The sequence below is a fragment of the Sarcophilus harrisii genome, chromosome 4 (genome assembly GCF_902635505.1).
Source record: "Sarcophilus harrisii chromosome 4, mSarHar1.11, whole genome shotgun sequence".
Lineage (NCBI taxonomy): Eukaryota > Metazoa > Chordata > Mammalia > Dasyuromorphia > Dasyuridae > Sarcophilus > Sarcophilus harrisii.
Genome location: NC_045429.1, coordinates 62773220 through 63727423, shown reverse-complemented (window position 1 = coordinate 63727423; position 954204 = coordinate 62773220). Strand labels below are relative to the sequence as shown.

The following is a 954204-nucleotide window of genomic DNA, read 5'->3' as shown; positions in this document are numbered from 1 at the left end:
TTTGGAATGGAGAACAGCAAAGGATAACCGTATTTTCATCTATAACGAGCCAGAGAAAGCCATTATATTACAAAAGTCTCTGGAAAGAGCTAGTATTTTAGGAGTTCTTATAATGGTTTGTGGAGGTTGGAGACAAAGGAACAATTGATATTCTAATTTCTGATGTGTACTTTCCCATCATGCCACAGTGCTTGTATTTATTTCAGTTAGTGGGCTTATATTTAACCACACATATGGTTTCCATCCCTCAATGATGCCTGAGAATCCATCTCAAAAATGACGGCTTTAAAGAAGTAATTGAATAAATTAGGCTGTTTACAGTGACAGCAGCAGCAGGCTTTTGCTTGTAGATAGTATCATAGCCCTTGGAAAAACAGACCTGAAGAGTTTCCAAAGCTGTTTGGAAGGACTCAGAAATTCATAGTTACTAGATCATTTTGGGGCAGCACAAGTGTCAGATTTTTTTTTTTTTAATGGGTGAAAGTAGATACAAGGTGGAAAGTTGTTCTTGCTAATGGTGAGAATCCCTGTGATGACTAGCTCACTACTAACCAATCCTAAAAGGATTTTCAATTTATTCCATGTGGTTGTTGGCTTATGTATTCAATGACCTTGCATCAAAGAAAAGTGTAAGAGATGGTCCAGTACAACTCTATAAGATAAACAGGAGTTATGTGTAAAAGATCTGGGGTCCCATACTGGTTATGTCACTAAATCAAGATAAAAGTGCCAACTTTACAGAGCTTGTGTCCAGCTCTCTGGCCCATTTGGTTTTTTTTTTTTTTGGCAAAGGTACTGAAGTGATTTGCCATTTCATCAGCTCATTTGAAGAAACTGAGGCAAACAGGGTTGAGTGACTTAAGGATCATATAAAGCTACTAAGTGTGTGAGGTCAAATTTGATCTCAGATTAGTCTTTCTGACTCTAGGATACAGAGGTATTAGGACTATAAAATAGAATTACTAGAGAGAAGACTTACTAAAAATGATCTTTGCATTAGGAGTGCAGAAATGTGGGATTTAAATCTGTCCAAAGTCCTAGGACCTTGGACAAGATACGAGAAAAGAAATAATAGAACTTAAGAACTGAGACTAAATTTATAGGTCATATGACCCAGCCACCTTATTGATAATAAAAGAGAGGCATAACAATGCTGATATTCTAAGCCAGATCATTTCAAGCTGCTCTACAATCACTATGAAATAAGAATAGGATGAAAATGGATAGGACGGTGGATCAATAGGAGAACCCATGAGTCCTTTCTGTGATTTATATCAGAAGCAGAACTAAGTTGTCCTGGTTCTAAATTCTGGAAGTTATTTCCCAAACCTCTCTACTCTTGTCTAGTGCATTGTGATTGCAATATTTTAGTGTATATTGTACAAATGCTCTTGGGCAGTTAGGTGGTGCTGGGGTTAGAGTTTCAGGCCTGGAGTCAGAAAGGCCCAGGTAAAAATATGCCCACTGACACTAGCCATGTGACCCTGAGCAAGTCATTTAATCCTGTTTGCCTCAGTTTCCTTATCTATAAAATGATCTGGAGAAGGAAATGGTGAACATGATAGAAAAAAAATCAGAAATATTGTTGAGTGGGTCCCTGATGTTCCAAGATGTCAAAGGAACAGGTGTTTATTAAGTTCTTACTCCGTACCAGTCATTATACTGTGTTGGGGATGCAAAGAAAGGTAAAAAACACTTCTTGTTCTCATGAAGTCCACAATCTAATGAGGAAGATGAACATGCAAACAACTGTACAAACTGATTACATACAAAGTAAGTTGGGGATAATCTTGAAGGAAAGGCACTAAAAATTAAGGGGGAATGAGCAAGGCTTCTCTAAGGTAGAACCCAGGCTAAAATTTAAAAGGAGCCAGAGATATCAGGAGGCAGAGATAAGGAGGGCAATAATTCTAGGTGTGGAAGAGAGCCAATGAAAATGCACAGCCATGCAATGTTATTCAAAGACTAGCAAGGAGGCCAGCATCATAGTGACTAGTGGAGAGTAAAATCCACAAAGAGTGGAGAGGTAGAAAGGAGTCAGGTTATGAAGGGTTTTAAAAGCCGAACATGTTTTTATGTTTGATCCTGGAGCTAAATGGGATTGATTATGAGAGTGATAGACCTGCATTTCAAGAAGACTAATGTGACAATTTGTAAAGGTCTCAGACTTAACAGACTGGAAAAGCTTTGGACCAACTTCAGTAAGTCTTGTATTCCATAGTTCCTGGCCCAAAGGTCAAGCAGCTGGCTAGAGATAATGACCCCATTACTGATAGTTGGTTGACTTAGAAAGATTTTTTTGCCATTAGAAGATCCAATTTGGTAGGTTTTAGTCTTTCTATAGAACCCTTTCATAAAAATAATACCTCTTGCATTGGGTACTGGGAATCCAGTTCAGGAGAGTGTCCACATAATTAACTAAAATAAGCCTTTAAATTGAATAATAATTCCCACAATAGAACATGTGCTGAAAATAATGATCAGATGTTACTTGTGTATTTAGAGAGGGAGAAAAGTACTGAAATTCTAAATCACAAAGAGGTCTGAACAGAAATCAGTGGTTTTATAGCTAACTAATTTTATATATAAAGCAAGGGAGTCTGTTTGAAATGTCACATTGTGAATCTAATAGGGCTGGCTTGGAATACTACTCTTCTAAAGAGCTGAGATCCTTGGACAGGGAAATAGAGGATTTTTAATATTGAGTTGAATTTTTCTCAGCAGACTTGGAAATATTTATTCGAGATAAATTGATAAGTATAAATTATGGAAACAGGATATTTAATGCTGAGCTGAATTTTTCTCAGCAAACTTGGAAATATTCGAGATAAATTAAGTGTAGATTATGGAAGGAAACTGATGGACAGACTCTTCACTCTCTAATTCTTTCATCCTATTTCTATCCTTTATAATGCCATTGAAATTGCCTTTAAAAATATAAACAGTCTGAAAATATCTGCTCAGGAGAGATGATTTCAATGATCTGTGAAATGATTTTGTTGATTATAAGTACAAATATAAATTCATATCGATGTCATGGCTAAGATTAATGTGGCTAGTTTTGACATCTGGCCAATTTTTAGCATTTTCCTAGGGAACAACGAAATACTACTTTTTAGCAGACTAAACAAAATTGTATGACACAACTCAATACATAGCATTTAGTGAAGACTAGTATTTTTTTAAATGTATTTTTATGTCATTTAAATTTTCTGCTATTTCACACCACCCTTCCTTAGTCCCAGAGAGCTTTCTGTTATACGAAATACTTTTAAAGGAAAAAAATAGGAAAAAAGGGGAACAAAATCAGCAAAACTGATCAAGGAGAAAAAAGTCTGAAAACATGATAAATACACCTATGGACCTCCCACTACTCTGAAGGAAGGGGAAGAGGTGAGATCAACAATTGTTACTAAAGTTGAAGGCTAGCTACCATCTAAACTCAAGTAATAGACAAATTTTTCTTTTCTTTTCAGGGGCTAAGAACAAGAAAATGGAGTTATTTCTGAATTATCTAGAGCTTGGACTTCAGCTGTGACTTAATAAGAAATAAGCAGTCATCTTCAATTCTCAAATTTTGGCTTAATTCTTGAACATTTTACCTTTTCAAATTATCCAAGTGATTGCCCATGAAAGTGTCTTTTATTCTGAAAACTGCTGGATGATACCACTGAGCAGCCAGATTATACCTTGCACATACGATGTCAGTAATATATCTTGTTAGGAAAGTTCTTTGGCACTCTACTAAATTAAAAAGCACTTTATGAATGCAAGGGAGCATTAGCATGTCTATGTTAAAAAATGTTGTCACTCCTGTTCAATTTTTTCCCCATTATGTATGGTAAGGATAAATGTTAGAAAGATAAAGTTGGGCTGAAGGTCAGTTATCGTGAATGTTTTTGAAGAGGCCATAGAATGGCTTTGATTTGTATGCTCTTTGGGGGCACAGGTGACAGTTTCTATATGACATGACCTTCTAAATGGCCAACAATCTAGCTACCTTGAAAAAATGATCTTGGAAAAATACAAATCTCCTTTCTGTCAGATAGCCATTTTCTCTGTAGGATGGTAAAAATCTGCATCTCTCCCATCAAAGACTTTGATGGGTTTCTTCTAGTTCATAGGCAGCTGCAGCTTCAGAGAAGAGAAGAGTGACGGTAAAGAGAAACAGAAGATTTGTTATCAGGGAAAACAATCACAGCTATGAAACAGCAAGGAGACATAAGATGTTTTCCCAGTGTTTCAAATCCCACTGGGTATGCTTATCTTCTGGTAGCCACCCGTCCTGGAGTTGTTTGATTGCTGTCATAACAAATCTTTGTGACAGAAGAGGAATACATTTCCTTCCCCATCCTCTTCCTGTTGTGTCAGGGCAGGCTATTTGACAATTCAGACTGTCTACTCTGCTGAACAGGCTTGCTTGTCAAATGCCCATTGTAAGGTTTAAGCAAGGTAAATACCCAGCTAGCCTTAGGTGTCTGATTAACTCCTGATGGGGGTGTTTGCAAAGTGCTGAAGCATGAAAATGAGGGGTTAGGAAGTTGAGGGTGGACATAGAAGGATTACTCTTAAGCAGTGCTATAGGAAGAGAGGGCTAGAAGTTTTGAGGGTCAATAAACAGACACAATGATACATTATGAAGTCAGAGGATATAAAACATCTAAAATATTGTCCCTGGCCTCAGGATCTTAATAATATAGTTTTGGAAATGCATAAAAAATAACTCAGACATTAAGATAATAAGTGATAATGTGGATAATGAATGTACTCAAAGTGGAGGGGGAAAAATACCACTTTCAGGCTGGGATCATCAGGAAAGACCCAATTCTACAATGTTGAGAGGAAATGTTATCCCTTGTAAAATCTCGTGTGTGCAGTGGGACTTTCACTGAAATAACCAAAAGTTGATGAATGCATAAGAATCAAACTACTAACCCCCTGGGTTTGAATCAGTATGGACTGGGGAAGTTCATAAAAGGATATGTGACTCCCAATAATAGCAGACCTGAACAGTGTGTAATTAGCCCTTATCTTTCCCAATGTTACCACAGACATAGTTCAGGAGATTTAGATAATTATAATGAATCTAGAGTGGTCCCAATGAGATCAAATTCTGTGGTGAAGAAACCTCAACCCTGGATTTCAAGTTGGAAAATAGCCGTTCTTGGTTCTGCCACTTAAATCCTACTGGATATTGATCATTTCACCTCTGCTAATAATTTTTCCCCAAAGACCTCCAATAGAAAATAATTTGTTAAATGTTTGTGTGGCAGATATTGGTAAATGGAAGAATGATAAAAACAGCCCCTATCCTCAAGGAACTTACATTCTTATTAGGGAGGAATAAGTATATAAGTGGGTACAAACAGGAAACATACAAAATCGGGAGGGAACCTCAAAGGGGAAGGCATTAGCAGTTGTGGAGTGGGGATTATGAAAAGGTTTCTTAAGGGAGGGGGTATTTGAGCTGAGTCTTGAGGGAAGGAAGGGATTCTAAAAGCTGCCAAGCACGCAGGATATCCACTGCAAAGACACAGAGATGGGACTTAGGTTATCATGTATGAAATGCAGCAAATAGGCCAGTAGGGCTGGATCATAGAGGATGTGGAAGGGAATAAGTGAAATATAAGAAGATTTCACAAGGCTGAATGAAAGGGTTATTTATAACGTGTTTTTTTTTTGTTTTGTTTTGTTTTTGTTTTTTTTTTTGTTAATGTTTAAATATCTTTTTTATTAAAGTTTCTTATTTTCTTATTTTTTATTAAAGCTTTTTATTTTCAAAACATATGCATAAGCCCTTTTTGTAGTAGCTAGAAACTGGAAACTGAGTGGATGTCCATCAGTTGGAGAATGGCTGAATAAATTGTGGTATATGAATATTATGGAATATTACTGTTCTGTAAGAAATGACCAACAGGATGATTTCAGAAAGGCCTGGAGAGACTTACACGAACTGATGCTGAGTGAAATGAGCAGGACCAGGAGATCATTATATACTTCAACAACAATACTAGATGATGACCAGTTCTGATGGACCTGGCCATCCTCAGCAACGAGATCAACCAAATCATTTCCAATGGAGCAGTAATGAACTGAACCCGCTATGCCCAGAGAAAGAACTCTGGGAGATGACTAAAAACCATTACATTGAATTCCCAATCCCTATATTTATGCCCACCTGCATTTTTGATTTCCTTCACAAGCTAATTGCACAATATTCAGAGTCTGATTCTTTTTGTACAGCAAAATAACGTTTTGGTCAGGTATACTTATTGTGTATCTAATTTATATTTTAATGTATTTAACATCTACTGGTCATCCTGCCATCTAGGGGAGGGGGTGGGGGGTAAGAGGTGAAAAATTGGAACAAGAGGTTTGGCAATTGTTAACGCTGTAAAGTTATCCATGCATATAACCTGTAAATAAAAGGCTATTAAATAAATAAAAAAACATACGCATACATAATTTTTCAACATTGATGCTTGCAAAACCTTGTGTTCCAAATTTTCCCCTTCTTTCCTTGACTCCCTCTCCTAAATGGCAAGTAGTCCAATATATATTAAACATAGTATATGTTAAATCCAAATATATGTATATATATTTATACAATTATCTTTTTGCACAAGAAAAATTAGATCAAAAAGGGAAAAAATGAGAAAGAAAACAAAATGCAAAAGCTTTTTATTTTCAAAACATATGCATGGATGATTTTTCTACATGGACCCTTGCAAACCCTTGTATTCCAAATTCCCTCCACTTCCACCAACCCCCTCTCCTAGACGACAAGTAATCCAATATGTGTTAAACGTGTTAAAAAATGTCAATTAGTTCACTTGCCATCTAGGGGAGGAGGTTGGGGAAAGAGGAGGGAATTTGGAATACAAGGGTTGCAAGGGTCCATGTAGAAAAATCATCCATGCATATGTTTTTAAAATAAAAAGCTTTAATAATAAATATATATATACATATATATGTTCAATCCAATATATGTATGTATACATATTATACAATTATTGTGCTGCAAAAGAAAAATCAGATCAAAAAGAAAAAGGAAAACAAAATGCAAGCAAACAACAACAAAAAGAGTGAAAATACTATGTTGTGATCCACACTTAGTTCCCACAGTCCCACAGGAGAAGAAGTAGCTATTTGCAAAAGTAATATTGACCTGGTTCAACAAGAGTTCTATATTGGGAATGGAAGGGATTACAGACAAATGGAAGGATAATGTCTTGAGAAAGTATTGAGCAATACAGTGAATGAAGGTCATGATGAGGATTAGGAGATAGAGAGAGGGAGGAGATGATAACAGATTATGATCAGATGAAGGAATTTTGGAGTGCATGAACGTTAAAATAGAACACTTGGGAGTTATAGCAAGATCAAAAGAATTAATTCCCATATGTAGCTGATTTGGAATAGAAGAAGAGATCATAGGACATGAGCAAATCAAGAATTTAGGAAGCTAGGGTATTTGAGGGGATGCCAATATATATATTAAAGTCCTTTAGCCTGAGGACCAGAGTTGGGGAGGAGAGAAAGATTGTAAACTAGATACTGAACTCACTGAGAAAGGAGGGAGAGTGTCCTGAGGATTGGTAGATACTGGCTACGACAATCTGGACAGAGTGATAAATTCGGATACCATGAACCTTAAAAGAGGAGAGGCTTCTGAGTAATCAGTCGTTGGTCTGGTAGTAGCAATTGGAGAGCAAAGAATATTCTGATCTAACTATGATCGATCGAGAAATGTGAGATGTGTCAATCTGAAAGAAGACGCAAGGAAAATATTTAAGTGAGTTGAATTTTGTTGATCGTGAAGCAGCCAGGCTTTCTAGATTTCATAGTAGGAGTGGGAAGCTCTATAGTGGGGAATTTGAAGGAGTAGAGTCAAATTGGAAGTGAATAATCAGAAAGAAGTTAAAGAAGAGAGTTTGCCTTTCCAGCAGCCAGCGTTTCAATATCACTAGAAAGCAGAAAGTAAGGGGATGGGTACATTAACCATTGAGGGATGAGCTCCAGCAGAGTATCAGAGAATGGGGAAAAGTTCATTGTGACAGGCAAGTGATTAAAACAGTTTTAAGTCAGCCTCCAAGGTCTGATTTCCTCATACATAATGTTGTATTCTGTGAGATCCATGAAAACTTCACAGCAGCACAAGCAGGACAGAATATGGCCAGGGGCATCTGACCACTGCATCTGGCATTGGACTAGATGATTTAAAAAATTTTTTTCAGGTCTAAATCTATGTTTCCCCGAATCCCTAAGAAGGATCTAGCACAAATCTCTCCCCGGGAGATAGATTCCTGGTTATGAATCAAGCCCAAATACAGAACTTGATTGATTTTGTTTAGAGGACAAATTCCATTAACTTGTGGCAACTTGAACAGTTGTACAGTTAATGATACTGACTTTTCCTATTCACTGGCAAAATGGATGTTTTGCAAGAAAGGCACCTGTTATCCTTGTTTCTTACAATAGATGCATAAATTATCAGGCACAACCTGCTAAGTAGACTTATGGACAGAGCCTACCTAAAAGCCTGGGTTTCTATTTGTCTTTTCTCTACTAAACCAGTTCTTCATCCAAGTCTACTCAACACATGAGTAGCCAGAAAGATGCCCTAGTAAATGACATCATTCAAAGGCTTGAAACCCTGAGGATTCCAAACAGGGGTCTTTTCATCCCTGTGGGCCATTCCTCCTGAAAAAATGCTGTCTCAGTGACCTGAGGGAACAAGCAAGTCCTTTTCCTTCAGAAGCTATTTACTCTGGTCTGTGTATTGTATTCATCAGTCCAACAAAGCAGGAGACTCCAGATCAGTGGGGGAGAAGAGCAAAGAGATTAGATGTTTGATTGATGTAGAGGAATCGTGTGAGGTGGGGGGGTGGGAGTGGGGGGGTGTTTCTGACTTTTTACTGAGTTCTTCAGCAAATTTTTTTAAATCTTTCAGAAACTTCCAATCTGTTTCACCTTATATTAATCTACAAACTTCCAAAGTATTGATATATCAACAATGTAAATGAAAGAGCCAGATTTGATTCTTCCCATAAACCTAGGGCACACTCTCCCACTAATACACAGTATATCTAGAAGAGTATCAGAATTCAATGGTGGTGTGGCACCTGTGTAGGGAACATATAATCAGGACAATTTTTAACTGGAATTCTCTCAGGTATCTGCTGGCAGATGTATTCCCAGGCTTTGTCCCTAGGAACTCTCGAGTTCATAGCTAGCCCTCTGTCTGGAGACTATCTCTGTTTCCTCAATTGTACCTCAGACTGACTCTCCAACAGCCAAATAGGATATCTCCTTTCTGGCTTCCAATCCAGACTGCCTCCAATTGATACACTAATGATCTTTTAGAGGTCACCAAACCTATCTGTCTCAAAAGCTGATTCTTATTCACTTATTCAAAAGTGTTCTCATTTGTTAAAATTTATCAGGTGCCAATACTTTGTTAATTATATTCCTGTCTTATCTTCTGTGATTACATTAAGCTGGGGGTGGGGAGGGGACGGGGAATCAAATCTCCCTTTCATAAGATATTTGAAAATACCTTATGAGATATAAGATATAAAATATAAAATAAAATACTTGAAAATAAAACAATTACTATGCATCTATTAAGCACCTATGGTGTACCAAGTATCATGCAAGTTTGAAAAAGTAATATTGAGCTGGTTCAACAAGAGTTCTATATTGGGAATGGAAGAGATTACAGACAAATGCAAGGATAATGTCCTGAGAAAGTATTGAGTGATACAGTGAATGAAGGTCATGATGAGGATTAGAAGAGTGAGAGAGAAATGATAACAGATTATGATCAGATGAAGGAGATTCAGAGTCAAAAATGAAAATCTTTGCCTTCAAAGAGCTCACATTCTATGGAAGGAAGAGAGTTCTCTCCTCTCTTACCAGACAGAAGACTTCAGTACTCTTTGATGCTGACCCAGATTTACAATTAGTGTCTTAGTTGTTTTTTTTTTTTCCTTCCATTACCCCAGCCCTGCTTTACCACATAGATATTCAGATGTTGTGAAGGGACATTAGGATAGATTTGTCCGTGCTTTTCTTCTGGCCTTAGGTTTTGATACACTCTGTCAGGGCCAGGCTCCCCCAAAGATCCTGGAGTCCAAAAGTTTGAGTACCGGTTTTCTCAACCTCTCCCACTGAGCTGATTGATATTCTTATATCCCCATTACCTTTCAAATTTGCCTTTTTCAAAAGTGTTTCTGGTGAGTAGTAATGACTCCCCTAGGGAAATATGACCTTCACCCTCCTTGCACTACCCCTTAATCTGAGGACCATTCTCTGAAGGACTGGATGGGGGCTTTAAGCAGCAAAGCCCACTTGTTTTCAGAAAGAAACATGTGAATTTGGAGGAGAAGAAGTGCCCTAGGTGTCCTCCAAGGAAAACTGAATGAGTTCATCTTTCTCATTCTCTGGCAGGTAGACATGGATCCTGACCTTCCCAATTTGACCTAAAGCGTAGGCAACAAGAGACTAATCCTTGAATGTTGACCCTTCCTATTTCCAGTTCTAACTCTCTTTCACCTTCACCCCACCAAAAAATAAAATTAAAACAAACAATAGCCTAATACCTTGCCCTCAGCCTCTCCTCTCCCAGTGAAATTGCAAGGAGTTCACTTCTGAGGGAGAAAAAACAGCAGATATCATAACCGATGAACACCAGGCTCACCTAAGGCACATAAATATTTACCAATTGGGTTTATTTATAGATTGGGGAGCTGGATAATTCCATCACATTAGTACAGGGCAACAAGAACAGTGTTTAGCTTCCTGCATGCTGGAAACTACTCAGGAGACCAGAGGAGCCCCAAGGGAAGCTGACCCCCAGAATTGCCCTGTGGCAGGCCAGGGTGTCCTGGGGCTAGTGGGAAGAACTGATTGGCATCCCGGCATTGCATCAGCCAGCAGAGCCTGATGTGAGGGTGGGGATGAGGGGAGAAAGGCAGAGGATTGAGCAAAGGGAGCAAGAGAGGACAGTTGTGACATCATCTCTGACCAATCACCGTGTTCTCTCAGTGCCCACAGTTTAAAAGGCATTTAGCAGGGTTGGGAATGAACTAACTGTTCTGCCCAGAATTTCTTGGATTTGGCTCTTTATCAGAGTAGGATTTCATGTAGACTGGAGCAGCCTTAAGAAACTTTTAGTTGGATTCCAGCAAATAGATTTGATTTACTTGAACCTATTATGTAATACAGATTGATAGGAGACCAGAGTCACAATGCAGACAGGCTCCAGGGATAATGACAACTCATTTTTTAAAATAGCTTTTTAATATTTCAAAGGTGTTTTTCTATAGCAGCAGCAGAAAATGTGTTGCTCCATTTTACAAATATAAAAACTGAGGCTTAGATGGGCAAAATGGGAAAAATAAAGATCAGAGACAGAGGGACTTGTCCATGGTCAAACAAACAGCTTCAGAAACAGAAGTTGAGCCAAGGTCTCATGACAGGAGGTCTTACAGCTATATCAGCATGGCAGCTGGCAAGCAGTCGAGCCTCTTGCTTCTAGGTCATTGGGTTTCTGCACCTGTTGTAGAGCCTGGCTAGGAGCCAGCCACTGCAGCATCTTGGTGGAGATGCCCAACTCTCTTATAATCGTGACCATACCAGTTTATGCTCTGGGTTGCCAGAGAGGAACACACTGCACCCTTCCTTTATAATGCAGTTCCAGCAGTGCATTTGCCTGCTCATGAGTCTTTGGAAATCCCCCTCTCTTAGCATTAGCCTTCTGGATTCAATATTACCAGGGCTATCATTTCAGCTGGTTAGTGCAAATGGGATTGGATTTTGTTTTCAGTTTCCTTTTGTTTTGTGTGTGTCCTAAATCAATTTTATCCACTATCCATTTTATTACTAATTCAGGGGCAGCTAGGTGGTGCAGTGGATAGAGCACCAGCCCTGAAGTCAGGAAGACCTGAGTTCAAATCTAATCTCAGATACTTAACACTTCCTAACCGTATGACCCTGTGCAAGTCACTTAACCCCAATTGCCTCAGCAAAAGCAATTAAATTAAATAGCATTTTGTTTTTTCCTAGTACATGTAAAGATAATTTTTAATATTCATTTTAAAAAATTTGAGATCCAAATTTTTCTTCCTCTCTCCCTCTCCTCCCCCTATATCTCTCCCTCCTCTTCTCTTCCCCTTCTCTTTCCCCTTCCTAAAAGAGTAAGCAATTTGATATAGGTTATATACAGATGCACTTTCATCCTAAAACACACAAAGAGACACACACCCTTTAAAATAATTTTCTGAGCTTGTTGATGGTGAGGGATGCACTTTGAAAGACTGGGAAACATTGTTAATCTACAGCAAAGTATATGTAGAATATTAAGCTTTTTGAGGACAAGGTTTTTTCTGTCTTTTTATCCCTAGTACAGTGCCAGACACATAAGTGATACTTAATAAATGATTAAATTGAACACATGCATTGAGTTTTTAAGAAGATTTTGTTAGAGAGCCAATATATTAATAAGGAATTAGAGGGCAAGGACTGTGTTTTATCTGGCCTTGAAAGATCCCTCCAACAATGCAAGAAGCTGTCTTCTATGCAACTTAGAATCTTACAGAGATGCTGCCTGAAGCAGTGGGGGGGGGGGGGAGTGAATTGTCCAGTCACGCACCAAAACATGTCAGATGTTGAAATTGAACTCAGGCCTTTGGGGCTTCAAGACTGGTTCTCAGTGCTCTAAGCTGCACTGTTTCTTGCTATAAACCAACTGTGCCATCCCCCCCTTATCCCCTAGTAAAGTGATACTTTTGGATCTTCCTTATCCCAGTTTATTCTAATAACCCAGGAAAGACTTTGTAGTTGGTGAAGATACTTCATCCTTACTTCCCTTCCCATTTATATCTCACCCCAGACAACTGAAAGTAGCTCTTTTCTTATTTAGTGTTCTCCTTACTGTTAGTTTTGGACCTTAGTTCAGAAAGCATCTCTCAAGATAATGATGCAAAATAGACTGGGAGAGGAGGTATATGGGGAGAGGGATGTAGACAGAAATAGCCTGAATCACTGAGTGCACTTATGGACTTCAAAGGATGCTCCCAAGCCCTGTGTTATAATTCCCTGGCCTTTTCTTACTTGGTGCATGCGAGTGTGGCAGGGGTCTGCTTACCCTGGAGTGCTGTGTTTGACAAAAGCTTCGGCCCCTTTAGTTCTACAGATCCTCCAGCTTGCCCAGAGCCCCGTAGGTCACCCCCAGTCAGTCTGCGGTTCTGGGCAGAGCTGATTTACTGCATAGCAATTATGTTTGCAGCTCTACTTCTCAGAATCAGAACAAAATTGAGACTGATGGTGGCAGTGGAGCAAAAAACATAACTCTTTGCATCCTCTTTAAATGTGAGTGTAACATGGGTGATTGGATGCTGTCCATAGGCCTTGACCTTAGAGCCAAGGAGTGTCAAGCTGTGTTTCTCTTTTGTGAGGTCTTGAACTGAACTAGTACATGAATTAAGCACAGAATAGATGGTGGATCTTCTTTGGATACTTTCAGAGGGAGTTATATATTGTTTTAAAATTGCATGTTTTTTATTTTTATGTACATCATTGTTCTTTTTATCTCTTTGTTTACAAGGGCTTTTGAATAAAGGTAAGGGAAGATCTAAGAAGCGAAGCTATTACTGGAGAATACAGGTTTCTTTCTTTATTCTTTAATGCATAAAGTTTGGCCTAACTATCTACCTGGGGTCGGGGTGAGGAACTAAGGAAATAACAAGCAGTTGAATAGAAACCTGACAAAGTTTGTCCCTCTTGGACAGTAAAACTGCATAGATTGGGTCTAGAATTAAACAGAAGAGTGGGTATTTGCAGAGCTTCTTTAATGACCCCAAACTTCTTTCAGAAACAAAGTCTAATTAAATAGTAGCATTATCTTTTTTGGTGGAGCTGTAAATCATAGCACTATAATCTCTGAGCTTTGATATGATCTGTCATGACCTGTGTGACACTGGATAAATCACTTAACCCCTCTGGGGCTCAGTTATTTCATCACTAAAATAAAGGAATTGAATTGGAGGGATTCCAAAATGCCTTCTATCTTTAATTCTATTATCTCATAATTCTATGACGATGTCTGAAAAACATGAGTGAGCATGAGCACCTTATAACACACAGAGCACAAGAGATGTCATCAGAGAGCTTGAAAAAGATGGGCAGATCTGCATCCAGAAAGAAAAGTGGGGGGACTGAATGTGGATCACAACATTGCATTTTCACTTTTGTTGTTGTTTGCTTGCATTTTGTTTTCTTTCTCATTTTTTTTCCTTTTTGATTTGATTTGTGTGTGTGTGTGTGCAACATGATAATTATGGAAATATATATAGAAGAACTGCATATGTTTAACATATATTGGATTTCTTGCTATCTAGAAGAGGGGCTGAGGAAAGAGAGGGAGGAAAAATTGAAACACAAAATTTTGCAAGAGTTAATTTTGAAAGCTATCTTTGATTATATTTTGGAAATAAAAAGCTATTATTTAAAAAGAAAGAAAAATATAGGCAGATCATATGGAGAATGGGCTTTAGAGAAAGGAATCTCCATTCACCCAGATGGAAATGCCATGAAGCAGATCCCAGATTTCTCTGCCTTCATTATAGTTCTGAATTTCTGCCCCAGGGAATTGAGGATGAAACTTGCATCTTTTGTACAATGTACCTGTTATGGGGAATACTGTTTGATTTTGCTTCATTGTTGGTCCCCATTACAAGGAAGGGTGTAAAAGGATGGAAGGATATTAAGCCTAGATCCCAAAGGGACAAAAGAAAGAGGAAAAAGAACCCATAGGTACAAAAAATCTTTATAGCAGCTCTTATTGGGGCTGCAAAGAATTGGGAACTAAGGGTGGGAGGTATCCATGGGGAATGGCTGAACAAATTAAAGTATTTGAATGTAATGGAATACTATGGTGTTGTAAGAAATGATGAAAGAAATAATTTCAAAGAAACCTGGGAAGACTTATGTGAATTCATACAGAGTGAACTGAGCAGACTTTGAAGATCAGTTTATAAAATAATGATAACAATAGAAAGAGAGATTTAAGAGTTCTGCAATGAGCAACCATGATTCCAGAGGTCTAAATGTGAATCCATCTCATGACAGAGAAGTGACAGGTAAAAAGTGCAGATTGGAAAATATATACTTTTGGACAAGGTCAACTTGAGAATTTTGTTTGAATATAATTTTAATATCTTTTTCTTTTTTTTTTCCAGTTTTTGGAGAGGAGAGAAAAAGGTAAAATACAAGACTGTTCACTGAAAAAATAAATTGGTAGTAGAGGTAGAATAATGTTAAGAGGAAGTGATTGCAGTGTGAAAATAAGCAGCAACTACAAGATTTAATGTATTCTTTTAAAAAGCTTGGTTCCTGTAACTGAAGCCCTTGAGAGGTCTGGGAGCCTCTTTTTCTCCCTCTGCCCCCCAGTTAGGACTCTGTATTGCACAGTTTCAGCTTGTTGCTCACTTTTGCCAATCCTAATAAAAACAGTGACTCTGAACAGGGCTGGTCACTGCAGGGAACTTTGCCATAGTCTGCAGACCAGTGGAACAGAAGCACAGGCCATTTCTCTCTTTTCTCCTTTATGTTTTTTCCAGATAAACCTTCATGTCACTTTCTCCTTATGTTCTTTTGGCATCGGGCCACTGCTGAAGCCAACTCAGAGTGTCTTAATGTGGAAATCCCCAGAGTAACTCCTGGTGGGTCCCCAGCACCTGTTACATGCCCCATCCTCCACACTAGGCCTGGAGTATCTTTACAGCTTGTAATCACAGATTAGCAGCCTCCTCCCTTGGCTTCGGTCCCTAGTGGTAAGAGTACTCCAGCCAACTCTATTACATTTAGGGCCAAATTCTCTACAGGACTTTCCAAACATCAGGTTGACTGAACACTGCCAGAAATTGCTGAGAGACCCATTGTTTATCTCTGCCCCCAGAAGTTTTTGAACCTAGATGTAGTCTAGGGGGAGTTGATGGCTCAGATGGCCCACATTTCTTGTGGTAGATTTTACAAATGGAGTTTCCAGACTAAAAATGAACTACCATCACAAGATCAATTTGGAAATTTGTTTTATTTGAATATAATGTGAAAGTCATGTTTTAAGGTTTTACAAAACACTTCCCTCACAATAACTTTTGAGGTAGGTAGTGCAAATAGTCTTATGCCCATTGGATACATGCTTTCTCTGATTTGCTCAAGATCACATAAATGTCCATACCGCCCAGAAAGGAAGCCCCCATGTCCAGGTATCCTGTTATGCCTTGTAACAAAGGTATCCTGGGGATGACTCCTACTTTAAGAAAACAAAAGATTTAAAACCAATGGAAACAGAAAATTAAAGTTTAGGGATTCACATTTAAAATTAATTGCCCTTTAAAAAAAGATTTACCACAGGTTACTGTAAGTGTTTTGGCATTTAAAGATTAAAGGGGAAGAAATTTCCAATTCAAGAAAGGATATATGGGGGCAGCTAGGTGGCTCAGTGGATAGAGCACCAGTCCTGAAGTCAGGAAGACCTGAGTTCAAATCTGGTCTAAGACACTTAACACTTCCTAGCTGTGTCACTGGGCAATTCACTTAGTCCCAGTTGCCTCACCAAAAAAAAAAAAAAGAAAGGATATATAATAGTAGAAGAAATTATATTCATGAGTATCTGATTGCTATCATTTAATGGGAAAGGAAGAGCCAAGCTAGATATCCAAGGCTTGTTACTCTTCCCACAAAATGTCAGTTCCACAATGAATACAAAGAGCACATAAACCTATTTGTCCAATTCAATAGAAAAGAAATCAGAGAAAGTATATATGTAAAAGAATATATACAATATATTACAATTACAATATTGTATATATACAATATAATACAAAAGAATATGTAAAAGAATATCCCAAAGAGATTTTAAAGAAGGGAAAAAGACCTGTATGTGCACGAATGTTTGTGGCAGCCCTCTTTGTAGTGACCAGAAACTGGAAACTGAGTGGATGCCCATCAATTGGAGAATGGCTGAATAAATTGTGGTATGAATGCTATGGAATATTATTATCCTATAAGAAATGACCAGCAGGATGATTTCAGGAAGGTCTGGAGAGACTTACAGGAACTGATGCTGAGTGAAATGAGCAGGACCAGGAGATCATTATATACTTCAACAACAATACTATATGATGATCAATTCTGATGGACCTGGCCATCCTCAGCAATGAGATGAACCAAACCAGTTCCAATGGAGCAATAATGAACTGAACCAGCTACGCCCAGCGAAAGAACTCTGGGAGATGACTAAGAACCATTACATTGAATTCCCAGTCCCTCTATTTTTGTCCGCCTGCATTTTGGATTTCCTTCACAGGGTAATTGTACAATATTTCAGAGTCCAATTCTTTTTGTACAGCAAAATAACGGTTTGATCATGTATATTTATTATGTATGTATTTTATACTTTTATATATTTAACATCTACTGGTCATCCTGCCATCTAGGGGAGGGGGTGGGGAGAAGGAGGGGAAAAATTGGAACAAAAGGTTTGGCAATTGTTAATGCTGTAAAATTACCCATACATATAACTTGTAAATAAAGAGGCTATTAAAAAAAATAAAAGAAATCACATCTTCAAATATATGTTGGCTAAGATAAAAATCATTTGTGAATACAAAAAAAAAGAATGCAATCTCCTTGAAGGCAAGGATCATTTAATTTTTATATTTGTACCAATTGCACAAATTTATTCATAGTGCTTAGTACATAGTAATTCCTTAAATCTTTATCATTAATTAATTGAAATATATATTCATATATATTATATATATGATAGGTTGTTGAGTCATTTCAATTGTGTCCAACTCTTCATGACCCCATCTTAGATTTTTCTTGGCAAAGATACTGGAGTACTTTCCCATTTCCTTCTCCAGCTCATTTTACATATGAGGAAACTGAGGCAAACGGGATTAATTGATTTGCCTAGAATCACACATCTAGTAAAAGTGTCTGAGGCTACATTTGAACTCACAAAGATGAATGCAAGTCCATTGTTCTATCCACTATGCCATCTAGCTGATCCTATGTATGCCATATCCTACCTGATATTTCACTGCTTTGAAGAACTTTTAAAATGGAAATCCTCCTAGTAAGGATAAGCAGCTCAAAGTTGTAGAGTAGCTAGAGGCACTTAGAGGGTCATTGATTTGCCTGAGGTCACATTGTCAGAAGGACTTTGCCAGAGACAGGATCTAAATCCAAGGCTTCCTGATTCTGAGATCAATCTCATACCCAATTTGCCACACATGATATGTGAATGACATATAGCACTCAGTTGATAGGCAATCAAAAGAGGGATGGATTCCCTAGGGATGGCTAGAGAAGATCTTATTACTAGGTACATTGGGGCTAGGATTTGAAGAATGAATATGATTTGAAGGGCTAGAGAGAATGGGTAGTCCAGGAAAGGAGAACGTCCAAGTGGAGGTAGATGCAAGTTGAGGGGAGAGTGAATAAGCACCCCTAGAGTTCAGAATTTGTGCATCTCTAAACTAAGGACTTCTCCAAGTATCTCAGGGATGGAATTATTTTAGAGACTTCAACCTGTAAAACAATCACATCTGAAAACTAAACCAAACATAATACTGAATATTGCCAAAACTCTTGACTCCATATATTAATATTCATAGAAATTTGCATAGATTTGCAACTCCCAAAGTATTAAATAAACAGCATAGTTTACTGCCACTGTATTCCAAGCCATCATTAGGGCCATTATACACATGAAATGCATAACCACCTTTGAGACCAATCAATGTCACTACATCCTGGGTTAGCAGAGACAGAACACATGCTGGGAAAGAAGAGCCTCTTTCCAGCACTGGATATGGGAAAGGAAGCAGGAAAATATTGTAGCTTGAAGGCAACCTCCCAGGATGCCATTATAGGGCTCCCTAGTCAATTGCTCCTGGCTTCAATCTCTGGTCCTGAGGAAAGCTTATTAGGTTTGTTAATTCCCCAGATTACAAGTGGGTCATCTATTCTCCCTCCTCTACAGGTTAACAGCAAACCCGATCCTGAGTGTTATATTGTTCAAGTCATTTTGCCCCAACCTCCCCCTGGGGTTTTAGCATTTACAGTTTTGGCTACTACCTTTCAATAATTCATGCATTTCCCATTGTTCTAAAAATAGAGATTCTGGCAGAGGCTACCAGGGCAGGTTGTTAATGAGAATTAGACAGATACTTGCCTGTTACCATTAACTGCAGCAATAGGAGACCTCCTTTTTCTCTGTGATCTGAGAGGAAGTAGGGCTACTGGAGATGGGAGGTTCAGGGAAGCCTTGATAGACTGAGCTGGAAATCTGTTCCCCTTTTACTTTTTCTATCTTACCTAAATCTAATCACTTCTACTTCTTCACAACATAAATGAGATTCTTTTTCACCACAGTTCATTCACTTCTTCAAAAAATATCCACAGAACTTCTTACTCTGTGACTTGAACTTATTTCAGTTACTTGAGAGCAAATGCAGAAATAACTAGGGTAGAAGAACTGGGATTTTATTCAGGATATATATCCTCATTCAGTCTTCCATCCTTATCTCTTATGGTACACTCTCAAGCCAAGTTCATATACAGATAAGCAGTATAATGGCTGGCATGTTGCCCATGTAGTTAGGGAAACCTGAGTTCAAATCCAGCCTTAGATACTTCTTGGATATGTGAACTTGGGCATGTCACTTGATCTCTGTTTTCCTTAGTTTCCCTATCTCCAAAATGGGAATAAGAATAATATCTACCTCCCAGGGTTGTTGTGAGGATCAAATGAGATGACAATTATGAAGTGCTTTGCACAGTGCATGGCACTCAGTCAGTATTATTAAATTATTAATTATTATCTCAGGGAGCAGTGTTCTGGCCACTGGTGGCAAAGGGAGGCCAAGCTAGAGAATACCATGGAACTCTGGTAGGCTTAACCCTAAGAAAGAAGATGCAGAGTAGGATCAAATGGGTTGGGCTGGAAGAATCAGGCACCGAGCAGTACCTCATTTAAGTCATAAAGAAATATTTAAAAATCAATAAAGCTAAGCTAGGGTCTGGGGCAAGGAAAGAACATTGCTTTGCTTCTGATTCTGAACTACTATTTACTATTTGGGCAACTTAATCTCTTTGGGTATTAGTTTCCTCATCTGTAAAATGTGGTAGTTCAACTGGATTATCTCTAAGGTCCATCCAGTTCCAAATCTATGATCTCTATATTGACAATATTACTGAAAGAGCTTGGATTTAGGACTCTTTGGAGCTGGGGGGCTAAGACTTTTGCCAACTTGCTCCTGGCTTCAATCTCTGGTCCTGAGGAAAGCTTATTAGGTTTGTTAATTCCCCAGATTACAAGTGGGTCATCTATTCTCCCTCCTCTACAGGTTAACAGCAAACCCGATCCTGAATGTTATATTGTCCAAGTCATTTTGCCCTGGATAGGCAACATAGGGACATCTATTATGGAGGAGAAGAACAGAAAAGCAGCAATATCAGGGCAGGGGAATGTAAATGCTCTCAGAGCTTGATCTGTCAAACTCCTTATCATCACTTGCTGTTATCCAAAAGAGTTGAACTTGAGCAAACTTGATCTTGATTCATCTTCATTTCTAATCTATGGCTCAACTAAGTAGCTAGGAGATATAGCAGATAGAGTGATAGATCTAAAATCATGAAGATGTAACAACAAATGTTTACTAGCTGTGTGAGCCTATCATTGAGCTTGCATTTGCCTCAGTCTTCTCATCTGTAAACTAGAAATAATAATAGCATCTACTTCCCAAAGTTGCTGTAAGAATAAAATGAGGTAGTATTCATAAGGCAGGTTGCAAACTTTCAAGCTTTCTAAACAATAACCATTCTTATTAGATTGTGAGTTCTTTGAGGTCAAGGACTCTCTTTTGCCTGACACTGAACAGAATGCTTGGCATAGAGTAAACACAATAAATCTTGACTGATTGATTAAATTAAACCTTCTTTTTAGTCACAGCTTGTGAGGCTTGCTCAGTAGTTATTGCTTAAGTGGAGACCTAAGAGAAGCAATAGTGTTGAAATCCTTTGGCACCTGGAGAGACTAGAGTTATTTTTCATGATCCTATAGGGACACAGTAGGAATAATGAATAGGTGATGTTTTGGGGCCTCAGTTTCTTTAAATCTAAAAATGAGGAGATTGGACTGAATGAACTCTCCAGTTTTACTGGCCCTAAGTCTGTGGACTTGGGCAGTTGCAGAGAATCCAATTTCTCCTCATTGTTAGGATAAACTTCCTAACAATGAGAATGATCCCAGACTAGAAATGGCAACCTGGGTACATATTTGGCTTCCCTGTCCCTAAAATTAGTACACATGATTTAGATTTTTGTTCAGGCACTGATCAGATCAGGTAACCGTTGAGGTTCTTTCATTGTCTCCAAGATCCTGTGGTTCTGTCACCAATAAATACACTAGAGCATTCTTGCCAATAAATCCCCCTTAAAATGCCCCTCAAAAAATCCAAGAACAAAACCACAATAAAACCACAAACAAAAAAAAAACCCAAACCATTTTTGTAATTTCCTTGAGCATAGTCTATAGTATGGGCATCTAAGTGGCACAGTGGAAATAGACTTGGGCTTAGAGTCAGGAGGAACTGAATTCAAATTCAACCTCAGTTATTTACTGTGTGACCCTGACTGAATAAGTCACTTAATCCTCTTTGTCTTAGTTTCCTCATCTGAAAAATGAATTGGGGAAGGTGATGACAGACCACTAATATCTTTGCCAATATAATCCCAAATGGAGTCATGAAGTGTCTGTAACAACTGATCAATGATGAAAATAGTTCATAGTAAATATGTGCTGAATAAGAAAAGGAAGAATGCTGAACTTCCAGAGAAGAACCAAGAGGGCATTTTCTAAGTTTTTCCCTGTTCCTTTCCTTTTGTACTCCAATTGTGCTCTTCCATGTAGTCCCAACCAGTTGTATTTAAGTTTTAACAGAATTCGCTAAATCATAGTTCAGTGAAAGCATTCAGCAAAGAATGTATCCGGAGGAGAGTATGGAGGGGAACAAAGGGAAGAATTCAGGAGACTTTTCTTCTATTTCCCCTTTGGTCACTGTCCAAGGTACTGTGTGACTTCAAGGAACTACTTTTATCTCTGTGCTTATTTTCTGAGCTGCCAAATGATGATAAAAAAAAAAAAAAGGCGTATCAACTCTTCTAGGCTGGGATATCATTGGAATATAAACAAGGATTAACATTTACAAAATCATTAGAGTTCAGAAGATGAAATCTAAATGTGTCAATCTTTCAGTAAGATACATTGCTCCTGGTTTGTTGGGTCCCTGCTTTTCTGTGTCTCTTATTCCAACAGACAACATTATTTCACCTTTCCCAGCAATCTGTGGCATTCAGCACCAGTTGAAGAGATAGAAAATAGATTTGATGAAGGAGGAAAAGATGTAATGAGTTGAGTGATAGAGGGAGTGATCCTGGTGTAGGTGAGATCAAAAATAGAATAGGAGAAAACACTTGTTTTGGTGAAGAGGACTTGTATACATGCAGAAGAGAAAAGGGTCAAGGATGAAGGAGGGCAAGACAGTGGGGAAAAGGGAGGATGCCCTATATGAGTCAGTCTAGGCAATATTGAAAATAGACTGAGCATGAAGTGATCTGGGTTCTCTTCCTGGCACTGCTGTTTGTTAGGGATGTGATCTTGAGTGTGTCATGAAGTCCTCTGCTCTTACTTTATAAAATGAGGGGAACAGATAGATAACTTTCAATTTAGTAACAAAGGACATGGGTTTGAATCCCAGCTCTGTAGTTTACTATCTGAGTTATCTCAAGCAAGTCACTCTATACCTGTTTTCTCAACTAAAAGGTAGAGGAATTAGGCTAGATAGTAATAATAGCTAGTATTTATATGGTGCTTTCTTTGTGACAGGTACCATGGTAAGCACTTTTACAAATATCTCAATTGGTCTTTAAAACAATCCTATGAAAGGTACTATTATTATGCCCAGTCTATAGATGAGAAATCTGAGGCAAAGAGTTAAGTGACTTACTTAGGGTCACGCATCTAGGAAGTGTCTGAGGTTGGATTTGAACTCAGGTTTTCCTGATTCTAGACCAAATACCACCCACTGGGCCACTGGGCCACTTATTATAGGTTCTCCCTATAATAAGAATAGCTAGCATTTTTATAACACTTTAAGATTTGCAAAGGCTGTACTTATGCTATCTTATCTCATTTGACCCTCACAACAGTCTCATGAAAAGATTCTCTGATCTCTAAGATTCTTTACAAATCTAAATCCATGACCCTACAATTTTCTTTTTGTTTGTTTGTTTTTTGTTTTCCCCCATGTTAATTGGGGTTAAGTGACTAGCCCAGAGTCATAAAGCTGGAAAGTATTAAGTATCTGAGACTGGATTTGAACTTGGGTCATCCTGACTGCAAAACTGGTGCTCTGTCCACTGCACCACCTAGCTGAATTGACCCTACAATTTTTAATAAACTTCTAGTTCTGAAATCCTATTATTGTCTCAGGATCACCCTTTTGACTTTTTGAATTTTCAATAGGGAGGCCACAGGCAAATGATCAGATAGTTCTAAACAATTTGAATTTTTTATCTTCAGAGATTGAGGTGGGGTATGAAATACATTATTGATGTCAATCTCATATAGAAATGGTGATACTATATTATCTTAGGAAACCACATATTAATGTTATCTATGTTCTACTAGGGCAGCTGGGTGGTATAGTGGATAGAGTGCCAGGTGTAGACTCCTCTTTCTGAATTTACATGTGATCTCAGACTCTTACTAGCTGTGTGATCCTAGAAAGTCACTTAATCAAGTTTGCCTGTTTCCTCATATGCAAAATGAACTAGAGAAGAACATAATAAACCACTCTTGTATCTTTGCCAAGAAGAACTCAAGTGGGATCCAAAGAGTAAAACAAAATGGAAATAACTGAACAACAATGTTATAATGTATTTTTTTTTTATTTCTTTAAATATTTCTTGTCACTTTTTAATCTGGTTTGGGCTGGTTATTTAACATCTCTAAATTAGACTGTCTGAAAAGAAAGTTTCTTTACTACATTAGCAGAATCTTTAGTTACACAGTAGTTTCCCTGCAACTTCAAGATCTAAGGTCCTTATTCTTGTGTGTGGTCTGCAGCTGCTTGGGGGAAAATATGCTTAAGTTAAATCTTAAAAGAAAACAAATTGTAATTTTAGGGAAAGTATTGCAAGAAGTATACAGAATGAAACTAGCTTCTGACTTAACTGGGCCACAAGAAGACTCTGTGATCTTCTCCTATTAGTCAATGTGGCCCAATTCTCATTTATTCAAGGGCTGATTATCTATCAAGTTTCTCTTTCTACCTTTTGTTAAAGCCCAAAATAATCCCTATGTTTGCTATGGATCTTGTAAGTTTTCTGCTTTTGTCTAGGGAAAGTGTTATTCTGACTTCATGGAAAAAAAAAAACAGGTCTTACAGACTGAGAGATATGACCCAGAGTAGGAGGAACAGATCTGTACTGACATAATTGATGACAAGGCATTGTTTTCTTATTTATTTTTTAATCGATGACTTTTATTTTTGTCATTTATGTCAGGATATATATTTCTATCTTCTCTAATTCAGAAGCCAAACATAGTGAAAATAATTTTAAAAGAAAGAAAAAATAGTTTAGCAGTGATAATCAGCATATTGGCCATCTAATAATATTTGCATATGATATTTGTGGAAATATGTATAGAAGAATTGCACATGTTTAACTTATATTGGATTACTTACCATCTAGGGGAGGGAGTTGGGGGAAAAGAGGGAAAAAATTTGATACACAAGATATTGCAAGGGTGAATGTTGAAAATTGTCCATGCATATATTTTGAAAACAAAAACCTTTAATTAAAAAAACCTAAAAAATAAAAAAAAGTATTTGCAATGTTTTATATTGCACGGGGGACCGATTGTTCCTTCATTTGTATAATGATGGGAGGGAGGTACATTTTCTCAATGCTCTTCAAGGGACAAACTTGGCCATCATACTCACATAGCAATCAGCTTAGTGTTGTTATTTCCTTTCAATTGTAGCTGTACTTTGTATTATTTTTTTTAGTTTATCTCATTCTGTATCAGCTCAGATTTCTTCCATGCTTCTCTGAATGATTCACATTTCTTATGCCTTAGTTTGCAGTAATATTCCTTTGAATTCATATTCCACGATTTGTTTAGCCACTCATAATCAGGAAGATATTTTGGGTGCAGCTTGTTAATATAATTCTGCTTGTCCGCTGTTTCCATACTTTGGCTCCTTGCCTTGTTCCTCATCTACTCAGAACTACTGTTGTTGACTTTGCTAATTTTCTTTATTTGAGACTATGTTCTGTTTTCTATTTTCTCTTGTCCCCTGCCTGTCGGCCTCCCACTTGATTTCCTGGTAACCCTTGGCTATTCCTCTTTTGGACCAATAAAAGGACAATACTATACTCTTAGAACTCTTTTAAGTGCTAATCACACAGAAACAACTCAACAAATATTTTATGATATTACCATTCAGGCTCCCTTCATCCTCAGTGAGCTTCAGGAGCTACTACTGTTTTCAGGATCAAATATAAAGTTTGCCCCATCCTACCATTTTAGTCTTATGCTTTATTCCACTCTATGATCCAAAATGACTGGTCAACTTGCACATCTTTGAATAGGATATTTCATTTCCAGACTTCATTGTACTCCATCACCAGAGAGATGAGATTACTTATCCCAAGAGATGTCCACAACAGCATAGACTGAGATTGAACATTAGTTAAAATTAAGTTTGCAGATGATCTGAAGATTGCAATTACCCATACTCTCCCTTAGTTTACACAATTATAGGAAGCAGTGTGGAATGCACTTATGAACTATTTGATTCTATGGCAAATCACTTAATTTTCCTGGGTCTCAGTTTCTTTGCACTTATTGACCTCCTCAGGTTCCCTCCAGTTCTAAATCTATGATCCATATGAGAATTAGCACACCTTTTCCTCCACCTTTAACCCTGAGGTTTAGCTTCCTTCTTTGGGACTCATTTCTACATTCTACATTCTACTGCTTCTCTAGTAAAAGAAATGAATGTTGTGCCTTTTCTGAAAGTCTCAGGAGACTAAAGAGATGGGAAGTACTATATTAAAAATGGATGAAGCAGTGCTATAGTTGACAAACAAGAGATAAGAAGTCTGGTTTAAAAAACAAAATGGGTCTAATGTTAACAAATACCCAGACCACACCTCTACCATGGCTGCAAGAAAAAAAATGTCAATACACAAAACATTTAGAATCACTGATTTGTCCTCAGGGGTCCAGTTTAAATAACTAGTTTATCTTGATTACACCATCTAATCTAAGCTGTCAAAATTCCCATAAAATAATTTAAGCATTTAAAGCAAGAGAATTGGCTAGGCAGGAGTGGAGAGAAACAGCAGCAGCCAATTCACTGAGTTCTCTGCAGCTTTGCTCCTTTGGGCAGGGGCTGTAGTTTGCAATTATCTGCTTTTCTTCCACATCTGCTCCACCCCTACAGCTCAAGTAGTACTTGTGGCTGTTGGCCACCATGTACCTCTGGATTTATCAAGACTAGTAGTGAAATTGGAAGAGGAGCTAGAACACTGGGAAAAGAGCAATGGGCTGGAAACATAGAGTCATAAGGCTAGAGCTGAAAAGGGTCTCTGAAGCTATCTAGTCTATCTCCATTTTACAGGTGGGCAAACTGAAGCTCAAGGAAGTTAAATGACTGGTCGAAGGTCATACAGTTAATACCAGAGCATGGATTTAAAACCATATCTTCTGACTCTAGAGTTGATACTGTTTTCACCTTCTGATGCCAGAGAATGGAGAGGAAGGGTGATAGTTTGGGTATACTCTGATAAATGAGACTATTGTGCTCAGTTCTGGGCAGTACATCTTATTAATCCATTCAACTAGCATTTATATAAGCTCACCTTTTTGTTTGCTTGTTTTTTTTTTCTTATGTTTTATCCCCTTTTGATCTGATTTTTCTTGCACAACATGATGAATATGAAAATATATTGAGAAGAGCTGCGCATTTTTAACCTATATTGGATTGTTTGCTGTATAGGGGAGGAAGGTTAGGAGAAAAATAATAATAATAAATAAAAAGAAAAATTTGGAACACAAGGTGTTGCAAAGGTGAATGTTGAAAACTATCTTTGCATATATTTGGAAAAATATAAAAAATAAGTTCCTACTATGTGGCAAACAGATTAGAACACACTTGTGGGAGAGTTTTCAATTCAATGAACATTTTGGAATCTGTAATATACAAGGCACTGTAATATAAAGACAAAAATGGAAGTCTTAGAATGGAACCAACAGGATATGAATTTTGGGGAGAAAAGGAAATGAGAGGTATGAAGTCAAAGATCATCTTTATTGACTTTCTAATTTTGCTTTGTGTTGACTAAGATGGACATATATTTGTGATGATAATTAGAATTTAGTTTCAATAATTAGAATTTAGTTAGAGAGTTGAAATAGGGACCAGATAAATCTGGCTTACAATCTGATCCCTGACATTTACTGGCTTCTGAACAAATCACCTAACCTTTTGAATTTTCTTATCTATAAAAGAGAAAATAATAACAGTTGTGCTAGACTCACTGGATGGTTGTAAGGCGTGATGTGTGAAAAGTGCTTTGTTAACTTTGCAGATAGGTGGTGCAGTAAATAGAGAAAAAGGGCCTTGAGATAAGAAGACTCATCTTCCTGAATTCAAATCTGGTCTGAGACACTTACTAGCTGTGTGATTCTGAGCAAGTCATTTAACCATGTTTGCCTCAGTTTCCTCATCTCTAAAGTAATCTAGAGAAAGAAATTGCAAACTATTCCAGGATCTTTGCCAAGAAAACCCCAAAAGGAAATATGAAGAGTGGGACATGACTGAACAAATGACAAAATATAAACTTTACAGATGTCAGGTATTCCTAGATATCATATCACTATTTTGCTCCAAACCCTTCTGTGTCTCCATATTATTTCAATGTTGTTAGCTTGGCATTTGGGAATGACCACAAACTCTCAGCATAGCACCCTATGTTTCTGGCTTTGTCTCAAACACTATTTTCCTACATATATTCTGTGCTTTAATCAAATTGCATTACTGCCTATATGTGTCCTGATTGGTTTTACTGACATCATTCTCTATATATGGAATATTCCTCTCCCAATCAAAGTCACATCCATCTCTAATCAAATGTCATCTCCTCTGTGAAGCCTTCTTTGATCTCTCCTAAATTTTAACAATGATTTTTTTATTTTAAAAACATTTTTATTAATGTTTCATTTTTAACCTCATTTTCATTTCTGAAATGTGATTTCTAAAATTTCCCCTCCCTCATAATAAAGAACATATATTTCTTAAAAAAATAGTTCATAAATAACAACCAACACAGCAACTGTATCTGAGAATTATTGTTGTTTGTCCTTCATTTCCAAAGATGACTAGTATTCCAATATTCCATCATCCTAGGACCACTTCTACATAGAAGGGAGAGGGAGCTTGCATCATCCTTACAGACTCATCATGTATTGCATTTATTTATGTATGTCATTTCTCTTTTTTAGGTTGTGAGCCCTATGAGGGAAGATGCTATATCCTGCTCAATTTTCGCATATTTACGCTCAGCATGAAATACAGTGCTCTTTATTGCTAAGCCAAGGGGAAGTGAACCTCAGAGTAATACATAAAAGGACAGAGGGGACAGGCAGTTGGAATGTGACACCTTATGTTTATTCCAAAAGTCTTCTCCTGAGCTACCTGAGAGGGGTTTTCAAAGTTACTATACAGTAATTCAAAAGAACTGTGATAAGGTAGTGACAGGGAGGGACACAAGAGGATCTAGTTAGGCTCCACCCTAAGCAGGTGGTTCTGAGTATCAATCACAAACTTTAATTGGGGAGCTGTCCAATACCTGAGAGACTTAAGGAGCATTTTGAGGAGACGGGACTTTTCAGGAGCTGCTGAGGACAGAGTATGGCTCCCTTTGACATTGAAAGTTTCTGCTTTTCCTATCCACTTCCTGACAAAGACGTTATGGATGCAGGGTGCAAAATGATTTTTGTATGTTTGTCTGTATGTATATCTGAATATAACTAATGAGGAAATTTCATTTGCTTGATTATATTTGTTATAAGGAATCTGTGTTTTTTTTTTTAATTTTTCCTTTTCAATGAGGTGTAAGGAAGGAAATAAAATAATTTTGTGGCAGTTTCAAAAATTTTTAATTAAAAAAAAAACAAAAGCAAATTATAGGAATCAAAGCAGTAATGAGCCAACAAGAGTAATCGATAAAGAGAGCTGCTATTGAGAACCACAAAGAGAAGTAACATGTTGGGGAAATCTTGCTGGGCAGTGATCTCAGTATTGCCTTCCTCCCCAATTTGTCTTTTAAAACCTTTCCTAAATTTGCAGTTTTGTTACATTGTATTGCCCTTCATGTTTTCTTTGATCCCGTGATACTTCTGGGATATTCTTCAAACAAAATATTTCATCTCCCAACTGTAGGTTTTTTTCACTGACTGTGTCCTTTGCCAGGAAATCTCTCCATCCTTTTCTCTGCCTGTTGGCTTTCTTTAGGTTTCAGGTAACATCCCATCTTCTGCAAGGAATCTTTCCCAGAACTCCTAAATGTTAATACTTATGCTCTGTGATTATTTATAATCTATCTATCTATCTATCTACCTATCTAGTTTATACATAGTTGTTTATATGTTTTCTTCCCAGTAAAATGTATGATCCTTGAGTGTTGGAACTATTGTTTTTGTCTTTATTTGTATCTCCAATTAGCACAGTAGCACATATGGAGATGCTTTATAAGTGCTTATTGACTGAGCAACAAGAAAGACATTGGCAGTTCTCCATTATTTACTTAATATTCTGGTACAAATATAATTTTATTTCTGCTTTTCACTAAGGAGACAGAATAATCATTTATTGCCAATAAACTTGGTTAATTTAAAGATCAAGAAATTCTGGTTGAGATCTTGAATTGGTTTAAAAAACCTAGAATCTTAATAGTCTTCAGATTCTTATTAAGGGTATGGTTACATGAACAGACAAGCTGGTTCTAAATGCCCAGAAAAGGAAGGAGTTTGATATCTGCTACTCTTTCAGCTCCTGAACAGGAAATAAAGTTCATTTTGAAGTGGCTTCCAAGGCTTTTCAGAGTTTGCAAAATAGTGTTACATATCATATAATCTCAGGATGGAGGGTGGAGAATATTAGAGAACCATTACATTAGAACATTTGAACAATATTGTTCTTTTTTTCAGTGTCAAACTTACAATAAAATAGATCTTTTCCTGGGTTTACTCACTTCACTTAATCTCAATTCTTAAATATCTTTTGAAATTTCTCTGAAACTATTTCTTCATTTATTATAGCATAATAGGACTCTGTTTCTTTTCCTGCCACCATAATTTGTTCATCCATTCACTAATTTGTGAGCACCACCTTAGTTTGAAGTTTTTGCCACTGCACAAAAAACTGTTATAATTTTTTTTCATACAAGTATTTCCTTTCTTTTATCTTCTTGAGGTATAGGCCTAATAGTGGTATTATTGAATTAAAGGGTTTGCACAGGTTAGTAACTTTTGGAATATCATTCCAAATTGCTTCCCCAAATCGTTATATCAATCGTTATATAATCATTACATCTCTACCAACAGTGTATCAAAATCCCTTACCCCTTCTAGCATTTGTTATTTTCCTTTTTTAACTTTCATAACCTGGCCTTTTTGAAAATAAGCTCCTCACGCACCCTATATTGATGCCCTGACTAGAGGCCTGAATCCATAATTTGGTGAGGAATCTGGACACTGAGTTCATGCTTCCGGATTCTCTGGAAGACCTTGTGCTGTTGGTTTGGGATTTGTGCTAAGCCTATGATGAACTTTGACTACCCTATCCCTGTTGACCCAGATCAGAAATCTGAATATTGTTTCCGTGATTCCAGAGAACCATTGCTCTACTATTCCTTGTCATTTGCCTATGGGCCAAATATGTGATCTTGGGCTAGAAAGATTAGCAACTGTAGTTTCTCCAATTTCTCAATCACTGTTTAGTCTGGCATTCTTCTTAGCTCATTTTTGGAGCTGTTGTGGGGAAGCTGGACTTTACTTATTCTGCATAATCCACTATGTTCCCCAGGCCACTTCTGGCAAAGCAGGTCTTCTACATTTTATATTTGTGCCTGTGTATATTTTTTTTTAACCTAAGTGCTTGGCTTACATTTGTTCCAGTTCAATTTCATCTGGTTTATTTCTTCTTGTTGTTCCATCCTGGACTTCATCAACACTTTTCACAGAACTTTTGAACCTAAGAAAAATGTACATCTAAGAGGTCCTTAGAGATGATCTTATCCAATCCCTTTAAAGGTGAGAAAACAGAAGCCCATATAGTTCAAGTGGTTTAGCTAAAGTAAAAGGCCTGGTTAGTGGTAGCTCTAGTATGAAAATTCAGGTCTCTGACTTCTAATTTACTTATTCTTCCCATTATCAATATAGAAATCTCAAAGAAAAAAGTCAAGATCATTGACCTCTCAAAGGAACCCCTGCTTTTAGATGGGAGGGACTGAGTCTCAGTATTACTTATTAGAGCTAGAAAGATAACGGAGAGTCCTTCATTTTCTTTTATACCCCTGTGAAGGAATCAGGATAATCCAGTATTGATAATGTTGAATTGAATATCTGAAGTCCTGGGTTCATGATTGTCTTTATGCATGAGAACTGTAAAGGTTCCTCTGGATAACTAGACCTTTTCCAATATATCAGTTAGAAGGTATAAATACCTATGGAATCATGCTTCACTCTGGGGAACCCCACACAGCTTTCAGCTCTATTCTTCCAAAATAAGAATAGAGCAGACAGTCTATGTATCATGTTCCCTAGTTTCAGTTTTGTATGGTTTTACTTGATTTTATTGGACCTTGAAATGCAATTTGAAGTTTATCATCCTGGATGTTGTTCCCTATCTATTCTCTTAGCATGGTGTAATGATAGACAGCTAGTTTGAAAGCTTGGGCTCAAATCTTTTTTATGATATGTCTTGGCTGTGTGACTGAGCTAATCACTTACCATCAACTCTAATACTCTAAGTTGCTAGAATTGGAAATGAAGGGCATATCTATCAATTGAGGAAATGGCTGAACAAGTTATGGTATATGTATGAATGTTATTATACTATAAGAAATGATAAGCAAGATGCTTTCAGAAAAATCTGGGAAATCTTACATGAACTGATGGTAAGTGAAGTGAAAAGCATCATAAGAACATAGTACATAGTAACAATAACATTATACAATGATCAACCATGATTGACTTAGTTCTCATCAGCAATCCAATGATTCAAGACAGTTCCAGAAGATTCATGATGGAAAATGTTTTTTACATCTGAAGAAAGCACATGAAGAGTTTAAATACAATTTTCACTTTTTTCCCCAAAGTTTTCTTTCCTTTTGGTCTGTTTCTTCTTTTGCAACATGATCAATATGGAAATATGTTTTACCTGATTGCACATATTTTACCTATATCAAATTTCTTACTGTCTTAGGGAGAAAAGAAGGAAAGGAGGAAGGAAGAAAAATTTGGAACTCAGAATCTTAGAAAACAAAGAATGCTAAAATTGTCTTTACATGTAGCCAGAAAAAAATAAAATTATCTTTTAAAAAATTCTCTAAGTTACTAAAAAAAGATGTGTGTACATTGGTAGAAAGATTTACATTATGTGGAAGTTCTCTATACTACCCACAGATACAATACTTATCCCAATCCCTATGTATTTTTACCCATTTCAAGCTCTGGTCCACAACTTTTTTCTACATTGCCAAGCCTTATAGCTTTTTCTCAATCCTCATCCTACAGCCTTTGACACTGTTGGATATTCTCTTTCTCCTATTATTCTCTTCTCTCATGGTTCTCTTCCTAATTCATTGTTCCTTGTTCTGACCATTCCTGACTTCATTAATTTTTTTCTCATGCATGACCATAATTCACACTCTCAGTCTGTTGGTTTCATTTATGATGATGGAGACAAAAGCATTGTCCTCTAAGCATCTGCTGAAATAAATTCTATATGGGGAAAATAAGATAAGGGATAAAAAAACGTTCTAGGTCTGTGGAGGAAAGGTGCAGTCTAGTCTAGGACAATGTAACTATATAGCCTCTCCTGAAGGTGTCTAGCAATAACATTCATCTTATCAATTCCCTGCTTGGAAGAAAATAAGCACAAGGGGGCAAGACCTCCCCTTTGGGTCTCATATGAGAACTGACATTTTGAGTGGACGCAGAACATCCAAAATGATGGCTCAGTGTATAAAGCAAAATCTGATCAACATGATTATTTTGTTAGAGGAGCTCTGCCATAGACTGGGTGAAGGACAAGTTTGCAGATATGTTCAGAAATGCTGTTCCCTTCAATTCTTAGAGCTTTATGTCCCTTTCAGAGAGGAAAGGGGAATGTTTAGTTCATCCTATAACATTCTGGACCCCCTTTTTCTCTCTTTGACTTAAATTTTGCAAACTAGCAGTCTCTGATTTTCAGTTTTGTTGTTGTCATTTTTCAGTTATATGTGACACTTCATGATCCCATTTGGGCTTTTCTTGGCAAAGATCCTGGAATCCACTTCTGTCTCCAGCTTTTTCTGTAGATGAGAAACTGAGGCAAACAGGGTTATACGACATCCCTAGAGTCACACAGCTAATAAGTGTCCCAGGCCAGATTTGAACTCATGAAAATGCGTCTTCCTGATTCTAATCCCAGTGCTCTATTTACTGCTCCACTTAGTAGCCCTTAATTTTTTTAGAGCAGTGTTAATAGATAAATGAAAGGTGAGGAAAAATTCACCTCAGCTCACCTCCCTGTCATTGGAAGTATTTAAACAGAAGCAAGATGATCTTGTAAGGGATAGGGTATATGACATCTCTGCTATATATTGGATGGAAGATAGAGCTAGATCACTTAAACAATCTTAGCCTCATTTTCCTCAGCTATCACAAAGGGGTAATAATACTATCTCCTTTAAGGGGTTATTGTGAAGATCAAATGAGATAGCCTATGAGCTATAAAAAGTGCTTTATAAATGTCCCAATGATTATTATCATTATGATATGATTTCCATTGTCCATTCTAACTCTGAGCTTCTGTGATTTAGAGGCAACCTAAACAGAAGAGAAGATGGCAATAAAAATAAGAAATATTTACATAGTGCTATATGATTTGCAAAGTGCTTTATATACATTATCTCATTTAAGCTTCATAACAATCCTATGAAGTAGGAGATATTGTTATTCCCCTTTCTAGATGAGAAAACTTGGGGAGATTAAAGCAATTGGCCTAAGATCACAGAAAATAAGTATCTAAGCTTTCCTAACTCAGAACACAACACATCATCCATTCTGGCTTTCTACAATTCAACAATGGATTCAGAATCAGTTTCCTCTTTTTGATCTGACTATTGGGATCTTTAGGAAGGATGAGTTAATGACTCAGCATCGCCTTTTACAACTCAGTCATAGCAAATTAACTCTGCCTACAAATAGCAAGAATAATAATATTGTAGCACTGCTTTCTAATGCTATTATTGCAGATGAGATTATCTCCTTCTGAGAGTCTCTGTGTTATATAAGGCTTTTTATATAATTGCTTAAGGGAACATGATCTTCCCCCCTCTATCCATGAGGTGATGTGAAGCCTATTATATAATGCTATGCCCACTGCTGAGGTAGACTGAAATTGTCCTGATTTTAAAAAAGGGACAAACTATAGGTTACACTAGTTGACTTTGTAATAAAATTATGGAATGTGTTGTTAAATGGGTAATTATTGAAAATCTAGAAAAAGCAGCATTGATCCCAAATGTAACTTAAGTTCCAATATGGGCTCATAGATGTAAAGTTAAAAAGATCTTATAAACTATTAGCTCAAACCATTATTTTGCATAAGAGGAATCTGAGATCTAAAGAAATGAACTGCCTTCCCCATGATCACATGACATAGAATTTAAACTCATATCCTTTGATTTAAATACAGAGGGTGTCTAATAATATTAGAAAGAGAGTGGGCCATCTTTTTATTCTTGATATTTTAAGACATGGTTATTTATTTATGGCTGCATTGTAGAAGGTTCTGTTAGTCTTTCCTGCCTATTGGATATGAATTCAAATCTTCCTGATTCCAAGCCTGATACTTTATCCACTGTACTACTCACTGTGTCCTCCAGGAGGAATATATCATATGATTCAGCAGTATAGCAATGTATGGGTTAAACATATAAAATTGAATTCCTATAGAAAAAATAAACTGAAATGTTACTTCAAGTGAGAGATAAAGGTAATGAAAAAGGCTTTTTGGCAAGATAACGGGTTGCAGGAAAATGGGATTTTAAGAGAAGAACCTTAAACCAAAACTGTGGGAAAGTAAGAGGGCACTGGATTATTTAAAGACAAATATTTTGGGGATCAGATAAGATCTGGGGAGCAGATAAGAATTCAAATACTCCCAGATGATCAACATAGAAACATCTACCCTCAGGGCAGATAACGTCTACAAATATCAAATCCCTTACTATGTCCTGGGAACTGCTCTAAGTGCTGGGAATACAATACAAGCAAAAGACAGTCTGCACTCAAGAAGCTTACATTCTAATGGAAGAAGGCAAGACATAAAAGGAAGCTGAAAAGCAGAGAGGCAGAAGTGTGAGAGGGGACATGGTGAAGAAACTACAGAATGGTCTGGGAATTGTATTTAAAATGAAAGTTCTAGGAGAAATCAGCCAATCAGAAGAAGACACCACAGGAAGTGGAGTACTTCTTTTGTGAGAAATTTCAGAGTAAACTTCTGGACTGATTAGGCTTCTGTGGCATGGTAGAGAAAGTTCAGAGAGGTAAGAGTGGAACTTAGAAAAATAGGAACTTCCCATGGCCACTCAAGCAGTCCATCTTCTTATCTGTCCTGCTTTTGTACCTTCGGGATTCTCTATAAACTATGCATTGGGAGATTTAATTCATTTAGTTTTGGAACCCCCCAAAATTAGAGTTCAGGGTATATGAAGGGGAATAATATGGGAATAGAAAATATGATATCAGGCTAGGAAAATAGAATGGTAAGAGACTGTGGAGTGGCTTGAATAACAGGGAGATTTGCAGTCAGAAATACCTAGGGAGGCATGTGCTGGAACCAGCTGGAAACCTGCTTAGGAGGGCTGTTTTTTCAATTTTTAGTGTGAGTATTTATATTGCAGAAATCAGTGATTGCTACAAACCAGAACTTGAATGATTGTTTTGTTGATTGTCTAGACTTAAGAAAGTGTTCATAATGCATATCAAACTTAAAAGCATGTTGTGAGAACACTCTTCCTACTTCCAATGGTTGTTAAACATTTACCAGCACATGCCTGGAAATACTCATCCTAAAGTATAACAGGACCTCAATCAGCCAAGAGAATTTGGAGTGCTGGCAAGAATCAGGAATCTCTCCTTAAGATATATGGTTGCATATGTGTGAGTGAATATCTAAATAACTGTCACATATTTTAAATCTAAATCTTTATCTTTGCTTTAAGTGCTTGTGGGGGGAGTGTGTGTGTGTGTGTGTGCATGCACGCATCTGAAGAAGAAACCCTTTTGAACTTTTAAGCAGGTAAAACTCAAACCCACTTCCTCACACAGTTCAATGCTTTACACGTAATAGATGCATAATAAATTAGCATTGAATGATTTAGTAAAAGAAGGAAGGAAGAAAGACAAAAAAGGAAGGAAAGAAAGAGAGGGTCAAAGGATAGAGCAAGGGAAGAAAAGAGGGAAGGAGCTAAGCATGAGTAGCAACCTTGCATAATATTTTTAGTTTATTTCATTTTGTTCTCTATTAGAAAAAAGCTTTTTTTAGTTGAATTCAACAAGTTTTTAAGTGGATGCTATATAGTATGTGCTATGTTAGGAGCTAAGGAGACAAAATAATAAATTCGAGCAATTCTTACCTTCAAGAAGCTTATATTCTAATGGTAAAAGCTGATATGCACACAGATAAGTCAATACATATTTTATATATTATAAAAACAAAGTAATTTGTGGGAGTGGATAACAGAACTATAATCACTGGATCATGACAGGAAACAGTTTTTCAGTTGAACCTTAAATAGAGTTGAGGGTTCCAAGTTTTATAAGGAAGCTTTTTGAGTAATGCTAAAGTATTTTAGCTTGTGTCATTGTGGATGATTGTAACAGAGACAGCTAGGTAGTATAATAGAGTGCTGGACTTACAATAAAAACGAGCTGAGTTCAAATGTTCAGTCTGGTTTGTTACCCTGCTCAAGTCACTTAAAATCTCTCTCAGCCTTCATTTTCCAATTTGTAAAATGGGACTAAGAATAGTATTTATAGGATTGTTGTGAGAATCAAATGAAATGTTCTATGCAAAGTGCTTGGCAAGTTTTAATATACTACACAAATTTTAGCTATCATTACTACTGGATCAAATCCATACATTGCTTACACGTCCTTCTTAAGAGAGCCAACTCCTCTGTAGATACACTCAGGTGATTTTACACTAAAAACTTGTCTTATCCCCAGCTGCATCCCCAAAACACAAATGTCAAGAAAATCCTGGGAACTCATGTCTTAGGGAAGATGCTCCGTTGTTGGAATATTTCTTCAACAAATGAGATTAAAGGCAAGACTGGAGAGGAGAGATCCTTGATTGTTAAACTAGATAATTTTGACTGGAAGGACCTAATATGGATCAATTTAAATAATAGTAATTCTAGACTTCCCAGCTGTGAGCCCTTAGGGAGGCATATCCTACCAGAGTATCATATAGGGAGAGAATGAGCATGAACAATAAATATATGTTCCTTGAAACCTATGCTATCACTACATAGGTTTTGCTGAATCTCATTCACCCCAGAGTCTGCAAACCTTATGGTAATCCCCTCTGAAATCCTATGTATACCTCCTTTCTCCATTCCTATTTAATATTTGATCTCTCTAGAACCTTAGTGATCTCAGACTGACTGATCCTTCCCAGATTTAGAAACATTCAATTTTCACTGAGGTGTTAGTATTCAGATTTGTTTTCCTAAACAGAAAAGATACCAGGCATGCAGGAGATGGACTTGCTAGCTCAGCCCATCTGAAGTTTTTCTTCTTTTTCTATTTAATCTCTATTGTATCTGAAACTCAAAGCTGTTTGTATAGAAGCCTGGCTGGTCCTTGCCAGAGTATGGAGTGGCTATTCTTGCTCGAATTTCTGAGACATGGCTTCCAGAATGGGAATAGTAACAACTGGAAAAACTCACATCTCTGGTGCTTTGAGATTTACAAAGTCTCACAAAAATCCTGTGAGGTAGGTAGTGGAAACATCACCCCATTTTACAGATCAGGAAATCAAGGCTAGGAAATGCTGTGGGATTTGTCCCCATTCACAAAGCATCAGAGCCATGACCTAGGTCTCCAGACTCTATGTCGGTTTTTATTTTGTTTTGTTTTGTTTTGTTTTTACTACACTATACAATATATGGGATGAGAAAGTGTTGATATAATACAGTTTCTTCATGAGCTTATGTTTTTTTATCATTTGTGTCCAGCTCTTCATGACTCCATTTAGGGTTTTCTTGGAAAATAATTGAAAAGAATATAATTTCCTTCTCAGGCTCCTTTGACAGAGGAAGAAACTGAAGCAAGTGTAGTTAAGCAACTTGTCCAGGAGCACACAACTATTATGTGTCTGAGGCCAAATTTAAATTCAGGTCTTCCAGATGCAGGCCCAGCACTCTATCTATTGAGCCACCTGGCTGCCCCATATTCTAGCTTAACTGATCACATTACTGATCATTACACAAACTGCTGGTATGACCATAATACTCCTTTATGCAAGAAGCATCAATAGCTTTCTATTTCCCTTTTGAATAAAATATAATTTCATTAGTTTGGCACATAAAGTTGTTCACAGTCTAGTTCTAGTCCAGTCTCCCTAGACATGTCCTCATGAACTCAATCAAATTGTCCTTATTATATAGGATATTTTACTTCTTGCCTCCGTACCTTTGCACAGGCTGCTTCTTCATGTCTGAAATGTTCTCCTTACTCCCCTAGGAATTCTGAAGTCTCTAAATCAATTCAAGGCTGACTTCCAGTGCCATTTACTTCTTTTTTTTTTTTAATATAACAAACTTTTCCCAGACATTCAGTAAATTACTTCTCTGTTCCCCAAGCTCAGAGATCACATTGAATAAAATTTTATGTTTATATAAATAATACAATCATAAATCATCATAACTAAAATCAATGAATAAAGTCCTAGATATACATAAATAATAAAATCATTTAAAATCAATATAACAATCAAATCATAACAATAAGCATCAACATCAAAATCATTGAATAAAATCCTGTATTTACATATCTGTGAATATATTGTAGTTTACCGGTAGAATGGAAGTTCCTTGAGAGAAGAGACTGTATCCTATCTAGCCTATCTCCTTGCATGAGTGTGAGCATGTACACGTGTGCTCTGCATCTAATCATGAAAAAAATATTCTAAACAGGTTTCAGGGATTATCTTAGGATGTTTGCATGGAAAAAAGAAAAACAAAACTTAGTGGCTAAATCTCATAGGGAATAGATCTTACTGAAGAAAACTCCACTGGGCAAAGATCCTTTATATACACAAAATGTTAAAACAAAATTGTAATAAGATAAAACAAAAGGAGCTGGCTTCCAATATGCCCATTCTTTCCCCTTTAAGGATCCCTTCTTTATTCCCCATGGATCAGCCTAGTTGAAACTATAAAATGAACCCTCTTGAGAATGTAGGGACAGTATAGCATAGAAGAGTATCCATAGGGCTAACTTGAAATGGAAAGATTTTATAGGTTGTTTCACTGTGGGATTGAGAGGCAAATGCTTAGATCCCTGAGATTAGGTCTTCTCCCTGCCTACTATATCTATATCACACTCTTCTAAGACATCATCATCATCATCATCATCATTCCCTTCTTTGAAATAGTGATATTTATCACTTTTTTAAAGAGAAGGAAAAGATGAGGTAGAAGAAGAAAAGCATGGAGAAAATAAGAAGAAAAGAAGGGAAAGGAAAAGAAGTGAGTAGAAGGAAGGAAGGAAAAAGAAAAAGGAGCAAGCTCTAGACAAAATTAGAATGAACAAAGGAACAAGTAGAGCAAAAAGAACAGGGGAAAAGGGATACAACTTAAAACTGAGAATGGACTTGAAGTGTTATCGCCTGTCTCCCTTTTCCCAAGGCTCTCTCTTTACTCCGAAAGACACCAGGTGAATTGGCTAGGTGCAAGAGGCAGAGACTACACCCTAAAGTCAGGCACCATTGACACTGATCTCCTAGCTCTTCTTCGCAAGGACCTTCCACCTTCTTGCTGGCTCTCCCCCATGCTTTGGATGTTTTTCCTTCTCAACTCTAATCCCTAATTTCCATTATCTCCTTCAAGATTCAGGTTAAATCCTAATTTCTGCCATAGGGCTTTCCTAGACCATTCCCTCAATTCTCTTCATCCCCCTGTTGCAGCTAGTGTCTTCCTTCTGATATGACCTACCATTTATCATATAGATATATTAAGCATGTATATTTTTGGTAGCATTATGTCTCTCCAATAAGAATATAAGTTCACTGAGGATAAGAATCATATATTTGCTTTCTTCGTATCCTGAGCACTTAACATGGCTCTTGGCACATAGTAAGTACTCAGCAAATGCTTGTTGATCCTACTGCTGCAAATCTCATCCACCTCAAAGCTGGTTCTGCCTGGGTCAGCTTCCCTCCATAATCACTTCTGCCTGTGGGTGGGAGTATCTCCACCCTGAAGCCCTTGGAGCTGGCATTATCCAAATGATGAATCAGAGTTTCCAGCGTGTTCTCTCTTGGCTGTGCTAAAACATCTGTATAGATTACTGCAGCTCCTGAAAGCACCTGCCAGACGAAAAGTCTCAGCCAACAAATCCATTACTGTAGGAGCCAGTTTGTGGATGGGAGGGTGGGAGGGGTTGGCTCATATGAGGAAGGCTGGTTTATAGCTCACTTTTCAGAATTCTCTTTGTCTGTACTCCAGCTTGACAGAACCTGGCTTTGGTCAGAAAGCCAATTTGTGGTTGTGCATTTCTTTCACAACAAACAAACAATAATTGTCTTCTGTCCAAATGGAAGACAGCCTCAGCTCTCCTAGCATGAGAGTAACAATAATGTCTTATTGACAAAACGTAGGCATTTAATAAACTGCAGACTAATGAAAATCAGAGGTAAATGAGAAGTATGTGATTATTCAGTCTATTCCCTGGAGCCTCCATGCCATCGATCACATATCCTGGACTTCTGAATGAAATTTCAAAAAGTAAACCAAGGAGCCAGACCCCCAAGTCCCACTCATTTTTCCTGACCATTACCATCCAGTCATGGTTGAAAGAACAATGAATTTCCTGTTAAATGACAGGAATTTTAATCTATCAATAAACAAACATTTATGAAGCCCCTCCTATATCCACAGAGGATAAAAGATTATGCTAAATCCTGAAGGTACAAGACAAAGCCTGGTTTTATCACCTGTGTAATATTGGACAATATTGTTTCATCTATCTTGATCTCATTTCCTTCATTTGTAAGAAGGAATTGGTTTAGATAATTTCCATGTCTAGTGATACCATGATGATCCTTATGCATTTATAGTCTTTTCCATCATGCCTTGGTGAAATCTTTATCCTGGAAGATTACTTGGTCCTTGGAATTCATATCTCAAAAGGACTTCCTTTCCCCAGAGTATCTTTCTTCTGATTGGATAATTCTTGTCAGAATCCCAATCAATTGTCCCCAGACCTTCATTTCTTCTTCATTTATCACCACGCTTCAATCTGGAATTATCTATCACACCCCTATAACATATACATTCCTCCTATCTTTATTTTACAGCCTATTAAATTTTTTTTCCTCCTATTAGATTGTAAATTTCTTGACAACAGAGATGTCTTTATTTTTTATGTATATTTGTGTTTTCCAAACTTAGAGCAGTGTCTGGCACACAGTAAACTTTTAAGAAAATGTTTTTAAGAAAAGTTAAGAAATGCATTAAGAAATGCAGCCAGGATGGTGGAGAGAAGCCAAAGAACTTGCCTAAATTCTCTCTAATATCCCACAGAAACTACCTTAAATCAAGCCTCTAAAAGAATTCTGGAGTCACAGAATCCACAAAAGATGGAGTGAAACGATTTTCCAGCCCAAGATAGCTTAGAAGGATGTCAGAAAAGGTCTGTCTCATTTGAGAAAAAGGGGAGTACAGCCCAGTATGGGTGATGTCCTGACAGGCAAACTAGTAGGAGTCTCTTGGCTACAGCACAGATCAACAACTAAAGCCCCATAATTCTGACTTAGTAGGCCAGTGGCCTAGCAGGCCCCATAGGAAGTCTCTGGTCCCAGGGTTAAGCACAAGTTGCCAGCCCCAGGATCCAGGGTTTGTAAACACAATATGAATGACTAGTCCAGGTCAACCTAGTGCAATGGGTAGGTTGCTAGTTTCTGAGGCCCCAACACAGAAAGACAGTGACTAGATGCCTGGTCCCTCAGTGCAAGAAGCTTGGGACAATTCTTCTTGTATCCCAGGAGTAGAACTTAACTTTTAAAAATGAGCATAAAGGGGCAGCTAGATAGTGTAGTGGATAGAGCACCAGCCCTGAAGTCAGGAGGAATTCAAATCTGGCCTCAGACACTTAACACTTCCTAGCTGTGTGACCTGGGCAAGTTACTTAACCCCAATTGTCTCAGCAAAAAAAAATGAATAAAAATGAGCAAAAAGCAAAAAAGAACCACAAAACAACAAGAAAGAGGTTAAGGAAGTGAATAGAATTTTAGCAAAGATAGTTATGACAGACCTCTGGAGAAAATGGAAGGGGGATAGAAAAGAACATACCTTTTTTTTTCTAAAGAATGAGTGCTGTAAGAAATAATGAGCGGGCAGATTTCAGAAAAAACCTGGAAGGACTTCCATAAAATAATGATAAGTGAAGTGAACAGAGCCAGGAGAATATTGTGCACAGTAAGAGTAACATAGTGCAATGATCAGCTCTGATTGATTTCATTTTCTCAGCAATACAATGATCCAAATTCTAAAAGATTCATAATGGAAAATCCTCTCAATGCCTGGAGAAAGAACTATGCAAATCAAGAGATTATTTTCAATTTTTTTGTTTTTCTATGGCTTTTCCCTTTTATTCTTATTCTTTCACAACATGACTAAAATGAAAATGTTTTTAAATAAAAAATTGACTTAACAACCAACAAAAATGGAGTAATAGAAAAAAATTTATTAAATAGATACTATGTTTTAGGTACTGAGCTAAGTACTGAGTAAATAGAAACAAGAAAATTTGTAAACTCTCAAGGAGTTTGCATTCTAATAAAAGAAGACAAAACATAAAGGAGAGATTAAAATGGGCAGGGGCACAACAGCTGGTAAAGAGGTAAAGGCATCACTTTTTTTGATAACATTGGAGTGAACTGAAGGAGGTGATTAAGGCACCCATCATGTACTAGACAATGAGATAAAAGACAGATCTTGTTGCTAGTTTCAAGGAGTATATATTTTATTGAATAAACAATATCTACACACATATACAAGTTTTTACAAAATGTATAATAAGTATATAAGGATTTTTTAAATGAGACATCAGCAGCTAAGGGGATCAAGACCAGAGGATGATCCTTGATGATAATTAAGAAAAGGAGGCTAAGAAAGAGCTGGGCAGGTGGGGAAATAATCAGGAAAGAGTAGGTCACAAAAATCCTAGAGAGAAGAAAAAAATCTAAGCAAGTGGGGCAGGACTGACTACCATCCCCTCCCTTTTCTTAAGCTGTCTGCATCAAAGAAACAGGTGTGGAGTTTTATTCTTTTACTTTTATCCTTTTTAGTTCTTAAATCAGGGAGTGGAGTCTCTGACCTGGGAACTTGACCTATGGAGATCTAAGATTCTAAGAATTCATATAAGGTAGTGCAACTAGTCCAGCAGCAAAGCCTTCCATAGTAAGAGTTGGGGACACTGAGGGGATGGGATATTTGATTTTAAGTTAATGGAATTACTGTTAGGTAGGAACTGAGCTAAACTATGGATCTAATCTCCTTCCCTTCCCTTCCCCTGAAATTGAGGGTTATTATACCCCCAAAATGTTGGGGGGAAATTGACATTTTAGTTCTTGCTATATCTGTGAAATAAATTCCCCTTTGTAAAAACAAATTTGGAATCAAGTAGTTAAATGGAACTGGAGTCCTAAACACTGTGCCACTAAAGTGGGTGGAATACAATCAGAGGGGACTGGAGACAGTGAGAGAGAAGAGAGAGACACCATCCCCTTACCCCCAGTCCTGACTATCTCAGTACTATAGATTAGAACTTCTTCAACTTTTCCCACTTGCAATCCCTTTTCTCCTAAGAATTCTCCTAAGAATATATATACATATATATACTATATATATATATATATATATATATATATATATATATAGTGGATGATATAGATATATAAAATAGATATACAAATCAAACATTTACTGAAAAAAATAGTTTCATGACCCCTACATTCAATTATGAGATATATGGGGTCTTAAAAATAATTTAAGAATTTGAGTACTAGAGAAATCTAAGAAAGAAGTGTAATATATTAAACCCAGCTTTCAGATTGGGGCATCAGAGCAAACCAGATAACAGACATCTCATCTTCTTTGCTCCTCCCTGTCCCTGTTTCCCATATTTAAAATGAGACTGAAAACTAGATCAAAGAGAGATGTGAAGTACTTGGATCCCAATGATTAATCATAATAGATGGTGAAATATTTTCCCAGAGTATATCATAGTGTCTGACATTGTAGTCACTTAATAAATGTTCTTGACTGATTTATGTACAGTTAGCAATTTTCCCATCATCATCATTACCTATTCAGACCAGGATAATGGTAAGTAAGTAAGAGTAGTTAGAAATTCTACTAGGCTGTTAAATTTTTTGTACTTTTATTCATTATTGCATTTTTCTCCTTCTTGTTTAGCCCTTATGAGCTCTCTCTCTCTCGCTTTCTCTCTCTCTGTCTCTCTCTCTGTCTCTCTCTCTCTTTCTCTCTCTCACTTTCTCTGTCTCTCTCTTTCTCTCTGTCTCTCTCACTTTCTCTCACTTTTTCACTTTCTCTCACTTTCTCTCTCTCTCTCTCTCTCTCTCTCTCTCTCTCTCTTTTGCCTGAAAAACAACAAAACAAAACAAAACAAAACAAAACAAAACAAAACAAAACAAATAGCTATCAGAAATAGTGGGGAGTTGCAGAACTGGAATCAGGAGAGAGTCTAGTTCAAATTCTGTTTCTGACTTTTACTACTGGGTCAAAATTTGTGAGTTAACTTCTCTGAGCCTCTGTTTCTTATTCATAAAACAGGAGGAATTATAGCAATTTCCCAGGATTGTTGTGATGTTCAAATGAAATAATGAATACACATTACTTTGCAGACCTTAACTTATTATGTCATATAATGAGTAAAGCTCACATCTATATAATGTCTTATGGTTTGCAAAGACTTTACAAATATTACCTCATTTTATCCTCATAACTACCTAGAAAGATAGATGCCATTATCATCTCCATTTTATAGATGATAAATATTAATTAACATTATTATGTAATGTGGCTTGAAGTAATGCTTTAACAATTACTACTTAAATTTTCAAATTCAGGTGTTGGACTACAAATCAAAAAAATCTCTGGGGTTTTTTCCTTGCCTGAACCAGGCTTTTTTTTTAAAGCAGCTTTTGTAATTAAATAATATCATGATTCATTATAGATGCTAGATCTTAGCTAGGATGAAAATAATGAGGCATAATATCCCCATATTTTGCCAGTTCTTTAGCAGAGACACCAAGGAATTTACAGTGAAATGGATGTTGCAGCCAAGTTTGTCCTCTTTTGTTTTCATATAGCCACGAGCTATTGTCAAATACAGCACATTTGTCACGTGGAAGTTGATAATAGATTTAACCCCATCTTTCTTGGCCACCATATTCTCATTGTGGGTGAACAGAGATGGACATTTGCCAGTGTCCAAACCAGAGCTCTCATTAGAAGAATTTGCTTGATCAAAGATTCAGAGGCTCAAGATATATCCTACATTTTGGCCAGCTTCTTGACCAATATCCTGTTCTAATTCAACTTCTTCAATGCCTTCATATATATATATATATATATATATATATATATATATATATATATATATATGTATATATAGCCTCTTTGCAGTAACTAGTCTCCTGTGAGTCACATAGAAAATTTAATTTGGGGTGGGGATTTGAGCCTAATGATGATAGAGAAATGTTTGTCCTTTTGGAGATCATGGTTCTTTAGGAATGATCCCCAGACTCCAAAACCTTACTACATTTGAACTACCTTCCTTGTAAGACTTTTCATACAACTTCACATAGAATATATCTTCTTTTGACTGTCTGGGGATCTCAAGCTGGAAAATGTGATCAGCTCTTTTCTTCCCCTTTCCTATAAAGGAGCTCAAAAATCCTTGGTGATCCTTAGCTTATATTATGAAATGATTGGCCATTTCTTTTCAACAGTGAGGTGATTTAGGCTAGTTTCAATAGTCTTGTGATGGAAAGTCTTGTATGCAGAGAGGACTGTGGGGAGTCAGTGTGAATCATAACAGAGTATTTTCAGTTTTTTGTTGTTGTTGGCTTTCATTTTGTTTTCTTTCTCATTTCCCCCCCTTTTTGATCTGATTTTTTTTTGGTGTAACATGATAAATTGTGGAAACAGGTATAGAAAAGTTGTACAGATTTAACATATATTGAATTACTTGCCATCTAGGGAATCAGGTGGGGTTAGGGGGGGAAAATTTGTAACACAAAGTTTTTCAAGGGTGAATATTGAAAATTATCTCTGCATATATTTTGAAAATAAAAAGCTTTAATAAAAAATAAACAAGGAATAATTGTCAACTGCAAAAATGGGTTCCTTAAGCACCGAGAAATTTTCACTTAAAACATTGCAATGTTAAGGAAGTATAATTAGGTGAAGGGCTGTTCTTTCTTGTCACCACACCATTTAGGCCATTTAGAAAGATCAAGTGTTCACAGACTATAATTTGTTCTTGCACATGTTTTTGGATGGCTCTTGTCACTTGCCCTCCTCTAGAGGGCCTCATCAAAAATGGCACATGATTTGATAGAGTGTGCTTCAGAAAGAGGGGATTCTTTGCAACTCTGATGAAGCTGATGCGTTATTAACCTCCTATACTTCTCACTGATGAGATTATGAGATGGTCATAATTAAGGTCCTTAGTATTCTTTAGAGATATGATTAAAGGATCCAAAAAGAGGTCTGATGGGGCATGGAATGAGAATGAGACAATGAAGAATAAAACACCTGAGAGATAAATTAATAGAGCTCTTCATGTATATGAAGAATTAGTAACTGGTTTGGACAGTAGATAGCTAATGAGAAGCTATGAATTTCAGTGACAAGTTGGGAAACAAAAACTTACTGCTTCAAGGGAGGATGGGGATGGTAGGAAACTCTGGAATAGATTATTAAAGGAAATTGCAGAATCTATTTCATGGGAGACTTTTAAACAGGTTAGGGAACCATACCAGTCTGGTATGTTGTCCTGACTGGAGATCCAAAAATTAATCAATCAATCAGTCAATCAGCTGACAAGGATTTGTGTACCAAGTGTTTCACTAAATTCTGAGATTAAAAAGACAAAAGTAAAATAGTTCCTGTCCTGAAGGAGCTTAAATTCTAATGGGGAAGAGAACATATATTATACATGTAAAAATAGCTTCCTTTTTTCTCTTTCTTTTTCTTTCTCTTTCTTCCTTTCTTTCTTTATCTTCCTTCTTTTCTCTCTTTCTCTTCCTTCCTTCTTTCCTTCCTTCCTCTCCTTCTTTATTCCTTTTTCTCTCTATTTCTCCCTTCCTTTCTTCTCTCTCTCTCTCTCTCTCTCTCTCTCTCTTTCTTTCTTTCTGAATTTGACAGTTGGATGTTGAGATGGCAGATGCTACTTTCTTGAGGGCAGGTGCTATTCCACTTTTGTCTTGGTTTTCTCAATGTCTAGGAAAGTGTTTAGCACATAGTAATTACTTTTAAAAATGGTTATTGATAGAACCAACTACTCCCAGTGAAAGAACTCTGGGAAATGAGTGTGAATCACTACATAGCATTCCAGTCCCTCTGTTTTTGTCTGCTTGCACTTTTTTATTTCCTTCACAGGTTAATTGTACATTATTTCAAAGTCCTATTCTTCTTGTACAGCAAAATAACTATGGATATGTATACATATATTGTACATGTATTGGTCTACCTGCCATCTGGAGGAGGGGGTGGGGGAAGGAGGGGAAAAATTGGAACAAAAGGTTTTTCAATTGTCAATACTGAAAAATTACCCATGCATATATCTTATAAATAAAAAGCTATAATAAAAAATGGTTATTGATTGATATATATGGTAGCCTGCAAAGCTACTGTGCCATGATATGATATATTTATGCTGCAATTAGAGATGATACATTTTAGGACTGGGAAAGTGAGAATCTCTCTGTCCTCTTTTCTAGTCAGATGCCATCTGTAGAATTGCATTCTGAGTACTACATTCTAGAGAAGACATAGATCAACCAGAGAGTGTCCAGGGGTGGGACACCAAAATGGTGGAGGACCTCATTGTGGCATATAATCATCAGTTAAAGACCCTGCAGCTGTTCATCCTGGAGAAAAGAATTAAGAGAGATGATAGCTATCTTCAAATATTTGAAGGATTCTCCAAGCCCTCAGTGGGTAGAACCTGGAACAAAATGTTGGAAGAGAGAGTTCAATTTAGATTTGATATAAGGAAAAAGTTCCCATGCAATAGAATTGGAAACCAAACTTGTAATGGTGGTGGGGAAGAGGGGCTCTCTCTTACTAATGGTTTTTCAAGTAAAGACTTTATGTTTTCTTGTTGGCTCTCTTATAAAGGGAATCTGTGATCAAATACCAATTGGACAAGGTAGTTCCTAATCTCAGAAAAAATACTCAGAATCACTGAATTTCAGAGCCAGAAGGGATGCTAGTGGCCACCTAATCCAATGTATCAGTGGAAAATAATTCTCCAGAATGTACTCACAAATTATTATCCAGTGTTTGTTCATATACCATTCCAACTTTGAATTCCCTGATCCTGAGATCCTTTCTACCACTCTAAAAGGTTGCATCTCTTTGTTTCTGTTGATGAAACTACTATTTTCCCAGGCATATAGACTTGAAACCTTTTAGTCATCCTTTAAAAATTTATAAAAATAATTACATTTTATCTATTTTAGCATTCATTTAAAAAATTTTGAGTTCCAAGTTTTTCCCTCCCTCTCCTACTCCTTGAGAAGGCAAGTAATATGATATCAATTGTACATGTTAAATCATGCCAAATATATTAGCTATGTTGCAAAAAAAGCAAGAAAAATAAAGTAAGTGAAAAATATTCTTTAATTTGTTCTCAGAGGACATCAATTCTCTCTCTAGATATGGATAGCATTTTCTGTCATTGAGTCCTTTGGGATGGAATTGGATTCTTGTATTGATAAAAGTAGCTAAGTCTTTTTACAATATTGCTGCCATTGTGTGCAAAGTTCTCCTAGTTCTGCTCAGTTCACTTTGTATCAGTTCATAAAAGTCTTCCCAGATTTTTCTGAGTCCATCTGTCTTGTCATTTTTAATAGCATAATAATATTCTATCCCAATCTTATGCCAGAACTTGCCCAGACATTCTGCAATTAATGGGCATCTCCTCAGTTTTCAATTCTTTAATACTACATAAAGAACTATTATATTTTTGTATATATTGGTCCTTTTCCTTTAAAAAAATCTCTTTGTGTTGTAGACCTAGTAGTTATATTTCTAAATCCAAGGATGTGCAGTTTTTTGCCTCTTTGGGTATCATCCCAACTTGTTCTCCATATTGATTGAACCCAGTTCATAATTTCACCGACAGTGTATTAGTGTTTAATGTACTGAATTTTCAACATCCCATCCCACATTTGTTAGCTTTTTTTCTCGTTAGCTTCTCTGTTAGGTGTGAAGTCTTACCTCAGTTATTTTATTTTTGCATTTTTCTAGTCAATAGTAATTTAGAATATTTTTTCATATTATTATTGATAGCTTTGATCCTCATAGTAATCTTTAACTGTCTCCTCTCCTCTCTCTATTATCCAACATCCATCACATCAGTTACTCAGTCCTATAGATTTTATGTATATGATTTCTCTCAAATCTGCATCTTCCTTTCAATTCCAACTACAAATCACTTTCCTCCAAGTTTGTTGTAATTTATAAATTCTTGTAATATTCTTTTAGTTATTCTCCTTGTCTTTAATTACTCCCTACTCCAATTCATCTTTTACTTTCAGATAATCTTTCATTAAATCTATAGGTCCCTGTGTATATGCCACCGGATTGTTTGCATCTTACTTGCCAAAGAAAATATAAATTATTTGTTCTTCTATTCAATGCTCTCTACAATCTGGTTCAACTTTTTAAACCTTAATTTCCCTTTACTTACTCTATGTTGCTATCTTATTAGACTATTCAGTGTTCTTCAGACTGATCTTCTCACTTCCATGCCTTTATTTACATTGTCCTCCAAATCTTTATGAGAAGGGTTGATTGGGAAAGTCTGTCTTCTTCTAATAGATTTGATTAAGTTATTAACAGATTTGAGACAGTCCAATGGTGGTGTAAGAAGGCAAACATAGATTCTGATTAGGTAAATGAGAATGGGAAGAAGCCTTTCCCGGACTCTTCTAGGGAATAGATTTCAGTGATTGGACTGCCTTCCAAATAATTTACTTGACTAAAATTCTGGGAAGACCAGAACAGTTGGAGGAGTTGTTCCATTATCACATCTTATAAAAGTGAGTCAGTATATTTGCTTACTTCCTTTGCTTCCTGTTTAGAGTATAGACCAAAGCAAAAGAGAATTACAAGAATAGTAAAGATAGCTAGCAGGGAAAATAGAAAAGAAAAGGGACAGGCAAAGATCTGAAGAGACAATGAAATGCTCTGCAGAGAACCTCAGAATAACATGATGATACCACCAGAGGGCACTGGCAGTATGAGTTGATTTAGACACGGCTTACTTTTCACAATTGTTTTATTCACAAGTGCATGCTGTAGCCACACAAGTTTCTGGCCTGTGTCCCTTCACGAATGTTTACCAGGCATATATATTCTTTCTATATGTGCCTTCATCTGTTTTTCCTGATAAGTTCATGTGCCTGTACTCATACCTATAAGAGAGTGCATCGTGTGAATATATGGGGAATTAGCTTCCTCCCCCATTTTCTTTTGTTACCTTATTCCCTAACATAGATCATCTTTGATTCAGTAAAAATTAATGTTAGTGAGGGGTTGTCACGAGCTGTGATTTTGAATGATTGTCTCAAAACTGGGGCTTTTATGTGATGGAACTGTCTACTAGTTTCAGGAAGTATGTACAATAAGAGAGCTACAAATAAAGAGCTATATTAGTTTTAAGAAAGAAAGCTAATTTGAATCCTTGATAAAGAGAAAGTGAACTTTCCAAAAGCTAGTGATCTTATGCTGTCTGGCTTCATGTGATGTCCAATTCCTGATCAATGGCTGCATGCACCCTGGTTCCCGAATTCTGAATCTACATCATAATCTTCCATGATTATTGGTACTATAGGCTGTTAGATCCTGGCCTGAAATGACATAGATTCTGCTCTATCCTTTGGTTTTCTGTGAAAGAAATGAAGGGATAAAGCATTTTAAAGTGTTTACTGTGTGTTAGACACTGTGCTAAGTACTGAAGATACAGAAAAAAGAAAGACAATCTGCCCTCAAGGATTCTAATAAGGGAAGAGAACACAAAATGGAGCTAAAATGCAGATGTATGTGTGTGTGTGTGTGTGTGGGGGGTGCACAGTGAAGATACCCAAAAATAGGTTCATAATTTTAAGGTCCAGAGAAAGTCAGGAACAAGTTGGAGTGAGGAATAGGAATCTTATAGGTTGTTATGGAAGTCAGATAAAAATGTAGATTTAGTCTGGGCAAAAGCATCAAATGTGACTTTGAAACTTATATGGTACCTTTAGAAGTACAAATAAAACTAAAAAGATAATTAAACTTTCTAATTGCTGTAACTGATAACAGATAGCTGTGGCAGAGTAAATCAAGACCTGGCCTGAGAGACAGGAAGACCTGAGTTCAATTTGTCTCTGAATCATACAGTCTGGGCCATCACCTAACCTCTTGGTATACTCCACACAAATTTCTAAGACTATAATTTGGAAAGGAATAAATGGGAGATAGTTTTTAGTACTAGTGAAATCACAGGTAGAGTCCTTATCCCTCTGCCTACTGATAACCGATTTTCTATCCCTGCTTTTAATATTCACTGCATATATTGGCACATATATATGCATATATATATACATACACACACATTACACACACACACACACACACACACACACAGATGACTGACTCTAAAAAAAGAGAAAATCCAGTATCTTCAAAGCCTTCATCTGATCTCTTTTCAGGAGAGAAGAGAGCACATAAGTGTTTACAAGTCAAGTCAGGAAAAAAATGAACACAATGAACTAATCTTGACTAATATAACATTTCAAGGAATATCTTCTTACATTATGGTTATTATCTTATCAAAGACTTACATCCATCTCATGAGGATCTTTAAATCTTCCATCTCTTGAATAGCTTAAAGCAAATGAATGATATTTCTTCAATGTAAATAGAAAATATTACAGAATGAGTGTAGGTTGGTGTTTTTTTTTTAAATGTTTTCTTCACTTGTGAAACTATATTCTCATCAGCTGTTTGATTCTGATTTCAATTGCCCAGGAACAAGCATACCTGTGACTGCTGTTATCACATGGATAGCATCAATATGTCATATAATTGTAAAGAAAAAGAGATCAGTATCCCCACCCCCATTCATAAACACCTCCTTTTTCCTTGTTGCTCTGTCTGACAGTAGGAGACAGATGTTGGAATGGAGCCATCTAGTGAGATGCTTCACTTACTGAAAATGTCAGGTTCAGCATATTGATATGTGTGCACGCAAGTCATCTCAAACTTGCAAAATAGATTGTGTGTCCAAAGTTTGTCAACTACTGGAACATGAGACTTTTTTCTCTGTAGAGATTCAATTATCCATCATGAATAGGTTCTCAGAACAGACCCAAAGAGTTTTTTTAAAAATTCATAATATTCCCAAAGATATGAACTGTACTAATATAGAGCTCAACCATAATGTGTTATAGGGTTTCTATAAATAAATGCTTCTATGAAGAAATTAGTAGTTTCTGTTTTGGACTCAAGGGATATCAATATTCCTGCTACAAGCTTGGAGATAGGATTGGGGGCAATAGTAGGTAGTAGGGATGAATCTTTCCCCAAGTTATTTGTAATGTATGGGAAAAAGCCTCAACAAGATGAGGACTCAACAGAAGATTCTCACATGTTGAGTAATGAATAGATAGTGGAATGGAGAGGAGATAACAAAAAATGAGGGAGGAACATTGGACAAGGCAGAGGGATGGGAAAGATGAGGAAAAGTTCTTTAATTTCATATCTAGACTGCAGGGAAGAGGAGTGGCCAAGCGTTCAGTATTGCTCCTTCTTTCATCTTCCATTTTCTCCCTTCTCCTTCCTTTCAGAGTGGCTTCTCCCTCATTACAAATATATTTCGGGTCCTGCATTAGTCAGGGGGAAAAGGTGAGAAGTAGAACTAGGGTTGAGTGATGTGTTCCAAGTTGGCAGCAGAATCTGGAATGGGAAAAGAAATAGGAAAAGCCAAAGCAGAGAGGGAAGATAAGTTCCGCTAGCTTATCGGCTATAAGTACTTATGTATATGATAGTCAGATGTATGAATTATGGGCAGTCCACATAGGAAGTAGCATTTTGTGCTGGAAATATTCTATTTTCCAAGCTATCAAAAGGGAAAAAGATACTCCTTTGAACTATTGTTGCAGTGTGTGTGTTTGGTTTAGGATGGTGGATTGTTTCTCTCTAATTTTGCTTATTTGTGTATGCTGAGCAGCTAGGTGATATACTGGATAAAGTACAGGACTTAGGATCCTGAAGACTTGAGTTCAAATTCTGGCTCAGACACTTACAATAGGTGTAACTTCTCTGTCAGCCTCAGTTTCCTCATTTGTAAAATAGGGATAATGATATTATCCACCTCCCAGGGGATTGCGAGAATCAAATAAGCTATTATTATATAGTACTTTATAAATCTTAAAATTCTATATAAATGCTATTGCTGCTGTTACTGTTATTATTTTTATCTTTGCTATTGTTAGTTACCTATCACCCTTTTAAGCACTGTCCTTTAGAAACAGAAACCTGGAGGTAAGTTCAGCTGGACTGATCCTCTCTCTATGAGACAGTGGCTGATCTAACACCTCTCAACATTGCTCAGCCTATAATGACATGAACTCTACATGAAGTCCCGGTAACCAGATAGCAAGTCTCACTGTCATATACTCATTTCTGCCCCATGGACATTCAGAAGAAAGGCTCTCTATCCGCTCTGTTCTTATGAACGTACTCTATAATTGCTCCCCTCTCTTTAAATTAGCATTTCTTTTGAGATGAAATGCACACCCCAACTATCTATTCATTGTGACCTCTGACTCTCCTTCCATTCTGTCATACTAAGGCTAGCTTTCAACTACCCTCACTGTCAGTTATAACAAATCTTTGACATACTTGACATCCCTAAATATTTCCTGAAGGATGGCAAGCAATTATTTCTCTTTCCAACCGACTATGTAATAGTAACAGATGGGGTAGGAATATTTCTATACAACATTTGGCTCTGTCTTCTCCTATCATGAAGCAAGATCCATGATCACTCAAAAGATCCTCTTTCCAAAAGAAAGACTAAGTGAATAACATCTATTGTCCAGGCTCTGATGAGTTGGATGGATAGCTCATAATGCTGATCCATCAGTATTTATTTCATGGGCAAGGCAGATGGTAATGAACTGAGTCTAAAACTGAATAGGAATAGAAGAGTAAAATGGATTACTTTTTTAAAAATTATATAGTGCCTTTAATAATCCCATATGTTACCAGCTGGGCTTGACTTAGGCTGGTCCACTGGTAGTTTAGATCTAGTAATGAAATGATTTAAGAAAAGGAGGTTTACTTACTCCCAGCTCAGAAATTTTTTTTTTTAACAAGGGTACTGTACTATATAGAAATACATGAGATTAGGAAGGCAAGATGTGATTCCTTCAGTTTTGTGATATTTATCATGTTTAAAGGTCCCAGATTTTACCACAGATAGGGCTTTTTATATCCTTAGGTGACCAGGAATCTTTAACAATATAGAATGGAGCCAACAGATGCTGCATCATTGTTTAACCTTATCCCAGGACACTAACATTAAACAGTGGGCTAATAAAGTCAGGGGGCAGCTTCCATGATTTTCAGGGAAAGAACTACTCTTACCTACATGAGGTGAGGATGGGAAGGGTTACCCTAACAGTTATTGATTCTATCATAACATTCTTCTCTCTGAAACAAAGACCCATCTTTTCAACATTAATGATCCCTTATTGTTGTGATATGGCTAAAATAATGGAATTTTGCGATCTCTAAAGAACTAAAGTTGTTGTTCAAAGAGGTATATCGTCAGGATGAATAGGCTATAATGTAATACCAATGAGGCAGCTAAGTGGCATGGTGGAATAGGGTATTGGACTTGAAATAAGGAAATGTTCAGTTTAAATCTAGCCTTAGATAGTAGCTGTGTGACTCTGGACAAGTCACTTAATCTCTGCCATCTCAGTTTTCCCACTTTTTAGATGGCAATGATATTGACACCTATTTCCCAAGTTTGTTATTGATACTATTTATAAAGCACTTTGTATACCTCAAAACATTTTATAAATGCTGCCTTTCCTTTTTATTATAAACAATTACACAGGAGGAGTCATGTAAATGTTATCACAAGAGATAGATGGGTTGGTCTTATGAATGAAAGATAACCACTGAGCAGCCCACTTTTCTTAGGCATCTAGAGAATATCAAGAGTTTTAGAAGAAGGTAGCAAGTACACTGGAGATACCTTCTGTGGAGGATTTATAGGAGGATATGGAAAATAGTAACAGAAGATAAGAAACCTTAGATGGTTTTCGATATGGATTGTTAGATGTAAGCAGTACCTGTGGTGATGAAATCACAGATCCATGGAAGTATTTCTTTCCATTTTTTTGAGGTCAGAAGAGCCTTGTGTTAGCCATCTCTATATTTGCCATAGGAATCTGCACACTGACTTACACATAGTAGGTATTTAAAATATGTATCTTATTTGTTTTCATCAGTCAAAATCTTCCATCTCACTCACTCACCCTTATTCTACCATCAAATTGAGAGCACAGGAAAAACAGAACTCAATACAAACATGTCAGGTCAATCAGAACAACTTTTTACTTTGACTATGTTCAAAAGCATATGTTCCATTTTACCTAACCTTCCTTTGGGTGCTTTTCCATCAATTGCTCAGAACCTTTGGACATTAACTCTGCAAATTGCCAAGAAAAGGTTCCCAATGGTAATTATAATAACATGTTCCCAACCAGGTCAGCTCCTCAAAATCCCATTCTTTGCCATCTCAAAAAGAGCTAGAAAGATTTGAAAACTCTTAGAAATTGATTTTTTTTTCAAAACTGATTTCTCCCTTATCTTTTGTCATTGTTGAGGCATTTTGGTTTGGTTTGACTCTTCTGTCCCCCATAAAATTTTCCAAAAGATACCGCCGGATTTGGCTTTCTCCAGCCATTAAGATGAGGAAAAATTGAGAATAAATTAAGTGATTTGACCGGCCACACACAATCTAAAACCCAATTATAATTCAGAAAATTATTCTTCTAATTCTATGCAAGGGTTTACTTTAAACCACTTTGTTGCCCTTAAATCGATCCTCTCACTAATTCTCCTTCTCCCTCTATCCTTTTTGCTCCTATTTCCTTGCTGAATTCCTTTTTGTGTCCCAAACTGTGTGTAAGCATATATATTGTAAAAAGTGGTTAGGAGCTGAGAGTATTTCATGTCATCAGTTCCTTCCAACCTTCTTCTCCTTGTTTTATGGGTGATTATTTGTGCGCTGTGATCATGTGATATAATTTTCCTTAACCTTCTTTTCCCTCCCCACCTCAAGTATATCCAATTTCCCTTCTTCATCTTTTTCTTAAAATTAGCAAAACACAACAGAAACTCTTTCAGGCCTTGTTTAATTAAACTCCCTCTATGATCCCTTGATGTTAGAATTTAGAGGGGACACATGTATCAGCTCCCCATATTTTATTCCAATAGTAAAATTGCTTAAATGCCAAGCCAAGGGCCGGGAAACAGGAGTCAAGGACAGTCCCTGCCCTTCAAGGACCCATAATCTTGTTAAGAAACCAAAAGCAAATTTTTGAAAAAAATAAAATAATTAAAACCAGGTCCGTTAGATTGGAAAATACCGGGGTTTAGAAGGAATTTTTAGGTAAAATTTTTATTTTATTTTTTTATTTTTTTTTATTTTTATTTTATTTTATTTTTTTTTATTTAATAGCCTTTTATTTTGGTGAAAAATGGGTAATTTTCGTTAACTAACCCAAACCTCTTTGTTCCAATTTTTCACCTTACCCCCACCCTCCCTTGCCGGGTTTGGAATGTTAAATATAATTAAAATATAACTAGTAATAATAAGTATACAACCAAAACATTATTTTGTTTACAAAAAGAACGACCTCTAATTATTGACAATTAGGGAAGGAAATCAAAAATGGAGGTATAAAAAGGTGTTGGGGAATTCAAAGTAAGGTTTTTGTCTCCCCGAGTTCTTTTTTCTGGGTATAAATAGTTCAGTTCTTATTGCCCATTAGGAAATTATTGGTTGATCTCGGCGAGGGGATGGTTTGATCCATTAGAACTGGTCACTCGTTTTTGGTTGAAGGAATAATGACCCTGGTCCTGCTCATTTCACTCAGCATCAGTTCCCAAAGTCTCCCCAGGCCTTTCTTGAAATCATCCTGTTGGCCCTTTCTGTTGAACAGTAATATTCCACCATATACCACAAACCAGCCATTCTCCAACCATGGAACATCCGTTCAGTTTCCAGTTTCGCCACTACAAAAAGGGCTGCCACAAACACTGTGCACATACAGGTCCCTTCCCTTCTTTATAATCTCTTTTGGGATATAATTCCAGAAACACTGTTGGATCAAAGGGATGCACGTTTGGATAACTTTTTGAGCATAGATCCAAACTACTTCCAAAAATGGTTGGATTCTTTCATTAACTCCACCAACAATGAAATCAATGTCCCAGTTTTCCCACATCCCTCCAACAATTATTTTTTTTCCCCGTCATCTTAGCCAATCTGACAGGGTGTGTAGTGTCTTAATTTGATTTTCCATTAATAATGACTTGGAGATTCTTTCATATGATTTAGAAAAGGTTTTAATTTCTTCATCTGAAATTGCCCCATATCCTTTGACCATTTTTCAATTGGAGAATGGTTTGATTTTTAAAATTAGAGTTAATTCTTAATATTTTGGTTGGGCCTTATCAGAACCTTTGACTGTAAAAAATATTTTCCCAGTTTCATTTTCCTTTCTAATCTTGCCTGCTTGGGTTTTGTTTCAAAACTTTTTCAGTTTGGGAAAACGAAATTTTCATTTTGCTGAAAATCCAGTTCTGTTTTGGTCATAAAGACCCTTCCCTTCCCATCCAGAGGAAACCATCCTATGTTCCTCTTTTAATTTCATTTTCTTATGCCTAGGTCAAGAACCCATTTTGACCTTTATCTTTGGTGTACGGGGCGTTGGGAATTGGATCAATGCCTAGTTTCTCCATATTAGTTTCCAATTTTCCCAGCAATTTTATCAAAAAAAGTTTTCCCAAAAGGTGGGTCCTTTTTGTCAAAGACCTAGGTTCATTTTGTTGACTGTTTCCCTAGAACCCAATTCCTTTCCAAATTGATCAACTAATCTATTCCCAGCCAATACCAAATAGTTTTGGTAACTGCTGCTCATAATATAATTTTAGATCTGGCACAGTTTAAACCATCATTTGATTTTTTTTCATTAATTCCCCGTTTTGGACCTTTTGTTTTTCCATAGAACTTTGTTGTTATTTTTCTAGGCTTAAAATAGTTTTTTGGGGAGCTGATTGGTATAGCCTAAATAAATAGATTAGTTTAGGTAATATTGTCATCTTTATTATATTTGTTCGCCCCCTATCCAAGGAGCATTTAATATTTTTCCAATTGGTTAGACCAGACTTAATTTGTGTGAAAAGGGTCTGTAATTTTGCTCCAAAAGTTTGATTTTCCCTTTTGGAGGATTCCTGGGAAATTTTTAATTTATCAGTATTTAAATTAAATTTCTTTGTAATTTGACTGTTGGATTTTGTTAGGATATTGCAAAGTGATGAATTTATGTGGGTTTATTTTATAACCAGCAACTTTCTAAAGTTGTGGATTTTTCTAATAACTTTTTAGCAGAATTTGGGATTCTAAGTATATTATCATGTCATCGGCAAAGAGGATAATTTGGCTTCCCATTGCCTATTCTATTCCTTTAATCTCTTCAGCTCTTATTCATAGCTAAGCGTTTTAATACAAAAAAATAGTAACGGTGATAGTGGGCAAACCTTGTTTTCACTCCAAGATCTTATTGGGAATGGGGTTGTTTGTTCCATTACATATACTTTTGATGGTTTTAAATAGATGTTGATTATTTGGGAAAAGTCCATTTTATTTCCATACCTCGGTTTTAATTAGGAATGGATGTTGGATTTTATCAAAATGCTTTTTCCTTCATTGAGATGATCATATGTTTTTTTTCCCGGCCATGGAAACAATTATATTGATAGTTTTCCAATATTGAACCAGCCCCATTCCTGGTAGAAACCTACTTAATTTAAGTAAATTATCTTTGGAGATGGATTTTGTAGTTTTTTGCTAATATCTTTTGATTTAGCATCAATATTCAATTAGGGAGATTGGTTATAATTTTCTTTGTTTTAGCCTACCTTGGGTTTAGGTATCAGTACCATGTCTGTGTTCATAGGGAATTTGTAGACCCTTCATTCCTATTTTAACAAATAATTTATATAGCATTTAATTTCTTTTAAATGTTTTAAATTACATGTAAACCATCTGTCCCGGGATTTTTTTCTTGGGGAGTTGAATTGTTTGTTCTATTTTTTTCTGAAATGGGAATTATTCAAAGGAATTTACCTTTCCTCTGTTAGTCTGGAAGTCTGAATTTGGAGGTAGTCATCCATTTCAATTTAGGTTACCAACTTATTGGCATAAAGGGAGCAAAAAACCCCTTTATTTAATTTCCATTTGGAAAGTTTCCCTTTCATTTTTAAGACTACTAAATTTCATTTTCCTCCTCCCTCCTTTTTCTAATCAGATTTACCAAAGGCTTATTTTATTTTATTATTTTTTCATAGAACCAAACCTTTTTAGTTTTAAATTAGTTCGGTTTTTACTTTCTTTCAATATTTTTAATTTCTCCTTTAATTTTAGAAATCCAAATTTAGGTATTTTAAATTTTTTAATTTGGTTCTTTTTAGTTTTTAGGTTGGGTTTCCAATTCATTAATCTTTTTTCTGTTTTATTCAAGTAAAGCCTTCCATAAGGTTATTAAATTCCGCTTTGGCCAGATCCCCACAAATTTTTGGTATGATGTCTCATCCATTGTTCATTTTGAGGAAATTAAATTGTATCTTAATTTGTTGCTTCCACCCAATCATTTTTTAAAGAGATTGTTTGTTTCCAAATTATTTTTGGTCTATTTCCCAACTTTTTGTTGAATGAAGTTTTATTTAATTATGATCTGGGAAATTTACCATTTTTCTGCTTTTCTTGATTTAATTTTGAGGTCTTTTATGTCCAAAATATATGGGGTCAATTTTTGAATAAGGGTTCCATGAACTGGGCTGGAGAAGAAAGTATATTTCCTTTCTATTTCCATTCAATTTTCTCCAAAGATTCCAAATACCCAATTTTTCTAATATTTCTATTTAATTTTTAATTTTTTCTTATTTGTTTTGTGGTTTGATTTTGGTTCAATTTGGAGAGTGCAAGGTTGAGATCTCCCCTATTACAGTTTTGTTGTTCATTTTCCTTGCAACCTCTCTTAACTTTCCTTTAGGAAGTTGAGTCCAAATTTCCACTTGGTTAATGTTTAATATTGGATAAGGCTTGTTGTTTATGTTACCCTTTTTAGCAGGGGATGAAAGTTACCTTTTTATCTCTTTTAATTAGATCAACTTTTACTTTTGCTTGATCTGAGATAAGGAGGTTACTCCTGTTTTTTTGACTTCACCTGAAGCATAATAGATTTTGTCCAGTTTTTACTTTTACCTCTATATTATCCCCCTGCTTTAAATGTGTTTTTTAAACAACATATTGTAGGTTCCTGACCTTTGATCCAGTCTATTGCCTCCCTTAGGGGGAGCCCATCCCATTTACATTTACGGGTTAGAATTACCAAACTGTATTTCCTGCCATCCTAATAAAACCCAGATTGTGCCTTTACTTATTTTGCCTCCCCCAACCCCTTTCCCTTTTAAACTTATTACCCCTCTTGTATCACGGATACTTTATCCTCTTTATAACCCTCCCTCCCTTTGAGTCTTTCCCCTTCCTTTTATTACTTTTTTCTTTTCCCTTTTCCCCTGTTTTAATGGGAGGAATTTTTCAAAACAAAATGTCAATTTTTTTTTCTTTGAGCTAACCTGATGAGAGTAAGATTCAAAATGTTCCTCCCTCCCAAATTCCCCCCAGATAAGATAAGTTTCTTAGCCCCTCTTTTGGGAGGGCCTTTTAATTCCCTCCTTCCCACCTTTGTTCTGCCATCATCCCTTTTCCATATCTACTTCCCTTTTTTATGTTATATCAGTACAATCAAATTATTAATGTATTTTTTTTTATCCACAACAGAAATACAACTCAAGAGTTATTTTTACCTTTTCTGCATCTCTTGAGTTTCTATTCCTTGGAGATCAAATTTTTTGTTTAGTTCTGGTTTTTTCTTCAGAAACAAAATGGAATTCATTTTTTATTAAATGTCCATTTCTTTTCCCTGAAGAAAATGCTCAGCTTAGTTGGGTAGTTTATTCTTCGCTGCATTCCGTTCTTGCCTGGCAATTCCAGGCCCCCAAGTAGAGGCAGCCAGATCTTTGGGTGATCCCTTAATTTTCAAATTATTTAAATGGTTTTTTAATTTTGTAAAATTTTTTTCCTTAATCTGATAGGTTCTGAAATTTTCCACAATAATTTTTGGGTTTTTTATTTTTAGGGTTTCTTCTTTGGGAAGGTGTCGATGAATTCCTTTTCAATGCCTTTTTATTTATTTAATTACTTAAAAGTTTTTTTGATATTTCTTTAAAATAGATTAGGCCTCTTTTTTCATCATAGTTTTTCAGAAAGTCCAATAACCTCGGATTATCTCCCAGATCTATTTTTCCAAGTCTGTCGTTTTTTGAATAGAAAATTCGTGGTTTTTTTCCAGTTTGCCATTTTTTGTTTTTTGCTTGGGACTGATTCTTTTGCCCCCAATGAATCCCTTAGTTTCCCTTTGTTCCTTAATTTTAAAGAAATTTTTTAGCTTTTTTACCTTCTTTCTGTATATGTCCAATTGAGTTTTTAAGTATTGTTTTGGTTCAGGAATTTTTTTTCCCACACCAAATTTTTTTTTTAATTATTTTCTTTTCCACCACAGATCCCATTTCTTTTTTGTTCTTTTCTTTTCCAACCACGGATCCTACTTTCTTGGAGTTCTTTTGTCTTTTCCAATTCAAAATCCCACTTCTAGTGAATTCTTTTATTTTTTTTCCAATTCACAATTTACTTTCCTGAGAATTTTTTTATTTTTTCCAATTCACTAATTTTGTTTCCCTGCACTTCCTGGGAATTTTTAACTTTTTCCAATTTGTATTTAGGAAGTTGTTTCTTGTAAGGCTTCTTTCCTTTCCCCATTTATCTTTCTAACTCTTTTTGAGACTTTTGGTTTTAAATTATGTAAAGGAGGACAGTCTGATGGTTGTTTGCTGGAGGTCCTTTCAGGTTTTGCTGACCTGTTTTTTCTGCATAAAGCTGTGGATCGTTCTTTTCATCTTTTTATTCTTTTAAAGCTTTTAGGGTAGGTCCTCCCAGGGCAGGTTACCAGCCTTCCTTGCAGAGCAGGAAAGAAAACCGATCGTCCAGGTTGGGGCTCTGAGGAGAGTTTTCCCTTCCCCAACAAGGGAGGTGGATTCAGCACTGGGCCCAGCTATCAAAACGGCTTAGTAGGGGTTGGGGGATAATCGATTGCCCCTCGGCTAAGAGACCTAAGTGGTGAAAAGGCAACGGGCCCAGGCCGGAGCCTCTTGGGACTGTGAGTATTAGGCAGCTGACCGCAGGAACGCAGAATGCAGACACCACAAACCTGCCCAGCGTCTCTGCCTGATGCAAATCGGCCCTGAAAAGCTCTATGGCCCCGCCGAGCTCCCACTGCGCAGATTGAGGCCAACCCGGCCCTCTGCCGCAGGATCACAATGCCAAGAAAGCCCGTACTGCGGGTTGGGGCCGCTTGTGCTGAGATCTGTGCCTTTACCCTCGGTTTGGAAACTCCTCGGAACCTAATTCTCTCCCAGTCTGGTGATCTCCCCTGGCTCCGGAACCAACCTTTTTGGCGAGACTGCAGATTTTCTTCGGCCGGTGAGTTGTTCTACTTCTTATCTTACGAATTGTAGCAATCAAGACTATTTTTGAGGCTCGATATAATATTGATAAAGAGGGTAAGAGAAGAGCTTAGAAAGTCGCGTGTGACTTCTCTGCCATCTTGGCTCCGCCCATCTATGTTATTTTTTAACTAAAAAAAATTTATTATTTTAATTTTATTATTAAAATTTTTTATTTTCAAAACACACGCATAGATATGTTAGCATAGATAATTTTAGTTAGTATAATTTTCAACATTCATTCTTGTAAAACCTTTGCAAAATGTTTTTCCTCTCTTCAACCCACCCCTCCCCTAGATGGCAAATAATCCAATATTTGCTAACTCTGTATAATTCTTCTATACATATTTCTGCAATTATCAGGTTGCACAAGAAAAATCAAATCAAAAAGGAAAGAAATGAGGAAGAAAAGAAAATACAGGCAAACAACAAGAAAAAGAGTGAAAATGCTATATTGAGATACACATTTAGTTCCCACAGTCTTCTCTCTAGGTGCAGATGGCTCTCTTCATCACAAGACCACTGAAACCGATCTGAATCATCTCATTATTGAAAAGAGCCACATCTGTCAGAATTGATCATCTCATAATCTTTTTTGTTGCCTTATATAGTGTCCTCCTGGTTCTGCTCATTTCACTCAGCATCAGTTCATGTAAGTCTCTCTAGGCCTCTCTGAAATCATCCTACTGATCATTTCTTATAGAACAATAATATTTTATAACATTCATGTACCATAACTTGTTCAGCCATTACCCAACTGATGGGCATCTGCTTGGTTTCTAGTTTCTTGCCATTATAAAAAGGGCTACCACAAATATTTTTGCACAGTGGGTGTATTTTCCCTTTTTTTAAATGATATCTTTGGTATACAGGCCCAGTAGAGACGCTGCTGGATCCAATGGTATATACAGTTTGATAGCCCTTTGGGCAGAGTTCCAAATTGCTTCTCAGAATGTTTGGATCAGTTCATAACTTCCCCAGGAATGCATTAGTATCCCAGTTTTCCCACAACTCTTCTAATATTCATCATTATCATTTCCTGTCATCTTCTTTAGCTGGATCTTAAAGAAGGTCAGGGAAGCCAGTAGGTGAAGATGAGGAAGGAGACTATTTCAGACATGGGAAGACAGAGAGAAAATTCCCAGTACTGAGAATTGGAATATCTTGTTCATGGAATAGCAAAAAGCCTGGTGTCACTAGATCAAAGAATATGTAGTGGGGAGTAAATTGTTTAAAAAAATTAGGAAAGTAGGAAGGAGTTAGGTTTTGATGGATGAATATTTACAAAAATATAAATTGTCTGGATTAATAAAAATATAATACTTTAATTATTCTATCTTATAAAAAGAATTTGAGCAAATAGTAAATGAACTACCCCAGAAAAAATTCTTAGAACCAGATGGATTTATAATTAAATTCTATCAAATACTTAAACAGCAAAAAATCCTGGTACTATACAAATTATTAGAGAAAAATAGGTAAAGAAGGAGTCCTACTAAATAGCTTTTATGACATTTCACTTATATTGTCAATATTACTAGTACTTAATAAAAAACTCCTAGTATTTCCTTTAATTTCATCTTTATTAGTGCTAAACCCACCTTTTTCATTTTTGATATTTGTAATTTGATGTTTTTAAATTAACTATGATTTTTCTTTATATTTTAAAAAATAAAACCAATTCCTAGTTTTATTTATTAATCAATTTTTTTTTACTTTCAGTTTTATTAATTTCTCTTTTGATTTTCATTTTGGTGTTTAATTAGACATTTAAAATTTCCTCTTTCTCTAGTTTTTTTTTTAGTTGCATGCCCAATTCATTGATCATCAATTCTCTCTCTCTCTCTCTCTCTCTCTCTCTCTCTCTCTCTTTCTTTGTCCCTCTCTCTCTGTGTCTGTCTCTCTTTCCCCACACTAAAATATACATATATTATATATATTTAGAGATATAAAAATTTCCTTCAGTACTGCTTTGGCAGCATCCCACATCATTTTCTTTAGTGAAATTATTGATTGTTTCTCTGATTTTTTGATCATCTCATTCTGTATAATTAATTTATTATAAAAGTAATTTTTAATATGTACTTCCCCAACTCTTTATTAAAGATAATTTTTATTACACTATGGTCTAAAAATGATAATTTAATATTTCTGTTGTACTATATTGTTTATATGAAGGTTCTGTGCATAGTTGAGAAAAAGTTAGCCTCCTTTCTATTCTCATTCAGTTTTTTTTTAAGAGATATATTGTATTTGTCTTTTCTAAAATTCTTTTCATCTACTTAATCTCTTCTTATTCGTTTTATGGTTAGATTTATCTAGCTCTGAGAGAGAAAGTTTGAGGTCTCCCACTAGTATAGTTTTACTGTGTATTTTCTTCTATAACTCCTTTAAACTTTTCTTTTGAGAATTTGGATATTATTCTATTGGTACATACATATACATGTGTGTGTGTGTGTGTGTGTGTGTGTGTGTGTATGAGAGAGAGAAAGAGAAAGAGGGAGAGAGAGAGAGAGAGAGAGAGGGAGAGAGAGAATTTCATTGTTTATGGTGCCTTTTAGCAATAGGTAGTTTCCCTGCCTAACTTTTAAAATTATATCTGTTTTAGCTTTTGCGTGTACGCACACACACACACATACACACACACACAATTTTCTCACAACTGTGAGAGCTTCTCCTTTCATACTTATTTTGTGTGAGATAATTTTCCCCACTTTTCTTTTTCCTTTCTACTTTTCATAGTACATTGCTGTTTTTCATCCATTTTTTTTAGATTATCCCAACATAATTGACCCACTACTGTGCTGTCTCTCTATTTAGAATCCCTTTAATTGCCCTAATAATAAAAATATATATATCAGGAGTTATTTCTATTTTATTCTACTTCAATAGAGCAATACAAATAGTTTACCCTTTTAAAATCCCTTGATTTCATGTTTACCTTTTTATGCTTCTCTCAAGTTTTGTATTTGAAAGTCAAATTTCTTATTCATCTCCAGCTTTTTAATCAGAAGTACTTGAAAATACTCTATTTCATTAAATATCCCTTTCCCCCAATGGTTTATACTCGGTTTTGTTAGACAGAATATTTTTGGTTGCAACCTAACCTCTGCTTTTCAGAATAGCATATTCTAACACTTCAGCTTCTTTAATGAAGCAGTTGCTAAATCTTGTGTGATTCTGCATATGACTTTAAAATTTATGCAGTTTCTTTATGGCTGCATTTGATATTTTCTCTTCAATCTTAGAACTCTGAATTTTGACTATAATACTTTGGGGAGTTTTCTTTTTGAGGTTTCTTCCAGGAAGTGATGGGTGGATTTATTAAAAATGTTTTAATCCTTTGGTTCTAGGCCATCCAGGCAGTTTTCCTTGATAATTTCTTGAAATATGATGTCTAGGCTCTTTCTTTGATCATAACTTTCCAGTATTTCAATACTCTCTCTTTGATTTGTTTTCCATGTTGTTTGTTCTTCTGATTGAATATTACACATTTCTTCTTTTTTCATTTTTTGACTTTGCTTTATTATTTCTTGATGGCTCATAAAGTTACTGGCTTCCACTTGCTTAATTCTTCTTTTTAATTCATTCTTCTCTTCAGTGGATTTTTTTTTTTGCCTCTTTTACTATTTTACTATTGATTAATAGATAAAACTAGGAATTGGTTTTATTTAAAAATATAAAGATAAATCATAGTTAATTTGAAAGAGAACATCAAATTAAAAGTATCAATATTTACTGTTTATTATTTTGCTTTAAATTACTATTTTATTCAAATTTTGTGCTTCTTTTACTAAGATGTTAATTTTTTTCATAATTTTCTTGTGTTGCTTTCGTTTTTTAAACCAATTCCCTCCTCTTCCACTCTTATTTAATTTTGAAGATATTTTTAGCTTTGTAGGATTTTTTTTTGGTTGGGCTTGTGTTGAATTTATATTTTTCTTGGAGGCTTTGTTGCTGTTTTGACATTTTTTTCTTCTCCTGAGCTTGTGTCTTGATTTTCCCTGTCATCATAATAGTTTTTAATGTTTGGATTCTTTTTTAGTTTTATTCATTTTTTTCCCTTTGAAAAAAGGGAAAAAATTCTTGACTTTGAACTTTATGTTAAAATTGAAATCTTTTTTCTGGAGTGGGGCTTTCCTAAGCTCTAGACTTTTTCACATTGCTGTTTTCAGAGATAATTCTGGAGATCTGGAAGGTTTTGATGCTTCCAAAGTGGTGTGTGATCAAGAAGAGGTGTGATCACTACTCTCTTGAATCTGGAAATGGTACTATTCCTCAAAACCCTTCCTCCCTTGTAATTACATGTGAGCCTGCTCTTCAGGGCCTCTGCTCTCTTGGAATAGCAAGCACTCTTTGCTGCATTGGAATTGTAACCTGAAAGTGGATATATTTAACAGTTACCAAATATCACCCTGTCCTATAATAAATGCTAGCACAATGATGTCTTTTTGACTCGTTGCCACATCCTCTTACTGTCTCTACTTTGAGTTCCCAAAGCTATTGCTTCTGCTAGTGCTTCCACTTCCAAGGTTCCAATAGGAACCCACTGGAATTGCTGCCATGTGGGTTCTGTATCAACCCCCACCCCTGTTTCACAGACTTCTTATGATTTTTCTAAATTATCTTATGCTGGGAATATGTCTTACCTTGAACATTTATTGACTTTTACGCTTGAAAATTCAATTTCAGGTGTTATTTTAAAGTTGTTTGGAGGGGAATATTCAGAGAACTCAGCAGTTTTTGTTACTCAGCCATCTTGGTTCTGCCCCCATAAATCCTCCTAATTCTTGGGAAGTTTTCTTTTGACACTTTTTTGAAATATGATATCTAGGCTCTTTTGTCATGGTGGTGTTTAGATAATTCTTAAATTTTTCTTCTTGATCTATTTTTAGATCACTTGTTTTTTGTTATGAGAAACTGTCAATTTTCTTCTTCATTTGTCACTTTTAAAAAACCTTTTTAAGAAAATTTCTTGTTGCTTATGGAGTCATTGACTTTTTTTCATCAACTCTAATTTTCAGGGAGATTTTTTTTCTTGTGTCAAATTTTTAATTCCCTTTTCAATTCTTCCACTTTTCTCTCACAGTCTCTCATACCATTTATAAAAACATTCAAAATTTTCTTGAATGTCTTGTTTCATTTCTACCAAGCATTCCATTATTTGACTCTAAGTTGTGTTTTTCTCTAAGGTTTTCCTTTTAAATGTTTTAAAGACATTCTTTTTGGGGGTCTTTCTTGAGTGTCACTATCATTGTAATAGCTCTTTATGATGATTCTTTTTTTTTTTTTTTTTTTTTTTTTTGGTGTGTTTTCTCTTCCAGTTTACTTCTTGACTGGAGACTTGTTAGAACTAGGATTTGTAGCACTTCTGTAGGAAATGTTTTGACTGGCCCTGTTGCTAATTTCTTGGCATATTGAGTATTGTACTATTCTAGAATCTTTTAAAAAATACTGTAAACCTGAAAGCTTTCATTGTTTCCCAAATGCTTGGACCTAGGGCAGAGTCTAATTGTTGCTCTTTGATTTGAGGTTCTTAAGCTGAATTTCAATGAATACAGATTACTGTCAGATTCCAGCAGAAAAGCACTAATGGTTGAAAACAGTGGACTCCCCCTTGGTATGGAATTCCTGTTCTGGTTACTCCTTTGCAGGTTGGTCTAGATACCAGAAAAGAGACATGTTCTGTGACTCTGGTCTCACCTAAACTGTTCCTTCTCACTTCTGAACTTCTTTCTTTTTTGGTCAATATCTAGTACTTCTCTAACTGGAAATGTCTCCCTGCCTGTGCTGGTCCTCTTCCCACTCCACTTGGTATCTATAATATGGAACTGGATGGTAGGTAACAAAGCTTTCAAATCTCAGTTGTCATCCAACTCAGTGCCCTGTCAGGATTTTGGAACTTCTCTTGCCCTGGTGCAAAGCCTCTCCTTAGCTACTAGAGTGCTAATAAGAAGTATGCTCTTGGCCCATCTCCATCTTCAATGTCCTCAGATCTCCCTGTCTGTTTCCTTATGCTGAGCAGGACAAAAAACTCAGTGTGACTTTTTCTGCATTCAATTTAATCAAGATTTAATCTGGTATATATTCTGGATCTATTTGGTGGAGTTTTACAGAAGCGAGCTCACTGTACTTTTTCCTATCACTTTACCATCTTGGTTCCACCTTCCATGTAGTTTTTTTAAACAAATGTATTATGAATAGTTTGAATAAACAGTTGCTTAAAACAGATAGGACTTGTTTTAAGTAAATTCAATATTAGTATACTTCACTTAAATCAAAAAGAAATTGAAAATTTAATCATATAAAGTAGATAAATTAAATGGTGATATTTTGATTCACCAGAGAGTTTCTCTAAATAGCAAGTGTTTCTATTTACAAAGAAACTTTTCAGGAATAGTGCTAATAGAGAAAGTGAGACATACATATGGAGAAGAAGGGTATTATGAAGGAAAGAATACTGCATTTTTGAATCAGTAAGTTTGGATTTGAATTCTAGGTCTACTCTTTAATACCAGTCTAAACTTGGGCAAATAGCTTTCTTATTCTTTGGCATTGGTTTCCTCATCAGGAAATTAGAGCTTGGATTAGTCACTAAATGACCTTTGAAGTCTTTGCTAGCTGCCTATGATGCTGCTAACTGATTATGATGTACAAAACTCCACTTGACTTGCTTTCCTGTATATTTCTTTTCAGTTTCTTTCTGTTCCTACTCCCTTTTCTTTTAACCCTCAGTTTTTCCCCAAATCAGCTGGGCATACTATATGACTTATTAATTTCTACTTGCTCTTTTTAATCCAGACAGAGGCCAATAGTAGGATGTAAGATGAGTACAAATGTTTGTAAATGCCTTTTTTCCTTATCTCCCTCCTTCATTCTCCTCCTGCAATCTCTTCCCTCTCTCCTTCTCTCTCTCTCTCTCTCTCTCTCTCTCTCTCTCTCTCTCTCTCTCTCTCTGAGAAAGAGAAAGATTCTCTCTGTCTCTTTTCTGTCTTTCTGTCTCTCTCCCCCATGTCTCTGTCTCTCTGTGTTTGTCTCTATTTCTGTCTCTCCAATAACTTTCTCCTTTATCTCATGACACTCTCCAATCCACCCAAAACTAAGAAATGAAATCAGACAGTCAGTACATGGGCCACTGGACAAATAGCATAAAGGAGAGGAACAAAAAGGGGGTGCCACTTGCCTTTTCTGCTCTCTGGCCAAAACATTTTAGAACGTGGGGGAAAAGATGGTTGTGATTTTTGCCGAGTTCTTAGAGGGGTTACAAAATAGAAGGTGTTATTTACTGAATAAAAGGCAGATCACTGGATCACTGGGGAAGGTATTTATAGAGCCAACCTTGGAGAGCTGGGATGCTCACATCCCTGGCACCTCCCCCAACTCTGACATTTCTAAAGATAGATCATTGCGGCATTGGGTATGAGACAAAATACATGAATTCTTTTATTCACAGAGAATTTTTCTTTCAATGAACATAAAGCAAAGCTCTAATATTCTCATTCACTCTGCCTACTCTCATCAGATCTGGGGGAGGCATTATCACAATAGGTTTATCTATATATAACATTTTAAGGTTTACAAAGCATTTTTTCCCACAATAACTTTGTGAGGTTTAGGAAATTATTATAAACTACATTTTACAGGTAAGGAAACTGAGGTTCCAAGGTGATTTGTCTAATCTAGGAATTGAGCTAGCAATCTTTACATTCCAAATCTAAGCTGCTATCTATTAAGCCACAATTTCTTCTAGGGGTTATCTTAACTCCTCAGGCAAATAAGGGAACATATAGAGAACAGAGAGAATGACTTGCTGATGATTACTCAGCATCTTGATGCCGCACTGGGATAAAAATGAAGATCACATAATTGCAATTTGATAACCATTCTGTAGCCACAAAAGTGACTCCAAGCAACTTACCTCAAAATTTTAGAAACTCTTCTCCCCCTTGCCAAATTCAAAAATGGGAAGGAAGGATACTTGTTCCCAAATATCTGCCATGCTCTTTGGATGATAATGTACCTTAGACTATGAAATAAACCATAGCACTGCCTCTTATACCAATTATATTGGAAATTCCTGGACTTGGAGTGAGGAAGATGGGTTCAAATCCACATCTGTTATTAACTAGTTATAAGCAACATTGTGGGCAAATCATTTAATCTTTCTGAGTCTAAGTTTCTTCATCTGTAAAAAAGGAAATGAAGTCTGGTTTATCTAGCTCTTACAGTTATTGTGATGTTCAAATGAAATATTTAGAAAGAGCTCTGCAAACTTTAAAGTACTATATAAATGTCAGCTATTATTTTCCCCAGAAAGTAAGCTATAACTTTGCAGAGAATCCTGGGTCCATTACTCAGCCATCAGATATAGTTTCTAGTGACTTATGAGCTACTGCTGTCATATGTCCATGTTGGTTACTATCTGTATCACATTTCTCATATGTAAAATGAAAGAGTTGGACTAATTGATGTTTGTTATTTCCTCCAGCTTTTAAATCTATGATCCTGTGATCCAAAAGAGCCCAAGTTAAGGGATGGAAAGAATTTTGAATTTAAAATTTAATAACAAATTTAAAAACAAAACTCTACATAGTTCTGTGAGGCTAACTAGTCATTTCCTCTCTCTTTTAGCCTTGGTTTCCTTATTTAGAAAAATATTTTTTTACTAGATGTTTAGGGATCCTTTCAGGTCTAACATTCTATCATCCTGTGCTCTATAGGTCATTAGTAGAATGCCCAGTTGCCCTCCATTGAAAAGTCCCTTTTCTTATCCTTGGGATCTTTCTGACCTGACTCAATCATTTTATATGTCAATCATTTATATTGTCAATCATTTTATATGGCTCTGTCTGGATGTAGCATTGAAACTCAGCATAGTCTGTTTAGTCTGGCATTTTCAGTCTCATTACAATCAATTGTGCATCATTTGACCAGATCAACTATATGGTGATGTGAGTTGAATTTGATTGGATCATTAGGACAACCCAAATGACAAGCTTGGCCTTGACATGGCCCAATTTTTCTGGTTGTGTAATTAGACCATGTCATTCTTAGGTGACTTCAAAACTCACACAGTGTTTGAATATCAAAACAAGTGATGGGGAATATAGAATGGGCACCAGGAGACCTGGTTTCTTTCTCGGTTTTATCACTGGTGTTCTAAGTCAATTTCCTCTTCTTCAGGCAAAGAGTATAGCCTGCTGGGATAAATATTGTCTGACGTGTAATGATAGAACAATAATGATACTGAAATAGAAAAAATAAATAACATAGGTGTGGAGCTGGGTATAAGGATCTGTGCTACTAGGGGAAACAAATAACTGAAGAAGTATCATCTGCCTATGATGTTCTTTGTTTTCCATGCATTCTAAAAATCTACTTATCTATAGAGTCACACATGTTGTATTGCCTTTATTTTAGCCTTTTTCACTACTCTTTGCACTAAATTATTATTCTTGCTGATTTACTTGAATGAATCTTATTTTATTAATTATATTTATTTTCTACAAATAATCAGCCTACTGAAAGTCATTGAGTCAGGACATGGAGTATATTTTGTGTGTGAGAAACTTCATATAGGCTGGTGTAATGTAGGATCAAAGGCAGAGACATCACCTTGTCAATAAAGATCCATATTATCAAAATTATGTTTTTCCAGCAGCAATGTATGGCTGTGAGAGTTGGACTAGAAGGAAAGCTAAGAGCTACAGAACTGATGCTTCTGAACCGTGGTGCTAAAGATTTTTGAGAGGCCCTTGGACAGCTAGGAGGCCAAATGAGTCAATACTTAAATTAATTCAGATTATTCATGGAGAAGTCAAATACTATAGTTGAAATTTAAATATTTTGACCACATATTGAGAAGATTGGACTCACTTTCCAGAGATGGTGGGAAAGACTGAAGCAAAAGGAAAGAGATAACAGCAGAGGATGAGACAATTGGATAAGATCATGGAAATTATGAACATGAACTTGGACAGACATTGAAAGAGAGTGAAAGAAAGAAGGGACTGATGTGTTTTGGTTCACAGGGTCACACAGAGTCAGACATGATTGAACAATAACAAATAAATGGGAAGAAAGTCTAAGAAGACTGGAAAGATAGGAAGGGGCCAGATTACAAAGGGCTTTAAATGTCAAAGAGAAAATTTTATATTTGATCATAGAAGTAATAGGAAACTACTGGAATTTATTGAGTGAAAGCAGGGGTTTGGTAATATAGTCAGATTAGAAGAGAGTTCCAGTACAGTGAAAATATCCCCAGGATCTGGAGGACCTGAGCTAGAATTAAGACTTTGCTATTTACTGGAAAAATCACTTAAGCTCTCTGGTTCTCAATTCCCCTACATAAAAAAAGAAAAGATTGGACTAGATAGCCTCCAAAGTCCCTTTCAGGTCTAAATATGTGATCTGATGATTCTATGAACTTAACTGGGGGGAGAGTGACATAGGCAATTTATCAAGAGAGTCAATTTGAGATTGAGAGATAAATTTGAATCTCTTTCCCCTCCTCCCATCCCCAATCCATTTGATAAGATTACAAGCATGGACTTATGTCACTTCCCATTGAGCTAGCCATTTACTCTGGTGTCTTGCTGGGATAATACAAGGAAGTCCTGATTGGTCCCCAGTGAATAGGGTTACTTCAAAGATGACTGGCAGCTGAGGCTCAGGAGGACTGGCTTTTTTCATGAAGAGCTGCCCCTATGTGGTCAGCAAGTGATCCATTTCTTGCAACCATTTTCTGAGTGATTTTTCTCCCTTGGACTTTTAGACTGGCATTTTACTTCAGAGGAGGGGAAGAGGGAACTCATTAAAATGAGTTCCTCTCATCATCTCTGCTAATGAAATAATGTATATTATATTAAGTGCTTTGCAAACTTTCAGGCACCATATGCATGCCAGTTATTATGGTTATTCTTAGTGGCAGATAGTTTTCTGGCACTGTTATCACTCAGGAAGAGTCAGTCTCATCCTGGCTTTGGGAATTCTTCTCACTTTATGCTTTCTTTTGCTCTTTGCTTGTGAAAATTAGTTGAATTGTTCAGAAACTCTCTAGAGCTTCTGTAAAGCACGATCTGGCTTCACTGAGGAAACTGATTTCATTGTAGGTTCAGTTTTCCTTTTGTGTGGAGGATTTCACTGTTTTCTTCTCTGCCCTATAATGTCACCTCTGGGCCTATCTCTGTCACAGAGTTGATGTGGAAAGACAAAGAGTAGTAAGTCACACAAAAGCCAGTGATAGAATTCTTCAAGGAGCCCAGAGAGCTTGCAGCAATTTCCCCAGCCGTGGCAGGAGATGTGTGTCACTCTGCAGTTTCAGTCAAGGCAAGATGAAATAAGGAGAGATGGCCACTAGGGGGTCCTTACTGAAACAAGTTAGAACAGAAGAAGATAAATGAAAGGGAGTGAGACTAGGAGAAACAGAATTGGTAGCAAACTACAGTGGTAGTTTAGAAACTTGGTGCTTGTGAGGGCTAATAGCAGATTCTGATCACTGCTTGAGTGAGACCAAGTGTACTTATTCATCTCCTTTGCAAAATGGCACTAACGATACCAATCTACCACAGAGGGCTATAATTAACAATTATAGTGCTAAACATCTTAGTAGTCACCTGAATACAAAATGCTGATAGGTGTGTAGTGGGAACTGAGAATAAATAGTACTGATTTGATTAGGCTGGAGGAGTGATTCCCAACCTTTGCTTTGTGAACCACCAAGAGGACAGCAATTATCGTTATCATCATCAACAATCATTTGGATAAGACCTTATTCAGGTGCAGGGAATAATAAAAAGGAATAAGACACAGTCCTTACTCTATAGGGCTCATAGTCCAGTTGGGGTAGAAGAACACATTAAAAAAATTCCACAAACCAAATAACTCGATTCCACTTTTATGGGGAATTCCTCCTCTCCCAGCATTTCATATAAGATGTCACAGAGAAGACCAAATGTACAATGAAATAGAACAATGTGACAAGGTATTAGCTCCACAAAGGTAAGATATCTATATATGTGTCTTATTTTCCTTAATAGCTTCTTATGGACAGGGACTTATCTTGTACAGTTCTGAATCCTAAACAATGTATTTGTCCAGGTCAATTGACCTCTAACATGAGAAAGCTATAAAGAATAGAGAAGCTTTCAAAAATAAATCTGTTCCTGACCTTGGGACTCCAGCTCCAAGCTCTATCTACTGCTCTATCTAGCTTCTCTGACCTTGTAACACTGTCCTCATTACCCAGACTCTTAAGACCACGAGTAGTTTGCAGTACAATTTACTGAATGAGACCCTTTCCATAGACAATAATGAAACAGAGGGAAAGAGACTTAGGCAATCAGACTTCCCAAATGTGTACTATTCTGCCAGATTGAGGTCTCACCTGTTTTTCCCTCTTGGTAACATAATCAACTCTTCAGTCTGAAGTTCAGGTTAATAGCACCTGCCCAGAAATCTGGCCTGGTTTAGCCTTTCCAAGTTGGCAACAGGCAATCTCAGAAGACAGAGGCTGTTGCTCTCATCAAAGTTATTGGCAATAGCCCCTGCAGTGTTGCTCTATAGATCAATTGCTCAATTTTCCTCACTGTGGTAACAGTCCAACACATAGATATGACTCAATAAATATTTGTGGCTTGAAAACATGTTATCAGCAACAGTGATTGTTGTCAATCCTCACTAATGATTCTACTATACTCATTTTTGTAGTCCAAGTGAATTCTTTCTTCCTATTGCTCTATCTATTGTCATAATAACCTCTCTGGGCCAGCAAAAGTCTCAGAGTAGACTATTTATTCAGAATGGAAAAGAAATCATAGGCCTTTGCAAAGATTAGGCAGTTAATAAATGCTTATCAAATGGGATTGGACATCAATCTGATTTAGGATTTGACCAAATGGCATAGGCAAAAGCCTATCACTTACTGAAAGAAGACCCCCTATATCAATTAAACAATGAACATTTATTAAGAACCTACACTGTGATCAAAGAGATCCTGATCAATGCTTACAATTAGGGTCATAGGATAACAGATTTATGGCTAGATGAGAATAGATGTCATCTAGTAGAGAATTTAAAACAAAACATAATGTGTGATCAAAAATGTTATCACGCCTGAATTCAAATCTGACCTCAGACATATAACATTTCCTTGCTGTGTGGTCCTAGGCAAATCACTTAACTTCAATTGCCTTGAAAGAAAAAGAAATAATGTTATTACAATCAAGGAGGCAGGAAAGTTGATTTCAGACAAGAAGACAACAGTTGCTGTCATTTGCCTTAAAGAGGGCATCAACTTCTCTCCTAGTCTGAAGTTGCCTTCTGTCAACATTTTTAAAAAGGAAGAACCCCCATGTGAAGCAATGAGGTATGCGTGCCTTTCCTTCTGCATTTATATTTCATATCTCACCAACTCAACCCCCATGTTGCACATTGGGAGAAGTATTATATCTTGGGCTATGGTTCAAGGTGCGTGATGTGAGAGCGCAGAAGTTGAATTCCTGGGTGACCTCAGTTCCCAAAGTCAGCTTATATTTGAATCTTTAGCAGTAGCTAATTCCTTCACTATTGTTTCAAAAATCCTCATGTCAGAACTTTTGTAATCAGACAACACGGGGGTCTGACACAGGACTGAAACTAACTTTGGCTAAGATTGTTAAACCATTATACAAGATAACTTTTCAGATTATTTGTTACATCTGGAACTGTCCAATCATCCCTTAGTTTGATTGGGGTCTAAGGCTTAAATCAGTGTTGTATCAAGAATTCAATCTTGGAATATTTCAGGATGGTCTTATCATAGATGACTAATATAATAAGAAATAATGAGTTTCCTTCACCAGACATGTTTAAATAAAGACTGAGCTTATTGGATTTATCATAAAAGGGATTCTTGTGAAGATAGAGGTGTCACTATGTGTTCTCTCAGATCTTTTTCAGTTCCGAGTTTCTGTGATTCCCTTATAATTGATTGTTCTTCCAGCTCTGGCTATCCATCTTTCAAATATCAGTAACATAAAACATAGCTATTAGCACCCAAAATTCTGATGGAAGTAGGGAGGGGGAAACATTAAGATATACCCAGTTGTGCTGATTACCTTTCCAGAGGTCAACATCCTTAGAGACTCAGTTGCACATTCACATTAGCAAAACTTCTTGGAAATCTTGAGAGCATAGCCATACCCCCTTTCCTTAAATTCTTTATTAAATTCTGCCTGGAATTTCCATAGTGGCTCCCTCTGGGCAAGGAAACTCAGCTTCAAATTTCTCACTGCTGTTCCTTAGTAAAGGACTGTTGCCTCTGGCCATGGTGCTGATATGTATAAGATCTAGGTATGCACTGTCCTTGTTGTGAATACTAACTATGCCTATGGACTGTGAATGGCCATGTTCCTCTGTTGGGCAGTGCACAAATGACCAAAAATTACAACTCCCACTCTTCCAACAAAGTTTCATTGATTCTATCTATCAGTTAAGAACTCAAATCCTTGCCAGTTATTTCACCACCAGCTTCTTTAACTCCCTTAACTGGGAGAATATTTCCAGAATATGACTGAGTTCTGAAACAGCATCTAAAGGCCCCAAGGAATAGACTAAAACTTGTCAGATGTTATGTTTAATGTATTTGTCCTACTCCTTACAGGGCTCCATGTGTCTTGTGTGTTCTTTGGAAGAGTGGACTTACCTTGTGGATGTTGATGAAAGCACCATAGAAGGAGGGCATTTTGTATTTCTCTGCTAGGATGAAAGAACCCCAAAGTAGCTTCTGATGTGTTACATTATTATAATGTTGGTCATTATAAGGTTTTGTTGATTAGATAAACCAATTTTTAGGTTCATGTATGAGTATGACCCTTCCAAGGTTTTTCAGCCCAGATAGAAGTAGACTGTATCACAATCACAGTGTTAAAATATTCTTCAAGTATTCTCTCTGCTGGAGGTTAAAATGATATAAAACATGGAGATATGGTACACAGGGAGTAGTTGCTAATGGGAGAAAGTGGAAAAAAGGAGAAAGGAACATAGCAGGTGGATTATAGGAAGGATTTCTAGACATGCAAAACAACACGAACAAGCAAAGGCTTGCATGAAATAAAATAAAATGTCTAAGGCTTGCATGAAAGAATTGAGTACCCCAATTGACTGTAAGATAGGAAGTCATACAAGATGGGTAGATCGGTAGAATGATCCCTGATTGTGCAAGTAGGAGTTTAAATTTTATTTGGTGGGCAACAGAAAACCATTGAAGTCTTCTCAACAAAGGAATAATATGCCCAACTCTATGAAGGATGATTTTGAAGGAAGAGACACTGACAAGACAATAAGTTAGAAGGAGGTGATGAAAATCCAGGCAGATGATTGGAGGAGCCATCTATTGAAGAAATGACTATATATAACACAGAGGGATAGTAGTGCTTGCTTACTAATTGAATATGGCAGGTATGAAAGAAGTAAGAGTCAAAGAAAACATCAAAGGGTGAAAAGTGATGCCATAGACAGCGAAGGCAAAAGGAAAAGAAGATTTGGGGGAAAATATAAAAAGCATATTTTTAGTCATGTTGAATTTGGGGTAAATGAGACATTCAGGCAAAGATATCCAGTAGATAGCTAGAATTGTAGGTCTGGGCAAGGCCTTTTCCTGGGCCTCAGTTTGATCCTTTATAAAATGAGGATTGGGGCCACGTCTCTTTCAGCTCTAATATTCCATTACCAGAGGACCTGAGATTGGACTAGATCAAGATAGACAGTCTCTCACTCTTCCACCTCTAGTTGAATGACATAGTTTAATTTAATTCAATACAACATTCATTAAGCACCTACTATTTACAAAATCTATGTGCCAGTGACGCTGGCCACAACCTTATGGATTGTTTGTAATGCTGGAGAAACTGAGGTGAGATAGAGATTAGAGAGTTTTAATATTTTATTTGAAAGGGAGAGATTGCACTCATGTTGTTCCCAGGGCTGATGTCCAAAGCATCCAGCAGCTAATGTGTGCTTCCCATGAAGTATATATACACATGTGGCTCCAAGCTATCGGGGGTAGAGTAAAGCAGGGGCCAAGTTAGGGCACTGAGAGCGGAAACAGACTATCAATCTGGTTCTGACAGGGTGGGGGGAGGCACTGAACATTCTCATAAATTGGGATCAAGAACAATGACAGGATGGAGGGAAGCACCACATTCTGATATGTAGGGAAAGTCTGGGGTCATGTCTAAGATAGAGGGTCTTTCCCCTTATCTGGATCATGATGATTAGGAGGGGGGAAATATTACAACCAGGCAGAATAATTCAGGGAAATTGAGGTGGAACAATTAGGGAAACTGAGGTAGAATAATCAAAGGAAACTGTGGCACAACATGCTGACCCTAAAACTGCAAAGGATCTTTGAAGATGTTCAGGTTCCTCTTTGACCCCTTCAGGTAGGTAAATACTTGACAAAGCTGTGAACCAGAGTGAGCTCTTCTCCTTAGAGCCCCAATCTTGACATCAGGCTTTGGAAATTATTCAGGAATAACAAACATGCCAGAATCATTTGCATAAGCAAGTGGGGAGAACAATACAAGTTATTTACACGATCTCTGGTTGGCAACAGAAGCAAGAAGCAACTGAGATAAATCTGCAATGCAAATCAGCCTTATTTGGAGCAAAACTGAAGCTTGTTTATGAACGGGTGGGGGCCTAAGAGACTGGGAGGAGGAAGAGAGAGGGAGCACTGACTGTGTCTCCCCAACCACTCCTTATTTTTCTTGTTCTGTCTTTCTCTGTTGCTTGTATGCATTCCCCACCCCTCCCTTCCATCTTCAGAGATTAATAGTAACAATTTATCTTTTAATGTGACTACAGCTTATGAATTCTTTGTCTCACTCTAATCTCTTAAATTATCCACATAATAAAATATGTATTCAGTGATTTCAGGTCATAATTTGATCTTCTCAGTGGTAGTGGGGAGGGAGGGAAGGAGGAGGAGGGAAGCAGGAGAAGGAAGAGAGAGATGGCTCCTTGCTTAGTTGGTTCCTCTCCATTTGTTTTTATTTGTCATCTTTGTTTCTTCCTAATGATCTTTCACTGGTCTTCTCTCCACTTCTGTATCCACCAAGTTTCTTAACCAAGCCCAGGGGGCTAACAGGAAGCTATTAGTGACTTTGGAGGTTTAAAAAGAGATGGGACAACTATGCCCCAGATCCACCTCTGCCAACATCTATGCTTTTTGATGATCGTTTCTCTTTCTCTCTTTCTTTCTTGCAATTGGGGTTAAGTGATTTGCCCAGGGTCACACAACTAGGGAGTATTAAGTGTCTGAGACCAAATTTGAACTCAGATCCTCCTGACTTTAGGCTGCTACTCTATCCACTGGGCCATCTAGCTGCCCCCAACATCTATGCTTTTTGATAGCTGCCTCTCTCCCCAAGTTTTTCTTTCATTCTCTTCTTCCTATCTCTCTTTTCTCACTCCAGGTTTCCTATCCTAAAAGCTAAAGAGAACATCTCAAGTGAAAGCAGTACTAAAATCCTGTAGAATGAGGAGGTTCTTTGGAGGACTTTTTTAATGCTGGAAAAGAAGAAACAGATCTTTTCTTTTCATTTCCTTTTCCCATGTTGTAAGAGGTGGATAGAAAAGTCATTAGCTGGCGGGCCTTTTGAGAAATCCTTTCTCCCATCTTATACCTTATCATTCTCCCTGGGCAAGGAATCAAGTCTGTTGTTTGAAAATTAGGGTCATGGCTCAGTCTCTAGCAAACGGTGTTTGCCTAGATGTGTGAGAGTAGAGTGGTCCAGTGGAGGACATGGATGGGTTCCCAATCTTAGCTCTACCATTTGCTGTTATTCATGTGACTGACCTCAAGTAAGTCACTTGATCTCTCAGTTTCCTTCTTTATAAAATGAAGGAGTTGGATGGGATACTTTCTGAGGTCCCTTCCATCCTTAAATCTATCATCTTGTGATCTTCTCACCCTTGTCGGAGGACTGGGCATAGAGAGGAAAGAAGAGTGTGATTTTTAGTTTAACTTCAAAGACACCAAGCCTGGGAGGAAGAAGTATTGATTCACCATCAGTCAGCTCCTTGCTGGCATTTTCATTTTTTCCCCGTCAGGCTGGTCATGTTGTCATTCACTCATTCAAAAAATATTAATTGAACATCTGCTGTTTGCTCTGCACCACGCTATGCTCAGAGCAGAATCAGCCACCAGTTCTCAAGAAGTTATAATGCATTGGAGAATTTCTGTGACATAGTGAATAAAGGGCTAGGATCTAGCATCAGAAAGACTTGATGCTAGATAGCACCAGAAGGACCTGGGTTTAAATCTGGCCTCAGATATTCACTAGCTGTGTGACCCTGATCAAGTCACTTAATTTGTGTCTGTTCTAATCCACTGGAGAGCAAAAAGGAAACCATTCCAGTCTTTTTGTCAAGAAAACTCCAAATATGATTGCTAAGAGTCATGAGATTTGAAGATTTGAAGAGTTATCTTGTGGAGATGGAATTAGACTAGTTTGGTTTGGTCTCAGAAACCAGAACTAGATTCCATGAGTGGAAATTTCCCAGAGGCAGATTTTAGCTTGCAATAAGGAAAAGCCTCTTAACAATAAGAGTTATTCAAAATGAAATAGTCTACCTCAGAGGGTAATGATTTCCTTCATACAGTATGTCTTCTAGAGAGGAAATTGTGGTTTAAGTATTATCTCTGCTTTAACTGAGAGAATACTTTGAATTCTAAGATTCTGTGATTTTTTTGACTTTATTACATAGTTAATGGGGAGTGATGGAAGGTTTTTGAGGAGGTGAGCAACATGCTTTAAGTTATGAATGGAATTTAGTTTGAATGGAAGAATTTTGCATTAAAAAGATCCCCAAAATACATATGGCATATGCAAAAATGTTTCCCTGAAATAATTCTTATTCTGCCTTTCTCTCTTCTTGAATAGATCATTATACTATTTCCTGAAGGGTCTTGCTGTCTTTAGTCTATGTCTTTTTTAATCTATTTATCACACTATAGCCAAATTAATTTCCTTAATGCACTATTATGATAATTCTGCTCCTTTACTCAAAGTGACTCTTCATTACCTTACAGTGTAAACTCCTGACATGACATTCAAAGCTCTGATTCTGTTATTAAAAGACAACAAACTGACTCTGTGCTACCTGCCCAGGCTGATACTTCTTTTACATGCTTTTGCACAGGTCACCTCTATTCCTGGAATGCACTCTCACTTCCCTCTGCCTCTTAGAATTCCTCATTTTCTTCAAACCTTTGCTCATGTATTTTTATGAGAAGCTTTTCCTGAGCTCAGTAGTTGTTATGACTTTCTCCTTCCTTCTCTAAATATCATACATTTACCTATCTGTGCATATATAATAACCCCCAGGAGAATGTTCATTCCCTGAACTGTAGGGTTGGTTTTAATTTTACTTTGCATCCCCTTGGGGGGAAATTTTTGCATTCAACCTTGTTAAAAAACTAATTTCGTATCCCTAGGCATAGTGTCTTATAGAAGTAGGTACTTTAAAATGTTGATTGGATTGCATTCATTTATTCTACCTTCTTACCAGATTGTTCTAATCTCTATTTTCCATTTTATCCTATCATCTCCATTTTTGTTGGATTTACAAGTGTTCCCCATTCCTCAAAAGTTTCCACTATTGGAATCCTTCCTTTTCCCTTGAGTCTCAACTCAAATGTCACCTCTTCTATGAGATCTCCTCAAGTTCCACTAGGTGAATTCCATTTCTTCCAGCAGAGGCTTGACCGTAGGGATATTCCAGTAAATAGTTTAAGAACTAGCTGTGAGGAGGGGAAGAGAAATGTATTCACAGCCACACTTTTAAATTTAATCTGCATTATTAAAAAATTCTCCATCACTTTCTTAAATTTAGACAATCAACAAAATAATAAATCAAGGCTTGATTTGCCCATTCGCCAATTTCAGAGGTGTAAATGTTCACAATAAAAACTTAACAGTTGGTTCTTGGCAGCTAGCTCTAGCTAGCTCCAAGTGAAAATTCTTTACTTATATTGATTGGACTGATATTCCTTCCAGATCTTAAATTCCAGAATTCTTTGATTCTTTACCTTCCTTATCGTTCTGAAATTTATACCTGTTTCACTCTGTCTTTTGTTTTAGTTCTTTGTGTCTTTATCACCAAGATTTAGAAAAGTTGGTGATTAGCAGAAAATACCTTCCATGGAAACCCAATAATATCACCATCTCTCAGTCCCCTAGTTAAATAATGTCCTTGAGGGACACTGACAAGTCATTATAGGACAAAGAAAAGGGAGAAGAAAAAGGAAAGGGAGAGAACAAAGAGAAAAAAGAAAGTGCTTGTTTATGGTGAGGGCTGTGTAGCAATGACTTTGGGGAGTCCACTTCTTTAGGCTCACTGAAGGCAAAGTTTTTTTTTTCCTTCCCTGTCATAGTGGAACCTCTCCCTCCTAATTTTGAGTCATTAAAATGGTTTCATTTTCCTGATAGTGGCTTAAAAATTTGTACTGGGGATAGGGGTAGTATATTGATCTGCCATAGAACCTCACACATGGAAGGAACCTTAGAGATCATTTAGTCTAGGATTTCTTAACCTTTTGGGGGGGGATTACTACATCTGTTTGACAATCTAAGCCTATGGATTCCTTCTCAGATTTATGTTGTTAAAATTCACAAAATAAAATACATATTATGCCAATGTAAATCAATTTTGTTGAATTAAAGATTTGGATTTTTCTATCAACATTCATGGACCCCCTGAAATCTAGTAGGTCTGTGAACTTAAGGTTAAGAATTCATTGTTTATTCCAACTCTTGGTTTTATCGAGGAGAAAAAAAAGATCAAGAAAAATTAAGTGAGTAGTTGCAGATTACTCAATCAATTGGTATTTGTTTCATAAACTTAATTTATTTCATAAATGATCCAAACTTTCTGAGAGGCAGGAAGATGCTCTCCAATTCCAGAGAAGGAAGTCCTGGTTGATTGCCAACAACATTTCTTTATCCATCCTTGTAAAAGGGCAAATAGTGCAGGGTTCCCCACAGGCCATAGGCCATCCTCATGTGAGTTCTCTGAGGTCAAAGTCAAGCATGATTTTGCCTTTCTTTGTATTCTTAGAACTCAACACATTGTGTGGCCCATAATCAGTGTTTAATAAATTATTTTTGACTGACTGATTCTCTGAAGTAGGGGTGGTGAGGTGTATTTGAGCAATAAGTGATAATACTTTCTATTTCTCTGGAGAGGTCCTTATTTTGTAACTTCTGAGGGAAGATTTTCTCCCTTGCTTTCTGAAGGTTACACTATCATTCCTTAATCACCCCCTATCTCTATTCTACCCCCTTTGCCTCCCCTCTCCTCATACCATGCTAAAAACTTCTTCCTGAGGACTCACACATTTAAATATGTGTAAACTGTTATTATTTCACCCTTTAGTTGTTACTTAGCCCAGCAATATATATTTAGAGCCTTTAATTTTGCCTCAATGCCAGTTCTTCCTTCCTTCTCTCTTTTCTGCCCTCCCCCAAGTTGTGATTGCTACTTTTCTTTTCTTTCCCGCTCCCTTATACCACTTAATTTGCTGATTCCAAGAGTCCAGCTTGGAAAGTAGAGTTTCTGGGGATGATTGTATTCCCTGAAGCATTTGGAAATATTCCTGAGACCATCTAAATAATCATTTACAGGGATTGCTGGACTATTGGCTACTTCCGTATTATGTTGCTGAAGTATATTCTGGTCTGAATGATCTACTCTACCTCCTTGTAAAGTCTCTGGTACATGTCTCAGGCTCTGAATCACAGAACTGTAGAAGTTGCGGTAGAAGAGAATTCAGCAGGTTTGAGAAAGGAGTTCAACCCAAGAAGTTGAGGCCATGTAACATGGCAAGAATTCTCTCCTAAAGCTTTGCAGTCTAGCATTGGCCAAAACAAGAAAATGTCAGGCTTATTATATCAGGTTAAAGACCCTGAAATATCTCTATTCCTAAGGAAGAGTTCCAGTAGTATAGAACTTGGGGAACTTAGTTTCTATGAGGTTGCCAATTTGATTGGTATAGGTGACTTAGCCATATTCATTCATTCAGTCTTATCTCCTTCCAAGACAATGTTGCAAAAACTGAAATTATATTTGGTTTTGTTTTGAATCCACAAATCACATTGGATTCCTCAGAGTTTGGACTATTACATTCCTAAGAAAATGATCTGGCGGTCAGTGGTGCTCCTAGAAGAGCATTGTCCACAGAATGAGAGAACATCTGTTCAAACCCTGTATCTGATTTTTATTGCCTGTAAGACCTTATTTAATTTTCCTAGGGAGTGGTTTTCTCATTTGTAAAATGAATGATTTGTGGTAGAGAGCTTTTGAGGTCACTTCCAGCCCTAAACCTGCAATCCTATGACTCAAAATAATGATACTTATATTATAATTTGTGTGTCAAAACACTTTCATATATATTGTATCATTTTAACCTGATAGCCCTTGAGATAGTAGTTATCATTTCCCATTTTACAGATCAGGATACTGAGACACAAAGGCTATGAACCTCTTAACCAAGACCACACAGCTACTTAGTGGTTGAATGCATCATTTTGCCTTCATGGCCATTTGAGATGCTTGCTATTATTTCCTATTTTATAGATGAGGATCCTGAGACACATAGATTGAGGAACTCCCAACCAAAACCACACAGTTACCCAAGAATTCTGAGTTTTGTCCAATCCTTAATTATGTCAAAATTCATGGAAATGTTTCTTCCAGTTCCCTCTTTCCATGACTCCCAGAGATAGACTGTACTTCCCTTTACAATGATGGAACATACCCCCTTGTATAACCTAACCTCAAACAGATTTCTAGGGAAATCTGGAGAGGCTAAAAGTTATCTCCTTGGCTACAATAGGGGACTAATTCCAAAATCTCCAAGGTCTTCATAAAGGTATGGCAATGAGAAAACTAGACAGAGAAAGGTTAAAGGGAGGGGGAGTCAGGAGGTTGTCTAGCTTGGGATTGTAGCAGTCAATGAGAACTGTCTGCACAAAGCCCATGGCAAGCAATGGAGTGATTTTCAAGTGTTTCTTGGCCAAAGTGCTGAGAATGGAGCAGGTGGCTTTGTTTAGAAATTGTGAGACTTTGGTGTTCCTTGATGATTATAAGTGTATCTGGGGGTGGGTCGTCCATAAGAGAGATCCTGGTCCTGCCTACTGGGATCACACTCTAAATGGCTTGGGGATTTAAACTAAATCACAACAAGACCTTGAGAGCAGTAAAATCTATTGCTAAAGCTTTCCCCAGTGTGGAGAAGACCATACTTATATTGTCATTGGTCCTATGGCATCCCTGAGGTACTAGGAAAGGATTGCTCTTTCAAAGTCATTCCAGGGATGCCTGATGGCAGTGATATGGACTATCTGCAGGAGCTACCTCCCCAGATTCATACTTTTGAATCTTTTGTGGTCTTTTAGAAACAATGCTGCCTTCAAATGAAGATGAGGCAGTCTGGGATAATAGATTCCCATTTCTGATATTCGGTTCTCCCATTTCTGAAATGGGAAGAATAACAGTACCTATCTCACAAGATTGCTGTGGGAAACAACTAAGATGGTGTATGAAAGGGCTGTGCAGACCCCATAGTGCTCTGTAAGTGTTAGCTATTATATAAATTAATGAAAAAACCTTGATTATGCATTTACCATGTGGTAAGTACTTTGGGAAGTGCTGGGAATACAAAGAGAAAAAGGAGACAGTTGACAGTTCCTGTTTTTAAGAAACTACCTCTTAAAATAGGAGAGACAACAGAACTCTTGAGGATTCCAGTTCATGGTTCTGGTAAACCACTTTAAGTCAGAGCTTAGCCTTTTACATGGATTTCTGGGAAAAGCTCCCAAGGAGGGAGAATAAAAAGAAATGAAGAGCTTGTTATTTTTCCAATGAGACATGCTGGGGCCAGAAGCAGAAGTCAGGCACCATTTTGCTTTGCTCTTGGTGTGAGCCAGAGCATTGTCATGCACCAGACTGGTGAGGAAAAAGCCAGGGATATGGGGATAGGGTGGTAGTTGTCAGAGATTTCTGTTTCACAGAAGGAAAACATTTTTCTAATCAAGTGAATCTACTCACATTTTTCAGATTGAAGTGTGTTGGGGGAGGAGAACAATTGAATAGATGAGAAAGAAGCCTGATTACTTTGGGGGTACATACTCCCCAGTCTCTGTTTTCCTTTTCCCAACTCTTGTTCTCATAAGATGTTTAAACAAATGTTCTAAATGTTGGCAAACATTCACTGTCAATGTCACTGTTACCATCACTTAGTGACCAAATCCTGATACCTGTCCCAGTAGGAAGCATCCTAAATTATGACCTCAAGATTATATCTTTATAAAATGTAATAAATCTCCTGTTTTGTAAGTTTATAAAAAAGAAGTCAAAGCAATCTTTTATCATGTTAGCTGTGTACATAAAAGAGCAGCAAGACAGTAAATATAAAACCAAGGTCTATTTATTATTTGCAAAAGAACATGGTAGTCCTGTGAATCCTGTTGAATCTATGTTGCTTTTAAAAGTGGTCATATTCTCATTAAAGATGATCCTCTAGAAAGGTATCTCAGTTGCTATCTCTGTAATCATTCTTTCCCAACTTTTGCTTCTCTCAAAGCTCTGCCACAGCCCATGAAATCTCCATCATTGGTCCCTCCTGTGGGTTAAGGGATTGTCCCCTCCTTGTGCCTGCTAAGAAGTATATAAGTACCTGGGAGAGAAAATGCATTGGCAAATATTCTACAATAGCTCCTGGTGGCAGATAAATAAAGTTTATTACTGGAAGTTATGTCCAGGTAGTGGAGAATAGGGAGAAGGGAATAAGCAACTTGGGGTAGTCATGAAATGGAGGATGTAAAGTGCCAAGGTTATATCAGATCAAAGGTGAGAAATATGGGCCTCAAGTCAGGAACCTTTCCACAGGAGGGACTAGAAAACACCAGGAGCTTAGGTTTTCAGGTAGGATTAGAAGGACATGACAAGACAAGAAAGAGTCGGGTCTTAGGAAAACTCCCATTGAGAAGGAGGGATATCAGGCATTTCAAGAATGGCCTTTGATCTTAAGGGACATCCAAGATTACAATGGACTGATTGCTTTGTATCAGAGAGCAAAGCTCTGACAGAAACCAATCTTGGACTGGAAGGTTCTTGACCCGAGGAAGAGAGGAAAAGAACTGAGAAGATGGTATCTTGTCCTTTAATTAGAGGGGGGGTATAGAAAGGGTGTTGGTAAACCTGAAATGCAGCCAAAGCTCACCCGGGAGAGTTAGAGATCCAAGTCCAGAGTTGAGGTGCTTCCAGATAGGGGGTTGAGGAGGGTGTAACCTGAAATGCAGCCAAAGTTCACCTGTCGGAGAAAGGGATCCAGGCCCAGAGTTGAGGTGCTTCTAGGTAGGGGCTTGAGGAGGATTCTAAAGTAGATGCAGTAGAATTTGGAGACATAGTTTTGCTGAAGTTACATCCTACCACGATATCTTTTCTGTCTTTCTCATCCATCTGACAAAGATCAATAATCATAATGTCTTGTCTTTGTCCAGCACCTTTCTTTCAAAGGGCTCAGAATATATTTACATCTGTTATATCCCATATTACCTTTGTGAGTTAAGCTGGGGAAGAAGGGGGAACAGGTATTAATATCTCTATTTAAAAGCTGTTCTTGGCCCAGCATTAGGCAGTTATTTGTTTCTGGGATAACACGGTAATTAATATTGAAATAAGATGCAATTTATAGGCACTCATGCCTGAAGGCCTCTGGTCCCAAGGCCCTCAATAAAAGGCAATATTAAAAGCATCTATAATCACAAAGAGGACAATAGAACCAGAGAAAGGCAGAATTGAGAGTCCATCCGCTTCCAGAGCCCTATGCACAAAATAGACTTAGGAGCTGATTCCCCATAGGGACTCAGCTTCCAGATACAACAGGGAAAGGTAGGATGTTTACATGGTTCCATATAGCTTCAGAAGCAGATCTACTAGGGAAGTCACAGGATCCCACAGTCAGTGCTAGAAGGTACCTTATATTTCACCTTAACTTTAAATGTAGGCAGATAGATAGTAGAGTGAATAGAGTTGTGGATTTGGAGTTGAAGATCCGAGATTAGTTCTTACTAGTTCTGTGACACTGGCAAATTCACCCAGCTTCTCTCAATCTGTTTCCACATTTATGAAGTAGGTATGGTAGCAAATAGCTCATAGAGTTTTTGTGAAGATCTGATGAGAGAACATGTAAAGTATTTAGCAAACCTTAGAGTACTAAGCTCTAGTTGCTGTTGCCCAGTATTTTGCAGTTATTAAGGGTCCTGGCAGCATTTAAATCCAAGTCTTCCTGATCAGGTCCAGCAGTCTATCCACATTATCACTAAAGTCCTCTTCTGTGGAAGGCTCTGTTAGACCATACTTGTTTCCCAAGTTCAGAATTCCTTTCAGTCTTAGTAATACAAACACAAGAATAAAACACCTTCTGTCTTGAAAGGAGTTTACACTTTACTTTGGGAATGGAATGGGCCCAGAGAAATAAATACAAGGTGATCTGAGAAAGTAGGGGGACAAGGAAAGCTTATGGCAGGAGAGGGCTGGCACCTGAGTTGTGTTGAGTGAAGGGAATTCTAAGAGATGAAGATAAGGAAACAGAAAGTTGATTGACTGAAGGCTTGTACAAATTCCCAGAGCTGGGAAATGAAATGCAGAGTTCAGAATCGGTAGTTTGCTCTAACTGGTAGGTGCTCTAAAAGAAAGAACAGTGGGCCTAAAATCAAAAGACCTGAATTAAAATCGACCTCAGATACTTACTAGTTGGGTGACCCCGCACAAATCACTTAACCTATTTGCCTCAGTTTTCTCATCTGTAAAATCAGCTGGAGAAGGATATACCAAGCCACTCCAAAATCTTTGCCAAGAAAACCCCAAATAGAGTTATGAGGAGTTGGACACAACCAAAAATGACTGAATGACAGGGTCATATATCCAGGGAGCATCTGAGGTAGGGTTCACAGCCAGTGCTTGTGTCTCCAAATTCAGTGCTGTTCCCACTCAGCTACACAGTATGGACGGAGACTTTGCATGTGGATGTGCCAGTGAGGGTAATTAAAGGTCTGTATGTTTAAAAGGTAAGAGATGGAGCCTGAAGAATTTTTTTTTTTACTCAGTCTAAAAGGAGTAGGTTTTTTTCCTCTGTTAAAAAGGTGGGAAGTGTAAAGAATCCATTGGACCTGCTGTTCAGTCAGCTGTGGTCTCAGAGGATTTCTCCTCCTTTGTGTCCCGCTGTCATCAGGCTAAGAGAAAACCAATTGGTCTCTGGTTTCTTCCTGGCTCTTTCTGTTAATTTGGTGGAGTCAAGATTGTTTTTTATTAAGGTTTACTAAATGATTAAGGGAAAAAGCAAAATACATCAAAATAAAATATAACACTTGAGATCAGGGGCAGCCTAGTGTGGTAGAAAGACATCCTACTTCTGAGGAGTTGGGACAATAAGTGAAATCTGATGGGATGACCTAGAAGCTGCTAAGGGGACATTGTGGTATAATGAAATGAATACTGGATTTAAAATCAGAAGTCCTGGGTTCAAATTCTACCTCTGGAGTTTAGTACATGTGTGACTTTGGGCAAATCAGTTTTCTCATCTGTGAGCTGAGAGGTCTGAACTAGAGGATCTCTACAATCCCTCCTAATCTAGTCTGATAATTCTATTATTTGGGTTCCAACTCTGGCTCTTCCCCTTGTTAGTTGTGTGACCTTAAGGCAAATCATGCTCCTTCTTTCTCTGGGCCTTTATTTCCTCATCAGTAAAATGCAGAATGGTTAGGCTATCTTTATCCTATGGTTCTATACTGATGAATCCTACAAATGTAGGGAACTGTTCTCTTCTTTCATCTGAACCCCCAAGACTCATTTTCATTTAACTTCTTGTCCTTTGTCTTCTTCTCATTCCTCGTTGTCTTTCATGTGTGTATGGCATGTAGGGAATGGTGATGAGGGACTGAGGCAGACCACAGAATGTTTCAACCACTTCATTATCAGAACAAGGTCGATTTTGGAAGAGATTCTCCTGGTGGGGGGAAGGGTTATAAAGGGGAAGGAAAGTCGATTAAAAAAATATTTCCTGTGGATTATATTTGTCAATCATCTCTGTTAGGGTTTTACCTAAAAGAAGAAAAGAAAGGAAGAACACTGGAGAAAAGGTATTTTCTCACTAGGGGACATAGATTTTGAGCTTTGCTATCATGGTAGTAGCTCCATTAAACATAAATCCCCAGAAGATGCTAAAATATGTCTCTCCATCCTGTTCCCTCTATTCTTTGTAGAGAGAATCATACCCTCTCACTGACTTCCTTCCACAGCTGGCCTGCAGCTTGGAGCCTCATCCAAGCTGTTTACCCATAGGTTGCCTGTGGCTAAAGTTCTTTGGGTCTGCAGGAATTCCACACGGCAGAAGGAAAGGTGTTTGTTCCAGCTGTACAATAGAGAATTGTACTATAATTTGACAATTAAAAATTCCCAGTTCAGGAAGAGTGAAGAAGGCAATAAAAACCAACAGCTCACATTTCACAAAGCAATCCTCTCACAACAATACTGCAAAGTACTATGGCTAACAGAGTTTTTAATATAGCCATTTTACAGACACAGGCATTGAAGCACAGATCACACAGCTAGCAAGTGATGGAGTAGGTTTTTCTAACTCCAGGAATCTTTATTCAGAACACTTTCTATCCAAATAGAAGGTGTATCTGAGAAAGGATTTCCTTTTTCCTCTGAATTCAACAGTATCATAATAAACAATGGAAGGAGGGATTAAGATTGCCTTAAATTCTAAAATAATTTCTTCCTTTTAAATTGCATTTTATATTTTTAACAGCACTTTTTAAATTTGTTCCCTCATTTCATCTCCACAAAGACATTGGGTTGTTGATAAGACAGGGTTACTAATAACATTTATTTTATATGGAAACTGAGTCACAGAAGTATTTCCTGACTTCTACTCTAGACTTATCAACTCTGTGAAGTATTATCATAACCTCTGTGGGTCTCAGTTTTTTTAATTTATAAAATGAGGGACTTGAAAGAAAGTTTTTTTTCCCTAGCTCTAAATCGCCCAATCTCTAAAGTTCCTGTGAGCTCTAACCTGCTACGCTTAAAAACTAAGAGTTAACCTTTTTGTGTGTTAGAGACCCCTGGGATACCTTAGTAATGTCTTATGGACACTTTCTCAAAATTGTTTTGAAATAAAAGTTTAAAGAAATGCCAGATTTCAATGAAAAGTTAGTGAAAATAAAGATGTCATTTTTTTTCATTTAAGTTCATGGAGTCTTGAAAACTATCTATGATGGTTCTAAACCATTTTGGAAAGGAAAATTCGTTGGCGATTCAAATCAAAATATCTGCATTCTGGTTTAGGATTTATGTAAAAATGATTCAGTGATTTCTGAGTATGAGAAACATTGTGATATAATGGATAAAGTATTGGAGTTGGAATCAAGAATACCTTGCTTTAAATCTGATAGTGAATCTGGAATTCAAATCTGTAGATTTGGGTCTGCAGGAATTCCACATGGCAGAAGGAAAGGTGTTTCTTCTAGCTGTACCTTAGAGAATTATATTATAATTTGACAATTAAAAATTCTGAGTCCAGGAAGAATAAAGGCAATAAAAACCAACTCGCATTTTACAAAGCAATCTTTTCACCACAACACTACAAGGTATTATTGCTGAATTCAAATCTAGCCTCAGATACCTATTAACTGAGTGATCCTGGGCAAATCACATAATTTTGTTTATCTCAGTTTGGTCATCTGTAAAATGGGCATAATAAAAGCAACTGCCTTGCAGAATTATTATGCAGATGAAATGAAATAATATCTATAAAAGCACTTAGCCCAGTTTCTGGCACAAAGGAGGTACTATATAAATGCTTATTCCTTCCTTCCTTCCTTCTCCAGTTGTGTGCTTGTGGGCAAATCACTCAGCCTATTAAGACATCTGACAACTTGCCAAGATGATCTACTAAGTCACAGATCTTTGGCATCTCAAGCCCAGTAGGCACTTTTCCAACACAGGGCTGTGGAGTAGGAGCATCTATGACTAAGAGTAGAAGTTTTCCTTATCAGGGGGCCCAAGCCCCTCTAATTAGTCAACAAAACTCCTAAGCACCAGCCACTATTCTAAGCTCTGGGGATACAAAAAAGGCAAAAGATAATTCCTATTCTTTAAGAGCTCAAATCATTGCTCTTATCCCTTTAATGTCAATTGTCCTACAATGGAGCTGTGGGAACAGGTTTTGCTGCTGCTTTTGAGTGTTTTGATGATGACATTGTGCCCTGCAAATCTATAGAATGGAGAGGAAGCAGGGCACAATGAAAGACAGATTTGTGGCCAGGAAAACTGAGTTCTAGTCTTCCCTTTGTCACTTGTCAGTTCAGTCATTTAGGCAAGTCATGTAATTACCATACTGGGTCTCTCTAGAGTTCAACTTTCTATCAGTGAAATGAGGCAAGTGTACTAGATGGTTTTTAAAGTCTCATTCAATCCTAGAATTCCAGAAATATCCGGGCTTAGATAATAAATTAGTCAATCAATAAGTATTTCTTAAGCACCTACTATGTGCCAGGTACTGTGCTAAGTGCAGGGGACACGAAAAGAAGCAAAAACCAGTGCTTGCTCAAGGAGTTTACAATGTAATAGGCGAGACAACATGGAAACAAATATATACAAAACAATGCAGATACAGTATAAACAGGATATAATTCACAGAGGGAAGGCACTGGGATTAAGAGGGATTGTGGAAAGCTTCCTAAAAAAGATGGCAATTTAGTCAGGAAACTAGGATGCTTCCAAGGCTGGCAGTCACTATAGTCATCAATAGAATTATCCTTGGAAGACAAAGCAGCTTGCTGAACAAGAAATGTCCTTCTCATGACTCATACACATTGAGCCAGCTATAGGGTGCACTGGTTAGAGTGCTGGATTTAAAGTCAGGAAGACCTGAATTCAAATCCCTTTCTCAGACACTTACCTACATGTGTGACTTTGAGCATGTCATTTAATCTCTTTCAGCCTTAGATTCCTCATCTGTAAAATGGGGATAATAATAGCACCTACTTCAAAGGACTAAAGTGAAGATCAAAGAATTTAATATATGTAAAATGCTTTGTAAATCTTAGTGGTATATGAATGTTATTATTCTGACCAGTTATTACCATATTTGGCAATATTCCCATATTAGCACATTCTAGGCTCTAGTTAATTCTTTTGCAGAACCATCAGTGGCTCTTCTTTGAGGAAGAGGGAGAAGACCGAAAAACTCTAAACTTAGTTCCTCTGGAGGTAGTAATGAGTTCTCTATCTTGTGAAATAGGACAACTGGAGCTGATATTTGTAGAACACTTGTGAAGCACTTTATATAGGGTTTCTTGAGGGAGCCTCACAATAACCCGAGCCGACCAAAGCTCAGAAAAAAATGAAATGATTACCTAATTGTTACCCTGCTACAAAGTGTTAAAGACAGGATAAGAATGGAAGTCTTCCAATTTCAATGAATATTTCTTTCCATGGTCTTTTAGGCAGGTGGAGAGAAAACTCATTAGGATCGTTTTCTTCTTCCTCTCCAAATGCTCATATACTTTTAGCTCAAACTCACAAACTCCGTTGTTAACTTTCCTAGCTTGCCTCCAGACTCCATTAACTATTCTCTGGCTCACTGCTCAAAGTAATCCCCACATAAGCATTTCCATTTTCCAGTAGCAACATAAACCCAAGATTTACATGGTACTTCTCGGAGCGGTGGCCACAGCCCCAAGAATGTCGAAAGTCAAAATAACCTCTGGTTCTGGGGCCCCAGAATGTGGCAAAGAAGGCAAAAGAAGATGGGCTTAGAACCTGAGATGTCACAAAGCTCTAGTTGATGGTATGTGTTGCCATAAACTTTATTGCCCCATATTTGAGAAGATGGGAATAAGTCACTTGCAGCTCTGCCACTAGGAAAAAGAAGAGCCATCTCAAACGCTGGCATATAAAAGTTTATAGCTCACAGCTCTCTCAATGCATAATAAGTCGTTTTCCAAGGGAATACATCAAAGATGACAATCCTTCATTTCATAACAGCTCTTGATACAGTCATCCAGATCAGCAGTCCCGGGGCATGAAAGAAATCAGACTGGGATGAGGAGAAGTCAGGCTGTGGGCCAAAGCAAACAAAAACGCAAATTTGCTCACGTCGGACTTGTGTGTCCAAGTAATAATTTGCTATCTGTTCTTGGACACATCAGTGTTAATGACACTGGAAAAGTAAAAAGTAAAAGCTCCTAGATGAGAGAGATTTTAACCAAGACTTATCTCACATCTGCCTAACATCTTTCATTCCATAGTCTAATAGGTGAGTCAAGACTTATTTGATTTGAAGTTCAGTATTTCTTGATGATAACTAGCAAAACATTGCTCCTCCAGGAAGCCTGTGCCAATTAGCTCTGCTCCTTTTATCTGCCTCTTCCACAGCTATCTCTCTTTTAATTGGCAACCTGCTCAGTAAATGTTCTTTAATCATTTTCTTTTATAAGTAGGTAGATCAGACTCTTATTAAGTACTTGCTATGTGTTAAGCACTGTGCTAAGATGGGAGAGAACAAATAAAAGCAAGCTAGATAAGCACTGCCCTCAAGAGGTTTATGTTCCAAATAGGGAAAGACAATAAAGAAAGGGGTAGTGGGAATGGAGGTATGCTTGGAGCCATGTTAAAGAGACACCCAGGGAGAGATCTAGGGAGCTGTGAGACCTGACAAGATAAGGTGAAAACATGATTAGGGTCAGGGACATAGGAATAGAATCCACAGTTGTAGTAAGAGGGAGATAAGAATGATGATGGAATAGCAGGGGCTAGAGTGTGGAGATAACTAGGTAAGTTCTAGTCTTTTAGTGGCCACTAACTAGCTGTATGACCCCTCACAGGGTCTCGGTTTACTCACATTTAATAATTGAGGGGATGGGTGGAGAAGGTCACTAAGTTCCCTTTCAGTGTTATCATTGTATAATAAACCTGTTTTCTGTTAGAAATCCCTCTACCATTAACACTTTAGATCAGCCCTGAATTCAAATTTGACTTCAAACACTTACTACTTGTGTGACCCTGGGCAAGTGACTTAACCCCATTGCTTCCCTTTTCAAAAAGTACAAACACGCCCTTCCCAGAACAAACTTTATCTAATTTCATTTACATAAATCATCCTGCTCCTGAAATGCTCAATAAAAGATATTAGACTAATGGTTTTACTTATGAGACAATGTTTCTGAGATCATACAGAACCAAGCCAAACATATTGGCCCTTTTCTCTTTCTCTGGGCAGGGGGTGAAATTTGGCACTAGTTCTAGTTAAAAGCAGAATGATTAGGCCAACGGTACTGAGGAATTACTGTTATCAAAATGACTTTTGACATCTGGGTTTTGCCATAAGAGATGTGACTCAGTGGGACAATATTTACTGAGCATTCACTTGCATTTTTGGAACTCTTTGAATTACTCAAATAAGGTCTTCTTTTTCCATTGGTAACCTCTTTTTGCCCAAAAAGGTTTTACACCACCCCGGGTATATGGGTATATAAAATAGGTATACAAAGCAAACCTTTATTGATAATAAATATTAAAGAAACATATTTTAAAACAATTCTTGAGTATACATATAATTTTATCATTTATTAAAGATGAGAGCAAATTTGCATAATAATAAAATGAATGTCTGTTTATTTTTACATAAAGAATTAAATTTTGGTGAAGTATTAGATACTTTTTACTGCTATCAAATTTTGGGGGACTTGTACATTCGTGGGGTCATAAATTTAAGAAGCTCAAAGCTATCCTAACCTGGCTTCTGCTTACTTTCTACTTTGGATTCAGTGACAACTTCCTTGCATCGGTTTTCTCATTCATATTTCCAGCACCTAGCATAATCCCTTGAGCAGATAGATGGTGTGAGAGATATTGATCTGGACCTGAAGTTAGGACTACCTAAATAAAATCCAACCTCAGACACTTACTAGCTGTGTGACTCTGGATGTTGCTGTCTCACTTTCATTAATTATAAAATGGGGATAAAGATAGCATCTAACTTCTTAAGTTGTTATGAGGATAAAGTGAGATAATATTTACAAAAGCACTTTGCAAACTTTAAAGTGCCATATAAATGCTAGCTATTATTAGGTGTTTAACAAATGTTTGCTGAATTGAGGAGGTTGGACCAGCTGCTCTCTAAAGCCCCACTCCAACTTTAACTATATTTCTATGTCCCAAATATATTGTTAGCACGTATCCCTTTGATTTAAAACTTCATGAAGGATGAGGCTGTGTCTTATCTAAATTTTGTGTCCCTGGTAACTAGCACTGGACATTAGAACAATGCATGTAGGAAGTGATGTATATTTATGTCAGATGAATTGGAGGGTTCTAACCCTTTTTCTTCCCAATAGGCTGGACAGAAGATCACATGTCAATTCTCCATTATGACAGCTAGGATTCACAGCCTTTTTGCATTTCTATCACACTAGCAATGACCAAATAAGGAATACCTTCCTCCCTCTCTCTTGCTCTCTAGCCACCTATATTATATTGAAAGGCTTTACTTGGACCTTAAGGGAAGACTCTTAGTTCTCAACTGTCCCAGAGACAATGGGAAGATTGAAGTGAAAAAATTACGTGAAATTTAATCCAAGATACAAGTGCAGATTTCAACCTGAAGAGTTCAGTGATAAAGATAATTATGGTAGTAGTAAAACAGCAGCAGCAACAACAACAGCAATAATAGTAGTTGAGTTAGCTTTAGTGGAAATCAATTGGATTTGAATTCAGGATTTGGGTTTGACTCCCTGATCTGACATTGAATAGGGGACCAAGAGTAATTTATTTCCTTCCTAAGCTGTTTCCTTACCCCCCTCATCTGTAAAATGAGTATGGTGATACTAGCATTGCCTTTAACCCTTATAGGGATGGGGGAAGGGAGTTCTTGGAAACTCTGAAGAATCATAAATATGAGTTATTAGGTACTATATAGCACTTTATAGCTTATAAAGCACAATGGAGGTAAAAAGAATCAATACCCATATTTTAAAGAGTAGAGATGAGAAAACTGACCCTCAGAAAATTGAAGTGACTTGCCCAGTATCTTGCATCCTGTAAATAAACCAGAAGGTTCTCAGACTTCAAGTTTTTCAATTTCATGTTTATATAGCTAGTAAGTATCCTTACCCATATTCAAACCCATTTCCTTCCTGACTCCAGGCTTGGACTCATTCTGCCCATGGCATACTTATTCTGGAAAATATAAATATAAAGGAAGTAGGAAAAATATAAAATCATTGAGTCTCAGGATCACATGAAGCTTATCTCCTTATACCATGTATTTGAATCAGAAACTTCTCTGGCAATGCCTTCTTGGTTAGAGTCATAGCCAGTGAGCTAGAAGGGAACTTAAAGATTATTTGGTACAACTTCTTCATTTCACAGATAAGGAAACTGAAGCTTGTCTAGTGTCACACAAGCTTCAAGTGGCAAAGTGTGAATTCAAATTCATTTTATCTGGCTACAAATATATATTATGCCTTCTAATGAGCTTGCTATCAAATTAGGGAAGTATTCCAAGAGTATAAGACATAGGAATGATCCCTAAATAAGTGCTATCTATATAGGTGTTTGGAAGTGCATTTAAAAGGCATGCTTAGAGCATGCTGGATGGAGTAGGGATACCATATGTAGCTTGTGGCATTGAGAAGCTTTGCAAAAATACAAATTATCATTAGAGTTTTGGAGAATGGAAAGATTAGGTTAATATTAATAATAACTAGCATTATAGCATGATGCTTTAAGGTTCACAAAATTATTTACAAATGTTATCTCATTGGATCCTCATAGTAACCTAGGGAGATAGGAGTCATTAAATGCATATTATAGATGAAGAAATTGAGGTGAACAAAGGCTACATGGCTTGCCCAGAATCACAAATTCAGTATTTAAAATGGGATCAAACTCGTTTTCCCCAGTTTAAATCTAGCAATCTATTTGCTGTGGTTTCTATCCACTGCACTTCCCACCCATGAGGAAGGCCTTTGAGAGAGAGATTGGTATTCTCACATGGAATACAGAGAATATTTTTGTTTAGGGAAGGATCCAGTGGTAAAGTTTGCCCCATGGTGTGTGGACAACATGGACCATTTTCTAACCACTTATATGAGCAGAGATAAGAAAGTTGTTTTTGGAGGCCATGAGAGCCTTGTAAAGTAGGGGATGACTATGATTTGTGAATGAATGTCTTGGAAACACAGCTAAGGAGTTTAGATTTTATGGGAGGAAGGAGCTAGAAGACAGTTCCAAATATATAAAAAGCTGCCAGTGAATCCTTGACCCAGGCATCAGGATTCCCATTACAGGGAGGGAAATGTATGTCATGCCTCATCTCTGAACAATGACATTCAGGTCATCCACCATTTCTACAAACCCTCTTTGCTCCATTTTCCTGGATCCTTTGGTTTCTTTAAGGCTAAGGCCATGCTACCTCCTTATGAAGTTTTCTATGACTTTCTTACCTGAGAATACTTTCTCCCTTCTTGAATTTTCCTACATCTTTTTGTTTGCACATCTCTTTTGTTCTTCCTTGCCTTGTGTTATATTTAATTGTGTACTTGTTGTGCCTCAGCAGAATACAGACTCTTTAAAGATAGGAATCGTATCTTAAAAAAAAAAACTCCAAATTTGAAACTCTGTGTCTTAGCAGTGTCTTGCATACAGTAGATAATAAATGTTTATGAATATTTGGAAAAGCACAAATAAATGAGAAGGGAATAAGCATTTATATAGCAAACAGTATATGTCAGATATACTTTCTAAGTGCTAAAAGAAGCATAAGGATAAGGAAAAAGTAGCTAGGTGGTGCAGTATATAGAGCACCAGTCACGGAGTCAAGAGAACCTGAGTTCTTTTTTCTACATCTATTTATTTTATTTTAAGTTTATAGGCCTAAGTTCAAATTGTACCTCAGATACTTGCTAGCTATGTGATACTGGACAAGTCACTTAATCCCATTTAACTCAGTTTCCTCACCTGTAAAATGATCTGGTGAAAGAAATGGCAAACCACTCCACTATATTCACCAAGAAAACCCCAATGAGATCATGGAGAGTTAGACATGACTGAAAACTACTCAATAATAACTTGTTCTTTACTCTTTATACATATTCCCCCAATAGAACCTCACAACAACTATTGGAGGTAAGTAGGTCAGAATATTATCATTCACAGATTATTATTTGTATTATTATACAAATGAGCAAACTGAGACAAAAAGAGGGTCTGGTCAAGCAGTTAGTAAGTTTCTGGGATTGGATTTGAACTCATTTTCCTGATTCTAGACTCAATGCTCTACCTACTACAGCATCTGATACTATTCAATTTTGTTCAACAAGGATTTTTAAAGCATCTTCTATGTGCCAGACATTTTGCAAAGAGTTCGAGACAAGATGGAAATGAAGCAGTCTCTGACCTCAGGGAGCTTACTTTCTAATAGAAAGGGTCAAGGGGACAACAAGATAAGGAATACAGAATCTATACCAAATAGTAGCATAATCAGCAGAAGCCTTCAATAGGCAGCATTTTGGCTCAATCTAACAAAACTGCACCCAAGAAGTGGAAGTAAGGAGGAGGAAGATACCAGACATGATAAAGAAGGGGACGGGCAATAGAAAGCTAGAAAATGGCAGATAGAAGTTTGTGAATGAGAAGCAACATCTTTTGAATTCATGAATCACAGAGCCTGAAATGAGAGATTAATTACTTTACCTCTGGCATTGCCCTCTGTGGAATCCTCTTTTAAAAATGCAAATAATTTTTGCAAGGCTAATGCACTAAATCACAGGGGCCTTAGTGCAAAGAGATGCCAGACACCCTAAGTGTTTGGAGGGAAGGAAGAAGAGGGAGAAGCCATGAACTATTCATAGGAATCCACTCTTCTACACTATTTTGTCCAGGGCTAGTCTTGGGGATAATGACCAAAAGAGAGATCTCCATGAATTTTCCTTTTGGTCAGATCTTTTTCTTCCATGTCTCAAAAATGGAAGTAATTGGGTGGAATGATGGCTGGCTGACAGGTTTGAAACTTTAAGCAACTGAAGAAAATTTTACAGTGAATGCTAGGGACTGGTAGTTGTGCTGCCATCCCTCCCCGCCAAAAGTGGTATGGATGACTTTGTCTAAGTTCAATGAATCTGGAAGGAGGAAGAGGAGAATGTTTTCTGGCCTAGTTATTAATTGGGAAAAGGGGGAAGGGAGTAATGTTGTGCCCTGTTTTGATTTGTTTCTATATTTTCTCAGTCAAACCCATGTTTATTGATAGGGCTGTGCTAGCCCCCTGGCTCTCCCACCCAGCCAACTATAGTGTGCTGCCAAATAATTAGTTGCTGAAGTGTCAGGAGCAGATGTTAAACTGACATCTTCCGTTTACTGGTGTCAGATCCACCACTTTCCTTCCTCCGGCTGAATTATCAGCAGTTTGTCTGCATGTCTGCTTGCTAGTGGGGACTTACCTGTATCATTAATAGAAGAATGTCTCCCTTGGCAGGATCACTGGGAATCACACGATCCACTGCCCTTGTCCTTTCTAGTCTAGGAACCCCTTCTCCTTTTCTCCTCCCTCACCTGACTCTCCCTGTGGAGTTTGTTGTCACTGGTTGGGGAATGTGTCCCTTCTGAGACAAATCTGGGTGCTCAAGAACTTCCTACAGTGTGGTGCCTATTTCATTTTCTAAGTATTCATCTTCCTGAGAAGGAAGTCAATAGATGTCCCATAAAGACTGGGAGAGTCTCAGGAATTGATGTCTATGTCTAAGTCTGTTTAGGAGCCCATGGCTCCTAAATGCTGAATTGAATTGAATTTTGCCCAAATCCCTGTAATTCTCCCACTTAGCCTAATTCACATCAACCAAGCCCAAAAAGGCAAAGTACAATCTATATCTTAAAGGGTCTCTCCACTCATTGTTGTAAGGTCAAATCTGAGGTGGGATATAATATTATACTTGGGATCAAAAAGCTGGCGTTACAACAAGATTATATGATGATTAATTATGATGGATGTGGCTCTCTTCAACAATAAGATGATTGAGGCCAGTTCCAATGGTCTTATGGTGAAGAGAGCCATCTGTACCCAGAGAGAGAGGACTGTGGGAACTGAATATGAATCACAACATAGAATTTTCACTCTTTTTGTTATTGTTTGTTTGCATTTTGTTTACTTTCACTTTTTTCTTTTTTTGATCTGATTTTTCTTGTGCAGCAAGATAATTGTATAAATATGTATTCATATATTGAATTTAACATATATTTCTACCATGTTTAACATATATTGGACTACTTGCCTTCTAGGGGAGGGGGTGGGGAAAAGGGGGGAAATTGGAACATAGGTTTTTGCCAGGGTTAATGTTGAAGAATTATCCATCCATATGTTTTGAAAACAAAAAGCTTTAATAAAAAAAAAAAAAGTTGTGCTATTTTATTGATTAGTCACATCTGACTCTTCAGAGTTAAGTGACTTGCTTAGGGTCAGACAGCTAGTAAGTACCTGAGACCATTTATTTTGCTGATACAATTGGGGTTAAATAACTTGCCCAGGATCACACAGCTAGGAAGTGTTAAGTGTCTGAGGTCATATTTGAACTCAGGTCCTCCTGACGCTGTATTCACTGCATCACCTTAGTTGTCCCAGAGAGTATTTTTGAACTCTTGTCCTGCTGACTCCAGACCCAGCACTCTATCCACTTTGACCCCTAGTTGCCTGGATTCTAATCCACAAATTAGTAGTGTATGACACTAGGCATATCACTTGATCACTCTGAGCCATAGTTTCCTTAGTTTTCCTCAACAAAATGAGATAACTCAGATTCAACAAAATCTAAGATTACTCTCAGCTGGAAAGCAATGATTCCACGATCTGAGTTACATCTTAAATATGTAAGCCAAGGCTATTTTGGTAGGGACAGTAGCCAGGAGATGAATTACCCTCATTTTAACTGAATGTTAATAGATAAACAGATAGGTATGGGAAGTCAACATACTACTAGCTAATATTTTTTATAATGTTTTAAGATTTTCAAAGTGCATTACATATATTCTCTTATTTGAACTTTAAAACAAGATCAGTAGCTAGAGAAAGTTCATTTTACAGAAGAGAAAATCAAGACTAAAGTAATCTATCTATGGTTGCACAATTATTAAGTATTAGAGGCAAGATTCCAATCTAGGTCTCCCTTGAACTTGGGGGTAGTCCCTTTTCCTCTATGCTGCATTACTTAAGACAGGATTAAAGACTCAGAAAAAAGGAATTCTTTCAGGATCTTCCTTGTAGAGAGGTCCCCAGCCATAGCCTCCAACTAAATGTCTTCATTATTCTCTACCCTTCCTATATCATCAATTTCCCTTCTCTGTATAGAGAAATGAGAATACTTGATACCCATTTTTTGGTGATATAGATTAGTGAGGATTAATGAGGATTAACATTGCAAAAGCAGATGGAGAGTGACAAAAGGATATAGAATTGACATTATTTTTACCTGGTTTATAAAACCCTGAATTATTGTTGGAAAGGAGGGAGGATGACGCAGAAGACAAAAGTCAAGAAGGAGAAATAAAAGGTAAACATGAGTATATTCTGGATCAGTATCACAGAGAAAACTAAACAGGATTGTGATTACTGTGGAGTCAATTTGTCCATTGGGAAACTAAATCTGAGACTTTTTTTTGGCACAGTTTGTTAGCAGAGCTGCATCTCAGTGGCTGAGGACTCTAACAAGAATGAATAAAAATGGGGTGTTGCATGGAGCAATGTTTTAGGAAATATAAATACCATGGAGCTCACTTAGTTACCTGAACTTCAGGCAGAAGATTCAGGCTTTCTCTTAATATTTTCTAAGATTCAAAAGTCTCTCAAATTACAGACACTTTGGTACATCTGATTTTGAAGCCTTTGGGTCAATTGTGTAGGTCATTATAAATGTTTGCTCTTGCCAATTACTTCCCTCTATACTAGGCATGAAAGAAGGCTTTGGAAGCTCCTTCTCCACATTACATTGAAGCCTTCACTTTTGTCTGTTTAAGTTTCCTAATAATATCTAGATCTAGTTCCCAATAATAGCTCTCTTCTTTTGACGATATGAATAGAAAACATCCTCCCTGTCTCCATTGTCCTAATGGTTCAAAGCTGAACTCTATCCCAATGAAAAGTGAAAGCATTTATTATCTTGTCCCACTCATGACTCTTTTATGATAATAAGAGTTTCTCAAAACTCTACTTCATTTGGTCCTCCACTCTCCAGACATAGCCTCATGAGACAACCCAGTGGGACAATGGATAGAATTGGATCCTGCCTCACAAACTTCCTGGCTGTGTGACACTGAGCAAGTTACTTAGCCTTTTTTCAGAGTCAGCTTTCCCATCTATCAAATGGGGATAATGATGAAGCACCTACCTCCTTGGATTGTTTGCAGTTTCAAATGAGACAATATTTATGCTTTGCAGACTTCAAAGTGCTGTACAACTCTTAGCTATTATTAGCTACCCTCTTTAATTTTTTTTCAGATGGCTGCTTAGTATTTAGTCTGTGACCATGGAATATTGTGAAGATAATTGTTTTACATGAAATTTGTGGTTTTGGCTTTATTAGTGACCAGCTCAAGCCAATTAAGCTGGCCAGTAACATTCACCAAAGAAGAAAAAAGAAATGGCCAAGAGAGATTTATATCCACTCATATCAAAAACTATAGGAGAGAACTTGGATTGGAGGGGGAAAGCCAGTCTAGTACTAGAAAACTGGTTGGATATCATTTGGGTTGGAAATGAGATGATTGTGTTCTGGATCCATTAATCAATCAACAGATATCTATTAGGCATTTACCATCAGCTAGGTATTATGCTATGTGCCAAAGAAACGAAAATTAAAAAGTAATAACCCTATCTTCAAGAAATTCATATTCTAATAGGGCAGACCACATATAAATGAATAGGTAAATTCAAGATGTATGTAAATCAGATACAAAACAATGTTAGAGGAGGGGTTGCTGGCTGCTAGGTAATGAGGGAAGATTCTAAGAGGTGGAAGTGAGGAAAGGCATCCCTCCAGACAGATGGCACCATGGATAGCGCACTGGCCCTGAAGTCAGGAGGATCTGAATTCAAATGCGACCTCAGACACTTACTAGCTGTGGGACCCTGGACAATACTTAACTCTGATTACCTCAAAAAAAAAAAAAAAAAAAAAAAAAAAAAAAAAAAAAAAAAAAAAGCCTAGATATGGCGGACAACTGGGAAAAAGACACTGAGATAGAATGCAAAACATTCAGTGTAGGGAATAGCAAAATAGGCCTGTATGGAGGTACTCTGCTCCAGAGATATGTAAATGATTGACTAGGAATTGAATCATCTCTAGACAAATTTCCATTTCCATCACAGGCAAGTTTCTCAATCCACCCCTCATAGTCTGACTTCACTGGAAGAATCTTTTACCTCCCACTCTCTGCTTCAGAATTATCACAGTGGGGTTTCATTAAAAAGTAGGCTCTTAATCTTGGCCCATAGAGTTTATTTTATAAAGATGTTTTACCCAGAGAACAAGAAAAGACCATGACTCACTGTAATAAGGTAGATATTGTGACAAGATAAATGTGAAAACGTTAATGAAAGCCACTCGGGGGACATTTGCATAAAACAGGCACTTTGTTACTTAAAAAACCACTGATGTCACCTTTAAGAAAAAAGAGCATTGCTGAACAGTCCATTTGGGAATTATTGGGTCAATAATTCTTTTTTTTTTCTTTGCTGGCATCAGCTCTTGTGCAGGAGAGGTTTGAGTTCATTTGGATTTGAGTTCATCAGCTTCTGATGGTGGTTTTCCTGGTTGAAAATTGGAATCCTCTGACTGGAACATGACAATCATATGACCCAGTAGCTCCCCAGAATACCATAACCCCAGGCTGCTTCATCTCAGCCAAGGGGAAAGAAACCAAGGAGTTATCAGGATCTTATCCACTTTTTGAAACCCAGCTCAGGAGTTCTCTGCCTCATGAAACCTTCCCAGAGGCTCCCAACCCAATGTACTGCCTTACTCCCCTCACACCCCAGGTCTCATTGTGCCTAACTTACTGCTACCTTGTGTTTATTATATCTCCCAGAAGTTCAGCTCTGGACTGTTGTGAACTTGGGTTAATCTCTTGGGAGTCTCTCATGAACAAATACTCTATTCCCTATGTCCCTATTCAGATTCTTCCTTTGTCCAAAATCCTAATCTACCTCATTTTAACTCTCCCTTAGGGTTATGATAAGCTATGCCCTATCTGGTGTAGTAGATAAAGTTCTGGACTGAGAATCAGGAAGATTCCTCTTCCTGAGTTCAAATCTAACTACAGATACTTACTAGCTATGTGACCTTGGGCAAATCATTTAATGTCTGTTTGCCTTAATTTGTTCATCTCTAAAATGGGCATAATAATAGAACCCACTTCCCCAGGTAGTTGTGAGAATCAAATGAAAGATATTGGTAAAATGCTTAGTACATTTGTGTGGCACATAATAAGTGCTTAATAAATGGTTATGATCTTCAGTTTAATAGGAATAATGGTGATAATAATAAATAGGATTTTTATAGGCAACTTAGTGGTTCAGTTGATAGAGCATTTGAACTGGACTCAGGAAGACTTGAGATCAAATGCAGCCTCAGGCACTTACTAGCTCTGGGAAAATCACCTCTAATTATTTTAATTCACTGGAGAAGGAAATGGCAAACCAGACCAGTATCTTTGCCAAAAAAAAACAAAACAACAAAACCCATGGACAGTAATGGTGTGCTTTGGTCCAGATGTGATGGAGCAACAACAAAGACAAGCATTTACATATCATGTATGCTAAGTGGATTTAATTACCATTAGATTGTAAACTCCTTAAGAGTTTATCTCTTAAGGTATTTACCTCTTTTTATATTCCTAAAAGTTAGCACAGTACCTGGCATATAACAGGTAGTTAATAAAAGTTTACTTATTGATTAGTTGATTATCAAGGCAAAACCATCCAGATCTTCTTGTTCCCAAGTTTAACCCTCTATTCACTGATATTTATCTCCTTTGTTTTCATTCTTCACTTTAAAGGTGCTGGAGAGAAGAAAGTAATAGTAGAGAAAAAAGAAAAGAAAAAGGAAGAGGAAAAGAGGAAGAAAAGAACAGGATGAAGAGGAGGAGGAGGAAGAGAAAGGAGATAAGAAGAAAGAAAAAAGGAAGTAAAAGAAGAGAAGGAGAAAGAGGAGGAAGAAGAAAAAGAAGAGAAGGATGAAGCAAAGGAGGAAGAGGAAGAAGAAAGAAGAAAAAGAAGAAATCTCCACTAATTATCATCTTTCGTACAAACTTTCTACATACTAGAATAATCCCTAAAATTGAGCTATTTTCTCCATCTTGGCTTTACATTCCTTGCGTGCAGAGACCATTTATTTCTCCCCATGGATTATGTCTTTGAGAAAACATAGTAGGATCGAAAGAGAGCTCATCACAGAGTCAAGATGCCCTGATTTTAAGGTCTGCTTTTGACTATGACTATGCAACACTGGGCAAGTGCTTTAATCTAAGGCAACTGTCTGAACCCATACATTGCAGTGAAAGGTACTAATCTACATTGGTAAAGAAAATTTCCTTACTGGGAATTCCATATGCCAATGTGTCATAGGTCCAAACTTAAAAAGAAAAAAAAAAAAAACAAGCAATCACTGCTTTAATTTTATATGAAAGCAGTTCTTTCCCTCCTCAAGTTCAAAACTATACTTTGTTTTTGTCTATAATGAGTTTAGAATGATAAGACAGAACTGGAAGAGACTTTAGAAATGGTCTACTCTGTTTTATAGATGAGAAAACTGAAGCCTACACAAATGAAATTAATTTCCTAATGGCTTAAGTGGTAGAATTTGGATTTGAACCCAGTCCTTCTAACTCCAAATCCAGCTTTATTTTCCCAATGCCACATTCACTCATACTTATTGTGCTTTCCCTTGTTGCACAGTTATTGGTGAGTCTCTTCCTCATCTCATTTGAATACAGCATAAGCTCTTTGCACATGGTAGGCACTCCATAAATGTTTATTGAATGGAATGATTAATTTTTATATCCTTCTACTCTAGTAGGTGCTCAGTCAATATTTATTGAATTGAAGCCAGAGATTTGGCGCTGGAAGAGATCTTAGGGTGATTTAGTCTACTTTCTTTACTTATAGATGAAGAAATTGCCCAAAGTCTTAAAGACAGTAAAATTCCAGGCTGGAATTTGAACTTAGCTGTCTCATGTCCAAATAAACTCTCTTCCCACTAGGCCAAACTGTGTCCTTTCAGAACAATAGTTTCCAAAAGCTGAAATTATAAAAAGGAGGAAATGTAGGACTATAAGGTTCAAAAATCAAGCAAAAGGAGAGGAAAATAGCACTAAGACTGTAACCTCTTCACCTCTGAGAAGTCAGATTTGACTTTGTCAGCAAAGTCTTATTTCCCAAACCTGTGTCTAAGAAGTAAGCAATATATCCCCACAAGCACCAGTGATTTTGTTCTGCTCACAAATGGGTGAGGAAAGGGCTCAGTCATTGGGCTGGTTCCCAAAATCAGTGTTCTTCCATGACCCTGGGGAGAATGCTGGGATGCTCTTGAGCTCATAAAGAAGGTGGCTCACAATTCGTTCTCTAGAGCCTTTCACTGAGTTGAATTAACTGAGAAGTCTCTATTGTTTCCATTGCAACCTATGATGGAAGAGAAAAAGAATCCAACTTTTGTTTTCTTTTTGAAGACTAACTGTTTTCCAAGTATCTTGCCTGTTTTGTCTTTGTAGCTCCAAGTGCAAGACTTTCTTGCAAAGATAGTATAGGATGCAATGGGATGGGACCAAGGTAGAGTAGAATGGTCTTGGGCTCCTAGAAGACCTTGAGAAGATATGCCATATCTGCCTCAAAAAGTATTCAGAGGCTAGATAGCCCTTGCCAGAGAAGTAAGAATTTGGGTGGAGGGAGGAGAGAAATAATAATAACTTACATGGCAATATATGAGATAAGCACTTTGAACATAAACATCCCCATTTTAAAGAAGAAATACATAGAAGAAAATAAAGGTTCCGAGATGGAGCTGACCCATGGTCTTCCTAACTCTAGGTCCATTACTTTATACTATTGAATGAAATAGAGCAAGATCTCTCAAGACAGTTATTAAAATCAAGTAAGCCTTCCTCTGCCTCAGAGTTGGAATGGACCTGAGGGTAGTCCTTGGACATTGACTCAAGGACATACCTAAACCCCCTTCTTGCTGTTCTCCCATGACATCATTTTCTTCCTACCTCAATCAAACATGGGCAGCTATGTACCTATTGGGCAAAATTCAGTTTCCTAGGTAGCTCCTGCATTTAGAAGGTAAGACCCTCAGCCAATAAAGATGATGGTCAGTGATGGGAGGGGTATTTGCGTTAGGAACTATTTGAAGGTAAATTTCATTAGGGACAAACTTGTCCCCAAAAGTGTCTCCTCCTTTTGATTGCTTGCTCTACTAGAGGGACGCCCGCTTCTCATGAGAAGGTATAATAAACTTTCATTTTGCTCCTAGAAATATCTCCAGCTTTTTATTAAATAATGATCACTTACCATTCTGAGCCACAGACGTTCTACATGGACTGGGAAGGTGTACTAAATGAACCTTTGAATTTTGAGATATCTACTAATGGAACCCATGATTTCACTGGCCCAGAGCAGCAGTTCTTAAACTTTTTGGTCTAAAAACTCCTTTAAAATCTTCAAAATTACTTAGGATTCTAAAGTGCTTTTGTTTATATGAATTCTTTTCATAGATGGGCTGGAAGCAGCTAGAATCAATTATTAAATTGGTGTGTGTGTGTGTGTGTGTGTGTGTGTGTGTGTGTATGCAAATTTACACCTTGGAAACAAACATAAAAGACTCCAGATGAGGGCTTGATTTGTTTCGTTGATTATATAGATTTAGGAAAGTAATGGAGAAAATATTCATATACAAACTAAACTTGTAGGTATGTGGTATATACATTTTTCCCCTCTAAAGAGCCAGTTGTAAAACATCTGCCAACATATCCCTGGTTATATCTCTTTATGGTTACCGTATTTTAAATTAAAACTAGTTTACATTTTAAGACATTAATTCATTTAAAATAACAATAATAAACCCACTTCATGTTAATATAAGTAACCTTTAAAAGGAAGAATAATTATAAGTTCTCCAAGAAAAATGTTAATGAGAGGAATGATATTGTTTTACATAGTTTTGAAAATCTCTTTAATGTCCAGCTTCATACATATAGCTGTATTCTCATATCTGCTTTTGCCTCAATCTATTTTGATATGTCATTTTGATTGAAGTCTTTGAAGAAAAGCTGCCCTCATACAGATACATAGTTGGAAAAGGGAGGAGAATCTTGACAGGCAAATTATCCCTTAGTATTATTATGAGAACAATCTTGATCTTTTGGATTTCCCAAAAGACTGTCAGGGGCATATAGGGTCCACAGACCTCACTTTGAGAACAACTAGTTTAGGGAACTACAGGAAGGGTACATCTTCTTCTTAAATAAGTCGGCATTTTTGTTCTCAATTTATACTGGCCTTCCTGGCTTCCTTTAAATCTCAAATAAGACTCCATCTTCTATAGGACCCTTTCTCAACTCCTTTTAATTCTAGTAGGGGCAGCTAGGTGACATAGTGGGTAGAGTACAGGGCTTGAAATCAGGATGATTTATCTTCTCAAGTTCAAATCTAATCTCAGATACTTCAGAACTAAGTGATAATCACTTGGATAAATCACTTAACCCCGTTTACCTCAGTTTCCTCATCTGTAAAATGAACTAGAGAAGGAAATAGCAAACTACTCCAGAATCTTTCTTGAAGAAACCACATAAAGAACAATTACAACAAATTGGGAATAATGACATCATCCTATTCATTTCACAGGATTGTGAGCAACAAAAGGCCTTTACATGTAGGATTTTCGTTGTTGTTTTTCAATTGTATTTTAACTCTTTGTGCTTTTATTTAGGGTTTTCTTAGCAAAGATACTGGAGTGGTTTTCCATTTTCTTTTCCAGCTTATTTAATAGATGAGAAAACCTTGACTTTACCAAGTTCGCACAGCTAGTAAATGTCTGAGGCCAGATTTGAACTCACAAAGATGAATCTTCTGGACTTCAGGCCCCATACTCTGTCCACTGAACCACCCTACTAGAATTAAGAAGAGTTGGAAAAGGTTTCCTCTAGGTATTTTTTAAAAGGTGCAATGTAAATGTGTGCTGTTATTTTTTGTGATTCTCCTTCTTTTTGACTTTCACCAAAACACAGAACAAAGACTTCTTTGCCTGAGATTTTTGGTTGATGAAAATGGGCTGCTGGACCATAAAAGTCAGGACCATTCCTTCCCCATCACCACCTTTCTGAGCCTTCTCATTTCTAAGATAGCATTCTGACTTAACAACATCCAAAGTGATGGTCCCTGGGAAGGATAAACAATTCTCACCTGACTCTACCTGTCAGCAAAGTTCCTTTTCTTGTGGGTGTCATATGTTAGGTAAGAATGCAGATGCGTCTTCCCCAATACCTTTCCCTGCCAGATGGAACAGACCCCATGAAGCAGTCACTTGCCTTCTGGGACCTATAGTCTCACTTCCTAAGCAACTCCCTAAGGGGCACCTGCTCTAAAATGAGGCTGTTCTTTTACAAAGCATTTGGAGAGGCTAGATCATTCTATTCTGAGCCAGTTCTTGGGTTAGGGTTTATCTGGCTCTGTGTCCCCCATAGCTTTTCTTTTCATAATTATCAGAAAGGTTATTTGCATGAGAAGAGAACCTAAAATTTAATGCCAGACTCCCAGGATTTGTTCCCCAAGGGAAGCCTCCTTTGCTACCCTTTATCCTCATCTCTTCTCTGAGGGCCTATGTTAACATCACAATAAATAGGGAATTAAAAAAAAAACTGTGTAAAACTTGATGAAAATGTATCCTTTCTTAGATCTGTATCAGAGTTGAAAGATTACTATTGTACTAGGAGAGCTAACCAGTTCTAGTCTGGACTCTGCTGAGGAATGCCGTGTGACCTTGGATAAGATCTCCTGGGTCTCAGTTTCCTCATCCGTAAAAATGAGGAGAATAGACTAGATGATCCCTACGGCTTTTTCTATTTTGGTAGATTATAGTTGAGTGAAATAAGCACTGGTTGGTTCTAAAGTCAGAAGAACTGAATTCAAATTGCACCTCTGACGCTTACTACTAGTGTGATCTTGGACAAGTCACCAATTTCTCTGAGCTTCAGTTTCCCCATGTGTAAAATGAGGAGATTGTACTTTATAGTCTTTAAGGTCTCTACCAAGTTTAGATTTTGTGTCTTAGAATCACATGATCTCAGATTTAGAAGAGATCTCAGAGATCATCTATAGCCTAAATAAAGAGAGAGATAATAACTGTCTGAATTATCTGAATTAGATAAAGTAGAGGACAAAGCTTGTAGAGGACCACTGAGTGCAAATCATGACTAAGACTTCAGGTTAGTGTAAGGAAAAACTTTGTAATCCAAACTATCAGACAATGGAATAGACAACCCCAAGAAGTGTTGACCTTCCCATCCCTTCTCAGATGACTATCTAAAAGGAGTCTTATTTTAGATGGGTGGTTGGAATAGCAAATGCTAGAGACAGTCAGGTTTATCTCAAAGATTCCACTAAATCTGGAACCAGGATTTCTAATCCCATATAACCAATGACCAGCTATGATCTTGAATAAGTCAATTCACTTCTGGAATTTAGCTTCCCTCTCTAAAAAATGTGTAGAGGACAGGTTCACAAAATGATGTCTAGGAACAGGAGAAATGCTAATCTCTACATTAACTGTTGCATCAGATGACATCTTTGTCTCTCTCTGGTTTTCATTCTTGTTGATTCAGAAAAAAAGAGTAGTAAATATTAAAGCATCTTGCTGTTCAATATGGTTGTAGAAAGAGATGTTATCACTGTGATAATGAACAAGTCACATGATAATAATAGCTGATATTCTACTCATTTATTTATTTGATCTGGACCTTGAATTTCATCGAGATTTATTGGGTTAGAAACACTTTACCAATACAGACTAGTCACCCATCTGTAACCTATTTTCCTAAAGTAACTGGGACACTGAGAAGGAAAGTGATTTATCTTGGATTATATAGCTAAGATGTATTAAAGAGAACTCAGGACGAACTGATTCTATGAACTGCACACTATTTACTATTACATTTGTCCAAGTCTTGCTTTTCTTATCTGTAAATTGGGAGTATAGATACTTAGAACTTTTGGAAGGGGGGATGCTGCTTTGTAAACTATAAAGTGTTATACATATATGAATTATTGATATGGGCATGTCGCTCTTGTATTTAAAATCTTCAATGGCTCCCTAATTTCTAATGAATAAAATCCCAACTTTTTTGCCAGATTTTCAAAGCCCTCTAAGAACACTGTCTTCTTTTGAATCTTGTCTAATATTACTCCTCCTTCATATGTGGAGAATTCTCCTTCTGAATACAGCCAGCCTTCTTGGTAGCATCCTGTCTCCCCCATATCTAGCATTCCTCACTTTGCCTTTGCTAGTTGAACTTCGGCACATCTTTTAAAATCCAGCTCAAAACACTATTTCTTCCAAGAAGTCTTCCCTGATGCCCCTGCCTATAAAAGTCTTCCCCTTGGATTTCACACAATTCTTTCTTTTACAACACTCTAATGCTCCAATTATTCTGTAACAAGCATTGTATGTACATATATATATATATATATATATATATATATATATAATATATATATATATATATGCATCTATGCCTTGTTTCATGATTACATTTCATAAAGGCAGGGATTGTGTCTTATATAAACTTTGCCTCTTCCCTGGTATCCAAGTATAGGGTACTGCAATCAGCAGGTACTTACTAAATGCTTGATGAGTTGAATTGAATTGTTGTATGAGGGCAAGGCCTTTTCTCATACTGGCATTAGGTTTTGCGCATCCCAAAGGAAACTTGTTTACTGAAATAACTATGGTATTAATCTGATGAAAGCACAGCAGAATCCAAGGAACCTGATGACTGCATCTGAATATCCATTGCATCATGGAATTTGAATAATCAGTTTAATTCAGTAGTCTCATAGCTTCTATTAAGGAATTTCTTCTCATTTCCTTAAGTCTTGACATTTCCACAGGGATAAGAGGTAACTAGCAAAGCTCTCCTTCCCACTGGAAATCTCTATGAGTCTTGAATAAATGATTTAATAAGAGAATAAAAAATAAAATCATATTTTGGGCTTGACTTTCTGGAGATCCTGGACTTATCCAATGAAGGCCATGGAGGGAAGAGAAAGGCAGAACTTCTAGAGATGGCAAAAAAACTTTAATGGAAATCAAGTCACAGTTACTGGAAGAAATCATTTCCATCTCCATGAGAAGAGGTTCCAGAACATAGGATCCATGTTCAGATTTTATTTCTGACATTTACCACTTGTGTGACCTTGGGCAAATTAATCTCTCTCTTTCTCAACTTCCTCATCTGTAAAATGAGGGGGTTGGATTAGATAATATTTGGACTAGATAGATTTTTGATCTCATAATGACTTAGCCTTCTGTCTGCATCTGTTTTCCAACCTGTAAAACTGTGGGTTGGTTAAATGTTAATTGGTATCTTTGGGTTTTTAGGGAAGGACACTGAGTAAGCACAAGTGACTTTGTCATTTTACCTTTAAATATTAAAACTCTTCTTTCATTTACCATTTATTCCATGTATCCCTGTTCAGAATCCCTCTTATCAGCAAAATGCCAGAGGTGCCCAATTCTCAGGGCCCAGGAATGATGTTGTATAACATCTCTGCCTCCTCCCCTCCCACACACCCCTCGTCCCTGAAGCAGCAAAGCAGCATTTCCAATCATGACAAGGTTATTTCCCTTTGCACAGACTCTGTCTAATGAAGAATTTTCTTTGGGGGAGGAGGAAAAACCTGTAGTCCTTCTATACCTCAGTTTTCAAGGTGGAAGATTGAAATAGAACTTTCTTGGAGCTCTGGTCAACACTGGAGGACCTCGGGGCACTGTTATTGTAGCAGAACTTGTCTCTGGAGAGTGACCTGGTAAGAGAGGGCAAATGGAACTCGATTTAATCTCAGCCAGTGAACAGATCTTATTAAAGGACTTGTATTGATTAGCTCTGTGGAGCTTTAGGGTTAAAGAGAGGTGTGTGTGGGGGGGAAGATATGTTAACAATATATCCAGGGTTTTCCTGGGTTGATTTCCAAGGTACATATGATATCTTACAGTAATAGTACCAATATTTATATCTTTTGACATGCTGTCCACTGCTTCTACTCCTAATAATTGAAGTAATAGCTAATATTTATATGGCGCCCACTATGTGCCAAGCACTGTGCTAAATGCTTTAGAAATCTTATCTCATTTGATGCTTACAACAAATTGGGAGGCAGATGCTATAATTATCATCTCCATTTTATGGATGAGAAAACTGAGATAAAGAAACACTGACTTGCCTAGGATCAGAATAATGATCTGAGGTCAAATTTGAACCTCAGACCTTGACTTCAGTCTTAATGCTTTATCTGTTGTGCCACCTAGAAACCCATCTCTTCCCATACTTCCTCCTGTGTATTTTGCTAATGAGAGAGGGGTTGGGTGATACCCGTGTAGAATCCTCTCTTTTTTCTTTTTCTTTTCTCCCTTTCTCTCCCCTTCCCTCTTTTCTCTTCTTTTCTCTCCTCTCCTTTCTTTCCTCTTCTTTTTTCTGCTCTCCACTTTCTTCCCCTCTCCTTTCCTTTTCCTCTCTGCCTCCCTCCCCTTTGTCTCATCCTTCTTCCCCTCCTCTATATTTCTCCCATCTTCTCTTTTTCTCATATTCCATCTTCCCTTCTTCTCACTTCATGTTTCCTTCTTGCTTCTAAGCCTGTCTTACAGGTAGATTTAGAGCCAAAAATAACTTTGGCAGAATCTTGCCTCAGACACTGATTGGCTGTATGATTAGCAAATTGTTTAAGCTCTCTCAAGAGTTTCCTCATTTTGTAAAATAGAAATAATAATACCTATTTTATAGTATTGTTGTGAGGATCAAGGTTATATAGTTGGCAACTATTCTTATTTTCTCTCCCTACTCTTTCTGCTTTTCTTCTCCCTTATTCTTTGTCCCCTATTTCCTTTTCCTTTTAAAAAAATCTCTTTATTTCCCCTTTGTCCTCTTCATCCTGAAAATGGAAGTATTATAAAATCAGTCCTCTTCCATCCTCCCCTATTTTTAAGTAAATTGTGGCCCAGAGAAATTCATTGATTTACCTAAGATCAGGTCATAATACTAACAGTGAAGATGATAATAATAGCTAGCATTTATATAGTGTTTAAAAATTATAGGTTTTTTACAAATATGTCATTTGATAGAGATGATTCTGAGAGATAGGTCCCATTATTATCTCCATTTTACAGATGAAATAACTGAGGCAGTGAGTTAAGTGGTTTTCCTAGAGCTAGTAAATGTCTCAATATCGATTTGTACTCCAGCTTCCTGGTTCTAAGACTGCCATTTTATGCACTGTGCCAAAAAGCTATCTAATGGTGGCCAGGAGGATTCCACAAACACACAACTAAAAGAAATTTTTTTTTGGGGGGGAGAGGGATGGGAGGGGTTTGGGACATGAGCTAATGCTTATGTGCTCACTCTCACATGCATAGTCTGAATTTTTTTCTTCTTTTTTCTTGCTTCTGTTGAAACAACACGAATAACAACCCATATACAAACATACATACATATAATTGCATACATGTCCATATAGAACTAATTTGGTGTGAAGCAGAAAATAGCTCGGAGTACTTGATTTTTAGTTGGTCAGCCATTTGAAAAATGTCTTTCATGTAGGGAAAGACCAAAAAGTCTTAAACGACTCCCAAGCATACCTGGTCCTGCCTGAAAGGACTAAATGTTTCCAATAGCCCCGAGGCATTTTTGTCAGTGATTTCATTCTGAAGTGCTATAAAATGAATTAAAGCAGTAATCCCTCTGCCCTGGAGAGCTGGCACTATCTCTTGGGGGAAGAAAGAAGAAGCAGGAAAAAGTAATGGTAGTGATTAGAAGCTTAACCATGGAGAAGAACCAGATGGTGAGCACTTCTGAGCTAAGGTGGTAAGGTAAAGGAAAGACCCAAATACTGATGATAAATTCCTTAAGACTTATTGACAAGGGAAGATGGCAGCAGTGATATATTGAAATAGGCCATGCTATCAAACAGAATGATCAAACAATGATTGGAGGTGAGGCTGACTGAGGAGTAATGAAAGATTAGTGGTCCAACATGGGGAGCAACAAATCTGGACCTTTCTCCTGTGTAGCCCCATCCAGAGTTATGTAGTGCTTTCTACATAGATAATGTAAAAGAGGTTTGACCCACTGGAAGGATATAGGAGTATCTCACCTCCTTCTGAACCCTGAGTTCCAACCTCTCTTTCTCATAGAGAAGAGGAAGTACTTTGAGTAATATTTAAGTCAGGAGAATTTTATTTATCTCTGGAAAGGATCTCTCAAGGTCCAAGGAATTGTTTCTTATTCTCCAAGAACCTCTTTACCTTCAGCTAACATAATCTTAAGGTACTGTACCTATGAATAAGAGAGACTTCTTGCCTCAAAAACTTTCATAATCCCAAATCCAAAGCAGTGTACTCCTTTTGTAAAAAGCTAAATTATGGGGCTGCTAGGTGGTGCAGTGATAGAGCATCAGGCCTGAAGTCAGGAGGATCTGAGTTCAAATGTGACCTCAGACATTTAACACTCCCTAGCTGTGTGACCCTGGGCAAGTCACTTAACCCCAATTGCCTCAGCAAAAACAAATAAAAAGTCAAAAAAAGAAAGAGAGCAGCATATATATATATATATATATATATATATATATATATATATATCTGTGTGTGTGTGTGTATCTTCTATCAAATCCATGGGGCAGCTGGTTGATGTAGTGGATAGAGCACCAGCCCTGAAGTCAGGAGAACCTGACCTCTGGCCTCAGACACTTAACACTTCCTGGCTGTGTGACCTTGTGCAAGTCACTTAACTTCAACAGCTTCAGCAAAAATAATAATACTACTAATAATAAATAAATAAATTCTGATTTTTCCTCCCAGCATACTTTGGTAGGGAGAGGGGAAATAAGTTTTCACTTCTCCTTTGACTTATCAGACATTACCTAGATGAAATCTGGAGATATCATTATCTAGGATTCATCATGAAGACGTATGGAGAAAGCTCTAAGATTATCTGTCCACATAGCACCAGGGAATGTCACATGTAATTTCCTCAAAGTGTCATTAGGTCTCCTCAAGTTCTCCAGTATGAAACATAAAACATTTTATTAAGCAAGTAAAGGCTATAAAGAACTTTATTTGAATTCACAGGCATTTAAGAAACCTCAATTTCTTCTCTTAAGGACCATTTTCCCAGAAGACCTATATAGCCCCCCAGGAATAGATTTCTGTCCAGAATGAGAACTCCTAGAAAACAGAAATCACTTAAGATTATAGAGACGCCACTGGTGGTGACGAAGTACGTTGAGACTGGAAATCAAATATAATCTCTACAAGGTATTATCTGTATATACTTTTTACCTTTTGACTTACTTATAGTCTTCTGACCTCACAGCTCTACTGAAACCACTCTCTATAAGGCAAGCCTGATTTCTCAACTGATAAAAGCAAGGTTTTTTTTTTTTTCTGTCCTCATCCTTTTGAACTTGACCCTCTCCAGTTTTTAAAGAGTCACGGTCTCTTTCTGAATATGCTCTTTCCTTGACTTCTGTGATTGTGTACTTTCCTGGTTTTCCTCTTACCTTTCCTCTTTTTTCTTGGATCATCATCCCATAGGGCTATATAGGGGTTGGTCTTTTCTCTCTCTCCTTCCTTGATATCACCTTACTTTGGTTCAATTTTTAAATTCATACAAATGACCCCAAAACATAGCTAGTCCTAAATTCTATGTGTTCCTATCCATTTGGCTGTCTCCTTGACATCTCAAACTCAACATATTGAAAACACAACTTCTTCTTCCTAAAATCACCTTTCCATCAAACCTCACTCTTTTTGTGGAAGCTACCAGCAACTTTATAATCACATAGACTTGAAACCTTTGAAGAATCCTCAATTATTCCACATCTGTGTCACTTTCTCAGTATATTCAAGAGGTTATCAAGTTTTTTGATTTTGCCTTTGCAATCATTTCTCAAATCTTTATTAAAAACTTGATCAATCCTGATCTACATGTCAGATTTTTGGGTAATTTATGTCCAAAAAAGAACTAGAGAACATTGTGAAATGAAAAAGAGATGATTATGATTATATTAAATTAAAAAGGTTTTGCACACACAAAAAACTAATGCAGTCAAGGTTAGAAGGGAAGCAGACAGAACATTTTTTACAGCCAATGATTCTGAGAAAGGATTTCTAAAATATATAGAGAACAGAGTTAAATTTATAAGAATACAAGTCATGTGGCAGTTAGGTGACACAGTGGATAAATCACTGGCTTTGAAATCAGGAGAACATGAGTTTAAATCCAGGCTCAAATACTTAATATTTCCTAGCTGTGTGACTCGGGGCAAGTCACTTAACCCCAATTGCCTCAGGAAAAAAAAAAGAATAATGCAAATCATTCCTTCATTGATAAATGCTTAAAGGATATGAACAATTTTCAGATGAAGAAATTAAAGCCATTTGTAGTCATGTGAAAAAATTCTCTAAATCACTATTGATTAGAGATGTGCAAATTGAAACAAGTTCATTCCTCTTAGACAGACTAAAATGACAGGAAAAAATCACGATAAATGTTGGAGGGAATGAGGGAGGGAAAAGTGAGACACTAATGCATTATTGATGGAGTTGCAAAATGATCCAAGCATTCTGGAGAGCAATTTGGAACAATGTCTATAGAACTATAAAATTACATATTCTTTGATTATCCCACCGAGATAATGAAAAAGAGGAAAGGATGCACATATACAAAAATGTTGATAGTAGTTGTTTTTGTGGTGACAAGAAACTGGAAATTGAACGGATATCTAGCTATTATAGAATGTAGAATGGCTGAATAAATTATGGTATATGAATGTAATGGGATGTTATTGTTCTATAAGAAATGATATGCAGGGTGATTTCAGAAAAGCCTGGAAAGACTTACATGAACTAATGATGAGTGAAGTGAGCAGAACCAGGAGAACATTGTACACAGCTACAGTAAGATAATGTGATGATCAACTATAACAGACTTGGCTCTTCTCAGCAATACATTAATCTAAGACAATTCCAATAGACTTGACTTGCAAAAATGTTATTCACATCCAGAGAAAGCACTCTGGAGGCTGAATATGGATTGAAGCACATTATTTTCACCTTTCTTCGGGGAAAGGGTTTTTTTTTGCTTTTTCTTTGTCATAGTTTTTTTTTCCTTTTTAGTCTAATTCTTCTTGCACAACATGACAAATATGGAAATATGTTTTAAAATATTGCACAAGTATAATTGATATCAAATTTCTAGCTGTATTGGGCAAGAGGGAGGTAAGGGAAGAAGGGAGAAAAAATCTGGAACACAAAATGTTACAAAAATGAATGTTGAAATCTATATTTATACATAATTGGAAAAATAAAATACTATTAAAAAAACAGAATTGATCCATCCAATCCACCACTTACAGGATTATTACAATACCTTCATAAAAGCTTTCCTGATCCCTCTAAGCTCTCCATTTTATCCTCTATGTAGTGGCCAAATTAATATTCATAAACCACTGCTCTGATAATGTCATTTCTCCTTAAAAATTTTCAGTGATGGGAGGTGGAGCCAAGATGGCAGAGAGAAGGCACATCTTTTTTCTGAACTTTCCCCATGTCCCTCAAATTAACAGCAAATCCAGCCTATGAACTGGTTTTTGAGCGACAGAATCCACAAATATTTGGAATGTAATAAATTTCCAGAAGAAGATAATTTGGAAGATCTCCAGAAAATGATTTGTTTCAACATAGAGGGAGGCAGGCTAAGCACAGGCAAGTACAGGGACCCAGGGTGATGTGGGCTTAGTTGTACCAGAGAATCTAGCAGGAGGAATTTGTGGCAATGTTGGCTACTCTGTCCTGGTTGCAAACCAGTAGATCAGCAGATTCTGTAAGACATTCAACACAAATACAAAAGGCAAATAGTGAGCTCTTAAACTCCAGAATATCATGGAACTTGACCACGCCCACCTAGAAATGGAAGATAATCAGCATTGACTCAGCTACCCATTGTTGCCTGTAGAGGAAGCTTGGATAAATTCCCCTTTATCTTAAAACCAGACCTTAATCTTAAAAAAAAAAAAAAAATGAACAAAAAGTAAAAAGAACTCTGATCATAATTTTCATAGAGAAAGAGAAGAAAAGGTTTCAAATCTTGAGGACACTAAAAGCAGATCATATAATCTCCAGATGAAGCCTTAAAAGATGTAATGATTTGGTCCCCATCTTACAAAAACTCTCTTGGAAGAATTAAAAAAAAAAGGATCTTAAAAGAAAAATGGGGAAAGAAAATGAAAACTTTGCAAGAGGGTTTGGAAAAGGAAACACAGAAATTATCTGAAGAAAACTTCTTACAAAATATATTTAATGAAATAGAAGCATATAATTCCTTATAAAATTGATTTGACAAAATGGAAAAAAGAACCAACTCCCTGAAGAACAGAATTTGTGAAATGGAAAAAGAAAACAACTTGAAAAACAGAATTTGTGAAATGGAAAAAAGTCCATAGAACAAAACAACTCATTTAAAAATTCAATTGGCCAAGTAAAAAAGAAACTAAAAAGGTAACTGAAGAAAGTAATTCACTAAAAATTAGAATTGAACAAATAGAAATAATGACTCAATGAGACATCAAGAATCAGCCAAGCAAAACCAAAAAATGAAAAAAAAGAAGAAAATGTAAAATACCTCATTAGAAAAACAACTGACCTGCAAAATAGATCCAGAGAGGCAATCTAAGGATTATTCAGCTTTCTAAAAACCATGATGAAAAAAAGAGCCTAGACATTATCTTTCAGGAAAACTTTCCTGATATCCTAGAATCAGAAAATAAAATAGCCATTGAAAGAATTCACTGATCATCTCCTGAGACTCCAAAATGAAAACTCCATGGAATCTCATAGCTAAATTTCAGAACTATGGGACCAAGGAAAAAAATATTGCAAACAGCCAAAAAGAAACAATTCAAAATACCAAGGAACAACACTCAGGATTACCCAGGACCTAGCAGCTTCCACCTTAAAGGATCAAAGGACCTGGAATCTGATATTCTCAAAGGCAAAGGAACTTGGAATGCAGCCAAGAATAAACTATCCAGCTAAATTGAACATTATCTTTCAGGGAAGAAGATGGACATTTAATACAGGCAAATTTCATTTATTTATGATGAAAAGACCAGAGCTGAACAAAAAATTTGACCTCCAAATACAGAATTCAAGAGAAGCATGTAAAGGTGAAAAGGAAAAGAACTCTTGAGAACTATATCTTTGTTAGGGGTATACTTAGAGAACGCAGGTAAAATTTGATTTTACTGTGATAATATAAAAAAGAAACTAGAGGTGGAAAGGGGGATTGTACTGGTAAAAGAGGAAAATGGAGGTAAAATGACAGAAATTACATCTCATGAAGAGGCAAAGAAGACCTATTATAATTGAGAGAAAGAAGGGAGGGGGATGAACAATGTGTGAATCAGACGGCTCAAAGAAAGAATATTAGACATATTTGGTTTCACAGAGAAACTTCTCACCTTATAGGGATGTGGGAGGAGAAAGGGGAAAGAAAAGGGGGAGCTAATAGAAGGGAAAACAGAAGTAGTAGGGGAAAGGTATAAGAAAGGGAGAGTAGCTGTAGAAAAGGAGGGCTGTTTGAGGAAAGTGGTGGTCAGAAGCAAAATACTGAGGAGGAGGGAAAGGGGGAAAGGAAAAAGAAAAGCATAATTTGGGGTAAATAAGATGGTGGGAAATACAGAATTAGTCATTTTTAACTGTGAATGTGAATAGGATGAACTCTCCCATAAAACAGAAGCAGATAGAAGACTGGATTAAAAGTTAAAATCATACAATATGTTGTTTACAAGAAACACATTTAAAGCAGAGTGATACATTTAGAGTAAAGGTAAAAGACTGGAGCAGAATCTATAATGCTTCAGGTGAAGTAAAAAAATGCTGATCTCAGATCAAGCTAAAGCAAAAATAGATCTAATTAAAAGAGATAAGGAAGGAAATTATATCTTGCTAAAGGGTACCATAGATAATAAAGCAATATCAATACTAAACATATATGCACCAAGTGGTATAACATCTAAATTCCTAAAGGAGAAGTTGAGAGCTTCAAGAACAAATACACAGCAAAAGTATAATAGTGGGGCATCTCAACCTTGCTCTCTCAGAACTATATAGATTTAACCACAAAATAAAGAAGAAAGAAGTTAAGGAGACAGCTAGGTGGCATAATAGATAGAGCACCAACCCTGAAGTCAGGAGGACCTGAGTTCAAATCTGTCCTCAGACACTAACACTTCCGAGCAATGCGACACTGGGCAAGTCAATTAATTAACCTCAATTGACTTAGCAGGAAAAAAAAAAAGGAGCTTTAAAAAAGTTAGGTATGATAGATCTTTGGAGAAAATTGAATGGAGACAGAAAGAGTACACTTTTTTTCTTGGTGGTGCATGGAATCTATGCAAAAATTAACCATAGATTAGGGTATAAAGACCTCAAAATCAGATGCAGGAAGACAGAAATAGTAATTCCATTGTTTTTTTCAGATCATGATGCAATAAAAATTACATGCAATAAAAGAACAGGGGGAAAATAGACCAAAATTAATTGTAAAATAATAATCTAATCCTAAAGAATGAATGAATGAAACAACAAATCATAGATGCAATCAATAATTTCATTCAAAAGAATGGCAATAATGAGACAACAACATATCAACATTTGTGAGATGAAGCCAAAGTGGTAATTAGGGGAAATTTTATATCTCTAGATGCTTACTTGCATAAAATAGAGAAAGAGAAGATCAATGAATTGAGTTTGCAACTAAAAAAAAAAAAAGCTAGAAAAAGAACAAATTAACACCCCCAATTAAATACCAAATTTGAAATTCTAAAAATAAAAAATAAAAGGGAAGATTATTAAAATTGAGAGTAAGAAAACTATTGAATTAATAAGTAAAACTGAGTTGGTTTTATGAAAAAACCCAACAAAATGGATAAACCTTTAGTTAATTTGATTAGAAAAAGAAAAGAAGTCAAATGAATAGTCTCAAAAATGAAAAGAAAGAACTTTCTATCAGTGAAAATGAAATTAGAGCAATAATTAGGAGCTATTTTGCCTAACTATATGTCAATAAATTTCATACTCTACAAAATATAGATTGCTCAGGTTAGCAGAAGAGGAAGTAAAGTATTTAAATAGTCCCATTTTAGAAAAAGAAATAGGACAAGCTGTTAATCAGCTCCTTAAGAAAAAATCTCTAGAGCCAGATGGATTTATATATGAATTCTATCAAACATTTAAAGAAGAATTAATTCCAATTATATACAAACTATTTGAAAAAATGGGGAAAGGAGTCCTACCAAATTCCATTTATGACATAGATATGAAGCTGATACCTAAACCAAGTAGGGTGAAAACAGAGAAAGAAAATTATAGACCAATTTCCCTAATGAATATTGATGCAAAAATCTTAAATAAAATATTAGCAAAGAGATTATAGAAAGTCATTCCCAGGGTAATACATCAAAACCATATAGGATTTATTCCAGGAATGCAGAGCTGGTTCAATATTAGGAAAACTATTAGCATAATTGACTATATTAATAACCAAACTAGGAAAAATCATATGATTATACCAATAGATGCAGAAAAAGCATTTGAATAAATCTAACACTCATTCCTATTAAAAACACTGGAGTATAGGAATAAATGGAGTTTTCCTTAAAATGATCAGTAGAATTTATTTAAAATCATCATCAAGCATCATAAGTAATGGGGACAAACTAGAACCATTCCCCATAAGATCAGGGGTGAAACAAGATTGCCCACTATCACCATTACAATTCAATATTGTATTAGAAATGTTAGATTTGTCAATAAGAGAAGAAAAAGAGATTAAAAGAATTAGAGTAGGTCATGAGGAAACCAAATTATTACTTTTTGCAGATGATAAGATGGTATTCTTAAAGAAGCCTAGATAATCAACTAAAAAACTACTAAAAATTCACAAACTTTAGCAAAGTTTCAGGATACACAATAAATCCATATAAATCATCAATATTTTAACATATTACCAACAAAGTCCAGCAGCAAGAGATACAAAAAGAAATTCCATTTAAAATAACTGTCAATAGTATAAAATATTTGGGAATTTATCTGCCAAGGGAAAGTCAGGAACTATATGAATATAACTACAAAACACTTTCCACACAAATAAAGTCAGATTTAATCAATTGGAAAAATATCAAGTGCTTATGGGTACACTGAGTGAATATAATAAAAATGACAATACTACCTAAATTAATCTACTTTATTTAGTGCCATACCAATCAAACTCCCAAGAAATTATTTTACAGATCTAGAAAAAATAATAACAAAGTTTATGTGGAAGAACAAAAGGTCAAGAATTTTAAGGGAATTAATGAAAAAAATGCCAATGAAAGTGGCCTAGCTTTATTATAAACTGTATTATAAAGCAGTGGTCATCAAAACCATTTGGTACTGGTTAGTTCATCAATGGAATAGGTTAGGTTCACAGGACAAAATCTAAAATGATCTAGTGTTTGACAAACCCCAAACCTCCAGCTTTTGGGATAAAAACTCACTATTTGACAAAAACTGCTGGGAAAATTGGAAACTGGTATGGCAGAAAGTAGGCACTAACCCACACCTACCACCATATACCAAGATAAGATCAAAATGGGTTCATAATTTAGACATAAAGAGTGATATTATGAGCAAATTAGAAGAACATAGAATAGTTTACCTCTCAGATCTGTGGAGAAGGAAGGAATTTGTGACCAAAGAAAAACTAGAGCTCATTATTGAACACCAAATAAATAATTTTTATTATATTAAGTTAAAAAAGTTTTTGTACAAACAAAACTAATGAAGAAAAGATTAGAAGGGAAGCAATAGACTGGGAAAACATTTTTACATTCAAGGGTTTTGACAAAGGCCTCATTTCTAAAATATATAGAGCATTGGCTCAAATTTATAAGGATTCAAGCCATTTTCCAATTGATAAATGATCAAAGAATATGAACAGATGATTTTCAGATGAAGCAATTGAAACCATTTTTAGTCATATGAAAAGGTGCTCTAACTCACTATTGATTAGAGAATTGCAAATTAAGACAACTCTGAGGTACTACTACACATCTTTCAGATTGACTAAAATGACAGGAAAAGATATTGATGAATGTTTGAGGGGATGTGGGAAAACTCTGACACTAATGCATTGCCCATTAAATGTGGATTTATTTTGTATCCTGAAACTTTGCTAAAGTTGTGAATTGTTTCTAGCAATTTTTTAGTTGATTCTCTAGGGCTCTCTAAGGATGCCATCATATCATCTGCAAAGAGTGATAATTTGTTGTCCTCATTACCTACTCTAATTCCTTTAATATCCTTTTCTTCTCTTATTGCCAAAAGTAACATTTCTAATACCATATTGAATAGTAATGGTGATACTGGGCAACCTTGTTTCACCCCTGATCTTACTATATAAAATGTTCACTTGGCTCACTAGCACCAGTTTATCTAATTCTTTCTAGGCTTTTCTGAAATCAGCCTGATGATTGTTTCTTATAGAATAATAATATTCTATTACAATCATATGCCATAATTTATTTAGCCATTCCCCAACTGAGAGGCATCTACTGAATTTCTAGTTAGAATAATAATTTGTGGATTTGTGGAATGGGGAGAGATTTGAGGCAAGAAATCCAATTAGAAGACTATTGCAATAGTTCATCTGAAAGGGGAAGGGGCTCTGAACTGGAATGGTGGTTGTGAGAATAGAAAGAAAAGGAAGTATTTGAGAAATCCTATGGAGGTTAATGAAATCTAGTTAAGTAGCTAGACAGCTCAGTGGATAGAGAGCTGAGCCTGAAAGCACAATGACCTGAGTTCAATTTGGCTTGAGACACTATCTATGTGACTTTCAACAAGTCACCTTACCTCTAATTACCTTAATTTACTGGAGAAGGAAATGGTAAACCACTCTAATATCTTTGCCAAGAAAGCCCTATGGACTGATTGGTGAGGTAAGGTTCAGAAAATGAGGGTCACAAAGAATCACATACAGCTGAAAAATAACATGGATGTTAAAACCCTCAAACTGGTAACTTGTTGGTAAGGCTTATCAGTTTGGTTTAAAAAAAAAAAGTCAGTTTTTGAGCTCTATTGTAATCTCTTTCAAGAACTCAGGATAATCTCACCTCTGTGATGTGGCATTAAAGGGGACTTTCATGAAAGGAGTTATCCATAACACTTTTAAAAACCTAGGCTGATTTCATCCTCTCAAGCCTACTTGGCTATTGAATAGCTTAAGTAATGCAATATTAGTGTAATCAACAATTAGGTTAATGATTAGAAGGATGATTGCTGGAAAAAATAAGTCATACCATACCAAATATAAATTTTAGGTTTATTATCTTGCATTTGTGGTTATCTATGTCATTTATTTCTCCTTTAGTGCAGATAATCAAGAATGAATGGTAACAGCCACTGACAGTTCCCTTCCCCCATTCCATTCATGTCTCATAGGGAGTGGTTCACAGTTACTGTGCAGAGGCTCTTGGACCAATGGTCGTCAGCTGTCAGAAGTCTGTTTGATGTCTGGGAATAATCCAAACTGGAAGATGATATGCTGAAATCTGTTGGTTGTCAGGATTTCATTTCCTAATGATGAGCAGTTTCCAAGTATTAAAATCAAACTAGGCATTTAAAACCCAGCTGGGCCTTTTGTTTCTTTCCATTCCTGCAGCTTCACTCTGTGCTGATGCATCTGACCTACAGTGACATGTAAGATGAGCTCAACACGAATGGCCACTTAATTTGATTTCCAGGAAAATGTATTCTCCAAATCGGGAGGCATCCATCAAGCAGATAAGATTGATTTATTATTCAGTTGTTGGATTTATCTAGATGGCCCTGAGAAAAAGTTGGAGAGAAAACTCACCCCTATATACATTCACAAGTCCTCTTCTAAGAATGGTTCATGGCACTGATCATTATCTTAGGAACACAATATTGAATTACTGAATGTTAGATTTGGAAGAGAGCTTGAAGATCATTTAATATTAACCCCACCTCATTTTCATCCTTTGACTCTTAATGGCTGATTTCACACCTGATAGTACCTGTAAATCCACATCATCATTTCTTGGAAGATAAGTAGATGTTTCCTGCTCAGATAGGTTAACTCTCTCTTCTTTGTGAAAAACCTCCAAGTGGGAAGTTCATGTTCCCTTTCTCATCTTTACCACATCCTCCTCCCCACCCCACCCCCAATCTACCAATACAGGTCAAGTTTCCTCTATGCCTTTTCAGGTCATTTATTTTTCTTCTAGAAGGAAAAGGTAGTACTTCTTGCTGAAAATATAGTGAGGAAGAAAATAGCTTTCCAAGGCTCCAGGAATATACTTCTGGAAGGTCATACTTCATTTAAATGGAACAAAATAGGTAAAAGTAGGAGGCAGTTAAAGTGATACTGTACTACCCCTTTCATATGTAAGAAGTTTGGTTTTTTAAAGGAACAAAGAAATGAACTTTTGGAGTAATAAATGAATTGTTACATAAAGAAAAAGGAATGAAAAGCAATGAAACTTCTGGAGGTTGTAAATACTGCCTTTTCATTTGTTTATTATAATTTTGGTTGTGAAAATAGAAAGAACAAAAATATTTGTTTACTGAAAAGTGATGAACTCCAAGTGTAAAGAAATAATTTTTCTGTTAAATATGAGAACAGACACAGGAAAACTGAATAGAGATCTGAGGGCTTATTTGAGGAAGAGAAATAGGGTATAGGGCATTGTGGTCCATGAATTCATCTGCATGTAACATTTTAAGAGTTTGAGAAGTTAAAAGTCATGATGTAATAAATCAGATAATTCTTTGGAAACCATAGGAATGATGAGCTGTTGACTTCATAATTACTAGGAAAATGAATTTTGTGAGTTTTACTTCATAAGAAACAGATGACCAATAACATCAGAAGGCTCTGGTCTGAGCTATTGAGAATGTTAAAGAAAGCAGCTGGAGAGGAATTAAAAATATGGCAGCAATATAGTTTCTTAACCAGAAAGATTCATTGTTGTACTAAATGGCTGGAGAAAAGCAAAAGCTTATTGGGAAACAGCTGAATTGCCTTTTAGCACCATCTTCAGGTTGAGAGAAGGGGAACCCAAGAAGTTCTTTGGTTGTATTCTGGTTTCCCCTCTGACTTGAGCGGGGGAAAGTAGATGGCTGTGCTATAAGCATAGGTCATTAGATGCTGATTGGACAATGTGGAGTCCCATTGAGTGAACATCAAGTTAGGCTTGTCTGCATTACCCAGAGATTCAAGCTGAGGAATTTTACAATAGGCTTTGTCTTTTATTAGATGAAGTTGATTGGATGATGCAGCATCCTATTGAGTGAACAGATGCCTGGACTTGTCCGTATTACACAGAAAGTCATTTGAATCTTTATAATCCTCTGGCTTAGTAGAAGTGCTTATCATCAAAATTTTATAGCACAAACTTAGCCTTTTAAGGGTGATTGTGACTAAAATAACTTGTCATTGCTTCATCAGTTCTAAAGCAGAAAAGGAGCAAATTTACTTTGGTGAGGACCAAAAGGAAAGTAATTAGCAGAGCAACATCTTTGTGTGGTCCAAGTGGTTCATAAAAGAACTAGACATAAAAGCATTTAGCCTATATTTGTGAATTTCTTTCAGCATATGAGTTTTCCTTATTTATCTCCCTCCTATGTTTCTCTAACACTTCCCCATAAACAATATGTGTATTGGTAGAAAAGTGTGACCTAGACTTAGGTATGGATTAAAGGATTAATTATTTATTATCATTATATTGTTGTTGTTTATCTTATATTGCATAACAAATATATTGATCATTGTTAGTGATTGATTAATATTTATTAAGTAATTATTTTATATTGAAGAGTTAATGATATCATCTTAAGAATGGTTTTGTATAGATGGGAAATATGCTGCTGGGGATTCATAAGCTAAATAGTCACAGCAATGTGGCCGGTATATTCCCTTATAATAGAATTTCCCTTAGGACTCTGGGAAATTTTTCCAAATTTTCCAAGGAGAGGGCAAATTGCTGTGATTGAGGCAACACAGAGAGAGTAGGTGAAAATACCTCATCAAAGGGGCTTAACCATGAAGCTATGTCATGTCAGGCATACCATACAATGGTTACACATGCATAAAATATGATAGCTTTCTAGATCCTCTAAAAGTTCCAATCCTATAAATAATTACGATGCAACTTTAGTTGCTTGTACTGTTCAATATCAGGTTTACAGTGAAATGGGATTGGACCTGTGACTTTATTACCACAAGGAACACTTGATGAGGAAATCCTCACTACCAATACAACTGGTCCCTTATTCACAATTTATAGTTTTAGAGAGTATCCCTGGGGCACTGAGAGGTTAAATGATTTTTCCCAGAGTCACAAAACCAGTATTTGTCTGAGATGGAACCTGAAACCACATTCTGATTCCAAGATCCTGTATCCATTACAATGTATTATTTCTTAGATTTAGCTCTATATTAACTTTCTAATAGAAGCCTCTGTTAGATTTTTAATAAAATATTATTTTAAAAAGAAATTACAATTGTATGAGGAAACACAGACATGGAAAAGGGAAAGCAATGTGAAAATCATTTTGGCAAAAAGAAAAAGAAAGAAAACTATATTGTCTTTCTCTTTGGTGTATTCTATAGATTATCTAGAAATACATGTACACATACATATATATACTTCATTATATACAAAAATATATATATACTTCATATACATATAATATGTATATATTATAAATGGATATGAATTTATGCATATACACACATAACTTAACCAGATTTTAATGACATATTAGCTTAAGTTTCTCATGCTATTATTGTGGACAAATTGTGGACAAAATAGCATGTGGACATGCTATTATGTGAGCTGGACAATGGTATAATTGAATGATGGGACCCAAAGAATAATCTATTAGTAGTTCAGTGTCACCTTAGGAGAAAGTATCTGGTATTATGTCCTGAAAATCTGTCATTAATCTTGTACTATTTACTATTTTAATAAATAACTAGGATAAAGGCGCAGATGGCCTGCTTATTAGATGACACAAAACTAAGAGGGAGAGCTAACATTTTGAATAATAGAAACTCATCCTCCCTTCCTCCCCAGAAAAAAAAAAAAACACAACAAGACTAGAACTTTTACTTAAATGGAATAAGATGAAGTTTAATAGGGATAAAAGTTAGAGTATATATTTAATTTTAAAAACAATTTAGCAAGTTTGAGAATTGAGAGACATGGCTAGAGTGCAGTGTGTTTGCTTGATATAAAGAAAAACTTCTTAATATTTAGAGCTATGTCAGTCAAAGTGGAAAAGGTTACTTTAGGAGATAGTGGGTTTCCCCTCCTTCCAAGTCCTCCAAGAAAAGACTGGATAGCCACTTGTGGGGTTTGTTGTGCAGGAGATTATAACTCAAGTATAGATGGTGCTAGATGGCTCTGAGCTCTCTTTCACTTTTGAATAGTCTGATTCTCTGCTTTGAAACACTAAACAATTTATAAATAGAAAAGAACAGAAAACACTCACTTTCCAGTCCATTGTATATTAAGAATTATTTCTTTCTCCACCTACTGTACCAGCTTTCCAAGATAGGGATCTAGGCAACTCCCATCATTTAAGAGTTCTGATATGGATCTGGCTCCAAACAAAAGAGAAAATCTTCACATAGATGTCTTCTACCTTGCTTCTTCAAAAAGGAGATCCTAGAAATCTCCCAAGTGTAGGTAAATCTATGATTCAGAGGGAGAGTTATTCCTCACTATTGTTACTCTTTGAATTGAATATGTACATACATCTATATACATATGTGTATATATAATGAAAAATGACCATAAACACAAGTGCATTTGTAGAGTAAAAGTCTTGTGATTGACTGAACTCATCTATACAAATCTAGCCTTTGTGATCCACTTGGAACTACTCATAAAAGTCCCCTGAAATCATTCCAGTGGAAGATAAGGTGCTAGAGAACAGAGGTTTGAGCCATCTCTTCCTCCCCTGCTCAACACCTCCTCTGTGAGCTCATCTTTGTCACATTATTATCAAGCATGAAATCCTTCAACCTAAGCAGCACAACTTCCTGAAGGAGTCCCAAATTCATCAATGTCAATAAGGCCCTGATTCTTCTTTTGTCCAACTGGTAACATATATGGTAAAATATTCTTATATGTATTCCTATATTCCTAATGCTTCATACAGTGTCTAAAACATAATCCATATTTAATAAATAAGAATTAAATTATAGAGTGATTTCTATTCCTTAATGAAAAAAAAATTTTTTTTTTAATGTGTAAATATTGCCTTTTCAACTGCCACTTTTATTCACATGATTCTTGAATTTCTTTCTGTACCAGTATTTATAGCTACCGGGAGTTAGTCAAAATCCCCTTGGATGTCCTAGCAGATCTCCAAATTTACTATGCCCAAAACATGTCTTAATATCTTTTGCTCTAAACATTTCTCTCTCTGACTCCCTTATTTCTGTGAATGGTATCACCCAGTCAAGCTGTCTCAAAACTACCATTAACGCCTCCTTCTCCCTTATCTTCCTCATACCATTCAATTCAATAACCTTGTTAAATACCTTCTATGTTCAGATATCATGAAGAGTATGGGAAGCAAAAACCATCCTTGTCCCCTTAAAGAGTTGAGATTTTACAAGAATTTAAAAAAATTATTTGAGGAGGTAAAGGAGGAAAAAAATCTGCCCGTAGGTGATGGCATCTTAGCAGATCCTGTAAGACCCTACAAAAATTCCAAGGGTTCCATGAGATGCAGATGAAAAGGAAGTATATTCTAGGCAGTAGATACAACCTATGGAAAGATACAATGATAATAAATGGAATACTGAATTTTCATAATAGTAAGTTGACAGTGATCTGGAATAGATAATGGTAAAAGGGAGTAAGGGACCGAGGTTCAACAGTGGATAGAGTGGCAGGCCTGAAGCCAGGAAGACTCACCTTCCTAAATTCAAATCTGGGTCTCAGACACTTACTATGTGATGCTCAGCAAGTCACTTAATCCAATTTGCCTCAATTTCCTCATCTGTAAAATGAGTGGAAAAGGATGATCCAGTCCACTATCTTTGTCAAGAAAACCTCAGGTGGGAATATAAGGAATTGCACATGACTGACAAGTAAACAGCAAAGAGGTGTATGTCTGGAAAGTCGGGTTGGAGACAGATTGTGCTGGGCTTTAGGTATAATACTGAGGAATTTTCTATTTTTATACTAAGGAAATAGGGAGCCACTGAAAGTTCTTGACCGGTGGTTCATATGATCAAACCTGTGCTTTATAAAGATGACTTTAGTGGCTGAATCCATTGATTGGGGAGGGGAGAGAGTGGAAGCAGAATTAACAATAACTTGTAAGTTTCTAAATGAGAGGTTTAAAGGCTTGAACTAGATCAGTGGACTTTTGCGTGAAAAGGATATGAAATCCATGAAATTACCAAGCCCTGTTGATTTTATCTTTACCATATTTCAGCCATTCATAACTTCTCTCATTTTTTCTTTCCTCTTTCATAATACAGGTTCCCCACTACCATTAACTGGTACTGTTATAGCCTCCTAACTAGTACTAAATTTACCCATGTATAGCTGTCACACAGTGCTTCTAGTGTTGCTTTAGAGTGTCAAGCAGACTAAGTCTGATGCTTTTTTTCCTTATTATGACAGTTCTTCAGATACTTGAAGATATTTATCATGTCTCCCTAAGTCCTCTCTTCTCTAGGCTAAGCACCTCAGCTTCTTTTAACTGATTCTAATATGGCATAAACTGAACATTCTTTACCCAGTTTCTTAGTCACAACCTCGGAACTGGCCTTAATTCTCCCTTCTCTCTGCCATGAATACTGTTGAGCAGTCAAACTGGTATACTGGCTGTCTTAAGACTTTTTTTGTGGTTTATATCTTCTGGATTTGAAAAATTGGAGTAAGCATTTCTAGGAAAATATTTCTGGAAGGGAACATCTCTGGTATACTTTTGGGGAATAAATGGAGGGACTGAGCTGTGACAGAAGATAGAGATTGTTGACTCTGCGGGTATCAAGACCACATGTAAATCATAGAAGGAATCATAGAAGGAATTTGCCTTCTCTCCCAGAAAGATGCTCTTGTCACCATGTCCCAGAAACCTTCTAACTCTGGATGATACCTCTGTTCCTATATCTTTACAACCTTGGAAGATCCCTCTGCCTCTGTAGCCTTCTCTTATGTGGGTGAGTTCTAGCTGGAAGTTCCATTTTAAGGAAGTTCTTAAGCTGATTATGTTTATTTTACTCATTTACTAGATCTTTTCCTGACTACTCATACTCATTTCTCCACCGTGTCTTTTCTTGAATACCTTCTTCCCTTCCTTGACTTTTTGACTTCCTTTTTATTTGTTGCCTTGTCTCATATTAGAATGTAAGCTTTTGAAGGCAAGGACTATAATATTTTCTGAATTTATGTTCTCAACACTTAGTATAATGCCTAGCACATAGTAAGTGCTTAGTAAATATTTGTTGATTAGAATTTTTATCTCATTTACATTTCTCACTATCTCTGGGGAACCATGCCCACTTCCACTCCCACTCAAAAGCTAGCATTTATAATAAAGATTCTTTTTTTTATTAAAGAGAAGAAAACAGTTTAGTGATACTAACTAACATACTTAAAAATGTTGATTCAATATAAAATCTTCCACACCTACACTTCTACAAAGATGCAGGGATATCTTCTCACATTTCTATTTTTGGGCCACCTTTGGCCATTACAGTTTCAGAAAATTAAGTTTTAATTGTTTTCTTGTTATTTCTACTTTTTGTTTTCTGGATATGTCCAGCACTTTCTAGCTTCTATGCTATTGCTTACTACATTCTCTCCTTCTGTTAAAATTGGTTTTCTTCACTATCCCTAGACTTTACAATTCTATTTGTTTTTTAAGTCCTAGTTCAAATGATATGTCCTTCAGGAAGGCTTTTCTGATCCACCCTTTCATCTTCCGGGAATTCAAATCAATTGGCCTGGGTGAACTCAATCTCATGTCATTCAAATGACTTGTGAATAGGATTGTTGAACCACTGTCAGTTATCTTGGCAGAATCATGGAGAATCCCTGAGGGATGGCAGGACTAGAAATGAGTTAATGTTTCCTCCATTTTCCAAAGGTGGTAGACATTTGAATACAAACCAGTAAGCTTTATATTGATTCCTCACAACTTTCAAGAAAGTATTATCAAAAGGAAAATTTTAAAGTATTTAGACAGGAAAGTAGCGATAAGCCAACACAATTTCCCATAAACTAACACAATTTCATTAAACACAAAGTCTTCCCAGTTCAACTTCATTTCCCTTTTTTGATAGAGTTGTTTAACTGGCAGATCATGGAAATGTCATGGACCTAGAATGCCTGGATTTCAGAAAAAAATTTAATTCTGTCAGTTTCTTTGTAAATGTCTACAAAGACAGAAGAGAGAAGTAGACTGGATAGTAACAATGATTGTAGTTGATATTTAAGGTATATGATTCACTCCACATATATTTGATCTTCTCAATAATTCTGTGAATTATATTACTATCTCCATTTTACATCAAGAAAAAGCTAGACCACAGTTGAGGGAAGATTCAAAGTTAGGTCTCATTTAACTCCAGATCCAGCAGTTTTTCCATTATAGTCTACAGTAGATAGCATCTCAAGTATGATCAAGTGGATTCAGGAACTAGTTAAGAATAATTTTGATTACATAAAATTAAAAAAAAGTTTTTGCACAACAAATCTAATAAAGTTAGATTAAAATAGAAACAATTAACTTAGGGGAAATCTTGGCAGCAAATTTCTGATAAAAGTCTCTGATAAAAGTCTCATTTCCATAATTTGTAAGAAAACGATTCAAATTTATAAGAAAAATATTCATTCTCTAATTTATAAATGGTCTAAGGATAAATAATTCTCAAGGGAGGAATAATCATATGAAAAATTCTTTCAAATTACTACTTATTAGAGAAATGCCAATTAAAGCAGCTCTGAGATTTACTTTGTACCCATTAAATGGCAAAGATTACAAAAAGAAATACGTTACGTGTTGAAATGTGGGACATTGATGCATTGTTACTTGTGAATGGATTCAACTATTGTGGAAAGGGATGTGTAGTCAAACACAAAAAAGTTACCAATATTACATGCCTTTTGAACTATATATTCTACTGCTAGACCTCTACTCAAAGAGATCAAAGAGGAAAAGGTTCTTTATGTATGAAAATATTGTAAGAGCTCTTTTAATGGTATCCAAAACCCTCCTGTAAACTAAGAGAATGTCCAACAATTGAGGAATGTTGTTCATTGATTTGCTTCCCCTTAACACTACAAGGTTCTTTCCTTATCTCCATCACTCAGTAACCTTTCCTCCTAAGGCTCATGCAATTTCTGTGTACTCTCCATCAAAATCCTAGCTGCTATTTTCTGCATACCTTTTCAAGTCATTCACTTTGCCTCAATGAGATTGGTACCTCGCTCACAATTTCTCTCCAACTCCTAACCTTTCATTAGGGGACTTTAACATGCAAATTTACCTTCCCTCAAACACTTTAACCCACTCAGTTTTTCAGTCTGCTCACTTCTCATGACCTCTTCTTCCACCCATTTCAGCCATACATAAAGATGCCCCTGCTGTTGATATTTTAACCACCCATAAATGTACCAGTTCCATGTTTGTCAATTACAAATCCCCTTATCTGACCAGAATTTATTGATTTTTTACTTCTCCCAGTGCTTCTCTAACCAAAATCTGCTCTTCCTCCAGAAAATGATTTGGAGACCCATAGGATCATCTGTTAACCCACAGGTTTCAAAGCAGTAGTCTGTAAGGTAGTTGTACCAGGGAGATGAGCTCTCTGTGCTCCCAACTTCAGACCCAAAGAGCAGATGGATATTTGACTTGAAGAGGCAATTTGAGAGGCAGCTGAACTTTATTATATTTCTTTTCTTAATTACAATTTTTCTTAACTGAGTTGAAAGTGGTGCTTCTGTTTTTTCACCCCAGGAGGCCCTAATTAACTTGCACTCAACAGTAGATACTCTAGAGTGACATCTCTGTTTACAGTTTGCTGTGTTTATACTAACTTCAGCAAAGTGGCTAACACCTGAGTAAAACCTGAGTAATTCTGCACCTGCCCTGAGAATGGGGTGTGGCCTGCCAGGGGAAGAGGAGCTGTTCCTGGATAAAATCGTGGAGAAGACAAGTTGACTTCCCTTCCCATCGTCTCCAATCTTAGCAAATGGTGACTTCATCTTTGTCTGCCAAGAACTTGACTTAGCTCTGTTCTGTCCCTTGGTCTTAAGTCTATCATTCCCTGATGCCTTTCTATCCAAGAGAATTTCTTATAACATATAGGATGTTGGATGTGTACTTAAGTTACCTGGGCTTAAATCTTCTTTCTGACATTTAATAGTTATATGACCTAGGGTAAATTATTTAACCTCCTGAACCTCAGTTTCCACATTTGCAAAAGAGAGGAAAATCCATATAATGGTCAACTCACAGAGTTGGTTAAAAGTTCTTCTGGGGGAGGGCAGGTAAAGGTGATTTTGTTCATTCCTCGTGTTGTAGAATCTGTCTCCAATGATATTCAATCTATCAATAACTGTCTTTGAGAGTTACTTGGGCATGAAGATATTATATGACTTGCTGAGTGCCACAAACTTAGACAAGTCAGAGAAGGCCCTGAAGGTCAACATTATTCCAAGGCTGACCCTCTACCCCTGCATCTTGCTGACTCTCATCTTACTTTCATGTTTTAGATATTTTCTTTCAGCGTTTCTGACCTATACTGCAGTTATTTTAATTAAAGGCTGAATGCAAGCTTACCTAGGCACTATATAGCTGGCCCTAGACCCCAGACCATCTCAAGTTTTCCAAATTTCCAATTTTGTAGTTATTTCTAATACAATTGAGTTCTTCAACGGATGTGCTTATTTTCTATTTCTTACTTGATCCCAACGTTAGCCTTAATCGAGTTGAATTTCTTGCTATGTAATAATGCCCATACGTGTTCAATATCCTCCTTCTTTTGGAAGTCTTTGTGACATCTGATTTCTTCACTTCTCAAGCCTCTGTATTGAAGCTTTTGGTTGACACTGAATGGTTGTTTTGTTCTTTGTGCTGCTTTGACTTCCTATATTGTTTCAAGCTTTTGACTTTTACCTTCAATTGCTTATTAGAGAATCTAGAATTTCTAATGTGGTATGTATGTTCTAGCATCATTTTCCAGGTTCAGCTAGGTTCTCTGACCCTTAGGATGCCAAGAGATTAGGATCTAGGGCATTTATCTTTTTTGTTATTAGTTTGAGTCCCTATTACTATTCCCTTCCCCATTTTTAGGAGAATAGTGACTAGTATCTCCTATGTCATTCAGTGTTCAATTGAACTTAGCAAAGAAATGCTTATTTTACAGATGTTGCAAGAAAAAACATACAAAAACTAAAAAAAAAACCCAAAACACCCATGGGGGGTAGGGTCAGTTGGGAAATATATATAACTACTACATTGTCAGAAAATACATAGAGAAAAAACATGTAGTAAACAGAAGGGTTTCTCCCTCTCCCTCTCTCTCTCCCTCTCTCTCTCCCTCTTCCTCTCCCTTTCTCTCTCCCTCTCCCTCCCCCTCCTCCTCTCCCTCTTCTTCCTTCTCCTTCTTTCTCCCTTTTCTTCCCCCTTCCTCTCTCCCTCTTCTTCTCCCTCCTCCTTTTTCTCTCTCCCTCCCTCCCTCTCCCCCTCCCCCTCTCTCTGACTTTCTCTGTCTCTCTGTCTCTGTGTCTATCTTTCTGTCTTTCTCTGTCTCTCTTTTTTTCTCTCTCTCTTTTGTTGTCTTTCTCACACACACAATCCAAAAGTTTTTAAGAAAACACAATGTCATTGATGTTGAAGATTGAAGACATCTGTCTATCCAATAAAATCCCTTTTCTTTATACTTTAAATATCTTACTCGCACAAGTAAATATTTATGTGCCTCCTCCATTAGAATGTGAGCTCCTTGAGGTCAGGGTCTGTTTTTTACTTTTCTTTATATCTTCAGCACTTAGCACCATGCCTGGCACACTGTAAGCAATTAATATATGTTAGTTCACTTGTTGATCTAATCTGATTCTAGGTACTTTCTATTTATTTAGTAAAGGAATGACTGATCTCTTGAGCTGAGCTCCAGACTAGTCTGTGCTAGGAACAGGCTGAAGAGATTTTGCGAGTTGCTGCAGCATACGTAGCCCCATGTGGATACTGCTAAAAAGCTCACAACTCAATTGAGGGCCTGGAGGGCTCCCACAAATGGTTATTAAAAATGGGAGATTTTTAAAACAAGATAAATTGCACTAAATACTCTATTGGGGACCATGGTAGTGTCTTTGTTATGAAGTGTTTTTAACTCTCCTACTCTTAATAACCTCCTTTTAAAACCTTGGAGGACTGTGTGTTGTTTGTCCTCCATTGTCATCTATAGATTTTTCTGAGAAAAATCCCAATGGCACCTAATTTTTTTTCCATTCACAGATCAGAAAAACGTCCTCTGTCAGACTATACTTTCCAACTCAGGTATCTCAGAGTTGGTATCTCCTACTGGGACTAAAGGGGCTTTGCAAAAGAATCAAAAGTAGTCAAAGCCAAAGTAGTTCTTGGACTCTTTAAGGAAAGATCTTTGGAGTTTTGTTAGCACATAGGCTAACAAGGAGGAAGTATGAGTCAGTGAAAAATCACTAAATGTTTACTACAAACTAGGCATAGTGCTAAGGAACAGCATTGTATACTGGTACAGTAAGGGAAAGATACTAGGGCAACACTAGGATTCAACCCAATTGCCCCTTTCACAGAGGAGAAAACCAAGGTTCAGAGTGCTAAATAAATTGACTTTCTCTATACCATAGATATAGAAAATAGCAGAAGCAGAAGTTGAACATGAGTCCTTTGGTTCTAAATCCAGGAGTCTTTCCACCATACCATGTTGCCTGTATCATTCTATCTGAACGATTCTATGGAAAGAATATTGGATGCATAGCTTTAACCAAGTCCCTGCATCTTTTAAAGTCTATTTTCTTATCTATAAAATGGACTGGGTGACCTCTAAATCCCTTCTACCCCTCAATCTATGGTGCTCTCTAATTGGTTTTCTATATTTTGGTCCATAGACTTGAATGTTGGACTTTTTAATATATTAGGCAGTTTTTCTCAGGTTACCTTTTGGGGAAAATGGCAGCTGGGTGTTATTTGGTTAGAATATGATATAATGGGGTCATTAGTTTTGTCTCCAGGTAGGACAAAATTGACTTCATCTGGTCCATGACTCCACAGTTCTTCCCTGATTTGGGTCAGCTGTCTTACAAAAACTTGTTGTAAGGGTTAATGAGAATGAGTTCTATGAATGTGCATAGCTCAGTGCAAACCAATTTTCACTATAAAAAAGAAACTTGGTAGTGGAATCAGGAAATCTATCTTTGTATATGATGAGTATGACATGATCATTAGAAATGCATCAACTTATTGCTATAACTATGGAAGGGTGAATAAGGCTATATTGTAGTAGAGTGCTGACAGCTTTTACTCGATTTTAATAATGCAGAAATAACTGAGCATCGAGTTAGCAATAATTAATAATTAAAGTTGAAACTTCTAAGTGACATGCAGTTCCTCCCCCTGGCTACTGCTTCCCAGGTGAGCATCCTCTCCACCTTATGGAAGACTCTGCGTTTCTGCCTACCATTTTCAACTGACGTTATCTTAATTGATTTGAAGGCCCCCATTTTTTTGCTGCTTGTCTCAATGTATTTTGTGATGTTTTCCCCTGACCTGAAAAGAAATGTACAAAGGGAAAAGGGAAGGAGCAAAAAATGGAAGGAGATTAAAAAAAGGAAGGAGGGAAAGAAGGGAGAGAAAGGAGGGAAGGAAGAAAGAAAATAAGATAGAAAAGATGAGAGGAAGAGAGGGAGGATGGGAGAGAGGGAGGAAGGAGATAAAGAAGGGAGCAAGGAAGGACTTTATAAATATTATGTTATTTGATTCTCATAATAACTTTCAGAAGTAAATGCTATTATAATCCCCATTTTACAATTGAGGAAAATGAGCTAAATAGAAATTAAATGACTTGCTCTATGCCATCTAACTAATGTCTGAGGTCATTTCAACTCAGAATTTCTTGACTCCAGGTCCAGTGTTCTATCTATTGTGCCACCAGAACTGAGTTATTCTGTACCTGAAACTACCATAAGAGATTTTTGTGTCATTAGGAATTGTTATTTTTTCCCATAAGACTTAGTGCTTTGAGGGACCTTAGAGCAAATCTAGTCTAATGAATTAATTTTACAGATGGGAAAACCGAGACCCAGATGGGGGAGAGATTTGACTGAAGTCACATAGGTAAAAGGTATTGTTGTCAGGACTCAAATCCAGGTTTGCCGAATTTTCAGTTCTTTTCATTATACCACTCAGTCTACTTGGCCAAAGATAATATTCACACCTTTGAGTTTTCTAAGCATTTTGGCTTTTTGTACATAGAAAAGATATTATGTCTTTTTCCAATTGGTATTTGAAAAAAATAAAAATAAAAAATCAAGTGGAATGGTAAGTCAAGTGTGATTAGAATAAGATCACTAGCAAAATCAACACAATAGGTTGGTCTGTATATTTGTGTGCTAATCTCAAAGAAAATGACCAATGGTTTTGAAGGTAGCATGATTCAAAATATTTGAAGTCTAAGATTGTGGAGCTCAATCTCCATTCTGCTATCCATTTCCCATGTGTCTTTGGGCAAATCACTTCCCTTACTTTGATCTCAGTTCTTCCTTAGTAAAATAAGATGATGGAATGAGGGAATCTTCAGGGTAACATCCAGTTCTAAATTCTTTGAGAAGCCATTCCTCAGAGGCAGGCAGCATGGTGCATTGGATTGTTGTTATTTGTTCTTTCTTCTCAAAGAGGGCCATGACGACAGGGAGATGATGCCATAGAATGCAAATGAATTGGATTTAAGTGAGGGAGGCTTATCTAAAGTCATCTGCTGCACTTTTCCTCCAGAGCTATCTGGATCCAGTGGCCAGATATAGCTCAGGATGATTTGAGATGGCCCTGGATGAAATCGGAAACTTTGACCTTTTTAAATTAAAATATTCAACAGGTTTCAGTTTGAGTGAGGCTGTACCTATTCAGTGTTGAGAGGTATATAGCAATAGAAGCCAAGAATCTGCCCTTTCACCTAATCCAAAAAAAATCTAAATGAATGAATGTATGAACCTGGGAGGGAAAGATCTTCAAGGTTTCTGGCCCAAGCAGAAATGACTGCTATTTATATTCAATCTGAGTCAACCAGGACCCAAACAGTGACTAAATGGGACTTGGCCTATGACCCTATTGATGATCAATGAGAATCGGATTGGTTTTGGTGAAGTGGATAGAATACTGGATTTGGAGGCAGGAAGACCCGAATCTCATATCCTGCCTCAGATATTTACTCACTAAGTGAACTTGGTGAACATACAAACTTCTCTGGACTTTTGTTTCCTCATAAAATAAGAAAGATGTTGAATTTAAATCAAGGCCTTTTTCTTCTCTATATCTATAATCTTATGAACTTCAAACAATCATTTCAGTATAGGTCTACAGGAGAAACAGAAGCATTCTTATTTTGTTTTGTTTTTCCAAGAAAGCATCTTGCTTAATTGGTGAGTTTGGCAGTGATAGGATTGCGAACCAGAAGGGTGTTATCAAGATGTTTGGGCAGCGTGTGGCTGTTTGTACCTGGTATCTATATTTTTCAGGAAATTGTCCCTTAGACTTATCTTGTAGAGGTAGGAAATAGTGGCAGGGAGGCAGGCCAGTGTTTGGGTGACAAGCACCATCTATGAAAAGGTGTGTGTATGTGTGGGGGTGTGAATTTTGAAAAGTGCTACCAGACTTGATGCCCAAGCCATCAATACAGTACCAACAGAGTAAAATGATCCAATCTGATTCAATAAAATGATTGTCCAATAGGTTTGCAAATTATCTTTAGGCAAAGCATTACCTTCTAGTTTTTTTTTTTTTTTTAGCCATTATTGGTGTGTAGCTAAAAGAAAAATAATTGTGGATATCTTTAATATGGCTTTAATGATACCTGTTTTTTGAATATACTTTTTTGGAAATGAAACTCTTAATAAAATCCCATTTTTGTGCAATGAATCAGGACCAAGGTCATTTTGCAAAAGGATCTTTTCTTTTTTAAATAGTTTTTTTTAATTTTTCCAAATACATACAAAAGTAGTTTTCAACAGTCACCTTTACAAAACCTTGTGTTCCAATTTTTTTTTCTTTCCCCTACCCATAGATAGCAAGCAATCCAATATAGGTTAAACATATACAATTCTTCTAAACATATTCATCATGTTTTACAAGAAAAATCAGATCAAAAGATGAAATAAAAAGAGGAAAAAAGGAAAGCAAACAACAAGTGAAAAATAATATCTTTTGATCCACATTCAGTCTCAATAGTTTTCTTGCTGGATGTAGATGGCTCTTTCCATCACAAGTTTATTGAAATTCCCTTGAATTACCTCATTGAAAAGGATCTTTTCTTTAGACAAATGGGAATTGGTAACATCCTATGAGATTTATTGAAAAATCCATCTATTCTCCTTGAATAGTGATTAAACTTGCCACTATCTCCTTCTTTATTTCTTTTATTAGTGAACTGCAATATACAGGGGCTCATTTAAGAATCACTGTTAAAGTATCATAGAATCTTAGAGTTGAAAGGGATTTTAATGGTCATCGTCCAACGTCATGCCTGTCCTCTTTGCAACATCTAATAAGTGAGGAAGTCATGTGGTCTGCTGAATAAATCCTAGCATTGGGAAATTCACCAGCTTCTGAGACAAACTCTTCTATTTTTGTACAGATCTAATTTTTAGGAAGTGATTCATAGGATCATGAGAGCATATTTTGGAGCTGGAAGGGACCCCCAAGAAGCCATTTAATTCACCCCCCTCATTTTACAGTTGAAGAAGCAATGGCTATGGAAATTAAATAACTGGTTTAAGGTCACAAAAGAATTAAATGGAATTGGGATTTAAACTCAAATCCTATGACTCCAAGGTCAACTCTCTATATGCCATTCTGCTTCCCAGAATAAGCCCCAAGTCTACAACACATCTGATTTTTGTTAACTAGTCATTTCATATTTCACTCTGTAAAATAACACATTTAAAAAATAAACCTAACAAATAAGTATTAGCTACTATGCATAAAAGAGCCAGGAGATTTCTTTGGATTTTAATTTTATGCATTATGGATGAAAGCTAGAAGTGTTTGGCCTTCAGGTTCAAAAAGACCCAGATTTCAGTCCTACCTCTGACATATTCTGGCTTGGTGACCGTGGAAAGTCACATTTGTTGTCATTTATCATCTTGCTGTCTCAAGTAACTGTCTAAAACTATAAATTACAGAAAAGTTGCCAATCTGAATAGATGTAAGACATTTTCACGAAATGAAATCCCAAGTCTCGAAGGCAGCTTCCTTCCCTTCTCTCCCCACCCCAAATCTACAATGTATAAAATAGTGTACTAATTCTTACTTCCTTCACTATAGATGCTTACTACAGATGACTTTTGCACATGTAGACCCTCTCTTCTATCTCCAACATCCATTAGAGATTGTTCCAGAAATTTTAAAGTAATTTTAATGAGTACCACAATGACTCTGTATATGGGTCAGATGTGGTTGGAATTACTAAAATTTCATGATTTGCTGATTGACATATTAATATGTCATCCATTAACATGTATAATTAATCCTGTAAATACATGTTAATATAACAAATGCACATATATATGTGCAAAGGTGGTATATAAACAGATATGTTCATATCATCATGATTAATTACATTAATATATAATTATCACATGTTTTTGATTATGTCAATACATGTTGCTATAATAAATGCATTTATATATATACAAATGATATTATATAAAGAGATACATTAATATATTTGCATGATTTTAAATATATTAATGTATACAAGGGAAATAGGAATAAGTAGTTACAAGATGATATTTGGGAAACTCAGAGACCTCAAGTAAAGGCAGCTGATGATGGAATGGATGAAGTGCTGTGCATAAAGTCAGGAAAACTTGAGTTCAAATCCAGTTTCAGATACATATTAGTTGTGTGACCCTGGTCAAATTAATTTACTTCTTTCATCCTTACTTTCTTCAACTAAAAAATGCAGAAAATAACAGCTATCTCATAGGGTTACTGTAAGGATCAAATGAGATAATATTTGTCAAAAGTGCTTAACATAGTACCTGGCACATAGTAGGTACAATATAAATGAGTATTTCCCTTCTCCTTCCCCTCTCTACTAACCTGTCAAACTCTGAAATCACTATTATTACAGACAATATTTTAAGTTAAGCCATTGTCTCTAGGGGACTACTATTAGATGGCTGTATCTATTCTAGGAGCTGTAACACCTTTCCTATAGTAAGCTATAGGAAAAATGTTGGACTTTGTGGGAATGTAATGGGTTCAAGGCCATTCATACAGGGAGTGGGCTAGGTGCCTCTAAAGCAGTAGAAGCTTCCCATGCTCCATGAAATGCCAATTAACCCCTAAGGATATGACCAAAGGAGAGAATGAGTAATCCTGGAAAAAGGAGATGGTTGCCTGTGGCTCCCTTCACAGGTTTTTTTTTTTTTTTTCAGATTGACATGAACGTTTGAAAGATACTCTTTCTCTCTGGGACATAGTGGAGAATCTCCTGAGTCTTCTGAAATCTTATAAGTCCTACCCACTTCTGGTCATGATTCATGTGGCAATAAATGATAGAGTGAACCTGAACATCATCTCTAGGGACTATTGAAATCCTGGGCAGGAAAATTAAGACATTATGGGCACAGGTGGTGTTTTCATTACCATCACCATTTCTTTAATCAAGATTTAGAAGGGGGAGAGATGAAAAGCAAACAATTAGTTAAGAAGATAGTCTGAGATGGGATTAGGATTTTGAATTTCATGATAGTATTTAGTTTTTGATATAATTTATCATCTACCTGCCTGCATTTCCAAATAATTTGATTCCAAGAAGAATTTGTTTAAAATTTATTTTATCATACAAATGTAACTTGTATCATGTCAAGTATCCCTAGATAGATCACAACTACAAAAGGAGAGGAAAACATTTGCCTGGAAAATTTTAGATGGGATCAAGTGAGGCAATGATGGGATGACAGATTTTAGGATTGGAAAGAAACTTAGAGATCATTTTTATAGGAATATAATATAATATAAATATTAAAAAATAGGAAACTGAAGTCAAGTTAAATCAACAGGCATTTTATTAGCCACTTACCATGTTCCTGACACTGCACTAAGTTTTGGGGATACAAAGAAAGGCAGAAAAAGCAGGCCCTGCTCTTAAGAACCTCACAGTTTAATGTAGAGACAATTTGTGAATAGCTATATAGACAGGATAAATTGGAGATAATCTTGAAGGGCCAGAATGATGATTTTGCAGCTTGCAAAGCAAAGTATGTCTGTCTGTCTGTCTCTCTCTCTCTCTTTCTCTCTTTATATACATAAATACACACACATACACATGTGCACATATATGTGCATACACATGGTATATATGGTACATGATGTATTGTACATACTATGATGTATATGGTACAACATATGTTGCATATACGATAATATATGTGGTACTATATATGAACCATATACTATGGCATATACAGTACAGCATATACTGTATACACTAGCTGAAGTTGCTCCCTGATACCCCTGAGAAGTGGAAGGAGGCGGCATAGAGTGTCACTATTGTGAAAGAAATCATGGATGAGTTGCCTTTCTTTTCAGTGCTATCCAGCATCAACCTGCCTTTGCGTCTGCTTAATCATTAAGGCTCTGTTGTCCTCTGACAGTTCTACACACCCTGACTCGGATCCATTTTATCAGCACAACTTCTTTCTCTTGAGCTCAGGTCCATCCCATGGTTGACCCCTTAAAATGATGATGTGGCAATAACTTTACCCATGTTCCAAGATGCAGGAATATAGACATAGCCAGATTTGTAAAAGCTTAAGGAGAAGAAAAGTGGAAAGTGCATGGTCATAGGATTGAAAGGCCTTGGGAGAAGTACATCAATCCATGTGTCTCTGATGTATCCCTGTCCCCCCACCCCCACCCCATGTTGCTTGGACCAAGGGACCCATGAGGAGAGGAAGCCTGGAATTCCTTATAATAAGGGTCTTAGCAACTCTAAGATACCACTACACACCTGTCAGATTGGCTAAGATGACAGGAAAAAATAATGATGATTGTTGGAGGGGATGCGGGAAATCTGGGACATTGATGCATTGTTGGTGGAGTTATGAATGAATCCAACCATTTTGGAGAGTAGTTTGGAACTATGCTCAAAAAGTTATCAAACTGTGCATACCCTTTGATCCAGCAGTGTTACTACTGGGCTTATATCCCAAAGAGATCATAAAGAAGGGAAAGGGACCTGTATGTGCACGAATGTTTGTGGCAGCCCTTTTGTAGTGGCTAAAACTGAAGCTGAATGGATGGCCATCAGTTGGAGAATGGCTGAATAAATTGTGGTATATGAATATTATGGAATATTACTGTTCTGTAAGAAATGACCAACAGGATGATTTCAGAAAGGCCTGGAGAGACTTACACGAACTGATGCTGAGTGAAATGAGCAGGACCAGAGATCATTATATACTTCAACAACAATACTATATGATGACAGTTCTGATGGACCAGGCCATCCTCAGCAAGGAGATCAACCAAATCATTTCCAATGGAGCAGTAATGAACTGAACCAGCTAGCTCAGAAAAAGAACTCTGGGAGATGACTAAAAACCATTACATTGAATTCTAACCCTATATTTATGCCCACCTGCATTTTTGATTTCCTTCACAAGCCTATTGTACAATATTTCAGAGTCTGATTCTTTTTGTACAGCAAAATAACGTTTTGGTCATGTATACTTATTGTGTATCTAATTTATATTTTAATATATTTAACATCTACTGGTCAACCTGCCATCTAGGGAGGGGTGGGGAAGAGGTGAAAAATTGGAACAAGAGGTTTGGCAATTGTTAATGCTGTAAAGTTACCCATGCATATATCCTGTAAATAAAAGGCTGTTAAATAAAAAATAATAATAAGGGTCTTAGGAAAAGGAAGGAGGAAAGAAAATGGGAAAATTAATTGAAATTGCAGACTTCTTATATTCACAAGGTATAAGATCATAGATTTGAAACCAGAAGGGACCTTAGAGGGTCATCAAGTCTACCTCCTTGTATTTTACAAATAAGGAAATTGAAGCAATAGAGAGGCTAAATGATTTATTTAGGGTGATACAATATATTAGACTATCTGAAAGGACTGTCCAAATCTTAAGGGAGAAGCCAATGCAGAAGAGAAAGGGAAGGAAATAAGTTTGTTCTTGGTGGTCCCATGGCAGTTATTTGTGATAGAGAAAATGGTTATCTTTTGGATGAATGGGATTCTTTAAGACTCCCTATCATTGAAGAATCCTTGTCTGTCTTTTCCTTTACCTGAAGTACTTAACCTGAGTAACTTTGCATTTCATTGGGGCCTTTGCCTATGGCTGGCTATTCTGGAGCTTAGAGTGACAGAGAGGGGGACTGGAACATCTGTGCTATTTCAGAAATGTTCTGGGAGGGACTACTGATGGTGCAGTCCCTTTGCCACAGCTGCCTTGGGGCGTCTCTCCCTCCAGTCTTCTCCCTCTGCTCCCTCCTCACCCTAACCCTGGCTTCTAGGACAAATAAACGTGTAAGGAGAGAAGCAGAAATGGATTCCACAAAACCAAGGGGCTGCAGTGCTCCATGTACTAAGGAATGTTGCCTGTTAAGGCTGAGAGAAGCGAGGTGATGTTATCAGATCCATCTATTACTGATCTTTTAGTAGCTTCTCTTTTTCTCTCAAGTGCAACTTCTCTTCTTTTCCTCCCCCTCTTTTCATTTGGCTTCCCTCCCCCTTTCCCACTGCTGCTGTTTCTACTTTCAGAACTGTGCCCCACAGGTTCTGACTCAGAGATGCAGAAAAATGAGTTGTTCCTTATGAGTCAGAATAAAGGCAAAGAACCTATAACAACCCCCATCAAACATCTTCCCTGCTTCCTCCGTACACACAGATGTCAAATATTCTGAATGATGCCCATGTCCCTGGCAGATTGAATCTTGGAAGGAGTGAATGGTAAGAAGGAATTCCAGCAGTGAGAATTCTTCTCATTTCCAGATAAGAAAAAGCTTTGCTGGAGGGCATCAATGGCTCATCCAATATCTTTGCTGAATTGAAAAAAAAATGAACTAGTCACTACATCTGAGGGTCACTTTGTCCCCTTCCTCTTTATCCTGTAGTTTCAGCTTTGTAAAGTGGAGGAGCAGGGTTGATGGTATTGGGATTTTTCTCTAATGAGATTGTAACATCAAAGATACACCAGTAAATCCATCTCCATCATTGGGGTACCTGCATTCCTCAATCCTCCCATCTTTTTATCCACAAATCACTTTTCTCTTGCTCTTGATGTATCTGGAGAGCATGTAGAAAGTAAGGAATAACCTAAAATGTCATCTAAATTAGAAGATTCTATTTAAGCATTTGTAAAGAAAAGAAGAGGGGGAGCAAAAGGAAGTTTACTGGAGATCTCCATTTTTCTTCATTTGACTCTTCCACAGAGATCTCTAAGTATCTTGGATTTCTTCCTCTTGAAATGCTATTTAGTGAGAAGTGCAACGTTCTAGCTAGAGCACATCATATTAAGGACTGCCTTCTGACATATTTTGGAGAAGTGAAAATATAATCAGAAAATATTTTTGTTTTCCTATAGAATGTTGGGCGTGGAGTCAGGACACTCAAGTTCACAATCTGCTTCAGGCATTTATTGGACCCCAGGCAAGTCACTTCACTGCTATATGCCCCAAATTTTCTCACATATCAGACAAGTAAATTGATGGTCTCAAAGATACATTCTAGTTTTAAATTTATGATCTTATGATCCTAGGATTTCATCAGAGGAGGGGCTTCTAGGTGATGAAGCTCATTTCTCTATGCAAGTCAATACTTGTTCTTCTTGAGCTTTTTTGTGTGTCATGAATCCCTTAGAAAGTCTATTAAAATCTATGGACCCATTCTCAGAATAAAATTTTTAAATGTATAAAATGAAATACTCAGGATTACAAAAGAAACTCAAGATTAGTAAAAATAAAGATGTGTTCTATTTCCCATCCAAGTTCATGGACCCTCTAAGTCCCTCTATATGAGCCATCCCCAAGATTAAGAACCCTCAGAGAGCTGTCCAAGACATTGAGATGTTGAGGACCTTACCAAGATCACACAGCCAGCAGTGTTAGAATCAGAACTTGAAGTTGGATCATCTTGGCTCCGAAAATGACACTCTGTCCATTATATCATCGTTTCTCTCAGAGTCATCATCACATTTTCAGCTGAAAGTACCTTTACAATTATTGGGATTAAGTCCCCTAATGACAGTATAATAATAGCTAGCATTTATTCAGTACTTTCAGATTGTAGAACACTTTAGCCTCACAATAACCATGAAACACAGATGCTATTATTATCTCCTTTTAACAGCTGAGGAAACTGAGGCAGAGAATGGTTAAATGACATAACTAGGGTCATGCAGCTAGTAAGTATCTGAGACTGGATTTGAACTCGGGTCTTCTTGATTCTAGGCCCAATGCTCTCTCCAGTGTGCCACCTAGTTGCCTCAAATAGGAAGGAAAATCATGGGGAGAAGAAACGGAGTGTCCAAAGAAGGGCACACTTCATTGAAATTCAAGCTGAAAAGGTCATATGAAAACTATTCTCCAGGATAGTGGGTGACAACCATATTTTGTACTCATTATGGCAGGCAATGTTGCATCAGAAGAATTGAATCTGATCCTCAGCTCTGCCACTTACTATGTGGGGACTTTGGGAAAATCTCATCATTTATCTCAACTTAATTTCCCCACCTGTATAATGGAGAGAGTAATAATGACCTACTTTACAGGTTTGTTCTGAAAAGGGAATCATAATGTGCATTATTTTACTCTAGCTTCCAGATTTCTTCTCTTGAAGCATCACCAACAACTTTTCCTCCTGCCATTTGTATTCAAATGTATCCACTTATGTGCAATTATCATCTCCTGATTCCTAGGATGGTAGCCCACTTCTATCCTTGATTTTAGTCCTTGTTATGCCCATTTCTCTTCTTCACTTTGAGATCTTAGGTGATCTCAGCAGAATGGATGTTGTCACACTTCCAACAACCTGACTTTCTACTTCCCACCTAGTCTCCAATTGAATGACCTTAATTTTTACCCACATCACTTATCTTGGATCTCCAAACCAAGTAGGGTCCATTCTCGAACCTCCTCTTCTCTTGGAATTACCTCTTTGGACCAACCTGACAATTTTCTCACTTCTCTTAGATTTTCCTATCCTCCCACCATGCTCTTTGTCCTCCTCATAATTTTCTCCTCTCTTCCTCTTTCTCTTCTTTCAGTCCATCAACCCCCGGTTAGCCTCCCATATCTCCTTCCCTTCCCTAAAGTCAACCAATTTTACCATGTTTGTACTAGCATTACAAGATCCTTCATCCCCCTGACCTTCTACCTTACTTTTCTATTTTTTAAAAAAGACAAAACCCATGCTAAGGTAACACACCCTAACTTTATCTTCTTTATCTCTTCTCTTCCCAGACTGCTGAACATTGCTGGAGGACCTATACTGATTAGGTTCGCTGTAAATGCCAGCTATCTAACCTCAGCAGGACTGTCAGTCGTTCTCAGCAATCTTTTTCTTCATCTCTTGTTGAAATCTTTGCAAATTCCCCATAGCAGTTGTTCCAAATTTTTTCTACTCATAGTGAGTCCCCAGCCCCCATTCTTCATTTTTATTCAGTAGACAACCTTAGTTCTTACTTTTCTGAGAAGACTGAGGTCATTCATTATGTGTTCTGAGTCTCCCAAAGATTTGCCAACATTCCCAATGACCCTGCCTATATAAGTCTAGTGTCAAAGAGTTCTTTCCCTACTAACCTCAGGGATAGCTCTGATTACAGATACAAAATATAAGACTCGAGTCTTACTTTCAGGAAGCAATTAGGGAATATGAAAGACTCAACAGATTGCAAATGGAAGTTCAGAAAAGGGAGCAGCAATATATCTTGGAGCAGGTGGGATCACAAATGGGCGCTGAAAAACATCCACAAATGTATAAGGGCTTGGAGCAAGTTCCTTACCCTCAATGACCATTAAAAGGAGGATACAACTTGTCTTCAGATAACCAACAAATGGAACACACCAGTTGAGAGATGATGTGGCAGAGTTGAAGATGATGATGTCTTATATGATATGGGCATTATGCAGAGAGACACAAATGATAAAGTGCTAGATTTGAAATCAGGAGACATGAGTTCAAATCCTACCTCAGACCAAATCCTGGTCAAATCTCTCTTAGCCATATTCTGATTATCTATAAAAATGGACATATTAATGATTGTCCTGCTGCACAAAACTTCTGGGGATAAAGTGCTATGCAAAGTATACAGCAAACTATCCAAGTGAATTACAATTATCTGCAATCCCAGCTGAGTAAGAGCCACTGGTCCTTTTCCCAAGGCACATCAGCTACCTGATGTAGGGTAGGGATTTATTGCTATGGTTCCAGACCATTCTAGATACTAGGAAAGACATAAATTGGTCTGATGCATTTTGTGTCTAGAAACTCTTCTCCCACATCAACCATTCTTGGGATATGCTATGGACAGGCTAACGTGGACAGAAGTCATCCTGGGATCTCGTTTTCTAGCTGAAGGTCAGTGTTAAGTAGTATCTGGAAAGAGCATGAGAGCATATTGCATTCCAGAAAAGGTTTCTTAGGTTTGGGAGCTTAATGGATCAAAGCAGACATAGGTGTTCACTGTGCTAATATTGAACTCAGCACATTACCCTAGTATACATATTATGAAATAACTCTCTATTTGCCAGTGGGTCATTGCAACCCCCTCTATTATTTTTTCTGGAACAGACAATGATGTAAGAGGCTTTGCTTTTTATTTAGTGGCTATTTAAAATTCTGTCGCTGTCCCGGCACTTACATAGCTATTTTTGCTGAGCACTTAATCAGTTGGTCCAAGATTTGAGCTGGAAGATTGTGAACAACAAAACCCAGCAGTAGGCTTGTCTCTGCCACAGAGAACTAACTTCATCAACCTCCCCAATGATCCTCTTGCTCCCTCTTCCTCTTTCCATAAGAAGCTGGGATTGGGGAAGAACTGTGGCTTGGTTTACTGGGTATAATCTGAGAAGTTCCCTCAGGAACTTGCTTGGTCTCTTGATATCTTCCCTTCTGCTTGTCACAAGGCCAGAAACTGCCATCCTTAGAGTCATCTCTGTTAAATTAAGATACTGTTCAATTAATATATACATTTATACAACACTTCTGTTTGAGATTTGCAAAATATTTTACATCTGTTCTTTCATTTGATCTTCACAATCTATCTTAATTCTGTGCTGTTATGTAATAAGGATCAAATGAGGCTTTTATTGAAATAGAAATATATTGTTCCATATTTTCCATCTTCTCGTATGTTCTGCTATACACGGTAATATTTTTTCTTTTGTATTTAAGTTTTAAATAAATAAATATTTGTATTTATAAAGCACTTAGTGCATGGCATATAGTAGGCACTGAAAAATACTAATTATTAATCTCCATTTTACAGATGAAAAAACTCAGGCTAAGAAAAATTAATTGATTTGTCTGTGGTCATCCTGCTAGTAAGTGTCTCATTCAGGATTCAAAGTCAGGCCTTCCTGACTAGAAGTATAACATTCTGTACCACTTACCTATATCCCTAGCTGGTTTATAGTATTTAGAAAGAGACAGAGAAGAGAAATCATTGATGCAGATAAATACAGATTATTTTATCAGATTATCTGGCTATCACTTTGGTATAATGGTGTTACCAATTTTTGATTGTGTGTAGGAAGTACACGAGGTTGCTGAGAGAAAAGATGCTTAGGTAGGCATCCAGATGGCATTGGGCAGCTTGGAATGGATGGGGCAGGGGTGATACAGGGAAGGGAGATGGGTTTAGTACTAGACACAAATCTCCCTATTGTCACAGTTTCATTTGATTTGGAATCATGTTAGATGATGTCAATAAGATACCTTTATTGTGATGTTGCTAGCAGGGACAAATCAACCCATTTTTGTCCTCACTCTTTTCTCCTAGGTCACAGAAGTCTTTTAACTAAATAGGGAGATCCTTTATTAAATGTTTACTGAGTTCAAGTTGTCCAGAAACTATGCTACTCATAAAGAAAATTTCAAAACTTTGTTTGAATGGCTTCTCTCAAGAGCCTTACAATCTTGCTTGGGAAACATCCATGAACAACAATTAAAGAAAACTGTGAGAATGAATGTATAATTATTTCTTCCACATCACAGGGGTTAGGGGGGAATATCCCCATGATCTGGAAAATTCATGTAAAGCTTTTTGGCTTTGCACAGAACAAAAGAAAAACCTACAAGGAAGCAAAGGAAAATGGACTGCTCTGTACACAATATGCAGTATTTATTATATAGACTTCTTTGAAATGGAAATTTATTGTTTTATATTTTCAATCTTCTCTTATATTCTGCTGTGCATTTGAATGTTTTTTTATTTTGTACTTAAGTTTTAAATAAATTAAAAAAAATTAAATTTAAAAATTGGCCCTCTCTTAGTACCAGAGAAGGAATCTAATTTTCTCCCTCCTTTATTATGCAATTGTATTGTATAGTTTGATTTAAGTATTTAGTCATAGGTGTTGTGTTTCCATGTGTTGTCTGCAGTTTCTAGAAACTCCCTCTAAAATCCCATAATTTCATATGCCAACTTGCAATATATTAAAACTGATATGGGGGAAAAAATCAAGAAATTGAAGGATTAACTGTAATCCCATGCTAAATAGCCACTGAGATTGTCCCATGACTCCCCTGAACTCATGCCCTTGCGATTCCTTACTTTTCCCCATTCCTTTTCTTTAGAGCAGGTCAGGAAATCAGGAACAAACAATTCTATTCTGTCCTGGGCACTTGCTGGAGTCCAAGTGCTATTCTTTTCTCAAATCCTCTTTTTCACTTCATCATGGGAATCCAAAAAAAAAACTCTGTATTTGACAATGTGGAGTCAGGAGACCTGGATTCAAATAATGTACTCAACTTGACACTTTGTACAAGTTATTGTATATACATCTTTGAATCTTGGTTCCGTAAAATGTGGATAATCTTATATATTCTAGATACCTGGAGAGATGGCATCAGAAAAGTGCTTTGGAAATCTGAAAGTGCTACCTAACTGTGAGTTGTTATTTTCAGGTTAGGATAGGCAGGGTTGCAGAATTTTTTGATTTCTTTTTCCTGGAGGGTTTAGAAAAGAAGATTGATTTTGATCCATTTTGAGAGAGGGGTTTATATGTACATTTCCATAGATATCAGGGGAATTTAATGTTAGTTTGGAATTTATGACACATTTATTAGTGCTGCTAGTCTCTAAACGATTGTTTTTTTTCTTTATAAAAAAAGGAATCCAATTTGATCTAATAAATATTTATTAAATGCTTATTTGCAAGGCAGGTAGGTAGCACATAGGATAAAATGTCAGATCTACAGTCAGGAAAATTCATCTCCCTGAGTTCAAATCTGGCATGAGACACTGATTAGCTGTGTGATTCTGGGCAAGTCACTTCATCTTGTCTGCCTCAGTTTCCTCATCTGTAAAATGAGCTAGAAAAGAAAATGGCAAACTACTCCAGTATCTTAAAAAAAACAAACAAACCCCAAATGGGATCACGAAAAATCCCACTGCTGAAAATGATTGCGAAACAAAAGAAAATACTATGTTTGTTTTGGAAAATATTAAGAGAAAATGAAAAGCAGTCTCTTTCCATAAGGAAAGCCAATTCTACCAGAGGAATTCAATATGTTAAAAAAGAGGTATACATGACAGTTTGAGAAGGGAGATGGTGCTTAAAAAGGAGATTAAGAAAAGGATTTCTGTGGCAGGTGGCATGTGATTTGAACCTTAAAGACAGTTAAAGATTTTTAAGAAGTAAAGGGGAGGAGAAAGTGTTTTGGGTATAAGCAACACCTGTACAAAGGCATGAAAAAATGCCTTTATGGGAATTGAATATAATAAATGGAATTTTTTAAAATTTAGGGGCTCTATTTTTACCATTTTAGAGATTAATTTAAGTTAGATATTCTCCTCTCTGGAATCTTCTTAAAAATGCAAATATTCTGGGGAAGACTAATCTTCAGTGTTAGGTCACAGATACAAAAGAGCACAAAAAGAACTGCTTTCCCTTTCACTGTGGGGTATCTCAGGCAGATCAAGTTTAAGGGACAGTTAATAAGTCAGTTTGGCTGAAATGCAAATTGTGGAAAGGAGTATAATAAGAAATGTTTCCTGGAGCCAGATTGTCCAGAGCTTTAAATACCTTGGGAAGAATCTATATCTATGGTAGAGGTAATAGGGAACTACTGAGGGTTCTTGAGTAAGGGGAGTTACAAAGTTCATTTGTTCTTTATGAAAATTATTGTTAGCAGCTGTTTTTTGTTATATTCTGAGTATCTGTAAGTAGCCCAGTGAATACCAATTATGAACTATGGCTTTGCTAACCTCTGGATATTATATCAAGATGTTTTCCAGTGTATAAATATTCTTACCCTCAGTGCTTCTCAAAGTCCCTGAAACATAATAAACACTTAATAAATGCTTGTTGGTTGGTTGGTTAATTAGAGGAAGGAAAACCATATCGTACATACCAAGTCAACACCAAGGAAATTGAATGAACTACACTCACTCTATTTTGTGATTCAATTCTGGAGCTAGCTCAGTTCTCTTTCTATTTAACTTTAGGTCTAGTCCAATATCTATCTTCTGAGAAAATTTTATTGCATTGTTGGAACATGGCCCTAGAATGACTGTGAAGCTAGACCATGTCTACCTTTAACTAAGGACTTGAGTTATGTTGACCCAATACTCAGTCAGATCCAAACATTCAGGCAAGAAGTTTTCTCACAATTATATACCTTAAGCAACCCATATGTCTTATCTGAAAACTGACCCAACACTGTTTAATCAGTTATCGGTTCCTTACTCCTTAAACTGAATAGAGACACTTGGGGAGTAGAGATGACTGAACAATTATTTTTCTGATTTCAGAGAAATGTAACTATTTGCTGTTCCCCTTTCAACTTGAAAAGTCCCTAATCTTTTCTCCAATTAGAAATCAGATTACCTGTCATGTATCCTGCTTATTGTTGCCTTTTGATGCATAAAAACCTCTTTTCCTGTAATTGGGATCCAGTATCAAAATAAGGAGGCCTGCTCCCAATTTATTATGCAATTGTAATGTATTGCCTAATAAGTCGATAGCTTGGGACCTTGAGTCTATTCCCTCAGTCATTTCAGATTTCACCTCTCATAGCACCAATACATGTGCAATACATGACTGACATGCACCATATATTCACATGAGTAGCATGATTTTATATACTTTCTGCCTCTGTCTTTGTATCTATTTCTGTCCTTCATATGTCTATCCCCATCTGTCTCTATCTCTGTCTCTCTGTGTCTTTGTCTCTGTCTCTGTATCTGTCTCTGTTTCTCTCTGTGTGTCTCTCTCTTTCATGATATCTTAAATTCTTATATGCCCTGTTCACTTAAGGGAAAGAAAATCCATTTCAATCCCCACTCTAGACCTCAGAGGCCATCTGATCTCATTCACTTATTTTACAGATGAGGAAACTGAGACCAGGAAAGGTTAAGTATTTTGCACAGGCCATATAGACACAATAAGTATCAGAGGATAGTTTTGAATACGGTTTGATTCCATAGTCAGCTCATTTTCCATGGAAACACATTGCCTCTCACTTGATTAAAAAAAATCCCTCAGATTTTGCATTGCGGTCATCAGGGCTCCTTGGAGCTATGATGAGGAAAAGAAGTTTGGACTAGAAGGAGTTAGTCCAGGCAGACGGTGTTCATTTGGGGCTGGGAGTTTAGCTGGCAGTGTCTCTCTCCCCCCAGACCTGCTGTGAACATATTGGTTTGTTCACTTCAGAGGAGATGGGAGTATGTGGCAGGAGGAGCCCAGCAGGGATTTGACTTTAATCTTAGATTAGCTCCAGCTGTGCAAAGTCCATCCATTTCTCTTCTGCTGAGTATCCTTCCCCATGGGTGGATGAGCAGAGCAGTCAGGTTGTTAAGGGAACAGGAGCTCAGCCCTCAGAGCCACCCATTGAAGTTTGCAGAACTTTCCTCCCCTGCTTATCTCCCTCAGGCTTCCTTCTGCATGGAGTCTGCTGCCCTTCTCCCTATTCAGTTCCCCCACATCCTTGATGCTCAAGATTTCTCTATTTCCTCTGATAATAACAGCAAGAGGCAGTAGTGACAGAGGGCTGCTTTGGCTGAGCTTCAAGCCCCTCCTATAACATGCAAGTAGGTAACCCACATAATCTGTGTCCCAGGCACCTTTCTTAGACTGTGAAGTTCCAGAAGGTTGCTGATCTGCATTGGTGGAGTTTCCATACCTAGAAGTCTCTACACTGATGAAATAATATATGAAACCCCTCTCACCAAATGAAACCCCAAACCTATCGCCATCAAGAATCTCATGCATGTGTATTACATACTTTACATTCTCTCCAGTACTTTTATATTACTTATGTATCATTATTATTTATAGGGACCTTGTGAAGAACACAGGACAGTGCTGTTATAGAGGTGGAGGTGGGACACTTGAGATATAGAAAAATCAAATTTTCCCATGTGCTTGTCCAACCAAGGTTTTACAGAGCTCTCTCTGGATCCCAGGTCTCCGGACTATTGGTCAGAGCTAGAGCTATTCATCAGAATAACATGTATTGCCATTGGTAATATGGAGGAATTTTATAAAACTGGCTTTGCAGGAATTTTGATCTAGAACTGGAAGAAGACTTAGAGGCTATTGAGTCCTTTAGTTTTACAAATGAGGAAAGTGAAGAAGTTGAGAATGGTCAAGAAACCAAAACTCAAGATCACATAGTTTGCAAGTGTATGAGACACAATTTGAACTCCAATCTTGATTCCAAGTCCAGTATTCTCTTTACTAAACCATTGAGCTTATTCTAGTAAAAAGAAAGAAAAAGGAAATTCCACTGGGTGGTTTCCTAAACTATCTTATCATCGACTGAATTCTTTCTTTAGATGTTTCTTCTTTCTTCTCTTCTTCATCTTTTCCCCAACTTAAGAAAAATCCTTTTTAATTTTCTAAAAATGGTTTATTATATTTGGCTCCCTCACCCCTGAAGCTGCTTCTATCAGTACACATCCCACATCTGACTACTGGTATCCATTTGTTTTTGGTGTTAACCTCATGAGATATCCAAAAGCCTCATGGCTAAGTCTTTCTCTTAGGATAAAATGAAAAATTCAACTCTTGCCTAGATACCTCCCTACTTAGGCAGCTAGATGGCATAATGAATAAAGTACAAGCTTGGAGACACAAGAAGACTTTGTTCAAATCCTTCCCCAGAAACTTCCTAGCTGTGATCCTGAGCTATGGTGCTTTGTGCCTCAGTTTCTTTATCTGCAAAATGGAAATATACTAGCTCCTGCCTCATAGAGTTTGTTGTGAGGATCAAATGAGTGGACCTGTGTAAATCACTTTACAAACATTAAAGTGCTACATAAATACTAATTGATTTAAATAATAATAATAATTATTATTATTCATCTGTGTTTGACCTGCCAACATTCATAAGGCAAGGAAAAACATAGAGAAGGTGGATTTTCAACGTTAGTATTCTACTTTTTTAATAGGCTTATCATTCTCCTGAAGATATATTCCACAAAAGCAGAGTGGTTACTACAGTCACTAATTCCTAAGTTACCAGTTACTGAGAGAATAGTTAGAGGTTTTCCAGGCCTTCGGTATCTCACTTCTTTATCCCCCTAAAAAGTGGGCTTACTCGATTCAGGTCACTAGCTAAATACATCCCTAACAGTCCTCTGCAGGAAAAATCTGACCTTGTCCAGAAGAGCATTTAGGGGACATACAGCTAGAGAACAGCTCATGTGAAAAAGACCAAAGGGGTTTTAGTGGACGGCAAAGTCAATAGGAATCAGCAGGGTGATGTGGCAGGCAAACAAGCTAATATGATCAGGCCTGAATTAATGGCAAAATAGTGCCCAAAGCAAGGGAGGCATGAGTTCCTCTGTAGTTTGCCCTAGTCAGAGCCTATTTAGAGGATTATGTTTAATTCTGGGTACCATAATTGAAGGGAGATATTGACAAGCTGGAAGGAGTCCAGAAAAGAACAGCTAGAGTGATGAAGAGACTCAAAAGCATCCAGAGTCATTTCAGTCCTGTCCATCTCTTTGTAACCCCGTTTAGGGCTTCCTTGGCAAAGATACTGGAGTGATTTGCCATTTCCTTTTCCAGCTCATTTTACAGATAAGTAAACTGAGGCAATCAAGACTTAGTGACTTGCTCAGGATCACACAGCTCACAAGTATGTGAAGCTGGATTTGAACTCAGTAAGATGAATTGTAATTTAATAACTTGCACACACATACATGTAAGTTATTAAGTTACTAGTTACTAAGAGCAGTTAGAACTTTTCCTAGCCCTCAGTACTTTACTTCTTTCTCCCCCTTAAAAGTGAGCTTACTCAATTAAGGTCACTAACTAAATACATCCCTAAAAGTCCTCTGCAGGGAAATCTGACGTTGTCCAGAAGAGCGTATAGGGGACATAAGGCTAGAAAACAACAACTCAAGTGAAAAAGACAAAGGGGATTTTAGTGGATGGCAAAGTCAATAGGAATCAGCAATGTGATTTGGCAGGCAAACAAGCTAATATGATCAGATATATACATTTGTGTATATATACATACATAATATATACTTATATATTACATAATGCTGAATATTTTTCAGTCATGTCTAACTCTTCATGACCTCATTTGGAGTTTTCATGGCAAAGATACTGGAGTGATTTGCCATTTCTTTCTCTAGCTCATTTTACAAATGAAGAAACTGAGGTAAACAGGATTAACTGGCTTCCCTAGGGTTACACAGCTAATAAGTATTTGAGGTCAAATCTGAAGTCAGGAAGATGAGTCTTTTTGACTCCAGCCCTAGAACTCTATCCACTGTGCCATCTACCTGCTTTATTTTGTATATACCTGTTTTTTTCTGATACACTGTAAGCTTTGTGAGGACAAGAATTGTTCCTTTTTGTCTTTGTGTTCCCAGTGCCAGGTACATAGATGTTTAATTAATTCTTGTTGATTGGCTGCTCCCAATTCTGTCCTTGCGGCCACAGTGCCATAGCTGAGAAGTATAAGCATTGGAGACACACTTTGAAATCTGATTCAGCATGTCCAGAGCTTCCTGCTGAGCAGTTCTGCCCTGTGGTTTCTGAGTCTCCTGTCATCGTCACATCTTCCAGTAATGGCTGGATGGCCACTTGTCGGGGAAGTTGTAGATAGAATCTTTGTAGAAATGGATTAACCAGATGGTCTCTGGAGTCCTTTCCAACTCTGACATCCTCTGATTCTTTGATTTATTACCTTACGAAGTTATACAGCTCTGGGATTTCACAAATACAATATTTCTAGATTTTCTTAACTATTTGCCTGACTTCTATAGACTGGCTCTACTCCTTCCTTCCCATCTTCCCATTCCCCAGATATTTAGTTGTAAAGAAACTTGGAAAACTAAGTAGAAGGGGAGGATAAAAGGTGTAGTTCTCCCTCCTCCCATAAGTCCCTGATTAAAGTGTTCCATTCCATGCTAATGGTCATAAGTGTTCTATTAACAAGAATGGGATTGTTAATGGAGCAGCAATTTCTTCTTGCAGGAACCGAGTGTCCTTTCTCCACTGGAAGTAATCAAATTCTAGACACAAAATTCATTCAGGAAATAGATAAAAACCAGACATCCCCATCTAAAGAGTTCTAGGTAGTCTAAAGGGAATTAGATTGAGGGTCCAAGCATTTGGGTCTGAATTCTAGCTTTGGTCTTTACTATCTGGGTGAATGCCAACAAATCACTTTACTAAACCAAGACTAGAAAATGAAAGGGTTGGATGTGATTTTTTTCTGATATCGCTTCCCACATGAAAGCCCATGAACCTATGAAATTCATACTAATAGGGGCTAGAGGGACCTAGAATATGTTTCAAGGAAGCCTGGAAACATGTCAGAGGCAAGAAAGGTTACACAAGCTGCCCTGAGATAAAAGTTTGGTTGTAACTCTTTCAATTTGTGGTATAGACCATATTTGAATCTGACACTCCCAAGCTTCTCTTTCTCTGACCTTTCCCACAATAACTCCCAACCATGTCTAGGTATCTGGTGCCTTCATAACTTTAGCTTCCATCAGAACATTCTCACAGGAGAGGAGCTGATTATCAATTAACTTATTCTAAAGTGGAAATGACTAATGACTCTTCAGGTTTTAATTTTCTCAGTGCAAACAAGGGTTCTAGGTGAGAAATGGCATTTTGAAACCCCTTGAGGAACTTTCTAAAATTACAATTATTGATTTTGAACAATGATGGCCTTAAGTTAGGGTTCCTTTGTTGTTATCAAGATCATCATTGTTAGAAAAGCATTCATAAACCTAACACATCACCTTTCTTTCCTGTAGGGACTTAAATTGAAGGCTGGTAACATGTCCACAGTGGGAAAATCTCTGTACTGTTTATCAAGAAATCTAGGTTGTAGTCTCAGTTTTGCCAGTAAAAAAAAAATCTCTGTGGGTCTTAGTTTAGTTCTTTATCTGTATAATGATGGGTTATCATTAGATAATTTTTAAGTTCCCTTTGAATTTAAATGGGCTGTGATTTTTTTACTCAGTTGTCAACAACTCCCTGTCACCTTTCAGAAAATAAAGTCCATGTTCCTGTGGCCCACTTTCAAATCTTTCCCTCTCCATACTCTGAGATCTCCCAAAGGTCATCTATGTGTAAGGGCTTCTGTGAATAATGTCCTACCCTCTTTTCCTACCTCCCCCCACTTTTTCCTCATCCTTTCCCAGAGGAATCTTCTGCTACTATTCCAATCTGATCAGTTTCTACACTATTCCTTGAATGAATCATATTCATGCTCACCTCCCTCAGTTTTTGCTCCGGCTATTCCCTAGAGATAAATATCCTTTTTTTCTTCCCCTATCCACACCCCACTCAAATCCTTCCTAAGTTAATTATAGACCTCAAGAATTGTCAAGGATCTGAGCTATGGTTTCATTCATTACATGCACAGAACTCATTTTGACATTTAGTCATCTGCTGTGTTATTTTGATGTTTTACTTTTGAATGTTTTGTTTTCTCAGTTTTATCATAAACTTCTTGAGGGCAGGGATTATGCTTTCTGTTTTTCTTCTGTCACCAAATCATGATGAACATTTGAAGTTCTGTAAATAGACATTACCGGACAGCAGGATGTGGTGGAAAGAGCGCTGATTTGTATTATCGATGTAGAATTGGAAATGCCTCAGAGGATATCCAGCCCCATCATTTATCTTTTATTTTTATTTTTGCAAATGATGAAACTGTGGCCTAGAGATGTAGGTGACTTATACAATGTCAGAGAATTTGGGTTAGCATTCCACTTCTGCCATTTATCAGCTAAGTGACTTTGGGCTTCACTCATCTATATATATTTCATTTTTTCCATCTGTTACATGGGAGATGTGGTCTAAACTCTAGGATCTCTTTCAGGTCTAAACACTATGAATTTTCAACTCACTATGAATTGAAAATAGGATAAGGATACCCTGTACAATAAGTACTCTTATCATTTCCTAAGCTCTGAATCTATGCTTTTGTTATCTTCTAGTCAAATCCTGGGTCTCTTGTTTTCTATAGATGTGACCTTCATTTCTCTGGGCCTCTACTTCTGCATCTCTAAAATGGGATATTTGGACTATATGATTTGAAATTTGATACCTTCCTCTCAGAATTCTGTGAACTTTTCAATTGAATGAAAAAGTGATAAGGCCAATCAGGCAACTCCAGAAACATGCATTAAGGACTTATATTGGCTTACTTGGAGCCCAAAGTGAGCTCATGGGTACAGGTGTGGCCACTCATATAGACCCATCTCCCACTTCATCATTCTGCCAATCTATTACATAGTAATGCCTCCCAAATATTTCAATGAATTCTCTCAAGTGGTTAAAGTATTGGTATTCATCCTGCATATTTCCACTGATATGGAACAAATGGTTGTATTTTACATAATTATAACTTGACTAGTGTGAATTTGAATCCTTGCAACCATTTCAAGGGAATCCATTATTTGGCTTAATTAGGACCTAGTGGTCTACATCTCTTGTCCTTATTACAAAACCAGGAAACCTCTTCTAGTCAACTATGTTAGGAATAGTATTTATATTGGGAAAGATACTCTCATCAATTGCTTTTAATGTGCCTGTGCAATATTCCTCTTTTCCCCACCTCATCCATCCCCTTCCACCATATGCCACAGGAAAGGTCCTCGACTGTATTGCAAGGGATTCAGAAATACCCTCTCCTGAACCGACAATAATAACCAATACAGGTTCAATATCCTAACTATCCTAACCAAGTTCTTCAGTTTCCTAAAGCTTCATTCCCTCTCTCTTCCCCCCACCCCCAGTAACAACAATCACAGCAACCACAACTCACATTTATACAGTATTTTAAAGTTTGGAAAATAGGTGCCTTTGCGGCACCCCCCACCCCACTTCTAGAATGTATCCTTCCTCATCCCTACTTCTTAGAATCCCTGACTTCTTTCAGAGCTCAGCTCTACTTTCTGTGCCCCCTTCCTTCAAATCACCCTGAACTTTTTGTATATACCTGTAAATGAAAATATGGTTTCTTCCAATAGCATGTAAACGTCATGAGAGCAGGGACTTCTATTTTGTGATGTGTGTGTGTGTGTGTGTGTGTGTGTGTGTGTGTGTGCGCGCAGTGCAGTGCACCATCCTGCCTTGATAAATGCTAACTGATGAATTCTCCCAAAAATCTCCAATTTACAGATGAGAAAACTAAGGTTTGTCCATGTTTACACCCAAAGTGTGTAATAATAAGTACCTAAAAGCAAAATTCAAGCCTATTTTCTTGCCTCTAAATTCAGCACAAGAACCACAGCGTAAGCAGCTGGGCTTTGGGTGCACAGAGAGATTCCGCAAGGGTCCCCCACTACCCTCTTCCCTCCCAGCCCACTGTTTTCCATATTTATATGTTTATATTCCAACTCGTAATTAAGCAATCAGCTATTTGGGGGTAATTATTCCCGGTCTCGGCTGGCTAACGTCACTTGATCTTTGGCTCGATGCCTTCTATTCAGAATAGCAGCCCAAAGAGCGCTTTCTGATCCCCCACAACACTCCTCCTCTCCCCCGCTGCCTTGCACATTTTAGTGCTTCATTAAGGAACTGCTTTCAAGCATGTCTCTCCCCTTCCCTGTCCCCCAGAGAGCTCCAGCCCGGGCTGCAGCTGTCACCCCCAGCAAAGGGGAGGCCGCCGGCATCCACCTGCCAACCCTACCTCCTCCTGAGCTCGGGGACCTGACTGGTGGACGCATCTGGGGAACAGATAGAGCAGAGGGACCCATCAGTGCTGTCAGAAGGAGGGAGATCCCGGGTGCCTTTACTTTCGTTCACAAGTCCTCGCTTGGAGAGGACTGGATGGGGGTGAGGGTGAGGGACACACTTCAGGGGGCTCAGAGTAGCAATGAATACATCGTGGGGAAACCGGCCTATTTGCTTAGTCCAAAGGGATTGCTGCTGACTTAATGGGACGAAGCAGACTCAGCGAACTGTTCTATAAATTGGACATGGGATGAAGGGTCTTCACTGAGCTCGCTTGCTGTTGCCTGAGACATTTTATTTTATTTATTTTATTAAAGCTTTTTTATTTTCAAAACTTATGCATCGATAATTTTCAACATTCACCCTTGCAAAACCTTGTATTACTTTTTTTTGCCCGTGTTTTTAAACAACACCAGACAAAGCTTTGGAAACTATATAGTATCTGGCCAAGCTAGGGTATCGAAACCCCTGGGAGTAAACTTAATCAGACTCTTCCACTCTTGACATTTATGTTGGCCTGCAAATGGCTTGCAAGTGTACAGTCTGGTGTGGCTCACTTGCTTTCTAAACAGCTTTAGGTTTGGGGTGGTTGTTGCTGTTTTAACTAACCACACATCTAGGCTGTCTTTCTCCACCCTCCATTCTTTTTTCCCCCTTCCTTCTGTCCTTTCCTTTATTCTCTTCCTCTCTCCTCACTTTTCCTTTTTCTCTCCTTTAGCTCTCATCCTCTTCCCCCTTTTCTACCTCTTCATCTTCCTTTTCTTACCTCCCCCTCTTTCCTGCTTCTTTTTCTTCCATTTTAATTTCTCTCCCCTCTCCCTTTTCCTGTTCTATCCTCCCTCTCCCCTTCCCTCCTTTTCCTTTCTCATTTTCCCTTCCACCCTGACTTATTACCTCCTCTCCCCTTTTGTTTTCCTTCTCCCTCTCTTGTTCCTTCCAAACTTACCCACTTCCTCCTCACTTTCTCCCGTTTTCAATCAATATCTCCCATATTTCACAAGACTGCATTTCTCTTTTTTTATAAAGCTTTTTCATTTTCAAAACACATGCATAGTTTTCAACATTCCCCTTGAAAAACCTTATATTTAAAATTTTTCTCCTTCCCTTCCCCCTTCCTCCAGACAGTAAGTAATCCAATATATGTTAAACATGTGCAACTCCTATGTATTTCCACAATTATCATGGGGCACAAGAAAAATCAGATAAAAAATGAGAAAGAAAACAAAATGCAAGCCTACAATAACAACAAAAGTGAAATACTATACTGTGATCCACACTCGATCCCCATTATTCTCTCTCTGGTTGCAGATGACTCCATCTCAAATCCTTTAGAAATGGCCTGAATCACCTTACTGTTGAAAAGAGCCTCTTCCATCAGGATTGATCATCTTATAATACTGTTGTTGTGTACAATGTTCTCTTGATTCTATTCACTTCACTTAGCCATCAATTCATGTAAGTCTCCAGGCCTTTCTGAAATCATTCTGCTGATCAAGACTGCATTTCTCAATCTTCCTTTTGGTCCACGGTTTTCTGGATCTTTTCATTACTTTATATCTCTATTTCTATCTCTTCTTTTTCTCTGTTATCCCTTTTTGTCTTTATCTTTCCTCTCATTCTTATTTCCCAATTGTCATCTGTCGGCCTGTCTCTCTCACTGTATTGATTATTTCTCCCTCTCTTCTTCCGTCTCTTTACCATTATTATGCAAGAGCTAGCATTATTTTTCACTAAGTGGGGTAATTTTTTAATCACATGAAAAAAGTCCTGGTCTAGTGGACAAAGGATCAGCTTTGGCATGGGAAAGAGAATTTATAATCCTAATCTGAAATATCTGACTATGTTTCCATAGTCAAACTCATTTATCCTTTTAATGTCCCAGAGAAATATTTAATAAGCATGTAGTATCTAGCAATAATTAGTAAGCCTACTATGTACCAGGAACAGTGCTGGGGATGTAAAGAAGGGCAAAATACGTGTGAATAAAGGTAAAGGCACTGATGATCTCCCTCCCATTCACAGCACTGACGGATCCCTCTGCCCTATCCATTCCCCAAGAGGAGATAGGGTTGGCAGGTGGATGCCGGAGCTTCCCCTTTGCTGAGGGTGACAATTATGGCCATGGTTTGAACTCTCAGGTGTGGGACATGCTTGGAAGCAGTTTCTAATGAAATGCTATGATGTGCAAAGCAACGAGGGAGAAGAGAGGTGTTGTGGGATATTAGAATGGGCTCTCCGGGCTGCTATTCTGAATATAAGGTAAGGAGCCAAAGATCAGGTGATCTTGCCCTCCAGAAGTTTACAATCTATTGGGGGAGACAACATACAAATAAATATGCACAAACAAGTTATATACAGATTAGATAGGAAATAATCAACAGAGGAAAGACATTAACTGACTGCCTTAGAGTTTTAAAAGCTTCCTCTTCTAATTCAGTCATCCTCTCTGTACCAAAGTTGCCTCTTCTGAAAATGAGAATGGTCAGATTGAGCCCTCCAGCTCTTCCCCAGGCTCTCCCAGTCTTTCAGAATGGTTGGTCCTTGGCCTTGGAGTGAGCAAGATTGCTGATGATAACGTCTCCTGGGTTGGCTTGTCCCTATGAGTTGCTGAGGTTATACAAAACTTTTTTCTGTTATTAACCCTATAGCTGCTGTAGCTTGATGATATTTCTTGCCTGGCATCTCTGACCCCTTCTTAGCTGGTAACCCTGCATACTTATTTGTCTCTCCACTAACTGACAAACATAGAAAACAGGAGTGTAGAAATTTTGAGATCCTCCAGTGAATTAACTTCTAGGTGGGGTAGAAAAAGAAACTAAAGCAGCTCAGTAAAATTTCCCTAATTCAGACTTGGGTCCCAGAGGAAAGATCTTTGTGAATTCCTAAGACATATGAATTATAGAGAATTTTAAATGAAATGAGATTTTAGTTTTTTAAACAAATTGAATAAACACGGCAAAGCAAATCAGTTACCATGAGGGGGCTCACTTCAAAATAAATTTATAGCGTTTGCTTTATCTTTTGTTCCTCCAGTATATATTGTTTTAATCATACATAGTGTATATTTTTTCCACAGGATCTACTAGCTCACTTGACATTAGTTTCTTTGTTTTTTTTTTTTTTTTTTTCCCCATGCATCTCTGAATTCTTCATGTTTATCCTTTCTTAGGGCACAATGATATTCTGTTACATTCACATACCATAGCTTGTTAAGCCATTCCCCAATCAAAGGCCATCTGGCCCATTTCTAGTTCTGTTAGAAAGTGCTGCTATGAATATTTTGATATACAAGAGAGCTTCTTTCTGTTCTTTAATCTCTTTAGGGTTTATGCCTAGCAGTAATATTGCTAGGTCAAAGGAAATGGATATTTTCACACTTATTTTAAAGCTTAATTTCAAATAGCTTTCCAAAAAGGTTGGATCAATAGGGGGCCCACTTTAATGATTAGATAAGAATTATCTGTAATCCCCTTATAAATTATTGGTATGCAAATGGACCCTTTAAAAAGAACCACACTCCGGAGTATTTAAAAGCAATTTATTCACTGGAATATTATTTTAAGCATCTTCTCCTGCAATCACAAATTTTGAGGTATAGTAGTAGAATCTGAACTATTTACTATGTTGTGTTTCCATCTCCATTACTTCCATTTTCTCTAGAGTGGGACCCATGGGAAATAATAATCTAGAGAATAGCTAGAATCAACTTAATCTTTCCTTTAGTAATCTCTCTTCACATTTCCTCTTTTCATCAAGATTAATTGAATGTTGCTAGTACAAAGTGATCCTGTTTAAAAAAAATCTTATGACAGTGATTCTTCATAAAAACTAGCCCCATGGATCTATTGGCTTAGGAACTCAGTCACTTGAACCCTAAATTAATGTAGGAGACACCTTCATGGCATGTAGGAAGGAGGAATTATGGAATTCCAGGTATTTTGATGACCTTTGGTTTCCTGTAGTTTTTACAGTTTTTTTTTTAATCTCCTACTCTCATTTATAGGTTGCCTTTCTCAAGATCACAAGATAACAAAGTAGTCATTCAAAAGAGGGAAACAAGACGAAAAAAGGAGCTCATAATACATAATAATATAACAATATTAGAGAGGTTAAACCTTTGTGGAGGAGCATGTTTCCTGAAGCATGGGAAAAGAAGGCTGTCCATATCTGATTTTCTATGATGACACAGAAAATAAGGGAGCTAAAACTAAAAGATAGGTTGTAAATTAGATGTAGGGAAAGCTGTTATGCCTTGGGGTGGTCATATACAAAGGGCTTTATAGAGAGGGTGTATTCCTATCTTTCCTAAGATGATTTGAGTATGGTGCCTCTTGGCATCAAAGGAAGGGCATTCTCTCAAAAACTCCACCTAGTCTTGTAAAGCTGTCTAATGTCTTCCTGAGGTCCCTCTATTAGAAAAGGAAATTCAGACATGAGTTTTATCACCCATGATTCAGAGTGACTGTAGGAGATAGAATCTGACCCTATTCTTATCTTTGATTACTCTGATCAGGGGAAGTTTCACAAAGCAGTTAAAATTTCAGTAGGCTCTTGAAAGAAGGCCAAGATTTGGGAAACCAATGAGGAAAGCAGTGGGTTATTACTAGCATAAGAGTAAGTGTTGAGCAAAGGAGCAAGTAGGAAAGTTTGACACCTACTTGGGGGGACAGTTCAGTAGAAAGAGGGCATTTTGTAGGAAAAAACACAGGTAAGAGTGGAATGGAAGGATGGGATTAGACTGTATAGATCAATGAATATTATGTTAATGACATTATATCTTAATGTGTATAGTGGGTATCTAGGTAGGAGGAAAAGAAGACAAGGTATGAGGAAGTTTTATTAGATTAATGACCCCCTAATGTATCAGATAGCTCCTTCTTGAGGAAGAAAGATGAGATGCAATTCCTCATCTCCCCTCCCATGGGTAGATTTCTCCCAATAGGAGAGATATTTCTCTCAATTTTTATGTAAAGGTCAAGGACTCCCTAAAGAGTTTGTTGTAGTCTAGATTCTAAATTTAATGCTTGTTTTTTTTTTCATAAAGTAAAACTAAAATTTAGCCTGAAATCATTCCCAGACCCAGGCCCTAGCCCTTTAGAAGGATGAGACCTTAGCACAGCTGGAGCAAGCACAAGCCTAGGGGCAGAAAGAGTACTCCCCTCCATAACCTTTTCAATGTGGTCCCTTGAGGACCATCTTATGGCAAGTGTGGGTCTTAGGGATATTGAACGATTCAGCTTTGTAAGTCAGAAAAGGAATCTGGTAGGGACTTAAAAACAGAGGAGGTGAGGAGGAAAAAAAGGAGAGAGAGAGAGAGAGAGAGAGAGAGAGAGAGAGAGAGAGAGAGAGAGAGAAAGATATGGGGGGAAGAAGGGAGGGAGGAAGAAAATTAGGGAAATAGAAGACCTCACATGACTAGTGTTTTGGGTTGATGAGATTCTTCTCCCAGCAGTTTGTGTAAGGAGAAATTAGCCATGCTACAGCAGAAAGGAGGGCAAGGACCTTTCCCATCTTGATCTGAGAACAAAGAATACATTATCCAAACATTGTCTAATTTATTTCCTATAAATCACCCTGAACAACCTCATTTGGTTCTAGACCTAAGGTAAGACTGTTTAATATTGGGTAGACTTGGTTAGCCTACGAAGCAAATTAGATTCCCTGAAGACAAATCTTGGACCAACATAATAACAATAATGATGTAGAGCAAAAATCCTAGAGTTCACAGATTGTTTTCAAAGTTTGACCTCAGATGGGGAAAATGTTATATCTTCCTCTCAATGTAATTGGCTTCCTTTGTAATCCTATCTATTTTATTTTATGCATTCAAAAATATTATTCTGAGAAGGGGTCAAGATGCTCTGTTATAAAGCTTTACCCAAAGGCACACAGCTTGCAAGTGGCAGAATCAGTATTTGAACTCATCTTCCCGCTCCAAATCCATGCTTTTCTATTGCACCCCATTTGCCGAATTCACATTTCAGTGACAGAATTCTGTCACTGAAAAAAGGATCACAATAATTGTGGAGGAAAGAAAAAGTGGGGAGAGGAAAAAAGGAAAGAGAAGGAAAGAAGGAAGACATTTTTCCTCTTGCAGATAGATTAAAAACCTCTTATATGTCTACACTGTAATATAATTTCAAGATCTCAAGAAGAATATCTTTTTATCTTTATATCTCATCTCTGATATTTGTATATCTTTCAATCTCAGTATCAATGCAATTCATAATAATTCTTTCTTTTTGATTGCTTTAGGACTGCACCTGAAGCTTTTCCATTCTGATAAACAGGCAAAGCGTTTATCAAATCTTTAGATGCCAGGCATTGTGCTAAGTTCTGGAGATACAAATATAAGCAAAGAAGGCAGTCCTTGAGTCCAAAAAGTTTATTTTTTAGTTGGGGGAGGTAACAGCCAAAGGTGAGCAAGAAAGCAAATTGAAATAATAGCTATGCTTATTGCTGTATGATTTGGAGATAGTAACTAGGAAGCAGGGTTTAAGCCTGGTAATATGGGTAGGAACAAATGGCCATATTATAGGATGCCTTATAATACAATATTTCTCTTCCTCTGAAATAGAAATGGTGATTTTCTTGTCTCAAATGTCAATGTTCTTTTATAATATCCTCCACAATTATGCTATTATTATATCCTCTTCCTCCCCTCTTCTCTCTTTTCTACTCCTCTTTTGTATTGGTGAGTATTATACTTTATTTTTAAGATTAACAGAGGTTTGAGAGGTTAAATATTTAACAAAAATTTTCCCTCCCCCTTCCCATATTAATTAGGTTAGATTTTCCTTAAAAGGCAACAGAACTTGTTTAGAGTTAAGTAAGGCTCAAGTTATGCTTTCCTAGAACCAGCTTCTGAGTGGCACATAGTTATGTTGATGAAATTTCCTGATCATCTAAGAGCATAAAGGGTTCCACTCTACTGTTTCAAGTTACTACATCCTACTCTGAATAAGTACAGAATTTTTGCTTTTTATTTTTTACAGAATGTCAAAATGCAAGAGATTAATATGGAAGCAATAGCTTAATTGCAAGAATGGAGTTTTCCTGGGGAGATCAATATAAGATAAAGTAGATAGATTAGAATACTAGGAAGAGGAATATTTGTAAGACTCAACCAGTTCCCCCAAACTTTTGGCTTTTTATAAAGATTGCATTTATCTTCAGTGCTGTCCTGAGTTTTATGGATTAGGTCTGCTTTATTCCTTCCTGAATCAGCCATTTTATAGAAATATAAATTGTAAGATCAGTTACTATCCTTTACTTTAAATTACCTCCCCTAATCTTGAGTCTGTGACTTGGTAGGTAAACATGGTTCATGTCCCCTACTGATTGTGGGACATGCATGCTAAGTATTGGCTCTTGGGTGCAGTACTCTAGTCTTTACTCTGGCTGGTTCACTTAACTTGGAAAATGTTCTTGTTGATTCCATGAGTTAAGACTATAGTGACAATGCATTTTTCTGACCATTACCCAACTGGTGGTTTTGGGGCAAGGATTTAGAAGGCTAGGGTTTGAGCTAAACTTGTCATAACAAATACTCATCTGTATCCCCAGCTTCTAGGCCATAGAAATTTCTACCTGAGTGATGGGGAAGGGACCTATTTCTCCTTCTATCATTTTTTGGGAAAGTCTATTATTGTGGAATCTGGGGGGGGATCTAGAACTGGTCCCCTGAACTCCAGAGCTCCTCCAGGATCTGATGATTTGAAAGTCACACTGGCTTACATATAGGATAACCTGAAAGTCAGCTTGAGTGGTTTCCTTCTTTTCTAGGGAGTCATTGACTAAAGACATTGGTTCAGAAGACTAAGACTTGTGCTATTGATATAACTTTCCCATTGTCTAAGGCATAAAGAACTTCAACAAAGGTTTCTTATACTTAAAGAACTCCTTGCTCCCCCGAAAGTTAAAGTGCCCTTCTGATTGGATATGCTGCTTTAAAGAGGAATAGATATAAAGTGTCCTGTTTCCATTCTCTATAAGGGAAGGCATTAAGAGTTCTCTGCCCTCCAGTCCTCCAAAGAGAGGGCTAAGGAAGCTGAGGAAGGTGGAATCAATCAAGGCTTGCATTAATAAAGTTAAAATATATGAGTTTAGACCTGATGAATTTATCTTGTGTGGAGTTGAAACAGTGGGTACAATTTGAAGGGTTTTGCTAAATGTTATGTGCTCCATGAATGTCTCACTTATATTCCATCTTAATAATCCTGAGACAGGACTGATCTAGAAGAACAAATTAACATATTATGAAACAGTTTGAGAGCTATGAAATTAATCTTAGAGTTAGGAGGTATGATAGGATAAACATTTACCAGTATTTTCCCTTTTTTCATGTATTTCAGGCTAATTCTTTCCTTAAAAGGCAAGAAAGCTGTCACTAAGATTTGATTGGTTCAAAGGATGAAGGCCCAAGCCAGCTAACTGAAGTTTGAAGTTTGAAGACTCTGTAAATATCCCAAAGTTATATGAGTTTCTCTATTGGTGACAGGAGTTTGTATGTTAAAAGGAGTTAGGGAGGTGGTCCTAATATAGATTTGCTGAATATCTTTTCTATGCTAGGGCTAAGTAAATCTCCTGATGTGAACTGATGAATGATCAATTATTTTCTATTCCTTCCAGTGTCTAGTTAAACCATCAGGGGACCAGCCTGAGTCAGGCTCAGGTCCTTATAGAAGAGTTCTCTGAGTTCATCTTGTCCTACACTCACTCATATCACAATCCTGCCTTCATTTTCTACAAGAAATAATAACAACAGCCAGCATTTATATAAAACTTTATGAATAGCTCAATTTATTCTGACAACTCTGGAAGATTTATACAAGACTTTACAAATATCTCATTTGTCCTGACAACTCTGGAAGATGGTGCTATTAATTTTCCCAAATGATGAAACTGAGGCAGAAATTAAGTGACTTGCCCAGAGTCATATAGCTAGTCAAGTATCTGAGCCAGGATTCAAAATCTTATCTTTCTTACTCCAGTTTCTCCAGTCTATCCACTGAGCCACCCATCTGCCTTAACATTTACTTGAAGATCTCCAGTGAAAAGGAGCTCATTACCCAACAATAGACTCTGGGAAAACTCTTATCATTAGGAAGCTTTTCTTTATAGTGAGCTGAATTCTATCTCCCTGTAACTTCCACTCATTACCTTTAGTTTTGCCTTTGGGATCCAAACTGAAAAAAAAATGAAAAAGACTATTTTGTCTTCCACATGCATAGCTGTTGGCACTCAAGAAAATAATTGATCTGTGAAGCTAGGAGACAGCAGCTGTTGCCAATAATCTCCTTAGGGCACCAGCCTCTCTCCCATTCTCGGGCTGTTTTGAGCCAAACTATTCCCCTTCCCCCCACCTCTCACCTCCATTCAGTGCTGGGTTTTAAAATCTGCTCTCACACTGCAGAGCTCATGGTGTTATCTTGACAGACACCTAGAACTTCAGGTGAGCTCTCCTCATGGGGCAGAGCAGTGAAGCTCTGAGGAGCCAGCTTACTGGGTGAATTACCTTGTGAGGCTGTGTTTGTGTTCTATGTGCCAGATATCCCCGGGAAGAGTTCATTCAGAGAGTTCTGAAAATTTCTGTAAGTCTTAAATGTTTGGGCAGTGATGATGCTGTATCTCTGACAAGTTCTCCTAAGCCATCACCTTTTCCCTAAAGTATATATGGGGGAGAGGATGTGAGAACATCAAAGATTTTATATCTCTGACAAGTTCTCCTAAGCCATCACCTTTTCCCTAAGGTATTTATGGGGGAGAAGATGTGAGAACATCAGACAGTGGTCATAGGATCCTAAAAATATCAATTCCCGAAATATTTCAATTCACCATCTTTTCTTCAAGGCATTGTGTTATGTGCTGGGATAAAAAAATAATATTTTTTCCCTGAAGAAATTTATATTCTACTGTTATCATAGCCCTTCCTAAATCCCCCCCCCAGTCTAGTTATTCCCAGTTCTTTCAACAGATTCTTTAAAAACTCTAAACCATCCTCCACCCTTATTCTGAACTTGGCACTCACAAATATGAACATATCCATATACAAAGAGAATAGAAAAAGAGGATTGTACTTGAAACAATGAAGCTGTTATATGCAGTTTTTTAAAAAGGATATAATACATTCAGTGCTTTAGCTCTTAAACTGTACTGCTTGTCTGTTTCCCTCAGAACCTCCTCTTCTACTCAATGCACTTTTAAAAAATGCTTCATTGATGCTTTTATCATTCTTTTTTTCCCCTTTTTCCTGCCTCAGTATCAATTGATTCTTGTATGGCATAGTTTCAAATTCCCTTACTAAGCTAGCCAGCTTCCTCTGGTGTCCCCTAGCTTGTCAATGCTCCTTCTAAAATGTGGGTCCCAGAACTAAACCCAATTCCTCAGATGTGGTCTGACCAGGGCAGATGTCATTTATTTTAGCAAACAGGATTTAATTAAACACAGTTCAGAGCTCTTCAATTGCTCTTACTTTCTTACAATTGCTCACACTTTCAAAATTATGGGCTACTGATAATGGCAGCTTGTTAGGAGGAAACTTATATGGAACCTATGTATATTCTATTTTTCTCAAATTTTGAGTTTGAAAGGGCATAATAAGGACAGAATCTGAAGGGAGACACAGTATGAAAACCAAGTTAACTAAAACAAGTTTTTCTATAATAATTCTATAATAAGTAGCAGAGAGACAGAATTGTGTAGCACTGGCATTGAGGTCTCTGGGCCAGTCTTTTAACTAACATATATTGACTCTTGTGAGCACAGGCAAGTCACACATTCTTCTTATTAAACCTTTTTATTTTCAAAATACGCATAGATAATTTTCAACATTCACCCTTGTGAAAACTTATCTTCCATTTTCCCTACCTTTCTCCCCACCTTCTCCCCTAGACAGCAAGAAATCCAAAATATATTAAGCATGTACAATTCCTCTATACATATTTCCAAATTATCATGCTGCCCCAAAATAATCAGATCAAAAAGGAAAAAAAGATGAGAAGAAAACAAAATCCAAGCAACAACAACAAAAAGTGAAAATACCATGTTAGTCACAATCTCTTAATGCCTTTTGAAGCTCTCTAAGATGGTGTGGGTGTGTGTGTGTGTGTGTGTGTGTGTGTGTGTGTGTGTTTCTGATGGAACTCTTTGGCAATCTGGCAAACCTTATGGATCCCTTCTCAGAATAATGTTTTTTAATATGTAAAATAAAATTAAAAGTATTTCAAAAGATGCATATTAAAATGAAGTCATAAAAATATTTCAAAAACTAAGTTCATAGATCCCAGAATAATATTCCCTTATTTAAGAACCATAGCTGCAAGTTAGGTGGCAATCTTCCTTGAAGAAAAAAAGTTTCTTCATTCATAGTCCTCTATATAGCAATGGAATAGGAGGTACTGGCCTAAAACAAAGGAATAAAAATTATACGGTTTCCTTTGCTATTTTTCCTAGTTCTCTTATGCTTTTGGGGATAGGATTGTGATTTTGTTAGTGTGAGGAATTTACAATGTGGAAACTTCCTGCATTGATAGAACTTAGCAACTGTCTCTAATTTAATCTTAGAATTTCCTATGACATTCTGAGGTTGTGATACCCACCTCCCTCCATATAGTTTTTGAATTAGGACTTCAACTCAAGCCTTTCTGATTCCAAGTCTGATCCTGAAGGGACTATATTGAATGATTGATTTCCTTTCTAAACTCATGCATTCTCTAACTGGATACATGCAGCAACCCTGCAAGGTAGGTGGTAGACCTTATTATACATACTTTATTGATAAGAGACATTGATTTTGAGTCAGGGAATTTGAGTTCATTCTATTTCATTGAATTTTTTTGTATTGATGTTCATTAAGGAAATTGGTCTCTTCTTTTTCTGTTTTTATTCTTCCTGGTTTAAGTGCCCAAACCCATATTCATGCCATAAAATAATTTTGGTTGGCCCCCTTCTTTACCTAGTTTTTTTTTCCCCAAAAGAGTTTATTTTGTATTGGGATTAGTTTTAAATTATTCTTTAAATATTTGATGGAATTCACTTGTGATTCTATGCCTTGTTCAATTCTTTTTTCTAAGATAAAGTTATTTAGTATTCTGTTTCCCTTTCTGTTAATTTGGACAGTTTATATTTCTGTAGATGTTCATCTTCTTCACTTAAACTGTCAATTTTACTGACATATAATCAGGCAAAATAACTCCAAATAATTACTTTAATTTCATCTACATTGTTCATGAACTCACCCTTTTCATTTTTAATATTAGTAAATTGGTTTTCTTTTTTATTGAATTAAATTAATTGATGGTTTATTTTATTTACTTTAAAAAATAAAACTAGCTTCTAGTTTTATTTATTAGTATAGTATTGTTTTTTTTTTATTTTTACATCCAATTTTGTTCATCTCTCCTTTGACTTTCAGGATTTCCATTTTGTGTTCAATTGTGGATTTTAAATTTTTCTAGCTTTTTTAGTTGTTTGCTCAATTCAGTGATCTGATCTTTCTCTCTTTTATTATTGTGTGCATTAAGAGATATAAATTTTCCCCTAACTACTATATTGACTGCATCCTATAATTTTTGGAATGCTTTCTCTTGTCATTCTATTTAATGAAATTACTGACTGCTTTATATAATTAGTTCTTTGAGCCACTCCTTTAGGATTGGATTCTTTTAGTTTCCAAATAGCTTTTAATCTATAGAACTTTATTAAATTTAACTTTTAATGTATTATGGTTTTGAGAGTGCATTTAATATTTCTGATTTTCTGCATTTTATTGTGAGGTTTTTATGCCCCAATAAATGGTCAATTTTTGTCAAGTTGTTGTGCATACTAAGAAAAAGGTATGCTCCTTCCTATTTCATTTAATTTTCTCCAGAGGTCTATTGTATCTAACTTTTTGAAGTTTCTATTTACCTCCTTGGCTTTTTTCTTATTTTATGGATGTGTTTATATAACTCTGAGAGAGGAAAGTTAAGGTTCCCTACTAGTATAGTGTCATTATGTATTTTCTCCCATAATTAATTTAAATTTTCCTTTAAGAATTATGATGATATTCTATTTGGCAGGTTTTATTTATTCTATTATGTCTCTCAACATTTCTGGCATCTCTCTCCTTTCTCACCTACCATTCATTCTATCTATCTACCACCAATCTATCTACCATTCATTACTTATGGCCCTGATTATTGAAAATGTACATTAAGGAGTCTCTCTGACTCCACTTTCTTCCCTCTCCAATCCATCCGCTAGAAGATTGCCAAAAGAATCCTCCAAAAATCACAGATATGACGCCATCTCTCTCCTACTTGAGAATCTTCATTGCCTCCTTTTTGGATAAAACAAAAAATAATTAGGTTGGCATTTACAGTCTTTTATGATTTGGTTCCAGTCTATTATTTCATATCATTCCCTTTTACAGAACTAAACCAGTTTACCTATGGTTAGCTTCTCTGAATTTAGCATCACATCACTGACTCCTTTGCTTTTACACAGGTGGTTCCCTATATTTGGAATGCACTCTTCATTTACCTCTACCTCTGAGAATCTCTAGCACCCTTTAAGGCAGAGGTGTCAAATGCACCACCATCTGAAGCCCACAACTCTACTGAGTGGCCTAAACATCACTGGGAAATGCTTAACGAAATAAATAAAAATACCTCTAAAACAGATAATATTATATTTTAAACTAAGTTAATTATGAGAAAAGATTTGTATCTTCCTTACTTTAAGTCGAGTGCCCTCTCTACTATAACATTTAGGTCTTTCAGCTCCAAATCCAGCATTATTTTTTTTTCATTAAACAACAAAGCTTTCCTTGATTATTAGTATTTTTCCCTGCTGTCCCAAGTGTTAGAGTGGTTAGAATACTGTTTCTGGAGTCACAAAAACTTGAAAAAAGAATTCTACTTCAGACATTTAACTTGTCTCAATTTTAAGATGAAGATAAGAGCACCTAACTCCCAAGATTGTTTTGAGATTCAAGTCATATAATATTTGTAAATTCCTGCTATGATATTCCTGACATACAGCCGGCACTTAATAAAAGCTTATTGTCTTCCCCCCTTTTTTAAAATAAAGTTGGGATGTGCTGGAACTCGCCTACCTTGTGGCATAATTAGGATTGCTAAATAAATAATTTTTTCTAGGATATAGTTCAGGAATCACAAAGATGTAGATGATTATATGCAGAAACAGCCATGGCAAAACCATTAAATGCTAATCTTAAGTTAAAAAAATAATTTCCTATCTATTTATCTCTCTGCAGGCTGGATCCCCTAGAAGAATATAAACTCTTAGAGAGCAGGATTTATTTTTCATTTCTGGTTTTTGTCTCCCCAGCTCCAAGCACAGTTCCTTCTTTGCATACTGGGTTGTCCAGGTGACTTCCAAGATCCTTTCTAGGCCTAGATTCTATGAAGGTGATAATAGTCCCCGATCTCATCTCCTAATTCTACCCCAAAGCCAAAATCTGCAGAGATAAATGGTTTATCAGTAGTGAAGATGTTAGGGAACAGGAAAGGTATGATTTCTTCCCTCCATCATCTCCTTGCCTGGGAGGTGACCAACCAGTAGAAATAAGGGTCTATCTGGTGGCAATTTCTCCACATCTTCCTACAACAGCTGGACTAGAGCTGCCCCCTTGGTTTTAGATGAATGTAAAAAATACCTGCCAGAGTCTCAGATGGGATATTCTTTAAGAAAAAAGAGATGGTTCTACCATGTGTTAATCTAAGCAGTGGGTAAATATCTGCTCATCTTCCCCAAGAGGGAAACAAAGAGACATAAAGGTAAGGTTTTATGGAAGGAGCCGCACTTTAAGTAGGCAGCTCTGAGGTACTTAATGCAGCTCCTTGCAGTGAAACAGGAAGGAAATGGGGCTTCTGAGAATTTCTGGTGAAATCTAAACCTCCTTTTAAATAGCATAGAGACATTGTGACAGTGAGAGGGGGTGACTTTTGAAGTTTGCTGGTTCTTTAGATATCAATGGAATCCCTACTCCTTTACTCCTTCCTCATCTCCATCATCTCCCACAGGATAGGGACCATGCTATGATAAACTTGTTTAGAATCTTTTACTCCTTCTAGACTTCAGATGTTTACTCTTGCCTTTAGAGGCAAATGGAAATTTAAAAAGTGAATGGAGGCAGGAAAAAGGAGGCAGGATTGATTAACATTTAAATCAGTAAACTTTTTCTAGAGCAATGATTTCTAAACTTTTTTGATCACACACCTATAAATAAAAATTTGAGTTTGTATCTCCTGTATGTATGCACTTATATATATAGATATATATACCCTATCTGTCTATCTGTATCTATCTATCTATTTCTGTATTAACAATTATATACATTATAAAGCTTGCACAAAAAGAGAAATTTTAAAAAGATCAAAATGAAATAATTGATAGTTCAATTAATATGGACTTACTGGACTTTAATGTCTAGGGAGGGTCACATGGTCAGTCCTACACTTTAACAGCTTTATGAAGAATGGAATGGAGTGGGGAGAATCTTGAGAAAGAGTTGTACTTTTGCAAAAGTACATTTAAGAAATGATGAGCATCTGGATCAGGCTAGTGCCTAAAGAAAAGTGAATAATTTATGCAATAACAAAACTGTAAATTGAAACAACTTTGAAAAACTGAAAAACTTTGAGAACCTCAGGGACCAAACATAATTCCAGAGGATTATTGATGAAGCGTGCTACCTACTTTTTGAAAGTGAGGTGGTGAACTCAGGATATAGAATATGACATTTTTGGAGCATGACAAACCTGGGGATTTGTTTTGCTTGAAAATATATATGTATCAACATAAATGTATACACATCATACATACACATATATATCTATGCACATATATACACATATGTGCATTTATATTATATATGCATATATGTACAGTGGTATGTATTTTTGTATATGTTAAGTATGTGTACATGTATGTAACAAGGATTTTGTTTTTTTTTTAATAGGGGTGGTAAGGAAAGAAGATAGAGCTTAATTGAAAAAAAAGCAAATCAAAGAAAAGAGCAAAAAAAGAAGGAAGGATATGGATACAAACAAAGGAGATAGAAGTGTCATAAGTCATCACCTTAGCAGATGAGGGCAAGTATGGGTTAGAGAGTGGTTAAAGTTGTAAACATAGCTGACCAGAAATGTAGTAAAACCTTTGAGAGAAAAAGGGAAATTTGGAAAAAAGGATAGTTTTTTTGGAGAAAGGTAATGGAATAAGATCTCTGATGGACATTTCAATTCATCTAAGCCTTCTCATTTGTGCAACTTACAATGTCCTATCCAAAATGCAAAGGAAGAAGAATGAGCCTTTTTCACCTGTTTCTGCCCTGAGCAACAGGTCTATCTACCTCCAAGTGACATTTGCCACAAAATTTCCCCCAAAGTCACCTGGCAGTAACTGATGGGAAATGGATGACAAAGGTTAGATCTCTAGAAATTGGCTGAGAATTCTCTTGAGGAACCAATTCCTAAGTGGAGAGGTGAGGCAATTGAAAAGATGAATATTAGGAGAAAGTAGAGTGTTGAAAAACTAGGGTAGATGTGGTTATATGGGAGATTGTCTATCAAGAGGAGGATGAGATTTTTATTTTCCAATCTTGTCTATGACGTTGATTTAACTTTGGAGATCATTGCTCTGAAATAATTACAATAACCTTCTTGCTTTATACTTTTCAACTCACAAGCATTTATTCCACATCTTACTGTGTTATTCTAAAGTAGTAGCAATAATCTTCTTGCTTTATACTTTTCATCCTACCAATCCATCCATCAAACGACCATTCTGTCCAGAGGTTTTCTTGGCAAAGATGCTACCATTTACTTTGCCATTTAGTTCTCCAGTGGATTAAGGGAAACAGAAATTAAGTGGCTCACACAGCTCACACACACTTGAGGCTGGATTTGAACTTTTTAACTCCAACACTAACACTCTTCTCCACTGAACCACATAACTAGTGGTGTGACACTGGGCAAATAACTAAGGCTGGTCTTAATCCAGTGGAGAAAGAAATGGCAAACCATTCCAGTGTCTTTGGGTTCACAGTCTCATGGAAGAGTCAGAACATGTCTGAATGACTGAATAGCAACAAGAAGACCAAAAGAGTGATAGTCTCTATCCTTAGTGAGTTTGTATGTGTGTAGACATGTACATATATGTATATCTGTGTATACATTCTTCATGTGTGTTATCTATAATATACACACATAGAGGATGTAGTCAGATGTATATGAAGAAATTGAGGGAATTGAAGGGGTTAGAAAAGCAAATGGTGGCGGGAATTCAGTGAACCACACTGATTCCATCTTGTGACTCAATTCTGGGGTAGCTCAGTTCCCTTTCTATTTAATTATGGATCTCGTCCAAATTCTGTGTTGTGATAAAAGTTTATTCAATTGTGGGAATTGGGAGAAACCTTTATTGCATTGTTTGAATCTAGCCTTACATGACTAGGAAACTGTACTATTTCTACTTGCTGTTTGGAGACCCTTAACTAAGGACCTAGGTTATGCTGACCAGAAATCTGGTTAGAGCTTAAGATCATTGCAAGGAGTTCTCTCATAATTGTACATGTTAGTCAGCCCATATGTCTTATCCAAAAAATGTCCCCATACTGATCAATCGTTTATTGTTTCCATGTTTATTTCATTGTTTACAGATACCTGGGGGAGTGGGACCGCTTTTGCTTTTGGATTTAGGGAATCATACCTCTTCACTCTTCCCTTCCTAACTTCAAAAGTCCCTAATTTTTCATCCAATCCAAAATCAAATTACATAATGTTGTATTATTTCCTTTTAATTAATTGACCTTATTTCATCAATTGTTTTTAATCTATAAAAATCTGTTTCCCTATGTATTTGGGTTTTGGGTCTAAATTGGGGGAGGGAGTCTGGTCCATTTGTTGAGCAATTGGCATACATTGCTTAATAAGTTGAGATGCTTGGAATCTTGAACATTTTTTTCTCAGTCATTTCATGGATCCAATTTGTTTATATACATATAGCATACATATATACATTTTATATATTTATATATATATATATATATATATATATATATATTATATATATGGTAATTTTGTCAGAGAGACATTAGCAACTGGGGAGCATTTAGAAAAGATTAATGTAAAAAGTAATATTTGAACTGAGTCTTCAAAGAAAACAAAATCCAAAAGTTGGACTTGAAAAGAAGTGGATTTCAGGCATAAGTGCAATCTGGGCAAAGATCCAGAGATGGGAAATAGAATATCTTGTGTGGGAGAGAACAAGAAGACTTTTTAAACTGAAGTATAGAATAATAGGAAAGGGAGCAGTGTATAATAAATCTGGGAACATAGGTTGGAGCCAGGTTGTGAAAGGCTTTAAATGCAAACAATAGAGTTGATATTTGATCCTAGAGGTAATAGGGAGCTAGTTATAGGATTATATGATTGCATGTACCTTGATCAATCTGTGTACCTCAGCTCTGGTACACTGAAGCAGCTAGGGAATGCAGTGGATAAAGTACTTCATCTGGAGTTTGGAATACCTAAATTCAAATTCAGTCTCACATATTCATTAGTGTGTAACCCTGGGTATGCCTTAATTTCATCTGCAACATGAAGATAATTAACTCAGAACTTTCAGAGCTGTTGAGGACCAACTGGGATAATATATCTAAAGTGCTTTGTACACCTTAAAGCATCATAATAAATGCTTGTTACTATTCCCATTGTTATTATTATCACCTTCTACACACCTTTGGACTTCTATATGCCCAGTAATTTGCCTAGTATCTTTAGCATAAAATACAAAATCTGTAGCCTGGCATTTAAAAATCTTCACAATATGATTCCCATCTACCTTTTTGGGGGGTTTTATTTCATATTCCTTCCCTTCATGTAATCTCTGTTCTAATCAAGTTGGTTGGCTAGCTATTTCCTCTACGTGAAATCCAATCTCCTGCCTTTATATTTTTGCACAGTGGGTCCTTCATGCTTGGAAAACAATTCTTTATCTTTATCTGAGAATTTCTGGTTTTCTTCAGAGCACATCTCAGCTGGCATCTCCTAACTGAAGTCTCTTCTGATTTTTCCCTCCCCTACCATCCTCAAGTGGTAATATTCTCCTTTTGTGTTCACTTTCTATAACTTGAATATACTTTGAATTTTTCCATTTGTTTATTTGTTGAATTCCCTTGGCATTTATGATCTTGGAGAGTAGGGACTCTGTGTGTATATGTGTGTGTATGGGTGAGCATATGTGTTGGTAATGTCAAGATCTTGCACACAGTAAATACTTAAACAACAATGGCATTGCATTAAATTGAATTACATAGTTTTTCTCAGGTAGATTAGGAGATTGCAGTGCAGTGAGGGAGATAGTAAGCCTCAACAATATAATTTATTACAGGACAAGAATAAAAGGGAGTTTCAACCAAGAACATCTCTTCAATAAAAAGAATGTTATATCTGGAGTTAAAAGAACCCGAGTTAGAATCCTTTTTCTACCAATTCTCATGGTTTTGAGCAAGTCACTTCTCTCTGGGATTCAGTTTCCTCACCTGTAAAGTGGAGGGATCAGACTAGATATCCCAGTTCTCAATCTATGATTTCATGAACTAAAATCCAATGATCAGTCTACTCATAGATGTAAATTCCATATAGAGTCTCTTATGGAAATATCTCTTATGTAACCACTAGGTGGCCCTGCTAGCCATTAGCCTGATCATATTGACTAGGTAGGGTAACAAATTGGATGAACCCATGTTCATGTGGATGATTATGATGGTCCTTGAGCAGAAGCCTGAGGGACTCTGAACCAGGTCTTACCTCTTCTTCAATCTAAATAACATGGACTCAAGTTCTGGCACTTTTCTATGTAATGTTTTATTGCTGGAAGAGTCTCCTGTATTTGGCAAGACTTAATTCACTTCTCATGATGCTTGTTTTATATGCTGTACTTGATCCCAATTTAGAGTCCGTACTATGTAGGTGCTCCTGTTCCAACTTTCTTTCCAATACCAATTCAGCTGGAAGCTGACCCCCACAACCATGGGAAGAAATATAAAGCCTCTGTTTCATTCTACTACTCAGGTCACTCCCCCCTTTTCAATGGGTATAGGCTGGACTCTTTCAATTCCTCCCCTACCCCATTGTGGGATAGAGAAAGCTGGTCATAAAACTTAATTGAGAATGGAATAGCCAGCTCCGATCCTTCTGATAAGATGGAGTGAGAGAGATTGCTCATTCATCCTACCACTGTTGTGTTCTCTTTAACTGTCCTGACTTAGTTTCCTTAACTGTTCTGCCTCATCTGCTTAGTTATAAACCCCACTCTGGTCCATTAAGACTGAGGACCATTTGCGACAAGGTTATAAATTGTCAATGTAAGACTCAAGATAAGAGGGGGAGATCAGGCTTCCTGACTCTTTCTGTCCTCAAGAATTAACATTATCCCTCTAAAATATTCCAAGAGATAAGACTATCCTGGATACCTCATTGACATCTTCTGTTTATTCAGACATCCTGACTCTGGATTTTAGTAAGAATTTATGGCTTCCCCCATCCTGACAGAACTAAATAGGTCTATGAAGAAAGTTTCCCACTTCTGTCCCCTTCTTTGTTTATAAAAGGTATTTAAGAGTTTGGGATTCTCCCATTCATCGCTGGATACTTTGAGATGATAGTCTCGTCTAGCCTTAGGGCCAACCATGGATCCATTTGGTCTCAATCAATTATGCTCTCTAATTAATAAAATATTAAAAACTCTCTAATCTTTTTCCTGCCTTAGTTTCTCCGGCATTACACCACAACACTCTTTAGACTTCCCCAGCCCCTCAGTCGGCACTAAAGAGTACCAGGACTTTCCTTTGTCTTAGGATGCAATATCTTATATGTGTTATTTCAATTAAAGGATGAGTTCCTTGAGAGCTGGGGTCGCCTTGTTTTTTTCTTTCTTTTGCATTTATATCTATATGTGCATGCATGCATACATATATATATATAATTTCTTTCCTACTCCCCCCCCACCCAAGTCAAGGGATTCTGATCATGGCTCCCTTCCACCCATAATAGCTTTGTCTTGTCCCTTCTGCTTGAACAATCTCTGTTGGTACTAGGCAGCCAAAGGCCAGATACATCTAAGACAGAAGGAAAGGGGTGAAGGTCCAAAGGGCACTAAACTGAGTTGTAGTGTCTCATTATAACCTAGCCCCTGGTGATAAAAAGCTAACAGATTGACCTATGATGTATTAGGGCATCTTTTAATTTTCTTGCAGAAGAATTAATTTTTTAATCTACTAGTGACCCATTGGCAATGCTGTTTATTAAAAAATCTCCAGTTGGTTGGTAAAGAATAAGCACTTTTGACTGCCCACTCTCCTCTGCCTTGAATCTGCAATCTGAATAGAAAAGGGTAGCAAGTGCCTTTGGATCTTAAGATTTCTTGAACTTTGTTCTTTCTCTATTGAAAAGGTCTAGATTTTAGGCCAGAAATGGTGGCTGCCAGGAAGTGGAATTGGTGAAGAGGAACATGTTAAGGGTCTTCTTTGGGTTTAGAGCTGGAGAGATTTTAAAGATCATCTAATCACCTAATGCCTACCCATATTTTCCAAAGAAGGAAACTCACATATAAAGAAATGACTCCTCCAAGGTTATTCAACCTAATAAATAGCAGAGTAAAGATTTCACAACAGGTCCTCGAACTCTAAAGTCAATATTTTCCCCAATGTCTCAGATGATTTTTTGTGGTACCTTGTATAAGGTTAAATTATAGATTTTCTTTTATAAGACATGGCAGGGTGGATTCATGCATTTATTAAGCAAATATTATGTGACAGGCACTATGCTATTTGCTACAAACACAAAAACGAGACATATTTTATGGGGGCAAGGGTAAGAAGTGGGAAATGTGCACATAAAGAAAACACAAAATACCTACAAAGAAATTTGAGAGAGCAGTAGAGGACACTAGCAATTGGGAGAACCTGTTAGGAAGTCTTTATTGGTACTCCCTAATCCTAGAAAAGTACTAGCACCTTCCCTTCTGAGAATATCTTCCACCTACTCTCTGTGATGCTGGGTGGGAAGGGGGAGAGATTCCCCTCTGCTCAGAGAGATGCAGGTCTAAATGTGAAAGAATTGTCAAACCCCAAAGTCTGTGGCAAAAAGGATGTTTTCATTTTTTACTAAGAAGCTCTCTTAGCTGACAAATCTCTTGATGAGGAGATTTGTAAAGAATGAGTTAACAGAAACCTATTTTATGAGTAGATCTTGGCGGGCAGTTTGAGCTGATTATCAGACCAGGATCTCCCAATTGAATGAAAATCACTTTGAAGGCTTTTCTTTTCTTCAGAATTTAGAGTTTCCTGAATGGAGATTCGGCTACCCAAAAGATCAATGGGAGGTGATTTGCCCAAGATTTCCAATTAAATGATGCTGCTTATCTTAGGAAAAGGTTTGTCTAGAAAATATGCCTTCTCCCAGACTCTCTGGAGTCTGAGGCCTCGAATCTCCCTTCTTTTACAGATCAAAGGGGACACAGTTTCAGAGTTCACCTGCTTCATCTGCTTGTCTTATATGTATATTTGCATCCATATGGTGCCTCCCATTAGAATGTAAACTCCTCAAGGGCAGGGTTTGGTTTTTTTGGGGGGGAGGAAAGTGTTTTTTCCTTGATATATTTATCTTTTAACACAGTTCCTAGCACACAGCAAACACTGTGTTGGTTGTTTGAGTGAATCAAGAAAGACATTTTGTAGGAGGTAGCTCCTGAGATGAAATCTGAAGGGAACTTTGTGATTCTATATCACATTGCCAACTACCCCAGTTCTATCACACAAGTATTTGCTCTTAGGCCTCTCCAGTCCCTTGTAGAAATCTACCCTTCCTAATTCAACTCATCAAAGACCAAGAGGATCTCTTCAGGAAATAATCCTTTTCTTGAGGTGCGAACCTCTTATATTCAAATTGGTGGAATATTTACTCTAGATAGACTTGAGTCCTGCTGGAATTTCACAAACCATGCATTCTTAAACAGACATTTATTAAGTACTTTTTGTATTCAAAGCACTGTCCTAAACCCTTAGAGAGATTTATACTTTTGATAAGACATAGCCCCTGCCTTCATCCAGCAAATCCTTTTGTAAAGTCTAACTGTGGCTCTTATTCTTGGCTACTGTAATTACATTTCCCTTCAATTTACTCTGCAATTGCTTTAATTATGCTACCATCCCCAAACTGGTGCAACTGTTTCTCCCTTCCCCCGCCCCCTTCCATAGGTAGTCTTTTCTCAGTGGCAGGTGAAATTAAATGATCTCTGGGGGGTCTGTAACCTGTGATCCTCCAGAATCCCTGAGAGGCTTTTGAAGCCTGATCTTTGAATCTCTGACTATAAATAATGCCATTTGCCTAATTACTAATGCAGTTTCCTTTTCCCTGTGTGTAAGTGAGAGAGATGAATCAGAGTTCCCAGGTTGGGCTGCTTACCACTGACTTTAATGTTTGGTCACGAAGTCTTCCATCATTGGTGAATGGCCCTAGGAAACCCATCTGGTAGAGCTGGGGCATGGGAGCTATGGGAAATGAAACTCTTCTGAAATCAGAATTGCAGAATTAGGAACAGGGAAACTAAAATGACTGATGTGTTAATTCTTCTTTGTGTTAATTCTCTCCTCCCCCCCCCACTCTCCATCATTTTCATTTGGTCTAATAAAACTAAGTGTGGTGTATGGTGTTGTGGGGGTGGAGATAGGAGGAAAGAGGAACAGATAAATGATTGAGGAAGTTTTTAAAGGGAATATAGAGGGAGGCCTTTAGAAGAAAATACTGACTATTAGAATGAGGCTCTTTTTTTTGGAAATGAATAGCAATTAGCCCCCTCAGACAATACCCCCAAACTCCAAATTCCCTTTATAATACTGAGAGTGTGTAGGTTAATTGCTGCTGCTAATAATAATTTACATTTATCTAGTGCTTCAAGGCTTACACTACCTCTCAGAATTATGAGGAAATCATTCAGTAAGTATCATTATTTTTTTTTTTTCTTATAGATGAAGGAAGCGAAGTTGAGAGGTCAAATTACTGGCCCAGAGACACACAGCTAGCAGTAGCAAATTGGGAATGGAAATTTAGAGCTATTAAGTATCTGAGGCAGGATTTGAATTCAGGCCTTCCTGAAACTAAGTTTAGTATTCCATCCATTTTTTTTTTCAGTTTCCAAATTTTATCATATTTTGTTTGAAACTGAATTGCCATCCAAAATAGTTACCTAAAGTTTGCTTTGTAGGTTTTTTTGGTGTGTTTATATTTTCCTGTTTTTTTTAATACTTTAGCACAATTTGGGGGGTATTCAGATTGTCTCAGTACAAGTAAAGAGAGAGGGGCAGCTAGGTGGTACAGGTGGATAGAGCACCAGCCCTAAAGTCAGGAGGATCTGAGTTCAAATTTGGTCTCAGACATTTAACCTGACTGTGTGACCCTGAGCAAGTCACTTAATCCCAATTATCTCACCAAAAGAAAAAAGTCAAGAGAGAGCTTTTCCTTGTGCTGCCAATTCTGAGCATTTACAATTTGATTTTGGTTGTGGGTATCTTTAAAATCTGTTTTTGACAATCTTCCTTTTACTATAATCTCTAAAACAGAATTGTCTTTTCCTCTCCCCTTCCTTCCCCACCTTCTACATTCACAATTGAACCATATTAGGAAAGGTGCCTTGATGAAAAGAGATCATGAAAAGCGTCACTTGGCATATTCTGTTCCCTGTTGACTTATATTCCTTTCTGGGTCACATCAGGAGTTGTGGTTGGACCTGTTTATCAATCTTTTCTCAGAACTTCTGGCCCTGATCTAAAAGCCTCAGGTGCTTCCCCAATGCACTAATGATAGGAACCATTAGTAAGACTGAGAGCCAGCAGTATCTCATGTCCTTTGAGCTGGTCCTAATGTTTGTTTTCTTTTTGAGATTAAATTGTGGCCAAACTTTTTAACTATATCCAGATTAGTAATTAGTATGGGATCACCAAAACTTTGCCTCATGATGGTGACAAGTACAATGGAGTGACTGCCTTCAGCCAGGATGGACTGCTTGGGAACTACTATGGAATCAATCAATTAATCAAAAAATATTTATTAGGTACCTACTATGTTCCAGGCACTAGGTGAAAGGTTCAGGGGTAATGGCCCTGAGGAATGCCTAAATTCTCTGTTTTTTTTTTGTTTCCCAAGTAAATTTCCTCCAGGTCCTAGATTTTCCCATTTTGACTTTGCCAGTATATTAATGATTACATATTTGGTCAAGAATGGCAAATGCTGCCCTTGACTGATCTCACCTGTATTATGTTCAATTGTAGGAACCGCATTTTAGGAAGAATCTTGATAAATTGGAGCATGCCCAAAAGAAGGGTGGGAAAAGTTTTTGATCATCTTATCTGAGGAATGACTGAAGGAACCAAAGATGCTTTATCTATACAAGATTTCAGGGAGACATGATAGCTTTCTTTAAAGGTTTATCATGTGGAAAGAACTAGACTTGTTCTGTTTAATTCCAGAGGATAGAATTGGGAACAGCGAGTAGAAGTTTAGAATGACAGAAAGAGAGAAATAGGGTGATAGAGGAAGAGATATAAGTGTAGGGAGACCAGTGTGTTAATTTGACTGAAGGATATATAAAGGACTATTAGTTTTGCTACTTGAAGTTATGGATAAATTAGATAGAAAATGTGAATACAATGTGTTTTTATTACTATGTTTTATTACTGTTTTAGCTTCTTTTGGCATTAATCTGGAAAGATCTTGGGATCAAAATATGTCTTATCACTCTAGTCCTGTAGATTTTTGTGGAACATATTTTCTGAATTAGGTTTTGAGGACATAGACTCACAATCAAGAATCAAATGGGAGGTAAAAGGAATTTTAATCATACATCAGCTATTTTTATGGGACCCATGGAACTTAAGCATCAGACAAAGGCAGCCAAAAGAATGGATTTAATTTAAGCCTAAGGATATTCTGCTGATTTTTTTTTCATTTTGTTTTCTTTTTTCAGGGTTGGGGGTGATCTGTTGCTGGATAAAGAGGTTCATGGTTTTGGTTATGTACTCAGCTTTAATCTATCCTTGGCAAGACAAAGCTTCCTAGCCTCTTCATCCCTGTAGATAGGAACAGATAAACAAATGATCCTAAAAACAGGAAGCATGGAAAATAACAACAGGGAACAATAAATTGATCACAAAATCAATTGGGGTAACCATCAAAGACAATATGGCTTTCATCAGAAATTACAAAATGAGTAGTAGCGAGTTTAAATTTGGCATTCAGAAGAGAATAAAGAATAGTATGATGACATCACCAAATGTCATTCATACTCTGCAACATCAATGCTAGTTGTAACCATTTGCATCCAGGCAACATGGCTCCTTGTATGTGTTTCTTACATGATTTTTGGTCATACACATTTTCTGCCTCTGCCACTGGTGTGATGGTAACTATGAGTATGTGTTGATTGTCTGGTTGTCATTCCATTTGCCCTGCTGTTTCATTAAATTCTTTTTGTTTTGAACCAATGTAGTTTTGAGGCATGATACTAACTTCAAAATGCCTTGAACTTGGGTAATTTTCCTGGGTGTTCAAGTATGAAGTAGCACAGAAAAGCTACATAAGGAAAAACTACTAACAACCAAAGTTGTTTAACAATACAACAGGTTGTGGCAGCAAACTGTGGGTTTTCCAAAGAGGTATTCAAACAAAATGTGGTGCAATGGGTATTATATTTAGAGTCAGATGTCATGGATTTGAATTCCAGCTTTGCTACTCGCTACCCATGGGAAAATTTTAATTTCTGTGGGTCTCAGTTTCTTATTCTGTAAAATAAGGGGGATTCGATCATGTGACACATATATGGCACCTTTCAGTTTTGACTCTATCATCCCATAATACTGTAGGGTATCAAGTAGAGTTTGGACTAGTTGACCTCTGAGGTCTCTTCTTATTCTGAGATTCCATATTTCTATGATGAATTATACTTTCTAATGACTTGAGATCAATGACCCTGATTACTTTTCCTTTTCTTTTTGTCTGCAAAAGTCTGCATTAATCAGCAACTTTCTCTGGGTTTGTGGTTGTCTGTTCTGTGGAGGGCTGGAGAAGAGAGTGGAACCTCCTTAGTAAATCCTGAGCCAGCTCAGGGGTCCTTTCCCTTAGGACAGTAAGTTGTCTTGTGAGCTCAGACACTTCAGGAGAGCTGCTTGGCTTTTGCTGAATAGAAGATATAGTGAGACTGACCCAGCAAGAAAGGGATTAGGATCATTGGTTAAGGCTATATCTATCTGTTGTTATGCCATTTTTGACTATCTCATTTTCTACCCATGCCCTAAATGGGAGATCTTTGTGTTATATTAAAATCTACATTACAGTTCCTTGTTGCCACTTATCCAGAGTGATGTGATGGCCTTCTTAGAGACCTTCCTGCCTCCATTTTCTCTCTTTAATCACTACTAGGCTAACCTATCTTCTGTACAGATCTACTCATGTCATAATCCTGCCTGTTTAAGATGCTTTGGTAATTCTATTCTTACTAAGTAAGGATAGACCTCTTATTCTTGACATTCAATGCTCTCTGCCATGTGTTGCTTACCTACCTTTCCAGCTCTATCTCTTATTTCAAGATAATCGCAAAGGACTAATGATGAAGAATACCAACTGCCTTCAGAGAAAAAGCTGATATTGATTGAATATAGACTGAAAAACATGCTATTTCCACTTTCTTGCTTTAATTTTTTTCTTTTATTTGAATTTTCTTGTTCAAAATACCTAATATGAGGGAAAGGGACCCACATGTGCAAAAATTTTGCATGGCAGCCCTTTTTGTAGTGGCCAGAAACTGGAAACTGAATGGATGCCCATCAATGGGAGAATGGCTGAATAAATTATGGTATATGAATATTATGGAATATTATTGTTCTATAAGAAATGATCAGCAGGATAATTTCAGAGAGGCCTGGAGAGACTTCCATGAATTGATACTAAGTGAGCAAAACCAGGAGATCATTATACAGGGAAACAACAAGACTATACCATGATCAATTCTGATGGAAGTGGCTCTCTTCAACAATGAGATGATTTAAATCAGTTCCACTGGTTCAGTAGAGAAGAGAGCCATCTACACCCAGAGAAAGGACTATGGGAACCGAGTATGGACCACAACATAGGATTTTCATTCTTTCTGTTATTGTTTGCTTGCATTTTTATTTTCCTTCTCAGCTTTTTTTTCTTGGTTGATCCAATTTTTTTTGTGTAGCAAGATAACTGTATAAAGGTGTGTGTGTGTGTATTCTAACATATTTAACATGTATTGGAGTACCTGCCAGCTAGGGGAGGGAGAGGGGAGAAGGAGGGAACAATTTGGAAGAGAAGGTTTTTCAAGGGTCAATGTTGAAAAATTACCTATGCATATGTTTTGTAAATATTATATAATAGTTATATTATAACCATTATAATAAAATATATAATAAATATATTTATATATAATATATATTATAATAAAGCTATAATAAAATAAAAAAACACAAAAATGCCTAATATGAAGATGTATTACATAATTGTACATGTATAACCTGAATAGGTTATACATGGAGGAGGGAGGAGACAGAAGAAGAAAAAAATAGAATTTTTATCTCAAAATTTTTAATAAAAAATGTTTAAATTTTAAAAAATCTCTTGTAAGTTTCTTCTCCATAGATAGCTCTAAGTTTTTCTATTCAACCTGGTGTAGATTTCTTTCACTTCTCACTTTGATCATCATAAGAGCCTTTTAATTAAACTACCTACCTCAAGTTTTTCCTTATTCCAATCCAACCACATAGCTTCCAAAAAGATTTCCCTAAATCATAAATCTGTCCATATCACCTTTCCTCCACCCTTCAAAAACTCTTTTACTCTAGAATCAAATACAAATTATTCTAGTATTTGAAGCTATTAACAATGCCCATTATTATGTTTCCATTTTTAAAATTAATGGCACATTGTCTTCCATATACTTTATGCTCCAGAGATAGTAGCCTCACTTGTGGCTCACACATGATGATCCATCTCCTTGTCTTTATACTGTCTGTTTCCCATCCCTGGAATTTTCTCCCTCCTTAGAATCTGGCTTCTTTAAGACTCCCCTCACTCATCACCTCCTGTAGAAGGTTTATTCTTCCCTTCTGTTATCAGTACCTTTTTCTCTAAGGCTACCTTTCATCTATTTACTATGTATTCTACTTAAACCAGTTTATATATGTTATCTCTTCCAGAGAATGTAAGTTGCATGTGGGAAGGGACTAGTCTTGCTTTGCCTTTTATCCCCATTTATCTAAAGATAGACACTATTTAAAGATCAGTCTCTGCAACATAGTATGCCTTTAATAAATAACTGTTGGTTGATTTATATTGCTATTTTCTTGACTTTTTTCCATCTACTATACTTGAAGGGAAACATACTATGAGGGGAAATATATTATTTTTTCCTCGATAGTATTTTGTCTTTTAGTTACATGTAAAGATAGTTTTCAACATTTATTTTTGTAAGATTTTGTGTTCTAACTTTTTCTGTCTCCTTCTGTTACACCCTTACTCCCCAAGACAGCAAGCAATCTGATATAGGTTATACATATATAATCCTTTTAAACATATTTCCATATTTATCATTTTATGCAAGAAAAATCAGATCAAAAGGGAAAAAATAGGAGAAAAAGCAAACAAACAAAAAAAGGGGAAAATACTAAGCCTCATCTACATTTAATTTCTCTCTGGCTGTGGATGGCATTTTCCTTCCAAAGTCTATTAGAATTGTCTTGGATAAATATATTGCTAGGAAAAGCCAAGTCTATCATAGTTTATCATCACATAATCTTACTGGTTCTGTATATAGTGTTCTGGTTCTGCTCACTTCAGTCAGAATCAGTCTTTCTAAGTTTTTCTGAAATCAGCCTTTTCATTATTTCTTCATTTAATTAATAGACATCCACTCAACTTCCAATTCCTTGCCACTACAAAAAAGATTGCTAAAAACACTTTTGCATATATGGACCCTTCCTCTTTTTTATAATTCCTTTGCGATAGTGACATTGCTGGATCAAAGGGTATACATAATTTGATAGCCCTTTGAACATAGTTCCAAATTGCTTTCCAAAATGGTTGAATCATTTCACAAATACACCAACAATGCCTTAGTATCCCAGTGGAGAAAATGTATTATTTAAACCTTGAATTTCAGGTTCCAGATTCTAGACGGATGAGTATAGCTCTTAAAGTCACTCAGATTCCATTTGGAGAGTTTTCTCATCTGTAAAATGGATGAGTTGGATAAGATAATGCCTCAGACTACCTATGACTAATGCTTCCTCTTATGGTATGTGTTTTTTAATATGATATGTCTTTATTATCCTTAAGCAGCAGGTTCTCTATTCCTAGCAGAGTTTGATGGCAAAGCCTCTGAACTTTCCCTTTTCTAAACTTATGCTTTCTCTTTTGTGTTCCAACAAGAGAGGCCGGGTCATATGAAAGTGATCTGAAATATCTAAAATTCTTAGTAGAAATATCAGTGAGTTTCAGGGATTTTTAATGAAGCAGATATAAATTGAAGAGAAAATAAGCACATCCTGTCCTAGAATGACTTGAGCACTGAGAACTATTTTTGTTCAGTCAGCTTGTCCTGAACTTTGACCATCTTCTATTTTTTCCCATTTTTTAAATTGCCTTCTAGAATCAATGCTTATTGGATAACCAGGTATTTTCTCTTCTTTCCCTTAATGGAAATTCCATTTCACTTTGGGGAGCCCAGACGTCTTACATCCATATGCACCCCCCTTAGTGTCATGAATTTCTTTGGTCAGCACCACTTAAAAACTGAGATTAAACTAAGGTAAGACATTGAAGATCTGTATTCTCCTTGGGTTTTTACTCTCCTTAGGAAGTATCTGTTTCAAATGCTGTTAATTTGTTCTGCATAGCTGAAAATTGGTTTGGATCTTAGATATAGTGTCCTCAATCATGTGATTATTCCAGGATGGATTGCATTCTCTTTTCCAAATTTATTTATCTTTTCAATTTCAACCAGAACTTGGAAGGCTAGATGGCTCTTCTTTATTTTTTTAACTAATGTTTAACTTTTCCTACCACCAATTTTGAGTTAGTTATATTGCATGGCAGCAAAGTATGGAATATAATAGTCTCTGAAGAAATGAAGTTGAAGCTTACTGAAGGTCAATGAAGAAGCAAATGGTGTGTTTGTAGGTGAGGAGACTCCAATATATTCTTTAAGAACATTAGACAGAAAAATGATATGAAGGAAATTATTATAAATTTGTATGAGTGGGAGAAGAGATGGGTCAATCCCAAGGTGAACCGAGGTATAAATGCTGATGGACACCCTATGTATGTACTACATTGATATCTTTCTAACGAGTTCTCTCTCTCTTTCTTCTCCCCCGCCCCTGCAGTCTGTCAGTTTTTCCCTCAGTCTTTGTCTCTGTCTTTCTCTCTTTCCCTTCTTCCATCCTTTCCTCTTTCCTTACTTCCCTCCCTCCCTCCTTTTCTCTCCCCTTCCCTTCCTTTCCCTCTCCACTTCTCTCTCTCCTTCTCTTCCTCCCACATGTTTAATGGCATTTGCCTTCCTTTCTCAATCAGGTCAGTGGCTTGTTTACATTGTTTTTTCTATCCCAATTCTTGCCTTTGTGTTAGGGAATTTCAACATATATATATATATATATATATATTAATGCTCCCTCATATACCCTAGTTTCTTCATTCTCAAATTCACTCAGTTTCAATGACCTTCTCCACTCCATCTCAGTTGTATATATATTTGGTTTTTCTTTCATCCATAAGTATTCTACTTTCATGTTTACAACATCTGAAATTTCATTTTATGATAATAATTAATTATTATGTATTTCCTTATGGTTTATGATCTCTTACCCTGTTCCTCATGTCACCATTGCTTTCATTCCATCCATTCTTCAGTTTGTTCCCATTAACTCTGCACTGGTTACACTATCTTCCCTTTCTTATCTCAACCATTGATTGAATCTGTTTAATTCTACACTATTCTTTTTATTCTTGAATCTCTTACTCGTTTGTCTTATTAATGATCATGCTTTGTCAAATCCTAACTCTGGTTTATTCATATCATCCATCTTCTTCACACCTATTCAAATGCTACTTAATAAGGAAAGAGAAAAATCACAAATCCAAGTTTCTTGAGTCCATTACAACTTTGTTTTCTAATATCAACTGGGCCTATGCAGCAGTAATAGAGCATCTATTCTCTAATCATTTAAACATTTTCTATAGTGGCTCTTCAAGAATTTCACAGCACCCTTTCTCCAACTTTTTTTTCCTTCAAGCCTTCCACAGTAACCTTTCTTCAACCATTGTAAATAAGGACTATATTTCATTGGAAAAAAATGAAGTCATTTGCCTATTCTTTCCTCTTCTCATGTCACTCAGAAATCTCCTCTTACCATTTCTTCTTTTATTACGGTTTCAGATGAAGAGAGTTCTTTTAGTAGCTAAAATCATTTTATCTACACTGATCTTATCTCCTCCCACCTTCCCCAAAAGATTCCCCTTACTGTCATCTTTACACTCTCTAATCTTAAAAATTTCTCTATCTATTGGTTCTTTTGGTGCCTACATAAACTTATTTATGTTCCTCCCTGATTCCAGCTACTTGGAAAACCTAACATGGAATCTGACTCTTCTCATTAACTATCTTGCTCTATATTTCCTCTAGTTTTTTGATAAATCTATCCATATTAGAGATTGCTCTATTTCCTCTGTTCTGTTTTCTTGGCAATCTAGTTTTTGGTCATTGAATTGAAATCATTTTCTCCAGAGTTATCAGTGATCTCCCAATTCCCAAATATAGTGGTCTTTTAAATTAAGTCTCATCATTTTTGACCTTTTGGAAGCATTTGATGCTGTTGATCTTCTTCTCCTAGAAGTTCTTCTAACTAGGTTTTTTGTGATGTTGCTTTCTCCTCATTCTTAAACTTATCTGATCGTTTTTCAGTTTCCTTTGCTAGATCTTTAGCCAAGTCATGTCTATTCACCATGGTTGTTCCCTAAACTTTTTTCTGGGTCCTCTTTTCCATTTCTTGCTACTATTTCATTTGATCTCATCAGTTTCCATGAAATTAATTTATCTATGATAATATATACAGATGATTCCCAGATCTGTATATCCAACCCTAGTCTCTCTCATGAGTTCTTGTCATATATCACTAGTTGCTTTTCAGATATTCTGAACAAGATGTCTTTTCAGTATCTCAAATTCAACATGTCTAAAGCAGAACTAATTATTTCCCTTCTAATCCCAACCCTTCCCAATTTTCCTATTATTGTTAAGGGCACTGCCACTCTCCCAATTACCAGGCTTATAACTTCAGTGTTATTCTCAGCTTTTCACTTGTCAAATCTTGTCATTTTGATCTTTACATCTCTCATATATTTCCCCTTCTCTCCTTTCACAAAACTGTCATGCTAGTATAGGGTAGACTCCGTATATGTGTCTTTCTGGGATATATCTTTGGTTCCTGCTGTATACACTGTTTTCTACTCATTGAGTAGTTCCCAGGTCTCTTGCAGGGACCTGATTCTTTCTCCACTTTTGGCTCCTGGCTTGGATTTGTCCAGGGTTTAGCTATTTAAAGACCTCAGAGGTGGTTTTAAAATGTTTGCTCAACAAATCCTGTTTCCTTCTTGAATCACATAAAAGAATAGTGTGTTTAAACACCTTTTTAACTAGAAAAGACCTTTTAATTTATGATTATGGGTTGTGATTACATTTATTAGGGTAGAAGATGAATTTGGGGAAGACCATATCTACTCTTTGCTATTTTTATCATATCTTCTCTCTTAAAATTATTTTGTATACTTGCACATATTTTTATATTTTGCATTAACTTATTTGTAAGTGTGGTACAGACTTTTGGTTTTTGTTTTGATATCTTCTGCACCGAAAAAAAAATATATATAGTGTCTTGAGGCTAGTAGGCACTTAAATGTCAATGAATTTAGATGTACTTAACTTGAATAATCCTATGTAGGCAACTCATAGAATTTATTCTTCAAAATAATTGATCTACTGAAGATATAGACCATGTTTTTATATTTCTTTTTCTTCCCCAGAGTGGCTACTTTAGTGTCATCTGTATATTAAAAGTGGAGTAACTATTTGATTGATTAATAATTGATTACTATTTGTTTATCAACATTTATTGATTATATAATTATCAACTAATTATTGATTTAAAATCTTTTCCTTTTCCTTTTCCCAAGTCACTCCTTCTTGATAGCAATCTTTTCACTTGTAACTCAACATCCCATGATCTGTGAACAGGTGATTGAACATCATCAGACTAGAGAACTCATTGTTTCCTTCTGAGTATATCTACCATGATCCCTCCATATCTTCTATAGTACTTGAGAAAGAAGTGTCACATCTCTTACTATTGCTGCTAGTTTTCATTTTGGTTACTATTTTGTACTTCTTTGGCACTAGAGAGTTTTGAGATGTCTTGAAGTCTATTATTAGCTAGATCTCTTGGCCTAAGGAATTTTAGACTCGTTGCATAGAGATATGCTTTCAGAGACAACTAAGGAGAGTTTTTCATTTACTTTACTCAAGAGAAATTGGAATGCTGCCTCTCATGAACTCTTTGCTATTATGTGAAGCAAAAGGCCAGATTTGTAGGATTTGGGAAACTTAAGATTGACCAAAGAGCCTATACTTATCTTTATCCTAATAATGGCTTGGTGGTGCACTTTTAAAAAATGCTTAACTTGGAGTCAAGAGGTGTTGTTGTCAATCCCACATCTTATGTGTACTAGTTGTATGACCATGGGTTGGTCATTGAAATTCTTTGAATTGTAAAATACAAAAATACCTGTAACATAGATGTAACATCAATACATAATGATCAATGAAATTATATATATATATATATAGCACATTGTTAAACTGCGGTGTGCATTGACTTGCTATTATGATCCTTAATTACAGATAAAATGATTAGGCATCCCATATTTCCACCTTTGTCTCATGCAATAAAACTTGTTTTACCCTCAAATTGATCAGTGATACCCTCTCCTGTACCTGGTTATTTCCCAGGGGACAAGTATCTGTCTATAGGAAACACATCGAGGACTTTTATGAAAACCAATCAGGGAAAAGAAAGTGGAATCAAAATTTCCTCTCAACTTATCACCTGATTCCCATCAGATATATACTCATTAGGTACATCTAGATTTCTTTTAGGTTTCAGGTTTATGCTTATTTTCATGCTCTATTAATTATACATGTTGGACAAGAGTTGAATTTACAACCCTGCAGAAAGAATATTGTGTAAAACCAGGATTGGCTTTAATATAAAATTAGGGTGTATTTAGAAACCTATTTAGGTGCTACTAAGTGGTACAGGGAAGAAAGTGCTGATCCTGGAGTCAGTAAGAATCATCTTCTTAAATTCAAATCTAGCCCCAGACATGTCCTAGCTGTATGATCCTGAGCAAGCCACTTAACCATATTTGCCCCATTTTTTTTATTGGTAAACTGGCAAATCACTGCAGTACCTTTGCCAAAATGAGATCACAGAGTGTTGGATAAAACTGAAATTACAACAATGACAACATCAATAAAAAAAATCTGCTTAAATCAAGTTGGAAATCAAAGTTTTCCTATTTGAAATATCTCTTAAAAAACAAACAACTAAATCTACCTCAGGAAATAGGTGTATGTGTGTTGGGGGAGAGGGACATAACTTGGAAATGTTACAAAGAACATGGTGAAAGGAAGCTATGAGCAGTTTCTGTAAAAGAAAATGAATGAAGTTTAGGATTGTGGGGAAGGAGGATGGGAAGGGAGAAACCTAGATTAATATCAGTTTTTTGATGGACTTATCAAATATCAAAATTTTGATGGACTTAAGATTCCATGTGAGTTAATATCAAAAAAGTGATGGCTGGTGGTTGGGTTGTTGGTATAATTTTGGACAATCTTGGAGTAGGTATGGTGTACAGAAAAAGAGAAGTTGTGATCCCAAAATTTTCCACTTGATTTGAATCTATATTGGATTGAATCTAGAGTAGTGTGCTCACTTTTAGATACCAGGCTATGGGAGGGATATTGACAAACAGTTCCAGAGGAAAAGGGACTAGGAAGGTGAGAAGATTGGAGATAATGACTTGCAAAAATTAGTCAAAAAAACTAAGGATTCTTATAGTGGAAAGACACAGGCAAGACTTAATGGCTGTATTTGAAAGACTATCTTATAGAAATGGATTTGGATTTGTTCTCTTTGACCGTAGAGGGCAGAACAAGGACAACTCGGGCAAGGCTGCAGAGAGGCAGGGTTTGTTTCAAAGAAAAAAAAAACAATTCCTAGAAACCAGACCTATCCAAAATTGGAATTAGCTACATTGATGTGTTTGTAGGATTTTCATTGGCCCTCAACTAGATACTGTGCCACATCTTGCAGCCATGTTGTAGAGGAAATTATTGGTTAGATTAGATGGCCTTTGAGACATTGAGTTTAGCTATGGAGTATTCACTATTCCAGCCCTACCTTGGAGAGTATGAACTGTTTCATTCTTGGTATGTGTACTGAGAGTGCCTGGTATTTCCCTATATGCATGTGCCCTCAACACATTACATGCATATGAGAAGATATATGGCAGAATAAAAAGAATTAGAACCTTTCTGGTGCTCTCTAGATGCTAGCACCCTTCCTTCCAAATTAGGCTGTATCTCTTTTATATAGACATATATATGTATGTGTTATCTCTACCTGCAATTATTCTAAGGTCTTTAAGGACAATCTTCAAAGACATTGGTCTTTATATCTTTGAAGATTGGCACATATTAGGCATTTAATAAATATTTGTTCATTCAATTGAATCAGAAGACCAGTTTTATGTTCCACTTCTGTTACTTGCTCCCTGTGTGATCTGAGAAAAGTAATTTCCTCTTTCTGCATCTTGGTACTCATTTAACTCAGGGTTTTCAGACAGATGATTTCAAACTGTTATTTCTAATTCTAGATACTTTAGACTGCCCGAATCTAGAAGCTAGTAACTCTCTTAGATCTTCCGAAGGTTCTTCACTAATAACTTTGGAAGTAACTGAGGCATGAAGACTTCTGAATGCACCAGTGGCCCAAATCTAACCCTTTTCCCCTTTCACACTTCTTTAAAGCTCCAAACTTTATAACATAGGCGCTCAAAGTAAAAAAATGCTTTGTGATAAATTTAGGAAGGGAATCTTTTAAAATCCAAGACTCATTATGAGTTGGATTTTTTTTTTCCTGAGTCCTGCCTCATCTCAGCTCCTTTTTCTTTCTTTCCTTCACAGTGAACCAGTAAATTAGTTTCATGGACATTTTTATCTCAGTCTGATATCTTTATTGTTCCAGTTTGAAATGTCTCTTTAAAAAAACCCATTCAACTACTACTCTATTACTTTTAAAAGAAAAAAGAGTAAAGTGAGGAAAGGTGTGGCTGAATAGTAGTTCATATGCAGAGGGACTTGAGGTTTTGGGAGATTTGAGGGTTCCTCATAGAGCAGTAGTGCAAAGGTGTTGGTGCATCCTTGAGGAATAAAGGGACAAGATATATTTTTTTATATTTAGTATTCTTTGTTGATCACTTATTATGTTATATGTAATAGGAAATGGAGTGCTAGACTTGGAATCAGGAAGAGCTGGGTTCAAATGTTACCTTTGACAGTTGCTAGTTTTGTGAGTCTGAAAAAATCATTTATTCTCTCTGTACTATAATCTTCTCATCAGTGAAATGGAGTAAGAGTTATGGACTCTAAGGCCCACTTTAGTTCTAAATCTGATTCTATGGTCTTCTTTAACCTCCTATTATGAGTCTGCTGAGGCTCTAACTTTGATCTCCTTCACCAGGACATTCTATGTTCTACAATCATAGACCCAGCTAGCCCTGCTCATTTCTACAGTATTCAGATCCCTTTAAAAATGTTCAAGCTCCCTTTACATGTTATATTAGGGCAGGAAATGCCAACTACCCTTCCCCCACTCCTCACCTCCACTCTGTTTAAATATCTTTTGTTCTCTCCGGGGCCTCCTGGCAAATCTCCTGTTTACTCTGCTCTCTCTTCCACCCATTGACTGACATCTTCTTTTCCTCAATAGACTCACTCTCCCACCCACCCTTCCATGTCTGTACTTACAGTCTATTCAGTTGTTCTTGATACCAGATAATTTGGTTTTTGATTGTAGGGCATTAGATGGATTTAAAGATTTCAGTTTATTGCTTTCTAGATTACAGTCAAACCCTCTTAATATCACTCTCTTTATAGCACAGTCACACTTCTTACCCATATATCTGTGAGCCCCTGGACTTGAAGATTCTCAAGGTCTGCCTCTGGAGGCAATCGGAACGATTACTGGTCTTGCCTTCTAGCTCAGCACTCCTGCAGACTACTGGATGTGACATAGACAGGGTTTGGCAGCATCGTGCCCACGTACTTTGCACATCCTAATAAGTACTGTCTCATGTTGATATCCTGTTCATATATCACAGTTTTCTCAAGCAAGTAAAATGCTACAGCCCTCAAATTCCCTTCTTTTTTGGTTTCTGTTACCATTATTAAGCTCAAGACAGGAGGCACTGGATGATTGCAGAAAATGATAAGGTATTTGGAGGGCCTTTTGCTTCTGGCTCAGAGGTTCAGAACTCATCAAGATTAATGGAATGGGGGATGGGGAGAAGAAGCAATATTTACTAGGGGAGGGGCACTGAGAGATGCCATAAGGGAGCTTTGGAAAAAGACTTTATATTAAGTAATTGTGTCATAGGGTTTTGTAATGAGGCATTGCAGGGGAGTAGAGACCTCTGGAATAGAATTAACATGATAATAAGAACTCACATTTATATGATGCTTGAAAGCCGACAAATCACTTTACATGTAGTTTCACCTTGATTCCTATAACAACCTTGTGAAATGGGCAAAACCTGTTTTTATAGATGAAGAAAACAAGGCTGAAAAGTAAAATGACTTAGCCCAGATCACTTTGCTAGCAAGTGTCAGGGACAGATTTTCAACTCATGGTTGGTTTGGCTACAATCTTGGCTGAAGCCTTCGAGTTGTCCTAGCAGCAACAAAACACTTTGCTTTGACAAATCTGATGGAGTAGATGGAGTTAAGTCTCATTACCCACATTGACAGATGAGGAAATTGAGTCTCAGGTGAACTGATTTATCCTATATCACACACTTGGATAGTCATAGGACGAAGACTAAATTATAGGGCTTTGAATTCTTCCATATCCATAAGAGTTTGAGGAGAGAGTAAATGTTATCAAGTGGGAGACTCAGAAAAGACAACCTATAGGGAGGCATCAGCTGAGCTTTAGGTCTGGAGGGGAAGTGAATCAGGTGACCTTGCACAGCTCTCTGGCACTTAAAATCTAATTAACTTGTATGTCATGGCAGCAGCACTCTGATGTCATGATCTTCTTCAAGAATGAAGAGCAACTAACCAAAAAAGTAAAAAAATTCTAAGTGGCAGAGCCAAGAAAGGAATGCATTTCAGACATGGGGGATAGTATTAAGATCAGGAGCAAGCAAAGTAAAGTAAATGTTTGCCTGAAATGTAGAACAAAGGGGGATAATCTGATAAAAAAAAAGCCAGAAAAAGTAGGATAGAAGATGATTGTGAAAGTTTCAAATGCTAAGTGAATAGTTTGTATTTTATTCTAGAATCCATAAAGAGCTAGAGAACATTTTAATGAAAGTATTGAATATAGGTTTTACTTTGAGATTGTTGACTGAGAAGGTACTCTGGAGACCAGATAGAAACTGAAAACAAAAGTCTTTACCTTTAAAGTCTAGAGATCAGAGACCTGGAATCTTTTCAGTATCTTTTTGTTATAGATCATTAGATCATTGCCACAGAGACATTTAAGACAATTTAGAATTGCCTTGTTTGGCTATTTGTATTGGCTTTGTATTGGCTATTGTGTGGCTTGTTTGGCCACATTCTTAAACCTGATACCTTGAATTATTTTTATAACTAAAAAGGACACTGATAAATTCAAACAATGATGTATGAACACCCTCACTCATGTTTAAAGAAGCATATTGGTTTTTTTCATAGGATATCCTACTGTCCCTAATGGAAATAACTGGATGAATAGATCATGGAGAGATCTGATTTCTGGCCTTGATTTTGCCAATGATTGGCCAGGTGACATTGGATTGGTTATTTTTCCACTCTGGGTAGTTTTCCCACCTGTAAAAAGGATATGGGGCCAGATCAGAAGATCTCAAGTTCCTTCCAATTCTGATCTTCTATTGAGTGTATTATTTGCCCCAAATCTAGATACCTCTGTCTTGAAGTCCAGGTGTAGGCTATTCTGAAAAGGATCTTTTCTTGCCATCCTAAGAAGTTTATTTTCAAAATCGTCTTCTCTAACTTTCTCTAGTCCAGACTCTTGCCTTCTTTAACTCTCATTTTCTAATCTTATAATCACCAGTTTTTGAAGGAAGAGATAGAAAGACCTCTCTAATTAACTGAAAAGCTGTTTTCCACAATCCATTGGCTATGCAAATATATGGAATACATATGATACATGCATGTAAATACACACCCCTGTACATATATACAAGACTTTCAAGTATATATGTCAAAGGCAGTAAGTATCTCAGGTGTCATATGCTGTCAAAGGCAAAGCTCCTACCTTTATTTTCAATCATGGAAACATTGGAGATTGAATGTATTTTTTTAGAAATCAGACAATGACAACTTGTGTTCTATATCAGTTTAAAGTCTGTAAATTATTTCAGATATGTTCTTGCATTTGACCTTTGTAACAACCTTGTTATGGAGGTAATTAAGGGTTTCTATCTGTATTTTACAAGCTGAAGATTTTCTAACTTTAAAAGACTGGACATTTAGTTAATTTAGTTAATTAATTAGTGTCTCTTTTTATTTTGTTAACATATGTAAATTATTAGGGATACACTTGTTCTCTGAAAATTGATTAATGTACCCTAAAATTTTTGGTACATTGTCTAATCATCATTTCCTTTCATAGAGTTATTGTCTGTATAATTTGTTCTTTTACCTACTCATTCAAGAATATCATAATTAAGACTTCTTTTCAGTGAGACTCCTTACTGGTATGTCCTGAATTAATTACCATTTTCAAAATTGCATTATAGTTTCTTAAAAATGTGTTTACTATTTCTACTTTTTGGAAATTTGTTTTTAATTTTCTTGTATTCTAGAAAATTTTATAAAGTACAATTTAGCACTGAGAAAAAGGTATATTCTTTAATATTCCCATTCAGAAGATGCCATAAATCATTGAGCTCCAAATTCTCTAACAATTGCTTAAACTTTATATTTGTCCTTTTGCTTATCTTTCTGTTAAATTTGTTCAGTTTAGACTATCTACTACTGTCATTATGTTTCTATGTCTATCTCTGCAATTCATTTGTTTTTTTCTATTCAAATTCACCCAATTCCCATTGGGTGCAAGAATGTTTAATATTGTTGCTGTTTGGTTGTCTAATGGGTTATTTTTTAAGCAAATATGATATCTTTGTTTATTTCTTTTAATGTTATTCTTTTTAAAAAATTTTTTCTTTGACTAATGGCATGATTGCAACTCCTGATTTTTCTAGATTCACTAAATGAATAGAAATTTTCCTATTTGTATTTTAGACATTTCTTGAAAAATACAGAGCTAAACTTTATTTTCTATTGTTCCACTCTTTCACTTTAATGTATGGTGTGACCCATCCACATTTAAAGTTATAATTGCTAAGGTTGTGTTATCTTCCATTTGCTTTTTTAATGTTGTTTTACAAAATAAAGCTTCTTTCCACTTTATATAATATTTTATCCCTGAAATCAGTTTTAATTTGACTAACTTAGTGACAATCTATTCCCACTATCTTGATGAAGAGGAAATAGACTAGGAGAACCTTAGTGGCTACCTAAAGAGAAAGGGTTAAAGGCAAAAATTGGATCTTTCTGACTCCATGTCATTCATCTAGCAAGTCTGGAGTTAATTTCCCAACCACATACTCACTATAATGTCAGGTTCCTAGATCCATCTAGCTTCATTTCACCTTCAAGTTTCCAGGGGTATCCTTAGAAGGACAATGAAGTTTTTCTAATGTATTTGGTTTGAGCCACAGTTCTAGGATGTTTTCAGCATCAATCACCAATGATTACTTTTCCAATATCATTTGTCAGTGCCAGTTAGTATCTTCTAAGTATCATTTAACCAGATGCTATCTTCTTGATATCACTGATAAACAATTTAAACCAATTAGCTTTCACAAATTGATATTTGCTGAGAAAATATAGCAAGAACAGAATACGAACATATTAACTCCCTTCCCCCTCTCCCTATTTCTGGGACTATACTTTCTTATCTATCCCATTGGTCCTTGAGAAGATCTGAAACTTAAAATGGCTATTCCAGACATTCCTTCTATCACTGAATTCATTTCTAGATACAACCTCACCAATAGATGAGACACTCCCTTGATTGCAGGACTGGCATCTTCTATATGCTTTGGGTCAAATAGGTTGAGTGTCAGAATTGATTATTCTGGGCTCAGCTACTGGTTCTTCAATCCTTTTGAAGTTTACAAGGTTATTCTGTTTCTTACATTTCCACTGAGATCTGAAAAGAATAAATGGGAAGAGGCAAAAAAAGGGGAACCTATGTGTTCATGGCCAGGTGTCAGCCTGAGTAAGGAAAGTGGGAACTATCCCTAACCCTGTTGGTATATCTTCCTAAATCTCCACCATGCAAGAGTGAGATTGACTTTTCCCATTTGGGGCCTTTTTTTTATGAATTCTTATTTGGGGTTCAGCATCCAGTTTTCTTCACTATGAAGACTGGGGACTTGATTTTTACCAATAAATAGAGCAAAGGGGTCAGGAGCCAAGAAAACTCAAGTTCAAATCCTGCCTTAAAACAATTACTAGCTGCATGACCTTGGAAAAAGCCATTTAAACTCAGGCTCAGTTTCCTCTTTTGTAAAACAGAGATAAGAATAATTCCTGTCTCACAGGATTGTTATGAAGATCAAAAGGATTAATATATGTTTATAAAGGAATATTAAATTTCTATGTAAATGTGAGCTATTATTACCTAGTCAATACAGAATCCATCTGATTCAATGAAGAGAGGGATCCTCTGTAGCTATTATTACTAGAAGCCAGCAAAGAATCCATCTGATTCAATGAAGAGAGGGATTTTCTGTTACATGTGTAGCAGTGTTTATTCTAGCCTTCACTACCTGAGAGCTCCATATAGGGAAACTGGTTCTAGTTTCTACCATTGGCCTTAACTTTACCTATTGCATTCTCCCAATTCTTAGAGTCCCCTGCACTCTACTTCCATTTAACCATTTAACAACCAGAGTATCTTTGACAAAGATATATTTACTTTAAATGTAAATCAAGAGCAAATATCATCTTCAAAATCAGGGAAACATAGCACCTCCATCTCCTCCACCTATACCACTTTAGGGTTTGGGGAGGAGGGCTGATTAAGTTCACAACTTCACTCAGTTTTTCTATAGCATAATTCTAAATCCAAAGTGACTGAAACCCCCTGGCTCACATCCTAAGCCCTCTGGCTTTCCTACTAGGCCAAAAGTAACATGTGGCCTGGAATCCTGCCTCCAGTGTTGCCATAGTTCCAGCTACCAATTCCAGATATTCTTCTGCTTACATCTAGAACTGAAAAAGACTAACAAACAAACAAACAAAACAGACACAAATCCTACATCCAATTCTTGAGGGTCCAAGTCTAAAAAGAGGAAAGGTAATTCTCGCCTCATTTCAGTTCACGAAATACATGTTGGGAGTGAATTGGAATTACATTACCTTTGATGCAATTAGAAAGCAGCAAGACTAAATATGTGTGTGTGTGTATATATATATATATATATATATATATGTATACAAAATAATAATGTATACATACACATATGTGTGTATATATGTATGTACATTTGTATGTGTATATATGGGTTTTATGTTTGGGTGTGTATATATATCAATATATACATATAAATATATAAATATATATATATATATATATATATACACACACATATATATATTGATGGCTGTTAAGCTCACATTCAGCTATGGTATTTCAATTTAGAAAGGTCTTGATCTCTCTCTAGTTTCAAGTCTGGGATTTCCCCCTCTGCCTCTGGGATGCCCTCAAGTTTACATATAAATGTAATCTTGATACCTCCCCCCTCTTTCATCCATCAATATTAGTAGCAAGGGAATGTGGTGAATTTCATCTAGTGACTTCTGAAGTCTCCTTCTACAAGGATGTTTGGGATATACTCTTTTACATAGGATAAAACTGAATTACAGAAATAGGAGGAAACATTGCATCCAAATCTTCAACACATCAAAAGAAAAAAAAAATGGTCATCTATCTTTTGCTTGAAGATTTCCAGCAAGGGGAGTATGTTTCTTCTGAAAGTAACCAATTCTATAATAGGTTAGTTCTTACTATTAGGAAACTTTTTCTAATATGAAGCCTGCATTTTCTTCTGTGCAACTTCTTCCCATTATTCCTATTTTTGACATTGAAGCTAAACAAAAAAAATCTAATCCCTTTTTTTTCATAATAGCCCTAAATACATGAAGACTCCTCTTCACCCTCCCAGTCTTCTTTTCCCCAAGTGGAACATTCATAGTGTTTTCAAGTAATATACTCTATGATATGAACTTGATATTCCGTCACCATCTTTGCCACCTTGCCTACCAGAGAGATGTTAAACGGTTTGCCCAGGGTCACACAGCTAGTAAATTTTTGAGACAGAATTTAAACTCAGGCCTTCCTGACTCCAAATCCAGAATTTTATTTACTAAGCTTTCTAGCTGCCTCAGATTAAACAAAGGTAGCCTTGTTCACCTCACTTCAAGTTCTTGTTTTGATACATACTAACTGTATTGTTGGTGGAATTGTGAAATGATCCAGCCATTCTGGAGAGCAATTTGCAAGTATGTCCAAAGGCCTATAAAGCTGTGCATATTCTTTGAGCCAGCAGTCTCACTACTTGGTCTGTATCCCAAAGAGATCATAAAAAAGGGAAGAGGCTCCACATGTGCAAAAATTTTGTAATAGCCCTTTTTGTGGTGGCAAGGGACTGGAAACTGAGTGGATGCCCTTCAGTTGGGGATTAGCTGAATTAAGTTATGATGTATGAGTGTAATGGAATACTTTTGTTCTATATGAAATGATGAACAGGCTGATTTCAGAAAGGCCTGGAAAAATTTTATTAACTGATGGTAGGTGAAGTGAGTAGAACTAGGAGAACATTGTACACAGAAACAAGAAGATTATGTGATGATCAACTGTGATGGACTTGGTTCTTTTCAACAATGAGGTGACTCAAGACAATTCCAATAGACTTGTGATGGAGAGAACTATGTGCATCCAGAAAGAAGTCTGTGGGTACTAAATATGGATCACAACACAATAGTATCACCTTTGTTGTTATTATTGTTTGCTTGTTTGTTTATTCTTTCTCATCCCCCCCTTAATCTGCTTTTTCTTGTACAACATGACAAATATTGAAATATTTTTAAAAGAATTACATGTATTTAACCTATATCAGATTGCTTTCTGTCTTGGGAAGGAAATTGTTAAGGAGGGAGAAAAATTTGGAACACAAAATCTTATCAAAATGAATGTTGAAAACTAGCTTTACATATATTTGGAAAATAGAATACAGTTGATACATACTAGCTGTGTACCTCAGACAAGATGCCTTACCTCTCACTGCTCCAAGGCAGATTTCTCAGATTCTAAGTTGCCAGTCAGGTATTAGTCTACATTGGGAGAAGGTTTCCTCATCTTTACTTATGAAAATACAGGCCTGGACCAAGAGAACAGTGTCCTTCTTAGGTCTAATTTTTAAAGCATTATTCCCTGATGAGCTGCAAGTTGTTAGGATTGGGATTGGCTCTCATCACAGTGAGAGAGGAAGAAAAGCAGCTGAGTAAAAGAATTCACTATCAGGATCTTTGTCTTGATGACCTACATCTGTTCATCTGCCTAGTTTTTCTTGATTCCCCAGTTTCTGCCTATCCCATGTGTCCAATTGCTTTCATGAACTTTTGACTGGTTGACATATGCTGCCCTGTCAGGTATTAGAGATTTCTTCATTGCTTACTCTTTTCATGAATAATAGCATGGCTTTGTCCCTTGGAACTTTTATTTTCTTAATTTATCCAGCATCTGACTTCATGGGGACCCTGATCTTTTTTTGTACTGTTTCCCAGTAATAAGGGAATAATGCTATGTATGATGTGCATATATCATATATGTTTATAGATATGATATCTATTGTTATCTCTGTGTATCAGTTTATCAATGTATCAATATATCCATCCATCCATCCATCTATCTATCTATCTGATAGAGTATATAGTCTACTTTCTCAGGCACCTCTATTGGGGGGAGGGAGGAAGAAGGGAGGGAAGGTGGTAAGTTACCTGGAATGACAATTACAGAATTATATGACATGGTTCTTGCCCCTAGTATGGAACTTTGTATCTTGAATCCTTCTCAAAAACCTTATGACTCCTCAGAAATCTAGCTGAGTTGAAGATAGATTTCCTGTGAATAGTTAGATTTTTTTCAAATGTTCTTTTTGTGTGTAGGTAATAATGCCATTTGCATCAAGTCATGGACCATTCATTGCAAAGTCTCCTGGATGAGTTTGACATAAATAATATCTGCTGGACAGATTATAACCTGCATTTGAATAAGTAGTGTATAGAATTTGTTTCATGATTATGTTTACTTGGGACATCAAGTTGGTCTAAGAATTAAACAAAAGGAGGAGAGTATATTGGATTGACTTTAGGAAACTAAAAGCTTCTTTAATGACTCCAAATAAGAGCCCATGTTCTTAACATCAGTGTCCTATAGGTATTATAAGATGACTGCCTGATATGGAGCAGCCCAGTGTGTGAAGAACTTGAGATGCTTATCAGAACACAATGGAGAAGCACAGGGTGAATATGAGAAGGCTACTTATTGAGCACCTAGCATGTATCAGGCAGTGTGGTAAGCATGTTATAAATGTTCTTTTTTTTTCCTTTTCTTTTTTTTTTTTATTATAGTAACTTTTTATTGACAGAATCCATGCCAGGGTAATTTTTTTACAACATTATCCCTTGCACTCACTTCTGTTCCGATTTTTCCCTCCCACTCTCCACCCCCTCCCCTAGATGGAAAGCAGTCCTATATATGTTGAATATGTCCTAGTATATCCTAGATAACAAATGTTCTTTCATTAATTTTATTCCATAAAACTTAAAAAGCTTTCCCTTTCACAAACAAAACCAATAATACAGCTAAGGTAAGAAGAAAAGCAGGAAATGTGAGGGAAAAGAAACCTTTGCCATTAACTTCTCTGATAATGGTCTTTTTTCTGTCATATAGGGAACTGAGCCAAATTTACAAGAATAAGAGGCATCCATCCCCCAACTGATAAAAGGACAAGATAAAAGGTCATCTGAGATATGAACAGTTTTCAGAAGAAATCAAAGCCATCAACAGTCATATGAAAAAATTTAAATCGGTAATAATTGAAGAAATATACATAAAAACAACTCTGAGATATCACCTCACACCCACCAGATTAGCTAACGACAGAAAATGAGAATTAAGGATTGTAGGAATTTCCAGGAGAGAGCCAGGTCCACGTCCTCCCTAGCATTTGCCACAGGAGACCCACCCAATATAGTGACTTCCTTGTCTCTGGAAATATCAAGGATAATAGTGGAATATTCAAACTTAGACTAATCCTAACCATATGATTATCCATATTCTCTTCTTCTTAGACATTTATCTGATGATATCTTTTACTCCTGTTCTTTTTCAAAACTCCTCTTTGGTTACAGTGGGGATAGGCTTGTGATTAGACTCTAGCTGAACTATACTGGCTCAATGTTTGGCACTGATTGGTCTGAGAGAGCATAGTATTATATCATCAAATACTTATTAGTTATGTGACCTGTGCAAGTTTCTTAATTTCTGTCAGCCTCAGTTGCCTCATCTGTAAAGTGAGAGTGATGATAATAAAGCTCATCTCAAAGGGTTTTTGAGGGGTTAAGAGGAGATAACTTATGTAAAGTGTTTTGAAAATTTTAAAATTATTTATGTGTATATATAATATTTACATTATATTATGTAAATTAATTAATTAAATGTTTAATTAAATCATAGATGTGTACAATATATATTTATATTTAATATTATATAATGTATTAATATATTTAATATTATATATAATACATTAGCAGCTTATACTAATAAAATGGTTGACTAAAGTAGGACAAAAGCTATAAAGGAATGACAGTAGAAAACAACGTATTAGGGAGATACAGAAAACCTGAATCTAATGCCAAGATATTGGTGCACAGTGGTGAAATCTGTCCAAAAATTGAAAAAAAAATGTACCTTGGGTCACTTAGTGCCTCTGGCAAAATTTATTCTGTTTTTTGTGCCTTTTGAGCAAAAGTAGCAGCTGACCCTTTGCTTTAAAGGGTAATAACTTCACAGCTGATCCAGGTTACCAGTGCCAGCAGGAGGTCAGGAAGACAGATGCCCTGTGGCTGAAGGATTAGCAGGACTCTCAGAGTGCCAGCCTGGGGAAGGGAAATGAAAGGAGGGAGGAGGAAATTGGAGGAGAGGTGGATTAGGATGTCAGGAAGTAGAGTGGCTGATGAGCATAAGGGAAAAAAAATTGAGCTGATGGATGTCAAATCTAAGAGAGGTATATCCTAAATCAATGCTTCAATGTAGAAATGGCACTGGTTTATAAAACTTGGACTAACTAGGATCACAGAAATAGGATTACAAATGGAAAGAAGTGAAGTAAAAGGGATCTGAGAGATCATCTCTTATCCAACACTCTCATTTTACAGATGAGGGAACTGAGGCAGAGGATGAAATGACTTTCCTAAGTTGGCATAGTTAAATGACAGGTCAGTGACCAGAACCCAGCTCACCTGACTCTTCATTTAGTGCCTTTTTACTATATCATTATAATATTACATAACAACTAGCATTTATGTAGTGTTTTAAGGTTTGCAGAATAGTTTGCATATATCATCTCATTTATCTTTACAACAACCCTATGAGGTGGATATTATTATTATTATTCCCATTCATAGTTGAGAAAACTGAGATTGAGAAAAGTTAAATGATTTGTCCAAAGTCACATAGCTAATGAATGTCTGAGGTTGGGTTTGAACTCAGGCATTCCTGAGTCTAGGCCCAATACTCTGTTCATTGCATCATCTAGCTGCCTCTTTAATAGGAATTGAGTAATGAGTTCAGTTTGGAGTTGTGGAATTGGAGCTATGTAGCAGGAAATTTCAATTCAAGAACTACCTATTAAGCTCAAGGGAGTGGAGTACTATGTATATAAAGATAAAATAAAGCAATCCCTGCTTGGGGAAAACAAAAACTATGATAATGTAATGAATGAATGGGAAACACAGAGGTGATCCAGGAATGGGAATGGGTCATGGGCCAGTGTTGAGCTTGCAGATAGAAGAACTTAATTGAACTGAGGTAGAATACTGAATTAGTGGGACGCATTTAAGTTGAAGACGCAGAAGACAAAACTGGGCCACAAGTTATCTAGCAATTAACAACCAACCTGCTTTCACTAAGAATGATGAAGTAGGCATTGTACAACTAGGAATGACAGTGCCTGCCGACAAGGAGCTTACATTCTTCTGGGGGATACAGGTGCACATACAAGTACATGAAATACATAAAATGGAATGATTTTCTCCCCATGGATGGAGGGTGGAGGCAATCAAGAAAGTTTACTTAAAGGAGATGGAGTTGAAATGAGCCTTGAAAGGAGCTAAGATCAATAGGCAGGAGAGGAGGCATGCCAATTTTTGGACAGTCTCATTAGATTTATTCATTTAGTTTTTTTTTTAACTATGTTAAAAAAAAGAAAAGCCTTTTGCTCTCTCCACAGACCATCATCACTCTGTTTTGCATCTCTTAAACCTCCCAAGATATTTTGGGGTTTACTGTCTAGATTTTTCTCTTAAGGACCAAGTTTTAAACCAAAACCAAACTGATTCTTATTGGCCACTAATAGCTCCTAGGCCAAGCCCTATTTAGTCATTGTTTGGGTCCTGACTGACTCAGGTTGAATGAAAATAGCAGTCATTTCTGCTTTGTCCAAAAACCCTGAGAGCCTTCCCCTTTCAGATTCATTCATTCATTTTTAGATAGTTTTAGGCTAGATAAAAGAGGAGGTTCTTTTACTGAATTGCTACCTAGCCTTAATTACTGAATGGGTACAGCCTCAGTCAAACTGAAATCTGTTGAAGACTTTAGTTTAAAAAGGCCAACGTCTCCCACTGCATCGAGGGCCATCTCTAGTCATCCTGATCTATATCTTGCCACTGAACACAGGTAGCTTGAGGGGAAAGTGAAGCAGGGGACCTTGCCCAGCTCTCCCTCACTCACGTCCAATTCACTTGCATGTCATGGCATCACCTCCCTGATGTCATGGTCCTCTTCCAGAATGAAGGACAAACAATAATAATAAAGAAAGCTAAGAAACCCAGAGTCAATAGGTAGGGGAGGAAGTATTAATAAGAGAATCAAAGAATGGATCTATCAAAAGAAGAGGTCATTCCCAGAAGCAAAGCATCATGGGAGTGATTAAAATCTTGCCTGTATTGGAAAGGAGAGCTTGACTTGAGAGTTCTGTCAGACTTCCAGGATTCAATGTCAGACTGGTAAATTTTAAGCAGCAAAACTGGTGAAAAGAGATCTTAATTTTCAAGGTGCTAAGCACAAGGCAGATATCAGAGAGGTCTTAGAAGGGAATGAGTCAAGACCTATACTAGGAAGAGAGGGTTTCTCTTACCCTGGGGCAAGAGAGAAATGCCATGTCCAGAGGGAAGGTTGTATGTCTGTCTGTGAGTGCATGCATGCATGTGTCCATGTATGTACTCTGGTATTTAAAGTCCTTCACAATCCAGTTGCATTCTCCCTTTCTAGGGGGATTACCCAGGACTCTTTGTTGTGCTCAATAAATTCCAGTCCAGTTGTTCCACTTGCTATTCTCTGTGTCTGACATTGCTTCTTCTCTCTGTGGCCTTTACTTTGGTCATCCTCAGTACATTGAATACTCTTACTCTTAACCTTGACCGCCAGTTGCAAGAGGCCTTTCTTGATTTCTTCACTTGGTCCTGTCCTATTGTATTTTCTTATTGTTGTATACATTCTTTTCTCCCAGTGAGCGTTTTAAGGGGCAAGGACTATTTAGTTTGTCTTTCTACCTCTAGTTCTTGGAACAGTGTCAGGCATATAATGGACATGTAATACATACTTGTTGAATTGAATTGGAAAGTTGGGCAAGATATAAGTTTATTGAGTAGAGAATATTACTGGGATCCTATTTGTTACAGAAATACTTGGAGGATGAAGGTTGACATAAGGTTACCAGAAGAAGACATAAAATGCTTTAACTCAAGCTTTACTGATCTAGAGTTTGTTGTGACATGGGAGCCATCTGCCAGTGGCTGCTGGAGGTCTAACTCAGACCTGTAGAATGGATCTCTTCATGTAAGAGGATGAGGATGAGGATGAGGATGAGGATGAGGATGAGGATGAGGATGAGGATGAGGATGAGGATGAGGATGAGGATGAGGATGAGGATGAGGATGAGGATACAAGGAGACTGAGAGGCAGTTACGTTCTCTGACCTCTCTCCTCTTCCCTCTGCCTTCAATTTATTTCATTCCCAATCTACAAGCAACACCTGTGTCAGTAAAGACTGCTTTGCACCTCCTTCAGATGTTATGATCCACAGCTGTGGAGGTTCTCAGAGAACTCACCTGCCCCTTCACCTGGGCATGGTCCTTAACATATAATGTTCTCTTAGTTCTGCTCACTTCACTCAGCATTTGTTATATACACACATGCACAGACATTTATGCATATGTGTGTATGTAAAAATTGTAATTATATATATGTAACAAAATATATGTGTTACTAACCCAAGAGTTACTAATCTAAGGTTTGTGAATTTGTTATACACAGAGACATGCTTATTTCATGTGTTTATGTAATAACTTGTTATATACACATATGTAACAAAATGTATATATAGGTTACTCATGCAAGGGTTACTAATCTAAGGTTCATGAATTTCTTATACAGAGAGAGACACACACATATATATATATTATGTATGTTTATGCAATAACTTGTTATATGCACATATATAGCAATATGTATATATGTAGGTTACTCATGCAAGAATTACTAATTCAGAGTTCATGAATTTATTATGTATATGAATTTTGTTACATATAGACATTTGTAATAATATGTTACCAAATTTGTAAATCCTAGGACAGTACCTGGAATTAAAGGGTTGTATATATGTATGTGTATATGTGTATAAATATATGTGTACATACATTACTATATATTTTTATAATTGTTTTTCAAGAAAAATGGTTTCCTTTGAAATCCCACACATTTTATTATATGAATTTGGAAACATTATTTTGCAAAAGGGTCCATAGACTCCATCAGACTGCCAAAGGGGGTTCACAACCAAGAAAAGATGAGGAAGATGGCTGGAGCTGCCTTTTCCTGTTTTGGAAACTGGAGTTATGGATACTGGACTGATGAAAGCTTTCTAGGATCTTCTTAAAATGGAATGAGGGTGGATAGGGAGTAAGGGAAGAAATCTTGCTTAAGTGCTTTTCAATGTCCAGACACTGGAGAGCCAGCAGAAGAGAAGGGCTAGGGTTCAGGCTTGGATTCTGAATCCAGAAGGTCTGGGTTAAAGGGCTGGAGCATGGAAAGGACAGGGCATGGCTTTCTGGGTTTGCTGAAGCAGACTGCATTTTGCCTTTGTCTGTAACTGAAGGGTAAGGAGACAGAATGGATACACATCGAATCTTTTAGTACTGTGAATGGAGACACATGCTTTATTTTCTGCTAATTCAGTCTGGGAAGGCTAGTTCACTCTCAGGCACACAGATAATGATCCTCAGTGGCAAGGCCAAGCCACAGCCTGGGACATCCACCCAGATCTTTTTAGTCCCTTGCATTTTACTGGCAGTATTGCCTGCAATTGGGAGACTGTCCCTGGGTCCCTTGCAGCTGGAATCTCTCTGTACCACAGCACGGGATAGGGAAGGAGGAGGTGGGTGCCTTCCTCAGAAGGAGATGGGGAGGCTAGGGTGTATTCACGTGGGCACTGCTCTGCCACTTCCCAAAATAGGATGACTCTGCTCTGTAAGCCCTCTGTGCCAGCTGTGCTGAGAGAACAGTTCCCTCCTTCAGTTTGCCAGCTAAGCAAAGGTCAAGGTGGTGATGGTGTGAGGCTGAGCAGCACGCTGGTATTGAGAGTCACTGAGAATAGCGGTGGATATAGTTAATGACTTGGATTCACCTTTAGGACTCCAAAGGTGATCATGGATCTTTATTCTTATGCAGGGAGAGATCACTTCCATAAGGCATTCTGGGGAGATACTCTGTTATGCCAGACCATTAAGTACAATGTCCAGAGAGCACCTGGGAAAGCACAGGTAACTTTACAGATCAAAGCCTTTTTATAAGATGATCTATTCAGTGATGCTACAATTAAATCAACCTTATTTCTCCCAGATTTTCTTCTTCTGTTGGATCTTAACTTGGAAGAGAGTATTTCATTCCAAGGGCCTGGTCAATAAGGCCAGACTTTCACAAAACTGGTAAGCAAGGAAAGTTTGGTTTGGTTGGACTCCCCCCTTTCCCCCCAGTGCCCTTCCTCTCTTCTACATCAATCTCATCTTGCTCTAGGCTAGATGTCAACTAATTCTAATTTAATATCATAGATTTAGAGCTCACAGGGACCTTAGAGATTATCATGGTCACACTCCTCAATTTGTAGATGAACAAACTGAGGCCTAGAGAGGTTGAAGGAATAGTTCACACAGCTACAAATAGGATCTGAACTCAGGTTCTCCAATTCTCAATCTCACCTCTTTTTACCTACCATACTGCTTCCTTGTTGTCCAAGAAATCTCTGATTTTCACACCTAGGATTTCCCAATCTGGTGAATTGCCACTGCTCTAACCATATCCTCCCCTCTTGTCTGCTACTGTCTCCTTCTTGCCCTGATACCTCTTTTTTTTTTTTCAGACTCTTTATATCTGAGTTAACTCCTATGTCTGGACATTTCCAAACTAGGAATAAAGCTTCCTTGATAATTTGTTCTCATATCTAAGGTAGAAAATCAATTAGATGGGCTTGAGAAAGACTCCACTCCTCTCTGTAAAACTTGTGATAATTTTTCAGAACTCCTGAGTGGCCCCATCATAGAAAGTTCTGATGAATTAAAGAGGCCCACCCGTTGAACTGCTTGGAGTATGAACATCTTGCCTTAGGTCCTCCAGTGACATCTCTGATTGTATTCCTTCTCTTACAACTTGAGAGTTGTCATCTGTGTCCGATTTGGCTTAATGATGTACAAAGTCTGCAAGTAGATTCTTATAGGATTTCCCCTTCCTATCACAGAGGCCTTAAAAACATCATGTCTGAGGTCCTCCAGTAGAGATCTCTGTTTGTACTCCTCTTCCAGGCTGGGAGATTCATCTGCTGTCCTATTTGGGTGGGGTAGGATGGATGATGTCCTAAGATCCTTTTTTTTGTTATCCCTTCCTCTCCCTGCATTCTTTTTTGAGTATCTCTAATTAAGCCAGGAGATATTCTCTTAAATTTGACAAATAAAAGGGCCTATGGGTTTCAACCCTGAAAGCAGTCTAATCTGTCTCATCTAATTCTTCTGTAAAGTTCTGTCAAATCCCAGAAACTGAACATGATGCTTCCTTAAGAGCTTAATGTATTATCCCTTTCTGGGAGTATTTAAATTTTAATGGAAGACACTGAAAGTTCCTACGAATAAATATCTACTGTCAGACTTTCAGGCTTTGTGATATCTAGGCTAGGGAGATGTTTAGAGGCAAGTGGGAATTCCCATCATTTTTCAGGGAGCATTTTAATGTTTCATTCTATTGATGTTTTATTTGTATTGTCTACCTACTGGCTCATGGTGGAAGAGTAGCCTTAGAGTGAAAAAGGTTTAAAGTTCTTGACCTTCCTGTGACACATATTAGCTAAGTGACCATTTAACCTCTCATAGCTTCAGATAATACTTTAAGACTATTAGTTAGAGAGTATTTACCATCTTACCTTGGTAGAAAGAGCTTTCACACTGTGATGAAATCAAAGGTCTGGACCAAATATATAGATATTCTTTCGCTCAAAAAAGTCTGGGAAATAAGCAGTAGGAGGAGGATTCAAAGCTAGATCACTTGACTTCAAGTCTTTATACCACACAATTCCTTGGACTCAAGTATTGGACCTGAAGTTAAGGAAACCTGAGTTCAAATCTAGCTTTCTTCACTCCCTGCCTATGTGACCAATGGCAAGTCATTCAACCTCTATCTGACTCAGTTTACACATCTTAAAATGGGGATAATAATAGCACTTATTTTGTGAGGCTTTTATGAGAATAAAATGAGATATTTGCAAAATACCTTTGCAATGCCATATAAAACATATCATCATCATTATCATGATCAACATCAGTGACTTTGGACTTCACTGTATAATCTTGGCTCACCAGTGCTTATGCAGAATTTGGTCCTGCTCATCCCAAGGGACATGTGAATACCCATGATCTAGCCAAGTGGCTATTCCCAGACTGACCTTTCTGTGAGGTGGAATATTTCCCAGCCTAAATCCAGAGTGTCCATCTGTTTTATAGGCCCTAACTTTAGTTTCAAATCTTCTGGAACTACGTCTTCCTCTGCCATAATTCCTGAACTGTACTTGTTCCAGTTCTGGGATGAATAATCCCAAGACATCTGTATAAAGAATAGTGCAAAGTGCCCTGCAAGAAGACTTACATTTGAATCCCAATTTTGTCACTTCCTACCTGTGTGGCACTAGGCAAACCTCCTTACCACTATAGTTCTCAGTTTTCTCTTCTATAAACTGAGAAGGTTGGGCTATATGGCTTCTGAAGTTCTTTCCAGCTCTGGACCTCTGATTTTGTAATGTGGGCTTGAATCCTGGCACAGCTGTATGATCCTGGGTAAATCACTTTACCTCTGGGCCTTAGTTTCCTTATCTGTAAAAGAAAGGATTGTACTTGATGAATTTTAAAGTCCCTTCTAGCTTTCAGTGTTTGATCTCTTAACATCCATGCCATAAGACATTTTTGCAGAGATGGTTTCAATCATAGATTGGGAGTCTAACCTCTTCTCTCTTCCTTACAAAAGTATGTAGAAGTTGGGAAAGCATCTTACTGTGACAAGGTGGCTGAAATGACTACTGGCTCATCTGCCAAAGAAGTAACTGGGAAAAAAAATGCCTGCTTCTTTGCCAAGGAAGTGCCAGATGTTGGTCCCCATGGAGTTGTTGATTTATTCTCTAACTAGGGGTTGTCTTTATTCTATGTCTCCCAGCGGGCCCATGCTGGAGGGAGGCTGTCTGATTATTTTGTAGACCTTATAATGTATCATTATGCTTTCTGTGTGGATGAAGATCTAGAGTCCTGGCAAATTAAGAGTCATAAAACTCCAAAGAGTTGAAGGAGACCTCAGAGGTCAACTTAAACTGAATTCAACTCATTTTGTTCTTGCTACCAGATTAGATCTTCCTAAAGTCTTTCAATATAAGTTGTGTGTGGCATTTTGACCTAACTGGAGGTTAAATGTTAGGACTGGATTATGTTACCTGATATCACCTTCATTCTCTGTTTCTCTTCCCCTTCCCTCTCAACTCCCTTATAAATGCATCCTGATCCAAGACTTTTTCTTTCAGCACCAGCACTCTGGCCATGAGACTCTTCACTTGTCTCCCTTTTGGCTCTGTCCATCTCAGCCTTCTAACCCATCCTCTAATAGCAACATTTGACCCCAGAGAGTCACTTAAGTGGCCAGGTTATTTCAAAAACCTATATCACTCCTCAGCAAGGAGAAAAATGGAAATATTAGATTTAGATATAAGTTAAGACAGAAGCTTTAGTTTAGTCCCAATATTTTAGATTCCTGTTCATTGGTATGAAGTAAATGTCTGAATGTGATGGTAAGAGCCATAGTTTTCCACATAAACTCAGCATCTGGTATTCTGTAAAGTGTGCTTGATTCTTTCTCTCTTTCCATGCTAAAGGTCCCTTCTCTCCTCAGTGAGAGAGTGAATAACTTCATTGCATTGGAGTGCCATTGATTTTCAGAGTTCATGTGTACCTTCATACAAGGGTGTGAAAGAGGATTTTATATTTCAAAGAGGGAAAGAAAGTACATAATAGATTGCTTAAAGTGAGGGAAAGGTTAATAGAGTGAGAAGGAAGAGAGAGGGAAGGAAGGAGGAGGAGGGAAAGAGGAAGGAGAATGGGGAAAAGTGAGAGAGAGGGGAGAAAACAGAGTTGGGAAGAAAACAAAGAATAAAAAGAGAGAAAGGAAGAGTAGAGAGAGGAGAGGCAGGAGAATGAAAAGGAAACAGGAGACAGAGCCAATAACCAAGGAACAAGTTCCCTTAGACTTCCTGAAAGAAAGTAAGGATGAAGGGGATAAGGGAAAGCTTGTATCAAGGGCCACATGTCTTTTCTCAGGTTTAGAGGACCATTCCTTCTCTCAGTCATTCTGTGCTCTTCAACCCAGGAAATTTGTTTTGGACTTCAGAAAACATTCTCTTTCATTTCTGAAAAGTCCCCTCTGAATTCCTCTGTCCCTTCAGTTAATCAGCACAAGTTCATTAAAGTGGATACCAAATAGGTGCTGGGGGTATTCTGTAAATAATAGACATAGTCCAGGGTTTAAATTATAATTAGGAATAAAGACCAATAAACAATCAATTGAACTAGATAAGTATAGTGATTTTAAAAGTGTCACTTAAGGAAAAAGTCAAGGAAAAGGGACAAGAAGAGATTATATTGGAGGATTGGAGAACGAGTGACCTTGATGGGGGTGGGGGGTGAAGTTCTCTGATAGCTTAACCCTGGGATATTGATTCATACTAAGAATACAGACTTTTGTTCCCTGGTTCCCATTCCCAGGGGCTGCCTGATTTGTCTCTTATTTACTCAGAGTCTATTTCTAAACATGTCAGAATGTTTTGTAGCTAAAATCTCATTGGTCTCTTCTATGTACTTTTGAGATATATGGAATGACAAGTGTTATCCCAGTTTTAACAGATGAGAAAACTTAGTCCTAAGGAGTCAATAGCCAGTGCAGAAACAAAATGGGATCTGTTGGTCTAGCTACTAAGAAAGGCTTTAAATGTTTGTTTCCTTGGTTGCATTGGGGGGAAAGTATGGGTAGACCTAAGGGCAGCCCCTAGGGGCTTAATTAGTTCCTAAAGGCCAGTTGGTTCTGGGTGGCTGCATACTCTGTGTCTGAAAGTCTTAGGGGATCTAGGTAAGAAAGGACAGCCATTGAATGTTTCTGTCCTGTACCAACCCTGGACCAGAACTTTGAATATTCTGTTAAATTACATCTACAGTTTCTCTGAGATTCCTATACTTAATATGAAGCTCCAGAGTCATTCCCAGGGTCTTCTATGATGAGAGTCATGGGTTCTTCACATTATGATACTGCTATGAACATTCATGCCACATTTGAACAGGCACACTGCAGTGGGTATTTGATGCTTCAAATCTGGCATCAAGAGAGATAATAAACTATTGGATGACCCTGAGCAACTCAGTATTCCAGTGGGGCAAGAGAATTCTGATTTCCATACCAAAATAGATTTTGGTAGAAGAAGGAACAGGAAGAAGAGAATAAAAAAGAATAAATGAATATGGGGCTGCTAACAAAGTAGTAGGGCAGCCTTGACAGCACATTTTCCTCTACAATGATAATAAGAAAGATGATTTTTCTGTTCAATGGGTCACAGGCAGAATTCAGCTGTAATCTACTGTTCCATCATCTTCAGCCAGTCTATCACAATCTATCACAATCACTATCCTAGTTATTGTTATTAAACAACCATTCAACAAGTTTTCATATGTGCCCAGCGTTTGGTGTGAGGAAAACAATAAGTGGTATCTCTGCCTTCAAGGAGTATATATATATATATATATATATATATATATATATATATATATATATGTATATATACATACATACATACATATGTTATATATAATATGATATATATTTGTTATAATCTATTTGGGGAGTTAAGATACATGGATAATGAAACTGAAACAAAGAATCCAGTAGCAATAGGAGTTATATTAATAAAATGTCAACACTTTGGTAATAGGTAATTAGTTTTTCATAATGAAGATTATGTTTGAATATTATAGCATACAGTTTGTGAATTAAGGTGTTGACAATGTTTTTGTCAGGATTTATGTTTTTGAGGATGATACACTACACATTTTTACTGCTATCCTTTTTGTCCTCCCCATTTTCTAGGCATATATAAAAGTCCTCATAAACTCGGACTTCTAGTTATCATGGGTCTCAGAATGGTTTCGTATATATTGGGGAGTATTCCTTTTGTTTGCTTTTTGTAGTCACAGTGATAATGATTCTACCTGTGGTTTATTCAGTATTGAGAATTTTAGGTCAGGCAACTCCCTCAGCCAAGGCAAGTAGAGCTCCTGTGCAACTTATGATCTTAGCTTCCTAAGTTGGGAGTTTAAGTGACTTTCTGGGAGTCAGTCGGAATTTGTCAGGCTTTAGGATCAATTCTTTTATCTTCTACAGTACGCTATGATTTTTGTTTCTATGTTTTTAAAAATTGTGATCTTCTGTTTTATAGATGCCTTTTGTTTGACAACATCATCCTTTTGAATGAGTCCCTTTCCACCCCCACTACAAGACTGATACCCCCTCTTACTCTTGTGGCAAAGAAAATGAACTAGAAAACAACCAACATATTAACCTTGTCTGACAACATCTACAATACTCTATTCCTGTAATACTCCAACTTTATACTAAAGAGGGAGTGTTATGTTTCATTATTTAATTTCTGGGACCAAGATAGATAAATAAAATTACTCAGATTTTGGCTCTAGGTTTCTTTTGTATGTACCTTCATTGTCTTTACATCTTAGACCCATTGACCATTTTGCCAATAACCCTTTACCATCCATTGGTACTTTCTGAATAGTAGACCCTATTCTCATCCTTCCCATTTTCTATTTGTTAATCACACTGTAATTAGTGCAATGATACAGCACACCACTGACGCCAGCGAGTGATCTTACCATACAACAGAATAAATTAACACATTTCTGTATGCATTTGTAAATGTCTTATCAACATTCAAACTGTGTATATATTTTATTGAAACACCCTGTACAATTAAGGACTAAATATATACAGTTTGTGAACTTCTAAATGACCAAAGAAGGTGGAAAGAGGTAAGATGTATTCATTAATGTATTTCATTTTTGAAATTCAAATAGGTCTGTCATTATAATTGTATAGATCTTATGTGCTGAATACATTATGATTTCACAAACACTTAGAAGCTAGAAAAGATCTTAGAGGTCATCTAGTAAAACATCCTCCTTTATATCCATTCACCTTTTATGGTGAAGCCAAATACCAGAATGGTACATGCTTATGATCTCATTGTTAAAGGCTGGTACATGACAGGAAACTAAGACACCCCTTCATTCAGGGATCTTTTTGCTATATCCCACTGTCAATCCAACAGGTCTTTATTGGCACTTTCAGGATATACCAAATATTGTATGAAGATAACTGGAAACATGACTTCATTGGTATTAGGAACTTTCAGGTGAAGAAAATCCCCCTACCAATCCAAGTAGGCACACTCTTTGGTGACTTTTGGTCTTAGTTGCCTAGAACATTTAAAAGTTAAGTGACTTGTGCTGGGTCATATGGCCAGTATGTGTCAGAGGAAAACCTTGAACCCAGATCTTTCTGTCTTCAAGATCAGCCCTCTAGTCAATATGCCATATTCCACAGTCACTTCATATTGTATGGATGACTCATAATAATATGACTTCTCAGGGGAATGTGTTATTTTCTACCCCTAGGAATGCTACCTTCTTAAATGATATGAAATCATAAGAGAGAGATTTCTTAATTTAATAATATATTTAGCAAGTATACATGGAACTAACCTTGTCATTGAGAAAACTTGTTTTACTTGATATCTTTTATTTTCTACAACTATTTTGATTTCTTGGTGTCCACTAGGAGTAAATGTAGTTTCTTTCTGTCTCAAACTGTAGCAATAGTAGGGAGCTGTCCAAATCTAAAATCTTTTCAGACAATTAAGGAAAGTATGTTTAGACTGGATAATAGGTTCCATGGGATAGTCATAAGATTTTGTGTTGGGAGTTTAGAGATCATCAAAATCTTTAGACCTAGAAATTGAGGGTTCTTAACTTTTTTGAATATGATGCATCCCTTTGTTTAACCTTTGGGAACTTTCTTGGAATCCTGTTTTTAAAGCCATAAAATGAAATCCATATGATTATAAATTAAACCAATTAATTAATGATCATGATAATAATTAGCATTTATATTGTGTTCTAAGGTTTGCAAAACACTTACATATGTTATATTATCTGGTTCTTATTTAAAAAAACCCTCTGGATTAAGTGCTATTATTTCCATTTGAGGACACTGAGATATGCAAAGATTAAATATCTTACCTAGGATCACAAAGTGAGTCTCTGAGGCTGTATTTGAACTTAGCTATTTCTGTGTCCAACTCCAGAACTTTACTACAGCACTTAGTTGTCAAATAAAATATATAGTTAAATTTTTTTTAAAACACTAACCTCCCAGAACCCAGATTAAGACCTCCTATCCTAGCTCAATTCCCTCTTTTTTACAGATAGATGAGATGGCTTTCCAAGGTCACACAAGTGGCAAATAATGGAGTTGGGACTCCAATACAGGTCTTCTGCCTACAAATCTTTCCACTACCCCAGAGTTGGCATAGCTACCTGGATGAATGCATCAAATTAGAAAATGGACTTCAAGTATTAGCTCAAACTTGTTTGGACACCGAGTTTCTTGGACTTCTGCCTGATGTGAGACTATTTTTTACTTTGGATCCTGATGCTACCACATTGCCGACTTGTACTTTCTGATCTTGGACTCTTTTTCTGTCTGATTCCTCCTTTCTGCTCACCGTGTGATAACTGACAATTTTACTTTGAACAACTCACTGCCTGCTTCTTCATATCCCCTCTTTCCCTCCTTCCCTATTAGTACCACTGCAGAATGTCCTACTCAGACTTGGACATCATACACTGAAGTGTGTGTGTGTGTGTGTATTTTTATTTTATAAATAAATTTTATTTGTCTCCCTCATTTTCACATCATGGTCATTTCTCAATAATCCCTTCTTTTTCTCAGAATTAGCCTCCTTTGCACAAAGAAAAATCAAACAGCAAATCTGATAGCATATGGGCTATTCTTCATTTATAGACCCTGACCTCTCTACTGAAAGGAGTGAGATTTCCTCATCCTTTCTCCAGGGAAAGATTCATCATTACTGTTACACAGTGTTCAGCTTTACTTCAATTTTCTTCTCATTTGCATTATTGTAGTTATCATAAGTATAGTTCTCCTGGTTTTAGGTACTTTGCACTGTATTAGTTTGTAAAAATTGTTCTTTGTTTCTTTTAATTCTTCATAGTCATCATTTCTTGTGGTGCAGTACTATTCCATTATATTAATATGTCACAATTTGTTCAGTCATTGCCAATACAATGGGTATCCACTTAATTTTCAGGTTGTTCTTTTTTCTTGTCACAAAGTACTATTATGAATATGTTATTATATGGGAAGCTTTTTATCTTCAGACTTCACTGAGTACATGGCCAATAGTAGGATCTCTGGATTAAAGGGTATGGAAAGTTTGGAGTCACTAAATTTATGAAAGGCTTTCTGGAACAGAACCTTGGGTCTGGGATCAGGAGAACAATGAACAGTTGTGATTATTTAAAAAATGTAAATGATTCTTATATAGACTTATAACACAATAAACTCTTTTGATCATCTATTATATTCAAGGTACTTTTTTGGTGCTTACTGTTATCATCATTCATGGAAATTATTAATAACATTTTTCCAGGTGTTTTCACAGCCCTCACATCATTTTATTTTTATAACATTTCTGTTTTGGAGGAAGAGATTTGTACTCAATCCTGTTTTACAGATAGGCAGATAGGGAAGCTGTGCCACCAAGAGGTAAAATGATTTGTACAAGGTCAGTACAATTGAGCAAGGATTCACAAGTCTGGAACTATTTTCAGAGAGTTTTTTTTCATTGCCATCTCTGAGACAGGTCATGTCTAGCTCGGTAAGCTCTGTTTCTACCCCCTGCTCATGTTTCCAACAATCCAGCCCAGGTGAAACTTCAACTATTTCCTTCTTAGCTCTTCCTGTCACCACTGGGGGCTGCCCTGGGATTTGAATGGGCTGAAGAAGATCCTTGCCTCACTGCTTGTCAGAGAGTGAGTCCCTCTGCTTAGTCAGGACTACTTGTCCTGATTATTATACAAAGCAATTTGTAGAGTGCCTCTTCTCATTCTTCTTGATGCAGCTGTGCATCTTCTAAGGGGCCATGGAATACGTACTCTCTCCTTCATCAGAGATTGCTCCCTTTCCCCCCCCCCCCCACTTACCATCCTGCAACTTTTTGCCAGCTGATTTCTGAAATAAATCACCCTTTCCCAGTGTTCAGTCTAGCCACACAGTGAGCAGATTCTGCTCCGATCAGGTGCCCCGGGGCTTTGGTGCTGCAACATAGAAGATCTCTGGCTGTCCGAGTCTGTGTTCTTGTGCTTCTATCTGCGTGTTCAGTGGGACTCAAGCTGATTTTTATCTTTGTCCACTAGGGGGCTGCTTGCAGGGGAAAGGGAAAAAAACGAAGGATAAAAAAATAACATGCTGCTGAAATTTCAGCAAGAGAGAAAAAGAGAGAGCGGGTGAGAGAGACAGCAAAGCAGTCACAGGCTTTCTCCTTTCCTTTGCACGTCAGAAGCAGGCAGCGACCCTGCTTAAGGCTTTTGGCTCAACACGCAGAGGCTCCGAAAGAGGGACAGGGATACAGAGAGTGAAAGAAAAGGGGGAGCCCCTACCCAAGGAAATTACCACTAGAGAAGTGAAGCCACCTGACTTTCTTGGGTTTATTTAGGTTGGCTCCTCTCCTCCTCTTTCCACTCCCCATTCCTGACTGCTTGGGTTTTATGTTGGTGGTTTTTGCCTCTTCTCCCTCAGAGAAGGACCAAGAGAAGGGAGAGAGGTGTGTGCTCTAGGTGAGCTTCCCAGCTGGCTCAAGACTGAACAGCCGAGAATCCTCTCCACCAGCTGTCTCCTAACTGCTCCCCTGCCACCCACCCTCAGCCTGGGTAAGTCCAGTGCACTTGTTTCTCAAATTCTTCTCTAATGGGATTTCAGCACCAAGGAGAGCTATGTGATGTATTTCTCTGTATGTGAATGTGTGTGCCGGCTATTGGCACTGAGATTACATCTCTCTCTCTCTCTCTCTCTCTCTCTCTCTCTCTCTCTCTCTCTCTCTCTCTCTCTCTCTCTCTCCGTCTCTTGCGCCCCAGCAAGATTCTGTACCTCTGAAAGGAGGAAGGGGGGGGGCAAAAGAAAAGTATGTCTACTAGATTAAGAGGAATGTAAACTCGATATGGGTTTGTATATCTAAAAGCTCATGTTGCATAAGACAGGTGAGGTCTAGCTGAATTGTCTGTGGCTTATGGGTGTCTGAATGGGCTGTCCTTTCTGTATGTAGATAAGAGGGAGGTATTTGAAAATTAGTCTTGCACCTTCTTTAACTCTTTCTCAACAAGCACTAAATGATGGCAAAGAGTTGCAAAGGAAGCTCTGAAGACTGGAGACAGAAGTAGAGTTAAAAGTTATACTCAATCGGGAGAGGTTGAAAGAGCCATTTAAAATATATTAATTTTTTCCAAATACTTTGGGCTTCTTGTGTGGAATGAACTCAATCTGACCTTTACTTTTAGTCTCAGGGCTGTCCCCATGCTTATGGGCATGTGCAACAGGCCAAAGGGAGGCAGGAGGGGAATCCCTTTGGCTTTATGCCACTGGGTAAAGTGACAGGGTCTCACAAGCTTTGAGAGAAGCCTCTTTAACTTTTGTCATAATAGTTAGGAGTCAGGAGATTCTAGGTATTGCTTGGTTAACCTTGGTTACAGGGTGCTGAGGGCAGAGTAAGTCTTTCCTACTCCTCTTTCTCTGGCAATTTACTATTAAAAGTCACTGTAAGATGAATACTTTTCTCATGCCCAGTAAAGCAGGCAGTATAATTTCTAATACTTTCTCCCATTCTCTATGACCCTTCTCAAAAGATTCCCATCATAATTGGAGTTAATTATCCCTCTTATGCTCCTCTTACAACCCCATTCTTCCTTGGGTCCCTGGCACTTTGAACTGATTTCATTCATTTTTCTTGCTTAACACTCCTTCTCCCTTACCTATTACCCCAGGAAAGCCTGGGCCTTACAACAAGTGATACTAAGGATTCCAGTGATGACTCGATCAACAGGCCCAGTCCATGTTGTGACAACATCCCACAGGAAATGTTAAAGTCGTTCTAGAGTGTCTTTGGATTGGGCTTACTGAACTCCAGGTCAAAGTTCATCAAAGGCTCTACTGTTTTCAAGGATAGGATTGAAGTATATTCTTTCTCTGTGGTTGGGACACCATTCCAATCTAAAATATAACAGCCTTACTGTTGGTAATTCTTGGTGTTGCTATATAAAACAGTGCCCTTTGCTTCTCCCTAGAGATGGACAAAGCATCCACTGCCTAGGTTTAGCTGTGCTGCCTGAGGGATGAAAGATGTGGTACTGTATTAGACATTATCATTATTTATTGTCATTTGTTTGGCTCCAGAGATGGAAATCTTGGACTCTCTTTGTAATAGCAGGAAGTAAGGAGAAGGCAGTAAGGGAAGGAATAGGGTTAGAAGGTAGTGAACATAGGAAATGGATGAGACTGATAAAGGCAATTTAGCAGAGCCCAGCAGTGGCTAATTCATATCTTCTTTATCCTCAATCTCCTGTTCTTGAAATGCTTAATTTTGAATATTGCTTCCTGATTGACATATCCTTATGGACAAATCTGAAGATATGTCCCTGCAATGGACATTGGAGAAAACCACTTTATTCCAAAGGAAATTTAGCTATTAACTCATTAGTTCTCTTAATACCTCTTTGAGGTGATAGTCAATCCCATTATAGACCCATTTTACAGATGCAAAGACAAAATGTTATAGCATTTTCTATGAGCCAGGGATTGAATTCTAAGGCTTCTAACATCACTAGGTGGTCACCTCCACAAAAGAGTGAGTGGAGGGTAAGAAGCCGAGTCTTTTCCTCAGTGGTCAATTTTTTTCAATTCAAAAAAGATAACTATTTAGTTATATTTAGCTTTATGATGTTGAAAGTAGAATAAGTCTCTATTCTTTTTCAATTCAGAAAAGGTTGCCTTAATGAACTCAGGAGAGCAATGGGTGCTCTGTTGTCATGATTAGGTAAGGAAGGGATGGGTAGAGAAGATATCTCTAGATGCTCTTCATTTTGTACCATTTATTTTAACATAAGGTAATGAGGAGTCAGTTGAAATATCCTACTTGATCTTTCTGAAGAGGCATTCCCTGACCATTCAGGGTGCCCTCAAATTTGCTCTACATGGGAAACAGGATTGCAAAGACAGTCATATTATGCTTCTTTCTTACAACTATGCTTTCCTAGAGTGGGACTCTTAACAAAAAGTACTATCCCTGGGGCAAGGTTAAGATAGACATAGACAGAAAAAACCTTAGAAAAGTAATTGAATTCCCTCACTCTCCTTTTTTTAAACACATTATGAACATATCTATTCATAGGCTCATAAGGTCATAGATTGAGTGCTGGATGGGACTTTAGAGGTCCCTATGCAATCCCACTTCTTAACAGGGAAGCCTAAGGGCGGCCAGAATAGGCATAGGCAATTTGAGAGGAAGTTTTGTTTTCTTGGTTTCAAAAATTTAAAAAAAAACATCATCCCTTTCTCCATTTCCCTCTTTTCTAGTATTTTCTATTAATGTGCACTTTGGACTTCAGTATCTATAGAGGGCAGCTATGGAATAGGAAACTTCCCCTCTGAAACAGTAAAAAGCCAAGCAAAAAAACCATAATGGTAATAGTTCCAGCAGTATTCTCCCTTCCACCAAAACATCTTTTCTTTCATGGACCCCATATTCTCATATAAAACCTCTATCCTAGGAAGATTTTGTTTTCAGTGTTCTCATTATTCAAGGACTTCTTTCAAATGCTGGGTTGATTTGGAATTATTAGAGACAGGAAAGCTCGGGCACCACAGTTAGAGAAATCTTATGGTGGAGAGAAGTAGGGAAGGAGACAAGCTAGATCTTGTCCTTTCCCCCCAAGCAATCAATCAGGTAGCTTTGGGTTTGGCTCAATATGGGTCTTGTTGTTTCTTGTACTTCATCAGAATTATGCCTGTTAGGTCCCTTGGACCTTAAGGGAACATTTTAAATTATGTGGAAATTATAGCTACTGAGTATGCATAATCTTAAAGTTTATTTGAGGTTAGATGATCATTGGTGGATTATGATATTGGAAGTTAAAAAGGATAGCTTTGATTGTATTATGAAGATCACTGGTGAAAATTGAATAAGATCAAGGGGAATCAAAGGGCTTCCTTTCTGTGTTATCATTGAATTGTACAGCCTTTTGACTTTGACTTCTTGAAAAACTATACCTCACAAATTAAGTGGAGATATAATGAGCTTTTCCCCCCAACTCCACAGTTGGGACATTTAGTATTTGTCCAGCTGAACTCAAATCATGTTACCTAGGTATCATTCTTGGATGAGCTAGGGCAACATAACTATAGTCACTAATCCAATGCCCCACCTGGGTTAAATGGGAGACATGTGTATGGGGAGATGAAATCTTATGTTAGTTTCTCCCTACAGTTAGGCAAGTCTTAATAGAAGATTTAATGTATACTAGAGAGTGTGTTGGATTTAGAGAGAAAGACTAGGATTTTGATTTAATGAGGTACTTAACTATTTGTGATGAATATGGAAATAACTTCTTTAAGTTAGATTTTTTTCATCTATAAAGTGAAGGGTAATGAGTACCTTCTAAATACCTTCCAATTTAAAATCTATGATATTATGATCCTATGATCCCATGACTGGAAATATATGGGAAATTCAAATTCCTTTCAGGTATCTTTCTATTTCTTTACCTTTGTTTATTAGGTTAATAATAATTCACTTTCCCTTTATAATGAATAAATGGAGTCACCAGAAGATTTGAATTCTTTGTTGAGATTGCATATCTATGAATTCCAGATACAGGAGAAGATGCTCTCCTACCCTTTATTTGGAGACCCTGGAAGTCAAAGTCAGTAGGGTACAAGTGACAAGGAACAGTCACTTGGAACAGTGACAAGGGGAAAATGGTATTCCCAATCCTTATCTGGGTCTTGACTAAGAGAATATTTTTCCTGCTCCGCTTTCACATCACTTCAAAGTTTCAGCAGCCAAGAGGTTGGGGACTCTATTCAACTCTTAGGAAGTTGAGAGGAAGTTTTATGTAATGCTTTTTCATGATTGTTCTATTTTATCTTGTCCTGACTGGAAGCTTATGGAAGTAAAGAAGAGGTTAGTAGTAGTTCATAATATACCCTTTAATGAAACCCAGGCAGAAGTTTATATAGAAACCCAATACAAACTCAATAAGATCAACTGGTGGATGTTCTGGGACCATGTGCCTTTATGAAAAAGAAAAAAAAGTACTTATGTTTCAACTCTTTGACTAACCTAGATTATGGTTTGAATTGAGGGAATTCATGGACATATTCTTTCTCTAATGGAAATTTCTTCCTTTAAAAAACAAGCTTTTGAACCTATGGGCATGCATTTAAAAAAATCTATTTCTTATTCCTATAAGGGTATTAAGGAGAAGTGGATAGAATTTTGGGCTTGTAGTCAGGAAGACATGAGTAAAAATCCTGTTCTAACACTTTTTTAGATGTGTGACTTTGGGCAAGTCACTTAAATCCTATATGTCCCAAGCAACTCTCTCTACCATAGATTCAAAGTCTTTTTTTTTTCTGCTGAGGCATTTGGGGTTATGTGACTTGCCTAGAGTTACACAGCTAGGAAGTGTTAAGTGTCTGAGACCAAATTTGAACTCAGGGCCTCCTGACTTCAGGGCTGGTGCTCTATTCACTGTACCACTTAGCTGCCTCCAGATTCAAAGTCTTAAAGGGGATATATGAGGGAATCGCTACAGCAGGAAATTTCCCATACTACTACATCATTTTTATTTCTATAAATTTTCATAGTCCTACTCCCATCATCTCATAGGTACCTATACATTACACACTGGAGAATGGTGTTTGGATCAAAATTTGATTAATGTAAATTACACTAACTTTAAAATTTTAAACATTGTTCAACAAAACGAGTACCCATATATAGGAAGGTGGGGGAAATAATCCCCACTCTCTTCCATTCAACTTCATCTTTTTTCCTTCTCCTGCCAATGTTTTGCTCTCCAAGAAGTTGGGGGAACTGGAGAGAGAGAAATTTTTATAGTTGGAGTATGGCACTAGAACAGTTAAACCACTCTTAGTGTGGCTCTGTATGCTCTCCCCACAGGGGTATATGATATGATTATCTACTTTATTTTGATAAACCTGAGCTCTGCCTCTTATGTTAATGGTGATAATGAAGACTAATGCAAGTCCAGGTTTTTTTTTCCACTCAGGAGAAGTTGCCATTATTGTTATTATTGTTTATTTCATTTTTTAAAAAATGTAATGAGGGGCAGCTAATTGGCACAGTGGATAGAGGGCCAGTCCTGAAGTCAGGAGGACCTGAGTTCAAATTCGGCCTCAGATGCTTTATACTTCCTAGCTGTGTGACTCTAGGCAAGTCACTTAACCCCAATTGCCTCAGAAAAAAAAGTAATGACTACTATTTGTATAGATGGGGAGACATTTGAGGACTCTTAAAAACCAGTTTAAGAAAAGGAATAGCTCTGTCCATGACAGTAAGCCTAACTTCCCTTCTTGCTATTATGACCATTTGAGGAGAATCGCCATGATATAGTAGATAGAGCATGAGGTTCACAATTTGGAGGTCAAGTTTGAGAACCAGCTCTTAAACTTTCTAGCTGTGTGGGATACTAGGCAAGTCACTTAATCTCTCTGTGACTCAGTTTCTTTATCTGCAAAAATTCAAGTATAGTAATACTTGAATTACCTACCTCAGAGGTTGCAAAGAAATGATTTTGTGAGCCTTCATATCCTAAAGGAATGACTTTTTTTTTCCTATTTTGATGGAGTGGGAAGAAGAACAAGACCTGCTATGATAGGCTGTCATTGATCTGTTAAAGGCTGCTCAATCTGTCTCCTGGGTGGCTTAGTGTTATTTGTAGGAGAGATTTGGCCAAAGGCATCCAGACTAGCCAATTCTCATTAGTATTTGTTTCCACTTTTCTCCCCCCACTGCAATATTCTTTCCTCATCCAAAATGGATTGTAGCAAGAAAAGAAGAACTTTTCTTCTGTGGCAGGTTTGATTACTCTGAAACAGGATAGTCAGTGAGCTTTGGCGAAATAGGGAGTATGTGAACCAGGTTAAGTAAGCAAATAGACTTGATTCACCCAGGACCCTAAGTAATACCTGTACAGAAAAATACTCCACATAACTGGTGGTGTCTTGGGTTTGAATACTGAAATCTCGTTGAAAGCATCAAGAGACTTAGGTTTGTCTCATACTAGCACTGAATGGAGTGATAATTTATTTCTCACCAGTTTTGTCAGAGAACTGACTAGAAAAGGTCCAGAAGGATGTCTTTCTAGAGAGATTGCTGCCCCATTTTCTAGCACTGACTCTAGCAATGGTTCTTTATTCTCACAGAAGTCACCCCCCACCGATACAACTCAGTTACTATCATGCCATATATCCTAGCAAGATAGGAGATACCCTAGCTTCATTAGACTTTAAAAATGTACCCGCTCATAACAAAATTCCCCCTTGTGATTTAAGGGAGACAGGCAAGAAACAAGAGCTAGAGAGTGACCTCAGGGAATAACTGCTTGCTTCCAAGTGCCTAGCATGTTATAACAACTCAGCAAAAGTATTCTTCTGATATTCCCTGAGGATTTAGGGGCTGAAATGACAGCTGAATCCTGATCTGTCTATTCTCTTATATTACATCACAGAGCAGTCCCCTTTCCCATTTATTATCTGTACAGATCACCTGGTGATTTACTCAGGTAATTCCTGGAAACAAGTTATAGAAAGAGCCCTGGACTTGATACCATATGAAATCAAGTCCCAGCTCTGAGACTTATTAGTTGTGTGCTTTTGGGTATCATATAAACTTTCTAGAACTTAGTTTCCTCATCTATAAAAAGGGGATAATCCTTATGCTGTCTACCTCAAAGGACTGTTATACTGAGAATACTTTGCAAAGGGTAAAGTACTGTCTATTAATGTATAAGGATATGTACATGTAAGAGTTATTACTGCTACTTATTGTCTTTTATTGTTATCTCTGATATTTAAATCTCATTTTTTTTCAACTTTTCCCATATCTGTGATTTCTACAACTGGATTATAAGCTTTTAAGGAAGAGAAGCATCTTTTTTTCATCCCTTGTATATTTTTAAAAGTTTATACCAGTCCTGTGATTTCATCCCTATAGGGAGTTTCAGGGAAGAAAACTCCATTTATCAATGCAGGTAGCACCTTCTCCATATCTTAGAGCCTCAGTGATTTGCCTATAACATGGAAAAATCAAATGACTTGTCTAGGGTCTGTCTCTGAGGACAGATCTTCATGTCACCACATCGTACTAACTCTGCTTTGCACATAGTAGATAGTAAATAAACATTTGCATATTGAATCCATCCACTTTGCTGTCTATTAAATCCTCAGTGTGGCCAAGTGGCCGAGTGGATAGAATGTTGCTCTTAGAATAGAGATCTCTGAATGTATATCCTGCTTCAAACATTTAATGTCTCTCTCAGCCTCAGTTTCCCCAGCTGTAAAATGGGGTTAATAATACTGCTACTCATCTTACAGTATTGTTGGGAGGTTCAAATGTCATGATATGTGCAAAAATAACCTTAAGGCTTTATAAAAATATTAAGGATTATAATAAGAATAACTATTGGTCTATTCTTTTAAGGTACAGTTTAGAAGTTATCACCTCTTTGAAGCTTTTCCTGGTTTCCCAACTTGAAAGTGTTCTTTCTTTCTTCAACATTCCTAAAGCACTTTGCTTGGATCTTCTATTTATCATCTCATCTCATCTCACATCATATATCACATCATTGTATTGTATTGTACCATATCACATGACAGCCTATCATATCATACAACATGAGAGCATATGTCATATAATACAATCCCACATCGCATTACTTCCATTATACCAGATCATATATGTCATATCACATGATAACATCACATCATTTTATCTTATATATCCCATGACACCATACTGTATCATATTTCATGTCATATAATAAACTCCTTAAAATCAGGGACTACTTCATAGTTGTCTTGGTATTGTCAGGGCCTGGTCCTGTGTCTTCTTAGTAGGTAGTTGATGATGTCTGTTGAAATGGCTTGAAATGAATATATCTCTTGTCCTCCCAGAATGTGGAGGGCCTGAGTTGCTATCTCCCCTCCCTTCCCTCTGCCTAAGCCCTCAGCCTATTGGCATTTCATGTGGCCCAGGCACTAACAGCAGCCTCAGGTTACTTGGCATTTTAGATCAACTCAGCAAACAATTGCCTGGGCTGACCTGGATTTTATATTCTCCTCCAGCACTAATGGGCTGGGCTGGCTTTGGTTTTATATCACCGATTGGTTGCTGTTGTTGTTGGATTTTTTCCCCTTATGCCTTCAGCAGATTTTTTTTTTTTTTTTAGAGAAATCTTGCTACTAATTAATTACTGAAAACTATACCTGGCTAAAATTAACTTGGGTCTTCTTAAAGGGACATTAGGCCTTGGTCATATTTACCTACTTGGTCAGGGACTAGCTTCTGGATCTTGTTTTCTTTTGGTTCTCAGGCTTTTCCCCACCTCCTCTCCCCTCCTGGTTCCTCTGCCACTCTGTGCTTTATTTATAAAACCTCTTCCTTTCCCTTATAATTATGTTTTATATAAGAAGAGCAGCTAACAGCCACCTCCCGGCTGGTCTCGAGTAATTGTTTGAGTTTCTGGATGGGGTGCAATTGCAAAGGCTGGAGTTTATATAGATTACCTTGAATTTATCTCCAGCAACATCGTCTGGAGAGAAGATGCTGCCTGCCTCGTGAAGTATTGTAAACAGTGCAATCTGCGAGCGCTGGTATTTGTATATGGGCTGTTTGTCTAAATGGATTCCAGTAAAACATATACTCTAATAAGTCAGTTTTTGCCAGCTTGACCTGTTCGAGTGTCTTCTGATCTCTTCCCTGATCTTATCAACATCAAGGCCAGCAGTGGCACGGGGGTCATCATACAGGTGAGGGGAGCTAGGTCACCTGATACTTCTTGTTCCATTTCCAGTCTGACCTGGCTGGCTTTGAGTATACAAGTAGTTATAAGTCAGAGCTTGTTGTATATTAATTCTTTACCTGAATTCCATGGTATAGAAAATTAGTTTTCTCAGTTTTTCATATGGGATGTTCCATTTCCCATCTCCATGACTTTGCTTGCTTACCACGCCCGTACTCCCTCCTCACTTCTACCTCTTAGAATTCAGTTTTCTTCAAAAGTCAACTCTTTCTTCCAGGAATCCTTTTCTAAACCCGCCCCCCCCAGCTGCTAGTTCCTTCTTTATAAAAGTTGTCTTATGCTTATTTTGTATGCATTTTGCATATTGTTAAAATTACTAATCTATTTTTTCATTACACAATATTTATTATTATTTGTTTTTATTATATAATATTTATTATATGCCATATAATATATATTAAGATAATGAACAGCAATAATATATAACAAATCTTTAGAAATACCCTAAATATAGCTAGAGATTATAATATTATGTATATAATGCACATATAAAACATAGATTTTTTTCCCCCTGTTGATCTGATTTTTCTTGCACAGCATGATGGATATGAAAATATGTTTACAAGAATTGCACATATTTAACCTATATCAGATTGCTTGCTATCTTGGGAAGGAGGGAGGAGAGAAGAGAATGAGAAACATTTGGAATGCAAGATTTTGCAAAGGTGAAAGATGAAAACTTTGCAAATATATGGAAAAATAAAATACTATTAAAAACATACAAAACACATCCATACATGTATATGTATAAACATGAGACCACTTCTCTCTCCCCACTATAATATTCTACTCTCATCCCAGAAGAACTGCAAAAGAAAGGAACAATTTTACTTCTGTAATGTTTGAATTGAACAGGGTAGTTGGTGAGCATTGGCGAGATGGGTTAAGGAAGTGAAAAGCCTTGATTCACACAGTTACCTGTTTATTTACTACCTACTATGTTCAAGAAAGAGTCAGCATGATGTGGTGAATGGAAAGTTGATATCAAAACCAGACCCTGGAAAAATCACTCTTGCAGTAATGTAAGTAACTCACATATATAGAGTTTTCCAAAAGTCTTAGTGCCATTTTAAGCTGCCAAACCTTAAAAATGGCACTAAGACTTTTGGGACAACCTGTATGTGTATATAAATGTATATTTCTGAACATATAAAGAAAACCTGAAGCCAGGAATTGTTTAAATTTTGCCTTTATATCCCTAGTGCAATGCCTGGCACATAGTAGATAATAAAAGTTGCTTGATTAATAGGAAAGCCAAAATCTGGCCAGAAACAGAGGGAAAAGGAGACTTGATCCACGGAGAGAGAGAAAAGAGGGTTCTGTATATGAAGCCCAGCCCTATAAATGGTTGTGTTGAAAGAGGCAGAGGTCAAGGCAGTCTATAAAAGGACCGTCTCACCAGTTCAACCCGGTCAGTGCCACAGATAGATAGAACTTATAAACTCTGCAGTAAAGCATTTTGTTTAATGCTGTATATATTTATAGAGATATAAATGAAGTTTAATGCTGGTGAAACTTGCTGTAAAAAGCAAAAGACTTCTTCTGTATCTATACATGAGGTGTAAATCAATTCAAGGTTTTTTACATTTTTCTACCAGAAAGTAAACCTGTGTGGGTATGTCTATATTCACCCAGCTGCAGCTCATCAGAGGATACCAGCTCTGTGAGAAAATATGGGGTCTTAGGATCATCTGTGGAAAGGAAGCATTAAAACACAAAAAAGAAAAAAAAAATTCTTAAACACAGGAAGGGAGAAAGCAAGCATTCCCCAAACCAAATGTCTTTAAACAACTCAAAGCTTGATGTTAAGGGGAAAAATGTTTGGAGGAAATACTAGCATTTTATTGGCATTAGACATTTCCATACAGTTATCTCCTCTTAGTTTAAAGAAGTTAGACTGTATACTCTCTAAAGTATGGTATAGAGTCCAGTCTGGAATTCTCTAAAAGCTAATACTTAACATGTATGTGCAACTTAGAAATTTTCAAGATGCTTGTCTTAAAACAACTCCCTGAAGCAGGTAAACCAAATATTGTTCCCATTTTATGGATGTTGAAACTGAAGATACTGAAGGGAGTCAATGTCACAAAATTAATTGTGAAAGTCATAATTTGAACAGAGATCTTCTGAATTCAGGTTCAGCTTAATATCTCTGATGTCATGATGCTTCTCAAATACCCCCTCATGATGGTCATTTCAGTGATAGACACAGAAGTAGAAAGTTATTGCACACTGGTAGAAATGGAATGATAGGTAGCTAATGATACAGTGGCTAACATGCTAGGTAGGAGTCAGAAAGGTCTAAATTCATATTTGGCCTCAGTCCCAGGAATTTTTTTCCTCCAACTCTACCTCCTTCTACTATTATCTCCATCATCCCACAATTGTTCCTTTCCTAAGAGTATATATTTTTTTGGAGGGGCAATATAGATGGATATGCTTTGTCTGAAAGAAGTAAATCTTCTAAGTGTAACCCCCTTTTTAAAAAATTTATTGAAAAAACTTTATTTTTTCTCCATAATATTTTATTTTTCCAATGTAAAACTAATTTTTATTTTCCAACGTAAAGATCATTTTCAATATTCATTTTGAAAGACTTTGAGTTCCAAATTTTTTCTCCCTCCTTCCCTTGCCTCTCCCCTTCCCAAGACAGCAAGCAATCTGATATAGGTTATACATGTACAATCATTTCAAATGTATTTCTAGATTAGCCTGTAACTCCCTTCTACAATGCTCCTTTCATCTATGCTTCTTTAATTTCTTGTTCTGTCTGTGTTCTATTCTTTAAAAAGCTAAACTTAGGTTCATGAATTAGCTGTAAAACAATAAATTAAATGTAAGCAGGTGTGTTAACAAGCCTAAATAATTTTTATCTAGGAACTATCCTTGTTAAGTAGACACAAGGAAGATCCAAGAGGACTTCACTAGGATTCTCCTATGTGTAATCTATTCATATAGGCTAAGAAGAATAATTGAACCTTCTTCTTCCACCTAATTTCTCTTTCCTCCCTTCCCCTTATTTTTCCTATTCCTTCTCTTTTCTTCCTTTCCCTCCCATTCCTAACCCCTAACAGACCCAATCCCACTACCAATTGGATTAATTTCCAATACTGTTTTGTTCTCCCTGTCCCTTTAAGTAGCTCATTGCTTTTCTTACCTTCGGGAGCTCACCATATTGATGCCAAATTCACTGGCTTTAGCTCCTACTGCTACTCAGAGCTCCTTAATTCAAGGGATCTAGCCACCTCAGCTCAGCCTCCCTGGCCGCAGAGATTAGAGGAGCATGTGTTTGACATCTCCATCTAATTTTACTCCTGGTTCTCATTGTTCCTGTGAAGGATTCTGCATCAGCAATCTATATAATAATAACATCTAACATTTATGTTTGCATTAATATTTGAAAGGTATCTTCCATGTGATCTCATTTAATCCTCCTGACTACCCTGAGAGATATGTCCAGTGCTCTTTCTCCTGGGCCACCTAACTCCCATAGGTGTATGTTAAGTATGAGTATATGGAATTTTGTTCTAGCAGAGTTAAAGCTAATATTTTCTTTTTTTTTCCTTTTCTTTTTTTTATTTAATAGCCTTTTATTTACAGGTTATATGTATGGGTAACTTTATAGCATTAACAATTGCCAAACCTCTTGTTCCAATTTTTCACCTCTTACCCCCTACCCCCTCCCTCAAATGGCAGGATGACCAGTAGATGTTAAATATATTAAAATATAAATTAGATACACAATAAGTATACATGACCAAACCGTTATTTTGCTGTACAAAAAGAATCAGACTCTGAAATATTGTACAATTAGCTTGTGAAGGAAATCAAAAATGCAGGTGTGCATAAATATAGGGATTGGGAATTCAAGGTAATGGTTTTTAGTCATCTCCCAGAGTTCTTTCTCTGGGCATAGCTGGTTCAGTTCATTACTGCTCCATTGAAAATGATTCGGTTGATCTCCTTGCTGAGGATGGCCAGGTCCATCAGAACTGGTCATCATATAGTATTGTTGTTGAAGTATATAATGATCTCCTGGTCCTGCTCATTTCACTCAGCATCAGTTCGTGTAAGTCTCTCCAGGCCTTTCTGAAATCATCCTGTTGGTCATTTCTTACAGAACAGTAATATTCCATAATTTTCATATACCACAATTTATTCAGCCATTCTCCAACTGATGGACATCCATTCAGTTTCCAGTTTCTAGCCACTACAAAAAGGGCTGCCACAAACATTCGTGCACATACAGGTCCCTTTCCCTTCTTTATAATCTCTTTGGGATATAATCCCAGTAGTAACACTGCTGGATCAAAGGGTATGCACAGTTTGATAACTTTTTGAGCATAGTTCCAAACTACTCTCCAAAATGGTTGGATTCGTTCACAACTCCACCAACAATGCATCAATGTCCCAGTTTTCCCGCATCCCCTCCAACAATCATCATTATTTTTTCCTGTCATCTTAGCCAATCTGACAGGTGTGTAGTGGTATCTTAGAGTTGTCTTAATTTGCATTTCTCTGATTAATAATGACTTGGAGCATCTTTTCATATGACTAGCAATAGTTTCAATTTCTTCATCTGAGAATTGTCTGTTCATATCCTTTGACCATTTTTCAATTGGAGAATGGCTTGATTTTTTATAAATTAGAGTTAATTCTCTATATATTTTGGAAATGAGGCCTTTATCAGAACCTTTGACTGTAAAAATATTTTCCCAGTTTATTGTAAAGCTAATATTTTCATAGAATCAAGTTTGGGAAGGAGGATGTCATCTATACCTATCTGCTATTTTTCCAGTATCTGAATAAACTTAATTATATAAGTTCTTGGACTGGGGGAGAAAATGATACCATTACCTGATGGGATTCACTTCTAGGTTCAGCTAAGTGGTATAGTGGATAGAGTGCTAAGCTTGGAATCAAGAAGACCTGACTTCAAATACTACTTTACATGTTTGCCAGCTGTGTCACCCTGGCCAAGTCATCTAACTTCTCCAAATCCCAGTTTCCTCATTTGCAAAACAGGGACAATAATAATACCTATTTCCCAGGATTGTTGTAAGGAGCAAAGGAAACAATCCTTGTAAAAGGTTTTGCAAACTCAAAGCACAAATACTAGCTTTTATTATTATTTGTTTGTCTGTGATTGGTTTCTAGGAGAGACATTTTCTCTGGAAAAGTAGGCATACTTTCCCTTATTCTTAGAAGGTAAATGAGATATGATAAAGGGCACAGGATTACAATAAGAAAAACCTCTCTTGATTGCATGAATGAAAATACATTTATTAAGAACTGTTCTCATTCTTGGGGATACAAATGAAAAATCAGCTCAGTACTTGTTCTCAAGGAGTTCACTCTCTTACTGGAGGAGACAAAGCATAAAATAGAATTCAGCTATTGCTGATGGAAAGGTCCAAATTTTGGGGGGTAGTAGTGGGTTTGATGGCAAGACCAAGGCATCCATAGGTTGTATTTATACATAAGTCAGATGATAGTGTCTGAGGTGGATCTTGTGGGTATAGAAGCAGTTTAGGTTGTAAAGCTTGGAGGAACCTAGGAGAAAACAAAAGGACAGATGGGAAAACCTGGTGGTCCTGCATTGCACCAGAAGGATTAGACTGGAAGGTTCCCAGCTCATTCAAGCAGTAAAAGCATTCCATTGTCACCCTAAGGATATAATCTAACCTATGGCACCATCCCTGTTTGCCTTCTTCCCCCCACCCCACCCCATATACACACCAAGTCCTTTCAGTACTTCCAAGAGGTGAGAGGTAGTTGCCACGCTCTGTACTCCAAAGGTTAGACTCCCTGTGCTGATTGGGTCACTGACAAGTACTAAAGGGAAAAAAAGTCAGTATCAGTCAATCTCTCATTAAAAGTGGTTTGAGGCAAAGGCATGGGTTATTAAAATGCAGAGAGGGAGCTTGCCTACCCTTCTCTTGCTTTCTCACTCTTCTCCATTTTTATTTTATCAGCTTAATTTAATAAGTGCAAAAGGCCCCAGTTGCAGTCTCCTGAGAATGAATCCCATCCTGCATTTATCTGGGTGGTTGGGGTGGGGGCTTCTGGGGTTGGTTTTGTATGTCACCTGTCAGGTGAACTTTTATGCCCATCCCACAAGTGGCTCCTTTCCAGCAATAGAATTATTGAGGCTAAACTTCTCTATTCAAGAGGCAAAACTGATTGATGAGGCCTTCTCTCTTTGTGAAGATACCTCCTTCCATTAACCTTCCCCTGTGAGAACTGAGACCTGGTCTTATAGACCACTAGTAACCCAGTTTGACAGTCTGAAGCCGATTCCTGCCCCAAGCTTTATAATATAGGTACTCTGGCAAATGGGATTTGTATGAGATTACTGAATTGATTGAATTGATTTTGACCATGCCTTAGAGGCAACATGTTGCCATGAAAGGGGCACTCACTGGCTATGGAATCAGACAACTTAGACTCAAATCCTACCTCTGATCTTCTTTCAAGAAAATCTTGGGCAAATAAGTCACTTGGCCTCTAGGGTCTCATTTCCTCTCTGGTAAAATAAAAGAATTAGGATAGATTGACTCTTATGTTCCATTCCGATCCAAATTCATACAGTAAAAAGGAAGAATCAAGACTAGAAAAATATAGATTTTACCAGATTGCTGTTTGCAGTCTCATTTTCTCTGAGGCAAAACTCTTCTTGGTAACCACTTGTTAACACCATCATTAGAAATCTTCATGCACAGGCTTGATGACTTCTAGAGTTATGATTGAAGAAGGATTCCTATAAATTACACACACACACACACACACACACACACACACACACACACACATATATATATATGAAATGGGAATGATAATAGCATTTACCACCCAGGGTTGTTTAGAAGAGCAAATGAGATGATATTTGTACTTAATTTAGTACAATATCTGACATAAAATAGGTGATTTATAAGTTTTAGTATAAATAAAAATGATGATGATGATGATGATGATGGTTCTTGTTCAGGTGTGGATTCAACTAAATGGTCCCTGAAGTCGTTTCTTCAGTTCTGAGATCCTCAGACTTTTATCCATGACTGGGACTCCTGCTCTTTCACATCATAGTGGAAAGGGCTGAGTTAGGGTAATGGGCAAGGGATGAAGTTTTGGAAGAAGCCAAAGAATATTAGGAGGTAGAGACAAAGGAAAGGGCTGCCTTCCCCTCAGAGTGAAAGAATGGAAAATGTGGAAAGGACCTCATGAATCACTTACTCTATATCTGAACAGGAATCTTTACCCACTTTGCCCCTCACCACCATTGGTACTTTAAGGTTCACAAAGCACTTCGTGTACTTGTTCAGTTCACAATGAGTGGTCATCCAGCCTAAGACTGAATATCTCTACACATGAAAAATTCACTGTCTTCTAAATTAGTCCATCCCACTTTTGTGTATCTTTAGCTGTTTGAAATTTTTATCTTAGCAGAAATGTGTCCCAAAGCAGATTGCAGCTGTCATCATCTTGCCCTATGGGGCTATGTTAAACAAGTCTAACTTTCTTGATAATAATTCATATATCATTCTTTTTCCCATTTAATAGTATTTTTAAAATTACATAAAAAGATAGTTTTTAGCATTCAATTTCATTAGAATTTGAGCTTCAAATTTTTCTCCCTCCTTTTTCTCCTCCCCAAGATAGGAAGAATTTTTATGTAGGTTATACACGTACAATCATGTTAAACGCATTTCCACATTAGTCATGTTGTAAAAGAAGAATCACAACAAAAGGGAAAAACAAAAGAAAGAAAAATTACCAAAAAGCAAAAGCATAATTCTTCAATCTGTATTCAGACTCCATAGTTTTTCCTCTGGATATGCATAGTAGAATCATTATATTACTGAGAAAAGCTAATATCATAGTTGATATCATAACTACATCATAGTATCATAACATATCATAACTATCATAGTTGATCATCACACTATGTTGCTGTTACTGTGTACAATGTTCTCTTGATTCTACTCACTTCAATCATCATCAGTTCAAATAAATCTTTTAAGGTTTTTCTGAAACCTGCCTGCTCATCATTTCTTATAGAAGAAGATTATTCCACTGCATTCATATATCATAACATATTCAGTTATTCCTCTATTGATGAGCACCTACTCAATTTCCAATTCTTTGTGACCATAAAAAAAGCTGCAACAAACATTTTTGCACATGTAAGTCCTGTATCTTTAGGATACAGAATAGTTCCAAATCGCCCTCCAAAATGCTTGGAAAATTTCGCAATGCCACCTACAATGTATTAATGTTCCAATTTTCCCATATCATCTTCAACATTTCATTTTCCTTTTGTGTCATATTAGCTAACTTGATGAGTATGAGATGGTACTCCAGAGCTATTTTAATTTGCATTTCTCTAATCAATAGTAGAGCATTTTTATATGGTTATAGTTACTTTTAATTTCTTCATCTAAAAACTGCCTGTTCATATCCTTTGACTATTTATCAATTGGAGAATTACTTGTATTCTTATAAATTTGACTCAGTTCTTTTTATGTTTTAGAAGTGATCTCTTTATCAGAAACAGTGGCTATAAATATTATTTCACAACTTTCTACATCCCTTCTAATCTTAGTTACATTAATTCTGTGTAAAACATTTTAAATTTGGCATAATTAAAATTATCAGTTTTGTATTTCATAATATTCTCTATCTCATGTCTGGTCACAAATTCTTCCCTTCTTCATGGATCTTACAGATAAACTATCTCTTTTTCTTCTAATTTACTTATGGTATCACCTTTTATGTCTAAATCATGTACCTATTTTGACTTTATCCTGGTAAACAGTATGAGATGCTGGTCTATACCTAATTTCTGCCATTCTATTTTCCAGTTCATATATCACTCTTTAAGGGCTACAATGGATTTTCCTCACCGATACTCTGTGAAGTAGGTAGGGCAAATATTATTTTCACTTTTTAAAATGTGACAGTTATTTGCATTAATCTGAGAATGGAATTAAAGCCAAGTCTCTTGAGTGCAAGTCATATTCTTTGCTTCATTCTATGTTATTTCCCCTCTGTGATGTCAGGCCTAAAAATAAATGAACACAACTTCCCTTGGTGATCTTCTACCTCCTCTTTGTGGTGGTCAGACCTAAGAAGTAATTGAAAACAACTTTTAAAAAAATGGCTTCTGTCCTAAAATTTAATTCATTTTGGAAGAGTTTGGAAGGGCTAGTAATTTAAACATTAGTACAGGGAAAGGTGTTTTTCCTTCAAGTAGAAAGAGTCCTTCCTTTGACATTAGAACAGAGAAGGAAAAGATGGGTGAAGAGAAGCACTGGGCTTTGGAAATATGGAGTAAAACAAATGAAGTAGTTCACAATGAATGGGCTTAATTTTCTCTGTAAAAGTAAGAGCTAAGGTTATTTTGGGATGAGTTGGCATAAAGAAGATATGGGGAAATGAACATTTTAGAACATCTACTGAAAGAAGTGGAACAACATCAAGATAGAATAAAATGGTTGCTCTGTAGCAGTGAAATGATTAGAATGTATAGGCAATCCACTGGTCGAGATTCTGTGACTTTGTCTATCACCATTCAGCATCATAAGAATAGGAGAAAGGAAGGAAGATGGTAGGGATAGTTCAGGATTATTAACTGGTAGGAAATGAAACACAGTCAGAGAAGAGTGTTAAGATTTAAAGTTGGAGAATAGCATATGATTGTATGACAAGAGGAAAGTGAATCCATAGTCAAGATTATAATAGACTGGGTGAATAAGAAAAAAATGCAAGGCTAGAGGTCAGGGTTAGGATGGAAGATGGGTTGAGAATAAGTTAGAAATCAAGAGATAGACTGGTAAAATGATTAAAAATGGAAATTTCAGAGTTTGTGATCATGGTGATAGTACAGTTATAAGTAATAAAGACATTTAAGATATGGGTTTTTCCATGAATAGATAAATTAGAAGCAAGATGAAAATTATAGAGGGTGAGGTCCATGAATTGGAAGACTGGAGTGTCTGAGGAGGAATTGACATGTATATTGAAATCCATAAATATGACAGCCTCTAGAATAAGAAGGAAGATTGTGAGCTGACGTAACTCCTTGAGAAAGGAAGAAGACTAAGTGGTCTAGATCCTGGTATATTATGATAACAAGGATTTAGGTGGCATGATATATAGGTTGATGGCATGAACGTTCAAGGAAAACAAGTTACTTCATGACAGCAGTAAAAAGATGGTCTCTTGAGGCTCTAGAAGAAATATTGGGCAAGTCACTATTTCAGTACTCTAGGCAACTCTCTCAGGGTGTTATAGTAAAGGTACTGGTCTCCTTTAATAGAGGGAGTTTCCTCACTTGGAAAGTTTTCTGTATCAATGAAATCAATTGAATCAGAGATTTAATCCTTCTGCTCATGCTCTTGAATATTTAACACTTTCACCTCTGATCCTCTGTGTCCTCATCTGTAAAGGAAAGGGGAAGACAGAAGACACAAAATGGCATCTAGGAAAAACCTTAGCTTAAAAAGGCTAAAATCTCCCACTGCATCTGAGGCGATCATCAGTTATCCTGATCTATATCTTGTCAGTGGACCCTAATGATTCTAGAGGAGAGAATGAGGCTGGTGACTTTGCACAGTTCTGCCTCACTTAAATCCAATTCACCTGAAAGTCAAGAAATCACCCTATTGATGTCAATGGTCTTCTTTGAGAGCAAAGGACTAACAACAATAGCCAACCTTGGAGACACCATGTCTTTGTAGATAAAGTCCTAGACTTAGAATCAGCAAGACTTGGTTTTAAATCTCACCTATGACATTACCTTCAAGGTCATGTGCAAGTCACTTTATTTTGCTGAATCTGTTTCTGAATTTATAAATGGAGACAATGATACCTATAGTCTTTATCTCATACGATTTATGGGGCAAAAATCAGATGACACATGAAAAGTATTTTATTAAGATGTCAGTTATTATTATTAATCTAACTACATATCCTGTGATCTCTGGAATTCCTCTTAGCTACCCTTTGGTTTTATGATCTTGTATGATGGTAGATCTTAGTACTAAATGGCAGAATGCCCCACAGGGGGACAAATGATACTAGTTTAGGGTTGTGACATTGATGAGGGCTAGAGGGAACCAAAATGATGAGGTTTAGATTTGGGGTACCCAAATGAAAATGTGGTCTAGTGACAAGTTTGGGATACAGGGAGTCAAATGGAGCTCTCCTGCAACCTCCCTGGATTTGGTGCAAAGGTAGGGAGTTAAATGAGGTCTAGTGGTGTTGCAAGAGTCCCCTGTAAAGGAATTTACAGACCCCAAAACCTAGATTGATAAAAGAGATTTATTATGGGGATTGGAAGTAAGGTTTCAGTCTAGTTAGTAAAAGGGGTTAGATAAAGAGAAGAGGGCACCAGAAACAGTATGCCAGTGGGCAGAGAGTCCTTGGGATGCCAGGTGTGGTATAGCTGGCATGTTTAGACCCTCTTCAAAGAGAGGACTCCAGCTAAAGGAGCCGTGGGTGGAGTCCCAAATTGGCTCAGATCAGGTGGGGTCTGAAACAAGCCCGGATCTCCTATTAAAATTCAAAGGGGCGCTTTTGACCAGGATTTGTGAATCAAAGGTCCTACCTTCTTGAATTGATAATGCATCAGCTAGGAGGGGTTGTCAGAAAGGAATAAATCAATCTGAAAGGACTAGTTTCTTAAAGGGACCACAACCCACTTCAGCATAAGATTCCAACCACTCAGACCATCAGAGTTACAAAGATAACTTGGCCATGTCTTATTTCCTGCCAGAGTAGTCTTTTTTTCTTTACTACCTAGGCTTAAGAGAATGCTAAAAAGCAGTGGTGGAAGCTTGGGGAGAGAGTGAAAGAACAAAAATAAAACTTGGGGAAACATAGGAACAGCAGCAGTCCTGAAGTCTCTTGCTCAATCTCATCTTAAATGGTGTTTTAGAAAATGTTTGATTTATTTTTCTTTCCCAGAAAAATATTAGGGCCAATTTCTGAGCCATTTATGCTGCCTTTTTCCTCCCATCAAAAGAATACCACTCTGAAGGACAGGAGGCGGTGGGGTGGGCTAAAGAAGAAATTGCTTAACGTAAATGAGGAACAGAACAGCTAAAAAGTGAGAAGAAAAGAAATACTAAATGCTTATTCTATTTTGCTAAATGGTGGAGGCTGCTGTGGCTTTATTTAAGAAAATTGTCTGTTCTGTTTATTCAACTCGTTTTCATGGTGAAATAATTTGCAGCTTGGAGACGCTCTCTCTAATGCTGGTGAATCCACGTGGGAAGAGAGTACTTTCCTATTGATTTGTGTGTCAAAGATTCAAATAGGGGTATTTATACTAGCTGAGCACCTAATAAAAATTTAAATTATTGTTAAAAAAAAAAAAAAGCAAAAAAAAAATAATAACAGAGAAAAGGAGAGGGGAAAAAAGTTAAGGAATTATTGCCAAAGTCCAGAATTGTTTTTAACAACCCAATAACAACCCAAAGTCAAAGGAAGGAGTCCAGGACTCCTACAGGCTTTAGGCAAAAGTGGTGTAGGCTCCCTCTCACCTATTTTCTTCTTTTCCCAGTTCTTCTTAATGGAGCCTCCCAATATCACCTCCAGTTTTATGGAGGCCTAGATGTTGCTAACTAGCATTTCCACCCACTCCCCCCAGGCCTTCACACTGTTGACAAACTCCCCAGGCTTTAATCCTCTCTTCACTCTATCTAAAACTTGCTTTTAGCCACTTACACTCTTGGAATGGATCCAATTCACTAGAAAGTATTAATGACCTTAAGTACTTAGTATGTTAAGCTTCTGAAAGTATTTGCATTTTAACCCCAAGGAATGAAGCTCTAAGATTACTGAAAGCTGTTACTGTGAGTTTTTGGTACTCCACTTGGAAGACTGTGGAAGAGATTCTGTTTTGTGTATATGGAAGAAGGAGGTTTTCCAGTAGTCTTCCATTTTGACCTCATAGGTAATAAATACTTTGCTTTGCCTATCTCTAGGTCTGCTTCTGGAGCACCAAAGGCACAATTGTTTTCCTACCACAGTCTCCCACACAGTTACGAAGGACTTAGTCACCATCATCCCAGCATTGAGAGCCCTGGTTATCTCTAGTATACCATTGCTTTACAGCATTCTTAGAATCACCCTGGAAAAACTCTAAATTCTGAGTGTCAGGAAAGAGTTGTAAAAGGCATCATGGAGTAATAGTAAGGCATTGGATTTGAAGTGAGGAAGGTTCAAATCCCTACTTAGGGATCAAAGAAGGGATAGGATCTTTCCTACAAGTAGATGGGAAAATGCCCAAGGGTGACAGTTTATTTTCTTTTTTATCTGGTGATGGAGAATGATCTTTGGACAGAAAAAAGCACAATAATTATGCCTAATGAAATATCTAAAATAAACAGGGAGATAGTAAGAGCTACCCTTGATGGATTCAAGTCATCCAATGGAGATATTACTCCAGACTATGGAAGAATGAATAAGTATTATTTCTGATCGTGTTAGTGATTTTTGAATTTAACAAGCTAGTGAGATAGAGTTCTAGACCTGAAGTCAGGATGACCTGAGTTCAAATCTAGTTTCAGAAACTTATTAGCTATGTGGTCTTGGGCAACTTATTTAACCTGATTACCTCAGATTCCTCATCTGTAAAATGGGGATAATAATATAATTTATCTTCCAGGATTGTTGCAAGGAATAAATGAGCTATTTATAAAGTCTTCCTAACTCCAGATCTGGTACTCTCCAATATTCCACCTAGCTGTGTGTATATACATATGTACATATACATATATCCACATCCATATAGATGCTTATATACATAATGTGTATGTATGTTATATATATTTATATTGTGTGTGTATATATGAAAAGCATTCAAATGAGCCTCGAATGCACTTCTTCTAGACAAATGGAGACATTTAGACTAAACAGTAGTAAAGTAGATTTGGAATAGGTTGAATGACCAGACCCAAAAAATAGATATTTATGATTTTGCATTATATCTCATTACAGCATAAATTCCTAGGTAGTATGGGCTACTTCTTGCTTTTTTGCATCCCCAGATTTTTGTACAATATCTGCACATAGTAAGTGTTGTTTACTATCAATTGGAATGAAGATCTCCAGTGGAGTTCCTCCCAAAAAATATTGTCATTGACTCAGTAACATTTAATATTTTTGTCAGTGACTTAGATGAAAGATTAAATAGCATGCTTAATCAAATTTGCAGATATCACCTTGCTAGGAAGAATAGGTTATATACTGGACAACCAGAGATATGATAGAAAAAGATCTCAGAGGCTAAAACATAGGGATAAATACATTAAGTTGAAGTTTATTATAGAAAAATATAGTATTTCAATTGGACTAAAAAAGGCAACTTTATAAGTATAAGCTGGGGAAGCAATTCATATTTTTTTAAAGATTTGGAAGTTTTAGTAGAGTACAGGTTTTATATGAGGCAACATTATGATATGACAGTCAAGAGAGCTAATGCAATCTTAAGCTTTATTAAGAGATGCATGTTGTCTATCCAGTGAGAGTTCTTCCCCTGTCTAACCTGTTATTCATTTTTTAGACTTTAGAATCATTCCTTGACTATTGCCTCATCCCAGAACTTCCCTCAGGACCTCCTTATCTTGGCACATCCTGCTACCCCTTAAATCTTGTTCAACTACTAATATCCTTCCCATGCCTGGCTCCTTTATTTCTCCTATGCGTGGATTCTTCCCGGAGTCTCCCATTTTGTGAAGTGGATAGACAACGTTCATTCCCTTCTAGCCCGTTTCTGACTTTCTGGACTTTGAAATCATGTCCCCACATGCTACTTACCTTACCTCACATAGCTTTTCAGCATCTTCCTTCCTCTCTAACCTACAGCTAGAGAAGCCTACAATTAAACACCCTCAAATATTTGTACATATATTTATGTGTGTATAGAGATATATATCTGTCTCTATCTCTATCTTTCTATATCTGTATAGATATAGGTTTATAGCCATACTATATATACTTCTATTTATCAGTTCTTTCTTTGAAGGTGGACAGCATCTTCCTTCATAGGTCCTTTGTAGTTGGTTTGAATTTTATGACACTCAGGATGAATTAGTTACTCAAAGTTGTTCTTATACTAAACATTCTCTTGGTACTGCTCATTTCACTTTTCGCTTTTCATTATTATTTCAGCCTCTCATCTAAGTATGGGATACTATTTAGGAGTTTAGATGCTAATGGGATATAATGCAAAAATATAAAATAAGTATTTTTGGGGGGGGTCTAGTCATTCAATCAGTTCCAAATCTATTTTACTACTGTCTAGTCTACATATCTCCATTTATTTTGATTCCAATCTGTCTAACACTTACCTGCCAGGACTTGAAAGCAATAAGCAGGGCAATTGGGAGAATCAAGCAGGAAAAGTTTACATACTAGTCTGTTGTAGCATATGAAATAATTGCCTTCTCCATTATAATATAAGCTCCCTGAGGGCAGGGACTATTTTTTTCTCTTGTATTTCTAACCCCAGAACTGAGGATACTGCCTAGAACAGAGTATTATTGGGGGGGGGGGGTTCTTGGTAAAGATACTGGACAGGTTTGTCATTTGCTTTTCCAGTTCATTTTACAGATGGAGAAACATAACTAAATGGCTTGCCTAGGATCACACAGGAAATGATTGAAGCCAGATTTGAACTCAGAAAAATGAGTCTTCCTAATTCCAGGCCTGGCATTAAAAAAAATGTCTGTTTCTTTTTTTCCTATCACTTATCTCTCTCCTTTCCTCCCTCCTTCCCTTTCTTCTTCCCTCCCTTCTACTTTCCTTTCCTCTCTCCCTCCCTTTGTCCCTCTTTATTTCCCTCCCTTCCTTCTCTCTTTTTTCTCTCCCTCCCTCCTTCTATCCCTCCTTCCCTCCTTTCTTCTCTCCTCCCTCCCTCTCTCCCTTTCTTCTTCCTTTTCTCTCTCCTTTCATCCCTTGCTCCCTTCCTCCCTTCCTTCCATTTGCCTCAGGAAATATTGAATTACCTCTCACTTTCGGGAAGATCATAATTTTTTTTTTTTTCAGATAGAAGTTGGATAATTTGACCTCTGATGTCTCTTCCAACTCAGAGTTTCTGTGATTATGTAAGCTTCAAAATTTAAATCTTGATTCCTCAACTTTCAATTCCAAGATTATTCATGGCTGAATTTCTAACCATTTAGTAAATACTAAAGAGCAATAATATTTGTAAAATAGGGAGATTGGATCAGAATGATAACCTAAGGCTCCTGGGTTTTACCTGCTCTGTTTCTGATCTTCCAAGCCTTTACTATCACAGTACAATTCAACTTTTTTTTTTTTTTTAATGAGCTTCAACGAACTAGAGTATGAACAACTTGAGTCTTTGTTTTCCTAATTGTATCTACCATATTTTAGCCCATTGATTGGCACACGGTAAGTACTTTAAAATGTTTCTTTTTATCAAGTCATATGATTTATTCATTATCTTTAGGATCATATCTCCTCTAATTTTCAAGATTGTATCTTTTCCACTGGCCCTATCTTTTAAGCTTTCCACCAATTAATATTGATATATTTCATTTCCTAACCTTCTAAGAAGGAACATTTTATATTAAATATTTCTCTTGTTTAATTTATTTTGATTCTTCTTTCCCTTGTGTGGGATGGGATGGAATGTCCCATTCCTACCAATGTATTAATTTATTTTTTATTTTTTGCTGTTGTTGCTGTTGTTATTTGGTTTTGGGGTATACCAACATTATAGTGCCTGGGATAAAACTCCCTTTATCTTTTCAATCTCTTGTCAACATCTCCACCCTCCTTTTCTAATATGTGAAATGAGTACTGAAAATTCCTTGATAATTACTTTTAAATTCTAAGCTTTCTGTCTTTGTTAGGTTACCCCATCTTTTGGTACTTTAGGTGTATCTGCCACATATTCTTAATCTCTATTCTCTGAGCCTAAACAAATTTCCATGGCAGGTTCCAGAATATACAATACACATCCTTTGTATTTTCCAGAAGCACATGGCATTGGATAGTCTATTCTTTACAAAGTCCCACAAAGAGGAAGAATACAGTGTAGACCTATGGGAATTTTTCACTATCTATCTACAACTGTTGTTTTAAAGCTGATTTAGCTTGAGTCTGTGGATGATGAGAAAGATATTCAAGTCTAGATGAATTTTAGTGCTCATCTTCAGAGGGGTCAAGAGGGAGCATTATGTCATCCCCTGGGGTGTGAGATACATGCATAAAGCTGGTACAATTTGTCTATCACTTACCTGCCAGGACATGAAAGCAATAAGCAGGGCGAGTGGGAGAACCAAGCAGGAGAAGATTACATATAAGTCTGTTGCAGCACACTAAATAAGGCAAGCATTCCAGAGGGGCAGAGTTGAAAAATCACTACTATCCAGCTGGCAGATGTAAGTATCTTTCTCCAGTATGTGGTTAATGTTCCATTCACGGCCCAAAGGAATAAACCTTGTCGCTGACAGCATCCCAGACTTAGTTTCAATGGGAAAACCATGACTCATGGATTTAATTCACAAGGGGTCCCAGGAAGCTCCATGAGATTAGAGACTATGATTTAACTGAACTTTGCATACCCTATCCCCACCCTAGTGGAGCACAATGATCTGATCTACATAAAATTACATATAAATATATGTGGGTTTAATTACATGTGGGTTTACTGTTGGTGAGAGGTGCAATGGTTAGAAATCTGGCCCATGTTCAAGTTGAAAGGAGAGAGAACATTTGGTAGATATTGTAAATAGTAGTAGATTTCATAGATAGAAGATATTGATAGATGACAGAACATTTATTAAATGCTTACTATGTGCCAGACATTAAGTGTAGAGATACAAATACCAGGGAGGGAAAGAAAATAAAAAGGACAGCTCTCCATCCTCAAGGAGTTTACATCAAATGGAAAAAGTAAGCAGGGTCTATAAGAGTCAGGGAATAAGGGTGCTGATGAAAAGGTAGAAAAGTCTGGAGAGCGAAGAGTGCAATGAAGAATGAAGTGAACATGGTGTGGGGGATTCATCAAATGATGATCTTGGCCAAGGACTCATGCATCAGAAAAGACGGCCTCAGGGTTAAAACATCTATTGGAAGAGGATGCTTCCTGATATATCAGTTAATCATTATCAATGAAATCATATTTTTATGTGCCTTTCTTTCCATTTGCCAATAAATCCAGAGAACACACAAATTATTCATGGTACAAAATGGATAGAAGGAGGAAGGGCAAAGAATGAGAGATATGGAAAAGGCAGGCTAGAATGACCATTTGTAAAAGATTTGGGAGAAGGGATTCTTGTTGAGATGTGGGTTTGACTAATTTCTGAGATTTCTTTTGACTTAAATCTTGTGACATCCATTGCCAATGATTTAGCTCAAAAGGAAGGTATGGGGCTGGACAGTGGAACAGACAAACTGATACCAGAAGTAGAAAAAAAAAAAAGTTAGAAATTCAGCTTTCCAATTAGACAGGTGACTAACATCAGGTGGGGATGGCAGTAGCACAGATGCATTGAAATCTCTGAGTGGGTAAAGTCCCATGGCATACAAAATTGCTTACACCTGTAGTAGCATGCAAGCACTTTATGATTGAGGTTAAAAATAAATCCCAGAGCTCAGTCTTATACACATCTCTATAATTTGTTTTTTAAAGAGGGGGGGGAAAGCTCATCCAGATGCTGGCAAAGGAAGAAGGACATCATTGCAAGGGACTAGCTCTCCAAGGAACAACTTTTTTTTTTTTTTTGGAGTGTGCTTGAAGATTTTTGGAAAGTGGGGCAGGATAAGGGCCTTGGGGCTAGGCAACAGTGAGATAGAAGCAAGGGGAGGGAAGAATGTACAGTCCCGGAGGATAACTGAATTGTGAATGAACTTCTCTGAGTTGTTGAATCCTGACCTGAATAAATAATTCATCAACTATTTATTGAGTATCCACTATAGTTCTGTGGTTCAAGGGATTATTCTGGTCGAAGTCAAATCTGGATTCACTCACTAGCCCTGGTGCCCCTGGATAAATCATACAAGCTCCTTTAGCTTCAGGTTCCTCATCTCTAAAATGGAAACACTGGTAGCATCTACCTCACATGGCTGTTGTGAAAACACCATGAAATAATGTGTGCAAAGTGCTTTGTGATACTTAAAGCACTATGTGATGCTTTTGTTGTTCAGTCATTTTTCAGTCATGTCTGATTCTTCATGATCTCATTTGAGACTTTTTTGGCAAAGATATTGGAGAGGTTTGCCATTCCTTTCTCCAGCTCCTTTTATAGATAATTGAGGCAATCAGGATTCAGTGACTTGCTCAGGGTCACACAGCTAAGAAATGTCCAAGACCAGATTTGAACTCAGGAAGAAGAGTCTTTTGGACTGTATGCCCAATACTCTGTCCACTATGCTTACCAAGCTGTCCTTCATATAGTGACAAGCTATAATAATTATTATATTTAATTTGATACTATATAATATTAATATAATGTAATGAATTACATTAACATGCATATAATATGTTATGATGATATTTAATAAATAAGATGATTGAAATTATATTGCCACTATTATCAAGCTCTAGGCAACTAGATGGTGCAGTGGATAGACTAATGGACTAAAGCCAAGAAGACTCATCTCCCAAGCTTTACTAGCCACTTAGTACCTGTGCAAGTCACTGAACTCTGCTTGTCTCAGTTTCCTCTATAAAATGAAGCTGAGAAGGAAATGGCAAACTATTCAAGTGACCTTGCTAAGAAATCCCTAATGGCACCATGAAGACTTGGACACAGCTGACATGTCCAAACAACAAAACCTCTGGGTGAGACACTAAAATAAAGAAATAAAATAAAACAAACAAAAAAACCAAACCCACTGTGAGATAGTCCTTTCCTGAAAGAACTCTTTAGCACAGAGTCATAGACTTAGATCTGGAAAGGACCTTCTGGGGCATCTAATTCAGGCCTTTCATTTTCCAATTGAGGTAACTGAAGATGAGAGATTTGAAGTTCAAAGTCACATAGGTGGTAAATACCAGGTCTTGAGTTGGGTCCTTCTGGATCTAAATCCATCATTCTTCAAGGCAACGAATTTGAACAAACCACTTACTATCTCTGGGCTTCACTTTTCTAATCAAGCAAATGAGATAGCTCAGTGCAATGCTCTTTGAAGTACTTTCCAGCACTAAAACCCCACAATTTGATGATCCTAAATCTAAATTACATGAATACTAAAAGGGGTTAATACTGTAAGAGCTCACTGAAGCAAGAGAGCTTTAGTGTTTGGAGTTAATAAATTCAAAGGATTTAAGAAAGGAGGGGACCTTAACAACCTATTCTAACCCCTTCATTTATAGATAAGGAAATTAAAGCCCTGGGTGGGGATGCCTGTATGTGGAGATGGTAGTGATGCAGGGATGGCTTCTTTGAAGACACAGATTTTGATTTGGGCTTTGAAGACTTGATGAAGGATTGTTACATGATGATAGTGATGATGGTGATGAGGATGATGATTTACCAAACATGATTAAACCATAAAATAAGATAGAAAAAAACTAATGAGCAATGACAATAACCCGCCATACTTGAGAAGCAATTTAAACCAGAATTGGAACTATTTTTTCTAAAATTACTAACAAGAATGAAATTGGCATATTTGATTTTTTTCAAATGCAACCCAAATTTCATTCACTTTGAGACAGAGAGAGAGAGAGAGAGAGAGAGAGAGAGAGACAGACAGACAGACAGAGGGAGACGGAGACAGAAAACGACACAGAGAGAGAGGGGGGAGAGAGAAAGAGGGAAAGAGAGAGAGAGAGACAGAGAGAGACAGAGAGACAGAGACAGAGACAGAAAAAGACAGAGAGAGAGGGAGAGAGGGAAAGAAACAGAGAGGGGGAGAGAGACAGAGAGAGAGGGAGACACACACATACACAGAGAGAGACAGAGAGAGAGACACAGAAACAGAGAGAGAGGAGGGGGAAATAGACACACACAGAGAGAGACAGAGAGGGAGAGAGGCAGAGAGAGAGACAGAGACAGACAGAGAGATGGAGAGAGAGGAAGAGAGACATATAGAGAAAGAAAGGAAAGGAGGGAGAGAGGGAAGGAGGAAAAGAGAGACAGAGACAGTAACACAGAGAGAAAGGCAGAGACAGAGAGCGAACAACAGTAACTATTGCGCAACTATAGTGAAGACATGAAAGGACCCAAGATTAGTTTGACTTTCCTGAATGTATTGTGAGAACTGAGTACTGGAGAAGAGGGACTGGACAAATGTCAGTGAGTAAGAAAAAGCAGAAATGTGAACAAGGAATCTCAGATCTATGGTAGTGGCCAAATTGTAAGAAACATTTCTGAGACCAAAAATCCCTTCCTTTCATATCTAAAGTTATTTCCCCTTCATTCTAGAGTCGAAGTTTAGGGGTGGGATCATAAGTTTACTTTTTCCATGCTAACAGAAAAAAAATATCAGAAAAAGAACAAGTCTTGGCACATGCTTCCTAACCTGACAGATCAACTGAACTTGCCAGGTTTAGCAGAAAGTAGCTATGGTAACAGGTGACATGAGATCTAAATTCTTTTCCTCTTACCTCCCAGAGATGTTGGGTTTTGTGTCTGGCCTTTAATCTCCCCATCTCTAAGAGGAGATGGTAATAGTCTTGGCTACCTGCCTACCTCCTTCTCTTGTCTTTGATGATAATGAATGTGGTAGCACTGATGGGGATCATATCCTATCTAAGACTTGGCTAGTGAGAATCAGAAGTGAGATTTGAATTCTGGTCTTTCTAACTCCAAGTCTAGCACCTCATCCATTATGTGAGGCTACTTGTCTATCTTAAGGATGAATAAAGCATTGTTCTCTAATTATTTGAGGCTCCTCAGAGGAAAATGCTGTGTTTGTCAGTATAAAAGACTCTTCTAATTGAGTGGCTTCTAGAGAGTATTCATCCAGAAACTTAAATGAGCCTTTAAAAGAGACCAGTGATTGGGAACTGCAAGGTGGTGAAGGCCAGGACAGCAGTTCAGGTCAAAGAAGTGAAAAAGCAAGAAAGCGAATGTGTGGATTTTTCTTGCAATATTTGGATTAAATTAAAATATTTGAATTGGGCCCTGGCCTCTCATTGTCCCAAAATTATCTGAAGAATTATTTTGTACCTCAAAGTCTTCTCTTCTAAGAGAGCCTTTATTAAAGCTTTATTACAAATAAAGAAATATAGTTCACAGAAAATGGAAATAGAACTTCAATTTTGTGTGTGTGTGTGCATGTGTGTATGTGTGCATGTGTGTGCTGAATGACGTCACTACCCTCTACCAGCAGAAATGTATTGATCATCCTGTCTCTTAGTCCTGTTCGCAGAGGCTGCTGGCTATGAAACATCTCAATCTGAAGATCTGTTGACAGGCAGGTATCCACTAATGGGCAGCACTCTAACTTCTCCAGCATGTGTATATGGAGGGAGTAGGGTGCATGCATTACAAAGTGTTGACCAGTCTAAACAGAGAAGGGAAATGGAGTCATCCTCTTGATCAAATTCAACACCTGGCAGACATAGCTAAGGCTCAAAGGGCACAAAAATGAGGGGAGCCAATGACCCTCTAGCAAAGCTTGTGCCTAGGGTTGGCCTTCTCAGCTGGGAGCCACTGCAAAGTTGACCCTCCAGATGATGGAGTTGGGTGCTCTGATATTCTCATTGGGAGTTTCTTATTTAAGGGAGAAAGGTGGGTTACAGACAGTCGCACCATTTGAAGCAATCCCTAAATGGAAACTCGCTCAATTTGCATTAGCCAAGGCCAATATCTAGGGGCTGATGGGGAACTAAGTCATTTTTCATGGGCCTGGCTGCCGGCAACTGAAAAATTGATCAGCCGGGTCAATAGCTACACACTCAGACACGAATCACTGGCTGGCGCACAAATAGGCCAGCTCTCCCGCAGCCTGAAAGACATTGAGTAGAGGAATGGAGGCTTTTGGAGGGAGAATCTGATGATCAATTTGTGACTGGCCTTGAGCTCTAAAGGTCTTGTATAACTAGAAAGGAATGAATTCAAAGAATTATGAATTGGGCCCTTAGCACAGAGAAGTTAACAGGCTGTGGGGACACATTTTCCTTATTGGAGTCACCCTAGGGGTACGTCCTTACCTTTCCAGGGAGGTAGTGGGCAATTTCAGCCCTGCCCTTGAAGGCAAGGCAGGAGATTGGGGGGGGGGGGGGTGACTACAAGAGTAGAAAGGAAAACTCTACTAACCCCAAATTCAGCTGTGGTAGCCTCTTGCAAAGTGCCTGACTCATAGTAGATACTTAATAAATACTTGATGATTGATTAGTTGATAGAATAGCAAGTTACTTAACATTTCAGCCCTATTTTCTTTATTTGCAAAATAGAGACTTACTTTATAGGATTCTTGTGAGGATCAAATAAAAAAAAATTGTTTAAAGTGTTTCAAAGCTATATAAATGTCATTGTTATTGTTATTATTACCAAGAGAAAGGGAACAGCAGAAGAAAAGAAGCATTTATTAAGTGTTGATTATGTGGTAGGCACTGTGCCAAGCTCTAGAGAAATAAATGCATGCAAAAAGGACAGTACCTGCCCTTAAGTTTCTGAACAGGGATAGGGAGAGCAATAAATGTGACCATTGTTTAAGTCTAGAAGGTCACTCTGGGCCCTTCCACAACATGGAGGATCCAGGAAGTACTCGGGAGAAGGGAGGAAGCCTGAGTTGTTCCATGTTAAAAGAGCCACAAGCATGGCATGATGTTGCAAGGCAAGGAAACCCCAAGCACCCAGGGAAATTCTAGGATTAGACAGGATGATTTGGAACTCTAGAAGCCCAGAGCAGGGAAGGAGGAGAATGAAAGCTGACCTGAGCCCTCTGTGAAATGGAGGCTCCAGGAAGAACTCACCAATGGGAGAAAGGGATGGGCCTTTAAAGTGATATTTCATGTTGCGAAAGCCACAGACATATTTGGATGTTTAAGGGCACAGGGGCTATAGGCACTGAGGGAATGTGCACGGTCCTGAAGGACAACCTCCACAAAAAAATACCATGTAATCTTTTCCTTAAGTAATTTATCACAGAATTCTAGAATCATAGATTTGGATCTACAAAGGGCTTTAGAGGTAGCACTGAGGAGGAATCTGTAGCACCCATCCCATGCTGTCTACTTGCTCACACCCTGAGAGGTACTTCTGAATCTGCTTTTTCCTCTCCTCTCATAGTCAACCATGTATGTGTATACATATATCTATATATGAATATATAGATATTTAATGTTTAAAAGATATAAAGCAGGATGCACCTCTTATATCTGTCTACTCACTCTTCCCATCCCTTATATAATCTTTCATTACAGCCCTTACACAATTAAAATGTACTTAATTATACAATTAAAAGCATCTAGTGGGTGTTTCCTGTTTCCAATTTTCCATTCCAATTTGTCCTTGATACCACTTTCAGAATAACCTTTCCTGTTCATATAGTAAGTGATAATCACTCCTGTTTTTATTTTTAAAAATGTTTTCAGAGTTTCTTATTTCTAATTGAGTAAGATTCAGTCACACTTGTTTGGCATTCAAGGCCTGTCACAATCTAATTTCGTGCTATCTCTCTAGGCTTATTTTGTATTATTTCTCTTTATGTACTTTACAATACTATGGACCATCCCCTGTCTTCGATACCATAAATACCTAATGTACTTTCCAGTCCCTAGGCCTTTACTTACCTTTTCCTTCATAATTGGAATTTGCCCCTTTCCTTTTTTTACATTACTACCTATTACTCCTTTAAAGCCCAGGTAAAATACAATAATTCTATTATGACAGATGGGTTTTGACTGACCCAGGAAGATCTAGCTTTCAGCATTTTACTTTTTTACTTATGTAATCTTAGACAAATCACATAAACTCCCTGGGCCCACATTTCCTTATCTATATAAAATAGTAGGGTTGGGTCAGATGATCTTTGAGATCATTTCCAACTCTTAGATCTAAGACTTGTTTGTGATATCAGAGTGATGACAATTTCAGGTTATGATACTGACTCCTTGCATGTACCAGCCTGGTATTCTTCCCTCGATGCTGAAGAGTCCATTGATGAAGTTCCAAGAAGACTTAGGAGGAAAGGAGAAAAGTGGGTAGCTGCCAGCTAAAGGGCTAATTACTCTTAGGGAAAGGGTTGAGCCGATTTCTTCAAGACCATCTGACCTAGAGAGTGGCGCCACTGAATAATGAAGGTGAAAAGAGTCTAAGCCGGTCTTGGCAGGAAATCATCTGGCATCTATTTATCTGTCACCAGTCAATGAAGGGGTCAGAAACTTGGAGGTAGGATGATGGAGATCTAAGGCATGTGAAATAGACTTTAGGGAACAGAAACGTTTTACTTTGTAGGTTCCCTCTGTTCTACTAGAATCTAGCATGGCTTGGGAAAGCTTTCAGGATATTTCATCAGGGTAGACATCATTTCAATGTTGGGGGGGGGAGCAAACAAACGCATCTTATTGAGACTGCTAATAGCCAAATATAAACCACTTTTTCTCTGTCTCCTTCTCCTCCTATTCCTTTGTCTAAGAAAAGACCTAATGTTTGCTTTGTAGGCAAATCAACTCTCACAACAAAGAATGTTTTTTAATTTAATTTTCTTTTTTTTTTTCACTGAACAAAAATCTATTTCCTCTCCCTCACACTTTCCCAATCCTCAATGAAAAAATACTCTAGTAATAAATATGCATAATCAAACAAAACAAATTCCTGCTTTGGGCATGTCAAAAAAAAAAAAAGAAAGAAAAAACTAAACCAAACATGATATATATATATATATATATATATATATATATATATATATATATATAATGTGTGTGTGTACATGTATACACATATATATATATGTCTCATTGTGTATCTTGAGTTCATCTCTCTGTCAGTAGATGGGGAGCAGACTTCAGGATCGATCCTCTGGAATAATGGTTGATCACTGCAAATAAGTGGAGTTCTTTAGTTTTTTAAAGCTATTTTTCAAAGCTGCCTTTCTATAGTTGGCCCAGTAGATAGAATGCTAGGCCTGGAATCAGGAAGGACATGATTCAAATCTGGATAATTTCTGTCTGTCTGAGTTTCTTCTACTGTAAAATGGAGATGGTAATAATGGGACCTACCTCTCAGGTATTTACTTCAATCTTGTCAGGATTGTTGTGAAGATTAAGTGAGTTAATATTTATAAAGTGACTGCCACATAGTAGGCATTTAATAAGTGTTTATTGCCCTATTTCCTTTAGAATGGCATTGTTATTATAAATTGTTCTCTCGGATCTGCTCACTTTACTCTGTATTAGTCCACACAGGTTTCCCGGGAACTGTCCCTTTCAGCATTTCTTGCAATACAATAGTATTCCATTACATTTATACACCATCATTTGTTCAGCTATTCCCCAGTGAACCAGTGCCCCCCCCCCCCATTTAGTTTTTCTTTCATAGCAAAGGAAAAAAATAAGAAGAAAACAATATCCCTTCCCCCTTTCCCCTCCCTTCTTGCTTTCCTCTAGTCTAGTTTCAAAACCTTCATTGAATTGTGCTGGGGAGAATAGTGGAGAGAGAGCCCTGCATCCAGCTGAGGAGGTAGCTGGGACTGTCCTCTGAATGTCTCTTTCCAGGCTGAGTCAGATGCTCTTTGATAACCCTGAGCTCTAGGCTCTCCCTGGTCCTTACATATTGCTTGGCATTGGGGCTCTGTGGCTGTTTCATTTTATTGGCTCTTGAGGCTCTTGGCTCAGGCAGAGTAATTACAGCTGAGGCCCTGATGAATTGGGGGCCAGTAATTAAAGCGCCTATTGATTTTCTACTTAGGAGTTCCCTGTAGCTGAAAACAAAAGTGGGGAGGGGAGAGGCATAAACAATCCTATGAAGGTAATTTCTAAATGGGGGGATTGTTCAATTTACATTAGCTGGGAATGGCAACCATTGAGAATACAGGGTAAGGGGGGCAATCGTATTTCATTGGCCCATCTGTCTGGAATTTGAGAATTGATTGGGTCAGCCATTAATATAAATCTGGCACATTGTGCCAGCTGGAGGAAGGGGAGAATGAGACTTCTCCCCAAACAGTTAATCTGCAGATATGTTGCACTATGAATCTGCCTCATTCTGCTGCCTCGTTTGGCTTATTTTTAATTATGTATTGAAATGATTGTCTCATCTTTATCATCTTCCTTCTTCAAGCAACAATGAGCTTTCTGTCACCAGGAGTCTGGCTTCTGGTATAGATAGTCCAGAGCCAATGACCGGAAACTTGGAGGGGGGGGGGTGGCAGCAGGGAGAATGAAGGGGGAAAAAAGAGAAGGTCAGAGAAGGAGAAGGGCTGAGTTGAGAGAGTGCTGGGAAGAGAGGAGGTTCAGATAGGATGATGGGAAGTCAACAAAGAACTAAGAAAGAAAAGGAGCAGTCACAGTGAGTTGGAGAAAAAAGGGAAACAGATAGTATCGAGAGAAAATGATTAGAAGAAAGAAAGAAAAGGCAGATGGAAAGAGAAGAGGTGGAGGAAGTGAGGCAGGAAAGAGAAATGGAGAGGAGGAGAGAAAAGATAAAAAAATAAGAGAGCAAGAGACAACTAAATGAAAGGAGGAGAAAATGAATGAAAGTAGATAAAAAGGGAGAGAATAGAGAGGAAGAAGAAAGAAAAGGAAAAAAGAGTGAGAAGATAGAAAAGAGAAAATTGAAAAGAAGGGAAGAACTGTAAAAGATAAGATGAGAGAAAGGGGGAAAAGAGAGAGAAATAAGGAACCAATTATAAAAACCAAAGTCTCTTATTAATCCATGAAGCACCTAAAGTGTCATCCAACTTTAGCATGTGTGCTCCAGACAAGATTATTTCAGGTTGAAGGTACTTTGTGGGTTCATTTCCACATAGAACCATCAATCACAAACTCCGATTAATGTATTTATTTTAAGTAATCAACAAGAGGACACAATTACTTCAAGGCAAAGACATTTAATGAAACAACATACTAAGAGCAATTGCAATACAACCTTTCCCCCAACATCATGGTATATAATATCTCACAAATACACACTGTACAAAAGGGAAGAGTTAACACACATGGGAAGAACATGGAGTTGGGGCACACAGCTGGAAGAGTAACAAATATGTCCTACACAACAGGACTGTTGTTATCATCATTATGCTGCTCCTCCCCCCCCCCTTTTTTTTCTTTATAGCTCATGGTGAATGGTACCGGTGAGACCCATAGTCTTGCTGGATGTATAGTTTCTGCTAGATGTTGCTGTGGATATTAACATAGAGCACCTGGATAAAAAGACAAAGACTATGGGGAAAAGATCACAGACTTGGCAAGAAGGCCTGCTTTGATTACTTGGACATCTGCTAAACTCTTTCTATATTTAAAACAAAGCAGCTAATAATTTCTTAACTTGCTTTCATAACAATTTTATACTTCAAAAGTTGGGTAAACAATTAAATTTTGGATCTGATTTTTCATGAAGGATTAAGGAGGGTGGAACTTGTGTGGAGGGAGATGACTTTTCTATAATGTAGTTTATAATTAATAAGGAGAGAAAAGTCTCCCTATACCCAAGAGTTTGCAGATTTCAAAGACTTCAGAGGAAGGACAGGTAAGAGCCATGGGCTGAAATCCTATAAGGGAAGCCATTTTGGAAGGAATGGGAAGCTCTCAAAAATGAAATTCTGAACATACATATAATTCCTATGAGAATTAAAAAGGAGATCAATGTGGATACAAAGGGAGTTAAGCAACTGACTTGGTTTTAATGTACAACAGAACATATGAAATGTGTAAAAGGAGTGCTACTTAATTCTTGTAAAAAGCATTATTAAAGGGATGGTTAATGAACATCAAGAAAGGAAGCAATCATGGCATCATGATTTTTTTCATCATGAACAAGTTAGGCTGGTGCAGTGGATAGAGCACCAGGTTTGATGTCAGGATTTGATTTCAAATTCAGCTTCACACATTTAGTAGCTATGTGATCTTGAGCAAGTCATTTAACCCTGTTTGCCATAGTTTTCTTATCTGAAAAATGACATGCAGAGGGAAATGGCAAAGCACTCCAGTATCCTTGCCAAGAAAACCCCAAATGGGGTCACAAAGAGTTGGACATGACTGAAATGACTGAATAACAAAAGCCTCATTTCATTTTATTTTTTAGACAGGGATACTGAGTTGATAAATGAAATTAAGATATAGGCATAGTTCATTTAGGTTTTAGCAAAATATTAGTAAAATATATTATTGTTATTGTTGCAGAAAAATGGAGAAATGTGGTCTATTTGATAATGATGGATTTAAAATGGGTTGAAAGCATAATCCCAATAGTAACAGTCATTACTGATTTGATGTCAGTTTAGGAGGAGTTTTCCAATGGTGTGCTCAGGGATCAATACTATTTAACACCTTTTATCAGTGTTTTGGTTAAATTTAGAGATTAGATGCTTATTTGTCTTATTGATGTCACAAAGAAGGGAGTCATGTGATAGTTTTGTTCTAAGTGATAGGGATACAAAGAAGATGTAAAACAATGCCTGCCCTCACAAAGCTTCCATGCTAATGAAATATACAATGTGTATATATAAAAGTTTATACAGAATATATACAAAACAAATACAAGTTAGCATTTGGGGGGATGGAAAAGAGACACTAGTAGCCAGGAAGATCAGAAAGGATTTCATTTCAAAAGGAGCACTTGATTTTATTTTTGAGGGAAACCAGAGATTTCAAGAGAAGGAAATATGAAGGGAGAACATCTCAAGACATTAAAGGAAAGCTGAACAAAGAAGTGGACATTGTAAATAGTGTCATGTGTGGGGACCAATACGTAGATAAATATTAATGGATTGTAGAATTCATTTCAGTAACATGTAACAGGATTGGTAATGTAGGAAGGAAACAATTTGTCATTAAATGTCTAATCTTGATCAGCTGTACCACTGGGGATAAATCCAGTAAGAGGAAACTTATTGAGAATAAATGCAAAAATCTTATATTTGCAAAGGGTTAAACCTAAACTTTAAAAATGCAAAACAAAAGCAGATTGACTAGACATTAGTTCTTCCCCAAAATAACTGGAGATCTTAATGGATTATTAACTCAATAACAGTAAACAGTATGATTGGGCAGCCAAGACATGGGTTTGAAAATATGTATAACTTCCAGAAAATGAGGTGAGAGGTCTATTTGAGAATAGCTAGGTGACACGGAAGATTGAATGCCAGGTCTGGAGTTCATCTTTTGAATTCAAATCTAGCTTCAGATACTTATTAGCTGTATGATCCTGGGCAAGGCCCTTATCACTATTTTCCTCAGTTTCCTCATTTGTAAAATGATCTGGAAAAGAAATTGCTCCAGTAGTTTTAGTTTTGTAATAACTTTTTATTTTTCAAAATACATGCAAAAGATAGTTTTCATGATTCATCCTTGCAAAACCTTGTGTTTATATTTTTCTTCCTCCCTCCTCTATTCCCCCCCCCCTATTCCTCCTCCCCTTCACAGCAAGCAGTCCAATATAGGTTAAACACGTGCAATTCTTCTAAAAATATTTCTACATTTATCATGCTGCACAAGAAAAATCAGATCAAAAAGGGAAAATATAAGAAAAAAAAAGCAAGCAAACAACAACAAAGGTGAAAATACTATGTATGTTGTGATTCACATTCAGTCCCCATAGTCCTTTCTCTGGATGCAGATGGCTCCCTCTACCACAAGTTTATTGGAATTGGCCTGAATCATCTCATTGTTGAAAAGAGCCATGTTCATCACAGTTGATCATCACATAATCTTATTGCTGCTAAGTCCCATGTTCTCTTGGTTCTACTAACTTCACTTAGCATTAGTTTATATCTTTCCAGGCCTTTCTGAAATTATCCTGCTGATTGTTTCTTACAGAACAATAATATTCTATAATATTCATATACCACAACTTATTCAGCCATTCTCCAGTTGATAAGCATCTAGTCACTTTCCAGTTCCTTGCCACCACAAAAAGGGCTACTACAAACATTTTTGCACATGTGGATCCTGTTCCCTTTTTTATTATCTCTTTGGGACACAGATCCTGTAAAGATACTGCTGGACCAAAGAATATGCACAGTTTGATAGCCCTTTGGCATAGTTACAAATTGCTCTTCAGAATGGTTGAACCAATTCACAATTCTACTAACAATGTATTAGTGTCCCAGTTTTCCCACATCTCCTCCAACATTTATCATTATCTTTTCCTGTCATATTAAAATCTGAAAGGTGTATAGTGGTACCTCAGAGTTGTCTTAATTTGCATTTTTGTAATCAATAGTGATTTAGACTTCTCCAGTATCTTTGCCAAGAAACCCCCAAATGGGGTCAAAAAGAGTTGCACACTGTTAAAAAATGATAGCAATGTAAGTTTCATTTCAAAATAATCTGCATTGGAAAGAACACATCTGGAGGTGTTAGTTCAGCCCTGAGAAGCACATTATTTGATTGAGGAACATACATGAACTAAAAAGTGAATAAAAGATGGTGCTATGACATACTCTTAATTATTTTTGTGAGATTCTGTAGTTCAAAATTAATCATTCTATGGCCAACTAGTAATAAAAATCTCTAACTTGGATAGGCCTGTCTTCAGGCAGTTGATATACCACACATCTCTGGTTTACACTCAAAGGCTTTCTAGATGAGTAAGACTGGTAGCCATTGAGAATAGGATCATAGAATCATAGATGTAGAGTTTGAAGGAACCTTAGATGCCATCAAGTCCAAATTCCTCATTTTAGAGAACCCACAGTCATATTTATTCCATAATGAGACAAAAGGGTAAGAGGGAGGGAAAGGATAATAACAAAGGATAGAAGAAAAAGAGAGAAAAGAAGAAGAAAAGGAGTAAAAAAAAAATAAGAGAAAAGAGGAAGAGCAGAAAAAAGTTACAGAAAAGTGTGTAAAGAGACCAAAATAAGAGAAAGAGTATAGTTGGTGGAAAGGAAAGAAAGAAGGGGAAAAACTAAGAGATCATAATTATCTGACAAATATGTCACTCTATCTTCCTCTCCCCCTTTCCTTTTTTTCCCCTCTCTCTCTTCCCCAATCCCTCTCTCTTTCCCCCTTCTTCCTCCCTCCTTTCTCTTGCTCTCCTTTCCCTCCTGTCTCCTCTTCTTCTCCCCTCTCCTTTCTTCTCTCCTCTTCTTCTTGTTTCATTATCTTCCCTCTCATCTCCTTTCCTCTCCTCTCCTCTTTCCTTTCCTTTTCCTTTTTTTTCCTCCCTTCCTTTCTCCTTTCCTCCCCTCATCTCTTCTCTTCTCTCCATCTCCTTCTCTCTATCAGTCTTCATCTTTCTCTGTTTCTCTCTCAGTGTATTTGTCTGTCTCTCCATTTACTCTCTCTTCTCTTATCCCACCCTATTTCTCTGTCTCTGACTGTCCCTCTTTGGCTTTCTGAGTCTTTTTTTTTTTTTTTTTTTTGCCTCTTTCGGGTGGAGTATAGCATCCAGAGATTATACTTTGTTTGTTCAGAGGATTGTCACCATATTTTCTAACCTTTCCTTGCCCCTCTTTCTAATGCTATAGCTATTTGAATTACTTAATAATGTTGAATTTCAATTAGGATTCAGATTTGAAAAAGAGTTCATAATAATGTCCATTTAACCACAATTAACTATCCTTTTAGCAGGGCTAGGTGATTAGAAATGCTCTTGCCCTGGGTTGCAAAGAAGTACTAAGCTATTGGTTGTTAGGAGTTGGGTTTGGAAAAGGAAACCACAGAAGTATTTGGGGGATTTATTCAGCTTCATTGGCTTGAATCTGTATACTGCTGACATCTGAGAAAAGCTTCTCTGAGTTTGCCCTGTTATTGGCAAAGTTGGAGGTTTACTTATTTATCAGAAGCACGTGAGAGGTGCCCGCTGTGTGAAAAGTGTTTGAGAGCTTAATGTCTAAACATTCCAAGCCATTTGGGATGAATGCTTTGATCAAGCTACTATTCCCTGGCTCAGAATCTTGCACTGCTGGGCTATTACTGAGGTTTACGTCTGAGTTCCTCATGACAGTCCTTTGAGATAGGTATTATTATTAGCCCAAGTTTATAGATGAGTAAACTGAGGCTAATGGAAGTTAAATGGACTTGATAAGGATCATTCAGCTAATGTCCTTGGAGTAGGATTTGAACTTAAGTCTTCCTGACTCCACATCCACTTATAGTCTATCTCTTATGTAAAGTCTAGTCTAGTCACTATACCAAGTTGCCTCTTTAGACCACTAAAGTAACAGTTCTGGATCCAAAATAAAATCACATATCTCAGAGATAGGTTTGAAAGGTAATATGGCAGAGGAGATAGATAGTTGGCTGGACTTAGAATCAGAAAGAACTGATTTCAAATTCTACCTTTGATTTTTACTAAATGTGTGACTATTGGCAAGTTACTTAAGCACTCTCGGCCTCAATTTTCTCACCTGCAAAATATGGTGCCTATTTTACAAGATCTTTGTAAGGTACAATTGGGATATTGTATGGAAAATATTTTAGCATATTTAGAAGTGCTATACAAATAGCTTATTAGATGAGAAAATGCATGTAGAATAGTAAAAACCTAAAATTAGGGGAGCTAGATAGTTCAGTCAATAGAGCACCAGACCTCAAGTCAGGAGAATCTGAGTTCAAATCAAGCCTCAGACACTTCACACTTACTAGCTGTGTGACCCTAGGCAAATCATTTAACTCCAATTGATTCACCAAAATAATTTTTTAAAAAAAATATAAATGAAAATAAGAAAAAAAATCTTAAATTACTCTGTGAATGCTGTTATTACTAAACCTTACCATAACTTTCTGTGTGTATTGTTATTGGTATTGCTATTTCATATAATGGGAAACTGAAGCACACAGAGATAGTGATCTCTTCCTAATTACATTACCAGAAAGTGGGAGAACAAAGACTAGAACCCATGTCTCTGCTATGTTCTGTAACATCATCTTTCCTCCTGGTTTGAAGAACTTGTCATAATTACTTGGACCATCTGGGATCTTTTTCAAGTTCTATAATATATGCAAAAGGAGAAGAAGATTTTTAAACAAATCCCTTCAATTCATTTGTTTTCATGTGAGGCAGGGCGGTGCAGTGAGTATCAGATGAGGAATTATACAAGACAGAAGGTTCAAAACAGCTAAGGCAAGCATTAAGGTGAATCTCTCATTGAGTAACTAGCAAGTTAGCATCCTTCTCTATTTTATCCTCATCTGACCATTTCAGAGGTATCATGGACAGTTCTGTGTATCATATTGTAAAATAGACACTAATAAAATAAAGAGTGTCTAGGGAGCAACCAGGATGGGGAAGGAACTTGAGGTCATGCTCTCTGAGGATGAGGAAACACTTAGCCCAGGAAAGAAAAGACTTAAGGGGAACATGAAAGCTGTCTTCAAGTGTCTGAAAGATTATCACATGGAAGGCAAATTAGATTTGTTCTATTTGTCCCTACAAGGTAGAACTAAGGAGTAATGGGTGGAAGTTGTGTTGTTGTTGTTTGTTGCTGTTACTGTTCTTGAGTGATTTTAGTCATATCTGACACTTCGTGACTCCATTTCTTGGCAAAGATACTGGAGTGGTTTGGCATTTCCTTCTCATTTTACAGATGAGGAAACTGAGGCAAACAGAGTTAAGTGTTTGCTTAAGGTCACCAGCTAGTAAGCAGAATTATGAGATATATACAGGTTTGTTTGGGAGGAGGGAAAACAACTTCCTAATAGTTAGAGTTGCCCCCAAATGGAACAAGCTGCATGAACAAACCTTAAGCCTTTTGATTTACCTCACTCCTAGATATGGAAGGATATACCAAAAGAATTTTCCAGTTAATTAAGGGGCAACTAAGTGGTCCAGGGGTTAGAGTTCTGGACCTGGAGCCAGGAAGTTCTAAATTGAGATCTTGCAACTGACATTAGTCACTTAATTTTTTTCAAGTCAATTAATTTCTTTATCTGTAAAATGGGGATGATAACACTTCAAAGAGTTGTTATGAAGATCAAATGAGCTATCACTGTCTTTGCAAACCTTAAAACTATATATATATGTATATATATATAGTATTATATATATATATATATATATATATATATATATATAATACTAGTTATTTTCATTAAAGAGGAAGAGTTCAAAATAAAAACTTAACTCTGTGATGCCATATCAGAAGGTTTCTATGCCAACAAGTCTGGACCAAAAAACAAAACAAAACAAAAACAAAAACAGTTCATTCATTTACTTGGAATAGTTATAGTGGGGGAAGGATCTTGTTTTGGAGACAGATAATGCATAGGTATGAGAGAGATCATTATCTTGTTCTCTTAATCCAATTCGTTAAACCCAAAAGAAAGAGGGAAATTGTCAGCAAATGAGACCATCCCAATTATGGGAACTGTGGGGAGAAGAAGAAGCTGAGAAGGAGCTTGGAGACAGATAGTATTCACTGGAAGAACCTGCAGGCAGGGGTCTGTATTTCATTCTCTGTACTGTACTCTGCTTGCCATGTTAGAGATGCCCTAGAAACACAAGTGACTAAGTTATGCTGTGTTAACATTTTTCTGCCTTTCCTGTATGAAACAAGAAGGGAAATTATTGCTAGCCTTTTTTTTCCTTTTTTTTTTTTTTTTTGAAAATGTGGGGTTTTTTTGTACCTGTTCATGGTTATTAAAAATGTGTTTCTAAAGTGCTAAATTCATAGCTAATTATACAGTTAATTGATTATGTAGCAGTAATGTTTTTGGTTTTTTTAATTAAAAAAGAAAAACAATCACATCACAAACCCAACCAATTATTTGAAGCTTTGGTTGTATCACACAAAGAATGACTTAATTTAGTAAATGATTTTAACTTAAGTAATTATTTACTGAAAAGGAGAATTTGCTAATCGCCTCCAGGGATTGTTTACTATTGGTCTCATAATAAACCTTCCATGTAATTCTTAATTACTTACATGACCAACGAGTTATTTACCTTGAACAATTTGGAGAAAATATGAAGTTAGAAAGTATTGGTGAAGATTCTCCCCTTTCTCTCTCAACTCTTTCTCTTCTCTCTCTTCCCCCTACCCTGCCCCATCATGTCTTTACTTTTTTTCTTAAGAGGAAGACTGGTTTCCTCAACCATCTCTGTGATTTACTGGAAAGAACTCACAGGCTGAAATTGAATTGAAATCTTACCCTCAATCCCCCATCCTTAGCCTTCTCTTCATTGAGTTTAGCATTCCCAGTTCCTTTGATCAGTCCACAGATAGCATGACCCACTTTGGATTTGTCATCTAACTCCTCTGGATGTCCTTATTTCCTTCTATAAAATAAATTTCATTTATAAAGAATACAGAAATGGTAACTGGTGAGTTTTTTTCAGCTATACACCCCTTTCCACACACACACACACACATACACACACACACACACACACACACATACACACACATATATATATTTGGCCTTCCTATGTAATAATCAATTAATCAATCAATCCATTCATTCAACAAAAATTTATTAAGCACTTAATTTAGGCAGGCCCTGTGCTAGGCATTGGGGACATAAATGCAAAAATTTCAGCCCATAAAGAGCTTAAATTCAACTGTAGTAAGCAATGTATACATAGATAAATCAACACAAAACACTTATTTGTCCCACATATTCATAGGGGCATTTTTTAAAAAGAAAAGTCAAAGTTGATTTGAAAGTATCTGGAAATTCAAAGTATGATGCTAATATGGACCTACATCTTTATCACTTTTTATTTATAGAAAGATAGGTGGGTGCTACAGTAGATAGAATGCTGAACCTGAAGAGAGGAAGTCTCAATTTCCTAAGTTCAAATCTAGCCTTAGATACTTATTTTGTGATCCTAAACAAGTCATTTAATCTTGTTTGCCTAGATTTCTTCATTTGTAAAATAAACTGGAGAAAATAAGCCATCATTGCTTTGATTTTGGATCTGTGTGCTCTGAGAGAGATACTGGGCCGCAGTGCCTACTAAGACAGACAAATGTGCCAAGTTTTTGGTTGCATCTCACTTCTGTTGGGTGTGTAGATAGGACTACATGCACAGAAGGAGGTATTATATAATAGGACCTTCTAATTTGAGGTAGAGATATAGCTTATTAACTGGGAAGAGTAGGTGATCAAACTTAGGTCAACAGTCTTGAAAATTGGATTTCATACTCTTTTTATTTTTCTGAGACAAATGAATGTGCTCTTGCATCCAAGGGGAAGATGAACCGGACTTACCATTTCCTACTAATTTCATGATTTTGGATATAGTGCATGAATATTTCTTAGAGAAAGCTTTTCAGAATCCAGACAAAATGAAAAGAAGAAATAATGGGAAGGTCATATTCATCCTCCAGTAACATTACCTCTCAACTTCCTTAGAAAGTTTATGCCATTGTTGGCTAATTCTAATAAGTCTTTTCCCAGGGACTTTCATATACTGGTGTTAGATCTGTACTCTCTAGCAACACAGGACAAGTTTACTTTCTCTTTCATGTGCAAACTTTGGAATATCTCAACTTGGTGTTTGTGTTTGACCCTACTCTTCCTGCTTAAGGCTTACTATTCTCAGTTTTTCCCCCCATTGTTCTTCATGTAATGTGGTCTCAGGACCCTTTGCTTTTTCCTGATATCCTCCTGAGATGATCTGAGGGACATTGCAATTAGGGATATGCTGATAAAGATTTAACAATTGGCTATCAAAAAAAAAAGTATACAGGACACACTTTTAACTTTAATTTTTGTAATTTTTTTTTTAGATTTAGAAAATCAACAAAATAATACATTAAGCTTTGATTTTGAGACCTGACCAGCTTTTTCTAGTTTCTAAGGTACAAATGTTTGTGCTGGAAATTTAATAATTGGCTCTTGAGAGCCAATATGAACAAGTTCCAGCACAGGATCCAAGGTTCATAATATGCCTGGATTTCAACAAGGGATTTGACATAGTCTCTCATGCTGTATCCATAAGGATGAGAAGAAGAGATACAGGCTATATGAAAATAACAGATAGATTTGGAAACAGGTAAATGAAGGACCCTTAAATGGATTGGTGTTGGGAAGTCACTTGTGAGGTGCCTTATGGATCTATCCTTGGCTTTTTGCTGTTTGACATTTTTGCTGACAGCTTGGATGAATATGTAAAAGGCTTGTTTATCAGCTCTGCAGATGGCATGATGCAGAGAAGAATAAATAATAAATTAGGTAGGATCCAAACAAGCTAGAAAGGCTGCATGTCATGGTGGAAAAAGAATTGGATGGAGAGTTTTGCTTCTATTACTCATTACCTGTATGTCTTGGGCAGTTAATTTAACTTGTCTAGGTCTCAGTTTTTTCATCTATAAAATGAAGGGATATAACCCACATATTACGTATACCCATGCATACACATATGTAATACAAATAGGATTGTAAAATATAGTCCCCTGATCTTCTAATCTGGTAACCATGTCCAAAGAGAGAACTACAATAAATTTAGCCTGATTTGTTCCTAGTGAATCCCAGTGATTGTCACTTTCTTTTCCAAGTATTCTCTGACCGTCTGTTTTAACAATCCATTAGAGAATTCAAAATATGGTAACTTGTACAATTCTGAGAATGATTTTTGGATATGCAAGTGTTAGAATAATTCCATTTATTTTGATTCAGGTTATTTTTTTTCCTGACACTCCTATCCAAAACAAAACAAAGCTTTAACTTTAACTCATTAAAGAATATACATAGACATATATTTTTCTGTGAATGGAGGCATAATATCTGGCATTTATGGGTATACTAAGATGGCCCAGGAGATAGAACGATGGGCTTAGAGTCAGGAAAACCCAAGTCATCCATCCTCAGACACTTTTTAGCTGTAATTAACTTCTGTTTGCCTCAGTTTTCTCCACTGGAAAGTGGGGATAATAATAACACCTACCTTTCCAGATAGTTGTGAGGATCAAATGAGATAATAATCATAAAGTATTCAGCACAAGGTCTCAACCACAATAGGCAATATATACATATTTACTCTTCCCTTGTATTATATGTGCAAACGTATGTATATATGTATACATATGTGTATGTGTATAAAGATTAAGCTTTGAAAAACTCATTATACACATTCTCATCTAATCTTTACAACAACTTTAGGAGATAGATGCCATTATTATCCCTATTTCATAAATGAGAAAAGCGAAGCTGTGAAAAGTTACTTGCCAATGTCAGCTTCGAATGTAGGTCTTCTGACTTCATGCAGAAATGGATAGATAGAGCACTAGGGTTGCAATAAAAAAGACGCATCTTCAGGGCAGCTAGGTGGCACAGAGGGTAGAGCATCAGCCTTGAAGTCAGGAGGACTTGAGTTCAAATCTGGTCTCAGACATTTAACATTTCCTAGCTGTGTGATCCTGAGCAAGTCACTTAACCCCAACTGCCTCAGGAAAAAATAGACTCATCTTCCTGAGTTCAAATCCAGCCTCAAATACTTAGTAGCTGTGTGACCCTAGGCAAGTCACTTTACCATGTTTGCCTCAGTTTCCTTGCCTATAGACTGAACTAAGTAAGGAAATAACAAACCACTGCAGTGTCTGCCAAAATAACCCAAATGGGATCACAAAGATTCAGACGTGACTGAAAACAAATAATCAGCAGCAGAATAATATCTTCTGACATCAAGTTTGACTTTATTCACTTCATTGCCTAGCTGCCAAAAATTAGCTGTGTGTGTGTGTGTGTGTGTATGTGTGTGTGTGTGTGTGTGTATGTGTGTGTGTGTGTGTGTGTGTACTTATATCTACAAACAAATCCATCCATAGCTTCCTAGTTCTGCTCTCTGAACTAAAGAACAAAAGGATAACACTTTTACATGATGGCCCCTCAAATACTTCAAGCCAGCCAACTTGTCTCCCCTGATTTTCCCTTCTCCAAACTAAATATCCCTAGTTCTTCTAACCAAAAGGAAGGTACACTATCTTTATATATATATAATCTTTTCCTGTTTCCATCTCTCTCTTTCTTTATTGTTATCATTATCACTTTCTCTTTGTGTGTGTGTGTGTGTGTGTGTGTGTGTGTGTGTGTATTTACATTACACTGAAATAAATAAAAATACAGCTATCTATATTTGTATTCAGCTGGGGTAGACAAGCCATCAAAATCATCTCTGTTTGGATCCATGTTGGCAGCATTCAAAGTTCTGACAATTACTATGGCAACATTTCTCCTCGATTTCCCAAAGCCAAAATACTTCGTTTCAGACAGGTGAGCAGTTTGGATGAGAAGACTTCAGGAACAATGTAGTGCTAGACTATACGGCCAAGGCAGACTTCCTCATGAAGCAGATGGCTAGCTCCATTTTCATCACAGTGGAGACATAGTTTCCCCTTGAGTCTGAAAGAGAGACCAAATGACTTGATCAGATCACTTCCAACGTCTAATATTTTGATCCAGCCAAGCCTGTCCTGTGGCTCACTCCAGGTATGACTCTAACCCTTTCTTCCAGCCCCCATCATGTTCTTCACGCTTTGTTTTCATCATCTTGAGGAAATAAAACACCCCCTTCTCCATTCCACTCCAGTCTGCCTCTTATGAACATGAAGGAAATTAGCCCTTAAAGAAGGGAGCTATTGATAAGCCTCTGTGGGCGTCTGTGAAGGCACACATCCTTTGAGTGACAGGTTTGCATGTAAACAGCCACAACGCATGAAAATAGTTTTTAATCTACTTGAAAGGTATATTCTCCGAAGGAAATCAAGTTCCCTCCAGGTGCAGAGAAGCTCTTTGAAAGAGGAGCTGTACTTGCAAAAACGCACTGGGTTGTTGAGATTCTCCCTTGATTAGCTTGGTTGCCAATGGCCAGGCAATCTGTGTCATCACACCATTCAACTGATGAAACCCACACTGAGTAAGAATGGAGTTCTGAATCCCCTCCCTTCTTGCTCTTATCCAATAACATAGAAAGAGCTGCTCTTCTCTACTTCATGTTCCTTACAGTTGCAGGTTCCTCTGAAATATGGAGATAAGAATCTTTTAGCCTTTATTTCAGAATCATACAGTTGACTCAGATATCTAACCTGAAGGAGAAAGACTTAAAGGGAACCTGGTTAACTGCCTAGAAGGATTTGAGAAACTGTCATATGGAAGAAAATTAGACTTACTCTACTTGTATCAGAAAAGAGAATCAGGATCAATGGGTGGGAGTTTTGGAGAGGCAGATTTAGGACAAATATAAGGAAAACAAGTTTTGAATAATAAGAATTATTACAACATGAATGAGATATTATAGGAGATAGTACATTCCTCTTCAGTAGAATTTCAGTACAAATTCTCAAACAGAAGCTTGATAGCCCACCCCTTTTTGACTATTACCTGTTTCTAATGTAGGAATCCCAAGGATTCTTGGGAAGATATAGGTTGGGCTAATGATCTTTCAGAAAAGCTAGGTAGCCCTGTGGACAGAGCACAGGTAGCTCCAAGTTTGGAGTCAGGAAGATCTGAGTTCAAATCTGACCTTACATACTTAACTAGCTGGGCAAGTCACTTAATGTGAATGGCAGGAGAAGAAATGGCAGATCATTCCAATATCTTTGCCAGGAAGACCCTAAATAGGGTAATGAATTAGGGCCACCAATAAAACAACTAAACAATATTTTCTTAGATTTTTTTTGTAATTCTAACTCTATGATTCCATGACTCTATGAAGCTTCTTCTTTTTTTTTTTTTTTACAACACAGTGCTATGTGCATTTATGCCCAGGGTCATAACACTTATTTATTTTTATACTTTACTTTTATTTTTATAGTTTTTTTCTTATTATATGTAAGAAAAATTTAAACAATTTTACTTTTTTTTTTTTTTTTTTTTTGGCTGAGGCAATTGGGGTTAAGTGACTTGCCCAGGGTCATACAGGTAGAACCAAATTTGAACTCAGGTTCTCCTGACTTTAGGGCTGGTGCTCTATTTACTGCTTCACCTCACTGCCCCAACAATTTAAAAAAAATTCAAGTTCCAAATTTTCTCCTTTGCTCTCTTGCTTCCCTACTCCCTAAGATTGCAAGTGTTATAAATTGATATGTGCAATCATATAAAACCTATTTCCATATTAGTCATGTTGTGAAGGAAGAGGCAGTTTGCCACAAAAAAAAATCAGTTTGCAAAAGACAAAAACCATGAGAAAAATGAACTGATAATAGTATGCTTTAATTTGTATTCAGACTTCATCAGTTGTTTCTCTAGATATAGGTAGCATTTTCTATCATGTGTCTTTGGAAATTGTGTTGGATCATTGCATTGCTGAGAAGAGCTAAGTCAATCGTGATTAATCATTGTACGATTTTGCTATTACTGTGTACAGTATTCTCCTGATTTTGCTCTCTTCACTCAGTATCAGTTCATGTAAATCTTTCCAGGTTTTTCTGAAATTTGCCTGCTCATCATTTCTTAGAGCACAAAAGCATTCCGTCACATTCATATGCTTGCTACAACTTGTTTGGTCATTCCTCAATTGATGAACATCCCCTCAATTTCCAGTTCCTTGCCACCAAGCAAAAAAGAAGCCAGGCCCAGTTTAAGCATTCAATTAATATTTGTAAACTTCCTGAGGTGATATCAATATCAATGTGATATCAATGGTGATATTTCTAATAATGAGGAAGAACTTAGGATATGGATATAAGGAAATCTGGTAGCAGTTTTGGGTGTCTTCAAGTTAACTATGTTGATATTCTAGATGAAAAAGAGAGTTCCTGCAATGGGAGGTGTGATGAGCAAATTAAATACTTTTTCTTCATATTTTTATCATGAAAGATAATTAATGCATTTTAATAATAGATAACTGGCACTAGATGGAGTCAACTGAGTCTGAGTTTTTATTATGTAAGGTACACCTTTAGTATCTAGAAACTCTTGCACAAATTCATGAGCTACTGGATTCAAATTTTACCTCTCTGACATAGTCATTACTGGCTGTTATGACCCTGGGCAAAATACTGGTAATGGTTCTTACAATGGTTCTTACATTACCTGAAGACTTCTGGAAGTTTATGAACCCATTTCATGGGAAAATTGAGAAGGAGACTATTTTATTCATAATATAACATTAAGATTTCATTTGCTTATTAAAAGACTCCTTCCCTTTCCAACTATTTATCAATGTGAAAGTGGATTTTCTTCATATTTTTCAACCAAAGAAATGTATCACCACAAAGTGAATACAGAAGCAAATGTGAGAATCCAATAGTCTTCTACTATGTTAGACATTAAAGAATTTGGGGGAAATATGTAAAATAATGCCTCTCTTCTCATTTTGTTTGGGAAAATATATCTTATAAAATATGCATTTATGTAAACATAAGTTTATTATTTTTAAAGCAATTATTTTAATAAATCATTAATTTATTTGCTAATATAATAAATATACATACATACATAAATACATACAAAAATACCTGGGGATGATCCCCAAGTATTTTTGTATGTATTTATGTATACTCATTTTTAAGAGTATAGAGATGTTCTCAATAATTTCTGAGATCAAAAAGTTTGAGAACTGCTACTCTAAGAGAATTCTCCACAAATTGCAGACTCAAGCAAATACAACTAGTCAAAGCAGGTTTATAAATGAATAAGCAATTTGTTTTGGGGAGACACGATTTTTAGTCTCAGGGGAGTGGAGGCAGGATCTAAGGTATAAAGGGAGGAACTAGGGAGGAATCAGGGAGGATCAAGGAGGAGCCAGTTGGAATCCACCTGGATGACCAGTTCCCAGACTGTCTAAAGATATGCCAATCAAGAAAGCTAACACTTTTTGTATGCAATTATAGTTGACAGATTTCACATTATGACTGTCTTAACTTACAGTAATGAGACAATCTGGGAAAGCTAAGTTCGCATCATGGTTGCCTTACAGGTTGTTGTGACTATATTTAAAGATGTTAACTAAACAGTCTGATTTTGATTCTCATTTTAGCGATTCCTGAGAAAAAATTGGTTTAGGGTTTACATCATGTAACATGTAGAGAAGATGCCAGCCCTCTTTGGTAAGAGGTTCCTCTACCAAAGTAATGAAAGCTCTTTGTTTTCCATCGACTGCTTTTCTGGGTTTCAATTCTTCAAATATTGTGCCTTCTCCAGAATAAGTTGCTCTCTTGAAATCTAATCATAATGAAGCTTGATATAGTTTGGATACTCAGCACCCTCAGTTGAGTTGAGAGCCCCAATGTGGAGTAATAAACTTCTTGTTTTAGAGAGGGTCCATTCTTTTTCCAGCTAACTTTATATCAATTGCCCTACTTGCTTTTAGCACCACAAACATCATGCCCACAGTGTTGGATTTCCTTTGCCCTTCCTCAAGTCCCACCCCCCAATACTTTTCACTTAGTATTGTCTGCTCCCTTCATACTATAAACTTCTTGAAGAAATGGATTGTCTACTTATCTGTATCCCTAGCATTTATCCCAGTGAATGGCATATAGCAAAGTCTTATGGACATGTCAAATCTCAGTCCTAATACAGGAAATTTAAACATATTTTGGAATTTTTTTAAATGCCATTAATTCATAGACTTTAACTCCTGACTTTAACAAAGGCAACATATTATTCATGCCGAATGCATATATACAATATAAATAATATATACATGTTTGTTTGTGTGTTGGTATTCCCTTCCGGCTCTTAAATTCTGTGATTAATCAACACAAATGATCAGACTTGATAAAAGAAGTGTAAATAAGCCCTTAAAAATGAATTTGCTAATTGTTCTCACCTATTGTAAGTCATTAATAGTGCAAATGGAGTGTGGAAAAGCATTAAACTTGACAGAAGAACCTGCCCACGTAAATAATGATTTTTAAGCTTATATTTTAATGACCTACTTAAAAGTAAACTCCCCCAAGGCAGGGAATTGTTCTTTTAATTCCTTTGCACCTCCATGGGATACCCTCTGTACACAGAGAGCTTTAAATCAATGTTGTGGAAGCAGCCACATGGATATTCTTGCAAAACTCTAGCATTTATTAAACACTTACTGAGTATAATGCTGGAGAAACTGAGGCAAGATAGAGATTACAGAGTTTTTAATATTTTATTTGAAAGGGAGAGATTGTTCTGGGACCAAATGGTTCCATGATTTGGTCCCAAGGCTGAATGAGACTACCATCTCCAAGAATCCAACATCCAGCCCAAATGTGAGTTCTCAATGACATAGATATGCAAGTGGCTCCAAGCTACCAGGGGGTAGACTGAGGGGGGCAGAGTCAGAGCTCTGAGAGCAGAAACAGACTATCAATCTGGTTCTGACAGGGTAGTAGGGAGAGGCACCAGACATTCTGATAAGTAGGGAAGGTCTGGGTTTATGATAGAAGATCTTTCTCCTTATCTGGATCATGATGATTAGGAGGGAGGGGTAGTGTTGCAGGATTGAGCAGAACAATTAGGAACTGAGACAGAACAATTGGGGAAGCTGAGGTGGGACAATTAGGGAAACTGAGGCAAAACAGTAAAAAGGTACAAGTGGATAGCCATGTTCTGGGAAGTGGGGATACATAATAAAATTAAAAAGGAAATAATTCCTTTATTCCCAGAGGTTAAAATTTCTATGTAGTGGAGGTAGAGGTTTTAGGAGGCATATGGCATGTCCATAGAGAAATAAATACAAGGTAGTTTGGGGGCAAGGAGAATTTTCCCTTGAAAGACCCGAGGAAACCTTTGTGGAGGAAGTGATTGATATCTTAGGTGAATTCTAAAGGAAGATAAAAATTTCTGAAAGGCAGAAATAAGAACAGAATTCCCTTCAAACATGGGAAATGGTTTGCACAAATGGACAGAAGCAAGACATAGAATGAGCCTGGGGAACAGCTAGTATTGACATGTCTGGTTTGATTGGAACATGGAATATATAAAGGGGAGTGATGCGAAATGAAATTAGAAAAGCAGCTTGGAGTAGGTTGAAAAGACCATTGAAAAAAGTTTGTGTTTCATCATAGAGGAAATAGTGAGCCACCCAAGGCTTTTGAATCAAGGATTATGTAGATTTGTGTTTTAGGAAATTACCTTAGCAACTGTGTGAAGAATGGATTGGAGAAGGGAGAAATGGGAAGCAGGAAGACCAGTACTTACATTTCCTAGCATTTTATCTACCAAGTGTACCATCATGCATTAGGTTTCTCAGGAAATAATATTTTAACTCATACATATATACATATACATGCACACACATATATGCACTCACTCACATTTGGGGTTAGAACTATGATTTCATCAATGTAGGAATCTCTCCTTGCAGAAAATCTCTTCACTGATTCAAACTACCTCTGATTCCCCCAAACAACTTGGTCCTGAACTTGAAAGTGACTGAGTGAATAGGAGAGAATAGATGCCAGTAGGGGGTTAGACTAGAGTTAGCTTGAAATGTCTTGAAGGAGCTCATTATGAAATTTTCATTTGGACTTGAAATTTCCATCTCAAAAATTGGCAAAACTACAAGTCAAAACTTGATTTTTTGTTTTGTTGTCAAAATTTAAGAAAGTGGTGGAGAAAATGTTGATAATGTAGATTAAACTTTAAAAGAATCTAGAGCATACATTCTCCCCACCCCACCTTGAAAAGCTGATTGTTAAACATTTACTAGCACATCCCTAGATGTCATAGATCTAGAACAGGTAAATTTAGCAACTGATTGGATATAACTTGTGTGAGGAAAGGAAGCAAAAAAAGATATCCTGAGGTTATTATGAACTTGGGTGATTTGGAAAATGGTGGTGGTATACTTAATAGACATGAGTATGTTGAACAATTTTTAGATTCAACTAAATGACACAGTGGATAGAGCACTGGATCTGAAGAATCTCAGAACTCATTGTGTAACTCTAGGCAAGTTATTTAACCTCTGTCTTGTTTAATTTCCTCATCTGTAAAATGGGAATAACAATTGCATTTACACTTCCCCTCTACCTCCAAGAAGACCAAATAACTTATTTGAAAAGTACTTTATACTCTATAAATGGTAGTTAATTTGATTAGCTATTATTTTCTCATTTGAGCACTAGGTAATTTCTTGAACATTTCATAAATAGTTTCATCTTTCAATTGAAAAAAGTACTAAAGTTTCCATATTCAGTAGGTAAACTTGTCCCCCTAATTCAGCTGGTATAGGCTGGTCTTGACTCAAGCATTCTTTTGTGTCATACAAAGGATAGAAACTTCCAAATCCAAACCAATTAATGGGACCCATAGCTCTTTTGTTAAAAGATAGACTTAACTAGTTGAGTGAGTGAGAATCAATCCAATCCAATCAACCCAACAGCCATATACCAAGCCCTTATTAAGCAGCAGGAACTAGACTAAGTGTTAAGAATGCAAAACACAAACAGAAAGGTAGATGTTCCTGCTCTCTAGGAGCATACACTCAAATGCTAGTAGACAATACATAAAAAGGAAGCTAAAAGAGAAGTGGTTGGCAATTATTCCCCTATTGGACATGATAGAGTCAAGAGAGATTGTCCTTGTCATTTGTCCTTCACTCTGGCCCAGGGCCAAGGGTGTCCTTCATTCTGGAAGAAGATCGGTGACAAACAGGAGGATGACTTGCAAGTGAATGAGATTTAAGTGAGATAGAACTGTGCAAAATCATCAGCCTCACTGTATCTTCCAGAGTCTAAGAGTATAGGGCAAGACATAAAGCAGAATGATTGGTGATGGCCCTAGATGTCACAAGAGATCTTGGTTTTTTTTAATTAAGATCTTTAACAAGTCTCATTTTGACTGAGACAACACCCATTCAGTTAAGAATTAAGGCAGAGAATGACTTTCCAAAAGAATCACTCTGGGAGGCAGAAGAACTTTAGGGTTTCTAGCCAGAGTAGAAACAAATTCTATTTACATTTACTCTGTGTCATCAAAATCCAAACAATAAGCAACTAAGGCTTAGACTGGTACTTATTTTTGGTCTAATGTCTCTCTGAGGAACTTTGGAATTGATTTCTTGACATGGGAGACACTGGCACAGGACACCTCAGTGTGATGTGCTGTCATCAAAGAAATGCTGTGTGTTGGAATCTTTACTAAAGTGTTAAGACATTTCTTTACAAAGTGTTAAAGACATTGGAGTTAATTTAATCTTAGATACTTATGAGCTCTCTAAAGGTGTGAACACAAGCATTGTTCAATCAGTTCTACTTAGTATCTTGTTTCAAGTTCTGGCCCAAAATAACTCTAAGTACTCAATGGAGTTCACATCTTTGGGAGATTTCAGGGCTTAGTATGAGATATCAGAATTCACACCTCCCTTAGGGCCAGAGAGCACTCTGGGAGATAACCCAGAATCCCTCTCCCTCCAGAAGGTGGAGTTAACCTTTGGGAGATCACATAAATAGAGGGAGCTCTTGAAGCTTGAAATGACTTCTTCTGGTGGAACTGACTGGAGGTATAGAGAGATTCATTGCATCTTCCAACTGGGTGCTGGCTGGAGGCTGAAGAAAGCAGAGGCAGAAGCCAAGGACAAAGCTGCAAGATCTCTTGGAGCCAGGCAGAGAGATAGGCTTCAACTAACCGGGCTAATTTGGAAGGAGAAATAAACGTTTGCACTTTTACGAGCTGGCTCTGATTTTGGAATAATTATTTATTTCAACTGAGACTAAGGCTGCCTCCAGGAAAACCACCACAGCTGTGCTCTTTGAGCAAAGCAGAATTGAAGTAGTTCAAAAGAAACTTGAAATGTACAGATTTAGAGAATCTACCTCAAATATTCACATGGCCTATTTATGCCTAATCTATGCTAGTATTGGTCTGATCAGCCACAGTTGACTCTAACATACTCATGTCATTTTGGTCCTTTTTGAGAACTAAATCAAACCAATTATTGGCCATTCACTAAGAGGCAGAGGGATTTGGGTTTTGGGTTTAAAGGTTTAGTCAAGTAGCTCCATTTGAACCCCAATGGGTTTTATCAAAGTCTGTTTTTATCAGAGCTACATTTCAAAAAAAAATTATGAATAAAACTACATTAGACAAAAGTTAATTATCTCATTTTTAAAAAATTACCTGACAAATAAATGAATAATTAAATAGGGAATTTAATATCCAAGCCCCAAAATATAGTAGTAGAAGGAAGATGAAGAGAAGCAGGAAGAGGGAGAGGAAAAAGAAGAGGAGGAGGAGAGGAAAGCCGGGATAGGAATGAAGATAAACCCATCCTGAGCATTTTTCTTAAAATAAGGGTTTGGGGAAGAACCAGCCAATAAGAAGAAGGGGCCATGGACTACAATTTTAGTATGAGAAATTCAGTGGTAGAGTGAACTTGAATTATTTATAGCATGACTTCTGACCTCAGGAACTGTCAAGTCCAAAACTCTAATTTTAGAGTTGAGAAACCTGAGGCTTAGAAAATTCAATTACTTGTCAGAGGTCATACAAATAGTAAGTAGCAGAGCCAGGATATAAACCCAACTCACCCAACTCATTTGCCAATACTTTTTCCTCTGTATCAGTTAGTACCATATTCTTTGCCCTTATATAGATGTAGTCAAAATGTCCTGGATTAGGTTTTTCTAGGTGTGCATGCCAGTTATTTGAATTCTCTGTCTCTCCTTTCTTCAAGAAACCTAACGATAACTAAACCATTTCTCCATCCCAACTCACTGGTCCAGCTGAGGTTGTGACTGGAATCCCCAGGTCACCGAGCATACTTATGTGGCTGGCAGACACATGGTGTCCTGGGAACCAAAATCAATGACACTAGATATCCTTTCTTTAAAGCACAAAGAGTCATGACTGGCTGACAGCTCTGAAGTAGTGTCAAGTCTAAGTGTAGCTTGGGGGCATTGTTCAGGCCTCCCTGGGGGTATAGTTGTAGGAGAAGAAGAGGCAAAATGAAATATGCCTAGACTAAATTGACGTTTTAATATTTGATCATGGATCAAAGCTCAATACAAATACATATACATATGAGTAAGCATGAAGACATGAGCATATATGTAATGTACATACACATACACACAAATGTACACACATTTTTGACACACACATACTTTGGGCTGAATCAGTTCAGAAAATTTCCAGTATAAAAACTCCCATCACTGATCCGCAATAACATGGGAATCCCTCTAGGCATTGAGGAAAGAAGTAACTTGTTCAGAGCCAAGGGTAAGCCAAAGCCAATTCATACTGGTTCTGGAGAGTAGATTGTTAAATTTTCAGTATAAGCATTTACAACTTGGAAATTAGCAACTTATAAACCAGGTCTTGATTTATTGTTTTGTTGACTTGTATTTGTATTTGTAGACTTAAGAAAAGATAGATAAATATTAATAATGTAGTTTAAATTTAAAATTATGTTGGATATACATTTATATTACCAAAAGTCAGCTGCTACACATTTACCAGCATGCCCCGGCATGGGACACAGTATGTGTCAGCAACAGGATTGTAATTCAGTTCTTTCTGGCTCTCTGTATGTTCTGCCATGTTATCTAATACACATATAGAACATCATATTTGCAAAATGCTTTCCAGTCATATTCTTAATGCATTGCTCAGAAAAATCCCAAGGGGGTAGGCACCTTTGTCCACCATTTACAAAATTAAAAAAAAAAAGATGGAGAATAGTTTAGTCAGCTGGTCATTAAAGAAAATTGATTAAGCACTTACTCTCTGCAGAAAACTATTCTCTAGGTACTATGGGGAGAATGCTGTTGTTTAGTTGTGTCCAATTCTTGACCCCATTTGGCATTTTCTTGGCAAAGATACTGCAGTGATTTTCCATTCCCTTCTCCAGATCATCTTACAAATGAGGAAACTGAGACAAATAGAGTTAAATTACTTGACCAGGGTCACCCAGCTAGGAAGTATCTGAGGCCAGATTTGAAATTTGGAAGTTGAGTCTTCCTGACTTCAGTCTGGTACTCTATCCCCAGTACTACCTAGCTGCCTAAAAAAGAAATAAATTGATAAAAACAGTCCTTCAGGAATTGTAATCTAGTATGGAAGATCATAGAAATTTGCACCTGAGGAAATCTTGGAGTCTGTTTATTCTAACCTCCTATGCATGCAAAGCAGTAATTTTCTCTAAAATGGAGGTTGTGGTGATGTGACCCAAAGAGCATAGAATGTGACCTCAAGAAGATCAGAAGGGTTATTTTTATCCTCTTCCACCCCATTCACTAGTCACATGATTGAGCATTTTAAACATCAGATTTCTCACTCAGAAAAATAAATGAAAATAATCTTTGCCTTGCCTGACTCGTAGGGTTGTAAAGATCCAATGGAGTAATATATGTAATGGGGCCTCATAAACTATGAAGTCTATAGGTCATTATTTTTATTATGACTATAGTGGGGAGAGAGATGGCCTGGGAATCAAGAATGCTTAATTTCAAATCTTGCCTCTGACACAACTGGCTTTAGTAATCCTGGGCAATTAACTTAGTTTCCCATTTATTGTCCCTAGAAATTCTCTAAAAATAAGCATGTAGAAAAAGTGCTTGGTCTTCATAGCTCTCTTCATAGAGAACTTTCTTATCAGTCTCCGATATCAATGAAATTATAACTCCTATTCCCTCCCACTACACCAAAAACCCCAACAAAAAACAAAACCCCAAACATCTTATTATTAATATCCCTTGCAGTCAAACCAACCTCAGCTAGAATATTTCTGCTGATGGGGAACATACAGCTTTGAAAAACTGGCTTATCCAGTTTGAGAATTATAGGTACTATTTGAAAGTTCTTCCCTTTTTTTGATATCCAAATGAGCTCCCTGTAACTTTCCCCACCCTAATTGTTTTTGTTCTGCCTCTGGAACAGATCAAATCCCTGTGCTTACCATTCAAATAGTTGAAGATATCCTTTTTAAGACTAAACCCCATTTTCCTCTGATTCTTTATATATATATATATATATATATATATATATATATATATATATATATATATGTGTGTGTGTGTGTGTTTTTGACTTTCTGTCCTCCTGGTCCAGAATTGGATTCAGTAGTCTAGATCAAAGCTTTTTAAACTGTGGATTGTAACCCTATATGGAGGTCTCATAACTGAATGTGGTGATTGTGAAATTATGATTTGCCATCAGCAAATGTTTTATTTGCATATATACCAATATACCTGGGGGCATATAAAAATTTCTTGGATGAAAGGGGGTATGTAATAGGAAAAGTTCAAGAAGCCCTGGTCTAGATGTGGTCTGAGGCAGAGTAGGATGGAAGTTTGGGGCTATAACCTTTGTTGAATGCAGCCCTAGACTGAGTTTGCTTTCACTAACTATGATACATCATTAGCTCATTTTGAACTTGTCATCACTGAAGCCTCAGGACAAAGGTCTTGCTATTAAGGCGTCTTCCTCCTCACTCTCAATTAAATACTGACATTGGATAATTGATTTTATAACCAAAATGTATGACTTTACATTAAATCAATTTGAATCAAATTGTATCCAATCCAACAAATATTTATTAAACTTTATGAAATTTCAACTTCTTTTTGGTCCATTGTATCAACCTCCTGGGACCTCTTTATATCTTGTTTCTACCATCCAATATAGTAAGTATGTCTGTTTTGTGTCTCTTGGGAATTGGATACACTTTAACTTTATCTAAAATATTGATAAAAATGTTGACACGAACAGAGCCAAGAAGAAACATCATTTCCTTTCTAAAGTCCTAACTAGTCCCAACCCTGCCCTACCTAGAAATATTCTTTCTATCCTCTATTTTTATTGAAAAAAGGAAACAAAAAAATCACCAAAAATAGTTTATTGGTTAAAACAAAATACAGCATTTTAGCCAAATCCCATATCCATAGTTCTTCAACCTATGCAGGGAAGTAATCAATATCCCTTTTTCCATCCTTAAATTTTCACATGTGCTTTGTTCCCTTATTATATGTACTTATTTCTGAATACACCATGGCCAACCTTCTTCCCTCCCTCCATGCCCCACCCCCTTCCAGGTTATTAATTAATGTACAAGAACTCCATGATTTTCATTAGGGCAGCAACTGTGACTCTTGTACACAGCAGTGCTTTGTACACAGTAGCCACTTACTACATGTTTGTGCAATTGATCTGAGAGAAAACTATGGCTTGCCTCTAAAGATCCCTCTCCAGATTATTGAGTCATTAATCTTTGCATATGATTTTCTAGCCAGCTACAAAACTACCTAACTCTCTTATCATCTAGCCCCACATTTCTCTTTGTTGGTTTCAGGGAATTAATGAGTGTAATTGTGCCAAATGTCTTGTTGAACTTGGGGTATAGTGTCCATAGCATCTCGCTGATCTGCCACTGAAGAAATCTATTTTCTTTAAATGAAGTTATTCAGCCCTTTTGCTCATGAGCTATGGTGTTTCCTAGTGATTAGTACTTTACTTTCTAAGTGCTCACCACCTGCTTAATAATCCGTTGCAGAATTTTGTTAGTGATGGATGTCAAACTCACTGATCCTCAGTTTTTAGATGGTGCCTTTTTAAAAATCAGGATAACGTTTTCCCATCTCTGGTCTTCTGGAACGTTTTCCATTCACCATCACCATTCACCAACAATTCCCATTGATGGCCCTACTATAAGATTGTCTTTGGTACTCCCAGATGTGATTTTTTCCAGTTCTGGGGATTGAATTTGAGTGAGGAGGCAGCACTGCTATAATGGAAAACATCACACAATTGAATCCCAGAGATAGGGGATTGAATCCTAGTTCTGACTTTGTTGGATGATTTCAGGCAAGTTATTTAAATTCTTTGGGTCTCAGCTTCCCCTTATGTAAAAGGAGAAAATGAGACCTGCTTTCTAAGATTCTTCTTGCCACTCCTATCCCCAGATCTCTGAGCTTCAGTTTCATCATCAACAAAGTGTGAATAATATTATTTTACTAATTATAGTTTCAGGTCCCTATGAGAAAAGTGCTTCATATGTTTAGATAATTCTGTGATTTTGTCAGTATTGACAATTCCAATGTAAAAACCCATTTTCCAGTTTGTAAGATTCAGGCACATATTGTCATATAATCAGCATATGTCAGAATGGGATTTGAATTCAAGTTCTCCAAACTATATGGCCTGTTCTCTATCTACCACGCCATTACTTCATAAATATTGTCTCTAAATGTATTGTCTCTAAAAAATAAGAGTTTCAGCTTTCTCTTCCACAAATTTCCTAAAAGAATTAATTTTTGAATGCCACCTCTACCACTAACAGAGTGATCATAGAGAATTCACTTGGTTTCCACATCTCAGTTTATTCATCTGTGAAATGGAACAAAAATACTTGTAGTACCTACCTAACACAAAGTTTTGTGAGAATCAAATGAGAAAATGAAATAGCTAGATGGTTCAGTGTATAAAGGCTTGGGCCCAAAGTCAGTAAGACTTGAGTTCAAATTAAGATTCAGGTACTTGTGAAGTTGTGTGAACTTGGGAAAATCACTTAATTTCAATCTGCCTCAATTGGCTCATCTGTATAATGGGGATGATAATAGCTTTTATCTCTCAGGATTGTTTTGAGGCTCAATGAGGTAATGTTTGTACAACATGCTATAAAACTTGAAGTGCTACATAAATTCCAGCTATTATTGTTGTATATAAACATTAAAGCTTAAAACATTCTCTTATTATCAGTACTATTGTTAGTCTTATTAAAGACAGGTGTTCTTAATCTTAGAGGTGGATTTCTAAGGGGCCAGGCATTTGATTGGAAAAATCATATCTTTATTTTCATGGTCCTTTGACTGAAAATTAACTGTTCCTTTCATTATTTAAAAATGCATTTCAGAGAAAGAGCTTATAGACTTCATCAGAGTGTCAAAAGGATCTATAAAGCAAAAAAAAGGGTGAGAACTCTTGTTGTTAAAGAATCTTCAAACTGGAAAATATAGAACAAAGTCAAGAGGGAAAGACAGGTGTAGAACTGGTTAGGAAGTATCTATGTGTCAAAAGGTCCAGGCAAAGAATAATTTATAACTGAATTGTCAAAATTTCATTTTCATAGCTTCCTAAAGCACCTAAGCCATATTCTTAGAGTTTTTATACGTTTCCAATCTTTCATCCTAGAGGCAAATATGTGATTCAATAGTCATAGTTCTGAGCAAAGGTCAAGAAGACCTAAGACCAAATCCTGCTCTAGACACTTACTTAGCTGTTTGACTCTAATCAAGTCACTTTATTTTTATTTATTACAATGTCCTTAATTGTTAAAATGAAGGTAGTAATAGCATCTCTCTCTCAGGATTGTTGTGTGGGTTAAATGAAAGTAAGTTGTAAAGTGGGGCACTTGGGTGACCCAGTGAATAGAGTGTTGGGCCTAAAGTCAGAGTTAAAATCTGGCCTCAGCTACTTTCTAGCTACATGACACTGGGCAAGTCACTTAACTGGGTCTGCTCAGTTTCCTCATATGTTAAATGAGATACAGACAAACCATTCACTATCTTTGCCAAGAAAACTCCAAACAGGGTCACAAAGAGTCAAACATCACTAGAACAACTGAACAAGAAGAATGTGTAAAGTGCTTGGCACATAGAAAGTATTTAATGTTGATTTGTTTGTTTCCTTCCCTTATGCAAACATTTTTGGAAATCAATTTTCCCAGAAGTCTAAGGATGTCTAACTGTTCAGTGTTCCCTGCTTTGCCACTCTTCCCTTGGTAGAAATGGAGTCCTATGAAATCATTTCCCTTCCTTACCCAGCTACCTCATGAACCATGAAATTATCAGCAAAGCAAGTCAAGGACTTGTCAGATGTCCCACTTTTGTTTCATGATGAGATTTCCAGTCAACATTTAGATTATTGAAGTCTCCCATAACTATTCCATTTTGTGTTTGTGCCAGGCTCATAATCTGTGGTAGAAAGTATAATAACCCTGTCTAGATGGGAAGGCTGATATCATTTCTCTCTTTATTCTCACTTAAATGTTCTCTACTGTTTTTCCAACTTTGAGTTCATAGCTGTCAAAACCTTTCTGATAGATGATACTCCCACCTCTTCTATTAAATCTGGTTCTTTTGATGAAGGCAAACCCATATGCCACCATATCCCAATTACACATTGGTATTTATACTTATACACTGAAAAATATTGGTGTCATTTCCAATATTATTTTCTCTCGAGAAATATTGGATACCTTTTTGTTTGTGCTTATAGACAAATGATGAGGCATGACAAATTCTGCCTTAGAACATTCAGGTACAGCAGCACTGGGGAAAGGACTTATAGGATATCTTGCTAAACTAAAGAATCAGGTTCAGTTGGACAAATGGTTCACTCTTGATACCCCCAACCATTTGACCTCAATTTCTTCCTCCTTTAGATCTAGCTCTCTGCTTGGTAACTGGTCTTCCTAGTTATCCCAGCTCTTGATTCCCAGTATTGTTGGGTTTTTTAAAATAAATTTGCATAAACATGGTCTAATTTTCTGGTTTATCTTCTATCTCCCATGTCATTGACTCCTGAGATGTCCAAACATCTTCCTTCATAAAGGAGTTTTCTCAAATACAGGCATGTTTTGTTGCTCTTGTACAATTGTTTCAGTCATTTCTAACTCTTCGTGATTCAATTTGGATTTTTTTTGTTTGTTTTTTTTTTAGCAAAGATACAAGCAAGAGTGGTTTTCCATTTGCTTCTCTAGCTCATTTTACAAATAAGAAAACAAGCTGACAGAATTAAGTGACTTGCTTACACAGCAAGGGTTACACAGCTAGGAAGTATCTGAGGCCAGATTCAAACTCAGAAAGTTGAGTCTCCTTAACTTCAGGCCTAGCACTATCCACTGAGCCACCTAGCTGTCCTACTGGAATGTTTTACCCTTTTCTTAATCTTTGTCACACTTGTTTTCCTTCTTCATTTTAAGTCTTACAGTTTAATTTGGACTTTTTTTGCTTTCCTTTTCAAATATCAATTTATTCTTATTCAGATTGGTGAGTCCACTAAAAGTTGCTTCCCATCTTCATAAGGTTTATCTCTTGCATGTATCATTCTAGTATCATGGGCCTTGATTGAGAAAACCTTGTTTTTTTGACACCGTCTTCACAGCCAGCTTTTGATTTCCCACATCGTTCTTCCAAAAGCATGACCTTCAACTGGAAGAATAGATTAAAATACCACTTGAGGCCCTGAGTAATTTAATTTCTTTCTCAGGTCTTGCAAATCCCCTGAGTGACATTCTAGCTTTCTTCTGGCAGTATTATGCATTCCTGCTCAAAGCAGCAGAAATGGGTAGCTGTCTTGTCGGTGGGTTTGACAAGTCTTGGCAGGCTCTCAGTCTCTTCCCAGATACCTACTCTATGCTGACTGACAGCCTACTTCCTGATTAGCTGTGGCACTTCTACAAAAATGTTGTCTTCATACTCCTCTGTAGGTGATACAACTTATATAGACCCTAAGACAATTTTTATAGTCGTAGACCAATAAGAGGAAGTTAATATTGTACAAATAATGCCCAAATGCTCAATTTTCTGCTTTGGTCTTCTTCTCTTGTTATTTTGCAGAAGAGATGCAATGGGAAAGGTAGATGCAGGGAATGCAAGTTCATTAGTAGAGTCAGACTAAAGACTAATCGTGAGGGAAAATGAGGATTCAATGCATCAAACTTTTATTAAGCATCTACAAAATATATTGTAAGTCTCTAGAGAGGAAAAGAAAAAAAATGATTCCTCATCAACCTCATATTTGAGGACCTTTCAATCTCCTAAGGAAAGAGAAGGCATGTATATAGATGAACAAAGTATAAGGTAGAATATAATGCAGGGGAATGGAATATCCAAAGTGCCACAGGAAAAATCAGAGAAAGAGTACTCACTACTAGCTGAGGCAAAGGTAGGGAAGTCTTCCTGGAAGAGGTGATATCTCTACTTCTTAAATTTAATGAGATAGATATGTCCATTGAGGAGATGGGGAAGGAGGAGAATTGGATAATCAATAAAAATTTGTACAATCATCTTCATTTTAGTGTTGCTCAAAAGCATGTGGAATAGCATGATTCTAAAAGGAATGAATGCAGAAGGAAAGCATATTTAGGACTGAACCTCAGGAGACATCTACAGATAATGTTTCAAAAGGTAGAGAATTTTGAGTAAAAAAAAACATGAGAGGACTATATCATTGCTAATGACTATTGAGAGTTGGAAGAAATTTTAGAGACTAGTCAGTTCCTTTATTTTGATAGATGAGAGAGCTAAGTCCCGGAGACCTTGCCAAAGAGGGGTGATCAACATGGTGAAGTGTCTGGAGAGTACACCAATATGAAAGGAGCTTGGGAAAAACATGAGGAGATATTTTCAGCAGAAATGATGGTTGCCTTCAAATATTTGAAGAGAGTCAAGATTATTACTTATCCATACAAGTAATACAATGTTATATGCAAAATTTGAACAAAGTCCTCTGATTCTAGTGTCAATGTTCTTTTTATTTTGCCACATCCTTCTACAATCCTATGAAGTATTAAGTAAGTAATATTATTTCCCTTTTACAAATGAGGGAACTGAGTTTTAGAAAAATTTAGTAATATCCCATGCTAACACTGGTAAGTGTCGGAACAGGGACTCTGGTTCCTAGTTGAGTGCTTTTTTCCTAAAATGTCTTTTGAAGAGAACTTCGTATGCATTTTGGAAGGAAGATTGACTCTTCATTAGCCTCCTGACCATTATCTTTTTCTTTTTTCATGAAAGATACACTTTTTGTTCATACCTTTTTAGTTGCAATACCCCAATGAGAGATTGAGGACATTCAAAAAGTCTACTGGACTGGTTCACACATTTCCAGAGATGAGAGTTGCCAAGACCACAAACCAAGCTCTGCATTTACTGAGTCTAGTTCAATTTTAGGAGTCTAACATTCAGAAATGTCTCCCAAGCACTCAAGCTCTTGGAAATTTGTTCAGCCAGCTGATGGGTAGCCTAATACTAGAAATGGCCCAAATGATGGGAGGAGTGCTTTGAAGAAGGAAATGACAATAGTGTGAAACATATGCATTTATTTTATTTTTTTGAAACATATGCATTTAGGACATTATTTCAAGCCTGGCAGTTATTGGAGAAAAGAAATGGTATCAAATGGTGAATGGACTTTTGGAGTCTTTTGCCTCTGAAGAGGGGAAGGTAGAGATGTGGAGATAGGAGAAGGGGAGACAGGGAGGATGATATGATTGATTGTCTTGCCAGTGATATTTTGTATAAACTAAAAGGGAAAGAGGTAGATGAAAAAAGAAGCAGTGAACACTGAGAGAAGTAGATTGCATTAGTTGAGGGGGGAAATAACTGGAGCATGAACCAGTGTCTTGGCAGCAAGGATAAAGAGAAAAGGACAGACTTGGAGATATTGCTCTGAATGACATGCCAGGAATTGGCAGGAGCCTGGATGTGAGAGGAATTTCAGAGAAAGAAATCAAAGATACCACTTTATGGTGAGCATGGAGAAAGTATAAGCTGCCAACAATTTTGCTTGGATATTTATTTGGGTGGCAGTGCTGGAAAACAAGTGATGGGGAGGGGAAGTTGTGAGGAAAAATTTCTGACAGGCTGAATTTTCAGGTGGCAATGAATGGGAAGGGAATATTGAAGACAGAAGCAAGCATGTATATAAATGGATGGGAAGAAAATAGGTTACTAGTGGAGAAGTAGTTTGTAGTTGTCAGAAAGGGGGTGATAGATGAAATAGAATGAGAATACCATCTTAGCTCAGTTGATCCTCACACCAGGAGTAGCTGGAGAAGCAAGTGGAAGAATTGGGGGTCTTTCATTTAGCCTATAGGCTTCCATCACAGCCCAATCAATCAATGAAGAAGCTTTAAAGCCAACTGTGTTCTAGGCACTGTGCTAGGTACTAGGGCTATGAATGCCAAGAATGAAATGGAATTCATTCATAATGAGCTTACATTCTAATGGAGGAGAAACAAATATACATTTAAGCACATATAATATCAACATAAAGGAAACCAATATAAAGTAATTAAATAAAAGTTTGGGAGGGAAGGCTCTAGTAAGTGGGGGAATCAGGAAAGACTTCATATGAAAGATGGTACCTGAGCTGTAGTAACTTAAGCAAAAGGAGTGTATTCTAGACAGGTTAGTGCAGAAATGGGGAAATGGAGTGTTATGGATGAAGAGCACAGATGACAGTTTGATTGGATCACAGAGTGTGGAGGAGCGAATAATGTCTAGTGAGACCAGAAGGAAGATTGAGATCAGGTTGGGTGGGATTTTAAAATAGAGGGGTTTCTATTTTATCCTAGAGGTAATAAGAAGCCCTTTTAGTCGATCGAGTAGAGGAGACATATGAGCAGATATATGCTTAAGAAAAATCATTTTGATAGCATTGTGGAGGATAGACTGAAGAGGGAAAAATTTGAGGAAGAGAGAAAAGTTAGAAGATGATTGCAATAATCTAGGGTTAAGGGGATGATTATCAGAACTAAAATGGTAGCTGTATGACCAGAGAGAAGTGATTGGATGGGAGCAATGTTGAGAAAGTAGAAATGGCAACTTTATCCCCAGACCTTTTTAATTGTAGTTTACCACCATGATAACTATAACAACTTTGCCTAAACAATGGAAAACAGTAAACATAGGGACTGGTGAATTGTGGGGAAGGGTGATGAAACATTAGGGACAGGAATTTCAGAAAAAGACAATTTGAGTGTGGGATAAAAGAGGAAGGCATATCTTTCCTGGAGGATAGTGGCAACATACTAGTTTTAGGTAACAGGAGAATATTGGAAGGACTTAGCAAAAATGGAAAAGGCATAGTGTGTGTGTGTGTGTGTGTGTGTGTGTGCGCATCTGGGTAGAGGGTGGAACAGCATGATTAGAGAAATTCAGTTCATCAGAGTAGAAACTGTGGATTTAAAAAGGATTCACAGATTTTCTTTTAGTACCCTCCAAAGATGTCAGTCAATGGAGACAAGAAATAGTGGGGGTTTTTAAGCACACTGACAGAAAATATAATCCACCAGAACTAAAGAAGCAGATAGACTAAGGAAGGATGCTGGGATTGCTGGAATTATAGAACAGCTTAGGTTAGTGGAAAGAATGGAGACTTGAGGTTGCTAGACTTGAATTCTAGCTCTGGCTCTACCCCTACTTAACTAATTCAGGTAAACCTTGTCTGCCTCATTTGCTTTATTTGCCTCATTTGTCAAATGGGTATAATAATGTAACATAACCTGACATGGGGAGATAACATTCAAACTTTGCACAATAGAAATCTAGGATAAATAATAGGTAATCAACAAAAGAAAGGTACTAGAATTAAAGGGGGTTGAGAAAGACCTCTTATAAAAAAGATGAGATTTTAACTGGGATTTGAAGGAAGTCAGTAAAGTAAGCACATATTTGCAGAAACAGAGGATTCTATTAATGAAGTATAGCCAGTAAAAATACCCAGACAGCAAGAATCCCAGAGTTCCTGGGTCAGAGAATATGTGAGGGTTGCATTTGGTGACAGGATCACTTAGAGATAAGGTTGTCCATCTTGACATCTTGACCTTGTTGACCATGTTGAATTGTTGACCTTGGGGGGTTTCACCAATTCTAAAATTCAAAGATTCTATGACCCATTAAAGAATTATGTAGGGTTTGCTTCAAGTAATAAGTATGAAAGCAGGTTGGCCAACTAGAACTTCTATATTGTTGTAAATTATCATCATCATCATCGTTTTTCTCACTACCACTATCATCACCATTATCATCATCATCATTTTCCTGTAAGTTTTAGTTGTAGTTATAACACACTGTGGTCCAATGGAAAGAATTCAGTATTTGAAGTCAAAGGACCTATTTTCCAATTCTTCTTTGACTGTTTAGGTCCTGAGTGACCTTGGAAAAGTCATTTGGCTTTGCTGAGTCTCAGTTTTCTGAATTGTAAAATGAAGACACGACATCAAAGTCCCTTTACATTTATCTATGATCACAAGATGTGAAAAAAGTCGCTGGGATGAGTCATAGCTAGAATCTGAAGGTTCCAGGGTTTCCTACTTTCACTATTCCCTTTAGTTATAAAGTTGGTCACCAGTAGGAGTATTTTGTTGCTATCACTGAAATAGGGTTTTTCAGATTCTTCCATTTTGGGAATATCAAATCCCCAGGACTTTGATGTTCCATGATCATTAGGAATGATGTATATTTTTACTTTCTCTAATTCTCAGTGAGCAACTTGGGAGTATAGTTGGTCACAGTACTGGACCCAGATTGAGGAAGATCTAAGTTCAAATTCTGCCTCAGACACTTGCTATATGTGGAAATCTGAACAAGTCATTTAAATTCTCTCAGCCTTAGTTTCCTCATCTATATAACATAAATAATAATGAGATCTATCTTGCAAAATTTCTGTGAAGATTAAAAGAAATAATATGTGCAGCTCTTTGTAAACCTTAAAGTGTTAACAAATGTTAGTTCTTTTACTATTTCCAGTAGATACCACTCTTTATTCTCCTGAAATGTCCTCCTTTTCAGCAGTATTACTGCCCATGAGTAGAAAGGAAGAATCAAAGAAGGCTATCACTATTTTGGTACTAAGTTCTCCGAAGGGAGGGACTGGATATTACACCAATATCTGTGGTGATTTATGTGCCTTCCTAGGATCATGGGTTTCCTTAGAAGAGAGATGTTTGGCACAGCTTGGTTATTTGGAATAAATGAAGCAAGAGGTGAGGAAGTTGCTGGAGAAGGGAGAAACTGGGAGGAAGGAAAAGAAGGTGAATCATTAAAGAGAAAAAAGACAGGGAAAGGCTGAGAAGCTGCTGAATATAGAACAATTAGGAAGAGGGTGGGGAAGAGACTTTTTCAGGCAATGTGAAAATCCTGAGGATGCTGGAGAACTGTCTTGGGATTTCAAGACAGTCTGTCTCTCTCTCTCTCTCTCTCTCTCTCTCTCTCTCTCTCTCTCTCCTTCTCTTTCCATTCATCTCTCTGAGTGTTTCTGTGTTTCCCTTGGACTCTCTCTTGCTCTCCTCCTCTTTGTCCACCTCCCTTTCTCAATTGAAGGCTAAACTCCATCTTATAAGTGAACTGGTGGAAATATCATTTAAGGACAAGTAACAGACTTTCACATGATTACAGACTTATATACGGATGCTCAATAAGCCAAGCAGAACTTAAGGAATGGACTTGCTAGGGGGGTAGAGACAGTTTCAGAAATAATGTGGGAGAACATCTCCAGTGGCTTGCCATCATCCCAGGCTATGCTGGAGTAAGACTGCAACCTTGAGGGTAAACAAATGGTTCTGCAGTGAGATAGAAAGGATTGTTAGATGTTATGTAGAAATAAAATTGAGTTTGTCAGGAATTTCATTTAAGCAAGAAAAGGAGAAAGCATATATTTGTTCTTTTATTGTTCAGCATTTTATCTCAATTCTATTTATTCTATCTACCTATCTCTCTGTCTCTTTATGTCTGTGTCTGTTTCTGTCTCTGTTTCTCTCAGTTTCTCCCTTTGTCTCTTTTTATTTCTATTGCTGTCTCTCACTCTCTGTCTCTGTTTCTGTGTCTCTCACTCTGTCTCTTACTCTCTCTAGCTGTGTATCTGTCTCTTAGTCTCTGTCTCTCTCTTCCTCCCTCCTTCTCTCCCTCCTTCCCTCCCTCCACCCCCCCAGTCTGTCTCTCTGTCTCTCTCATGTCTTGCCAGCTCAACTTATGTTAGAGCTGATACTATCTCTGGTTCAGCAAATGAATGGTATCCCTTCAAAAGAGTAATTTCTTGGTCCTCAGTAGAAATCACAGATAAATACATATATACACACATCCTAAGCAAGGGAGGGAAAAGAATAAACACTTATGTAATGCCTATTATATACCAGGCACTTAGACAAATATTACCTCATTTGATCTTCACAAGAAATCCTATGTAGTACATATAGTTGTTTATCCCCATTTTTTGAGAAAATTTGAGAAAACTGAAACAAATGAGGGTGATTTCCTCAGGGTAGCATAGCTAGTAAATGTCTAAAGCTGCATTTGAACTCATTTTCCTGATTTCCAGGCCCAGATTTCTACCCACTGTTCCACCAGTTGCCTTGATACATATGTGCATGTGTATACTACTGTCACATATATCTGTCTCATACAAATTAAGTGTTTAATGAATGCATGGTTTATGTTTACATTCATATTTCAAAACTTACAATTTTATGGGCATAAGGAGCTCTCATTAAGGAATCTCCCTATAGCAGTACAAATAAGAACTGTTTTGAAATCTATAGTTGCAAAAGTAAGGTGAAAACTCGATTTAAAAAAAGAAATCTTATTATTTTGAATAAAATTCAGATTCCTTGAAATAGTTATTTTGTTAAACAAATTTTATCTAGAATCAGTATTACTTATTTAAATTTGTGCCTTAATATATATTTAGAGAGGCAACATGGTATAGCAGAAAGATAGTAAGTCTCAGAGTTAGGAAGAAATAGGCTTAAGCCCTCCCTCTGAAATGTACTGGCCAAATGACCAAGGCAAATCAAGTGTTCTTTCTGCACCCCAGGAAATTCTCCATCATGTCATCTACAGCTGTCATCTATAGCCAAAGCTCTCACTATACCTGTATTTGTATCCAAATCTATTTATTATTTATCAAGTTTGATAATATGTAGTCTTTTAGTCTTTAGCAATATTTTTGCATAACTGCCATTTAATTCTGATATCATGGAAGTTGCAGTGGCCTGGAATCTAGCTTCAAATATTTATTAGCTGTATGATTTTGGCCAAGTTGCTATGTCTGCCTTAGTTTCCTCTTTTGTGAAATGAGAATAATAATAGTACCCACCTCCCAGGGTTGTTATGAAGCTAAAAAGAGTTAATATTTGTAAAGCACTTTGCAAACTATAAATGCTAGCTATTTTTATTTATTTTATTAATTTCTATTTCAACTGATGACATGTCTTATAATAATATGTAGCTTTCTTCTTCACAAACAGAATGAATCGTAACTCAGGAATCATACTACCAGGTTTTAAATCCCACCTCTGTTTTTTACTGCTCATGTGACTGGATCAGACTCTTTATGTCTTTAGATTAGAGTTTCCTCACTTATAAAATATGGTTGAGATGGACTAGGCTAGTATCAAAATCAAATAGAAATGGAGAGCAGGAACCCTTACAGAAGGATCCCTGCTGGCTGTATACTGACTTATAAAACCACAAATTAACATTATCTATGTCCTGTTGTATTTTTTTTTTATTTTGTTAAATATTTCTCAATTATATTTAATTTAAGTATATTTGTTTGAATTGTGGACCACCTGGGGTTCTGCATGCTGTAAGTTTGACTAGATGACCATTGAACTCCCTTCAAGTTTCCAGACTATGAAAGAGCTAAACTAAAAGAAAATCAATGGTTAAAATATATGGAATAAATAATCAATAGTATAAATGGCCAGAAAGAACAAAGATTATGTGGGCTAGAGCTTTCAACTCCTTCTTGGGAAAGGGCTTGAGATGGACCTTTAATGATATGGAAAACTTGTAGGCTATGAGTGTAAACAAGGATACATGCAAGGCTCATTTTGCTTTGCTTTGCTTTTTCTGCAAATTCAGATATTCACTTCACATATATTGTGTTTTTTACAGATTGAAAGTTTTTGGTAACCCTCCATTGAGCTAGTCTATTAGGGCCCTTTTCCCAACAGAATATGCTTACATTGTAACTGTCACATTTTGACGATTTTTCTTACTTGAAATTTTTCTTATTTTTTAATTATTATACCTGTTATGATTATCTGTGATCCAGGATCTTTGATGTTACTATTGTAATTGTTTTGGAACACCAAGAACATACCCATGTAAGATGGAGAACTTAATTGATTAAATGTTATGTGGTTCTGTTTCACTGAACACTTCCTAGGTTTTCTTCATCTCTTCAGCCTTCCCTATTCCCTGAAATACATAATGTTGAAATTAGGCCAATTAATAACTCTATAGTGGCCTCTAAATGTTTTAATGAGGAAGAGTAAATCAAGATGTCCGGAAGTCCAAACGTGTGTCACCAGAAATGGCCTGAACATGGGGCTTTCCAGAGGGGGCTAGGTAGGTAAGCTTAGCTCCATACCTGTTCAATGGAACCTGACTAGAGAGGTTCATCCCCCAATGCTAATATGCATGGGAAATACTCCGGTCCAGCTGATTGGGAAAGGAGGAGATCTCTTTATTACTCTCATTAAAGAGATAAATTAGCTTGTCCAGTTTTGTGAGGACTGCCCTGATTGGAACAGAGATCCTAGAAATTAAGAGAAGTGACGAACTATCATTCAACCAAGCTAATATCCTTTGCCCTCCTCAAGCCTTAAAACAATCACATATATTAATGAACAAAGTTCAAGGGTTTTCTGGATCACTTCCCCCATCCCCATCAATATATCTAAGAATCTTAAGCAAGGAGAGAGGACATCCCTCAAAATAGAGTATTGGAGAACAGCACCCTAACTGTATTTTTATAACACCAAGGTTGGCATTACTATTTCAATGTACATAAATATTGGCTCTTTCTAATAGAAATGGTACCACTGATGATAACAGCAGTGAGAAGAAAGGTAATTGATGTCTGTCTGAGGGCCTCTGTGGGAACAGAGCCAGGGATGTAACAAGTATCCAGAAGTTTAGTCAAGCCAATTGATTCTCTATCACCCCAGGAAGACACTTATTTGGGGAGAGTTGGCAGGCTCTCTATGGCATCCTGTGAGAGAGTGCATGAAAATGGCTGAGATCCTGGAATTGCTTCTTTTTCTGGCAGCCTGCTGGCCACCAATCTGAGAGGTATTTGGCACCTTGGACTTTTATTGATGAATTCAAAGAAAGAAAAAAATTTCAGAGTGGAAAAAAATAATTCCACCTTGCTGTTTAAGTGTCCCTAGGGAAACAATCTTTTCTTTATAAAATAACAGCAGGGGATGGAGTTGAAAAGGTCTTCAGGTGCACACCAAGCTGCCTTCTCTTGCTTAGATTAAGTGCAGAGAGCCTGGGGCTGGGAACCCAGAAAGATTTAGCCTAGTTCCACTTTTACCCCAGACAAGCCGTGTGACCTTGAACAAACCTCTAGAAGATGCAAGGAATAAAGTTAACCAAATTATCTAACTGGATCGTGGATTTTAAAAATCGGAAGGAACTACCCAAGCTAAGTGCCCAACCGTACATTAAAGGAATCCATACTGAAATGAAGTAATCATCCAGCTTATTGTAAAAGATTCCCAAAGTAGACATTCCAATATTGGCTTATCAATGTTCTTCTGTGTCCCCAAACTAGACAAAGAGTTCTAAGAGTAGAACCCAGTGTTTCCATTACATCCCTACTTTACTGCTGGGAGTTATGATGTTGGAAATGCAATCCAAGTTGACATTAGCATGTTTTAGCTGCCACATTAAACTTCTGAATTCAAGCTTTTAATCCACCTTGACCCCCAGAACTTTTTCAGAATGACTATTGACTTACTTATATCTTTCCTACTTTATACTTGTGAAGTTGATTATATTTTTGTATCTATCCATGGTACTTGACATTTATCCTAATCATATGTCATTTTATTCATCCCAGTGTCAGCTAGGAGACATGATGAGAAGACAAAGCTGGAGACAGTAAAACCTGAGTTCAGATCTAGCTTCAGACACTTGTGGCAAATCATGTAACTTTGCCTGTCAAACAGTTTTGAATTCCTCTGATTATATTATTATTTTTTCTTTTCACTGCATCTTTTCCACAAGAATTGTATGAAACACATTACCAAAAATTTGCTAAAATTATTTAAATTATATCCACAACACTCTCTTCATCTACACATTTAATGCTTCTGTCAAAAAAAAAAATCAAAAGGCACATGATAGCCATGTTCAAGTAAATTAAGGACTGCAAAAGAGGGATGAGATTTTTTCTGGTTCACCCCAAAAGACAGAAATAGAAACAGTGGAGGAAAATAAAGAAATGAATTTAGGCTTATACCAGGAACATCTTCCTATGAATGGAATGGGCTACCTTTGGAATTGGGGGGATGGGGTTTTACCTCACTGGAGATCTTTAAGCAGAACTGGATAATCCCTTGTAAATTATGCTTGTCTGGGATTCTTCAGGAGGCATGGGTCAGATTAAATGGTTGCTAAACCTTTCCAACTCCAAAGAATAGTGATTCCTTCTGGGATTCTCCAGGTCTTCAAGATGTGTTTCCTTCTCCCCCTCTGCTCCATATCTTTGGAATAATTTTTGTACGATGGAGGGAGGTGAGTGACTTAGGCCTTGACTTCCCAGCACCTAGGAAGCTTAAAAATTATTTGTTGGACTACATTGAATTGAATTTTTAAGAGCATTCTATTCTTCTAACCTGGTTTCCATGTGACTGATCTTTTGTACTGATTCCCCTTTTATTCACAATGACTGAAATTCATGTTTGATTAGTGCTTTCCTCCCACCCCACCAAGACAGGAGTCATTGGTTGGATTTAAAAGCATAAAGGTGACTATCAGGAGTATCGATTTTACTCTTCCTTCCCTGAAATTTATTGGGACAGGATGAATTATATGTTGTGTTTCGTAAAGGAGTTGGATGCCTTAAGGCAATAGTAAGATGATGCTATTAATTTATTATTAGCAATAATTATCACACTCCATGGGGCCCTCCTGGCAGAATGAGGCTGATAACCTCCTGTTGTGATCAGGATAGGCTACAGTTCTATACTCTTGCCACAATAATTCTTGGGTTCTCTGAATAGTGAGTAACAGAAAAACTTGCCCATAAATCCAGGACACAAAATAAATCAGAAAATGGGCACAGTAAAAATAAAGCAGCACACCTAAAATGGAATAGATTCTTCTTCTTTCAATTTTCTCATTGTTTAATTATTCCAGGAAACTCTGGCCGGGTTCTGGGAATTTAGCAGAGAGGGAAACTTTGAAAGTATGTCTATATGGGCCATATATCGAAATAAAAATTCATTCAGTTATGTAGACACTTTCAAACAGATGGAAACTCAGCATCCTGTAGAAAAACAACTGGATAGCTGTCTCCATTCTTTTTTTAAGTTTTCATCAAAACATTAGGTATAATCAGAATCTGGGTGATGGAAACAAGGACTTTGGATGTTCTGTAGTTATAATGATGATGATCATGATAATAATAATAACTGAAATTTATGTAGTATTTTTAGATTTGCAAAGAACTTCATGGATACCTAGCAAGTACCCAGGGTAGCATTTTAACTCAGGATAACAATGAATACAAAAAGGAAGTAGGGACAGAGGTACATGTCAACATGTTGTATATGGGACTAGTATCTCTGTGATGGGTCTAGTGAAAGTGATTACAAAGTCTTTCTGCAAAGAGCATGAAATCAGTGAAGCTACCCTTCGTTTTAAGAGACTTTGATTAGATTACATATAAATGACAAAGACCTATGGTCCAAGGGATATTGCACTAGTAAATCTGGTTTCTCAGAATTCCATATAACCAAACTATACACGATATTCTTTAGATATTCCCTAAGTTCAAAATACCAGCTGGACACTTTGAAGAATATAAAGAAGATATGACAGAGTTATTGTCTTCAAGGAACATAATCTAGTTGATTTTAATACTGAGTCCTTTCTTAATAATTGTACATTTACCTTTCTTGTGTTTCTGGGTGGGGTGGAAAGGGTGGGATGTTGACAAGTCATGTAATTTTTTTTTTACATCAAATTTCAAAGATGTACCAAATGATTTTATTTACCATCATCTTTTTCATTGATAATTTGGTGTATGTTTTCAGGACATAGATCTTTGGGGTTCAATTTGAGCATTCTATTTTGAAATGTACAATTCCACTCTCTTTTCTAATACTTTTCTGAATTCAAAATAACTTTGTGTTATAATATTGACTTTTCACATTTGAATGTCTTTCTCTTGGTTGATTGTGTAACTTGTTATTGAAATTGTGAACTTAAGCTCCTCTGTGTCTTTAAGTTTGAATTATATTTTAATTTGTTATTTTCTTTATAGTGGTCTCTTGTGGATTTAGTGGATCTGTTGTCTGTATTGAGAAGTTTTAAATAGGTTTCTGTCTATTATTTCCTGTAGCATGATATTCAAATTGTTGGGTTTTGTTTTTGTTTTAACTTGTCATGTTATTCTGAGAAACCTTTGATTCCCAAGTTGTTTTTATGCACTGTCTTCAAAGTCAGTCACTTTGACTTCTATAGAATTCACATATTCTTTCACCCATATTGCTTTTTACTTTTTTCTTGCCAAATTTTCCTCTATTTCAGTATTTCAAATCTGCTATTTCTTCATCTCTCATTCTTGGTCTGTCTTTTACTGATTTCCATTTCTCTGGAAAGTGTCTTTATCTTGTATTCAGTTTTTCTTACTCTACTCTTCTTTAAATATAGCATTGAGATCTCTTATTTCAAAGATAAATTTACTCTTGCTTTAAATATATATATAACATATATATACAAATTTTATTCTTTTTTTGAATTATTCTAAAATTTCTTGTTGTTCCATAAGTTGTGAAATATCTTCATGATTTTCCCTTTCATTGATTTCTTTAAATTTTCTTTATATTGTATTTTTTTAAATGTGTTTGGGTTTCTTTTTTAGTTTTTATTCATTCTTCTATTTTTATAAATTTCTCTAATAGCTATTTGCTAAAAAGCTGGAATTTTATGTTTTCTTTTTGGATTTTCTTGTATTTCCTATAATTCTCCTTGGAGTTCCTTCTTCACATTTTCATTTCCCTTTTGCCCCACATATCCCATTTTACTATTGCATAGATCCCTTATGTTTAAGCCTCAAAACAAGCTAACATTGGAGCATGTGGGAATAGGCCAGATCCAGATCTCTTCCAGAAGTAGACTCTGTATAGAGAAAAATAGTCTCAAGGAGCTCCAGTTATTCTGTCCGTCTCACCTCTTTGATAAAATACAAATTATCTTTTTCATAATTAAAACCCATCATTGTTTGATTCTACTTTCCAGGACGATTATACATTAGTTCCCCTAAAGCACTCAGTTATAAAGTATATTCTTTTCTATTTCTCAAATAAGAAATTCTATCTTTATAGATTTTCAAAGATAGTGGGCCTGATCAGGTGCGCTGGAAAACCTGGCCCACGCAATATCCATTTTCATCTCCTTTTTGTACAGGGAAAGTACAGACTTTCCCTTTTGGACAAAATACATTCCCTTTTCACTTCCTCATCTTAGAGCTTTTAGCTCCCTTAAATTCAAATGTGACCTCTCACATGAAACTTTTCCTGATTATCTACTTGTTAGTGAATTTGAACTTATTTTAGATACATTTTAAATATACTTATCTGTGTACACACACACACACACACACACACACACACACATACACACATATATATATATATATATATATTGTTTTCCCTCAGTAGAATAAGAATTACTTAAGGAAAGAGAGATATTTTTTCTTTATTTCCCTAATGCCTAGATAGTGGAAGGTATATAGTAGGTGCTTAGTAAATTGGAAAATTAAATTGTAAAAATTTAAATGATTTCGTATCTGTATTCTGAAATCTATTACGCAGGGGGCCTTTAGAAAATCACATCAGTTTCTTTATTTGGATACTGGATGGACTGAAGGAAAAACAATGGAGATAAGACCAATTGGAAAACAGTTGTAGAGTGATATAGGTATGATCTGGTAACAGGAATGAAAAGAAAAAGACATAGTAGAGTAGAATAGAACAAAGGAAAGTTTTGTAGTTTCTTTATGAATAACTTTCTACATTGGGAGTTAGAATAAAAGTTCTCCAAAGAACCTTCCAGTATAAATCCTACAAGTTTAGAATGTAAATGCATGCAAGAAACACTACAAAAGAACAAAAGTTAATAAAGTTTATTACCAGGAAAAATAGCCAACACAAAAATGAAGGCTTACTTCTGCCACCCAAAACAAATACCTTGCCTAATATTAATGAAGAATATGCTATGGATTCACCCAGAAAGGAGCCAAAGAGGAAAGAAGAGAAGAGAAGAGAACTGATGTTTTTCTTCTGGAACTCTCATAAAATCAGTTTGAGAATTAGCTTCGTAATATGTTTTACATGATTATATTTATATAACATGTCAACTTGTTTAGCCATCTTGAGGAGGAGGGATGGAGAAAATGTGAATTTCAATTTTTTTACATAAATGTTAAAATTATTTTTAATGTGTAATTTGGGAAAAGAAAATTCTATTAAAATTTCAATAAATAAATAATCTCAATAAATAAATAAATAATAAATCTCAAATAAATAATAAAAAGATATCTTAGAAATTTGTTTTCACAATGACTTTAGCCTCATCCCAGAACTGGGTAAAAAGCTGGTCTAAAATGGACCTCATCCAAAAGAATTAGAGCCTGAAGAGGATCTCACAAAGATCTTTTCTTGGTCTTTTTTTTTTCCTGAGGCAATTGGGGTTAAGTGACTTATCTAGGATCACACAGTCAGGAAGTATTAACTGTCTGAATCCAGATTTGAACTCAGGTCCTCCTGACTTGCTAGAATTTCAGTGGAATCTCAGATCCCATCTAGCCCTATATGCTTAAGAATTCTTTCTCCAACATAGCCAAGAAGTCAAAATCATTCCTTTGCACCTGTAAAGAGGGAGGATCACTACTTCTTGCATTGTGGTCTGAAAAGGAAACATTTACTATGTCTGTCTTTCTGCATTTGATTGTGAGGGTTTTATGCCCTTAATATATGGTCAATTTTTGTGTAGGTGCCATGTAATGTCGAGAAAAAGGTGTATTCCTTTCTGTCCCTATTCAGTCTTCTCCAGAGTTCTATCTTATCTAGATTTTCTAGGATCCCAATACTTCTTGCCAACTATTCCATGTTTGGATAGTTCTATTAGGTTTTTTCCCCAAGCCTACATTTACTGCTCTGAAACTTAAAGACTTAGTTAGGAATTATAGAACTAAGTGGAGCAAGTCAAATTTCTCTTCTATAAAGTAGTAACAGCAGCAGCAGTAATAATAGCATTTATATAACATTTTTTAAAAATTTGCAAAAAGCTTTATAAATGCTATTTCACTTTAATCTTACTCTAGATACTATTATTAAACCATATTTTATAGGTTTAAGAAACTGAGACAGAGAGCACATTGCCCAGGGTCACACAGATACTAAGTGTTTGAGATTGGACTTGAACTCAGGTTTTTCTTGATTCCAGATCCAACTCTCTGCCCAATACACCAACTGCTTGTCACCTTCCAAATCCTTGAATGGTTATCATGTTTGCTCCCATAACATCTTCTAAAAAGAATAAAGAAAAATAGCATCTTTGCACGAACAAAAATGTCCCCTGCTCATGGATTATGTCTTGCCCATCTTCAGTGATGCTTTGAGAATGGACAAAAATATTGGGTGGAGATTGCCTAAGAAACCGGAAGAATTTGACAAAAGTAAGAAGAGAGTGATGAGTGAGCACTTGTCCTTCATAGATCCTCCCTAAAAGAAGAAGTGACTGCTTGTCCTTAAAGTATTTTTCTGATTTTTTCACCTATTAGTGCAAATTAAATCCATGGAAGCTAGTTATTTTAGGAGATTCAATATGATCTATTTGTTAAATGACTCCATAGTTCTTTCTTCTATGTTCTCCAGTACTATTCCATTCCCAATCTTCAAGACAACAAAGGCAGCATACTATAATGAATAGAACTCTAGACTTGGAATGAAGAAGAGCTGTTCTGAATCTTATCCTGAGCAAGTAATATCGTCTCTCTGAATGTCAGTTTATTCTTGTGTAAAATTGGAGGAAATCATAGGACCTACATCAAAGGACTGTTGTGATAATCAAATGAGATAATGTCTATAAAATGCTTTAAGGGACTAAATAAATACAAACTATGATTTATTATTATTATTAATTACATTAGGATAAATGATAAATAGTGAAAGAAACAGGCCATTTCCCAGTATAAACATTAATATCATGGACTTGTCAATAAAATGACTATTATTCTATATGCACAGTTCTCAAAAGATAAAAATTCAGATGCTGACCCACACAAATGATTGCAGCAGATGTTATTTAAAAAGAGTATTGGTCAGAGTTAGACCTTGCTAAATGATCTGTGTTTTCATTAATGTGGGATTGTCACCAGAGAGGTCATAGGTAATTTCACTGTTTTTCCAATGAACACCACTGGTAATTGTCTGTTCTTTAAGACACAATCAGGTATCAGAGCATGGACTTCAGGAAAATCACAGATGCAAAGGTTGAAGAAATGTTCTCTTTTACTTCCTCACCCTTCTATCTATCTCCATCCTAAATAAGAGACACAAATAAATAGATTTCAGCAGTTAACAGAAAAAAGAGAAATATAGCATATGGTTAGAGCAAAGGAGAATGGAAAAAAGAGATATCAGAGACATTGTAACAAATGGAATATGAGAATTTTATCACTATTTCACCGTATGAGAGAAATGATGCCAGAGAAAATATGAAAGGACTAGAGATGATTGATCATATGGAAGGATTTAAAATTCACACTTTTATATTTGAAGAATATGTTTATGTAGTGGACAGAACACTGGATTGGGAATTAGAATCTCATTTATGATTACAAGCAATAAATTTGGGCAATTCATTTAGCTCTTGAACCTCAATTTTCATTTCTGTTAAAGGAGATTCTAATACTATCACTGCTTACATTGCAGGGTGGTCACAAAGGCCAAATCCAACAACATGAGTGCTTTACAATCTTAATAAATTCTATATTCCATACAAATACAATGTCTATTTGTCAATGCCTTAATGCAAGAGACAATACATTTTTATCAAATAGGAAGATGACATCACTAAAAAATCAATATCACAGTATACTATTTAAATATACTATCTTCTTCCAGTTGCAGTGATAGGCTTGTAGTGTCCCAACTATAGTTTCTTGTCTATGATCCACTATGACAAAGGAGACAAGATAGCCCCAGGATAACAAGATGGATAGTCCCCGGATTTAAGATCCATTCTGAGGCCATTCAAGTAAACAAATATAGTTGGTCCCAACCTTTTGAATTTCGCCCAATTAATGCACTACTTTCACCATAAAATCAGAGAAACTCAGAGTTGTAAAGAACCTTATCATACTTCTCACCCAACCCCTTACAAATTATAGGCTACTAGGCAAGTGCCTAATTTGTTTTTCATATTTTTATAGTACTTCTGGGTTTATAACATGACTTCACAACACCTTTTTAAAGTTAGTAGTACAAATATTACTTTCTCCATCTTACAGATGAGAAAATTGAGTGTTCGAAGATTAAATGAATTGTACAGATTGACTAGAATTCAAAGATTCTGCCTCTAAGATGAGTGCTGCAATCTACTCACCTATACTGTGGCAATCCACATTTGGTAAATGGAAGAATGACAGGATAAATGAAGGAAGGAATGAACTGATGACCATGGTGAGAGAAGGCTAGAAGTCGTTTATTCAATCCTATGAGCAAGATAGTTAAATTTTAAAGAACTTTTAATGTTATTTTCCAGGAAAGATTCTGTGCTGAAAGTAAGCTATGTTTTATTTTTTTCTGCTTATATGGCCACTGCTCAGCACATTGCTTGTCATACAGCAGGCACTTAACAAATGCTTATGGATTTGTTGATTAAAAGAATAAAAAGAACTCTGACCAGAAGCCAGATATCTAATCTTGGACAGTTCCTTGAGGTGATATAAAAAAAAGGTCAAACCAAAAGGAATGAAAGGAAAGAACAAGATACCAGTAGATGTACAGAAGAGGCAAATTATAGATGGAAAAATGAAAAAAATTCCAGCATTTCAGGGGAATAAGGAAGATTAGGGGAAGATTATGAAAACATAGGTCTGGCATTCTTTGGAAAGAAAGAAACAAGTGTCTCTGCAGAAAAAGGAGTGAGTAGGAGAGAAAGACCATCCATATCTAAATTGATGAGACTTCAATTAGTTCTCCTAGGAAACCTTTTAGCCACAACAGAGATCTCCCTGGAAATATATCCTGTTGATATTTCAAAATAAAGACAAAACTTCTGAAATTTCATAGCTATTGGACCTGGGCCAAGTATCTTAGAATCTGCCAGGGGATGAGGGGATTTGTGAAAAAATAGATCTCCCTGAACATTTTGAGTTCAATCAGATGCAGATAGCCTGGGCACCTACCTATGCCAGAGAGAGATACTGGACAGGAGAGTAATCATAGAGAATGAGGGCAAAAAAGTGGTAAGAAAAGAAAGTCCTACACGCCTAGCAACTTAGTATTATGAGCCACTTTCTGAGTGGAGGAAGCAAGGTCCAGGAATTGGCTTGCCCTATTCTGCATCCAGAGGATGGTGGCTCCTTTCTCAGCCTGGTGACCAACATTCACAATAATGTTCCTGTTAGTGCCTGAGCACAAAGTTCACAAATTGCCTTCTCATAGGATTTGGGACTGCCTCAAAGAACTGACTGCTTCATTGTCAGCTTCTGTAGGCTTGGGAGCTGGCAGTGAGAATCTATTTTCTCTCACTAAATTAATCACTGTTGGAAGCCGATCTCCCGGGGTTTCCTCAAGCACACACGGACACACACGAATGCACTCTTACTCTCATGCTCTTTCTTCCTTCCATTCTTTCTCACTTTTTTCCTCACTCCCACCCCCTTCTTGGTTTCTCACCCCTTTCTTCTCCCCACCCCCTGCCCCACATTTCTTTTCAAATCATCATTTCCAACTCCTGGCTCTCCCTACTGTAGACATAAGGACTCACAAGAGAGACAGCTGGACAAGGGTGTCAGAAAGCAAGTATGGACCTCTTGGTAGATGCCCAGGCCAGTACCAAAGAGTAAGAGACAGAGAGGAGAGATGGTACATCCATCAACATGCCCTAAATGCTGTAGAAAGGAGGAAAGGAACAAGGATGAAAGGGAACAGAGATAGTGAGGAGAAAGGGCAAAAGATTTAGTTGCTAGACTCTTGATTGCTCAATATGGATGTTTCTATGATCTCTGCTGGGAGTGTAGGGGATTGGTGGTATAGGATGGTGTTGATATAACAGGAAACTATTTCTGCACAATGCAAGTCCTATTATAGAGCTTGAAAGCATTTTTATCGTCAATGTGACATAGAGACAAGAGCACTGAACTTAAGTTAGGACAGGTTTAAATCTTGCCTTTGTTACCTCTGTGATCTTGGCCAATAATTTTTTTCTATCAAAGTCTCAGTTTCCTCATCTGGTTTTGTTCCAATTTTAAATCTATGATTCTGTGATCACTGATCTGTTCAAGTCCAGGGCCAGGTTAATCATAGTTATATCCTTCCTGCCGTAAAGAAAAAGTATAAGCAGAAATATCTTTGGTTCCTAGATGTAAAACCATTCTGATCAGTTTCCATTGTTTCTGATTAGACTCCTGTAGTTGGCAGAACCAAAGAATAAGGAAATCTCCTTCATTCTATTAGTGGCCCATGGAAGCAGTGGTCTCTCTCCCAAGAGGTAGGTAAGCACATATGTCTATGAATTGGATGCCTATTTAGTGAAACTAGAATGGCCCAGAAACCTTCTGCATATCCATCACGCCTCTCAAGAGTCTTGTTCCTAAGGAAGTTATACAAGGTGAAAGCAGGAGAAAGGGGGTGTGAGCAGTGGGGCTGCTTGTCTTTGTCTCACAGATCCCTGGTAGGCAATGGCCCACCCCCAACTCCTCTTCCCTTCTAGAAAATAGGCTTCAAAGGGAGAGGTCCCTGTGAACAAGAAAAAGGGAACAGAGAAATGGTGCTGTTGGGTAATGGTATCCCTGGTTATAATGGAGGCTCTTTTTGAAGCAATAAACTAGACTTTCAAGAAAATAGAAGGAGGGAAAGAATTGTTTTTCTGTGAGGCTACCTTGGGGCACTAGAGGTGGATTTGAATCTTAGATTTTCTATTTGCTAGTTAAATGTTGTTAAATAATTTATCAGATGTCTCTGAACCTATTTCCTTATATATGAAATGTGGATAGTGATATTCACATTGTCTATCTCACAAAGTCATGGAGAAACCCCTTTGTAAAATAGTAGTATAGACTATTAAGTAGTATAAACTATTTAAAAAAATGCTAATAATAGCAGCTAGAAATTAGTTATGTAACACTTTAAAACTTGCAAATCACTTTACAAATGTTACTTATTTTATCCTCACTAGAATTCAGGGAAGTGGGTGCTATTATTGTCCCCATTTTCATAGAAAAGGAAACAGACAAGCAGACATTAAGTGACTTGACCAAGGTCACACAACTGTTAAAGATCTGAAGCTAGATTTGAATCCAGGTCTTCTTGAGTCCAGGTCTGGTCTTAATTGCATGGAATCCCCCCTCTCATCATTATTATTATTTCGAAGTTATCTGGAGAGTACATAATCTTGTGAGAGTTTCAGAGCAGTGGCTCTAGAAAAGAGAAAGATTATTACCAGACCCAAACAGAGGAAATGGTTCTTAGTTGAAACCTTATCTGTTTCTTTGGGGGAAAAGAAATGACCATTCACATTTAGAAAGTCTGATAAATGTATAAAATGCTTTCTTTCCCCACAACAACCCTAAAAACTTACAGTAAAAATAAAATTGTCCCCATTTTACATATAGCAAAACGGAAGCACAATATTTAGAAATGGTACAGGTAGAAATATGAATTAGGAAGCTTTGTAGTGCCTAAGAAAAGCCAGCATGGATATCTCCATTCCTTACCATTCATAAATTTATTCATTTTACATCTTTTTAGGGGATCATAGACGTATAGATGGAAAATGGCCAAAGTCTTCATCTTATATCTGAGAAATGATGTGACTTGGCTAAGTCACACGTGTTAGTGGCTGTGCTCGAATTCAAACCTAATTCTTCTGATGTAAACACTAATGTTCTCTCTGTAGTACCATGCTGGTGTCTCAAAACTTGCACTCTAGCCCAGGGATCCTTAGTCTGGCCTTTTTTTTTCTGAGGCAATTGAGGTTAAATGACTTGCCTAGGGTCATACAGCTAGGAAATATTAAGTGTCTGGGGTCAAATTTGAACTCAGGTCCTCCCGACTTCAGGGCTGGTGCTCTATCCACTGCACCACTGCCCCTTAGTCTGGCGTCTTTAATGACCAAAGTCATTTAAAAGTTAGGGCTCTTCAAATCAGAAAAACCTCTCAAGCATGTTTTGTTGTATTAACTGATATAGTGATATGTATGGTGACGCTATTTGTGTTGTCTTAATGTCTTATTATCACCAGATTCTAATATGCTCGCTGCTCTGTGGTGACATCACCTGTTTTAAGATAGGGCTCAGAGTTTCCTCTTTTCCTAATCTCAGCCAATCTTTTGGTTTTTATCTTATATTTGGGTCCAGTATATCCATCCCCTCTCTTCCTTCCAAGCTATTCCCTCTGAAGGATTAATGAATGAAAACAACATCTTATATTATATGCAGAACTAAAGAGAAGTAGGTGACTCAGTGAATAAAGCTCTGCTCCTAGAGTCAGGAATTCTAAGTACTGAGTACAAATCTGGACTCAGATACTCACTAGCTGTGTGACCCTGGGCAAGTCACTTAATTCTGCTTGTCTCTGTTTCCTCATCTGTAAAATGAGCTGGAGAAGGAAATGGCAAACCAGTCCAGTTCTTTGCCTCCAAAATGGGGTCAAGAAACATCAGACACCACTGAACAACTGAATAATAAAAACAATGTATATAAAATACCGTGCTTGGTATTAGGACTACAAATAAGAAAACAAAGTAGTCTTTTTTCTCAAGGAGAGTACATTGCAAAAAGAGGTGACACATGGGAACTTTCAGCCACATGTTAGAAAGACACCTTGGTCCTTAAGGGTACAGCAGTAAAAAAAAAAAGTGATAACTGATTAAACAAGAAAAGGTAGAGAACGCAGTTTGGCGAGACCAATTGTTATCTCAATTATGTATATCAAATATTCCCTCCACATAGTCCCCCACCTTTGCAAAGGTGGAAGGGAGGGGGGAAAGGGGGAAGTCCCCCCTCTTTGCAAAGAGGGAAGGGAAGTTCATCCCTTCTATTTACAGACATTTTCTTTTGACTGAGTGAATTTCAAACTCACTCATCCCTAATCAGGAACTGCTTAGGAGTATTAGCAACTTTTTTGCCACATCTTTTTCCTACCCCCTCCTCAGGAAAAGCATTGAGAGCCCAGTATTCCGCCTGATGAAAGCTTTGCTTGGTGGCTTAATAAATTGGGTCACCTCTTCTTCAGGTATTCATTTGGAGGTGTGAATTATACAGGATTCCCTAACCTGGAGCTTCAAATCAGCTTAGAAGGAAGCTCATTACTCTGAGAGTAGGCGAGGGGAATGTACAGATGTTCTGTGTGAAAAGTGCCATAGTTTATCCATCTTCTCACTCCTACTTAGGGGGTGGACAAGGGCAAACTATAGAAATCTGTTAGGGTCTCATTTCTCTGCTCTCTTTCTACCATACCTCTCCCATTCTCACACTATCAAGCTGAATCCTTCACCAAAACCAGATCTTCCATTCTTTTTATCCTCATTAGCTTCAAGTTCCTATGTGTGTCGTGCATTTGAATCTATTTTTCTTTTTCTCCTAGTCTTTTTACACTTTGATGATCCAGTCTTCTTAGGATCATTTTTCTAGTCTTTCTAGAAACAATAAGACATTAGAAACTTAAAAAACACTTGACTTGTGTTTACTTCCTCTCCCCCTACCTTCCCCCCCCCATTACCATACCACCTAACTCTCAAGACCAGAAGAACAGAAGTTTCTTGAGACCAGTCACAGCTCCATTTTCTATTTCATAATTGCATGTCTGGCCCCTTTCCAGCTCCACCACTGTTTCCACCCCCTATCTTCTGGGTACCCCTTATCTCATCTACATCACCCATGTTAATCAATGAACTAATTGATAGATAGGTTTTTAGCAAGCATCTCCTAAGTATAAGATATGCCAGATACTAGAGTATACATACAACTAGAGCTGGCATAGAGGAGAGAGTGCTGGAGGTGGTAGTAGGAAGACACTTACTGGCTGTGTGACCCTGCACTAGTCACTTACCTTCTCTCGGTCTCACTTTTCTCAAATGTGAAATGTGGATAATAATAGCAGATACCTCATAGGATTATTATGAGGAGCAAATAGAATAATTTGTGTGAAGGATCTCACAAAGCTTAAAGCATCTAAATGCCAACTATTATAGTAATTACGATTATTTGCAGTCCCTGCTCTTGAAGAGCTTCCAATCTGGAAGGGAAGATAAGACTAGGACATGTGGGAAGATAACTCAGGGAAACAAGACAAGGATATGTTAAGTTCCAAGTGAATGGTGCTGACAAAAAGGGGTCTGAAGCATCCAGGGAGGGAGAGAGCACTGAGTATTTATTGACTATACACCTAGCACCCACCCGCATGGACAGCTCCCATTTATCTCTTTAGCCTGGCACCGTCATCCCCAAGCAGCGCAGCCCAACCCCCAGTTATCTCCCACCTGCGTTAGCATGCTTAGCCACTCTTTCCTTCTATTTCTCTCTGTGTCCCTCTCTCATCCCCAGAGCTCCAGTGCTTCTCCTCTTCAAGCTGTCAGTTGCTCTTTGTATCTATCTTCTTTTAATTCCCCCTATCTCTCCCTCTCCTCCCTTGGCACATATTTTTCAGCTGTTGTGTCTCCAGTCTCTCTTTCCTGTATTTCTGTCAATATCTCTTTCTTTCGCTTTCCGTTTCTCACTCTCAGCTCCCTACCTCCTGAGCTCTCTCCCTCCCAGTCTCTCTTTCTTGTACATTAAGAGGCACTATTTATTGTATTACATCAGAACGAAGAGCATTTCTATCTCCATGGTTTTTTTCCCTCTCCCCTGACCCTCTCTCCCCACCCCACCCCCCACACACAACCTTTTCTCTCCGAGCTCTCAGCTGCAGATGGGAACCATGTTCAATCCAAGCCCTGTTCTTTGCCAAAGAATAACAATGAACTCAAGAGCTACAGAGACACACAGAAAGAACATCTCTGTATTTCAAGAGACATCCCTGTCTCCTAGGTCAAAATAACTTCTCTTGTTTTATTTATAAACTCTGGGGGATGGGGAGTGCCCAACATACAGATGTCACAGCTGGCTCTGGCTGGTGTATTTAGCTGGATGCCTACATGGTTTTACCCTCATCTATTCCCTCATAGCCAGGACCTTTAGAATACAGTTGGCTGTATTTAGATGGGAGACCACACTGCCAAGGTTGGAAGATTGGGGTGGGTGGGTGGTGTTTCTCTCTCTCTCTCCATAACATGAGTTGGCAGTCAGAAGCTCAGTGTGACTTGGGACAAGCTGGCCAGAGTGTTAAGGCTGAAATGGACCTTAGAGACCATCTGGTCCAACCCACTCAGCTTAAAGAGGAGGGAACACTCATTGTCACAAAGCAAATGAGTGACAGTTCTCAGTCTGCCTCCTAAACCACTTCTCTGCCTACTGCCCCTTTCTATAGCGTTCGGAGTTGCTAATTAAGTGGAACTGTGAACCCAGATTTCATAGCACAGTGCTTCACACTGAGGATTGATAGTAGGATAGGCCTTCATCATTTTTTTGGTGAGGAAATTGAGTGATTTGCCCAGGGTCACACAGCTAATAAGTGTTAAGTGTCTGAGGTCAGATTTGAACTCAGGTCCTTCTGACTTCAGAGCAGATGCTCTATTCACTGCTCCATCTGGCTGCTCCAAAATCTTATTTGGGGAGGGAGGTGTTTGGTTGCTTTTGTGAGGCAGTTAGGGTTAAGTGACTTGCCTAGAGTGTCTGAGACCAGATTTAAACTCAAGTCTTCTTGACCCCAGAGCTATTGCTCTATCCACTGTGCTGCCAAGCTGCTTCCCCTTTACTCCATCTTTGACAAACTAGGTTCCTTTAGAAAGCTTTCCTAATTAACTTCAATTTTATATTTAATTTTTCCCCTTTCCACTTCAAAATTCAAAGCAGAATGGAATAGTAGATAGAGAATTAACCTTGAAATTGAGATGACCTAGATTCAGTTCAGGCTTCTGACCCACACTTGATATGTGACCCTGGTCAAGTCACTTACTCTCTGCCTCAGTTTTCTCATCTATACAGTGGAAGTAATAATAATACCTCCCAGGTTATTGTAAGGATAATAATAACATTTATAAATTTTTATGAACCTCAAAGTACTACATAAAAACTAATTATTATTACTCAGATACTCAAAATGACTTTATTACTAAATGTATTCTTTTATCCATTTTACATAGGAGAAAATTTAAATCAGAGGGAAAATGTCTTACCTAAGATCATCCAGTTAATAAGTGATCAAGCTAAATTGTTCTCTAACTTGGAAACCTGTGCTCTTTCTCTTATACCTTGATGGCTATCATTACCATAGACTGGGGATAGAAAAGATGGCACATGTTGATGAGAATGATGTCATTCAGTGGATGTTGCTAAATTGCTTTATTACATTTTTTTTTGCTCCTGTAAACTTCATGCATCAGTGTGCTGATTCTTCAATTAGAAAGCAAGCTTGAGAGCAATTCTGGTGCCTTTACATGTCACGTCTCTGTCCCTTTTCCACCAGTTAGCCTAGCATTTGGCATCCAATAACTTCTCAATAAATACTTCACTTATTCCCCAGCAGAGATGATAAGTCTATGGTATCAAGACCGTGGATAGTGAGAACTGATATTTAAATGATAGTTCCTAGCTTACAGAGTCTTTATATATATTATCTCTTTTTGACCTCCAAATAATCCTGGGAGGTGAGAACTGTAGGTATTACCATTCTCTTTTTACAAATGAGGAAACTGAAGCTCAGGGAAGTCCAATGTGTTTTCCAGGGTCATACAGCTAGTAAATATCAGAGGTAGGCTTGAATGCCATTTTCCTGAGTAAATTCAGAGATCTCACTATTACACCACAGTGTCTCTCATGCATGAAACACAGAAAGACTCAATATGGTACAACCCATTAAGAATCAGAGATGACCATCTGTGTGAATTTGGGCAAACTAACCTCCATTTTTCTTCCAGCCCTCAGTTTCCTCAGCTGTAAAAGGAATAAGATTGATAAGATGATTTCAGAGCTCTGATTTTAACAATCTGTGATCCTCTGTCTCAAATGTCCAAAGGTAAAAAATTAAAGTCCTAATGTCCTGTGAGAATAGTTTCTTCAATAGTTTCTTCCTTATGAGACTCTGGAGAGGACTAAACATTTACTAATGCTTGATTCTTTTCTTTCTTTCTTTTTTTTTTTAAAGCATCTCTTCCCATTGGCCCTTTTGCGCTTTTCCTTCTCTTTAGCTTACTCATTCACTCCCACTCTTTTTTCTACTTTCCTCCCACTCTCCCCAGCCCTCCCAACCTCCCCCCTTTTTCTCCACCTCCTTCACCTCCCTGTCTGCCTCTTCCCTTTCTTCTCTGGATGAAGTTGTCACATAAATACCCATTGAAAGATTCTTCCCCACAGTGAAAGATCTGAAATGTTCTTGAAAAGGCTTTGGCCCGTCAGTGTCAAATCTCTGGTTCAGAGCAGGCAGGAAGTGATGAGTTCTGACACCTGTTCTCTTCCCCAATCCCCAGCCCTTTAGGGAGATGCCTTAAATCCCTCTTCTTGCACAGGGAAAGGGAAACGGTGATGATCCAAAGGGCCTTGTTGTCTAACCCCAGCCAAAGGGAAATAGTAAAAAGACAGAGAGAGACCCCTTAAGAGAAGATGAAGGGAGTAACAGAAAAAAAAAGCAAGGGCTGAAGGAGGGGAGGAAAGAAACTTAGCTGTGATAGTTTTTCTGCTTTATCTTTCCTGAAATCAAACTCCCAAGCTACATTCCCGATATCCCCACACTACGTTTATTTGCTCACAACCTCCTCCTTCTCCTCTTTTTGTCTCCCATTCCCCTTTACATGTTGTATTGCTCCATTAAAATAGAAGATTTTGGAGGGCAGAGATTACCTAGCTTGATTGTCTTTGTATTCCTAGTGTCTGGCGTGTAGTAAAAACAACTATGCACACTCTCTTTAATTCCCTCCCTCCCTCCCTCTTTCCCTCCCTCTCTTTCTTTCTGTCTGTCTGTCTCTTTCTGACTCTTTGTCCATCTGTATCTGTCTGTCTATCTGTCTGTTTGCCTGGCTGTCTCTCTCTGCCTTTGTCTCTCTGTCTACTTCCCTCCTTCCTATCTCTTTTTCCTTTTTCTCCCATCATCCCCTCTTCCCGTTTCCTCTCTCCCTCTTTCTCCCTTTCCTCTCTCTGTTTCTAAATGGGTGGCCCTCTTCAGCACTATTTTTCTGACATTGTCAGATAGAAAGGGTCTCCTCACCACTATACTTTTCCCCCTCCTAATCTAACAGAATAACACTACGTAAAAACTTAGTCATGTTGCTTTTCTGATGTGAAGTTTTTTTGAGGCTTCCTGTCATGTCTATAGGGAACCCTTCATTTCCCAACCACAAAAGTCATTAAGACTGAAAGAACTAAAAGGAGTTAGTAATAATTAAGAAATAAATAATGCACTAAAGTAATCGAAAAATCCCCTAACTTGGGGCTGCTATTGGGACAGCAACTTAATTTTGCTAAAATTCCTCTATTTTGAAAGATCAGAAAAGATGCCTTCCAGTTTCATAGGTCTAAACTGAGTTATTTATTTTCCCTCAGAAGGTAAATATATTTGGGGGGGCAGAAAAACAAATAGTCCCATCATCATTGGACATGTATCATTCAAGTAACTGATTTTGCTCTCCAAATAGGATGCTATGCAGGAATTATGTTCATCTTCTTCTTGATCCAAGGAACACACTGTATCAGGAAATAAATTTTCCCTCTAGAAGTGACATCCTCAAACTCTTTTTTGTTTCTTATTTTTTAGGTATCTAGGGGATAATCTCGGTGATATAAAAGCAAAAGGTATTTTTAAAAATTGATTTTTCAGAAAGAAAGCAAGATTCAAAACTTGACCACCTTCCAATACATCCGAGGACTAGTAAAAGAGATTGTAAGTAGAAGGCACTAGCTTATTATCCTCCCTGGGATATTCCCTCTAGGGAGAGAACATGATTGGAAGTCATTAGGCTGAATCATCACCCCATTCTGGTGTCTTATAGTCAAGACACTACCAGCATTCTTCACTTAAGAAAATACTACCAGTGACCTTTGATTACCAGTGCTTCTTTTAAAAGTGAGTATATTCTATTGCCTTAAGGAAACTTCTTAGATCTCTAGTTGAGTCCCAAGCTTCTCTCTGAAACAAAGGACCATCTTTTAAATATCAATATTATTCCATTGATGTTGAAATCTAATGTTGCCATATAGCTATGTCATAGAATACCAACGAACTCTCCAAAGAACTGAAATTTAAGAGTACCCAGAAACCAATAGAGAGTTGCATGGTGGACATAGTCAGACCCATTACAAACAAGGACTTTCACTGGAGCAGTAGGATGAAGGAAGTCATAAGAAAAATGCTTGATAGGAAGCAAAAAGATACACCAATTAGATAATAAAAGTGAGGACTAATCTATAGATAGCCTGTGTACCCCTTTGATATCTACCTAATGTTTAACAAATTAGAGAAAGGTCCTGTTCTTTGGGTAGATTCATTGTGTTAGCCTAATGAGAGGCCAAGGATCACAGTCGTACAGTATAGGAAAACAGGTGGCTTGAAATCTGTGTCAGTGATGGGATTAAAAAGGTCCACCAAAGTAAAAGCACCCTTTTCTCAGTTCTTCCTCAAAAGACTTTAGGTAAGTAGAGTTACTCCTTATACAGAAAAAAATAGGTGACCCCTGAACTAGATGATCTTTCAGGCTCTAAAATTCTATAATTCTAATCTAAAATTTTTAGAGTCTTGCTCTTTCATTTAAACTTGGGCAGAGCTTTAATGAGAGACTTCTTGCTGTTTCTTGTCTTCCCTTTCTTCCTCGAAAGAACTAATGACCTCCCCTGTGATCACACACAGCCAAGGCAAACATCAGAGAGGGATCTCGGCACCCAGGTTGGTGATTAAGAAAATGTGTCTTTACTAACAATTATGCAATCTAGAAATAGCAACAGAGGGCATGTGCTCATTCTGGGATACCAGCTGCACAGGCAACAGGACTATAGGGACTCCCACAGCTCCTGTCTTTCTAGTCAAAGGCACTGCCTCAGTGGCAAAAAAATGCCAAAGTTCAGATAGAGGAGGCATGGGAATTTGCTGCTAGGGAGTGGCTGTGGATAGGAAAATGCCAACAGGCCTGATTTAGGATTATTTGGGCAAGGGGAGATTAGGGTTTCTTGAATAGCCATATATAGGCATGGTGCCCTATTCTGAGGATATATAATTGAAACTTTAAAGGATGCATGATTGTAGCTATGTGGATTTCTCCTTTCAAATACATGTCACAACTCCACAGTTGTGAAGCAGGTAGGTGGCACTGGGTCTGTGCAATATCAGATATTTTTAGTGGTATAACCTGGAATAAGTTACAGTGTCCTCAGTGGTAAAATGGGGATAACAGCATCTACCTCGCGGAGCTGTTGTATGGATCAAATGAGATGTTTATAAACCATTTAGCACAATGTTTGGCAAACAGTAGGTGCAACATCAATGCCTTTTCCCCTGAAAAGGGGTACTTTTACTTTGCTAGATCTCTTTAATCCTTTCATTGACATAGATTTCAAGCTACCTGGGCCTTCCTATACTGTATTTATGTTTTTATGAAATTTGGGCTATGCATGGTGATATATTCCCCTTCTATTTGACTTTCTTTGGCCATAGGACAATAATTTAGATCTGCAAGGGATCTTAGAGTTCATCTAATCCAAGCTCCGCATTCTATAGGTGAGCAAACTGAGGCTTAGAGAGAGATAAAACAATTTACATGTGTATGTATTTATCGGGTGTTTTCAACTCTTCATGGCACCACTTGGAGTTTTCTTGGCAGAGATAATGGAATAGTTTGTCATTTTCTTCCCCAGCTCATTTTACAGATGAAAAAACTAAGGCAAATAGAGTAAAATGATCTGCTTAAGGCCACATAGCTAGGTAAATGTTAGAAAAAGTTTTAGAACCCAGATTTTCCTCATTCCAAATCACTATACCTGTGTACTACTAAGTCAATTCAACAAACATTATCAAAGTATTATTACATATATGCAAAGCATGATACTAGGTGTTGGGGATCCATAGTGAAAAATGAAATCATCTGTGCTCTCAAAGAGCTCACATTCTGCAGGATGGGAGGGATATATGCCCCATAAATAAGCAAATAAATTCAAAGTAATATGAATTTTTTAGGAGACAGAGACAATTATTTATTTATTATGTCTAGCAATACTAGATACAGTATATACATGTATATATATTAAATTATATATATATATATATATATATATATATATATATATATATATGAGTTATATTTTGAAAATCCCAGAAAGGGATTCAGGGAGAGGTGGGAAAGAAAGGGGCGAACATTCTGGATAGATTGGACTACTTGGAATGCTGTGTATAGTGAATAGTCCGCAGATCAGTTGGATGAATCTGCCAGATATCATTCTGGAAAATCCAGTGACTTGTAATTATGTTAAAACACACATTTCTCCAAATCTACTTTCTCAGTGTTTTTGATCCTGGAAAATACACAAAGAAATCATGTTGAAAGAGCAATAGAGTTGGGAAGGTGTTAACATTTCTTTCCATGGTAGGTCGTCTCTTTGTGACCCAATAGGGGGCTTTGATTTCATTCATGAATTCACATTTGGCCTAGACATTTACTATGTGAACTGGATCATTTAATTTATCTACCTCAGTTTCCTTATCTATAAAATGAGGTTAATAAGAGCACCTACTTGTTGTTGTGAAGATTAAATAAAATATAAAGTGCTTTGTAAACCTTAAGGCACTATGTAAAGATTATTGCCATTAGTTCATTTGCCAGAGATAAACTTTACAGTGCCTGCCAAACCTTACACAACCCAATTTTTCTGACCTCTTTACCCATTACTTCCCTTCCAGTACTCAGCAATCTAACCAAATTGGTATCTCTGTCTCTATTTTTCTCTCTCTCTTCTTCACACATGACACTCTATTTTCCATTTCTGTGCCTTTGCATTAGCTGTGTCATATGCCTAGAATACATTCTCTCATCTCCACTTTATAAAAATTCTCTCTTCCCTTAAGGTGAAGCTCAAGTTCCATTGGCACAGGACCATCCAGCATGGTGTGCCCACATCAAAGAAGGTTGTGTGCTCTCTGAACAAAGTAGAATTGCTTTAGCTCAAAAATAAATGTGAGATGAACAAATTTAGTAACATTTCCATTCCAAATGTTCATGTGGACTTTTTGTGCCTAACCAGTATTGGGATACACTATAATCCAACTATATATAGTTAGGTACACTATACCTTGTCCCCAACATAATGATGTCCTTTTGATTCTTTTGGAGAACAAAGGATAATAATCAAACTCTATTTTCTAAATAAAGACCATTCTGCTCTTTCTAGTTCTCAGCACCCTCCCTCCCAAACTATATCCTGACATCCTGACTATATCCTTTTAGACAGTTATATTTATTCACTGAATTTATGCTGTAATATATGTGTGTCCTTCCCTTCCCCCATTAGAATATTGCCTATAATTTATGGCTGTAGTGATTGTTTTATTCTTCACACTTCTATCCCCAGCATTTAGCATGGTACTTGAGACAGCTCCCTAACACTTCTCAAGATCTAGAAACTACCAATAAGGAGTATAGAGAAGATGAGACCCCTGTCCTTAGGTGATTATGTCCTCAAAGCTCAGGAAAAAAAAACAAAAAAAAAAAAAACTTCAAACATGCCCCTTACTCAGACTTGCTGTAACGATGAACAAACATCAATGATAGACATTAGCCTTTATGAGACATGGAATATTTTGTAACTGCAGCTTTTGCCACATTATTACCCATTTTAAAACATCACACTACAAAAGCCTAACAGTTATGAATTTCAGGGCAATGCTTCTATGCTGGAACAAAGGAAAATTCAGAAGAGTTTTTCTTTATAAGCAGTTACTATGGCACCGTGTGTCAGCAGGATTGATATTCTCCCCCTACACATGCACAATTCTCTTTTTACAAAATTCACCCTGATATTTAGCTCTTTCCTCCCCCAAACACAGGCACTCCAATGGATAGTAGCACCATGTGACCTCTCCAGAGCACACTTCATCTCAGATCCCCAGAAACCTTCCCCAAGAACTTGGAGGCAGAGGGCTAAGGTTGAGATTCCAGATCTATAATTTCTTCCTTATTTTCACCTAAGTCAACTCTCTTTTAAGATGTACTTTAAACATCATCTTCTGAATTAAGCTTTTCCTGAACTCTTCAATGGTTAGTGTTCTTCCTCCCAAACTACACTGTATTTACCTATTTCATGCATATTTCAATTGTTTTTCTTCATATTTATGCTATATATGTTTATATAAATGATATAATTATATCATTGATATCATTTATATAAATGATATAATTTACTATAATAATATAATAAAATATAATTGAGAGAATATAATTTAGGTATAATAATATATATAATATAATAATGTATATATCTACGTATATAAAAGAAAGTGGCCACTTAACATCTCAAAACCTTGATTTATAATTTGTAAATTAAGGGATTACTCTAGAGGTCCCTATTTCCTAAAATAGCTTACAATTCTAAATATGATTCCATAGTTAAAGTTTAGTCAATTGGTCAGTCAATAAACATTTATTAAGTACTTACCTGAGTTTGAGGCACAGTGGGAAATGCTTGGGATATAAAGAAAACTAAAAGACAATCCTTGTTCTCAAGGAACACTCTTCAGGCATATTTCCCCTATATACTCAACTTCTCTATTTTAGTCACCCTAGAATCAGGATCCTCAAACTTTTTAAATAGGGGGCCAGTTCACTGACCCTCAGACTGTTGGAGGGCCCGGACTATAGTAAAAACAAAAACTTTGTTTTGTGGGCCTTTAAATAAAGAAACTTCATAGCCCTGGGTGAGGGGGATAATCGTCCTTAACTGCTGCATCTGGCCCACAGCCATAGTTTGAGGACTCCTGCAAGATGATGACTTGTCTAATCATTAGAGGAATGCCCTATTGCTGAGAAAGCCCATTGCCATTAAAGGACATGGAGAAATTTCTTGTTCAGTGATGTCCAATTCTTTATAACCCCATCCACGGTTTTCTTGGCAAAGATGCAGGAGTGGTTTGCCATTTCCCTCTCCAGTTCATTTTGCAGATGAGAAAGCTGAGGCAAGCAGGATTAATAACTGACTTGCTCAGAGTCACATGGCTAGTACATGTCTAAAGTCAGATTTGAATTCAGGAATAGTAGTCTTTCTGACTCCCTAGTGGGTACTCCATCAATGTGTCAAAAACTGAATTTCAACCCAAGTCCTCTGCCTTCACTGTGCCATGCTACATCCCTGGACAATCATCATCGCTCTCGGCTGCTTATGCACCCCCGGGTACATTTGTGTGTGTGTGTGTGTGTGTGTGTGTGTGTGTATGTGTGTGTGTGTTTATATTTACATTTATATATGTGTGTATACACACACACACACACACACACAAGCACATAGGTTTTTCAGTTGGCATATATTCATTTGTGTGCATTTGTGAGCCTGTTAAGATGTGATTGAGAGAGATGTGTGCAGATCTTTATGTCATCCAATCATATCACTTGACTACCAAGAATGAGTGCCTAAACCTGCTCTGGGGAACCAGAGTCCCATCATGCTATCCTCTTCTATAAGGCAGATACAGTAACTAGCAATGTCTGTAAGGCTGAACTGGTATTTGGTCTGCCTTGAATGAGCCACAAGATCCTGCTCAGGCGCTGCTAACAAGTCGGAAGTGACAAGTTGAGTACAAAGGGACAGAATATTACGCTGAGAGAAAGAGGTTCTTGCTTGCCAGGGATGCTTTGGAAGTAGTTCTGTGTATTTTAGGTGTCTTGAACTTAATCCAGTCTTTCACTATTCATCTTCACTCCCTTTCAATTCAAAGGATAAAAAGTAGGGAAGAAGCCCCAAATAAAACATGGTAGTGATTCTCTAGCCTCCCTTAACCCTCCACAAATCTGTCTCCTTTCCTCTCTCACTTTCTCTTCTCTCTTTCTAAGCTCCCACCAGTGAATTAGATTAGTCACATTCTTAATTAACTGTGCTGGTAAGAGCTCTATTAGGTATTAAATGTTTGTCACAATCCAATTAAAAAATCCATCACAGCAGGACAGGTTTTCGGAGACCTTGCAGATTGATGCAATGCATTTACAACTCTTTCTGCTGAGGAATAGGAATAGGAGGCCCATAGGATCTAAGATGAGGGAGGAGCCAGGAGGAGCGGGGAGAGGCCAGGAGGAAGGGTCTCATCCAAGTGTTTTTCCTGTAGGAACATAATTGCTCTGTTTGCTATTTGCTAAATAGTTCTCCCCCTTAACACCCATTGGAGGCTGAGCTGGGTGAAACTGGAAGAAACTTCATCACATGAATTACAGAGACATCTAAGAACCAGAGAGAGACAAGGATGATGGATGGAAAATACACATAAGGGAGAATAGCTATGTAGAGAATGATGAGATTTTCCTCTAGAATGATAGAAATAGTAACAGATGCTAGACCTGGGAGGGAACTTGGAGCTCCTGAAGCATAACCTCCACCCTACTAGTTTCACCCTCCTCCTACCCATTTCTACCCTGTTAATTTTTATTTCTTAAAAAAATTTGATGAAAATACTAAGACCCAGAATAGTGATGTGATTTGCCAAATGTCACATTATGGGAGACCAGGAGATAGGTCTAGGTGTCTTGATTCTTAGTTTAGTTTCTCTTGTACTATACCACACTGGCCTTTGGGATATGTACAGGTATTAATGATAATGACCACAATAACAATAATGTTCCTAAAACACCTTAAAATGTGTGAAGTGCTCTCTTTCTTTCTCACTCTCTCTTTCCCCCTCCCTCCCTCCCCCTCTCCCTCTCTATGTGCATATATATATATATATATATATGTTATCCAGTTGATTTCATATATAAAATAAAATGCCTTCAGGACTTAATGGATAAATACAATTCCTTTCCATGGACCTTACTAAGGATAATATAGGAACATGAGCAGGCAAAGATAGTAATACCATACAGTCTCTGTGGGGACTAACAGCTTAAACCTGGCAGGGAGGCTTTTTAGATCAAGGATAGAGTCTGAAATGTATGGGGAGGAAGACTTGTCCCCCATTGGTTGTTGATTGTCAGAGTTCTGTTGTTCCCAGGTTAGAGCTGACATTTAGAACTTTCATTTTGTATTTTACTGTAAAGAGGCTCATTCAGGAGGAGGATTGTCATCATGGTAACTGGAGGGGAAAAAGAAAGAGAGGCATCCTGAAACATCAGTATAAGCAGTATAAGTCAGAGGACATGGGTATGAGTCTAGATATTTATCATCTATGTCATCTTGGATAAAACCCTTATCCGTTCAGTTACCGTATTATTCAACCAAAGGCATTGGGCTAGAACTTTAAAGTCTCTCCTACTTCTAATTTTGTGATCCTATAGACAATGTCATTTACTCCTGAATATTAAATATTGGATCAAATGAGATAATTTATTTAAAGCACCTGCAAATCTTAAGGTATTATAGGAATATTAATTAGTTAGTATTGCTGTTGTAAAGAATATCATAATCACAATACTATATACATAATATATACATATATTTTTGTGCTCTCTCTCTTCTCTAATCAGTCAAGATAGTTACATACCCTCTCCATATCATTTAAGTTTATTAGTATCTCTATTTTGCACCCCTCCCCATCCCTTCATCTTCCTGTTCTTCTCCTTGAAAATAAGAGAGAAAAACGGTCCAGCTACAATCACACCTCAATGTCAGACCCCAGAGGAAAAAACTTTAAGACCATTCCTGGGAACTGCTGATCTAGAAGGAAACATGAACAATAATGCCCAGGTATGTTGTTTTCTCTTTGTGCTATGTGTGACCACATTTTAGCTCTGGGTGGCCGAGAAAAACCTATCTGCACTCTAATCATACTGAAATACTTGCTCTCTGTGTCCCTTGGTTATGTTTCTTGCATGTCCTTTTGCCCTTGAATACTTTCCTGGAAGATTTCCCTTGTTTCTCTACTTTCAGGGTGATGCAATGATCCAATAACTACATACTTAGAATGTATCATGATGGTAATATCCCAAATGCTTCGCCTTTATAAGATGAGTTCCTTCCTATTCCAGTAGTCCCCAAAATACCTCTTCTCCAGGAAGGCTTTCTTGACTACCCAAAAGTTACTAAACAGTGGCCAGTTTTTGCTCTTCACATGGTTTAGTCATCTCCTCAAGCTGGGAACCTGTTGAGATTTCAAGAGTATAGAGTATTTCCAAGAGATACGTACTATTGTCCTTCAAAATCCTTTTTATGTCTCTTTAGTAACTAATCAAAAATCATTTTAAAGTATTTAACTATGTGTCAGGCATTGACTGGGCTAAATGCTGTGGACATTTAAAAATAGAAAAACAAAAACTGTTCCTGTCCTTAGGAATATTATGTAGCCCACGTAAATTCTGTCAAACTCACAAAAGACTTTTTAGTTTTAGGAGTAGCTATGGTAAAGAGTCAAGAATGATTCTCTAATGATATTAACTATCATCTATCCACAAGTGTGCTTCCTTTCAATCAGTCAGCTAGACTAAAAAATTAGTACCTTTTTAGATAGGGCTATTTACTAAGGTATTTACAAAGTACAGTTGGTTTAAAAAAAAGACTTTCCCACATTATATATGAGTCCAAGGAAAAACTTCAAGTTTGGAAAGCATATGTGTCAAAAGGATAACTCATAACTTTTGGCTGCCAGAAGTCCTTTTTTCTACTACGGAGTTCTCAAGAAGTTTCATTTAAACATGGTGAATTACTGTCCATCTGTCTTTGTCTACTGAATCAGACATTGCTGTCAGGGTGATCTGAGGATATAACTAGGACACAAAGGAAGTCTGAAATTCATTAGACTCTGAAGTTCATAAGTCTTTTTCTGTCAAAAAGTAGGAGAGTGGGCCAGGGGTCCTCAAACTATGGCCAGCGGGCCAGATGCAGCAGCTGAGGACAGTTATCCCCCTCACCCAGGGCTATGAAGTTTCTTTGTTTAAAGGCCCACAAAACAAAGTTTTTGTTTTTACTATAGTCTGGCCCTCCAACAGTCTGAGGGACAGTGAGCTGACCCCTATTTAAAAAGTTTGAGGACCCCTAGGCCTAAGCCAACTGAGCTTTCTCCATTTCCTCTAAAAAAGGTTCTTCTCAAGGGTCTTTAGCTAAATATCAGATTTGTTCCACTCTTCCAAATGAATCTCATTCTTATTAGCTTGGTAATTTATGGACAGCCTCTGAAGTATGGCCAAATTTCCTTTGCCTATGTACAGACTATTGCTATTGTGGCGGTTTTTCATTTTGAAGAGGGGCAATGACATTATGGATTGATGTCTTAACTTGTTGTGAATTGCATTTGAGTAAGATAGAACTGTACAATCATCAGCCTTCACTTTTTTTCACAGAGATATGAAAATTCGAGGGCAAGACAAAAGTCAAGATGACTAGTAATGGCCCAAAATACAATGGATGACTTTGGATTATTTAGTATATAATATCCCTCTAATTCAAAGGACTTTACAAACTTGATATAAAACTTGCAATCTCAATTTATTAAGATATCAAGGCTAAAGTGGAAGAGATGGTTGTGGCTCCACTTTTATACTTATAGTCTCATGTTGGAGGTCATATGTGAATGTAATCTTGTATTGACAAGGGAGAGGGGGAGGTGAGAACTATAGTTTAATTTGTTTTTTTTTTTCCTAATTGGAAGGAAGACCTGAAGGCTCATGGGAAGTAGAAGACATATGGGCCAGGGAAAGTCTAGAAATTTTGGAGTTTAGAGATGAAGATAGACTACTGGGTCAGTGGCCAGCTGATTTCAAAGGAAAGTCATTGCTAGCCTATGGATAATATCTTAGTTTCCTTCTCATGCTAAATTCTGTGGTATCCATGAGACCTCTTAAATTGATTTGTGAATTTCTTCAAAACAGACATTTTATTTAGTCACTGGCATCTCCTCATAGCATTTAGAAGTGTAATGGGCACATAGTAGGTCAATAAAATGTTAATTAACTAACTGGCCAACCTAGTACTAGCCTTAAGTAGCACCATTGAAAAACAAGCTCCTCAAGATTATAAGATGATCAGTTTTGATGGACGTGGCTCTTTTCAACAATGAGATGATTCAGACCAGTTCCAATGACCTTGTGATGGAGGGAGCCATGTGCGCTCAGAGAAAGGACTGTGGGAACTAAGTGTGGATCACAACATAACATTCTTACTCTTTGTTGTGGTTTGCTTGCATTTTATTTTCTTTCTCATTTTTCGTTTTTGATTTGATTTTTCTCCTGCAGAAGATAATTGTATAAATATGTATGCATATGTTGAACTTAACATATTTTTACCATGTTTAACATAGATTGGATCATTTGCTATCTAGGGGAGGGGGTGGGGAGAAGGGGGAAATTGGAACACAGGGTTTTGCAAGGGTTAATGTTGAAAAATTATCCTTGCATATCTTTTGAAAATTAAAAAGGTTTAATAAAAAAGTTAAAAAAAAAAAAAAAGAAAAACAAGCTCCTTCTTCCTTCCTCTGACCTCTCAGTTGCTGCAGCCCTCTTTCAGTATTCACTCTTTGTACAGCAACAGTTTTGTCTTATTGGGCTGCCTACTACAGGAGACTGTGCTGTGGGCTTGGGGTTATCACAGTCCTTGAATGAATAGGCAGTCATCATTCCGAAATGCAGAGATGGGCTTTGATAACTTTCAGGGGTTAATGCAATGAGTAGCCTTGGGCTTTTGGAGATAGGAAGTACAGCTGTCTTACAGGTCACTGTGTAAGTGAAATGGCTTTTGTGACCTCAGTCTAGTGCCTATGTAGACATTTTTCACACTCCAAAAACTCTATATGGGCTGACATTATTGACTATACCCAGGGGAAACAAGAGGATTAAAAAAGGGACAAAGCATTTCTGTATGAGGATAGTCAGACCTGGGGTTGGAATAATATGATATCTTTTGTGATCAAGCTGAGCTGTATTGGTAGCATTAGGGAGGGCAGGACACAGAGGACCAGATCCCACCAGGAAATTATATGGTTCCCTGGGGAATAGGTATAGAGATTTAAGTAGCAACATTAACTTGCCGAAGATCCTGGATAAGCTGGCCAAGAACCCAGTTAGTTTAAGGGAATAGTTGTTCAAGGACAAGGAATATAAATGGATGTACACAACTGAATAATAGGGAATAGTTTCTTCATCTATCAAGAGCTATGATAAGAGTATTGAAAACTTGCCTCAGTTTACTATTTGAGATTTCTTTCAATCGTCCAAGACTGATGGCATCTTATAATATTTTGTGTGTCCTTTGATTCTAAAAGAGGACAAATGACTTTGTGGGTGATGTCTTGACTTGTACATAATTTAGATTTAAGTGAGGCAGTTTCATAAAGTCATTACCCTCTCTCTCTCTTCCAGAATCATTGTGTTGCAGTGCAGAAAAGAACAAAAGTCAAAAGAACTGGTGATGGCCCAGGAGGCAATGGATGACCTTGGTGTCTTTGATGTCTAGTCAGAACTGCATAGAACTTTATTAGATGCCTTTGTAGCCATTGGAATAAATTCTTCTCATCCACGAGGAAAGTCCTTACATGCTGAGTAGAATACTTCCCTAATTAACCAATAGATTTGAAGCACATTGGCTATCTTCAATCTACTTTAGGCTACCTTTCAAGGCAGGTTTACAGGAGTGTGGCTGCTGTCCATGCTATAACTTTTGGAATCACAGGAGAGTTTTTAATGCCAATTAGACACCAAAGATAGATGAGCAGCCCTGAAGAGGGTTCAACAAGCCCTGGTAATAGAGATGGCAGCCCTCCTTGAATATCCCATATAACTCAACTTATAAAAATGATACTGTTTACATTTCTAGAGAGCTGTCTATTTTATAGTATTTTTCAAAGTTATTATTACTATAAGTCCCATTGTAAAGAAGAAGAAACTGAGGATTAGAGACATTAAGTGACTTGTCAAAGATAATACTTTCTGTAAATGAAGGAAATTGGACTAAAACCCAGGTTTTTTTGTTTGTTTTTTTTTGTTTCAAGTTACAGTGTATGTTCTACTACTGTGCTGATTCATCATCACATTCTTAGGACTTGGAACAAGAAAATATAGGCATTACCTATAGATGTCCAACCATCTCATTTTACAGATGAGACCAAGGTAATAATAGTTAAAATGACTTGTTCAAGATCACACAGTAAGTATATATCAAGGATATGAAGCCAGAATTGCTCTCTAAATCAGGGCTCTTTCTAATACCAGTCCTCTCTATTGTATCATGTTGCTTCACTAGTGAATACTTTCAGAACTTTATTGGCCAATAAATTCAGTCATCGATCTGTTTTATGGCATGTATACAAGATGCCCATTTGTTTTAGATGGTTCTGAATGGCCAAGATTCCTACTCTCAGCTTTGAACTGTTCTTTGGTGTTGATGATGAGTTGGGAACTATAATGACAATAGGGCTGATACCAACTTTGTTTCAATTAATGGACTTTTTGTCATAATGATATTATGGTTGCAAAGAGGTAAATTCAGACAGCTTCCTAACAATTAGAACTATTAATAAAAGTAATGGGCTTTCATACATTGGGAGACTTCAAGGAGAAACTCAATGACCTGCTAAGTAGATTGCAGTGAAGAATCTTGAGTTAGCATTACTGTCAAGTACTAAATTGATGGGTGAAAGGTGAATTTCCAAAGGGATAGTTTTTGAAAGAAAATGGGAAACCAGGGATATGATGGTTCCTAAATGAAGAGATAAAAGTGACTTCAAAGATGATCTAATACAATCCTCTTGTTTTACATATGGGATAGAGATCAAGGGAATTTAAATGATTTTTCTGAGATTTACATAAATACTAAGTGTCTGAAGAGGGATTTGAATTCAGTCCTTTGCTCCTCCTTCTTCTTTCTTCTTCTCCTCATGATGCTTTTTTCCAAAAACTTAACTCAGATGTCTTCTGGCTAAATTCCAACAGAGTAATTACATCTTCATATGATTTGGACTTCTCCATCATTTCTTTTACAAATGCAAATTGCTTGTTCCTTCTTTGAACTGTGGTACTTTATACATTGGTGCAAGGAGTAAGTTACTTTCAGAAGCCCATCCTGTGAATAGCTACATTTGACAATGAGCTTGAGTGGGCCAACTGATAAAGTGCTTTGAGATCTTCCTATGAAAGGTTTCATTTTGGGAACTATAGGAGAGAGAAGAGTCCCAACTGAGTCAGTTGTATCAGGAATACTCAGACTTTTCATCTTCAAATTATTTTCCCAACATTATCTCATTAGCTTTCATAACCCCCTTGTGAGGAAATTAAATAGTACTTTATGCTATTTGCTGAGGAAGGAGAGGTAAGTAAAAAGCTTAAGTTGGTTGCTGGCTGGGATAGAAAATTATTTGAGTTCTTGAACCCAGTGTTCCTAATGATTCTGTCATCAGACTATCAGACTCCCTCAGATTAGAAACACTATATACCCTCAGGTTTAATCAGTGTGGCAGAATTTCTTTAAGATCACAGATTTAGAGCTAAAGGGAACCCTTCACTTTTTAAATAAGAGAACAGAACTGAGAATCTAGAGGAATGACCTGATTTACCCCAAGGCCACACATATAGTAGATGGTGAAAATGGGATTCAAAGCATAGAAGCTCCAAAGAATGGGACCTTATGCTAACCTATTAATATGGGAGTGATCTGTCTTCTTTCAGGTACAATCAGAAGCAATCTACCTCCCTTTTCCTATTCTATTCGCAGGACATTTCCAGTTTACCCTGCTTTAAGCCAGAATTAGTATCTTCTTCTGTATCAATCACTGGTCTCCAAGTATTGGGGAATAGAAGGAAACCATTCCTAGGTATAGCACATGAAGGCCATATTTAAAACTCAACCATGTAGGGAGTAAGATGTGCTTAGTAGTAGAATCTCTTTGTCATAGGGCATGGCCCTTATCATAATTATCTTAGCATTACTTTCTTATCATAATTCCAGATACTTTCCAGAATGGTTGTACTATTTTTTTGTGTGGTGTGTCTGTCTTTCTGTTGCCCCAAGATTAACAATTCCTATCACTCATTTTTGTCCATTTGTGGAGTATTTCTTTTCATTTAAAAGAGTGCACTGGAGTCAGCCTTCACATTGGACTGACTTTGGACTCCACAGACAGATATAGATTCTCTAGATTTTAGTAGATGGTCTTGCTGAGTTTTTTTGTGGCCCACAGTGTTTACGATTCCATGGCCAATTGTCTGGTAACAAGCCCCTTTGAATTTCACTCAGTTGATCCTCAGATTGAAAATTGGGGCTTTTTTTTTTTTTTTTTTTTTTTTTTTGCAATTGGGATTAAGTAACTTGCCCAGAGTCACACAGCTAGAAAGTGTTAAGTGTCTAAGACTGAATTTGAACTCAGGACTGGTGAGCTCTCCACTGCATCATCTAGCTGCCCCACTGGGGCCTAATCTTAAAGAATTACAGGTTGGTGGAATCTAGCAGATTGCTTGCACTTTCTATTCATAGCCTTTGAGAATCCAGTCATATCTCAATGACAATGAAGCATCAGACTAGAACCCTGATGCATTAACTTTACAGTATAAAAATGGTGGATGATGTAGAAAAATATTTGTGGCAGCCCTTTTCATAGTGGCTAGAAACTGGAAACTGAGTGGATGCCCAACAATTGGAGAATGGCTGAATAAATTGTGGTATATGAATATTATGGAATATTATTATTGTGTAAGAAACGACCAACAGGATGATTTCAGAAAGGCCTGGAGTGACTTACACAAACTGATGCTGAGTGAAATGAGCAGAACCAGGAGATCATTGTACATGGCAACAACAAGACTATATGATGATCAGTTCTGGTGGACGTGGCTCTCATCAATAATGAATTGATTCAAACCAGTTCCAATTGTTCAATAATGAAGAGAGTCTTCTACACCCAAAGAGAGGACTGTGGGAACTGAGCGTGGATCACAGCATAGCATTTTTACTCTTTCTGTTGTTGTTTGCTTGCATTTTTGTTTTCCTTCTCAGGTTTTTTTTTTTCTTTCTAGATCTGATTTTTCTTGTTCAGCAAGATAACTATATGGATATGTGTACATATATTGGATTTAACATATATTTTAACATGTATTGGAATAGCTGTCATCTTGGGGAGGGGGTGGAGGGAAGGAGGGGAAAATTTGGAACAGAAGGTTTTGTAAATAAAAAGCTATAATAAAAAATTAAAAATAAAAAAATAAAAATGGTGGCCTTGGGGAAGAAAATCACAATATGATTTATCCTGGGCTTGACACCACTTATAAATGTAAATGGGACTGGCACCCATCAAGAGACAGCACTGAACTAAAGAATGTGGACTTTTAAGAGGACTATAGTTTGTCTTCGTTTAGGATTCTTCTCTTAACTAAATGAGTTTGCCCCTTCTAATAGTAGTCCTTAAATCTATGAGTGCGAGATTGTTGCTGGAACAATGCAAAAAAAAAAAAAAAAGGAATTAAGATATTACTTTTGTGGAAAGTGAGGTCGAGACATAGTCAGCTCAGGTTTCATAGCATAGAGGTGGGAGGGGAAAGATATTGAAAGTTAGATTGAAACAATAATTACTGACTTCCCTAGGAAAGACTAGGAACTTTGAGAAAAGAGGTTTTCTTCTTCATTTTCTATTAACTATACTACTTTTTGCCTTCTTGAAACACCTCTATCATGTCTCTCACACTAGTTACCTTCTCCCTTCCCCATCCCTTCTCTTCTGCTTTTCAACTACCTTTTGTGTGTTCTTTCCCATCATGAGACTGTAAAATCCTAGACTTCAGGGATGGTTTTTCTATTTATTTGTACATGTGTTCCTGGCATATAAGTAGGTGTTTAATAAATGTTTTCTTATTTGTCTGATTGAGGACTTTATTTAAAGAATCACAGGATTTAGATCTAGAAGTCATCTTAGAGACCACCCACTCCAATTTCCTTACTTTACAGAGGAGGAAACTCTAAGAGAGTAGTAAATAGCAGAATAAGCCTCTAAGACTGACTACCTTTGAAGTCAAAACCAATGTCCTTTGCCCACCTTGACTCTCTTAGTTGTAGTGAGAGCTATAATAACTGAAATTTGTAAGATAGTTTACATTTTCCAAATGGCTTTCACATCAGTTATGCTATTTAATTATGGTAATCAACTTGCAAAATAAGCAAAATAGATATTATTCTTCCCTCCCATTTTTAGGATGCAGAAAAGAACACTCAAGAGAAATTAAGATTCCAAGAAGAAACTTGCCCAATAGTTTACAATCAATAGGCAGGAGATTAGAAAACAGAACTTGGTTCTCCCCAAATTAAATTAGTACCCTTTCTACCGTGAGCTTAGCTTGCTATATTTTTAAAATTAAAAGCAGAAGCCTAGGGCATCACATGGGAGAATTCTGGGACACATGGAAACAAAATTCGAATATAGGCCAGTCTGTTAAATAGAAGATGCCTGGCTATCCCAGCCATAGCCAAGCATCCTGAGGGATGAAGTTTCTCTTCAGCCTAACAGCAAGCAGGCCTCTCTAATGATATAATTGACAACATGCACCTCGATTTCCTGACAGCATTAGATTAGCCTCCGCCAGGCAGGCCTGGATATGGAACTTCTCTTGAGCTATCAGGATATGGAGCTAACCACCATTGGAGGGAAAGAGTCAGAGGGAGGTGATGAAATGAGCCTTACAGAGCTTATTAGGAAAGCTTTGGTGGCAGAAGTGGCTGGGGAGAGGGTCTGTGAAGATGGTAGTGTAGAATGTAAAGAGGTAGGATTCCATGAAAGGGTCCCTGAAGATTCAGAGATCTGTGATTCTAAAATAATGCATATGGAATGCTTCCCTCAACATCTATGAAAAATCATTGGTACCTGGCAGCTAGACCTGGTGACTTCTTGGATCTCACCAAGGAAGAATAAAGCAGGTAAGCAAAAGCAGAAACATCCTCAGACTGCTAGGCTTCAAAGGTAAAACTGGTAAATAGTTTGCCTTGTCAGAGGGCATGACCCACTTTAGACAACCAAGAAAAAATTGCTGTCCTAACTCACTAAAGGAGAGACTAAAAGAATTATCTGAAAGTCTCTTTGCCTTTGGATGGGGACCCATTGACATTTTCACTAAAAGGATGAGTCATAATATTTTTATGAGCCATACTTTGTTCTGAGGTGCCCCAAAGCTCTTTGTAGATGTGTGCTTATTAATCACCCAGAAGTCCAATGGCAATCATTGTCCCATTTTGTGTCTCCCACTTTCCTGTTGTGGAAAGGAAGGTTTCAAAAGAAGTAGAAAATAAGTGGATCCTTTGAAAGGTCCCCAAGGCATTATTAGCTGAATGAGAAAGGGAGTCTAGGTTTTCTTTTATTCTCCTATTCTCTTCTACTATTTCCATGAACTCTAAAGATTGTCTCTCAGACTAGAAAATTCCAGGATTTAAATTCCTAGAGAAATTATTATCTAATCTAATAAATGAGAAAAATGAGACACAGAGAGGTAAAGTCATTTTTCAAAGGCAATTCATTGATAAAAGCTAATTACTAAGCCATCAGGGTTAGAAACTTTCTCTTCATTCTCAACAATTCTCAGTCTAGTCTTCTTTCCATTATGTCATGCTGCCTTTTTGTTCCCAGAATTATTCACAATTGTGTATTACTTAAAAGTAGCTATGATGTTGTCATTGGAGAAAATTTTTATTCATTTGTTCCTAATAATGCAAAAAAGACACTATTTTTTTCAAGATATCTTTTGTAATTGTTTCTAGAAGTATAAAAATATACTGAGATACACATTACATGTAAGAATAAGTTCTTAAGCATATATAGGAGTTAAAAATAAATTCATTAACTCATTTCAACATTAATGAGGAAGGTTTTGTTAATGGTTTTGCAAAAAAAAAAAACAAAACCTTATTCATTTGTTGGGCTAACAATTCCCAGTAGAAGTGCTAATAATCATTTATCTTTAATGATACACAATTCAGGAGAACAATGTTCACATTCTGGTTTTTCTCCTTTATGTTATCATTTAATCATACCTGGCTGGTTAATGTTAAAATTATCTAGCTACTGTTGATTTTACTCAGACTCTGAATGTCAGCTTTAAGATTTTTTCTTTTAGGTGATTAAGCATTGTTTATTCACTCCTCAATAATTTCATTCCCTATAACCCTGTGATATATAAAATTATAAAGTGGAAAGTGATATCATCTAGTACAATACTAATACAAAGTTTGAAACTATCTCTACAATATTCTTGCTAAATCCCCATCCACCTAGTTTGAATGCTTTTTGCATTCACTATTTTTCAGGGAAATTCTTTGTTGTTAGCCAAAATATGCTTCCCAGTAACTTTCACCCTTTGCTCTTAGTTCTTTCCAAGCAGAAAAATATTTAGTTCTCCTATATAACAGAATTTGAGATATTTGAAAGTAGCTATCATATTTCATCCCATTCTTTCTCCCTTCCTTACATGGACACACACATATACACATCATTTCACAGCCTCAGTCCTTTCAAGTATTCTTCACGTGACATCATTTTGAGTCCCTTTACCATACTCCTCAGGATGTGTTCCAGCTTGTCCATGACCCTCTTCAAATGTAGCACAAAGATCCAACACAGTGCTCCAGATGTGATCTGTTTAGGGCCAAGTACAGCGAGACTATTGCTTCCTTCTCTCTGGTCATTATAATTCCATTAATGCAACCTAAAATCACCTTACATTTCCTGGCAGCCAAATCATTCTATTGAGTCATGTCAAAATTTCATTCCTGAACAAATGTTTTATCGTCTTTCACTCACCAAACTCAGTTAATTATACTATCTTTTGGCTTCTGCCTGCAAGTTTTATTCATCCCATAAATGCTGACTTTCTTTTGTTCATTTTGTACTATTCTTTCAATCTCTTCAAACTAAAGCATTTTTCCTCTGTTGTATTTATTGGTCTTTTCCATTTAAAATTTTAGACTTATTTTTCTGACTTGGGGAAAGGAGGCTGCTCAGGCTTATTCTAACCTTAATAATCACTGCTTGTGTCTCAGTTTGCTGAGTAGAACCTATTTGCATATCCCTGTGAGGGTTCCCTAGGTAAAAATCTGTGGATTATTTTTTGTTTATCTTGTATATAGTTTGCTTATACATAGCTGTTTAAATGTTGTCTTCAATATTAGGTAATGTATACTTGAGATCAGGGAGTGTCTTTTGCCTTTTTTTGTAACCCAGTACTAAATACAGTGTCTATCACATAGTAGGTACTAAATTAATGTTTACTGGCTGGCTGACTACAAGAAAGGTTTTATAATTACTCTTGCATGAGTTGATTCAGGCTAGCTAGAGAATAATTCTCATTTATTCTCATTTATAGCCTTTGCACTCAAAGCTTTGCAAAAACAGCTTCTAAATCAGTCCTTCTCCCACATGGATAGATACGTGTACATGTGCACACATATACACACATTCTAGAGGGCTTCCACCAGAAGTCTCCACTCCACCTGGGTTATAAATAATAAAACCCATCTGATCTGGGGCAGCTAGGTGGTAAAATGGATAGAGCTCCTAGCCTGGAGTTAGGAAGATCTGAGTTCAAATGTAGCCTCAAGCACTTACTAGTTGTGTGACTGTGGGCAACTCATTTAATCCTGTTTGCCTCAGTTTCCTTATCTATAAAAGAGCTAAAAAAGGAAATGACAAAACTACCGCAGTATCTTGGCCAAAAAAATCTCAAATGGGGTCATGAAGAGTTGGACCCAATGAAAAGCCACCCAAAAACAATAAAACTGCTCTGGACCAGTTAATGCCTAGGGTTCTGCCCCAGAAGGAAGTACATTCAAAACACTAAAGAAATTGCTATAAGAAAGAAGGGAATTCTTCAGGAGAGTGCTTTCAACATGAGCTTCCTAGCCCTGTCTTTCCCAGAGGTGCCAATCAGTAGTAACTTTCTAATGAACCAGGAGAGTACTCCTGTCAGATAACCAGGACAAGGGGGCCTTTTCTGCTGTTATTTTTAGCTCCTTTTGGATGGAAGGGTTGGTTTCCCTGAGATATAGAGGGTGTTCCTGAACTCCAGGGCTATCCTGCTAGAACCCAGCTATAAGCTTTATTTGCCAATATCTCAGAGTTCTTGTCAATCCCACATCCAGGATGATCACTTAAAGTAGAACTCTTGAGAATCAAGCTCAGACAGTTCTAGAAAACCATGAATCCCTAACTTTTCCAGGGATTGCCCCAAATCCTTCACTCTTCCTCCCAGACTAGCTCAAACTCTAAAGCTTTCCAAACAGACACTGCCCACAGCTTATATCTTGTGTTTACTTTCCCCAAAGCAACTCAATGGCATTACTGATGAATTTATCAACTTCTATGCAGAGGATACCTCAAATGGGGACAAAGGCAAGAGACAGTTTATCACCTCTTAGGGACTGTATCTCTTCTCAAACCTCCTTCCTCCTAGCCCCCACCCACCAACTCTAAAATTAATCCCAGCAGGAGATAACTAATCAGGTCAAGTTCTTCTCTCAGGGCCCACATGGCCAGGGCACACCCCACCACATGGACACCAGAGTCTACTCACAGATTTTTGCCCCGGGCCCTTTGGCTGTTGTTGGGTGATAAGTAAAATACTTCATTTTATTCCTCTTCATATTGCCAGTAAATTAGCAGGCAAGGACAGCCTTTTGCCTGCCTACAGAGTAGAAGGAAACTTCATTAGTAGATTAGTGGGGGAGGGGGGGGGTAGGATTTCCTCCTCCTGAAAAGGATTTTCCTCCTACTCTTCATGTTCCCACTTGGAACGGACTCTGACTATGACCTTGTCTAATTGGTGCTAGACATCGCAAATGCTGTTATTTCTCCCTTCTGGTTATGAGAGAAATGAAAGGGCGAGCAGGGCATTTCTGAGTGAGGCACCTCAGTGCTGATTGGAGCTTAATCAGACTGTTAAATGATTCATTATTCAAGCCCTTGCTATACCTTTAATCACACAGTGTTTGAGAAATAAGGGAACATAGAAACTAAGTACAACCATCTCCTTTGGCAGATAAGGAACCTGACATTCGGAGAGGTGATGGGAACAGAACCCTGATCTCTGGAGTCATTCTCTAGGATTCCTTTACTAGCACACTGATTTTCTAAGAGAAGGAATTGCTAGGTTTGGCTACATCCATTGGGTTCCAGTTACTGGCCTTGTTCCCTCTTGAGATCTTTGTTTTAGTGCTCCAATAGCGATGATATCTGGGCAGCGTAGAGTTCCCTGTCCCTTATAAGCATTCAAGATGCATATTTGTGATGGCCCAAAGGATAGAATGTTGGGTCTGAAATCAAGAAGGTCATTTAGCTCAAGTTGTAAAGTGTCACAAATGTTGTTGACCCCTGTAAATTTTGTTGGCCTGAGACAGAGGCTCAATGGCCCTGCCCAAAGGTTTTGGGACTTCTTTGTGAACTAGGTGGCATTTGAGTGTACTCTGGAAAGAAAGGTCAGACTTCATTAAAGTTGATAGTTATTTCTGAGAATGGTCATTTAATCTCTCTGCCTCAGCTTCTCAATTTAAAGTGGGGATAATAAAGTTCTTACCCCTAAGGTTGTTGGAACACATTCCTATATAATGGTTAGGGTAGGAGGAAGGTCAAAGGCAGAGCCTGTGCTATGTTTCCTCTGGATGTTCTTTAAATGATTTCTTCTGTAGGGAAGTGAACTTATGGATTGGTGGCTGCCATGATGTAGATGGCAGATAGTTACCCTTGTAGTCAGGTAGATTTGAATTCTAATCCTGATTCTGTCACATACTGGCTGGGTGACCCTGAACAAGGTAACTTTACAGTATCCCATAGTACCCTCTAGGATTACAAATAGCAGAATAGTTATTCATCTATAATGATAGATGGAATTCTTCAGTGGAATCTTTCCATATCAGTCAACTCACAGGTCTAGTAATGAACAAAAAAAAGTACAAACAATATGAGTAGAAATAGAGGAAAGAAAGGAAGGAAAGAGATTCATAAAGATTGTATATTTTTTTTGTATATATATATCTATACATATACATATGTATATATATACACCCATATGTAAATCTGATAGATGTATATAGACCTATGTATATACATTTATATATAGATATATATGGAGAGAGATAGAGACAGAAAAGAGAGGGAGAAAAGGGAAGAGAGACAGAGAGAATGAATGAGAGAGACAGAGAGAGAGAGAGAAAGAAAGAGAGAGAGAGAGAGAGAGAGAGAGAGAGAGAACACTAAAAAAGAAACCAGCTAGAAAAGGGGAGAGGAGCTTGTTTGTACTGTGGCAACTGTCTTGAGCTCTTTAAATTTATCTTTATTGATTGTGGATTTGCAGCTAAATCGCTTGCAATGAGAAGGCATTTGCTTCCCTTCCACTGTCCTATCATACAAGGGGAGGGCTCTCTCTAGTGATGCTGGTTATAGGGTTCTGAGGAATGACTACCAACATTATTGAAACCTGACCCACCTTTCTAACCCACACTCAAATGCCACCTAATTCACAAAGAAGTCGCTGAGCCCAAAGTCAAAACAAAGGCAGGGCCATTGAGCTTCTGTCCCAGGTCAATTAAAATTTAGAGGAGTCTAACAACATTTGTGCCATTATACAACTTACGCTAAGCATGAAGTTCATAAGAATGGTTGGGCTAAATAAGAAGTCTTCATGTAGCAACTTCCTCCTTCTACCACAGGTTGCACCTCAGGCAAATTTCTCTCTAAACTGGCTCCCTGCTGTTTTTCTTACCAAAAACCCCTTTGAAATGTCTCAGGGTCTCTGTGCCTCCATCAAATATCAAATAATCCAATATAATTCAGTTCAACAAACATTTAGAATTCAGGTGACCCTCTATTCTGATTAAAACACACCTGAGTTGCTGGGGTCAGGACTGATCTCCAAATTTTAGGAAGGGTATGGACAAACTACAGTATATCCTTTTCAAGTAGAAAAGTTGCCATTAAAATTGCATCTAATGTAAATCAGTCTAAAGAACTGCAAATGTTTTGAAAGTCAATCAGTAATCATTTATTTAAATGATTACTATATTTATGAAGTATGTGAAATGCAGGGAACACAAAGAAAGGCAAAAACAAACACATTTCCCTGTTCTCCAGGAGCTAGTTTTCCAGTGGGGTTGAGAAGGGAAGATGCTAATAATTATCTAATTACCAAATTGAGACAGAGCAATTGAAAGGTGGTCTTAGAGGATGCCCTATGGTACAGAAGAAAAAAATCATTCTCTTGCAGTGAGAAAAACCCATATTTGGGTAGTCATTCAACACCTAATGAGCTACTCCAATACAGCTCATCTCTCTGAGACCATATTGGGACTAATACCAATTTTCTTAGTAATATTCATCAAACCATTGTGAGGGTCAAATGAGGTAATATATGCAAAGCATGTTGTAAACTATGAAAAACTATGCCAACGATTGTTACACTGGAGAAGCAGAGAATGAAATAGAAAAGGGTAGGGAGGTAGAGCTTAATCATTCTCTTAATATTTGAAGGGCCAGCTTATGTAAGAAGAATTATATTTATTATTTAAGCCTCTAGAGGACAAAACCAAGAGCTATGGATGTAACATAAAGAAAGCACATTTCATTTAATATAAAGATGAACCTTATTTCAATTACAGATGTTTAACTATGGAAGAGGAAGCCTCAGGATACAGAGTTCCTAGTTGTTGGACTTGTTTCTGCAGGGGTTCATTGACTGCTTTCTGGAGATATCCAAGAAGGGATTGGATTAGATCAGTTGTGGCCAATTAAAATTTCATGTTTATTTTAAGGTTATGATCCTCGTTCATTTGTATCACTAGCATATAAGTCTTTCTAAATTGTTTCCCTTTACACAGACCTGTTAATCCTATTACATATTGATTGGGACAACCAGACACCACAGGCTCTGTGCTATGGCTTGAGAGTTCTGTAAGCAACCCAATGAGATGAGCTGGTTTGATATCTCTGGATTGCTAAGGTCTATCCAGCTCTTATTTTCTCTAATTTCATAAGGAAGACCAAAGACACTGGTTCAAGCCATGGGCTGAACAAAAACTTTTCTGCTGAGTTCCAAAGCCAAATTTTACCTTTAACCCTATACAACCTTATTGAAATTGTGGCCTAAATTTGATTGTGATGGGGACCTTTTAGTAAAGGAACATGACCGGTCAATTTAAGCCCTTCCATATAACCAGAAACACTATGCAAAATAAATTGATTTTTATAGATAATTATGAAAACTGCCTTTGAGTTGCTGAATTTTAAAGATTTACAAAGATCATAAAATTCAAGTCTCTTATGAATGAGGAATTCTTAAGAGGATACTTGTAAAAGGTCATATAAGGCAGAATTGAGATTAGTATCAGTGAGTTTTCAGAAACAGGTTTCTGGACTAGTATTCAGGACTGTATATAAAGTAGCCCAGAAGTAATAGGGTTTTACCCTCCAAAATGTGGGAATATTTACAAATGCAAACAGAAATATAGTCCTTGCCCTCAATGAGTTTATATTTAATGTGGGAAGACAACACATTAAAGGGAAGGGAAAAGAAGTCTGTTGTGGAGGTCCAAGTGTAATGAAAATGTGCTCCTTTGGTAACATCCTTAAAATGGAGATTCTGCAAATGACCAAACTAGCTAGATGCAGGTCTGGCGGGGATGGAGTATATTTCTAATGTGGGAAAGCCAGGGGTAAAGGGTGTCCTCAGGATGAACTGCAAGGGTAAGAAGGTTACTGTGACATTGTGGGAAAAATAAATCTGGTGAGCAATGAGTATAGTCAAGAGAGGATAGAAGGAATTAAGTTTTGAATCAAACAAGTCAAACCTAAAATTTCTGTTGTTCTTTAGGATAGGTCACTGGGCAGGACTTCTGGAGGATGAAGAACATTATTGAACCGGGCTTCAGGGATATTAGTGATATCCCGTATGTATCTGGAGGAATAGAGGGGCAGAAAGGCAAAAATGGTTAGCAGTTACCCTATTATTTCTGTTCTTTCTCATTTTCAAGGGTTTTCTAAGCTGTCCTCCATAGACAGAGTTTTTTCATTTTAGTTTGGGCTTGCTCCGCTAACAAAATTAGTCAAAATTCTCCTTCAAAGAAGGTTTTATCTCCTTCAAAGAAGGACCATGGAAAATGAAAAAAAAAAAATTTCTGAACTCTACTACTAGTCTGAAAGAAGGGGAAAACTCAATCTTTCTGAGTACTTGCTTTTAAGCAATCAATGAAAATGTATTTACCAGAAGAAACATGCTTGACCTAGCTCAGTGATATGAGTGAACAACTAAAGAGGAAGTAAAAAGGAGAAAAGGCTATCCAATATAATACTGACTGAAAAGATTTCAACCTTTCTTTATGTCTTGAATAATTGTTTTTATTATATAGAATACTTCCCTAATTGCTCTGTTCCATCACTAGTGCTGGACTTTCTCATGGTTCTTTTGAAAAATTCCAGAAAGATTGAGGTAGGAGCAGAATACTGGGAACACAATGAGATGATGACCTTATTTTGGAGTCTTGAGTTCTGCTCCTACTTTATCATGATCTTTGTGAACTTGGTCAAATTGCTTGATTTTTCTGCCCTTAGTTTCCCCCTTTTGCAACAAGAGTTGGATGTTTCCTTAGAGAATGAGGAAACAAAACTGAGAATGCTTTTTTTTTTTTTTTTTTCTGTCAGGGCCTCAGTGTTCTCCAGGTTAAAATGATGAAGTTGGACTAGAGAGGTCATTTCCCACTCTTGTTTTATGATCTTATAATCATATCTTCTAGAGGAAATCAGGCAGAATTGGGGCAGTTGTCCAGATTAACCCAAACTTAAGTTGACTCATTATGTCATGTATTATTAAATGATTCTCATAATTCCCACTTGAACTGGAAGACTGGATTACCAAAGGGTGTCTTCTCTACTTAAAAATTCTAAGGGATGCTGAGAGATTGATGGGGGTATATTTCTAAATCTATATGATTCATGTCTACATTGATATCAATTAGTCAGTCAAGTAGCTTTTAGAATAAAAGTATTTACTAAGGTGGAAAAATAGATACAAAATATTATTGGCTAATTTTATGATACACTCACTTCCATATATAGAGTTCAAGAGCAGTAGACTCTAGTTTAGAATCCATATACTAAAAGGATAATTCATAAGTTATGATTGCAGGAAATCCCTTTCTCTTCATTGTGGGGATATACTTGAGGTTTCCCTTAAATATGGTATACCTTTTTTTAAACTGAGCTCCTTATAGAGTATTGAAGGAGCTTTTTTTTTTCTCAATGTACCTAATTTGTCTCTGGCTTCTGAAAGAGACAAGTCAACTGTTGTGGGAATGCCCCTAGAACTAGAAAGTCAATTATTGATCCAAAAATCTTCCTTCTTTTCAAGGTTCATAAAGTCTTCCCCTAAACAAGGGTGAAGGAGTAGGAAGAAGACCAAGGTTCACTTGTCTGTTTTTCTCTCTTCAACTGATTTCTTTTTAGGTGCTTGTTTAGAAGGCGTCCACCACTAAGCTGCCATATCCATGACTGCTTAATTCCCAACTAACTTGTTAGTTTTTTTACAAGCCCCTTGGGAGAACTAAGTACCCCCAACCAATCCAAACAGACTTCCTGTCACACCTAGTTGAAAAGCTTTTGATTGATTGATTGATTCACTATTGGTTTCCAGGCCTTGTTCATATCTAGTTCATATTTCTGATTGGTGATTGATGAATAGAATATGTTTTTATCTTATAAAAGTATCTTGTATAAAAAAAATATCTGGGCTAAGCAAGTCAAGGTGATTGATTGATTTAATCACCCCTATCACCACTGAACCATAAATATCACAGCAGCATCAAGACCCTGAGAGTTCCAATGCCTTTGAAGTAGTAAAGATAGCAGTATGTACTGGCTGAAGAAACTTCTTTCCTTTTATTCTGTGCCCTAAAGAAATTCAACATATATTGAGTTGTTTCCTCACCTTTATCTTCTCTACTTCATGGCTCTTCAATTTCCCCTCTTTCTATCAGCCTGGCCTCCCAAGGACCACAGAACATCCATCTGGTGAGCAATGTTTAAATCCTGTTCTGGTCTCATCCACCCTTGACAAGCATCCACCCCTTCTACTCCCTTTTAACTGCTCCATCTCTTCCATCTGCCTTTTCCCTCCCTTTATGCTGCCAGTGTTTCCCATCTCTCTCTGCCCTTTTCATCCTCCTATTTCTCTTTAGATCTCTACTGTATCTTCTTCTCTCTCCACCCCCTTCTCTCTCTCTTTCTGTCTGTCTTTGCCTTCCTCTCTCCTTCCTTTTCTCCTCCCTCTTTCTGTTTCCTGTTACTAGTCCTTGAATATCAGGCCTATTTGAATGACAGCCCCACTCTGATGAGCTGTCAGGCTGCAAGAACCATTGACTCATCCTTCCCCATCCTCTGTATTGTTGCACGCACACACACACCCCCCCCCCCCCAGCCTGAGCTGACTGAGACAGGAGAAGGGAAGAGAAAGCAAGCTATTCCAGAGGGAATGAAGAAGAAATGCCCTGATGGGAACAAATCCAAAATATTTAACCAGCTTGGTTTCAGGGGCTCCACAATACACCCCAACAATCATTGTGCCCATTGTTAGTCAGTCTGGTTAGAAGACAGTCTGTCTTGGAGAGATGTGCTTAGGTGGCTGAGTTAATGGGATTGGGAGCTTTGCATTGCAAGGTCATCGGTTCAGATCTAACACCTGTCAGCAGGGACTGAGAAATATCACTGTCTGACAGCTTCAGGCCAATCTGGCTGAGATGTGCTGATGGACTCTGGCCTGTCCCTAACAGGCAAGTGTCACTGACACCACCCCCGCCAAAGGCACTAATTGCTTCCTTTGCCAGTGTTTTTAGTTATGGCATCATAACTGTATAGGACAGAGACCCTATGCAGCCTACTCATTCCCTTAAGCATCTCTGCTTGCCCACGGGCCAGGGCACCAGGGAGGTATAAAACTGGCATTAATTGGGTTATGCCAGCCCAGGGAAAGAAAGATGAAACCTAAGTTTTTGGTTTATTGTGAAAGGCTCAGAAAGTGGGTTCTAGCTAAAAGCAAAAAAAAAAAAAAAGTAATAGTGATGAAAAAAACAAAAAAAAGTAAAGGCAACTAAATGGCCCAGTGAATAGAATGCTAGATCTGCAATTAAGGAAACCTGAGTTCAAATCTGGTCTCAGACACTTATTAGCTTCATTATCCTGGTCAAGTCACTTAGTTTGTTTGCCCCAGTTTCCTCATCAGTGAAATGGGATAACAGCTTCAAAATCCCAGGGCTGTCATAAAGATCAAATAAGATGATCATTTTAAAGCACAAGAACAGGGCTGACATATAGTGCTAAATAAATGTTAAGTATCATTATTATTATTATTATTAGCATATATTGCCCTGAGAAATAACAAGTTCTCTCTAAGGAGATAGAAATGGATTTGGAGTCAGTTGTTCAAATATCAGCTCTGACACCTAATAAATACATTCCTGATCTTAGAAAAGTCCCTAAATCACTGTGGGTCTCAGTTTCTTCAAAGTAAAGTGAAGTATTAGTGAAGTAAAAGTGAAGTAAAGTGAAAGAATTAGACTTAATGACTTCCAAATTCTATTAAATATCCAACTCTATCTTACTCTACAATCATAAATTACAGACACATTGTTATCTGCACTGATTGAAGATGTTTTTACATTTGAGTTCCCTACACTAGTAATTTAAACTGAAACCATAGCAATAATAACAAAAAGGAGGAGAAAGAAGAGAATATATTTAAGGTTTTCAGTCACATTGGCTCATTCCCCAATAGCAAGTGTTCACATATGGGCTCCCTGCACAGAAATCTACAGTTCTTTGTTTCTGTTGTAGATGATTAAGGAAGACAATGAATTACACTTCCAGAAAGGAGAAAAAACTGAACCAAAAGAACATCATGTCTCTCCTTACAAGGAAATTGCCAGTATGACAATATAAATAAACCTCAACATAAGATGAGCACTCCAGTGCCTTCCTCCAATGAAAACTATGTTAAGGCCAGTTCATAATTCTTTCTCTCCAGATGGTCAATTACTTGCTTCCTACTTCTTGCATCCTGGATGTCCACTTCTTTGTGCCCAAAAGCTTGAAAATATTATCATTTTCTACATTATGGATTAGGCAAAACAGAGTTAGGCAAAGACTGTCTTTGTCCCTCCATTTTCTCATTTCTGTGTCCCATTCCCTCTAACTAGGAATTTCTTCTCCATGTAGCCTAGATTATTAATGGAATTCCTTAGGTTTCTAGTGTTCCTTCTTGAGGTAATCCATGGTTCTGATATGAATATCTTTCTTCTACAACAAAAGTCCTTCACCTGGGACCTATGGGACTCTCCACCTGGTAGTAATGAAGTAGGGATTCATCAATATTTTGATTAAGATATTCCAATATTTCCTTTGCGATTCAATATATTTTATTTCGTGCATTTCAAAACATTTTTCCAAGAAGAAATCCAAAGACTTTGTCAGAGTGCCCAAAAGATTGATGACACAAAAAGGTCTTAAGAACCACTTTTCTACATAACCTGATAACCCAGATCTTCTCTTTCCTTACTTTCAACAAAATTTATCCATCCTGAACAACCATGTATCTTCATACACAAAGATTTGACTGGAGCCCAAAGTTCAGCCATAAAGTTCATATTGGTTGATGTTTTCTTTTGGGGCTTGATAATGACTTGATGTTCTACTCTCTGCCCAGCCTGTCTCATTTTATCTTGTTCCTCCTGAAAACACAAAATCATAGCCCAAATGAATTTTTATTGAGGGAATTTTAGCGAGATGCAATTATTTTGGGGGAAGGGAGAAATCTTTCAGCAGCATGTAGTTCCCCTCTTGTACCCCCCCTGCAAGAAATCTCTGTAGCCAGAAAAGCCAACTTCTGACTGGGGGCTGAACTGTTGTTACAGATCGAGTTATAGTCATGTCTTTGTTCTATACTAATCTCCTATAGGAGAGTCAGTGACCAGGGACAGAATCCAGACAGGTGGCTCCCTTAGGGCAAAAAGTGGTGATATGGAATGGAAGTTTTGGTGTCCAGATGGTGACCCTAGTAGGTACAGGCAAATCTAGGAACTATAAATTGACAATTCAGACAACAGAATTGCATAGACAGGAAGAGGATAGAAAGCTAAAGAAATTATAAGAATAAATTGGGGCAGCACTCTGATATGGGGAAAAGATTATTAGGTCCTAGAAACAAAGAAGAGAGTAGTTTGTGATTTATGTAAACAGAGACCAGAAGTCACTGATGAATTACTCATAGAAGCATCTATAAAGAGAGAAATTTTGAATGGAAGCTAAGGGTACATCCTGGGGCCCATACAGATTACTTTTCTAGTGGTCAAGGGGATGGAGAGAAATAGCCAAGTCTTGCAGTAACAGTGAAAATAAGGTACATGGACTATACTAGAAAGAACATCAACTTTGTTGTGGGGTAGAGAAGTACCATAAAATAAAGAAGACCTCAAAGATGCAATCATACAGTTGATAAGTCAAGGTAATTAGCTGTATAACTCTGCCTTTCATTTACATAACCAGTGCTTAGTATGTGCCCAAGGAAGTCCCTAACCCCGTACCTGTACTTTTTTTTTCTATACCTCATTTGCATGTGCTGAGCCATTGCAGATGGTATCAGGGAATGAGGGATGGAGTTAGCAGAAGGAATGAAAGGAAAAAGTCAATGGAAGGCATGGCTATAGCTTCCACAGAAGTTAGCCCTTCAACCTCAGCCCTCCAGGAACAATCAGAGAATCTTTTGTTTGGAACCAGGATTTATTCATATACCTCTTCTCAAATCACATTCTGTTGTGTGTTCATCATAGTTCTCAAGATGGAAGAGACCTTAGAAGCCCAGAGGCCCAGAGATATCAAGAGACTTGCCCAAGATCACCTTTCTTTAATTAATTTAATATTTCTTTAATAAATGTCAGAGAAAGGATTTAACCCCAGAGTCCAAGAAGAAGAAAGACCAGATGAAGATACTGAGGGCCAGAGAGACAAACCAACTAGACCAAGATTATAGAGAAAGCTAGTGGATGATTAGACTAGAGAAGGTCCATGCCACAATTATAAGCAGTTCTCCTATCTCCCAGTCCAGTGTTCCTTCCAAAATATTGCTCAGCTTTCCTCCTGAGCAGCCAGCCGCCCACTCTGCTTATATATGAAGCCGGCCCTGCTACCAGGGCTTCTATGAACATTGAAAGAGCTTGTTTCTGCAAAGAACTTCAGGCTTTTCAAAGAACAGTGGGCATTGTTGGTATGACTATTTTCATTATTGTTACTATCATCACTGGCATTTCACACACTGCCTGTTATCTCCTTCTGGTGTTTAGCAGCTGGGAAAAAATTCTGCCTGTGATTTCTCTATACGGGCAGGACCATTTATTCTGGGTATTCCCTCCTCCCCCTTTTCTTTCATCCTTTATAAAATGACGTGTATGGGACTGAGATTTGTTTGTTGTTTGTTTTTTTCCCCTAAGCACAAAACAGTATTGAAACTATTTTTGAATACTATAAAAAGGCATGATGTGGCTTAAATAACAGCTCTATTTCGAAGGAATTAGATTTAGAATATGCTTCACTAAACTTTAAATATAACCCTTTGACAAGAAAATTCGTTTTAAGCGATTTTCTGTGGTGAACAACTCCACTGCAGGATATCACTCAAAGGCCTAGGCTGTTTTTAAAGCATACAGCAGCTTGCTCTTTTTGCATATGCCATACGCTTTCACCTAGGGCCAAATCGGTTGCTAAGTTTCAAAGAAATTGATTTTTCCATAGGATACGGTAAAATAATATTGAAGCCAGCCCAGAGCCAAACTGTGAAGTACTCTCAAATGTACTTGATGTCCCATAAAAACCTCTCCCCCACTTCTGCTGCCTCCATTTCCTTCAGGGACCACTTTTTCTTCCATTCCTATGGGGTCCCATTTCAAACCAATCTCTGTTAAGTTATTAGCTGATAATGGATCATAGGTTCCTAAATATAGAACTGGAAGGGATCTTAGAATGCATCTAGTTCAATTTCCTCCTTTTATTGATGAGCAAACTGTGGCCAACGGAGGAAAAAAGACTTGCCCAAGCTCATGCAGATAGTTAAAGGCTGAGGAATCCAGCTTTTCTGCTCTTCTGACTCCAATTCAAGTGCATTTGCGCTCTCTCTCTCTCTCTCTCTCTCTCTCTCTCTCTCTCTCTCTCTCTCTCTCTCCATCATATCTATCTGTGTGTACCTTTGTATGTCTGTGTCTCTCTCTGTCTCTCTGTCTCTTTTTTTCCCTCTCCCTCTCTTTTTTTCCTTTCACTTTACTTCCCTCCAGATGTAAACTTCCTTAGTGTGGCCACTCCCTGCACTGGCAGATTATACCCCTTCCACAATTTAGTAACTGGTCATCAAGAATGGTTTCAGTCAAAAAATGCATAACCCTGCTGCCAAACTGTTCATTTCTGAACTCAGCTGGGTTGATAGAAATATTGTCCATCACTAGATTTTGAATAAAAGCCTTTCCATCTTAATAACTTCCAGAGTTCATACTCCCCTAGTATGATCTTTGAGAACCCTCTTGATGCCACTAATGAAGCATTGGGTGACATATGATCCAGAGACATTTGTTAGCTGTGTGACTGTAGACACGTCTTCTTCCATTTCCTCAACCACAAAAATGGAGATAATAGCACCTATTTCCCAAGGTTGTTGTGAGGATCAAATAAGATAATATTTGTAAATTCTTTACATGTTGCCCAGCATATAGCAGATTCTATGATTTTTTCCCATGTCTCTTCTTCTTCTTCTCATAAAGGTGTCTTAGAAATACTAGGCACTTAATAACTATTTGGATTGGATAGCACTGGCTTACATGTATGTGCTTTGATCTTTTGTCTGCTCAGCTCTTGTACAAATAACGACTCTGATTTTCAGGGGCTGTTTTCAAGCAGATGAGCTAACTGCATATAATTAGGACACCCCCAAATCTAGGTCCTTCTGTCAAGATAATAGGAATCAATCAACATATGCATGTTAAAGTTATTGTTATTTGGCCATTCAAAACTAAGTAACATTGTGTTGATGTGTGTAAAATTCCCTCCCATATTTAAAACTAAAGTTTGAACTAAAATTTGTATCATTGCTATTAGCAGTATTGGCAAATTCATTTCCTGCCTCTGTGCTTTTTCCAGACTGTTGTCAACTTCTTTGTAAAATCTTAGAATCGCTAGCTTTCTTCAAGACTGCCTGCAACCTGAAGCCTGTTATGATTTCCATGAGTTTTAAGTTTCTTTCTTCTTTCTGGGAATTATTTTGCATTTATTTTGTTTATATTGTAAATTTACTCATATATGTACATGTTATTTCTTTCTAACGGAATATAAGCTCCCTGGGGACAACTCATTTCATTTTCTTTTGTCTTTGTATTCTCAGTGCCTAGCCTGGAACATAGTAGGGGCTTAATAAATGCTTATAAGTAGATGCATGAATGAATAGAAAAAACAATCATAGTGAAAATCAGAGTTTGGAAAGGGAAGCATTCAGTTGGATGAATGTCATATATTATAGTGAAATTTAGCATGTCACCTCCTAAGGGGGAAACCTTTCTTAATTCCCCTGTTTAGTACTCTAGCCCTCCTCCTTATAAGTCTTCTATATATTTATCTATTTTCATGTCATATTCTTCCATTAAAATACAAATTTATTTAGGGCAGGAACTTATCTTTGAATCCCCAGCACCTAGGAAAGCACCTTAGAGATAATAGGTGCTTAGAAGATACTTGTTGGGTTTGATGTGCATAGGTGTATAGTTTACACACACATATGCTTTTATTTTTTATCTTCATAGTTAGGAAAATAGCAAACCTCTGTCAAACTTTCTTGTAAATTTTGGTTAGTAATTTAATATGCATCTATAAAGTATTAGGCTTTGTACATCATTATTTTTTAATCTCTCCATGATTACCGACTCTTTTCTATTACTTTGACAATCAGGACATATTGAGTGACTGACTGCTGTCTCATGCCATTTTATTTCTCTGCCCTTAGAACTATTGGAAAGAGAAAATCACGTCCTACAACCATCTGCAATATTGCATGCCCATTGCTGAATATTGAATAGGTATTATGAGTATTGAATTTGGCAGCTCTTCTTCTGCCATATTTCTCTGCAGTTTTCATTGCCTGCTGGCAAGAAAATGAAAAGAGAAAAAAAAAGGAGAATGAACAACTTAGGAAGTTTTATTTCATGCCTTTATCTTGACCATCCCCTTATGTCTTGGCTACATTAACAGTCATAATGGTGACAATATCTTAGAGATACAGAATGCTGAATTAGATTTGCCCTCAGAATGTGGAAATCCCAGGGTCAAATTCTGCCTCTGATTCATCCTGGCTGTGAAATCCTGGGCAAGTCATTTAACTTCATCATTCCCCAGGCATCCTCTAAGTCTGTAAGTTGCAGAGTCAATGTGCACTGGTGGAGGAAATTTCCATACTAGAATCTTTCCAAACTAATGAAAATATATGTCAGATTCCCTACATAGCTAAAAAAAGAATTGCCTTCCAAATATCTTATTTTTGTCAAGACTTTCCATATTTCAAAGCATTTTTTGAATCTACTTCTTTAATCTTTACAACATGAGGTACAGTAGTTAGAAAAAGCATAATCATCTCTATTTAATACATTAGAAAAGTGGGGTTCATAACATTTAAATAACTTGTCTATATTTGCAAGCTTCTTGGGGATAGAATCAAGTCTAGAGCTTAGTGTTCTATAATGATGTAATATAATAGAGTATATAAGGACCAACAAGGACTGGAAGAGAGATTCTATCTCCTACTATCCTGAGTACCATTACAGCACACTGTGTATGTGTGAATTAGAGAACCATTACATCACCATGCTAAAACAGATAGCCATTGTCTCATAAATTCTTCTGAATTAACACCTTGTTTCAAGCATACCTCTTCAGAGTTCTGTCTCTCTATAATGGGAGGTTTGAGGAAGCTTGGAAAGATTTGAGAAAGTCCTAATAGTTACTGGCATACTTAATTGATTAAGGAGTTATAAAAAGATTGCTTTGCCCTGGTGAAAGCCTAATTGAGAAAATGTCATATAATCTTGTAGTGGACTCAGTTTGGTTTCATGATTATATCTAGCTTCATTAAATAAATATTTCATGAAAACATTTTGGTGAGCATTAAATATGTTTTCTTTCTGATGTTGCTTTTTTCCATAAGATCAGATTCTTCTTTAGCCTTTCACACTATGGATTCACTCAACTGAAACTATTCTCTTTAAAATAACTATCCCAAATAAAATTCAACAAAGGTAGATTCTGGCAAGATTTTTTCAAGCAGTATAATATTTTATTAGTAGGGTGTAAACCTGCCAACAGAAGGAGTCTTTGCTTCATTTTCTATGCCAAAAACCCAAGTGAGAAGACTTAACTGATTTGTAAAGGCTAGACCAAAGAACAGAACTAGGTAGGTGAGATGCTGGGATTGAGAACAACATGACTAGTTACATAGCTAAGGAGCCAATAGGATTATTTAGAACCTAGTAATGAGGACTATCCATAGTTGCTTCCTCTCCTATGACTAAGAAAGTACTTACTGCTTGAGTCCACCTGCAAGGGCAAAAGATAATGGGTCAGACTGTTTTGTATAGCCAATGGAAATCCTTGAAGGATAGCTTGGTGATGTGAAGATACTATAACTGACTTCTTGGTGTCTTCCTGTATTTCCCAAGGATAACATCTCTTTGAAGCAACAATAGAACAATGATTAGCAAAAAAGTTGGATTTCTAAAATTAACTCATTATGGACCAATTAAGTCTCTGAACTAGCTTCAGATACAAAGAACCATGACTTAGGCAGTTACAGGACCAAAACAATTAACAGTAAATAGGATCAATAAAAAATGATACAGAATTAATTTAATCCTTAATGATTCTTTAATTGCTAAATCCAATGGTCCTTCTAGCTTTACATCATTTTTTATTTCTTTTTTGCAACATTTGACTCTATTGACAACCTGTCCACCTCACTCCCATATTCTCTTCTTTCCTCTAGCTTTTGTGACATTACTTTTATCATTGTCTTCTCCTGCATTTTTGTGGCTATTTCTCTATCTTTTTTTTGCAGTATCATCAAATCTATCCTTCCCACTAAAACATGGACTCTGATTTACATACACACACACACATACATACATACACACACACACACACACACACACACACACACCTATGTATATATCTCCTTCTTTCTCTCTCTCTCTCTCTCTCTCTCTCTCTCTCTCTGTATGTGTGTGTGTGTGTATGTGTGTTTATGTGTGTAAAACCTTTTCTTTCACTTCATTGCCTCCACTTATTATCTCTATCCACATTCTCACATTAACACATCCAACTTTCATCTCTCTCTTGACCTATAGGTCCCTCATCTCCAATCACCTACTCGGCACCTCTCCCTGGATATCCCGTACACATCTCAAAATCACCATGTCTAAAAGAGAACTTATATTTCTCCCTAAACTCATTCAGCTTCCACATTTCTTTTTTTTAAAGATGAAAATACTATGTTGTGATCCACATTCAGTCCCCATAGTTCTCTCTCTGGATGCAGATGACTCTCTTCATTACGTTTACTAACATCCACATTTCTTCTGAGGACACTACTTCCACCTAGGTCTGTTACACGGGAGCCATTCTCTGCTCTTCACTCTTCATTGTCTCCTGATTTAATTAATTGTCAAGTTTATCCATTCTACCTCCATGATATATTTCACACTTTTTTTTCTCTAGGCATATGACCACTATTCTAGTTCAAATACATAGCTCTTTTCATGTTTGTATAGCAAAGACAGCACATAGCATTGTGCAAAGTGACATAAATTCCAATGTAATCATGCAGAGGAGGTGGGACAGTACTGTGACTTGAAAGACCAGCTGATTAGAGCTTGGGTTTAAATGATGGGATAACATGATGGAGACTGATAAGTCTAGAGATGTTTATAGAATGATGCCCATTGAGAATGATTCCTCAAATGGGCATCAGCAATCTAGATTGCTGTTTTTAATATTAGCACTCCTGTTTGGAATGCTCTCCCTCTTCAGCTCCACTTCCAGTCTCCTTGACTTCCTTTAAGTTTCAGCTAAAAAGTTCTACATTCTATAAGAAGCTTTTCCTGATCCCTCTTAAAACTAGTGCCTTCTTCTGTTCATTATTTTCAATTTATCCTGTATGTGTCCTATTTGCACATAGCTCTTTGCATATTGTCTTCTCCATTCAACTGTGAATTTCTTGAGAGCAGAAAGTGTTCTTGGCTTTTTTTTTTGTATTCTCAGCAAATAATACCATGCTTTGAACATAGCAGGCACTCGGTAAATGGGTACTGACTGACTGAAGTGACAAGAAAGCCCCATTCAGTATAGATAATATGACATTGTTTCCCCCAGATAGCTGGTTCACTTCTCCTTTTCTGTCCATTCATCTTATAAAATAAGAATAATATCAATTAGTCTAGACCTATTGCATAGTAGTTATTAGTCTTCAAGAAGCCCATGTACTAATCCGGTGGTCTCATCTAGATTCCACATCACACTTGGGCCCAGCCAGTGTAATGATCAAGTAAGAATCATGTAAGACTTGGACAAGTAAGAGTAACGAGCTCTTTCCCCATTGTATTGTGGCTCCCCATATGGGTACCTATACATAGTACTTTCCATCTTCCCAAATAGAAGTTGGCTGGGAGTGGGTGCTAATAAATATGTCCCTAGTCTAAAGATTCAGGAATGGAAAAAGGAAGAAGGTAGATAGTCATAATGTCTCTATGTGGAAGAGACTTTAGGGTTTATCTAATCTAAGATTCTTATTTTATACCTAAAGTTTCCATTTGGAGATCATGGTGCTTATTCTCTATATAACATTACCCTATCTAGATCTGTTTTCTATAAAAAAAATTGCATAATTGTTTTTGATCAGAGATGAAATGTTTAATTGATATATTGCTTGCCTTCTCAATGAATGGAGGAAGGAGGAAGAGAATTTGAAGCTCAGAAACAGAATTTTTAAAGTTAACAATTTCAAGAAAAACCTCAGAGGTAAAAAACTGAAAAATATCAGAGGTGTTGTTGTAACAACAATCTTGAATCTAGTATAACCAGATTAAAATGTAATTGGGAAATATTTAACAAAATAAATAAAAATACTTATATACTGTTAATATGTGGTTTTCTGTTTATATGTGACTGACAAGGATCTTTATATATGGTTTAGTGACACCTTCTCCCCACTTTCTACTTGAGTTTGACACTTCTATTTTAGATGATCTCCAAGGACCTACTGATTTGTGGTCTAATACTCCTGAAAAGTCATTTGACTTGTCCAAAATCACATTCATGGTAACAAAGCTATGATCAGAACATGTCTTCTATCTCCAAACATCATTCTTTTCTCTTTATTATGCTGTCATTCATGGTTGCTGGAACTTGCTTCCTGTAGTCACTGTTTCTATGATTTAATCCAAGTTATGACAAAGTCAGAGATGGAAGATGGAGGACTAAGTCCTCAAATTATCCCTCTGAAAGGAAGTAGTTTTCTTTGGCACAGGTATATTGGAGATATTAGCTTCTGTGGTATGGCAACTTGTCATAGTGATGAAAGCATTTCTTTTTTTTTCTTTTTAAAGTTTTTATTGCTGTTTCTCTTTCTTACACGATCATAGCTGTCTCACAAATCTCTCCCTTCCTCCTTGGCTCCAGAGAGTCATTTCATAATATGAATGGTATTTTAAGATAGTATTTTATTTTTCCAAATACATGTAAAGATAGTTTCAACATTCATCTTTGAAAAACATTGTGTTCCAAATTTTTCTCCCTCTCATCCCTTCTACTTCCCCAAGACAACAAACAATCCAATATAATTAACCATGTGTAATTCTTCTAAACAATTTCCATGTTTGTCATGCTGCACAAGAAAAAATAGAACAAAAAGGAAAAAAATTATGAGAGAAAAAGAACCAAATAAATAAACAACAGCAACAAAAAGGGGGGAAATACTATTCTGTGATTCAGTCTACATAGTCTTTTCTCTGGATATGAATGGCTCTTTCTATCACAAGTCTATTGGAACTGCTTTGATTCATCCCGTTTTTGAAAAGAGCCAAGACCTTCACAATTGATCATCACATAATCTTGTTGTTGCTGTATACAACATTCTCTTGGTTCTACTTACTTCATGTAGAGTCAGTTCATGTAAGTCTTTCCAGGCTTTTCTAAAATCAGCCTGCTAATCTTTTATTATAGAACAATAATATTCCATTACATTCATATATCATAACTTATTCAACCATTTCCCAACTGATGGACATCCACTTAATTTCCAGATCCTAACCACTACAAAAAGGGCTGCTACAAATATTTTTGCACAAATAGGTCCTTTTTCTTATTTTATAATCTCTTTGGGATACATATGCAATAGAGACACTGCTGATTCAAATGGTATGCACAGTTTGATAGCCCTTTGAGCATAGTGATGAAAGCATTTTTTTTTTTTTGGAGTAATGAGTCCTGAGTCCTGAGTTTAAGTTCTGATTCTTCCACTTGCAGGTTAGGAAATTTTGGAAAACTCATTTCAACTCTCTAATTTTCCATTTCTTTATATATGAAATGGGGATAGTAATAATTGCAACCATGCAGATCATAAATCTGTTGACAGGAATAAGTAAAAAAACTGTCTAAAATGCTTTATAATCTGAATGCTGCAAGATATCACTATTATTAATATGTAGGAGTAATAATAGCTTACATTTACATAATTTCATGTTTTACGAAGTGATTACCTCAAAATTACTCTGTGAAGTAGGCAATCCAAATGGTTTCTCATTATGAGGAAACTGAGGCTGAGAAATAACATGTTTTGTCCAGAAGTTTTACCATTTTTCTATTTCTATGAGAGCAGGAGAGAGAATAGTATGAAATGAGGAAATTACATGTTTGTTTGAGAGAGATTATCCTGGATCTAAAATCTAATTAGAAATGTACCGGGCTCAGATAATTCTAAAATCCCTTGTGTTAATCTTAGGTCCATTTCAAGGTGTTTGGAGTACTTGCTCAATTATACAATGATGGCTCAAACCCCTATTCCATGGTTTCCCCTTCTACCAAGTAACCAGCAGTCAAAGGGCAATGATTTTAATGAGGAATAAGTAAAAACTTTAAAAAATTCAATAAAGGAATTCCCTCCAACTCCTTATACACAAAGGGGTACAACATTCAATAGAATCCCATAACGCTTGTGAGAAAGGAAACATCCTCTGGATAATTAATGATCATAGATTTGTATTCTGGATATTTCTCATCAACCAAGACATACTCCATTGCTGCTTCACTCCCCCTCCACAGCTGCCATTCTTTTCTTCTTCCAAAATTGTCACTGCCTGTTTCTCTACAGGATTATTACTATTGGCACCTGGACATCTTCTCCACTGAGTTGCTGCCATCTACTGGGGTTTTACCTTCAGGCTATTGAGGCTTCTTCCTCAATGCAATACTGTTTGTCTTGCTCCATCTCCCCACCCAAAATGATAAAAGCTGCCAAAGGGCTGAATTTCAGCTCTTGATCAAAAGTTGAGTCTAGAACTTCCAAAGTAGAATAGAAGAGTCTTTCAGATCAAGATCTCATCATTCTGTTCCTTCTTGCCCTGGATTCAGATCTTTGCCTTAATTTAGCAAATGGTAACAGTAATAATTCTCTGAAAAACTGTATTCAGATTGAGTGTTCAGATTCACTGACTTTTCATCCCTTATTAAAGATAGTTGATTCCAAATGTGAAGTACAGACTAGATCAACTTCCAAAATACTTTCTACTTCTACTATTCTGTAGCTCTAACTTCATTTCCTTTCTCTTTCCCCCTGTGCACCTACTCCCTACCTCTAGGGTAAACTATAGGTGGGAAACTCTTGGAAAATATATCCCATTGGGGCTTAAGTATAGTCTTTTTGCTTTGCCCATCTTATGGATGAAGGCCTAGGGTATTAACTACAGGGTATCAATATTCCCTTTGTACTAAGACCTAGACTAGGGTTATTATTTTTTTTTTCAGAATCTGATTTAGAAATTGATTTGTTTGGACTTGTGCACCACCATTTCAGCTGCAGCAGTCTCAAGTCTCTAGTCAGTTGATTCAGCTGAGATCACTGAAAATAAACTGTCCATCTCTTTTCTTTCCTCTCCCATTGAGATAGGCTGTCCTCTTGAAGTTAGTGAGCAATAGCCCCCCTCACCCTGTCTGGTGTCACAACTGGCCATTGTGGAAGTGTGAGACCTGACGTAATTCATTTTCCCCCTCAGTGGGACAATAAAAGATTCAAGGCCCTCTGTGAAGCATCTTTGCCAAGAAGCCTCTGTGTGGATAAGGAAGCTCATTTTCTGTTCTCTACCAGATGACAGGAAGTGCTTAGCTTTAGTCTTTTAATGTCATTGCTATTTGGAGGACTGCCCTCCCTGAGACACACTTGCATGATTCAGAGAAGAACAACTGTGTGAGTTATGATTCTGTGGGGAGTAGCAAATAGATGCTCCTGGAGGGCTTGGCAAGTAAGAGAGTAAACCTAAATGTTCACAACTCTCTTCTGTCCACTGCTACAGGAGCTCAGTCATCTCTAATGTGGGAATCATAGCAGGGGTAATGAGCTGACTGCAGCTGAATTTCAATAAAAGATCCTAGGACTTGGGTAAGTCTAAAGGGTTCAAGAAGGAGGGGATCTTGCCTCTATGATGAAAAGACCAAACTAGAAAATTCATCACCTGTGCTCATACTCTTTCAGATAATCAAGTCCTACTACCTTGACCAGCCATACACCATGCTTGCCCTTTTTCTTATTGGATCTTGATGTTCCTACATTGTCAACCAATATTTCTAACCCATAGATTTTCCTCAGGCCTTTGGTACCTAACTGGTTGTTGGTGATAACTAGCTCTTTAACTGTCTTTGGCTGGTCTGGCTACTTTGGTGCCCAGAGAATATTTTCCAGCTGGTCATATCATGTTACACAAAGGAGAATTGACTGTCACTTATGACTGATTCATCTTGTCCCTGGATCTGATTGGTAGGGAGTATGGAGGGAGAATTGTGTATATCTAATATGAAACTGGGGAAGGAGGTAGAGTGAAATGAAAATATTTTTCTAGGATATTAATGTTCATGCTCCACTAATTCTGTTCAATATGGTATAATAGAAAGAGTGCTTATTGACTTTAGGTTTAGAAAACCAAAGTTCAAGTCCCAACTCTGACACTTACCAGCTGTGTGAAACATCTAACATCTCTGTTTCCCTCCTTCTCTGTTTCTGTCAAGAGCACCTTATTCTTCTGGCTTCCCATGTTCCCAACCTCAAAGTTGTCTATGAATCTTCCTTATCCTACATACCTATTTAGTTGCCAACTCTTTCCAGAACACATCTCTTGCATTTATTATCTTTTCTCAACTCCCACTGCCATAATCTTAGTTCAGATCCTTATCACTTCTCACCTGAACTATTGCAGTGGTCTCAAATCTCTCCCCTCTCTACATTGTTGTTAAAATCAATTTTCTAAAGCATAAGTATGATCAAATCACTCTCTCTTCTTTAGTTTGGTTTTTAGAGTCCTTTACAACTTGGCTCTGATCTTCTTTTCCAGCCTTATTTTACATTTCTTCACTCTTTACTTTGTGGTAAAGACAAACTTCCCTTCTTTAAAATTTTTTTTTATTAAAGCTTTTTATTTACAAAACATATGAATGGGTATATTTTCAACATTGACCCATGGAAAACCTTCTACTCCAACTTTTCCCCTCCTTCTCTCCCACTCCCTCCTTTAGATGGCAGGTAGTCCAATATATGTCAAACATGTTAAATATATGTTAAATCCATCAAGAAGCAAATAAAAGAAAAAAATCTGAAAAAGAAAACAAAGTGCAAGCAAACAACAACATAAAGAGTGAAAATGGTATGTTGTGATCCACACTCAGTTCCCACTGTCTTCTCTCTGGGTGTAGATGGCTCTCTTCATCACTGAACAATTGGAACTGGTTTGAATCATCTCATTGTTGAAGAGAGCCACATTCATCAGAAGTGATCTCCTGGTTCTGCTCACTTCACTTAGCATCAGTTCATGTAAGTTTCTCCAGGCTTCTCTGAAATCATACTGTTTGTCGTTCCTTACAGAATAATAATATTCCAAAACATTCATGTATCACAATTTACTCAGCCATTCTCCAGCTGATGGGCATCCACTCAGTTTCCAGTTTCTTGCCATTCCAAAGAGGGCTGCCACAAACATTTTTGCACATGTGGTTCCCTTTCCTTCCTTTAAGATCTCTTTGTGATATAAGCACAGTAGAAACACTGCTGGGTCAAAGGGTATGCACAGTTTGATAACTTTTTGAGCATAGTTCCAAGTTGTTCTTCAGAATGGTTGGATCCATTCACACACTTAACTTCTTGCTGTTTCTCACTCATGACAATTCATTGCCTATATCACTTCTTTTGCACTCTGTCTAAAATGTACTTTTCTCATCTTGCCTCTTAGAATTCCTGGTTTCATTCACATTTCAACTTATGTACCATCTTCTAGAAGTCTTTCTTTCTCTTACCTGCTGCTAATACCTTCCCCCTTCCTCCCAATTACTTTGTATTTAGTTTATTTTTTAAATATACTTACATATGTACATCTTAATAATGTTAGAGGGAAAATACAAATCCTTCTTGAGATTGATTCAGTTTCATTTTTTGTATTTGTGTCCCCAATGCCCAGCATGGTTTCTGGCATACAGAAGGCACTTAATAAATTTGTATCAATTAAGTGATTGTTGCATCTTCTAGTCTTTTTGTTTTTGACCCTTTTAGATTCTCCTTTGTTCAACTCAGTGCAGATCTTTTTCTGCCAAATTCCCCTTCTTTCTCATGCTGTGATCTTTGGTCTATCACCTGGGTTTTGGACTAGAAACTTTTGCCATTTAGATACCTCAATCGGAACCCCAAAGAATTCTTAGTTGCTTGAGGCTGTAAACCCTGCCTCTGGGCTGGGCTGATGTAGACAGATCAGCTATGAAGTCTCTGTTTTAAGCCTAGAGAAAAGGTAGTATGAGGAGAAAATAAATGGCTGAAATAATAATATTGGATTCTCTTTAGGTTTCAATTATCCATGTGTTCACAGCCTTCATTACCATATATCAACCCAAAGCTGGCAGTAACTGCAGCACAGATGACAGCCATGCCATGTAATGATAGGGTCCCCTCTGTAATAATATCAAAGGATGTTATTCTTCAGTGACTATTGGAACTCAAGATACTTGTGAATAAAACAAATCATGATGGTTCATTCCATACATATCAGCTATCTATTATTATTGCTTCTTTTTTTCATATATTCAATTCAGACGAACTGATTCTGTAAAAATACATTTCAAATTCTATGTTTGCCTTCTCTACTTGAAAGTCACAACTTGCTCATGTTACTTTCATGTTTTGCAGTTTACAAAGCATTTCACAGAAATTTTGTAGATAATGCAATAGAGTACTAGATTTGCTATCAAGAAGACCTAAGTTCAAATCTGGCCTTAGACAGCTGTGTGACCCATAATAACTAGTCACTCAATCTCTATCTGAATCAGTTTCCTCCTTTTTAAAATGGAACAGCTCCTACTTTGTGGGATTGTGATAAAAATCAAACGAGATAATATATGAAAATTGCTTTAAATCATTATAATGTTATACAGAGCTATCATCATCTTCATTTTGTAATGCTGGGGAAACTGAGCAAGATAGAGCTTAGAGAGTATTTAATAATTTATTAAATGGAGAGATATACTGGGATCAAATGGATCCATGGTTTGGTCCCAGGGCTGAATGAGACTATAGTCTCTAAGAATCCAGCAAACAATGTGAGTTCTCAATGACCTATATACGTGTGACTCAGACACAGGAGGTAGACTGAGGCAGGGGAGGAGTCAGGTGCTGAGAGCCAAAGGGGACTCTGACAGGGTGGGATGAGCCACGGAGATGAGGTGACATAATCAGGAGGAGGCACTCTGGACATGGAAAGAAGCATCTTGATAAGACAGTATCTGACATTCCAATAGCTTGGGATGGAGAGAGGCATTCTGGTATTCTAAAACATAAGTTTTAGCCTTATCAAATATTTTGATAAAGAGGGAGGGGAGGTTTTGCAGAACTGAGAAGCAGGGAAACCTAGCAAGACTGATTCAGGATAATTAGGGAAAATGAATCAGGACAATAAAAGAGAAGTGTGACATAACAATTTAATCCTCATAATAATTCTCATTTTTCCATAATTTTATTAATCTCATTTCTTTTTATATCATCTACCTTTCCCATGTATCCCTTCCTCCTCTTCTTTCTAAAGAGTCATGACAAAGACTAAAAAAGAAAGGGGAAACAGTTCAGTCAAATTAACCAACATTTCAAGAATTTCTGAAACTGTGTACAATGTTCCATGCCTATCTCTGCAAAGAATTGAGGGGCATTGTTCTCTCATGGAGCCAGAATTGATCACTAAAATTTCATTACATTTAATTTTGCTCTGCTATTGTTCTTTGCATCTATATTGTTGTAGCCATTCATATTTTTCCTGGTTCTGCATAATTTATTTTTATCAGTTCATATAAATCTTCCCAGGACTCTATATTTATCATATTTTTTCTCTTATGTACAGTAATAAAAACTTTTTTTTTGATTGCTTTATTTTGGATGATCTTTTTTTATTATAGCTTTTTATTTACAAGATATATGCATGGGTAATTTTTCAGCCTTGACCCTCGCAAAACCTTCTGTTCCAACTTTTCCCCTCCTTCCCCCCAACCCCTCCCCTAGATGGCAGGTAGACCAATACATATTAAATATGTTAAAACATATGTTAAACATAATATATGTATACATATTCATACAGTTATTTTGCTGCACAAGAAAAATCGAACTTAGAAATAAGGTAACAATAACCCAAGAAGGAAAACAAAAACAGAAGGAGGGGAAATGCTATGTTGTGATCCACACTCATTTCCCATAGTTCTTTCACTGGATGTAGCTGGTTCTCTTCATCATTGAATAAATGGAATTAATTTGATTCATCTCATTGTTGAAGAGAGCCAAGTCCATCAGAACTGATCATCATATAGTATTGTTGTTGCTGTGTATAATGATCTCCTGATCCTGCCCATTTCACTCAGCACCAGTTCCTGTAAGTCTCTCCAAGCTTCTCTGAAATCATCCTGTTGGTCATTTCTTACAGAACAATAATATTCCATAATATTCATATACCATAATTTATTCAACCATTCTCCAATTGATGGGCATCCACTCAGTTTCCAGTTTCTAGCCACTACAAAAAGGGCTGCCACAAACATTTTTGCACATGTGGGTCCCTTTCCCTTCTTTAAGATCTCTTTGGGATATAAGCCCAATACTAAGTAACACTGCTGGATCAAAGGGTATATACAGTCAATACTTTTTAAAAATAAAAACATAGCTATAAATATTTTGACTTTCCAGAATGATTCAATCAATTTACAGTTTACTAATAATATTTTAGCATGCCGATCTTTCCACAATACTTCTAATACCATCTATCCCGATCTTTTACCACCTTTGCCAATTTGCTAGGCATGGGTGAAGTTAAACTTCAGCATTGTTTTGATCTTCATTTCTCTTATTATTAGTTATTTGGAGTATTCTTTCATTAAGAAGAATTTTATTCAGGGAGTGGCTCAGGAAATAGAGAATTGGGCTTGAAGTCAGCAATCCTTCCTCAGATAATTGCTAGCCAGCAGGACAAGACCTCTGGGCCTGAGCTTCATTTTTTGTAAAAAGAGAAGATTAAATTTAATAAATTCTAAAGTTCTATCATAGCCCTTTATCCCAAAAGACTTTGGGTTCCATTTATTTGAAGAGAAAGTGATGCTTGGGGTGACAAGATCCCAGCAAAATACTACCCAGTGTCTGAGTGAGCCTCCGGTAAGATGCAAGCTGACTTTGTGCTCTGATAACCATGGCCCTTGGGCCAACCCACCATGACACTCTGCTTCTTGGTGATTTTTCCTTTCCTCTTTCCCCATCCCATGTGGTATCTCTTATGACTAAGTAATTCATAAGTCCCTTTCAAGATTTAGCCTGAGTTAAGGATATGTCCCACTCTTATGGAGTATGGGTAATTATAAGTTTCACTAAGGAACATGTGTTTCATATGCTTTCCCATTCTTTTTCATATTTCTGGCATCTGTTATATCCTTTCATTTAATCTGTATTTTTCTTCCCAAAATAAGCCTGCCCTTTGTCAAAGGTAAAAAAAAAAAGTTCTTTCCAGACTAAATATGAGCCAATAAACATATTTTCTTATCAATTGGAAATAGTTTTTGGTCTTATGGATGACTTTGAGGTTCCTATTTGTACTGGATAGTAGGTACTTATCAGAGATAATTTATATATATATATATATATATATATATATATTTCAGCTAATTTACTGCTTCTCTTCTTGTTTACTTACATTTATTTTGTTTGTGCAAAAGCTTCTCAATTTCATGTTATCAAAATTACCTTTTATTAAAAAAATCTTTTGCAATCATTTCTATTTCTTGTTTAGTTAAGCACTCACTCACTCACTCAATGACGGCTGCAAAATAAATATGATGTGATTCTCTTCTTTGGTATGATCTTTAAAATCTGTGTCACAAAACTATTTTGAATTTATTGTGGTATATATTTTAAGTTGTTGGACTAACACTAATTTCTGTCAGACTATTATCTAGATTTTTCTAGCAAGTCTTGTCATATATGGAATTCTTTCCTACATTATTTATTCAATTTATGAAACATTGAATTTTTGAGTTTAGTCATTTATCATTATTTATTTCTTTAAGGAATATATTATGATTGTATTCATATAGGTATTATATATGCTTTATTAGACTGATTCCCAGATATTGTATGCATGTTGTATTTATTTTGAATATGATTTCCCTTTCTATTATTCCTTGCTAAGTTTTGTTATTGCTACATAGAAAAGCTATTAATTTTTTGTGTGGTTGGTTTTGTAATTTGTTACTTTGCTGAAGATATTAATTACATTAATTAATATCTTTACCAATTTCCTAAGCTTTTTAAAGTATAGCATCATTTCTTCAGCATACAAATGAAGTTTACTGTTCTATTTGCCTACATCTAATGCCTTTAATTTATTTATCTTGTCTCATGGTTATTGTAAGACTTTCTAGAACCATGACAAATAATGATAGGGAAAGCACACTTGTTTTACTCCTGTAATTACTGGAAAACTTCTACTGTGGCATATAATGCTAACTTTTGGATTTATACACATTTTGTTGTATTTTAAGTGATCATTTTATGCCTATATTTTTTAGGTTTGATTCCTTTTTTTTTTTAGCCACAAATGTGTGTTGCACTGTGTTGGAGACTCCCACCACCCAAAATTATTAATATAATTATGTGATCTGGAATCTAAAAAAAAAAATCTGATCAAACATTTTACTCGTTTTCCTGAAATTGAACAATCCTTGTATCCCAGAGATTTTTTTAAAGGGGGCCTATACTTCTTTTACCCAATTTTAGTTTAAAATTTTTGAATTGATATCCATTAATGGTGTTGATCTATAGTATTATTTCTTTACTTTGTCTTTCCCATGTTTAGTGAATTATTTATATAAGTATTCATTGTTCCTTAAATTTTTGATAAAATTCCCCTGAAAATCTCACTCAAACAGACTGTTTTTTTCTTTTGTAGTTCCTTTGTATTATTTCAAGTTCCTTTTCTGACTCTAAATTATAGATGATCTCTATTTAATATCCTATTAACTTAAGTATATTTTTGTAGATAATTTTCTATTTCCTTTATATTCTTTGTTTTGTTGACATATACCTATAGATTTTGATCTTTTTTATTTTACCTGGGTTTTGTTCCATTAATTTGACTTTATCCTTATTTCTAGTTAATCAGGTTTGTTAAATGTTAATCAGTTTTGATAATTCTTTTTAAATAACCACTCTTTGCTTGTTATTTTTAAAAATTAATTCTACTATCAATATTATTTACAAAATGTCAATCTATTCACCAATTATTCACCAATAATCAAAATTTTCTCTTTTGTGCTTATTTGGGGTTTGTTTACTTCTGGTTTTCCAATTTAAAATTTTACATTCAGTTAATTCTCTAATTTTCTATTTTTCAATATATATTTTTAGATTTGTAATTTTTGTCCTTAGAACTACTTTTAATGAGTCTCAGAAATTTTGGTTTGTTGTCTCAATGTTATTAATATCTTTCAAAGTTGCTGGTTGTTTCTATTATTCATTTTTTGAACCATTCTTTGTTCAGAATTTTGTTAGTCTCCATTCAGGTCTGTATATTTTGTTTATGCTCATTGAATTCATATTGAATACATATTTTATTGCCTTGTGATCTTTGAATGATATGTTTAGTAATTATATTTTTATTTATTTACAATTTCTGCATCCTAATAAAGGGTTTCCTTTTATAAATGTGTATGTGGCTCTGATAAATACGTATATTTTTTAATGTTCCAATTGAGAAGATCCTATAAGTCTAGGGTCCTATGTAGTTTGATCAGTGGTGTTTCTTTCTTTTTTTTTTCAATCTTTCTTTTAGATTTTTCTAGCCCTATGAGAAGAACATTAAAGTATCTATCATTGTACTATAAAAATGTCTTTTGGCAATTCAATTAACTTTTTTAGTTTGAATTTAGGTGCTATACTATATAGTACGTGTGTGTGTGTGTGTGTGTGTGTACACACACATAGATATTTAATACAGAGGCTTTCAAATCCTATGTTTCTTTAGACACTGCAATTTTCTTTTTTGTTGCTAATGATGTTAGGGATTTTTATTTTTGTTTTCTTTGATAGTTAATTGTTACTGCTGGTTTTTAGAAATTCACCTGATATATAGTAAATTTTGTTCAGCTTCATTTTCATTCTTTGTGTCTTTGCTTTTTAGATGGCTTTTTATAAACAAGAGATTATAGGCTTCTGCTTTATGATCCTTTCTGCTATTCTTTTTCATTTTATTATATTTTTGGTCTATTCACATTTAAAGTTATGAGATTCAGGCTTGTGTGTTTCCTCTTTATTTCTGTAGTATTTTTTAATTCACCTCCCCTTTAAGTCAATACTATCTTTCTTAAAACTGTTGATACCATTCTGTTTTCAAAGGCTCTTTTCTCTCCACTCCAATCCCATATTACTCACATTTGCAAACCCTTGACCTAGTTTTGGGATGTATTTTAAATGATTGGTTCCTTTTGCTTCTTGTGTTTCTGTATTTCTTACCTTTTTTTAGCCCTCTTTCTTCTTTCAACTAACTGATTAGTTTAAACTCTACTTTTTGTTACTTCTTTAGAACTTTTTATGTTTATTATTTCTCTTTTTTATTGCAGGCAGGCTAAATCATTTTTGCAATGCTTTGTTGTCTTAATTTATTTTCTTCCCTTCCAATTTACTCTGAAATTTTAATCTTTGATTTATGGCTATACCCTTACTTATTCTTTATTTAATCTTTCTGGGCTCCTCATGGGGTTAAATCTTCTGAAGGATGAGGTTGGAGCTGCCTCTCCTAAACAATTTCTGTGTTATTGCCTTTCTGCATTGTCTTTTTCTTCTGCTGTTTTTCATTCTTAGAAGTATCAATTCTCCCTCTCTCTCTCTTCTCTCTCTCTTTCCCCACTTTCATATTTCCCTCCTTTTTTCATCCTTTTGTCTCCTCCCCTCTCTTTTCCTCCTCTCCCTCCTCCTCTTCCTCCTATCTCTCTCTCTCTCTCTCTCTCTCTCTCTCTCTCTCTCTCGTTCCTTCCCTTTTTCTTCTTCTTCCTTATTCCAACCATGCTGTTCTCTTTCTTTCTCAAATAATATGAAAATGAAAAGTTATTTCATTTTATTATTCATATGTTTTCTTTGCTTATTGTATCTGTTTTCCTTTCTCGAATTTCTCGAATTGAAGTGTTTATAATTTTAATATTTTGCTAATATTTTTTTCCACCCGAGAATATATCATATACTTTCCTTTTGTTGACAATCCATTTTTTTTCAGTGATGATTAGTTTCAATGTGTGATATTTGGCGTTTCAGTTTCAGTATCTTTGCTTTTTTAGAATATATTATGTCATTCCTTCCTGATGTTTTGTAGGTTCAGAATGATCTTATGTTATCTAATTACCTATCCTTTGTATCTGAAGGTCTTTCTCCTGGATAATTGCAGACTTTGTTGCCATTAAGATTGTTATATTTAACTCTTCTCTGTCTTGAAGTTTGAAGTGTAGGGATTTTTTTTTTCTGGATGTGATCTGTAGATACTCTTTTGCTGCTTTATTTCTTATGGGCAGTTTTTCTTTTATTGATTCATAAATTATGGTGTTCATGTGTTTTACATAGTCATATTTTTGTAGGAGATATATAATCCTTATGCTGCATCTGCATATTTTGTATTCTTGGTAAATTGTTTTGATGGATATACAATTAACATAGGTTCTTAATTATTTTTCTTTTTTTTTTCTTTAGGTTTTGTTGTTCAACTCTATTCATGTGTCTTATTTCTTTAGAAAGACATTTCACTGCAGACTGATTTTTCCAAATCTGTTCATTTATTAGTTAAAAATCTTATTGAAAACAAAAAAAAAATCTTATTGAGCACTCTAAGTACCAAAATATATTATTCCTAATTTTTTTTAATTATGGATTTCCTTTTTCTTTTGAATCATGTAGTGTTACTTGTTGTTTTTGAAGATATTCACAGGATCTATTAGGAATTTATTCACTTTCCTTTATCTTTAAAATATTAAGAGTTTTATATTAAATTAAGATTTTGCTAGTCATTCATCCTTCTGATTTTTGGAATACTCACATTGATTTATCTGTAATTTGGCTTGTAATTGAGGCTTTTATTGAGGCTTTTTCATTTTAAAATTTTAGTTATTTCAATGTTTAAAAAAATTTTCCCTGTCACTCATTACCTGACTTTTTTTTTTTTTTTTTTGCTAATTTTTATCACTCCCTTCTCTTAATACTGAACTAAACTGCTGCTTTGAATTTACCATATTTGGAGATAAATTTTTTTTCTAGATTGGGCCCTTACCCTGAAAATGCTCTAGAGAGAAATAATCAGCTTTAGCGTATTCCAGTCCCCTTCCTGTCTAGTGTGACACAGTCATTCATTCTGGACTCCTGCCCCAGTTCCTCTCTTAGCTCTCCTTTCCTTCTCCTGATTGAGCTTAATCAACATCTACCAATTATTTTCAGTGATGGGAGGATATTAGAGGTGTTTGCAAGCAGATTCTTTGACGTTTGGGGCTTTCCTAATCAGTTGGGAGGTCTTTTAAGAAGGTAACACATTTTTTCCCTTCCCCCTTCCTACTCACCTAGTTGTGCAGAATTTTACTTATTGTTCATTGCTGATGGGGGGAGGCAAAGGCAAAGAGTAGCAGATGTGTCAGCAGAACATCTGCAGCAGGATGTGACTCTTTGATGGGAAGGATGGATTACATAGTCACTCAGTGTCTGAGGTTGGGTTTGAACTCAAGTCTTCTTGACTCCAAGCGTCATACTCTATGCATGGTGCCATTTAGCTGCCTCAAATGCTGAAGTCTATAAATTCAGCTTGTACCTCATACAATGTTAAAGCTTAGAAGGGAAATGTTGTTTGAGTGTGCACTTCAAGGATTATCTTCTCTGGTATTAATTCATTTACATTTACCATGTTAGAATTCTCTCTTCTTTTTCCTATCACCTTAGCAGTAATTATTTTACAACATAATTACCTTCCTCCTTTTTGAAGGTGTAGCAAATTAATGGGGGAGGAATCTAGAACAAATAATTAATCTGAATCTTTTCTAGTCACATGATATAGAATTTGAACCTAACATTATTTGTTCCTATTTTATTAATACAGAATTTGCTTTAAAACAGGATCTTATTTTGGAACATGGGAATTTAGGGACACTAGTAAAAAAAAAGATGGGGGTATTTTGTTATAAACCAGCTTTACTTGTATGTGTAATTCTGTGACATGGACCACCTACCCCTCCCAAATAAAAACAGCCTTACAATGGAGCTTCAGTATATTAAGTATATGTATGTATGGGTGTATATGCATGCATGTATATATATATATATATATATATACATTCATACCATATATATATATATATATAGTATAAAGAAAATTGAATATACTTTTGTGCATATAGAGAAACATAAATTCTCATAGATTGGAATTGATTTTTGCATTTCTAAAATAAGCGCTCAGGAATCCAAATGTGGGTAACACTAACACTGTTTTCTATAATATATATGCCTCTATGAATTATAATAGTTCAAGATGAATATGACCTATTAGTTGATTAGGGCTATTACTTTGCAAGAGTGAAATGTAATCCTTAGAAAACATGGTACTTGAATCTAGACAGTGAGCTGATTATACTGTGTGCTATAACTAATTCAGCCCATGGAAAGCTCTGCACACAACCATGCATGCACAAATATTCAAACATTCATACATACATACTTCTACCCAATCCTCCCTTCTCTCTCTCTCTCTCTCTCTCTCTCTCTCTCTCTCTCTCTCTCTGTGTGTGTGTGTGTGTGTGTGTGTGTGAGACATACACACTCAATTGTGATGGTACAATTGGGGTCCTGGGATTATTTTTTTTTATTAAAAATTCTCAAATCACTCCAATGAAAGAGAATCACCACCCTGCTGCTTTTTATCTTTTGCCAAGTACTTGATGAAATGTGTTCCACAAATGCAGATAGAGGAACATGATAACAAAATCACTCTAGCTAGATATTGGAATTACAATATCAAAATTATAGGCAAAAAATTGAAAGTAGGGTAAATCAAAAAGTAAAACTTTCTCAACTTTTGGATTGACACCAGAATCCTTCAATAGGATCTTTAGCAGTAACAGCACTTTAGACTGAAACCTGGAATAGATTACAGAAAACATTGCATTCAATCTCTTCATTTTAAAAAATTGATGTTCAAATGGAAAATCAGATTTTATGACCAAATCTAATTAGTGGTATGTTTATGCTATCCATTTTCCCCTCCTTTCTTACCATTTAAAAGAAAAGAAAAAAATGACAAACCTTTTTTATAAGTACTCATAATCAAGAAAAATAAATTTCTACTTAGTTCATGTCCAAATCTCTGTCTCATTTTGCATCTGGAATCCATCATTTATCTGTCAAAATATAGCAGATTACACAATTCATTATCAGGATTCAGGATTATGGCTGGTCGTTGCAATGATGAGACATTGTCTTTCAAAGTTGTTTGTTGTACATCAATTCATATAAGTCTTCCCAGGTTTTTCTGAACCCATTCTCTTTGTTGTTTTTTTTCATACTACTGCGGTTTTCTATGAATCAATGAAGTGTGTATTAAGCCCTAACTTTGAGCAAAACACAATGCTTAGTACCAAAAATACAAATAGATTAAGGCAGCTCATCCTCTCAAGGAGTTCTTTTTTATAATCAAAGTTTCATCTTCAATTCAATTTATCAAGAACCTACAATGTGCCAATATTATGCTAAGCACAAATACAAATTAGGATACAAATAAGAAAAAAGAAAGACAGTTTTTGCCCTCAAGGAGTTTGCAATCAAATGTTAGACAACAGAACATTAAAAAATGCTTTAAAAGTGGGGAGAGGAAAAATATGCTGGAGCTGGGTAGGGGCATAATATCAATAGAGTTAAATTCAAGGAATGTTGTAAGAAATGATTGAAGTATGAATTCTTTGAGCTCTCTTTGAATGTTACATCAAGTGGAAAGTAAATAACTTTTTTCCCCTTTAATGCCCTTTCCACTGATGAAATCACATGTTGAATCATTTGACAATGCCAAGAATTTGGTGCAAGAATTCCCATTTTGGGTCTCCAGCAGGTGTGACTATAGTACCTATAGGGGGAGTTGTTAGGCTGCATCTCCATGGGATTGTTTCTGAGGACTGTGACTGCAGATGTTGGACTGGAAGAATTACTGTTTCCCAGGATCTCTGGAACAGGGATTGTCAGAATCTGAGGGGAGATTAAGATCAAATTGGAAATGAAAATTTTACTTGCTGAGCACATACTATATACTGATTTTCCCTTAGGATTCCTTGATGCTTCAGGTTGTCTGTCCTGTGAATGGCAGTTTGCTAAATGTTGGTGAAGATGCCTGGGCCCCTTTCCACTAAATTGTTCTCCTAGATGATGGCTTTGAGGACTGATCTGAAAGATAGAAATTGCCTACCAGGACTCTTTTGCCAATTTGCCTTTTGACATTTGGTTAGCAAGTATAGCTGGTGATAATAAGAAAGGTGGGTCCCCTTTCCATATTTATTTCTTCCCTCATTGATGGCCATTGGGACCAGACTAGAAATAAATCTGGTGATATGGGGTACTACTATTCCAAGACTTTTGATATCAGGGTCCTAGAGCTCCATCAGGGTGTGAGAGGAGCTGATGGTCAAGGTGGTAATCATAGATATACCTATGGTACTTTCTCTCTCCTGTTTTTCCCCTAGAGTAGCCTTGCTGTTTCAACCAGACTAGCTTCAGTTTTCATACATCATAATTTGTTCACCCATTCTCTACTTGGTGGACATTCCTTTATTTTTCATCCTTTGCCACTACCAAAAAAAGCAACAACAACCAAACAAACCTCCTATACATATTTTTGATGTTTTGGGGGTTTAGTTGATCTAACAGAGATACCACTATGATAGTAGTTATGTACAGTTTAGTGACTTTTGGAGGATAGTTCCAGATTTCCAGGATGGCTGTATCAATCCATAGCTCCATTATCATTGCATCAATATAACTGTTTTCCCACATCCCTTCTTGCACTTTGTCATTTCTTGTAACAAACATTGATTGACTACATTGATGTATCATAATTTGCTTAGCCATTCCCTAATTTATGGCTACCTCCTTAGTTTCCAGATCTTTACAACTACAAAAAAGAAAAATATTATTTACAAATAAATATTTTTCAAATGGGACATTTTCTTTTATCTTTGATATTTTGGAGCAAAAGAATGGTAATGTTATCTCTCAGTTGTATGATATGTACATTTTAATTCTTTGGAGATGTAGAAACAAATTCTTTTTCAGAATGACTAGACCAAGTCCCAGCTTCACTTACAATGCAAAACTTTGCCTGTTTTCCTGTGGCCCCATCAATAATTGTCATTTTTCTTTTGCAAATTTGTCAATCTAATGGGTATCTTTTTCTTTCTTTACATGTATTTTTCTAATCTAATCAGATTTAGAATCTCAGAGTTGCTTTACTTTGAATTTATCTAATTATCACTTATGCATCAAGTTGGTCAGTAAAATAAAAATACTAATATTTTCTATATTAATTTTCTTGTTCAGTTCCACACTAACAAAATTTCTTCATAGAATTACAAGATTAACTTATAGAGTTAGAAAAATATGATAAAATTCATCTAGAGTAGCAAAACAACCAGAATCTTAAGGGGAATTTTTTTAAAAGTGGGAATGAAGAGGCGTTGGCAATATCATATTGCTAACTGTACTACAGAGCAATAATCATCTAAACAATTTAGTACTGGCTAAAAAAAATGTGTTGGCAGCAAAAGTAACAGGAAAAAATTTCCTTTCCTATATATGAATAGGAGAAAGGTCCATAACCAAAGAGAGGATAGAGGATAACAGAAGAAAATATTGAATAATCTTGATTACATAAAATATTTTTTTTCCTGCAAAAACAAAACCAATGCAGCTAAAATTAATAAGGAAATAATTAAGTGAGAAATATGCCTTTGCATCAAGTTTCTCTGATATGTCTCATTTATAAAATATGTAAGGAATTAATTCAAATATATAAGAATAAGAATTATTTTTCATTTGATAAATAGTCAAAAGAATACATCCATTCCCAGATTGAAAACTGCCTCATATATGATTTAACTTTTTAGTCAAAGGAAGAAAACTAAAATATCTATAAGTAATATAAAAAATGCTCCAAATCATATAAATTAGAGAGACTCAGACATTCCATTATTTCATACCCATTAGAATAACAAATTTGAAAAAGAAATATGGCAATTGTTGGTGGGGCCACAAGAAAACAGGCAAGTCATGCATTATAAGTGGGGCTGGGGCTTAGTTTAGCCATTCTGGAAAGAAATTTGTATCTATATCTCCAAAGAAATAAAGTATATATGCCCTATGGCTGAAAGATACCATTGCTATTATTCTGTCCCCCAAAATATCAAAGAAAAAGGAAAATGTCCCATTTAAAAATATATACATTTGTAAATGGTTTGGGTTTTTTTTTTTTTTTTTTTTTGGTAGTTGTAAAGATCCGGGAACTAAGGGGGTGGCCATAAATTGGAAAATGGCTAAGCAAATTATGATGTATCTACATAATAGAAAACAATTTTGCTATAAGAAATGACAAAAGCATAGGATGAAAGAAACATATAAACACCTACTATATGATGAAATGAGCTAAACCACAAAAGTTTATACTGTAGCAATGTTATAAAAAAAGTAACAGCTTTGAAAGACTTAAAAACTTAGATAAATGCAATTATCAACCAAGAGTTTGGAAGACTAATGGCAAAAAATGTTATTGACTTCCTAACAGAGGTGATGAGCTAATATATATATATATAATGATATATACATTTTGCACATGAACAATATGGGAATTTGTATTGCCTGACTATGTATTTTGCAGCAAGGGTTTTGTTTTTGTTTGTCTCTTTCTGGGGTGAAGGGAAATTGAGGGGAGGAAATAAATGTTGGAAAATTGAAAGACTAAAAAATTATTAGTTATAAAAGGATATGAACAGGCAATTCTCAAAAACAGATATCCAAACTATTAACAGCTTTCTGAAAAAATTCTCTTTATCATTAATAGTTAAGGAAATCTCATTCAATTTTCACAATAATTCAGAGGCAAATTATGTAGATAATATGATGCCCATTTTGCTGGTGAAAGACCTAAAACTGTGAGGTCAAGTGACTTCTTCATAGTCACACAGCCAGCAAATAGCAGACAAAAAATTTGAATTCAAGTCTTCTGACTTTATATCTAATAAATGCTTATTAATTTAAAGATATAAATTATTTTTTAAAAAAGTAGTCAACTTTGTAACCTGTCAACTTTTTTTCTCCAGATTTATCATACAAAATCAGATAAACCCTTCTGAAAATAAGCCACGCATAATGAAATTCAATGCACCATAAAAGGGTTTCAGAATTGTACCTAAATGTTTTCAGGATTGAATTTATTTCTCACATTGTAAAAAATTCTACTTGATGACCACATTTTCCTAGTACTCACTGGACACCAATACTTCCTCTCAGAGAAGTTTTCTGTTCATAGGCAGTCAGGAGAGTAAAAGAAACAATATTTTGAAGAATAAGTTAGGGAAGAAAGATGAACAGGGGGACTGGAGAGAGTGGGAAAGATAATGGGGCCCTATCAGAAGAGGAAACAGCTCAATATGCAAGGCAGAGGAATCCACAGACAAGAGAAAGAGCAGACACGCGTAGATAAACAGGATAAGCAGTCTAGCCCGGATGGATGGCTAAGATAGAGAGATGGTTGCTTAGCCTGTGACAGGTGGTCTAAATGCATCATCATCTTCTCACACACCGAGACAGACTTAATCATTCAAAAGGATTAGTACCTGGAGCCCAACAGCTCTGCTCCTCCCAACCTCCCTTCCTTTCTCTTGATTCTGATGGCATGGCTTTTCCATCAGGCACCCTTCCAGGTATGACATGGATTTGTTGGCATTTGAGATTAGTAACTTGTTCCAGCTTCTCATCTCCTCCTTTTGCCTGAAACTCTGGCTAAGGCAAGTAGCCCAAGAGACTAGAAGACTAGGTAGTCATTGGCCCAACCTCTTTCCATTCTGCTTTCCCTGACTTTCCTCCCTCCCTTTTCATACCAAGGTTTTCATTTACAATATGGAATGTGCTAAGAGGCCATCCTCCACATTTCTAATTTTTATGGCGTTCATGATTAAATCAACTCAGCGACTGTGGGAAGCCTGGGTAATTAAATAATTTGGATAACAGAATATTTAATTAATTGTAATTACATATGCCATCTTGTGAGCCATTTCTGTTTTAATTTTAGTACAGGCTGGATTGCTACAAAACATAATCTTTTTTTTCTCAATGCTTTTTTCTCCTTCTCTCTTTTTTGTTTGGAGCTTTGAGGCACAAGGAGACAATGTGTAAGAAACTCAATTAAATTTACATTATTAAGTATTTCTTAGCTACTTCCTATGCAACTTCTATTCATAAAATGCATAAAATTCATAAGATGCAAGAGAAGCATTAGGGATGATCTATGTTTTCAAGAAGCATGTTGCATAGGAAATCTAGAATAACATTCAAAAAACAATAAAAAAAATGTTGTTTAGTCATTTCAGTCATGTCCAATTCTTTGTGACCCCATTTGGGGTTTTCTTGGCAAAGATACTGGAATGGTTTGCACTTTCCTCTTCCAGGTTATTTTATAGATGAGGACACTGAGGTAAATAGTGTTATATAACTAGAAGAGTCTGAGAGCAGATTTTAATTCAGGTCTTCTTTGCTCTAGGTCCAGTGCTCTATCTACTGTGTCATTTAACTTCTTTAAAAATAATATCAAAACATTATAAGAAGTCAGCCAAGAAACATTTACTACATATCTACTTGTGTCAGGCACTGTGCTAATGGTTAGGGAGACAAGGGAGACAAAAGATGATTCCTGCTTTCTAGGAGTTTATAATCTAGTGTGGGAGATAAGATATAAATCATTATGTACACATAGACTAGAGACAGTCAGAAATAGAGCTATCAACCCAAAGACAGTATTGTCTTTGGAAGATGGAATTTTAGCTAGAACTTGAAGAACACCAGGAGCCAGAAATGATAAGCAAGAAAATTCCAAGGACAGTCTATAAAAATCCCTGGAGTGACAAAATGGAATATCTTATTTGAGGAAGGGAAGGGCAAAGACACAAGGGTCACTGGATTACAGAGTGCATGGGTAAGCAGTAGGTGTGATAAGATTGGGAAGGTGAGGAGGAGCAGGTTATGAAGAGCTTTGAATGCCAAACAAAGGATTTTATATGAGATCCTGCAGATAATAAGGTACTTGGAGGAGTGACATGTTCAGACCTATACTTTAGCAAGATTGCTTTGACAGTGGAGTAGAAGACGGACTGATATAACTAGTGACTACAGCAAACAGAAAGACCAACCTGAACACTACTGCAATTATCTAGGTAGACATTATTAGATAGGGGCCTGCATCATGGTGGTACAAGTATCAGAGGAAAAAAAGGAGGCATTTGTGAGAGATGTTAGTGAGGAAAAATTGATAGGAATTGGCAACAGATTAAATAAAAGGTAGTGAGAGAGAGTGAGGGGTCAAGGATTTCTACCTAAGTTTCGAGTCTGGGTAAGTAGGAGGATGGTGATGCACTTTAGTTGATATTAATGAGATAATATTTGTAAACTGCTTTGCAAACCATAAAGTTCTATATAAATGCTAGGAAGGGAATGGAGGAAAGAGAATTATAATAATAAAATGAGGAAAAGAAAAAGAAGAGAATTAACAGGTTTCTAAGAGTATTAGCTGGGGCATCTAGGTAGTAAAGTGGTCAGAGCACTAGACTTAGAGTCAAAAAGACCTTAATTCAAATTGAGCCTCAGATATTTCCTAGCTGTTTGATTCTGGACAAATCATTAAATTCTGTCTCAGTTTTCTTGAGAGAAATGAGCTGGACAAGTATAAAATGTGCTGGAGAAGGAAATCACAAATCATTACTGCATCTTTGCCAAGAAAACAGCAAATGGGGTCATGGAGAATCAGACGTGAATGAAAGATGGAACAATGAACCAGAACAACGGCTACTTTACCAGGAGAGAAAGGACAAGGAATCCCCTCCCTCTTCACTTCTGGGTGTGAGTATCCTATTTCCTCTAAAGTTTACTTAGAGGTGCCATCACCTCTAAGAAGAGGATCTTTCTTTGATTCTTTCTTGGTTGTTAACCTGCATTTGATTATCAGTTTATAGATAAGATCTGTTTATCTATACAAAAGCTTCTTAAACTGTGTCATGACCCCATATAGGGTTATGTAAATGAATGTGAGGGTTGTGAGAAAATTGGCAAGAATAAAAGATATCAAATATTCTGCCAAAATTTAATTATTTACTCAAAAATAAAAAAGCACATCCATTTCAGCATGAAAATTTGCTTTTGTCTTCAATAAATAATAAAATTATAATTCTAACAAAGAATTATTTTAAAACAAATTTCTTTATGATTTATTATCAAGTGTTTGCTTTATATACTTTTTTTTTATATACTTATATTCCCAGGCTTACATAAAAAAATTTCTTGGGCAAAAGGGAGTTGAGAGTGTTAAAAATTTAAAAAGCTTTCTCTATAGCTCTCCTTAAACTATAAGACAGTTAAAGGGAAAGATTTTTTTTCATGTAATTTAAATCTTTATGTCTCCCATTCCTATGTCAATGATGAGCACACATTTTTTTTTTTATTTGTAATGTAAGGTAGAATTCAGAAATGTGATATTTTTGATAGAGGGAACTTCTGGTGTGGAAACTGCCTCCATGAACACAGAGGGGTAAATTAATCATCTTTCACTCAGAATGTTAGTTTCCCATGGCACTGAGAACTCAAATGACTTGCCAACAAGAAAATGTTTGATAAATACTTCTCAAATTGAAGTAATTGAGTTTCTAGTTTACAAGAACTAGGAGGAGGAGGAGGGCTCACTTTTGCAATTTAGTCCATATATGTAGCTCCTGGTGAAAAAACATGCTCTTTCACTGTATAACAGCACATGCTCTATAACTTATTTAAAAGGTTATCTAGACACTTAGAGAGTAAAAGACTTGCCCAAGGTCACAAACCAACTCCACATCTCAACTCCACATCTTCATCTACTTGATTTTCTGACTGATTTTATATATATATATATATTCATTAAAATAATTATAAATAAACATTCAAATATTTAGATAATAAACATATGAAGCATATTTATTATAACATAAATATATTGTGAAATATATGTATAATATCTAAAATTATAATCAATAAATAAAAATAAAATATTTATCCACTAAAAAAAAATTGGTGATTGGCTATCTATGCACTAAAATACACTGCTTCTCAGCATGAGGATGGTAACTAGGAAAATTAGATATATTTCCTCATATGCACAGGAGAGGCTTAGGGAAAGTTCAAGGTGAAAAGAGGGATAGAATAAGAAACATAACACTTATGAATTGATTTGCATATTTGCCAGCCTCTCATATATCCCATTTATCATGTATTATTCCATTTAGTAGTGATGGATTTATTTCATTCTCTTGTAAGAATAAAGCAGGGGCTGTTTCTTCTCAGAACTTTGTGTATCCCAGATGCTTAATAAGTCCTTCTTCTTGAGATAAATTTAATGAAATACAGACTGACAAAATTGCAAACAATAGACTGGACTTTGATTGCTGGACAGAGACATCCAGAATCAAGGGCCTTCTAAATAAGATTCATCTCCTAAACTGGATAAAGCCAGACTATCTACTCTATGGATCTGTAATTGCCAACTTGTATGTAGTTTGTGCCTTTGTAACTCCTCATGCCTGTAGTAAAAATGTTTTAGTAGCCTGATGACTAGTCTGTTAGCCAGACAAAGAAAAGGCTGTGTGTTGGAGCCTGGAGGCAAAGGAAGTTAATCTGAAGTTTTAATGTCCACAGAAAAGAAAGAGGATGGGAGATTGCTATGTATCTTAAGAGCTCAGGGCCTTGGAATCCACTTTTATTGTGAATGTCCATATTGTTATGGAAGCTAGGCCAGCCATGTTGGTGTGCTGGTTTATCCCTCTCATCAACTCTTTTCCCTCAATTCTTTATGGAGCCTTAAATTGCCATCGCTCACAAGCCTTAAATTACTTTCTTTAAAGCTTCTATGTCCATGGTCATTCTCTTTAACTAGTCTTTACATAGACTATATAGAACCAAGAACAGTTTAAGCCTTTAATATATAGCCATCATTATTGTTGTTATTTGACAATTCATTGAGTTTGGAGGTAAACTCCTTATAGTATTCCAATTCTTATTCTTAGTGCTTTAGTTAGACTGTCATAAAGCCCTTGCATTTCATTGTTGGTGAGGGGGTTGAGGGTGCTTCCATCAACAAATATATTTTGTGACCATTCTATTGTTATTTCATTCATAGGTTGTCATAACTACCACTATCCCCTTAAAAATATAGGGAATCATGGACTTAAAACTAGAATTGGGAATTAACTCTATGATGAGCCTCTCTGCACTTAGTTACAAATATTCATCAGTGACATATGTATCCATAATTAGACAGTACAGAAAATATTTGGAGCTTGATGAAGCTTCTCAAACATTGAGACAAACTTGATGACGTTTGAGAACCCGGCACAACTTCATGGCACGAAGAGGTTGAGAGAAACTTTGTAGAAATAACAATAATAACATATATTCAAGAACTGTGAAATAGGGGAGTAGAAAGGTCACTTGAGTGATAAGCAGGACACCTAGATAATATTTCCAGTTCTAGATAATAGTGTTGGGTCTTGGGCAAATATGAATCAACTTTTTCAAGTGTAAAGAAATGAGACAAGATGAATTCAAGTTTGTGATTTAAAGTACTTCAAAGATATATGCATATATGTGTGTATATTTCTATATACATATATATCACAATAAAATCATATATAATCATATGTGTTATATATAACATTTAATAACATTTAACAATCAGTTTCAATCATCCCCCAAAACCCTTATGTGAGTTAAATAATACACCTTACATTCTGGTTTACTAATAAATGACCCTTGATTCTAGTTCCACATTGTTTCATCCTTCTCACCTGAAGTAAAGGAGTTTCCTTGGATGTTTCAGGGGATAACATAAGTAGATATTACTGTCATTAGGACATCTCTATCAATAAATTACACTGCATTATTAGTCTTATCAAAAGCAACAGATCATTACTATTCTAATCAATTATGACCCTTTAGTCTTGTCACAATCCTTCCCTTAAAGCCTGCTATAGGAAAGCAGCCTAGGTGAGAAAGCTTTATTAGAAAGTTTATTTGGAAATTCAGTCAAAGAAACCCAGAATCTGACAGGTGGATGGAAAGAGACCCTCTAAAATAAGGTCTACTATTACAACAGGGATTACTCTCTTCATTGTACCCAATAAGTGGCCATTTAGCTTTTGCTTACAGACCATTCTCTTTAATGGTGGGACATTCCACTTAGGGAAAACTTTGTTAGAGAATCCTCTCTCATCAAATCTGAGTTTCCACCTTGTATCCATTGCTTCTAGATGTTTTTTTTTGAGGTTCTAACGTGTGTGTATGTGTAGAAGTAGCAGTTTGTTCAGTGATTTGTAAGCATAACAATGGTTTCTATTTTTCTCTATTACTCTCATGGGCACCATCATCTATTGAGTTACCCAGGTTGAGAACTAATGTGCCATGTCTGACTTCTCACTCTCACTCACTCTACATATCTGGTCAGCTCTCAGAGCTTCTTGTTCCCATCTCCTCAATATCTTTTATGTGCTTCCTTCTTTCCACTAACAACAGCACCCTGCTATGGTGTTGGTAAGGGTCCACGTTATCCTTTATATTATTGCATGTCTCCTATTTGGTTTGCCAACATCATTGCTCCTCATGCTAATCCATCCTCCACTCTGCTGCCAAAGTGATTTTCTTAAAGTTGGAATTTGACCCCCCCTCTGTCTGTCTGTCTCTGTCTCTCTCTCTGTGTTTCTCTCTCTCTCTCAATCTCTCTCTCTCTCTCTCTCTCTCTCTCTCTCTCTCTCTCTCTCTCTCTCATACACACACACACACACACACACACACACACACACACATCCTGCCCTGCCCACTCTAGGATAAATTATAACTCATATATTTGTCTTTTAAAGCTTTATACTACCTGATCTCTTCCTTTCTTTTTGGTCTCATACATTGCTTCTTTTTATGAACCATCTTGTCTCTGTTCCTTTGCAATAGATGTCTGGACCCATACTAATATTATTCTCCTTTCCTTCTCTGCCTTTTAGAATATTTAGTTTCCTTGAAGACTTAGCTCAAGCAGAGTCTTTGGTAGGAAAGCCTTTCCTAGCTTCCTTAGTTACTAGCACCTTTTGTTCTAAAGTTTATTTTATATACATGCTATATGTGTGTGTGTGTGTGTGTGTGTGTGTGTGTGTGTACTTGTCTCATCCATTAGAATATATATGCTCTTTGGGGACAAGAACCAAGTCACATTGCTTAACATGGTGCCTGGCACATAGAAAGTACTATGCATGTGTGCATGTACACACACACACACTATATATATATATATATATATATATATATATATATATATATACACACACACACAATATATGAATATTATATATGTATATATAATTACATATTATTTATATATACATATATGTGTAATATGCATTCTGTTTTCTTCAAGATAGTTTATTCTTTTTCCAATTACATATAATTTTCAATATTCATTTTTGTAAGATTTTAAGTTACAAATTTTTCTTCCTCCTTTCCCTCCCTCTTTCCTGAGACCAGGATCTGATATAGGTTATACATATATAATCATATTAAATGCATTTCCAAATTCTTCTTCTTCCCTCTCCTTCCCTTCGTTCTTCCTTTTCTCCCTTCTTCCCTCCTTTCCTTCCTCTTTTGCTCCCTTCCTTTCTCCCTCCCTTCCTTCTTCCCTCCCTACTTTCTTCCCTCCTCTTTCCTTCCCTCCCCCTTCCTCCTTTCTTCCCTCCTCCCTCCCCTTTCTTTCCTTGCTTCTTTCCTCCTTCCTCCTTCTTTCCTTCTTCCCTCCCTCCCCTTCCTTCCTCCTTCCCTCTCTCCTTCCTTCCTTCCTTCCTTCCTTCCTCCCTTCCTTGCTCCCTCCCTCTTTCCCTCCCTCCCTCCCTTTGTTTTTACATCACATTATTCAAAATATATCCTTTTCTCCACCAATCATAACAAATACTTGACAATAATAAATAAATAAAAACTTTCAAATCAGCCAGCAGATTATGGGAGTCTGAGAATATGCAACATTCCACAGTCCCCCAACTTCTGCAGTGAAAGGAGAAAAGAACATTTCATTTTCTCAGCTCTACCTTAGAGCCATGTTTGAGCATGTTAAATACACAGTGTTTTGTTTTATTTTGCTTTTTGTTTCCTTTTAACTTTGTAATAGCCATTGTCCGTTGTTTTCCTGGTTCTCTTTGCTTCATTCTGCTTTGGCTAACTCCCTTGTTTCTCTGAGTTCTTCATTCTTGTTTCTTGTGGCATTTACATTATAACATTGCACTGCATTTACATTTCACAGTTTATTTAGCCAATTCCTAATTGACTAGTGCTTTCTTTGTTTCCAGTACTTCCTCAGAAAGTACTGTAATGAATATTTTGTTATTTATGGGAACTTTCATTATGTCTTTGAAGTCCTTAGGGTATCTTCCTAGCAGTAGGGTCAAAGGATACAAATGCTTCAATCACCTGTTTATCCTAATTGCAAATGGCTTTTTAGAATGACTGGACCAATTCACAACTCTAGATACAATGTGTTAGTGTGCCTGACTTCCCAGTCCTACTAGCCTTAATTATTTCCATTTTTATCATCTTTGCCAATCTGCTAAAACAGCCTTTCAGTTGTTTTAATTTGCATTTCTCTTATAATAGGATCATCAATTTAGAGCTAAAGGAGATCTGAGAGGACTCGGAATCCAACCCCCATGTTTTAGAGAAAAGGAAATCAAGGCCCAGGAAGGTCACCTGATTTTCTTGAGCTTGCCTATTGGTAAATTGAGGTTGGAATCAAATCCTGGTCTGCCTGACTGCAAATCCAGCATTCTACTCACAATGTCATTAGAAATTTAGAAAGATTTTCTGATTATTCATAGTTTCCAAATCTTCTGAGAGCTTTTAATTCATATTCTTAACCTACTCATGTTCCCAATCATGGGAATCAATCTTCTCCCATCCTTCCTTTCCTTTCCAGAATGGCCAGAAGAGAGTTTACATGTATCAGTGGGCTATACAGGGACCCCAACACTTTCTGCCCCCAGGGGAGAGACAGGCAACTTATTATGGAACTATATTGGATAATTTTGCTTTGCCAGCAAAACCCAAGATCTGTGAGAGGCCCAGTCAGGCTCATAGACAGAGTTAGGAGTACAAGTAAATTCAGTGTGAAATAACCCTGACAGCTATAAAGGTTGTGTTTTATTCATTAAAAGAAAGTCTGACAGTGAAGCTAAATGCAACAATGGGAACATACTCTCTTAAGCATCTGAGGAGGTGCAAGCAAAATGGAGCTGAACCCAGCATCCTTCTCCTGAGAATGAGAAAGGATGAGGAAAGAGAGACGTAGGGGGAGGAGGCAATGGAGAAGGAGAGGAAAGGGAGAGATGGAGGGAGAGATGGAATTGGAAGGCAAGAAGAGAGACAGAGAAAGGAGGAGAGATAGAAAGACAGACAAAGAGATAGAGAAGAGAGACACTAAGGGGTGGTACAAGAGGAAGAGGGAACAAGTAAGAGAGAATGGAGGCAGAGATAGTAAGAAGACCTGAGTTCCAAACTGAGCTCAGATACTAGTTTAGCTGTGTGACTCTGGGCAAGTTATTTAACTGATGTTTGCCTCAATTTCCTCACCTGTAAAATAGGGATAACAGTATATAGGGATTGATGCAAACATAAAATGAGATCGTTATAATGTGTTTAAAATTAGTAATGTGCTTAAAACTAGGCTGGCACATAAAAAATGCTATGTAAATTTGATGGCTCTTGTATCACAACAATTATTATCAACTATCAGCTATTGGTTAATGAAGCTGTTGATCAATGTAGCATTTACCTTGTGTTCTCCTTATTTCCTATGATTTCTAAAATTGCAATGCAGTTTTAAAAAGAAAATACATCTATAAATACATATACATAATGACTGTGTATAGGTATAATTATGTTTACATGTAGAGAGATACATATATGTACATATTATATATATTATTACTTGCTTTTATCAAATGTATGATGTAGTATCAGAAAAAAGTTTTGATTTAATGATTCTCAAAATGGTTACCCCCACTTAGCTTCACCCTAAGATTTGTGGGTCTGATCTTATGGAAAAAGAGCTGAGCTTGATATCATTGGATCTGAATTTCATGTCCCGACCTGCCATTTGCCATATGTAACTCTGAGAAAGTCATCTGATTCAACCTCTCTGGACCTCAGTTGCTTCATTTGTAAAATGAGAGGATTAGATTAAATGATTTATAAGTTCTTTTCCAGTTCCAGATTTAAAAACCCAAATTCTTTTGTTCAACTTTCTCTGTAGAGTTGGAGAAAAGTTCAGTAAATTGGACAGGGATCTCTTTACTACTCCCCAACTCCTTCTCCCAACCTAGAAAGTCCTATTATCTTTAACTCTTAGCTATTTTTAGTAGTATAGTACTATAGCTGGAAGGAAGCTTTGATTTGTAGTATTCACATCTCAGTATCCCATAGAAATCAGCCATAAACATCAGACTCTTAGAGGCCCTATATGTGATGTCCCTGGAAATTAATTCCAGGAAGCTGAAGGGATGCTATAGTTCAGACGCTCTTGAGATATGAAGAAGCCTCAACAAATGTCAATTGAATCCTCTGACTGGCCTGTGAACTACAGAAGTCAAAATATTCCTTCAGTTGAAGGTAATTTTTTTCTGCCATTACTTTCTATTTTAAAAAAGTTTTATTGATATCCTTTGGTTACATATCATAATTATTTCCAACTATAAACTTCATAGGCTACTTCATGAAACTTGTGTCAAACATTAAAAAAAAATTTGTGTCAAATGTATTGACCTCAATTTAGAGCATATGCCATAATGCACACCTGTGATCCCTTACCTCCTCAGTAAAAGGTGGGCATTACATTTTCTCATATTTTTTTCTAGGTCCAAGCTCACTTATGATGGTACCATTTTGCAGCTTTTTTAAAATCAGCCTTTCCACTAGCATTGTTGTAGCTATTATTTATGGTAACAATGATTCAAAGCCTACCAACAGGTCTTTGGGCTCACACGAATGAGGTCTGATTCTTGGATCATGTTCTCTCTCAGCTTTATTACTCCACCTGTGAAATCTCAATCCTAGACTAGCCAGTATGCTGGGTGAGGGATGACTGGTTGATGAACCAAGTACTCTGCTGGTATCCTTTGAGATGTCAGGAGAAACTGAAGGAGAGCTCAGTTTCTGAGATTGGGCAGATCCCTTGTGGTGAGCTCATAGGAGGACATGGGCAGAAGTAAGTCAGGATAGGAAAGCATGGATAAGCTGTTATCTGTATCACTGGGAGGAAGCATCCAAATGGATAAGATTATGCATCCATTGGAATACTTAAGTATGTAAAACCATCTCTCATGTCCACATTTCTCCAATGTTATCCATGTTATCCAACATGAATAAAAGATGTCTCTGACTCCCATGTAAGCTCAAGGTACAATATGAGTCTCAGGAAGCATCCAAATAGATGAGATTGCACATTCATTGGAATACTTGAGAATGTAACCATCACTCATATCTAGGTTTCCCCAAACATGGATAAAATACGTCTCTGTAAGTGCAAAGTAAAATATGAGCATCAGATTTTAGAGAATCTTTATGTACATACAACAAATACAGAAAATAGAAGACTCAAAAAGAGACCATAACTATATATAGAAACACAAAGAGCATTCAAATAATGTCTTACTGCTGTTCACAGGACAACCCACTAACATTTCAACGAGTACTTTTCCCCAAACTCTCACAGCCATTCCAAGGCACTGGAATCCACTCACTGATTTAGATTGTTCCTCCCCTCAATGAAAACATCTTTCAGAGGACACTGAACAAGCCATCTCCTTCCCATTGAGCCTATCCCATTTAAATACCCTGTTGGCACTGCTCTCCAAGTAAAGGATTCTCTTCTTTTCTATACTCTTCTTTCTTCAAAAAATATACTGCATCAGAAAATCCCCTCTTCTTTCTAGAAAATTTGGTGCTTAACCTCTCAAATTCAGAAGTTCTTGAATTTGGAGTTACCTACAAGGCAATTCCCAAAACTGAAATACTCTTCTCGATATGAGGGGACATGCACATAACTTTCAAAAAGAAATAATTAAAATAATAAGAATGACAATCTAAAGATAGGGCTTTAAATTGGCAAAATGCTTCACAAAATTTATCACAGTTCATCTTCACTACAGTCCTGGGAGCTAGAGGCTGTTGTCATCCCCATTTTACAGATGAGGAAACTGAGGCAAGCAATGGTTGTGTGACTCGTTCAAAATCATGCAGCTAGTGTCTGAAGCTGAATTTGAACTCATATCTTTCTGAATCCATATCCAGAGTATTATCCACTAGTCCACCTAGGTTCCTTTTGGTTCACTGCTTGCTATTACTGGCTCTTGAGCCAAGAGACTTTATTCATTCTTATATCTCTAGCCTCAGACTAGTGCTTAGGATAAGAAAGAGAAAAGCAGATGGAGGCAAGAGACTTGAGGTTCAGGAACTCAATTCCCAGACCAAAGGGATACTGAGTACATGCCGCTCAGAATATGCTTTTGTCAAGATTTGCCAGATTACTTCCTGGAGGGAGAAAGCTGTTCATGGGCATAGGTTTCCTCTTAGGCTGACTGAAAGCACATGCTCTTCTCTACCTTGTAATTCTGGCATGAATCATCCATCAGTTGCTCTTGGGGGAGAAACCACGTGGATATAAGCCACTAGTCTCCCCTCCTCCCTCCGCCATCCATGCAGATATGTCCAGATAGGGGCCCATGGTCTATCTTCTCAAATCCTGATAATGAACAATATCAGAGTTCCACATGGAGGGGCAGCATCTCCAAGAGAAGCTGTCTCCCAAATCTCAACAAGGTACTAGTGGGCATGTTCACAGTCCAAGGGAAGGTGCCTCCTATCAGGGGCAAGCAGGTAGGTGGCAAGCTTTTATTAAGTACTTACTAAGTGCCAATTACTGTGCTAAGTTCTAGAAATGCTCTCAGTAAGCTTGCATTCTGATGGGAGAAGACAAGGGTTGAGATGGGTAGGAGAAATCTGCAGAGTGACATATATATATACATATATTATGTTATATGTTATATTATTTACATATATTATATATATATACATACATAAATAATGACAATTATAACTCTAAAGAGTCAGAAGTACAGCTAGGAGGGAAATGAAAAATATTTGGTCTAGCCAGTTCTTCAAATGAACCATGGAGTGGGGGGGGGGGGGAGTGAGAGGGGGGGTAAGAGACCTATTCTCATGCCAGAATTTGCTTTGATTCCAGGGGACTTGCTATTCCCCCTTTTCACATGAGTGAATTCCTTGAAAGGCTTCTTGCTTGGGCAAAAAGCACAAGCAAGGGTGCCCGGAGCCAGAGCCAAAATTGAAATTTTCATTTTGAGTATTTTTACCTCAGCCATCAGCAAATACTAAATCAGGATTTGAATTATTATTGTGTTAACTATCTAGATTTAGGAAAGTAATCAAGGAAAATATTAAAAATACAAATTAAACTTAAATGTATGTGGTAAATATACTACCCCTTCCCCACAAGAGCCAGTTGTTAAAAATTTAACAATATACCCCTGGGCTTAGACGGGCTATTCTTCATTTCCTTCCTGTATGTCCTTCCCACTCTAGTTTTTGTCTCGTGCTCCTTTGTGGATGCCTTCTATTTCCCTTTAAAAACAAGCAAATGAGCAAACAAAAATATTTCCTTCTTATGGGGGGAAGGAGAGAGGGAGAAAGCAGAGACTATAGCTTTTTTATTTTATTTTATTTTATTTGCTTATAATTGTATTTCTAAAACTAAGCACAGTTTCAAATAGATAATAAATATTTAATGATTGTCTGTTGCCTTGTTCTTTTATAGAGTTAGTCTAAATGAAAGAGACCTTGGTTCAAGTCTTAACTTTTGACAGACTGACTATGAGACTCTGAGACCCTGGGCAAATTAATTAAGCTCTAAGTGTACCAAAAAACTCTTTAAGAGTAAATTGTAGAGCACATGCTGATCTGGATTGCTGCATATGGTTCCTTTCCAGGAACTCCCTATACTAAGGAAATCACAGGCTCAGTCCCATTCCCTTCTCCAAGGATAGGAGTGCTAGGCATTGGAAATACAAAGACAAAACTAAAACATTCTCTGCCCTCAAGAAACTTGCATTTTCCTGATTTTATCAGTTGGACATTCTTCTTTAGGAACTCTTATTTTTAAAAGTGTTGTGGACTATTGACCAGAAACCTATAGGCTGTGTTCTCTGGCACCATATAGTTCAGAGTTAGAAGGATTATGATATTGCCCTCTCCTGAGGTCAGAATTAAGGAGCACAGGTTAGCAGGGAGCAGGAGGGGTGGGAGAGGTCAAGATCATAATGTTTTCCAGAGATCACAAAATAAGTGCACCATCTGTAGAAGCCTGGGACAGAAATGTCTTAGTCTGATCTGAAAACCTACAGACCACATGTAATAGTGTTGTCCTGACAAGATCAGTCAGTAGAGATGGAAAGGAGATCACTCTATCTCAATCATTGTTCCCCATGTCACAGTCGTGGCCCTTTCTCTCTCTTCCATCAGTTTACTACAGACAGCCCAGGCTGGCTCTTCTAACCACGTGGGAGTGCTGGGGACAATATCGAAAATCCAATCTGATCCACTCAAGCTGGGCTATTACACTGTGGCTGTGATAGGATCAAGCTCTCTGAGCACCCAGTAAAATTAAATTTGAGAGAAAATGAGATTTCTTTTTGTTTTCTGTAGAGTCCCATAGATACACATTCTCATATGACTTGACCTTGATAGCAGCCAGAAGCCACAGGAAGCTCTGAGTGGGGTCTAATATACAAACTAAATTAATTGGTGATTCTTGTTGATCCCCCCAGCACCAATATAGATTAGAGACCATCCTCCTTTTCATCCTCAGCCTTCCTAGCCTGCCTGAGTACTACCTAATGGTCCCATATCTGCAGCCTCCCCTCTTACTGACAAGTCCTTCACTCCAGGGAGTTTCAGGGACCTCATAGGCTCATTTTATTGCAACCTCTTACTCAAGACCCAAAATTTGGATAAAATTAATCTGATTAATTATTTTGAGTTTGATATTAGTAACTAGTAATGGCTTAATTCTTATGTTGCATTTGCATTGTTAAATATTACCACACCTCAAAGTAGTAGCTGACTGGAAGATTTCAATCAATGAATAAGCATTTATTAATCACCACTTTGTGCTAGGCACTATTTTAATTACTGAGTATACAAAGACAATAAAAAAATAGAACTTCCCTCAAGGAGTTTTTTTTTACACAGAGAGATAGCCATATATCTATATAAGCACATATAAAATTAATATATAGAAAGTATATTTTTAGAAACAAAACAAAATGAAGGGGGAACATTAATAAATGGTGGCATCAGGAACAAGTTCTTATAGGAATTAATGTTTGAGCTACATTTTGGAAGAAATTAGATTTTCTGGGAGATAGTGGTAAGGAAGAAGTTTTTTTTTTTTCTAGGCAAGGGGGACAGTCAGAGAAATCATGGAGATGGGAGATAGAACATCTTATTTTAAAAAATATTTTCCCCAATCACATATAAAACAATATTGACATTCTTTTTTTAAAAATTTGAGTTCCAAATTCTCTCTCATTCCTTTTACTCCTCATCAAAAAGGAAAGCAATTTGATACAGATTATACATGTGAAATCACGCAAAACATTTTTCCATATCAGTCATATTATGAAAGAAAACACAGATCAAAAAACACATGCAAAAATTAAGAAAATAAAAATAGTATGTTTTGATCTCTATTCAGACTCCATTGGTTCTCTCTTTGGAGGTAGACATCATAGATCCTTTGAAATTGTTTTAGATATTTGTATTGATGAGAATAGTTAAGACATTTATACTTGATTATTGTATAATATTGTTACTGTGTACAATGTTGTTCTAATTCTGTTCATTTCACTTTGCATCAGTTAACATGTCTTTCCTGGTTTTTAAAGCACCCTGCTCATTTTTAATAGCATAATAGTACTTTGTCACAATCATATACATAACTTATTCAACCATTCCACACCTGATTGGCATCCCTTAAATTTCCAGTTCTTTGCCACCACAAAAAAAGAATTGTTATAAATATTTTTGTACACACACACACACACACACACACACACATATATATATATATATATATATATATATATATATTTCCTTTTTTAACTCTTTGGGGTACAGATCTAGTAGTGGAAGTTATGGGTCACAGCCCAAAGTTCTTTGGGCATAATTCCAAATTGCTCTGCAGAATGGTTAGATCAGTTCACGACTCCAGCAACAGTACATATGTCAAAATTTTCCCACATTCCTTCCAACAATTGTCATTTTTCTTTTCTGTCACATTAGCCAATGTGATAGGTATGAAGTAGCACCTCAGAGTTTAATTTACATTTCTCCAATTAATAGTGATTTAGAGCAATTTTTTCATATGACTATAGAGAATTCTCATTTCTTCCTCTGTAAACTACATGTTCATATCCTTTGATCATTTATTAATTGGGGAATTCTTATATATTATATAGATATATGGTATAAATTTGACTCAATTCTCTATGTATTTGAGAATTGCTACAAACTTACTATAAACATCCCCCCCCCAGTTTTTTGGGGATCTTATTTGAAGAATAGCAAGGATAATTTTGGCTGGACAGAAGAGGGCACGTAGGGGAGTAACATATAAAAAAGACTGGAAAAGCAGTTTGGAGCCAGATTGTAAATGACTTTAAATGTCCACTAGAAGACTTTGTGCTTAACTTAGAATTTATAAGGAGTCACTAGAGTTTATTGCAGAAAAAAAGACAAAGTCATATCACTTTGGCAGCTTTGGGGCAGAAAGATTGGTATAAAACTAGTATTATACCCATTCTATAGAGAAGTAAATGGAAGTTTGGAAAAGTCAAGGAACTTTTTCATGATTAGACAGCAAGTAAGTATTAGAGATGGAATTCAGTCCAAATTTTCCGGAGTCCATCCCCAGTTTTCTTTCCACCAATTTCTAACCTACCAATTAATTAATCCACCTATATTTCTTCAGTATCTTATAAGCATCAAATACTTTGCTGAGCACTGGAGATAAAAAGACAAAAGTGAAATAGTTCCCAATGTCAAGGAACTTAGGTTGAATTGCCTCTATTACCATTGGGAAGCAAAAGAAGACCATTTAAAAAATAAGTTGGCAACTTTTTCCCATCCAGTCTTCATAGGATTGCTCTAATAATGACAGCCAGAGCCAGAAACAGTCTTCCCAAAGGCCCCATCTGGATGAATGAGTTAGAAGAGCCACAAGTAACCTGCAGGCAGGGCTAGTTTTCCCTGTAGGCAGAGTAGACTTTAGCCTATGCTGTATAATTTGAGAAACCTCACATAGTTCCTGAGGCCTAAAATAGATTGGTTCTTGTCTAGTTAATAGGATACTTTTTTCTTTTAAAAAGGAAATATCACTTAAAAGATTAATACATTAAACTGTCTATCATTCATTCCAGTACTTGCCTTCTAATAAGTGCTTTGCCTCTCTGGGACTCGGTTTCCTCATCTGCACAATGAGGGAGTTGAATTGGATGATCCCTTAGGCTCCTTTCAGCTTAAAATGTCTATCATTGTATGATTCTTAAGATCACTCTCTCCCAGAGCAGGAGAGTTACAGCTTGGAAGTAAGCGTAGAGAAAGACTAAGTAATTGTGATAATTGTACCACTTGGGATACTTAGGGGGCACCGAGCACTTGAGATGCCCAGGGAAGAGAGGGCAGCAGCATAGGAAAGAATGTGTCCATGGAATAAACAGCAAACAGGAAAACTGTAGACACAGGACAGAATTGGAACCACTACTCAGAGGAGTTACAACTTTCCATTGTAAATTATCTTGACAAGGATTGTTTCTTCTTGTTGTTTTTTTGAGAGAGCAGCTCATCTAGCTTCTGTCAAGTTGTTATCACTATTGAGTAGGGTAACTGGTTTTCTTGAACAGAAAGGAGCAAGTGAATAGTAGTGGGGTGGGGAATCACAGAAAGAAATGTAGAGGACAGGATCTGGGAAGGTAAAAATATGATGCAGTAAAAAAAGAATCCTATACTCACAAATTCACGTCTTTCTGAATCTCAGTGTCCTCATTGATAAGATGAAGGAGTTGGGCTAGATGCCCTCTAAACTCCCTTCCGGATTTAATGATTTCTGAATGTAAGAGCTGAGGGCACATGCAGCTCGCTCACAGAAATCTGCTCAGGTTTCACATGAAGCCTGGGCAGCATTCTTGGAACCAGTGCTTTTACTAGCCTCAGGGGAAGCTGCTTTGCCATCATTAACCTAGCCGAGCATTGAGACCAGAGGGGTACAGCTGTATACTAATGAACAGCCAGATGGAAAATCAAAGAGGCATGTGGGTGTCCATCCAAGATTATCTCTTTGAAATGAATCTGTATGTCTAGTCCAGCACCTCCCCAACAAGCACAGTGGATAAGACTAGAATTCAATGGAGAGTACTTTCCTCTGGGTTTGCCAAGGCAACACACCCTGGCATTGAGATTTGCTCCCTCCAATGTGGGAGAAATCCAACTCTACCCAATCTGAGATTCTAGCCCTGGGGTGCTACTCTCTGGGATCTAACCCTCCTGCAAATAGGACTCAGGTACTTGTTTGTCTTTCTGTAAACCTTCCCTCGAGGTAGAATGGATGCCCTACTCTGCCTACTCAAGCTCTAGAAGGGGAATTGATTGAAAATCTTGTAGTGGGGAGGGAACGGTTTCCTCTCTGAATTTCCCAATCTAAAGATAACTGCATTTTAATGGCAGAGAACAAAAGCATCTAAGCAGTTACTAGTGTGTATCCAAGTGTGCCCAGGAAGCACAGTGGAAACAAGTGTGAAGAGAGGAAAAAGCCTAAAAGCTGCTGTTGGATTTATGGTTTTTTCATTAGGACCCATTTTTATTACAGTGTTACAATGAAAGGGAGGCGGGTTCTAATAATATCACTTTAAATCACAGGGCCAGTCATATAATCACATATCATTACTCTTTAATTACATAGTAACTACTAAGCCATTACTTTCTAAATACCACCCAACTCCAGCCTAATTGCAGCTTGTTTCTGATTATTGGGCAATAACCATCCTGAAGCCAAAGATGAAATTCATTTCCAAATCATTGACACTGTGCCTTAGGAAAGGGTGATCTGAGCCCCAAGGCTGAATGGCTATGTGGACTCACAGACCACATTCATCCCAAGACAGGTTAGTTAGCCTTGATGATCTCATCTGATTAAGTTTTGTGACTGTGTTCTAGGCAGTGCTTCCATCCCAAGGCAGCGATTTGGCAAAGAGAATTTAGGAGTTAAGTCTTTGGCAGTGAGATACCCATAATAACAATACTTTAGGGCACCATAATTTCATACCCAAAAGGAAGCTCCCTCAACCAATAATTATTATAACCCTTCCACTTCTTAGTAGGAAGTGATGCTTCCTACTATGCATTAATGAGATTCTATAGCCAAAAATCATTGTCTGGTGGCCAGCCTTCTGGTGATGAGCTTTTCTGAACTGAGCTGGACTGGTTCTCTGATGTTATACTACCTGTGCCTCACTGGATCCACACTAGTTGTCTTTCTAGTTTGACAGAATTTTCTATGGGTGATAGTTTTTCAGATATGTCCCTTAAGAACTCAAAATCACCTGCATAGCACCAAGAGGCCCCAAGATGAGGACTTCAGTGGAGGACCAATGAGAGTTTATATTTACATTATACTTTTTAAAAGTTACCCTCCCAATAACCATATGGCTTTTGTGGTTCCAGTTTCATTTTCTCCATTTGACAGATAAAAATTACAATCCCTGGTTATACAAATGGCTATCCAATCAAATTGTATGGCTCTACTATCTTCCAATATACTGTTTGTCTTTAGATTCTAAGTTACTTTGTTTTAACTCTAGTGGCTAAGACTTGGGCAGCATGCAAAGCAGACCTTCCTGCTTTTTTTATGCGATTGTGGTAGCTTGTTGAGTCTGAAAATGATTCTCTTTTCCCTATTAATTGTGTTTTGGGAGCCAACATTTTGAGGTATCTTATTCTTCTGACTGGGTATATCGTTTGACAGTTAGAATAGAAGAGTTCCTGGGCAAGAGAGTTTAATTCTTTATGTCCTCAGTCATTAACATGTAAGCTCCAATTAGTTGATTATATTCCATTCGAATCAACAAACATTTATTAAGGCTATTATGTTCAAGGAACTGTGCAAGAAGCTGAGGATATAAAGATAAACTAGTCTCTGTGCTAAAGACTATGTGAATAAGAGAAAACAATATATAGTTAATTAAATATGAGACAAATAAAATAGAAGGAAGAGCATCAACCATTCCAAGGATCTGGGAAGGCTTTTTAGAAGAGATGGCACCTCAACTTGAAGGAAGACTAAGATTGTGAGAAACAGAGACCGGAAAGTAATTCATTCTAGGCATGGGTGACAGCATGTATAGATGCTCAGAATCTGGACATGGAACCCCCAGTTTGAGTCCTGGTGAATTACCCAGTTTGATTGAATGTAGGGTTTATAAAGGAGGACAGTATGAAATAAGTTGGACCGATATATTGGAATCTGATTGGGGAAGACCTTAAATGGCAAACTAAATAACTAGAAGTTTGTCCCATCCACTATGGTAACAACCTAAAAGTTTTTGAACAAGATGACATCAGATATTTGTCTGAATTTGTCAACTTTCTGGCTCTTTGCCTTGTATTCCAGAAATGTCTCGTAAAGATAATACAACCTTTCCAATTCAAAAAATTGGATGACCAAGCAATCAACAAGTTTGCTTTCTCTTTCCTTCCTCTTTAACAGTATGAAGCATATTAACATATGATCTAAATACAATTATACAACAAGAACACAAGGTCCAGGGTGAAATTCAATATTAAAATTATGAAGAGTGGGAATCTAGTTGTTGATTTTATTGTGGTTTATTTTTCCTTGCAGAGTAAGTTTTATTGGGGAAGAAGGTATATGAAAAAGTGAAGGAAGGGACCAGGGTAAGGAGTGTCAGATACTCTAATGGAAAGGCCTTGGTCAGTTAGTTGTCAGTCTAAAAGCACCTGAGGGCAGTAGTAAGACAGCTATTTCACAATTTTGTCAAGGGCAGGCCCTGAAAAAGAAGACTTGTTATTTGCATAAAATAAATCAGTGTTACCATATGAAACATCATTATATGCTAAGAGTCTTAATGAATTGGGGAGTGGTTGATGAAATCCTGTTAGGACTAGCATTGAGATCCCTCCTGCCTTTTTGCTAAATGTCTCTGTCCTCTGTTATGAACACCAGCTGCCTGATTTCTGACAGGAGAGCAAATTTGTTTACTGCATTCCCAATGTGCAGCTTAGAGAAATGACCAGGCAGAGGCAAAGCCTGGGACTCTCAAAATTCTGATTTCAAAATACTGACCAACATCAAGGTCCAAAGTGCATAGCTTCATGTACCAACGGCTAGATGTGGGATGACATCTGCAGAGACATATTGCTACTTTTTTCAAAAAGTGGGCCCAGGCAGTCTTAAAAAGCTGCAGCTAACACGGAGCAATCAAATATGGCTACCAAACCTCCGTGACCCCAATTCAGGCAGGCTAAGATGGAATATTATGACTTGGGTAAGAATCTTTTTTTTATAATAAATATGGAAACTTAGTAGAATTGAGGAGTCAGAAAATATATATATAGTCCCAGAAGAGATACTGCTAGATCAAAGGGCACACAGAATGTGATAGCCCTTTGGGGAGAGTTCCAAATCTTTCTCCAGAATGGCTGGATCAGTTCACAATTTCACCAACAACATATTAATGTCCCAGTTTTCCCACATCCCCCCATTTGTCATTATTTTTTCCTGTCATCTTAGCCAATCTAAGAGGTGTGAAGTAGTACCTCAGAATTGTCTTAATTTGCCTTTCTCTAATCAATAGGGATTTAGAGCATTTCTCTGTATTACTAGAAATGTCTTTGATTCTCTGCTTGGATTGCTAGCTAGTCTTTATAACTGAATGGGTTCAGCCTCAGTCAAATTGGAACCTATTGAAGATTGAAAAGGCCAGTCTCCCATTTCATCCAGGGTCAACGCCCGTCTTCTTGATGTATATCTTGCTGCAGGACTTAGATGGCTATGGAGGGGAAAGTGAGGCAGGTGACTTTGCACAGCCTTTTCTCACTTACATCCAATTCACTTGCATGTTATGGCATTAGCTCCCTGATGTCCTTCATTTGAGAATGAAGGACAAAATCCCAATATATATAAAATATTATATATTATTTATATACCCATATGTATATACACATGTACACAATATACATATATACACATATGTTCTACTGAAATAAATGACAGGTACCATATTGTGTACTCATGTATGTGTGTATGTGTGTATAATATAATCCTATGATCAGTAAGAGCATAGGATTATAGATTTAGAACTAGAGGGGATATGGGAGAATGAGAGATTCAGTAAACTTTCTTCAGTCTCTGGACCACAGAGAAATTAAGTGATTTGCTTAGTTCACACAGTTACAGAGGAGGTTCTTGGACACATCTTTCTGACTTTAAAACTAGTATTAGAGGGAGCAAAGATCTTGGAAAAAGCCTCTCTTTCCCTTTAATCATTGTGCATATATTTTATACAATGAGCCTTGAATCCAGAAAACTCTGGGTTCAATTCCCACCTTCAGCACATATGGCTAATGCTAGGCAAGTTTATTTAACTTGTCAATGTTCTAGGCAACTCTCAAATTATAAATTGCTGACTTGAATTGGTAGAGTTGTACAGCTAGGTGGTACAACAACTAGACATTGAGTAGGGGAATCACATAGTGACTGATTTTCCTGAGTTCAAATTCAGTCTCAAACACTAACCAGTTCTGTGATCCTGGCAACCCACTAAATCCTGTTTGCCTCAGTTTCCTCATTTGTAAAATGAGCTAGAGAAGAAACTGTAAAATAGCCAAGTATCTTTGCCAAGAAAACCCCAAATAGGCCATTGAGAATTGTAACAACTGAAAATTGTTGAACAACAATATGGGTAGAAGTTTTTACACACCCCAAGTTCTTTATACCAATGAAATCACAAGTTTGGTCCTTGAATCTACATATATACCTATATACATAATACATGCATATGTGTGCCTATACACATGTGTACACATAAGTATACACATATATGTGTGTATGTGTATATATGCTGCAAACTTGTCACAGTATATTTATCTGAATACATGTTGTCTCTCTCCAATAAAATATAATCACCATGAGGGCAGGGATTATTTCCTTTTTTCCCTTGTTTTAGTTTCCAGTGACTGACACATAGATGTAAGTTAGTAAATACTTGTTGACTAAAAAAACATATACACACACACAAATTAAAAAGACATTAACATTTCTTGGATAGGTAGTAGAAATGTCTCTTTCATGGGGAACTTTGGACCTTGTGCCATTACAAAGACATCACTGGGAAAACTACATGGGTAGCAAAGAAGGAAACATGAGAGCCACAGTGGAACATTGCATTGTGGTGTAGTGTAACATTAGAATCATTTTAATGACCTTAATAGCAACCATACAATGTTTATTAGATGAAAAAAAGCAGTACTTTTGTGTAATTTATAGTGTTTACAATAAAAAGTCATAAAGAGGCTTACTAAGCAAAGGCTTCAATTGACTTCTTAAGGAATATATAGAGTATTTCACACACATATACACTCATAAGCACAAAGGCTATTTCAGAGCTCAATTAAGGGTAACTGTTATGTGAATCCTACAGATATTAAATGACTGAGTTTTAAAGTTTCAGATTTTATCTCCTAATTTATTTTTAGTAGCAATGAGTATATTAGAAAAAGAAGTTTTTATAAAATACCTACTGTGTGTCAGGTAATGTGGTAAAAATCGAAGCTATAAAGAAAGGTTAAAAAAAATTCCATCATGCATTATAATGTAATTATTATAATAATGAACCCTTATCATTAAATACTCCTTCTGGGAAGACTGACTTCATTATCTTCATCTCAGAGCAGTAAAACCCTGGGGCCCAGAGAGATCACACAATGAGTAATTAGCAAATTGGGGCTAAAGCTCACAAGTTCCTTCTTCTCTAAGATGTCTCTTGAAAACCAAATCCTGGATTCAAGTCCTGTTTTAGTCATTTGTGTCTTGACCATAAGACTATGACATGTTCATTCTTATACTCTCATCCAATTCAACTAAAGCATGTTTGTTAGATACTCTAATGAATCTGTTATCTAATCAAGTTATATGAGTCCTCCAATGATTCAGGTAGCAACCCATTCATGCCGGCCCATTCTTCTTTTTGTTAATTTTCATATATCATTTAATCAAATTAGTACTAATAATAAAATGAATGAACACCAATAAAGCCTAAACCCTTCTTTATAAGTTATTCTAATAGGTTGTGGTTTGTGGGAATATTTTTTAAAGAAATTATTTTATTTTTTACTTAAAGAATAAAACAAGTGTTTCCAAGGCAAAAGATATTTGTGCATAAAACTGCAAGTCTGCTATGCACAACTTGCTATTCCTTTCAAATAGACAACAAAATTATCCTGTATATTTCTTGTTTAAAAAAATATTTTCTTCCCTTCCCCCACCAAGATGACTAGCATTACATACACACACACACACACACACACACACACACACACACACACATATATAATTATTCTATATACACTTTTATTTGTCAGTTCTTTCTCTAGATATATCTCTCTTCAGATATCCTTTACAGTTAATTTGGATATTTAGAATATTCAAAATAACTTATTTGCTCAAATTTGTTCTTTTTTTTTTTTTCTGAGCCAATTGGGGTTAAGTGACTTGCCCAGGATCACATAGCTAGGAAGTGTTAAGCTTCTGAGGCTGGATTTCAACTCAGGTCATCCAGACTTTAGGACTAGTGCTCTATCCACTACAGCAACTACTGTTATTCTTAAATAGTTATTCTTAAAACTATATTATTGTTATTGTATACAATGTTCTCTTGGTTCTTTAGCTCTTGATTTCTGCCCCCCCTTTTTTTTCCCCAGTTTTCACTTACGTCCTCACAAAAGCTCACCATAGGTACTTACCCAATGAACCCAAACCTTTCTTTGTTCTATTTTGACATCTCAAAGAACCAGTGAGGCACTCTGGTAGTCCACCTATCATCCCTCACTCTTACCATAGGATCAGCCCATACAATTCTTTGATGACATCATTTACTTCTGTTCTCTGGAGCATTTTATTGACTATATATGGCTGTCTGTTCACAGCTGTCATATCTCTGTGTGTGATATCCACCTATATTTCTTCAGAGGAGATAGTGTTCTATTTCTTATGGCCATACAGAAATATCAAGGAAAATATCATAGAAAGTGGCCTTTGCTCTTCAGAGAAGTTTGGGGTCAGATTAAGTGCTTTTTTGTTTTTTAAAAACAATGCAATCAGCTCTTCTCTTCCTTTCCAACTTGGGCCCCAGCTCAATGTTCATCTGTGTGTCTCTCCCAGATATCCAGGCTGTTGGACAAAGTCTACCTGGCATCCATCCATATGAATATAGCAAAGCCTTGTTCTAAGAGCTATGAGTATTATAAAACAAAGTCACTATCCTCAAAGAGCTTATTGGGAGAGAGGGGAATAGCATGTAAACAGACAAATTTATCCATGATAATCTGAAGGAGAAAGTGTACTATCATCTAAGGGAACCAAGAAAGACTTACAGAGGGCAGAAAGTCCTGAGCTAAGCATAGAAGAAGTAAGCAAAGGATTCTAAGAGGTAGAGATGAAAAGAATGCATTCCATGGAGGATAACCTACATAAGGACAGGACATGGGAGTTGAAGTACTTAGTTTAGAAGAGAATAAATCCCTCAGACTGGCTGAAATGTAGTGTTCATGAAAGGAAGAGAATGCAATAATCATAGAGCCAAACCATAAAGGACTTTAAATGAAACTCTTGAGTAATTTGTATTTTATTTTAGAGGCCACTGGGGATCAGTGAAGTTTCTTGAGTAGGGGAGTCACATAGTGAGTATTTTCTTCCCTATCTTAATCTTTAAAGGCCTCAAGGGATTACCTTTGATGTTCTGACAAAAGGAAAACCTCAGTTTCTTCAACAGGATGTCAAATCATACCAAATCATCTCAGCTCAGAGTAAAAGGCAGACATCCATCCATTCACCTGCCTTACCCAGAAATCATAACCTTAACTAACAACATCTTTTTTGAGAAAGTACACAGACCAGACAGAAGGCAGAAAAGCATCTCCCACTAACTCTTCTCTCCTTCAGCCAGTCAGCAGACACCAGATGGTAAAAGCATTTGGTCCTAATCTACTCAGACTGCAAGTCACACCAGCCACATCTAAAGATGAAAGGTTCTAAATTCCATTAGCAGAACTCTGAGCCATCATTGGTCCTCCTCTGCTTTTTCCTTATCACCACTAATATAATTAAGCCATTTTTCCTTCCTTCCCATCTTTCAGCTCTAGGTAGGAAGCTATTTGCAGAAGAAGAAGCAAGTTCATTGGTAGGTGGGAGGTTGCCTCTGATGACTTCCATAGTGTCTGTTATTCATTGCCTTAGAGCTTCTTTACTTTGCTAAGGGCAGAGAAAGACAAGTAGTTCCTCTCTTATGAATTTTTCCAACTTATTTATTGCCCAGTTTCTCTTTCTGTCCCCTTCTACACACACACACACACACACACACACACACACACACACACACACACATATATATATAGAGAGAGAGAGAGAGAAAGAGAGAGAAATGAATATGAAAACATGCGCGCTCCATGCTTGCAGCATCTAGACAACAAAACTAGAGAACTCAGTATAATATAGGGGGGAAAAGAGGTAAATCTCTGTTCCATGAAGACTCCAAACAATAGGCAAAGATCTTTCAATAGAGAGTCTAAATTGTCTGAAAAGTGAGTAACTGCAGATGAGTCACAAGAAAAAAAAAGGATTAATAGGCACTATTAAGGTTCATGAAATCTTTTTACAATCCCTAACAGATGAGATATCAAGTGGACACTGGAAATTTCATGATATTGAAGTACTAAGGCATATAAATCTTCATAGTTCCACTGGAGAGGAAGGAGTAAAACAACATATATCTACCAAAGGTAAATTCAAGTCATCTCAACAATCAGTTACATCCAGGAGTATGGAAAGAAATAGCAGATTTGTTTGTGTAGTCATTTTCCATTTCTTTTTTTGCAAAGCAATTGGGGTTAAGTGACTTGCCCAGGGTCATACAGCTAGTAAGTGTTAAGTGTGAGGATGGATTTGAACTCAGGTTCCCCTAACTCCAAAGCCAGCACTCTATCCACTGTACCATCTAGCTGTCCTGATTGTGTAATCATTGTTGAGGATATTTGAAACATGGTAGAACACAAAAAAGGAGTCACAGGATTGGAGGGAAAAAATATATTACCCAGGTTTTTTATTAAAAACCAAAAATGTGTTTATCAGGCTATAGGACAGGGAACCTTACTTTGATTCCTACAAAATTCTAGAACATATTATTGAATAGATAGTGAATATTTAGAAAAGGAAAAAGTCATCAGAAAGAGCCTATGTGACTTCAGTAAGACAAGTCATCACAGATTAAGCTCATTACCTTCTTTATAACAATTAATAGAGTTCTAGATCAGGAGAATTCAGCAGATTAGTTCAATTGGAATTTAACCATGTTTAGGAAAAAAAGTTGCTTATGTTATTGTTGTAGAAAAGATGAAGAGATATGGCCTGGTACACATTTAATGTGCCTTATTAAATGAATTAAGAACTAATTAAATGACTAGACTCCAAAGTAGACCTTTGGAAGAAAGTCTCTGATGCAGTGTCCCAGTTATCTGTTTGACCTTATGCTGTTTTTCTCAATGAATTAGCTCGAAGGCAGAGAGGGCATAAATTACTGATTGCATATGACACCAAACTGTGAAGAATAACTAATGCAATAATAATAATAATATCAATAACAACATACATTTGCATAGGGCCCACTATGTGCCAGGCACTATGCTTAAGCACTACACAGATATTTCATGTGATCATTACAGAAATCCTAGGACATGGGTGCTATTATCTTAATTTAAGAAACTGAGGCAGACAGGTTAAAGGATTTGTCCAGGATCCCCCAAACAGTAAGTGTTTAAGGCCAGTTCTTCCTGGCTCCAGACTTGGCACTCTATCCAGAATATCACTAAATCACAGAGGCCAGAACTAAACTAGTAACATTTGGCTAAATTTAATTATGTGGAATTTAATAGGGAGATACATATTATATCTAGACACAGATATGTAAATTTCTATATAAATTCAAAACATTCAAAAATAGAAAATGAGGAAGGTTTATTTTGACAGTAGTTTATCTGGACAAATATCTAAGAGACATAGAAGTCATTGGTGGGATATATAGTAGTTAAATGGTAACTTAAACCATTGATTTTAGCTAAAAAAAAAAAAAACCAAAGTGGTTTGGATCTCTGTATTGAGAGTTACAGATACCATAAATTAGGAAGTAATAATTTAATCAAATCACATCTTTAGTATTGTGTTCAGTAGTTGGGATCACAATTTAATGTGATATTAGACACTGATTAGATGGAGAGCATTGAGAGAAAAGCAATGAAGATGGTGAAGATCTTTTAGTCCATATCATATTAAGATTGGTTTTAGGAACTGGGGCTGTTTAGGCTGAAGAAGAAAAGACTAGAGTAATGAGGATGGGGATGATAGCTGTTTTCAAGGACTAGAATGTGGAGGGAAAAAAAAAAAAACAGCTGAATAGCACAATAGATAGAGCACTGTACGTTGAGTCAGGAAGGCCTGAATTCAAATCCAATCTTGGACATTTACTAGTTGTTTGACCTTGGGATTGACTTAACCCTATTGGCCTCAGTTTCTTCATCTGTAAAATGAGCTAGAGAAAGAAATGGCAAATCATTCCAGAATTTTTGCCAAGAAAACCCTAAATGGGGTCACAAAAAGTTAGACAAGACTGAAATGACTGAACAACAACAGTAGAGAAGCAGAATTAGTCTTTTTTTTTCTTTTTTAGAGGCAGAGGGCCAGAATTGGGAATTAATGGGTGGAAGTTGCAAAAAAGTTAAATTTAATCTTGTCACCAGATAACATTCCTAACAATTCAGAATGGGCCACCTCAAGAAATCATGGATTCTTTCTCATTGAGATTCTTCAAGTAGAAGCTGAATGATCCTTTATCAGAAGAATCACTTCAGGTTTGAATTGGACTAGATGGCTATTGAGGATCCTTCCAACTCTAAACTTCTGTTATTCTGAAGCATTTAATTGAGAGAAAAGTTTCCATATAAGGAACTATTTGCAAATATTTCAGAGGCTGCCATGTAGAATCTGATGCCATCCAACAAGCATTTATTGTGTCTTTTAGCTAGATGGCCTCAAAAATAGGAAGAAATGAGTTCAAGTTCCATCTCTGAAGCACATTATGAGTCACCCGTAACAATTCTCCAAGTCTATAAATTGTAAACAAGGTATCAACCTGCCTTGAAAAAAGAGAGTTTCCTCACCTGCAATATCTCTGTGCTAATGCAATTGAAGATCCATTGCCTCTATTATGTGTGAGCCATTGTGCCAGGCTCTGGAGATATACAAAGGCAAAATGAGGAACAAAGAGCTTACATTCTACTAGAGAGAAATGATTGTAAATAGATAAGCATTAGCATTATACAGACATAACTAAATTATAAATATAAACATAACTAAATACACATAAATGTGTATATAAACACATTTGTGTATGCATGCATTTGATTAGAAGAAGACTTAGCCATACTCTAGTTAATCCCTGATTGTAGATGTTAGGATAAATGGATAGAAATCACAGAAGCAAATCAAGTCATGTTAAGGCAATATGGATCTATTAAGCACCAACATGTGTCAGGCACTATGATAAGTGATAGGGATACAAAGAATGCAAAAAATAGTCCCTGGCCAAAAGGAATTCACTTTTTAATTGGGGAATATACATGGAAGCAAATATACACAAAGATATATGTAGGACAAAATAATTCATATGCAATATGCAATAATTCATAGAGGGAAGGCAGTGGAATTAAGGAGGCTTTGGAAAGGCCTATATAGAAAATGAGTGTAGTTGAAGCTGGAAGGAAACCCGGAGATAAGGGGAGGAGAGAGAGCATTGCAGGCAGAGGTGACAACCAGGGAAAATGCAAAGCTGGGCAATGAAGCATCTCATTAAAGGAATAAAAAGTACATTGCTGGACCACAGAATAGAGTTAGTCTCGGAGAGTTTAGGCAGAGGATGCTTTGTCCTGGTTGGACACAGTGTAATCATGAATGATAAACTCCTAGGAACAAAAAAATGTAAAGGTCATGGGAATCATCCAAAAATATATGGCAGGCAACTTCTGTGAAGAAGTAAAGGGAAAAGAAGTCAGATGAAAGAGCAGATGAGACTGTCTGGAGAGAACAGGATCCTTCTGGTACCTTTCTGTGAAAGACATGAAGAATGGGGCAGTGGGTCAGAAGAAGCACAGACTAATTTACCCTGAGGTCGGCACTCTGAGGCAAAGAGTTGGTCATTTAATCCTAGTAACTAACAACTTTGTTCTAGATACTTCCTGTAGTCATAATGATGTTTTCTTCTGGGTGAGAAAATCAAAGGTCAATTCACTCTACCCTATTCCTTAAAAGCTCTAATAATTTCATTGTACGGATATGAAAACTGAGGCCCAGAGAGAGAGAGAGAATTATCCATAGACAGATAGTAAGCAGTGAGTCAGAATTCAAAGTCAAGTTCTTTTTCATAATTTCTCTTTGGAATTCCATCCAGTATTTCCTGGCTTTTGGGGTCATACAAAGGCCTTCTTGACTCCCTTCTGCTGTAAGTTAAACACACTCATTGGGTCAGGATGGGAAGGGAATATATTTGAAAGAAATTTAAAATATCTTCAAGGAAAGGAAATAATATAGTTGTATAAGCTATTCAATTGCCCGAATTTTCTCTCTTTCTCTCTCTTTCATTCCATAAATGACTTGGGATTTTAAAGACATCACAGAAAGATTAAACATACATTTGCCAAGGTTGGAAGGTCTTTAATTCATTTGTAAAACCACTGCATTACTTTATATGTTAAAAAGGGCAGGTTTGGGTTTTTTCTTACTTTCTCTAAATGGAGAAAATATCTATCAATGCCAGCAGCCAAGTGCTCAAGGGAAACCTTGGAATGGAAAACGAGTGTGTTTAGCATTGTCTTCATGTGCACAAGCTTGCAACAACAGAGCAGAATGTCTGACCCACCTCCTCCTGGGTAAGCCCAGAATAGAATACTACGGAGCCTTATTTGGCCTTGGAGGACATTTCTAATAGAGAAAGAACCTAGAGCTCACAACATGGATCTCTTGAACATCCAAAAAGTCACCAATAACAGTGTGATTGGGGCTGATTGTTCCTAAGAAAAGTCTTCAGAATGCCTAGTTCTTGAGAGCTTCCCAGATAATCACCCCTCAAACCCTGGTCAGAGCTCAGAGCCATCCCCCCCAAAAGCAAACTGCTTCTCAGCAATCACTGCCACATTTATCAAGTATCAGCAACCATAAATATCAGAGATGGCCAAAACCTGGTAACCATTTTGGTCTATCCATTGGGATAAAACCAACATTTTTTGTAGCTCCTATTGCTGTAAGTGCAAGATATTGTTCCAGGTACTGGGTGAAATGAGAGATTTAGATAAGATATAATCCCTTCCCTTAAAAAATCTGTTATATATATATATATATATATATATATATATATATATATATATATGTATATAATATATATGTATAAAAGCTATATGATAAAGAAATAAGACACTAAAAAAGACAATGATAATGTGCAATTTTACATAAGTGGATCAAAGAATTACAATAAATCAGTTCATCGCCAATCAACAAATATATTTAAAACGCTTATGTTGTGCCAGAAACTGTGCTAGGCATGGGGAATACAAAACAAAACAAAACTAGACTTATTTCACCTTACTTTCCTTCATTCTCTCTTGTTTCTAGTCAAACTTGACTTGCTTGCTGCTGTTTGTACATTTTTTTTAATCTGCTATAACACCAGTAGGTTTTCTGCTACCCATACCTGGAAAATTCTTCCTCACTAGCTCTTAGAATTCTTAGCTCCCCTCAAGGTTCAACTCAAGGGTTACCTTCCTTTGTAAGCCTTTCCTTATCCTTTCCAATCGTTAACTTCCTCCCCTCCACAGAAAATGTGCATGTTGTACAAGTTATGTATTTACTTATTCATATATACTTTTTTTCTACAAAAGAATGTAAACTCCTTGATAATAAAGACTGTTGTACTTTTTATTTCTGAATCTCCCAGAGACATGAACACTACCTTGCATATAGTAAGTGTTTAATAAATGAGTACTCAATTTAATTGAGTTGAATTTTTGCCTGTCCTTAATTATTCCATTAGATTATAAACTCATTGAGAACAGGGGATATATTGTTTTACATTTTTCCATTCCCATCACCGAGTAAACTGCTTTGCCGTGAGGTAAGGAAAAGTTTAAAACAATTCTTTATTGAACTGAATTACACTGAAATGAATTGAGGAAGAGAGCACAAGAGGGAGGTGCAGTCACAGTTCCATTCTGAAGAGAAAGATCTAGTGAAGATAATATATCCCTTTCATCATTTCAATGAGATATAAATCAGACAGATAGACAGATGACAGCGGTTAATGTCCCCTATGTTTAAAGATACTGCAGATAGTGTCACTGAAGAGACTGATGGGTGACCTGGAGTCCTTTGGGCCCCATGCATACCTGAAATTACCTTGGGTTCATGGCCATAACAAAGACCTGCAGAGCCTTACCTTCTTGGATCTCTGTCCCGTTCCTGACTGACTGCTGTCTTTGTCCCCAAATGGAGGCCTGTCAAAAATTCCTGTACTCCATATCATGTTACCTTCAGGGACTGCCAAAGGGTGGGAACATATTTAATGGCTGGGGGAAATAGAGGGGAAAATGCTAACCACTTCTAAAGTGTAGCAACTCTAAGCTTTCTTGCTTTTCTTCAGTAAAGTTTAATAAAGAGAGCCCTAGAAGCAGTGGCAGGGAATACCCCGAGTTAAAATCTGATTTTGTCTCTTTAGGTGAGAAGTGATGAGCAAATCGCTTCTCTCTCTGAGTCTCACTTTCCTTCTCAGTATAAAGTGGTAATAATATCAACTCATGTAGGTATCTATCTGATACCTTACAGGATTGTTATAAAACAGAGAGTGTCAGTTGTTAGTGGAAAATTTCTCTGTCTTCTAACTTCCTTAGCTTCCTCCATCTCTTGTCTCCATTAATTTACTTTGGATGTCCCCCATATCTGGAATTCTCTTCCCCCCCATCTCATTTCCAATTCCTAATTTTCCTGGTCTCATTTGAGATTCAGTCCAAGTCCCACCTTCTGCAGAAGGCCTTTTCTATCTTACCTCTACCTATCCCAACCCCAATGCCTTCCCTCTGAAACTACTTTTCATTTACACTGCATATGTCTTGTATATACATAGTTATTTGCACGCTGTCTCTCTCATTAGAATGTGAGCTACTTAAAGGATAGCATTTGGCTGGGAGAGGGCTTTCTTTATATTTTCAGCACTTAGGACAGCGCCTGACACAGAGCTTGTCAGAATGAGTGATGACAGTTAGGAGTACCCAACCAAACTTTCTGAGGCAAAGCAGATACTTTAGACAGATGGCTAAATAGCCCCTCCTCTCTCAGCTTAAAGATCACAGCAGGTGTGGTATATCAGGTGCAGCCTTTGGCTACAGAATTGGCTATACTCAGCCCCATTCCCAGCTGCATTTTCCACACATGCCCACAATGATTTGCTCCAATGAGACAAGCTGTAGTGTGACAAGCAGTGGGTCTCCAGATAAGATACCTGGAGTACTGTGTTCTGTTCTAGACATTCTGTTTTAAGAGGGAAAAGTATTTCTACAGCACCTATGTCTAGACATCGTTGTTGTGCAGTCATTTCCAGGCATGTATGACTCTTCATGAAAACTTTTGGGGGTTTTCTTAGCATAGATACTGGAAACTGAGGCAAACAGGATTAAATAACTAGGAAGTGTCTAAGGTTGGGTTTTAACTCAGATTTTTCTGACTCCAAATTCAGTGTTCTATCCATCGTATCCCAAAGAACTGAGGAAATGTACCAGAAAAGGCCCTTATCAACTCCCAATTTTTACAAATATTATCTCATCTGATTCTCACAAATTCCCTGAGAGGTAGATCCTGTTATTAGGTTCTCTTTACAGTTGAAGAAACTGAGGCAGAAGAGAGTGAATTGTCCAGGGTCACATGTTTAGTAAATGCCAGCATCCAAATCTGAATTCAGGTCTTCTATCCATTTCACCACATCATTAAGCTAGAATATATATAAAACTATAGTGATCAGATTAATGAGGAGACTAGAATACTCAAAGAGGATGGATTGAGATGCCTTTGGCTGCTTGGTCTGTAGAAGAGAAACTTTTAAAAGGACATGTGTGATAGCATCATCAAATGTTTTAAAGTATAATATGAGGGAGAAGGATTTGATTTGTACTAAGAACAATAGGAAGATGAAGGAGAAAGCAAACTTTTTTCTTAAACGACTGGGATTAAGTGACTTACCTGGAATCACAGAGGTACTAAGTGTCTGAGGACAGATAAATTATTTATTACTCTCTCATTATCTGTAAAATGAAGAGCTTGTAATGGATAGTTTCTAAGGCCCTTCCAAGTTCTAGCTTAATGATGCTATAATATGTATCCTCCCAAATAATCATTACTATTATATACCTGACACGTAGTTATCTGACCTTTTGTTGGAAGTTTCCAGTGAAGAGGAATCCATTATATTTCCCTATATCCATTCTACTTCAGGAGAGTTCTAACCATTAGGAAGACTTCGATCCTATCTTGTTGCCTTGCAACTTCTAATTATTGCTTCTTTTATGATTTCCATTTAAAGAGAGTTCCTATGCCAAATGAGATATCTGTCAAAAGTAAATAGCACGGTTGCTAGCTAAAGGGCAGGTGGGTAGTGCAATGTGTACTGAGTCCCACCTAAAGTTAGGTACATTTCCTCAGCTCTATCCTGGGATATGGCAGAGCATTAGACATGGAATCAGGAAGACCCACATTCAAATATGATCTCAGACACTTGCCAGATATGTGACCCTGGACAAGTCATTTAACTGTTTGTCTATTTTTCCTCTGGAAATGAGCTGGAAGAGGAAATGGCAAATTGCTTTATTTCCTACCAGCTGTTTTTGGCACTGGCCTCCACCATCATCAAGTGTTTTCTCCTGCTGGCCTGCTTTTCAGTTGCCTTGTGATTGTTGTCTTCCCCCATTAGATTGTAAACAGCTTGAGGACAGGGATTACTTTCTAATTTGTATCTAATGTGATTCATATAGTGCCTACATAACGGACATTTAATAAATATCTATTGTCTGAATGACTGACTAACTTGTAGTCCTGTTCTTTGAGTTGCAGAACAAATCTAATCCTCATTACAGGTAATCATTCTTTAGTATATGAAGATAACTATGATGTCCCACCACTACTCTTTTCTTCAGACTAATCATCTCCATTTCCTTGCATCAATCTTTGTATAGTATAAATTTGAAGTTTTTCATCATTATTGTCTCCATACTCTAGGTTTCTTTTCTCAATATCATTTGAAGTTTTCTTGAAAAAGACACTAGAATGATTTGCCCTTTCCTTTTCCAGATCATTTTATGGTCAAGGAATCGGAGGCAAAGAGGGCTAAGTGATTAGGTCAGAGTCGCAGAGGTAGTATCTGAGGCCAGATTTTAACTATGGAAGATGAGTCTTCCTGACTACAGCTCTGGTTTTCTGTCTAATGATATTGGAAGTGTATGAAAAATGCATATTACACTATAACATGTAGTGGGATAGCCCATTAATATATGTGTCTTGAACAAAAACTAAAGATGAGCATTAGTCTGAATAGGAAAAAAATTCAGGCTGGATTTAATTTGGCAAGTTAAACCAAACTTTCAAGGATTCCCAAGCTATATTTTAATCCCAATATTAATCCCAATATTCTTCTGGTGGTTATTTCACCAGATACATACTAGAAATCACCAGATGAATCAATATTTCAGGTGACTCAAAAGGGGATAGAGATGAAAAATATGATTAATCTATAAGGATACTCATATAAAACAAACTAAGAGGATTGAAGAGTGAAGGAGTGTTCCATGAATGAAGCATTTTAACTTATACAGATTATTTTAACATAATCAGTGTCTAAAATAATGTGAAGAAAAAACAAAAAACAATGATAGGAAATAGAGTACTTTAAAATTTTTAAAGCACTTTATACATATTTTCTTATGTGAACTTCACAACAACCTTGCAACAACTTTGGGAGGTGGGAGTTATATTTTACAGAAGAAAAAATCTGAGGATGACAAATGTAAAGTGACTTGCCCAGGTTCATACAGCTAACAACTGTGCAGAATCAGACTCAAACTCATACCTTCCTTACTTCAATTCCAATGCTCTATCCCTCATATCCTAGAGCATATGAAGAAATGTATCTCCCTCTGTTCATTGTAGAGTTGGAGACCTATTGTTGTGGAATATTGGAATACTCTCAGAAATGACCAGTATATTTGTTGGTTTTGCTGTACCGTTTCCTTCCATCCCCCTCCAATTCTTTTAAAATCTTTGTTATATAATGGATGTTATTTATAGAAAAGAGGAGACATATATGTGTAAATTAAAGTTTTATAAAAGCAAAAGATATGAGTAAAATTGGATTTTAAAAGAAATGTCTTAAAGATACTTTCAAGGACATATATGATTGGAAAAAAAGAGGCAGGCTGATCATGCAATGAGGAATAACAGATGGACAGCTCAAGTGTTAAATTAGCATTGATAGAATAGTAAATGAACCCAAAGAAAACCTTTAGCATACTGAATAGAAATTTAATAGAAGATTTTCAAAAAGATATGGGCTATAATTATCCTGGATGAAAAGGTCTGTCTGATTTGGGATCTGGACTAAGGGAAGTTTCATGAATCAAAGATTGGATGTCAGATGGGATTTCAAAGGCCAACTAATACAATCCCTACAGTTTTCAGGTGAGTAAACTGAAGCTCAAGGAATCAGAGGGACAAAGTCTTAAGTAAGAGGTTAAAAATTATCAATAAGAATTTATAAATTATTTACTATGTGCCAAGCACTGTATTAAATGTTGGGAATACAAATAAATACATAAAGAAGGAAAGGCAGCACCTGCCTTTGAGGAGCTTACACTTTATTTAATAGGGGAAGACAACTCAAAAAAGAGAGAGCTAAAAAAGTTAGGGGAGTGAAGAGGACGTTCCTGTCCTAGGGGTAGAGAGATTAGTCAGTAGTGCAACCTAGAGAAGAAAGGAGACATTTTTGGCTTGAGGCTCTTCTTTTTTTTTAGAGGTTGTGGGATTAAAAACGTCAATCACAAAATGAAGTCTTGGAGACATAGAATACTACCAATGAGAAAAGTAGTCCAGAAATTGGAGTGAGCTTCTATGATATAGAAGTTTCTGTGATATAATAGGAAAAATTCTGTGGAGATGAATCAATGGTACATCCTGAAGAGGGATTTGAACTCAACTCCTCTGATTGCTTTAGGACACTAGGAATTCTGTGTTCTGCCAGAGTTTCTAAAATGATGAGATCATAGATTCATTGGTACAACAATAAAGTATATAGTCTGCAGAAATAGCAAAGCACCAGGAGATTGCATTGCATTTCAGGGTTTATTTAAAATTTTATTTGTCCAGGACCTGACTTTTTTTAAGCCTAGAAAAACTTATTTCAGACTCCTCTTTGTGAATCTGTGCTCAAACTCATAGACCTACTATGCAGGCAAGGTAAACTGGCAATAAGCTAGAAGAGTTATCGGGTAGTTTAGGAAACCTTGGTGCCTGAAGAAGGCACTCAGGAGATGACAGGTCTGAATAGCCTGACAAATTTTTATTGCCCCCAAATCTCTAGTTCTCTGAGCCATGAAATAAATCGCAGAGCACATCAAATAAATTATTGCCTGTTTAGGAAGAGAGAGTGGGCGAAGAAAAGAGTACACAATCTGCTTCTTTCTCTTTTTTTATTCCCCCCTGCTGAAACTGGGAGCTTGTGGAATCCATACAAAGCCTATTAGTGCTGGCTTTTCTGATTGATGATATAAGCAGGGAGCTGGCAGCCAATCAAAGGGCTAAGTCTGCTTTTGAAAACTTGGAAGGACAAGTAGGCAAAGACAGGAATAATGTTTTTGAGGGGTAAGGAAATGAATATATTGGCCAACTGGGTAGATGAAATGATCAGCCATTCTTAGAATTCTAGGGAGGCAATAAAGTAGAACAGAGTTGGCATTGGCCTGGGAATTAGAGGACCTGAATTCTAGTTGCAACTCTCTGTTCCTTATACTGGGTCACTTCTGTCTGGACTTCTGTATGAGGGAGTGGAGTTGGCTGGATGAACTCTTAAGGTCACTTTCTCTTCTAAAGTTCCATGATTCTAATTGGAAATTGAGTGAATGGATAAATAAATTATTGTATGAATGTAATTGTTATTGTATGATTGTATTAGTGTTCTGCAAGAAATGAAGAGAAGGCTGATTTCATCAAAGCCTGGAAAGACTTACATAAACTGATGGTAAGTGAAGTGAGAAGAACCAAGAAAACACTGTACACAGTAACAAAATTATGTGATGATCAACTGTGATAGACTTGGCTCTATTCAATAGTAAAATTATTCAAGGTAGTTCCAATAAACGTGATAGAAAGTGCCATCCACATCCAGAGAGAGAACTGTGAAACTGGAATGTGTATCAAAGCATAGTATTTTCACTTTTTTGTTGTTATTGTTTGTTGGTTTTTTCTTTCCCGTGTATTTTTTTTTGTAGCATGACAAATATAGAAATATGTTTAGAAGAATTGCACATGCTTAATCTATATCAAATTAATCACTATTTTGGGGAGGAAGGAGAGGAGAAGGGGAGAAAATCTGGAATACAAGATTTTGCAAAGGTGAATGTTGAAAACTATCTTTCCATATATTTGGAAAAATAAAAAGCTATTTTTAAAAAGTTCCCTGCTCCTAGGTTGCACCAAAGAAAGAAACAACAGTTGTCTGGGATAGCATTGAAAGAGTAAAAGGGAAAAGATATTATGAATAATGGAACCCACCTCAATGGAATCAACCAAATTACTTTCCTAAATTTATTAAGTAACAGTGGCTCATTGGGACACCTGAGTTGTAATCCAAACTCTAAGAATGTAAGAGAGCTGTGAGATTTTTGGCAAATAACTTGAATAAGAACAAAGAGATAGATCCCTTAACTTCCCTAAACATTGGATTCATTTTTCATACAATGGGAAGATGGAACTATCCTTGATGGGAGCCTTTAGGCAGAGAATAAACTTGACTACTTGATTATTCAATAGGAATGTTAGGGATTCCATAGGACAAAGATCATTTTAATGTCCTTTTTCAGCTGTGACTATGACTGTGCATTTGTAGCCAATTCTTTCTCTGATCCAAGGGTTGATTAAACAATCTGCACATTAAAGTTCTTCTTTCCCTCCTTGGGCTAGTTTACATTTTGTTATTCTTCTGTTTGACTATATTTTTTTATGGAAGTTGGATTGAGCTGAGGGAAAAACTAAAAATCCATGCAAGGGCACCCATATTCTTCTGGTCTACAAGGTTCCCAGTCTCAGAAACACTCTCAGCTCTTACTCTCCCTTTTGGTATCCTGGAATTCAACATAATTAACCTATCCTATTATGGTTAGTGCTGACCCCAATACCAATATTAGGCTCAGAAGTTTGGGGCTTGAAGGAACCTTGGAAAACCTCCTTTTAAAACTGAGAACATTGAGGTACATAAAGGTAAAAAAAAAAACTTGAATAAAGTCATGATAGCTAATAGAGCTGGGATATGAACTAAAATGCTTGGACCTTTGTCCTAGTACTATGCATCTCTAAATTTTTGTTATAATTTCTGTAGATTATATATCTAATTTTAAAAGAAATAACTCTGGAAAAAAGAATTCTTAAAAAATCTTCCCAACCAAATAAGACTAATAATGGAGGAAAACCCAAATGTTAACAACAAAACTAAGTCAAAGAAAAACTGAAAATCCTATATATATTGTGTGATGATCAAATGTGATGGACTTGGTTCTTTTTTATAATGAAATGATTCATGGCCATTCCAATTGACTTATGATGAAGAGAGGCAATTTCATTCAAAGAGAGGACTAAGGAAACAGAATGTGGAGCACAACATAGTAGTTTCACCTTTTTTGCTATTGTTTGCTGGCTTGTTTTTTTCTTTCTCATTTTCCCCTTTTGATCTGATTTTTCTTGTGCAGCATGATAAATGTGGAAATATGTTTAGAAGAATTGTACTTGTTTAACCTATATTGGATCACTTGCTGTCTAGGGGAGGAGGAAAGTGGGGAGAAAGCAAGAAATTTTTATGAACACAAGGTTTTGCAAGGGTGAATGTTGAAAAATAAAAAGTAATTATTATTTAAAAAAATAAAAACTTAAGCTCCAAAAAAATTGCTGTATATAACACTTAAGTGGGGGATCCCACAAAAAATGTCTATCTCTCACAATCTTATACCTTGACAGTTAGTTTTATAATATATTTTTATTTCATTAAATATTTCCTGATTACATTAAAAATTAAGATTCATTTTTTAAAAGTTTGAGTTCTAAAATCTCTTCCTTCTCCTTCCTTCCCCCATCCTTTGAAAAGGCAAGTCAATTATATGTGTGAAGTCATGCAAAACATATTTCCATATTAGCTATGTAGCAAAACACACACACACACACATACACACACCAAGAAAAGTAAAGTGAAAAAAAAGAATGCTTCAATGTGCACTCAGAGTTCATCACTTCTCTGGAGATAGATTACATTTTCCATTGTAAGTTCTTTGGAATTGTCTTAAATCATTGAATTGATCAAAATAGGCAGGTCATTCACAACTGATCATCATACAATATTGCTGTTATCATATACCATGTTCTACTGATTCTGCTCACTTCCTTTTATATTCATCCATATAAGACTTTCTAGGTCCATATAAGATTCATCATCTTATAGCACAATAATATTCCATCACAATCATATATCATAATCTGTTCAGCCATGCCCCAACTAATGTACATTCCCTCCATTTCCAATTCTTTGTCACCACAAAAAGAGCCACTACACATATTTTTTGTATAAATATGTCCTTTTTTGTTTTCTTTAAAAATTAGCTTATCCACCAACCCTGGATTCAATATTCTGTATTGAGTGAAGTACTTGGCAATTTAGATTCACTGCTCCCTTATTATCCACCTTCTTATGCTGGAAGGAAGGCTGTGTGAAGTCAGCTGGATCATAGAGTGTATGAAGTCCTGAGTTGGAAGGGGTGGTAAAAGATTACCCTACTCTAGTACATTACAATTACCTGAACTCCTTGGTGCCCATATGATAATATAAACCCTAAAAAGATGGAATAATTACAGGGGGCTGCTTGAGTCAGAGAAGACCTACATGTGTGAAACTCTTCCTCCTCATTGTCCCCTCCTTGGTTCTGTTACTTCCTTTAACACTCAATTAAAGCCCTATCTCTGAAAGAAATTTCTTCCAATAATCCTTAAGCTCAGTGTCTGCTTTCAGAGACTACCCCAAATTTATCCTGGTTATACATTTTTTGAGCATAATTGTTTTTATGTTGTCTCCCCCAATTAGATTTTAGAGGTCCTTGAGGGCAAGAACTCTTTTTCATTTGTTTTTCTTTTTTGTAGTGCCAGTGCTTAAGACTGTAGCTGACATGTATTCGACCTTTATTAATGCTTTTTTGATTTGATTCGACATAATAGAAAATAAAAGAGACAATGAAGGACTTGAGAATGGTAAATGATTTGATTTTCAAAAGAGAGAAGATCCTAGTTATAGCCTCCAAAATATAGTTTGTCACTAGTCTGACTGATATTTGTGGCCAAATTCTGGAATGTAATTAAAGACATCATCATTAAATAAATAGGGAAAGAAGTGATAATCCGAAAAAAAATCAATTTGATTTCAATAAGTACACACTTTGTCAGACTAACTTCATTTACTTCTTTGACAGGTTCGCTAAATTGGTAGATTAGATGAATGTTACGGGCATAATTTGCTTATATTTTTAGCAATATATGCAATAAAGTATCTCATGTTATTTTTTCTAAAATTTATTGAGATATGGGTCAAATAATAGCACAATTAGTATATTTGAACTGTTTTGATGTTTTGATATAACACTATAACTAATTTTTTTTTTTTACAAAAAATAGCATGAGATACTTTATTACACATATTACTAAAATATGGGCAAATTATACCTATACACTTACTATATATATTGATGACTGAAAGCCTAATAATTATTAATAATATAATGCAACTTGAAAAGTGTATAGTAGATTGACCCATGAATCTGTGTTTGGCATTATGCTATTTAGGATTTTAATCAGTGACTTGGAAAAAGGTACAGATGACATTTTTTGAATTTGCAGGTGATGTAAAGTTGAGAGAAGTGCTAAAATTCTGGAAAATGGAATCAGGGTCCAAAAAAGTTTCAATATTGGGCTGAATCTACATAAATGAATTATTGAACCAGCCTGAACAAATTTTCAAGTAGTACAACAAGATAGGTAGAAGGCAGCATGTACTAGAGCAAATCAAACCACCAACACCATGATCACTACTTCACCTCAGTCCTAATGAGATATCTCAGGACCTTGAACTCTAAAGCCTTGTGAATTTTGGTTTCCCCCAAACAATGAGACCTACTTTCAGCTCAGTGTCTGCAGCTGGGTTTGAGGGCAGAAATTGTTGTGGAGTAGGTGATGATTTCCTAATCATCACAAGAAACGGCTTTTGATCAATCGCCATTAACAGGCAGATGAGAACAAAATCTCTGGGACACCTCTCATACCACCATTCTTACTTCCCACTCACAGCATCTTCTAGGAGACAGTTTCTATGGAGCAATTGCCAATCAAATGTCATCCACAGGACAAGTAAGCCAAGTTAGCTGAAGGAACAAGATACCCTACTAGAGAGGAAGAAGCATGTGGCAGGCAAATCAAATCACTGCCACTTTAGCTACCATCTCCCCATAAACCTTGAAGCCGATACCAAGAAGCCTAAATCCAAGACCCTCATGAATAATAATATTTGTAGACAACTATATACAACCATCACTTTAGAAAGCAAACCCTATGAAGATGCAGTTGATAACTGCTCCTGCAGTTTTTACAGCCACGGATTATTGTTACTATTATTTATCCTCCTTTCTCAAAGAGGACCATGACATCAAGAAAGTGATATCATGACTTGCAAATGAATTATATTGAAGTGAAACAAGTCTATGCAAAGTCACCAGTTTCATTCTCTCCTCTGGAGTCTTCTGGGTCTAGTGGCAAGATATACATAAGGATGACTGGAGATGGCTTTAGTACAGTGGGAGATGTTGACCTTTTTAAATTTAGGTCTTTCCCAGATTTTAGCATGAATGGCAACTTCTATTCAATGATTAAGGCTAGGTAAGAAATGAGGTAAAGAATGGCCTCTTCTACTCACTCAAAAACCAATCAATATTGGAGGGAAAAACTGTCAGGGTTTCTGGCCCAAACAGAAACAATTGCTATTTACCCAAATACTGAAGACTCAGAAAAGAAACTTCTAGTCACCTAGATCCTTGGCACTGTCAAATGGTTCAACATCAGAAATTGAAGAATTTATCAATGGAAATGACATTAGAGAATTACTATCTGCTTTTGGTGACACACACTAAGGGCCATGAAAAATTTTCTTCTGACTTACAGCTATAAGTCTTCCATATGTATTTGTTTCCCTTGTTGAATATGAGTTTTTTGAGGGCAGAAACTATCTTATCTTTCTATTTGGATTTCTAACATTTATCACAATATTTTGCAGATGTTAAGCATCTAACATACTTCATTCAGTCAGTCTAGGGATAAATGTAAAATATTAGATAGATTTCTTTAAATAACTTCATTAGTAGAGAGAGGGGAAATGTTACTACATTTATACTACATATAATTGGAAAATGACTGAATGTTCTGAAATGTTCTTCATTGATTTCAGTCATTAGTATATTATATAAGATGAGTTTTGCTGAAAAAAAGATTTTGGAGTTTTAGTGGGCTGCAAATACGATATGGGTTAATAGTGTGATACAGCTATCAAAAAAGGTCAATAATGCATTGCTGATCTATTTTAGGGGAGACATAGTTTACAAGGGTCATTGAACATTGCCTTGGTCGTACATCCAACATCTATAGTGTTGTGGTCAGTGTTGAATTGCAACCTTAATTAGAGGAGGACAATGATAAATGATAGTGTCCAGAAGAGAACAGAATGGTCACTGTACTTGAATCTGTGTCATATGAGAACTGGCTGAAGAAAATGGAGATTTTATCTGAGAAAGATGACTCATGGCAGGACATATAACAAGAAAACCAATAATTTTTATTATTTATATAGCACTTTTAGGTCTACAAAGTACTTTACAAATATTCTCATTTTATCCTCACAATAATCCTAGGAGACAGTGCTATTATTATTCTCATTTTACAGAGAAGGAAAACAAGAAAGTAGAGGTTAAATGATTTGCCCAGAGTCACACAGTTAACTACCTAAGGTTGGATTCAAACTCAAGTCTTCTTGACTTTTAAGTTCAATATACATTCACTATATCACCTAACTTAATTTGAAGGGCTGTCGTGTAGTGAAGGGAATAGATTTTGTTCTATCTGACCCAAAAGGACAGAACCAATTATTTCCTTCTCTCTATTGCTCTCTAGAGCAAATCAAACCACCAACACCATGATCACTACTTCACCTCAGTCCTAAAATTAACATAATCTAAAAGTATATGTGTGTGTTTGCATTGTTGTAGCTATGTGCCTGTTGTTTCTCCAATCAAACTGATGCCCCTTTGAGGGAAGAAACTTTTTCATTTTCATTTTCATTTCTCTAGTACCTAACATATAGTAGGTGCCTAATAAATGCTTATTGAATTTAATTGAACTGAACTAGAAGTAGTGAATAGTTGTAATTTAATGAAATGCTGGGATTTTTTTAAAGATGAAATTAAGAGGCTTAAGGTCAGGAAACACTTCTCTATAGCTAGAGTTATCCCACAGAAGAATAGGCTGTGGGGATGAATTCCCACCAATCAGAAGTCTTCCATGAAGGGCTGGATGACCATTTATTTTGTAGGTTATTTTGTACCAGGTTGTATTGTAAATGGGATTTTTTCAGGTATAGATTGGACAATATCTCCAATGAAATCCTTGTTACTTTGGAAATTCTGTGATTCTATTGGAAATAGCACTAAAGATAACTAAAGATGAATTCAGAGTTTTAAGGTACCAGATAAAATGGTACTTGCAGGTTAACTTCTCCTATTTATTTATATCCCACGGATCTTCAATGTCTAGTTCCTTGACCTTGACCTTGACGCATCCCAAGACATGTTCTAGCTGCTATTTTGGCTTAACTAAGAGTGAGTCCCTGGACTGTAGCAACCTTGTATCTTATGGAGTGTTGTCAGGCTTTTTGAGGAGTAAGGTCATAGGCTTTTTTCTTGATTTCCAAAGATCATAGTCTTAAAACTGGATGATACCTGAGAAGTCATCTAGTCTATTTCTCTTATTTTACAAATGAAGAAAACAATCAAGTATTCAACCAATAGTAGTAAGCTCCTACAATGTGCCAGACACTGGGCCATGTAATGGGGATACAATGAAACACTCAAATTAACCCCTATGTTTCAGTAACTTTCATTCTAACAAGAGAGGTAATATTTATTTCAATGAAGCTCCCCACAGTGAAGTGAGAGGCCTGAAGTCATATAGCCAGGATTCAGATTCCAAATCCTTTATGTCCCTGTCCCATTTCCCCAGCTCTATGCTTATGCTCAGTGAAGCTTAAATTTTAAAGATAAGGTCAGGCTTTTTAAAAATTTTAATTTTTATTTAATATCATTTTATTTTTTCCAATTATATGTAAAGATAGTTGTCAACATTCATCTTTGTAAGATTTTGAGCTCCAAATTTTTTCTGCTTCTTCTTTTTTTTCCTTCCTCCCTAAGAGAGCAAGCAAGATTGCATACAACCATTTTAGCTTTGCTTTATTAAATGAGATGATTTCTCATCGTCATTAGCTTCCATTTGCTCAATTCTATTTTTTAAAGAATTATTTTCCTCAGTGAGCTTTTGTGTCTCCTTTCTCAACTAGCCAATTTTACTTTTTAAGGTATTCTGCTCTTCATTAGTGTTTTGTATTTCCTTTTATACCATACTCAATTCTTTTCCTAATTTTTCCTCTATCTCTCTTACTTGATTTTCAAAATCCCTTTTGAGCTCTTCCATGGCTTGAGCCCAATTCTTATTTTTCTTGGAGACTTTGGATGTAGGAGCTTTCACTTTTATCTTCTGAATGTGTATTTTGATCTTTCTTGTCACCATAACAACTTTCAATGGAACTTTTTTTTCTTGTCTCCTCATTTTCCCAGTATATTACTAAGCTTTTAACTTTGTTAAAGTAGGGCTCTCTTTCCAGGGGATGGGTGTATTGTCCCAAACTTTAGGGATTTTGTTTAGCTGTTTTCAGAGATCCTTCTAGGATCTGACCACAAGCCTTAGAGCTGTTAGGAATATCTCCACCCCACTGTATCTGGAAGATCTAGTGTGCTAAAGCAACAGAGTCCAGCTTTGCTGACTCTGGAGCTAAAGCTGGGACTATGCTGGACTCCCACTCTGGTGCCATAGACCTTTTCTGCTGATCTTCCAAGTCCTCTTCAGTGTCTCTAAGCTAAGAGGGTTTGGAAGCTACCAGTACTGCTGCTGATTCTGACATCAGAATTGGGACCAGGTAGGATTTGGAGCTGTTCTGGCACAACCAGCATCAAGGACTAAACACTGGACTTCTACCCTGGAGTCACAAGTCTTTTTTGTTGATCTTCTAACTTGTGTTCAACTGGAAAATGTTCTACTTCATCTTTTTGGATGTTCTGACACTCTAAAATTTGTTTAGAGTCATTATTTAAAGGAATTTGGAGTGGTTTGGGAGAGAGTTTGGGTGAGTTCCTGCCTTTATTCTGCTCTCTTGACTGAACCTCCTACAATTATTTTAAACATATTTCCACATTAGTCATGTTGTGTAAAAAAGACTCAGTAAAACTAGGCTTATATCCCAAAGAGATCTTAAAGAAGGGAAAGGGACCCACATGTGCAAGAATGTTTGTGGCAGCCCTCTTTGTAGTGGCCAGAAACTGGAAACTGAGTGGATGTCCATCAATTGGAAAATGGCTGAATAAATTGTAGTATATGAATGCTATGGATTATTATTGTTCTGTAAGAAATGACCAGCAGGATGATTTCAGAGAGATCTGGAGAGACTTACATGAACTGATGCTGGGTGAAATGAGCAGAACCAGGAGATCATTATACATGGCAACAACAAGATTATATGGCGATCAATTCTGATGGACATGGCTCTCTTCAACAATGAAATGATTCAAACCAGTTCCAATTGTTCAGTAATGAAGAGAGAGAACTATGGGAAATGAGTATGAACCACAACATAGTATTTCCACTCTTTGTCATTGTTTGCTTACATTTTTGTTTTTTTCTTTCTTTCTTTATAAATACAGTTTTTCTTGTATAGCAAGATAACTGTATAAATATGTATACATATATTGGATTTAACATACACTTTAACATATTTAAAATGTGTTGGACTACCTGCCATCTAGGGGAGGGGGTGAGGGAAAGGAGGGGAAAAGTTGGAACAGAAGTTTTTACAAGGGTCAATGTTGAAAAATTACCCATGCATATGTTTTGTCAATAAAAAGCTATAATAATAATAAGACTCAGAAAAAAAGGGGAAAACCACAAAAAAACCCAAAGTGAAAATATTATGTTTCTATATGAATTCTAACTAAAGATTCTATAGTTCTCTGGATATAGATGGTATTTTCTGTCACAAGTCCCTTGGAACTGTCTTAGATCATTGTATTGCTGAGAAGAGTTAAATCTACCATAGTTGATTGTCACACAATGTTGCTGTTATTGTATACAATGTTCTGGTCCTGCTCATTTAAAAAAAAATCTTTTTGGGATGTAGACTAATTAGTGATATTGCTGGATCAAATGGCATGCAGAATTTGATTGCCTTTTGAGTGTAATTCCAAATTGCTCTCCAGAATGGTTGGGCCAGTTCATAACTCCACCAACAATACATTAGCATCCCAATTTTCCCACATCTCCAACATCTATCATTTTTGTTTTCTGTCATATAAGCCAATCTAAGGTATGAGATTAAGGCCATGATTATTATTCTTAAAACATGATTAAAGTTCACATGTTTATCTTCTTTGAATCATAATTTCCTTTCTATAAAATTAATGACAGTTAAAAAATTACAATTAAATGAAGGAGACCTGAATTTGAGTCTTGCCTCATACTTACTAGCTTTCACTTCATCTTTCCTAGGCTAGGCTTTCTTGTCTGTAAAATAGAGAGAGGTGTTAACTTTAACTTTTCAGGACTTTTATAAATGTCAAATGAAACAATATATCAAAAGTGCTTTCCAAATCTTATATATTAACCTATAAACAACCTACAAATTCTTTATTTTTTTTTGTTCTTCATTGATTTCAGTCATGTCCACCTCTTTGTGACCCTATTTGAGATTTCCTTAGAAAAGAATTAGAATGGTTTGTCATTTCCTTCTCTGGCTCATTTTACATTTGAGGAAATTGAGGCAAACAGGGTAAGTGACTTGCCCAGGATCACACAAAAAGTAAGTGTATGAGTCTAGATTTCAACTCAGAAAGATGAGTTTCCCTGATTCCAGGGACTGGGACACTATCCATTGTAACACCTAACTGGGCAAATTGCTATGGTGCATATTATTATTTATGGTAGCCTATAAATGCTGAGTTGTAGTAATATTATCAGTAAGGAAAATAATGCATCTTCATCTCCCCATTTTGAGATCTTTCATAGTTTTACTACTCAGTCCATAGCTGGTACAAAGAAGCTAACAGTACCATGGACTTCAGGAAAGGAAGAAGCAGTTGTGAGAATACAGACATGCAGTATTAATTGTGTTATTAGAGCTGCTGCTGCATCCTAGCCCAGCTGAAGGGTCATCCATCTCTGCTCTGTTGAAGGGACAGAAAGTGATTAATGCAGCCGGCTAGTGTCCTGGGAACCACCTCTGGCTACTCCTCTTTCCAATGAGGTTTGAGGAATTCATCAGGAAAGGGCAGTGGAGGGGGGAAGAGAGGTGGCAAGAGGGGAGGGCTCCCCACTGTCCTAATTTCTCTGTCTGCTTCTGTAGAAAGCGACAGTTTTGATCAGGATCCAATACTCCCTCGCCTGGGAGCAAGAGATAATCAGCACAGATGTACTTCTCTGAAAGCTTGCCCTGGAGCTGTCAAGACACTGAGAAGACAGAGACAGAGAGAGACAGAGACAGAAACAGAGAGCTCTTTAATCTTTCCTTAATGTGTTAACTTACAATAAAATAATAAAATAATTATAATGAATCACAGCTTAGTTTGTGCCATTTTTGCTGAAACTTTCTAGACTGGGGTTAGGCCCCATGACACTTGATCAATGCTTTTTTCTTCAGCAACAACCAAGAAGTTACCTTTCTGAAGCCCTAACTAGAGAGAAATGACCAAACTTTTGCCCCAAGGCTGAGGGGCTTAGATAAAAAATACATTTATATAGTGATTTAAAGTTTGTAAAGCATATAATATTTCATCTTCACAAGAATACAATTTCATTATCCCCATTTTACAGATGGGAAAATCATTTGAGATAGGATTTGAAGTCAGCTCTTCCTGATCTCAGGTTTCTTCAGGTCCCTTCTAAAAGTCCTATAACCCAAGATTCAGGTCTTTGACTTTCTCCATCATTCCCAAATGAATATTTTAAATGACTTATCCCATTTGTGATCCCATTGTGGTGTTTGCCAACAGTCATATGCTGTGATCATACTTTCCAAATTCATGAATAATTTTTGCCAACCCATAAACATTTCCCCTCACTGTTTCCCACTTGAACCATTAATGTGGTGATTTCAGTCAACTGTCAGAGATTATCGAAATCTAAGTGCTACTACAAAATAATTTGCATCACTTTTTTTTTTTTAGTTTTCATAGAATCATTATTTACTTTTTATCATTTCTTTTAAGGCTAAAAGCATTTCAATACTTTTCAATGCTGGATAGCAATCAAATAAATAAATAAAACAGCAGGAAAAAAATCTTTTCTGAAGCCCTGAGTCTCTATTAAGGCAGAAATAAAAAAGTTAGGAAATAAAATAGAAGCAAAAAAGATGTGTTGATTGTGTTTTAGATGTCTCCTTAGAGACTTAATGAAAACACTACCAGCTTCCCCCTCTTCTCCTTTTTTCCCTTCCTTCCTTTTTTCCTTTTGTCCTTCCTTTCTTTTTCCCTCCTTCTTTCATTTTTCTTCATTTCTTTTCTTTCTGTCTCTCTATCTGCTTGTCTTTCTCTTTCCTTCCCTGCATCCTTTCCTGACATCTATAATAAAATTCTTATGTTTTTGTTTTGCTACTCTCACTAGTTATTATCTTATACAAGTCTTTCCATATTTTCATTCATGCTTCATAGTTTTTGTTGTTTTGCATATAGAATCACAGTATTTATTACATTAAAAGAAAGGATAAATATTGAACCTATGGTTTCATTGGTGTAAGAAATTACCCATTGGTAGAGGAAAATTGAACTACCAGTGAAGGTAAGTGCCTTTTCCACAACTTATAGTCTTAGAGAGATGCCTAGAGCATCAAGACGTTAAGTGATTTAACTGTTACATAGCTAGTGTGTATTCAATTTGAAGTTTGAGCTTTAGTTTTCCTGGCTTTATCTCCAGCTCACCATTCACTAAACCAGATTTTCCTATCTTTATATTACATGAATGCACTATAATTTATTTATTTTTTAAAAAATTGTTGAACATATAAGTTGCTTCCATATTTTGTTTGCTTAGATTTTTTTTTGCTATTACAAATAGAAAAATATGATTATTTTTGTACCAGTGGGTCCTTTTCTATTTTATGGCACAATGGGGATAGGGAGGTAGAAATGGAATCCCTAAATCAAAAAGGTATGATCAGTTTTGCAACTCTTATTACATATGGCCATATTGCTCTCTAAAATATTTGTAATTCTACATCTGTAATCTGTACCTTTGCCAATAATGTATTAAAAGCTTGTTTTTTCATAGTAATATAAATGCTGAATTTTTATAATTAAAGTAATATTTTTGCCATTTTAATAGGATCTAGATATATACCTTTTATCTAATATAATTACTTCAAATATTTTTCTAATCTGTTTTATTCTAGTTTTGAAATCTTGTTTTTCTGTGGTGCCAAATGTTATTTTACATAATCAAACCCATTTTTTAATCTGATTGTATATATGTTCATTTAAGACTATTACTAAAAGAATTGCTAAAATATTTTGTACATATGAGTACTTTTCACCATTATTTTCTTTCTTTGGAGAATAAACATGGTACTGATATAGCTGGAAGGGTCAAAAGGTATGCAAAGTTTAGTAGTCTTGGGTGTATAATTTGAAAGTGCTTTGCAGTTTCTGCAACTACTAATTCATAATTCCACCAATACTGCCTTCATGTGCCTGTTTTTTTTGCAGCCTCTAGTATTTATTATTTTCCATTTTTGTCATCTTTGTTACTTTGGTGGGTATGAGGTGGAACCTCAGAATTAAGCTAGCCCCAAAGTGATGCCATTCTCATCATTTTCATTTTTAATTTTCATTTCTCTGATGGAAACATTTCCCCCAAGCATATTTATTGATACCATTGCTTCTTTTTGCCCCAAATTTTGTTATTTTTTAAAAAACATATTTACTTAGCTCATCGAGTTTGTTTTGGTATATGGTATTAGTTATGTTGTTAATCATGTTTAATTTTTTGTCATATAATTATCCATTTTTCATGGAAATTTTTATTGAATACTTATTCTATTGTCATTGGTTTAGAATATGGATTTATTCAACCAGCAATAAATCAAGATTTATTAAGCTCATAATATGTAGCTGGTACTGTGTTAAGTGCTGAGGATCCAAAGAAAAAAATCCCAAACTATTTCTCTAGTTGTTTCTTTTCATTCTTGATGATTTATCCTGATTCATCTTAATAATGATGATTTTTATTGGTTTAACTTGCATCCTACTCCTTTACTAAAGTCATTAATTACTTCTATTAATTTTTTGCTGCATATCTTGAGTATTCTAGGTCTCTAATCATGTTGTCTGCAAACAGAGATATTTTAACTTGTTTGCCAATACGTTTTATAATGATTTCTTTTCAATCCTTATAGTTATTAAGATTTCTAGAACTATATCAAATATGAATGGTATGAATAGATATTCTTGTTTACTACTTGTTTTTCATTTAACTACAGACATATAATTAATTAATTTATATTTGAGCAGTATAGCTTAAGAAAAGATCTACATGGAAACAAGATGTTATATTTTAGCATGAGAGGTAGCACTGGATAGAGTAAAACTTGGTGGGAGAACTTGGTTTCAAGTCCTGTCTCTTACCTATACTGGCTATTTGAACAGCTGCCTTGACCCACTGAGAATGGCATCACTTTGGGGCTAGCTTAAGTTATTGGTGAGTCCTTGCCCAAACCACCATATTAACACAATTTTCAGTCATGCTGCTCATTATCTTTTTGGCTAAATACATTGGTTACCTTTTCCCTATTTTAGTATCCTTCCTAGTCCCCTCCCCTTTTCATCTCCCTTTTTATGCATTGTCTTCCTTCATTAGACTATAAGGAACATCTTTTTTTGTTTGTTTGTTTTTGACTTCCCTGGGCTTAGAACAATACTAATAAATTCTTTTTCCCTGTGTGTATCTGTCTGTTAAGGCTATCTATCTATCTATCTATATCTGTTGGTCTACCTACCTATCACTCCATCTATCCATTTATCCCTCTCTTTTTCTCTCTCTCTTTCTCTCTCTCTCTCTCTCTCTCCCTCTCTCTCTCTCTCTCTCTCTCTCTCTCTTTCTCTCTCTCTCTCTCTCTCTCTCTCTCTCTCTCTCTCTCTCTCTCTCTCTCTCTCTCATCCCTCTCCCTTTCTTCCTCCTTCCCTCCCTACTTACCTACCTATTTCTCCATCTATTCATTTATCCATCTATCTCTCTATCTATACATTTATCTATCTCTTAGTCTATCCACCTGCCTGCCTACCTATATATATTTAGAAATAGTTAGGCTGTACAGTAAATGGAGTACTAAACCTAGATTCAGGAAGATCTGAGTTCAAACCCAGTCCCAGACATTTAGTAGCTATGTGATACTGGACAAGCCACTTAAATGTTACCTGGCTCACTTTCCTAAATTGTAAAATGGGGATAACAATAACATCTATCTTACAGGATTATTGTGAGGAACAAATAAGATAACATATGTAAAGTGCTTTTCACAATGTCTGACTCATAGTTGATGATAAATAAATTCTTTTCTCTCCCTTTCTTCTCTTTCTATCATCTGTCTACACAAGATATTTACTCTCTCAATGCTTCAAACAACTCTATAGCAGTGTAAATTGTAGAGAAAGTGTTAACCTTCCTTAGTAGAAAGAATTTCTCCCCTTGGGCATTTGCCAGAGAAATAAAATTGAAGGCCAAGTTCTATCCCTATAGTCTAGTGTACTTTTGCCATGTACTAGCCATGAAATTCTATATAAATTATTTCCATGATTTAACCCCAATATCTTCCCTTACTAGGAGAATGAGCTTTAGTGGGATGAGAAAAACAATAGACTATATAGTGAAGAGATCTGACTTCTATCTAGATCCACCTATCACTAATTATATGACTCTGGATAAATTACTCCTCCCTTATACATCAGATTCTTCTTATATAAAAAATGAAGGGGATAAGACATTGATAAATTGGTAAGCATCCAGATATCACCCAAGATAGTGACATCATGCCATATCAGGATCTTTTGAAAGAACTTTTTAATCTGGAAAAGACTTAGATAGGCAGTAGAGATTCCTTCAGGTGTTGGAGGAAGCATCATGGAGAAACATGTTTAGAATTGGTCTATTTGGCCACAGAGAGTGGAACCAGGAACAATGTGTTAAAGTTGCAGAAAGTTAAGTTTAGTCTTGCTGACTGAGACAAACCTCCCTAACAATTAGAGGTATTCAAAAGAAGAATGGGCCATCTCTGGGAATGGTAGATGTCTCCTCTAGGTAGGTCATTAAACAAAAACCAGGTGACAGACTTATTGTGAAATTGGAAAGGGCATTTTGTCTCAGATATGGACTAGATTAAATGGCAACCAAGGTCTCGTCTTAACCTGAGATTCTGCGATTCTTTGAAAGTTAGAAAACTATGACCCTTGTACCAGTTTACCAATGCCTAGACTAAAGGATCTTGAAAATTCTTCCATTTAGAAGGTTAGTTCCTTGAGTTCAGGATTTTTCCCTTTCTTTGCATTTTTAGCATAGTGGGCACTTAATAAATGCTTATGAACTGACTGATTTCTAGCTCTAATATTCTGTATTTCTTTGTTTTACTTATCCCTCAGTCCTCATGTGCATAATCATATCTGCATTTTTTCATTTTTTAAAAGTATTGAATGTTTTTCATATTTGTCCATTCTCCACTCCCTCCCACCACCCTCGCACCTTCATCCCCAAGAGTTAAGTTCTTCAGGGAAAATATCTTCTTTCTCAGAGCCATTATATCATGGATTGTCAGAGCTAGAAGAAGACCTGGAAGAGATCATCTTGCCCAACTCTTTCATTTTACGATTAAGAAAGCCAAGGATGGAAAGATAAAGTACATTTACCAGGTCATAGAGAAGATTAGTAACAGTACTCTCTTGGTTCTCAGAAACAGAACAAGTATCTACTATGTGCTGGGTATTCTGCTAAGCACTTTATGCATACTATCATTTTATATGATTGCTACAACAATCCTATGAGGTACGCATTATTATTATCTTAATTTTACAATTGAGGAAACTGAGGAAAGTAGAGATTAGATGACTTTCTCAGAAGTCACATAACTAGTAAGAATCTGAGATGACACTTGAACTCAGGCCCTTCATGACTTCAGGCTCAGTGCTCTATGCAGTGTACTACCTAATTGCTGCAAACATTTATTAAACATACTATATACCTGGCCTAAGGATACAAATATGAGTAAAGAAAGTCAGTCCCTGACATCGAGAAGTTTATTATCTAATGGGGAAAGACAATACACAAAAGGGAGCTGAAAAAAGATAAATGAATAAATAAAACAAAGAGAACTGAGTTATGATATCTATCCTTTGAGAACTTACAAGGTATTAGAGATCAGTGGTTCATAGAATTTAGAGTTAGAAAGGATTTTAGAGGCATCCAGATGATATGACTTTTGTAAATATGATACAAATCAGAGTATAATTAGTGCAAAAGAGCAGTGTAAACCAGAGGATGTGAGTTTAGAATAAGATGCATTAATTACTATCTGGTAGATCAAGGAAGACTTCATGAAGGAAATAATGTTTGAGCTGGATCTTCTTTTTTATAAATACCCATACATATGAATACATACACATATATGTATGTATACACACACATATATATTATATATAATGTGTATGGATTTATATGTAAGTATATACACAATTCATAATACATTAATACATATATATATATACATACACATAGAAAATATTTTATTTGATATAGATGAGTTTGTAGATTGGAAGTTTTTGTTGCTGCACCTGGGTTTGGGGAAATTACTCTGCAATTTTTTTTAGGTTAAGATAGCTCTTTCCATGAGGTTCCATTTTCTCCCGGCCTAGCTCTTAGGACAGTTACTCTCTAGGGTCTAAAGTACAATGCACAACTGAGAAGAGAAGAATCATTGTTAGAGCAAAATCATCTCACAGTAGAAAGAGTCCAGGTTCTACAATCAAAAGATTAAATTCCACTTCTAATGAGAGGTAACTGCATACAGCTTGAGTAAAATACTTAATATATTTAGACCTCAGTTTCCTTATCTGTCAAATAAAGGAGTTAAACTAGGAAGATTCTGAGGTCCCTTTTAGCACTAGACCTATGGTTTTTTAAAGTCTCCTAACATTGGGGAACTCAGAAAATACTGAAAGAACTTTGAAAGCATTGGCTGTTATGAATAGGACTCTTTGGGACATCACAAGAATGGCTTATTCTATGCCTCCTCTCTTTCACTTACTGTCATCGTCCTTAGCAGGAATGGAGAGGAAATGAAGGTCATTCTATGAAAAATGGTGCTTGAGTTTCCTCAGATTGTTTAGATGAGGTCCTGTCCTCATAAGACCTGGACTGAATGACTTCTCCAAGTCCTTTATAGTCCTTGAATTAAAGTGTTCATGGAGACTTTAAATCCTTTCCATAGAGGAAATACTCTGCAATCACGTTCCAGAGTTTAACAGTCCTTAGCACCAACAAATTCTTCTTCATCTTATTCCTGAATCCTTCATGATCCATTTCATCTGTTCTTATCCTCAGTAGAGATTCCACTCACCCAAAAGGGCCAATATTGATTGTCCCTCAGAATTATTCCTGAAGCAGAGCAGTGAAAACAGTGTCTTGTGTCTGGGAATTCAAGAAACTAAAATGAAGCACATATGAAGTATCAGGTCTGCTCAGTTAGAAACACCAGTTCTTCTACCTATCTCTTCTTTTTTTTTTAATAGCCTTTTATTTACAGGTTATATGTATAGGTAACTTTACAGCATTGACAATTGCCAAACCTCTTGTTCCAATTTTTCCCCTCCTTCCCCCTCTCATCTCCCCCAGATGGCAGGATGATCAGTAGATGTTAAATATATTAAAATATAAATTAGATACACAATAAGTATACATGACCAAAACGATATTTTGCTGTACAAAAAGTATCAGACTCTGAAATATTGTACAATTAGCTTGTGAAGGAAATCAAAAATGCAAGTGGGCAAAAATATAGGGATTGGGAATTCAATGTAATGGTTTTTAGTCATCTCCCAGAATTCTTTTGCTGGGCATAGCTGGTTGAGTTCATTACTGCTCCATTGGAACTGATTTGGTTCATCTCATTGCTGAGGATGGCCAGGTCCATCAGAACTGGTCATCATATAGTATTGTTGATAAAGTATATGATGATCTCTTGGCCCTGCTCGTTTCACTCAGCATCAGTTCGTATAAGTCTCCCTAGGCCTTTCTGAAATCATCCTGTTGGTCATTTCTTACAGAACAATAGTATTCCATAATATTCATATACCACAATTTATTCAGCCATTCTCTAACTGATGGGCATCCACTCAGCTTCCAGTTTCTAGCCACTACAAAGAGGGCTGCCACAAACATTCTTGCACATACAGGTCTCTTTCCCTTCTTTATGATCTCTTTGGGGTATAAGCCCAGTAGAGACACTGCTGGATCAAAGGGTATGCACAGTTTGATAACTTTTTGGGCATAGTTCCAAATTGCTCTCCAGAATGGTTGGATGTATTCACAGTTCCACCAACAATGTCTTAGTGTCCCTGTTTTCCCACATCCCCTCCAACATTCCGCATTATCTTTCCCTGTCATTCTAGCCAGTCTGACAGGTATCTAGTGGTATCTCAGAGTTGTCTTAATTTGCATTTCTCTGATTAATGATGACTTGGAGCTACCTATCTCTTCTTATCAGCAGTTGGCATTACAAAATACCTACTGGCTTTGTAGCTGGCCTGCTTCTCTGGCGCTACTTACCATGCCTGCATAGACATTTAGTGCTTTCTCTTTCCTTCTACCACTTCTCCCACTCCCACTCTCTGCCCCCAAATAGCCGTATGGCTTCCATTACTGCTAATGGAAGACACTCATGCAAGCTGAGGACTGAATAAAACCCCATTAATCCTGCCACCCTGATGCTCAGGAGCACATGTGAATTATTCTGTCACTCCCTGACAAATCTCAAGACCCCAAAGTCTTCACATTTCCCTGTAATGCTCTAATGGCCTGCTTCTGTTACTATGGCAACAGTGGAACAATGCTTGATGGAGTCCTCCGAGTACCTGAGGTGAAAGAGAAAGGAGGAAGTTTGTAGCCATGGGTCATTGTACTATTGGTGTTCACATTAGTGTTGCTATGATGGTTTCCTCAGCTGTTAATCATGTTAGTCAAATTCTTGTGTAGCAGCGAGGAAGAACAAACACCCCAGACCAGAGTGCTGACAAGTTGAAGTGAATACTCAGCTCTTTTTTAGTCCTGAGCAGAGGTGATATACTTTACTTTAGTCTGGGATGAGCTCTTGCTCTAGTTCCAGTCAGTTTTCCTCCTCCTCTTCCAATGAGTTTCACTGAAACGGAACCTACATTAGAGTCTTACCTGGTCTGTGAATGTGTGTAATAGGGGGATCAGGAAGGGAGAGGGGGGATAAGGAGTCCACCATGCACAAAAAAGTCTCCAAAGCTGTCAATGTCATCACAGTAATAGGAGAAAAAAGAAAGGAAGGAAGGATAGGTGATTCCTTAGACAGGCTGGTGACAATAGAGAAGCACTGATATCTCTACACCTAGTCTCCCACTCCCTATTTCTTACTTTGTATTAATGTTATATTTCCTTAAAAGGGAAGGTATCAAGGCTTGCAGTGTTCCCAAGAGGCTATACTTGGTGATATCCCTAGTGAAAAGAGCGCAAGATTTGGGATCCAAAAAGCAGAGTGCCAGTTCTAGGCCCTGCTACTTAATAACATTAGAGGGATGGTACCTTATAAGAGGATCATAAGTTATAGAGCTGGAAGAGACCTTACAAGGCTATCTCTCCCACATCCTATATTTTACAGATAAAGAAACTGAGGCAGGCACAGGGAGGATACTTGAATTGCCCAAAGTAATAAGTGGCAGTAACAGGATTTGGAGGTGTGTGCTCTTTCCCCTAGAGCAATGATTTTCAAAATTTCTCATAATGATAGAATTCTTCTCCTTATACAAAACTTGAGCAGCACTCAAGTATTCAACTCCTAAAATTATTCTTTCATAATTCCTATTAACAAACAACATAAGATTCATATAGAAAACAAAACAAAACCTTGGCATGTTTTAGGATTCTTTGAAGCATGATGTGAGCCTTGATTATTCTCGAATGGTTGCTAAGTCCAAACTAGCTCCCTGGAGGCCTCAGAATAAGCCAGAGTCAGGATAAGTAAAATTCCTTTGTCTTTAGGGGGAGAAGTGAAAGATACAGGCAAACTGCCAGGAGTTTTTGCCAAAGATCCCTTCTCAATTCTGGAGTGCAGAATCTCCACTTTTTTCCTCCTTGTCCTGCCTCCAAGAGTCTCTGGCTTATCTCACCCCACCCTCTAATCCTTGCCTATGATTATCTTAATACCAAACACTGAGCCAGCATCAACTGTGAGAAGAGCCATTTATCTAAACATATACAAATAGAGTCATTGTCTCATATCTAATAGGTAATTAGCACGGTTGTCTGATTTAAGTACACCTTTTCATAGTTTCGGCGCTTTACAGATGATCTTTAGTAATCAACTACTTCCCTTACCTGACTTCAGTTTCTCTATCTGTAAGAACTGGACTAAATGCTCTCTATGATTTCTTCCATATTTAAATACTCTGATCCCTCCTTAGAAAGCTTGATTTTAATCCTGACTCTGCTACTAACTAGTTGCATGACTCATCACCCTGTACCTTTCTTCCATTTTTCTTTTGATTTTGAAGAAATCATTTCACTTGTCCAGCATAATATTATTCATTGTACCATAAAATCTAGGGAATAGCATCTGGTTCTGTAATCAAATGACCTCTGTTCAAATACCTCCTTGGACACAAACTATCTGTATAGTCCCGGAGAAATCATATATGAATAATAAAAATAATTAGAGCTACAAATTGAATGGGATTTTAAGTCTTGCAAAATACTTTACACATACATTCACATGATTGCATTTGAAGGGTTAATAATCAGAGCTGGTCATAGGTATCTAAAGTTATAGATTTATCCAACCGAGAACCACAAATAATCTTAAATCTGTTCCAAGCCTTTCATTTAATCAAAAAAAGGGGAAATGCGGCAGAGAGAATTTTTTCACAAGATCATATAGGTAGTAAGAAGCAAGAACTGACCGCCATAGTAACTAGAAGGATAAAGTAAGCACTTGTAAAAGAAAGAGCTTAGAGTTCAGCCTGTCAAATCAGAAAGAGAGAAAAAGTTGATCTACCAAGGAACTCATAGTCAGAGGAGTTAAATGAAGTTAGGATTATCTACCTGGAGCCGAGCAGAATAAATGCTTAATAAAATATTTGTTGAATGAGTGAATGAATAGATGAATGTTTCATTTCAAGAAAGCAAGTATTTCTGTTGTACTGAAACTACTAGAGCAAGGTTAAGAACTCAGCTTTGATTCAAACCAAGAGAACTAAGAGACTGAAAAGAAGGTAATGGGAAACAATCAAGAATAGAGCAAATTTTGGCCACAATCAGGGTAATAGTTGAAAGTATTCCTTTGTGATGACCCACCTATATTCATTAAAGGGGATGCTGTCAACTGGCAGCTGTATCACTACAGAAATGAATGTCTGTGGAGGGAAAAAAAGGCTCAGTGATACATAAATCTTTGTTGAATTGGACTACATTGTATCAGGTAAGGTCTAAAGTTTATACAATTACTAAAAGTATGAGGAGTACTGTGAGTTACTCACAATGTGTGTGTTTTTAAAAGAATTTTTAGAGACTCTTATTTATGTGTCACCTTGTGTTATTATGATTATTATTAATGTATTGTAAGATGCTTGTTGAAACAGTAGTCAAAAGAGAGCTAGTGTCAGATTCAAAATAGTTTTGCCTAAAGGCCCATCTGCTCCTGGCCTAGTAATTTAATGTGTCCCTGCCTCAGACAATACTCAAGACTGGTTATAAGATGGGTAAAGATCAATTTTCTCAATTGAGAATATCTCTCTGTAAGCCCACTCCCTTTTCCCATTGGTGAGTTCTTCCTAGCCTAGCAAAATGTCTGGCACATAGTAAACAATAAATTCATTTTCTGTTCTTTCAATGAATAATTATGGACAAGAAGGAAGGAAGGAAAAGAAGTCTTATTTCTCAACACTTCACTACAAATTCTGTATTTCAACTAAATCATTCCTCATATTAGACATTATACCTCCTCTCCCCCTGCCTTTGCACGGGCAGTATTCCTGTGCCTAGAATGATCTTTTTCATTATCTTGGCATCTTGGCTCAAATGCCACCTCTTTTGAAAGATCTTTCTTGATTTATCAGTTGTTAGCACCCCTCCCCTATATTTGTATTTATACACAAGGGGGCTTGGCTTTGTCACCTCCATAGCTATCACAGAAAAGGTCAGATAACATTTCAAGAGGAGAAAGGAAAGAAGGAAGGAAAGAAGAAAGGAAAGAACAAATGAACAAATGAATGAATGACAATTATCAACTAAGTAGTTATTGGGGAAAAAATAAAAAGAATGAAATAAATTTTGATGATGATGATGACCAGAAGGGATCCAGAGGAAGAATGGACTGGTTCGCCTCAGAGAAAGAAAGAGAGAGAGAGAGAGAGAGAGAGAGAGAGAGAGAGACAGAGAGAGAGAGAGAGAGAGAGAGATAAAGACAGAGATACACACACATATATCACAATATGTATGTATAACATATATATATTACACACACACATATATATAATGCACACATATATAATACAATATAATATATGTATATTATATACACACATATATCCAAAAGCACTGGCTAGTCAATTTTGACCAGCCCTTTTTATAGTTAGCATTACACTATTACTGAATATCATAAAAGAATCATAGACTCTAAGAGATGGAGAGACCATCTAGTTGAACTTGTATCTAACCAAAAATTCCTTTTAAAAATATGCCCAAGAAAGGATCTTTCAACATCTACTTGAATATCTTTAATGAGGGGAAGCCTCTTGTAGGCAGCTCATCCCTTTCAGGATAGGTCTAATTAATAGGGAGTTGTGTTTTTTTTTTGAAAATACCTTAATTTACCTCTCTGTACTTTTACTCTATCACTCCAAGTTCCCAAGCAGAACAAGTGCAATCCTCTCCCATATAAAAGCCCTTCAATAATTGGAAGACTGTTTTTCTGTTTCCCAAGTCTTCTCTTGGTTAAATATTCCTTGGTTCTTTGACTAGCCTATTCTCTAGTAGACTCCTCAGCCTGTTAGTCCCCCTTTCCAAACAAGTGGCAACTTATTTAAACATGCTGTCTGGAAGTGAACAGTGTTTATTTGTGGCCTACAGAGAATGACAACTCTTATCTATCTCATTGTGGGTGCTGTGACTCTTCTGGGGTAGCCTAACATAGTATTACTTGTTTTATGGATTGCCACAATAAACTATTGACTCATACTGGACTTATAGTCCATTCAAACTCCCAAATCTCTTATCATATCCTCCAAAGCCTCTATTTCTGATTTTTTAACCTACTTATAAAACTTCTATATCTTTATCTTATTCAGTTTAGTGTGTTATTGTACCTCATAGAGGTCTTTTTGGATCCTGACTCTCTCCCAAAATCTTACTTATACTTTCTAATTTGGTAGTATGAACATATTTGATCAATGTGTCTTCTTTCACTTCATCCAAGTCACTGATAAAATGTTAGCAAACTCAGAGATAGGGAGAATCCTAGAGGTGCTCTGTTGGGACTTCTTCTGCCCGCACCAAATTATTCACAATTACTCCTTGGTTCAACTCATTTGGTCTGTTTCAAATTTGCCTAATTCTAATACCATGCAACCTACATCATTTCAGATCTCCCCCAAAGATAGCCCTAGAGCCTTTGTCAACTGTTTTGTTGACATAGAAACATGTCCTATCTACTTTTTATAATCTTCCAGTCTAATTATCCTGTCAAAATCTCTTAATTAATCAATAAGCATTTATTAAGAAACCTTTGTGTATTAGGTATCATGCTAGGCTCTGGATAAACAGTGAAAAAAATAATAAAACTATCCCTGCTCTCAAGAAGCATCTGTTCTAATAATAATAATAATAATAATAGCTAGAATTTATACAAAGCTTTGGGATTTGCAAATCACTTTACAAATATCATCCCATTTGCTTCTCACAAGAAGAATGACATAGGGTAAGTAACTTGCCCAGGGTGATATAATAAATGTTCAAGACAGGAGTTAAATCAAGCATCCCTAATTCCAGATCTAACACTTCATCTTCTATACCCACTAGATGTGTACTATATCTAGCCCAGTGCCTACTACGTAAATAGCACTTAATAAATGCCTCTTAATTGCTGGTTTCTCTTGGAGGGATAAAATTTGCACAAGTATACACAGAATGAGAATAGTTTGACACAATTTATCTTTGGTGAAGCCATTCTGACTTTTAGTCATCACTGTTTCTCTTTCTAAGTGCTCAGAATCTGCCTTTAAATAAAATATTCTAGAATTTTGCTAAGCATTCAAGTCAAGACTTCTAATTTATAGTTTGCAGTTTCCTTTTTTTGAAAATGAAGAAAATATTTGCCCTTCTTCAGGCCTCTATTCTCCAGAATCCTTCCAAATCTGTTCAGAAACTCAGCAATAACATTTACCAATTATTTCAGTAATGCTGTATGAAGTGGTTTGTCAAGGCGCTCATGGCTTGAGTTGATTCACAGTAATTCCATGCTTTTTAATTATCTTATAACTATCCTAAGCCTCAAGAAATACAATGATAGTAACAGGGAGAGAAGTTTCCATTTTAATTAAAATTCTTGCCTCCTTAAAGCCTAATTTCTTTCTGTCCCAGGCTAAATTCTTTTAGATCCTACTATTGGTCAGGTATAATTTACCTCTCTGATCTAGTTAACTCCTCATCTCCCTCACCCTCTATTCCTTAGAAAATTTGCATGACACTTACCTTCAAACAAATAATAACCTGTGCTCTCATCTTCAATAGAAATGGCAATTCTATTAGCACTAGTTTGGGTGTTTTAAAAGAAATGAGATCCCATCTATGGGCAGAGGGAACATTTTCAAAGAAGGAAGAAGACAAGCATTTATTAAGCACCCACAATGTTCCAGGAAGCTAGGTGAAATAGTGGATAGAGCACTGATTTAATTCAGGAAGACCACAGTTCAAATCGGACCTAAGATACTTACTAGCTGTCTGATTCTAGGCAAGTTGCTTAACCTCTATTTGGCTTAATAAAAATGAATGGCAAAAAGAGATCATAAAGAAGGGAAAGGGACCTGTATGTGCAAGAATGTTTGTGGCAGCCCTCTTTGTAGTGGCTAGAAACTGGAAACTGAGTGGATGCCCATCAGTTGGAGAATGGCTGAATAAATTGTGGTATATGAATATTATGGAATATTATTGTTCTGTAAGAAATGACCAACAGGATGATTTCAGAAAGGCTTGGAAAGACTTACATGAACTGATGCTGAGTGAAATGAGCAGGACCAGGAGATCATTATATACTTCAACAACAATACTATATGATGACCAGTTCTGATGGACCTGGCCATCCTCAGCAATGAGATCAACCAAATTATTTCTAATGGAGCAGTAATGAACTGAACCAGCTACACCCAGAGAAAGAACTCTGGGAGATGACTAAAAACCATTACATTGAATTCCCAATCCCTATATTTATGCCCACCTGCATTTTTGATTTCCTTCACAAGCTAATTGTACAATATTTCAGAGTCTGATACTTTTTGTACAGCAAAATATCATTTTGGTCATGAATACTTATTGTGTATCTAATTTATATTTTAATATATTTAACATCTACTGGTCATCCTGCCATCTGGGGGAGGGGGTGGGGGGTAAGAGGTGAAAAATTGGAACAAGAGGTTTGGCAATTGTTAATGCTGTAAAGTTACCCATACACATAACCTGTAAATAACAGGCTATTAAATTTAAAAAAAAATGAATGGCAAACCACTTCAGTTTCCTTGCCAATACCCTGCATGGTTAGTATGATCCACAGAATCACAAAAAAAATTGGATACAAATGAAGAACAGTGCTCTAATCACTGTGCTAAAATCTTTGCAAATATTACTTTATTTGATCCTCCCAACAACCTTGGGAGAGAATGCCCTTCTTCCTCCCTCCCTCCCTCTCTCCATTCTTTCCTTGCTTACTTTTTGTCTTCCCTCCCTTTCTCCCTCCCTTCCTCTCTTCCTTCCTTCTTTCCTTCCTCCCTCCCTCCCTTCCTTCTTTTTTTTCTTATAGATGAAAGAGGCCATTTTTTGCCTCCATTGCTATCTAGCCTTAATTACTGAATAGTTGTGACTTTTGTCAGTCAAATTGAGACCTGTTAAAGACCTTAGCTTTCCAGGACCATCTCTAATCATCCTGATCGATATCTGGTCACTAGAGGAGAAAGTAAGACAGGTGATTTTGCAGAGCTCATCCTCACTTAAATCTAATTCACCTGCATGTCATGGAGTCACCTCTCTGATGTCATGGTCCTGTTGGAAAACAGAGGACAAACAACAACAGCTCTCTACACTATGGCACCACCTAACATCCAGAGGGCTAGTATGGAAGAGTAGAAAATATGGGGGAAATTAGCTTAAGTCAGAAGGAAGCTAGTCATTTACTAGCTATGGGACCCTCCACTGTACCACACTGCTTCATAAGAAATAATTTCATTGGAAAGCTATGGGACCCTGATCCTTAATTCCACTAACATTGAAGACAGAGAATCTGCATTCAAATCCTAATGCTACACTTTCTATCTATGGTGGTCTTAGACAAATTACTTGGGTCTCATTTTCTTAATCTGAAAAAAAAAGGATTTGGAGTAGCAGGCCTCCAAGTCCCCTTCAAGTCATCAATATGCGATCTTCCATCTGTGAAGTGCATATAATTCTTCCTGGATATCCTTCAGAGGGATATTATAGGGAGCAATAAGTAAATAAATATCAAGTGCCTACTATGTGCCAAGTACTATGTTAAGCTCTGGAACAGATGGATAATATATTAAAAGTATTTTATAAAGTAGAAAACACCATCTAGACCTCCTTTCTATTTTTTATTCCATACCTTTAGTTTTATTGGCATAGAAAATGTCCAAAATGAAGAATTTCTTGTACTAATGTAAAGTTATACCTGTGAAGCAATTTTTAACTTAAGAGAATTTCTTGGGGTCTCTGAAAGGCCAGGTGACTTTTCCAGGATCACTCAGCCAATATTTGTAATAGGCAATGCTCAAATGGGACTTTCTGAATCTCCAGGACAGTGCTTTCTCTACTGTACCACACTGCTTCATAAGAAATCATTTCATTGGAATTTCAATCCAACTGGACCTGGTGGACTGGTTTGAAATTAGGCACTTATTTATTCATTCAAAATTTTTATTAAACATTCACTATATGCACAGCCATTGGAATTGTTTCCAAATGGTCTAATTTCCAAACAGAAAATTACCAGCTGAGGACAGCAAAAGATTTCCAAGAAAAGACTATAGATGCAGAATAACATGGCTAATGATTGACTCCTATGGTTGAAAATGGTGAATTTTTATGGATAGTGATAATAGTACTTCATCCAATGAGGTCAACCTGGACCTGATCAGAGTCCCCTCTAAAGCTCTCCAAAGAAGTAGCCTTCTCTCTGTGTGTCTCTCTCTCTGTGTCTCTGTCTCTCTCATTTCCCTGGAAAGAATACTGGATTTTCAGCCAAAGGAATGATATCCCAATTCTCTATCTCCTCCATGGTGAGCAAACCACTTAAGCCCTCTGAGCTTCAATTAAATGAGGCAGTTAGGTCTCTAAGGACCCTTTGAGCTCCCAAATTATGAATATATGATCTTCTAAGACATCTCATTCCATTTTTAAAATTGTTTTAATTATAAGGAAGATTTTTCCCTTGACAATCACCTCTTAATTTGTTCAATTATTCAGAGGCACATACATAGTACAGTAAATGGAATCATGAAACTGAGAAAACCTGAATTCAAATCTTGCTTCACATATTTACTAGCTGTGTGGTCCTGAACAAGTCAAATAACTGCTCCTAACTTGTTTCTTCATCTATAAAATGGGGATAATAATAGCACCCACCCATCTCACAGAGTTTTTATAAGGATCAAATGAAATAACATATAAAAAACATCATAAACATCTAAAGCAAATCATGAAAATGCTAGCTATTATGTACTATAATAACTGTAGTTGTTATTATTTCTTGAGTCTTTGGAAAGTAGGCTGGACCTCTAGAGCTATGGAGTTAACTGACACTTTTTTTCTTTAGAGGTGGGAGTGGGAAGAAGGGGAACACAACACATCTAGCAAGGGACATGTGCTGGGCTTGTGAGACAAGGATGCTCAGAATAAGCAGGAACATATTTGCAACCCTGGATAGCTACTCTCCCCTCTTTGTACCTGAGGGAAACTTAGAGCTCTGGGGATAATCAGACTTGTCACTTTCTACTTTTCAAGGATGTTGACAGGATTTAATGAGATAATGTTTGTAAAGCACTTTGAACTTCTCTGAACAATGGTGTCATATAAATGCAAAACATCATTATTATAGTGATCACAGAAGCATTCCCGGTAGTTAAAGCCAAGGTGTGGGATGAGAAACATGAATTCATTATAATTCCCTTTTTCTGGGAACTGATAAAGCTCTGAAATATATGCCCTTTCCCCATGGAAACCTTTATTATCAGCTTAAGGGTGAAGTATTTGGGGAAATTTTGAAAATTTTCTCTTCAGCCTCTTTTGATCCAGAAAGACATTAAATAAGGACATTTTGCCCACTTAGAAAAAGAGCTATTTTGACTATAATCATTCAGAAGAGGACCAACCTTTATGACTTGAAATTTTATTGGGATTTAGTTCCCAACATGGTAAGCAAAGAGCCCTAAATATGAGGAGGAAGAAAGATTAGTTTGGCAAAGCTACTAATGTTGGAAGTTGACATCCAAGGGTGGTGAAAATATGCTGAGCTTCCATCTTGTGAAATTATCTCATAGACTCTTTCTGCTCTGGAAAATGAGGTATATGATTTTGCCAACAATCCATTTTCCTAATCTTGGAAGTATTCTATTTTCTAGACGTTTCTGATTCATGGGATCTAAAGTTTCAGGCGTGGAGAGCAGGGGCCACCCAATTTCTTCTCCAATCTGTCTTGCCTCATGGAGCATCTTCTGGATAGAATGTAAACTCCTTGAGGGCAAGAATTTTCATTTTTGTCTTTACATCCCCAGTGCCTAACACAGTGCTTGGAATATAGCTGGAAATTAATAAGTGCTCAGTAATTGATTACTTGTCGGTCAGCATAGAAGATTACTTTTTCTGGGTTGAATTCTTTTTAATTCACTTATTACATGACATTGCATACCAATAGTAATCAACGTTGGTGTTGCATTTTTTTTTACTGAATTTCAAGTTCACAGACCAAAAACTATCATAGCTAAACTTTATAACTCTCTCCTTTCTACCTAAGGTCTAACCCAAGAGATTGGGTAACTCTAAGAGGTGACTACCTCTCTGTACACAGTAAAAACTTAGTAAATATTACTAGTATTAAGTCCTCTAGTAGACTCTCAATGTCCCCATCTTTTTTCTGGGGCCTGAGTTCCTTATACCCAATGGATTAAAGGGAAAGATTTGTTTTCTTCCCTCTCTTTCCCAGCTTTTCTCTGTTTTACCAAAAAAAAGCAAATGCTTAGGTTTTAAAAGTGGGTTTACTGCAAGGCACTATACCAAAAGCAACGAAGGAAGAAGTCACAGTAAAAAATGGAACAGATGAAAAGTTTTATATTTTTATATTCTGATGCTAAGCACCAACTCCAGGTCATCTGATGTCTATTCTTAACTTTCTGTTGCTTCAGACCCAGTCTACTCAGTATGGGCCTTGCTGTTGACTGTTCTCACTTCTCTTATTATGGATTAGTTGTATCTAGAGCCTTTGGAACCTACTTTTTTCAAGCTTTAATCATTAGCACAGGAATCTCAAAACTTTGGTAGGAACTTTCCTTCTACAATCTTCCAAATTAATCATTTCCTTGAGACAACTTATTTCTGACCTAAACTGGTGCCCCTTGTGTTGTTGTTGTTCAGTCATGTCCCATGCTTTTATGAACCCATTTCAGGTTTTCTTGATAAAGATAATTGAGTGATTTGCTATTTCCTTCTTCACTTCATTTTACAAATGAGAAAACTGAGGCAAACTGGGTTAAGTGATTTACCTAGGGTCACACAGCTAGTATTGTCTGAGGCCAGAATTGTACCCAGAAAGTTGAGTCTTCCTGACTTCAGCTCTGATACTCCATCTACTGTGCCACCTAACTGCCTTCCTAAAAGCACTTCTGCTCCCTCCAAATTTCAAGTCTCATACCAGTTCATCCTTCTTCTGGAGTGTCTTCCATACTTTGGTTCTTGAAAGACATTTTGTTTCTCACAGCCACCATTTTCCTCTGCTCTGTCTTAAGAAAATTCTCTTAGCTCTGCCTTTGTGTCTGCTTCAACCTTTGATGGAGAAATATCTCCTACATATGCTTTATGCAGGTAAAGTGGCTCAGACTCTGACCATTTCTGAGTTCTGAGGAGTTTGGGTTCCTATGCTACTGACATCATGATCTCTTTCTGAAACTCATCTTCTCTAATGTTCTAAGTCCATGATGGATAAAACCTAACTTTATGGAATTAGAGCCAGAATGAACCTTAGAAATAATTTCACTTGTGAACCAACTAAGACCCAGAGGAGTAATTTAACTCATTTGGAATAATACAGTGGCACAGTTGATAGAGCATCAAGCCTGGAAGCAAGAAGATTCACCTTCTTGAGTTCAAATCTAGCCTCAGACACTTACTGAATCTGAACAAGTTATTTAACCATGTTTGCCTCAGTTTCCTCGTCTGTAAAATGAGCTTGAGTAGGAAATAGCAATATCTTTAGCAAAAAAAAAAACAAAACACCAAATGGGATCACAAAGAATCAACTGAAAAATAACTGAATAATAATAAAAGTGTAATATAATATTATGTGGCAGAGCTGGGGTTTGAAACGAGGTTCAGTTCTTTCTACTACAATGTACTGCTTCTCTTACAACTGGTAAGTTGTAAGTTGTAAGAAGGGAAGCCTTCTTGGTGAATTTCATCAATTTTCTGCTTTACCCTAATTACAAAAAAAATCATTAATATATTCTCCACATGACAATGTCCCAGTAATCACTGAGGAGATAAGACTTATGTGAAAGAAACAACAATAGTACATATTAGTTGCTTGATATGGAGCATGAATTCATTGAGGGCAGGGACTGTTTTTGTCTCTCTACAAAAAACTGTCCAGAGACAGTTTTGTCTGTCTGTCTTTGTATCTCTAACACTTAGCACAATGTCTGATATAGCAAGAATTCAATAAATTCTTCTTGACTAAGTGCTGTAATGAATGATATAGATGACAGATGCTTTAGGGATTGAGAGAAGAGAGAAAGCAATGTGGCCTAGAGTGATACAGGAAGCCATAATAATACAAAGCGTGAATTATATTAAGATACATTACATATCTTAAGATCCTAGAAGAAGAATCTTAGATTCATAATATATGTAAGGTCTTTGGAAAACTTTTAAATGCATTTAAAGCAAACTTTACAGACTTGTGAAATGTTATTTTCAAGTTTCACAAAGTGAAGCCATATAAGGTATAAGTATTTTATACATAAGTAAACTGAAGCTCAGAAAGGTCAAGCAATCATTCTCATACAGCTTGAACATTAACATGGGAGCTAGAATACAAGTGCAAACTTCCTAATTCTAATCCCATCATCTATTCTAACTTGAGTTGAGCCTTGAGAGATGGTTGAGGTTAATGGAGTGGGGTTATCTAGAGAACTTAATAACCAGAGACTCAGTCCTAGCTCTTCCATAAATTCATTATGTAATATTTACCAAGATCCCTCATTACTCTAGTCTTTAATTTTCATGTATACAAAATGAGAAATTCTAGTGGAATGACCCCCAAGGTCTCCTTTAACTCTATCATTTTAAGAATCATTGAACTCTAACATTTTAGGAATCATTGATAGAGAAGGCAAAGGAGATCTCAAGAAGGTCTAACAACATAAGCAGAAACTCTAAGAAGGGGAGATGCATGAAAAAGAATGAAGAATCAGTTCTCATCTTCTCCATTCTACCTGACATGCACAGATATTAAAATCATTCGACAAAGAGGCATAGAATTCTGACAGGGCTTTTAAACCCCTTCCATGGTGGCCCTAAATAAACAATGCCCTCTAGGAGAACTATTCTACTTCTGTCTCCCATTGTTTTGGAATGTTTGCCAAAGGCTAATGAAACATTGTGGAAAAATGACAAACACACCAGAAAATTGTGGAATACAAATGGTCATATTAAAAGAACAAGGATATTACAGAACTCAGAAAATGAAGATGGAAAGGGAAAAATAGAGACCACCCCATTCTACCAAGTAAGTTTACAGCAAGTAATTAATGTAAGAAATAGAGTCCAATAAAAGAAATTCAGCACCAGTGTCAGCCAAGTTGCGCAGCCATCAGTGTGAAATATTCCACCTCCTGCCCATATCAGCCCAGGAGGAGACTTAGCATGACAGAGTGGATGGTAGGCAACAATTCTCTTATCCTGTAGAAAACAAATTATTTTAGAACCTAGTTAACATGCAGGATCCAGATAAACACATCTTATATTCAGAGCAAGAAGAATGAACAAATGATGGGGGGAGGGAGGAGTGATTAAGGAATCTGGTAGTTATACTTGAGTTCTGTGAGGCTGGTACAATTATCTGAAAAGTTTCTCTATGTATGTCTTAAAGTTCAACCATTACCTTTTCAACACTTATTTCCAGCAAAGAACATTATGGTATATGAAAAAGTATAGTGGCAAGATATTCATTGCATATTGATAATTACAAATATTGAGAGTAAATCACATTTATTATAAGACATTTTTCTCACCACAATCTTGTATGATAAGGTATACAAGTATAGCATGTTATTAAAGATAATATATATATAATATTTATTTAGCAAAATTAAATTTTTTACCCATAATTGTGATTTTATTAATGTATTAAGAAGACAAAAACCTTCATCCTATGAACAACTCTTTAATGGAGTCGATGGAGGAGTGGACAAATTGTGAACTCTTTATTCTCTTTTCCTCATAATTCCTGCCTGCCAATTGGACCTGAAGTGCTGAAGGGGACTTACTTGATTACATCCAGTAGGGAACTCATATACATCACACACACACACACACACTTCATATAAACACCCAAGGGAAGATGCAGCTTCATAGAGTTAGGCTTTGCAAGCTAGCTTCGAGTTCTGGATAGGAGAAGGCCCTGGGAGTCCAGCAGTCAAGCTGCATCCAAGATGATCTGAAGACTCTATGAATAGAGCAAGGACTTCTAGGTCCTGCAGTACTAAAAGTTGTGATCTTTCTTTGCATATATTTGCCCTATATATGTGCCTCCTTCTGTTCTTGTACCTATTCATCCCATGGGTACCAGATCTTGTGAAATGTTTTACCCCAGGTTTATGGGAAGAACGTTTCATAACTACTATTTTTGCTATATCACTTCACTAAATGCCTTGACTAAGTGAAATTTCACTTTACTGATTGATTAATAATGGAAAAATACATTGAAGGTGGTTTAGAAGTAGTGGTGTTGAGAGTGCAGGCAAACCAGGTTATTCCCAGAACCTAAGGTAATAGGCCATTTCTGAATCTCCAACCTATTTGGTCAAGTTAGGTAAATAGTATGCAGAGGGTTTTACAAGGTAGCAAATGATAGACACAGAATTTGAACACATGACTCTGGAATCCAAAACCATCATTCTTCACACAGCACAAAGTTTGAAAGGGTCTGTGTGAAAGATGAGCAATGGATATTGCCTTTTGCCTATGTATGACATCTCTCTTCTCCCAGGAGTGTTTCTCTCTTCAGAGCTAATCACAAATTTGAATTTTCCTGCTACTTCTCTTCCCTTTCCTCTGATCCCCACAAAAAGGAATCTCCTAATCCATTTTTAACAGAATGGCCACATTAAAAGAAAAGTGCTTTCCTTGTTTGGTGTCTGAGGCCAACATGGAAATAAGAGCATAATGTCTTTCCCAGAAATCATATACTGGTTGAGTAGATCCTGCATCTCAGAAATTCCTATGTAAAGACTCTTTTCCTCTGGAGAGCTGAACAATCGTGGACATTAGTAATCATTGTTAAGTAGGAAACCAGGTCTACCTCTGAATTTTTTCCCTAGAAGAGCTCAGAATTTAGGTTAAGGACAATCAACTATAACATGGTACTGCTGTTGGGTAGGCAGGGTAGTTCAATAGTCTTTTAGACTTGAAATTAGAAGCATGGGCTATAAATCTCCCTTCTGAGCCTCTTTAGCTATGTCACTCAGCTTGTCTTTTAGCTTCTATGGCCTTCCATTTCCTCATCTGTAAAATGGAGATGACAATAACCAAAATGCTTACCTTCCAGAGCCATTGTAAAGCTCAAATGAGATAATGCCTATAAACTGTAAAGCCGCATATCAAAGTGAATCTTTATCAAATAAAGGTTGCTGATATCTTCCCAGCATTACATTAAAATTTATTAACCAGGTGAAAAGCATGTGTTCTCTCCAATTGAGCAAATAAAGAGGAAGAAGAAGTTCCTTTAACTACAAATCTTTGGTGTGATTTTGGACAATCCATATCATCTTTGTGAACATCAATTTCCTCCACTATAAAGTGAAGGAAATTCCCATGAATAATCATAAAAGAAATGATCTATAAGGATAAATAATTTGACCCTTCACGATACTGTAGAGAACAATAATGGACAGACAGAGGGAGGGAAGAAGAAATGGAAAGGGAGAGACAGAAAAAAAGAGAGACAGAGACAGACAGAGAGAAAGAACAAGACAGAGGCAGAAACAGAGACAGAGAAAGAGATACATTGAGAGAGAGACAGAGAATAATGAGAAACAGAGACACACAGACATACAAAGAGAAAGAGACACAAACACAGACACACACAGACAGACAGAAACACAGAGAGACATGGAGACAGACAGAAATAGAGACACAGAGACAGAGACAAACAGAAACACAGTGATAGAAACAGATACAAAAACAGAGATAGAGAGGCAAAGATTGAGACCAAGTGACAGAGAAACAGCGATGAAAAGAGGCAGACAGGGATAGAGGATGAATGAATGGACCCACACCAGGCTTCACTAGCAAGAAAAGTGAAAGAAGTCATAAGCATTGGCTTTCTAGTCAGCAGTGAATAGTGCCATCTCAGCATAATTGAGACAGGCTCGTAAAGGTAGTATTTTATCTTTCATTCCATGAATAGGTGACAGGAAATGAGTAATGCACTATGGAAAGGGAGAAGCTCTGAGCTGTGGATAAGTGATCTGCTCTGGAGACAGAATCCTACTAAGGGGAAAATGTTCGAGATGATAGTCAAATCATTCTTCTTTACATCTCGTATGGAGAACAATTTCCTATATACCTGATCTTAGTCCAGATAACCCAGAAACCTAGGACTCAGGGTAAGTTCTATCACCACCGATTACTGTGAACCAGGTTCAGTCCCAACTCTGAGTCCAAAGTTCTACAAAACAGCAAACATCTTCCCCTAAAAGCCAAAATTTTTCCCTCAGCAAGGCCTCAGGAGACAGGGCCCTCCTCTGAGACCATCTTAGTGCTCTCTATTTCTCTAAACCTGGAAAACTCAATCAATCCAAACCTGGAAATCTCAATCAATCAGTAAGTATTGATTGTGGGCCAACTATACCAATTAGCAATGTTTTCATAGAACTTAAAGGTTTCGAAATACTTTCCTCAAAACTAACTGTTATCTTAATGCCATTTTTATCATTTTACATTTGAGGAAACTGAGGCTCAGATAGTGTAATTACTTTGCCTGTAGTCACACAGCTAGCAAATATTGGACTGGATTTGAACCCAGTTATTTTGAGCCTAAGATCAGTGTTCTCTCCATAAGATCCCAAATTCTACTGGATCATAAAATCTTTAAAGTAGAAATTATGTTCTTCACAGTAGGAAATAGAGGAGAAACTGAAGGTGCAATTGTTGGCTTCAAGGCGATTATAGTCTAATAATATCTAATATTTATATATCTTTTTAAGATTTATAAATCACATTAAATATGACATGGATGATTTAGAGAAGGTGCAGAATGAATAACAGATTGGTGAAGTCTTGAGATGATTTTTACACTGATTTAATTATTTTACCAATCATTTATTAAACACCTGCTTTATACCAGACACTGTGTCAAGATCTAGGGGTATAATAACAAAAGTAAAAGAATATAAAAATACCATTTACACAGGAAAATAATGCAAAATATATAAAAGTAACTACAGAGTAATTAAAGGTAATGGAAGGCAGTAGCAACCAATTGGATCTTATATATTGATGATTCACAAATTGTTGTTCATCCTTCATTTTCAAAGAGGACCAATGACATCATAGGGTGATGTCTTGACTTGTGTGTGAATTGTATTTAAGTGAGGTATTTGTTCAAAGTCATCACCCTCATTTTCTCATCCTGAGTTAATGAGGTCCATTATCAGGGCAAAAGTCAAGATATTGGTGATACAATGGATGACTTTGGTTTCTTCAGCCATGGCCATTGGTATGATGGCCATACTCATCTGAGTATGGTAAGTTGCAGAAGGAGGTAGGTATGAGTGATATGGTGGAAGTAAAACTGGCAAGACTGGTTAACTGAGTTCCTCAAAAGAACTGAGAGGAGGAGGTGGCTAGAGATAAATGCTCTATATAGCAATATTTAAAATTCTTCCTTACATTTTCTCAGTGTTTATTAACACGTTACCCTTATAATAAATACTTGCAGTTTGTAAATCTAGAAATTCATTATGATAAAGAAGTGAATCTAAAGGTAGGATGATGGCAATAGTGATGTAGACTTAAATTGCTGATATTTTGAGCAATAATCCATGTTCTTACATGTTTGGCACTGATTTCAATCACTCAGAATTTTCCTTTAATTGGAGAAACAGAGACATCAAGACACTCCTCCAAAAACAAAAGAAATGTTTTGTTGGGGAGATGAAGAGGGTCACAGATAGTGGGAGATCTCTGGGCTAAAGTGTCTTATACCTTACCCAGAGTTCTCCCACTATCTGCGGCCCTCTACACATACTAATTCAATAGCCAGTTCTATAACACTCAAGTGTTACAGGTAGAACACTTATGACATGTGAGATTTTTTCCTTTTCTTATATTTGTGGGGGGTCAAACTCCAAATTCTTTATTTTTATTTTGAATTCCAAATCCTCTCTAGCCCATCTCCTTCCCATTGAGAATGTACACAATACGGTTTTTATTATATATATATATAAACTCATGCAAAACATATTAGTCATGACTTTGCATTTACTTATATGTGTACTTACTATATCCTTTCAAAAGAAGATAAGATTCTGAGGTTGGGGATAACTCTTTTGTTTTTGTATTTTTATCACCTAATATAGTTGCATATAATAGATAATTAATGTTTATTGAATAGAACTAAAGCAGGAGCAATGGGTAGAAGTTGTAAAATGGTAAAAATTGAGCTAGATGTAAAAAAAAATTTCCTAATAGACTTCTCCAAAAATGGCATGGGATAAGAGATAAAACAAAAAGCACTTAGCAAGTGTTCCAGGTACCGCGCTAAGCACCATAGATAAAAATATAAACAAAAAGACATAATCAGATCCAGAAGAGGAATAAAGACTCTCCCCAAAATGGAGGCTCTGTGCGGGGCTGGGGAGGAATAAGCAATGGGAGAAGAGGGCAACAGAATAGAAGGATTTTTCAAGATCCTAAGGCAACAGTGGTAGATGAAGATTCCAAGTTGAGGAGTTTCTAAGTTCTGGGGGAAGTTTTAGTGAGAAACTAGAGTTGAAATATGGTAGCAAAAGAAGTTTAGGACTTCAACAGCAGAAATGGGGTTATTCCAGGCTTAAGAAATTGAAGAAAAGACCAGGAAGAAAGAGAAGGGAATAAGCATTTATATAGTGCCTATTGTGTGCCAGGCACTGTAATTATCTCATTCAATCCTCTAATCTAGCAAAGTAGCTACCATAGATAGGACTCATAAAATCTCTATGGTGAGCAATTTAGTTTGTCTTTAGTCAAATGTGCTTGACAGGGATTAGTATGAGAAAGGACTGGAAACATAACTGGGACCAGATTGTGGATATCTTTAAATACCATGAATAATTTGTCCCTCATTTGGTAGACATAGGGGATATTTGAAGGATTTTGATAAGGGGGAGACAAAATTATATGAGAACATAAAGTATATTATTATGTCAGAGGCCTGAAGGATGGCTGGTGAAGCTAGGAGAGACTTTTTTTGGGTATAATTCCTGAAGGATAGTAATGACTATCTGAATCAGAGTGATTGAAATGAGAATGGAAAGGATGTGATATATTACAAAGGTAGATTCTTGGGACTTTACAACAACTTGGATCATAATGTCATGAATTAGACCAAGAACATCTAGTCTAACCCCCCTCATTCTTCAGATGAGAAAACCAAGATCAAGAGAGTTTATATAACTTTTCCAGGATCATAAAGGTAGGTATGTCAAACGTAGGGTTTGATTCTAAAATAACTACCCTTTCTATTTGTGCCATGATGGAAGAGAAGAGTCAAAGGTTTGAGTTTGGATGAATGGATAGCATCTGTCAATAGAAGAATCAATGACAGAAATAGACAAGAGATGAAAAACCAAACCCAACTTTTCTGTGTAGACTTTCTCACCTTTACTAGTCCCCGGTGACCATTATCTCCCATTGCAATTCCTAACCTATACCATTCTTTTAAGACTCAGTCTCTATTACCTTAATGTTAATGATCTTTATATGTATAAGTCCTATTACCACATCAAAAGCTGAAATAAAGACCGCTCCCCTTATTATCCTTGTCGAATTGACCGAGCCACTTCTGGCATCCTATGAACCATAGATTCTTAACTTTTTCTGTGCTATGAATTCTCTTGAAAGCCTGAAAAAGCCTAATAACTCCTTCTCATAAAATGTTTTACATGCATAAAACAAAATACATAAGTTTATGAAGAAAATCGATTGTATTAAAATATGTTCTTTTGTCTCTGTCTCTCTGTCTCTGTTTTTTTTTTCTCTCTGTGTGTGTCTATTTCTCTCTCTCTCTCTCTCTCTCTCTCTCTCTCTCTCTCTCTCTCTCTGTTGATAGACCTCCAAATTAAATACTATAACAATAAAACCAAGGCCATTTGTAGTTTTATTTTATTATCTGGATTGCATGAGCTAGGATAGGAAGGCCAGTCTGGGAGAAATGGCTGGGAGAAGGTAAAGCATTTTTGTTTATCTGCAAAGCTGTACTAGGCTAGAGACTCTTTTTTCATTTGACTATTTGTTTATAGGATCTTTCCACTGCATGAAAAATCACATTGACGTAATATGGGCTTTGTAGAGGAATATGTCTTCAGTATTCGGTTGTAAAATAAATGTCAGAATAGAATGTTTGGGAAAATAAAGAGCTGTATATGAAATAGCTTCAGACAGAGCTAGAGAATACTGATGAACTATTGTTGATGTTTTATTATTTAAGGCAAATTTGGTGCATAAAAAAGGAGCTGTCCTACCTAAACTGCTTTCTAGAAGAGCAGTCACCAAGCACTGCACAACAGTGCAAATTTCCCACATTGCACCAGCCACACATTCCAGACCTGCTTTACAGGATCATTCTTTTTAAAAAATTGATAATATTCTTCTAGTAAATCTAGAAGCTTCTGTCTAAATCACAGAATGTCAGTCAGAAGGAGCCTCTGAATATAGTCCCAACCTGTTTATGAGCAAGAATACTCTTTATAACCTATACAAAAATGGTCAGTCAACCTTCAGTCACTTGGTCAACAAACAAGCATTCATTAAGTGTCTGCTATGTGCCAGGCCCTGAGCTAAGCTCTGAAAATAAAAGGAAAGGCAAAAAAAGGTCCCTAGCTTCAAGAAGCTTACTTTCTAATTAGTGATTCAGCACATAAACAAGTAGGTACAAACAAGATGTATCCAAAGCAGATGAAGTTAATTTGAAATGGGTTGGCATTAGCAGCTAGAAAGCTCAAGAAAATCCTTTTGCGAAAGGTAATATTTGAGTTGAGTAATAAAAGAAGCTATTGAAACTATGAAACAGAAGTGAGGGAGCAGAGCATTCCAGACATGATGAGATGTCAAGTGTAATGAGTTATGGAAATGCCAAAACCAAAGAGTTCATATTTGATCCTAGATTAGGGAGTCAAGTTTTGTTTGAAGACCTCCATTGAGGGAGAACCCATTGCTCCCTAAGATATTCCATTGTCCTTTGGAATTGCTTAATTGTTATGATGTTTCTCCTCATACAAAGTGAAAACTCTACTTCTGTGTAACTTCCTTGAATTGATCCTAAATATGCTTTCTGGGACCAAGGGGAACAAATGGCATCCCTCTTCCACATTATGACCCTCTTACTACAACTGTTTACCCTTTAGTCTTATATTCTGCAGGCTAAATTTCATCAGAACTCTTATAGTATAATCTGAATGAAGGCCTTGATCACTTTCTTTTAGAAATCTTCTGCTTATCAATGCTTTTTTATTGTGTTTCATCTCACCAGAATTTCTACAGCATGAATATTATTCTGGCACCAATGTTAGTAACCCCTAGTCTTGATTGTTATAACAGGACCAATGAATATACCTATGGCATTGTAAAGGAAAGAAATGATGAAGATGATGGTGATGATGATACTGTCTATGAATGTATAATATAATAATGAATGTCTATCTACTAAAATCTGTTAGGATTTGCAAAGCACTATACATATATTATCCCATTTAATTCTAACAATGACATTGTGATGTATGTGATATTCTTGCCCTCCCCCCTATTTTACAGATGAGGAAAGTAAGGTTGAGAGAAGTTAAATGATGTGTCCACAGTCACACAAGGATGGCAAGATTTGAACTCAGTTCTTCTGGACTCCAAATCCAATGCTTTATTCAATCTATTAAAGTAGGAAAGAAAGAAAAATAGAAGAATGCAAGGGAAAAGAAAAAAGTAAAATAAATAAGAAAGGAAAATTGGAAGTGCATATAGTAAGACTGGATAAAATGATAATAAGTAAATAGGTTGCTTTGGATAGCATTCAAGATGATTCTGTAGGAATGTAAACTGTATTTTTATTCAAAACCCAATTGCACAGAAAGAACTTTAGGTAAAGAAGAGTGTTGTAACCCATTTGATAGTAAAATAGAGTGGGTTATACTGTGAAGTAGGGAACTCCCCATCACTAAAAGTATTTAGGCAGAAGATAAATTACCTCTTTCCAGAGAGCATGGTGCCATGTTTAGATCCTTGAAGACTTGAGTTCAATCCTCCATCCAACTTGCTCTAGCTCTGAGAGTCTATTTTTCTATTTGTGAAATGAGGGGGTTAGATTAGATAATGATGGACTTTGAGGACTATTTCCAGTACTAAATCCATAATACTGAGAGGGGGAGACAAGGTTAGGCGGCAGTTTATTGGAATAAGATCTGAAAGTTTTAATGATTCAAAAACTCAATATATGTCAATGGTATGATGATATAGCAGTCAAAAAGAATAATGTGATATTGGGCTGCATTGAAAGGCAGGACTTCTAGGAAGAAGGTAATGAATCTGCAGTATTTTCCCCTACATACAGTATTATGTTCAGTTCTAGTCACCCAGTTTTAAGTAGGATTTTGATAAACTGGACTTCTGGGGGAGGGCAATTGGTATGATGGAAAGATATTAAATTTAAATAGCCAGACTACACAGTAGATAAGTATGAAACTGGAGTCAAGAATTGCATTCACACTTATTAGTTGTTTAAACTGAACAAATCATTTAATTACTCCGTGCCACAATTTATAAAATTGACTTTATAAATTTATAAAAAGACTTATGTGCCAGGACTGTTGTGAAAAGAAAATGAGATAATAGATGTCCCCAAAATTTTGATTCAATCTTAACCTTTAATAGTTTGAATAACAGTTCCAATTGATCAATGATGGACAGAATCAGCTACACCCAGAAAAGGAACACTGGGAAATGAGTGGTGAACTGTTTGCAATTTTGTTTTTCTTCCCAGGTTTTTTTTTTTTTTTTTACCTTCTGAATCCAATTCTTCCTGTGCAACAAGAGAACTATTCGATTCTGCACACATATAGTGTATCTAGGATATACTATAACATATTTAAGAGTGCATGCCATCTAGGAGAGGGGATAGAGGGAGGGAAGGGAAAAGTTGGAACAGAAGTGAGTGATAATGTTGTAAAAAATTACCCATGCATATGTACTGTCAATAAAAAGTTATAATAAAAAATAAATAAATAGTTTGAATAAGCTTAAAGCTTAAAAAATGGAACTAAGCCTATCTGTATGCCAAAAAGTGTGATCTAAGTGAAATGGATGAATACTTAACACAAATATAAATTGCCCAAATTAACAGAAAATAAATATTTAAATAATGATATTTTCGAAAAATAAATTGAATAAAGTCATCAATGAACTCCTTAAGAAAAAGTCTTCAGAGTCAGATGTACTTACAAGTGAATTCTACCAAACATCTAAAAAACAGTTAATTCCAATAATAGATAAACTATGGGAAAATAGACAAAGAAAGAGTTTTACCAAATTCTTTTTATGACATAAATAATGTGCAGATATCCAAACCAAGAATAGTCAAAGAAGAGAAAGAGAATTATAGAACAATTTCTCTAATGAATGTTGATAGAAAAAATTTAAATAAAATATTAGCAAAGAGATTACAGCAATTTATCACAAGGATAATGCACAATGACCAGGTAGGATTTATTCCAGGAATGTAGGGTAAGTTCAATATTTAGAAAACTATTGGCATAATTGGCCATATCAACAACAAAACCACAGAAATCAAATGATTGTTTCAATAGATACAGAAAAAACTTTTGACATTCCTATTAAAAACACCAAATAATATAGAAATGAGTAGAACTTTCCTTAAAATGATAGGTAGTATCTATCTAAAACCATCAGCAAGTATTCTATGCAATGGGGATAAGCTAGAAGCCTTCCCAATAAAATCAGGGATGAAATAAAAATGCCCATTATCATTACTATGATTCAATATTGTACTAGAAATGATAGCATTAGCAATAGAGAAGAAAAATAAATTGAAGGAATTAGATTATGTGATGAGAAAACAAAACTATTACTCTTCGCAGATGATATAATGATATACTTAGAGAATCCTAGAAAATCAACTAAACAAACTTACTGAAATAATTAACAACTTTATCAAGGGAAGGGAAGGGAAAAGTGAAGGGAAGCAGAGTGAAGAGGATATTTTTTCCATGATTGTGTTTTATTTATTTTTTCTCCTAGTCACATTCAAAGCAAAAAATTTTTTAAATTTTTATTTCTAAAATATTTGAAATCTAGGTTCTCTCCCTTATCCCCATCCACAATTAAGAAACCATTTGTAAGGTTATGCAAAACATATCCATAAAAGTCAAGTTGTGGAAAAAAATAGATCTCCCACCCTAATGAAAATAAAAAGCCTCAAGAAAAAATAAGTTTAAAAAAAGTAAAAGAAACAGAAAAAGAGAGAATGCATCAGTCTGTTTTCAGATACAATCATTTCTTTTTCAGGGTAAGGATATGATTTTTCATCATAAATCCTTCAGAATAGTCATGGATGATTGTACTTCTGAGAATAGCAAAATTATTCACAGATAATCATCCTGGAACACTGATATTACTTTGTTACAGTACACTTCACTTTGGTTGAATTCATAGAGGATTTTTTAGGGTTTTTTTTCTTCCTGAGAGCATCCTCCTCATCATTTCCCAAAAAACAATAATATTCCCTCATAAACACATACCACAGTTTATTGAGTCATTCATGAGGAGAATATTATTGTTAGTAAATTTTTTTTCATGTAAAGCAGAGATTATACTTGTTATTTCTTGAGTAGAACTTCAGTAGAATGAAAAGATGGAACTTAGAGGTTCGAAATTAGCATCCATATACAGCAGATGATAAATGGAATTGGTTGTATTATGAGGTGAAGAGTTTCCAATAACTACAAACATTTAAGCAAAAGCTGCATGATTTATATTGCCTGGGAGGTCAGAGAGGAGATTCCTTCATTGAATAGGAAGAAAGGACCCTATAGCTCCTTCCAATTTTTGAATTCCAGGAATCAAAGTTGATTTGTTTAATGCATAGATGTGCTATGTATTAGGATCCAGGCTGAGAAATTGCCACAGCTGGGCTTAGGAAATAGTTGAGGATATTGAAACTTTAGAAGGCAACCTGGTAAAGTGTTTTTAAAAAGTATATATGGAGTCAAGCAGTCAAAATTCTGGTTCTAGTTCTGCCACCAACAATCTGAGTGACCACAATACCAGAGGTTCAAATCACAAAGCTCATCACTCTTTATGGGGTCTGAGTTTCCTAATGTGCAAGAAAACTCTGTTAGCCAAAAGCCTTTCCAGTGCTAAAATATGTGATTTCATTAGTAATTGAAACACAGCATAATCAATTAAGTGGAGGATAGGAAATTTCATTTACATTTTATAGATATATGTTCAGCTGTGCTAATTAGAACAAGACCCTGAGGCTAAAAGATATTAAACTACATCTAAAAAAAGATTACAGACAAGCAAGAATGTTGCTAACTTTTGAAAAATAAAAATGGGATGCCTAATTCAATAAACCATAACAATTTCTGTTCAGAGCTATCTGGACAATTTGCAATATCATTGGTTTTTGCTCGGACCTATGATTTTATCCATGTAGGTACTTCTGGGAGTGAAAATAGTCTCTGACTATAGTTTTAGAGGGGTAATAGGTTACTATCTATGGTCATACAGATGTGAGATCAGCAGGACTCGAACCCAAGTTTTTCTGGTTTCAAGACTGCACTTCTATCTGTTTCACTACAATCTCTCCTGTGGGCCAAATAGAGTAAATATTTACACTAAGTTAGATTGCCAGCATTTTTAAAGCTGTAACAGCATCATGTTTTAAAGCATGTAGGACACATAGTTTACTAGGACAATGTATTTGTCCATAGTTAGCTTCCCAGAACTCTGCCTTTCCCATAAGCTATCTCAGCTCCAGAGGACTTTCCAACTTTTTTGGACTCTCACTTTGAAGGAAGTCAGAATAGATATTCTTATTATCCTAATATTGTTGCATAGTCAGGACCCTACAGATAGAAAGGCAAAATTGAAATAGAAAGAGTTTACTTTATGGAATTTACCTTCCACCAAGGTAAACACAGGTATAAACATACATATATGCACACACAACACACACAGACACACACACATATATGTACATATTCATATACATATATTTATATTTACTGATATAATTTAAAATGCACATATATACATATAAATATATACATATACATACAAGTGTATATATACATATACATGCACATATATTCATAAATGCATACATATGTCTCTATATATTTTATATATACATTTATACCCACATATATGTATCTGTATATGCTAGGTAATTTGTCAGTTAGGGGAAATCCTTTCATTTGATGATCAGGAAAGGTTATATGTAAATGGTGGCACTTTAGCAGAGATTTCAAAGAAATGAGTTTCTAAGAGTCAGCAATGAGGTGGTTGGATACAAGACTGAAGTTGAGTCTACTAGTTCCCAAATGTGTTATATCTCTGTTGCTTATATTTTTACATGTACTAGTTGTTTTCCCATTAGAATGCAGTTGTGATGAGGAGGATTATTTCATTCTTTGTACTTGAATCCTCATTGCCTAGCATAGTATCTAGTACATAGGAAGGATTTAACAAATATCTGTTGATGGATTGGTGGGTTTTGGCCCAAAATTTTCCTGGGAAATTGTGAATGGGTCACTGCAAACCATTATATAAAAAAGAAACCCGAGGCAAGTATAGTTGGGGGAGAGAGGGAAGGAGGAACAAGGGGAGAGGGGAGGAGAGAGAGAGGGAAGTCAGAGAAAGAGGGAAGGAGGGAGAGAGAGAGAGGGCAGATGGTGGCTTGATAGATAACAAAAATAGAGATTGAGATGATAAAGAGTAGAGAAATAGATAAATAGATGAATGGGAGACATGAATGATTATTTGATAGGTGACAGAGTTATAGATAAAAAGGAGAGGATTGGGACATGATAGATAAGATAATGACTTAGTAGATTGAATGGACAGATGGATGGATGGATGGATGGATGGATAGATGGATGAGACAAAGTGGGGTGCATTCTACCTTACTATGGGTACCAATACCAGAGAAACTTTTCAACTAAAACCCATTCAAATCAAATCAATTCAATTGAATTCAGCCAACATAAAACGCTTATAAAGCACCTGTATGTATTATGCACACTGCGGATACAAAGGTCTGATAATAACAGAATTTCTGAAATGTTAAAGACCTCAGAAGTTATCTGATCCAACTCATGCCTGAGAATGAATACCATCTATTTGCAGTATGTGTAAGAAGGGATCAATTGGTTACCTTTTAGTTTCAGATTATCTCACACTTACACTGTGTATATATCCCAGAATGTACTTATTTATTTTCTCATCAATTAAAATGTAAGCTCCTTGAGGGCCTGACCTGTTGTTTTTCCCTTTCTTTGTATCCCTCAGAACAGTGCTTGGTGCCTTAGTAAGCACTTAATAAATACATGTTGCCTGACTGACTTTGGTGCTCAGGGTTTACATTTCATTTTTTTGCTAAGTGTTTCTGTCTATGTGATGCTCTTCCTTGCTCTGGAGAAAGGGCTAATATGTTCAAATATTCCATGAAATAAAGGGCTTGGACTAATATGTAATCCCTAAGATTTCCTTTACCTTGAAAGTCTATGAAACTGAGGGATACAAGAGACTATGGGAAAAGAAAGCAGAAAATCTAAGTAATACATCTATACTCCAATTTGTAAAGAGGAGCATGAACTAGCACCAGAAAGCTACATTGGAGCCAGATGGTAGGTGACCTTAAAAATCATGCTAAGCAATGTATATTTTATCCTATATGAAACAAGGAATCACTTAAGGGTTTTTGATCAGAGGAGTGACATGGTCAAGCCTATGTTTTAGGAAGATTAATTAGATTAATTAGGACCAGTAATGTTAGAGAACACCAAGTAGAACATTTCATTTTTATAACCTAGGAAACTGATGAAAAGATTTAAACAATTTGCCCAAGATCACAGTGTTAGTTAATGGACCTAGAAGCTCAATCTCTGAATTCCCAGGCTCATGCTTTCTTCACCATGCAACCATATCAGAAGGATTATTTGACTTTTTCCACCTGTAAATCCAGTCAAATTTAACTACTTCTTTTTCAGGAAATTGGATTTAGAGTTACATTACTTCTTGAGATGGGTGTGATTGTTTGACCTAAGAAGGGCCTAGCCATTTGTTTATAACCCGAAGACAACATTCCTGGCTAGCTAGGGACTTGTAATTTATTGCCAATAGCCTTCATCCAGCATGCTAACAAATAACCGTTATCAGCTAAGAAAAAAAAAAAAAAAAACTCTGGGAAAAAAAAGTCTGGAACGTCAGAAGTAAATAGAAGCCAGTCTTGATGTGCTTATAGAAAGAGGATCAGATAACCATTCCAGCTCCGAACAAAACTCCCCTCCTTCCTCCCTCCTGCCTTCCCTCTCTTCTCTTCTCTTCTCTTTTCTCTCTCACTCTCTCTTGCTCTCTCTTGCTCTCTATCCCTCTTTCTCTCCATCTCTGTCTCTCTCACTTTATCTCGCTGTTGCTCTCTCTCTCTCTCTCTGTGTCTCTCTGTGTGCCTCTGTCTCTCTGTGTGTTTCTCTTTCTCTCTCTCTCTCTCTCTCTCTCTCTCTCTCTCTCTTTTCTCTCTCTTTCTCTCTCTCTTTTGGTCTCTGTCTGTATGTCTCTGTATGTCTCTCTGTGTCTCTGTCTCTCTGTGTCTCTCCCTCTGTCTGTCTCTGTCTCTGTCTCTATCTCTCTCTTTGTGTGTGTGTGTGTGTGTGTGTGTGTCTTTCTGTCTCTCTCTCTGTTGCTCTCTCTTTCTCTGCCTCCCTGTCCCTCTTTCTCTCTGTCTCTGTCTCTCCATCTCTCTGTCTGTCTGTCTCTTGCTCTCTCTCACTGTTGCTGGATCTCTCTATCTCTGTGTCTCTCTGTGTTTCTCTCTCTCTGTGCCTGTCTCTCTGTGTGTTTCTGTCTCTGTCTCTCACGCTCTCTCTGTTTTGGTCTCTGTCTGTATGTTTCTCTGTCTCTATCGCTCTCTGTCTCTGTGTGTGTATGTGTGTGTGTGTGTGTGTCTGTCTGTCTGTCTCTCTCTCTCTCTCTCGCTGAAACAGACAGATGGTGGAGATGGAGAATTCACTGTCCTCTTGTGCCTCCTTCCTCTAGATCCCATTGAGACAGTAGCCACCGTGTGGGTGATGGCGGTCTCTGTTGCAAAATACCTGCCTGCCACAGGCACATGGAAGAATTTTTGTAGATTTGTTTTTGCATCTTTTTTTTTAAAGCAGTTGTCACCCTCAAGTTTGCTTCATTGAACATTCAATTTCCACAGCTACACTAAAAGGCTCTGACTTGAAAAGCTGGGGGAAAACTTACTGTCATCCATAACCACTCACCCCACTCCCTCATTCTGTTTTCTCATTGAGTTCAACCAACTAAGACCACAGAGTTCTCCTTTCTGGTAGTAAGAACATGGTAGCCCCTAGGCTTCCTGGGGAGATGTTGATCTCAATTGAAAACTCTTAGATGACTGGTCATTTGAGTAGACTATTTCATTCACTGCCCATGAAAACAGTCATTCCTAGCAAAGGGAAATGATCTGGAGTAAATTATATTATTTCCTTCACTTATCTTTAAACATTTTAATCTAGGTTAAATCAGGTTAAAATGAATATCAAGGATAACTTAAAAGAGGAAAACAAGATACAGAAGGAGAGTGAAAGTAGGAAGGGTGGAAGGTTGAAAGGTAATCTATATTATATTATTTGCTTACTGGATGATTAAGAAATATGTAGGAGGTATTATTATATAACAATGATAATAATAATTAATATTTATATAGCATTTAATATGTTCCAGGTATTGTTAAGTGCTTGCTAATTATTACCTTATTTGGTCCTCACATGGAAATCTTATTATTATCACTATTTTACAGACAGAGAAACTGAGGCAAAGAGGGTTAAGTGACTTACTCAGGACCCCAAAGCGTCCTGAGTAAGTGTCTGAAGCCAGATTTGAACTTGGGTCTTCCTAACTGCAGGCCCAGTGCTCTAGCCATCATACCACCCAGCTTTCTCTAATAATAATAATAATAGCTAACATTTATATAGCACTGCTCAATAAACTACTATGTAGTAAACCATATAGTCAGCAACTACAAAGAAAAGACAATTTCCTTCTGTTATAGTCGCTCTCTGAAGGCATTCTGGGGGCTTATAGGGTAATAGATTTGGGACTAGAAGTGAATTTAGACATCATCAGGTTCTAACACCTCATTTTATAGATGAAGAAACTGAGGTCCAAAATGGTAAATTCTCCAGCAGGAGAGTTGCAGAATAGTTTTGGGCAATAGTAGTATAGCTTATAACCTTCCACTTTGACTGCTTTGAAGGAAAGCAACTCTCCTTTATAGCCCCAAGTCTAACCTTTTCTGATTTTTTTATTATTATATTACATTGCTTCCTTTCACGCACTCTAGTTGGGAAAACTTGACATAGCCACATGAATCATTTAAATTCCACAGTTACTAGCCAGCTTAAAGAATTCTCTCTTTCCTTTTTGCCTGGGTTGGAAGTTTCTCTTCCTTATTCATGAAGAGCTTTCTGGTTTTTTCCCCCATTTGTTGGTTCTCAGTCCTTCTTGAAATTACTTTGTACACAGTTTTTACCTGTTTATCTGTGTACATGTTCTATACATCCAATAAAATATGAATTCCTTTACCACAAGGGTCTTTACCTTTTTCTCTTTGCTTTTCAAATGCCTAGCATAGCCTTACAAACAGTGGATGTTTTAATAAATGTTATTTTAAGTCCCTTTCTACCTGCAGAATGTGCTTTTCCTACTCTACCTTCCCCAAATCCTTGGATGACCTGTCTCATCAATCTTCCCCAGCCTCATTGTGCCTACTTCTCATCTTACCTTAGTGCCTCTTGCTGGAGTGGGAGCAGAGTATATGGGAGGAGAAAGGAATGAATGGTGGTGAAATATGTGAGGGGAAGGAGACAGGAAAGGAGAAAAAAACTTGCCCTACTGCTGCTGTGATTAAAATGCCCTTCAGTTACCTTTTTGTGTGAAGAAGCAGGATGATTGAAAAAGGAAGGCAGGGAGTCTGACCTAACCTGCCTGTAAAGTAAATATACCTTTCTTCAGCCTCCTCATCATAAAATCATTGAAGCTCAGTATCAGAAAAGACCTTGGAAGCTATCTAATCCAACTACTAAATGAGAAAGAATTTTCTCTATTATACTTTCCTCCCTTCATTCAGGAGTGGGCATTTAGCCTCTGCTGGAAGGCCTCCACAGGCAGAGCCCTCTGGGACTTTACTTGGGACAATGAAAGAAAGAGGAGAGAGACAGAGACATAAAGACAGAGACAGAGAGATAGAGAGAGTCGGAGAGACAGAGAGGGAGAGAAAAAAAGAGAGGCAGAGAGAAAGAGAGAGAGAGAGAGAGAGAGAGAGAGAGAGAGAGAGAGAGAGAGAGAGAGAAAGAAAGAGAGTGTTAAGGCAAAAATGCACAATAGTTGGGATAGACAGAGCCTGGGATTCTGGCTAGAGAGACAGAAAAGAGGGAAATTCAATGCCAGCACTGAAATGGAGGCAATGTGTCACAGTGTATAGAGAATAAATCTTGAGACCTAGAACATCTGTGTCTAATTTCTGCCTTTGCCACATACTATGTGACTTTTAATATATTTTTTAATAACTTAATTGTCTGAACAACTCTCAAAGATCATAAAGTACAAAGAGGGCATCGACCTGTATGGGTAGAAAGAGTTTTCTCATGTTGTCATTTTCTGTTCCAATGAAATCATTTTGTCCAATTCCTATATCTACATGAGCAATAATATTAAAATCTGGAGCACAGTTAGGGAGCAGACTCACTCAGGAATTCTAGCAAGATTTTTTTTAATAGTCACTAGACTGTGAACTGCTTAAGGGAAGATTTATATGAATTGATGCAAAGTAAAATGAGCATAATCAAGAAAACACTGTACAAAGTAACAGTGACATTGTGAATATGATCAACTTAGCTATTCTGATCAAGACAACAATCCGAGACAATTCCAAAGGACCCATGATGAAAAAATATGATCTGCCTCCAGAGAGAAAATGGATAAATTGAAGCATACTTTTTAAACTTGGTTTTTCTTGTGTTTTGTGTTTGTATGGTTTTTTTTTTCCAATATGGCTGATATGGAAATATGTTTTGTATAACTTCATACATACAACCAGTGGCACATTGCTTTTCTTTCTCAAAGGATGAAAAAGAAGAAAAAGGAAAGGAATATTTAAAATAAATATTAATTTTAACCTGTAATTGGGAAATATTTAATGGAATAAATAAAATATTTTAGATAAAGATAAATGTTTATTTACTGAGACTGATATTTATCTAAAGGCAGCTAGTAATTATCTAAGTAGGCATACTGATCAATATCTGTTTCTTCTAGGAAAGGAAGACTTAGTTTATATCAAGCCTCAGATACTTTCTAGCTATGTGATCCTGGGGAAACCATTAAACATCTCTGGCTCAGTTTCTTATTATGTAAAACAGAGATAACAGTAACTTCTAATTCGCAGGATTGTTCACTCATTTTAGTTGTGTCTGACTCTACATGATCCCATTCGGGGGTTCCTTGGCAAAGATACTAGAGCAGTTTGCCATTTCCTTCTTTTGCTCATTTTTCAAGTGAAGAACTGAGACAAACAGGATTAAGAGACTTGCTAAATTAGCATGTATTTGAGGCTGGATTTGAGACTTCAGAACTGGCACTCTATCCTCTGCACCACCTGATTGCCCAATAACTAGTGCCATGAGCATAAAATGAGATGATAATTTGTAAAGCACTTTGCAAACTTTAAAGCGCTCTGTAAATGTTAGATATCATTATTTAATATTTCAAGTTTTGGAAAGGGTTGGACATAATCATTTGAATTTTATAAAAATCATCCCCCTAAACTTCTCCATTGTTACTCTGAGAAATTTCAGCCTTAAACCATAATCTTCCTCCCAGTGATAACTCCCAGGAGGTTAGAGGACCTGGGTTGCATTGTTACCTTAGAAAAACCATTTAAGCTCTCTGGATCTAAGTTTCCTTGACTCTTAAATGAAGAGGTAATGTTGGATGATTTAAAAATTCCTCTACCTCTGTGATCTAGTTTCTATCCTTTTTTTTCCCCTATTGAATCCTTTATTTGGGTACAGGACACAAATGCTCCAAGTATACCAGCTAACATCAGAATGGAAGCTACAACAATCCTTGAATGATTTGCAAAGTGTCTTTAATAATCACGTGTGTTCTTCCAATGACTTTTATTCCAACCATGTAGGATTGGGGGATGTGTCAACAGGGAAAAGATGGATTAGTTCCTCTAACACTGACCCTCTCTCTGCAGATCCTTCCCACCTGGATGGCAGTCTGCTGGACTTCTGAATGTGTATCCTGAAGTTGTATCAGGTTAGTGGAACCCATAACATTTTGTATGTACTGCTCACCACAAGATTATCTGATCATAGTATAATGTAGACTGATAAATATGGAGGTAAGAGAGCCATATGCTGTTTTCTAAAATCAGGCATTGCTCAGTATTGGCAACATGCATAAATTAATGGGAAAAAAAGGGTGGGGAACCAGCATAGAGTAATACAGTGGAAGAAGCCTTGATTCTAAGCCAGAGGATCCCATTCTGCTGCTTACTAAATGTGTGACCTTGGGCTATAACTCAGTTTCCTTGTCTATAAGAAGGGTTGGGTTAAATGATCTCTAAGATTCCTTCTAGCCACAAGTTTATCGATAAAACATTTAACTAGCTCTCTAAATATACATAAACACAATAAATGCATACCTATATATATGTAGGTATGTGTGAATAAAATATTTATAAAATATAGCATTGTGAACCATGTATATATGTTTATATGCACATATATATATATATGTATTATACATTTATTCACATATATACCAGGCATAATTCTACATTTAATGTGTATTATTAACATTTCTTCTCTTTTTCAAGTCTCAATAATCAACAAAACAATAAATCAAACCTTGATTTGTAGTGCCCTTGTTTCTAACTTGAAATCTATGATATCTCTGATTTAATGTTCATTGATGTCAGAAACATTCCATATTCTTGTGACTAAAGAATGATGAGATACCAGATCCTTTCAGGTAGTGATATCATGCTTAAATTATCACCTTGATGATATTTTAAATGACATCATTATACTTTGCCACTGGAAACTCTTCTGAAAAAAATAAGTTCAAGGCCAATGGGAGGAAAGTAAGTGGGAATAGAAAGAAAAATGTTCTGACTTAATATAGGATGGCTTATTCCCCTGACACCTGAAGGATCTGTTTTTGTTACAACATATAAAGGCCACTACAGTAGATGCCCAGGACATAGATACCTCAGGATATCTATGTTCAGTATATTCAGGGCTGAGAAATGTAAGATGCAAATTTAGAGTAGGAAGAGTCTTTAAAGATTCTCTAGTTCTCTCATTTTACAGATAAGATAATTGAGACTCAGAGAATTCAAGTGACTTCTACAAGATTCTAGAAGTAGGAAATGAAAGAACTGGAAATATAATTATGTTCTCTGACTCCAAATTCAGCATTTTTTTCCACTATATCACTCTGACTTTCAAAGGGGAGCATAAAGAGGTGAAGCAGTGATAATCTATAGTTTCTAATATTGTTGGGTTTTTCCTGTAAGTCTGTGGTGGTTGTATCTTGTAGCATCATCTATTTTTAGAGAGGATAGTCTGTATCCTAATCCTTTCCTATTTTGAACCTATCATGTGCTGTAGAAATTTTTTCTCTTCCTCCTCAACCTGACATTTCTCTAACTTTGCAAATAGACAATTGTTTCACAGCTTCTGGAAGAATGGTTGTTATCAAAGTGGTATACTGGCTGAGATCCCAAAAGTAAATTAAAATAATGGCCATATAGAGTATTATCCCTTAGTCTAGCATATCATGAACCCTAGAATTTGTAACCTTTTAAACAATTTGTGCATAGTCCATAGATTATTGTATGATACCCAAATTGTCTCATTGTTTAGTCTAAAATGGTGTTTTCCATTCATCCCTTTTATTGTTCTGATTGAAACTGTTGGGCCCTTGAAGATTAATTGTAGTTAAGATACTTGAAATAGCTGGTTGAAGAGAGTGATGATTAGAGCCAGAGTGGTTTGATTCTTTGGATTAGAATCCTGATCTTATAGCTATTTCATGATATTGGGAACCCAGCCATCATCTTACATGTATAGTTCTCACTGTTGCTTTTCCACAAATAATATGGAGAAGGAATCTGAAGAAGCTGAGCGAGATGAATCTTTGTCCAGGTCTTTGTTTTCCTGGGAATTCTTGTAATACCTCCTTCTTGTGTTCTATCATCACATCACTGTAGCTAGATGTTATGAGAACTGAATTGAATCATGAAGTCCTAAAACACATTTGAGAGGAATAATTCCTCTTGGAGGGCAAAATATAGCCACAGGATTGCTAGTTTTTTCCAGTGGTACCATAGGTATGCATGGGGAGAAGCAGGGAGAAATGAAGGGAAAAGGTCAATGGCAATGGTTTTCATGGATGTGAGAACCTCTTGTCCAGTCTTGACACAACTATAAGTGACATGGTCACTTCTGCTCCTGGTAAGGACTTCTGGCAACTGGACCCACATTTGCCTCCCCTATAATTCTTATAATAATTAGCAAATATAAACTTGACTACCCTGAGATTCAAGCATTGTCCAGGTTCTGCCTGGTTCTGTAGTTTAAAAACTACAGAAATGACAAAAATGAAGTAAAGCTTGTTCTCCAACCTAAGGTCACAATAGTTTGGGTTTAATGAATTATTGAACTCAACTATATAAGTAATCCTTGAGTCTCTATAGCTTCACAGCTCACCAAAGACTATAGAGTTACTCCTGCTCCACTTATTCCATATTCCATATCCAGGAAGTTTTGTCAAGACCCCCATGTTCATAAAAGCTTTAACTTGGAGTACATGACACCTGAAATGTTAAAGGTGAGAAGTGGGGGTATGCAATAGCAGATGGAACAAAAGTCTGGGTGGAAGATACAGAAAGAGGAGTAAGAGGAGGAGAAGGAAGAAAAGGAGGAGGAAAAGGAGGAGAAGAAGAGGAGTGGTTGATTCTAAAAATGAGGCATTTATGCTTTTCCTGGTTGTCTGCATGATCCTAGGTGGGGTCATAATTAATCTGACCAAGAGTTGAGGAAGGTCTTGATCTTGATATTTCTTTAATGAAGCCAGATTTGGGCCTCTACTACTTCTATTAAAATTAATTCATCTCCCACAAGGTCCTAGAGTGTTTTGATTAATTGCTTGATCAGCATAATCTGATTTTCAGTTTTTCCTTTCTTCCTCTTGTTGACAAGAGCAGATCCTCTGGTTGACTGACTTTGTATGAAGCAGATCATAATAAGATTCCTGTAGTTGGGGCACTCTTTAAAGTTGCTAAGAGGTAAACTCTTCTTTACCAGAAAGATTGTGTCCAAATAGTCAACCTGTCAGATTGAGAGGTCACTCATTGATTTTGAAAAGGTTGCCTTTGTATTCTAAAGCAAATAAGACTCACAGTTAATTCTTCAGTTCTAGGAAATTAAGGAACTTTGGGATCTCTCCTGCCATTGTAATCAGTAGAATAGATGAGTTAGGAATCAAGTCCCTAAATGTTTAACCTGGAGTATAGAGAGGAGCTTGAATATCCAGAATATTGAGTAGTATTTTGAGTGACTCTATGGAAGTAGAAAGGATTATTTGCCAATGTGACTGTGCAACTTGAGAAAGTCTTAACTGTTATGTCATTGAATATGTTGTAATTTGTTCTAATACAGATTCTTGGCTAATTTCAAGTTTCTTTTCAGAATCTGAATATAGATCCTTTGAAGTTTTGGGCTATTCCCCTTGGAATGGATCTCAATTTTAGGGATTATGTGGATGATTGAAAATTAAGGCAGTATAGAGGGTAGGTGCCTCTGTTCTTCATCCAGTCAGAGAATTTGAGTGCACACAAGCATCAAACTGCATTGAATGTTTCAATCACTTGGGGACTGTGATATCAAAGATCTGACAGATGTGAGATGAATGACTGTCACAGTTCTGAGCCCTCCATAGTCTCTGTATGAGAAAATAAAATGTTGAGGAGAAGGAGATCTAAACATACTAAGAATCAGAACTTTAGAGAGTATCTGAGAAGGTCAATGATGAAAAGTCCCTTGGCACAATCAGGATAGAACTCCCAGACGTGGCCAGTCCATGAATAGTTTCAATTGGGTGATCAACTTATGGAGATCTGGCAAATTACTTTAGGAAATTTACCAAGTTATCAAATCCATACAAATATATGACCCCCAAACCAGGAGTTTTCCTCTCATAAGTTAACAACTTTGCTTTTGAAGGTAACATTCTCAGTCACTACCAGGACCAACTTTTGTTTAAGGGTTTCACTGTGGGTCTGAATGTACTAATTTGACCACACATGTCTTTCTTCCATTTTAGTGTCCTCCATTGCCTACAAACTAAAGAACAAACTCATCAGCTTTCTAGTCAAGATCTTCCACAAGCTTACCTCAGATCTTTTTATCTAATCTTACTTGTCACTAGTCACATAAACAAATCCTCAATTCTAGTCAAATCCCAGAGTTCTGTGATCTCATTGATATAGATATTACCACCAATGAGCAAATAGCTTCTCATCCTGTGCCACACTTGTCCATTCCCTCCTGTAAATTTGCCACAAAGAGCACATTCAATGTTCTAGGGGCCTTCCTCATAGACTTTTGATATATATGCCATTACCTTAATTATCATCCTTTAAATATTCCTTGACTTCCTCATCTCCATGAGATTTAGCTGATAAAATTCCTTGTGCTTAGAATGCCCTTTCCATGAACCCATATCTCCACCTCTGGGAATCATATCTATTTTTTAAAACCCAGTTCAGATGTCACCTCTTCCATTAAGCTTTGACTGATCCTTACAGCTTATGGTGATCTCTCCAGCCTCTAAACTCCAATATGACTTATTAGCTATAACACTCATAGGACACTTATGAAATGATGTCTCTATTATGGTTATTCTCATAGTCTTCTGTGTTTTACTAAATTATAATCACTTTGAGAATAGGAAGTAGATCTTATTCATCTTTTCCTCCACAACACTCAGTACTTATAGTACTTCTATACACAGTAGCTTCTATTTGCATAATGAATGAAAAAGAAAAAAAGTTAACTATCCCCTTATTTTTTCACTGAATAAATATGAATCTCTACCTGAAAAGATTAGATGATGACCAAGGTCATATTACCATTAATGTTTATCTTGGTGAGGGAGAATAACTCACATTCATAAAGGCAGGGTGGTATAGTTATTTGAAAGTTGATTCTGGAGCCAGAGAGATCTGGATTCATACCTCATCTCTGATACACATTTGCAATCTTATCCTGGGCAAATCACCTAATCTCTCAGTATTCTAGTTACTCCTCCACAGTTGTAAGTTGCAAAGAAGGTACTGACTTGCATTTGTAGAGGGAGTTTCCTCCTCTTTAATGCCCCTATGCCAATTAAATCCCAAATCTAGTACTATCCCTTTAAAGTTTGTAAAATATATGTATAAAGATACATCCTATCTTTGTTTTTCAAATAGATATTTGAAAGTGTTATTATATTATTGGTTGAGGGGCCTAGGGATTATTTGGCACTGAAAAGTTAGTATTTCCGGTAAAATCAGCTATGGGGCAGAAGGACAGAGGTGGGGATTAAGTTGACAATAGGAGGGAAAATAAAAAATGAAAACACCTACCATGGACAGCTCCTTTGAAATTCTGAGACTTTCTAGGGCATGAGGACTAGCCTGCAGCTTGGCTCTGGGAACTGAACATTCCTAACCCTTTCTTCCTCACATTCAGTTACCAGATGACACATTAATTGCCATCCTGGCTCTCATTTAAATTCCTCTCGTTGGCAAGTGCAGAGAAGGTGACAAAATCCCGACAGGATTTCCGTTTGTTTTAATTTTAGCTCAGCTCCAGGGATCTCCTCATTAAGCCACATCACCAGAGCCATGAGGGGACATATCTCTTTAGCCAGAATCTGTAAACAGAAGGTGTTAGCAACTCATCTACTCTCTACTCTACAGAGCCTGTTTTTCTCCTTTCGATGCTTTATCCATCTACCCTGCCTAGAGTGGCTTATTAATCTTCCTCTTTTCTTACTGTATCTCGTCTATCTAGGTAATACTTTCTGTCTATCTGCCGATGTCATTTTCAAATTCTATCCATTTGCCTATTTGCACTGTTTATATTCTTTGCCTACTCTGTTTTATGGTCCTTCCCCATTGCTACATTCATCCTATTGATATTCTTGCCCATTTATTTTCCACATCCAGGCTCATATTACCCCCTCTTTTTTAATCTGTTTATCAATCTTGTTTACTTTCTCTATCAGTCCCTTCATCTTGCTATTATCTAGTTATCTATCTGGTTAAATCACCTGCCTGCTCTCTCTCTGTCTCCAACTATTACCTGAATTCCAGTCAGGCCCCTTTGACAAAGCTGCTTGCCAGTCCATATTAACAAGCTGATACCTGAGCTCTTTCAGGGGACCAAAGGACTTCAGACACATAAAAATAGAGATTCCATTGTTCTCCTGCAGTCTGGAGTATCTGAGTAGATACACATGTGTTGATTCTCCCCAAGAGTTATTTATATCTGAGTTGAGGGTAAAACATTTAACACTTAGGACAATAGATACTATAACTTCTATGTCTATGATGATGTGGAGGGTATCTTGCTACCACAGGAAAAACCCGTATGGTGGATGGATGTTATTTTTGCCCTCTGGTACTAATACTATAACAAGGCACCACAGCCTCCATTGACAGAAGAGAGGTATAGGAGATGCATCGTAGAAAAGTGGCTAGAGGGGCAGCTAGGTGGTGCAGAAGATAGAGCACAAAGTCCTGAAGTCAGGAGGACCTGAGTTCAAATCTGACTTCAGACACTTAACACTTCCTAGCTGTGTAACCCTGGGCAATTGCCTCAACACAACAACAACAAAAAAAAAGTGGCTAGAGTGTTGGACTTAGAGTTAGGAAAAACTGCATTTAAATCTCACCTTGAGAATAGGCTGAATGTATGATTATGGGTGAATCACTTCACCTCTCTGAGCCTTAGTTTTCTCATCTGTAAAATTGGGTCATTTATACCATTAGTATCCATCTCACAAGGTTGTTGTGAGGATACAATGAGATTATATTTACAAAGCACTTCACAACATGCAAAATATCAAAAAAATGGCAAGAGCTATTATCAAAGGGAAGTCAAGCCAGGCTTTCATTTTTTGCCATGGAAAATTCAAAGTGGGTAAACTCCATGTGGATAACAAAGAATTGACTATTAAGGTAAGAGATGAAATGATGATAATGATGATGATAGCTAACTCTTATAGCACTTATTATATATCAGACACTTTGCTTAACAATTGTTATCTCTTTTGATCCTTACAACAACCTGAGAGATAGATGTATTTATGATTATACCCATTTTATCGATGAGAAAACTAAGGTAAACAATGAATCCACATTTGCCAAGTGTGTGATTGCCAAGAATCATACACTTGGTATCTGAGGTGAGATTTGAACTCAGGTTTTTTCTGAATCCAGGCTGGGTATACTAACAATTATACCAACTAGATGCTTACTTCAGATCCCTGAAGTTGATTAATACAGTACAAGGAGTCCACATGTATCCTCTGACTGACTTGATTTGGTTAAGTGATCACTTTCTCTTTGGTTGTTATGGATGAACCTGTATTAGAATATAGAGAGAAAGGGTTATAAAACATGATTTCCCAGTCAAAGAATGAGGAGGTATTGTCCATGAACAAAGTTATGGACACTGTGGATCCACACTGCCTACAGAATGAAGTCCAAACTCCTTAAATATTCAAAGCTCTTTATCATCCATTCTGACCTATGTCTCTATCCTTATCTCCTCCCATTCCCTTATAAAAGTTCCTGGCACAAATAATGTGACTTATTATTCCCTACACATACCATGAGAATTTTGACCTCTACAGCTTTACTACTATTTCTCCTCCTTTGGATACCTTCTTCTTTCCTTTCTATTAATCAGTGTCTTCTTCCTTCCAGGCCTAGATCAAGTTCTTCCCTCCTGACGTCTTCTCCAACTTCTTCTCACCTCAGTAATTACTTTCCTCCCTCCTGAACTCATTTTTACTTAATGTCTGAGCCTCCCACTCTACTCTTTGCATAGGCTTCCTGGTATTGTTTATTTATTAGGCTGCATGTTATTGTTGTTTATTTTTTGTTTGTTTCATTTCTTTTTCTTTTAATTCATAGAATAAAATAAGCATTTCCATAACATAGTATAATAGTAGTAAAAATGATTGCAGATGAAAATGCAAATCTTTTATATACAATTTGCTATCTCTGGTATCAATATTTATGTATTTGTGGTGTCTCTCATGACTTCTCCACCAGACTTTCAAGGGCAAGGGCAATGCCTTAGACATCCTTGTACCCTCTTCCCCCACACATCCAGCCATGTCCTAATAAATCATTCATGCTCCAGCAATGTCAATGATTTGGATAAGGTCCTAACCTAAATAGATAACCACATCTTATCAGAGCAAGATTTAGAGACTGAGGCTTGGAACATAGATGTCTATAGAAAGAATAGGGGACTGAAGGAAATCTTGGTTGTATTTTCCCCTTCCTCCTCTTGCTCTTGAAACACTTTTGGACTAGCTGCACAAGTCTCTTGTAGGAAAAAATAGATGAGATGTTGCCAAGTTGTCTGAAGCCCCCAGCCCAGGGCCATAGATCCTGTCACAGAAAAGTAATTTCTTTTTAAACTTCTCTCTAGTGAAATCACACCACTATGTGCAGCCTGCCAGCTTGTGCCAGTATTGCCATCCTGCCACTGCAGTGCCGAGGAATAAAGGAAAATGCTTAGCATTAAATTTCATGTAAATCAGACTTTATTTGCTCTGGTGACAGGTTATTACCTTCTGCAGGGAAAGAAGGGGAAAATTGCTACTGGATGGAAACGCAATTTCCCCAAATGGGGAAGTAACCAATAACAGCATGAGGCAGAATGGGCATAGGAGGCAGGGCTTTGGTGTGATATGTCCCACCCTTCTGCCACCCTTTCTTCCCTTACATGTACCACAACAACTAGAATCATTACCCTCACCCACATGTCTCATCACTAGTCCCTCTTCATCTACTACTTCAAAATCATCATCTTGTTGTTTTTCAGTTTCTGATGTTTCATAAGTCCATTGAGGTTTTCTTGGCAAAGGTTCTGGAGTGGCTTGCTATTTCCTTTTCTAGATCATTTTACAGATTAGGAAATTGAGGCAAACAGGATTAAGAGATCCTTACCCAGGATCATACAACTAGTGTCTGAGGCCATATTTGAACTCATGAAGATGAGTTCTTCTTATTCCAAGCCTGATGCTAACCATTGTGCAACTTATCTACCCATGTCTATGTGCCATGAATAAAACTGGGTATCTGTGGTCATACAAAGGATAATGTATTTAGACTCAAAGTACCTCAATCCCATCTCTGCCAACTTTTTACCTATGTGAGAAGTTCATAAAGTGCTGGCTTGAAGTCAGAAAAATCCAAGTTCAAATTTTGCGTCAGGCATCTATATCCTCAATGGTAAAAATGAAGGGACTGAGCAAAATGGCCTCTAAGGTTCTTTCCTCCCTCTATGACTTTAAATGTCATTTGGCATTGTTAGGCTATAATTTTCTCTAAGTTCTCCATCAGCCTTTATCTATGATCCCACTACTCCTTGAATATAACTCATGCATTCTGCCTACATGCTTTTGCTCATAACTTCCCCTGCTCAAACTTTTTCTCCCCCCTTCTTTTATGATTCTTTTAATCCTGCTTATTCTTAAAGACCAGTTCAAAGCCTCCTTCATGGCACCTTCCCTGATGAGCCAAGTTTTGTGGTTATTTCTTTACATCTATGTGCCCTATCTCCCCAACTATATTCTAAGTTATTTGATGGCAAAGACCATGTCTTATCTCTATGTATCCCACCCTACACCTGTACATCCCCACTCAGTACTTTTCAGAGTCACAAATCCTCAGAAGGCATCTAGTAAGCCTGTTTTTGTTCCTTTTAAATCATCCCTAAAGAATGTTCATCTAGTCTCTAGTTGAAGTCTTCTAGCATTGGTAAACTCCCTACTTTCTGAATAGAACATTCCATTCTGAGGCAACCTTAATTGTTAGGAAATTTTAGTTTATGTTGAGCCAAGATCTAATTTCTCTTTCCACTCTTTGGTCTAATCTTTCTATGATTTATTCATCATAGGGCTGTAGATTTAGAGCTGGAGAGGTACTCTCAAAGTCATCTAGTCTAATTCCCTAATTTGACAGATGAGGGAACCCATGACAAGAAAAGTTGAGTGCTTTGTTTGAAGTCATACGAGCTATAGGTGTCTGAGCTAGGATTCAAACTTATTTCATCTGACATCAAATTCAATGCTTTTTCCCAAGCTCCTCACCTAGCAGAGCTTTGCCTACAGTGTTATAGTTGTTCAGTCTTCTTTTAAGTCAAGTTTGACTCTTCATGACCCAATTTGCGGTTTTCTTGGCAAAGTTATTGGAGTAGTTTGCCTATAGTAAATACTTGTTAAACATCTCATCAATTGTCAAAACTGAAAAGAAGCTTAGGGACCAATTAGTCTACCCTACCCATTTTATAGATGAAGAACTTGAGATCCAAAGTGATTACACAAGGTCACATAGGAAATAGTGGCTGAAATGAGGCTAAAATCTATCTCTTCTATGCCTAATTCCCTTGCTCCTTCTAGTAAATCACACTACTAATATTTAGCTTGTCTGATCAAACACTAAGAGTTGAGGCAACGAGCATATATTGTGATCTAAGTACTAAGAAAATCAGAAGCAAGATAAAACCTTTAATAAAAAAGGAGAGATTATGATTACACTTAGAAGCATAATCAGGATCTAGGAGATAGAATCAAAGTTTGGGGGGATCTGATTAATCTGTGATAGTATGAGAGCATAATAAAAAGCATGGTTAGAGTCTGGGGAATCAAAGCATAAAGTGAGAGTGTGGTCAGATTAAATCAGGATCGAGGGGCAAAATATCAAAATTGAGAATAAATAAATAAACTGGAATTGTGGTCAGAATTCAGAGACTCAAATTAGGGCTTGAGGAGTGAGATAAAAGTTTAGGTATATAGTCAAGTTTGAGATTATATTTGTAGGATTAGGTGCTTTGACATGGTTTAGGGATCAAAGTTTAATAGAAGGGTTTGAGTCAGGTTTGAGGTTGTGGGATCAGGCTTTGTTTAAGGAGGCCTGGTTTTATATTACCAGTACCTAGTACAATGATTCAAATACAGTATATATTTATGAACTGTTTGTATTAAATTATAGTTTAGGGATGTGAGATCAGCTTTAGGACAAAGTCAAAATTTGAAGAATAGTATTATTTGATGGAAAGATCAGTATCTAGAGAGAGAATTCTAGGTTTGAGTGTGTGAAGGATTATATTTGGAATATGATCATGATTTGAAGAGTAAGATTAAGGTTTGTGTGGGGGTCAAAGTTAGAGATAGCCTCTCCAGATGATTTTTCTTCCTTCCCCTAACTTCCCCTAACTAGTATGAATTGAAACTCCTCTCTGACCCCACTCTCCCTTCATTGTGAATTCCTTCCCCAATTGCCCCTCACTTCCAAGCCTGAGGTGAGACTCGAGCAAAGACAATAGTTCAAAGAAGGGCTACTCAGTTAAGCCTCATCTCTGCCAGTATAGTCTCCCAGGTTGGGTGTTTGCCAAGTTTACCATCTGTACCCAACGGCCAGTTATCTACACACGTTGCCAGCTTTTGCATCAAAAATTTCCCTTGCCTGAGTTGGGCTCGAGCCAAAGCCACAGACTGTATCATACAATACAACAAACTTTGCCAGGGTTACAGCTAGTAATTTATGGCCTCCTTTATTAACATTTATCAAGTTTTACAGTCGTTAAGCCTAGAGTCTTTGCCCAGTTTGCAGAAAATAACTTGTGGTTCATTACAATATCGCATTTGCTAACTCCCTTATTGGCTTGTCATGCTGGATGGGGGCTGCTACCCATTCACTCGTCAGTTAACTTTTTCCATCTTACTTTACTCTGGTCATTCAGGCCTCCTTCCTCCAGAGGACTAAGAGCCAAGATCTTTATTCCTCTGTTGCTCTTCCTTCCTCCCATGCTATAATTATAGACCCGGGTGCTGTGTATTTTGCAATACATGAAAATCACTTACTGGTGATGGAGAGAAGAGAGATCATGGCCCCATCAAAGTTAGCACATTTTATTTCTGGATGAGAGTAGCATAATTCCCATACTATTCTACACCAAGGGCTAAACCTTTTTTTTTTCTTTTGGCTGAGGCAATTGGGGTTAAGTGATTTGCCCAGGATCACACAGCCAGGACATGTTAAGTATTTGAGACCAGATTTGAACTCAAGTCCTCCTGACTTCAGAGCTGTTGCTCTATCCACTGTGCCACCTAGCTGCTCCTTTTTTTGCTGGCTAAATCCTTTTGATTGCTCTGGGATTAGAGCGGCTTTGTTAGTGTCAGGAAGGAAAGTAGGCACATAGGATTAAAGGTACATAGCTGCATACAAGCAGAGCATCCACATACATAGAAACTGTAGAGAAAATAGATTCTTGATCATGCATGCTGATTTAGGGGATAATTGATTATAAATATATAATATGTATGTTGCATTATATATTATATGTAATTACATATATATTCACACATATTATATTTAATTATTCCCTAAGTATATATACACACACATACATATATATGTGCCTGAATTCAAATCCTATCTTTGCTGTTTCCTAGAAATGTAACTCTATTTCCATCTTACTTTGCTCAGGTCATCCAGGCCTCCTCCCTCCAGAGGACAGAGAGCCAAGATCTTTATTCCTCTGTTGCTCTAAGATCAAGTCATTTAAGCTTCCCGAACCCCAGTTGACTCATTTATAAATTGAAAGATTCGACTAGTTTATAAATTTTCAAAAACACATCTGTTTGGTTTCAGAATGCACATATATGTATCTAAATATATATACATACATACGCAGATGCATGTGTATATATGTATATTGTGTATATGGAGTGTATGTGTGTGTGAGGGTATTTGTGCGTATACAGCTGACTTTGTATAATGGAAAAAAGTCCTAGATCTGGAACCAGAGGAGTAAGATTTGAATCCTGACTTTGCCACTCTATGAGATTTTGAATAATTCATCTAATTTCTGTGGGAGTCATTTTCCTCATATGTAAGAGAGTTTTGGATTAGAGGGAACTCTCAGGTCCCTTCTACTGATAAATGCATGGATCAGACTTGGTTTAAGACAACACAAGTGCAAATTAGCTCATTTTTCCAAAACACATGTTATCTGAGGGGTTAAGTGGACATGTTCCCAGTGATAACAAGGGGATCTCACTTAGAATGAAGAATTGTGGGAACCAATAAGCCATGAAATAGATAATATGCATGTGAGAAGTAATATGCTTATTTTACAAGTACAGATTCTCGGTAAACAGTTATGGATGGGTGAATGGATAGATGGAAGGACTGACAAAGGGACACACAAAATCAGGGAATCATGAAACTGAATGGAATCTCCAGAGATCATTTAGTAAACTAATCCCTTGCTAACATGATCCTCAGAATGATAAATGTCTACCTTTTCCTTAGGTAAGAGATTCCCAGATCTCTTGTAGTGATACATTCCTGTGGCTAACAATCATTATGGTAAAGAGATTTTCTCTTAATTTCATCCCAAAAGCTTCCTTAAGGGGCAGCTAGATGGCACAATGCCAGCCCTGAAGTCAGGAGGACCTGAGTTCAAATCCGACCTAAATCACTTAGTACTTCCTGTGTGATCCTGGACAAGTCACTTAATCCCAATTGCCTCATTTGAAAAAAAAAAGCTTTCTTATAAAATAGAAGCTTGAAAATCAGTCCTACTGGTGGCAATTTGCTTTGGAAAGGAAAGCACCAGCCATAGGAAAGTTAATGACAAGGTCATTACACGGACCCTGATGTCATCTCATCAGCAGCCATATGAGTCCCCTATTCATACCATCCTGTGGTTCCAAGTGAGGGTATGGTCTGCTGTTGATAAAGGAATATGTCACATGGAGGTCCATTGGTAGCAAAAACTAACTGCTTCCTTCAATGCAAATGGCCCCATAGAGAATTCCTGTATCCATTTCAATGAATACTTTTCTTCAAATCTTTTTTGCAACCACAATTTGGATCATAATTCATTTATTGTATATTGGGGCCATAAAAGAACATTTCAGAACTGCTATTATTCAGTGGAATGCATGGATTGTTGCATCCCCCTCTCCCAAAATAAGGAATCAGTATAGACACCAGGGAAGCAATAAATCATATCCAGAGAACTCTGGGGTCTTTGTGTTAACTATTGTCCTCATGAAACAGTCTCCTACTTAATACCCTCTGTGATATTTGGACTCTTCTATATGCAGCTTTAAAAGTATTAGATTCCAGCTGAGAATAGCATTTTCCCTAGGTTATGGCATTTGGGGCCATTATTTTGGACTTCATGCTTTATAGTATTGGGGGGTTCTTCAGTTGCTGGTAGCCATAACTATCCAGGGATTCAGGTCAAGAATTGGTGGACAATTCTAACAGAGTAAAACTCAATTAATAAATATAATTGGTAGCACCATGTAATCATCCTCATCAACAGCAACAGTTGGAATAAGGAACAAGAAATAAAGGATGGAAAAGGGACAAAAAAGTATGATTTGCCATCCACCTCTCACTACATAGTCCAAATCCATTCAGGGATGTTTCTGTTGTGGGTTTTCTAGTGGTAATGCCTTCGCTTCCCAGAGTGCTTTTAGTACTGTTAATTTAATTCACTATATCTTATATGTATCTAGTTATTAACATGTTTTCTCCCCCATTATAACTTTAACTCATTGAGAGCTAAGGCTGTGTTTTGTCTTTCTTCATAGTCCCAGCATTTAGCACAGTGGCTATTAGGTTGATTTGGCCTGCATTTTTTTTGTAATTTAATTTTTTATTATAGCTTTTTATATACAAAACATATGCATGGGTAACTTTTTCAACATTGATGCTTGCAAAACCTTCTGTTCCAACTTTTCCCCTTCGTCCCTCCCCACCTCCCCTAGATGGCACGTAGTCCCCATACATGTTAAATATGTTAAAATATATGGTAAATACAACATGTATGCATATTTATACAGTTATCTTGTTGAACAGGAAAGATCAGTTTTAGAAACTGATCTTTATTTCTGGATGAGAGTAGCATAATTCCCATACTATTCTACACCAAGGGCTAAACCTTTTTTTTTTTCTTTTGGCTGAGGCAATTGGGGTTAAGTGATTTGCCCAGGATCACACAGCCAGGACATGTTAAGTATTTGAGACCAGATTTGAACTCAAGTCCTCCTGACTTCAGAGCTGTTGCTCTATCCACTGTGCCACCTAGCTGCTCCTTTTTTTGCTGGCTAAATCCTTTTGATTGCTCTGGGATTAGAGCGGCTAATAATAACCTGAACAGAAAAAAAAAAACAAAAATGCAAGCAAGCAGTAACAGAAAGAGTAAAACTATTATGTTGCGGTCCATACTAATTTCCCAGTGTTCTTTCTCTGGGTGTAGTTGGTTCTGTTCATTACAAATCAATTGGAACTCATTTGGATCCTCTCATTGTTAAAGAAAGACACATCCATCAGAATGCATCCTCATACAGTATTGTTGTTGAAGTATATAATGATCTCCTGGTCCTGCTCATTTCACTCAGCATCAGTTTGTGTAAGTCTCTCCAGGCCTTTCTGAAATCATCCTGTTGGTCATTTCTTATAGAACAATAATATTCCATAACATTCATATCCCACAATTTATTCAGCCATTCTCCAATTGATGGGCATCTACTCAGTTTCCAGTTTCTGGCCACTACCAAGAGGGCTGCCACAAACATTTTGACACATACAGGTCCCTTTCCCTTCTTTAAGATCTCTTTGGGATATAAGCGATTTGGCTTAAATTTAGCTATTTTATTCCAGGTTCCAAAATATCCAGAAGAAATACTGAAAGACTGCAAGTTCAGATTAGTTCTCTGTATGAGAGGGTCAGAGATTAGAGAACCAAATGTAAGGGAGGGAATTATTTCAACCTATCTATGAGAAACTTAAGAATGAGATTTCATCATTTCTAGTTTTGTGTGTGTGTGTGTGTGTGTGTGTGTGTGTGTGTGTGTGTATTGCCTGGGTTCAAATACTACTTCTGCTATTTCCTAGCTATGTAACTAACCTTAGGTCAAGTCATTTAAGCTCCTTGAACCCTAGTTGGTTCACTTGTAAAATGAGGTATTCAACTATTTTCTAAGGCCCTTTTCCTACGATCTTAGGACTATTCTCCTAGAAGAATAGAATTAACACAAATGTTACAGATTAGCCATGCTACATCAAGCTTTTATTGTACAGTTTAAAGGACAAAGACAATACAAATCATAAACATAGTAGGTATTTTAAAATATTAATGAATAAATAGATGCAAAAGGTTCATTTGCAGTACATTTTTAAAGTAATAAACTATTAAAAGTAATAACAAGCATTTTATGTGACAAGCATTGCTGACAATTTTTTGAGTTGTGAATAAATCAACAATTCATCAAGTGCCTTTCCATTTTTTCATACATATCCCAAAACTCTTATACTCAAAGTACTTTAATTATACACTGTCTTGCATTATTCCTTGATTATTTTATATGTATTAGACTTTTCAACTAGATGAATCTTTAAAAACAGGAGGTCCTTTAATTATAGAGTATCATATGTTACTCCATTATTTCATATATGATTTTCCCCAGCTAAATTTTGGGCTCCTTGAGGAGAAAAATTCCTTTTCTATATATATTTTGTTTATCCCATCGTACCTTGATTAGTGCTAAGCTATAGAAGGCTTCAAATAATCAGTTAATAGATTTGAATATGATGTTAGTTTTATTGTCCTTTAGCAGATTTACATGCATTAATTGGCAGAGTGGAACAAGGAAAACAGAAGAAAGAAGGAAGAAAAGGAAGACTGTAGAATATAGTTACAGACACTACCTCAGGCCATTTAATCCCTCACTTTCCTTTGATTAAATCTCAAATTAAGAGTAGGGGGAAAATGGGACATCAGAGACAGTTGAAAGGAACCTGAATTTTTGTTTTAAGCCTTTTGAATGATGTATCTCTGTCTCCCAAGAGTTTCAATTAGCAGGCTTCATTCTGCTCCTCTCATTCTCTTCCCTTGTGCCCATATATAAGGCATATATTCCTGGATCAGCCAGTAGCCCTCCTAGACAGTCTCAGCTCAAGTGAGTGAGTTCCATTCTATTTGCTTCCTTCTGAGACTTCAGCTGAGAGAATAAGCAATAGGAAATTTGGATTTGAAAGAGATCTGTTCAGAGGGGAAAAGTGAACAACTAAAAATGGGAAGGTAGTGGAGAAGACTTTTTTTGCACCATCTTCACACTAAAAGGCACTTATTCTTTCTATTTAACAAGGTCTAACCTTGCCAAATGAAGTCCTCTTCATGTTTCATCTGACTTCAAGATTTTTTGGACTTTTTACAAGAGTCTCAAGTCCCAGAGAAGATTTTCCCACTGAATTTCCAATGTCCATACATGGTTCTTCTCTGTGTTATATATTCACTTGAGACTTGTTGAAAAAGAAAGGAACTAACTAACCTTCATTGAAGCTATTCATTGATCTGGGGCCTCAGTAGGAGGACAAAGACTGGATAAGAGAGATAATGTGCCCGAGGTATCCAAATAGAGAGAAATTAAACCAGACGGACCAATAGAAAGGTAAAGCATGTTAAGTACCATAAATAGACAAAGATAAAGAATATAAACAAGACTGATAGATGGAGAAAGACAGAGACCTATTCAATGCTAGCACCTTTTGTAACTCAAAGGAGTAGTCTCGGCAAGGAAGGATGGATCCATTAAAAGGATAAATTGATTGCTGAGCAATGCCCACAGAGCCTGTTCCGTGTTGTCAAAGCTCTTTAAACAATTACTGGGAACAGGTATAAACTTGCTATTCATGGGAAAAGAAAACCCTGAGGTCAGCCCTGTTTATTTAAAGGAAACCGACAGTGATTCATCATCATACTTCAGATGGCTAAATAAATATTTACTAAATAAGGGGCTACAGACTGTGGAGAGGAAGGAACTGTTAAAGTAGCTATTAAGAAGCTGTCACTTCTACTTCATGGTCTCTACAGTTGGGTAAGAACTTGGTAGCATTTCTCTGAGGGTGAGGAGGTGCTTGCCGCCATTTTGGAGGTATATGATCCCAGGGTGACTAGTGAGATGGATACCAAGCTCTTGCCCAACCCCCAAGACATCTGCCTTGCTAGAAAATTTGAAGTTTTGCACTGAATTTGTAGTATTAGTTATATACAATTAACTCAGTGATGTAGTGGATTTTGGTTAGGAGCCAATGAATCTGATTTCAAATCCTGATTCTATCTCTTGCAATCTGATGTGATCTGAGTCAAGTCACATGAATCTCAGTTTCTCATCTGTAAAAGGAATGCTGTAATTCCAAATGTTTCTGCTTTTAGGATACTATCCTCTGTGATAAATGGGAGGGAATTAAAATAGAGGTGGTCCAGAGAAATGAAATCCCAGGGAATCTTAGCATCTCATTTTATGCAATAACTTCTTTCTCCTACCAAACTTTTTCAAGACTATAATAGACTTAGAACTCAATTCCTCATATTCCTAATTAGGGTCTACCATTCTTTGTGTAATTGTGTGTGTGTATGTGTGTGTGTGTGTGTGTGTGTGTGTGCTAAATTAAGTTTTCTCTATGATCCTTCCAACTCAGAGGTTTCATAATTAAATGATTGAGTGATAGAACAGTAGTTATGGCAGAGGTAATAAATATAGAGAGATCCTAAAGTACAGGTTCTCTTACTTAATATCGACATGACTGAGTCTCTGTTTCCTCATTTGTAAAATCAGAAGGCTAGACTACGTGAGAGGTGAAAAAAACAAAGGAAAATCCTTGAGCTACTTTTCAAAATTATAAATTCTCTGAATTGGAAGAGACCTTAGAGATCAAGTTTAACTCGAACTTTGACAGGAATCTCCTCTACGGAATCTCCTGTGAATGGCTGTCCATTGAATTCTACATGAAAATATTCAGTGATAGGAAATATACTATTTTTATATAATAAAAATTATTATTATCATTAGATGTTAACATTTTACATAATGCTTTAAGGTTTGCAAAGCACTTTATAAATGTCCCATTTTATCCTCATAACAACCTCTGGACATTATAATCCTTATTTTACAGTTGAGGAAACTAAGTCAGACAGCAGTTAAATAAGTAAATTTGAATTCAGGTATTTTGGAAGCCCAGGGCTCTTTGTATTATGACCACCTAGCTTCTGTTTGGAATTTCTTGTGTAATTCTTTATCCATCTCTTCTGGTTCTCCATTTAGGGATAAGGAGAACAAATTTACCCTTTCTATATACCCTCCAAATACGTGGAGTCATTTTTATCATATCTTTCTAAGGCTTTACTGCTCCAGGATGAACACTTCAAATCCTTTCAGTGGATCTTCTGGAGGACACATTCCCTAATTATCAAAGTTCTTAAAATGTGTCACTTAGAACTCAAACATATCATTCTTCAATACTTGCATTATGCTGAAGTTTCAAGAGTTAGTAAAGTAGCTAATAGCAAAGTCCCCACATGAAGTGAAGGTAGCAAAGACCAGTCTGGAGAGGACCTCAGCAATCCCTAAGAGAGAAGTGGTTAATGATCAGAGACCACTGCATCTTGTAGGAGGAGGCCAAACATCACTAATAAGCCAAATAATCAATTCCTGAATGATGAAGGGTTCCTTATGTTTTTAATTAGGTTGAATTAACAATAAGTCTAGACTTAATAAATGCTTCATTATATCCAATTTCTACCTGTGTTTCTTGTGCCAATGCTCTCAGGATGATAGGGTGCTGATTTTTGTCCCCATTGTAAAGATGGGATATGTATATAAATACTGATATGACTTGACTAAATAAAAGCCCTCAGCATTCTCTGAGATCCAGGAGACCTTAGTAACTAAGACTGTATTGCACTTTTTTGTCAATATTACTTCCAAAAGGCACCTGTGTAGAAGAACAGGCCATTAGACTCAGCCAGGAGACTGGGATCCAGTATAGCTGCTAGTTTGTTGTGTGGCACTAGACAGGTCCTTGAAACTTAAAAGGCTCTCAATTCCTTCTACTTAACATAAGGTGGCAATCAATAATCCCTAAGATTTCTTCCAGTTTTAACTTTCTAGGACAAGAAATCTATCTGGTACATAAGTCTTTTCATGACAAACAAAACTTTATCATCATTATACATACTCAGACAGCCTCTGCCCCAGATGAAGGAAAGAAGAGGGAAAAAAGTCAGGTTGAGTTTGATGGCAGAGGAAAACACTTGACCATTAAGATTCATCTCATTTTTTTAATCTCTATATAATTTGTACCAAAAGTCAGAATTTACCTCTCTTAATTCTGAGAAAGCTCTCTGTGTGTTCTATAGCAGCTTTTGGTTCTCAAATGATCCTTAACTAGAATATGATAATAGTATGGCTTCACTCACCCAGAGCAGTTGACACCAGCTATAATTTGAAGACCATATATAAAAATCCTGATAGAACAAAGTAGGTATTTCAGGATTTCTCTTCTTTGGATTTAAATTTAATGTATTATTTTCTCTCCAGGCTCTATTCTATGGGAGAAGCCCAAAGATCCTTCCTTAATTGACCTGAGGCTTCCCACAAGAGATACATTGTACTGAATGTAATACTTTATACCTATTGAGAATACATGGCATATGAATATGTACTTCCTCTCCCACTCTACCACCTCACCCCCATTCTTGGCACAGTGTAGGGAATAGAGAAGGCACTTAAATGTTTCTTGATTAATCAATTGGCAAAAGCTAGAAAAGATTTGATTGAATTTGTCGATATGAAGGTCAGGTAAATTATATCATAGTCAATATAAGATATTTCACTTCTAAGGGCATCCTTCAGAATAAAAAGGACAAAGAAAAGCAGATAGTTGGAGAAAACAAAACTGTTTTCCATACTTGCTCAAAGTAAACTAACCATTATCCCAGGTTCAAGTTTGAAGAATGACTGAACGTACCAGTTTGTGAAAGTCTTGTGCTAATGAGACCAGAGTGAGGGCTTTAGTTCTCATGGGAAACAATCCATTTTGCAGAGGAAAGAGCTGCTGCATGATCTCTGATTTCATTTTGAGTTCATTCACACAAAAATGACCTAGGGCTTTGACACATAGTGCTGGTCCTAAGAGGAAAAGTACAACTCTTCCTGTACTTCCTTCTCTAGGCTCAGAAATCAAACTGATGCTCTCATTGCTCATAGAAAGGGGATGTAAAATGAATGAATCAATCCTTCACCTCAAAACTAATTAGTAGATTTTTGGTTTTGTGTCTAATATTCTTCACCAGCCTCAGTTCATTCTGAATTCAGTTATTATTGGACCTGATTATTATAGTACCTTATTCTTGATTCTTATAAGATCAATTCGTCTGTATCCATCTTCCATTAACTGTCATTGCTTTTTTCTGTACCTGTCTTTTAAAATATATAAGGTGACTGATGGCCTTCCTCTAGAGCTTTATCTGTATGTATACTTCCTCCACCTTTTCCTCTTCATTGGGCCATGAATACAAATTCAAAGATTAGATCTTGAACTGAGATTCCTTTACATATAGGCTCTTCCAGACCCCTGTGTGGTTCCTACTTCAACACTTCTGATTCTGTGTTTCCTGTGAGTTTCTTTGCATCACTTCCTTGCCTCTAGCTCTTTCTAGAAGGCAAATAATGAGTATCCAGGTACCTGAGAAACCACCTGCTATGGCATTCAAAGAAAATCACACGTACAAGAAGCATTAGTTATCCCAAAGAGGATGAAAGCAATAAAAACTAAGGTTGTTAAAGGTGGCCAAGATGCTTGGTTCTTATCTCTGTGAAAACTACAATAGTCTCTTCAAACAAGGGTGAAGATCCCTAGGAAAGAGGGACAATTTCAGGGAAAGTAGAGGAGTTCTCCCAAAGTGAAAAGAGGATATTGAGCAGGGTGGTGGGCACATGAGGAACTGAGGGGAAACATCACTGGTGCTGTTAAAGTTAATAATTCCTGGACTGTGATTTAGTGAGAAATCACTGCCCGGTAGAATGGTTGAATGGTTCTAAGTGGGTAGTATTATTGCTTATTGCCTATTCTGTCAGCTGTTGGCTCCCAAGTTAAGATTCTTTCAAATACAGTACTGTATATTTATAAAGGTCAATCTTTGGCTTTCATCCTTCACTGGTTTGTCTGACCTTGTTTATAGACTCACCATTTCAATGCTGCACTGTCACCTGCAGAGGGGGGAGAGAATGAAGATGATCAACTCAAAATGAGGCAATAAATTACTATACATGATACCAGGAAACAAAATTGTAGTTGTTGCTTAGCAGTTCTATTTTGTTCTTTTTTGTGGGGTGAAAAAAAGCTCTGCTAAGATTCTGAGTAAGAATCATAGAAAATAATTGCACTTAGAACAGAAAAGTTATCTCAGCTTTTATCCTTAAGTGTTACATCATAATTTCTGGTTTTATTTCATTCCCTTTGGTATTGCTCTCTTCAAACTAGTCACTATTAGACAAAAATAAAAAGAGAGATTGAGACAGAATTAGAGTCAGGGATTAAAGTGGGGAGTGGAGATATGGAGAGAAGGCAGATGACAGAAAAGAGAAAGAGAAGAAAGTTAGAGAAAAAAAGGAAAGAACTGGAAAGACTCAGAAGGGAGGCAGAGAAAGGAGACTAGAGGTAGACAGACTAAAAAGAGAACTAATTAGAGTTGGGAGTCTTATTAACTCAATATGTTTCACTAGGGCAAATTCTGGCAGATTGAATTCAGTCTCCCTCCCTAAATGAAGGCTCAGAAATCAGCTCAGCATCACAGGTGAATCAAAAATGGCATGAACATATGGAACTAATACCAAACTTTGTTAAGAATTCTGGGCTGCTAGCTAACATTTGATATATTAATTGGGCAATTACAGATTAATTGAAATTAATAAAGAACCATGACTCATATGTGCTACTGGGGTGCTTGACTTGATGTTTCTCTTATCATTTTATAAACCAATTTGAGTTTGGAAGAAGGCAAGACTGCTGAATGAGAAATGGTATAGTCTCCGGTATTATAGACTCTACTACCAACTTCCTGCATCATCTGAAGACTTGATGAGATTGACAGAGAAGAGGAATAGACATTGTGTGGGAGAACTGGAGTAGGCTATTCTGAAAAACTTGAATTTTTCAGGAGACTAGTAAATTATGAGTTCACATGCACTGAACATAAGAGCAAAGAAAATGGAGTTCAGTTTTGCCCCTTTAACCAAATTAATATTTGCAGGTGACTTCAAGGGACATTTTAATTGGCCATGGTTCTGTCCTATTAGTTCCAGAGTTAAAATGGTCAGTTTAATATCTAGTTATAAAAGCCTTCTCAGACCCCAGTTCCTTATTCAGCCTGTAGTAGTAATTGAAATGAAAAGCAGAGGATGTTATGCCACAGTTCTCTTTTATTGTCCTGACTCAAGTCTCCCTTATTGTCCTGACTCAGTTTCCCTAATTGTTCTACCTCAATCCCCTTAGTTGCAAACCCCCTCTCAGGTTCATTAAAACTGGTATAACTCAGAGATTATAGATTGTCAATAGTGTAAACTCAAAAGGGGGAAGTCCAGATTTTCTTTCTCTAGCCAGACACTTTCTTAATTCCCAGTTTGTTAAAATTTATGGTCTTACCTTCCAACCTGTCAGAACCGGATTAATAATTCCTGCTCGGAGATTCCCGCTCACCAGAGTTTGGACTCCACCCCTCTGCCTTTGTTTAGCTACTGGGTATAAATATGTCATTGAGAACTCACATTGGCTGCTGGATGCTGGATTCTTGGAGACAATAGTCTCATTCAGCCCTGGGACCAAACCATGGATCCATTTGGTCCCAGTAAATCTCTCCCTTTCCAATAAAATATTTAAAACTCTCCAATCTCTATCTTGCCTCAGTTTCTCAGGCATTACAAGAAAAACACACCATTCCTTTAACCCATCTATGCTAACTTTTGCATTCCCTGAGTCTTTCCTGAATACCACAAAGCCCTGTATGAAATAGAACTCTTGGATTCCTTGTCTCAATTTCAAGAAGTCTCTTTTGGTAATTGGAAAATAACCAGATTCCTTTTCTTTTCAATATGGTGGCACTTATTTGGTGGTTACAAATATTAACATATTTGTTTTCTTATGTATTCACACAGCAGTGCTTCGCTAAGACTAAGTAAGTCCCAGACTCCAGTGTATTTAGTGTATATGTCAACCATTTGTTCTTTTATCATCTTACTGTTTTGTTTTTAGTTAAGTAATGGCTATTGTCTTCATTAGGGCCTGAGAGTACAATATGATGGCACAGTAAGAAATTTGTGATTATGCTGAAGTCTTTATCGTGAAGGGTAATTATTAGTGAGTCTTTTAACAATCCTTTCATGTGCTAAAAACCCCTACAGAGGACAGTAAGATGAATAAGCCATTAGCTTGAGAAGGTAAATATTTATCCAGGAACAGTCATCTAATTTACTAATTATTGGTGGATTCTGATCAGACAAAATATATTTATGACCTAAAATAGCCTTACAAGAGAAAACAAGAAATCTTCTAGTGGGAAGAGGTGTTTTTTTCCCTGCTTGTTTGTTTTCAGCTTTTGTTTTAAACAATTTGGAAAAAAATCATCTTTAGCCTTTCCTGCTGGCATCAAAGACCCTAGTCTTTGATGTCTGTGGCCTGAGAAGTCTGGAAACCTCCACTGCTGACACTGATTCAGAGGCTCCCAAGGTCTTCTGGTTTATTGGGGTCTGGTCTGTGCTGACATGGCTTCTGTAGTTCTGTGCTCCACTCTCACCCTGGTGCCACAGACCTTTCCTGCTTAATATCTAGGTCATCTTCTGCTGGAGAATTGCTTCACACTGTTATTTTGTGGGCTCTGACACTCTATAATTTGTTTAGACTCATTATTTAAAGGAATTTGGGGGAAAGCTTTAGCAAGTCCTTGCCTTTACTCCTCATCCCTTCTGTTCTCTGTGTCACCAGACTAAGGAAGCACAAAGGTCTCCCATTAGCCACTCAAAATCAAACCTCAAAATCATAATTCATATATGAAGGAAAGAGTGTATGGTAGAGAAAAACCATGAGCCCTGGCCTTTATTTCCATATCGTATTTATATACTCTCCAATCAACCCTATTTTATTTCCTGGTAGGCCATCATTGGTAGGCCAATGAGACAGATCTCTCTTCCTGAGCTGACTAGTCAATCAAACAGCTGATTCAACTAACTTCTCTACAAAAGTCTAATAGTGTGACTGAATCCCCCAAACAGGCTAGTTGTTTGAAACATCACATAGACTCAGGCATGGTCTCCAGTCTTCATTAGATATTTCCATTCCAATGTTTTAGGTCTGACAGTCTGGGAAAAAAAAAAAGTTGATTCTTGAAGACAGCTCAAAACTGGCAGTTTTACATCTCCAGCCAAATTCCCTTGTCCCTTGTTAGCTCATTTGCTCCAGGAGGAAGTCTCCCAGCATAAACTACCATAATGCAAAACCTGCATACTTTTGTCAGTGCAGCTCAACAGCATTCCAATCCTTGTTTTCTGCAAAGTCCACTTGGGATTTGTATTTCTGCAAGAACTCCTTGGATGTGTTTTGTGCCCCACCCCTCCCTTCTCTTAGTCATTCAGCTATAACCTTTCCATTTAGAATCCTGCCCTGCTCATGGTTCACCTCCCTGGCTCAATATTTTACATTCGTCTCTATTGAATTTCAGTTGCTTTCTCTTATAAGAGGCACTTAAATTATCTGAGCCCTGCTCCAAGGATGCAGAATCCAAGTCCAGGACAAATCTGTTTAGCACTTTGGGATCATTGGTTTCAAGTAGGTCTTGGACATATAAATGTTTCTAAATTTGACATCTCTGATAATGGCAAAGGTAGATGGGTGGAGACTATAGCATTTATAAAAATGTCATCATCAGTCTTTAGTACTGAGGTTTTATATACTTGGGGCAATAATGTGTATAGCTGGAAGAAAACAATTTTTGTCTTGTAATAAATAACATTTCACACATATCCTAGGAACCCTCAAGTTCCATATTCACAGAAAATGATTCCAGGAACTACCCACAAATATCTTGGACATATTAAACCCATCTTCCCCATTCACTCCAATTTACTCTGGGAAATCTCTGATAATGGTTTACATATACCACATATCTAGGTATATATAAATGTGGATGGATAGTGGCCCTGGCTCCCATTTAAGCACACAAGGCAACAAATGCAAACAAGATACAGGATACTCAACAGAAGAAGTAAATGACTCAGATGAGCCCATAAACAAATATAGCAAATATATATAGGCAGTTCTAATAACCTATAAACAATCAACACAATTCTCCATTTCAGGAAAATTTCTTATTCTCACAGAGACCTATATATTCCTCCCAACATTGGTAGTTCCATTCTATGGTTTGTATTCTTCTTGGAAGGATCCTGAATTTGGGGATGGCATCAGGGCAACATCTTGATATTGCAGTGGATTACTATCTCCTATAGGGTTCTGCACAGTCCCCAAGGTTTGTAGTATAATGATGTGGTCTGGAATCCCTCCAGAAAACAAACACATTTTAGGGCTGCTGCAGGCAATCCCCTTTTCATTGGCCCTTTGCATCTGAAAATTCAGGGAAATCAGATTTTTTAAAAAAGCATAATTTTTCTCCTTCCTCATGTTATAATTTTAGTCTTTTACTAATTCTTCAGCTTCAGGAGTCTTACAAATGATTTTCTCTAAGAGGCCCACTAATGAGAATCCCCCTCCCCTTCTTTCTCTAAAAGGCCAAATATCTGAATTCTTGAATTTGGGATTACACTTGAACTAAATGCCTTAAGGCTTCTTCTACCTACATATCTCTCTTTTGTGTACAGGAAATTTGATTTCAGGATCACATTTGTTTTCTCTTCCTGTAACTAAGAATCATGGATTCAGGAATAATACTATATTGATGAAAGAAAAAAAAAAAGAAAGAAAGAAAGGAAAGGAAAGGAGAAGGAAAGGAGAAGGAAAGGAAAGGAAGAAAAAATGTATGTGTGTGGTTTGTGGACAGACTGAGGCCATATGGGAAGGCACATGGAGCTTCTGTGTGCTTTTACAGACACTAAACCATGCTCCAGCTGTTTTCTTCTCTTGGGCCAATAAAGTGAGCTCTAAGGAATCTATTCTATGTTTAGAAAAGGAAACAAGAAAAGCTACAAGTAAGATGGGAGCTTCTTCTTTGGATTTATGGTCAAGCTTTTGTAGTTTACATATATTTCTACACCAATTGATGTACCTATCTCCCCTACCTGCTTCATTTTAGATAATAGAAAAAAGAGAAAAGTAAAATTTAAATAAATTTCTCCATCTGAGAGTTAACTATACCAATGAATCTTAGATCCAGATGCTATTCCTATTCTTATTTATGAAAAACATAGCATACAAAATTGGCCTTGCATTAAAAAAGATGCATATGAGGTAACACTGGGATCTGTTCTACAAATAGAGATGTTCATGATAAAAACCAGAGGTAGAAGATGCAAAGGTGTATTTGGGAGAAGGGGAATGATCTAGTATGGCAAGAATATGGATTGTATAATTTGTATGAGTTGAGGCTAGAAGAAGAAGATGGAACCAGATGAAGGAGGACTTTGACTATCATATTAAGAATTTTAGACTCTATTTGGTAGGCAATAAGGAATTTTTTCAAAGTGTTTGATCAGTGGAATTCTATGAAAAAAAATTGTACATTAGGAAAATTAACATGGCAGAAATGCAGAGGATGAATGAGCAGGTAGACACTTTTAAGAAGAAAAATGCCATAGTCCTGATATATGAAAACAATGATCTGAATGGAAGAATTGGCAAAAAGTAGACAGATACAAGAAATAAAATGGACAGTTCTTTTTTCTCCTTCTTAGTTAAAGATAACGCCAAAGTTCTGAATATGGTGACTTACAGATTCATGCTGTACTGACAGAGAGAGTAATCGTATAGTGAATAAATTCTCTTCTACGGCTCCCTCCTTCAGTGAGCTGGCTTTCCTGCTCTTTGGTGGCAGCTGGTTGACAGTTATGGATAGTTGGTTCCTTCTACACATGGGTTGCTTCCACAGATGAAAGGTTTAAAGTTTAGGTGGAAGCAGAACCAGTAGTATAAGAGATGTTACCATTCCCAAGATTCCTTTATCTGTATGTTTGTATGTTGGTGAAATTGTCACCAGCTATTGTTGAAGGTGATGAGAAAGGTTAAACCCTTCTTCACAATGATTCATCCCTTCATCTCCCTTGCTGCAGTTTGAAGCTGGTCTGGTGGTTTGGGGAATGTTTATTCCCACTCTTGAGTTCAAGTCCTAGACTTTCCCCAGAAATTATGGTCAAGGTGTCATAGTGTGACATGCTGGTCCTTGCTATCTCTTGTCTCTCCCACAGAACACTCTGCCGACTGTGAATGATTATTATTGGTATTATTATTATTATTATCAAATATAGGTAACTCATGAAGAAGAGTGAAAGTTTTTTTAGGGGAAAGGTGATCAATTCAATTTTTGATATTCTGAATTTGAGATATTAGTGAGATACTCAATGTCTAATATGTAATACGAAAAGAGTCTAGAGCTAAAGAGGGAAGTCAGAAATGGGGCTATATAATTTGAAGTCCTTGACATGAAGGCAATCACTTAAGTCATGAGAATTTACTGAAAGAAAAGATTACAGAGCAGAGCAGAGGAGAGCAGAGAAAGAGGAAAGGAAAGGCAGAATGGAGAGGTCAGGTGAGAAAGGAAAAGAAAGGAAGGGATGAGAGGAGAGGGCCAAATATAGATAGACCTTAAGGAAGACCTACATCAGTGGAATACAGGGGAAGAAGAGGAGCAATTAAGAGAAATGAAAGTATTAATTGGTGATGTATAAAGAGAATCAGAAGGTTATATTATCTTGGAAGCAAAAGAGCAGATGATCAAGCCATTAGGCTTTATTGATTTACCATTGGTGACTTTTGATAAGTTGGGTTTAGTTGAATAGTGAGGAGAAAAACCAGGTTGCTTGAGGGAAATGAGTTCATAGCCCCATAAGATTTGGAACATCATTGTGTGTCTTTTATCACTGTCTCACTGAGGCTGCTCTCACTTATGCACCATAACTTCAGCATTTTTATGCCTTCCTGATGCTCATTCTTCCCTTCCAGAGACTATAGGAATTCCAGATTGTGTCTTTCATATAGACTCCAGGATCTGAACATCATGGCTTCCCAGTCTGGTATCAATGAGTACCAACCACTGAGCCTTCACCTCCATATACACTACCTCACAGACTCTCAGTGCTTCCACTCCTGCTAAAAATCTCACACAAAATAAGTCCCTAGGATAGATTGCTTCTCTTAACACAGGCTGACTCCCTTAACCCAAATCCTCTAAAATTCCTAATTCTTGGCACCCCTTCATGTCATAATGCAATGGATTACTGGAGAGAAAAAGTCATAAAGCCCTCTCTTCAAATTTTGCCTCTGATGCATAGTAGCTGTGTAGCCTTAGGCAAACCATTTAACTTCTCTGAATTTCAGCTTCATTATCTTTAAATCCAAGAAAATAATGACTGTGGTACCTCACTCTCAAGATCCTTTGACATCTCTAATTATTGCAAAGGCAAATGGGCAGAGACCAGAACATGCATAATTTATATAAAACATTTTGCAAACTTTAAATTGCTATATAAACACATCTTTGTTGTTTTTTATAATATTAGAGAAGAATAAGTCACTAAGCTAAGGAGTGAACTCCTTAGCTGGATATAAGGAAATCCATGCAAACTGACGGACAAGTATGCTGCAATCAAAGACAGAGACCAGGGCATCTGCTAGTCCACCACAAATGCTCAGGTATCCAGGGGCTTAAGCTTGGCCATATTTCTAAAACTATGTGAAAATAAAAGGCCAGGTGGTCTGGCTGCATCAGGGACCCTGGACTGTTGTTTATAATGCCAGCAGTCACTGTGCATCCCATAACATACACGGCCCCCTGTCTCTTGGCAAACACAGTTCCCCACGAGGAGGCACAATGTAGCAAGCTGCATGAGAAATAATTACCAAATTGCCCAAAATAATTATAATTTCCAAACAAATAAAGCCCCATGCTATCTCTCAATTTGCTGAAAGAAACAAATGAAAAAAGAAAAGAAAAGAAAAGAAATTATGACCAAGCACTCTTTGCCTGAATTTGGATAAATATGGCAGCCTTGACAGGATGCCTCTCTTTTAAACATTAATAAATAAATAAATAGAATTTAAAAATCAACAAAGTCCTTTTGGACAGGTGAAACCCAATTTTTTTGTTTTGTTTTGTTTACCACACATACACACACGTGCACAGGGGAACACATGCTAACATCCAAGGGTGAAAATGGAAATTATAGATCTGTTATTATCTTGGCTCAGTTGGCAGTGTCAAGTTTTGCCTGGAAACATGCACGGCTAAGTCTCCTCCCTGCTGAGCCAAAACCAGTCTACTGTGAATCTAATGCATATGCAGCTGGTTTTGGGCTACTCTTAGAATTCCAGGTTGCCAACTTTTTGGCAAAGGAGGAAACAGGTTCATCTCCAAGGTACATTCTTGGAAATGACCTGTTTCTCCAAGTCTCTCATCACAAGATGACATGAATGGGAGATCATTCATTCTGAGGGATTCTTGCTAAGATGATGTTTTATTTCCACTCTCAGAACTACCTCGGTTCCTTCACTAGATTTTGCACTGCATTTCATTCAGAGGTGAGTGTTTGCTCTCTGTAGTGTTGTGTTTTGTTTGTTAAGGTACGAACATATCAAGTACAGTCAAATCAGCTAATAGGGTCTTTCTTGGATTTACTTCATGCTGGTGTGCATTTTTTTTCTTCCTGGATCTAAGTCATCTGCATACTACAGAGCTACTCCTGTCTTAATTACCATAGAAAGATCACTAATTAGAAACAAGGGGAAGGATTGTTAGGGATTTGCTTCAGGATCAAAGACAACATAATTTTCCAATGGATATGAAAAGCTTTTCTAGGAGAGGATTCTAAGAAGAAACTAGAACTAGAGCTATAAAAGAATAAAAAACAACAACAAAATCCCAGGCTTTTCAGCCTCTTTTGTAAAGCATTTAAAAGGGGGGAAATTAATGACTGGGAGAAGAAAATTGTCACATGTTAGATTTATGCCTGCAACCATACTATTGGATACTGTAATGCCATATATCCCAAACACAGAGCTGAATTAGGAAATCTTGAGGGAACTCTAAACCTGGAAAAAGGAGTAGCTCCTCAAACAAGAATATCTAATGGCCTGTGAATATAATGACTTGAGAAACCAAACACAGGATATGGGACTTGAAGGTAAGAGAGACTTAAGTTTAAATCGGACCTTAGACGTTTACTGGCTCTGTATCCCAAGGTAAGTCCTTTTAAGGGTCCTGTGACTAAATCTCTGTAAAAGGAGGAAAAAGGACTTAATGGTCTCTAAAATGCCTTCTAGTTCCAAATCTATGATCCAATGATTCCATGATTCTTTAGGAAATAATCATTTCAGTTATTTATAAATAAGACTATCTAGATTTTTCCTACCAGTGATCTCAATTTAGATCTTGTTAACCCTTGTTATCTATTTGGTCTTGGGCAATTCACTTAATTTCTCTAAAACTCAGATTATCATCTGTATAATGAGATGGCTTAACTAAATGTCCTTTAAGATTCTTTTTAGCTTGAAATTGATGATATTATAAGCTTTTTTCCCCTGAGGCAATTGGAGTTAAGTGATTTGCCCAGGGTCACACAGCTATGAAGTGTTAAGTGTCTGAGGCAAATTTGAACTCAGATCCTCCTGACTTCAAGGCTGGTACTCTATCCACTGGGCCATCTAGCAGCCCAAATAATAATACTATAATCTTAATCCAGAAAGGGAACATGAGTAAAAGGCCAGAGGTTAAGGAACAATAACCAAACTCACAGAGTTTTGTTTTGTTTTGTTTTATTAAGGTCCCCAGTTCTGTTTGTAGCTTTCTAGGTGAGCAGGAAAAGACTGAGATTCCACAATTTTTAGGATAAACTGATGCCTAAACAAGTAACATTTGAAAGGTTTGGTTTTCAACATCCATCCATTTGATTCATACCGTGCTGAAATTTATCTGAATGTCAAGACAGAGAAAGTTTAGGGCAACTATCCTAGACAGCTGGGCTCCCAGGAAAGGGTTTTGAGGCCAAAAATGCTAAGTGACTTTGGGCAGGTCACTTTTCTCTGTCAGTTTTCTCATCTGTAGAATAGGATAATAATACAATGCTCAGACTGATTGTGTTATCTTATCTCCCAAATACTTGTTCAGTCTTTGTAACCCCATTTGGTGTTTTTTTGTTTTGTTTTTCTTTTTTTGTTGTTTTTGTTTTTCTCAAAGATACCTTCTCCAGCTCATTTTACAGATGAGGTAACTGAGGCAAACAGTATAAAGTGATTTGGCTTAGGGTCATAAAGATAACAAATAGGAAAAATGATGAGTCTTCTTGTCCAGTATTCTATCCACGATGCCATCCAAATACTCCTTCATTAACCCTTTCAGAATGGAGCAAGTTGGCCCTCTTTCAAACAAATGATCTGAGTCTTCCTGTCTAGGAGCAGCAAAAGCAAACATCTCTCTGAGGTCCTCCTCCCTCAGTTCCTTATCGACAGCCATATATCCTTCAGAAAGCTCAGCTGATGGCTTGCTGCGGCTCTGTCCTTCCACTCACTGGCTCAAGGCAGAAAAATGATCAGAGCCCCCTATTCCTGGCAATTGCAAACACTTGCAACTGATGCTATCACGTTTCTATGAAGCAACATGAAGACATCGCCACTGAAAGACAGCACCTTGGCACAGACATACAGGGATTTTTCCCCTTGTCTGGCGGATCCTACTAGTAGCTGTTGAGCTCAGTGATGAATTACTAATTTCTGGAAACCTTGACTGGAGCCTGAAGGCAAGAGATAAATGTGAGTTTGGGGGTGTTGCAATGAGCCCTCCCACAGATAAATGGCCAGTCATGGCTGAAAGATGGTTTTACATTTTCTGAGAGTAATCAAGCAAGATGTAGCCAATATTCTGTAGTTCATTAGCTCGCGTCTCTACTAACCTTTACTGTCAGAAGTTTCCCCAATGGGAAGGCTTTCTGCTTGCCCTGCCTTTTTCCAGCATTGTAGCTTAGCAGAAATCAGGAGAGAGCCACAAACAGGGCTCACTCTGAAGGAAGGAAGGCAGGGGGCCCTATGGGGAGGAAAAGGTCAAGAAAGACTGGGTAGAGGAACGAAAAAAAGAGAGGAGAGAAATGGGCTACATCAGGGATGAGAAAATAGATTGAAAGAGAAAAACACCCAGCTGAGCTCCACTGGTCTTGGAATATAGCGGCTCTCAAAATTCCATTTTAGTGACTTTTTGATGTTAGTACATTCCCCATTACTGCCAGTGGGGCACCAGCCTGCCAACAAGAACCGTACAAGGCCATATAAATTTACTAGGAAGCAATTCACAAAGGAGTCTCTTCTCCCAGCTAGAAGAGCATCAGAAAATGGCTGGCTGAATAAAAACAAACTCTTAGCCCACCATGTTGTATAGAAGGTCATTGACATCTATGTGACTATGAAAAATGGGTCCTCAGAGTCTTTCAGAAGAAGGCCTTCTCCTCTCTGAAAGGAGAAGATCATTAGTGAGGCTGACTAGAAACTTCATGGACCTGGTCCCTCTCAAAATAAAATGCCTTTTTAGCCATAGGAGTTTGTGGGCAGGGAGGGATGTGGGCATCCCCTGGCCTTCAACCAATTGGCTTGGTCTTGATAATTGACTAGAAAAGAGAAAAAAGAAAATGGGGGCAGGAAGATGGCCCAGTAATTTGAAAGCTGAATTTGAAGACAGGGAGACCTTAGACACTTAATACTTGTGTGATCCTGAGTCAATTATTTGTCCTTACTTCTGGTGTCTATAAAATGGGGATAATAACAGCACCTACCTCACAAATTTGTTGTAAGGCTCAAATGAGATAATCTTGTGCTTTGGTAAAATTTAAAGTACTATACAAATCCGAGTTTTTGTTGTGTTGTCATTTTGGTTGTGTCAAACACTTAGTGACCCCATTTGGGTTTTGTTTGTTTTGTCGAATACAATGGAATGGTCTGCCATTTCTCACTTCAGTCATTTTACAGATGAAGAAACTGAGCTAAACAGGGTTAAAGTTACTTGCCCAGAGTCACACAACTAGTCCGAGGCTGAATTCGAACTCAGGAAGGTGAGGCTTGTTATTATTAAAAGCCTAAAAAGCTTCAGAAAAAATCTTTGAGACCAATTAGGAAGCCATTTCTATCAAGTTTTCATTATGCTTTCATTAGTAAGGAAGTTTTTTCCTCAAAGTTGTTATGGGGAGAATTTAGAACACCATAATTAGGACTAAGATGGTCAGGTTTATGGAAGGAAAAGTCTGGCCTGGTTAAAATGATAAAAAAAAAAGAAGTTAGTGCCATATACAATACAGGGTAAGCTCTGTGGTATGTCTGCTTGGATAACATTATCTCTTAAATGATGAACCAAAGGCTGGCCCTTAGAAAGAAAATAAAAGCAAAGGGAAGATGAAGAGTGAAAGGTAATAATAACACTCACCCCATAGAGTTGTTGTGAAGATCAAATGAGGTAATGTTTTTTAAAGTGTTCCTCAAGGGGTATAGCACCATGTAAATGCTAGTTTTTACCCCCACTGTTCACTTCAACCAACTATATTCATAGGATTAGAGATGGAAGGAACTTTGGAGATTATCCAGTCTACCCCTCCTTTATCTTACAAATGATGAAACTGAGGGCCAGAGAGTTAAAATGATTGCCCATAGTCAAACAAGTAGTAAATGTGATGGAGATGGGATTTCACTGTCTCTAAACCTTGTATTCTTTTATCCCTATGTTTCATACTTTCTCCCCTAAAACTGTATAGGAGAGAGACTCAGGAAAAGTGCACAATGAAGAGCTATGTGGTTCTGAACTCATGTGATTGGGACTATGATTAAAGTCCTAGATCTGTTTCTCATGAACTGACTTTCTACATGTTCTTTAACCTTTCTGGACCTAAGTATCTTTAGCTACAAGATTCAGATAAGAACCATTTAAGGCGTAAAAAAGCATTTTATACTCAAACATAATCTTTTCCAATTTGAGTCAACTTCCACACATGAAAGCTCAAGAATGACCCAGTATATTCAGAGTTTATGCCTTCCAGCTTAAAAGAGGCAACATGGGTAGAAGATCAGTCAGAATTTTAAGTATTTTTTGAAAGCTGACTATTTTAGAGCTGCTTTGAATTGTAGGAACACTTAGAAATGTCTCTGACTTTCTCTTTCCTAATAGAAATGCTCTTCTACACATTTGATTCAGGTTAGAGGAAGAGCTGTAGCTTTACCTTTATGTAGTACCTGAGTCCTGTTCTCCATTTGGGAGGCAATTGGATTATAACTAGTAATCTTGACTTCCATACAAGATGCATGAAACATACTTTCTAATCTGCTTTTTAAAACAAAAATCAATTAAGGTGGTAGAGAGATCCATGGATCTGAGACATAAGACACAGAAAATCCAGGATGCTGAAAAGCTTGGGAGAAACAGTCTGGAGAAAATGGTGTGCTGAGTGAAAGAAACTTGGAGTGAGGTAGGGAAAAAAGCAGGGTGGAACAGGGGTGGGAAGGTTGCTCATTTGGAATATAGTTTTCTGGAAGCATGAAATATGGTATCTGGTTGTCTCTTATGATCTATTCTCAATAACTAAGCACAATTATCTTTGAATTGATAAAGAATTCTAGGTGTTATCAATACCCTCAGCTTCCTGGAAGCTGAACCAGATTAAATTGTGATTTGGGAAATATATAAAAAATAAATAAAAACACAATAGCCCATAGATAATATTAATATGTAGTCAACATACACTCCCAGAGATCTTTATCTACCATTTAGTGTCCCCATTTCTATTTGAGTTTGACACCATCCTCATTTATCCCACCCTAGTTACAGTTCTGGGAAATAGTTAAAAGATAAATTGCACTTAGGATGAGATTAGTGTCAAATATTCAACTTCCAAACCAAAGAACAAGAGTCCTAATTATGAACTCCCAGTATCACTCATCAACTATCAACCCTTATCTATTTTACCCCTTGGTAAGATTTCCCTGCTACTTTACACCTCGACTAACTTCCTTTTACATGGCCCTGAAAGATATGTGCCTTCCATTCCTCAGCCCTTTTCTCTCCCTTCTTCCCTTCTCATTTCTCTCCATCACACATCCTAATCCTACCTCAGAGAATCCATTCTATGTATGGGACCTCACTTTATCATCTGCCAGATGTTGAATGGACATTTGGGCTTTTTATAATCTCTGAATATGAATGATTTGTATGTGATGTCTATGTGATGAAGAAGACTCCCATCCATTTAGTATTAACAGGCCTGACATGGAAGGAATCCTAGTATGCTGCTGGTGTTAATAATAACTCATATACACCTATACATATACATCTGTGAATATATATGCCTCATATATACTGACATAAATATACCTCATATATGTGACATTTCATATATATATATATATACATATATATATATATCTCATATATTTATATACACATATACACACCTCATATATATCTGTGGTTACACATGTGAATATATATGTGTGTATATATATGTATATATATACATATATCTACATATATCAGTACCCATGAGTGACGTATATGTGAATATATATATATGAATCTAACATGGTATTCTGGACAGAAAGCTAGTCTTGGAACCAAGAAGAATTGGCTGCAAGTTTTCTTTCTGCTATTTCCTGACTGCATGACCCTGAGCAAGTCACATATATAGACCTAGAGAGAAACTTTTGGCCTTTTATTTCAGGAACAGTCTAGTTCAATTGGGAGATACTCATCTGCCAAGTTGTTCACAGGGTGATGTATTTTTAGGTTTAGTAACTCATGAAAAGTGTCTACCATGATGGAGTAAGACAGTGGACTAGGACAGTGGAGGGAGACTTCCTACTGATGATAGGTGTTTAGTTGTTTTCAGTCATGTCCAACTTTTCATAATCTCATTTTGTTGTTTTCTTGGCAAAAGTGCTGGAGTGGTTTACTATTTCCTCCTCTAACCTATTTTACAGATGAGGAAACTGAAACAAAGAAAGCTAAGTGATTTGCTCAGGAAGACACAGTCAGGAAGCATCTGATTGACTCAGATCTTTATTCTAGGCCCGGTACTCTATCTACTATTCTACCTCACCTTGAGCAATTTAAGGTTTATAAAGAGCTCTACTCACAGTAACCCTGTCAGGGAGAAGATGAATTGCAGACAAAGGTTGCTGGATAAGATTGAAAGAGCTGATTGTTAAATTTTTCACTGGTAGTATTTTTACTTTGGAAATAGACAAATGCTACACAATAGGACTTGATTTATTGTTCTGCTGATTATCTAGGCATGAGAAAGTGATGGAATAAATGTTAATAATGCAGATTAAGCCAGAAAGCATGCTCTGTGTATTTTTTTTTTTTTCACTTTTAAAGCTGGTGTTAGGATTAAGCTATAGGCCTGGAGTCACAAAGACCTAAATTCAAATCTAACTTCAGGTTCTTAGCTGTATGACTCTGGGCAAGTCAGTTAAATCTCTGTTTGCATCAGTTTCTTCATCTGTAAAGTAGGAAAGTAGGCTATCTGCCAGGGTTATTGAATTCACAAAGGACTTTATACACACTCACTGTCTTATGTGTCTCTCACAATAATTTGTGAGGTAGGAACTATTGTCATACCCATTTTACAGCTGAGTCTGAGAGAGATGGAGTAATACATTCTCAGGTCACAGAGCTGGCAAGTGTTGGAGATAAGACTTAAACACAGGTTTTTCTGAGTCCAAGTCCAGCACTCCATCATCGACATCATATTCCCTCTTCCATTTTGTCCTTCTGCTCAAAGAGGAACAAAATGACATCAGTAAGTTGAGGTCAATGAGCACTGGGCCCAAATGGATCAATCAGACTAATATGAGCTCAGAGGCTATACCACAGATTGAGCACCAATAACCCATATAAACATTTAGAGTAGAGCAGTCTCTAAATATGTGCATCTTATATTTCCTTTGCTACAGCAATTCTGCTCCACTCATAGAGCTTCTTTGATGCAGATTTGCCATGCTTGGCAATCCTGTGCCAGGGTTTCCCATGTCTCATTATCAATACCTCTTCTATGAGGTAATTGGAATAGACCATCTCTAAAGTCCTCACCTTAAAAAAAAAGTCTATGATTCCTAAATTATATCAGGAGAGTCAGATTACTTAAACCAAGCTGACATGGTTTAGCACACCTGTCTCTTGTTTTCATCCTCAGGCAGGCCATTTCATTTTTCACATGAGCCCTAGGGAATATTGTATTCTCTCTTGTTTGGCAACAGTTGTAAGTCATTGGTTTCAGAGAATATTTATAGAGATGTCTACCTTCCTGTATGCTCTTCCCCTTGACTAGGTTGGAACAATGGGCAAAGCCTTCCTATATCAGAATCCATTGTAAGGCTTTTCATTGCTCTGGGACCTCAGTGGATGAGCAGGTCAAAGACCTTCCTGCAGAGGCTGCTGGTATGCAGCTTCTCCCTGCACTTCATCGGACATTTCCCTGAGCCCCCATGTTGAAGATAATTTCAAGTGGATTTGAACCAGCATAGCTTTAGTTAAGTTTCCTTTCCCTATGGAGGGAGAGCTCTCCAGCATTACTTTCTGCTCTCAAGACTTTTCTTTTTAAGGAATCATTTTCCTCAGTGAGTTTTTGTACCTCCTTTCCCAATTGACCAATTTTGCTTTTGAAGGCACTCTTCTCATGGTTATCTTTTTTCATTTCCTTTTGCACCATTCTCAATGCTTTTCCTAATTTTTCCTCTTTCTTACTTGATTTTCAAAATCACTTTTGAGTTTTTTCATGACCTGAGCCCAATTCTTATTTTTCTTGGAAGCTTTGGATGTAGGAGCTTCAACTTTGTTATCATCTTCTGAATATGTGTTTTGATCTTCCTTGTCACCATAATAACTTTAAATTGTCAGAAACTTATGTTATTTTCTGTTCATTTTCCTAACCTATTACTTGACTTTTAACTCTTTGTTAAAATAGGGCTCTCTTTCCAAGGTGAAGGTGTACTGTCCCAAGCTTCAGGGGTTTTGTGTAGCCACTTTCTTTGGAGCTTTTAGGAGTGTCCCCACCCCATTGTAGCTGTAAGATTTAGTGTGTCACCAGGGAGCAGGGTGGGAGGGGGGGAACCTGCTGATCACAAGCATCCTGCACTGGGGCTGCATTCTGGGCTCCCATCCTGGTGCCACAGAGCCTCTCCAATGACCTTTCAAGTCCTCCCTGGTGTTCCCCTGGCCAAGAGGTCCAGAAACCCTCCATGAACCCTACTACTGATTCAGAGGTCTTTGGGATCCAGTGAGGGCTGGGGCTGCACTGGTGTAGCCTGCTCTGGGATTACATGCTAGACTCCCACCCTGGTTCCAAGACTTTTTCTGCTGACTTTCCATCCATTTTGGTGTCTGTGAACTGAAAGGTTTGGAAGATACCAGTACTGCCACTGATACAGAGGTCTGGCTGAAACTACATCCAGGTCTGGGGCTCTGCACCAAGACTGCATGCTGGATTCCCACCCTGATGTCATTGACTTTTCCAGCGGACCTTCTAAATTGCCTTCAGCTGGAAAATGTCCTACTCCATCATTTTGGGTGTTCTGATGTTACAAAATTTGTTTAGAGTCATATTTAAAGAAATTTTGAGTGGTTTGGGGAAGACATTAACTGAGTTCCTCCCTTTACTCTACCACCTTGGCTCTGCATCCAAGTTTTCTAACAAAGTGCTCCTTTCTAGAGACCTCTGAAGTCCCTTTTATATGAATTACATTGTTTTTCTCTTATCTTGAATCAGTATAATAACTAAGAATTCTGACATCTGGAACAAATTCATTTGTGAGAAGACAGACCTCAGGGCATAAGGGCAACTAATAAAAAGACTTCATGATTTTCTCCTTAGTGGGATAACCAGAGACCTGGGCTTCTCCTCCTTGAGTAAAATGAATGTCATAGGCACCCCAAATCCTATGTGCTATTAATCCCCAGGATAGTCTCCCCAATAAGTGTGATTGTGCTCATATGTGACATAGAATATGACCTGTGCCACTATTGTGTGGCTGATGAACAGCGATTTTTTTATTATAATTAAAGCTTTTTATTTACAAAACAAATGCATGGGCAATTTTTCAACACTGACCCTTGCAAAATCTTCTGTTCCAAATTATCCTTTCCTTTCCCCCACTCCCTCCCCTAGATGGCAAGTAGTCCAATACATGTTAAATATGTTGAATAATATATGTTAAATCCAATATATGCTTACATATATTTATACAGTTATCTTGTAGCAACAACTCTTAAGAGAAAGCAAAGATCAATGCAACAAATATAGAAGCAGGTAGAACCAGAGAAAGAGTATAATGTGATATTTGGGGGTGGCAGCTCCAAGCAAGGTAATAGACCTAGCTAATGGAGTCAAGACAATGAAGAATACTACAAATAAGTCATACTACAGCATGGAGCCAAGGAAGGAAGTTTACCCCATCCCAAGTCAAAATCACAGGGCAAGGCTCTAGTGGCTCTATTTTAGTTGTAGCTCTGACTGTGTAATTCATCTCCAACTTTTATTTCTAACCTATATGTTTGTTCTGTGTTGAAGAAGTCAAGAAATGAAAGGGAGAGGGAGTAGTGATAGGAGTTCTAGTCATGGTAATTGGGGAAGCATTCAATAAAGTTAAGCTAAGTTCCTGGCATATTTATTCATTCATTTCCATATTTATTAAGCAACTGTTTTGACTAGAGGACTGAGCAGAAGGAGCCATAAAGAAGTAAAACAGATATTTAATAAATATTTGTTGAAATAAATTTAAACCGGGTCATAGAACATCGATGCTATGGGATGTTGGGGGTGGGAGTCTGGAACTGGACAATAGAACCAGTTAAATAGAACCAGAAAATAAAGAATCTTATAAGTGAGGAAATAGCTTGAGACCAGTGGAGGAAGTTCACTCCTACCCCATGTCAGTATTCTAAGACAAAATCCTGGTATCCCTATCCTTGTTATAGCTCTGGCCCCATTTTTTTCAGTTTCTAGAAGTTTTTCAGGAACATAATTCAGTTCTATCCTATTTGTCTCCAGCTTAGTATCCTAAATCCAATATAACACCTGTTTTGTCAGTAAGGATGGGATCCATATTAATACTAGACAGCTGCAGACTATAACTATGCTCAGGTCTTTTTGTTGAACAATTGCAGATGGCTTTCATCCTGGAACCAAAGGAGTCTCATTAGCTTCAAATTGCTCTTTTGGGGACATACTGAAGAATTGGTTGGTCAGCCTGCATCATGAAGACCTTAAAAGGAAAAAGCTGAAAATCACAGAATCATTGACTGTCCTTGAAGCTGAGAGTCACAGAATCATAGACTATCTGAGTTGAATAGGAATCTTGAAATCAATGAGTCCAACATGGCAGACCAGGGGTACTTTTTCCAACACCCAAGACTAATGGTCTTTGAGGCCTCACTTGAAGGGAAACTCATTATCTGCCAAGGCAATCCTTTCCACTTTGGATGGTTCTAATTCTTAAAAAGTTTTCCTGACATTGAACAAATACCTGTCTCTGCAACTTTCAACCATGGCTGCTAAGTTTAATCCTTTTTCTCTATAGCTCTTCCCCCTGCTCCACATCCAACCCTTCTCTTCTACAGGGTTAACATTGCCAGCTTCTTCAATAGTTCCTTCACCATTCTTGTTGCTGGCTGGGCATACTCCAGTGTGTGACTATCCTTCCCTAAAATGTGGAACTGAAAGGTAGTATTCCAGAAGTAGCCTGGTGGGGCAAAGTGCATTGGCACTATCCTTGTCCTTGCTTCAAACACCATCATTCTAAATTTTAACCTAAAAATGCACTAATGAAGAAAAACGGAACAAGCATCTACATATTGCCTATTGTGTAGGTGCTTTGCAATTATTTTCTTGTTTGATCCTAAGAATAACCCTCTTGGGTAAATGCTGCTATTATCCCTATCTTACATTTGAGAAACTGAATTAATTAACAGTAATTAAATGTCTTGCCTAGAATCATACAAATAAGTGTCTGAGGCTGAATTTGAATTCAAGTCTTCTTCACTCCAGGTCCCACACTCAATGCAATAAATGTACAATATGGGCTAGCTTCCTGGAGGGCTTCAGAGTCAGCCAGAGTCAGGACAAATTAAAGTCCTTGGTCTTTAGGGGGAGAAGTGAAGGAGGCAGACAAACTGCCACAAGGCTTGCCAAAGTTCTCTTCTGGATCCTGGAGTCCTGAGTCCAGCCTCTCTCCTCCTTATTCTGCTGCCAAGTGACTCTCTGGCCCCTCCCTCTCTGTCCTCCAATCCTTGCCTATGATTATCTTAACACCAAACATTCAGCAAGCACTCAACAGGGAGAAGAGCCATTTATCCAAACATATGCTAATAGAGTCATTGTCTCACATTAAATAGGTAATTAGCCTTAGGTACTCTGTTGTCTGATTCAAACATACCTTTTTGGAGTTTCAGCCCTCTACAAATAAGATTCTTAGCTACAATAGCTTTTGGCTGCAAATTTTGTAATTTCAGCAGTAAATGCTGAATTTCTTCATTCCATGACTTATTTAACCAAAACATCCTTCCTGATTAAATCTATTTCATCAGTCAGCCTATTGTTCCAGCCTGTGAAGATATGACTTGATCATATAACAGGTTAGTTCTTCTTCCCATCTTCAGTTTACCTTCAGTAATCATATTTATTCCTTCATCCAAGTTATTGATAAAAAGATCAGGTTGAATGGAATGAATAGAATTAAGATTAGTCTGCAAATGAGAACTAATTGGCAAAATCTGAGTAAAATAAATTTAGCCTGGATGGGCTATGTAGATTGCTTGCTGAGGACAGGGGAAGAATTATATTTACCCTGTTTCTGTAACTTCCTCGGTACCTAATACAATGCTTTACAAAATATCTTGTATTTGGAATTATGTCCACAAAGTTATAAAACTGTTCATACCCCTTGAGGCAGCAATATCACTATTAGATCTGTATCCCTAGCTGTACAAAAATATTCATAGCAGTTCTTTTTGTGGTGGCAAAAATATGGAAATTAAGGGGATGCACATCAATGGTGGAATGGCTGAACAGGTTGTGGTATATGATTAGTAGTGGGATATTATTGTGCTATAAGAAATGGATTTTTAAAAAAATACCTGAAAATACTTATATCAACTGATGCAAAATGAAATGAGCAGAACCTGGAGAACATTATATAGAACAATGCAAGACCCAGAGAACAATGCAGATCAAAGCATACTGTTTTTCACTTTCTGTATTTCTTTTTCTTTCCTGCCTTTGGAGAAGATATTTTGTATGATTGATCATTTTTAACCTATATCAAATTGCTTACTGTCTCAGGGAGAGCGGAGATGAAAGAGGAAGAGAGAATATTTGAAACTCAGAAAAAAATTTAAATGAATGTTTAAAAAAATGTCTTTACATTAACTGAAGAAAAAATAAAATATTAAAAAAAAAGAATTGGGAAATTGGAAGAAAAAAGAAGGCAAGAACCATAAAATCTGAAATTGAATAAAGTCTTTGTTTTTCACATTGCACATAGCAAACTTATAAATGGGCTTTCTCACCTCTTTCATGTGGAGCACAATGTTCCCTCCACCTAAAATATTCTCCCTTTCTTTTCTAGTTCCTCACCCTACCCCACTCAAGCATCTCTAACTATTGAAGAAGTTCTGTGTTAAGTGCTGGGAATACAAAACACAATCCTTCTCCTTAAGGTCTCACAGTCCTCAAGGAAGAGGCAAGATGCAAACAAGTATGTTCAGATGTGGATGTAACCAACAGAGTTGGTGGCAGTAAATGCTAAATGAAGTCAAGACTTTTAAGGCCCTTCACAATCTGACTACAATCTCATCTCATTTGTATCCTCCTTATATATTTTACATTGCAGACAAATTGGGCTATTCATCAATCTTAGAACACGAGTCATGTTTCCCTAGATTTTTAACTATTGATAGTTTCCCTATCCTTCAAGGCCCCGCTCAAATATATCACTTTCATAAAACTATTGATGTTCTATCCTTCTAACTAGAAATTCTCCATTGTTTGATTATATAGCCCTTCACCCTTCTCTCACGTTCTTATTATAAAAATTATGTGGATTTTACACCTTTGAGTGCATGTCTCATAGATTTCATAGGATGCAAACTGAATGTTTTTAATATCTCCTGGTTATATATCTGTTCTTCCATCGATAAAAACCAAATATTTATTAAGCATTTACTATGTTTTCAGCATTGTACTAAGGACTAGGTAAAAAAAATTGTCTCTGCCCTTAAGGCATTTGTTTTCTAATAGTGGAAGCAACAGGTATATCATTAGGTACATGCTATAAAAGATACAGGTCACATAATTGTAGTCTTAGAGTGTAAGGCACCAGCTGCTAGGTGAATGGGGGGAACCTAGGGATGCCATCCTGTAGAAAGTACAGCTAAAGCTGACTTTTGAAGGAAGTCAAGAATTCTAAGAAACCATAGGGAGGGAAGGATGGAAGGAAGGAAGGAAGGAAGGAAAGAAGGAAGGAAGGAAGGGAGAGAGGGAGGGAGGGAGGGAGGAAGAAAGGGAGAAAGAGAGGAAGGAAGGGAGGGAGGGAGGGAAGAAAAGAGGAAGGAAAGGAGGAAGGTAGGTAGGGATGAAGATTAAGGAGGAAGGAAGAGAAAAAGGAAGGGAGAGAGGGAGGGAGGGGAAAAAAGGAAGGAGGAACAGAAGAAAGAAGATAGAAAAGTAATAAAGGAAGGAGGAAGGGAAGGAAAGAAGGAAGGAAGGAAGGAAATGAGGAAGCAAAGAAGGAATTCATAGCATGGGGGACAGTTAGCACACAGACCTGGGAAATGAAGTACCATTTATGAGGAGCAGCAAGCAGGCTAGACCAAAGAGTCCATGGAAAGAAGTAATATATAAGAAGACCAAAAAGATGAAACTAGATTATAGAGAATTTCAAATGCCAAATATTTATATTTGAAAAGTTTATATTTGATTCCAGTAATACTAGGAAACCATTGGAACTTGAGGAGGGAGAGAGGCATCAATCACAGAATCAGCAGTTCTAAAATCCGTCTTTCCATTTGATAACTCTACTTTCTACTATGGCAAATGCAAGCTATAAATAGAGAAGGCACCCATTTCTCTGCAGGTTCTGTGAAAGGCAAAGAGGAACTATTCCTCGCCATTCTTTCCCAATACCTCCCCTGTATTTAGCTTTGACAATGCATGGTGCAAAGGAGTTTTAAGTAAAATTCCAAACATGGCTAAAAGTTGTGTCTGCCCCCATCATACCCATGATTGCCCTGAGCCAAGTACTGGATTGATAGGGATCAAACCGTCTTCTAGTGTCATGTATAGGCTTTCTAGCATATATGGTAAATGATCCTCCTATGATAGGTCACATCATTGATGGCACTAGAACATGTTGTATCTATAAATACCAAGCAATGGCTCACATTCTCCTGGGCTCCAATTGTCTTATTTCTAGCACTGGAGTCATTTTGATTCTCTGTACAAACTCATTCATTTTTAATCAGTTGACTATAATGATTTGTTACAAATGATCTTTAATTTGGAGCTGCAGTTAATCAGTGCTGAAAGGCACTTTTCTTGCTATTTTATTTGGTGAAGTCTTTTTGTGGAATACTTGTATGACATTACTTAATTATGTGTTTGTTTTCCTTATGCACACAATTTCAAGCAACATCTATAGAGACTAATGTCGGCACTTTTTCTTAAAAATGTAGAATTTTGTAGCTGTGTACAGGGACCCTAGAAAACATTTATTCTTATTCTCCTGACATTTTACAGAAGGAAAAAATAAGACACATAAAATGAAATGAATGGCCCAGGGATGCACAGTTTAGTGATAGCAGAATTAGGACTAAACCTGAGGCTGCCTGACTTCCTTGTCCAGGTTTCTACAGTGGGGTTTGAGGGCCTGGGTTCAAATTTTGCATCTCTGTCATTTATTACTTATATGATCTTGGGCAAGTCATCAAACTCCCTGGGTCTTAGTTTTCTCATGAGAGAGTGAGATTACATTTCTTGTAAAGTTCTTTTCCATCTTTAAATAAATGTCATTGATCTTGTGAGATAATTTTGTATTGCCTCCTATTTTTATAGTTAAGGAAAAGGAAGCTCTGAGAGGGTTTGAATGACTTGCCCAAATCACACGGGTATTAAGTGGCAGGATCAAGATTTAATCTCAAGGCCCCTGACTCCAAACTCAACATTCTTTCAGGGATGTACTGGAGTTAGCTCACATATATTTGGGAGAACCAATTGTTAAATTTTCAATGTACTCTTTCACACTTTGGAAATGAGCAAGCAGTAAAACTAGAATTTGATTTATTGTTTTGTTGATTATCTAAATTTAAGAAAGTGACAGAGTAAATTTAAATAATATAGATTAAACTTAAATTGTAACTGCCATAAAATTTTTTCTAGAGTCAATTATTAAACATTTCCAGGCATATCCCTGCTATTACAGTATCTTGGTGCTTCAGAAACACATCTAAGACTCCTTTAGACTAAGATATTAATAATAATTAATATTATAACGGGAAGTGGTAGATAGTTTGGGCATTATTATCACAACTGTTTTACATATCAGGAAACCAAAGCTCAAAGATCTTGGCACTTGCTGATGGTCACACAGCTAAGAATTGGAGCACCAATTAAAATTTAGGTGTTTATTGTTTTCCTACCTTACTGATCCTTTCACTATATCATGGCTAGCTCCTGTGATTTATTGTTACCCTTCCAGTAGGTATTTGTATCTAATAAGAGGGCACAGCAATTCTTAACACACAGGAATGAATGGCTAATAATGAAATTTAATATATAAGAAACAAACAAGTCAGGGACAAATCTCTGGGTTGGATGATACCTCTGGTGCCTTCCAAATTGTACCATGTAGGTGAAGGTCAAGATAAGGTTTACCCTGCCTAAGAGCACATTACCAACAAGAACTGAGTGGTATTTCTGATCTTCTGATGTCTTGAACCCAGAAAAAAATATGGTAAATGTTTAACACTAGGCTTTCTTTTTAAAAAATTAATAATAGCTTTTTTATTTTCAAAATACATGCAAAGATAATTTTTCAGCATTCACCCTTGCAAAAGCTTGTGTTCCAAATTTTTCTCCCTTCCTTCCCCTAACCCCCCTTTTCTAGAAAGCAAGCAATCCAATATACATTAAACATGCAATTCTTCTAAACCTATTTCCACATTGAACAATCAGCTTTCAAAAAAAAAAAACTATGCCAACACTTTTAAGTTTAATCTACATTATTAACACTTTAAAACATACAGACAATCAGCAAAACAAAAATTTAGCCCTATTATGTATTTCTGGCATATAAATGTTCGCACTGAAAATTTAGCAATTGATTTTCATAAACAAGTTACATCTGACTTCTACATATTCTTAATTCTACCTCAAAGAATGCCTAGTTCTGTCCATCCTGGTAGGGGTTTGCTCATCTGCAAAACTGAGTCAGGGTCTTTCCTTTCTACTCTGCAAATGTAGGCTTGCTAAAGGACCAAGCTAAGAGTAGAAAAATACTGTCATGGGCAGAGGAAAAGGATTCCTATCAATGATAAAGGAGAAATAGTCCCACAGAAAAACCTGGAGGGGATTTGGATTTGTCTGAGAAGATGGTAAGTGTGATCTGCGCAGTGGGACTGGATTTTGTACTTGATTTTTGTCCTGGCCTTGAGCACTAAGAGTATCTAGGATAGTGCAGTTGACTTGGAGGTTAGGAGACTTGGGTTCAAATACTTTCAGACATTACAAGAGTGATTCTACCTAAATCATTTAACTTTCTGTGCCTCTTTTCTCCCCAATATAAAATAAACATGTTGGGCTCAATTGTCTCTAAGTTTCCTTTAAGTCTTAAATCAAGGATCCTATGATAATTTTTTCCAAAACATTCTTTACTAAGCTATCTGGCCAAGACACATGTACCCTTTAATTGGACCAGTGGATTATCCTTGAATACCTTGACTCATTTTTGGAGGGTGAGTCCAGAATGACCAGCTGAACATTTCCCTGGATTTCATTTGACTATTCTAGGACATTGTATTGGCAAGAAGATCTAACAGAACCACTGTTTAAATCTAAATCAATGAGGAGATTCTGATAGCATCCAACACTAGGTCACACTGTCAGGGTAAACAAGTTAATAAAGGACAAATTAGGCCTTCAATGGACCAGACTAGGTAAAAGAAATCAGAGAGAAAAAGGAAACCCAGAAACAAATGCAGTGGGCAAATTGATAGACTCACACCCATAAACAAACACACATGCAATTTATTTTAAACTTCTTTTTTTAATTTTGAGTTTCAAACTCTCTTCTTCCCTCCTAGCCCTCCCCTAGCCACTGAGAAGAGAAGCAATATAATATCAATTATACATGTGAAATCATGCAAAACATTTTCATATTAGCCATATTTCAAAAAATGCAAGAAAAATAAAATGAGAAAACTATATATCAATATGCCCTCGGAATTCATTAGTTTTCTCTCTCTGGAGAGGGATAGCATTTTTTTCATCATGAGTCCTTTGGAATTATCTTGGATCATTTTATCAATCAGGGTAACCAAATCAATATTTATGAGATACGTTGAGCCCCACCGTTTATCAAGGAGAACTGGAATATGGACAATCTCAGTACTTCCAAGGCTGATGATTCAGAACTCTAGAGAGCACTTTTGACTTTTAAGCATCCAAATGTCAATTAAAGTAAATAAACTCTCACCTTCTAAGAAGAGAACATTTTATGTTCCTATAAATGAGCCATAATTTGCATGATCAGTTATCTCCTCACTTCAGAAAAGGCTAATTGGGAGAACAGTAGTTGGTATTTTTTTTTTTTAACCAAAGAAAGTCCTCATGTCAAAGATAGGAAATTCCTTGTGAGACCAGAACTCCTTTAAATGGGTTACAACCCAAGGATGTGATGATTAATACTTAACAACAGGGCCTTCATTTTTTTAAGAAAAAATTCTTTCCCTCAATTACCTGTAAAAAAATTTTTTTTACGTTTGTTGTTTTTTAAAAACTTTTGAATTCCAAATTATATTTCTCCCTCTTCTTCCTTCTTCCATCTCTAAGGTGGTAAGCAATTTGATGTAGGTTATCCATGTTCACTCATGTAAAACATTTCCACATTTTAGTCAGGTCATTCTTTTTGAAAAAATGTACAGACAATACACTTTTATTCTTAATCTGCATAGTAAGATTTTTCCATCACTTTTGTAAGTCTAGACAATTGACAAAACATTAAATCAAGACTCTGTGTGTGGCTTTTGCAAATTTTGTGAGATGTCAGTGTTCACAATGAATATTTAACCATCAGTGCTAGTGGGCTTCAGCGCACCCCTGGAACCACATCCTGAACATCTATACCTTTCGCCCACTCATGTCCATGCCATTCACCCCACAAACCACCAGGCTTTGTGTTCTGTCTTTACCTTCCACCAAAATGGTCTGGATGGCTGAGGCCTTTTAGCTCAGGGCTAATGGATACACAGTAGTGTTCTGACTCACAGCACAAGCTAACCAACAGGAGGACACTTTATTCAATGTGTCTAACTGTTGCAGAAAATTGATCTTTTGTAACTTAAACAGCTGGGATCCCTTATTTGCAGGTCCCAGGGAGTTGCTGATGGCAAACACATTAAAATCAAACCTTCTTGCAAGAAAGCAGACATTTCAGGCTTTCTGGATAACCACATCACATGGGCCAGTTTTTTTTTTTTTTGAGAGAAAATGAATTATTGAGAGAAGGATCTTAAAGGTATACGAGAAAACTTAAGTTGGAAAAACTACATTTAAGACAACTGCCCAGTAAATCAAAAATCATTTGTTAAGCATCAACTATTATCTACAAAGATTAAAGGAAGATGGACCTATCTTTAACAAGCTTACTTATGTTCTAATATGAGAGAGAAGGTGGATATAGATAGATAGATAGATGTAAATCAAATCCAGTTGTCCTTTCCATGTTGCAGGAGTTGGGGGTGTAATGCCCTTGCAATTTAGAAAATTTGTGTAATTTTTTTGGCCTTTTTTCATACTAGAGAAGAAGTCTGTATTTTTTTTCTTTTATGGGGTGGTTATAGTACGTAACTGTAAAATTAGGTTTTTGTATTTGGTTATAGTCTATATGTAAGTCAATGTTAAATAAAACTACTTTTTTGTGCTATATGCTGACCTTAGTATGTCCACAAAACTCCCCAAAAATTCCTGTTTAATTTTTTATTTCAACTTGCAATATATTGAAAGCACAATGGGGGAAATAGTGATGTACAAGCAAAATAAGTAAGTTAATTTGTGAGGCTCCTACCACTTGGGGTGAAAGAATCAGGAAGGGTTACATGTCGAAGGTTGTTGAGGTTTGAAGGAAATAGAATTCTAACAGGTAAGGATGACATGGGCATTCACCGCTAATATGGTTGATAATGCAATGGTATGAAGATGGGAAATGAAGTATCCTGTATGAGGAACAACATGAAGGATGGTTTATTTGAGCCACAGAATTCAGGAAAGACAGCAATATCTCAGAGAGGAAAGGGAGGTTGGGATGAGGTTGTGAAACACTTTAAATACAAGCAGAGGAATTCATATGTGATCCTAGAGAAACAGCGCCGTTACTACTGATGCTATGACTCTTAGATAAGGCACCTTCTCCTGGACTTCTTTTTCCTCTTCTGTAAAATGGGAGGACTGGACTATTTGGCCTATAAGTTCTCTTGTAGTCCTAACATTATGTGCTATGTATGTTCCAGCAATTTTTTTTCCTATTACAATCATCTCATTGAGATGTGAGACTCCCCCCTTATTTGTCTCACACAAAATACTTACAAAGAAAACAGAAAATAAAAACTACTTTTCCAGTCAATACAAGAAAAAAATAATGATGCGTTCATGGTAGTAGCCCGGAAAGTTTTTCTCCATTTTCTATTTCCTAGACCACCACTGCCAATTTTGGCTCTTTTCAGTGAGCAGAATACCTAAATTAAGACAGAAAATTACTTCTATGATTGATGTCTAGCTAATGCGATTAGGCTAAAGTTAAGTGCTCTCCAAGGCACACCTTTCCAGTGTGGCATTACAGATTTGGTTATCTCTTAACTGCTATGCCCTGAAGGCTTTTTGGTAATGAAACATCTGTCTCCATCACACCCAGGCAACCAGAACTTTCAATTTTTTCCAGATGAAGGGAGACAGTAGGGAAGGTAGGAGCAAGAGGAAGAGGAGACTTAGGAAAGATTGCAAGTGATTCTCTCTTCTCAGGAAAACAAAATTCATACCCTTCTGGGGTAAGTTCAAGGATGATTTAAAAAAAAAAAGAATCTATTATTCTGGGTAAATTGTGGGTCTCCTTCAGTGGTTGACATTATTGATGATTTTTGCAATTTCAGCCATTTGCATTTCATTCATTCACATAATTAAAAAAAATTATTGAACTCCTGCTGGGCATGAGGCCATGCTGGGTGCATTGAATGTGTGTGTATTCTCTTTTAAATTCTTCTGGGTTTAACTATCTGTTTTTGGCAGATGATTCCCAGGTGTAAAGAATCCAAGTTCTCTTCCCTGGAGCTTCAATCTTGCATAAATAATTTTGTTGTTGTTCAGTCATTTCAGTCATGTCCAATTCCTAGTGAACCCATTTAGAGTTTTCTTGGCAAAGATATTGGAATGATCCATTCTCCTTTCTCTTTTAATAGATAAGAAAACAGACATTCTTGGTTAAGTGACTTGCCCAGAGCCACAAGGTTAGTTATTGTCTGAGGTCAGACTTGAACTCAGGAAGATGACTTCAGATCCAACACTCTATCCATTGCATCACCTATCTGCTCATTCTGTTTGTGTTCTTTCTGCGTCTGTTTGTCTGTTTTTTTCTTTGTCTCTATCTGTATATGTATGTCTCTCTGTTTCTTCTCTTTTTCCCTCTGTCTTTGTCTCTTCTCCTTCTGTGGCTCTGTCAGTGTGTGTGTGTCCCTCTGTCTCTCTGTCTGCATCTATTTCTTTTTCTCTGTCTCTCTTATCTCTTTCTTTCTCTTTCTCTCTTTCTCTGAGTATCTCTGTCTCTATTTCCCTTTCTGTTTCTTTGTCTCTATCTCTGTCTTTGTGTCTCTGAATCTGTATTTGTCTCTCTGTCTCATATCTCCATACACACATACACATGTATACATCAATATGTGTATAGAAAGAAACAGAGACAGATACAGAAAGACAGAAATAGAGAGACAGAGATAGAGACAGAAACACAAAAAGAAACAGAGTTAGAGAAAATGAAAGAAAGAGAGAGAGAGAAAGAGAGAGAGAGAGAGGGAGAGAGAGAGAGAGAGAATGAGAGTATCAGTCTATTGGACATTTCAAACAACATCTTGAAAACATTTTAAACTCACCTTGTCTAAAATTGAACTTGTTATCCTTCATCCTCAATCTTGTTCTTTCTCCAAATTCTCTACCATCTTTCCAGTCTCTCAGATTCATAATTTTGGTTTTATCCTAGAGTCTTTTCTTTTGTCTCTCATATATAGTCAAATGCTAAAACTTGCCATTTCTATTTTCAAAATACTGTTCAAATAGGAAGTATCCTTTCTCTCTACTCATTTTTGTTTAGATTATTGCAGTGGTCTCCTAATTAAGTTCCTTGTCTCAGCTTTCCCACTTCCAATCTATACTCTGCAGAGCTGTTAAACTGATTTCTTTAAGCACAGATCTGATCACAGGACTTTCCTACTCAAAAGAGTCTCTTATGGTTAGCTTTCAAAGTCCTATACAATTGGACTCTGACCTACCTTTCTACCCTCACTGGACATTATTCCCTCTTCAGTGAATTATGATCCAGACAACCTGGCCTTCTTTGTCTTCTGAAGTGGTACTCCATTTCCAGATTCCATAAAATCAGAATCTAAGAGTGTTCAGCTTTCATCATATGATTGAGTTCTCTCTTTAAGAAGCAGGAGAATATGACAACTCATTGTCACTGGAAAACATCATTAAAGGCAAACAATATTCTGCCTCATTCTATCTCATTTTTTTCATATTTTAACCTTAGTTTCCTACTGATTCTTCATCTTTCTCAACCATATTCCTTCCTACCTAACCTCATATATTGTCCTGGTTGTTCCTGACATATCCATTCCAACTGTTTCCCTGGATTGGCAACCTCTAGAAATCCTTGATTTCTACTTTAGCTTGAAATTATGGATTCCATTTCATCTCCTTTTCCAGTTCCAGCTTCCTGGCTTCTACCCTCAAGTTGTTGAGACTTCTGAGAACAGCTGTTGACTTCTGAGCATAGACAAACCTCATCCCTTTCTAGAATCTATTTTAAAAAAAATCTCTGCCTTTGATCCTTCCCCTTTTTATCTACAGTAGGAACTTTCTCCTTGTCAGTTATTCCCATCTCTTTTATTTTCAATTTCTCCCTCTCTACTAATTCCTTCTCTGCTTACAAATGTATTCAGCTCTCTCCTAGCCCTTAAAAAAATAAAAGATCAACAAACAAGTAAGCCTTCCTTTGATTTTGTTACTTCTTCAAGACATTTCCCTTTTTCCTCTCCTTCACTGCTATGTTTCTAGATAGAAGAACTGACAGTGAGTCACTCCATTTATTCATCACCCACTCATTCCAAGAGTCCCAGAAACCATCTTCTATCCTCCTTTTTTTAACTACTGCTACCTCATCTCTGTAAGCCCATCCTAATGAATGTAATCACATGAGGTCCAAATATCTCAATTAATTAATAAGTCAATTAATCAGGGGTCTTGAAGTTTTAAGTTGGTAAACAAGATGGTTTCTCATTCCTTGTGAGACATGAACCCCTTTGATTAGACCAAGAAGGGAACAGATATGATCCCTAATCAAAGAAGCTAGCTATAGTTTTTGGATACTTTAAGTTGCTGGAGAATGTTGGGGTGTTATCCAGTCAAGCAATCTATCAGCCCAATGTTAAAGGACTCCAGGTGAGGGAGATGGTCATACAGAGAAAATGTTTAAATGCTCAAGTCAGGTACTATGTTAAGTGCTAAGTATATAAATACTATCAAGAAACGAGTTCCTACCTTCAAGAATTATACTTTCTGTTGATGAAAGATAACACATGAAGTAGAAATGGAAGAGGGAAATGATATGAAGATGGCCAGAAAGCGGAGTAATGTCGGCTTCCTGGAAAGATATGAAAAAAACTCACCTTTCAGACCTAAGGTGGAAGCCAAGGTTGGGCTCAGATTAGGAAATACGGTAAATAAGGTTATAGCTAAAATCTCTAAGTAAAATGAGAAGCATGTAGTAGATGATAAGAAAACTAAGGAATCTAAGAGTTGGAGCTAGAGCAGCAGCTAGGTGGTGCAGTGGATAGAGCACCAGCCTTGAAGTCAGGAGGACCTGAGTTCAAATGTGGTCTCAGACACTTAACACTTCCTGGTGTGTGAGTCTGGGCAAGTTGCTTAACCCCAATTGCCTCAGAAAAAAAAAAAAATGGAGCTAGAAAGAGCCCAGAAGGAGTTTTATAATTTGAAAAGATTTTTTTTCTTTCCTCCATTGACTATGTCTAGAATAATAGAAGACCTCTAGATAAGAAAGAGAGGTATCTAAGGAAGGAAAATTGGTCCTTTGCAACAGAGAAAAGTACTGTCTGTAGATTCAAGAAAAGGACTTCTAAAACTAAATCATTTTAAGTCCTAGATAATGTGGGGGTTTTTTTTGTCACTCTTGTATCCTACACATGTACCACATCACCTTACTCCAGACTTGAATCCATTCTTCCCATGGACCTGTGTATATTTGTGATAGAATATGCCTCCGGTTTTTAGGGGAAATGTTTAAATCAAATGATTTTACTAATAATTAACTAAGTCTTTGGTTGAAGCAATTAATTGGTTCAGTGGATAGAATAGTTGTGTCAAACCTAAAGTCAGGAAGACCTTAGTTCAAATATAGCTTCAGATATTTACTAGCTGTGTGACTCTGGGCAAGTCATTTAATTCTGTGTCCACTTTCCACATCTGTAAAATGAAATGAAAAAGGATACTCCCACATCTCTGTCAAGAAAATCTCAAAAGCAGTCATAAAGAATTGGATATAGCTGAAAATGACTAAATAACATTAACGACAAAATCCATGGTCTGATTGTTAATGGGGAAGTACAATGATAGGGCGACAGTACTGAAATGCAATACCTCTGGCTTACTCTTAGAATCATGGAAGAAGAAGTCATATATCTTCAGAAAAGCCAGGGCAACAAAGTGAGTAGGAGTTAGGAAATTATCTCACCAAATTTTATATCATTATCATGGCAGCTAAGTGGCATAAGGAACAGAATGCTGGAGTTAGGAAGATCTAAGTTCAAATTCAATCACAAACACTTTCCAATTGTGTGACTCTGGGCAAGTGACCCAACAACATCTATCTACCTCAGTTTCCCTCATTTGTAAATTGAGGATAATAATAGCACCTGCCTCTAAGAGTTATTGTGCCAAAAAAGAGGGGCTATTTATCAATTTGGAAACTCATGCAAAATAGATTGGTTAAGGGAAGAGCAATGGGAGTCATGGACAGCAAATGAGATATAATTGCAATAATCCAACTGAGAGGCCATGAGCGTCTGAGATTGACTTATGTGAAAGAAATTAAGAAAAAAGAACTTTTCTACTAGTCCTTTTTGGGGTTTTTTTTTTCAGTTACTTTTAAAATAACCTATAATTATCTCTTTTCTTTTTCATTTGTTTATATTAGATTTTAATTTCAAGGACAAAGATTATACAAGTTATTTTTTGGTCTTAATCAAAGTAGAAAGTGCTAAATCAATGTTTAATAAACTCAACTACTCAAGATACTTTCTGAACTCTACTAGTGAGACAAGAAAAGCCAGTGAAACTGAATATAACTCTAAGCAGCAATTGTAATCACAAAATTTCATTTACAAGAGACTAATCACAGAGGCCAGCCAGTTTAACCTTTATCTGGAAAACAGCAATAATGATTTTGACTTCTACAACATGATCATGCAGCCATTATCTGAAGGCTTTCAACAGAGGGAACTACCACTTCTTTATGATAACCCGTTCCATTTTTGGATGGCTCTAATTTTTAGAGAATCATCACTAGGTTTCATATAGAGCCCTATGGTCATCTCTAGAGCAGGAAAGGACATTAAAGATCATTTAGTCACTCATAATACAATTCACTGTGTTCCTCCTACTAGGAAGAAACCTCCATCTTGAGGCACACTGTTTTAATTGACAACTGTGTTTCTGGAACTACTCTTTCAGAAGGTCTTCAGGCAAGTTACATTCTTCATGTCATTCACATCTTGATTAACCACCCAGGTTTCTCTTCTTTGCCAACCACCTTGAGCTTGTGTGGGTGACCTTCCTTCTCCACATTCATTTCTAGCTCCTCTTTATTTTTTGTTTTCCCCATTACAATCTAAGTTTTTTGAGAACAGAGACTATATAACTTGCTTATGTTTGCATCCCTTATCCATAGCACAGAGTCTGTCATTAGTAATTGATTAATAAATGCCAGTCTACCTATCCATCCATCTCTTTTTCTATGTATCTATCATCTCTCTCTTTCTCTGTCTCTCTCTGTGTGTTTCTTTTTCTCTCTATCTCTGTTTCTATCTCTTTGTCTATTCTCTATCTGTATCTCTGTCTCTGTCTTTGTCTCTGTCTCTCTGTGTGTGTATCTTGGTCTCTGTATCTGTCTCTATTTTTCTATCTCCATATCTCTCTGCCTCTGTCTCTCTCTTTATCTCTGTCTATTTCTGCCTCTATCTATCTCTGTTTCAATCTCTGTCTCTCTGTCTCTGTCTTTCTGTCTCTCTCTTTCTGTGTTTCTCTTTGTATCTGTGTATCTTTCTCTTTTTTATGTTTTTTTCTCTTTGTGTGTCTCTGTCTCTATCTGTCTCTGTCTCTCTATCTCTGTCTCTCTGTTCTTTTCTATCTCTGTCTATCTCTATCTCTGTCTGCCTCTTTGTCTCTGTGTGTATCTCTGTCTATCTTTTTCTCTCTGTCTCCATTTCTCTATTTCTGTATCTCTGTCTCTGTCTCTCTCTCATATATATATATATATATATATATATATATATATATGTCTGTCTGTCTTTTTCTCTCTGTGTCTCTGTCTCTATTTCTTTATTTCTGTCTGTCTCTGTCTTTCTGTCTATCTGTGCATATCTCTCTGTCTTTTTCTTTGTTTTTCTGTCTCTATATTTCTATCTCTATCTTTATCTCTGTCTCCATCTCTGTCTTCCTCTGTCTCTGTTTGTCTCTGTCTTTCTGTCTGTTTTTCTCTGTCTCTCTGTCTTTTTCTCTCTGTGTGTCTGATTCTCTATTTCTCTATTTCTATCTCTGTATCTTTCTCTCTGTCTCTGTCTCTGTATGTGTGTGTGTGTGTGTGTGTGTGTGTGTGTGTGTCTGTCTCTGTCTCTCTCACAAGATATCCATCATTCATCTGGGCAACTAGATAGTTCAGTGATACTATCAGACCTGGAGTCAAAACTTTAACATCCTAAGTTCAAATCTGGTCTCACATGCTTACTTACTGTGTGACACTAGTCAAGTCACTTAAGCTTATTTGCCTCAATGTCTTCATTTGTAAAATAAGCTGGAGAAGAAAATGGCAAACCACTTCAGTATTTTTGCCAAGAAAACTCCCAAATGTGTTCCTGAAGAGTCTAACATGACTGAATAAAATCATTTATCCATATAACTATCATCCACCTATCCATCTATGTATGTATGTATATATGAATCTATCTTGTTCGCATTTTAAGTTGAAGAAACAGAGGCCTTGAAGGGTCATACAAGCACTAAGAAAGACGTAATTCAAATCCAAATCTTCTGACTTCAGAATCTATTACTCTTTTTACTTTTTAATATTGAGAAGCCGAGATTAAACTGAGTATAAACTATTGTACCAAGAAATGGCAAAAGTATTTTGATTATTTTTTATACAAAACAGAAAATCCGTGGAGCCTAAATAGGTGATTGCATGCTTCTTCCATCCTTGCTACTGGGTAACCCCATGTTTTTATAATGAAAGTGGCAGCTGGACACTCCAATATCCAGAGCTAATTGTTGACTAGGTCTCTGTGCATCAAATAAGCTCAATTGCTCTGCTCTAGGAATTGCTATATTACTCAGAAGGCATGTAGATGCAAGAGGGTACAATGATTAGTAACCTTCTGGAGGGGTCCTCAGTGGAAGGCCAACTCAAAAAGATGCATAAAGTACGTGATCCGAATTCATAGAAAAGAAGCCACTGCTTCTTTGGGGCTGTGTGGCCACAGAGATTGCATGGGCAGCTTTGACCTTCTCAAGCAGAGTATGCAGGAAACAGAATGAAGATTGGCCCAATAGCCCAGAAGGTAAGACCCAATCTGCCAGGCCAATGAACAGGAGCTGTTGCACTGATCTCAAATCCCTTGTTAGACCCCAGACAGACGGTGATGAATTATTTGAAGTCTGGAATGATTTGTGAGTAATGAAAATCACCCACTTGATGAAGGACAGCAATTGATGCTATTCAAAACCTGCCAGATATTCAGATCAGATCCCTGACATATGTAGGCAGAGTGTGAGAACTCATCCAAATAATTCATTTGGAAATAATGATAATTTGATAGCAATAAGAGTGGGAGAGATTATATGCATGCGTGCCTGACTGCACACATACATATACACATACATGAATAGTAGTCAATAAGGTGAAGACAAATCCATCTTCAGAACCCTTTATTTCAGAAACAAGAACACAGATATTTCTAATTTTATGTTGCTGAAATCATTACTTTTATGTGTTCATACATGGTGATGTAAAGCTTTCAGTAACATACACAGCATGTTAATAATGTTCCTTAATAGACAAGTAAACTTACTTCGGTGAACCTGTGATATGATTGGTTTAAAGGATCCTTCAGTGGATGAAAATCCTTCTTTATACCTACTTATCTTATGTAATTCTTGTAGAAATTTCTTTCTTCTTGGCACTTGGATCCCCAGTGCCTCACATAGTGTCTGGCACAAAATAAGTGTTTAATAAATGCTTATTGATATGCCTATAGAACCTTCATAGAGATCCTGTCAAATTTTAGGTCCCTTCCTCTCCATTAGGTGCTAAAAATTCTCTATAAAAATCTCCATTAATTATTGACCCTCTGTCATATAACCTTACTCTCCAAATGGATCCTGCAGAGACTACATAGTGCAGTTGTTGCTGGGATGGAGGAGGGGGGGGGGGAGTTAACATCTGTTTAGCTGCCTGAAGTCAACTCTGGAAGATGGAAGGCTTATCTAGTCATCGTTAAACAACATCTGTGGAACATCAACATTATGTGAGTTCAGATTACAAGGAAGACAAAGTCTCTGTTGTTGGACTTAGAATTTAGATAACTCCAACTGCAACTGTAGATGGGCAGAAGGTTCTAACCTGTTGCACAGTAGAGTTTATCTAGCTTTGTACCATTGAATGAATGAGATCTGTCTCCCAAAGCAGTTTCATTTGGCCTCTTTTCCCAAACATTTCTTGCTCGCATCTTCTCTTAGGAAGACAATTTGTGGCATCTTGTCCAAAATGAAACTCATTTCTGTCTCCTCCTTCCAAGTTTCTTCTTTCTGTTTGGGGAACCACCCTTTTTTCAGTCACCCAAGTTCATAATCTCTAGGTTATCCTAGAGTGCTGGATTTAGAATAAAAAAGACACATTCAAATTCTGTCTCAAACAGTTACTGGCTGTGTGATCCCAGGAAGTCACGGAACTACCATCACTCTCAATTTTCTCAACTGGAGGAAATTACACAGTGGTTGTGAAGATCAAATGATACAGAAAGCACTTTGTAAACCTTAAAACACTATATACATTTTAGCTATAATTATCTTTGTTTTTTAATCATCTCTCATCTTAAACCAATTATAAAGTCATTTGGATTGTATCTCTATCACATCTCTCAATACATCTCCTTCTCTTCATATGGCCAACTCTTTTCTGACCCTCATCTTGAATTTGGGCTTTTGCTATATAGTCATCATTAATATATATTCATACGTGATCTCTCTTTTTTTCAACATTTCCCTCTCCAGACCATCCTCTACTCAACTGCCAGTTAAGAGATCTAAATTTTAAATCTGTGCATGATATATACTAGATAAGGCGCTTCAGTGAGTATACTCCTTACCTCCTGACAAAGAGATGATGGAGTATAAAGGTGCCTAATGAGATGTATATGTTTTGTAAATGGCTAACATAGGAATTTGTTTTGTTTTTGCTACAACAGCTTTGAAGTTTTTGCCTTTTTTAATAAGAGGAGAAGGTAGAAGATAGGGAAAATGCCTTTTTGTTAATTGGAAAAAAATAAAAGTAATTTTTTAAAAGCTTCAGTGCCTTCCTGTTGCCTCTACAATAGAATATAAACTCTGTAAAGAGTTGTCTTAAAAAAAACAAAGCTTGTTTTGTAAAGCTCTCTACATTCTGGCTCCAACTTAACTTTCCAGACTGATTGTACATGTCTCCCCCTCATGAACTCTTTGTTCTATCCAAATTAGTCTACTCATTCCCTGTACATGACAATCTAATTCTTATTTCTATTTCATTTTGTTGGCTGTTCTCCACCCTGGGATGTTCTTCCTCATCATTTTTGCCTCTTAAAACTGTTTTTGGATCAAATGTATTCTCCTTCAATGGGACTTTGTTCATTCTTCCTCTTCCCATTCCCTACCTTTCCACAAAACAAAAACAACCAAGAAAACTGTGTATTTTTTTTTTCTCTGTACATACTTTTGCATATATTGTTTCCCCCAGAAAAACATGTTAAGAATAGGACCTATTTAATTTTTGCTTTTGTATCCCGATGGATCTCTTATGACCTCCTTGATTTTGAGTTTCCCACCAAGTGATACAGATCTTGGGCCATCTATGCCTCCATCCTTTCTGACTCTTCCCTATACTCTCCTATAAATTCATCATAGGAAGTTTCACTAGATGTCTTCCAGAATTTCTCCTAGCATTATGAGGATACCAGGAGAACACTAATCAGCCCATTTTCTTTTCCTATAATATATTTTCCTAAAGGAATATTTTACTCTGATTATTATTATATACTCTTTTCTTAGATGTCACAAGTGGTCTATTCCTACCATATGCCTCTCCATTGCCCTCCTTGTGATAATTATTTTCAACTCTTCTGAGACTATGGAATTCCATGTCATGTATTTATAAAACAACAAAGGAAGAATATTAGTATTTACAATATAGGCCTTTGCTTCCTGGAGAATTGAGGCTCATTAAAGAAGCTTTGCAGTTTCCTGAAGGCAATTCAGTATACAATCCAGTTCCAGATATACATACTGAGAGATTAGCTCTATAACTTTTCCACTCAAATGAATGCTATAATCTGCTATAATCTAGACAGCAAATGTTTTTCCTATACTTTTTCTTTCTTCTACTGATGGACAGGACAATTCTTTTGAGTGATTATGGGGATCAATCGATAAAGTCTCTATAATAGCATGAGTTTTGATATAAATATCAAAATGTTGCCCACAAAAAGCACCTAGAGAACTTTAGCAGCTACAAAAAAGCCTTTTTTTTTTTTTTAAACTTTCCCTGAATCTCCTCTATCACACTGATGAAATGCCTCTGGCAAGCACATATCTTCTTGTCCTATGCCTCCCATTGTATTTTATGATCGACAAGTCACTAAATAAATTTGTTGTTACATCTTTCAAGGAATCTTAAAATAATTTTCCTGAATGAATTGGAAATAACTTATTGGAAGAGAAAATTGAAGTAGTCATTTTGCTCTATTTTTTATTAATCATAAGCTCAGTTGGCTCTTATATTCTTTATAAGATTTTAAGTTAGTCTTAAAAAATATTCTTGTGAAAAGCTACTCCTGCCCTACTAATATCAATTAGCGTAGAGTTCTATAATCTGTGTAAATAGAAACTTAGGCATATAGATTAGTCATTAATAATAACACAGTAGACAGACTGTTAAACCTGAAGACTAGAGGACATGAGTTAAAATCTGGCCTCAGACTTAATTGCTGTCTGCCTCCCAGGATTGTTATGAGGAAGAAATGAGATAACATTTGTAAAGCATTTAGTGTAGTGTCTGGCATGTAGTAAATATTTTTTCCTCCCTTCCTTTCTGAGATTTTTTTTCATACCTTGATATCTTTGCATTCTTGGGAAATCTTATATATTGATCAATCAGTGCTTTTAAAAGCACTTTTAGCATAATTCTCCATATAGACAGGGTCCAATCAAATTCTTTTCTATCTCTATCTCTCACATAAGTCCATTCAGGACTTCAATGTTAGAATCAAAGTTCAACAATGTTACCATTCTTGATAATGAAAAGTTTGTTTTAATCATTTTTTTCAGATCTTTTCCATTTTTCTTCTGTTTTCTTCCTTCAGTATTCATTCTTGGTTGTACTCGGGCAGACTTTGCTTAATTGGAACTTTTGTCAAGCATTTCCTTAAACAAGTTTTACCCTCCATTACTTCCTTCCAATATGAAACAAAATATTAATAATCATCCATCATCCTACTTCATAATATTTACAAATGAATATATTCTCAAAACCAATTTTTTTGGTTGTCTTTTGATATCTTTGTGTGTTTAGCGGATAAATTAACTGTTTACTAAGGTGCTTTTGAGAATCTTATTGTTATGGCAACTGATTTACAGCAGTTAAACTTTTATTGTATAATATATAATAAATGACATAGAGCATACATATCACAGTACATATATATATATATATGATGCTACATTCTTTATCATTGATACATTATTAGTGACAACTTTTTTTTTTTTGTTGTTGCTATTTTTGCTATGAACTACCCTTTGCATTGCCAAGTATTTGCTTAAGTTGATCTGGATTGAGTTGTTTCAATAATTTCTCATATCCTTTTCTTATTATCATACTAGTATTAGTTTATTAATTCTGATATTTGTTCTCATGAGTTGATGGTGACTATATATAGACTACTAATTTAAGGATAACTCCCATGTTAATAATAAATCTTTTTCTGCCAGTTGAAATATAATTAATTTCATTTTTATATCATTTAGTCCTTGCTATGTCCAGTGTCTGTCAATTATTTTCTTGAAGAAATAGTTGCGATATAAAAGCACAAGGCTTCTGCAACTTATATATACATATATTATATACACATACATATGTAATTATATTCAAGCCTCTCATATTCCTTCTTCCTGATTCATGCTTCCCCATGTTTTTCTGAGTATCGTTACCTATCCTTACATTTGCAATGAACTTAAGATGTATCAAAGTATATCAACTTCTTTACATAATTTTTTTATCCTTTGCAATCTGTATTGTTATTTTCATGCTCTTTTTGCAGAGATTTATCATGAGTATGATAATGTAAGATGACTAAGTATTCCATGAAATAATATTTCTTGTTGCCTTTGGGTATAGTATAAAAACCTTGTTTCTTCTCACTTCTTTTATAACAAGGATGATCATTGGATAAGAAGCCCCATTTAGAGTTAAAGCAATCAAATTAAAATATACAGATAGTGCAGAGGTATGATTATTAGCATCTTCTTCCCCATCTCCTACTTCTTGCTGTTGTTTAGTCATCATAGTCACGTCTGACTCTTTGAGATTCCTTTTGGATTATTTTTGGCAAAGATACTAGAGTTGTTCACCATTTCCTTCTACAGCTCATTTTGCATATGAAGTGACTAAGGCAAACAGATTTAGGTAACTTGCCCAGGATCACAGAGCTTTATCTATTACTATCTATTACTACCACTGAACTCTTTGGCTAGTGTTTATTTTCCTCAAGTAGAGGATATAAGCTTTCAGTGGGTCATTCATACTCTCTTAAACCAGTGGAATCTAACTCAAATGGAAACAGGTTCACTAAACCATACTTAAGGATCTCTGAAGTATGGAGGCTGCACATTGATTTAGAAAAAAGATCTATTAACATTTCCCATGATCTGTTATATTTTTCTTTGTTTTGTTAAATATTTTCCAATTACATTTGAAAATTTCAATTTCATTTTATTTTCAGGTCCACATTCTTTTCCACCTTATCCTCTACTCTCCAACCCTTCCCTCCCCATTCCATTGAGAATAAAGAAAAACAAAATTTATTACAGACACATTTTGTTTGTTGTTCATTCATTTTTCAGTCATGTTCAACTATTTGTGACTCTATTTGCTTTTTGTTGTTGTTGCTGCTGTTTCTTTTTTTTTGCAAAGATTCTGGAGTAGTTTGTTATTTTCTTCAGCTCATTTTATAAAAGAGGAAACTGAGGCAAACTGGACTAAGTGACTTGCCCAGGATCACACAGTTAGTAAATGTCTGAGGCCAGATTTGACCTCAGGAAAGTTAGTTCTCCTAATTACAAGCTGGCAGCTCTATCCGTTGCTCCACTATCTTCCCCTACAAATTCACAGGGTCTGGCAAAACAAAATCCTGCATGAGCCATATTAAAAAAATAATATCTCAATATGCACTTTGAGTTCATCCCCTCTCTAACAAGATGGTAACATGTTTTATCATGAGTCTTCTGGACGTGATCATTGCATTGATCCAGATTCCTAAGACTTTTGAAGTTGTCTTTATGATATTGTGGTCAGCTTAAAATGTTCTCCTGATTTTTCTCACAGTACATTTATTTGAGTCTTCCCAAGATTCTCTAAAACTATCCCCTTCATTTCCTATAGAACAATAATATTCCATTCCATTCATATACCATAACTTGTTTAGTCATTACCAAATTGATGGTCATCCTTTTTGCCATCATAAAAAATAATGTTAGATTGTTTTCCTTATTCTTTAAACTTACAGTTGGATGGAAAATTTGGGGCATAGCTTCAAATTCTTTTGCATACTGGCTGGACTAGTTCCCAGTCCCATCAACAGTGCATTGAAATACCCGTTCTTCCATAGTTGCTCCAGCATTTGTTATTTTCTTTCTTTGTCAGCTTTACCAGTCAGATAGGTAAACAGTGGCATAAACAGTGGCATCTCAGAATAAAATAAATATTTATTAAGTGCTTACTATGTTCCAGGTACTATAGTAAATATTGGGAATAGAATTGGTGACTGAAATACAAGGAAAGGTAATCCTATCTCCAAGGAGTTTAACTTATGTGTGCTGTCGAAAGACAGCACACACACACACAAAAGGAGATGAAAAATAGAAAAGGGATGAGTAAAGATTCTCTTTGGCCACTGCATAATATAGAAGTCGCAGGAGGATATCACCAAGAAGTTAAAAGGGGTGGACTTTGCAGAGGGATACTCCAAATCAAGAGAGTTGCTTGAATGATTGAAAATTCAAGGTAAATCGCTTCAGTCTTAAGAAAGATAAAGGGGGATGCAATAGAAAAGGTACAATTTTAAAGTCTACAAATCAGAAAGAGGTCAGTGAAGGAAGACAATGGAAGCTGAATTGACCCCTTCCACAAGAGGGAGTTAAGCAGGTGATAAAGGAAGGTATCATTAAAGTACTAGCCTCCAAGTCTTCCATAGAGGACCATATGTTTTCCCTGAAGAACCTGCTTCTCAAGATGATAGTTCAGCTCTCTTCAGACTCTGCAGCTAGTTAAAGGTCAAAGCTCTCGAGAAAAGGCTTACTTTTTACTTTTGGTCTAAACCTTTACTGTGTGTATTGAGCTCCTGGGTATAAGACACCATCAAATTTCAAAATATTTTTAATAAAAACTGTGTAGAAAGGGCAGCCTGTTCATTTTGATTCTCTATTGGGTCATTCAATTAAAGCCCAAATTCGGGAAAACCTGAGCCATCCTGACCATATTTTCTATTAGTAATAATAATAAAAGATAATTATGAGCCTGTCTGTCAGATAGTTGAGGCACAAGCACCTCAAGCTAATTAATTGCAAATTAAGACTTGAAAGGATGACAGTGGTTCTGACTTCATAATGCCTCAGAAAAATCTCACTTGGTAAAAATGAATTTAAATGTTCATGTCTTTAAACCCTCTCCCATGATTTGAAAACTGATAGGAAGACTGGGCAATCTCCAACGCTGATCACAATTGGATGATGTGGCCTGGGGTGCTATAAGAAATGACAGCCCACTGCCTTCTTTCATGGGTTTGCTATTAGCAAGTTGGAAAGAGAGATAAATGGGGTATTCATGAGATTTGTACTCCCTGCTGAATCAGGAAGTCCTGCCAAATAAAGTTAAAGGAATCAAAGAGTCTTAAAACCCTAAATAACTTCAAAGTCTCTTCTTTATTCAATGAAAATCTTACCTGGTATTTTCCTAGTTCTTATGTGCTTATATGATAACACACTAGCCAGAGAATACATGATAAATGGATTAAGTTGTACAATGTTACTTGTTGCCCTTTGATGTAGAAGGAGACCCTGCTGAAGTGAGAAATAGTAGATTGTGCTTACCGGGAGTGAATGAAAAAGGTTCTATAGACTTGTACCACCTCACTACTCCTAAGAACATTTCCAGACCTGCTTAAATGCATATCTGGTCTAAGGTCAGAATTTTGAATTCTGGGATTCAGAGCCCTGACTTGTTATGAAGTTCCTATGTGCATTATACCTAGTGATGGCTCATGTCTCTAAAAAGCTGACATATTTTCATCACTTAGGAAATAAAATGACAGCCTGTAATAGATTAGCCCATTTTTTCCCTTTAATAAAAGTGAATGAGTCAATGATTTTGCTTAGCTATTAGACAGTATTGTATTTTTGTAGACCCTCAAAATCCAAGTCTGTCTGGTGACCCATGCCTTATTTTCTGGCCCAGAGCAGTAAATAAGTCTTCCCAGAAATGGGGAGGGCACAGATTCCAGATATCTGAAGAGCTATGCTTTAAACTGTGAATTCCTAAGACTTGAGTCAATTGTGTCATATATAACAGGTCAAGTCTCTTAGTTTAAAAGATGAAAATGGGAATCTTTCTTGGAGGTCTCTTCCTTCCATTAAATCCCTCTTCTTGGAATTCAAGGGGAGATAGCAGTGATTATTATAGTGACATTTCTGTATAAATACTTCAATTATTAGAGAATTTACCAGTATAAGGACTCCCCATCATCTTCTGTAGCTAGATTGCACACAAAATAGACAGCTTGTCCTAAAATCAGGAAAACCTGAATTCAAATTTAGCTTCAGATACTGTATGATCCTGATCAAGTTATACAATTTCTGTTTGCCTCAGTTTCCTCAGTTGTAAAATATGAATATTAGCATCTACTTTTCGGGGCTGTTGTGAGTATGAAATGGGATAATATTTGCAAATCTCTTAGAACAATGCTCAGCACATAGTAGGTGTTTTATAAATGCTTCTTCTTCCCCCCCCCCTCTATCTTTCCTTTTCAATATAGAAACAACACTTAGTGGAGAGAGTGTTAGTCTTGGGACCAAGAAGATCTGAGTTTAAATTCTGGATGACTCTGGGGAAGCCACTTATCTGCCAAATGGAAACACTTGTCCCTCACAAGATTGTTGTAAGGCTCCAAATGCTTTGCAGATCTTAAAGTCCTCTATAATGTGAGCTATTCTTCATGAGTCTGCTAGGATATCTTCATGCCTCTTTTGTCCCTAAAAGTAAAATTTGACTGGTTGAGTCTCATACAAACAGTATTTTCCCATCAGCCCCATTTTCTTTTTTTTTCCTACCATCTCTCTTTGCTAGGAAAATAAATCAAGATAGGAGCAGGAAGGGGGAAAATATGGTCAAAGGAAGTGACAGGGGACAAGTAAACCTTTTAGTCTTTGTATCCTGCCTGACGTGGAGCACCCATTAAAGAGTAACATAGTTAGGGCTACTGAAGTAAGCCCTCTACCAGCAGTCAGTTCTTAAAGCCAATGACATTTAGCCTACAAGGCATATTCAGAGTTCAGTCTTACAGATTGCTGAACTTGCAACCAGTAGGATGGGGGTGCAGGGTCAGGCTGTCAGCATTTACTCAGTAAAGAAAATATGATATACCTTTTTTTTTCTAGGCATGTTTCAAATAATATTATTTTAAAAGCAACTCAGCCATGAAATGGTACAAAGTGGTGCAAGTAAATGGATGTTGTTAAAATGTTGGGCAATCTGGAGAAGGGAGAGTGCAAGCCAATCAGCAGAAGAGGGAAATATACAGAAAAAGTGATTTGCTGGAGTTTAACCAAAGGACCAGGTCGACATGCTCCTTGCTTTGCTTTTGCCTCTTGCTATGACGTGGTTTATTATTTATTTATTTTTCTTTCCTTCAGCATCTGCCAGTGCCTTGTCTAAAATCATTTGGGAATGTGAACTCTATGCCCCATTCTTTATGCCAGCTAACAGTCTTGACACAGATAGCTGTAGCTGCAAGAATGCCTGCCTGCATGAAAAAGCAGTCCCAATTTCTGTGATAATCCTCCTTTATCACAGAACCTGTTTAACAAGAGCCTTCCACATGATAAGGCCTTTGTTCAGTATCTGCAGGGCTGCATGGTTTGTTAGTCAAACTAAATCGATTTATTGGTGTAGGAATACCAATTGCATCACGTGGAGTGATATAATAAGTTCATTATGAGAGTCATAACTTCTCAAGAATAATCATCTTGACTTTAGAACATTGAAAGAGAGACAGACAGACAATAGGAAGGAAGAAGGGAGAGAGACAGAGACAGAGAGATAAGAGACATAGTGAGTAAGGAAAAGAAGGAAAAAGGGAGAAACACGACAAAAGAGACAGAGAAAAGGAGGTGAAAAGGAAGGAGAGACAAAGAAAGAGAGGGAGGAAAGGAAGAGAGAGATGGAGAGAGACAGAGAGATGGAAGAAGGGAGGAAAGGAGAGACAGAGAGGAATGGAAGGGGAGAGAGAGAGAGAGAGAGAGAGAGAGAGAGAGAGAGAGAGAGAGAGAGAAAGAAGACTAGATTAGCCACTTTACCTGCCTCTTTTTCTTTATTTGTGAATTGAAGGACTGGCCTAAATCTTACCTAAAATTCCTTCCAGATGGGACATTTGATGTTGATGATGATGACAATGACAATGATGATGATGATAATGATGATGATGATATGATGATATTTAGGTAGCAACTGACAATATGAACGGTTTGCATACATTATCTCATTTAAATCTCACAGAGAGAATATGAGAAAGGTACAGCATATATTTTAATGCCCATTTAATAGATGAATACACTGAGGTTCAGAGAGTTTCAATGAGTTGTCTATGATTATGCATTCAATGTCAAAAGAATTTTCATCTAGGTCCTTCTTATTCTATTCTAGAATTTTAATAGATATATAATCAGACTTGTAAAGGTATAGAGTTATCATAGTGTAATTGATTAAATGTTGGATTTAGGTTAAAATATCAAAGTACAAGTCCAGGCCCTGACACTCTTATGTGACCCTGGGAAAAAATTTAATCTCCCATAGATTTGTTTCCTCATCTGTCATCCAATACTTCACACACTTTGCAGTCCAGACAGACTGGACTCCTTACTGTCCCTAGAGGCAGGTAGATAAAAGATTGGGTCTGAAGCAAGGAAAGAAAGGAAGAAGAATCAATTAAGCACCTACTAAATGCTGTGCTAAGTATTTTACAAATTTTATCTCTTTTGATCCTCCCAACAAACCTGGAAGTCATATAGTATTATGTTTTCCATTTTCCATTTGAAAAAACTGATGATGACAGATATGAAGTGACTTGTTCAGCATCACACAGCTTGTAAATGTCTAAGACAGGATTTGAGTTTAGGTCTTTTTCCCTACAAGACTAAGGTAGCTTGATAGCATGGTGAATAGAATATTGTGTCTGAAATCAAATAGCTGTAAGTTGAAATTTTACCCTAGGAGAATTTCTGAACAAATCACTTCTTCTCCATTTTATTTTCCTCATCCATAAAATAATTGCATTTCTTCCCCACTCCCAAATAAAATTAGATATTTATAAAGTTCTTTGCAAATGTTAATGTGCTACATAAATACTATTATTGTTATTGTTATTCCTTACATATAAGACTACATTTCCCACCTCCATGATTTTGAATTGCCTGTTCCATGTATCTGGAAGGTATTCCATTCTCATTTCTACTTTTCAAACCTGCTTTCCTTCAAAAGTTAGCACATGCTAAGTCTATACATGATGTCTTACCTGATCCCACAGTTACTGAGACTTTCCTTCCCTTATCTCCATCACTTCAGATTGGCTTTCTATTTTATTTTGAAAAGAAGTTCCATGAGAGTGAGAAATATTGGCTTTTCAGTCTTTGTATTTCAATTGCCTAGTACCAAGGTACATAGAAATGTACTCTTTGAGGAAATAGGTTGATTTACATCCAGAGTTTTACATATACTTAATAAAGACTTATAGATATATTGGACAGTTCCTTCTGATTGAATGTAAGGGGGAAGAGGGAACACAACACAAGCTGGAATGCTATGGCAAGCTGTAACCCCAAAAAGGAATTCAGCAAAGATGGTATGAGCCATGAACAGATTTTTAGGGGAAATTTAAACTTAAGGATTTGACATAATTGGGATTTTTAACTAGATGACCTCCACAGAGGGTGAAACTATAAGGATCTCCATGAGTGCCCTTCCCTATTTGCTTCAGAAAATAATTCTATCAATACTTTAGTCTTTCTCTACCAATCCCACCTAATTAACTCAGGACCTCATATAGTATCACTTCTGGTGCCTTTATAGTCATATAATTAGTGTAGTATTTAGCACATATCTCTTCTTCCCTCCTTCTCTCCTTCCTTCCTGCCTGCCTTCCTTCATGCCTTTCTTCTTGTCTTTTTTTATGCCTTCCCTCCTGCCTTTCTCTCTCATTTCTTCTTTGCCTTTTTTCATTCTTCTTTCCTTCCTTTTTTCTTTCCTTTCCTCCTTCTTCCCTCCTTTACTCCTTCCTTCCTTCTTTCCTATCTTCCTTTATTTTTCCTTCCTTCCTTCTTTATTTTCTTTCTTCCTTTTTCTTTCTTCATTCTTTTCTCCAACATATTTTTTAAAAATTATAATAATTCAAGAAGTTGGTCTTCAAAAGCCACGAGGAAGCAATTCAGGTCCACATTGATGGCAAGAATGCCCACTGGTTAAAATGACAGATCCTTGAAGAAATAAATAACAGTTAATATTTGTATAACATGTTAAGATTTGTAGAACATTTATGTTATTTCCATTTTACAGATGGGAATACTGAGGCTAGGAGAGGTTATAAGTGATTTGCTGAAGGTCACATGTCTAGGGCTAAATTTAAAGTGAGGTGTCTCTGATTCCAGACCCAGTGTTCTATCCACTGATCTCCATTATCTAGCCTTTGCTCAAAGACAACTAAAGAAAGGAAACCCATTACTTCCTGAGTTAGCTCAATTCCCATTGCACTTTAAGCACCTGTAATTATTGGGAAAGACACCAAGCTTAAATTGCCTTCATTACAGTTCCTGCTTGGCCATTTCTCTCAACAAATTCACATCTTAAGAAAGAATCAAATGAAAGGGGTAAATGTAGCCTCCACATACAAAACTTGGTAGGAGTTAACATCTTGCCTGGAGTATTTTAGTTCCTTTATACCTACAAACTTTGAATCCTTATTTCAATGTCTGAAGCATTACACTTGTTAGGGGGTAGGGAAAAATATCAAGATCTTGTAAGCAAGACAAGGGTAGCTATGTGGTCCAATGCATAGAGTAACTGGCCCTGTAGTCGAGAAGAATATCCAGCCTCAGACACTTACTAATTGTGTGACCCGGGCAAGTTACTGATTGCCCACCCCATACCCCATCACAACCCCTTTCAAAAGAAAGATATATACAAGATTGTGCTAACCTTCTCTAAATTTTGCTCTGCTCAGGGACAATATGTAAAAAAATGCATAATAAATATGGAATTTAAAGGCCCTGCCCTCTAGTTTACAGCAATTCTAGAACTAAGGTTGGTATTAAAGCATCATTCTACCTCTATCTTACTACCTGGGAGATTTGAGGCATTTTATGGCACCTTTTGGTCCTTAATTATGTCATTTATAAAATGAAAGGATTTGAATATATGATCACTTTGGTCCTTATCGGTTTTAAATGCTCCCTCCCCCCCAAAAAAAAACCCAATCCTACTTTCTCTTCATGAGCAATTCTCCCATTAGAATGGAATTTCCTAGAAAGTTGGGATTGTTTCAGGTTGGCATTATATTTTCAGTGCCTAGCACAAGTCATTGTTTTTGTTGTTTTGGTGGGGAGCCTTTGAGGATAGGGTACCTAATATGCATGCTAGAAAGGCTGTTAGCAAGAAGATGGATAAGGGAGTAGTTACTGGCAAGTGAAGCATACCTGAAATCTGCATGCGATAATGGACCAGTCCAAGTAATCACCACTCAGGAGAATGGGTCCCATTGACCTCTTGAAAATTCTGAAATGAAAGAGTAGCCTTACACATAGACAGTATTAAAAACATATTTTTGGTTGAATAATATCAATAATAGCTTAGAGGAAAAATTGCATGGTGTGTAGAGAATCATCCTCAAAGCCAGGAAAACCTTGGTTCAAGCTTCATTGTGACACAAAGTGGTCATGTGTCCTGGAGGACATCCTGTAAGAATGTGTTGGTAAATGTTTAACAACTATCTATCCTCCCCCACCAAAAAAGAAAAAAAAATACAATGAACTTTTAAGCTCCATGTACATTATTAATATATTCTCCATCAGTTTCTTAAATCTAGAAAATCAATAAAAGAATAAATCAAACCCTAATTTGTAGTATTTGCCCATTTCTCCCAAAGACTGAGTAATTCTTATTGTTCAGTCATATCCAGCTTTCCATGACTCTATTTGTTTTTTTTTTTTTTAAGTACTGCAATGATTTGACATTTCCTTCTTCGGATAATTTTACAGATGAGGAAACTGACACAAATAGGGTCCAGTGACTAGTTAGTGTCTGATGTTAAGTTTGAACTCTAGAAGAAGAGTCTGCCTGACTCCAAAATCTTCCCTCTATCCACTCTGCTAATTAGCTGTCTCTATACCTTGGCAACTTGAAAGGAATATGTTTCAGAATAAAGGCCATTCTTTATTGATAGAGGGAGTTTATTCACCTAGAAATTACCTATTCCAATAAAATCACAAGCCACAGTTCATATATAGATCTTTTCAAAGCATACACTACCAAATTTTGTTCTTACAATTCTTGGATGTAGGCAATACAAATATTATTTCCATTTTACAAGAGTCAACTAAACCAGAGAGATTAAGCAGATTGCCCATGTCACACAGCCCATGAATACCAGAGACAGGAAATGAACTTGTCTTTTGTCTCCAAACTCATTGCTCATTCCATCATAACCAACTGAATGAGCTAATTGAATTTAGCCAGTTCTACAAGGGAATTGAGGGGGCAAAAGAAGGATAAATACTATGTTCAGAAATATTTATTTGGATAAGTGTTTCTGAATAATAAACAGATTTTACAAACTTCAATTTAGGCTGGTTATTAAATATAAATAATTTAGGGTAAATTGTTTCACTGGAGGGGGGTATATTTATTGATATATTTCTTTATTCTCTGGCTTTATAACATTTTCTAGCAAGTTACTCAAAATATTTTTTTTAAAAATCATGTTTCTAAGACTGTTGCATTTGACAGTTCCACTGGGCTTCTCATGTTTTCTACTTTCGCCAGCTAGAACTGTGGTACAGGGCAAATCCCATTATGACAAATTCAATAAGACATTCAAACTTTTACTTACCACATACTTTTTTTTTCTATATAATTAATGTATTCTTAGAAATTCAATCCCCAATCTGCAGAACATAATATAAAGAATTTTCTATGGTGAATTAATGAGTGAGGAAACATGGCAGAGTGGAGTATTCCCCTATTTTGTGTACTATGGCATAATAGGGTTCCACATAATTAAAACAGGGGATCTATGAGAAAAAGTCAGTGCAAGTAATATTTGTGTTAAAAATGTTTCGTTGTTGCTTTTTTATCAGCTATTTTATGATAAAGAAAAAATTAAAAATATCTAATACAAAAGTTTTATTTAAAAATGTAATATTCTGCCTTTATAGTCTCTCACATCTTTCTATGAACAAATTATATGCATTTTGTTATGCCCTCCCCAGGACCTTCACTCTTTTTTCCTATTACTAAAAGCTAACTTCCTTTGAGCGATCTTTTTAATATATTTGTAAATGTCATCATACATATTGTTCTCTTGGTTCTGCTCATTTTTTCTTGCATCAATTCTTTTTCCATTTCATTGAATAGTCTTTAGGACTTTTTGTTTTGTTTTGTTTTTGTCCACATCCTGTGACATGCTTGGTATAATGATCTTCCAGTGAGGAAACTCTTTCAGTCAATTATAATCAGTCCCTACTCCACAGCTTATAATCTTAGAAGGTTTCTTTGATCATTGAAAAGTGAGAGGTACAAGGTCACAGAATCGATGTTGTCAGATCTTGGATCTTAAGGCTGGGTCTTTTTATGAGAGCAGTTCCTTATTTAATCCACCAGTTGTGTCAAATTCAAATGGAAACAGGGTCCTCTAAACTCTATATAAGGATCCCTAAGGACTTCAGATTGGCTTAGAAAAGCACACATTAGCTTTATCTAAGTTTTGTTGTACATTTATTTATTTTGTAAAATATTTCCCAGTTATAGGTTGTGTTTTTTTTTTTATTTGCTAAGACAATTTGGGTTAAGTGACTTGCCCAGGTTCACACAGCTAGGAAATGTTAAATGTCTGAGGCCAGTTGAACTCAGGTGCTCCTGACTTCAGGGCTAGTGCTCTATCCACTGTGCCACCTGGCTGCCCCTGCCAATTACATTTTAATTTTGTTCAACTATACTTGGAAGAATTGCAGGTTGCTGTTTGACACCTCTGCATTGCTTCTTGCCCGTTCTACTAAACAATAATATTCCAACTTCTTATGCCATAGATTTTGAGTTTTTTGGCCATTACTAAGAAAATGCATACTTGCTTAGTTTGCATCTACAAAAAATGCTGCTACGAATGCCCTGTTATATACACTGGACCTTTGTTTTTCTCTTTGATTCCTTAAGATATGTCTGATGGTAAGTTAGAAGGACCAACTCAATTATAATTTAGTCATTTTTTGTTGTTGTATAAATCCAAATTGATATCAGAATGGTTAGATGATTGTACTGACACTCTTACAGTGAATCTATGTGTTTGTCTTCATTATACTGGATTAAAAGATGTAGATTCAAATTCCATCTCCAATACATACTATCTGTGTACTGATGATCTTGAGCAAGTCATTTGATTTAATTTCATTTTCCTTACTTGAAAAATGAGGGAATTAGACTACACAACCTTTGAGGTCCCTTTCAGCCATAAATCTTTGACCTTATGATTTATTTGTCCATCAGAATGGTAGGAATTGAAACCTCAGTTACCTTAATGTGCATTTTTCTTTTTATTAGTATTTTAGAGCATGTTTTTATCAGATCATATGTAGATTTCAAATGTTTGAAAAACTGTATGTCCTTTGTTTGGAGGTGATATTTTATATTTAAAATAATAAATACAAAATTATCTATGTACAAAAATGCTATTAAAATCTTCTTCCACCATCTTTCATAAGATGTTGCAGATGATTTTATATCCTAAACCAGGATTGCCCCTGGACTGTAATGTCTTTTTCTTTGCAAAGATGATTAAGTGTTTGATGCCTGAAATAGTTTCTTGACTCTTTCAGCCTCATATAAAAAGCCATCAATTCTCTCTGGATTTACAGATAAGGAAACTGAGGCACAGAGAGATTAAGTGACTTGCCTGAGATCATACAGCTTCATAATTTTTTAATTGGAATTTATTTAATATTTTCACCAGTTATATTTAAAACTTTTTTTTTTACAATTGTTGTTTTAAAACTTTTGAGTTCCAGGTTCTCTCCCTTATCACTGCCCAGTCCTCAGTTAAGAAATCACATGTGAAGTTAGATGAAACATTTCACAAAAATTACATTGTGAAAAAAACAGATCTCCCAATCTAATTTAAAAAACCGGGGCACTAGGTGATAGTGGATAGGCACAGCCCTGAGTAAGAGGACCGGTTCAAATTGACTTAGACCTTGCCCTTCCGCTGGGGATCCTGGCAAATCATTAACCCCAATGCCTTGAAAAATAAAAACCCTCAAGAAAAATAAAATTAGAGACCGAGAGAGACATATCGAGAGAGACAGAAACAGAGACAGAGGGAGAGAGACAAAGGGAGACAAACAGAGATAGAGACATACATACAGAGAGACAAAGAATGCTTCACTCTATAGTCAGATAAAATCAGTTTCTTCTCTGGTATTTAGAGACTTTTTCTTTTTTTTTTTTATTTTTTTTTATTTAATAGCCTTTTATTTACAGGATATATACATGGGTAACTTTACAGCATTAACAATTAAACCCTTGTTCCAATTTTCACCTCTACCCCCCCCTCCCTAGATGGCGGATAAGTAGATTTAAATATTAAAATATAAATTAGATACACAATAAGTATACCAAACCAAAACGTTATTTTGCTGTAGAAAAGAAATCAGACTCTGTATTGTCAATTAGCTTGTGAAGGGAAATCAAAAATGCAGGTGGGATAAATATAGGGATTGGGAATTCAAGTAATGGTTTTAGTCATCTCCCAGGTTCTTTTTTCGGGCATAGGGTTAGTTTTCGCTCCATTAGAAATGTTTGGTTGATCTCGTTGCTGAGGATGGCTGGTCCATCAGAACTGGTCATCATATAGTATTGTTGTTGAGTATATAATGATCTCCTGGTCCTGCTCATTTCCTCAGCATCAGTTCATGTAATTCTCTCAGGCCTTTCTGAAATTATCCTGTTGGTCATTTTTTTAATATAATATTCCATAATTTTCATATCCCAATTTATTCAACCATTCCCAACTGTGGACATCCTTCAGTTTCAGTTTCTAGCCACTACAAAAAGGGCTCCACAAACATTCTCACATACAGGTCCTTTCCTTCTTTATAATCTCTTTGGGATATAATCCCAGTAGTAACACTGCTGGATCAAAGGGTATGCACAGTTTGATAACTTTTTGAGCATAGTTCCAAACTACTCATTTGAGAGACTTTTTCATCATAAGTCCTTCTGAATAGTCATGTATCATTGTACTACTGAGAATAGCAAAGTCATTTACTGCTGCTTATCCCAGAACATTGCTATTACTTTGTACACAGTATATTTAACTTTGCTTGCTCAGACTTTTTTTCTGAGAGTATCCTGCTCATCATTTCCCATAAAACAATAATATTCCATGACAATCATATACTACCATTTATTCAGTCATTCCCCAGTTCATGGGCATCCCTTCAATTTCCCATTTTTTACTCTGAGAAGAGAGTTGCTATAAATATTTTTATACATATAAGTCATTTTCATTTTTTTCTTTTAATCAATTTTGATATTTATATCTAGTAGTGGTAGTTTTGCATGAATTTATACTCCTCAGGGCATAGGTTATATTTTTTTGATCATTTATCAATTGGGGCATGGCTCTTCAGGTCCCTCCATGTTTGGGGGGAAAAAACTTATCTGAGAAACTTGCTTCAAAAGTATTTTTACAATTACTATTATTAACTGTACTCCCTTTCCCATTTATTCTCTCCTTTTATCCTCTATTTCCTCAAAAGTGTTTTTTTAACCCTCCCCACCCAATATGCCTCTTTATCCCCTCCCCCTTTCTATTCCCCATTCCTTTCTTTTTTCAAGGTAAGATAGATTTTTATACTATAAGTAAGTTATATTCTCTTTGAGCCAATTCTTTCAATTTCTATTTTACCCTCTAGTTCTAAAATATTGGGACAGTTTTCCTTGATAATTTCTTGAAAGATTATGTCTTGGCTCTTTTTTATCATGGCTTTCAGGAAAACCAATAATTTAAAAATCTGGTTCTATTTCCCAGATCAGTTGTTTTTCCAATGAGGTATTTCACATTTTTTCTGTTGTTTTATTTTTGGTTTTGCTTTATTGTATCTTGATTTTTTATGAAGTTCAATTCTAATTTTTAAGGACTTATTTTCTTAAGTTGAGTTTTGTGCCCCCTTTCCTAATTGACCAATTTTGCTTTTGAAGGCACTCTTTTCCTCATTAGCTTTTTGTATTTCTTTTTGTACCACTCTCAATTTTTTCCTACTTTTTCTTCTATTTCTTTTACTTGATTTTCAAAATCCCTTTTGAGCTCTTCCATGGCCTCAGCCCAATTCTGATTTTTCTTGGAAGCTTTGGATATAGGAGCTTTGATTTTGTTATCTTCTGAGTGTCTATTTTGATCTTCCTTGTTGCCATAACTTCCTATGCTCAGAAACTTTTTCTGTTGTCTGCTTATTTTCTTATCTGACTTCTAATTCTTTGTTGAAGTAGGGCTCTGTTTCCAGAGTAGACCAAATTTTAGGGATTTCATGCAGCTGTTTTCAGAGATCCTGCTGGGGGCCTGACCATAAGCATTCTCTTCTGCTCTGGAATTGTTAGGAGTATCCCCACAGAAACTGTAACTACTGTACTAAAGCAACAGAATCTTGCTTTACTGAGGCTGGAATTGGGGCTGGGGCCAGAGCTGTGCTAGCACAGGCTATGCTGGGACTGCAGTCAAGACTCCTACCCACATTGCCTACCCTACCCATTGCCACAGATCTCTTCATTTACCTTAGTGCTAAGTCTTCCCTGGTGTCCTCTAGCTAAGAGGTCCAGAAGTCACCAGTATTGTTATTGATTCAGCGGTATCTTCCTTGCTGATGCTGGGATTGAGGCCAGACCAGGGCTAAGAGTGGGACTAGGACTGGGACTGGGACTTGGGCTGGGACTGGGGCTGAGACTAGGGTCAGGGCTTATCTGCCACAGCCTATGCTGGAATTGCATATTGGGCTCCCACCCAGAGACCTTTGCTGCTAACCTTCTAAGTTGTCTTTAACTGGAAAATGTTCTACTCTGTCTTTTTGGGTGTTCTGATGCTTGAAAATTTGTTTAGTATCATTATTTAAAGTAATTTGGAAATGGGGAAGAGTTGGGAGAGTCCCTGCCTTTACTCTGCTATCTTGGTTCCACCTCCCCTATACATTTCTAAAAGAGCATTTGAACTCAAGTCTTTCTATGTCCAAGCTCTAATCTTCCTCCACTGTGCCACCTAGATTCCTTCTTATTGCTGAAAGTACTTCATATCAAATAAAGTTCTTTTGAAAATGGTGATAGCCAGTATTGATTTTTTTAATTCATTTCCCCTCTTTTTCATAGATATTTTATCTAAATAGGTTGTTAGCACTCTTTGAATTGCCCAGCAAGTCAAATAATTTATTTTTGAGGTCAAAACTGTTGATACCTTTGTCTGACTCTTTCTTACATTATTTAGGTTTTTTAGAGGGTTTATACTTCAGTGTTTTGCCATTTCCTTCTGCAGCTTATTTTACAGATGAGGAAAGAGAGGCAAAGATTATCTGAGATTGCATTTGAACACAGGAAGATGAATCTTCCTGACTTCAGACCCAATACTGTGTGCCAGGGTGGTGAGGATACCCATAAGGAGAATAAGTAGATTGCTGTGCATTACAAATAAATAATTATATACAAGTGTATAAATATCATCAATTACATGTATAAAACAGAGTCAAGTCAACAAGCATTTATTAATCATCTACTAAGAGTCAGGCCTGTGCTCCAGACATAGAATGAGATCAAGTGATAACAGATGACAGATGGTGTGCTCCCAGGCCTATGCTGGAGCCAGCTTGAACCTGCTCAGGAGAAAAGCATTAAATTTCTATTTTGAGCATTTATATCTCTGAAATCAGCAAACTACAAATTAGGACTTGATGTTGATTAGATAGACTTAAGAAAGTATTAATAATGCAAATTAAACTTAAAAGTCTGTTATGTTCATATTTCCCCCCAGAAAGCTGATAGTTAAAGATTTATGGTATCTGGAGATTTAAAAGAAGATCCCCATGAAGGATTTATGGGAAAAGGTAGATAAGAGTTGCCCAGGATCTGATATGGATTAATTGCAATTTGCATCACTGGAGGAATACTCAAAATGATGAAATCACAGATGCAGTGATATGCAAAGCAGGCTAAATGTCAATGTCTTCGGTCTAAAATTTCCTCCAGTTCTCTTCCCCTTCATCCTGAGAATATTGTAAATTCTCAGGCTTTTCACACTAGCACTGATAGTCTCTCGATATTTTTATGATTTCAAAATTTTCTGAAGCCAAATTAGTCTGGATTGGTATTGAGAAAAGGAAGTAGAAAATTAGTAAGGGGGGAAAAATCATTTTAATCCAGAAAAGGGAGATTCCATGTTTTCATCAATTCTCTACTACCATCGGGACCTTCTAACCCTGCCCCCCAAATCTTGATGCTTTTCTTAATGTGTGATTTCAGTTGCTTTGGATGGCTTAGCAATGTATGAAGAAGACTGTAGTTACACTCTAGGTAGACAAGAAGGAAAAGAATTTAAAAGATAATTAACCAACTGATGCCAAGGGGAAAGACCCTTAAACTGCTCAGTAAAAACTCTGCTCTGCCTTCCCAAACAAGAAGCACAGAAGAAAACTCTGACTACAAAGAGTGATGAGGTCCAGGAAGAGAGGGGATTGATATGCACATTTGTTAGATAGAATTATTCTTTTTATAGAATTTGTCATAGTTAGGTGAAAAATGCATGGTTCCTGTGGATTCTACCTCAGGTCATAGAAACAACCTAGTCATGCAGAAGTCTATTTGGGATTGCTGTTCACTGTTTAGAGTTTTACTGAGGAATAGATATTACATTGCTTAGAATAAAATTGTCAGGATTAATAATAATAATAAAGCCCATAGAGAAAAAGGAGCTACATAGAAAGTAGGATAGAGGATTAGAACTCAGTTTTAGTCCCAACTTTGCTAGTAATCAGATGTGTGATTGGGACACTATTCCCATTTTTATAGATGTGGAAACTGAGGCAGACAGTTGACTTACCCAAGGTTGCACAGCTAGAATCCAAAGCTGGATTTGAATTCAAGTCTTCCTAAGTCCAGAGTTCTATCCCCTGGATAGCTTAAGCAGACATTTTGTAGGTGCTTGTTCAATTGAATTTATTTTAATTGAATTGAATTCTATAAAATATGGAATTGGTATCTTGAAAGCCTTTTCTTTCACTATGATTTTATAATTATAAACTTAGTTGATGTTTATACAAAACCTTTTGTAAGGGAGTTATTTTTGTTGTGGGTTTCTAACTTTTAAAAAGTATTAATCTGTTTTCTCCTACTCTGTTTCCTTTATAGGAAGTTATTTCTTCTAAACCTGATAGAGGGACAAGTTTCCTTTGGTGACAGAAGTGAAGAATTGACAGGAGGAGGGGAGAATTAAAGGGGTAATTACCAAAGGTACTATAACACACTCTGAATCTCATTTATCGTGTATGGAGTGAATCTTCCAGCATCCTTTCTGAAGTTTTGACTGTTTGGTTGCGTATTGCTTAAGGGGCAGGCATTTAGTTCCCATATCAAAAGTCTGGTGAAAAAGTTCCTGCATTTGATAGTTGATCCCATCAATGCACTCAATGCTTTCATCCAACCACTGAGTCAAGAGGCCAGCAACCTGACTTGTTGGAAGGTAATACAGAGATGAATCAAGGCTGTGACTTTCCATTTAAAAAAGCTCTGAAAGTCACTCAGTGATGTAGTTGGCAATAAAAGACCATTACTGTGTTCAGTCACTGTAAGGAGTCCACCTTTATTCCCAGCCCACCTGAGTTTGCATTGGGCCCAAGTAAATCAATGGTGAATTATTCACCAGCCTGACTTAAACATTTCTGGATTTTCAAAACCCATAATAAAGTATGCTCTTGGTATTATGAAAAAATATCTATCTCTTTATCCCCATCCATAACTATTTATATGACTGGAGGAAAAACCTGTCTTTCTATTTCTTTTAATTTTAAAGCTTTCCTGATTCCTTTTTCACATGGTGCATATATATTTCAGGAGAAATTTCAGGCTGAAATAATAATTTCTTAGAAGGATCCAATGGTGATTTAGAATAGTCACATATTTGGTAACTATAACCACTCAGATGCCCTAAATCCAATCTTGCAAATACTTAAAGAGGAAGTAAAAAAGTCCCATTGGAGCAACCCCCTGTCACTGCAAAACCATGGCAACTTACACTTATCTCCCTCATTGCCCTTTTGCAAGATTTCACCTTTTGCTAAAGTATGTTTAGAAAAAAACATTGCTTCCTGACACTAAAAGTTTTCTCTTTTAGTCCATTGTCATTGTATCCTTCAGCTAAGACCTGAGGCATATTTCCTAAAACCTTAAACCTTGTCTCTGACCAAGCACTGAATATCTTCAGACAGAAATATTCTTGTAGGTGGTTGCCTGCATGGCTATAAGTAAGACTCCTGGCCAGGAGTGTGCTGGAGCAAGCTCCAACCTTCTATGACAGCAAATTGTTCTACTTTCCCAGTGAGCATATACACCTGGAAAATCAGGAAAGGCTACAAATCAGTACTTGATTCATGGTTTTTTTGAAAGTCTAAACTTGAGAAAGGGATAGAGAAAACATTAAAAGTGCAGATTGAATTTTAAAATGTGACATACATTTGAGGAAAGTGGTTGCTAAATATTTATCAGCACCTCACTGAGTCCAACCTTCTACTCAACATTGTCTTCAATCATTGTCTGCAATATTTCCATTAATTATTAAACCACTAAGACCAGTGATTTCTAACTTAAAATTTGATGGTCCCTTTATCAAAACATCAAAAACTTTCACAGACTTACCATAGTTTTTTAGTTGCATCATTGATTATGAAAAGAATAGAATGACTGAAGGTAATATTAATTCAGAAGAATTTTAAATGCATCTGTATCTTATTAATCATGATACAATGAAAGTTCATATTTCATTCAAAAAGGGCAGGAGTTTTTTCCCTATTAGAAACAAAGGAAGTACTGATAATATAAAATGGTGTTAATGGGTGTACCCATACATTTACAGAACCCTGGCAATAATTTCTTGGACCAACCCCATAGGTTGGAAAACATTTCTTTAGGTTAAAAAGCTTCTAGGAAAACAAATTCTTAGGAGTATTATTATTATTATTATTATTGTGTTATTATGGATGGTATTAAATAAGGGTGGATTCATTTTATCAGATGCTTTGTTCTTAAGGACTAGGGGAAATGAATATAGTGATAATATAAGATTTGAGGTGGGATTGGATGAGGACGGAGAAGTGATTTATGACATAGCTTAAGGAAGGCCTCTTGGAATGAAGCACCACCTTGGAGAGCTCTGGATTCCCCAGAGGCAGCATGAAGACATTGAGAGATGTGGGGATTAGGAGAATAAACTTGTCTACTTCTGTCTAAAACTGTACCTACATAAAGAACATCATATTGTGGCCCCACTTCTACTTGTAATTGTTCAAAAGGTACCCAAAAGAAGCTAGGGTGATCCAGGTATTTAAATATTGGCCTGGAAGAGCATCAGATCAATCCAGAGTTCTTGTTTCTTTTTAGAATGGACCAGGCAGGCCCAAGTAAATTATAATCTCCTAGGAGTTTTCTGAAACAAATTCTTTGGACCAACAGTGGAATCCTTATGGGAAAACCCTTACAAAACAGGGGGAATCGATACAGCCTTAAATAAATGCCTGCAGGGCTAATGAATTTTATGAAAGCATCTCATGGTTATTCTTCATAGAATTCAATGGATATTCTGTGAATACCATGCCACTGTTTTGACTACTCTTAAAACCAAACTAAAGGTCAGCACATATCCACCTGACAACGCTTAATACATCCCCCTACTTGAATTCTAGGGAGAAAAGGAGAAATGGTATGTCTGAAAAGAAATTTTCAGTTGGGGTAAAAAATGGACATTTATAAATTCAACTAGCCTGAGCCAATCATTTAGTTTCTCTCTAAGACTCAGTTTTCTAATCTGTGAAATGGGGAAAGAATAAATGAAAATAAGAGTTAATCTAACACTTACTGTATGTCAAGCACAGTGCTAAATCCCAAAGATTCAAATAAAAAAGACAAGGGATTTAATGAGTTTATATTTAAATGGGAAAGACAATGCACATGACAAAGTGGTGACCAAGGAGGGTTGCTTTGGTTTAGAGAGTTAAGTGGGACCAAAGAGGAGCAAATTGGCACAACCCATTCAGGAACGATAAAAGAGTTTAGGAAAGAGTAAAACGTCAAAGCTATATTGTATAGTGTAAACGTTTTTTTTTTTATTTTGAGAGTCAGTTGTTAAACATTTACCATTTATTGGTTATATTCTGGTATAGCCTGTCTACCTAAGCCTTACCAAAATTGTACTTCCAAGTTTGAGTTCACTCTTCCCTTCTATGTTGCTTATATTTCTGAGTGTATAACACAAAATTTTTGGAAACAAGGGTGAAGAAAAAGGACTGTCTAGTGCCAACTGATATTTTTATGCCAGTTGAGTAAAGGACTTTTCTAAAAGCTAATTATTGACTAATTGTTAATGGGAAACACATTGGTGAGGGCTTGAAATGCTACATTAAAAGAAAATTGTGTATAATATATTAGCAGTTTCGTTTCCATCATCTTTTTAATTGTACTGTGTTTTGAAAATGCTTGTTTAATTCTATAAATTAAAAGAAGAAATTTTAAAAGAAGTCTGTAGCCCTACATGATGGTCTATGGGATTTTGAGAGAAATCAAGTCTTCTGAAGTTACAACCTATATGTGAGAATGGCCCTGGAGAAGAAACTACAATGTGGGAGAAATAATATCATCTATCTCCCAGAATAGTTATAAGAATTTAATGAGATTTGATGCATAAAATACTTTACAGAACTCTATGTGAGGTATTAGCCATTTTAAAATGAATTTTTATTGTATGTGATCTCCAACAATGCAGATAGCAAACCATCTGTACCTTCTCATCCTGTGCTATTTATTATATCTGGGTTCTCCCATAAATTCTCCATAGGGAGAACTGGTAAAATGCTATAGGCCTGAATCCATACAATAAGAGTAATTATTCACTCTTTCTCCATAAATGAATCACCTTTTTTGGTTACACATTTTTGCCTTCTTTGTATTTCCAGGACTTAGCATATTTCTGGCTCACAGAAGAACTACTAAGTGCTTTCCTAAAGTGCTTGTTGATGGACTGTATAGCAGGATGTAATATATCCTACTTCTCCTCTGACGTTCTGTGTTAGCGATATGTAGATGCCAACTCATGTCCCCTATGCACCTCTCTCATTTTTCTTTGGATGACCCACAACATTATTTATAAGGTCACAGATTGGAAGCTAGAAAATAACTTAGAGACCATCTGGTCCAACTTCTTCTTTTACCATCTAAGAATGCAGAAAAAAACTTGTCTAAGGTCTCATAAACAGTAAATGGCACAGCCAAGACTTGAACCTGGGACAGATGGAATGTTGTGTTTGAGGAACAGCAAGGAGGATATTGTCACTAGATCATGGAGTGTGTGTAGATATGTAAGAAATAAGCAATAAGTATTAATCAACTGCCACCAATCAAATAGGTAAAAAAAAAAAAACCTGAGAATGGCAGCATCCTCTTCCCAGATCATGATTTCTGTTTCTAGCTCAGTCCTCAGAGGTCTGGAAAAGGGGCCAGCAATCCATACCAAATGTCAATCAAAGGGCAGGCAAATTGAAGCAGCAATGAACCATGGGGCAGGAGAGAGATGGGGAGAAGCATATACTAGTCTGCTACCATCATCCACCACCTTTTGTTAGACCCTGTTGGAGACAGTTCAGGCAGGTCCTTGAACCCCACAACTTTGGGAATAGCAATGCTTCCAACCCAGTGTTGGTAGCCATTATCCTGGGATGCAGCCTCTATGGACATGCAGCCTTGTCATTTCTCTTACAAATTCTAGAGCCATAGCAACTGAAGTCCCAGAAAAGAAAGTCCTTAGCACCAAAGTCCTTGTCACTGTCAAATGACTCAACAGTTTATCAATGGAAATTAAAACAAAGAAGAAGCATTATCATATGCTTTGCCATTGTACCCTAAGGACCATGGGAGCTTTCCATCTTTCCATTTTGCTGATATTTTCCATACGTATCTTTTCTCCCATAAGAGTATGAGCTCCTGAAGAGCTGGGACTATCTTCCTCCTCTGTCTTTGTCCCCAATACTTAGTGCATTGCTTATAGTAAGCACTTAAAATGCTTGGTTTATTCATTAATCATACATGTATACATTCAGGTCCTCTGACTCCAAATTCAAAGTTTTTCCCACAATACTATGGAGCCCTCATCAGTTCTTCAGAGATGACAACATTCTGTAGTACACAGACCTACAGCATCACTGGAAGAATATTAGCATTTTTAAAACAGGTCTTTGTTTCAGAGAGATACTTGGGTCTTTCAAAGCACTAGACATTTTCCCAAATATAGTTCATACCACCCTGTCTTTCTGTTAGATTTTGGGCCCAGCTCATTGAATTCTGCACAATCCATCCAAGATATATGTATGTACGAATGCTCTAGCTCTGTGAGATGTCTATTCAGCTGGCTGTCATAGGTTGGACAGTAGACATTCTTCACCTTCTTAGCTTTTCCTATGTGGTGACTTAAGCCAAATGCTTTCAAGTGCTTCTGGATCTTGGGAGGCCTTTCAATGGAAGTTGAAATATATAAAGAACCACAAGAAGGCCCTTTCAGAGCTGATAGCTATCATAGGATGCCTAAAGATCATCTGTCCCAATCCCCTTATTTTACAGATATGAAAATAGACGAGTCGCATACCTTCTCCAGAATTATCAGGGTATTTAAATTACAAAAGCAGGTGTAAAGCTCTTTTCACAGCAGTATATTCTCTGTCGTAATTGTTGGATGCCCCCAAACTGAGCCTTATTTTAATCTAAATAGTCTATACTCAGACTAGCTGTAACATGCCTTTGTACCCCATGCTTTTGAAGTTGGCTTTTTTTTTGCCTGTTTGGATGAGTCCTTAATAACATTTGAATTTAAATGGTCCCAGATAGACCTTCAACTTCTTGCCAAATTGAGATAAATGTGATATTGGGGAGCTGAGCTCCTAGTTTCATAGCTGTACTTAGAATAGAGACAGGTTTCCAAGCAATTCCTTTTTCGTGTTTTTTTTTTTTTTCTGAAATGTAAATCTTGATTTCTATGTATATATGTAATTACTTGTGGCTCTAAAATTCTGTATCTATCCATGTAAGCATGCATATGCAAACATAATGAAAGAGTGGCTAGGAAATGGAACAAGAAATAATTGAGAAAATCAACAACAAAATCCCCCAAACCTTGCTTCTCTCATTCATCAGCAGGATTTGTCATGGCTGCCCACAATTGTGAAAATAAATGGTCAGGGGAACTGAGGATTCCTTCTGATAAATGTATTCACCATTTTCTATGAATATTTTATAGGATTTAGACTTGAAAGGAATCTTAGAGATCATCCATTTCAATAGCTTTTTTTTACAGATGAGGAAACTGAGGCCAGAAGAGGTGAAATAACTTGCCTAAACGTGTCAGTTTATTTTATTACACAATATGTGGTATCCTTTAAAAGAGTGTCATTATATTACACTATTGTGCATATGAATTGTTTATAATTTATATATAATAATGTACTACAATACTATGTATATTAATACAGGATGCATTTAAATGCTTGCCATGGACTAAAATGAATTGCTTCCATTGTTTTATAATTCATTTAAGTCTTCAGGAAATGTCACTGAAACATCCATTCTAAATTTCTCTGGAGATTTTTATGTTGGTTCTACTGTTATCAAATCACCTTCCATAGATAATGAGGCTCAGCAATGCAGTGATTAACATACTGCATTTGGAGTCAGGAAGACCTGAGTTCAAAATTGACCTCATATATGTCCTAGCTGTGCAATCCTAGGCAAGTCATTTAACCTTTGCTATCTCAGATGTCTCTTCTGTAATATGAGAAAAATAGTACTTATTCTCCATGGTACTTTTTAGAATGAAATGGGATATTATTTTTAAAACACTTTGCAGACCTTAAGTTGCTATGTAAATTCTGGTCATAATTATTATTATTGTTGTTATTTTTAATAATAACATTGATAATTATGATAATAAAACCACATAGCCAAATCAGCCTGGCTTAGTGATACCTTAAATGATCAAGACCAAATAACCTTAACTATAGTAGCAATAAGTCACTTTGGTCCAATTCCATAACTAATATAGAAAAAGCTACAGCATATAACCAAGGAGGATTTCAAAGAATAATAGTAAAACATATCATTTGGGGAAATATATGATGGTAATAGAACATAAGACCACCATGTGCCAAATGTAAGGGAGGACATGTAGACAGCCAGAGCACTTCACTAGCATCCTCATCTTGTCAAGAAAAAGTAGAGAAAGACTTCCAGCATATTAAAAACTCAATTAATAGAAATGTTCCCCTTAAGTATCATCTAACAATCTTTGTGTGTTGGTAACAATTGAGACAGAACTATTAAGATCTGAATTGGAACTGGGTTAACTTTAAGCAAATTTGAAGATCTGCCACAATCTAGAAATTGTTTTACTGGTAAGAGTTATCCAAAATCAACATGAAGTCTTGATCCCCACCACAATCTCCCAAAAATTACTTATTTACTTCCTTTAAGGAGAGAGAAAGTAAATAGGAGTTTCTTGGCAAGTCATGATAAGTTAATTGATATATGCTCTATTTAATACCTAAATCAATGGTTTCACATGAATGAGTCCAATATATGTTGCATGTAAAATTACCAAAATAATATGACAGCCTCCTTCTTGAATAACAACAAACTTTTTAATCAAAAATAACCCATTTGACAAGATTATTCATGTTGACAGCTTGTAAATTATTTCATTTTTTTCTTTAGTATTTACCCTATTGACCACTTCCTTGATATTCAATGTAACCCTATGACTTTAAATCTAACTAAACTCTTAGTTTACACCAACCAAATTCAATCCTTTGTTCTTTTCAATAACAATTTCTTTTGCGGTCATGGTGTTCCCCCATAATTTCCTCAGGAACTTCAGAATTTTGAAAAAGATCTTCAAGTCCCATGCAAACATTGAAGCTAAGAAAACAGGGCAAATATAAGAGGCTTTATTAAATCAAACCCCTACAACAAAAAAAGCAAATTATTTTTATGAAAGCCCAGAAACAATCATTACACTTCTTTTCTCTCTTTTGAGCCCTACATCTCCCTTAGGTTCAGATCTTCTACAAGGAAAAAACATTCAAAGTTATCAGAGGAGTATCCTTCTTTCTTAAATTTGCAGAGCCCACATAACTCCGAATACTAGTAAAGAACAAGATCCAGTTTTTCTCTTTCACATCACAACATTGTCTTTGGTGATTTTTACTCTTGTCCTTAATTAATCTCTCACTACTGCACAGAAATTCTTTTTTTCTCCCCTGATTGACTTTTTCACACAAGGACACAGATGCTGTTCTAAATTCTTACCTCAGGCCACTTGCGGCACTTTATAATTTCAACAAAAGACCTTGCTTCTTACTTAATTGAACAAAAGCTGCCATCTATCATACGCTTTTTCTGTCTCTATTTCTCCCTCATTTTTTCTTTCACTTTCTTGCTCTTTTTTTCTCTTCTTCCAATTTCTACCTTTCAAGAATCCTCAAGATCATTCTCCATTCTCTTCTTTCAGAGGGAAAATTACTATTTATTGCTAAGAGGAATTTCTCTAATTACATCCTTGACTATATCCCCCCAATCTCTTCTGTTAATGTCTTTTATTCATCTCTACCTCTCTCTAATTTCTAAACTTTTGTATCTACTGTTCCTTATCTGCTGCTTACACATATAGAAATAATCTATAGATAGATATAAGCATATCTATTTACCTTCTATCAATCTACCTTCTATCTATCTACATATCTCTTCTTCATTTTAAAAAAAAATTTTCACTTGACATTGGCCTTAAGCCATCCATCACTTTATACATGTTCTCCTTTTCACATACAAATTCATAAAAAAGGAACCTTTTCTTGTTTCTCTCATTCCTCTTCTCCAATTCCCTACTTAATCCATTGCAATCTGGTTTGCAACTCCACCCCTAAATGAAGCATCTTTGAAGTCACTGATTATTCTTATGTGTGACTTCCAAATCAAATCCTTATCTCTCTCTTGAGATCTAGTTTTACATTTTCACTGGGATTGCTAAACATCTTCCCCTGTTGTCCCAAAGTATGTACACAATATGTACACAATAAAATTGTCTTTTCCTCTAATGATATTCCTTTTTTAAAATTTCCATTTCTGTTGAAGATACCATTATTCATTCAATTACCAAAGTTTGCAATCTTAGTCATTTTTTGTTTATTTCCCTCTATTTAATCATCACAGACAATAAGTTGTCAAAAATATTAATTCTGCCTTCACAATATTTCTCACATTCTTTCTTTCCTTCTCTTTTCATAGTAACTACCCTACACTTCAGTTTTCTCATCACCTTTGACCTGGACTATTCTACTATACTTCTAATTAATTATCCTGCTTCCAGTCTCTCCCATCTCCAATCTGTCCTCCACAGAGAATAGTAATTAACACATCCATGGTACCTTCATTTACTGACATTAATATCCTATGCTTAGGTTCAAGTACTTTTAGAGGACTATTCAATGTAATTTGGCTTCCAAAACAAATTAGCTCAGGAAAAATTGAAGGTTATCTTTGATTGAATTCATAGAAATAAATTGTTCAGAAATAAATCTATGTAGTTTAAATTAACTATATCATACCTAGAATGGCATGTTTCTGTGTATGAGAAAGGACAATGACACATTCTACTGGGGAAAACAACACATAGACAAACACACAGAGTCACACATATATGGCATGTAAGAATACATACAGAGTAATCAGTTTGCTTGGAATAGAGACGGTATGTAAGAAAAGAAACCTGGAAAAAATCATCTGAAGCCAGATTATAAGAGCCTTAAAATATTAAATAGGGGAGTTTGTACCTGGTCATGGAGGAATCACTGTAACTTTTTGAGCAGGGGAGTGCTATGGTTGGACCCATGAAATACACATATGAGTCAAGGAATATATTCAGATTTCAATTCTGGATAAGCAAGAGCATGAAGATGCTGTTCCTGGAGTAAGGCTGCAGGGAGGGTATAAATGATGAATTCAATTTTGGATACATTCAGTCTGAGGGTATAGCTTCATAGGTAGGTGGAAATGCCCCCAAAAGACAACAACATGGTGCAATGAAAAGAGTGCTAGATTTGAAGTCAGGGTAACAGAGTTGAAATTCCACCCTTCAGTTTACTCTGTGTGTGACATTGGGCAAATCACAGACTCAGTTTCTTCATCTGTAAAATGAGGGAGTTGGACTAGAGGTCCTCGAGCATTCCTTCCAGCTCAAAATTTATGATCCTGATATCTGGGAGGGAATGTTCCAGGCATCTGTCCTTGGTCCCATACTATTAAACTTTTTTTTTAAATCAGTGACAGGGAAAGACATAAATGGTATGCTTATCAAATTTGCAGGTAGTACAAAGCTGAGATGAACACACCCTGTGACAAAGTCCAAATCCAGAAAGACCTTGGCAACCTACAATGATAGGTCTAATCTAATAAAATAAAATTTAATATTAATAAATGTAAAGCCTTATGCTGCCATCTAAACATCTTCTATACAAGGACTTTATGGATGGACTAAGCAGCATTTCCTGTTGAGGAAAAATAAATAAACAAAACCTTGAAGTTTAGTGCAAGCTCAATATGGTTCAACAGAGTAATATGACAGTCACAAAAGCTCTTAGGTCTCATTGAGAGATAAAAAGCCTTAAATAAGGGTAATGATCATCCTCTATTCTTGTCTGTTCAGACTATATCTGAAGGATCACATTCAGTTCTGTGTAGTGCATTTTATGAAGGATATTGACTAGGTGAGAGCTGTCCAGCAGAAAGTGATCAGAATGGTTGGGGGGATTGAAATTTCCAAAAAGAAAACCAAAAAAGAGCAGTCTAATGCTTTTAATGCATTCAAGTACCTTAAGATTTGTCATGTTGAAAGAGAATAGATTTCTTCACTTAGACTTCAGAGGGAAGAACTAGGAACAACTTATGGAAGATGCAAAGTCAGATTTCAGTTCAATTTAAAGATTTTAAAGGTTTAAACCAAAAAAAAAAAAAAGAGCCCCTACCTCACAGGATTGTTTTGAGGATCAAATATGATCATAAATGTAAAGCTCTTTCAAAACCTATACAAACATTACCTATTTTTAATTTAATAAAAAAATAGCTATTTTAAATTTTATTTACTTGAGGAGTTTTATTTTTGTCTTATTTTGTTTTAATTTTTATTTTTTAACACTTCTTACTAAACCTAAAAAGAGGTACTTGCCAGTCATGGGATAGGACTAAGGATGAGTGCTTTTCCTTTCAAGTAAATGCAGGATGATCACTTGTCTGGTATGTAATAAGAAGAAGAGAATAAACATTTATATGGTGCTTATTATGTACATGGCACTATGATATATGCTTTATAAATAATATCTCATATGATCATAATAATAACCCTGAAAAGTAGTTGCCATTATTATCTTCATTTCATAGTTAAGGAGATTGAGGCAACAGGTTAAATGACTTTTTCAGAGTCACTGAGTCAGGATCTGCGTCTGGATTTGAACTCAAATCTTCCTGATTCCAGACCCAGCACTCTTATTCGTTATCAACCACCTTTTTAGTAGTAGGGATTTTTGTTTATTCAGGTCTGCATTGGCCTAGATGACTCTTGGAGTTTTCTGTGATTCTCTTTGCTTGGAGATAGAAATTCTTTCTTCTCAAGAGAATTTCACAAACCAGTCTGACTGACAGCACACTCTTCAATATACCCCCAAAGGAGCCATTTTAAGCATAGAGTCTACTCTACTTCCAGGGTGGAAGCTGCCTGCTGTTGTTCACTGGGAGGATTGAGAGCCTGGTTACACTGCCTGCGGCTGTCCAATTTTAACAGGATCCCATCTTCCCTGCCAGAATGGGCATTGTATTGGGTTTAGGTAAACAAGCAAGGGACAAACAGAATCTTGGACAGCGGTGAATTTTATTGCTGAAAAACTCCTATGGAAATCACTCTAGCATACAACTGTGGGGACCAAAGGAACACAACAAATAGGAACTCATAAAGAATTCGAATGGCAGTGTCATTCCACAGGGCCCCCCAACCTACAAAAACACATATCAATTCCACTGCCCTAAAGCTGTGGCATATTCTTCAAAGTTTATTGGTACTGTGCCCAAATGCTTCTCTAAGTATTAGAGAAAAATAGGAAGAAAACAGGAGAGAAATACACAGGTAAACAGACTGTTGTTGCCATGTACAAGATCAATGAGAACAAATCCTTCATTCTGGTTCCATTTTTTTTCCATTCAGGAAGAAAAGGTTAGAAGATGGAAGACCTAAGATTGCTTTAGATTCTTAGCAACCCACTGTAGTGGATAGAAGTTTGAATCTAGAGTCAAGAAGGCTTGACTTCAAATTCTGTCTCAGACTCTCACAGGCAGTTATATACAAGTCAATTAGTCTCTCTAAACCTCAGTTTCCTTATCTGAAAAGCAAGGATGATAATATCACCTACCCCTCAAGGTTGTTGTAAGGATCGAATGTGATAATATTTGTAAAGCACTTAGCATACCTTAAAAACATGTTATAGATGCATTATGTAATGCCAATCATCATCATCATTTATGTGATGTTGAACTTTCCCTCTTTGGTCCTCACTTCCCTTATCCGTAAATGAGGACAATGTTTATACTATTTAGTTTCATCATCTCTAAAATTAAGGAGTCAGACTTGGTAATCTCTAAGATCCTTTTCAGTTCTATATCCACTATCCTCACAAGTTTGTTTAGAAAGAGAATCAGACTAGGAGAGAAGCAGAATCTGAGAGTTGAAAGTGATTTTTGCCACCATCTAGTTCAACCAGAAAAAGAACCCTCACTGCTCAGGACAGCCCATTTGAGTTTTAGAAAATACTAAATGTTAAGATTCCCCTTTCTTCCAACATTTAGATTAAATTGGCCTCTAATTTCCATATAGTGTTCCCTAGGATCAGGCACAATCAGTTCAAATAATTGACCACCACTATCACATTCCTATCCCCACCCCATGCTTAGTCTTCTCCAGGATAAACATCTCTTATGACATGAATTTAAAAACCCTATATTGCTCCATTTTTTTCTCACACATCACTCCTTTCATCCCATACTCTTCAATCTAGGGACAGTACCCTCCCTACTATTCATCTCACAGGACATTTGAACTCCTGATCCCAGACATTTTCACTGTCTGCCTCTCATGCCTAGAATCCTTTCCCTCCTCATATCTTTCTCAGGCTTCCTTTAAGCACCAGTTAAAATTCCGTCTTCTTTCTTTCTTAATTCCCCTAATTCCCCAGTGCTTTCTCTAAGTTGAATAGCTTCAGTTTATCCTTTCTATATCTTGTTTGTCCATAGCTGTTAATCTGTGGTCTTCCTCATCAGACTGTGAGCTCCTTGAGAGCAGGGACTTTATTTTACCTTTCTTTGCATCCCCACTGCTTACTGTAGTTCCTGACTTCTTGACTGGTTTTGATTTTATTTGACCATGCTGGTGGCCCTCTTTGAGATGCTCTCCAACTTAATCCATGTACTATAACTGTGGTGCCTTTCAATTAAAGACTATTATAAGAGTTCTAACTTAGAGTCTGATGTTTTTAAGCTATATAACTTTAGGCAAGTATCTACTTCTCTGGGTCTTAGATTTCTTGCCTGTAAATTGGAGAAATAGTGCCTATGAATGTATTTTGGAAACTATTAAGTTCTATAGAGGTATTACTAACAATAAACATATCCTAAATATAATTAGTCTTTCTGATTGATGCCTAAAAATGTAATTTATCTTTAGGGTTGGGGGGTAACTTTGAAATGTATCTATTTTGTAATATTGACTTCATACCATCTTGTTTACACTCTGGGATATAGGCAAAATGGTATTAGGCTTTTCAGACAAAGCCAATCATTTTGAGTATAGATCATGTTCTGAATGGATCCTGTGTAGTGACAATTTAAAAAATTTCTTTGAGCAAAATGGACAGGAGGAGACCACAGGACCAAGAAGATGAGATCAAATCTGAAGGCAAGAGGCAAGGTATGGTAGGAGGAAACTTGGTTTGTTAAGAAGGGGCATGGTTTATAGGCTTCAAAGTTGACATAGGAATGACTTCTTCTGTTTCATACATAAATATGAATGCAGGTCTTCCTTTCTCAAGTTCTCCCTTATCTTCAACTTTCAGGGATCCTCAAGGTACAGCAGGGAGATACTTGTAATTCATTTAGACCATGACTTGAATCAGAAAACACATTTAGAATGTGTAATGTCACTTTAGATGACTTATAAAAATGGGGTTTTTATAGCTGTCAAGATCAGTGATTTGTGTGTACAGAAATTCCTTATTTGACTCTCACTCAACTGTCCAATCAGTCTTTACAAAGTCAATGCTTACCCAAGCCAAATTAACTATCCTACATAGAGCCAGGGAACAAGAGAGTGATTTCAGATGACTATAGGTAAGTCCATTCTTCTATCTGGCCTCTTTCACTGTCACAGAGGACAATTCTGTCACATTGAATAATAAGAAATAAAAGAATAAGAAATAAAAAAGAAATAAAAATAAGAAATAAATAAGAAATAAAGAAATAAAAAGAATAAGAATATAAATAAGAAATAAAGATAAGAATATAAGAAATATTCTTAGAATATTTAAGAATAAATAAGAATATTATTCTTAATAAGAATTAATTAATAAGAAATAAAATAAGAATAAAAATATTCTTAATAAATAAGAAATAAAAGAATATAAGAAATTAATAAGAAATAAAAAAAATAACAAAATCTAAGTGGAATAGACCCAATGTATAGCTAAAGATATTTCATAGTACAATAAAATGAATATTAGCTCAAGAATCAAATGACCAGAGGTCAAATCCTTTATCTGGGTGAATGTGATAAAATTACTTACCTTTCCTGAATTTCATTTTCCTCATCTATAAACTGAAGGAGTCAGAGTCTTATGATCTTCTAGTATCATTGTCTAATGCTAAAGTAATGAGTTATGTTTCCAAAGTCTTTTTATAGTGCCAAGTTCTGTGATGTCTTCATGTAATAGGAGAAAAATGAAGAAATCTCTGCAGTTCCAAGACATTTCTTCTAGGCTCATGAACCCCCCAAATCTTAGCAAATTGTGAAAAACTTACTTAACAAATTAGGCAAGAGACTCTTTTGCCCATTGGAATGCTTGCAGAGTAGTTTGTTTCCCCTAAATCTAGGCATTTTCATGAGAATGTTTCCATTATTGACATTTGACTCATTCTTGACTTTTCAAACATTTCTGACTGAGAAGTAATGGGGACTCAATTGTTGTTTGTCCTTTGCATCCTGAACATAAGTATGTAAACAGATCAAACATAAGTTTGCTTTTCCATTTTTTTCAATTCTGTAATTCTCTTTTCTTGTTTCTGATTTGGTGGTGGAGGTAGAGAGAAAGCAAACAAATATCCTCTAGCAGAAACTCTATGGTGTTTCTCATCTCTCCTGGCAAAAAAGAAAAGCAATTGAAAAGAGGAACCAAACAATTGTATTTATTGAACATAAAATCTATGTACAAATATTGGTAGATGCTTGGTGTTTAGGGAGAGAGTGCACTATAGAACCCATCGCATGATGAGATGTACTAGTGGAATCTCTGAAGGTCAGTGTGCAGATACAAATTGATTAAGTTAAGTATTTACTGAAATTGCTTTTCAACATCCAAATGAGTATTGATCATGAACAAGCCATAGGTGTATGTGAAAAGCTACCCTTTGCTATTTAGTTAAAACAATTGGAATCATTCACATTTCTTGTCAGATGAATTCTTCTTTAGTGAAGATATAGTTATATTCTGGTTAATAAATTATTTATATAAAATATTCTGGTACATACAACAGTGAATATTGTATTGGTTTTTTAATATGGGAATAAGATTAACCTAATAACATTTTTAAAAATTTCATTTTTCATTTAAAATCAGGGTATTTTGTCCCTCAAGGGGGTCTGCTACAACCTACTTTCTTCACTGGCTATCAATTTTCTGTACCCAGTGAGGACCCCAATTTGTCATATTCTTCTTAAAACATACTTCTGCTTCTCAAAGATCAGAGGTTAGTACCTCTTTAATCCTCAGTACCATAAGCAAAACCATTTATGTCGCTAGCCCATGATGTATAAGCAAGATATAGTATTTTTTTTTAAAAGAGAAAGACAAGGAAAAAGAAAAGAGAAAGGTAGGTACAGAGAAGGGAAGAGAGGGAGCAGAGTTGTCAATAAAGCAATATATATTTGAGTACACACTATTCCCAGCATTATACTTCATACCTGAGGGAATACAAGAAAAGTACAAAGCATGACCCCTGGATTCAAGGATATTGCAGCCTAGCTATAAAGATGAAAAACAGAAATATAAAAATACTTATGGTATCTGTGATTTTTGTGATCTTGGTGAATTCTCTCTCTCAAGGCAGATCACAATTATGTGGCTTAGATATGTTCTTGGGAGGTATGAATTACAGAAGTTAAGATATTTGCCTAACTAGGACCCCACAGTTGGGATTTGAACTTCCTCTTTCTAAAACTAAGCCCTATCATTACAATAGGCTAGGAAGAATCTGAAAAATACAAGACAAAATATAATCAACTGCTTAACTGAATAATGTCAAAGTGAGTGTTTTGAAATCCTCAGAAGGAAAAAATTAGTGTGACAAAAATTAGTGAGAGAAAGCTTCATGAAGTACCTTCATGATGAACCTTGTCTTTGTGTTTTGCTTTCTTATTCTTTTCTCTTCAAATATCCTCCCAGACTATTTCCCTATGTCTCCCTAAGTCAGGAGTTAAGTTGGAGCCCACATAATATCCTTGGATAGATTTAAGGGGATCTGTGAATTTGAATGGAAAAAAAATCTTTATTTTTACTAACTTCTAATTGGAAGTTAGCTTTTCATTCAAACATGAACTAAAAAAAAATTCTGATAAAGTATTCATAAGTTTCACCTAGTACCAAAAGGTCCATGATACACACAAAAAAAAGTTAAAGCCTGATTTCATACAATATACTCTTAAAGCTGCACTTTTCCCCTACATGTGGGCAACTCTAAAGCCATACACATGTATAAGGGTCCTTTAAGTGGGCAGCCACAGTGTAACAGGAGATTTGAGTGGCCCAGAAGTAATCTCTGTGGATATGGGACTGCCCCTTGGGTGGGATCCTGTCCATATTTAGATAGCTTCTTAACAGAAGAAAGCTGTGTGTGTGACCTCACAGACCCTCTATAAGCCCACTGCGGGCAGCAAGTTGCTTTCTTTGTCCTGGTGTAACCGAGCTAAGTGGATGGATAGCCAAGAAAGGTAAGAAGCTTAATAGTGAACATGTGGGTCTTCGGACTAGGTGTTCACTAGGGAGTTAACAAGTCAGAGCATTATGTGAGTAGGTATAATAAAGACTTTAAGTTTGCACGTGGCTGGCTGTTCTTGAGCACGCTATCGGTTATTAAACTACGATTCAAGAAATCGTGGCCAGAGGCCTCTGAAGGCCTCAGAGGAGGTGAGTTGGTAGAATTAGTTGACACTGCAAAGGTCAGTGGTCAGAGGTACTCTGAGAGCCTAGGAATTAGGAGAGACTGGTAATAGTAACTGCTATGAGACTATGTTACACACATGGACTTTGAATGGGAGGTTTTCAAAGACAAAAAGAAGCAGAACATGAACAGAAGGTAGGTATGAAGATAATATAGACAATGCTCTCCAATGTGGGAACCAGACCTTTGGGGATTAATGGTCTGTTCCAAAGGGAACCATGATCAGTTTACAAAGAATGTGTAGTAAATGAGTTAAAAGGGTGGGAGGATGGATTACAACTCACCCTTCCTCTGACAACCAAATATGGGGCTTCTTTCCAACACAACCATATCTAACTTTAACCTACAATATGCTCTGCATGATGCAAGTTCTCTGTCTCCCTCAGAAATTGGCCCCATTTTAAGAAATTATATTCTAATAATTACCAAGTACCAAAGAAAACAGCTGAATGTATACCGTTGGGAATATCTACCCTTCCTCACCCCCACCATTCTTTCCCTTGTGTTTCACATCACCTCAAAATGACAACAAAGTCCTTTTAGAGGGCAGGCTATGTCACCTGAGCAGAGACCAATGAGTAAATACCTACTCTCACTTTTTAAATTTTGAGTAGAACAGACTGAATCTCATAAGATGATTGTATTTCTCCCAAAATTCATTTCCCTTCTGAGTTTCCCTACTTCTACTATGAATACTGCCATTCTTCCCATCATTTAGGTGTTTTTTTAAATACAATAGTACATAAGAGAAGATACTCATATTGACTATGAGTTTTCAAATAAAGCATTTTTTACTGGTAGAAGTAGCTCAAAAACATTTGGAAATTAGTCACAAGACAGTAAGGCAAAAGAGAAAGAACTAAGACAGAAGAAAATGATACATATGGTTAGGAATGCTAGAGGGCCACCAATTCTGAAATGATGCCATATGTTACTTACTGCTGCTAAAGACCAACAATAGAATGTGAGAAAACAATTACCTTGCACCCAACACAGATTGCACAGAGACTCAGCTAAATGAAAGCCATCCAAAAGCCGGAGAATGATGTGTTCTTTTGCTACTCTCCTTCTTTTGAAAAAGTATTATTTTGTAGCATAACCTTCGATCTCCATTCTGATCATCAGTAACTGAATCCAAGTACTTCAGATAAACTTGATTCTGAGTTGATTGCTGCTTCTGAATGGATGGAGGTGGATAACATATTTCCTCATGTATCCTTTGCAATTATGGCTGCTTATTGTGTTATTAGAGTTCCTAAAGTTTTCAAAGTTGACTACTTTCATAATATTGAATTTATTGTATAAATTGTTCTTCTGGTTCTGCTCACTTTTTTCTGTATCACTTCATATAATTCTATATCAGTTAATAATAATGAAATACTAGAATCAAGAACTCATAAAATCTTAGAGATGGGAAGGACCTAAGAGACCATCTTGCTCCATTTTATTTTATAGAAGAAGCCAAAGTTCAAAAAGAAATCTGAAAATTGTACAGCTAATGATTGGCAAAGTCAAGACTAAAATCTAGATCTAATATTCAAATGGCTTCCCAGATAAAGTGATTTAATCAAGGCCATATGATAGTAAGTCTCAGAAATGAGATTTGAACTCAGTACTCTGAATTCTGGGTCTATTCCATGATTGCCTAGCTTTTTGTTGCTTCTAGTCAAAGTGACACAGCTGAAACAGCTTCAAAGGCAAAGGTCCCTAACCTAGGATCCACCATGTGTGAGTAAATCCACCTTTTGCTTGATATTTTGGATATTTCATTACTTATTTAATGTGGTCAATTTCTAGTTTCTTACAAGTCCTTTATTTAAAGGACTTGTAAGAAACTAGAAAGCTTTACATAATTCAATTAGACTAAGAATTCTTTGATTAAGCAATTTCAAGGTACCAAAAATGGTGCCAGGTACAATGAGAATGCAAAGACAGAAATGAGAATCCCCTGCCCTCAAAAAGTTTATATTCTTCTGAACTACAGGGAGTAGGAGACATAACATTTCCACAGATAAATAAATATAGAGTAATTTGAGGAAGAAGTTGGGAGAGATTAGGAAAAGCTTCTCTTAAGACATGGTTCTAGTGCTTTGGACCATGAGAAAAGGTAAGGTTATAAGAGGTGGAGATGAGGGGGAAATGTATTCTATGAGGGGGAAGAAATTGGACCAATATGGGGAATGTGTGAGTTTGGGATTCAGATGGGCAATTTGGTTGGAATTCCTCCATTAGTACCCTCTCCTAAGTCCCTTCTGTGTGTTATTTTCCCCATTAGAATCTAAGTTCCTTGAAGGCAGAGACTCTTAATTGTTTATATTTGAATACTTGATGCATAATAAATACTTAATAAATGTTCATTCATTCTGACAAAGCTACAAACTCTCATTAAGGGAAATGTAATGTGGATTCCAAACCACTAAGTGAATTATCCTTTTCTACAGAATTTGTTATAGAGAAGTGTTGTTTATATTGGATAGCTTAACACTGTAAATCTCCCCGTTTGCACAATGTTGAATGTCTGTTAAGGGAGAGCTTACAAAAGATTTGTGTGGGGTGCTGAGGACTATTATGGATGGGATGCCTTGTTGTGGAAGGACTCCTATCTCTAATCAAGGAGAGGTAATGGAGTTGTAATAGAGGCACTCACTACAATTGGAGCAGTGATAATTACTGAGATAATAGCCCTATAATGGAAGATGTGTCTTGTGGAGAAAAACAAGGAGAAACTTGACTTAGAGTAAAAAAGGAAGTTAAAAAGGACTGTTGGTGATGGCACTTAACATTAGTCCTCTGTGATGTTTAAAATTTTGAAAGACATAATTTCTGGATAATTAATCATTTAGTTAATATTGCTAGCATTTTAATAAAAGGGGTCAGTGGCACTCTTGATGGCCAAAGACCCTCATGAGAGGGGGTTGGGCTTACAGTTTACATGCCCTTGGAAAAGTGGGTGTTCTGGGGGGTAGTAGTTACCTCTGGTTAAAAATTAATGAGAGAATTAATATTATAATGACATCATGTCATTCAGACAAAGAAACAATCTATATGCCCAGACCACACTCCCAGTGGAGTAGGCAATCTAATCCAATAATTTATCTCCACCCAGATCTAGGTAAAATATAATGGATTTCTCCACCTTAGATTAAATTCCTTGTAATATTGGGTTGGGCCTGACCAAGATTGAGGAGAGTCAATTTAATCTCATTATCAGTAATTTCCTTTAAGAGACTGAATTTTTAAATAAGGACTATAGAAAAATGGGGAAGTCTGGGTATCCTCAAAAACTTAAAAAAAAACTTCAAATGTTTAAAATTGGATTTTTTTTACATGTAATTGGGAGGAAAATATTATTTACCAAAATGATTAAAAGCTAGAAGACATAGGTTCAACAAACCTTGGCTCTGAAATTTATTATCTATATGATACTGGACAAGTCATTCTTCCTCTCTGTACCTCAGTGAAAATGTGATAATAATACTTGTACTAAATCAAATTTTTTTTCTCCAGGCTTTAGTTCTTTCTCTGAAGCATGAAGAAAGGAGCAAAACTAGATCTCTTCCTATTTTAAGCCTTACAGGTCTATCTATATTCTCGGCTACATATAGACAGGTATTATAGATTGTATTGTAATATAAAGGAGTTGCTAAAGTAATCTGCTGCTGCACTGAAGATTTGTGTTGGTTGTTATGTGGTGATAATTGTTGATGATGGCCCCATAGTGAAAAACATCAATGTCTGATGGTTAAGGAGAGATGGATATATGGAGGTGCTAAAGAGGTTTGTCAGGATCAAGAATGACAGGTACATCAATGAAATTGCCTTGGAAAGTGACAGTAATGTCAAAGTTCTAATGATTATAGGCGATTCTATGAAGAAAATTGGCTTCTAGTATTAATGGAAGTATTGAGTTTAGATGTCTCATGACTAATGGGGTGCCCATGACTTTGGCAAAGGTGGACAACATCTTGCATTGTGGAGGTGGAGGTAAAAACATTGACTCTGTTATGGGCACAATTATAACCATAATACGAATAGTAATAATAAAGTTAATGGACTTGTAATTGAAAAGCTGGTGGCTGCAATGAGATGAGGACAACTAAAATGCACAGGGACTGATAAGGGAGATAATAGCAATGACGTTAGAGATAATGGAGTTATAATGTAGATGATGCTAAAAGGTAATGCTGGTATAATGAGACAATGGCTACACAGTGGGAATAGATGATCATTGTAATGGGACTGATCAGGTTTAAAAATCAGGTAAGAGCTGTATGTAGAATATCCATCAGAGCAGCTAGAGGTGGATGCTGGTGATCAGTAAAATAACGAGCAGACATTCCAAAGATCCTCATTATAGCAAGAATGCTCCAGGCCTTAGAAATGAGCTAATGGTGCTAATGGAAGAGATGATACCAATCATGAACATCAAGAGCTTTGTCATGGCATTTAGGACTATAATGGAAGAGGGGATGGATCTGGCCAGATCCAGCCCTGAGTGTTGTGACATCTCTGTGTCACATATGGGAGTCTGATTCCCAAGATTTCCATGTGTTATTTGACTTGTTCCTGGTGCTACTTTTTAACACAAAACACTAGTTACTTTCCCCCAGGCTTTTGGCATATACTTCATAATCCAGAATGGACAGATGTAGCTGTAACAATGATCAAGGTTTACAACTTAATTCAGTTCTTAAACTAGATATGCTATCACTCAGTCTCACATGTAGTATTTTATGTGACAGACTGATCCTGGAAATCCAAGCACGTTTAAAGGAGGAAGAAAGAGATGGAAGGAATTGCACAAAGTATGGAGGGAATGGAGTCTGATTATTTTTTTTTAACCACCAGTACCTCTTCCAAGTTGTGAAGTATGAGCCAAATCCTTCAGCACACAGGACTTCAATTCAGAGATCCCTCGCTGGGAAGATTATCCATGACAGACGGTGCTAGGAGTGTGATCAGAAAGGATGGTATTGTGTTATGGACATTTTACAACTAAGAGGAAGCATTAGCCTAAAGTCTGACTAATATTGTACCAAGTCAAGGATGTAAAATTCTAACACAAAACTGTAGGTAGGTTTTCCATTGTTTGGTTTTATTTTGAACATTTAATATGATACAACCCCACAGCTTAATCTTATTGAACCTAAGTCATAACAGATAAACCAAACAGAGTAGAGATCATATGTTCATCTCCCTCAAGAGGGAAAAGCCAAATCCAAAGCTATTCTTGAATGTATACAACAGAAAAACATGGAGGAACTAGTTCAGGAGAAAAAGAATTGAAAATGATTGCTAATTATTATAGAGAACTTTGAGGTTTGTGAAATGCTTTATGATCATCTTATTTAAGCCTCAAGATAACCCTATTAGTTGCTGGAGGTATCATTATCTTCATTTTACAAATGACGAAACTGAGTCTCAGAAAGGGTCATAGGATGATTGATGTCATCCAGTTCAACCCCTTCTTTTTATATATGAGGAAATTGAGGTCCAGTAAGCATAATTGAATGCCCAAGGTCACATACTCCTCAAGAGTGTTTTTATTAAAACTTGCTACTCTGATGAAAGGAGATATGTGTATCTCAGTCCCTCTGTAACACTCCATAATGAGAAGCCATAGAGGGGTTAAGGGAAGAATGAAGAGGGGCAGATGCCCTCTAAGTACCTTAGAAAGCAACTATTTTATATACTATTCTCTATATGCTGCTCTTCTCACCCAAATTGATTACAACACACACACACACACACACACACACACACACACACACACACTCATGTCATTTATTTTATCTGCAATCAAAGCTAATTCTCAAAAGTCAGCTTCATCAGGAACTTAACAAAGCAGATAACTTTTCTCTGGGGGGAAATCAGCCAAAATAGCCTGGATTTGATCCATTTTGGTTTTGTTTTTCTCACTTCAGGGCTTCCCTTCTTTTCCTTCTGATTAAAACTTTTTCTAAGCCATTGTCATACTATTTGCTCCCTCTACCTTGGAAGGTAAGGCTAAGGGCCCAGAGGAATATTTAGGTTTGGTCATCCTAAATATTGCTATTTCATATCCTTTGGGATGTAAGCTATGGATAGCATATCTGGACAGATACAACTCATTTATGGTATGTTCTTTTTCTATTCAGTCAAGATTACATGCCTAGTTGCTTATATTTCCAGACAGTTATTCAAATAAATATTTTTGAGTCCTTTATATGTGCAGGATATTATTACAGATAAATAGATTGATAGGTATGTATAATTGTATATATGTATATGTATGTATATATGAGTATATATGTAAGTTTGTATAAAAGCCAGTCCTTGCTTACAAGATTACAGCCTAAGTTAGTAAGGGACATAAAAATTAAAAATGTTGCCTATAAATCTGACTAGCAGCTAGTATCAGGGGGCTGGTCAAAACCAAGAATTCTTAAGAATGTGAAAAAATAGGAACAGAAAGTGGTCTGAAGAAAACTGGGACCTTCATGTAGCTGATTGCACACAAGAGTATAGGGGACCCTGGAATATGATTAGATCTAGAGAACACCTCCCATTTCTTTGGCATTTAATAATTTTGGTGTTTTGATCTAGATCTTAATCTCAATGAGCCAGGCCAATTAGGAGCAAGATGTGTCCAGCATGCCCCAGTTTGCAGATGTACAGAGGACCACTTCTCTGTTTCCCCTTCATGTCTGTCTAAGCTTTATGCATACCCGACTGATTGCTGGCTCCTCTCCTACTTCTTGGCTTCCTCTCATCTACATTGTTTGCTCATCTTGCTTCAACCTGGCCTCCACATCAGTATTTTCCCATGGCTTTGGCATCTGCAACCCAATTCTCTGTTCTGGACTCTCTAGCTGTCAACAAAGCCTAGCCTGTGTCTGAATCCAACTCTGATCAGTCCATAGGGCCCTCAGTTGGCTGCTAAACCATTATCTCTTGAAAAAAGTCATGATGACTTTTAAATGAATTATCTCCTTCTATTCTTACAGCAATTCTATGAAAACAGCATGGCAAATATAATCATTTCCATCTTATAAATGGGAAAACTTAGATGTAGAGGAAAAAGTATATACCCAAAGTCACATAATTGCAGAATCACAGAGTTAAAAGAGCTCTCAGCATCCACATAGTCTAACACCTATCCCCAAATAAATCCACCCAACAAGTAGTCATGTTCATATAGCCTTTGCCTGAAAATATCCAAAGATGAGCACCCACCATTCATCTGACATGGTCCATTTTATTTTTGGAAAATTCTAAATATTATAAAATTAGGTGTTTTGTTTGTTTTCTGACATCAAGCCTAAATTTTCCTTATAATTTCTATTTCTTCTGCTTTTGTCCACTGAAGCCAAATAGAGCAAATCTAATCTCTGTATGTGACTGATAATTACATTTTTAAAGACAGTGATAATGTCCTTCCATATGGAATTTTTCCCCAGTTCTTTTATTATAATCACCTTCCTCTAGAGGTTATCTGTCTTGTCAATACCTGCTGTAAAACATAAAATCTAGAGTTAAATGTAATACTCCTAATGTAGTCTACATGATTCAGAATACAATGGGACTTTCAATTTTCTAGTCCTGGAAACAATGGACCTTGATACAGCCAATGATCATCCTAGCATTGTGGGTGAATACTTTAACTCCTTGCATAAATGATTCTAGCAACCATACAACTCATTGATGTCTTAGAGATGGGGAAGGCAAAGCTTGATAGGAAACTTTTTTAACATGTAGAAATCTTTGTTCTCACAAATCTTTCAAGAGTGAAACTTTACCCACGTTCTGCTATTAACCACATTCATGACTCATGATCCTATTCTCTAGCTTACTTCCAATACTGAAATTCCTTGAAGTGCCTACTGCTTTAATGAAGTCGGCTTCCTGGTTTTAATAGAAACAGAGTATAATCATTGAACAAAAACTGGATTCCAGTGGAGGAAAAAAAATTTCCTCCCTATTCTTTTAAGAGTTAGAATCATAGGAAGGCAAGATCAGTGGACCCAATTCTTTGGGAGGTGGGGAAAGGGAGGGAGTCCTGGGCCAATGTAGAAAACTCAACCCCACCAGATCTCTGTTCAGATTGCTCTCTACTTATACCTTCCTCATCTTGTACTTGTGAAGAGGATCTTTGGGAACTCAACTAAGGTCTATTATTTATATTATCTATCTATCTATCTATAATAACATGTCTATTATTACTATGGGTTCCATTTATATTTATTCAATGCTATCTAATATTCCAGTCTTTCAAGATCTTTTCTAGCCCTTTGTCATTCAGCATACTAGCAATTCTTTCTATTTTTTTTTTGTTTACAAATTTGAAAAGCATGCCATTTAAACCTTGACCTAAAGCAGCAGTTCTTAATCTAGGATCCATGAACATTTATTGTAAAACATATTGATAAATTATATTTCAATATTCTTAATTTTCTTTAAAATCATGTGTATTTTATATATCTAAAAATATTATTCTGAAAAAAGGTATTTAAGCTTTACTGGATTATGGGAGGGGTCCATTACACAAAAAAAGGTTAAGAACCACTAATCTAAATCATTGATTATAAGGAAATCTCAGTTCTCCAATTTTGACAATATCATGATCAATAATTCATCTTAGGTTTTTGGAAACATCATAACCATAACATTAGCCCTTTAAATTTTACAAAATACTTTCTATATTATTTCATTTGACATCATATATAACCATCTTGTGGCTTAAATGCTACCATCATCCCCACTTTATAGATGAGGGAATTGAGCTTGATAAAGGCTAAATGACTTTCTTGGGATCACACAGACACTACATTTCTTTTTTTTTTTTTTTTTTTTTTTTGCTAAGGCAATAGGGGTTAAGTGATTTGCCCAGAGTCACACGGCTAGGAAGTGTTAAGTGTCTGAGGTCAGATTTGAACTCAGGTCCTCTTGACCTGGTGCTCTATCTACTGCACCACCTAGCTGCCTCAACATTATATTTCTTAAAGTGGGATTTGAATTTAGTCATCCTGACTCCATCCTACACTCTGACTAATGTGACATGTAGCTGTCTCTACAGGAAGAGGAAATTCCCTCCCTCACCTTAGTCCCATCCCAATTCAGTGGTTCTCATTGGATTACAGATCTAGGAGGTAACTTTCTTTTTTTTAAACAGAATAAGTGTTCCCTTGGTCCAGAAGTATGGTGTGCATTTCCTCAAATGTCCTGCATTAAAGGAATAATATTCTGTTCATTATCAGAAAGTAAAACCTCCTTCAATTCAAAAAAAGATTCCAAATACCAGAGTTTTGAATATGGATAAAAATTCTCACCCTTGAGAAGAGAAAGTGAGGAATAATATTACATTTTAAGGGCATATGACCATAAGATTTGACCAGACATCATAGGTACTGTTTCAGACAGCTTTTCTGGAGCTTTTATTCTTAATTTTATTTCCTTTCACTTTCTTTATTAAGACTGTTCATGAGAAAAATAGTCTTCATTCTCACTCTGCTATACTCTTCTCTCCTTCCCCCCCCCCTTTCCTCTTCTTTTTTTTCCCCATTGGGTTGAGAAGAATAATAGAAGTTTGGTGCTGCTCTCATATTCCTTCCATTTTCTTCTCTACATCTCTGTTGGGACTTGGAAAATAGCTCTTATCTCCAGTCAGGCCTTGCTGGGCCAAGCTCAGGTAGAAACTATTAAATCAGTTGAATACTGTTCTCTTCACAGGAATAATTACATGTCTTATATTCTTATAACTGTTGCTAAGGATTTCATTTGCATTTTATGGAAGACATTGTTTATAGATTTGTGTTTTTGTACTGAGCTAGGAATTTTTCTCTAGTAGTTCATTGCTTAGCAGTTCAACATATTCTAGGTTTGTATTTTCATTATTGATCTGATGATCTTTCATATAATTTAGGTAATAGATAGGACATATTAAGTCTTTCTGGAACAATATTGTGTGGTTATTATATATTTTGAGGTAAGACCTGTGATACCTTTGTAGAGGGAATTCTTAAGAAAGAAACTACTTACCAACTCAGGTCATCTTAAGTTATTTACCTTTTTAGTCTTAGAAAGTGTTGCTTAGAAGCATTAAGAAGTCATGTAATTTGGCCAGGGTCACACACTCAGTATGTGTTTGGGGTAGGATTTAAATCCATTTCTTCCAGATAGAGACCTGTTTTTTTTTTTTAATCTATTGAAATTTTTATTCATTTTGAACTTAAATTCAATATAAAACCACAAATTTCCATTTCACAGTGTTTAAAGAAAACTATGTAATAAATGCTACGCATCATTTTCAAAGATATCCAGCTTTTCTGGGTTTTCTTTTAATTTTTCTTTTATTCTCTGCAGTGACTTAATTTTTTTTTTCCTTGAGACCTACTTCATCTCTACTATTTCATTGAGTGCTTCTCCACCATCCCTTGGTCTTCTCACACACACTCATCTAAACTGCCCGGCAGTGCATTTATGGTGACCCTTGGCCTTAATCCATGATATTCATTTCATGATGTTTTTCCCAGGTGTGGTCAGTGTTACCCCTGAAATAAAAATTTCTTGTTAAAACTTTGTCTAGTCCAATCCAGACCTCAGAGGATCTCTTATTCAACATACTTGAAAAGTAGCCATCTAGTCTTCTATTGAAGACCTTCAGTGAAAGATATTAACTTTCTGAGACAATCCATTTCATTTTTGGACATTTCTGATTATTATGAAATTGATCCTAATTAATCCAGTCATTAATCTTAAATTGACTTCTTGCAACTTCTATCCATTAGCTCTTAGTTCTTCCTTCTAGGAGGAAACAGAACAATTCTGATCCCTTTTCCACCTTGCTAGGCTAGCCTAAATGTTCCCTTGTCCAAGTCATACATATCCACTTCATTCAGCTCATTTTCTTATGATAATAATCTGGAAATCCTTAATCTTTCTGGTTACTTCTCATATTTATGAATCCTAACATGTAGGTTCTAGGAGTAGGACTCCAGACTAGTATCACTAGGGCAAAGTACAGTGTACTATATATTTTCCCCTTCCTGATCTTGGACATACCATAGTGCCTGAGCCATAGAAAATATTTAATAAATGTTGATAGATTAATTGTATGCTGTGTACCTTTTCGTGCAGATCAAACATATGTGAACTATTTTGGTTGCTCAGTTCCATGTCTTTGATTCCCATTGTACTTCTGATCCACTAAAGCCACCAGATCTTTTTTAAATGAACTGTCACTTAACCCTCCTTAACTTGAATCAGGAAGTTCATTTTTAAAATCTTTCCTCATTTGATTTGGTCCAGTGTTCTAAACTGTCAAGACCTTTTTGATTTTTATTGTATTAGCTATTCCTCATTATGTAATCTACAGATTTGAAGAGAGAATATACATGTCTTTATTCAAGTCATTGAGAAAAATGTTCAATAGCAACAGATCAAGCACAGATTACTTGAATGTTCTACTAATACCTCCTTTTCTTGTTAAATATCTATCTATCCATCTATTCATTTGTCTATCTACCTACCTAACTAGCTACCTAGTTGTCTATTTGTTTGTCTATGGGCAGCTAGGTGGTGCAATGAATAGAACCCCAGGCCTAGCATCAGGAAGATCTGAGTTCAAATTTGACCTTAGACCTATACTAACTATGTGACTCTGGGCAAGTAGCTTAACCCTGTTTGCCTCAGTTTCCTTACCTGTAAAGTGATCTAGGGAAGGAAATGGCAAACCAGCTCAGTATCTTTGCCAAGAAAATCTCATGTGGAGTCACAAAGAGTAGGACATGACTGAAATAACTGAACCAATACCTATATGTTGATCTATCTATTGATCTATCATTCTCTCTATGCCTATCAACTATCATACAAACTCCCTATATAAATATATGTATATTTCAATACTTTAAGAATCTATGATTTCATGATGTTGGGAGCTCTTTCAACTAACAAAAATCATAATTTCTCTATCATTTAATAGTCTTAGAGTTTTGTGTGACTAAAAAAAATTAATCCCATCATCAACCTGCTGATGACCTAATTTGAACTAAGTTAAGGCTAGTCTTTGGTCAATAGACATCTTCTGGAAAATATTACTTTTTTTAAGGAAACCCCCCTGAACCTAATAATAGCTAGGATTTATATAGTATAATAAGTTTTGAAAAGTGCTCTAGGTGGATAATGTCATTTGACCCTCACAACCAAGTGCTATTGATATTTTGTATGTGCTATTATTATTCTCATTTTACAAATGTGATTTATTTGGGGTCACACAACTAGTAAATGTCTAAAGCAACAGTCATACTGAGATTTTCTTGACTTCAAATACAATGATCTATATATGATGATATTCAGATCCCTCTGTTAGAGGGCATACATATAGCACAGTAGATAAAATGTTAATTTGAAGTCAGGAAGACCTGAGTTCAAATATTGCCTCAGATGCTCATTATCAGTAAGATCTAAAACAAATCACTTAATCTAATCTCTATTTCAGTTTCCTGAACTGCAAAATAAACATTTTATAATAGCACCAACTTCTGCAAGGTTGTTATAAAGATAAAATGTGATATTTATAAAGTGCTTTACAAACTTTAAAATGCTACATAAATTCTGTTATTATTGTCTTATTAATATCATTATTATGGCTCAACACCAAAATCAATAGCACACCTGGTAGCAGAGCAATGGAAACACTTTCCAGATTGTTTGAAATAAATTTAGACCCTGTCAGTGCATGATACATGCTACCACCAGGGTGATATGAACAGTAGGTCTAATTTGGGACCACAGAGTTCATCAGATTTTTCAAAAAATTCAAAATTTGAATAAAAAACTAATTAATCTCATATTTAAAAAAAAAACCAACACTTTTTTTTTATGATGAAAAAGGCTTGTGAAATAGACAATAGCTGTGCTTCTGTCTCCCAAGATCCTAGATTTAAAGGGCTGACTGGAGCTTTTATTAACAGTAGAGAATTATAACCTCTAAGAATAAAACAATCCAGGAACATGAGGGTAAATAGTGTTTCCTCATCTGTAACGCTTGTACAATGTAGGCAATGGACTGAATCATTTCAGGTCCCATCCATCTTTGCAGTTCTAAGATTCTATTTTTAAAATGCATTTGTTAAAATAGTGAAAAATAATAATAGCAGTTCATCAGTATTTCTTATTCTTTCCTGAGACTCGCTATGATCTTAAGCTCCATAGATGTCCCACATGCTGTAGTAGCAGTAGACGGATTCTAAAATCAAAAACAAAGGTCCCAGAACTCCCCTAGGAACAAACCCTCAGCATGGTTGGCTCCAGTCTATAAGGAATCTTTCTTCTGAGAGAAAAGAATTAGAAAGGCTGTTCTTATTCCTCAGTTGAGGAGGTGGTACTGATCTTCCCAGACATACTCAGGGACAAATAAGCCACTCAAATTACAGTCCCTGCTGTGAGGTCGGGGGCAGAGGGTAAAGATGCACCCAGAATGTTAAAGCAGACGACAATCAAACCTCAATCTATTACAGATAAAGAAAGTGGTAAAGACCTGCCTAAGGTGGACCCAGCAATGGAAGGCAGAGCTGGGGTTTTAAGTTTATATCTTTGTACTCCAAGATTATTCTCTTTTCACTCAATCATCCTCTTCCCCACCAAAGTCCTGTCCATCCTAGCTGTAACTATGGTGTGGAAAGGGCACAGTGCTTTAGAATATTTCCATACTTCACTCACTTAGAGTGGTCCTGAAGCACACCGTCTGAGGAACACACTGCCTCTTTTTAGCATTGCTCTATCATTTGTAATATTGTTAATCACCCATTAACCCCGTGAACACCTGCTAGCTGTCAAAATCTCTCCTTTCCTCTCTTTTTACAATGGATCTTCCCTTAACAAAATCAAAAATTCAGGAAGTCGATCATTTTTATCAAATATAAGCCCTTATGTTTATCATTTCAAGCAGGTGTTATTAGGTAATTCAATCGCTGGCAAGAGAAAACTGCCACTGAATTAATGAGGAATGAGTATCCATTCCAAATGAGATATTCTAAGTAAGGGGCCTTGAACAAGGAATTGAGAGACAAGGACTATAATCACAGCAGATGACAACAATACCAAAATGCATATTAAACAGTTGCCTTGAAATCAAGATTAGGAAATCCTCTGAGTGCCTATATCTTTTCAGAAGCCACTTATAGTCCTTCAGGTCCCTATAGCCACAGTTTACAACCTGCCCATAGTGACTTTGAGGCTTTTACAAGACATGTCTAAAAAACAGACAAGAAAAGCCAGGAGAGCATGTCCCTAAGGAGGAGGAGAAAAAAGAGGCAAAATCCTACAAGAACAGAGTAGAAAGGCAAAAGTTTAGCAGGAGATGAGGCTAGCAATATGTTATGAGAAGATCAAAGATTTTTGGAGGTATAAGGCAGATGAAAGATGGGAAAAGATCTTGTCTGGGATAAGAAGATATCACATAAGAAAGAGAAGGTAGAATTACTCAACTACTTTTTGTTGTTGTTTTTGTGTTGTTTTTTCCTCCTAACAGGAAGAATGTTCTTCAGACTGGGAAGATCAGAACAAAAATGATTAACAGTGAATTGAAAACAAAATTTTTGAAAATGGAAATGCTAAGGGAATACTTCAGTGTCCTGAAGGAAACAAAGTTATGGTGGAATACATTTTAGATATAAGGAAATCACTCTCTACTACCCATGTGGCAACGGGACAGTTACTCAACTTTTCTAAAGCTCAATTTCTCAACTGAGACACTTGGAATATGTACTCTAAGTGCTTTCCAATTCTAATAATATATCTGATTCTTTGAGTAGTTCTCACTTTCCAGGGTCCTGATATAATTTATAATTAAGATCGCTCAAGTTCTTCTGGTGACTTTTTAAGGAATCATGAGAGTGGAAGAGGTCCCATTAGGAAATGAAAAAAAATAAAGAGGATATTTGTACCTACCTAAAGGACATCAACACTGACCTTGGTTCCCAAAGAAAATCTACACTATATTGTGAAGGGATAGGTGTGAGCACTTAGAAAGGGGTCATCACTATGAATTAACTAGGAACAAGCCATGTCAGGCTACCTTCCCTTCCTTTTTTGATTAGGTTACTAGGGTAGTAAAACAGGGAAATGGATATATGACAAGTTCTCTCATTATATTCTTATGGACCAATTAGATATGAATGAGAGGGCATTTAGAAAAGAGACTGTGACATCATGCATCCCCTGGTGGGTTGTGTCCTGGCAGGAGTTATCTTGTGACACTTTTCTAAGACAACTAAAATTCTGAAGAACTATTAACCACTACCTTAAAGAAAAGGACAGTTTAGTTAGAAGAAAGTCTCCAACATAGTTTCTTCCCTGCAAAAGGGATTCTTTGACCCAAGGGAGATGGTTGCAAGATGCTTTCAGAAATCCATGATGATCCCTTTCCTTTAATTAAATGAATCAGAATGGCGAGAGCAGTTTGGTCTAGGGAAAGAAAATTAAATTGAGAGTCAGTCAGTGGGCTCTGAGTATTTAATAAGCATTTATTAAGTACCTCTTCTGTGCCAAGTATTCTGCTAAATTCTGGAGATGCAATAACAACAAAAATTTCTATCTTCAGGCAGCTTATATTCTATTCTGCCTCTCCCATTTACTGCCATGTAAGCTTGAGCCAGATATTTATTTTCTGGATTGCAGTTTCTTCATATTTAAAAACAGGCTGTTTTCATTCTGGAAAAGCAATTTGGAATTAGGCTTTAAAAGTGACTAAAATGTCCATATTTTTTGCCTCAGAGATCTCACTACTAGGTATATCCCAACCAAGGAAGGTCAAAACAGTAAGGCCCTATGTCTACCAAAGTATTCATTCATTCATTTTGGGGGATGGCAAAGAACCACATACAAAGTGAATGTTCATTAACTAGGAAATGGCAAAAAAAAATTTTTAGCATATGTGTGTAATTTAATGCTATCATTATCAATATCAGAGGTGAAGAATTCAGAGAATTATAGAAAAACTTGTATGAATTGAAGCGAAGTAGAGTGAACGGGAACTAGGATAACAATTTACAAGATGACCACAGTCATATAAATGGGGAAGAGAGCAAATATAACAAAACTAAATTTTGTCTCATTATAAAGAGCAAATTTGACTCCAGAAAAAGAGCTGAGAAAACCATATGTGTTTCTTCTTTGAAGGAATGGAGGACTATGGAAATATTATCTATATCATCAGACTATGGGAAATTTTGCATATACTGTCCATCATGGACAAAGAGCTGTTTGGCTAAAAGAAAATTTTTAAGTTTATCTTTTAACTATTGCTCTCTTTTTTGGCAAAAGAAGATTGACTAGTCAGGAGATAGAAAAACATATTTGAGATCATTGTTAGGTAAAAGCAAAAGGGATGCAACAATAATAATAGCTAGCATTTATATAATGCTTTATTGTTTGCAAAATGTTCTACATTAATGTATTTTATCCTCATAATAACCCAAGGTGGTAGGTACTATTACTACCCACATTTAGCAAAAAAACAAAAACAAAAAACTGAGATAAGGTAATTGATCCACAAAAAGGTTAAGTGACTTGTCCAGAATTATACATAACTAATGAATTTCTGAATTTGAACTCATTTTCCTGATTTCAGGTTCATCATACAATAGTATGATGTACTATAGGACCTCACTGTTTCTAAGTGAATATATGAATGAATGTCCTTCTAAATGAATGAATAAATGAATAAAAGAATTAGATAATTTCTAAGATGTTTTCATCTCTAAATCAGTGACTTTGTAATTTTATGATCATGGGTCTACCATATTTATATGACAAACAGGAAGGGAATAATTCTGCCATGGGGGATTCTGGATATGAAACATGAGGATGCTATCTCTGCAGCTGGTGATAGCATTATGCTGTGTTGTCCTTTCATATTCTTCTTCATTACTGCTTAAATCAGAAGGGAAAAAAATCAGCACCACAGCACCGATGGGATCCCACAATTACATCAAAGCTCTGGCACAATCCATGTGGTGGCAGCTCCTGTTTTCCCCAAATCTAGTACTTCCAGCTGAGCAGGAAAATCCTCCACTTTTGGATTTGGTTTTCATAGAATCTGGTTTCCTGGTTTTTATCATGCCATGCTTCATCAGAGATTTAATCAGCGTTGAATCTTTAACAACACGTTCGTCATGCTCACTTAACTTAAAAAATCAAGCCTTGTTTGGGCACTGGTCAGTCCCATTTATTGTCTCAGTCAGTCCAGTTGTTTCCTTTGAGTTTCTCATCAAAGAAAACGGGAAGTGTTTACAAAGCTTTCATTTGTACATAAATCCCATAACACTTTGCCCATTGAAACACTCTAGGCTGCTAGATTCTCATTTAAGAGTGAGGAGTTTTGCACTCTTATAGTTTGTAAGGGAACCTCTAGAGATAATCTACTCTACTCATCTGCCCCTTGGAAAGGTATGCAATTAAACCTCCATAGAAAATTGACTATTTTTGCTGTAATATAGTTTTCATTGAAAAGCCAACTCTATATAGGTAGAATGGCCTGGCAAATAGAAAGGTTGGTCTTAGGACTGGATGCCCTGGGTTCAAACCTGGCCCCTAACAGACTCATTAGCAATAACAGAGGTGTATTAGGCTGTGTGACCCTGGGCAAACTCACTTATACATCTCTTTAAAAATATAACCTGTCAAATTGTTGACTAGCTATATCAAGTATATTATTGTCTTTTTATACCATTTCAATTTACAAATGTAATCCAAAAAGAAAAAGAAAAGCAAGCAATTTCAAGGAAGTAAATAGGTTATATAAACTGAACAGAAAATAATTGATTTGATATTTAGCATAAAAATAAATGCCAGGCCCCCGATTCTGAGATCTCTGCAATATTCTGAGTAGAAATATTTCATACTGGCTTGAGGAAGCAGAAAGACAATCAGAGACTATTTTCCAGAAAAATTTGGCTATGGAAACTCCAAAATAGGAAGCACTAATTATATCTATTGTTATTTAACCCCCAGGTAATTTTATCCTAAGATTCCCCCATCCAACCCTGTCATTGTGAGGCCAGCTAGAATGGCAGCCAGGTTTGTGAGAGAGAAGGGGGGGGGAGTGAGGGAGGGAGTGAGAGGGAGAAGAGGAAAAGGAAGGGTGGGAAGAAGAGGGAGAAGAAGAAAGGGAGGGAAAGAGAGAGAGAACAGATCATGGAGCCAAAAGCAAAAAAGGGAGAGGATCATATCCGGGTGGGGGGGGGGAGGTGGTCAACAATATTGAAAGCTGCAGAAATGTCAAAGAGGATGAATATAAAAATGAAGAAAAGTCATTGGATTTAGGAATTAGCATCTCCAGAGAGAGCAGGGTTGGTAGAGTTGTCAAGTAGAGGCAGATTGTACAGTGTTCAAGGAATGAGGGAAATAAAGACCAAAAGTATTAAAAACCATTTCTAGAAATTTATTTCAAGACAGTGGAAGTAGAGGATCATACTGAGGGGATGTAGAGTTATTTTATGAATAGAGGACATGAACATTTCTGCCTTTATTTGTGTCCCCAGAGAGACAAATTGTGTCTCTTTATGTCTCTAAATTGTGTCTCATTATAAAGTAGTATTATTATTTAGTAGTATTACTAAAGTAATAGTAATAGTAAAGTAAAGTAATAGTAAAGTAGTATTATCAAGTATTAGTAGCAAACCTGATACAGTGAGTGATTAATAAGTGCTTATTGACCGACTTGCTGACTGCTTATGTCCTTAGACAGAAGTTAAAAGCCAATAGATTGTGTGATTTTGAAGTAGATTGGCAAGCAGGGATCATTGGAGCAAGACTTCTGGAGGCAGAGGACAGAGACTATAGGGAATTGGGACCAAAGACATAAGTAGAGCTTGTCACTTCAGTAAGAACAAGGATCTTTCTTCCTCTGAACCCTGAGAAGACAGATGAATAGAGAAGTTGTGAAGTATCGAGGAGGGCATAAGGTATTGTAGGTCAGTCTTGATTTTCTCAGTAAAATAGGATTAATTGAATGAGGAAGGATAGGAATATTCAGTGGAGTTCAATTCAGTTGAACAAACACTTATTAAGTTCTTGGTATTGTGAAAGACAGAGGCAATGCTGAACAGTGGATAAAGGGTTTTTTCAAAGTTAAAAAGAACTAGGTTAAAGACCTGCCTCTTACACAAATACTAACTCCATAACCCATAGCAAGTCACTTAACCTCTCATTGCTCCCATACAGTTCTCTATTATAAATTGTAGAGGTATCAACAGTCAACATACATTCATAAAAGAAGGTGTCAGTATCCATTGATAGAAATAGTTTTCTTGTCAGAAGTTCCCACATTAGAGAAGCAGCTTGCAAACTTTTTTTTTCATACTTTCTTTTAGGACACTCTCTTCACAAATGTATGGAGTGGTTATATGGCATACTTCCTCCTAGACCACTCTAAGAAACCCCTTACATAAAGTGTATCCACCCAGTCTCTCACTGGGCTGGCTCATATCCTGTCAGTTTTGGGTTCCTGAGGAGCTATTACTAAGTGGCCATCACCCAAATTCTCCAAAGTCCTAGGGGCAAATCCATTGAGGGGTGGATTATATATTCCCCATAATTATCATTGTAGCCTTAGCTCCTGCTAATATACTTTCCAAAGCAGTCAGTTATAATGATGACACTACTAACTCTTAAACCCCCCAAAATATTTAATAAGATAAAATCAATAATACTTAGTATATTACAATTAAGTCATAAATCTGGGTCATACTCTCCCATGGGTACATACTCACAGAAACCTAGAAGGGAGACACATGCAAGTGGAAAACTCATGTGTTTAGGTCATGAAGTACAAAATTTAACATTCTTGTTCTCTTCAAAAACAACCAAAACCTCTCTGCTAACTGTTCCCCTTCTTATCCTTACTACTACCCTGTAGGGAAAATTTATGCTTTTAATCTCAGTCTGATGAAGCAGTGACACACATATTTAACTCACAATCACCCCTTAAAGAGCACTGAGGACTTATTATGTTAGTGTAGTGATAAACAGTTTCCTTAATCCAGCCAACTGGAAAGCTCCTCAGGTTGGCTTTCTGGGCAATATGGACAAACTTAGCCAGCTCTTTACTCAGCAGAATACTGCATAGTCTAATCAATTTTCTGCCTATGCTTAGAGCAAAGTATAAGCAAAGCTAGCCCTTTCCCCCTCGATCTTTCTCTCTCAAACAGGCAGGGGTAGTAGAATGCAATCAGGCACCCTTAAGAAACTGTTACCTCTCAGATTGTAGATAGCACTGAATAGTAATAGTAATATTCAGCTGTCTTCCACTGAGCTTTAATCTTTTTCTAGTCAGCCAGGGAACACTTTGACTCTAATGACTGTTCATACTTGTGTCTTCTTACTCAGCGCCTGCTGCCTTCTTACATGTTCATGTGATCTTGATTCTTGCAATTTTTTTCAGTTAAATCAAAACATTCTGGTGCTGTGAATCATTTTTTCCTTTTGGAACAAAGCTAACAAAATCTACCTTTCTATTACTCATGACATCAACTATATTTAATCATTTCAAATAATAATTCAACTTACTATTTTGTGAGTTTTAAACTTTAAAAAACAGCCATACACAAATGAGCTGAAGGGCCATAATATCCTATAGCCTCAGTCATTTATCTGTCTACAGCTAGGTCTTCCCAGATATTATTTGGTCCAAGACTCCATAAGGAAACTCTGAAATTTATTGAGTATAGGAGTGACATGTTCAAATCTAAGTATAGAAAAATCACTTTAGCAGCTGTCTAGAGATAGGATTGTACTGGGAGTGGGGGGGGAAACAAGTCAGGAGGTTATTTCAATAATGCAGATGAGAGATGATGAGGTGCAGAACCAGGATGGTGGCTACTCATATTTTGGGACTATGTCTCCTCCAAAATGAAAAGGGAATTCTTACTAGCAACTTCTCTAAAAGAAAAAGGTGCCTGCTAAAGTGGATCTGCCCTCACAAGGCAAAGTGAGCAATGAGTGTAAGAGTGAAGTTGTTCCAATGTTATCAATGTTTCTTTAATTTATAACTACCTTGAGGAGTTCAAATGGAGAGAATTGGATACTTATATAATAGAAAAGACAAAGAAGAGGAGTTTCACTACATGAGGGTAAGTGTAGTTAAATTGTAGACAAATCCCACAATTGGTTTGCTTATCAGAGTGAAGGTGGGATATAATCCTTTTTTTCCCCCACACTTAGTCTTATCAATTTTCAAATAGTTGTCACACCTGCTTTAAGGTCAATTAAACCTATTCAATCTTCACCTTGGAGATCATTGTGTTATTTCATTTAAACCACAAATCTAATGTTTATATGAAAGACACTGTTAAGTATATATATATATATATATATATATATATATATATATATATATATGTGATACAAAGAAGAAATGAAATGGTCCCTATATTTGGGGAACTTTGGAGAAAAGAGATTTAAAGTAGAATAACCTTTGAATCTAGATGAATAAGAGAAAATAGAAGAATTCCATGTATCAGTGAGGGCCCAGTTTATTTTAGATGGGAGTCAGGTAGCAATTTGGATGCTTCCAACAATCTAGTTCCAAGGTTTTGTATGAGGTGAAGAGCAGGCAGATGAAGGAGCTCTTCCAACACTGAGAATTTGCTGGGCATAAAGAAAAGAAAGACAAGGGGGAAAGTAGGGATAGTATCTTTTTGAACTGATTAATTATATTAACAAGGCCAAAACAGAGGTGATTTTAATCACCTCTGAAGGATTTCCAGGTTAGGGTGAATCTGAAGATAAGACTGAGAAATAACGAAGTGGGAGGGGTGGAAGAAAGGCAGATTATGATCAAAGAGAGCAATTCCACATTTCTAGATCTTGGGTGTGAGACAAGTTTTGAGGCAGTGATGAGATCTAAGGTTTGTTGGGAGTGAGGAGATACTGAGATGGAGGGATTGAGATGACAAGGATATTCAAAAGAATATTGAAATCACCAAGGAGGAAGGCAGAAATTGAAGTATGGTCTATGAGCTAGGTGCTAAAATCCCTCACTGAAGATAGGGGGAGAACCACTTGAAGATTCTTAAGTGGCAATACCAGGGATTTAAAGAGGAGCATATAAAGAGATCCTTATCAGATAATTGAGTGAAGGGAAGATCTGAGAGGGGCGTTTGAGGACAGTAGGGAACTCCCCAAGTCTTCCCAATTGAGGAAAGAAAGAGCTATAAACCTGAAGAGAACAAGGAATGGGGCATTTTCTGAACAAAGCCAAGTTTCAACAAGCCCTCCTTTTTCAATGACTGTATCCTTGATGGTGTCTTTTACAGTGCTTACCGTCATACATCATTGTTGGTAACATGTTACAGTTTGTGAACACCCACTTTGCATCTGTTCATTGCCCTTGGGTTTATTCATAATTCTGACTCTTCTGAGATTGTGGTGTTTCACAGCTCACAAATGAATAATATGACTGACTACTGCTGTTAAGGAGATGAGCTTTGGAGGCAGCTAACAACATGACAATACTGCATGATTTCCTAAATGGAACTCAGTCTGATCTGCATCTCCTTAGTTTGGGGCTCAAGTCACTGGATGTATCCATCAACCAGTCCAACAATGAGCATTTACTAAGCACCTACAATGAGCCAGGCCCATTTGGAAATACAAATACAAAAATAAAACAGCTTATGTTTTCAAGGAATTTACATTCTGCTAGCCAAACAGAACAGTTATGTGGGGAAGTTCTGGTGATGTTCTGACATACTTGATATTCTATTCACTGCACCATTTAGCTGTCCTGGAAGCTCTGATCCCTTAACTATGGGCCTTGGGCCGTAACGTTCCAACCTCAATTCCTCTTCTGTAACATGTGGAATACAATGGAAAAAGAAATGCTAAATTATTCCATTAACTTTGCCAAGAAAACGCCAGCAACAAAAGTCCATGAGTGAGGCAGGTTGTAACAATAAAACAATAAGTAGATGCAGTGAATAAAATTAATTAGTACCAACATGGCAGACTCTATTAAGTGCTGGGATCAAGACAGACAAAGATAGTCCTTGCCCATGGGGAGTTTATAATCTAATGGAGAATACAATATGCAATGCAGAAAAGGTAAAAATAACTCTTGGGTGTTTCTGTTTGGATATACAAAGAAACTATAATTTGATTTCTGAATAACTAAAAAAGGGTAGATATGGAAAAGGGATGATGGCGAATAAGGTGGGAAGGAGGGATAAAGGGAACCACATCCCACAAAGAGGCGAAACATCATATGGAGGGAATTTAGAGGGGAGGGAACAGTGAATCACTCTCATCGATTACTCAAAGAAAAATAATTGACATTTGTTTTAGAAAATTCTCTCCGCCTCATTAAAAACGGGGAGGGAAAGGGGAAAAAGAAAAAGGTAATAAAAAGGAAGGAAGGAAACACTCAAAGGGAGGAGGGGTTATAAGGGATAAGTATCGTGATACAAGAGGGTAATAAGTTTAAAAGGGGAAAGGGTTGGGAGGCAAGAATAAGTAAAACACAATCGGGTTTTAGGATGGGGAAATGTTTGTAATTCAATAAAAATTAAAAATGGGATGAACTCCCCCATAAAGGGGGAAAGATACAGACTGGTAAAAGTCAAACCCACAATATGTTTTTAAAAACACATTTAAAGCAGGGGTATATGAGTAAAAATAAAAGGCTGGAGCAAAATCTATTATCTTCGGTGAATCAAAAACAGGGTAGCCATCCTTATCTCAGATCAAGCAAAAGTAAAAAATTATCTTTAAAGAATGGAAGGTAACTCATCCTAAAAGGGTAACATAAACAACAAAACAATATCAATATTAAACATATTCCCAAGTGGTATGGCACTCCTTCCTAAAGGGGAAATTAAAGAGTTGCAAAAGAAATAACAACAAAACTGTAATATAGGAGATCTCAACCTTGCACTCTCAAATTAAAAATCAAACCACAAAACAAAAAAAAAGAAATTAAATAAATGAAAAGAAAAATTAGGTATGTTGGATCTTTGGAAAATTAATGGAATAGAAGGGAATATCTTTCTTCTCAACGTTCAGGAACCTATTCAAAATTGCCATATATTGGACATAAAGACCTAAAATTAAATAAAGCGAAATATAAATCTTTCTTTTCAGATCATGATGCAAAAAAACACATTAACAAAAGTTGAAATAGACCAAAAAGTAATTGGCAAACAATCCATCTTAAAGAATGATTGGGTGAAGCACAAATTATGTAAAATTAATTTCCTCAAGATAATGAAATGATGAGACATCATAAAAATTTGGGGATGCAGCCAAAGCGGGTAATGGAGAATTTTTCTAGACTTTGGGAAAAAAAGAAAAAAAGATTAATGAATTGGGCTTGCAACTAAAAAACTAAAAAAGACCAAATTAAAAACCCCCAATAAATACTAAATTGGAAATTCTAAAATTAAGGAGAAATTAAAAATATTGAAAAGTAAAAACTAAGAACTAATTAATAAAACTGAGTTGGTTCTATAAAAGCCAATAAAATAGATAACCTTTGGTAAATCTGATTAGAAAAGGAGGGAGAAAATGAAATTGAGTCTTAAAATGAAAGGAAACTTTCCCCAATGAAAGGGAAATTGAGAAATAAAAGGAGTTATTTTTGCTCAACTTTATGTAAATTTGATAACCTAAGTAAATGGTGCCTCAAAATACAGACTTCCCGAATAACAGAGGAAGAATAAATTGCTTAATAGTCCCATTTCAGAAAAGAAATAGAACACATTAAAATCCCTGAAAAATCCCAGGACAGATGGTTTACATGGAATTTTAAAACATTTAAAGAACAAGGAATGTATATAAATTATTTGATAAAATAGGGGAATGAAGTTACCAAATTCCTTCTATGACCAACAGGTACTGATACTAAAAGGTGGGGTAAAAAGAAAGAAAATTATGACCAATCTCCCTAATGAATTTGATTAAAATCTTAAATAAGATATTGAAAGACTGAAAATTCTCCAAAGATAACTATGATCAAGTAGGTTTATACCAGGAATGCGGGCTGGTTCAATATTAGGAAAACTATAATATAATTATTAATAAAAATTAAAAAAACCAATGATCATCTCAATGATGCAAAAAAGCATTTGAAAAATCAACATCCATTCTAATAAAAAACACTTGGGTATAGGAATAAATGGACTTTTTTAAAATAATCAGCCATCTATTTAAAACCATCATAAGCATCATATGTTGGAGCAAACTCAACCATTCCCAATAAGTCTGGGGAAAAAGGTTGCCCTATCCCGTTCTATTTAATATTGGGTTTAGAAACGCTAGCTATAGCAATAAGGCTAGAAGAGATTAAAGGAATAAGAATAGGCAATGGGAAACCAAATTTAACTCTTTCCTACATGATGGTAAAGGAACCCCAGAGATTCTGCTAAAAAGTTATTAGAAATTACAACTTTAAAAGTTGCTGGTTATAAAAAACCCATAAGTCATAAATTTTATATAACTAAAAAAATCAAATGAGTTACAAAGAAATTCCATTTAAAGTTACTGATAATATAAAATATTTAGGTCTATCTGCCAAAGGGAAAATCAAAACTTTAAACAAAATTACAGACCCTTTTCCCAAATTGTCGTCAACCAATTGGAAAATATTAAATGCTCTTGGATGGGCGACAAAATTAAAAAGATGACAATATTCCTAAACTAATCTATTTATTTAGCGTATACCAATAGACCCCAAAAACTATTTTTGATAGAAAAATAAAAACAAAGTTCATATGGAAAACAAAATCAAAATTTCAAAATTAATGAAAAAAAAATCAAAATGATTGGCTTATGCAGATCTAAAAACTATATAAGGCGCGTTCCAAAACTTTTGGTTTGGCTAAGAATAGATTGTTGATCAGTGGAATAGATTGGTTCAAGGGATAAAACGTCAACAAAATGAATGTCTTTGACAAACAAAGATCCCACTTTTTTGGGTAGAACTTACTGTTTGATAAAATTGCTGGGGAAAATTGGAAACTTATGGCGAAACTGGCTTGATCCTACTTGTATCAAGATAAGGTCAAAATGGGTTCTGACCTAGGCATAAAAAAAATATTAATAAATTAAGAACATGGATGGTTTTACCTCTCAGACCTGTGGAAGGGAAGGTTTTATGACCAAAACAGAACAGAATCTTACTGATCACAAATAGAAAATTTCGATTATACCAAACTGAAAATTTTGTACCAAAAATAATGCGAAAAGATTAGAGGGAAGAAAAACTGGGAAAATATTTTTAAATCAAAAGGTTCTGATAAAGGCCTCATTTCCAAAATATATAGAGTTTAATTAATTTATAAAAATAAGCCATTCTCAATTGAAAAATGGAAAAGGATATGAACAGACAATTCTCAGATAAAAATTGAAACATTTCTAGTCAATGAAAAATGCTCCAAATCATTATTAATCAAAAGAAATTAAGACAACCAGATACCACTCACCTGTCAGATTGGCAAGATGACGGGAAAAAAAATGATTTTGGAGGGATGTGGGAAAACTGGGACGATTCTTTGTTTGGTGGGTTGAACGAATCCAACCATTTTGGAGAGTTTGGAATATGTAAAATTATCCAAACTGTGCAACCCTTTGATCAACAGTGTTCTACTGGGATTATATCCCAAAGATTATAAAGAAGGAAAGGGACCTGTATGTGCACGAAGTTTTGGCAGCCCTTTTAGTGGCTGAAACTGGAAACTGAATGGTGTCCATCATTGGAGAAGGCTGAATAAATTGTGGTATTGAAAATTATGGTATTACTGTTCTTAAAAATGCCAACAGGATGATTTCAGAAAGGCCTGGGAGACTTACACGAACGTGCTGAGTAAATGGCAGGCCGGGACATTTATACCAACAATCAGATGAACTGGTCCCAATGGTCGGCCATCCTCACCAAAGATCAACCAAATCATTTCTAATGGAGCAATTGGAACTGAACTAATCAGAAAAGAACTCGGAATGACTAAAACCATTTTAATTCCATCCCTATTTTTTTCCTCTTTGATTTCCTTCCAATTGTACAAAATTCAAGTCTGATTCTTTTTGTCACAAAAATGTTTTGGTCATGTATATTATTGTGTATCTAAGTTATATTTTTAATATATTTAACATCTACTGGTCATCCCCATTTAGGGAGGGTGGGGAAGGTGAAAAATTGGAACAAGAGGTTTGGTTAATGCTGTAAAGTTACCCATGTATATATCCTGTAAATTAAAGGCTATTAAATTTAAAAAAAAAAAAAAAAAAAAGAAAAGAAACTTAGGTAATAAAAGGTATACTATAAAAAAAAAAAGAGAATACAATATGCAAACAAGTATTTAGAAATAAGTTTTATATATATATATATATATATATATATTATAAATAGGAAATAATGAACAAAGGGGAAGGCACTAGACTAAAGAGAAATTGAGAAAGTTCTCATGTAGAAAGTGGGATTTCTGCAGGGACTCACAGAAAGTCATACAATAAAAACATAATAATAGGGAGTTACAAATAGGGAGTCAGGAAGGTAAACCTTCAAGAACGTTCAAGTTCTAAGAGGCAGAAAGGAGGAGAGAGAGCATTCTTGGTAGGAGGGATAGCCTGTGAAAAAGTCATGAAGTGGGAAAAGGAGCAGTGAATATAATCCAGCTAGATCATATAGGTGAGAAGCTCTGGAGATAACTTGGAGCTAGAGCATGAATGACTTTCATGCTGCACCAAGGATTTTGCGCTTTATCCTATAGGCAATGATGATTCAAGAAAACTCACAAAAGTGAGTAGTAATTTGGTCAGAGCCAGGTTGTGGGAGCTATAAGGAGAATAGATAGAGAGGGGAAAGACTGGAAGTAGGAAAAATCATTGGGAGGCTATCCCAATGACCCAAGAGTTGGGATGGGAATAGAAAGGAGAGAATAGTCTGAGAGCTTTTAGGGGAGTAGAATCACCTAAATTTAACAACTACTTAGATAAAGGGGATAGGGAGAGTGATGCTTCAAGGGTGATTTCTAGTGAACCTGGGCGACTGGAAGAATAATGATGCCTTAGACAGAAATAGGCAAGGAAGGAGGCAGGATGGCTTTAGGGAGAAAGTTAACGAGTTCTGCAGCATACATACTCTAAGATAAATATGTTGAAGGAAAAACTTGATGAAGTACCTATCAAGACACTAAACTAAAACTGCCTATTAGTTTGAGCACTTTGGGTTTTTAGTTTTTCATCTACTTTGTTTTTCCAATTGATATAGTTAGACAAATTGAGGAGGCTTAATGGTCTTGGGATTAACATCATTGTTGTTCAGCTGTTTTTCTATCATGTCCAACTCATCTTGATCCTATTTGGGACTTTCTTGGCAAGGACATTCAAATGGTTTGCATTTTCTTCAGCTCATTTTAACAGATGAGGAAACTGAGGCAAATTAAGTTAAGTGACTGGCCCACGGTCATATAGCTAGTAAGTGTCTGGGGCCAGATTTGAGTTCATGGCTTCCTGGATCCAGACCTGGCACTCTATACACTGCATCACCTAGTCCCCCCAATGAATTAGCACATTGTTAACTACTTAAATTCCCATGTAGATGATATTGTATTCTTGTTTTTTTTATTATTTTTTTCAACCAGAAAACTTTAGCCTTCTCTCCCTCCTACCTCAAACAAAAATGTCACTTCTGGTTGTAGATCTCTCTTCAGTCCACACTGGATCAGAATTGGATAGTGAGTAATAAAGCTACAAAGTGACACCCCATTCTTATGGTGATACTCTGGTGTGAGTCTGGGACCTCCTCTTCATCTTGTATACAGCCTCCTCTGGGTGCTGGAGTGCTCTGTACAGACATTACCCTTGGACATTATCCCTTTGCTAGGGTCCGTAGTTATCTCTGCATATCTCCTTATGATAACCTGGGTCAGAAAAATGATTCATTGAGGATTTTTTTAGATTATCTGATCAGAATTTAGTCCAGAGCATTTTCTAGATCTGCTTGATGAGTTTGGGAAGGGAGGCCAGCGTGCAGAACTTCCTACTTCTTAGCCATCTTAGTGCCACCTCTGACCTTGTATATCTGAGTGGCTAAATACAGATTTGTTGCTAAAAAGTTGGCAGACAGGTGATTCGTTTTTGGCCATGGCAACTTAGAAAATGAAATGTGGCTCTCAGTCCCATGACATAGCATGTAGCTAGTACCAGAGTAGCAAGCCTGGGGTCAGAAAGACTTGAGTTTAATTCCAGTCTCTGACACTTACTAACTGTGTGACAGTAGGTAGGTCACTTAATGTATTTACCTCAGTTTCCTTATCCATAAAATAGGGAAAATAATATTAGTTCTCTCCCAGAGTTGTTATAAAGATCAAATGTGATAATAATTATAATACACTTATCATTTGCCTGACACATAGTAAGTACTATATAGATTTTAGCTATTTTTGTTATCACATTATTATTACTTCAATGATGATGATATAAAAAATAAAAATGCAAAGGGGAACTTATGAATCTACACAGTTCTTTGACAATTTGTCCCATATCCTTATTAACATTGGCATCTTAAGAAATAAAAAGACATAGAAAAGTTAAGAATTAAATGGAATGAGAATCTTAGATTACTATTGGAGAGACAACAGAAATTAGTGTGATTGGTTTCATCATTCTTCCAAAGACATCTCAAAAAATATGAGCCCCTTGGTCATTTCATATCATGATATGAAGAAGGTAATCACATAACCCACTCTGAAGTTAGATATGCTTTTTTGACCAGTATCTGTTCAAGAGGATGAAGGAGAAAAGAAATCCTATGAAGCCCTTGACATTGTCCACCAAAGAAATCCAATAAGAACCTAGATACTCAATAACTTTGATGTGAAGATATACAGAGTAAAGGTGGGGATGAAGGAGAGAGCAAAACTGATATCAGAAAATGGGACAGAAGAGAGGTCAAAGACTTCTGGACTAATCAGATACTTGATGTCTGAACATCACATACAAAAAGAATGTACTAGGGTGACAATCATCAAATTATATTTTGTAAAAGGAAATCAATATATCTTAAGAGACAGGAAGTGATTGTTTACAGATATAGTTATTTCAGATTCAGCTGTCTTTGTGGAGTCAGATAATCAACTGGTAATAAGGAGAAGGGAACAACAAATGCCAGATGCTGTGCTAAGCACTTTACAAATATTATCTCATTTGATGTTTGATAATAGGAATCCAAAAATACCAAATTAAAATAAAGTATAAAAATGAAAAGTGGACACAATGGGTGATTATAATAACTTCATGTTGACCTCATTTTAAAAGCTATCAACTCCAAAAAAAAAAAAAAAAAAAAAAAAAAAAAGGGAACTGGACAAAAACAATGCCACAGACTTAACAGCATTTCTCAGAAAAGTTTAATGATGCAGTACAATAATCAGAGTAAGGAGACAAAACAGGGCCTGCTATGAAATCACCTCGGGAAGGAAATGCTTTATTTCTTTGCCAAGCTGGAAGTCACGGCAGCCAAGAGCTGATAAAGTTAGTGTAGAAACTTTTTTTGACAAATCATTATAAAAGAAAGTGGTGGAGGTCTGTGATCAACATCCTTTCACAAAATAATGTAAAATTAGTAATGGAGAAAGTGAACCTGAAGTGATGTTGGGGCAAATCCAGGGAAATAACTTAAACCAGAAAGAGGCCAACAAACAGCATAGAAATGGAACAGATCTTTTGTGTTTTTAAAGTGATTTATTGTCATTGGAAATAATAATGAAACTGATATGCTTGGATTCAAGCACATTAGCACATTATATGGTATTTGAAGAAGTGGTCAGGGGATTTAAAGTAAAAGAAGAATAGTCAAATCTGAATAGATTTATGCAAAAGAAACTTGTGATGGAGGAGATGTAATTTCAAAGGCACTTAGAGATAGGTTCTCAAAATAATTCAAGGGAAAGATTCTAATAGAGTGGGAAAGATAACTGGTATGTTTTTACCAACAAAAGGGAAATGGGAAAATATTGGCCACTATCAATCTATGCACCTTTTTTTCAGTCTATAAAATGTTTATGAGAATGCTCTATGCATGAACTTAAAGTGTCCCTGCTCAAAACATGATAAGGGACTAGGCAGGCTTTTGCAGACTATTTTCTATAGAAGATCAATTCTTCACACTCACAGAGCTGACTGAAAGGCATTGAGAATATAAGAGCCTGCTGAATCTTTTATTTATTGATTTTTAAAGCATTTGACTCAGTAAAATAACATGTAACCTTGACCACACTTCTCATATCCATTATCTCCCTTACACATATTAAAATTATGCAAAATGCTAGGACAGATTTGTTTAGAAAGATACTTTTGTCAACAATCTGCTGAGTATGTTCAGCAAGCAAAGTGGAAAAGAGGAAAATAAAGATTCACCTGAGATATCTTGGTGCCTTGGAAAATGCTCTGGACAGAGGGGAAATCAGTGATTTGGAAAGAGCCAGTCAATAAGCATTTATTCAGCACGAACTATATGCCAGGACTCAAGGGAAAACCAAAAATCGGCCTTGCCCTCTAGGACCACAAATTCTCATAAAAGAGGAAAATGTAAATAATTAGTCATATATATGATATATACAGAGTAAATGGGAGGTAATATGGAAAAGAAAGGCACTAGCAGTTGGAGGGACTGAGAAATTTGTGAATATACACCACTTATGTATATAAAAATATATATGTGTGTATATATATTTGTACATACATGAATGTGTATATATGTTATACATGAACACACATTATACACATGTGTGTATAATGCCTGCTCATATATGCTATGTGTATGCACATTTGTGTGTATGTTAGTTGTGTTGCATGCATGTTATACACACATTCGTGTACATGTGTGTGTTTATATTTGTATAAATATATAGTATGTGTGTCTATACATCAATTATGTGTATATATGTATGTGTCGTATATATCTGTATTGTATATACAAATTTGTATGTTATATAAATGCATATGGATATACATGCCCATATATATATGATAGTTATATAATGAAAGTTTTGCTTCATTGTCATTTAATATATAATTATAGGTGTATATATGCATATACATCTATGTAGATGTAGATATGGATATGATAGGTATGGATAGATGCACATATCTTACTTCATTTGGTCTCACAACAACCTCACATAGACAGGTCTGAATTTATAGATAAAGAAACTACAATTCAGAGAGTTTGTGATTTGCCCATGGTCAAACAATCAAAACAAGTTGTGGAATTCTGTTATTTCATACATTCTAAAGATGGCTCCTTGGCCACAAAATAATATTAATTTTGCTCATTACCCATTTGATATGTATGTATCTTATATATATATATATATATATATATATATATATATATATATGTATACATATATACACAATAATATACATGTACCATGCCTATGTATACATATATGTTATATGTTGCATTTATACAGTATATACATTCTATACAAACATCATAGGAGATGGTTGAGTCTGGAAGGGAGAGATTATAAATGACAACTGAGAGAACAGAAATACAAAGCACTATTTAAAATATTATTTTTATTAATTTTTAAAAATTTTTTTGTCTAGACCTCTGATTTTATTGTTGTGGTGAACTCCCATTGAAGGTTCACAAATCATCCATAACGTATAGTCTCTGAGTTATCTGGTTCATTGAGAAATGGTCTTTGTTCAAAGTCATAGAACGAGTGAGTATCAGAGAGAGGAGTGGAACATAGGCCTTTGTGACTGAGTGTATGGTAAAATTTGTCCACCATGACACATTCTTGGCGATGTTGTGATTGTCCTTGTTATTGTCATAAATGAAGAAATCCTAAAATTTAGTTAGAATTTGGTGGATTGTAACATAATTCTCATTTCCTTTCTATTGTCTTCCTTTTCTGAGCCAGAGGAAAAATAAATGTAACCAATTCTCTACCTTTAGTTAGAAACACTTTGCATGGTTTTATTGTATAATGAAACAATTCACTAGAAACATTTGTGGCTAATGGGAAGAGGAAAATACAAATTTCAGATCAAGCAAGAGAGTGGAACTGGATTAAGAGTGATAAGTAAGTTATTACATATAACAACAAAAAAGGTGTGTTAGAGTTCTAGATTTGGACTCAGTAGCTTTGGATTCAATAGCTGAATGGTCATTCACAAATTACAATCTCTCAGAGCCTCAATTTCTTCATCTATAACATGAAGATAATAATATCTCCTTGAATTGTTATATGCAAAGCTTATTGCAGAACTTTATGTTATATTGTGAAGTATTGTTTCATACAAATATGCTGTTATTGTTATTTTCATGCACAAATGCTCTCAGGATGACTTTGTTGAGTAGGATTTCTTGCCAAGCTTTCTTTAAAGTAGCTTTGCTTTCCTTTGCTTCTTTCTGCTTCATGTAATGGTATTGTTCCCAATCATCTCCATCCTTATTTGTAAGAATTTGCAAACAAATTTATATTTTAAATGCGTATTGCCTTTGGCCTCTAACTCTCTTTGCTTGGCAAGAAAAGCAAGAGTATGCTGACCAAGTCATTTTCTGAATTCTTTGGGGCTTCTTTTGATCATTTAGATCGTAATATAAAAATATTTACATTTGGTGTTGTCTTTTTTTCCGGCCATTGCCCATTCTTATTACCAATTACTTGATTAAATAATCTAGAAGTGAATTGTTTCCACTCAGTACCACAACTTTCTCTCATCTCTCTTTTTCCCTACCTATTTATTACCTCTGATCCTTGTTTTGACAGGCCAGTGATCTGACTGCCCACAGATAGCTGATTCAATGATTATGACTGCATCCCATGTCAAAAAGCAATGTTTTTTCCTGTCTGTTAAAGTATAAGCAATTTATTTTCTTTTCTTTTGTTTTTGACATCATTTCATGCTTCCCATGTCTGGCACCAAACATTTCTTCTCTCAAGACTGTTTTTGATATCCATGCAGTAAGGTTTTTCTTTAGTCTGTGAGTCTTTAGCCTAATTCATTCTCTCTTCCTGAACCATACTTTCTTGTCTATTTCTCACCATTCTTACACATTTCTACCTTTGCATGTTCTGATTCCTTAGTGAGAATGTGAGATACCGCTATTCTCCACTATTATCCTAGAGATGTCAGGAAAAAGTTCTTGGTTAAAAAAAAAAAAGCAAGCTTTAGCTATTTGGGTAGACACCGTCCTTCCCCTCAGTTTATGAGAAGACATGAATGAGAGTCACACCATAGGATGGGCAAGCCTGCATGCATTTCAATCTGCCTCACTCTAGGAAACATCTTGTTAAAGAGATTCCAGATCCATCTAAGTATTCTCATTACTATCAAACAGCAAAAGCCCAATTCTAGAAATGATCTACCTTTAGATGAGTCATGGTGTAAAGGAAAGATGGCTTTCTTCCAAAGGACCTAGTTTGGATTCCCTGCTTTTCCATGTATCACTTGCATGACTTGGAACAAACCATTTCATGTCTCCAGATTTCAGGATCTCCATCTATAAAATGAAGGGATTATGTCAAATTATTTCTAATTTCTCTTTCAGTTTTGATATTCTTTGATCCTTTAATTCAAGAACTCTTTGAAGTTAAAAAAAATCAAAACCTACACATTATCAATGAATCAACCAATCAGCAGACCATTATTAAGCACTTACTGTGGGCTTACACTGTACTGGCTCTGGGGATATTAGTACAAAGAAATGAAAACAATCCCTATTCTCAAGGAGCTTATATTCTAATGGAAAAGATGATATTCATGAGTATAAATATATAATATTATTATTTGAGGTATTGGAGTGGGGTGAAACTAGAAACAGAAATTATTGTACCCAAAGGCTATTGATTCAAGTGACCATAGATAGACTTAGAGAGAGATTTTAAGATAATTTAAGGAAATCTTTCACAGACTTAAGCCTGAGAAGCAGATGTTTGGAATTCGCAGTCAATTCTGTTTCCCATGGATTGAATCTTTATTTGGGCTGGGTGGGGAGAGCATATGAGGGCAGGATTCCATTCTAGAAACATTAACTCTCTGGCCAGTAGTCTTCCTCTCTCCAAGAGGCCACAGCCAGAAAGTGGTGAGAGACATTGTACTTTGGAGGTACCCTGAACAAAATCTTGCAAAGCAAAAGGAAGGAGGGGGGAAATTCTTTAAGTGCTCAGGCAGCTGTGAAATAAAAAAGGGGGGAGATAAGAACTAGCAAAATCAAGAAGCCAGAGGAAAAACTGGAAGGCAAAGAACACAGTGGATTACACTTTTTTTTTAGAGATAACTCTGGGAGCACATTTTTATCATCCAAAGTCCATCTAGGACTACAAAAAGAAAAAACATCAGTTTTGCAGCAAAGTTCAGCTGCAATAACCTTCCGTGAAAAGCTCTAGTAATTGGAAAAAAAAGTTTTCAGGTATTGTAGATTTTAAAAACCTGTTATTATTTGTTTTTTATGTTACCATAGGAAAAAAAAATTCATTGGACAGGGGAAGAGACCATCTGTTACATCCAGGCTCTAAAGAGAACTTGAAATTGGATAGCAGAGCCACATGTTCCAGCCAAGTTATTGTTTATGACTCTCCCATTAGGGAATGAAAAAATGTTTTCAAAGCCATGTCTCCCCAATTCAACCCAACAAGCATTTATTAAGGATTCGGTAAATGCCAGGTACCATGCTAGATGTTGGGTTTATAAAGGCAAAAATGATTCCCTGCCCCTTTGGAGTTTGCATTTCCCTGGAAAGATATAAGAAAGAGGCATATGATAAAATGAGGAGGGGGGAGGAATGATAACTAGGTGACTTGAGAACCAATCATCATTAGTTTAGCCTAGAAGAAAGATACAGATTCAAAGAGGGTGATGGGGGAGGTAGGGCGGGAGAAGGGGAATATATTCCAGACACCAAGGACAACTTGCACAAAGTCTGGAGATGAGGAATAGATCAGTATTGGACTGATCAGTATGATCAGTAATGGACAGACCAATTTGGTTAGAATAAAAGGTAAATGTAGTGTTCTGGTTGGTTTTCTGGAGGTCTCTGGATAAGCCTTCATTTCAGCAGATTAATCATCACAAGAATAGACAGGTGTTAAAAGTCCAAATTCATTATTGTCTCCTTGCCTGGGGCCCAGGCTAGCTTGGTCTCAGTGGAAGAAATGCAGGAGGACAGGCCAGCCACCATGGTAGTGTGAGATGGAGTGAATCTCTCTGAGTCTGAGGGCTTGTGCTCCAGCCTCCAGCCACCACCAAGGTGGACAATGGAATGATTCTGTCTCTCCTTGGCTCTGAGACCTTGAACTCCCTCCTCCAGTTCTCAGAGTCTAACCCTGGCTGAGTTTGTCCCAGCTTATATGCTCTATTATAATTAGATCATTTACAGTATACTGAGTATAAACCAATCATTATATCACTATGGAAGCATTATTTGTGATAAGATTAAATCAATCATACTGAACTAGAGAACTATTAATAACCACACTAAACTAGATAATAATTGTCTTATCAATTCCACTGAGTTAGCACCTTGTAAGAATCCTTGTTTCAAGTACAGAGTTCTGGCCCATACCAGGTAAATTAAAGGAATAATGTGAAATAAGCCTAAAAGGGTAAGTGGGATCCTCGCCACAACCCTGAGACATAGGTCCTATGTTTATACCCACTTTACAGGTAAAGGAAATGAGACTAAGAGATCTTAAGTGACTTGCCCATGGTCTTACAGCCAATAAATGTCTGTGGCAAGGTTCAAATCAGATCCTCCTGATTCCAAGTCCAACACTATATCTACTACAATTAAGAGGTTGTTTGCTGTAACAGATCAGATGAGAAGCTACAAAAGGCATAAGGAAAGGAGATGGATATATAGGTATTGAGCACACACAGTGTTCTTGATCATAGTCCCTGTCTTTCTTCCTTTCTAAGGCTGTCTAAACTCAATTTATGAAAGATGAATTTGCCCGAGTAGGGACTCCAAAGCTGGCCCTTTATTACAGTAGAGGCTGTACTGAAGTTAGAGGAATTTATGATCTACTTATAGAAGAGCGTTTTATCAGAATCTTTTACCAGCCTATAAAAGAACAAAAAGGGCAACTAAATGACTTGGTGGCTAGAAAGCCATGTTTAGAGTCAGAAAGACTCATTTTCATAAGTTCAAATCTGGCTTCAGACACTTCCTAGCTTTGTCATCCTGGGCAAATCAGTTAACCCTGTTTGCCTCAGTTTCCTCCTCTGTAAAGTGAATTAGAGAAGTAAATGGCAAACCACTCCTATATCTCTCCTAAGAAAACCACAAATTGGTCCCAATACAGCAAAATAATAAAAGGAACAATACTTATGGTAGAAAAGCTATGAAAAGGTAAGCATTACCCTGATTCTAGGAAAGAGAAAGAGAATCTGGTTGAGAAATAGGCAATTATAGCTTACAGCATAGAAGAGAATGGAATGGGGAATCATTTTCTAGATCTGTGATTTATTTTATTGCCTTAGGGGTATTCCAGTGTAGAAATTATTTCCATTTATGCAACTCTAGAGACGCAACTCTCTCTAATAATCTTAATAAGTTACCTGGGATACAGAAAAGGTTAAATAATTTGTCCATATATGTGTAAGAAGCATCATCTCAATTCAACTCTTTTTAATTGAAGTGGAGAAAGAGTCTTGCCATCATCTGGAAATGTGATCATTAAACTGGAGCAGGGAGGCCAATAAACTTGGGAAGGCACCACGTGCTCTCTCTCTCTCTCTCGCTCTCGCTCTCTCTTGCTCTCTCTCCAAAAACTGGTCTTCAGTCAATCTATGAAAGATGAACTTGCCCAGACCTTTCATGTGATGTAGCCAGCTGTGCTCTCAAGAGAGAAAGGGTGAGAAACAGGAGAACTTTGTGCTAGAGCAATGCAGCTTTTGGTAGGCCTCCTACCTGAGTGACTTTCCTCCATGATTTTATTTATGTTCCTCTATGTGTGTGGCCCTGATTGATTTTCTGGTGCAAACTACTAAAAGTCATAAGGCACTCACTTAAAAGGCATAAGTAGGGAGAAAGCCCTGATGTGAAATCTATTGTAGCAAGTTCTCCTTCTTTCAGGAAGGTCAATGCCAAAGGTCAGTCTGATTCTGTGGCAGCCAGTAGTCACAGCTTGATGTAGAGGAAAGGGAGGCTAGATGTGGGAGCAGTAACAAACTTCAGGATTCCAAAGGTTAGCAAGACCTTGATTAGAATCTCATCTCTTTCAATTTCTAGTGACCTTGAGCAAATTATTCCTTTCTAAATTTTCTCAAATGTAAAATGAGGCTAACAAAACCCATTCTGCTTCTCTCACATAAAAAGTGCAAGGATCACAAACTTTGTAAAGGGCTTTGTTGAACCATAAAGTAATATGTAAATGCCTGACATTGTTATTTGAGTAGAACAATAATGGTCATAGTTTATTCATAGAATTTAAATCATAGCATTTAAATAGCACATTAATGTTTACAAAGCACTTTCTATAAGTTATCTCATTTAGACAAATGTGTTTTTAGGGGAGCTTTATATCCATGAAACTATTAAATAATAGAAACAATATATAATTGAGTGCTAGATCATGGGACGTGGGCTAAACCTCTGAGCCCAACCTAGATGGTTGTTTGTTGTCCTTGCCTCGGGAACCCCAAGCTTGAGGTGACATTTAGATTGGGTTACCTCCAAGGTCCCTTTTAGCTCTGACTTAGAATGATATTAGAATTGGAAGTCAGACCTCAAAGATCACTTAAATTATTCAACTCTTCCATGTGAGGATTTGAGAAGGTGGAGCTAAATATGGGTTGTAGTAAATAGGGAAGACTTTGATGAGGAAGAAAAGTTTGAGTTGGACCTTAAAAGTTGGCTAAGATGTGGCTAAAAAAAAACATTATGTGTTAAGGTGGGGGTTTGGGGATAGAGGAGAGATGACATTCCAAAAAAGATAGAAAATCACAAGCAAAGGCTCAGAATAGAGTTAGACTGATTCCTTGGGTAATGGACAGCACACATGGCTGTTCTTAGTAAGGGAATGGCAAGACTGACACTGATTTTCTTCTTATAATTCAAAGCCTCAATTTAAAAAAAGATTTCATACTTTCATTGCCACACATATGGCAAATCCTTCTGGCACTGATCTCCGAAAATGTATTTGCAACCAAACTTATAATTTCATTGATATTAAGAACATCTACCAGTACAAAAAGTTACTAGTTCTGTAGATTATTAGAGAATTGTTTGGGTCACTAAGAAGTTAATGACTTGCCCAAGATCACACCTCCAGTAAATGTCAAAGGTGGGATTTGAATCCAGGTCTTTCTCACTCTGAAGTCACTGTGCCATGCTGATTCTTACAGCTAAAGATATTCGATTTTTTAAAATCCTGATGCCCTCTTTCAAATGTAAGGTCAAATAATGCATTAAATTTCTGCTGATGTAAGCCTTCAATTCAGACTTTCTCCAAGACTAGCCTTCTAGATCTAAACAAACCACATGAAGAGGCTGAAGAACAATGTGAAAAACACAAGTTATACCTTTTAAACTATCTATGAAGAAACATTTATTAAGTGACTATTGCAGTATATTAGCACTGACTAGTTTAGGCTGGTATCTGGTTCAAGATCAGAATGGATTGAAACACTTGTAAATCTATCCCATCAGTCAATAAATATTTAATAAGCAAATAATATATGTCAGGCACTGTGCTAACTGCTAGGGATACAAAGAGTCATTAGAAGATCCTTGCCCTCAAAGAACATGCAATCTAATAAAACAGACCACAAGCAAAAAAAAAATATGTTTTGTATAAAGCAAAAGCTAAATACAGGATAAATAAAAAATAATTAGAAGGAAGGTATTGGAATCACTCCTACTTATTATAGGAGATGGAATTTTAGTTGGAACTAGAAAGAAGCTAGGAGGTAGAGATCAGAAGGGAAAGCATTTCAAACATGGGAGACAGCCAGAGAAAATGCTCAGATCTGAGAGATAAAATGTTTTGTTTATGAAATAGCTAAGATGCCAGTGTCACTAGATCAAAGAGCAGATGATGGGGAGTAAGGTAGGAGGGGCTAAATTTTGAAGGGCTTTGTCTATAATCCTGGAGATGATAGGGAGCCACAGAAGTTTCTTGAGAAAGGGGAAGTGAGTTGAGGTGGGTAAATATGTGTTTTAAGAAAATCACTTTGGAGCATGAATAGAAGATAGATTGGAGTGGGGAGAGATTTAAAACAGGCAGAATCACCAGCAAGCTATGGCAGTGATAATCCAAGTGTGAGATGATAAGGGCTTGCATCAGGATAATCAGTATATCAGAAAAGTGCAAGGGACATATTTGAGAGATGTTGCAAAGGTAAAATAGACAGGCTTTGGCAAGAGATTACAAATGAGGGTGAGACATAATGAAGATTCAAGAATGACACATAGGTTACAAGCCTGGAGGATCTGGAAGATGGTGGTGCTCTTGACAGGAGATTTGTTGGGGGGAGGTTTAGGGAAAAAGATAATGAGTTCAATTTTGGACATGTTGAGTTTAAAATGTTTACTGGACTTTTAATTTGAGATGTCTGTAAGGGAGCTGTAGATATGAAATTGGAAGTCAACAAAGAGATTAAGACAGGATAGATAGATTTGAGAAATGTCAGCAGAGATGATAATTAAATCCATGGGAGCTGATGTGATCACCAAGGGAAGTGGCATACATAGAGAATAAAAGCCTGAGGACAGAGTTAAAGGGTATGGGATGAGGATCCAGCAAAGAAGCCTAAGAAGGAGTGGTCAGATAGGTAGGAGGTGAACCAGTAAAGAGTGGTTTTCCAAAAATCTAGAGAGAAGATAATATCAAGAATAATAGGATAATCAACAGTATCAGGATTAGAGAGAAATCAAGAAGAATGAAAAATTCTTCTGAATCAAGAAAAGGCCATTGGATTTGGCAATTAAAAGGTCACTAGTAATTGTGAAGAGAGAAGCTTGGGTAGAAGGAGGGCTCAGAATCTAGATTATAAGGGAGTTAAAAGACGGGGAGAGAAAATGAAAGCATCTATTGTAGGCAGCTTTCTCAGGGAGTTTAGACACAAAGTGTAGAAAACATTTAGGATGATATAAGATGGAAGGATCAAATGAGGATTTGTGAGCATTGGGGAGATAGGGGCATATTTGTAGGCATTAGGGAAGAAGTCAGTAGAGACGGAGAGAGGGAGATAGTGGAGATGACAGAGGGAGCAATCTACTGGAGGAAATAATATGGAATGAGATAATTCATGCAAGTGGAGGGATTTGCCTTGTAAGAAGCAAGACCACGTCTTCATGTGAGACTTCACATGTAGCTGAGTGATATGAGATCAGGAAGGAGAGAGAAGAGGGAAATCATGGCAAATGGTTGCAATTTTTCTGTAAAATATGAGGTGTGAATCTCAGCTGAGAGACCAGGAAAGGAAGAACAGAGGTTGGAAACTGCTATAGAGAACGGGATAGTGAATTGATAAAGCCTGATTTGTTAATGCTGATATCCCATCAATTAAGAAAAGAGAGTTTCAGTTCATTACTGCTCCATTAGAAATGATTTGGTTGATCTCGTTGCTGAGGATGGCCTGATCCATCAGAACTGGTCATCATGAGCTTGTTGAAGTATATAATGATCTCTGGTCCTGCTCATTTCACTCAGCATCAGTTCAGTTGTAAGTCTCTCAGGCCTTTCTGGAAATCATCCTGTTGGTCATTTGCACAGAACAGTAATATTCCATAATTTTCATATATCCACAATTTATTCAGCCATTCTCCAACTGATGGACTATCCATTCGAGTTTCAGTTTCTAGCCACTAAGAATAGGGCTGCCACAAACATTCGTGCATACAGGTCCTTTCCCTTCTTATAATCTCTTTGGGATATAATCCCAGTAGTAACACTGCTGGATCAAAGGGTATCACAGTTTGATAACTTTTGAGCATGAGTTCCAAACTACTCTCAAAATGGTTGGATTCGTTCACAACTCCACCAACAATGAATCAATGTTCCTCGAGTTTTCCCACATCCCCTCACAAAATCATCATTATTTTCCTGTCATCTTAGCCAATCTGACGGGTGTGTAGTGTATCTTAGAGTTGTCTTAATTGCATTTCTCTGATTAATAATGACTTGGAGCATCTTTTCATATGACTAGAAATAGTTTCAATTTCTTCATCTAAGATTGTCTGTTCGATATCCTGTTGACCATTTTCAATTGGAAATGGCTCGATTTTATAAATTAGAGTTAATTCTCTATATATTTTGGAAATGAGGCCTTTATCAGAACCTTTGACTGTAAAAATATTTTCCCAGTTTGATTGCTTCCCTTCTTAATCTTGTCTGCATTAGTTTTGTTTGTCAAAACTTTTCAGTTTGGTATAACCGAAATTTTCTATTTTGTGATCAGTAATGATCTTAGTTCTGCTTTGGTCATAAAGACCTTCCCTTCCACAGGTCTGAGAGGTAAACTATCCTATGTTCCTCTAATTTATTAATAATTTCATTCTTTGTGCCTAGGTCATTGAACCCATTTTGACCTTATCTTGGTGTATGGCGTTAAGTATGGATCATGCTAGTTTCTGCCATATTGTTTCCAATTTTCCCAGCAATTTTTATCAAACAGTAAGTTCTTATCCCAAAGCTGGGATCTTTGGGTTTGTCAAAGACTAAGTTGTATGTTGTTGATTGTTTTATCCCTTGAACCTAATCTATTCCACTGATCAACTTAATCTATTCCTTAGCCAATACCAAATAGTTTTGGTAACTGCTAGCTCTATAATATAATTTTAGATCTGGTACAGCTAAGCCACCATCATTTGATTTTTTCATTAATTCCCTTGAAATTCTTGACCTTTTTTTTCCATATGAACTTTGTTGTTATTTTTCTAGGTCATTCAAAATAGTTTTTGAGGAGTCTGATTGGTATAGCGCTAAATAAATAGATTAGTTTAGGTAATATTGTCATCTTTATTTGATTTGCTCGCCCTATCCAAGAGATTCAATATTTTTCAATTGGTTAGATCAGACTTAATTTGTGTGAAAGTGGTCTGTAATTTTGCTCATAAAGTTTCTGATTTTCCCTTGGCAGATAGAGTTCTCTAAATATTTTATATTATCAGTAGTTACTTTAAATGGAATTTCTCTTTGTAACTCTGACTGTTGGATTTTGTTAGTGATATATAAGAATGCTGATGACTTATGTGGGTTTGATTATAACCACAACTTTGCTAAAGTTGTGGATTATTTCTAATAACTTTTTAGCAGAATCTCTGGGGTTCTCTAAGTATACCATCATGTCATCGGCAAAGAGTGATAATTGGCTTCCTCATTGCCTATTCTTATTCCTTTAATCTTTTTCTCAGCTCTTATTGCTATAGCTAGCGTTTCTAATACAATAGTTAAATGTAACGGTGATAGTGGAGCCTTGTTTCCTCAGATCTTGTTTGGAATGGTTGCAGGTTTGTCTCCATTACATATGATGCTTACTGATGGTTTTAAATAGATGCTGCTGATTATTTTAAGGAAATCCATTTATTCCTATACTCTCAAGTGTTTTTAATAGGAATGGATGTTGGATTTATCAAATGCTTTCTGCATCTATTGAGATGATCATATGGTTTTGTTAATTTGGTTATTAACATGGCGCATTATATTGATAGTTTCTAATATTGAACCAGCCCTGCATTCCTGGTATAAATCCTACTTGATCGATAGGTGTATTATCTTGGAGATGATTTTCTGTAGTCTTTTGCTAATATCTTATTCTAAGATTTAGCATCAATATTCAGTAAGGGAGATTGGTCTATAATTTTCTTTCTTGTTTTCAGCCTACCTGGTTTAGGTATCAGTACCATGTCTGTGTCATAGAAGAATTTGGTAGGACTCCTTCATTCCTATTTTATCAAATAATTTATATAGCATTGGGGCCAATTGTTCTTTAAATGTTTGGTAAAATTCATGTAAATCCATCTGGTCCTGGGGATTTTTTTCTTAAGGAGTTGTTTAATTGCCTGTTCTATTTCTTTTTCTGAAATGGGACTATTCAAGCAATTTACTTCTTCCTCTGTTAGTCTGGGAAGTCTGTATTTTTGGAGTGAGTCATCCATTTCACTTTTAGGTTATCAAATTTATTGGCATAAAGTTGAGCAAAATAACTCCTTATTATTCTCTAATTTCCTCTTCATTGGTGGAAAGTTCTCCTTTTCATTTTAAGACTACTAATTTTCATTTTCCTCCCTCCTTTTCTAATCAGATTTGCTCAAAGGCTTATCTATTTTATTGGCTTTTTCATAGAACCTAACTCTTAGTTTTTATTAATTAGTTCAATAGTTTTTTACTTTCAATATTTTTAATTTCTCCTTTAATTTTAGAATTTCAATTTAGTATTTGATTGGGGGTTTTAATTTGGTCTTTTTAGTTTTTTTGTTTGCAAGCTCAATTCATTAATCTTTTCTTTCTCTGTTTTATTCAAGTAAGCCTCTAAGGATATAAAATTCCCTCTTATTACGCTTTGCTGCATCCACAAATTTTGGTATGATGTCTCATCTTGTCATTTCTTGAGTGAAGGATTAATTGTTATCTTATAATTTGCTGCTTCACCAATCATTCTTTAAGATGAGATTGTTTAGTTTCCAATTACTTTTGGTCTATTTCCCCTAACTTTTTGTTGAATGTAGTTTTTATTGCATCATGATCTGAAAAAGCATTTACTATTTCTGCTTTCTTGCATTTAATTTTGAGGTCTTTATGTCCTAATATATGGTCAATTTTTGAATAGGTTTCCATGAACTGCTGAGAAGAAAGTATATTCCTCTTATTCTCGATTCAATTTTCTCCAAAGATCCAACATACCTAATTTTTCTAATATTCTATTTACTTCTTTAATTTCTTTCTTATTTGTTTTGTGGTTTGAGTTTGTCTAATTCTGAGAGTGTAAGGTTGAGATCTCCTACTATTACAGTTTTGTTGTCTATTTCTTTTTGCAACTCTCTTAACTTCTCCTTTAGGAAGTTGAGTGCATCCACTTGGTGCATATATTTTAATATTGATATTGCTCGTTGTTTATGCTACTTTTAGCAGGATGTAGTTTCTTTCCTTATCTCTTTAATTAGATCAATTTTACTTTGTGATCTGAGATAAGGATGGCTACCCCTGCTTTTGACTTCACCTGGAAGCATAATAGATTTTGCTCAGCCTTTTACTTTTACTCTATGCATCCCTGCTTTAAATGTGTTTCTTGTAAACAACATATTGTAGGATTCTGACTTTTGATCAGTTCTGCTATCTGCTCCTCTTTGGGGAGTTCATCCCATTTACATTATAGGTTAGAATTACTAAATCTGTATTTCCTGCCATCCTAATAATTAGATTGTGCTTTACTTATTCTTGCCTCCCCAACCCTCTTCCCTTTTAAACTTATGTACCCTCTTTGTATCACGATAGCTTATCCTCTTTATAATCCCTCCTCCCCTTTGAGTCTTTCCCTTCCTTCCTTTTACTCTTTTCTTTCCTTTTCCTCTCCCGTTTTAATGAGGCGAGAAGAATTTTCTCTAAAACAAATGTCATTATTTTTCTTTGAGCCAACTCTGATGAGAGTAAGATTCACACAATGTTCCTCCCCTCTCTAAATTCCTCCGATATGATAAGTTTCCTTAGCCTCTTTGTGGGATTTGGTTTCCTCTTTTATCCTCCTTCCACCTTTTCTGCCATCATCCCTTTTCCATATCTACCTTTTATGTTATATCAGTACAATCAAATTATACATGTATGTTTTTGTATATCCACACAGAAATACAATTCTCAAGAGTTATTTTTACCTTTTCTGCATCTCTTGGAGTTCTATTCTTGGAGATCAAATTTTTGTTTAGTTCTGGTTTTTCTTCAGAAACAAATGGAATTCATTTGTTTCATTAAATGTCCATCTTCTTCCCTGGAAGAAAATGCTCAGCTTAGCTGGTAGTTTATTCTTGCTGCATCTCAAGTTCTTGTGCCTTTCGAATCATATTCCAGGCCCTTCTTTCCTTTAATGTAGAGAGCCAGATCTTGGGTGATCTTATTGTGGCACCTCGTATTTAAATGGTTTTTTTGCTGCTTGTAAAATTTTTCCTTAATCTTATAGTTCTGAAATTTTTGCACAATATTCCTTGGGGTTTTATTTTAGGGTTTCTTTCAGAAGGTGTTCGATGAATTCTTTTTCAATGCCTATTTTACCTTCTGATTCTATTACATCTGGGCAGTTCTCTTTGATGATTTCTTGTAAAATAGTATCTAGGCTCTTTTTTCATCATAGTTTTCAGAAAGTCCAATAATCCTCAGATTATCTCTCCTAGATCTATTTTCCAAGTCTGTCGTTTTTGAAGTAGATAATTCGTGATTTTTTCCAGTTTGTCATTTTTTTTTTGCTTGACTGATTCTTGCTGTCTCAATGAATCATTAGTTTCAATTGTTCAGTTCAAATTTTAAAGAATTATTTTCTTCAATAGCTTTTTTTACTTCTTTCTGTATATGTCCAATTGAGTTTTTGAATGTATTGTTTTGGTCTGTGGAATTTTTTTCCATTTCACTAATTTTTTTTTTTAGTGAATTATTTTCTTTTTCCAATTCACAGATCCTACTTTCTTGCGTGTTCTTTGTCTTTTCCAATTCACAAATCCTACTTTGTAGTGAATTCTTTATTTTTTCCAATTCGTATTTCAGGAAGTTGTTGCTTTCTTGTAAGGCTTTTCTTTCCTTTCCCCATTTATCTTCTAACTCTCTTTTGAGACTTTTAATGGTCTCTTCTATGAGAGCATCATGTAAAGGAGGACAGTCTGATGCATTTTTGCTGTTTGAGGTCTCTTCAGGTTTGCTGACCTGCTCTTTTTCTGCATAGAAGCTGTCGATTGTTCTTTTCATCTTTTATTCATGTTTTAAAGCCTTTAGGGTAGGTCTCCTAGGCAAGGGGTTACCAGCTTCCTCTGCAGAGCAGGGAAAGATGTAAACCGATTTCCTGCTCCGAGGTATGGAGTGCTCTGGGTGAGAGTTTTCCTTCCCCAACAGGAAGTGGATTCACCACTGGCTGAGCTATCAAACTGCTTAGTAGGGCTGGAGTGGATTATCGATTGCCCTCGCTAGAGACTAAGTGGTGAAAGTGTACCACCCCAGGCCAGAGCCTCTTAGTGGGACTGTGAGTATTAGCAGCACCGCTGACCGCCACAAACTCTGCCCAGTGTCTCTGCCTGATGCAAATAGGCCCTGGAAAGCTTCTATGGCCCAAGCCGAGCTCCCCACTGCGCAGATTGAGGCTAACCTGGCTGCGTCCTCCTGCCGGTGGCAGGATCACAACTGCCCAAGGAAAAGCCCCTGTACTGCGGGTTGGGCTGCACGCATGCTGAGATCTGTGCCTTCACCCTCGTTTGAGACTCTCTCGGAACCTAATTTCTCTCCCAGTCTCGCCTATCTCCCCTGGCCCCGGAACCAACCTTTTTTGGCGAGACTGCAGATTTTCTTCGGCCGGTGAGTTGTTCTACTTCTTATCTTTACGAATTGTAGCAGTCAAGACTATTTTTGAGGCTCGATATAATATTGATAAAGAGGGTAAGAGAAGAGCTTAGAAAGTCGCTTGTGTCTTCTCCGCCATCTTGGCTCCGCCCCCCTACTTGTTCTTTTCAAGAAATGAAGAGTCACAGAAGGAGAGGGATATTCTATATTGTTCAAGTTGATCTGTGATCAGTCTTCAGAGAACTGTTGGAGTTCCTTGTGTTTATTTTAATAATCAAGCAACAAGGAAATCACATCAACAAAACAAATCTATGTTCTTGCACCTTTAAAGTATATCAAAATTATGAATACTTTTTAAAATAATTAACCCAGACCATTTTGGGAAATGTTAGTAGCTATTTCTACTACCTACTTTATTCAAGGTCTTTATGATAAGCATTAATGATACAAAAGATAAATATCCATGTGGTCTTTATTTTCAAGACATTTACATTCTACTAAGAAAGTGAATCCATCCAGATAGCCTAGATAGTCCCTCCCATCCTGAATGGGACCCAATGATCCCATAAACCTATCAAGCCATACACAGCATAGAGACAAGTCAATGCAGTTTTAAGCTATTATTAAATAAATATTAAATAACTTCAGAAACTTACAAAATATATCATTTGGATGTTTATTTATGCAAATTTATTTTGAACATATTTAGTTTTGTGAGTTTTGAATAATAGGATTTTATCTTTATTTTGATATCATGGGACATCTGATCCTTATATACTACATGTCAACAGTTTCTGGATGACACTTTCTCAGATCAATAATTCATGCAAGAAGGGCATCTGATTTGGCCAATTTGATTACCTGATCTATCTTTATTAGACTTTTTGTCATGGTATCATATCAGAATGTCATGCATGCAACAAAAACCTTATTCTTTATATAATGCTAAGGATAGGGTTATACATGGAATTCTTTCAGTTACTAAGCAGAAGCTTAAAAATTTTCAAACTTTGTAAAAACTTGTCATCAAGTTTTCACACAGTGACTGAAAGTATTACACATGTAATCCTAGCCTTAAGGTTTTCCAAATGATGAGATTTTGGTAATTATTTAGCAAAAACACTAACAAGTTCTCTGCAAATTCTAAGCAGAGAGGTCATCAATCTTCTTATCCAGTGTCAAGATATGTTATTATGAACATACTTCCCCATTTGCAAGTTGGTCAAATTAGTAAGCTTGCTTGGAAATTAAATCACAGGAACTAGAGATTTCCAATGATGACAATCCTTCCAAAAGAAAATTCTGATTGAAGAGAAGGTAGGCAGGTATTAGCTTTTTACCTGCTCTGTTCCTTATCCTCTAGAGGTAAGACCTAGTAGTTTCTGAGCCTTGAATCTGTCTTTGAACAAATCCTAACTTCTAGCTGAAAGGCAAGAATATTAAGTCAAATCTAAAAAAAATTAGTAGTATAAATTCAGGGGTGTGCTGGAAAATGATCAACAACTGGCTCTGAAAAAAACATACATGAAACACCTTTAAATTTAATCTGCATCATTACTGGGTTTTTTTTCCTGTTACTTAAGTCTAAACAATCAATAATACAGTAAAACCAGTCTTGATTTGTGGCATCTGCCAATTTATGAGGTGTAAATGCTTCCATCAAAAAACTGAATAACAAGCCAGTTAGAGCTGGCTCCAGCACACCCCTGGATAAATATGAAGTCTCATTCTTACAAAATCAACTTTACAATTTCACAGTAGGATGGGTCTGACTAGATCGACTCTTTTCAGATTTCACCTAAAAAAGGTCTGGGAATTTTAGTGGACTGCAGGATCAATATATGATTAATAAGTAGTATGATGTGGCAGTCTACCACATCATACTATTTATTGATCATATATTGAAGTAAGTGAAACTTTAGGCTAATTTGAAGTAAGCATATAGCGTAGAATAAGGAGGTGACAGCATTGTTATACTCAACATTAATTAAGCCATATCTGTTGGTGGTCTTCAGTCTAGATATTAGGAAGGAAATTGATATTCTAGGAAGAATCCAGAGGAGGACACCAAGTATAGTGAAAAAAAATATCAAAATAATGCCATAGAATGGTTCATTGAAGCAATTAGAGATGTTTAGGCTGGAAAAGGAAAAAAAAATATATTTTGGTGGAGCATTATAGCGGTCCCAATTTGGAGTCATTAAGCATCCGACATGACTGAAACACCTGAACAACAACAACAAATGGATTTAAAGACCTATGAGAACAGGAAAGAAGGATTAGACTTGTTCTGCTTGGTTCCAAAGGGTAGGACTAAGAACAATGGATAGAAATTGCAAAGTAATAAATATAGGCTTCCACCAGCTCATGCTCTCTCTCTCTCTCTCTCTCTCTCTCTCTCTCTCTCTCTCTCTCACACACACACACACACACACACACACACACACACACACTGAATTATTGGCAATATGCAAAAGTAGAACAGGCTTCTTTGGAAGGCAATAGCTCACCATTCACCAGTAATCACCAAACGCATTCTGGCCATTTATTTGTCAGATGTCTTATGAAGAAGATTTTTCTTTGGATTTAGAAAAAACTAGGTGATATTTGCCATATCTTGCAAATATTAAATTCTGCGATTTGCTGAACTTACTTCAAGATCTGAACAATCCTCCCTGAAACCTGAAAATTAAAAATATTTAGATAGTTTAGAGAATGTTCACTGAGGGGGGCCTGGGGTGGAAGAAGGACTGGCAAATCCTTAGTTATTTTAGATGACCTAATTTCCTAATTGCCCCACATCGAGGTCTCTAAATAGAAAGGAGAGAACACACTCAAGGGAAGTTGTTCTGCTGTTTGACTTGACAACAGTAGCCTTTGGTAATGTTTAGCTGCCACTCAGTCAGTCATTCCTCCAGTCCCAGGAAGCCAGAGATAAACACCACAGAAAAGATTTCTGAGAGGAAAGAGGAGCCTAGCTAGCCTCTTTGTATAATATAAAGCTAGAAGCAGCTGTAGTCTCAGAAGGGGGCCTGCATGAATATCAAACATTAAGCAGTGAGAAAGGCAGGAAGTTGTAGTCAGTCAGAAGGACAAGCCTAGAAAATGGGAAGGGAGGGAGGGTGATGGGAAGGCACAATAAGTTCTGTCCATCGTTCTGTTCTTAACGGGGTGATAAACAGGAACCTACAGTCATTTGGAGGTGGCTCCCATGATTATGTCATTTTCCTCTTGAGGGGAGGTGATACTACTTTGATCACTTCATTCTGTGGCATAACAGAGAATCAGACTATAAAGAAAAGTCCAACCCTTCTTTTTGCAGCAGAGAAAACTGCGACCCAGAGAGCAATGGAGACAAGTGTAGGCTCATCTAGGGAATAAGTAGGGAATTAAGTACTCTGATGACATCGAGGTGGGCAGTGGATAGAGGGCCAGACATGGAGTCAAAAAAATCCAAGTTCAAATCTGGTTTCAGACACTTACTAGCTAAGCAAATCATTCAACCCTGTTTGCCTCAGTTTCTTCATCTGTAAAAATGAACTGGAGAAGGAAATGACAAAATGTACCAGTTTTTGATTGAAATAATATAACAATAACTGGTTATAGATTTTACCTCCTCACTATACCAATTCAATTTAATTCAACAATCATTATTAGATATTAACTATAAGCAAGAAAGTCAGTGGAGTATGGTAGGCAAAGGACAAGAATCTCCTTTGGCCTTGGGATCTCATCTCTAACACAATGGTTGAGCTAAATAACCTCTAGGATCCCTTTTTAGTCCTAAATCTATAATCTTATGACTTAGGTCAAATATTAGCTGCATGGCCATGGTTAAATTTTTTAATCTCTCAGTATCCCAGGAAACACTCTAATATCAATAGTTTTCAATATTTTTTTAAAATCTCAGGATACCTTTAAATGCATAACAATTAATGAGAACCTCAAAGCACTTTATATCTATAAATGTTAGGATATTAGAAATTATAACATATTTGTATTATTACAAAAATAATTTTGACTTTATATGCCTCCAGAGGTTCTTAAACCATATTTGGAGAACCATTTCCTTAAGAGTATAAATTATGTGAGTCACGAGACAAATAATTACTTAATAAACACCTTGACTCTCTTTACCTATATCTTCTTTTTAGTCATTGCTCTGAAACTTTTTTAGTACACAGTCTCAAATATGATAGATACTCAATGATGTGACTGATTACTTTAATTAGCCTGGTACAGGGGCTTGCAAGTCCAAACCTTCAGTCCCCAGATATGATGATAGTAATATTGTTTCTGTTCAGTCATTTCAGTCATGTTCAATTCTTCATAAACCTATTTAGGTTTGATATTTTTTGGCAGAAACACTGGAGTGGTTTACCATTTCCTTCTGCAGCTCATTTTATAGAGAAGGAAACTGAGGCAAGGAAGGTTAAATAACTTGCTTAGGCTCATCCAACTAGTAAGAATTTGAGAGAAAATTTGAACTCCAGTTTTCCTGACTCCAGGTCCAACACTCTATAAAGTCTTTCAACTTTTCAAAGCCTTTTCACATTTACTATCTCATTTGATTCTCATAACAACTCTGAATTAGGTACAATATTTCACTTATCTTCATTTTACAGATGAACAAAATGAAAGCCTAACTAAAACAAAGCCAGCTAACTATTTGGTGGTAGATCTAGGACCACAGAACAAATGCCCCTTTTCCTAGTTGTAGGCCCTGTCCAGTGTACCATGTCACTACAAGCAAATTAAGGAGAAATGGGATATTTATAATGTCTTGTCTCATGTTTGATATTTAGACATATTCTTTTCCTTCCCAAAAAGTATATAACTGAGACTAATGCTAAACTTGCTGATGTTTATGGGGGAGGAAAGGCCTCCTCTTCATTTCTCTTGTCTTAACCTTGAATCAATCCCTATGATCTCTTCCAGTTCTGTGAATACTCTGAATCTGACACATTATTGAGTTCATCCCTTCATCTTTCATATGGGATAACTCTTGACTCAGAGAGATAAAACACTTGACTAAGTTGAATCCTAACTTCTAGCTGAAAGGCAAGAATATTAAGTCTACAGCACCTGTTTCAGCCACCTTTGTGGCAACTAGAACAATTTGTTCCAATTATTTTCATCCATTCTTCCAGCATAACTCTTTACATGCTTGGAGTAGACATCTATCTGAATCATTGTCAGAGTTTCAGAGCCATCAGTTACACTCATCCCATTTTGGCTCAGGGGTGTACCTGTTGCATGCACATGCTACAGTTTTTTGGAGCCTTGGGAGAAATTTAGGTGGCAGGTGGACACTAAAAGTGGATAAACAGGAGCAACTAGGTGGTAAAAGCAATGACCCTGAATTAGGAGGACTGAGTTCAAATCCGAGCTCAGACATTTAACATTATTTTTAGCTGTGTGACCCTGGCAAAGTCACTTGACCCCAAATGCCTCACAAAAGAAAAAAAAATAAAATAAATGTAGTTAAGCATCTATGAAAAGAGCTCAACAAGCCCTTGCACCAGAGGTAGTACCACCCAAAAGAGTAGTACCACCCAAAAGGATAAACCATTAACTTATTAAAGATAACTCATCACTTTATAAGCAAGGGTTTATTTAGGAATAGTAGTACCATCCAAAAAGATAACCCATTAACTTATTAAAGATAACTCATCACCTCATAAGCAAGGGTTTCTTTCTCAGAGAACAGAAAGGAGGAGAAAGTGAAAGAAGTTGACCAGCTGTCATTCAAGAAAATCCTAATGCATTACCATGACTTTGGGTAAAGCCTTCAGAAATCAGGCACAAGAATGGTAAAAAGCTCTGAGTTCACGTCATATGAGGAATCTATTAAATGAAATAGACATGTTTAGCCTAGAGGACACAGGTAAGACTTGGTAACTGTCCTCAAAATTGTGAGGGGCTGTCACATGGCAAAGGAATTAGTTTTGTTCTGTTTGACCTCTGACAGCTGAACTGGAAATAATGGGTAAAAGTTGTAAGGAAGACACTTGGTATCAAGAAAACTAAAATAACAACCTCCTATCACTTAAAATGGGTCACTTCCAGGGGATGTGGCTTCTGTCTCCTGGAAATCTTAAGCAGAGACCAGATGTCCCAAACATCACATTTGTAAGCTCAAGCTTTCCTTTCCTCTATGAGTTGCACTAGACTGAGATACCTTTCAACCCTCAAATTCTATTATTCCATGATTCTGTAGAGCAGAGGTAAGGAGTGAAAATTGAGGACCCAGTAGAAAGTTTTAGAGGGTGGTATTGGAGGTGAGGAAATGAATAGCAAGATAGGCAATTTTGGCAAAGATTAAAAGAGCTCTAAAGACATCCTTCATCTACTTTCATCAATAGGTATCATGAGATAGGGAAAAGAACCCTGGTCTCGAGCAAGGTTTAATCTTGGCACTTGGTATATGACTGCGGGCAAGTCGCTCAATCTATACTTCAATTTCCATATTGTAAAACAGGGATGATAATATTTACACTCACTTCACAGAGTTCTGATGAGAATGTTTGTTTTACAAAATTTTAAAACATTTTGTATTTAAAGATTTGAGTTCTATCTTGTACTCTTTCCTCCCTCTTCCCCACCCCACCTCTCCACTTCTCTGAAAAGACAAACAATCAGAGACAGGTTATACTTGTGCAAATATGTAAAACATTTCTATATTAGTTATTTTATACAAGAAGCCTAAAATAAAAGGAAAAGAAAGAGAGAGAGAGAGAGAGAGAGAGAGAGAGAATGAGAGAGAGAGAGAGAGAAAAGAAAAAGGATACTTCACCCTTTATTCTACCAATATCAGTTTTTTCTTTGGAGATAAATATGTGCTTCATCATTAGTCCTTCAGGAATGTCTTGGATTATCATATTGCTGAGAATGATTAAGTCATTCATAATTCTTCATTGAACAATATTGCTGTCTTATGTGTACAACATTCTCCTGGTTATGTTCATTTCACTATGCATCAATTCATATAAGTCTTTCCAGGATTTTTCTGAAGGCATCCTACTTTTCATTTCTTATAGCACAATAATATGCTATTACAATCATATACCAAGATTTGTTTAATTATTCCCTAATTGATAAGCATTGCTTTAATTCTCAGCCACCACAAAAACTGCTATAAATATTTTTGTACAAATAGGTTCTTTCTCCTCTTTTTTGGATATCTTTGGGGTCTAGACCCAGCAATGAAATGTTGGATCAAAGGATATGCATAGTTTTATAACCCTTTTGACACAGTTCTAAATTGCTTTCCAGAGTGGCTGGATCAGTTCACAACTCAAACAACAGTACATTAGTATCCCAGTTTTCTCACATCCCTTCCATCATCCAATATCCCCCCCCCTTTTTTATCATATTAGCCACCTGAAAGGTGTCAGTGGTACCCAAGAGTTGTTTTTAACTTGCAGAGAAAGCTTTTTTAAAATCACCTGTTTTTCAGTCATTTAGTCATGTCTGACTCTTTGTGACCACATTCAGGGTTTTCCTGGCAAAGATACTGGAACAATTTGCCATTTTCTTCTCCAATGGATTAAAGCAAACAGTGTGACTTGCCCAGGATCATGCTATCAGTAAGTGTCTGAGGTCAGATTTTAATTAAAGTCTTCCTGACTCTAGAACTAGTACTCTAATAGATATATTAATAATATATTAATATAATATAATATATTAATAGATATATTAAACTACCTAAAAGCCTCTTTTAAAATCATCTAGTGCTACATAAATATGAGCTATTATTATTGTCATCTACCTTACAATTTTCCGTGTTGCTGTCCCTGGTTCACTGTTACTTCTTTAGTCATTCAGAAGATCATGTCAGAAAGCTGGCATTACTGAACAATTTCCATCAGACTCTTTCTCCTCCTCCTCCTCTTTCTTTCTCTTCTCCTCCCTCCCCCTGGAATCTTTTGCAAAAATTGTATTTCCCTTAATTTACGTTCTGCAAATTGCTCAGCTTGAACACTGTTATTCCACCGCTCTGGGAATGGGTTTTCATGTTATCTTAGCCCACTCACTGTAAGCTTTGCTCATGGTACACAGATAGAGACTCCAAGATGAGAATGCCAGAACAATCTGCCCCAGGTCTCTGAAACCTTGTAAAAAATGGCATTTACAATGCATGTAACTATATCCTTCACTAAAACCCCTCCTCCTGGCTCTTAATAGCACATGGAAGTGAGTCTAGTTTCTCTAGGGCAGGAAAAACTTCTGTTGAAGGTATAGCAATAGATTTCATGAGTTTTGTTTAAGGACCAGCTAAGCAAACTTTCAAGAGGTTCATTATTAGTTTGTTCCAAAATTGCTGATCTGAGTCCTTGAGCTGTCTACCTGCCTGCTCTCTCCCTCCATTAGGTTCATCTCTAGCCTCTGTTATAGAGTATACTTGGGATCATAATTCTTAAAATAATTTTTCTGCCCTCCCTGTTTGTGATGACTTTAGCAGAGTGAGGTAGGTAGCACACTGAATAGAATAATAGGCCTGAAGTCAAGTCAAGAACACCTTAATTCAAACACTACCTTAGACACTTATGTGAAACATTGTATGACCCTGTCTGTCTCAATTTTCTTAACTATAAAAGGGATAATAACAGTACCTATCCCTACAGGATTGTGAGGATCAAATGAGACAATATTTGTAAAGTACTTAGAACAGTGTGTGGTGCATAATAGGTACTTAATAAATGCTTCCTTCTTTCCTCCTTCCTTCATGTCATGCTGCATGGTAGATCTTGGAGTCCTGCTTTTACTTGCTTTCTTCACTTAAAAAGCAGCTTGTTGTAAGGGAAGAAAAAGTTATACAAGAACCAAGGAAGTCTTTGTTCAGTACTTACCTCTAACAACTTGTTGTTATTGATAACAATGTTATCACAGGAAAGTCATTATATTTTTTAAGAATGTTGGAATATTTTTCATCTGTAAAATGGAAATGATTATCACAATAAAAGAGCCTACCTCAAAGAGTTGTGAGAAATCAAATTATTAGATGCTGGATATATCGTACTGTACAAATCTTAACATGCCATAGAAATGTTCCCTATATTTGTTTCTCAAACATATTGAGTCCTGGGCTCTTGTATTATAACGAACATTGCTTTGATGTTGGTAGTCTTGTTGTGTTCTTAGATTTTGCTCAAGGTGATATTGGTCTGATATGATGTTGCACAGAGCTTGATGTGACAAAAATGAAATCAGGAAACCAGATGAGACACCTGTGGTAGATACAGCTCTCCTAACTGAGTTGGAGGATATAGAGAAGCACCACTTTATAGTTCTTCAGTTTGATTATGAGCTTGAGGCTATTCTCTATCAGTTGAGTTTCCAGAAAGAATAGCCTATTTCCTATTTCTTTGTTGATGCTTGCAGTTACCTAGTAATAACAATAACAACTCACATTTCCATAGTGCTTTAAGATTTAGGAAACATTTTTCTCAAGCCACCCTGGGAGATTGGTTTTCCATTTTACAGACAAAGAAACTGAGACTGAATTATCTTGCCTATGGTCAATTCTATTCAATTTAGCAGAGGTCAGATTGATACTGATTAGCCTACATGACCTAAAGCAACCTTCAATCTGTAGCCCATCCTCAACTCCGCTGTCAAACTGAGCTTCCTAAACCATAAGTCTGATCATGCCATTTAATAAACTGATCTTCCTCAATAAACTCCAGGTGATCTCTGCTACCTCCAGGAACAAATATAAAAACCATTTCTAATCTAATCCCCTTCTATCTTTCCAGCCTTCTAACATTTTACCTCTTTTCATATACTCAGCAGTCCAGCAACACTGACCTCTTCCTTCTTCCTCACTCCTGCCCTGTATCTCCCAACTCTGTGCTTCTTGCTTGAATGCCTAAAATTCTCTCCCTTCTCATATCTCTTGGCTACCCCAGCTTCCTTTCATTCTTAGCCACCTTCTACAAAAAGCATTTCCCAATCTCCCATAATTTTGATGCCTTCCTTCTCTTGATTATTTCTAATTTATCCTGAATATATCTTGTTTCCATGTGATCTTCCCCCATTAGACTGTGAGTTCTTGAGAGAGCTATTTTTCTTTTTTTGCTTTTTAAAAAAAATCAAAAGGCAAAGCCTCAGTACTTAGGATAGTGACTGGAACACTGTAGGTGCTTAATCAATGCTTGTTGATTTGACTTGTTTCCTGTGTGACCTTAAGCAAGCCATTTAATGACCCTGAGCCTCAGTTTGCTCAGCTTAAAATGAGGAAGTTATACCAAATGGCTGCTGAGATCAAACAGTGTTCAAATCTCATCTCTATTATTTAATCCCTGTCTGACTTTAGGCAAGTAGTTTCTCTTCTCTACCCTGTTAGCTTATCTGTGAAATGAGAAGGATAGATTACATGACCACTGAGATATCTTCTGGATATAGTTCTTTGATCTCTGCAGCAGCATTTATTAAGAACCTACTGTATGGCAGGCACAATGCTGGTCACACAGTAAATGTAAAAACCATAATCTGAACGCTGGTTTTCTGACTATGGGGAGATAAGTAGCACAATGGGTAGTGGATAGAGTGCCATTCCTGGATTCAGGGAGATTCATCTTCCTGTGTTCAAATCTGGCCTCAAACAGAGTTCTAAATGTTAAGTCACTTACCTCTGTTTGCTTAAGTTTCTCTATCTGTAAAAGGAGCTGGAGAAGGAAATGGCAAACCACTATGACATCTTTGTCAAGAAATCCAAAATGAGTCACAGAGAGTTGGATATGACTAAAATGACTCAACAACAATAACAATTTCTGACTCTATGTAAAAATCTCTTTTCACTCATCAGCGCTGCTTCTCATGAGATGTTACCACATGGAGGAAATAATGAAAAGGTCTAAAACTGCCCTTAGCTCTCAAATGCTGATATCTACCTGTAAACAGACAGCATCATTTCTCCCTGCTCTTGTCTTAATTGGGCTTTTCTCAGATCTGCTGCTTTCTTTGCCTCCCTGCATGGAATCCTCTTTTACTAATTTATTTTCAGCCCTGAAGCTTAGCTCAGGTGCAGCATCTGGTTCTGCTCCTAAAACAAACCACAAGCTGAGCCTGGGAGAGACGCAAAGGGCTCTGATGTTTTCTCATCCCCAAGGTCACTCAACCATGTCCATGGCTAGAGTCTGGATGGACTGAATTCTCTCAGCATCCTTTATTGTCACCACATGACTCCTATTCATCTGGGGTTCTTCTGAGTTCCTGGGGTTGCTGGGTCAGATACAATAGCTCCCCCGAGACCCTCCAGGGCAGTTAATTCACTCAAATAGTCTGCATCCACACAAGGAAACTAGTAATGTGAATGCAACATATATGGCCAAAGGGACTTGATTTCCACTTTTCCACTGAACAAGATTAGTGTAGATGTGAGATCCTTTGAGCCTAGCAAGCAATCTCTGAGCACACCGGTGGCAGGAGTGTTACAGTTAGATGTCAAACCACCCCAACAAACCACTCAGGGATGAAATGCTCTTCTTTGACACCCCCCCTTGCTGAGATGCTGAGGATCATACCCTTCATCCCTATCAAGCCCATTTTTATGCTCCACTGTTCTCATCCTTGCACAGTTTCTCATTAAGTTAATGGGTTGCTGCAGCAAAAGAACTAGAAGATTTAGGGTAAAATAGATTGCAACTAACTGTGATCTTACCAGTTAGTAGCCAGAGTCAGGGTAGTACGGTGGATAGAGTGCCAATCATAGAGTCTGGAAGGCTTATCTTCCTGAGTTGAAATCTAGCCCTAGACTCTTACTAACTGTGTGAGCCTGTGCAAGTCACTTAACCATGTTTGCCTCAGTTTCCTCATTTGTAAAATGAGCTGGAGAAGAAAATGGCAAATAGTTCCAGTATCTTTTTTTTCTGAGGCAAGTGAGGTTAAGTGACTTGCCCAGGATCATACAACTCAGGTCCTCTTCACTTCAGGGCTGGTGCTCTATCTACTGTGCCACTTGGCTGCCCCTCATTCCAGTATCTTTGCCAAGAATGGGGTCACAAAGAATTAGACATTACTGAAAAACAAATGAACAAAAGACCAAGTAGACTGTGACTTATATGGTTCAATTTGAGAAAGAATGTGGGGGTAGAAACCTCTCCCTGCTCTATTTGCCCCTTTTCATGAACACAATTAACATCATTCTGCATATTCCTAGCACTCATATTAATTGGGTAAAGGCATTATGATATCTGAGAGGGAGACATATCAGAAAAATCTCATCTGGAAGTGAGCTTAGAAGACAGGCTAACTTGTTTCTGAATAAGGATGTGTTCTATACAATCCTAACAAGTGATCATACATCTTTTCTTGCAAACTTCTAATGAAAGGGAACTATCTCTTCAGGCAAACTGTTCTTTTTTAGGATATTAATATAATGGACATTCATAAAGCAACTTAAAGTTTGCAAAGCTCTTTGCAAATAATATTTAATTTAAACCTTACAATTAATCAAACAATAAACATTTATTAAGTGACTACTGTGTACTAGACACTGTGCTCAGGATACTAAAAAAGAGAAAGGACAGTTCCTCCCCTCAAGTACTTTACAATCTTTGAGGAGATATAACAGGCAAACATTTTTTATTGTTTTCTTTATTTTTCTAGTTATACATGTTCATTAATTTTTTTTAAATACACATTTCTTTATGAATCATGTTGGGAACGGAAAAAAAAAATCAGAACAACCATGAAAGAAAAAAAAGAAAAAGAAAAAAAAGTGAACATAGCATGTGTTGATTGTCATTCATTCTCCATAGTTCTCTCTCTGAATGCAGATGGCATTTTCTATCCAAAGTTTATTGGGATTGCTTCAGATCACTGAACCACACAGTCTTCTTGTTACTGTGCACAATGTTCCTGGTTCTGCTTGTTTCACTCAGCATCAGTTCATGTAAATCTTTCCAGAGCTTTCTAAAATCATCTTGCTCAACATTTTTATAAAATATAATAATCCATTACTTTCACAAACCATAAGTTATTCAGCCTTATATTCCCAAATTAAAGAGCATCTGCTTATTTTCCAATTCTTTGCTATTACAAAAAAGGCTGCTACAAATATTTTTGCACATATGGCTCCTTTTCCCTCCTTTATGATTTCCTTGGGATACAGACCAGTAATGACACTGCTGGGTTAAAGAGTATGCACAGTTTGATAACCCTTTGGACATAGTTTCAAATTGATTTCCAGAATGGCTGGATCAGTTCATAGCTCCACCAACAATGTATTAATGTCCCAATTTTCACACATTCCCTCTAATATTTATTATTATCTTTTCCTGTCATCTTAGCCAATCTTAGATGTGTGAGGTGGTAACCTCAGAGTTGTTTTAATTTGCATTTCTCTAATCAATAGCGATTTAGAGAATCTTTTTATATGGCTATAGATGAATTTAATTTCATCATAAGCAAACTTATTTTAAAAGCAATATGCAGGATAATAGAAAATAATTAAGTAGCAGAAGGCACTAAAATTAAAAGGGTTTGGGGAAGGCTTCCAATAAAAGATGGCATTTTAATTGAGTCTTAAAGAAAAAAGTCAGGGAGCAGTTAGATGGCCCAACAGAGCCTGATGTTAGGATAATCTGAGTTCAAATCCAGCCTCAGACATTTAAAACAAGTTATGTGAACGTAACACAACTTGTAAATTACTTAGCCCCAATTGCCTTGCAAAAAAGTAATAAAAATAAGGCCAGTAGTCAGAGCAGAGAAGGGAAAGCATTACGTGTATAGAGGACATCAAGAGAAAATTCCCAGCACCAAGAGTCAAGCGTATCTTGTTTGAAGAATATCCAGGCGGTTAGTATCATTGGATCAAAGAACACCTTTGGGGAAGTAAGATATAAGAAGACTGAAAAGGTAGAAGGGTACTAGATTTTAAAAAATTTTGAATGCCCTGGAAGCAACAGGGAGCCACTGGAGTTTGAGTAGACTGCATGACATGCTTGGATCTGTACTTTTGGATCACTTTAGTGCCTGAATGGAAGATGGATTGGAATAGAGAGAGAGAGGTGGAGCCAAGATGGTGAAGTAAAAGCTGGAATAGAGAGAGACTTGACACAGATAGATCCACCAAAAGGCTATTGCAATGATCCAGGTGTGAAGTGATAAGGACCTGCACTAGAATGGTTGCAGTATGAGAAGTGAGATGAGGAGCATATTTATGAGATGTTGCAAAGGAGAAATTAAGAGGCCATGACAACAGATTTAATTTGGAGGGTGAGAGTTAGTGAGAATTCCAGCATGACTCATAGGCTATAAACCTAAAAGACTGCGAGAATAGTGTTTTCTTCTTCAGTAAAAGCGAAGGTAAGAAAGGGAAAGAGTTTATGGGAAAAGATGATAAGCTCCATTTTGGACATATTAAGTTTAAGAGTCTATTGCACATACATTTGGAGATGTCTGAGAAGCAGTTGGAGAACTAAGATTGAAGGTCAGTAGAAAGACTGAATGAGTATACTTGAGAATTATCAACAAAAAGATGATGATTAAATCCCTGAAAGCTGATGAAATCCCCTAGTAAAGTAGTAGGTACAGAGAAGAGAGTCCAAGACAAAACTCTGAGGGACACCTGTGGTTAAAATGCATGTTCTGGAAGGGGATCCAACAAAGAAGACTAAAGGAGCATAAAATAGCTAGGAGGAAAACCAAGAGAGAATGACATTCCAAAGACCTAAAATGGTATTCCCAGAGACCTTGAAAGAGAGTATCAAGGATACTATGAGGTAGCTATTCCATTATCCCCATTTTTATTGAAGATAACTCAGATTCATTGTATTTTGGTCACATTCTTGTTCTTCAATCATTACCAGTCGTGTTTGACTTTTCATGACCCTATTTAGGGTTTTCTTGGAAAAGATAGTAGAATGATTTGCCATTTCCTCCTCCAGCTCATTTTACAGATGGGGAAACTGAGGGAAACAGGATTAAGTAATTTTTCCAGGATCACACAGCTAGGAAGTGTCTAAGGCTAGACTTAAACTCATGAAAATGAGTCATCCTGATTTCACTGTTGCCTTGCTGTATGGCATTAGGTTGGGTTCAAGATCAGAAGGGTATAGACCATGGTGGCAGTCGTATACAAATCATGGGGCAGCACAAAGGTGCCCCAGAAAAGAAAGCACCAAAAAGTACTATGGGAAGGGAGCCAAAATGGACTTCAACTTACTTGGATCCTCACAACAACTCTGGCAGGTAGATATTATTGTTGTTATCTCCATTTTATAGTTTTGGAAACTGAGGCAAACCTATTAAGTAACTTGCTAGTCAATGATTTGGATTCAAGACCTCCTGATTCTAGTTCAAAACCCCTATCCACTTCACCTCCTAAAAGCCTCACAATTACACTGCTACATGAGCAACAGAGGGCAGAGTATTCATGAATATGATTTAGTGTTATAATCAAATAAAACTTACAACAAAGTTAATCTGACACGTTAATGATATACATAATAGTTATTGTACTACAAGGTAATTACTCATAAATGAGAAGAAGTTCACATGGTTATAATGAGCCAAGCCAAATGAGTTTACACAGCCAGACCAAGATTTTAGTTTTTTTTTTCTCTTCTCTGTTCATTCTTTAATATCTATAACATTCATCTTGATGACTTTCCCTGATGGCCACATACAGTTTAATGCTCATTGCACACATAAAATTCATACTCAAACACAGTCATGAATCCTATTTGGCCAGATAAGGTTCCTATATGCTTTTACTATATTCAAGGATGAGATTTTTTGTACTCTCTCCCCACTCCACATCAAATTTCCTCCTCCTTGAGGCCTGGGAATGTCTTTTGCCTTTTTTTGTATCTTCATTACTTGTCAAAGTTCCTGGCACAAAATAGATGCTTAATAAATACTTATAAACTATTTGATAGAGGAAAGAGAGAAGCCATCATGAAAATATACCTTGAATCTTCAAAAGCTGAGAGTCTAGAAATAGAAGAAGGTAAAGAGAGAGGAAACCAGCTAAATGGGAGCTTCTGGACTTGGGTAAAATGAGCACATGATTCTGGGACTGTGACTCTAGGAAACCAGTGATCATCAACATGTTTTTAGTGTCCAGCAACAACTGTCTTTAGTGATTTCTTGGACTAGAATTCAGGGGTCCTCAAACTTTTTAAATAGAGGGCCAGTTCACTGTCCCTCAGACTGTTGGAGGGCCGGACTATAGTAAAAACAAAAACTTTGTCTTGTGGGCCTTTAAATAAAGAAACTTCATAGTTCTGGGTGAGGGGGATAATCGTCCTCAGGTGCCGCATCTGGCTCGCGGGCCGTAGTTTGAGGACCCCTGGACTAGATGTACAATGCAGTAGTCTGAAGACCACAAATGCATTTACAATTTAAAAAAATAACAGCTAGTATTCAGCAATTTGTGTGGTTTCCAAAATAATTTATTGACAAGATCTGAACTCAAAAGGGCAACTAAGTGATGCAGGGGATAGAGCACTAGGCTTGTAGTCATCTTCATGAGTTCAAATCTAGTCTAAAATACTTACTAACTGGGTGACCTTGGCAAGTCACTTAATCCTTTGTTGCCTCAGTTTGTCTACAAAATAAGCTGGAGAAAAGATGGCAATCCACTCAATATCTTTGCCAAGAAAAGCCCAAATGAGGACACAGAGTCAGACATCATTGAAATGACTAAACAATTCTTGATTCTAAGATCATCCCTCTCTCTACTGTCACCTAGCTGCTTCACTAACGTGTCTGATATCAGATGTATCTTATGTCAAAGAGAGAATGAGGGGGCCTCAGCTCTGAAATAGTTGAGGAAGGTGACTTTTTTAAGGCTTGTCCAAGATCAATTTGGACAGAACCACTAAGCAAAAGAAATTTGGCTTCTAAATAAATATTATTTAAGTATTAAGCACTTTAAAAATGATAGTCCCTGACATTAATAAGTATTTATTAAAATGACCAATACATATTTGTTAAATATTTTAAAAATGAAAGAGTCTATACCCTCAAAGAGTTTCCAATTAGGCATTTTAATTAGGCAAAATAGTATGTACATAAACAGATGTAGGTACAAGATATACCCCGAGTAGATGGACAGTAAACCTAGAGAGGAAAGTATGAATAGTTAGGGGGGACCGGGAGAGGTCTTTTGCAGAAGGAGGCATTTGAGCTGAGTCTTAAAGGAAAGGAGATTTTCAGAAAGAGAAAATAACCAAATGAATAGGGCAATAGTCCATGTAAAAAGTGATGATGGCTTTGGCAAAGGTTGGTGGTGGCTTTGTGAGTGTGGAGAAGATCAGGGAAATCGGGATGAAGAGACCAGAGCACTAGGATGAGACAGAATCTTCATCAATTTGCCATCTAGACAACCTGCTCCCCATCCTCATTTGAATCCAAATCTTCTTTAGCACCAGCTTCCAGACTTAAGCCTTTTTGTCAATGCAAAGTAAAGTACCTATCTAGAAGTACCTCCTGATCCCCATGCATCTAGCATGTTTTCCTGTAAGCTAGAAAACTGAATATAATCTAAAAATAGACCTGGTAGGATCTGGAACATCCAGCACCCTTCACTTAATAAGAAATCTTCCCTTTCTAGCCCTGAATGAAACTGCATTGAGAAAAGAACATTGGTATCTTTTGTGCTCTGTTTTCTCAGCGAGGATGCTTCTTTGTCTTTGTGACAAGAGTCATTTCTATCCTGGGTCTTCATTCTTTGCACAGTAATCATGGCTTTCTGGGATGTCCCTTTCCACCCCTTCATCACTGATGTAGTAAGAACACAGTGTTTTGGTGGAAAGGACATGGGACTGGGGTTATCATTCCAGCTCTGCCTTTAAGTAGACCTGTGACTCTAGGCAAATAAGTTGTCTTTCCTGGACTTCTTCCTCAATGAAGAAAAATAAGATTAGAACCAAATGATATCTAAGTTCCCCTCATATAGTCTACTTTCAACCCACTGCTGAATATTTTCCTTTTTAAGGGTTTGACTTTCTCTTCTTGCAGGAAAGGGCACCATGGTTGGAAGACACCAGCTGAGAAAAAAATGATTCAACAAAAATAAAATTCATCTACTTATGTTAGCTTCAGTCAGAACAGACAAAAGAAAGCTGGTGTACATGTAATAGGCACTTGAATGTTCAAATGATTAAAAGGTTTTGGCTTTTTTTTTCTTTTGGAGAGGAGGGAGAAATCATGTTCAGCCCAGCAGTTATTATGCTTAATGGAACCTAAAAAGGAAAATTGACTGTGCTTTTTATCTATTTCTGATTTTTAGTGTTTTTTTGTCTTATCTAATTGTAAATTCCACAGACTCGGGGACAGACAAGGAGGAGAAACTCTCTCTATCAATGCATGATTCTGAGTAAATATCTCTTGAGGGACCCTAAGAGAGGAGCCTGGTGCTAAATGAAGTTCAGTATCTTTGTTTGTTGCGGGGGAGAGAGATTTATATGGAAGTAAAACTTTTACTGATCCTCAGTTTCTATATCAATAAAATGGGAATTTCTCAAATTTCATAATACCTACCCATGATGTTTTTTGTCTCTCTAGATCTCAGTTTCCATATCTGTAAGATGAAGAGGTTGGACTAAATGCCCTCTAACTTCCCTTCCAGCACTAAATCAAATCAAATGTACTTATCTGCCTCCTAAATCTGCTCCTCCATCTCCACACTTCCCTCTTTCTGTGGATGACATTACCACTCTCCCATTCATCCTGGTTCATAACCCCAGAGTTATCTTTAATACTTCTCTTTCTTAGTCCTTCTCTCATCCAATCTGCTTCCAAACCCCACCGTTCATTTCTATAGCATCCCTTGTATCTACCGCCTCCTGTTCTTTTTGTGATAACAAGCTAAGTTTAAGTCTTTATCACTATTCTCCTAAACTTTATCACTATTTCTTTATCACTATTCTCCTAGAAATGGGTCACCTAACAACATTTCCTGCCTCAACTCTCTCCTTTCTCCAATCCATTTCCTACACAGTTGCCAAAATAATCTTCTTAATGCACAGATTTGTCCATGTCACTCCTCTGCTCAAACACTATCAAGAGCTCCCTATTGCTTCTAAAAAGAAATATAAACTCTAAGCATTTAAGATCCTTCAAATCTGGTTCGAAGTTGCATAGCCAGCAATTTACCACATTATCTCTGTTGTATTCTACATTCTACACAAACTGGACAGCTCCCCAAATCAATACTCTGCATCCCATTTCCATGCATTCTACACACTTCATCCCCATACCTGCAACATCCCCCATCCTCATCCCTGTCTTTCAGATTCCTTGTCTTCCTTCAGTGTTCACCTCAAGTGCTATTCAATTCTCCTGGCTACTAGTGTTCTCCACTGACAAATATTCCTGGACCACTTTGCTGGATCTCTTTTTTATCTTCTTCACTACCTTGTATGATGCTGTGTATAGCCATACCTCTCCTTCACAAGTTAAATCACAGCTCCTTCAGTCTCATTTTTGTCATCGTACCTTGAACATAGCAAGAAATTTTAAAACACTCTTTAAATGGAGTAGAGTCAAAATGGCTTTATATGATCATCTTAGCACAGAGAGACACTTTAGTTTGACTCCTGGTGTTGACATTAGCTGTGTGATGTTAGGCAAATCCCTTTACCTCACTGAGCCTCACTGAGTCTCAGTTTCTTCATCTGTAAGACACTACTAATGATGCTTTCACTACATACTGGACAGGACTGTTGCCAAAATAATGCTGAACCTTGAAAAACAAAAGAAATATTAGTTTGTATTATGTAAATGTAAGATTGCAGGCTAGTTCCTATAATCCGTTCCAAATGTAACTCCTGAGAAGACTAGGATCACGACTTATCTATTTATAGCTGTGGATGGACAATGGAAGCAAAGTAAATGTCTGATGATCTTGTTAATGGACTAAAATTAAATGCTTAGGCCCTCTGTGGTCCTAGTGGGAGGTTGTTTTGCATGCCTTGAGATCCGACTCCTTTTATAAGATCCCCAATAGCAGCTGCCTTGGGCATCTGGGATATTTGGCTTATAGCCTCCCCTCAAGACAACTGCCTATTTGATCATCCTTTACAGTAAAACCTTGTTAAATTGATATCAACTGGTCTGAGAGAATATAATGGGAAATGAGTGTGGTTCTCCAACCCCAAGATCCTTTGCTGTGAACCAGTGAGAATGTCAGATGATTTGCACCTGCTTCATTCAAAAAGCTCCATTCTACCTGGTCTTTTGCATTTCACATTAATGAAATCAGATGTGATGGGCTGGAAGGGGAGAAAGGCAATGAGACAAGTCTCACTGGCTCAAGAACATGTGGCCTTTGGGAGTCGAGACCTAAAGCTACCACAAGCCAGATGCTAGGGAGAAGTAGAGGAGAAAGCAAAAGAGTACTGGCCATAAAAACACTTATCCTGGAAAATTAGGTTTGAAGTATGATTTTTTTCCCCCTGAAGGACTCTTAAAGAGAAGGAGGGAGGAAAGAGAGCATGTCTAAGCAGATGCACAATTAGTGTCCAGATAAAGAGATTCAGGGAAGGGGAATCCCCAATTCAAGTGTGGTTTTTCTACACACCTGAGAGAGCTTGCCCTACCATCTTTGTATCTCTCCTCTCCTAACTCCTTAGACTGAATTTCATCTCCTGTTTCCACTATCATGCTTCCACTGCCAGCCCTATCTGAAGCTATCCAGAAGATTCATTGCCATTGTGCTTCTAGAAACAGCCCTTTAAAATGTAAATGCACTACCAAAGAGTGGATGGATGTTTGGATGGATAGTTGAATGGATGGATGGATGGATGGATGGATAGATAGGTGGATGACAAGTTATTTAATTGTGTAATACATGCCAAGTGTTGTGCTAAGCACTGGGGATAGAAATGCAAAAACAGACAGTTCATATTCTCAAAGAACTTAGATTCTAATAAAGGGAGACAACACACATAAGAGAGTAGTGGTCAGATAGGAATAGGAGGATTTGAAATGTTACTAGGATAGTGAATGAAAACAAAGTGGAAAGATGCATAGTTAATCTGATTACGTTTCCAGAATTGAAAAAAAATTTTGGGAGGGGGAAGAAATGATAATATGATGTCAAGAGTGGCTGATGCTCAAGGTTTTTATAAACCAAAATAGTACAGAGGTTAAAGGAACTTTGATATGAATATACTGTGTGTGTGTGTGTGTGTGTAAATTGATTTACAGGACAAAGGTTTTATCTATCATAATTGGTACCCTGGGACAAGGTTCCAATTGACTGACCATAGGTATACTTTTGCTCTCTAGTAAAATATGAAATGACCTAGTTCTATGTGTGTATATGTGCATATCATATAATGTTGTTGCTCAGTCATTTTTCAATTATGTTCAATTCTTTATGAATCCACTTTTGGGATTCCTTCTTCAGTTCATTTTCCAGATGAGGAAACTGAGGCAAACAGGGCTAAGTGATTTCTCCAGGGTCACATAGCTAGTAAGTATTTGAGAACAGATTTGAATTCAGGAAAATGAATCTTCCTGACTTTAGGTCCAGTTGTGATTCTCTCTCTCTCCCTCCCTCTCTCTCTCCTGATTCTCTGTCTGTCTGTCTGTCTCTTTCTCTGTCTTTCTCTTTCTTTGTTCCTCTTTCTATCTCTATCTTTTTCTGTGTCTGTCTGTCTGTCTTTTTCCCCCTCCATTTCTGTCCTTCTGTATTTCTTTTTTTCTCTCTATGTCTCTCTATATCTGTCTCTCTCTCCCTCTCCCTCTCTCTGTTTCTCCCTATTTCTCTATCTCTCCATCTCTCTCTGTCTCTCTCTTTCCCTCCCCATTTCTGTCTTTCTGTCTCTATGTATTTCTCTCTGTGTGTCCCTCTCTGTCTCTGTCTCTCTCTGTCTCTTTCTCTCTCTTTCTCTGTCCCTCTTTCTCTCTGGTTCTCTCTCTCTCTCTCTCTGTCATTTATCATAAGACTATCATCCCCAAGATCTAATTGCATTGTACCCCGAGTTCTGGGGTTATGTCTCCTCTTCACCACATCTCTCTTATCTGCTGCCATAACCCTTTTATTATATGTGCCTTAAAGTGTGAACTGGGCTCTGGGGATAAGCTTCCCCTTCTGTCAAAATGATTGATGATTGCACCCAACTACACCATCATCTCTATCCTTTATTCAATTGATTTTGCCGTTAGCATTGAAATTTCTAGGTATGGCTTTGGGAGCATAAGAATGAAGGGATCAAACATTTATTTATTAAGCACTGACTATGTGCCAACACTGCTAAATGCTTTACAAATGTTATCTTTTTTGATTCTCACAATAACCTAGTAAGGTAGGTATTATTATTATCCCCATTTATAGGTAAGGAAACTAAGGTAGACAAAGGTTACATAGCTTACAAATGTCATAAGTCAGTTAGTGTCTCAAGCTAGATTTGAATTCAGGTGTTCCTGACTCCATGTCCACTACTCTATATACTGAATATAGGTTTAGCATAGGGTGTTCATCGAAAAGAAAGGAAGCCAACTGGCACTTTAATTTGTAATTATTTTGTAGATTAAGTAATTCTATATACCAAGTTCCCATACAGTTTAATGAAGACATATGTAATTTATCAACATAGACTTTTGGGGACAAAAGAAAGAGTAAAGGAAGACCTAAAGAAAGATTATTGTAATTAATGAGATGTATTTAAACCAGCAGGTCCTTATTAATTAAGCTTCAAACTATTAAACAGCACAGAGACCAGCTACCATTTATTTTAGAACATGTACAGACCTTACTAGATACTCCTAAAGAGAAAGTACCCATTTTAATATAAAAAGTGGCCAGAAACTATGGCTCTCTCAATTGAACTCTACATATAAAAACATTTCAAAGTCTTCATAAATTGTCAAAAACCTAGAAGAGAATAATTAATTGAAAATAAATTCAACAAATATTTGTTAAGCCTTTATCACATGCACAATCCTTGACACCATCAAGGAGAACTGCCTAATTAGGAGTTCAAATCAAAGAAAACTACCCTATGTGGCAAAAGACCCCCTTCAGTATTCCTTTTTGTAGATAGCATTGGGCTAGTTGCATCAAGTCTGAGAATAGTTCCATGATTTCTTTATGAGATAAATGACCAAGCAAAAGAGTTCAGCCTGACTACCATGTAGGGAAAACCACGTGGATGAGGGATGACCATTGAGGCAATATGATATACAATTGAATAGACCACCCATAGAAGAAGCCTGTGTGTATATGAATATTGGAAAGATATTGCAAATGGAAAATATGCCTGGTCTTGAACTGAACAGCAGGAGGAGAGTGGGCAGCATTATCTTTAAGAAACTGAGCAGTTGTTTTAATGAACCTAAGCTTCTCCCTGAAACAAAGGCCTTTTTAGTACAATATTTTTTTTTTCTGGCGATGCTGACATATGTGAATGAGTCACAAAATATTAAGTATTCTCCAAAGAATTTAAGTTGAAGATTATACCAGAGGGCAATGGAGAGGTCCACATGGTGGATATTAGCAGGCTGTTACATATTACAAATAAGGAATTTCACAGGAGAAATGGTGTAACGGATACTATTAAAGAAATCAAGGATAGGATTGGATTGCATTGATAGAAGGCCACCTCACACACTTGAGTGGAGGAGAAAATGAGGATCATGTTGAATAGTTTTGAGGTATAGAATAAGGGGAAAGTAGGAGCTCTTGGTGGATGGACTCAATTCTACCAATAAATTAAAAGAGTGGGTGCTCTAGTAAGAAATAATATAAGAAGGATCCCAACTCAAGGAGAGAGGAAAAAGATTTAAAATGGCTCTCATAGGAAGTGGTATAGATGCTATAGAGCACCAACTATAAAAGCATCAAAATATCAGTACATAGCAATAAGGCTTAATTGTGGTTAACATGTTTATACTGGACTGGTTAATCATGGCAGGATTACTTTCTCCAGTGGTGTTCAATACCAAATGAGTAGGAGTAGAGATGGTGAATGATTAGTCAGTCTATTTCATGGTTGCTGCTTGGCAAAGTGTTAGCAACAATTAGATAAAGGGAAAGAGATTGAAAGAGAAGCAAGTGAGACCTGGACTGGTATATTGGGCTTGAGAGAATAGGAAGATGTGGAAGAACTGGAAAATGGAAAAGAAGTTTAAGAGAATTGAAGCAGGGGATAGCTAACAATCACAGAAGAATTGAAGAGCTCAGTATCATAACTCAACTGAGGGAGGTGCTGAAATAAAAAATATGACCATCCCTCTGGGTCAGTAAATTAGAATAAGGATACAGATACATACAGTCATTTGACTATCAAGAAGAAACTGGACTCTAGTATGAGGACCTCAGGGTAGTGAAGGCTGACCTACATATTGAAGTCCCCAAGTCAGAATGAGAGGTCAGCAGTATTCTAATTACTGAAGTCATTGAGAAAAGGAAAGATTTTGGCTTGAAGAATGATGGGCCACTGTTAAAATGATTTAGAAAAAAACAATCTATCCAAATGGGATTAATTGTAAAGGAAAAGATAGAATGACAGGAAGAGATGGAGAGACTGAGTAAAAAAGGGAAGAGTAAACAGCATGCCTACTTCTCCTGGTGTAGGGCTTTGAGATGGGAAGAGGAGGGAGGGCCTGAATGGAGTTTCTGTGAGTACAAGCAGATAGGAAGAAAATAAGGCTAGGACAAAATGAAGTTTGTTGATAATAGAAGGAAGGGAAGAACAGAATAGGGTCTTGGGAAGGAATGTGATGTGATGAGAGGGAACAGGAGGAGAAGGGGGGAGGGATTCACCTCTGTACACAGCATTTCTGAATCACTGGGACCCCAAAGGAAAGTGTTAGGATTTTGTCACCAATAGAGTGGGGGAAGGACAGCTCTAGGAGCTCTCATACTCCAAGAGCCTGTAATGACAGAAGGTTCTTTCTGCAAATACCATGGAAGAATGAATTACTTACTCTAGATGTTACTGTTACAAGGAAGTTATTGTAGATCAATCATCTAGGTCAGTAAATACTTGGAAAAAAATTCTAGTCCTGCCTATGTTTATTCTTGTTGGCAGTTTCTTTGTCTCATTTCCAAGATGGTGGGTGGGTAAAGATGATACCCGCTCAGACAATATCGGGCTAATGGAGTATACATTTAGCTTATGGCAAACTAGATGGTGCAATAGAAGGTTGTGCTTTGAATCAGGAATACTTGAGGCTACATCCTCCCTCAAATACTGACTTGCTATATGACCCTGGGTGGTTGCTTAACCACTCTCAGTCTCAGCTCCCTCATCTATAAAACAGGGATCGCATAGCACCTACTGAACAATGTTATTTTTGAAAATCAAATCAGATAACCGTTGTCAAGTGCTTTACAAATTTTAGGCATTATATAAATACTAGTTATTATTATTGCTACTACTGCTATTTGCTCTTTTCCTTATTAATGTTAGTTGGGCTTGGTGTCCGAGGTCCTGTCCTTATTCTTGTTCAGTGAAAGACCCAATTGTTTGGGTTCTCTAAGGATTATGAAAACTAAAGTATGGTGGATAATGAAGTAAGGAAAAGAATGTAGTGATACCAGCCATAGCAAGAGGCTGAAGAAGGAAGAGTCTTCCAGATTTACAAATCTAAGATAGGCAGAGGGTATAGTTCCACTCTCCTAAATCAACCAATGGTTAAGTGGACAAAAGGGATAGGTTTGAGCTCAGCCTGAACCTTTCTGAAGACTAGATTTTGGTATGTGGGTGTGGGTAGAATGGGTGGAATTTAGCTACTGAAGGTTGAAGAACCCAGGGACTGAGTAGTTAGCACCTATACTCATGGACTAGGACAAAACTATCATCACCTACACAGGAATTATGATTTCCTTATACTTACATAAATCAAATTCTGAATTCCTCTGCACCATTTTTCATTTCCTTTTACGTATTATCTTCCTCCATTATAATGCATGTACTTTGAGGGCAAAGAAGTCTAGCACTTAGCATAGGGTCTGACACATAGTAAGAGCTTAATAATTGCACATTAAATTGGTTTGGCTGGATGCCTGATTTTTTTCCCATCCACCATGTCCTTGAATCCTGAGGCAAACTTCCTTTCTCTTCTCACAGACTCTTGGCAAAGATCCTGGAATGGCTTGCCATTTCCTGCTCCGGTTTACTTTGTAGTTGAAGAAGCACAGGAAAACAGAAGTTAAATGACTTGCCCAGATGGTACAGCTACAAATTTTCTGAGACTAGATTTGAACTCAGCTCTCTCTGATTTCAGATTCAGCACTCTATACCTAGATGCCTAACATTAAACACCCTAAAAGCATTTCCCCTCTTTGCTGGTTTTTTTCTGTCATTTGAGAGGAATTGTAAGATTAGGTCTCAGAAACAGATCAAGCAACTCAGCCCACATATTCATTATGAATTTTTTTAGTGCCTTTTTAGTGCTTCATTCTGACAAAAAGTTTCCCCACAATCATCACATTCATAGGGGGTCTTTTCACTCCCTCTGGTGTTTTCTTCATGCCTTGTCAATTCTTCCCTTGTTCTCAATTCTTCCATTCACTCTCCATTTGGGATTTTCTATTTATGCCCAAGTTATGTCTCCCTTTATGTCCTTTCCTTGGTTCCTCTAAGCATTAGTTGTTGACTGTACTTTTGAGTCTCTGTTTCTTTCTCAGCTAGGTGCTTCTGCTTATTCTTTTCTTCCCAATTCTCCACCAATCACAAAGCTTTCTTCTCTCTTCCTAAAACCATTCATGACTTGCTGTGGCTCAGTTCTGGTTTAAGGAACAAAGCACTTTAAAATTTATAAAACGCAAGCGGCTAGTTAGTTTAATGGCTAGAACTCTAAATGTGACATCAAGAAGAGGAGCTCAAATTTTGCAGTAGCTGATCTAGGGGAAATGATACATATGATATGTTCATATATGTATGTTATATGCATATATGTATGTATGTATATAAGCTGAGCAATTGCAGATTTTCAGTTTTGACTCCCTAACTACTAGCAAAGCACCTTGTTCACAATAAGTCATAGGATTTTTAGATTTAGAACTAGAAAGGATATTTATGGATCACAAGGTCTGAGTTGGAAGGGATCTTGTACACCATCTTCTTTAATCATTCACTTTGCAAATTGAAACTAAAGGCTGTGATGTTAAAAAGTCTTGTCCAACATCACATAGGTATTAAGTGGCAGAACTGGGATTTGAATTCAGATTTCTTGATGCCAAATCCAAGACTCTTTTTTCCAATAGCCTAAGGCCATGAGGGTAAAAGTCTTGTCCAACATCACATAGATATTCATTAACAGAATTAGAACTTGAATCCAGATTCCTTGATGCCAAATTCAGGATTAGTTTTCAAATAATTTATATTAATGAATGTTTATTGAAGTGAATTGAAAGGAAGAACTGTAGGAAAAGTTATTATTTCTTCTGAATATCATAAATGTGCAATAAATTGAACAATAAGCATTATTAAGTGCCTACTCTACTAAATGTTAGAAATATAAAATCCAAAATGAAAAAGTCCTGCTTTCAAGGAGCTTATGTTCTATCAAGAGAGACAAACATGTACACACAAAAAGTACATATACATCAATTGACAAAACCTACTATTTTCCAGGTACTGGACTAGGTGCCAGGGGTATGAAGATCAAAATGAAGCACACATCAGGAAATTGTTGTTATTCAGTTGTTTCCAGCCCTTCAAGACCCATTTGGGGTTCTCTTGGCAGAGATACTAGAATGGTTTTCCATTTCCTTCTCCAGCTCATTTTATAGATGAGGAAACTGAAGCAAACAGGGTAAGTGATTTGTCCAGGGTCACACATCTAGAAAGTATCTGAAATTAGATTTGAACCGAGAAAAATCTGTCTTCCTGATTCTAGGCCTGGAACTTTATCCTTTGTGCCATCTAGCTGCCCAACTATATAGAGAGATAAATACCAGAAAAACTGGTGAGGGAGCCACTAGTTGTGAAGAGATCAGAACAGCCTTAATGTAAATAGTGGAGTTCAGTTTGAGCTTTAAAGGAAACTAGGGAATCTAAGAGATAGAGCTATTAAAGGATAAATTCCAAATATAAGGGACAGCCTGTGAAATCATGTGAGGAAATACTCTGGATCATATTATTTTCTTGTGGGTGCTCACCTGGCTAAAATAAAGTAGATGGGATTTGAGAAGCTGTCTGCCTTATGTGTATGATAGTAGAAGCAATTCTAGAATTTTATTGCTACTAATATTACTTTTACTACCACCACCACCATTACTTCGATCACAACTATTATTATTACTACCACTACTACTACTACTACTACTATCACCACCAATACTACTACCATCACCACCGCTACTATCACTACTCCTGCTCTTACTACTACCACTCCTACCACCACTACCACCTCTAATAATCATGATTACAACAATAGCCAACATTTATAGAGCACTTATTTTGTGCAAGGCACTATACTAAAGCACTTTGCAATTATTATTTTATTTGATCCTCATAACAACTTTAGAAAGTATGTGCTATTGTTATTCTCAATTTTCAAATGAAGAAACTGAGAGGCAAACGGGTTAAGTGAGATTGCCCAGTATCATACAGTTAGAGTCTGAGGCTGAATTTGAAGGGTCTTCCTGGTTCTATAACTCTATCTACTGTTTCAGTAGACTCAGTTTCAGAGCTATGGATTAGCCATGCATCAGCCATAGGAGTATAACCCCTGATCATCAGTTTCCTTATGCATAAAATGGGTACCACCATGCAGATTCAGGCTTGTGTGAATTCAAGAATATCTTATAACTTCCTTCGTGGGCACAACTCTAGCTCAATGGGAATAGATGTCCCCTCAACTCTGTGGGACACCAATGGTCCCATGGAATTAGTTGGATGCACACTCTGCTCTGGGATCATCATGCATCCCATGCATCACAAGTTCCTCTGAGTTCAAATGGGGGAATCCAGAAGTCCACCAGTGTGTGTATCCAGTGAACCAATGCATGATGTTCAGTATCCGCGTGATGTGACTTGTTAGCATTCAGCACTCACCCACACAAAAATGCAAAGGTGATAAACACTCAGCAAGAAAGCGAATGTCAGGTTTCCTCTCTCCATGGGTCAGCCTGAGCTTGACACCCAGTCACCACTCAGTTACAGTGACGGGTGCTACATAAACATCTCAGGAGACTGATGGGCAGGCTGCCTGGCAAGGAAGCCCCGCAGTCTATCACCCATAAAGCAGATGCAGAATCAATGCTGTTCCTACCTTTCCTAAGCACTTGGCTGCAGAATCACATCTTCAGTGTCGGCAGCAACGGCCAGGGAGCCCAGTGTCAGAGACTGTGAATCGACTTCCTCCCCAGATTAACATTCAGACAGAGACCTTTAGTGATGAATATTTTAATATAATGTTTACTGTTTACCCACATGAATGGGAAGAACTTGCAGCTGCTGGTGCCACCTGTGCCTATCTAACTCTAGCCCAAACAACCTTATCCCCAGAGAACCCAGCTGTGCTGTGCAAAGACAGGAAGGGAGAGAGAGAAAGAAGCAAGAGGCAAAAGAAGAAAGAAATTAAAGGCAGAGAAGAAAGAAAGATGGGAAAAGCAAGATACCAATAGAAGAAGCAGAAAATAAAAAGAGGGAAGAGAGAAAGGGAGCAGGATGAGAAGAAGACAGAAGAAACAGGAGAGTAAGATAAAGATAGGAAGAAAGGGAAAGGAAGAAATGGATTAAAGGAAAAGAAGAAGAGAGAAAAAAGGACAGCAAACAGAGAAATTGGAGGAGAGAGAAAGGGGAGGGAGAGGGATTAAGATTGAGGTGAAGGTATGAAATTAGGATAATAACTAGAGGGAGAAAAAATTAAAGGCAATAACAACTAGAGGGAGAAGAAAAATGAAAGGAAGAAAAAAGAAATAAATCCAATCAAATTAGAAAATAGATAAAAAGAGAGGGGTTCAGATAAAAATAAAAGTATGAAAAAGAGAGAATAGAAGATGGAGGAGACAGAGAGAAGAGGGAGAAAGGGAGAGAAAGTGAAATAGAGAAAGACAGGGAGCAGAGGGGCAGACAGACAGAAACAGAGGGAAAGACAGAGAGACAGATAGAGACACTGAGAGAAAGACATTGGTGGAGGGAGAGAGACAAAGAGAGAGGAAGAGAGTGACAGAGAGAGAAGATGAGAGAGAATAAAAGCAGGGAGACAGGGAGATAATAATAAAAGGAGACAGATGGGGGAAGAGTTGTAAGAGAGAGGAGAAAAAGAGAGAGGGAAGAGACACACAGAGAGAGACAGGGAAAGGAAAAGGGATAGAGACAGAGACACACACAGAAAGAAAGATGGAGACAGAGGAGGGGAGACAGAGACAGAGACAAAGAGACAAAGTGGGGGGAGAGAGAGGGAGGAAGACAGAGATAGAGAGACATAAACATAGGGGAGACGCAGAAAGTCACAAGAGAAAGACAGAAACACAGGGCAGGGGGAGAGAGAGACATACAGAGAGACAGAGAAAGAAACAAAGACAGAAAGACAGTGACAGAGACAGAGACACAGAGGTAGAGAAAGGGAGAGAGAGAGAGAAAGAGAGAGGGAGAAAGAAAAGAAGAAGAGAAGGGGAGAAAGAAACAAGAAAGAAAGACAGAAACCAAAAAGGAAAAGAAGAAACAAAGAAAGAACAAGAGATCAAGAGATTAGAGAAGGAGGGAGGGAAAGGGAACAGAGATGGGGGGGACAGAGAGATGGAGACACAGAGACACAGAGAGAAAAAGACATACAGAGATAAGAGACAGAGAGGGAGAGAGAGAGAGATAGAAGGATGACACATGAGAGAAAATCTCACAGTAAATCCATGTCAGAATGAAAGGAAGAACAGCGTGTCTGACTGAATCACTAGGAGCCTACTGTTACAGAGGAGTAGGAGGGCTGTTAAAGTTACTGCTGCTATTCAGAGCTCTGTAGCCATATGGCCTCCCTCTCAGATAACTATACTACTTTCACCTCACTGCTGATGGAGTTAGTATCTGTGGGACATCTGGCATCCAGAGCTTCACTAGCTCAGGAGATGTGATTGTTCTCAAAGCTATAAAATCCATAGTAGCAAAAAAAAATTTAATACAAAAATTACTATAGGTCAAAATGGAAAGGATATTATGAAATCTCAGATGCAGATTTTTGTTTTTTTCAGAGTCTTGAGGACAAAAAAGACCTGAGGGACACATTCTGTTCTTTTCTGGGAAAGGAGGAATAGGAAAGTAGAAATTATCAATCTCCATTAAAATTTGCAGATCTGATTCCCTCCCCCCATAATATGATACAAAACTGCTCTGAGGTGAGCACCAGTCTCAGGATGGCATAGCTGAAAAATCTGTTCTATAATTCCATTTTATAGCCTCCTTGGGGCATGTTCTATGGCCAAAATAATCCATTCTCTTCAGAATGTCTCCAAATTTGCCTGTGTCATTTTTGTCCCTTTATGTCTTGGGTGGAGCTCCCTAACCTAGTGCTCTCCTTTCCCATTACAGAATCACAGAACTGATGAATTGAGAGTATAAAGGGATCTTGGAAGCTATCTACTCTAAGCAATATATGAAAGAAACCTCCACTAATACCTATAATAAAGTACAATAAGCATTTATTGGTTAATGCCTGTTGAGTCATCACATAGACTGTGTTTGATGAACTCCACTGGAGGGAACCAAGGCAGTCCATTACTCTTTTGGGTGAGGAGAGGGATTAGATCTGTGAACTCCATGGTGAGGAAATTCTTCCATTAGGCTATGAGCTTCATGAGAATAGTGAAGATTTGTTTGTTTGTTTTGCCTTTTCTTTTTATGCCCAGAATATAAGATGGATGTCTGGAATATAGTAGGTACTTAATTCAATATAGTGCCTAGTACGTAATAGGCACTTTAATAAATTCTAGTAATGACTAATCCACTACCAAGGCAGGTCAGCACCTTCTGTTCATCTACAGTCTGAGGGAATTTCCTAGATCATTGAAACATTGAGAAGTTGTTAGAGGGCTTTCTTTTATTTCATTTTTAAATAGTATTTATTTTTACAAATACATACAAAGATGGGTTTCAACATTCACCTCTGCAAAACCTTATGTTCAAATTTTTTCTCCCTCTCCATTCCCCCAAGACAGAAACAATCCAATACAGGTAAAATATGCGCAATTTGTTCTAAACATTTTTCCATATTCATCATGCTGAGAAAAAAAAGAGAGAAAAAGCACAAGACAGAAAAAAAATCAAGCCAACAAAGAAACAATAAAAACAACAAAAGATGAAAACACTATGCTTTGATCCACATTCAGTCTCCATAGTTCTTTGAAGTTCTCCTTTTGAGCAGCTTTAATTTTTTAAAAGATTTTCCTGACGTTAAGCCTAAATTAGTCTCTGTTCATTTTCTACCCCTTTTTCTTATTATTTATCTAAAACCAAAAAGAATAACTTAGATTTCTCTTCCATGTATTTATTTCAAACACCTGAAGATATATCCACATTGACTCTCTTCTTCAGTTAAGCACCCTCAGTTCCTTCAATCAGCCTTCACAGGACACTATGGAGATAATCATATGATATTTGTGAGTTTGATTACTGATATAGTCAATTATGCTAACAGTTTTCCTAATATTGAACCAGCTCTGCATTCCTGATATAAATCTTACTTGGTCGTGATGTATTATCGTGGGGATGACTTTCTGTAATCTCTTTGCTAATATTTTATTTGTTTTTTTTGCATCAATATTCATTAGGAAAATGGGTCTATAATTTTCTTTCTCTGTTTTCACCCAAACTGGTTTAGATATCAGCACCATATCTGTGTCCTAAAAGGAATTTGGTAGGATTCTTTCTTTCCTTGTTTTTTTTTTCAAATAGCTTATATAGAATTGGAATTAGTTGTTCTTTAAATGTTTGGTAGGATTCACATGTAAGTCCATCTGGCCCTAGAAATTTTTTTCTTCTGGAGTTGATTAATAGCTTGTTCTATTTCTTTTTCTAAAATAGGACTATTTAAAAATTTTATTTCCTCTTCTGTTAATCTGGGCAATCTATATTTTTATAGATATTCCTCTATTTCACTTAGATTGTCAAATTTATTGACATCTAGTTGGGTAAAATAACTCCTAATTATTGCTCTAACTTCCTCTTCATTAGTGGAAAGTTCTCCCTTTTCCTTTTTGAGACTAACAATTTGATTTTCTTCTTTCCTTTTTCTAATCAAATTAACTAAAGGTTTATCTATGTTGTTGGGGGTTTTTCATAAAACCAACTCTTAGTTTTATTTATTAATTCAATAATTTTCTTACTTTCAATTGTATTAGTCTCTCCTTTTATTTACAGAATTTCAAATTTGGTATTTAATTGCAGGCTTTTAATTTATTCTTTTTTTAGCTTTTTAAATTGTAAGCCCAATTCATTGATCTTCTCTTTCTCTCTTTTATGCAAGTAAGCATGTAGAGATATAAATTTTCCCCTAATAACCATTTTAGCTTCATTCCACAAATTCTGGTATGTTGTATCATTATTGTCATTCTCTTGGATGTAGTTATTGACTGTCTATGATTTGTTGTTTCACTTATTCATTCTTGAGGATTAGATTATCTAGTTTCCAATTAGTTTTTGGTCTATTTTCCCCTGATCTTTTAATGCTTGTGATTTTTATTGCATCATTCAGATGAAACTATCATTCAGTCAATATTTATTTTTAGTTTTTAATAATATTTTACTTTTTCAAATATATGTAAAGATAGTTTTCAACATTCATTTTTGTAAGACTTGGTGTTCCAAATGTTTCTCCCTCCCTCCCTTTTCTTCCCCTTCCCCAAAATAGTGCTATAGGTTAAATATGTGCAATCCTTTTGAACATATTTCCATATTTGTCATGTTATGCAAAAAAAAATCAGACCAAAAGAGAAACAAAAACTGTGAGAAAGAAAAAAGTGAATATGCCAAACTTCATCTATATTCAATCTCTATAATTCTCTCCCTGGATGTGGATGGCATTTTCCATTTCAAGTCTATTGGAATTGCTTTGAACCATCACATTGTTAGAAAGAACCAAGTCCATCACAGTTGACCATCACATAATCTTCTTGTTACTGTGTATCATGTTTTCTTAGTTCTGCTCACTTCACTCAGTATCTTTTCATATAAGTCTTTTCAGGCTTTTCTGAAATCGGCCTACTCATTATTTCTTATAGAACAATGCATAAATGTCCCAGTTTTCTCACATTCCTTCCAACATTTATCATTTTTTCCTGACATCTTAGCCAATCTGAGAAGTTTGAAATAGTACCTCTGAGTTGTCTTAATTTATATTTCACCAACAAGGATTTAAAACTTTTTTATATGACTAGAATCAGCATTAATTTCTTCGTGTGTAAATTGTCTATTCATATCCTTTGACTAGCAGTTGGGAAATATCTTTTTTTTTTTTTTTTTCTGAGGCAATTGGGGTTACGTGACTTGCCCAGGATCACGCAGCTAGGAAGTGTTAAGTGTCTGAGATCAGATTTGAACTCAGGTCCTCCTGACTTCAGGGCTGGTGCTCAATCCACTGCTCCACCTAGCTGCACCCCAGTTGGGAAATAGCAATCAATATTTATTAACCACAAACTATATGCCAGGCACTGGACTTAGCATGAACCTAAAGCCTCCACTGTCCAGTTGGTATTTTTTTACTTAACTCTCCTTAGCTTATTAAATTTCTTAAATTGTAGCATTCATCACCAAATACAAATTCCAGGTGGTATGAGACAAAGTAGAGTACAGAGAGACTATATCATTTTCTAAACCTATACTCCTATGATCTTAAGAAAGTCTATTTTTGTTAATGTAGCTGAAGACTTAATTTATTGTCTTTTTTTTTTTGGCTGCCATATCACAACTGATTTTATATCTACTTAAAACCAAAGATCGTTTTAAGGCAAACTTGTCTCTCATCTTGCTTTAGCCTGTATTTGGGATTTTTTTAACTCAAGCATGAGATTTTACATTTATTCCTAATGAATTTCACCTTTCAGTGAAATTTTTTTCAGTCCAGTGCTTGAGACTCTCAAAATCTCTTCAGATTTTAATTCTCATCTTATGTCCCCCTGTTAATGGCATTAACAGGTCCTCAAGCCTTCCTCCTCCTTGAAAATATGGATAAATGTCTTGAAAAGACAAAGAAATGGGATTTGTGGGTACCAGGGAAGTATACCATTCATACAAAATCATGTAATAACAACCCTAATGACAGCATCTCTATGTGCCATTTCTATTCCTATGAGCTCCAAATAACTAATTCTCTATTTCTCTATTGGCCAATTTTTATCTTCCTCCACTCCCAACATGTTAATGTTTTCTTATACTATCTTCCATTTTCTTTTTTTTCCTTTGGTCTTTTTTTCTCTCTTCTGTTTCTCCCCCTCAGTAACAGGGCATGCCCCTTTGTGATAGGTGCCTTGTATCAGAACACATGAAAGGGATGTATCATACTATTAAACCATCAATCACCTAGAGCTCTGTTCTACCTAAGATTACTTTGCAACCATTCATTCAGCAGCATTCCAACTGAGCCCCACTCCTGATGGATGCAAATACTGTTTCCATTGCTTAACCTCAAATTGTAGTGTCAAGCAAAATAACTGAAATAGACCAAGGGAAAGCACAGTAATATCAGAAAATGGATACCAGTTTAAATGAGACTAGCTGTCTATTATTCTAACCACAAATTTCAACCTTTTAAAAAGAAAAGTTTTGTCCCTATTGGAATAACAGTGGAATCCACCTGAGACAGCTAGGTGACACAGTGGACAGAGTTCTGGGCTTGGAATCAGGAAAATATGAGTTTAAATCCAGCCTCAGACTCTTACTAGTTATATGAGCCTAAAGAAAGCCATTTAATTTCAGAAGGTCTCAGTTTCCTCAAGTATAAAATGGGAATTATTATAGCATTTAATTCCTAGAGCTGTTGTGAAGATCAAATGAGAAAATATGTGTAAAGTCCTACGCACTTAGTAATAACTTCATAAATCCTCCCTCCTCCTTTCCTTCCTTCCTTCCTTTCTTCCTTCTTTCCTTCCTTGCTTCCTTCTTTCCTTCCTTCCTTCCTTCCTGCCTGCCTTCCTTATTTCCTGCCTGCCCTCTCTCCTTCATTCCCTCCCTTCCTCTCTTCCTCTTTTCTTCCCTTCTTCCCTTCTTTCCTTTCTTCCTTTTTTCTTCTTTCCTTCCTCTCTCCTTCCTTCCTTTCCTCCTTCCTTTCCTCCTTCCCTCCCTTCCTCCCTCCCTTTCTCCCTCCCTTCCTTCCTTCCTTCCTTCCTTCTCCTTCCTTCCTTCCTTCCTTCCTTCCTTCCTTCCTTCCTTCCTTCCTTCCTTTCTTCCTTCCTTCCTTCCTTCCTTCTTTCTTCTTTCCTTCCTTCCCCTCTGCCTTCTTTTTTTCCTTCCTTCCTTAGTCCTCCTCAACTTCTGTCTTAGTGAATGGTTCTATAAACCAGTGATAGACAGGGCTTAAGACTTGCCACAGGTGTTGATCATGCAAAGTTAGGTCATTAATATTGCCTCACAAATGTCAGCAAGAGATAACAGGAAATGAATATGCTGAGGCTTCCTTCACAGATACATGACAAATCAGCTGCTATGGTTGAAAACAGTCATCACTTTCCAAAAATCAAGAGAATGGAGAGAATGTGCCTCGAGTCCCTACTGAGACATGGGAACAGATTTCCATTGTCCATATTGAATAGCAGCAGCATTATAAAATTCTGTTTTTCTCACGGCAGGGAGGGAAGAAGAAGGACAAAGTGAAAATCTTCCTAATTATATCTCCTCCTCATCCCAGGTGCCATTCCTACATCCTAATTTTCTTTCAAAATCCCTTATCATATCCCTCTTTCTCTGTCTCAGAAATTCTACAAGTGAGTTAATGTGTATCAAGTCTCAGCTGAGACAGCTTCATCAATTGCAGTGTTCCATCTGTGCCTCATCCCATTTGGGGATGGTCCCTACTCTAGTCACACTCATCACACAACATCTGGTGATATTTCATGTCTCTAAGCTCTACACATAGACACAGTCCTTCTGTATGCCTCTTTATCTTCCCATCTCCCCATCTCTCAAATGCCTGTGATTTCTTTTGCTTTTCTCTCCCTTTCTCCTTTTCTGTTTTCATAGAATCCTAGATTTGGGCCTGGAAAGAACTCAGAGTCTATCTAGTCCAACTTTTCCCCTTATTTTACAGATGAAGAAACTGAGGTCTAGGGAATATAAATGAGTTATTCAAGGTCATATAGGTAATAAACACTCTTCCCATTATTCATTTTTATAGTTTTCTGTCTATTTATCTCTCTGTATTTTCTCTTCTTCCTTTACAATATTTCTTCTCTAGTGTCTAACCAGCACCAGCATAAAAATGATTGAAATTTAGAGTGTACAGAGCCCCTATAATTTCTATAGTGTATATAGCAGTAATATTTATCAGAGTTCTGGCCCGTTTAGTTAAGAGCCCTCCAGCTTATTTAATCAATAAAATAATAGCTCAATTGTACCTTCTCCACCCACTGACTGGCACAAGCCTGGCAGAGAGATTTAATGCTGTTACCCTTCATTCTTCTGACTGGGGGCATCTCAATGACTTGCCCAAACATTCCAATTTGGAAACTATCACTGGAAACAAATCAATTCCAGTGTTCATGGACAGCACTGTGTCTGGCCTAAGGGTAATTCCTTGTCTTCTTTCCCAAAAGAAATCATTTTGTTAGCAAGCCTAGTTGTCTATTGAACAACACACCTGCATACCAGATGTGCACAGCTGTATGAGAGCAAATGCTGATCCATCTGCAGAGCTATCCAAACAAGGAAACATGCAATCTGATCATCAAATGACTGTTGTAAATGATAGTAGCACATGCAATATTCAAAAGCAACAGGCAAAACAAACTTAAGCTTTCTCTAGAGAGAAAAGAGAAAAACTAATACTTTTCCTTTCAACAATTTGGTAGAATTCAATTTGTTTTGTTTTGTTTTGCATCAAGTAGAATAACTAATAGATACATGATATAAAGCATGTCATCAAATTGCAACCAATGACCAGAACTCCAAGGCCCCACTAGGGAGTTCTCCTTTATGCAGAATTTAAATAACATACAAAATTCAATTCTACAAAAGAAAAAAAAATGAATCTTAAGTCCTGGGACAAGGGAGTTTCGTGACATTATGCAGATTCTCCTATAAAAAAGGAAAGAGCTCCAGACTTGGAGACAGAAGACCTGGGTTCAACCACTAACATGTTTTGGATTTTAATTTCTTCATCTATAAAGTGAAGTTAATAACAACATCAAGGCCAGCTATGGGGTACCACAGTGCATAGAGCACCAGATCCGGAATCATCTTCCTGAGTTCAAATCCAGCCTCAGACTCTTCCTAGCTGAGTGATCCTGGACAAATCACTTAACGCCCTATGCCTCAGTTTCCTCATCCAGAAAATGAACTGGAGAAGGAAGCGGGAAAGCACTCCAGTATTGTTGCCAAGAAAACTCCAAATGAGATAACAAAGAGTCAGATATGACTGAAATGACTGAACAACAATAACAATATTACCAGTCCTATCTAATTCATATGGTTGGGAAAATCAAAGGCAACAGAAATTCTATGCTAAAAGAGACAGAAGAGAAGTCATTAGGAAAGTAAGCCATATTAAGGAAGAGAATTAACAGGAAGAAGAATAGAAATGAATGTCTGACTTATCATATTTTAAAGAAATTGGTATATAATTAATATTTATAAAAATGTTCTCTTAATTTGGTGGTAGGGGATAAATTGTAAATAATGATATGATGTAAATGTCATTTTCATTATTTTTTTATTTTTAAATTTACCAAACACCTGCGGATGTCAAATAAACTAAAATACATGTTCTCTTCTCTCCTCCCCCCCGAAAAAATTTTGAAAGCACTCTATAATGTGAAGATCATTAATCATAAAGGACCAGAAGGCAAAGACTGAGACATTTCAGATCTACACATCAATATTTAAAAGATTTTCATTATTATCAATCATTAAATATTTTGGGTAGGAAGACTATTTAGACAGTTCTGTAGAGAATTCTTCATGTACAGAAGGGCAGAGCAGTTCTAAGAGGAAAAGAAGAGGGGAATGGGGGGTATATAAATGTTTTACATTGACTTCTATCAGTCTCATCTACCATCTATACCCCTCTTCCGGATTGGATCAAAAATTATGACATAATGGAGAAGAAAAGAAAACCTTTATTTCCATTAAATCTTAGCAGTGACTGTGAGAACCCTACCCTTTACCCCTGGTTTTAGCCAGAATGATAAAATCATAGATTTAGCCCTAAAATCCTCAATTTCTTGATCTACAAAATGGCATGATAATGCCCCAAATACCTCCTTCATTATGTTGGTATGACACTCAAAGAAAGAAATTATAAAAATTGTTTTGCAAACATGAGAACACTGTACACATTTGATTTACTCTTACTGTTTACTCTTCATTTTAAAAATGAGAAAACTGAAGCCTACCTAGAGAAGTTATTTAAGGTCCACAAGTAGAAAGTGACAAAACAGAATTTTGATTCCAGATCATGATCGTGATGATCACAATGATGGCAAAGATGATGATGATGATGATGATGATGATGATGAAGAAGAAGAAAAATATTGCTTTTACATAATATCTACTATATACCACCCACTGAGCAAAGTACTTTTTAACAATATTATCTCATTTAAGCCTTACAACAACCCTGAGAGGGAGATGCTATTACCATTGCTATTTTGCAGTAGTAAATGTTCTAAACTAGATGACCTGTATCTCTTTGCTGCTCCAAATTCAGACAACACTCTTTTCACATTTTTCTTCTAGTCCAGGGTTTTGTAACCTACAGTTTGTGAATTTTTTTCTAAAAATATTTTTGATAATTGTATTTCCCTATAATTGGTTTCTTTTATAATCCTATATATTTTATGCACTCAGGAATCATATTATAAGAAGTCTGTCGCCTTCACTAAGCTACCAAAGTGAACTATGATACTCCCCTCCAAAAAAGTTAATAATTTCTGTAGTTTAACCTCCTTCATGGTCAGTACCAGAATTGGGACTCAGATCTGGTCTCCTGACACCAAATCTAATTTTCCTTCCAAAAGAGCCCTAACTGCCTTTCTTTTGGATTCATGATATCTAATTATCATATGTGGAAAATGAAGCAGAAGAGAACAGATTCAGGGTGTTGACAGTAGGATAAAATGAGATAATTGATGTGAAAATGCTCTGAAATTAAAGGCAAGACATAATGATTATTAATGATTGCATATGCCAAATTGAAGGATTACCTCTTTTACATTTCAAAGACTAGCCCCCAAATGAATCTCTGACACCACCCCTATCTACTCAGTAATCTCTTCCCTTTTCCCCTTTACCCTGCCTCTATCCTTTTGGGGTTGATTTTATGAGATGTTCTCTTATCTCATAAATGATGGCAGAAATACTGTCCAGCTCCTTCATGTGAAGACCACAGATTTTTATAGTGGGAAAGGGATTTAGAAAATTACTCATTTGCTCATTTATCCTCAAATGATTCATATATTAGGTGCTGCTAGAGTTTTGGGATAGCCTGGTACCAATATCATGGCAGCCTGGCCCATAATGACTTGAGTTAGAGGGAGATAAACATGGGAATCATTTGAAGCTGGACCCAAGCCTGCACAACTTTCCACAGAAGGCTGTGTGGAGCCTCTAAGGATCCCCTTCTTAACATCCCCTAAATCAATTTCTCAGCTTGGCAGAGAATCTGGGCAGAATTTCTATTGAATCTATTCCCCTTCACTGCCCCTCACTGTTCCCAAATCACATCTGGCTTCTAGCTCTTTCTTCCAACCCACATTCAATCCTCAGTAGTGATCATTTTGAGAAATTAAATTTTGCCACTTTTTCCTTTCCCTCCTGCCTAATCACCTCTCCCCTCCCTCCCCAACTCTGCCCATCAAAAATGGTTCTGGGATTTTCCAAATGCCAGCAACATATAAAAACTTCTTTGTTTTTGTGAAGTTCTCAGACTCATGGTTAATCCATCTCTAAGCATCATTCCCAGTGATGCATTGAGCTGTTTCAAAGGTTTATAGATCTCTGTTTTGCTGGTTGCTTCTTACCAGCAACCTGGAAGCTCATCCTATTTACAAATCAATCAGATTCCTGCCTTTCCCTGTCCTCACCTTATGGTTCATACTTAAGTCTCTAAAAGATTAATTTCTGTTCTTAGAACTGCACTTGGTCCAGCAAGAAGATGCCAATTTTGTGCCCTTTCTCTCCCAGAATATAGGTGCACACACATACAGAGTTGTATACACACACTCCCATGGACTTCCCCATCTTCTGGGCAAAGGGACTCAATTGGACACAGTTACTAGTCCCTAATCCTGAGCTGAAACAGATGGATAACTACAAAATCTTTCCAATCAACAGGTGGCCAGAAAAAGGGGTTCTGAGTTAATCCTTTTGGAGCCAAGACAAAGAATATTTAGCCAGCCACAAATGTATAGTTCCCCTCTAGATCACATGGTCTCCACATACTCACAGAGGTGAGCAGACGTGTTTTTTAGTTGTATTATTCCATAGAGAATAAATAATTATGTAAAAGTCCTTGGCATGTGTTATTTTAATTTATATTTATTTTCCTACTTAAAACAATTTGATTCATATAATTCAACACATTTATTTAGCACCAATTATGTTTAACACTATGCTAAAGTTACAAATTTTTTTAAATTTACAACCTGTGCTTTTTATACTCTAATGGGAGGATAAGACATAAATCTTGATACTACAAGTCAAGTGAAGTCAACAATCATTATTAGATGCCTACTATGTGTCTACTATGTTGAATTTGAGGAATACAAAGGAAGGCAAAAAACAGTCCCTATTTTCTTTCTTTCAATTATGCGTTTGATTTTTCAAAATACATGCAAAGATAGTTTTTAACATTCATCCTTGCAAATTTTGTGTTCCCTCACTCTCCCCCACACCATTCCCTTATAAAGCAAGTAATCCTGTGCAATTCTTCTAAACATATTGCCACATTTATCTTGTTGCACAAGAAAAATCAGATCAAAAAGGGAAAAATGAGAAAGAAAAAAAAAAACAAGCAAGCAAACAACAATAACAACAACAAAGGCGAAAATACTATGCTGAGATCTACATGCAGTTCCCATAATCCTCTTTCTGGATGCAGATGGCTCTCTCCATCACAAGTCTATTGGAACTGGCCTGAATCACCCCATTGTTGCAAAGAGCCAAGTGCATCACAGCTGGTCATCAAAAAATCTTTCTTTTGCTATGTACAATGTTCTCTTGGTTTTGCTCACTTCATTTAGCATGTAGGCTTTTTTGAAATCAGACTGCTCATCATTTCTTGTAAAACAATAATATTCCATAACAGTCATACACTCTAACTTATTCAATGACTCCCCAACTGATGGGCATCCACTCAGTTTCCTGCTCCTTGCCACTACCAAAAGAGCTGCTAAAAACATTTTGCACATATGGGTCCTTTTCCTTTTTTATGATCTCTTTGGGATACAGACTCAGTAGAGACACTGCTGCATCAAAGGGTATGCATAATTTGATTGGAGCAGAGTTCCAATTTAAACAGTCCCTATTTTCAAGGAGCTTATAGATTAATGAGGAAAAGAATATATAAACAACTATGTAAAACAAGATATAGACAGAATACGTTGGAGATTAGCCTGGAAGGAAAATATTGCAATAAATGATATTATGTGATAAAGACATTAAAGAAATTCAAAACAAAATATGAGGAGATTGAGGATGGCTTCATGGAAAGATGCAAATTAAGATGACTCTAAAATGTAGGCAAGAATAAAATAAAAACAGCTAGGTGGCTCAGTGGATAGTGTGCTAGTCTTGGAACCATAAACACCTGTGTTCAAATTCACTTTAAGACCCTTACTAGCTGATCTGGGGCAAGGCACAAGCCACTTATCCCAATTTGTCTTAATCCCACTGGAGGAAATGGCAAACCAGTCCAGTATATTTGCCAAAAAACAAAAAAACAAAAAAAAACCAAAAACAAAAACAAAAAAATACTCCATGGCAATATGGTCCACACAGTCGCAAAGAGTTAAACAGAACTAAATAAATGAACAAGAAGGAATATAATAAGGAGAGAGGAAAACAGAGAGAGGGGCAAAGGATAAGAAGAGATAGCAGGGACAGGAGGATGAAAAAGGGAGAGTAGGGGAATGACAGAGAGAGAGAGAGAAAGAGAGACAGACAGAGACAGAGACAGAGGGAGAGAGACAAGAGATAAATAGACAGACAGACAGCAAGAAAGGCTGAGAGAGACAGAGACAGATCCAGAGTATGAATGGGAAGACTATGGGTGAGTATTAAACAGGGAGGTGAAGGGAATCTATGATGTATATGGATGTGACCAACATATGGACAAGGAGGAATGGGGGTGGGGGAGAAACAGAGAGACAGAGAGAAAGACAGAGACACAGAGATAGAGACAGAGACAGAGAGAGAATATTTCAGCAAAGTTACCGGCAGCCAGGGACCTAACCATTGTCTAGTTTGGCTTTATCTGCATAGAATTGATAGGAACTTCTATTAGAGTACATAGAAAAAAGTAATGTGAAATCAAATTAGAAAGATGGGGCTCTGGCAGATCATGTAAGGCCTTGAGTACCAGGCAGAGAACTTACTTTTCTTTTTTATTTTAAATTTTATTTTTTATTATAGCTTTTTATATACAAAACATATGCATGTTTTTCAACATTGACCCTTGTAAAACCTTCTCTTCCAACTTTTCCCTTCCTTCCCCTCATCTCCTCCCCTAGATGGCAGATAGTTCCATACATGTTAAATATGCAGAATTTATCTTTCAAAGAGTAATGAATATTAGGGGTAGCTGTGTAGTATACAAGTCCAATTCAATCTAGGACTCCAATGACCCAGCTAATCAGATTGGAGGGAGGGAATGAAATCAACATTTTGAAGTCCTAGTTCCCATTTACTCAACCAAAGGGAAAAAAATTGGATAATTAGGAGTCACTAATACAAATCATTAAACTACTCTGTGCCTCAGTTTCTCTATCTATGAAATGGGGCAATTCATAGTTACTATCTGCTAAGGTGTGATCTCTCAGGCCTCAAGAAACAAAGATGTACCTGAGATTACTGTAGCTACTTCTCTCAGTGAGGGACTGGATTCTTAAGTCTCCCTCTAGCCACCATCCCTCATTGTCCAACCCATTAGATTCACTAAAGCCTGAGCTAGAGTATTTTTTTTAAGCAGAGAGTTGGGGCTAGGCAGATAAAACTGGAAACACAAGAAGCAAACTGCCTGCCAAACCCATTTGAATAATCTATTCAGACAGGTTTTCATCTGGGCATTTTCTATATGATCAGAATCTGTATCCTTCAGTGAAGACATTTTTTTCTTAGCTGAATAAAAATCTCTTAATGGTTTAATAAAAAGCATTTAACTCAGTTTTCCTAGTTTTATGAGTGCCTTGAGGTACTTTCAGAGAGCAAACATCTTTGCATGAATCATTGAGAGAAGCGTAATTATTTTTCTGCCTTCTGATGCACTATTTTTTGAAGGAACTATTCCAGATGCTCATCATATGCTCCCAAACTCTCTGTAGCTTCATCAAAGTCAATGTAGTTTTTAATGATGAAATAACCAGTTTTCTTCCTCTGCCCCCCCCACCTATGTCTGACCTGCTTGTCCCTTCAAAGGCATCCTCTACTCCTTTATCCTCTCTTCTGCTGAAGTGACTTCACCACTGTTATGATCATCAATTTGTTGTGCTTTGAGTGTCTGGGGCTGACTACAGAGGTCAGATTTAACTAAGTAACAATAGGAAGAAGCAAAATAAAACATTGCCTTAGTAGAAATTGCATGAAACCAAAAGAAAAACGCAATTAAAGAAGGGAGAGGAATTATGATATGGAGATTAATGAGAGGCAGACATGGGACAACTGTTAGAGACTGGAAGCAAGATAAAGGGATGGAACAAATGAAGAAGAGGGGGGGAGAGATATCTGGCAAGAAAAGCGAAGAAACTGATTAAAAGTACTGACTGTGCTAATTGAGTTCACTTCAGTTTCAGCTTGTTCCTCAATGCATCCCTCACAGCAATTACTCAAAATCTTTCCTCAGACCCCTTTTCCTCCCCGTAGCCACTCTCAAGTCTTCTTCATAAAAATCACAGGATCATAGGCTTAGAGCTGAGAGGAACCTTGTGACCTGGTCCCTTATTTTATGGGGGAAAATCAAGAATTTGATTTTTTCACAGCTGAATTCATTCACCTTTCTCTCCATGCTTCAAAATCTCTCAGAAGTTTTTCTTAGCCTATTCTTTTTCTCCTCTGTATCAGAGTAAGAGATAGCATTCTTCTTATTCAAAGTTAACACTTTCAGTCATGTTCTTGATCTCATCCCTTTTTTATTTCCTCTGGGAATTTATTTTAATCTATCCCTTGCAATTTAATCTCAGTCTTGACACTGGGACATCTTTCAGGTCTTGTCTTTCTTGACCTCTCTGCAGATATTGTCTTCTTGATGGACCATATTGGCTTTTGTGATTGTATAGTTTTCTATTCTCCTTTTGATCACTGATTCTTTTTCCTTTTCCTCCTTCTCTGGATATTCTTATTCCTCTGACTTTTGAAATATAGGTGTGTTCCCCAAAATTCTGTATTTTCTTCTTTACAGTTTTTCCATTGGAAATCTCACCCATTTCTGCAGCTTTGATGATCAACTCAATGCAAAAAAATAAAAATCCAAAATCTTTCTCTAGACTTGAATTCTCTCCTGGACTCCAGTTGTAAGCTTCTTTCTGGACAACTTTATTTGGATATTCCATCAGGACATCTAACTCAAAAATATTCAACACTAAACTCATCATCTTTTCTTTCTACAAAAGTCTGCTCTTTCTCCTGACATTTGGTTAATGGTGTCATATTTTTCCAAAAACCCAAGAGTAATCTTGACATTATCATCAACTACAGCCCTTTTCTCTTTTGCCATATCTCATGAATGAGCTGCCTCCTTCCTTCCCTCTCCTCCTGTCTGAATTATTACCATAGCCCAAAAATAACAAAAAGATTGGAAACCATATACATAGTCCCCTATCACTAAAATGAAGACAAGGTAATATATTTACTAATCTCTTTTTCAGGTCATGTTTGGTGACAATTATTACATAACACTTGGCTTCAAATTTCTATTTACACTTTCTTAGCAAATATCTGTATTGTTTCTCTGATTCCACTGCTTCATTCTATATCATGTTTCTCTGAATTCTTTATATTCATTCTTTCTTATAGAAGAAAACTATAATTTCTTTTAGTTATTCCCCAAGAGACTTTTTCACATTATCTGATTCTTTGCTACTTCCTCTTCCAAAAGTGCTACTATAAACATCTTGATTTCTTTCTCTCTTTGTCTTCCTTGGATTTTAGGTATCAAGTTCAAGTATTTTGAGTTCAAGTATCTTTAGTTCAAAGAATATGAACATTTTTGTAGCTTTTTTACCTAATCACAATGAGGTTTGCAGGATGGTCAGGATAACTCACAACTCCTTGGTATTTCTGATCTTTCCTCACTTTAATCTATCTTTCATACTAACACCTCTAATTTCATAATTCATCTAATTAAAAACTTTCTGTGGCTCTCAATTGCTCACCAAAATAAAGTCGAGATTCTTCAACCTGACAACCAAGACCCTCAATAATCTAGTTCTAAGAAAAGGGGGAAGGAGAGAGGAAGGAAGGAAGGAGGAAGAAGGAAGAGAGGGAGGAATGAGGGAAGGAAGGAAGGGAAGAAGGGAGGGAGGGAAGGAGAGAGGGAACAAAAAGGGAGGTAGGGAGAAAGGAAGAAAGCAAGGAAGGAGGGGGGAAGATAGGAAGAGAATAAGAGAAAGTGAAGAGAGGCAGTAAAGGAAGAGAGGGAAAAGATCAAGGGAGGAAAGGAAGAAAAGAGAGAAGGAAGGTTTGGTATACCAAAATATCCACCCTCTCAATCAATTCTTCCTTACCTAAAAACAAAGCCTTTGTTTAACAGTGCTTCCCTTTCCTATTTTTCATGGATTCCATGAAGTACTGTGAATTCTAAGTGAGCTGAAGAATGGATAAGCCTCAATTTGGTACAGATTTTAACTATGGTGTTTTTGGCTCTGCCCTACCTGGAACCCTCCCTGAGCTTCAAGCCATCATGCGTCTCTGTCTGTCTCTCTCTGTGTGTCTCTATTGCTCTCTATGTATCTCTGTCTTTCTCTCTGTCTGTCTCTGTCTCTGTCTGTCTGTCTCTGTCTCTGTCTCTGTCTCTGTCACACACACACACACACACGTGTGTGTGTGTGTGTGTGTGTGTGTGTACACATACTATACACTCATACTCTGACTTTTCCACCTGGATGTAATCTGAATCCATCATAAGAAGACTATCTCATTTGCATTTCTGCACTCCTGGTTCCTGTTCCAGATGGTAATCAAAACTTTTTTTTAGAGATTTATAGAGACATTTATCCAAATGCTGCAGAACTTCAGAGAAATTCCAATGAATTTTATTCTTACCAACATGAAGATTTGCAGTTGGAACAGTTACATTACTTCATCCATTCTGTTTGCCCACAAACCAGGGTTCTTCTTATTGAACAATGAACTAGAAAAGATGTCTTCATATGTTCAACAGTAAACTAATCTCAGGGCTTTTCCATGCTTTGCTCAGTAAACTCTAATTGGCATTTCCTTCATTATTCTGTGACATCTTACAAGCTCATACCTCAAGCAGTTCACTTTATCTTTTTAAATTTAATAAGACACAAGTCAGATGGCCATTAATTGCCTCCTATTGTGCATTAGGAGCTTAGAATAAATATGGATAAAATTAACCTTGTTTTATTACTTTCAGCAAGACAAAGTTTCCTGTATATGAGCAAATGCCACACATGGCCCCAAGATAAACTCTAGGGAGATTTTCTCTCTGGCTTCTTTCTCTGGTTATGTGTATAGGACAGAAATTAGAAGGGAGTATAACATAATATAAATAATCTGGGATTCAGAGTCAGGAAGGATGGAGTTTGAATAATGTTTTTGATACTTACTAGTTGTCTGACCATAGTCATGTCATTAAACTACTCTGTGCCTTGGCTTCCCCATCTGCAAATGATTATATTTAGTTTTGCTGGATAGGTTATTCTTGGTTGTAAATAAGCCTAGCTCCTTTGGCCTCTGGAACATCATAGGAATTCTTCAATTCCTCTGGACTCTTCAAGGAATTCTTACTAGTCTTATGTTCAATTAGCATTTTTCTTGGAGACTTTGCTTGTTGTTGTTTTCACTTTGCTATCTTCTAAGTTTTTGTCTTATGTCTTCCTTGAAACCATAGTAGTTTTTTAAGGTCAAATTCTTTTGTTGTTGTTTACTTGCTTTCCTTCCCTTTGAACTTTTAATTAAAGTTTGGCTCTGCTCATTCTGGAGTGGGGAGGTACTTTCTCAAGCTCCAGTCATTCTTTTAATGCTACTGTTTTCAGAGTTAGTTCTAGAGGTCTAAAAGTTTTTGGTGTTTCCAAAACTGTGTCAGCCTGGGAGAGGTGGGATCACTGCTTCTGATCTGCTCTCTCTTGCCTAAGAAGAGCCTCTACTTCCCTTCAATCACAAGTACTAATGCTCTTCCTGGGCCCGGAATTGTGACCAGAACCCCTGTTCCCTTGTGACCAGATACAAGTATTCCTCTTGAACCTACAATTGTGACCCAGAACTTGTTGATGGACAATAGAATTGCCATTCAGTCCTAACTGCCCCAAGTGCCAGCAAAGGATTCTCTATAATCTCTTTTTTTACCAGTTATCCTACCCTCTTACTTTTTCTGTCTTAAAGCAGTTGCTGCTGCTGTTGCAGATGCCTTCAGGGCTCACCAGTGGTACTCCTGACACACTCCTGCAAACCTCATAAGTTATCTTAAGCTAGGAAAATATTTCTCTCTGAACTTCTGTTGACTCTGCTTCTCCAAAATTTGATTTTAGGCATTATTTTATAGTTGTTTGGAGGAGAATGTGTAGAAAGTTCAGCTGGATCCCAACCTGTATTCTACCTTCTCTTCTCTGTATTTTTATAATATAAAACTATACTTCTTTCTCACTTCAACCTTTCAGTTTCTCCATCTTCCTTCAAGGCTCAGCTCAAGATGCTACCTGCTCCATAAAGCCTTCTATTATCCTATTAGCTATTGTTTCCCATCCCCTCCTCAAGATATTCCAAGGATTGTTTTATCTTGCCCTTACCTCTTTGACATTTTACTTTGCATTATAATTTTTTAGGTACATGCCAAATTCCTCTGATTTTTGACCCACAAAAACCTATTTTACTCTTATATGTTTATACCCAGAATCTTGTGCTTTCCACTGTATATGAAGCCTGTAGGATTCATACATTTTTGCTGAATTAAAGACAAACAAGGCATGGTATCATTGATCTAGTTCACATTATCAAAAAAAGTGATAGCATTCCATCCCTCCAAGAAGCACAATTTGATTGGTACTTTGTTGTAAGCCTTCTATTTGGAATATACAACTAGGTTTTTCACTCTGTATAAATATGCTATGATGAAGTGGGGATATAACTGCTACATGAAAAGATTCATAGTATCAAGTAATGACTCCTACTGATTCTTATCGGCTGAATAGTCTTTAGGGTCTTTAAGTTGCAGAGTGGATAGAGCAGTCAACATGGACTAAGGAAAAATCATCTTCCTCAGTTCAAATCTGGTCTCTGATGCTTATTAGCTGTGTAACACTGGATGGGTCACTTAACCCTGTTTGCCTCAGTTTCCTCAACTACAAAAATGAGATGGAGAAGGAAATGGCAAATGTTGCTAGTATTTTTGCAAGAATACTCTAGATGGGGTCACAAGAATCAGACATAACTCAAGTGACTAAATAACAACAAATATAGTCTTTAGAGATATGGAAAACCAAAGATTGAGAAAGCCACCCTAGCGCTATCAAAAATGTACCATTTCCCCCCTTCCTATGTTCTGTAAGTTTCCACTTGTCTGTCCTGTGTGTTTCGTACCTCTTTTTCCTTTGCATCCCCAGGTAAGGTTTCACCTTCACATTCAGTCAAATATCCACTGCACTAAGAGTCAGGTAGATAAAGAACTAGGTCACTGCCATCAGAATCATTTTCTCTTTCTTTAGGAGTTAATCATCTAATCAGTGAATTTCCTAGGCTGAATCCAGCTTCTGGATTTCTGTCTTTATTATTGAGGAATGTCAGAAATTTTCATTCCCAAAATTAGAAATGAATCAGATAAAATGTGTTTTTTTCCCTAATGCTTCAATAGATCCATGACCTCACTGATAAGGGTAAACCAATCCATTCCTTCTCATCCTGATTATTTCTTAATGAATACTCCATAGAGGATCTACCTGACTTTCTTATTGGTCTCTTAATGTTAGATAGTGTAGCATATGAAGTGTCAGTTTGTTATTACTTGCTCTTGTTACATGTTCAACTCACTTCCTTTTATCTTTTGGTTGAAAACTTTAACACTCTTTCTTATATGCCATTTGTCACTAATAATAGGCTACAATATTTATTTCCACTATGTGTCTCGCCATTTGTCTTTTAGGTGACCTACAATTTTGATTCTCCAGAGATAGTGATATTCTATTATTCATAGCTAAATAGCATCACCCAAAGAATGCTGATGTTAAAACAGTGATATTTTGTTTTGTTTCAGGATGAAGTTTACATTGTTGAAAAGTTGGCACAAATTCCCAAATGTAATCCAGTATATATTTTTTTCTTTTGTTCAATTCTGAACCACATCATTGTCCATTGGCAATGGCTGTCTACAACATAGTTACCATAGTACCAACTCAATATGTTGTCCTTCTCTAGGCGAGAGGCATTTGTCATTACCTGGTTTCTCCTATGTGGGTTATTAGTCAAAGGACCTTTGCTCCATTCCTGTGTCTGGTGACTACTTGGGCAAATTACTTAACATTTCTTTTTTTTTTCTTTTTTATTATTTTCTTTTTTTTTTTTGGTTATACATGTACATTCACATTTTTATACATATTTCTTTTTTTAAAAGTATTTATTTTTAATACATCTTTCTTTGTGAATCATGTTGGGAGAGAAAAATCAAAACAAAAGGGAAAAACCATCAAAGAGAAAAAAAAAAGAAAAAGTGAACACAGCATGTGTTGATTTACATTCAATCTCCATAGTTCTTTTACTGAATGCAGATGGCATTTTCTGTCCAAAGTCTATTGGGATTGCTTGGATCACTGAACCACTGAGAAGAACCAAATTTTTCACAGTTGACTCTGCTGTTATTGTACATTGTACAATGTAAAATGTACAATGTATTCCTAGTTCTGCTTGTTTTGCTGGGCATCAGTTCATCTAAATCTTTCCAAGCCTTTCTAAAATCAGCTTGTTCATCATTTTTACAGAACAATAATATTTCATTATCTTCACAAACCACAATTTGTTTAGCCTCCTCAACTGATGGTCATCTACTATTTTTCCAATTGTTTGCTATCACAAAAAGAGCTGCTACAAATATTTTAGCACATGTGGGTCCTTTTCCCTTCTTTATGATTTCCTTGGGATACAGACCCAGTAGTGGCACTGCTGGTTCAGAGGATATGCACAGTTTGATAAACTTTTTAGGCATACTTCCAGATTGCTTTGCAGAATGGTTGGATCATTGCACAATTCCACCAATGTATTAGTGTCCCAGTTCTCCCATATCCTCTCCAACATTTATCATTATCCTTTCTTGTCATCTTACCCAATCTGAGATCTCAGAGTTGTTTGAATTTACATTTCTCTAGTCAATAGTGATTTAGAGCATTTTTTCATATGACTATAGGTGGCTTTAATTCATATACTTGACTTAAGTCTCAATTTCCTCACCTATAAAATGAATGGGCTGAACTAGATTCCAGCTTCTTAAATGATTCTTAACCCCCTATGGGATCTCATAACTGAATGGAGAGGTTATAAAATTATGTTTTATTTTCAGTAAGTATTTGATTTGTTCAATTATTTTATATGTCAATATACCTGGGTTCACCTAAATTTTTTTTTAGGTAAAAAGGGGTTGCAATTTAAGAAATTCTGAACTAAATTGTCTCTAAGGTCTATTCTGATTCTCAGTTCATGATCCTGAGAGGGAGGGATGACTAATGGAAAGGCCCCCAAATTTCATGGAAACTCACATAATGTCAAGCAATCAAGATCTATGGTATCCTGACTTTTGAGTCATCTCTATCAATGATTTTTAAAGTAATTTTCCCCAATACATGTTTATTTACTTATTTATAAATTATATTCATGTGTTACTGAGGCAATAATTCTGTACATTATATAATTTATATAAAAGTAGAAATTAAAGACCATGAGAAAAAAATTTAATATTTGCTGTCACTATTCCTAACTTCATTACTAATAGATATTTTGGTAAGAACAACATGATTGATTATACATACGTTTTTTGTAATCTTGGATTAACATTCTGTGATATAGTAATATGAAGGTCTGATTCTTTGTCTAATTTAACTTGATACTTGATTTTAATTATTGCCTACACTCAAAAAGATACACTACAAAGATATATAAGCTACATAGAGAACAATTCTGTTGTGAGCTATTTATTAAATTATTTTTCAATCTGATCTCTCAATTTATAGTTTTTATGTAATCTAACTAATTAAATTCTATTTTCTCATATCAATCAGATGTTTTTACAATATAATTCTAAATTTACAATATAATTTTCAAATTATTTTAATGCATATTATATATGTACATCTGTATATTTGTATATGTATAAATTTATGAAAAATTAAAATATTTTTATATTTATATGATTTCAAAACCTACTAAAGTACTTCATTTGAAACATTTTTAAATATGTTAGATTCATAGATGGGAGATATAAAAGAGGCTTCTAGGTCACTGAGTCCAGCCCTCTCATTCTGTAATTGTGGAAATAAAGAAGTTAAATAACTTGACCAAGAACACATAGCTGCTAAGTATCAGAATAGGGATTTGAATTCAGTTCTTTCTGACTCCAAATACAGTTTTTCTAGTGTTTAGATATAAGACTGTTCAGAGATTACAAAATTATATAGTTTTCAGGAATTAAAAGCATAAAAGTAACCATCAAAGAGAGAAAAGGGTCAGTAGTTTCAAAAGCTACAGAAAAGTCATGAAAGAGAAATAGATTTGCTACCTTCAAATGGCAGAGATTATGCAGGGTAGAAGGATGAATGAAGGACATTGAAGAAGTTAAGAACCTCAAATACTAGAAGGTGGTAGCCTTGAATAAAATAAATTAGGAAGGTTTTGGAGGGAAAGGAAAAATAATGTAATGAGATCTGCAATGCAGATCGCAAAATATCCATATGTGTTCCTCCTCCAGTTCTTATTCTATCTCACTGAAATCTAAATGGCACAGACATAACTGCTCAAAATCATCGAGATATTAAGGGCAATACCATGAGCAAAAGAGAAGATGGGAACTTACATTACTGGGAGGCCAACTGCAGGAAGAGAAATAATAGTAGAAATGGGTGGGTAAATAGTATAATGTAGTTGTGTGGAATTCAAGTCCTATAATTGGCTAATGTAGGAAGAATGTTTTGAGATCCATTTTTCTGCCTTCCAACTGTTACTCCTTGAGGATATGTGATACACCCAATTGGTTTAATGGTAATTGAGAAGCCCCCTTTGGAAACCACTGATCCTTAGAAAGATTTTCATAATTTTGAGTGAAAGATTTATGGGGAAATATAAATAAGCACAGAGCATAGATTCACCAAAACATATTTAGCATACATATTTTTTTTTTCTGTAGCTGGTTGATACAGTCATGGTGCTAAATCCTTTGTTTGATCACCATCGAAATCAATTGGTTTCAATCAAAAAAAAAAGTGGTCCATACCCAGACTATTCATAGTGAAAAATGCTAAAAGAAATATGAGATCATTTTGTCCAACTGCTTCATTTTATAGTTAAAAAACAGAGGCCAGTATAGCTTAGATGACTTCCCCAGAGTCATACATCTCATATCTGGAAGCCTCAGTATCCAAATTCATTGTTTTTGCCTTTACAACACAAATTAGGTCTCATCATAGTCAACTCTCTAAATAGAAATTTGTGCTATTTATTGACTCAAGAAAACAATGTGACTTCGAAAATGCAAATATAAGGAACAATAACAACCCCAAACAACAAAAGTCACATATTGATAGAATCATTAAACTTAACCCTACAGAAGAAATCAAAAAACAAAACAAGCAAACAAAAACAAAAACCTTTCTCCCTTCGGAGACTGGAAGATTCTGCATATAGTGTTAGACTCGATGGGTTTGTTAGTTTTTTTGAAATGATTTTTTTTTTGTTCTTTTTATATAATGTTACAAGGGATAGCTCTCTGGATAGGGGAAGGAGAGGAATATATTTGGAGTGAAAGTGATAGCAAGACAAAATATATTGATAAAAAATAAAAACAGAAAAAAATGTGTTATAGACCAAAAGTGGAAAAGTACATGAGTATGGATGGCTTCAACAATATTTCTTCTGCTCATAAATCCCAGAGAACATATCCCACTGACAAAGGATCAGTAGCTCTGTCTTCACACAAAGAGGAATTCTGATTTTGTATTTAGGATATAGTGTGAGATTTTTTTTTTTTATTACCACTGAGCTTCATTTAGACTTTCTCATCATGAATGCCAGTTGATTCTGTGAAGGAAAGTGTTAATTTCAGTTTTATTGGAATAAAGAGAATGTGGCCCCCAAAGAAAAGCTTTTGTTCAGCAGACATGAGGACAGAGTTGTGGGGTTGAATGGATCTGCTCTCCTTCCTGAACCACTCTTAAAAGGTAATTGAATGTTTACTAAGTACACAAGACAATAGATAAATGGAAATACACCAAGGTTAAGTAACTAGCACAAGGTTAGACAGTGAATCAGCATTTGGATTAGACCCCTATCTATGTTCTCAATTGCTTCCTGCTCCTTTTCTCAGCTCATTCCCCACAGATCAGTTAGCTCTATCCCCTCCCCCATCCACTGTTTTCTTTTCATTTATACTAGACTGTGCAGACATATAAAGAGATAGATACACACTGGCTGCAAGTGCATTTGTGTTTACTGGTGGTCCACATGCTTGGTGGGGATGTATGTGTAAATTTCTCAATTATCCACATGAATGAAGAGGATCAGTGGAGTGGATAATCCAAGACAGCAATAACACATAATCCAAAAAAATAATTTATTTTTGGCTTTCGAATGAATTATGTGACCCTTTTTGCAGCAGATTTAACCTCCCAATTGTATTGAGCTTAGAGCGATATTAAAATGAAACTGCATGTCCTAAGCCAACACAAAAGGACAGCAAAAAAAGAAAAGACAGTTGAAAAGCAGGTTGGATGGCAAGGGGGAGCACAGCAGTCGGGGATTACAGATTTGCTATGGAGAATCCTCACATAGCTAGAGAAAAGAGTTGACTCCCCATATAAAACAATATCAAACATTTATCAAGAGTTTTAAACTTTGTAAAATATTCTACATACATTTTCTCATTTGAACTTTATGAGCCAAGTCTCACAGGCATCTATGATCCCTGTTTTATAGATGAGGAAACTGAGATTCAGATAGCTTGTGCAAATAACATTGTTCTAAGCTAGTAAGTGTTTGAGGCAAGAACTGACTCCATACACAACACTATCTATTATTCACTATGGTATGATGTTTCTCTTTATACAATAATTGCATAAATACTGCATTGGGACAGATACAAAAAAAACTCCTCTACATATGTGTGTGTACAGATGGATAGAGATAGATAGAGAGACAGACAGGCAGATAGATAAACAGGTGGATGGAATGATAGATGGGTGGATGGATAGGTAGTATAGGCAGGTAAGTAGGTAGGCAGATAGATTGACAGACAGATAGGTGGATAGATGGATGGATGGAGATAAAGAGAGAGAAAGGGAAAGAGAGAGAAAGAGGGAGAGAGAGGGACAGAGAGAGAGAGAGAGAAGAGAGATGAAAGAGAGAGAGAAAGAGAGAGAGAGAGAGAGAGAGAGAGAGAGAGAGAGAGAGAGAGAGAGAGAGACTGAATTATTCTAGGGACTCCACTTCTAAAATGAGATGATTTTGACAAAAAAAAAATAATATGTCACTGAATTTTTCTTTTACTAAACTTGAGATTTCATCAGGATAAGGATAAAGAAATCCCATTTTACAATGGTAATCAACACCTGCTCTGCAATTTTTGAGACTTTTAGTTATGCCTCAGAGATTCCATGGCTTGCTCAGTCATATAAAGAGTGCATATAAGAGGCAGAACTCAGACCTAGACTTCACCTATTCTGAGACTATCTTTTTATTGACATATACATATGTAAGTATATGTATATGCACACAAACACAGATGTAGACATGAACATATACATATCATACATACATGAACGCAAACATACAAAATATGTGTATATATACATGTTAGCTGTTTGTGAAATTATCTGAATTTGAAAAAAATAGGAATCCAATAATTTTTTAAAAATTTTTAGCTAAATCCCTGTAATTTAATTGCTATGTTGTTCTTGTTATTCATTTATTTAGTCAAGTCTGACACTTCATGACCCTATTTTGGGTTTTCTTGGCAAAGATACTGAAGTGGTTTCCCATTTCCTTCTCCAACTCATTTTACAGATGAGGAAACTGAGGCAAACAGGGATTAAATGACTTACCCAAGGTCACATAACTAACAAGCATCTAAACTTGGATTTGAATTCAGGTATTCCTGTCTATAGGACTTGCACTTCATCCACTGTACCACCTAGTTGCCCCTGAACTAGTATACTGAATAAAGATCACTAATAAAGATCAAGATCACTCTGCAAGTTATACAGGTTATGATTTGCCCAAAACCCCATGACTAATATCTGTCAGAGGCAGGACTTAATTTTAAATCTTCCTTAGTCCAAGATCAGCTCTCAAATGACAACATCACACTTTAAAAAAAAAATTAACATATAAAGCATATTTGTTTTGAAAAAATTTGAAAATGCCTTTAGATTCCATTAAGTATACTTTGGCTCATGCTTATCTCATTGTTCTCTCAGTATATTAAGAACCCAAATCCAGACCACCCTTGGGCTTCAGGCACACCAGATTTAGGGGCAAAGCAACAACCTCTGAGCAGAACAGTTCCATACATATGGATGTGCACCTCAGCCTCTTTCTTGACAAATGCTTTTCCTCCCAGTATTCCAATTTCTCCTGAAACTCAGATTTCTTGTCCTGCTATCCTTGTCATCAGTAGTCTCTCTCTACCTCTTATTTGTATGATTTCTGCTGTGCTGGATTTCTCCATCTTCATTAGGCAATGCACTCCACTGGGCATGAAGCAGATTCCCCACGTACTGGCCAAAGACTATGCCCAGCATTCTCCAAACAATACAAATGAACGAGAAATTGGTTAATGCCCCAGATAAGCAGATGATGCAGAAGAGTTTGAATGTAGATAGAATCACAATGAGGAGTTAAAGGCAGCCTGCTTCCTGTGGGGTTACGTGAGAACAGGTCTTCAAAATGACAAACCTTACATCTCAGAAAATTCATCAGCAAAAATATTCTAAGCAGGTTTCTCAAAGTATACATAGAATATATAAAACTAGAGTATCTCCCCTTGAAAAAGATCCAGAAAAGAAAATGTTGTTAGTAGGAATGACATTACGTGGGTTTCACTGCAAATAGATATACAATATCTATATATATATTATATGCATAATAACAAGTGTGCCAATTTATATGGTGCCTTTCTACCCAACAATTCAAAATGATTCATAGCTATTATTACCTCATTTATCCTTGCAAAGTTCCATTTATGCTTTTGCTGGTATTTCATACAAAAAAATAAAACATTTGAAAGCTCTTTATTCATGAAACCCTAACTTTCTATGGGACAGGTAGGTGGATAGAGTTCAAGGTCTGAAGTTGGGAAGACTCATCTTCCTGAGTTCAAACTTGACCTCAGAAACTTACTGTGTGACCCAGGGTAAATGATTTAATTCTGTTTGCCTCAATTTTCTCATCTGTAAAACATAAAAGAAAATGGCGAACCACTCTAGTATCTTTGTCAAGGAAAGCTCAAATGAGGTGACAAAGAGTCCAACAAAACTGAAAAATGATTCAACTACAAACAACTATAACCTTTATTATATCATCATTAAAAAAGAGTTGGGGAAAAATCATCATTACTCCTAGGTAAGGCCAGGGGATCTACTCATAGACACTGAAGTCAAAGCCATCTATCTGCTATGATTTCAGGTGGAAAGGAGCTGGGGGAAAAAGGACAATGAAAGACCAACCTTTTCAAAGGTATCTAATTCTTCCCAGAAGCTCTGATCTCAAAAGTGAAAGAAATGATGGAGGCTCTGTATTCTTAACTCATTCCTGAATGAGGGTGTTACACCTAATGGGAGTCACTAGTCTTGGTATAGAGTGCTCTAGTGAGGGAGAGCCCATTTCCATCTGACAACAGTTCTAATTGTTAGGACAACAGCTACGTAGCCCCATGATTAGAGTGCCAAGCCTGGAGTCAGGAACACTCAAGTTCAAATCTGGCCTCTGACACTAGTTGTATGATCTTGGGCAAATTACTTAAGCCTGTTTGCTTCTGTTCCTACTCTGTGAAATAAATGTGAGAAGGAAATGGAAAATCAAATTACTCCACTATCTTTGCCAAGAAAACCTCAAATAGAGTCACCAAGAATTGGTATGACTAAAATGATTGAACAACTTTAGGAAGCTTTCCCCTTATGTTGATCCCAAATCCTGCTTCTCTGAAGTTTTCATCCATAGATATATCCACTGCACCATTTAGCTACCCCTGGTCCTTCATTCTTGAAGATCAATGACATCAGGAGGGTGGTATCTTGACTTGCAATTGCATTTAAGTGAGGCAGAATTGTCCAAAGCCATCAGCCTCATGCTTTCCTTAAGAGTCATCAGAATTCAATGGCAAGACAGAGATCAGAACAACCAACAATCTCTCAGGAGACATTGGGGGACATTTGCCTTTTTAAGCTAAGGTCTCAGTTTTGTTTGAGACAATGCCCAATTGGTGATGAAAGGCTAGGTTAGAACTGAGACAAAACATGGTCCAGTTACATTCCCAAAAGAATCAGTCTAAGAAGAGTAGACCCTCAGAATTTCTGGTCAGAGCAGAAATAATTGCTATTTACATTTACACTAAGCCATCAAAACCCAAATAATAAGCTAGTGAGGCTTGGGCTAGGACCTATTATTAGCGAACCTGTGAAATCTAGAAGACTAATGACATCAGGAGGGTAGTATCTTAATTTGCAAGTGAATTGCATTTAAATGAAGTAGAGCTGTGCAGAGTCATAAGCTTCATTCTCTCCTCTAAGATGGCAAAACAAAGTCAAGATAACTGGTGATGGCTCCCAAAAATCCACAGGGACTGAGGAAATTGGAGTTAATTTAAGTATGCCCACCTTTGTGGAAGTTTTCCCCATCAGTTCCTTTTGCAAATTTCATAGTTGTTCTCAATATTCTCTTAGCTGCAGATAGTCTAACCATTATGATAATATCTGCTGTCACCCTGTTGTCCACCCCTTCTATTCAGGCTTCAAAATTTCTGTGCTGGAGATTGCAGATGCAATAGGCAGATGCTCAGGTGAAGAAGGAATTGCTAACCTGTTAGGTAATTTATGCTTAATTTAATATTCTTACATTCTCTATATTTCAGTAGTTCACTAATAATTTAACTGTGCAAGAGCAAAGTTGCTCTGACTGTGGATAGAGACAGGATCATTTGAACACTGCTTCCATTTCCTTCTCATAATATAACAAGTGAGCTAAAAGGAGATGTCGGTCTGGTGACTTTACACCAAAGTCCTGGCTCAGCCACAGAAATTTACATTACATTCTCAACTTGAGCCCTTCTTTCATTGCAGGAGAAGGGCTTCAAAAGCCAGAGAAACTTATATGTCATTCTGGAGGAAATAGGGAGCCTGTGAAGTTATTGAGTAGAGAGGCAATATACTTATACCTGTACTTTAGGAAAATCAATTTGGCAGCTGAAAAGAAAATGGATTGGATGGGGAGAAACATAAGACGGGATTATCAACAGCCAGGTTAGTGCAATAGACCAGGAGGGAGATGATGAGAGGCAGCAACTAGGTGGCAGCTCTAAAGAGGACATATATGTGGAAGGGATAGAGAATAAAAATGACAAGACTTAGGCTATGTGGGATGAATGTAAGAGAGGATTAGAGAATTACACTAAGATCAGCCTGAGTGACTGAGGAGATAGGGGTGCCCTTCACAGTAATATGGTTTGGAAGGTGGAAGGGTTTGGAGGAAAAAAATAAGGAGTCCAGCTTTGCACATGTTGAGTTTTAGTTGCCACAGGACAACTAGTTCAAAGTGTCTTGTAAATAGCTGATGATGAAATACTAGAGACCAGGAAAGTTCTTCCCTTCTCTCTAATTTTTTTTCAGTTCTTCCCATTCTTAAAGAGCCATCTCCATTCTTAGATGCTCTGTGAAACTTCCCACAACCACCCCAAACATATCTTCTCCTTTAATACTCCTTTACAGTTCACTGCCTGCACTATTAATTTGTTGGGATTTACACTTAGGTTTTTTACTATCCCCATTCTACTTCTCTCTCTACCCCTGGGTCACAATTTTTCCCCCTTGAGTAACACAAAGTAATCATTCCATAAATATTTGAATGCAGTTGTCATGTATCTAAGTCATTTCTTCTTGAAGCTCAGCACTCTCAGCTCCTCTAACTATTGCTGTTAAAACATGGGTTCCCAACATATCCTTTCCCAAATGGTTCATTCTCTCTATGGAAGTAAATAATTGGGGGTTGCCCTTTTATGTATGGATCCCTTAACTTCTCTCAAAACATCCACTTCTGTAATCCCAGGTCTCCAATGCATTCCTTCCTCCCTGTAATAGGATGTCAGAATATTTGCTTAGTTTCTTGCTATGTTTCATTGTGAAACATTTTGCGAAAGATACTTCTTCTAAAAAAGCATTCTGTTAAAGAAATAAAGTGAATTCAATAAAAATATATGCTCCAATAACATGGCCCCTCTTCAATGGAGCTGAATTTTTGGTTTTTGGGGTTTAGTGATACCTAAAATGACATCCCTCTGCCTCCCTCCCAAAGAACACACATGCTCATTTTTGACAGCTCAGGGGGAAGCAGTAGTGATAAAAGCTCACAGTCAAGTTATAAATCTCCTCATTTTAATGTACTTCATTAAAACCAGCATTTTTATTACAAAGGCCTGCCAACATGAATATTAGACAAAAATGCACGTTAAACTGCTATTGATCTCCCACTACAGATTGTGTGGTTACAGAGGGTTCTTTCTCCTGCTCAGCTAGCCCGCTTACTCATAAAAGGGAAAAGGAGAAATCAAAGACAAGGTAATTCAGGCTTATACCACCAATATCCATGATGATTAACCAATGGGATGAGTAAGTAGATTGCAGGATGGGGGAATCACCTAGTTCTGCATCTTAAGATTTCTTTTGATTGATAGATGGATAGATGGATGGATGAATGGATGAATGGATGGATGGATATTTGGAAACAGAGACAGACAGACTACCTATAGCTTTGTCCTTAATCCCTTCTTAATCCTTATCAATCTCAGTGGTCCTCACCTGAGGGGCTACTTGATTCAACATAGTTACAATGTGTATACACAAGAGGAACTAAAAATGTAAATTAGATACAGGGTCTCCTTTGGCTTAGGAGAAATTCTGTATCACTATTTCATTCAGGCAAAATGAACCTTGAAATAAACCTTCTTTCAAGTGGATCATTGTTTTCAAAACTTTAAGAGGTCACTCAGTTAATAGAGTGCAAGATCCAAGTTATAATCCTGCCTCAAATAATTTCTAGCCACGTGATCCTGTCAAAGTCACTTAACTTGCCTGAGTCTTGTTTTGCTGGTCCATAAAACTGGGATTGCCCAGGTGAAGAAAATTATGTGGCTGCATATCAGCATCTGCTCTGTAGTTTATATCCTCAGAAGCAGGATCTTCCTGACTCCAGGAACAGCTTGCTAGCCTATGTCATGTTGCCTTTTCCTGTAGTATTACAGAGTCTCATTAGGTTATATATTTAAGGCACACTAGAGGACAACAAGACTAATCTTCTCATTTTTGCAGTTGAAGAGACAGAGGCACAGAAAACTTAAGTGATTTGCCCAGGATAAAACAATTAATTAGTATCTGAAGCAGAATTTCCACTTAAAATTTCCTGATCTCACATCCAGTGCCCTATCCACAATGCCATACAATCACTCAATAAACATTCAATTCAACAAAAGTATTAAGAGTTCAGCAACACACCATAGTGTGGGCAATAGAGAAAAGACAATGGAATCAGAAACTTGATTGACTTCAAGTACTGCATCTAAGTCATAGTGACTGTGTCATTTTAACCTTCTGTCTTCCAAATAATTCTCAGACACTAGAGTTTACAGAATGGTAACTTTTATGAATTGGTGAGAAGACTTTCTGCATTAGTAGTCACTGCATGTCGATGAAATCACAGATCTGGACAAAATAAATATATAAGGTCAAATAACTTGTAAAATATCTTGCTGGGCTCTCTAGCTATAAAGGTAGATACAGCACCAATTGTACTTGTAAAGCAATCCCAATGTTTTCTTGGAGGTGGAGAATAGTGTAAGGAGAAGGAGAGAATGTACATATTTTACTTATTTATTTATTTTTATTTATGGGAGAAGGTGTTTGGTATGAGAGAGAAGTCTAGGCAGAATGCCACAAAAAACCTGAAAAAGGAAAAATTACCTTCAGTTAGAGGATTTGGGAAAAGTTACATAGAGAAAGTTAACATAACACCTGAGCTAGACTTCAATAAAGTGAGTAACATCATCAGGCTTATGTTTTGGGTTAAGAGTCACAGAGATCTATTAAGAAAAATAGAAGTATTTATTAAATGCTTACTATGTGCCAGGCACTGTGCCAATAACTTTACAAATATCCCATTTGATGTTTGTAGCAGCTCTTTTTATGATAACAAAGAATTGGAAAATGAGTAGATGCCCACCAATTGGGGAATGGCTGAACAAGTTGTGGTATATGAAGGTAATAGAATATTATTGTCCTATTAAAAAAATGATGAACAAGCTGATTTTGGAAAGGCCTGGAAATATTGACATAACCTGATGTGAGTGAAACAAGCAGAAGCAAGAATACATTGTACACAATAACAAGTATACGTGATGGTCAACGATGCAAGATTTGGGTCTTCTCAGTGGCTCAGTGATCCAAAGCAATCCCAATAGATTTTGGACAGAAAATGTCATCTGCATCCAGAAAAAGAAGTATGGGGATTGAATGTAAATCAATACATGCTATGTTCATTTCTTTTTTTCTCTCTTATTTTTCTTTCCTATGGTTTTTCCCTTTTGTTCTGATTTTTCTCTCCCAACATGATATATAAATCAATGAGTATTTAAAATTAATTAATTTTTTTAAAAATCGTGCTCTTTGATCCTCCCCAACAGCCCCGGGAGGTAGAACTATTATTATCCCCATGGTACAATTGAGGACACAGGCAAACAGGGAAAGAGTGATTTGGCCAGCATTACACAACTAGGAAGGGTCTGAGATTAATTGAACTCAGAGCTTTCTGATTCCAGGCACAATGGCACCTAGCTGAAGTCTGTTAACACAAATAAAACCCATTGGAATTTGTAGAGTAAGCAGGGCCTAACTGCCAAACTAGGCCCACCTTGCCAAAATAAGGAACTTTTCCAAGGCTTATTGCAATGAATATCTTTCCTTCAAAAACACTCAAAAATGGCCTACCTCTGCCCCAACCAGAAGGATTACTCTACCCTCTCTTTCCTAACCTCTGACCCAAAGTGATCTTACCAAGGTAGAAGTCACCATAGAAGTTAGTATGAAAGATATCAAAGTGAAATGAATCAAAATGATGGCAGCAGCAGGGTCCTGATTTGAAGGGATGGGCAGAAAATCAACCCTTTTTGAAAGAGGAAACTATATACTCCCACACTTTCCAAAAATCTTTATTTTTTTCTCCATTAGATTGTGAACTCCTTGAGGGTAAGGACTATCTATTTGCCTCTTTTTGTATCCTCAGCCATTGGCACAGTGTCTGATACATAGTAGACCTTGATAAATGTTCATTTACTACTAGATTCTTTCCCTTGAGCAGCCTTACCTATTTCATATCAAAGTGTGTGATGAGGTATTGAAGAATCAATCAGTTAATAAACATTAAGTGACTACTATGTGTCAAGCATTATACTAAGCCCTGGGGACAAAAAAAAATAAAATAAAATAAAGCAAAAGAATGAGAGATCTCTGGACTTGAAGTCAAGAGTGACCAAAATTTGAATTTCAATCCAATGTCTACTAGCTGAATGACATGGCCAAGTAACTTTACTTTTCTTGTTTTAGTGTTCAAATTTAGAAAATGGTAATAAAAAAAAAAAAACCTATAAGACCTACCTCAGAGTGTGATGTGAGGATCAAATTAGATATACATACATAAAGCCTTTTGTAAACCTTAAAGCACTGTATCAATGTCAATTATTATTATCTGTAAAATGGGGATTATAATAGCTGCCATATATAATTCCCAGGAGTTATGTGAGGATCAAAGATAAAGTACAGAAAGTGTTTCACCACCTGAAAGTGGTACAGCTATTACAATATTATTAAACCCTGTCACAACAAGAATCTGCCATCACGGTGACTGGAAGTGTCTAGGATACAAAATTTTTGATTTTCCCAAAGCTATTTGTATCTCCAAGTACAGTGGAGAAATAATGATATAAATTAGTTCATTACTGAGATAAATTTATTTTTTTTTCCAAGTCGAGGGGCAAAGTTTATTATAATTGTAACACCATTTAAAGCAAGCTAAATTCCAAAAGAATTTAGCAAAGAACCAGGAACAAGAAGATAAATTTATAGGAAAAAGAGAGATCTGATACCTCCTGTCACTGATATGCTAATTTTATGGTTTAGAGGTAGAACTGAGCAGTGGTCTTAGAGGTGGAGTTGAGGAGTGGTCTGATATGCATCCCATTGTTAATTATTTGACTTACAGATAGAATTGTATTTATTGAATTCTATGGCTTAGATTGTGAGACAAATTTATTAAATTCAATCTTACTTCATAGTGTCCTATTCTTTGGAAGTCAGTCTCTCTGTTTCATTGATATAATATATTTAGCCTCTTCTTACCATGTCCTCCACCTCAGATACATCAAACTAAGAACAACAAACTCTGAATTTTTGTTGAACTATTAAAGGAGGCACAATAAGTAAAGCCACAGTTAGTGGTTGGCAAGGTGGGTACCTGTCCTAGGCAGGTTTTCAAAGGACACATTTTTATTAATACATTTAACTAGTTTCATTTAACTTCTCTAAGACTCTGGTAACTGAAGAAAGTAAGGAAACAAACATTTATTTAGAGTCTGGTATATATAAGGAACTGTGCTAGATATTTGACAAATATCATTTCATTTCTTCCCAATAATAATCCTAGGAGGCAAGTGCTTCATTGTTATTCCCATTTGACCTCACACCCTTCCTAACTGTGTGACCTTGATCAAATCATCTCATCTCTGTTTGCTTCTGTCATCAATTGTCCCATGGGGGTAATAATAGCACCTACCTCCAAGGGCTGTAGGGCAGGATCAGATGAGATACTTGTAAAGTTATTGTAGCACAGTGCCTAGGACACAGTAACCATTTAATAAATTTCCTCTCATAGAATACATAAGAGGATTTCTCCTCCCCGGCCTTCTCCAATACTAACAATGGCATCTTGCAACAATAAAACAACTCTCTCTGAACTATCCTCCCAGTGCAGATTTGCAGGGTATTGCTATCCAGGGTCCACACTCCTAAAACTCTAATTTACAAGCCCCTACTGATGAGCTTATCTTTTGATATTCAGCCAGAGGACATAATTAATTGAAAGCAAAAGGCATTTACTAAAATGTCATAATAAGTATCCACAAAATATTTCCTCAATAACCTGGGGGGAACTTTCCTATAAACACACACATAATTACTGAGAAGAGTAGATAAGAACAGAATTAAGAAGTGGTATTTGTTATTTGGTCATTTCAGTCATGTCCACCCTTTCATGACCCCATCTGGGGTTTTCTTGGCAAAGATACCAGATTGGTTTGCCATTTCCTTTTATCCGCTGATTTTTCAGATAAGAACACTGAGGCAAACAGGATTAAATGACTTGACCAGAATCACACAGTTATTAAGTGTCTGAGACTGGATTTGCATTGTCTTCCCTGATTCTACCTGCCCTTCACAAGTGGAAAGGCACACATGTAGAGAATAAATATGGACAAGCTCAATTATACAGGGCCACCAGACTCACTGATACCTTTTTATAATGTCTTCACTCTGATTCTCATGGGACATGAAATCCCCCTTGTGTAAATTGCCCCTCAGGTCTTAGGGATGACACTTAGAAGAGGCATTTTGTTCTGATGCTTGGCCATTGTCTCCACCATCTCTAACTTCAATGGAAATCCTATGTATGGCACTGATATGCATTTCTATAAAGAACTGAAGTCCATGCCCTAATAACAGCAGGTGTTTCAGTTCTGAATCCTGCCACCCCCCAAGTGAGATCCCAGGTCCAAGTGATGGCCTCTATACTCTTCTTGAAAACTTGCCTCAACTCTTTAGTTGGTCCCATCCACTAGATACCATCATGTGCTTCCATTAGGACTAGTTAGAAATGTGTAAAGATTACACCCTTGTGCTCTACTATCAAGTTGTTTAGGAAAACCTCTAGAACCTGTTTGTCACCAACATTCATTGTGTCTCCTTACTCCACCACAAATTTACATGGTATATATGTATATGTATGTATGTGTGTGTGTTTGTTATAATGCACCACACACATATATATTGTATGAATGCATGTATGCATGTAGTTAGTTTTCCTCCCCCTCATCTCTTTTTTCTTCTATGAGGCACCTTTGGTGACAATAGAATGCTGGATCTGAGTTCAAATTCTACTTTGGCAAGTCATTTAACCTTTGTTTACCTCAGTTTCCCCAACTGTAAAATAGGATAATAATTAGCACCTACCTTCCAGAGTTTTTAAGAGGCTCAAATGAGCTAATATTTATAAAACACTTAATAAATGCCTGCTACATGGTAAGTGCATAATTAATGTTAGTTTCCTTCCTTCTTGGTGAAAGTATTACTGATTATGACTCTGTTGTTTCTTATGGCTTCTTTAAAAAGAAAAACTTCAAGTTTTTCACTTCAAGTAACTAACTTCAAGTAACTAACACTTTAGAATAGAGAAATCCCTTCTTGTGTGCATCCTGTATCTTTTGGCAATCTGGAAAAGCCTATGGACCCTTTCTCAGAATAATGTCTTTAAATGTATATAATTAAATACATAGGATTACAAAGGAAACCAGTTACAGTGAAAATATAAAATTTTCCCACCTAAGGTGACAGAACCTTTACAATTTATCCACAGATCTTTAAGGAGTTCATGGACCCCTATTTAAGATATTACTTTTCTTAGTATGAATGCATAGAATCATTTTCAGACCTCAGGCATTTTGTGATCCCTGATTGCCTCTGCAGTGGACATAGATGGTTTCAACTCAAAGTAGGGCAAATGCAAAGAATGGGAAGAAGGATGCAGAAAAGAAACTTCTATTTTACAGTTTTGAGGAGGGCTGATCTCGCTACAGAGAAAAATATAGAAATGCATTTGGGGAACCAATTTGTCTCTATCTTTTTAAATTTCTTTGGTAAACATGTTGGTCACATTTGCTCCAAGGCAGTAAGCTCAATTTTGGTCAACAGTGTGATTTGACAGCAAGAAAAATCAAGCTGATCTTAGGTCACATGACTAGGAGCACAGTATGCAGAACTAAAGAGGGACTGGTCCCATGGTCAGATCACATATAGTCCTGTATTCTAGAGTCCTATATTCAGCACCATATTTCAGAAGAACAGTAATAAATTGGAACATTTTCAGAGAAGGGTGATGATGAAGATAAGAAGATTTGAAACCATGCCAAATGAAGATCTGAGAGATCTGAGGATGTTTAGCCCAGAGAAATGAAGAGTTATTAGCAATGTGAGAGCAGTCTTTAAGTACTTGAAATGCCATCACATACAAGAAGGAAACAGCTTTGTATTGTTTGACCCTAAGAATCAGAGAAATGGGTAGAAATTCCAAAGAATCACATTTAGCCTTGATATAAAGAACAACTTCCTAATGTTTAGAACTCTTCAACAATGGAGTGGGCTGCTTTGGAAGGTCATGGGTCTCCCTCCATGGAGAAGCCCATGGCCAATGTGTTCTAGTGGAATTCTCATTCTGTGATAAGTTGAACTCAATGGGTCCTTTTCTAACTCTGAGATTCTGTGATTTTCTAAAAGCATAGGAAAGGATTGAACACTGGGCTCCCAGGATACTGAAGCCTAAAGCACTTGGGAACTCAGGGGGGCCTGCATTCTTTCTGCAATGAATAATAAATCAGTAAAATCTCAATTAAAATGAAGTCATAAATCAAATTTAATGTTACCATGTCAAGTTTAATCTAATATTCTAGACCTATAAATCATATGTTGGGTCTTGGGACCAGAGCCTCCTTTGCAGGACTTAGGACTTTCATCCCCTTTTATATATACTTCATCTTCCCTTTTATACACATTTTGGATTGTTACTAATTATAATTTTGCCATAGTGCGTATTCGGAATCACAGGACCTTGGCCAGGTCCTCTCCCCTTTACCTCAGGGAAATGTCCCTTCTTTAACACAATAGGACAAAAGCAGATATTGCTATTAAAAGTGCAGATAAATGCCAAGATATAGACACTCCTGCTTTATGGTGCCTTGGAATCCATTTGAACTGTGATCTGAAAGTTTCTTTTTAAATCAGTTGCTAGTACTAAATCTTCTATTCTTCCATTATTCTTTATCCTTCTCTCTCTTGTTTTCTTCCTCCTTACCAAGGGATCTATCTATTCTGTGGTACTTCCTTATTCTTCACCCAAACAATCCTGCATTGACACAAGTTCCGTTCACCTGGTCAGAGAATGTAGTTGCCATCTATTCCATCTATGAAAAGATTTCAGAGCAAATGAAATGATATAAAATTTTAAGCTGACCTACTTTGAACCCAGAGAAGAAATGAGAAAATATACTTCCCTTCTTTTTTTTTTTTTTTTCAGAGATTGGGGACTATGGATGTGGAAAGTTGTATATTCTATTTGACACAGCTGAAATGTTAATTAGTTTTGCTGAACTAGCTTTTAATTTTTTTTTCTTTATTCTTTGTAACAAAATGTGGCTCTCTATAAGGGAGCAGGAGAGAGGGAGGTAGAGGAAAGGAGGAAGGGAGACAAAGGAAGGGAAGGAAGGGAGGGGAGGGAGGGAGGGAAGGGGAAAAAGAGAAGGAGAAGAAGGGAGAGGGAGGGAGATAAAAAGGAAAGGTGAGGGAGAGAGGGAGAGGAAGAGAATGAAAGAGAGGAAGGAAGAAGGAGGAAGGGAGAAGGAGGAAGGAAAGGAGGGAGAAAGGGGGAGGGAGGGAGGAGAAAGGGAAAAGGAAAGAGGGAGAGGGATGGGGAGTGGGATAGAGGGAGAAAAGGAGAGGAACAGAAGGAGAGGGGGAGAGAGGGAGGGGAAGATAAAAAGAAGGAGGGAGAGAGAGGAAGGTAAGAAGGGAGGGGGGAAGGAGAGAAAGGAGGCAGCGGAAAAGAGAGAGGGAAGAAGGGAGGGAGGGAGGGAGGGAAGAAAGGAGGGAGAGGGAGAGAGATGGGCAGGCAAGGAAATGGAGAGAGGGAAGTGAGGGGGAGGGAGGGAGGGAAGTAGAGGAAAGGAAAGGGATATAAGGAGAGGGAGGGAAAGGGAAACACTCCAGAGCAATGTCAGGTCTGTTGGAGCTGAAAAGTTGTCTACGGGATAGAATCAGGTTTTGGAAAAGCCATTTAATGTTCTAAACCTAAGTTTCTTGTTGTCATGTTGTATGGAATAAATGAACTACATAAGTATATTGCAACAATAAAGAGTTATAGATATGTAGCATTACTAACATTATACTAGAAATAATGATACGCTATAGAAATTTAAGGGTTTATCAGGGGATTAAAGGTAACTGAGCCCTCTTTTAACTCTCCAGTTGCCAGAAGGGCAAATCTACTTCTAGCAACAAGCTGGTGATTGGATTTCTCCAATCCTCTATTTGAAGAACAGCCTTCATTTTCACAGATTTTTTTAATGGCTCTGTACATATTAAGAAAAATTAAGTCACTTAGAAAAAAGAAAGACAATGGGAAAACAAGGTTATCTGTTAATAATGAGTGTGGGGGAGGTTTTTTTGTTACTGTAAATAAAGCAGCAGAGGATTGTTAAAATATAGCTTTTCCTTCATTATGAAATGACTCAGGCTTTCTGTGAAACATTGCTTACTTCTCCCCTTTCTTGTACAAAGCATTTTCTCAAGTCCATGAAAATTATCACCAAGGATTTTTGTTCTGTGTCATCTAACATTTGCCCAAGTTAGTGGATGGCCTCTGTGCAAGATTATTTTTCCCCAGGACAGATATATCTTTCTAAGCAAAAACCTCATATTGTCATGTGTAGTTCATATTTTCCCCCATTCCTTTTCATCATTTTGTGGAATGATTTTTTCTCCTCTCTCATATATAGGATCATGGACATAAACATTGGAGAATGTCAAATCCAACCCCATCATTTTGTAAATGAAGAAATCAAGCAAACAAAGATTAAAATGATTTGCCCAGAGTCACACAGCTAGTAAATGTCCACAGCCAGATTTAAAAACAGATATTCTTGATTCTAAGGCCAGGGTGATTTCCACTGTGACATTTATAGGGTCTCTGAATTCAGTGTTTCTTACAGATTTCACTACTGGATATTTGGACTTCCTTTAAGTTTGTTTATATTTTCTTTCAATCTGATTATTCTTCATATTCATGAAGAGTAGAAGCTCCCATGACAAATGTGAACCAATTACTTGGTGAGAGGAACCAAATGCCTCTGTTTCTTATTTTAGTAAATTATGGTTATTGTTCTTTTGCATATATGCTTAGCAGGGGTAGGACAGAAATGCTGGAATATAAAGCCTTTTATCCAAGCCCAGCATAACTTCAGTGAAAATATTTACTAGATCAAACTTTCAGCATATTTACCATTGTTCAATCCATATCCCTGACTGAGTGAAATCATTCTCTGGTGGTTGAAAAAATAATAATCTAGTCATGTTACTACTAAAACTTTCTGTGATATTTTGGGTCTTTGAATGGTCTGAAAATATATGATTGATCAACTAAGCAATCCTTCAGTGGAGAGGGGAAAGAATTGAATCAGAAGTCTAGAAGAGCTGGAACTTAGTCAGTGCTTAACAAAGCAATACAGTGAAATAAGAAGGTTGATGGAATCAGAAGCTGGAGAGACAAGGATTCAAATGTCTCCTCTGGAAGACTGCTGATCAATCTATCAATATGTATTTATCTAGCACCTGTTATGTACCATGAACAGTGGTAGGTGCTGAGTATACAAACACAGAAATGAAACATTTCTTGCTGTCAAGAAGCTTATTAAGAGCAAATTAATGGGTCACAGATTTAGAGCTGGAAAAGACTATAAAAATCATCCAGTTTAACCCTTTCATTTTATAGGTGAAGAAACTGAGGCAAGTCAAATAGATGGTAAATAACAGGGTCAAGAGTGAATCCTACATCCCCTGATGTCAAAACCAGTATTTCCTCCATAAATCACTTAGCTGAACAATTTAAATTGCTGTCTTTTCTTTATTGAATGTGTAGAAGTATTCATGTGCAGAAGATAGCTGGAGTCAAGAAGATTCATCTTTATGAGTTCAAATCCAGCCTCAAATATTTACTAGCTGTATGGCTCTGGGAAAGTCACCTAACCCTGTTTGCCTGTTTTCTCATCTGTAAAATGAGCTGGAGAAGGAAACAGCAAACCATTTCAGCATCTTTGCCAAGAAAGGTCCAAATAGGGTCATGAAGAGTTGGACACAACTGAAATGAGTGAAAAATATTGACCATGTTTCCATTGTGTCCACATTACAAAGAAATAGCACCAAAGGAGACCGGAGAAGGACAATAGGACATTGTTTTAGAGGTGAAAGAAACCTAAGATTATCCAGTGTACCTCTTTCATGAGACTGAAGAGCTTTAACTTTGCTCTCTTTATTTGTAAAAAAGGAGTTGCCCTCAGAGCTAACCCATCAAACTGCTGAGTGAGTCTGGTGACGCATTGCACATTTGCAATCAGTTTGAGTTGAGTTTCGAGAGGTTCACTACTAAGTAGGCTATAGAACATAGAAGGTTACCACTTTGACCCCATCTCCTCTCAGATCCTGATGAAGACAGGCAAATACCTTGATCCAAGAGCTTTAAGAATAGCAATGTTCTCCAGGTCACCATATCTGCTTCCATCCCAGTCCCTACAACCATCATTGTGGTGAGACATTGTTGCTGACTTTCCTCATCATATCTCATTCCCAGCAATAGATAAATGATTAACTGCCAACAATAGGGAAATAAATTGTAAAGGTCCTTGGTCTCTCAGAATACTGATCCTGCTTCTAGTTCAGTCTTCCCAGTCATTTTCAAGCATGGGACAAAAAGGGACCAACCATCCCTACTATTTGCCAACTTTTATCTGCAGGGAAGGCAAGTCCGTCTAACCAAAACAATAGTGGCACCCAGAGAAAGAGATAGGAGACAGAATGTTCCAAACAAATCAAATTACCACTGCATATACTGTCTGCAAGTCTTGAAATATTTTTATACTTTGTCAAATACTGTGGGAGTATACAATCATTTGTGACTCTTAAAATATATTCTGTTTCAGTATATTTGTCTAATAATTTGATTTTTACTCTCATATGCAAAAGGTGTTTTTTTGAAATTCCAGTATAAGTATGCCCATCTCCTTTTTTATATCTCTTGTGATATCAGTACTGTTTTTGTCACCTATTTTAAAGTATACTTTCTGGGGTTTATATTAAATGCAGATTTTTTTCAATGATCTCAATTTCTTCAACGCATTTCAGATTTTAGTGCTTTCTCAATTGCATCTTATATTTTATCTAACTTAACTTTAAGGAGACAATTTGATTGTTTACTTACTTATAATTATCCTGTAATATATTTATTGCTCAGAAGTACATTGTTTCATAACTTGAAACTGAGGGTACCATTGATAGAGACCTTGACTAGAACTAGTATAAGTTTCCAATAAAGTCCTAAAACATAATGAAAATAATCATGTCTTCAGCCCATTTCATATATACTCACGGTTTTCCCATTTTAGAAATCAACATCATCTGTTCTAAAGTATTTCCAGCAGTGAAGGAAACATTTATCAAGTGCCTACTACATATCAGGCACTGTGTTAAGTGCTTTACAATTATTTTCATATTTGATCCTTACAACAATCATGAGAGGTAGAGTATCTATATTTCTGATTTATTCTGGTATAGGTGAATCTTACCTCATTGTACACTCATTGCATTGTTTCCTGTCAAGATGACCATCATGATTATTTTGAATAGACCCTGCTTGCAGACTTATGCTATAGAAAAAAATTACCATTTATATAGCATTTTGGGTTACAAAACATTTTGTAAATGATCTTATTTTATCCTCATATTAACTCTGGAGATACTTACTGTTATTGTTTCCATTTACAAATGAGACAGACAGTAGTTAAGTTACTTACCCAGGATCACATTACTAATAATCATCTGGGTGGGATTTAAACTTGATTTTCCTGACAATAGCACAGAGGTCTAACCACAATATAACTATAACTATCTGTTTACACCATATATTTATTTGACCTATAAGAGCAATTGGTTCACTGACAGGGGTGATAACCTAATCAATGGTATCACCAAATCCAATTAACCAGCATTTCAAAGTTTTTGCCATATGATAAAACAAGACATAGGACATGTGAAACACTCACCATATATCGCTGGCTGGGATTTCTTTACTTTGGTGGGTCACTCCTTCCTCCTCCATTACATAGTATGTACTATATAAGATAAACTTTATAGAAATTATCATTATATCATACAGTCATCATCATCATTCCTAGATATTCTACTGGAATCCTCCTTCAAAGCTGACATCAAATCATTAATAACTACTTGTGTCTAGTTATTGCAATAGTTCTGAATATGTAATATTTACTACAACAGTATGAGAGATATAAAATTATTTAGTATATCTAGGTAAGCTATATCTATAGGATTCTAGTGACCTACCAGTTTAGTAACCCTGATAGGAAAGGAAATGAGGTTAACCTGACATGACCTGTTCTTGAAGAAGTCAAACTAGCTCTTTGTCAGCACTTCTTCCTTTTTATATGTGATTATTAGCCATTGCTTCAATATAATCTAGAATTTTTCCAGGAATATAGGACAAGCTCACCAATTGATGTCTGAAAGACTCCATTTTCTCCTTTTTTGAAACCAGGACTTTTGCCCATCTGTAATATTCTTTGACTTTCTCTAGGTTTCAAACAGCTCAGAAATCAAATGCCAGATTTTTTCCCATACACAAGGATATGATTTATCTATACATCATATCTTTAACTCCTAAATAGTAGCTGATTTTTCTGTCATGTATTTATGTAAAAGGCAAGTAGGTCACAAAATGGATACAGATAGATATAAGTGTGGAGTCAGGAAAATTGGAGTTCAAATCTAGCCTCAGATTCTTACTAGCTATGTAATCCTGGGCAGGTCAAAATTAAACCTGTTTACCTCAGTTTCCTCATCTGGAAAAAACATTATCTGGAGAAGAAAGTGGCAAACCACTCCAGTTTCTTTGCCAAGAAAATGCCAAATGAGTTCACAAAGTCAAACATGACAAATAATTGAACAACAAAATTTATTTCATTATCAATTCCTTGTTAACCATTTTTATTTTGCTAATTCTAATCCAAAGATTATTCTCCTTCATAGAGAAAAAAGATATGTAAAGAAAAGTTGATCCTTTATCACAGTCCTATTCTCCTTAAGCACTGGTCCTATCCTGTCATTGAGCTTCTGGTTTTCCCCCAGACAGCATCACTTCTCTTTTCCTTTTTGAACAAAGTAGATGACCATTAATTGGGAAATGGCTAAACAAATTTTGGTACATAATGAATGTAATGGATTATTAGACTGCTGGAATCAAAATGAATATGGTAAATACACAGAAGCACAGAAAGTCTTCCATGAATTGATACAAATTGATATAAGCAGTACCAGGAAAATGTTATGTTCACAGTGACCACAATAGTTTCAAAGGGAAGAACAACAAAATAATCAAATGTGTGAATATTGTGCAATGATAATAATTGAGCTTGGCCTGAAATTTGAAATATAAGAAGACACTCCTTAACCAAAGCTTCTTTGAATATGTGTGTATCTTAGCATAAGAATACCAGAATTTTTCAATATGTTGATTAATTTTTACTAAACTTTATTTTTCGTCATTAATATAAGGGATGCAGGAGGAGTACAGTCAAAAAAAAAAAAAACAGATACTGCAAAAGTAAAATGTATCAATTATGTTTTAAAGAGATTCCCCCCCTTCTATTATTTTTAACTTCCTTTTCTGACTTCATTTCATTATGAGTTTTTGCACATAACACTGTTCTCATGGGACTATTTCCCACTTTGATTTGTCCTCTATTAGCTGACCTTGCCTTGCTTCCATATTTTGTACTTGTCTTTTAAAAGTTAAGCTGGTTTCCCACATTGATCTCTACCCATTTTTGATAGCTCATTTTCCTCCTCATTGGAGTTGTTCCTCTTGGTGTGTTCACAATTTTATTCTTGAGAATTTCCTATACTTCCTGAGTTGACTTTTCTTGCATAATTTTAGGCCAGGGGATCCATCCTATAATTTTTATGAATCCTTTCAAATTTGTTCTCTTAAAATCCAAAGTTCATGTCACATTCTTGGTAACTTTCTTTTTTCTCTCTATCACAAATATTAGTGGACTGTACACCTTAGAACTCCACACATATGGATATAGGGTATCTATATGCCTACTCACTTTCTGGTTTGGCTCTCACACTCCAACTTGACTTCACACCCAGCCTAGGTTCCCAGTTAATATTACAGTTACATTCAAACTTTCTCAGAATCATAGAGAGATAATCCTACTGGGGCTAAGTTGTGTATACTCCCATTTCACCATTTTCATTTTCAAATTCCTACCAGTGTGCTTTCATCAACAATTAAATTAACCATTCATAATAATGATACTTTTAGATCTTAAATATAATCATTTATTTAATAAGACAAAAAAGCAAGATCACAGGTGCTCATATATTAAGGCAAATATAGGAATAATAAATATATCAAAATCTATAAATAAATATGAGTCACATTACCTTTCTAATTTATTCAGAGAGATAGAAGTAGGGATGGAGGGGGGAGAGGGAGAGGAAGAGAGACAGACAGACAGAGAGAATATGCTTTTATAGAAATGTGTCACAGAAAGATATGAGCAAAGAAAATCTGTGTTTTCAGGGTAACTCACAACTCTGAAACTATAATGTTCTTAGGAGTGTAATTTCTGTATTGAACAAATATTTCACTGCAAATCTGAGTTGACCTACTTTGTGTTTGAACAGTCTCCTCACTGGGTATGATGTTTCAGTCTAACTAGCCAATCTGCTGAATGGCTTCTCTGATACCCCTTCCTAAGTGCTCCCATGCTCAGATACACCAATGTCTCAACAGAAACTATTACAGTCAATAACACTTTCAACTTAAAACTTAGCTGGTACAATTCTGAAATCTATTTTTTCACCTCTCTCTCTCCTTTTATCTTTCTTAGTCCAGATTCTGAGTCTTTTCTGTGAATTATTAGTAACCAGATTCTCCTTTATATCTATAACCATATAGATTACATTTGTTTTATAATCGTAGATCATTATGGTGCCCATTTATAGCTTGTCACATTCAAAATGAGCAATGACTCTCTTAGAAATCTCAATCAGAGTAACTGTCTTAGAACTTTAAGAACTGTTATGCCCCAGACGAGAATTTCCAAGGGTAATCACCTTAAATAGTCACTCACACTAACATGTGACAATGAGTTTCCTTCATTTCTATCCCAGGAGCTGGTTCCTATTTTTTTAGGAAGAACGTTATCCAAAAATCTGTCTTTTGGAAAATGAAATTATTATCTGAAAAAGTCAAAAAAATTATGAATTTGGGTGTGGGAGAAAGTGCCAGCAACTATCTAGATAATTGAAGACTTCTATCACTACTAATATATTATCCTTCTGTGCTTGGCTTCTAATCTATTAATCAAACTCTTCATCTATCTTCTTTTTTTCTTCAGATGTCCAATAGTACAATCCAATGAAAAACCACTTCTTTTTTCTGCCTCAATTAATAGTAGCCATGATCTACAAAGTAAATTCAGTTCTCAAGCATCATCCTCTCGATCAAATGTTCACTTCCAAGATTGGCTCTTCCCTTCAAAAGCCATTGCCTTCAATTGTAGTGTATGAACCTACTGCTTTTGTCACTTAAGGTCTTTACTTTTTTTTAAGACTTTGTGATTGTTGTTTTCATTTCTTCTTCCTCTGATCTTTTTGGTTCATCTTTATTCAATTCAATAAAGATCTATTGACCATCTACTATGTACCAGAAACTATGCTGCTTTCTGGGGTTACAAATAAGAAAAAAAGAATGGCAGTCCCTGTCTTCCAGAAGTTTATAATCTAGTGGGGAAAGAAAATACACAAAAGGAAGCTAAAAATAGGAGTATCTAGTACATGAATATGATGTTCCTTGAAATAAAAACCAAGCAGAACCTCTGCTGGGTCCTCTGAATTTTGGCAGGGATTTATTATTCCACTCTCTAGTCCTCAATCGGAAGGGAGAAGCAACCAAAGGAACCAAGGTGGTGTTGAGTATCATTCAAAAACAGCCACACTGCATGGTGATGAAATTTCAGGTGATCAGCTTACTCTGAGAATGGTTTGAGATTCTGTGGAATAGAAACCAAGCAAAGCAAAGCACCTATAGATGGCCATCATCCTTCCTAAACAGACAGCTAAGTCATGTCCTCTCCCTTCCATAGATGTACTTTTCTGAAAGAACCTTGATGATATAGAAAGAGCATTTTCAGTGCACCTGTGGCATCTCCATACTTAAACATCATTATAATTCTGGAGCTAGTTTACAGTGAACCCAAATATTGAGAGGCTTGTTTTATTACAGAATTCAAATATACAAAAATTAGAAAGCTCAGACTGCCTCTGCCAAATGAGAGCTCTGGAGAATGCATGTGTATATTATTAAATTGTGCATAATAATAGTGTGTGTCTGGAAAGTGACTACCCTAGGCCTGAGCATCTTTATCCCACAGACAGTGACAGCTAGTTTGAACTAAGCAGAACATTTGGATTTTCCTCTCCATCTGTCAAAATGTTCCACCACATATAAGAAGCAGGAGGGACCCTGTCCTTTGACTCAATTCAGCCTTATAATTTGCGTGCCCTATTCCTTTGATTGCTTTTATCTTGGTTGGCACAAACCAAAGTCATCTATTCCATATGCACTGGATTGGGCAGGATTTATGGAGTTTTTGTTCAAAGCATGAACAGAGATAAAAAATGAATGAAAATGGAAAGCATCTAAAGCTAAAGGAAGAAGGAAGGAAGGAAGGAAGGAAGGAAGGAAGGAAGGAAGGAAGGAAGGAAGGAAGGAAGGAAGGAAGGAAGGAAGAAAAAGAGAGAGGGAGAGAAGGGAAGGAAGGAAAGAGAAAGGAAGGAAGGAAATAAGCAAGGTAATAAGGAAGGAGGAACAAGTGAAGGGAAGGAAGGAAAAAAGAAAAGAGAGATCAGGGAAGGAAGAAAGGAAAAGGGGAGGGAAGGACAGAAGAAAGGGAAGAAAAGTGGGAAGGAAGGAAAGAATAGAGTGAAGGAAGGAAGGAAATGAACAAAGATAAGAAAAAAGGAAGCAAAACAAAGGAAGGGACAAGGGAGGAAGGGAAAAGAAAAGGGAAAGAGAGGGGGAGAAACATCTCTGATCACAGAGCATGAAAGGATAAAATAACAGGCTGCATTGAGAGCCCCTCAAATAGAAACCTTTTTAAATCCAAAGAATTGAAAAGAAAATATTTCAGAAAAAAATGAACTAAAAATTGAAAGGAAAAAGAAAATCTGGGCAAAAATAATAAATACTAGAAGAGAGAGAAGAGAAAAAAAAAATTTCCCAAGAGATACCATAGAAATGGGGAAAAAATCAAAGTAATTAAATGGGGACAAATGGGGAGGGGTAGAGAAAAGCTTAAGCCTGGTAAATATGTTTTCTATTATTTTTTACTATAAATTTGTTGCAGATTATTCCAGGAGAGCATCAATTAAGGGGCTTTTGATACAACCTGGATTTTGTTCAGCAGTACTGCTATCTGATAATATAAGTGCATCTACTATTTAAAATTTTACAGACACCTTCTCACCTTTCCATTCAATTTTCTGAATCTAAAGGTGAGTTAGAATAAGTCAGATACTCTGTTGAGAGAACAATTCTCCCTCCTGTAAGGTAAATTACATGTTGCTGGATACTAAATGATAAGTTACCTTCCAAGGCCTTTTCTGGGCAAATTGAAGCTGGAGCCACTAGCTTTAGGTCAGTCAGTAAAGCCTGTTGATGACAAAAGCATCAACAAAATGCAAAGGAGAAATCATTTTCTCGGACCTGCAGACTTTTCCTATTTGACCTTTCCAGGACTAGGAATAACAGACTGATGATAAGTACTGTGATTTTTACCTGAAGTGACTCACTAGGAAATACTGACTCTGCTGAAAAGGTTGAAACTTTGGAAAATGAGGATTGAACGTGTCACAAGTCACTACTACTTGATAGCAGGAAATAGCAAAGTGTGGTTAGAAAGATTGGAGGTTAGGAGTCAGAGGGCTTGGACTTGGAGTGTGGCTCTGCTACTTGGAGTGTGGCTCTGCTACTAACAAGCTATGTGACCTTAAGCAAGCCATTTTTCCCTCTCTAAAACTATCTTATAAAATGAGGTTATGGCAGGAGTCCTTAAAATTTTTCCTTCCATGATTCCCTTTTGCTTGAGAAATTTTTACATGACCCAGAGCATATAGGCATATAAAATAGGTATACAAATCAAACATTTACTGATAACAAATCACAACCCTCACATTCAGTTACCAAAAAAAAGGTTTAAGAAAGGGGTGGTAGAAAATTCCAACTCCATATCTATGATATGTTGAAAAACTCCTTTGTATCAGAGACAGCATCATGGTTTCCAACCCATGATTTGTGACGTTATTGCAAGGATCTATAAAATCATATATCCACCAGGCATTATTATTTGGATAGTTTATTTAATCTTAACCAAAAAAATGTAAATACAATATCTATAATTTATTCTAATTTTGGGGGAGGAAAGGATAAAGAATGTTAAAAATCAATCTTCATAACTGAAAAGGCCGAAAACCACTGATTTAGTACTAAGATGAGAGTCAGCTAGTCAACCAACAACATTTATAAAGAAACGTATTTATTAAATACTATCTATGTTCCAGGCATTCTGCTTAGCTCTAATGATCTATATTCTAATCAGATTCCTCCAAGTAATTTCCTACTGGCCTTAGTCTCTCTGAGACTCAGCTTTTTCACTTAAAATAATATATTGGACTAGTTTATCTCTAGTTCTAACATTCTATGAAACCTGTTGATTTTTTATATCTATAGCAATGGGAAACTGCATAATAGAGTGGAAGAATCCATGGCTTTGGGCTCATAGTCCCTGAGTTCAAATTTTAGCTATGGCATTTACTATTCTAAGTAGAACATAAGTTCCTTAAAGTAAGTGAAAATTTGTTGTTTTTATGTATCTATCATAGCGCCTTGCACATAAGGTAATAAAAAATGTGGCATTGAATATAATGGAATTGCTCAAAATGGGACTTTATAGTTAGATTGAAGGATAAGAAAAGTCTATTTTACAGATTAGGAAAACTGAGATAAACAGGGTTAAGGGACTTACCTAGGGTTATATAGCTATTAAATGTCAGAGGACAGATTTAAACACAGAAAACTGAATCTTCTTGACTCCAAGCCTAGCACTCTGTTCACTATACCACTTAGCTGCCTTTTTTGTTGTTGTTCATTAATTAGATTTTATGGTAAAGGAAAAGGAAGAATAGAAGTTGAGAATAAATTATTCATGTTTGTTTATTAAAGCAGATTCCCTGAAGACCTCTACTAGGCAATTTTTCTTGACTCTGGTTTTACCAAAACCTTCAGTTTTGGCAACATATTAGAATCTGCTATGTGAAAATCTTTTTTTTTAATCAGCTGAGCCCATGAGACCCAGAAACAGTTCCCTGCTGGAAAGGTATCTCCATTCAATCACATCCTCATGAGGGACACAAGTTGATATAGTGGAGAAAAACACTGCTCTATGAGCCAGGAAACTTGGCTTCTCATCCTCCTCATTCCTGTTTTGCTACTAGGTAGCTGTGTGACCTTGGACAAGTCCCTTAGCCTGTTTAAACCTAATTTCACTCTTAACTACATAACATTTGGAGCACTTCCTTCACACATCAAGTCCCAGTTCAAAGTACTTTCTGGATCCAATTCAAATTAATAAACATACCATTAATGCCATACATTACATTAAGTGATGGGGATACAAAAAAGATAAAAGATAATCCCTGCTCATATATTTAATCAAAACCATAGTTCAAGAACCTACACACACACACACACACACACACACACACACAGTGCTTATTTTTAGAAGTCAATCAAAGGATGTATTAGTTCCCAAAAAAGTAAAAATACATAGCAAAGTGGTTAGGCAAGATTTCCCATGCACATAGGTAGGATACTGTCTCTCTGATGCTAACACTCTACTAGGTAGATAGGCAGAGTAATGAATACATCTAGAGAACACAGGGTGTATGATACGGCACATAAGTTGTTGGGAACCTCCAACATTGCAAAGTTGCTGCTGTTTTCTGATGATCACATCGTGCTTCTTCCTTTTCCTCTCTGCCAAACATTGTGAGGATCTCCATTCCTCAACGGGATCATTATCCCTGATAAGTATCATACCTCCCTTTGTCTTTCAATCACAAGTTTCTCTCTGCTACTATCTGCTAGGTTAGCCATCACCTTCAGGATCAACTGTTGCTCTCTCTACTACCTCTACTGAAGCCCAGTGGTCAGTCTTCCTCAAAAGAGGAGCTGTAGTTTTTTTGTGGTATATTTTATTTTAATGTAAAGCCAAAGGCTTTCAACCACTACACTGAACCAAGTAGGAAACAAAAATTAGAAGAATATTTAAGTCTAAGATTATCTATTTTTTAAAAAACTAAGTATCTGGGCATTGATTCAAAATCCATGGTGACATATAACTATTGTAACTTACTTAGGATTAGGAAATCCCTTTAACTTGCATTATATCCCTGATTATAATCCTCTATTTCTAAAACCTATTTTCATGCACTTTTATACCTTCCAAACTCCCCAGGAGCTCAGTGGAACCTATGATGACAAAGCTTAGCTTGTTCCCTAGATTGGCATGCCAATGAATTGGAGCAGTAACAAAAAGCTAAGCAAAAAAGGCAAGAACACTGCTTTCCATCAAACTGGTCTTATGTTCCTGCCTTAACTATATATCTATCACTAACCAAACCCATTGACTTTTGTGCTGTGTTCTGGTCAATAAGAAATAATGTTGCTTCCCTGTATATAAAATGAGAATATTGGACTAGAATCAGAGGTTCTTAACCATTTTCTATTTCATAGATCCCTTTGGTGAAGCCTATGGATCACTCTTCAGAATGATGATTTTAAATGCATAAAATAAAATGCATCAGATGACAATGGAAACCACTATTGAAGTATACTTTTCAAAAGCAGTTTTTTCTCTTTTGATAATTATTATTCATTTCCTTTTACCATTTATTCATTTTCTTTGACCATTTATTCATTTTAATAATAATAGATTTTTATTTTTCAAAATACATACATAGTTTTCAACATTCACCCTGAAAAATCTTGCGCTCTAAATTTTTCCTCCCTCCCCCTTTCCCTCTCCCCGAGGCAACAAGCAACCTAATACAGATTAAACATGGGCAATTTTTCCAAACATATTTTCACATTTATCATGCTGCAGATCAAAAAGCATTTCAAAAGGTGGGGGGGAATGAGGAAGAAAAAAAAACCAAGCAAACAAATACAACAAAAGTGAGAATATTTGTGATGCACATTCAGTATCCATACTTCTCTCTGGATATAGATTGCTCTCTCCATCACAAGTCTATTGAAATTGCCTTGAATCACCTTATTGTTGCAAAGAGCCAAGACCGTCACACTTGATCATCACATAATCTTATTGTTGCTATGTACAATGTTCTCTTGGTTTCATTCACTTTACTCAGCATCAATTCATGTAAGTCTCTCCAGGCCTTTCTGAAATCATCCTGTTCACTTGTAACTATGCCCAAAGAGCTATACAACTGTGCATACTCTTTGACCCAACAGTGGCACTACTGGGTCTATTGCCCAAGGAAATCATAAAGGAGGGAAAAGGATCCACATGTGCAAAAATGTTCTTTGTAGTAACAAAGAATTGGAAAATGAGATGTCCATTAATTAAGCATAGCTGAATAATTTGGGGCACATGGAGGTAGTGGAATATTATTGTCCATAAAAATGATAAACAAGATGATTTTAGAAAGGCTTGGAGGGCTTTACATGAATTGATGCTAAACAAAACAAGCAGAACCAGTACATTGTACACAGTAACAGCAAAATTGTGCGATAATCAACTGAAAGATTTGATTTCTCAGCGGTTCAGTGATCCAAGATAGTCCCAATAAATTTTAGATAGAAAAAGCTATCTGCAACCAGAAAAAGAATTATCAAGGTTGAATGTAAATCAACACATGCTATGTTCACTTCTTTTTTCTGTTTTTTTTCTATTCCATGGTTTTTCTTTTTTGTTCTGATTTTTTCTCTACCAACATGATTCATAAAGAAATGTGTATTTAAAAAGTTAATATACATGTATAACCAGGAAAAAATTAAGTAAAGAAAAAACATAGATATCAATTTTTTAAAAAAAGAAGAAATCATCTTGCTCTTCATTTCTTGTACAACAATAATATTCCATTACATTCACATACTGTAACTTATTCAACCATCCCTCATTCAACTATGCCAGTAAGGCACTCAGTTTTCGGTTTTTTGCCACTACAAAAAGGATTGCTACAAACATTTTTGCACATGTGGGAACTTTTCCCTCCTCTAGATCTCTTTGAAATTTAGAACCAGTAGAGTCACTGCTAGATCAAAGAGTATACACAGTTTGATAGCCCTTTGGGCATAGTTCCAAACTGCTTTCCAAAATGTTTGGATCAGTTTGCAACTACAACAACAATGTATTAGTGTTCCAGTTTTCCCACATCCCCTCAAATATTTATCAGCTTTTCCTGCCATCTTAATCAATATGAGAAGTGTGAAGTAGTACCTCAGAGTTGTCTTAATTTGAATCAAAAACATTTTTAAAAGAAGTTCATGGGCCCCAGGTTAAAAACTGTTATGCTAAATGGTCTCAAAGGTCATCTCCACCTTCAAAATTCTGTGAAATGAATAGCAACACTAGCACTAGCATTAATGTCTGGATGTATTTCCGTACTTTGGGCTAATCTGGGCTGATCTGAAAAATCAACAATTGATCATAAAATGAATCCTCAAATTTGTTTTATCACCTGTCTTCAGAGTCTGAGGGCTAGAGCATGAAACTGAAGAAAATCCAGAAAGAATTCTCTCATCATAATTCCCTTATTTGGTAGGAATAAAGAGTAGAGTAAAGCTCACAGAGTGCCTCGAAAGGGACCTGAGTTCTAATGTCAGTTGTATAAACTGTGTGAGGTTGGGCAACTTCTTCCCTTTTCTGAGCCTTAATTCCCTTATTATAAAATAAGGAAATTAAACTTGACTATCTCTAAAGTCCTTTCTAGCTGAGATATTTCCTAATTCTAAGAATTGATGTCCCGTGGCTTCCTAAGGGAACCTAATGAGTACTTTCTTCCGAACATCCTATACAAGAGTATTTCTATTTGAGCTTTGAATCCAAGTTGAAACAGAGTTAGCATAAGGCACAAAACAGCAGGATTGTAACGCCACTATGACCTCCTCCTGACCATTGCTTAGGCTGTGGGCATTTATGGTGTGTATTAACATCCCTCCAGTCATTCCTAAGAGCTCAGGGTAAGACCAATCACCCATCTGTCTCCTGCTTCTGCTCCTAAATCTCTGTTCAATTGCAGATGCCCCCCAGGTTCCCAATTCAGGTAAAAAAGCCAGATTAACCTTCCTGACCCAACACTGAACAGTAACTATCTGCCTTCCCTTTCATAAAGCCTGCTCTAGCTCCAATCATTCACTGCCTGTTAGGAATCCACAGACTATATGTCAAAACTCACCCTCACACGCTGAATCGGAAAAGAGCAGTTATTACTGCAAACTCTATATACATTATTTATCAAATGAAGTCTCTGCAGTAGGAATACAATTCATTTCCCCGCTCTCTCGCTTGTTCTTTCATTTCAATAGGAGATGAAAGAAACCATTTATAGAATCTTTCTGAGCATTACTCATGCAGTAGCTTCTCAGTCTGAGGTCTGAAGTCAGAGATATATATTGCCTGAAGCGAGCAAGCTTCTTAGTGTAGGGAAAAGACTATGCTGAAGCTTGTAGATACTTCTCCTATCCTGAAGGTAAAACTAGCCAGGGTGTCCAGAACTGTGGCCTGAGAGACCCTGGTCAGTCTTCTATCCAGAGCCTTGGGGTGGTAATAACTTTGTATCCTAAAATGTTTTCCTTCAGGGTGACAGGCAAATAGTGCGCTGATATCTGCTGTGATATCATCCACTATAAGTTAAACATTCTAAGTTGGATTAGGTGCCTGTTGCTGCTCAGATTTGGGCTAGGATTCTTAGCTTATGGTCATATTTGGATCCAGAGACTCTATACTTTTTATATGTTACTAACACAGTCTTGGATACTCAGCTATCTCCTCATCTCCCTTAACCTCTTCTTCCCTCTGATTGGAGGGTTAGAAGATGGAGCACTAAATTCCTCCTAAAGCCTTCCTTTATAGAGGGCCAAAATTGGAATTCTAGTTTATACTATCCATGTGTAGTTCTGCTTGATTTCAACTCCACTGAACAAGACAGCTCCATCAGGTACCTCCTCAAATCTCTCTCTTTGTTTGTCTCTGTCTATCCCTATCTCTATCTTTGTTTGTCTCTGTCTCTGCCTTTCTATCACTGGTCTTTGCTTTCTCTCTCTCTCTCTCTCTCTCTCTCTCTCTCTCTCTTCCCTCCCTCCCCCCACTCTCTCTCTCTCTCTCTCTCTCACATACACACCTCTTTCCAGCTTTTTTTTGTATATTTATTTGTATATTTTCTTCCTCCATTAGACTGTAAGTTCCTTAAGGCAAGAGCTGTCTTTCTTTTCCCTGTTCATCTCCAGTGCTTAGTAAGTGCCTAGAATACTAAGCACTAAATAAGTTGAATTGATTAAAATGTTGAGTCCCCCATAAAAGTAATCAGAGCCTAGGGACTCTACAGGTGTCTACTATGGCTTGGAGAGGGGAAATTTCATTTCTTTATGACATAAGATGATTAATTTAGAATTTAGAATCCAATTAGTCTCACCCCTTTATTTTTTATAAGATGAAACTTAGTTCAGAGTGAAGTGACTTGCCCAAAGTCTCACAAGTATGAATGACTCAACAAATGTTTATTAACATCTATTTACTAGGCCGTGTGCTATGCTAATCACTGGGAATTCTAGTACAACAAAGAAAAAAAATAGTCCCTACCCCAAATGAGCTTACATTCTAACGGGAAGACAATAAGGATAAATGATAGTTAGACAGACAGACAGAAAATAAAATAAATATAAATATACACAGATAATTTGAGGGAGAGAGCATTAGCAGTTGAAGGGATTAAGAAAGCCTTCACATAGATAAGTGTACTTCAGTTTTGTCTCAAAAGAAGATAGGGATCCTGTAGATGGACATGTGGTTGGAATACATTGGAGGCATGGGGGAATGGCCCAGGCAAAGTAAGGTGACAAAATATGGAGTGACATGTGCAAGGAAAAGGGCATTTTGGCTGGATTTCAGAATTCAAGAGAAGGCATCCTGTGCAATGAGGCTAGAAAGATAGTTTGGATCAGATTGTAAAAGTCTTTAAAAATTAAGCAGAGAAAAAAAAAAAGACAGCTAAACAGAAGAGTTTCTGTCTTATAATTGAAGCTGTAGGGAGCTGCTGGAATTAAGTAGGCTAATGATATGGTCAGATCTACATTTAAGTGAAATCACTTTGGCATCAACATGGAGAATGAATTGGAGTAAAAAAAGATTTCGGGCATGGAGACCAATTAGGAGATTTGTGATAATCTTGCCAAAAGATAAGGGCCTGCACTAAGGCACTAGCTTTGTGAGAACAGAGGAAAAGCCAGATTCAAGAAATGCATATAGGAAGAAAAACAAGATTTCGCAACTAATTGGATATATGGGGTGGGGGAGAGTGAAGAGTTGAGCATACAATGATACAGACCTAGGTGAGTGAGAGTATGGTTATGTCTTCAGAAGAAAGAACTTTGTAAGAAGTGTGGGTTTGAGGAGAAAGATGAGAAGTTTCCTTTCAGACATGTGAAGCTCAAAGTATATCTGGGACAGCCAGTTTGAAATGTCCATTTAGCAGGTCATGGTGTTGGATTTATGGTCAGAAAAGAGATCAGAGCTGGATATACTGATCTCTCTGAATTACTAGCATAAAAATGATAAATTAATACCAGAATACAGAGACAAAGACAGAGTCTTAGAGAATACCCATAGGTAGGAAGAGAGATCTAGAAGATGAATCTGCAAAAAAGGCTGAGATGGAATGGTTAGACAAGTAGGAAGAGAACCAGGAAGGAGTGGGTTCATGTGAACCCAGAGAGCAAAATTATTAGGTGATTAGGATTCAACAGAGCAGAAGAGTGAAGGACAAGAAATGAAAAAAAGGACTATTAATTTGGCAAATTTTTGGAGAGAGCAGTTTCAGTCAATTGATGAGGTCAGACACTAGACTGCAAAAGGTTAAGAAGTGAGAGAATTTGAAATGGAAGCACTGAGAACAGATAGAAATTTTATGAATTTGGTTGGAAAAGGGAAGTGAGATTCTGGGTGATAATTTGAGAATCATAGGGTATAGTTGGGGAAAACTGAAGCAGTAGGAAATGAGGCAGGAGAGAGAGGAAAATTGGGGGGGGGGGCAAGAGAGAGCCAGAGAGAGCAAGGTGGGGGGGGAACAGGGAGAGGGAAAGGATTGAAGTTGCAATCTCCTAAAGAAGATGGGATTGAAGGTATATGTGGAAAGTTTAACTTTGACAAAGAGAAGGACTATGTTTATAATGCAAAGATTGGGGGAAAAGAGAAAAAATGAAGCCTGGGAGAAAGGCAGAGGTAGTTGGATGGTGGCACTGGTGTCCATGGATTCCCCCAACCACAGATATCACATGAGTAGTAAGGGCAAAAGGTGAAATTGAACTTGGTTCTTCTAAGTACACATTTAGTCCCTTTTCCAGTGATTAGAACTCTTCAAATTTTTATTGAAATATATCCACCAGAACCAAATTATTTGGCCCTGATTATGCTACATTTGCCACATCTGTAAAGAGAGATCATGTATACGCAGCTCTTTCTTGTCCATGTTCAAAGGATCCAAGAACCACTTGGATAGATGGCAGCCTCTGGCAATGCAGAAAGTTTATTTATACCAATAGTTTCAATTTCTTTCTTAAAAAACCCATTGCTCAACCTACCAGCATGAAACAAAATGAGCTAAATAGAATCACCCTGCTTTCCTTCTGCTTCCATACTTTCTGTTAAAGATAGTAAGATTCTGCAAAATAATAAAAGAAAGGAAAAAAGATCTCAGCAAAGGATCAGGATTATGCGCAAACTCAATGGATATTTTTGAGTTGACTAGATCTTGGAGGCTTTCTTGGAGCATCTGGGTGAACAGTGTACACTGTTACTTCATCTGGCATCATCTGACATCTTCCCTAGATTTCCCAAAAATATATTTCAAAGACTTCAGAGACCATACAATTGGGAACATATGCCAGAATCCCTATGTAGAAAGTCATTCAAAGAAGGATGGGATCCTCTCAAGAGCAAAACTCTGACAACACAACTATAAATTCTCTCAATGAAGAAGGAAAAGATGTCTGTATAGCCTATTGTGAATATATATTGATCAATTTAAAAACCATGAATGTAAGAAGGAAAAAGAAATTATTTAATGAAAATAATATAATTGACACAGAACAGTGTTAGGACTGTTTGTTTAGTCCCAAATGGGATGATACTGGAAAATAACTTCAAGAACAACAAAATTATATATATATATATATATATATATATATATATATATATACACATAACATACATGAGGAAGATCAAAAAGACCAAACTTTTGTATTTGGGAGTGGGGGGAGACTTCAGATGATAACAGAAAATGATAGAGAGAAAGCAGAACTACTTAACACTTACTCTTCCAGCTGGGAAGGGTAGTATAAAAATTGTTTTTAAAGGCAATCTGAAGCCCAAAAGGAGGAAATAAAAAAGAAATAAAAGGAGGAGATAAAAGTCTGTTCACAATGAGCTCCAGTCATCCGACTCGAGTCATCTATATTCCCAAATACCAGAAAGAACTATCAGATATTATTACTGAGTTTCCATCAGTGATTTCTGAAAAACCATAAAGAGGTTAGGTGCTGCAAGACTAGAGTTTGAAAATATATTCCTAATTTTCAAAAAACAAAAGTATGATGGCTTATATACATTATATACATATATGTGTACATATATAAAGGACAGACATGAAGAAGAATGAGACGTGTTGGGGTTTTTGTCATGAGGGTATAGATGTTGTGGAATGGTAGATTTAAGCTCAATGTGAAGAAAACCATCTTAACAATAAGAGATATTAAAAAATGGAATGAAGTTCCTTAAAAAGTATTGCATTCTATATGATTGGAGGTAGCTCATCTTCAATGAGCTATGACCTCTTGTCAATGTATTCTAAAGGATTCAATTTGAGGGCCTAGAAGCTTAATGTTCAGGTGGTAAGATTCAGGTCCTGACCTTTAGACCCTATTAGTCACTGGGAAGAACTTAGGAAATCATATTAATTTAGCTTCCTACACAAAGATGATGTTACTGACTTCTTGTCATGCAGGCAGACATATGGTAATGATATTTTTTAATACTTTGAATATATGAGCTCTGTGATGATGAGCACTCTTTTACTACATTCCTTTGGGATCAGTGACACATTTGTGAGTAGTAGGAAAGGTTATGGATGGAATCGCTATTACTAGCAGAGAGGTCATTCTTCTGAGCTATCAAATAAACCCTATCTATCCCTATCCTACCCATTCTTCAAAGCCAAGCTCAAGTCTGAAAGGGGCAGAATAATATACTAGAAACAGGAAAGGATCAGGGTTCAGAGATATAGGTCCTAGTCAGATGGTTCTGACACTGCCTGCTTATGTGATCTTAGGTAAGTCACTTAACCATACTAGTTCTCACTTTCCTCCTCTGTACTATGATGAAATTCAATAGTTGATTCTAAATATCTTTTGTGGTTCTGAATCCTATCACTTTGCTTGCCTTTTAAAGCACTCCTCAAACACTTCCACTCATGGAACGATTTCCCCTAGAACTGAGATCCTTTGCACTCAGTGCATCTATTATTCATCTAATTAGATCACGACTTGGATCATTATTCAACTTTTTGTGTATATGTGTGTGGTTCTCACTAGTGAAACTGCATGCTTTTAAAAGACAGGAGTCTCTCATAATAGACTACAAGCTTCTTGAAAGCAGAGATGATTTTTCATTTTGCCATCATTTCCTTAGTGCCTAGGACAAAGTTTTACACCACAGAAGCTTATTCTAGATTCCCTGGACTCCTAAAAGATTTATGGATAGATAAAAGGATAGGCATGAACCTGAGTAGCAACAAGTATTTTCGTTATTAAAAACATTTTCATTAACCTTTGCTTTCTTTTATAAATATGTAATATGTTTACATTTAAAAACATTATTCTGAGACGCATTGTTTTGGGTTCATAGGCTTCATCAGACCGCCACAAGGGTTCATAGAACAAAATAATTTCTTCAGTTTAGGGAACCCCATATAAAGAAACTCCTAACATCTATACATATTTGAACCACATAATGCATAAAAGATGGATTCCAGGGAATTGCCCAGAGTTACACAGTTTATATGACTTTCCCAAATCACATCACTAGGCAGTGTCAGAAATGAGGTTTGAACCCAGATCTCCTTAATTCTAAACCCAGCACTGTCTCCTCACTTTTTCTCCTCGAACACATTGCAATCTTAATATATGCTTGTTGAACTGGCATGAATTATGCTTCGTGAATCCTGCACTCAATAAACATTTGTTGAATTGATTCATCAATCCATCTTGGAGAGCCTGTATCCTCCCTGCTCCCCCAATCCCCTTCCCACCAAGACAGATGTCTCGAGATGAAGGCTCACAGTTTGGGAAGCACTTCAAACCTTTGTGGGTCCTCTATGGCCTCTCATCAAAAGAACCTTTTCCCACAACAGAACAAAATTGTAGAGCTTGCTGCAGCCTGAGGATTCATGACAGAAAACCATGACCCCAAATGGAGCAGCTTGATGCTGTCACTTGTCCCAAATGGTTGAGAGGCAAGAAACAGATCAAAGCTGGACTCCTATCTTTTGTTTTTCATCCAGAATTTACTTCTTCCTGTGATTTCCCTGATTTCTGTCAGCACTCATTACTATCTTCCAAAACCTTGGGCTTACCTCTGATTTACTCCTAACCTGGCATTTATACAGCCTTTTAAAAGTCTGCAAAGCCCTTGTACATGCATTATCATATTTTAGCTTCATAGTAACTCTGCTGGGTTGAATGCCTCTCTCCAATAATTTTCATACATACATGCATATATTTATGTATTTATATGCATGTATATATACATGTATACATATATTTCATATGACACTTCTAACCAGATTTACAAATATATGCCTCCCCCTACTATTTTTATGTGTATGTGTGTGAGCATGTAGGTATGTAAACATAAATAAAATTGGTGGTGGGAAGACACTCTTAATACAACAGGGTTCTGAAGCTAAAATTAAGAATAACTATATACGGTAGTCTGCAAACCTTTAAAAGGATGTATGTGTGTGATATTTACACACATATATACATACCCATATATACACATACATACATATATGTTTATATATCTTTTTTAAATGTTTATACGTATATATTAAAATGTATATGTATATGTACATATCCTTTTAAATCATTTGTATTATAAAGCATTGAAATACTTTATATCAGCTATGCATACACTACACATATAAACATATGTATATTCATATACTATATATCAGCTGTGTTAAACTCACAGTCCACAAAACTCCTACATGCAGCATAAATAAGATTAAAAGTTAAATAAAACATATTTAACAAAATAAAAATCAATATAATATAGATAGTATTAATTTGTATTTTTAAGTCAAAATTTTTTGGTTTTATGTGGGTTTAATACCACCTCTAAATACTATATAAAACATATATATATATATTTATATGCACATATTATATGGTTATACATGTATATATAGTCTTCTCTGATTATGTGTGATCTGTTTAATGAAAGGAACTGTTTCCTTTTAGTCTGTATATCCCTGTCACCTACACACTGCCTAGCACACAATAATCACTGAATGTTTGCTTATTGACTGATTTTAAATCCCAATTATGAAAAGCCAGGCTCAGAACAGTTAAATGATTTCCCTATGCTCAGGAAGCTCACACATATTTGATATGGATTTAAACAGAAATATCCCTTCTGTGGCTCCAAAATCCACCAGCTGTCTATCTACCACAATATACTCACAATCACCTACATTTTGCTCTTTCTGTATTTATATTTATTCCTGATCTTTGACTTTACTTATCAATGGTGGCAACCTTCTCATACGCTTGCCTATGAATGGTTCTAGACAAAATCTTCAGTATTTCATTCTTGCTTAATGGATTAAACCAGTACTCAAGTCTCTCTACAGGCTGATACTTCTTTCTCTTTTTAGTTTATCTTACAGTCAGTGCTGCTATGTGTACTAGGCTATGACCAAACTATCCCCATCATCTGTATATACTTTGTAAAGTCTCATATCCATACCTTTATAGAATTCTCTCCCAACCCAATCCTCTCCTTCATCTCTACCTGTTAAAGTCTTCCTAACTAGTCATTTAAGACCTCACTCAAATACTTTCTCTTGCCAAAACTTCCCTAATTTTTCCCCATCAGAAATAATCCTCCCTTGTTTGGACCTCATATAGTATTTGATTTGTAATTCCTTTAAGTGTTTATCATATATCATTTTATATCTATGCAATCAATATTAATGTATCAATAAAATCAATGAACAAACACTTATTAGTGCCTACTGTGTTCGAGGTACTTTACTAGGTATAGCGATACAAAGACAAAAATGAAACAGTCCTGTCCTCAAAGAGTTTATATTCTTTGAGGGAAAAATAACAAATAAACACATTGATGAATGCAAAATACATATTTCTGAGGAATTGGAGGACTAGCAATTAGGGAAAATCAGAGAAGACCTGTAGGAGAAAACTACTTGCTGAGCTTTGAAGGAAACGAGAGATTCTGAGTTAGAGGTGAGAAGGGATCACATTCAAGAAATAAAGGCTATCAATTTCAGAAGGGCCTGCAGAGACTTACATGAATCTGATGCTGAGTGAAATGAGCAGGACCAAGAGATCATTATATACTTCAACAACAATACTATATGATAATCAATTCTGATGGATGTTGACCTCTTCATCAATGAGATGAACCAAATCAGTTCCAATAGTGCAGTAATGAATATAACCAGCTACAGCCCACGAAAGAACTCTGGGAAATGAGTGTGAACCACTACATAGAATTCCCAAACCCTCTATTTTAAGGGAAGAAGGAGGTGAAAAATTGGAACAAAAGGTTTGGCAATTGTCAATGCTGAAAAATTACCCATGCATATATCTTATAAATAAAAAGCTATAATAATTTTTAAAAAAGAAATAAAGGTTATCTTATATAGAGGCACAGAGATATAAGCTGGATAAGCTCTTGTTCATACTTGCCAAAAGTAAGTACATCAATTTTATTAGAAGGTAAAGTGTTTATTTTTTCAAGAAACTGAAATTATTAATTAACTTTATTAAGGAGAGGTGAGTAGGAAGAGCCCTGGCTAACCTGAGAGATGGAGTGTCATGGGTCCACATAGCTAGATCATGGAGGGCGTCAAGGGGAATAAAAAGACTGGAAAAGCAAGATAGGACCAGATTATAAAGGGCTTTAAATGCCAAATGAAGTATTTTCTTTTTCATCCAAGAGGCAATTAATTAATCCAGCTAGATTGTTCAGTAGATAGAGATCCAGGTCTAGAATCATAAAGACTTATCTTCCTGAGTTCAAAACTGTCTTCAGATGTAATGGGCTGAGGCTTGAGTTGATGCACTGAGGTCCCAAGCACATCAGGCTAAACAGTAATTGGACTATACTCTATTAATATACATGCTTGGATAAGAATGGCCCCCGTCCACTCTCTGAGCAAGTCCTGATGTGTTGTATAGGAAATGGTGATTTTGGTGGGTGGAGGCAGAGAGACAGGAAGAGAGGCTGGGAGAGATTGGGCCTGGGTTCTACTCTGGTGGTGCTGGTCTAGTGGCTTCTGGTCGAGCTAGCTTCTTGACTCAGCTGCACACATTGCTATTGCCGATTCTCTCCCACCTCCGATCTTTCTTCACTGAGAATAAAGATCGATGATTTTCCCCTAACCTGAATTCCTGACTCAGGCTGATTTTAAAATACGCAGTCATCACATTCAGACAATTACTAGATATGGCAACTTTGCCTCAGTTCCCTCATCTATAAAAAGAGCTAGATAAGGAAATAGAAAAATACTCTAGTCTCTTTCCCAAGAAAACCCCAAATGTGTCACAAAAAGTCAGACATAATTGAAGAAGAATTGAAAAACAACATTTAATTGAAATCATCAGCATTTCTTATAAATGCCGGGTCTCTCCTTGAGCCAAACCCTTTCATCTTTTCAGAATCTTGGCCCTTCAATCATACCCTCTCTTCCCTTTAATTTTCAATCTCTTCTAATTAACTGGTTTCTTCCACACTGCTTTAAAACATACTCACATTTCACTTGTCATTTAAAAAAAAAAAAAAAGAAAACTTTCTCTTGACTCTATAGTCCCCTCAAGCTATCACACTGCCTCTCTTGCCTTTTTCACAGCTGAATCTCTACAACACCAAAAAAATTAAAAACAAAAACCTGCCTAGAGCTGGTTGTTTCCATTTTCTCACTTCCCATTTAGTTCTTAAACTTTTCCATTATGACATACAGCATCTTCATTCAAAGGATCTATTAATTTCATGATCAGATTGATCTCTTTAGTACTTCCTACTCCTATTTTTTCAACATCCTCTCCTCCATGATTTTTCACAATAGTACTCTCTCCTGGTTATTCTAAATTTCTGAATATTTCTTTTCAGATTCCTATATATACATAGGAAATGGAAAGTAATCTCAACATATAAATAGTGGTACTGGTAGAGTAGGGTGGGAATGGGATGGGGGTGGGAGGTTAAAGTAAGGTTTCCTGTAGAAAGTGGAATTGCAATTATTTCTTGAAGGAAGCGAGAGAAACTAAGAATTGGAGGTGGGAATGGAGAGCATTCCAGATATGGGTCACATCCAGCATTAGCATTGGCTGTCCCTCGTGCATAAAGTTGAAAGATAGAATGTCATAGATCATGGAGGGTATCAAGGGGAATAAAGTAGAAAAAGAATGGAAAAGCAAGATAGGACCAGATAGTAAAGGGCTTTAAATGTCAAATGGAGCATTTCCTTTTTCATCCAGGAGGTAATAAAGAGTCATTGGAGTTTATTGAGTGGGGAGGGGAACATAGTTAGACCTGCCCTTTAGGAAAACTCCTTTAGCAGATGATTGGGAGAGATCTTGTTCAGGGAAGTCAATTAGAAGCTATTGTAATGATTCTTTAGCAGTACAAAAACCTTTATAATAACTATTTCTACCTCCTCTTCAAAAAAATTGGTATTAATAATTCCATATATTATTTTCACATGCTGAATTATAAAGTCAATTTGAGAACTTGTTTCATGTTCTTTGCTCCAGGAGTAAGTTATGCTGATTCCCTCAGGTACCAAAGTTGCTAGTTATGGCCCTGTATATAAGGTATGTCTCTGTACTGAATAATGAGCTCCATAGTACAGGGACAAAATTTTATTTATCCTTATTACCTCCCCTGGAACCTCATACAAAACTGTGTAAAAAAAAAATGTTACAGTTGAAATTCAAGATCACCAGAGCTCTGTGTACAAAGCAATGCTTAATGAATATTTTTACAGGTTGAAATTGAAGATCACAAACAAAAATAGAGCCCTTATTTAGTCTTAAAATAATTATGAACCAGGCCATTACCCAGTAGAGCTAAAGAAGATCTGAATAGAAAAAAGTCTCTTTTCTGCATTGTATGAATAATGGTATGGGGACAGATCCTGCTAGGATTTCCTGGCCAGGATTTCCTTGGTACCAGAAACAGAAGAGTGAATATGGTCGCTATAAAAGCTTACTATTCTCCTTTTCCTTTATAGAAGTGTTAAAAAATTAATTTATCTCTGATAGCACTGACAGGGGAAAAGTTAATAGAAGTTTTATTTTTAATATATGAGCAACCTTAACAGGATTTAAAGTTAATGCTTCCGAAATGGGAAGGACTGCTGACGATTTATCCACTAGACCCTAAAGACTTTAGTTAGTACTCAAAGAAATGGAAGATTCATTATTCCAGCAGTTAGAAGCTGGATTGGAATGGACCCCACTGGGAAACTGAAAGAAATCCCTGCAGACTGATTACCTGAGAAGTTGACCAATTAAAATCCAAGTGACTTAGTTTTCCTTTCCTCATCCTTTCCTCAGTTTTCTTCTTTATCCTCAAAAGCACCATTTCAACTTTCTTAAACATAATTGAACACCCCCACTAGGATTACAAAATGGGTAGAGCTTTAAGGGACCTTAGAGATCACCTTGTCCATCCCCTTCATGTTGTAGATAGGGGAACTATAGCTTAAACAGATAGATGACTTCTCCCAGAAAGTTAGTACAACAGCCAGGAATTAAAAGGTAGAATGGCACAAAACACAGAGGATTGGTTTTTGAGTTGGAAAGACATAAATTTAAATCTCACTTTTGACATTAACTGAGTGTCTCTGACCATGTCACTTAACATTTAGGTTGACTGTGTGTTCTAATTCCCTAGAGGATGAAGGCTCAAACCTGAGCTCTGCTATTTAATGTCTGTTGAAACTTGTAAAGTGAAGAGATTGGATTAGATGAACCTTAAGTTAATTAATAAATATTTATTAAGTGCTTATTCTGTGACAGGCATAGACACTGTGCTAAGTGTTAGATATAAAAAAAGAAGGCAGAAGAAAGTTTCTAGCCTTAAGAAGTTTGCAATCCAATGGGAGAAACAACATGCAAATAAATATATACAAAGCAAACTTTATGCAGGATAACTAAGAAATAATTAACAGAAGATAGGCCCTGGAATTAAGAGAGATTAGAGAAGGCTTCCTTTAGAAGGTGAAATTTTAATTAGGTTTTTTTTTAAAAGGAAGTCACAGATACTCCATATATTTTCTTTTCAGTCAATCAACTTGCATTTATTAATCACTATTGTTTTCCATACACTGTACTAAGTGCAATAGTACAAAGAAAGATTAGGGGAGAGTTCAATTCTGAATATGGTGTTAATCTAATGAGAGACCACATGTGAACAATTATGTACTAATAGGATTAAAGAGAAGGCACTAAGATTAAGGAAGGCTGCAGAAGTCTTCTTGGAGAAAGTGGAATTTAAACTGAGACTTGAAAGAAGCCAGAAGAGCTGAGATAGAAGGAAGGAAAATGTTTTAGGCATAGAAGACAGCCTGTGAAAACAGTAAGAATAGGGAGCTAGTGTATTGTGAGCAAGAAACATCCAGGGAGTCATTATCATTGGATCTGGAAGTGAGAAAACTAGAAAACCAGAGGAGCAGAAGGAAACTAAGTTATGAAGGGTTTTAGGAGCCAGAAGAATATTTTATATTTGATCCCAAAGGCAATAGGGAGCCACTGAAGTTTATTGATAGGGGAGTGACATAGTCGAATATACCTCAATTGTAAAATTTTAATAATTGCACCTCCCTCCCAATGTTGTTGTGAGGATCAATGAGGTACAATTTAGAAAGTTCTTAGTACAGTTTCTGGCACATAGTAGGTGCTTAACGAATGCTTAATTCCCTTCACACATAGCCAGGTCCACTCTCAAAGTTAATGAAAACTCAAGAGTTACTTCAGCAGCCTGAGGAGGAGGCACTAGAGAAGAACTTTCTACCTATTGAAACATGTATTATCCATTGATGTTTTGCTCGTTTGCTTGGATATACATACCCTCAGAATTATGTCAAAATACGTCTTTTCAGAGAAAATGAATTTTTATATCTACACTGATACTTGAATATATTGAGTCTTACTCAGTGGGGGCAGAAATACTTTGGATCCCCAGTTCACATTTTTCCCCTTGCAATACACTTATAAAAGAAAGAAAGAAAGACATTTTTAAAGGCACTGATTACGACGAGCATTTCTGCAGAATTGGTGGTTATAGTAATTTGTCTTAAATGCAAACACTTAAGAATCTGAAAAGAAATTACAGCAAAAAACTCCAGCCATCCAAAACCTTTGTATTACTCTACTGGATGGCATTCCCTAGAAAACATAATCAAGTGCCCATTGAGAAGATCAACCTTGTTTTTGTCATTCATTCATTTAAGCTATGTCCAACTCTTTATGACTTTACTTGGGGTTTTATTGGCATAAATAATAAAGTGCTGTTCCTTCTCCAAACTCATTCTATAAATGAGGAAACTGAGGCAAACAGGGTGAAGTGACTCACCCACAGAAATACATCTATGTGTTCAAGGTAGATTTTAACTCAGGAAGATGAATCTTCCTGACTCCAGACTTGGCACTCTGTATACCATGGTATCATCTAGCTGCCCCCAGACCCATTTAGAATTCTATTAGAGCATTCTTCTGTTGCTACAAGAGTTTTGGAAAGTTTTGGTCACAGATCTGCCACTCAGTAACTGCTTGAACTTGAACAAATCCCTAGGAATTTAGTTTCCTTATGTGGGCCTCAGTTTTTATATCTGTAAAATATGGAGGATGAATTAGATTATCTCTAATGCCCCTTACATTTACCGCATCCAATGATTCTATGACATTAAGAAAAAATAGTTGAGTGGTAGATGAACCGTACGGTTCAGTTTAATCTTGGGGCGGTTTTCAAAACTTGCAAAATCTCATGCAATTAATTTTGCTCAGCTGCCGAAATAGATCATTGTTCCAATTTGTTTCATACTTGGCACTATTAAACAATCTGTGATGGCAGTCTGATAGGGAGAGAGAAGACATCAATTTACCAATCTTTCAAGACTTCAGTGCTCCTCTCCTTCCCTTAGCTGGAAGCCATCTCTCCTAAGTTAATCAGCTATTGCTTTATATTCTTCTTATTCATTTCATAGATTCTAATATGTCTTCTATGTATTTGTGTGCATGTTTTATTTCCTCCAATAAACTATAAATGCTTCAAGGGTGGGGACCATAAGCAATTTTTTTATTTGTTCCTTGGGGGGTAACTCTCTGCATTGCATGCTGTAAGCCCTTGAAATAAGGTCTTTCTATAGCTATCACCTTTTCTCTCCTGATTCCTTTGGAGTAAGTCAATCAATAAACATTTGTTAAGTGGCTACTTTGTGAAGAATAAGTAAAGAACAGACCATCCGAAAGTACATAGGCAGGCGGCAAGGCATATCGATCCTTCTAGATACTGAGCAGAATGGGGACTCAGGACTGTATTTTATCCATTCCCTTTCTCATTCATTCATTGATTCTTTCAACAACCACTTACTTAGGGCAGGACTTCTTAAACGTTTTCTGCTTGTGACTCAAAGAAATTTTTACACAAATCTGGGCATATGGATATATAAAATAGGTTTACAAATTAGACATTTAATGATAATAAATCATAATTTCATGACTACTACATCATGCACATACTTTATGCAAATCTATGTTAAAAACTATGCTAAAACAGTTAAAATATAGTTCTTGTCCTCATGAAGCTCATTATTTGGCAGAATGAAATATGACTGAGACATATATGAAATCTTTTGGAACATATATAAAGATAGAATATGTGAATACCTTTATTCTACATATATTCAATATGTAGAGAATATATGTATATATACATATTCATATATGTGTGTATACATATATATAGAGAGAGATTCTCTACATATGGAATATGTATTCATATTCATATATGAGAATGTGTGTGTGTGTGTGTGTGTGTGTGTGTGTGTGTAATCTTTTTTCACTAAGTCCAAGTGATTTCATTTCTATGGGAAGCTTTCAGTGAGGGACTTGCTCAACCAATGAAGATCAGTATCTTCTCTTTCAGAAAGCTGGCTAACATACAAAGAGAGTGAATAAGTTGGCCAGGCTCTCTCAGCCAGTTGGTGGCAAAGGCCATTGGAACACAATACTTCCTGAGGACAGTACTTGATTCATTCCTCCATGTTGCCTTTCTGAACACAGTAAATAAATAAAGCCTATTGGAGAGAATAGAATGTAGTAAGAGCATAAGACAGGTACAAAGCATTAGATGGTATCTAGAGAAGGAAAAGGATGTTTCTACACTGGGAGAAGCAACTTCTGGACATTGGGCTTGGGCTTTGAAAGAAAGGCAGATTCCAAGAGACAGAGATGGAGAGTCACAATATCCAAAATGAGGATTAAGGTGTTAACAAAGAAAATAGGAATTCTTTACCCTATATCTTAAGAGCTGTATTGGACAGTCATCTTTATATCGGTGAACCTAGGCTAACAACTATGATGAACTTGAAGTCTGAAATCATACTCACTTACTATCTGTGTGACTCTGGGTAAATAATTAATCTCTGTCAGCCTCGGTGACTTTATCTATAAAATGGGGATATTAATAGTATTTACCTCCCAGGATTGTTGTGAGGATAAAATGAGATCACTTATAAAATACTTGACAACTTTAAAATGTTATATAAAAGTTAATTATTGTTATAAATAATTATAATTTAAAAGATTCCTTAATTATACATGTTTCCAGACTTTTCTTGCCTTTTTTGTCCCACTGATTTGGATTCTAAAATAGTATTTTATAGAGATATTGGAAATGACTTGAGAAGGGGGACTGCCATATGAATACATTGAGGTTCTTGGGTCATCATCATTTACCCACTGTGTATCCGCTTCCTTCTGTCCACTTCACCACCTTAACACTTTTCTCATAGTGATTCCTTTACTAGCAACATTTATCTATTTTGAGTTCTATTCCTTTTAGAATCTACAAACTAATCTGTGTTGATGGGTTACCAGGGAAGGGCTAATAGTTTAATGTGTTATTCTTCCCAGAATAGTACATTTGTCTTTTTACATTCTTACAGAACAAAAGGTTTTATTCTTTTTTTTTTTTTTTTTTTTGAAGTTTCACGGATGCCTTTGGCAATCTGGTGAAACTTATGGACACTTTTCTCAGAATAATGTTTTTAAGTGCAGAAATAAAGTACAAAGCATTGCAAAGAAAACCAATTATGTTGAAATTCAGTATCGAAATATATTTTTTGTAGACCAAGTCAAGATCTCAGGGTAAGAATCCCTATTCTACAAATTATACTTTAACCCAAAGATTGGCAACTAATAACTTATATGCTAAAGATGGCAAGCACAAGGTATGAAGTAAAGCAAAGAGCACAGGAGACTGAAATTCAGAGGACCTGAGTCCCACTCTCAGATCTGCAATTAAGTAATTATGTGATCTTGAGTAGTCATTTAACTTTTCAAGGCTTCTGTTTCATTTGAAAAATCGGGGAGGGTTGGAGGTCTAAAGCAGATTTCCTATATAGCCTTTCCAATTGTAACATTCTAAAAGGGGAGGGAAGGAATATTATTGTAGCCCCAGACCCTCTGTAGCTACTATGGGTCCGCACCAAGTAGAAAGTATAGTCCAATGGAAAGAGCATTTGTTGGATTTGGAATTCCAGGACTTAGTTTCTAAACTTGATTATTCTTTATAAGCTAAAAAACCTGGGGTCTTCATCATCTGTAAAAGGAGGGCTTGGGACTAGAATTTGGGGTCTTTAACCTAGAGTGTATGTGTATGAATGTGTAATACACAAATATATACTTTTTATATTTTTCTTTTATATATAAAACTTTTAAATATATATCATAGGCATTCATGAGACATATAAAAATTGTATTTCAATAGGATTAGTTTTCTTTGTAATCCTACGTTTTTATTTCAAAAGCCTTTGCAAACATCATTCTGAACAGGGTCCCCAGGAATTGCTAGGCCTCCAACAGAGTTCAGAACACAAAAAAGGTTAAGAATCCCCGGACCACATGACGGTTAAGTTTTCTTCTAGCTTTAAATCGATGATCCAATGAAAGCATGGGCTTGGGGTGACTATTCCCTTTGGCCACACCCTAGGGAACAGCTCCTTCAGGAACTATTTACCTTTGGGCGTTAAATGTTCTCTGCCAGCTGTCAAGCTCTCCGCTGGGAAGCAGATGCCTAAGTGCAGAACAATCCTAACTGTAATACCTTCATAGAGGTGCCCTTAAGTCACTGTTCGGTATTTTTGAGGAGAGAAGCCCTTACTCTATGTCCCTACAACTTTAAAAATGCTAAGTCATTTTTCAAGCTTGGCTTGATTCCTCTTTCATCAGTAAGAACTACAATCCTGCCAAGCCTGGAGCAGATAGCTTCAGCCACGGCTGAATTACATGGGCTCAATAAAAGGGGAGGGAGCCTGGTTAGAGGGGGGATGTCCCCCTGCTGCTCACCACTCAGCATTTCCCATGGTCTGAGCTTCCATGGAAGCAAGAAGTGATCACCTTGGGGAGATGGGAAGGAGGGGTATTGGCTTGAGCATCTTGGAAGGCTCTTCTTTCCAAAAGATAACTTTTCCTCCCCAGGGTCCCTACTTAAAATCCATCTGTTACAGGTTTATACTTTGGGATTTCCCTCCATGCCTTTCCTCTTTAAATATGTCAGCATCCAAATGAAGGGGACACAATACCCTCATTCACACTAATATATTTAAATCACAGTCTCATTAAAGGCTAGAGCTGAAAGGGACTTTGCAGATTTAGGGGGCAGGGAAAGGATGAAGGCATTGACAGCATGCAAAGGATGAGAGGAAAGATGAGAATAAAAATCCATCATCTTTGGCCAGCAAACCTATTCACAGGCTTGGAAAGAAAAGCTTCCTGGTACCTAGCTTGCCAATACCCAGATAGACCTGCTCCCATTTACCTCCTGCCAAAAGCCCAAATATTTAGGGGGGAGAGAGGGGAGGGGAAGTTACTAGTCAGTGACATCATGGAGACCCTCCAAGTAAGAGTGAGAAGTTCTAAAGGGAAAGACCAATCTTCCATTATAAGGAGGTCTTTCCTTACATTAAGCCTGAATCTGTCTTTTAACTTTGATCTCTAGCAGCTGCTTTTGCCTTCTAGAGCATTGACAGGTTTCTTGTAAAATATTCTTTGACCTCTTCTTCTTCCTCTTCCTCCCAACACCACATATTTTATGAAGTATTATCCCTTTTTTCCCCCTCTCCCCCCCCATCTCTCTGTCTCTCTCTCTCTCTCTGTCTCTCTCTCTGTTTCTCTGTCTCTCTGTCTCTCTCTGTCTCTCTTCACACACACACACACACACACACACACGGTGCTCCTTCTCCTCATCCTAGTAAGCCTTCCATCATTTTCATGACAAAATAGATAGAGCCATGGGCTTGAAGTCAAGAAGTCCTGAGTTCAAATTCTGGTTATGATCCTCTTTCAGGTTCAGTTTCCTTATCTGTGAAATGGGAATAATTCTGGCCCCTACAAGGCAAAATTATTGTGAGACTCCTCTATTAGGCTGAGTTTTTTGGAAAAGACTGTTTATTTTCATGTTTGCCTTTCTTTTTATTCCTTAACACTAAGTACAATACCTGACAGACAATAGGCACTTAATAAATGTCTGTTGATTGAATGTGTAAAATCCTTGTAAACCTTAAAGTGATAGATATTATGTACACTATTTGTCTATTTGATATTTTCTTTTTGCCCCCAGTTATGTTCACATCAATGTCTATTTATTTTGTATATAAAAGTCTAGTGCAATGGTTAGATAATTGAGCAAGTTCTTTGGCCTCTCAATGCTCTTGGATAGAAAGGGAGCACAATTTATAAGGATCCCTTGTAATTGTATGTTGACTTAAAAAACTACATATTAATATCATCTAAGTTCTATTGCATATTTATTTATTTTGTTATCTGTTTCCTAATTACATTTTAATTTGGCTGCATGGTTGAAATTTCTGCTCTAAGAAACTCCCTTAAATTATATATTGAAGGGAATATGTAGACCTGCATTGTTAAAGCACCTAATCCAGAAGTTCCCTTTATCCTTGTAATTTTCCATATTTATCTGTGATAACACACAAACACACACATATACATACCCATTCACAAGTAGACTTATAAGCTCCCTGGGAGAAAGGACCATTTGGAGGCTATATTAAAGAGCCTGGCATATAGTAGGTGTTTTATTTTTTTTTATTTCACATGCATTTATAATTTGGGGGAGGGAAACCTCTCATGTTAAACATGCATAGTCCAGCAGGCCACATTCCCTAATTGGTCTTATTCCAAATGTATATCTTTCTCTGAATTTTAAGTTCATCGCCTCTCTGTGTGAAGGGGTGTTTCAACTTCAAGTTTCTGTACTATTCCTTGATCAGAATTCTAAACTTTTTCAAAGTTGTTTTTCTCTATAATTTTCTTGTTTATATGACTTGTCATATAAATTATTTATATGTTATCATACAATGTTTATATGACTTGTCACATAAATTGTTCTCTAGTTTCTGCTCAATTCTCTCTCCCTCTCCCCACAAAAACTTATAGTATTAACTTTCTCCAGTTTAACCTCCCCTGAGAGATAAACATACTTTGGGAGCTACTGAACAAGTCCCCCATTTCCCACATATCTTTTTGTCCAAGTAATTCCTCAGTTTGACTCTTCAAAAAAGATTCTGAGTGGGAAGCAGATGGACTGTTCTCTTCTTTTTCTGTTCAAAGAGAAATAAAAGGAAACATCACTTTCTCTGACAAGGGAAATACAAAGATTTCTCAGTTTGTAGTACCACGGCCTGGTTCAAATCTCATTTCCTACTTGTATTTGTGTAGAAGTAAATAGATTATATGTATTATATATAGAAAATTATCCCTTGTACACCATGAGAATTAGGAACACAGAACCCCGATGATCTAGAAAATTCACATAAATTTTCATGGCCCTTCCCTTTGTACCAAAGAAGAAGGATAAATTATTATAATATTTAAAGGTAAAATATGTAGCTATTTTACAATACTATGTACATATTTTACATATTTTTGAATTTCTAAACTTTTTCTTTGTCATCTGCTAGCCTCTGCGTGTCATCCATGGCTTCCACAAAACTCCCCCCCAAATTCCCATTTATTATTCCTATTTCTTATGTCAACCAAAAGTTCTTCTAAGTCCCAAAAATTTTCCATTTCTTATGTCAACGTATAATATATACAAGCTTGGATAGAAAAAAATCACAATGTGGAAAGGAGTACTATATGGTGATTATAGTGCTGGACTATAGTCAGGAATTTTGCCTTGTACTTTTACTAACTGGGTTACTGCATAAGTCATTTAGTCTCCTCTCCTCTATTTTTTCCTCTGTAAAATGGAATAATAATAGCACCTGACTCACAGGACTGATGTTAAGATGAAATTGCAAAATGCCTGGCAAACCTTAAAATGTTATATAATGCTAGTTATTATTACTTAGTACTCAATGAATTCATAGAGGTCTTTCCAATTTCCTCGGAAACTGTCCATTTCATTATTTCTTACAGCACAATAACATTATATCACATTCACACACTATCATTAGTTTAATGATTTCCCAAGAGATTGGCATCCCTTTCATTTTAAATTTGGAGCAATAATGAAAAGAACTGCTGTAAATATTTTTCCATGTATATGTAATTTTTCTCTTTCTTTGCTCTCTTTAGGGTTATAGGCTTAGGACTAGCCTAGATGGGGCAAAAAGAACATGTTTGGTTACTTTGGGGGTATATTTTAAAATTGCTTTCCAAAATAACAGTACTAAAATGTCCTGGTATCCCTGTTTTCTCACAGTCTAACATTTGTAATTTCCTCTGTTGTTTTCTTTGCAAATCTGACAAGTAAGTGGTTGAATGGCTTGAATTTGCATTTCTCTAATTATCAGTGATTTATATAATTTTTTACATAATTGTGGATAATTTCCATTTCTTCCTTTGAAAACTCATTCATATCCTTTGATTCCTTATCTTCTGGGGAATAGCTATTAGTTTTCTAAATTTGAATAAATTCATTATGGGGAGGAGGAAATCAGACTTTTATCAGAAAAGCTTGTTGTAATCATCTTTTTCCCATTTGCCTACTTCCCTCCTAATGTTGACTACATTAGATTTGCTACTTTGCAAAAACTTATTTTATGGAATTTAAATTGTTCATTTATCTTGTGTGATGCTGTCACTTGTTTGATCAGAAAGTCTTTCCCTATCCATGGACCGGAAGGATAATTTCTTCCTTGGTCCAATAATTTATTAATAATGTTTATGTTATAATACACTTTTGGAACTTACCTTAGTATATCTGGCAGACTGCTTTTCCCAATTTTCCCAGCAAACTCTGGGAAAAGCCTTTCACCCAGCAACTGGGGTCTTTAGGTTCATTGACAATGTATAACAATTTTCTTTTGTATGCTGTTAGTCAGTCAATCAAATAGAACTTAATAAGTACCTCCTACATTCCAGGAACTGAGCTAAGCATTGGGGGAGAAAAAAAAAGACAAAATCAGTCCCTAATTTCAAGGAGCTTGCAGTGGAGAAACAACATGCAAAAAACTATGTATAAATATGGTTATAAAAGATATATTGGTGGAAAGGGTAGTTTCAGAGAAAAAGTACTAAGATAATGAAGAACTGGGAAAGCCTTCTTATAAAATTCTAGTTGACAGTTGGAATATTAAAGGCATGGAGAACAACCAGTGAATATGCAAGGAGTGAGAAGATGTATTCCATGTACAAAGGACAGCAAGAAGACCAATGTTACTAGATTATAGACTATATGGAATAGTATAGATAAGAAATCTACAAAGGGAGGATGGGGCCATGTTATGCCAGAGAATTATACAATTGAATCTGAAGGTAATGGGAGACCCTGGAGTTTATTGAATGTAGGATTAAAATGGTCAGACCTTTTTAGGAAAGTCAATTTGACAGCAGAGTAATGAATGATTTGGAGTGGGGAGAGATTGGAAAAAGGGAAATAAGGAAATAAGATAATGAGGGCTTGCAAAAGGGTGGCTGTAGTGTCAGAAGAGAGAATATGTATCTACAAGAGTTATTACAAGAAATAACTGGACTTCACCACTGATGGGCTATAGAGGGTAAGAAAGAGCAAAGAGTTCAGGATAACACCTAGGTTTTGAGTCTGGATGACTAGGACAAATGGTTCACTGAATAGTAATATAGAAGTCAGAAGGATTTGAGTGGAAGGATAATGAGTTCAGTTTTGGATATGTTAAGTTTAAGATATCTATATGAAAGTTAGTTGGGATATGAAACTATTCTTAATCTATTTCATTTTTCAGTCTTTGTATTTTTTTAACCATACCAGATCATTGTAATGATTACTCTTTTGTAATAAAGTTTGAAAAATGGTAAAATAGATCCTTTCCCTTCCTACTTTGTTTCATTGTTACCATTTTCATACCTTTTGGTCCTTCATATGAAATTCATTATCATTTTTTCTAGAAAATATTCTTTTAGTAGTTATTAGTAGAAAACTGAATGAGTCAATTAATTTAAGCAGCAATATCATTTTATTATGTTGACTCAATCTATCTATAAACATTTGATGTTTCTACAATTATTTAAGTCTACTTTATTTGTGCAAAGAATGTTTTATAGTTGTATTCACACAATTCTTAGATGTCTCATGAGAGACACAGTATCAAATATTTTATATCTTCTGTAATTATTTTGAATAATGCCATATTAAGTCTCAATAAATACTTAACGAATTGACGGCTTTAAGTGAATTTAGTAAAAGTATATTCCTTCCTACTCCCAACAAGAATACAAACAAGCAGTCATCAAAACCATTTAGTACTGGCTAAAAAATAGTATAGTTGATCAGTGGAATAGGTTAGGTTCACAAGACACAATAGTCAATGGCTATTGTAATCTAGTGTTTGACAAACTGAAAGATCCCAGCTTCTGAAATAAGAATTCACTATTTGACAAAAGTTGCTGGGAAAATTGGAAAATAGTATGGCAGAAACTAGATACTGACCAACACCTAACACCTTATACCAAGGTAAAGTCAAAATAGGTTCATGATTTGGATATAAAGAATGATACAACAAGCAAATTAGGAGAACAAGGATAGTCTACCTCTCAGATCTGTGGAGGAGGAAGGAATATATAACCAAAGAGTACATTATAAAAGGCAAAATGGATAATTTTGATGATATTAAATTAAAAAGGTTTTATACAAATAAAACCAATACAGACAAGATTAGAAGGGAAGCAGAAAATAGAGGGGAAGGAGAATTTAGAGGCAAAGCTTCTGATAAAAGCCTCATTTCTAAAATATATAGAGAATTGACTCAAATTTATAAGAATTCAAGCCATTCTCCAGCTGACAAATGGTCGAAGGAGATGAACAATTTTCAGACAAAGAAATTAAAACCATTTCTAGTCATATGACAAAATACTCAATCATTTTTGATCAAAGAAATGCAAATTAAAATAACTCTGAGATATTTTACCTCTCAGTAACTATATACCTCTCAGATTGGCTAAGATAACAGGTAAAGATAATGATAAATATTGGAGGGGATGTGGGAAAACTGGGATATTAATACATTGTTGGGGGAGCTGTGAACTGATCCAACCATTCTGGAGAGCAATTTGGAACTATGCCCTAAAGGTTATCAAATTGTGTATACCCTTTGATCCAGAGTATCACTTATTGGGCCTGTAGTCTAAAGAGATCATAAGAAAGGGAAAAGGACACAAGTGTGCAAAAATGTTAGTAGCAGCTCTTTTGTAGTGTCAAGGAACTAGAAACTGGAGTGGCTGTCAATCAGTTGGTGAATGACTGGATAAGTCATGGTATATGAGTGTTAAGGAATATTATTGTTCTATAAGAAACAATCAGCAGAATGATTTCAGAAAGGCCTGGAGAGACTTATATAAATTGATGCTGAGTGAAATGAGCAGAACCAAGAGAGCATTGTACATGACAACAACAAGATTATACAATGATCTATTTTGATGGATGTGGTTCTTTTCAACAATAAGGTGATTCAGGCCAGGTCTAATAGATTTGTGATGGAGAGAGCCATCTGCATCCAGAGAAAGGACAGCGGGGGACTGAATGTGGAGTACAATATGGCATTTTCACCATCTTTGTTGTTGGTTGCTTGTTTTTTGTTTTTTCTCTTTTTTTCCTTTTTCATCTGATTTTTCTTGTGCAGCATGATAATTGTGGAAATATGTATAGAAAAATTGTATATGTTTAATATATATTGGATTACTTGCTGTTTAGGAAAGGGGTGGGAGGAAGAGAAGGAGAAAATTTTGAAATACAAGGTTTCACAAAGATGAATGTTGAAAACTATATTTGCATATATTTTGAAAGTAATAAGCTATTATTTTAAAAAAGAAGAAGAATTAAAATCCTCTATTTCCAGGTGCCAACAAGCAGGTTACTAAAAGGGGAGAAAAGTATGGTAATATGTACATTATTTATGATTATTTTTAATTAATTTTCTATTGTCTTCCTGCTACAGGATTTTCCTCTATTGTATATGGACTATTATATTTTTTCATTAATATTACTTTTTTTCAAATCTCTGGAAGTAATCATTTCCTTTAAGTTTCAAGTTATCGTGTCATCAGTAAAATTCTTCCAAAAGTTTTAGAGGATTCTCTTAATAGTTATTCAGTCTGTTTGACCAACCTGCAGATAGTTTTTTATTTTCCTATGAAGATTGGAATTTATATATGATGTCTATGGAGAGAGAGGGGTATCTATGAGTTGTGGGTCTAACATAGGTCTATTCAAAAAGGAATTCAGAGACCAGATTACATAGCAGGTACCAGCATAACAGGAACTTTAGAGATAATGTGGTCCAATTTTTTTGTGTTAAGATCATAGGATCATAGATTCTAGAACTAAAATGGATCTCAGAGACCATCTAGTTTAGACTTGAGGATCCTAAGACCAATGACATTAAGTGATTTGCACAACATTTCCCAGGTAGAAAGTGTGAAAGATGGGATTTCAATCCATGTCTTCTGATTCAAGACCTAGGGTTTTCCTCTGTACTACATTGCTCCCTGATATCTGGAGAGCTTAAGTGACTGTCCCAAAGTCACCCTGATTATTAGGTACAGGTCTGGAATTCCAACCCAGGCAGATTCCAGCTCTAAAATATTTTATATTACATCAAGATGATCTCAAAGTTTCCTTCCAGCACTAAGGTTCTCAGAGTGTATAATTTGCATCTAGCAAAACAAACAAATAAATAATTCACTGTTTGGTTTAGCATGAAGAGAGAACAGATACATCAACTAGTTTCCAAATAAGAGAAAACAGAGTGAGATGACAGTGTGCACCAGCCAATGTATGTGACCTTTCTAGCCTATCAATGATAAACAAAGAAATGAAGCTTTGACTCAGGTCAGTGAGAATCCAAAGCCATTACCTGCAAAAGGATTTCCTTGATTCCTGTGATGTGCTAATAAAACCTCTCCATTTTCCAATGCCATCTTTCTTTGGAACCCAGGGCCTTCTGTCGCTTTTCTCACTAATCCTCACAAATCCCTTCACAGAGAGGTGGGTGGCAGGAGTGATTATCCCTGTCTCCAGGGCTGTTGATTTAGCAGTCTCTGAAAGTACAAAATGTAACATTCTCTAAATGGAATTCCAGGCCACATAGTGTGTTGGAGAGTCCAAGAATTGGAGAGAAGAAGAAAGAAAGAAAATGAAAGAGATGGCAATGTCATCATCTTCATTATCATCACTATACATTATATTAACAATAGGCTAAAAGTAATAATATTATATATGATATTCATGCGAGCTAGATGGCACAGTGGTTAGTTTGTTGGCCTTATAGACTCAGAAACTTACTAACAGTATGACCCTGGGAAAGTCACTTAATCCTGTTTGCCTGAGTTTCCCCATGTATAAAATGAACTGGAGAAAGAAATGGCAAACACACCAGTATCTTTGCCAAGAAAATCCCAAATGCGGTCATGAAAATTTGGACACAACTGAAAACAACAACAAAAATTACATTCATTATATATTGTATCTATAAATAATATATACATTGTATGTTGTGTTAATAATGTTATTTTAGCCATACTAATAAAGTATCTAATAATTTACAGCATACTTTATATAACTGATTTTACTTTATCTTTAAGCTATCTCTCCAAGGACAGATTCCTGAAGGGTCAGTCTTAGTGACCTACACCTTTTGGATGTTTTTAGAGAAATGAAAGAGTAGGGGGCTGGAACTCTGGAGAAGTATACTTGGAACAAGGTGTTAACTCAGTGGAATTGATGAGATGATGGTTCTCTTGTTCACATATATACTTAGTACTTAGTATAGTGATGTAATGGTTCTCTAGTTTACACATATTCAGTAGGCTATAATGATGTAATTGTACTAAGGTATATAAGGTCTCAGAAGGACTGGGAATGATTCATTCCATCTTTGACCAGCCTCAGGGTGTCTGTCCTGCCTTCATCACTTTTCCACTAAGGACCTGGGCTGATCCCAAGGTCCTCCAGAAAACTAGCCCAAACATTACAGAAGGAGTAACAAACACCTCCTATTCCTGTCCAAAGAGCTGGATCATATCTATTTTGCATGAGGTGCCATATTTCGTATGGAGGCCATCAGATCCTGTGTCTGACAATAATTCCTCAGGCCACATCTCTTTCAATGTTTGGTGTTCTCTCATTGATTTGATCCTTTCCAAGACCATTTGTCTGTGGCTGTAAGTAGCATTAACATTGTAAGTCATCATTGCACATGGCAGCATCTATAGGCTAATCATAGCAATAAAGCCCAAGCAAAGGCATCCCACTTGTCATCTGACCTGCTTCTCTGGTGGACCTGGCGGGGTTGGTCACCAAGCAATGCTTATATTCATAGATTGCTAAAATGGGAAGAGTCTAGAGAAATAATCCCAATCAATCCCATAACTATACAAACAAGGAAATGGATGGCCAAGGAGTGAAATTACTTCCCTAAAGACATATAGTTATGAATTCATGTTAACTGAATTCTCATAGTTTCTCAAATTCTTTTCATCCCTGATAGATTTCATAACCCAACCCCCAATGTAGCTTTTCCTGACTTTCTTTCTTCAAGCTCCAACAGGTGTCCTTACTTTCTACTCTACTAAGAAAGCAAAACCTTCCATCATGGAATCTCTTGTCTTCCTTTCTCCACACTTCAAAAATCTCACTATATCATCACTTCCCTTCTCCTTTGCTACTTTCTCCTGGCCCAAGATAACCCCTCTATTAATACCCTTGATCTAGAGGTATGCTGGTAAATATTTAACAACAAGGTCTGAGATGGGGGATGTGGGGAGGAGCTTTTATATTCCAGTCTGTATTATTAACATTTTCCCCATCACTTTCTTAAATTTAGATAATAAAAAAGCATGCTTTGATTTGTTGCTTTTAATGATTTCCAAGGACATAATTCACACTGGAAATCACCAATCAGCCTAATTTGATCCTATCCATCATTGTATCCTTTAAGAACTTAATCTTTTAATCATTCAACCTCACTCTCATCTTCAGTCTCTCCAAAGTTCAAGTGATCCCCAAAGGCTCTGTCCTTGATGCTCTTCTCTTTTCACTACAGAAATTTCAACTACTCCCATGAGTTGAATTATCAGCTCCATGCAGATGACTCCATCTTCTATTTATCTGTTCCTAACCTCAACCTTGAAAAACACTCTAACATTCAACTGATCTCTGGGCATCCATCTTTCCAATTCCCCTGGCATTCATTCCAAAACTAAACATGTCCTAAATAGAATTCATTATCTCCCCCAACCAATCCCTCTTCTCAATATACTTATTTCATTTGACGGAATTGTTATCCTAAAAATGAGTCATCTTTGATTCTCCCTCCTACTTATACATATCATTATCTGCCAAGCCCTGTACATCCTACTTTTACATCTCTCACATCCATCTTCTTCCATCTACTCACAGTTTCCCTCTAGGTAATCCATTTACAACAGCGAAAAATGAATTAAAAAAGCATCTATTAAGCATTTACTTTGTTTTAAGCACTATGTCAAGTTCTGAGAAGGCAAAAAGAAAAATGAGACAGTTCCTACTCCAAAACGTTTGTATTTCAATTGATAAAGGAAACAAATAGGGGAGGGTTCAATTGTACAGAAGATTATGAAAGGCATGTGATCCTTAATGTCTAGGCATAATTTAAGTGACAAGGTCCAGGACTCCTAAGAATATATTGGTATATTGTGTGGCAAAGTCCAGGGCTTTGGAGGGCAGAATGACGGGGCCAGAAGACATAATGGCATAGCAAACACGAAGACACAAAATACAAAACTTCAGTCTTTGCTGGATGGATTATGACTAGTGGCTCCCTAGTCGTCCAAGGATTATGAGTGGTCCTATCCAGTAGGCAAGGAGTGAAGGAAAGGGAAATGTGAGTTGTAAGACTTGAAAAGAGAAATAATTCTTATTTCTCTTCCCCAGAAGGAAGTATTGGCAGGAAAGATGTCTTTTGGCATCTGCTAATACCAGGCCCTAGCTGCCCACCAGGCAGGCTATGACAGGGAGGAGAAGGGTAGCTAGTGGTCTCTGATTCTGGGTCCAACTCAATCTATTGCACATTTGGCTGACTCCATAATTAATTACTTTTTTATTATTAATAGCTAGAATTTATATGCTGCTTCATAATTTGCAAAGCACTTGCAAATGTCTTATTTTAAAATGAAAGTAAAAATGCAAAAAATCTAAGAAGTATAGGAAAATAATCCTGGATAGAGCTTACGTAAAGTCTATCAGAGGATATACAAAACAAAAATTTACACTATGTAATAAACATGGAAGAGCAATATTCTATACCCTTTATCCCAATAATTAGAGAAGAGGGTTTGATTTCTCTATTGAATCAACCAATCAGAAGTTTAAACCAGATGTAACTATTAAACCACAGAAGGAATATAATGCTTTTGAGCCAGTGAATGAAAGCAAATGATGTCACACAAGGCATATCTTATGGTTAGTTAGGGAGATTGTAAGTTGTAGGGAGACCCAGCCATACCTTATGGGACTTAAATAAAAATAGTAAGCCTGGTAAGAGTCTGAGGTTCAGCCTAAAGGTCATTTCCAGCCTTGCCCTTGAGAGGGATTCACTTGAGACAGGAAAAGTTGCTATCTTCCACTCCACTACCCAACCAGAAAATAACCTTATAAAACTTTAAAAGGTTGGAAGAGTAAAATTTTGCATCAGAAATCTGGTAAGATTTATAGTGCACAAGTGACTAAAAAAAGTGCCTGAATTGGGATAAGCTAGACCCAGTACCAAAAGGCATTTTGGGGGGGGAAATCTAAAAGGAGCCCTAACAGGAATTCCATAAGACCTCCACAAAGGGAGAAAAGGTCTTCCATCCAACCAGAAATTAACTTACATTTTTGTAATGTGTTCTCTGAGGTTGAGTCTACTTTCTCCTGGACTCTGCATATATTTATAGGAGAATACATTCTAGACTTCTGAGGGATATTTCCATATTTCTCATCTTTGGTCACATCAGTAAAAATCCCTTTGTAAAATTTAATTGTTGTTAAGTTGTTAATTGATAGGACATATCAAGTGATAAATCAATATCAGAGCACTCTGGATGGGGACAACTAAGTGGCACTGTGGATAGAGAGCCAGGCCTGGAGTCAGGACTACTCATCTTCCTGATTTCAAATATGGCTTCAGACATACTAGCTGTGTGATCTTGAGCAACTCATTTAATCCTGTTTGCCTCAGTTTCCTCATCTGTAAAATGGGGACACATTGGAGAAGTAAATAGCAAGTCACTTTACTATTTTTGCAAAGAACTCCCAAATAAGGTCATGGACATGACTGAAAAATAACCAAATAACTGAAGACCTTTACTTTTTTACTTTTATTATTTATTATTTATCAATAATAATAACTCATGAGTGATATTATTAAAGAAAACCACCCTCATCCCTCAAAGTTACTCTTTTAATGTTGAGGAGAAAAATAGTCAGTCACTTTCTGAATTCCTGGCAGAAGATCATGAATGGGAGTTGGGAAGTAGCCCTGGAGGAGTTGCTACAAATATACTGTAACTACAACACAGAATAAAAACATAACAACATAAAATTAAATGTAATAAAAGCATGGGCATTAAAAATCATCATGGGAGGATGAAGGAAGGAATGATGTTACCACTATAACATTTAAAAAGCACCCTATCTCTTACTGTCAGGAGTCTGCCCTCCCAAGAGTGGATGGTCTGCCTCCACATGACCTTTATCCAAGGCAGCAAGTGAATGTACTTTTAATTTTCAACGACTCACTTGAATTCTGACCTGGCTTCAAAATGATTTGCTCCTTCATGAGCTGAGGGCAAGTGAATCCACGTGTCTTTTCCCTTTGCTTTAGAAAATGATGACCAGCATTCGTTGCAGCAGGTTATATGAAGCATCAAAGCCAGTCCTTGAGCCCAAAATCAGGTCAAGTGAACTAAGAGAGAGGGAAACCTCCCAGATTCTGATTTCTCTCAAGAGATGAAGACTTGTCATGCTTAGCTGTATTCCAAAAAAATCCAACCTCAGATACTTACCACTGTATGATCTAAGTTTGCCTCAGTTTTCTCATCTGTAAAATAGAGATCATAATAGTATCTATCTCCTCGATTTCTTGAGAAGGTCAAATGAGATAATTGTAGCTCAGTGCCTGGAATATAGTAAATGCTATATGTTAGTGATTAAGATGAAGAAGTTGATGATGATGAAATAGACTCAAGGTGATTTGGGAGGAAAGGCTGTAGAAGCTGAGGAGCTCTAACTGTAGGTGAACCTTGAAGGAAATTAGGGATTTTAAGAAACTGAGCTGAGTGGGAATGTGTTCCACCATGGAGGACAGCTAGAGCAAAGGTTTGGGGGCAGGAGACAGAGGACTATGTTTAAGAAATAGTAAGAAGGATGGTTTGGCTATGCCTCAGTAGACTTGAGGGAATTGTGCATTAAGGCTGTAAAAGTAGGTTGGGAATAAGTTGTAAAGGATTCTGTATCTTGTCATGGATATGAATAGTTCACACAAAATGCAAATGATAGCAATTCCATATAGAGAAAGAGGGGTCTCAGAGAAAACAACTGAATTCAACTTTCAAATCCATAACTATGTGAGGACCAACAAAGTTTAGCACCAGAGTGATATCCAGATGGGGTTTGTTTGCTTCTTCCTTGCCCCTTTGAAATCCTCTGAAAGCTTAGGCTGCAACTAGACCCAGCCATTATCCTCAGGGTCATATCACTTTGACAACCTTATGAGAGAGGCTGTATTTACCTCTAAGCCTAAGGAAAGACAGGAATCTGGGGGACTTACCAGATCTCTCCAGGGAAAACCAAAGGGGAATTTTCAACAGTCACAATCTCCCACTGAACCCATATAGTTTTTTTGTACCATTCTTCAGACCTCGCACATGAATTTCCCCAAGTATAATTTCACCCAGGTATGTCTCTGCAAGATTCTAACCCAAAGAACCAACCAAATAGCCAAGGAAAGAGCTCAGATTCTTAGCCATGGGCAATTGGGCTGAACACAAAAATATGCCGCCTGTAATGAGGTCACAAAAGTGTCTTCACACATATAGACTAAGAAGGAAGACTTCAAATAATCTAGTTAAAAGTGTATAAGGGGGCTTTAGGGGGACTTGAATTAGATGCCTTCTTAAATTTCAATATGAAAGGATTCTGGGTCAAAGAGGAAGACATAATCAATGAAGATCCAACAGATGTTCTTAGATACCAGTGTGAGAAGGCATAAAAGCCCAAAACACAGTTACTGTGAGTTCCCCATTATAGTGCAAATGGAATTATATCAGCCAGAATCTGCTTTTAAAAGCAAGTGACCATTTCAAACATAGACACACAGGTTACTGATATAGTCTGAAAACTCAATAAAAGAGGACATCTAATGGAAACAGATATAATGTACAACTGCAATCACAGCTCCCACATGAATTATTAACCTCTAGGAATTTTCTATCACTTTGGGGAGCTATAGATTTCATCCCTCCTAAACTGTCTGGTAGATATCAGTACACTATTTCAGAAAGGAGTATAATTCAGAGTCAGAGATGTCATTACATCTTTCTTAAATATGCATTGTAATTACTATTCAGAAATGCCTAAAAATATTAACAATCCCTTGGTTGTTCTAGGTTACTTGAGATAAGTAATATTAGGTTGGCAGTGTAGTCAGCCTGTTAGAAGTCTCTGTAGAAGTCAATAGCTGAACAGCTCTTGAAGAGTTATCTTTAAAAACAATTGGAAAATGAGACAGATACTGGCAGATCAAAGTGGTGAAACATCTCTGCTTTCAAATGAAGGTAAATGTAGTAGTTAAATATATAGGGCTAGGGATTTTATTCTGATTCTTGCCAAAAATTCTAGAGCTCATCATTAAAGGGAAGGATTGTGAATATTTAGAAAGGGAGCTAGTGATTATTAAAATTCAACATGAATGTTCTGTTTCTTTTTCCATTATAAAATTGAGTAATTACATTAGGTGTTCCCTTCCAACTCAATCATGATGAGGCTTTGGGAGAGTGGTTGAATTTAAGAATCATTTAAATCTTTTTCATTTTTTAAAATTCATTTATTTTTTGGTTATACATATACATTCACTTTTTTTACATATTTCCTTATGAAATACGTTGGGAGGGAAAAATCAGAACAAAAGGAAAACACTAAGAAAGGGGGAAAAAGTGAACATAGCATGTATTGATTTACATTCACCCTCCACATTTCAATCTTTTTCTCAAAGTATCTGCCTCCTTTCAATGTTTGCAACTCCATCAGCACCACCACCATCTACGCTAAATGTTAAGAAACAACTATCTTTACTACCTACTCTTCAAGAACATTTAGCTTAAATAGGAAGCTATCAAATGGTTCACTTCTCCCAGCTATCTATTTCTTCCACAGGATAAGGTACACTCACCTCCCACACCCAACGGTGCCTTTCATGCTATTTGCCACAGGTGCAAAAATAGCTGACTAGGACTTTGAAAGCTCATGGAGAACAAGAAAGATTTCACAGAATTGAAAAGGAAAATGCTTCCTTATTATAAAAAGGGGGAAATAACAGTCTTTATTATTAATAATAGGATGTTATTGAACAATTTCTATTTTAAAAAAGAGGCAATCACAAAAAGTCAGCACAGCTCTATTTTATTTAGAACCTATATTTATTTAGAACCACTTGTACCACTGATTTCCTTACTGGCCAAGGTTTTTAAACTGGCAAAACAGGGCAATGTTTTATAGTTTATCTAGATTTTAAAATTTAGTTTTTACTTAGTTTTATAGTCCACCTAGATTTGATAAATAATAATAATAATAAAGGTTCAAATTATTCTTGTGGAAAAGGTGGAGAGATTTAAGTTAGAAACAACATTAAGTTAGAAATATGTATACATATGCAACCAGCTGAATGATCAAAGAAGGATCATTAACAGTTTAATGTCATCTTGGAGGAAGAATTCCAATGAAACATCCCAATGAATCTCGAGTTAGCTAAACCTTTTTTAACAGTTTTATCAGTAGTGTAGTCAAAGGTATATGTTTACTGAGTTTACATATTATATAGAAATAGAAATGCTAATTAATTCTATTCAATTATAAGCAACTTGAGGACTGGAACTGCTTTTTGCCTCTTTTATATCTCTAGCAATAAGCACAATGCCTGGCACATAGAAAGTGCTTAATAAATGTTGGATTGATCAATTGATAGTGCACAGAATGATTCAGGCAGAGTTTATTTAAAAATTCATAAGAGACTGGAACGTGATAGATAAGATGAAATTTATTAGGGAAAAATTTAAAGATCTACATTCACTTTTTAAAAAATCAACCTCATAAATACAAGATTTGGGAGTTAGGATGAGACAGCAATTCATTTGCAATATATCTGGAAGCTTCAGTGAACCACAAGTTCAGTGAACACAAGCCAACTATATGGCAGCCAAAAAAGTTACTTAGGATTACAGTACATTGACAGAGGCATGGTATCTAGAAATAAAGAGGAAATAATAGAATTCAATTCCAAACACCTTTATTAAGTACCTACTGTGTGCCAGGCTTGGTTCTATAGACTTACTATACTCCGTGCTGGTCCGATCATGTCTGGAATATTCTAATAAGGATTGGACATCACATTTTAGTAGGATATTGCTCAATTGAAAAGCATTCAAAAGAGAGCTATCAATACAGTGAGGAGTATTGGTTTTATCCCATTTGATGAAAGAACAAGAAAAAACTGAATATTTTAAGGGTTTTCATCTGGAAGGAGATTAACTGTGTATTTTTTGGCTTCCTCAGGTAGAACTGTATTCTTCTTTACTTTGAAATTCCACAAGTCATAATAGCCAAGGATATCAAGTCTGGGGACTCTCCCCCAATCCAGTCAATATGATTTTCAAATTCTTTTTATGCACTATTTTCCCCCATTAGAGTGGCAGCTCCTGGAAAAATGTGACTTGTCTTTTGCCTTTCTTTGTATCCTCAGAATTTAGTACAGTTCCTGGCACATACATTCTTGTCATTTTTAGTTGTGTCCAACTTTCCATGGTGTCATTTGAGGTTTTAATGGCGAATACTGAAGTGCTTTGCCATTTTCTTGTCTAGCTCATTTTACAGATGAGGAACCTGAGGCAAACCAGATTTAGTGATTTGCCCAGGGTCACATAGCTAGGCAGGGTTTGGTTTCTCAAGAAGTTGAGTCTTCCTGTCTCTAGGTCCTGTGCTCTGTCCACTGTGCCACCTAACTTCCCTATACTGGTACATACTAGGCACTTAATAAATGTTTTTGACTATTTATTGACTCTTGACTAACCCGAAGCCATAGGTCTGGAGGTATCAAGTCAATATTGCCACAATGCAAATTTATGTGTGATACTATTTAAAAGTGTACTAAAAATCAAAGCTCAAATAGGCTATCTTCACGTTTACGAACATAGGTTACTGGGTGAACAATAATGTCTTCAACAGCTATAGGGAAGTTTGGAGGGGGGACTAGTTTATGGGGAAGAGTAATGAAGCTTCTTTTGGGAATGTTGAATTTGAGATGCTGATGAGACATCTGGGTGGAGATGTCCTCTAGACAAATGGTGATTCAGGGTGAGAGTGCAGAGAAAAAATGAGAACTGGACACATAGATTTGGAGTCCTTCGCATAAAGATGATAATTGAACACAAGGGAATTGATGAGATCAATAGGGGAGAGCACAGAAAGAGAATTGATCAATAAGCATGTATTAAACACATACTGTGAGCCAGCTTCTACGCTAAGTGCATAGAAAAAAATGAAACAACTTCTTCAGGGAGTTTAGAAGCAAAATGAGCCCATGACAGATCTCAAAGGTATACCCAAGTGTGATGGGGAGGAATGCATGTAGGTGGGGAGGGAAAAGCCAGAAAACAATCTAACCTAGTAACTGAGAAAGAATAGGCAAAGACCAGAAAGGGAAGAAAGACAGAGCAAGAAACCAAAGGAAAGGAAAGTATTCATAAAAGGGAAAGGGAGGTGGGCAAATCATGTCAAAAGTTTCAGAGAGTTCCAAAAAAAGCAGATTAAAAACCATCAGATTTAAATTTTAAGACATCATTTTAAACCTTGAAAAGATTAATTTCAATTGAATTGTGTTATCAGAAGTCAGATTTGTAAGGGGTTTAGAAGTGAATGTGTACTTAGAAAGTGGGATTACTAAATTAACAATTCACACTATCATTTTCTTTAACATTGAAGATGTGCAAGGCACTTTATGGACATTCTTGTATTTGATCCTCATAACAACCCTGTTGGGTAGATGCTATTATTATCTTCATGTTTCAGGTAAAGAAACTGAAACTCTGAGAATGTTACTAAGTTGTCCAGGACACTAGAGCTATTAAGCATCTGAAGCAGCAATTCAACTCCGATTTTCTTGATTCTACCATGTGGACTCCCACATTCAGTCATTTTTCAGTAATTTGATTCTTTGCAACCCCATTTGGGTTTTTCTTTATATATAGATAGATAGATAGATAGATAAATTAATTTTTAGCATTTACTTTTAAATAATATTGATTTCCATTTTTTGTCCCTTCCTTGTCCCCTTCCCCAAGACAGCAAATAATCTAATATAGACTATACATGTACAATCATATTAAACTATGTTTTTACATTAATCATGTTGTGAAAAAGAACCAGAACAAAAGGAAACAATCACAAGAAAGGAAAAAACAACCAAAAAATGAAAAAAACTATGCTTCGATCTGCATTTCAACTCTATAGTTCTTTCTCTAAGTGTGGATAACATTTTCCAGCATGAGTCTTTGGGCATTGTCTTAGATCATTGCATGGCTGAGAAATGCTAAGTCTATCAAAGTTGATCATGACACAATATCGTTGTTAGTATGTACAATATTCTCCTGGTTCTGCTCATTTCACTCAGTATGAGTTCATCTAAGCCTTTCCAGGTGTTTTTCTGAAATCTATCTACTCATTTTTTCTTATAGAATAATAATATTCCATTATTGTTCTGTAAGAAATGACCAGCAGGATGAATACAGAGAGGCTTGGAGAGATTTACATGAACTGATGCTAAGTGAAATGAGCAGAACCGGGAGATCATTATATACCTCAACAATGATACTGTATGAAGATGTATTCTGAAGGAAGTGGATTTCTTTGACAAAGAGACCTAATTCCATTTCAATTGATCAATGATGGACAGAAGCAGCTACACCCAAAGAAAGAACACTGGGAAATGAATGTAAACTGTTTTCATTTTTGTTTTTCTTCCCAGGTTATTTTTACCTTCTGAATCCAATTCTCCCTGTGCAACAAGAGAACTGTTCAGTTCTGCACACATATATTGTATCTAGGATATACTGCGACATATTCAACATATATAGAACTGCTTGACATCTAGGGGAAGGGATGGAGGGAGAGAGGGGAAAAATCGGAACAGAAGTGAGTGCAAGGGATAATGTTGTAAAAAATTATCCTGGCTTGGGTTCTGTCAATAAAAAGTTATTATAATAAAAAAAATAAAAATAAAATGAAATGAAAAAAATATATATATATAAAACCTAAAAAAAATAATAATATTCCTTTATATTCATATAACACAATTTGTTCAACCATTCCCCAATTGATGGATATCCCCTAGGTTTCCAATTCTTTGTCACCACAAAGAGAGCTTCTACAGACATTTTTGTACATGTGGGTCCTCCTCCCTTTTTCATGATCTCTTTGGGTTACACTAGTGATATTGCTGAATCAAAGAGTATGCACAATCTTATACTCCTTTAGGCATAATTCATTTAGAAATTTCTTAGCAAAAGTACAAAAGTGGGTTCCCATTTCCTTCTCCAGCTCATGTTACAGATGAGGAAACTGAGGCAAACTAGTCTAAGTAACTTGCTCAGGGTCACAGAACAAATAAGTGTCTGAAGCCAGATTTGAATTCAAGAAGATAAATCTTCTGATTCATCATCTGGCTGCCCCAATATGCTTTTTGGAAATTTGGAAATAAGAGGGAGGAGAAATATAGAAAAATATCTAGGAATAATGGTCAAGTCAAATGAAAGTGTGTGCACATATATTCATGTGTGTGTAGGTGCTTGTGTATGTATTTAAGGATGCCATCTTGACATATTTATGGTGGGAAAACAAATCTCAAGTTCTCCCAATTCCACTACATTAATATCTTTCATTTTTTTTTCTTTCTCTCATTTTGACTGCCACCATCCTAGTAGAGATGGCCTGACTTATTTATTATACTCTCTTCCTACCAAGTCTTCCCATCTTTTACCTTTCTATTTGCCAACTCTCTCTTTTCACATCACAGATAAAATCAGCTTCATTATGTAAGCCTACATATGTAGACTTGGTGATATCTTTCTGCTCCTCAAAAATCAATGATTCCCTAAGGATGTCTTCCAGGTAAAGTTCAAATTCCTTTGCCCAGAATTAAGGACTTCCAAAAATCTGGCTTCACCATTCCTTTCAAGTCTTTTCTTATTTTACTCCATTTTATCAACTCTACAATCCACATAAATATTCTCATGATATTTCTACTTGTACCTTAAAATTATGTGGGACATGGATAGAAAAACAGGCCTGTAGTCAGAAGGACCCAAATTCAAATCTGAGCTCAGATACGTACTAGCTGTGTGATCCTGCACAAATCACTTAACTTTCTTGCCTTAGTTTCCTCATCTGTAAAATGAGCAGCAGAAGGAAATGGGAAAACCACTACAGTATCTTTGCCAAGAAAACCCCAAATGGGTTTACAAAGAGATATATGCAACTGAATAATAACTACAACTTTGCTCATACTATTTTGTATAATTGGAGTAACCTACTACTATCCTTACCTACTGAAATTGTTTCTTTCCAATAAGTACATACCAAATGGCAAATCTTCCTTGTAGACTCCTATGGCTTCTCTGTCAATGATAGATAGCCCTTATCTTCTTCAATGGTACTTTTTTGCTCTTATTCAATAGACTTCATGTAATATTATATAGCATTGTCTCCAGTGTTTATACCCTACTCAATTATAAGACTCAAGAGCAGGAACAATAATAAAAACAATAATAAACAGCTAACATTTATATAGCATTTACTACATGTGACAGACTCTATGCTAAATGATTTGCAATTATTATCTCATTTGATCTTACAACTCTGGAAGATTGGTGCTGTTACTATTCCCATTTTATAGAAGAGGCAAACAGAAGTTAACTCACTTGCACAGGATCACACAGTTAGTAAATGTCTGAGGCTAGATTTGCACTGAGGTCTTCTGGATTCTAAGTTCCATCATCTATGCCATCTAGTTGTCCAAGAAAAATTATTTCATCTAAACCTTTTATCTGCTAAAATATCAAGTCTAGTATTCTAGTTGTAATGGGTATTTAATGATTGTTTTTGAATGAATGGATGACAGAATTTAAATTTAAAAGGCTCTTAGCCTACAATGATAGACATAGTCTAACAAGGTTAAGTTTAGGGTATTTTTTTTAAGTTTTATTGATGTGTTTTGTTTTTTTCATAATAAACATTTACCGATTGCTCCTACTTTCCGAAAGGTCTCTTGTAAATAAATAAACTAATTAAGTAAAACTAACAATAGATTTGCTTCACCTGTAAGTGCATGCAGCTTTCTTCCTCCTGCAACTCACACTCTCTCTGTCTCTGTGTGTGTGTGTGTGTGTGTGTGTGTGTGTGTGTGTGTGTGTCTATCTGTCTGTCTGTCTCTGACTCTCTGTCTCTGTCTCTCTGTGTGTCTCTCTGTCTTTCTGTGTATCTCTGTCTCTTTCTGTCTCTATCTCTCTGCATGTATCTCTCTCAGTGCCTCTTTCTGTGTCTCTGTCTCTCTGTGGGTCTCTGTCTCTGTCTCTCTGTGTGTCTCTCTCTCTGTCTCTCTGTGTGCCTCTGTCTCTGTCTCTGTGTGTGCATGTCTTTATCTTTTTGCATGTATCTCTCTGTGCTTCTTTCTGTGTCTCTGTCTCTGTCTCTCTCTTGCTCTCTCTCTCTCTCTCTCTTTCTCTCTCTCTCTCTCTCTTTCTTCCTCCCTCTCTGTCCCTCTCCTGTCTCTGTCTCTCTGTCTGACTCACTCTGTCTCACTCATTCTCACTGTCTCTCTTTTATTAAAACAAATCTATTTCTCTCCCACTTCCCAACCATTGGGGAAGGGGAAAAAAAAAAGAAATAGAAATTTCATGTAACAAATATGCAGAGTCAAGCAAAACAAATCCCCTTAATGGTTGTTAACAAAAATATATGGGTCTTATCCTGTACCCTAAATCTATCACCACTCCATAATGGATAGCATGCTAATGGATTTAATGGGCAGTACCCTTCCCTCTTCCTCTTTTCTCCTTAACCCTCCCCCAGCCAATCCTTGAATTCTAGTGAGATTAGATGGCAAGAAGATAGAAGCAGGATTTTCCATTTGCCTTCAGACACACATACACACACACACACACACACACACACACACACACACCTTTTCTCTAGTCCTATGCTTTCCAGAATCTAGTTAGACTGATTGACCCCTTACATAGCTGGGATATAATGGGAATCACACACTCTATCTCTTCCAGTTGGGTAGAAGATTATCAGAGCTACACCCTACAGACAAGGTGCTCTGACCTACTGACATAAGTGAAGGACCCCTGAGCCTTACCATCGAACTTAATAGTTACACCCTAAGGACTTCTGGTTATTTCTATATCCCCTGAATCCTAATTTTCTTTTATGTCTTGTCTCCTCCAATTAGAGACTGCTTCAATTTTTCTTTTTGTGTCTCCAATGCTTTGCCACAGTCCTTGGTGTATAGTAAGCACTTAAATGCTCATTCATCCAAAGTTTCAAATGTAAGTATAGAAATGTGCACTACGTATTTATATTTAAATGGGCACTACAATATTAAAAAAATAAAGCATGGAAACAGATGTAAAGGTTTTAGTTCCTTAAAAGCTTGATATAGGTCATCAGTGTGAGACCAAAAAAATTATAATAATACCATTGTTTTGTTGTTCAGTTGTGCCCTACTCTTGGTGGCCCCATTGGCAAATTTCTTGACAAAGATATAAGAGTGGTTTGCCATTTCCTTTCCCAGTGTGAACCCATTTCATAGATGAGGCAAATAGGGGTTAAATGACTTGCGTGGAGTTACACAGCTAGTAAGTATCTGAGGCCAGATTTGAACTCAGGTTTTCCTTACTCCAGGCCCAATGCTCTATCCACTGTACTAGCTATTTCAATAGACTATATTAATAAAGAAATACTGAAATAAGAATTCTGCTGTATTTTGCTCTGGGCAGATTACATCTGGAATCATTTGTTCAATTTAATTTAATTCACCATATTTTCATGTTCCACCCCATCATGCTACAACTGTACATGGAATATCAGGAACTTTGGGCTGGGATAGTAAGAAGCAAAGTCTTCATAAGAAATCAAAGGACATGCTATCATGTCAGTGCATACAGTGACAGGGCAAAGAATTGGACATGATTGAACAACAAGATCTTCAGGGATAGAGCACTAGGCCTGGAGTTAAGACTACCAGAGCTCCTATGCAGCCTTAGCTATTTACTAGTGACCCTGGACATGTCAATTAATCTCTGCCTCAGTTTCCTCAGCTATAAAATGGAGACACATTGGAACATGGAAATACCATGGAAAGCTAGTTTTGTTTTACCCATAATAGTTAGCTTAGCGTTCTGAACACAAGTGAGACTTAATAAATGCTTGTTAAGCAAATGGACAGATAAATGCACAAATGAATAAATGATCTCATCATTGTATTCTTTGTCATCTCTAGCCTGAGGTATACCCTGGGAATTCAGAGAAAGGTACCACAAGTTTCCAAGATTGGACTTCGAAAAGTCAGCAAATTCGTCTTTTGTTTTTTTTTTAATTTAAAGCAGCAAAATGATACCAAAATGATCAGTTTTAGAGGAACGAACTTGGTCTTAGCTAAAAGGGCAGAGCTTTTATGTTGTAAGGTGATTTAAAACCATTCAGTGAATGTGTGCTTTAAAATAAAATTTTAAAAAAGCTTTTCTAGATTACCTTTATTAAACTATGTAATATTATTGAAAAATTATGCTATGGAGTTAGTCGATGTAGCTACAAACTGCCTGCGGGAATGTGTCCCTAAATATACACGGGTGAATATATTCCTATCTTCACAACTCATTGAATGCTTATTACAGTCTTTTAAAACAAAGCTAGCTTTCCACAGTGAGAAAGCCATGATTATATCACAGAAAGGTCCACAGGCTAGAGGAAGCAATGGATATAGAAGCATTTAGCCCCATACCACTGCTCAGTGGAAACACACAAATTGGAATTGTCTCATACCAGCCTGATTTGGAGGGGAAGAATCTCAAGTGCCTCATTTTCCCAAGTTTCTCACATCTTTGTGATGTTTTGACACTTTTTTTGTAGAAATCTGTTCAGTTGGATTTGAATGAATGTGGGTAGTGGTAGTAGATATGGTCTCTAACAGCTTTTTTTTTTTTTTAAATCTGATCTGTCTTGGATTCTGTTAATTAATTAACTAATTCATTAACAGATCGATGTTTGAATAGCTGAAGGCTAATAACTAAGGGTATGAGAATAATGGAGCCAAACTCTTTCAGCTCTTTTATGGAAGTAGATCTTAATTCCTTACTGTGCCACTAATGTGTCAGGTAACAAGTTATTAGTTCATTAATCTCCCTGTGCTTTGTTTTCCTCATTTTTAAGATCATAAAAATGAGAACAGGAAAAACTTTAGAAATCATCTAGTCTGTCCTCCAACTACCACTATTACCCAAATTCCACAGAGGAGGGAATTGAGAACCAGAAAGGGGACGTCACTTCCTGAGGACAAAACCTGCTTTTTCTTACTATAGGGAATTCCTAAGTGAGGAAATTCCCTTTACCAAAGCAGGTTGCCACAATTTCTCTACAATCTGAAATCTTACAGAGTTGCCTTGAGCACTGAGAAGTTAATTGATTTGTCTACAGTCACACAACCAGTATAAATTAAAGGCAAGACTTGAACACAGCTTCTTTTGACTCTGACACCTACTTTTTGCTTCATTCATCATGCCACTTTTTTTATACTGCACTAAGGAGTATTCATCCCCCTGTCTTAACCTATAACTTTCATAGTTCTATGATCCTAATCATCTTACCTTCATTATACTCCCAATGTTTAATATCCCATTATACTCTCAATATCTAATATTCTTTTAGAGGCAATCAGGATTAAGTGACTTGCCTAGGATCACACAGCTAATAAGTATCTGAGGTCAAATTTGAATGCAGATCCTCCTGACTCCAGAGCTAGAATTCTATCTACTGTGTCACCTAGTTTTCCCCAGATTAGATGTAGAGAGAGAGAAGTGGGGGAGAGAGGAAGGGAGAGAGGGAGGAGGAGAGGGAAAGAGAGAGGAGAGAGAGAAAGAGGGGAGAGATTTAAAATATTTTATATTTTTCTTTTTTTAATAAAAGCTTTTTTATTTTCAAAATATATGGAAAGATTGTTTTCAACATTCACCCTTGCAAAACCTTGTTCCTAAGTTTTTCTCCTTCCCCTTCTCCCTGCCCCTTCCTCTACACAAGTAATGTTAAAAATGTGAAATTCTACTGTACATATTTCCACAATTATCATGCTGCACAAGAAAAATCAGATCAAACAAGGAAAAAAATGAGAAAAGGAGGGGGAAAAGCAAACAACAACAACAAAAATGGTGAAAACACTATGTTGTGATCCACATTCAGTTCCCACAGTCCTCTCTCTGGATGTAGATGGCTCTAATATATTCTTGAGAAGCTTCTTATTATCATCCCTGGCACCCATCGGCAGGCTGGATTTCCCTTTCATCTCTGAAGTGTAATTCCACAATTGTTATTTCAACCCTTCTCACTTTCTTCCTGAATTAAAACCTTTTCTCCACAAGCATTATCCTGCCATTCTATCTTCATTCACCTTCCTCTTATTTCAGTGGTACTAAGTCAAACTGATGGGATTCATCTAGTTCTAATTTATTGGTTTGTTTTATGCATCATGTGCTAACTGTTTCACAAGCCCAAGGAATTGTGCATAAGGATTAAAGAAGACAGGAGAAAGAAAAAATTCACACATATACACACACACACACACACACACACACACACAAAGGTAAAGTATTAAAAAAAATCAGCCAATGAGGCAAGCTAAAATTTAGTGCCCATCTCACCTCCCACACCTGCTGCAGGGCTTCCAGTTCAGTGAGAATGAATGAACTGGCATTTACAGAATCTAGTAAACACCCCAGGAGTCCAGGGAAATCAGTCGTGCACGACAGGAACAGGTTTTGTCCCCCTGTAAATTCATACTAGCCTGAGCCAGGGACCAGGGGAGAAAAAAAAATAAAACTAACAAAAAACAGAATGGTAACTTCAAAAAGAAGAAGGTATCCAACTCATTTCCCCTCCCTCTTGCTGAGAAGTTATGTTATTTTCTTCCCTTGCCTGACCAATAGGCTTTTTACCTCTTTAATATTCTTTAAGCTCTACTTTAAAAAAATTAGGAGTTAACATTTATATAGTGCTTCAGGGCTTTCAAAGGGCTTTATGAATATTATTTAATTTTTTTGCTCTGGACAACCCTGAAAAGCAGATGCTGGGATTATCCCCATTTTATAGGTGAGGAAACTGAGGTAGACTCAGCATCCCATGGCTAGTAAGTATCCAAGGCTGCATTTGAACTCAGGTCTTCCTGACTCTGGACCCAATACTCTATCCACTGTTGTCTACTCAGTTGTCCTTACTCATGCATCTTTCTATACACAGGGTTAGTGATGCAAGTGCCCAGTTTGTGAAGTGAGAAGTTTAGAATCACTGGCTAGTTAGGCAGAGTGTAATTGTTCACTGATTCTACAGGGACCATTTTCCAAGGAAAGGAGACAGAGTAAGCATCTGCCTTGGTCCTCTGATGTGTGTGTGGGGGGCACCAGAAAGATCCCCTTGCCTCAAAACACCTCCTTATATTTGACTATCACACCGGCTTACAACCCACCATTAAAAATTCACTATTATAAAGCAAAGACTTGGGATGCTGTATGTGACCTGGAGATCATTCTGTTTATACTCTTCATTTTACTGATAAGCAAACTGAGACCTAGAGAGAATAAGTTAATTGTCTGGGGTCACTTAGGCAGTAAATAGCATAAATGGCATAACCTTTCCTCCTCTGACTCCCAATCCAATGCTTTTTCTATTGACCACACTAATAGCCTGCCCAGACAAGTTCTTATTTTTAAATATACAGGCACTGACATTTTTTAAACACTTACAATCACCTTGTAAAGTAAATAGTACAAGCCTTCCTATGCCTCTTTTAGAGATAAAGAAAGCTGAGATTCAAGGAGGTGGTGGTGTGTCCTTAGCAAAACAGCCAGTACATGTGAGAATTAAGATTCTCATCTTGCCTAGTCTAACTTTCTCTGAAAAATTATTGCACTATACAAACTTCTTGCCCTTTCTATAAATCTTTTCTTTTTCTAAATCTTCAATATTTTATTTTTTCCAAGTACATATAAATCAATTTTTAGAATTCATTTTTTAATATTTTGAGTTATAAATTTCCCTCCTCCTTTCTTCCCTTTTTCTCTCCTTAAAAAGGCAAACAATTTGATACAGATTAAGTATGTGCAGTCAGTCAAACTATATTTCCATGCTAGCCGTGTTATAAAAGAAAACACAGACAAAAAACAAAAAGAAAAAAGTAATTTTTTTTTTAAGTTTGCTTCAATCTGCATTAAGACTCCATCAATTGTTTCTCTGAAGATGGATAGCATTTTTCATACTAAGTCCTCTGGAATTGTCTTGGTTCATCATAACACTGAGAATAACTAAGTCATTCACAGTTGATCATCATTCCATATTCTTATTATAATATACACTGTTATCCTGATTCTGCTCACTTCACTTTGCAATAGTTCAGGTTTCCATGTTTATCTGAAAGCTAGTCATTTCTAGCACAATAGTATTCCATGACAATCATATGCTACAACTTGTTTAACCCCAAATGCTGTTTCCCCTCTTTAAACCATTTCAAATCTACCTTTTAAAAATTAAGATCACAGGTCAAACAATATTTCACTTAACTCTCTACTGTTGCAAATTCTTTTTTATTATTTTTATCATTAACTTAACACTCATCAACCAACACAAACATTACAATATACAAAAAGCAACAAGATTGTTTTCTGTTGTTTATATGTTTTTAAATGACTTAAATTTAACTAGGTAGTAATAAAACTGCCTGGCTTTTTTATATCCACTTCTAAATTTGTTTTGTTTCCTGCTTTTTTCACAAATTATAAGGTGAGGTAGTGACTTTTCTCAAAAATCTCCATCATTCTCTCTCCAGCAACCAGTTTCTCCTTTTTGATAAGAATAAGACTCAAAATAGAATTTTATCTATTTTTAAATCTTTTATCAAGATAAGTCAAGAAACTGTTAGCTGCTCTGCTCTTTGAGAGAAAGACAGATCATTATAGATCAAGAGTCCTTGACCATTTTTGTGTCATGAACTCTTCTGACATTGGGTAAAATATATTAGAATGTAGTTGCTAACATTTTTTCAAAAGTTCATAGTCTCACAGATTAAGAACTCCACTCTAGATTCACACATCCAAACATACAATTAGTATTCTGTTTCCCAAATTCCTCATCTATTTCTGTATGTTGTATGTTGCATAGTCTACTCAAATGACACTAATACTTCCATTTCTGCCTTCACTGATGTTTATCCACTAGCTTCCTTCTTTACCTCCTGGATTCTCTGATGAGTATATCTCCTTTATTAGTACTATTCTGTATCCATCTCTCTTTACTTTTTCTGATCCCTTTGAACCAGGAAAACTTTTCGAGAGTTAAATTACATTCGCAGGTCCCCTCCCACCAAGTCTTGTGAACACCTATGTAGTCAAATTTGTCTCATTGCATTAAATTTTGCATATATATATATATATATATATATATATATATATATATACATATATATAATTTGCATTGATGTATAGATCTTTGAGACCCTTGGGTATTTCGTTAGTTTGGTTTTTTTGCAATTTCCTTTCTTACAGTATATTTCCTCTGAATGATTGCATTTCTCTACTGCTATTCTTCCTACCTCATATCTACTTTCTGGGGTATATGGTCTAGTGCATTGGCAATTGCCTTGTTCCTGTCTTTTCAAATTTAAGGCTCTTTTGATTAGACATGAAAGACTCTAGCAAATCCATTCAACAAATATTTTGTTTCAGTGCACTCCATCTCTGAATGTGAGCAAGCTTTTTCTCCATGATGAGCCATCATACAAAAATAAATCCTAATGCAGATACCATCTTCTTAACAGTCCTTCCCTTTTTGAAAAAAAAATTGTTATTCCACATCTACCAAGATCTGCCTGGAAGAAAACACATTTGGACCAATATTGAAAATCTTATCTGGTTTAATTTTGAAAGACTCCTTTGCTAATTCTCTTATTCCATAAAGTGAGATCGCTTTTAGGATATGCTAAGGGATGACAGATGGTAATTCTATTGAACTCTGATATATAACTTTAAAAAAAACTAAGCATTAATGTAAAAGCAAAATCCTAGAATCAATCAGTAAACATTTATTGAAGGTCTACTGTGTCAGATATTATGGTAGGTACATACAAAACATACAAAAACAAAAAGGAAACAGTAACATATTATTGTCACATTACTTTTACCATACCCACAAAGGAATGCTCATAGAAATCTTTCAGGTCCAGATAGCCTTGAATATGATCTGAGTCAGATTACCAGTGGACCTATATTGTCATGATGAGTGACATCACATGCCTTGAGTTTTAGGGAAATGGAAAATTGTCAGAGGCCCACAGAATAAATGCTAAAATAAGTCTTGCTAAGCATTCCTCACAAGGATCTCCTTGAAAGGATAGCATTTGTTAAGGGTGTGTGTGTGTGTGTGTGTGTGTGTGTGTGTGTGTGAAATGGGGATAGGAAAGAGATGTCTCCTTCTTTCAAGGAGTAACTGTGATTTCCCTGACACACCGTGTATGGGGGTGTGGGTGAGCTGTCCTAAGCCTTTTCAATACAGCTCTTCCTTCTGAATGTTCTTTGAGCTTATTACAACCTCTCAAAATGAACCTTCTAAATTTAGAGGCAAACTCTTTCATGTTTCCAAGGAAACTGTAAATTACTTTGTGAATGTACATACAACAGAGGCAGCAAAATCCTCCCAATGAAGGGGCCTCTCATCCTTGGTGTCTGAAAATACCTCATAAATAGTGGTCTTGTCCAGGGTTCTGAACAGTGGAAGACATCCTCTGAATGCGATGCTTCCTCTCAACAGACTTCTGAGTTTTTGGGCTGTGCTATAATACAAGGGACCAGGACTTTCAGTCATTGAAGACTCCAAATTTCCAGAAGAACTGGAATTGTACCAACACAGGGTTAGAGAAATGGAGGATAGAATAGGGCATAGTCCAAAGTTCTTCTTGCAGACTGTGTGTTAGAGCTCAAGATGCCCCCAAAAGTCCTTCTACAGCACTAGTTAACAATTTTTGACATTCTGTTTCCTGGGTCAGTTCCATATATGCATAACAGGTACAGAGAAGGGTGTGCTAGAAGTGAGACAAAAAATTACTCAACTTGCAAATATTAATAGAGAATGTGAAACAGACTCTAGGGTATTCCCTAGGAGAGAGCCTCCTAAAAAAGAACTACATCTTTATTTTTATATTCTCCTATCCTGTGATATAGGACAGCTGGATGGCACAATGGATAGAGAGCTGAGTCTGGAGTCAGGAAAACTCATTTTGCTGAGTTCAAATCTAGTCCTGCACACTGACCAGCTATGTATCCTTAGGAAATTCACATAACCCTATATGCCTCAGTTTTCTTATCTGTAAAATGAGCTAGAGAAGGAAATGGAAAACCATTCCAGTATTTTTTTCAAAAACAAATAAACAAAAAGACCCAAATGGCATCACTAAGAATCAAACACAACTTAAATGACTAAACAACAATCCTGTGATATGGACTATAAAATCAAATATTTGGAAATCACTTGATAAATTTTTAAGGAACAAAATAATTAATGCATTTGCTAATTAAGTGCCTCGCATGTAGTAAATGCCTAATAAATGTTTGACTGATTTATTAAACTGTTTTATGTGTGGTAACTCCCCGAAAGAAAAGCAACAAGGCATAATGACTAGACAGCCTGCCTCAGAGCCCAAGAGACTTACATTCAATTTTAGCCCTTAATATCCTGGACAGCTCTTAACTTCTCAATGTCTCAGACAACTCTCTCAAACTGGGAACTGCAGAACAAAAGTTTATCTGCACTGCTAAATGAGCTTTCTTGCTAAGTCAATCCCTACTACAGTGAAATTACATGTCTGGAGGAACTCTCACCTGCTAGATGTAGGCTTTTAAAAAATGATTTTTATTAACTTTAGCTTTTATTTCACTTTAATTTTCAAATATGTCTTTATCTTTCCTTTACCCATCAGGTCATTTCCTAAAAGAAAAAAATAATAATTTTAAAGAAAGGTGAGAAAACAGTTCAACAAAACTAATCAATGTATCTATTGAATTTGGCAGGATAGACAATGATGAACTGTGTGTTGATGGCCCCATGCTAAATATAAACCTATGTCTGATAGAATAGATAGCATTCTGTACCCTTTTCAAAGAAAAGAAGAAGGTATATTTTCTCATCTCTTCTACAGGGATAATCTTGGTCCTTAAAATTACTCAATATTCAATTTGGAATTTTTTGTTCTTTACATTTCACTATTGTCATTTATGTATATGGCTTTCTTGGTTCTGCTGACTTTACTATGCATCACGTCATAAAAGTTTTCTAATTTTTCTTTAAATATTCCATTACATTCACATACCACAAATTTGGGAAACATTCTCTGATGGTATGTCTTTTTTTTTGGCCTCCTTAGCCACAAAATAAGACTTTGCAGCAAAGAAATGACATATATGGTCAGGTTATTCCTGACTCCGGGAGAACTCATCTTCCTCAGTTCAAATCTGACCTCAAACACTTAACAGTTGTGTGACCCTGGGCAAAATACTTAACTCTGTTTGCCTCAGTTTCCTCATCTGTAAAATGAGCTGGAGAAGGAAATGGCAAACTACTCCCATGTCTTTGCCAAGAAAAGCCCAAGTGAGGTCATGAAGTATTGAACATGACAGAAAAATGAATTTTTCTGAAGACATACACACATATGCACATATATAATATGCACACATATAAATGTGTGCATATGTAGTTTTTGTATACACATGTGCATTTGCATGTATATACAATATATACATAATACATATTTTAAAGTTGTACTAATGCCTTTTGATTTTTTGCTACACTCTAATTTGGGAACATGCTCCCCTGCCTACAACCACCCCTAAGAACCCTCAATTTTGACTAAGAGCAAAACTAAATAATGAAATTACCATGTCTATCAGTTTATACAACATTCATAGTACTTCACTTCCCCATCTTTTGAAAGAGGAGGGTGGTATGAATTATCACCTATTCTTCTGAAATTAACAATAACTAATCATTATTAACATTTATATAGCACTTACTATGTGTTATGAAAGCATTTTGTAATTATCTCATTTGATCCTTAAAACAACCCTAAGCAGTAGATGCTATTATTCTCATTCTCATTGTACAGATAAGAAAACTGAGGCATACAGAAGTTAAGTGACTTGCCCAGCAAACTAACTTTGAAATCAGGTTTTTCTAACTCCAGGCTCAGTACCTCTATCCACTTCATCACATAATGCTCATGGCATTATAATAGGAGTCTGGTGTGACTTAGATGGAGTCTCCAGAGAAGATCTCATCTATGGCACTGCTCAAGACCCCCATTACAACATTTAATCTCACCTCAAAAGTCATTTAACTTTGTTTTCATTAATATCATTGCATCATTGTTCTCCTGGTGCTATTTTTCTTCACTCTATATTAGTTTATACTAATCTGTCCATGTTTTCCTGAATATCTTATATATAAATAATTCTTCTGTCCAACAATATTCTTTTACATTTATAAATCATAATTTGTTCAACTATTTCCCAAATGATGAATACTCACTTTGTTTCTAGATTGGTTTATTATTTTTGTTATTTGTTTATTTGTTTTTACTACCATAAAAGGCACTGCTGGGAATATTTGCTATGTTTAGGACCTTTTTTTTTGTTGGTGGTATTATTATTAGCTTACTGGGTGTAGATACTCTGTCATGAAATTTCTGGGACAAAGAACATGAGCTACTCGGTACTATTTCTTATACAATTCCTAATTATTTTCCAGAATAGTTGAACTAATTAACAGCTTTGCCAAGTGCACATTAATGCCCTTTCTTTTCCACAGGCTTCCCAGGACCCCTCTTCTACTCTTTCCATCCCTTATCACCTTTGACAATTTAATCAGTGTGAAGTAAAGTTTCAGAGTTATTTTAATTTCCATTCTATCATTATTAATGATCTGAAGTATATCCTCATATGGTTGATGACAGTTTAGAATTTTTCTTTTGAAAGCTTCACATCCTTTGATTACTTACTTATTGAGGAATGGCTCTTAGTTGTATGCATTTGTGACAATTTCATGTATATCCTAGACATCAGCCTAATTTTCGCAAAGATGTTTTTCATAAGCAACAATATATTCTTATTCTTGTGACTTTTTTCCTCTCTCTCTCTATATATATATATATTTTTTTTTTCCTCTTGGATATATCTCTTCATCTCTCCTAACATAGTTACTACTTTCATTAAGGTCTTCATCACTTTACATCAAGAATTCTATAATAAATATTTCTTCATTAGTCTCTCTTCCTCAAGTCTTTCCTCCTCCAATTTATTCTACTTAAAGTTTTCCCGACCAAATGATTTCCCTAAAACAAGGTCTGATCATGTCATCCCCCTCCTCGATAAACTCTTATTGTTATGATGTAATGATCAAAATTAAACTTCTCTATTTGAGAATTAAAGATCTTCACAACCTGGCTTTTTAAAACCTTTCCAGTCTACTTACACATTACTCTCTTTCATATATTCTGTGTCATAATCAAACTGGCTTTTTTTGCTTTCCTTTATACATTAACAGCCCATCCAAATTGCCATGTCTTTGCATTGGCTACCCTCCATGCATGGAAGAAATGAACTCCTTCCAAATCTCCCAACTCTTTGAATTCTGGCCTTATTCAAGATTCAACTCAAGTGTCACCTTACCAAGCCAGCAATGTAATACATCTATGTGTGTTTTCTGTATATGCACATCTCCCCTATTAGAAGGAAAGACCCTTGGAGTTGGTATTGTTTCACTTTTTTTCTTTGTATTACCAGAGCTTATCTTTTTTCTAAGTAAATACTATAGCAAATACTTAAGAAAAGCTTGCTGGTTTTTTCATTAATTTTATGCATATAAGAGATTCTTTTAATTGTATGTACTTAAACTTGTCTATTTTATCTTTTGTGATCCCTTTCAGTTGTTTATTTATGAAACTATCCCTCTAAGGAGAGTTCTAAAAGATATCTCCTCTGTTCTCTTTTATGATGATGTAACCTTTTCTATTTTGATCATGAATCCATTTGGAGTTTGTTGTGTTATTCTGTAGAAGGTATGGCTCGAACCATTTGTTGTTGTTTTCTGCAAACTGCTTTGTAATCTTCCCAAGAGTTCTTTCCCTTGTGTTCTTGGAATACTGAACTTCTATTTTTGATTGCTGCTGACTCTTGCTTGACTGTTCTATTTGGCAATATTTCACTGATCTACTTTTCTATTCTTTACAAAAAAAAAAAAAACTAGTGCCAGATATTTTTAATGATCATTACTTTACAATTTGGTTTGAAATTTAATCATGCTGAATTTCCTCACTTTTAGTCATCGGTTATTTCCTTGGAAATTCTAGACCTTTTGTTCCTCCAAATGAAACTGTGAATTGGCCATTGCTATCTTTCATATTTCTATATTTCTCAAGTCACCTACAATATGCCCTGCAACTTCTCTTACAATAAAAAGCCACCCCTCATACTTGATTGAGAAAAAAATTAGGCTAGTCATCGTCTTTGTGAGCTCAGTCTCCTTTTAGGTATTTGACGTTGTTGTTGACATTTGATTTTTGCATGCTTCCTTTCCTGGATTTGTATGATATTTTCTTTGTCCTACCTAACTGATTCTTCTTGATCTCCTTTACAGCATCATCAACTGTGATCTGCTTCCTATGCCAGGGTTTTGTCCTGGGCTTTCTTTCTCCCCCTCTTCTCTTTTCTTCCCTCTCTCCCCTCTCCTCTCCCTCTTCTCCTTCCCATTCCCCCACCTCCCCATGATCTCTTTTAGTAATCGCATGAGTTCCCTTAGATTCAATTGCTATATTTAATAGCAATTAGTAATATTGTCAGTGGGCAGAGATCCTGGAGTGGTTTGTCATTTCCTTCTCTAGAGACTGACTGTCAAATCTATCTATCCACTCCTACTATCTATTTGCAGCATCTCCAACTACCTACTATAAATCCCTACCTGGATGTCTCATAGATATTTCAAACTGAACATATTCAAAACCACTGTCACTATCTTTTCCCTCTAAAGATAATCCCTCTTTCTTATAAGAGCATCAAATCCTTCCTGTTATGCAGACTCATAATGAAAGTTATTCTCAAATTTTCATTCTCACTCACTAACCCATATCCAATCAGTTGCTTGTCCTTGTTGTTTCTATTCCCTCAGATTACTTCATAACTATTGCCTTCTGTCTGCTCACATAACAAACACATTAGTTCCAACTTTTGACATTTCTTTCCTGGACCATAGAAATTGCCTCCCAATTGGCCCCTCTGAATTCGGAATCTCCACTTCTCCACCTTATACCTACATTTTAATTGAAATTTTCCAGTGTCTTGTGATTGCAAATAATTCTGGCTCTAGGTTTTAGATATAAAATTGTGTCCATATTAAAGGCGACTCTTTTATGATAATGATTTTTAGGAGTTGAAAACTACACTTTATCAAAGACTCTTTCTTCATCTGTTGATATAATCTTGTGATTTTTAAAAATATGCTTTTTTTCTCTTCACATTGAATAATGTTTTCATCTCTGGTGGAAGTCCAACATCATCCTAATGATCAATTTATATATATTTTTTCATATATATATATATATATATATATATATATATATATATATATATATATTTCTATAATATCTGTCAATGTAGTATTTGAAATTTGCATTAATATTAACTATTTTTAGTTCTCTTTCTCTCCTTTAACTTTCCTAATTTAGATAAAAGGAGCTTCATATTGAATACCATTTTGTTAATATAAGTATCAATTAGTTTTTAAATATTTCAAAGACTTCACTTGGAAATTTATCTCATCTGGGATTGTTGAGTTGTTTGGGTTTTTTCCTCTTTGGAAATTCAATTATGGTTTACTCAGTTTCTCTATATTCTATCAGAGTTTTCAATGAGTAATTGTTGAATGAATACATCAATAGATGGATTTAACAATTGTCATATTTTCTACAGACACATTTATTATAGATACTAATCAAACTCTTTTATTTAAGGCCTCCAACACCAAGAAGAGCTCTAGGTTCAGATTTTTTCCAATGCATTTTAACTAACAAGCATTATTAAGTACCTACAACATGCAAGTCATTGTATAAGTGCACTTTTCTACTCTAAATGGCTACTTCAGCAAGTTCTCAATTGAAAACTGAGTTTTAAGTATGTCCGAGACTGAATGTCACACAGATGATTATGCAAAACACCAAGCTGCTTCCTTGGATCTGTAGGGAACTGTGATATATTCAATTCCTGGAATAGGTACCCATACGAGGGACACCAGATGATGAGGTCAAATAATCTTCCCCAGTTCAAACATATAAATGCAAAACAAGAATGCCCAAATTGGACCCTAGGGAGCCACTAAATTAGTTGGAGATAAGCTAAAACAAAGCTTTCCTTCTCTTCACAGAAAATGGCATTTTCCTCCTAAATTATAGAGGGTCCTTCATTGGATTAACCTACTGTATCTTACTCAAATATATTGTTGTCATTTGGTCTATTTAGAAAACAAAAGACAACCAATCAACTCCTCATCAAGAAACAATTTTGCCTCAATATTCTCTTGATTCTAAAGCAGGTAATAGAGGACTTTCACCTAAGATTAATAATAGACATGTTGGAATATGGAAGCAATTAAAGAATTCCACTTATAAGAGTAATTCTACACATTTAATCTCTTTTTTTTTAAATTTAATAGCCTTTTATTTACAGGATATATACATGGGTAACTTTACAGCATTAATAATTGCCAAACCTCTTGTTCCAATTTTTCACCTCTGACCCCCCACCCCTCCCTAGATGGTGCAGGATGACCAGTAGATGCTTAAATATATTAAAATATAAATTAGATACACACAGTATACATGACCAAACGTTATTTTGCTGTACAAAAAGAATCAGACTCTGAAATATTGTACAATTAGCTTGGAAGGAAATCAAAAATGCAGGTGTCATAAATATAGGGATTGGAATTCAATGTAATGGTTTTAGTCATCTCCCAGAGTTCTTTTTCTGGAGCATAGCTTAGTTCAGTTCATTACTGCTCCATTAGAAATGATTTGGTTGATCTCGTTGCTGAGGATGGCCTGGTCCATCAGAACTGGTCATCATATAGTATTGTTTTTGAAGTATATAATGATCTCCTGGTCCTGCTCTATTTCACTCAGCATCAGTTCGTTAAGTCTCTCCAGACCTTTCTGAAATTATCCTGTTGGTCATTTCTTACAGAACAGTAATATTCCATAATATTCATATACCATAATTTATTCAGCCATTCTCCAACTGATGGACATCCATTCAGTTTCAGTTTTTAGCCACTACGAAAAGGGCTGCCAACATTCGTGCACATACAGGTCCCTTTCCTTCTTTATAATCTCTTTGGGATATAATCCCAGTAGTAACACTGCTGGATCAAAGGGTATGCACAGTTTGATAACTTTTGAGCATAGTTCCAAACTACTCCAAAATGGTTGGATTCATTCACAACTCCACCAACAATGCAATATTGTCCCAGTTTTCCCGCATCCCCTCCAACAATCATCATTATTTTTTTCCTGTCATCTTAGCCAATCTGACAAGTGTGTAGTGGTATCTTAGAGTTGTCTTAATTTGCATTTCTCTGATTAATAATGACTTGGTGATCTTTTTCATATGACTAGAAATAGTTTCAATTCCTTCATCTGAGAATTGTCTGTTCATATCCTTTGACCATTTTTCAATTGGAGAATGACTTGATTTTTATAAATTAGAGTTAATTTCTATATATTTTGAAATGAGGCCTTTATCAGAACCTTTGACTGTAAAAATATTTTCCCAGTTTATTGCTTCCTTCTAATCTTGTCTGCATCAGTTTTGTTTGTACAAAACTTTGCAGTTTGGTATAATCGAAATTTTCTATTTTGTGATCAGTATGATCTCTAGTTCTGCTTTGGTCATAAAGACCTTCCCCTTCCACAGGTCTGAGAGGTAAACTATCCTGTGTTCCTCTAATTTATTAATAATTTCATTCTTTATGCCTAGGTCATGAACCCATTTTGACCTTATCTTGGTGACAGGTGTTGAAGTATGGATCAATGCCTAGTTTCTGCCATATTAGTTTCCAATTTTCCCAGCAATTTTTATCAAACAGTAAGTTCTTATCCCAAAAGCTGGGATCTTTGGGTTTGTCAAAGACTAGGTTGCTATATTTGTTGACTGTTTTATCCCTTGAACCTAATCTATTCCACTGATCAACTAATCTATTCCTTAGCCAATACCAAATAGTTTTGGTAACTGCTGCTCTATAATATAATTTTTGATCTGGTAAAGCTAAGCCACCTTCATTTGATTTTTTTTTTCATTAATTCCCTTGAAATTCTTGACCTTTTGTTTTTCCATATGAACTTTGTTGTTATTTTTTCTAGGTCATTAAAATAGTTTTTTGGAGTCTGATTGGTATAGCGCTAAATAAATATATTAGTTTAGGTAATATTGTCATCTTTATTATATTTGCTCGCCCTATGCAAGAGCATTTAATATTTTTCCAATTGGTTAGATCAGACTTAATTTGTGTGAAAAGTGGTCTGTAATTTTGCTCATAAAGTTTCTGATTTTCCCTTGGCAGATAGATTCCTAAATATTTTATATTATCAGTAGTTACTTTAAATGGAATTTCTCTTTGTAACTCTGACTGTTGGATTTTATTAGTGATATATAAGAATGCTGATGACTTATGTGGGTTTATTTTATAACCAGCAACTTTGCTAAAGTTGTGGATTATTTCTAATAATTTTTAGCAGAATCTCTGGGGTTCTCTAAGTATACCATCATGTCATCGGCAAGAGTGATAATTTGGTTTCCTCATTGCCTATTCTTATTCCTTTAATCTCTTTCTCAGCTCTTATTGCTATAGCTAGCGTTTCTAATACAATATTAAATAGTAACGGTGATAGTGGGCAACCTTGTTTCACTCCAGATCTTATTGGGAATGGTTGCAGTTTGTCTCCATTACATATGATGCTTACTGATGGTTTTAAATAGATGCTGCTGATTATTTTAAGGAAAAGTCCATTTATTCCTATACTCTCAAGTGTTTTTAATAGGAATGGATGTTGGATTTTATCAAATGCTTTTTCTGCATCTTTTGAGATGATCATATGTTTTTTGTTAATTTGGTTATTAACATGGCCAATTATATTGATAGTTTTCCTAATATTGAACCAGCCCTGCATTCCTGGTAGAAATCCTACTTGATCATAGTGTATTATCTTGGAGATGATTTTCTGTAGTCTTTTGCTAATATCTTATTTAAGATTTTAGCATCAATATTCATTAGGGAGATTGGTCTATAATTTTCTTTCTCTGTTTTCAGCCTACCTGGTTTAGGTATCAGTACCATGTCTGTGTCATAGAAGGAATTTGTAGGACTCCTTCATTCCCTATTTTATCAAATAATTTATATAGCATTAGGGGACCAATTGTTCTTTAAATGTTTGGTAAAATTCACATGTAAATCCATCTGGTCCTGGTGATTTTTCTTAGGGAGTTGTTTAATTGCCTGTTCTATTTCTTTTTCTGAAATGGGACTATTCAAGCAATTTACTTCCTCCTCTGTTAGTCTGGGAAGTCTATATTTTTGGAGGTAGTCATCCATTTCACTTAGGTTATCAAATTTATTGGCATAAAGTTGAGCAAAATAACTCCTTATTATTTATCTAATTTCCTCTTCATTGGTGGAAAGTTCTCCCTTTTCATTTTGAAGACTACTAATTTCATTTTCCTCCTCCTTTTCTAATCAGATTTACAAAGGCTTATCTATTTTATTGGCTTTTTCATAGAACCAACTCTTAGTTTTATTAATTAGTTCAATAGTTTTTTACTTTCAATATTTTAATTTCTCCTTTTAATTTTAGAATTTCCAATTTAGTATTTGATTGGGGTTTTAATTTGGTCTTTTTAGTTTTTTAGTTGCAAGCCCAATTCATTAATCTTTCTTTCTCTGTTTTATTCAAGTAAGCCTCTAAGGATATAAAATTCCCACTTATTACGCTTTGGCTGCATCCCACAAATTTTGGTATGATGTCTCAGCATTGTCATTATCTTGAGTGAAATTATTAATTGTATCTATAATTTGCTGCTTCACCCAATCATTCTTTAAGATGAGATTGTTTAGTTTCCAATTACTTTTGGTCTATTTCCCCTAATTTTTTGTTGAATGTAGTTTTATTGCATCATGATCTGAAAAGAAAGCATTTACTATTTCTGCTTTCTTGCATTTAATTTTGAGGTCTTTATGTCCTAATATATGGTCAATTTTTTGAATAGGTTCCATGAACTGCTGAGAAGAAGGTATATTCCTTTCTATCTCCATTCAATTTTCTCCAAAGATCCAACATACCTAATTTTTCTAATATTCTATTTACTTCTTTAATTTCTTTCTTATTTGTTTTGTGGTTTGATTTGTCTAATTCTGAGAGTGCAAGGTTGAGATCTCCTATTATTACAGTTTTGTTGTCTATTTCTTCTTGCAACTCTCTTAACTTCTCCTTTAGGAAGTTGGATGCCATACCACTTGGTGCATATATGTTTAATATTGATATTGCTTCGTTGTTTATGCTACCCTTTAGCAGGATGTAGTTTCCTTCCTTATCTCTTTTAATTAGATCAATTTTTACTTTTGCTTGATCTGAGATAAGGATGCTACCCCTGCTTTTTGACTTCACCTGAAACATAATAGATTTTGCTCCAGCCTTTTACCTTTACTCTATATGTATCTCCCTGCTTTAAATGTGTTTCTTTAAACAACATATTGTAGGGTTCTGACTTTTGATCCAGTCTGCTATCTGCCTCCTCTTATGGGAGTTCATCCCATTCACATTTACGGTTAGAATTACTAAATCTGTATTTCCTACCATCCTAATAACCCCAGATTGTGCTTTACTTATTCTTGCCTCCCCAACCCTCTTTCCCCTTTTAAACTTATATACCCCTCTTGCAACATCGATGCTTACCTCTTTATAATCCCTCCCTCCCCTTTGAGTCTTTTCCTTCCTTCCCTTATTACTCTTTTCTTTTCCCTTTTCCTCTCCCCGTTTTAATGAGGCGAGAGAGAATTTTCTCTAAAACAAATGTCAATTATTTTTCTTTGAGCCAACTCTGATGAGAGTAAGATTCACACAATGTTCCTCCCTCTCTAAATTCCCTCAGATATGATAAGTTTCCTTTGCCTCTTTGTGGATGTGGTTTCCTCTTTTTATCCCTCCTTCCCACCTTATTCTGCCATCATCCCTTTTCCATATCTACTTCCCTTTTTTATGTTATATCAGTACAATCAAATTATACATGTATTCTTTTTGTATATCCACAACAGAAATACAATTCTCAAGAGTTATTTTTACCTTTTCTGCATCTCTTGAGTTCTATGGTTGGAGATAAAATTTTTGTTTAGTTCTGGTTTTTTCTTCAGAAACAAATGGAATTCATTTGTTTCATTAAATGTCCATCTTCTTCCCTGGAAGAAAATGCTCAGCTTAGCTGGGTAGTTTATTCTTGGCTGCATCCCAAGTTCTTGTGCCTTTCGGAATATCATATTCCAGGCCCTTCTTTCCTTTAATGTAGAGGCAGCCAGATCTTGGGTGATCCTTATTGTGGCACCTCGGTATTTAAATGTTTTTTTTTTTTTTTGCTGCTTGTAAAATTTTTTCCTTAATCTGATAGTTCTGAAATTTTGCCACAATATTCCTTGGGGTTTTTATTTTAGGGTTTCTTTCAGAAGGTGTTCGATGAATTCTTTCAATGCCTATTTACCTTCTGATTCTATTACATCTGGGCAGTTCTCTTTGATGATTTCTTGTAAAATAGTATCTAGGCTCTTTTTTTCATCATAGTTTTCGGAAAGTCCAATAATCCTCAGATTATCTCTCCTAGATCTATTTTCCAAGTCTGTCGTTTTTGCAAGTAGATAATTCATGGTTTTTCCAGTTTGTCATTTTTTGGTTTTGCTTGACTGATTCTTGCTGTCTCAATGAATCATTAGTTTCTATTTGTTCAGTTCTAATTTTTAAAGAATTATTTTCTTCATTAGCTTTTTTTACTTCTTTCTGTATATGTCCAATTGAGTTTTTAAATGTATTGTTTTGGTCTGTGAATTTTTTCCATTTCACTAATTTTTTTTTTAGGGAATTATTTTCTTTTCCAATTCACAGATCCTACTTTCTTGAGTGTTCTTTGTCTTTTCCAATTCACAGATCCTACTTTCTTGCGAGTTCTTTGTCTTTTCCAATTCACAGATCCTACTTTCTAGTGAATTCCTTATTTTTTCCAATTCACAATTCTTACTTTCCTGAGATTTTTTAACTTTTCCAATTCGTATTTCAGGAAGTTGTTGCTCTCTTGTAAGGCTTCTCTTTACTTTCCCCATTTGTCTTCTAACTCTCTTTTGAAACTTTTAATGGTCTCTTCTATGAGAGCATCATGTAAAGGAGGACAGTCTGATGTATTTTTGCTGTTTGAGGTCTCTTCAGGTTTGCTGACCTGCTCTTTTTCTGCATAGAAGCTGTCGATCGTTCTTTTCATCTTTTTATTCATGTTTTAAAGCCTTTAGGGTAGGTCTCGAGGGCAAGGGGTTACCAGCTTCCTCTGCAGAGCAGGGAAAGATGTAAACCGATTTCCGGCTCCAAGGTATGGGAGTGCTCTGGGTGAGAGTTTTCCCTTCCCCCAACAGGAAGTGGATTCAGCACTGGCCGAGCTATCAAACTGCTTAGTAGGGCTGAGTGGGTTAGCGATTGCCCTCGGCTAGAGACTAAGGGTGAAAGTGTCACCGCCCAGGCCGGAGCCTCTTGTGGGACTGTGAGTATTAGCAGCTGACCGCAGACCACAGACCACAGACCGCCGCAAACTCTGCCCCAGTGTCTCTGCCCAATGCAAATCGGCCCTGGAAAAGCTCTATGGCCCCAAGCCGAGCCCCCCACTGCGCAGATTGGAGGCTAACCCGGGCTGCGTCCTCCTGCTGTACAGGATCACAACTGCCCCAAGGAAAAGCCCCGTACTGTGGGTTGGGGCTGCGCACTTGTGCTGAGATCTGTGCTTTCACTTTCGGTTTGAGGCTCTCCTCGGAACCTAATTTCTCTCCCCGTCTGCGCCGATCTCCCCCCTGGCCCCCAAACCAACCTTTTTGGCGAGACTGCAGATTTTCTTCGGCCGGTGAGTTGTTCTACTTCTTATCTTTACGAATTGTAGCAGTCAAGACTATTTTTGAGGCTCTATATAATATTGATAAAGAGGGTAAGAGAAGAGCTTAGAAAGTCGCGTGTGCCTTCTCCGCCATCTTGGCTCCGCCCCCCCACATTTAATCTCTGAGCCAGTTTAGAGCCAGCTCTAAGTTGCAAACCAGCAACTAAGATGAGTCAGTGGGAAGATTTTCCACAGTTCCCCAGACCAGTGAAATGGCAGTACTGTGACATTTCCTCCAACTACATCCAGGACATGTTTGGTGACCTCAAAATACTGGCACAGTCCTTCTTTGGGAATAAAGAATAATAATAGATATTTGTGATACTTTTTCTTTGGCTATGTTTCTAAACTCCCCTAAATGATGTCAAACAAGATTTCTCCATTTCTTAATGTAACACTTTCTCAGAACTAAGTCTCTCACTTTCTACTTGAACGTCAAGGTTGCATCCCCCAGAAGGCTGGCTATTTCTCTCCTCAAGGGTCAGTGAAGGATGTAACCTTGAGGGATGGGATTTTCTAGTACTGTTACTCTCAAATCCCTACTCAATGGGCTGTCTATTAATTGACAACCAAATTTAAATAACATTTAGAAATGGATATTTCTTATTTCCTAAAGTGGTAATTAATACAACTCTGAGGTATCACTTTACACCTCTCAGATTGGCTAAGATGACAGGAAAAGATAATGATAAATGTTGGAAGGAATGTGGGAAAATCAGGACACTAATACATCGTTGGAAGAGTTGTGAAATGATCCAACCATTCTGAAGAATAATTCAGGACTATGCCCAAAGTGCTATAAAACTGAGCATACCCTTTGATCTAGCAGTCTCACTATTGGGCCTGTATTTCAAAGAAATCATAAAAGAGAAAGGGACCCACATGTGCAAAAAATGTTTGTAACAGCCCTTTTTGTACTGGTAAGGAACTGGAAACTGAGTGAATACCCATCAATTGGGGAATGGCTGAATAAGTTATTGTATACGAATGTAATGGAATATTATTGTTCTATAAGAAATGAGAAGCAGGCTGATTTAAGAAAAGCCTGGAAAAACTTACATGAACGGATGCTAAGTGAAGTGAGCAGAAGCAGAAGAACATTGTACATAGTAACAGCAAGATTATGTGATGGTCAACTAAGATAGACTTAGCTTTTCTCAGCAGTATCTTGTAATCCAAGATAATTACAATAGACAAGGGATAGAAAATGCCATCCAAATCCAGAGAGAGAACTATGGAGACTGAATGTAGATCAAAGAATAGTATTTTCACCTTTTTTGTTTGCTTGCTTTTCCTTTCTTGTGTTTTTTCCCCTTTTGTTCTGATTTTTCTCTCACACCATATATATATGGAAATATGTTTAAAAGGATTGTACGTATATAACCTATTATCAGATTTCTGTCTTGGGTTGTAAGTGGTTGAGGAAGGGAGGGAGAAATAATTGAAACATAAAATCTCACAAAAATGAATGTTGGAAACTTTATGAATATTTGGAAAAATAAAATACTATTAAGAAAAAAGAGAGAGAAATACTCTCCCACAATTATACACTGGTTCCCTGAATACAGTGGGCTCCAATTTCTTTTCTCCCTTAAAAGAACTTTCATGAAATTCTTATATATAACTGTTCCTGCTGGGTTCTACTTATGGGTGTTTATTAATGGTGCGAACTCTGTAATGACATGGCCAATGTTGAGGGTGAGGGTAAGAGTGACACTCTCCCTGGACATATTATCTGCACCTATATCCCTTTGCTGTGTTCTAGTACAAGCTCAAGGCCTTGACTCCTTAAGGTGCTCTCCAAATTTGACAAATGCCCTGCTCAAATCCTTTTCTTTTTACACATTGATGCAGACGTGTGTCTCATTATTTCAACCAATCTCCATCCAGTTGCTTTGTATCCAAATTTAGATAATGTGATTGTGCTCCATTCTTGCATGTTCAATTAAATTATTCAAACGAATAAGAATAATATACAACAGAATTCAGAGTGGAAATAACACCTCTTTCCTCCATCAGGACCACTTAAGAAAACATTTGCCTGACTAAGAAACTGCTCTACAACTCACTCTACAAATGGTTTTCCAGCCTTTACTTGAAAACTTCTAATGAGAGGAAATTTATACTATCTAGACAGCTTTTTCCTCTTCAAGAGAGCTTTAATTCTTTACTGTCCAGTCACGTCCAACTATTACCCATTCCTGGCAAAAAATACTGGAACAGCTTGCCATTTCCTTTTTAAAAGCTCATTCTACAGATGAGGAAACTGAGGCAAATAGGGTTAACCGACTTGTCCAGGTTAAGTGTCTGAGATCAGATTTGAACTCAGAAAGATGTTTTCCTCACTTCAGGTTCAGCACTTTATCCACAGTGCCGTCTGTAGAGAAAACAGGAGGAGAGGGAAAGACTCCTTCCCAATGCACTCTGTTTCTAACTCCTGTGAAGAGATAGGAAAAAAAACTGAGATGACAAAATTTGAACTCATATTGGTTTCCCATTGCCATCTTATCAAGGCATACCAGCTCTAAAGATGAACCAGAAAGTAAAATTTTCAATTCCCTAAGAAAAAAACTCCAGGGCCAGATAGATGCATAAATGAATTCTATCAAACATTTAAAGAACAATTAATTCCAATACTATGTAAACTATTTGGAAAAATAGGTAAAGAAGGAGTCCTGCCAAATTCCTCTATGACACAAATATAGTACTGATACCTCAACCAGAAAGGGCCAAAACTTAGAAAGAAAATTACAAGCCAATTTTCCTGATGAAAATTGATGCAAAAATTTTAAATAAAATATTAGCATAGAGATTATAGTAGCTTATCAGCAGGATAATATGCTTATGACCAAATGGAATTTATACTGGGAATGCAGGGTTAATTCAATATCAGCAAAACTATTACCATAATACCATAAGACCAACAGAAATCATATGATAATCTCAATAGATGCAGAAAAAGCTTTTGACAAAATACAGCACCCATTAAAACCACTTAGAACACTAGCGAGCATAGTGATAAAGGGAACTTTCCTTAAAATAATAAGCCTATCTACCTAAAACCAATAGCAAACACTATTTGTAATGGAGAGAAGCTGGATGCATTCCCAATAAGATTAGGGGAGAAATAAGGATGCTCATTATCACCACTATCATTCAGTATTCTACTTCAGCAATAAGAAAAGAAAACGAAATTAAAGGAATTAGAAAAGGCATTGAGGAAATAAAACTATCACTCTTTGCAGATGATATGATGATATGCTGAGAGATACCTAGAAAATAATCCAAAAGTAAATTTTTCCTTCTTTTAATTTCAAAGTTAGTGGAGTGGAGAGGCTGTTGTACCATAGTTTCTATTATTGCCAATCCCACCCTGGTTCTGCTGCATTGGTTGATGGTAGGTCAGCAAGATCTAATAAACTGCAGCTTCCAAATTGGTAAAAATCACACACATCTGGAAAAACTGGAGCCAGCTCTGGGCTTAATTATACCTTCATTAATGGTTAATCTGAGACTGTCCATCTTTTTTATTAGTGGAATACAAAAGTAAACAACAACAACAAAAAAAAAAAGTCAAGGCTACAAGGTTATTAGCCAGAATGAGCTGACTGGAAAGATTTAGAGTTGATCTGAACCATTGCTAAAATTTTGAAGCTCTGATCAAAACCCCTGAAAGTTATAGGTTTTTTGCCTGATGTCATGGGAAAGCAAGGGGAAAAGGTCATCTTTATAAGACTATTCATCTGTCCTTGTAAGTCAAGGATGAATAAATGTTGTAGCAGAAGGTAGCTGCTGTATTAGCAGTTTGACCTAAGTTAACCTGACCTCATCCTAGGCTTACAGAGCCCTGCTTGTTGAAGGCAGCCAAGCAGACCGAACATCAAAGTTATCTGGAGGAGAGCTGGCCCCCCTGGAAAGCAAATAGGACCTTGTGTTACTAATTTTATCTACTGCAATCTTCACTTCCCTCCCTTCCTCTCTCCCCTGCACGGTCCTGCTTGCTCCCCTGCACGCTCCTGCTCGCTCCCCCGTGGGCTCCCGCTTGCTCCCCTGCACGCCCCAGCTCACTCCCTTGCGTGCTCCCGCTTGCTCCCCCACGCGCTACCTTCCTTGCTCCCTCCTTCCCTTCCTCTCTTCCTCTCTCCCTCTCTCCCTCCCTCCATCTCTCTCTTTCCCTTCCTCCATCTCTCTCTCTCCCCCTCCTTTGCTCCCTCCCTCTCTCCGCCTCTCCCCCCTCACCTCGTCTCTCCCTCCCCTTTTCTCTCCCTCTCTCCCTCCCTCCTTCCCTTTGTCCCTCCCTCCCTGACTCCTTCCCTCCCTCCCTCTCTCTCTCTCTCTCGCTCCCTCTCTCCTTCCCTCCGTCTCTCTCTCTCCCTCTCTCTCTCTTGCTCCCTCCCTCCCTCTGTCCCTCTCTCTCTCCCTCCCTCACTCTCTTCCTCCCTCCCTCTCTGGCTCCCTCATCTCTCTCTTTCTTCCTCCCTCACTCTCTCTCCTCTCTCTCTCCCTCCTTTTCTCCATCTCTACCTCGCTCCCTCCTTCGCTCCCTCCTTCTCTCCCTCCTTCTCGTCCAGAAGTCATAGCATTTGTTCTAAAGTTATGATAGAATGATGGTTTTCAGCCATAACTATGTGGTCAAGGAAGGCTTCCATTGAAGTTTATGAGTTATAGTATGTTAGAAGTGAAAAATCTTACAGTTCATCTAGTCCAACCTCTTCATTTTACAAGTTGCTTAGTCATCCAAGCGAGCATTCTTGGCAGAGATAATTACCCACCTAGTCCCCTTAAAATCACTTTTCTTGAATAGGGAAGAGGCATCCCTATTAGGGAAAAAATGTTCATGACTGGGTTCCATTCTATACCTCTGTTATATGGTCAAATGGAGAATGTGAATCTGTATCAACTAAAAGCATCATCACAGCTGGGATTAACTTGATGTGCAAATTAAATAGTACTACAATTGTCTGCTGGGGGAGATTGTATCAAGAATAGCTTTCTGATCTAAGTAAAAACATTATATGCAGGGTAGGGGGATCAGGTAAAGATACATTTCTTCTGGACCAGAGGGCAAGGTAAGTACAAAATCACAAGTTTGAGTGGCCTGTGAAAGATGGACAGAAAGGAACAAAGGGGTAGTGACCCTGACAAATGGCCAGCCTGAGATCATGATTCAGTGCTTTAGACTGAGGGAGTATCAAACTAGAATAAAAAAGAGCCAGAAATGTAGTAATAATATAAACCAAGATCTGAATGCCAGTGAATCAATATTAGGATTCAGGGATAGCACAAGACAAGTAGCAAAGGATAAAATGTTTTGAAACATGACTCTCCCTCTTTTTAAAGTCAGAATAAAAATACAGTAGCTAACTATAACTAGCCTGGATTTAAAAGGCCTGTTTTACAGGGAAAGGGGAAAGCATGTGGGCCCTAAAACTCTTTGTCTCTCCTCAGTTGTAAAAATCTACCTGAGTTTGGCACCTTGAATTAAGAGTCTCTAGAAGAAATGGCTTATAGCCAGCATCCTCAATCTAAGGACAAAGAAAGCCATAGATCACCTCTTAAGAAGAGCCAAGCAAATCAATATGCTTGACAAGAGCTGAGGAATCAGAAGAAGTCCAACTCTTCTACAGAAGATGGACACCCCGCATGCAGAGACAATTAAGGAATATGGACAGGGCTGATAGGTGCCAAGGTCAATAAGGAAGAAAACAATGTGAAAGGTGTTGGTAATCAAAAATGAGAAAGAGCTTGAGATCCTAGAGTAATCAATGAGAGAGACTGGTGGGGGGAGGAGATCCACAGTATATTTAGTCTCCTAACAGTAGGCTATATCTATTGTTAAATAGAGTAATTTGTCCTAAGGTCTGCTCCAGTCCACCAAAAGTGCTCAAAGAACAATAGAATGGTCAAATTAGGAGGAATCTCCAACCTCATCAAATCAAACCTGGCATTTGATAGAGAAACTGGGTCCTAAAATAGTGAAGTAATTTATCCACAAGGATATAATGATAGTCTTGTGAGTTGGTGGATAGGGAAATGTTATTGCATAGCACTTTGCAGTATGTAGAGTACTGGACTCTTTTAAGCTAGGTGAGGTTGGACAATCCATTTGTTCTCTTTAAGTCTCAGTTTCCTCAACCACAAAATGGATGAAATACCTGCCTGTAGGATTTGTCTCATGAGATTGTTATGAGCTTAAATTTAATACAACATATATAGTCTTTTGCAAGTTTTAAAGCACTATAAAAGGCCAATTATTATTAGTTATTTTTTGAATCATTTGAGTTTAATTTCACCTGTGTGATCAACCCCTCCAGTAATGTAGGTTAGCTACCCTTCCATGCTTTGGTCAATGACTTCTGAGAGCCACTAAAAATTAATCCCTTGATTGCCCTATAAGGATGACTCTTGATAAACTTAGTATAGTCAGTTAATCAAGTAGTATTTTTCAGTGTGCTTTCTAGAGTCCTCAAGTTGGAGTGCCTAAATATACCTTATTTTTAGAGCCTCCACGCTGGGGTGTCAAAATATACCATCCAGACTAGCTCTCTAGAGGATCTTGGGATCAGCCCAAGTCCTTGGTCTTAGTGGAGGAATGATGAAATAGGGACCCACATGGATGGTCAAACATGGAGTCCATTTATTTCAAGTTCTCTCAGCCCCTAAATACCTTAGTATAATTACATCACTACAGCACACTGAGCATGTGTTAACTATAAGCACCCTGATATTTATATGTAAATACATCTTTTACTATATGTGTCTCTTATTTCAAGTACAACACAGGTTGTCACCACCCCCTAACTTCTCAGGAAAGGTGAGATACCCCAAGGGGAGATGAAAGCCAAACATTGTCAGCAGGTTCCCTCTGGGCTGAAGGGTCTTATACCTCACCCAGAGTTTCCCCACTGTCTGTGACCCTATACAGTATTTATTAAAGCCAAGTCCTGGATTAAGTGTGTGCCAAGTGCTGAGGACTGAAAGAAAAACAAAAAACCAGCTGCTGCTCTCAGAGACATATGGTCCATCCCTGTAGCCTTACTCAAAACCTTTCCACCTTGCTAGGTTCTGTTATAGAACTCCACTGAAATAGCTTTTAAGAACCAAGGATCATCTCCATGATGCCATCAAACATCAGAGTTCAGTTCCAGATGTACTGAGTCATTATCTCTAAATATGTTCCCTTTAATAACTTTAAAAAAAACTTGCTTAGAGCAGTGGACCTGAGGAAGACCTGAGTTCAAATTTGGCTTTAGAAAATTATTGGCTGTATGACCCTGAGTAAGTCACTTAAGCTCTGCTTTAACCAGCTAGAAAAAGAAATGACAAACCAGTATCTTTGCTAAAAAAAAAAAAAAAAAACTCATGAACAGTATAGTCCATGGGATCACAGAGTCAAAAACAACTGCAAAACAACTTTTTCAAGGTTATCTGTTTAGGAATCCAGCTGGTGTCTTACTCTGTAGGAGAACCACTTTTGTAATGATTTCCCTGTTGGAAGGTGCTTACTAACACAAACCAGGATCAGTTTTCCCATTAAAAAGCTGAAGAAAGGAGGTAGATTCACCACAGTTGCTAGGCAAATTCAAAAATCTTATCAATTCCAATTCTCCAACCCTGGCATGAGAGGGAATCTGAAGAAGGAAACCAACAAAAGATCCCTTGCCCACCCCTCAGACACACTGCACATGAATTAATGAATGAAGGCATTTTACAAACAGAAAAGTAAGATAGTTCCTCTTCTAAAGGAACCTTCATTCTAACAATATATATGGAAACTGCAAGTTAAATAGAAAGGTTCTCATGGTTATTAGGGCGAAGCAGCAAAGCAGATGGTAATGCACTTTCTTTAATGTAATTTCTGCTGATAAATCGTATCAGCTGAATTATATGATGGTATCAAGGACTTTGTTGGCAAGGGCTTTCTTTGATGAGTCTTTGGTAGCTGTAGCTATTGAAGAAGTTGCTAGGTTACATCTCCATAATGGTTGTTTCTTTGGATGATGACTTCAGACAGGGGGCTAGAAGTATAATTAATCCCAAAACTCTTATATTTAGGGTCCTAGATCATAAGGTTTGAGGAGGATGCTGGTCAAAGTGGTAGTAATGGTTGATTTTTATGACACATCCTACCTCTTGTCTCTCCTCCAAGATGTTCTACTGCTTGATATACATTGGCTCGCCTAATGCAGATGGCAGTTGATGGGGACAAGTGACTCCTTGTTGACATGAATTACTTCCCTCAGAGATACTCATGAGTGGTGGCTGGAAACAGAAGCAGTGATTTGAGAAAGGCTGTCCCTTTAGGATTATTGTGTTCCTCTTGTGGCATCGGGTCAGTATTTGTTGCTGGTAGTGGGGAGGAAGGTAGATAGAGCCCTTCTCCATAAAGATTTCTCCCCTTTAATGATTGGCTGCAGGGGCTGTGCTAGAAGCCCCTTTAGGATTATTGTGTTCCTCTTGTGGCATCGGGTCAGTATTTGTTGCTGGTAGTGGGGAGGAAGGTAGATAGAGCCCTTCTCCATAAAGATTTCTCCCCTTTAATGATTGGCTGCAGGGGCTGTGCTAGAAGCAGGTCTCATGGTTTGAGGAAAATGCTCTTAAATTCAGGGTCCTGGACTGTCTCTAGTGGAGTCTGAGGAGAGATGATGGTTACAGCTCATAGGTTGACTTGCTGCCTCCAAGTCCTCCTGCAAGATGCATTGCTGCTTCAAGTAGACTGACATATCTGAAAGGACTGCTTTCCCCTGCTTAGTGATAACCTGGCCTTATTGGGAAAAAGTAAGATAGCCTTCAGTTCAGTGACAAAATGCTAACTACCTAACTACTACCCAACCACATATGATTTAGCTAACCAACAATACTCTCCATTTTACCTATGGTGCTATGAAGATGGGACATCTGTAAACCAGGATTCAAATCTTTCAGTTAAGTGATCTTGGACAAGTCCTAATGATAAGGTCCTGAATGGTAGATGTGAGAGCAGAGAGAAACTGAAAAATTGTTAAAAATTATTCCCTGGGGCAGGAAGAAGGAGGGCTCTGATAATCTGAGGCCGATTTAGTTCTGTGGTCCCCCCCCCACTGGAAGTAGTCCACTCAGAAATCCAAGTTATGTCAAGTCCCTGGAGCTAAATTCTTCCTATTAGCCCATGCCATAATGACTGCCCCCTCTTTGGGTCAGTCTACCATGGCAGTCTGCCTTGTGGTGCCTTTCTCCTTCCCCCATGCCATGTAGTATCTTCTCTACCCACTAAGCTAAGGAACTAAGCTCTATCCTAAGCTTCCCAACCCCATTTCTCCATATTGGTAACTCTTTGAGGGTGTTAAGTCCCTTTCAGGATTCAGCCTATCAGCTAAGGGTATGCCCCAACCTCATGGGGGTACTCCCTTTCTACTGGGTGAGTTCCATTGAGGAACTTGTCTTTCATATGCTCTCCCATTGTCTCTTGTATCCCTTCATTTTGTCTGTAACCTATTCCCCTAAATCTATCTTTTGCCAAAGGGAATGGCCATTGTGAATTCTTCACATGACGGAATGCCAGCTTTGGGTGCCTGCCATCATTTGGTGCCAAACCCCACATCATAATCACATTACTATTTATCCTGTAGATAGTTTGTTGTTTCTCCCATTAGATTGTCAGGTCTTTGAGGGCAGGCAATGCCTTTTGTTTCTTTTTATATCCCCAGTACTTGGCATAGTGCCTGGCACATAGCAGATGCTTAATAAATATTGATTGATTGATACAAACATTGAAACTACAATCACATTACTCTATTTTCAATTTCATTGTAACATACAACAAAACTAGTCTCACTGTGACTATGAACTTATCTTCCATATAGCCTCAATTACTGCTCCCAGATTAGTCTTTCAGCCTCCAAATTGACAAAAACCAGACCTGAACCTAAATATAAAAGGAAATGGAGGGCCAGCCTTAGGGTTAAGAAGACTTGATTCCTGCTTCAGACATTTACTAGTTGGGTGGATAAGCCTCTTAACCTCTTTTAGTCTGTTTCCTCATTTGTAAATTGTGGTTAATAATAGCATTTATCTCACAGGTTTATTGTGAAGATCAAATGAGATAATGTATGTAAATAACTTTGAAAGTTAAGAGCATTATATAAATATTATTTATTGCAGAAATCATAGTAGATAAAGTATGGAATTAAAATAAGGAAGAACTGAGTTTTAATCCTGCCAAAAAAAGAAATTGTTATCTGTATGACCACAAGAAAATTGTTTAAGGTCTCTCAAGCTCAGTTTCCTTTTCTGTAAAATGGGCATCATAACCCTACTTCACAGGGTTATTATGAGAATCAAATGAGTTAATATTTGAAAAACATTAAGAAAAATCTTAATTTACTTGAAGTTTATCTATTTTCTTTTACTTACCTTTCATTTCTAATGGATACCTGAATCCCCTTTAAGCTTCAGAGTCCCACACGTTTCTCCATTTTCCCCTCTTAATTCCACAACAACCTTTACTCTTAATAATATATGCTTTGATGGGTGTCTTCATCAAATTACTTGTTAATATTCTTGAAAAGAACCAAGTCAAGCATTGACCCCTATCATTCTCTAATAGAAATTTCCTTTAGGTTCCTATTGTTCCATTATTCAATGATGCAGATATGTGATCATTCAACAGTCATGAATCCACTTCACTCTATAATCACCTAGCCTATGTTTCCCCATCTCATTCACAAAGATTCACTTTGCCAAATGCCTTGAGGAAATCTAAAGGTTTCCTCATGTGTTTCTTTGTTCCTGTGTTACTGTGTTCCTATATGAAAAAACACCCCAGAAAAGAGAATTAGGTTAATTAACAAGGTATTACTTATTCTCAGTGAACCTATGTTAACTTCTACTGCTCATCATTTCCTTTACTAAACACTCATAAATCATCTGGTTAATAAGGTGTTTTAGAAAATTTCCAGGAATTATCAATTACACTGTTCTATAGTTTTTCTCCAACATTCCCTGATGTAACAATGAATTTTGAATTCACACATTACTTGGATATAATTTAGGGTATTTTGCATAATTAGTTATTCCTATGTAGCTCCATCATACCTTCTGAAACAGACTGGGACTCATGCTCAGGTTTAGATATTTAGTAGCTATTCATGTTGGACTAGACAAGAGCCATAAATCAAACGCATTTAATAAGGACAGCATTGCAAAAGTGAATGTTAAAAGCTAGCATTAATACAATGCTAAAGCTTTTGTAAAACAGTTTACAAATATTATCTCATTTGATTCTTACAACAACCATGGCAGAAGTGGGGGGATAGGTGCCTATTAGTCACATTTAATAGATGAGAAAACATAGACATAGATTAAGTGATTTGCCCAGGGTCACACAGCTCTTAAGAGTGTCTTAGTCTGGATTTGAATTCAAGACTTTCTGACTTCAGGTCCAGCTCTCTATCTGCTGTGACACAATAGAAGCAGTTATTAGCATACATATTACAGATATATACAGTCTCTTATAGATTCACATGTTGGAAAGGAATATTTAGACTTCAGTATAATATGCCTCCACTTGCAACTGGAAAACTTCTGTCTTAATCCATGAGGTTGTGGGTCTCTCCTGCTCTTGGTGGCCAACACACCTGCAAGACTGCTCTTTTTTGTATTTCTTCATAAACTCAGGGCTTATCACAGTACCTGTCACAAAGTGGGAGCTTAATAAATGTTGATTGGTTGACAGGTTTTCCTTTCAGTTTGCGCACTGGGGCCAGTGGTATTCTGTCCAGACTCGGGTTCAGGGATGTTATAAAAATCTTGCTTGTCTCTTTATACTAACCACCCCAGATTATTCTCTTCTCTCACAATAACTCCCACATCATCATCTCTGCTTTTACAAGTCTCCCTTCTCCAATAATGCTAATTAATTAGCACTAATCAGATCCTTACCTCATGGAAACATCCCAGGGCATCCCAACACAGAGATAACAGCTAAATATCAAACAATAGAAGCATTTTGGGCACCTATACACAAAGAAGTACAAATCCTATAAACCCAGTACTCACAGTACTTGTGAGGAAGGATTTTAGATGAAATGCCTTTCATCAGAACTGACAAACTACTTCTTCATTGTTATTCAAATATTTATTAAGTACATAGTATGTGCCAGAATTGCGCTAAGCACTTTCAAATATTCTCTTCTATGATTCTTATAATCCTGTAAGAGTGCTTTTATGATCCCTATTTTACAGCTGAGGAAACCAAGACAAACAGGCTATGTGACTTACCTAAGGCCACACAGCAGTAGTCTCTGAGGCCACATTTGATTTCAGATCTTTCTTACTTTAGGTCCATGCTCTAACTGCTGTGCTCCCTATTTTCCTCATATGTATTCTTGCCTAATGCATAGTGTTAAAAAGGTTATATTTTTGTGCTGGGCATATTTTTCAAGGTATAGCTCCAAGTTCTAACCTTCTTAAAAGCATAGCTCACATAGCTAACTCCATGCTAATCTTTTGAAAAGCCATTGGTAATTTTTTTCCTTTTTTTTTTTTTTTTTTGGCTAACCTTTTAAAATCTGAGCTCATCAGAAATCTTTCTACAAAGTGACATTAGTCTCTTGACCCCTTTTCTTTTCTCTTTTTTAAATTCATCTGTCTTCTTTCCAAATGATCATGGCATTATTTGTGATCTTGTTTGCTTTTTTAGAATTTACTTCCCTTTTCTTTCAAACAACTTCCTTTTTGAGATATCAGTTCTTGAATATTTGTCATAAACAGAAATAGTAAGTTAGTCAGTAAACATGTATTAATGACCTACGATGAATCAGACATTGGACTAAAGATTGGGGTACAAAGAAAGTTAAACGACAGCCCCAGATCTCAGAAAGCTTACACTGGGCAGAAAACATATGCAAATAACAATGCCCAAACATGCTAGCTACAGGATAAATTGGAAATAACCAACAGAGAAAGGTCATGGGAATTAAGGGTGATTGGAAAAGGTTTTCTGTAGTACATAGGATTTTATCTGGGAATTGAAGAAGACCAGGATTTAGATATGAAGATGAGCAGCTAGTGTTTCTCAATTAGGGATGGGGTTGAATGGAGAAAGGGCATTAGTTGGGTTAAGGTAAAAAACGATGACTTCAGATCTGCTACAGTTTGAGAAACCTTTACATGAATCATTTCAGGTGCAGAGGTAAAGCTACCCAAGCCAATTTGGATCTTATCAAATATAACTATTTGATTTGTGCATATGGATCTACATACCGAATCTGTTGTCTGGATTCATTGTAACCCTTCAACCTTGTGATTTGTAATATTATATTGTTAATAAGACAACCACTTATGATCAAATATTCAAGTGCCCCCTTTATACCAACAGAGACATGTAAAAGTCAGTTATTTTTGCAATATTTACCCTGGATTTAACATCAATAAAACAACATTTGGATTACATAGTATTCTCCCTTTACAAAATGGACCAAAAGCGGTGTCATATAACTGATGGAGAACAAAATATATTTTGTAGAGCAAAGGCATGGGAGGAAAAGAATTTCTAAAAGTATAGGCATTAAAGAACTCTGCTTTCAAAAGTAATCAGGGGAGTAAAAGTGAGGTCTCATCAACTAAATACCTTTAGTCAGATCAGAGACAAGAACAAAAAGCTGTTTGAGCTTCTAAACCAAAGTTCTAATCTCTGGAGGGCAATTCATTCTGTAAATTCCCAGGAAGCAGGATCTTTGAAACTGAAATTTAGAGGGTGCTGTCAGCACTTGTGCTCCTCCAGCAGATAGAAACAACTGGAGTAAGCAAGAATAATTAAATAAAACAATAAGTACCAGATGGTATTTCCTCCTTCCCTCTTGCCACTACCCAATGGCCCAAGCCAGTTGAACTCCCTTTCTGCTTGAACCTATTCCTGAGGTCAGCCTCACTAACAGTGACCATTGGGATTCTGGAACTTCTTTATCCCCTTCCATCAAGTTTTGGGCAGAAAGAAATAGGTATTTCTTCCCCTTGCTTGCCCTGGGCCTGTACTACAATGTTCATCATGGACACCATAATTGTTTATTAAAACTATGAATGCCAGATTTCTCCTGAAGCACATGTACCAATGTCCTCCAGTCCTCCAAATGGTCAGTAACTTTTCACTGCTCCACATGGGCTAAGGGGTAGGGCAAAATTTCCAAACTGATCTGACCACAACACATTTTGGGGCTTGATATATGATGAAGGAATCCATAAATGATGGATCAAGGAGGCTATAGTTATGAAAGAATTCCAGGGTGGGGGGGAAAGAAAGCAGAAAAAATGGAGAAAAGATAGAATGAATTATCTATAGCTGATATAGTTAATTTATTTTCATATTTTATATTTTTGAAGACAAAATATCATTAGGATGAATCATGGAGGACCTTTTTGCCTCTTAGAAAATATCGCAATTCTAAGGAACACTGAGGAAAAGAGTGTATATGAACATAGAAAAATCAGGGTTGGTTCCACTTGAGGCTGTATGAATGATATTATATAATTACCAGTGAATCTCTGTCTGGAGCATTTTTCCATGCTTATGTTCTAGTGTCCTTCCAAGAGAGAAAGAAGAAAAATCCAAACATAACCAAGAAAAAGATTTATGTCTTTTAATATCATATTATTAGAATTGCACACATAAACTAGTTTATAACATGAACAATGAAACAGTACATTTTTACCTATAATAAGTCAGTCAGTCAAAAAACATCTATTCTATGTGTCAAGTACTGGATAAACTCTGGGGAAACACACAAACATCCAAAAAAGGGAAAAACAGTTCCCATCCACAAGAAAGTTATATTCTAAAGGAGGAGACAATATACCAACACTGATATATATATACATAATAGATAATTGATAGATAGATAGATAGATATATGATATAGATATACATAGACATATATAGATATAGATAGACACAAAACATCCAAAAAAGGGGAAAACAGTCTCCATCAACAAGAACCTTATATTCTAAAGGAAGAGACAACATACCAATAATAATATATATATATATATATATATATACACACACAAGATAGATAGATATCTCTATCTATATATAAATATAAATAGATATATGATATAGATATACATAGACAGATATAGATAGAAACAAACATTCGAAAAAGGAAAAAACAGTCCCCATCCACAAGAACCTTATATTCTGAAAGAAGAGACAACATACCAACAATGATATATATACAAGATAGATAGAAATAGATGTCTCTATCTCTATATAAATAGAGATAGATTTATGATATAGATATAGACATAGACAGATATAGATAGATATATGATGTAAATGAAAGATAATCTCTGAGGGAAGAGTAACTCCTAGAGAAGAGAAATATGTTCTGAATCCTAAGGGAAGTTAGGGAAACTAGGAGATAGAGACAAGATAGTAAAACATTTCAGCCTTGGAGGAACAGCCAAAAGAAGATCCATAGCAGAGAGATGAAGAATCCTATTTGAGGGTTAGTCAGAAAGTTAGTGTAGATTGGTCATAGAATATTTACAAGGATAGTAACATGGAAGAAGACTAGGAAAGTTAAAAAAAAAAAGGACCATGTTGTGAAAGGCTTTAAGAGCCAAACATGGGATTTTATATTTGATCCTGCAAGTTATTATATAGGGAGCCATGATTAGGGAAAATAGAAAAAAATCCAGAACTTTGATTTGGGAAAATCACTTTGAAAATTGAGTGAAAAATGAATTGGTGTGGGGAGAGACTTGAGGCAGGAAGAACAGACTATTACAAAGACTATTACAAAAATTCCAACATGAGTCGGTGAGAGCCTGCACCAGTGTAGTAGCAGTGTAAGTGAAGAGAATGGGATGACCGTAAGAGATGTTAGGTTAGAAGGTTAGAAATAAGACTTGGCAATAGGCAATATGTGAGTGTGAATGAAACTGAATTTGTAAGACTGGGTAACTTGTAGTCTGTTAGAGCCCTTAAAAATGGAAAATGTCCTTAAAAAAGGAAAATTAGGAAATAGGGAGAATTGGGAGAGGGGGACAAAATACCTATGAGACATTCAATTTGCGATGTGCAAAAGGCAGTTGGTATTAGAAGATAAGTTCAATGAATCCAACCATTCTGGAGAGTAATTTGGAACTATCCTCAAAAAGTTATCAAACTGTGCATATCCTTTGATCCAGCAGTGTTACTACTGGGCTTATATCCCAAAGAGATCATAAAGAAGGTTTGTGGCAGCCCTTTTTGTAGTGGCCAGAAACTGGAAATTGAATGGATGCCCATCAATTGGAGAATGGCTAAATAAGTTGTGATATATGAATATTATGGAATACTATTGTTCTGTAAGAAATGACCAGCAGGATGATTTCAGAAAGGTTTGGGGAGACTTATATGAACTGATGTTGAGTGAAATGAGCAGGACCAGGAGGTCATTATATACTTCAACAACAATACTATATGAGGAACAATTCTGATGGACATGGCCCTCTTCAACAATAAGATGAACCAAATCAGTTCTATTTGTTCAATAATGAAGAGAACTAGCTACACCCAGCAAAAGAACTATGGGAAATGAGTATGAACCACAACATAGCATTTCCAATCCCTCTGTTTTTGTCCACTTGCATTTTTGATTTCCTTCTCAGATTATTTTTACCTTATGTCTTAGTCCTATTTTTCTTGTGCAGCAAAATAACTGTATGGATATGAATATATATTGTATTTAATATAGAATTTAACATATTTAACATGTATTGATCTAACTGCCATTAGGGGAGGGGGTGAGGGGGAAGGAGGGGAAAAGTTGGAACAGAAGGTTTTGCAAGGGTCAATACTGAAAAGCTACCCATGTATATATCTTGTAAATAAAAAGCTATAATAATAATAATAAAGAAAGTTTACATTTTTGACTTTGGGTAGTTTAAAAAGTAAGACTTTTATTTACTCCATTGTTTTTAACTCACTTTTTTATGTTTAAAATTTTTAAAGAAATCATTCTTATGGGAAAAAAAAAGATGAGTTCAAGAAAGAGATTGGGTCTGGATATGTAGCTCTGGAATCATCTCTATGGACATGCTAAGTGAGTCCATGGAGGCTGATGATATGATTAAGGGAGGGAATATAGAGGTAGAAGATACAATGATCCAGGATGGAGCCTTAGGAAACATCCAAGTTAGTGGCCATTACTTGCAAGAAGACCCATCAAAGAAGACGGAGAAGGAATGGTCAGATAGCAGGAAAACCAAGAGAGAATAGTGTCAAGAAATTTATAGAGAAGAGTATATCTAAGAGGATAATCAGTAGTGTTAAAGCTGCAAAAAAAATTCTAGAAAAATGAGGATGCTCAATGACTAGCATGCTGACTTTGGAGTAAGGAAGATCTCAGTTCTAACCCCACCTCAGATATTTAATATCTATGTAACCTTAGTCTTAAACTCTTAATGTCACTTTCCCCATCTATAAAATGGGAATAATAATAGTATATATTTTACAGGGTTGCTGTAAAAATCTAATCAGATAATATGTATAAAATACTTTGTAAATGTTAAAATGTTATATAAATTTTAACTATTTCTACTACTATCACCACTACTAGTAGTAGTAATATTTAGAATTGTTAGAGTATCAAAGTCCTAGCTAGACTTTGTATCAAACATAGATTTAGGCACCTCATTCAACCAAGGGACTCACAAATTGTATGAAACCTCTTGGTGCTCACAAGTTGATTATCTATCATGTACCAACTCCACTACAAAGTGAGTGATAAGAACAATATCTCCCTAAAAAAACAAGAAAATATCTGGATCTTTGAACAAGTGAAATGCTCTATATTTGTAAAACTATCAATAAATAAACATTGCCTCCTGTCTTTCTTCAGCTAAAATCCCATCTTCTAGAGGAAGCTTTTCCCAATTTCTTTTAAATCTAGTGTCTACTCTGTTTATTGTCTCCAATTTATCTTGCATATAGCTTGTTAGTACATAGTGATCTGAATGTTGTCCTCTCCATTAGACTGAGAAGTTCTTGAGATCAGAGACCATCTTTTGACTTTCCAAGTACACAATACCTGGCACACAGTAGGTGTTTCATAAAAATATGTTGAGTGACTCATGGAGTTCACAATTCAGTTTGAAAACAAGGTATATACATATGAAAAATTAGAGAGAATAAAAATTTTATATTTCGATAGACCAACTCCTTTCTCAATCCTTGGCATCCATGCCTTCTCATCCCATGCAATTCTTGAATATGTCCTTTCAAATATTTTCTTTAGATCATTTAATCAACAGGATGAATGCCTTCCTTCAGATCAGCAATCCTTCACTTTTTTGGTGTGAGAAAATCTCAAGAAAAACCTTTTCCCAGAATAACATTTTTAAGTGAGGAAAGGACACAGGGTTACAAAAAAAATCAATTACATTGAAATACAGTATGTACACAGAAAGACTGTAATCATATGCAGTCTGGTGGTAGATCTAATAACTATAGTAATTTTGAAGTAACGATAAGTGTAAATGATATCTCAAGATGTCTGTAACAGCTGTAATGGGATGTGAAAATATCTGTGATTTCTAATGCAGACCAAAGCAATAATGCTGTGATTTATTTCCTATATTCATAAGTAAAGCAAATGATCATTTGAGTTAGAGTTTAGTGAAAATAAAGTTGTAATTTCTTTGCCCATCTAAGTTCAAAGACTCTCTGAAATCTATCCATAGACCCCTTCTGTGGATCCCAGGTTTAAAACTCTTGCTTTAGATTTTTTACTATTTCATAGATGAGAGAGAAAGAGAGGGAGAAGGGAGAAAGACTGGGATGTTGGCCGAATTTAGTAGCAAAAGTCAAGTTCATCAAGGAAGTGTTACCCTTGATGATGTACTCCACCCAAAACTGAAGTTCCCACTGGGATTAAAAACAAGCTCTCAAGCTCTCCAAGAGCTGATTGCCTCTCTCCCCTTACTTCTATCTCTTTGTGGCTGGCAATGCTTGACTTCTCTGTCTACAGGTTCTATTACAGATTTATCCAATCACATTGCTGGAACTGTAACCAATACATGGCCTGGGAAAACTTAGTATTCTGTCCTCTCTCTGTGGAAGTTCATTCTAGCATATTTACCAAGGCATAATTTGGTCAGGTTGTTTTAATCATAATATTAGAAAAAATAAAAGCATATACATCAAAATATTCAGCACAGGCATCTCATTTCAGCCCACAAATATTTTAGTTATTTCATTAAGTAAGACAGTACCCAAGAGACTAATTCTTTCTCCCATTGGGAACTAGCAGGCATATAGCAGTGTTGTTCTACTTGTAGCAAAAAACCCTCTCAAGCAGCTCAATATCTAGTCAGTATTTCTCAGAGGTCCAATAAGGTAGTGTGGTACTAAACTGTCTAGTCAATCATTCACTCTCCCTGTCTTTGAGCCTCCTATTGTATTCCCCACTAGAATGTAAGCTTCTTGAGGGCAGAGACTTTTTTCCCTTGTCTTGTATTTGTATTCTCCGAGTTTCGCAGAGTACCTGTTTAGAAACTGCTTAAAAATATTTCTCTCTATCTCTGTCTCTTCCCCCTCTCTATGTTTCTCTCTGTGTGTGTCTCTCTGTTTCTGTCTCTGTATCTCTTCCTCTTTCTCTCTCTTTTATTATCTCCTCCCTCTCCCCACAAAGGGAGAGGAGATTTTCCCTTATATTACATAAATAGCATTGATTAGAAAGGAAGAATGAATAAGGTTCCTCCAAATAGGTACCACTAAATCAATCTCCTTCTCTTCTGATTTAATTCTGCTACATTGCTTGGTAGATAGAGTCTTGAATTTCAAGTCAGAAAGAATCCAATTGAAATCCTGTCTTGGGAACTTACTAACAGTGTGACCCTGAGTAAATCAAGTCATTTATGTCTGCCTCACCTTACTCATCTGTAAAAAGAAGTTAAGACTAGTACTTACCTCACAGGATAGTTGGGAGGATTAAATAAGATAGTAGGTAAAACTGCTTTAGAATCCTTAATGTGCTTTATAAATTCTAGCTGTTATGTTTTAAACCTACCCTTTGGCTTTTTCTTATTATGCCCTATCTCTAGTGCCTTTATAGGTGGCACCCAAGCCCAAGTGGATTAAAAGTAAAGTACTTGGACCATACATCTCACCACATGATCTCCCTTTCTAGTTATACACATTCGTGATGCTGTCTTTTATGCCAGTTCTTTTTTTTTGCAAGTCATTATTGGCACAGAAAAATACAATCCAGCAAATAACTAAGTACTCAGTTTGAAGCCACTGATTACATGTACAAAAGGAGTCCAGAGACATCATTGAAAGTATGAGTTTTTGGTGAAAAATCCCCATGGGGTTCAAATTTAATCTGGATTGTAAGAAAGGATGAGTGAAATGTGGATTAATGAATAGGAGAGCACATTCCAGGAAGAAGTATTACTTTAGTTTGGAAAATCTTTGTATGATGCAAAATTTTAATGATTGTCAAATCAGCTGAATATGGCTCTTCTCAGTTAGATATTTGTAGGTGTATATGGTGAATTTGTGGAGGACATCAAAATATGGCTTTATTGAAACCTACTGTGGTGGCTAATTTATTAGAATAAATGTAAAGCAAGTAGTTTGTTTAGATATCAACAATGCTTGGTAGCAAGGAGTTTGAAAGATGAAGGATTAATCAGACCCTTGACCAACATAGAAATCATCAGAATGCACAATAGTCACAAAAGTCCACATGTACTGACTGGAGCTACGTTGGTTGCAATTAATATTGATATTTGGAGAAACAACAAATTGGGGAGGGGAAAGTGCTAAAGGTCACTAACATTCATCATTAGATTTTAAGAATGTGAAAGATATAATCAAGTATGGAAAAGGGCAAAGTATTATGTCTGAAAACAAAGACAGAGAAAACAGCCAACTACTGAATCTGACTCCATAAAACCAAAAATATAGTGCTCACAGAGGAAAGAAGCCATCTAAAAACACTGAGGGAAAAAAAGGAATTGAAGAACCAAAGGAAACCTGAGTGAATAATTATGCAATTATTATTATTCTGAGATTGGATTTCAATTCAAATTTCCCTGATTCCAGGGCCAGACCTTTATAAGGTCTGTAACATTTAGCTGCCTAGTAGGCTAAGAGGCAATTCATTAAAGATGCTGTAAATATATACAAAAAATGGTCAATTGCTAAACTCTATTTTCACTGAAAAAGGAAGAAGACAAGAATTTATGATGCATCTGTGATATACTAGGTGCTGTGGTAAGTACTTTACAAATATTATCTCATTTCATCCTCACAACAATCCTGAAAAGTAGGTACTATTCTAATTCTCATTTTACAGTTTAGTAAACTGAGACAGACAGAGGTAGAGTTAACTAGGGTCACACTGCTAGTAAGTATCCAAGATTGAGGTTGAACTCAGTTCTTCTTGACTCCAATACTGTATTCATTGTACCATCTAACATCTTTGTTGATGAACAGGCTTAAAGGAATACATACAGGTCCAATGTAAACAAAATTCTTTGTATGAAAGATTAAGGTTATTTTTAAGCCATACTATAGTATCAACATCTCTGAAACTTTCTTACTAAAAAAGGATATTGTAGTCTTCTATAAATTATGTGGATGTGCATATATTTATGTGTATTTGTCATATATTATATGTATCATATGATTCTATATATCATATGTATCTTCATATGTATCACATGTATTCCACATTGTATATCATATATTCTATATATGTATATCACATATACAATATAAATGTATTATATCTATTATATTAATAGATACACACTCATATATATGTATATGTATATATATATATATATATATATATATATATACATACATACTTATATATGTATGTGTGTTTATGTGCCAGGAGAAAGATTCTAGTCCCAATTATCATCTCAGCTCTGCCACTAACTATCAGGGTTATCTCAATTTCCTCATCTGTGAAATGAATATCTTTGTACCAGATAACTTTGAAGGTCACTTCTGTTACTAACAACTTGTGAATTCATATTATTTATTTAATATTTTATTTTCCCTAGTTACATGTAAAACAATCTTTTTAAACGTTCTTTTAAAAACTTTGAATTCCAAATTCTCTCCCTTACTCTTTACCCTCCCTGTACTGAGATATGAAAGTATGCAAAACATTTCCATAAAAGTTTGGTTGCAAAAGAAAATATAAATCTTCCCCCCCAAAAAAAAATCCTCAAGAAAATAAAGCAAAAAAAGTATATTTCAATCTGTATAATCTGTAAATTCTTAAGAAAAAAAAGGATTTTTTAAACTTGTTGGGTCTCTGTGTGTGCGTGGTCCATAATCTGTTGTTTCCAAACAACTTCATAGATTTTTTTAAGTGAAGGGAGGGGAAGCTGGGAAGGTTTTAGAGTCTATCTAATTCACTTTCTCCATTTAAAATAAGAAAGCTGAAATCCAGAGGGAGGACATGGTAAAATGGGGAACATAGAATGTGGATAAAAAAGAACGAAGTTAGAAACCCAATTATGCCACCTGTATGATCCTAAGCTAGTCATTGAATATCTCTGGGATATACTTTCCTCATTTGTAAAGTGAAGGGGCTGGACTGAAGGATTTCTATAGGTGATCTCATTCAACACAATCATCCTATGAGTATAATGTACAAGTCACAGTGTTATTTACTGGAAGAGCTGGGAATAAAAACCGCATCTCCTCAAACTCAAAGGCTTCAACAGAAACCTTTGTTCTTTCTCACCAACCACGTCTTTAGCAGTTAAATAATTCAAGGATAAATTGGGTAAATTTATGAAAGTAAATTGATGGTGGTTATCTCACTGAGGAAGGCATTCCATCTTTAACACCCTATGTGATTTTTGAGTAAGTCCTTTTTCTCTTTCTCTGGAGATCAGTTTCCTCACCCATAAAACAAAGGCATTGGGATTGATCATCTCTGAGGTCCTTTCCAGCTCTGACACTCTAGGACTCAATGACTTCTAATTAATTTCTATCAAAACTGCCTTCTGCCAAAGTGGCCCCCAAGGTGAAACCAGTTGCTTAAAGTTTATAAAAGGCTAGGTAGGGTCAGTTTGTGGTGTCTCAGCCCGACTTATCCTGTCCTCCCATGGCATTTTCTGTCCTGACAGCTTCAAGTTTGGCCACCAAGTCCTGTCTATAAGGAGTTTTCTGCCCTCCGGTTCTTTTCAGAAACCTGACAGGCCCAATAAAGGGCCAGTGCTGATGGAAACGAGAGGTATCTGAATTCACAAGGCAACCCTGATGCTGTCTCTGCTGACACAATGGGGCCGGCAGTAATCGCATTACACCCTCGTCTTTCATAATTACCCTCCTTCTCCAAGTGACAGAGCATCCCAGCACCAGGGAGGAAACTATTTTTAAACTAATTCTGATTTGAAGAAATAAAAGGAGGGAAAAAGTGAGTGTCATTTTCCTGGGAATTGGCTCTAGTTTAGAAATCACCACGGGGCAGGAGCCGGGGCAAAGGTTGACTAAAGACACGAGTCATTTCAATGAACAATGTCTGCCTGTATTTCAGGAGACAGCTCCTCTCCATGGTACCTCTACTTTACACTTTTACTACTTTTTGCTTCCCTACAATTTTGATATCTCTGCTCAGGGATTTTTCTTTTCCACTTCTTCCTTTCTCTTGAACTCTTCCTGGTCCATTTCTTTCATCCCTCAGTCAAATTCCAAAATCAATTATTTGTCTAATATTATCAAATTATCCAGAGACCTTGGCATAGTGAGTACAGTAGAGAAAAAAAAACCTTTCTATAATTTGAATAGCTGCCATCTCTTTATCTGTCTTTTCAGTCTTCTAGTCCTCTCACATGCTCTGTCTCCTTTTCTTGCCTTCCTCCTTCAGTATCCAAGCTTTCTTTTGCAACCTCTGCATTTACTCCCAACAATGTTTCTACTGCCTATAATTGCCTGTCCTTTTCAATCCTTCAAGTGTCCACATCAAGTCCCATCTCATTGATTGAGTGATGCATTCATTCATTCATTCAACAAATATCTATTGAATGCTCATAGCATACAAGGCAATGTGCTAGATGCTCTAGGATGGGTAAAACTTGTTCCTGCATATAAAGTATTTGGGAAAGAGGAGAAAGGTAAGTACTCATGTAGCTCCTAAAGTCTCCTTCACATTTGGTACATAGAAAATAAAACAGTGATCCAGTATCCACTCAAAATCATATCTCATGAGCCCCCACTGATGTAATTACATTAACTAGGCCAGAGAACTCTTTAGTTCAAAGCAAAAAATACTTAGTCGAATGGTGAAAGTGATGAGGAAGATTCTTCTATGCACACTGGGGTATGTTATTCCACAAGCAGGACACTCTACCAGGTAAAAGGGGATATATACATGAAACTTTTGTGACCAGGGAACATGTTTGTGGGATACAGATAAAGAGAACACATAAGGCCAAAGAATGTGTAGGCAATACAAATGGCTAAGGAATACAGTAAGGAAAAATCACTCTGTTGATGTTATAGAGCCACTAAAGTTCTCTATCATGCTGCAGAGCTGTTGATGCTCTTTGATGTTTACTAGCAGCTGAAATGTGGTTTCTTCACTTTGTTTCTGCTGGGGTTTTTTTTTTTTGCTATTACTAGTTATTTCTTAGCTGAGATGTGACTTGTTTCCTAGTTTTCTCTAAAAATTTTGCTGTATATGATTAATGGATTTGGGTGATTTTGCAGTATAATACTGTGCTTCCTAGCTCAATAGTCATAGAGGCTATCTTCAGCTCTTTTGTGAAGCAAACTTTAGTCAGCTGTACCCAGCTTCGATACCTGGAGAAACTCTTAGTAATTTTAAGTCCCATCTTTTGAATTCCTTTTCTCCTAATACTTCAGCTCCCTTAAGTCTAACTTTTTATTTCAGTCAATAGACATGTATTAAGCATTAACTATATGCCAGGTACTGTGCTAAACTCTGGGGATGTAAATCAGGGGAAAGAAGGGAGCAAAAAACCAGTCCCTGTCCTCAAAGAGCTCAAAATCTAATGAGGAAGACAATAACAAAATAAATATGTACAAACTACTTGCGGGATATAATTAAATGGTAACATATAGAAAAAATTAACAGAGAAGGCACTAGAATTAAGAGCAGTTGTGAAAAGTTTCCTATACAAGATAAGATTTTAGTTACAATTTAAAGGGAGCCAAGGAGAGAGGGAAAGTATTCTAGGCATGAGGAGCAGTTAGAGACTTTAAAATACCCAGAGCTGGAAGATGGAGTGTCTTATATGAATTTTATGATCCAAAATTCCTTTTAACTCCTGTATTCCTGGGCCACTAGCCCAAGTCCTTATCCAATCATTCTCTGAAACTCATTTAGGGAAATTGCAAAGAAGCTGGATAGACCTGATGTCAAGAGATTCATTTCAACTCCTTCCTCCAACCCCTCCACCACCACCTCCCATAAATACCCTACATTGTAATGCAATGCACAAGAACAAGACTAAAAGGGGGACCAATGAATCTGGTAGAGCTGGTAACGTTTTACCTACTTCTCTTTGGCAATCAAACTTTCCTCAGGCTCCACACAAATGTACTAAAGATATATGTTGAGTTCCATGAGAGAAAAACAAACATTTTGATTTTAAGGGTTTTACCTAAAAAAAATTTTCATGAAGCTTTCCCTAATTACTCCCACCCTACACTGCCCTCTAACTCTTCTAAGCTCAGAACGTGTTATCACCTGTGCTGATCAACTGACACTGAACAAATTCTACTTTCTAATATTGGATTTCTGATGTTGATATCTCCTCTTCCTAAGTGTATTTAATACATTTCTTTAAAGTAGAGGCCATTTTATATCTGTTTTATACCCTCCCTACCTGCTCCCCACACACACATATGCTCACCTTTTACTTAGTGATATGTGTGCCTTGAATATGGTAGGCACTCAGTAAATGTTGAGAGATTTATTGCTTTCTTTTCTCCTTTTTAACCTTTACCCAACTTCTTCTTCTTTCTTTAAACTTCTTTATTAGTAAGGCATACCCCATTATATACATATATATATATACACACACCCCATTATATGTATATATATACATAATATATATATATATATATATATATATATATATAATGGAGTATGCCTTACAAATATATATATATATATATATATATATATATATATAAAATGTGTGTGTTGTGTGTGTGTATGCACACACAACACACACACACACACATACACACACACACACACACATACACACACACACACAAACTCAGAGAAAAACAAGTAAGGGAAAGAAAAATGGAGATCCAGGCTGATAGCCCCATCGATGTTAAACAAGAAAACTAGAGAGATGTCATACTCCTTTTCCTACAGAACCCCTCTGCTTACCCAGATCTACCCATGAATCTCATTATCATTGCACTAAGTCAGAATTAAAGAAGACTCTGTTATCCACCTAGTACAAATTACCTGGAGCTACCTCTCTGGGCCTGCTATGATAATTATATTGATAAGGAAATGGAGATTGGAGGCAGTGAATCAATGGGAATGTGCAGATTTCTCCAGTATCAATCTATTGAATTACTGCAACTCTCTTATATTCTCATTTGTGAGGTCATTAAGAATCTGTCATACTCACAATTGTTAGTGTCCATTGCTACTCTGTATATATTATCACTCCACCTATCACTCAATTTTCTATCTTTTCTCTCTACCTATAGAATGAGGTAATTTATCTGCCCAACTTGCTGCTAGTTTCTATTGCTTTTCTATTAACTCTTCTCTCTTTTTCCTTTCCTCTCTCCATTCACCAACCTCTGCTCCTTCTCTCACTACCATTTTATTTCTTGAGGCTACTTAGAATCAAGAATCCTTGAAGGAGGAGGGTTTTCTGCTTAGTGTTTCACAAAAAGGGAAAGAGAAAATGTTTCATTTGGCAGAGTAGCCATTCCCTAGTCTGAGAATCAGATTGACTTTGAAGACTTAAGTCTATATTGTTAGTTGTAAGGTCACAGCTCTCATACTCAAGGCAGAAGATATAAAAAGCAGATGGCTACCTCTGGAGAAGGACTTATTAAAGACAAATATTCTTAATTTAGTTTCTGGCTTTTATCCACTCTTGTCTGGGAGGGAGCCAGAAGCATCTTTCAAAAGTACTTAGAAAACCTTGTGTCTGACAAAGGAAAGAGTAGAGTTAACTCTTAAATAGCCTAAATTTGGTTTCTAAATGTGTTACCCAAACCAAATTGGAAACTCCTTGAGAGCATTTCATTTGTTTCTCTCATATTCGTTCTCATAAAGCTTTAGCATACCATATAGTTGGTGTTGAATTGGCCTTCTAAATTTACTGATTGACTGGCTATGGCAGGCATAATGCTAAGGTACAATGCAAATTAGCAAATTATAAAAAGTGGAAATAGTTAATGTTGGAGGGTTTATAGAAAGACAACCATATTAACATGTTGTTTGTGGATCTCTGACTTGGTCCAACAATTATGGAAAGTCATTCAAAAGTATGGGAAGAAAGTAATTAAAATGTCCTTTACCCCTTGACCTAGACATTCTGTTGCAGAGCATATATCTCCAAGGAGGTCAAAAATAGAAATAAAGGCCTCATATACATCAAAACATTGACAAAAAATGTAATAGCAAAGAAATGGAAATAAAAATGGATGTTCAACAATAGGATGATTAAATAAGTTGTGGCACATGAATGTGACAGTATGTTGCTATTCCTTGAATATGATGAATATAAAGATTAATGGTAGTATATATGATTGATAGAAAATGAAGCAAGCAAAACCAAGAAACAATATATGTAACAACTTCAATAATTTTAAAGCAAAGAACAAAGAGAACAAAAAAATTGATACTGAATGCTGGGAAATTACAATGACCAAGCTTGGCTTTAAAAACAAGATATGAGAAGGCATCTTGATCATTGCGGAGGTAGAAGACCATGGGTATCAAAAACTACAGATGTTAAACTTTTTTGACATCAAATCAACAAGTATTTATGAAGCTCATGCTAAGTGTCACACAGGGGATATAAAGAAAGGCAAAAACCCAATACCTGCTTTCAAGGACACATCCATGAACCCTTTACAAAAATGTATTTCAATCTTGATGTGGCCTCTGCCACAACTTGTGACTTCCCAGAATGACTGGGAAAGTAGTCTTGCTTAAGTTGGTACATTAGTTCTTCTTTGAAGAAAGCCAGAAAAGCTAAATATGTGGAAGAGGTACAAAACATTATGGGAATTCAGAGATGGGAGAGAGAGCTTCTCCTGGTAAGAGGGGATCGGGGAGAGAAAGGTTGTAAACTCAATATATGGCATCAAAGTAGTATGGCAGTGAAAAAAAAGAAGAAACAAATGCGATTTTATGCTAAACTTGTGGATGCTGTCTCTGGAGTGAGGGAATGATTGTTATGTGTTATACTGCCCTGATCAAACCACATGTAGATAACTGCATTCATTTACTTGAACTACATTCTAGAAAGTATTATGGCAATCTGGAGTGTGTACAGCGGTGGGTCATCAGGATGGTGAGAGAACTAAATAATAAGCTTCATGAGGATTGTTTGTAAGGACTAGGAATGTTTAGTTTGGGGGAGAGACAAATTAGAGGTGACAAAATTGTTGTCTTCATTTTCATTACTGTACTAGTAAATAGGCAGGTCTCATATTATTATCTTCATTTGAGAGATGAGGGTTCAGTAAGGTTAATAACTGACTTGTCCATGGTCTCACATTTAGTAAGTGACAGAGCTGGGATTAGAATTCAGATAATTAATTAATATAATTAATATTAAAATAATAATTTTAATTATATGATCTTTACATTTCATTGAAGTAGGAGATATATCTTGTCTCTGGGCCAAGAAAACCTTGATTCTAATCCTGCCTCATATGTGGTAGCTGTGTGATCCTGGGCAAGTTAATGAATTTCTCAGGGGCCTGGTTTAATACTTTTAAAAAGTATTATATACTTTTAAACTTTTATACTTTTAAAAAAGTATCAGGAACTTCCCTGCTAAGGAACTCCTATTGATGTGGATTATATCTGTTGATATTTACCATAATAGAAAATAAAAATTTTATTATTATTATGAAAACAGTATGAACCTTGTGGACCCCTTGAAAGATCTCAGGGATTCCCAGAGGTCACTGAATCACTCCTTGAGAATCCCTGCTCTAATAGTATAAGCTAAATGGAAAATACCAATGACCATTAATAGAAAGAGTTAGGTCATTCCCTACACAATGCAATCACAGAACCAATCCCAACCAGACATTAAATCACAGATGCCTTATTTATCTTTTTAAAACCCCAAATACTTAACACAGTGGCATCACATAGTAGATACTTAATAAATGCTTTAATTAATTGAAGTAAAATTAATCACAAAGGTTAATTTTTTTAGAAGAAAAAAGGAAAAAAAAAAAAAAGCAAAATTCACATTTAACTGGTAAATTCACTCTAGGCCAATCTAGCATGAAAAAAGAAGAGGCCTTCATGTTCCAAAGATTAGGATAGTTGGTTTGAAGCATTCAGCAAATGAAGAGAGTCATAGAACCATATTTTCAAAAGAAGGTTAACAGTCCCTCAATCTTATCCCCTCATTTCATAGCGAAGATCACTGTTAAGACTATATGCATAAAGCATCTACTGTTATTTTCACTGAATCACAGAATCCCAGAGGTGAGAGGGACCTCAAAAATCCTACCTGAATAGGAATGCCTTTCTTTTACAACTTTCTAAACAAGGATCCATTTGAAAGCCTTCACAGTAGAGGGGGGCACTACCTCTGATGGCCTTCCAACTACTTTTGGAGAACTCTAAAATTTTAGGAAATTTATTCTTATATTGAATATTCTTACACTGAAATAGAATTTGCCTCTGTAAATTTTTTTTTCAGGCTGGAATTAGAGTAGCCACATCCTCCTGATGATTGGAACAAAATTTTTGATCTGGACGAATGGATGGAATGCATGCAATAAGCATTTATTAAGCACCTATTATGTGCCAGGAACTACATTAGTAGTGGTCTATTGCCTACCTCAGCCAATTCATGCATCCTAAATAAGCTGTTTCTTTTCCTCTCCTCCCAAATCCTGGAGCTCACTAAATTGGCGCTAAATTTAGTTTAGATCGCAAGTCAACTTTAGAACTTATTATGATTTGAAACTCCTGAACTGATGTGACCCATGAGCTTTAGCTTCCCCAATAGACTGGATCACATGTATATGTCACCATGCCCATCCTCTGTACAATTTTCTTCCATGCTTCTCTGTTCTGTATTTTAGGGTCAAAGTAAACAAGCTTAATTTTGTATCAACTTCTAATCCATTCATAGTTGACAAAGTTATTTTCCTAAAATGGAGATTTAATTACCATACACACACACACACACACACACACACCCCTCCAACAAATCAAGAAGATTCCTGATTGCCTCCAGGATCATATATAAAATCCTCTTTTTGGCATTTAAAGTTTTTCATAACCCAACTCTTCTCACCTTTCCAGACTTATTATGTTTTAATCCTGTCCACACATTCTATATCCCAGGCAAACAGGCTAACTTGCTCTTCTGAGGCTATACTACCTATCTCTGTGTTCCTCTCACCTTGCCTAGAATGTGCTCCCTTCTCCCTTCTGCCTCATGGAGTGCCTGGCTTCTTTCAAGACTCAGTTCAAACAATATCTGTACTCCACTCCATGTTTACCCCAGATGATACTGAACACTGCCGCTAAACGTCTTTTCTTTCATTTCATATATATTCTGTATAAACTGATGTCAATAACAAGCATTTTTATAAAGCTTAACACATACATAGTTTTCAACATTCACACTTGAAAAACCTTGTGTTCCAAATTTTTCCTTCCCTTTTCCCTACCCCCTCCCCTAAATGGCAAGGAAACCAATATATGTTAAACATTTGCGATTCTTCTATATATATTTCCACAAGTATCATGCTGCACAAGAAAAATCAGATCAAAAAGGAAAAACATGAGAAAGAAAACAAAATATAAGTAAATAACAACAACAAAGTTAAAATACTATGTTGTGATTCATACTCAATCCCCATAGTCTTATCTCTGAGTGCAGATGGCTCTCTCCACCACAAGACTATTGGAACTGGCCTGAATCACCTCACTTCAGCAAGCATTTAAGTTCCTATTATGTGTTGAAGCACTATGCTAGGTTCCAAATATACAAAAAAAAGGATGAAACAATAAAGTAAAGTCTCTAAGAGCTTATTAATATACTATGTGTGAATTGTCTCCTTGATAAAAATGTAAATTTGAGAGCAGGCACTGCTCTTTGGCCAACTTTGGTAACCTTTGGCTACCTATCTATCTTTCATCTATCTATCTACCTGATTATCATCTATTCATGGATCTGTTACTCTGTCTCTATATAGGTATAGGTATGTCTATCATTTTGGAAGGAAAAGGGAGCATTTAGGGATGGAGAAAGTAGATCTTTGCTATTTTGCCTGAAAGCTCCACCCATCATAAAGACCATCCTTATTCTAATTCTAATCGTGTTTTTAAATATCTAAAATAACGTCCATGGGTTTACAAAAGAATCTAAATATATTTAAATGGTTGTCAAATTATTTTTTAAAAGTCCATAGATCTCATGTTAAGAATCCCTGCCTTTAATGCTTTTTCCCTCATAGGTGGTTATAATCCAAAGGGCGTGAGAATCCCATTCAGTGTTTAAGATTAGGTAAGAATCTTTTTTATTGCCTCACAAAAATCCCCAAAACTCCAATCTGGAAGTGAAAACCCTTCTGAATTTCTGGACAACACAGAAACAATTGCTATTTACGTTCACTCTGAACTATGCCTGAGTGACATTTGAGCTGGCACCTATAGTTGGCCAAAGAGAGCCAGAATGATTTGGATTTAAGGCAAGGTCCTTAAGAAATTAACCTAGCCCCTAAAAACACCAGGGATACAAATACAAGGCAGCTTATAGTCAACAAGACCACACAGAAGGGAACTGGAAAGAGGGAGGTGGGGCAACTTATGTTCATGGCAGCATGATGTGGTCATAGTGTATAGTGATATAGTAAGTGGTATAGAATTCTAGTCCCAGGCAAGATAAGGCAAAAGTTCACCTCCTTCTCAGAATCCAGGGGGATTCCAGAAGGGAGTCCCAGGTTCAGTTGGGGAAGAAACAATGAGAAGGAGGGAACTATCCTTTGCCTCTTTTTGTTTCTTCTAAGTGCACAATGTCTGGCATAGAGCAGGTGCTTAATAAAGCTTTATTGACTGACTGAGGGCTTGAGTAGAGATGACATAGTATGGAAACAATCATAAATAACTGTTTATACTAATTAAAGTATATACTAGGATGGAAATGAATGTTGGAGTCTTTCTTGAAAAAATAATGGCTAGCTACCACTTACATAGCCCTTTAAGAATTGCCAAAGATGCCTTATTTTATCCTAACAACAATTCTGGGAAGTAGGTGACATTATTGTATCCACTTTACAGATGAGGAAACTAGGGTGAGACCTGCCAAGGATCACACAGCTAATAAATGTCTGAGGCTAGATTTGAATGCGCATCTTTCTGATTCCAGTCGCAGAACATTATCCACCATCCCACTTGGCTGCCTCTTATAGAGATTTGATGGGCAGTCATCTGAGGAGAGCTGAAGAGTGGTTATTTCATAGAATGAATGTGGGAAAGTAAGGGATGATGGAAACAGCTGGGTGGTAAAGTGGACTGAATGCCTGACCTAATGGCAGTCCATGAGTTCAAATCACATTTATTAGCTATGTGACTCTGGACAAGCCACTTAACCCTGTTTGCCTCATTTTATAACATGAACTGGAGAAGGAAATGGCGAACTATTTCAGTCTCTTTTCCAAGAAACCTCCAAATGGGGTCACAAAGAGTCAGAAACAATTTCTACAACATGGAATGCTGGGGTATAAGGGAAGCAAGTGATTTCACAAGATGCTCTAGGGATGACCTGCTGAAAATGATTAAGGCATTTGCAGCCTTTTAATGATTTAATCATGTTACAAAGACTGGGAGCTGAGAATTCATTCTATTATAATGAATGTAGTATTCTGCAATTCCCTTCAGAAACTGAGCGGAGTATAAAACAGGACAGAATAATCTAAGGGGGATATTGCAATAAGTCCTACCTACCGACTTTCCCTAGCAGTACCAACAGTCAAGCTAAGGAAAAGTTTAAACTCTTCTAAAGGGAACAATCTCTGAGAGAGTGAAAGGAGAATCAATAAAAGCATTATCAGAGCAATTATCTAATTACTAGTTACTCTCTCAAGGCCTCAGTTTCCTTATCTCTAAACTGTGGGAGTTGGAACTGATGGTCTTAATGGCTCTTCCTTAATTTTCTGATCCTATGTGTAATAGGAAATAAGTGGAAGCAAGGAGTATAAAGAGTTGTTCTCCCTACAGGATTAAAAGGTCATCCCTATGACATATCTATAGATTTTGGAGACTTCCCAAAAAAGTTATCTAGTTCAATCCTTTCCCTTAATAGATGATGAAATTGATATAGGTATGCTCAATGGTTTGTCCAAGACAACGTGGGTAGTAAATAGTAGGATCAAAATAGGTGAGTCCTTTAAGGCTTGAGTTTGAATCCCAAATATCCCTGCCTCCAGCACCCTATGCCATATTACTGGTTTTTCTAAGGCTACTTTTTATCAGTTTTGGTTCCTCTGGATTATTTAGCTTAATGCTCTTGGTAGCTTTATGCCTGCTATGACAAACTTCTATCAGTTTTTTATTAAGCTCGCATTCCTGCCACCAGTTCTAGAGAAGGAAAAAAAAAACTAACTTCTTCTCCCTTTGCCTTCTTATTACCTCCCAATGGGAACTTACCTTTAATTCTACAATTCCTTATTTTTATTTATTTTTTGTATGAATGCTGCCAAAATGAGCGATCCCACAATTCTTTTGCCTTGAAATTGCCTGGCACTATTTTAGGCATTGGTTTTCATGAACTCTCTCACTCTCTTTAGGTGAGGTGACAGACTCAGACTGTATAACTCCCATGGAACATATTTGCATCATTATGAATGTACTGTCTTCTTTGGTTCTTAATAACCAGTTAAACTGGCAAAGGATTTGATCCATTATTTCATTAATTCATACAAGACTTCTTATAAATTTCTTCTGGGCAAATGGTACAATGACCATATTCATAGAAAGATTTAAAAAAAAATTCAATTCACACAGTCCCAGATAATAGCAAATCTACCAATAGATTAAATACAAGCAGGATTATCTGGAACTGCATTATCTACCTAGTTAGTTATTCCAATGGTATCTTGCACTGAACAGAATTGTAGGAATTCTTTACCAACAAATTCCCTTGAAGGAACTGGAATTTGTTCCTTTTTAAAGTTTTATTGATGTATTTTGGTTTTTACATTACAGAATTTAAAGATTATTCCCACTTTATGAGAGTTTTCTTGTAATACCATAAAACAGTTAAGTAAAATTAATAGTATAATGATCTCATCTGAAAGTGTAACATTAAGCTTTTGTAGCACACACAGGCACAACTCTTTTTTAAAAATTTAGCAGAAATCTATTTTCCAAAAGAACAATTTGCACTCTCACATCAATATCATTAAAAATGAACAATTGTGAGGATTTTTATAAATTGATGAAGAATGAAGTGAGCAGAACCAGAAGAGCAATTTATATAATGACACTGGAAAAACAAACAATTTTGAAAACTGTAATCTTTCATCAATGTGATGACCATTCATGATTTCAGCAGACCGATGATGAAACAGGCTATCCATTACAGAGAGATGATGGATTTAGAGTGCAGAATGAGACATAATATATTTTTGTATACAGCTATTGAAGGAATTTGTTTTGCTTCACTATGCATATTTGTTACAAGGAATATATTTGTTGGTTGGATTTTTCCAATGAGATGGGAAGGAGAGAAAATAGATTTATGTTGATTTGTTCCTTTAATCAGATTTATGTTGAACCAATATAGAATTGTAGATTGAGTGCTAGACTTTGAATCAGAGGCCTAGGTTTACATCTGGGCATCTGACGCTTTTTGAAAATAGTCTTGAAGGGATAACTAGATGGCACAATTGATAGAGCCCTGAAGTCAGGAAGAACTGAATTCAAATCAGGCCTCACTCACTTAACACTTCCTAGCCATGTGACCCTGGACAAGTCACTTAACCCCAATTGCCTCATCAAATGTGGGATTCTTTGACTTGGTCCTTTGGGAAAGCCAAATGGTCACTTCAGGAGGTCAAGTTATTTTTTTATGTTGCCTCTTGGTATTGGCCTTTTGGATTAACTAAAAAACATTTTCCCTTTCTGCCCTTGAAAATTCAGAGTTGTTGTTTTTTTTTTTTTCTTTCACTCCTTGGGGTCTTTTTACCACAGTCTAGAAGTAGTCAGGATTCACATCTCAGAGGTTTTCTTGTTTGTTTTTTCTTCCAGATTCCTAACATACTGTACAGTCCTCTACAGGCTGGCCTTCAAGGATCTTCCTCGTCTCCAGAAAAATGGCAGTTGATGGGGAAACAGTGGTACTGAAGAACATGCTCATTGGGGTCAATCTGATCCTGCTTGGTTCTGTCCTCAAACCCTCTGAGTGTCAGCTGGAAGTGACAACGGAAAGGGTCAGGAGACAGGCAGTAAAGGAGGAAGGGGGATTTGTCAACTATAGTGCATCCAGCAAAGAGTATCCTATGGTCTTCAACCATGTATATAATATCAATGTCCCCTTGGACAGCCTCTGTTCCTCTGGTCTGGAGGCTTCAGCAGAGCAGGAGGTGAGTGCAGAAGATGAGAGGATGACGGAATATATGGACCACACTTCAGACAGCGAGAGCCAGGTCACCTTCACCCACAGGATCAACCTTCCCAAAAAGGCCTGCAAATGTTCCTCCTCTACCCAGCTCATGCAGGAACTTCTGAGTCGAATTGAAATGCTGGAGAGGGAAGTGTCTCTGCTTCGAGACCAATGCACCTCCAACTGCTGCCAGGAAAATGCAGCCACAGGTAGTATCTGATACATGAGATCTTAGTGGGGAGGAAGAGAGTTCCATTTAAGCTGAAGAGTAAATTAAGCACCAAGGATGAAATCCTGCATTTCTTCATAGTGCTGGGGGAAAATGTGCTCTAGGGTATAGCTCTCTGTTAATATGTCTCTGGGATCTAAATGCAGCCCATCCCAGGGGATTCAGCTCAGGGAATTTCTACATTGCTTAGTCCATTTGCAATACATTAACCTGATTTCAGGAGGATGAGTCAGGTAATGGTACATTGGTTCAGCAACGTATCTTCAGTGGCAAGTGGGGAATTTGATGTCTGTCTTCATTCATCTTTGGTTTTCACAGGCTGTTGGATTGATATCTAAGCATGTTAACCTGGGGGACTAGAGAATTCCGTCACTGTATTCATTCAATCTCAGGCTTTCTCCCATCTCTATAAATGAAAGTCATCATGGGCTCCGAGGAGCCCATTGAGAAGGGAATTGATGTCCTCTATCCCACTCCAGCTCCTTCCACCGTAAAAGGTTCTGAGCTCAGGGGAAATACTGCCTCCCTCCTCCCCATCCCCACTATAGTCACACTTCTGCCAGCCATGCTTTTTTTTAGCTCTGACCTAAGAGACCTTCTTCTCTCAGATGATAAAGAGAATCTAGTTCCTTTCCAAAGTTCACTTTTAGCTGTCCTCACCCGGGACAGATCTCTGCCCTGTCCAGGAGAAGCTGCCTTCTCTGATAATATCAGGAGGAATTATTTTCTTATTTTGGTCCAAGCTTGAATGCTGTATGATCAGATAACACAGAAGCTTTCTTGGGGATGAAAGTGGAAAGCAGAAGGGATAAAATTTTAATAGTGTCTGAATGGCACACAAGTCCAGAGGGATTTTAGGCAAGCTCATCTTGAGATTCTATAGCTGGCTGGTGATCGTTTTCTCAGTAGTGAAATATTTTATGGTGTTTTTTTTCTCACCTCATTCTCCCACTCCCAAACTAAGAATCCAAATAAAGAATCAGAAATATAGGAAAGAATAAACCAAGATGTCTAATATTATGCTTCTTGGAGATTCTTCATTCAGTTCATAGTTTTTTTAAAAATGTAATCAGAAAAATTCAACAAATATTCATTAAACACTAAATATGTACTAGAGGTGTACTAAGATAACTAACCTTGGAACTAGGAAAATTGAGGTTTATGATCTGCCTCTGACATGTTCTGACTATATGACCCTCAATAAATTTGCCCACATAGATGGAATCCCAGATATAGATTCCACTTCCACTCTTCCCCTGCCCAAATCCAATTCACTATGCTAGGTGCTTGGGATACAAAGACGGAAATGAAATACATACTGCCCCTCAAATTGCTCATAATCTTCTGGAAGAATACACGTATACACATAAGCAAATACAATATCTTTGGAGGAGGAGAAAATATGAATTGGGTGGATTAGGAAAGGTTCCAAGTTAGGAGACAATACCTAAGCTGAGCTTTGGAGAAAACCAGAAATTTTAAGAGCCTTAACAAATGAGGTATAAATGCTTACCCTGAAAATTTATCCATTATTCTCACAAGTGGACCAAAGCTGGCTCTAGGACAGTGGTTCTCAAACTTTTGTTCTCAGTATTTTCATGTTGTTAAAAAACTATCAAGGATCTGTTCAAAGAGTTTTTGTTCACCTGGGTTATATTTATAGCTATTATAATAGAAATAAAAAATAATTTTGAATTTGTAGACCCTCTGAAAGGGTTTCAGAGACCCCAATAATTCTTTGGACTACACTTTGAGGACCACTGCTCTAGAATATTTCTTCTAAGATTCCTGTATATATTCTTCTAACTCCGGACTATTATCATCATCATCTTCATTATTTTCATCTCAGCTTAGACTGATCTGATCAATCAGCACACATATTAATAGTCAAATACTAATAAAGTTTAAGAATCATTTCTTAAAGCAATCAAGATAGTCAATAAACATTTATTAATCACCTACTGTATGATGATTACTACAGGCACTATGCTAAGAGCCAGATAGTGCCAGTGCTATTGTCATCATTTTATAAATTAGGAAGCTGAGTTTCAAAGAGCAAAAGTTCCTTAGTTCCCACAGCTAGAAAATATTAGCGTTGGGATTTGACTTCCCCCAGCTCCCAACAACCCTGGCTCTTCTTGCTCCAAGTCCAATAGATTTTTCCATTCATCAGACTACCTCCCACAGTGAAGGGCATGTGCTAAGTCACATCAATCAGAGCCATCCCAGCAAGCTATTAGTGCCATATGCAACGGCAGTTAACCAAAGATGGAGAGACCAGCAGAGTAAAACATAAGCATAGTTCCCATTCCCTCCCTTAATGAAGGATGATAATTTACTCTTAGAGGAATAAATGCTATTATTTGGCCATGGAATAGGTACTAGCTCCACCCTCTCCTGGATAGCATTTCATTAGAGCAGCCACTATTTCCCTCTGACCCATTTTCTGATCATTCCAGGTCAACTGGATTATATCCCACACTGCAGTGGTCATGGAAATTTCAGCCTGGAGTCCTGTGGTTGCATCTGCAATGAAGGCTGGTTTGGAAAAAACTGTTCAGAACCCTATTGCCCTATGGGCTGCTCCAGCCGGGGAATGTGTGTGGAAGGCCAGTGCGTGTGTGACAGTGACTATAGTGGTGATGACTGCTCGGAGCTCCGGTGCCCAACGGACTGCAGCAATCGAGGGCTCTGCGTTGATGGCGAGTGTGTCTGTGAAGAGGCTTACACGGGAGAAGACTGCAGTGAACTGAGGTGTCCTGGGGACTGCTCAGGGAAGGGGAGATGCTCCAACGGCACTTGCTTCTGCCAAGAGGGCTATGTTGGGGAAGACTGTGGCCAGCGCCGGTGCCAGAATGCCTGCAGTGGGCGAGGGCACTGTCAAGATGGGCTCTGCTTCTGTGAGGAAGGGTACCAGGGTCCTGACTGTTCAGCAGGTAGGAAAGGGTCAGAGAGGATGGGCTGGAATGGAAGAGAGCTGTAAGCTCACTGAGATGCTATTTTCAAAAACAACTCTGTCTTTAGTAGGGTGAATGTAGAATGAAATAGGTAGTTTTTCCAGCGGAAGAAATTCACACGCAGAGAGATACATCCTCTCAAAAGAAGAAAGTTGGTCTCCATGTTGACAAGATAGATCAAACATCGAAAAGGGTAGAAAGCAGAATAGGTCAAGGAATATCTAAAACAAAAGACCATCACCTCTGAAACCAAGGAGCAAAGCCAATACAAGTAATAATGATAATATACTGGAGCCTGATAATATACTGGAATTATGGAGTCATAATTCTATCCTTGGGGAACACACAATGGAGATTTTTTTTTAACAAGGCTCTCCCTAAAGATGGGCATAATAGGCAGCTGCCTACATCATCTAATTTGAAAGACAATACCCACCCCCCCAATATCTCCCACCCTATCCTACACCCACGATGACATTGCCCTAAAATCTCCCCCATAACACCCATTTTTGAATGCAATTAGAAAGAAACTTAGTTTTAAACTCTTGTGTCTAAACTTAGTGATCCTCAGCAAGATATCATTAACTATAAAGCTGTGGTTCAATCTGTGAAATTAAGGTTGGTGGACTGAACTTCCCCCAAAACTTCCATCACTACTGCATATAAGTAACTGCCTTATAACTTTTTTTTTAATTTCTGCTGAGGCAATTGAGGTTAAGTGACTTGCCCAGGCACACAGCTAGGAACTGTTAAGTGTTTGAGGCCAGATTGGAACTCAAGTCCTCCTGACTTCAGGGCTGGTACTCTATCCACTGCACCACCTAGCTGCCCCACGGCCTTATAATTTTAAAGTCAGAAATAATTGTTTAGAATAGTGGTCTCCAATATTGGGTGTCAAGGCTCCTGGAGAATTATATGTGATCAACTAATCAGAGGAAGAGAATATGAATTGTATCACACCCTCCTTGCAATAGCCAAGCATGGGACTTGTCTCCAACACAATTACAAATACCTTTTACCCACTACACCCCAAGACTCCCTACTTTATAACCATGTACAAGTTCTCAGCCTTTTTCCAATCTTACTTAATTGCTCACTCACTAACTTGGATCCCAGTCAACTACATGGTGTAATCAGAAATACTTAAACCTTATTCATGAAAAAAAAAAAAAAATGAAGTCATACAGTCAAAAAAGCTTGGAGATTCCCAGCCTGGGTCATTGGTAGTTTAAATGATTTGGTCAAAGTCACATTGCCACTAGGGACCAAAAGTCTTTCTTACTCCAAGGCCAACTTTCTCTTGTTCCATACTGTCTCCTTCTGTAACTTGACATTAAGGAAAGGCAGAGTTTATATAGTAAAATAAGTATGCAAAAAGTAGTCAGAAAAACTAGCAGCAATTTACTATTTGATAACCCAGTCTACTGGGTACAAGACAAAAGAAGGATGTCAAAACATCATGACTCATTTTACCAGATATTTCTGTGGCTGGGGGGGGGCAATTATCAAATATGGTACATACATGTAATCTCAATGGCTGGAGAGCTGAGGCTGGGAGATCTCTTGGGTTCAAGAGTCTTGAGCTGCAGTGGGCTTTGCCAATCAGATGTCTACACTGAGTTCAGCCTCGATGTGGAAAACCCAAAGGGCCACCAGGTTGCCTAAGCAGAGGGCTAACTGACTTCATTCAAAAATAGAATGGGTCAAAGTTCCTGTGATGGTACCTATAAGTAGCCTCTGCCCTTCCAACTTGGGCAAAATAAGAAGAACCAGTCTTTAAAAGTGAAAACAAGAAAAGCCATAAACTTGGGACCTACCTAGCATCAGTAATTGATAAGTTTATGTAATGATGATGCTCTAACTAATAATACTGTACATCTCAGGACCTAATCTCCAATTCTGACAAACTGCTGGTGACTTACTGAGGCTGATCTGATTGTTTCACAGTAGAAAAATTATCTTAATCATTTAGCCAGCGCTCAATCTCCTCCTATAAAATCACTGATTATTACTGACCCATTTTTTTAAATTTGCAAATTTAGATGAACCCACTGACCCCTGCCATCTAGTGCTCAGTCTGTAGTGACAGGCTGAGATTGACTTTAGGAAATAGAAACATTTAACATGCTGATGTGTTGGAGAAATGCCTGACTTGTAATCCAAAGCACAGTATAAATGGAAGTTTGTCCCAAGGTACTGATATCCAGGAGTATGCTTTTTTTTTATCTCTAGCAACCACTTCAAGGTAGGTCCTCCCTCCTCCTGAGTGCACAGAATAACGTTACCATCCCCCAAACCCCAAGGGTCTCATTGCTGTCCATGCCATTCTCACAACCACCTTCCTGTCTAACCTCCACAGAATTGGACAATCTTCATCACTGCTGTGCCTCTTCCCAACCCAACCCAAAATCCCTGAATTTTCTCTAGGTACAATTATAGTTTTGCTGGTAACCCCTAACATAATGGGAAAGATTCTATCCTAATATGTCAAGAATAAGAATGATTGTTCATTCCTCAACATCACCAGTAATAGTCACATTAGGGATATCACCAGGGGTAGTTATAGAGAGTTCCCATTCCTTTTTTGCCTTTTTCTATCAACATATATCCATCCCAAAGGAGAAAAATACAAATTAATAAAAGCAGGAATAGCATATCCTTTAATCATCTTCATTATTGATCTCAAAGAGTTAATTTGAAGAGAATTTTGTGAATTCTAAAATACTACAGAAAAGTGAATTATAATTTCAAGTTCATTAAGGTGTTTTACTTTCAGTTATTTGACTTATTATCATGCCTTTGGTTGTTTACTGTGAGTCCGATGCAATATTGATTTTTAAAAAGATGCAAATAATAAAACAAATATTGTACCAGTGCTCTCACTACATTACTACTAGAAGAGGAGAGTCCAAATAGAACCTCATCAATTTAGTAACTACAGCCACCAAGCTACCAGTAGAAGAATAGGAGATTGTGAAAGCACTATTTAAGTAAAGCATTTTCCAGAGAATTCTAGGATAGGCTCAGCCTTTATACCTAACTAGACTGTGTCCAAGTTTCTATGCCTCCTTGCTACTGACAGCTCTTTGATGGATCCTTGGGACTTGATCAAAGACCTTATCTTCTATTCATTCAATAATCAGGCTAAGAAGCAAAAAAGAAAAAAAGTCCATATTGTAACTTTCCTCATCACTGTTTCCATGCATGACATAAGAAATTAAATGGGAATTTGGAGGGAGGGGAGTTTTATGGAAGCCACAGATGACATATAAGGGCCAGCAGAATGACATAGAGCTTATCAACAAATATTTAACCCAAATTTTACAACAAGGTATTGTAAACATTATATTAAAAATTCAGACTTCTTCTCTGATATAAATGGAAAGCCAAAAAAATTTATGTGGATTTTTCCTCAACCCCCATGCAATGAAAGGAATAATTACAGAAAAGAATGGCTTTGAGGAAAAACAACCCAAGCAACTGAATTGCTCAGCAGCCTAAGATAAAGCCAAAACTATTCATATCCCTCTTCTATCTTAGGGATGCTAAGAGTGTGAATTTAGATGCAGAGCCCCTCATTCTGCCAATGCAAATTATTTTGGGGGTATGTGTGAGAGTAGTCAAGCTTACAGTGGCTGCCTCATTTCATTGATGTGGGCTAGCAGACAATATCTCCATTAGCTCTTCCAGCCAATCAGCAAACATTTAGTAATCTCTTAATGTATGCCTGAAGCCTCACTAAGCATGAGGTCAAAAAAAAAAAGAAAAACAGCCCTTCCCATCAAGGAGCTTCCATTCTAAATGGAGAGAAAATTACATAAATAGGTACATTCTCTATTCATTCTAGATTACAGGCTATACCCTTCTATAGAAAAGAATAAGTTTGAGGAAAAGAAACCCAAACAATTTCATTACTCAGGATCCTAACATGGAACATAAGACATTCGTACCTCTCTTCTACTATAGAGAAGTTAAAGAGATCTGAGGTTAGATGAGAAGGCTCTCATTCTTGTAGTACAAATGGTTTGAAGGGTATGCATCTGAAATACAAAGTGGATAGAAGCCCTAACAATGTGAAATCTTCCAGAGAAGAAAGAGAAAAAAAACAGGACCATTAGACTAATTAAAATAATAACCCACCATTTACATTTAGAAGCTGCAGTTGTTCATTATGGTTCTTTGAATACTGATTTTTTTATCTTTGGCTTAATCTGTGGGCAGCTATATTTTGCAAGTCCACCTTAGTTAGATTCCTAATTCCTTTTTGTGTTTCTTTAATCATTTAGTGCCCAAAGTATTGGGGAGAAAGGGGTACTTTGTTAATTCCTTATTAGTATAGTACATGGAAACATTAATCTTTAGATAGCAGTAGAAGATATGTGCGAGAGAGAAACCAGACTGAAAATTAATAATCACAAAACAAGTGACCAATAATGCCTCTTATTAATTTGAAATATGACCCTTTTAGGATACATGTGTTACTGAAAGGATAAGTGATTTGCCTTTATCGAACCCTCTGGTGGCCTGTAGACATCACTGATCAAAGATAGTTGGTCTACAGCTCAAAATCCAGGAACCTAAGTAGATTATCAGTAGTCAGAGTGATCAGAGGCTGACATTTTCCAGATATAATTGCCATCAATCAATTTTCAGTGAACACCAAGATGCTATTCAGTCTTGGAGTAGACACTATAGAGTGGGAGAGCAGAAAGCAGAGAAAGTAGTAGTATTGACCTCAACTGGTCAATCCAAGGCAGATGAGCAATCAATAAAAACGCTACATGTCATGACAGATATGTCCAGGATAGAAAAATGAAGTTGGGTCTGGGAGAGGAGACGCAGTTCCCTGACCCCCTATTATCTATGTATTGCCTCCTGGCAGTTGCTCCTCCCGAGGACCTGCGTGTAGCAGCAATCAGCGACAGGTCTGTTGAGCTGGAATGGGATGGACCGATGGCAGTGACAGAATATGTGATCTCTTACCAGCCAACGGTCCTGGGAGGCCTTCAGCTCCAACAACGGGTGCCCGGGGACTGGAGTGCCATCACCATCAAGGAGCTGGAGCCAGGACTTACCTACAACATCAGTGTCTTTGCTGTCATTAGCGACACCCTCAGTCTCCCTGCCATTGCCAAGGTGTCCACTCGTATGTATTGTATTCTCTTCTTCTCCATTTTTCTTTGCAATGAAACTAATAATTATATTGCTTCAAGAGTTCAATTCAATTCACTTATCAAGATCCTACTCTGTATAGGGGGCTGTGCTAGCCACAGAAGACATCAAAGCACAAATGAAAGCATTCCTGCCTCCAGGGAGTTTACATTCTAACTGAGAGGGAAATGCACAAAATTAGTAAATATAAAATAATCTGAAGGAGAAAACGCTAAACAATTGTTAGCAGAAATCGATTCCTGCAAGAGGTAACACCTGAGCTTAGCCTTAAAAGTTAGTGACTATTCCGAAAAAGCTAGATGAGGACAGCATGAATTCCAATCACGGGGATATAATTTGTACAGAAGCATACAAATAGAAAATGGGATGTTAAATTTGAGGAAAGTAAGCAATGAAAGATGTTTATTAAAAAAAAAAATAAATAATTAAAATAATTAACCGAAGGAACTTAAATTGAAAAAGTTTCAAAGTTAATTTAAACTTTGAAAAGGGGGAACCCCAAAAAGAAAAAAGCAAAAAAAAATTGTATTTTAGAAGCAAAAGGGATGAAAATTTGAGGGAGTTGCCAAGGGAAGGGATTTTAAAAAAAGGGTTAATTGGGAATTTTGAAAAGTTTTTTGGTCAATTAAAAATTAAAAAAGACATTGTTATATTCCAGGCAACTGGGAATGAAGGGAAATTGAAATTAAAACAAATGATTTAAATAGAAATTAAAATCCAAAATCTCTGAGAAGAAGACGAACGAAAGGGAAATGACCTAAGAAGTTGAATAAGGAAATAATTGAAAAAAACAAAATTTTTGTTTTAAGTTTTAAGGAAAAAAAAATTTAAAAATTTTTAAAATTTGTTTTTTAAATTAAAATCCTGCTTTTTAAAAAATTACACCCTGTTTTTAAAAGGAAAAAAAAAATTTTCTTTTTTTTCTTTTTTTTTCCCCCTTTTTTCCCCTTCCCTTTTTTTTTTTTTTTTTCCTCCCCTTTTTTTTTTTTTTTCCCTTTTTTTTTTTTTTCTTTTTTTTTTTTCCCCTTTTTTTTCCCCTTTTTTTCCCTCCCTTTCCCCCCCCCTTTTTTTTTTTTTTTTTTTTTTTTTCTTTCCTCCCTCTTTTTCCCCCTCTTCCCTTTTCCCTCTTTCCTTCCTTTTTTTTTTCCCTTTTCCTTTCTTCCTTTTCCCTTCCTTCTTTTTTTCTTCCCCTTTCTCTTTTTTTTCTTCTCTCTTCTCCCCCTTTCTCCCCCTCTTCCCCTTCCTCCTCTCTCTTCTCGCCTTTTGTCCCTCCTTCTCTCTTTCTCTGAAAGAAAGGGATTGAAAGGGAAAATAGGAAGAAAAGAAAGAATGTGCTAATTCCTCCAAAATATTTGTTTTGGATAATGTAAGAGAAGGAATAATTAGCAGTAGAAAGATTGGCTAAGGATTAGAAATCTTTTCTTCTACTAATTTTATGCATGAATACCTAAAACTATCCCCCTTCTGAAGGGAGGAGTTTACAGAAGACTGATCTTTACAAACTCCATTAACATAAAAGTACTCAATGAGATTTCCAAAATCAATCTGTCTGCTTAGATCATGAAATCCAGGAATTGAAAGGTGCTTTAGCTGTGGACAAACATTTTGTCTTTTATTCACTCAACAGATATTCACTAGTGCTTAATGTATACAGAACACTATGGGTCCCTTCCCACATCCTCATGAAAACAACAGTCTGAAAAAATATTTTAACACCAATACGGATTTAAAATTCATTAAAAATAATTGAGAAGAATGCAATATGTTTCAAGAGGAGTCCTAGGAAGTGGAAGAGGGCATTTTGGCCCTCAGGAACAATCTAAAAAAGATAGAGACAAGAAAGTTAATATATGAGAGGGCTTTTTTAACCACGATAATGGGGAGATAGTATGAAATAAAACTGGAAAGGTAAAGTGTTTTTGATTAGGGGAAATTTTAAAGAAAAAATTTAAAATTGGGTTTTAAAGCAATAAGGAACCACTGAAATTTTTTTAGCAGAGAAAGAGATGTGTCAAGATTGTTGAGAAGTGAAAGGAAGGATAGATATTAGAGGAGAGAGAGGGAAAGGGAGAAGAAGAGGGAGAGGAAGAAGAAGAGAGACAAAGAGAGAGAAGAGGAAGAGGAAGAAAGAGAGAAGGAGGGACAAAAGGCAAGAAGGAGAGAGGGAGGGGGGAGAGAGAGAGGGAGGGAAGGAAGGAAGAGAGAGAGAGAGAGAGAGAGAGAGAGAGAGGAAGGAAAGGAGGGAGAAGAAGAGAGGGATGAGAGGCAGAAAGAGAGAGGGAGGGAAGGAAGGAAAGAGAGAGAGAGTGAGAGTGTGTAACAGGGACAGGGAAGGGAGAGAGAGAGGGGAGAGAAAGAGGGATAGGGAGAGGGAAATGGGGAGGGAGAGGGACAGAAAGAGAAAGAATAAGAAGGAAAGGGAGAGGGACAGGGAAAGAAAGAGGGAAAGGGAGAGAGGGAAAGGGAGAGGGAGAGGGAGAGAGAGAAGGAGAGGGAGAGAGGAAGAGGGAGAAAGAGAGAGACAGAAAAAGAGAAAGAGACAGAGAGAAAGAGAAATACTGGTTATGAAGCTTTTTCAATAACGCAGACAGGTGGTAATGAGTTTTTGTATAAGGAAGAGGGCCAGGAGAATAGAGAACATGGGTTGCATCTGATAGATGATACAGAAGTGGGAATAGCTAAAACTTTTTAGTTTATTAATTTTGTGAACTGAAGGAAAGGGAGGAACCAGAAGTAACCCCAAGGTTTCAAACACAGAAATCCTGGAGGAATACCATTTTCACGGGCACAAATAGTGAAGTCAGAAAGAGGAGAAAACTAAAAGAGAAAGTAATGAGATTGATTTAGGGCATGATAAATTTGAAATTCCTGTGGGACAACCAGATGGAGAGATTGTTGGCAAGTAGAAATGTAGTTCTGGTGCTCAGCAGAAAGTTCAGCTTGAGAGGGAGATATTGGGGAGGTGTCTGAAATGAAGTAGTATCTGAATATGTAGGAATGAATAAAATTACTGAAGAAGAGAGGGTAGACACTAAAGGTCAAGATTAGACCTTTAAGGAGCATTCACCTTAAGGAATCACTTAGAGAATGAGGAACCAATTAAAGATGAGGGAGGAAAAGTAGGAGTGTAGTGCCTCTGAAGCCAAGAGAAGAGACAGTTTATTGCGATGAGGCTAGACAATGATGCTACATGCTGCAAAGAGGGCAAAAAAAAAAAAAAAGACAAAGTCCTCAAGAGCTAGCCCTATCACTAATTATATAGCCAAGAAATCACTTGGTGTTTCTGATCCATAATTATCTGTAAAAGAAATTTTTAGATCAGTGGTGTCAAATTCAAACAGAAATGGGGGCCAATAAACTATACATAAGAATCCTTGAAGGCCAAAATATTGACTCAGAAAACCATATCGTAATTTTATCTATGTTTTTAATTATATATTTATTTAATTTATTAAATAGTTCCCAATCATATTTTAATCTGATTTGAACCACACCAATGAATGTTGTGAGTTAGATATGACTCATGGCCTGAGTGTTTGATACCTCTAATCTAGCTGATCTCATAGGCCCCTTTCAGCTCTGATATATCATTTTATCACTCTATGACTGCAAAAAGTCTTTGAATTTGGCAATTGTTAGTTCATTGAGAGAAATTTCAAATGAGTGGGAAAGAGGAAATCTAGATTTTAATGGGTTGAGAAAGAGTGGATAATAAAGAAGAGAAATCATTTGGCTAGGAATCATCAGAGAGAGAGAGACTGATGATTTAGTATTGGATAGGCTAGGAGGTTCAAGAGATAGAAGGTGAAAAAAACTGAAATTTGGAGGTGGGGGGTGGGGTTCCAGAGACATTCAGCAATATGGGAGCAGAAAAGCAAAATAGATGTCAGGCATTGCCTACATATTCTCCCAACAGTTCAATGCAATTTACTAAACATTTATTTAGCATCAATTATGTACAAGGCTCTATGTCAGATGTTGGGGCTTCAAAGACAATTCCAAAAAATAGTCCTTAACTCCAAGTAGTTCATATGTTGCTGCTAGATAGAAATTTTGCATGTCAAGGGACTTAGGCAGTTGCTGCTACAGTGGATAGAGCCATAGGCCTGGAGTCATGAAAACATAATTTCAAATCCATTCTTAGGCACTTACTAGCTCTGTGATACTGGCTAAGACATTTACCCCTGTCTACCTCAGTTTCTTCAACTATAAGATGGTAATAATAACAGTAGCTATCTTCCAGGATTGTTGTGAGGATCAACTATTGTAAAGAGCTCGGTACAGGGACTGAGACATAGTAGACATTTAATAAATGCTTATTTTCTCCCCTCCCTTTCCCTACTATGGAGAGTTTCCTTAATGTGCTCAGAACTCTTAGGTACTGAAAGAAATATAAGTATAAGCCATATGGAGAATTTATAATCTAGTTTTAGAGACAAAGGTAATATTAACCAATCTTTCAATCAATAAGCACTTAGTAATTACACACAATGCACCAGACAGTTTTTAGATGCTAAGGATCCTAAGGAAAAAAAGAAAGGGAATAGTTCTTGCTCTCAGGAGCTTATATTCTTCCAAGAAATATGAAAGTTATGGGGGAAGGATGGATTATCTAACAAAATACTGTATATATTATTATGCTTTCTAAATACAACTGGAATTCAGAAAAAAGGAGAGAAAGTGGGGATTAAAGTAATGATGGAAGATTTCAAGGAACAGGTGGTATTTGAACTGGAATTTGAAGGACATGAAAATTTTGGATAGGTGGAGGGGAAAGAGATTTCATAGAATTTCAGAATGAGAAGGAACCCCACAAGTTAACCTCCTGGTTTAACCTCTATCTTTATAAGATCCTTTCCATAAACTCCCCCAAAGAGTGGTTATCCTGGCTTAATTTGAGGCCGCTTTTCAAGGCAGCCCATTCCACTTTTGTACAATGCTAATTGGAAGAAAGTGTTTTCTTATATCGAATTTTAACCTGTTTCTCTTCATCTTCCAACCACTGTTCCTATTTCTGCTCTATGGGACCAAGTAGACTTGGAAATGTTATCTGTTCCTCCTGCCTTTTAGAAAGGATTAAAAACTGAGCCAACCAGACAGGAGGGGAAAAAAACACCCCAGACAGAGTTCACAAACAGATTTAATAATTCATTTGGGTGACTAATAACCTTCAATATTACAATAGAGGACACCCCCAGATGGAAGCTGACTTTATGTGTACATCTGTCTATAATTATCTTTGTTTATGTTTGACCTTTTACTAATTCCTCTGGTGCCCAAGAACCAGTTTAAAATCTCCTGCATGATAACATTACAAAGGTAGGTTACCATCTGCTGTTTTTCCCACCTTGTTCGTGGATGACTCATCATTCTGGGTACCCTGGCAGGACTCCCAAATGACTCCTCTCTTTTCTATTAAGTGTATAAAGTGGTGAAGCTTCCATCCTTCCCAGGGTTTTTAATGGCAACTCAGGGCATCCCCTTAAGTGTGCTCCCAGGTGACAAAGGCAAAATTATGTAATCTCCACTGGCAAGCCTACAAAGAGTTAATTAAGAACCAACCATGTTCCTTCTCAGGCAAGCTGCACGAGAAGGTACCCAAATGGAGAGAGGAAGATGCTGTCATTTTCCTAGGGGAATATCCCAGGAGGCAACAGCTAAAATGGGGGCAAGCATCCTGAGTACACCGCCAAGTAGGGGCTACCACAGGTCAGGATGAATAATTGGAATGCCATTCTAAAAAATACATTGTCACCTGGGTTAAGCACAGGAAGTGGGAGGGAGGGACAGAGGGAAAAACTGGAGGGAAACTAAAGAAAGATTGAGAGATACAAGGAGAAAAGAGATAGAGGAGGACAGATAAAAAAAAAACAGAGCAAGAGAAATGAAGATAGAGAATCCATGGGAGAGGGAAAGAACATCAAGAGAAAAAAGAGAACACTGGACAAGGAGAGATAAAACTTGGGTTTTAAAAATATTCTTACTTTTGTTTTTATGTTTACATTTTTCCCTGCAGAAGCTGGTTATTATCTAAAACAGTAGGATATTCTTCTTTCTTCTTGCTTCACTCTTCTGAATAAAACAAAATATCCATGTTAGTGTTAAAAAGCATGTTATTTCATAAAAAGAAGTCACCCAGTCTTACCCTAGGCTGCTGGTTTACCTCTGTACCTTTGGCCAACTTAGCTCATGTCTTAATGTTTCTGGGCACCTCATGGGGACACACATGTATCCTCTCTAAGCCTAAGAGGCTTGTGAGAAAAACCATTTGGGGCTTCTTTGAGAAAAGGCACTATAAAGATCAACAGCTGAAAGAAAGGTTGTGTGCCTTTTTTTGTGAACAATTAAACTATTTTATAAAAGGAAGTATAGGAAAAATCATTTGTTAAAGTATCTATTCAATTATTCATATATTAATTAAGGTTAGACCAAAGCCCACAATGAGGAAGAGGCTTTTAATAGTATATAGATTCTCTGTCAGTATGGTAACTTAAGATTTCCCTACACAATCTTTGGGACATATAGGGTGGAGGGCAGTGTGCCGAGAAAAGGATAAAGTTAATACTCTGTGGCTGATCCATGGGGTCATCAGGGTTAGCCATAAAGCCATCACTCACATTGCTGTATTCCAGATCTCTCCACCCCTCAAGGGCTGCAATTCAAGACTATCACAGAGACCACCGTGGAGGTGCAATGGGAACCCTTCTCTTTCTCATTCGATGGGTGGGAGATCAGCTTCATCCCAAAGGTATGGTTAGACTGCTAGAAGCCCTTTGTCCTAGGGTTAACTCTCCACCTGGAATTGGGTCAGTTGCATAGAAGTAGCTGCTGCCTAAAGATATTAAAACCCAGAGAGGTTAAAAATTAGTTTTGCTAACTAGCAGCAGAACCAGAAGTAAAATTTGTGTTTCTTTCCTCCTGTCCCAGAGGCATTTCTACCATGCTAACTAATACCACTGGTTTAAAATATGGTACTAATGATATATCTACATCTAATTAGGAAAGTATTATGGAAGAATTAATGGACTTGGACCCAGGAGACTTGGAATCTTGTCCTAGTTCTGCCACTAAGTATTTGTGTGTCTCTTTTGGGAAGTCATTTAACCTCTCTGAGCCTCAGTTTCCTTTTCAGTAAAAAAAGTAATACTTGTTTTATTACTCACTAAGTAATATTGCTGTGATGAAAAAAGTTTGTGGTCCTTAAAATGCTATATAAATATATTTATATAAAGATATTTTATTTATATATAATTTATATAAAGATAAATTTTTGTCAAGTATGAAAAATGAAACGTTATTTTAGAGAAACAGTAAACTGAAAGAGGAATCCATTTTGGGACTTGAGAGACCAGATTTTAAATTGTCCCACTGACCAATTGCTTGAAACTAATACATATGAGAATGACAGGAATACAAGTAGAGACATTCAATAGAGATAATGCTTCTCCTTGGAGTTCCAGAATTTAGTGGGTCCATCAATTCAAAAGACCAAAATCTTCAGTTAGGATGGTTTTCTTTTTTAGGGTGCAAGAAATGCTAAATTCAAAAAAGTCAGACTCCACCCCCATCCAATCATGTTGTATATATACCAAAAATACCAAAGGACAATTATTGGGAAAACATAGTTATCTTCCAGGACATCATGGTCTAAAGGTCACAGCTATAACCCTAGTATCTCTAGCTTCCTACTTAATAACCTAACAGAATTTCATCATGAATTTATCTAAACTTTTCTGGAACCTTTTTATATTTTCTATGTGTACTATTTGAAAATAATGAGTTCCATAAGTTTACTACCTACTGGATAAAATAGTTCTTTTAATAATCTCCAAGAGGTGTCTTCTAGTTTTTAGTATTTGGTGAAAAAAAAATCTGAGGTCATAGAATTTCAGAATTAGAAGATACCCTAGTGGCCATCTAGTTTCTCTGTGCCCCAAATAATGTACTATGCCCATTCCCAACAAATGATCACATAATCATTTCTGAAGACTTCCGATGAGGAAGGGCTTCCCCAAATGTGTTCAATCAACCTAGAGTTATAGTTTAGGTTAGGATTAAAGAGCTAACTTTTAGAAAATGATGTCATCCATTATAGTTTTTACAAATGTCAATCATATTCCTTTTTCTTCTTCATCTAGCCAAACTGAGGAGCATTTGAAAAAAGAAAATTAGTGTATGTCCATTCCTGTTGGACATATTCAAAAGCTATTTCTAATGAATAATTGTACATTCTAGCCAAAAGTGTCCTGGTTTTACCTTTGAGTGTCTTTGAAACTCTTAAAATTTTAGAGCTTGAAAAGAACCCTAGACATCATCTAGTACAGTAATCCCCTCATTTTTACAGACCTGAAAACTGAATCCCAGAGAAGGTAAGGAACTATCACACAGCTAGTTAATGTCAGTGCCAAGACAAGAACCCAAATCTCCTGACTCCTAGTTCAATGTTCTTTCCACTGGGCCATACTGCCTCTCTCTAAGGTGGGTTGATGACATGTTTACATCTTGAGCAATTATTAATTTATTATGAAATTTTATGTTATGAGTAATGATTTTTTTTCTTAAAGGAATGTGCTTGTAGAATTATAGTGACCAAGACAGGTCCTAGACAAGAGTTAAAAAAAACCTACCTTTCCCTTCCTTTGCAGACTCTGGATGCAAAATTTTGAATATAATATTAGATGTTTTGACTGATTTTGCCAAATTGTTTTTTCTCTCTTATTCTTTGCTACAAGGAAAAACTTAATAGGTGACAGAGGAGGAAAGATATATGGAAGTGAAGAGAATTTTGAAAACAAATTAATTTTTTTAAAAATTAAGGAATAAAGAAAGAAAAAAGCAATAGAAAACTTAGCTACATGCCATCCTAGAGAAGGATGTGAGCAAGTGTTTTTTTTGTTTTTGTTTTTGTTTTTTGCAAAGAGGGGAAAAATCATAACATTCTGCTTCCACACAAAGACAAAATTCTGCACCAATTTCCCTCATGCTCAGTCCTAAACAACTACCTTTGATAGTTCCAAGGCAGCATCCAATGCTCTTGAAGAATAAACAGTTTATCATTCACATGGTGACTTCAATCATGGGTTTGTTTTTTTTAAGAGTAGTTCTGCAAGTTGCATGGGTTGTTCTCAGTTCTGGAACTGACTGACTTGAAAGAAGTCATGTGCATGGAAGGTGCTGGTAATAACCATTTCCCATGGAAATGCAAGACTTAGCCTCTAGCTTTGCATAGTTAAATGTGTTAATACTAAAGTATGGAATGATGAGTGAGTATGTGTGTGCAGGTTGATTGAGCTGATGCAGAGTGATGTGAGTTAGACTGGGAGAAATAATGTAATGTTATTGCAAGTCACTATGAACATTTTGTGAAGATATCTGGTTATAGATCCCAAGAAAGTGTTAAATGAGTTTTGGTACATACTTCCTGAGAGATGGATTTTCCCTCAAAGTGAACCTCCATTTATTTAGCTTGTGAGTCTGTGGACAGAATAAACCCATGGGGTTCAGTGGAAGTTTATATATTCCTCTGGTACTGGAAGCTCTGAGAATGAATGCAGTTCTGAGTGTCAATGTTCTCCCATGCAACCATATCAGCAAGTAAGGAGCAAGAAGGAAAGCTCTAAAAGATATTGTATCTAAACAATGAGGTTCTTAACCCCAAGTACTCTCTGCATTGGAAATGATATCACCTGGGTCAAGACAGTTTGGGAGGCACAACTATAAAAGCTTGGGTTGTGTTAGTACTCCTCTGATCCCACAAAACATCAGTGGATGGACTGATAAATAGAGAAAGAGGAAAAGGAGACAAAAAGGAGAAAATCCAGCCCCATGTATTCTTTTTTTTTTTTGGCTATTCTTTCTGTTCTTTCACTCCCTTTCACCTCCATCTTAATCTTTGTTCTCACCCTGCTCCCATTTTGTATTAGCACATTGGAGTAAATCATGTCACTAAGCACTAACTCATACAGCTGAAAGGGAAACAAGACATTGACAGATTCACATCTGATTTAACTCCAAGTATAAAATAAGATATAGCAAAATAACAGTTCCTGCCTGTATAAAAAAAATGCCAATGTCTTTTCTCCTTTGAAATATGTTTGTATATTTGTATAGATGTTTACACACACGGAAAGAGAGAGGGAGAGAGAACTATCTCCTCTAAATAGCCAAGGGCATATTCTTTATGATTAAAGATAGAATGCCAGCAAAATCTGATGGATGCCTCCCAACATCACCATTCAGTCTGTGGCAAAGTTCATCCTATATCACTGCATGACTAATATTCACCGACAAACTTATCTGACCCATAAAGAGGCAAAGGAATATTTTTAATTGGCAGATCATTTATTAAAATTTTAAATAAGCTGTAGCCAGCTTGTATCACACTTAAGCCTGATGGGAATGGGTACTGACTTCAGATACACAACTATTTACATGACTAGGTTGGAAATGGTCAGACATTGATCTGCCATGTTCAGACCTCATACAGGCATTCTCTCTCAGTAATGTTTTCTCTTTCTTTTTTCCTTATATCTCCCAGAACAATGAAGGGGGAGTGATTGCCCAACTCCCTAGTGATGTCACATCCTTCAACCAGACCGGGCTAAAGCCAGGGGAAGAGTACATCGTTAATGTGGTGGCTCTCAAAGATCAAGCACGGAGCCCCCCAACATCAGCCAGCATCTCAACTCGTAAGTTTACTTCTATGTCCTTTCTGGCATACCCACCCCCTGACAACATAAGAGCTGACCCTAGGAAATGTAGACTCTTCTGTTTGTGATGGGAACCCAGTGCCTAGCTAATGGACTCTGGTAAAATTCTACAGAGACTAAGGAAGGTTGTAAATGGGATATCAAGAGTACCCAAAGATCAAAGGCAGGAAGATCTGAGTTTGAGTCCTCTCTCTAACATGTAATAGTAATAAAATAATGGATAAGTCCATTAATATTTCAGGGCTGCATGTAACTCTCCAAAATAGAGAAAGCAGAGTAATTGTCCAACTATAGCTATAGTTTCTTCGTACAAAACGACTGAATAAACAAAAAACTAAAGGCTAGACTGCTTCCCTTATATGTTGACTAGACTCCATTTGCATCCTGCTCATCAAAAACAAAAAACATTAGAAACTAGGAAACAAAAAGATTTCAGTGGTTCTTGGTTTGTTCTCAGTAGTCAAAGGATTTTCTTGCTAGTACTTGCTCTCTCTAGAAAAAGAGGAAATGGGAGATGGAGTCAAATTGAACGAGACACTTACTATTAGAACTAGCTCAGTGGGGACTTAATTGATATTGGGATGAAATTACATTATTCTTTCATTGGTATAGGTTCATTTCATCCCCATTTGTTATATTGGCAGTTAGATGGGTTTCCCATTTGACTATCTTAAGTGACTCCTTTCCCACTCGATAAGTGTGGCTTTTATGTGGGGGACAAGGGAAGGAGAAACACTTAGCATGCATGTGGCATAAGCCAAAATTATCTGAGGGTTAAAAAATACCCTCTAGTGTTAACTATTTTGTACCCATTTTAGAGAGAAAGAAAATTGAGACACAAAGATCAAATAGCTTGTCCAGTTAGAAACAGAAAATACAGGCTTTCTGCCACCAGCATTAGAAGCTCTGACCTTTGAAAACACTTATGAAAGGGACAGCTAGGTGGTACAGTGGATAAAGCACCAGCTCTGAAGTCAGGAGAACCTGAGTTCAAATCTGGTCTCAGACACCAACACTGGATTCAAGGTGTCTACTTAGTTTAGTGAATCATGGTCTTTATCTTGAGAATCCCACCAGTTATCAAGCCTTGTTTCTCCGAATCTACTCTTTCTGCTTGGGACATCAAAATAGTTTATTATGACTTTGCCTAAAGGGACCCCAGACTTAAATGAATTTAGTTTTACCACCCACTGTGGTAACTGTTATAGGTCATTTTAGTCAATATTCAACAGACATCATTCTTATGCTTAGCATTAAAAATTCCTTAGAAGTTAAAGACTATAAACCAAATAACAGAAACAACAACAAAGCATTTATTAAGGACCTACTAAGTTCCAGGCATTGCGCTGAGTGTTGGATGTACAAAGAAACCTAAAAGACATTCCCTGCTTCTCAAGGAGCTTAAAGTCTAATGGGAAAATTTTTCCTGATTTCCTTCAAGTACCAACTATTATAGGAGGGTAGGAGAGAGGAGAGAAAGAAAGAGAGAGAGAGAGAGAGAGAGAGAGAGAGAGAGAGAGAGAGAGAGAGAGAGAGAGAGAGAGAGAGAGAGAGAGAGAGAGAGAGAGAGAGAGAAGAGAGAGAGAGAGAGAGAGAGAGAGAGAGAGAGAGAGAGAGAGAAGAGAGAAGAGGAGAGAAGGAGGGAAAAAGGGAAGAAGAGAGGGAAAGAGGAAGGAGAGGAAAAGGAAGAAGGAGGGAAAGAAGGGAGGAGAGGAAGAAGGAGGAGGAAGAAGAAGGAAGGAGAAGGAAGGAAGAAGGAAGAAGGAAGGAAGAAGGAAGGAAGGAAGGAAGGAAGGAAGAAGGAAGGAAGGAAGGAAGGACAGGAAGGCAAGACAGTAAAGGACACAGGAAGGAAGGTCAAGTAAAGGATTGGCATCAAGACGAATCTGAAGGTTCTTGCTGAAGAAGTATCATCCTCCATAGATCATGAGTGTCAAATTAGAAAGATCATGTTTAATTGTTCTCTCCAAAGTTCTGTCCTGTTACCACATCCTGCAAAGATTGAACTGATCAAACATTCAGAGCTTTTCAATATAACCATTTTGTGAATGCAAATGACAAGACCAGAATCTGAAGGGTTCCTGCTGAAGAAGTAGTCATCCCTCCATCAATCTGATGCCTTTAGGAAATATATTTTTAATTGTATCCCTCTGCCAAGTTCTTACCTGTACCACGCATCCCCTGCAAAGCATTGAACTGTTATCAAACATTCAGGAGGCCTTTTTTTCAATATAAACCATTTTGTGAATGCAAATGACAAGACCGACCACCTGCTGAGAGAGCTCTCTGTGCAACATAATCCTATTCTAATAAGGTCAGTTGTTAAAATAAGGTTTTGTGTATTTAAGAGGTTGAAAGACAAATGTTTTATGTAATAATTTAGATCTTAATGCCACCATTTTTTCTCCCCAAAGATTCCATGTCTCCTGTCACATTAAAACTCATGTCACAGTAGATAGAGTATGAGCTCTGAAGGCAGAGAACCTGGATTCAAATCTTTCCTCCAGTACTTGCTAGAGCAAGTCACTTAAACTCCATAGGCCTCTTTTTTATTAATTTAAATGAAGGGATTGAACTGAATGACCTCTGAGGTCCCTTCTACATCTAAAGCTTTAATCCTATGATCATCTACTTTGAGGCAGATTGGTAGCCAATATTGATTTCCTACCCCTTCCTTCCCATTTCATAAATGGAAAAAATGAGGTAGAAGATGGTAAAGTAGGCTGAAGTGGTGCTTGTACAACATAAGACATTCATATAACTTTTCAAAAGTTGCAAAGTACTCTGGGAAGAAAACTAGATCCCTTGTCTTCAGGACTAGAGATAAATATGATATTTTTAAAATTCTATGTATCAAAAACCAAATATGATCAATTGTGCCTGACTTCAGGCGATATTGGAGCAAGCTGCCAATTGTCTCAGCCCTAGAACACCAGTCAAAGCCATTGTCACAGGTTCCCCAAGACTGAAAGCAAGGGACTCAGTTCAGTAGCATGCAAGATATACCGTCCTCTTAGAAGGGGTGTACTAGTAAATGTTTACCAGATCTCTGAAAAAAATATATATGCATGATATACTTTTGAGTTTAATCTGCATTCTTAATATTTTCTCCATCACTTTCTTAAATCTAAACAATAAACAAAACAATAAATCAAGCCCTGCTTTGTGGCATTTGCTGATTCCAGAGGTCTAAATGCTCACACTGAAAATTTAGCAATTTGCTCCCCTGAGCCTCATAGGACTTGGCTTCAACACACCCCTGCATATAGGATACATTTCATTCTGTAGTCAGCCTAAGTAAATCAGTCTACTTCTTAGCTAGCCTAGGGCAGGCCAAAAAAATAAATCTCAGGTTGATTAGAAATGCTAGTTTCTTTTCTCCCCACTGCCCTTCTTAGCCTGCTATCTTTCCTCTCCCTACCCAATTTAATCCAACCAGAACAGAAGCTCTAGAACTGCATGACTGGTACCAATTCAGAACCAACTGAATTCTAAAATAATTCTCTATCAAGATGTGTCCCTCAAGTTCACCTGGTCCAGATGCCTTAGCACTGCACTAAATAGCAGGATGAAAGCCAAGAACAAGGACAATGAAGGGTCCACCATGTAGCAGTGATGCCTTTCTGGTCCAATAATAAGCTCAAATAAATGAACAACAGAGACAGTCCAGAACCCTTTTTGCAGCAGTAAAGTGTTATGGACCAGGGATGTCTTTTACTAGATGCCATTTTCCAACAGGGAATATTTCATGTCAACAAACGCAAAGATCTCTCATAGTCTGTTGCCTTTTTCCTGGCTTTTATTCATCATCACAGCTATGTGCCTCATACAGCTAACCTGGGATATTTACTGGTCAGTGCTAAAGTTCCTCTTGGCAGCCAATCCGAAAATCATGGGTGTTTGGATTGGGCCAGCTGCTTCATGGGTATTTCCTCGGGGTTCTTGGAGATGAGAATTAGCCAAAAGTCCACAGACGTGTGGACATTACATGGTCCTTTTGTCTTTATTGCTAGGCAGAGACATAATTGACTAGCTCAAGGTAACAGATGCCCTTTCCTTCCCAGTGCTGGGACATCCAAAGCAACTATCTACAGAGCTAGGCTCAACTTCAGCAGGACTTGAGTTAAAATTTTGCTCAATGTCTATCTGTGTGACTGACCAAATTATTTTACCTTTTTTTAGGCTGTTTCTTCTTTATAAAATGAGGGGATTGGATTTGATAATCTCTAAGATTCCTTTCAACTCAAATTCTGTGATACCATTATTAATCCAAATATCACTAGCTAACAAAAAGAACTTACATTTAGAAAAAGCTGAAGTCCGGTACCAAGTTAATCACCGTTTCATTATAAGATCTCCAGCATGTCATCTAACCCTCTCTGGGACTCATTTTCCCCAACTATATAGAGAATAACACATATCTTCATTCTGTCTACCCCATAGGCAGGATGAGGGTGAAAAGAGATGATTGGCATGAAAATTTTCTTCCAGTAATATTCTTTTTATCAAAATTGTATCCTCCATTTATTTTTTATTCTATCATTTTATTTCTCACCTAGTCATTGATGGACCTACACAGATCTTAGTTCGAGATGTCTCAGACACTGTGGCCTTCGTGGAGTGGACCCCGCCTCGAGCCAAAGTTGATTTCATTCTCCTGAAATACGGGCTAGTGGATGGAGAGGGTGGTAGGACTACTTTCAGGCTGCAGCCTCCTCTGAGTCAGTATTCTGTGCAAGCCTTAAGACCTGGTTCCCACTATCAAGTCTCAGTCAGTGCCATTCGAGGGACCAATGAAAGTACTTCCACCACCACTCACTTCACAACAGGTATGACAACAGATGGAGAGGAGAATTAAGGGGGGAAAGGAAATCAGGAATTTTCCTGATATTACTTGAAAAAAATAAATGACATAGTAGGTCTTTCCTGAAAGAAACTTGATATCAATAAACAGAAAATAAGAGGAATGGCAGAATGAATCCAGAGATGGTAGGAACCCCAATGGACATGAGGTCAAATTCCTCATGATTTGCCCAAGAATACATATATAGAAAGAATCAAGCCTGGAACATGGTATTCAGATCTTCTGACTACAAATTCAGTGGCAGTCAGTCAATAAATATTAAATACCTATGGTGTGCCAGACACTGTGCTAAGTACTGATGATGAAAAAATAGTCCTTGTTATCAAGGATTTTACAACCCAGTGAGAGAGATAACATATTTGCTATTCACAAAGGAAATAATAATAATAATAAAGGAAAGAATCAGAATTAAGAAGGGTTGAAAAAGTCTTCCTATAGAAAATGGCATTTCCAATAGAACTTAAAGGAAGCCGAGGAATATGATAGACAGAGATAGAATTCTAGGTAACTATTCTTCTTACTATAATAAGACTGCTGAGCTTCCTGTAAAGAAGAGAGAAGGGATAAATATCATAGTGTAATAATAACAATAAACTATAATAATTAGTTGATTTCTATAATGCTTTAAAGCTTCAAAGAACTTTCCATATATTATCTCATTTGACCTTCACAGAAATGTTTTGAGGTGCTCTTATCATTCCCATATTACAGACAAGGAAAATGGGATCCTAAGAACTTAAGTGATTTGTCTAGAATCATACAATTTGGGTATCTGAATTGGTATTTGAACCAACTCTTCCTGCTGTCTGCTTTACCATGCTGCCCTTAGTAGAAAAAGCCTTGCACAACATGAGTCAGTACACCTTCATCTAGGACTTGATCTGCCATTAATGAGCTATGTTGTCTTTGGCAAATTCTTTCACTCTTTTAAGTCACAATTTCTTTACTTGTTAAGCGATAATAAATTATTTCTAAGGTGCCTTCCCCCAATAATACTCTGCAGTGCACCATGATTAATTCCACCAAATTTCAAACAGGGACAACAAGGAAGAATGTTGGCATTTGATTCCCAAATCCACACTTTCCTTATACGTGGCTTTTACTTTGCTGGGGACATATGCATTTTTGCTGGAGTATACTAGTAACCATGGGGCACTGATATGCTCCAGAGGTATTCAGGGCTGACCAGCAGGGATAAGAACCCTGAATCTTAAAATTGGGGGATTTTAACAAGTCAGTGCTCATCTCAATGTCTCTAAGCTAGACGTATACCACCATTCAGTACCAAGAAACTAAAAAAATTTAACTTATTTACCTCTTCTTAGTAGAGTAAAATACCACTACTAGGTATATATCCCAAAAAGATAGCAAATGAACAAGAAAAGGAGCTATGAATATAAAAATATTTACAGTACCTCTTTTAGTGGTAGCAAAGAACTGGAAATTAAGTGGATATCTATCAATTGGGGAATAGCTGAATAAGTTGTGGCAAATGAATGTAATGAAATACCTTTGTGCTTTAAGAAATGATGAGCAGGAAAGTCTCAGAAAAACATGGGAAGACTTACAGGATTTGATGCAGAGTGAAATGAGCAGAACCAGGAGAATATTGTACTCCATAACAGCAATATTGTATAAAGATCTACTATGGATAACTTAACTATTCTCAGCAATACATTGGTCTAAGACAATTCCAATAAACTTGGGATGGGAAATGCCATCTGCATCCAGAGAGAAAACTGTGGAGACTGAATGCAGATCAAAGCATATATTTTCAGCTTTATGTTTTGTTGGTTTGCTTTTTCTTTCTCATGGTTTTTCCCTTCTGTTTTTCTTTCATAACATGACTAATGTAGAAATATGTTTAAAATGTACGTGTAACCCATATCAGATTGTTTACTGTCTTAGGGAGGGGAGAGGTAAGGGAGAGAGGAAGAAAAGAAAATTTAGAACTCAAACTCTTACAAAAATGAATGTTAAAAGCTATTTTTACATGTTATTGGAAAAACAAAATATTATTTTAAAAAGGAGATAATTATCAAGTAGTGCTTAGCATCAGCCCTGGGGACATGATAGGTGCTTAACAAATGGTTCTTTAACTAACAAAAAAAGATTATTTCTCTGGGTCTCATCTTACATCTTTCCTTATCTTATAAACAGGGGAAGAGGTTGAGATGGATGATCTCAAAAGTACAGCTCTAAATGTATACACCTATGAATAGATCACACAAACAATATTTCCTTTCTGATACTTGAGTGTCGACCTTGGCTCCCACCTGCCTTGCCCTTTATGGGCAACCCAAGTTTCATGCTCATTTCTTTATTGCAAGATGACATTTGCTTGGAAGGCAGATTTTCTGTGTGCTGTTCTCAGATAAGGGGTTGGAGAAACAATAAAGCAGGAGGGAGCTCTCCACCAAGCAGCCACATATAAAAGAAAACTCTTGATGTTTAGCCCGAAAAGATGTAGATGGGATTGGCTGGTGGCCCAGGCAAATTCCAATCAGGAGCAATTACATTCTGCTACCTAGAAACTCTTCCGGCAGCCTCCATTCAACACTGCATGGTTTTCTGCTGCCAGTTACACTGTCGACTGGCAGCTGTTAAGCATCTGCTGCTTCATTCCCTCTGCAAGGCCATTCTCCCACTCCTGGAGGGGGTCATGTGGAGAGAAAGGGCAGGACAGTAAAGTGAAAAGCGTTCTGTGGACAGACAGCATCACAAACCCTCTGGTTAGTTAGCGGGAGCTAATGTTAAGAGGAGGTAAGGGCCAAGAGCCCTCATCATTTCATCGTTCCATTTAAATTCAGATTAGGCAGAATGCTTTCCCAGGTGATGCTTTGCATGCCATGAGGACACCAACTGTGAAGGAAGTTAAAGCAGAGGCTTTGGGTTCTAGGACAAAGACTGTATCTACCAGGACCTTACAAACTATTGCTTAGAGAAAGAAGCCTGGCAGAAGGATGAAGGGTGTGTGTGTGTGTGTGTGTGTGTGTGTGTGTGTGTGTTGTGTGTTGTGTGTGTGTTGTGTGTGTTACAAAGAGACAGAGAGAGAGACAGAGACAGAAACACACAAAGAGACCGAGACAGAGAGACACAGAAACACACAGAGAGACAAAGAGACAGAGAGAGAGACAGAAATAGAGACAGAGATATATAGAGAGAAAGAGACAGAGGCAAAAATAGAGACAGAGAAAGAAATAGAGACAGAGAGAGAAAGAGACAGAGGTAGAGATAGACAGACAGAGAGAAACAGAAACAGAGAGAGAGAAAGGTAGAGAGAGAGAGAAGAGGTGGTTTCTCTCTGTGTCACTCACTATCTCAGCAAGTGATTTAACTTAGATCTCTCAGTTTCATCAATAAAATGTAGATTGTCATGGCATCTAACTCACAGGGTTTGGGGGAAGATCAAATAAGTAAATATGTATAAATATAAATAGGTAATATCTTACAAACCATAAAAGTATTTTATAAATGTTGCTATTGTTTTGTGCAATTTGTATATTGTATTATTTTATCACAAAATTCATAATCATATTATCATTGTTATTATTAATAGTATGGAAATATTATCTCTTCCAATGACAGCTGATGCCTCTAGATTCTAACTAATGCTATTTTTTGCCTTTGGGTACTCATTTGGGAGATATCTTCATTTTAAAGAATAAAACTCTATTTCTCTCTGTGAAGTGTAATTTTAAAATAATTCTTATTGACATCTTTTATTTTCTACCTATTCAGAATTTCTCATAGTATCCTTCCTCCTCTTACCTCTAAAAAGCCAAGCCATGAAATCAGTAATTATTTTTAAAGAAAAAGAGGAAGTAAATCAGCAAAAATCAATTAATACATCCAAAAAAATCTCAAGTATGAGTACTATCCTATGGATGTCACATCTCTGCAAAGAAATAGGGAAGAGATTTCTTTTCCTTTCTCTTTAGATCCATGCTTCTTCATTTTAATTCCTCAACCTTCACTTTTGATTGTTTTGGAGTGGTTTTTTCTATTTACACTATTTTTTCTTTTAATATTTTATTTTCCATTTATTTATAAAAACAATTTTAACCTTCATTTTTACAATTGTGAATTTCAAATTCTCTCCCACCATTCCTCCAATCCCCTGTCATTGAGAAGACAAGAAATTTAATAAAGGTTATATATGTGTAGTCATGAAAAAACATTTTCACAGTAGACATGAAAGAAAAGACACACCAAAATAAACAAAGAAAAATAAAGTAAAAAAATAAAAAGTATGCTTTAATCTGCAGTCCAATTCTATCAGTTCTTTCTCCGGAAATAGGTGGATATCATTTTTCATCATAAGTCCTTTGGAATTAACTTGGATCCTTGTACTGATGAGAATAGCTAAGTAATTCATGGTTGATTGCTGTACCATTATGTTCTCCTAGTTCTGCATCAGTTTACTTTGCATCAGTTCATATAAATCTTACCAAGTTTTTCTGAAATCATTCTGTTCATTATTTCATATAACACAATGATATTTCATCATATTTATAGAGAACAACTTATTCAACATTCCCCAATTGATGGGCATCCCCTCAATTTTCTATTCTTTGCCACCACAAAAAAAAGGAGCTATAAATATTTTTAGTTCTTTTCCTTTGATATCTTTGATATACAGATCTAGTAGCCCTACTGTCATGTAAAGAACATGCACTATTTTACAGCCCTTTGCACATACTTCCAAATTGCTCTCCAAAATGGGTGGTTCAGTTCACACTTCCAACTATTTACATTGTTATGGTCATTATGTGTATTGTTGTCTTGACTCTGAGTACTTCACTTTGCATCAGTTCGGTTAAATCTTTTCATGCTTTTCTGTGTTCATCCTATTTTCATTTCTAACAACATAGTAAAATTCCACTTTGTTCACTTGCCACTATTTGTTTAGACATTCTATCAAGTTATTTTTTTCTAAAGCTTTTTTACTTTAAGGCAGCAAACACAAGCCCCATGGCTTCCTGTATTTGAGATGGAATAATAAATAGAATTTATATAACACTTGAAGGTTTGCAAAGCATTGTTCACACATTATTTCATTTGATATGTAGAGACCTTAAGAAATCATCTGTGCCAAATTACCTCTTCATAAGTGTATCTTCTCTACCACATCGTAGGATCTTGATCTAAAGTGGGAAGGGGATCCTAGAGACAGAGGTGGACTAGGAATTGTTTAGTCCAAAAAACTAGAGTTTGATTTAACAACTAAAGAGTTTGGAACTCTCCAAAAATACTCCATACATTTTAGCTTAATCTGCATTATAAATATTTTCTTGATCACTTTTTTATTTCTTGCCATTCAACATAATAATAAATCAAATCCAAATATATATGTTTGCCAATTTCCATGGTGTAAATGCTCAAATTTTAACAATCAACTCTGAAGATCAGGTTAGAAATGGTATCAGCACACCTCTCTTAGAAGTCATTTCTTCCAATGTTCCTTTAATATAAGGGAAATGAATCTCAAATTAAATGACTTGTTCTTAAGTAATAAATGATGGAGTGATGATTCAAACCCTCATCCTGTAACCCCAGATCTGCTAGTCTCTTCCCTGTTAGACTATAACATCCCTGAGAAGCAATCAAGTTTTAAATAAGTGCCTAACATATACAAGGCTCTGTGCTAAGCACAGAGACAAAATCCCTGCCTTTAGGGAGCTTACAAAATTTCCAGGGAAGGAAATTCTTATAACTATCTCCCAAAGCAGCCAAAATAGATATTTTATATGGGTTCTCCTTGTTAGGAAGTTTTACTTTTTTTATGTAAAACCCAAATCTGCCTCTTGAACTTCTCTACAACTTCTACCTATTAATCATAGTTCTATCCTCTCACAGGGGTCCTCAAACTTTTTAGATAGGGAGCCAGTTCACTGTCCCTCAGACTGTTGGAGGGCGGGACTATAGTAAAAAACAAAACCTTTGTTTTGTGGGTCTTTAAATAAAGAAACTTCATAACCCTGGATGAAGGGGATAAACGTCCTCAGTTGCTGCATCTGGCCCGAGGCCATAGTTTGAGGACCCCTGCAGGGCCAAGCAAACCAAACCTAATCTCTCTTCCATATAGTAACCTCTCAGCGATTGAAAGAAATCCATCCTCTCCTTTGTAACCCCTCTTGCAAGTTAGTTATTACCACTCCCTTTATCTTTATGATATGGTCTAGAGTTCTTTCACCCTCTTGGCTGCCCTTCTTCAAGCCAGTGATCCTCCTAAAAGGGGGTTCCCGAAATCATACGCAGAACTCGAGATATGTCCAAAAGCTCCATGGAAACATAAAGTAATGTTGCCATGATTATTTTGCTGTTTTGCAGAGATCGATGCCCCCAAGAATTTACGGGTGGGCTCCCGTTCAGCAACCAGCCTGGACCTTGAATGGGACAACAGTGAAGCTGAAGTTCAGGAGTACAAGGTGGTATACAGCACCCTGGCGGGTGAGCAGTACCATGAGCTGATGGCCCCTAAGAATTCAGGCCCTACCACCAGAGCCACCCTCACGAGTGAGTAATGCCTTCCTTGCCCCTGAAGCCCTTCAGTCCCTAGGGACACCATTGGGATCTTTATTGGTCATTGACTGCCTGAAAGTCCCCTAAAATGAGAAAGAACTTAATCAAAAACAACCAATCATTACTGGAAGTATTTCAAATGCTGTAGCAACAAGATGTGGATTTATTGGTAAATCTAGGGCTTTCAATGTTTCGAAAGGATAAATAAGATAAATGCCAAAATTTATATGAACTTATTGCATAATGTGCTCATTAGATTGGAGATGTAACCATTAATATGGATGCTGGAGGTCTGTTTCATTGATTTGTTGGGCTATGTTTTTCTATCAATACATTTCCTATCCCATTTGTTTGGACATTTTTATATCAATGGTGACTTTGCTAAGTTTACTTACTTTTTTTTCACAGTATTTGTTGGGATGGAGGATAGGTAAGAAAGTAATTAATTGGTGTGGAAAGAGGGAATAAAAATCTGGGTAAGAGAAGTTATAAACAGTGGAAAGTGTCTACAGACGATTAGAGCATAGATTTATTGCTGGAAAGGACCTTAAAGAGCTAGTTCAACTAATCCAGATAGTCCAAACCCTTCATTTTACAAATGAGGAAAACTTGGACCCAGGGATGTTAAGGTATTTGCTTAGTCACATAAGGAGTATGCATCACAAGTGGAATTTGTACATAGAGCCCCCAGATTCAAATGCTTTCCTTTCTGAGTTCTTAGATCCTCTTATCACAGGAAAAAAGCCAGGACAGCTGATTCTGGCCTTCCTTAGTACTGTTGCTACATGACTCCATTGAAAGCAGTTGAACGATAAGGAGCAAAGGAAGAATATTTTATTATGGCTCCAGGTATATTTTATTGTTGGGTGGCTTTCTTCATGCATCTCTCTGTTACTCTATAATGTACACATGACTAAGGGAGTTTTATGTGTCAGGATCCACTACAAACTGACCAAGATTATAAGCATAGAAATAAGAAGAGCTCAGTAGTGAGCTCTTGCCAGCCCATGCCATTGTATTATTGATAATATCCACTAAGCTAGGAAATCTGTGTGTCTTAGACCTCTGTGGCAGTCTGACAAAGCCTACAGATCACTTCTCAGAAGAATGCTTTGAAGTGCATAAAATGAAGTACATAGAATTACAATGGAAACCAATTGCTAGTGAAAATAAGGATGTGGGATTTTGTTGTTTCCCTATCCAGGTTCATAGACCCACTAAAAATGCCTTGGGGGTCCTTGAACCCTAAATTTAGAAGCTCTACTCTACCTCATTCCTTATCCTTTGAAGAATATTTGTATTAGAGACTTAAATAATTCTGAATAACACTGTCCAATAAGGGCAAGGTAGTTTAGTCTAGTGTCCACTCTGATATTGAGAAAGATTGAAGGCAAAAGGAAAAGGAGACAGGAGAAGAGGAGATGGATAGTGTCATGGAAACAACGAACCTGGATTTGGACTGACTGACTGAGAGATAATGGAAGAAAAAAAGACCCTGGCATGCAGTGGTCCATGGGGTCAGAAGGAGTCCAGACATGACTGAATAACTAAAAAACAACCACAAAGTTCCCACCCCTAGTAATCTGACAAGTTCATGTCTGCTCTCCATTTCCCAAAGAGGCACAAACTAATGAAGCCCTTACAAGAGATTCTCCTGGAAAAACACAGAAAATACTACTCTCTAGAGCTAGACCAAAAAGAAGAGGTTTCAAGGGAAATATACTAACTCATTCAACAAGACAATGGGAAGCAGAACCCCAACATTGCCATTGAAGAGTTCCCATGTCACACAGACCTACAAGCATTGCAACAAGAAATCCTGCTGATGTTTTCAGAAAATAATAAGGCCAGAGCCAGTTCACCAGCATCAAGGCATCCCTGCTTCCATGGTGGGAATAGGAAGGAATAGGAAGTTGTGTGAGAAGGGATAAGGGGAATCAACTGATGAGAACTTGTCCCAGCCCTCTAAGTAAAAGAACTTCTCTTCTTTCTTTTTGCCTCTGAGGCTTTTATGCTTTTTCTGCCCTATTGTGTTTCACCAGCTATTTCCCATGAGCATGCTTGAACTGGGGCTTGGATCCCACCGGGTGATTCACAGAGACTATGTCTCTGTTGTCATGCAAGCATCATGGAAAAATAAAGAGTAAAAAGGGAAGGAGAGTACCTCTACCTGGCGTGTTCCATCAATAGCCTAGATATGTCACAGAGCAGAAAAGATTAAGCATTGAAGACAGGAATGGGAGGGTCTCATCTGCCTTGGATGCATTGACTACTGAACTAATGTGATAAAATACATCAAGCACTGGCTATACAATCAGAGATCCCAAATTCAAATCCTGACTCTGCCATTTATTCTGTATAAATTGAGCAAATAATTTTCCTTTTTGATTCTTAGCTTCCTCATATATAAAATGAAGGAGCTGGACTTGATGAGCTCTAAGGTCCCTTCCAGATTGAGATCTCCAATCCAAAAATAATCCTCTGTGACAAATACAGGTCATTTTTAGTCCAATATCTCTCTACCATGTCATGCTTCCTCAGTAGAGTTTCTATTTCCTGCTGGATTAAAAAAAATATTTTATTTTTAAAAAGAAAACATGGAATACTTCAAGGACCACTGAACTAAGACTAAGGAGACCTGAATTCTAGTCCCAGATCTGCCATGAATGTGCCCTTCCATACTTCAGACCTCCGTTTCCATTTCTGTAAAATGAAGTTTGTCCAAAATGGCTTCTGAGCTCTCTTCTCGCTCTGATATGCCATGACATTGTGAATGACAGAAAGCATGTATTTGTGTTGTCTCATTGGAAAAACACTTTGAAGGCAGAAGTAAACTTGAGGCTGCCAGAGACTGACTTAGCTGGACTCTGTACCTCAGCATCTTCCAAAAGCTGTCTTGGTAGACAAGACAGCTGTGAGTGAGTAAAATAAACAGGGATAGTATAAGCAAAGCCATTTTCCTTTGAGCTAAAATTTACCCCATGACCTTGCCAAATGATCCCAGTTAAAGTAAATATAATAAATGTTTTCTCCAGACAGACTCGCTTCTGAAGAAAAGAGAGGAGACCAAAAGATATGCTGACCAAGCAAGTTAAAGGGGGGAGTGGGGGGGTCGGGTAAATTAAACACAGAGAAACAGACTAGCTGCCTTAAGTGGCTCTTGTGGATAGTTGGAGACATTCAGAAAAAGTAAGTTAAACAAGAGACTCTTAGAATTGGTGCTGGAGGATACATATTTTTAAAGCAATTTATCATTGCATGGAGCCTCAGGGTGATTAGCAATGAATGAGATTTCAAGGATTGTGGCTATTTGAGAAAGGATATGTTTCAGTCCGATAATGAATGTCACAGCAAAATGGCCCCCAATTCAGAGAAGCAAAGTGCTGTGCAAACCTAAAACTATCATCAAATGAATTATTAATCTACATATTCCTTTTAAATTTCCCTCCATATGAAGCATAGCAAATAAGTGGTCTAATAACTGATATAGGGTAAGTAACCAAAAGGGAAGGCAGCATAATATGCAAAAAGATTCCTGACTGGAGTTAAAATTTTAGGTTTGAATCTTCCCTCTGAGACCCTTTAAGGTCCTGAGTCACCAGATCTCAGACAGCTCATCAGCAAAATGTTGTTGTTGCTCTTTGTTCTCAAAAAGAACCAATGTCATTGACATGTTCATGAATTGGATTTAAGTGAGGCAAAATTGCACAAAATTATCCACCCCACTCTGTCTTCCAGAATCATGGAGTTGTACCGGATGGCTTCTGAGGCTTTTTTCCAGCACACACACACACACACACACACACACACACAGACACACATACTCACATATTCACACATACTCACACATGCATATATCTTTAAGTTTTATAAAGCAGTTTCCTCCACACCAATGCAGCAAGGCACATAATGTAATTATCATTATTCCACATTTTAATCTCATTGTCCATCTTCTATGTCTAGCCAAGGTATAGACATAGATATATAGATATAGATATGGTGACACATAGATAGATAGATAAAAGATAGATAGGTAGATAGATAGATAGACTGATGAATAAGATCTATAGGATGTTCATCCAGTTGTACAGTGCAGCTTGAGGCTGAGATGCAACAAATTATGGATTCATTGATTCTCTGCCACTTGCTAATTTTGACCTGACAACACCAAGAAAACAGATTCTTCATCAGCCAGCATCACACCATTCATCCGAGGAACTACTGGTTATAGCAAAAGGCAGTTTTCCAATGAACAAATGGAGAAATTTTGAATTCTGTGGATAAGTTCACCTACCTTGGCAGAATACTTTCCAAAGATGTGCGCAAAGATATGAAATTGATCCATTTATTGTTAGCTCAGTGTTTGGGAAATTCCAAAGGAAAGTATGAAAGAGAAGTATTAGGCTGTCTACTAAACTGACGATCTACTGACCTTATTTTTTAATGCCTGTGAAATCTGGACAACATACCTGCCCCATGCCAGGAAACTAAGTTGCTATCATCTGAATTGTCTTAGGAAGATCCTGGAGATCACCTGGGAAGATAACATAACCAGACATTGAGGTCCTTTCTCAAATAGAACTGCCAAGTAGAGAGGGCAGTTCAAATGCTAAATACATATTTCCCCTAAACAGAGAACTCACAGGAGGCAAGCGATCACCTGGAGATTGGAAGAAATAATACAAGAATGAGCTCAAGATCTCTGAAGAACTTTGGAATCTTTTGTGAAACATGGGAGGCAGAACTGCCCATCATGGCAAACTCATATTAAAGAAGGCTCTGGGCTCTATAAGCAAAACAATACTGCAATAGCTCAAAAGAAACATGAGATGCACAAATTTAGAGGCATTTCCATTTGAAATGTTGACATGGATTTTTTGTACCCAATCTGTGGTAGAATCTTTCAAGCTCATATTGGTCTGATCAGCCACTGTTGGATATATTTTACCTTGACCCCCAACATAGTGATGCTATTCAAGAACTAAAGACAACAACCACTCAATAGTCTGAACATTATACACTCTACCCTGTTAGTATATTTTTTTGGATAGTTGGGCCAAACTCTTTTGAATACTAATGCATGTAATTTATAAGCTGGGCTCCGAACTTATTGGGTTGCCTTTGGAAATAGCAAATTTCCAAGCTTAGCTCTAAACCAATGATCTATCTTTTTAAAACCAACATTCTTTCTTCAACACAACATTCTCTTAACAAACGCAAGCCTCTCTCCGAAACAAAGATCTATCTTCTTTCACATTCACATTCTTTCTAGAATATTGTAAAACATGGAATACTACAGTCTCCAAAGAAGTGAAAGAATTACCCACAGGACAATGGAGAAACTCAAAGTGGATGTGAGCAGTATACAACATAAAATAAACCAAGAGTTATTCAGGGGAAGCCATATAAAACATATTATACAAGAGATGTATAGAATCATGTATCAAGAATAAAAATTTTAAATCCTGTTGGACCTCCCTTACTCAATTAGTAGTCTTTTGATTTCAAGGGCATAAATGGAAGGTAGTACTCTCTCCTCTAGGCCACCCGCTGCCTCCAACATGTTGGATGGTCCCCTAAAGAGAACTTTTGGGGGACAGAAGAATGACATTTTCACAAGATGAACAGATATGAAGAAGTTTTGAAGGAAGAAATACTTGGATAAGGCCAAGCATCTGTCTGGAACATTCAAGATGGAGAAAAGGTGCATTTCCTCTACGCTCTAAAGACCATGGATTATTTGCATCAAAGCTATGAATTATTTCCCTCACCCCAACCCCTTTCAAGTTCAAGTTTCTTTAGAGCAGGGACTGTGTTTTACCTTTCTGTTTGAATCCATAGCTTTTAGCATTATGCTTTGTACACAGTAACCACTTAAGAAATGTTTTTTCATTCATTTATTCATGGAGAAGTAAGCTTCAGAGAGGTTAAGGACTTTGCCCATGGTCACACAGCTAATAAATGTCAGAGGTGGAATTTTAAACAGAGTCAGGTCTCCTGGCTCCTAGTACAGATCTAAATTTCTCCTCCCAATACAGTAGACTTACAGGGGAGATTATATTATCACCACTAGGGAGGTGGGTTTGTTTTTGTTTTTGATGCTAAGTGTAATTAGCTTCAGGAGCTCACCAACTGAGGAGGTTTATAAAGGCAAATAGCTTAAGTGATTTACAAAGGGATTAGAGTCTGGGTAGAAAGTTCTCTGCCAGTCTACTTACTAGGATAAGAATTACTAGGATTATCAATTCTCTTGCTGCTGGGCATGGAAGGGGGTGAGGCAGGGAGGGAGGATGGAAAGGGCAGAGTTTAGAGAGAGAAAAGGGGAGAACAGTAAGAAGTTTGCTCCAGGGATTGGTTTGTTTTTGAAAGGATTATATTTTTCTCTGTTTTACACAGCTTTTGGCCAATAAAGAAAGAGGCCTTTAGCCCCCAGGGGAAGCACTGATCCAGCTTTGGGAGCCTCTGGATTCCCTAAGAAGAGGGAAGGAAATGTTAGCTCCCCAAAAGGTTATGAATGAAATCAATGATACAGTCCCTGTGTTCTGATCGTCTCCCAATAAATAGCCTTCGGCAAAGACCTGGATTCTGACCCATAATGTTCTGACCTTGACTTTGGTTTGCTGTTCACATGCCCTTTGTTCCAGTAGTTGACAAAAAGGCTTTAAATCACATACTTGCATCCACTTGAAATCCCCAGAAGCAGCAGCCTGAGAACCAAAGTCACTTTGTAGATTCCTCTCTTTCCTGAATCCAGACCTTACCTAAATAACAAACTCCTTCCATCTTGGAATCTTTAAATAGCTCTTGACTGACCCTTTTCCAGCTCTCCCCAAACACCTCATCTTCTGCAATATGGGAATCAAAGAGAGCATAAAGCACCAATACCTTCCCACTCCCATACTGTACCAAGCCTCCAGAATTTGCTCCTGAACAGCAGTTTCTCTAAATGCAATCTTTTTTTTTTCTCTTTGCTGATGGCTTTTCGACCTTTAAAAATAACTCTTTAGCCTCTGTAACTCTAGCACAAAGATGTCTGTCTGGCCATTGTACAATCCCTTTGTGGCTCAAAGATGCTAGACATATTCACATAGAATTTGGCAGCTGTTGATAGTTAACAGGAGTTGGTCAATCTGCCTTGGCAGCTGGGCTACTTCTTAGGAAATACAAAAAAAAAAAAAAAATAATAAAAGACATTACTCCAGATCCCTAGGTAAGGAAGGAAAGGAGGAAGGACACAATGTCTGCCTTGGAATTTGGTCAGGCTTCTGTCCTCACTGATCTGGACTCTTGCAGAATAGAAATAATAGACCACCTTTCATGAAGCATAATGATTGACTATTGTTGGTAGGGATAAATTTGCTTCGGCCCTACCACACTCTGTCATCTAATCTTGTTGTGATTTGTGTGTTGGTAAAGCCCAGGATCCTTCATCTGTTATATGCATTTAGGTGGCAATCAATTAATCAACATTTATTAAGCACCTAATATGTGCTAAGCACTAGGGATCCAAAAAAAAAAAGACAAAAGATAGTCTCTGCCCTCAAAAAATTTAAAGTCTAATGCAGGAAATAATGTACAAACAAATATGTGCCAACAAGCTATTTGCAGGATAAATAGGAGATAATTAACAGAGGAAAGGCACTGGAATTAAAAGGAGTTGGGGAAAGCTTCCTACGAAGAGTGGGATTTCAGTTGGGAATTAAAAGAAGTCAGAAAAGTCAGTAGTGAGTGATGAGGAGAGATTATTCCATTCATAGGACACAGCCAGAGAGAATGTCCAGAACCAGGAGATGGAGTGCCTTGTTTGTACAGGAGGCCAGTGTCACTACATTGAAGAATAAAGGGTGAGAGGAAGGTGAAAGGAAACTGGAAAGGTAGGCTGGGGCAGGATTATCAAGGATTTTGAATGCAAATAATAATAGCACTTTGTATTTAATCCTGAGGATATAGGAAATCACTAAAGGTTATGAAGTAAAGAAGCAATATGGTAGAGCTTGTATTTTAAGAAAATCACTTTGGCAAGAAGGGACAGACAGACCCACCAGCAGGTCGTTGTAATAATGTAGGTGTGAGATAATAAGGGCCTGGGATGGCAGTCTCAGAAGAGAGAAGAGGGACCATTGGAGAAATGTTGAAGTTGACAGTCTTTGACAACATCCTGAATGTGGGGAGTGAGGAGTCCAGGATGACTCCTAAATTGTGAGTCTGAGGGACTGAGAGGATAGTGTTGACCTGTACAATAATAGGAAAGATAGGAAATGAGAGTATGTTTTGGAGGAAACAACAGATTGTCCTGGGCATAATTAGTCGACTGGACATCCAGTTTGAAGTATCTAAAAAGCAGTTGGAGACGTGAGATTGGAAATCAGCAGAGACATTAGGACAGGAAAGAGAGATCATTAGCATAGAGATTGTAGCCAAATCCTTGGGAACTGAAGAAATCACCAAATGAAGTAACATAGAGGAAAAGGGAAGAAAAGAAGTAAAACAGACCCTTGTGGGTCATCTATACTTAGAAGGAGGAACCAGCAAAGAAGACAAAGAAAGGGTAATCAGGTAGACTGGAGGAAAATTAGGAGGGAATGACATCCTGAAAACCTAGAAAGAAGATGTTATTAAGGAGGAAAAGATTATTACCAGAGTTGAAGGCTACAGAAAGATCAAGGACTATGAGAACTGAGGGGACTTCTCCAACATCTGAGAGGTTAACAGTCTTCCTGACTCTAAATCTGATACACTATTCACCAAGCCATCTAGCTGCTTTATTACTGGGGACTAGGAAGTCTTTAAAACAGAGAACTTAGAAAAAATGTGAAAGAGCCAGACCCTACTTTCAAAGAATCTCAGAATTTACAATATCTATCCTCCCAAATAAAATGTAACTTTTTTGAAGGAGGGCTTTTTTTAATTTTGTCTTTATTATCCCTACTACCTTGCCCATAAATGCGTGTTGGATAGGATAGGTGATCTGGAGGAATTGGCTAAATTAGGTACAGATTGAGAGACCACAAATGGTTCATTCATAGTCCAGGCAGCAGCATCCCTGACTCAAAATGACATTCTTCATTTTGAAAAGAGCCCCATGCAACTCAGTAAGAGTTGCTAGGAAGCCCATCATCTATGAAACAGAGTTACTTTCTCCACACATATTCAGGCATATAGTTACTAAAATGAGGAAGCATTAAAATTCACTCCTGGGAATGTTCTGTTAAATTAGTTTAGGGACTTGAGAAGATCTCAATTCCAAGGCCCCTTAACTTTCAGGGGAAGGACACAGAACAGGAGTAAACTTTCTCTGGACTTATCGCATTTGCCTCATTTTCTCACCTGCAAAATGAACTGGAAAAGGAAATGACAAACCACTTCAGTTTCTTTGTCAAGAAACTTCCAAATGGGGTCACAAAGAGCCAGGCACTACTCAAAATGACTGAACACACAACACACACTGGGTTTAAGTCTTTCTAAGAGATGAGATTGTTGGTAGATAGTTCAAGGTACAAAAGCATCAGGCAGAGCTCCTTACAGAACAGAAGAAGGATTTTCCATGAAGGAACCCAATTCTCTATCAGGACTCCAGCTGGCAAATCAAATCAGACCAAGGCACTTAATGTTCCTTCACTTTACCCTGTCTGCACTCCCATGATGTGCCAGTTGCACAAACACCAAACTGTGTATAACAGCCTCAAAGCCCTGTGGGCTGTTGAGGGGAGTGAAGGGGGAGCCTGAGGTCTCGAGCCTAGACCTCGCTTGGACTTTTTTTTGAGTGAAGTAACACTGACCTCAAGTGGCCACTTGAGTGAAGAACCTGATGGACATTTGGAAGGGGTCTCCCTTTTAGAGAACTGGAAAGAGGGTTGTCAGACTCCAGGAACAGTGAGGGATCATAAGGGGAATAAAAAAAGAGACCACTACACACTTCTCCCGTTCAGGGGAGACTTCAATGGAGGGGGACTGGAAAAAAGGGACTAAGGGAAGAGCCAGGTAGGAATTTTTCAGCTTCTGCTTGGCATCTTCAGCAAGCCACACTTGTTTACACTAAGGGATTGGAGACTGGATGTTCCAGTAGGACTGGGAATGATGAGAACTGTTTTTCATTAATTTCATTGGCAAGGAGAACATTCCATCTGAGAATGGTCCTTAAAAAATAAAGATGGGTTTGTTGAGCCAGTCTCTTCCTTAAAATCTGCAATGAATTGGCTCAATTGGCTGCTTTTCTTAATGCTTGGACACTCTCCACGCCCAAAGAACATGGAGATGTCCTCAGATGTCTGAATGGGCCAGGAAACTCAAAAGAAGTTCATAGATGGGATGAAGAGCTAGAGATCCTTAATCCACTGGAAAACAACTGGCAGGAATGTCTCTGACATGGGATGAACATTAGGACTCCAGAAAGTACTCTCTGTCTACAAATATCTCTTACACCTTGATGCTACAACCTTTGAAATCCCATCAATAATGTCTGGTTGTTTTTGACTAACCCCTTTTCTACCCTAAAGCAGCATTATTTGAGGAGGCAAATATTACTGGGAGAAGTATCCATTGGTACATCAAGTTTAGTGTTAATTAATCAGATTATTATTCTGTGTGACACCAGGAAGAGGGGGGACTCAGAGCAGCATGGTACAGAGCTAGAGAAAGGCACTTTGGAGTACCATGTGTAAGTCATAATTTCACTGAATATTATGTTTAGCTATGCCATTTAGCATTTCTCCAAAACTCATGCCTTTTTGGGAAAAAGCAGAGAGTTCCAAGTCCATCCCAAGTTTGACTTTACCCTTGAGCTTCTCGCCAGCCTTGCTAGCTTAAGAGGGTTCCATCTAGGTGACAAGACCCCCTGAACCCAAAGAGCACTTTAAATCCCTTTCCTTAAGATGTTACATATGCATGTTTTTGCTGGCAAAGAACTGAAATTTGAGCTTCTCACCCCAGTTGGACACAATTAGCAATGTAGAACCCATGTGTTCTCAAGCTCAGGAAATGTCATTCTAGTTTATCTATAGCCCTTTCTTCTTAAGTGGGAAATTATTAACACATTAGTCTAAACTGCTGGCCCATTTCTTTGGCTATTCTCTGATTGTTTTATGGATCCTTAAGTCTGGGTCCTGTACATTTAATGGGAGTCATCCTGAAGACCAAAATAGTCACTTTTCAGCTCACTATTAGGACCACCACCTCAAATGACAATTGGTTATCTTCATTTAGCTATTCATGATCATAATTAAAGAAAACAAGGTTCTCTGACTTACAGGCCCTTCCTTTTCTGAATTCCTCTTATGCTTATCGGCAATTCCACATAATCTGGAATTCAGATATTGTTCAAGGGGGGGGGGAGGTGAGGGGTGAGTGTGTTCATGTTATTCTATTTTTTTAATAGATTATAAGTTCCTTGGGGGCAGTCATGATGTTTTATATAGAAAGTCTTGTGTATGTAAGCAGGCACAGTGACATACACCTGTAATGTCAGCTACTGTGGAGACAACAGCCCACATATCCCCTAAGCTGTATCTGCAGTTTGGAGCTGACTGGGTTTCTACATAAGTTGGCATTAATATGGTGAACCTTTGAGAGCAGGGAGTCAGCAGGATGCCTAAAAAAGAGCAACCAAAACCCAAACTGGGACAGACAGTGAGCAGGTCAAAGCTCTTAGTTCAGTTTGAGTGGAACCAGGTTTGTGAGTAGACCTGGTATTTCAAATCTGAGCAAGATAAGTGCAGGGGAAGGAGAAAGACAGAAACATAAGGAGAGAGGGTAAAAAAGAAACAAAGAGAGGCAGATATAGACAGAGAGAGACAGAAAGACAGAGAGAGAGAGACATAGAGAAAGGGAGGGAAAGAGAGACAGAGAAAGAGAAAGAAGAGGCAAAGAGAGAAAGACAGAGAAAGAGGGAGGGAAAGGGAGAAAGAGGGAGGGAGGGAGGGAAAATGACAGAGGGAAAGGGAGGGAGGAAAGAAGGGAGGGAAAGAAAAGGATGGAGGAAGAGTGATGAAGGGAAAGAGAGGGAGGGAGGAAAAGAGGAGGGGGGAAAAAGAGGGAGGGAAGAAGACGGAGGGAGGGAGAGGGGAAGAAGGCAGACAGAGACAGAGACAGGGGGGGAGAGGGAGAGATGAAGGAAGGGAGGGAGAGAGAGAGAAACATTTTATTTTCATTATTTGAATTACCTCTTAAATACAAATGACTTCTTAGGAACAGCCACCACCAATTGTGTTGTCACAAGAAATGCTCTCCTATCCCAGCTGTTGTTCTTTCTCCCATTTGCTGCTCTAAACCCCACATTTGTTTTTAAGACTCTTCCATTGATTTCAGGTTCCTGATTTTCCCCCTATTCCCTTAGGTATCTGGGGTAGCAGGCCTGGTAATACCAGTGGGGCTTTATTATTGGTCAGTTGTTTTAGTCATGTCTAACTCTTTCTCACTCCATTTGGGGTTTTCCTGGCAAAGATGCTGAGTTGATTTGTTATTTCCTTCTCCAACTCATATTACATATCAGCAAATTAAGATAAGTGCCTTGCCCGGAGTTAACCAGCTAGTCAGTATCTGAGGCTGGATTTGAGCTCAAAGATGAGATTTCCTGAATCCAGGAGCAACACTTACTCACAGTGTCACCTTAGCTACCCAAGCAATGGAATGGGGACAGAGAAAGAAAAAAAGTGAAATCCACAGAGCCACTCTTCTCTCCCACTCCTAAAACCAAAGTCAGGCTAACCATAAGTGAGGTAGAAAGTTACCTAGTAAAGCTGAAATATGTAGGCAGGAGTGAAAGAAATAGCACAAGGGACAGTTTTTAATATGAATTTTTGTAAATTCATACATTTTAAATCCCCAAAGATCTACTTTCCCTGGACAGGTGCTCATGTGGTGATTTTGGAGGCCCTTTTTCTAGAGAGAGTATTAAAGAATGAAATAATATAAGATAAAAGAGAAACAATGAAATGATCAGCAAGAGGGTTTTATAACACTCATTTTCCATCAAAGACAATAGATTCACTGCTATTTGACTCTAATGTTTAAGCCCTAACCCCAACTCTGCAGTATTCCCAACCCACATCCTATATCTTCACTCCTATACCCTCACAAAGATGCCCTCTTTTTCTTGTGAGGAAATGGCCAGGAAGCTCCCCACATCTTGGATTTGACCTAAAATGCAGGTGAAAGTTAACTGCAGGACCACAAACAAAAAATTACATATAATTTTTATATAAAATATTTTGCAAATGTCAAAATACTATATAAAGGTTATCCATTATTATCAGTTATTTATATAGACACCTGTCATTTTCTAAAGGAATTAAATGAAATGGGGAAAGGGAACATAGGAGGGAGTCTCTTGGTTCATTAACTCTTGAATCTGGATTGGTTAGTTTGATGGCCAAGGAGGAATTCAGACACCAGAATGGATGATCTCTATATAACTTCCAGTTCTAGACCTATATTTTCGTTACGTGGCCTGTGAAGAACCATGGCTACGTGAAGGGGCAGGTTAATTCTCAGCTTCCACAGCTGTGAATCATAACACTTGAAGGAGTTGCAAAGCAACCTTTACTTATGCAGATGTTCCTTGTGGATTGGGAATGAAATAAATTGGAGGCAAGAGGGAAGAGGAGAGACATCAGAGAATGCAACTGCCTCTCAATCTCCTTGTGTCATCATCATCCTCTCACATGAAGAGATCCATTCTACAGGTCTGAATTAGACCTCCACTAACAGGTGACTCTCATATCTCAACAATGGTCTTTGGGTTGTTGTCTCCTTCTTCATGAGGGTAAAGATATAGTAGTACCTAGCTATGAAATTCTACCTTTTGACCCAATAAACTGAAGTCCAATCAATCAAACAAAAATTGTTGAGCATTATCAAAGGCTGTCAGTTCTATCCTCTTGTTACCCACTAGATCTAAACACCATCCTCTGACCTCTACCCAGTCTTGATATCTTCCAACCACAGTTGTTTCCCATCATCTCAGAAGGACAGAAATTGGAGAGGGCAGGGATATACCGTTTATTCAGCTCATAAAGACTTCTCACTGGAGTGGGCAGAGGACCACTATATGCTCAAGTGGCTTTCTGAACCACTATAAACAGGACTTTGCCAACTAAGGACCAAATTCCCTCCAAGCCTCTGGAGAGGTCCAGAACAGGTGGAGTGGGGAGAGAGAGATAAAAAGATGATAGTTTGGTTAAGCATTTCCTATGTGATAAGCATTATACTAAACATAGGTGATATAAATACAACCAAGTTTAATTCCTGCCTTCAAAAAAACTTATATTTTTATGGCAGGAGACAATACATAAGAGAGTAAGTAAAAAAGTTGGAAGAAGCGGAAAAGTGGAAAAATGTTGAGATGGCCAGGAAGCAATATTGTGACTGCCAGCAAGACAATACCTATAAATGCCTGATGTCCATGGAGTAGAGTTCATGGGAGGTGGAGAGATTGGAATGAGAGATAGAGAGGATATGAGGAAGTGACCCAGGAAATCAAGCAGAGAAGTTTTCCAGAACTAGGTTGTGGATACACTGGGTTGTGGAATACCTTCATATGAATCCTTTGGAGTATAAAAGTAGAGCTATCCTTGGTCTTTCTATTTTTCTTCCAGGATGTTTGTTTGGTCATATATATATATATTTTTTTCTTGCAACTTCAGTTGTATAGATTCATCCTGACTCTTCCCATTCTCATTTGCATAATCAAATTGTCAATCTGGCAATCACTGATGGCTAAATGATCAATTTTTCCTCTTATTCAGACTGAAGACATTGAAAATTGAAATATTTTACAATGCTTATTCTGGATTTAGGTAGTTAATAAAGCAACATTTGAATTACATTGAATTCTCCCTTTAACAATAATGGGCCAAAGAGGATGCCACATAATCAAATGGAGAGCAAAATCTATTTTGTGGAGCAAGGGACTGGGAGCAAAAGAATTTAGGAAATTACCGACTTTGAACAACTGTGATTTCAAAAGTAATCAGGATCAAAAGTGAGGTCCCATCAAAGAAATACCTGCAATCTTATCAGAGATGAGCAGTTAAAAGGATATTTTAGCTTCTAAATCCAAATTTATCTGAGATTATGTGAGCTAAGGAGCACAAAATTGTATATCTGACAGTAATGCCTGAGTTCAGTATTGAACAAGATGAATTGTCCCTATTAATTGCTTATTAATGTCTAGAATTGCATTTCTCCATCATAAAACCCAGATGAGGCTATGGATAAATCCATCTCACCCACCATAGCTTCTGTCCCAGATTCTTTTGTTGTTGTTTTCAGGGCAGAATAGAGCAAATTGGAGAGGAAATGGGAACTTTCAAAGTTCTTAAAGCCTCAGTCTTTGATTTTATGGCAAATCTAGTTTGGTTATAACCCTGACCCGGGAAATCTCATAATCTGGATTAAGAAGTGGGATATCAATAATCTAACAAAACTCAATTGAGCACTGAAAAACAGGGTGCCTTTGGATTTAAGAAATTACCTAGAATTCAGGAAAAGGTGTGTTTTCTTGCCTTGCTTCTTTGTAGAAGGAAAAAAGTTCAGCAAAACTAATCAGAATTTCAAAAAAAAGCTAGTAAAAAAATACTACATATTGCAAATAAAATCAGCTTTTTTTTTGAAATTCTGATTAGTTTTGCTGAACTTTTTTCCTTTTTGATTTTTTTAAAATTATGGTTCTTATAGATAGGGGTACGAGATAAGAATACATTAGAAAATCTAGATGATGTAAAAACAAAATGTATCAATTAACTCCAATATTTTTAGAAGTGGTGTCTGGTATTTATAAAGAGCAGTAGATAAATTTACTTTGTGATATTTGCAATCCCCAACCCAATTTCATAAGTCTAGAGTTGAAGAGACCTTAGAGGCCATCCAATCCAATCCCCTCATTTTGCAAATGAAGAAACTGATAATTAAAACAATTGGCCCAAGGTTACATGGTGGTAGTGGCAGGACTCATAATCCTACTCAGGTCTAATAACAGATTCATCATTCTCTTCCCTATACTACACAGTGCCCTTAAATATGAATGGTTCCCTTATGATGCAGTTAAGGGACCATGTGGCCAAAGACACACTCTTTTCCTTCATGGTTTCACCTATTGGTATTTCGCTCTTGTAATGGGCTGAAGCTCGAGTTGATACACTGAGGTCCCAAGCAGGTGAGGCTAAATAGCAATTGGACAATACTCTATTAATATATGCATGGAGAAAGAATGGTCCTGCCCACTCTCTGTGCAAGTTTTGATGTGTTGTATAGGAAATAATGGAGAGACGATTTTGGTGGGTAGAGAGAGAGAGAGGCAGAGAGACTGCTGATCCGGTTAGTGTTGCAACTGCTCTCACTTCCTATTGCCATTTGCCCTTCACCTCGACAAAGACTAGATATCGAGGATTTTCCCTTAACCTGAATTCCTGACTCTGGCTGATTTTAAAATACACGGTCATCACACCCTCTTTCCCTTCTCATTGCTTTTATCAGACTGTTACCTGGGACAGTTCTCCCTGCTCCAATCTAAAAACTGATTCCATAGAATAGTAGCTATAAAATTAAAAACTTGAAAGGATCTTAAAGAGCCTCTAGTTCAACCACTTCACAGTGTGGGTGAAGAAAATGTAGCCCAGAGTCACAAGGTCAGTTAATAAGCATTTATTAAGTACCTACTATATGTCAAATGCAAAAAGATGAAAAATAGTCTCTGCCCTCAAGAAGGTCACAATCTAATGGGGAAAGCAATATGTAAATAACTATGTGTAATTGAAATATACAGAATAGGAAACAATAAACAAAGGAAAGACACTAGAATTAAGAGATATTGGGTATGGGGTAGCTAAAGGAATAATAGATAGAGCACTGGTCTTGGAGTAAGAAGGATCTGAGTTCAAATCCAGATAATTCCCATTCTCTCTCTCTCTCTCTCTCTCTCTCTCTCTCTCTCTCTCTCTCTCTCTCTACGCTATAAGAAATGATGAGCTTGATGATCTTAGAAAAACATAGATAGACTTGTATATCATAATGAAGAGCAAAATGAGCAGAACCAAAAGAATGTTGCATTCAGTAACAGCAATACTGTTTTAAGAACAACTTTGAGCAAATAAATCATTTTGATTCATGAATATCCAAATTAACTTCAAAAAGACATTTGAAGGAAAATGCTATTTACATCCAGAGAAAGAACTGATAAATAGAAGCATGTGTGTGTGTGTGTGTGTGTGTGTGTGTATATATACACACACATACATACATAAATCCATACATACATATTTGTGGCTTATAGTAGCTATCTCTAGGTTGCAGGGGGGAAGGGAGAAAGAAAAATTCACACAATAATTTTATTCTATATTTAAAAGTAATAGCGAGTTGTGCATAATAAATCTGCAGTTTCATATGCAGTCATCTCTTTTAAAATTATACTATGTTGTAGAAATGCTTTGTATTTCATAAACTGAAAAGAAAATTAAAATGTTAGTAAACAAAAAAAATAAATATTATGACAAAATTAGGTAGGTAGAAAATATCTTCATAACAACTAATTTAAAAACAGATATTTGGAACACAGTCCATTTCTAAATTGGGAACTTTCTATGCTTCATTCCTAGTCCCCAGAACCCCAGAACAATAAAATCTGGGCTTATTGATCAATCTTCTCACTATTTCAGGGCCTCATTCTTATTTCCCTGCCTTTATTCATGTTGGTCCCTTGCTGGAATACCCTCACTTTTCACATCCACCTCAAATCAGACCCTATCTTCGAGGCCTGCCTCTTCCAGGAAGCTTTCCTTAAGTACTCCATTGTAGAGGGCCAGTATTGAATAAGTTTATGTACAGGAAAAGCAGTCTCAAGTAATACTTGAACCAGACTCTTCCTGTACATGGACTTTTTCAATACTGGCCCTCTATACTCCATCATTTATAATCTGTACCACAGAGTCCAGCATAGTTATATATTGGTTTGCTTATTCTTGTTTCTGGTGGGTTGGAAAGAGAACATGTCTTTATCATAATTCCTAGAGTTATAAACAAAATGTTGAGGACCTTATAGATGCTCAGCAAATACCTAATGACTGTCTGACAGGTTGTAGACATCAGGAAATAATGGAACCAATGTGGATTGGAATAGGCTTGGGGGGAAGAGGGGAATATTGTACTTGAAGTCAGGAAACCCTGAGTTCAAATCCCACCTTGGTGATGCTTGCTCTGTCACTAGGGTCAAATCACTTTATCTCTCTAAGCTGTGAATTCTTCATTTGTAAAGAGAGATATTATTATCTGTATTATTTATCTCACAGGGTTGTTGTCAGGGTCAAATAAGAACACACAGCATGAACAAAATGAAAGAAGTAACAAATAGTAATGCTATACTATGTGCCAAGCACTGTCCTAGGTGCTAATGATAGGAAGAGAAAGACTCCTTGTTCTCAAGGCGCTCGCATATTAATTGGGGGAGATGAAATAAAAGAAAGGTTAGTCAAAGAGCAGGTAGAAATATTTAGAAGTCTTCAGGATGCAACTGGATAATAATGCCCAGGCATGCTTAGGCTACATAAATTATTGTTGTTTCTCCTTCATTCTTGAGGAGGACCATGACATCAGGGAGGTGATGCCATAAAATGCAAGTGACTTGGATTTAAGTGAGGAAGAGATGTGCAGAGTCATCTGTCTCACTTTCTCTTCCAGAGCTATTTAGGTCTAGTGGCCAGATATAGATCAGGATGAGTGGAGAGGGCCCCAGATGAGGCTACATAAGTAGATCAGAAGAGACTGTCTGAACACTGCTAGGTACAAAGGTATGGCAGGCAGTGCGGCTCAGTATCCCTCCATCTCACTAGAGGGAAGAGAGTATCTTCTCATACAAGTTTGTGTTCACAATCAAGCACTCTGGATTTAGTGAGAAAGAAAGGAAGTTTTCCAACCTTCCAGTCTTCTCAGATATCTTCTGAAATGGCCTAGAGCCAGCAGTGGCTGTGAAGGGGAAATGTAAGCTGATAAGGGTACTCGTGGTAGATTTGGAAACCAAGTCCTCACCTCTAATGTTTATTTCCTCTATGATCTTGATTGGTTCCTTAACCTCCCTGGTCCTCAGTTCTCTCATTTATTAATTGTAAGAATTTGAATAAATGACCACTGAAGTCCCTTTAACTTGGAGAAAGGATGGTCTGGGAAACTGGCAAATGATGGAATCTTCTTCCCAAACAAGATAATTATCTGAATCATCTTTATTTCTTTCCTTTTTAAATTTTTATTCAATTTTTTACTTTATAGAATAAAATAATCATTTCCATAACATAGTATATTTTTTAAAAAGATGGTTGCACATGAAACTGCAAATCTACTATGTACAACTTGTTATTCCTTTTAAATATACAATAAAGTAATCATATAAATTTCTTTATTTTCCTTTTTTTTCTTCCTTCCTCCCGATTCTGCATAGCTACCATTCTTATAGTATAATAGTATTCCAACACAATCATATACCACAACTCATTCAGTGATTCTCCAATTAATGAACATCTTTAAGTTTCCAATTCCTTGCCACTACAAAAAGATTCGCTACAAATAATTTTGTACATATGAGTCTTTTTCCTTTAAATCTAAGTTATCTTCAAGAAAGGAAGCAGTTCTTCATGGGCTACCTCTTGTACCTTTTTTGAGTTGGAGCTAAAAGAAATTGGGGTAAAGAGAAAATAGGCCACCAATAAGTCCAAAGGGATCTTGCAAAAGAGTATCCTTTGGGACCTGATCTTTGGATACTCCTAGGATGTGCTAGGAGTGCACATTTTCTTTTTCAGCAGAATTGCGTTTTACCTGCTGGCAAAGAGCAACAATTCACTTGTAGCATAGGGAGAAAGCTGCCAAAAAATCAAAAGAAACCGGCAAACACAAACCTATAACCTATGCCTGCTTCCCCATCCCCAAGACAGAAAGCCCAGAAAGAAAGCACTCTAAATTCCACTCGGCAGTTTTCTAGCAGAAGATGATTCTGTTGTAAATTATTGAACGTTTCATTTAAGCTTCATAAATAAGAAAACTCAGACGAAAATGTTATATGTAAGATCAGTTTGGTAACATATAATTCCTATCTCCCTTGCTCTCTTTGTCACCCTTCATCTCTGTCTCACAATTCCTTCTTTATTATAGGCAATTGAAGGTCTCAATCAGTTGCCTGAGAGAAGTAGTTTATGTCTCAAAGGTAATCTAATTCCTGCAGCCAAGGGGCTTGCCTAGTATATAGACAAGAAACAATTGTACTACACGTGTTCATCCTAGGGTATTAGACTTACTTGATGCAAAAAAGGGAACTCAGTTCAAGTCAAGAAATGTGGACTTCATTGACACCCAGACACCATAAATCATAGGTCTGAGAGGCACTCAATGATTCAAGCTTCAATGAGCTAAAACTAAAGGGAGGACTGGCATATGTGCCATGTATACACCAGTGCATTTGATATGCATCTTCAGATTGTAATTTTCCAATGGATGCTCAACACCCCCCACATACAAATGAATAGCCATAATGGAGGCAATATGGTATTAGAGAAAGCACTAAACTGAAAGACGCAGCTTCTAAGCCCAGTTTCATCCTTTATTAGGAGTGTATGTGAAAGACAGAGACAGAGACAAGACAAAGAGACAAAGGCAGAGACAGAGAAAGAGATTGAGAGAGAAAAGGAGAGAGAGAGAGAGGGAAGAAGGGAAGGAGGGAAAGGAGAAAGAGAGAGAAATCTCGAGTAGGTCATTTGATCTCTCTATATCTCAATTTCCTTTTCTATGAAATGGTCATAATGCTATCCTCCCTATCTACTTCACAACAATAGCTTTCTATCAAACACGAGAGTAAATTGTCACATGTTTCAAGGAAAAAGTTCTAGTTTTTCTGGCTCTGTTGCCAGTTCACATCAAAGATCTCAGGTTAAATTGTCTTATCCATCATTCAAGTTTTCTTTAAAGACTCATCTTTGATCCCACTAGATTTCTTTACCTTGAACCCACTCCATTTCTCAAGTCTATTCACAGTTCAAGCAAAGGATCCTTCCTCCAGTTTGACCCTGAAGACAACAGGAAGAAGCTCTCCCCCAAAAATGGCAATTATAATAGATAATAGGTTAATTAAGGATGCATCTTCACTTTTTCTGTAGATGACCAACATGTTGCAGAAGTCTCTAAGTAACATCTAATATCCTTCCTGAGTGTATTTCTAAATAAGATGATTAATGGATTGTTGCAAGAAGAGGAGTTCAGGACAAATAAAGGAAAAGTCCAATTAACCCCTACATAGATGGGCATATACGAAAACCCACCACTTCATTTTAGACAGCTCAGCAAAAATTCATCAAGTGCCTATTATATACCAGGCACTGTGCTAATCCTTTGGGAGAAAATGACAAAAACTGAAGCAACCCCTATCCTCAATGTTGGGGAAGGTAGACTGTGAACAAAAGTAAATGAATACAAACTGTATGCCAAGTATTTCCACAAAGGGAAAGATGCTAATAAACTCAGAGAATCAGGAAAGGCTGCATGTGAAAGGTAGCAGGAGGTTTTTTGTTTTTTTTGAAAGAAGGAACCTAGCAGTTCTGCAAAACGGAGTGAAGAACATAGTGTGTTCCAGACACAAGGGACCACTTGTATAAAGGCAAAGGAGCAAGATGTAGATTATCATGTAAGGAGAACAGTAAATACACTGTTTGACTAGAACAGCAAATGCATGAACATGAGTGATTTGAAATAAAATGGGAAAATATAGGTGGGAATCAGATTGCCAGGAGCATTTAATGATAGACTGAGAAGTTCCCCATTGGGAATAGGAAACTACTGAAGAGCTTTGAGTAGGAAAGTGATATGTTCAGACCAATGTTTTAGGTCTATCAATTTGCCAGCTGTTTGGAAATTGGATTAGAAAGAGGAGATCCTGAAAGAAAGCACGCTGATTAGAAGGTCAATCCAATAGTCCGGGGGAGAGATAATGAGGTCCATGCCAGGAGAGGAGCTGTATGAGTAGAGGAGAAGGGAACAGATATTGTGCAGGAATGAGTGACAAGATTTAATTACTAAATAACTAGGGAAATCATGAGAGAAAGAAGAGTCAAGAATGACTAGAAAATGTGAAACTGAGTGACTAGAAATGAAAGGTTCATGGAAGCAAGAAGAATCTTGGACTCAACTAAGTTCAGATCCCTCATTTTATTAATGAGGAACATGAGGCCCAGGAAGGTTAGGTATCTTGCCCAATGATATAAGTAATATTCATTAGAGGTAGGATTTCAACCAAGATTCTCTGATTCTGGAGGCCCTATTCTTTCTACTGTACTGTGAATGATTGGATTATCAATAAATATGGGAAGGGAGGGAGATATGGACTTGAGGGTGAAGGCCTGGGGAAATATAATAAATTCTACATTTGACCATGTTGAGTTTGAGATATCTACAGAATTTTCAAGTAGAAATATGCAGCAAGAAATTGGAAATGCAAAACTGGAATTCAGGAGAGATGAGAACTGGTTATGTGGAGCTGGGAATCAACTGCAAAGAGTTGCCCCTGAACCCACAGTTGTCCCTGAAATCACCACTGGAGAAAGTATGGAGAGAAAGAAGGGAAGAGAGTGCCCAAGATACCCAACCTTAGAGGTACTTATCGAGAAACATAACTTTTCTTTCCTTTGTCTGATGATAGATCTCGTGCCAGGAACAGAATATGGTGTTGGGATATCAGCAATCATGGGCAATCAACAGAGTGTACCAGCCACCATGAATGCTAGGACTGGTAAGTTAGGAGGATCACAAAGGTATCACTACCGGGGAATCAATTTATATAGACTGTTAGGTGAGTACTAATTCTTGCTCAAGTATTCATAAGCCCAATACAAAGTTCAGCTGAAGTTGATTTGACTGACTCCAGTGGCACATGAAAATTTGTTTATACAAGAATCAGTCAGAAAGCAGTACCTACAAATGGCCATTTCTCTCTCAGTCATGAACACCTAGGTTGGGCATGGAGAGGAGCATTGTGGCAAAGAAAGAATAACCTGATGAATTATTTGATTGTGTTAATCATATGAAGAGATTTTGAGGTCTGTCAGCCAAGATGAAGTCCCAATACTGTTCCTCAAAGATCTGGTCAACATTAATCAGGTTCTAAAGGAGTTATTCAATCCCACAAGATTTTGTGAAGCACCGTTTGTGCACCAGGCATTGTGCTAGATACTGGCAAAACAGAGAACAAAATGAGATAGCCTTTGCCCTCTCTTTTGGGGGAAGAAGCACCAGTCACAAATAAAAGATAGAAGAGAAATATTTCACCCTGGCATTGGTGTGTAGTTAAACCAGTCTTGGCTTGGAGCTATGCTTGCCCCAACATGCTAAGTTTCAGTCCAATAAATCTGGTGGTGAGCTGACCCTGCCAGTTTCCTGAATTCCAATCAGTAGAACAGGTCTGGAATCATCATTAAAGTTCAAGTTCAGACTAAGATAACCTAGAAAGAATGAGTAATACAGACTTCAGAGAAGTTCTATGTCATCCTGGGTCTAAAAATGTCATCTAGAGTAATCCAGGGATCACCCCAAGTATTCAGATACACACATTCAGATTATGAACAGAACTCTTAGATCAGCCTCTTTCCCTTTTTTTGACTAATAACATTTCTTCCCTATGGGAAGAACCAGAACTAATCTAGGTGACCCAGGGGTCCTCTGGCCCAGGATGCCTGAACCTGCTTCAGTCTGCTTTTGTATTCCATGATTTGTCTGAGCTCTAAGCTACTGAAAGTGGGATGGAGAGTGAGGGTGGGGGAGACCAGAGTGAATTCACTGTCACCTCTCTATTTGATGTGGTTTTATACTAAGCAACTTTCTCAGAGACAGAGACAGATAGAAAGAGAGAGACAGAAAAAAAAAATGAATGGAAACAGAGAGAATTCATCACATTCTAAAAAAGACTGAGAATCTATAAGCAGCCTCCTCCCAGGGGTGGATATATTCCAGGGGTGTCTGAGCTAATAATACCTTTCCGCTGATTGTCCATCTGTTTGCAAGCATCTGGCCATCTTTCAAAAAGCGAGGTGCTAACAAAGTGTGAGATCATTGTCAGCGGTGACAGGCTAATCCTTGCGGTTGGCAGGCTTATCTGATCACCTCGAGCCCCCGGGGGTTCCGAGGCTAAATCCAGGCCCTGCCTCACACTCGGGCTAGGCTCCCGAGGGCTACTCTACAATGCCCCACTTCTGCTGAGTCTGATGAAGATCCCACCTTTTGTCCACAGATCTGGACAGTCCACGTGACCTCATAGTGACAGCTTCCTCAGAGACCTCCATCTCCCTGATCTGGACCAAGGCCGGCGGCCCCATTGACCACTACAGAATCACCTTCACACCCGCATCTGGAATGTCCTCGGAGATCACGGTGCCCAAAGACAGGACCTCTTACACACTTACAGACCTGGAGCCCGGTACTGAATACATCATCTCAGTCACTGCGGAGAGGGGCAGGCAGCAGAGCCTGGAATCCACGGTGGACGCCTTCACAGGTACCCGCCTGCAGAGACACCAGACTCCACTCAGTCGGGACTTCTAGCGATCAGGCCCAGAACCCGTCCCGGAGGCCAAAGACCACTGGGCTTGGGGCTGCAAGGGATGGGGAGAGTCCCGGCCTCTGCCTACCTACTGCTACCATTCCAAGAGGCAAAACGGTCTTGTACTTAAAGTCTTTCAGGCTTTCCCAGTAGAAATAGGCTTAATGCACATTCTAATACTTATTTCAAAGAGGAAAGAGAAGGAGAAAGGGAAGAGGAGACCAATAAGAAAATGGAAAAGAAGAAGGGGAAGAAGAAGAGGGGGAAGGTGGAGAGATAGAAGCAGTCAAAGAGAAGAGGAGGAGAAGGAGGAGGGGAGGGAGGGAGGGAGAGAGAGAGAGAAAGAGAGAGAGACAGAGAGAGACAGACAGACAGAGAGACAGACAGAGACAGAGAGAGAGAGACAGAGACAGAGAAACAGAGAGATGAGAGAAACAGAGACAGAAAAACAGAGAGGGGGAAGGAGAGAGGGAGACAAACAGAAGCATAGTCAAGAAGAAAGGAGGGGAAAGAGAGAGACAGAAATAGAGAGATAGACACAGAGAAAAAGAGAAACAGAAAGACAGAGACAAAGAGACAGATAAAGAGAGAGAGAGAGGAGAGAGGGCGAGAGGAAGAGAGACAGAGAGACAGATGGGGGAGGGAGAGAGAGACAGAGATAGAGAGAGACAGAGAGAAAGAGAAAGCACTTTCAGGTAAAACTGAATCTTTTGCAGGTAGTTTCCATATAAGAGAAAAGGAGGTAAGGGGAAAAAGAAGATAAGGGAGAAGGAAAAGAGAAGAGAAATTAGTAGGAAAGGGAAAAGAGGGAGAGAAGAGGGAAAGGAGAGGAGAACAAAATGGGAAATGATAGAAGAGGGAAAAGAGAATTCCAGAACACAAAGGAAGAATAAAAAAGCTGCAAGAAAAGTTAGTACTAAGAAAAGCATCTTTTCATAGAGGCTGGCATCATTTCAGTCCATTTCAATAGCTTTTATATCTTCTCAAGTAATCAGACATCCCTGAAAAAGAGATGCCCTCTACTATGCTACCTTGGCCTAAAGCAAGGGAATACACAGGATAGGGAGCCTTGATCAAGTTGTCTAGTCCTATTTGGATACTACCCTTGACTAAAAACCGCTTGCCCTAGATCAGCATTGGAAATAGTCAGTGCTAAATACTATTGGTCTCAGGGGAATAAAATTAGACTGCTGACATCATTCCTGCACATGAAAAGATGGCCATTCCTCTTTGGGGAAAGTAATCTTGAGGAATGGGGAAGGGAATACACAGTCCCTATTTGCAAAGCTTTTCTAGAATTCCAGAATACTTTAGTCCATAGGCAATAGACTTTGGAAGGTCTATTGTGCCTAAGTCATCAACTTTCCTTTTGATTTATAGGTTTCCGTCCCATCACCCATCTACACTTCTCTCATGTCACTTCATCCAGTGTAAACATCACCTGGAGTGACCCATCCCCTCCAGCTGACAGGCTCATCCTGAACTACAATCCCCGAGATAAGGAGGAAGAGGCTTTAGAAGTCTCACTAGATGCTACCAAAAGGCACGCCATTCTGATGGGTCTGCAACCAGCTACTGAGTATATTGTGAACCTGGTGGCTGTTCATGGGATGGTAACCTCTGAGCCTATTGTGGGCTCCATCACTACAGGTAAAGTCAAGAGATAGAAGGCAGAGGAAAAATAAATCAGCAGTTTAAAAAAAATCAGAGAAGTGGATTTGCCAGGCCTTTGCTTTGAAATCTCTCTATGTTCATTAGTCAATCTCCTCAAACTAAAAATCACAGCAAAAAGACTACTACAGTCAAGCAAGTAAGCATTTATTAAGCACCAAACACTGTGCTAGATGCTGAGGATGTAAATGCAAAAATGTTCTTCCCCTAAAGGGAAGGAGGAGGAGGAGGAGGAAGGGGGAGAATTATCCATTCTATAAAACATTGGCAGAGTACAGAATTTTGTAAAAGCAACAATTCAAAGATTTCTATTCTGTGAACTTTAAAGATACCATAATCTAGTGTCACATTGTTGAAGTTAACTTTCGAACAGCTTTCCCTTTATCCGTGTGGCCACAATCCTAAACCAACTTGACTTCATATGGTTTGGTGCCTCCCGTCAAATTCCATCAGGTTATTTACTACCTATGTGAACTTTATCAAATCACTGAGCTTTTCTAGATCTTAATTTCCTCATCTGTAAGATAAGGAAGCTAGAAGATAATGCACATCCCTTTAGCCTCTATCTTCTATGATCCATGATCTAGAGTACTGTACTCTAGTACAGCTTTTGTCACATCTTCAAAGTCTCAGGTAAGGCTCCCCTTGAGTGATCCTTTAGACTAATGTCTGCTTCTGATGGCAGAGATGACATTCATTCAGTTGAGACTTTGTCCATGCTACTATTCCGATGTTTTCTCCTATTGGAATATAAACTCCTTAAGAACAGGAACTCTTTCTTCAATTTCCAGTTAATAAAGTTCTTTGAACATTGTAAGCATTTAGTAAATGTTTCTTCTTTTATTAACTCATTCATTCATACTACAAACATTATTGGCTCCCAGACTGGACAGAAAAAGAAAAAGAAAGGGACTTTTTGTTATTGTTGTTGATGTTCTCCAAAACCTATGTCTTTTTTCCCTTTTCACCCTGACCCTACAGGGATTGATCCTCCTAAAGATATAATAATAAGTAATGTTACCAAGGACTCTGTGACTGTCTCCTGGAGGCCGCCCATTGCATCTTTTGATTACTATAGAGTATCCTATCGACCCACACAAGGTAAGCCTGTGGTGACTAATTTATTTAGCCTAACAAGAATTAATGTACGGTACAGGGAAAATAATGCTAGTGTACCTAGGTTCAGATGTTGGCTCTGCTATTTATTTCATATATGACGTTGAGCCAAGTTATTGTGGGGCTCAGCTTCCTCATTTGTAAAATAGAATTTGAACTAGATGATCTCAGCTCCAATTCTATGAACTCTGAACTTAAATGGTCTTTGGAGTTGAGGAAGCATCTTTATAGAAGAATCATTACAAACCAGAGGACCACAGACTTATCTCTGCCCAGTTTTTTTTCCCTCCTTTCCATAGTAATTTTCTGATGTTCCATTATATTAAATCATTTGATTTAATTCAATGCAATTCAAGTAGAAAAACAGTGGGATCCCATTAAAATCTTGTCCACTACCCACTCTACTTCTGGAACAAAATGTAATGCAGTTCATTAAAATCTGGAGGAAAAAATTAGTTGTTAACCAGCAGTGCTAACTAATCCCTATTGTGTGACATTGAGAAGTGATTTGTCCTACTAAGAAGAAGTAGCATGAGTCACAATTCAAACTTTAGGTAGGAGGCTGGACCAGGTGACTTCAACTCCCATATTTATAATAGAGCCCAGGATGGGCAGTTTCGGAGTAATAGAAGATCTCAAAAATCCATTTCAAAAGTTCTCTGGTTCTTTGAGTTCACAATTCCTCCTGATTCTGTGGAAGTTGAGATGCTTTAGCAAAAATGGTAAAGTCTAGAATTAGAAACCAGGGGATGCCTTCGTAACTAATAGGGATGCCTGTAGACTGGAACAATTGGCATGGTACCCATCCAACCTCTGCCACACTGGACAAGCTGTAAATCAAAGGTAGCTGGCACTGAGCTCTGTGCCTTCATCATGTTCAGGTCTTGCCAAAGCTTGGTTCAAGATGAGATGCAATGAATAATTACACCCATTATGGGGGGAAATGGAGAGTTTGCCAAAAGATCCCTTCTGTGGAATGCCAGGATAATTTTTGTAGTCACTTAATTTAGATACTGACTTTGTGCACAGGGGGGAGATGAGAAGGTGCCTTGGAAATTACTATGTCATAGACAGATCAGCTAGCATTTTTTCTAAGCTTTCAAGTTAAAAGAACTTTGAATTTCACAAACTCCTTGGTCCCTAACTTCATTGCACCCAATGCAATTGGATCTCCCATTCATACTATACATTAGGCTTCCTGAAACATGAAAGATGCTGTTAAAATTTAAGTGAGTTTTTATGTCTTATAGTGGGAAGACTAGACAGCTCTGTGGTACCCAACACAGTCAACGAATTCACAGTCACCAACCTGTATCCAGCCACAGAATATGAAATCAGCCTGAACAGCGTTCGAGGCCGAGAGGAGAGTGAGCGCATCTGCACACTTGTACATACAGGTAGTATGACTCTCACCAGGGTAACGGCATTAGATGTTGATCTTCCCTTCCAGCAGTGCTCTATATGCAGCAGTAGAGTGAAATGAAAAGAATATTGGACTAGGATTAAAATTATCTGGATTTCTAGTCCTAACTCCAACCATGAAATCTGTCTGCAGCCTCAGTTTCCACATTGATAAAATAGGGATAATAATAAATGTCACGCATAGCTATTATGAAGATTAAACAAGATCACATATATTAAAGCACTTTGGAAATTGTAAAGCATTCCACAAAGGTAAGCTGTTACCAGTTTGAGCATCTACTGCTCTAGAGGGACTCCAGGTGTCAACTCCTACATGCACCATATTCCCCAAGTGTCCCTAGTAATAGAAAGTAGGAGAAGCAAGAAGTGAAATCTTTGCTCCCTAAAACAGAGGACTTAGGGCAGCAGTGAGTGACTATTTTTGTGAGGTAGGAGGATGCTGGAACCAGCTCATATTGGTTTGTGGGAACCAGTTGTTAAAATTTCAGTATAAGTATTTATACCTCAAAATTTTTTTTAAAAATGCCATAAATCATGTCTTAATTTATTATTTTGTTGATTACCTTGACTTATGAAAATGAGGAAGATGTTAATGATGCTGATTGAATTTAAATATGTCATTCATATTTTTTAAGAGCATTTAGCTTAGAGGTCACTGAAGAATCCAATATGTCCCTCTGTAAAAATTGCACTGTTTAGGAGGTCCTAGAATTAATTTTTAAAATAAGTTTTTATTGATGATATAGCAGAAATAGGGCTGGACCTGCAGTCAAGAACTGGTCTTGGATTCAAATCTTGTCTGAGGCATTTAGTATATGGCCCAGGGCTCCTTTTTCTGGTTTATAAAACAAAAGATCTGGATGTGGTATCTAAGATCCCTTGCAGTTTTAAGCCTATGATCCTCTATCTTTTGTGTTCACATTGAAATCTCTCTAGTTTGAATCCTCCTTGGTGACAAAGGAAAACACTTAGGCAAAAGCATCCAATATAGAAACCCGATCTGTCGTTGTCTATATTTTGTCCCAGGAGACCACCCCCCCACATCTCTGCCCTAAGACAGGAGATAAATTTCATTATCACTTCTCCAGCACCTTCACTGATTTTTCCATTACTCAGAGTTAAAAGTGTCAAGAATTTCAGGGGGCATTTTCACCAAGCCTCAGCTTCTGATGTAGAAATGCTCTCTTACAAAGCATGAAGCATATGGAACCTTTCTAAGCTTCACTGATGGAAGGAAGTTGCTGTATAAACACTGAATCATCCCCAGACAGGTGAGAATACAACCTATTTTTAAAACAGTCCAGAGGAGGAAATTCCACAATCTCTCTTGGCAACTCACTCCAGTACTAATTGTCTGTGCAGGGAAAGGCCCCTATAAATTGTGACCTACATTCCTCAAAGGATAGCTGTATTTGTTCATTAATAGTGGAGTGGAAAGAGCTTGAGACTTGGACCTGAGAGAGACCTGAGTTCAAATCCTGTCTCTGATGCCTACTAATTGTATTTGAATCATTTAACTTGTTTGGGTCTCAGTGGAAACTGAGACTTCATTTCCTTTGGGGAAATGAAGAGGTTGGACCAGATAACTTTCAGGTTCTTTCCAAGCTCTCTTTTTTGCAAAATAAATATACAGCTAAGTCCCCATTAGGGCAAATAATCTCATATGATTCAATTCAAAGTTATCTATTTCCATTGTGTTGGAATCAATTAACATATTTTACAAAATTATAACTTCAAAATAGCACTAATTTGAATACATGGACCACTTCAGAAGATATCTTGTTTGCACTAATAATTTGCTTGACAGGGTCTTGTGAGGATCAAAAGAAATAATGTATGCAAAGTGCTCTACACTTCTAAAAATTCCATAAACATCAATTGTTGTTGTTGTTGTTATTATTATTCATGGAGTTGGAAAGCAGTTGCTCAATAGATTTTTTTTCAAGGCATTTAAGGAAGAATTCAGGGCAAGAGTTTCTTCCTCAGCCTTAGCCCAGATAGATCACTTCTTGCTCACTGATCACACCCTGATTCCACGGAGAATTCAATCATCCCAGCACAGAGTGGGGAAACATTGTCCAATAGAAATAATACTGGAGCTTGTCAGAAATCTTGAACTTGAATCCTAATTGTACCACCACCATTACTAATAACAATCATTATTATTATAGTTAGCATTTATAATATTAAATATAATTTATATTTTTAAAATTTATAGTGTAATATATTTATTTATAAATTGTATGTGATATATAATTTATAATATAATATTAAAATTTGCATAACACTTTTACATATATTATCTCATTTGATCCTCACAATACGCCCAAGAGGTCAGTCTATTATTATCTTCATTTTACAGAAAAGGAAACTGAGGATCACAGAAAGAAAGACTTATTCAGGGTCACACAGCCAGTAAGTGTCCAAGGAAAATTTTGAACATAAGTCTTTCTCACTCCTGGTCCAACACTCTATTACTAGCTAGCTGCCTTCACATTAATGTTAACATTTGAATAGCCTTTTAAACATTTAATTTTAAATTTTAATTTCAATTTTAAAATTAATAAATATTTTAATTAATAATTAGATAAATCCGATTTAAATTTACATTTGCAAAGCACTTTGGGGGCGGGTTATATAGGGATATAAGTACTAGTCTACAGATAATAAAACTGAGGCTCATGATTAAGCAACTTGCCCAGTCTCACAAAACTAGTTAACTATGGGAAGCAGTATTTGAATTTAGACCTTCCAGGTTCTGTGTTCAGTGCTCTGTCTGAAGCAGGTTGTGGTCCCTTTAAGGAACTATATTTTCTATTGATCTGTGGTTCCTTTCAGATTCTCAGCCCCTGCTAGCTGAGGCATATCCTCTCCACAAAAAGTTGTCTTTCCCTGTTGCCAGGGCCTTTGACTCACAAATTCTGGTCAAAATCATCCCTTTGAATTCCAATAGGAGATCCAGGTTTGTCCCAGCCCCCACTGGATCTGAGCCAACTTAGACTCTCCCAGCTCCCACTGGTTCTGATCTACTCTGATTGTCCCAGCCCCTATTCTGATGATTCTCCCCCTCCCCAAGACAACCAATATAATGAACTTCCATCAACTAAGGTCTTTGCAGATGGATCTTGGCAGTTCCCTTTACTGCCAGGACCTTCTGTCCACTAAGAACTACATTCTCAGTGCAAAACTCCATTTTCCATAGATCTGCCCGCTGGAATAATATTCTTTTCCAGTGTTATATTCTCCTTATCCTCACCTATTTCCCTAATCAGACTTTATGCCTCTCTGTCAGGATTTCTAACCTTGCTTCTAATCCCCATAATAAACCCTTTTATCAATCTAGGTTTTCAGGTCTGTAAATTCCTTTACAGAGAACCTCTGCACTGCCAGAAGGGAGTCCCCAAAACTCCCTACCCTTGTGCTGAATCCCAAGCGGTTGCAAGGAAGCCAAACCTCTCCATTCGGTTCCCTGAACCCCAAACTTGCCACTAGATTTTATCATTTAACTCCCTGACCACCAGAAACCCTAATCTCATTTTGGTTCCCTAAATCTAAACCTCATCTTGTCCACTAAACAATATTGCTATTTCTTAACTTCTTAGTTGTATTAACTTGGACTACTCAATCACAGTGAATCTCTATTTCTTCTTTGGCCAAGTTAGCATAACTTCTCACTTCTCACCCCACAGAATTGTTTTGAGGATCAAATGAGAGATTTGCAAAGCACTTTGAAATATTTTGACAGCATGTTAGATTTAAGTTCTTTTTATAGCATTTGTAATATATCATAACATTCCATATACATTTACATACCATGTACCTTATGCTATTTATTATCTCATATTCTTATATGCCATGCATACCATATTTTGTTTTAATATATTTTCTATACACCATACAAGCAATCGAATAAGCATTTAAAAAGCACCTACTATTAGGCTGATGATGTAGTAGAAACAGATCTGGTTCTGGAGTAAGAGTACCTGAGTTTAAATCTTATCAGTGATACATATTACCTTTGTGATTCTGGGCAAGTGATTGAACCTGCTTGGGCTTCTACTCTGTCATCTGTAAAATGAGAAAATTGAACTAGCTGCTCTCCAGTTCTGGATCTATGCTCCTATGGGCAGGTCACTATGAAGGATTATTTAAATCTATTCTGAATAACCTTAACAGCAGCCCAAGGCAATCTGTCCAGCTAAGACCATCTGTCTTCTCACCTTTTCTGTAATCAGAGTGAATGGGAAAAGGGTGGGCATCCCTCCGAAAGCAGCAGCTTCAATTGGCCCCAATATTAAGGAATTTCATTACAACCCTCAACCACCACCATCACCAGAGACCGTGTTCTTTAGGATAAATAAAGATGATCGACTGCCTAGATTCCTCATTGCTTCTTCTCACATTGTCAGCAGTCTAGGAAAAACATCTGTAAGGCAATGTAGAGATTTATTTAGGAACGATGAAACCCTCTTCCAAGAGGATTCTGCAGGTTTTGCTAACCGTCTCCTTACACTAGGCCCCCTTCTTACTAGAAGCCTAACCAGACCTTCATTTAATTTCTCTTCTCTTTCCCAACTCATTTGGAAATGTTTGTTATTGTTTTTCTTTGTCCTTCCTTCTTGAAGAGGACCATGGTATCAGGGATTTAAGTGAGGGAGAGCTGTGCTAGATCACCTGCTTCACTTTCCCCTCTACAGCCATCCGGGACTAGTGGCAAGATTTAATCATGAATGAATAGGAGAAAGGAACAAAGACCTAGCTTCCTCTGTTAAAGAATAGTTCCTAGCTGTGATACGAACAGCTTAGACTTAGAGCTGAAAGAGATTGTAGATTGAGTGAGTTTAAGATTTTGATTGAGTTCAAGAATTGGTACCCAATGAACCATGAAAGCTGCTTCAACCTGCTTGAGAATGTTAGAAATCTAGCCCCTTTGCCAACTGGAAATACTTCCATCCTAGTAATTTTCAGAAGCTTCCTGGCCGAAAGGAAAGAGAGTAGGGCAGGTAAGTCAAAAACACATTATCTATTTGTAAACTTTGTAAGGTTTCCATACTTCCAACATTTACTGTTTCTCATCAAAGTATAAGTGCACTTCGCCCAATGATTCATAATACAACTCCTCTACAACTGCATCTTCTATGATTCTTCCTTATGGTCTCCCATGAATCCTTAATGGACTCTCTACCAAACACTACAGAACTTCCTTGGGACTAGAAGTTCTTAACTTTTTTTTTTGGGGGGGAGGGGGGGTCAGGAACTTCCTTGGCAGTCTGATAAAGTCTAAAAACCTCTTTCCAGAATACTTTTTTTATTAATTTAAGGAAATTCAAAATTTCATTTAGAGGTTAGTGAAAATAATCAATAATAATAATTTTATTATTATATTGAAAGAAATAAAGATGTCACTGTCCCATTCCTGTTCATGAAACGTTCTGAAGTCTATTCATAGATTCCTAGTCTATAAACCCATGTTAAGAATACTTGCTCTTGGCCTTTTATAATTCTGTGAGCATCACTGCATCACTCAAATGGCCCTACCCATCTGTTTAAACCATCAAGACCTACATAAATGTGAACTAGACTCATCATCATCATTGCTACCACCACCATTATTATGATGATGATTAATTAAAAAGGACAGGTGCCCCTAAAGCAGATGTTTAATGATAACCAGTCAGAAATGGCTATTAACACTGACTTACTTCCCCATGATTCAGATATTCCTATTCAGGGAGCTCATAGTATGCTTTTTTTGGTGTCTGTGATTTTAAATTTGTTGACAGTGGGTGCCTCTCCAGTATAAATATCACATTTTCTTAGGGAAATGACTTGGGTATTTACACAGATTGGTATGGATAGTGAGACAAATAGACAAGTATTTTATCTGTAAAATTTTAGTTTGATACATTCAGTTTTTGTTTGGTGATGAAATTATCTCTACCAATCAAAAGTTTCCTAGGATAATGAGAGGTCAAGTGATTTTCCAGGACTCATCCAGCCAATGTATTAGAGACAGGTTCTGAACTCAGATGTTCCACTGCTTTCTAACTACTACACCAGTGCTGTCAAACTCAAATGAAAGGTGAGGGTCACTAAACTTTACAAAAAGATCCCTAAATGGTCATATATTGACTTTAAAAAACATAACCTACATTTGATTGAATTTTTTCATTTATTTTTAAAATATTTCCCAATTATACTTTAATTTGGGCTCTCAGCTCTGTACCTAGTGCTCTGTAGATGTAGATTGAAATGTTGGACATCTCTGAGACTATACTATATTGCTTCTAATTATTCTAGCCTCTCTGTAGTTACCACCCTCTATCTCTCCTGGGTCTCACTTTAAATAGTCAATGATACAACATTCATGTATAAGAATCTCTTAAGATTTTCTGAGTGAGGGGCAGCTAGGTGGTGCAGTGGATAGAGCACCAGCCCTGAAGTCAGGAGGAACTCAATGTTGTCTAGCTGTGTGACCCTGGGTAAGTCACTTAATCCCAATTGCCTCACCTCAGCCAAAAAAAAAATTTTCCGAGTGTTTGGGCAACCTAAAATTCTAGGTATATCAAGGATATAAGAATGGTAGGCAAACTCAGGACACTTAAGTAGAGATTAGAGAAAGTCCAGTCACAAGATACTGGTACCAAAAGCATGAGTTGATTCAAATTAATTTTCTTTAGCAAACAGTTATAAAGTGCCTATTGTGTGTATGTTAGAAACTAGAGATACATAGATGGAATAGATTATGGTCCCTACCCTTAAGGAATCAACAGTCTGGTAGGAAAAATAAGACAAACACACACATGGGTATAATAGAATATAAACAAGAAAATGTAGCTAAAAACTTCCTAACAGTTGGAGCTGTTCAAAATCAGAAAGAGCTTTCTCAGGAGGTAATCATAATTATTATACCTGCTAGAGAGACAGTGCGGGGTGAAGACAAAAATTTTCAATTTATAGTTAGAGCATATTCCAATCCCAATTTAGTCATTTAATACCTGTGTGACCTTAGGCATATGGCTGTCTAAGCTTCATTTCTCCCATTCAAAAATTGTGGAGCTATACTAGAAGGTACCTTGGGTCCCTTTCAGCTCTATGATCTATGATATTACGAACTAATATTTTATAGAGCTTTTAAGGTTGCAAAATGATATATTATACATATAAGTATATATATATGTGTGTGTGTGTGTGTGTGTGTGTGTGTATATGTTTGGGTGAACAACACATACATAACACATATTTATATATGTACATATATACATATTTTTTACATATTATAATATACATGTATATATCTATATCTATATCTAAAATCTTATTTGTGATAGTGATTTCCCCATCATTACAGGTCTTCTAGAAGAGAGTCAATTACTATTTGTTGGAAATGTTAGTATCCTCCTCAGCTGTGAGTTGGATTGGGATGACCTCTGAACTTTCTTCAAATTCTAAAATTCTAAGAAATGTGCAAGAAAGCTCCAGAGAGAAGAGTATAAGCTATTCAAAAAAGGGAGAAATAATTTCTAGCTTTGGGGGGAGGAAGGGAAAAGGGATGGATGGGTAAGGGAAGATTCCATGAAAGAAATGATACTTCACTGAGCCTTGAAAGAAGACAAAGATTTAAAAAAAAAAAAACAGAAATGGAGGGTGCCCTTCAGCATACATGTTATATTCAGATGGGTGGATGGAAACAATTTATTCCAGCGATCATGAAGGTGGATGAAGTGGACATCACAGAGCACTTAGAACTTAGACACTGAAGATGTCAAGGTCATTCACTGCATCCCAGGTCATTGCCACTTGTCCTGAGTTTTATCTTGCTAATGGATTTCACTAATTCTGGAAAATAGAGTGAGGCTGATGACTTTGTGCAGCTCTGCCTCACTTAAATCCAATTTTCACACAAGTCAGGGATGTCATTGGTCCTTTTCATAAATGAAGGATGAGCTACAATAGCATGTTGTACGTAAAGGCCAGGCAAAACATTGTACTACTTACTTAGCAACTGCTGAAGAATCTGATGGAGCAGGGTTTCCCTTCTGAGGACTAGGGGGAGTCAGAAGCATATCATGTGGTTACCAAGATGCATATGCCCAATAAGAAAAATATTTACTTCTCCCAAGTTTTCTTTCATGTCCATGAAAAAAATGTCTTGCATAAGGGAGGACTTTCTGATTACACAGAACAATAGTAGTGAGATCAGAGAAGTATTGGAAAGTCCATTTGATGACCAATATTTCTTGGTCCTAGGTGCCATGCAACTGTCTGCACTTCTGCCCTCTGAGGTTCATTCCTTTGGGTTGAATGCATGACTTTCTCCAGACATTACTTTTTAAACACATTAAAATGCAAATAGACCAGAGAGTAAATTGAATCACTAACACCTTTAGTATGAGTGAATTGATCAGATTGCTTTCCTTCCTAACAAGATAAAATTTAGTTTAACTGTTTCACAAGTACCACTCTTCTCTTTCCAGCATGATTTTAAACTCCTGGAGGGTGAATTCCCTTGTATTCTTTTTTGTATTCCCCTCCATTCTTTAGGAGAATACTGGGTATTCATAATTCAAAAAGCTGCTCGTTAGAAGGTAACTGATTGGGTCAAGTAATGAACCAAAAAAAGGAATGAATACATGAACTAAGAGGAGGGGATTATAAAATGTAAAAACCAGTAGGATACAGCAGAAAGAACATTGGATTTAGTCAAGAAACTTGAATTAGTTATATGATTTTGGATGAGTCACTCTCTCAAGATAGTGTTCTCATCTGTAAAATGAGATGGGAGAGTAATTCATATTATCTTTAGTCTCTTCTATGTCTAACATTCTTTGACTCTCTGGCCAAAGGCATGGGACTGAATGGGCACAGGAGAGACCAGAGGATGTGAAAGAATAGCTTCGCCTGCTTTATGATTGTGCCTAGGACTGTAGAGTCAGAGGACATGGATTCAAATTGTAGTTATGCCTTTTTTAAGAAGGAAGTTGGGATTTAGTCAAGGTCACATAGCTAAGTAGAGTTAAGTGTCTGAGAGTGGTTTTGAACTCAGGTCTTCCTGGTTCCAAGGCTGGTACTCTATCCACTGTACCACCCAGCTGTTCCTGTCATTTTCTTAAATGTGTATCCCATGGCAAGTCACTCAAGTCTCTCTAAATGTCATTCAGTCTCTAAATCTGTAAAACAAAGAGATTGACTCAATTGTCTCTAATGCTCAATCCAAGACCTGTGATTTGTGCTTAACAGAATCCTGCCAGATAAAAGGCTGCTGTTCTTCACCTTTTCCTCCCCTCATTTTACCCCTTACTTCTCTCATCTTACATTTCCTATTCTCTTTCAGCCATGGACAATCCCATAGATCTGGTTGCCACCAACATCACCCCAACAGAAGCCCTGCTACAGTGGAAATCACCTGTTGGTGAAGTGGAAAACTACATCCTTATTCTAACACACTCCTCAGGTATATTGCTCCAAACTTGGGTAAGTGGGGCAGGTGTGCATGCAGGAGGATGCCTTAGGATTGAGTTGGGGGAAGGCAGAATGAAGAGGGAAGGGTGAAAAGTAACTCTCCTACTTGGAAATGAAACCACAAAGAAGTGATGATAAATCTGAGAACAAGAGGAAGAAACCCTTCTCTACACCATGCTCCTCTCCTCTCTCACCAATATAGTAAAACATAATAAAAGGCATCTAAATGATAAAAGCAGTGATTTGGCATTCAGTCAGTCAGTCTATCTGTTAACAAGCAGTTAGTAATTATTTGTGCTCACACAGAAAGGCAAAAAACACAGTCCCTCCCTACTCTCGACAAATTCTTAATTTGATGGAGAAGACAACATACAAATAACATATAAAAGACAGATTCAGAATAAATGGAATATAATCTCAAGAAGAAAGTCTGGAAAGGCTACAAACCCAAAGTCAAAGGAGCTACATTCAAATCCTCTCTCTATCACTTACTACCTACCTGTATTGTGATCTTCAGCAAGCCAATGAACAACCACAGGCTGTTTCCTCATCTTAAGCAAAGGCGGTTAGACTAGATGATCCGTAAGTCCCCTTCAAGCTCTAGGCTTATATCTTATGATCTAGCAATATTGCATTGGTTTGAAGAGGGCCTTTCCTAAACTGGGATTCCTTATTCAGTTCAAATTTATATGCACCTAATTTCAGTTGCCGTGGAAACAATTCTAGTGGATGGAATCAATGAAGAGTACCAGCTTGTGGGTCTGCTTCCCAATACTCACTACACAATCATCATGTATGCTACCAATGGACCTCTCGCCAGCAGCACCATTGAAGCCAATTTCACCACCCGTAAGTACCCAGTCACTGACCTAATGTCCCAAAGGGTGCATGTATTAAGTGCTGGAATGAAACAGAAAAGCAAGGTATTTCCTGCTTTCAAGAAGCTCACATTCTAATAGGGAAGCAACAACTTTTAAGTGCACGTCAGATAGAAAAGTCCCATAATTTGTAAGGAGCAGAAGCAGAGTGGATGGTGATGAAATGGCTCTTCTTTGTTGTATTTTCAGTGACAAAATCCTGTCAATTTTTGATATTGAACCACTTGACAGTGACAAGGACTTTGGTGGCAAAAACTTTCTTTGCTGAGTTGTTGGTAGTTGTCTGCCCTTCATTTTTCAAAAAGGACCAATGATATCCTGTGCTGATGTCTTCACTTGCTCCATGGATTGGAGCAGGATGAAATGAGGCAGAACTGCACAAAGTCATCAGCTTTGCTCTCTTGATCGTCCTGAGGCTGCAGTACCTACCAGCAATTGTGAGACTATGTCTCAAGACACTTAAACTCTCTTAGCCCCAGCTACAATATCTGCAAAATGGGTATAATAATAGCTTCCATTTCACAAAGTTGTTGCAAATATCAGAATGAGATAATGTGTAAAACTGTTAGCAAATCTGAAAACATCAGATAAATGCTAGTTATTAGTAGTAGTATTTTTAAATGGGCTGATGTAGGGACAAAAGAATACCCTTTAGAATGCAAATATTCTTGGAAAGGTATCTCAGAGGTCATTGGACATCTTGGTTCTAAGATTTTTTTAAAAATTAACACATTTTTTAAAGGATTTGATGGTTGAGCATAATTGGTTTCATTCATCCATCTATCCATGACTGTCCCTTGGAAACCTGTGAAGTGAGTTCCTTCGATTTGGTTAAACTATGAATTTTGTTTTTATACAATATTGTGCTGGCAACTGAGAGAGATCTGAAGGTAATTAAGACATAATTCTGGCTCTAACAGAACTAACAGTCTTTGTCTTTGTATTGCTAAAGTCTAGTACAGTTCCTGCCACAAGTAGATTCCAAATAAATGTTTGTTAGGTTGACTTTAATCAAATTGAATCTAGCAGTAAGGCTATAACACACAAATAGTGCATACTACATAATAAATGTCATCAATGTAGAGAAGCGACTATAAGAAGTGTTTCAGTCCCATAAAAGAGACAAAGCATTTACTGAGTGCCATTTGGTAAAGAGTGTTCTAGCTTCAAGTCTCCGATGTGTTTCTTGGCTTTTGATTTAGTTTCAGAGACTGGAGGCACTAGGGTCATGTGCTAGGTGACTTACTTTAACAATGAAATGATAAAGCACTGAAGGATAGAAAAACTAGTCCAATAATCTACTGGGTTACAACAAAGCAACAGCAAACTGCCACTTACATACCTCTGTGAGTCACAGGGGCCCGAGAAAGTAAACGTCAGCTCTCAGCAAACCAGAAGAAAATCTATTCTATCTGTTTCCTATTAGGACAGGGCTTAAGAAGCAAGATCTGATAGAAAGGCTCAGGCTGGAGATCCAGAGGAGCCTGCTGGATGTCAGAGATCTTGACAGGAAGGTTATCAATCTACAAGGAGTATATGGTGTGAATGTACCACAAAATCTAGGTGAGGCATCAGGTCAGAGATCAGAAAAGCTACACAGGCAAAAAAAAAAAAAAATCAAGCAGGTACCAAGGGGCCCATAGGCGCCCCTGGCAACATCAACATGATAGTTTTGGAATCCATGCCTCACCAGTTTGGGTAACCATAAACTCCAGCTTGACCCACCATAGCATCACATTGTCTTTATCAGCTCACAACTTGGAAACAGCTCGATGCAGCCTCTGATACTTGATACTTATTATCTGTGTGTCCCTGAGCAAGTCATTTTACCCCAAATGCATTAACAAAAAATAAAATAAAATAAAAACCCATAACTTGAAACATGTTCTTAAGCTTTTAGGCCCAGCCAAACTTTGCTTTTCAACTGTTTTAGAACATTCCATCTTCCATCGTTGTTCTGTCTGTTCCCAAGATCTAGAATAAATTCCCTCCTCATCACCATCTCTTACAATCCCTTATTTCTTTCAAGAGTCACATTTTCTAATTTGGCCCCCAATTGTTAATATCTGTCCTTACCAAACTACTTAGAATTTACTTTGTGTGTATTTTACATATGATCTCCCCTGCTAGAATTTAAGCTTCTTGACGGCAGAGAAGTTTTATTTTTTATCTCGTACCCCTAGTAGTTCCTAACATTGTGCCTAAAACATAATAGGTCCTTAATAAGTGTTTTTTGATTGATTGGTTAAGATAAAGCCCAGGAAAGTGAAGATCCTAAGATTTTCTGCTCTAAGATCCTAAGTGAAAACAAGAACTTGGGCATCCAGAAGCTAACAGTGCAATAGTCTCTCTCTGTATCAAATAGAAGTATTCGTGTGAAAAAAATGCTTTTTTAAATTATACAGCTCTTTATCACTGCAAAATATTATTATGATGATCATGGAGAATTTAGGAAAGAGCAGAATCAAAGCACAGACTTAGTAATGAAGATGGAGGATGGGCAACAACAAAGTCAGCAAGTCAACAAGCATTTATTAGTGCTTACTATGTGCTAAGCACTGATAATGCATATATATATGTATGTATGTATGTATGTATATTTATTTACATATATATGTATATACATTTGAGTTTTAATCTGTCTTCCTCCCAACCCTGCACTAGAGAATGCCAGCATTTCACATACACACACACACACACACACACACACAAGAAATTATACAATACATTGTTTCCTTTATAACTGTTTTCTCTGGAGGTGAAGAACATCTTCCTTCATAAGTCCTTTATAATTGATTTGAATATTTTAATAAAGGAACAATGCACAAAAGAAAGATGATGAGGGAGGGGTTTCCTACATAGTAGTATGATGAGAAAGCCCAGAGTAAGAAGGAGAACAAGATGAGAAATGAACACATGGCTGTCCTGAGCACTTTCCTTAAAATGAAAGATTTTGACTTCAGTGTCCTGGAACTGGCTTACACTGTTTTGGGAGAATCAATTGTTAAATTTTCAAATTTCAAGTTATACCTTCAAAATCACTACACACTACAAATTAAGGTTTGACTTGTTTTGTTGACTGTCTAGAAAATGATGTAGAATATACCAATACTGCATATTAAATTTATCATGTTCAACATGTGTAATTTTTTTTTCAGACAGCCAGTTCTTAAGCATTTACCAGCAAACTATTCTATTTACCTAATGTCTTTTGAAGAAGCAGTTTTTATAGATAGACTCTCTCTCTGACCATGAAAAGACAGGTTCTGAGAATGAATAAGACTCCATCTATAAGTACCAGGTAGACAAATGAACATGATGAAGAGTTTGAATATGTGTGATTTAATTGATCTTGAGGGTCTCTCTCTCTCTCTCTCTTTCTTTCTTTCTTTCTTTCTTTCTTTCTTTCTTTCTTTCTTTCTTTCTTCTTTATAGTTCTGGATCCACCTACAAACTTGACTGCCAGTGAGGTCACCAGACAGAGTGCCCTGATTTCCTGGCAGCCTCCCATGGCAGACATTGAGAACTACATCTTGACCTATAAATCCAATGATGGAAGCCGGAAAGTGAGTTGTAGCTATCAGGGAGGGCTGAGTACAATCATGACAATCACTCAGAAGTTAAGGATCAAAACAATTAGGGGAGAATGTATATCAGAGGGAAAGCACTAGGCTTCCTGCCATTTTTCACTGATATGATCAATCCAGGGTGATCTACGTGACATACAAAAAGATCATAGGTTTTAGAGCTTCTAAAGAGCCTCTGTTCAAATCCCTTTATTTTACATATGGGAAGGTTCCTAACTCTTATTACTGTCACAAAGTCTGTGTCTACACAGAACCCAACAAATAGGAGATTTGGCAAGTTTGGGGTAAATATCGTCAATGTAGATAGTCTAGATAATTCAGACGTTCAAGTAGAAAACTTAAGAATGGGTAGAGCCATCCCAAAGACACTAAGGAATTCATAGACAATATTTCTTAGCATGAGTTCCTCCTCCTCATGATCTAAATTATTCTGGAAATAATGAAAAAAATTAAATTTCATTTGTTCTTAAATATACCCTGGATAGAAATTTTTTTTCCCTAAGGGTAACATATCTGAACAGACTAGAACTGCATTGCCTTCTCTTTTATGATTCAATTTCCCATGTCTCTGTGAACCATGATTTCCTTTTATTCTTTTCTTTTGACATCATGTGTAGGAGTTGATAGTGGATGCAGAAGACAATTGGATCCGCCTAGAAGGACTTTCAGAGAACTCTGAATATACAGTGCTCTTGCAGTCAGCCCAGGATGCTGTTCACAGTGTTATTACCTCTGCTAGCTTCACCACAGGTAAGAAAGTGATTGGGGCTTTCACACATTCACTCCCCCACAAATACTCCCAAATAGTGATATGGTCCCTCATCATCTCAGCTGAATTCTGACCCTCAGTGGAGCCTCTGAAGAAAACTAAGCTGCTTTTTCCTACCAAAGAATTTATTTCCTCCAATTCTGCATTCCCTTCTCCAGCAGTTCTTATATACAAACATGTCCACTTTGACTAAAGACATAGTAAGCTACAGAGAATTTCCTCTATGGCCACCAACTTCAAGGAAGAACACTAAGTGAAGCTAATTTAATCTAAAAGGGTTTTTCCACCAAAGACCATCCTTTCTTAGTCCACATATCCTTAATTTCATGGACATTTCATCTATTCTTTTCTCCATCTCAGGGAGTACACAAAGATAAAAACATTAATTAATGGTTGAGTGAGTGAATGAATAAAAATAGCTAGCTAACATTTATTTACCTTTAACATTTGCAAAGTACTTTACAAATAACATCACATTTTATCCTTACAACAATCCTGGAAGGTAGTTGCTATTATTATTCCCATTTTTTCAGATGAAAAAACTGAGGCAAACAGAAGTTAAGTGATTTGTGTAGGGAAGCACAGCTAATAAATGATTAAGACAGGATTTGAACTTGGATCTCCTATCCATTGCATCACCTAACTTCCTTGTAAATAATATAATAAATAATGGCAAATTAATTTATTAAATATTTGCTAGATACTGAATGTTATGTTGAGTTCTGGTGATTTAAATGCAAAAAAGTAAGACATCCTTTCCCTTCCAAACGTTTACATTCCAACAAGAGAACACAACACATAGAGCTAGAGAGTGGTAGCCTGGGTCATAATTGGGAGGTACTAGTTCCAATTCCTACTTACTCCAGAACTGATTGTTAACTTTTCTGTGTAAGCATTTATACTTTGAAAATCAGCAAATGCTATAAGTCAGAGCTTATTTTGTTGTTTTCTTGATGGTTTAGACTTCAGAAAGCAATGGAGAAAATGTTAATATAGGTTAAACTCGAAAGTATATAATGCATGCTCTTTTTTAGAGAACTGGTTGTTAAATATTTATCAGTATACCCTTAGCCATAGGACAACTGATTGACATATCCTTTCCAGAAATAATGCTAGTGTTAGTTTTATTCAGTTAAAAGTAGAAAACGGGGAAAGGAGAGGAAAAGTATATGTGGGTATATTTATAGCATGAAGATAGCCAGAGAAAAGCAGAATTATTGGGTCTGGGTTGATTTATTCTTTTTAATTATAGCTTTTTATTTTCAAAATATATAAATGGATAAATTTTTATATTCATCCCAAAAAATCCTGTGTTCTAATTCTGGGTTGATTTACAAAGGAAGGTTCTGTCCTAGTCTCCAGGGTATAGATTATCATAACTTTGTCTAGTTCTGAGGACTGTCCTCACTGCAGAGGATTCATTAATATATATGTGCACATATATATTAATAATCAACCAAGATACATATCTAGAGTGTTTAGATTCTTATGTGTATACATGCATGTAGCTGTATTCACATCATCATTCTTGTTGGGCTAGATTATATCCTTAGTGGTATCCTTAAGTTGCCATCTTGATGTTGTTGGAGAGAAATAGGTGAAAGTCTCCATGTACATCTCCAGTTTATCAGATCTGGCCTAGAGCAAGAGTTAGGTCATGAAGTAGAGACCAGAAGCCAGAGCAGCATCTTTGCTAAAAAACAGAAAGTAAGTGCCCTGTCCCTCTTAAGGTGCTGAAGCCAATGATGCTCAGCCCTCACTCCCTTTCATCTGGCTTTTAAAAGGGTCCAACTCAAGCACTACTTTCCACATGAGGTTTTTTTTGACCCTTATAGTTTCTAGTTCTCCACCATCACTCCCAAAAAATTACCTTGTTATCATTTTTTATATATTCAGTGTATACTTCTGTGTCTTGACATTGCTTCTTTATTAGAATGTCAGCTCCTTGAGATCGGGGACTTTTATCCCCAGTATCTAGTATAGAAGGTATCTAATAAATGCTTGTTGATTTATTTATTGGTTTAGAGGGCTTAACGAGGCTTTGAAGTCTCTTCTAGTTCTAAGATTCCAAAATTCAATGACTTAGATTTTTTAATGAAGTGAGTTACGACTTAAAGAGAATTATTTCCTTAAAAAAGGAAACATAGATGGCAAATACTTGAAAGAAACTCTCTATTTGCATATTTATTAGATACAAAGTTATAATTTCATCCCAAAAATGCACAAATTTCATTGCTAGCTCTATGAAATATAAGCCTTTAATTCATGTGTTGCTAATGCTACAGCTAGTTGTGGTGAGCATTATGATAATATCATAGAATGTTTCTGTCTTTTGGTGACATCTTGTATCCAGAAAGAGTCTGCAAACTACCAACTAAAAAAAGTCCAGGAGCCATTTAGCTGTTCTTTTTGGGGTAAAGCCTAAATACTCACCATGTGGAAATACATAATATCTGAGGCAGGGCTACAACTAAGGTGGGGTGATTAGGATCTTGTTCTAGAGGGCTGAAATTTAGAAAATGATGATATCACTAATACTCTTTCATCAGAAAAAAAAAAAAAAAAACAGCAATAGCAACAAACAGCAAACAAACAAACCAAAAAAAATTTGAACTTAGTACCTTCCTTTGTGGCCATACCTCAAGTAAGCTTCTCCCCAGCCCAGCTCTGTATTGTCCCTTCCCCACCTCAGCAGTCGCAATCTAGTGTCTTGAGGTAACACAGTTCCACCCTTACTTGGAACAGAGCATATTTCCTGCTGCTTGCCCTTGATACAAAAAAATTGATACTGTAAATGATTGTTATTTACACCATAGTGTGAAGGAGTTTCAGCTATTTTTTTCTGAAATCAGGTCAAAGATGGAGAATATAAAAGCCTAGAGTTCCTGAGGCAAAACTGGGGTAAACATCAAGAAAGGGCAAAGGGCAAAATCTGAGAAGTTATGCCTTCTTTCACTCCCTTGCCTAGGGCTAGAATAGGACACATGGCGATATTTTGTTGGTTTAGAATTATGGGTCTGGGCGTCTAAAAAGGTCAAAGATTTCTGAGTGGTGGATAATGGGGTTTCTGAGTATGGGTTTGATTTTAATGGAGATCTTCTGTACATCCTAAAGCCTTCTGAAACACTGACACAGAAAAAGAGCCAAAAATTGGACCCCAGCAGGGAGAAGGATCCATCACTGGCAGGTCCTACATACATTCCCAGCAGAAAAAAAGATAATTGTTTTAAGCACACTCTTTTTGGCTAGTTTAAGAAATCTGGGTTTTTCTCCAAGAAGAAAAAGAAAAACATATCACAAAAAACTTCTTTTGATCGAAATGTCTTCCCTTTTTGTGTTTCTGCCACACAATGTACAACTATTTCGTTCCTTCCATCATGTTAATAGCTGCCTGTCCTGTTGTCTCTGCTGTTTGCACAAGACTCAGGGGGGAATTATATACAAGTAGTATGGAAGGGAGAAAAAAATATAGATACATTATTTATAATTTACTGTCGCCTGAAATTTCATCCAAGGTCTACTTGTCTTTTAAAGACATGAATATAAATGAGGAAACAAATATTCCCCACAGAGCAACAGAGCTTGGTGAAATGATCATCTTCAAGGCAGTTCCTTTTGTCTGATTTAATGCTATAAGAAGCAAACAAGACTTTCGCTAAAACCTGTCTTAAGAGACTTGTGGAGATGATAAAAATAGGTTATCTTGACCTTCGGGTTAATGAAGACTTTGGGTTGTTAATGTGCCTAGAGATGGGCAAGGATCTCTCTTGCCACCTGCACATAGAGGGCCCTTGGGTCCTTTGTTCACTTAGTGCATGCAGCGATGGCCCAAATGTACTGCTATAATGTGCAGGAGGCCCACTTTAGTGAGGGTTTTTGTTTTTAAAGCTGCAAACAGGGGGGCGGAGCCAAGATGGCAGAGAAGACACACGCGACTTTCTAAGCTCTTCTCTTACCCTCGTTACCAATATTATATCGAGCCTCAAAAATAGTCTTGACTGCTACAATTCGGAAAGATAAGAGCAGAACAACCACCTGCCAAAGAAAATCTGCAGTCTCGCCAAAAAAGGTTGGTTACGGGCCAGGGGAGATCGCAGACGGGAGAGAAATTAGGTTCCGAGGAGAGTCTCAAAACGAGGGTGAAAGCACAGATCTCAGCATTAAGCTGCAGCCCCAACCCTGCAGTAAGGGCTTTTCCTTGGGAGCTGCTGATCCTGCACGGCAGTGAGGACGAGCCGGGTTAGCCTCCAATCTGCACAGTGGGAGCTCGGCTTGGGGCCATAGAGCTTTTTCCAGGGCCGATTTGCATGGGCAGAGACACTGGGGCAGAGTTCCGGGCGGTCTCGGTCATGCGCTCAGCTGCAATACAACAGTCCCACAAGAGGCTCGGCCTGGGCAGTGACACTTTCACCACTTAGTCTCTAGCCTAGGGCAATCGACTAATCCACTCAGCCCACTAAGCCGCTTTGGATAGCTCGAAGCCAGTGCTGAACTCACTCCTGTTGGGGAAGGAAAACTCTCACCCAGAGCACTCATACCTGAGCCGGAAATCGCTTTAAATCTTTCCCTGCTCTGTCAGAGGAAGCTGGTAACCCCTTTGCTCTAGGAGACCACCCTAAAGGCTTTAAACATGAATAAAAAGATGAAAAGAACAATCGACAGCTTCTATGCAGAAAAAGAGCAGGTCTGCAAACCTGAAGAGACTCTCAAACAGCAAAAATGCATCAGACTGTCCTCCTTACATAATGCTCCTCATAGAAGAGACCATTAAAATCTCAAAAGAGAGTTAGAAGATAAATGGGGAAAGGAAAGAGAAGCTCTTATAAGAGAGCAAACAACTTCCTGAAATACGAATTGGAAAAGTTAAAAAATCTACCAGGAAGTGCAAATTGCTGAATTGGAAAAAAAAAATCACAGGAAAGTAAGAATTGTGAATTGGAAAAATAAAGAATTCTACTGAAAGTCAGGATCCGTGAACTGGAAAAAGACAAAGAACACGCAAGAAAGTAGGATCGTGAATTGGAAAAGAAAATAACTCACTAAAAAAAATTAGTGAAATGGAAAAAATTCCACAGACCAAAACAATACATTCAAAAACCCAATTGACATATACAGAAAGAAGTAAAAAGCTAATGAAGAAAAATAATTCTTTAAAAATTAGAACTGAACAAATTGAAACTAATGATGCATTGAGACAGCAAAGAATCAGTCAAGCAAAACCAAAAATGACAAACTGGAAAAACCATGAATTATCTACATTTGCTAAAATGACAGACTTGGAAAATAGATCTAGGAGAGATAATCTGAGGATTATTGACTTTCCAAAAAACTATGATGAAAAAAAGAGCCTAGATACTATTTTACAAGAAATCATCAAAGAGAACTGCCCAGATGTAATAGAATCAGAAGGTAAAATAGGCATTGAAAGAATTCATCGAACACCTTCTGAAAGAAACCCTAAAATAAAAAACACCAAGGAATATTGTGGGCAAAATTTCAGAACTATCAGATAAAGGAAAAATTTTACATAGCAGCCAAAAAAACCATTTAAATACCGAGGTGCCACAATAAGGATCACCCAGGATCTGGCTGCCTCTACATTAAAGGAAAGAAGGGCCTGAATATGATATTCGAAAGGCACAAAGAACTTGGGATGCAGCCAAGAATAAACTACCCAGCTAAGTTGAGCATTTTCTTCCAGGAAGAAGATGGACATTTAATGAAACAAATGAATTCCATTTGTTTCTGAAGAAAACCAGAATTAAACAAAAATTTGATCCCAAGAATAGAACTCAAGAGATGCAGAAAAGGTAAAATAACTTTGAGAATTGTATTTCGTTGTGGATATACAAAAATACATGTAAAATTTGATAGTACTGATATAACATAAAAAAAGGGAAGTAGATATGGAAAAGGGATGATGGCAGAACTAAGGTGGGAAGGAGGGATAAAAAGAGGGAAACCACATCCCACAAAGAGGCTAAGGAAACTTCATCATATCTGAGGGAATTTAGAGAGGGGAGGAACATTGTGAATCTTACCTCATCAGAGTTGGCTCAAAGGAAAAATAATTGACATTTGTTTTAGAGAAAATTCTCTCTCGCCTATTAAAAAACGTGGGAGAGGAAAAGGAAAAGAAAAAGAGTAATAAGGGAAGGAAGGGGAAAGACTCAAAGGGGGAGGGAGGGATTATAAAGAGGATAAGTATCGTGATACAAGAGGGGTATATAAGTTTAAAAGGGGAAAGAGGGTTGGGGAGGCAAGAATAAGTAAAGCACAATCTGGGGTTATTAGGATGGCAGGAAATAAGAATTTAGTAATCTTAACTGTAAATGGAATGGGATGAACTCCCATAAAGAGGAGGCAGATAGCAGACTGGATCAAAAGTCAGAACCTCTACAATATGTTGTTTACAAGAAACACATTTAAAGCAGGGGGATACATATAGAGTAAAGGTAAAAGGCTGAGCAAAATCTATTATGCTTCAAGGTGAAGTCAAAAAGAGGGTAGCCATCCTTATCTCAGATCAAGCAAAAGTAAAAATTGGATCTAATTAAAAGAGATAAGGAAGGAAACTCATCCTGCTAAAGGGCTAGCATAAACAACGAAGCAATATCAATATTAAACATATATGCACCAATGGTATGGCACTCAGCTTCCTAAAGGAGAAGTTAAGAGAGTTGCAAGAAGAATAGACAACAAAACTGTAATAGTAGGAGATCCAACCTTGCACTCTCAGAATTAGACAAATCAAACCACAAAACAAATAAGAAAGAAATTAAAGAAGTAAACAGAATATTAGAAAAATTAGGTATGTTGGATCTTTGAGAAATTGAATGAGATAGAAGGGAATATCACTTTCTTCCTCAGCAGTTCATGGAACGTATTCAAAAATTGACCATATATTAGGACATAAAGATCCTCAACATTAAAATGCAAGAAAGCAGAAATAGTAAATGCTTTCTTTTCAGATCATGATGCAATAAAAACTACATTCAACAAAAAATTAGGGGAAATAGACCAAAAAGTAATTGGAAACTAAACAACTCATCTTAAAGAATGATTGGGTGAAGCAGAAATTATAGATACAATTAATAATTTCACTAAGATAATGACAAATGATGAGACATCATACCAAAATTCATGGATGAGCTTCAAAGCTGTAATAAGAGGGAATTTTATATCCTTAGAGGCTTACTTGAATAAACAGAGAAGAAAAGATTAATGAATTGGGCTTGCAACTAAAAAAACTAAAAAGACCAAATTAAAAACCCCCTAATCAAATACTAAATTGGAAATTCTAAAATTAAAAGGAGAAATTAAAAATATTGAAAGTAAAAATCTATTGAACTAATTAATAAAACTAAGAGTTGGTTCTATGAAAAAGCCAATAAAATAGATAAGCCTTTGGTAAATCTGATTAGAAAAGGAGGAGGAAAATGAAATTAGTAGTCTTAAAAATGAAAAGGAGAACTTTCCACCAAGGAAGAGGATATTAGAGAAATAATAAGGAATTATTTTGCTCAACTTTATGCCAATAAATTTGATAACCTAAGTGAAATGGATGACTACCTCCAAAAATATAGACTTCCCAGACTAACAGAGAGGAAGTAAATTGCTTGAATAGTCCCATTTCAGAAAAAGAAATAGAACAGGCAATTAAACAACTCCCTAAGAAAAAATCCCCAGGACCAGATGGATTTACATGTGAATTTTACCAAACATTTAAAGAACAATTGGCCCCAATGCTATATAAATTATTTGATAAAATAGGGAATGAAGGAGTCCTACCAAATTCCTTCTATGACAGACATGGTACTGATACCTAAACCAGGTAGGCTGAAAACAGAGAAAGAAAATTATAGACCAATCTCTACATGAATATTGATGCTAAAATCTTAAATAAGATATTAGCAAAAGACTACAGAAAATCATCTCCAAGATAATACACTATGATCAAGTAGGATTTATACCAGGAATGCAGGGCTGGTTCAATATTAGAAAACTATCAATATATTGGCCATGTTAATAACCAAATTAATCAAAACCATATGATCATCTCAATAGATGCAGAAAAGCATTTGATAAAATCCAACATCCATTCCTATTAAAAACACTTGAGAGTATAGAATAAATGGACTTTTCCTTAAAATAATCAGCAGCATCTATTTAAAACCATCAGTAAGCATCATATGTAATGGAGACAAACTGCAACCATTCCCAATAAGATCTGAGTGAAACAAGGTTGCCCACTATCACCGTTACTATTTAATATTGTATTAGAAACGCTAGCTATAGCAATAAGAGCTGAGAAAGAGATTAAAGGAATAAGAATAGGCAATGAGGAAGCCAAATTATCACTCTTTGCCGATGACATGATGGTATACTTAGAGAACCCTCAGAGATTCTGCTAAAAGTTATTAGAAATAATCCACAACTTTAGCAAAGTTGCTGGTTATAAAATAAACCCACATAAGTCATCAGCATTCTTATATATCACTAACAAAATCCAACAGTCAGAGTTACAAAGAGAAATTCCATTTAAAGTAACTACTGATAATATAAAATATTTAGGAATCTATCTGTCCAAGGGAAAATCAGAAACTTTATGAGAAAATTACAGACCACTTTTCACACAAATTAAGTCTGATCTAACCAATTGAAAATATTAAATGCTCTTGGATAGGGCGAGCAAATATAATAAAGATGACAATATTACCTAAACTAATCTATTTATTTAGCCTATACCAATCAGACTCCCAAAAACTATTTTAATGACCTAGAAAAATAACAACAAAGTTCATATGGAAAACAAAAGGTCAAGAATTTCAAGGAATTAATGAAAAAAATCAAATGATGGTGGCTTAGCTGTACCAGATCTAAAATTATATTATAGAGCAGCAGTTACCAAAACTATTTGGTATTGGCTAAGAATAGATTAGTTGATCAGTGGAATAGAGTAGGTTCAAGGGATAAAACAGTCAACAAATATAGCAACCTTAGTCTTTGACTAAACCCAAAGATCCCAGCTTTGGGATAAGAACTTACTGTTTGATAAAAATTGCTGGGAAAAATTGGAAACCTAATATGGCGAAACTAGGCATTGATCCATACTTAACGCGTACACCAAGATAAGGCTAAAATGGGTTCATGACCTAGGCATAAAGAATGAAATCATTAATAAATTAGAGGAACATAGGATAGTTTACATCTCAGACCTGTGGAAGGGAAGGTCTTTATGACCAAAGCAGAACTAGAGATCATTACTGACCACAAAATAGAAAATTTTGATTATACCAAACTGAAAAGTTTTGTACAAACAAATCTAATGCAGACAAGATTAGAAGGAAGCAATAAACTGGGAAAATATTTTACAGTCAAAGGTTCTGATAAAGGCCTCATTTCCAAAATATATAGAGAATTAACTCTAATTTATAAAAATCAAGCCATTCTCCAATTGAAAAATGGTCAAAGGATATGAACAGACAATTCTCAGATGAAGAAATTGAAACTATTTCTAGTCATATGAAAAGATGCTCCAAGTCATTATTAATCAGAGAAATGCAAATTAAGACAACTCTAAGATCCACTACACACCTGTCAGATTGGCTAAAATGACAGGAAAAATAATGATGATTGTTGGAGGGGATGGGAAAACTGGGACATTGATTCATTGTTGGTGGAGTTGTGAACGAATCCAACCATTTTGGAGAGTAGTTTGAGCTATGCTCAAAAAGTTATCAAACTGTGCATACCCTTTGATCCAGCAGTGTTACTACTGGGATTATATCCCAAAGAGATTACAAAGAAGGAAAGGGACCTGTATGTGCACGAATGTTTGTGGCAGCCCTTTTGTAGTGGCTAGAAACTGGAAACTGAATGGATGTCCATCAGTTGGAGAATGGCTGAATAAATTGTGGTATATGAAAATTATGGAATATTACTGTTCTGTAAGAAATGACCAACAGGATGATTTCAGAAAGGCCTGGAGAGACTTACACGAACTGATGCTGAGTGAAATGAGCAGGACCAGGAGATCATTATATACTTCAACAACAATACTAGATGATGACCAGTTCTGATGGATCAGGCCATCCTCAGCAACAAGATCAACAAATCTATTTCTAATGGAGCAGTAATGAACTGAACCAGCTTATACCTAGAAAAGAACTCTGGGGATGACTAAAACCATTACATTGAATTCCTAATCCCTATATTTATGCACACCTGCATTTTTGATTTCCTTCACAAGCTAATTGTACAATAATTCAGAGTCTGATTCTTTTTGTACAGCAAAATAATGTTTTGGTCATGTATACTTATTATGTATCTAAGTTATATTTTAATATATTTAACATCTACTGGTCATCCTGCATTTAGGGAGGGGTGGGGGGTAAGAGGTGAAAAATTGGAACAAGAGGTTTGGCAATTGTTAATGCTGTAAAGTTACCCATGTATATATCCTGTAAATAAAAGGCTATTAAATTAAAAAAAAAAAAAAAAAAAAAAAAACTGTGCATACCCTTTGACCCAGCAGTGCTAGTACTGGGCTTATACCCCAAGGAGATACTAAAGAAGGGAAAGGGACCTGTATGTGCCAAAATGTTTGTGGCAGCCCTGTTTGTAGTAGCTAGAAACTGAAATGAAATGATGCCCATCAACTGGAGAATGGCTGAATAAATTGTGGTATATGAATGTTATGGAATATTATTGTTCTGTAAGAAATGACCAACAGGATGAATACAGAGAGACTTGGAGAGACTTACATGAACTGATGCTAAATGAAATGAGCAGAATCAGGAGATCATTATGTACTTCAACAACGATACTGTATGAAGATGTATTCTGATGGAAGTGGATTTCTTTGACAAAAAGACCTAATTCAGTTTCAATTGATCAATGATGGACAGAAACAGCTACACCCAAAGAAAGAACACTGGAAATGAATGTAAACTGTTTGCATTTTTTCTTCCCAGGTTATTTTACCTTCTGAATCCAATTCTTCCTGTGCAACAAGAGAACTGTTTGGTTCTGCACACATATATTGTATCTAGGATATACTGCGACATATTCAACATATATAGGACTGCTTGCCATCTAGGGAAGGGTGGAGGGAGAGGGGAAAATCGGAACAGAAGTGGGTCAAGGGATAATGTTGTAAAAAATTATCCTGGCATGGGTTCTGTCAATAAAAAAGTTATTACAATAAAAAATAAATATAAAAAAAAAAAAAAAAAAAAAAAAAAAGCTGCAAACAATTAAAAAAGTAGAAAACTCTGGGTCTTAGATGGAAAATATCTTGAAAATTCAGGTAGTTAGCAGAACTATCCTAGTCAGGAAAAGTGAGTGTGGAGAGTGACCTCTCAGGGTAAATGATCATTCATTCAACATTATTTCTCTCGGCTTACTGGAAGGGAAAATGAGTTTCTGTTAAAAGGCAAAGGGAAGAAAAAGCATAAGTGTGAGTGGATGGAGGGGTAATGATTTCCTTTCTGCCCTATTGTTGCTGGCTAGTTTCAACAGACTTCATCAAGATAAAGCACTTTTTCCCTTCTCACTCTCAGAAAGGAAGGAGATCTCTCCCACCTTTTTCTCTTAAAATTGAAGGCACTTTTATAGTCTGTTACTCACACATATACAGACAGAGAAATGAACAATATTGAGAAGAATAATTGTGTCAATATGTAAATCCACTCAAAAGTGAGTGACACTCAAATCTGATACCTCCACATTTGTCCAGTATTACTAGGGATTGAATTGTTCCACTTGAGAAAAAAATTCTGGATATTTAAAGTTTCCTTCTCCTTTGCTCAGCAAAACTTCAACAAACATTAACTTTATTCTCTAAAGATTGGTTGAGGAAACTGGGAAATATTCTTTAAAAAGCATTTTGCAATCCTACCACTATATTAATGCTATCAATATTAATTAGATTATTAATTAGATTACATCAGTGACACTATATAAATGCTAGCTATTATTAATTATATTACTTATTAATGATATTCTATTATCAAGCACTACATTAATGCTAGCCATTATTATCGTTAGTTACATTACTCCTGTGATCTTGATTTAAACAATCATAATGTAGATAGCATTTATAAATCACTTTGAATTTATAAACCACTTTTCATATAAGGTCCCACCTGATTTTTACAAACAACCCTGTGAGACAGAAATTATTATCATATCTATTTTAAAGATGAGAAAATTGATTCAGAAATTAAATGACTTTGCCAAAGTAATGCAGCTACTAATATCTGAAGAAGCATTTGAACCTAGATATTCCTGACTATAAGCTCAACATTCAATCCATTCTACATATCAGGGTGTTTCAACTGAGATTTAGTTACTTAATGAAGACAATCACCATCTCTACCTGTGTTAATGGGGAGATATTATTATTAAACAGCTAATTTATCCAAAGTCATGAGTGGAGTAAGGGACTAAGTTGGGAATAAGGTTAGTTTCCTCCCTCCTTTCTTATCTCTCAGATTCACTGCTGTCCTTCCAGCTCCCTCCTGATGTTTTACACAAATCCATTTCTGAGCAATTTTTCCACTTGGTCTTAGAAGAGGAGTAAAGAGGAGGGACTCACGTGGATGGTCAAACATGGAGTCCATTTATTCCAAATTCTCTCAGCCTTATATACCCTCATACCCTTATATAACCATAACACACTGTGTACATGCAGGACCACATAAACAACTTGCTATTGTATATAGATGACTCTTTGCCACTTGGTATAATTCTGCTTTAATTACACACAGGTTGTTACCCCCTGTCTTCTCAGGGAGGCAGAGAGCTCTTAGGGAAGATGGGGAACTGAACCAGACATTGTCAGCAGGTTGCCTCTGGGCTGAAGGGTCGTGTACCTCACCCAGAGTCCTCCCACTATCTGTGGCCCTCTATAAAAATTGGTTTTGCAAACAAAAAGCTTATGTTTCAGGACATTTTCCAACATGAGCTGCTGCTTCTGAACATATTATTTCCTTTATGAATTGAAACTATTGAAAGTAAATATAACAGAAAAGGGGGGAGGATAATGGGGTAAGATCCATCAAAGCAAGATAAAGAAACTGATTAGAAGAGGGAACTCAAAATTTATACTTCAGAATCTTTAGCGTCATAAAGAACACAAAGAACAAATAAACAAGGATATAGACCATTAATCGGGAATAAAATTTCAAGATAGATAAGAAGAAAAGAAAATTAACAAAGAGTCATAGCAAAGAAATTCTTAGAAAAAGGAACAGGAGGAAACAAAAAATAATAAAGTTGAAGAGGATGTGAGAAGATAAAATTTTAAACTAACCACCTAGAGAAGAAAAGAAAGGGCGAAAAAGGGGGAAGAGAAAGATAAATAAAAGAACAAGAAAATAATAATTTAAGTAAAACCACAAAACTAGAGAAAAATATGACAAATGGCAGGTAGGTGGCACCATAGTGCACAGAGCTCTGCACTTGGAATCAGAAAAATTTCTGAGTTCAAACCTGTCCTCACACACTTACTAGCTGTATGACTTTGGGTAAATCACTTAAACTCTGTTTGCCTCAGTTTCCTCATCTGTAAAATAGGATCATAAAAGTGCCTATAGTCTCTGGCATGTGGTAAGTGCTATATAAATATTATTATTAAGTGCGATTCGAGAAAAAGGTAAAGAGGAAGATAATCGGTAGGAAAGAGGTTACATCAAAGTAGATTAACAAAACTAAATGTAAGCTTAAAGTATTATATTTACAAATGAAGGAGTTTAAATATTTTTTTTTAAAATTTAAACCCACCAATATTAAAGGAACAAATAGAGGAAAACACAAAACTAACTTTTTGTAACTTTTCATTTTAATGGGTTTAACAATTCAACAAAAATCAAAAAGAGCAGATGAAAACATCAGAGAATAAAACTCCACAAATTTGTTTATAAGAAATACTCCTAACAAAAAATAGCAGACACACAGAATCAAAATAAAAAACTTGAACAAATTCATGAATCAAAGTAGTATTATGAATTAAAGTAGCAGTCATGTTGTCAAAGCAAAAACAAAAGTTCACAATATTATTCAAGATAAGCAAGAATTATATTAAAGGAACCAATCATAGATAATGAGTCAATATCTGTATTAAATATGAATGTACCAACATCTAAATTCATCAAGTAAAATTTAATTGAAATATGAAAAATGTAATAACACAATAAGAGTAGGGGCTTTAATGTTTCTCCCTCTGAATTTGATCAATTTTAAAAAGAGATAAGGAAAAGTTATATTACAGAGCTGAACAACCCAAGAATTTAGAGCTAAAAAAAAATTGTAGAGCTTTCTAAATGGGACTATTAAAGATAATAGATATCTAGCAGCACCATTTAGTGCTTTTAAGAAAAGAGATCATACATTAAAATATAAGAAAATTACAAATACATAATAAAAGGAAAAAATAATAAATGTGTTCTTTATTCACTATAACGTAATAAATATAGCAACCAATTCAAAGAGCAAAAGCCACAGACTAAGATGAGTAGGGTGAAAAAAATTATAAAAAAAAATTTTAATAACTATGTAAATAGTAATGATGAGATTAAAAACCAATGGATGTAGTCCTCAGACCAAAAATGTGATCTCTAAAAACATATGCTAAGAAAAAGAAAGAAAGAAAAAGAGAAGATTAGTGAAGTAAATATTCCATTTTAAAAATGAGAAAGCCAACAAATAAATGAACATAAAATAACTTGAATAGTAGAAGAGATAGGTAAACTGGAAATCAAAAGAACATAGAACTTATATATAAAACTAAAAGTTGTTCCTTGAAAAGACTAACAAAAATGATTAAAATTATAGCTAATATAAATAAATATAAAAGTTGAAAAAATGAATGGAATAAAAAATGAACATGGTGAAATCATAGGAAATGCAGAAGGATTAAAAAAAAAGCTTCAAAACTTACTATACATAAATAACCACTGAAAAATTCAAAAGAAATACAGATTTATCTAAAAAGTTATAAAATGCCAAAATTAACACAACATCAAATAGAGATATTGATTAATCCAGTATCATAAAAATAAATTGAACTAGCTATAAAGAAATTACAAAAACACTGATGTAAATGGATTTATAATTGGATTTTATCTAACATTTAAAGAGCAATTAATTCTTATACTACACAAATTATTCTCCAAAATTAAGAAAGAAACCCATCTACCAAATTCCTTTATGAAACAAATATAGTCATGATACCTGAACTAGAATGAATACATTTTGACAAAGGCCTTTTCTGCATATATTGATGCAATCAAGTAGTTTTGTAAGTTTTTGGTATTTTATGATGTTAATTGTTTTCCTAATATTAAACTATCCTTACATCTCTCTAATATAAATTCAATTTGACCATAGTTAATATTTTTGTATAATTTACAATAATTTTTAACTTTTATTTAACATATTTGAATTTATATTCATTAATAGTATTGATTCTATTTGCTGATAAGATAATGATTCACTTTTAAGTTCCTAGAGAATCAATGAGGAAATTGAGAAAATTTTACCAATTTCACTAATTTTGCAAATTACAAAATATAGCCACAAAAAGGGGGGTAGGGTATATTTTACCTCTGTCTCTCTTGCTCTTGCTATATAAAATGGACAAGTCACCTAATTTCTCTGAGCCTTAGTTTTTTAATCTATAAAAAAATAGGATGATTATATTATACCCCCTGCCTTCTAGGCTTGCTACAAAGAAATTTAATAAACTTTTTTTAATTTATTAAAACTTTTTTTTTATTTTCAAAATATATGCATAGATAATTTTTAAAATTCACCCTTGCAAAATCTTACATTTCAAATTTTTCCGTCCCTTCTCTCTACCCCCTCTCCTGAACAGTAAGTAATCCAATATAGGTTAAACATGTGCAATTCTTCTATACATATTTTCACAATTACCTTCTGCTCAAGAAAAATCAGATCAAAAAGGACAAAAATGCAAAAGAAAACAAAAAGCAAGCAAACAATAATAAAAAAGCAAAAATACTATATTGTGATCCACACTCAGTTCCCATAGTCCTCTCACTGGGTGCAGATGGCTCTCTTCCTCACACAACCATTAGAACTGGCCTAAATCACCTCATTGTTGAAAAGAGCCAAGTCCATTGGAATTGCTCATCATATAATCTTTTTGTTGATGTTTACAATGTTTTCCTGGTTCTATTCCATTTAACATCAAACTTTATATACCTTAAGGTTCTTGTATATAAATGAAAGTTCATTATTATTCAGTCAATTGACAAAGTATCCTTTTCTATCCATGTGACAAGATGAAGATGTGTGGACTAACTTATCATAGCTAGGATAATATGGAACTAGTTGAATGACCAGAACAAAAAGATCATTCATTACTGGATCTATGTGACTCAGAAGCAAATCTCAAGGGTTAATAATAGCCCAAGACCAATTTTTGGTTCTACATTGTTTATCACTTTCATCAATGACTTGAATGAAGTCAAAAAAGACATGATTATCATATTTGCAGATAACATAAGACTGAGATAAATAGTTATCATTCTGAATAGTAGAGTCAAAATCTAAATAGATTTTAACAGGCTAGAATGAAGGGCCAAATCTAAGAAAATGAAATTTAAAGGTATGTATATAAATCTATAGGATAACTAGGTCATGCTATAATGATCATTAGGGAACTATTATTTGTTGTAAGATTAAATCAATCATACTGAACTAGAGAACTATTAATCACCAGGCTAAACTAGATAACCATTGTCTCATCAATTCCACTTAGTTAGCACCTTGTAAGAATCCTTGTTTCAAGTACAGAGTTCTGACCCATAACAATAGACTGTGATTATTTGTCATTAAAATTAGGTCAATGATACAAGACTGATCTTAATCCCATTTTTAGATACATTGTCATTTAGGACAACTGCAGCAAATGGAGGGACATTTATTTAGAATAGTTGGTTTATACTCAGTATACTGCATATAAGCTGGGACAAACTCAGTCAGAGAGATTCATTTCATATCCCACCTTTATGGTGACTGGAGGCTGGAGTACAAGCTCTCGGAGCCAAGGACAGACTTCAAGACAGAGACCATCGTGGTGGTCCTCCTGCCTCCCCCACAGAAACCAAAACACATTTCGGAGGACCTCTGTAAAAGTTAGCTGAGTCCCAGACAAGGAGACAAGACTTTGACAGAGATAATAAAGAATTTGGAATTTATCCCTGGTTATTCTCATGGTGATTACTCTGCTGAAACAAAGGCTGGTGCAGAGACCTCCAGAAAACCAACCAGAACACTACAGCCTATGATATATTTCAAGTTTTGTTTCTTTTTTTTTTTTTTAAATGTTGTTAGTATATCTACTTTACTAAATACCAACAGTTTTGCAGAATCATAGAACATGCTCTCTAACTAGAGGGCATCTCAGCAAATATGGAGTCTCATCCATTCCTGTCAGCTCCAAATTTCTCCAGTACACCCAAGAAGTGGTCATTCAGCCTTTCCCTGTAAATTTCCAGGGAGGTGGAACCCACTACCACCTTAGGGAGTCCATGACAATGCTTATTACCTCTAATGATTAAAATGTACTTAACATCAGACCTAAGTTTGTCCCAGCAACTTCTACCCATTGCTCTTTTAGAATCCTATAGAAAAAAATCTAAACCTTATTCAGCATGATAGTCCTTCAAATACTTGAAAATGTGCAAATATATATGTATATACACAAATATGTATGTGTGTATATATATGTACATATATATATATATACATATATACACATATATATGCATATATTTGTGACAGAGAGTTGACCTGATTTCTCTGACTTTGAGGAAGTCCCTGGGGAAGAAACCTCTCTCTATCAATGCAAGTTGGAAATTTCTATATACCTTATAGCTTTAGGAAGTTACCTAGACCAGACTAAACTTATTCCACTCATCATCACTTTTCACTGAGAAATTTTTATGCAACTCCAGGTATGTAGGTATATAAAATAGGTATACAAATCAAATATTTATTGATGATAAGTCACAATTTTGCAATCCTACATTCAGTTATGTGATTCTAAATGCCCCTTCTGACTCTTGCCATCTTGCCTCATGTGTTTCCTATGGGTAAACAGCAATTTAAGAAACTTTGGCCTAGACAAGAGCTGATGATGAGTAATTGTGGTATTAGCAGAGAGAAGAGGGTTGAATAGAGATGTAGAAAAGGTGAAATTGGAAGAGAAATGGCGATTTATTAAACATGAAATGAGTTACTATAGTTAAGGATAATGTTTAGATTTCAGACTTGAGTAAATGGAATTATTGTGGTATTATCAATAGAAATAAGTTAGTTACAGATAGAGGAGAGTTTAGGATCAATCATAATGAATTCTACCAATGCATTATTGCTGGAGTTGTGAACTGATCCAAGCATTCTGGAGAGCAAATTTGGAACTATGCTCAAACTGTGTATACCCTTTGATTCAACAAAATCACTACTAGTTCTGTATCCCAAAGAAATTATTAAAAAAAAAAAAAAAAAAGGAAAAAGACCTACATGTACTAAAATATTTTAGTAGCTTTTTCTATGGTGACAAAGAATTGGAAATTGAGAGGATTCCCCTCAATTAGTGAATGGCTGAACAAGTTGTGATATATGAATGTAATGGAATACTATTGTGTTACAAGAAATGAGAAGGCAGATTTCAGAAAAAGCTAGAAAAGTACATGAACTGATGTAAATTGAAGTGAGCAGAATCAGGAGTATGTCGTGCACAATCACTACAACATTGTGTGATGATGAAGTATGAATTACTGAGCTCTTCTCAACTGCAATGATCCAAGACAATTCACCTCCAGAGAAAGAACTGATGGAGTCTGACTACAGATTGAAGCATATTGTTTTCAATCTCTTGATTTTTTGTGTTTTTTTTTTCTCAATTGTAATTACCGCTTAACAAACAAAATCATGGAACAAACTTTAAAGCAATATATTCATAAAGCGGCCAAATTTCATGTTGCTCAAATAAGAATCTTTCTTTGTAACCTAGTGCTCTATATAACTTATTAGCTTCTTAATCTGGTTGAGTACTAGCTGCCTGCTAAGCGTTATACTATGCCCTGAAGCTAATTTCTTTAGCTCCAATTTTAACTAATTATCAATCCTTCTTTAAACTGAGCCATTCCCTCTAAATCTGGAAGATGAATAGTCAATGACTTCCTCTCCTTTCAGTTCTCTTAAAATAAAACTAAATAATAAAATGGTCATTTGACTGTTTGGTCTACTAAAGAAACTTTTTCAACCAGAATGCCAGCTCCAAGGCATAATAACTAGCTTGAGCAGCATCTGATTCTTTAACTACATGGGTGCAGCATTTGTAGAAATTCATTTGAGTTCGATATCTATTTGTTAATCGCTAATGTGGCAAGGTACTGTCCTATAAGACATTGGGATACAAAGAAAAAAAAAAATCCTCAAAGAGATTGCCCTCTATTGGATGAATAAGTCTTCCATAACTATTTGTTGACTCATAAGGCTCATATAATATTTAAGTCAATAAGCATTTATTAACCACCTGAAATGTACTGGATAATGGGATTACAAAAGAAGGTGAAAACAGTCCCTGTCCTCAAGGAGTTTATAATATAATGGTTTACAGTCTAATCTTTAAAGCTTCATAAATTTTCACATGTATAAAAATGAGTTAAAATATTATGATCGATGAGAAATGAATCCTGTGTGTGTATGTTTCAAAACAAAAATGCTTTATGTAATATGAACATATGAATCACTAGACTTGTGAAGGAATAGAGTTTGTCTTAAACTAAAATAATTCTTGCTACTAACAGGGCTTAAAGCATTAAACTTCCCAGGATTAGGAAAAGAGGGCAAGTACTCCATTTTAATTCTATAGAAATGAGAATATAAGATATAAAATAGGACTAGGTGATAATCTGATCTACTCATTGTATTAAAATCATATAAGAGTTTCTCAGGAGCCCTCCTTTAGTTTTTGTTGTTGTTGTTGTTGTTATTTTTTGTTTGGGGCGGGGGGAGGTTCTTGAGGCAACTGGGGCTAAGTGACTTACCCAAGCTTAACATAGCTAGAAGTGTTAAGTGTTTATGGTCAAATTTGAACTCAAGTTCTCCTGACTCAAGGGCCACTATCCCCTGTGCCATCCAGCTGCCCCTTTCCTCTAATTTCTACATCAAATGTGCATTCTAAGTAACAATATCCTTTTGGAAGAACTAAATAATTATTGCATGTGTCCATTTTAACTTCTGTAAAATAGATTTCTGAAGAATTCTATAGCTCTGGTAGTATAGGATTTTAGAGATGCCAAAATTCAAAATTAATTTGAAAATTAAATCCTGGAAGATTTATTCAACTATCTGATTCAAAAAGATCTTGGGTGACTTACCAAGGGTCACATAGCTAATCACTGGGAAATTCAGAATTTGAATCCATTCTTCCTGAAAAGTCAAGAATACCACCCACTGTTCTATGTTGTTGATTTAAGTAAGGTTGATGGGGCAGTGAGGCCCACCCCTTTCATTCATTAGTTTTGAAAAGGGTTGTAAAAAAACTTTTCTATAAAGAAAAAGGATTTTCTGCTTTTTTCATGTGAACAACTTATTTGCTAAAAGGAGCACACAAAAACCTGTATATGAAAAATAAATTTACTTGTAAAAAATTTCTCCAATAAAATGAAAGACAGAGGATGTTAGGAAGACAAGACAGAAAACTACATTTTTGATGAATGAATTAAAAAGGGTAGAGAAATTACTGAGGCTTTAGGATATTGTGATTTTAGCTCTTTTTTCATGTGACTTTTTTTTAGATTTAGAGATTAAACTTACAAAATAGTAATCAAATAATTGTTTAGAAGGTTTTAAAAGGACTCAGTTTCATACATAATAGAAAGGTGAATTTCATTAATTTTACTTGAAGTAAAAGATGACTCACTTTCCACAAGGAGGCTCTGTTTCAAGACATCAGAAGAAATGAAGAAGCCATTAGGAGAGCCAGCTAAAAAGAAAGGCTTCAATAACTGTGCTCAGAGATTACTGATTGGAAGACAAATTTCTCTTCAGATTAGATTTTTTAAAAGTCTGTAAAAACGGTTTCTGGGAAGCATATTGGAAGAAAAGTGAACTCTGATCTAGTTTGGGCTGTTGATCTTCAGTACCAAATAAAGATTAAAAGAGATGATATTCTGAGAGATGCCTACTTGTTAAAACTAGGCATCTCTTGTACTAAATAAGAGTTTTTCTCTCTCCTTTTTAGTACAAGAGGGAGAGATAAAGAAAAAGAAACAGGTTTTTTTATCTGTTTTATTATAAAAAGGGGTTTGGAGATGATCGAACAAAGCAGAATCCTGTTAAGGGAAGAGCTGACTGAATTTGTCTTCATTGTCCAGAGTCATCTGAGTAATTTTGCTCTGAACTTTGATTTACTATAAGAAGAGGGCTAGAGAGATAATCAAATAAAGCAGAATCCTGTTGAGTAAAGAGCTGGCTGAGCTTGTCTACTTTACAGAGAGGCAACTTGAAGAATATTGCTGTTCTCTTTGTCATTACTTGTCAGTTCTTTAACACATTGTCAGAGTCCTATTAAAGACAACTGTGAATTAAAAGAGCTTTTTTTTAAAACTACTTTATCAACTCAAAAGAAAAATGAGATACTTTGCCTAGCAAGAGAGTATTGAAGACCAGAAGGGAAGTTAGGAGAACAGTGGCTTTCTGTGGTATAGATTATTGGTGAAGGAACCAAATTATTCCTTAAAATTGTGAGATTCCCTTGACACATGTAATTCTCCACTCATCTGCCTCCTGGTAGGTTTTTATCATGGTATGCCCACTCTTCCCTATGGATGTTATAGTGGAAGCATATGACCCAGGTTTATATGTAGACCATGTTTATATTATTACTGCATTTTCATTATATTAAATAACTGTGATGACTATTCTTGCCGTTTCCTTATTGTTAAGTAAATGTTTCACATTTAAAATCAAAAGATGCCATGGTGACTGACTTTATATAAATGTACACTCTAAAAGGACATTGGTTGGAGCTCAGAAGCTATAATTAGAAAGAGTAGGAATATATGCATACACACAAGCATGTACACAATAGTTGAACCCACAGTAACATAAGTAAGTTTGAGTCATAAATGTATGGTAGTGGTCATTTTCTAGGAAGGCTACATCTACCAGTGTGAAGGAGTTGAATGAATAAACAAACCAAGAGCAAGAGAAAGTGGTTGTGTTAAAAACAGATTATACCTCTATATGAATTAAATAAATTAATAGAAATGAATAAAACTATTACAGACAAGATTAAAATTTTCCTTCAGAGACAATCTGGTACAATGGTAAATTTCTATAACAATTGTCCATGCCATCCAGTATAATCCCCATTGATAACTAATTAGCCAGCTGTAGTTAATTAGCTTTTAGTTAGGTACATTTACTAAATATATGTGGTACAAATAGTTGTTACAGAAATGCCACCCCCAAATCTAGGGTACTCTCACACAAAGCTCTATATACAGAGCCAATGGGGAAAGAGGATACAAATACAGCATCAAAGCATCCACTCAGAAAATGCACATACAAATGGATAATGTCAATCCCATGAGGTATGTCTGTTGGGCTCCAAGGGTCTTTCTAGAGTCCATAGTGTCACTTTTCTGTGCCTCAAAAGATCATAATCTTTGAAGCAATATATTGAGTTTGTTCTTTCTCAGTTCCAGGCTGATCCATTCTCTCCAATGACAGGGTCACTATGAGAGTGAAGATGGGAGACTGACACTCTGGACTAAATCAACCAGACTTCTGGTGGAAGTATACTTCCTCGAAGTATTCTGAAAGCTTAAATAATGTGATGTTATAACTCTTCTTTTATATACGGAGACCTAGAACCTCATCTCATTTTTTCAGTCAGTTCCAAAATATTTCTAATACATCAACTTCTGATTTCATCCAATAGCCTGAAGCATGTCAACCTTCCCAAATATACACAGACATGTATCATGAAATCACATATCAGACCATATCCACAAAATATACGTCAATAGCATCACATTTTAGAGCTTAATGGAGTCTTCGAGATAGTCAGGTCTAACCCCATTATTTTACAAATGAGAAAACTAAGACCCAGAGAGTTTAAGTAATTTACTGAAGATCACACAAGCAGTAAGTAAGGATCAACCAAGTCTTGTTAACTTCAGCTCTAACATACTTATTCCTACTATGTTACTATACTTGCTACCACTTACTACCATATTATGCTGTCTGTTTTATATATGCCCTTTTATGTGTATATGTGTATCTATACATATAAACAAATATTATATGGATACATATATATACATATAATTATGTATGTATACACTTATTGATATGTAGAAGTGTTAAGCACTCTTAAAACCAAATTGAGCTCCTTGAAATGCCTTATATCATGTAGCTTTTCAAAAAGCTTTACTATAAGAATATTACCAAAAAAAAAAAAAGGCTCTTCTCCCATAAAAAAAAAATTTACCAAGTCTATATTAACTCATAATACTCTACTCACTAGAGGTTTGTCCATTCAGGCACATCTTAGTGGAAGTTTTGTTGTTGTTGTTGTTGTTTTAATAATAGCTTTTAATTTTTCAAAATATACACAAATACAGTTTTCAACATTCACTCTTTTTATATTATTATAGCTTTTTATTTACAAAACATATACATAGGTAATTTTTCAACACTGACCCTTGCAAAACCTTCTGTTCCAACTTTTCCCCTCCTTTCCCCCACCCCCTCCCCTAGATGGCAGGTTGTCCAATACATGTTAAATATGTTAAAGTATATGTTAAATACAATATATTAACATTTACTTTTGCAAAACCTTGTGTTACAAATTTTTATTCCTCCCTCCCTAGCTTCCTCCTGCTCTAGAGAGCAAGTAATTCAATATAGGTTAAACGTGTACAATTCTTCTAAATATATTTCCACATTTATTATACTGTACAAGAAAACTCAGATCAAACGGGAAAAAATGGGAAAGAAAAAAACAAGCAAGCAAACAACAAAGGTGAAAATATTATGTTGTGATCCACATTTAGTCCCCATAGTTCTCTCTCTGAATGCCAATGATTCTATCATAAGTCTGTTGGAATTGTTAGTAATTATTTTCAAGACAATATAGAGTGATAGAAGCCTCAGATTCTTGAAAAGGTGGCCGACAAACTGGTTGCCTGAAATACTTACTGATTTATGATGACCCATCCATAAGTGACCATAATCAGCAGTTTTAAAACTATAAAGCATATTTTGAATGAATTGAATGTAATTTTTCTCACAACACAACTTAGTTAGGTGACGTGTGTGTGTATGTGCACGCATGTGTGGGTGTAGATATATTTTCCCCCCTTTGAAAAGCCACTTTTCTTTTTCTGCTAGAAGGAACTATAAATAACCATTCTTGGGCAATCTCCTTTTCTTCCTATCCAGGCGGTCGGGTGTTCCCTCACCCTCAGGACTGTGCCCAACATTTGATGAATGGAGATACTCTCAGTGGGGTTTATACCATCTCCATCAATGGGGATCTGAGCCAGAAGGTCCAGGTATACTGTGATATGTCAACAGATGGAGGTGGCTGGATTGTAAGTAACTGTATGGGATTTCTCAAAGCCTCTCAACATTCAGTTTTTTTTTTTTTCTTTTACCATACCCTCTTATCCATCGCTACAATTCAACCTCTCCCATTTCTTTAGTTTCCTGGAAACCTCATTTAATAACCTAAACACAAAGAGTCTAAGCAATGTGGAAGCAAGTAAGAAAGAATTAAAAGGGGAGACAAATCAGGATTCTCTACTTTCCTTTCTATTCCTTTCCTAAATATTGTTAATTGAGGAGGAAGAGGAAGAGAAAAAGAACTCCAGAGGAGTTTTGAACATGGAAGGTCCCTGAAAATTTCCTAAAATTCTTGGTGAGAATGAACATGATAGGGGACAGAGATGAGGATGCTGAGTCTTAAATCCTAAATGGCCTTGAAAAATAAAAGAAAGCAAAATTGACTTAATTCCTGGTACTTAACAGGTGAAGTGGTTTTCTAGATGCTTGTAGGCTGAATGATCTCCTGGAGAGGCTCCTTCTCAGTCTTACTGAAAGCAGGTGTTGGGAACAAACCAAACAGAGACATGTGGAGTTGTCTGGATTCAAAATCCTAGTATCCTGCTCCTGTCACTATATCCATCCTTATCGCTATTATAACTTTGAGTCTCATGAAGAATATTTGAGAATTTTCAGGGACCTTGAGACTTCAAATTCAGAATGGCCTCATTTTCTGGTTCTCCTGAGAATTATGCCAGAGATCTGGTCAGTGCAGGGTTGAAAGTAAAATAAATGAGTCCCCACTAATGCTGGGAAAGAATGTAAAATAAACACCTTTGCACTGGTGGTCCTCCATGTATTCTCTTCCTTGTATCATCTATTAAAATCCCAAGTTTCCTTCAAGTCTCTGCTCCAGAGGCCTTCCCTGTTTATCCCCATTTCTTAATGTTTTGCTTTCTGCTATCATTTTGTTTGTTTGTTTTGATTCTACTTGATATGTACTTATCTCTCTATTCATGTTGAATCAGCTCACTTCCCTGAAGCCTGAAGGCAGGGACCACTTTTCTTTAATCACTGTGTCCTGAATGCCAAACACAGTGCCTTGTACAGAGAAGGTTCTTAATAAATATTGGTTAGGTTGAATTTCTTAAAAATTTGAATGCTCCTAATGTCTGACCCCAAATTATCCCTGGGCAGCTGAGGAGTGAGGGATGAGAAGTCCTATATCATGACCTTCTCTCCAACCAATCTCACCTCCCTCTCCACTGACTGCTTATATATAGAGCTAGCCTTTTTGAACTGCTGAGAATGGGTCGTTTTTGAAAAGTTAAATGGTACCTCTGTTCATAACAGCTGCTCTTGGGAGACATTCCCTTTTATATCTCTGACATATGTGTGCCTCCTTCTTAAAGCATAATTGGAAATTGAAATCGAAGCTGATTTATTGGAGGGTAAATGAAATTAGCACTTAAACAGCTTGGAAAGTGAATGATTTGCAGTTACTTTGCCTCCAATATGATGGTGTCAGTCATTAGCTGATGAGAGTTATTCCCTTTCTTTTGGTGAAAAATTCCATTTTAACTACATAAAAAAGTATAGGGCCAGTACCATCTCTTCTAACCATTCTAAATGATTTATGCATACCTGTGTTGTTGTCTACATTCGGAGTGAAAATTATTGCCGATATCATATCCAATCTTATTAGGAAAGTGTAGATATAGAAAGAGAAGGAAAGCATCTATGAAAATAACAGGTCCAATACTGATGTTGAGAGGGAGAGAGAAAAAGAGAGAGAGAGAGAGAGAGAGAGAGAGAGAGAGAGAGAGAGAGAGAGAGAGAGAAGGAGGGAAGAGAAAGAAAAAGGGGAGAGAGAGATATACAGAGACACAGAGAGAATCCAAATCTACCTGATGTTTGCTTAGTACCCACCCATAGTACCCATTCTCATTTCTTCCCCTTGCCTTTTTAGGTGTTCCAGAGACGGCAGAATGGCCTGACAGATTTTTTCCGGAAATGGGCAGATTACCGTGTTGGTTTCGGAAACTTAGAGGATGAGTTTTGGCTGGGTATTGATTCTCCCTGCTTTTCTTTGACATTTTGTCCATCTCTTACTCTCTGTGTTCAAATCAGGTCATGAGGAATGCTCTTTCCACTTACTTGACCTGCCTCCATGTGTCTGTTCAGAAAGTTGACAGCTCCCAAATTGTTCTCTTTACCTTGCACTTTGTTTGGCTTCTCTATTGATCTATTTTTTATCTTGTTGTGTTATTTTCCCCCTTTGTGCTGTCTCTTCCTAGCCTCATCAATAGGATGTTATGTTGATGGGATTTGACATGAGGGAGCTACAAGGGGAGAGAGCTGCCCAGCTGGGGTAAATGCAAAATGAGTTAATGGAGGAAGGGAAGGTCTTTCATCTCCAAGAAGCAAGGCACCAGTCAGCCTTAGGTCACAAGAGAAATGAGTCCAGTCACTTCGCTTAGCTCCAGAGAGAAATGTTATTACCCACTTCAGGAAGGAAATGGGAAAATTAAGAAAGCATTAGAGGTGACTGGCAATTTCCTGGAGGTCCAGGATTGGCAGGAGGTATGGATCAGAACAGAGATGTGTACAAACAAAATCTATGAGGTCAGTTTTGATGCCAAATTAGAATCTGCCCACATATGAAATTTAACAGAAGTTAGACAAGGAGTCTAGAGGAAATTCAACAAACTCTGTCTCTCTTTTAAGTTAGATAATGGAAAATGAACTAGATTTGGAGTCCAAGGAGTTAGGTATGAATACCATTTTAGGAAAATCACTTCATCTCTGTAGGCCTCCATTTGATCAAGGACTAGATGATCTCTAAAGAGTCCTCCAATTCTCAGTCCTTTGACCCCATGACAATTGTTATGGGAATGATGGAATGGCAAGCAATCAGCTAACAAATATTTCTTGGGCATTTGTGACATGCCCAACATAAGTACTATAGAAGCATAGAAAAGATAATTACAAATCAAGAATTATTCATCCAGGAACTGAACAAAAAGAAAGTAAAAGTGGATCTTTGCCCTTCTGCAACATGTAGTCTAGCAAGAAGGGCAAGACAAACACACATAAAACAATGAGAGTTTGATTTAGTTCTGAACAACAGGGTGCTGACTACAGCAGCTCAGCAGGAATTCAATTCAGCAAACATTTATTAAAAACCAATTATGTGCAAGGTATTGCATTAGGCACAGGATAGACAAAAACAAAAATGAAATTTTCCCTGCCTTCACAGCTTTTATTCTATTGGGGTGGTTGGGCTGGGGATGGTGGGAAGGGGAGAGGGGTCGGTGTCTGGGGCCTCTCCTATTCCGTGCTGTTCCATCTCCTCTTCATCCAACACCAGTTATGTGGACACAGACTGCTCTGACCCAGGTCTCGCTCAAATTCTTTGTTTTTCTCTGCAGGACTGGATAACATACACAAGATCACATCCCAAGGGCGATATGAGTTGCGGATAGACATGCGAGATGGCCAAGAAGCGGTTTACGCCTATTATGACAAGTTCTCTATTGGGGATAGTAGAAACCTCTACAAGCTCCGAATAGGAGACTACAATGGCACTTCTGGTACTTTCTTGCCCTCATCCAGAATCCAAGGGCCACAGGGACCTGGCAAAGCTGGTGGGCTTAGGAGGTTCATGGCTATTTCCACATAAAAGCCGTTAACTCTCTTCCTGGCACAAAACAATTATAGTCTACTAAGAGTGTGGAGCTGAAGAGATATGAGGACTTGGATTTAGTCCTGATTCTCTCCTTAATAGTTATATGGTCTTAATCTCTTAACATCATTGTGCCTCAGTTTTATTATCTATAAAATAGGAGAGATAGTACCCATATAACCTCAAAGAGTCATAAAGAAAAAAATGAAATTATATAGATGGAAGTGTTTATAAAGCAAAAGGCTCCATGTGTATTCAAGAGATTATTTCTGTTGTTCAAATTTTAAATGCCTCATTGTCCTATATTATTATGAATAATTATTTGGATGGAAGTTTCCTAGTGACATGACATGTAGCTATAAAAGCTTCATTCCAAGTAAGAGGTGATGTATGCTAGTGCCCCTGTTCTTGAAGAAGTCCTACTGGTACAAATTAAGCTGCCCGGGTCAGGGAGACAAATAAGTCAGTCAATCAAGGAGAATTATCAATATTCTCACTATGAGCCAGGCACAGCACTGAATAAAATGGACTCACTTTATTTTAATGTTTCACTTCTGTTTTCACTCCTTTGTCTAGGGTACATGCATGCAGAGGTTTTCAAGAGCATTTCTGCTAAGTGGGGCTCTTTTGTTGTGTTCAGTCATTTCAACCATGTCTGACTCTTTGTGACCTCTTTTGGAATATGATTAGGAAAAAGATTCCAGAGTGGGTTTGCCATTTCCTTCTCCAGCTCATTTTTTTCAGATAAGGAAACTGAGACAGTAAGCCTTTGAAGTCAGGTTTGAACTCAGGAAGAGGAGTCTCTAGGATCAGTACTCTATCCACTGTGTCACCTAGCTACCCCAAGTGGGACTCTAATCCCCTATTATTATATCATTAATTTTATCCAAACAGATTTGTTCTGTTCTGTTCCCAATGATTTGTTCCCAATCTTTTATTAGAAGAATCAAATATGTTAAGATATGTAAGGTGTTTTGCAAACCTTACAGAGATATCAGTATAAATCCACAGATCACCTCCAATCGCTTTGAACTAGCTTCAGTCATGTTGCTTACTACTCTGTTATTTTTTAAAATTTTATTTTATTAAAAAAACAGAATAAGAAATAAACAGAAAAGGAATACCTAAACAAAATAAACAAAACAAAAGAGAACATTGTCATGTGCCCAGCAAAACATCAGGGAGGATTCAAAATATATAACAATAAATTACTAGTTCAAGAAAGCATATACATATATATATATATATATATATATATATTTCAGTAGAAGAAATTATATTCACACATGTCCATCTTTTCTTTGCTTTCTTATAAATTGTTCTTTTGTTCTCTGCTGTGCAATCATTTTACTTTATTCTTTTTCTCTCTTTCATTCCCCCAACTCCAAGCAAACTATAGTTTAAAAAAGATATATTTATACTTATGTAGATCTATACATACACATATATTCTCCATCCCTCTCCCCACATAAACACATATTTTTCCTATCCCTACTGACTCTTAGCTTTAATTCTGATCCATAACTTGCCTACTATTTTTACTTCAACTCCACCAAAACTTTCTTTTGAGCTATCCTATTGTTGACAGCAAACATAAACATATGGTATACATTTCTCATATTAAAAAAAAAAAAACATAAACAATTTGTCCATGTTGAGTTCCTAAAAATTGATCTTTGATATTGGCTCTTATATGTTAAATTTTTTTATTATGTTCAGATTTCGTTGATTTCGTCCTGAAAATCTGCAAGCTCGTTGAATGTCCATTTTTTCTTGTTCAATGTTATAGATAATTTTGCTAGATATGATATTTCTTGGCCACAGGCCTAGTTCTTTTGATTGTCAGTAGATGTAGTACAGCACATGTAGTCTTTTATTGTAACTGCTGATAAGTTCTGTATAATTCTAATTGTAGCTCCAGGGTATTTTAATTGTTTTTTTTTTCTTGTTTCTTGCAAAATTTTCTCTTTGATCTGGGGATTTTGAAATTTAGCAGTAATATTCCTATGTGTTTTTACAAAGGATCTAATTGTGGTAATGATTGATCAGTGGACTTTTTCTATTTCTACTTTCCTCTCCTGTTCTATCACTTTAGGACAATTTTCTTGGATTCTTCCTTGCATTGTTGTGTCAAGATTCTTTTTTATCACAATTTTCAAGCAATCCAATTATTCTTATGTTTTCTTTTCTTGATCTTTTCTCCAGATCTGTCATTTTTCTTATAAAATGTTTCATATTCTGTTCTTTTTTTTTCATTCTTTATCATATATTTTGTTATTTCTTGGTCTCTCATAGTTTCACTGGCTTCCCCTTGCCCAATTCAGATTTTCAAAGAATTATTTTGCTCTTTGAGACTCTAACTCCTTTTCCAGTTGGTTGATCTTTTTTCAGAATCTTGTTTTTCTTGGATTTTTTTTGGTAGTTTTTCCTCAGTGTCTTTCATTTGATTTTTAAGTTCTATAAATTCTCTCTGGACAGGAAGCCATTTCACATGACACTTTGGGGTAGAAGCTCTTTTTATTTCAGTGTCCTCTTCTGAAGACGAACTCTGGTCTTCACTGTTTCCATAGTAAGTTTCTATGGTGGGGTTCTTTCTTCCTTGTAGGTCATTTTAAAAAAAAAAATAAGAGGTATTAGTGTAAGCACCTCTAATCATGGAGTGAGAAGATGGTGCCTCAAGTTTCTCTTCAGCTCTTTCTTCTGACCAGGAACCCAAAACTAAGAGCTCTACCCTCCTACCAGTGCCCACAGCCAGAAGCATCCCTGCCCCACTGCTTCTGCATTCACCAGGTACTTGTTCCTTTTTACCTAAGGCTGCTTCTTTAGCAGCACACCTGGGCCTGGTGGTCCCAATCAGCTGAGGTTCCCTCAGTCTTCCTAGACTCAGAGCCGGACTCCTCAAGCAGTCCAGGAGGCAAAAGTTTCTGTGGTTCCTGCTGAGGCTCCAGTCACACTTAGCTCATCCCAGGACTCCCCACTTGAAGTTTTTGCAGAACTAGCCTAGGGATGTTTGCACTTCACAAGGGTTAAGCCTTGGCCCAGGGACTTTCTTCAGATTTTCTCGGGTTGTACCAGGAGGACTCCTGTTCTGTCTCAAGTTTTCCTGGTTTTTCACCACCCTATGTTTGCCCTGAGGTACAAATTTGTCCTATTTGTGGAGGAGATCTGGAGAGCTTAAAATTTACCAACCTACTCCTCCATCTTCCAGAATCCTTCAGGGATAATCACAGTTTCTTGAAAAATTGCCACTGCTTAACCAGATGAGTTTCGATAATAATATTAAACACAACCTGCATTTATAGGGCACTTCCCAGAATGCTTGTGTGACTTTATTAGCTCCTCTCTAAAATCCTATAAGATATATAATAGAGATATTCATATGTTGTTTTTGTTTTTTTTTTTAATTTTGGGACCGTGACTTGAAAAGCTCTTGGTTTGAAAACTCCCTCCCATTAATGCAGAACAGAAATTCATCTGTCACAATTTCCTACTTCTAGCCTAGTGCTAGAAAATGCTTTCATAGAAAAGGAAACAGTCACTTGATCTGTCACCAGTGTTCAAACCTAGACAAATGGTTGTCTATCTTAAGCCTAAAGACCTAGAGGCAGGAAGATTTCATTGTCTTCTTCTCTTACAATTTTCAGAATGTAATAGTTTCTCCAATTCCATTCTCATTTACCTTAACTTGTTGCTCAATCTAATTTTTAACTTAATTCTTACCCCTTACAGATTTATTAATATTTTTATTGGTTTTTTACCCTATTTATCAGTACCTCCATTCTGAGTTTATTCTTTCCTACTATTCTGCTAAGCATAAGGCTAAAAAAAAATTTAAGTTTTCAGCTGAGAATCTAATAGGGGTCCAACATAAAATTACAAATCTGTTTGTCAACAAGAATTGATTGAATGTTAATATAAAGTCAGCACTCTACTAATCACTTAGCAAAAGAAGAGTGAGGAGACATAGTCTATGACCATAAAAAGTTTGCAATAATTTTAAGGGCATAAAATTGGATTGGGTAGTAAAAAGTAAAATAAATTCAGATAAAAAGCACTTTAACATATTTGAAGGTGAAAAATGTCAGGCAGACATTTCAGCAACTTTCATTAATTTTATTCTGTCCCTAACTAGTGCATAAAATAAATAGATGATAAGTGTTAATTATATAGTTATGGCTATAAGTTTAGAAATGAAGAAAAGGGAGTCATCAAGGTGAAGTGAGACTTTTGAGGAAGTCTTTGCAAAGAAGATGGGCACTTAACTGGTTCCTGATAAATGGGATGGATTGGGGAAGTCAGAGAAGATTGTGAATGGCATTTCAGGTAGGGCAAATGGCATGAGTAAAGGCCCCAGTATATGATATATACTGTGTATAGTCAGGGAGCTGTCTGATCAAAATAAATTGTATGAGCTGGAAAACAATGAGAAATAATTTCATATGGAGTAGATAAGCACAACACAGATCTATACCAAGAAGAGACTTCAGAAATAATTTTCCTTTTACAAATGAGAAAACTGAGACCAAGAGAATTAATGTGACTTATCCAAGGTCATACAAATTATAAATAATAGAGCCATGATTCAGACCCAGATTTTCTGGCTCAAAATCTCTTTCTTCTATACAGTGGTGCCCTTATTAGACCAGATTCAAGAAAGATCTTGAAAGCTAGACATAAATTTCAGGTGACAATAGAGATCTATTGTAAGTTATAAAACACAAGAGAAACATGATCAAAATACTCTTTGTGAAGATTAGTATAGTAATACTAGGCAAGAGGAATTGGAGTGAAAGATATTAGCATTGTTAAAGTTAACAATTAAGAGATATTATAATCATTGCAAACAAAAAAACCATGAAAACCTGTGTTGCAGCAGAAAGGAATTGGAGAATCAGAGCAATATGTAGAATGAAGAAATGACAACAATTGGTGACATTGGTATAGGGAATGAAGGGGGGAAGAATTAAAGATAATTCTAAAGTTTCAATCCTAGGAGATAGAAAAATTGACAGAAGAAGGAAATTGGAAAAGAGAATCCATTTAGATTGGAGAGATTTAGTGAATACTATTTGGGACATATTGAGTTTGAGGTGATTGGGAAACATTCAAGTGAAAATATCTTATATACTATGGGAAATTTTGGACTAGAGTGACAGTGCATAATTGGAACTAGATATGTGAATTTGGGAATGATCCATATTGGAATGTTAGTTGAAGTTATGGGGATCAGAGCCATAGGGGCCCTCTACAGAAATAGAACAAAGGGCTTGGAACAAAATTTTAAGTAGAAGATGAAAGGGGAGTTAACAAAGGACACAGGAAGGGAGCAGAGACATTGGAAGATTGTCAGAAAAAATGGCATATCATGAAAGCCAAGAGAGAAGACATTTACAGAAGAGAGGGTGGGTGGTAAATAAATGCCAATGAGAGTTTAAAGGGAATGAGCATTAAGAAAAAGTCATTGAATTTGGCAAGGAGTTTGAGTAAACTTTGTGAGAGTAATTTCTGTAGAGTAATAGGAACAAAAGTCAGATTTTAGGAAGTTAAGAAAGTCACGTTATATTCATGTGTAAAAGGAAAAAGTTAAGAAAGGTAGAGTGGGTGGGAAATAGAGGCATTCGTCATGGACTGCATTCGAAAAGGATGTTGTCCTCTGCTGATTGAAGGTAAATTGGGTTCAGATTGAAAGTAAGTTGGGTTCAGATCCTCAAATCTACACTGGCTGAGATAGATACCATGAGGTATATAGTGTCGTAATGTAACCAATCCCAGGAAAGTTGTCAGGAACCCAAAAAGATCTCTTTTTTGTTTGCAAGGGACAAAGTTGTTTGTTAGTGTTACTTAAGTATAGTAGAGGACATTTACTCAAGTTTGAGGGTGGAAATGTCACTTCCTTGCCATAAAACCTTTAATTTACCCTCACATAATAGACAAACTATTCAGCTTGGTTTTGCAGGCCATCCATAAACTGGTTCCAATTCACTGTTCTAGTCTTAGCTCCTAGTCTAGTCCTTTTCTTGTTCTTCACTAACTCCTAGGAAACTGGACTTGTGGTTGAGATTCTAGCTCCAACCTCTGTGGAGTTGTAATGCATTCTTCTCCACAAGCACAGTCTTCATTTACCTGAAAAAGCTTTTCCGGAGCCCGAAGACTCAGTTCAGCAGTCATCTTATCTGATTCCCTGCCCTTCTTCCATTTATTAGAGCTCCCTCCCTCCAAAATGCACTTACTTATTTGAGGGACGTTATCTTTATCTATCCACATCTGAGTAGAAAGAATGCTCCTTGAGAACAATGGCCGTTTCATTTTTATGTTTGGATCTATCCCTCCAAACTAGGTCTGTGTAGACATTTAATATATCTTTATTCTACCAAACATAAAGGAGCCAATGAAGTGGGAAAGATGGAAACTGTTACAGAAGGAGAGTATATTGTAGAAATGAAGTACTAGAGGAGGAGGGATTGGATTTGGATTGTCAGAGAGAAGGGCAAGCTTTTCCACTGAACTGGAAAGGAGTGTAAGATAAAATGTAGGGAAAGTACTCTGTTAAAGCTGGAGAGAATAAAGCTTACACCAGATGCTCTGTCTTCTCTGTGAAGCGGCATATGAATCAACTACTGACGGGAATATTGGAGCAAAGGATTAGAAATAGAAGGAGAAAGAATTCTAAGAATTGGACTGAAGTTGTATAGTAGGAATCTATAATGATCACATAATAGGAATTATCCCCACTTAGGAGATGGAGGTTGAGAGAGGTTACATGACTTCCTCAGGATCACACAGCTAGTATAGATATAATTTTTTCCTGAGGCAATTGGGGTTAAATGACTTGTCCAGGGGCACATAACTAGGAAGTATTAAGTGTCTGAGGCCAGATTTGAACTCAAGTCCTCCTGACTACAGGGCTGGTGCTCTATCCACTGGGCTATCTAACTGGCCCCAGCTAGCAAATATTTAAGATAGGATTTGAACTCAAGTCTTCCTGATCCCAGTCTGACTCCTTTGCCTCCAGATAGTTATGTTTTAGACTATGGATAATGATAGAGATCAGCATGTGATGGACTGACTCCAGGTTGCTGGAGAAGGTAGCAATGGCATAGTCAGCTATGGGGTATTAGATGAAGGACTCCATTTAAGAGCACATTTTCAAAGATGAGTACCCATTAAATCCCAATTTTCTTTCTTTACAGGGGATTCCCTTACTTATCACCAGGGGAGGCCATTCTCCACTGAAGACAGAGACAATGATGTTGCTGTTACCAATTGTGCCATGTCCTACAAGGGAGCTTGGTGGTATAAGAACTGCCACCGAACCAACCTAAATGGAAAGTATGGTGAATCCAGGCACAGTCAGGTAAGGACAAATGTTGGAGAAAGGTGATGTGTTAAAAAAACAATCACCCTTTTAATTTTTTTAATTGTTTCACCTAACCAGGCACCTAATTACTGGTGTTTTCATTTAACTTAACTTAACTTAACAAGTTAACTCAGTTAACTTCATTTAACTTAGAGTCTGGAGTCCCTCTGTCTTATAGTTTAGCGGGGCACATGATTCTGAATCATTTTTTCTTTTAAATGACTACATCGAATCCCATCTCCAGGAAGTCAGGAACTCAGTGAAAATGATAAAAAGAAAGCAGGATGGAGGACTAGAAGCCAGAGATAATTTTCAACTTCATATTAGATCTGACAAGATATACTGATCTTCAGTAAAGTAGAGCCAACCAGCAGTCATCCTCAAGACCTGATCCTCTGTAGGGTTCGAGAGGCCCTAGATAAAAGGAAGAAGACTAATTCATGGGGAAGGATTCTTAAACTTGTCTTCAAGGTCATGTGCTGGCAGCAAGACCCAAGCTCTGAAACAATAGGATGCTGAAGGCCCCCTTGTATCTCCCAGATTCTCAAGGTCAAACATAAGCTCCTTGTCCATGATTAGTTGTCAAAGTCCCACAATAACAATGAGAAAAAGAAAGAGACTATAATGAAAATTGATAGGACTTTTTAAATATCCCTTTGCAACAAAATCAGTCTCCTCTTCAGCATGTGAGGTTAACTGGCTGGAACCACTTACAGACGATGTACATTTGCTCTAGTCAATCTCTCCAAGGCACTTCTCTTATAGGCCATGATTCTTCCAGAAGCAACTCTTTTATGTTCTCCACATGACAATACCATGATAGCAAAATAACTGAATCTGTAGGTACAATAGGCTCTCATAACACTTGGAAACATCTACTTGTTTCTAGCACTAAAAGCTAAAAAGGTGACTCCCAACAAGTGGAGATAAAGTATTTCCACTTCAGACCAGAAATCTATAGTTCTTTGGTTGTTCAGAAAGATGGCAACACATGAGGAACTTGAATGGTGGGATGTTATATAAATAGAAAATCTGCAAAACTCAAATACTGGACTCCTTTTCTCCTTTAAACACATTGTTCCTCATCTTTCTCATCTCAGGGCTGGATTGTGGGAATAATGGGAAAGTAAAAAAAGAATATGACACCCTTATCATTCTCCCGAACAGGGGATCAACTGGTATCACTGGAAAGGCCACGAGTTCTCCATCCCCTTTGTGGAAATGAAGATGCGGCCTTACAACCACCGACCTACAGTTGGAAGAAAACGACGGTCCCTACAGCTGTGAGCAGAGGAGAGCCCATAAACAATCGACCTTTTCTGTCATTTGTTTGTATTTTATAATATGAAATAAGGTGGGAGGGAAATAATAATGATGCACTATTGCAATCTACTAAGGGTATAAAAGGAAGTGGGAATGAAGCAGGAAGCCAGTACAGAGGGGATAACCAGGGCCACAACAAATTGCTCTCCCAGGTGATGAAATTCCAAGGTCCTGACCCTTCATCCCAGGTCTCCTTCCTATTTAATCATACTCCAACTCCTGACTAAAGGAGACAAAGGAAAATTTTCATGAAAGACCAAACCAGGGAACAAGTCCAGCCCTTACCATTTTGGTGGGTTAGGATTTCATCTTCTCCCTCTTGTCTTTTCTCTGAGATGCCCTTCATCTTCCTAACCTGAGTCATGGTTATTGACAGTCTCTGAAATAGGGCCTTAACTCATTCATCTGGCTGATGTATTAGCCAGCTATTAATATGATATGCCCTAAGTAGGAAGCCAACAGATGAGACGGCTTTTAAACATAATTTTTCTGGCAACAATGTGTTGGCCTTTCACTATTCTAGTGACCTACGCTCCCTTTAAAGGATTCTAAATTCTCATTTCTGTCCTTCTTATTATTCTTACCCAAGAGGTGCTCTTTCTTTTAAGATTTCCCAGGGAGCCCCACTTCTCTTTCATCCACTAACAATGGTATTTCCCAACTGCACTTGTCATCCCTACTCCCAGACACTGATTCAGAATACATACTACTTAAAATCTCTGACACTGGATTTCATATGCCATGACATATTGCACCATAAATCTCCTTCAAGTCAACCAATCAACAATTCTCTATGGAGTATCTATTATATACTCAGCACCATGCTATGAACCAATATAACAAAACCTAAAACATGGTCCCCACCAACAAGGAGATTCCACTCCTCAGAGTAAGTACAGAAAACATGTACCTGTGTTTCCTAAATGTTTGCTCCTTTTCTTGAGGAAATGCCAACTACCACAGCCTGTACACAGTCAGTATCACTGAACTGTGGGCCAACCAGTTAAACTCAAAGTAATCCCGCCGAATAACCAGACAGCTATTCCATCAGTCAGTATGGGGTAGCAGTGGTAAATCTTGGCCCAGTGGGGATGAAATGACCCCATTAGTCGATGAGCTCAAAAGAAACTTTCCTCCACCTTCCTTTATTATTTACCTAGGATAGGAAAAATGAAAAGTGCCAGAGCAAATTACATCTAAAAATCCAAAGGTGAAGAGGAGAGACCTGTGCCTACCTCCCATTTTATTAGATGCTGTATCTTCACTATCACTATTTGATTTCTTTTTTTTTTTCCTAAGCCTAAGAGGACAGGGAGTCACAGTGGCTATTTTGGAAGCTTTTTCTACTTTCAGAATAAATTCCAACCACATCCTATACTAGCTGCTGAAATCTTTGTGCAGCTCCCCATCTCTCTTTCCCTCCTTTTTTCACTTTATGGTGACAGTCCATTGACTTTCTCCATTTTCTGCAAACCCAGGGCTATATCCAGATCAGAGACTTTAGGACCCTTACCCAGCATTCACTGTTTAAGTCTGAGAGTTAGCAATTTTCTCATGAAGTTATTAGTGATCAAACACAAACTTGACTACATTAGAAAGGAATAGCAATCCCTTGGGGCTAGCTAGTGTGTCTCCTAACATATGTCTTTCTTTGAGGGGGAAATAAAATGGTTGTTTGGATTCAGTGAGGTGGCAATCTGAGCAGTGGGCTCCTTTAACATGCTTCTTAAAATCTTGGCACACTCAGCAAGGAAAATGAGGCTAGAATGTTCCATTTTGAATTCAGCATAAGCTCTAAATTTTTAGTAAAAAAATGAAAAAGAAAACCTATGTGTGCATACATATAAATAAACATGTAAACATATATGTACACATACATATGAGAAAAAAACAGAACGTCTTCTGGAAGAAACTTCAGTGGCCATCCAATTCAATACTTTCATTTGTAGTAAACAGGCCCAGAGATATTAAATGATTTCCCAAAACTTACATATCTGACTGAGGGCAGAGCCAGAATTATAACCCAGGTCTCAAAAGACTCCTGAGATAGTGTCTATCCCATGACAGCAATCTACCTGTTCTGTTGAGTTGGTCAATATGTAGGCCAAAACAGTAGGAAGAACTACAGATGTTGGCAAAATAGAAATTGATTTAGGAGAAATGATCCATTTTATAAGGATTGGAAAATTGAAAAAGATTTTTCCCTTACCAAAAAAAAAGTAAAAATCTGGAGTCATGTGTAAATCTCAGAGCCAAAGACAGAGAAATGGTACTTCAGGAAAGATCTTGCTAAGTAAGACATGAATCCACTCAATGACCAGTCATGTCAATTAGCAGGGAAACAAAATCACTTTTAATTCATATATTTCTTATGGTCATGTTCATTATTGTGATGATAGTCAAGGCTGAAATTCTGAAAAAAGACATGATTTCCTTGGCCCCAGGCAGCTTGTATTAGAAACATAGAGTTTATCAAGAAGGAACCCTAAAAACAGAGTCCTGCCATTCAGTGGAAATGAGCCATCCAGCAAGAACATTGCAGAAATGGCACAAATAGAACTACACTGTAATAAAAATATCATTGGCAGTTTTCTTTTGAATAATTCTGAAAAATTCCTATATTATTTCTTAAAATTGAGCCACAGTTTACCATCTTTTACAAAACCTAGTGCTCCTTTCCCATTTATGCCTCAGTGCTCATATATTCAGTAGAGCATTGTAAAACATACTGACTACCTCATCATCTGCTTTCATAAACATGTGCTTACTCCAGTACGTGTTAATCAACTATCAAAATGCCCTCATCTCCTGCTTTGAGCCCTACCAGTACCATGAACTCAACTGTTTTTGAAGGAAACAGCAGATCATTGGCTGATGTTAGAGCTGAGATGGAACTTAGTGGTCCAACTTCCTCATCTTACAAATGGAAAACTGAGGCTAATAGAGATTATATGATTGACCCAAAATCCCATAGGTAGCAAGCAATAGACAAGGGGGTTTAATCCAGATCATTCTAATCTCCAAATTAGTATTCTTGCCATCATGTCTAGGCCACCTACCAACATGATAGCTATACCCATGGATTGACAGAGTTATGAAACTAAATTAACCTATCAAAAAAAATCAATAAATACAAATGAGTCTTAATCTTCTAATAAACAGATGAAGACTAGATAGGAAAATAGGACTGCCATTTTACTATATTTTAATTTCAAGACTGGACAAGTGGGGGCAGAAAAGTAATGATGAATAGAGAGACAGTATTATGAAAAAAAAAAATATGGCAAAAGGGGAGAGATCAAAAACTGAGAGACATTGGGATTTCTCCTCTAGACTGAAAGTGATATGATTCCTGGATGTAATCATAAATGAGGCTGATTCCATTTCAATCCTTGAAGAAAAATAGTGGGGTAGGAGAATCCAGCCAACCTAGAAAAAAAGAGATTTTGAAAGCTTAACAAAGACTTCTTGATAATGAGCAACAAAATAGGACTTAAGGCACAGAGAAAGTGGGAAATAGCCTAAGGGATATAAGAAACTACATAGTATAGTGAAAGGAACACTAACTTTAGTATCAAGAAGCCTTGAGTTCAAATCCTAACTCTGGTACTACATGAGTCACACACACACACACACACACACACACACACACACACACGAGTCATTTAATTTCCATAGGCCTCAATTTTCTTATCTGTAAAATGATATTGTATCAGTTTGCTTCTAAGGTCCTTTCTAGCTCTAGATCCAGGAACCTATGAACCAATTCATTATCAAATAAAAAGAGTTGTTAAATTCTAATAACCTCATTCCACTTGGAAATTAACAGGTTTCATCCAAATTTAAAAGTTATTGAAAGATAGCTATACCATGTGAAAAGCCACATGAAAATTACCTTTATGACACTTAACCAATTAATCATTGTCCCATTTTTACTTTTTAAATCTAGTCCATGAAAAGTACTGTGACTTCATGCATAGGAACCCTTGTCCTTTCGGACAAGTCTATTTCATGATTTTGATAGAACTTAGCTAACAGCTCCAAAATGGAGATGTTTCAATCATCCCTACTGTGTAATGCAGTATAGTCTTTTGTTCTCTCCATCCTAGACAAGGAAACCATAGTGAGAAAAAGAATGATTGAGATACGGAGTCAACTGTATTAAAAGTCCCTAATTAGCCTCTGATAGAGATTTCAGGGGAAAGAAGGAAGAACTCTCAACCTGAAAATGAGCTTCTCTGTCACCGAATAATATCTTGGGATTTGTTTGTGTATTGTGGATACCGTGCTAGTTTTTCAATCCCTTTGATCTATCTCTACCCCCCTCCATTCCCCACCCTCAAAAAGGGACTTCTTCCCATCAATATTTGGTGGATGTTCTTTGGAAACTTAATAGGGAGCTTTCAAAGATTAAAAAGTCCAGTTCAGTTTGAAAACCCTTTTTTCTTCAGCTCTTAAGTACTGGATGATCTCTATGATAATGATCTCTAAGGTCTTCTCCAGTGCTCACATTCTATGACCCTCTACCACTCCTTGCCTTAGTTTGACTGAACTGCATGTCCAGCCTCAGAATCTCAGGAGACTGAGCTGGTCTTGTATGATTCAGGGATTCATCTGCCTTTCACTCAAGGTTCCCAATATTCTGATCCCCAAATCCAACCTCATATAACCCATAGTGCCATTAATTGTAATAAGGTTCTTGTTTCTTAGGGACTTAACACTGATTGTATCCAAAAGTCATGGACAAAACTATTTTATGATTTGTGGGGAGTTCCCCACACAATTAGCAAGCATAGCTGGGAAGTTTGTGCTTGTTAAAAGAGGTAACAGCTATAAGGATTTTAGACTTATAAAACACCTTTGCTAATAATTTATTTAATTGAACATCAAAACCCAAGGAGGAAGATAGAAGTATTATTATTCCTGTTTTAGAGATAAGAATATTGAGGGAAAGAGACTTTAAGTGTCTTGTACAAGATGAAACAGATCAAACCTTGAAAACAAGCTTTCCAACTTCAAATCTAATGGTCTTTTTTCCCTACCACATCACTATACCCCCGATTACTAGAATAGCAGTAAACATTTCATTTATTAAGCACTCAGGATGCTGAATCTGAGAAAGTCAATTGTGATATAGTGGATAAAACTGGTCTCAAAGTCAGGAATGCCTGGGTTTAAGTCCTGCCTTTGATACTTGTTGCAGCTAGACACTTAATCTCTCTGCTCCAAAAAAGTCTAAGACTCTCAGATTATAAATTCCAGAGAAGGGGCCTACCTGCACTAGAAGAGGCAATTTCCTTACCTGGCAGGCAGCTTTCCATACCAACTGAAGCACGAATGTAGTATCAATCTCTACCCTATGTGCAAGGAACTGTCCTAGGTTCTGGAAGAGCCTTATGGTGATATTATAGGGTTAACATAGCCATATGCAGAATTCTGGTGGCATAATTTAAAGTATCTAAATAGTGCCATGTTAAAGGATCCTTTTGCACATATTTCAGTGCCTCCATTCATTCATTCACTTACTAACTGCTTATTAAATACCTACTATGTGCAAAGGGAGGTAGCATAACATAGCAGATAAATAATTGACCTTGAAGTCAGGGAAACATAGGAATGTTCAAGGCTTTCCTCTGATGCTCACTAGGCATATGGATGTAGCAAATTATTAAACCTTTCAGTGACCCAAGCAACTCTCTCAGAAATTAAATTAAGGTTGAGTTGCATCTTTGGAGGGAGTTCCATATCAGGAGTTCCTCAAACCAATGAAATAAATCATGGATGAGGATGGAGGATAGAGCTCTATATTAGGCACTGGAAGAGATTTAAGACTATTGTATTTTTGCCCATATAGTAGGGTCCCTGTGGTCATATTATAAGAGCTCTATGGCCAGCTTTCTAGTTACATTTTTTTCCTACAACATTTATTTCCTCTACAAGCAAGCCTCATATGGATGTAAATGAGATTCCCATCAATAGTTACTGATGCATCTTAGCATTGCTCTACCCACACAAGCTCAAAGAACAAATGAAATTTAAAGAAAAAGAAACTCTCTCCCAAAAGAAGAAAAACGTCACTATGCTTCAAGTGAAGGCATTGGTATATAAGCTGCAGTCCAATTTCAGGAAATAACTATGGTTTACTCTAATTCCATCCACACTAGATTTGCTTACATGACTCTTCCTCCCCTGCCTTTCTTTGTTCTTCAAATATTTGAAGAACAATCAAAAGATGAGAAGCTGGTGAATAGATGTGAAGTCAAAGCTGGCTTTCCACAGACATCTACATATTATTAAAATTGGTCTCCAGGGTTAGTTACATATATCCATCAATGCTATACTTTTTCCTCCACTGAAAAGTCAATGTCATAGAAATTCTAATCACAGGGTAGGTAGCTAACTCATCCTTTTTGCCTCCAGATGTGAAATGGAAGGAGTAAGGCACAGCTAGGTAGAACAGTGGATTGAGAACCAATCCTAGAATTGGGAGGACCTGACTTCAAATCTAACCTCAGATACTTACTGGCCAAATCTCTTAACCCAGATAACCTGAAAAAAGGAAGGAATACAAAGAAATGGAAAGGGATTTGGAATTAAAAGCCCTGACTTTGAATTCGGGCCTTGCCTCTTATGAACTGTATGACCTTAAACAGTCCTAACCATCTGGTCCTCATCTGAAAAAATGAGAGGTTACATCAGATGATCCCTAGAATCCTTTCCAGTCTTAAATCAATTGTTATTCTCTTTCTTTTAGTTAGTGAATCAGCCTTAAGTGCCCTAGTAATTCCCCATAGATTGGCTACTTTAAATCTGATGAAACTGAATCAGAGGAGGTTGTCCAATGTTGTGTAGAATTCAGTTGGCAGAGCTGAGGAGGAAATCACTCACGGTGTTCCTCTCTCGATACTACTTTAGAATGTCTTGTTATCTCCATTTTTCTTTCTATGAGGAAAGAAAAAAAAAAGAAATAACTATTCTCAAGTTCAAGCAGTCTTGTCTGGTACCTTACTTTACCTTTTGTTTACTGATAAATACAAAACTAGCTCTTATCTCTAGTGTTTTCATTCAACTTCTTTAAAATTCTCCTCTTCCTCACCTCTAATTGATATGTAACTTCATCAAATCTGTCCCATCTAACTGTCCAAATGCCCTTGAGTAGTTGTCTTTGAGCAGTATCATATTCAATCTAAACATAAAACGCTCCCCCAGATTATTATGGCTTATTGCATAACCTCTGAATAACACTGCTCTTATTCTTTTGACAAACTTTGCCTCTTTGCTTAAGATAATTGAAAAAGTTTTTGATTATCTGGACCATGAGGTTGGGCCTGACTGATGGCATACTAGGTTTCCATTTCAAATAAATTTAACTCTCACTCTCTCAAGTCCAGTGCATGGCAAATGAAAATTTTCTTGGCTTAGCATTAAGTTGAATTCATGTTTGCAAGGAAGTAATATGGAAATATAGTTGAAGGGAAGGCCTTGGAATCAGGAAATCGGGAATTTAAGTTCTATCTCTAATACATACATTTGACATCTCTGGGTCCTCCAAGCAATTCACTAAGATTAGAAGTTGAAGAACAGATTCAGATATGTACAGGCAGAAGGAAGTTTCTCCCCAGAACTTCTCTATCATAGTGAAATTATAGATCTGGTTCAAAAAAAGGAAAAAATCAAAATTATTATCATATGGGAAGTTCAGTAGATGGTTCTTTTTGAGGAGGAGAAATATGCACATACACACACACACACACACACACACACACACACGATATCTGAGATTAACTAAGTAGCTCTAGAGATCCAGATGTACATCTAGCAAATAAATGATTGACACTGGTAAATCATTGATTCAACAGCTTCCAGAGTCAATCATTGATATGACATTGCAGTCCTAGCTTTCTCTGAGAACTATCTATTCATCTTTTACTATTTTAGAGTTAGCTAATAGGAAGACCACAGAACTCTAAAGATTCTTCATAAGAATTCATGGGTTTGTAGAACTTTATGGCTGAAAACAAAATTAAGAGAAATCAGTTAATATAGGTCAAATCCCATCATTCTACAAATGAAAAAAACAAAATTCAGAGAGGGAAAATTATTTGTCCAATGCCATATTGTGATAGAGATAGGAATGGATTTTCTAATTCCCAAGGCAGCCTTTTCTGAAGTAATTTTCACATACATCTACATATTAAAATTGCTCTCCAGGGTTAGTAGCAATATCCATCAACTGCTATACTTTCTCCCTCTCCCCACTGAAGAGTCAATAGCATAGAAGTTCTAATCACAGGGCAGGTAACTAGAAACTGGCATTAATTGAGCCAAGAGGCCACTATCTTAGCATCTCCCAATCTCAAAAGGCCTTCTACTATCATTTCTTTTCTTTCTTCCTCCTATAAGAAAGGTATTCTACCAGCAAATCTGGTGGCCTGCTCTTACTAGTAACTCGTGTAGACCCTGACAATCAATCCTAGGAATTAAGGAAATGCCCAAGTCTACACTTGGTAAGGAAAGAGGCAGGGGAGAAAGACAAGGAATCATGGAGAACTGAGGGAGATGGATTACAGAAATCATCTCTTCTGGCTTCTTGGAAAATTAATTGCTAATCCTGCTTCCATAAGAGGGACTTACTTGCCACATAAAGAAGTGAAAGGAAGTGGAACAATAATGAGGAACACAGGCCATGGGGAAGTTTTCTTAATTCTTTTAGGCAAAATATCCTCTTTCCTTTCATCTCCCACTTACTCCTTTTCACTGATGCTCTTGGTGGGGCATCTCAGATCCAGCTCAGAAGTGGTATGATTACCTTCATTCTCAGCTCATGTGGGTCTACTTTGGGAACAGTGAGGATGGGCTCTGAAAAATCACATCCTTTTGCCCTTTATAAGCTATAAAATAATAATTTTTTAATTTCTCAAAGGAGTGGGATAGAACATAAAAACTAGGGCTACCTCAGTACCAGTTATGCCATTGAAAAACTCCATTTTTCAGTATAAAGCCTAACTAGAGAAATCAACTTTTTTTTTCACTTCTTCCCTCTTAGCTTTTCCTTACCTGGAGCCACTTCCTTCTCTTCCCCCAATCAAATCCAGACTTAGAGAACTGATCATTCTGAGGATTACAGGATTCAAAATTGAAGTGGTGAGTTCTCTAGTTAGCCTTTAAGCTCTCATATATACCATTCATATTCATGAATCCTACTACCTTATTTTCAAATGGCTTAAAAAACCCAGAGGCCCCAAGCATGGTGTTATATCTGGGAGGGAGTCATTTGCCCATAGTTCAGGGCGAATGAAACCTACACTATCCTTTACTACACTGTCCCAGAAAGAAACACCAAGACACTAGAGCCCCAGATCCCTTCACTTTTGTGTTTATGGTTTTAACTTTTATCAATCTTTTCAAGAAACAAACAATAACCAAAACAACTTACTGACTTTGTAGCTACAGTATGCTGAGACAGCCTTTACTTAAAAGAAAGAAGGGCAGGAAGGAACAAGGAAGAGGAGGAGATGTGGACTCCTCAGATCAATGGATATTTTGATGAACTAAAATAAAATAAATAATGAGAACAAAAAAAAAAAAAACCAGCCTCCCAACCCTTCCATGGAAATGTAGCTCAGAGAATGGGATCTACGCTTGTTAACCATTGTTAACTAGTATTTTTAGTCCTGATTGCTCTTAGCCTCTGTATAGTTCCTTTTTTAATGCATTTTCTATTCGTTAATAAAAGATTCTGAAGGACTGATTTGTGTCTTCTGAATTAGATGGGGAAGAATGGGCAGTCATTCCCTATTTGTGTTTGACCCACCTGAGGGACTTTTTGGTGTTTTTTGTTTGAGTCTTATAATTTCCTCCTGCCAAAATTCATTCTCTATGAATCTTCACTGTTTTTCCTCTGGTCTTGCCATTGTTCTTGATCCTGGATCCCTACCTTTCCATTACCTCTATGACCATTTTCTCTATTTCACCTCTTTGGGGGTTGTTTCTTTTGGAATTTTGTTGATATATATATATATATATATATATATATATATATATATATATATATATTTAAATTTGCCAGAATTACTCCCACTGATGAGCAAGCTGCTCTTCCTACCATCAGCTAAGCTGTAGTCTTTAAGTAGATCTGGGGGTACCTCTCTATTATACAATCTAAGGTGGACATTCTCCCACACTCCCCAGATCTAGCTGCAATAGGAGACTGATCTCCAGGATTCGACCGCCATCTATCGGTAATGACAGAGAAGACTGTAATCTACCCAACTTTACTTGGTTGAGAGTCCTAGAGTATGAGAATTTATGGGTTACCTATTCCAATTACAGATGAGGAAACTGAGAGCTAGTTAGGTTAATTTTCTCTCCCCAGCTCAGGTGGACATTGTTAAAGGAGAAATTTGAACCCAAGATCACAGAACCAGTGATTTTCCACTGGATAATGTTTCCTCATTGGAGCTACAAGTTTTCTTACCTTGCTTTGGCACTGACCAGGTGATCCACACCCTTGGATTACAGTTTTCAAATCCCCAGGTTTCTCACTGCAAACTGAGCCTTGAACCTTAAGCCCCCAACCTTACATGAAAGATGGAGAACATTCTTCTCTGACCTGTAAAGATCTATTCTTTAAAGACCTATTTTTCTAAAGATCTATTTTCCCCTCATATATCTATTTGTTTTTCATGCTTCAGTTTTCTTTGAAGAACTATGACGAAAAATTTTCTCTCTGTGTGTACAGAGAGACAGATAGACATAGAGAGAAAAGATAGAGACTTAGCTAAAACAGAGAGAATATTTACTAACTACTGACTGCAACCTGTGTAAATAGCCATTAGTTTAAGCTCCCAAATTAATTGGCCATTTTTTAAGATGCCATTTGGGGGATACAAATGAAGGCAACTAAAATAGCCTCTACCCTCAAGGAGCTTACATGTTGATGAGGGAAGATAATATATAAAAGGGAATTAGGGAACTGGAAAGGAAAGGTGGCCACTATGTGTGATGGTATGGCTAAAGACGTCCTGAAGGAACAATGGAATCTCCCTCACCTCATCCAAGCAAAATAGACCAAAACTGCCCTGTCAAGGCTCAGAATAGCTCCATAAGTAGAGGTAATCCTCATGTAGTGAGGGAGCAGAAGTGATGACTGGAGTAAGTCAAGTGTGGACGGCATTATCGGAGATGTTTTTAAGGATGGAGTTGATCGACCATGCTACAATATTCATCTTAACCTCCAAGAGGGCTATTTACACCTCAGACAAAAAATATTAATCTCCAGACTAGAACAGAATGAACGAAGCTTAAGATCACAAAGAAGATAGATGCCAGATAATCATGGGTTCTCTATGGGCCAGCATGAACTAAGCAAAGCTCTCAACAGGCAAGGTATCCTAAAATCCAAAGCTAAAAGGACCAGATTTCACTGTCACTTCCCCTTGTTAAGAAAGAGAAATGGATAAACTGCCAGGAGGAAGGCACAGTTGTTAATAAACCACAAATGAGGAATTTATTATTCCTGGGCCCTCCCAGATCTCTTAACACTGTCGAAGCATACAGAAGAGAAAAGGGAAAGGAACAGCTGCTTCTAGAAGAGATGTTACTCTCCTCAAAAAAATGATCTAGAAGAGCAGAGAACACTGTCTTTCTGGCCCCACTGCTTTCTCAAGCCCTCTGCTTCTCACTCTCCCAAATAAACCAATTTCCAAGGCATCCAAAAAGGGAGTCTTTTACAAATCAGTCACATTCCTGGACCTAATTTGAGTGCCAACCTAGGAGCCAATGCTAATTAGTCCCCTGTAGCAAGTGATTCAAAGAGGGGAGGAAGGAGAATACTTGGACAAAATTCAGGGAGGCCTGAGTCCCCACTTCAGGAAATTTGGCAGGATGAGGGGAAAGGCATCATATGTGATGGCAATCAGTGGGGTTCCCCCACCCTGAACCAAGCAAAATGGGACAAAATCTGGTTTGTCAGAGCCCAAGATAGCTCCAAGAGCAGAAGTAATCCTCCCAATAAAAAGAGGAGAATCTAAGAGATTGAATAGTGTTAAAAAAAAAAAAGAATATCAGTGACTATTGTTTATCCTTGAGATAGCTAAATGCTAACTTTCTGTTCTTAGTTATATCTGTGTAATTTGCCCATTGCATAACACCTCTGGGTGCATTTACAAGCCATCTGAACACAGATTTAATTGTTGCTGCATTGTGGGAGCCAAGAACCACCGCGGGTAAAATTAAAAGTGGTTTATTAAGCAAGAAAAATGTTCCCAGCATTAGTAGTCAGTGCAGATACCGAAAAATCTAAACAAAGTGACTGTCTCTTTGCTGAAATTGTTACAAATGGGTGACCCATAATGACCAGTCACAGATTCAAATAATGATTTCTCCTGCCAATCAGTAATAGGATACTATTGTTATGAAGAAGCTTAATATTAGATGTGGCCTATTATAATATGTCAGTAGACTTTGGTTCAAATCTCAGCTTTGCCACAACGTCATCTGGCTGACCTTGGACCAGTCAACCTCTAAGAGCTTCAAATTCCTCATCTGTGAAATAAAAATTAAGACATTCTTCAAGGTTGCTTCCAGGTCTATTCTTGAATCCATTCAAGTTCCTAAGGAAAAGTATAAAACAATTATCACTTGGCTGTATTACTCAAAGCAAACCCACCCTTTTCCTCATTTCTGTGTTTATCAGCACCAGCACTATAGTCAATCACATGATTTGTTGAGCATTTTAAGCAAAAAGGTGCTGTGCCATCTCTAGTCTAGTTCTGGGACTTTGGGAAAACTCATTTGAGATCTTAAGAGTCTCAATTTTTCCCTCTCTATTAAAAAGTGAAGTTAGATTTCAGTTTCACTACAATATTGTCCCTGCCCCACCAAAAGTTTACTCTTTACCACTCTCTACCCCCTTTTTACACTGATCAGAACCCTCACATTAAAGCTTCTAAAAATGCAATAAGCAAAATCCCTAATTTTAGAAGTTGGCTGGGTGGTACAATGGGACAGTGCTGGATTTGGATTCAAGAAGAATTTAGTTCAAGTTCTGCCTCAGAAACTTCACTAGCTCTGTGACCCCAGCAAGCCACTTAACCTGTCTCAGTTTCATTATCAATGAAAAAATAAGGGTAATAATAGTGCCTAGCTCTCAAAATCATTATTAGGATCAAAGAAGATAATAGATACATTAAATTTCTTTTTAAGTCTTTAATGCTAACTATTATTATCTTTTCTGTGAGATATTAGGGATGGGATAGAGAAAAGTATTTAATATTAATGGGTTCACAATATTTATTGATATTATAGTATTAATAATATTGGATAGGAAAGAGGTTAATAATTGTTATTATTAATATTATTTATTGATATTGTAGAATTAATAATATTATGGGGTAGAGGAAAGAGGTTAATAATTATTGATATTATAGCATAATTAATATTGTTACTGATATTTTAGTTAATTCTTAATAAAAGAGAGTTTTATATAAAGTGCCTACCATGGGGCAGGCATTATGCTAAGCACTTTTTGAAAAAATTATCTCATTTGAACCTCACAGCAACCCTGTGAGGTTGGTGTAATTTTTTTTTTTTTTTTTGCCTATTTTATAGTCGAGGAAACTGTGACCAAAAACCCCTGAGATTTTATTAGTTACTTGTCAAGGTTCACACGATTAGTAAGGATCCAAGGCTGGATTTTGTTCTAAACTCCCAACCCAGCATTCCATCCATTGCACTATCTCACTGCCTCATGACGAGCATTGCAAATGATGGAAAAGCACAAAGTGAAATAGATTCATAAGTTACAACATTGCATGCCATGTCTTAATGTCAATAATAATGGAGCACATTTCAAACATTGAGTGAAAGGTCACTCCAACTTATAAAGTATTCCCAAGGAGCATAATGTTGCTAGGGCTTCTTCCTTCAGGGCTAGTACCTTTACATTCAGTTAAAAATATATTTATTATGTGCCTACTGGATGCAAAGCACTGGGGAATAAAGATGCAAGCTGGCAGCCTCTGCTCTAAAAAGTTTACAGTATAATAAAGGGGACAGGACATGTGTTTAAAGGAAGATAGCACAAAGTAAAAATATGATGAGAGAAAAGGAAAGGTCACACCAAAGTATTATTAGAAAGAGAGTTTGACTTTCACTTCAAGGAATTGGGGAGCTTTCCTTGAAAAGAGGGGCAAGTAAACAGAAAATTACTTAAAAGAAGAGAAGAATTTAAATAGTGGAGTAGAAGGAGGCATTGGGAATGGCCTGCCTGGATGCAATGATTCAAAAAAAGATAGCATTAGGTGACAATGTATAGGCCAATTGGGTTGGAACATAGAATATGGGGATGAGAATGATTTTTGTAACAGTTTTTCAAAACCATCTTACCCTATTTTAGACTTGATACTATTATTAGATATAATCAAGTCTCACTCAATCAGTGACTTTAGACTAAGTACAAAAACTGGATTGATATTGCATAAAAATTGTTTGGAGAGGAGGAAATTCAGCTGCACTTCAGGGATCACCTATAAATGAATAGGCTAGTTAAAACAAGATTCATTCAAATATTTAGAGCTCACCTATCTGAGAAGAAAATGCTTAAGAGGGAAGAAGATGCCTCAGCTCTAGCTACAATCTGGGTCTCCTTCCCTCTCCTTTGACCAAGGTTCCATATGATTTTAATGGATTTCCCATGTTTCCATCAATGTACCATCCACAATCCCAGATCAACTGATGGCAGTATCTACATCAGAAACCAAAGACATATGGATATAGATTCACATACTTTAGAGGAATGCCCTAAGCATCTCACAAATGGAAGAAAAATTCCAGTGATCAGGGGTAATGAGTTCCCCTTTTGGCAAATAAACTTGAGCCCACTCTTCCCTAGATTCTGTATGTACTTGTGGAAGAGTGTATCATAGACTTTGGGGAGGATGTTTTATACCAAATATTCTTACTATTCCATTTTAGTAACTACATCTTTCTAAACTACCTAAATCTGGCTAACTAAATGATTCTCAACTATAACATTTTGGAAGAGGGGAAGAGGAAAGAAGAAGCATATTAATAGAGCCCCAAGTCAATGATATCAGAGAATTTATGCAACCTTAATCGATTATAAAAGTGAGAATTATGTTCAGGTTCCCTTAGAGCCTAGCTGGACTACAGACAGAAATAAATCTGAAAAGATAACTTGAATCCAGATCGAAGAGTTCTAGACTATACAATTTATATTTTATCTTGTAGGTAAGATGAAGTGACTAAAGGATTTTTAGAAGGGGGAAATGGTGAATAAAGAAAATTTTGTCAGCTATATGAAGAATGGATTAGAATAGAGAGACAGAAACCCAGAGTCTGATTAAAAGGCTTTTGTAAAAGTCCAAACAAAAAGTGATAAGGACCTATTATAGAGTCTCTGCACAGAGACAGTTGGTAATAGAGTGGATAAAGTACTGGCTCTTCTTTCTCATTAAAATAAGAGCATGATTGTCTGCTGAGAGGAAGGGGTGTGTGTGTGTGTGTGTGTGTGTGTGTGTGTGTGTGTGTGATATAGGAAGCTTAAGGAGAAAAGAGAAAACTTAGAACAACTACTATATGTAGAAGGTGATAAAGAAACAATCAACAAAGAATAAAAGTTTATCTAATTTTTTTTAAGTCACAACGAGAAAGATTCCAAAATTGCCTCAAGCAGCAAGTGTCGGATGATCCCTTTGTCAAGCAGAAAGACACAAAAGCCATGGGAAAGTTCATTTTACAATACAAGCTCATTTACAAAACATGACAGAAAAAGATAATACAATATCATATTTCACAAAACAACAAAAAGAAGGAAAATGGAAAATTAGCTTATAGAAAGATTTGTGTGAGATCCCACTGAGCCCAATGATGTACAGACAACTGAAGGATAAAACCCAGAAGAAGTCAAAAGTAGATGGGAAATGAAACAGATGGCAGATTTGAAAATCTGCCAGAATTTCTGTGGCAATCTATGTTCTCATCAATGGTAGAAGAGCCACACTCCGATTTTAACACCTCTATGCCCCTATTCTATGACGAAGAGGTTGGGAATCATGCCGAAGAAAAGTTGGGAAGAGTTATATTATAGAACTAAGCCTTATAAAAGATCAAAGGTTAGATGAGGTCTGCATAATATTATAAAAGATTCCTTCATACACACAACTGCAGAAATAATCTTCTATAAATATCAAGAGGCAGAAAACAGACAGCCATATACTTATCAAAGATTTTTGCTACTTTCTTATAGGATTTTCTGGCCAAAGTTCAAATAAAAGAGGGATTCCCTTTGTAGAAAACTACCTAACTTCCATATCACAAGGGCAGAATGGTGTATTAGATAAAGTGCTATAGAAGGAAGGTAAGAGTTGAGAGCTACCTGAGAGCTACATGATCCTGGACAAGTCCTTTACCTCTCTAGATTTTTGCTTCCCGCTCCTTTGATTTCTAAATCCCATTCCAATGGTGGAGAAAGGTAATAATCTTTTGAAATGAAGAAGAAGAAGAAGAAGAAGAAGAAGAAGAAGAAGAAGAAGAAGAAGAAGAAGAAGGAAGAAGAAGGAGGGAGGAGGAGGAGGAGGAGGAGGAGGAGGAGGAGGAGGAGGGGAGGAGGAGGAGGAGGAGGGAGGAGGAGGAGGAGGAGGAGGAGGAGGAGGAGGAAGAGGAGGAGGAGGAAGAGGAAAAAGAAGAAGAAGAAGAAGAAGGAAAAAGAAGAAGAAGAAGGAAAAAGAAGAAGAAGAAGAAGAAGAAGAAGGAAAAAGAAGAAGAAGAAGGAAAAAGAAGAAGAAGAAGAAGAAGGAAGAAAAAAGAAGAAGAGGAGGAGAAGGAGAGAAAGGAGGGGGAAAGGGAAGAAGAAGAAGGGAAGAAGCAGGGGAGAAGAAGAAGGAAAGAAGCAAGGGAGAAGAAAAAAAAGAAAAGAACTAGAAAAAGAAAGAAAGAGAGAGAGAGAGAAAGGAGAAAGAAAGAAAGAAAGAAAGAAAGAAAGAAAGAAAGAAAGAAAGAAAGAAAGAAAGAAAGAAAGAAAGAAAGAAAGAAAGAAAGAAAGAAAAAGAAGGAAAGATCCCGGAAAGAGAAAAAGAGACATAGAAAAAATGAGTAGCAAAAGCAAATTTTGTGGATCTTGAAATTTCCTAAAGCCTATCTGATATGTGAGCCTTCTGAGTGAAGTCAGAGAGGGAGCTGAGTTGGGAAAGTTTGTGAAAATTTCATAAGGCAATTAAGCAACACAAATTGGATTTTATCTTACTATCCACCCTCCCAACATCAAAGACACAAACACATATACTTCCAAAAATAGCTAGTAGTACAAGTGTTAAACTGTAGAATAGTACAATGAATAGAATATTAACCAGTCAAGAAATCCTGAGTTCAAATCCTGCCTGGATAATTTCTAGCTGTGCAACTATAGTCACTTAACCTCCCTCAGCCTCAATTTTCTTAACTTAAAATGAAACTAATAACAGCATCTACCTAATAGGGTCATCATAAGGATCAACTAAGATATGTCAAGTGTTATGCTTAATAAATGACAGCTAAGCAGTATAGTGAAGAGAATGGTTGTCTTGGAGACAGGTCAAATCCAGCCTCAGATTCTTAGTAGCTGTGTGACTTTGGGTAAATCATTTCATCTCTGTTTGCCTCAGTTTCTCACTTGTAAAATGGAGGTAATAATAGCACTTATCTCATAGGATTGTTAATTATCAAATAAGATATTTGCAAAACACTTTGGAAACCTTAAAATGTTATTTTAATACTATTAGTAGGATTAAGTGCAGTCTGCTTCTAGTCCAACTCCAAAGGGGTAGATAGATGCCCACACCTAGATTCAGAAGCCTCTCCAAAAACTCAACTTTAAATCAGCATAGAAATATGCTCCCTGGGGTGAGGGAGAGGGTAGAAAAGACCACTGTTCACTTCAATCAGATTACAAGGGGGAAAGCATTTCTGTATGATAACCATGTATTGTTCTTAGGGGTCTATCAGGTTTGATTATTTCAGGGTTCGGGGGTTTTGGTTTTGATTTGATTTGTTGGTTTTTGTTTTTTTCTTTTTCTATACTTACCAGTCTTACTTCCACAGCTAGAAAAGGGAACTTAATTCAGACCACATCCTTTGGTCCATTGAGACCTCTTCTCCCAAGCAACAAAACAAAAATCAAGCAGTTAATAAAGAAGCAGTTGCTCCGTACCTCTCCCTCATTACCACTCCTACAAACACTCTACATCTCCCAACATCCCTCACTCAACACTCTTACAACTGGGTGGACCTAATGACCTTTTGATCCTCCTAGATCTGTATAACTGTGGGCAAATCTAGAACTCTCTGGATCTTCATTTCCTCCTCACTAAAATGCATGCATTGGATGGGTGCTCAAAGGTCTCCTTCTTTTAGAATTATGATCCTATGGGCACAATTTGTAGTAATCAATCAAAAAGCACTTATTATGCCTATATATATATAGTGCTATGTTAAGCCCAGGGAATACAAAGAGAAGCAAAGACAGCCCCTGTCTTCAAAGTGCTTATATTCTAATGGAGAAGATGGCTGGAATAAATGGTAATATATGAGATGGAGTGAGTATATGAAAGGTAACCTTTCAGAAGAAAATTTTGGCAACTGAGGGGGACCAAGAATGGCCTCCTGCAGAAAATGGTATTTGAGGTCATTCTTAAAACCTTTTATTCTCCTTAGAATAAAAGGGACAGAGGTGAGAAGAGACAAAGAGCCTACTGTGTCTTGGATTGCAAACCACTGCATCTGGGGCCATCTCCAGCCATTCTGATCTATATCTGGCTATTGGATCTAGATGGTTCCAGAGAAGAAAGTAAGGCTGGTGACTTTGCACAACCCTCTTTCACTGAAATCCAATTCACTTGCAAGTCAAGACAGCACCTTCCTGATGTCATGGTCCTCTTCAAGAATGAAAGACAGACAACAAAGGCATAATAAAGATGGTGGAAGCCCCAAGAGCTGCCCACTGGACCTTGCAAAAATAACTTAGAACTTCAGAGCCACAATAAAACATAGGGATTGTCAGGTTGCCACATGTTCGGCTTCTGATCTGATTTTTTTTTTTTTAAAAGAAAAAGAAAAGGAACAGAAACCATCATAAACACCACCTTCACTCTACCTCTTTCCCACCCGATTGTCACAACAGGTGGCTTATGCAGATTTACGGTTCATCAAGTAAGTTTGTTTTCCTTTTTGCAGTGTCACATGGGCTGTTCCAGGTGCCCAAGAATGTTACAAGAACAATTTAATTGTGGTTTTCCTGCCCAAAGTAATGCTGGTCTTACCAGCAGAGAACCACAAAGACCAAGAAAATCCTTTCTTGGAAACCAATGTGGTAGCTTACTTGCAGTCTATAGATCTTAAGACATTGATAGATTCCTTAAAGCAAGTTAGGAGCTCTTTTAGACCCAAAAATAAACCTGGGTTCAAAGCCTACAAGAATCAAGATGAGCCCTAAGGAAATCAAAAAAAAAAAAAAAAAAGGAAAGAAAAGAAATTCCAGGTTTTCTAATTTTCTTTCTCCATAAATTGAATGAATAAAGAACATCTGTGGCTGAAGAGAGCTGGTGAGTGGAGCTACTCAATCTGAGTTCTCATTATTTTTTCACATCAATGATCTATCTATTTATCTATTTGGCAGCAAGGTGACTCAATGGATAGACTGTGGGATCTGGAGTCAGGGAGACACATCTTCCTGAATTTAAATCTGACTTCAGACACTTGTTATCTGTGTGGTCCTGAGTTAGTCACTTAATCCTGTTTGCTTCAGTAAAAAATAAAAGCAAACCGTTACTCCAGTATCTCTATCAAGAAAATTCCACTTGGGGTCATGAATTGTGTACATGAAGAGTGTAATCTGATTAAAAAACAACTCAAACAACAACAAATTTATCTATTTATCTACTTATTTATTTGATTTTTTCATTTACTTATTCATATGCTTTTTAATTCATTCCTTTATTTAAACCAAGCAAAATTTCCTTTCCTAAAATAAAGTATTTGGGAAAATCATCTGAAAATTTACATTGTAATCTACATATTATTGCATTGCAACATCACACATTTTGTAAATGGAGGCAAATCATGTGGGAATTCACAGAATCCCTACTTATTTCAGAGACACCAGAGCAGCTTTATTTTTATTTGGATTGCTGATGTTCTCCTTAGATTTACAATCTCAATCCCTAGTGAATATTTCAGTCATGAAAGGAAACTGTAAAATAAGATTGGAAAGGTCAATTGAAACTAGATTTTAGAAGATTGTGAATGCTTGGATGAGAAGATTAGGCTTGATAACTGTAAGCATCAGAGAAGGGTTTGGAAGCAATGAATTGATCAGACATGTACACACGAAGAAAAATAATCTAGACACAAAAGAAAGAGAATTATGTTCTCTTTTGCGACAGGTATTTACCACTCACTGAGCAGCCTTTAAAAAAACGGAGGTTCTTTCCAGGTATCTGACATAATGACACTGAAGTTTTTCAAAGGAAATTTAGAGAAGAAAGATCACTTTGTTGCCACCATTATGTAACAAATAAACAAAATTAGAAATGGTGGCTCACCAGCATCTTTGCATTGACACATCTGATACCCTCCTTTTTCCAGCTAAATCTGAGTAAATATAAAGTATACACCATCTTTCACATGCAAAGATTACACCACTGACCCACAAAAAATGTAATGCAATTAACATTTATCAGCTGTCTATCATGTGCTGATCCCCTTACCCCAAGACTCTTCCTACTAAAGTTCACCCTTTACCTGTTAGCTGTAGCATGACGTACCATCTCCAGATTCTGCATTTTCACTAACTGTTCCCCCGTGTCTGGAATCCTCTCCTTCCTTACCTCCATCTTCTGCTAGAAGTCTTTCTTGGTCCCTTGTACTGCTACTGCCTTTCCTGAGATTATTTCCAACTTACCCTATATACACGAAAAAGCAGTTAGGTAACATGGTGGATAGAGCTCTGGAGCTGGCATGAGGAAAACTGGATTTCAAATATATCCTTTAAAACTCATTAGCTCTTGTGTGACCCTGGGCAAGTCACTTAACCCCAATTATCTCAGCAAAAATAAGAAAAACAAAAGAGAAAAACAAAAAAAGACCTTATTAGCTCTGTGTCAATCTCAGTTTCCTCATCTATAAAATGGGGCTAATAATAGCAACTTTCTCCTAAGGTTATTAGGTGAATGAATAAAAGAGGGTTTTTTTTATTGCAATTCTTAAAGTACTATAAGAAAGGTATCTGTTGTTAATTGTACATAATTATGTGAATATTGTCTCCTCCATTAGATTGTGAGCTCCTTATTGGGCAAGAACTGCTTCTGCCTTTCTTTGTTAACCCCAGCTTTTAACATAATATCTGATATGTAATAGTCAACAAATGTTTGTTGAGTTGATTTGTATGTAGAAGTCTTTGAGAACAGCTTAGATGGAGATATCTGGGGTGTCATAGTTCACAGAGCACTGTACCCATTGTCAGGAAGACCTAACTTTGAATTCAGCTTCAGATACCTACTAATTGTGTGTTCCTAGGCAAGTCACTTAATCGCTTTCATGTTCCATTTACTCATTTATAAAATGTGAATAATTAAAAATGTATACCTCCTAAGATGGAGCTATTGACGTGAAGATCATACAAGATAACAAATAGATTAGAACAGTTTTGAAAATCTTACAGGGCTACATAAATGGTAACATAAGGTATACAGGGTAGCACAGCTTAGTGAATAGAGAGCTACCCATAAAAACTAAATGTCTGAATTCAAATTCTGTCTCTGGCATATACTAGTTATTTGAACATAATTAATTAAGTCACTTAAACTCTAGATGCTCCAAAGTGATGCAATAATTCTGTATATTTCAGAAGTATTTCTTAATCTGTATTAGCAATGGGAGTTTCTACACTGGGAATTCCCCATTTTGATAAAATCATACATTGAGACTCTTCTTCCCAAACTGGACTTCTCCCCCGTCAAAAAAAAAAACAAAAAAAAAACCCCAAACTTATGTAACACATGTCCTGGTTCTCATGACTTTTACCAACTAAGAACAAAAAATCTTAGCCTAGAGACTGTAAACCATTTTAAAAATATTTTTGTCTTTAAATCAATGTCAGTATGGTTTTCTCTCTAATTATATGTACTTTATTTTATGGATTTAAAAAAATTTATTCTTAATTTAAGAACTTTATTCTGAGGCTTGACAAAATTGCCAAAAGAGTCTGTGATGCAAAAAAGGCCAGAATTTCTAGAATAAAAGAACAAGATTGCAACCAAGAAGATAAGTATAATATATAATATAATAAATATAATATTATATGTTAAGTGCATTGGAAAGTTAGGAAACAAAGGTTGGAGAGGGAAAGTCATTCATGACCTATTGGAAGGATGATGTCAAAACCCACGCAAAGGTGTTTGAGTTGGGCTCTATAAAGAATGCAAGAACCAGGAGATTATTGTAGATGGTAACAAGAAGATTATACAATGACCAATTCTGATGGACATTTCTATCTTCAATAATGAGATGATTCAGATCAGTTCCAATGATCTTGTGATAAAGAGAGCCATCTACACCCAGAGAGAGAGGACTGTGGGAACTGAGTGTGGTTCACAACATAGCATTTTCACTCTTTTTGTTGTTGTTTGCTTGCATTTAATTTTCTTTCTCATTTTTTTTCCTGTTTGATTTGATTTTTCTTGTGCAGCAAGATAACTGTATAAACATGTATACATATATTGGATTACTTGCCATCTAGAGAAGGGGATGGAGTAGGAGGGTGAAATTGGACCACAAGGTTTTGCAAGGATTAATGTTGTAAAATTATCCATGCATATGTTTTGAAAACAAAAAGCCTTAATTAAAATAAATGAATGAATGAATAAAAGAATGGTTCAGAATTCAGCAGACAAAAAGGAGGGAAAACATGGAAGCAGATGGAACAGCCTTGGCTCTTTGTCAGTTTGACCCTCCACCTTTCTTAGACCATTTTTTTTTCTGATTCCACCTACAAATAATATTAATTACCAACCACACTAATGACTAAAAAATCACTGTTGACTATTAGGACGCTATGTTGTAACTTATTGAACCCTGAAATGGAGGTGGGATAGAAGTATCAATCAGGGAAGGCCATGTTTGTTATGGTCAATTTAATTAGTAAGGAAAAAATTAAGTGAATACATATATACACACAAATATATGCGACATGTGTATATTATATATATATGCATATTCATATACATGTATATGTATATGTGTGTATATATACATATATATATACACTATATATATATATATATATATATATATATATATATATATATTTGTGGTTCTCATGCAACAGTGCCTGTTCTGAAAATAAACCTTTGTTTTTCTTTCCTCAGTGTTGATTGCTTTGCTTTTCTCCTGAAACCTCATGACTTTTCCAGGCTGGCCATAATTGGGAGCAAAGGGGACACGCTGTGTTCGTTTGAATGGCAAATGATGCATTAACTAATTTTGCTGCTTTTTCTCCTCTGTGGAAAATGGGCTGTAGGATTATCCTTTCAGGAGACTAACATATTGTAGAGTCACTAACATATTGCAGAGAGTTTAGGATGGACAGCTATATTAAGTTACTATGCTGCCACAGGACTAACAGGGGCCACAGGAAACAGAACCAATCCCTACTTCTACCTCCTAACTAATCAATAAATGATTCTAGATTTCTTCTGCCAATTGCCTTAAGAAATAAAAAGACCCTAGAGTTATCTATTGAAGAATACGTAGGGGATGTGGAAAGGAAGAAAATGGATGGATATTTGCTATCAAAAGCCACATCCCTGGATTCTCGTCTTTCCCCTGCTTTTTACATTATAGATTCTCAGGGGGAAGGCATCTCAGAAGGCATCAGGTCCAAGAGAAATCCTTTTTAAAATATCTCTGCCTCTTAAAGACCTCCAGTAATAAGGAAATCATATCTCCCAAGGAAGTACAATCTACTTTCGGCCACCTCTCATGTCAGGGAATTTTTCTTTCACTGAGGTAATATCTATTTTTCTACAACTTCCACCTATTCATCTTTGTCCCACCCTCTAGGGCCAAGCAGAATAGTCACATCCATCCAACACACAATATCCCTTCCAATACTTGATGACAGCTATCATGTCTTCTTCAGACTACACAACCCCCAGTTTTTTGAACTATATTTCATTTTCTTCTCCTTGTTTACTCTATTTCAACACACATAGGCACTTTTGTACAGTTTAAGTGACTATATATAGTGCAAGGCAATTTCTGAGAGGAAAAAAAAAACCTACACACACTTATCCCAAGTCACAATTTGATTTTGTTCTAATATTTTAACTCAGGAGACCAGACAAGATAGAATAAAATAAAGCAATATCACCCATCACACACACACACATACACACACACACACACACACACACACACACACTGTCACCACCTAAAGCAAAGCTCTAAGAACATCAGACTAAGTAGTGGTTGGGAAATCTAAGAAGAAATCAGCAGCATATCACTTTTTGAGTATAAGGTAGCAAATTTAAACTATAGTCAAGTAATGAGGGCAGCAGCTAGAACAAAGGTGGGCTGGGATTGCAGACTTCACCTTTAGGGCTAAACAGAGTTGGACTTATTGAAGAAAGGGTCTCCCAGACAGAGCTGGAACCATCAAAATGGGATTTTCCAGAGGTCTTTGAGAGGGGCTAGATCATGGACAGAGTCCCCAGGTCTCTGATCAGCCTAAGTCAGAAACTCATTGGTTACCTGGAGAGGATTCATAGACAGTTTAGGGAAGCTGGCCCAGGTCAGAATCAGTTCAGCAGTTTCATCTATTCCTATAGCTGATTGCAAATCATTCCTTAGCCCGAACAGAGATAAGCTAGCATCATGATCATGCTGAATTTGTGAAGCTTTACTGGTAGCTAACAGGGTCTGGGACCAACTATTGTCTACTGGAAAGCCACCCACAGACAAAGCTGCAACTGTGTTGTCTAGACCCAAACTAGAGCCTGGATGCTGGAAAGATCAGGAGGATAACAATTAGTTGCTATAGTTGTTTGGTTATTTCAGTGACGTATGACTTAGTTCCCCCATTTGGGGTTTTCTTGCGAAAAATTCTGGAGTTATTTGTCATTTCTCTTTCTAGTTCATCTACAGATGAGGAAACCGAGGCAAACAGGATTAAGTGACTTGCCCAGAGTGACAGCTAGTAAGTGTCGGAGGTCAGATTTGAATTCAGGTTTTCCCAACTGCAGATCAGTTTTCTATACATTGCACCACCAAGCTGCCCCATTTTGATAAGTAAATGCCCTTAATCAAATTGCATAAGGTTCACTGAAAGTTTGCCTTTCCTTGACAGCAAATACTCGTGTGAACCTTGAAGAACCTGGTACTTAATACCTGAGTGGCAACATCCCAGATAAGACAGGTCAGCATCATATGAGCTCATGCCAAACTTGCAAAAAATGTACAGAATCTAGCCCAAGTGTCAAGTTCCATTCTAGGGAATAAAGTTAAAAGTAAAGAAAATGGCCAGGAATGCTCAAGAATAAACATAATAGATGATAACTCTAGAACTCAGCATCACAAGGAAAGATTGTTGTCATAAGGATAAGCTCATAAGGAAAGCCTTTAAGAAAAGCATATCTTGCCCACAAGATCAATTATAATTTCCACAAGAAATAAATAAAATGAGAGAAAGAGGAGAAAGGAGGGAAAAGAAGAAAAGAATAAGAAGAGAAGAAAGAAGAAGGAGAAGAAGGAGAAGCTAGGATGGGGAGAGGAGGGAAAGGGAAGAAGAAAGGAGAAGAGAGGAGAGAGGAAAGAAGAGAGAGAGAGAGAGAGAGAGAGAGAGAGAGAGAGAGAGAGAGAGAGAGAGAGGAGAGAGAGAGAGAGAGAGAGAGAGGAAAGACAGAGAGAGAGAGAGAGAGAGAGAGAGAGAGAGAGAGAGAGAGAGAGAGAGAAGGAGAGAGAGAGAGAGAGAGAGAGAGAGAGAGAGAGAGAGAGAGGCGCTTTGGAGAAGAAATGAGAACACTTTGGAGGAAATATTGGAAAAAGAATTAATGGTTTAACCTAAGAAGTACAAAACTTTACCCAAGTAACAGAATCTTTGAATATTAGAATGAACCAGACATTAATGAGACAATGAGATATATTAAGACTAGACCAATACTAAACTCTCAGATTTAATGATCAAAGCTGCCCCATTGTAGGTTACAGTTCATGTTAAAAAAAAGCTCTGAAAAGTCCCTTCCAGATACAGCTTTCTTCCTCCCCCAACCTTCCCCCTCCTTTTTCCTCTGCCCTTTGTTCTATGGAATAAGTTTCAACATTTTCTTGATTCCACCTTCACAGTGTCTCACCATCTCACCACTTGCATTCAAGCCTCTTCACCTCTCAGATTCGTACATCACTCTCTTAATTGGTTCTCCTACCTCCAATTTCTCCCTACCTCAATCCATTCTCCACAAAGTTATTGTTCCTAAACAATGATTTTCCTAAAATACAGATTGCTCCCCATGTCAATAATCTGCTCAAAAAGCTTCCCTGGCTTCCTATTGGTTCTAAGATAAAAATACAAACTCTTGTTTATCATTTACAGTCATTGACAATTTGACTCCAAGTTATATTTCCAAATAAACTTCACATTATTCCCCCTCACACACACTGTATTCCAGACACACTAGCTTAATTAATGTTCCCTATATAGAACTTTCCATCTATTGCCTCTGTCCCCCATGGGGCTGCAATGCACTTCATCCTCACTTCTGCTCAGCTCCTTCAGCACAAGAGCTCTCAGAAAAGAACCCTTTCCCCAGACTCCCAGTTATTAGAATTCTCACCATATACCTCCTCTCCCAAAATTACTTTATATTTGCTCTGTCTATATTTATCTATGTCTTAAAACAAAAGATAAGCCTCTTGAGGACCAGCACTATCATTTTCTTAGTATCCCTAGCATCTTTCAGAGTGCATGGTACACAGTAAGAGCATAATAAATAATTACTCTCCAAGTCCAGCCTTTGACATAGACTTATGGAATAACTGGCTTGGAAGAGACTTTGAGGTTATCTAATTAAATGAATATAGTGCTCAGGCTGGAGTCAGGAGGACTCATCTACCTGAGCTCAAAACTGGCCTCAGACAGTTACTGATCATGTGACCCTGGGCAAGTCTAGTATCTTTGTCAAGAAAACCCCAAATGGGGTAAAACAAGAGTCAGACAGGATTTAAACAACCAAACAACAATGAAAGTTCCACCCCCTAATTTTAACAGGAGCAGAGTTGGATCATTACAAAGAACAAGAGTCTCAAACCAGAGGACCTGAGCTGAAATCCCACTTAGGTGCTTCCTTTGTAGCCTCAGGGGTATTTGACTTCTGCATCTGTAAAATAATTGAGCTGAACTAGATAATTTCTGAAGTCTCCTCTAACTCTCAATACATGATCCTAGAACTCTGGTTCACTGACCTCCAATCCAATAGTGTTCTTTCTACTAGATTGCACCACCACCTTTCACAAAGCTAGGATGTGACTAATTTAGTATTTAGGCTCTATTCACTCCATTTAAGCATACCAAATATGTTCTATTTTTCCCCTCAGTATTCGATTGCTCCTGCTATTCAATTAATTTACCGAGTTATTCAGGAGGAAAAAATGAATTAAATAATTACCACTTTATGGCTGCAGATGGAGAGGACATGGCCTGCCCATTGTTCTGGAAAGACTCATGAGATAACATTCCTGTGAGGAGTAGGAGCTAAAAGCAATTTTTAAAAAGCAGATTCCCATTATATCCTGAAACTGACATTGCTTTCCCATACTTGGCCAATCTGGCTAGGTGATGGGACACCCATGTTGTGTTTTTCTTTCATGTTTTCAGGGATTGATTTATACCACCTGTTCTTCCTCCAGCAGCGTTTTTATGTCTTGTTTTGTCTTGCGTTTTTTTTTTAATTTGTGGCAGAGAGCCTGGCAAAACTTCAGACATGTTGGTGGGCCTGCCAAGGCAGAGCACACACAGTGGCCAGTGCCCACTTCTGAAGATTCAGAGGGAGACAGATATCAAAAGAAACTTGTGAAGTATTTTTGTGAGCTTTGAAGTCCTAGGTAGGAAACTAAAGGAAGTGGGGACATAGGAAGTATTTGCAATTTTTTTGGCAGGTGAAGGTTGAAACTTTGAAAGGAAATCTAGGATAACTGAGTATTAACTATATAGATGTGTGTGTTTGTGTGTGTGTGTGTGTGTGTGTGTGTGTGTGTTTAAGATTTGGTTTTCTGGGCCACAGCTTCAGATATTAGAATGATGGTTTTCTGAAAATACTGAACTTCATCCCATAAAACATTGAGCAGCAAGGTAGCTCAGTGGGTAGAAAGTTCATCTTCCTGAGTTCAAATCTCACAAATTGAGAGTTAAGTGATTTGTTCAGGTCCCATAGACATGTGTCAGAAGCAGAACTGGATGACACTTCATTTCTCCAAGCCAAGATCTCTAAGCACTTGCCGCACTGACTTATTAATGCAACATTATTATCACTTGTTTCCAAAGGAAGAAACTTCAAGATGGTATTATCATCACACAACCAGTAAGTATCCGAGGTAAAAATCAACTTCAGGTTTCATGACTTTTCATCCAGCGTTATTTTCACTGTGCAACATTTAATCATCAAATAAAACTGGGTTAGTAGAAGGTGCAGGGAAATAGTATGTCAGGAAGGTGCCAAGGATATATATGATCTGACCCCGACAGACACATGCTAATTGTGTCATTGGTGGCCCTTGAGAAACCTTCTGTTCTGTCCCCAGCACTCTCAGATGTATGCTTAGAAGTAATAATTATTTAATACTTTTGAGGAGGTTATTCCCATAGACTTCTTGAAGAAAGAAAACCTATTTTTATGGTTGCTATTATTGAAATGGTGAGATTGTTTCTTGGAAATGGGAATCGGTCTTTTTTATTGAAGTCTCTGCTTTCTGCTGTCTAGTAAACTGGAAATATATTTTGAAACTCGGGATGTAGTCTATTTATCTGAAGGCGTAAACACATGAGGAAACTGAGGCAGAGTGGTCATTCAGCCTCTACTCAACAGAAGGCAAACTCACTATCTCCTGAGTTACCTATTCCATTTCTAGACAAGTCTAATTATTATATTTTTTTTCCTTGACATCAACTTGAAATTTGCATCTTTGCAACTTCCAATCCTGGCTCCTGGCTCTACCCTCTGGGATAAAAGGGAACATATCTATTCCTTTTTTTAATTTTTTTAAATTTTTTTTTTTTTGCTGAGGCATTTGGGATTAAGTAACTTGCCCAGGGTTATACAGCTAGGACATGCTAAGTTTCTGAGACCAGATTTGAACTCAGGTCCTCCCGACTTCAAGTCTGGTGTTCTATCCACTTCGCCATCTAGCTACCCCCATATCTGTTCCTTTTTAAGCAAAAGCTCTTTAAACACTTGAAGCCATCACTTCCCCCTGAAACATCACTGCCCCCCTTTCCAGGCTAAATACTCCTAGTTCCTTTATCTGACATGATGAGAATTGAATAAAAAAATTCATGAGAAGCATTTTGCAAATCTTGAAGGCCTATGTATTTAAATAGTAGCTATTATTAATACCTACCGACAAACCATTTGCCAAGTTAAAGTGCTCAGTTGAGAAAGAGGAGCCAGAGTTTCTGGGGTATATAAGTCAGTCTGCAAAGATCCACATAATATGAAACTTTTACTGAGGCAGGGGATACCTGCCTGGTGAAAATACTATTTCTCAGTTTTGTGGAATACTTCTATGCTTCAAGGATTCGGAGGATTTCTTGGATGCAATGCCACATTCAAACAATCAAAATCGAGGTTCACCAAAGGCAAAATGGAAATGCTCATGTTGGGTAAGGGCTGGCCATAACACATTGCAATCAAAGAATTGCTTAGGAAAAGCAGAAAATGTCTGTAGATCACCTGTGAAATATGTGATTAAAAGGAAAGGAAAGATGCACTGCATATGTAGTGAATCAATAAATTGATAAACATTTATTATGTGCTTATAATTTGTCAAGCATTGGAGATACTAATATAAAAGAAAATCCTTGTTCTCAAGGTGCTTACAATCTAATGGAAGAAGACAACACATGAAAGAAAGCTGAAAAGTCGTGAGGGAACTGAAGGAAGAGGAACAGATGGCATCCATCTCTGAGATATGATGGAAAAATCCAAAGGAATAGGGTTGCCCTCCTGAAGAGAATCTTGGAGCCCTCCTTAAAAGGAAATTAGGGGAGGAACTCCCCATTCTATGTTCTAAATCAAAAAAATTGTGATGAGATATGAATACTAAATACGAGGAATACTAAATAGATATGTTCTTGCTAAATGATGAGGTTCCTAGTACCATGATGTGGGTGGGAAATGAAGAGAATGAGAGAGATGGAGATGATAGCCCATGTACACCACTGGAATTCATGCAATGTCAAGAGAACTAAAGGAAAGTCCCTGGGTTGGTTTGGGAGACTCCCACTCTGGAGAACTGAAGTGTACAAAAGTAGCACAAGATACATTCCTAGAGGAAGTGACAGGTTTGATAAGGTCATAATATATTACTTAACAGATGAACCTCAAGTATTTCTGTTCCAACCAAAGCCTTCACCAAACTTATATAATATGTTAAGATTTTTCAGTGAATATTAGAAGTACTCTATGATCTTAACAACTAAGGGACCTAAGTTTTTAGCTTATTAATTCAATATTAACAATACCTATCCAATCAGCTGAGAAATCTTGTTATTTCTACCTTTATGACATCTCTATCTGTCCCCTTTTCTCTGTTCACAAGACTCTTATTGAACTCATACTTCATCATCTCTCACTTAAACTAGTACAATAGTCTCCTGCCTCCTCAATTCTAATGTCTTCTCATTCCAATCCATGCTCTCCACAGCTAGGTGGGTTTTCCTAAAGGTGATTTTCCTAAGTTCAATTCTGATGGTGTCATTCCCTACTCAACAAGCCCAGTGATTTTCTATGCTCTCTTGAATCAAATGTAATCTCTTCTCTTTGAAATTTAAACTCTTCACAACCTGACTAGACATTTCTTCTTCATTGGACATTAGACATTCCTTCATGAATTTTATGGAATTAAAAAAAAACATTTTTGCACATGGAAGTTCTTTTCCTTCTTTTATGATTTTTTTGGGATACAGGTCCAGTAGAGACACTGCTGTATTAAAGGATGTGCAAACTTGATAGCCCTTTGAATAAAATTCCAAATTGTTCTTCAGAATGACTGGATCAATTCACAACTCCACCAAAGTTTCAGTGACCCAGTTTTTCCACATCTTCTCCAACATTTATCATTATTTTTTTCTATCATATTAGCAAATCTGATAGATGTGAGGTGATACCTTAGAGTTGTCTTAATTTGTATTTCTCTAATCAACAGCAATTTAGAGCATTTTTTTCATATGAGTACAAATGGCTTTAATTTCTTCATCTGATATTCTTTGACTATCAATTGGGGAATGAGTTGTATTACTATACATTTGACTCCATTCTATATATATTTTAGAAATGAGACCTTTGTCAGAAACACTGGCTGTAAATTTATATATTCTTGTGTGGCACTATAATTGTACAAATATGTATGCTTATATTGGATTTAACATATATTTCTACCATGTTTAAAATATATTGGACTACTTTCCAACTAGGGGAGCAACTGGGGGAAAGTCGGGGAAATTGAAACACAGGGTTTTGCAAGGGCTAATGTTGAAGAATTGTCCATGCATATGTTTTGGGAAATAAAAAGCTTTAACAAAAAAAAATAGAATATAATTTCCTTGTGAAAATGAACATACATTGTTCTTTCTTTGTTTTCCCAGTACTCAGTGACTGGCATAAATTAAGTCCTAAGTAAAGACTTTTGACTGATTGATTGACATCAGCTGGGATATGTATTCAAGATATGATGAAGGGCCGCCTAACAAGGGTCCGGCTTGATGATTACTTCTCACTTCAGACACAGATAAGTACAAATGACAGTGCTATAAAGGCGGATCTTGGAGTCAGAAGAGCTCTAGGTTTGAATCTCAAACTCTATACTAGAGGACAGTTTGATTGAATGCATTCTCTAATGCTCTCTCCAGGTCTAAATCTTGTGATCTTTGTGATTTATGGGGATGATGAAAGCTATCAGATCCTCAGTAATGTCCACTGCCTATAGTGTGTCTCTCCTGATTAGGGGAGAAGGGCTTTTAACCAAAAGCAAAAATGAGAACTTTGAGGAGAGTGAGACCACACTTAGCATTCCAGAAGTCTACAACTCCATAGCCTGAATAAGGGCTTCACATTAAGCTGGTCATCAGAGTTAGACTAGCCTTTCGTTGCACTCAAGGCTTTACCCAGTGCTTTTGTACAGTCAAACCACTTTAGCATTCATCAATTAATTACAATCATTTACTGTCATTACTTAACTAATTAGATTTGAAGCCAAGCCTCTAGAGGAGAAAGACCAATTTTGAAATCTCACTCCAGGCAGCTTTCCACCAGCCCACTGTCTTCCCTTCTTGACCTTCCATAAAGAACAGCAGACTCAGAGCTGGAGCCCCGCCAAGTGCTGATCCTGCGGGTGACTATTCTTCATTACACAGTCCAAGCCAAATGCTTCTCCTCTCCTGGGCTGTTACAATAAACAGTAATGAGATTCTCTTCCCAGGTGGCTTGTGTATCAGAACCACAAAATTCATATTCTCTGTCCAGAACCATCAGCTCGTTCTCACCAGGAATACTCTCCAAGCTCCTGCCCTATGTCTTCGCTACTGGAAGCTACACTGACATTCCTTGAGAAGAAAGAAAACTATAGGCATAGTGACCACCAAAGCAGCCCTTGCAATAAGTATTTATATAGTATAAATTCTGGGAAAACTGCCTCCTCCCTCTCCATATGTAGAAAGTTTATTTAAGGTTTATTAGGCTGGAAGGGAGATATTACTTTGCAATATTTTTTTTGAACAACTGGAATATTAGAAAAAGGCCACTAGAGTTCCCAGATAAACTTATTCATTCTTCCTTTATCTTACATTTATTTACTTGTAAATATTTGGTCCCTCACATAGTAGAATGACAGGGACACTTTCACTTTTATATTTATTTTTCTAGAGCCTACTACAATGTCTGGCACATTACAGGTTAACTGAATATCTGTTGATTGATTGATTCAGGTATATAATTTCTAAAAGAAATACCAGGACACTCATTAACATAACCAAGGGAAAAGGAGATTGGAAAGGATCTTGACACTGCCTTCCTTGTACAGGTTGCCTGAATAGTAATACATAATACATCCCCTCTCTTCCTCCTCACCTGACCCTCACTGCTGCTTAGAAGCTGTCAAAGATATGGAAGCAAGCTAAACAACAGGCATTTATTAAACAAATTGCTAAATTCAAGGCATTAAGGATGCAAAAATAATAAATGTCAGAATTCATGTTTTCAGGAAGCCTATATCCTGCAGGGGAAGTGGAGAGGGGAACAGCATGTGCACTGATAAATATACTATACAGTAAAATTTAGTTAGAGCAGTGGCTCTCAAAGTACTGTCTAGAGGATTCAAATTCAAAATTAGCTTTTATTTCTAATATGGTAAATGTCTATAAATATAACCCACATAAACAAAAACTCTTTGGACAGATCCTCAATAATTTTTAATAGTATAAAGATACAGAGAACAAAAGTTTAAGAACCACCGAATTAGATTAGGGTATTACAGGGACACAAAAGAGAACAGGTTCTGCTGGGAAATTTTGAGGAAGAAGAGGATAATAATAGCTAATATTTGTGCTTTGCAAATATTATCTCACTTAATTCCCATGAAAACCCTATAATATAAAATAAGTGCTATTATTTAATTCCATTTTATAAGAGAGAAAACTGAGGCTGAGAGGATAAGTGCTGACTTACGTACAGTTTTCACAACAAGTATCTAAAGCAGATTTTGAATTAGGCCTTCCAACTACCCAGTTCAGCAGACAGAAACTCCCAAAAGAGCCATCTTTGCTCTTTTCAATGCCTCCTGGACTTTACCATGTCAATCCCAGATTTTCAACTCTACCTTAGGAGAAGGAAAAAAGAGGAGAATCCTGACCTGGGAGGTGAAAGGGTAGAAAAATACCACAAAGTGAAAAAAATATATAATAAAGGTCACTGAATGTTTCAAGATAAGAAAGAAAGTAGAAATTCTTCATGAAGAGAAGAAAGATGGATATTCCAAGGAAATGGGTTTTGTCTTCCAAAGAATGATGATGCAAACGTATCAACTCTATCAGGTAAAAAAAACCATCCAATAAGAGTCAGAAAAAGGAGAGACAATGATTGTTGGTAATCGTTAATGGAGGGGAACTAAGGCAATTTTTTGCCAGTAGAAAGCAATAATAAATCAATTTGCTATCTGCCCAAGACACCAAGAAATGGCAAAAATGATAATCTGCTACCTATTTTATTTTTGGTAACTCATGTAGACATACATGGTAATGCCAGAAGGAATATAAAAACATTTCTAAAAATTAAAGAAACTGAAGTCCTCAGGAGCACAAATGGTTTTTTCATAAGTAGTACACTCAAAGGCATAGAATTTAACAAAGAAAAATAGATTTGGAAAGCAAATGGCTAGATAAGAAGTTAGTGACAGACTACAGAATTTGGATTTCTAGATCACAGGCATGAAGACTGATGATCAGAAATGAGTATATTAACAAGGATCAGTAAGACTATCTTAGTCTGAAGTAAACCTAATAATAAAGATGTTAAACTAAAAAGAAAGGAAAAAAGGAAACACTCTATGTGTGTATGTGTGTACATACACACATACAAAAATAGACAGATAGATATGAAACTAGATACTCTAGATAGTTGTTATAACTAAGCTAAAAAAAGTCAAGAGTCAGTAATAAAAACCCATGACCTCATACATCTATGCACAAAAAATAAAATATTCTGTATAATGGGCTAGACCTCCAAAAATAAGTAGGCCTATTTAACTTCATACCAAAATATAATTGATGACAAGACATCTCAGTGGAATAGGACTCTGGAAAAGCATACGTTACTCAAAAGAAACATAATAAGCAAAATGAGGTAGCTGAGGGCTGGGGGGAGAGAAGGATAGCATCTATATTAAGAAGATAGTTGTTGGTTAGTCATTTTTCCAACTCTTCATAACCCCTTTTGGGTTTTTCTTGCAAAGTTACTGGAGAGATTTGCCATTTCTTTCTCCTCCACATTTTACAATTGAGAAATTGAGAAAAATAGAGGTTAATGGTCACAGAGCTAGTAAGTGTCTGAGGTTGGATTTGAACTCAGGTCTTCTTGATTCCAAGTAGAATCTTGGTACTCTATCCACTACACCATCTAGGTACCCATTAAGAAAATAACTCATGTGAATTTCAAGAACTACAATATGGAAGTCGAGTACAGAGCATTTAAGTGAGAATAAATGAAGGCAGAGACATTATCATTTGTCTCAAAATTTACTACGAAAATGGACCAAAAAGTGAAAAAGATGAGGTATGGGCCCAATTCATAAGCCGGGAACCAAAACACAAAAGAGCAGAGGAGAAGGGGAAGAATGTTTAACTTACAAAAAATAGAATATTAATACTTTATTGGCTTTCTTAATAACAATTTCAGCCTTCAAAAATTAAAGGAATCTATAAGGGAAAATTTGAGTCTCACCAACAAGGAGGAAATGATGAGAATTTTAAATTCACTCTGAATTTGTAGTGAAAGGAGAAAATTTCATATAATCTTACACGAAGTCTAGATTTTGGAAGAACAGATTTCAAAGCTATCAGAGATAGCATAGCTAGGTAGCTAACATGGGAGTTTGCCAAAGAAGGAAGAGAACTTCTCAAGAAAGACACTGAAGATACAGAGAAAAACAGTTCTCCTAAAGAAGAGAAAGGGGGTGAATGCCCAGGGATCTCAGGTTTTAAAAAGATGTGAAGAAGATGGCATTTAAGATAGGTATTAGAGAAGGAATAGGAAAGGGAGGCATATTCCTATAAGAATGGAATCAGGTATGCTAAAACACAATGGGATAGAGTTGGTAAGAAAAGCTAAGGACACTAAGAAGTGTCTTAGTTTTAGCTGAGTTGAGTGGGGAAAAGGAAGATTAAAAATTTAAAAGGAGCACTTCCACTCAAGGTGGAAAAGGCAATGATAACTGATGAGAGAAAAGGTACAGCTTCTTACTTTTATTTTGTTTCTATCTTCTCTGCCAGGAAGCTTTATGTTTGGCCTAAAGAGAACAAAAATGAGTAATTGGGGTTTAACTTAAAATAAGTAGAAATATCAAGGACCTAATTGCCCTTTCTCAGGTACAAATGACTTGAACTGAATGAATAACATAGTAAGTAACTGAAAGACTTGTAAGATATGATTGCTGAGTCACCATCAGTGGTATATGAAACAACATAAAGATAAAGCATAAATTGTTTTCTTAGTTCTGCTTACTTTATCTTGTATCAGTTTATTCAAGTCTTCTCAGGATTCTCTGAAACTATCTATTTCATCCTTTCATGGTACAATAGTATTTCATTACATTCATGCTGTGTTCCATCATTCCCCAATTAATGAACATCCTTTTCATTTCTAGCTCTCTGCTGCTACAAATATATTTGTACATATGGACAATTTTCCTTTCCCTTTGATCTCTTTAGGAAACAGACCAGATATGTGTATCCCTGATTCAAGAGGTATGCACACTTTAATAATTTTTATGTAATAGATGCAAATTGCTTTCTGGAATAGCTAAACAGGCCACCAATTGTGTGTAAATATGCCTTTTTTTCTCAGTCCCTGGTACCATTTGTCATTTTTCTTTCTTTTCAACTTTGCCAGTCTGATGGATATTAGGTAGAGAGCCTCAAAATTGCTTTACTTTTCATTTTCCTAATTATTGGTGATTTGAAGCATTTTTTAAATATAGCTATTTATAGCTTAGATTTCTTGTAATGTGAGATATTGGTCCAAATCTAATTTCTGCCAGAGTGCTTTCCATTT

General features: G+C 36.8%; 1 protein-coding gene and 1 long non-coding RNA gene across 3 annotated transcripts; both read left to right on the top strand.

Annotated features, from left to right (window-relative positions):
• Positions 1-213970: 213970 nt before the first annotated feature.
• On the top strand, positions 213971-221077 carry LOC116423546. Its single transcript, XR_004234155.1, has 3 exons — positions 213971-214134; positions 214513-214651; positions 220570-221077. It is a non-coding gene; the product is annotated as an uncharacterized LOC116423546 (long non-coding RNA).
• Positions 221078-230614: 9537 nt separating this feature from the next.
• Positions 230615-920633, top strand: TNR (tenascin R). Of its 2 annotated transcripts, XM_003767456.2 has the most exons (24): positions 230615-231482; positions 476894-476955; positions 558287-558388; positions 805892-806455; positions 808935-809411; positions 814315-814578; positions 821237-821352; positions 825142-825292; positions 829873-830142; positions 836511-836696; positions 859363-859452; positions 860947-861210; positions 862636-862905; positions 863908-864027; positions 865293-865439; positions 874799-874918; positions 875632-875775; positions 879240-879370; positions 880009-880141; positions 904656-904807; positions 906727-906823; positions 908189-908350; positions 915633-915796; positions 916967-920633. In XM_003767456.2, the coding sequence occupies exons 4-24, from the start codon at positions 805957-805959 to the stop codon at positions 917084-917086; spliced, it is 4077 nt and encodes a 1358-aa protein (XP_003767504.1). In that variant the 5' UTR covers positions 230615-231482; positions 476894-476955; positions 558287-558388; positions 805892-805956; the 3' UTR covers positions 917087-920633. The 2 variants fall into 2 exon arrangements, with proteins under 2 accessions (XP_003767504.1, XP_031792788.1); XM_031936928.1 differs by lacking the exons at positions 230615-231482; positions 476894-476955; positions 558287-558388; positions 805892-806455 and having other exon boundaries at positions 809331-809411; positions 814419-814578.
• Positions 920634-954204: the final 33571 nt, after the last annotated feature.

What these genes read in the sequence shown, in the direction of transcription:
- TNR (XM_003767456.2), top strand. Translation starts at nt 805,957, where the DNA reads ATGGCAGTTGATGGGGAAACAGTGGTACTGAAGAACATGCTCATTGGG. An exon ending in ATCCTATCGACCCACACAAG is followed by an intron (nt 864,028 to 865,292) that starts GTAAGCCTGTGG and finishes TATGTCTTATAG; the next exon opens with TGGGAAGACTAGACAGCTCT. An exon ending in AGACTACAATGGCACTTCTG is followed by an intron (nt 908,351 to 915,632) that starts GTACTTTCTTGC and finishes CTTTCTTTACAG; the next exon opens with GGGATTCCCTTACTTATCAC.